Genomic DNA, 1153433 nt, shown 5'->3' on the forward strand with positions numbered 1-1153433 from the left:
ATCAGTGCTATTAGACCTCCAACAAGCTGACTTACTGGGTCCCCTGCTATCAAAAATAACACATCAGAAGAAGGAAAAAGCCCTACAGTGCCCCCTCTAGCTTTTTTTATTAAGAAAGTCTAATCTGGAGACAGCAGCAAAGGAAAAATGTTTACTGGCCACAGCTTCAGTACAGTTAAACTCTTTATCTATGGGTTCTCCATCCCCAGATTCAACCAACATCCTAACAAAAATATTTGTAAAAAAAAAAATCCAGAAAGTTCCAAAAAGGAAAACTTGAACCTGGGGATTTCTCTGGTGATCCAGTGGTTAAGACTCTACACTGTCACAGCAAGAGCAGGTTTGAGCCCTGGTCTAGGAACTAAGATTCTACATGCTGCATGACCCAGTTAGGAAAACAAACAAAAATGAATAAAAGAAAAAAAATGAACACTTGTACTTCCTACTCATTGGCAACACTATTCAGCATTTGCATTGTATTTACAACTATTTACATAATAATTATATTAAGGAGTATAAGTAATCTAGAGATAAAAGGTGGTGCTAGTGGTAAAGAACTGGCCTGCCATTTCTTTACACAGGACATATCTGTGACTCAGGTTGGATCCCTGGGTTGAGTAAATCCTCTGGAGGAGGGCATGGCAACTCACTCCAGTATTCTTGCCTGGAGAATCCCATGGACAGAGGAGCTTGGCAGGCTATAGTCCATAGGTCATGTAGTCAGACACTGCTGCTGCTAAGTCACTTCAGTCATGTCCGACTCTGTGTGACCCCATAGATGGCAGCCTACCAGGCTCCAGTGAATTAGCACACACCCACAGAGATAAAATATATGAGATGATGGGCATATGTTATAGACAAACACTGTGCTATTTTATATAAGAGACTTGAGCATCTGCAGATTATCTGCAAGGATCCTAGAATAAATCCCCTGGGAATACTGCAGGATGACTATATTGTTAAACAGGACAAAGAAAGGGAGGTCGGGCAAGGAATTCTACCTGGCACAGCATGTATCGAGTAGATCATACAAGCACCATTGTCTATTCTCCTGCTTTCAGATGTTTTCCTTTTTTTGGAACAGAATCAACTGCAGCCTCTTCTGTTTCACTGTCACATTTTGAAAAGCCAAAACTCCATGGGGAAAAAAGAGAGAGAGAGAAGTTAAAAATCCTGTCAAAACTTGGCTCAGAGGCAACACTAGCAGCCTGATTTAGTCACTCTTGCCTTGTAGCAACTTACATAGAGATGTCTCCCATTATAACAGCGTGTTAGCCTATTTAATTGAATAACTTTCCAGGAAGTTATCAGAAAGACAAAGTGACATGAATGTCTTATTTAGCTACATATTTCTGGAAATACTGACAACTTGAATTTAATTATGCACATCTCTTTCTAAAGCAGCAAGATGAATGATGGGAGATGAAGTATATGTCAGCGTTCCTTGGCCTGCTTTTATGGAACAGGGAATGTTTCAAATAATTTAATGTAAGATTAACTTTCTGTTTGCCTCATTTCCCTGTGATTAATTGTCTGATTCTTCACTGGAACAGATTATCCTATATATCTTGCCATGTGAATCAATAGAGATCCAACTAGTCAAAGTAGCAAATATTTTTGTAACTTAACTTTTTAATATTTTTTTTCAATTTCAGTTCTTTTTTTAAATTAATCAATATTCTTTTTCAGAGTAATTTTAGGTTCACAGCAAAACTGAACAGAAAGTATAGAGAACTCCCATGTAGCCTTGTTTCAACAAAACCTCACTTGCTATGAACTTCCTACCTCCTGCCAATACACATTGGTTACAATCATAAACCTACATGGATACATCATTAACTTTTCAATATTTTTGATTTGTATTATAGTTGTATATAGCTTGTTGTTTTACATTCAATTGTGCTGTTGGTCTTTCGCTGTCATGTTTGACTCTTTGAGACCCCATGGACTGCAGCACCGCAAGCTTCCCTGCCCTCCACTATCTTCTGGAGTTTGTTCAAGTTCATGTCCATTTTACATTCAGTGGATTTAGACAAATGTATAATGACATTTATCTACCATTGTAGTATCATATGGAATATTTTTTGCTCTCAAAATCCTCTGTGCTCTGTTTTTCCATTCTTTTCTTCACTCCCACCCCCTCCAACTTCTGGAGACCACTGATCCTTTTACCATCTCTGTAGTTTTTTCTATCCCAGAATTCCATATACATGGAATCAAACAGTATGTATCATTTTTAGAGTGGTTTCCTTCACTTAATATTATGTATTTAAGGTTCCTCCATGTCTTTTCATGGCTGAATAGATCATTTGTTTTTACCCCTGAATCTTATTCCATGTCTGGGTGTACATACTTTACTCATAATTTACCAATTGAAAGGCATCTTTTTTTTTTTAATTTTTATGTATTTTGGCCATGCTGGGTCTTCATTGCTGTGCAAGGGCTTTTCTCTAGTTGCAGAGAGTGAGAGCTGCTCTCTTATTGTGGTGCTCGGGCTTCTCACTATGGTGGCTTCTTTTGTTTGGGAATAAGGGCCCTAATGTGCTTGATTTTCAATTATTGTGGCACATGGTCTCAACAGTTGTGACTAACAGGCTCTAGAGTAGTTGTGGCACACAAGCTTAGTTGCTTTGTGACACATGGGATCCTCCTAGATCAGGGATCAAACCCATGTCTCCTGCATTGGCAAGCAGATTTTTTTTTACCACTGAACCACCAGGGAAGCCCTGAAGGGAATCTTTTTGATCTCAAGTTTTGATAATTATGAATAAAGCTGCCATAAACATCTGTAAGAAAAGTTTTGTGTGGACAGAAGCTTTCAACACATTTGGGTAAATACCAGGAAGTGTGATGGCTCAGTGTATGGCCAAGAGTCATTTTGTTTTGTAAGAAGCTGCTAAACTATCTTCCAAAACGCCTCTGCCGTTTTGTACTCCCACTAGCAATGAATGACTGATGCACAACCTTGCCAGCATTTGATGCTGTCAGTGTTCTGGACTGTGGCTGTTCTGAAAAAGTATGTAGTGGTATTTTCATTGTCTTTTTATTGTTGAGTCTTATCAATCAAAGTACTTTTCTATAATTAAACACTTGTTTCTGGTGTGTTCTGCAAAAGTGTAATTTTTTCCTTATTTCTCTGTTGTATAAAAAATAGAAAAATAATATGGAATAGATAATAAAGTACATAGCATACCACATTAAATAGGAAACACAAAGTATTTACTGACTTCTAAAGAGGACATATAAGTAAACATTAGGTACTATGACTATAAATAAAAAATGATACTATCAATAATCATAATACCAGCTATTGACATTTATTGAATAGCAACCTTGTGCCATGCATTATCTCAGGTACTTCTTAAGTATTAACCCACAATGCCCTAGTAATTGAAGATTTGTATCACAGCTTTTTACAGATAAAATGCTTCAGTTCAGTTCAGTCGCTCAGTCGTGTCCAACTCTCTGCGACCCCAGGAACCACAGCACGCCAGGCCTCGCTGTCCATCAGCAACTCCCGGAATTCACACAAACTCATGTCCATCGAGTCGGTGATGCCATCCAGCCTTCTCATTCTCTGGCGTCCCCGTCTCCTCCTACCCCCAACCTCCCCTAGCATCAGACTCTTCTCCAGTGAGTCAACTCTTCGCATAAGGTGGCCAAAGTATTGGTGTTTCAGCTTTAGCATCAGTCCTTCCAATGAACACCCAGGATTGTCTCCTTTAGAATGGACTGGTTGGATCTCCTTGTAGTCCAAAGGACTCTCAAGAGTCTTCTCCAGCACCACAGTTCAAAAGCATCAATTCTTCGGCGATCAGCTTTCTTCACAGTCTAACTCTCACATCCATACATGACCACGGAAAAAACCATAGCCTTGACTAGACAGACCTTGGTTGGCAAAGTAATGTCTCTGCTTTTTAATATGCTATCTAGGCTGGTCATAACTTTCCTTCCAAGGAGTAAGCATCTTTTAATTTCCTGGCTGCAATCAGCATCCACAGTGATTTTGGAGCCCCCAAAAATAAAGTCTGCCACTGTTTCCACCATTTCCCCATCTATTTCCCATGAAGTGATGGGACCAGATGCCATGATCTTCGTTTTCTGAATGTTGAGCTTCAAGCCAACTGTTTCACTCTCCTCTTTCACTTTCATCAAGAGGCCTTTGAGTTCCTCTTCACTTTCTGCCATAAGGGTGATGTCATCTGCATATCTGAGGTTATTGATATTTCTCCTGGCAATCTTGATTCCAGCTTGTGCTTCTTCCAGCCCAGCGTTCCTCATGATGTACTCTGCATAGAAGTTAAATAAGCAGGATGACAATATACAACCTTGACGTACTCCTTTTCCTATTTGGAACCAGTCTGTTGTTCCATGTCTAGTTCTGACTGTTGCTTCCTGACCTGCATACAGGTTTCTCAAGAGGCAGGTCAGGTAGTCTGGTATTTCCATCACTTTCAGAATTTTCCACAGTTTATTGTGATCGACACAGTCAAAGGCTTTGGCATAGTCAATGAAGCAGAAATAGATGTTTTTCTGGAACGCTCTTGCTTTCTCCATGATCCAGCAGATGTTGGCAATTTGATCTCTGGTGCCTCTGCCTTTTCTAAAACCTGCTTGAACATCTGGAAGTTCACGACTCACATGTTGCTGAAGCCTAGCCTGGAGAATTTTGAGCATGACTTTACTAGCATGTGAGATGAGTGCAATTGTGCAGTAGTTTGAGCATTCTTTGGCATTCCCTTTCTTTGGGATTGGAATGAAGACTGCCTCTTCCAGTCCTGTGGCCATTGCTGAGTTTTCCAAATTTGCTGGCATATTGATTGCAGCACTTTCACAGCATCATCTTTCAGGATTTGAAATAGCTCAACTGGAATTCCATCACCTCCACTAGCTTTGTTCGTCGTGATGTTCTCTAAAGCCCACTTGACTTCACATTCCAGATGTCTGGTTCCAGGTGAGTGATCACGCCATCGTGATTATCTTCATCATGAAGATCTTTTTTGTACACTTCTTCTGTGTATTCTTGCCACCTCTTCTTAATATCTTCTGCTTCTGTTAGATCTATACCATTTCTTTCCTTTATCGAGCCCATCTTTGCATGAAATGTTCCCTTGATATCTCTGATTTTCTTGAAAAGATCTCTTGTTTTTCCTATTCTGTTGTTTTCCTCTATTTCTTTGCATTGATCGCTGAGGAAGGCTTTCTTATCTCTCCTTGCTATTCTTTGGAACTCTGCATTCAGATGGTTATATCTTTCCTTTCCTCCTTTGCCTTTCACTTCCCTTCTTTTCACAGCTATTTGTAAGGCCTCCTCAGACAGGCATTTTGCTTTTTTGAATTTCTTTTCCATGGGGAGGGTCTTGGTCCCTGTCTCCTGTACAATGTTACGAACCTCCGTCCAGATTTCATCAGGCACTCTATCTATCAGATCTAGACCCTTAAATCTATTTCTTACTTCCACTGTATAATCATAAGGGATTTGATTTAGCTCATATCTGAATGGTCTAATGGTTTTCCCTACTTTCTTCAATTTAAGTCTGAATTTGGCAATAAGGAGTTCATGATCTGAGCCGCAGTCAGCTCCTGGTCTTGTTTTTGCTAACTGTATACAGCTTCTCCATCTTTGGCTGCAAAGAATATAATCAATCTGATTTCGGTGTTGACCATCTGGTGATGTCCATGTGTAGAGTCTTCTCTTGTGTTGTTGGAAGAGGGTGTTTGCTATGACCAGTGCGTTCTCTTGACAAAACTCTATTAGCCTTTGCCCTGCTTCATTTCGTGCTCCAAGGCCAAATTTGCCTGTTACTCCAGGTGTTTCTTGACTTCCTACTTTTGCATTCCAGTCCCCTATAATGAAAAGGACATCTTTTTTGGGTGTTAGTTCTAAAAGGTCTTGTAGGTCTTCATAGAATTGTTCAACTTTGGCTTCTTCAGCGTTACTCGTTGGGGCATAGACTTGGATTACTCTAATATTGAATGGTTTGCCTTGGAAACGAACAGAAATCATCCTGTCATTTTTAAGATTGCATCCAAGTACTGCATTTCAGACTCTTTTGTTGACTATGATGGCTACTCCATTTCTTCTAAGGGATTCCTGTCCACAGTAGTTGATATAATGGTCATCTGAGTTAAATTCACCCATTCTAGTCCATTTTAGTTCACTGATTCCTAGAATGTTTATGTTCACTCTTGCCATCTCCTGTTTGACCACTTCCAATTTGCCTTGATTCATGGACCTAACATTCCAGGTTCCTATGCAATATTGCTCTTTACAGCATCGGACCTTGCTTCTATCATCAGTCACATCCACAACTGTGTATTTGTTTTGCTTTGGCTCCATCCCTATATTATTTCTGGTGTTATTTCTCCACTGATCTCCAGTAGCATACTGGGCACCTACCAACCTAGGGAATTCCTCATTCACTATGCTATCATTTTGCCTTTTGATACTGTTCATGGGGTTCTCAAGGCAAGTATACTGAAGTGGTTTGCCATTCCCTTCTCCAGTGGACCACATTCTGTCAGACCTCTCCACCATGACCCCAATGCTTAGATATTGTTAAATTACTTTTCTAAGTTCACATATAAACAGTAGAACTGATATTGCAGTACAGATTTTCCTAATCTCAAAGCAATTCATATTTAGCTATGTTATACTGTCTCACTGTGTCTAATTCTATTATATAGATTAAACATGTCACACAAGTAAAGAGAAGAGCTTGTAGCAGCCACATCTGTCCCCTGCCCATGGTTGGTTCAGGAATCATTTGAAAGAGGCACAGAATGTGTTTCTTCAACTCAACTCCTAAGGTCCCTATTATCAGCAACTCCAGGCACCTCGGCTTATTACTCTCCATTTCCAAACTTCTGTATTATTATTCCTTATATTGTTGAGTATTCAGCTCAGGCCTCAAGAGCCCTGTCAAACATCTGTGGCAGAAGCAGCAATATTCCAGTGGCAGGATTCAGCTGAACATTCAACCTTATAGGTGACAGAATATACCACCCCCCAAACCCCCACCCAATATGTGCATGTCTTCAGGCCCCATGTGTATTCTGAAAGGGATAGGTCACTGGATTTTCTGAATCTAACCTCCCTCCTTTCTCTCATCCTTCTTCATTATGAAATGAATACCCATGTTACCACTTAGCAGATGAAGACACAGAACTCCTGCAACTTTTCAAGCCCCCCTATCATGCACTGTTCCTATATCACGTGCTTTCTCTTCCCCATTCTTCATAAACATTTCAACTGCTATGACAATTATTTTCTATTGTACACTTTTAATTTTCTACTTATATTAGTATATTATTAATTGGAGAAGGAAATGGCAACCCACTCCAGTGTTCTTGACTTGAGAATCCCAGGGACAGGGGAGCCTGGTGGGCTTCCATCTATGGGGTCACACAGAGTCGGACATGACTGAAGTGACTTAGCAATATATTATTATTATTATGTAATATATTAATCCCTGCAATGAAATGATTTTTGCAATGAAATGAGTCACACAAAATTTTTACTTTTCCAGAGAACATAAAAATTACGATTATATTATTTACCATCAAAATGGGACTTCAGGTGGCTCAGTGATAAAGAAACCACCTGTCAATGCAGGAGATACAAGTTGAATCTCTGGGTCAGGAAAATCCCCTGGAGAAGGAAATTGTAACCCACTTCAGTATGCTTGCCTGGAGAATCCCATGAACAGAGGAACCAAGAAGACTATAGTCCATGGGGTCGCAAAAGAGTTGGACACAATATAGTGACTAAACAACATCAACAATCATCTAAACATAGGCACCAATTATACTTGCTGACATTTTGAGGTTGAGTGAAGTATGCTGGTCAAGAATACGAATTGTAGGAAATTTAACTGTGTCTCTCCTGGGCGGCGCAGACGCGAGAGACGCCGGCCCCGGCGGCGCAGACGCGAGAGACGCCGACGCTGGCGCAACCGACCATGCAGAGGCACGGCCGTGAGGCGCTACCCCACGCCCAAGGTCAGGGTGGGCGGCCGAGAGGAGCTGTCCCATGTCCAAGAGGCAGAGGCTGCGCAGGCGCAGGAGGGCCGAGAGGAGCTACTCCACGTTCAAGGTCAGGAGGGGCGGCCATGAGGCGATACACCTCGTCCAAGGTAAGGTGCAACGGCTGCGCTTTCTTGGAGAAGCTGTGAAGAGATATCCCACGCCCAAGGTAAGAGAAACACAAATAAGACGGTAGGTATTGCGAGGGGGCATCAGAGGGCAGACACACTTAAATCATAATCACAGGAAACTAGCCGATCTGATCACATGGAACACAGCCGAATGTGGTCCACTGGAGAAGGAATGGCAAGCCACTTCAGTATACTTGCCTTGAGAACCCCATGAACAGTATCAAAGGGCAAAATGATAAGATACTGAATGAGGAATTCCCCAGGTTGGTAGGTGCCCAGTATGCTACTGGAGCTCAGTGGAGAAATAACTCTAGAAGGAATAAAGGGATGGAGCAAAAGAAAAACCAATACCCAGTTGTGGATGTAACTGATGATAGAAGCAAGGTCCAGTGCTGTAAAGAGCAATATTGCATAGGAACCTGGAATGTTAGGTCCATGAATCAAGGCAAACTGGAAGTGGTCAAACAGGAGATGGCAAGACTGAACATAGACATTCTAGGAATCAGTGAACTAAAATGGACTGGAATGGATGAATTTAACTCGGATGACCATTATATCTACTACTGTGGGCAGGAATCCCTTAGAAGAAATGGAGTAGCCATCATGGTCAACAAAAGAGTCCGAAATGCAGTACTTGGATGCAATCTTAAAAATGACAGAATGATTTCTGTTCGTTTCCAAGGCAAACCATTCAATATTACAGTAATCCAGGCCTATGCCCCAACGAGTAACGCTGAAGAAGCCGAAGTTGAACAGTTCTATGAAGACCTACAAGACCTTTTAGAACTAACACCCAAAAAAGATGTCCTTTTCATTATAGGGGACTGGAATGCAAAAGTAGGAAGTCAAGAGACACCTGGAATGACAGGCAAATTTGGCCTTGGAGCACGAAATGAAGCAGGGCAAAGGCTAATAGAGTTTTGTCAAGAGAACGCACTGGTCATAGCAAACACCATCTTCCAACAACACAAGAGAAGACTCTACACATGGACATCACCAGATGGTCAACACCGAAATCAGACTGATTATATTGTTTGCAGCCAAAGATGGAGAAGCTGTATACAGTTAGCAAAAACAAGACCAGGAGCTGACTGTGGCTCAGATCAAGAACTCCTTATTGCGAAATTCAGACTTAAATTGAAGAAAGTAGGGAAAACCACTAGACCATTCAGATATGACCTCAATCAAATCCCTTATGATTATACAGTGGAAGTGAGAAATAGATTTAAGGGACTAGATCTGATTGATAGAGTGCCTGATGAACTCTGGACGGAGGTTCGTGACATTGTACAGGAGACAGGGTCCAAGACCATCCCCATGGAAAAGAAATGCAAAAAGCAAAATGGCTGTCTGAGGAGGCCTTACAAATAGCTGTGAAAAGAAGAGAAGTGAAAAGCAAAGGAGAAAAGGAACAATATAAGCATCTGAATGCAGAGTTCCAAAGAATAGCAAGGAGAGATAAGAAAGCCTTCCTCAGCGATCAATGCAAAGAAATAGAGGAAAACAACAGAATAGGAAAAACAAGAGACCTCTCCTAGAAAATTAAAGATTCCAAGGGAACATTTCATGCAAAGATGGGCTCGATAAAGGACAGAAATGGTATGGACCTAACAGAAGCAGAAGATATTAAGAAGAGGTGGCAAGAATACACAGAAGAACTGTACAAAAAAGATCTTCATGACCAAGATAGTCACGATAACGTGATCACTGACCTAGAGCCAGACATCTTGGAATGTGAAGTCAAGTGGGCCTTAGAAAGCATCACTACGAACAAAGCTAGTGGAGGTGATGGAATTCCAGTTGAGCTATTTCAAGTCTTGAAAGATGATGCTGTGAAAGTGCTGCACTCAATATGCCAGCAGATTTGGAAAACTCAGCAGTGGCCACAGGACTGGAACTTCATTCCAATCCCAAAGAAAGGCAATGCCAAAGAATGCTCAAACTACCACACAGTTGCACTCATCTCACACGCTAATAAAGTCATGCTCAAAATTCTCCAAACCAGGTCTCAGCAATATGTGAACCGTGAACTCCCAGATGTTCAAGCAGGTTTTAGAAAAGGCAGAGGCACCAGAGATCAAATTGCCAACATCCATTGGATCATGGAGAAAGCAAGAGAGTTTCAGAAAAACATCTATTTCTGCTTCATTGACTATGCCAAAGCCTTTGACTGTGTCGATCACAATAAACTGTGGAACATTCTGAAAGAGATGGAAATACCAGACCACCTGACCTGCCTCTTGAGAAATCTGTATGCAGGTCAGAAAGCAACAGTCACAACTGTACATGGAACAACAGACTGGTTCCAAATAGGAAAAGGAGTACGTCAAGGCTGTATATTGTCACCTTGCTTATTTAACTTATATGTAGAGTACATCATGAGGAATGCTGGGCTGGAAGACATACAAGCTGAAATCAAGATTGCTGGGAGAAATATCAATAACCTCAGATATGCAGCTGACACTACCCTTATGGCAGAAAGTGAAGAGGAACTCAAAAGCCTCTTGATGAAAATGAAAGAGGAGAGTGAAAAAGTTGGCTTGAAGCTCAACATTCAGAAAACAAAGATCATGGCATCTGGTCCCATCACTTCATGGGAAATAGATGGAAAAACAGTGGAAACCGTGTCAGACTTTATTTTTTTGGGCTCCAAAATCACTGCAGATGCTGATTGCAGCCATGAAATTAAAAGACACTTACTCCTTGGAAGGAAAGTTATGACCAACCTTGATAATATATTAAAAAGCAGAGACATTACTTTGCCAACAAAGGTCCGTCTTGTCAAGGCTATGGTTTTTCCCGTGGTCATGTATGGATGTGAGAGTTGGACTGTGAAGAAAGCTGATCGCCGAAGAACTGATGCTTTTGAACTGTGGTGTTGGAGAAGAATCTTGAGAGTCCCTTGGACTGCAAGGAGATCCAACCAGTCCATTCTAAAGGAGATCAATCCTGGCTGCTCATTGGAACGACTGATGCTGAAGCTGAAACTGCAATACTTTGGCCACCTCATGCAACGAGTTGACTCACTGGAAAAGACTCTGATGCTAGGAAAGGTTGCGGGTGGGAGGAGAAGTGGACGCCAGAGAATGAGATGGCTGGATGGCATCACTGACTCGATGGACATGAGTTTGAGTGAACTCCGGGAGTTGGTGATGGACAGGGAGGCCTGGCGTGCTGTGATTCATGGGGTCGCAGAGAGTCGGACACGACTGAGCCACTGAACTGAACTGAACTGAACTCCTGGATTTGAACATCTAATTGTCAGTGCAAGACCCTCTTCCCCTACTACTTTTTTCTTTCCCTGGCTCAGTGTCCCATAACATTCAAAAAAGAAGCTGATTTATCTGTTTAGGTTGCTATGAGACTATTAGAAGCAACAAATCCCTACCTACACTCAAAAGACATATATGATGTGTAGGAAAGTACTCTCTCTTTAAACAACTGAGACTTTGAGGATTGCTTGCTATAGAAAATTACAGAATGTGTTATAGAAACTGGTACTTAGAATTAGGGTACTATCATAATTTTATTTTATTTTTTCTTTTTTTGTCCTTTGTGTCTGGCTTATTTCATTTTTTAAAAAATTTTTATTAATTTATTTATTTTAATTGGAGGCTGATTACCTTACAATATTGTATTGGTTTTGCCATACATTGACATGAATCCACCTCTGGTGTACATGTGTTCCCCATCTTGAAACCCCCTCCCATCTCCCTCCCCATATCATCCTTCTGGGTCGTCCCAGTGCACCAGCCCCGAGCCTCCTGTATCATGCATCAAAACTGGACTGGTGATTCAGTTCACATATGATAATTTTTAAAAGCCTAAAATATATGCTTGGCTGTAAAAAAAAAGCAAACTACTATTGAGAGTTGGAAACATGGCAGTCCATGGAAGGAAGAGGCATGATACTAGTTCATATTTTCACCTGTGATTTGGAAGGTAGACAGTGGCTCTAATACATGTTATGGTTTTAGGAAGAGAAGGGAAAAAGAATGTTAATAATGTTTGTCTATCGGCTTCTATTTGGTTGCATTGATATGGTTACTCTAAGGGAAAAAATATCTTCCCTTTGCAAGAAGGCATAAAAGGGAATAAAGTTCAGAAATTTAGGGACTGGAGAGTTTGGTGTGGTAACATATTAATTCTAAACAATAAAAAACAAAATTGAGACATGCTATGAGCCACCAAGGCCAATGAGAGCTCAGCATAATGGAAACTAAGAAATCTAGGTTAAACCCAAACACCAATGTTTAAAATACCTGAACGGGTTGAAAGAACCAGGTAGTCTTAACAGCAATTTTTTTTTTTTTTTTTTAGGGTAAAGATGTTGGCTCTCTTATCAAACCATTGGGCTCAGCATATCCACAATAAAACCAAATAAAAAGAAATGTCTAGTCTAAGCCCATGAATGTGGTTAATGACACATGGAGTTGTATACAAGCAAATAGGTAACAAGTAACATTTTTTAAAAATAATTTGAAGATTTTTGTCTGTCAAAGTCTTAATAATACTGAACTAAAAAATGATTCTGACTGCCCAAACCTTTTACAATCAGGAAACAACTTAAAAATGTCTTTCTAACCCCTGTCCTAGTTTCCCTGGAGGACTTATTGTGCAATGCCTACTTCAAAGCTGGCCCAGAGAAAGATAAAAAGGCAAGTGTTAAGAGACTATATAGTTCTGAGCTGTATTTGCAATGATGTTTACATAATGAACAGCTTTGGAAAATAGGAAGAATGTCTCTTTAGGCAAAAATCTGAAATGTTTACTGTCCAGAATAAGAAAGATAATGTCTCTTTCTGAGTCAGGTAGTCTTACTGCCCCTTATAAAAGACATGTGTTCCTTAAATTCACATTTTTTTGAATAATGCAACCCACAGTATTATTCAAGGATCATCTGGTCTTCTTAGTGTCACACTGTGGGAATTGGAGGAAACAGGCACAAAAAAATGTTGACTTTCTTGCTAGTGCTGTTGTTGTGAGTAATAAAATTATTTGCCTCTATTCCAGGATTCACATTTTCTATCAACATCTATTAAACTATAGCAGATATCATGTTTAACCACAAATATGGTAGAATCTCAGACCCTTCACAGTGTCTGATAGACAAGACCACAGAGGACATGTCAAGGCAACCCACAGAAACACATATTATAAACTTATGAAGAATAAATGGAGTGGGATTCATACCTTAATAGTTTATTCCTACCCACTAATCTCAGCTGAAACTCCAATACTTTGGCCACCTCATGCGACGAGTTGACTCACTGGAAAAGACTCTGATGATGGGAGGGATTGGGGGTGGGAGGAGAAGGGGATGACAGAGAATGAGATGGCTGGATGGCATCACCGACTCGATGGACATGAGTTTGAGTGAACTCCGGGAGTTGGTGATGGACAGGGAGGCCTGGCGTGCTGTGATTCACGGGGTCGCAAAGAGTCGGACACGACTGAGCAACTGAACTGAACTGAACTGAATCTCAGAATATATGTCCTTTGGAATGTCTGCTCAATGAAATTTTAGAGTTGACTCACTGGAAAAGACTCTGATGCTGGGAGGGGTTGGGGGTGGGAGGAGAAGGGGACGACCGAGAATGAGATGGCTGGATGGCATCACTGACTCTGTGGACATGAGTTTGAGTGAACTCCGGGAGTTGGTGATGGACAGGGAGGCCTGGAGTGCTGTGATTCATGGGGTCGCGGAGAGTCCGACACGATTGAGCGACTGAATTGAGCTGAACTGAACTGAACAGACTAATGAATCATACATGGTCCTTATTTTTCTCTTTCATAAATAGCAGTGTTGTGACTAGATTTTTTCTAAACCCTAATTATCAGTATATATTAGATGTATGAGTGTTCATAATTTGTGTTTTTAGTTCAATAGCATCCGTAACTGCAATTTATGTTAGAATTCATCAGGGAAAATGGTGCTTGAGTTTGTTGATATGACTAAATGTGTGGGATGGGTATACTTTATCACTTGGATAGTCAGTATGCCAAATATTCATTGACTACAACAAAGACGGTGATAGACTTATCAGGTGTCATATTCATGTCATTCAACTTCTAGGTCCAGTTTTGTCACATTATCAATTTACATTTCTTTGCAATTTCATTTTCTGTTAGTTATTACTGCTTTATTATATATTTTCCAACTAGTAAATTCTCCCACTATTTTCTCCTTCAAATATATTTTAGTAGTAGCTATCCTTTCCAAGCCTGTAAAAATGTTGGAATTTCGACTGTCAACTTAAATACATACATACATATGCACACTTGTGTGTACACACACACTAATTGTTGGAGATTTTATTGGAATTGCATTATATCTGGAGGTCAATGTGATGAGAAATGCCATCTCTCTATTACTGTTTCTTCCAGCCCAGAAACATTGTATATGCCTCCATTCATTTAGATCTTCTTTAATGAAACTCAATATTTTTATATATTTTCCATAAAATTCTTTATATCTTTGTTTAGATTTAGTTCTATGTAATGTTATTTTGATGCTCTTGGAAATCAGATATTTAAATTTTTTTTTTCAGATATTTAAATTTTTATTTTTCCTTTTATATGTCAACACATTGCATTTTAAAATATATTGATTCAAAATTATTCACAAATTTTCTTATAAAAATAATATTTATCAATGGAATCTTTAGAAATTCTTTCATACTTATAATATTATATGTGAATAATGGCTCATTTTTTTCTTCCTTCTAATCTCTTAACCTTTATTTGTTTTTCTTGCCTATTCTACCTGCTAGTGAATCAAAAATATTAAATAGAAAATGTTCACAGTTATCACTGTAAGTCACTTTATATTGATTCTTTTCTCAAAGGGAGTACTTTTAACATTTTATTAAAGGAAGAAAGTTCTTACAGATTTTTATACTGCATCCCAATTTATTGCATCCCAATCACAATAACTACATCCCTATTTGTATAAACAGGGCATAATATTACTAACTTAATTTTGTTAAAATGAATTAAATATACAGACATTTCTCAGTTGTAGCCAAATGTTCAAAACCACCTTTAGCACAGCTCTCTGATAAAGCTTTCTGTGATGACGGTAAAGTTATATTCTATATTGTATACTGTGGCTATGGAGCTCTTAAAATGTGGCAAGTGCAGCTCAGGAAACAAAATTTTAATTTTATGTCAGTTTAACTAATTTAAGTAGCTCCAGGTGAATATTGGTTTTTGTCCACTAACATCAAAACTTTAAAGGAATTTTTGTTTGCTAAATAGAGGCCATAAAGTGTGTGCTAGTCACTCAGTCATGTCCAACTCTTTACAACCTCATGGATTGTAGCCCGCCAGGCTCCTCTGTACATGGAATTCTCCAGGCAAGATTACTGGAGTGGGTTGCCATTCCCTTCTCCAGGGGATCTTCCCAACCCAGGGATAAAACCTGAGTCTCCTGCATTGCAGGCAGACTCTTTACTGTCTGAGCCACCAGGGAAGCCCCAAAGAGAAGCCTTATATAGTACCAACTTATAGCTGGTACCAAGATTTAAGAGAATGAAAATAAAAAGAAGTAAATTGTCATAAAATTTCTTCACTCTTCTCACATAAATTTTGATCACTGGAAAAGCAGGAAGGAAAGTCTATTATTATCATTAATAGTCTGAGACATTGTTCATCTCCTTAGAGTGCTAAGGAGCCCAACGTGCTTTCCTTAAAGTATTAATGATTTTTTGTGGTATAAGAGGAAGCAACGCCGCATTTATTTGCATTGTTTGGAAATCCAGGAATATTATCTTTTCACAGATAACAAATAATAATGGATTTTAAAAGGCCTTCAGATAAGAAAAATTCATTTCTGAAAGACCAATCATTTAAAATGCTATAAGCCCCTTCAAGTGCAAGGGGCCCTTGTGAACCCTGACCTTGAGGATCAGAAAAGTCATATTAGGCATTGTCTTAGTTCATGCTGCTCTACTGAAATACCAGAGACTGGTATTTCTTATGGTTCTGGAGACTAGAAATCCTAGGTCAGGGTGCCAGCATGATAGGATTCTAGGTGAGATTTCTCTGTCTGTGGTTTTGTCCTCACAAGCCCAGTTCCTGATTCAGGCATGAAGATAGATCTTATATATCTTTCTTGTTTTGTAAGAGCACTAATCCCATCATGGGGATTCAGCCCTAATGACCTTATAAACATTTATCTCCCAAAGGCCCTACCTCCAAATATCATCACATTGGTTATAAGGGCTTCAATGCAGAAATGTGGAAAGGAATATCACTTAATCTACAGCAGGCATAAGTGATACACTAAGAAAGACCTCAGGGGTGGAAAAACAAAGAAAACTGGGGGCAAAATCATATGGATTTTCCAATATCCAAAATTTCATGCAGCTTGTTAAATACTGAATTCTATTCAAAAGGAGAATATGATGAAATAATACCAAGATTAAATCCAGTGTGAGTATGAAAACTGAATCTTTACTACATTTACTCCTAAGTGTGAGTTCTAATGGGCTTCCGTGGTGGCTCAGTGATAAAGAATCCACTTGCAAATGCAGGAGACTGGGGTAGATCCCTGGGTTGGGAAGATCCCCTGAAGAAGGAAGTGGCAACCCACTCCAGCATTCTTGCCTCTGTCCATGAGAAATCCCATGGGCAGAGCCTGGCAGGCTATAGTCCATGCTGTCACAAAGGAGTAAGACACGACTTAGTTACTAAATAACAACAACAATGGATTTTAAAATGTCTTTGGATTCTCCATAACATTCAGTTCAGTTCAGTCACTCAGTCATGTCCGACTCTTTGCGACCCCATGAACTGCAGCACTACAGGCCTCCCTGTCCATCACCAACTGCTGGAGTCTACCCAAAACCATGTTCACTGAGTCGGTGATGCCATCCAACAATCTTATCCTCTGTCGTCCCCTTCTCCTCTTGCCCTTAATCTTTCCCGGCATCAGGGTCTTTTCAAATGAGTCATCTCTTCGCATGAAGTGGCCAAAGTATTGGAGTTTCAGCTTCAACATCAGTCCTTCTAATGAACACCCAGGACTGATCTCCTTTAGGATGGACTGGTTGGATCTCCTTGCAGTCGAAGGGACTCTCAAGAGTCTTCTCCAACACCACAGTTCAAAAGCATCAGTTCTTCTGTGCTCAGCTTTCTTTATAGTCCAACTCTCACATCCATACATGACTACTGGAAAAACCAATATTCACATCCCTTTAATTTCCCATTTTGGCCTTCTACTTTTAACAAATTATCCTGGTTAAAATTGTTTTTATTAAAATTTGATTTACTCTTTTGCTTTCTTTACCACTTCTATGGTGGGTATGGAGCTTTACACTAAGTATGAAATAAATTCTTTAAAGAAATTTTGTGGTTTCTTGGCATTTTTGGCAGGAACATGTGCAAATCACTCAATGTAATCACATTTTATTTGAAAGGTTTTGTGGTATAAGTAACATAATATTTTGACTTGATTGTTCAATCTCCTTTTGTTTTCCTTATCACAGACAATTGTTTATAAGACATTAAATGTTTATATGAGACAAGAAGAGATATATAGTAATGCTAAGAATATCTTGACTTCAGAAAATACATTCTGTTAAGGCAATTATTCATTTTTATAAACTAAATAAAATATATCAATGAAAATTCATAATACTGTGCATAATTTAATGTATTTTCACCAATGTTTTTATTTCTGCACTTAAAGTGGTCCAGTGTTACTGCCCAAAAGACTGAAGGATGCATACAGTACACTGTATGTCCTTGAAATATTCTGACTACATCTTGAATTCCAGATCCCTTTTACGACTTCAATGGGTGATTCTTGAAAAGCAATGCTTTTATTCCCTTCATAAGCTGGATAAAAATCATACTGAGTAGATATTGGGTTGTAACAGGGGTGGAGGGAGAGGTAGGAAAGGAGAAAGGTAGCTGTTTGACTTTTTAAAAGAAGCTTGGAAAGTGCAAACAAAATGGGCATTTGCTGACAACAAAGTAACAGACAAGCCCTCATCCAATAGTTTTGATTATATTGCCTCTGCATGGATCAGAAAAGTCCAGATGATCTAATGGAAGAGAGATAGTAATGCTGGTTTGTCCCCAGGCAGGGATATCATAATGACACAGGCAGCATCTCAAATCTCCATGTACTTTGGTGCTACTTTATTTCAAAATTACTTTTTTTTTTCATTTTTATTGAAGTATCAGTTCAGTTCAGTTCAGTTCAGTCGCTCAGTCATGTCCGACTCTCCGCGACCCCATGAATCAAAGCACGCCAGGCCTCCCTGTCCATCACCAACTCCCAGAGTTCTCTCAAACTCATGTCCACAGAGTCGGTGTATAGTTGATTTATAATATTGTCTTAACTTCTATTGTACAGCAAAGTGATTCTGATATATATACATTCTTTTTTAGATATTATTTTACATTATGGTTTATCATAGGGTACTGTGTGTAGTTCTCTGGGCTATACAGTAAGGCACTGTTGGAATACTACTTGGCTATAATAAAGAATGAAATAATGCCATTTGCAGCAACATGGATGCAGCTAGAGATTATCATACTAAATGAAGTAAGTCAGAAAGAGAAAGAAAAATACCATATAATATTACTAATATCTGGAATCTAAAGTATGACAAAATTGAATCTATCTGCAAAAAAATACATTTAATAATAAAAATAAGCTGGATAACTAAAAGAGAAAATCAAATGAACATATATCCTTAAATGGGGCTTAAAACCTTGACAACAATATCAGGAATTTCAGTTTAACAAAACAATGATTGAGAGACATCAAATCTCTTCTTAGCTCTACTTGGCACCTTTTATTTTCCTGTGGCAGAGGGGTGGTAGAAGACAGTTTCTCAGTGCTTTCGAATGAGGAAAGAATAAGGAAAACTATCTTACATAAATTGAGACTAAATAGAAAATCAACTTGATCATTATTGAAATAAAAACTATCTAAATCTTAGCTATAATTATAGTATATGCCATGAAACTGCTACCTATAGTCAGACTCTCTGTATCCATGGGACCTGCATCTGTGAATCCAACCAAACTAGGATTGAAATTTTATACTTAAAAAAAAATTCCAGAAAGTCCATAAAAGCAAAATTTAAAGTTGCTTCATGCCAGCAATTATTTATATAGCATTTGCATTGTATTAGGTATTATAAGTAATCCAGAGATGACTTAAAAAGTGTACAGATATTCAGAAGTTATTTGCAAATATAGCACCATTTTATAAAAAGGATTTGAGTATCCATGGATTTTGGCATTAGTGGGATCCTGAAACCAATCCCCTGCTGATACCAAGGGATTGTATTTATATCTGCCAGCAGGTGACCCTATTACATGTGTGGTTGTAACAGCACACATCTGACTGAAAATATTGAATGACTGATAAATTTAACTAAGACAATAGTAAAACAATAGCTGGAAATTTTTTTTTATTACTTTGTACATATATATATAAACTGTAACCCACTCCAGTATTCTTTCCTGGAGAATCCCATGGACGGAGAAGCCTGGTAGGCTACAGTCCACGGAGTCGCAAAGAGTCGGACACGACTGAGTGACGAAATGGAACGGAACGGATATTATAATCATCATCTCTGTTTAGTTTTAATGCCCTCATGATACCTTAAAAAGGTATCACTTTTATTATCCATATTTAAGATGAGAAAACTGAGGCCAAGATGTCTATAAGACCTTGGACCAGAAAAATCTCCAGATAAGTTCACAGGTAGATAGTCAGGAGTTGTTTAACTCAGCAATTAAATGATTTCTTGGCAGTTGATCAGTTTCTCTGCAATTTTCTTGGATTTTCCTCATATGGAAACAATATGGCTCCTACAGCTCTAAGAATTAGGCTGTTACTCAATTATAAAAAGGTCATGAAGTTAGCTGAGAGTATTTGAGGGAACAGACTTATCAAAGGTCTTTTTAATTGATTCAAGGAGAAAAGTTTTCCTGGAATTTAAAAAGTAAATTTCCCTTTTCATCTCATTTGGAAAACTGGATTATATAAGAGTCCTTAAACCTCACTGGCAAAGGAGAAGGAGATTACCCCAATTGATTTGGATCACTAATAATGCATCCCCTGGAAAAGCCACCTTACTTCCTGATTCCTGACCATATCTGTATTATTTAGTAAGGAAGAAAGATGGGATATTGTCGGTTGGCAGCAAATGTGTCTACCCAGTTTATCTACATAAACATTTTTAACTGAATAGATTAAATAAAGTGAACAGTATGATTAACTTGTTAGTAATGGATGTGAGAGCTGGACTGTGAAGAAAGCTGATTGCCGAAGAATTGATGCTTTTGAATTGTGGTGCTGGAGAAGATTCTTGAGAGTCCCTTGGACTGCAAGGAGATCCAACCAGTCCATTCTAAAGGAGACCCTGGGTGTTCGTTGGAAGGACTGATGCTAAAGCTGAAACTGCAATACTTTGGCCACCTCATGCGACGAGTTGACTCACTGGAAAAGACTCTGATGCTGGGAAAGGTTGGGGGCGGGAGGAGAAGGGGACGACGGAGAATGAGATGGCTGGATGGCATCACCGACTCGATGGACGTGAGTTTGAGTGAACTCTGGGAGTTGGTGATGGACAGGGAGGCCTGGCGTGCTGTGATTCATGGGGTCCCAGAGAGTCGTATACAACTGAGCGACTGAACTGAACTGAATAGAGGTATATCTTGTTTTATTGCTTTTTACTTTATTATACTGTAAAAATGTTGCATTTCTTTTAAATTTAAAAAATTAAAGACTGTGGCAACTCTGTGTCAAGCAAGTCTATTGGTACCATTTTTCTGGCAACATTTATTCAATTTATGTCTCTGTCACATTTTGGTAGTTCTCATAAGATTTCAAACCTTCCCCACAAGATTAGCACTCTTTGAAGGTTCACAGAGTGGTTAGTGTATTTTAGTAAGTATTTTTAATTAAGATATGTACATTTTTTTTAGATCTAATGCTATTTAAAACTTAACGGTTTACACTATAAAGTAAACAAACATTTTCTATGCACTAGGAAACCAAGAAAATTACATGAATCACTTTGGTGGTCTGGAACTGAACCTGCACCATGTGAGATATCCCCGTCCATCACCAACTCCTGGAGTTTACTCAAACTCATGTCCATTGAGTTGGTGATACCATCCAACCATCTCATTCTCTGTCTTCCCATACTCCTCCCTCCTTCAATCTTTCCCAGTATCAGGGTCTTTGCCAATGAGTCAGTCCTTTGCATCAGGTGGCCAAAGTATTGGAGTTTCAGCTTCAACATCAGTCCTTCCAATGAATATTCAGGGATGATTTCCTTTAGGATAGACTGGTTGGATCTCCTTGCTGTCCAAGGGACTCTCAAGAGTCTTCTCCAACACCACAGTTCAAAACCTTCGAAACTTCTGCACTCAGCTGTCTTTATAGTCCAACCCTCCCATCCATACATGACTACTGTAAAAACCATAGCCTTGACTGCTGCTGCTGCTGCTGCTAAGTCACTTCAGTCGTGTCCAACTCTCTGTGACCCCATAGATGGAAGCCCACCAGGCTCCCCTCTCCCTGGGATTCTTCAGGCAAGAACACTGGAGTGGGTTGCCATTTCCTTCTCCAATGTGTGAAAGTGAAAAGTGAAAGTGAAGTCGCTCAGTCGTGCTTAGCAACCCCATGGACTGCAGCCTACCGGGCTCCTCCATCCATGGGATTTTCTAGGCAATAATACTGGAGTGGCTTGCCATTGCCTTCTCTGATAGCCTTGACTAGATGGACCTTTGTTGGCAAAGTAGTGTCTCTGCTTTTTAATATGCTGTCCAGGTTGGTCACTTTTCTTTCAACGAGCAAGTGTCTGTTAATTTCATGGCTGCAGTCACCATTTGCAGTGATTTTGGAGCCCCCCAAAAATAAAGTCTGTCATTGATTCCACTGTTTCCCCGTCTATTTGCCATGAAGTGATGGAACCAGATGCCATGTTCTTAGTTTTCTGAATGTTGAGCCTTAAGCCAACTTTTTCACTCTCCTCTTTCACTTTCATTGAGAGGCTCTTTAGTTCTTCTTCACTTTCTGCCATAAGGGTGGTTTCATCTGCATATCTGAGGTTAGTGATATTTCTCCCGGCAATCTTGATTCCAGCTTGTGCTTCCTCCAACCCAGTGTTTCTCATGATGTACTCTGCATATAAGTTAAATGAGCAGGGTGACAATATACAGCCTTGACATACTCCTTTCCATATTTGGAACCAGTCTGTTGTTCTGTGTCCAGTTCTGACTGTTGCTTCCTGACCTGTATACAGATTTCTCAAGAGGCAAGTCAGGTGGTCTGGTATTCCCATCTCTTTCAGAATTTTCCAGTTTCTTGTGATCTGCACAGTCAAAAGCTTTGCCATAGTCAATAGAGCAGAAATAAATGTTTTTCTGGAACTCTCTTGGTTTTTTGATAATCCAACATGTGTTGGCATTTGATCTCTAGTTCCTCTGCCTTTTCTAAATCTAGCCTGAACATATGGAAGTTCGAGGTTCATGTACTGTTGAAACCTGGCTTGGAGAATTTTGAGCATGACTTTACTAGTGTGTGAGATGTGGGCAATTGTATGGTAGTTTGAGTATTCTTTGTCATTGCCTTTCTTTAGGATTGGAATGAAAATTGATCTTTTCCAGTCCTGTGGCCACTGCTGAGTTTTCCAAATTTTCTGGCATATTGAGTGCAGCACTTTCACAGCATCATCTTTTAAGATTTGAAAAAGCTCAACTGGAATTCCATCACCTCCCTTTAGCTTTGTTCATAGTAACACTTCCCAAGGCCCACTTGGCTTCACGTTCCAGAATGTCTGGCTCTAGGTGAGTGATCATACCATAGTGATTATCTGGATCACGAAAATCTTTTTTGTAAAGTAATTCTGTATATTATGCCACCTCTTCTTAATATCTTCAGCTTCTGTTAGGTCCATACTATTTCTGTCCTTTATTGAGCCATTTTTGCATGAATGTTCCCTTGCTATCTCTAATATTCTTGAAGAGATTGCTAGTCTTTCCCATTGTATTATTTTCCTCTATTTCTTTGCACTGATCACTGAGAAAGGCTTTCTTTTATCTCCTTGCTATTTTTTGGAACTCTGCATTCAAATGGGTATATCTTTCCCTTACTCCTTTGCTTTTTGCTTCTCTTCTCTTCACAGCTATTTTAAGGCCACTTCAGACAGCCATTTTGCTTTTTTGCATTTCTTTTTCTTGGGGATGGACTTGATCCCTGTCTCCTGTACAATGTCACAAACCTCCATCCATAGTTCATCAGTCACTCTGTCTATCAGATCTCATCCCTTGAATCTGTTTCTCACTTCCACTGTATAATTGTAAGGGATTTGATTTATGTCATACCTGAATGGCTAGTGGTTTTCCCTACTTTCTTCAGTTAAATTATGAATTTGTCAATAAAAAGTTCATGATGTGAGCATGATCAGCAAGACCAGTTCAGCTCCTGGTCTTGTTTTTGCTGACTGTATAGAGCTTTTCCATCTTTGGCTGCAAAGAATATAATCCTTCTGATTTTGGTATTGACCATCTGGTGATATTTATGTGTAGCGTCTTCTCTTGTGTTGTTGGACAAGGGTGTTCTCTTGAACACACTATGACCAGTGTGTTCTCTTGGCAAAACTCTATTAGCCTTTGCCCTGCTTCATTCTGTACTCCAAAGCCAAATTTACCTGTTACTCCAGGTGTTTCTTGACTCCCTACTTTTGCATTCCAGTCCCCTACAATGAAAAGGACATCTTTTTGGGGTGTTAGTTCTAGAAGGTCTTGTAGGTCTTCTTAGAACTATTCAACTTCAGCTTCTTCAGCATTACTGATCAGGGCATAGACTTGGGTTACTGTGATATTGAATGGTTTGCCTTGGAAACAAACAGAGATCATTCTGTCATTTTTAAGATTGCATCCAAATACTACATTTTGGACTCTTTTGTTGATTATGATGGCTACTCCATTTCTTCTAAGGGATTCTACCCCACAGCAGTAGATATAGTGATCATCTGAGTTAAATTCACCCATTCCAGTCCATTTTAGTTCACTGATTCCTAAAATGTTGATGTTAATTCTTGCCATCTCCTGTTTGACCACTTCCAGTTTGCCTTGATTCATGGACCTAACATTTCAGGTTCACATGCAATATTGCTCTTTACAGCATCAGACTTTGCTTCCACCATGAGTCACATCCATGCTGGGTGTTGTTTTTGCTTTGGCTCTGTCTCTTCATTCTTTTTGGAGTTATTTCTCCACTGATCTCCAGTAGCATATTGGGTTCTTACCGACCTGGGGAGTTCCTCTTTCAGTATCCTATCATTTTGCCTTTTTATACTGTTCATGGGGTTCTCAAAGCAAGAATACTGAAGTGGCTTGCCATTCCCTCTTCAGTGAACCACATTTTGTCAGAACGTTCCACCATGACCTGTCTGTCTTGGGTGGCCTTACATGGCATGGCTTATAGTTTCATTGAGTTAGACAAGGCGGTGGTCCACGTGATCAGATTGGTTAGTTTGTAGTTTTCACCATAATTCTTTAAGACAGATTGGTGGTGATTTAGTCCCTAAGTGGTGTACACTGTTTTGCAAACCTATAGACTCTAACCCACCAGGGTCCTTTGTCCATGGGATTTTTCTAGGCAAGAATATTGAAGTGGGTTGCCAATTTCCCCCATGGCCCCAGGAATGGCCCCCCTACTCAACTATTTGGGCTGGCCCCACCTACATCGTTGTGCAGGATGACCCCACCTGCTGAATCTGAGGAGGAAAGTCTTGCCCCCTAAGCTTGGCAGTCCTCTTGATCTCTGAATTCTTTTTGGAGTCATTCTTCCTTTTTCTTGAAAAATAGCAGATGTTCACAGCCAAATAGCTCTGTTGTCTTATCCTGTAGAGTCTCAGAAATCAGACATCCTTCCTCCATTCTGTTATACTTTAATCATCCATTTTAGTCCCAGCTGGCAGTGTTCCTGTTGGTATAATCGTACTGTTACCAAAAGAGTATGTGGGGTCCAGCTGCTTGAGCTCAAAAGCCAATAAACAGGCCAGGTTGGTGGGTAGGAAAGTTTCCTTTATTTCAGGTGCTGGCAACTGGGATATGGTGGGGGCAAAGGGTGGACATATGTCCAAAGGCCAACACCCCTCTGCCACTGGCAACAAGTGGGGCAAGAGATTTCACAGACAGGTGTGGGGACGGAGGGAAGGGGGAGAGGCAGCTACATGCAGAAACAGCACGTTAGCTCTGCTAGTCATCTTCAGATTGGTCATCAGTAGTGTGACCAGCGTCATTTTGATTGTTTTAGGTATGGTTAATCTCCAGTTCCAGAGTCCTTTTGCTTCCATTTTTTTGAGGCCAGTTCTCAGAATTGTGACAGCTCATGTCCCTTGCTCCTTAGAAGAAAAGCAATGACAAACCTAGACAGCATATTAAAAAACAGAGAGATTACTTTGCTGATATAGTCAAAGCTATGGTTTTTCCAGTAGTCATGTATGGATGTAAAAGTTGAATCAAAAAGAATGCTGAGGGCTGAAAAACTGATGCTGTTGAACTGTGATTTGGAGAAGACTCTTGAGAGTCCTTTTGACTGCAAGGAGACCAAACCAGTCAATCCTAAAGGAAATAAATTTTGAATATCCATTGGAAGGCCTGATGCTGAAGTGCTGAAGCTGAAGCTCCAATATTTTGGCCTCCTGATGGGAACAGCTGACTCATTAGAAAACCCCCTGATGCTGGTAAAGATTGAAGGCAAGAGGAGAAGGGGATGACAGAGACTGAGATGGTTAGATGGCATCCCTGACTCAATGCACATGAGTTTGAGCAAGTTCTGGGAGATGGCGAAGGACAGGGAAGCCTGGAATGCTGCAGTCCATGGGGTTGCAAAGAGTCAGACACAACTGAGGTACTGAAGAACATGTCATGGGTACAGTGTGGTTATTATGTAGTTAACTTCTTCACCTGGGGTTTTAGTATCTACAAGACAGTTCACAGAATATGGCTCGGAATATTATCTATAGACTTTGAGAAAGAACTGCAAGCCCTTGGCCATGCTTAATGACAACATTTTTATTACTTGGTCTTCTTTGACTCTTTATCTCTGGTTTCTTCATTTCTCATTTTTCTGATTAAACTTATTCTTTGACTAGTTTTTCACAGGCAAAAGTCAGGAAGAGGACATGTGGGGAAGGCAAGGACCATAGGGTCCTGACTCATTTCACATATCTGTTCTGGCTCTAGGTAAAATGGGTGATTAAATCTGTGGATAATCTCTTTACGGAGTGATTGTCCTGCCACATTTTAGTGTCTTCTCCAGAACATATTTTATTACTTTTTGCAAAACTGATAGGTTGAGGTTTTGCCTAATATAACATTCTGGGGGTTTTAGCTTAACAATTCCTTCAATTTACGTTCCCCCATTCACATTTTATTATCATCAATAAGGAGAAACCACCTTCAACACTTTTCTTAGAAATCTCAGCTAAATATCCAGCTTCAACACAAGCAAATTTTACTTTCCCAAGATCACTAGAATACATTTTGGCAGAGTTTTTTGCCACTGTATATATTGAGGGTCTTCTTTTCTTCCAGTTTAGAATCACATGTTTCCCATTTCCACCTGAGACTTCACTAGAAGGACCTTTAAATTTCACATTTCTACCAACCTCTGTTCATGATGATATAGGCATTCTTTAAGATGATAGAACCCTTCTTATTGACTTTCCACTTTTCTTTCTGAGATTTTACCAAAATCCACTTTTATCAGAATCATTTTATACTATTATTTCGACCAGCAGCTCCTTCAAGACAATCTAGGCTTTTTCTAGCTGGCAATTCAAAGCTTTTCCAGCCTCTAATGTTTACCCAGATCCAATGGCACTTCCACATTTTTAGGTATTTAGTATAACAACCTGCCACTTCTGAGTAAAAATTTTTATGAGCCTGCCCGGGTGTCTTCAAGTCAGGAAGAGAGCCCTCACTATAAACCAAGCCTGCTGTCACCTTAATCTTGGATTTCCAGACTTCAGAACTTGAAAAAAGAATTGTATCTTGCTTGAGCCACCCAGTCTATGATATTTTATTATGGCAGTCCAAGCAGAGTAATATACCAAGTACAGTGTAAAGTTTTAGCAACAGTACCAACACTTCCCTGCTAACTAACAGAAACCTTAAAGTTATTGCATTGTCTGTCATCACCTGATCCAAGAGCTTAAATTTGTCTGTCAATCCTTCAGCATGATAGAATTATCATTTATAATTTTGACTAAGGTTGATGATACATTTCTTAGCCTAAATTTTATAATTTAATTGTAGGAATTACTGTTTGTGAATGGTGTATATAAAATTTAGTTAATGACATTTGTGAGTAAATCTTCTAATTAGCTTCTGCTGATTTCATTGGTAAGTTTCTGAGTACACAATCAATCATCCATGGTTCATGAGAAATGGTCCATGGTTTCAGGTTCTTGTATATGTGAAACTCTCTAACAATCACCCTATAGTTACCAATATGGTTTCTGAGTAGAAAATGAATGAAGACACATATCTCCCTTATAAAATAGAATTTTACTAAGTATATGGTGGTGGTTTAGTCACTAAATTGTGTCCAACTCTTGCGACCCCATGGACTGACTATAGCCGCTCAGGTGTCTCTGTCCATGGGATTTCCCAGGCAGGAATACTGGAGTAGGTTGCCATTTCTTTCTCCAATGTATTATTTAGCATAACACCATTACACTGGTTCTCTCTTTGCTGGGGAAGGCAAATTACTTTAGTGGAATTAAATAAATCATATGCTGAAAGTCAGGGGCTCTCTAGACACAACACATAGACTACTGATGCCCCAAGATCTGTATACTTAACCCAGCTGTATACTGAGCTGCCATGGAGACTGCCATATTTCATTTCACATAAACATTTTTCTATTCTGCAGTTAGAGTTCAGGTTTTACATGACTAGACATTAATAGTGTAGCGTTATTTCAGCTAACAGAAGAGTTCATGGCAAGCTAGTGTCAATTTAATTTTCATCCAAATGGGTATAAAATTCATTGTCTGTGTTCACCATCTGTGAGGTTCTAGTGATAGAGTTGGAAATAGCTTATAATCCTTTGAAAATAATTAAAGAAAAAGAAGTGTAGCCGTTTTAAGAAAAGTGTCTTCAACAAGGTCATATTACAGGTGCTCTGCTATCAGAAATTTCTTAAAGGCAAACTGGACAAAGTAGAAAGAAATACGCAAGGATAAAATTAGAGTGAGGGAGAAGGGTTTATTAATCAGGGATGTTTGGCTAGTCTTTTGGATATTTTGCTTTGAAGATCTTCAATATAACTTGCCAGCTTTATATCACTGTATACTTGAACAAGAAGAGAAGTATCTAGAAGATTTTGGGCTAAACACAGATTCAGAAGGTTATCACAAATTCTGTTTGTACTCTCTGTTTCACACTACCATAGCTATTGCCAAGGGATGGTTTGTTTCTTTATTTGGAAGACGTGGATCCAAGGATCGATTCTTTAGCATTACACTCCTGTGTCAATTGTTAAAAGCACCTTTTAAAGTTCTGTCTATCAGGGATCAAGGACTGTAATCCCTTGATGTCTTTTCCAGAAAACCAAGTCTCCGGGTTATAGGTTTTATAAAGTTTACTTGTCAAGACTGGCTCGACAAGCAGGGTTTCCGAAAGCACAATATGGCAGGAGAACAAGAAACAAGACACAAGAATTCAGGGAAAAGAGAGGATCAGGGGACCAACACTGCTCCAAGGTGAAGGAGGCGAAACTGAATCCAAGCCAGCTTTATTATACTTCCAGCCGTGAAGGAAAGAATATGTGGGAAGTTAAGCTATAACTCATGTGGCCTTCAGGGCCAAAGAACAAAGTGATCATTAACCACTGAGTAACTAATAAACAGTACTCAATAATAAATCAGTAACTAAGACTAATATTCTTATGTATAGATTTTCCACCAGATATGTAAAACATGTGACTCTGAGACGCCAATTGAGAAACAGTCTGGGGTCGGTTTTCCAACCCCAGGATCATATCTTGTTTTCAAGACTATGAACTATTCCCTTTGGACTTGTTCCAGGAGTCTCATGCCTTATAGCATCCAATTTATCAATAATTATAAATTTCTTTTTGGCCTTTGCCGAGGTCTGCTTTTTTTTATTCTTCCTGTCTCCTACATTACTTAGGAGGGTGTTGAAGTAAAGATCTGTGATTCATGGGGTCGCGGAGAGTCGGACACGACTGAGCGACTGAACTGAACTGAACTGAACTGAAGTAAAGATGGTCATATCTGTTGATGATAAGAATGGGGATACTCTTGAGAGTCCCTTGGATTGCAAGGAGATCCAACCAGTCCATCCTAAAGGAAATCAGTCTTGAATACTATTTGGAAGGACTGATGCTGAAGCTGAAAGTCCAATACTTTGGCCACCTGATGCAAAGAACTGTCTCATTAGAAAAGACCCTGATGCTGGGAAAGATTGAAGGCTGGAGGAGAAGGAGATGACAGAGGATGAGATGGTTGGATGGCATCACCAAATCAATGGACATGAGTTTGAGCAAGCTCAGGGAGTTGGTGATAGATAGGGAAGCCTGGCATGTTGCAGTGCATGGGGTCGCAAAGAGTTGGATATGACTGAGTAACTGAACTGATAGTTTTCCTAGAATTAAATTGTTCATGGATGAATCACTGGCTGAAGACTATCTTAGCAATTTTGTCAAAATTACCCCATTAGTGTGGGTTAAGGATGGTGACAAATTTATCTTTGTTGGGTGGGTCATTTCATATAAGAACTTAGCAAAGTCCCACTTGAAATACTCTGGCATTATCAGGTAGCCATCAATGGACTGCTGGAGATTATCTTCTTCTAACTTGTATCTAGATCTTTTTTCAGAAAGTTTTTGCTTCTATATTGAGGCAAAATTTAGATTTTATAAGAAATCTGGGAACACCCCAAAAGTCAGGGTTTGGAGAATATCATGGGGCAAAATTCCTTGACCACCAGCTGATCACATAAATGAATGGGGAGATTCTCTTAGTCTCTGTCACTCTTTCTTTGAATAAACTTTAATCTTTAAAAAAGATGTTCCTACATGGGTTTTATGTATGCCTTAGCTGATACCCAGTGACTGTGAGTGGAAGACCAAATGGGAAGCAGGTACATTTGGGGCCAACTGCTCCTTGTTTCTTCTAGGCTTTGCTAGTCATTTGGGACTTTGTTCTGTTGACGCCATGGATGTTCTAAAAACCATGGTGCTAACTAAGCACAGTTTCATGATTTTTGAATTCAGAATTCTTCTTTATGAGACTAGATATGGTCTCCACACTTTATATCTTAGAGCTCTCACACTCTCCCAACTCAGAAGCATCTTCCTCTGCTAGAGTGAGATGTCTCTCACTCTTAGGCATCTGAGATCTCCTCCTGTGGATCAGCATTCCCGACTTCTCAAGTAAAAGAAACAATCTTGCAAGTCATAGTTGCTGGTTGCTTAACTCCATCTTTTGTGTCCACCTCATTATGTCCCTGAAAACTAGATGCTTCTTCTAACCTAAAACTGACTTCTGATCTTCTACCCATGGAGCCTGGTACTTAACTTAAAAATACTCTTAACTCGAGAGTTTTTTCCCCCTTTCTTACGGGCTTTGTCATCTTCCCACTATGAGAAATATGCTTTTTGAACCTCTAAGATCTTCACTTGTCAATCACAAACTTTTATTTCCCCATCAACAAACAACAGCAAAAACAATAAACAGAAAGAAAAAAAAAAAAAGCCAAAATCCTTAATCACTTTCAATCAATTAGAGTTTGACCTTCAAGAAGAAAATCTATCAAAGAGAAGGATTTAAACCTGGAGGAACATTTCCACTTAAGACAAAGTTGACAGGCTTTGGACCTTCTGAAGCATCCCAAAATCATGAGGAAAGGCTCAGCTATTTTCTGTTTATATACAAATTTTCTTGTCTTTGGCCAAGTGACCGTCTCTAATGAGGGCAATCAGTTCTGCCATCTGGGCTGTGTTTGCCTCCTTTAGTGAAGGTATCTTAAGGGTGAATTGAGACCCATTATAACAGAATCAGCCAGACAATTTCCTAAATTTCCATATGTCATATATACCTCATAATGTTATCTGTAGGTATAGAAAATTTGTTGCTAAAATATCCAATGAATACATTCTTTTTTTAAACTTACAAGTCAAATCATTCTTTACTGAAATTTAACGTGTATAATTGTTGGCAAAGATTTTTCTATATCATATTTGGTTTTGCTTATTTATTTCTTTAGTCTCCTGTTCATTGTACCTCAGGAAAAGCTACATTAAGGATCTAGGTCTTTAATTTCTTTCTTTCTTTTTTTTTTTTTTTAGCCTAGTTCGGGCTTTTGAATCAGAAGGATCTACTTGTTTTTTTAGTTGCTAGGTAGTGTCAGCCTTTTGCAACCCCATGGACTGTAGCCCGCCGGGCTCCTTTGTGCATGGGATTCTCCAGGCAAGAATATTGGAGTGTCTTGCCATTTCTTTCTCCAGGGGATCTTCCCCACCCAGGGATTGAACTCAAGTCTCCTGCATTGCAAGCAGATTCTTTACCAACTGAGCTACAAGGGAAGACTTCTGAGTAGATGAAGATCTACTTTTATAGTATTAACTGATATTGTCAGCTACAATAGAATTTTAGATCCTCAATCTGTCCAGATCCTTCAATAAATGTATGCCCCTCCTATAGGGGTTCAAAGAAATTTTAATAATGATCTATAACACAGACTAAGTCCATGACTTAAAATCTGATTTTCAGGGCAGATATCTTTTTTTTTTTTTTGCAGTCCAATTTTAAAGGAAATTTTTATTTGGGGATACAGTCAAAGGAGGATAGTTGAGGACTAGAAAATAAATCTGGCAGAAAAAAAAAAAGGATGTAGAAATTGGTGATTGGATATTGTGATATAAAGATAATATTAAGAGAAGCTAGACTTTGGCAAATTAATAAACGAGACAGTCTTTGAATTTTCATATATTTTTAAATAACTATGGCCAAAGCATCCTTTAATACAGCTATTTTGGAGTCAGAATTCTATTTGGAATATTCTTATACTCATGTTAAAAATATGCATCATTGAATTAGAAGGTGGTTTTTCTCTGTTACTTTTAAGATAAGCATTTGTGATTGTATTTGTATTGAAAATTTTCAAAGTGACCACTATAATTTTGAAGTATTTTAGATGTAATTGCTACAGTTTTCTGTTGCATTAAGTATATATATATATATATATATATATATATATGAAGCAGATGTCTAGCCTGGCAGAGATAAGACTTGGAACAGAAAGAAGCCCTTAAAGTTTACACTCTCTGTTAAAATGGCTGCTTCTGCACTTCATTATCTCTTAGCCCCATCTAGAGGCTTTGCCATCTGTGATTTGACTCCCAACTATCCGTGAGCCCCAGAAGACAGATTTAGGGAACAGGTTAGTTGTGGGATTTTGATTCCAAAATCAACTCACACAGACAGAAAGCCAGGATAAAATCAATAGAATTCATATTAGGATTTTGATGGTGACTTAAGAGCAAAGCTTATCCACCAAAGTATGTTGGCCTGCCAAACCTGAAACATGTTTACTCAGGGATGGTCTTAACCACAGATTTTTCATGACCCTCTTTCTTTCTCTGTTGATGAGTCTATAGTATTTTTCTCTCTTAGACAAACAATTGTTGATGTTGTTCAGTTGCTCAGTCATGTCGGACTCTTTGCGACTCTATGGACTACAGCATGCCAAGCTTCCTTGTCCTTCACTACCTCCCTGAGTTTGCTCAAACTGATGTCCATTGAGTCAGTGATGCCATCCAATCATCTCATCCTCTGTTGCTCCCTTTTCTTCCTGCCCTCAGTCTTTTGCAGCATCAGGGTCTTTTCCAGCAACAGGGTCTTTTCCAATGAGTCAGGTTTTTACATCAGGGGACAAAAGTTTTGACAAAACAGACTGAGATATGTGAGGTTAGATGAAGCACATAATGTCATCAAGAATGTTTTCAGCAGACAATTCTGATAAAAATAAAAAATACTCTGACAAGGGAATTTTAGTTTTCTGGGGACAGAATAAAAAATCATGGTTTGAGAAGTTTAATCAAACTGGGACTCAAATTCAGCTTAGGTCAGGATTGTCAAGCAGAAGAGACAAAATGTCCTCAGGATACAGTCCTAGAAGTCATCTGGTTAAAAAGCCCTAGCCCATGTCTTTAAGATGTATTGCTTTGTGTGTGGGTATATATATGGAGTATTACTGAGACATAAAAAGAATGATATTTCCATTTGCAGCTACATGGATGGACCTAGAGATTGTCATACTGAGTGAAGTAAGTCAGATAGAATAAGACAAATATCATGGAATCACTTATATGTGGACTCTGATATAAATGATACAAATGAATGATACAATAATATCATGATACAAATGATACAAACTGATACAAATGAATTTATAAAACAGAAAGACACTGATAGAAAATAAAGGTATGGTTATCAAAGGGTAAAGGGTGGGGGATGGATAAATCAGGATTTTGGAATTAACATAAACACACACTACTGTATATAAAACAGATAGCAAGCAGGATCTACTATATTGCACAGGGAACAATACTCAATATCTTGTAATAACCAATAATAGAAAAGAATATGCAAAAGAATATATATATTTATGTGTGTGTGTCTAAACAAAACAAAAAAGAACTGAATCATTTTGCTGTATACCAGAAACTAACATAGCTATAAATCAACTATACTTCAAAAGTGAAAAACCATATTGCTGACTTTCACGATCTCCTCCAAAATTTAAAAGTATTCAATCATGTTACAAAAGCATAGAGGTTTATTGACTTCTGATAGCATAAATAGCACCACAGCAGAAATTCTAAATTGACATCATTTTAGAAGAAGTGAGTGTACAGTTTTTTTGTACATATGGGTTAGATTTAGAATTTATTCAAGTACCATATGGAGAAGGAAATGGCAACCAACTCTGGTATTCTTGCCTGGAGAATCCCAGGGACAGAGGAGCCTGGTGGGCTTCCATCTATGGGGTCTCACAGAGTTGTACATGACTGAAGCGACTTAGCAGCAGCAAGTACCATAACATAAGGAGAGTCTTTAGGGATTGGCTGGTTTCTTAAGATGAGAGTGATTGTAAGTGAGGAGAGTTTCTGGGAGAAGACACCTCAGACACGCTGTAGTTAGTTGTGATTGCATTGCATTACACCTCTTCAGTCCTGTATTACCAGTTGAGTGTTTGCTTTGATATTCAAAATAAACATACCAAACATGTCCCATCAAGGGGTAGCCAAATTAAAAGCAGTAACAAAAACTGGGTGAAAAAAGAAGAGAGAAAGAAGAAAAGGAAACAAGAAAAGAGAAAGGACAGATAAATTAGACTAGACAGAGAAGTATGGTCCATATATACAGTGAAATATTACTTGGCCATAAAAAGGAACACATTTGCATCAGTTCTAATGACGTGGTTGAACCCAGAGCCTATTATACAGAGTGAAGTAAGTCAGAAAGAGCAAGAAAAATATCATATATTAATGCATATACGGAATCTAGAAAGATGGTACTGATGAACCTACTTCCAAGGCAACAGTGGAGGTGCAGACAGAGAGAACAGACTTGTGGACACAGAGGAGGGAGGAGGTGGTGGTACAAATTGAGAGAGCAGCATTGAAATATATACATTATCATACGTAAAATAAATAACCGGTGGGAATTTGCTGTATGACACAGGGAGCTCAAACGTGGTGCTCTGTGACAGAAGTGTGTGATGTGGTGCGGGGTGGGAGGGAGGTTCAAGAGAGAGAGGACATGTGTATACCTATGGCTGATTCATGCTAATGTATAGCAGAAACCGACACAATACTGTGAAGCAATTATTCTCCAATTAAAAATAAACAAATTTTTTAAAAAGTAAAATAAAATATATACAAGATGATTTGTCCTAGATGGCTTCTAGTAAGCTATACTGATATTTATTCCAAAAGAAGTGAGTGAGAAAAATAAATAAACCTTTATTTGTCAAGTAAAGGTAGAAACTTCTAGAATGGTAAGAACCAGATGTTATCTTAAGAAAACACTTTCATGTTGTGAGAGTAGATAATACTTGCATTGATGAATGATTTCAGTGATTAGAAACCTCTATATTTCAAATTAATAAAACTTTGATCCCAAAAGATAAAAAGTAAAGCAATAACATACTATAGAAAAACTTTTTCTGAATATATATTAAAAATATGTTAGAAAATAGTGCTTCCACTTTGATATGTTGCATAATCACAGATTTATTTCTTCTTTTCTAAATCCATTGACAAAATAGAATGACAGAAACAAATGCAGGTCATCAGTATAATAGCTAGAAAAATATTAAACTAGATGTTCAGAAATATTGAGGAATTGAATATAGAAAGTGACAGAAAAATTCAAAGGGACATTAATAACTTCTAAATATGCTTACTCTTTCTCCAACCTTCATTGCTTTGAAGTATTCTGCATGTGTTTTCATTCCTACTTTTGCCTTTCTTTCTTTCTTTTTTTAAATTTTATAACTGCCCAAGGATGTATAGGAAAGATAATTAAAGAAAGGTGGCAGAGCTAAATAAATGTTACTGAGAAAACAAATAGAAGTGTTCATGGAAAAGAAATACCTTGTAGGAAAAGGAGAGGTGGGTCAAAATATTTTGGTGAGAAGTAAAATCTCAGTTTGTTTGTTTGTTTTTCCCTTATCATTGAACAATTATCATTTTTGTTTTTCTACAGTTGTTTCATTTACTTTATACTCAGCTCTTTTGAGTCAAAGAGAAGAAGGAGTTTGAAATCTCTAGGACTGCTGAGCTAGGGGGAAAAAAAGATAAGAGATATTGCAAATATGTACCAGGTATATTGCTTAATACTTTATAAATATACTTATTAACTTGCTTATCTTTTACCAGAGCATTGCTAAATAGCTGTGTACTTTTAAACTTTTTGTAGAACTTTGGGCTTCCCTGGTGGCTCAGAGGTTAAAGCGTCTGCCTCCGATATGGGAGACACGGGTTCGATCCCTGGGACGGGAAGATCCCCTGGAGAAGGAAACGGTAACCCACTCCAGTATTCTTGCCTGGAGAATCCCATGGACGGAGAAGCCTGGTAGGCTACGGTCCACGGGGTCGCATAGAGTCGGACACGACTGAGCGACGGAACGGAACATACATGCAGTAATGTGCATAACTTATACACAAAGTGCAGCCATCATCAAAATCAAAGGATAAAATATAATCAGCACCCAGACCTCGCCTCAGTCTTATCCTTGACTTACAACAATGAATACATAAATTTAGTTAATTTCACAGGTAATAAACAAGGGATTCAAAGAGGTAATCTAAAAGTGAAAGTTGCTCAGTCGTGTCCGACTCTTTGCCACCCCATGGACTATATAGTCCATGAAATTCTCCAGGCCAGAGAATTCCCATGGAGTGGGTAACCTTTCCCTTCTCCAGGGGATCTTCCCAACCCAGGGATCAAACCCAGGTCTCCCACATTGCAGGTGGATTCTGTACCAGCTGAGCCACAACGGAAGCCCATCAGTTGTTGAACAAGATACCTACATACTGGAGAGCATGCAGTCATGGTTCATGTCCTTCTGTAATCTAGACAATCAGTACCTCGTCTCCAACTTTATTTGCCCTGAAATACTTTTTGTTTAAAAAAGAATCAGAGAAGATCTTAATAGAGTCTTCCTGAGTTTCTTTCTGCCTGGAATATATTAAGGTATTTGTATAGTTCACTCTCTTCTCATGCAAGTTTCTGATCAATTGTTTTTGGAGCTACAGATCAAAATCAAGGCAAATGAGAATAAATCATGTAAAACTGTTTATAAAATTGTGATTCTAAGCAGTTACCTAAATTCAAGAGTTTGAAACCTGAGTGCCATCTTCAGAGTCTCAAACTAATATGATCCTAAAGCTAAAATGGCAAACAAAATAGGCTTATCCTGGGTGTTCATTGGAAGGACTGATGCTAAAGCTGAAACTGCAATACTTTGGCCACCTCATGTGACGAGTTGACTCACTGGAAAAGACTCTGATGCTGGGAAGGATTGGGGGTGGGAGGAGAAGGGGACGACAGAGGATGAGATGGCTGGATGGCATCACTGACTCAATGGACATGAGTTTGAGTGAACTCTGGGAGTTGGTGATGGACAGGGAGGCCTGGCGTGCTGTGATTCATGGGGTCACAAAGAGTCGGACACGACTGAGTGACTGAACTGAACTGAATATCAGAAAGGAATAAAAAACAATAGCATCTTTGCTTATAAAAAATCTTTTAATACCCCAATGTTGTTTTTGCTTAACTTGCATTAATATAAATGTGACAAAAGTCTAAAGAAGTATAATGGAAATCTTCATAGAATAAAAGAAAATACAGACCTAAGCCAGCCTAGAAAGCTGTAATTTAGGTTAATATAATGCTTCAGAGTGCATTGTCTGTACTTTTAGAAAATAATCAGCATATTTAAAGAAAATTACAAGGGGACGCACAATATCACAGAGCTTATTGAGGACTTTATTTGAATTCAAGAACCAGCAAAAATCTTTGTCTACTTTCTTGAGACACTGAACTCTCACAACTATCCAGCTCAAATATGCCCCTTATGGAAAGTTATGACCCACAGAAGGAATATCACACCCAGCTGGGGATGGTGAAGGAGATGTTGTGTTCAAAATTACTACATTGAGAAAAGAGAGGGAAAAAAGGAGTAAATGTAAGAAAATGGGGTTACTTAACTCTTGTATTTCTCTCCTTTTGGCTCTTGTTTCTGTTTTTTGGTTCTTTATTGGGAAAGAACTGATTTAAACAGTATCATCCAATTTTACAAGAATGATCAGTGACTAAGGAGAAGTATCTCCACTACTAGAGTTAGATTAACTCTCATTTTTACCTGAAGAAACTGCTCTTCAGGGATTCCCTGGTAGCTCAGCTGGTAAAGAATCTGCCTGCAATGCTAAAGACCCCAGTTTGATTCCTGGGTTGGAAGATCCCCTGGAGAAGGGATAGACTACCCACTCCAGTTTTTTGGGCTTCCCTGATGGCTTAGATGGTAAAGAATCTGCCTGTAATGTGGGAGACCTGGGTTCAATCCCTGGGTTGGGAAGATCCCCTAGAGGAGTGCATGGCAACCCACTCCCAGTGTTCTTGCCTGGAAAATCCCCATGGACACAGGAGCCTGCTGGACTACAGTCCATACAGTCAAAAGGAATTGGACATGACTGAGCAACTAAGCAGAGTGCAGCACAGCTGCTCTTTGACCTTAAACTGAAAAAACAATGGCTCAATTCTTGTGTGTGTGTTTTATTTATAGACTTCTTTTAAGCTTTAGATTTATAGAAAAATTGATCATATAGTGCAGAGAGTTACAATATATTCCTCACATATAGTTTCCCCTGTAATTAATATTGTATATTAGTAGGGCACATTTGTAACTATTAATCGACTGATACAGATATATTATGCTGCTTCCCAGGTGGCTCAGTGTTAAAGAATCCCAATGCAGGAGACATGGATTTGATCCCTGGGCCTGGAAGACACCTTGGAGGAGGAAATGGCAACATCCAGAGTGGAAAATCCATGAACCTAATGGACTACATACAGTCCATACGTTCCCAGAGTTGGACAGGACTGACTAAGTACACAGATATGTTATCACTAAGGTCTATAGTTTATTCATGTTTTAAGTTTTTATCTAATGTCTTTTTCTATACCAGTGTGAAATTAAATTCATATTTTGTGACAAGACAAGAAAAATTTAAGCATAAAAATTTTTCTCTGATTTTTCCGCCCCTCTTTCCCCACTTAGTAATGGAGAAGGCAATGGCAGCCCACTCCAGTACTCTTGCTTGGAAAATCCCATGGGCGGAGGAGCCTGGTAGGCTGCAGTCCATGGGGTCATGAAGAGTCGGACACGACTGAGCAACTTCACTTTCACTTTCCCCACTACTTGCACTGTGTATCTACGTTATACATCGACCAAACCTCTCCCATTCACAGAAATACCTACTCAGCCATAAAGAGCAACATTCTCCTACCATCAACAAGATAATTCTTTGAAAGATAACATTCCTTCATGATCATGTAAGGAGTCATGATAACCCATTGCTTTCTACTTACACGTATGAATAATGTGTCATTTAATTAATTTCATTATTTAATTGATTTGATGACCTGCCTCTTGAGAAACCTGTATGCAGGTCAGGAAGCAACAGTTAGAACTGGACATGGAACAACAGACTGGTTCCAAATAGGAAAAGAAGTACGTCAAGGCTGTATATTGTCACCCTGCTCATTTAACTTATATGCAGAGTACATCCTGAGAAACGCTGGGCTGGAGGAAGCACAAGCTGGAATCAAGATTGCCAGGAGAAGTATCAATAACTTCAGACACGTAGATGACGCCTCCCTTATGGCAGAAAGTGAAGAAGAACTAAAGAGCCTCGTGTTGAAAGTGAAAGAGGAAAGTGAAAAGGTTGGCTTGAAGCTCAACATTCAGAAAATGAAGATCATGGCATCTGGTCCCATCACTTCATGGGAAATAGATGGGGAAACAGTGGAAACAGTGTCAGACTTTATTTTTCTGGGCTCCAAAATCACTGTGGATGGTAATTGCAGCCAGGAAATTAAAAGACACTTACTCCTTGGAAGGAAAGTTATGACCAACCTAGACAGCTTATTTTGACATTACTTTGTCAACAAAGGCCCATCTAGCCAAGGCTATGGTTTTTCCAGTAGTCATGTGTGGATCTGAGAGTTGGACTATAAAGAAAGCTGAGCCCAGAAGAACTGATGCTTTTGAACTGTCGTGTTGATGAAGACTCTTGAAAGTCCCCTGGACTGCAAGGAGATCCAACCAGTCCATCCTAAAGGAGATCAGTCCTGGGTGTTCATTGGAAGGACTGATGTTGAAGCTGAAACTCCAATACTTTGGCCACCTGATGCAAAGAGTTGACTCATTTGAAAAGACCCTGATGCTGGGAAAGATTGAGGTCAGGAGAAGGGGATGTCAGAGGATAAGATGGTTGGATGGCATCACCGACTCAATGGACATGGGTTTGGGTGAACTGCGGGAGTTGGTGACAGACACGGAGGCCTGGCATGCTGCGGTTCATGGGGTCACAAAGAGTTGGACACGACTGAGTGACTGAACTGAACTGAATGATGTTTAATTAATGTCATTATTATTAATGTCAATTAATATTATGTCTGTCTCAAAAAACTCATATAACTGTGTTTTGACCTCTAGCAGGTAGAACAGTTCTCAAAGCTTTTTGAGAGGTTATTCTGGGTTCGATTCGGCTTGAATAAAATTTTACACTCCTTTCTTAGATAGACTGATTAATTTTTCTTCAACACCATGATGACAATATATTTAGTCATCATCTTTCCTTGGGCCCCTCTGAGTGTGACAGTTTCTCAAAAAAAATTTTTTTTCATTGCCTTTACAGGATTTGAATTGTACAGTGGACTAGTTAGGGATATTAAAAATGTCCTTTTATTAGAATTTGTCTGATGTTTTTCCTTAGACAAATTGTGTTTATTTTGGGTTTGGTGAGGAAGAAAACAAAGTGTCATTCACATTGCAGCATATCAAGGGTGTTATAATGAACATGATTTATGACTATTTACTTTGACCTTGATCATCTGACTTAAATAGTGTCTGTAAAATTATATTTTCCTTCCTTTCCATACTGTACTCTTTGGGAGACAGTCATTAAGCACAGCTCACATAGAAGATGTGGAGATTTATGCTTCTCCCTTGTTAGTTAGGAGAGTTTACTTAATTTGGAACACTTCTTCATGGGAGATTTGTCCCTTCTCCCCTGTTTATTAATTTATTCAATGCTTGCCACTATACTCAACAAAAATCACCATGTCTTTTGACGTTTAACTGAAAAGCAATAAATAATTAAACACATAGCTGAACTCAAGAGGAAGAGAAAGCTCCAATTTCTAGGAATAAAAAGACAAAGGAAACATGTTGAGGAAGTTTTCTTCTATCCCCAGTTTTCTGAAGATTTTGATTATAGGATGTGGGATTTTGGCAAATGCCTATTCTACTTCAGATGAGATGATCATGGTATTTTTGTTATTGTTGTGATGTTAATGTAGTGTATTACGTTTCTTTTCTTGGGTTAAATGACCCTTGCATTCCTGGGATAAATCCCATTATAGGTCATTATGTATATGATCTTGGATTCAGTGCCCTGGTTTTTGTGTTTTTTTTTTTAGGATTTTTGCATCTATGTTAATAAAGAATGGGAAAGTCACTCAGTCCTCTCTGACTCTTTATGACCCCATGGACTAAACAGTCCATGGAATTCTCTAGGCCAGAATACTGGAGTGGGTAGCCTTTCTCTTCTCCATGGGATCTTTCCGATCCAGGAATTGAACTGCAGATGGATTCTTTACCATCTGAGCCACAAGGGAAGCCCAAGAATACTAGAGTGGGTGGCCCATCCCTTCTCCAGGGGAATCTTCCCAACCCAGGAATCAAACTGGAGTCTCCTGAATTGCAGGCGGATTATTTACCAACTGAGCTATCAGGGAAACCCTCTATTCCGTTTTCATTTTCTTTTTATGCAATGCTTTTATTTGACTTTGTTATCAAGGTCATGCTAGGCTATTAGGATGAGTTAAGAGTGTTCCCTCTTCCTGCATTTTTTTTTTTTAAGACTGAGAAGGTTTGAAGACTTTGAGAAGGATTGGTATTTCTTTCTTTTTACGTATGTGGAATATCTGGAAAAATTCATCAGTGAAATTACCTATATTGAATTTTTTTTTTTTGGTCAAGATGGTTTTGGTTACCTATTCAATATATTTACTTCTTATAGATCTATAGAGATTTTTAAATTTCTTCTTGGGTTATTTTAAGTAATTTGTCTAGAAATATTTTCATTTCACCAAGGTTACATAATTTGCTGGTGTGTAATTGCTTATAGTCGGAGAAGGCAATGGCAAGCCACTCCAGTATTCTTGCCTAGAAAATCCCATGGATGGAGGAGCCTGGTAGGCTGCAGTCCGTGGGGTCGCTAAGGGTCAGACACGACTGAACGACTTCACTTTGACTTTTCACTTTCACACATTGGAGAAGGAAATGGCAACCCACTCCAGTGTTCTTGCCTGGAGAATCCCAGGGACGGGGGAGCCTGGTGGGCTTCCGTCTAAGGGGTCACACAGAGTCAGACACGACTGAAGTGACTCAGCAGCAGCAGCAGCAGCAATTGCTTATAGTATTATCTTATAATTACTTTTATAAGTGTAAATTTAGTAAAAATATTCTCATTTTAATTTCTGAATTTAGTTGTGTCTTCTTTTTTTTTTATCACTCTAGCTGAATGTTTGTTTCTGATCTTTTCAAAGAATTAACTTTTGTTTTTTTTTGATACTTGTTATTATTTTTCTGTTCTCTTATTATGTTTTTTTGTAATATTTATTATTTCCTCTCTTTTGCTAGCTTGAGTTCAGTTTGCTCTTCTTTTTCCTAGTTCCTCAAAATATAACATTAGGTTATTGATTTGGGATCTTTCTTCTTTTTTAATATAAATTACATTTAAAGTAATTACTAATTAGAAGAAATTACTTTTGCCATTTTGTTATTTGCTTTCTGTATGCCTTATATTCTTTCTTTCTTAAGTTTTAATTTTCTTCATTGCTTTGTTTAGAGGATTTGTGTGGAAAACTATTTTGACCTCTTTCTCAATTATTTTGTGTATATTTTGATTTATCACTATGGAGATTGCATTAAGCATCCTGAATTTATACCAATTAAGTTTGAATTGATACCAATTTAATTTCAATAATTCTGCTCTTACACAGCTACTCCCACACCTTATTTATGTTGCTGTTGCCAAAAATTACATCTTTGTACATCCAAATGGAACAAAAAGGCTGAATATGAAATAACTGCTACCTGACTGATTTGACCTGGGACATCAGAGTTTTCCTGCCTTTGGACCCAGACTGAGTTTCTGCCAGGTTTTGGACTGGAACTTACATCACTGGATTTCCTTGCTATTAGGCCTTCAATTTTGTATTTCTGTTGTTTTCCTGGAAAAGGCTTTATCAAATTTACTGATCTCTTCAAAAAGCAAGATTCTGGTGACTTTAGTAATAGTTTCCCTGTTTTCTTCTTATTGATATTTTGTTCTTATTTTTATTGATTTTATTCTGATTCCATTAAGCTAAATGGCAATTTTACTCTAATTTTCTAGGGTGGAAGCTTAGGTAATTGATCTTAGACTTTTGTTCTTTTCTCTGTTTATTCAATGCTGTAATTTTCTTCACATTTTGTTATTCAGTGAGCATTGCCCAAGAAGCCAAAGAAATAAACTAGAAAGCTACTTTTCAGCCTCAGGTTTCACCTAACTGTGCTTATTTGCTGTTATCTTCCTGATAACATCATTGTGTTGCCTTCTTATGCCTCCTTTGATATTTAGGATGTCAGTGTATTGTTTGAATGTGCTGGTGACTCCTTTGCTTTTGAACAGAATCAACACCACCAAGGCCCAGGCTAGTGATTGTTCTTTGAGCTGCAACCATGGCCAAATGTGACCCCAGAAGTTTTGCTAAACTCTGTATCCAGCAGAACACACTTGGAAGGTGGAGGAGGTATCTGCGAAGAAGACTTTGGTTCTTACAGAGACTGTGCAATATTGCTGTTTTGTTTTATCCTACCAGCTGTCATATGTATGGTGACTGATATTTCAACATTATTAACACTTATATATTTCAACTTTCCAATTTATTCAAGAAATGTGTTCTATGTTAAAACCTTGATTAGGAAGTTTTTACAATCAAATAAGTAAAAAATTAAAAACCACTACTTTCTTCACTTCTCACAAATTGTGTGAAGGGGTATTTTCATTATAATTTAGCTAAAAACATTTTTTATATTTTTTATTTGACTCATGTTATTGAGAACTGTGTTTTTTAATCTCCAAATGCTTTTGTAATTTTCAACTGTTTTCCTTTTGTTTTCTAGTTTAATTTCATTGAGGTCTGTGAGAATACATTGTTTGAATTCTATTCTTTTACATGTGTTATATTCTATGACCCAGAGTGTTGTTTATCTGGATAAATGTTTTAAGGGAATTTGAGAAGAATGTGTTCTGCTGTTGTTTGATGAAGTGTCTTATAAATGCCTATTGTAGCATGTATATTATCATAAGTGACCAGTCCAGGTTCGACGCATAATTTTTCCTCTGTTCATTTCTTTGCATTTGTGCTTTTTTAATAAAAATACTTTTAACTGTAAAAAAATAAATAAATAAATAAATGCCTATTTGATCTTGCTGATCACTGGTGATATTGAGTTGAACTATGAGTTTCCTGGGCTTCCCTGGGGACTCAGAATCTGCCTGCCATGTGGGAGACCTATTTTTGATTGCTGGGTCAGGAAGATTCGCTGAAGAAGGGAATGGCAACTCACTCTAGTATTCTTGCCTGGAAAATCCCAAAGACAGAGAGGCTGATGGGCTATTGCCTGTCCATGGAGTACAAATGAGCTAGATGTGACTGAGCAGCTACACTTTCTCTTTTCATGCCTTTACTAGCTTTTATGTGCTGGATATGCCCATTTCCTTTTGCTTTTTTATTAGTTTTTTCTTCTACATTCTTTGATGCTCTGGTATTAGGCACATACACATGAAGAGTTGTTCTTCAACAACTGACCCTTTTATCATTATATACTCCCTCTCTTTATCTCTGATAATTTTCCTGCTCTCGAGCTTACTTTGTCTGAAATAAATTCAATTATTGCATCTTTCTTTTGATTTAACACAGTATATCTTTCTCCATATCTTTACTTTTAATCTAGTTGAGTTCTTTTTTTTTTAATTTATTTATTTTAATTGGAAGCTAATTCAGTTCAGTTCAGTTCAGTTCAGTCACTCAGTCGTGTCCGACTCTCCGCGACCCCATGAATCACAGCACGCCAGGCCTCCCTGTCCATCACCAACTCCTGGAGTTCACTCAAACTCATGTCCACAGAGTCGGTGATGCCATCCAGCCATCTCATTCTCTGTCGTCCCCTTCTCCTCCCACCCCCAACCTTTCCCAGCATCAGAGTCTTTTCCAGTGAGTCAACTCGTTGCAATTACTTTACATTATTGTATTGGTTTTGCCATACATTGACATGAATCTGCCCCGGGTGTACATGTGTTCCCCATCTTGAACCAGACAGCAAAAAATACACAGATGTATAGAACAGTCTTTGGACTCTGTGGGAGAGGGCGAGGGTGGGATGATTTGGGAGAATGGCATTGAAACATGTATATTATCATATGTGCAACAAATTGTCAGTCCAGCTCTGATGCATGATAACTGAGTTCTTATAATTAAAATGCTTTTTTTTTTCCTCTCTCTTGTTTTTTTTGAAATCATCTATGTGTGTGCCTCTTGAGAAACCTGTATGCAGGTCAGGAAGCAAGAGTTAGAACTGTACATGGAACAACAGACTGGTTCCAAATAGGAAAAGGTGTACGTCAAGGTTATATATTGTCACCTCGCTTATTTAACTTATATGCAGAGTACATCATGAGGAACGCTGGGCTGGAAGAAGCACAAGCTGGAATCAAGATTGCTGGGAGAAATATCAATAACCTCAGATATGCAGATGACATCACCCTTATGGCAGAAAGTGAAGAGGAACTCAAAAGCCTCTTGATGAAAGTGAAAGAGGAGAGTGAAAAGGTTGGCTTGAAGCTCAACATTCAGAAAACGAAGATCATGGAGGGGATCTGGTCCCATCACTTCATGGGAAATAGATGGAAAAACAGTGGAAACAGTGTCAGACTTTGTTTTTTTGGGCTCCAAAATCACTGCAGATGCTGATTGCAGCCATGAAATTAAAAGACGCTTGCTCCTTGGAAGGAAAGTTATGACCAACCTTGATAGTATATTAAAAAGCAGAGACATTACTTTGCCAACCAAGGTCCGTCTAGTCAAGGCAATGGTTTTTCCCGTGGTCATGTATGGATGTGAGAATTGGACTGTGAAGAAAGCTGATCGCCGAAGAATCGATGCTTTTGAACTGTGGTGTTGGAGAAGACTCTTGAGAGTCCCTTATACTGCAAGGAGATCCAACCAGTCGATTCTAAAGGAGATCAATCCTGGGTGTTCATTGGAGGGACTGATGCTAAAGCTGAAACTGCAATACTTTGGCCACCTCATGCGATGAGTTGACTCACTGGAAAAGACTCTGATGCTGGGAAAGGTTGGGGGCGGGAGGAGAAGGGGACGACGGAGAATGAGATGGCTGGATGGCATCACCGACTCTGTGGACATGAGTTTGAGTGTACTCCGGGAGTTGGTGATGGACAGGGAGGCCTGGCGTGCTGTGATTCATGGGGTCGCGGAGAGTCGGACACGACTGAGCGACTGAACTGAACTGAACTGATGTGTGTGTTTGTTACTTGCTCAGTCCATGTCTGACTCTTTGTGACCCCATGGACTGTAGCCCACCAGGCTCCTCTGTCCATGGAATTCTCCAGGACATTCCCTTCTCCAGAGGATCTTCCTGACCCAGGGATTGAATCTGGGTCTCCTGCATGGCAGGCAGAGTCTTTACCATCTGAGTCACTAGGAAAGCATGTAATCATCTATCAGTTCAGTTCAGTCACTCAGTCAAGTCCGACTCTTTGCGACCCCATGAATCACAGCATGCCAGGCCTCCCTGTCCATTGCCAACTCCTGGAGTTCACTCAAACTCATGTCCATCGAGTCGGTGATACCATCCAGCCATCTCATTCTCTGTCATCCCCGTCTCCTCCCACTCCCAATCCCTCCCAGCATCAGACTCTTTTCCAGTGAGTCAACTCGTTGCATGAGATGGCCAAAGTATTGGAGTTTCAGCTTTAGCATCAGTCCTTCCAATGAACATCCAGGATTGATCTCCCTTAGAATGGGCTGGGTCTTATTTTTCATCCTCTCTTGACAATCTCTGTCATTTAAGTTGTGTATGTTATTCATTGTAATATTTCTTGTTTTCCCCTCTTTGCCAGCTTTCTTCAGTTTTAATTGAATATTAAAATATTAATATATCCCATTTTTTATTCCCTTACCATTTTACTTACACTGTTCTTTTTTTTTTTTTATTATTTGTGATTCTGAAATTAAAAGACGCTTACTCCTTGGAAGGAAACTCATGAGCAACCTAGATAGCATATTAAAAAGCAGAGACATTACTTTGCCAACAAAGGTCCATCTAGTCAAGTCTGTGGTTTTTCCAGTGGTCATGTATGGATGTGAGAGTTGGACGGTGAAGAAAGCTGAGTGCTGAAGAATTGATGCTTTTGAACTGTGGTGTTGGAGAAGACTTTTGAGAGTCCCTTGGACTGCAAGGAGATCCAACCAGTCCATTCTAAAGGAGATCAGTCCTGGGTGTTCACTGGAAGGACTGATGTTGAAGCTGAAACTCCAATACTTTGGCCACCTCATGCAAAGAGTTGACTCATTGGAAAAGACTCTGATCCTGGGAGGGATTGGGGGCAGGAGGAGAAGGGGACGACAGAGGATGAGATGGCTGGATGGCATCACCTACTCGATGGACATGAATTTGAGTGAACTCTGGGAGTTGGTGATGGACAGGAAGGCCTGGTGTGCTACGATTCATGGGGTCACAGAGAGTCAGACTTGACTGAGTGACTGAACTGAACTGAACTGGAATTAGCACACTTGGCTGCTGGTGATGACATCAACATAATACTTTTGCTTCTGCATTTTTGGCCTAAAGACAGTAGGTGTCAACAGGATTAGCAGACAGAAAAGGGAGTTGGATGAGAAGTGGAGGAAAGGGGCAAAAAATAGAATCTGTGAAGATAAATTGAAACTCATGAAGATATACCGAAACCTGCATCAGTCTCCACCTGATGACCTCCCAATAACTAACTGTACCTTTGCCTGTTCACATCTAGGAAAAGTCAGACGATATCAAGAAATATAATTATCAGAAATGTAGTTTCTTCTCAGCAAGGTCAGATATGTACAAAACTATAATACCCAAGTCTTCCACTATATATAAGAAGCAATATGAATGATGTAAACTAACAAATAAAATATGAAATGAACAACACAACTTACAATTCTTCTAGGTGTTTATGAATGAAAAGTTTCCTTGAGTTGAGTCCATATAAGAAAGGCAAAAATAAAAATAATTTAAATTAAATATTCGTGTTTGACAGTTTTGATAAGGAAATGGGAGTAGGGTAGGGTGGAAGTGTTAGTTATATAATGGATAAGAAGCTAAAATAAACAAGGACTCATACATGATGAATAGGACAGTAGGTAGAAGGACATAAGCAGACTTGTTTAACTAGAGTTGAAAGTCCATTTATGGGAGAAATGGAAACTAAACCTAGAAAGGAGATGATGGCAGTTTGATGGCAGTGACTGGAGTGCCGCATAGAAATTTGGATAATTTTCAGTAGACAACAGTGATTTTTGAGCTATAATAAAAGCAGTATCTTAGGAAAATTACTCTAAATAGTGATTCTCATTAAGTTTTGAAAGGAGGCAAGTGTAGAAATGAAAGCACTTGCACAATTACAGACGTGAGAGTAGACTGCTCCAATGATCTCAGAGTGAATAAAAGCAGATTGAGAAAGGGCAAAGAGAATTTATTCAAAGGAGGAAAAATAGTACTTAGGTACTAAGGGCTATCAGGATGGGAGGGAAGGGGAAGTTAGAAATAAACTGGGGTATGGCTGAAGGATAGCAGCTTGGAAGAAAGAATAGAATTTCTGCTTGCTATGTCAAGTGTAAGGTGAAGTTATAAGGTCAGTTCTCCTGTTCTCCATTTCTTAGCTGCTTCCTCTAGGCTGCAGAGTAGAATAAATCTGAATCTTTACAACTGTAGACCCACTCAGCCATCGAAGGTGACCAAGTTGGTCTGGGTTCAGTTTCTTAAACTGTGCTCTACAGAAAGACATCATGAAACCATTCTGCTTAAAATCTCAATATTCTAAAAATGCCCCGATTAAAAATAATTTCCTAATAAATTATCCTTTATTTTCTTCTGAGTGATCAGTGTATCACAAAATGTACTACTTGATTTTCAAACATCCCAGTCTTTCTGGACAAGTAACATAAATCATTTCTATATTATCTACTCCAAAATATTTTGGTTGGAGTGTTTCCTTAGAGAGTTTCATGTCCACTGCCTTTAATCCTGTGACTAAGTTCAAAGAAAATTATTTTAAATGTTTTGCTTAAGTAATTTTCTTTTCTATAATTATTGTAAATGTCAGTACCGTTACATGAAAGTACACAAATGAAATGATTGTGATCTTATGAAAGAAAGAAGATAAAGGAAGAGGGAAAGAAAGACACATAAAGAATAAAAAAGAAATATAGAAAGAGGACAAATAATTTTAAGCATCTTATGACATAGGATTACTTCATTCTACTTTTAGTTTGGTTCTTATAAGAAAAATGAAGGAAATTTTCTAAGGATAGAATTTATGAAGGTGTTGAACTCAAGTACAGGCCAAGATCAGTTTTAATTGAATTTCAAGTGACCTTGTCCATCTTGAAATTGATTAGAGTTCAAGTCAACAATTTATTTGAGCAACAAGAAAAAAGCATATTCAACTAAGGCAGAAAGATTGTAAAGAATAAATATGGAATTATTAGAGAAAGCATGCAGAATGACTGGGGAAAATGTCAGATGTATCTGGAACATATGATATCAAACTTATTTTACAACTTTTAAATTTCTTATGTAGTCTGAGCTAATATTTTTCTCTAGTCTATTATGAGAAAAAAAAAGCAGTGTGTGCATAATGTACAACTTTTAAAAAGTGGAACGTAATGTTGTTTAACTTCCAGTTTTTCTTTTTCTTTTTAATACTTAGCAAGAGTAGAAACAATGATTGCCAATTGTCATGTTCTTTAGAGAAGAAGAATCCCATGCTGCATGTCATTGATTGGGAACAGTTTCTCAGTCTTTTTCTTGATTTCCATGAATTCTTCATGTTTTCAAAAATTGCAGGTCAGTAATTTCACAAATTATGCCTCCAAGTACGTCTGTCCCACAGCTTCATTCCAATTGTTCATCACAGTCTTCATTGTTTCCTGCCTTCATCCTTGCACCTTATTTCTCCAACAGAACAGAAAAGTTACCCTGTCTGTTACCTGTATGTGTCTAATGGTCCTGTTACCCATGTGTGTCTAATGGTCTGAGCAGCCCCTTTCAATATGTTCAGTCTCTAAATGCCCTCTTACTCTGCCCCGAAGTCCTCCTGGTGCTGATCCTAGCTGCCACAGCTGTCTTTTTCTGACCAACTTCCTGCTAGGGCGGTAGCCACCATTCCGCACCCTGTTCGAGCTACCTAGTTGCTTTTAATAAACTTTTAAAATAAACTTGCTTTCATTTCAGAATAAATTTAGATTTACATAAAATAAAATTTTGAAGCTGGTACAAAGGTCCCGTATACCTCACACTCAGTTTCTTTATTAACTAATAGCTTACGTTATTATGGTACCTTTGTAACATTAATGAACTAATATTGAGGTATTATTAATAAATGAAGTACAAACTTTCTTTAGCTCATATTAGTGTCCTTTTGTTCCCATTGTTGTTATTGCTGTTCTATAATTTCATTCAGGATATTATATGAAAATTAAGGAAAGAAGAAAGGAAGGTAGTAAATTTTCTTATGACTATTAACATAACAAACATGATAACTGGAAATGATGTATTTCGGTGACCTATTAAAATAATGTATATCAATTCTTATATTATGTTAAGCATGCCAGATTACTTAAAATGCAGAATGGGCTTTAATTAATTTCTCAGTTACTAATGGAAAGAAGATAGTTGTTCAGATACATAAAATACAAGGTAACACATTAACAACTGTGAAAGCGAATTCAGATAAAATGTTCTGGAAGTTAAAGGTTTGAAGTTTATTTCACCAGTAGATTTGTAACATTGTAGGCTTTTAAGCCGCATTAATAAGGTAAATTTCCATTACATTTGAAGTTAATAATGCCTCTGACCTGAAATACTTAGATGAGTGGACCAAAACAGAGAAAGGGGGTTGTCAGAATTTAATCTTGATTACCAAGAGTTTGTTCTGGTACACAGTGGTGTCAAGGAAAACTGTCTGGTGAAGAATACAGTGACTTATCAGTAAAAACAAAGCTTACCAAGGACTTAGGTCATTTGTATGAAGTATGCTGGTAAAGCGTTGGATTTTTGACAATATAATGGGGAAAATACATTAAACTTTTGGAATCTGTTCTAGAGTAATGATGGAACGGACAGGGGAACCAGAGATCAAATGGCCAAAATCCACTGGATGATAGAAAAAGCAAGAAATTTCCAGAAAAACATCTGTTTCTTCTTTATTGTCTATGCCAAAGCCTTTGACTGTGTGGATCACAAAATCTGTGGAAAATTCTTCAAGACATGGGAATACCCGACCACCTGACCTGCCTCCTGCAAAACCTGTATGCATGTCAAGAAGCAACAGTTAGAACCAGACAGACCAATAGACTGGTTCCAAATTGGGGAAGGAGTACATCAAGGCTGTATATTGACACCTTGCTTATTTAACTTATAAGTAGAGTACATCATGCTGGACTGGATGAAGCACAAGCTGCAATCAAGATTGCCGGGAGAAATATCAATAGACCTCAGATATGCAGATGACACAACCCTTATGGCAGAAAGCGAAAGGGAACTAAAGAGCCTCTTGATGAAAATGAAAGAGGAGAGTGAAAAAGATGGCTTAAAACTCCACATTCAAAAAATGAAGATCACAGCATCCGGTCCCATCACTTCATGGCAAATAGAAAGGAAAACAATGGAAACAGCCAGAAACTTTGTTTTGGGGGCTCCAAAATCACTTCAGATGGTAACTGCAACCATGAAATTAAGACCTCCTTGGAAGAAAAGCAATGGCAAACCTAGACAGCATATTAAAAAGCCAAGATATAACTTTGCCAACAAAGTTGGCATACAGTCAAAGCTATGGTTTTTGCAGTAGTCATCTATGGATGTCAGAGTTGGAGCATAAAGAAGGCTGAGCACTGAAGAATTGATGTTTTTGAACTGTGGTGCTGAAGAAGACTCTTGTGAGTCCCTTGGATAGCAAGAAGATCTAACCAGTCAATCCTAAAAGATATCAGTCCTAAATATTCATTGGAAGGACTGATGCTGAAATTGAAGCTCCAATACTTTGGCTACCTGATGCAAAGAGTTGACTCATTAGAAAAGACCTTGATGCTGGGAAAGACGGAAAGTGGGAGGAGAAGCGGACGACAGAGGGTGAGATGGTTGTATGGCATCACCTTCTCAATGGACATGAGTTTAAGCAAGCTCCGGGAGATGGTGAAGGACAGGGAAGCATGATGTGCTGCAGTGTATGGGGTCACAAAGAGTTGGATGTAAGTGACAGCAACAAATGATGGAATAGACGTGAGATTTCAAGAGTATAAAGTAGATTATGAAAAATATGTAAATTGAGAATGAAGAGTACTTTTTAAATAAGTGATAGGAAAAAAAAAAAACAAAACAGTTGCAGGTTTGAAATTTTGGCCCATCCATGAAGGTGGATTCATCAGGCAGGGAACCTCATTGCTGCTGGCCTTCCTCCATCTCTTAGTTCAGTTCTTTGTGTGTGTGCATGCTCAGTTGTGTCCAACTCTTGGCAACCCCATGTAGTAGCCCACCAGACTCCTTTGTCCCTGGAATTTTTCAGGCAAGAATATTTCTGTGGGTTGTCATTTCCTACTCCAGGGAATCTTCCCAACCCAAGGATTGAAACCATGTCTCTTGATTCTTTACCACTAGTGCCACCAGAAAGCCCCAGATTCAGTTCTTTACTTCTCCTGAACCAATGAGATGACGGGAAGTATTGCCATCAATATATTAAAAAAAAAAACACGGGGTCTTTTGGGTCCCCAAAGAAAATACTGGCAGGTCTTTCTTCTTCATAAGTTGAACAAATGATCTGAAAACAGCCCCTAAAACTCCAAATGCAAAGTAACTTCCCCAAATAGGCTTCCTCTGACAGGCTTTGTCAGGCTTCCTCTGACAAAGAAGAGGAAAATTAGAAAAGAACAAAAGGCAGGCAGTTTTCCCTTGCTTTTGAAGTGGGACAAGATGATAAAACACAATTAACAGTTTGAGCAGCAAAATAATTAAGTATCCAATAGTCTACATAAATTAACAATTGAAAAGTATAGATACATAGAGAAATAGATGGAGACAAATCTGTTCAGAGAAATTCCCAATAATTTAAATATACACTTTACCTTTAAGAAAGTGGATCAAAATCCCCACTTTTTTAGTGTAGGCTATTGTGCTTAGTAACTTAATACACAAAACACTGTATATAAGGAGAAGGGAAGAGTAACTTTACAGTAGAGAAACTGGACAAATACTGTTCCAGCCAGGTGATCAAAGTCAACATCAGCAGTGGTAAGTCACCTTGTAGTATATATCTTTGATGTATTGTGATAGGAATTTTACCTCTGTAATCTTCCTCTCAAAATCCCTACACAATTTAATCATGAGAAAAATATCAGATAAACTCAAACTGAGGAGCAATTTACAGAAAATCTAACCAGTACATCTCAAATTTGTCAAGGTCATTAAAACAAGGGAAGTTTGAGAAACTGTCACAGCCAACAAGTGCCTAAGGAGACTTGACAACTAAAAGCAATGTGATATACGGGGTGGGATTTTGAGAAAGACTATGTATTAGGTAAAAATTAAGAGAACGTAATTAAAGTATGGACTTTAGTTAACAACAATGCATAAATAAAGGTTCATTAATTATTGTCAATTTTCCCCTATAATTAGCATATTGTACAATATTCAATATGCTAATTATATGAGGGAAATGGTTGTGGGTTATATAAGTACTCTCTTTATTACCTTCACAACTTTTTGTCAATATAAAACTATTCTAAAATTAAAAGGTTGTTTAAAAATAGGTCATAACATAAAAACAGATGATGACATTGAGGAAAAGACAAGATAATGAGGTACATTCTACAGGAAACAAAGTATACAAGCAGAAACTGCATGCAATTCAAAATGTGCAGGAGGTGGAAAAGGTAGGAAAAGAGTGCAAAGGGCATAGGTGTCCCATCACTGAGGTGACTGGACACAGAAAAAGTTTCACAAAGATCATATAAGTCTCTACATAATAAGGACAAGCAGCAGAAAGGCACAGAGGAAAACAAGAGTGGAACAGAGGCAACCACCTACCTCTTCCTAATGAGCAGGAGACTTGTTCTTAATGAAGAAAAACTGCTGCTCCCAACTCAACTCACAGCTCCCGGTACTGCTGGTAAAATTAAAGCTTGATAAGAATGCTCATTAGACCAAGACACAGTAAGAGCTTCAAGACTTCACTGTATTATTTGAATTACAGCATCTAGCAGTTATTATGAAAATGCTTCCTAAATGAACGAGGGAACCCTTACATATTTATGGCAACACTTCCCTTTTCCTGTAATTATCTCCATGGTGTGTGTGTGTGTGTGCGTGTTTGTATACTAAGTCTTTTTCATCATTAGCTGTTATTCAAATATCTTCTTAGAGGACTTTTCTGATCTGTCACTCACGGCTGTCACTATTTATCCCTTTATGTATGTGCTGTGCTCAGTCATGTCTGACACTTTGCTACCCCGTGGACTGTAACCTGCCAGGCTCCTCTGTCCATGGAATTCTCCAAGCAAGAATACTGGAGTAGGGTGCCATTTCCTCCTCCAGGAGACTTCCTGACCCAGGGATGGAAGCCTCGTCTCTTGTATCTCCTGCAATAGCAGGTGGATTCTTAACCATGACACCACATTTCTCCCTTTATTCTTTTGTATTTTCTTTTTAAAACACAACATATCTTAAAATATTTGTTCATATATTTCTTTCTTTGTTGCTAGAATGCAAGTTTCTTTTATTCCAATGCAATTTAACATTTATTTTTATTTTTTTAACTTTTTAATTTTATATTGGGGCATAGCCAATCAACAATCTAGTGATAGCTTCAGGTGGACAGCAAAGGAAATCTGCTGTACATCTACATGCATTCATTCTCCACAAATTCCCTTGCCAAGATGCAAATTTCTTGAGGACAGGGATTTTGTATGTCTTATTCACTGCTAAGTTCTTAGCATCCAAAATGTTGTTGAGCACACAGAAGGCACGCAATAAAAAATGTGATGGATAAATTAGTTAATGAATCCAAGACATTTTAGTAATATTTCCAATTATTTGTCAGGATAATGTGTATAATGTTAAGTGTGATGCTGACTAGACTTTGTCACCAAATAAGAGCTGGACTAAAGCTTGAACAAAAGAAGACTGTTCCAGAATTTCTCCTTACCTTCACCTCTACAGACAAATATAGGGCCACATATGTTATTCTCCTGATTAGAAGCACTTATAATGTTACCATAATGCAAGCTTTTTTCATACAACTATATTAATTGAAAGGGTTTTTCTTTAAATATCAACTAAAATTAAGTCTTAACTAAGACTCTTCTTTTCCAATTAATTCTAATTAGGAAAAACCTCTTAGCAGTTCTGTTTATTTATTCAAGGAGTCTCTCTTCCTTTATGTCTTTTTCTACTCTTTTAATAAGGACATTTCTGTACCTATTATGGACAAACACTCTGATTGCTGGTTTTGTGATAATATAATGATAGATGCTTTTGTTTCAAAAAATTAGAATATGGACTCCCTTCACTTATATTTTATTTTAAAAACTGTAGGCATCAGTTGCTTATCACAAAATGATACTCAAAAATAATGGGAAAAGACAATAATCTGGAATAATAAAGACTGAAAAAGCACAAAACAATCACACTTCCGAAAGTTCATAAAATCAATAAGCTTAAGGATATAAAAAGTCGACAAAGGATGAGATGGTTGGATGGTATCAATGAATCTATGGACGTGAGTCTGAGCAAGCTCCAGGAGTTGCTGATGGACAGGGAAGCCTAGCATGCTGCAGTCCATGGGGTCGCAAAGAGTTTGGACATGACTGAGCGACTAAACTGAAATGAAATGAATGATATAAAAATTTACCAAGACTGAAACAGGAGATGTATTACAATCAAATTAGCCTTAAAGCACACAATTTTGGGGATTTCCCTGGTTGTCTAGTGGTTAAGACTCTGCTCTCCCAATGGAGGGGGCCTGGGTTTGATCCTTGGTCAGGGAACTAGAACCCCACATGCTGCAACTAAGAGATGTCGTGCTGCAACTAAGACCTAGCACAGCAAAATATATATATATATATATATATTAAAAAGAACACAATTTTTGATGCATAAATAAGAATTTATTTCTTATGTAAGGAACAAAATGTTCAGTCATTCTATAAGTTAGTGTGTGTGTAATATATTAATAGAATCAGGAAGTACTGGAATAAATAATTGGTGAGAGAATTAAATTAATAAGAGTTTCATAAAAATTATTGCATCTAATCAGAATCTCCAATTTTTCCTTTGACATTTTACTTTCATTTTACATTATTCACCCTCTCTTTGTGATATCATCTTGTGTGGCATATGTAACTATCATCTATTTACTGACAACTCTCAAAATGTTTATGTCCTATCCTCTCAGTCCTGGAGTTAGATATCTAACTACCTACTTAACATCTAAACATACATACATATTAATTATCCTAATTGCCTCTAACATATGTGTTGTCTCACACCTACTTTATTTCAGTAAATGGCAAGTCCTCTTTACATTTGTTGTTGAACACATAAGCAAACAAAACCCTTGGAGTTACTCTTAACTCTTCTCTTCGTGCCATCCGTTACATCCAGTATGTTAACATCCGCATAAATCTATATTCAGAACATATTCAGAATCAGCCAACTTCTCAATATGGACTCCATCCCCATGTTTCTGATCCAAGTCACCATAATTTCTCGCCTTGTTTTCCAAGGTAGCATCCTCACTGGTCTTATGTCTATTTCTTTACTTTCTTCCTGTCTATTTTCAATACAGCATCCAGAGTAAATTTGTTAAATCATGCCATGTCAGGCCACGTTGCTGCTTTGCTCAACTCTTTAGTTGCTTGCATCACTCTGAAGGCAAAAGGCAAATCCTTCAATAGACAAGAACCCACATAACTGCCTTACTAATATCTTCTTCTACTCATTTCTCCTCATCATACTCCTCCAGCCACTATATCCTCCTTGCTTCTTGACAAACATGGTCTCAGTTCAGGTCTTTGCGTGTGTTTTTCCATTGCCCAAAATGAACTTCCCCTCAGATAACTGTCTTATATCTTGTTTAGGTTTTCTATTCAACTGTCATGCTTGATTAAACTGGAATTCCTCCCACTTAAATCTCCTTTCCAACATGATTGTATGTATCACCATACTAGATATTTAACATATCTATAATATTTATTGCCTGCCTCTTCTTACCAAACTCCGTGAGGGCAAGGACTTGTGTATATTTGGTTGAATGCTGACTCCTCAGTGCCTAGGACTGTGTGTGACCCATGGTAATTATTCCAAATTTGTTGTACAAATTTAGTAAATATTATTAAAATAGGAAAATGGTTTATTATTTTTTAAAAAAGAAAGTTCAATTCAGATAAAAGCTTTCCAAAAAAAAGGAGTAAACAAAAAATTATATATATTGTAAATATCAGGGGCCACTGGTTCATGTAATTATCTCAATTTTCCACATCAGCATTCATGAAGATTATTAAAATACTAATAATTTTCACATTTGCTTAGTGTTTTACTTTGTAAAGCTGATGAACTTTCTTTTAAACATTATAATCCCTTAAGCTGTGAAGTTAAAGTAAAAAGAAATAAAGTGGTGATTCTTTTGTGAAACAAAACAAACAAACAAAAAAATTGGAGGGAAGAGGTTCTTAAGAAAAAAGGGGGAAAAAAAGTAGGCATAGTGGGACTGAAACCAGGACACACTAGTTATTAAGATGGGTGTCTTTATAAGAGGAGAGAGATTATCAGGTTTCTCTTGTTGCACGCATGTGTGCACATGCAAACACACACTCACCTCACCCCGCCCCCCACCGTGAAACACACACACTCACAAGGAAGGCCACATGAAATGCAGTAAGAAGTCAAATCACTTATCTGTTGGCCAGGAAGAGAGGCCTCAGACAAAATCAGCCTTGCCTGCAAGTCCAGAATTGTGAGAAAGTGACTTTCTTTTGTTTAACACATCTAGTCTGTGGTATCCTTTTATGACAGTCTACGCAGACTATGCATGTGTGTGCTGTCGCTTGAGTACTGTCTGACTCTATGTGACCCCATGGACTATAGCCCACCAAGCTCCTCTGTCCATGGAATTTCCCAGCAAGAATACTAGAGAGGGTAGCCATTCCCTTCTCCAGGGGATCTTCCTGGTCCAAGGATGGAACTTGGATCTCCTGCATTGCAGGTAGATTCTTTACCGTCTGAGCCAGCAGAGAAGCCCTAAAAAATAAATACCTTAAACCAATAGTTATCCTATTTCTAAATGACAAAGTACTTATTCTTCACCATTAAAATTAAGAACAAATCAGGGAAAAATCCTATCTTCAATCAACAGAGACTAGCAAAAACAATTGGTATAAGAATTAGAGAGGAAGAGTTAGAAGTACCTGTATTTGTATATGATATATATATATATATATATACATACATACATACACACACGATAATTTATTGAAGGAATCAAGGAAAGCCTATCTTGAAAACTAATTAAATTTTAATTATTAGCCTTCATGTATACAAAGAAAAAATAGTTATAAAAGAATAACCTAATTATTATAGTAACAAAAAGGACAAAAATGGAAATATTTAGGTTAAAATAAGAAGTGTAAATCCATATGATATTAACTTTGAAACACTTCTGAATAAAACATGAATCAAAATACATGCTTTGTTCTTTTTTAGGAAAGAACAACACGATAAATATATTACTAATCTTGAAGTTAATTAATAAATTCAATATAGTGCCCCAAATAGCGGGCGTTATTGCTATTACATCATTGTAATATGCAGTAATAATAAAGCACAAGGATTATATCCTGATACTCCTAAAGAGTTAAGAATTTAAGTGAAAAATGCAGGTGGATAAATGTGTCTCAATATGGCACTGTTTATTTGTGAAGCTAGAGGTTAATACCAATATATGCATGTTTTGTCAAATCATAGTTTCAAATGAATATATAAATCGTATTTTAAGTACCATATGTATTAGGAGAGAATGAGTGGAGAGAAGAGGAACTGAATCTAGTTTAAATTTCTTTTTGTAGATTTAATTTTGGGATCATGCAACTATTTTAGATTATTGTACATCAAAATAGAGTGCAATAAACAGATCTTAAATATGTAAGGGAAAATAAAACCAATAACTTTAACTTTATATTGAGTATACAGTATAATTATACTGAAAAAAAATTTTTTCTCAAAGTAGTTTCTAAATACAATTTATCTCCATAGTTCTCCTGGGGATCTTCCCGACTTGGGCATCGAACCCAGGTCCCTGCACTGCAGGCAGACAGATGCTTTACCATCTGAGCCACGAGAGAAGTCTCAAATAATATGTATAGTAATAATTTAATTGTCAGTAAGGTTGGCATATTTTCTTTGCCACTGTAAAATTGAATTATGGCTTAAAATAGATAAATAAATGTCTAGTTTCACTAGGAGATATAATGAGGGCCTCCCCTGGTGGTTCAGTGGTTAAGACTCTGTGTTCCCAATGCTGGGGGCATGGGTTCAGTCCCTGGTAGGACTGCAAGACACACTGCATGGCCAAAAATTAAAAAATAAAATAAAAACATATAAAAAAATACTTGATAAAAGAGATAAAAAGTGTTGAACTCAAGATGTATATTACTTTTAAAATGTGTTTTCTAGCTCTTTCCACTAAAACATCCCTAGAGCCTTCCACAAAGATAATGCCAAAAGGACTCAAGAACCAATTTAAATATGCTGAGATTGTATAATGCAGGCATGCACTAACTATCAGTTAGGATAATAAATGCGATTAACAGGTTTAAGGACTTCGCTGGTGGCTCAGATAGTAAGAAACCACCTGCGATATGGGAGACCTGGGTTCAGTCCCTGGGTCGGGAAGATCCCCCGGAGGAGGGCATGGCAACCCACTCCAATATTCTTGCCTGGAGAATCACCATGGACAGAGGCGCCTGGCGGGCTACAGTCCACGGGGTCGCAAAGAATCAGACACAACTGAGCGACTAAGCACAATATGCATAAGATATGTTTGAATTCATTAAGTGAAAGTGTTAGTCACTTGCTCAGTCGTGTCTGACCCTCTGCTAAATGGACTGTAGCCCACCAGGGCTCCTCTGTTCATGAGATTCTCCAGGCAGGAATACTGGAGTGGGTTGCCATTCCCTCCTCCAGGGCATGACCCAGGGATCCTACATTGCAGGTAGATTATTTACCCATAAGTTTATAAAAATTTTGAAAAAAATAAAAATCTTCCTCCGTAAATTTGCAAAATATAAGGAATCATTTAATTTGTTGAAAAAATTTAAATAAAGGGAAAAACCGTGGCATTTGTTTTGCTTTTCTTACATATACCAAATGTTTGATGGTAATAGGAAAGTTGCATTACCCCCTAAGGCAGATTTATTTTTTCCCATTTCAAAGGGGACAGTTTATTTTGGTTAACCCATCCCTGTGCCACTTTTTTTGTATTAGGAGCCTGGGCGAAAGAAAACTGATCATTTTAAAGTTTAAATATCTTCAGACCAAAAGGAGTCTTACATGGACTGATGTACAATACTCAGCAATTCTGGACCTTGATCTGGAAAGGGCTGAGGTTGCGTCTTTGTGGTGGGATTGATTGTACTCTGTACAGAGGAATCAAAGGAGCAAGTGAAACGTCTGATGTCCAGAATGGTGGGCTGTGCCAGTGACTGAAATTCTCCATTCATTCTCCTACATTTTCCAGTCTCTTTGCTGTTAGGGTGAGATGCTGAGAGCTGTCCTGAAAGATGAACTCCAAGCAGGTGTAATGGTGTCACTTCAGAAAGGTGGCAATTGTAAACAGGTATCATGTGTCTTCTTCAATCTTCTCTTCCTTTGACATAAAAGCATGGAAGTCCATGTGTCAGATGTCAGGGGAATGTAAAATTACTCTCCTGCCCATGTGTGACACCATGTGAGAAGTAAAGATTTATTTACTTAACATACTCAGACTTTCTTGGTGATCCCAGTGGCTAAGACTCTGTGCTCCCAACGCAGGGTGTCTGAGTTCACCTCCTAGTCAGGGAGCTAGATCCCACACACCACAATGAAGATCAAAGATGCTGTGTGCTGCAACTAAGACCAAACACAGCAAATGAATAAATAAATAAAAATAAATATTAAAAAGTACTTTATAAAGTCACTGCGGATGCTGATTGCAGCCATGAAATTAAAAGACGCTTACTCCTTGGAAGGAAAGTTATGACCAACCTAGATATCATATTAAAAAGCAGAGACATTACTTTGCCAACAAAGGTCCGTCTAGTCAAGGCTATGGTTTTTCCAGTGGTCATGTATGGATGTGAGAGTTGGACTGTGAAGAAAGCTGATCACTGAAGAATTGATGCTTTTGAACTGTGGTGTTGGAGAAGACTCTTGAGAGTCCCTCTGACTGCAAGGAGATCCAACCAGTCCATTCTAAAGGAGATCAGTCCTGGGTGTTCATTGGAAGGACTGATGCTAAAGCTGAAACTCCAATACTTTGGCCACCTCATGCGACGAGTTGACTCACTGGAAAAGACTCTGATGCTGGGAGGGATTGGGGGCGGGAGGGGGCGGGAGGAGACATGGACAACAGAGAATGACATGGCTGGATGGCATCACCGACTCTGTGGACATGAGTTTGAGTGAACTCCGGGAGTTGGTGATGGACAGGGAGGCCTGGCGTGCTGTGATTCATGGGGTCCCAAAGAGTCGGACAGGACTGAGCAACTGAACTGAACTGAACATACTGAAATTAACTTTTTAAATTTCATGGCACTAATTCTTACTGTGACTAATCCAATGACTTTCAGTAACTCAATTAACTGTCAAAATTGCTGTTTCCTCATGTGAAAATTGGGATAGTGATTGTATTTAATTCATGCAACTATCTTAAAGATTACATAAATATGTATACTAAGGACCTTATCCTAGGATCTGAAACAAATGAAGGAACAAGTTAATGTTACCTATTTTTATGAATACTATTACTATGATGATGATGATTATTATTATCTTTTTATTTCCCTAGCAAATTACAGGTAAGGGTATAATATAAATTACACATATTAAAGAGTTTGGGAGTGGGTGGAGACGGGGACGACAGAGAATGAGATGGCTGGATGGCATCACCGACTCGATGGACATGAGTTTGAGTGAACTCCGGGAGTTGGTGATGGACAGGGAGGCCTGGTGTGCTGTGATTCATGGGGTCGCGGAGAGTCGGACACGACTGAGCGACTGAACTGAACTGAAAGAGTATATGTGAGCAAGCATTATATTCAGTGAAATAAGATAATGAGTGAGAATTTGGGGTAAGTTGAAAATAATTGAGAAAGATAATTTAGAATTTGATAGAAAGGTGAATAAGGATTAACTAAAGAAAGTCTCCAATATCATACAGTGTCCAGATGAATTTTAAAAATGAATCTTGTATGCCAAAACTTTGAACTCTTCACTAGTACCGATCTACATGGAGACAAAGAAAAACATACAAATAATATGATCTTCTGGACTGTGCAAATGAGTGAAGCATATTGAAAGGTTAGTGACGTTCAGAGAAAAAGACTTGTTTTGGGTCCAAGGTGAACAGAGACTCAGCTGAGATCCAAAGCAAGCAGTGTGCCAGGGGCATCAGCTTGTTTTGTTTACTATTTTTATACTCCAGAAATATTTATCTTTCCATAGGATGTGAATTATTTCCTTCAGGAAGAAAAGCTAATGCAATACAAATGAAAACAGAACTAAACTATTATTTTTCTCTTTAAAAATCTATGTCCTACTGCCATGAGTGTTTTGGATTGAGAAATAATTACCAGAAACTGGAAGGGCTTTACTATAAATTTCCTTAAAATTGTGAGTGAGACAGAAACCTGCACGCAGAGCAACTGCTCTTCAGTATGGTAGTGGACACGTGAAGGTTTTTTAGCTTGAATAAAACAAGTTGATTCATTATGGAATATTTATTCAAATATGGAATATTTATTGGGGATGGGTCCAAGGGAGTACCATTTGTAATATGAGGAGCATTATAAAAGAATGAAAATCAAAACATGAACTGAATATGCTATTTTTAGTAAATGATGACTCAGCTATAAAACGTTTGAACTAAAATATCTGTGTATACATTAGATATGTTCATTAAATTAAATGGTAAAATAGAATGCTAATGGTGTATCAAACAGCACAGTATCTAACTTTGGCACAAAATGTTTGAGCTTTATTTTGGTTTGAAGTCAACGCTGAAGTTGGAATTTCCCACGTATCTGGGCAAAACAATTTTGTTCTCCCTAAAGGCTACTCAAAATTCATTTACAGCATACAATTCACACTTGCTATCCTAAAGGGATGAAGAGGTGTCAGGTAATAAGAATGACAAGCACTAAAAGTGCATAAGTCAGACAGAGAAAAGGAAATACCATGTGATATCCGTTATATGGAGAATCTAAAAAATATAACAAAGAAGAAGTAGATTCACAGATATAGAGAGCAAACTCGTGGTTACCAGTGGGGGTGAGGGCAACCGAGGGTTGGGGGTAGGAGGCACAAGCTAATGGTGTAAGATAGGCTCAAGGACATATTGTATAATGCAGCCAATATTTTGTGATAACTATAAATGGAAAGTAACTTTTAAAACTGTACAAAAAATAAAAATTTAATCTAAAAAATGTATATGAATGGGGAGACTGTGTTACCTGTGTTTCTTTAACAGGACTTTTACTTTCCCATTGGAATATGCCTTATGTAATCAATCAGTCAGGAGAATCAATGGTGTGACTAGCAACTCAGGCTATACAGAGATAATCCAGCCTTCATAAATCGTGCTAGAGCAAATAAAGTCTGAAAAATGGGACTATTAGCACAGCAATCATATTTCAAAACTGCCTTCCTCCAGGCAACAATGTGTCACTGATGAAGGACAGAAGAGAAAGGAGAAAATGTTGGTTAGGGAAGGTGTACTACCTTGGATTGCATGCAAGTACTGCATTTCGGACTCTTGTTGACCATGATGGCTACTCCATTTCTTCTAAGGGATTCCTGCCCACAGTAGTAGATATAATGGTCATCTGAGTTAAATTCACCCATTCCAGTCCATTTTAGTTCACTGATTCCTAGAATGTAGACGTTCACTCTTGCCATCTCCTGTTTGACCACTTCCAATTTGCCTTGATTCATGGACCTAACATTCCAGGTTCCTATGCAATATTGCTCTTTACATCACCGGACCTTGCTTCTATCACTGGTCACATCCACAACTGGGTATTGTTTTTGCTTTTGCTCCATCCCTTCATTCCTTCTATAGTTATTTCTCCACTGAGCTCCAGTAGCATACTGGGCACCTACCGACCTGGGGAATTCCTCATTCAGTATCCTATCATTTTGCCCTTTGTTACTGTTCATGGGGTTCTCAAGGTAAGTGGAAACCGTGTCAGACTTTGTTTTTTTGGGCTCCAAAATCACTGCAGATGCTGATTGCAGCCATGAAATTAAAAGACGCTTGCTCCTTGGAAGGAAAGTTATGACCAACCTTGATAGTATATTAAAAAGCAGAGACATTACTTTGCCAACCAAGGTCCGTCTAGTCAAGGCAATGGTGTGAGAGTTGGACTGTGAAGAAGGCTGATCGCCGAAGAATCGATGCTTTTGAACTGTGGTGTTGGAGAAGACTCTTTGAGAGTCCCTTATACTGCAAGGAGATCCAACCAGTCCATTCTAAGGGAGATCAATCCTGGATGTTCATTGGAGGGACTGATGCTAAAGCTGAAACTGCAATACTTTGGCCACCTCATGCGACGAGTTGACTCACTGGAAAAGACTCTGATGCTGGGAAAGGTTGGGGGCGGGAGGAGAAGGGGACGACCGAGAATGAGATGGCTGGATGGCATCACCGACTCTGTGGACATGAGTTTGGGTGTACTCCGGGAGTTGGTGATGGACAGGGAGGCCTGGCGTGGTGTGATTCATGGGGTCATGGAGAGTCGGACACGACTGAGCGACTGAACTGAACTGAACTGAACTACCTTGGAACTGAGGTGCTGGAGAAGACTCTTGAGAGTCCCTTTGACTGCAAGGAGATCCAACCACTCCATTCTAAAGAAGATCAACCCTGGGTGTTCATTGGAAGGACTGATTTTAAAGCTGAAACTTCAATACTTTGGCCATCTCATGTGAGGAGTTGACTCACTGGAAAAGACTCTGATGCTGGGAGGGATTAGGGGCAGGAGGAGACATGGACAACAGAGAATGAGATGGCTGGATGGCATCACCGACTCGATGAACATGAGTTTGAGTGAACTCCGGGAGTTGGTGATGGACAGGGAGGCCTGGCGTGCTGTGATTCATGGGGTCACAAAGAGTAGGATGCAACTGAGCGACTGAACTGAACTGAACTAACTTGGAAACAAAGGCTGGAGTGCAGGGTCTTGTGAGACACTTTCAAATGAAGGGTCTGTGTTTGCCCAGTCTCACTGTTCAGTGCCTTAGCTATGCCTCTGGCTGAAATGCTAGGACTAAGGATCATCATTAGTAGGGTGTTCTTACTTCTTCTAGGCAATACGCACATTGGGCACCTATTTTACATCAGTTCTCCTACCAGTCTTACTGCTTCTCAGGTGGCGCTATTGGTAAAAACCTGCCTTCAAATGCAGGAGACATAAGAGACATGGGTTCGATCCCTGCTGGGGAAGATACCCTGGAGGAGGGCATGGCAACCCACTCCAGTATTCTTGCCTGGAGAATTTCATGGACACAGGAGCCTGGAAGGCTATGGTCCATAGTGACACAAAGAATTGGACATGACTGAAGCAACTTAGCACGAATGCACCATTATTACTAGTTGCACCCTCATGAAGGATATTGCAATTTCATATATAGAACTTACCAGATTCTTGTATATCTGGGATGGAGACTTGCAACCAAACCGTGGACAATGGGACTTGAAGGAATTATCCTTCCTCATTAAAAGCAACAGTCACTCTTTGCCTAACTATCCTTGGACATTGCCATGAAAGAGTGTACTGCCCGCAGCAGTTGCAGCCAATGAAGCAGACAAGCAGTCCACTGGAGCTGGAGAAGGGAAAGGGTGGGGGAGGCTGGAATTTGATTTCCAACTTGGTCTGTTCAACTGCTCTTAGAAGCAACCAACAAGCATCTCTTGTGATGTGAGTCAACATATACAATGGCATATTAGTCATAAAAAGGAAAAAAACTGGGTCATTTGTAGAGATATGGATGAGCCTAGACTCTGTCATACAGAATGCAGTAGAAAAAGAAAAACAAATATTGGCTATTAATACGTATATATGGCACCTGGAAAAATGGTACTGATGAACCTATTTGCAGGGCAGGAATAGAGACACAGACACAGAGAGCAGACTTGTGGACACAGCAAGGGAAGGAGAGGCTGGGACAAGTCGAGAGAGTAGCATTGACAAACATACGCTGCTGCTGCTGCGTCGCTTCAGTCGTGTCCGACTCTGTGCAACCCCACAGTCGGCAGCCCACCAGGCTCCCCCATTCCTGGGATTCTCCAGGCAAGAACACTGGAGTGGGTTGCCATTTCCCTCTGCAATGCATGAAAGTGAAAACTGAAAGTGAAGTCGCGCAGTCGTGTCCGACTCTTCACGACCCCATGGACTGCAGCCCACCAGGCTCCTCCGTCCATGGGATTTTCCAGGCAAGAGTACTGGAGTGGGTTGCCATTGCCTCTCCAAAATATACAGTACCATGTGTAAAACAGATAGCTAGTTGAAAGTTGTTGCATACCACAGAGAACTCAGCTAGGTACTCTGTGATAACCTAGAAGAGTGTGATGGGGTGGGTGGGAGGCTCAAGAGAGGAAAGGATATACGTATACATATAGCTGGTTCACACTGTTGTACAATAGAAATTAATACAACGTTGTAAAACATAAATATAAATTAAAAAATTGATAAAAGATATTTCTTGTCATTTAAGTCAGTGCTTCTTAAACTGTACTGAGTGTGCAAATCACTTGGGGACCTTGTGACATTGAGATTCTGATTTAGAAAGCTGAAGCGGTGCCTGAGAGTCTGCATTTCTAACCAACAAGGGTGACGTCCAAGCTTCTTACATATTGAGTCACAAGTATTTAGGCAACTTTTAAGTTTCTATTCAGTTACTGGAAGCCACAAGTATACTAAATGGCAACACTGAATAGAGAGAGACTTGAAATTTGAATCCAGTCTAAAGATATGCATGACAAACCTTAGCAATTCACTAGTTAAAAAACGCACAGATATGATTATGGCATTTGAGGACTTTGAGGTCATCATGGTCTCTGTTCATATCCTGGTTCTGTCACTTACACACTGTGTGACCCTTGCATGCTAAGTTGCTTCAGTTGTGTCCGACTCTTTGCAACCCCATGGACTGTAGCCTGCCTGGGTCCTCTGTCCATGGGATTCTCCATGAATATTAGATTGGGTTGTCATTTTCTTCTCCAGGAGATCTTTCCGACCCAGAGATTGAACCAGCATCTCTTGTATCTCCTGCATTGACAGGCGCATTCTTTACCACTAGCGCCATCCTATTGAAACATTTAACCTCTCTGAATCTTGCTTTCTTCAGAGAACTATCTCTCTCATACAGTTGGCTTGAAGATTAGTTGAAATTATGTGATTAAAAAGTCTAGGTCTTAAACAAATGTGAGTTCTTTTTCTACGATGCTATTGACGGCATGGAATTATGTATTGTCAAGGTTCATTCATGCCTTAGATTGCTTAGTTAAATAGTGGTAAGTCTGATAGAAAAAATGTAGATTGTGGCAATCAATCCAGAGACTTTTCTTTAACCAAACTGCTCTATCAAAATCTTGTGATTCCTCTACCTAGCTATGTTAAATTTAATTGGAATTTTTTAAAAAACATAAACAAAGTTGCACTTTTATATGGCTGTATGGCTGGTTTCTTCTTTAAAATCTGTCTGCATTGGTGAAATTTTTATTTATTTATTTCCTACTGTTCTGAGTCTTTGTTGCTGTACAGGCTTTCTCTAGTTGTGGCAAGAGGGGGTTAGTATCTAGCTGCAGGCTTCTAATCACAGTCGGTACTCTTATTGCAGAGTACAGGCTCTTGGCACACAGGCTTCAATAGTTGCTGGATAAGGGCTCAGTATTTTTGGTGCATGGGGTTAGTTGCCCCACAGTATGTGGAATATTCCCAGACTAGGGATTGATTCTTTGTCCCTGCATTGCAAGGCTGATTATTAACTACTGAACCACCGGGGTAGTCCAAGAGTAAATTTTAAAATTCGCAGGCTCTCTCCCCAAGAATTGCTGGAATATTGTTAAATGAAATGAAAATAATGTTAGCAGAGCTGATCAGTATAAGCAAAATCTACTGCCTCTAATGACAGAAAGGTGGAAGATAACACGTTTTCAAGTCAGATTTCAAATTGGATGGTGGACGCCAGATATGACATCTAAATTTGCAGTGTTTGATGAAGAGATAGCATCTTCTTTTCTTCATGTTTATAAGCCTGGGTGCTTTGATTAACATAATGCTTTGAATACTTCTTGGAGTATTAGGAATGTCCTAGGTTAATGCCAGAGCAAGGGAATTTACTTACAACTTTCCAGGCATAAAGTTATGATTTTTCTGAACAAGGGTTTGAACGAATAGAGATAGCTGTTACATATTTCCAACAGAAAAATAAAAATGTTACATATCTCCAACAGAAAAATAAAACATGTTTTAATATTACATATGTACTCCTGACATTAGGGAAACCATGTAACTTCAAACATGGCAATATTGTACACTGGACTATCATTTGCCTTTCAGTATTATTGCTATCATATTTTCTCAACAATATCTCTGTTTAAATATTTAAAATCTATTCTCAGTTGAGGTGAACGTGAGTTAAAACTTTCCTCATTTCAGGAATAGTTTAGAACAGAATGGGTTTCCAAGTTGGCTTGAGATGGGTTTTATGGTCTTTACTCATTAATAATGATGCTATTAAAGTGCTGCACTCAGCAAATCTGGAAAACTCAGCAGTGACCACAGTTCTGAAAATGTCAGTATTCATTCCAATCTCAAAGAAGGGCAATGCCAAAGAATGTCCAAACTACGGCACAATTATACTCATTTCATATGTTAGCAAGATCATACTCAAAATTCTTCAAGCTAGACCTTAACAGTACATGAACAGAGAACTTCCAGATGTACAAGCTGGATTTAGAAAAGGCTGGATTTAGAGGAACCAGAGACCAAATTGTCTTTGACTGTGTGGATCACAACAAACTGGAAAATTCTGAAAGAGAGGAATCCCAGATCATCTTACCTGTCTCCTGGGAAACTTGTATGCAGATCAAGAAGCAACAGTTAGAACAAACAGGACATGGAACAGACAGTTTCAAAATTGGGAAAGGAGTATGTCAAGGCTGTATATTCGCTGTACATCATGCGAATTGCCTGGCTGAATGAAGTTCAAGCTGAAGGCAGAAAACAAAGAGGAGCTAAAGAGCCTCTTGATGAGAGTGAAAGAGGAGAGTGAGAAAGCTTGCTTAAAACTCAACATTCAAAAAATTAAGATCATGGCATCTAGTCTCATCACTTCATGGAAAATAGAAGTGGAAAAAGTGGAAAACAGTGACAGATTTTATTTTCTTGGGCTCCAAATTAACTGTGGATTGTGACTGCAGCCATAAAATTAAAAGATACTTGCTTCTTGGGAGGAAAGCTATGACAAACCTAGAAAGCATATTAAAAAGCAGAGCCATCATTTTGCTGACAAAAGTACATATAGTGAGATTTGACCCATAAAGAAGGTTGAGCATGGAAAAATTGTTGCTTTTGAACTGTGATGCTGGAGAAGACTATTGAGAGTCCTTTGGACTGCAAGAGCAAACCAGTCAATCCTAAGGAAAATCAATCGTGAATATTCATTGGAAGGATTGACACTGAAGCTGAAACTCCAACAGTGTGGCTACCTGGTATGAAGAGCTGACTCATTGGAAAAGTCTCTGATGCTGGGAAAGATTGAGGGCAGGAGAAGGGGGTGACAGAAGATGAGATGGTTGAATAGTGTCACCAACTCAATGGATATGAGTTAGAGCAAAGTCCGGGAGATGGTGAAGGACAGGGAAGCCTGACATGCTGCAGTCCTTGGGGCAGCAAAGAATGAGATAGGACTTAGAAACTGAATGAAAACAATTCATTCATTAGGAAAATTTGACAAGTTACATACTTATCTGAGACTGAATTTTCTTTATCCATTAAATAGGAATCATAATACCTATTTCAGAGCATGTTGAAAAGATTCAATTTGATAAGCAATATAAAGTCCTTACTGCATGCTTGGTATTCAGTACAATAACTTTTGGGTAGTAACAGCTTCCAACCTGAAAAGAAACCACATCTTTATTCTCATACTATTTCTTCTTCCTGTAATATTCACAGTGATATGCTCTGGTGGGAAGAAAGTTTTTCCACAGAAAGTAAAACTTAATTCAACATTGGTGCACAGGCAGTTTGTTTTGGGAAGTGATTCTAGAAAATTGGACTGAGAAGCTAGATATAGGGAAGAGAGACATCAAAGTATGTATAGATGTGGACAGCTGAGTTTCATGGGGCCTTTGAGAACCATGTAGAATGTCTAAGGGAAGGAAAAGGGGAACATATAGTCAGCTGCTTCTGCCTTCCATTAATTGGGTTTCTGTGGAGCCATTCAATTGTCATATAGGTTTGCAATATGTAAGTGATGAGACTGTTGGTTCTAGCAGATAGACAGCATTAGCAGCAGAGAAGGGAAAGTGAGAAAGAGCCCAGCTGAGGTGTCAGGGTTTATTTACTACAATGCTGGTTGCTGCAGGATGTGTAGGTGATTAAACCATGTGAGGAAGGACGGAAGTGTGTGAAATGAAAATATCTCCTGTCATACCAATATATAAGAAAGGTCGTGCTGCAGCTGCCGCTAAGACACTTCAGTCGTGTCCAACTCTGTGCGACCCCATAGATGGCAGCCCACCAGGCTCCACCATCCCTGGGATTCTCCAGGCAAGAACACTGGAGTGGGTTGCCATTTCTTTCTCCATGTGTGAAAGTGAAAAATGAAAGTGAAGTCACTCAGTCATGTCTGACTTGTAGCGACCCCATGGACTGCAGCCTACCAGGCTCCTCCATCCATGGGATTTTCTAGGCAAGAGTACTGGAGTGGCTTGCCATTGCCTTCTCCGAAGAAAGGTCATAGCCATCAGAAATTTCTGGCCTCCAAATGTGAATGAGGGCTTCCAAAAGTGAAATTCAGCAGATGCTGCCATTCCCCATGGAGACTGCTAAGGAGCTGGGGGAATGCAAGAAGCAGTCATCTGCCACTCCTAAAGGTGAACAAAGGAAAGAGGATTGGCCCCAGATAGCTGAGGTGCATTCTGAAAGGAATTCATTCCGTGAGCCCAGAGGCTTGCATCTTCCCATACATAGAGTGCAACATTCCTTAACCTGATACCTGATTTTTCTTACCTCACAATAATCTTTGCTGTTCAGACTGCCTGCTCCCTTTGTTACGAACTTGTAGATAGCCTGACTCCCCCTCCTGCCTCCTTGGAGCAGTTTTCTCAGAACTACTGAGATGCTATCTTCCAGGCTCAGAGTCCTTAACATTCTCACCAAATAAAAGAACTCTCTAAGGCTGTGACTATATTTTTAGTTGACAAGTGGATTTCATACATGAGTCTTCATAGCAGTCATGTGTCCTCAATGACTCTTGAGATCTGAAAGCAATTCAGTCTCAGATACTTCTGTTTCAAAGCCTGCCATTTGAGCTCCATGGCTTAAGTAATTTTCTTTATGGCAAAGACAAAAGTTTGTCGTCTCGTTCTAGTAGATCTACAACTGTGAGACCCTCAATGTTGATTTCTATGCTAAACATCCAATCAAGACACATTCTCCAGGTGAACTGAGATTCATGGTTTTTTTGTTTGTTTTATAAATGTATTTATTTATGACCATGCGGGGTCTTCATTGCTGCAGGGGCTTTTCTCTAGTTGTGATGTGTGGGCTTCTCATTTTGGTGGCTTCTCTTGTGAAGCACAGGCTCTAGGGTGCGTGGACTTCAGTAGTTTCAGTTCCCTAGCTTTAGAGCACAGGCTCAGTAGTTGTTGCGCATGGACTTAGCTGTTCTGTGGCATGAGGGATCTTCTGGGACCAGGGATTGAACCAGTCTCCTGCATTGGCAGACAGATTCTTTACCCTTGAGCCACCAAGGAGGCCTGAGATTTATGTTTTGAAGTGAGTCCTCTGCCCTAAATTCTGTCAAGAAACTGAAACAATCCACAAAGTCTATTTAGTCCCAAGTGTTGACTTAGAAACCTCGCCGGATACGGGGAGAGAGAGCTTAAGTGAAGGCAGTTTTTATGGTGTTTTGTAGTAAATTCTGTAAAATACTTCGGTTTAATTTGTGAGTTTTTTGGTAAGAAATTGTTTATAATATGTTGCATTTGTACTTAAGTCATTCCATCTTTCACTCAGGATGAATGCAAAAAGTGACTGTTCACAGACCTCAGTGATGTGAGCACTGTTGCTCAGGAGTGACAAGTTGCTAATATGCAGAAGGGATGGGTGATATTTCTTGCTTCTCATGATGCATGTTTCTGTATGTTAATGACTTGTTGGGTAGCTATTAAGGTATTAGAATTGATAAATGTGTACAGGGTCCTTTTGCAATAAAACTGGTTATGACTTGATCCAAGTGTTTAACAATTTGGGCTGTTAAGTCTGACCATACATCACTGTGATAGAATGTGGGCTTTTTCAAGGGTGAAGATACAAGTCTAAACCACAGTGTAAATTACAGTTTCCTTAAAAAAAAAAAAAAGTAAACCTGGCAGCTATAGAATACACTATGTGCATTTATAATAGCTATTTTATATATTGTAGTGTCAACATTTTTAAATTAAATGTTTTACACTGAAAAAAAAAAAGAAACCTCAATGGAGACAATTAAGATGAGAAATTGCTTTCTTTTTTAAAAATAGCTTCAAAATATTATATATTCATCTCTGTGGATGACTGAATACTGCTTATCTTTCTTATTATGGAACTTATAGTTTATTTTGAGTCATTTTTTTTTTTTTAACTTTAGGGGGAAAACAGCACTTCCAGCTTGCTCCTGGAAATAATACTTGGAAAGTTCTAGGAAACTATTAGAATTTATGAACACATATGAAATAGTGAGACTATGATAAAGGGCAAATGTATAAAGGACAAAATCCAGTTAGATGATTGCTTTAATAGTTGGTGCCTGTGTATTTTAGTGAGCATCTCTCTTATCCAAAATAGCCCAATTATGAAAAGCCAGATAATCACAGAAACAAAAGCTTTCCACCTTCCTACTAATCAATAGTTTCCATTGGATATCTATTTAACCTTAAAGGTGAAAGCGGGTTCCAGACTAATGTTTTTCATGCTAGAAGCTGCATTAAATTAATTGAAAAATAAACACTGGTAATAATAATAAAACAAGAGAAATGATGAACAGTAAAAGGTAAATACTTTTTAAATGTTACTCAAATAGACAATAACACCACATCTTTCAAACAGCATAATTATTTGCATCATAAAAATTCTAGTTGTTGAAATTTAAAATATTGATTAAAAAATTTCAGTTGGACTTCAAATCAGCCTAAAAAAGAAATTTCCATCTTAATAAAATAGGCAAAACTTTCCTTTTACACTTATTTTTTAAAACATTATACTTTAAAAAAAAAAAATGTGTTTCACTAGTCTTGAAAAAGACCTGAAATGGGTCTTTCAAAAGTTTTCCCCATTTTAAATGGAATCCAACACAGTAGTGAAGATGCAACTCCAAAGAATACGGGAGAAAAGAAGAATGCCCCAAAAATAACTTATGTGTTTCCAAACACCCAGATTTTGGGGTTCATGCCTTCATAAAACAAGAGGGTTACTGAGAAATTCCATGAAATAATTTTAAGTTTCTTCCTGGTATTCTGATGTCATCATAATCTAGTCTGTCCTAAGGAATTTTTAAAACCACAAAAACCCAGTCTTCTGCCTAGATTTATCTGAACTTCTGTGTTTGACTTTTGGATATCTCTTCTGGAAGATCCCTCCAGTGAAATGAGAAGATATTCTTTGACTTTTGTCAGAAAAGTTAATATTCTCATGACTTAAATTGACTTGATTACAGTCAAATTTATTTTACACTCTCAATTACTCACTACTGCAAGTCAACACAGCACAGAAATTAATGCATTTTGTGCCTTAAATAGTAAACACTGCTCTTTGTGAACTTTTTTGGCCAATGAATAAAAAGTATTTCATTTCTAAATCTCACTAGAAGGATTTAAATTAAACAGTAACAGATGTACTGGGCAGGCATGGGATACTAAATAAGAACTGGCAAATGAAATAATCCAGCTCTTTGCTTTTACAATGAAAATGAGAATTGGTTTTTCATTGAGAGAAGAAAAAGGATTAAGTGTTTTAAAAAAATGTTTTCCACCAAAAGAGCAAAATAGCACTCAGTGGTATAGTATTGTTAACAAAATTTCTTTATCAGAAACTATAATTTAATATTTAAGTACCTAATTTACATGTGACAAGGTATCATATTCAAAAAATTAAATTGCAACTAGAAAACTATTAACCACTAAAAACAATACCAAACACAACCCAAACATTTATAGGAAAGCAATAGCTAGAATTTGAATTGAAAAAAAAATTTCATCATATTTGGCTCATTAAACAAAGCATCCATTACAACCTGTAAGCATCTCTTCTAAGTCATCAATTTATCCTCTGTATCATGAATAACACATAAAGATAGATTTATTGACTGCATATGCACACGTGTGTATACATATTGTGAGACGTACACTCATGTGTTGACTTAAAGATATTGTATCTACTGATAACTGGCTGAACTTTGGAAGGTGCTGAAACCCATATTTCTACATGACCTGTGACCCATTTAAAAATGTCTTTTTATAAACAGAAGTTACATAAAATACTCTGGTTTTATTAACTGACTCTTTTCTTAAGCATCATAATAGACAATGAAGGAATTGCACTTATTTTAAAGGTACAGTAAAGTGTTAGATTGCAGCTTGGCCATCAAAGATCAGGGACTGTAGTACTGAGAAGTTGTGCATTGTATGCAAAGATGATGGTGGCCACTGAAATTAAAATGAGAGCAATTAATTACAGAACAAATGGGGGGGGTAACAGAAGAAAACATGCACTACTCCTACTTTAATGCAAAATTAATTTCTCCCCGGAAACCAACCCTTTGACTTTTCTTACACAAAGAAACAGGTTCTGCACCCTTGGCAACACAGTAGACATGGACTTCTGTATTCAAATTCTAGTTCATTGTCTCTGAGTGTGCTGTTCCAGTGTCATCTCCTTAAGCTGCCCTTGAAATTCTGGAGCATCTACAGTATTACAGTCTCTTGGTTAGGTTCCACTGAGCCTCAATATCCCCTTCAGCTCTATATAAATAGGGTCCTTTATTCATCTTCTTCTGGGTCCTGTGGTAACACTGGTACTTCTTCCTTTAAACAATCACTGAAGAATCTGAGCATTGTGCTGTAGAGATGATACTTGCTCTTCTCAGATACGTTATGGCCTTCATCTGGGTAGACCTAAGATATTGAATGGAAAAGGAGATTTAAAGTTGTCAAAGAAAGCCTTCTCTCTCAGAATTCATTACTTCAGCTCCATGGCAAGGGAACTTCGGAAAACAATATTTAAGCAAAATCTCATGGTATTCAATTCTGAGTCTTTCATGCTAAATGTTTCATTTTTATTTTAATTAGATCAAAATAAGACACTTGAGACAAAATACAATTTTATGCCTGTAAATTAGGATTTGTTGGGAATTCCTTGGTGTTCCAGTGGTTAGGATTCTGCCCTTTTGCTGCCTGGGGCTTGGAGTTTAATTCCTGGTTGGGGAATTAAGGTCCTGCAAGCCAAAATATAAATAAATAAAGTAAATAAATTAGGATTTGTTGTCCTAAAAGATAGAGCCTTCTATGTTCACAATGAACAAGATGGCATTAATATCGACTTAGCTACATTTTAGACAGTTTCGTCCTGACTATAGGCCGCTGACCTCCTTTTAGAATATTTAATGTAGAAAACTGGCAACTGTAAGTTCATTCTCTGCCCCTTTGAAATTTGTATAAATCTTCTTTCAGACTTTTGCCAGTTTTACAATCCAGGAACTATCTTTCTCAAGGACTTGGGAACCATCTCTCTCTCTTTCTCTTTTTTTTACTTTTAGTTATTTTGGAGGACAGGGGGACTGCACCATACAACATGTGGTAACTCAGTTCCCAGACCAGGAATGGAACCTGCACCCCCTGCATTGGAAGCACTGAGTCTTAACCACTGGACCACCAGGGAAGTCCGGGGAATCCATCTCTTTGAAATGTAACACTGAAGGACAGAGCATCCCCCTTTCCCAGTCTCCAAGTTGTAAAACTATCTCTTACCATAAAGGTACAAGAAAGTTTACTTTTCCTTTCCTTTCCTTACTTTTACTTACTTTACTTTTCCTTGGTCTGTTACCAAACACCAGGACCAATGAATCCCTCCATGGGGACTCTTAAAAACTCCCCAGCCCTTTGTTTCAAAAAAGTTGAGTTTAGTCTTCCTCCCTTATTGCAGTAGTCCCAAGTAAAATTTTCCTTGTTTGTTTACTTTTGCACAATGAAATTTTTACTTCGACAGTGTCCTTTCCAATATAAACAACATGAGTGATTTTTAAAAAAAAAACATAAGTGAAAATATTGTCACATTAATTCCTGGGTATAAAGTTTTTATCTAATGCCACATTTCCCTCTGAGTAAAGCCTCACAGTCTATGGTCAGTGCCATGACCCTCCAACTGTTTATTGCTACATATTCATTTTTCATCATTCTTACCATGGTGCCTATATTTTTGATATGCTGAACCACTTTTAGTTCTTCCAAATGCTTAGGAGTGAAAGTAACTTTATTTCCCTTTCATAACTACTCCATCAGATGGCAAGTTCCTTGATGTGTTCAGTATGTCTTCTTGACCCATTTAGTATAGAGACCCATGTAAATTAAGTCCTTGATAAATATTTACTAAATATGTTTGAATGCAAAAATGTAAATGATGTTTTCTCTTTTCCCTTTTTTCTTGTGATATTTACTTGAAACACTTCGCCCCCTACCTTCCATGAAAAGAGTGATGGAGACCGACAAAAAGACAAAGAGACCAGAAAGGAAATAAAATTTATCATTTTAAAAGAATTTCTTATCAGTGATATGAATAAACGTCTGAGAAACAAGCATTTTTGAAAGAGTTTATGCAATTCACACGTAAACAAGATGATCTACATTCTCACTGTAATAAGGAAGTAAAGACAATTTGGTTAAAAAAAAGAAGAAAAAAAAACAGAACAAATAAAAGGGTGGGAGATGGAATCATACAAAAACTGTGTTCTGTATCTCACGACAAGAAACTAAGGTAGAAAAACACATTCTTCTGAAAAAGTGGCTTACCTGCATAGTATAGTTCACTCCAGCTTTTATTAGGTGTTTGATTAATTCTGCTGAATGCTGGAAATGAACTTTAGCTACAAGAAATTAAATTATGATATTGAAGGAATACATTTTTCAGGATTAGAACATTTTTATAACATTTTTTCAAAGAAATTAAGTATTTTCCTTTACATCTAGTGCACATTTAAAAGACTGATACTGAGTTTTACCTGGAAAGTTCGTCCATACAATGGTAATAAAACTTTGAGCTTCACATTATAAAAAAATACATTAAAGCAGGAGTTACTACTAAGTCTCTACTTACTCTACAGAATTGTGGTTAGATTTACTTTACTGAATGTCATTTATTATTTCTAATTATTCACATATTTTATACCATGATAATAATTTTAACAGAGTGAATGCCTGTCTGGATAGTAATACAGCAAACCAGCCTCCTTCATTTCTGAGGATTACTAGGGTCAATCTCAAACACTGAGATTTATATCAAATTAGGAAGAAAAGCACATCTTGAGAAAATAGCATGCATATCTCATTACTCAGGGTTAAATATTTAATGTGGACCATATTGGTCTTTCCTTCTAACTTGCTACTTCCGAACCTCAGCTATAAAACTGAAATAAGCAGCACAGCAGCCCAAGCGTGGGCAGCAACATTGACCTGAACTAGCTATGAAGACTTGGACAAATCACTTCAATAATTTTGTGTAGCATTTTGCTCATAGGCTGCCTTGGCTGTACATTCTTAAACTGTGCATCTTCAAATTTCTGTAAATAACTTTTAAGCTAACGTTTTTCAACTGTCTTTGTAAAAGTAGGGCAGCCTTACCAATAGTTTAAACTTCTTCATTGCTCTAATGCTATGGTACTGATTGATACTGCTACAGAGCAGACAATAAAAGACTCCAAATAATCATTTTCATCTTTTAAAAGTCTCGTAATCTTTTTCAACATTCTCTTATTGTACTTAATGGGAAAATTACCATGTCATTTCTAAATAACTTTGCAAATTGCTCCATAAATGTAAGCTACCAGAAATGCTAATAAATAGGGTAATGACTGAGGTAAAATGATACTCTATATACCTCATTTGTTTATTGTAGGAAACAAATTGAAAAAGACTCCATCATTCAGCTTTATGGATAAAGCTGAAAATAAATGTGCAAATGGATTTTCCAGTTGATTTTTTTTTTCTGTTTAGTTTCTAGTGCAAAGCATGTTGATAATTGCCGTGTATCCCTTACTACGATAAAACTAAATAGAGGCATTAAAAGTCTAATTGGTTGAGTTTCCTGATTTGATGATAATTTGTAAAGATAATACTAACAATGGTAGTATTATATTACTATTGACTGACTACATATAATCTATCAGTCCCATATGGAATATGTGTATGTGTGTGTGAGTACATTTGTGTGTGTATGTGAGCAAACACATAGGTGCATTTCCTTTGAAGTGATTGGTGCTGAAGGTCTGCTGCTGCTGCTGCTGCTAAGTCACTTCAGTCGTGTCCGACTCTGTGTGACCCCATAGACGGAAGCCCACCAGGCTCCCCCTTCCCTGGGATTCTCCAGGCAAGAACACTGGAGTGTGTTGCCATTTCCGTCTCCAATGTGTGAAAGTGAAGTCGCTCAGTCGTGTCCTACCCTTAGCGACCCCACGGACTGCAGCCTACCAGGCTCCTCCATCCATGGGATTTTCTAGGCAAGAGTACTGGAGTCGCTTGCCACTGAAGGTCTGCTTACATTTTATCAGGTAGGTGAAGCATACCACAGAGCACTGACAGTTCCCTGTGCTATTCCACAGGCTCTCATCAGTTAGTAGTCTTTTGAAGCAAATCACTAAGTAGGGTGAAGGGAGGAGGATTGAGCTTTGCCTCTTTGAGGTAGGGCACCCACGAAAATGGTTTGGAAATCTACCTAAGGGGGATTTGTCTCTTCTCCCTCATTTACCTATTTATTCACATATATAATATATACATATTGTATATCTGTATTGATATGAGCTCTAATTTAACTATTTTAACTATGACCTGACATGCTTAAAAGTTAAATTTGAGGGCTAGTGTTATCTTCACTGTAAGACCTTGTTAGTAATATTCTCTGTAAAATGGGATAAAATTACCGATCAAGGCAGGGTGGACTGACAAAAAACAAGTTTAAGATTAGGAAATACTGCTTCAAGGCTTTGCTTCTCTTTGTTCACTTGCCAGGTAGCCTTGGATAAATCAGTTTCCTCCTTGAAATTGATTTTTCTCATCTGTGAGTGGAGCTATAAATACTCAGCCCCTGTTGTAAAATTTCACATAAAATAATGAGAAAAAAGATATAATTTCTTTGAACCACAAACACTTCAGGTGAATATAAAATGATATTACTTATTACTAGTAACATCAATCACATCCATATCCAATGTATAAAATAATAAAAAAGGAGATGATATAAAAGTGCTTTTTTTGGTTTTTGTTTTAACTTAAGTAAGAAATCTCATCAGAATTTCATCTCAGTGTTGGCACCTTTTGCTATGCTGCTGTTTTTCAGGTTAGAGTCCATTTAATCCTGGGTGTTCACTGGAAGGACTGATGCTAAAGCTGAAACTCCAATACTTTGGCCACCTCATGCGACGAGTTGACTCACTGGAAAAGACTCTGATGCTGGGAGGGGTTGGGGGTGGGAGGAGAAGGGGACAACAGAGAATGAGATGGCTGGATGGCATCACCGACTCTGTGGACATGAGTTTGAGTGAACTCCAGGAGTTGGTGATGGACAGGGAGGCCTGGCGTGCTGTGATTCGTGGGGTCATGGAGAGTCGGACACGACTGAGCGACTGAACTGAACTGAAAAACATGGTCCTAGTAGTGACTAACCACACATGGTGTTTTATATTTAAGCTAATTGCAATTAAATAAAATTAAAAAATTCAGTTCCTCAGTCATACTAAATATGTCAAGTGCACATGGTCAGTGGTTACTGTGTTCAGCTGCACAGACATTTCCATCATCAGAGTTTTACTGCACAGTGGCTGCCATCAAGCCCAATTGCTTCCTCCACTTAGTCTTGATGTCCTTCTGTCCTTCTGTCCACTTCCTATCAGGTATCAGATTGCTTGTGCCATTCTCTTCAGCTCTCCTCCCCAGAAGGTTATAGCACCTCCTAAGCAAATCCTTGCAGGTGCCCCTTTGTTCAAGGTCAGACTCCATCAATCAGTAGCAGCAAATGACACTATGTAGCTACTTACTGTCAGCAGTCCCATGGATTATTAATATATTTTCTTCTTTTAAGCCATGAATATTATGTAGCACACTAGATGCCTATAAATAAAAACACAAAAATTTGTATATAGAGATTAACCTATATTTTCATTCAGAATTTTTAGAATAAGAATACTATTTTTTATTCATTGTTTTTAAGTTAGTTACCTGGTATGTGCTTTCGTCTTTTGATGGCATACCAAGATATCTTTCAGAGAAAGCTGAGGCTGTGATCCAAGAAAACAGAAATTTAAGGATACACTAAAAACCATTTGACTAGCACATTTCATTATTTAGTTTCTACCTTTCACATTTAATTGTCACGCACCAGTAAAACTGATTGAATCAGAGAGGTGATAAACTGATGAAAACATCTCTGATAATACATGGTAAATGACCTCAATTGAGCATCTCTATATGAGGACTTTTGTTTCTATAAATCAATACATTATTTTAGGTCAGTCTATAGGAAGTACTCACCATACAACTTCAAGTCTATAATGGGTGCAATCACTGATCCACATTTAAAAAGTTTTTCATCTGATTTTAAGATCATGGATGCAATATAGCCACCATAGCCCTGGCCAAAAAAAAAAAAAAAAAGTTTATGTATGTGTAAGATTATTGATTATTCCTGGAGACGTTTTAAAGTTTTACCTTTTGGTCACTGTTAGTTAAATACATATCAGAATGTCTCATAATGTTCCAGGTTTGAGCAAAGAATACCCAAAACATTGTTATGTACAGATGAAAATTTTGAAAAGTTATTTAAATTTTTATATAATGTTATTTCAATAACTTTAGGTAAAATATAAAATTTATTTATCATCAAGTGTCAAATATTTGCTCTTTGATCTGATATCTGGGAATAGCTCCAAAATAATTTGCATTCAGGGTAATATGTGCACACACACTAAGTTGCTTAAGTCATGTCCAACTCTTTGTGACTATGGACTATAGCCTGCCAGGCTCCCTTGTCCATGGGATTCTTCAGGCAAGAATACATGAGTGTATTTCCATGCCCTCCTCCAGAGGATCTTTATGACCCAGGGGTTGAACCCCCATCTCTTATGTCTCCTGCATTGGCAGGTAGGTTCTTTACCACTAGTGTCACCTGGGAAGTCCAGTGATTAAATCATATATCATTTTAGACATATATCTTTAATAAAACAGCATATTCATTTAATAAAACATTCAAAATTATGATTGTTAAGAATTAAGAAAGAAGTGTTAAATATTTAATATATATCATCACAAGTACAGATTCTGTTTTCAATCCACACAACTAAACATTTGAAAGAACTCATATATGATAAAAACTTTTGCTAGTTAGATGTGCTGGATTATTTTTAAATTCAATTTTTAAATGTCCACCTTGAAATGCTTTTGAACAAATCTAATTATAAATTTAAAAAATATATAAATCAAGGTGTTTAGTTTTCTTTTGAAGACCATTTTTCTGACCAGAAAAATTCAATAGGAGATTTTAATAACTATAGTAATGATGGGTTAAGGGGATGACCTACTAAGTTGTCAGTGCATTTTAGGAATTAATTTTTGCTGTGCTCTTGGTGTTGTGTTTCATTTGGCCAGACATTGGAATATCGTGATAGGTATTATTAATAAAGATATTAATATTCAAGCCTTATTCCAGACATTCTAATGGAACTGGTTCATGATAAGCTCTACTTGTGAAAGATTTGCAGATGATTCTAGTGTGTTTTGGTGCTATAGGAAACTGTTATTTTCTCTATAACTCTTGAAATGAGAAATAAATAATGTCATTTATGCTTATCTAAAGCATCATTTAAAAATGGGTACTGGAAAGTCCAAAAATGCAATCAGACATTACTATAGTGGTTGACAGAATATATGGGAAGAGCAGCAGAATACACCATCCAAAAGTACGCCACTTGGCATATTATTTTGAGCTGTGAAATGAAAGTCACTCAGTCGTGTCCAACTCTTTGTGACCACATGGACTATACAGTCCATGGAATTCTCCAGGCCAGAATACTGGAGTGGGTAGCCACTACCTTCTCCTAAGCACTTGCAAAAACAGCAAATGCAGAGAGAGGCTTTCTCTTTCTCTGAATGCCTTTATCTGCCTAAAGGCAGATCCTCCAAAAGTAAATCAATTGTTCAAGGGCCCCTCCCTGGAAGTTTCATCAATGAGGGAAGATTGATTCTTGTCACAGGAAAAGAGACTAGATATTGACACCACACCCAGACTCACTGTGTCACAAGCCTTGCCTCCCGTCTATTCTTCTAAGGCCCCACGTGTTTCCTAACACTAACTTGAAAAGAAAGTGAAAGCATTAGTCACCAACTCTTTGCAACCCTAAGGACTGTAGCCTGCCAGGTTCCTCTGTCCAGAGGATTTCCTAGGCAAGGATACTAGAATGGGTTGCCATTTCCTTCTCCAGGGGATTCGCCCCACCCAGGGATTAAACCTGGGTCTCCAGCAATGCAGGCAGAGTCTTTACCATTTGAGCCATCAAGGAAGACGCAGAATAATTTACTCTCTTTTAACATACCTATATCCCCTCTTCCCTTTCCCTGTTGAAACTGAGCAGGTCTGAGGGGCTATGGGGCACAGAAGACTATCTGTCCCCCTTTTCTTGTTTGTAGGGAGTAGATAAGATTCCAACATCCATGGCCTTTCCCGAGTTCCAAAGGGCAGGTTCAAATAGTTGCTAATCAAGGAAGGGAGGGGATGCAGAGAAAAGGGAGGAGTAGTCAAAAACAATAGTACAGCATATTAAAAAGCTGAGATATTACTTAGCTGACAAAGGTCCGCATAGTGGAAGCTATGGTTTTTCCAATAGTCATGAATGGATGTGAGAGCTGGACAGTAAAAAAGGCTGAACATCCAAGAACTGTTGCTTTCAAACTGTGGTGCTGGAGAAGACTCTTGAGAGTCTCTTGGACAGCAAGGAGATCAAACCTGTCAATCCTAAATGAAATCAACACTGAATAGTCACTGGAAGGACTGATGATGAAACTGCAGTACTTTGGCCACCTGATGCGAAGAGCCAACTCATTGGAAAAGACCCTGATAGTGGGAAAGATTGAAGATAGAAGGAAAAGGGGACAACAGAGAATGCGATGGTTGGATGGCATCACTGATTCAATGGATATGAGCTTGAGCAAACTGTGGGAAATAGTGAAGGACAGGGAAGTCTGGCATGCTGCAGTCCATGGAGTGGCAAAAAGTCAGATATATCTTAGGGCCTGAAAAACAACAAGAAAATTCACTTCCTGGTAAAGAGAGGGAAACATAAACAGAGATTTTCTTTATAAATGTAAATGTCCAATGTTTTTAAAGCTTCTCCTGTTTATGCTGTTTCTTAATCAGCTCAAAAAAAGGTTTTGCCAAAGAGACATATTCTGGGATGGCATATTCTGCTCCTCTTCAGAAGTATGAAGAAGTGAATGAGTCATGCGAAGCATGTAAATAAACAGCAATTATAGAGCAAAAGTGTTGAGAGACTGAAAATTCTCTCCCTATAAGGAAATTTTCAAGCATATTTTCTAGTTTCCAGTTCACTATCATGAAGTTTGAGACCATGATGTTGCAGACAAGAGGTTTCAAATATTTCCCAAGCAGCAACAGTATTCTCATAGTGAAAAATGCATCTTAGCTGATAACTTTTCTGGTTCTTAATTGTATATCATATTTAAACAATATAAATTAACAGATTGTATTATGTTTTTTATCTCAGTTTCACATGATTCTGAGTCTAATTAACTCCAGGAAGTAAGAAAGGTATCTTTCACAGGAGGGGCAGATCTCAGAAAAATACCTGAAAGTTCTTTTTGAGTTCTATTTGAGAGTTTTTATAATTCAAATTCTAACCAGTCGATTTGGGATAGGGCTCAAGATTTTGCATTTTTAACAAACTCCTAGGAGATCTTTATGTTGCCGGTCCATATTTTGAATAGAAAGTTCTTATTGTGTAATAATGTAATAAGGATTCCCACCAGGCTATCTTTCTAACTTCAGCCAGAATTCCCTAGACTAGTGGAACTTTATATATGTACCAATGCCCTCAAAATCAATTGAATCGATATGTGTAGAATGGGCTGTTGAGTTCTCCATGTGATTCTAAGTGAAAATACTGTTGTAAATCACTGATGCTGCGTAAGACATTGTGTTTGACTTTGTAAAAATTATCTGGCATTTGGGATCAATGAAAGTAAATTGAAAACAATATTGAAAGTTTTTGAATAAAATTCTCTCTATTGCATTTAAAAATCTAATTCAAAATACTGCTTTAATTTGACTTATTTCAGTTAATAAATTCTATTTTTAAAAGAAAATACTGGCAGGATTAAAATAAATTTTAGTTGCTTACCTTCTCTATCATTTCATATATATTTACTGAATATAAGAACAGATCATAGTAGCTTTATCTTAGTTTATTTATGGAATCTCCATACTGTTCTCTGTATCAATTTACATTCCTACCACATTACCGTATGTAAAACAGATAGCCAGTGGGAGTCCATGTATGATGCAGGGAACCCAAGGACAGTGTTCTGTGACAACCTAGAAGGGTGGGATGGGGAGGAGGTGGGAGGAAGTTCAAGAGGGAGGGCACATATGTACACCTAATACTGATGCGATGTATGGAAAAAAGTCACCATACTGTAAAGTAATTATCCTCTAATTAAAATAATAACATATATAATAATAATAAAGAATAGATCATGAAAAAGTTCTTGGAAAAATAATATTCCACAAGATGTTAGGAATCTAAGTTCTAGTTAGATATGGAATGATGCTTTAATTTTCAAAGCAACTCGTATCTATCAGGAAGATGCCAAAAACCAGGGTTCATCATATTGACTGTAGTTAATGACAGGATGTGTTATTAATGTGATATAGACCAATAATGGTCAATAGCTGGTATAGGCTGCTATGTTTCAGTTGTGCTGTCATCTTACTGGTATTCTCAGTGATCACATTTTCCCATTCATTACAATTGTTACATCATGTGCATTTGCAAAACATCTTTAGCATTACTTGTAAAATTTTAACAAATTTATCTAGATTTTTAAAAGGTTATTCTGAGGACTTAAAGTATAGAAAATCTTATTTCTTTAAAAAATATATTTTACCCTTGGTGTAAGAAATTGAATTCAATAGACAAAAGGACTAGGAGAGGGGAAATCTGTAATACCACTTTACTGAGGACTTACATTTTCATGGGCCTCATGATTTGAAATAATAAAGTGACTTTTTTGACACAGTGTGCAAAAAGGTTTCATAGTTGCAATCAAAAAGATATAGTAACAGAGCTGAGAAAAAAGTTTTCCTACAGCTTTAGACTTGTACGATTCCCTCTGAATCACATCACTTCTAATATATACTGAATTGATTTGAAGTAAAAATACTGTAAATACTTTATGAATAATAAAATTCATTAATTTGCATGAAAACTGTTAAATTTGCTTAATGTAATCATATACACTATATTACAATTTTTATATTCCTGCCTTGATATATTTTTCTTCATCTTATACACAAGAGTTCAAACCCTAGAAGTGACTCAGTGTCCCTAACTCTTACCCCAATTGAGACTATTATTAATAAGAATATAAATAATAAATAATTACCTCCATAGGTTGCTTGAAAAACTTCCATACTCATTGCATTTTTAAACTTCTTTTACCTTCCCCAGGAAGGTCTCTTGTCTCCTCAAATTTCCCTATTTTAGACCAATCAATATCTCCTAGTGAAATAGTTCTTGTCTCATGATTGAAAATTGCTAACTCATCTTTAATCTTGAACTCCTGTCTCTCTGCTTCACTTCTCTGAACTGCAATATCATATCTGACATTTTATATGCTTTCCTAATTATTTTCATTTATTTGTTTTTCATTTATCTCTCCTCATTGCATTAACAATTTTTAAAAAGATAGACTTTATTTTTGCTTTTGGTTTGTGTTGCTCACTTCTATATGTCCAGCAACTGAAAAGTGCTAGGCACATAGTATACCCTCAGTATGTGTTTGTTGGATGAATAAATTTTAATCCCATTAATGCTGGCCTGGTAACCACAGCAATACAAGTTCTCAGTTTGATGCTTGCTGCTGCTGCTGCTGCTAAGTCACTTCAGTCGTGTCAGACTCTGTGTGACCCCACAGACGGCAGCCCACCAGGCTCCCCCATCCCTGGGATTCTCCAGGCAAGAACACTGGAGTGGGTTGCCATTGCCTTCTCCAATGTATGAAAGTGAAAAGTGAAAGTGAAGTCGCTCAGTTGTGTCTGACTCCCAGCGACCCCATGGACTGCAGCCTACCAGGCTCCTTCGTCCATGGGATTTGATGTTTATAGGGTATTAAATTTTGCAACTTATTTTTAATTTGTGTCATCAATCTTAAAAAAATGTCAGAAATATTTCTTTCAGTTTTTTTTACTTTTAACACTTAAATATAATTACTTGGCACAAAGAACAGTAATATTATTATATTGTATTTTATGAACTTGATTAGGTCACAAGGATAATTATTCAAACTGAAATGGTTCAACATCTTTAATCATGTCATTTGAATAATTATTGAGTAACAGATGGCCAGTTAATGGCTAAATATGCTAATACTATAAGCTTTCCATTTATCTAACAAACAAGTTAGAAAATAACACTGACAAAAACATACTACTCACAATAAAAATTAAAATGCACTAATAATAAACAATACATAGAAATAAACAAAGCAGGAAAGATATTGACATCCATAAAGAAAACTAAAAATTCTATTGAAAAATATAAAAAGGATTAAATAAAAGAGATGTACTATGTGATTCAGTCAAAGCAGCATTTTCTGAAAATTTTAATTATTCTCAAATTAAATACTGTTTGAATAAAATTTTAGTTAAAAGAATATAGCCAAATGTTTTGGGAGAATTTGAGAAAGTGGAGAAAATAGGAACAGTAGGTCAAAGGTACCTTGAAAGAAAAGAACAAAGAGTGGGAAATATTTTAAAATATTAAAATGAGTTATTATTATGCATACTATACCCACCAAGGCTTCCCTGTGGCTCAGATAGTAAAGAATCTGCCTAAAATGAAGGAGACATGGGTTCAATCCCTGGTTGGGAAGATCTCTTGGAGAAAGAATTGGCAACCCATTCTAGTATTCTTGCCTGGAGAATTCCAAGGACAGTGGAGACTGGGGGTTTGCAGTCCATGGCATCACAAAGAATTGGAGGCAACTGAGCAACTTCCCTGGTGGCTCAGCTGGTAAAGAATTCGCCTGCAGTGTGGGCGACCTGGGTTTGATCCCTGGATTTGGAAGATTCCCTGGAGAAGGGAATGGCCACCCTCTCCAGTATTCCGACCTGGAGAATTCCATGGACTGTATAGTCCATGGGGTCACAAAGAGTCGGACATTACTGAGTGACTTTCACTTTTCATAATTAAAAACCTATAAGATTAGCCTAAGAACAGACAGTCAGATTATAACAGAAATAAATCTAAGCATATCTGAGAACTTAATGTTTAGTTGGCATCATAATCAAGATGTTAAGAATGATTTAGTCAATCAATAGAGATAGTGAAACTATTTTAAATGAAATAAATAAATCCGCATCACACAAGTATTATGTACCTCTCTCTGCCCTACTCAAACAGATACATAAAGAGAAAAATCTAATAAATGCTTATTTTGATAGGAATGAGATATCTAAAGAAAAAAATCATTGGAAGAAATCACCAAAGAAAGGACTTCAAAGGTTTTGCCAATATATAAAAAGTTTTAGTACTTCAGTTTTATGAATGATCATAAACAACACAGTCAATCAACAAGTCAAGGGGATATTCAAAAGGATGTGAAAGATTGCTATCTTTAATACACCAAAATCTCAAAATTGCAATGAGAAAACAAATATATATATATATGTTCACATATAACTGAGATCAATATAAACTAAGCATATATATGTATATAAATAACATTGCAAAATGATTCATGAACACAGAAGTTAATTTAATGTAGGAATTTCAAATTACACAAAAACAGAATAAAAGAAATGAGATTTACCCTTCGATATGAAACTACTCAAAATATAAGCAAAATATATGAAATAGAATTAACTGAGACATTGGACACTGGGTAAGAAAGGACAATGATCACTGAAAGACAGAGAATGAGTCACTCCTGCTACAGCTTCCTGCCTGCAAGAGTATAGCTGATGGACAGGAGCATAATATATCGAAAAATGAAGCACACAGACAAATATTTTTAAAAAATATTAAAATATCAAATATTAATATTTTGGTGATCTTAGGGAAAAATTCAACTGGCCTAATTACATACCTATTTAAAAACTTTGGAAAAGTGGAACAGTAAAAATAAATAAATAAAAATTGAAGTAATGATAACTGGACATTCTCCAAATTTGATGAAAACATTAAAGCCAAAAAGCACAGTGTATTCCCCTAAAGGATAAGGGTTGGCTTATGGAAAGAGAAAGGGTTGGCTTAAGGAAAGAGAAAATCCCAGAGGAGAGAAAGAACATGAAATGAGTTCAATTCAAATGTTTTTGCAATTGAAAATAAAACATAAATACCTTGACAAGGCTTACATTCTGACATAAGAAATGAAATAACACAAATATAATGCAATACATTATGGTATAATGAATGTAAGAAATGACTGACAAAGTGTTCTTTCAATACACAGGAGGGAATGATGATTTCCAGTGGGAGAGATTTAGTGAATAATTAATGGGGAAAAGGACCTCTGAATGAGACTTAATAAGAATAAGAATTATAAAACTCATGTACAGACTTGAGGCTGTTATTAGAAACAAATTAAAAAGTATGAACAAAAGCAGTGAAGTAAAAAGGTGGAATAAATACTTATAACCAGTAAGAATTTTGGCTTAACTATATTGAAGAAAATTCATTTGGAACAATAAATAACTCTTGGAATAAGCTTCAAATTTATGTTAGGTAATAGTTAAAACTTTTTAGTTAATTTTGTTTACCTATAGAATATGTGTGCAATATTAAAATGAAGTTGGATATAAAAAGTCAAGCATTATCTTTTATGTTGGCTGAAGTTTTTCTCTAGTATCCTTGTAATAATTTAAATGAGAATGCGTTTATTTAATCAGTGCTTTCCTGGCATTTACAGGCTTATTATTTCCATTAATAGAATATAGGTAGGGATGTTGTCTAAAATTATATATTATTTGACACAAAACACATTTTTAGAAATACTAAAAACTCTATATTCCTTAATCAGGTTACAAGGGTAGAAAGAATAGTATTGCTTTCCAAATTCTGAAAGACTAACCTGAACAAGTTACATATAAAATAAAAAATATTGACCAATTTCTTAGAGTTCACTATTTCAGCTTTATGGAAAACAACAGTGAAATGTACCTGAAAACTTCTAAGCAAATGTCATTTCTTCTGACAAAGTCAATTATAATGAATGAAATCAATTATTTAGCGAGGGTGATGTAGATGTAGATATATACATATAATAGACCGTAAAAAACAGAAAGAACTTTAGACCAGAGGGAGGAAAAACCTGGAAACTCAATCAAATAGTTATACAGCTAAAGGAAATAAGTTGCTTAAAGACTGTTGATGGAAGTTAAAATTCCTGGCCCTCTAGAACATCTCACTTGAATCATAACTCTTTTCACAATTAATTCTAACTCAGCTTAGACTCTTAGAAGAGAACACTGTTTTAGCCTCATTAATGGTAAAAACATTAAGTGTGGCAATACCATTTCTAGAATTTGTGAAATTGACATCTTAATAGATTCAACTGAAAACAAAACCAAAACTAAACAATAAATAAATAAATAAAAAGTGGTAATTAAAAAAATAAAGAACTAAAACAACTAAAAGTAATTTTGAATACAACCTTGAGCTGGTGCTAATGTTATGAATTCACAAAGACCAGATATTAATGAAAACTGCAAACCTGAGAGGTAAACAAGCATAAAGCCAGTTTTGCTTGCTTGTTTTTTTGTTTGTTTTGCAAATGAAATGATTTTGGCCTTCTGCTATGATGATTCAATGCATGATGTAGACATAATGCATAGATTCCAAACTAAAGGGAGACTGTACAAAGCTCTACCCCTAAAGAAGACAAGAGATAATTATGCTGCATAAAAGGATTGGTGAAATAATTTTGTTTTTATTCTAGTCATGAACTTATACTGAATCAATGAAAAACATTAATCTTGACTAAAAATTTGAGCCATAAGTGAAGGGGTTTGGGTATCTCAATGAAGCTATGAGCCATGCCGTGTAGGGCTACCCAAGACAGACAGGTCACAGTGGAGAGTTCTGACAAAACGTGATCCATTGGAGGAGGGAATGGAAAACTACTCCAGTACACTAGCTGTGAGAACCCCATGAACTGGATAAAAAGACAAAAAGATGTGACACCAAAAGAAGAGCCCCACCCCAGATCAGAAGGTGTCCAATATGCTACAGAGGAAGAGGGAAGACGTCTTCTAATAGCTCCAGAAAAAATGAAGTGACTGGGCCAAAGCAGAAATACTTGTGGATTTTTCTGGTGATGAAAGTAAAATCTGATTCTGTCAAGAACAGTACTGCATTAGAACCTAGAAAGTTAGGTCCATGAATCAAGGTATATTGGATGTGGTCAAGCAGAAGACAGCAAGAGTAAACATCAACATCTTAGGAATCAGTGAACTAAAATAGACAAAAATGGGTTAATTTAATTCAGATGACCATTGTATCTACTAATGTGGCCAAGAATCCCATAGAAGAAATGCTGTAGCCCTCATAATCAACAAAAAGTCTGAAATGCAGTAATCGGTTGCAACCTAAAAACGACAGAATGATCTCAGTTCTTTTGCAAGACAAACTATTCAACAACACTGTAATCCATGTCTATACTCCAACTACTGATGCCAAAGAAGCTGAAGTTGATCAGTTCTATGAAGACCTAGAAGACCTCCTAGAACTAACACCAAAAAAGACATCTTTTTCATCATAGAGGATTAAAACGCAAAGATAATTAGAGTAAAATGTAATTTGGGCCTTGGAGTACAAAATGAAGCAGGGCAAACACTAATATAATTCTGCTAAGAGAATGCACCAGTCAATAGCAAACATCGTTTTTCAACAACACAAGAAATTATTTTAGACATGGACATCACTGGATGGTCAATATCAAAATCAGATTGATTACATTCTTTGTAGCCAAAGATGGAGAAGCTGGATACAGTCAGCAAATCAAGACCTGGAGCTGACTCAGATCATCAGCTCCTCATAGCAAAACTCGGGCTTAAACTAAAGAAAATGGGGAAAAAAACTAGGCCAGCCAGGTACAACTTAAATCAATTCCCCTATGCTTATATTGCTGCTGCTGCTGCTAAATTGCTTCAGTTGTGTCTGACTCTGTGCGACCCCATAGACAGCAGCCCACCAGGCTCCCCCGTCCTTGGGATTCTCCAGGCAAGAACACTGGAGTGGGTTGCCATTTCCTTCTCCAATGCATGAAAGTGAAAAGTGAAAGTAAAGTCGCTCAGTCATGTCCAACTCTTAGCGACCCCATGGACTGCAGCCTACCAGGCTCCTCCATCCATGGGATTTTCCAGGCAAGAGTAATGGAGTGGGGTGACATTGCCTTCTCTGATGCATATATAATGGAGGTAATTGATAGATTCAAGGGATGAGATCAAGGAAACAGTGTTCCTGAAGAACTATGGACATAGGTCTACAATATTGTACAGGAGGCAGCAAACAAAACATCCTGGAGAAAAAGAAATGCAAGAAGTCAAAGTGATTGTCTAAGGAGGCTTTACAAATAGCCGAGGAAAGAGAAGAAGAAAAGCAAGGGAGAAAGGGAAAGTTACTCCCAACTACATGCAGAGTTCCAGAGAAAAGCATGGAGAGACAAGAAGGCCTTCCTCAATGAACAATGCAAAGAAAAGAGGAAAACAACCAACAGAAAGCATAAGACTAGAGATCGCTTCAAGAAAATTGGAAATATCAAAGGAACTTTTCATCCAAAGATGGGCATAACAAAGGGCAGAAATGGCAAAGATCTAATAAAAGCAGATCAGATAAAGAAGAGATGGAAAGAATACACAGAATAACTATACAAAAAAGATTTTAATGACCCAGATAACCACTATGGTGTAGTCTCTCACTCAGAGCCAGACACTTCGGATTGCCAAGTTAAGTAGGCCTTAGGAAGCACTGCTGCTAATAAAGCTAATGGAGGGGATGGAATTCCAGCAAAGCTATTTAAAATCCTAAAAGATGATGCTGTTAAAGTGCTGCACTCAATATGTCATCAAATTTGGAAAATCCAGCAGCAGCAATAAGACTGGAAAAAGTCAATTTTCATTTTGGTTCCCAAGAAGGGCAGTACTAAAGAATATTCAAACCACCAAACAACTGCACTCATCTCCTATGCTAGTAAGATTTTGTTCATAATCATTCAAGCTAGGCTTCAGCATTACATGAACCAAGAACTTCCGATTTTCAAGCTGGTTTTAGAAAAGGCAGAAGAACGAGAGATCAAATTGCCAATGTTTGCTGGATCATAGACAAAACAAGGAAATTCCAGAAAAACATCTACCTCTGTTTCATTGACTACCCTAAAGCCTTTGACTGTGTGGATCATAACAAATAGTGGAAAACCCTTAAAGAGATGGAAATATGAGAACATCTTCCCTGCCTCACAAGAAACCTGTATGCAGATTCAGTTCAGTTCAGTTCAGTTGCTCAGTCATGTTCAACTCTTTGCAACTCCATCGACCACAGCACACCAGGCCTCCCTGTCCATCAACAACTCCTGAGTTTACCCAAACTCATGTCCATTGAGTCAGTGATGTCATCCAAACATCTCATCCTCTGTTGTCCCCTTCTCCTCCTGCCCTCAATCTTTCCCAGCATCAGGGTCTTTTCAAATGAGTCAGCTCTTTGCATCAGGTGGCCAAAGTATTGGAGTTTCAGCTTTAGCATCAGTCCTTCCAATGAACACCTAGGACTGACTTCCTTTAGGATGGACTGGTTGGATCTCCTAGAGTCTTCTCCAACGCCACAATTCAAAAGCATCAAATCTTCGGTGTGCAGCTTTCTTTATAATCCAACTCTCACATCCATACATGACCACTGGGAAAACCATAGCCTTGACTAGAAGGACCTTTGTTGGCAAAATAATGTCTGTGCTTTTTAATATGCTGTCTAGGTTGGTTATAACTTTCCTTCCAAGTATCAAGCATCTTTTAATTTCATGGCTTCAGTCACCATCTGCTGTGATTTTGGAGCCCCCCAAAATAAAGTCAGCCGCTGTTTCCACTGTTTCCCCATCTATTTCCCATGAAGTGATGGGACCAGATGCCGTGATCTTACTTTTCTGAATGTTGAGCTTTAAGCAAACTTTTTCAGTCTCTTCCCTCACTTTCATCAAGAGGCTCTTTAGTTCTTCTTCATCTTCTGCCATAACGATGGTGTCATCTGTATATCTGAGGTTATTGATATTTCTCCCGGAAAACTTGATTCCAGCTTGTGCTTCTTCCAGCCCAGCGTTTCTCATGATATACTCTGCATATAAGTTAAATAAGCAGGGTGACAATATACAGCCTTGATGTACTCCTTTTCCTATTTGGAACTAGTCTGTTGTTCCATGTCCAGTTCTGACTGTTGCTACCTGACATGCATACAGATTTCTCAAGAGGCAGGTCAGGTGGTCTGGTATTCCCAGCTCTTTCATAATTTTCCACAGTTTATGTGATCCACACAGTCAAAGGCTTTGGCAGAGTCAATGAAGCAGAAATAGACGTTTTTCTGGAACTTTCTTGCTTTTTCCATGATCCAGCGGATGTTGGCAATTTGATCTCTGGTTCCTCTGTCTTTTCTAAAACCAGCTTGAACATCTGGAAGTTCATGGTTCATGTATTGCTGAAGCCTGGCTTGGAGAATTTTGAGCATTACTTTACTAGTGTGTGAGATGAGTGCAATTGTGCAGTAGTTTGAGCATTTTTTGGCATTGCCTTTCTTTGGGATTGGAATGAAAACTGACCTTTTTCCAGTCCTGTTTCCACTGCTGAGTTTTCCATATCATAAAGCAGAGATACTACTTTGCTGAAAAAGGTTCATATAGTCAAATTTATGGTTTTTCCATTAGTCATGTATGGATGTGAGAGTTGGACCATAAAGAAGGCTAAACACTGAAGAATTGATGATTTTTAGCTGTGGTGCTGGAGAAGGAAGACTCTTGAGAGTCCCTTGGACTGCAAACCAATCCAGTCCAAAATCAAACCAGTCAATCCTAAAGGAAATCAGTCATGAATATTCATTGGAAGAACTGATGCTAAAACTGAAGTTCTGATAATTTGCCCACCTCAGGCGAAGATATGACTAACTGGAAAAGACCCTGATGTTGGGAAAGATTGAAGGCAGGAGGAGAGGGGATGACAGAGGATGAGATGGTTGGATGGCATCACTGACCCCTTGGACATTAGTTTGAGCAAGTTCCATAAGATGGTGAAGGACAGGGAAGCATAGCATGCAACTGTCCATGGGGTTGCAAAGAGTTAGACACGACAGAGACTGAACAACAGAACAACAAAAGAGTAAATACTAAGAGTGCCCATTTCAAGGAAAAAAATGTTTTTTTTTTCCCCCATTTAGTTTTGTATCTATATGGGATAATTGTACTTGTGTAATCACTCATGTCTGACTCTTTGCAACCCTATGGCCTGTAGTCCACCAGGCTCCTCTGTCCATGGGATTCTCCAGGCAAGAATACTGAAGTGGGTTGCCATGCCCTCCTCCAGGGGATCTTCCAGACCCAGGGATCTAACCCACACCTCTTTTTTCTCCTGCATTGGTAGGTGGGTTCTTTACAACTAATCCCACCTATACTTTAATAGAAAATTATTTTAAAAGGAAGTAAATATCATCCAAGAGCACAGCAACATAATTATAAATACTGGTCATCTTTTATTCTCTAAGTCCTGTAGTCTGTGCCAAGTCTGTGGTACTTGTTCCTTCTTTGGATAACAGGCTCCTTCAACATATTTACATGACTGCTTATTTCTTAAGTATCCACCTAAATATCACTTAAATCAGATGGACCTTACTTGATCACTCAATCTAATAACATTGTTCCTTTCATCCATCAGCTTTTCTTCTTTACTTTTCCTTAAAAGACAAAATACCAGATGAAACAATGTTTTTAATTTACTTGTTTACTTTCTCTTTCTCCTCTCTAGAAGATAATCTTCATGAAAACAGATTCCTTTATTTTTTTTGTCCTACTGTTGCTCTATTTCTAACAACAGGTTCCAATTAGAGATACACAGTTCATGGTTGCTGAATTAATAAATAACTGAATTTATATAATATTAATTACAATGTTTCATTTTAAAGGATAACAGAAATTATAGTAATACAAAGAGAGTAATTATACAAGTACACATAGAAACAGGTAATGTACGCACACATATTTCTACTGTTTACCTTTCCAAAAACGCTTAATCTTTTGGAGTCAATGTAAGGCTGTTTCAGTAAAAATCTGAAATGAGAAAAATTATAGTTATATCTTCTTGAGTTAAATGAACCATGGAAATTCATTCTTAGCTGTAAGGGAAAACAAAAACAAAACAGAAGTCAAACAAGAACTGCTTTAGTGGTTAGAACTCTGTTCATATGGAAGGATACTGTATACCAAAATCTTGCTTCTCAGAGTAGTGGAGCAGTTTGGGTGTCACCCCTGTTAGCTTGTTACAAATGCAGAATCTTGGGTCCACTATAGGTCTATTGAATTAGAATCTACATTTTAACAATATCCTAGGTAATATCTATACGCTGTGTTAAAGAACCTATTAGCTTTCTCAGTTCACCTTTTCTAGCTCATGTGGGAAACATATTTGTGAAAGCTCAAGAACTGTAATTAACTGGGAAAATAATAGACATTGTGATTATTATAAATAAATAATATTGTAGTTTAATGAAGTTCTCTCCCATTTCACAAATCCAAAGTGAATTCTAATTCTAGAGGGGGATGTATGATAATTCTTTCATTATGTCAATAAGTGTGAAAGATACTTGAAAAAACAGTTTATATCAGGGGTCCCTTTCCCCAGGCCACAGGTTGGTACTGGTCCATAACCTCTTAGGAAGTGGGTCACACAGCAGAAAGTGAGACACAGGTGAGTTAGTGGAGTTTTATCTATATTTACATTCATCTTCTCATCACTCTCATTACTGCCTGAGCTCCACTGTCTGTCAGACCAGTGATGACATTAGATTCTTTCTGTTCCATGGAAAAATTGTCTTTCATGAAACCAGTCACTGGAATCAAAAAGGTTGGGGACTACTGGTCTATATAATTAACCTAGGAAGTTGTCTAATCATTAAAACACAAACCTCTTAGCATTAATAGTATGATATATCACATACCTAGCATTCACTATAGGACAAACAATAAGAAAATGTACACCTACTTACTTCACAGCTGCTATTTGGTCCTTTACTTCCACTGAGCCTAACCTTCGATGAATCTCTTGCAAAATTTTCAGGCCCTGAAATCCACTTCCTCTGCCATCAAACCGTGCAATGATGATGTTATCCATGTCGACAAGTACTGAATCCCAGTCAATATGGAACTTATCTGTTACCAGCTGGCCTCCTGGTTCTTCATCCCTGAAAATACCGATACATTGACTCAAAACAAGAGCAATTAATAATGCAGTAGAAATCTAAGTTTTCTTACTTATTAAAAATTATGGAAAAGACCCATGTTGACTATTAAAATTTCAAATTCTTGATATTAAACTTGAAAATATAAATGTCATTTCCCTTTGTAAACTTTTGAATGGAAAACTCTTGAATGAAATGAAAATGTAAAACAGAACTTAAAACTACTCATGAGAAACTATTTTAATTCATTTTGAAAAGAGAACAAAGAAAAATGTACACAGCTTTCACAGACATTTCTAAAGGATGATCATGAAGTTGACATAAAGGCCCTACTTTATTGGATTTTTTACAGTGTTTTCAAAATGTCTTACAGAGGGTATACAAGGGGTTAGAGATCTGATAGAAAGCAGGATCAGTCATGGAGGCTTAAAAATAACAAGAGATGTGCAATTGTAAAGCATATCAGATTTAAAAAGAAACACTGCATTAATATTTCCTGAATTGTTTCTTGTGACAAGATTCTCACTGAGAAGAATTTAAGCAAAGAGTGAGAAAAAGATATTTCTCATCTCTAAAGCTGACAGCAAGAAAAGGAAGCAGAGACACATATGTTTGAAAAATTTGAAAGCTAGAGGTAAAGAAGGACACACAGATTATAAAGCATGAACATTCTCTCCAGAGGGAAAAGGTGATACAATTTCAAAATGTCACATTACAGTGGTATTTATAACTAATTCTCTTTGGAATACAGAAAGGTTAAAAAAAAAAAAAAAGCAGACTCTCATAAAAATCACACAGATTATCTAGGTCCAATGGCTTCTCCAGTGGTCCAATGGCTCAGAAGTAAAGAATCTCCTGCAATGCAGGAGGTGTGGGTTCATAGGCTACATACCAGAAAATTTCACCCTACACACTCCCTTGTAAAGACACCAAACTTGCCTTCAAGTCTATGCAAATATATTGCTTAGAAGCACTAAAATATAACAATGCACAAACTAATCCTCATTAACAAGTTTTGAGGTTATCAGGTTTGCTAAAGAAAAAACTTCTGAGTAGCAAGTGGAACTGAGTAGATGCAGAGGTTGAGTGGGACCTAAAGAGGAAACAGGGAATAGGGCAAAATGTCAGACAACTAAAATGTATTGAATGCTATTATGGAATGAACTGTGTCTCAAAACCTGTATGTTGAATCTGTAATGTGTACTATCTCAGAGTCTGACTGTATTTGGAGATAGTGCTTTTATAGTAGTGATTAATTTTCAATGAGGCTATTAGGCTGAACCCTAATCTAATCTGACCTGTGTCCTTACAGAAGGAAATTAGGACACACAGAGACCCTAGGGGCGGGCATGCACAAGGAAAAGAACATGAGAAGAGGAATCGAGAAGGCAGCCATCTGCAAGCCAAGGAGCGGTCTCAGGAGAAACAGAACCTGCTGAACCCTAGCTTTTGGATGTCTAGCCTCTAGAATTATGACAAAATAAATTTCTGCTGTTTAAGACACCCAGTCTGGTATTTTGTATGTCAGCCCTAGTAAATGAATACAAAGACCTTTGAGATCTAAGCACTCAGGGTCCTTTATCTAACTTACTATAAACTACCTAAAGTTACTTAACCTTTCTGGGGAGGCAGCTGTCTGTTGAATGACTACTTATTGCATGTGTTCTAATTCCTACACTGTAAATAACGAGCGCCATGGATGGGTTTGAATTATGACCTACTCCATTCCTTTGTAAATCACACATTTCAGAATGATTACCTGATCCAAACCTAGATCTGTTTTGTCCTTCTGCAATGTTTACAATCTTTATCTCTTTTATAAAATTTAATTTAAAAATTTTTAATCCATTTTACTTTTTGCACAGTTAGCTCTGGGTCAGATTATTAGGAATTATGACTAAACATCTCCACATTCTTTTCCCTAGAAATTCAATTGCCTAATTCAGAATGAAGTTTAAAATTGGTGTTTTTTCCCACATTTCCAGATGATACTGATATAACTTGTCTACCAGTTGAGAAATGGCATGAATCATCATGTGTAGCACACTTTCTGGTGCATGGAGAACATAGAAAATGCTTGCTGAACTAGATGCTTTCAGGGAAAGTAGACTCGTGTAAAGTTTAAAATGAAAGGACCTTGAAAAGCTTAATAGATCCTGAATTTTGAAGCTTGGAGATTTATTGAGAATATTAGAAGGCAAAATATGATTCACAGAGAACAAGATATACGGATTAACTTCAACATTTAAGCTCAATAAATACATGACAGTTTAAGTCCCAGCTTCACACTGAACATAGATAGGGAAGATACTAAAACACTAAGACTTAGTTTCCTTATCTTTAATAATGGTAAAATGCTGCTGTGCTTTCCTCAAAGAATTTGTAAGCATTAAGTGTCATAATGTACTTGAAAAATACTTTTTGAAATATAGCAAGCAGTACAAAATTACTATGTGATTTATTGAACATTTTTCAAACATGATTAACACATGACTGAAGATTTTTCAAAGCAAAAACTCAATTCCTTACTCATGCTTGCAATATCAAGAAAATACAGTTTCACTCCTCTGCTCTGTTTTCCAAATTGCCATTTTTTAACTTCAATCTTGCTTCACCTGCTTTTAAAGTTTGAACACAAAATGTTATCAGTCCATTATCAGTCAATAATTTTAACATATTGCTCTAACTGGGTGTGTTGTTCTTTCTCTTTTGGTGCAGAATATAGGTATATCTATTTCAAGATTAGTTACAAAAGGACACGGATTATGATGGTAAGCATTGTCAGTATAAGGAAAAAGTCAGAGGCTTGCAGGAGTAAAGGGAAATTTTATCACAAAATTTTGACCAGAAAATACTAATTTTTTTTTTTAATACAAAGTGCTGGAGAAGACTCTTGAGAGTCCCTTGGACTGCAAGAAGATCCAACCAGTCCATTCTAAAGGAGGTCAATCCTAGGTGTTCATTGGAAGGATTGAGGCTAAAGCTGAAACTCCAATACTTTGGCCACCTCATGCGACGAGTTGACTCACTGGAAAAGACTCTGATGCTAGGAGGGATTGGGGGTGGGAGGAGACAGGGACGACAGAGAATGAGATGGCTGGATGGCATCACCGACTCTGTGGACATGAATTTGAGTGAACTCCGGGAGTTGGTGATGGACAGGGAGGCCTGGCGTGCTGTGATTCATGGGGTGGCAGAGTCGGACGCGACTGAGCGACTGAACTGAACTGAACTGAAGGCAAGAAAATATTACTTATTTGAGGAGGCAGCAATAGTAAGATACGTGGTGGTAGGGATGACCATAGGAATGTACCATAGACCAAATCACCTATCATATAATAAATGGGTACTACAACTTGCAAGTGTGTTGGCCACAAAGAACTGGTAAATTTCATTTGCTTCCTCTTTGCTTTTTTTCTGTCTGCCACATCTTTTTTTCCTGACACTTTTGTTTTACTGTCTCAGAAATCCCTGGGGACTCATATAAAGAACAGAGCTTCAAGGCTGAGAATAGAGACACACATTTTTGTTGAAAGTTTAATGAAAAGAAAAATTCAATCTGTTTTAACTGGTAAAAAGTCCATAGCAACAATAAATATATTCACTTCCTAACACAGGAAGCAAAATCAAATTAAGATTAAAGTTTTCTTAAAAGTTAAGGTCTTCAAAGGCAGACTTTGGCATCTGTTTTAATATTAATACATTGAACAATCAATCAGTGGTGTCTGTTTAGTTGAAAAATATACAATATGAGTAAATAATAAAAAAGCTAAGCAAAACACATAAAATTCAATAGACCTTTAAAATGGCAAAACAAGCCACTTTTTCATAACATAACAAAACATCATCTATATCAAAAACTGAATTAAAGTGAAGAGATTTGTTCAGAGTACATGTTTGTCTGGTTCAAATGGTGCTATTTGAATTCATGAAAAGAGGTGAATTTATATTCAGAAGAGATAGATTTTGGTCCTGACTTTGTTACCAGTTACCCTGGTGATCTTTTTATTTGCTTTTTTTTTTTTTCATTATAGAATAGAAAGAAAGAAAGTGAAGTCACTCAGTCACGTCCAACTCTTTGCAACCCCATGGACTGTAGCCTGCTAGGTGCCTACATCCGTGGGATTTTCCAGGAAAGAATACTGAAGTGGGTTACCTTTTCCTTCTCCAGGAGATCTTTCTGACCCAGGGATCAAACCCAGGTCTCCCACACTGGAAGCAGACTCTTTACCGTCTGAGCCACCAGGGCTGTAAATAGTTAAATCATGTAGAGTACATGTGAAAAAGCCTTTTCTTTATTGCTAAACCTTTGGCTCATGGGGTCGCGGAGAGTCGGACACGACTGAGCGACCAAACTGAACTGAACTGAACTGAAACCTTTGGCTAAAATAAATAAAAGGCAAATATTTACCAGTGAGAGCACTTTCCACAAGAGATCTATTGAATGGCAGATTTTTATTTTTTTTCCTACACCACAGACTTCCAAAACTGCTACACAGACATCTGCGTATCTGTATCTATTGGGTCATGGAAGAAGGGAACACAGGGAAAATTGCTTGTAGTCTTCTTAGTTCTTTTCTCTTTCTAGGCATAGAAGAGATCCACTTGAGCTGCATAAGTGCTAGATCAGAGCGGGTTCACTGTGAGCTGGGTTGCATTTTTATTTTAGATATAGTAAATAAAGAGTGTGAAAAGAAGGATAAATAACAGAATGGAACACATGATAAGAGAAAGGAAACTGATACTGTGATGTGTCACAGAAAATTCTTAGGGAAGATGAGTTGTCAAGACTTTTGATTTTGTTCTTTGGGAGAGAAATCATTGCACAATAGAATATGAGTTTAACATAGGAGTAAACTAGAGTGAAACAATTTTGTCTTGTCTTAATCTGAAATTTATGTTCTAGAAATTTACAGTCTGATGATACAGTTGCAATGTAAGTATATCTAAAAGCTAATGAAATCTGTTCTTTTTCAAGCAATATATACATGAAAATACACCCATTGGTCAAGGGCTTCTTGGTCAGTTACTTCTATTTCTCACTTTGTCATCCATAGATTTCCTCTCATGGAAGGACTGTCTCATACACAGTTTGGCAGAATGAGTTTTTTCCTATAGTCATTACATCATATAAGAAAAAATATTACTTTTTCCCTGTCAGAGAACTGTTTCTTGTCCACTTTCCCATCTTCTTCCATTAGGAAACTAATAATATAACCTTCATATTTCTGATCCCTAGTTTGTTTACAAATAATTTTGCATTGAATTACATGTCCATGGAGTTACAACTACAGAAGCATTTGATATTCAGTTCAGTTCAGTTTAGTTCAGTCACTCAGTTGTCTCTGACTCTTTGCGACCCCATGGACTGCAGCAGGCCAGACCTCCCTATCCATCAGCAACTGCCGGAGTTTAACCGAACTCATGTTCATTGAGTCAGTGATGCCACCCAAACATCTCACCCTCAGTTGTCCCATTCTCCTCCCGCCTTCAAACTTACCCAACATCAGGGTCTTTTCAAATGAGTCAGTTCTTTGCATCAGGTGGCCAAAGTATTGGAGTTTCAGCTTCAACATCAGTCCTTCCAATGAATATTCAGGACTGATTTCCTTTAGGATGGACTGGCTGGATCTCCTCATAGTCCAAGGGACTCTCAAGAGTCTTCTCCAACACCACAGTTAAAAAGCATCAATTCTTCAGCACTCAGTTTTCCTTATAGTCCAACACTCACATCCATACATGACTACTGGAAAAACCATAGCTTTGACTAGACAGACCTTTCTTGGCAAAGTAATGTCTCTGCTTTTTTGTCTAGGTTGGTCATAACTTTTCTTCAAGGGGTAAGTGTCTTTTAAAATCATGGCTACAATCACCATCAGCAGTGATTTTGGAACCCAAGAAAATAAAGTCTGCCACAGTTCCAGTGTTTCTCTATTTGCCTTGAAGTGATGGGACCAGATGCCATGATCTTACTTTTCTGAATGTTGAGCTTTAAGCAAACTTTTTCACTCTCCTATCTTACTTTCATCAAGATGCTCTTTAGTTCTTCACTTTCTGCCATTAGGGTGGTATCATCTACATATGTGAAGTTATTGATATTTCTCCCGGCAATCTTGATTCCAGCTTTTGCTTCATCCAGCCCAGCGTTTCTCATGATGTACTCTACATACAAGTTAAATAAGCAGGGTGATGATATACAGCCTTGACATACTCCTTTCCTATTTGAAATCAGTCTGTTGTTCCATGTCCAGTTCTAACTACTGCTTCTTGACCTGCATACAGATTTCTCAAGAGGCAGGTCAGGTGGTCTGGTATTCCCATCTCTTTCAAATTCTCCAGAGTTTATTGTAATCCACACAGTCAAAGACTTCAGCATAGTCATAAAACAGAAATAGATGTTTTCCTGGAACTCTCTTGCTTTTTCGATGATCCAGCAGATGTTGGCAATTAGATCTCTGCTTCCTCTGCCTTTTCTAAATCCAGCTTGAACATCTGGAAGTTCTCAGTTCACGAACTGTTGAAGCCTGGCTTGGAGAATTTTGAGCATCACTCTACTAGTGTGTGAGATGAGTGCAATTGTGCGGTAGTTTGAGCATTCTTTGGCATTGCCTTTCTTTGGGATTGGTAGGAAAACTGACCTTTTCCAGTCCTGTGGCCACTGCTGAGTTTTCCAAATTTCCTGGCATATTGAGTGCAGCACTTTCACAGCATCACCTTTTAGGATTTGAAATAGCTCAACTGGAAATCCATCACCTCCATTAGCTTTGTTCGTAGTGATTCTTCCTAAGGCCCACTTGACTTCACTTTCCAGGATGTCTGGCTCTAGTTGAGTGATCACACCATCATGATTATCTGGGTCGTTTAGATCGTTTTTGTACAGTTCTTCTGTATATTCTTGCGACTTCTTAATATCTTCTGCTCTTCCTAGGTTCATACCATTTCTGTCCTTTATTGAGCCCATTGTTGCATGAAATATTCCCTTTGTATCTCTAATTTTCTTGCAGAGATCTCTAGTCTTTCCCATTCTATTGTGTTCCTCTATTTCTTTGTATTGATCACTGAGGAAGGCTTTCCTATCTCTCCTTGCGATTCTTGGGAACTTTGCATTCAAATGTGTATATCTTTCCTTTTCTCCTTTGCTTTTCACTTCTCTTCTTTTCACAGCTATTTGTAAGGCCTCCTCAGGGAGCCATTTTGGTTTTTTGCATTTCTTTTTCTTGGGATGGTCTTGATCCCTATCTCCTGTACAATTCCATGAACCTCCATCCATAGTGCATCAAGCACTCTATCAGATCTAGTCCCTTAAATCTCTCTCTCACTTCCACTGTATAATCGTTAGGAATTTGATTTAGGTCATACCTGAATGGTGTAGTGGTTTCCCCACTTTCTTCAATTTGAGTCTGAATTTGGCAATAAGGAGTTCATGATCTGAGCCACAGTCAGCTCCCAGTCTTGTTTTTACTAACCGTATAGAGCTTTTCCATCTTTGACTGCAAAGAATATAATCAATCTGATTTCGGTATTGACCATCTGGTGATGTCCATGTGTTGAGTCTTCTCTTGTGCTGTTGGAAGATGGTGTTTCCATGACCAATGTGTTCTCTTGGAAAAACTCTATTAGCCTTTGCCCTACTTCTTTCTCTACTCCGAGGCCAAATTTGCCTTTTACTCCAGGTGTTTGATATGGACAGTTTTATTTATACATATAACCAGACTCCATCTTACAGTTTCAAAGCCTGTGTTTCTGGTGGTGAGTATATTGCTGGGAGAAATATAAATAACTTCAGATATGTAGATGACACCACCCTCATGGCAGAAAGTGAAGACAACCTAAAAAGGCTCTTGATGAAAGTCAAAGAGGAGAGTGAAAAAGTTGGCTTAAAGCTCAACATTCAGAAAACTAACATCATGGCATCTGGTCCCATCACTTCCTAGCAAATAGATGGGGAACCAGTGGAGACAATGGTAGACTTTATTTTTTTGGGCCCCAAAATCACTGCAGATGGTGACTGCATCCATGATATTAAAAGACACTTATTCCTTGGAAGAAAAGTTATGACCAACCTAGACAGCATATTACAAAGCAGAGACATTACTTTGTCAACAAAGGTCCGTCTAGTTAAAGCTTTGGTTTTTCCAGTAGTCAAGTGTGGATATGAGAGTTGAACTATAAAGAAATCTGAACACTGACAAATTGATGCTTTTGAACTGTGGTGTTGGAGAAGACTCTTGAGAGTCCCCTGACTGCAAGGAGATCCAACCAGTCCATCCTAAAAGAAATCAGTCCTGAATATTTGTTGGAAGGACTGATGTTGAAGCTGAAACCCCAGTGCTTTGGCTACCTGATACGAGAAGCTGACTCATTTGAAAAGACCTTGATGCTGGAAAAGATTGAAGGCAGGACAAGGGGACAACAAGGATGAGATGACTGGATGGCATAACCAACTCAATGGACATGAGTTTGAGTAAACTCAGGGAGTTGGTGATGGATAGGGAGGACTGGCATCCTGCAGAAATGGGGTCACAACAATTCAGACATGTCTGAGCTTCTGAGCTGACTCACTGACTCTAGAATTTAATATTGACATTAAGACATAGTATCTATAGATTGTGAAGAACAAGGTCTAATCTGTTCAAGAATAATATAAAAAGCAACGATCACCTCTCCATTTCCATTATCAGGATTAAATGCCACTGACTTCTCTTAATTATTTCATGGGTATTACAATGTGAGTACATTTTAAAACCACTTAAATGAGGAACATGAACAAGGATGAAGAAAAGCAGTAACTTAAAATTTGACTCTCCTTACTCAGCAAAGCAGTAATAATGACTTTTTGAGACAAGTACTAGCTACTTCTCTTGTCCAAATACTTTCAGTAAATGCTCTATCTTTAATTGAAATAGGTATGTATTTGGCATGACCAAGTGCATATTCAAATAATGTTATAGAAATTTTGAAATATATGTCTTTACTCTTGGGAAGTGAAACAAGCTTACTTCTAACAATCTCATCTGCTCAAAAGTCTGTGAAGCCACATAATAAATAAAGAGATGAAAGAAGTCCAATAAAGTGAATTCTTTGATCAGAATTGCAAATTATATGAAATAACGTGGACTGAGTATTTGATCTTTCATATGGACCTTCTAGGAACTTACTCAAGATTTTTGGAACTTTTACTTTACACCAAACTATTAACATGGTACAGGTGGAAATATTACATTCCAGAGGTTATTATAAACTTTAAGTGGAAGGAACAAAAGGTCAAATGATTTTGATTTTAGAGAAGTCTCTATTGATTCTGGATAGCATTATTGATAATCTTCTAGTAATAATTATCATATAATAGTATATATAGGTAGACTATTATGTAATAGAAAGAGCAGAGCTTTCTGGTCTGAAAAGAAAATTAAAAACACCTTGAGTTCAAACCCTAATTTTGTCCTGTTCATGATCTTGAATTTATATATTATATAAATTCATAGTTTCCTTGTGTTAAACTGAGGACAATTATATTTATCTCACTTGGTTTCTATAAGGATTAAAGATGGTATTTATACATCCATAGCCCGATGTCCCTTGTACAATAAGCAATAAGTAGTAGCTATTATTAAATCCTATTACTTTAAGAAGATAATCTCAATAATCAAAAGAGAAATAGTGAAAAGATAGTACAGAAACCAATTATTTAGCTTTATGCAGAAAGATTGTAAGGGAAATGAGCTCACCTCATTTTTTCTGAGAGGGAAACTAAAACTGCAGAAAAATTTACTCAACCAAAAGTCTAATTGTAACATATTATAAACTCTCAGATCATTTATTTCTCTCTTTTTCTCTACTATGACATCAGTTATTCCTGATGACTAACTTAGGGTTGATTAATTTCTTTGTTTATTCTAATTCATGTGTTCCTTCATTCATATACTCATTCTTTCAATCAATATTTTATGAACATAAATGCTCCAAACACTGTGTTAAGGGAAGACAATACAAAAAGGGCTGTTATCATGAATGAGTTTAGAGTTTAAAAGAAGAGACAGCAAAGCAAATGTTGTAACCTAGTGTGGTTTCATGTTACAACAGAGGTGTACTTAGAGTTATATAAAAGTATTGCTTGAAATATTAATAGAACTGTTCCAGTTGGAAAAAGGAAACTAAAGGTACTGGAAGATTGTGGGAAAAGATACAGAGAAATGATTGAGAAGCTAGTATTTCCCACAATAAAACAGTTTTCAAAAATATCTAGAGCAGTGAATCTCTCTTTAGAGGGTGGATGGAGTCAGAATGAGATGGAGAATTAAGTGGAAATCAGATGATTTTTTGCATGCTGTGTTAGGAAATGTGAACTTTAAATCAACTGGAGAATAATAGTGAGAGGATTTTACCCAGGAGAGCCACATTTTCAGATATGGATCTCAGAAAATTCATACCAGCATCAGAATGGGATAAAAACTAAGAGATGATATAGCACTTAATCACAGAAAAGGAAGTATAGGTAGAAAGCAGGGTGGCAGATTAGAATTGACTTGGCCAGATATACCATCTTCCTAGTGTGGGACTTGAAGAAGAGTGAAGGCTCTTGGATGATCCCATAGGTTCAAAGCTCAAAACAAGGCATCTCTGGTATTCCCCATTTTGAATAATATCTGTATTATTTATTGAAAGGAAAATGTGTGTATGAAAAAAGTAGTGATGTTATCTTGGCTGCTGGAGATGAGCAGCTGGATTATCCAATGTATCAGTGAATTATATACTACTTTTTAACAGATTAACTATACAAAAGAGCTGACAAACAACTCAGTTCCATTAAGATGACAAAGCTGTAGGACTCTGATATGAATAACATTGATTACATGATAAAAATACTAGATAAAAATGAGTAGCACTCTCAAATTAAAATGACACAGTGGGGCGCTGTGGTAATAACCATGTTCATCTGGTTTCTGGACATTATCTATCTACTCACTCAATGCATGCTTGAGTAGTGACTGCAAAAACTAGTTGCTAGAAGGAATACACAAATAAGTAAGGTATCATTTAATATATGGAACATATAAAATAAAATCTTTAACATCTCTCTCTTAAGATGCTAAAATATTTCATGATATAATAATTTCATTCTACAAATTATTTATCTGAATATTCACTTCTAGGTTGTGGATTTTCCTTTAGAAACATTGGTGTAAAATCTAATGGGAGTCGGAAATTCCCTAAACAGTATGTTAAAAGTATCCTCATAAAATTAAGGTGAGTTGGAAAAGTAACTTCTGAATCAACATTGTTCAAGATATATGTGAAGACTTTGAACAGAAGACTGTCACAGTAGGAGGAGGCATAGATTTGAGATTGTTAGATGGGCTGATGAGCACGTTGAAAGAAAGCTTCAGGAAAATAAGACGATAAATGAACAATAATTCATTATAATTTCAAGGAAGATGAATTCAGTGAGATGGAACTAAGTCATAAGAGCATGAGAGAGTATGTTGCATTCTGGAAATTAATGTAATTTGTTGAATAGTCACTGTCTCTCTGCAACAGACCTTTATCAAGGGTGGCACGGATAAGCTGAACATGTAAAAGTAAAAAAATGGGAGGAAATAAATAAAAATAATCACAATAAACACATTGCAAGTTAACATAAATAAAACAATTTTATATATATATGTAAAATAGGAAGACATGATGATTTCTTGGTACTGAATGAAACGCCTTAGCTTGCTATACTTGTCTTCAGGAACACAGCAAACAAAGAAAAAAAAATGTTCTCTAATAAATAGTACATCTGTTTACACTGCTTCTTCCCAGGCTGCAGACCTATACATTCATATTCAAATAAACACCTTTAATATCTTTAGCTGTAATATTCAGTCTTGGACTATTAAAAGAATTACAGTTTAGTCAGTATGTTTTCATAAGGTGTCTTCTATGTGTGCTAGGCATTGTGGAGATAAGATCTTAAAAAATGATTATAGATTTCAAGATGCTTGTAACCTTTTTATCCCCTCTCAACCATTAGCACAGCTTCTTACACATAAAAGCAACATAGTAAATGTTTATTGTACTAAATTACACATACAGGATTAAAAAATAAGGATAACATAAGGTGGTTCAGACAGTAAAGAATCTGCCTGCAAGGCAGAGGCCTTGGTTTGGTCCCTGGGTTTGGAAGACCACTGGAGCAGGGAATGGCTGCTCACTCCAGTATCCTTGCCTAGAGAATTCCATGGATAGAGGAGTCCTGTGGCTACACCGCCATGGGGTTGCAGAGTCAGACATGACTGAGTGACTAACACTTTCACACACCAAGAAATAATAATTCAAAGCAATATATGCTGAAATGGATACAGTATGTATACTACAGATGGAAATAGAATAGGTATAAATATGAATACAGACTACTGGATTCTTAAGTACTCACTATAACACTACAGAGAAAGACTAGAGAAAGACATTTAGGCATCCAGAAGGACAATAGGGAAGTAGGAAATGAAAAGAGGGTCATGACCACACAGAGGCTACTGAGAAACATTTGTCAAGGCTATGCGTCTTAGATTTTCTATTACAGTAAAATATTCAGTTGCCATTGATTCACCTGTACTTTCAATATCATGAAATTACGTTTGAGTTTCAGAAAATATGGCCACAGAGAGGTCATCAGAGGATCATTTCTTCTGAGGTTCCATAATGAGGATTTAGCAGAAAGAGGATTGCAAATGGCTAGAGGCTACTTCCTTCAAGGCCAATTTTCCTTCACCTCTTCAGATTGCTGCAGCTGGTCTCCAATTATGCATTCATTATAGAATTTCTGGGATGTAAATGCATCTCTATGGACAAGGAAGTGATTCAGGGTCTGTCAGGTAATAGATGCACTGCACAGAATAGCAATAAAGTAGTGATACCAAAATCACTAAATCATTTCTTAGCCTCATTTAATTAATAGTTACTTTTTATTCTTGACTGTCAAATTTCCAACTTAAGGAAAAAAAATTATTATTATTTTCTTTTTTAGAGTGGGGAGTTTACTTATCACTGAATACAGACTTAATCTTAAGGGGAACAAATGACCTTATATTATAAACAATCTAATTTTAGATACTATTTTATATAATTTCTATATTATATAAATATATAATGTAGTCATATAAATTTATATAATTTATATATTATATTATAAACAATCTAACACTTAAAAGACGCTTTATCTGCTACTGCTGCTAAGTTGCCTCAGTTGTGTCCGACTCTGTGCAACCCAATAGACGGCAGCCCACCAGGCTCTTCTGTCCACAGGATTCTCTAGGTAAGAATACTGGAGTGGGTTGCCATTTCCTTCTCCAACACTTTATCTAATAACACTTAAAAAACACTTAAAACCATTCTGACCTATATGGATTTCCAAACTTAAATATTTTAGGAATGATCATGCAACTCAAAGCAATAGATCATTTTTTAAATATAAAATAAAAAACTCCTCGGTTGGGCTTTGTGAGTCATATTCTGTGAAACTTGTGAGAATTTACCTCTGAAAATCAAGGAGTTTGGATAAAGTAAATTAATATTTAGTACAGTCAGCATATGAAAACAAATGAAAAATAATGAATTAATACTCATTTTTATTTTCTTCATTAACAAAAATAGTAGCAAAGTAAACACTACAGGCCTAAATATATTATTTTATCAACTTTAATAATGTCTATTAAATAATTTTATGGATGCTAAATATTGTATTAAATATCTATATTGATACTTTTAAATATTAAAATGACTATTACTACTAATAATAATTATATTTAAACACTAAGTGCAAATGTCTATGCTCTTCCAGACACTATGGCAACATGTTTATGTAAATTATTCCATGTTATTGTCTTCAATTTATTTGTAAGGAAACTGAAGCTTAAAAAATTAAACAATATACTGGTAAATCTTTGAACTCAGATTAGAACCTAAGGCTACCTTAGTCCTAAACTACTATCTTTACTCTCCTGTCCCTAAAAAAGATTTGACTCTTTCTAATAAGAGAGTTGAATCTAGGGTTATTCTTCATATTCCTCTCATGAACTAAAAATCACTCAGACCAAAGCACAAATCTGATAGTAGGACAAGCTAGCTGGATTCTTTTACTCGAAGCTACAAAGAGAATTAGAACTCTTGTCTAAATTTCCCCCCAAAGTGATGCTATACTTTGGAACCAGAGGATATACCAATGGGAAGAACTGTCAATATGTCCCCCTGCATATGTTAAGTCATGCTTCAAGGAAAGATGCCTCGGGTTCTTTTCCCTGAGAAGCCATATTTCTCAGTGAATAAAAAGAACAATTTCTTTTCCCAAAAGGAGGTATAATGAGACAGAAAGTGAGGGTGAGAATTTTTTTTTCCATTTAGTTCTGTTTAGTGCCTGAGATATTTTTCCCAATAAATCACACATATACTTCAAATAAGAATTGAATATTCAGCCACAGAAAGGAATGAAATAATGCCATTTGTACACAAAAGATCTTCATGACCCAAAAAATCATGATGGTGTGATCACTCAACTAGAGCCAGACATCCTGGAATGTGAAGTCAAGTGGGCCTTAGAAAGCATCACTATGAACAAAGCTAGTGGAAGTGATGGAATTCCAGTTGAGCTATTTCAAATCCTGAAAGATGATTCTGTGAAAGTGCTGCACTCAATATGCTAGCAAATTTGGAAAACTCAGCAGTGGCCACAGGACTGGAAAAGGTTAGTTTTCATTCCAATTCCAAAGAAAGGCAATGCCAAAGAATGCTCAGGCTAGTGCATGATTGCACTCATTCACACATTAGTAAAGTCATGCTCAAAATTCTCCAAGCCAGGCTTCAGCAGCACATGAACTGTGAACTTCCAGATGTTCAAGCTGGTTTTAGAACAGGCAGAGGAACCAGAGATCAAGTTGCCAACGTCCGCTGGATCATGGAAACAGCAAGTGAGTTCCAGAAAAACATCTATTTCTGTTTTATGACTATGCCAAAGCCTTTGACTGTGTGGATCACAATAAACTGTGGAAAATTCTGAAAGAGATGGGAATACCAGACCACCTGACCTGTCTCTTGAGAAACCTGTATGCAGGTCACAAAGCAAAAGTTAGAACTGGACATGAAACAACAGACTGGTTCCAAATAGGAAAAGGAGTATGTCAAGGCTTTATATTGTCACCCTGCTTATTTAACTTATATGCAGAGTACATCATGAGAAACGCTGGGCTAGAGGAAGCACAAGCTGGAATTAAGATTGCCGGGAGAAATATCAATAACCTCAGATATGCAGACAACACCACCCTTATGGCAGAAAGTAAAGAGGAACTAAAAAGCCTCTTGATGAAAGTGAAGAAGGAGAGTGAAAACGTTGGCCTAAAGCTCAACGTTCAGAAAACTAAGATCATGGCATCTGGTCCCATCACTTCATGGGACATAGATGGGGAAACAGTGGAAACAGTGTCAGACTTTATTTTTTTGTGGGGGGCTCCATCATCACTGCAAATGGTGACTGCAGCCATGAAATTAAAAGACGCTTACTCCTTGGAAGGAAAGTTATGACCAACCTAGACAGCATATTAAAAAGCAGAGACATTACTTTGCCAACCAAGATCCATCTAGTCAAGGCTATGGTTTTTCCAGTGGTTATGTATGGATATGAGAGTTGGACTGTGAAGAAAGCTGAGTGCCAAAGAATTGATGCTTTTGAACTGTGGTGTTGGAGAAGACTCTTGAGAGTCCCTTGGACTACAAGAAGATTCAATCAGTCCATCCTAAAGGAGATCAGTCCTGGGTGTTCATTGGAAGGACTGATGTTGAAGCTGAAACTCCAATACTTTGGCCACCTCATGCGAAGAGTTGACTCATTGGAAAAGACCCTAATGCTGGGAAGGATTGGGGGCAGGAGAAGTGGATGACAGAGGATGAGATGACTGGATGGCATCACTGACTCGATGGACATGGGTTTGGGTAGACTCCAGGAGTTGGTGATGGACAGGGAGGCCTGGTATGCTGCGATTCATGGGGTCACAGAGTCAGACATGACTAAGTGATTGAACTGAACTGAACTGTAGCAGCATGAATGCAAATGGGGATTATCATACTAAATGAAGTAAATCAGAGAAAGACAAAAATGTCATATGATATCAGTTATATGTGGAATCTTAAAAAAATGATACAAATGAATTTATTTACAAAAGAGAAATAGACTCACAGAAAACAAATTTATAGTTACCAAAGAGGAAAGGGGGGAAGAAGGATAGATTTAGAGTTTAGGATTAACATATACACACTACTATATATAAGATAGATAAGCAACAAGGAACATAGGGAACTATCGTAAACATCTTCTAATAACTCCTAATGGAAAATAATCTGAAAAAGAACATATATAAAGTTTGCTGTATACATGAAATGTAAATATACTTTACTTCAATAAAAAAGGAGAATTATAAATAATGAAATGAAAGAGAAGTTACAGAAGAAGGAGCAAATAACAACTTCTTCAAGAAGACACCAAGAACTTTCAGGGCCTCTGGCCAGAAGTGACAAAGGAGAAAGTTAGGTCACGGTATTAGAGTGAGGGATAAACAACAGAGGAAGTAAAATCATTAACTATTGCATTTTCTGTATTATCTGGCTTATTAAAATGAAATGATAAATTGCTTCTTTTTATCAAAATATCTAAATTAATGCAATCTGCATAAAAATAATGAATTATAATCACAATAGTTATAAAAGTCATTTATACTAGACACTTTATATATTATTTCATTTAATCTAAAAAGCAGCCTTAAAACATAAGCTAAACTATAATTCTCATTTTATATTTGGATAAACTGAGCCTTACAAAAGGTTAAGCAACTTTTTCAAGGATACACTGTTAATGAATGACAAAACTGGAAATTGAAGTTAGATAGTTTGATTACACAGACTGAATACTTATTGTCCACATTCAGTAGTCATAACAAGTAATGCTATTTTCATTTCTACTCTTCCTACTAAGGCTCTGAAAAATTATAAACAACTTTGCTGCTGCTGCTGCTGCTAAGTCACTTCAGTCGTGTCCGACTCTGTGTGACCCCATAGACAGCAGCCCACCAGGCTCCCCCATCCCTGGGATTCTCCAGGCAAGAACACTGGAGTGGGTTGCTATTTCCTTCTCCAATGTGTGAAAGAGAAAAGTGAAAGTGAAGTCGCTCAGTCGTGTCCGACTCTTAGCGACCCCACGGACTGCAGACTACCAGGCTCCTCCATCCATGGGATTTTCTAGGCAAGAGTACTGGAGTGGCTTGCCATTGTCTTCTCCGATAAACAACTTTAAGTGCTGTCAAAACAATGTTAGCTGGGTTCTCAATAAGGAAAATAACTATTAATAATAACGCTCAGGAAAACAATTCTACATCAATATCAAGTTGGTTAACCAATAGGTATTAGAGGCCTCTGTGTCCAATACTATGTAGTCACAATGTAGTCTCATAGAAAGCATGTATGACTTCAATTCCATAGTCAATTCTAAGTTGGTAAAACCTGAGTCAGGTTTTTCTAAGGATGGGAATCGCTTCCTGCTGGTCTTAAATCCAGGAAGGAAAACTGATAAGAATGATTCAAATTTAACTGACTTTTGGCAGTGGAAATAAATGCTTCCTCAATGTTGCATAAAAAGCTGATAACAAGTATAAGGCTTAGATGTGAAAACACGGATGTACCTTTATGCTAACTAAAATAACTGGTCACAGAAGGGGGCAAATATTGCATGATTCCACTTAAGCGAAGCATCTACAATAGATTCAAAGAAGCAGACAGCAGGCTGGGGATAGAGGGGTGGGAGGAATGGGGAGTAGCTATTTAATGAGCACAGAGTTTCAATCATGCAAGAGGACTAGTTCTAGAGATCTGCTGTACAATGTTGTGCCTATAGTTAACAACACTGTATTATATACCTTATATACCTGGAGAAGGAAATGGCAACCCACTCCAGTGTTCTTGCCTGGAGAATCCCAGGGACAGTGGAGCGTGGTTGGCTGCCGTCTATGGGGTCGCACAGAGTCAGACACGACTGAAGCGACTTAGCAGCAGCAGCAGCACCATTATATACCTAACATTTTGTTCAGGGGGTAGATCTCACTTTAAGTGCTCTCACCACAATTTTTTTTTTAATGACTTTTAAAAATTTAGCATAACTTTGATATGATAAATATATCACAAAGAAAAAAAAAGTATAGACCAGTATCATTTATTAAGAAAAAAAATATTTGAATCATTTCTAATGAGGTGGATGAAACTGGAGCCTATTATACAGAGTGAAGTAAGCCAGAAAGAAAAACACCAATACAGTATACTAACACATATATATGGAATTTAGAAAGATGGTAACGATAACCTTGTATACGAGACAGCAAAAGAGACACAGATGTATAGAATAGTCTTTTGGACTCTGTGGGAGAGGGTGAGGGTGGGATGGTTTGGGAGAATGGCATTGAAACATGTATATTATCATATGTGAAATGAATTGCCAATCCAGGTTCAATGCATGATACAGGGTGCTCAGGGCTGGTGCACTGGGATGACCCTGAGGGATGGGATGGGGAGGAAGGTGGGAGCAGCGTTAAGGATGGGGAACACATGTACACCCATGGTGGATTCATGTCAATGTATGGCAAAACCAGTACAATATTGTAGAGTTAAAAAGAAAACAAAAAACAAAGGGAAGGTAGAGCTTGAGTAATTGCTAATCAGACATCCTATATAAACTAAATGTATAAGTCATTATTCCCAGGAGTAACACTGAGTTCAGTTTGGGACGCTAGAAGCAAAAACAATAATACACACTTCCGTAGTATTTAGTGGTGGTGTCCTTGAGGAACTCACACAACTGACAGCTGTCCTTCTTAACTACACACATGGGATTTCTTCTGTTGTTTTCTAATCAGAATATTGGCATGTGGGACATAAAAAAAAAACCACTAAACTCTTTAGATTCCTTTATTTCAAAAACAAATAAAATACTTACATTATTAACAGAAGAGCATACTGGTTTCGGTCCGTAAAATCTTTGGGAAAGGACAACTGTAAAGGAAGTTCTTTTAAAGAAAGAGCAAAATATTAAAGATAGAGAGTCATTTACATGTAAAACTATAAGGTTCAGAGAAAGTTGTTCTCGAATGATAAAGCATGCACAAAACTTTACCATAGTCGTCAATATGAAGCATTTTAATTTCTGACTTTACTATCTTCTTTTTCAGGATAGCTTCCTTCAGCATAGAATTGCTTTCCAAAATAAAATATTCTATAAATCAGAAAGGGTAGTGCAAATAATTAGATTAAGAATCAATGCAACACAAGTAATTATCCAGCATTACCATTTGATAGGCACAGTGCTAGGCACTAATTGTGAAAGTGTTAGTCACTCATTTGTGTGTGACTTTTTGGGAACCCATGGACTATAGCCCACCAGACTCCTCTGTCCATGGAATTCTGTAGGCAAGAATACTGGAGTGGATTGCCATTCCATTCTCATGGGGATCATCCCAAACCAGGGATTGAACCCAGGTCTCCTGCATTGGAGGCAGATTTCTTCCCTGAGCCACCAGGAAAGCCCTAGGCACCCATTAACCTCTCATAATTTATCTCTTGGATTACTGTAATAGTTTCTAACCGGGCCTCCTTATTTTAGTGAAATTGTCTCCGGTTGCCCTATACTTGGAACGTGTTTACATTTTGAAAATGTAAATCTGATCATTCTATTGTTCTGCTTAAAAATATATTGAAAATAATACAAAACTGTCTAGCATCCAATGACTTAAATTCACTGTGGCTGCATTTGAATACAAAGTTACTAAGCATGCAAAAATTAGGAAAACATCACCCTTGATGAGTATAGATTTTATTCAAGTGACAGAACCCAGAAATGCCACAGATGCGTATAATGGATAGACAATGACATTAAAGCATATTTTAATTAAATTCCGCGTGTTCAGTAAGTTAAAAAAAAAAAAACAGGATATTAGGGAGAAGTATGAAAAAAACAGTTTAAAAAGAAGTTTAAATTCTAAAACTAAAAAACTAAAAAATTTGAGGCACGTAAAAATTATAAAATCTAAGGTGAAAAAATACGGGATGGGATTAATAGCATATTAGATACTGTTGAATAAAAGATTAATTAACTATATTTGACAATATAGTGATAAACAACATAAAAAATAAAACACCCAAAAAAGAAAAAGAGACAAAGAATTGACAAAACATGAAGTGAAAGAAGCATCAGTAACTTGCTGGAATTTTGATTGATATGTTAAATATATTGACTTATTGGGGATATTTTATATAGAAAAATGGTGAACTCTTTAATCCATAAATAACTATATGTGTGTATATATATATATATTTGAGTCTTTAATTTCTTTTGGAAATGTTTACTTTCATTTTAGGAGACTAACACATGCTTATTACATGTATTACAGGATAGTGTATAGTTCTTGACAATATTTTAAATGGTTATTTTGATTTATTTTTACATTTTGCATTGTCTTATAATATATAAAATGTGGTATTTGTATATTATCCTATACTTATAAGTGAAAGTGAAGTTGCTCAGTCGTGTCTGACTCTTTGCAACCACTTGGACCACCATGCTCCTCCATCCATGGAATTTTCCAGGCAAGAATACTGGAGTGGGTTGCCATTTCCTTCTCCAAGAGATCTTCCCGACCCAGGGATTGAACCCGGGTCTCCCGCATTGTAGGCAGACGCTTTACCGTCTGAGCCGTAATAATCATGATAAATCCCTTCATTATTTCTAAAATTATTATGAGTGCATGTGGATTTCATATTTTTTATTTGATTTCTGCTTTGTTTACAAGTATATCTTCTGAAAACAAAGGTAAGTTTTTCACTATATTTCTTTTTCTTGCCTTATTTAAGTCTTCTAATACAATGTTACAATGAGGTAGTGATAGCAAGCACTCTTTACTTTTACCCAGTCTTGGGAGAAATGCATTGTCTTCAACATCAAGCATTAATATGATATCAGTTGTACTATTTTTGTAGATAACAATTGTTAAATCACTTATTTCTTCTTTTTCAGTTATTATTATTACATTATTATTATTGTTTTCATTATAGTTTTTTCTAAATCCTTTGAGTTGTTGACAGAATAATATAGTGAGTTGTATTGATTAATTATTAAGTGTTATAACAATCATGGATTTCTCAGGTAAACCCCCATAGTCATAATATATTACCCTTTTATAAATTATTAGGTTTGTGTTGCTTGTATTTAGTTAAGAAATTTTGCATCAATATTCTGAGAAAAATTTATTTTTTTGTCCTTGTTATATCTATGCTGACTTTGGAACCTGGTCAATGTTGGTTTTACATTTTCTGAGAGTTTATGTGAATTTGGTATTAGTATATTAAATATTGCTCAGAATGTACCAGTGAAGATACTGGAACTGGAATTTTCTTTTTGGGAAGAGTAGTAGTGGTGGTTTAGTTGCTCAGTCATGTCCAGCTCTTGCGACCCCACGGCCTGTAGCCTGACAGTCTTCTCTGTCCATGGGATTCTCCAGGTAAGAATACTGGAGTGGGTTGCCATTTCCTTCTCTATGAGAGGAGTACTAACTGCAAATTAAAAATTTTAGTAGATAATGGGATATTTATATATTGTACATATTCTTCTTTGAGTGGTTAGCAAATTTTCTTTTAAGAAATTTACCCATTTTATCTAAGATGTAAAATTTACTACCATTAAAACTACTTATAACATTCCATTACTATCATATGCATCAAATGTCTGTAGAAGCCGTTATTAACATCATCTATTTCATTAATGAAAATGATAGTGCACTTTTCCTTTTATGGCTCTATCTAAAATTTTATCATTTTTACTTATTCTTTCTAAGAAATCTTTTGGTTTTTATATGTTTTTGTCTACTGTCAATCCATTTTCTATATCATTTATTTTCACTCTAACTTTATAATTTCCTTCCTTCAACTTACTTTCTATTCTTTTGCTCTTCTTTTTCTAGTTTCTTAAGGCAGATTCTTAGATGATTGATTTTAAAGATTTCTCTTTTTTATAAAATAAGAATTTAGAGACATAAACCTGTTTCTTTTTTTAATTTTTTTTAAATTTATTTATTTTAATTGGAGGCTAATTATTTTACATTATTGTATTGGTTTTGCCATACATTGACATGAATCTGCCCTGGGTGTACATGTGTTCCCCATCTTGAACCCCCTCCCACCTACAACCCCATATCATCCCTCTGGTCATCCCAGTACACCAGCCCTGAGCATCCTGTATCATGGATTGAACGTGGACTGGCGATTCGTTTCACATATGATAATATACATGTTTCAATGCCATTCTCCCAAATCATCCCACCCTCGCTCTCTCCCACAGAGTCCAAAAGACTGTTCTATACATCTGTGTCTCTTTTGCTGTCTCGTAGAGTCCCTTTTACTGGAAGGAGATCCAACCAGTCCATTCTAAAGGAGATCAGTCCTGGGCGTTCATTGGAAGGACTGATGCTAAAGCTGAAACTGCAATACTTTGGCCACCTCATGCAAAGAGTTGACTCACTGGAAAAGACTCTGATGCTGGGAAAGGTTGGGGGCAGGAGGAGAAGGGGACGACGGAGAATTAGATGGCTGGATGGCATCACCGACTCTGTGGATATGGGTTTGAGTGAACTCCGGGAGTTGGTAATGGACAGGGAGGCCTGGCGTGCTGTGATTCATGGGGTTGCGGAGAGTCGGACACGAATGAGCGACTGAACTGAACTGAACTGACTGATACAGGGTTATACTAACGCATATATATGGAATTTAGAAAGATGATAAACCTGTTTCTAATCATGATGTTTTTGTTGTTGTTTCAGTCAGTTCAGTTCAGTCGCTCAGTCGTGTCTCTTTGCGACCCCAGGAATCACAGCACGCCAGGCCTCCCTGTCCATCACCAACTCCCGGAGTTCACTCAAACCCACCTTCATCGAGTCGGTGATGCCATCCAGCCATCTCATCCTCTGTTGTTGTTTAGTTGTGTCTAACTCTGTGACTTGCGTGGACTCTTGCCTGCTAGGCTCCTCTGTCCATGGTATTTCCCAGGCAAGAAAACTTGAGAGGGTGGCCATTTCCTTATCCAGGGGATTTTAAGTATCCCTAAATTTAATTAGTTGCATTTTCATTTGGCTCGAATATTTTCCAATTATTTTTCTAATAAGTAAATTCCTCCTTGATATTTGTGTTATTTAAAGATGCAAGTCTGATGACAAAAGATTTTTGGTTTCTATTCTTCTTGATTCTTTATTTTGGCTTTAGTTTTGAAGGATATTTTCAAAGTTTGTTTTTCTAGGTTGGTTTTGTTTTGCTTTCCATTGGTATTCAAAAGATTTTTCTCCATTCCTTTTTTCTGATAAGAAGTCTGCAGTCGTTCTTGGCTTTCTTACTATGTATATAATGTGTGAGTGTCTTTTTAATGTTGTATCCTGCTTGAGGTTTGCTGAGCAATTTTATATTTTTCATCAGATTTGGATTTGGATGTTATTTCATCAAATATATTTTTCCATTCTGAGTTTAAAATATTATAGATATGGATATTAGCCTGAATTAACTCTGTTACTTTGTTTCATCATTTTTCTCTGTCTCAAAGTTTCTATAGTTAATGTTTCAAACTAATATTTTCTTCTACAGTGTTTAATATGCTTGCAATATTTTTCTGTAAACTTTTAATTTCATATATTTAAACTTAAAATATATTCTATTTATTTTATCACTACATTCATTTTTTCTTAATATCATTCAGTATTTTTATAATTTCCCATTTATTGTACTCATCAGGGGATTCCATAATTTTCATCACATATGAATCTGTCTCAATTCACTAGCTTTCTTTTTCTAGCTAGTTATATTTGTTAGCTTCTTTACATAACCAGTAATGTTTTATTGGATTCTAACCATTGTGATATTTATATTGTTGAGTTCTAAACATTGTTCTGTTCTTTTATAAATTGTTAATCTTTGTTATAGCAGATGTTTAAGCTATTTGGAGGTCAGCTTAATTATTTAAAAGCTTTTCAGTCAGTTCAGTTCAGTTCAGTTGCTCAGTTGTGTCCGACTCTTTGCGACCCCATGAATCACAGCATGCCAGGCCTCCCTGTCCATTACCAACTCCCGGAGTTCACTCAAACTCATGTCCATCGAGTCGGTGATGCCATCTAGCCATCTCATTCTCTGTCGTCCCCTTCTCTTCCCGCCCTCAATCCTTCCCAGCATCAGAGTCTTCTCCAGTGAGTCAACTCGTCGCAAGAGGTGACCAAAGTATTGCAGTTTCAGCTTTAGCATCAGTCCTTCCAGTGAACACCCAGGGTTGATCTCCTTTTAAAATATTTTATTTAGTGTGAGTTTGAATGACCCTTGTTCTATGACTCTTCTGGGATATCTTCTAAATATTCCAGTGTCTGATTAGTTGGAACTTGAATATACCCCAGCACTGTGTGAGTTCTGGCTTTCCCCAAGCTCAGAGTATCTTCCTATCCACACTCAGCTAGGTATTTTCAGCAACAGATGATCCCCCACAGCTCTATGCAGATTCCTGGTGTTCTTTGTCTGTCTCTAGGGATTCTGTTCCAGTGTTATCTACCCTCCCAACATTCCAAAAGCTTCAACCCTTCAGAGTTCAATTTCTGTCTCTATTGTGTTTCTGAGGTACTCTTATACACTTATTTCATTCTTCCTCATTACACCAGATTTCAGAAAATAATTCTGGCCAGAAAGCCAGGGCAATTGCCACATTAATCTCACTTGTTTCCTTTCATTCAGGAATCAGGACCCTATCATGACCACTGTCCCATATTTGAAAAGTGTTATTTCATGTATTTTACACAGCTTTAAAAAAAAATTATTTTATTTTCCTTTCTTTTGGCTAAGAGGCCATGTTTACTCCATGTATTCTGTGGTCAAATAAGAGTATTTATTTTTGATTGTCAGTGGCTTATCATTGACACTTTATTGTTAAATACAATTTCCTTAGAATGAAACATAAGGCTTTCATGATCTGGCTCCAGTCTGCCCTGTAGCCTATATCTTTTGTTTTTATCTTAAATATTTTGTTCCAGCCACATTGAACAACTTTTATCTTGCAAGGGTAAATATTTCATGTGTCATGATTGTGCATTCACATTCTTTCTTCCAGAAATGCTTTCTACTGATTTCCCTCCTTTTTTTTTTTAAAGATGCCCACTTCTACCAGATAAATTATTATATTCTATTACAAGCATTACATTTTCTGATTCTTGCTTTGGACTGAGAATTCGTGTGAATTTCAGACAAATCAAACCACCTCTCCTGTAAATAAGTATCATTTTCTATAATACGAATTTGGGAAATTAGATGATTTCAGAGATTTCTTCTATTGACTTAATATAAGAAGTTTCTGATTATTAAATAATAGTATATTTTCAAGGAATCTATCCCAAACACTCAATTATAAAATTTAAATTGTGAACACTTCAACTTTATATACTTTCCTTAAGGATTCAGTTTTTTGTAATGTTTAAGACCTGTCATAAAAATGCACTTAATAAACCTAATCATAGATAAAAGCTTTCATTTTGGATTCAAAAGAAATCATCTGATATTTGTTAACTACATAAGCAGCAATTTTTAGAGACTGTTAAATTTTTCCTTTATACCTTTAACTAGAGATCATCTTATTGGATAAAGATTTTTATAGTGAAAAATAGTTTATTGTATTAAAATGACTAGTTTACTAAATGAGTTAGAGATATTGATATGAGTATAATATATGCATAATTTATCATGGTTTTTTTTTTATTACCAGATGTGAACGGGAAAAATTAAATTACATGAGATGAGAGGTAGTTGAAAATTTTACTTCTAAATCAAAGGATATTTATCTGCTCATGGGAAAAAATCAATCCATGGTCACAGAGAAATACAATTCTATTTAAGGAAAAAAATACAAAAGATAATAAAGTCATTTTCAAAAGCAAACAATTTTTTCATGATATATTCAGAAAATCTATTTCATACAAAGTTTTGTGAAACTTTATAAAAAGGAGACAGTATTAAGACATTATATAATTGTAGAATGAGGAAGAAAAGAGGATAAAATGAGAACAGAAAATTTGAAGAAGGAAAAGAGGGAGAGATAAGAAAGTAGAAAGGAAGTATAAGGAATGATGAGAAGAAAGATATACAATGCAGAGAAAAGAAGAAAGGAAAGAGACTAAAAGTAAATTAAAGTAAAAGAAATAAAGCATAAATGCACAATTAAGGGGAAAAATGAAAATATAAAAGAGGAAATGAATCATAGAAATATAAGACAAAGGACTTTTGAAATACTAAGTAAAATTTTGCATATTTATACATTTTCCAAATCACTGAACATTTTAATGACAGGTTTCTTTTTCATTTTAAAGGTAATATACGTTCATTGTAGAAAATTAGGAAAATACTCAAGAAAAGAGAACAAAAAAATCACCTGAAAGACTGCTACATAAATGCAAGACTTTTTACTGCTTGCAAATGTTATCTTCCAGAATTTTTATATACATTTTTAAATACTTTTTTAAATGGCATAAATATTTGAATTACACAGTTAGAAATATAACTTAAACAGTTTTGAATAATTGACTTTTAAAAACATATTTTTATTTTTAATCCTAGAGGGGAACTAGTGACAACTTGATTAGAACAATTTGATGAAATTTTAATAAAGGACCATTTATAAATATAGGAAAATGGCACAGGGATCATAAGGGAATGTACCACAACCCAGGGCTCATGACAGTGGTTTGGTGTGTAGGTCATAGAGAGAGAGCAGTTACTTGGAGATGGGTGCATGAAAGACCCACAGTGACTTTCACCCAAGAGTCATAGCAGCCTGGAGGACTCCACAGGGATAATGCTGGAGAAATACAGACTCCAAAGTCACTTTTCTGCCTCTCTTCAGTCACCTATAGGATTTGCGTTAGCTGAACCCAACTGGCAGTAAATAGCTGCAGAGCTTAAGTCATCGAAACAAAAACCTTCTTGGGTAGAGACCATAGGAGAGAAAAAGCAGTTAAGAGTGGCTCTGAAAAGGCTAATGAAAGATATTCAGAGCACAAATTAATACTCCACGAAAGTTTATTTACAAATCCCACCTTTAATTATTTGAGTTTTTTTTCACTATTATCAGTAGTACGTCTATAATTTTCTCTATTTAGAATTATATCCTCAGTATAAACAATAAAAAAGAAAAATATAAGGTAAATAGATACAAAAGATTTAACGCTTATGGCTATTTTTTTCCAAAAGATTTACTGTAATTTATATTTCTACCAGCAAGTTATAAGAGCCTCATTAGCAATGTAAATTTTTTGATATTATTAATTTGTTAGGAAAAAATATTTGGTAGTGTTTTACTTTGCATTTTTGGATAACTGGTTAGTTTAAGGTTTTTCACGTTTGTTATATATTTTCATTTTTCAATATACTTTTCATGCTTTATTCTACTTCATGTGGTCCCCAAATGAGTTATGACTAACTCATTCGTTTAGCAAGGGCTTCCCTAGTGACTCAGATGGTAAAGAATCTGCCTGCAATACAGGAGACCTAGGTTCCATTCCTGGGTTGGGAAGATCCCTTGGAGAAGGGAATGGCTACCTGCTTCAGTATTCTTGCCTGGAGAATGGATAGAGGAGCCTGGTGAGTTACAGTCCATGGGGTTGCAAAGAGTCAGACTTAACTGATCAACTAACACTTTTCACTTAGTTTAATAAAGATTAACCTGAAGATCCATTAACCCAAAGACTTAATTACAATCAAACTTAAATTTTATATCAATAAATAGTTGTCTTTCAAAAATAAAATTAAGCACCTGATCACTGTTTAAAGTCCATTTTTTTTCTTGATCTTGAGACTAACAGAATTTATTTATAAATGAGAAAATATGAAAGATTTGCCTTAGACAAAAGTGTGTCACAATTTGTAACAAAAGTTATTAGATAACAACATCAACTTTTAACAATAGAATACAATTAATTAAATTCAGGTTGGAAATTTTTAAAAAGTTATCATTTTGGCAGAATATGCAATGTAACACAAATAGTTGTTTATCAAGTAATTCCTATGTTGCAAATATAGCTCATCCTCACAGAAAACTCATTTGCTAATTTTTTTACAAGGAAATAGATTCTATGAGAATATACCCACAAAATATGTGTGACAGACTCACTTTATACGCTATTTTTTATATCTGTGAAATTCAATCTTCTTTCCATTTTATCAAATATACTGCCCTAATTATCATTATTGTTGCTCTCAGTGTTAATATTCAACAGATTTAATATGCTTTCCATAATCTCTTTTGGATTTACACTGATAAGTAGAAACTAAAAGATGTGCTAAATGATTTCCAAAATCACACGAAACTCCATTAGCTATTTAGAAGTTTTGTCTTTTTCTATGAGGCTGGATGTCTCCATATGGTGGTAATTGAAAAGTGTAAATGATCTTCCTTGTCCTCTAAAAATTGATTTGTCCTTCAACATTACATTTTTATACCATCTCTCATTTAAGTCAAAGCATTTAAGTAAGACTCCTACTTAAAACTAAGTATGTCATGAGAGAGACAAAAACAATATAATAAGCTTTACAGTGGTGATTATAAACCCTATTCTGGAGTCAGACGGTCTTATCTGATTCCCACCTGTGCTATCTATTATATTAGAGTGACTCTCTCCAAGTTTTTTAACCTCTTTGGGACTCAATTTCCTCATCTGTAAAAGCAGGTGATACAATTAACAATATCATGGGTGTTCTGAGGAGTAAATGTGTTAATAAATATAAGCCTCAATTACAATAGATTATGGGCTTCCCCATAATCAATAGCTCAGTTGGTAAAGAATCCACCTGCAACACATGAGACCCAGGTTTGATTCCTGAGTTGGGAAGATCCACTGGAGAAGGGGTAGGCTACCCATTCCAGTATTCTTGGTCTTCCCTTGTGTCAGCTGATGAAGAATCCGCCTGCAATGTGGGAGACCTAGGTTCGATACCTGGGTTGGGAAGATCCCCTAGAGAAGGGAAAGGCTATCCACTCCAGTATTCTGGCCTGGAGAATTCCATGGACTGTATAGCCCATGGGATCGCAAAGAATTTGACACAACTGAACAACTTTAACTTTCACAATAGATTATAATAGTCTATGATAAATCATTACAGCATGAGGGTATTGATTAAATAAAAATTTTAAATGAAAGAAGGAAAACAAAGATAGATGAAAATAAGGTAAAAGAAAGTCAGGAAGTAACTTGGCTATTCATTTTTAAGATCGGCTCAATCATGTTTGTGCTTATACTCTTCACTGTTAAAGTTCTTAAACACATTGACCGTATCTTACTAGCAGTGAACACCCAGTTTCTGTCATGCATCCTAATAAAGTCCTCACTCAATAGATGATGGACAATTTAATAAATATGTAAAAACATAAATGAATATGTAAAACTAGTCATGGATAACTAAAAGAAATAGGACATAAAATATATGAAACTATATTTTTCATACTTTTTTCTAAAATAGCTGTGCTGATCTGGAGAAATAATCTACAGGAGGTTCAAGAAAGAATAAACCAGAGCACTAAAATGGGCCAATAGGCTGAAACGTACCTAAATGAACTTCATCAATCACTCCTCAGTCAATTTAGACACAGGAGATACCCCATTTCGGGCATACATTGATAAGATCCAACTCCAAGTATAAGGCAGCCTGACCCATTTGCTTTACTATTTCTCTCACACACACAAGGTCATATTGATGATACCTATGCCTCTTTCCCCAGTCTGAGGGCTCCTTCAAAGAAGGTTCTATAGAGTACAAAACTCAGAGTGAATAAGATCATATCAAAGACTGATGCCAACCATGAATATTGTTCTGTTCATGTACTTACTTGCTGGGTTGTCTGTGTTATGCAGGCTGACCACTGGAACCCCTGGACCTGGATTTTAGAAATATATGTAGAAACATTTTAAAGACATCTAAATAATAGCTATTGGAAGGTTAGATGACAGAATTATTTTTTTCCACATGTAAGCATTTCATAGTTAAAACATAATGAAACAGAAATCAGATTATTAGATTTCATTCCTTTCTATGCATATTTTATTCAGAAAAGTAAAAACATATGGGGAAAGAAACTATTTACAAGATTATTGCTAAGATCCTCCCTTCTCTAAAATGCCATATACTTCAATATTTCTATGGTTTTAGTCAATCTAATGTATCCTACTGTCTTTTTCTCTAGTCTTTAATAGAACAGTCACTGATCTGTCAGTTGATTCCCAAACCTGTGACCTTTTACCCTCTCATCCAAGATTAAATTCTATTTATCACTCAGCCAAGAAAGAAAGAATGCATGCATATTAGAAATATTTCATCCACAAGACAAATTAAATTTTGGAGCTAATCTTATATTAATTTAAAAATAGATTAACTGGAATAGTTATTTCAAATACACTGGACAATTCAAGTGTAACTATAAGATGTTATCTTGAAACCTCACTTCTCTAATGAACTCTATTTGTAGGCTAATGGTTTTTCTCTGGTGTCATCAAACAAGTACATCTCTATTTTGATTATTTAAGATGTCAAGAGAAAAGAATAATGAAAAAGAGCAAGTATTGGTCTATTCCTCATGGTGTCTTAAAACAGGACTGCACGAGATACCAGCTAAAGCTGTAACACTCAATCCATCGCATTATAAGAGGATATCTCCCATTTCATCAGAGTATCCTATTAAAGGTACAATGATTCCTACTAGTATAACCTAGACATACTATACCACTAGGTAAGACTTAGCATACTATTATCATATAGAAGAAATAATCGGTACTAATAACATACTTTCTCAAAATTTAAGGAGGCTAGACCCAAAGAATTAAATTTTTGTAGATCCTAAATTTGTTAACAACAAAGCCATTATTTCAACAAGGAAAGTATTGCTTTTCCTAAAGTCTAAGTAAATTAGTTTATTATTCTAGGATGACTATGCTAATGTAAACATTTATTCACTTTTTAAAAAGATTCATATAAAATACCACTTATTGATCATGTACCTGTATACATACTGACTTACTCCAAATTTCTGTCTTTTAGATAAAGTAATGGATAAAATTTATATCACAAAAAAACCCTTATTTATTACTTTTTAACAAAAACTTGTGTAAACTAGGAATATAAAATCATAGATTGAGGGTATCATCACTACTGACAGTAATAGATACTGATCAAACAAAATTGATAAAATAAATTTTAACAGAAATCAACTATTACCTTTACAGAGTAATAAGAAATGTTGATTCATGGGACTAAAACTGGCATCAAAATATGTGCATTGTTCTTTCATAAAATTACATGAAATGCATTGACGATTCAATAAGCCTTCAGTAGAAGCACTGGGGAAAGGAGAAGAAAGTGAGAAATGCTACTATTCCAGGTACTTAAACGTGTGGTATCATTATTTAAATATTAACATAAAGAAGTTACAGTATCACTTACATTGAAGTTCCTTATAAATTATCACATCATAAAAATGCAAAGTCAATTTCCATTACTAATGTTAAGACATACACATTTTTCTTCTCAGTAAAAAAATTAAAATTATGAACACCTATATATATGTAACATGTATATATTTATATATGCTTTAAAGAAACTGACTTTCCCAGGACTCAATATAACTTATTCTTAGTTATATTTTTATAGATATTTCTTTGTAAAGTCTAAAAAGAAATTACCCACACAGACAAGCATAAATAGTCACTAGCAATAATATCCAGAGAAGGCAATGGCACCCCACTCCAGTACTCTTGCCTGGAAAATCCCATGGGCAGAGGAGCCTGGTAGGCTGCAGTCCATGGGGTCACGAAGAGTCGGACACGACTGAGTGACTTCACTTTCACTTTTCACTTTCATTCATTGGAGATGGAAATGGCAACCCACTCCAGTGTTCTTGCCTGGAGAATCCCAAGGACGGGGGAGCCTGGTGGGCTGCCGTCTATGGTGTTGCACAGAATCGGACACGACTGAAGCGACTTAGCAGCAGCACCAGCAATAATACCAGTTGAAAGAACTAATAAATTATGATTAATCATAAATTATCTGTGCTGCTAGAGAAAAACACTGCTAATGATACATTTTTTAAAACTTGGCTGGACAAAATAGTCTCAGTTTCATTTTGGAATAAAACACATAGTATACTATACTTCACAGAGTCACAACTTCACTCTTGAAACATTTTGGGTTCATTATAAACCAAAATTTTCCTTTATACCCAAAGTGATCAATATAATAAGCACTTAAACACATTAGCTAGTTTCATCCTTATGATAAATCATAGCCTTTTTTTTTCTTTTAAACTGTGGTAAAACAACATTCACCATTTTAGCCAGTTTTCAAGTATATGGTTAATTTCAGTCACAATATTGCAGAAATATTGCCACAGAGAGACTATGAATGTGTGGCAGTCACACACAGAATTTAACTTTTCTCTCTTTACTCTGTCATATAATTTTTCAGATCCAAGTTCCCTAAAAATTTATAGTGGTATTTTCTCAATATTTAGATTATGAAATTACTAAAAATAAATAAAAGCATACTTTGAGATAAATTATGACACTGAATATGGTAGCAATTCTGATTTTGTTAATCCCATAAATTAAATCAGCCAATTAATATTTTTATGGACCTGGACAAGACAATGATTGAGTTTTTTGGGTTAAACACTAAAATTATCTTATAGTCAAGTCAACTGGCACTTGATGAGCCATTTAAAGAAAAATTTATTGGTTGTATATTTTCGTTATAACCCAGTCTTCTACAGTAATGCAGGTCATAGATATATTGACTGTTGTACTGCTTTGCCTCAGTCACTAGAGAGGTGTGTGTGTGCTCATTTGCTTCAGTCGTGTACAGCTTTTTGTGACCCCATGGACATAGCCCTCCAGGCTCTCTGTCCATGGGCATTCTCCAGGCAAGAATACTGGAGTAGGTTGCCATGCCTTCCTCCGGGGGATCTTCCTGACGCAGGGATCAAATCCATGTCTCTTACATGTCCTACATTGGCAGGCAGGTTCTGAACCACTAGTGCCACCTCAGAAACCCATAAGTGTGTTACTCGTTCAGTCATGTTCAACTCTTTGTGACCCCATGGATTGTAGCCTGCTAGGCTCCTCTGTCCATGGAATTCTCCAGGTAGGAATACTGGAGGAGGTTGCCATTTGCTTCAAAGGGGATCTTCTTGACTCAGGAATTGAACCCAAATCTCCTGCATTGAAGGCAGATTCTTTACTGTCTGAGAAGCCCATAGGACAAGCACACAAATCTAAGAACTCATTGTTACTCAAATCACAGTTTAGGCTAATAAAAGGAGGGGGGGATGAGGCAGCTCCATTAGCTGAACATAGCCAAATGTAATTTTCTGACACTCATTTTTCTTTAAGAGTTTTACAAAATGAGAGAAATAAAACATCAGTCAAGTATTTCTATCTCTCTAAAGGATTGTTCTTGACTGCCAATATTAACCACAATATAAGTTTCAAGAAAGATAAGTTTTAGGTAACCAAAACTAGAAAGTGACCAATACTTTAATCAAGATGACTAAGCTAAAATTAGAATCAGTCTCTTTAAATAAATAGCTGTTCTTCCTTTGGAAGTCAAATTGAGAACATGTGTTCCAGACTCTAAGAGAAAAAAACAAAGAATGTGAAAATGACATATTGCGATATGTGATTAAAACGAGGAGAGGCTCACTTCAGATGACAGTGATTTATGCATAAATAAGAGTGTGTGGGTGAATTAGAGTGAGTAAGGGTACTTGAAACATGCATTTTTGCTCTCAAAGGAAAGTCTAGGCTACTTGGTAAGAATCACTTGTGACACTGCTTCCAACATGATGAATTTCCACTGAGAATATGCCATGGCAGTTTTGACACTTTAAAAATGGATCTGTGAAACGGAAATTAGAAAGGATATATGAAGTCTAGAATTAATAAGTTGCTTGCCAGACAAAAATGAAAGTCATTCTTAGGAAGCCCTGGTGAAAGCTTTCTGAGTGAGGAGGCATTTTTAATACTAAATAGGTATGACCTTAAACCCTTTTATGAATATAGCTTTCCATCTGGGAAAATTGGAGAGATGAAAATAGTCCCCGTCCACAGCTCTATTTTAGTAAGCAAGGGCCATACCTGGCTTAAATAATAATCTATAGATTTTACACATTCTGAGAGTGGGGAGAGAGAAACTGCCACTTGATCTACTCTACTAAATGTCCACAATGCTTTAGTTTGTTAGGAATAAATCACATGTGTACAGTATTGCATGTGTGCTTAGTCCTTCAGACGTTTCCGACTCTTTGCAACCCTGTGAACTACAGCCCACCAGGCTCCTCTGTCCATGGGATACTTCAGGCAAGAATATGGAATGGGTAGCCATTCCCTTCTCTAGGGGATCTTCCTGACCCAGGAATCGAACCTGGGTCTCCTGCATTGCAGGTGGATTGTTTACCATCTGAGACACCAGTTCAGTTCAGTTCAGCTGCTCAGTCCTGTCTGATTCTTTTTGATCCCATGGACTGCAGCATGCCAAGCTTCCTTGTCCACCATCACTCCCAGAGTTTGTTCAGACTCATGGCCATCAAGTTGGTGATGACATCTAACAATCTGATCCTCTATCATCCCCTTCTCCTCCTGAGTTCAATCTTTCCCAGCATCAGGGTCTTTTCTAATGAGTCAGTTTTTCACATCAGGTGGCCAAAGTATTGGAGCTTCAGCTTCAGAATCAATGAATATTTAGGATTGATCTCCTTTAGAACTGACCAGTTTGATCAGGGAAGGCCTCATATATTGAAAACTTTAAATGAGGCATAGCAGAACAAAAAGCTATTTGGGAAATAAGGAAATGCTAGTGATATGTGTCATTGAGACACACAAGCCTCAAAAAAAATAAAAAGATATTTTGAAAGGATTAAAAACAAGTGAGGGAAAAAATAAAGGAGGAATAAGATGGTCTCCACTTCATTTCCAAACCGTTAGGCTCACAATGGTCCAGAGATGAGCTTTTGTCATACTGTGTTGGCTCTCTCCTAGTCATACCAAAAATGCAACTTCAGATCTTTCCATTCTATGATTATGCTGTGTGGATGGTCCCTGAGGAACCAACCTGTGCAGGAAGGTCCTCTCACACTGCTTACCTGTATAGCTGCCTCCCTCTGGGAGATGACTCGGTGCTCAGAAAGTAACTGCCCATGAAAAAAACAAACAATACAAACATCAGACACCAATCAATTCTTGCAGCACTGAGTTTTTACTTGAATTTTCCAACTGCCAAAGAATAGGCAAGAGCTTTACTATTATTCAACAGCACGGCTTTGATCCATTTGGGAAACCTATCTTTTCTTAAAATGTTGTCATACTTTTTTTCCATGGTCTCTCACAATCTCTCTGAGTGTGACTGTGTGTGTGTGCACGCATGTGTCTGTGTAAGCATCTCTCTGGGTGAAGCTGAGGGAGAGTCTTAAAGGTTGTTTTTTACATGGCCAGGCTACTTGGATTAGGATGATGGTAAGCAAATATAAATCTGGCAGATAAGACTGCATTTAACAACACTGACTTCCAACTTGACTAGAGAATCAAAAACGCTCACATTTTTTGTGTAGTTTCATCATACGCCAGGATCTTTATCACTTCCCAGTTTCCTGATGTCAGATGCCGCACAGTAATTTGCTCACTTTTACTCTGCAAATAGAAAATATTGATTTCCCTTTTATTTAAATAGCATTTCTCTGGTCAACACCAATGTGCTAACTGCCTCTGTCACTTTTAATTCTTTGGTTCTCAGTTAACATTGAGTTTCTTGTTTTTAATTTCAAGAATGAATACACATTCACATAACCATAGTTACAAGCAAGACAATACCTTTATTCCTATGCTATAGGAAAATCATTCAGAAAATATCTTCACATAGGACTACATGGGTAGCATCACCTTGACATAGGAAGTCATCTTGGCATTTAGTATAGACACAGGACTTTGATAGCATTGATCTAAATGATCGACAGCTAAACAGTTTGAATAGCTTTGAATAAAACTTTTAGACCAAACTTCAAATAGATTTTAAGTGTTATATGCTTTTAACCTTTGCAGCATGTGTATTGAGAATAATATTGACAGATTTCCTATCTTCATTCAATAATTTATTTCTGAGATTAATTCATGTTGACACTTGTTCAGTTCAGTTCAGTTCAGTGGCTCAGTCATGTCCAATTCTTTGCGACCCCATGAATCGCAGCATGCCAGGTCTTCCTGTCCATCGCCAACTCCCAGAGTTTACCCAAACTCATGTCCATCGAGTTGGTGATGCCATCCAGCCATCTCATCCTCTGTCGTCCCCTTCTCCTCCAGCCCTCAATCCCTCCCAGCATCAGGGTCTTTTCCAATGAGTCAACTCTTCGCATGAGGTGGCCAAAGTATTGGAGTTTCAGCTTCAGCATCAGTCCTTCCAATGAACACCCAGGATTGATCTCCTTTAGGATGGACTGGTTGGATCTCCTTGCAGTCCAAGAGACTCTCAAGAGTCTTCTCCAACACCACAGTTCAAAAGCATTGCTTCTTCGACGCTCAGCTTTTTTCACAGTCCAACTCTCACATCCATACATGACCACTGGAAAAACCATAGCCTTGACTAGACAGACCTTGGTTGGCAAAGTAATGTCTCTGTTTTTTAGTATGCTTTCTAGGTCAGTCATAACTTTCTTTCCAAGGAGTGAGTGTCTTTTAATTTCATGGCTGCCATCACCATCTGACACTTGTAGACATAGTTTATTTTCACTGTTATATGGTATTTTATTGTATGCATGAATACAAAAAAATTTATTTTGATATTTGAGTTTTTCCAAATTTTTGCTCTTTAAAACAGGTTGTCTGTGAACTACTTTATTAATGTCTCTTTGTGCATGTGGCAGGGTTTTCTTGAGACAAATGCTGATAAGTGGGAAAACTCCTAGAGGGAGCACAGAGAAGATGGTGGAGGAGTAAGATGGGGAAATCACCAGCTTCCCCCCAAATACATAAAAAAACTCATCAAGATATGGAGCAGCTCTTACAAAACAACCTAGAGGCGACAGCAGAAGACCCCAGGCATCCAGGGGGACAGGCTAAGCTCCTTGAAATGAGGTAGGAATGAGAAGGGAGACATAAAAAGGGAAAAGACGGAGAACTTCTGGGCAGGAACTTGTGCCCCAAAGGAGGGAGGGAGCCATGAAACAGAAGTTCCCATGTACAGGGAAACACCCTCATAGGTAGGCCCAAAGGGGAGCTATGAAGTCTTGGAGAATCAGGGACTTTTGCTGCTGCTGCTGCTGCTACTAAGTCACTTCAGTTGTGTCCGACTCTGTGCGACCCCATAGGTGGCAGCCCACCAGGCTCCCCCGTCCTTGGGATTCTCCAGGCAAGAACACTGGAGTGGGTTGCCATTTCCTTCTCCAATGCATGAAAGTGAAAAGTGAAAGTGAAGTCGCTCAGTCGTGTCCGACTCTTAAGGACCCTATGGACTGCAGCCTACCAGGCTCCTTCGTCCATGGGATTTTCCAGGCAAGAGTACTAGAGTGTGGTGCCATTGACTTCTCCAAATCAGGGACTTGGAGGGCAGTAAACAGAGAAAGCTGTACTTCTCAGCTCGTTAACAGCACACGGACTGTGGCCCCAAACAGACGGCAGGCTTGGGAACCGAGACTGGTGCGGCATTGAAACCCAGCCAGCGCACAAAACCCTTGCAGCACAGAGGGCAGTCCCAGGTAGCCAGTGTGAAGGGGCGGATAAACCTAGCTAGCAAGCAGCACAGAGGGCAGGCCCAGGTACCAAGCAAACAAACACAGGCTGCGCAAAGGGCGGGACTAGTGCCCATAGAGGGAAGGCATCCAAACTTGGGCAGCGCACATAGCCCTCCCCGCACCGCTGGAAGAACAAATAACCCCCGCCACAGAGTGCCGGCAGTGAGACGAAACACCGCACGGAAACCTCGCGACGCAGAAGGTGGACCTTGGGAACTGGGAGTCAAGTGCACACAGCCCTGCGACACAGAGGGTGAGCTTAGGGGACTGAGAAGCCCACACCAGTCGCGGCCAAGCAGAACGATCCACACAAGCACCTACCTAGGAAGTTTCCGCCAGCAGTGCAGGGTGGGACAGGGGAACTGGATCACCAGCAATGATCCCAGGGACAAGTAGGGGACTGGCTGCACTGCATAATGCTAAGAGAGACACTTTGAAGCAGCTGCGAAAATAGACACGAACTCCGGGAGTTGGTGATGGACAGGGAGGCCTGGCGTGCTGTGATTCATGGGGTCGCGGAGAGTCGGACACGACTGAGCGACTGAACTGAACTGAACTGAACTGAACACTGCGAAAACTAGGACTGCCCAAAGGCATGCTTAACCCACAGACACTAAAATCTACTACTGGAAACGGTACTGCCCTTGAGAAAGACAAGATCCAGCTGCATCAACCAGAACACAGGCACAAGCTCCACCAACCAGGAAAACATCACAGGACACTAACCCAACCCCATCCACAGACTCCACAACCAAGAACTACGACCTTGAAAATCTTAAATATTTTTTTCCTTTTATATATTTTTCTTTTTCTTTTTTCTCTTATAAATCACACTATTATTATTATATAATTATTATATATTATTTATATTATTTTTTATTTTTTCATATTATATTATTATATAATAATTATTATTGTTATTATATTATTCCCCCAATATATCTCCACCTTCACACTAGCATCTAGCGGTATTGTGGAGTTTTCCTCTTTTTTATCTTATTAAAAAAAATCATTTTAAGATTATTTCTTCTTATAAATCACACTACTCCCCAACATATTTCCACTATCACATTAGCTTTTTGCAATGCTGTGGAGTTTTCTCTTTGTTTCCCTTGTTAAAAAGAAAATAATAATTTTAAGATTTTGTTTCCTTTTTTTCTTATAAATCATGTGGCTTATTCCCCCTGCATATTTCCACCTACATATTAGCCTTTTGCAGTGCTGTGGAGTTTTCTTCTTTGTGTTTTTTGTCAAAAAAAAAAAAGCAAGAAAAAATTCATTTTATTTTTTTTTTGTTTTTTCCTCCTCACTTTTTTTTTTCTTTTCTTTTTTCTTGATGAGTTTTTTGGATTTTGTTTTGGATATATTCAACTGCTTTTCATACTGTTCTTTATTAGCTGTAGCTATTCCTGAATATATATATATATATATATAAATCTTTGCCACACAGGTCTATTCATATTTGCTTTTCTTTTTTTTTTCTTTTCTCTCTGTCTTTTTTATTTTTCAGTCCTCTTCTCCATCCCTTCATTTTTTCTTTTCCCTCCCTTCTCCTATTTCTTTTTTCCTCTTTTTTTTTTATTCTCCCTTTTTCCCCTCATTCTTTCTGCTTTCACCAAGTAAGTTAAATTGTTGAGCTCTCTATGCTATATTCCCCAATTGGCCTTCTGCTCATGCTCAGATTATCAGACTGATCATTAGCTAACTCTGCTTTCAATTGGTTGATATCACTGCTGGTTTCCCTGGCTCACCAAGTCAATCTCCTGTACTTTTTTTCTTTAGAACGCAAATGGACCAAGTTAGAAAAAAAAAAAAAAAAAGATGATGATGAAAATACAGAGAAATACAACACAAATGAAAGAGCAAGGTAGAAACTCAGAAGACTAAATAAATAAAGAGGAAATAAGTAAGCTCCCTGAAAGAGAATTCAAAAGACTTGAGAATCCCAAGACTTGAAAATAGAATGGAGAAAACGCAAGAAGCATTTAACACAGTTAATACAACCACCAAGGACATACAAGAAATAAAGAATAAGCAAACAGAGATGAATAACACAATTACTGAAATTAAAAATACACTAGAAGGAACCAATAGCAGAATAACAGGCAGAGGAATGGATAAGTGAGCTGGAGGATAGAGTGGTGGAAATAACTGCTGAAGAGCAGAATAAAGGGAAATAAATGAAAATAATTGAGGATAGCCTCAGAGACCTTTGGGACAATATTAAACACACCAATATTTGAGTTATAGGGGTCCCAGAGGAAGAACAAAAAAAGAAAGGCACTGAGAAAATTTTTGAAGAAATTATAGTTGAAAACTTCCCCAACATGGGAAATAGTCAATCAAGTCCAAGAAGCACAGAGAGTCTCCTACAGGATGAACCCAAGGAGAAACACATCAAGACACAGATTAAGCACAAAAAAAGAATATTAAAAGCAGCAAGGGAAAAGCAACAAGTAACATACAAGAGAAAACCCATATGATTAACAGCAGATCTTTCAGCAGAAACTCTACAGGTCAGAAGGGAATGGCAGGATATATTTAAATTACTGAAAGAGAAAATCCTACAACCACAATTACTCTACCTGCCAAAGATCTCATTAAAAATAGACAGAGAAATCAAAAGCTTTACAGACAAGGAGAAATTAAGAGAATTCAGCACTAACAAACCAGCCTTGCAACAAATACTAAAGGTACTTACATAGCCAGTAAGACAAGAGAAAGGAAAGACTTACAAAAACAAATCCAAAATAATCAAGAAAATGCCAATAGGAACATATGTATCAATAATTACCTTAAATGTAAATGGATTAAATGCACCAACCAAAAGATACAGACTGACTGAATGGATACAAAAACAAGACCCATATACATGCTGCCTACAGGAGACCCACTTCAGACCTAGAGACACATACAGACTGAAAGTAAAAGGATGGAATAAGATATTCCATGTGAATGGAAACCAAACGAAAGCTGGAGTGGCAATCCTTATTTCAGACAAAATAGACTTTAAAATAAAGAATATCATAAGAGAAAAATAAGGACACTACATAATGATCTAGGGGTCAATCCAAGAAGAAGACATAGCAATTGTAACTATCTGTGCACCCAACATAGGAGCACCTCAATACATAAGGCAAACTAACAGACACAGGAGGAGAAATCAACAGCAACACAATAATAGTAGGGGACTTTAACACCCCACTGTCATCAATGGACAGATCATCAAAACCGAGAGTCAATACAAATAAGGAAATACAAACCTTAAATGAAATGTTAGACCAAATGGACCTAATTGATCTTCGGGACTTTCCATCCAAACACAGAAGAATACACTTTCTTCTCAAGTGCACATGGAACATTCTCGAGGATAGACCACATCTTGGACCACAAATCAAGCCTCAGTAAATTTAAGAAAATTGAAATTGTATCAAGTATCTTCTGACTATAATACTATGAGACTAGATATCAACTACAGGAAAAAAACAGCAAAAAACAGAAACTCATGGAGATTAAACAATACATTACTAAATAACAAGGACGTTACTGAAGAAATGAAAAAAGAAATCAAAAGATTCCTAGAAACAAATGACAATGAAAACACAACCCAAAACCTATGGGACTTAGCAAAGTTTTAAAAGGGAGGTTTATAGCAATACAACCATAAGTCAAGAAGAAAGAAAAGCATCGAATAGACAGCCTAACTCTACATCTAAAGCAGCTGGAAAAAGAAGAACAAAAACCACCCAAAGTCAGCAAAAGGAAGGAGATCATAAAAATCAGAGCAGAAACAAATGAAAAAGAAATGAAGGAAATAATAACAAAGATTAATAAAACTAAAAGCTGGTTCTTTGAGAAAATTAACAAAATTGACAAACCAATTGAGCTAGACTCATCAAGAAAAAAAGGGAGAAAAATCAAACCAATAAAATTAGAAATTAATAAGGAGAGGTTACAACAGACAACAGAAATACAAAGGATCATAAGAGAATATTATGAGCAACTATATGCTAATAAAATGGACAACCTAGAGGAAATGGACAGATACTTAGAAAAGATCAGCCTCCCAAGACTGAACCAGGAAGAAATAGAAATTATGAACAACCCAATTATAAACACTGAAATTGAAACAGTGATCAAAAATCTCCCCCAAAACAAGCCCAGGGCCAGACAGCTTCACAGGTGAATTCTATCAAACATTCAGAGAAGAACTAATGTCTATTTTTCTGAAACTCTTCGAAAAAATTGCAGAGGAGGGAACACTTCCAAATTCATTCTACAAGGCTACAATCACCCTGATACCAAAGCCAAGAAAAAACAACATGAAAAAAGGAAATTACAGGCCAATATTGCTGATGAACATAGATGCAAAAATCCTCAACAAAATTCTAGCAAACAGAATCCAAAAACATATTAAAAATCTCATACACTATGATCAATTTGGGTTTATTCTAGGGATGCAAGGATTCTTCAATATATGCAAAGTCAATCAATGTGATACACCATATCAACAAATTGAAAGATAAAAGCCACATGATCATCTCAATAGATGCAGAAAAAGCCTTTGATAAAATCCAGCATCCATTTATGATAAAAACACTTCAAAAAATGGGCATAGAAGAAGCCTACCTCAACATAGTAAAGGCCATATATGAAAAGCCCACAGCAAACATTATTCCCAATGGTGAAACATTAAAAACTTTCCCTCTAAGACCAGGAACAGACAAGGGTGTCCACTCTCAACACTATTATTCGACATAGTTTTGGAAGTTCTAACTACAGCAGTTAGAGAAGAAAAAGGAACCCAGATTGGAAAAGAAGTAAAACTCTCACTGCTTGCAGATAACGTGATACTATACATAGAAAATCCAAAAGATACTTTCAGAAAATTACTAGAGTTAATCAGCGAATTCAGCAAAGTCACAGGATACAATGTCAATTCTCAGAAATCACTTCCACTCCTATATACTAGCAATGAAAAATCAGAAAGAGAAATTAAGGAATCAATACCATTCACCATTGCAACAAAAATATTAAAATATCTAGGAATAAAACTACCTAAGGAAACAAAAGATCTGTATACAGAAAACTATAAGACACTGATGAAAGAAATCAAAGATGACATAAACAGATGGACAGATAGTCCATGTTTCTGGGTGGGAAGAATCAATATTGTGAAAATGACTATACCGCCAAATGCAATCTACAGATTCAATGTGATCCCTATCAAATTACCAATGGCTTTTATCACCAAACTGGAATGAAAAATTTAACAATTCATATGGAAACACAAAAGACCACTAATAGCAAAAAAGAGTCTTGAGAAAGAAGAATGGAGCTGGAGGAATCAACCTTCCTGACTTCAGACAATACACCAGAGCTACAGTCATCAAGACAGTATGGTACTGGCACAAAAACAGAAATATAGATGAATGGGACAAGATAGAGAACCCAGAGATAAATTCACACACCCATGGGTACCTGGTACCTTATTTTTTTGACAAAGGAAGCAAGAATATATGATGGGGGCAAAGACAGACTCTTCAATAAGTGGTGCAGTGCTGGGAAAATTGGACAGCTGCATGCAAAAGAATGAAATTAGATCACTTACCTAATGTCACACACAAAGATAAACTGAGACTGGATTAAAGACATAAATGAAAGACCACAAACTATTAAACTCTTAGAGGAGAACATAGGCAGAACACTCGATGACATAGATCAAAGCAAGATCTTCTATGACCCACCTCCTAGAGTAATGGAAATAAAAACAAAAATAAACAAGTGGGACCTAATTAAACTTAAAAGCTTTTGCACAACAAAGGAAACTACAAACAAGTGAAAAGACAACCCTCAGAATGGGGGGAAATAATAGCAACAGAAACAACTGATAAAGAATTAACTTCCAAAATAGACAAGCAGCTTATACAACTCAATACCAAGAAAGCAAACAACACAATCAAAAAGTGGGAAAGGGACCTGAAGAGACATGTCTCCAAAGAAGACAGACAGATGGCTAACAAGCACACGAAAAGATGCTCAACATCCCTCATTATCAGAAAAATGCAAATCAAAACTACAATGAGATACCACCTCACACCAGTCAGAATGGCCATCATCATAAAGTCTGCTGCTGCTGCTGCTGCTGCATCACTTCATCGTATCCGACTCTGTGTGACCCCACAGACAGAAGCCCACCAGGCTCCCCCCTCCCTGGGATTCTCCAGGCAAGAACACTGGAGTGGGTTGCCATTTCCTTCTTCAATGTGTGAAAGTGAAAAGTGAAAGTGAAGTCGCTCAGTCGTGTCCGACCCTTAGCGACCCCATGGACTGCAGCCTACCAGGCTCCTCCGTCCATGGGATTTTCTAGGCAAGAGTACTGGAGTGGCTTGCCATTGCCTTCTCCGATCATAAAGTCTACAAACAATAAATGTTGGAGAGGGTGTGGAGAAAAGGGAACACTCTTGCATTGCTGGTGGGAATGTAAACTGATACAGCCACTATGGAAGATGTCCTTATGTATGGAGAGTCCTTAAAAAGATAGGAATAAAACTACCATAAGACCCAGCAATCCCATTTCTAGGCATATACCCTGAGGAAATCAAAATTGAAAAAGACACATGTACCCCAGTGTTCACTGCAGCTCTATTTTCAGTAAGTAGAACATGGAAACTACCTAGATGTCCATCAACAGATGAATGGATAAAGAAGCTGTGGTACATATATACAATGGGATACCACTCAGTCATAAAAAGGAACACATCTGATTATGTTCTAATGAGGTGGACAAAACCAGAGTCCATTATACAGAGTGAAGTAAGTCAAAAAGGGAAATATAAATATCATATACTGACACATATATATGGAACCTGAAGAAATGGCACTGATGGATTTATTTTCAGGGAAGCAATGGAGAAAGAGACATAGAGAACAGACCTACGGACAAGGTGGGAGGAGAGGAGGGAGAAGGGGAGATGTATGGAGAGAGTAACATAGAAATTTCCAATGCCATGTGTAAAACAGAGAGTCAATGGGAATTTGATGTAAGACTCAGGAAACTCAAACAGGGGTTCTGCAACAGAGCCCCTCTGAAGGGTGGGGTAGGAAGGGAGATGGGAGGGAGGTCTGGGAGGGAGGGAACATGGGTATACCTATGGCTGATTCTTGTTGATGTATGACAGAAAACCACAAAATTCTGTAAAGCAATTATCCTTCAATTAAAACATCAAAAAAAAAAAAAAAACACACACACACTGATATGTAGGATTGTTTTGTCAAAAGATATATATCTTCTACCTAACTCAATGTTGTTTAGTTGCTAAGTTGTGTCAGACTCTTTTGAGACCCCACGGACTTGAGTCCACCAGGCTCTTCTGGTTGTGGGATTTCTCAGGCAGGAATACTGGAGTGGGTTGCCATTTTCTTCTCCAGGAGACCTTCCCCACCCAGGGAACAAACCTGAGTCTCCTGCTTGGCAGACGGAGTCTTTACCACAGAGTCACTTGGGAAGCCCACCAATAGTGACAGATTATTTTCAAAAGCTGTGCCAATTTAGAATGTACTAGCAATATCAGTTTCTGTTGCTCCACATTTTCTCCACTTCCTCACCAACGGTTAATTTCATGACTAGTTTTTTTGTCAAATTAATAAGTATGAAATTATATCCCATTATGTCACACCTATGTCCCACTAACATTTTATTAAGAAAATTTCCAAAGTTGCAGAAAGGTCAATGAACAGGACATGAATATCTATTTGGGTGTTACTGAAATTCACCAAACACCAACATTTCAAATATTCACCCTTCCCATTTATTTGTATGCTGAGTCATTTGAAACTAAGTTGAAAACATCAGACTATTTTGGCTCTAAATATTTCAGTATGCATTTCTTAAAAGTAGGAATATTTTCTTATATAAGCAAATGGCATATCACACCTATGAAAATAACATTGTGTGTGCTATGTGCTCAGTTGTTCAGTCATGTCTGGCTCTTTGTGGCCCAGTAGAGGGTAGCCTGTCAGGTTCTTCTGCCCATGGAATTTTCCAGCCAAAAATATTGGAGTAGGTTGCCATTTCCTACTCCAGGGATTGAACCCACATCTCTTACATCTCCTGCATTGGCAGGAAGATTCTTTACCACTAGCACTACCTGGGATGCCCCAAATAATAACATTCAGTTCGATGCTCAGTCATGTCTAACTGTTAGTGACCCCATGGACTGCAGCATGCCAGGCTTCCTTGTCTATCACCAACCCCAGGAGCATGCTCAAACTCATGTCCATTGAGTCGATGATGCCATACAACCATCTCATCCTCTGTTGTCCCCTTCTCCTCCTCCCCTCAATCTTTCCCAGCATCAGGGTCTTTTCCAATGAGTCAGTTCTTCACATCAGGTAGCCAAAGTACTGAAGCTTCAGCTTCAGCCTCAGTCCTTCCATTGAATATTCAGGACTGATTTTCTTAAGGATTGACTGGTTGGATCTGCTTGCAGTCCAAGAGACTCTCATGAGTCTTCTCCAAGACCACAGTTAAAATAATGATAACATTAATAGTCCTTCCATTGAATATTCTGGACTGATTTCCTTTAAGATTGACTGGTTGGATCTGCTTGCAGGCCAAGAGACTCACATGAGTCTTCTCCAACACCACAGTTCAAATAATAACATTAATATCATCTAAATGTATAGTCTATATTCTAATATCCACATTGCCCTAAGTAACACAAATATCTCCATATCTATATATATATATCTATCTTTCTATCATCTATCTGATAATTGCATTGTGTTGTTGCCTCTTTAGTTTCTTTTTTAAAAAAAAGGTTTTCATTGGAAGGACTGATGCTAAAGCTGAAACTCCAATACTTTGGCCACCTCATGCAACGAGTTGACTCACTGGAAAAGAGTCTGATGCTAGGAGGGATTGGGGGTGGGAGGAGACAGGGACGACAGAGAATGAGATGGCTGAATGGCATCACCAACTCGATGGACATGAGTTTGAGTGAACTCCGGGAGTTGGTGATGGACAGGGAGGCCTGGCATGCTGTGATTCATGGGGTCGCAAAGAGTCGGACACGACTGAGCAACTGAACTGAACTGAAAGTAAATGTTACCCTATCATTTTTTGATTTCTAAAACATTGAACATTTTTAAGACTCTTGGTCCAGCAGTCTTATAGAATGCACAGCATTCCGGATTATCTGTTTTTTATGATACAATTTAGACTAACAATTTTTGGCAAGGATATTACAGAGGTGATAATGGATACATCTTTTACTTCACCAAGTGCCAAGAATTGATGCTTTTGAACTGTGGTATTGAAGACTCTTGAGAGTCCTTTGGACAGCAAGGAGATCCAACCAGTCCATCGTAAAGAAAATCATCCTTGACCATTCATTGGAAGGACTGATATTGAAGTTGAAACTCCAATACTTTGGCCACAGATGCAAAGAGCTGACTCATTTGAAAAGACCCAGATGCTGGGAAAGATTGAAGGTGGGAGGAGAAAGGAATGACAGAGGATGAGATGGTTGGATGGCATCACTGACTCAATGAACATGAATCTGAGTAAACTCCAGGAGTTGGTGATGGGCAGGAAGGCCTGGCGTGCTGCAGTCCATGGGGTTGCAGAGTCGGAAACAACTGAGCGACTGAACTGAACTTATACTTCACATCAGGAAACACACCAGTACTCATTTTCTCACTTATAACAATGCTGCTTACAGGATAACTGGGAGATACATTTTTTGCAAAAATACATTTTACCTTGAAATTAAAAGTGTGATGATAATGCACTTCATATGATTAGGTTTCTTCAATGAACTATCTGCTCAGTAGTTTTGTCAATGACTCATGACCTTTCTTTGATTAAATTATCATTTCAAAGTGATTTTCTCACTGTAACATCCCTTCTGTATTTATTACATAGTATTCTTCTGAAGCAAAGAGGAACTAAAGAGCCTCTTGATGAAGGTGAAAGAAGAGAGTGAAAAAGCTGGCTTAAAACTCAACATTCAGAAAACTAAGATCATGGCATCTGGTCCCATCACTTCACGGCAAATAGATGAGGAGACAATAGAAACAATGACAGACTTTCTTTTCTTCAAAATCACTGCAGATGGTGACTGCAGCCACGGAATTTAAAGATGTTTGCTCCTTGGAATAAAAGCTATGACAAACCTAGACAGCATATTAAAAAAACAGAGACATGACTTTGCCAACAAAGTTTCATTTAATCAAAGCTATGACTTTTCCAGTAGTCATGTATGGATGTGAGTGTTGAGACATAAAGAAAGCTGAGCACCAAAGAATCGATGTTTATGAACTTAGGTGTTGGAGACGACTCTTGAGAGTCTCTTGGACAGCAAAGAGATCAAATCAGTCAAACCTAAAAGAAATCAGTCCTGACTATACATTGGAAGGACTGATGTTGAAACTGAAGCTTCAATAATTTGGCCACCTGATGCAAAGAACCGACTCATTAGAAAAGACCTTGATGCTGGGAAAAATTGAAGGCAGGAGAAGAAGACGACGACAGAGGATGAGATGGTTGGATGGCATCACCAACTCAATGGATATGAATTTGAGCAAGCTCCAGAAAATGATGAAGGACAGGGAAGCCTCCATGCTGCAGTCCATGGGATTGCCAAGAAACAGACAGGACTGAGCAACTGAACAATATTCTTCTGTTAAAAAATCTTTCCTTTCTTTTCCACGCTCACATGTGTTCATTGTCTCTCTTTCTGATACTACTATAAACATTTTACATCTGATATGTTATGTTCCGTTATTGTTGTCATTCTTTTTATTGTTACTCTTTATGATACTGAAATTAACAAAATTGGGTTATTGGGAACCCCTTCAAGCTAAACCCTCATAATCAATAATTTCTCAAGAAATATTTTTCACTGAATTATGTTTATATCGGAGAAGGCAATGGCAAGCCACTCCAGTACTCTTGCCTAGAAAATCCCATGGATGGAGGGGCCTGGTAGGCTGCAGTCCCTGGGGTCGCTAGGGGTCGGACACGACTGAGCGACTTCACTTTCACTTTTCACTTTCACACATTGGAGAAGGAAATGGCAACCCACTCCAGTGTTCTTGCCTGGAGAATCCCAGGGATGGGGGAGCCTGGTGGGCTTCCGTCTATGGGGTCGCACAGAGTGGGACACGACTGAAGTGACTTAGCAGCAGCAGCAGCAGCAGCATGTTTATATATCAAAGTCTGGGTTTAGGTACACTCATTCCTACTCTAATGTTGTTAGTTCTGGATGTTTTCAGAGGAAATAGGTAAACTGGGAGAGATTGTCCACATGTCCTGTGTGTGTGCAGGTGTGTGTGTGTTGTTAGTTATATCTCAAAACTCATATCCTCATTCTTTTTATTTTAAAATATGTTAGAAATGTATACATATACATATACATGTACACTGGCAGAAGTCTTGATCTCACTCAATTTCAACACAGAGGAAAAAAAAAAACCTCTCTTCACTAGGCTTTTATTTATCCTTCTTTTCAGGTGGAGATTTTTATAATTAAAATTAATATTTTATTGCTATAAATATAAATGCAAAGCTAATTACATATAAATATATATAAATTAGAGAGTGTGTGGGATGTGCTTTATATCATTTGTTACATATCTTCTTCTTAATTCTTACATAGCTCTCCCTTGTGTGGATTTATCATAATTCATTCAACTATCCTCCAATGATGAACATCTAAAAAGATGCTGTAGTGATTAATCCTGTGTATATGTTTGTGGTTTACCAAGTAGGGAAATATCTTCGGGATACATTCCTCCACAAGTACCATTCTTCCCATCTATCAGTAATGTATTATAAGGTGCTTGTTTTCCCATGGACACACAGTGATCTGCAGAAACGACCCCTGAAAGTACAGTCTTTCCATGGATATGTTACAGAACACATTGTTCAGTGTTTGAATTTTTGCTAATCTGACAGGTGAGAAATGTTGCTATGGTAGAAATGACGGATGCCAACCAGAACTTCCATCTGGAAGGACCCATCTCTCCAGTGGCTAGAGGTGCTGCTGGGAAAAGGCCCTCAGTTGTCAGTCTTCTCTGGGGATGGCCTGGACTGAAGAAATGGCCTCTGCCAAGATCATATCTCTTTTAAAAAGTCCTCCAAAGGACAACTTGATCAAGATTTGAATATAGAAGTCCATTCTTCTTGCCTTAACTTGGGACTTCTCTGAAAGGCTATTCCTGTCCAGAAGTCTCTGTGGGGTTGGCTGAAGCCTTCATTCAGATGGCACCACTGCTTAAATTCTTCTGCCCTATCTTGCTTTCTTCTACTTTTCAAAGATATTGATCTCTGTAAAAATTGGCCTGCAGGCTAATATTTATTTCATAAGAAGCTTCTTGTGAAACTCAACTTATGACAGGGATATTGGTGTAATTTCACTTTTCATTTCTCTTAGAAGAAAAGTTGAACATCTATGTATTTTTATGTTTATATATGCTAATGCCTAGGGGCTTCTCAGGTAGCACTAGTGGTAAAGAACCTGTCTGTCAATGCAAGAGACATAAGAGAGGCAGGTTGCATCCCTGGGTTGGGAAGATCTCCTGGAGAAGGAAATGGCAACCCACTTATTATGACCTGAAGAATCCCATGGACAGAAGAACCTGGTGGACTATGGTCCATAGGGTCACAAAGAGTTGGCCATGAGTGAAGTGACTTAGCACACATTTATGTTTACGTGTCTGTGTATATATATGCAAATATATATAATGCTATGACTTCCCTGGAGTCTCAGATGGTAAAGCATCTTTCTACAATGTGGGAGACCTGGGTTCGATCCCTCGGTTGGGAAGATTCCCTGGAGAAGGAAATGGCAACCCACTCCAGTACTCTTGCCTAGAAAATCCCATGGAAGGAGGAGGCTGGTGTCCATGCGGTCGCAAAGAGTTGGACACCACTGAGCGACTTCAATTTCACTTTCATATATAATGCTATTTGCATTATTTTTTTATCGGATTCTAATATTTGTGTTATTTATTAGATCAGATATCTTTGATTTCTGATCTTATGTGTATATTAGAAATCTTTATATCCATTTTTGTGAGATATATACTGCAAATATATTTCCCTGGTTTCTCATTTTGTGTTGACATTGATTATGGTGGTATTTTCCACTCATTTTTTCCTGTTCCTTATAAAATCAAGTTTACCAATATATTCCTATACTAATTCTAGGAGATGATGTGTAGTTTAAAGTTTTACAAAGAATTTACTGGTGTTTTCTCCTAGTACAGGTAAGGTTTAATTTTTAAAATTAGAGCTTTGTCATTTTAGAGTTATGGTGGTAGTCTGGAACTACTTCTATACCAGTTTTCCTAAAATAATTTTACAAAAAGTTCATTTTATCAGTGATTTAAAATGCCGCCTTCATTATATATTAAATTTCTATATGTACCTGAGTCTATTTCTGTATTATATCTATACTGTTATATAGCTATATCTAATCTCTCAAGTCATGTCCAAATACCACGCACTTTTAGTTATAGATTTTTTAATATCCATATTATTTAGGATTCATTCTTACTCATTGTTCTTTGTTATAGGATTCTCCTAGATATAATTACATGTCTATTTTCCCATAGGAATGCAAAACTAAGCATATATAGTTCAAGCAAATAAAAATGTATTGGAGTATCTTATTGGGATACTATTCGTTTTATAATCAATGATAATCCTATTATCTTCAGTTATTCTACAGGAAAATATAGGTATTTTCCCATTTGTTCAAGTCTACTTTATATATTTCCAGAATGTTTTAATGTCGTTCTCATATGTGTTTTGTACATATCATATACTTTCACTTTCATTTTTATTACTAAGTAGTTCATATAGGCCTCTCTCTTTTATCAGACCCTTTTAATTGGTTATATTTTGCATCTATGAAAGTTATTGATTTCTATATGTTAAATATCTATGTTGCTGTCTCACTAAATGCTTTTCCAAATTTTATATCTGGTTGTTTATTCTTGTCTCATTAACTTCCAAAATCACTTTACATAATAGTGGATAGTATGCTATCCACTCTATCTCCCATGCTCCTGATGTTGATGATGCGAATGACACTAGAATGATTTAGGGGCTGAGATATACATGTTTCATCACTTTGAGAAATTATCACATATATATATATATGTATATATTTGTGGGCTTCCCACAAATATATATATCAGTGGTAAAGGATCCGCCAGCAATGCAGGAGCCTCAGGAGATACAGGTTCAGTCCCTGAGTCAGGAAGATCCCCTGGAGGAGGGCATGTCAACCCACTCCAGTATTCTTCCCTGAAGAATCCAATAAACAGAGGAGCCTGGTGGTCTATATAGTCCATGGGGTCACAAAGAGTCAGCCACAAATGAAGTGAGCAGCACATATACATTTTAACCAGAAATTGGTATTAAATTTTTTAAAAGGCTTTTTATAGCAACTACAAAGAAAATCTATGCTACAGATGATTTAAATTGTATTGGAATTGCCTTTGAAAGCCTAACAGAATTCTTTTAATGGATTCATGTGAACATAGTGCTCATTTGTGGTGTAGCTCTTTGGTAACATTCTGTTTCTTCTATGTCATTAATCAGTTTACGTTCTGCAGTTCTCCTGGGGACAGTTCTAAGTTTATTTCTTCAGGAAATTTTTCATCTCATCTGAGTTTTCAAACGAATTTATATAGAGGTCTGCAACATACTCTCTTATGATTTATTAAAAGTCCTTAATTTCCTACTAGCCATTTCTAATTTTGCATTACTTTGCTTTCTCCCTATTTTTCTTTGACTGAATGAGTATGTGCTTTGTCTTCTGTGTGTGTTTGTGTATTTTCAAAGGGTAAAAATTATTTTTTCACTTATTAGTCCTACCTTTTTTTATTTATAAAGTACTTCACTTCCACTTCAAATTTTAGTTATTTCCATTTTTCTAATATATGTTACATTTTTCTGATAATTTTGTTTGACTTGAGGGTTCAATTCATTTCATTTTTTCATTTTTATTTATTTATTTAGAGTTCATGAAATTATTTTATTTTTCCCCAATACCTATAACTGTGCTATCAGATTGCTCTGTATCACCCCTTAAAAACAGCTTGAGAGGATTCCACGGCTTTGTGGTACCTTTCAGCCACTAAAGTTAAGTCTATTTAAAGCAGCAGTTTTCGGGGGACATTTTCATTTTTATAAGCTTGCTAACTTATGATTTTTATTCTGAGAACTTGTTTGGATATAAAGTGTGCCATTCTTTTTCTTATTATTAATTCATTTATTTGGGAATTGTGAATTGAATTTTCCAATAAATTGTTTAATTAGATTTACTTAAAATATTAGTTACTAGAAACTTGTTAAAATATATTATTGATTACTAGGCTTATTGTGTGTGTGTGTGTGTGTGTGTGTTTGGTCATTACTAACTCTTTGTGATCTCATAGACAGTAGACTTCAGGCTCTTCTGTCCATGGAATTTTTCAGGCAAGAATACTGGAAAAGGTTGCCATTTCCTACTCCAGGGGCTCTTCCTGACCCAGGGATCAAATCCACGTCTCTTGCATCTCCTGCATTGGCAGGCAGATTCTTTACTACTGTGCCACCTGGGAAGCCCACATGTAACTAGAATCCGTTCTATTTCTTTCTACTGGCTGTTTTATTTCTCTTCTTGCCATCCATTAGTATATTTTAAGGAAGATCTATTTACCCATGGGCATCTTTCAATTAATTTAATCCTGTTATTATTTTGTATTTCTCTTTCCATTTCATTTCTGAAATCAGCCACTTTTTGGTTTATAGTTTTTCTTTTCCTACTTTATGAGGTCTTTTCCAGGTTTTGAATTTCTTACTTGATAATTTTATATCCACAAATACTTATTTAATGATACATCATTCTTTCTGGAGTATTGTTTTATAGAATTTGTATGGCTCATCATTGCTTTATCCAGGAAAAGTATCTTTATGCATTGGAAAAAAATTATTGAATTTCTGTTTTCCTTATATAGTAATTTTGCAAACCTATTGCCAATCATATTTTGTCTTTTATGAGTATCTCAGATCTTCCAGAATAGATATGCTTAAGAATGGTGAGAAATGAGATGTTTCTCTTAAACTGTAAAAGAAGCAGTGTTTCAGAGGAGCACCATTACTAGTTGGGAACTAGTACACCAAGAAGTAACCTGATGCAACACCATTAGGAGTGGATAATATTTTTTTCAAATCGGTCAATCCTAAAAGAAATCAACCCGGAACATTCATTAGAAGGACTGATGCTGAATAGCTGAAGCTCCAACACTTTGGCCACCTGATGTGAAGAATCAACTCACTGGAAAAGACCTTGATGATGGGAAAGGTTAATAGCAAAATGAGAAGAGGGTGGCAGAGCGTGAGATGGTTGGATGGCATCACCAACTCAATGGATTTGAATTTGAGCAAATTCTGGGAAATAGTGCAGTTCAGGAAAGCCTGGTGTGCTGCCATCCATGGGGTTGCAGAGTTGGACAGAACTTAGTGACTGAACAACGACAATGATATACTTTTCTGTAGAGTTCTTAATTTCTATCACTAGTTTTCACCTTTCCTGTTGCCAACAATATTCTAAGAGATGCCTGTCTCTATCAAGTGTTTTTCTATTTCTTTTCCTGTTTCTTAGGTGGTAAATTTTAAAACCTGTCATCTTCAGTTTTGTGCATATTCAAGTAACTTCATTCCAATTCATTTTCTTCATCCTGATTTTTAAAAGAAATATTACTAACTTTTCCACTATAGAATATTTTAAGTTTTTGATGAATGCCTTTCTCAACTTAAAGACATTCCCTTTATTTTTAAATTTCTAAGACTTTTGAATATTTGGTACAATTCACCTTTAAAAGTTACCTGTGCCTGATTTGCTTGCATTTTAGGGGCTTGCCCACTTTTTAAATTAATTTTGTTATACATTCTAGAGAGAATTATTTTTTTTCAAAGAACCAACTGTTTATTTGGCAAAACCCTTTAATTTTGTCTTTACTTTCTATTTCATCAAATCCTACTGTTGCATTTCTCATGTCCTTCAACATATGAATATATATTATATAATTTATTATAATAAATAACACTACATATATACTTTAACCCACAATAAATGCTCAAAATTCTCCAAGCCAGGCTTCAGCAGTATGTAAACCGTGAACTCCCAGATGTTCAAGCAGGTTTTAGAAAAGGCAGAGGCACCAGAGATCAAATTGCCAACATCCGCTGGATCATGGAGAAAGCAAGAGAGTTCCAGAAAAACATCTATTTCTGCTTCATTGACTATGCCGAAGCCTTTGACTGTGTGGATCACAATAAACTGTGGAACATTCTGAAAGAGATGGGAATCCCAGACCACCTGACCTGCCTCTTGAGAAACCTGTATGCAGGTCAGGAAGCAACAGTTAGAACTGGACATGGAACAACAGACTGGTTCCAAGTAGGAAAAGGTGTACGTCAAGGTTGTATATTGTCACCTTGCTTATTTAACTTATATGCAGAGTACATCATGAGGAACGCTGGGCTGGAAGAAGCACAAGCTGGAATCAAGATTGCTGGGAGAAATATCAATAACCTCAGATATGCAGATGACACTACCCTTATGGCAGAAAGTGAAGAGGAACTCAAAAGCCTCTTGATGAAAGTGAAAGAGGAGAGTGAAAGGGTTGGCTTGAAGCTCAACATTCAGAAAACAAAGATCATGGCATCTGGTCCCATCACTTCATGGGAAATAGATGGAAAAACAGTGGAAACAGTGTCAGACTTTATTTTTTTGGGCTCCAAAATCACTGCAGATGCTGATTGCAGCCATGAAATTAAAAGACGCTTGCTCCTTGGAAGGAAAGTTATGACCAACCTTGATAGTATATTAAAAAGCAGAGACATTACTTTGCCAACAAAGGTCCGTCTAGTCAAGGCAATGGTTTTGCCCGTGGTCATGTATGGATGTGAGAGTTGGACTGTGAAGAAAGCTGATCGCCGAAGAATCGATGCTTTTGAACTGTGGTGTTGGAGAAGACTCTTGAGAGTCCCTTATACTGCAAGGAGATCCAACCAGTCCATTCTAAAGGAGATCAATCCTGGATGTTCATTGGAGGGACTGATGCTAAAGCTGAAACTGCAATACTGTGGCCACCTCATGCGACGAGTTGACTCACTGGAAAAGACTCTGATGCTGGGAAAGGTTGGGGGCGGGAGAAGAAGGGGACAACGGAGAATGAGATGGCTGGATGGCATCACCGACTCTGTGGACATGAGTTTGAGTGTACTCCGGGAGTTGGTGATGGACAGGGAGGCCTGGCGTGCTGTGATTCATGGGGTCGCAGAGAGTCGGACACGACTGAGCGACTGAACTGAACTGAACTGAACTGAAATTTAGAAAGTATACTTTATTTTCAATATTTTTAAATATAAAGTTACAATTGTTGCTACTTCTAATTCAATTGTGTTACTTTCAGGGAATGTAATCTATTAGCTGAATAACATGTTTGGTATAAATATATAAAGAATCTAAGATTTTGAGGTGGGAAAATTTTATTAAATATATACTTTTCTAGCCTACTTGAGGCAGAAATTAAATGGTCACTTCATTATGTATAGGTGCTATTAGAATCTTCTTTCAAAAAAATAAAATATACTTGTGACCTTTTGGTACACATTGGTATTTCAAATATCTCCCTAAATCAACTATTCCATATTCTTAAAAGGAGTTCTATAGACTTCTAGCTGGTCAAAGTCAACAACATGCATGTAATTTATTTTAACTTTTTCATATGCTGTCTGATAAATTATAGCACTTTACAAGCATTTGTTGAAAAACACTATAAATGTAAAGATAAAACCAAATTTATGAGATTTGAGACAGCCTAAAATTTGCTGTGGAGTTCTAAAGTCACATATTTAACTGTCAAATTTCCACAGGACAACCACCCAGTGAATGGCCTTACTTACTCATTTTGATCCTGTTTTGAGTGGGCCAAGGACAGAAAGAATACTAATAGCTCAAGGTTTTAATGCATCTTTGGTGCTCAATTTCTCGATGAACAAAATCTCAAAACATTAAAAGTAAAGAGATTTGGATCAATATTTGTTTGGAAATAGGATTTTTTCACATATTTCTAGATTGATTATACTTTGTTTTCAGAGAATTTTGGTGTGTGTTTATGTGTCTTTTAAGGAAATAAGAGTGACCACATTAAAAGTGATCATGAGTAAAAATTCAATGATACGAAAATTGTTTGAACACAATGTACAGAAAATAAAAATTACACATTCATTGATACATCTAGGATTAAACTATACTTCTAAGTGTAGAAGAAAAATCTCTCTTGTTGGTAGCCATAATAATAACCTCACAAACCTTTGTACTTTATTCAAACACCTATAATTTCTTTGCTTATTTTATGTCTACCAAGGCACTGTGGGCTTGGGGAATAAGTGGCACTTCACTCACATGTAATATCATAGATTATCTTGTACAGTTATAGCTATAAGACTCATAAGCTATTTTTCCAATAATAGTATCTAGTTATATCATAACAGAGACTGTGGAGCAGCTGTGAAGAGATAACCAACATCCAAGGTAAGAGAAACCCAAGTAAGAGAGTAGGTATTGTGAGAGGGAATCAGAGGGCAGACACACTGAAACTGTAATCACAAAAAACTAGCCAATCTGATCACAAGGACCACAGTCTTGTCTAACTCAATGAAACTAAGCCATGCCAAGTGGGGCCACCCATGGTCATGGTGGAAAGGTCTGACAGAATGTGGTCTACTGGAGAAGGGAATGGCAAACCACTTCAGTATCCTTGCCTTGAGAACTCCATGAACAGTATGAAAAGGCAAAATGATAGGATACTGAAAGAGGAACTCCCCAGGTCGGTAGGTGCCCAATATGCTACTGGAGACCAGGGGAGAAATAACTCCAGAAAGAATGAAGGGATGGAGCCAAAGCAAGAATAATACCTAGTTCTGGATGTGACTGGTGATAGAGGCAAGGTCCTATGCTGTAAAGAGCAAAATTGGATAGAAACCTGGAATGTTAGGTCCATGAATCAAGGCAAATTGTAGGTGGTCAAACAGGAGATGGCAAGAGTGAACAGCGAGATTCTAGGAATCAGTGAACTAAAATGCACTGGAATGGGTGAATTTAACACAGATGACCATTATATCCACTACTGTGGGCAGGAATCCCTTAAAAGAAATGGAGTAGCCATCATGGTCAAAAAAAGAGTCCAAAATGCAGTACTTGGATGCAATCTCAAAAACGACAGAAGGAACTCTGTTCGCTTCCAAGGCAAACGATTCAGTGTCACGGTGATCCAAGCCTATGCCCCAACCAATAACACTGAAGAAGCTGAAGTAGAACGGTTCTATGAAGACCTACAAGACTTTTAGAACTAACACCCCAAAAAGATGTACTTTTCATTATAGGAGACTGCCATGCAAAAAGAGGAAGTCAAGAAACACCTGGAGTAACAGGCAAATTTGGCCTTGGAATATGGAATGAAGCAGGGCAAAGGCTAATAGAGTTTTGCCAAGAGATCGCACTGGTCATAGCAAACACCCTCTTCCAGCAACACAAGAGAAGACTCTACACATGGACATCACCAGATGGTCAAAAGCGAAATCAAATTGATTATATTCTTTGCAGCCAAAGATGGAGAAGCTGTATACAGTTAGCAAAAACAAGACCAGGAGCTGACTGTGGCTCAGATCATGAACTCCTTACTGCCAAATTCAGACTTAAATTGAAGAAAGTAGGGAAAACCAAACCAAATCCTTTATGATTATACAGTGGAAGTGAGAAATAGATTTAAGGGAATAGATCTGATAGACAAATACCTGATGAACTATGGACAGAGGTTTGTGACATTGTACAGGAGACATGGATCAAGATCATTCCCATGGAAAACAAATGCAAGAAAGCAAAATGGCTGTCTGAGAGGCATTACAAATAGCTGTGAAAAGAAGAGAAGAGAAAAGCAAAGGAGAAAAGGAAAGATATAAGTATCTGAATGCAGAGTTCCAAAGAATAGCAAGGAGAGATAAGAAAGCCTTCCTCCGTGATCAATGCAAAGAAATAGAGGAAAACAAAAGAAGGCAAAGACTGAAGATCTCTGCAAGAAAATTAGAGATACCAAAGAAACATTTCGTGCAAAGATGGGCTCAATAAAGGACAGAAATGGTAGGGGCCTAACAGAAGCAGGAGATATTAAGAAGAGATGGCAAGAATACACAGAAGAACTGTACAAAAGAGATCTTCACAACCAAGATAATCACGATGGTGTGATCACTCACCTAGAAACCCTGGAATGTGAAGTCAAGTGGGCCTTAGAAAGCATTACTATGAACAAAGCTAGTGGAGGTGATGGAATTCCAGTTGAGTTATTTCAAATTATAAAAGATCATGCTGTGAAAGGGCTGCATTCAATATGCCAGCAAATTCGGAAAACTCAACAGTCACCACAGGACTGGAAAAGGTCAGTTTTCATTCCAATCCCAAAGAAAGGGAGTTCCAAAGAATGCTCAAACTACCACACACTTGCATTCATCTCACACACTAATAAAGTAAAGCTCAAAATTCTCAAAGGCAGGCTTCAGCAATACATGAATGGCAAATTTCCAGATGTTCAAGCTGGTTTTAGAAAAGGCAGAGGAACCAGAGATCAAATTGTCAACATCCACAGGATCATGAAAAAGCAAGAGTTCCAGAAAAACATCTATTTCTGCTTTACTGACTATGCCAAAGCCTTTGACTGTGTGGATCACAATAAACTGTGGAAAATTCTGAAAGAGATGGGAAAACCAGACACCTGACCTGCCTCTTGAGAAACCTGTATGCAGGTCAGGAAGCAACAGTTAGAAATGGACATGGAACAACAGATTGGTTCCAAATAGGAAAAGGAGTACGTCAAGGCTATATAATGTCACCCTGCTAATTTAACTTATATGCAGAGTACATCATGAGAAACACTGGGCTGAAGGAAGAACAAGCTGGAATCAAGATTGCCGGGAGAAATATCAATAACCTGAGATATGCAGATGACACCACCCTTATGGCAGAAAGTGAAGAGTAACTAAAAAGCCTCGTGATGAAAGTGTAAGAGGAGAGTGAAAAAGGTGGCTTAAAGCTCAACATTCAGAAAACTAAGATCATGGTGTCTGATCCCATCACTTCATGGCAAATAGATGGGAAAACAGTGGAAACAGTGTCAGAATTTATTTTGGGGGACCCCAAAATTACTGCAGATGTTGATTGCAGCCATGAAATTAAAAGACGCTTACTCCTTGGAAGGAAAGATATGACCAACCTAGATAGCTTATTAAAAAGCAGAGATATTACTTTGACAACAAAAGTCCGTCTAGTCAAGGCTATGGTTTATCCAGTAGTCATGTATGGATGTGAGAGTTGGACACTGAAGAAAGCTGACTGCAGAAGAATTGAAGCTTTTGAACTGTGATGCTGGAGAAGACTCTTGAGAGTCCTTTGGACTGCAAGGAGATCCGACCAGTCCATCCTAAAGGAAGTCAGTCCTGGGTGTTCATTGGAAGGACTGATGCTGAGGATGAAACTCCAATACTTTGGTCACCTCACACAAAGAGTTGACTCATTGGAAAAGACCCTGATGCTGTGAGGGATTAGGGGTGGGAGGAGAAGGGGACGACAGAGAATGAGATGGCTGGATGGCATCACCGACTCGATGGACATGAGTTTGAGTGAACTCCGGGAGTTGGTGATGGACAGGGAGGCCTGGCGTGCTGTGATTCATGGGGTCGCAAAGAGTCGGACACGACTGAGCGACTGAACTGAACTGATTTCATAACTGTGACCATATTAAGTTTGATCTGCACTCTGGGTGAGTAATCCCAGTACCAATCACAATATGGTAGATGCCCATACATTAAATTTAATGTAAATAACAAGGGACTTGGCTAGTCTTTATGAGGAGGTGTCTTTACCTTAATTTTCCAACTACCTTCAGTGGAAATATAATCACAGGAAAGGTAATTTAACAAAACAGGAAAGAATAATTATTTTACTTCACAGAAATAATTCTTTCTTTCTGGGAAACCACAATCTCAATTATATTATCTTAGTAGAATAGAAACACTGATTATGAATATGAAACCATGGTGGAATTTTGACAAGGGCAACATGGCAATATACTTCAAGTTGAACTCATTTTTCACTTTTAATTTTCAAAGAGCACCAATAAAGCTTGTAACTTCATTTATTTGTAAAAGAACTGAAAATCTAAGAAATAAAATGTTTTTATTTGGGACATCAGAAACCAGGCACCTTTCCTTGAATTGGCAGAGAGTTATCTTACTCAGACAGTTCAATACTGATATTTATATTTGCAAGCGGAAAACATATTATCAGGAAAAGTTTAATGACACATGCTTCTCACCTGATTATACACTGTTCATTCATTTCTTATAATATATTCCGTTTAATTTTTACAGCTTTTAAGTATGGGAAATACTGCAGTGCTTAAAAATAGCATGCTTTATTTTATTGTCTATTCAACATGTGAGGTGAGAGAATTGTTTTCAGACAATGTCCTAATCAGATCCATCAGTGAAATGTAATGAAAAAATTGTATTGGGTTGATTAGGTGATAGAATTGAGGATTGAGGGCATGTTATTTTCTACAGTATTTGTAATGAATAATGGTATTTAAAATTATTCAAAGTGAAATTGTCAGCTCTCATGAGCAAAACTCTGTACTGCTGAATAGAGACTGTGAATGAATTCACCAACATATAAAATTTTTTGTTTAACACAGCTTTGGAAGATAACTGGGCAATTGCTTATGCTTATAAATTTGAACCACTTAACATGAGTGGAACTCTGCTTATCCCATATTAGAGAGGAAAAAGGTAGCCATGTCCTTTACAAAAACCGTTTCTTAACTGCAACTTACATTGTAAGATAGAGGATAATATACTTCCAAATATGGGACCTCAGAAATTAGAGTCTACATAAGGAATGCCATAGGGAGAAGGGGAAAGGAAACTATGTAAAGTGGTCTATTGTAAAGAAATGTTTGCATCATTGCTTGAATCAGGAACAATACAAACTGTTTCCAATACTGCAAATTGCACACTTTACTCAGAAGGAAATTTATTTTAGCTTATATAGATTTTTTAAAGACTCAGTTTTTATTTTTATTATTATCTTTAACAGAATATATAAAAGCAGAGAAACCTCATTCATAAATTGTGTTTTCTCATATTTATATAGAAAGTATCTGGAAATACATAGGGCTTAATGATATTTTACTTTTTATATAGGACTTCCAGTTCTGTTAACTAAAATTAAAGAAATAATTTATAATAAATTTAATTTTATACATAGTGAAATCTATAGCTACAGCAAATTGTCACTAATTTAAACATTGAACAATCATGTTTAAGTAGGTGTGTGAGTGCTGTCACTTCAATCATGTCTGACTCTTTCCAACTCTATGGACTGTATACTGCCAGACTCCTCTGTCCACGGCATTCTCCAGGCAGGAATACTGGAGTGGGTTGCCATGCCCGTCTCCAGAGGAACTTCCCTACCCAGGGATTGAACACAGGTCTCCTGTGTTGCAGGCAGATCTGTTACCACTAGTGGGAAGGTACACCAAGTCAACTAAATATGAATATTCAAAAGAATTGCACTCAAAATTGTTTACCACTATGGGAAGATTTTGCTTCTAAATTAAAATATAGGGATAAAATACTATAGTTTACAAAAAATTATAATCATATTTAAAAGAATACTGGAGGAAAATAAGTCATAATTTTTTTCTACTTTATATTTTGGAATTATTTTAACAAGCGTTAGTTTTGTAAATGAGGGGGGAAAAACACTAAAATATTTGTAAGGAAAATCATCCATTTCTGCAATGAATATATACTGAAACACTAATTTGTAGCCTGGTTTCTAACCAATGTATTTTTGTTTACCAACTAATTGTGTAAGAGAAAAAATGTTTGCAAAAATTTACTACTTTCATTTGGTAAGACAGTTCAAACAGATAAATAGATTTTCAGTCAATGGGGAAGCTCTCAAATGTAGCTTAGCATCTAGTACTACAAAAGTAGTCTTCCTGACTATTGGCTGCCAAGCTCTCTGTCCCTGTCAATTCTCTCTCTCTGGGCACATCAGTTTAGGTGGCATACTCAGGCATATAAAAGGAAGGAAGAAGGTAAAAAGTCATCTCTGGTGACATGCATTACTGTTTAGACAGTAAATTATTAAACTATTTTTGGAGGGCCAATTTTACATTCTATATCAAAGCCTAAGCAAAGACATCTATGTACACATACACTTTGCCTAGGTATCTTTTGATATCTAGAAATATATATTTATAGGAATAATGTTTAACTTTGAATACTTTTTAGTATCAAAAATAGAAATAAATTTGATGATTAAAAATAATTCATTTAAATGTAGTATGATATGTTTACTGGACATAATGTTGAGTAGTTATTAAAATCACATTTTAAAATAATATTAAATATTAGGAATGCAATTAAATGATGTGAGAAAATGCTCATAAATTACTCTTTAAATGTTCAGTTCAGTTCAGTCCAGTCGCTCAGTCGTGTCCGACTCTCCGCGACCCCATGCAGTAAATATATAGTTTTGCATGTTTTTAGGGAAAAATGACACATTTTTCATGTAAAAAGGAATTCAAATTATATACAACAACTGATTTGCAATGTGCCAGTGTGGGGTGATGAGACCATATTTGATTTTATATATACCTTTATTTAGTTTATTCAGTTATTATTTTATAAATTTTTATAGTGTTTATATATGTAGATGTCAATATGGTAATCATAAGCAATTCATTAAAGAGCTTTTTTGTTAGCTATTTTAAAATTGAGGCAAAGAGATTCAAAATATTTACTAAAATTCTCTGCATGTATATATGTGTTAACTTAAGAATAAATTGTATTTACCTAGGCAATGACCTTTGATTCATTAACAAAGTAAGTTAACTTTAGCCACATTGCCAAAATATACCCAAATAACCGTGGAGCCATGTTTATTTCTCAGTGAGGCAAACCACAAGTTCTCTGAACTGCAACCAGAATATATCAAAATGTTTTCTAGTTCAATGAAATTTTGTTGTAATCTCCATATGGAAGAGGAACAAAATAAACACATCTGCTCTATGAAGTTGTTCTTCTGAATATTTCAGAAATAATGAATTAGACTGCATTTCAGACTAGTTTGATTGGGAGACAGAAGGTATTTCTTCCCACAGCTTGTAAAGAAAAGTTTGTTAGTTATATAAATACCTCCGTTTTTATATGCCAACATACTCATCCCTGACCCCCGCTCTGCCAATCCCACACTTTCAAAAAGGGTTGGATGACATCACTGACTCAATGGACATGAGTTTGAGAAAACTCTGGGAGATAGTGAAAGTCAGGGAAGCCTGGTGTGCCGCAATTCATGGGGTCACAAAGAGTCAGACATGACTGAGCAACTGAACAACAACATAGTAAGTATGAAATTGATTGTTGGCTAGTATGTTTATAACATTCTTAAGAAAGATTCCAATTTATCCACAATGCTTTATCTTGATAAATCGTCATTTACCTGTGACTAGACTGCTTATTTGATTTTGAAGGAAATTTTAATTCTCATGAATATTTTATTGGTAATTAGTTTCAAATTGACTCATGATCTTCAGTTCAGTTCAGTCGCTCAGTCGTGTCCGACTCTTTGCGATCCCGTGAATCAGCACGCCAGGCCTCCCTGTCCATCACCAACTCCCAGAGTTCACTCAAACTCACCTCCATCGAGTCGGTGATGTCATCCAGTCATCTCATTCTCTGTCATCCCCTTCTCCTCCCACCTCCAATCCCTCCCAGCATCAGAGTCTTTTCCAGTGAGTCAACTCTTCGCATCAGGTAGCCAAAGTATTGGAGTTTCAGCTTCAGCATCAGCCCTTCCAATGAACACTCAGGACTGATCTCCTTTAGAATGGACTGGTTGGATCTCCTTGCAGTCCAAGGGACTCTCAAGAGTCTTCAACACCACAGTTCAAAAGCATCAATTCTTCACCAGTCAGCCCTCTTCACAGTCCAACTCTCACAATCTTACCATATTTTAATTGTTTATTGTGAATTCCCTGATTCTTTTTATGTTAGTAAAACTATATAAACTGGTTAGCAGTCACTTGAAATGTAGAAGAAAATAACACTATCCTCTTTTTATCAAAAAGTCCATAAAAATGTAACACAGACTTTGTGATTTTGACAACACTTAAGAAATCTATTTTATCGTGGTTTTTAGAATCTGCATTTGATTTCCTTCTGTGGGTATTCCATAACTTATTAACTATTCAGTTTTTGATGGACATTCAGGTTGCTTCAGGTATTTAAAATTTTATAACACTTTGAAAACATTACTTGTACCAAATAGGTGATATATATTTTTTGAATGAGAAATTGTCTCTCGAGTTTCCTCAGGTCTTTGAAAGTAGGAGTTTGGTTCTTTCTATTTATTAAATTCTATATCCCAAGGCCTTCAACTCATAGCACACATGTGTATCTCACTAAATTTTATTGAGTGCTGAAAATGTTTTGTGGGTGGCTTGAATTAGGGCTATGGATGGGGACGCTCTGCCTAAAACACCCCTGAGTTGGATATATGACTGGATGCCACAGACATTAACCATAGATGCAGAATGCCATGTGGATGGCAATGAAGACAAACCACATGAGGAACACAGCACTTACCTGGACAAGGAACATAGCTATGTGGTGAAACTCCCCACGGCCCCCTTGCTTCACAGGAACTGTCATGAAGAATTTGCTACCATCTCTAGAAAACACGGGCTCCTCATTCTAAAAAACAGAAGCACATATAACAATCTCAAAAGGGCATCTGAAAATTGTGCTGCCAACTACTACCAATATATGCATGGGTTAGACAAATAATTGATTTAAGTTTATTTTGGCAAAAGGTTGAATTATTATTTAATATACAAAAGTATAATATTTTTAAAGTGAACGCAGTGATGCTTTAGGCACATGGGGATATGTGTGTTTTTGAAAGGTGAGATGGAAGGAAAAGTATTTTGCATATTGAATAGAAATGATTCACTATTAGACTAAAGACAGTTTTGAAACTGGTTCAGAAAACAACTTTCATATCTTCACATATGATTGTGCTTAGAGATGTATCCTTCAAAAATAAAGAAAATATGAACAGCTCTAACAGTTTGTCAAAATCTTTTTTTAATTTGGAAAATTGTATAACATACAATATTTAATACATCTTCCTGAAATCTTTTACTCAGCAAGTGAAGTTATCGAAGATACATTTCTAATGATGTATATATAAGTTTACTGTAAATACAAAAATGAAAATACTGTAAAATTGGAACCAATCACTTGAAAATTATTTAATTCAAATTTCCCATCTTCACTGCTCACTTTTTCACAAACACACAAACATAGATGCCCATTTGATGATTTTTTAATTAAACTCCAGTGGCATGTTAAATCAATACAATTATTTTTGAAAGTTAAATGATGGAGGCTATACTTATAGATTGCTTTCTCTTGCTTAAGGGGAAACATTAAGAAATTGGATTTACATAACAAAAAATTGAGTTCTTTCCTTTGGATTAGTGAGAGTGACTATGTTGTTGTTCAGTCCCTAAGTCCTGTCCAAGTCTTTGTGACCCCATGGACTGCAGTGTGCCAGGCTCCTCTGTCCTCCACAATTCCCTGCAGTTTGCTCAAATTAATGCCCATTCAGTTGGTGATGCTATCCAACCATCTCATCTTCTGCTGTCTCCTTCCTTTACCTTCATTCTTTCCCAGCATCAGGGTCTTTTCCAATGAGCTAACTCTTCATGTCATGTGACCAAAGTATTGGAGCTTCAGCGTCAGCATCAGTCCGTCCCCTGAATGAAGCAGGGTTGATTTCCTTTAGGCGTGGTTGGATTTCTGTGCTATCAAAGGGACTTTCAAGAGTCTTCTCCAGCACCATAATTCAAAAGCAATAATTTCTCGGCACTCCACCTTCTTTATTTCACATCTCTACATGACTACTGGAAATAAAACATAGCTTTGACTATACAGACCTTTGTGAGCAAAGCAACGTTTCTGCTTTTTAATACACTGTCTAGGTTTGTTATAGCTTTCCTTCCAAGGAGCTAGAGTCTTCTAATTTTATGGCTGTAGTCACTGTCTGCAGTGATTTTGGAGTCAAAGAAAATAAAATCTGACATTGCTTCCACTTTTTCGCCTTCTATTTGCCATGAAGTGATGGCACCAGATGCCATGATCTTAGTTTTTCTAATGTTGAGTTTCAAGACAGCTTTCTTACTCTCTTCTTTCACCCTTATCTAAAGAGACTCTTTAGTTCCTCTTCACTTTCCATTATTAGAATGGTATTGTCAACATATCTGAGGTTATTGATATCTCTCCTGGCAATTTTGATTCCAGCGTGTGAGTCATCCAGCCTGTAATTTCATGATGTACTCTGCATATAAGATAAATAAGCAAGGTGATAATTATTTAGCTTTGTTCTATTCCTTTCCCAATTTGGAACCAGTCAGTTGTTCCATGTCCATTTCTGAATGTTGCTTCTTGACCCACATACAGGTTTCTCAGGAGATAGGAAAGGTAAGGTGATATAGTATTTTCATCCCTTTAAGAATTTTCCATAGTTCCTTGTGATCCACCCAGTCAAAGGCTTTAGCATAGTTCAAGAAGCAGAGGTAGATATTTTTCGGAGTTCCATTGCTTTTTCCATGATCCAATGGATGCTGGCAATTTGATCTCTTGTCCCTCTGCTTCTTTAAAACACAGTTTGTACATCTGGAATTTCAGAGGTCACATACTGTTGAAATTGAACTTGAAGGATTTTGAGCATAAATTTGCTAGTGTGTGAAATGAGTGAAATTCTACTGTAGTTTGAACATTCTTTGGCATTGCTCTTCTTTGGGATTGGAATAAAAACTGACCATTTCCAGTCCTGCATTCACTGCTGAGTTTTCCAAATTGCTGACAAAATGAGTGCAGCAGTTTAACAGCACCATCTTTTTAGGATTCGAAATAGCTTAGCTAGAATTCATCCATCTCCCTTAGCTTAATTAGTAGTAATGCTTTCTAAGGCCCACTTGACTTCACACTCCAGGATGTCTGGCTCTAGGTGAGTGATCACATCATAGTGATTATCCATGGTTAACATTAAGACCTTTTTTGTATAGTTCGCTCTTGCCACCTCTTCTTAATTTCTACTGCTTCTTTTAGGTTGTTACTGTCTGTGCTTTATCATGTCCATCTTTGCAAGCAATATTCTCTTGATATCTCCAATTTTCTTGAAGAGATCTCTATTCTTTCCCATTTTGTTGTTTCCTCTATTCTTTTCATTGTTCATTTAAGAAGACATTTTTATCTCTCCTTGCTCTTCTCTGGAACTCTGCATTCAGTATACCTTGCAATTTCTCCGTTGACTTTTGCGTCTCTTCTTTCTTCAACAGTTTTTAAGCCTCCTCAGACAACCCCTTTGCCTTCTTGAATTTCTTCTTGTTTGGGATGGTTTTGGTCACTGCCTCCTATACATTGTTTTGAACCTCAGTCTATACCTCTTCAGGCACTCTGTCTACCAGATCTAATCCTTTAATCTGTTCATCACTGCCACAAGGAATTTGATTTAGATCATACCTTAATGGCCTAGTGGTTTTCCCTACTCTCTTAAATTTAAGCCTGAATTTTGTAGTAAGGTGCTCATGATCTGAGCCACAGACAGCTCCAGGTTTTGTTTTTGCTGACTATACAGAGCTTTCCCATCTTTGGCTGCAAAGAACATAATCAATCTGATTTTTATATTGACCATCTGGTGATGTCCATTTGTCAAGCTATATCTTTGGTTTTTGGAAAAGGGTTTTTACTGTGACCAGACTGTTCTCTTGACAAACTCTGTTAGACTTTGCACTGCCTATTTTGTACTCCAAGGCCAAACTTGCCTGTTATCCTGGATATTTCTTGACTTTCTACTTTTGCATTCCAATATCCCCTATGATGAAAAAGGATTTCTTCTTTTTAATGTTAGTTCTAGAAGATGTTGTAGGTCTTCATAGGACTGGTCAACTTCAGCTTGTTTTCCATCAGTGTTTGGGGAACAGACTTGGATTACTATGATGTTAAATGGTTTACCTTGGAAAGGAACCAAGATCATTCTGTCATTTTTGAGATTGCACCCAAGTACTGCATTTCAGTCTCTCTGGTTGACTATGAGGGTTACTCCAATTCTTCTAAGGGATTCTTGCCCACAGTAGTAGGTATAATGGTCATCTGAATTAAATTCACCCATTCCTGTCCAGTTTAGTTCACTGCTTCCTAAGATGCTGATGTTCAATCTTGCCCTCTCCTGCTTAATCATGTCCAATTTACCTTGATTCATGAACCTAACATTGTAGGTTCCTATGCGACTGAACTGAACTGAACTGAATGCAATATTGTTCTTAACAGTATCCAACTTGACTTTCACCACCAGACACATCTACAACTGAGTGTCATTTCTGCTTTGGCCCAGCCACTTCACTCTTTTTGGAACTAATAATGATTGCCCTCTGCTCTTCCCTAGTAGCATACTGGACACCTTCCAACCTGGGGGGCTCATGTTCTGGTGTCATATCTTTCTGCATTTCATACCGTTCATGGAGTTCTTGCGGCAAGAATATGGAAGTGATTTGTCATTTCTTCCTCCAGTGGACCATGTTTTGTCAGAACGCTTCATTATGACCCATCTGTCTTGGATGACCCTGCATGGCATGGCTCATAACTTCATTGAGTTACACAGGCCCCTTCACCAAGACAAGGCTGTGATGCATGAAGGGGAAAAGTGACTATACATATGGTATAAAGTAAGGCTTTGATATGGTTTCCTTAACAGGTCTTCAGACTGGCTCAAGCACTTTTAAATGACCTGATCCTCCACTCTCTCTCATCTCTTCTTCCTTCCTTCTGCATCCTGCATTTTTCTGCTCCAGAGTCTGCACATTTTAACTTTTTTCCCTCACTTTGTCTGGCTCTTTCTCAGCCCTTACTCTCTCTTTCACTCTCTTTTTTTGGTGGAACTTATTTTTGTTATTGGAATAATGTTGATATACACTGTTGTGTTACATATATATAGCAAACTGAATCAGTAATTCATATATCCACTTTTTTAGATTTTTTTCCCATATAGGCCATTACAGAGCACTGAGTAGATTTCCCTGTGCTATACAATAAGTTCTTCTTATTTATCTATTTTGTTTATACTCAAGTGTGCTCAGTCACTCAGTTGTGCCCAGCTCTTTGCAACCCCTTGGCTGTAGCCCACCAGGCTTCTCTGTCCATGGGATTCTCCAGGCAAGAATACTGGAGTGGGTTGCCAGTTCTTTCTCCAAGGGATCTTCCTAACCCTGTATCAAACCCATGTCTCCTGGGCCTTGTGCATTGCAGGTGTATTCTTTACCACTGAGTCACCTGGGATAGTAGTGTGCATATGTCAATCCCAATCTCCCAATTTATCCCTCCCTTCCCTTCCCCCTCAGTAACCAAAGCTGGTTTTCTACATCCATGACTATCTCTGTTTTATAAATAAGTTCATTTGTACTATTTTTTAAAAAGTTCCACATTTAAGCAATAGCATGTTATTTGTCTTTCTCTGACTTACTTCACTTAGTATGACAGTTTTTAGGTCCATCCATGCTGCTGCAAAAAGATCTTCATTGATCTTATCCTTTTCTTATCTCTGCTTTAAATCTGCCTTATCAGGCAGGTGTTTTCTGGTAATCCCATGTAAATTGTGATTGGGGAAACTAGATCATCCAACTGTATTTGAACACCCCATCACCCTTTTAGCCACTTTCTATATTTTCCATACCACTTAATACCATCCAACATATATTTTATGTATGTATACATTTGTTTGTATATGAATGGATGTGTATATGTGTGCATATAGGTAGGTAAGTACATAGGAAGTAGAAGGCGTTCCTCTAGAATGTAAGCTCCATGAGGCAAAAACCTTGTATTCTCACTGCTCTGCATTTGGCACCCAGGACAGTGACTATTGCATAAGTTGTATTTAATAATCATTTATTGAATGAATGAGTAAATTAATAGCTATTTAATAATCTCAAAAGTCTGATTCTAGCTTCATTCAGTTCATTTCAGTTCAGTTCAGTCGCTCAGTCATGTCTGACTCTTTGCGACCCCATGAATCACAGCCCGCCAGGCCTCCCTGTCCATCATTCAGTTCAGTTCAGTTCAGTTCAGTCGCTCAGTCGTGTCCGACTCTCCGCGACCCCATGAATCACAGCACGCCAGGCCTCCCTGTCTATCACCAACTCCCGGAGTACACTCAAACTCATGTCCACAGAGTCGGTGATGCCATCCAGCCATCTCATTCTCCGTCGTCCCCTTCTTCTCCCGCCCCCAACCTTTCCCAGCATCAGAGTCTTTTCCAGTGAGTCAACTCGTCGCATGAGGTGGCCAAAGTATTGCAGTTTCAGCTTTAGCATCAGTCCCTCCAATGAACACCCAGGATTGATCTCCTTTAGAATGGACTGGTTGGATCTCCTTGCAGTATAAGGGACTCTCAAGAGTCTTCTCCAATACCACAGTTCAAAAGCATCGATTCTTCGGCGATCAGCTTTCTTCACAGTCCAACTCTCACATACATACATGACCACGGGAAAAACCATAGCCTTGACTAGACGGACCTTGGTTGGCAAAGTAATGTCTCTGCTTTTTAATATACTATCATTAGTAAGATAGAAATATCTTACTAACATTTCTATCTTACAAATAGAAAATATAATAAATATTTTTATTGTTTTTTATTTATTCTATTTATTTCATTCTATTATTACTAATAGAAAATATAAAAAATTAAAAATATATTATTTTTCTTGAATACTTTATGGACACTCATGAAAATGTAAATGGTATGTAAATGAATTTGAAAGTCTGAACTAATACAACACAAGGGTGGAAAAAATGCTTTGCAAGGCAGATAATAAATACTGACAAGATATTTGATTGAGTGAATCACATTCTGAAACTGATTTGTTTTTCCGTCGCTCAGTTGTGTTTGACTCGTTGTGACCCCATGGAATGAAGCACACCAGGCTTCCCATGTTCTTCACTATCTCCTGGAACTTGCCCAAACTCATGTCTATTGAGTTAGTGATGCCATTCAACCATCTCATCCTCTGTCATCCCCTTCTCCTCCCGCCTTCAGTCTTTCCCAGCATCAGGGTCTTTTCTAGTGAGTCGGCTCTTTGCATCAGTTGGCCAAAGTACTGGAGCTTCAGCTTCAACATCAGTCCTTCCAATGAATATCCAGGACTGATTTCCTTTAGGATTGACTCGTTTGATCTCTGTGCAGTCCAGGGGACTAGCAAGGGTCTTCTCCAACACCACAGTTCAAAAACATCAATTCTTCAGCTCTCAGGATTCTTTATAGTCCAAATCTCATATCCATACATGACTACTGGAAAAAACATAGCTTTGACTAGATGGACCTTTGTTGGCAAAGTAATGTCTCTACTTTTAAGTATGCTATCTAGGTTGGTCATAACTTTCCTTCCAAGGAGTAAGCGTCTTTTAATTTCATGGCCCCGATCACCATCTGCAGTGATTTTGGAGCCCAAGAAAATAAAGTCTGACACTGTTTCCCCATCTATTTCCCATGAAGTGATGGGATCAGATGCCATGATCTTAGTTTTCTGAATGTTGAGCTTTAAGCCAACTTTTTCATTCTCCTCCTTCACTTTCATCAAGAGACTTTTTAGTTCCTCTTCACTTTCTGCCATAAGGGTGGTGTCATCTGCATATCTGAGCTTATTGATATTTCTCCCAGCAATCCTGATTCCAGCTTGTGCTTCATCCAGCCCAGCATTTCCCATGATGTACTCTGCATATAAGTTAAATAAGCAGGGTGACAATAAGCAGCCTTGATGTACTCCTCCCCAATTTGGAACCATTCCATTGTTCTATGTCTGGTTCTAACTGTTGCTTCTTGCCCTGCATACAGGTTTCTAAGGAGACAGGTAAGGTGATCTGTTATTCCCATTTCTTGAAGAATTTTCCATAGTTTGTTTTGATCTACACAAAGGCTTTAGCAGTCAATGAAGCAGAAGTAGATGATTTTCTCAAATTCTTTTGATTTTTCTATGAACCAATGAATGTTGGCAACTATGATGGAGTCAAGAATTCTGTATTTTCTATCCCTTACTTATATGTAATATCTCTTTCTGCCTTTGCAATGGGATTTCTTCTTTCTGGAGTAAGCTTTCACTCATCCTTTTTGTACTATATCTTCCTCATTTTTTACTTAAACTCAAAACAGAAACCATTTTTAAATTTCCATAGCTAGAAAGCCCCTCTTATTCAGGAAATCTCTCCCTGGAGACTCTAAGTAGTACTATGTATTCATCTCTCATGACTTTCAGTGCACTCTATTATATGGTTGACTTCCTTCACTAGGCAAGTCATAATTAAACTGTTTGTAATTTTACCTTTTTTTTTCCCCTAGGACACAGTAGGTGACTACTTATGACTGCACAGATGAATGCATGTGTACAATGGGCAAAAATATTTGTTACATATATCACTTTATCCACTACATTTACTCCAAACGATTGGCTCCTCCCTATTCAAGATTCTGCTCCTGTCCTTTACTCCAAAATTAAATCTGAGCATTGTCCTTTTTATGTTAGTCCCTCTTCCTCCAATTCTCATACCTTGGAAATAGTTCATTTTAAGGAATAGATGGGGTTATAATTATTAATACATTGCTGGTTTTAAAAACTTTCACCACTGGACAGAAACTATTTATACAGCTCTATATAGAGTCTTTCCTACAATCAAATAAAGAATGAATCCAATCTCACTGTCCAAGTTTATGACCTTAAGCAAGGCAGTGTTTATGACACACAGGCCAATGAACTGAGGATAGCACACTCTACCTCTTGACCAAACATTTTTTACACCAGTTATTCCAATAAGTCTCTTGAAAGCTAGGAGAAACATGCCCACTTCTCTCTGCTCTTCTCACCAAACAGAAAACAAGCTTGAGTATTACATTAAATTTCTAATTTTCTTGGAACGTTGCTTCACCTCATTACACATTCTCATCTTTTTAATTTCACTGAATTCTGAAATTCCCTTAGAACTTTTGGAAAAAAAATCAACTGCAACAAACTACCCCCTACATTTTCTTATTGAATACTTTATAACTGTTTTCTTTAACAATTTCTATTAAATATTCATAAATTTGGGACTTAAGATGTAGGTAACATAATCCTAAAAATTTGTGCATTGTGTTGTTTTATGTTAGACTATTATGAATGTCACTGACAATTAAAATAGGTTTACTAATGCAGGTAATATAGAATAAATCCACATCTATTGTTATTATTTTCAACTATTTTCAGTATTTAACTTAATTTTGATTTTTTTTTTTTTGCTAAATAAAGTCAGTTTTTCCCTCAATTTAATTTTGCACATTGACTATGATTAAATAGTTCACATTGTTATCTATTGAGAGAGAGATGACAATTGGATGATAGATAGACAGACAGGCAGATAGGGAAATAGATATACCTACAGCCTATTCACAGTCTTTCTTACTCTTTTTTTTTTTTTTATTCAACAGGTACATATGGAACTCTTCTTATAACCAGGCTGTATTTTAAGCATTTGTTATATAATGAACATAAAAAATGAACAACATTCTTGCCCCTGTGAAGTTTGTAAAAAAATTCATAGAACTAACTGTGTAAGTTTACATAAATATTGCACTGGACTTTAAGTTTTATTGGGGGATGTTATTTGATTAGGGTGATTTGAAGAGGTGACTTCTTAAGCAGGTGATATAGGCTGAAGTTTGACAAATAAGCAACTTTCAGGTAAGAAAGCAATTGAGAAAATTCTGTTCAGAAGGAAGAGTTCACATAAAAGTCTGCTGAATATGAGGGCTAATGGAGAAAATGAGAGAAAAGATGATATGACACAGAGCTGGAAAAGCTTTCAAATTAATCTCTTATTGACCCTTTAAGGATGTTGGCCTTTATCTGTAGAACAAAGGGGAGATAAAATTTTTCAGTTGTGAGAGAATATCAGAGTGTTTGGGGCAGTAGAATTAGATATGTGTTTTGAAAAGATCACTCAGCCAGGCTGAAATGTGGAGAACAGATTGGCAGCTACCTAAGGGATTGAGAGTTCACCAGTCAAGGAGGAAATGCAGTGCTAATAGTTTGATCCTGTATAGTGTTTGTGAATTGGAGAAAAGTAAATGACTTGAAGTGAAGTCTTTGAGAGTAAAATCAAGATAACTTGGTGATGAGTAACATATGTGGATAAGGATAAGAAAAGTTCAATAATCCTCAGTAGGTTTTTGATTTTGATAGCTGGGTGGATAAATACATCTGTGACTTCTATGATAAGAATACAGACTTATTGGAAGAGAATGGAGTTTAGTTTGAACCTGAGGAGTATACTGTTACTTTTATAGATTTAGGAGAAGATGTCAAGCATGAGTTTGTATATATATCAGAACTCAGAGAACTGAGTTGCCTGGGGCTATCCAGTCAGAGGTAGCAATTGAAACCACAGACGTATATGACACTCAGGGAGACAATATGAAATAAAAGAGCACTGTAAAGAACAAAACAAATCAAAACCTAAACAAGCCAAGCGAAACACTTCCTTTGCAAAAAGCAGTGATGAAGTTAGTAGTAAAATAGGTTTATCTACATTTGAATAATTTTGTGTTTCCTTCTGAAATATCCAGTTAGACAGTATGTTGTAGAGACATTTGTGATCATCTGGATTCTAGCTCCATTTATATCACAAGCTAGCACTGTGTAAGCTAGAAATTATCTAAGGAAATGTTCATCTGAATAGCAATTTATGTGGAGACTTGGTCAGCTTTCTGGGCAACTTGAGCAATGCTGACGGTTTATATGGGCTGCACCTTTTTCTTCAACACAAATATTTACTTTTATGAATGGTCCTGAAAATGGATCCTGGTAATAATTCAACATTATTGAATTATTGTGTTCTATTAAAAAAAAAAAGAAAAACAAAGTAATCTTTCCACAAATGATGTCATAAAACCCAAGTCATACATATTTTAACGAAAAAGACTCACTTATTCAAACATAACAAAGTCTTAAATTCATACAATTGAAATAACTTTTGAGAAAAAGTTATACATAAAACAAAAGAGTGAATAGGGTAGATATGATGACAAAATGTGACAGAAAGAGACCATCAATACCATACCTGTTTAGACAGCCATGTATCTGACGTCATCTCATATTTCTGAAACAGAACAATTAAATCCATGAAGTATCTAAAGACCAGAATGAGTATGCATTGATTTAACTTTTTTCCAACAGTGTTATCCTTCAGGCACTTTTCCCCTCCTTGCATCTAGTGAAATACTGTGAGAGACTCCATTGTCATTATTGATTTAAGCTGAATGAATAAGTAGAGAACTGAAATGAAATGATATTTTAATTACAACATCTTTTCTTTGGTGAACACCTTCAGGATTCTCAGTTGTACTTCACCAGAGATAGAAGATACTTTCCAGTTCTGTTTGATTACATCATTCAAACTGTTTTGAGACACTGTCTCTTTTCACCTCTGGCCATCATCAGGACACAAAATGATTAAGACCTTCCAAAAAACCAGGGCAAACAGCCAGGAATAAAATTTAAGGGTGGACATAGTGTCATTCGATCCAGTCTTACCACAGTTACTCTTCCCATTAGGTAAAATAATTAAACATTTGAAATGACAAAGCTTTTTGTATCTTTAGAATAATTTCAAACGTGATCAGAACAAAATTACATATCAAAAGCAAAATTAGACTAATCTCAATTTGAATATGTGTATATAAGGCAAATTTTAGTAATGCTGTTTCCATGTAGTAACTTATGTCTTATGGTTCTCTGGAAAAATGATTCTATAATAAAAGTATTCAAATGGAGAAAACTAAATCAGAATATATTAGAGATTTTCCCTCTATGCAAAATTATATCATTTCAAATTATAAATAATAATAATTATTTATTTATACTTTGTTTTTACCAATTTGCCCTTTTAAATCCATATTATTATTATATAACTACTAACCATTTCCCCTTTTCAGGGCATTTCTCGTCAAATAGATTTTTTCTTAATTTACATACATATATCAGAAAAACATATAACTGAATCATTCCTTGATTTCCTATTCATATTTTGACAGTAATCATCCTTGATATCTGTAAAACACAGATAGGACATGGGGAGAGGGGAGGAGAGGGTGCGATGTATAGAAAGAGTAACATGGAAACTTAGATTACCAAGTGTAAAATAGATAGCCAACAGGAATGTGCTGTATGGCTCAGGAAACTCAAACAGGGGCTCTGTATCAACCTAGAGGGGTGGGATTGGGAGTTTCAAAAGGGAGGGGATATATATATATATATACCTATGGCTCATTCATGTTGAGGTTTGACAGAAAACAGCAAAAGTCTGTAAAGCAATTATCCTTCAATTAAAAAAAGTGTATCAGTACTACTGCTTATTAGTGTCACTAAGTTTTGTTACAATGCACAAATCACATGCAATTATTTGTCCTACTATTTAAATTATAGTAGAAAGTAAAATCTTTCTAACTCCATAATGAAATAGAAAAAAAAATGTAAGAGTATCAATAAGGTATCAAATTCTAGAACATGATTGGGTTCCTATAGCTTTTTTATTGAAGCATTTTGTCTATATAGATTATCCCTACCTATATAGACAATTGACAGGTTTTCCCTAACTAGAATATATGCATGAACAATTTGTAAATGACTTTGTAATCAACTGACTAAGAGACGATCCAGAACACTTAAACAAAATAAATAATTAAATTCTGATCATCCTATAAGCCAGTCAGATGGAAGAAGATAATTAAAACAAATTTTCTAATAAGCACAAGCTAAATGTAAAGAAAATCAGTGAAACCCAGTAAGTAAATTGCTGATGCCCATCTATTGTACTTTGTTGCCACATCTACGTTCATCTTTCCAATCACAGATAACCTTTTTCCTCTTTAGTTCTACCTTTTACAGACCATTTAAAAATAACGTTTAAAAATACTTGTATAATTTGCATATAGTGAAATGTATAGATCCTAAGTGTATGTGATGAGTTTTGATAAATGTATTTACCTCCCATCAAGATAGGAGAATTTTACATTTCTAAACACATTCCCTCAAGTCCCTTCACAGAAGTTCCAAAAGACAACTACTCCTATAAACTCTTTTTCCATAGATAGTTTTGCCTGTTTTAGAAATTCAGATAACTGGAATCACGTATTATATATTCTTCGTGTGGGGTTTCTTTCACATCACATGTTTTTGCGATTCATTCATATTGTTTAGTATATTAGCATTCTGTTTCAAGTTGCAGATTGGAATGTCATTGTATTGACATGCTTTGCTTTGTTCATCAGAAGTTTCTAATTTTGATGACATATACTTTATTTTTTTCTTTTACAACATATGATTACTTTGTCTATTCAATATAGGGAAGTTATATTCCATCTTTTCATATAGAAGATTGATGTTAGTAGCACTTAGATTTAAGACTTCAATGTGTCTCAAATTAGTTTTAGAATATAATGTAAGAAATATCAACCATCCTTGTATTTTCCATCTGATTATTGATAGTTCCAGCATCATTTCCCCCAATTGCTTTGGCACCTATGTTGATTATTGATTGATCATATAAATATGGATCTACTTCTAGAAAGACTATTAGGTACAATTGATCTATTCGTGTGTGTGTTCTCTTCCTCCACTACAATCTCAGTTTCTGGCTTTCTGGTTATTCCTGAAACCATGTAGTAAAACTCCTCCAATATTTTCTTTCTTTTTTAACTGGAACATTAAGTCTTTCAATACAGGTATGTGGCTTAGCTTCTGTTTATGTAGGTCTTTTCCAATACCTTGCAGGAATGATTTAGTTTTCAATATTAGGATTTTGCCACTCTTTGTGAAATATATTTGTATGCATTTAATGTTTTAAAGATCTTAATAATATTTTTATTTTCCATCATAATATTCAGTCAGTTCAGTTCAGTCCTTCAGTTACGTTTGACTCTTGGTGACCGCATGGACTGCAGCACCCCAGGCTTCCCTGTCCAACACCAACTCCTGGAGCTTGTTCAAATTCATGTCTACTGAGTCAGTGATGCCATCCAACCATCTCATCCTCTGTCATCCCCTTCTCTTCCTGCCTTCAATCTTTCCCAGCAGCAGGGTCTTTTCCAATGAGTCAGTTCTTCGCATCAGGTGGCCAAAGTATTGGAGTTTCAGCTTCAGCATCAGTCCTTCCAATGAATATTCAGGACTGATTTCCTTTAGGATTGATTGGTTTGATTTCCTTGCTGTCCAAAGGACTCTCAAAAGTTTTCTCCAATACCACAATTCAAAAGCATCAATTCTTTCGCATTCAGCCTTCTTTATGGTCCATCGCTCATATCCATACATTTCTACTAGAAAAACCATAGCTTTGACTATAAAGACCTTTGTCAGCAAGTAACATCTTTGCTTTTTAACATGCTATCTATGGGTCATAGCTTTTCTTCCAAGGGGTAAGCGTCTTTTAATTTCATGGCTGCCGTCACCATCTGCAGTGATTTCAGAGCCCAAGAAAATAAAGTCTGTCACTGTTTCTATTGTTTCCCCATCTATCTGTCATCTATTTCCATTGTTTCCCCATCTATCATAATACCAGTCTTAAAGATATATTTTGTTGCTTCTTAAATCTTTCTTTGAAATAAGTGTAAACTTACAGACAAGTTAAAAGACCTGTTCATGATGTATCTTCATATCCCTTAGACATATTCCTCATGTATTTATATTTTGCTACATTTGTTTTATTATTATATCTCTCTACTGTGTCTAAACTATTTGAGTCTAGTAGAAATCTATTTTTTTCAAAATCAATTAGAAATTTAATATTTTTCTAAACAGCTTGACAGCAATTTTGAAATACTGTATCCATTTACCCCAGAATAATTCATTGAGCATTTCTTAAGAAAACAGTGGTATCCTATATTATTAATAAAATGTTTTTTACAGTAAAATAATAATAATCAGGAAACAGAACGAACAATTGAAGTTGATGCCTTAAAAATAAGCTGAGAAATTTTCTTATGAAATGTGACCTATTCTAGTATTTTTGGTAAATTTATTACATTTTGTTTATACAATAATATTATCTACAAATAAAGATAATTTTACTTCTTCCTTGTCAATCATTATGATAGATATTCCATGAAAGTTACTCTGACTAGAGTCTCTAATATTTATTTAATGTGTAGAGTTAGACTGTCTACCCTTACTTTATTGTTGATCTTAAGGTGAACACAGATTATGTTTCACCATTGAGTATGATATTTGTTGGTTATTTTGTGGGTATCCTGCATCAGAATGGAGATATTACTTTCTATTCATGTATGTTGAAAATTTTCATGAATGGATGTTGAGTTCTGTTAGTTGCTTTTTCTTCATCTAAGATAATTGCTTACTTGTTTTTCTATTTTTTTCTGCTAAAACAGTGAATTACATCGATTTTCAATATAAACTAATCTTAAATTCCAGGATAAAATCCTATTTAGTCATGATGCATTATTCTTTATATTCTCCAGAATGATATATTAATATGCTAAATATGTTTCATATACATATTCACAACAGGTATCAGTCTAAAATGTTCTTTTTAATGTCTTTGTCTAGTTTTGGTAACAGTACAATGTTCTCTTATAAAAATAAAGTTGAGAAATTCTCTTTCTTTCCAAGTTTCTAGAAAATTTAGGAAAGGTTAAAAAAAAATCCATTTTCCCCCAGTTTTAACGAGATATAATTAACATAAAACATTGTATAAGTTTAAGGTGTACAACATAATGATGTGATATATGTATATATTATGAAATGACCAATAAAAGAAGTTTTGCTAATACCTATCAACTTACATAGCTAACAGATTTTCTCCTTGTCATGAGAATTTTCAAGATTCTCTCAGCAACTTTCAAATATATTATTACTATTCTAACAGGTAAGAGGTGATATCTCATTATGGTTTGCATTTCCCTAATGAGTAGAGATACTGGGCACTTGGCTATTTGACTATATCCTTTGGAAAATTTCTATTTTACGTCATTTGCTCATTTTAATTGAATTATTACCTTTTTGCTATTGAGGTATGAGTTCCTTATATATTTCTGAATAGTAACCCAGCATTAGACATATGATTTGCTGGTATCTTCTCCCATTCTTTAGGTTGGCTTTTCATTTTGTTGACTTCTTTGCTGTACAGAGGCTTTCTAATTTGACATTTGTACATTTATTTTGTTGCTGTGCTTTAGATGTCATATCCAACAATCCAATCCTAAGATCAAAGTCAAGAAAGTTTTCCCCTTTGTTTTCTTCAAGGATTTCTGTGGATTCAGGTCTGTTACTTAAGTCTTTAGGCTTCCCAGGTGGCACAGTGGTAAAGAATCTGCCTGTCTATTCAGGAGACCCAAGAGACCCAAGTTAGATCCCTGGATTGGGAAGAGCCCCTAGAGTAGGAAATGGGAACCCACTCCAGTTTTCTTGCCTGAAAAATTCTATGGACAGATAATTCTGGCGGGCTACAGTCCATAGGGTCACAAAGAATCTGACATGGCTGAGCGCACAGACACACATTTATGTCTTTAATCTATTTTAATTCAATTTCTGTGAACGGTGTAAATAGGGTCCAATTTCATCCTTCTGCAGTGGTTATACAGTTTTCTCAGCACCATTTCTTGAAGAGATTGTCCTCCTCCCATTGCATGTTCATGGTTACTTTATCAAATAGCAGTTGAGTACACATGTGCCAGTTTATTTCTGGGTTCTCTATTCTGATCCATGGGTCTATGTGGCTTTTTATGCCACTGTCATGCTGTTTGAAACCTGGGAGCATGATGACTCCAGTTTTGATTTTCTTTCACGTGATTCCTCCACTATTCAGGACCTTTTGTGATTCCATAGAGCTTTTACAATCTCCTTTTCTATTTCTGTCAAAATGCCATTGGAATCTGATTGAGAGAGCATTTAATTTACAGGTGAACATTTTAACAATATTAATTTTTTCCAATCTATGAACACAAGATATCTTTCCATTTTTTTCTTTCTCCATTTTTTTCATCAGTGCTCTATAGTTTTGGTATAAGTATCTTTCACCTCCTAAAATAAATTCATTCCTAAATATTTTATTTTATGCATTCTATTGTAAATGGAATCATTTTCTTTTATTATTTTGATAGTTTGTTATTGTGTAGAAACAGTACTGATTTACATATGTTGATTTTGTGTCTTGCCACTTTACTGAATTTATTGATTACATCTAATGGCTTTTAATTAAGCCTTCAGTATTTTCTATGTATAAAATCAAATCTGCAAATAGAGGCAAATTTACTTTTTTCTGTCCAGTTCTGATGCCTTTTCTTTTTCTTATCTGAAAACCTTCTTGTACTGTGTTAAACAGGAGTGGTGAGAGTGGGAACCCTCATCTTCTTCCTGAGCCTAAAGGAAAAGCTTTTATTTTATCTTTTCACCACTGAGTCTAAAGTTATCTATACATTTATTATATAGACTTCATCATGTTGAGCTATGTTGCCTTTATATCCACTTTGCTGAGGATTTTTTTTTTCATGAATGGCTGTTGAATTTTGTTAAACACATTTCATCTATTGAGATGATTTTTATCTTTCATTCTATTAATGTGTATCACACTTATTAACTTGTATATTTTGAATCATCTTTGCATCTGAGGGATAAATTTCACTTAATCATGGTGTATGATCCTTTTAATATGCTCCTGAAATGAATTTGCTTGTATTTTGTTGAGAACTTTTACATTTATTTGTCATTTCTTGCAGCATATTTATCTAGCTTCAGAATCAGAGAAATGTGTGCCACATAAAGTGAGTTTGAATGTGTCCCATTCTCTTTGACATTTGGGAAGTGTTTGAAAGGATTAGTGTTTATTCTTCTTTAAGTACTTAGTAATTTTCACCAGTGAAGTCATCTGGTTCTGGGCTTTTCTTTGTTGGGAGGATTTTGATTTCTAATCAATCTCTTTAGCAGTAACTGGTCTATTCAGGTTTTTTATTTTTTCATGATTCAGTCTTCATACGTTTAATGTTCTTAGAAATTTATCCATTTTCTCTTGGCTGTCCAATCAATTGACATGCAATTTTTCATAGCTGTCTTCTATGAACTTCTGTATTTCTGCAATATCTATGTCAATTGTTATGTTCTCTTATTTATATATATGCATATATATTTTTAATTAGTCTTGTCTCTTTTTTTGGCCAATCTGGCTAAAGGTTTGCCAAAATTGTTTACATTTTCAAAGAACTAGGTCTTAGTTTTATTAATTGATTGTATTGTTTTCCAACTCTCCATTTCATTTATTTGTGCATAGTTTATTTTTCCTTCCTGCTGCTAATTTGGGGCTAAATTTATTCTTTTTCTAGTTATTTGAAATAAAAAGTTACATTGTTTTTTGGACATCTTTCTATTTCCTTGATGTGAGTTAATAGCTATATACTTTCTTCTTCAGTTCAGTTCAGTTCAGTTGCTCAGTCGTGTCCGACTCTCCACGACCCCATGAATCACAGCACACCAGGCCTCCCTGTCCATCACCTTTAAATAATTTCCATAAGTTTTGGTATATTGTGTTTCCATTACTGTTTGAGTCAAGATACTTTTCTATTTCCCCCCTTATTTTTCATTTGATTCACTGGTTGTTCAAGAGTGTGTTGTTTACTTTTCACTTATTTATGCTTTCTCCAATTTTCCTCCTGTATTGATTTCTAGCTTCATATCACTGTGATAAGAAAAATAAAAGCATGATTTTAATCTTTAATTTGCTGAGACTTGTTTTGTGACATAACAGATAATCTATCCTATAAAAAGTTCCATGTGTGCCTGAGAAGAACGTGTATTCTGATGCTGTTGCATGGGAGTGTTCTATATGTGTCTATTAACTCCACTTGGTCTATAGCATTGTCAAAATCAACTATTACCTTTATTCCCTCAACGATACATCCATTGTTGAGATAGGATGGGATTCTAGGCAGATCAGAATAACAGATGTTATCATCTTGTCCAGGAAGATGGAGCTTGCTATTGGGGTCTATTTTGGGACAAAACCACTTCTGATACTCTGAGGTTTATGTGTTGTTAGATAGGACTTGCTTGATTTTCTGTACAAGCTTCACTGTAGGATGAGCTCTACTATTGCTCCCATCAGACTTCCTAGTGAGCAGGATTGGGAAGGATAGTAGACAGGGCTATAAATTAGCTTCCTTATCCAGGGAGGGTTGGAGAATGGGCTCTAATGCCTGCAAAGCACATTGTGAGGGACTCCAAATCAGGCAAATCTAAACAATGAGTTTCCTGAGAAGACAGGGACAGTGGTTTTGCTCTGTAAGTGGGTATAGAACTGGCTGGATGTACTGTTCAAATGCCACTGTAAATGAGGAAGTAGGATGGGTTATGCAGTATCCTGGGTGCTCTGGTTAGTTTTACAGGTTGGGTGGGGCTAGCGGTTGTATTTAGCATTGAGTGAGGGTATGAATTAGCTTCTCTACCCGGGTGAGTCCACAGACCAGGACCCAAGATTGGCAAGGTTACTGTTTAAAGACTGAATCAGGCTAAATTGTGCACCAAGCTCCCTGGCAAGACAAGCATTGGCTTTGGATCTTCAGACGGTCAAACCACTGGCTGTGTTTACTGCTCACTCAGGTGCTACTGGGTTATATAGGCTTCCTAATCAGACAGTCCTGAGCTGCACTCAGTAGTAGACAGAGCTATGAACTAGCTTCTTTCTGCAGGGCTGCAGAACTTGCTCCAATGTTGACTATGCTTGCCATTTGGGATCCTGAATCGGATAAAACTGCAAACCTAATTCCCAAGCTGGATAGGATCACTGTCTTGGCTGGACAGATGGCAAAGATGCTACTTTGAATTTCTACTTGAGCACCACTGGGAAAATGAAATGTTTGAGAAGATCTGAGAGCTGATGGCTATAAATTCCACCCTACCCTGTTCCATCACAATCTCCAGTGGTCTAATCCTCCAAATTCCCCTTCCTGATTCTCCTGAGGCAAGACCCAAGTGAGCCTTCCACGAAGAAATCACAATTCTGGAGGAGCTAGATGTCCACCTTGGACTCTTTTTTCCACTGGAGAAACTGTAGGCCTAGAGAGACCTCGCAGTGTGGCATACAATACTGACCTGAGGGGAGGGGGCGGTTATATAGTCAGAGTGTAGCCACTATTATCTTTTTAATCGGTGCTTTTCAGTCTCTGTGGCCCAGGGGGTGCTCATCTCCATGTCCTAGGATTTTCATAATGTTGTCCTATATATGGATATTGCTTTTGGTCTTCTGAGAGAGCCTAAAACTGGAATGATCTATGTTGACACCTTCATGACACATGTGAACTCTTTTATTTCTTAAATCAGTACAGAAATCTATCACTGAAGCCACTGGTTTCTGGAGTTTTGTTGTGGGAAGATTTCTGATCATGGAATTCAATTTCTCTAATTGATATGGAATTGTTTCAATGTTTTTCCTCTTCATATATGTCATTTTTGGTCATTTGTACCTTTTGAATGACATTTTTTCATATCATATCCTCAAGAATTTATGGTGTACAACTCGTTTATTACATCGAAATATTTATTTGCACTATATGATATCCACTTTCTTTTTTTATTGAGGTTATAGCTGATTTACAAAATTAGTTTTCAAGTACACAACAGAGTCACAAAATCTTTATACTCCATTTAAACTTATTATAAAATATTGACTATATTCCTTTGCTGTACAATATATCCTTGTGGCTTACTTATTTTATGTATAGTAGTTTGCACCTCTCAGTTCTCTGTCTCCACTGGTAACCACTAGATTGTTCTCTATCTGTGAGCCTATTTCTGTTTTGTTATATTCATTAATTTGTTTTATGTTTTAGGATCCCCATATAAGACATAATACACAGCATTTTTCTCTCTCTGTCTTATTTATTTCCCCAAGTATAATACCCTCCTGGTCCATCCACATTATTGCAAATGGCATCATTTCTTTTTTTTATGACTGAGCAGAATTCCACTGTGTGTATATACTCTGATTAAGTAACTTAGGTTTCTTTCCTATCTTGTCTACTGTAAATAATGCTATTATGAAGAATGGAATGCATGTATATTTTCAAATTAGCATTTTGGGTTTTGATTTTACATATAGATATATATACACCCAAGAGTATATTTCTGGGTCATATCATAGTTTTGTTTTTAGTTTTCTGAGGAAACTCATACTGTTTTCCAAGTGACTACACCAATTTGCACTCTTACCAACAGTGTACAAGTGTTTGCTTTTCACCACATCCTCTTGAACATTTTTTTTTTAATAGCTATTATGATAGGTGTGAGGTGATATCTCATTGTGGTTTTGATTGGCATATCTCTGATGATTAGCAATGTTGAACATATTTTCATGTGTCTATTGGCCATCTAGAGGTTTTCTTTTGGAAATTGTCTATTGGGGCCTTCTGACCAATTTTTAATCAGGCTTTTTTTTTTAATATATTGACTTTTATGAGCTGTTTGTATATTTTGTATATTAATCCCGTGTGAGTCATAGCATTTGCAAATACTTTCTCCCATGCATCAGATAATCTTTTTATATTGTCAATGGTTTCTTTTGCTGTGCAAAAGATTTTAAGCTGAATTAGATCTCATTTTAAAAATTTTGTTTTTATCTCTTTCACCTTAGGAGACATTTTTAAAAAATATTGGTACAATTTATGTCAGAGTGTTCTACCTATGTTTTCTTCTAGGAGTTTTAGGGTTTTAGGCCTTATAAGGGAGATCGATCCTGGGTGTTCATTGGAAGGACTGATGCTAAAGCTGAAACTGCAATACTTTGGCCACCTCATGCGACGAGTTGACTCATTGGAAAAGACTCTGATGCTGGGAAAGGTTGGGGGCGGGAGGAGAAGGGGACGACCGAGAATGAGATGGCTGGATGGTATCACCGACTCTGTGGACATGACTTTGAGTGAACTCAGGGAGTTGGTGATGGATAGGGAGGCCTGGTGTGCTGTGATTCATGGAGTTGCGGAGAGTCGGACACGACCGAGCGACTGAGCTGAACTGAACTGAACTGAACTGAATCGAATCCATTTTGAGTTGATTTTTGTATACTAAGTGAGGAAATGTTCTAATCTCACTCTTTTATATGTTGCTTTCCACAGCACCACTCGTTGAAAAGATTGTCTTTTCTCAACTGTATATTCTTGCCTCTTTTGCTGTGGATTAATCGACCTTGAGTGTGTGAGTTTCTCTCCAGCCTATCTATTCTATTCCATTGATCATGTCTGGTGTGTGCCAATACCATTCTGGTTTGATTGCTGTAGCTTTGCAGTATCATCTGAAGTCAAGGAAGTTTGATGCTTCCAGCTTTGTTCTTTCTCAAGATCATTTTGGCTGTCTGGAAGCCTTCTGTCTTTTCATACAAATTTCAAAGTTATTCGTTCTAATTCTGTGAAAAATGCCCTCAATATATCCATCAGGACTCTTTCACCTTGAAACTGGCACTTTGTGGGGTGTTTCTTTTTTCATCAGTACACCTAAGTATTCATCAGGTTTTCATCTTTTAAAAATAATTTTTGCTTTTACTGATTATAGATTGTTTTGTGCTTATTTGTGATTTTATTTTTATATTTCATTCTTTCTAATTGGTTTGAACTAAATTTATACTACTTTCTCTAGCTTCATAACTTAGAGCTTTATCATTGATTGAATACCTTCTTCCTTTTCTAATATAAGCATTTAAAGATATAAACTCAATTTTAATATATATCATTTTCTTCATCCACATAATAATAGCTTTACAAGTTATGTTTTCATTGTGCTTGAATTCTAAAATTTTTTTGTGATTTGTCCTTTAATTTATGAGTTATTAGGAACATTTTAGAATTTTCGAATATTTCCAAATATTCTTTAGTTGCAGGCATGCTAGGTTGCTTCAGTCATGTCTGACTCTGTTTAATCCTGTGGACTGTACCCTTCCAGGCTCCTTTGTCCATGGGATTCTTCAGGCAAGAATAGTGGAGTGGGTTGCCATATTCTTCTCCAGTTAACACTCATTACCAATTTCTAATTTAATTCTCCTGTAGTCAGACAATATACTCTGCTTGATTTCAGCTTCTGCATTTTGAGATTGTGAATATTTCCTTTGCACTAAAAAACACTATTGATTATATAGTCATTGAATGAAATTTTCCTAAATATCAATTTAAGTTGTTAGTATTGTCTGAATCCTTTATTTATGAACTTTTTGATTACTTATTTTTTCCAATACACTGAAAATCATATTTAAGTCCCTAAGTATATTTCTTTCTATTTCTTCTTTAGCTTTGTCAGCTTTTGGTTATAAATTTTGCTTATGTATTTAGAATTCTTATTATTAGATATATAGGTAGTTAGAATTGTTATAGCTTCCTAATCAATTGACACTATCATTATTAAATTATTCTATTAATATTAAAGCTTTTATTTCTCTAATACTTTTTGAAAAGCTAAAAAATAGAGTGCATTTAATTTTACTTCCACATTTATCATATTTGGCACCTATACTTCCCTAATTTTGATGAAACCTGAGTTTTCATCTGATATCATGTATTTTAGCCTAAATAACTCTTATTTCCTGCAGATCTACTTCTGATGAATTATCTCAGTTCCTGTTTATCTAAATCTAACATCTTTTGTCTTCATTTTTGCAGGGTATTTCCATAGGATGTAGACTTTTAGTTTGATACATTTTTTCCTTCAGTCCTTTAACAATGTCTTTCCATTGCTTTCTGGTTTGCATTGTTTCTGGTGAGACAGAAGTAGTATTACTCATCATTATATTTCACAATATGTAACGTGCTTTTTCTCTCAGGATACTTAATTTTTTTTCTTAATCTTTTGTTTTAAATAATTTATGTAGTGTGCGATGACATATTTTATCTTTATTTTGAGATTTGCTAACTTCTTGGATATATGGAGTAATGGTTTTTCATCAAATTTGAGATATTTAAGTCAATGTTTCTTATATATTTTCTGCCCCAATATCTCAAAACTTGCCTTCTTTATATATAATTTAACATTTATACCAGTTTATATTGTTTTGGAGAATCCCAGGGACGGGGGAGCCTGGTGGGCTGCCATCTATGGGGTCACACAGAGTCGGACACGACTGTTAGCAGCAGCAGCATAGGTAATCAAGGCTTTGTTCATTTTTTCCTAGCCTTTCTCTCTTAGGAATTATGTTTGAATTATTTCTATTTCCCCTACTATAACAGAATCTAACTTGTCGATAAGTTCATCCAAGCAATTTTTAATTTCAGACAGTTTATTTTTCAGTCCCTGAAATTCCATTGTTCTATGTACATGGTTTTTATTTAGCTACTGAGATTTTTCATCTGCTTACTAATTACAGCCACTCTTTAACTTATTAAGTAAAAAAACAGGTAAAAGCTTTTTCTTTTTTTTTTAAGTGTGTTTGTTAATTCCAATATCTACATCCTTTGTAAGTCTGCTACTTATTTTTGGGGAGGTGGGTGAGTTATGCTTTCTATGTTTCTAGGTATATAGCATGTTTTAATTGTATGATTGATATCGTGAATGCTAAGTTTTTGAGAATTCATTTTTATTTTTTTTGAAGAATAGACTTTGTTCTGTCTGGCAGCTAGTTCACAAGCAAATGAACTCGATTCCTTCAAGGTTTAATTTGAAGGTTTATTAGAGGGAGTTTACAGCAGTTTTATTCCTAATACTTTTTCTTTCTGGGCTCTGACTTGAACTCAGGGCTTTTACTGAAAGATCTCTATTTTTGCTGTTCATTGCTCCAAAGTCTCCAAGCATTCTGCAACTTGCATATTCTCTATATGCTTCTCTTTCTGAGATAGGCCCTGTACTTACACAGCTAAGTACTGAGATAAAGACTTAAGAGATCCTTTACATAATTTGCTGAAGTTCTTTTCTATATAGCTCCCACCCTATGGTACTTATCCTGCAAATTTTAGCCACCACAATAGCCTGAAATTAATTCTCCCTGTCTTAATGGATCAGTTGTGCTTTGCTTGGATGCCATTACCTTACAATGTGGCCTCAGATGTGTCACCAGTAGGAAACTACAGGTTTATTTCACCTTTCATGTCTCAATTGTCTTATTGTCCATCATCTGACTATAGTTGTTTAATGTATTTCATAAAGTTTTATAACTGATTTCTGTAGAGATACTAGGCTGGCAACATTTACTCCATCATATCCAGAAGCATAAGTCTGAAAATTCTGTTCTTAAATAATTGAGAATTCTTTACCAAGTACCAAATATGTATTATAGCAATTTAAACTTATTCAAGTATCTCTTTTACTAAGGATCTTAAAAACTATATGAATAGAATCTATTGAATATTTTATAAAATATGATAGAATTTGAATACCATATACTTTCAAAAGACATTCAAGAATCTTTTTTTTTCTTTTACTGCTGCTGCTGCTGCTGCTAAGTCACTTCAGTTGTGTCCGACTCTGTGCAACCCCATAGACAGCAGCCCACCAGGCTCCCGTCCCTGGGATTCTCCAGGCAAGAATACTGGAGTGGGTTGCCATTTCCTTCTCCATTTCTTTTACTATTTTCAACTAATTTAAAGACAGAGACATTTTTTAGGAGACTAATCTGAACTACAGAAAAACACTGAATTTTTTGTAGTGTGTTTAAAAAAGACAGAAAAGAAACATCCCATGTTCTCAAGTTAATCACTGTCAAAATGTAGAGAGAAAGCTCATATTTGAGAGTGAAACTAAGATGGCTTGGACTATCTTTTATATTATATAAGAATTCATTGTTTTAAAGCCTAGTTTATTCTCTTTGATTTATCATCTGTATTTCTTACTTCAAAGTATGTAAGACGTATGAATTAAAGTGTACACTGCTAACAGAATGACTATTCTACTACCTTCGGAGTTAAATATTGAAGTCTTTGCACAAATGACTGTTTAATTTTCCTTTGAGAGGTAGCATAAATAATTTTATTTTAAGCATAAAGGAAAGCAAATTATACTCACTCTGCTACAAGCACCAGTAGTGGTCTCACAGACTGTGAGGATGGAGATGTTCTGAGGTCGATTTAACCATCTGACCACCGTCTTAGTGCTGCTTACCCATTTAACCATAGTGATATAGTATTCTCTAGTTTGGAAACAAAATTAGAATTTACATTTAGAGTCAGAGAACCTGCATAGCTCCAAAAATTATACTTGTTATTTTATATGCAGAATAAAGGAAACACTATAAGGATGTCATATCACATTAATCTATATATATACATATACATATACATGTGCTTCTTCAAGTATTGACATATATAAATACAAACTATGTGTATACATATACATGTAAACATGTGCACATTTACAAATATACAGAAAATCTGAGACTAATGTTAAAAGTGAATGATTTCATAGAAGGAACATTTCTAGAAAAATAAAAATAATCAAAATGCTACACCTCTATAAATAATTTGTTATTTTTTGTTGATTAGTACAGTACTAACATGTGCAAAATATGTAAAAACTTTCTCAGCTAAATTCTATTTTACTTTTTCAAAAATATTCATTGATAAATTAAGAGGTAAATCTTATTATTGATTTAATAATTATTTCTTATGTATGACTTCTATGTCATATCACTTTATCCATGGGGACTTGAGATACAGAGTCATGAATAGTTTGTTTTGGTCTTTTTGCTTGTGGGACAAGGGCCACTCTCAATCTTATTCATAATACTTCTTACAATATTGCTTTTCTAGCTTATTTATTTGAAAAAGTTTAAAGCATACAAAGAATCAAATGGAGAGTAATGAAGGGCTACCAAATTTTTGGTATATTGAGGATGTTAATTATGATGACTATGATGTCCTCAGACTGGTTGTAGACTGGGGAAAGTTATATTTTTCCCTTACAGTTTATATTTTTTCATTATAGAGTCTATGTTTGGAAATTTACATAATATGCCACAAAATCCCCCAATCCACACATAACAAATGCACTCATCCATAATTCAATTTATGATAAGAAAAATGTAACAAAATTGCCCAGTTTAAGAATATTTGGGATGCTTTAGAAATGGTTTGAAAAATGCCATCCATGTATATTGTCTTAAAATTAATCCATCAGATTTTTATATGACTTAGAAGAAAAGCACTTATGAAAGAAACACCTTCTGTCCTTAGACACATCTGGGTTAGACATTCAGCTACCTGAATCTCACATTTCTAACATTATTGAGTATTTAGTGCTATCTCTAGAAAATGTGTTAGCCCATCAAAGAGAAAATATCAGTGGAAGGACAAGCACAACTTGTTATACAGTGAATCCTACCATATCTTCTTCAACAATCTCTTCATGACATCCAGTAGCTTTCACAATCAGCTGAGTCCCACATGAAAATTGCCTAGAAACTTAGTGAAGTCATAGAATAAAGTTCCCTAAATAAATTTAACAAAGCAACTTTGAATAAAATATGCAACTGGTTTAGGATTAATCTTTGGTCAAATCAATGGAACTTGTTATTCTTTAAAAATATATATATATATATCTTGTTCATTTTCACTGTGCTTTGTTTAAACTGATTTATTTTACATGTATTATGTTTGGCAGTGTGAATACTAAAAAGGAAAAAAATATAAGCATCAGCTTTTAAGAAATACTTAGACATTTTAGCATGGAGACAAATGATAATGGATACTATAATCAATCAGGAAAAAATGCTGAATTGAGATAATATATATTTATCATTAATTGGCATAAAAGTTCAAAATTGAAGGAAAACAAATTTGATTGTTACAAACAACTGATCATAGATTGCAAAATCAAAGTGCCCATATTTATTGAAAAATAATGCCACATAGAAGAATTTTATAAATGATCAGAAATTTGTCTCAATTAACTAAAGTGAGTGGTAGTATACTTTGTGCCAAATGAGAACTAACATGAATGATTTTTAAAATAGATAACAACAGGAACAACAAATAAAATTTAAATATTCATTTTGAGGTTTTCCTTTCAAAATAGTCCTCAAGTGAAATGTTTTAAGAACATATATGCAATGTCTTTCCAGATATTGATACATTATATTTGTTACCTATGATAGGAAATCTTGACTTAAAAGAAAATTTTTATTTATAAAAACAATTAAAATTCAATTAAAAACAAAATTCAACTGAATTTTGAATAAATGATTTTTAAAAGAAAACTAACTTAGGTGTAAAATTAAGTTAAAAATTGTTATTTATAGTCATACCACTTATATTTCTCTTTGATAAAATAATATGATTATTTTGTGCATATGTGCATAATGTATCTTATGTTCATAAGCAAAATTTAGTCTTATGTTAGACATTTTAGTACATATATTCATAAGGATTAGAGTTGTCAACAAAATAAAACTTGTAAAGTTCATTGGGATAATTTCAAACCATTGAAATCTCTGTGACAGAGTGTTGGAAATAACCAAAATGAAAGATAAAGTGGAACTTGACACCTAAAACGGGAGGGAAGATCACATCCCATATTCTTTCTTTCTTTGTTTCAAGATCCTAGGTGCACATCTCCTTATGATTCATAAAGAATTCTTCAGTTTGCATATAAAAATTTAGGGTTGCTCTGAATGAGGAAGTAAGGACGTGCCCTTACCTGAAAATGCCACGCTATCTGGCCTGCCTGCTGCAAATGTGGCTGTGCTCCTGGAACGTCATCTCATGAACACATTAGATCTGGTGGCCCACAACCAGTGGCCACCAAAACTGTCCCTTCCTTCTAACTGGTTTTCCTGCTTGTTCCTAGTCTCCGTGGCTCTGGATTACCCAGGAAGTCCTCAAGGATCTCTCTGGTCCTCTTGAGCCACAGAGACAGAGACAAGCGGGTTAGAGGGTTTGCAGTCAAATCAAGAAAGACTTTCTACTAGCTGGGTGGTCTGTGTGTGAAATGGAGGTGCCAGCATCACCAGCAGACAGGTGTGTTAGCAGTCACACCTGTGTTTTCACTGGCTTCCTGTCCAATCACTCCCTTTTGTTTACAACAATCTTTGTGCACATATGCTCACATGCTTCCAGATAATCCAAGATCTCCGCCCATTAGTGTATTGTGATGACATTCATGATTAACTCACAGCTAGGTCCTCTGTAGACCTCTGTTACTAATAGTAAATATGCATTACTTATAAGAAGGGTCATTTCCCTAACAAAGGTACATTTATTAATTATATTTTTTGGAAGGCATAGACATTTATTGGAAAAATAAGAGATGCAGACTAGACATGCTTCAATTAAATAGGAAGAAAAAGCATGGCAGTTTTAAGCCCAGAGTGACAGAGGCAGTTTGACAGTATCACATGAATGAAACAGTCTGAAAACAATGGGTCACAAAGGGTGGATGACAAAAGAAAGATTTCAGGTAAACAAAATAATGTCAAAGATGGAGAGTAAGAAGAACCTAAAGATAAACCATTATCTTTATTCTTCAGCCTAGAGATGAATAATCTTCTCCAGGAGAGAAGATGATCACTTCTCCAAAACAGTGTGACAATTCGCTACCCTGTAGAAAAATCTACATGATTCATTATTATAAAAATATTTCCTCTAAAAGTTAATTACATATTTTTAAGTTCATACCTAAATTCTCCAAGATCTATGGGAATACTACACCTAATAAATATGGAAGTATTGCTACTAATGTTGGTACCAATAAACTTATTTGTATATTTATATACCTAATGGGGCTTCCCTGGTGGCTCAGATGGTAAAGAATCCACCTGCAGTGCAGAAGACCTGGGTTTAATCACTGGGTTGGGAAGATACCCTGGAGTTGGGCATGACAACCCACTCCAGTATTCTTGCCAGGAGAAAACCCATAGACAAAGGAGCCTAGCAAGCTACAGTCCATGGGGTTGCAAAGAGTTGGACAAAACTGAGCGACTAAGCACACATCCATATATCTAACAGTTACAAAAATAAAGAGTTTTTGTTAGTTTTGAATGATTTAGAAATACCATGGCAAATAATATTGGGAAGACAGATAAAGGAAAATAAGTTATAAAGGATACCTAAAGTACCACAAAGGGCTTCCCTGGTGACTCAGATGGTAAAGAATGCACCTGCAATGCGGGAGACCTGGGTTCGATCCCTGAGTTGGGAAGATCCCCTGGAGGTAACCCACTCCAGTATTCTTGCCTGGAGAATCCCCATGGACAGAGGAGCCTGGCAGGCTACAGTCCATGGGGATGCAAAGAGTTGGACATGACCTAAGAGACTCAGCACACAGCATAAAGTACCACCTAGGGTAAACTCAGTGTCCAAAAGACACTGAGGCAGTTGAAACAGCTACATAATCTACAATGCATTTGAGAAAAATATGGCAAGTTTTCAGAAAAAGCACAAATAATACTAAGATAAATCATCATGTATATATAGACATGTGTGTGCATGCTTGTGTACACACAAGCACATGCTTGTGTGCTGGTGTGCACACACATATGCTTGTGTGTGTGTGTCTGTGTGTGTTTGTGTGTGGAGAGAGAGAAAGAGAGAGAGAGACTGAAACACACACACACACACCATACATACACAAAGACAGAAAAAGGGACAGGGACAGAAACAGAACCAGAGACAGAACAACTTTTCACATGGCTTCTTTTCACATGGCTTCAGATAAATTATTGTATATTCTGGTGGACATCTCCAACTCACCCCTAAAGTTACAACCATAATAAATTCCTTAAGGTCAACATTATCTTTAAATCATTTGCATTGAATATTCTCCATTTGCCGGATCTAGTCTCGAATTTACCCCTTGCTCCAACCCCCACTGTTTCCAGAGCCTGAACACTACCACCAGGTTCCCTAGCCCAAGAGAGACCTCTGGAGGAACTCAAAGCTTTAGAGGAGAGGATTCAGAGTTTTATTCTCTGGACACTCTCCCCGCTTTAGGGTCTGGTTTGGCAATGACTGAATTGCTCTACCTATGGACCAGTTCTGCTGACCCATCCTGCTCTTTTGCTATAGGCCTTTTCAGGCTTCTTAAGTGAGGCTGCCCCTTGTTCCTTCAGTCCTGGGGCAGTAAAACCTTTCTGTTATTGCAGACTCTTTTGTTGCATTCCCATCCCTTGTGAGTTTCCTTTTAATCCTTCCCATATCTTTGCTAAAGGTCCCTTAATTAATGCATTTCAATTGCCCCTCTTGACTGTGTCATCTTTTTAATTTTCAGAACCCTGACCAATAAATTATGAAAAATGATAACTCTTAGATCTCAAATGTGTATCTAACCATGGAGGGCACAATAGTTTTCTAGCAAATTTCCATATGGCTAAAGTACTGATTATTAAGTATTACAGATACTGAAAATCCTAAAACAAAATCAAGAGAAAGTATGAGATCAATTTCCCTTTGATGTGCAGATAAATGTAGCATTCTTTGATTTGTACCATAGATATATTTCTATGTTGTTCATGCTTGTGTGTTTTTAGACCCATTAAAGTAACACCTGTGCTCAGAGAGGCTAAATATAGGTGATAGAAAATTGGACTAAAGTGTTCATCAGGAATAAATGAATAAGGAAATGTGTAAGGAAACATGAAAACTGAAGCACGGGGAATATTTGAAAACACCATTTTTAAGTAAACTTTGATCTTGAGTTTTCCAACAAAAAGAGTAAATCATACATTTTGGTGCATTTCACATGTAACAAATGGCAGCTACACAATTGTTGTGTTGTTGTTTAATCATTAAGTCATGTCCAACTCTTTGCGACCCCCTGGACTGTAGCCTGCTACGGTCCTTTGCCCATAGGATTTTCCAAGCAAGAATACTGGAGTAGGTTGCCATTTCCTACTCCAAGTTACATAATTATGAAAGAAAAACAAAACATGTTAACATGCTACATACATTGTGTAGATAAGGCATTACCTGACTCTTCCAAATGCATATCAAATTCATTGCCAAAACAACATACCTGAATTACATTTAAGAACTTTTCTTCACAGGATGCTTCCTTCATTCTTAGAGGGATCTAGTATATCATTCTATATTTCTATATATTGGATTTCCAACATTTAAAGATATGCAAAATCTTTTTGCAGTGGGTACCTAACTTGATCACATTTTACTTCAAATATTAAAGAGATATGTGCTTAACTAATACTCTAATAATGACAATTGATTCCACCTTTAGAAATTTTTGTATTTGATGACACTGCTATGTCCTATCTGGTGAATTCATCAGACAGCCTCTTAAGTAATAGCATCAAGAAAGAAAGCTGGACATTATAAAATTGACTTCCATTTTAAAGATTTTAAAAATTAATGAAAATTAGAAACTATTATTTTAAGATGAGGGCATTCAGGCCCAGAGAGAGATAAAGTGATTTATCCAAGGTCATATAATAAAGTGGTGGTAGAGATACGACTCAAATACTCCAGTCTAGTGCCTTTCTGTTAGTTCAGAGTGCTGAACAAATCAGAGAAAGTACAGATCACAAAAAATATTAATAATTTTCATAATTGCTTCATTTGTGTGTAAAACTTTCACTGCTGGTAGAGTTCAGAAGTGGAAGTTTCATCTGATTTGGTCAACTATACTGTATACTATATGTCAATTTTGTGATAAAAGTCTTTTATCACAATCTAGATGAACTGCTCTATAACTTGAAAGATGTTTTATTTCACTTTCTATCTCTCTTGCCAGCTAATCTTAAGATTCGACCTCAAGCATATTTTTTCTTTGGACTTCATCTTTTCCATCAATAATAGGAAAAGTCGATATTAGATAGTTAATGGAGGCCTTTTCAATGTAAGCATTATCTATATTTTTAACAACTCTTCAAGTAGGAAAAATGTCCACAGACTGAAGGCTGCACTATCTGTGAAAATCCCAAATATGATGAAAATTTCCCAAATATGTCAATGGAACACTAAGTGGGCTTTCACCTTCAATCAGTCACACTGTAATTATTTTTGATATTAAAAATATTATATACATATTAATATATATGATATATTTATATATATTAAAATATTATAGTTTTATAAGTTTAGTTATATCATTCAATATCGTGTAAAATATATGGTTGGGAAGATTCTCTGGAGAAGAAAATGGCAACCCACTCCAGTACTCTTGCCTGGAAAATCCCATGGTTGGAGGAGCCTGGTAGGCTACAGTCCATGGGATCACAAAGAGTTGGACATGGCTGAGTGACTTCACTCACTCATAGTGTAAAATCTCCAGGGATGTTGTAAATTTTCACCAGGTTAAAAAATTTGAAAAGTCAATTTAGAAGTTTGAGATCACTGTGGATTTCACAATCCACATGATTATTTTATTAGCTGTTCAGTTATTGGAGAGTTTACTGATATTAAAATGATGCTTTTGATCCATATGATGTATTTCTTTTGTCCCTGCCGCTGCTGCTGCTGCTAAGTCACTTCAGTCGTGTCCGACTCTGTGTGACCCCATAGATGAAAGCCCACCAGGCTCCCCCGTCCCTGGGATTCTCCAGGCAAGAACACTGGAGTGGGTTGCCATTTCCTTCTCCAATGTGTGAAAGTGAAAAGTGAAAGCTAAGTCGCTCAGTCGTGTCTGACTCTTAGCGACCCCACGGACTGCATGCAGCCTACCAGGCTGCTCCATCCATGGGATTCTAGGCAAGAGTAATGGAGTGGCTTGCCATTGCCTTCTCCGTCTTTTGTCCCTACTAAACCTTAAATAAACAGGATTCTTAGGTAGGATATTTATATCAAAATCTCATTAAATTTTTCTGCCTGGAGAACAAAGCTAGGGAATCACTGGCTAGTTAACAGGGAAAAAGTTGGAAAATCACACATATTTTAGGAAGATGGTACTCTTTTAAAGAGAGCCATTTAAAAATATGGAGCAGTTATTTTCAGGAAAAAAGTTCAATAGAAAATTATCCTTTGCCCCCATCTCTCTTTCACATGTCTCCTGCCGAAGATCTAATTCTTGCTATCAGTATACTTAGTCATTTTGTGGTACTGGAAATCACTTTAAAACTCTAAATTCTTCCTGGGAACAAGAAGAGATCCAGAATGAGTTCATTCTTACCCTAATGGAGGCAACCTCAGTTTTATTTTCAAGTGAATTTGTTGAACTGATCACATCTCTCTCCAAATGGCAACAAAATGATCATTGGAGTTAATAGATCTATTTTCTGGTAAAAGTGAAATTGAAATTACATACCTTGATTTAAAGCTATCTGGTGGCATGAGTTCCAAAGTATGAGTTGGTCCATATAGGTTTACAACATATAATTTGATTGTTGGGTTCACTTGACCTGCCTTTGAGAAAATGAAAGTTGCAATGCAAATACATTAAGCATTAGAATATATTGAGAAAGAAAGAAAATGCATTTTGATTTTTTTGCAATTTTGTGTTAGAATGGGGAAAACATTTAATTTCTCTGAAGTAGAAATGATTTTAAATTCAACAACTTGATTGCTTTCAATTGTTTTTGTAGATTGCTACTTCTCAAGCATTTCAGTCAGACAATTAAAGGTGATAGAAAATCATGATGACTTTATTCATTAGGCAGTACTATGGTGTTCTACCCCTAGAATGACACTTAGAATGGCTAGTTTTACAAAACAACTCACACTATAGGATATGAAATGCAAAGGGAAGAGAGCTTGGTTAATTTAAAAGTAAGAAGAGGAAGAAGAAAGAAAAAGAAAACATACCAAATCCTGGTGCTTAAAACTCCACAATACCTAATCTATTCTTTTAAATTATAATGAACACTAAAATGAGGTGTAAATTCCCTCAGGATGTAGGATGGAGCAGATTGCCCTCCCTATGAACCTAGCTTGAAGACTAGAAAGACAGTGGTAAGAAACTGTAATTTGAGTCTATTAAATCAAAATTTGTGAAATAGTAACTAGGTTGTACAGCAGTTAGTATGTTTCTGGCTCCTCATATGTGTTAAAGCACCACATGAATTATCTTACTGTTTGTTCCTACTACAGTTCTAAGACCTATTTAAAACCATTTCCCAGATGGTTAAGCTAAGCAAATTGTTCAAGGTGAAGCATCCAATAATTAAGGGAGCCAGTATTTAACCCCAGGATGATCTTAACTGCTTTAGTTTTGCTTCAGTTCATTCCTAGGCAATCATCATCTAAGTTTTTAAAATATACTGTGAACTTTTAGAGAGCAGACCTGGGAACTTACATTAATGTATCACAAGTATGTTGGATGAATGAATGAAAGAATGTTTGTGTGAATAAATAAATTAATAGAATCAACTACTTGTAGCTCAATGTTTTTCTAAAAAACACACCATCATCATTGTGGTCTAGCTGCTTTGTGAAGAGAAGACCACATGAGATATACAAAGAAGGACGAGAAAATTAAAAGTGAGCTGAAGTAAAAGACCTGACAAAAATCTAACGAGAATAATAGAGCTGATTTAAAGACAATGAAGAGTCACATTCAAGGAATCGGTACTAACAAAATCCAGAGTTAAATTAGGACCAGAAGCAACATCATGTGTTCCACCAGCAATCAGTAATAGCTCCTCAAAAATAGCTTGTTAACTTATTAAAAATAAGGAGAATGGAGGGGAGGGAGGAGGGATGAATAGATGAAGAAGCAGAGGATTTGTAGAGCAGAGAAAAATACTCTGTATCTTTCATTACACATCTGTTCAAATTCATAGAATACATGAACCAATGTTGAACCATAATGCAAACTCTGGACTTTGGGTGATTACAATGTGTTAATGGAGCTTCATCAGTTGTATCAAACGCACAACTCTGGTGGGGGATGTTGAGTGGCAAAAGGGTATGACACAAATATCTTCCTTCCCCTCAAGTTTGTTGTGAATCTTAAACTGCTCTGAAAAAAAAAAAAAAAGTCTTAATTTAAAAAAAGTGACTAGTACATCTGTGGAAGTGTATCACACACAAGTCAGGACTTTGATCCAAAAAAGAAGTCTGGAAAAGCTTTCATTTTAGAAATGTGGTGACCATAAACAGAGATTATGAAAATGGTTCATATGATAAAGGGCTTCCTGGAAGATAAGCTATGAACTTGCCTCACAGAGAAGCCTCTGGTGTCAAATTTTGTAAAGCTTTTAATTCTAAAACTCTCCGGTGCCTAGGTTCCTCTGTCTTGAGTAATATACCCTTCTTCCTCCCTTAGGAACTCTTTTTCACATCACTTTTGTTTTAATTAAATTGCCATGCTCTGCCCTGAAAGTATTGGTCTTTCTCTGTATTTTTTAAGTCTAATCATTTCTTTCCATTCCGTTCCGTCGTTCAGTCGTGTCTGACTCTATGCGACCCCGTGGACTGTAGCCTACCAGGCTTCTCCGTCCATGGGATTCTCCAGGCAAGAATACTGGAGTGGGTTGCCGTTTCCCTCTCCAGGGGATCTTCCCGACCCAGGGATCGAACCCGGGTCTCCCGCATTGGAGGCAGACGCTTTAACCTCTGAGCCACCAGGGGTTAGCTTGATCAAATATGCTAAAATTTAGAGTGGGGACACAGTATTTAGCAATGTCATTCAAAATGCTATTCATTAGCCAGCAGAATAAATGAGAATTTTATAAACACATATTCATGGGCCACAACTGGGCCTATATTCACACTCAGAATCAGAATCTTGAGGTGTGAATCTAAGAACCTGGGCTTTAACGAGATTCCTGGATAATTATAATTAGTATGCAAATGTTAACAAAATACTGATATATTAATATGTGCATATATCTGCATATAGATACACATTACTGCTCAGCAGTTATTAAAGGTGAACTTTCATAAAAATCATCCAGAGGTCCTGGAAAGCTTATTAAACCTATGATTGCTGAGCTCCACCTGCAGCATTTCTAATGTCTGGATTGGATGTGAGAATTTGAACTTCAAATAATTTCCCAGATGTGGCTGATACTGCTAGTAAAAGGGCTACATTTTGAGAACTGATTCAGTTTACAAATCAGAAAAGTCTGGATTCAAATTTTGAATTATTTACTGGATATGGACCTTGGATAGGACATGAAAGATTCTAAAGTATTATTTTATTTGATTATCAAAAATGAGACAATGTTTCTCTGAGAATATGTCACAGAAGTTTTGAGTCAAAATAGATTTTGTTTCTGTGGAAAACAACAATCTCATACTTTTGTTATACGGACTAACAAAAACAATGATTTACAAAGGTGCCTAAAATAGTATACATTTACTTAAATAATTAACTCATTAATTAAATATAATGGTTAGACACTGATTTTTCTAGTTTTTTTTACTGTTTATATTTTTTAATCTTTCAGTAAACTGATTAAATAAAATGACAAATTACATTAAATCTGATCAGTTTTTGTGAACTCTTATCAATGATGCATAATTTCATGACATACTTTGTTGAAAATATACATGGTTATTACCATTTATTAAGGCAGGTTTTTTTTTTTCTTTTTCTGTTCTATGAGACTATAAAGATAACTGGTATTCCAGTTAGCTGCCTTGTGGCCAAAACCAAACATTAAGCTGTTTCTAAATTTCAGCTGTTTAGAATTCTATAATCTCAATTTGATTTCCTTCCATGGAGTTTTGAAATTAAGTGCACATTGCAAATTCACTTGTATCTTTTAATATTTGAATTGCTTCAATAGTTTTCAAATTACAGGAGTTCATCTATTGGGCTTTTATAGTTAATTTGCTACAAAGACTGAAAATCCACAGAATCCTCCCTCTATGATTCTGAAACACAAGCCTCAATAATAATTAACCTTATTTTACTGGCAACCAAATTGTCATTAAACGAGATAATGTTTTAATTAAGAAGATTAACCTGAGGTTACTGAGATATAACTGTGTATCTTTTTTGTGCTGAATTGCTAATGATAGGGTATTTTATGAGTTCTGAATCATGCTGAATTAAGAAAAATACAAATATATTTGTAAGTATTTCGTTAGAAATCTGACCACATTGGGTTTTTGCTGCACTCATTTCAATCTAGTTTAATTTGAAGCACAATTTAGTGTGAATTCTATGCATTACTGAAAATTCTAAAGAACAACTTTTTGAAAGTTTATTGCATAAGTAAGAGCAAATCAAAATAACACATTTGTTAGTGGAAAAATTAACAAACATTTCTTTTTTAAACCAGAATAGAAAATAATGAGATTTTAAAAATGCAAGTAATAGACCCAAAATGATACTGAAGTTTATTCTGAGAAGAGGATGAAAACCCAAAACTAGTTTCTTCGAGTTCTGTTGCCTTAAGTATCTGCAGATATTTCTACTGACAACCACCTGAGGACTTGGAATTTTTTCTCTTTGGCCACTATATGTCTTGTCTTTATTTTTAATACTCCTCAATGGTAGTTATGAATACACTCAGGACCTTTATTATGTAACACACATCATGCATTAGATATGAGGCTTCCCAGGTTGTGCTAGTGGTCAAGAATCTGCCTGCCAATGCAGGAGATGCAAGAAGCACAGGTTGGATCCCCTGGAAATATATCATTTATTACATATATAGCATGTGTGGGCTTCTCTGGTGGCTCATTGGTAAAGAATCCACTGTAAGACAGGAGATGTGGATTTGATCCCTGGGTCGGGAAGATCCTCTGGAGGAGAACATGGCAACCCACTCCAGTATTCTTGCCTGTAGAATCCCAAGGGCAGAGGAGCCTGTTGGGCTACAGTCCGTGGGTCACATAGAGTTGGACAGAACCAAAGCGACTAAGCACACACACATAACATATTTGACACTGTCTATGAAACTTCCTCATACAGAGCTGAGTCATTTGTACTTAATGGAGCCACCAGAGCTCCACATCTATTTGTTAACTTGACAAGGAGATATTTTGATTCCAGCTACATCTTCTGAGATACAAGTTATCCTCTGGTAGTTTTACAAAGAGAGAGACAGAATCAATAAATTTGAGTTATTTCTCTGTTCTCAAAATAACTATGACTTTTATAAAAGGACATAGCATTTTAGAGCCTTATTTTGCCCATCTGTAAACCAGAGGAATTGTGAAGAAGGCCAAATAAAGAAAAAAAGTGAAAGGTCCCTATGAAAATATATAGTGTATTATTAGCATATGTGATTTACCCAATTAATACATAAACATTATTTTTATTTTATGCTTACTTACTATTAAGAAATATCAATTAAATAATAACATAAATAATAAATTGTCTAGGTTTGTCAACCCAGAATCTTCTGATTCACTGCTAACTTATTTAGATTTTCTCAGATGTTTTATTATGTCCATTGGTTTGCCACAGACCATAAAATTTTAAGGCCTAGGAGTTTCCAAGTTCAAGTACCAAGTCTATAACAGAGAAGGCAACTTGAAGATGCAGCTATGACATATGGCTTTTCTATGAATCCTAAAATCCCCACTTCTCTTGGGAAATTAATTACAGAAAGCGGTCCCTTCCCTGGATTTGGCACAATGAACATCCTGACTGACTCTCCTGCCTATGGACATGTTTTCACAACAAAGACCTATTATTCATTTTGTATTTACATTGTCAGGTGAGCTTTCATCATAAGTAAATCCAATGGGGTGAGAATATATTTCAGAAATCTTTTTAGTTTTTTTCTGGTAATAATAAAGGTGCAGGTATGTTATACTGGCATAAGCTGTCATCCATAAAACATGGGTAAATCTACAAGACATAAGGATTTTACATGAAGTACCATACAAACGTCTTGGGAGATGTAATTATTTTGTTGCTAGGTCAAACTGCCATATTTTCCTGAGGAGTGTTGAGTATATATGTTTTCAGATCTATGCCCAGAAAATGGTCTAAAAATGATATTTCAGAATGGTGGAATCAGATTCTTCTCAATCCTGCTGCCTTCCATAGCTGCCAGTCAGTCACACTGATATTACAGCCTACCGGAAGGAAGATGGGATGGGGAGAAATAAAGCACAGAATCTCCATGAGCAAACAGTCTTCTCATCCCTCTCAATACTCACTCCTTTCCTTCTTCCTGTCCCCAGGAGTCTTGTGGATGACGGGAATATCAGCAAAGTAACCTCCCCCTCCCACCGACCACGCCTTCACTGCAGGAGTAGAAAATGCACATGATGCATAATTTTTTCAGTACTCTGCATAGCAGCTAAGGTAATGCATACATTTAAAGGTATGCAGTCTATCGTACTTTGTAAACACAATGTACAACTCACTAAAGAAATGGCTTAAAAATGGCTTCTAAATTAAAACAACAGCCACCTCTTACCTTCTTAAGAGTTAAAATGTATAAACTGGAATTTAAAAGTTTTCTATAAGACATCTTTACATGACTAATGTCCAGGGCTACCTCACTTTTTTTTTTTTTTTTTGTAAACATGGGGAAAATGAGCTTTAAAGCAAGAATGACATTAATTAAAAATGACATATAAGAGACAAACCAATACACTCCAGATGTTTCTGCAGCCTGCTTTCAGAGGCCTTATACAACACTTAAAAGTAGCTTTGCTGAATAAAAATATACCAAGAGACTCAAAAGGCAAATTGATTTATCCTCTTGTTACTGAGCATGTACTCTGTGGCTGACCAAGGCTAACTTCAGGGTATCAGAAAAAGAGGGGGATTTTTCTAAACCTCCATGCTGAATATGACTTCCTTCTAGTTTCATGTGGGATGCAAAGGTTGCAGAAGGAAATGGCAACTCACTCCAGTACTCTTGCCTGGAAAATCCTGTGGACGGAGGAGCCTGGTAGGCTACAGTCCATGAAGTTGCAAAGAGTCGGACATGACTGAGTGACTTCACATCACATTAAAATATTTAAATACTTTTGAGGAAAAATACTTATAACAAATTTTCATCATGAGCACTCACTATCACCCCTTAAAAAGATATCCATTAATTGTTCTTCAGTATCAGTTTGTTTTCATAGAGGATATGGCAAGAATCGATGGGTGGAGTTGGGGCCTGTGGACTTAGCATTAGGAATAAGAGAAATTGTGCTACTCATAAAAAAAAACTAGTTTTGCTATCTGGGCAAGAGTTCCATATTCACTTCACACAATAAAACAATTTCAGCTATTCCAGCTATGCCTGGCTATGGCTCTGCCCAGCATTTTATAAAGTATGTTCCAGAGTATGCTCTGCCAAAAGAATACTGATGTTAATATTAACACTAATAAATTCTCTGCTGCTACTGCTGCTGCTAAGTTGCTTCAGTCGTGTCCAACTCTGTGCGACCCCACAGACGGCAGCCCAGGAGGCTCCGCCATCCCTGGGATTCTCCAGGCAAGAACATTGGAGTGGGTTGCCATTTCCTTCTCCAATGTGTGAAAGTGAAAAGTGAAAGTGAAGTCGCTCAGTCGTGTCCGACTAGTAGCGACCCCATGGACTGCAGCCTACCAGGCTCCTCTGTCCATGCGATTTTCTAGGCAAGAGTACTGGAGTGGCTTGCCATTGCCTTCTCCGAATAAATTCTCTAGGCTTAGTCTATTCTTTATTGGTGATTCTTTATGTTTAGTCTATTTTTTTAGTGAGATTCTTTCTGTTTAGTCTATTCCTTACTGGAGATCCTTTATGCTTAGTCTACTTTTTATAGGATATTTATAATACACATTAGCATACAGTATATTAACTGCTCTGAGAAATCATCTGAAAAAAACTAGATTTTATTAAACTGAAAATTCCCAGCTTATTTGACTATGATACTTTTTGCTCTTTTATAATACCTATTAACAACTCACAGACTCTACCTCGGAGAAACCTTTGCCCTGGCATCAGTGCTGACTTATGTTTTCTCACTCTCTTTTCAACTGTGAAAGTGAGAGATAAAGACTGAGAGCATCAAAGGGAAAGAAATGAAACAGAAGTTCCTGCAAACTTGAATCATCTTCACCTGTGCCTATGCAAGCACAGCAGATAGAATAGACTACTATCACATGCTCTTAAAATCGTAAGTTTGTCGACAAGTAAGGGGGTTTCTTTAATTCTCCAAAGACAACTTTTTTCTGAACCAAGAATACTATTGATCAACTCACTGGTGCAGAGAGAAGGGGAACAAACTAGCATTTCCACATGACTTACCTTAGGATATGGATACTGCTTTCCTTTGGGATACAAAGCTCCAGTAAACCGAGGGATAACCATGTTAGGCACCAAGGAATCATTTATCATTAGGAAGGCGAGCCTTTCTCCATCTGGTGACCACCAGTGGGCGATGTGAGAATGCAGAAGTTCCTCTAGAATAAATGAGTGTTAGTTTGAAACCAACTGTAGATGTGGGCTCATTGACCCACAAAAGTCTGTCCTTGAAATCTCCATTGAACATAAATATTTTCTAAACAGTGTGGTGGATTTGATTCAATTTCATGGAGAATTCTCTATTTCCAAGTTACCCTTTCAGTCCCAGGAAAAACAGATGCAAAGGAAGGAAAGAATAAAGCAGTGAAGTTAGGATTTCATGGATTGCCAGCAATTTGAACAGAGGTGAAAGCACAATGGAGGTAAAAAGAATAAGAGGAGAAGAGTAGTTGAAGACTGAAATATGACACTAACCATATCCGTGTCACCTTTCATATTTGCATTCAGTCACATTTCCATCCCCTCATCATCAAACTAATCGAATACCCTGAAGATTTGTTAAACTATTTTAGACTCTAAGGAAATAAAATTAAAAATATACTACATAGCTTTTGTGTGACCCCAGATCCACTATCCACTTATATCTGATTTCTAGCCCAGGAAATTAACTCATATGAACTCTATCTAAAGGGCTCCCATGCACTCTAGAGTATGGCCATTCTGGTGCTTTGGCAAGAGATTATAAGGAGATGAGTAAAATGGCAGTATGTATTTCAAGGAAATATTACAGGACAAGGAAATACTGTGCCCTGTAATGTCACCCAAGACTTGCTGTGTGTGTTAAATGATGCTACTCTCCCATCAATGCAGCCTCATCTACACAATTTTCTTATTTTGTATCTGATAACGGCTCACTTCTGTTACAATACACTAGCACTTCTGGCTGCTATTAGTCTAGGTTATAGTTATGCTATTTATCTTTTTGTAAATAAACCCCTTTCAAATTATTGACTATGCTAACTCTTTTCCTTTTAAGACCCAGAAAAGAGATCTTCAAAATTAGATTTTGAGGCTAGGTTGGAGATGTATCTGTATCTATCTCCATCTATATATTGATGTTTAATCTATATCTGTCTATCTATATGTATATCTTTTATGTGATAATAACATTTCTTGGGGGAACTGGAGCATAGATAATCCATAGTGAGGGATGGAATCACAAATAATCAATTGTCACTGGTGATAATATAGGATGAAATGCAGCTAGAGAGGAAAAGTGTTGGAAGGAAAAGTGGTTGTGACACTCAGTTGTTGCAACAAGGGCAACTGTAAAGACTTAGTTTTTATGAGACCTCAGAGGGATTACATAGAAATAAACAGAAATTGAAATCATGACCACTAAATCAGGAAAACCTGAAAGGTAGCCATGACAACTTTGGTGTTCCTCTCTTCTGTGGTGAGAGGTCCCATATCTGATTGAAGGGCAGATGTGGCTGAGGTCCAAGTGGTGTTGCTGAGCTGCATCACAAACTATTGGTTGAACTCCACTTGTTTTTTAAAGCTGAGAGCAGTATTGGGGAAGTATTTGGAGTTTACACAGTATAAGAATGCTTAGGTAGATGTGTGCAGCACACTTAATGCTTCTTGCACCAGTCTCATGAATAATCAGTTTTACAATGGAATGTTGGCTGAAGATTTTGAACCTCAAAATGTCCACAAATCTTCTTGCTGACTGAGGCAACCTCTATCCAAGGGAGCTAGACCTGCTCTGCGTAAAGGCAGAGGATAAAATGAATTCCTGTAAAGCTTCATGTATGGATGTGAGAGCTGGACTGTGAAGAAAGCTGATCGCCAAAGAATTGATGCTTTCGAACTGTGCTGTTGGAGAAGACTCTTGAGAGTCCCTTGGACTGCAAGGAGATCCAACCAGTCCATTCTAAAGGAGATCAGTCCTGGGTTCATTGGAAGGACTGATGCTAAAGCTGAAGCTCCAATACTTTGGTCACCTCATGCGAAGAGTTGACTCACTGGAAAAGACTCTGATGCTGGGAGGGATTGGGGGCAGGAGAAGGGGATGACGGAGAATGAGATGGCTGGATGGCATCACCGACTTGATGGACATGAGTTTGAATGAACTCCAGGAGTTGGTGATGGATAGGGAGGCCTGGCGTGCTGTGATTCATGGGGTCGCAAAGAGTCGGACATGACTGAGTGACTAAACTGAACTGAACTGAACTGAACTGAAAGCTTATGAGTTGGCATCCCTAGGGAAGAGTAGGATATTTCTTATCAAGAGAGAGAAAATTTATTGGGATTGTATTTATTTAAAAATTTAGAGGGGCTACACTTAATTTCTAATGTAATTCCATAGTGATAAGAGAACAGACCCTATAGGATTTCAATATCTTTAGACCATGAAATTTTTGCACCTTGTTTTATGTTCCTGGATATGTTCCACTGTCCCTTGGTTTAGTCTATGGGAACTTAAATAGATTTTGTGTACTCCTATTGTGTGAAACTTATATAAACCTTAAGTATGTTGAATTAATTCATAGTGTTTTTTCAGGTCTATTATATCCTTCTACTCTTCTGTTTTTCATTCTATTAATTTTTGAGAGTTTGATATTGAAATTCCAACTAAAAATCTTAATTTATCGACCTAAAATTAATTGTAATATATAGCAGAACTATATAACCTTGTTCTGTATATTCCAAGTCTTCTGTAAATGTGTCATCATATTTGCATAATTTTAAAAATTAAAAAAAATGTGTAGAAGTCCTGGACTCTGGATTTTGAAGAACATATTAAATCACATTCACACATGTTGACCAGTTATGCTCCCAGGTTCCCTGGTGACTCGGATGGGAAAGAATCTGCCTGCAATGCAGGAGACCCAGGTTCAATCCCTCGTTCAGGAAGGTCCCTAGAGAAGGAAATGGCAATACATTCCAGTATTTTTCCCTGGAGAATTTTATGGACAGAGGAGCCTGGCAGCTAAAATCTATGGGATCAGAAAGAGTCAGACATGACTGACCAACTTTCACTTCACTTAAACCTGTAAAGCCGCCAGTTCTGAGTAGAACCTGAACAGGAGAAGGTTGTGTAGCATATCAGGGCCATGGTACAACCTTCCCTACCATCTTCACCTTGTGACCCAGCAGATATGATGGTGATATAAGCATCCATAGCAAACTGATTTTGTGTGCAACTCCTGACAATTACCATACGACAAATGAACCACAGGCATTACAAGATTTACAGAAAGGCCATTTTCTCCTGTGCTGATAAATATTCCCCAATTCAAAGTCAGCTCTCTATTGAGCTATGGTAAAAATAATTAGCCTGACCATGGGATGCCAAGTGATGATGCAACCAAACTGCCAGCTGTGAACTGATTTTTATCTGATTCAGTGATCACAAAACTAAACATATACAGCTATATTCCACTATAAGATAGAAGGGGTTTATATGGAACTAGATCAGAGCACCAGGCTCCTTGGTCCATGGGATTGTCCAAGCATGAATACTGGAGTGGGTTGCCATTCTCTTCTCCAGGGGATCTTCCTGACCCAGAGAGACCAGAACATTTAGGTAAACTCTACATATAGGCATCCTCTACTTTATCCTCTTTCTTTTATTTCACATCTATGCCTCAGGGTGTGTTTTCTAACATAAACTGGCAAAGGAGGAATAAATGCAAGCCTGGTTTATGGGCAGGTTTGTATGATGTACTTCAACACATTGGAATTGGACAGGTTCTGCTTCCCTTGTGGCGCAGCTGGTAAAGAATTTGCCTGCAATGCAGGAGACCTGGGTTTGATCCCTGGGTTGGGAAGATCTCCTGGAGAAGGGAAAGGCTACCCAATCCAGTAGCCTAGAGAATTCCATGGACTGTATAGTCCATGGGGTTTCAAAGAGTCAGACATGACTGAGTGACTTTCACTTCACTGTACTATAATCTGATTCAGGAGTGATATTAAGACTATAACAAATATAAACTCCCCCAGTTGGAAGGCTTTTGAACAAGATATATATTTTCCATTTCTTGTGGAAGGAGACTTGGATTGAAGCATGGGGCCATCCTGGCTTCTGCACAGGAACTAGTAAGAGTCCACCTGGTCAGGGATATAGAAAAGTAAAATTACAGAATTAGTGACAGGAAGTCTAGGGAAAAGTAGGTGTATGGACTTGTCAGGAGGTGTAAAAGTATAAACATTTGAAGTTATTAGTGTCCAACTTAATGTCGATCAGAGCATATCCATAGCAGAGGAGGTTCTTAATGATCCAGTCACAGTATGGCCACCAAGTGCAGGTCAGTTTGCCACCATGACCTGCCAATAATAGTGATCATTAATAAACTCTTCACATGGCATTATTTACCAGAAGACCCAGTTGACTACCTGATGACAGGTGGGCTACGTGGAGACTCTTCCATGAAGAAGGGTCGCTTTGCTATTGTAGAGATAGACACATGGCCAAGACAGAGTTGTGCATTTGCTGCCTCTAGTCCTATCAGTCCTGCTATTCATAGATTTACAGAATAACTTATCCATTACCACAATAATTCACACTATGTCACCTCCAAACAGCAAATATTTATAGCAAAAAGTGGGGCAATGGGCTCAAATGGGATTCACTGATTTCGTCATGTCCCTCATTAGCTGTACATACCTGGCTTGACAGAAGAGTAAAACAGCCAGCTCTATTTCAACTTTGGCACTATTTGTTTGACAATATTCTTGAAGTTGGGATATTATCCTCCAGATATTAGTGTTCTACTTAATGTCCACTTGAGTACATCCACAGCAGAGGAGATTCTGTGACCCTCCTGAATTACCAGGAAGCATAGATCTAGGTTAAGGAGTAAAAGTGTAATGTTCTCTTTCACTATCACACCAGTAATCCATTGGGCACATTCTGTTTCTTATTCTCATGATAATAGGCTTGGTGGGTTTAGAAATCCTCATGCCCAAGGGAGGATTGCCTCAACAAGGAACAAATCCATAATTCTGTTCCTCTGAACTGAAAACTGAAATTTTTCTCTGACCATTTTGGGCTCAGTATGACTGGGGGCAAAAAAACTGACAGAAAAAATAGTCTCTGTGCTGGGTCCAATGATTAATCTCATGGCCAGGAAGATAATGTGCCTTTACTATAAAAAGGAGGACAAGGAAGAAACTATTTGGAATTTAGCAGATTCACAAGTATTCTCTGGTATAATTCCATCTAATTTTCCAATTCTACATTTCTATACTCCAGTTTCCATTTTAATGGAAAACTAAAATGGCTGCAACCTAATTAAGAAGAGGAAGCAAAGGAATAAGATTCGGCAGGAATAAAGTCTTAGTTTGATGCAACAGGTAAATAACCTGTCTATTCCAAATGCTGGCAGAAGATAAAGGGGAAAAGGAATGAATAGTTGAAGGTGATTTGATTACCAATTAAAGCCTTATGATAAGTTTTTTTTTTCTTAATAGGGGTATTTACCCCCAAATCTTCTATGAATAATACAAGTATTTGGCTGTAGCTATCAATTTCATACAGGAATATTACTGGAATAATCCCTGGTGGCTCAGAGGTTAAAGCGTTTGCCTCCAATGAGGGAGACCCGGGTTCGATCCCTGGGTCGGGAAGATCCCCTGGAGAAGGAAACGGTAACCCACTCCAGTATTCTTGCCTGGAGAATCCCATGGACTGAGAAGCCTGGTAGGCTACAGTTCACGGGGTCGCAAAGAGTCGGACACGACTGAGCGACGGAACAGAACGGAATATTACTCTACAATGAAACAGTACCAGATGGGACTTTGCATGCTTCTATTTTGACACCACAAACTTTTCATTGGAAAAGAATATTCCCATGGTGTCTAGTCTAAGTATGGCCAATATGAAACCAGGCAAATCAAATAAAAAGAAAAGTTAGTACATGGCATTTATTTCTTTGGTTCCCATCCATGAAGTCATGTGGGTCTGGCTCTGTTCCTCAACCAAAGCTTACTGCTTCTAGAACTGTGAAAATTACACATTTCCCTCCTTCTAGGCCCTAGTAACGGGAAGATCCCTGGAGAAGGAAATGGTAACCCACTCCAGTATTCTTGCCTGGAGAATCCCATGGGCAGAGAAGCCTGGTAGGCTACAGTCCACGGGGTCGCAAAGAGTCGGACACGACTGAGCAACTGAACGGAACGGAGGTCCTAGTAACAGCTACCACACCTCTTCAGATTTTAATGGCTGAATTATTACTAGCCACAGGTGGTATATTCCTTGTCTTTTTAAGTGACTCCTTCATAGATAAAGCTGAATACTATTTTGATAGTGACTTTTTTTTTTTCCCAGTAGTGATCCTGACACTGATTTACTCAAGTAACTTAAAATTCAGATGAGGAGACATGAGTCATCCACATAACACACTGAAGAAAATCATGCTAAATGACAATTGAGTGTTTAACCTGAAGTCTTATGAGACTTCTAGGTACAGAGAGATCACAGAGTGTTGCCCAAAATCAACACTCAGGGTTTCTAAGAAACAGGTACTGTCCTGGGTGCTGAAGTATGTATACACAAGTACTTTCCAAGAAAAGAAGGTCTCCAATTTGAGGGCACTATTCAACAGAAACTAGACACTATCTGCTCTTAATAGAGTCACTTATGTCTAAAGTTTTTCCTCACAAAAATGCCAAAATAGCAAAGTAGTACAAAGAGTTATGTGACTTCCTTCAGGTATAAAAATAAAGCTAACCAAATAGAAAGGAGATAAATGAAAAAAAATCTTTAATATGAATTTGCTTAAAAGTCCTCTTGGACAAGGTAGTTCTTTAATTGCAACTCAGAGGGACTTTTACTCATGGATTTAAACTTCCTGTAATTATATCATACTATTTACAAACAAGGCATTTTTACAAATCACATCCCATTCCATTTCATTGTCTCTATTATACTGATTTAGAAAATCTCACTGCAGAGCAGATGGAGTTTTCAATACATGTTGTTTTATATCACAAACACTTAAAAATATAGCCTAAACACAAAGCATTTACTGAAAACTAACTCATATTTGATCAGTGTTCAGATTAACATTTCTGAAAAGTAAGCTGATTTTATCCATTTGAGTTTATCAATTTACATAGGATTTCCTGAGGATGTTACTGACCTGTGGTTTGTGGGTTGACTTTTCCCCTTACTGTTTGTATCTTACTGTCAACTTTTTGAAAGCATTGTCTATGTTCAAAACCTCTTGCTTACCATTTGCACTTCCATCCACTGAAATCTTGCTTATGTCACCATCAATTGACTAATTTTCCTCTTATGAAATTCTGATAGCAAATTCAACAGCAACTTTGGAATCCTTAGCTGTTTTGACCTTGGACTTACATCATTGTTTACCCTATCTTCCTCTGGCTTCCATGGCTGCATCTCTAATTTATTTTCCTTTTATCTGTCACAGTTCAGTTTTACTGGGATTTAGTAAGAACTCAGTAACTATTTGTTGAATCAATTAATGGATAAATGTGACTCTGTGTGTCTATGAAAAGGCACAAGTGAAGTGAATATAGGCATTTCACATTGTTCTTACCAAATAACAAAAAATTAACAATCCCAGTTTGTTGACAAGGATATTGTTTATCTTGAAATTTTTTTAATCTTGTTTTTTTATTCTTGTCATTCTTAGAGTTCAATGCAAAAACTCTTTCTTCTATAAAACCCCTCTATATTCCCCAACCCATCAGAATTAACTCTACTTATGCATATATTTAATATGATGACATATAGTTCTATTAGAAGACACTTGCTTCTTGGAAGGAATGCTATGATATACCTAGACAACATATTAAAAAGCAAAGACATCAATTTGCCAACAAAGGTCTGTATAGCCAAAGCTATAGTCTTGCCAGCAGTCATGTATGTATGTGAGAGTTGGACCATGAAGAAGGCTGAGGGTCAAAGAACTGATGCTTTCGAATTGTGGTGCTGGAGAAGACTCTTGAGAGTGCCTTGCACAGCAAGGAGATCAAACCAGTCAGTCCTTAAGGAAATCAACCTTGAATATTCATTGAAAGGACTAATGCTGAAGCTGAAGCTCCAATACTTTGGTCCCCTAATACAAAGACCTGACTCATTAGAAAAGACCCTGAAGCTGGGAAAGACTGAAAGCAAAATAAGAGGGAGGGAGAGGATGAGGCAGTTGGATAGCATCACTGATTTAATAGACACAAACGTGGGCAAACTCTGGGATACAGTGAGGGACAGGGAAACCTGCTGTGCTGCAGTCCATCAGGTCACAAAGAGTTGGATGTGCCTTAGGTGACTGAACAACAATAGTTCTATTTCTATTTTACCATGCTCCAGATGGTTCATTATATAGTAGCTGTTTACAGTCTTTCACTTCACTAAGTTGGAAATATCCAAAACATAGAAGCTCATATTCCTCATGATATTGCTCTCAGATAATGCCTGACAGATATATGTGCTCAATAACCGTTGAACTGAATTTCAAAAAAGGATTACTTTAAAATATGAGATTCTAAAATATATTTGTAAATCATGTATGCATAATAGTTCCATTATTCTATATGTTCAAATAATAGAACTTAAGCCATTTTTTTGTTTCTATTTAATAGATTCAATACTTCATAGAAACTTTCAAATTTGTAAATTTGGCAACTGTGAACTCTACCTTTTTAAACAAAACATTGATCTGATATTTTATTTAGTTAAATATGTCAATTTATATGAATAAGATTTGAGGTGCTTTGTGTAAATTATATTTAAAATGTTTCATTTTTAGCACAGAGTTCTATTTTTCTTCTGAACTTCACCAACATTTTAAACACATTATATTTTATTTGCTTTTACTTTCCTTCTGTTCCGTTCCGTCGCTCAGTCGTGTCCGACTCTTTGCGATCCCATGGACTGTAGCTTAACAGGCTTCTCCGTCCATGGGATTCTCCAGGCAAGAATACTGGAGCGGGTTACCATTTCCTTCTCCAGGGCATCTTCCCGACCCAGGGATCGAACCTGGTTCTCCCGCATTGGAGGCAGACGCTTTAACCTCTGAGCCACCAGGGAAGCCCTTTACTTTCCTTAGGAATTGAATAATAATAGACATGGAAACAACTGCACTTTTAAAAGACTTTTAAAGACTCCACTTTAGTGACAATGGTTGGAAGCAACAGCCACACTCACACATTGGCCTGGCCCTAAAAAATTAATGCACTTAAAATTTGCCTTAAAACATTTTATTATCTTTAATGTGACTCTTCTAAACTGTTTTTTCCTATAATTATAGAAGGTACATTTCAATTTTAAAAAAGTAAGTGGAAATGGTACATGTTACTTCCTGGGTTTCCCACACACAGTAATTCATATTGTAGTTGATTTCTGCAAAAAGCAGAAAAAAGAAATTTCCACACTACAGTATCACACACATACTATTAAAAATCATGCATGCTCAGTTGCCGGTTGTGTCTGACTATTTGCAACTCATGGACTGTAGCCCACCAGGCTCCTCTGCCCATGGGATTCTCCAGGCAACTGGGTTGAGTGGGTTGCCATTTCCTGCTCCAGGAGATATTCTCAACCCAGGGATCAAACCAATTTCTTCTGCACTGCAGGCAGATTCTTTACCACTGAGCAACCTAGGAGGCCCCCAGTAAAGATCATATGCATTCCCAACAGAAAGTATTGTCTTTTCAGGAGTATATTGAAGGGAAAAGAGAAGGTCTGGATTCTGGTAGCTGATGGCACATTGGATAAGTAAAGTGATAGTTCAGTTCAATCGCTCAGTCGTGTCTGACTGAGTAATAGTAAGTTATATTATATTATTATTAAGGTCCATGTGGGACTCTTGAAGCATAGATTGGAGATGGCAGGCAAAATGTTGAGGGAAAACTCAATGACATCTGAATTGCCTAAATCCCTCTGCCAGACATGAATACAGATTCCCTTGGTAGGGTCCCTTCTCTTGGAAATGAAGCAAGAGTTGAAGTAAGTCCATGGACAGTAGGGGTCAGAGTCTGGTCGATGAAACAGAGCAGGGAGATCTAACACCTTATGTCCATAATGTATATCATCCTTTAGAGAACAGTGAAAAGCCTTCCACTGTAACAGATAAAGTAGCCCAGGATGAAGCACTGACTTTGAAGACACGTATTCAAGCACCAGCTCTGCCCTCATGAAGCTGAGGTCATGCCCAAGTTACCTATCCTCCTTGAGTCTTGGTTTCTTCAGTAAGTAATACACTAGGATTGTAAGGATTAACTCACACAACATATCTTAAATTTCCTGGTATACATAGAACATATGACCAAAGGTGTAACTTTAATTTCAATGGCAAAACCCATAATTTTCCCATTTCCCTGTTTTTTGGAAAGTGTCAGACCTACTGTGTAGTCTTGAAAGTTTTTGTTACCCATTGGTCCTGCCTTTACCCAACACACTGTTCAGTTTCAGCCCCAATATATAGGTTTCTATTCTCTAATTAAGAAAGTAACTCTATTTCTCAAATAATGGTCTTTGATTTATCTCCTTACAATTTCTTCAAATATGTAATTCCATAAACTACATGAAGCTTTCCCTAACAGACAGAGGCCTGAATCATCTTGATCAATGGTCAATTCAGTACATTGTACATTAAGCTTACTCCCAGTTGATTCAGAATTTCTTCTGTGTAAAGGATCCTATTTTGTCACCCAGTGAGCATACCAGCACACTGTGAAGCATCAGTGTTCCCACTAAATTATTCCTCTTCTGCTGAGTCAAGTGTTCCTTCTGAATGTCTGCTCACTGTGTCTGCTAACACTATTTATTTACTAGTGATCCAACCAGAAGTCGAAGAATCATTCCTGACTTCTTCAATTCATTTCATCCATTGAAACATTAAGATTTACCTATTTGACTACCTCATCAATTTTAGAATCGTCTTTCCTTTAACCCTAGGCCTATTGCTCATTCTCTCCTGATAGAACATAGGAAAAGACTTCTGGTTGTTCAATGGTTCTTTTTGCTATTCAATTCCAGCTTTACACTGTAGCTAAATGATCTATTTATGAGGAAGGTCTAATCTTGCCACTTCATTGCTTGAAAAGCTGCATGTTTCCCCATTTAATAGTGGAAAAATAATTTAAATTCCAGATTATTTTTAGGGTTACTGCCTCTTGGTTCTTGGTGACTTCCTTTTTCTCAAATGTTATGCCTCAATAATACCATGCATAAGATCTATTTAACCTGAACAATATGTGTGTGTATTAATATATATATATGTCTCAAACATGGAATCATGTAAATCATAACCAGTCAAAATATGAGCAAATACAAAGATGAAAGCATGAAGGCAATTTTGAGAGGAAATGAGGAGAAGAAATAGTGTAATAAGTATTGCTCCAGAATGAACAGATTTTTCTTATAGATTATATAAAAATATATCGTTTGTATACTTTTGAAACTAAATCTATTCAACTCACCTTCATATAACCAGTCAGCAATTCCATTAAAAATAATTCCTTCTTTTCCAGAAGATGTCAGTCGCAATGAACTACTCTTTATATCAGGTTGATAGTAGATATTATTTTCAAAAATGTAAATCTGGATTAGGAAACATGCAAATAAACCAAAAATATTAGGAAACCTTTTCTTTACACTTTCATATTGCAGAATATTAGCTGAATAACTATTTCATTACTTATTTGCTTTTAATTTGTTTTATTTAATGCATATTTTTTCATTGCTTTCACTTAATGGCTGTTTCTTTCCCTATCATATCAATACCCAGTTATGATTTAGAAATTACATGGTACTAGGTATTGAAGCTTCTAAATCCACATTTTCAACAACAATGTTTCATCTACTTAATAAACTTTTTCTATAGCATAAAATTGATTTAGGTTTGAGGCAATATTTTGCATACTTAAGAGAGTAATCACACAGTCATGTCCGATTCTTTGCAATCCCATGGACTGTAGCCTGCCAGGCTCCTCTGTCCATGGAATTCTCTAGGCAAGAGTACTGGAGTAGGTTTTCATTTCCTTCTCTGGGGGATCTTCCCTACTCAGGGATGGAATTTGGGTCTCCTGCATTGCAGGCAGATTCTTTACCAACTGAGCTACTAGGGAAGCTGCTATTTTGCATACTGAAAAGATTGATCCCGGAGAAGGAAATGGCAACCCACTTCCATACTCTTGTCTGAAGAATTTCATGGACAGAGGAGCCTGGCAGGCCACAGTCCATGGGATCACAAAGTGTCGGTTACGATTGAGTGACTTTCATTTTTTCAAGAGACGGATAACTGTACTAGATACAATTTTGATAACAGCAAACTTCAAGAAAAACTACAAGTTGGAGTCTTTTATCAAAAAAAATACATTGGTCATCAATAAAGTAATATTTAGAAAATCTCTCTCATTCTAACCAGTTCAACTCACAGATCCATTGATGAAAGGAAACAATGACAAGATTCCTTCAAATTGTAAAGTGGAACACACTTTCTTATGCCCCAAACTTCCCTGGTAATTCCTTCTTAAATAGGGCAGCAGTAATAATAACTTTGTGCTTGAGAATTTAGGAAAGAGTTTTAATATGAATACATTACAGATTCTTCCAAAACATTGGAAGTCTTTCAAAAATATCAACATCATCACTAACAACAACAGCAGTCCCAACAAAGGAACATCAGTAGAAATTAAACAGTATCTATCCACACTTAAATATATGTCTTTACTAGAGATAATTCAGGATAAAATTATCTATAATTTAGTTTAAAATATTTTTAATGCCAAACATTTCAAATTGTTGGTCTATGTGATGATATAACTGTCACAGAACTATGTTTCATCCACATGTTTGGGGGAGTAGAATATTGTTCAGTGAAAGGTAAATTGCTATTTAGATTGACATTCTTCTAAGAAGGTGAAAGATGACCTAGTTCCTGTGAGTTCCAGCATGCTGTAGGATCATTACATGATTGTAGATAGGGCAAACAAAAGAATATCTGAAATAATTGTCTAGAGATTTTAGATTTTAATACTTGATATGCACAAAGATTGGAGAAGGAAATGGCAACCCACTCCACTGTTCTTGCCTGGAGAATCCCAGGGACGGGGGAGCCTGGTGGGCTTCCGTCTGTGGGGTCGCACAGAGTTGGACACGACTGAAGCGACTTAGCAGCAGCATGCACAAAGATGAAGGCAATCTTAATAACCAGAATATTTTATTGATATTCTACTTTGATTCTGATGAGTAAGCATTTAACAGTAAGTGTATTTAGTTAGGGCTTCCCTGGTGGCTCAGACTAAATCCACCACTACCTGTTGTTTATATCACAGGTGAGTATGTCAAGATAAGAATAAGAATTGTCGGTGGGTGTGGAGTGGAGGGGCAGAAATAATAGATGTTTAAACATGTGTTTTATAATCAGGCAGCCTAAATTTAAAATCCAGATAACTTTGATAATTCACTTCAGCTTTCCAAATTTCAATCCTCTCTTTTATAAGATGTGGATGTCTCACACCTACTTTAGAGAGTTGATGTGAAGAAGAAACTAGATGAATGTAGAATATATAACACATGTAGCTATTACTAGAAGCAAGGCTGACTTCATCCAAGATAATTTGGTTCAACATCTTACACTTTTGCAGGCACTGCAGATTCTAAATCAAATTAAAACCTTTAGGGCTACACTTCAGCTGATGAATAAATTAACCCAAATTTTTACTGTTAGGATAATTATATTATGTTGACTATGTACTACAAATAGTTATAGCAGTAGTGGTAGTATTATTAGGAGGAGAGCAAGAAGTATTAATAAATGATATTTACTGCTTTCACTTCATTTGGAAAGATTTAAGTGATAAGAATATAAGAAATAAGCTTATTATTAAGGTATATGGGTCACACATAGGCAAAATTTGAGAACTATATCTCAGGTAACTTAAAACTGGATGGAAGTTGCTTTTCATGACTTTAAAAACATATCATAACTAGAAATAACATTAACTTCATTATAGTCATCTAAAGGTTAACCTTTACATAAACATATACTACCCCCCTTTGCCTTTCACAAATAGTATATGACATAGACACACAAAATCATTTTTAGGTAGAGGGAATCCTCTTTTTGTACCAGAATCTTCTGTCAGTACTTGTAAGTAAATAGAAATTCAGATTATCCACACCCAGACTATATAAGCACATGTGACTATTATCAAAAGTAAAGGTAATTTAACCCAAAGTAATATTGCTCCAGATTCTCAGCTTTTTGAAGGGAACAAACTCTAAGTCAAAATAATTAATAAAACCTCCATGATTTCAGCAGATGTATAAATTATCCAAAACCATTGACCAGTAATTACATTTATATTTGAAGAACAGATTGGATGATATTCAAAATCCATATGAAATTGACATCTGCTTCAATGTAAAAGAACAAGCAATATGGAATTAGAATTTTAATACCATTTGCTGGAAGCTGCAATACCAGGAGATGTCCCTAATATCTTTTATCTGTGGATAAAAATTAGTGACTGGCTTTATGAAAATGTACTTTTAGAATATTCTAAGTCTTTTAAAATTACCAAAGTTTTTTTTCCTTGAATTATATTAGTTTCAAATAATAATCACAAACTGTCATCACTATCTTAGCAATACAGGAGCTGCAAACACTCCCAGGGACTACTTGGGCCCACTGGTGAAACCAAACTGGATCTAAATGACAATTATCAAGGGCTGTGACTAGATTTAAACCACATTGAAAATATGACAAATACTAATGTTATTTATCCTAATACTATTGATTAAATTATCATAATATTTTTGGTGCCTTTGATCAATTCTTTCAATAAGCCCCCTAAATAGTTGTTCAGTCGCTCAGTCGTGTCTTGACTCTATGACCCCATGGACTGGAGCTTGCCAGGTTTCCCTGCCTTTCACCATCTCCACGAGTTTGCTCAAACTCACATCCATTGAGTCGGTGATGTCTATTTGACCAATTAACTTTTCAGTTAATAGAGCAAGCCAACTGTCCAGTTCTTCAAAATCTATGATCTTAATACACTTACAAAATAATTCAAAATTGTTAAAGTCACCAAAAAGCAACAGGAATGCAGTTGAAATCTTATGTGTGGAGTCATGACAAAATGAGAAAGAAGTATGCAATAAATGACCCATGAAATTATTCTAATCAATACATTAATTGATATTACTCATCACCAAGTGATTATACACAATATGTGTCATTGTAGTGCAGGAGTCTTTTAAGAGCTGAGTTTCAATTTTCTGCCTTCTCTTCCTCACTGCCACAACCCCAGTAATGCTTCAGTGATGGCTGCCCCAGACGCCAGGATTTCTGGGTGAAGAGGTATGGAATAAATTCCTTCCCCATCCTGGCCAAATTGTGAAGGACATATGGCAAGAAATGAACATCTAAAGTTCATTTGAAGTTAAAAGTCATTAAGACTTTGAGTTTGAGAACAACTGCAATGTAAATTACCCTACTGTGCCTGATTTAATCCAAGACAATGCCTACTACAAACTTGTAAGAGCAGACTGTTAACAAACTTTCAGTCAATTTAATCGAAAAAGAACATCAGAATAAAACAGAAATATAACTGAATGTTTTACCTATTTTAGCTGAAATGTTACTGAAAATCTATCCCACCTTCACTGATTTTAATTATTTTTATGATAATTTTAAATAAGAAAACTAGATCATTCAAAAAATTCCCATATGTTGTAATGGTTTAAGAGAATCTATAGTTATAGCCAAGTTGGGATAGGATGGGGGTTGCCTTATACTGTTGCATGCTTTCTGGGAAAAATGTTGGAATTATTAAAATATCCTAGATAACACATATATATTCCGTATAAGTAAAATAAATTACTCAAACTCTTAAAAGCGAATTTGCAATTTGTTGTTAGAAAGAACTCTAGCTAAGTATGCCTGGGTTATAAAAAAAAAATTAATGTGTAGTCCTTGTCTCCAAGGATATTACAATTTTATGTGAGAGACAGGTAGGTAAACTTCTAAAACCCAAAGGAGGAAAAACATGTATTACAGGGCTTAGCCATGGGCATCAGAAAGTCAGTGTGGGGGAAATGGTTCATACAGACTTTTAAAGATTACTGAGTTTAAATTGTGTCATTAAGGACAAAGAGTGATTCCATAGGATTGGAAAGGTGGAGAGGAAGAAACTCCAGGCTGAGGGAACAGAATGAGCTAAAGCCAAAACTGGACAACTATGGAAATGTTTAGGAGAACAGTTCTGTAAGATTCAAATATATTTCTATACACCCATGGTTGCTCTAAAAGTTAAGATGGTGCCAAATCATAGAACAACTTGAATACAACTTTTTTGGTAACTGACAGCATTAATTTGTTTTTAAACAGGTGAGTGATTAGGAGGTTACTTAGGAAAATGCTGTGCTGTGTTTAGTTGCTCAATCGTCTTGACTCTTTGAGACCCCCATGGACTGTACCCTTCCAGGCTCCTCTGTCAACGAGGATTCTCTAGGCAAGAATACTGGAGTGGGTTGCCATGCCCTCCTCCAGGGGATCTTCGCAACACAGGAATCGAACCGGGGTCTCCTGCATGGCAGGCAGATTCTTTACCAGCTGAGTTACCCTGGAAGCCCTACTTAGGAAAATAATTGTTGGCAATGAAAGAATGTAAAGGGGAAATGAGAGACTGTAAAGGGGAAATGGTAGATGATAATTCAAATATTCTGCTTAACAGGGATGATAATTGTCAAATGGATGAGAAATTGACATCATATGACAAATTGTCAACAGATAACTTCCTGCTTATGTCTAAGATGCTGGCAAATTCTAGTGCCAACATTTAGTATGTCTCACTTGGATCCTGTTATGTTTCACTTTCCAGAGTCAATTCTTGAAGCTTTTAACACTAGTTTCATACCCTTCAAATTATAGGCAATTCTTATCTTTTGCCCTGCCCTAAGAGAATGTGCAGAGAAGGCAATGGCACCCCAATCCAGTCCTCTTGCCTGGAAAATCCCATGGGCGGAGGAGCCTGGTAGGCTGCAGTCCGTGGGGTCGCTAAGGGTCTGACACGACTGAGCGACTTCACTTTTCACTTTCACACATTGGAGAAGGAAATGGCATCCCGCTCCAGTGTTCTTGCCTGGAGAATCCCAGGGACAGGGGAGCCTGGTAGGCTTCCTTCTATGGGGTCACACAGAGTCGGACACAACTGAAGCGACTTAGCAGCAGCAGCAGCAAGAGAATGTGAACATTCACCAAACCATTGGCTCCTTTTGGCTCCTGGCCTATTAACCATTCTACAAATTGATTATATTTCCTGGTCCAATAGTAGCTCCAAAACTTGTGTGGAATCTTTGCCTTTTGCTTTGTCAAGAATAGATTTAATTTTTAAACATTCAAGTTTATCAATTTCTTAAATAATTTATACTGGAATAAATTATGTGTTATTAAAGTGAGTTTAATGTAATGAAAAGGTTGGCTTGAAGCTCAACATTCAGAAAACAAAGATCATGGCATCTGGTCCCATCACTTCATGGGAAATAGATGGAAAAACAGTGGAAACAGTGTCAGACTTTGTTTTTTTGGGCTCCAAAATCACTGCAGATGCTGATTGCAGCCATGAAATTAAAAGACGCTTGCTCCTTGGAAGGAAAGTTATGACCAACCTTGATAGTATATTAAAAAGCAGAGACATTACTTTGCCAACCAAGGTCCGTCTAGTCAAGGCAATGGTTTTGCCCGTGGTCATGTATGGATGTGAGAGCTGGACTGTGAAGAAAGCTGATCGCCGAAGAATCGATGCTTTTGAACTGTGGTGTTGGAGAAGACTCTTGAGAGTCCCTTATACTGCAAGGAGATCCAACCAGTCCATTCTAAAGGAGATCAATCCTGGATGTTCATTGGAGGGACTGATGCTAAAGCTGAAACTGCAATACTTTGGCCACCTCATGCGACGAGTTGACTCACTGGAAAAGACTCTGATGCTGGGAAAGGTTGGGGGCGGGAGGAGAAGGGGACGACGGAGAATGAGATGGCTGGATGGCATCACCGACTCTGTGGACATGAGTTTGAGTGTACTCCGGGAGTTGGTGATGGACAGGGAGGCCTGGCGTGCTGTGATTCATGGGGTCGCGGAGAGTCGGACACGACTGAGCGACTGAACTGAACTGAACTGAATGTAATGCTATTTTGGAATTAAATGACACAAAAGATATTTATCAATGATACAAAGTCATTATTAGAGGCAGATGTTATCATTTTTCAATAAATAAAAAAGTTCTGTCATAAGGACACTATTAAATCACATAATTATGTACACATCACTTTTTATCAGTTAGCCACCTTGAACACATACATATCTTTGAGCTGTACCAAAGAAGTTAGATTTACAAAAGGCAGAGGTACCATAGATCAAATTGCCAACATCCCTTGAATCATCAAAAAAGCAAGAGAGTTCCAGAAAAAAAATCTACTTCTTTATTGACTATGTCAAAGTCTTTGACTGTGTGGATCACAAGAAACTGGAAAATTCTTCAAGAGATGGGAATACCAGGCCACCTGATCTGTCTCCTGAGAAATCTGTATGCAGGTCAAGAAGCAACAGTTAGAACTGGACATGGAATAACAGGCTGGTTCCAAAACGGGAAAGGAGTATGTCAAGGCTATATATTGTCACCATCCTTATTTAACTCATATGCAGCACACATCACATGAAATGCTGGGCTGCAGGAAGCACTCACTAGCTGGACTCAAGATTGCTGGGAGAAATATCAGTAACCTCATATACGCAGGTTACACCACCCTTATGGCAGAAAGTGAGGAGGAACTAAAGAGCCTCCTGATGAAAGTGAAAGAGGAGAGTGAAAAAGTTGGCTTAAAACTCAACATTCAGAAAACGAAGATCATGGCATCTGGTCCCATCACTTCATGGGAAATAGATGGGGAAACAGTGGAAACAGTAATAGACTTTATTTTGGGGGGCTGGAAAATCACTGCAGATGGTGATTGCAGCCATGAAATTAAAAGACGCTTGCTCCTTGGAAGAAAAACTATGATCAATGTAGACAGCATATTTAAAAGCAGAGACATTACTTTGCCAAGCAAGGTCCATCTAGTCAAAGCTATGGTTTTTCCAGTGGTCATGTATGGATGTGAGAGTTGGACTATAAAGAAAGCTGAGCACTGAAGAATTGATCCTTTTGAACTGTGGTGTTGAAGAAGACTCTTGGGAATCCCTTGGACTGCAAGGAGATTAAACCAGTCCATCCTAAAGGAACTCAGTTCTAAATATTCTTTGGAAGGACTGACACTGAAGCTGAAACTCCAATACTTTGGCCACCTGAAGCAAAGAACTGACTCATTGGAAGAGAATCTGATGCTGGGAAAGACTGAAGACAGGAGGAAAAGGGGATGCCAGAGGATGAGATGGATGATTGGATGGCATCACCGACTCGAAGGACATGAATTTGAGCAAGCTACAGGAGTTGGTGATGGACAGGGAAGTCTGGTTTGCTGCAGTCCATGGGATTGCAGAGTCGGACACAACTGAATGACTGAACTGTACTGAACAGAAGTTAAGAACCTTACCCAGCTGGAAGGTGGTGACTATATGCTGACCACAGGCACAATAGAACCCAGAATGCTTGGAACCAGAAAGTTGATGATTCTGATTCTTGAAAGATCACCCTGTTACCTTTACAGAACCAATCAGAAAAAAGTCCACAAGCTCCAACCCTCACCCCAAATGTTGCCTTCAAAAACTGTTCCTTGAAAGCTATCATGGAGTTCTGGTCTTTTGAGGATTAACAGCCAATTCTATTTGCTAGGCATCCTATACATAAATGCTATACTTTCATTCCGAACAATTTAGTGTCAGTAGATTGGCTTTGCTGTGTGGTGGGTCAGCAAACACATTTGGTTTGGTAACACTAGCAAAGAGCAAAATTGGGTTTCTGATATATGAATGATGTCTGTTTTTACTCTGGGCACTGTGAAAATGGCATTGTCCACAAGAATCAAGTCTGCATATTTGCTGCATGTGTGTTAAACAAAGAAAAAGAAAAAAAATATGCAGAATTTTTATTAGTAATCATTATTCATTGAAAATGCTACCATAAAAATTATCAATATTTTACTGAAAGCCACAGTGTATCATTCAACTTTATAAAAATTCTGCTTCTTTTATTTGCCAGTATGTAGTAAATTCTGATCGGAGAAGGCAATGGCAAGCCACTCCAGTACTCTTGCCTAGAAAATCCCATGGATGGAGGAGCCTGGTAGGCTGCAGTCCGTGGGGTCGCTAAGGGTCGGACAAGACTGAGTGACTTCACTTTCACTTTTCACTTTCAAAAGGTTGGAGAAGGAAATGGCAACCCACTCCAGTGTTCTTGCCTGAAGAATCCCAGGGATGGGGGAGCCTGGTGGGCTTCTGTCTAGGGGGTCACACAGAGTCGGACACGACTGAAGTGACTTCGCAGCAGCAGCAGTAAATTCTGAGTGTCCATTTATGTAATGCAAAGTAAAGCTATGAGCACAAGTTAAAGTTTGATTACCTCTGACATTTTGGCTTTGAATAAATCTGTCTGTTGCTTATAGAATACTGCTTTCATTTCTCTGCAGGAGCATCTCTGGGATAGAATAACTCACTCAAATCATTCATGTCACTTTTGCACCAGTACCTGACATTCTAGAGATAGAATCACTATCAGAGAACTCTCATCCCTTGACATTTGCAATTATTCACATTAGGAAGCCCTTTCAAAGAGTTCTTATTTCTTAAAACTTTTACAGAACATGACACATTCTCAAAGAAGTGAAATATAGCCCTTTGTCTTAGAGTCATAATTAGGTAAGTCACTCCTTAGTTCCAAAGCACTTTTATTCATGGATTTTTTTTTTTCTTTTAGGAGAAAAATGGATACCAGATAACAGTTAGCAAACTATAGCTGAAAACCAACTCCATCAATGATACGTAACAAAAGACTATCTCTTGGCTACATCAGTTCCTAAAACTCATTTAAGGTAAGAGAAGATTGTATGATAAATTGATCATTTTGGAAATTGCTTAAAAATCAATTAAAAATACTTAACAAACTGGGATCCATTGAAGACAGTCAACATTATTACAATATTTTAAAAAATTCTTAATGTGTTGATTTATATGCAACAGAATGTTAGAGAATTGTATTGTCTAGTCATTGTGGATTCATTTCTTCCTCTACTCCAGTTTCTTTTTTATTGTTCTTTCACCATTCCATCTTCTTGTCATATTACCTTTTTTATAGTCCTTCATTATATATCAAATATGTATCTGGAATTGTTTATATGCTAGACACTGTGCTAAGTTTTGAGGACAAAAAGCAAGATCTTATGATCTAAAGTTCCACTCCAATACAAGCATATTATTGTAGATGTGGCCAGTAAAGAAGAGTAAAACCAAATGTATGAGGATATTAATTTAGTAATAAAGGCTACCGCCTAATATGTCTCATGGCAGTAGAACTTGAAAGTGAAAGTGAAGTCGCTCAGTCGTGTCCGACTCTTTGCAATCCCAGGGACTGTAGCCTATCAGTCTCCTCTGTCAATGGAAAATAAAAATAAAAGCAAAAGTGTAGAAAATGGGATTTATATCAGAGAGACATGATATCAAATCCTGGTAGGTTCTTTATAAGACTGATAGAGCTGCCAGTTGCAGGATTATAATCATATTTTCCTGTGGCACTGCAAACAAATTTTCCTAAAAAAATTCTATTTTCAACAATGACTGACCCCTCATGGCTCCTGTTCATTTCCCCCTCCTGGAATTCCAGCTTTTTCATTGATTCTGAGAGCTTCTGAAAGCTATTTAATGAATTCATTTTGGGTTGAAATGAATGTGAGTTCACATCTCTTGCTTACTTCCAGGAATCCTAATTTCCAGGTAACACATGACAGTGTCACAGTTAAGCCCTCATGGGTAAGAAAGCCCTTCACTGTCGGTTATGCTGAGAGCATGCTGAATTAACCCCTCTTTCTTTCCAGTTCTCATCCATCCCAGGATTCACAAAAAGCATGCTGTATATACACTTTATTCACTGATATTAAAACAATTTGATTTTACATTTCTATTGTAACTCCTTGTATTTCAAATGGAGACTCCAAAATTTTAAAAAGAGATTTCATGACAGAGGTTTGAGGGAGAGTGGGAATAATTCTCATATGTTTATCAATGTGTCTGTGCCTAATGCTTTCCAGTTTATGGGCATGTTGATAAGAAAACAAATTGAAAAATGCAGAAGGTGGAACCAGCCTTGGCTATCTCCCATGCACATTTTACCCACAGCTCTAGACTCTTTATTCCACTTCATGCAATTTCAGGGCATCCCTGATCACAAATGAAAAATATAGGTTCTTTTTCCAATACAAGAGTATCCAAACATTTTTTACTCTATCCTTCCAAAATACTAAATATCAATAAAATAACCATTAAAATCCAACCTAGTAATGAATGTCTGTGTCCAGAATTAATTTTATTCTAGATAATGTTTCTAAAACCTTAAATTTAATTGAGCTAATGATCAATGGAGGATGAGGGTCATTTAAACTTAAGCATAACTTGGAATGCAGAACAAAAATCACCTGAAATACTTCCTTGCTGTTCCCTTCTTCTTTTTCCCCTTGTGAAAATCTACAGAAATAATAATTTCTTGTGTTTCAGTTCTCTGTCTGCTACAATGGAGTATAACTAAACCTTCTCTCTGATGTATGTATAACTGTAACATAATATACACTAATATCTTTTTTATTTTGTGGAAGAAGTAATGTAAGAGGATGTTTAGTAGAGTCATTTCTGATTCTTAGTAATGCATGTTTAGTGTTTGCAGGAGCTTATTCTCTGCTTCCCTCCCTTCAGTTCTCCTACTTGCATCCATCCAATAAAATGACAAAACACTTTGTGTCACTCCTTTGACTGTGGCTTTGTCCAATTAAAGTTTTCTTTTTATTCAGCATTTCATAAAGAATAAAAGTCAAATTATTACATTAAAATTCTAAGCAAATTGTCCTGTTTATGATTTATGCACTAATCCACCTATAAGGCAATCTCTGCCCTAGTAAATTTCATTCCCTTGCCTTCACATAGTACAATTTTGGTCTGTATTTGTGTTATTTTCTTCTTTCTTGAAAAGACACTGACACACAATACAGAAAAATCTACCTTGAAATGAACATCAAGTTCCTTGTGAAAGGAAAGGAAAGTGAACTCGCTCAGTTGTGTCTGACTCTTTGCGACCCCATGGACTGTAGCCTACCAGGCTCCTCTGTCCATGGGATTTTCCAGGCAAGAGTACTGAAGTAACACTTTTAAAAAATGCTAATGTCATATGATGTTGTACATTTCATATTTATTAAAGACACATATAATTATATATGGGGCTTCTCGAGTGCCAATGCAGGATACATAAGAGACACAGGCTTGATGCCCTGGAGGAGGGCATGGCAACCCACTCTAGTATTCTTGCTTGAAGAATCCCATGGACAGAGGAGCCTGGCAGGCCACAGTCCACAGGGTTGCACAGTCATACAAGACTGAAGCAATTTAACACACACACACATAATTATATTCATTTACTACTTGATGAAATATTTGTAAGTTTCTTAATGAAGAAAGTTTATAGATGAAAGAAGATGGAAAGCTATGTGTAGGGTGGTATACATGGAGGCAAGAGTTTTAACAGGTAACTCATTTCCTTGCAATTTCACTACACTCCTACTGTGTACCATGTCTGTGAGACAATGTTGACTGAGTCTTAGTCCCTGTTGCTGATATTCACAGTTTAAAATGAGAAAGATAAGAAAAACACTAATTAACAAAATACATGTCATTTCTATGATATATTGCTACACAAATTATTATTAGGATGTGAATGAAAGACACAAGACAGTCTGAATCTGATTGAGGAATAGTAAGTGAGAGTGTTAGTTGCTCAGTTATGCCCGACTCTGCGACCCCATGGACTGCAGCCCACCAGACTCTTCTGTCCATGAGATTTTCCAGGCAAGGATGCTGGAGTGGGTCGCCATTTCCTTCTCCAGGGGATCTTCCCAACCCAGGGATTGAACCCGGGTCTCCTGCACTGCAGGCAGATTCTTTACCTACTCAGCTACAAGGGAAGCCCGATTGAGGAATAGGGAGGTCAGAAAAGGCTTCAGATGATGCATGACATATTGGCTGAACTTACAAGTTCAGGTGGATTTTGCTAGGCAGAGAAAGGGAAAACAAAATTCAAGTAGAGGAAATGGCATGAAAAAAGGTGGGTTTAAATGATAAGATGTTGAAAACACAGTATATAGAAAAAAGGTAGAAAGGTAAGGAGGAAAATGACAAGACAATGAAATGTGTGTTAGAGGGTGAATGAAGCCAGACTATAAATAATGAATTACTGGAGAGCTGGAGAGAAGAGAAACATAAGGAGATAAGAATGCAATCTTTCTTAGCAATTTACCAGTTCGTAAATTGCTAATTTACTACCATTTACTAGTTTAAATAACCATTCTGAAAAGAAATTCCATCTAAAAACTGACTAGAATAATATTGGTTCATTTTTAGAGATACAATGACAGGTAAAGTATTTTCGGAAAATTTTAATCATGATCATAGACTCTTTCATTTGAGTCAATTTAAATAATTACCCTCTATTCTTGGAGAAGCAGGAAATGGAATGAGATCTCGATGATCTCAATGATACTATGCTATTAACTAAGTATAGTTAACTAAGGTATGCTGCTGCTAAGTCACTTCAGTCGTGTCCGACTCTGTGTGACCCCATAGACGGAAGCCCACCAGGCTCCCCCTTCCCTGGGATTCTCCAGGCAAGAACACTGGAGTGGGTTGCCATTTCCTTCTCCAATGTGTGAGAGTGAAAAGTGAAAGTGAAGTCGCTCAGTCGTGTCCGACCCTTAGCGACCCCACGGACTGCAGCCTACCAGGCTCCTCCATCCATGGGATTTTCTAGGCAAGAGTACTGGAGTGGCTTGCCATTGCCTTCTCCAACTAAGGTATAGGATATCTAAAACTGAACCTCCAAACAGCTTTCCTATATGGATCTCCTGATTCTACAGGTATTCATACAGTAGACAAACAATATGATCCCTCTTGAAAACTGACTCTTTTTCACATTAGCCTTTGGTGGGTGGTGGGTTTGTTTATAAGATTAACGCATATACTTCTTTAAAGTTAGAATAGTCAAAACAGAGACTACTAGTGATTGAAAATCATATGCCCAGACAGATCATAAGATGCTTTAACAGGAAACTCTAAATTCAGCCTCCAGAGATAACTTGATATCATAAGTCTTGAAGAGATACAGTATGATTCAGAAGCAAATGAACAATATAATTCTAGGTGGGGAGGGGAGGGTCATGTTCTCTAGTGAATATACATTCTTAGTTTTAAATGGAGGATGGAATAACACAAGGTAAAAAGACATGATGACTTGAGTAAAATAATTTTAAGCAATAAGAAGGAGAAGGATGATGAAAAAGAGGAGGGAAAAAAAAAAGATGAAGACAGGAATGAGAATTGATGAAATACACCAAGAATATATACCTCAATTCATTTAGGCTGCAAATCTATTGTCCAGAATCCTTCATCACATAGTTCAAGCAAACAGATGTCTTGGAACATCCTTTACTCTACCAAAGAAGACCATCAAGCTTTTCACAGAACTCATTACTGCAGCAATTAAATCTCCTTGCTCCAAGCTTAGTGATCCTCACACAGACTTAATCAATGAAATCTCTCCTGTCATTTATTCCTATTTGCATGAGACCACTCCAGATTTTAGCTTTGGCCACTAACAACTGATCTTCCACCATGTCATCACCCCTATAAGAGCACTCAGTACTCCTAGCCCCTTACCCTCTCAACCATCTATGCTCTTTTACTCTATATTTGAAAACTAGTATAGCGCTCCAAAACCAACCAATTTCTCTCTACTTTTCCCCTTGTCTACGGGTCCCTTCTCCTTCTTTGCTATATCTGAACCCTGGTCTCCTTTGAGGATATTACTACCCAGAAGCCCTCTCTGATGATCCCTGTTTATCATCTCATACCTCAAGATGCTCATTGCTCCTTTTTGTTCCTTTAGAACATAATTCTTCCGCCCCATAATAAAAAATCCTTTCCATAGGAGGTTCATGGATCCAGCTTTACCATTCTTTGGCTCTTTAGTGCAGAAAAGTAATATTCTAAAACACTAGTCATAAAAATAGTATTTCTGATAGGAATTGTATGAAGAAGAACAACAACAAAAAGACCATGAAGTCTATGGAGGGATTCAGTAAATTATGGTGCATGAGCAAAATCTAGTATGCCCCTGTTTTTGTGTGACTCATGAGCCAAGAATGATTTCTGTAGACCAACATGTGTAATTAATTTGATGGCAGGAAACACTTACTTGGAATCCTAATTAAGTAAAAAGTTATCCCACACACAGAAAAAATTCATTCTTCTTATTGGTTCAGTTCAGTTCAGTCGCTCAGTCGTGACTCTTTGTGACCCCATGAATCACAGCACACCAGGGATCCCTGTCCATCACCAACTCCTGGAGTCCACTCAAACTCATGTCCATTGAGTCAGTGATGCCATCTAACCATCTCACCCTCTGTTGTCCCCTTCTGCCTTCAATCTTTCCCAGCATCAGTGTCTTTTCAAATGAGTCAGCTCTTCTCATCAGGTAGCCAAAGTGTTGGGGTTTCAGCTTCAACATCAGTCCTTCCAATGAACACCCAGGACTGATCTCCTTTAGAATGGACTGGTTGGATCTCCTTGCAATCCAAGGGACTTTCAAGAGTCTTCTCCAATACCACAGTTCAAAAGCATCAATTCTTCTGCGTTCAGCTTTCTTTATAGTCCAACTCTCACATCCATACATGACCACCGGAAAAACCATAGCCTTGACTAGACAGATCTTGGTTGACAAAGTAATGTCTCTGCTTTTTAATATGCTGTCTAGTTTGCTCATAACTTTCCTTCCAAGGAGTAAGTGTCTTTTTATTTCATGGCTGCAATCACCATCTGCAGTGATTTTGGAGCCCAAAAAAGTAAAGTCAGCCAATGTTTCCACTGTTTCCCCATCTATTTGCCATGAAGCGATGGGACCAAATGCCATGAACTTTGTCTTCTTAATGTTGAGCTTTAAGCCAATTTTTTCACTCTCCTCCTTCACTTTCATCAAGAGGCTTTTTTGTTCCTCTTCACTTTCTTCCATAAGGGTGGTGTCATCTGCATATCTGAGGTTATTGGTATTTCTCCTGGCAATCTTGATTCCAGCTTGTGCTTCTTCCAGCCCAGCGTTCCTCATGATGTACTCTGCATATAAGTTAAATAAGCAGCGTGACAATATACAGCCTTGACGTACTTCTTTTCTTATTTGGAACCAGTTTGTTGTGCCATGTCCAGTTCTAACTGTTGCTTCCTGACCTGCATACAGGTTTCTCAAGAGTAGATAAGTATTATAAAACATTGTATCTAATTGTTACTTTTAAAATTACTTTAGAATTTTCTGGCAACTTCTTTTCTGTGTTGTTATATAAAAACACATAATGCTCTTGATTTTGCCTCTTGTTCTGCAAAACCAAAAATATTTATTATCTGGCCCTGTCATAGAAAAAGGTTTGCTGACCCTTCATTTGGGGTAAACAACTAAGAAATATTGAATTGAACTGTGATAACAGTTTCTTCCTTCCTCCCTTCCTTTGTCCATCCTGCCTTCTTTCCTTCTTTTTCTTCCTCCTTCCTCCATTCTTTCTTCTTTTCTTTCACTCTTTCTTTCTTTCTTCCTTTCTATTCAAGATTCTGCAAAGCTTTTTGCTAATTTCTTTGTGAAACACTGAGATCCACTGAGATCCATATAATGTCTCCTAAGTACAATTGACCATGATTAAAAAAAAAAAATCAGGCCATTTAGCAGGCAAAATATTCTAGGAAAAACTTTTTTTACATGCAGTTTAAAATGGGTCTTGTATCTTAAATAAGAATTAACTGGTATGTGATCAATATTTGTATCCTTAAAGACCTATTATTTTCAGTTTTCACACTGCAGTAACACTTCTGCAAGTTATAGGTCAAATTTTTGTCAGCAAAATTCAGTAGCAGTAACAAAACTCATCTTGAGAAATTAAACATCTAGAATTGATTGGAATGAATTGACTCATTTAGAGCAACACTTTCATATTATTGTTAAAAACAGGGTTTCAGTTCAGTTCAGTTCAGTCGCTCAGTCATGTCCGACTCTCTGCGACCCCATGAATCACAGCACAATAGGCCTCCCTGTCCATCACCAACTCCTGGAGTTCACTCAAACTCATGTCCACAGAGTCGGTGATGCCATCCAGCCATCTCATTCTCTGTCGTCCCCTTCTCCTCCCGCCCCCAACCTTTCCCAGCATCAGAGTCTTTTCCAGTGAGTCAACTCGTCGCATGAGGTGGCCAAAGTATTGCAGTTTCAGCTTCAGCATCAGTCCTTCCAATGAACACCCAGGATTGATCTCCTTTGGAATGGACTGGTTGGATCTCTTTGCAGTCCAAGGGACTCTCAAGAGTCTTCTCCAACACCACAGTGCAAAAGCATCAATTCTTCGGCGATCAGCTTTCTTCACAGTCCAACTCTCACATCCATACATGACCACGGAAAAAACCATAGCCTTGACTAGACGGACCTTTGTTGGCAAAGTAATGTCTCTGCTTTTTAATATACTCTCAATCTACCAAATATTTAACCACTATAGCTTTCTAGGCAAACTAAGTCAAGCCTTTTCTGTCCTATCAGATCCTTTGTTTTGTTTTTCTTCATCTTTTAGATTCTCTGATGCAATGATCCAAACATCCAGAGCAAATATATAAAAATTTCCCCCAAAGTATTTTCAAATAACTTCCTTCTTTTGTAAAGTCTCTTTTTATTTTGAGAATAAATGCACATTACTTTCAAATCCCTACCCCTCCAAAAAAAAAAAAAAGAAAAGAAAACCAACTATGATTTCAAATAAGTAAACCCACTATTTCCCTCATTAAAAAATGCATGTATTAAACTAGCCTTATCTGCATGTTATTGTGCTATAACTATTGCATATTTGTCCACAGTTTTCTTGATTTATTATCTTCTGCTTCTAGATTTTAAATGTCTTAGCAGTTCTTTAATTTCACTCTAATCAGATTCTCTAGTGACTAACATAGCAGATTCTAAAGACATACTACTTATTCTCTAAAAACTCTAGTGGTTTTTTTTACATAAGAAATGTTTTCTACATATTATTAACTTAATTCTTGAAGGTCTTCACCTTTGGGGGTAATATATACTATGAGAACTGAATTCATGCTAACTGAATTACTTAATACATATTTTATTAACCATATAATTAAGACTGGATCAACCACCAAAAGAATATACCCTGGTTTTAGAAATAAAATCCATAAGAACTAGAATCACAAAAACTTACAATGATTTAGAAAGAAGTTGAAACAATTATATATTGTTAATCACTTATAAGGCACCTTCAGAAAAACTGGTTTCAACTTATAAAATGTAATAGGAACAATCATGTTTTATAAAATTAACATTTTCTTATGAATGCATGATCCTACTAATTCTCTGATTGAAGAGAGTAAATACACTATCACATACCTCTACATTTTAAAATTATTTAACCGATAAGTTGATTTTTATTAGTCAACTAACAACTTGAAATGGCTAGCATAAGTTACCATTGAGGAAATTCATAAGCTCATGTAAAATACAGAAATGCTATAAATGTAGTTTTCTAACCCCTCAACCACTTTTATTGTTAACCGTTGTAAAGTCTCACATGTACATGCATTATAAGATCTCAAAGCATGTCATCATTTTTTCTTTTAACAGTAGTATGTTTTACATAGAAATTAAAAGATAATTTAGTGCTTAGTGTTTATTCATATGTGTAACATTTCCAATCTTCCACTTTTCATTCCTGAAGATCTATGCTTACCTCTGGTATCATTTTTATTCAAACTGAAGAAATTTCTTAAGCATAGATCTGGTGATCAATTTTTTAATTTTTCTTTTACCTGAAATTGCTTTCCTTTCACCTTAATTTTCCGTGGTTTCTTACAGAAAGTCTGTAGGCATTCTAATTGTTGTCCCTTTGTATGTTTTATATTGCAGTGTTTCTCTGGCACCTTCAACATTTTCACTTTTTCTTCCATTTTCAGTAGTTTGATTAATTTGTTCCCAAGATGGTCCTTTTGGGCTTCCCAGGTGGTTCAGTGGTAAAGAAGTCACTTGACAATTCAGGGGATGAGGGTTCAATCCCTGGGTCAGGAAGATGCCCTGGAGAAGGGCATGGCAACTCATGCCAGTATTTTGCCTGGAAAATCCCATGGACAGAGGAGCCTGGTGAGCCACAGTCCATGTGGTTATAGAGTTGGACATAACTTAGTTACTAAACAAAAACAACATGGTTCTTTTGGAGTTTACTTTTTTTCTTGAGGGGTGGGAGGGGTGTTACTGAACATCTTGAATATGTGAATTTATAATTTTTATTAAACTTTAGAATTTCTAGTTATCACTTCCTCAAATATTTTTCCTGCCTCATTCTCTTCTCCTTTTAAAATATCGATTAACATAAAATTTGACTTTTTGCAGTTTTATTGCTAGTTTGTGAGGCTCTATTTTTTACTTTTTTTTTAAACCTCATTAATTTTTTTCAGATTAAATGATTTGTACTGATCTGTATGTCACTGCTCTATAATTTTATTCAGCTTTAAATCTCAGTTATTTTTTTTAGGTGTTGTTTAACAATTCTAAACATGTCCATTTTAGTTTTTTAAAAATTTTTGTATATATGTGTATAAAATATTTTATATATGATAGTCAGCTAAACAAATAGAGATGGAGATACACAGGTTTTACATATTATATATATATATTTCTTTGCTGATATATTCTATTTTTTCATTTCTTTATGCATTTATTTTTGAGACACTCATGGAACACAGAAGGCAACTTTAAGGACCTTGCTTGAAAATTCTATTCCTTCTTAGTCTCTGACAGTCATGGTCACCAAGGGGCTCTTCCTCTTGCTCCTGTCTAAAAGACGGAGAGGTTTACTTTCAAAGATTCAGCTCCCTACATATCCACCTCTGCCTCAAATATCGCTACTCTTAGGATAGAACCCTAAAGAAAACATACAAAATGAAGAGTTTACACCTTGAGTGTCACTTTATTATTATTTTTTTCTCCCTTCCAAAACCTGGTCGCTTTTGTTCAGGCTCCAGCATGGTTTTCTATTTTGTTTTTAATGTTTTGTCCAGAGTTTATAGTTGAATTTGCATGAAGACTATAAAAGTTCCATCTACCATATCAGGTTTGAGAAACCACTTATTCGACTTTAAATGGCGAATGCTCTGGATATGGAGGCTGAAAGAAATTTTCTGGTATAAAATTTATCATATTCCTGGTGTAATATATATAGTTTCTTTTTCAGGAATTCATTGTTATTGGGCAAGTAGCATAATTTTTAAAGTTATAGTGGTTTACATTTGAGGAAAATTCTAGTTCTAGAATGAAAGATCTGATATACTATAGATAAACATCATTATGCTTCCAGGGACAAGATAGGATTTTTTTTTTTAAAACAAGATTTAAAACTAGTTAGAATATAGTGTAAATTTTCCAAAGGAAAGTTACTTTGGAAAATATTCAATTTGGATAACATAAAAAGAAGTCAAAAGTGAACTAGTTTATTAACTATTACTATTTACTATTAGTGAACAAGTTTATTTACTCTTAAAAGCCAAACTTGGCTATGCTCACCCCATGTTCTTGCTTAGTTCTGGGTACATAAAGTGTGATTATTAGAATAATTTTGAATGGATAGAGATTTGAGGACAAATTTTTAATATAATTACCTTCTATTCTTCCCCTTGTGGCTCAGCTGGTAAAGAATCTGCGGGCAAAGCGGGAGACCTGGGTTTGATCCCTGGGTTGGGAAGATCCTCTGGAAAACGGAAAGGCTACCCACTCCAGTATCCTGGCCTGGAAAATTCCATGGACTAGAATAGTCGATGGAGTAGCAAAGAGTCGGACACCACTGTGCGACTTGCATTTTCACTTTCACCTTCTATTCTACTTTTCATATTAGCGTACCTTAGAGACAAGACAGAAATATCCACGTTCTGAAAAAATTATACCACTTCGCTTTTAGAAAGACCTATTACATTAGTTACTGTTTTCACTAATGGAAAGAAACCCAGAGGACTTCTGTTTTATCAAAACGCAGAGAAAAGCTCAAATAGCGTTCTGCCTTTGTTTTGCAGGGAGGGCATCACAGAGGCAGTGCAGACCGCTATCAGTGAGAGTGGCGCCACCTAGCACCTCCCTCAGGAACTACACCCATATGAGACAAGCCATCAGAGCTCTGAAGTCTATGAGCAACTGTGCTTTATCTTAACTTTGTGAATCCATTAGCAAGATGTGTCCTCTGGTAATTGCTTCTTCATTTATGCCAATTCATCTCCTAAATAGGGGTTTCACAGGTACACTCTACTTTCTCATAGTACCTTAGCCGGTTAGTGACCAAAATCATTTAATATTCATCTTCAATATCAGCAACTTTTTTCTAACAAGTAGAATTGAAGATGCATGCCATGGTTACTTTTCATTTGGCTTTATATATGTAATTCTTTTATGTATTTCATTCTTTCTCAGACTTTAATTTCTCTTCTTTTGAACTGTGGTGTTGGATAAAACTCTTGAGAGTCCCTTGGATACAAGGAGATCCAACCAGTCCATTCTAAAGGAGATCAGTTCATTGGAAGGACTGATGCTAAAGCTGAAACTCCAATACTTTGGCCACCTCAAGCGATGACTGACTCACTGGAAAAGACTCTGATGCTGAGAGGGATTGGGGGCAGGAGGAGAAGGGGATGACGGAGAATGAGATGGCTGGATGGCATCACCAACTCGATGGACATGAGATTGAGTGAACTCCGGGAGTTGGTGATGGACAGGAGGCCTGGCGTGTTGTGATTCATGGGGTCACAAAGAGTCGGACACGACTGAGTGACTGAACTGAACTGAACCATTAAAACAATATAATAACATCAAATATTTTTAAAGACTAAATTACCTACTATACTGCTACTCTAAACCAGGAGTTATTTTTTTACTAACACATATCTCCTTGATACATTTGTCCCTGATTAGGTTTCATACTGTAGCACAGGTGAAATCTCATTTTATATAAACATTCCTAACATACAGTACATATATATATGTAATTTTGTTTTATTACGCATATCAATAAAAATATATTTTATTTAAAAATAAGACAAGTTCAAGAAAATACAATAAATTAAATAATATTAAAAGTCCCTCTCAAGCCCAAGTTCGCTCTCATGGTACAACTACTCTTAAGAATGTCTTGTGAATTCTAGAAATATTTAAATTTTATATATATATATTTAAGTTGTATATATATAATTTATATATATATATAATTAGTGTTGTTTTACTTACTACAATAATGAGCATATTAATTTAATTAACTTTTATTAATGGATGGCACTGAATATCTTCACATGTGGAAGGATCATACCAATTTTAATGGCTTCTTTTATTTTTAATTTATTTATTTTATTTGGAGGCTAATTACTTTACAATGACTTCTTAATATTTTATATTTCATGCAGCTTAATTTATTTTACTAGTCTCATAATGATGACTAATTTAAGTTGTTTCTATTATTTTATTCTGTTTTTTAAATTATAAATAATATTACAGTAAATTTTCTGATGTCTTTAGACATAGGTTTGATATATCCACAGGATAAATTCTATATTTAGAATGGATAGATACTATATTTCTTATTGAATATACTCATGGCCCATTAAAAATGTGTGTTTGTGTATTTGTGTGTAGTTTATGTTTATTTTTTATTTCTAATTTAATTCCTTTATGGCCCAAGAACATACTTTGCTTGAATCCCATTATTCTATACTTGTTGAGACTTGTTCTATGACCACTTTAAGTGTACTTAAAAATGCCCTGTATTCTGTAATTGTTGGGTACTGTGTCATGATTGATTGTGTTGATCAAATCTTTTATATCCTTACTGATTTTCCATATAACTATACAGATTTTCCATAAGACTATATCTTTTATAAGACAAGCATTGAAATTACCAGCCAAATTATCAATTTGTCTCTTTCTCTGAGTTTCTGAAATCTGCTGGAGTATATTTGCTTTCAATTTTTTCCTGGCTCTGGAGAATTATTACTTCATGTTCCTTAGAGACAATAGTTTAGGTTGTGGTCGATTCATAGTATCATAAAATACAGAGTTTCTTTTCACATGTTCAGTATCTTTGTTGTTCTTAGGAAGGAGAGCAAGGGGAGAGTTCCCTACCACATCATAGAAGGATACCTCGAGTTATTTCTGACACGAGGAATCTTGACATCAATGTAGACCAGTTTGCTCAGACAGTTCTCTTCATGCCATTTTATGAAAAAACAGCAAATACTAGAATACTGAACTTTTCCTAATTGGAATCTTCATACCTCAGGGTTTGTATAGGATGGTTTCATATCTTATGATAAACACTACTATAATCTTATTATTAAAATTTTTATTTAGATTGTTAAGGGAGTATGACTTGACAGCACTGTAGAATAACCCTGTATGGTTAAAAGTAAGAATAATAGACATACAAGAGCTTAGCTGCAATGAAACAGAAAGAGTCTAATATTTAGAAACCTTTACTGATCATCATCTATGTTGCTATTCTATTCAAATGGTCTGCTTAGCAGGATTTGTTCAAAGTAGTCAGTACATTGGATTATATATGGTCTAGAGTTTTAGTTTAAAAATCTGCAATCCTAGAATGTCTCTAGTTCTAACACCATAATATATTATTTAATTCCACATTAGGAGCAGCATGAGACAAGAAGTGCCACAGAAATTGTTCTTTATGTTGGGTAACAAACAAATAGGGAAAAATGATATGGCTGTTGCATTTATCTTATTATTATTAAATAACTCAAAATTGTTTAAATGTAAGTTAAGGGAAACACAGTGACTTTTTATTACAGTGAATTTTTATGGTTATTCATTCTAGTTCAAGTCTGCTGACATATTTTATATTTATAGTTTATTTTTTCAATAGATGAGATATTTGGAAATAATGTATAAATTATAAGTTTCTGTTATTAAAAGTATAAGCAAAATAATTCAAGCATGTGATTCCACACAAGTCTACTCTATTTCTTTTCAAATTGAGAACTTCCTTATAGTCCAGAAGATGCCTTTAAGTAATGGTCTAAATCTTGGTATATAACTCCAAAACTCAGCTGGTTGGTTACTGCCTCCAAGAAATTGCTCCATCACCTCAGAGAGGACTCCCCCTGCAAGGTGAGGTCCATGTTAGAATTTTCCTGTTGTAGGTGTTTCCAAAGGTGAGTATTCTCATCTTTAAGTCTATTTCCTTTGAGTTCCTAGAATAGATATTATGCCATTTACACACCTAATAAGTAACAAGTTCATAAGACCTAGTGAAAAAAGCTCTATAAAATTTTATAATTCATACTGGTTAAACCAAATGAAGCACTTTAAATCAGAATAGAGACTACCACCTCTCCCTGGAAGAGACAAGTAAAATTTAGATGTTCTGTCATTAAAATTGGCACTTTATATATACAGTATTGATTTCCATTTGATTTTTCCAAATGTTGAATAAATACAGCATACATAAATGGTATTCTCAAATGGCATACAGTGAATTGATGGTGTTCTTTTCTTGTTTTTAGTCATTAATATTATTATTATTAGATATAAGTTTGGTAGTATTTCTACTCACTCTAAATCTAAGTCAGATGGCCTCACTTATAACTGTCAATATCTAAAAATCTCCCATTTTCACATAATAACACAGGTTACAACATCTTCTCTAAGCAGTTTCTTATTTTCAATGAAAAATTCATGCTGCTAACTCCATAGCTCAATATACAGTTATACATGCTATGAGAATTATAGAATTTGAACTCCTGCTTTCAAAGAATTTGTTTACAGACCAAGGCAGTCATCAAAGTCAAGTCACCTCGTACTTACCAAGTGACTTCTAATACTGCCAGTACAAACCCTTTAAAAGCAATACAAGTATAGCTAACAGTATGTGAGTTGCTGTTTTCTCCTTACATTGAAATAAGCAACACTTAACTGGAAGAAACGAAGGCAATAGCAAGTCACTCCAGTACTCTTGCCTAGAAAATCCCATGGATGGAGAAGCCTGGTAGGCTGCAGTCCGTTGGGTCGCTAAGGGTCGGACACGACTAAGTGACTTCACTTTCACTTTTCACTTTCACACATTGGAGAAGGAAATGGCAACCCATTCCAGTGTTCTTGCCTGGAGAATCCCAGGGACAGGGGAGCCTGGTAGGCTTCCGTCTATGGGGTCACACAGAGTCGGACACGACTGAAGTGACTTAGCAGCAGCAGCAACTGGAAGAAAATAATCTGAAATATGTGCACATAAAGGATAGGAATTTCATTTTCCATTTCTTTTGGAAATCTGTGAATTTGGTAGAAAAGTCATAAAAGATTTATACTGGATAGTAGTGAAAACTACTTTTCCTTTAAATGGTATATTTTAATTACATAGTTTTCCACATATACACTTACAGTGTTATCTTATTTTACTTATGTGAGAATGTACTTCCTGTCACATTTGCCTACATGATGTATATGGGTATGGGGGAGCGTGCATTCAGTCACTCCATCCTGTCCAACTCCTTATGGCCCCATGCACTGGAGCCAGCAATTTTCCTCTGTCCATGGGATTTTCCAGGAAAGAATACTGGAGTGGGTTCCCATTTCCTCCTCCAGGGTGTCTTCCTGACCCAGGGATCGAACCTACATCTCCTGTGTCGCAGGCAGATTCTTTACTTGCTGATCCATCAGGGAACTGCTGCCAATGTGATACATTAATGTAAATACATACTTGAATACAATGCATAAGTATCAATCAAAATGCTTGAGATATTTTAAGGGTATTTTTGTTGTGATTTTGTTTTTAAACCCAATTATCCTATTTTGGTTCATCAGTTACCACTAGTCAAAATATTGATTATAGAAAAATAGGAGCTTCTTGATACTGATTTTCCTTATTCCAAAGTTAAAGTGAGACCCATTAGACCTTAGGTATATCTAGTACTAGAATGCAGTAAGAATCACTGCTTTTATTCTCATGGAAATAAAAACACAAACTAATTTTGTTCCAGATAAAATGAAAAAGTCACCTTGCTTTCATTTATTGCCACTAATGAAAATAAACGCAGTTTTTAAAAAGGTCCAACTTCATTTACATGAGAAAAGATTATCATTCCAGACACTTGAAGATGCTATGGTGTAAATTTCCTGGAAGTTTTCCTGTACCAACGTACTCACTAGGAAAAAGCACCATACCACACACAATACAGCAAAAATTAACTTGAAATAGATGTTGTTTCAGCTTCCCAGATGGCTCAGTGGGTAAAGACTCCACCTGCAATGCAGGAGGCACAGGGGATGCAGGTTTGATGCCTGGGTCGGGAAGTCCCCTGAAGAAGAGCATCACAATCCACTCCAGTATTCTTGCCTCGAGAATCCCATGGACAGAGAAGCCAGGCAGGCTATAGTCCATGGGGTCGCAAAGCTTCGGACACTGCTGAAGCAACACCACTGAAGTGACTGAGCATACACACACAGACCTGGACTCTCAGTGGCTGCTTTTCTTTGTTTATTTCTATGTCCCCTCTGCTATGCTGACAATGTACATGACACCAGCAGCAGGGAGTGAATGCACGTATGAGTATACACATTTATATCTTATATTTGCAAATGCTTATCGTATATCTCTTGAATATATCTTCAGTTCAGTTCAGTTCAGTCACTCAGTCGTGTCCGACTCTTTGAGACCCCATGAATCACAGCACGCCAGGCCTCCCTGTCCATCACCAGCTCCTGGAGTTTGATATTTAAAATGATCACTTTTATACAGGAAAAAAAAAACAGATACTAGTATATGAAGCAAAATCGTGTTGATTTATAGTGGGGGACATGAGATCTCAATGACGTGTTTGAAAAATGCTACCTTACACATCTGCTTTTAAACTAAGACGGATTAAGGTCAACCTGGAAAGTCAATAAAATAGTTCAAAATGTTTATTAATTAAAATGTAAGCAAGTTACACCAAAGAAATTGCAACTGTTTTAGAAGCAAAGAACCCTTGCTAATCACTTAAGATTTTAATACAATTTTAAGGTAAATATCTAGTAGGTAAAAATGCAGGTGATAGAAAATTAATAATTTTGTATTTGTATTTGGAAGGGCTTCCTTGGTGGCTCAGTGGTAAAGTATTTACCTTCCCAGGTCTGAAAGATCCCTTGGAAATGGAAATGGCAACCCACTCTAGGATTCTTGTCTGGGAAATCCCTTGGACATAGGAGCCTGGCAGGCTATGGTCCATGGGGTTGCAAAGAATCAGACACCACTCAGCGACTAACCAACAGCAATAGTTTGTATTTGGAGAATTACCTAAACATTATGTTTTTCAGAAATATAGATAATAAAGTGCAGAAATGTGATTTCTTTGAACACCTAAGTTGTGATAAATTAAGTAACACACTGGATATGTTTAAAGCTTTATGCCATTGAAAGAACAGGTATGGTGATTTTATTTTACTCTACATAGACTGAAAGAAATACTAGCAGTATCTAACAAGGAGTCTATCTTATGTTGTGTTCTTATCACATGAAAAAGTAGAGAGCAGTAAAAATCTTTTGGAGGTAATAGATATGTTTACCTTGTTGATAGTGGTGATGCTTTCGTGGTGTCTACTTAATTTCATCTCATCAAGTTTTATACATTAAATATGTACAGTCTTTTGTATGTATTCAATGCAAAGTATAGCCTTTAGTATGCATAAATTTTTAGTTGTATTCAGTAAAGTAGCTTAAAAAATTAGGAGTCTAAATGAGATTATTTGTAAAATGTATAGAAATACACATATAATTTATGTATAATAAGTACTTTATAAGTACTTTATAGTTTTTATTGTTCAACTGCAAGCCAAGTTTCTCAGTTTAAAACTTGATTTATTCCTCTCTTAAATATATTGTTTTTTATCAAATCAGTGCTAGATTATACTAACGGCCTCTAAACCTAGCTCAATGCCTTTAGTTACCTACACTCTGTTATAAACTTTCCTGCCGAACGTGTCTTTTCATGTATGATATCTTTTCATATTATGCCATTCTCAAAACCTTCTTTGGCATTCCATTATCCATGTAGACAACAGTCTTTCATTAGTTTCTTATTAAATAAACTTTTTGCCTTGTGCTAAATGAATTTTTATGAAGGAGGAAGAGGGGATGGAAGATGAGGGAAAGGCAGAAGAGAGAGAGGACAGACATTTAGCGTATTCTTTATTCCATCCGCCCTGGAAATAACTATAGGTCAGTGGTGGAAGATAGCAATATATAAAAATAATATAAAATATTTAAAATTTAAGGTAAAAAGGAAGAATGTTAGACTATTGAGGAGTAAGCAATTCACTTAGATGCAGACATTTGGGGAAAAAATTGTCAAAGAGGATGGAAAGTCTTTGACAAAGAGTTCTGATGAAAAGAAAACAATGGCTGGGTATAGAAAGGGAAATGTCTTAGAACACAAAGCAGCCCTGTGTCACCCTCTGGAAATTACAGAGTTTAGTTCAGGCAGAGAAAACTCTGTGCTGTGATGAAATGTCAGGAGTCAGTTGATGTGACACCTTAGTCACATCTTGTGAGTCACATCAGTGGCATTCTGTGTCACTTCAGTGACATTTCATAAGCTTGTGACAGCTGTTAAGGACTTGCATTATTAACCATACCTCTGCAGGTGTGAATTAGAGTGGCTAGCCACTGAAGAAGGGATATTAGAAAATAAGCTGCAAAATGTTTTAGGGGAAAGATGATGAAATTCTGCACTAATTATGTTAATACATGAAAGGGCAAGTGAGAATCAAATGAATAGGTATCATTTATTGTGTGCTTACTATGCTGTGATGGCTAATTTTACATGTAAATTTGGCTAAGTTTTGGTGTTTCTTTGGTCAAACACTACTCCTGTTGTGAATGTAATTAAAAGGTATGATTAGCATTTATAATCAGTTCACTTTAACTAAAAAATAATATGGTTGGTCCTTTCTAATCAGTTGAAAACCTTAACAGCAAAAACAGGCTTCCTGAAGGAGGACTTCTGCCTTATTTGTGCAGCTCAAGATTGTGATACTAAATCTTATCAGAGTTTCCAGCTGACCAGACTGCTGCCATAATTGCATGAGTCAAGTTTCCTATCTCTCTCTCTGAATACACATACACATATATATGATACATACACATATACATGATTAATACTGTTTTCTGGCAATCAACTTGTGCATATGACCTATCTCATTTAAACTGAGAATAGCTATGATTTTCTTTTATTTTAAAAACAAGCAAGCTTAAAGCTTTCAACCTTCCATAAGTCACAAAATAAAAAACAGAGAATCTGAGGTTGAACTGAGGTTTTTTTCTAATTCTTGATAGCGTGTTTTAGTCAGTGAAATGTTTTTTCCTTCCTATGCTCAAATTTCATTTGATTTTCAAAATCCTTCAATTCTTACGGTAGAATTATAGGTAGGTATAATTTAATTTTTATATATGAGTTTGTGCTTGTGTGTCAGTCACTCAATCGTGTCCGACTCTGTGACCCCCATGGACTATAGCCCACCAGGCTCCTCTGTCCAAGGGATTCTCCAGGCAAGAGTACTGGAGTAGGTTGCCATTTACTTCTCCAATATATGAATTTAGATGAATTCATATAATTATAGGAACTATATGAATTTTCAAAATGTTTTACAATGAGTGATTTTAACTTTCATATATTGAAGCTATTTTGAAAAGAAAAAGGCTATACTTTCTCAAACCAGAATTCTTTTCAAATGAATGACTAATATACATTTTCCCATTTCAGGATCCATTATTTCTTCCTATAATACATTTGCTACAACTAAAGTAATCTACTCACTGCCTGTTCTAAATAATACATGTTGTATCGTGTCAGATTCTTTCCTTGTGTAGTTGGATCCAAGTTGTTTTCCCCTGCACCTAATGCTACTAAAAAATTCTCCATCCTTTAAATTCTGATTAAGACTTTCTCTATCTATGCATTATGCCTAACCTCTTACCTTTTTTCTTTATAGCCAGGGGTTTATTTTACAGCAAATAAAATTAGAAACTGAGAATTAAAGATGAAAAATGAATTGTCCTTAGTTTATAAACACTATAAGACTCATTTAAATTAATTGCAATGGCTCATCTCTGATAAATCATATTGAATTTGCTGATGGCTTCAAATATTGACAAAGCCTGTCATTCACATGAAATGGACCATTAGTCATTTGTAGATATAACTGTTTAATTATAATACATTGAATTTATGTTTACTTGCACAAAACATAACCTCAATAAGAGTGGAATTTATCCCAAACTTTCCCAAATGACTTTGAAAAATGCCATTACACAGAACTTAACTTCATTTCTTCACAAATTTAGTGACATCAAAAGTCCTAAAGAAGTTAAAATTCAAGTGCAAAGTTTTTTTAATCTTTTACAAACAATAAAATCTAACACCTCTAAAATCCTATATGCTTGATACTTTTAAAAATTATTTGTATTAATACATTAAATATGACAGCATTATTAGTAAAGCACTGCTATTGTCAGTAGTTTACAGATAAGGAGACTAAGGCATATGGAGATTAAGTAATATTCTCAAAGATAGTAATGTATGAGGATTCAATCACCTGCAAAATGACTCCCTTGAGATGATCTAGGCTTTTTATAAACTTTTATTACTTTTATGATTGTTTCAAATATGTTAAAGAATATGAATCATTAGAGAAAATGCATGCAACTAATACTACTTCATTGAGTGTATGAAACTGTTATTTTGTCATAAACTTTGGCACAGAATTTTTCTCCTCTCAGACTTGGAGTACAAGAGTCGTTTATAGATTTTTCCTAAGGACTCTCTAGTGCCACAAACATGAGGTTATCTTGGCTTTCTGTGTTCTGACATTTTGTGTATTTGGAATCTGCCTCTGCCCTATGAACCAGCTCTCTTGTCAGTAGTAGAGGAAAGTGAGTAGGACTACAGTGACTGCCCACTTCACCACTGCCCATGAACACACCGATTCTTGCCTTCTCTGAATCAGACCTGCACTTTTATATCTAGCATATTTTGTGCATATTCTGCTGCCAGCTTTCAGGAATATCATAATGGAATGGATCTAGAGACAGTCCTACATAGTAATATAAATACACTGTTTAAAATGTCTCTAAAATAGACACATGATAAAGACAAACACACTGCTTATAATCTATGGTATTAGAATTCTCAGGAAGTTAGAACAGAAAAAAATATAGAGTCCAAGATGGCAGAACAATGCAGGTTGGGGGTGCCCAGAGGAAGTCGAGGACCTGAGTAAGAACCTCTGGTCCTGGGCATAAACAGTCTGGTGAATACTTGAACCACCACCTATTTTTCACAGGATGTAACCCACCAGTCTCCACAGGGAGGAGACAGAGATGATAAAAAGGGAAGCCAAGACGAATCAGGACCGCTTCAGGGGTTGACGTGCACTTGCATCTTGGAAGCCACTGCCCTTTGCCCCTGCCTGCTTCCCAGGTGAGCTGTAACTGAGCTGTAACTATAACTAGTCTGTTGTTATGAATATGGTCTTCTGCCTTCTGTTTCATTGTTAAAAAGATTTGGAATGACAGACCACTTGTAGCTCAAACAGGCAGGATTTTATTAAACATTACTTGGTATCTGAGGATCCTTTGATCAGACATCCATAAATGACCTCTCCCATTCAGGAGTTGTTTCATTTGGTGTCTAATAAAAAGTAGTTTGCCCCCAAGTTTTAAGGCATCTTTTATCAGGTTTGCAATGACTGCAAGGTTTTGAAGGCAGGGAGACCAGCCTTAGGTGGTTGGGTGGAGCCTCTTGGACAAGTATGCCACTGACTGGGGTTCAGGTCCCAACCTTTAAGTTAACATTCCCAAGTCTATGCCTTCCTTCTTGTGGACATATACGTGGAATGCTTTCTTTAGGTTTGGCAACCTCAGAGCAGGTGCCTGGATTAAGGCCTGTTTTAGTGTAGCATCTGCCTTCTGTTGAGGAGGTCTCCATGTCAATGGGCTTACGTGACAGCATCACAGCAGTATTTTTTTCATTTTTCAATTACTACTTTTTGTCTTTAAAATAATTTAATCAACCATTTAGAGTGGATATGACAGTGAACACACTGTTACATAGGATTTCTTTATAAAATACAACCATAAAGATGCTTAAACATCTTCAAGTCTAATGTTTGCAACTTTGCACATATATCTCTCATTGTTATTGATAAAATTTTGTTTTAAAAAATCTTAAAAACTTAATTATGTTTTAAGATAGACCTATGCTAAAGCTGAAACTCCAATACTTTGGCCACCTCATGCAACGAGTTGACTCACTGGAAAAGACTCTGATGCTAGGAGGGATTGGGGGTGGGATGAGTGGGGACGACAGAGAATGAGATGGCTGGATGGCATCACCGACTCGATGGACATGAGTTTGAGTGAACTCCGGGAGTTGGTGATGGACAGGGAGGCCTGGCATGCTGTGATTCATGGGGTCGCAAAGAGTCCGACACGACTGAGCGACTGAACTGAACTGAATGCTGCTGCTGCTGCTGCTAAGTCGCTTCAGTCATGTCTGACTCTGTGCAGCCCCATAGACGGCAGCCCACCAGGCTCCCCCGTCCCTGGGATTCTCCAGGCAATAACACTGGAGTGGGTTGCCATTTCCTTCTCCAATGCGTGAAAGTGAAAAGTGAAAGTAAAGTCGCTCAGTCGTCTCCGACTCTTAGCGACCCCATGGACTGCAGTTTACCAGGCTCCTCCAGACTTAATAGGCATATATAAAACATTGTACTTCCCACATGGAAAATGTCTGTAAAAGTTTATGTTAAGCCATTCTGTTCCTGTTCCATCGCTCAGTCGTGTCCGACTCTTTGCGACCCCGTGGACTGTAGCCTACCAGGCTTCTCCGTCCATGGGATTCTCCAGGCAAGAATACTGGAGTGGGTTACCGTTTCCTTCTCCAGGGGATCTTCCCGACCCAGGGATCGAACCCAGGTCTCCCGCATTGGAGGCAGACGCTTTAACCTCTGAGCCACCAGGGAAGCCCGTTAAGCCATTAATCAGCTGCTATTATTTTCAAAGTCAGTATTACAGAGATCTGCTTTTAAACTTTAGAAATCAATTTCAAATCCAAGTTCATAGTTTTGTAAATTTGAAAACAAACATCAAAATAACCCATCAGAAGTAAGGAAATATGATCAATTTTCTACAAATTCAAACCAAATTAGTATAAAAATATCACTATCAAACTTCAATGAATATTAAGCAAAATTTAGAGAAAATTCTAGTCTTCAGTTATTTATTACAAAAGAAAAAGGAAACACTAACATTATATTAGGAAGGATAAAACTGATTCAAAATATTTGGCTTTTTGACAAGATAAATGTGAATTTTATAAATATCAACCAAAGCTGACCATGAAAAAAGAGAGGACAGAACATGCAAATAATATAAGAAAACACACAAAAATAAATACAGAAACAAATGTAAAGATTAGAAAAACAGAGAAGTTAAATGTATTATGATAAAAATTTGAAAATTTAGGTGAAATGGAATTTTATAAATGCATAGATTACCAAAACAATAATCTTACAGTCATAATAAAATAATTAAAAAAATCTTTCCACAAAAAAAGAAACTATCACACCATAACTAGAAGCATCTGTAGGTTAGCTAGTGAAAAAAGATTTTAATAAAATAAAAAGTATAGAAATTGGAATGAAGAAGCAATAATGTCATTATTAACAAAAAAATATGACAGCCTGGAAACACTTGGTACTGGTGAGAATATGGAACAAAGAGAATTCTCACACTGTTGCTAGTAGGCACATAAACACACAAAAAATTTAGAAATCAGTTTGGCCATGTGTACTGCTTTTGACCAGTGCGTTCTCTTGGCAAAACTCTATTAGCCTTTGCTCTGCTTCATTCCGTACTCCAAGGGCAAATTTGCTGTTACTCCAGGTATTTCTTGACTTCCTACTTTTGAATTCCAGTCCCCTATCATGAAAAGGACATCTTTTTTGGGTGGTAGTTCTAAAAGGTCTTATAGGTGTTCACGAACTGTTCAACTTTGGCTTCTTCAGCCGAACCCAAGAGAAGACTCTACACATGGACATCAACAGATGGTCAAAAGCGAAATCAGATTGATTATATTCTTTGCAGCCAAAAATGGAGAAGCTCTATACAGTTAGCAAAAACAAGAACGGGAGCTGACTGTGGCTCAGATCATGAACTCCTTATTGCCAAATTCAGACTTAAATTGAAGAAAGTAGGGAAAACCTATAGACCATTCAGATATGACCTAAATCAAATCCTTTATGATTATACAGTGGAAGTAGGAAATAGATTTAAGGGACTTGACTACCTGATGAACTATGGATGAAGGTTCGAGACACTGTACAGGAGACAGGGACCAAGACCATCCCCATGGAAAAGAAATGCAAAAAAGCAAAATGGCTGCCTGGGGAGCCCTTACAAATAGCTGTGAAAAGAAGAGAAGCGAAAAGCAAAGGAGAAAAGGAAAGATATAAGCATCTGAATGCAGAGTTCCGAAGAATAACAAGAGATAAGAAATCAGTGATCAATACAAAGAAATAGAGGAAAACAACAGAATAGGAAACACTAGAGATCTCTTCAAGAAAATTAGAGATACCAAGGGAACACTTCATGCAAAGATGGGCTCGACAAAGGACAGAAATGGTGTGGACCTAACAGAAGCAGAAGATATTATGAAGAGGTGGCAAGAATACACAGAAGAACTGTACAAAAAAGATCTTCATGACCAAGATAATCACGATGGTGTGATCATTCACCTAGAGCCAGACGTCTTGGAATGTGAAGTCAAGTGGGCCTTAGAAAGCATCACTACGAACAAAGCTAGTGGAGGTGATGGAATTCCAGTTGAGCTATTTCAAATACTGATAGATGATGCTGTGAAAGTGCCGCACTCAATATGCCAGCAAATTTGGAAAACTCACCAGTGGCCACAGGACTGGAAAAGGTCAGATTCCATTCCAATTCCAAAGAAAGGCAATGCCAAAGAATGCTCAAACTACCGCACAATTGCACTCATCTCACACGCTAGTAAAGTCATGCTCAAAATTCTCCAAGCCAGGCTTCAGCAATATGTGAACCGTGAACTTCCAGATGTTCAAGCTGGTTTTAGAAAAGGCAGAGGAACCAGAGATCAAATTGCCAACATCCACTGGATCATGGAAAAAGCAAGAGAGTTCCAGAAAAATATCTATTTCTGCTTTATTGACTATGGCAAAGCCTTTGACAGTGTGGATCACAACAAATTGTGGAAAATTCTGAAAGAGATGCGAATACCAGACTACCTGACCTGCCTCTTGAGAAACCTATATGCAGGTCAGGAAGCAACAGTTAGAACTGGACCTGGAACAACAGACTGGTTCCAAATAGGAAAAGGAGTTCGTCAAGAATGTATATTGTCAACCTGCTTATTTAACTTATATGCAGAGTACATCATGAGAAATGCTGAGCTGGACGAAACACAAGCTGGAATAAGATTGCTGGGAGAAATATCAATAACCTCAGATATGCAGATGATACCACCCTTATGGCAGAAAGTGAAGAGGAACTAAAAAGCCTGTTGATGAAAGTGAAAGAGGAGAGTGAAAAAGTTGGCTTGAAGCTCAACATTCAGAAAACTAAGATCATGGCATCTGATCCCATCACTTCATGGAAAATTGATGGAAATACAGTGGAAACAGTGTCAGACTTTATTTTGGGGGGCTCCAAAATCACTGCGGATGCTGATTGCAGCCATGAAATTAAAAGACGCTTACTCCTTGGAAGGAAAGTTATGACCAACCTAGACAGCATATTAAAAAACAGACATTACTTTGCCAACAAAGGTCAGTCTAGTCAAGGCTATGGTTTTTCCAGTGGTCATGTATGGATGTGAGAGTTGGACTGTGAAGAAAGCTGAGTGTAGAAGAATTGATGCTTTTGACTGGTGGTGTTGGAGAAGACTCTTGAGAGTCCCTTGGACTGCAGGGAGATCCAACAAGTCCATCCTAAAGGAGATCACTCCTGGGTGTTCTTTGGAAGGACTGATGTTAACGCTGAAAGTCTAATACTTTGGCCACCTTATGCGAAGAGTTGACTCATTGGAAACGACTGTGATGCTGGGAGGGATTGGGGGTAGGAGGAGAAGGGGATGACAGAGAATGAGATGGCTGGATGGCATCACCGACTCGATGGACATGAGTTTGAGTGAACTCCGGGAGTTGGTGATGGACAGGGAGGTTTGGCGTGCTGTGACTAATGGGGTCACAAACAGTGGGACATGACTGAGTGACTGAACTGACTGACTGACTGACTACTTTTGATCATGTTCAAGCCATGCAAACAAGCAATACCACTTCCTGAGCAGTCTGCCCTTAAAGTCTATATCCAGGCCTGCATGAGACCTGTACAAGAATATTATGAAGCTCAAACTGCTTTTACATCAATCATTCTCTTTTTGAACTTGTGATAATTTCAAAATTGTGTCAAATTATGACGATGAAAAAAACCTCTTAAGAGAACACTGTCAAGTGTAGAGTTCTATCTTAAAGTTTTGCGCTGAACAGTTTTTTAAGAATAAATAAAACAGTATGTAACCGGAATTTTGCAGAACTTGCCTTCATATTCTTGGATCTCTTCTGGGTTTCATTATCAACTAGCAGTTTAATCACATTTACTCTATAAATTTTTACTATTTAACTAATTGACAACATAATATTGGTACTGTTTGATATATTCTTAAATTGGAGTATTAGATAAAAGATATTAAAGTAAATGGAAAACATCCGTATAATAGGGCAACTTTTATGAGACAGTAACTTCTATAAGCATTTTCCATAGGGCCCTGGCTGACAGTGTTTGGTGCATATTAATGCCTGTACTTACCAGCTGCTGCCCTTGGACACCCCAGGCGGCATACTGCAGGATAGAGTCCTCTACTTCTGGAGGATTTAACTCCCAAACTTCCCTTGAAAAAAGGTAAATATTTTTATATGAACAAATTGACACCTACACCTACAGTTCAGTTGGACAGTTGCTCATGGAAACCAGATGATAAAAGAACTTACCTAGTGTGTATATTGTAGATCACATACGAAGCAATATACGAATAATGAAAAATCTGAAACAAAAAGAAGAGTTATAGTTCGAGTAAAGGCTCTATTTTAATGAGTATATATATGTTTTTTACTAAATTCTGGAAATGCAAAATTGGTTTTAGAGAGAATTCAAACTGTGATTCTTCATTACCTATAAAATAAAGTTCAAATTTTATTCAAGTTTGAATATTGAAACATTGATACTCCAATGTTTTGGTATTTGTGTTCTGCACGGTTTTCCACTCTTATCATCCACTATTTCTCTTCACCTAGTCTATACTTCAGCTATATTAAATAAATTCTGTCTGTATATCCTGAATGTCTCTCTCTTTTTTTAATTATTTTTTTTAGGATATCCTAACTTCACTCAGATGAGAAATTTTCCTTCTTCCATTACAGCCTATCTATCTAGAGAATTTCTCTTTCTAAAAATTTACTTTTGACTCTTAGGACATTTCACACCCTGTAGCACAAATTAGATGAGATTTTAAGTGCTTGTTTCCTTTTCCCACTGGAATCGGGTCCAGGTATGTACTACCTTGGCATCCTCCATATTACCTTATACGGTATCATGTTTGCTACAACATGCAATCAATATTTGTTGAATACTGATTCTTATGGGGAAAAATCTCTTGCAAATGGAAGTGCTTGTGGAGACAAAATGGGATAATATCCCAAGCACTTCACAGAAATATCTGAAAACTATATGTTAAATAATTGATTGCAAGTATGTATCTTCAAGAGACATCTTGTATCATCTTATAAAGAGTCCTGTTTCTTTCTAAAGGGCATCCTCCAAAGGATCACAGCTTCCGTGTGGAGGTGACTTTAAGGACCACAGTGGATGATGCAAAGATATCCTTAAATTTTGCCTCTTACTAATTAAAGATGATAAAATAATGGAATACAGAGAAAATGAGGAAAATCGTAAAAGAGGTTAGGTAGAGAGACAATAAGTATGTGACATTTTAATGACATTATATTTTTTCAAGCTTGTGGATCTAGTGAAGAAACTCTTTTCCACTTAACTATATTGTTATATTATTATTTACAGGATTCATAGAGCTTATATTGATACTTTCATTTTTCAGCATGTAGTTATAAAGATTTCTCTTATCCTATAGTCGATGTACATTGCACAGATATAATATTGTCAATTAAAACTCCTTAGAAGTCAAATTATTATTTCTTCTCACTGCAATGATAACTTCAATTAAACATGATTGGCCACATATTTGGTAAATAAATACTAGTGTTCAGTCTGTGCATTGAAATTACTATCCTCCTACAATTTGTTATATTATTGTGTTTCATAATGAAGTGTTTCCTCCATTTCTTTTGGAATAACTATTAAATGAGATCACCTTTACTATAGCGTTATAGAAGTGAAAAATATTTTTCCTGGTGTCTATTTTGGTATTCATATTGTGTTCTATAAAATTTCATATTTGACTGCAAATTTTAAATCTTGAATTTACTACTATAGCTGACAAAGAGGTGAGAACTGTGACCACTTCTACATTTTGTTTTCCCATCTCAGAAAGTTCTGTTGCCAAAGTAAACTGCCAAGTCATTAAGTGGTCTTCAAATCAGACAAATGTTTCAATGATGTTATGGGTAGATACAAACTATTCATTCCATCTGTTAAATCTTAGTAACACACTCTCCTATGAATTCTGGATACATATCCCTCTTGACAAAGAGTTCCTGTTCACTACTGTTTTAGTCAAAGCAAGTCAAAATAATCACTGACACAAAACTGGATGAATATAACCATTGAATGTTGGTCTCTATCATGTTTATATGATGTAGAGCTATAGAGATTATAGGCTTTTCTCACTGTATGAATCCTAAGAACTTAGATGTCTTTCCAATGATGGGATTTAGAGAGAAAAATATATAAACTCACTTTCTGCTTTGTAGTTCTTAGCCTGATACAGCATTTGTTTCTCTCAGCTGGTATGTTGAAATGGAAGATCACAATAAAGAATTTAACCCTCACAGGTGCAAAGACTAACTAGCATTTGCCAGAGGAATGAGGATCAGAGGATGAAGAAAACAGGTGAAAGGGCTTAAAAGGTACAAACAACAAGTTATAAAATAAATAAGTCACAAGGATGTAATGTATACCACAGAGAATATAGTTTAAAATATTGTATATGCATAAACTGTATAAATATTGAATCACTATGTTGTACACCTCAAAGTGAAAGTCACTCAGTCGTGTCTGGCTCTTTACAACTGCATGGATTAGACAGCCCCTGGAATTCTCCATGGATTATACAGGACAAAATACTGGAATGGGTAGACTTTTCCCTTCGCCAGGGGATCTTCCCAACCCAGGGATCAAACCCAGGTCTCCCACATTGCAGGTGGATTCTTCATCAACTGAGCCACAAGGGAAGCTCTGTACACCTGAAGCTAATATAATATTGCAAGTGAACTATACTTTAATTAAAAACAAAGTTAACCCTACCTAACCTGCAAACACATAGAAAACATATCATAGAGACCCTCATCTATAGGTTCCCTACAAAGCCAACAGTTTGCAGTTTACAGGTAATTAGGTCCTAACCCTTTTCTCCTGGCTTAGAACTCTTTCCACTAAATCCACTATCCTTGATGTGTATGTGTATGTGTGTGTGTGTGTGTGTGTGTGTGCACGTACTCACAGAAGATCTCAAATACTTCTTGTTTTGTAATTTTCCATAACTAAATTGCATTGTATGTCCACCATAGAATATAAAGTACAAGGTAGGGTTAGAGATAGACATTTCTTTATGTTTATTTGCATAGTGTTGCAGAGATTTTGAAAGGGGGAATTTTCAAGAAGAAATGAACTTGGTTTTATTGAACATCTATATTAAGTCACATTGGAATAAATTCAATCTGTGCTAATCTGCATCTCTCTCCTTGAATGGCATTTCTATTTCTTTTTTTTTATTTATTTTAATTGGAGGCTAATTACTTTATAATATAGGAATCAGCCATGGGTGTACATACGTTCCCCATCCTGAACCCCCTTTCCACCTCCTTCCCCATCCCATCCCTCAGGGTCATCCCTGTGCACCGGCCCAGAGCACCCTGTCTCATGCATTGAACCTGGACTGGTGATCTATTTCACATATGGTAATATACATGTTTCAATGATATTCTCTCAAATCATCCCACCCTCAGCTTCTCCCAGAGTCCAAAAGTCTGTTCTTTATATCTGTGTCTCTTTTGCTGTCTCGCATACAGGATTATTGTTACCATCTTTCTAAATTCCATATATATGCATTATTATACTGTATTGGTGTTTTCCTTTCTGACTTACTTCACTCTGTTTAATAGACTCCAGTTTCATCCACCTCATTGGAACTGATTCAAATTCATTCTTTTTAATAGCTGAGTAATATTCCATTGTGTATATGTACCACGGCTTTCTTATCCGTTCATCTGCCAATGGACATCTAGGTTGCTTCCATGTCCTACCTATTGTAAACAGTGCTGCGATGAATATTGGGGTACATGTGTCTCTTTCAATTCTGGTTTCCTCAGTTTGTATGCCCAGCAGTGGGATTGCTGGGTCATATAGCAGTTCCATTTCCAGTTTTTTCTATTATTTTTTAACATTCTTCACTTCCTTCTATCATCTATATATCTTCTACATTGGCTCCGTAGGTCTTGTTTTATAATGAGAAGATAAAATTGGAGTCTGTAAGGTTAAAAACAGTCTTTTTACTGTAATTATTGGCTGCTGTAAAATGAGGGCCAAATTGCACATCTGATAAGATCCATGGGGACAAAGAAATTTCATGGTCAAAAATTACATATTCATCTCTGCAAGTGATGTTGAACTGATTGTTACAAAGTATGAATAGTTATGCAAAGGTAATAAGTGTGAGGCAAAATAGAGATATACTATGTAAAAATTTGATCAACTTTATACTCCTGGAAGCTGGACCTGACATGATATTCACTCTCCTGATAGCAAAAGGTATTGGGAGGTACAAAAAATATCATAGGATCCCACAAACCAATCCGATACCAATCATCTCTACATTGCTTTAGGAACTTATACAAGACTACTAAATGTCAATCATCATGAATGCTATAATTGATTATCATTATTTGCTGTTATGATCTATCAGTCACCATGAACATTGAATTAGCAAATACTGAATGATTTATCCTAGGAGAAATGCAGGATTAGGTTCCTATGAGCCTCTGGTTACATTTTCATCAACCAATCAATACATAACATTTTTTTAATGTGTTTCTTTTTAACTTGAAAAAGCTGCATCTGTCACTGAATATTGTTCATTCAGCATTGAGCTCACGGCCAACGATATTACAACTCATGTCTGAATGAAGCTTACCTAACTCACGTTCAGTTCAGTTCAGTCACTAGGTCATGTTCGATCTTTGCGACCCCATGGACTGCAGCATGCCAGGCCTCCCTGTCCCCAACCAACTCCCAGAGTTTACCCAAACTCATCTCCACTGAGTAGGTGATGCATCTAACCATTTCGTCCTCTGTCATCCCCTTCTCCTCCCACCTGCAATCTTTCCCAGCATCAGGCTATTTCCCAATGAGTCAACTCTTTGCATCAGGTGGCCAAAGGATTGGAGTTTCAGCTTCAACATTAGTCCTTCCAATGAATATTGAGGATTGATTTCCATTAGAATTTGGATGTCCTTGCAGTCCAGGGGACTCTCAAGAATCTTCTCCAGCACCACAGTTCAAAAGCATCAGTTCTTCGGTGCTCAACTTTATAGTCCAACTCTCATCCATACATGACTATTGGAAAAACCATAGCCTTGACTAGATGGACCTTTGTTGGCAAAGTAATGTCTCTGCTTTTTAATATGCTGTCCTGACTGGTCATAGCTTTTCTTCCAAGGAGCAAGCATCTTTTAATCCATTGGCTGCAGTCCCCATCTGCAGGGATTTTGGAGCCCCCCAAAATAAAGTCAGGGCACTGTTTCCATTGTTTCCCCATCTATTTGCCATGAAGTGATGGGACCAGATTCCATGATCTTAGTTTTCTGAATGTTGAGCTTTAAGCCAACCTTTTCACTCTCCTCTTTCACTCTCATCAAGAGGCTCTTTAGTTCTTCTTCACTTTCTCCTATAAGGGTGGTATCATCTGCATATCTGAGGTTATTGATATTTCTCCCAGCAATCTTGATTTCAGCTTGTGCTTCATCCAGCCCACCATTTCTCATGATGTACTCTGCATATAAGTTAAATAAGCAGGGTGACAATATACAGCCTTGGCGTACTCCTTTTCCTATTTGGAAAAAGTCTGTTCCATGTCCAGTTCTAACTGTTGCTTCCTGACCTGCATACAGGTTTCTCAAGAGGCAGGTCAGGTGTTCTGGTATTCCCATCTCTTTCAGAATTTTCCACAGTTTATTGTGATCCACACAGTCAAAGGCTTTGGTGTAGTCAATAAAGCAGAAATAGATATTTTTCTGGAACTCTCTTGCTTTTTCGATGATCCAGAGGATGTTGGCAATTTGATATCTGGTCCCTCTGCCTTTTCTAAAACCAGCTTGAACATCTGGAGTTCATGGTTCACATATTGCTGAAGCCTGGCTTGGAGAATTTTGAGCATGGCTTTAGTAGCGTGTGAGATGAGTATAAATTGTGCGGTAGTTTGAGTATTCTTTGGCATTGCCTTTCTTTGGAATTGGAATGAAAACTGACCTTTTCCAGTCCTGTGGCCACCCTGAGTTTTCCAAATTTGCTGGCATATTGAGTGCAGCCCTTTCACAGCATCATCTTTCAGGATTTGAAATAGCTCAACTGAAATTCCATCACCTCCACTAGCTTTGTTTGTAGTGATGCTTTCTAAGGCCGACTTGACTTCACATTCCAGGATATCTGGCTCTAGGTGAGTGATCACACCATTGTGATCATCTGGGGTCATGAAGATCTTTTTTGTACAGTCCTAACTCATGTAATTTTTCTTTAAAATGCATCATAGCCTACTGGCACCTGGTAACACTGGAGTGCACTTCAGTTCTATGATTGGGAGCTGTTTAAACAGCAAAATCATGAGAAAAAAACACAAACACATGGAAAAAATAGCCCTAAAAGACCCTCAAAAGGACACTAATTTACAGTATTAAAGCTGGAAAACCAAGGTATTGCATCATCTTCTTTGATCTCACCTGGGAAAGTGCACATCAGGCATCACAAATGTTCTGCTGTTCGGCACTTGTCTTGAATGACTGAGAATGTGCAGCAAGTATGGATCCTGAAGTTACAAACTGAATTTAGAAAATAGACATATTTGCAATTCCAGAATCCTTAAATATAGAAGACCAACTATACACATAACATAGATATAGCATGAGATATTACTGGAAGAAATAAGGAAAATTAGCAGTCATATTTAAGGCCTGCCAGAACACAAAATGGCTTCCCAGGTGGCTCAATGAGTGAAGAATCTGCCTGCAATGCAGGAGTAATGGGTTTGATCCCTGAGTTAGGAAGATGCCCTGGAGAAGGAAATGACAACCCACTTCAATATTCTGGCCTGGAAAATACTATGGACAAAGAAGCCTGGAGGGCTATAGTTCATAGGGGTGCAAAGAGTCAGATGTGACTGAAGCAACTGAGCACTCATGCATGCAGAATACAATAAATGTATAAAAGTTATCCAGGGTAGTGTTCATGCTCTACATGAAGCAAATGAAAACTAGCTACATCCATTCAGTTATCTAATGTCTAGTACACAATCTCTTTGACACAGTTTTGCACTTGGTAGCATTTTAAAAAATGATTATGGTGATAAAAGCCATTTTTAAAAAGAATGAAATACAAAAGAGTATTAGTTGATGATTTTTATTTACTCCTATAATTGTCTGTCAGTTTACAAGCATGTGTTAAATACTAAGTATATGCAGGCACATAAGTCAAGTACCAGGCCAAATGTGAAAACTATCATAAACATGACCCCTGCCCACAACTCATTCATTTGGGGTGACAAAGTTAGGAAACATATTAGCATAAGGGGATCTAGTTGCAGGTCTTTGTTAAATCAGGACTTGCAAATTATAAACCATAAGCTTTCCAAAAAGCAATTAGTAATCTGTTTCAAGATGCGATCAAAGAGAAGATAACGGCTGAGTTAGACACAGAAGGACTCATATAATTATTGACTTGAGCACTTACTATATATTGGACACTGCCAAGCACTGTACATATATTATTTATGTTTAAATCAACCTCAGGAAGTAGAAAGTGTAATTCATAATTCATATGACAGGCTCTGGAAGCATTGAAAGTTTAAGTAAGAGACAGAGCCACAATTTGCACCTACATCTGTCCGATTACAACCCGTATTATGACTTAATCTCTCTGTACACTCTCTCAGGGACCTGGGACAGGAAGCATGACTCCAGCTTTGCAAAAGATTTATTTCTGAAAGACCTTTTAAGGCACCACCCAAAGATTTATGGACAAGAGTAGGCATGAATTAATTGTGATTATCACAGTTAAGAGGGATTTCATTGAAAGATGATTTAATATATCTGATTAAAAATGTAAATCCCCTTCTCCTTTAGCTGTTTTTCAGGTTTTTTTCTTGGAATATCAGTTATTAATTAATACATCTATGGGGATTCATGTTAAAGAGAGCTACATTTATAAGAAAAAAGAACAGGGTGCTTTAGTAATTTATGCTTAAGCAGAAGCTTAAATCTCTAGGTACCAAACCTCTGCACCGCAGTTAAACTGCTGAACTGGAATAAATAGCATGCATTTTCATGGCCTTGAGAATATTTAAAATAGGACTATGGATTTGACATTAAATCAGACAGGAAAACTAAAGTGTGAGGAATTAGGTCTCTGAATAAATAATATTAATACTTGTGAAAAATGGCAGTGAGAGAAAAGACAATGTAGGCAACAAAGTGTTTTCTCTTGGAAATAAGTGGTATGATGATGCCAAGTTTGTTCTAGGATAATGGGCTAGTACCTTTTGCGATAAGCTGGCGTGCTGTGATTCATGGGGTCGCAGAGTCGGACACGAACTGAGCGACTGAACTGAACTGAACTGAACTGAAGGAGTGGCTTTGTTATTAGCAGTTTTATCTTTATTTTTCAATGAAGAACTAGATCATCAGGTAGGAAACTAGTGTAGTAAACAGGGTTCACAAAATTACAAGATGCAATTCTACAAAAGTTCTTTTAAGACACTGTATTAAAAACAACAAAAAAACAACTTTGTGAACATTGTGAACAGCAAGTACTGGTAGAAAGAGAAAATACATATGGGAAGGTATTAAAGGTACAAGTAATATTTGTCATAGTTTAGTCTCCTTTCCTTAGTCTTTAAAATTGACATGAATACTCTGTGAAAGTGAAAGTTGCCCAGTTGTCCTGCTCTTTGTGACCCCATGGACTGTAGCCTGCCAGGCTCCTCTATTCATGGAATTCTCCAGGCCATAATACTGGAGTGGATAGCCAGTTCTCTTCTCCAGGGGATGTTCCAAAGCCAGGGATTGAATCCAGGTCTTCCTCATCACTGGCAGATTCTTTACCATCTGAGCAATCAGGGAAGCCCATATACCACAGGGAACTCTACTCAATAATCTGTAATGACCTATATTGGAAAAAGACTCTAAAAAAAGAGTGGATATATGTATATGCACAACTGATTCATTTTGCTGTATAGCAGAAACTAACAACACTGTAAATAAACTATATGCCAATAAAAATTAATTTTAAATAACTATGTGTGTTGATAAGATCATTACTGACAGGTTTTACCACCTATGTCAGTGTTTCTTGGGATGAGCACACCCTAGATTTCCCTACTTTGAGATTTTCACTGATATCATTACCCTTGATCCTCAATCTGAAAGTGGATAAAAATGTTTTCTGGGATTCACAGGTGGCTCAGTGGTTAAATAATCCACCGGTGAATACAGAAGATGCACGTTTAATCCCTGTGTCCGGTAGATTCCCTGGAAGAGGAAATGGCAACCCTCTCCAGTATCCGTGCCTAGAGAATTATATGGACAGAGGAGCCTGGTGGGCTACATTCCATGGGGTCACAGAGAATTGGACATGACTGAGCATGCACATGTGAAAAAAACCAAAACAATTTCTTTTTTTTTCTGTGTTTTATCTTTTCAGAAATTTAAAGAATCCTGTATACAAGAAAAAAGAAAAACAACAAAAACTCCTCCTCCTCTGAGATAAACAACAAGTAAAACCATGATTGGAACCAAAATCTTATACATTCCACACAGACAAGCACGTTTTAAAGTGTTACCACATAAAAGAAACATGTAAGATTCTTTCATTGTATCACCTTTACCTAAGTGGCAGACAGTAAAATATTCAAGAGGGTGACACTAACATAAATGATGCTAGAGAAGATGAAGTTTAGATGCTGCTTAAATTCAGCATTAATTTTGGCAAAATTTATATAAAATAAATAAAAATAAATTTTCTAATTAAAAAAGGCAGTTTCTCACAACCTAATTTAGTCATTGTTAGCCTAAAGGCATCATGTTGTCATCATCATGTAGAATATATAGCAATATTTTGACTCTTTCTTGTTTTATTTGAGTCTAGTAGGCTTCCCATTAGAGAAGATAGGACACTGGGGTTTTCTTTAGTATTTATAGTGTCAGCGTACTATGAAAATGGACAACCTAATAAAAATACCTAGATAATTAATTTGATTACTAAGAGTGAATTAAATTTTCCTTGGTGACTCAGATAGTAAAGAATCTGCCTGCAATGCAGGAGACCAAGGTTGGATCCCTGGGTAGGGGTGATCTCCTGGAGAAGGGGGTGGCAACCCACTTGCCTGGAGAATATTGACTCCAGGCAATATTCTTGCCTGGAGAATACCATGGACAAAAAAGCCTAGAGTTATAGTTCATAGGGATGAAAAGAGTCGAATATGACTGAAGCAACTGAGCACTCATGCACGCAGAACACAATAAATGTATAAAAGTTATCCAGGGTAGAGTTCATATGAAAACTAGCTACAAAACTAGCTAATATTCCAGTATTCTTGCCTGGAGTATCCCATGGACAGCGTAGCCTGGCAGGCTATAGTCCATGGGGTTGCAAAAAATCAGACATATGAGTGACTGACCCTTTCAATTTCAAACATGATTTCATCTAAAATATTTATTTTAGATAAGAAAATGGATGGCTAATGACTCAAGTCTTTAAAGCAGACACACACACAAAAATAACCTGGGCATCATTTTTCAATTTCATATAGGTCTGTTGTGCCCAGGATATAAACCTATGGTTGCAAAGTAACAGCAACCAGCACAAAAAGAATATATTTCATTACACAACAAGATTGTTGAGTGAGAGAAAGAAACCATTTTCTGATATATTTCCTGTTAAAAACATTAACTATTCATCATAACAATAAGTCCTTGAATTACACTTATAATTTTATTCATGAGTTGTCTATAATACAAAATTTCATTTCAAAGAAGCTCCCTGGCATCAGTTGTTAAATTATTCATATCTAACAGGTAATTTCACCATAATATACTGCTGACTAAAGTACCAACCTCATTGACAGTGCCACCTTTTGTAATAAAATATTTTCATATACCAGACCTTTCTATATTAATTCATGTGAATAAACTACTTTCAAACCACCTGACATTATACTATTTCCTGTGTCCCAATATTAAACACATCTGGTTTGATAACCTGAATGGCACTTAAGGGTCAATTGCTGACACATAGTGCAAGCAGGTTTTCAAATTGTATTGTAAAATGCAAAATTAAATATCATCTGAATACCCATATGCTAGATTTCTCTCAAGCATGCCAATGAAGAAATAAATATATTGCAGCAGGACTCTGGGAAGGCCTGATGTGCTGCAGTCCATGAGGTTGCAGAGAGTCAGACACAACTTGGCAACTGAACAACAACAACAACGCAAGAGACAAAAATCTCAAGCTGTTTCCACTTACTCCTGCTGCTTGAAAAACAAGGGTTAAAATAATTGAGTCAACAATACTTGGAGGTATTTGCAGGCCCTTGTTGACTGAACCAAGTATGCAGCATAAGAAATTAGTAATTTAATTTCCAGCAACTTGATGAAAAAGTCCTTTCTTTATTTCAATGGAATAAAGTCCTAGCTTGTGTTTACTTGAACAGGTTATTTAAATCTTTTGCTTTATTCACTAGGAAAATGAGGAAAGCAAAACATATCCAATTGTTTCCTTATAAAGAATATATGACAAATTATAAGGAAACTATTTAGGTATCACATGAGACTAAAACAAAACTCACATCAAATCAGGAAAACTCAAAATTAATGCAATTGAAATTTTAAAATTTAAGAAACCTCTCACTAACAGGAAAGGAAAACAACCATAAAATTAATTGTATGTAATTCATACTAGTTACTTTATATAACACCATAACCCCATAAATAATTGATTCATTTGTTTTGAATAATTGATAAAATATAAAATAAAAAATTAAAAACATAATTTTAAAGAATACATTATGATTTATGCAAGTGTTTACATGTTAACAGCTCTTTAGATGATCAAATTTTTCACATGAACAAAATATTGAAATTATTTTCATTGGATATTTACACATATTCTTAGGATACATGACCCAAAGTAAAATTTGTAGGTCAGAAGATTTGCACATTTTATATTTTGCTTCATATTACCAAGTCATTTTCTAGAAAGATTAGAAATAATTTATAATGCTATGTGTTTTACAATCATAATAGCTTATCTTTAATACCACAATAAAATAATATTGTCCATTGTGCTGATTTACATTGTTTGAATGGCAAAAATGAAAACAAACATCATTATTAAACTTGCAGCTAGATTGTGATTAAGCCTGACTAGCTTGTCATATTGCTTTGTATTTTTCTTAAAGATTTGTATTTATTCATTTGTGACTCACCTATCATTGTCTTTTCAGAGAGATTGTTGGTCTTATCCTTGTTGATATCTAAAAGCTCTTTCTATATTACAAATTGCAAATATATTTTCATGCATGCAATAAATATTTTACCCAACTAAAGTTTGCCTTTTCTCTTTGTCTATGTGTATTTTCTAAGTGAGGTGAAGTGAAGACGCTCAATCGTGTCCGACTCTTTGCTACCTCATGGACTGTAGCCTATCAGGATCCTCTGTCTATGCGATTTTCCAGGTAAGAATACCGGAGTGGGTTGCCATTTCTTTCTCCACGGGATCTTCCCAACTTAGGGACTGAACCTGGGTCTCCCACATTGTGGGCAGACGCTTTACCATCTGAGCCACCGGGGAAGCCCTGGTTATTTTCTACAGAGAAATGTTAAATCTCTGTGTGATTATTTCTAAAAGCTATTTACTATTTCAGATACTAGTCATATGCCAAGAGACGCTTCATTACCTCAACACTATAGACTTTATACAGTTATTTTTCTAGTACTTCTAAAATCCATGATATCTTCTATCCACCTAAAATTATTTTTGGTTTAAAGGGTGAAATATAAATTCAGTTGCTTTCCTTCCCCCAGTAACCAGGCTGTTCTATAGTAAAACTGATTTGTAATTTATCATTTTACTTAATGTACATCCTAAATCCCTTCTATAACTTTGATCTTTTTTTCTGACTAGAATCACTACAATTTTAAAATACATTTTAACATCCGAGAAAGTGAATTCATTTCATCTTTTTTGTGACATACATACACTCTAAATCTTGCCTGTTTAAGTGCAGGTGTTAATCTGCTGATTAAATTCCAGTTAAACTCCTGATTAAATTCCAGTTAAACCAAGAATAGGATTAATTGTTGTCAAATGAAATGTTATTGTTTATTACTTTCAAAAAACTTGAGTATATTTCTTAAAATATACTTTTATTGGTCATGAGCATAATTTACTTGTTCCTGTTTTAATTTAATATCTTCTATCATCATACGCTTGCAGAGTATTATAATATGAAGACTGGGGGTTGGGTGTAAAAGTTTGTAGATTGTTTGGTTCAACATTTACTGTGAAAACTTGAACAAATGACATAACTTTGTCTTTTCATAGTGATAAAAACATCTTCAAGAAGAATCAATGATTTCTTAAGAATGGGATACAGGATAGAAAGCCCAGAAATAATCCCTCATGCCAATGATCAATTAGTCTATAACAAAGGAGGCAAGAATATACAATGGAGAAAAGACAGTCTCTTAATAAGTGGTGCTAGAAAAACTGGAGAGCTACATGCAAGAGAATGAAATTAGAATATTCTCTAACACCATGCACAAAAATAAAGTCAAAACGAAACAAAGACCTAAATGAAAGGCCACACACTATAAACTCTTAAAGGAACACAAAAGTAGAACACTCTTTGGCATAAATCACAGCACTATTTTTTTGGATCCTTCTCCTAAAGAAATGAGAATAAAAACCAAAATAAACAAATGGGACCTAATTAAACTGAAAGGTTTTTGCACAGCCAAAGAAACCATAAACAATGCAAAAAGACAGCCCTCATAATGGGAGAAAATATTTGTAAATATATTCACTGCAAGGCTTTAACCTCCAAAATATCTAAACAATTTATGCAGATCACTGTCAAAGAAACAAACAACTCAATCAAAAAATGGGTGGAAGATCAAAATAAATAGAAATTTCTACAAAGAAAACATACAGATGACCCCCCAAAAAAAAAACCACATGAAAAGATGCTTGATATTAGTAATTATCAGAAAAATGCAAATCAAAACTACAATGAGGTATCACCTCACACCAGTCAGAATGGCCCTCATCAAGAAGTCTACAAACAATAAATGCTGGAGAGGGTGGGGAGAAAAGGGAACCATCCCACACAGTTGGGGGGAATTTAAATTGATAAAACTATTATGAATAATGGTGTGGAGGTTCCTTAAAAACCTAAAAACAGAACATATGATCCCGCAATCCCACTCCTGGGCATCTGTGTCCATGCTAAACAGCTTCAGTTGTGTCTGTTTGTGACCCCAGGTTTGTGACCTACCAGGCTCCTCTGTCCATGGTATTCTCCAGGCAAAAATAGTGGAGTGGGTTGCCATTTCCTTCTCCAGGGGATCTTCCCTACCCAGGAATCAAACCCACATCTCTTGTCTCCTGCATTGGTGAGCAGGTTCTTTACCACTAGCATCACCTGAAAAGCCCCTCCTGGGCCTATATCCATAGAAAACCTTTGTCAAAAAAGATACAAGTAATGCAATGTTCACTGCAGCACTATTTAAAATAACCAAGACATGGAAACAACCTAAATGTTCATCAACAGAGGAATAGATAAAGAAGATGTGTATGTATCTACAATGGAATACTACTCAGCCATAAAAAAGAATGAAATGATGCCATTTGCAACAACATGAATGGATCTAGAGATTATCATACTAGATAAATGGTAATCAGTATCATTCAATGCTAATGAATGATAATCATGAAGTAAGTCAGATAAAGACAAATATCATATGATATCACATATGTGGAATCTAATGTTTAAAAATGATACAATTGAACCTTTTTACAAAATAGAAATAGACTCACAGATTTTGAAGACAAACTTTTGGCTTCAAAAGGGAAAAAATAGCAGGGAGGGATAAATAAGGATCTTGGGATTAACATATACACACTACTATATATAAAGTAGATAACCAACAAGGACCTACTGTATAACACAGGAAACTCTACTCAATGTTCTGTAATAACCTATATGATTAAAGTATCTGAAAAATAATGTATATATGTATACATATAGCTGAATCACTTTGCTGTACAGCTAAGACTAACACAATATTGTTAAGCAACTATACTCCAATATTTTTTTTTTGAATTAAGGTGATGGACAGGGAGGCCTGGCGTGCTGTGATTCATGGGGTTGCAAAGAGTCGGACAAAACTGAGCGACTGAACTGAACTGAACTGAAGAAGTTACTGAAAGAGTTAATAGAGAACTCTTTTAAGGGTAAATGTTGTAGGCTGAATAGCCCTGGAATAAAAATACAGGCAGACATCCATAAAAATAAATGTGCTTTTATATGCTGCTTATAAAATTGACTTGAATTCTAAGCTATAAGAAAACATTTATTTTTCAAAAGGAAACAGAACTTGAGACAAAATTGTGACATTAATATCTAAAGAAAGTTGTCACCCCACATAGCAAAGATAATGCTCCACTGATTTTTCAATATAAAATCCCTCTGATCCCTCTATTTGTAACATTTCTGATGGCATGAAAATCAAATATATAAAGAATTGACTTTCAATCTCAATCATTTCGTGTATATCCATCTGGAAAAGTGGCCTATGCCAATTCAATTATTACTAAAAGCAGGACTTTCTCAATTGAACCAACTGAGCCTTCAAAATGACAAGTAGATCATTCAGAAACCATCAGGTAAAGCAGGTACCAGGGTCGAAGGATCAGCAATAGACCTTTTCTCGCACTTAGAAAGCTATATATGTATGAACTATAATACTTGCAAAGGGGAGATAGTACATATGATTTATACCCAAAATCTGATGATCTTGACAAATTGTAAAAACCTAAAGTATGTGGATCTGTTTCCCTTACTTCTGTGCCCAATTTGGTTGACCCTAGAGTCCCAGTGCTGCACTTGGACTCATTAGTATCTTAATACGGTAAGGCTCCTACAATAACTCCCCTACAAGTCCCATTCTAAGAGCATGTTCTTAAGCCCAATTAGTTTGTAAGACCAAAAAAGTTAGCCTGGTACTCAACCAACACAATTGGGTATATACTCCCGAACTATAATATGTTTATAATACTCTTCACACAAAATAATACATTAAAAAAATAAAACACAACAATAAAGAAAACATTTTAAATCTTACAGTACAGGACCTTGAAAAGTTCAGTACAACAGCCAGCATACAGGGGCTAGCATTGAGTGAACAGGTAAGAAGAGTTAGTGACTGCGGGAGGAAGAGGAAATGGGAGATGGCAGAGCTGAAAGATCGTCAGCAATAGGAGATGGAAGGCAAGCTGCAATTTCACTCACACCCAATGTTTATGGCACAGGTTCCGGTTCCTTGATGGATTTAATTCTATCTACCCTCTTGAACAAATGATGCCGTGAAGTCTGGGTAGTAGCATGTTCACATCTTTGAAGGTTTGTATGTATGTAGGAGACTTAACTATAATCCAAAGTATCCTTCCCCTCCCCTTTAAAAAAAAATGTCTTTTGAGTTCAGATTTTTTTAAATTGGGGTATAGGTAGCTCAGCAGTAAAAATCCACATGCCAATGCAGGAGACTCAGGAGACATGGGTTCAGTCCCTGGATCTTGAAGATCCCCTTTAGGAGGAGGAAAGGCAACCTACTCCAGTATTCTTGCTTGAAAAATCCCAAGAACAGAATAGCCTGGTGGACTACAATCCATGGGGTTGCCGAGTTGGACACCACTGAGCGACTGAGCACATACACACACAGAGTTGCTTTCAAAGGTTAGGTGGGTTCTGCTGAACAATGAAGTGATTCAGCAACATATATCCCCTCCTTCTGGGATCTCGCTCCAACCCCCTTCCCACCAATCTAGGTCACAACAGAGCACTGAGTTCAAATCTTCTGAGTCATAAAAGCATTAGAAGAACTTTATAAAATTATGAATTCCAGGAAATCACCTAGGAGAGACCTTGCAATCTATATTTTACTGTGTGACTCCAGTCATCCTTTTTGTCAGGCAGGTTTGGGAACTGCTCTCCTACTCTATGAGAACTTCCATTTTTCAGAGGCAACGTGAGTGAACAGAAAAACCAGGGGCTGTAGAAATTTCATTATAAAACATGAGAAAAGGGCTTCAGAGTCAGTGTTCTTCCCTAATGTGAAGTCCATCATCCTGTTCAGTTTAGAGTATAATAAAGAAGTCATTCTTACAAGCAAATATATAAAGATTTAAAATCATTTCCCAATGCAGTATTATGGGCAGAATCTAGGAGTACATAGGTATCAAATATCTTTCCTGGTTCAAAGAAAGCAGCAGCTAGGCTGAGGGTAATATACTTGGCAGCAGGTATTACACACTGAGTTGTAAAGGAAAATTACCCTTTTAGGTAACATTGAAGAAGATGATGCATTTTCTTTAACTTAAGTATTATTCTAAACTGAGGCTTTGAACTTCTGAATTAGTTATAAGAACCCGCATATGAGAAAACAACCAAAGTTCTGACTGTGGAGGAAAATAGCATGTAGAATTCCAGAAAGTATCAGAAGATATTGAACAAATAAATGACAAAAAATTGGACAAAAGAAATATAATTTTCTCAATGACTTGGCTAAGGGACCTGATATGCTATTAGAATTTATGCTAAGCAGCCTACTACATTTAAATTCCAGTGAACTACATTTTGGACAGAGTGAGTTTAAGGCCCCATATGTGGAAAATAAGAATGATAATACAACCTACCTCATAGGCTTACTGTATACATTTAGTGTGATAATTGTTGTGAAGTTCTTAGTATATCTTAAGTATTCAATAAACATTATTATTACTGTTGATGTTATTGTTGCTGAATCCACTGCTGTTACTATGAGGATATCATGTTTGAAATATTTATATGATGAATTATTAGGATGTTTCTTATTAACAATCATTGCAAACTATATTTTTTAATTATATAATTTTCAGATAAGTCAATTATCTAGATATCCTTAGACACATTTTGACTCCTAACAATTGCAATCAATATTATGGTGGCTGGAAGTGATCAGGATGAAGAAGTGGGAGGAAGTGGGACTCACCTTCCACTACTAACACATCAAAATTATATCTACGTGTGGAACAATTTTCACTGAATACTAACACACTGGAAATATTCTAAATCTTGACTGAGTGGTGGTTATAATTCATTAAGAGGGGCATTTTAGATCTGGACAATCTACTATTTACAAGATATACACCAATTAAAAGCATCAGTGTCCATCAATGTCTCCCCATTGCTTACAGGAGGAAATCTAGATTTTTTTCAGAGCACTGACCTCAACAGCAGTAAGTTCATTGTCTTCTATTCAATATCCCCCAGACTATAATCTCCATGAGGTCAGGCCCATGACTGTACTTTTCCTTGCTGTAATCCCAACTCCTAGCACAGTCCCTGGCAAAGAGCGGATGCTCAATCTATACATATTTTACATAAATTAATGGATGAGTAGTGGCTTTATCTTGTTCCAGTAGTGACATTTCTGAGTTCCACCCCTCAGCCACCCCCCAGAGGTTTCTGGTAGTCTTCCAGCACTGTCCAATACTAGAGAGTAGCTTACTTCTGCCCCTTCCAGTTAAACCACAAAAGGCTCTCACATGGATCCTTCTACAGCTTCCCAAATGCTCTCCCCGCCCACCTCTCTCCCCTCCCCTTCTCCACCCAGAAGCCTTGGTAGTTTTAATAGGTAATTGTCAGATCAGTTCAGTTCAGTTGCTCAGTCGTGTCTCTTTACAACCCCATGGACTGCAACACACCAGGCCTCCCTGTCCATAACCAACTCCTGGAGATTATTCAAACTCATGTCCATTGAGTCAGTGATAGCATCCAACCATTTTATCCTCTGTCGTCCCCTTCTCCTCCTGCCCTCAATCTTTCCCAGCATCAGGGACTTTTCCAATGAGTCAGTTCTTCACATCAGATGGACAAAATATGGGAGTTTCAGCTTCAACATCACTCCTTCCAATGAAAACCCAGGACTGATTTCCTTTAGGATGGACTGGTTGGATCTCCTTGAAGTTGAAGGGACTCTTAAGAGTCTTTTCCAACACCACAGTTCAAAAGCATCAATTCTTCAGTGCTCAGCTTTCTTTATAGTCCAGCTCTCACATCCATACATGACTACTGGAAAAACCATAGCTTTGACTAGATGGACCTTTGTTGGCAAAGTAATGTCTCTGCTTCTTAATATGCTGTCTAGGTTGGTCATAGCTTTTCTTCCAAGGAACAAGCATCTTTTAATCCCATGGCTGCAGTCACCATCTGCAGTGGTTTGGGAGCCCAAAAAATAAAGTCTGTCACTATTTCCATTGTTTCCCCATCTATTTCCCATGAAGTGATGGGACCAGATGCCATGATCTTAGTTTTCTGAATGTTGAGTTTTAAGCCAACTTTTTCACTCTCCTCTTTCACTTTCATCAAGAGGCTTTTTAGTTCTTCGCTTTCTGCCATAAGGGTGGTATCATCTGCATATCTGAGATTATTGATATTTCTCCTTGCAATCTTGATTCCAGCTTGTGCTTCATTCAGCCCAGCGTTTCTCATGATGTCTTCTGCATATAAGTTAAATAAGCAGGGTGACAATATACAGCCTTGGCGTACTACTTTCCCTATTTGGAACCAGTCTGTTGTTCCACGTCCAGTTCTAACTGTTGCTTCCTGACCTGCATACAGATTTCTCAAGAGAAATTGTCAGATCATTCTCTTTTTAAAGACCTCACAGGGTAACTCTTTACACATAGAAAAAATGTCCCAGGGTTCACAAGGCCCTTCTGGACTGACCTTTGCCTGCCTCTGACTGCTGCCCTGTGACTCCCCTCCCCTTGGGCATACTCTGACCATGATGGAATTCTCTCTGTGCCTCAGTCAGGCTAAACTTGCTTCATTGCCGTTTAAATTTAAATTAACATTATGGAAAGTTATATGTTTAGTTTCTCAATTGCAGTAGTCACATTTCAAGTACTCTATAGTCACATGTGGCTTGTGGTCAGTGCACACTGAACATGTCCATCATTTCTGAAGGCTCTATTGACCATGCTGGCTTAAGCACTTAGAAATTAATTTTCCTTTTTAACTGACAATTCCCTGGAATCTTGCTTTAAATACTCCAGTGACACACTAAATGTCTCAATATCATATTGATTGTGTTCTTCCACTTAGCAATTGCTGTGAAGTAATTAGTAGTGTCTTGTGTAATGAAGGTCAGCAAAGTGCAGCAGTCACAGTGTTTCAGCCTTTAACCCTTTTGACAAAGATATACTTCCCAAAACTTGCTAGCTAAAGGAGAATAATTACTGAATTTCATCAAATCTGAGATATCATCAATTGAAAAATATAGCACTATTTTGTGTTCCAGTAAGCGATTCAGTTATGATGTTCCATTTGTTTTAGAGTCATCTTAATTTAAGGGATGATAAAATGTGAAAAAATGCACATCTTAGCTTTATCGAAATATGGTAAAATAAAGAGCCAATTCTTCCTCATTTACAGAATCAGATCTTGCAACATAGAAAAAATAAGACAATTCAATTATAGAAAACAGTACTTGATAGTATACTTGCCAACATACATTGGATCATAGAAAAAGCAAGAAGTGGCAGAAAAACATCTACTTTTGCTTTATTGACTACACCAAAGCCTTTGACTGTGCAGATCACAAAAAACTGTGAAAAATTGTTCAAGAAATGGGAATACCAGACCACCTGACCTGTCTCTTGAGAAATCTGTATGCAGGTCAGGAAGAAACTGTTAGAACTGGACATGGAACAACAGACTCGTTCCAAATTGGGAAAGGAGTATGTCAAGGCTGCATATATTGTCACACTGCTTGTTTAACTTATAGGCAGAGTACATCACGTAAAATGCCTGACTGGATGAAACACAAGCTGGAATCAAGATTGCCAGGAGAAATATAAATAACATCAGATATGCAGATGATACCACCCTTATGGCAGAAAGCGAAGAGGAACTAAAGAGCCTCTTGATGAAGGTGAAATAGGAGAGTGAAAAAGTTGGCTTAAAACTCAACATTCAGAAAACTAAGATCATGGCATCTTGTCTCATCACTTTGTGGCAAATAGATGGGGAAACAGTGTAAACAATGACAGACTTTATTTTTTGGGCTCCAAAATCACTGCAGATGGTGACTGCAGCCATGAAATTAAAAGATGCTTGCTCCTTGGAAGAAAAACTATGACCAACCTAACAGCATGTTAAAAAGCAGAGACATTACTTTCCTGACAAAGAATGAGATGGTTAGATGGCATCACCAACGTGATGGACATTAGTCAACTCCAGGAGTTGGTGATGGACACAGAAGCCTGATGTGTTGTAGTCCATGGGGTCACAAAGATTAGGAAACAACTGAGTAACTGAACTGAACTGATACTTGACAGTGTCTTAATGGATTGAGAGCTTTCTTAAAATACCTCTTTATTCATTTTGTGTATCTCGCCTTATGTCTAATGACAAATAGCCCACTATCCATTTAAATACTAAAATTTCAATATTTTTACTGTTCAGGTTTGTAAGTTTTAACAACTTCGTATAGTCATGGAACCACCACCACAATCAAGGTATAGAATAGAGCCATTACACCAGCTCCACATCACTCTGTATTCAATCTTTCTCTTTAATTCTAGCGCACTACAACTATGGATTTGTTTTCTGTCTCCATAGTTTCACAAGTTTTAGAATGTCATATAAATGGATTAATACAGTATGTAGCCCTTTAAACCGATTTTCTTTTCATTTGCATTATGCATTTGAGGTTCATGCATGTTGTGTCTGTCAGGAGTTTTTTCCTTTTTATTGCCGAATAGTATTTGACTATATTGATATACCAAAATTTATTCATTCTGTAATTGTGGGACCTTTGGCTGGGTTTAAGTTGTTGATAATTATCTGAAGAATAGTATAAACATCAAGATTCAGGTTTTTGTGTGAACATAGATTTACACTTTATGTATCTGCCATGAAGTGATAGGACCAAATGCCATGATCTTAGTTTATTTAATGTTGAGGTTTAAGCCAGCTTTTTTACTCACCTCTTTCACTTTCATTGGTACTATAATTATATTCCCATTCTAGTTAAGTGTGTAGTGGTATTGAATTTTCCTAATGACTTATTATCTTGAATTTTTTTTCATGTCCATATTAATTGATATCTGTATATTTTCCTTGAATATATATCTTGAAATATTGTTATTATTAGTAGCGGGTAAGGAGATTGTTATGTTATTGTTAATGTGTAATTATGAATTCTTTATTTCTTTTGTATACAGGTCCTTTATCATTAGTGATTTGTAAAAAACATAGAGTCTATAGCAAATGAATTATCAACTAATTGTGCACATTTCTTATGTTTATTCTTGACTTTTATATGATGACACAGAACACTCATGTTTTTAAATAACTGTCTTAGAAACTCGCGTTGGCCAAATAATTAGCCAAGAAATTGGTCTATAAATGTGGTACAAAATAATGTTGTCATTTATGGGGAATATTTTATTAATTCCAAATAAAGACTCTTATAATTAAAGCAAAGCAGAACAGAATAAAACATACATCTCCATGCAATGCAACTATAAAAATAAAATCTGAGGACAAGCAGACAGAACAAATGAAGAAAATAAAGAAAAACATAAGAACAAGGAATAGAATTAGTTCAGTTCAGTTCAGTCACTCAGTCGTGTCCGACTCTCCGCGACCCCATGAATCACAGCACACCAGGCCTCCCTGTCCATCACCAACTCCCGGAGTTCACTCAAACTCATGTCCACAGAGTCGGTGATGCCATCCAGCCATCTCAGTCTCGGTTGTCCCCTTCTCCTCCCGCCCCCAACCTTTCCCAGCATCAGAGTCTTTTCCAGTGAGTCAACCCGTCGCATGAGGTGGCCAAAGTATTGCAGTTTCAGCTTTAGCATCAGTCCTTCCAGTGAACACCCAGGATTTATCTCCCTTAGAATGGACTGGTTGGCTCTCCTTGCGGTACAAGGGACTCTCAAGAGTCTTCTCCAACACCACAGTTCAAAAACATCAATTCTTCGGCAATCAGTTTTCTTCACAGTCCAACTCTCACATCCATACATGACCACAGGAAAAACCATAGCCTTGACTAGATGGACCTTGGTTGGCAAAGTAATGTCTCTGCTTTTTAATATGCTATCTAGGTTGGTCATAACTTTCCTTCCAAGGAGTAAGCATCTTTTAATTTCATGGCTGCAATCATCATCTGCAGTGATTTTGGATGCGATAAAGGACAGAGATGGTAGGAATCTAACAGAAGCAGAAGATATTAAGAAGAGGTGGTAAGAATACACACAAGAACTGTACAAAAAAGATCTTCACGACCAAGATAGTCACGATAACGTGATCACTGACCTAGAGCCAGACATCTTGAAATGTGAAGTCAAGTGGGCCTTAGAAAGCATCACTACGAACAAAGCTAGTGGTGGTGATGGAATTCCAGTTGAGCTATTTCAAATTTTGAAAGATGATGCTGTGAAAGTGCTGTACTCAAAATGCCAGCAACTTTGGAAAACTCAGCAGTGGCCACAGGACTGGAAAAGGTCAGTCTTCATTCCAATCCCAAAGAAAGGCAATGCCAAAGAATGCTCAAACTACCACACAATTGCACTCATCTCACACGCTAGTAAAGTCATGCTCAAAATTCTCCAAGCCAGGCTTCAGCAATATGTGAATCGTGAACTCCCAGATGTTCAAGCAGGTTTTAGAAAAGGCAGAGGCACCAGAGATCAAATTGCCAACATCCGCTGGATCATGGAGAAAGCAAGAGAGTTCCAGAAAAACATCTATTTCTGCTTCATTGACTATGCCAAAGCCTTTGACTGTGTGGATCCCAATAAACTGTGGAAAATTCTGAAAGAGATGGGAGTACCAGACCACCTGACCTGCCTCTTGAGAAACCTGTATACAGGTCAGGAAGCAACAGTCAGAACTGTGCATGGGACAACCGACTGGTTCCAAATAGGAAAAGGAGTACGTCAAGGCTGTATATTGTCACCTTGCTTATTTAACTTATATGCAGAGTACATCATGAGGAATGCTGGGCTGGAAGAAGCACAAGCTGGAATCAAGATTGATGGGAGAAATATCAATAATCTCAGATATGCAGATGACACTACCCTTATGTCAGAAAGTGAAGAGGAACTCAAAAGCCTCTTGATGAAAGTGAAAGAGGAGAGTGAAAAGGTTGGCTTGAAGCTCAACATTCAGAAAACAAAGATCATGGCATCTGGTCCCATCACTTCATGGGAAATAGATGGAAAAACAGTGGAAACAGTGATGTACTCTGCATATAAGTTAAATAAGCAAGGTGACAATATACAGCCTTGACGTACTCCTTTAGGACAAAGTATAAGATGGTAGTTAGGCTATTGGACCTTAAACATATAGAAGAACTATTTTCCAAGGAAATTATGCAAACACTGAATTATTAGGCTTCAAATCATCTATTTTCATTAAAGAAATATCTGCTTTCCAGAGGCATGTACATAATAAATTTTTGAACCCCAAAATGACTCAATAATCTTTAGCATAAGCCTCTTTTTTTTATCCAAATAGTTGAATTGTTATTTTATAACGACCATAGAAACAGTCACAGAAATGTGAAAAATGAGGTAAGCACCTGCAAAACAATTAAACTTTATTGTGCCATATTCTGAGAAAATAAAAGAAAAAAAATGAATTATCATAGTTGGTTTTTAATGACCAAGAAATCTGTAAAATAATAATGAATATGAGAAACAGACATTTGGAGTGGGGAATGATTTAAGAGGTATATAATTAACTGATATAGTGTTGATTCAGAGTAAAACAAGATTAATATAGGGTATAGAAATCAGAGAGGGCCTTATGGAACTCTTTCTCCAGGATCACCCTTCAAACAGAACTATAAAATCAACTCCTCATTTCTCCTGAAACAATTTTCTCTTTCTGGGATAGCCTTCTTTTTTGATCTGATTCTTTTCTTGCAGTGTTGAAAAACTCATCATGATATTTCAGTTCTTGTTTCTGTTTTTTCACTTTGTCACTTACTGTTTTTATCTTTGATGATACATTAAAAGATTCCAATGTATACTGTCCTATTTTAATTTATCTTCCAAAATTATTTTTGACCCTTCAGTTCAGTTCAGTCACTCAGTCGTGTCCGACGCTTTGCAACCCCATGAATCACAGCACGCCAGGCCTCTCTGTCCATCACCAACTCCCTGAGTTCACTAGAGCATATTAATAAGATTTTTCCTCAAGTGTCATAGGATATTTCCATTTTTAAAAAGATTTTTATTATCTATAAAATATCTATAATGTCAGATTCCATATTCATCTTGGAACTTTTATTAGAACTGCCTGTGTATATCAGAGTAATATTTTCACCTACAATTGGCATCACACAATATAAGTACCAATTTTAAAATTCATGCTAATAATTATTTTTTTCTTTATTTAGAATGGGATTAAATTGATATAAAAATAATAAAATCCTCAACACCATAACAAGCTGAAAGAGACAGAGACCATGGAGGAAATAAAAAACATTTTACTATTAACATCTTTAATGGCACTTGATTCCTGCTTCTTAAATAACGGGTCTCACATTTTAATTTTGTCCTGGGCACCACAGTTTATGTAGCTGGTCTAACTAATATACTGCAAGTTAGGTTTTATTGGTATTATTTACTCTGGTGTATTTCTCTCATATTTTCTTCAGGCATTGATTTACCTAAGTTCCATTTCAAACCATATGAAGAGAAAATCAGCATTGGTGTCAAAACACTTGTACAATAAAGAAACCTGAAGTTCAGGAATGAACAGAGTATCTCCTGAGATGGTTTTTCATCCATCCAATTGTTTCTGTCAGGGAGTGGTGATTTAAAAAGCAAAAAGTACTCTCTCTAAATTCTCAGATCTACAAAATCAGAATGATGAAGGGTGAAAACATAAGATTTGGGATCCAGAGGCAAAAAATTAATGACAGCTATTTAGTTCACCAAACTTTAGCAATATTTTACTATATGCAATAATGCCTAAATTTAGCAATATGCCCAGATTTGTTGAGCTTCAATTTCTCATTGTGTAAAGGGAAGGATTTCAACTAGATAATCCTTAAATAGTTGCCAGTTACGAGTTGGCAATGATAAATAGAAACCAGCTAGCACAGTGAATGCCACATAGCAGGGCTTCAATAAATGAAGTTATTATAAAACTCTTAGTTCAGTTCAGTCACTCAGTCATGTCCGACTCTTTGCGACCCCATGAATCACAGCACACCAGGCCTCCCTGTGCAAAACCAACTCCCAGAGTTCACTCAAACTCATGTATATTGAGTCGGTGATGCCATCCAGCCATCTCATTCTCTGTAGTCCCCTTCTCTTCCTGCCCTCAATCCCTCCCAGCATTAGAGTCTTTTCCAATGAGTCAGCTCTTAGTATGAGGTGACCAAAGTATTGGAGTTTCAGCTTAGCATCAGTCCTTCCAATGAACACCCAGAACTGATCTCCTTTAGAATGGACTGGTTGGATCTCCTTGCAGTTCAAGGGACTCTCAAGAGTCTTCTCCAGCACCACAGTTCAAAAGCATCAATTCTTCTGCACTCAGCTTCCTTCACAGTCCAACTTTCACATCCATACATGACCACCGGAAAAACCATAGCCTTGACTAGACGGACCTTTGTTGGCAAGTAATGTCTCTGCTTTGTAATATGCTGTCTAGGTTGGTCATAACTTTCCTTACAAGGAGTAAGCGTCTTTTAATTTCATGGCTGCAATCAGCATCTTCAGTGATTTTGGAGCCCCAAAAAATAAAGTCTTATACTGTTTCCACTGTTTCCCCAATTATTTCCCATGAAGTGGTGGGACCAGATGTCATGATCTTAGCTTTCTGAACGTTGAGCTTTAGGCCAATGAGGAATTCCCCAGGTTGGTAGGTGCTCAGTATGCTACTGGATATCAGTGGAGAAATAACTTCAGAAAAAATGAAGGGATGGAGCCAAAGCTAAAACAATACCCAGTTGTGGATGTGACTGGTAATAGAAGCAAGGTCTGATGCTGTAAAGAGCAATATTACATAGGAACCTGGAATGTTAGGTCCATGAATCAAGGCAAATTGGAAGTGGTCAAACAGGAGACGGCAAGAGTGAATGTAGACATTCTAGGAATCAGTGAACTAAAATGGACTGGAATGGGTGAATTTAACTCAGATGACCATTATATCTACTACTGTGGGCAGGAATCCCTTAGAAGAAATGGAGTAGCCATCATGGTCAACAAAAGAGTCCAAAGTGCAGTACTTGGATGCAGTCTCAAAAATGACAGAATGATCTCTGCTCATTTTCCAAGGCAAACCATTCAATATCACAGTAATCCAAGCCTATGCCCCAACCAGTAATGCTGAAGAAGCCAAAGTTGAACAGTTCTATAAGGACCTATAAGACCATTTAGAACTAACACCCCAAAAAGATGTCCTTTTCATTATATGGGACTGGAATGCAAAAGGAGGAAGTCAAGAAACACCTGGAGTAACAGGCAAATTTGGCCTTGGAGTATGGAATGAAGCAGGGCAAAGGCTAATAGAGTTTTGCCAACAGAACGCACTGGTCATGGCAAACACCCTCTTCCAACAACACAAGAGAAGACTCTACATATGTACATCAGCAGATGGTCAAAAATGAAATCAGATTGATTATATTCTTTGCAGCCAAAGATGGAGAATCTCTACATAGTTAGCAAAAACAAGACCGGGAGCTGACTTTTCTTCAGATAATGAACTCATTGCCAAATTCAGACTTAAATTGTAGAGAGTAGGGAAAACCACTAGACCATTCAGATATGACCTAAATCAAATCCCTTATGCTTATACAGTGGAAGTGAGAAATAGATTTAAGGGACTAGATCTGATACATACAGTGCCTGATGAACTATGGATGGAGGTTCGTGACATTGTACAGGAGACAGGGACCAAGACTATCCCCATTGAAAAGAAATGCAAAGAAGCAAAATGGCTGTCTGGGGAGGCCTTACAAATAGCTGTGAAAAGAAGAGAAGCGAAACACAAAGGAGAAAAGGAAAGATATAAACTGTAGTACAACGTATTTGTTAAATTAACCTCCTTGCCATGGATTTATACCCTTAGATGATACAATGACTAATCCATTTGTGGCTTGTTTGTGAGTACAAAATGGCAAAACTAGAAATGATGACATACAAAACATAAATTCTTGAGATGACTCATTGCTTTTGGCACTTAGGATATGGTTGATTAATAGAAAGTCAAAACAGAAAGAAATTTGCCTGGGACTGGTACAACTGACAAATGACTGAGAACTAATGAATTCTTCCTTGCAAGAGTTACCAACTGAATTTCTTACAACAAGCAGACAAACACTTAAAATCACTGGATACTTCTCTGTATAGTAGACATATAAACAATTGCCTTATAATTATTATATTATTATTAAGGCCATCATCTAAAGCTTATGTGAATATTCTGGAAATACTGTCTCAAATTCAGTCATTTGGGGGGGAAAAATGTGGCTAAAACAAATCACCAACTTGTGGCTAAATCAACACAATTCATGTTAATTTTATTTCTTCTCATATTTGAATGTAGCTTCAGGGCCTTATCTGAATTGCAGCTTTTTAGAGATGTATATTAAAGTGGACTCCATTTGAATTTTTGAAGCTAACTGGAAATAGATTTAATCCTAAATTATGTTTTGTAAATCACTTTCAGTGTAGGAAAAAATCACTTTGCAGGAGATGGAAGGTAGAGTCAGTGAGGAAAACATTTCTGGTCTCAAGTTTTCTAGAGCTCACTGAATGAACTGGAACAATTCCTCCTATCTTGTTCTCACACTTATATGTGTTTAGTCACTTAGTCATGTCTAACTCTTTGTGACCCCATGGATTGTATCCCACCAGGCTTCTCTGTCCATTGGGATTCTCCAGACAAGAATACTGGAGTGGGTTTCCATGTCTTCCTCCAGAGGAACTTCCCAACCCAGGGATCGAACCCAGATCTCCAGCACTGCAGGCAGATTCTTTGCCAGCAGAGCCACTAGGGAAGCCCTTCTCACTTATATAGTGTAGTTAGAAAATGGGAAGTTGAGCAAGCTTTCTTTCATGTTTAATTTTCCCGGCAATTTTCCTTTACTCCATGACTCCACATGAGGGAGATTTGCAATGGGTGTCCTTTTTTTCGCAGAGCTTTTAGATTATTCCATGTTATAAATAAAAAAGTATTCAAAGACAAAAGCCATTATTTTAATTAATGGAATTTTGCCTTCTTCAGTTAACTTTTACATTCCATTCCTATAGATCTAAAAGATTTGCAGCACCCAATTTAACTGACAAGGTCATAACTTGGCAAACATCACATTTGTTTGATTCAATCAGCATCAACTGCTCCCTGATGATTGATACAAACCAGGGCTTACCATGGGTCATAATTTATGGATGATATTAACATTCTGAGGAGTGAAATACAGCAAGTCATAACTATGTTTGCTGACAAACAAAAATAAATATAAAAAAGAGAGAGAGGTGTTAAGACGCCTAAATCATCCTCAAGGAAAAGGTTGTCAACTAGACCTAAGCATGACAGGGAAAGAATCTGCGCACAGAAAGGACAAGTAAATGGGTCAAGTCTGAGGACATTACACAGTATTACCAAAAAGATATGAATGGGATGGTAGAAAGAAACCTCTGTAGAGTACCTATCAATTACATTATTTTTAAGCAGCTTAATTTATTTTTACATATCCCTGCTGCATTTACTGGAGAAGGCAATGACAACCCACTCCAGTACTCTTGTCTGGAAAATCCCATGGATGGAGGAGTCTGGTAGGCTACAGTCCATGGGGTCGTGAAAAGTCGGACACAACTGAGCAACTTCACTTTCACTTTTCAGTTTCATGCATTGGAGAAGGAAATGGCAACCTACTCCAGTGTTGTTGCCTAGAGAATCCCAGGGATGGAGGAGCCTGGTAGGCTGCCATCTATGGGGTTGCACAGAGTTGGACATGACTGTAGCGACTTAACAGCAGCAGCAGGAGCTGCATTTACAAAGTTTAAAGGACAGAGTTCTGTTGTATCTGGATCTGGTTATGTATCCATATCTATATTGACATTTTAGGGATCAGTGAACTAAAATGGACTGGAATGGGTGAATTTAACTCATGACCAGTGCATCTACTACTGTGGGCAAGAATCCCTTCAAGAAATGGAGTACCATCATGGTCAAAAAATAGTCCGAAATGCAGTACTTGTGTACAATCTTAAAAATTACAATGATGTCTATTCATTTTCCAAGAAACCATTCACTATCACAGTAATCTAAGTCTATGCCCCAACCAGTAATGCTGAAGAAGCTGATGTTGAATCATTCTAAGAAGATGTACAAGATCTTTTAGAACTAACACCAAAAAATATGTCATTTTCGTTATAGGGGACTGAAATGCAAAAGTAGGAAGTTAAGAGATACCTGGAGTAATAGGCAAATTTGGCCTTGGAGTACAGAATTAAGTAGGGCAAAGGTTAACAAGAGTTTTTCTGAGAGAACACACTGGTCATAGCAAACACCCTCTTCCAACAACACAAGGGAATATCTACACAAGGATGTCACCAGAGTACTGAAATCAGATTGATTATATTCTTTGCAGCCAAAGATGGATACGCTCTAAACAGTCAATGAAAACAAGACCAGGAGTGGACTGTGGCTCAGATCATGAACTCCTTATTGCCAAATTTGGACTTACGTTAGAGAAAGTAGGGAAAACCATGAGACCATTCAGTTATGGCCTAAATCAAAGCTCTTATGATTATACAGTGGAAGTAACAAATAGAATCAAGGAATTAGATATGATACACAGAGTGCCTGTGTATGGAGGGAGGTTCTTGACACTGTACAGGAGGCAGTGTCAAGACCATCCACAAGAAAAAGAAATGCAAAAAGGCAAAATGGTTGTCTGAGGAGACCTTAAAATAGCTGAGAAAAGAAGAGAAGTGAAAGGCAAAGGAGAAAAGGAAAAATATACCCATTTGAATGCAGAGTTCCAAAGAATAGTAAGAAGAGACAAGAAAGCATTCCTAAGTGAAAGAAATAGAAAGGAAATAGTTCAAAGAAATAGAGGGAAATAATAGAATGGGAAAGACTAAAGATCTCTTCAAGAAAATTAGAGATACCAAGGGAATATTTCATGCAAAAATGGGCACAATCAGTTCAGTTCAGTTCAGTTCAGTTGCTCAGTCGTGTCCAACTCTTTACGACCCCACGGACTTCAGTATGCTAGGTCTCCCTGTCCACCACCAAATCCAGAGTTTACTCAAACTCATGTCCATTGAGTCAGTGATGCCATCCAACCATCTCATCCCCTTCTCCTCCTGCCTTCAATCTTTCCCAGCATCAGGGTCTTTTCAAATGAGTCAGCTCTTCACATCAATTCAGCTTCAACACCAGAACTTCCAATGAACACTCAGGACTGATTTCATTTAGGATGGATTGATTTAATCTCCTTGCAGTCCAAGGGACTCTCAAGAGTCTTCTCCAACACCACAGTTCAAAAGCATCAATTCTTCCACACTCAACTTTCTTTATAGTCCAACTCTCATATCCATACATGACTACTGGAAAAATCATAGCCTTGACTAGACTGACCTTTGTTGGCAAAGTAATATCTCTGCTTTTTAAGATGCTATCTAGGTCGGTCATAATTTTTCTCCCAAAGAGTAAAGTGTCTTTTTATTTCATGGCTGCAGTCACCATCTGTAGTGATTTTGGAGCCCCCCAAAATAAAGTCTGCCACTATTTCTGCTGTTTTCCAATCTATTTGCCATGAAGTGATGGGACCAGATGCCAATATCTTTGTTTTCTGAATGTTGAGCTTTAAGCCAACTTTTTCACTCTCCTCTTTCACTTTCATCAAGAGCCTCTTTCATTCTTCACTTTCTGCCATAAGGGTGGTGTCATCTGCATATCTGAGGTTATTGATATTTCTCCCAGCAATCTTGATTCCAGCTTGTGCTTCTTCCAGCCCAGTGTTCCTCATGATGTACTCTGCATATAAATTAAATAAGCAGGGTGACAATACACAGCCTTGACGTACTCCTTTTCCTGTTTGGAACCAGTCTGTTGTTCTATGTCCAGTTTTAACTGACACTACTGATTGACTAACATGAACTGAACTGGATATGTACTTCTCCAAAAGCACAGCAATCCAGAATAGAAAAATTCCTCCCAAATAGAGTAGTCTTTGCAATTTGTCTTGAAAAACTAACAAATAATAGGCTCATGAAATGTCATGTTTATCTTTCAATAATACAATTTACATATTGTACATGATACAATTTACATATTATACATGATGTATTACCTATTAAATGAGAGAAAGGAAATAAACATATGGTGTATTATGTAAATACATATATTTACATATTCATAGATAGATAGATGTATACAAGTGAATGAAATGTCTTCATATGTAACAACATGGATGGACTTGAAGGATATCATGCTAAGTGAAATGGATCAGACATAGAGGAATGCTCTACATTGCCACTTATGTATGGAATCTAAAAAATAAAACAAAACAGTGAATATAATGAAAAAGGAGCAGATAACAGATATAGAGAACAAATTAGTGGGGAGAGGGAAAGTTGGGCAGTATTGGGATAGAGGATAAAGAGGTACAAAGTATTATGTACAAAATAAGATATAAGGATATATTGTACAACACAGAGAATATAGCCATTATCTTGTAATAACTATAAATGAAATTATACATTTTAAGAATTTCAAATCACTATACTGTACACGCATATTATAAACCTTTGAACATCAATTTTGAAAAGACAATACAATAAGTAAACGTGTAACTTTTATAAAAACTGACGTTGAAAAGCTAGTTTGATTATTTAGCATAATTAGATTTTAAAAGCATGTACATACTCCTTTTGAGACTATGTATTAATAAACAAGATGGTTGGATGGGAAGACCAAGCTTATAATTTGATATTATATGATAATTGGTAGCCAACTAAGAGGAAATAAACAGCCCCTTGAAAACATAATAGCCTTGTGTGTAATTGCTATACTCAAAAAAACATCACTTTCTTAAAACATAAAATTATGTCAGGAAGAACTCTGATATACCTCCTTAGTACATAAACCCTACAGAATCCTTGAGTATGATCAAGACCTGTAAATATAATGGGACATTTTTCACAAGAGTATGTGAGTGTGCTCTGTAGGTGGCAAAAGTGAAGGGATTTTGCAGATGTTCTAAAATCTCTATTCAGTCAGTTCAGTTCAGTTCAGTTGCTCAGTTGTGTATGACTCTTTGTGACCCCATGGACTGTAGCATGCCAGGCTTCCTTGTCCATCATCAACTCCCAGAGTTGACTCAAACTCATGTCTGTTGAGTTGGTGATGCCATCCTACCATCTCACCCTCTGTCATCCCCTTCTCCTCCTGCCTTCAATCTTTCCCAGCATCAGGGTCTTTTTCCAATGAGTCAGTTCTTTGCATCAGGTGACAAATACAGGAGTTTCCGCTTCAACAGTCCTTCCAATGAATATTCAGGACTTATTTCCTTTAGGATGGACTGGTTGGATCTCCTTGAAGTTGAAGGGACTCTTAAGAGTCTTCTCCAACACCACAGTTCAAAATCATCAATACTTTGGTGCTCAGTTTTTCTTTATAGTCCAACTTTCACATCCATATATGACTATTAGAAAAACCATAGCTTTGACTAGGTGGACCATTGTTGGCAAAGTAATGTCTCTGCTTTATACCATACTGTCTAGGTTGGCCATAACTTTTCCTCCAAGTAGCAAACGTTTTTTAATTTCATGGCTGCAGTCAACATCTGCAGTGATTTTGGAGCCCCCCAAAATAAGTCTGTCATTGTTTCCACTGTTTCCCCATCTATTTGCCATAAAATGATGGGACAAGATGCCATGATCTTAGTTTTCTGAATGATGGGTTTTAAGCCAACTTCTTCACTCTCCTGTTTCTTTCATCAAGTGACTCTTTAGTTTTTCACTTTCTGCCATAAGGGTGGTGTCATCAGCATATCTGAGGTTATTGATATTTCTCCCAGAAATCTTGATTCCAGCTTGTGCCTCATCCAGCCTGGTGTTTCTCATGGTGTACCCTGCATATAAGTCAAAAAGCAGGGTGACAATATACAGACGTGACGTACTCCTTTCTTTATGTGGAACCAGTCTGTTGTTCTATGTCCAGGTCTAATTGTTGCTTCCTGACCTGCATACAGATTTCTCAAGAAGCAGGTCAGGTGGTCTGGTATTCCCATCTCTTTAAGAATTTTCCAGAGTTGGTTGTGGTCCACACAGTCAAAGGATTTGGCACAGTCAGTAAAGCAGAAGTAAATGTTTTTCTGGAACTCTCTTGTTTTTTCAATGATCCAATGGATGTTGGCAATGCCATCTCTGTTTCCTCATTTCCTCTGTGTTTTCTAAATCCAGCTTGAGCATCTGGAAGTTCACGGTTCATGTATTGTTGAAGCTGGCTTGGAGAATTTTGAGCATTACTTTATAGCATGTGAGATAAGTACAATTGTTTGGTATTTCGACCATTCTTTGGCATTGCCTTTCCTTGGGATTGGAATGAAAATGGACCTTTTCCAGTCCTGTGGCCACTGCTGAGTTTTCCAAATTTGCTGGCATATTGAGTGCAGCACTTTCACAGCATTGTCTTTTAGGATTTGAAATAGCTCAAATAGAATTCCATCTCCTCCACTCGCTTTGTTCATAGTGATGCTTCCTAAGGCCTACTTGACTTTGCATTCCAGGATTTCTGGCTCTAGGTGAGTGATTACACCATCATGTTTATATGGGTCGTGAAGATCTTTTTTGTACAGTTCTTCTGTGTATTCTTTCTACCTCTTCTTAATATCTTCTGACTCTACTAGGTCCATACAATTTCTTCCCTTTATGGTGCCCATCTTTGCATAAACTATGCCGTTGGTATATCCAATTTTCTTGAAGAGATCTCTAGAGTTTCTCATTCTATTATTTTCCTCTATTTGTTTGCATTGATCTCTGAGGAAGGCTTTCTTATCTCTCCCTGCTAATCTTTGCAACTTTGCATTCAAATGGGTGTATCTTTCCTTTCCTCCTTTGCCTTTCACTTCTATTCACAGCTATTTTTAAGGTCTCCTCAGACAGCCATTTTGCCCTTTTGCATTTCTTTTCCTTGGGGATGGTCTTGATCCCTGCCTCCTATACAATGTTGTGTCCATAGTTCTTCAGGCACTCTATGTATCATATTTAATCCCTTGAATCGATTGGTCACTTCCACTGTATAATCATAAGGTATTTGATTTAGATCATACCTGAATGGTCTAGTGATTTTTCCTCCTTTCTTCAATTTAAGTCTGAATTTGGCAATAAGGAGTTCATGGTCTGAGCCACAGTCACCTCCCAGTCTTGTTTTTGCTGACTGTATAGAGCTTTTCCATCTTTGACTGCAAAGAATATAATCAATCTGATCTCAATATTGACCATCTGGTAATGTCCATGTGTAGAGTCTTCTCTTGTGTTGTTGGGTGAGGGTGTTTGCTATGACCAGTGTGTTCTCTTGGCAAAACTCTGTTAACCTTTGCCCTGCTTCATTTTGTACTCCAAGGCCAAATTTCCCTGTTTCTCCAGGTATCTCTTGACTTCCTGCTTTGCATTCCAGTCCCCTATAATGAAAAGGACATCTTTTTTAGGTGTTAGTTCTAGAAAGTCTTGTAGGTCTTCATAGAACCATTCAACTTCAGCTTCTTCAGCATTACTGGTCAGGGTATAGAGTTGGATTACTGTGATACTGAATGGTTTGCCTTGGAAATGAACAGAGATCATTCTGTCATTTTTGAGATTGCATCCAAGTACTGCATTTCAGACTGTTTTGTTTACTATGATGGCTACTCCATTTCTTCTAAGGGATTCTTGCCCACAGTAGTAGATATAATTGTCATCTGAGTTAACTTCATCCATTGCAGTCCATTTTAGCTCACTGATAGCTAAAATGTCGATGTTCACTCTTGCCATCTCCTGTTTGACCACTTCCAATTTGCCTTGATTCATGGACCTAACATTCTAGGTTCCTAGGCATTTTTGCTCTTTACAGAATAGGACTTTACTTCCGTCAACAGTCACTCCACAGCTGGGTGTTTTTGTTTTGGCTCTGTCTCTTCATTCTTTCTGGAGTTATTTCTCCACTGATCTCCAGTAGCATATTGGCCACTTACTGCCCTGGGGAGTTCATGTTTAAGTGTCCTATCTTTTTGCCTTTCCATACTAAAAATGGGGTTCTCAAGGCAAGAATACTGAAGTGGTTTGCCATTCTCTTCTCCAGTGGACCACATTTTGTCAGCACTCTCCACCATGACCCATCCATCTTGGTTGGCCCTACATTGCATGGCTCATAGTTTCATTGAGTCAGACAAGGCTGTGGTCCGTGTGATCAGATTAGTTAGTTTCCTGTGCTTGTGGTTTTCAGTCCATGTGCCCTCAGATGGAGTAAGAGGCTTATGAAAGTAAGAGGCTTATGGAAGCTTCCTGATGGGAGAGACTGACTGAGGGGGAAATTGGGTCTTGTTTTGATGGGCGGGGCCATGTTCAGTAAATCTTTAATCCAATTTTCTATTGATGGGTGGGGCTGTGTTCCCTCCCTGTTATTTACCTGGGGCCAAACTTTGGTGGAGGTAATGAAGATAATGGCGACATCCTTCAAAAAGTCCCATGCATGCCCTGCTACACTCAGTGCCCCCAGCCCTGCAGCAGGCCACCACTGACCGACGCCTCCACTGGAGACCCCTGGACACTTACAGGCAAGTCTGGGTCAGTCTCTTGTGGGGTCAGTGCTTGTTCCTTTCTCCTGGGTCCTAGTGCACACAAGGTTCTCTTTGTGCCTGCCAAGAGTCTGTTTCCCAGTCCTGTGTAAATTCAGGCAGCTCTATGGTGGGATTAATGGTGACCTCCTCCAAGAGGACTTAATGCCTTACCCAGGTCTGCTGCACCCAGAGCCCCAGCGGCAGTCCACTGCTGACCCGTACCTCCACAGGAGACACTCAAACACAGTCTCAGTCGGGTCTCTTAAATCTCTTAAGTCTCTTAAAATCTCTATTGCTGCTGCTAAGTCGCTTCAGTCGTGTCCGACTCTGTGCGACTCCATAGATGGCAGCCCACTAGGCTCCTCTGTCCCCGGGATTCTCCAGGCAAGAATAGTGGAGTGGGTTGCCATTTCCTTCTCCAGCAAAAAATCTCTATTAAGTTGCTTTTAAATTAATCCAAAGGGAGATTTTCCTGAGTGGCTTGACCTAGTCAAGTGAGCCCGTTAAAACTGGGACTGGAATTCAGAGACAGGAGTAGTAGGAGCAGATACTAAATTCTCCCATTGACCTTGAGGAAGCAAAATGTCATGTTGTGCAGAGAATCACGTTACAAGGAATGACCTGCAGATGCTAAAAAGCAGGCTGCTGCTGCTGCTAAGTCACTTCAGTCGTGTCCGACTCTGTGCAACCCCATAGACAGCAGCCCACCAGGCTCCCCCATCCCTGGGATTCTCCAGGCAGGAACACTGAAGTGGGTTGCCATTTCCTTCTCCAATGCATGAAAGTGAAAAGTGAAAGTGAAGTCACGATCCCATGGACTGCAACCCACCAGGCTCCTCCGTCCATGGGATTTTCCAGGCAAGAGTACTGGTGTGGGGTGCCATTGCCTTCTCCGTGTTTATTGCTAGTAGCCATTAATGTGGAAAAGACATTTCGTTATTATTATGCAAATGTAAATATAGCTATCATTTTTAAAGTCTTGTTATTATACAACTTCCAAGCATTCAGGTTGCTCCAAAACAGCTTTAAACACACAAGAACTTCTAAAAGTAATCACTAATGGGAACCCACATCATGGTGGCTGATAATTCAAGGCAGAATGGAGAAAAGAAGAGCAAATGGACCAGGCTGAAAGAAAGGAGAGAGTAATAAAGACTAAAACGAGAAAAAAGAAATAGTAAAATAAAAAATACAGATTAAATAATGCCTTAAAAAATAGAGAAAAATTATTTAATATTTTATAAATTAAAAGAAAGGTACTTTTATTTAGAGCCACATATTACAATAAGCACTGAACTTGACACATGATTGCACAACTGTGAAATGGCTGATTTTAAAGTCATGAGACATTTCTTTAATCTTTATTTTCGTCGTCGATTAATTAGCTTTACATGTAACCTTTTTGAGGAAATTTATTGCTACCATCATTCTATATCTACATTTTTCTTTTTTTTAACAAATGAAAGAGGTTTACCTTAAATTTATTTCTGATATATAATTATTTTCAAAGCTGATAGGAGCAAAAGTGTTAATTTTATAATTTAAGATAATTCTGCCATTTTTATCATGCTGCTAAGTCGCTTCAGTAGTGTCCGACTCTGTGCGACCCCGTAGACGGCAGCCGACCAGGCTCCACCGTCCCTGGGATTCTCCAGACAAGAACACTGGAGTGGGTTGCCATTTCCTTCTCCAATGCATGAAAGTGAAAAGTGAAAGTGAAGTCGCTCAGTCGTGTCCAACTAGTAGCGACCCCATGGACTGCAGCCCCTCAGGCTCCTCTGTCCATGCGATTTTCTAGGCAAGAGTACTGGAGTGGCTTGCCATTGATAAATTATATGAAAAGACATTTTATAAATTTTATATAGAATGATTATATTTCTATAATGTCAAGATGTTAGTTGTGTTTTAACACATTTTATGTATGTTCCTGAGGGATATATGCCAAGTATACTGAAATTTTCTTCAACTCATGGCATTTCAGTTAATTTATAATTTCTTCTTTATAATATTATATATTATCTGAATTTTAAATATGAGCAGTTTCTAATCATAAGTAGGCATTTTTTATGATATTGAGATGAAACCAAATGAAGACTAATTCCTAACTAGAATTTATAATTTTTCTCTTTTACACACAGTTTTGTCTTTCTCCTTTTCTATACTAAGATATAAAAGTTCTTTCATATGTTCACATCTTTATGTCCAATATTAGTAATATGCCAAAGTTGCCTCAGCCTCCACTTTTTTATCCCTTCAGAATTAAAAAAAGAAAAGAGTAAGCTCCAAATTTTAAACTTGAGACATAAGAAAAAGTAATTCAAATATGAATAGTATCTGGAAATGCATTATAATCTTACTGAAATTCCCATAGTAACTAAGACCTGTCATCAACTGTTTATCTTTCAGTCTTCTCTCCCAGTCTTCCCCTAAAAACTTTTTATCTTGAAGAAAGCACTAACTCTCTGAAAAATAGAATCAACTCAGTAGGAAGATGTTGAACAATTATATGACCAACCTCTTAATGGTTTGTAAATTCATTTATTTTGTTTTTGATTTAAGTAAAGATTAGAATTTGAAAAAACCAAGTTTATAGAAAAAGGTCATGGATCCATATGACTTGATAGGTATCTGAACCACTCACCCAGTAGAGTCATCTAGAAGGAAACAGAGGATAGAGTAGACAAGATGTGAATAAATATCATGGATGAGTAAACACAAATTGTGACTTTCACAGATTCAAAATTTACATAGTATGATTTAACTTTTGCATCATTTGTTACAAAAAGTTTTCTAAAGGACCTGCTATTCCCTGATTAACACCACAAATTTCGTTTTATTCTGATACATGTACACTATTCAGAAGTACTTTTTAGCAAGTAGCACACAAACAGTACACATTATGGGTGTAAACTCAGTCATTTCAACTTTGAGTCCCAGAATCTCAATGATAACTGTGCTTAGTTAGCCAAATGCTTATAATTTAAAATGGTACAGAAGTTATGTATGTGGGATGCTGCAAATATTACACAATGGCAATGTATATTTTAGTAAAAAGGATAAGGAGATTTAAATTTCAAGTTGAACTTGAAATTTATAAATAGCATTTATCTATCTCCAATTGAATGTATTTACAAATTGACCGTAGGGTGAAACTGAAAAAAAAAAAAAGCATTAATTGCTCTCTAAATATTTACTCATAGAGAATATTTACAAAGAAATTCTGTAAAAGACAAGGAAAACTAGAGAACAAATGCACAATTTTTTAAAATGAGAAAAGCCTAGATGTCCATCTGCAGAAGAATGGATAAGAAAGCTTTGGTACATATACACAATGGAGTATTATTCAGCCATTAAAAAGAATACATTTGAATCAGTTCTAATGAGGTGGATGAAACTGGAGCCTATTATACAGAGTGATGTAAGCCAGAAAGAAAAACACCAATACAGTATACTAACACATATATATGGAATTTAGAAAGATGCAAATGATAACCCTGTATACGAGACAGCAAAAGAGACACAGATGTATAGAACAGTCTTTGGGACTCTATGGGAGAGGGTGAGGGTGGGATGATCTGGGAGAATGGCATTGAAACACGTATGTTGTCATATGTGAAACGAATCACTAGTTCAGAGTCAATGCATGTTATAGGATGCTCGGGGCTGGCATGCGGGGATGACCCAGAGGGAGGATAAAGGGAGGAGGGAGGTGGGAGGGCGGTTCAGGAGAGGGAACTTATGTAAACCAGGGGCAAATTCATATCAATGTATGGCAAAACCAACCAATATAATATTGTAAAATAATTTGCCTCCAATAAAAAATAAATTAATTACCTAAAAAAATAAAATAAAATGAGAAAAGCCTGGCTGAATTCCATGAATAACTCCAATCAAAAGGTTACAGTTGTAGGAATTAGTTTGGGGAGATGGAGTTATCTATCCCTGATAATTACTCTAATGAGTCTATCTGCTACTTCATCTTGCCTGTGCTAGCATTTATTGCAACTCTTTTGCCCTCTGCTGTCTTGATGGTGACAGAGAGGTTGCACATTGGGACTGAAAGCTATTGATCAGTCTATAAGTGACAAAGATCATTATCTTTCCTCATAATGGGCAGCCACACAAGAAATTCATTTTGTTTTTTAATATAGGAAGAAGCATATTGAGCTCCCCTATGACAGGATTATTTTAAAACAAATGATAATTTTCATGCTTTTTTTTTGTGACTGAAACAAGAACAACTCCTACCCCCAAACAATGATTTTTTATAGATTATTCTGTTTGCTTAGGAAATTAGTGCCAATTTGGCATATTTCATGATCTCCCTTTTTTGTATCCTTTGATACTTCTCTTTCCAAAGAACTTCTGCAAATAATAATTAAGTAAGATAATTAAGCTTTGTGCTTATTTTCATCCAGTGTGTTTATCTGTTGACATCTCAGTAGAGGGGAATTTTAATAAGACTTTATCTCTCCTAACATTTAAAATAGCAAAGGCAATTTGCTTTGATTTCTTATTTTTACTATTGGGGTTGTAGGCCTTCATTTGGGTATATTTAGAATTTTTATATTTGTTTTTGTTAATAAAAGATTATAAATTACTTATGATGAACCTAACACTGTGCAAGGTAAGGGGCAACCAGATTGATGGAACTCCTTTCTCAGCTTAAGGAAATCAAATCAACTGAGCAATCTGATGTGTAAATAATCCTTATAAAAATATAATATAAAAAACAACATACTAGAGAATTTTACGAATCTTAAAATTTTATTATTAATAAAAGGATTTTTAGAAAAGTCATTTTGATATTTTGCTGTGTGGGCTTGGTATTGAGACTAAATTAAAGCTATTCTTATTAACTGGGTGACCTTGAGCAAGGCCCTCAATCTCTCTAAGCTATAATTCCCACAACAATAATCTATGAGTAACTGAACCAAGATTTGTTGTAAGAATTAAATGAAATAACACAGTTAAGTTGTTCTTTAAAAGACTTGGCCAGAAATAATCAATAAAAGAGAGCTATAATCTCCATCACCTTCTTCTTCTTCCCCGTTATATTGTCATTCCCATTATTGTTGCTACCATCATAAACTTGTTTTTCAAGAAGCAGGGCTCATAAATTTCAAAAGGGGATATGGAGTCATTTAGACAAGAGAAGGAGTATAAGTAGTTAACTGTAGATAGGATTTAGTGTATCCAGAGGGACCAGTGGAAAGAAATGAGTCTGCAAATGAAAAGTTAGGCAAATGTTAGGAGAATCTATGGTATACAAAGGAGTTTGAATTCCATTTAGACAGTGGGGATTCCCTAAAATATTTTTAAGTACGTGAATTACAGTTATGGTTTTAATAGCAAACTACTGGTACTAATGAGGATAGATTGAGATAGGGCCCAACAGAAGAAGCTATGGTTTTATATATTTTTCTGTCTAGTCATCATCACTCCAAGAATAATTTTAAAAATATTTTTTCAACTTCAATTAGACAAATTCTACTTCATGTTTTGTCCAGTTGTCTAATTCCTAAAACCAACACTTATGTAGATACCTCAGTTACTTGAGATATGTGGATATATCGTTTACCATCATTTCATTTGCTCTGCTTTTCCTAAATTATCTTCTATTTGGAGCTTCCTTTGTTCTTTCAATTATTTGCAACAATGTTCTAAATTTAGCATATCCACCTCTAAGGGAATGTTTATTGTGTGTGAAGTGTGGACCAGACTCCACCTTCGTTTATGTTTCCATTTGTAAAATGAAATTATAACCTTCACTTTAAGAATTCATTTTTAAGTGATTCCACAAACATTTGCCTCCTTTGAAATTTACTGTGATGGTCAATCGTTTGTGTCAACTTGACTAGGCCATAGGTGCTAAGATCTTTGATTAAACATTAGTCTGAATGTCTGTGAGGGTGTTTCTGGAAGAGATCAAAATTTGAATCAATAGAATGGGTAAAGCAGATTTCCTGCCTCACTGTGGGTGAACCTCATCCAATCCACTGAAGGCCTGAATAGAACAAAAAGCAGAATAAGAAAGAATTTTATATCTCTGCCTGACTATTTTCAAACTGGGACATTGCTGTTCTCCTGCCTTTTAATTCAGGCTAGGACTAGAACCATTGATTTTCCCAGTGCTCAGACCTTTGGACTCAGATTAGAACTATACCACAGTCTCTGTGGGTCTTGAGCTTGGGGACTGCAGTTGTTGGACTCCTCAGGGTCAATATAATTTCCTTACAATGAATCTCTCTGTCTCTCTCAATCTCTTCTCTGTGTCATATCTGTCTAGTTACCTGTCTTCACATGTATGAATATAAATGACATATGAATAATAGAAATAAGCAGCATCCATTTCCAGTTATTTGTTGCTCACTATGTATCAGGCCCTGTGTAATATACTTAATTTACCAAATAATTTATCATTTACTTGGTTCTCAGTTTCTTCTTCTGTAAAATAGGTGTAACAATTGCATATAAATCATAAATTATCAGTATTGTTTAAATGCATTTATTTGTATAAATCACTTAGAAAAATGACTGACATGTACTAAGTACTCAGTTTATATTAGCTATTTTTATTATTCATTATATCCTCAAAAGACTCCAATTTTATATTATAACTGAGAAAATCAGGCCTTAAAGATGAAAATTAAATTATCCAACATCACAGAACAAGCCAATTATAGGGTCCAGATTTTGAATTAATGCATTTCTGAGTATTATGGCATACTCTGAAGCCATAGATGTCATTGATATGCTCCTTAGAGGCTTTAAGAAATCATCATTACTTATTATAGCTAGTGAAATGGTGAAATCCAATTCAGTTTAACTCTGTTAGCTTGAAGAGTAGAGTATGCCATTATTTGTTTGTAGAAAGATAAAAAATATGCAAAATTTAAAAATCTGTTCAAGACTTGTGGACACAGTGGGGGAAGGAGAGGGTGGGATGAATTGAGAGAGTAGCATGAAACATATACATTATCATATGTAAAACAGATAGGCAGTGAGAATTTGCTGTATGACTCAGGGAGCTCAAACCCAGTGCTGTGTGACAATCTAGAGGGGTGGGATGGGGTAGGTGGTGGAAGGGAGGTTCATGAGGGATGGGACATCTGTATACTTATGGCTGATTCATGTGGATGTACAGCAGAAACCACCAAAATATTGTAAAGCAATTATCCTCCAATTAAAATAAATATAAGAAACAAACAAAAGAGCTGTTCAACCATGCAAGTTATTTACTCATTCTCTTTACAGCAAAATGGAGGTTAGAGGATATGATTAAAGGAATAGGTCATTTCTCTCTACTAATCCTTTGGGCTTCCCCAGTGGCACAGAGGTAAAGAATCTTTCTGCAGTGCAGGAGATGAGGCAAGATCTGTGGGTTCAATTTCTGGGTCAGGAAGATCCCCTGACCCAGGAAATGTCAATCCATTCCAGTATTTTTGCCTGGGAAATCTCATGGACAGAGGAGCCTGATGGGCTACAATCTATAGGGTCATAAGAATCAGATACAACTTAGCAACTAAACAACAACAAAAATTCCCTCCATCATGTGATCAAAGTTGATGTGGAGATATATCTCTCCACATTGACAAACATGTTGCATTACCCATGTAATATTCCCATCATATTCATCCTTTTGACCTTGCTATATGTAGTCAAACTTTTGGCCTCTAAGATAGTCATTTATAAGAAATCAATTTCTCTCTTTTAATTCTTTGACTAGGAAATGAAAATTACTTTTCTTCCTCTAACTGCTTAATAAAAATTAATTAACTTTCTACTTCGGTGAACCATTTTATAAGATAATTCAGAGCAGAAAAGGAAAAGAGGACAACAGAAGGAATGAAAGTTCCTAGTTATATTCTAAGAATGCTGATAATGTGACACCCTACCTTTCATTTTCAGGATCATTAATTTTCTTCCAATTTAACAACTAAAAAGACTAATTCAGATGTCAACTTCTATTATGCAAATAGGATTGAGTGAATCAGTACTGTTTTGTTGGCTTGCTTGTTTTGTTTTCTTGTTTATATAAACTTGTGCTGTCCCTTTATTTCTTATTTCAAAAAAAAAGTTTTTTTATCCCTATTTACTACTAAGTGATGGGGGATACAGAGATAGACAAGACTCAGAACCTAACCTCAAGTTACAAATCATCTGTAAGATAAATGAACTGTACAAAAAAGATCTTCATGACCAAGATAATCACAATAACATGATCACTGACCTAGAGCCATACATCTTGGAATGTGAAGTCAAGTGGGCTTTAGAAAGCATCACTACGAACAAAGCTAGTGGAGGTGATGGAATTCCAGTTCAGCTATTTCAAATCTTGAAAGATGATGCTGTAAAAGTGCTGCACTCAATATGCCAGCAAATTTGGAAAACTCAGTAGTGGCCACAGGACTGGAAAAGGTCAGTCTTCATTCCAATCCCAAAGAAAGGCAATGCCAAAGAATGCTCAAACTACCGCACAATTGCACTCATCTCACACACTAGTAAAGTCATGCTCAAAATTCTCCAAGCCAGGCTTCAGCAATATGTGACCCATGAACTCCCAGATGTTTAAGCAGGTTTTAGAAAAGGCAGAGGCACCAGAGATCAAATTGCCAACATCCGCTGGATCATGGAGAAAGCAAGAGAGTTCCAGAAAAACATCTATTTCTGCTTCATTGACTATGCCAAAGCCTTTGACTGTGTGGATCACAATAAACTGTGGAACATTCTGAAAGAGATGGGAATACCAGACCACCTGACCTGCCTCTTTAGGAACCTGTATGCAGGTCAGGAAGCAACAGTCAGAACTGTACATGAAACAACAGACTGGTTCCAAATAGGAAAAGGAGTGTGTCAAGGTTGTATATTGTCACCCTGCTTATTTAACTTCTATGCAGAGTACATCATGAGGAATGCTGGGCTGGAAGAAGCACAAGCTGGAATCAAGATTGCTGGGAGAAATATCAATAATCTCAGATATGCAGATGACACCACCCTTATGGTAGAAAGTGAAGAGGAACTCAAAAGCCTCTTGATGAAAGTGAAAGAGGAGAGTGAAAAGGTTGGCTTGAATCTCAACATTCAGAAAACAAAGATCATGGCATCTGGTCCCATCACTTCATGGGAAATAGATGGGGAAACAGTGTCAGACTTTGTTTTTTTGGGCTCCAAAATCACTGTGGATGCTGATTGTAGCCATGAAATTAAAAGATGCTTACTCCTTGGAAGGAAAGTTATGACCAACCTAGATAGTATATTAAAAAGCAGAGACATTACTTTGCCAACAAAGGTCTGTCTAGTCAAGGCTGTGGTTTTTCCAGTGGTCATGTATGGATGTGAGAGTTGGACTGTGAAGAAAGCTGATCGCCGAAGAATTGATGCTTTTGAACTGTGGTGCTGGAGAAGACTCTTGAGAGTCCCTTGGACTGCAAGGAGATCCAACCAGTCCATTCTAAAGGAGATCAATCCTGGGTGTTCATTGGAAGGACTGATGCTAAAGCTGAAACTCCAATACTTTGGCCACCTCATGCGACGAGTTGACTCACTGGAAAAGAGTCTGATGCTGGGAAGGATTGGGGGCGGGAGGAAAAGGGGACGACAGAGAATGAGATGGCTGGATGGCATCACCAACTCAATGGATATGAGTTTGAGTGAACTCTGGGAGTTGGTGATGGACAGGGAGGCCTGGTGTGCTGTGATTCATGAGGTCACAAAGAGTCGGACACGACTGAGCGACTGAACTGAACTGAAGATAAATGAAAACCATGAAAATCCTTTACAAAACTGGATGAATTCTCTGGGTGTTGACACAGTACACTACTAGATGGTAGAATAGGGCTCTCTATCAGGGGACTTTAGGAAGGATAAGAGGGAAGGGATTCTTGAGGTGAGCCTCAAAAATGTGCAGGAGTTCTTTCTTTCCTTTTCCTTCTTTTTCTTTTCTTGTTAAGGTGTCACTAGAATGGAAGTCCATGACCCAAAGCAGGGAGTTAGTGAGGATGACTGTACCACCTTTGCTAAGAGCAAGAATCATCATGGTGAGAGGAGAGCAGATGAGGCTGGGAGCCAAGTAGGAGCAATGGTGCAAAGGACCAGTGTACTCTTCTAAGAAGAAGAAGAAAAAATTCCTGAAAATAGTACAGAGATACTTTATGTATGTTTTTCAGCCAGACTATATGAGACAGAACAATCGCTTTGGCAGCAATATGTATAATGAATTAAAAAGAGAAATTGTGGTCATAATCTTGACAAATCAACACTTTAATTATTTAAAAAACAGTAAAAATACAATTATCCTTACAAGATGCCAAGTGCCTTGCCCCTCACCACCACACACCAGCATGTACATTTGTTGTGACCCATATTTTTCAAGATTGAGGAGATAAAAGTTGTCATGTCATAGAAAGTTACTCAGTTAAGATGCTCCCTGAAATAATTACATTAACAGGAAATACAGTACATAGATTCTAGCTGAAGTGAAGAAAAGGTACTTTCTAGTACCAAATACCTCTGAAAAAAACACCCCAGTGACTGAAATTCTATATGGTTAAAATCTTTTGGTTCAAAAATCTTAAAGTGAGGCCATCAAAGAAGTTGAGTATCATTTATAATATAGAAACTATTTGTGCCAGCAAATTAGTAGAGACCACATGAAAATATCACACACTGGTTTTAATCTCGCCTTCTGCCAACAAATCAGAAATTCACTGAATTTATACATTTGACCGGAGAAGGCAATGGCAGCCCACTCCAGTACTCTTGCCTGGAAAATCCCATGGTCGGTGGAGCCTGGTGGGCTGAAGTCCATGGGGTCGCTAAGAGTCGGACACGACTGAGCGACTTCACTTTCACTTTTCACTTTCATGCATTGGAGAAGGAAATGGCAACCCACTCCAATGTTCTTGCCTGGAGAAACCCAGGGACGGCAGAGCCTGGTGGGCTGCCGTCTATGGGATCGCACAGAGTCGGAGACGACTGAAGCGACTTAGCAGCAGCAGCATACCTTTGATATATTGTGAAAAAAAAAAATATGTTTTAGTTCTTCCATACTGGAGAAAATGTATTATTTGCCAGCTACCAGCTTTTTTGTAAGTATTAAGGCTGGAAACAAAATCTGTGACTGGTTAGAAGCCAATGTGCAGGAAGAAAAATGGAGGCATATTTATTTTCTCACTATTTTAACTAATATGAATAACTAAAGAATATATACTCTGAAAATATGAGGCACAGTTTCATTCAAATTAAATAGTATAGAGCATAAAACATAGTAAGTACATAAAGTAAGTACACAGTACTTAAAAATCCATGTGGTGAGGGAATGTAAAATTTAGTTGAATTCTCTCCTTTTTACCATTGAAAGCAGAACATTGTTAACCCCAAAGATTATTTTAAAGTAGTCTAAAAGAATCATAATCTTATTTTAAAAGGTAATCTACAAGGATGAAAAAATTAATAGGACATTGATCAATGACTCCCTGCCCATCATGTTTCTATATGTAGAACATTTTCAAGGAAGAATAAAGATTTAAAAACCAAAACATAGGAACATAGGAAATTTTAAGCTGTAGTTTCAAAAATGTATTTTGCAAAGTTAATATTACCACAAAATATAATATTCTCCATGATGAACTCCTATCTTATTTTGTTGGTTGTCACTTAATTCTGTCAAAGTCCAATCCCTTTGTTTGTTAATGAACTCAAAATAAGGAACATAAGAATAATTCCTCTTATTTATATTAAACATTTTACCAAATCACTCTGGTCATTTTAAACTTTAATTCACTAATGCTTCCAAGGGAAGATACATTATTTCCTGCCATTAATATTCTTACTCTTGCTGTTGTATCATTTCCTCTTTTCTCTCCCCATGCCACTGAATTCTCTCTAGATTTTACTCTTTTCTTCCCATCAATGCTGGAAAGATACATTTTTAGCAGAATAATCATAATAATATGAACTCTTCTGTGCTAGTCCCTCTGCCTGGTCTTAATTACTGCTTTGCTTTCCAACTGGGTTGGTGTCTCTAAGCCATTAATCTTTTAAACTTGGCTCATTTTACACTTGGTAGGTGCTAAGGAAACAAAGATAAATGGTGAGGATCCTCCATATGATTTCAATTATTATTTGTTTTCCAACTGGGTTGGAATCTCTACTCCATTAATCTGTGAACTCTCACCTCACTCTTTAATAAGTTCTTAGACAGGTTCTCCCTCTCATGGTAAAACTAATGTAAATTAATTAGGACAGTCTAGGTCTCACAAAGTTCTAATTGCTGCTGTTGTTCAGTCACTAAGTCACGTCAGACCTTTTTGTGACCCCATGGATTGCAGCCTGCCAGGCTCCTCTGTCCATGGAATTTCCCAGAAAAGAATATTGGAGTGGGTTGCCATTTCCTTCTCCAGAGAATCTCTCTGACCCAGGGGTCAAACATACGTCTCCTGGTTGGCACGTGGATTCTTTACCACTGAGCCACCTGGGAAGACCAAGATTCTAATGGATTACTTTTAAATAAAGGAATCATAAAGGCTCACCATTCTGCCTGCTCTGATGGATTCTTCTCATGATCCCTTAAGTGAGAAACCTTTTATTTCTTTTGGTAAGTAAGCTAGACTGGAGGGAGGGAGCTCCCTGGCTAAGCCTCTGCTTATACAAAGTAACAGCATAAAATAAGCTCCTCCTTCTTACCATAGGATAAAAGTGACATGAGTTTTCACTGGGTGTATTTAGTCACATCCTTACCCAAGTTATCATAGTCCTTTGTCTATTAAATTTTTATCATTTATCATTTCTAATAGCACTTATCCTATTATTGTTTAATTAGTTGTACTTATAGCAAAGATCTTACATATTTGAAGTCCCTTTCACAGTACCCAGCAAATACTAGCCATTAAATTAGTATCTAATGAAAAACCTAATGAATGTGTGTAATAATTACATAGCTTCCCAGAGAGGTTTAGAAAGCTTCCCTTGTGCCAGGATTTCATCCTCAACCACCTACTTCCATGCCTTAAACTTTAGAATTAGGAGTGTGCTTTTATTAGTCATGTGTTAAATCAGTTCCACCCATGAGACAAAGTAGTCTTCCTCCTCTGACTGCCCCACATCAAGGAAAGCAAAGGTCCCGAAGTGCCTTCAAATTATTGCCTCCTTTTATCTTTCTGTCCATTCTTCTGAAGCCCATAGGGGTTGTACATGCATAAATAAATCTCTAGTCTCCACAGTGAGGTGAATGATTTTCCTTCATCTCAATTTGATGGGCATAATTTTTTAGGCTACTATAAAAAGAATGTATCTTACTTCTTATTCATGACATACCACATCTGATTAGTTTATGCACAATGATCTCCTTCAACTGTTGTGACTGACCCAGGAGCAATCAGTGTGCACATAGTGGTAGAAAAATTCTGCATGAGGAAGAGATTTTATAGAATTCTGAAAGTGCTATATCTGAAAGGAATTTAAGTGGAAGTGTTAGTGGCTCTGTCATGTCTCTTCACAACCCCATGGAGTGGAGCCTACCAGGCTCCTTGTCCATTGAATTGTCCAGACAAGAATTCTGGGGTGGGTAGCCATTCCCTTCTGCAGGGGGTATGCGTGACCCAGGGATTGAACTTGAATCTCCTGCATTGTAGGCAGATTTTGTACCATCTGAGACACTGGGGAAGCCAGAAAGGAACTTAGTAATGGTACAATTCAACATTTATAATTTGGAGAGGAGATTATTGAAGATGAAGATTTTCAGCTTTCTCAAAATTCACTTGAAAACAATTTTTAAATGGCCAAAGTAAAATATTTTGATAGTAAGATCTATTCAGAAGACAGAAAAATATTTTAAACTGGGGTCAAACAAAACTTTTCATTATAGCCACTGACGTGATATTCTCTTAATAGTTGAGGCAGGCAGAGGAAATATTTAAATGAATATTAAATACATGGACATATAACAACCACACACAGACACATTCTCACCCTGTGTCTTATGAAGAATGTTTACCAGATCTACTAAATTTCCAAATAAATTGAAAATTATTATCTTTCTTTTAGAACTTACTATTTTCAATTTAGTTGGTAACTAATTAGTTGCAAAATACATCTGAAAGGTGGGCTTTCATAAAAGAGTTTAGTACTTCAAAGCAGTATCAGTCCTCAGGACACTTCTAGATCAAATACCCTGTATCTTGGCTTCCCATCAGACTCTGTTATAGGATACTTTTCATAGGAACACCAAGGTGAACATTTAAAGTAAGAGGAACAAAGATGTAAGCCCCCAAATTCTGAAAGTCCTGTGCCGTTTGCCTTTGAAATCTGACTTGTTCACTATCATAAAGAAATATTGAACCTAACTGTGTTGTTGGACACATTTGTGTTTAAACATACATAATTACATAAATTGCATTGAATTATGAGGACTTACACTGGTTGTCAAACTCAACCCCACATAATCACTCCTATTCAATAAATAGCCAATCAAGAATATGGTTTTCCTGTAGGTTAAACTTGGTAACCTAGAGCTGGCATAAAACTAAATATTAAAACAACTAAGATCATGACATCCGGCCCTATTCAGTTCAGTTCAGTCACTCAGTGGTGTTGGACTCTTTGCGACCCCATGAATCACAGCACGCCAGGCCTCCCTGTCCAACACCAACTCCCGGAGTTCACTCAAACTCATGTCCATCGAGTCGGTGATGCCATCCAGCCATCTCATTCTCTGTCGTCCCCTTCTCCTCCTGCCCACAATCCCTCCCAGCATCAGAGTCTTTTCCAGTGAGTCAACTCGTCGTATGATGTGGCCAAAGTATTGGAGTTTCAGCTTTAGCATCAGTCCTTCCAATGAACACCCAGGATTGATCTCCTTTAGAATGGACTGGTTGGATCTCCTTGCAGTCATTACTTCATGGCAAATAGAAGGGGGGAATGTGGAAGTAGTGACAGATTTCCTCTCCTTGGGCTCTAAAATCAGTGTGGATGGTGACTGCAGCCGTGAAATCAGAAGATGATTGCCTCTTGGCAGGAAAATAATGACAAACCTAGACAGTGTGTTCAAAATTAGAGACATTACTCTGCTGACAAAGGTCCAAATAGTCAAAACTAAGGTCTTCACAGTGGTCATGTACGGCTGTGAGAGCTGGACCATAAAAAAGGCAAAATGCCAAAGAATTGATGCCTTTGAACTGTGGTGCTAGAGAAGACTCCTGAAAGTCCTTTGGGCAGTAAGGAGATAAAATCAATCAATCTTAAGAGGAATCAACCCTGGATATTCACTGGAAGGACTGATACTGAAGCTGAAGCTCCAGTATTTTGATCATCTGATGCAAACAGCCTGCCTCATTGAAAAAGTCTCTGATGCTGTGAAAAATTGAGGGCAGAAGGAGAGTAGGGCATCAGAAGATGAGATGGCTGGATGACTTCACCAATGCAATGGACATGCACTGGGCAAACTTCAAGAGAGGGTGAGGGACTGGAAGGCCTGGCGTGCTACAATCCATGGGGTCGCAAAGAGTTGGACACAACTGGGTGACTGAACAACAACAACAAAAGAATGGAAAGTTTTGTGATTTATGGGATGGTTAACCACAGTTGGTTTACAGGGTGGAAATGGATTTAGAAATGTTAAGTATATTGCAGAGAATCAAAATCAACTGACCTGTTTGGCCAGTTAGGTGCTGATTATATCAGTGATTATGATAAGAACAGGAGAATATTGACAAAGATGAGCGCAAGAACTGTGTAAAGAAGCTTTAAGAAGACTTCCAAAATATTTTTTCACCAAATATTCCAAGCTGGAGTGTTCAGAAGATGACTTGCCTTGCCCAAAGTTGACTGTGAACATGTACAAAATAACTGACTAGATTCATCAGTGTCTGGCACATAGTAGGAACTCATATGCACCAAGTATTTATACTTTCATAAAGACTCAAGTATTTATGAAGTTAAGGCCTCCCTTAACAAATACAAAGACCTGTGGACAGGACGTGAGATATTTCATGGGGACAAAAAACAATGAAACCTTGTGATCAGCTTTCTAGAAGTATGCTGAATATAGATACGTTTGCAAGCAAAATCAATAATTACAATTCTTATGACTTATAAAGGGTCTTAGAGAATAATTCTATTGATATAATTTCATGTGTGCCCTATGGCCCCAATATTGTACAATATTCTAAGTCAGATACATTACCTTTTGTATTAAGTCACCATATCACGGGTTTATCTTTATTTCCCTTTTCAACTTTTTGTGCAGAATATGTATTTTACAATCTGCACACATGGACTCTTTGAGCTTTCCATTTTACTGTCTCTCTGCACATTTTCATGCTATTACTGTTCTTTATTAGCAATCATACTAACCATAAAATACAATGAGTTGATTCTTTAAATTCTCTAGGCATCCAAAGAAGCCAATGTCACAGTGGAGTGTCTTGAGCAATTAAGAAGAAAAATTATGCTGAGCGTAACTTTGAACTACTGTGATGAGTTCTACGTATTGCAACAGCTTATATAAGTCTAGCCTACTATGCCATCATTTGCACTGAATACTAATGTCATACTTGCTCTTTCTACCTTTTCTTCAGATAATTTTATTGCTAGGTCCAAGACTGACTTTAATTGCTAAATCAGAGGAAATGAACTAAGTTGAGTTTATTCCTTCATTTTCTCTTAATTTATATTAAATAATTTGAATGAATCATATTTTATGGGATATTATATATCATCTTTTGATTCTCAATAGTAATGTACTAATAAGCTTTCTGAAGTGACAGATAAAGCCTATATATTTAACTGAATGAATAACCAAATAAATATCTGGACAGGTTATGTAAACTTTCCTCAAAAGTATATTTTAAACCCATAACAGTAATATATCTGTATTAGTCAGTGTCCTCCATAAAAACATAACCAGCAGGATGGTGATAAAATGTGTTTATTTTGTCAACATTTTATTAATGACATATTTATTTTAAGGAATTGGCTCATATCATTGTAGAGGCCTGGCAAGTCCAAAATCTGATGAACTGGCTATTTGGGGACTCAGAGAAGAGATGCATTTGAAGTCCAAAGGCAGTTGGTGTTCAGAATTCTTTCCTGCTCAGAGGAGGTCAGTTTTTGTTCTATTAAGGCTTTAACAGATTGGATGAGGCCTACCTACATCATGGCGAACACTCTACCTTCTTAAAGTCCACTGATTAATCTCATCCAAAACAAAAAACAAAACAAAAAAATATATATCTTCACAGAAATATCCACAAATATGTGAATGTTTGACCAAGTTTCTGGGCATAGTGTCCCAGTGTCCCAGTCAAGTTAACCTGTACAACTAAACATCACAGTGTCTTATGTGTTAAATAAACATCATCGAATTGTACTTATGAGGCACTGACTCATTTCTGTTTAAATTTGTGTCTATCTTGAAAACAGAAAATATATTTTTATTAGAGTTTTAATAAATGTAACTTGCAAATAACATATTTATAATCATTTTATCTAACAACTGCAAAGCCAATGACTTAGAAACTGATGCCCTTTTCATCCTTTGCCTATGTGCTGGAGAGGATTATTTTCAAGTCATCAACTTAAATTGTGCATGAACTTTCTGCTCATTACTCCATGCCCCTAAGGGAGAAGTGGTTACACAGCCAACTAGTATGCTGTTTCACTATTTCAGACCCTGTGGCTGAAAAGCATGATGCTTTGTGAAACTATGATACATGGAATGATATAAAAAAGGGTATCCACTGGGGCCACCCACATCCCATAATTTCCCTGAATCTGACCAGTCACTGAGCTTAACACATGCAAGTCTCTCCCATTGGTTTATTGATTTATTCAGCTGGTGCACTGAACCCAGGATATGACAGACACTCTTCTAGGAACTAGGGATACAGATAAAAGGTGTTACTCTTATTGAGTTTACACTTTAGTAACAGGAAATTAATAATGAATATATAAACTGGTAAGTGCATAAATTTAGATAGTAATAAGTACTATGAATTTAAGTTCATAAATTCATAAGTTAAGTACTATTTAATTTATATGCAGAGTACATCATGGGAAATGCCAGGCTGGATAAAGCACAAGCTGGAATCAAGATTACTGGGAGAAATATCAATAACCTCAGATACGCAGATGATACCACCCTTATGGCAGAAAGTGAAGAAGAACTAAAAAGCCTCTTGATATAAGTGAAAGAGGAGCATGAAAAAGCTGGCTTAAAAGTCAACATTCAGAAAACTAAGATCATGGCATCTGGTCCCATCATTTCATGGCAAATAGATGGAGAAAAGTGGAAACAGTGACAGACATTATTTTTTTTTGGGGGGTGGCTCCAAAATCACAGCAGATGGTGACTGCAGGCATGAAATTAAAATATGCTTGCCCCTTGGAAGAAAAGCTATGACAAACCTAGACAACATATTGAAAAGCAGAGACATTACTTTGCCAACAAAGGTCCATCTTGTCAAAGCTATGGGTTTTCCAGTAGTCATGTGTGGATGTGAGAGTTGGATTACAAAGAAAGCAGAGTGTGGAAGAATTGATGCTTTTGAACTGTGGTGTTGGAGAAGACTCTTGAGAGTCCCTTGGACTGCAAGGAGATCAAATCAATCAATCCTAAAAGTAATCAGTCCTGAATATTCTTTGGAAGCACTAATATTGAAGCTGAAACTCTAATAGTTTGGCCACCTGTGAAGAACTGACTCACTTGAAAAGACCCTGATGCTGGGAAAGATTGAAGGCAGGAGGAGAAGGGGAGGACAGAGGATGAGACGGTTGGATGATATCACTGACTTGATGGACATGAGTTTGAGCAAGCTCCGGTAGTTGGTGATGGACAGGGAAGCCTGGCGCACTGAAGTCCATGGCGTCACAAGGAGTCAGAAAAAACTGAATGACTAAACTGAACTGAAGTACCATGAAGACAATAAAGGCGGACAATGGGAGTGGGAAGGTGTTTAAGGTTAATTGATTTAGGGTGGCTTAAAGGAGATCAATCCTGGATGTTCATTGGAGGGACTGATGCTAAAGCTGAAACTGCAATACTTTGGCCACCTCATGCGACAAGTTGACTCACTGGAAAAGACTCTGATGCTGGGAAAGGTTGAGGGCGGGAGGAGAAGGGGACGACGGAGAATGAGATGGCTGGATGGCATCACCGACTCTGTGGACATGAGTTTGAGTGTACTCCGGGAGTTGGTGATGGACAGGGAGGCCTGATGTGCTGTGATTCATGGGGTCGCGGAGAGTCGGACACGGCTGAGCGACTGAACTGAACTGAAGGTTTCTCTGTGAAAAGAAGAGAGCAAAAAGGAAAGGAGAAAAGGAAGGATAGAAGCATCTGAATGCAGAGTTCCAAAGAATAGCAAGGAGAGATAAGAAAGCCTTCCTCAGCGATCAATGCAAAGAAATAGAGGAAAACAACAGAATAGGAAAGGCTAGAGATCTCTTCAAGAAATTAGAAATACCAAGGGAACATTTCATGCAAAGATGGGCTTGATAAAGGACAGAAATGGTGTGGACCTAACAGAAGAGGCAAGAATACACAGAAGAACTGTACAAAAAATACCTTCACGACCAAGATAATCACGATGGTGTGATCATTCACCTAGAGCAAGATATCTTGGAATGTGAAGTCAAGTGGGGCTTGGAAAGCATCACTCTGAACAAAGCTAGTGGAGGCGATGGAATTCCAGTTGAGCTATTTAAAATCCTGAAAGATGATGCTGTGAAAGTGCTGCACTCAATATGTTAGCAACTTTGGAAAACTCAGCAGTGGCCACAGGACTGGAAAAGGTCAGTTTTCTCTTCAATTCCAAAGAAAGGCAATGCCAAAGAATGCTCAAACTACTGCACAATTGCACTTATCTTGCTGGCTGCACGTGCACACAGAAGCCATGCCGGCTGCGTGACCGACCATGCGCAGAACTGTGGCCAAGTGGAGTTCCCCCACGTCCAGGTGGAGGCGGCTGTGCAGGCGCAGGAGGGCCGAGAGGAGCTACTCCACGTTCAAGGTCAGGAGGGGCGGCCTTGAGGAGATACTCCTTGTACAAGTTAAGGAGCAGTGGCTGCGCTTTGCTGGAGCAGCCGTGAAGAGATAAACCACAACCAAGGTAAGAGAAACCCAAATAAGACAGTAAGTATTGCGAGAGGGCATCAGAGGGCAGACACACTGAAATCATAATCACAGAAAACTGGCTGATCTGATCACACAGACCACAGCCTTGTCTAACTCAATGCAACTAAGCCATGCAGTGTGGGCCCACAGAAGACGGGCGGATCATGGTGGAGAGGTCTGACAGAATGTAGCCCACTAGAGAAGGAATGACAAACCACTTCAGAATATTTGCCTTGAGAACCCCATGAACAGTATGAAAAAGCAAAATAATAGGATACTGAATGAGGAATTCCCCAGGTCGGTAGGTGCCCAGTATGCTATTGGAGATCAGTGGAGAAATAACTCCAGAAAGAATGAAGGGATGGAGCCAAAGCTAAAACAATACCCAGTTGTGGATGTGACTGGTGATAGAAGCAAGGTCTAATGCTGTATAGAGAAATATTACATAGGAACCTGGAATGTTAGGTCCATGAATCAAGGCAAATTGGAAGTGGTCAAACAGGAGATGGCAAGAGTGAACATAGACATTCTAGGAATCAGTGAACTAAAATGGACTGTGATGGGGGAATTTAACTCAGATGACCATTATATCTACTACTGTGGGCAGGAATCCCTTAGAAGAAACAGAGTAGCCATCATGGTCAAAAAAAGAGTCTGAAATGCAGTACTTGGATGCAATCTCAAAAACGACAGAATGATCTCTGTTCGCTTCCAAGGCAAACCATTCAATGTACAGTAATCCAAGCCTATGCCCCAACCAGTAATGCTGAAGAAGCCAAAGTTGAATGGTTCTATGAAGACCTTCAAGACCTTCTAGAACTAACACCTAATAAACATACCCTTTTCATTATAGGGGACTGGAATGCAAAAGTAGGAAGTCAAGAAACACCTACAGTAACAGGAAAACTTGGCCTGGGAGCATGGAATGAATCAGGGCAAAGGCTAATAGAGTTTTGCCAACAGAACGCACTGGTCATAGCAAACACCCTCTTCCAACAACACAAGAGAAGATGCTACACATAGACATCACCAGATGGTCAACACCGAAATCAGACTGATTATATTTTTTGCAGCCCAAATTGGAAAAGCTCTATACAGTTAGCAAAAATAATACTGGGAGCTGACTGTGGCTCAGATCATGAATTCTATTGCTAAATTCAGACGTAAATTGAAGAAAGTAGGGAAAACCACTAGACCATTCAGATATGACCTAAATCAAATCCCTTATGATTATACAGTGGAAGTGAAAAATAGATTTAAGGGACTAGATCTGATAGATAGAGTGCCTGATGAACTATGGACGGAGATTCGTGACATTGTACAGGAGACAGGAACCAAGACCATCCCCATGGAAAAGAAATGCAAAAAAGCAAAATGGCTGTCTGAGGAGGCCTTACAAATAGCTGTGAAAAGAAGAGAAGTGAAAAGCAAAGGAGAAAAGGAAAGATACAATGCAGAGTTCCGAAGAATAGCAAGGAGAGATAAGAAAGCCTTCCTCAGCGATCAATGCAAAGAAATAGAGGAAAACAACAGAATGGGAAAGGCTAGAGATCTCTTCAAGAAAATTAGAAATACCAAGGGAACATTTCATGCAAAGATGGGCTCGATAAAGGACAGAAATGGTATGGACCTAACAGAAGCAGAAGATATTAAGAAGAGGTGGCAAGAATACACAGAACTATACAAAAAAGATCTTCATGACCAAGATAATCACGATAGCATGATTACTCACCTAGAGCAAGATATCTTGGAATGTGAAGTCAAGTGGGCCTTAGAAAGCATCACTACGAACAAAGCTAGTGGAGGTGATGGAATTCCAGTTGAGCTATTTAAAATCCTAAAAGATGATGCTGTGAAAGGGCTGCACTCAATATGCCAGCAAATTTGGAATACTCAGCAGTGGCCACAGGACTGGAAAAGGTCAGTTTTCATTCCAATCCCAAAGAAAGCAATGCCAAAGAATGGTCAAACTACCTCACAATTGCATTCATCTCACACGTTAGTAAAGTCATGCTCAAAATTCTCCAAGCCAGGCTTCAGCAATACGTGAACTGTGAACTTCCAGATGTTCAAGCTGGTTTCAGAAAAGGCAGAGGAACCATAAATAAAATTGCCAACATCCGCTGGATCATGGAAAAAGCAAGAGAGTTCCAGAAAAACATCTATTTCTGCTTCATTGACTATGCCAAAGCCTTTGACTGTGTCGATCACAATAAACTGGGGAACATTCTGAAAGAGATGGGAATACAAGACCACCTGACCTGCCTCTTGAGAAACCTGTATGCAGGTCAGGAAGCAACAGAACTGGACATGGAACAATAGACTTTTCCAAATAGGAAAGGAGTACATCAAGGCTGGATATTGTCACCCTGCTTATTTAACTTATATGTAGAGTACATCATGAGGAATGCTAGGCTGGAAGAAGCACAAGCTGGAATCAAGATTGCCGGGAGAAATATCAATAACCTCAGATATGCAGATGACACCACAGTTATGGCAGAAAGTGAAGAGGAACTCAAAAGCCTCTTGATGAATGTGAAAGAGGAGAGTGAAAAACTTGTCTTAAAACTCAACATTCAGAAAACAAAGATCATGGCATCTGGTCCCATCACTTCATGGAAAATAGATGGGGAAACAGTGGAAACAGTGTCAGACTTTATTTTTTTGGGCTCCAAAATCACTGCAGATGTTGATTTTAGCCATGGAATTAAAAGATGCTTACTCCTTGCAAGGAAATTTATGACCAACTTAGATAGCATATTAAAAAGCAGAGACATTGCTTGCCAACAAAGATCCATTTAGTCAAGGCTGTGGTTTTTCTGATGGTCATGTAGAGATGTGAAAGTTGGACTGTGAAAAAAGCTGATCGCCGAAGAATTGATGCTTTTGAACTGTGGTGCTGGAGAAGACTCTTGAGAGTCCCTTGGACTGCAAGGTGATCCAACCAGTCCATTCTAAAGGAGATCAGTTCTGGGTGTTCATTGGAAGGACTGATGCTAAGCTGAAACTCCAATACTTTGGTCACCTCATATTAAGAGTTGACTCACTGGAAAAGACTCTGATGCTGGGAAGGATTGGGGGCGGGAGGAGAAGGGGACGACAGAGAATGAGATGGCTGGATGGCATCACAGACTCGATGCACGTGAGTTTGAGTGACCTCTGGGAGTTGGTGATGCTGGCCTGGCGTGCTGTGATTCATGGGTCACAAAGAGTCGGACACGACTGAGCGACTGAACTGAACTGAAGGTTTCTCTGAAGAGGTAATATTTGAACAAAACGAGAGGAGCATAGATTAAAGTAGGCATGAGCTGGACACATTTGAAGATAAAAAAGCAAGTTTGTGATGCTTTAACATAGAAAACTAAAGGGACACTGGTAGGAGAAGTCACCTGAAAAATCATGTGAGGATATACCACATAAGGCCTTGAAGCCATGGTGAGACTTGTACTGATACATTCTCATGCAAGGGAAGGATAGCATCTCAATTACTCTGAATAGGTAATGGACTCTTGAAGCAGGCAGGACAAAAGGAGACCATTTATAATCCTATTAGTGAGCCAATGAGCCATGATGGCTTGGGCTAGGAGAGATAGTTAAAAGCATCCAGATTTGAGATATTGGAACCAATGAAATTGTTGCTGATGGAAGAGTGCTTTCCTATGTACACACCATAAAATATACATAATTCTACATATTTTCAAAGCTATTTTACAAATTTTTGTCTTGTCAGTCTTAGCAGGAATTCAGCAAGACATGGGAAGAAAGATAGCTCTACCATCATTTGGTGAATGATAGCAATAGACCAAAAAAAAAAAAACGGTTGAGGGACTGAAACTTACATCTCCATGCCAAGACAAGCCCCTGCAAAAATATCTTTCATGGAGAAGAATTACCTAATGCCCAAGACAACTCAAAACAACTGGACCACCTCTGATTGTTAGAAAAGGTACCCAGCAATTTAGTTGTCTTGGTAATGCTTCATAAAAGAGTCTAAATTAGAATACAGGTATTGCAGGTGACATTTCAACAGTAACAGCTAGGTTCACCTCTAAGGTTACAATCTGATTCCAGAGCTTTCTCACTCACATTCACCTATTCCTTCAAAAATACAAATAATTCAGCCATAGGGAGTCCACAGTACTACTTTTAAAAAGATAGGTAAAGAGAATCAGTTTTTGTTTATTAACTGTAAAATATCATTTAAACAATATAGTTGTTTTTTTTTTTTTTCTGAGAAGAAATGAGAATGCACCCCAATGCTAAGAACACACAAAGATGACATAAGTCATATGCAGGACTTTTTCATGATGTGTTGTAAGTTTGTAGAAAGGGAGGAAGAGGTGAAACTGGAAACAGGGCAAGTGGGAAATTCTCTATTTCTTGGGAGGTCTTTTCTTAAACCGTTCCTTTGTGTATTACTTACTTGCTTGTTTGGGGAATGGATGAGGCATCTCAACCTCTAGGACTTTTTTTAGAAATCCACACAGACACAACTTAATGCAAGAACAATATTATTCATCCTTCCTGGAGGAATCTTGTTCATGCTTATTTATCAAGATGGTATGTGGTTCAGTGAGCTTGGCCTTTTTACCATATTCAACATCCCAAGGGCATACTTTGGAGCCAAAAAGATCTAAATTAGGATTTGGACTCAATCACTAATAGATATGAGACAAATAATTTATTTGCCATCTCTAGCTTCATTATTTCTTTTCTCTAAAAAATAGTGATGTCTCTTCTATTTGTTAGCTTCTTAAAAATTTAATTTATTTTTCTATGCCTCTATTTCAGTCCTTGGTCATAGTGAGGAAATACAACAGTGCCTCTAAAGGACTTGGCATATGCTTGGCAAAAAGTAGCCATTCCACAAGTGTAAGTTTCCAAACTACACTGCGCAGAAGAAACATCTAAGCATACTGCTAAAAACATAGATTCTTGAATCCAAACCCCAGAGTATTCAGATTCCTATGTCTATAAGGAAGTTCTAGAAATCTACATTTTTTATCAAGTACCACAAATTTTCTGAAATTAATTTCCTGTTAATTATATTTGAAGGGAAAAAGAAAATTGCAGAAAATTTGACGTTCATTCATCTATGCGCCCTTATCAGCTCAGAGGTAAGTCTCACTTCATTTTGGCTCCTAGCATAAATCAGTTCAGTCCAGTCACTCTGTCATGTCTGACTCTTTGCGACCTGATGGACTTCAGCACACCAGGCTTCCCTGTCCATCACCAATTCCTGGAGCTTACTCAAATTCATGTCCATCAAGTCAGTGATGCCATCCAACCATCTCATCCTCTGTCATCCCCATCTCTTCCCACCATCTCTTTCCCAGCATCAGGGTCTTTTCTAATGAGTCAGTTGTTTGCAGTAGGTGGCCAAAGTATTGGAGTTTCAGTTTCAGCATCAGTCCTTCTAATGAATATTCAGGACTGATTTCCTTTATGATTGACTGGCTAGATCTCCTTGCAGTCCAAGAGACTTCTCAAGAGTCTTCCCCAACACCACAGTTCAAAAGCATCAATTCTTCGGCACTCAGCTTTCTATATAGTCCAACTCTCACATCCATACATGACCACTGGAAAAACCATAGCCTTGACTAGACAGACCTTTGTTGGTAAAGTAATGTCTCTGCTTTTTATTATGCTGTCTAGGTTGGTCATAGCTTTTCTTCCAAGGATCAAACCCACATCTCTTGCATCTCTTGCACTGACAGGTGGATTCTTTACCATTGTGCCACCTGCACTTACTTGCATGACATAAAGCATCAGGTCAGGAGTCTGCCTGGACACTTTTCCTTCCTATCTGCTCTCCTTGCATATGACAACTGGTTTATTTCCCTGTAACTGTTATTGATCTCTTTATTCCTAGCTTGTCTACTGTTTTACACTCCCAAACACTGAGTTGTTTATTCAGGCTAATACTGGGTACTTTATTTGCAAAATACCCTTTTCCTTATGGCTCCAGTTAGAGATGATCAGAAGAGAACACTTTGATATGAAAGGTAGAAGAGAAACAGAAAACACCACTTTCACATTACCTTAGGATAGTGGTAAGGTATCACTTATCAGAGAGTAGGTAGCTATTCCCATCTACAGGGGATTTACCTGCCGCAGGGATTGAATCCGCATCTCCTACATTATAGGCAGATTTTTAAAGTCTAAACCATCAGAGAAGGCTGGTGGTAGACTTGTTCAGTTTCTTCTATTCAACTGCAAGGTCTTAGCAGTGTACCTGGACAGTGCTTTAGACAAATCTGTTAGTGCTTCTCTTTCTAATCTCCCATTTCTCCATTAAAGACTTTCACCTCATCTGATGCTGCCATATTAATGTAGAGTATAATTCTTAGAATGAATCCCTATGCCCACAGTGATTTAAGCAGCTCTGTTTTATTGATGGAAATGATATGAACACACACATTAAACCAGCTCAACTCACAGTCCAGGCCCTTCATATTTTACAGCCCAGAAAGTGAAAGTTGCTCAGGCATGTCTGACTCCTTGTGACCCCATGGACTATACAGTTCATGGAATTCTCCAGGCCAGAATACTGGAGTGGGTAGACTTTCCCTTCTCCAGGGGATCTTCCCAACCCAAGGATCGAACTCAGATCTCCTGTATTGCAGGTGGATTCTTACCAGCTGAGCCATAAGGGAAGCCCAAGAATACTGGAGTGAGTAGCCTATCTCTTCTCCATCGGATCTTCTCAGCCCAGGAATGGAACAGGGGTCTCCTGAATTGCAGGCAGATTCTTTACCAACTGAGCTATCAGGGAAGCCCTTACAGTCCAGAGGGGGACATCAAAGGGAAATGCTGTAGGACAATGGATACCTAACATATTTTTTAAAAATAGAATACCGAGTTATTTTGTCTGAACTATAGGGAAAAATACATAGAATCCTTCAGGCATTCCTATTTTACTCCTAGAAATCAATATTGATATATTCACATTACCTTTATTCCTAAAAACTATTTTATTCCTAGAAGTCAGTACTGATATAGTCACAAAACTTTTACTTGGCATTTTGGCCTGCTGCTGTTGCTATTTAGTTGCTAAGTCATGTTTGACTCTTTTTCATCTCTATGGAGTGTAGACCACCATGCTCCTCTGTCCATAGGATTTCCCAGGCAAGAATATGGGAGTGGGTTGCCAAGGACTGAACCCACATCTCCTGGTTGGCACGTAGATTCTTTACCACTGAGACACCTGGGAAACTGACATTTTGCCCTAAAACTGAAGGATTAAAAGAGGAAAAGCCAAATTCTATATTCTGGACTTCTGTTTACAGGCATTTCTATTTGCCCTTAGAGATAAAGGCCAAGGTTGATTGAAATGTACAGATGAGGGAGAAATTACCAGTGCAAATTGTGTTAACCTTCTTACTGCATCGTTGACCATCACCAAAAGGGTTCAGCCTTCCAGATTGTAATCACATATAACATTCACAGAATTAAATCACTCATTACCAACCCTTCAAGCACAGTGTTAGTACACTTAGAATTCTGAGTCAGTTTTGACTGAGCAAGAAACGTGCAATCAACTGATAGATTTCAAAGTCTCATGATACTTTTTCTTTTCAAAGAATCACAAAGCAGCACCCATTAAAATTAGGACAAAGTGCAGATGCATATGAAACTGCATATATCAGAGATCTTCACAAGGCTTATTCAGTGGAAAAATGATCTCAGAATTTCAAAGATTTTATTAACTTTCAGATTCTCTTTTATACCCTACACTTAATGTAACAGCGCATCAGAGTTCTTGATATTATTCTACATGCCACTGTCTTTACACAATTTGATGTCTTCACTCTTATATTTGAATTATACCAGCTGAATGCTATATATGCAGTCGTCACAAGACTTTTAATATTCAGGCTTAACTGGACTTCACACAAGTTTGATTTGACTGGCATCATCACCTTTGTTGTCAATTGGTGAGAGCTTTGTCTATCCCTGGCTTAGATAAGTAACCCCCTTCCCTCAAGAAAAAGGAAATTTATTCAGTCTTATGTCTATGAAACATGCTATTTTTCTGATCTCACTAGTAAATCCAGTAATGTTTCAGTCTTAGTTCTCATTAAGTAATATTTATCCACAATTTGGAGTTGCTATTTTTCTTCACCTGTTAGTTATCCTTTCCCAATATTACACTGTATTGGTTTTCTAAAATCTCCAATGTTTATAATCTCGTTGTTGCCCAAACTTTGTCTATCACTGGCGTTGCATTTTTTTCATGTTTCTCAAGGTTTTTTTTCTTTTTCTGTTTTTACACTCTGGTTTGTGCTTTATGCCTATCCTTTAAGTAGTTATCCTAATTTAACTTAACAAGGATAATTAAATTATCCAATTTCACACCATACAAAGATGAGTTTATACTACACTTCACTCATGTAGCTGTAGGCAATTTTGTCATCAGGGTTATTATTTTTTTTAATTTCTAAGATGATTTTTTTCTCTTCACAAAATTTCAAATTATTATTGTCTTATATAGTCGTCATTTGTTTAGCTTTAATGACATATTTACCAATATCATTGCTCATAATTTCTTCTTGCATCCTTGCCTTTCCATTTTCCTTCTGCCTAAATTATATATTTAGAATTTCTTTATTAAAGAGTAATTTATTTTGGCTTAACTCAGCTTGTATGCTTAAAAATATCTCTTTTCACCCATGCTCATGAAAGACATATTGGTGGGTATAGAACTGTAATCTATCTCAGCTCACTGAAGATACTGTTCCACTCTTTTGGGGTTTCTATTGGATGTTGGTAAGAGGTCTGTTTAAGTATATTACCCAGCTTCTGTAGTTTATCATACCTTCAGAATCTTTCTTTTTTTTTGGTATAGTAAAGCAGAAGCTTTATTTATATATTCTTTTTTCAGCATTCCCTTTTTAAAAAAATTTTGTTTATTTTAATTGGAGGCTAATTACTTTACATTATTGTATTGGTTTTGCCATACATTGATATGAATCTGCCCAGGTGTACATGTGTTCCCCATCTTGAACCCCCCCTCCCAAGATCCCATTTTCTTTCGAATTCTGCAGTTATATTATGTTATATAGGACATGGGAATAGAAATCTCCTTCTTTGTGTTATTTCTTGATAATAATTTATCTGTTTTTACATTTCAGTATAATGTAGGTTAATTATGATTTTTTATTTTCAGATTTTCACATGAAGGAAATTTAAACAAAAACCTAAATACTCCTTAGATTCAAAAACTATCAAGATTTTGCCATATCTGCTTCATCTGTTTCTCCACACACACCCACACATACCCACACACTTGCACAAATCTGTTTTGTCAAGCAATGTAAATTAAATTGCACATAGTATGATATTTCAACATGTCTGTCTAGAACATACAACCATAACACAATTACCATGCCTGAGGAAAATCAAACTTAACATTATCCAACACAGAACCTATATTCAAATTTCACCAGTAGTCATATAAATGTTTTATATCTATACACTAAGTTACTTCAGCTGTGTCTGACTCTGTGAACTTATGGACTATAACCTGCCAGGCTCCTCTGTCCATGGGATTCTCCAGGCAAGAATACTGGAGTGGGTTGCCAGGCCCTCCTCCAGGGGATCTTTCAACCCAGGGATCAAACTTGTATCTCTTACATCTCCTGTGTTGGCAGGCAGGTTCTTTACCACTAGCACTACCTGGGAAGCCTTATATATATAGATATACAGATATATATAGAGAGATATACATTGATATGTATACAAAATTTGATATATATACATATAATTTGATACATGATACAAAGTTAACATGTTGTATTAGACTGTTATGACATTTCAGTTTTCCATAATTTAAAATGAATGTCTTTTCCTAGTCTTTTCCTACTGAATCTTTTGAAAACTCCAGATCAGCTGTCCTGTAAAACATGTCATTCTATTGAAAAAAGAGACTCCCGTGGACAGAGGAACCTGGCGGGCTACAGTCTATCAGGGTCGCAAAGAGTAGGACAATGACTCAGCGACTAAACGACAACCCCTACTTTTATGCTTTCTTTTCTATCTCTTGCATCACTGTGGACACATGCATGCATTTTTTTCAGTTTAATATGACATTCTATATTTTTCTTACAGATACTATATAATACAAATTAGATCAATAAATCCCCTATATGGTGCCCATGCTCAGTTACTCAGCCATGTGTGAATCTTTGCAATTCTGTGGATTGTAGCCTGCCAGGCTCTTCTGTCCATGGGATTTCCCAGGCAAGAATATTGGAGTGGGTTTCCATTTCCTCCTCCAGGGACTATTCCTGACCCAGGGATCAAACCTACATATCCTGCATTGACAGGCAGAGTCTTTACCAATGAGCAACCAAGGAGGTCCGAATTCCCTATACACCATATCTGTACCCTTTCTTACCCTATTAATCTTTGAGTACAAGACTTACTTTGTTCTTTCCTGTTCAGACTTGAAACTAACCATTTCTTTAAGTTTTCTAGTTTTTAATATGCGTGTGGTAAACAGGTTTTAGAAATCATGATCTCAGCATTAGGTGCACAAAATGATATCATGATGTCCTTTAACTGAGAGGAGAGTGTATTATTAGAATGCAGAATAGTTAGATAGATTCCAGATGGATAAATAAGGAATTGTGCTTGAAGGACATATCAAGTATATGTATGTGGTGTGTGTGTGTGCATGTGATGTGGTTATAACCAAGACTTCTTAATAAAATCCTATACTACAGTGTTCTTCTACATTATCTTGTTCTATGTTTGTATCTTCTGTCTCCCAACAATATCTATATATATATGCTCACTTATGTTTTCCTGAATTACAGACACAGTATTGATTCAGAATTATCTCATCAATGTAACTACCAACAACAAACCTACAAAAAAGATCCTATTTGTACGGCGGTTTTGGACTTCACAACATATCTAGTTCTAAGCATGTGTTTTTTGACTAACATTGCAACTAATAAATATTTTAATTAGTACATTAGCAAATTAATTAAATTTTAAGTGTAAGTTAATTATGTTATTTTCTTAGTGTGGTTTTATTAACTGGCTATTCAGTAAGGCTTATTAACCACTTCAGTATTCTTGCCTTGAGAATCCCATGAACAGTATGAAAAAGCAAAATGATAGGATACTGAAAGAGGAATTCCCCAGGTCAGTAAGTGCCCAATATGCTACTGGAGACCAGTGGAGAAATAACTCCAGAAAGAATGAAGGGATGGAGTCAAGGCAAAAATCATGCCCAGTTGTGGATGAGACAGGTGATAGAAGCAAGGTCCGATGCTGTAAAGAGCAATACTGCTTAGGAACCTGGAATGTTAGGTCCATGAATCAAGGCAAATTGAAAGTGGTCAACAGGAGATGGCAAGAGTGAACACAGACATTCTAGGAATCAGTGAACTAAAATGGACTGGAATGGGTGAATTTAACTCAGATGACCATTATATCTACTACTGTGGGCAGGAATCCCTTAGAAGAAATGGAGTAGCCATCATGGTCAAAAGAGTCCGAAATGCAGTACTTGGATGCAATCTCAAAAACGACAGAATGATCTCTGTTCCAAGGCAAACCATTCAATATCACAGTAATCCAAGCCTATGCCCCAACCAGTAACACTGAAGAAGCTGAAGTTGAACAGTTCTATGAAGACTGACAAGACCTTTCAGAACTAACACCCAAAAAAAAGATGTCCTTTTCATTATAGGGGACTGGAATGCAAAAGTAGGAAGTCAAGAAACACCTGGAGTAACAAGCAAATTTGGCCTTGGAGTACAGAATGAATCAGGGCAAAGGCTAATAGAGTTTTGCCAACAGAACACGCTGGTCATAGCAAACACCCTCTTCCAACAACACAAGAGAAGACTCTATACATCACCAGATGGTCAACACCAAAATCAGACTGATTATATTCTTTGCAGCCAAAGATGAAGAAGCTCTATACTGTCAGCAAAAATAAGACCAGAAGCTGCCTGTGGCTCAGATCATGAACTCCTTATTGCCAAATTCAGACTTAAATTGAAGAAATTAGGGCAAACCACTAGACCATTCAGATATGACCTAAATCAAATCCCTTATGATTATACAGTGGAAGTGAGAAATAGATTTAAGGGACTAGATCTGATAGATAGAGTGCCTGATGAACTATGGACGGATTTCTTGACATTGTACAGGAGACAGGAATCAAGACCATCCCCAAGAAAAAGAAATGCAAACAAGAAAAATGGCTGCCTGAGGAGGCCTTACAAATAGCTGTGGAAAAAAGAGAAGTAAAAAACAAAGGAGAAAAGGAAAGATAAAAGCATCTGAATTCAGAGTTCCAAAGAATAGCAAGGAGAGATAAGAAAGCCTTCCTCAGTAATCAATGCAAAGAAATAGAGGAAAACAACAGAATGGGAAATACCAGAGATCTCTTGAAGAAAATTAGAAATACCAAGGGAACATTTCATGCAAAGATGGGCTCGATAAAGGACAGAAATGGTATGGACCTAACAGAAGCAGAAGATATTAAGAAGAGGTGGCAAGAATACACAGAAGAACTGTACAAAAGAGATCTTCACAACCAAGATAATCACGGTGGTGCGATCACTCACCTAGAGCCAGACATCCTGGAATACAAAGTCAAGTGGGCTTTAGAAAGCATCACTCTGAACAAAGCTAGTGGAGGTGATGGAATTCCAGTTGAGTTATTTCAAATCCTGAAAAATGATGCTGTGAAAGGGCTGCACTCAATATGCCAACAAATTTGGAAAACTCAGCAGTGGCCACAGGACTGGAAAAGGTCTGTTTTCATTCCAATCCCAAAGAAAGGCAATGCCAAAGAATGCTCAAACTACTGCACAATTTCACTCATCTCACATGCTAGTAAAGTCATGCTCAAAATTCTCCAAGCCAGACTTCAGCAATATGTGAACCGTGAAATTCTAGATGTTCAATTGGTTTTAGAAAAGGCAGAGGAATGAGATATCAAATTGCCAACATCCGCTGGATCATGGAGAAAGCAAGAGAGTTCCAGAAAAACATCTATTTCTGCTTCATTGAATATACCAAAGACTTTGACTGTGTGGATCCCAATAAATTGTGGAAAATTTTGAAAAAGATGGGCATACCAGACCACCTGACCTGCCTCTTGAGAAACCTGTATGCAGGTCAGGAAGCAACAGTTAAAACTGGACATGGAACAACAGACTGGTTCCATATAGGAAAAGGAGTACTTCACGGCTGTATATTGTCACCCTGATTATTTAACTTATATGCAGAGTACATCATGAGAAACCCTGGGCTGGAAGAAGCCCAAGCTGGGATCAAGATTGCCAGAGATTTATCAATAACCTTAGATATGCAGATGACACCACCCTTATGGCAGAAAGTGAAGAGGAACTCAAAAGCCTCTTGATGAAAATGAAAGAGGAGAGTGAAAAGGTTTGCTTGAAGCTCAACATTCAGAAAACAAAGATCATGGCATCTGGTCCCATCACTTCATGGGAAATAGATGGGGAAACAGTGGAAACAGTGGCTGACTTTATTTTTGGGGGCTCCAAAATCACTGAAGATGGTGATTGCAGCCATGAAATTAAAAGACACTTACTCCTTGGAAGGAAAGTTATGACCAACCTAGATAGCATATTAAAAAGCAGAGACATTACTTTTTCAACAAAGGTCCATCTAGTAAAGGCTATGGTTTTTCCCGTGGTCATGTATGGATGTGAGAGTTGGACTGTGAAGAAAGCTGATCGCCGAAGAATCGATGCTTGTGAACTGTGGTGCTGGAGAAGACTCTTGAGAGACCCTTATACTGCAAGGAGATCCAACCAGTCCATCCTAAAGGAGTTCAGTCCCCGGTGTTCATTGGAAGGACTGATATTGAAGCTGAAACTCCAATACTTTGGCCACCTCATGCGAAAAGTTGACTCATTTGAAAAGACTCTGATGCTGGGAGGGATTGGGGCAGGAGGAGAAGGGGACGACAGAGAATGAGATGGCTGGATGGCATCACCGACTCGATGGACTTGAGTTTGAGTGAACTCCGGGAGTTGGTAATGGACAGGGAGGCCTGGCGTGCTGTGATTCATGGGGTTGCAAAGAGTCGGACACAACTGAGTGACTGAACTGAACTGGAATTACTTTTTTATTCTTTTCATTTTACTTTTTAGATATACAAAATATTTTTATAGTTCAAACATCAAAGTATATAATGATAGAACTTCAGAAAAGGCACACCCTTATTACTATTTCCTCTCTTTCATTTTCATCTACTCCTTATCTGTTACTATTTTCATTAGCTTCTATTAAGTGGCCCTTTGCTTCTTTTTGCCAAAATAGCATAAACAGATATTTAGATACACAAATATCTCAAGAAAGAGAAAATCAATTATTCTTAATTACCCTTATCTGTTATATAAAAGCTATGTAATATATCATCACATAATATATTATGTATATATTGTTATGTACTATAACAATATATCTATGTTTTATATATTACAATATATATTATATATTGCATAATATATTTATATAAGTATATATTACATAATATATAATATTCTGTACTCATTCTTTACACCATGTATCCTAGAAATCACATCAGTTCATGGAAAACTACTTCATCTTTTTCCACGAAAAATACTATTTCACGGAGTGGCTATAGATAAATTATTCAACCATAACCTTAGGATGCATCTTGTCTTTTAAAGTTACAACTAACATCACTATCACAAATGGAGGATTCTCTTTAAGGTAAATTCACAGACCTGGGGTTGTGGCATCAAAGTGGTTTTATTATTTTCAGTTATATAATTTTGTATTTGATTTTCAAATCTACATGACTGCCCCTAATATCTTAATCTTTTTATTAACAGCTGACACTAACAACTACTTAATTTTCTTGAATATATTAGCCTTTATATTTATCCTTCAGAGTGGTGTGACTACATCTGAATCCAGCACTCTAAGAATCAAGTCCAAATTTGAGAATGGCGAAAATCTCTATTGCTGCAGTTACTTTATCTATTTGAGGAAATTATAATTACATTGGACTGTTTTGGGCATATATGTCTCCTTATCATATCATTAACTCATTTTGCTCTTACAGTAATTTTAAACCCATGAGTATTTTCTACACTCACCCCTTTCGTTTCATAGACTTTTTGTAAGACTATGTTTGAAGCAAATAAGGGTCTTTTTCCAATTTTTTTAATTTTCTAATATTATGTCATAAATTAGATGCATCATACCTCTGTCAATATGATATGGTCATTCTTTGGTTATCCAACATATTATCAATCCCCTCCAGCTTCAAGTCAGTGACAAAGTGATACAACTTTTACACAAACTCTGATTCAATATAGCAGATGAGTTTTGCCTCAACGCACTAATAATATTTTCACCAAATTAAAAAAAATGTTCTGACAGATGTTTCATCATTTTTATACCAATTTTTGTGTTGGCAGTTATATGTACTGCCTGCCAACTGTCTATTTGTAACTCACAATAAGCTGGGAGACGTATCCTTAGCTCTCTTGATGATACAAAAGAGGAAACTGAGGGGAAGGTAGCTAATCATATCAAGTACACAGTGCTAAATGGCAGTGTAATTGAGCTTGAGTTTCACAAGGTTCAGAATTGTTACTGGCTGCACATAGCAGAAGTTTAGGTGTTCTCATAGGTTGCTTGCTATCTGCACTTCTAATCTTGATAAACTGAACATTCTTGATGCTGCTTGCTCTTGATTTTTGGAAATTTGCTTCTGAAGGTTTTGATTAAAAAAAAAATGGCAAGGGGATTATGACAGTATTTTGGAGACTTATCCAGCCATGAATTGATCAAAGAAGGAAAATATTAGAAAGAAAATAAAAGGATGAAAAGATATTGCTACCTTTTGAGAACCAAACACTTCACTTTGAAAAATTTATCTAAGTCAATTTAACAGAAAGGTAAGAAATAATTGTTTCAAAAGTGTTAGAGCCCAAGGAAGAATAATCTATTATATTATCTTTCCTTGAACTTTCTTCTCTGTAATCTTAAAGTGCTTTAGAAAATTCAAATGAAAGACAGGTATTTAATAAAGGAAAAAAACTAAACTTCAAAGACCCTTTGAAGGAAGCATTATCATAACTAATTTACAGGCCTAATATCTACACAAGGGAAAGTTGCAAGATCTGAAAGGTAACCTCATACTAGGAAACCAAAGGTGTGAGTGTGTGATCTCATTTTGTTTCCAGAAGCTTTTATGAATCTTTTCCATCTCAACTCAATTCTTGAATAGCAAAGTTCTTTTTCTTTTTTTCCCCAGAAAATGTTCCATGGAGGTGTAACTCCTATAAAAATTCTCTGTCAAACTAAAAGGTGATCTTGGGAAACTGGGAAATACAGCTAGAAACCTGCAATGCATATTTTACATATTAAATTTTCTGAGACACTATATAGAAAAAGAAATGGTTCTTCAGACACAAAGATAATATATCAGAGATTTTTTTTTTCCTCTCACGACATTGATAAATATTTTCACACTTTGGAAAAAACTGCTCTAACAGTCCCTTCCACTAATCTTTATCCACGCTTATGTCCCATCTTCCCTCATGCCCTTGTCACCACTGTTCTTCATCACTTTCACTCTGTAAAAGGCAGTCATTACATAAACTGTGTGCTTGGTTAGAGCAGAGCTATTGGCCATCCTTCCTGCAATATCTCCAGAGTCTAATGCATCTATAGGAATAGAGTAAGACTTTAATAAATATATGAAATAAATGAATATTTGATAAGCATACTGAATGACTATGAGTGAAGAAATAAATAGAAACTTAACACTAACCACAAGTTCATAAGTGTATCCAGTCATTTCAATCTTCCTCTCCATATACAATTAGATACACTTTTTTCTCTATCATTAAGCACACTGATATATAGAAATTCATGTGTAAATGAAACATAGTTATGAATGTGATATTTTTATTTGATAAAGCAGGGGTTGGCAAACTTCTGTAAAGGTCTGGATATAAATATTTTAGACCTTGCAGATTATATATTCTCTTGCAACTACTCAACTTTGCCATTTTACTGCAAAAACAGCCATAGTAAATAAAACTGAATGAATGAGTGTGCTTGTGTTCCAAGACATTTTTATTTATCCAAACAACCAGAGTTACTCAATATCATTAGTGATCCATAAAAATGGCTTTTGGGGGATTGTTTCTATGAGATTTGATAAAATCTCTCAAGGAGATTATGAAAGTATTTCTGAGACTGATACAGCCATGAATTGCTAAAAAAAAGGAAAACATTAGAAAGAAAAAAAGGCGTAAGAAATAACTGTAACTTTTGAGAACCCTAAAATACATTTAAAATACATTTTAAAGAGAAGGAAAGTGTTGGCAACAATATGGAGAAATTGAAACCCTTGTATGTTGCTGAGGGATTATGAAATGATTGCAGCCACTTTGGAAAACAATCTGGCAGTTTCTCAGAAGTTTAAAAAGGGAGTTACCATATGCCTCAGCAATAGAATTCTAAAAAGAGGGATGGAAATGTAAATACAAAATAAGCAAATAAATTGAAAAACATTTTCATAAACAGTAGCACTGATGGTCAAAAGTGAAAACAACTCAAATTTACATGAACTGACGAATGGGTAAATAAAATGTGGTATATCCTACAATGGAATATTATTAGACAATAAAAAGAAATAAAGTATTTACACATCTTACAACACGTTCATTGGAAGGACTAACTCCATACTTTGGCCACCTCATGTGACGAGTTGACTCACTGGAAAAGACTCTGATGCTGGGAGGGATTAGGGGCAGGAGGAGACGGGGATGACAGAGAACGAGATGGCTGAATGGCACCACCGACTCGAAGGACATAAGTTTGATTGAACTCCGGGAGTTGGTGATGGACAGGGAGGCCTGGCGTGCTGTGATTCATGGGGTCGCAAAGAGTCGGACACGACTGAGCTACTGAACTGACTGACTGACAACACATATAGATGTCAGAAGCATTATATCAAGTGAAAGAAGTAGACACAAAAGTTCACATAGTATAAAAAGCCATTTATATGAAATATGTAGAATAATCAAATATATACAGACATAAAATAGATGAGCAGTTGTCTATGGATGGGGCCTAGTCAAGGGGTAAATAGTGGAACAAATGGGTAATGATTCCCAAAGTATTAAGGACTACTTTGGAGGAATGATGAAAATGTTCTAATATCAGTTTATAGTGATGGATACTCAGCTCTGAAAATAGACTCATTGCATATTATATTTTATTTTATCTTATTAATTTTTTATTGAAGGATAATTGCTTTACAGAATTTTGTTGTTTTCTGTCAAACCTCAACATGTATCAGCCATAGGTAAACATATATTCCCTCCCTTTTGAACCTCCCTCCCAAATGAGTCAAATTTATGGCATGTAAATTATACCTAAATAAAACTGTTTTTTAAAAAGTGGCAGAGTATTTCCAACCACTATACTAAGTGATTCATATGGCCTCCTATTACTAGTGAAATCATTCAATTTGCCAAAATCTGAGTTATGAATTCTGTTTCAGAATCCATGTATTTTGTGAGAATGCATACTTGCATGAACATGAAAATCAATGAAAAGCTTTTGATCTACTTTTCAGGCAATCCACAGGCATGAATTCAGGAAAGTGTGCTAAGTCACTTTAGTCGTGTGGGACTCTTTGCGATCCTATGGACAGTAGCCTGCCGGGCTCCTCTGTCTGTGGGATTCTCCAAGCAAGGATACTGAAGTGGGTTGCCACTTCCTGCTCCAGGGGATCTTCCGAACTCAAGAATCAAACCTGTGTCTCTTAAGACTCCTGCACTGGCCAGCAGGTTGTTTACCACTAGCCCCACCTGGTGGATTAGACAGTAAAGAATCAGGAAAATATCTGGATGCAAATAAGTATGTTCTCCTCACCCTTGACAATGAAGCAATCTCAGTTAGTCATTGCCTCTGATTCTCATTGTACACTTCCTTCGTTGGGTTCCTGTGATTTTCTGGATTAACCTCTAGATTCTAAGCATGATGTACTCTGACTGATCAATGATCACTGATTCAATGATGCAATCTCCAGGATTTGCCACTTTCAAAACTAACCATTCTTAAAAAATATACACTGAAACCGGGGAAGTAAAAGGTGCAGAGCTTTTTAGAATTAGAACGACTCTTATGCTGATTAAAACATCTAAACTTTGGCATGGGGCTATTGCCATCTGAACCTCAGTCAGCAAAAATGAAAAGAAATGATAAGAAAATTCTACCTAGCTCACAAAATACATGTGAAAGATTTGTGTGAACTCTAAAAAAAGTACCATATTAATATCCAATATAATGATAGCTATGACAATTTTGTAAGATGTGCTTTGGTTCATTTGTACTTTGTATCTTTTAGGTTTACTATTCTGTGAACCTTGAAGTAATATATATGAGTTTTTGTTGTTTTAGTCACTAAGTCATGTCCTGCTAAGTCACTTCAGTCGTGTCCGACTCTGTGCGACCCCATAGACAGCAGCCCACCAGGCTCCCCCGTCCCTGGGATTCTCCAGGCAAGAACACTGGAGTGGGTTGCCATTTCCTTCTCCAATGTGTGAAAGTGAAAAGTGAAAGTGAATTCGCTCAGTTGTGTCCAACTCTTAGCGACCCATGGACTGCAGCCTACCAGGCTCCTCCTTCCATGGGATTTTCCAGGCAAGAGTACTGGAGTGGGTTGCCACGATCTTCTCCAAGTCATGTCCTACTCTTTGCAATCTCATGGACTGTAGCCCACAAGACTCCTCTGTCAATGGATTTCCCAGGCAAAAATGCTGGAGTGGGTTGCCATTTCCTTCTCCTTGGGGATCTTCTTGACCCAGAGAGTGAACCCACATCTCCTGCACTGGCAGGAGGGTTCCTTACCGGAGCCACCAGAGAAGCCATGTGAGTTTACTCATATATAAATAAAATAAATATATTTAAGAGTAATTATAGACACACCTGAATGTGGCTAGGAGACTCAATTATATGGAAATATTTAGTCATACTTAGATTATAAGTACATCTAGATTGTGAGCTGCTAAAGGCAGGTTTTCTGTCATAGTAATCTTTGTAATCACATTGCTAAAATGATGCTTGGCATTTGTCTGGTGTTTCATAAACATTTCCTGAACAACCCACCCTCTTAAAAGTAAGTGTACTAAAAATCATAATCCAAGTAAGAATTCTTAAAAGAAGAGACTCAAGCCTCATAGTAGTAAGGGTCTTAATCTGGAGACCATTGACCCAAGGATAAAATAAAGGTGTTGTTAGCCCTAAACTTATATGCAAATATCTATGTTTTTGTGCTTATTTGCATTTTGTTGGGTCTGTGGGCTTCCCAGGTGGTGCCAGTGGTAAAGAACCCGCCTGCCAATATAGGAGACATAAGAGGCATTAGATTGATCCCCAGGGGTAAGGAAGATTCCCCTGGAGGAGGGCATGGCAATTCACTTCAGTATTCTTGTCTGGAGAATCCCACGGACAGAGAAACCTACCAGGCTATGGTCCCTAGGATCACAAAGAGTTGGACACAACTAAAGTGACTTAGCACGAATCAGATTCCCAAAGTGGCCTGTCTACTTACAGTATTAAGAATCATTTTACCAAACTATTATAACTTCTTTAACAACAAGATAAAAGACGCAATGTGCATGCAGTTTAGGAAATTCATCTTATCCTTTTCAGATGCCAACTACAACACAAGGATTAAAGCCAAGGAAAGTAATCACTGCACACTGACTGGATAATAATAGATCATACTACATTCTACACACCTTTATATTCAACACTAGCTGGGAATTCTTTTTCTGCAGTGGAAATGGATTTTCCTTCAGCTGACTTGATGATCAACAGGATATGTTTGCTGGAAGTTAGTCTGGACTGATTAGATAAAGGATTCAGGAAAAGAATGAATCCATTTTCCTACAGCACATTACATTTGACTATTATTACCAGCTTTTTAAAAGCCCCATGCCTCCAGTTAATGATAGAAGAAAATGTTTGGTTCCTTTATTGGGCTCCCCTTTGTGAAACATTTTTGAAAATGATCCCAGTCCCTTTAAGTCAGTATTTCTCAAAAAAAGTGTTCTGTGTTACACAAGTTCCGGGGGATGCTACAAGGTATTATAAAAACACACTTAACATTTCCTAAACTTGATTGTCCTTGAAATCCTTGAGAGTCAGTTATTTTTGTATTATACTTTGAAAAGTACTGTTTTAACTCACAGATGAGGAATGCAAAATCATGAAAGGTCATTCAAGAAAGTTAAAATTAATTTGCCCTTAATAGAGATAAGAAAGAAATGTAATGAAAGTCTCCTTAATGCCAAAAAAAAAAAAAAAAAAATTCTAACATTTAAAGAAATAACTCATTGTCAGAGGTATTCATTATCTTTGGCAATGATTATTTTTATTTAGAATAAACTTTATAAAGGAGAATATCTCAAAACAAACTATATTCTCTTTTCTTCCAAAGAAGATCAAGGCTATGCATATAAGAGGTATAAAAGAATATGAGGAAAATGTTTGTTAAAGAGCCAACTCAGGGAAAAAAATAAGAGTCAATGGATCTCTAGTGTTTACCAGGCTACTCTAAGTATATGGCTTAGAGTATTCGCACTCCATATGGTGCTAAATTCACTTAAGGAACCGCATTGAGATTAGGAATATTCCCATTATCTTTTCCATGCTGAAATTTGCATTGTAGATTTTGCATTATAGAATTCCACTGTAGAAATGTTTCTTGCATGTTTGAAATTCCTGTTTTATCATCCATGAATCTTACAACCTTCAGAAATAGACAAGTCAATGAAAAAATGTGTTTCTTAAATTAATGGGGCTCATCTTCCATTTTTTCCTATTTAAAAATTCTCCATGTCAAGGATTATCTGCTGCTGCTAAGTCGCTTCAGTCGTGTCTGACTCTGTGCGACCCCATAGATGGAAGCCCACCAGGCTCCCCCGTCCCTGGGGTTCTCCAGGCAAGAGTACTGGAGTGGGTTGCCACTGCCTTCTCCCAAGGACTATCATACCTTTTTAAAACATTCTTATGTATGCTAAGAATTAAACTTAACATATAGGCTACCTACTCTAGTATTCTTGGGCTTCCCTGGTGGCTCAGCTGGTAAAGAACCTGCCTGCAATGTTCAAGACCTGGATTCAATCCCTGGGTTTAGGAAGATCTCCTGGAGAAGGGAACAGCTATCCACTCTATGGAAACAGTAGGGGGGCTCCAAAATAACTGCAGATGGTAACTGCAGCCATGAAATTAAAAGATGCTTGCTCCTTGGAAGAAAATCTATGACCAACCTAGACAGCATATTCAAAGGCAGAGATATTACTTTGTCAGCAAAAGTCCATCTAGTCAAAGCTATGGTTTTTTCAGGAGTCATGTACGGATGTGAGAGTTGAACTATAAAGAAAGCTGAGTGCCAAAGAATTGATGCTTTTGAACTGTGGTGTTGGAGAAGACTCTTGAGAGTCCCTTGGACTGCAAGGAGATCAAATCAGTCCATCCTAAATGAAATCAGTCCTGAGTGTTCATTGGAAGGTCTGATGTTGAAGCTGAAACTCCGATACTTTGGCCACCTGATGAGAAGAGCTGACTCATTTGAAAAGATCCTGATGCTGGGAAAGATCAAATAATAACCAACTCTCAGGTATCCACTCTACCTGTTGTTGGAAATCAAAGAACAAAGCCCTATCTTCAGTGGGTTTACTGGAATAAACAGAATAGGAAATGACTGGATTCACTAAATGATAACAGGTGTTCTGATAGACACTGACACAGAACAAAGCAGGTGTCACTGACAAAGCCCATTAAGAATTCCAGGGGAATAAAAATAGAATCTGGATTATAAAATAAAGTCTAACTTTTATTTTTTTTCCCCCTTGTGCTTAGTTTTGTTTTACTTGCTCATAAGAGGTCATGTGCAGAGGCCTCACTCCCAGCACTTTAGACTGGAGTTCCTAGTATGAAATGACTTCTTGGCTCCTGGGTCATGTGGGAAAGTGCTATGCATGGCAGTGTAATTCAAGATGGCAGAAGTGGACCCCCACAGAGATGCTGTGCCTGAAGCATGCACAACACACATGCACCCACCTCACGGGAGCTCTCTCCCCTCCCCTCCGCACTGACAGAACCTTATAAGCAGACCTGCCCACAGTCTCTCAGGGAGAATACGTAGACTCTAGAAAGCAAACTCACATCTCTCCATTTTTTGATCAAAGAATAAAGCTTTCATTTGCTTCTGAACCGAATCCGGTCTCCTTCTATTGGTGTGTGCCTCATGGAGCAGAAGAACTCTTTCTGGGGACTAACTTGGGAGGGTCAGTAACACAGGCACACTGAGAAAGTCAGTTCTATGCCTGGGTGGGCAAAAAGCTCACAGTGTGATGGTTGACTGAGCCTCGAGAGGCGAGCGGGTGACTAGAATAGCAGAGGATCACACAGAGGAATCAGCAGGATAGTGGCAGGAAGGTTAGAAACTGCTGCACCTATTCAGAAAACTGTCAGTGAATCTGTAACTGAGTATTGATCTTTTATGAAAAGGATGAGAGCACTGTGAGAAGATATGAAGTTCAAGCAATGCAGTGCTAAGAATATTAGAATTTTTATTATAGATACTGGGGACAAATGAAATATTTTAAGCAGGGAACTAGTATGTCCATACCTGAATTTTAGAACTATAAATGGTATGAAAGATTGAAAGACAAGTGAACAGTGTTGCCATACAGGTATAGATTAAATACCTAGGTTTTAAAAAATAAATTAAAAAGTAAAGTCTAGATTAAATACCTCGACTTTGGAAGGCTATTTAATGTAGGTGATATCTGAGTTAAAGTCCAAAGAATGAACAGAGCTAATCAGAAAAAGTCATTACAGAGAGAAAAAAGACTATTAGAGGAATAGAAACTTGAAATTTTATGGTATAGTATAAAGTTAGCAGTAGAAAATTGTGAGTAATAAAAATGTAGGAAAAAGTACACCCTAGAACAGGGAGATTAATTCCCTGTATCTCTCACTTCTATTTAGTTGACATGTGCTACTTTTTTCTAATTGTACAGTCAAACTCACTTCTATAGTATAATCATTTCGATTCTCTCTGGAAAGAGAAAGGAAAGAAATTCAGGATAAAATTTCTCATTCCATATTAAATGATTGACTATTTTTTCAAATCATTAGGCTTGGCATTAATTTCCTTAATCCCCCTAAATAATTGTAATAACCTCAAGCATATATGCTTTGCCAACAAGAAGCAGTGGTTTCCAGATTTTGGTTTAATATTATATGTTGCGCTATCCTTTCCTTCAACAATTACCCTTTTGCTTGAGCGAATATTTTCACACATAACTATAGCAATCTGAGAACACATTTACTTTGTAATTCTGTGATCTTGTAACTAGAATTTGTATTCATCTACTCTATGGAGTCACTTGTGATGCTACTTGTAACTCATGCCATTCTAGAATTTATAATAAGTCAATGAGACACAATAAATAATGCTTATGTTTCAAAACATATATTTCTATTTTAGAAGTAACATAGCCTGAGATAAAAATAAATGTGCATGTGTAAGTATGTATGTATGTAATTGCACATGTTTTAAGTGGACTGAATTAATACAGTAATTGGCTAGCAAATTTTCAGATGTAATAAAAATATAAACAGTTTTATAACTATAACTTACTATTAAATATTTATTTACTTCTTCATTGCTTTCCTGACAGTTTTTATAAATTTCAGTACCTGCTAATTTCTTTTCAATCTTGATTTTCTTTCTTTTCACAGATGAAAAGAAAACTGAAATTTTTACTTATTTTTCCTCATTTGTTTAAAAACAGTTATTTAATTCTATTTTTAAATTTTCTGATCCTGACATGTTCTTAACTCCTCCTTTAAAATTATATTTATTCCTCGTTTTCTCCAGCTACTTTTAAAAATGGGAAGAAGGTAGAAGAGAAGTAATTTAGGAGTTTGGGATTAGCAGATATAAACTACTATATATAAAATAGATAAATAACAAGGTCCCACTGTACAACATAAGGAACTATATCTAATATCCTGTAATAAACCATAATGGAAAAGACAATGAAAAAGAATATGTATAAATATATATATCTGAATCACTGTGATATATACCAGAAATTTACCTAACATTGTAAATCAACTTTACTTAAAAAAAAAAAAGAAAGAAATACATACATACCCAATAGCTTATCACTTCTCAGAGCCAGTGATGAGTCTGGAAGCACTTGTCTATTAGAGATGGATAATACAGGCCCCAGGAGTAGGGACATATAATCTATACTAAAAGAAGAGAGCTATGTTGTTCTAAAATACCCTCATTCTCATTATCTCACCTTTTTTCTAACTAGATTCCATTTGCTTAAGAATCCATGGCAAAGAGATTACCCACTCAATGAGCTGGACAACACTGAGCTCTTGGAGTGTGTTCCGCTAGAGATGAAGCTACTCAGGTAAACAAGTATCTTGTTTGTGTTAACATCCTGGGATTACAGCAGGCATCATGTAAGCTTCACCAGTCACAATAGCAAGGTCGTTCCAACAAAACATATGCTCTTTAATGTGCATGTATTTGTTCTGGATTGCAATAATTTTCAATAGATTATCTCTTTTCTCCATCTTTTTGTGCATATATAATAATTATTTATACTTAAGAAATAAGGTAGAAAATTTTAGGGAAATGTAAGGCTACTTGACTAGTACACATAATAATTTAATGTTTTCCACTCACATATTATTTTATACTTTTATGTGTTCACTGTTACCCACGTATCAAAACAATCTCTGATATGGTCTCGCTCTAAGAGATGATCTCTGTCCTCACTGCAGGAGACCTGCACTCAGGTTGCCTCATTAAGGAAGTCACTTAACTTCTCCAAGAGAGATTTCCTTCCCCTGTAGAATTGTGGATGTCAGAGAAATTTTTAATCAACAGTCACGCCACTATCCAGGCTTACCAGTGGCTCAGTGGTAAAGATTCCACTTGCAATGCAGGAGACCCAGGAAACACTGGCTCAATCTCTGGATCAGAAAGATCCCCTGGAGGAGGAAATGGCAACCCATTCCAGTATTCGTGCCTGGAAAACTCCATGGGCAGAGGAGCCTGGAGGGCTACAGTCTATAGAGTTGGAAAGAGTCCGACTCCACTGAGCAACTAAGCATGCACACACGCTACTGTCAGAAGGCACCTGGAAGTCTGCAAGGTTGATTCGTAAAGTCTGAGTAACTAGATGCCTGAATGGCACTAGATGGGCAGGTCCAGCCATGTGCATACATGGCTCCATTCATTGAAGAACTGTCGCATCTAAAGCACACTCCACAACTGTTTTGAGAGACGTAAGGTGAGAACTGATCTCTAAAGTTTTATCCAATTCTAAAATTGAATAAGGGAAAAGTTTTCAAGGTGATGATGGTAGACCTTTCAGTTTTCTGTCCATATCCTTTGGCCCTTACCATTTCAGTGTGTACCCTGAATTCCATCTGATAATACTTTTGTTGCTCAGCTCCAAGGATCTCTTGGGCCTCCCCTTCAGTCATCCATGGAAGTGGTTGGTAGCAAGTGTCCCTAAGATCATTTTTAAGTCAAGAATTGAGTCCACCCTTATGTCTCCTGTGCGCAGGCATGGCAATATCTCTGATGTATGAATTATAATACCATTTCCCAAAGCAGAGCTCCTCAGAGGGTTTAAATTCCAGGTGCCCACAGTCTAAGATACTTGATAATGTGCCCTTTGTTGTATCTTTACTGTCCTGCTTTCTCATGGGATTTCCTAAGATCATCTCCCCAGTAATCTGCTGCTGCTGATGCTAAGTCACTTCAGTCATGTCCAACTCTGTGCGACCCCATAGATGACAGCCCACCAGGCTCCCCCATCCCTGGGATTCTCCAGGCAAGAACACTGGAGTGGGTTTTCATTTCCTTCTCCAATGCATGAAAGTGAAAAGTGAAAGTGAAGTCGCTCAGTCGTGTCCGACTCTTAGTGACCCCAAGGACTGCAGCCCCAATAGTCTCCTTCTACTCAAATCCATGCCTGAGTCTACCTTTGCAGAAATACAAATTGAGACAATTATGTATTGGCTCTAAGTATTAAAGAGGTTCAGAGAAGGGGTGTGTGTTAGCAATATTTATTCAAGCTGTCAGGAAAGGATTCGCTGAAGATGGGGGCTTATGTTAGTAGGGACAAGAACAATGGAATATTGAACCTTTATGCAGAGGGCGACTCTGAATCACAGTGCAGATTCCACACCATGGAGAGGCAGTAGCTATAATAGATAAGCAAGTTGGAAGCACTTTGGACATTCAGACACAGAACTAACCTGATGATAAAATAACACAAGAGTTTCTATACCCTGAAGGCCAAAAGATATATTCTATCAACACATATAAATCCAAAACCACAGACACATTATTCCAATGTTAGCATTCACATACTTTCTGAGCGCTTATTGAACACTGACTAAGCATTCAGATTTCTTGAAGTTCACTTATGACTAAGACTCTTACCTGGCCAACTAACAAAAGAGAGAATACCAATGCCAAGAACTTCCAACAAATGGAGATTCACTTCCTATATATATAAAAATAGCATCCAAATATGTGGCTCTACTAGCTATTTCTTCATCATCAAGTCACAGAAACAAGCCACTCAATAACCAGAGTATTTAGTAAACTCTGAGAATTTATTTCTTTTAGGTCTTGGATAAATAGGCATCCTCTCAGCAATCAAATATGAAAGTTAGGTAGCAGTCATGGTTATAATCATTATACAAAGAAACACATTCTCTGCTTTATATCCCATTTTACACAGTTGATTTATCAACTCTGTCTAGTGGTAAAATTACTCCTAATATTACCAGTCACAATACTGTTACTGTTATTAAACAGAAAGTTATGAAAGGGATAAAAAATTCATGTGTTCAGCATCTTTAATGCATCTAACAGTGTTAGGGATACCACTGTATCTATTTTATAATTTTGTATAATTTCAAATATATATATAGTTAGAATATATATTAATACATAGCCTTAGAAGAGATGGTATATTAATCTCATTTTACAAAGGAGGAAAAACTGAGGCTCAGAGACATTAAGTAACTTTCCCAGGATCACTATAACTGTGTTTTGCAGATATGAAATTACAGCCCAGGTTTTCTGCCTGCAAAGCACTTTCTTCCCAGTTGCTACATTTGGGCAGAGGATATCATCATAGAAGCTCATTGGTAGGAACTAAAGAGATACATTCTACTTCACTATACATGTGGAAGAAATGAGTAGCTGAAATTAGAGTTATGAAATTATGATGCTGCTCTAGTAGGTTTCACAGAGGTATGTAATGAGGAGTTATTTAGTCAAACTATATTTGTAAACTAATCCTGTAAATACTCCCAACTAGAAACTCATAAGAATAATCATCACAGAAAGTGAAAGCACTGGTATATTCTAATCAAATGCCCTTGGTTTCCAGAATGGCTTCCATCTTTGGTCCAGGGGAAAATATCATGACAGATATCATCAAATATTTATAATACTGGGTCTTATTGGTTATAAATGGGATTGTTTGGAATATTTTATGTTTCATAAAGATGTTAATTTTGTCACATTGAAAAGAAGTCAAGTCAAGCAAATAGTGAGAAGCTGATGAAGATATAAAAATATGAGTTTTGGACAGGCACTTTTCACTATTTTCATATAGTTCTCTGATCCAGGGCATTGGAAAGTGTCACAAATGGGCATGATTGCCTTTCCATATTGCAATATATCTCATATAACTTGGAAGGAAAGTTATAACCAAACTAGACAGCATATTAAAAAGCAGAGACATCACTTTGTCAACAAAGGTCTATCTAGTCAAGGCTATGGTTTTTCCAGGGTTTATGTATGGATGTGAGAGTTGGACTATAAAAAAAGCTGAGCACTGAAGAATTGAAGCTTTTGAACTATGGTGTTGGAGAAGACTCTTGAGAGTCCCTTGGACTGCAAGGAGATCCAACCAGTCCATCCTAAAGGAGATCAGTCCTGGGTGTTCATTGGAAAGACTGATGTTGAAGCCTAAACTCCAATACTTTGGCCACCTGATGTGAAGGGCTGACTGATTTGAAAAGACCCTGATGCTGGGAAAGATTGAGGGCAGGAGGAGAAGGGGACAAGAGAGGATGAGATGGTTGGATGACATCACCAACTGAATGGACATGGGTTTGAGTGAACTCTGGGAGTTGATGATGGACAGGGAGGCCTGGTGTGCTGTGGTTTATGGGGTCGCAAAGAGTCGGACATGACTGAGTGACTGAACTGAACTGATCTGAACCTAGAAATGTGTTCTGAATAATTACATTTTCTTAACCATATGATCCACTTCTGAACATTTACCCAAAATAACAACAATCAGGATCTCAAAGAACTATCTATACTCCCATAGTTCACAACAGCCAAGATATGGAAAAACCTAAATTTCCACTGATGGACAAATGAAAAAAAAGAAAATGTAGTATGTATGCTGACTTCAAGATTAGCACTTGTTAGTATATTAAAAAGCAGAGACATTACTTTGCCAACCAAGGTCCATCTAGTCAAGGCAATGGTTTTTCCTGTGGTCATGTATGGATGTGAGAGTTGGACTGTGAAGAAGGCTGATCGCCGAAGAATCGATGCTTTTGAACTGTGGTGTTGGAGAAGACTCTTGAGAGTCCCTTATACTGCAAGGAGATCCAGCCAGTCCATTCTAAGGGAGATCAATCCTGGATGTTCATTGGAGGGACTGATGCTAAAGCTGAAACTGCAATACTTTGGCCACCTCATGCGACGAGTTGACTCACTGGAAAAGAGTCTGATGCTGGGAAAGGTTGGGGGCGGGAGGAGAAGGGGACGACAGAGAATGAGATGGCTGGATGGCATCACCGACTCTGTGGACATGAGTTTGAGTGTACTCCGGTAGTTGGTGATGGACAGGGAGGCCTGGTGTGCTGTGATTCATGGGGTCGCGGAGAGTCAGACACGACTGAGCGACTGAACTGAACTGAACTGAAACATTTATGAGTTGATCCCTGCCCCCCCCATCCCTTATGATATGGCTTCAGCAACATGATCCCAAGTTCACCTGTAAAATTCAATCATTCTTCAATATGATGATACTCTCATAGTTATCTGTAAGTTGCTGCTGCTGCTACTGCTGCATCACTTCAGCTGTGTCTGACTCTGTGCGACCCCATAGCCAGCAGCCAACCAGGCTCCTCTGTCCCTGGGATTCTCCATGCAAGAATACTGGAGTGGGTTGCCATTTCCTTCTCCCAGATCAAATGAGAGAAATCTGGAATCATACATATTTCTCCGGAATAAATTAGAAACCCATATTGCTATAAATGAGTTTCACTTGAAGAAGGAAAAAATACAGGTCAGTTTTGTATTCAGAGCTTGGGATCAACACTAGATTCTGTCATCAACAAGGCTGGGAAAGTAGGGAAAATACAGTTTCAGAATCAGGCTTTTTGCAGAAATGTTGGCAAAGCCATAATTACTGTGGCGCTGCAGTTGGCTCCCTAACATGCTGTATTTCATTCCCTTGAAGATATTAATTTACTTTTTGAAATGTTCATTGCTTAGATTAAGATTGGGTTTTTGAAATGTGTTGCCACATAATTTATGCAGGAGAAAAATATGTTCTTCTCTGAAGTGCAGAATACTAATTTGAAAATGATCTATTTTCCATAATCATTTTACATTTGGTTCCCCTACTGAAAAGTTAGGAACTTGGTTATTTTTTTTCTCTTTCATTTCCTACATGAAGGTTTTTTATGCACTAAAATTCAAGAGTATTAGTCACACAATCCAGTTTTTATTAAAATTCTATTTTCTTTGTGATGTGAAAATGCAAGTTACATTGATTGATACAATATAGATATGTAGGGGAAAAGACATGTTTTAAGATACTAATTTGCAACCATTATCAAGTGGGCAGATTAATTTCGACATGCCCAGGAATTTCAATGTTTTATTAAAAGGTATGTTTTCTAACGTTAATTTATTCTGGGCAGTATTGTTTATTGTTTCTTTTTTCCTATTTTTTTCCTTCTCTGTCTCTCTCTCTTTAAGCTTGTTTCTACTATCCAGAGCTGAGCCATTACCTGCATGCTTTTTTTTACTTGAAACAATTTTGGTTTCATTAAAGCAAATAACTCATTCTTTAAAATAATTTTTATTTTATTCAGAAGAACCTTTCTGCTATGTCTTCCTCTGTATTTCCAAATCTATTTTTCTCTCTGTAAAACTTTATGGACTTTTCCTTTTCTTCTATATTCTGGAATTTCATATTAATATGCCTTTGAATGAATCTTTTTCCCCTCACCCATTGCTATTGGTACTCAGTCTAGAAATACATATCTTTAAAATATATATATATATATTGAAAACAGTTGTTTTTTAAATTATTTTCTTCCTGGTCTTTATGGACTGCCATCTAATTGTTTTAATTTTCTCTTTATGTTATATATGATAATATAATCAAAGATACATATTATATAATATTATATAATATATATATCACAGATATGTTAACATCTTCAACTAATGAAATTTGCCTTAAGTTTTAGAACATGGTATATATATATATATTTTTTTTTAATTTTCAAACTTGTTTTTCCTTTTCCAAATACTCCTTAATACAGCATCCTCTCATTAACAACAACAACAACAAAAAACAAATTCTCTGTGGATATTAATGGTAGTTTTATGTTCTTATACTTCCCTCAATGTCTCTGGTGCTTTCATTTTATATCTCTAGTTTCTTTCAGTTAGAAGCTTATGCCTATTATCTGATCATCACTTAATCATTCACATTTAAGAAAAAAGACACTACTGGATGGTTGAAAATTATTATCACAGACAGAGCTTCAGCATTGGTGATTCTTCCTGTAGAGTAACCAAACATTCATCTTATTTGTGATAACTATTCGGCAACATCTCTGCATCTTTTCTCTTAGAATGCTCCATTTTCAGAGAAAAGCTTTCCAAATTCTTTCAGGAGACAGTACAGTTAGTGGGCAGGTTTTTTGGATCTCAGCAGGGGAGAAGAGTGGGAGCTCTGCCATCATTCAGAATATAGATTATCTCTTTCTCCCTGTTTGATAAGCACTTGTTCCCTTACCTGACTTGGCATCTCCAAACCAGAGAAACAAATATTTCTATTTTATCATGTTTACTTAGAAGTCTAGGCTACTCCATTTTGGAATATCTCTGTTTTAGAATATTTTTTTTTAATTGAGGGATAATTGCTTTAAAGAATTTTGCTGTTTTCTGTCAAACCTCAACATTGTTTTAGAATATTTAAAATACAATATGTTGAATTTAAATTAATCTCTCCATAGTTTCTACACTTAAGAGTCTGAGCCTATTTCCTGGGTTGCAATATAAGTTATATATATACCCGGGGCCCTAAATTTCTACATTGAAGAAAATATAGAAAATGTCCTCATTCACCTCACTGAAGTGTCCTCATTTACCATATTTGGAAAATATGTTGGGCCAAGTGCTATACTAGGCATAGTTTAAACAAGTATTAGTGAATAAAACATGTGATATGGAGAGCTAACAACCTACTGAAAAGATATACATTAAACATGTAAAGAAATGAATTTTAATAATATTCAGTTCAGTTCAGTTCAGTCGCTCAGTCGTGTCTGACTCTTTGCGACCCCATGAATCACAGCACGCCAGGACTCCTTGTCCATCACCAACTCCCGGAGTTCACTCTAACTCATGTCCATCGAGTCAGTGATGCCATCCAGCCATCTCATTCTCTGTCGTCCCCTTCTCCTCCCACCCCCAATCCCTCCCAGCATCAGAGTCTTTTCCAGTGAGTCTACTCTTCGCATGAGGGGGCCAAAGTATTGGAGTTTCAGTTTTAGCATCAGTCCTTCCAATGAACACCCAGGATCGATCTCCTTTAGAATGGACTGGTTGGATCTCCTTGCAGTCAAAGGGACTCTCAAGAGTCTTCTCTAACAACATAGTTCAAAAGCATCAATTCTTCGGCAATCAGCTTTCTTCACAGTCCAACTCTCACATCCATACATGACCACGGGAAAAACCATAGCCTTGACTAGACGGACCTTTGTTGGCAAAGTAATGTCTCTGCTTTTTAATATGCTATCTAGGTTGGTCATAACTTTCCTTCCAAGGAGTAAGCGTCTTTTAATTTCATGGCTGCAATCAGCATCTGCAGTGATTTTGGAGCCCAAAAAAATAAAGTCTGACACTGTTTCTACTGTTTATTCATCTGTTTTCCAGGAAGTGATGAGACCAGAGGCCATGATCTTAGTTTCCTGAATGTTGAGCTTTAAGCCAACATTTTCACTCTCCTCTTTCACTTTCATCAAGAGGCTTTTGAGTTCCTCTTCACTTTCTGCCAGAAGGGTGGTATCATCTGCATATCTGAGGTTATTGATATTTCTCCCAGTAATCAGTTGGACTGTGAAGAAAGCTGATCGCCGAAGAATTAATGCTTTTGAACTGTGGTGTTGGAGAAGACTCTTAAGAGTCCCTTGTACCACAAGGAGATCCAACCAGTCCATTCTAAGGGAGATCAGTCCTGGGTGTTCATTGGAAGGACTGATGCTGAAGCTGAAACAGCAATACTTTGGCCACCTCATGCGACGAGTTGACTCACTGGAAAAGACTCTGATGCTGCGAAAGGTTGGGGGCGGGAGGAGAAGGGGACGACCGAGAATGAGATGGCTGGATGGTATCACCGACTCTGTGGACATGAGTTTGAGTGAACTCAGGGTCTTGGTGATGGATAGGGAGGCCTGGTGTGCTGTGATTCATGGGGTCGTGGAGAGTTGGACACGACTGAGCGACTGAACTGAACTGAACTGAACTGAACTGAATCTTGATTCCAGCTTGTGATTCTTCCAGCCCAGCATTCCTCATGATGTACTCTGCATATAAGTTAAATAAACAGGGTGACAATATACAGCCTTGGCGTACTCCTTTTCCTATTTGGAACCAGTCTGTTGTTCCATGTCCAGTTCTAACTGTTGCTTCCTGATCTGCATATAGGTTTCTCAAGAGGCAGGTCAGGTGGTCTGGTATTCCCATGTCTTTCAGAATTTTCCACAGTTTATTGTGATCCACACAGTCAAAGGCTTTGGCATAGTCAATAAAGCAGAAATAGATGTTTTTCTGGAACTCTCTTGGTTTTTCCATGATCCAGTGGATGTTGGCAATTTGATTTCTGGTTCCTCTGCCTTTTCTAAAACCAGCTTGAACATCTGGAAGTTCACAGTTCACATATTGCTGAAGCCTGGCTTGGAGAATTTTGAGCATGACTTTACTAGCGTGTGAGATGAGTGCAATTGTTCAGTAGTTTGAGCATTCTTTGGCATTGCCTTTCTTTGGGATTGGAATGAAAACTGACCTTTTCCAGTCATGTGGCCACTGCTGAGTTTTCCAAATTTCCAAATAATATTAGGTTATAGCAAATGATAAATGGTGATACATATATACAATGAAATACTACCCAGCCATAAAAAGGAATGAATGTGAGTCAGTTCTAGTGAGGTGGATGAACCTAGAAGCCTGTTATACAGAGTTAAGTAAGTCAGAAAGAGAGAAACAAATGCATATATATGGAAACTAGAAAAATGGTACTGATGAACCTATTTGCAGGCAGGAGTAGAGACGCAGACTTGTGGACACAGTGGGAGGGGGGAAGGAGAGGGTGGGAGGAATTAAGAGAGTAGAATTGAAACATACATTACTATATACTGATAGTTATAAACTGATAGTTAATTTATATTACTATAAACTATAGTTAAAGGAAAGTTGCTGTATAACACAGGGAGCTCAACCTACTGCTCTGTGACAACCTAGAGGGGTGGGATGGGATGGGTGGTGGGAGGGAGGTTTAAGAAGGAGGGAACATATGTAAACTTATGACTGATTCATGTTGTTGTATGGCAGAAACCAACATCGTACTATAAACCAATTGTTCATTTCCCAAGTCATGTTCAACTCTTTGGTACCCTATGGGCTGCAGCAAGCCAGGCTTCCCTGTCCTTCACTATCTCCCACAGTTTGCTCAAATTCATGTCCATTGAGTTGGTAAAGCAATTATTCTCCAATTAAAAATAAATTTTTAAAAATGCTAAAGGACATAAAAAAGGGGCAATGTAGTGGATGGATTGAAAGTGAAAGGGGCTCAGTTGTGTTCGACTCTTTGCAACTCCATGGACTATATAGAATTCTCCAGGCAAGAATACTGGAGTAGGTAGCCTTTTCCTTCTCCACAGGATCTTTCCAACCAGGGATCGAACCCAAGTCTTCCACATTGCAGGCAGATTTTTTTTACCAGCTGAGCCACAAGGGAAGCCCAAGAATACTGGAGTGGGTAGCCTGTCCCTTCTCCAGGGGATCTTCCCAACCCAGGAACTGAACCAGGGTCTCCTGCATTTCAGGCAGATTCTTTACCAACTGAGCTACGACAGAAGCCCATAGAAGGATTATCTGCTTTTGTTTTTACAAATGGCTTAGAAACATGCTACAGAAGTGATGGGACAATATTTTTAACAGCCACTTCATGCTATTTGCTCATGTTGTGCTAAAGATTATCAATTAAAATCCTTATGTATATTTTTTCACATAAACAGTTGTTAAAAACCATCTCTCCCTGTATATTTGTGAAATATGTTTGCTTTCATTTGTTTTTACTAAATGTGACTTTCCATATCTATTTGCATTAAATTTCCTCTTGTGAGAAAATATAATATTTTACACTATTGAAATATATTTGAGTGAATTTATGCTATTGTTTAAGTACATTAGCCATGTCTACCATATCTACAAGTATGATAAGCATACCTTTTCTGACATTAGTATTCAAGTCATTGACAAGATGGTGGAAGAACTCATGGAAAAGCCATGAGTACCCATCTGGGCTAATATAATTTCATGAATCAACTTTAGACTTTAGTTTTGCTAACTTTTCTGTGAATTTTGGGTTTTCCTTCCTAGAACTCTTTTCTTCCATACTTTTAAGGAAGTCACAGATAATCAAGAGTCATTTGACCAGTTCTAATTGAGATAGCACTTTAATGGCAGAAAGTAAAGTGGAACGAAAGAGCCACTAGATGAAATTGAAAGAGGAGAGTGGGAAAGCTGGCTTAAAACTCAACATTCAAAAAATGTAGATCATGACATCCAGTCCTATCAATTCATGGCAAACAAATGGGACAAATGTGGAAACAGTGTCAGATTTCATTTAGCGGGGCTCCAAAATCAATGCAGACAGTGATTGCAGCCACAAAATTAAAAGATGCTCGCTCCTTGAAAGAAAAACTATGACAAACCTATACAGTGTATTAAAAAGCAGAAACATCACTTTGTTGACAAAGGTCCGTATAGTCAAAGCTATGGTTTTTCCAGTTGTCATGTATGGATGTGAGAGGTGGACTATAAAGAAAACTGAGTGCCAAAGAATTGATGCTTTCAAACTGTGGTGCTGGAGAAGACTCTTGTGTCCCTTGGACAGCAAGGAGATCTAACCAGTCAATCCTAAAGGAAATTAACTCTGAATATTCATTGAAAGGACGGATGCTGAAGTGGAAGCTCCAATACTTTGGCCACCTGATGTGAAGAGCTGACTCAGTGGGAAAATCCCTTATGTTGGGAAAGATTGAGGGCAAGAGGAGAAGCGGGTGACAGAGGATGATATGGTTGGATAGTGAAGGACAGGGAAACTTGCATGCTGCAGGTCATGGGGTCGCAAAGAAGACAAGACTGAGCAACTGAACAGTAATAATTGAGTCAGAAGAAGAAGATTATAAACTTTCATTCTTTCCCTTACTTTTGCCTGATATGCTATTCATCACTTATCTCCCAAAGTGGTAAAAAACATGGGTTTTTATGAACTTAAAAAAAAAAAAGGTACACAGTTACTATCTTTATAATAGGAACAATTATGTCAACCTCTTACTGTGCAAACAGAAAACCTCCTTAAGGATCAGCCCAGGAAATCAACACTGGCATTCACATCCTTTGCTTTTAACTTTGACTTTTGTGATATCTTCACAGCAGGACTGAGTCTAATGAACAGAGATGAACCCTGGTCCCTTGCTGCTTCAGGATATTCCTTTGGAAATCGTAAGCTCATTTGAACTCAAAGTTCTCCACTATCAGATTGAGAATCCTTCAGGTGACTATTTATGAGTATCTGATCTGCTGTCAGATCCAGCAATCAAGCTCTCATGAAGAAACAATTCTCTCATGAGAGAAACAATTCAAAGAAAATTAATCAGTAACCAATGACAAGATACACAGGATGAAGTAGACAAGAAAAGATAAGAATACATTTGACTTATATTTTTAAGCAGTATTATTTGTTTTAGCTTGGTTTTGTCTTCTAGACTTACAATTTCAATTTGAATCTATTCTTTTAGCTAAAATAATGCTTGGGATATTAATAAAACTTCCTTTAAATATATTATTTTCTTTGCAGTTATAAAAAAAAAACTGTGAACATACATATTGAGAAATTTATCTCTAATGTTTGAAATTACCCTGTAAAATCTTACAAAGTATTTTTTTATTTCAGAAATTAAGATTGTTATTGGCATCTCAGGGGCTTGCCATGCTCAGTTGGCATGGAGAAGGGATAGTTTACCCACTCTAATACTCTTGGGCTTCCCTTGTGTTTCAGTTGGTAAAGAATCCACCTACAATGCAAGAGACCTGGCTTTGATCCCTGGGTTGGGAAGATCCCCTGAAGAAGGGAGCGGTTACCCACTCCAGTATTCTGGCTTAGAGAATTCCAAGGACTGTATAGTCCATGGGGTCACAAAGAGTTGGACACAACTGAGTGACTTCCACTTTCACTTACTGGCATCTCAGATTGTTACCAGTGCTTAAAAATACACCTATTAAACCATTATTTCTTCATCAATGAAAATTTAATTTTGTGAGCTAATATCAATGTTTGGGTCCATTCTCAGTTGCTGTCAAGTCCAACTTTTTGAGACTACATGGACTGTATCCCACTAGCTTTCTCTTTCCATGGATTTTTCCAGGCAAGAATACTGGAGTGGGTTGCCATTTCCTATCCCAGGAGATCTTCCCAACCCAGGGATCTAATCCATGTCTCCTGTGCCTCCTTTATTGGCAGGCAGATTCTTTACTACTGAGACACACTGGAAGCCCACTAATAACAATAAGAATATGTTAACTAAAATGCTTAACAAAATTTTTCATTAAGAATCATTTGTATTAACTTGTATGTCAATTTTAAATTTTAGCTAGACATCTCTGTATTACCAACTCTACACCATGAATTTGACAGATGCAATATCATCTAAAGATATATAAAAAATCAAAGACATTGAATTTTTCGATCATGAAATCTGGATTTGAATCTGCGTGACTTTTAATCAGACAGTTAACTTCAGAGCTTAGTTTCTGGTCTACAAAGTATGCATAGTAAACTGCCATTCAGAGTATTGTTGGGATAATGAAAGAGAAGATGGATCTATCACGTAGTAGATACTCCATAAATGTTGATTTAATCTGAGTTTAAAAGACATGCAAGGCAGACATTTCTGTTTTTAAAATAATTTATTTGGGTAAATTTTAGTTGTTTTGATCACAAGATGGGAATATTCATGGCTAGACCATAACATGATTTGAAAATAGGTAGAAACTGCTCTTCTGTTGGCTTTCTCTCCCTCTTCATTATTTCATTTCTCTCATCTGCAAGTAATTCTATAAATGAAAACTAAGGACAAGTGCCAAGTTAAGTCACTTAAATTTGAAGGAAAATACATTTCTGCTCAGCATGAACAGAATCAGAATATAAGAAAAACAGAAATAGTGTAAAATTGAGAAAATGCTTACCTAAAATTAAAAAAATAATAACCTAAGAAAGCTGGAATTTGAGGTTTTCGGTTAAAACAAAAAGTTTAACACAGTTTGGAAGGTTATTCAATTACTATGTGGTACATCAAGTCACTGGATTTTGTAGGACTTCACAGTCACTCTCAATGACTAAAATGGGTAGAAAGTCTTTTAAAAACCATGGGTTCAATAAATGGCAAGTCAAGTAATATACAACCTATTTCCTACAAGCAAAAGGATTAAGAGACAGACTCAGACACAAGGTGTGAGTCACAGATCCATTATAAATTCTCTAACATTTATAAAGATTCTTGGCAAGAAAAATGTTCAGAAAACGATATACCAAATTAGGTATTTTTCCATAATTTTCAATTACATGCATGTCAACTTCAATTTCTGTGAAGATATTTAGAAAATAAATAAAATGTGAGACTTTATTCTGGGATTATGGAACACATGACAGTGAATGCCACGTACAGTTGTTGTTGTTTATTCTACTGTTCTGTTTTGGTTTTTTTCCTGGCTATGCTGCATGGCTTGTGGGATCTTAGCTCCCTGACCAGTGATTGAACCCAGTTCCATGACAGTGAAAGTGCTGAATCCTAACTAACTACAGGACAGCCAGGGAATTCCCTGTTGTTGTTATCTACTTTCACAGATACCCTGTGTGCTTGCTTACTTTTGGCTATTTGAGAGTGGAATAGTGCTAATACTAGAGATTCCAAAATTTTACTTATGTGCTGACATTAAAGCTTGTTTCCTTCTTCTTTTCTTCTCTGCCTTTTTCTTTCCTCCTTTCTTTCTGTCATTTTTCCACTTCTGTCTCTACCTCCATCTTTGTTTTTTCTCTCAGATTACAAAATTTAAATGCAAGAAATAACTGACTCTTTGGTTTGGAAACATCACAGAAAATTATTCAGGTGTTGTTGCTGCTGCTGCTGCTGCTAAGTCGCTTCAGTCATGTCTGACCCTGTGCGACCCCATAGACGACAGCCCAATAGGCTCCTCTATCTGTGGGATTCTCCAGGCAAGAATACTGGACTGGGTTGCCATTTCCTTCTCCAGTGCATGAAAGTGAAAAGTGAAAGTGAAGTCGCTCAGTCGTGCCTGACTCTTAGGGACCCCATGGACCACAGCCCAATAGGCTCCTCCATCCATGGGATTCTCCAGGCAAGAGTACTGGAGTGGGTTGCCATTGCCTTCTACTACATACTATTTCCCATGCCTTAATGACTTTTTAAATACTGAAATATATACTATACAGTTAAATGCTATCGTGAGACAAATGTTGAAATGTCTTACATTCTAAGAGTTGGAAATTAATGAGAATTTGGGCATATTAGGAAATAGAAATTGAATTTATTAGATAGGCAATGGCATTATTGAAAATGTTTACCATCACCATTTAGAGAAATAGCCTAGGGTGATAGAAAAGTTTAAATTTAAATTTTTGACCCCTTAGCTCACAAATTGTGTCATCTTAGAAAAAGTATGATACCTACTGAGGAATAAAATATTGTCTGCCATATTAATAAGCCAACAATGATTTCAGCCACCACCTACAGTGAGCTGGTGAGCCCTGAGGGAACTCAGGAAAAAAACAAAGAATACCTGCCATCTAGTAGCTGAGGAAACTCAGGAAGTAAAAACATAGGAAACTGGCCCCAGATAGATGATTTCAGTGAGCCGAAAGTCTTGTATCTTCCCATCCATAGAAAAGTGCTAACTTCCTTAACTTTAGACATCTAATTTTATTTTATTAACAGCAATCTTTTGTTCCTACTAACTGTTCTTTGTTGCAAAACTCCTATATACCATGGCTCCTCCCTAGAATCCTCAGAGCAGTTTTCTCAGTGTTATTTGAGATAATGTCTCCTAACCTTGAAGTCCTCAGTATGTCTGCCAAAAAAAAACAGCTCTCAACTTCTAGGTTGTAAATATATTTTAGTTGACAATACAAAGTCTAACTCACAGTCTTCTCAACCTCAACATTAGAGAAATAATGTAATCTGTATTTTTCTTATCAGCATTAAATGATATAACATGTGTGGTATCTCAGACAGACTATATCCAAAAAATGTCTGTTAATTATCATTTGCCCAAGAACACACTTTCAAAATGTCTTTATTTTCCAGAATTCTAGCCATGATCTAGTCCTTTAAAGGAGGTGGATATTGGTTATTAATTTTCTCTGTCACATTATCATCTATTCATTCACATACACTGTTGTAAAATGGAAAACTTTATAGAACTCATATTTAAGCAATACATTATAAAAAATTAGCAGTGGGTCATGAAGTCATTTCGGGCTTCCCCAGGGGTTAAGCAGTAGAGAATACCCCTGCAACGCAGAAACTGCAGGAGACACGTGTTTGATCCCTGGGTCAGGGAAGATCTCCTGGTAGAGGGCATGGCAACCCTCTCCAGTATTCTTGCCTGGAGAATCTCATGGACAGAGGAGCCTGGTGGGCTGCACTCTATAGGGTTCACAAAGAGTCGGACACGACTAAAGCGATTTTTAGCATGCCTGTATGCATGAAGTCATTTATTAAATTACAACAGGCATTTAAAAATTAGAATAAAGTGCAATAAAATAGCATAATTTGTTGGATAATTAATGTTTCCCCAAACTTTTGCGATGGGAATGAGATAAAGTTGGAGATTTTAGGCTATAAATCACCTTCCGTTCCATTCCGTCGCGCAGTCGTATCCGACTCTATGCGACCCCGTGGACTGTAGCCTACCAGGCTTCTCAGTTCATGGGATTCTCGAGGCAAGAATACTGGAGTGGGTTACCGTTTCCTTCTCCAGGGGATCTTCCCGACCCAGGGATCGAACCCGGGTTTCCCGCATTGGAGGCAGACGCTTTAACCTCTGAGCCACCAGGGAAGCCCATAAATCACCTTAACAGTCTCATAAAGGCGTTTTGATAATGTGGTAAGAAAGAGGTGCTTATTTAATGTTTTCAAAAAATAAATGAACAGATGAAAAAGTAAAATGGATGATAATATTGCTATTGGCACATTGGAAGAAAGTGAGATAATAGTTAAGAGATCCTTGCAGGTTTAGGGTCATAAAATGAAAAAGCCTTGGATTTAGGTGGTGATATTCAAAGTGAAGGAAGTAGGATAAATATGACTGGCATTTCCTTGAGTGAAAGAGACAGCGTTTGTGAAACATGATAACAATTACCTTGATAGAACAGAAAAACTGTGGGTGACCAGTTCAGGCTCAGAGCATTGTTACGTTTCAGTGAGTGGGTGAGCAGTCTAAGTTGAGATATAGATCCTCTTGGGTCAGAGAAGAAATGATAGGTATGAGGATTACACTTAAGCAGCTTGATTTTAAATGAGAAGTTGGACAGGTCCTTATATAAGATATATTATTTTAAGATCGATGCCAAGAGACTGGAGTTTCTGACGGATATACAGGGAAGACTAGAAAATTGATAAATTCTGAAAATAGGGTCCAAGGCTACCCTTGGGGAAGGACAACCTTGAGAATCAGCTGTCATCACCCCATTTAACAAAAACAAGCAGGCTTATCATTCAATATCAATTTATTTCAAAGGTCATCTGTATATCCTGAAAAACTGCACTGTTTCTAAGCTGCTATTGTCAAATAAAATAGCTTGAAGGAAGGTTTATTCAAATTGTGGCTTGTCCTGATCTTGGTTGTTTCCTCTATCAACCTAAGATACATTTTCTTCTTTGCTTTATAGACTAAGTCTTTATAAATGCCTGTTCTTATTCAGCATTCATTTGCTGCTGCTGCTGCTGCTAAGTCACTTCAGTCGTGTCCGACTCTATGTGACCCCATAGACGGAAGCCCACCAGGCTCCCCCTTCCCTGGGATTCTCCAGGCAAGAACACTGGAGTGGGTTGCCATTTCCTTCTCCAATGTGTGAAAGTGAAAAGTGAAAGTAAAGTCGCTCAGTCGTGTCTGACCCTTAGCGACCCCACGGACTGCAGCCTACCAGGCTCCTCCATCCATGGGATTTTCTAGGCAAGAGTACTGGAGTGGCTTGCCAATTCATTTGCTAATGCACCTTATATCTTAAGAAGTAAATTCCTAGGTGTTTACCTTGGTTTAAGTTTGCATAGAGTCGGCACCAAGCATAGTCTGCAGAGTGCTGCTTAATAAGTATTTGCCGATATTAAAAAAGTCACTTCATAATATTTTATCTTTTAGAAAAAAATCAGCCTTATGTTTATCACACCTCTTGGACAGTGGATCAAACTCACTGATCCAAATTCTGATGGAAAAAATCACTGTTCTGAAATAGTTAAGATTTATTTTGCACACAGTGTACCTTTAAAAATATGCCAGTATTGCACATAGCAGGACTGATACTTTTTCTCCTTTTCTTCTATGCTAGGCTGACATGGTTAATAACTGTCAAGAAACCAAATATAAACAGACCTGTAGGGAGACGAAGTTCTTTCAGGCAAACTCTGTTATGCCCAAATGTTACATAAGAGCAAGAGCCCACACCCTAGCTTACCTGTCTCTTCAGATACTGGGGAGAGTAAAGAAACCTGAGAAAACAGATCTGTTCTATTTTCCTGATCATTGCCACTCTCAGGGTTGAGATTGGACTCTTATTTGTGCCTTTTCCAAGTCACAATTCACAGACAGTATGGTACCCTTGTCACCAACCGAAGTACAAGAAAATGACAGGCTATATTTTGACTAGAAAACTTCGTTGCAAAACTAGTCTTTTATTTTCCCACAGAATATATTCCATTACCGTATGGGAAATTTATATGGATTTTTAAAAACATTCTTAAGTGATAATATCTAGAATGTTGAAAGGAAGCAAAGTAGATATGACTCAAATTTCCAGGTAATTACAACACTGTAAATAAACTATATTTCAATAAAAAACAAAACAAACAAACAAACAAAAACCCAAAAACATTCCAGGTAAAACAGAAAATGTACCAACTTCCTGGGAGATAGTATATCAATGTAAATTAAGAATCTTAATAGTAATCATTTATCTTAAATTAATTATTTTAACCTTAACCTTATATAATTATATATCACAGAAATTACTTCAAGGAAATGAGAACATATACCAATTTAACCTGTGTGTCTATCCATTGCACTATTATTAAAAATAGCCAGTGATTAAGTTGTTTTTTCAGAGTACCGAATGAATCTCTGGCAGATTAAATTAGAGCAATCTACAAAGTAAGTTCTGAGTTCCCCACAGCCCCCACAGCTATTATTCCATGATCTGTGTGGACCATGGCTGCTCAGTGAAGAACTGAGCAGAAGAACTCTCACCTTGCAAACACATGCATTTTTTTTTCACACAGATCATTTGCCTGCAAGGAAGATCTTTCTTTTCTTTTGTAAAAATCCCAGTCTCATAAGGTCAGCAACTTCACATGAAAAAGTAGAAAGAAAAAATAAAGACAAAACCTACATGGCTTAAAAGGGCAAATAGAAAAGCTAAAAAAAGAAAAAGTATTTTTGAAGAAATGCTTTTAGATATTGAATGAGATAATCTCTTTCACTAGACAACATAAATACAGAGAGCCAGAAAAATAAGAGGCTGAAATTAACTGTTTAATGACATATAAATCTGATTAAAAGGTCTTTATAACATTCTGTGTTAAAAACATACATTGACTTTGGAAACATACATTCCTGTAGCACTTTTTGAAACATTCATTGTGTTTTCTTATATATAACTCTCCCATTCCATAAAAATCTCCAGTTTCTTCAGACAGATACCGTATCTAATACATCTCTGAGTCCTCAGAAAATATATAAATGAGTAAGATTATGAGGAATATCATTGCTTTGAGCCTTCTATCCTTTTGACAAACAGACTTTTACCTACAGACTGTTAACTTCCTGCATGTATTCAGCAGTTTATTCATAGAAATGTTAATTTGGGGGAAACACAAAACTAAAAGATCATTTAATACAAAATATATCTAATTTAGCAGTTGAAGAAACAGAGAACTTGGGAGGTTGAAAGATTTGCCTAAAGTTGTTGCCAAATTAAACGTGGGTTTGCTCACCAGACATGCAGCAAAGCCAGTCTACTGACACTCGATTGTGGTGAGGAAAGTGCAATCTTTATTTACAGTGCACCAAGCAAGAAGGGCTTCCCTTGTAGCTCAATCGGTAAAGAATCTGCCTGCAGTGCAGGAGACCCGGGTTCGATCCCTGAGTTGGGAAGATCCCCTGGAGAAGGAAACGGCAACTCACTCCAGTATCTTTGCCTGGAAAATCTCATGGACAGAAGAGCCTGGTAGGCTGCAGTCCATGGGGTCACAAAGAGTTGGGCACGACTGAGCGACTAACACTTACTTACACTTAAGCAAGAAGAATGGGTAGCTCATGCTCAAAAGACCCAAACTCGCAAAGATTTTAAAGACAGTGTTAAGGAGGGTCATAGGATGCCTGTTTAGCTCATGTTTCTTTTTCTGATTAGTTGGTAGTGAGCTAATAGGGTAATATTTATGGTATTTCAATCATCAACTTTCTTATTTCAACCAGTCTGGGTTTGAATGCTTGTGGTCATCATGTAGAACGTATCCTCCACTAGGTATGGGTCTTAGTTTCTGCAGAACAACTCAAATATGTACATCAGATTTTTATCTACAACCTTCAGAAGGAACTGTTACTCTTTAGTTCTAAATATTAACTGCTTCAATCTGCTCTTTGGAACTTGAAAAAGGCCTGGGAGACAAAAATCCTTTTTCTACAAATGAGAAACAGGGGATACAAAGGGGTATTTGTAACTTACAGGGGCCCCACAAGTTCCTGCTTCTTTCTTCCCACCCTCTTCCCCTTTCCTTGGATACTCCTCAATCCTGAGGACAACAGGGGTGGAACAAGAAAGAGAATACAATTTTAGATATAGAGAGTACTCCTAAATTCTGCAAGGGAATTCAGTTTTAGGGGAACCTGGTTTCAGTTATACAATTAGTGTTTTTCAACTAGTAAAGAACAAGACTTTTTATCTCTCTATATAATGCTCATTAAACCAAGTAATGATTCTTTCATTTGTCTCTATAGATTCCTGTTTTGTGAAACAGAACTGCCAAATTTGGCAGTTCAGAACTGCCAAATGGTATATATATATATATGGAGAAGGCAGTGGCACCCCACTCCAGTACCCTTGCCTGGAAAATCCCATGGATGAAGGAGTCTGGTAGGCTGCAGTCCATGGGATCACGAAGAGTCGGACAAGATTGAGCGACTTCACTTTCACTTTTCACTTTCCTGCATTGGAGAAGGAAATGGCAACCCACTCCAGTGTTCTTGCCTGGAGAATCCCAGGGACGGGGGAGCCTGGTGGGCTTCCGTCTATGGGGTCGCACAAAGTTGGACACCACTGAAGTGACTTAGCAGCAGCATATATATATATATATGTATGTATACAATGCAGACTTAACAGCATTTAATGTGAAAAAGTTTTAGAATTTAGTCATCAATTTATACTTTGGTAGCTTTGTAGTTTGTATTGTTGCTGTCACAAGAGCAAGACTGCTAAAACCAAGCCAAAACCAAAAACAAACCAACAACTAATTAAATCTCATAATAAGTTAATAACATTCTGAAATCCAGATAATGATAAAAGTGAAATATATCATATTTTACTTGAGTAAGTTCTGTGTTCAATTCTAGTCAGCATATTAAGAGTGTCTTTGGCAAACTAGAACAATTCCCATAAATATCAGCTCAAAGAATTTGAATGAATGAATGCTTTTCTTTTTTAAAAGTAGGCTACTAGAGCCAAATTGAAAAATATTCTAGTATCATAAGCCCAAAAAAATGGACATTTACAAGATAAATAAGTGAATGAACATGAAATAGAATGGCATAAAATACAATTTTATTTTTTTCTGTTCTCTAGGCATTAATTCTAAAAAGACTGATTCAGACCCAAATGACTACTAGCTTTGCCTATACAAAAAGATTAGGGAGAGACTCGGATTGGTGTCAGTGTTAAATTGACACCGCAGTTTTTCAACAGCAGTTATGCTTTTGTGTAAATTTAAATTAGATGGTATCTGCTTATATTATTAATCAAATGGAAATATTCAACTGAAGTTTTCCCTCATAATTAAATTTTTATTTTGCATAATATGTCATTTGTACTTCATCTGCAGCTGCAATCTCACTGATATAAAAGAAATGTCAACTTCAAAGTTGCCACCTCTTACAAATTATAAATTCAGCTTTGTGGATTAATGTTATAAGTAATCTACTCTTATGCTAATTAAATGTGAATGAACCTTGCTTTAGAGGCAATCAAGCAGAAATCATTTCCCCAATGATGTTTAGAAGAGATTACCTGAACACTTTAGTCCTGTGCACTTCAATACATATATTGAAATCAGCTAACACATTTAAAAGGATTGATATATATAATACAAATTTCAGAAAATCATCATTGTTACTGTTCTTTTTCAAACTGCACGTTAATGAATCTGATAAAATGCATTAAAATCTGCATCTTTCACATGAGGGAAAATTCATTTCTTCTTTCTTTTAGTTATTAAAATTTATTGAACATGAAATTTATACTTTTGAATTGGAGAAATAAGCCCCCTAACAAACCTTCTCTCATATAAATAAGAGCTTTAAATTCTGGATAAATACAAAAAGCAGCTTTAGTTGAGGGCTTTAGAAGCTGAACAAAATGGACTTTCCAAGAAATAAGTTAAAACTTTGAGAAAGTAAACAGCACATAGTTGATCCCCATTTTATTGGTGCTTTATCCTTAGGGTAGATGCAGTTTTGGAGGAGATAGCTAAAAAGATTTCTAATCAGAGGAACTAGGAGAAGCTCTGAGGTAACAAGGGCTGCCAAAAAGTAAGGGGCAAAAAGGAGCAAGTTGGAGGGGGAAAACATTAAACATTAATTTACACACAAGCTCAGCTCAAGTTTCTAGTTGATTACTGAATCACTCATGTGGGGAGTGGGGCTGGCGAACAGAATTAAAGCAAATTACAAATAAAAATTACCAAACAAGGAAAACGTGAGTCACTAAGCAATGCAGGTGTGAAGGACTACAACTCAGGCCTTAACAAGTAACCTGCCTGCTAAAATTATATCTATGTCTGTATCTATCTATATATAAAATCTTTGGGAAAATAAAACAAAATCCAGAGTCTATACATCATAACAGTCACAATGTCCAGGACACAATCCAAAATATCTAGACATATGAAGGTCAAGAATGTGACTCAATTCTAACATAAAAGATCATCAACAGATGACAAGCAGATGGCTCAAAATTTATAATTATCAGATGGGGATGGTTAAGTAGCTACTATATTTTGTATTGGAGAAGACTCTTGAGAGTCGCTTATACTGCAAGGAGATCCAACCAGTCCATTCTAAAGGAGATCAATCCTGGGTGTTCATTGGAGGGACTGATGCTGAAGCTGAAACTGCAATACTTTGGCCAACTCATGCGACGAGTTGACTCACTGGAAAAGACTCTGATGCTGGGAAAGGTTGGGGGCGTGAGGAGAAGGGGATGACGGAGAATGAGATGGCTGGATGGCATCACCGACTCTGTGGACATGAGTTTGGGTGAAATCCGGGAGTTGGTGATGGACAGGGAGGCCTGGCGTGCTTTGATTCATGGGGTCGCGGAGAGTCAGACACAACTGAGCGACTGAACTGAACTGATATTTTGTAAGGTAAATGAATATGAAATGAATGAAAATAGGAAATCTCAACAAAGATAGAGACAATACAAAAATAAATAAAAGGAAATATTAGAATTGAAATAAACATCTGAAATAAAATCACTAGATGAGCCTAAGAGTAGAAAAAAAATGACAGAGAAAATCAGTGCACTTGAAGATCTATCAACAGATTTAATTAAGTCAAAAAATAATGAGAGGAAAAAAAAAGATTTTAAAAAATAGACTAAGCCTGAAGTCAGGAACTTGGGGGTAATTTCTCTCTTTAGATACCGTCTCAAGGATATAGAAGGAGGTCGATGTAAACCCAAAGTAAATAGAAAAATAACATAGTAATGCTAAAAGAAAAATTAACAAAATAGAAAAGATGTGAACAGTATAGAAAATAAATAACGCCAAATCTTGCTCATTGAAAAAGACTTAGATTAAAATATTCAACTAATAACAGAGAAGTTATAAATCACCAGTATCAGAAATATCCTTCAGATGTTAAAAGAATAATGAAGTTACATAACAAACAACGTTTGAACTGTGAAAGCTCATTCAAAGAAAAAATAGAAAACCTGGATGGTCCTATATTAATTATATAAGTTGAACTTTTTATTGGTTAAATGCCTTAAAAGAAAAATTACAGGTTCAGATGGCTTCTTCGGTAAATTCTGCCAAACAAGAAAGAAATAAATCAATTATACATAAACTCTTGCATAAAATTAAGAATACTTCTTAACTCATCTTATGACTTTGATACTATTTAACAAAAAGAAAGACATAAAAACAAAAACAACATTAACACACACAAAGAAACTAATAGTACATGAACATATATATAAATATTCTTAACAGATTAACAAATCATTTCTGGAAAATTTTCTCAGGAATGCACTGACATTATCTAAAAATTAATCATTGTAATCCCTCAGATTCGGGCTTCCCGGCTGGCTGAGGGGTAAAGAATTCAACTGCAATGCAGAAGATGCAGGACACGCCACGGGTTCGATCCCAGGGTTGCAAAGATCCCCTGGAAGAGGGCATGACAACCCACTCCAGTATTCTTGCCTTGGAGAATCCCATGGACAGACGAGTCTGGCGGGCTGCAGTCCATGGGGTCACACAGAGTTGGAAACAACTGAAGAGAACGAGCACAAACCCTCATATTCATGAAACTAAGAGGAATGTTCATATGATCTTTTCAGAAGCTGTAAAATAAACACTTGACAAAACTGAACATTATGATGGAAATTTTCAGCAAACTATTATTAGAAGAAATCATATACAATCTAAGAAATAGCATTATAAAAGAATATCTCTGCTTTCTGGTGGCTCAGATGGTAAAGCATTTGCCTAAAGTGTGGGAGACCTGGGTTCAGTCCCTGGGTGGGTAAGATCTCCTGGAGAAAAAAATGGCAATACACTCCAATATTCTTGCCTGGAAAATCCCATGGATGGAGGACCCTGGTAGTCTATAGTCCATGGGGTCGCAAAGAGTTGGACACGACTGAGCAAATTCATTTTCACTTTCACTACTTCTAAAATTATAGTAATGAAATATTAAAAACTTTTATTCAGAGGTCAGAAACAAGGCATGGTGTCTATTCTTGAAATTTCTGTTAATTATTATATTAAAAATTCTAGCCACTGTAATGAAGCAAGGGAAAAAATTTGCAAAAAATGAAAGATGTAAATTTCTTCTTTCAGAGGACATGATTATTTATATAGAAAATCCTCAGAAATCTCCAAAACAACTTTGATTTTTAGTAAATTTAGCAAAGTCAGTGGCTACAAGGTTAATATAAAAAATCTATTTTTATATCCTAGTAACTATCTCCAGCAAGCTACTGGTTGCCTTCGTCTCAGGTGTGGGTCACAGGACAGCTCTTGGAACTGGGAGAACCAGTATTCACAAATCAGACTGTTCTGAGAACATCATGTGAAATGCTAAGATGGATGAATCACAAGATGGAATCAAGATTCCTGGGAGAAATATCAACAACCTCAGATATGAAGATGATACTAGTCTAATAACAGAAAGAAGAGAGGAACTAAAGAGCACCTTGATGAGGGTGAAAGGGCAGAATGAAAAAGCTGGCTTGAAACTCAACATTAAAAAAAAAAAAAAAAGAAACCTAAGGTCATGGCACCGATTCCCATCACTCCATGGCAAATAGAAAGGGAAATAGTGGAAGCAATGACAGATTTTATTTTCTTGGGCTTCAAAATAACTACAGATTGTGATTGCAGTCGTGAAGTAAAAAGATGCATGCTCCTTGGAATGAAAGCTAAAACTAAACAACGTTTTAAAAAGCAGAGACATCACTTTACCGAAAAAGGTGTATATAGTCAAAGTTATGGTTTTTCCAGTAGTCATGTATGGATGTGAGGGTTAGACTGTAAAGAGGGCTAGGCACCAAAGAACTGATGTTTTTGAACTGTGGTGTTGGAGAAGATCCTTGAGAGTCACTTGGTCATCAAGGAGATGAAACCAATCAATCTTAAAAGGAAATCAACCCTGTATATTCTTTGGAAGGACCGATGCTAAAGCCGAAGTTCGAGTACATTGGCCACCTGATGTGAAAAGCTGATTCACTGGAAAACACCCAGATGCTGAGTCTGAGCAAATTCTGGGAGATAGTGGAAGACAGAGGAGCCTGTCATGCTGCAGTCTATGGGGCCACAAAGAGTCAAAAATGACTTAGCCACAAAAAAGGGTTTCTAAGGGTCAGACACGACTAAGCGACTTCATTTTCACTTTTCACTTTCACACATTGGAAAAGGAAATGGAAACCTAATCCCAGGGACGGGGGAGCCTGGTGGACTTCTGTCTATGGGGTCACACAGAGTCGGACATGACTGAAGTGACTTAGCAGTAGCAGTAGCAGCAGCAGGAAAGCATTCAAAAATTGTTCAGCTACCAGAACATCAAAAATAATATATATGAATAAATTAAACAAAAGATATGCAAGAAATCCACACTGAAATCTTAATAAAATTGCTGAAAGATTAAAGAAAAACTAAAGACATATGTCATGTTTATAGGTTGGAAAATGAAATACTCAGGATGTCAGTTCCCTCAAATCAATCTATACATTTATTAAAAACAAAATAATTCTGATAGATATTTTTTAGATTTGAGAAGTGATTATAAAATTTTATGAAAATGTAACTTTTCAAGAATAGGTAAAGTGATTTTTCAAAAGCAAAATTTGAACTGTAACATTACTGGTTCTAATAATTACAGTAAGGCAATAATAATAAAGACCCTTACTCCTTGGAAGGAAAGTTATGACCAACCTAGATAGCATATTAAAAAGCAGAGATATTACTTTGCCAACAAAGGTCCATCTAGTCAAAGCTATGGTTTTTCCAGTGGTCATGTATGGATGTGAGAGTTGGACTGTGAAGAAAGCTGATCGCCGAAGAATTGATGCTTTTGAACTGTGGTGCTAGAGTCCCTTGAACTGCAAGGAGGTCCAACCAGTCCATTCTAAAGGAGATCAATCCTGAGTGTTCATTGGAAGGACTGATACTAAAGCTGAAACTCCAATGCTTTGGCCACCTCATGCGAAGAGTTGACTCACTGGAAAAGACCCTGATACTGGGAGGGATTGGGGGCGGGAGGAGAAGGGTACAACAGAGGATGAGATGGCTGGATGGCATCACTGACTTGATGGACATGAGTTTGAGTGAACTCCGGGAGTTGGTGATGGACAGGGAGGCCTGGCGTGCTGTGATTCATGGGGTCACAAAGAGTTGGACACGACTGAGCAACTGAACTGAACTGAACTGAACAGTAATAAAGACAATGTATTAAAAAATACTCCAACCTTCATGAGATAGATTAACAAATACAAATTGTATATTTTAATATATAATAAATTCATTAGCACAAACAAGTTATTAACAAATCTATCACTTTATAGTTACCACTGGTATGTGTGTATTAGAAGGAACAATTAAGACCTACTCTTTTAGAAAATTCCAAATATACAATGTAATATTATTAGCTGTAATCACCATGCTGAACATTAAATCCATAAAACTAATTCATCTTATAACTGAGTTTGTACCAATTAGCTAACATATCCCCTTCTACTCTACCCTCACCCCCTGGTAATAATCATTCAATTCTCTAGTTCTAGGAGTTCAGCTTTTTAAGACTCCACTTATGAATGTGGTACAAAGTATTTGACTTCCTGTGCCTAGCTTATTTCACTTAACATAATGTCTTCTGGGTTCACTCAAATTATTATAAATGGCAGGTGAACAATGTTCCAATGTATATATGTTTACCACACTTCCTTTATCCTTTCATCTGTTGACAGGCATTGAATATGTTTTTTCTTTATTTTGGCTATTGTGGAGAATGATACAATGAACATGGGAGTTCAGGTATCCCCTCAGGATACTGATTTTGTTTCTTTTGGATACTTACCCAAAAGTAGGATTTCTGGTTGACATGATAGTTTTATTTTAATTTATTTCACGTATTGCTATACAGTAATCTGGAGGATATATTATTAATTAGAAAAGTAACAAAAAAGCAATATGCAGAACCATATTTAGGATGTTTTCTTTGGGTAAGGAAGTGAGGACATGAACTGATGGGTGGATTTATATGCATATATTTGCTTATGCTAAAACCAAATTGAACTAGAAAAATAAATTGAAAATGAATTAAAAGGTTAACCCACTGGGGAGAGAAGGAAAAGAATGGGGAAGACAGAAATGGAAGTTAGTATTTCTTACTTGACTGTGGGCGAGCTGCTCTAAAACATGCATCTTTGTTGCTTTGAAGAAAGAGAGAGAAAAAAGTCTGTGCACCTCAGTGAAAGATCCCGCATGCTTCCACTAAGACTCGAGGCAGCAAAATGAATTTAAAATGTTTAAAAACTGCATTAGAAGGACAAAAAGAAGAAAGCTGTGAGCTCTAGATCAGGGTAGAAAACTTTCTCCGTAGGGGCCAGAGAGTAACTATTTTAGGTTCTGCAGGTAGTGTAAGTTCTTTTCTTTCCTTGTCCCCTTCTCTTTCTCCCCCTTTCTCCCGCCTCGTTCCTCTCTTCCTTCTCCTAGTCCCTCTCCTCCTCCTCCCTCTCTCCCTCCTGCTCTCCCTCTCTCCCCCCTGCTCTCCCTCCCGCTTCTCTTCTCCTTCTTCTTTCTCTCTCCCCCACTTTATTTCTAAAACTCTTTCATGGTGTTCACAATATTTTCTTTAATGAGTCATGCAAAGACAGGCTACAGCCTGATTGACCAATGGCTCACAATTTACTGGCACTTGCTTTAGATAAAAGTTGTCTAGTCAAAAGTTCTGTGAAAATAAGAGTTTTGTTTATGTTTTTTTTTTTTTTTTTCCCTGTGCTATCCTTTACAGTAGCCATAGGGGCATGTGGCTATAGGGCACTTGAAATATGATGTGAACAAAGAAGGCACTGAATTTGTACTTTATTAAAATTTATTTATTTAGCGACATATGGCTAGCAACTACTGAAATGGACAGCATCAGTTCAGTCGCTCAGTCGTGTCCGACTCTTTGTGACCCCATGAATCACAGCTCGCCAGGCCTCCCTGTCCATCACCAACTCCCGGAGTTCACCCAAACTCATGTCCACAGAGTCAGTGATGCCATCCAGCCATCTCTTCTCTGTCGTCCCCTTCTCCTCCTGCCACCAACCTTTCCCAGCATCAGAGTCTTTACCAGTGAATCAGCTCGTTGCATGAGGTGGCCAAAGTATTGAAGCTTCAGCTTTAGCATCAGTCCCTCCAGTGAACACCCAGGATTGATCTCCTTTAGAATCGACTGGTTGGATCTCCTTGCAGTCCAAGGGACTCTCAAGAGTCTTCTCCAGCACCACAGTTCAAAAGCATCAATTCTTCAGCGATCAGCCTTCTTCATAGTCCAACTCTCACATCCATACATGACCATGGGAAAAACCATAGCCTTGACTAGACGGACCTTGGTTGGCAAAGTAATGTCTCTGCTTTTCAATATACTATCCAGGTTGATCATAACCTTCCTTCCAAGGAGTAAGCGTATTTTAATTTCATGGCTGCAATCAGCATCCGCAGTGATTTTGGAGCCCCAAAAAATAAAGTCTGACACTGTTTCCACTGTTTTTCCATCTATTTCCCATGAAGTGATGGGACCAGATGCCATGATCTTTGTTTTCTGAATGTTGAGCTTCAAGCCAACCTTTTCACTCTCCTCTTTCACTTTCATCAAGAGGCTTTTGAGTTCCTCTTCACTTTCTGCCATAACGGTGGTGTCATCTGCATATCTGAGGTGACTGATATTTCTCCCGGCAATCTTGATTTCAGCTTGTGCTTCTTCCAGCCCAGCGTTCCTCATGATGTACTCTGCATAGAAGTTAAATAAGCAAGGTGACAATATACAGCCTTGACGTACTCCTTTTCCTATTTGGAACCAGTCTGTTTTTCCATGTACAGTTCTGACTGTTGCTTCCTGAGCTGCATACAGGTTTCTCAAAAGGCAGGTCAGTTGGTCTGGTATTCCTATCTCTTTCAGAATTTTCCACAATTTATTGTGATCCACACAGTCAAAGGCTTTGGCATAGTCAATGAAGCAGAAATAAATGGTTTTCTGGAACTCTCTCGCTTTCTCCATGATCCAGCTGATGTTGGCAATTTGATCTCTGGTGCCTCTGCCTTTTCTAAAACCTGCTTGAACATCTGGGAGTTCACGGTTCACACAACTAGACCATTCAGATATGACCTAAATCAAATACCTTATGATTATACAGTGGAAGTGAGAAATAGATTTAAGGAACTAGATCTGATAGATAGAGTGTCTGATGAACTCTGGATGGAGGTTCGTTACATTGTACAGGAGACAGGGACCAAGACCATCCCCATGGAAAAGAAATGCAAAAAAGCAAAATGGCTGTCTGAGGAGGCCTTACAAATAGCTGTGAAAAGAAGAGAAGCGAAAAGCAAAGGAGAAAAGGAAAGATACAAGCATCTGAATGCAGAGTTCCAAAGAATAGCAAGGAGAGATAAGAAAGCCTTCCTCAATGATCAATGCAAAGAAATAGAGGAAAACAACAGAATAGGAAAAACAAGAGATCTCTTCAAGAAAATTAGAGATTCCAAGGGAACATTTCATACAAAGATGGGCTCGATAAAGGACAGAAATGGTATGGACCTAATGGATAGCATAGGAAACCCAATTTTTTCCAAATTAATGTTTCCATCTTAATTTTACAACTACACATAGCCTGGGGTTTACACCAGTGTTATTTCTCATCTAGTTGATCACTACTGATTAAATTAGATCTCCAAATACTATGCTTGTGTGTCATCCTGGAAGGCACTATGTATGTGTATGTGATAACTGCTCAGTTGCATCTGACTCTCTGCGATCACATGGACTGTAGCCCACCAGGTTCCTCTGTCTATGGAATTCTCCAGGCAAGAATACAGGTTGTGATATCTTCTTGAAAGGATCTTCCCAACTCAGGGATCAAACCCAGGTCTCCTGCATTGCAGGCAGATTCTTTACCATCTGAGTCACCAGGGAAGCCCCTCATATTGAGTATTATATATAATACTTATTTCTTAAGATTTTCATTTTTAGTATATTTATTTTGATTGTATGGCTATCTGTGTAATAGTTGGCTCTCCCTCTATGTTACAATCTTTGAGAGAATTCTGACATCTGCTTTGTTCACTGCTCTAGCCCCAAAGTCTAGCACAGGACATGTTACAATGTAGGCATGTAAGAAGTATTTGTTGAATGACTGGGAGGTCCATGGTAAAGAGTTCCTATGGTCAAACAGTCTGGACAACACTGAATAAAACTGTTTTTTCTCAGTGACTTTTATATATTAATATGGACACTGAGAATTTTCAGAATGGGTTGTTAATCAAACCACTCCGCAAATACTAGGAAAATTTGCATTTTGTGTTTGCTTCCAAAATACTTATTAACATGTTACTGAACACTAATTATTGATAAATGGCAACTTGAGAAATGCTGTTCATGGTTTTATACCTGAGGAACAAAGGTAATTCTTACAACTCATATATGTTCTAGCTCAATTCCATACTTGAAATCAAATCTTTATTATGGTAAATAGTGTCTGTGTGTGTATGTGTGTTTAATAGACTCAAAGTTAAAAAATATTACAAAAAGAAGTCTCATATGGTTTAAAAAATGGTCAGCATGATTCAGAATTACAATCATCTGGAACTGGCAGGTGTTGTCTGCTGATTTTAAAAAATTCATTATTTAATATATTTGCCAGAATATTCACCCTACAGGCAAGATTAATTGGAAAAACATTAGGAGAATAGTAAAGACAGACTGTACTTTCCAGTTTTTGCCTAGGGAAATCTTTCTCTGCAGAAATTAAGAACCATTTTCTAATGCTTATCCCTTTCCACATTTCATCTGCCCCTTTCTTATGCTGCATAGCCTGACCAGGTCAGATGCCAGCATGCTCATTTACATGAAGTAGAAATCTACAAGATATAAGATTAAAGAAGGTCACAAAGTCTGTACCTTTTTTTTTTTTTTTTTTCATTGAAAAACGATGTCTTTACTCCTATCCCGTGAATCTGGACCAGCCCCATGACTGCTTTGAGTACTAGAATATAGTAGAAGTGATGCTAACAATTTTGCTCTCAGGCCAGAAGATACTTCCTGTCTCTTGGGACACTTCTTATAGAAGTCCTGAGCAGCCAAGTAAGAAATTCAAATACCCTGAGACCATTATATTTTAGAATTCATGTATAAATATGTGACCATGTGACATTTGGTCAATAGTTTCAGCTGGGCCCAGCCTCCCAGTCATCTACTGCAAGACACCTCCCGATCCAAGAGACCATCTCCAAGACACCAAAGAGAAGCCTTCTTCAACCTTTCATGCCTGCACATTTACAGCTGAATACCATCAAGTGATCCCAGTTGATGTCCAATGGAAGAGAACAAACTCTTTACCCAAATTCCTGACCCAGGTAACCATAATGTATAACGCAATCCTGTTGTTTTATTCTAGTAACTTTGGAGCTGATGCTACAATGATGCATAATTAGGATCAGTTCAGTTCAGTTCAGTTCAGTCGCTCAGTCGTGTCCGACTCTTTGCAACCCCATGAATCACAGCACGCCAGGCCTCCCTGTCCATCACCAACTCCCAGAGTTCACTCAAACTCATGACCATCGAGTCGGTGATGCCATCCAGCCATCTCATTCTCTGTCGTCCCCATCTCCTCCCACCCCCAATCCCTCCTAGCATCAGACTCTTTTCCAGTGAGTCAACTCGTCGCATGAGGTGGCCAAAATATTGGAGTTTCAGCTTTAGCATCAGTCCTTCCAATGATAGAGTGAAATAATTCTGAGTAAAATGATACTAAAGAGGCTAGAAAGGAACTATTTTCCTAGTATTCCTGACAACAGAGAAATTTAAGAGGGAGCACTGTGTTTAGAATGTGATCTGGAACATATGTAAAACCTAAAGAAAATATTCACTGTAATTTTTCCCCATTCTTTGCTTTTTGGACTTAATTTTCTCTTCTATTTAGAAATAATTTGAAAAGTGTTCTGAGCCTCAGTTTCTCATTCATAAAAATGGAGATTATAATATCTGATCATCTCACAGAGATGTAAGATGATAAAATACTTTAATTACAAAGCAAGGAGAATGAGAAGATGAATGTTAACTGAGTGCATAATGCATAGCAAGCATGTACCAATTTTTTCTTCTTCCCCTTTGCTGACTGGTGACAAGAGGAAAGACTCAGCATCAGGAGAGTGAGTAAAATTAACTGCAAGGTATTAGTTGAATCACTAACATTGCTGAGAATTCCGCTGAAATTTGACAATTGTTACGTATCTACCAATCTGTATTATTTATATTGAGATTCAAATATGTCAATTGTTATTAACAAAGTTTATGAAGTTAAAACTACTAGGAAATATGAAATACTCATGTTTGTCACTAATGATGATGATAATGGTGATGTTTATGAGTGTGTGTGTTTGTATGCTCAGTCACTCAGTCATGTCTGACCTTTGTGACTCAACAGACTATAGCTTGCAAGGCTCTTCTGTCCGTGGAGTTTTTGAGGCAAGAATACTGGAGCAGGTTGCCACTTCCTTCTCCAGGGGATCTTCCTGACCCAGGATCAAACTCATGTCTCTTGTGTCTCCAGCACTGGCAGGCAGATTCTTTACCACTTGTGCCATCTGGGAAGTCCTGATGATGACAGTCTATTTCCCTGGACTGAAAATATCTAGATCCATGTCTTGTCTCAAGTCCTTGTACTATGTGGTGAGCACAATGGAGACATCTACAGAAAAGATGCTTGATCTTCGAATTCCATTTCTGTTAGTCACTTAGGAAGCCAGTTTCTGGGGTCACAATAAGATTCAGGTCCACTAAATGCTTATCCTCAAAGGACAAGATGAAGTTGCACAACTTCCTAGGGTCTTTTAGCACTTCTGAGTAGCATTTACTCCATGGATTATGGTCATTTGTAGGTACCACTGAGAACCTTGTTGTTTTCATACCTACAACTTTGTATGGGTCAGTGGTTTGTTAATTCTGCTTAGCAGGGTTATTTTGTATAACAGAGTTTAGTAGTATGTGGGGCTGAGCAAGAAGCTTGGTAGTACAAAGATCAGTTCTGAAACTGGGAACCTGGCCTCCAGTTCTCAATCACATTTTTGCTATATGCTCTTGAGGAAATCACTAACTCCTTGAGCTTCAACTTCCTCATTCATAGTAAGGGGGTAATAAGCCCTGATTCACTGACCTATTATGAAGTAAAATGACATAAGGCAGGTGACAATACTAGGACAATTATATAGAGATCTGCAAAAGAAAAGCACTTTAATCACCCTACTACTGAGTACTTACTATTTTTGAGTCATATTATTTTTTCAGTTGAGCTGAGCCCAGTGATCACAGAAAGACAGATATTTATGTGTGAACCTTTTTAGATTGAGGCCATCCCATTTAATTATTTTTGCTGTTTTTTCCCTTGTTTGAGGAATATATCCAAAAACTTTTTCCTAAGACTGATATCAAAGAACTTTCCACTAAGAACACAGAAGCTCCAACAGTGAAAACTCCAAAATATTAGCCTCAATCATGAGCCTTTCATTTCTCTCAGATGATTAAATGTACAGTATATAAGAATGTGGAATCTACAATACATCTTTTCTTTGTCACTTTCCAGAAATTTGACCTTGGTCAAGTGATTTAGCTTCTTTGGGCCTCCTTTTCTTTATCTGTCCAATGGCTATTTGTCCAAAAAAATATTTCTTGAAGATTTCCACATTCAGGTGCATTTTCCAGAGCTGGAAAATAGGAGGGCACCAAGGCAAGGAGGGAGGAAAGGGAGAGAATAGCTGAATACATGAAGAAATTAATGATGTAAATTTTTAATAATGAAAGATCCAGGGTAAAAAATATATGAGGGGTAATCCTTTGCAGAATGCTTATTCTTATAATATCTCTGTAATATTGAGATTGCTTCCAAATAAAAATTGTTTTTAAAAGAAAAAAGAAATAATACCAGCAAATTCCTAAGTGATATATTGGAAGAGCTTGAGATTGCATCCAGCAGCAGTTTGGGCATCTGGAAACAACTTCTATGTTACTTCCTGATCATTCCTTAGGACCCAAAGAAACAGTGGGCTTGAAAATTTTTTTCATTTAAAATGTTTTATATCATTTCTCTGATAAAGTTTGTGTGGCTATCAGAGCTTCTGACAGAGTAGGCATTCCACAAATGCTTGTGTCTTGCTTTTCCCCAAACAGGTATACATGATTGACGGACATCATTTGCGTAATGGAATCAGTTGTTATATCTGAGTCTTTACTGTGGCGTTTCTCATAACCTGACTGCTGGAAAATATGCATCAAGATGAGGTGGCAGCATAGCATAGTAGCCAAGAGCATGGACTATTGAAAAAAAACTGCCTGGATTCAAATTCCAGCCCTTCCACTTATTAGCACTATATCCTTGGGTAAACATCTTGCCTTCCTTCCTCTCATAAAATGCAGACAAAACATTACAGTGTTTTGTGGCTTATCAGAAGCTTTGTTGTGCAGTTGCTAAGTCTTGTCTGACTATTTCCCATGGACTGCAGCACATCAGTCTTCTCTGTTCTTCATTATCTCCCGGAGTTTGCTCAGACTCATGTCCATTGAACCAGTGATGCCATTCAACTATCTTATCCTCTGTTGCCCTCTTCTACTCCTGCCCTCAGTCTTTGCCAGTAGCAGGGTCTTTTCCAATGAATGTGCACTTCACATCAGATGGTCAAAGTACTGGAGCTTGAGCTTTGGCATCGGTCCTTTCAATGAATATCCAGGCTTGATTTACTATAGGATGGACTGGTTTGATCTCCTTGCTGTCCAAGGGACTCTCAAGAGTCTTCTCCAGCACAACAGTTTGAAGGCACAAATTCTTTGGTGCTCTGCCTTCTTTTTCAGAAGCTAACATTTATAAAATGTTTATAATAGTATGTGGTATGTAATAAACACTATGTAAGTATTTGTCAGGGAAAAAAAAATTGCCTCTGAGAAGAAAGGCTTGAGACAATAGATATCTCGGGCCCCCCATATGACTGGATGAATTAGAATCTTTTGAGCCAGTGGCATTTTAACAAGTGCTCTAGATAATTCTTAGTGACATTAAAGTTTGAAAGCCGGTGCTTTGGTTATTAGGAGCCTTGATGAAGTGATTCCACAGAGGCAGCTAATATAGTAAATTAAACTTTGCTTTTTCTGTCAGTATCTTAGGTCTGAAAAATCCCCAAATCCTTGTGGAAGATTTCCCCCCAAATCAAATTAAATGAACCAATAAGATATGCTTCTGGAATGATGAGCATCTCAAATTATAGTTGAGTCGGTGGGTTTCCTTGGTTCGTTTTTTCCAGGTGCCTTCTCTTCCTTGATCAGTTTCCTCAGGATAAATGTTGCTTACTACACATATCTCTGCTTGTCTGAGGTATGGATATAAATGAGGTCCCAGGGAGTTTGGGATACACTGGAATACAGCTCTTTACCCTGTATTAGTCAGTCCAGTCTCTATGTCTAGTTGAGAAAAGCTCCAATAGGAAATGCCAATTAAGCAAGATGATTTTAGCAACTTTGTTTTTCCAGTAGGGAATTTAGAGTTGTTGCAGAAAAGTTGAGCTTCCACATTAATTTTGTCATTGCAGTAAATTTCTACAGTTAGACTGAATACCTTCATGATGCATTCAAGTTACATTGTGGTCACATTATGAGACCATAATGTGAGGGGAGATTTTCCTGTTAAGGGGGCTTCCCTGGTGGCTCAGACAGTAAAGAATCCATCTGCATTGACGGAAACCCGGGTTTGATCCCTGGGTGAGGAAGATCCCATAGAGTAGGGAATATCTATCCACTTCAGTATTCTTGCTTGAGGAATTCCATGGGCAGAGGAATGCTCCATGGGATCACAAAAAGTTGGACAGGACTGAATGACTAACGCTTTCACTTTCCTGTTATAGGTAACAAAACCCACAGAGACCTAGGCACTGGATTCAGAGCATGAATATTTGAGCAAAGAGGAGGTATAGAGCCATGCTGCCAGCTTTTGCTGCCCCTAAGAAGCAGTGACTTTGTGATTTTAAGGCCTCAAAGGGACCCAACAGAGGTGTTCACTATTTTTACAGATGAAGTTCATAACTGGTATAATAAAAAAAATATTATTTTAACCACTGAATTGGCCTTAATCATAATCATCAAATAATAATTATCACTTGAACTGTTTTACCTCCTGTCCCTTATGTTGAAGCCCTAGCCCCCGGTACTTCAGAATGTGACTGTATTTGATAACAGAATCTTTAAAGAAGTAAATGAAGTCATTAGAGTAGATCCCAAGCCAGTATGACTGTGTGTCCTTATAACAGAGGGGACATTTGTATACGTATAGGCATAGAGGGCAGACCATGTTAAGACACAGGGAGAATGTGACCATCTACAAGCCAAGGAGAGAGGCCTGAGAAGAAACCAACCCCACCAACACTTTGATCTTAGACATCTAGACTTCAGAACTGTGTGAATAAATACCTATTGTTTAAGTCCCCAGTCTGTAGTATGTGGTCATGGCAGACCTAGAGAACTAATACAATAATAACTACAACAGTACTAATATTTGATAACACTTTCAAAGTTTTGTATGATCTCATTCAAATTCACACACACACTAAAGGACACAAAAGCCTACTCTGAGATGGGCACTTTAATCTCAGTGCAATTTTACAAATAAAGAAACTAAAGCCTAGAGAAGTTTGCTGATTGGCACGAAGTTCCATTATTAATCAGTAATGAAGACACAAATTACACCCATGTCTTCTCTCTACATGGCTTTTCTGGGCCTCCTGCTTCAGAAGGATTTGGTTCTATGGGTCTCCAGGTAGGAGGAGACAGAAGATGCAGTATTTGCCTAATGACTGACCTCTTTGGGCCTGAAAATCAGTGAGCAGCTGGGACAGTTTCTGACAGTTGGAGGTCCTCACTGCCTTGGCTATCATCCTTGTTGGAACAGAGGGAACATCAGGGCTTATCCAAGAGCTGTGTTGATCCACCCCACACCCCCCCAAAAAAACCTCCTGTTCTTTAGTAGTCTCAACTTTGGCTGGAAGGGTGGTATTATTTGAGGATTTCTCCTGACTTTCAGTAACCTTTTGAGTCCCAACTTGAAAGGAATTAGAAACCAAAATGCTGGGGACTTTTCTTAAATTTCTTACAACTTATGCTCTACCTCAGTTGGGTTAGTGGAGGACACATGAGAGATTACTCTTTATTCTGTCTCATTTTCAGAAATTGTGTATTGTCAACTGCTCAAGAGAGGGAGATATGTGTTTGTGCTTGTGTGTGTACCTGGACTGGGGTTATCACTTAGATTTTGTGGGTGTTTTTCAGCAAATGTGCATTATTCTTAATTGTCCCATAAGGTAAGCAGACATTGTCCACTTTGAAATATTGATCAGTTTGTTCTCTTCTAGAAAGCCTGTCTCTCCTCTCCTTTTCTAAATGAATCCTACTTAGACATTCATGCTTGGTTTCTATTCAGTCTCCTTTTAGTATTTTCCAGAAATTTTCAACTGAATACTGTGAATTCCTACATTCAGTGCCATAAAATGTTCCACTTAATTATATAATACCAATTCACATTAAATAAAGCAATGTTTGTGAGGTTATTTACCAAAGCTGTGCTTAGCCTCTTGGAACATACTTGAGACCATGAACCTGAACCTCATTTCTTCCGACCTCTTCATTAAATCTCTGCTTAAAACTTAGCAGAATTCATTTGGCAATTTATCAAGCACTGTTTTATGCCACTAAAACAATTACTGTCTCAAAATACTGCCTTGTTCTTTCATCAGTGTGGAAATTCCCATGTATTTATATCTTTCCTGACAATTAAATTGCAATCTTCTCAAAAGCATTTTGTCCCTGCCACGGGTAAGTGTTTAATAGATCACTGTATTAGTTTTCTATATTGTTATATTACATTGTCACAAACATACGGGCTTAAAATAACAAAATTTATTATATTACAGTTTGGTAGGTCAAATGTCTAACAAACGTTTCACTAGTATCGAATCAAAGTATGACCAGGGAGGCTTTCTGGATGCTCCAGGGAAGAACCCATTTCCTTGCTTATTCACATTGTTGGCAGAATTGAGCTCTTTGCAGCTATAGAGCTATGGTCCCTGTTGCTGGCTGTCAGTGGAGGGTATTTAGCAGCTTCTAGTGGCTTCCAGGTTTCTTGCATTCTCTGGCTCATTCTTTTGGGTGACTTTTCTTCCTTCTTCTTCTGCTTTAAAGAACTTATGTGATTATACTAGATTCACCAGCATAATCCAGTATAATCTTACTGTTTTAAGATTTAGTGATTTCCAGCCTTAATTACCTTTGCCTTATAATTCAATGTATTCACAAATCCCAGGGATGAGGATGTGGACATTTTGGGGGATCATTATTCTGCCCATCACAATCATCAACCATGGGTTATTATAAGGATATGATCCTGTCCTGCTGCTACAGTCTGAAATTCTGCTTTAGGCAATTCTGAACACAAATTGAATTCAGCCACAGAACTGGCACTTTCTTAGGAAGTGGTGAGCTTCAAACTACTATATATACAAGGGAAAACTACTTTTGATCCTTCAGGAACAAGGGCTATAATTGAAAAACAGCCCACAGGGCTGTTCCACTTATCACTAACGATGGTGCCTATGAAATGTCTCTAGAGGACTCAGAATCTGCACACTTGAAATTTTTTTCAAGTTGAAGTTCTAAAACAGTACCAAACTCTCATTTCCTATGATGATGCTTCAAGATAGATTTCATCCAAAAAAATCAAAACTAAATATAATGAAGCAAGAGCAAGGTTTTATTATTATTATTATTTATGTTTACCCCAAAGTCCAAGTAGGCAGTCATTTCCCTGATGGGCCTGTTGTTTCATTACACTTTACCCTGGCTGTACAGCCCCTTCTTTTAGTATCAAAACACATCTTTCTAAATGAGCAATTTTTTTTTTTTAAACACAGGATAAGATAAAAAGTAGAAACTGAAGATTTCTTCTAGATGCATGATTAAGCAAGGTAAAGTTGATAAAACTGAGCATAGGAAGATGATTTTAAGAAAATCAGCTCCCAGGGAAACCATTAAAGAATTCTAACTATTTATAGGAACTTCCTTCTAAGCTCCTCTGAGGCCCAGCACTGGCCACAAACTGGGTGTGGCATAGCAGGTAAACAAGCTGCTGCTGTCAATCCTTCTATGGAAAAGACTGGGTTAATATGGGCAGGGAGAGGACCCAGGAGGTCATTTAAATCCGAGAGATTGCAAGGTCCAGGGAAAGTGCATTCAGAAAAGTTATATTGGTCACTGGCATATTCCAGGTGCTGTTTCAGATTTGGGTGTAGTAACAGTCGTCCTCAGCATCAATAAGCTTATAGCTTTGTGAAAAAACAGACAATTAAGTTGTTCACTCAGTGGACAATGCTACATACAGGTAGCACAGTTATGGAAGCTCCGAGGAGGGTCTAACCACTGTGTGTATTAGAAATCTTCTGGGAGACAATGATAGTTCAGTTAGGTGTTGAAGAGCAAGTGGAGATACCAAGCAAATAGAGATGGGGCAGGCATTTGAGTCGGAGACAACAGGGCAGGAGGTGTTGGAGGAGTTACAGTCTAGTGAGGACCAAGTCACAGAAAACTCCATACAGGAAGGCAAGAAACCTGTGCTAATATCACATATGGATTATCTTACCCCTTATAACTCAGCTAGTAAAGAGTCTGCCTGCAATGTGGGAGAGTTGGGTTCAATTCTTGGGTTGGAAAGATCCCCTGGAAGAGGGCATAGCTGCCCACTCCAGTATTCTTACCTGGAGAATCCCCACGGACAGAGGAGCCTGGCAGGCTACAGTCCATGGGGTTGCAAAGAGAGCTGACTGAGCGACTAAACACAGCACAGCAAATAAAATGTAGAGGATGATAAGGAAACAAAACTGAGGGGAGGGAAATAGTTACTATGCTCCCAGAGTATTTCAGGGAAGAGACATTACCCTGGTGAGACAGTAGTATTAAGGAGGAAAAGGATGAATTAATCCTGAGAATTAGGTGGCAGTAGAGGGGATAGAGTGAAGATGGGGGAATAGAGGGAGTTGGTAAGATGGAGAAGAAAGTGAAGTATGATTTTGAGGTTCGTAGATTATGTGGATGACTTCGCTGGTGACCAAATTAGCTTACAATAGCTAAACAAAATGACAATGCCCAGCATGAATTGTGTTGAGAAGGACATAGTATTCATTAAGCTTCAATGGGTCAAGGTGTAGAGACTGAGTCTAACTCAGGTAAAGGGAGGAGCTCTTACAATATATGTACAGAGATATAAGAAGATGGGTATCACACTGGAAATCCAGAAGCTCAAAAATCTCTGGACACCTGGGTTTCAGACAGGCTATATGTCAGGCGTGGCTAGCACTTCAGCAGTATTTATAGCTTTTCACTTCATTGCTCTGTTCACTGATATGATTCCATCATACTCTGACCACTGGGCTAGTTCCCGCTTGCTACTAATAGGTTCTCTCACTCTCTATCTTGAATTTTATTTCAGCATTCTGAAATTTCTGCTTCCTTGGGAATCTGGCTAATGAATTCTGCTGTACCTCCAAAGGATAATGACAACCTTTTTTCATGACTCTAATGAAGCATTTAGATACATCTTATGCCATAATCAATATATCTTCTCTGTACTGTTATTACAGATGGAATTCTATTATTACAGAATTCTGTTATTACAGATCCAATTTCTTCTTCACTACTTTTCTTCAAGTGGCATCATGAAATAGTCATTATTTATCCAAGTCAGTTACTTCCTGGAAGACCCAAAGTTACCTACATCTTTTCAAAGACAGTTCCAAACAGAATAATACGCTTTGGTCTTCATTAATAACTGAATGATTTCTTAAAGATTCTGTTAAATCAACAACTACAATACTAACATTTTAGGTCCCAAGGAATATTCTCTTCAAACTCTTATGCAATTAAAAAAAATGAATCTAAATAATGACTTCTGTAATTAGATGACCTTGATTCTGTCCCATGAACAATTTTAGAATCTTCATGCTAGTGTTATAGAGGAAAAAAAAAAAGATATGAAAGACTCCAATGCTGGGAAAGATTGAGAGCAGGAAGAGAAGGAGGTGCTAGAGAATGAGATGGTTGGATGGCATCACCAACTCAATGAACATGAGTTTGGGCAAACTCAGGGAGACAGTGAGGACAGGTAAGCCTTGTATGCTGCAGTCCATGGGGAGAATCAGACATGACTTAGTGACTGAACAACACGAATGAACATATGCATGTTCATATGTACATATACATGTAAAGCATGTGTATATGTATTTGTATATGTATATATATGTACAATATACATATGTGTATGTGTGCTTAGTCGCTCAGTCATGTCCAACTCTTTGCAACTCCATGGACTGCAGCCCCCCAGGTTCCTCTGTCCATGGGGATTCTCTAGGCAAGAATACTGGAGTGGATTGCTATGCCCTCCTCCAGGAGTTCTTCCCAAGCCAGGGATCGAACCCAGGTCTCCTCCATTGCAGTCAGATTCTTTACTGACTGAGCCACCAGGGAAACCCAAGAATACTGGAGTGGGTGGTCTATCCCTTCTCTAGGGGATCTTCCTGACCCAGGAATCAAACCAGGGTCTTCTGCATTGAAGGAGGATTCTTTACCACTTGAGATACCAGGAACCCTAATATACATGTATACATACTTATTAGGTTGGCAGGCCAAGTTTCAAAACTTTGAAGAATGTAACTTTTTCACTGATAATTCTAAAGTGAGGAAATATAGACAGGATGTATCAGAAAACTAAAAGATTGGAAAATGGAGCTAATTAAAAGGCATATAAAACATCTTGTACCTGTATTTGTCATATACAGTTGATGAAAGAAGGGTTTATAGTAAGTCTTTAGAATACTTATAAAGCAAATGAATTTACTGTTACATTTTTTAAATCTTGATAAAATTAAGCATCTCTATGGCAACCCAGGTGTTATGCTACATGCTTTTATCTGTAAATACATCAAGCTTTTTAAAGAATACAATATGTAATAGTGCAATTAAACAACTTTGATTTGTTCAGATGATAGATGGGTAGAATACTTTCTACGTAAATTGAGTGATATGATTTTCCAATATAAGAAAGGCTTTTAACAATTTAGCTTAGTAAGATGAAAATGATTTACTCTATATTTCCTTTGGGAATGCATGTTTTTCTCTATAAAAGATACATAGACACACATGTGCACACTGCAGATACACACAAAGATATTGGCGATAAATACATCAAAAATTGTTCAGGAGGTTCCTTTTTGGGTATGAATGGTTTTTAATTTCCTCTTTTTAAATCTTATCTAATCTTTACGTTCTCCAAAGGGAGAACACACTGCTTCTAAAATCAGGAAAAGCAACAAACAACTATACATAATGTTTTGAAACAAAAGAGAGCTAAACTTCCATGATTAAGGGGGAGCAGAGTGACATGGTAAAAGTGTCCATTTTAAGTCTGCTGCCCTAACATATTTCTACACTTTGCATATTTGATTAAAGATACTGCCAACATTCAAGGTGATATAAGTGACTGAACGCTTTGATAGTTTTTGCATCTCACTAACTCATACTTTAGGTCTCAGTGGGTCTAATTATTTTACATTTTAGTGAGTTAAGTAAAAAGATCTGGGCTGAGAGTAAGCACAGGGGAGTTAGCCCTGGCGTCCTGGACCCTTTAGCGGGTGTGCAGGTGCCTGGGGCCAGTGACTGACTACATCTCCACATCCTGATTCACACTGTGCCTGACACCTACCTACACCTCCACATCCTGATTCACACTGTGCCTGACACCTACCTACACCTCCACATCCTGATTCACACTGTGCCTGACACCTACCTACACCTCCACATCCTGATTCACACTGTGCCTGACACCTACCTACATCTCCACATCCTGATTCACACTGTGCCTGACACCTACCAACATCCCTCTCAACTGGTGGGAGTCAGTGAGTCAACAAACAGCAAAGAATGACACTAGGTGGTGCATGAGACATGGATACCCTGAAGGACAATATTGTCTCATATTATTACATTTCTTCCCGGTGGCTCAGCAGTAACTCTTTGCGGAGGGCTATAGTCCATGGGATTGCAAAGAATCAGACTCAATCTAGTGATTAAACACACACATTACTTTTATATTAATATTATCTGCTCTTATATAAAGTCTTTGATCATGCAGAATTACTGTATCCATTTCTGTATCCACTAGCACGCATGCTAGTAGCTTCGGTCCTGTCTGACTCTTTGGGACGCTATGGACTGTAGCCTGCTCTGTAGACTCTCTGTAGACTCCTCTGTCCATGGGACTCTCCAGGTAAGAATATTGGAGTGGGTTGCCATGCCCTCCTCCAGAGGATCTTCCTGACCCTATCGAACCCAGGTCTCCTGCACCTCCTGCATTGGGAGGCATGTTCTTCTCCAAAACTAACACCACCTGGGAAGCCTGTATCTATTTCAATAGATTGATTAATAAATACATTTAAAAGAAAAGCATTTCTAAAGTTAGGTTTTCAACAAAAGAACTTTATTTTCAGGCCCTTTTCTCCTTTTGTTGATTTCTCTGGTGACTCAGACAGTAAAGAATCTGCCTGCAATGAAGGACATCTGGGTTAGATCGTAGGGTTGGGACGATCCCTTGGAGTAGGAAATGGCAAACCACTCCAGTGTTCTTGCCTGGAGAATTCCATGGACAGAGCAGCTTGGCAGGCTACAATCCATAGGGTTGCAAGGAGTCAGATTGATGGAGCAACAAACACTTTCCTCTTAGGAAGTTAAAATAATTATGCCATAGCACTAACTCAGCAAATATATTTGGCATGCATTTGAAGATGACCAAGTAAGACGACAGATGGAGGGGTGATTTCTTTACAAGGAAATCCCCACAACACATTTTTAGGTTCTCATGAAATCTGTGAGCGTTCTATTGTGATCTGAAGTATAGATTTCACTTGAAATACAAAAACATTTAAAGCTAGACATTCTAATCAAGTATTTTGCTCCTGATGAAACACGAGGAAAATGTTTAGCACAGAAAAGAATGACTTTTTACAAGTATGTCACTGAAACTGTTGAACCAATATAGGTAAATATGGATTAAGGATTTTCCTCCTTTACTCTGTTTTGATTATATTGAATTAATGGGATTATTTCAAGGTCTCCTGATTATTTTGCATCTGCAGATAGTCTTAGAGTGTCATTTATTGTTGAGTTTCTATCAACTAACCTATGATGAGTGTCACTTTCATAAAATTAGAAAACAGCAGGAATAAATGATAAAATAGTTTTCTGGTTGTCTTGATTTTTCTGCAGACTCTTCAGAAAGCAACATGTCAATGATGGAAGATAAACATTATGTAAAATTTTCTCCACAGACCACAGACCTCAGGTTCTGTTTCACACAGACCATTAAGGTAATTTCACTTGCAATGAACCTCAGTTAAACAAAATCTGATGATAAGAAAATATATTTTTTGATTATTTTTTAATAAATTTTGAATAATTTTCTCTTCTACATGGTATAGAACCATTTAATTTTAAATTAATTTTAGTTCATATTTTTGATTGCAATTAGCTATTAATAAATAGGGTTTTGATCATGCCCACTGTCAACTGAATCTTTCAGGTTCTCCCTGATTTCTGACTCAGATGACTTTACAAGGGCCCTCCAGCCTGGGCAGGTGCTCATGCAGTCCACAGTCTATACGAAGGTGTGACTGTGAATACATATTAGCAGTGGTCTGTATTGAGTATAATGATTTTCATTAAGTAAATTCATCAGGTGTACTTTCCTACTGATCATTTCTTGTTGAAACATACAACTCCTGGATAAGATATATATATTCCTCAGTTTTGTAGACATGATTTAAGTGTATTTGAAAATAGATCATTTCAATCTCTTATTAATGAATTCTGTATTAATCCCTCTCCCTCTTGAAGGATAATATTTTGGTATATCTCATTAAGCATAAATTAATATTCAAAACCACTCAGTTCAGTCATGTCGGTCAGTCATGTCCGACTCTTGGCAACCCCATGGACTCCAGCAGGCCAGGCTTCCCTGTCCATCACCAACTCCCGGAGCTTACTCAAACTCATGTCCATTGAGTTGGTGATTCCATCCAACCATCTCATCCTCTGTCAACCCCTTCTCCTCCTGACCTTAATATTTACCAGCATCAGGGTCTTTTCCAATGAATCAGTTCTTCCCATCGAGTGGCCAAAGTATTGGGGTGTCAGCTTCAGCATCAGTCCTTCCAATGAATATTCAGGACTGACTTCCTTTAGGGTGGACTGGTTGAATCTCCTTGCAGTCCAAGGGATTCTCAAGAGTCTTATCTAATACTACAGTTCAAAAGCATAAATTCTTTGGCACTCAGGTTTCTTTACAGCCCAACTCTCACATCCATACATGACTACTGGAAAAATCATAGTTTTGACTAGACATACCTCATATTACAGAATTATATTTAATATTTGTACTATAGCATACTGTTGTGTTTTTAGTTAAAATCAGATAGCTCATTTACCTACTGTATTTCTAGGCAACTCTTCACATTTTAAAGCTTAGGATACTGGATTATATTTCTTGGAATTTTCAAAATCAATAAAAATTTTCATTCATTCCATGAAACACAGATTACTGGTTTTGAGTTCAGGCTCTGAAAGCAGGTGACCTGAGTCTAAAACCAGGTTGCAGAAATTGCTAGCTATATGAATTCAATTACTTCAACTTTCTATAACTTGACTTCTCTTTTTTTTATTTGTAAACTAAGGTTTAATGAAAGTACAAACCTCATACAGTTGCTGTACAGTGTAATTAATATAGTACAAAGAATGGGATAATTCTTGAGCACATCTAAAAAATAAAGACTTTTGTTCAGGCATAAGCAGGAGAAAGAATTAAGGAAGACTAAGTATCCATGTGCTTCCCTGATGGTTCAGAAGGTAAACAATCTGCCTGCAGCATAGAAGACCTGGGTTCTATCCCTGGGTTGGGAAGATCCCCTGCAAGAGGGCATGGTAACCCACTCCAGTATTCTTGCCTGGAGAATCCCATGGACAGAGAAGCCTGGCGGGCTACAGTCCATAGGATTGCAGAGTTGGACATGACTGAGCAACTAACACATATATACTAAGTATCAGTATTAAAATATTGATGCCAAGGAAAAAGATAAACTATTCAAAGAAGTTAACAAGGCATTATACTTCTCTAAAACTAAAAAGTAAGGCAACAATGAGCAGAAACAAAACAAACAAAAACTCATGTAGCAAAATATATATTAAATAGGAAATTTGGTATATGGTAAAGGGGACGTCTCAAATAAATGGGCAAACATAACATTTTACTAAAGCATTTAATAAATAAATTGACAATAGCTAATTTTCAACATTCAGAAAACAAAGATCATGGCATCTGGTCCCGTCACTTCATGGGAAATAGATGGAAAAACAGTGGAAACAGTGTCAGACTTTATTTTTTTGGGCTCCAAAATCACTGCAGATGCTGAATGCAGCCATGAAATTAAAAGACGCTTGCTCCTTGGAAGGAAAGTTATGACCAACCTAGATAGTATTTTAAAAAGCAGAGACATTACTTTGCCAACAAAGGTCCGACTAGTCAAGGCAATGGTTTTTCCCGTGGTCATGTATGGATGTGAGAGTTGGACTGTGAAGAAAGCTGATCGCCGAAGAATTGATGCTTTTGAACTGTGGTGTTGGAGAAGACTCTTGAGAGTCCCTTATACTGCAAGGAGATCCAACCAGTCCATTCTAAAGGAGATCAATCCTTGATGTTCATTGGAGGGACTGATGCTGAAGCTGAAACTGCAATATTTTGGCCACCTGTTGCGACGAGTTGACTCACTGGAAAAGACTCTGATGCTGGGAAAGGTTGGGGGCGGGAGGAGAAGGGAACGACGGAGAATGAGATGGCTGGATGGCATCACTGACTCTGTGGACATGAGTTTGAGTGTACTCTGGGAGTTGGTGATGGACAGGGAGTCCTGGCGTGCTGTGATTCATGGGGTCGCGGAGAGTCGGACACGACTGAGCGACTGAACTGAGCTGAACTGAATTGTCAAAAAGGATTAAATTATATCCATATCTTACAATATATACCTGGTTAAATTCAAATGATTCAAAGGCTTAAATGTAAAAATGAAACCATATTACAAGAAAACATGTAAATTTTGCTAAAATCTTTTTGTCCTTTTTGTACACAAGGGTTTTGAAACTACAGTTCAAAGTTCAGAAACAATAAAACACTGAGAACAGAAACTATATTTAAAAAATATATTAAAGGTCATAGACAAACTCAAAGACAAACTGATGAACTGAGTGCAAATATTTTAAAATTATATCACAATGACAAAATATATATATAATAGTATAAATATATGTTTAATATATGTATACATATTCAACATATTTACATATCTTATAGTTATATGATATATGAAAGATATAATATGAATATATTATATATTAATGTGAAATATTTATGTTATATATTTATAAGAATACATGATATATTCATATATATATGTATATGATAAATATATATATTATCATATACATGATATGATAAATAAATAAATATTTATGATCATATACATGATATGATAAATAAATATAAATATATATACTTTGTTACTGATTGGTATATTATATATATATATCATATGCTCTATATTATGCAATATATCACATAAATATATAAAATTTATACCATATCATATACATTTTATATATCTACATAAAATACTGGATTGGACAAAGTTGATTTGGGTTTTTCCATCACATCTTAGAGAGAAACTCGAATAAACTTTTTGGGTAACCCAAAATAGTATAAATATATATATACTTTCTTACCAAATGATTGATGTATTATATAATACCAATTGATTGGTGTATTGCACAATGTATATTATTGATTGTATTATTTAATATATAAAATATATATTCTATCTTATACATTATTCTAATTATAGAATATTATTACAGTAGTATTATATAACATATTTTATATATTTATATAATATATAATATATATACTATAAATATGTATATATATATTTGCTAATTGATTATTATATATCAATTGATCAATATAACATATAACATATCTTACATATATTCTATTATGCATTTTATCAAATAAATAAATATATAAATATATATCCTATGTATGATGTATTATATACTATAAATTTATTTATTATGTATTTTAAATATGTCATACACACTCTTACTCAATGATTGATAGGAAATATCAATCACTTGATATATAATAAATATCATATATTCCATATTACATATTAGATTTATAAATACATAAAATACAAGACTTATTATATTACATTATCCATGATAGAACTGTACAAAAAAGGTCTTCATGACCTAGATAATCATGATGATGTGCTCACTCACCTAGAGCCAGACATCCTGGAATGTGAAGTCAAGTGGGCCTTAGGAAGCATCACTACAAACAAAACTAGTGCAGGTGATGGAATTCCAGTTGAGCTATTTCAAATCCTGAAAGATGATGCTGTGAAAGGGCTGCACTCAATATGCCAGCAAATTTGGAAAACTCAGCAGTGGCCACAGGACTGGAAAACGTCGGTTTTAATTCCAATCCCAAAGAAAGGCAATGCCAAAGAATGCTCAAACTACTGCACAATTGCACTCATCTCACACGCTAGTAAAGTCATGCTTAAAATTCTCCAAACCAGGCTTCACCAATACATGAACCATGAACTTCCAGATGTTAAAGCAGGTTTTAGAAAAGGCAGAGGCACCAGAGATCAAATTGCCAACATCTGCTGTATCATGGAAAAAACAAGAGTTCCAGAAAATGAGCTATTACTGCTTTATTGACTATGCCAAAGTCTTTGACTGTGTGGATCACAATAAACTGTGGGAAATTCTGAAAGTGATGGTAATACCAGACCACCTGACCTGCCTGTTGAGAAACCTGTATGCAGGTGAGGAAGCAACAGTTAGAACTGGACATGGAACAACAGACTCGTTCCAAACAGGAAAAGGAGTACATCAAGGCTGTAGACTGTCACCTTGCTTATTTAACTTATATGCAGAGTACATCATGAGAAATGCTGGGCTGGAGGAAGAACAAGCTGGAATCAAGATCGCTGGGAGAAATATCAATAACCTCAGATGTGAAGATGACACCACCCTTATGACAGAAAGTGAAGAAGAACTAAAGAGCCTCTTGATGAAAATGAAAGAGGAGAGTGAAAAAGTTGTCTTAAAGCTCAACATTCAGAAAACTAAGACCATGGCATCCGGTCCCATCACTTCATGGCAAATAGATGGGGAAACAGTGAAAACAGTGTCAGACTTTATTTTTGGGAGCTCCAAAATCACTGCAGATGCTGATTACAGCCATGAAATTAAAAGATGCTTACTCCTTGGAAGGAAAGTATGAGCAACCTGCTGCTGCTGCTGCTAAGTCACTTCAGTCGTGTCCAACTCTGTGTGACCCCATAGACGGCAGCCCACCAGGCTCCTCCGTCCCTGGGATTCTCCAAGCAAGAACACTAGACAGCATATTAAAAAGCAGAGACATTACTTTGTCAACAAAGGTCCATCTAGTCAAGGCTTTGGAGAAGGAAATGGCAACCCACTCCAGTGTTCTTGCCTGGAGAATCCCAGGGATGGGGGAGCCTGGTGTGCTGCCATCTATGGGGTCGCACAGAGTCGGACACGACTGAAGTGACTTAGCAGTCAAGGCTATGGTTTTTCCAGTGGTCATGTATGGATGTGAAAGTTGGACTGTGAAGAACGTTGAGCGCAGAAGAATTGATGCTTTTGAACTGTGGTGTTGGATAAGACTCTTGAGAGTCCCTTGGACTGCAAGGAGATCCAACCAGTCCATCCTAAAGGAGATCAGTCTTGGGTGTTCATTGGAAAGTCTGAAGTTGAAGCTGAAACCCCAATTTTTTGGCCACCTGATGCTAAGAGCTGACTCATTGGAAAAGACACTGATGCTGGGAAAGATTGAGGGCAGGAGGAGAAGGGGATGACAGAGGATGAGATGGTTGGATGGCATCGCTGACTCAATGGACATGGGTTTGGGTGGACTCTGGGAGTTTGTGATGGACAGGGAGACCTGGTGTGCTGCGGTTCATGGGGTCGGACACAACTGAGCAACTGAACTGAACTGAATAATAAATATCATAAATACACACATACTCTTACCAACTAAATTCGTTTGGAATAATGAACTGTAAAATAAAAATTGAGCAAATGTAAAAACCATTGCCTAAACAGATCCAAATTAGGCCTTAAACAAAAGGAAAGTATTCAGTCTCAAGTGCAGGTAGAGGAATGCAAATGTAAATACACTGAAATAGTTTTTTACCAATCTTATTGGAAAAAATTAAACATATTTTTAGCATTCTCTTGGTGAAGTTCAAGGTAAATGAGCACTCTCAAACTTTGCTACTGTGAATGCAAATTGATGTTGACTTTGTAAGGGAAAATTTGGCAACATTTAATTAATAGAACTTCATAGGCATTTATCTTTGTCCAAGAAAGTCAGCATCTAGAAATTCTCCTTGAAGCAGTCTTTATAATTGCTAAAAACTGAAATCAAGCCCAATAACTATACATAAAATTGAAAACAGGCCAAATATCACTATGTGATGGAAGGTGGGTAAACTTGCATACATCCTCACTATTTAGTTAAAAAAAATAAAAATGAGATCTTAAGAAGCATGATATAGAGTGATATTCAGGATACTGCATTAAGTGATAAGCACAAAAGATACAAAAGGTACAAAAGTGACAAAAATACAAAAGTGTATCTAAGATATGCTATGCTTCATGTAAAAGGGAAGAGGTAAGGTACTGTATCTATGCATTTGTGAAAAAAAGCAGTGCTGAAGATATAAACCAGAAATTAATGTGTATATGCATAAGAAGTGAGTTAGACCTGGAAAAAGTTTGGTGGTTTAGGAAAGGATGAAAGGAACAGATGAGGTAAGAACACCTTAAGTATATATTTTTGTATAATTTTAACTTTAAGGATTATTTTAATGTTGGATATACATTAAGATACATAAAAGATACTTAAAATCTATAAGTGTAGGAAAAAGCACACTTCATATTAATAATCTAGATGTTCTGAAAGAAAAAATATAATTTAAATAATATCTGAAATTGAGATTCTGACATATATGCTTATAGGTTTTTTCATAATAATCTGTCTGAATGAAGATAGGGAAATCATCTCAATTTCTCACATCAAGCTTCACAGCTCAAATACAGAATCTCCCTCTAGAATTCCAGCTCTTCCCACTCCAATGCAATTAAGATTCAATTTTTCTATAAATAAAAAAAATAATACAAAAAACATGTTATTGAAATCTGGAGTATAAAAGAGAGACAGAGAGAGTAGTGAGTTATTTTCCTTTCCACAATGGCATTATTTAGCAATATAAAACTATTTTATGCATACTCTAAGGCTGCATACTAAATCTTGTCCAACTCTTTGTGACCCCATGTACCATCGTCTTCCAGGCTCTTCTGTCCATGGGATTTCCCAGACAAGGATACTGGAGTGGGTTTCCATTTCCTTGTCCAGGGCATCTTCCCGACCAAGGATTGAACCTGTGTATTCTACATGGGCAGGCAGATTTTTTACCACTGGGCCATCTGGAAAGCCCACTCTAAGGCTGAGGAAATAGCAAATCTTTCAATATATTGTGGATAATTGATGCCAAATTTCTCCCTATGTAAGACTATAAGAATATAGGAAAAGGGAAGGCTAAAATGAACCCTGTAATATTAACTGGAATATCAATATAATGAATATTAATAAAAACTGGAAATTGATATAGCAAAGTATCTATAATCACAGTATGCAGATGTGTTTATTTGTCATTATAGTAACAATGAACACATCTAAAGCCCACGTTTATATTCCTAAATATTGTTATTTACTATAAAGAAATAAACAAGATAAATGATTGATTCTTAAATTGGAGAAGGAAACATTTAAGATAAGCCTAGAATTCACTCTCACTTTTCCTTTCATGCATTGGAGAAGGAAATGGCAACCCACTCCAGTGTTCTTGCCTGGAGAATCCCAGGGACGGGGGAGCCTGGTGGGCTGCCGTCTGTGGGGTCGCACAGAGTAAGACACGACTGAAGTGACTTAGCAGCAGCAGCAGAATAACACACCTGACAAAAAGTAACCAAATGTTTATAGAATTATGGAAATATTTTGAATTAATACAGAAAATTAGTATAGATACAACATTATCATCAAATCTACTGATCGTATCAAATTTTACCAAGAGCCAGCCTGAAGTGGATTGTATTGCAAAAGTCTGGAAAATTGGATCACCAAAATAAATCCTAATGGATAACCCATAGGATAAAACAGATGAATCGGGATAAATGGAAAGTGTTTCCTTAGAGTAGAATTCAAATGTAGATGAAACATAGGGAAGAAAAAAAATTCACTAAAATTTTAGAAACACCACTGTAATAATTGTTTCAGGAAAGAAAGGCAATGGTTGCTTAGACATTAGGGAAATTTGATAGAGAACATGCCATTTATATAAAGCCATAGTATTCTCTTGTGGAAAATGATTGATACTTACAAATTTCAAAGTGACACTATCTTAACCCAATGATTAAAGTAACTACTGCCATTAAAATGACATATAGACAGTATGTGGTTCCTGAATTGTTGCACCATGAAGGACACAAAGTCACTTCCCTACTGTCATTGCCCAAAATACATCATCTGAACTGAATCAAAAGAAAATCTCAGACAGACCCAAATGAAGGAATATCTATAAAATAATTGACTTGTACTCCTTAAAAATGCCAAGTCCATAAAAGACACAAAGATTAAGGAAATATTCCAGATAAGAGAAAACAAAACAGACAAAAATAAAGCATGATCCTGGATGGGATCCTAGGCCAAGATTCCCTCTCCCCTGCCCCCTAAATATATATTTGTAGAACAACTAGCAAAATTTAAATATTGTCTGTAGGTTTGATAGTACTGTATCTATATAAATTTCCTGATTTGATAATCATGTTATGGCTTTCTAAAAGAATGTCTTTTTTCTAAAATGAAAAATTAATGTACTTAGGACTAAAGGGGCATTATCACTTATTCTCAAATGATTCAGAAAAAAATTGCCTCTGTTTATGTGTAAAGTGCATATGTGCATACATATATAAAGAAAGAATCTTGGTAAAGGTTTTACAGTATTACTTTAAATAATCCTGTAATGTTTTATTTTTTTAATCTGAAATTATTTCAAATTCAACAGTTTTAAAATATAAAAAAAATAAAGTATTTTCAGGGAACGCATATATCCATATAACAAGTTTCTGAGTTTGCTACCTCATGTTTTTCAAGGGGTAGGATGAAGTTTCTGCTTTATGCTTCCATTATAATGTATTTTCATTGTTTTCCTCACAGTATCATAGACAATAAGTAGGTCATTTGATATCAAAGTAAGGAAATTCAGTTATCATTCATTGAGACAGAATGGTGATACACTTAGTTTCTCAAAATCAAGCCTCACAGACGGAGTCTAAGTCTGGAATCTGCCTCTAGAACTCCAGTTCTTCTGATTCTAGCATGACTAAGACTCAATTTTTCTGTAAGTAAAAAAACAAATCAATACAAAAATGTTAATTAAACTGGAAACTACATTTGTAAAAGATAAAGAAGTCAATAATTTTACTGTGGGAAACACTGTTTCAAAATGACATTTTACCATACAGTGTGCTTCTCAAGATTTTTCTTTTGAGTAAAATAATTGAAAACACTGGATAGTGCCTGAGTTAAGTGTTCAAAGAGTCATTATGACTTAAGAGTTCATTTGACTGAATCATTACATCCTCTAAATTTCCAGGAATATTAGTGAAATAAGTCACGGTAAATTTATATCTTAGAGTACTACAAGGTCATTAGAAAACAATAAAAATGATATATGTGTATATTTATATAGAAGCCTCTCTGTGATATACAAATAATAAAAAATAATTTAGGTACAAGTTAGTTTAAGGTGTGATTGTATTCAAATGAAAGTGCATTTGCATACAGAAAATATTCTGAAAGAACATTCTTTGTATGTTAATAGTTATTAACAGCTTACATTTAAATGTGTTTTACTTTCATTTTTCTCTCCCTAAACCTAAAGTTCAATAAAATCAGAAGAAAAACATTTAAAAGCCAATTAACACACACACATAAATGTCCATATGATATTTGAGTGAAAAATTATTAGAGATTTCTTTTAAATAGACTTACTCTGTCAAAGGTTTCTCCATGAATGAAGATGTATTAATTTGAATATTAAAGACCTTGTATTTTTAAACAAAAATTCAATTTATGTTCCAAAAGAGTAGCCAAAAGAAGTTTCCAGAATGAGGTGCAGAAGATGCTAAAGTAAAAAACAAAGAGCAAATATTTGAAAGTTAAACACTATTTACATAAAAATTTGACTATAGCAGAGTAGCTTTATTTCATCATCTTAGAATTGCTGATGGACCAGTTGATTTCAGAAAAAAAAATCTCATTCCCAGTCTCCCACTGATATAAGGACTGGATACAAAATTCTTTCTCATTTATATAATTCAGATATTTTGCTACTGTCTCCTGAAATTTGCTATTTTCTGCTAAAATATCTCAAGAATTTCATTATTTTAATTCTGAATTTGATTTTATCTCAGAAATTTTTTTAACAAAGGGATTAGAGTAGGAAAAGTGAGAGAAAAAACTTGATCCAAGTGCCTACTAGATATCAAATTCTGTCTTTTCTTATTATCAGAAAGATTTGGTGTTTTTTCCAATGTTAGAAAACTAAGATGATGGCCTCCGGTCCCATCACTTCATGGGAAATAGATGGGGAAACAGTGTCAGACTTCATTTTTTGGGGCTCCAAAATCACTGCAGATGCTGATTGCAGCCAGGAATTTCCTTACTCCTTGGAAGGAAAGTTATGACCAACCTAGATAGCATATTAAAAGGCAGAGACATTACTTTGTCAACAAAGGTCCATCTAGTCAAGGCTATGGTTTGTCCAGTGGTCATGTATGGATGTGAGAGTTGGACTGTGAAGAAAGCTGATCATCAAAGAATTGATGCTTTTGAACTGTGGTGTTGGAGAAGACTCTTGAGAGTCCCTTGGACTACAAGGAGATCCAACCAGTCCATCCTAAAGGAGATCAGTCCTGGGTGTTCATTGGAGAGACTGATGCTAAAGCTGAAACTTCAATATTTTGGCCCCCTCATGCGTAGAGTTGACTCATTGGAAAAGACCCTCCTGATGCTGGGAGTGATTGGGGGCAGGAGGAGAAAGGGATGACAGAGGATGAGATGGCTGGATGGGATCACCGACTCGATGGACATGAGTTTGGGTAGACTCCGGGAGTTGGTGATGGACAGGGAGGCCTGGTGTGCTGCGATTCATGGGGTTGCAAAGAGTCGGACACAACTGAGCTACTGAACTGAACTGAACTGAAGCATTAAGTGGTAGACACAAAATTTGAGTCCCCATCTGGCCAAAATGCCAGAATATTTCTACATCATTGTTCATACTTGAAATAGAATCATATCCTTTTTTTTTTTATTATTTCAACATTTTTTCCTATTTTTGAGAGATAATTGACAGATATTGTATGTGTTTAAAGTATACAATATGATGGTTTGATACTCATATGTCAGTATTAAGGTAATTAACATATGAATTACCTCACATTGTTATTTTCCCTGGTGAGACTACTTAAGATCTGCTCTCAGCAACTCTCAAGCACACAATTCAGAAATATTAAATGTAATGGAAGTCTGTTTCCATTAACCAACATCTCACTATTTCTACTACCCCCAGCATCCTCCAATCACTGTTCTACTATCCCTTTCTAGGAGTTTGGCTTTTTAGATTCAACATGAAAGTGACGCATGCTCAGTTGCTCAAAGGTGTCTGACTCTTTGAGACACTACAGACTGTAGCCCACCGTGGGATTTTCTGTCCATGGGATTTTCCAGGCAAGAATACTGAAGCTGTTGCCATTTCTTACTCCAGGGGACCTCCCGGACCCAGAGATTGAACCCGTGTCTCCTGCATCTCCCACATTGGCAGGCGAATTCTTTATTCCTGAGACATCTAGGAAGCCCATATAAGTGATACCGCACAGTATTTGTCTTCCTCTGTCTGGTTTATTTCACTTTAATGATTTGAAGTTCCATCATGTCATCGTAAACGGCAGTATTTTCTTCTTTCTTACACTTACAGCTGAATAATATTCCAGTGAGAGAGAGATTGTGTGTGTATGTGTATAAACACACCACGTTTCCTTATTCATGCATTTATCTCTCAGGGGACACTTAGCTTGTTTTCAAATCTTGGCTATTGTGAATTATGCTGCAATAAACATAGGTGTGAAGATATCTTTTCAAGAGAGTAATTTTTTGGATATATAACGCCACCCCCCATCTAAAAGTAGAGTGTTCCTGTGAAAACTTTCCTGAGCCTAAAAGACGATAAACAAAGGAACAATTACTTTAGGACACATCTTGCTAAGAGATGCACACAATAAATCCAAATAAATCACAGTAGGAAATGACAACCCCCTCTAGTATTCTTGCCTGGAAAATTCCTTAGACAGAGAAGCCTGCCAGGCTATAGTCCATGGGGCCCCAAAGAGTTGGACACAACTGAGCGCATGCATACATACACACACACTGCCTCAGGCATACGAACTTTAGAGACACAGTTCAGAGGTAAGGGGCTTGATGCTGAGATGCTGAGTGTAGTCCCAGGGGAGGGAAACTAGCACTGCCACTCTTCACTATTCAGAGTGCGCAATGACTCTATAACAGATAGCAGCAAAAGAAATTCTGAAGGCTTTTTGTGCTTATCACTTTCTCTCATAAAAGTGAAAATCCTCTTTTAATTCCTTTAGGTTCACAAAAGCTAATATTAATGTAGGTCTTTGATAAAAGCAAAGTGGCATAAACCTTGAAAAACTGGGGGATTCTTATATGCCCAGAAGTACTGCTGGATCATAGGGTAGTACTATTTTTATTTTTTGAGAAAAAAATACATAATTTGTCATAATTTCTACCAACTTACATTCTCACCAACAGTGTAAAAGGGTTCCCTTTTTTCCATATCCTGCCAACTCTTCTCACTTGTTTTTTTATTATACCCATCCTAACAGGTGTGAAGTGGCATCTCATTGCAGTTTTGGTTATCATTCTCCTGTTGATTAATGATGTTGAGCAATTTGCCAATGGCTATTGGCCATCTGAATATCTTCTCAAGAAAAATATCCATTCAGGGCCTTTTTACCCATTGTTACATAAAAATGATAATTTGAAATTTTTCTATTGAATTGCCTGATGTTTTTGTATAACTTGGTGATTGTGCTGTGCTTAGTCGCTCGGTAGTGTCAAACTCTTTGCGACCCTGTGGACTGTAGCCCGTCAGGCTCCTCTGTCCAGGGGATTCTCCAGGCAAGAATACTGGAGTAGATACCATGCCCTCCTCTGGGGGATCTTCCCAAACCAGGGATTGAAACCAGGTCTGCCACATTGCAGGCAGATTCTTTACCATCTGAGGCACCAGGGAAGCCCAAGAGTTTGTGAATATTTTCTTCTATTCTGTAGTTTGGCTTTTCATTTTACTGACTGTTTTCTTTGCTGGGCAGAAGTTCTTTAATGTGATATAATTCTAATTTCTTATATTGTCTGGACTTTTGGTGCTTTATCTAAGAAATTATTGCCAAGACCTTTGTCAAAGTCTTTTTCACTTTGTCTCCTAGGAGTTTATGGTTTCATATATTTAATTATTTGATCATTTCTAGTTTATTTTTGTGAGTACTGTAGGACAGGGATCCAAATACATCCTTTTGCATGTAGATATTCAGGTTTTCCAATAACATTTATTGAAGAAACTATACTTTTCCTAATTTTTGGCAATTTTGTCAAAAAACTAGTTTAATACATATGCTCTCATTTACTATATATGCTGTAATACTATCTAGGCTCTATATTCTGTTTCACTGGTCTATGTGACTGCTTTTATTCCAGTACAATATTGTTTTCATTATTACAGCTTTATAATTCAGTTTGAAACCAGAAAATATGATGTCTGCAGCTTTGCTCTTCTTTCTCAAGATTGCTATGACGATTTATTTTTTTATAGTACTATATAAATTTTAGGTTTTGTTCTACTTCTGTGAAAAACGTTATTGAGATTTTGAAAGGAATTACACTGAATTTGTAGATCACTTAATATAGTATGGATATTTTCACAAAGTCCTCCTTCCAATCCAAGAGCATAAGATGTCTACATTTATTTGTGTCTTCAATTTCTTTCAACAATGTCTTATAGTTTGCAACATTCAGGTCAAATATTTCTAAGTATGTTATTATTTTTGGTGCTATTGTAAATGAAACAATTTTCTTAATTTCTCTTTCAGATGGTTCATTGTAAATGAAGAAAAAATAAAACTCATAGTACATGTTGATTTTGTATCCCATAAACTTACTGAATTTTCTTAATTTGAACAGGGTTTTGTTTTATCTTAAGTCTTTAGGGTTTTCCATATGCAATATCATGTCATCTGAAAATAGGGCTTCCCAGGTGACTGAGTGGTAAAGTATCTGCCTGTCAAGCAGGAGATGTGGGCTTGATCCCTGGATCGGGAAGATTCCCGGGAGGAGGAAATGACAACAGACTCTAGTATTGCCTGGGAAATTCCAAGGATCGAAGAACCCCAGCAGGCTTTGTATCCCTGGGGTAAGAAACAGTTGGACACCACTAACTGGCTGCACACACACACAAAAAAAAAACAACATCTGCAAATAGAGACAGTTTTAATTTTTCTAATTTGATGCCTTTTATTTAACTTTCCTTGCCTAATTGCTCTGGTTGGTACTTCTAGTACAATACTGAATAGAAATGGTGACAGTGGGCATTCTTGTCTTATTACTGATATTAGAAGAAAGGTTTTTAACTTTTCACCATTGAATAAAATAATAAATGTGGGGTTATCATACATGGGCTTTATTATGTGTGGAACATTCCTTTTATACCTAATTTGTTGAGAGTTGTTATCATGAAAAATATTAAATATTGTCAAATAATGTGCAGATGATACCACCCTTATGGCAGAAAGTGAAGAGGAATTAAATAGCCTTTTGATGAAAGTGAAAGAGGAGAGTGAAAAGGTTGGCTTGAAGCTCAACATTCAGAAAACAAAGATCATGGCATCTGGTCCCATCACTTCATGGGAAATAGATAGGGAAACAGTGGAAACAGTGTCAGACTTTATTTTTTGGGGCTCCAAAATCACTGCAGATGCTGATTGCAGCAATGAAATTAAAAGACGCTTACTCCTTGGAAGGAAAGTTATGAACAACCTAGATAGTATATTAAAAAGCAGAGACATTACTTTGCCAACCAAGGTTCATCTAGTCAAGACTATGGTTTTTTCAGTGGTCCTGTGTGGATGTGAGAGTTGGAATGTGAAGAAAGCTGATCGCTGAAGAATTGATGATTTTGAACGGTGGTGTTGGAGAAGACTCTTGAGAGTCCCTTGGACTGCAAGGAGATCCAACCAGTCCATTCTAAAGGAGATCAGTCCTGGGTGTTCATTGGAAGGACTGATGCTAAAGCTGAAACTCCAATACTTAGGCCACCTCATGGAAAGAGCTGACTCACTGGAAAAGACTCTGATGCTGGGAAGGATTGGGGGTGGGAGGAGACGGGGACGACAGAGAATGAGATGGCTGGATGGCATCACCGACTCGATGGACATGAGTTTGAGTGAACTCCGGGAGTTGGAGATGGACAGGGAGGCCTGGCAAAGAGGGATTCATGGGGTTGCAAAGAGTCGGACATGACTGAGCGACTGAACTGAACTGAAATGAATATCTCTGTACCTATTAAAATAATCATATGCTATTTATCCTTCATTCTATTAATATGGTATGTCACATCTAATGAGGGCATATGTTGAAACATCCTTGAATCACAGGGATTAATCTCAACTAATTATGGTTAATGATCCTTTTAATGTGCTTGAGAAATTGGTTTGCAATTATTTTGTTGAGGACATCATTTATGTTCATCAGGGATCAGTTCAGTTCAGTTCAGTCGCTCAGTCGTGTCCAACTCTCTGCGACCCCATGAATCACAGCACGCAAGGCCTCCCTGTCCATCACCAACTCCCGGAGTTCACTCAAACTCCCTTCCATCGAGTCGGTGATGACATCCAGCCATCTCATCCTCTGTTGTCCCCTTCTCCTCCTGCCCTCAATCACTTACAGCATCAGAGTCTTTTCCAATGAGTCAGCTCTTAGCATGAGGTGGTCAAAGTATTGGAGTTTCAGCTTTAGCATCAGTCCTTCCAATGAAAACCCAGGACTGATCTTTAGGATGGACTGGTTGGATCTCCTTGCAATCCGAGGGACTCTAAAGAGTCTTTTGCAACACCACAGTTCAAAACCATCTATTCTTCAATGATCAGCTTTCTTCACAGTCCAACTCTCACATCCATACATGACCACGGGAAAAACCATAGCCTTGACTAGACGGACCTTTGTTGGCAAATTAATATCTCTGCTTTTTAATATGCTATCTAGGTTGGTCATAACTTTCCTTCCAAGGAGTAAGTGTCTTTTAATTTCATGGCTGCAATCAGCATCTGCAGTGATGCTGGAGCCCAAAAAATAGAGTCTGACACTGTTTCCACTGATTCCCCATCTATTTGCCATGAAGTGATGGGACCAGATGACATGATCTTCATTTTCTGAATTTTGAGTTTCAAGCCAAACTTTTCACTCTCTCTTTCACTTTCATCAAGAGGCTTTTTAGTTCCTCTTCACTTTCTGCCAGAAGGGTGGCGTCATCTGCATATTGAGGTTATTGATATTTCTCCCGCAATCTTGATTCCAGCTTGTGCTTCTTTCAGCCCAGCGTTCCTCATGGTGTACTCTGCATATAAGTTAAATAAGCAGGGTGACAATATACAGCCTTGACGTACTCCTTTTCCTATTTGGAACCAGTCCATGTCCAGTTCTGACTGTTGCTTCCTGACCTGCATACAGGTTTCTCAAGAGGCAGGGCAGGTGGTCTGGTACTCCCATCTCTTTCAGAATTTTCCACAGTTTATTGTGATCCACACAGTCAAAGGCTGTGGCATAGTCATTGAAGCAGAAATAGATGTTTTTCTGGAACTCTAATGCTTTCTCCATGATCCAGCGATGTTGGTAATTTGATCTCTGGTTCCTCTGCCTTTCCTAAAACCAGCTTGAACATCTGGAAGTTCACGGTTCATGTATTGCTGAAGCCTGGCTTGGAGAATTTTGAGCATGATTTTACTAGCGTGTGAAATGAGTGCAATTGTGTGGTAGTTTGAGTATTCTTTGGGATTGCCTTTCTTTGGGATTGGAATGAAGACTGACCTTTTCAGTCCTATGGTCATTGCCGAGTTTTCCAAATTTTACTGACCTGCAATTTTATTATAGTATCCAATATCTCATAAAATGGGTTTGGAAGCGTACCTTTCCTCTTCATTTTTGGGGAAGTTTTTGAATGGACTGATATTAATTCTTATTTAAATATTTGGTAAAATTCACCAGTGAAGCTATCCATTCTAGGTTTTTATTTATTGCGAGATGTTTGATTATGGATTTATTTTCTTTCCTGTATTAGTCTGTTCATATTTTATTTTTACTTCATGATTTAGTCTTGATAAGTTGTATGTTTCTTGCAATTTATCTATTTCTTCTAGTCATCAAATTTATTGGTGTATAGGTATTCAGAAAGGGAACAAGAGAACAGGCAGAGGAACCAGAGATCAAACTGCCAACATCCGTTGGATCATAGAAAAAGCAAGAGAATTCCAGAAATTCCATCAACTTTTTTTTTTTTTTTTTAAGAGGACAAAAACAAATTTAATGTCCTATGTGTTAGAGTCCCATAAAAATACGAGACTCAAGAAAGCGACCAAAGGCGGCAGCTAAATTTGTGAAGAACTGACAAGACAAAAGGGTTTACGCATGGGGTAGTAACCTGGTGAAATAACGTGGTTTATAGAGCCTTCTTGGCCCTATATTTTCCTATCTTTGGAAAGATAAGTATGTCTTTGACCCTCTTGGTACAGGGAGGGTACCTTTCACATGGGAGACTTTTCTCCTGTTTTCAGGGGGCAGAGCAGGGTCAGAGTGTGCTTCTTGCACTGGATGTTTCTCAAGTATCTTTAATTCCAAATAATCATTATACCAAAGTGGCATATTTTGAAGAGGTGTATTCTGTTTCCTTTCACTAGCAAAGCTTTTTGTTTGGACTTTCTGTAAGTGACCCAGGAATCACTAAGGCCAAATGAATCCACAACTTACACGTTTGCTGAAACTGAGTAGTTTCTTTTTAGATTTTCCTGCTTTTGTAAAGTCTGGAAGGTTTGGCTGAAGCACAGCTTCTCTCACAGTTGTGATGGCCCCACTTTGCTGATTCCTTGTACCATGCTTAACCTCCCTTCTTCTAACCTGTTGGTTAATTTAACAACTTACTACTTCTTCATTCATCTATATTTATTTATCATATTATATGAATTTATTGCATGTATATGTTAGGAGCTATGTAAACACGAAGATATAGCTATGAATGATAGCCTGTCTCTACATTCAGCAAACTAACAATTTAGTAATGATGACAAACAAATATAATTGTTTTATTATAACACATAATTGTTATAACTCAGTCTTTTTTTTTTTTAATTTTTTATTTCTAAAAAAGAATTTTATTAAAAAAGCACAAATGCAAAGATATGAACAGAGGAAAATTTATGCGTCGAACCTGGACTGGTCACTTATCATAATATACATGCTACAATTCCATTCTCTCCAATCATTCCACCTTCAATACCGTATATAACGCATATATATGGAATTTAGAAAAATGGTAACCTGAACCCTGTATAAGAGACTGCAAAAGAGACATAGGCATTTAGAACAGTCTTTGGGACTCTGTGGGAGAGGGTGAAGGTGGAATGATTGGAGAGAATGGAATTGTACCATCAACTTTTGCTTTATTGATTATGCCAAAACCTTTGACTGTGTAGATCACAACAAACTGTGGAACATTCTTCAAGAGGTGGGAAAACCAGACCACCTACCTGCCTTCTGAAAAATCTACATGCAGGTCAAGAAGCAACAGTTAGTACTGGACATGCAACAACAGACTGGTTCCAAATTGGGAAAGAAGTATGTCAAGTCTGTACATTGTCACCCCAATTATTTAACATCTATGCAGAGTACATCATGGGAAATGCCAGGCTAGATGAAGCACAATCTGGAATCCAGAATGCTGTGAGAAATATAAATAACCACAGATACACAGATGACACCACCCTTATGACAGAAAGTGAAGAAGAAGTAAAGAGCTTGATGAATGTGAAAGAGGAGAGTGAAAAAGCTGGCTTAAAACTCAACATTCACAAAAGTAAGATCATGGCATCCGGTCCCATCACTTCATGGCAAACAGATGGGAAACAATGAAAACAGTGACAGACTTTATTTTCTTGGGCTCCAAAATCATTGCAGATGGTGACTGCAGCCATGAAATTAAAAGACGCTTGCTCCTTGGGGGAAAAGCTAAGACCAATCTAGACAGCATATTGAAAAGCAGAAACATTAAATAGATGACAAAAATCCGTAGTCATGTATAGATGCGAGAGTTGGACAACAAAGAAAGCTGAGCACCAAAGAACTGATGCTTTTGAATTGTGTGTGGTGTTGGAGAAGACTCTTGAGAGTCCCTTGGACACCAAGGTGATAAAACCAGTCCATCCTAAAGTAAATCAGTCCTGAATATTCACTGGAAGGACTGATGCTGAAGCTGAAACTCCTATAGTTTGTCCACCTGATGTGAGAACTGACTCATTGGAAAAGGCCTGATGCTGGGAAAGATTGAATGCAGGAGAAGAAGGAGATGACAGAGGATGAGATGGTTGGATGGCATCACCGACTCAATGGACATGAGTCTGAACAAGCTCTGGGAGATGGTGAAGAACAGGGAAATCTGGAGTACTGCAGTCCATGGGGTTGCAAAGAGTTGGACGCAACTGAGTGACTGAACTAGCTGTTCAGAATAGTCTCTTATGATCCACTGTATTTCTTTGATATCAGTTGTAATATCTTCTATATAATTTATAATTGCATTAATTGAGACCCCTCTCTTTTTAATCTAGCTAAGGGTTTGTCAATTCTATCTTTAAAAAATAAAATAGCTCTTAGTTTCATTGATCTTTTCTATTGTTTCTTAACCTTTATTTCATTCATTTCTGAGTTTGTTCTTTTCCTAGTCCCTTGAGGTATATGCAAAAATCCTTAACAAAATTCTAGCAATCAGAATCCAACAACACATTAAGAAGGTCATACATCATGACCAAGTGGGCTTTATCCCAGGAATGCAAGGATTCTTCAATATTCGCAAATCAATCAACGTAATACACCACATTAACAAACTGAAAAATAAAAATCATATGATTATCTCAATAGATGCAGAGAAAGCCTTTGACAAAATACAACATCCATTTATGATAAAAACTCTCCAGAAAGTGGGAATAGAAGGGACATATCTCAACATAATAAAAGCTATATATGACAAACCCACAACAAACATTATCCTCAATGGTGAAAAACTGAAAGCATTTCCCCTAAAGTCAGGAACAAGACAAGGGTGCCCACTCTCATCACTACTATTCAACATAGTTCTGGAAGTTTTGGCTACAGCAATCAGAGCAGAAAAAGACATAAAAGGAATACAAATTGGAAAAGAAGAAGTAAAACTCTCACTGTTCGCTGATGACATGATCCTCTACACAGAAAACCCTAAAGACTCTACCAGAAAACTACTAGAGCTAATCAATGAATACAGTAAAGTTGCAGGATATAAAATCAACACACAGAAATCCCTTGCATTCCTATACACTAATAATGAGAAAATAGAGAAATTAAGGAAACTATTCCATTCACTGTTGCAATGAAAAGAATTAAATACTTAGGAATATATTTACCTAAGGAAACAAAAGACTTGTACATAGAAAACTATAAAACACTAGTGAAAGTAATCAAAGAGGACACTCATAGATGGAGAAATATACCGTGTTTGTGGATTGGAAGAATAAATATTGTGAAAATGAGTATACTACCCAAAGTAATTTATACATTCAGTGCAATCCCTATCAAGCTACCAATGATATTTTTCACAGAACTAGAACAAATAATCTCACAATTTGTATGGAAATACAAAAAACCTCGAATAGCCAAAGCAATCTTGAAGAAGAAGAATGGAACTGGAGGAATTAACCTGCCAGACTTCAGGCTCTACTACAAAGCCACAGTCATCAAGACAGTATGGTACTGGCATAAAGACAGAAATATAGATCAATGGAACAAAATAGAAAGCCCAGAGATAAATGCACGCACCTATGGACACCTTATCTTCGACAAAGGAGGCAAGAATATAAAATGGACAAAAGACAGTCTCTTTAACAAGGGGTGCCAGCACTTGTAAAAGGTGGTCAGCCACTTGTAAAAGAATGAAACTAGAACACTTCCTAACACCATACACCAAAATAAACTCAAAATGGATTAGAGAGCTAAATGTAAGACCAGATACTATAAAACTCCTAGAGGAGAACATAGGCAAAACACTCTCTGACATAAATCACAGCATGATCCTCCAAGATCCACCTCCCAGAAAATTGGAAATAAAAGCAAAAATAAACAAATGGGACCTAATTAAAATCAAAAGCTTCTGCACAGCAAAGGAAACTATAAGCAAGGTGAAAAGACAGCCTTCAGAATGGGAGAATATAATAGCAAATGAAGCAACTGATAAAGGATTAATCTCCAAAATATACAAGCAGCTCCTGCAGCTCAATTCCAGAAAACTAAGTGACCCAATCAAAAAATGGGCCAAAGAACTAAACAGACATTTCTCCAAAGAAGACATAAAGATGGCTAACAAACACATGAAAAAATGCTCAACATCCCTCATAATCAGAGAAATGCAAATCTTTTTTTTCTTAATGCAGGCATTTATCTTGTAGACTTCTTTTCAGAATTGTCTGCTTGGTATGCTGTGTTTCCATTTCCATTTGTCTCAATAATTTTATTTCCTTTTTGATATCTTTTTTATCTCATTTGCTGTTCATACATACTGTTGTTTAATTTCCACATATTTGTGAATTTTTCATCTTTCCTTATATTATTGATTTCGAGTGTCATACCATTGTGGTCAGAAGAGAAACCTGGTATGTTTTCAGTCTTATTAAATTTGTTCACATTTGTTTTGTAGAGACTTCTCTGGTGGCTCAGAAGGTAAAGCGTCTGTCTACAATGCAGGAGACCCAGGTTCAAATCCTAGGTCAGGATCTCCTGGAGAAGGAAATAGTAACCCACTCCAGTATTCTTGCCTGGAAAATCCCATGGGTGGAGGAGCCTGGTAGGCTACAGGCCATGGGGTAGCAAAGAATCGGACACGACTGAGTGACTTCATTTTCTTTCTTTCTTGTTTTGTAGCCTCTAGTACATGTTATCTGTACTAGAGAACATTCCATGTGCATTTGAAAAGAATGTGTATTCCATTGTTTTTTGATTAAATGGCCTGTATATGTGTGTTAAGTACATTTGGTCTAAAGCATAGTTCAAGTCCATTATTTTCTTAATGTTTTTCTTATTGATTGTCTGAATGATCTATACATTATTGGAAGTGGGATATTACAGTCTCCTCTCATTATTGCATAGCTACTTATTTGGCCTACATATCTGTTAATAAATATTTAATATATGTAGGTCCTCCAATATTGAGTACATATCTATTTATAATTGTATATAGTCTTAATGAATTGACAATTTTATCACTATATAATATCCTTTTCTTGGTCTTTATTTACAGCTTTTGACTTAAAGTATATTTTGTATGTTGTAATTATAGCTACTCTGACTCTCTTTGCTTCCATTCACGTGAAATATCTTTTCAATCCCTTCACTTAGAGTTTTTGAATGTTCTTAAAGCCTAAATGAGTCTCTTTTCTTTTTATTTGCCTTTCCTTGTTCTCAGGTGATTGTATAGCTGCTGTTTTGGGTTTGAGAGGGATTTTGCTTTGTACCATCAGAAGACATATGATGTGTTATTTATTTTAGATATATATTAAAATAACTTAATAAACATAAGACTTTTATAAATATGTCATCTTAGAACTCTGACATAAAATAACAGTTATAAGCCCTAATGGAAAAATAAAATATATATTTCAAATAAATATATTGAAGATATCTACAATGAGTTAGGAATAGTAAAAATGCTGAGAGGCATAATAATGAAATACAAATAGTACATGCTCCAGTAACAATCATAATGTCAAAATTTATATGAGTATGATAACTGATTGACATGTTTAAGAGATGATTGTCCTATGTTTTCATGTTTTGTTCACAATGTTCATTAAAGTAAGTTAGTTCTGATATGTACTCATATATTCAAGGAAAGGTAGTTGAATATTTCATGCTTTTATATATAAATATTTGTCATAAAGAAATAGAGATAGTCAACTGACTTCATACATTAATTACTAGAAAGAATGTATTACCTTAGTTCTGATCACTCAGCTTCCTGATGACGATAAAAGTACTAATGAGTTGAAATTGATAGCTTATGAAAATTATTTGACTACTCTGATCAGAAGTCATTTTATAAAGACAATTTAGAGCTTGATAGAAAATAGAAGGCATGAAATGAGAAACTGAATTAGGTCTGTGTGAGATGGGTGTGCATTTGGGTAGGTTTTTTTATTTAAGGTGAAACGAAGCAATGATTAAAACCCATATCCGACACATGATTATGTCTCTGCAAGAGAGAGACAAAATAACTGAGATTGTTTGCAAGGAAGCAAATATTATTTTGGACTTTGAAATCTATGCTAATTAAAAAGAGAAACGGAAGGAGAGGATGGACAGTGAAAAGCAATAGAGGTGATCACCAGAGCGGGGATATTCTAACAAGGTAAAGAAAATTTTAAGATGTAGAATTCTTTGAATCATGAATGATCACAGATGAGTGATGCTAATGATAAAATATAGTGTTTGAGCCTTGAAATGATAAGTTGATTTAATACAGAGTAAAAGATTTGAAAGCAAATAAAAGTTTTAGAAGCATTTTGATGTTGAGGTCACGTAGAATATAGTAGAGATGAAGAGAAAGAGTGAGCCAGAATCTCAAGCCTTAAATAAATGGCAGTGAGTGGCAAATATACCTAGTTATAGTTAGTTCAGTTCAGTTCATTCGCTCAGTCACGTCCGACTCTTTGCGACTCCATGGACAGCAGCACGCCAGGCCTCCCTGTCCATCACCAACTCCCGAGGTTTACTCAAACTCATGCCCATTGAGTCGGTGATACCATCCAACCATCTCATCCTCTGCCTCCCCTTCTCCTCCCGCCTTCAATCTTTCGCAGCATCAGCCTACTAACTAAATATGTTAGTAGATAATGACTATGAGAAAAAGAGAGATTTGTAGAGCTGTACGCCTTGAGTTTTTTGTTTGTTTGTTTGCTTGCTTTGCTTTAAATCTGGGTTCTCAGAGAGGAAAAGAGGGGAATTATTCTAAAGTGGTAATGAGGAGCTGATACAATATCTACTCTGCTTCCTGGCTCTATAACCCATGGACAGATAGAATAAAATATTGCTTCCTGCAGAGCCTTTAAGGATTGTGATTTCAACAAACAACTGTCAGATTTTCTAAAGGAAGAAATGAATAATATATTCAGAAAAGCAATTAAAGACTGGTACAGTTTTGAGAACCAGATAAAGGTAATTCTAAAAGATACCACAGAATAGTTTTTGTTTTCTTTAGTTTTGATTTCTTTTGGCAAAAGTTGATAAGTGCAATACTGATTCAGAGCATTTAAAACCCCAAATGTAAGAAATTCTATGTATAGACATTTATTTTTTTCCAAATTATTTCCCCCAAAACTTCAAAAGATGAGAATGAGATCATTAGTATGTATTTGAATAATCTCTTTCATCAGGAAATTTGATGCTAAAATTTAAGATAACTGTTCTTTTTTTATCTCAAGTAGTTTGATGATTTTATTACTAAAAATGCCTTATTTTACATAAAAAAATTATTTATCTAATTTATCCTATAATTTAAATACTTACACTTATATATGCTATAATGACTTTTTCATAAAAATTACCTAAATTCCCACAAAAACATTTGTAAATATGACCATTGTTTTTGGTCATGCTAACTTGGCAGTGGATTATTCCATTCACCCCTGAGATTTCAGCAGGCAAATTCTATCAGCTCAGTATAAATAATGGCTAGTTTCCTTAAGGCTCCTATTATAAAAGAACAAAAGAACTCATATATTCTCTGTTGCAGAAAGAAATGCCTTTATTAATAACTTGATCTTTCTTCTGTTCTCTTCACTGGGCAGTATGGAGTGGGATAATACCTAAATGAACAGAGGTGTCCATATCATGAGACATCAAGATCACTGACTCAAAGAGGGCCTGATAATCCATTTAAAAACATTCCAGTTCATTTTAGAATGGAAGAATAAATGGTCATAATGGCCATGGTAAGACGAATTTAATAGTGATGATTTAAATATTCATTTCTTATGTGTTCTTTCTATAAATGTTCCTGCCTCTGGCTTTTCTGGTGGCTCAGTTGTAAGGAATCTGCCTACTAATGAAGGAGACACAGGCTCAATCCCTGCATCAGGAAGATCTCATGGAGAAGGAAATGGCAACCCACTTTAGTACTCTTGCCTGTGAAATCCCATGGACAGAAGAGTCTTGTGGGCTACAGTCCAACTTGCTTGATCTTTTTCTGTATAATCCTAGGTCTCAGCAGGTCACACCACCTGCATATTTGGGATGAGGTTAGGTAATATATTATTCTAAACAGAATTATCTCTGTGGCTTGGCTAGATCTCTGAGGACTCTGCTGTTAGGTACTTAGCAACAACACCACCATCTTTAAGACTATAAATACATTTGCAACAAGAAATTTGGTAGCTTGCCTTATTATTTTTTTAAAAAAGGAAGACAATGTTGACTCCTTTGCAGCAATGCATTCTTTGAACAGAGACCTCAAGCCTGAGAGAGAAAATTTAAAGTGGACAGTCATGACCAGTTCATACAGATGAAAAGACTTTTCAGATTCATGAATACATGCTCAAAGGTAGATCAAAGTCAGGATTCTAAAACAATGAAATAGTGCATCCTTTACAGACATCATCTCTAAGAGAGATCCATCAGAAACTCATAATAACATGAGAAATAATTTGATACAATGTTTTCCACAAGAAATTAAAGTGTTTTAACAAATTTGAATAGTTGTTAAGTGGCCTGCCAATCCTTGTTATATGTTAAAAAAAAATCAAGATACTGTCTGAGCACTGCAGCTATAAAGTTGGCATGGTTCTCTAGTAGGTTGTACATCATTTGGAAAATAAAAGTGCAATTCTTTTCACATAGTTATAAAAACAAAAACATCAGCCACAAACTAATAATTTTAACTTTAATGGAAAATAAAGTGAAGTCTAATGTACCATTCTATCATTTTAGCATCATTTATATTACACTAGATTAACTTAAGTACCAAGAAGGCAGTCTCATTCAAGTTTGTAAATTAGAAATAAAACTGTAAAATAAATAAGAATGACCTTATTCAGTGATTTCAAACTAAGCAGGGTATTGTCATAAAATTATAATTTTGTCACTAATTACTATTTTCAGTATATTGAAAAATTATAAGCATTAACATTAAAAGTCACTTTAAAATGTTTTGTTCACATTAAATTAGCCCCTTTTAGAGTATTTCACAATATTTTTATGAAGCAATTTGCATTTATACTGAGCTTGTTTTTCATATAATATTCATATTTCTATTGGAATACTTATTCCGTTTGAGTACATTTTTGTGAAGTTGAACAACAGGAAAATGAGTTCAGTAAAGTATTATAATAAATATTCCAAGAAACAATGTCTATATTGAATCTGCCCAATAATTGGGGAACAGTTTAAGGACAAAAATACTACTTGAAATTCCAAATAGATAATATGCTCTAATGATTTTCTCTTTATCTTCCAAGAGATTTGGGAGGTATCATTTCTCAGTCTTACCTAGGGAAATACCCTACTTGACCTGGAAAGCTTGATCAACTAAACTAGCTCAGTGTGGGCAATTCATTTGCATAACTAAGTACCCATCACTCACAAATGCAGTGATTCATTATGATTAAAGTAGATAATGGTATTTGGAGTAGCTGAGAGATAGCAGTTAAAGGAAAATGAAGTTCTTCGAATGGCTGCTAGTCTCTACTTCCCTTGTGAACTTCCATAAAAATTATTAATCTATTTATGCCTTGGTTGCATAATATCATACACAAAATACAATTTTTGAATAAATGAAAATAATACCCCAGAGTAGATTTTTAAAATATAAAACCATTTCTAATTTTAAGTAGGGTATATAATAATCAGTGTAGTTTTATATATTCTATATGACTAGGGAGGTATGTGTTTTTCAGGCTGTGGCATATAAACTTCAGAATTCCTTGGTTTTTTGTTAAAAATACACATCATTGAGGTGGCCAAGATGGCAGAGTATGAAGACTCTGTGTTCACATCCTCCCACAAGCATACCAAAATTACATTTTTACAGAGCAATTCTTTATAAGAATGACCTAAAGACTAGCAGAATTTTTTTTCCAGAACTAAAGATAAAGAAGGAACCACGCCTGGTAGGCTGCAGTCCATGGGGTCGCTATGAGTCAGACATGACTGAGGGACTTCACTTTAACTTTTCACTTTCACACATCGGAGAAGGAAATGGCAACCCACTCCAGTGTTCCTGCCTGGAGAATCCCAGGGGTGGGGGAACCTGGTGGGCTTCCGTCTATGGGGTCACACAGAGTCGGACACGACTGAAGTGATTTAGCAGCAGCAGCAGCAGCAGAAGAGTGGAGATACCAGAAAGTCAAGGACCACAGTCTTGGGTGGACAACCAACCAACAGGATGATAATGACAGTTGTAGAGATTCTTCTCAAGGAGTGAGGGGTCTGAGCTCCAAATCAGGCACCAACCTGCGGTCCTACATCAGGAATACAAACGTTTAGAACATCTAGATTTAAAGGCCAGAGGGGCTTGCATTCAAGAGAGGCAGGAAATTGTAGGAAACAGAGGTGCTAACCTTAAAGGGTTAATGAAAAACCTCACACTCTGTAAGATCTAGTGTAGAGACAGTAAATTGAAAAGATCCTGGATCATACCCATTCATTGCATTAGGAGAGTCTCTCAGAGATAGGAGGTAAATAGCATACCTCTGCCAAAATAGATTGGAGAAGGCAATGGCAAGCCACTCCAGTACTCTTGCCTAGAAAATCCAATGGATGGAGGAGCCTGGTAGGCTGCAGTCCGTGGGGTTGCTAAGGTCGGACACGACTGAGCGACTTCACTTTCACTTTTCACTTTCACACATTGGAGAAGGAAATGGCAACCCACTCCAGTGTTCTTGCCTGGAGAATCCCAGGGACGGGGGAGCCTGGTGGGCTTCCGTCTATGGGGTCACACAGAGTCGGACACAACTGAAGTGACTTAGCAGCAGCAGCAAAAATAGATGCTGTTGGCAGTCATTTTGTGGAGCTTGTTCTAACATGAGGATGCTGATGTTGGACAGGATCCTCTCATTTTGGAGTCCTCTCACTAGTCTATTAGTTCTAGGGGCTTATGTGCCCACCAATCAGTAAGAAATAGCCCCAGAAACCTCAGAGTCCCATCGCCAGCTGTCACAGGACCCATGACCAGTGGGCAAGCACTAGCCCTGGGACTCTCTGGGCTAGGAGGTCAGCTGTGCCAGTACCCAGTCCCACTCTCAAGTGGGCGAGCAGCCACTGTATGAGGCAGGACCTGGCAGCCAAGCAGATCAAGGTAAGCCCTGCTTCCCAGCTCACCTATCTTAGTTGGTCCTGCCACAACAGAAAGGACCACACAATCTACTTTGGAACTTCTCCTAGAGGATATAGTTCTGGTGTCCAGATGAGAGTGTGCTGCTGGGGCCAATAGGCTGTATCCTATACAAGACCACTTCCCCAAGATTAATAGGCCCCCAAACCTAATACAGACAAATAAATACAGAGAGGTAAGGAAAAAATGAGGCTACAGAGGAATATGTCAAAAGTTAAGGAACAAAATAAAACACCAGAAGAAGAAATAGGTGACATAAAATTAAGCAATTTACTCAATAAGAAGTTCATGATAATGATCATAAAGATACTCAACAAACTCTAGGGAAGAATGGATGGACACAGTGAGAATTTTAACAAAAAATTAGAAAACATAAAGAACCAAACAGAAGCAAATTATAATGGAAATAAAGAATACTAGAAGAAATCCACAGAAAATCAGATGATATGGAGGAATGGATCAGTGAACTGGAATACAGAGTTACAGAAATCATTCAAACTGAATAGGAAAAAAAATGAGAAAAAAGGAATTTTAAAATTAGCAGAGTTTAAGAGATCTCTGGTATAACATCAAGCATATGAACATTTGTGTTATGTGGTCCTGGAAGGCAAAGAGAAAGGGACATAAAACCTACTTGAAGAAATAATAGCTAAAAATATCCATAACTTGGGAATGGAACCTGATATACAGATCTGGGATCATAAAGAGTCCCCCATCAGCATCAACCCAAAGAGGTCTACACCAAGACATACTGTAATTTAGAATAGCAAAAATTAAAGATGAAGATAGAATCTTCAGAACAAGAGAAAAGCAACAAGTACAAGGGAACTCCTATATGTCAACCAACTTTTCAGAAGAAACTATGCAGTCCAAAATGGAGTGGCAAGATATATTTAAACTGATGAAAAACAAAACTATAGTCAAGAATACTCTACCTGACAAGGTTATCATTCACATTTGAAGGAAAGATAAATATTTTACAGATAAGTAAAAGTTAAAAGAGTAGAGAATCACTAAAAGAGCTTTAACAAGAAATGTTAAACAGACTTCTCTGAGTAAGAAGGAAAAGACCACAACTAGAAATATACAAGTTATAAAAGAAAAAACTCACAATAGCCAAGGTAAATATACAGCAAAGGTAGAATAAACCACTTATAAAGACAGCTGCTGCTGCTGCTGCTGAGTCACTTCAGTCGTGTCCGACTCTGTGTGACCCCATAGACGGAAGCCCACCAGGTTCCCCCGTCCCTGGGATTCTCCAGGCAAGAACACTGGAGTGGGTTGCCATTTCCTTCTCCAATGTGTGAAAGTGAAAAGTGAAAGTGAAGTCGCCCAGTCGTGTCCGACCCTTAGCGACCCCGTGGACTGCAGCCCACCAGGCTCCTCCATCCATGGGATTTTCCAGGCAATAGTACTGGAGTGGCTTGCCATTGCCTTCTCCGTATAAAGACAGCAGAAACGTTTAAAAACAAAAGAAGAAAAATAATCTATATCCACAATAAGTAGTTAAGGGATACATAAGATAAATAGGTGTAAAATACATCAAAAAGTTAAATATTAGTGAAGAATAAAACTGCAGGGTTCTTAGAAAATTTCTGAACTCATTTTTTGAGACCAGTTTCACCCTGCCCCAAAACAGACAAAGACACCTCAAAAAAGAAAATTGCAGGCACAGAGGTTGCAGGTAAACATAGATGCAAACAAATCCTCAACAAAATACTAGCAAACTGAATTTAACAGTACATTACATGGAATATACATCATGATCAATTAGGATTTATCTCAGGAATACAAGGATGCCTCAATATCTGCAAATCATCCGATGTGATATACAACAATTACAAATTGAAGAATAAAGTTTATATGAGGATAAATTGAAATAATTCTTTGGCAAAATTCAATATTCATTTATTATAAAACTCTGAACAATGTGGGTTCACAGAGAACCTACCTTAACATAATAAAGACCATGTATCAGTTCAGTTCAGTTCAGTCGCTCAGTCATGTCCGACTCTTTGAGACCCCATGAATCACAGCACGCAAGGCCTCCGTGTCCATCACCAACTCCCGGAGTTCACTCAAACTCATGTCCATTGAGTCGGTGATGCCCTCCAGCCATCTCATTCTCTGTCGTCCCCGTCTCCTCCCACCCCCAATCCCTCCTAGCATCAGACTCTTTTCTAGTGAGTCAACTCGTCACATGAGGTGGCCAAAGTATTGGAGTTTCAGCTTTAGCATCAGTCCTTCTAATGAACACCCAGGACTGATCTCCTCTAGAATGGACTGTTTGGATCTCCTTGCAGTCCAAGGGACTCTCAAAAGTCTTCTCCAGCACCACAGTTCAAAAGCATCAATTCTTCGGTGATCAGCTTTCTTCACACTCCAACTCTCACATCCATACATGACCACTGGAAAAACCATGGTCTTGACTAGACGGACCTTGGTTGGCAAAGTAATGTCTCTGCTTTTTAATATGCATCTAGGTTGGTCATAACTTTCCTTCCAAGGAGTAAGCGTCTTTTAATTTCATGGCTGCAATCAGCATCTGCAATGTATACTCAATACCAAAAAGCTTAAAGTCAAAAATAAGACAAGGATGCCCACTCTCACCCATTTCTATGTAACACAGAACTGGAAATCCTAGATACAGTAATCGGATAATAAAAAGAAATAAAAGGAATCCAAACTAGAAAGGAAGAAGGAAAACTGTGACTGTTTGCAGATGATGTAATACTATATAGAAAATTCCAAAGATGACACCAAACAACTACCATGGCTAATAAATGAATTCAGTAAAATCACAAAATCTGTTGTGTTTATATAGACTAACAATGAACTGCCAGAAAAATAAATTTAAAAAAAATCTCATTTATAATTCTATTACAAAAGAATAAAGTTTCTACAAATAAATATTATCAAGTAAAAGACCTCTTCTCTGAAAACTATAGTGTACTGAAAAAAGAAATTGAAGACAATGCAAACAAATGTAAAGATACATCATTCTTATGGTTTGGAAGAAGTATATATTTAGTAAAATTCCTATCAAGATACCAATAACAATTTTTCACAGAATAAGAATAAATATTCTAAAAATAGTATGAAAACACAGAAGACCCCTACTAGTCAAAACAATCTTGGGAAGAAGAACAAGGTGAAGGTATCTCATTTCCTGATTTAAAACTACTACAAAGCTACAGTAACCAAAACAACATGGTACTGGCACAAAAGCAGTCATACATATCAATGGAACAGAATAAAGCCCAGAAATAAATCCTCACTTATTGGTCCATTAATTTACAAAACGGAGTCACAAATATACAGTGGAGAAAAGATAGATTCTTTAATAGATAGTGCTGAGAAAACTGGACAGCTACATACAAAATAATCACATTGGACTACTTTTTCATCCCATATACAAAACTAAATTCAAAATAGACTAAAGAGTACACGTGAGTTATGAAACTATAAAATTTCTATAGGAAAATACGGGCAGAAGATCCTCTGACATCTGCCTTAGCAATATTTCTTTAGATATCTCTCTTAAGGCAAGGGAAACAAAACCAAAAATGAGGAAATGGGACTATATCTAATTTAAAAGTTTTTGCACAGAAAGAAAAGTTATCACAAAACTGAAAGGTAGCCTGCTGAATGAGAAAATCTTTTACAAACAGTATATTCAGTAAGAGGTTAATACATGATGCAAAATATGCAAAGAACTCATATAACTCAATGTAAAAAAAATAAGATTAAAAAATGAACTGAGGACTTTAACAGAAATTTTTCCAAGATATACAGATAGCCAACTGATACATGAAAAAATTCTCAATATAACTAATAATTTAGGAAAATGCAAATTGAAACTTATTGTATGAAATACAATAAGATATCACCTCACAGCTATCAGAATTGCTGTTATATAAAAAAAAAGGTAACTAATAACAACTGTCAGTGAAGAGGGAATCACATTTCCACTGTAGATGAAACATAAATTGGTACAGCCAATGGAGTTTCCTCAAAAAATTAAATTAAAAAGAACTACCAAAGATTTTGCAATTCTACTTCTGGATATTTATTCAAAGATAACAAAGACATTAATTGGAAAAGATATATGTACTCTTGTGTTCACTGAAGCATTGTTTAAAATAGCCAAGATATGGAAACTACTGAAGTTTTTATTGATGAATGATAAAAATATGATATATATGTATATGTACATATATATGGACTAGTAAGTCATATGAAAGAATAAAATCTTCCCATTTGCTACAACATGAGTGATGAGTGATAGTCACTCAGTCGTGTATGACTCTGCAACCCCATGGACTGTAGCCTGCCAGGCTCCTCTGTCCATGGAATTCTCAAGTCAAGAATACTGGTGGGGATTGCCATTTCCTTTCCCATGCAACAACATGTATGGATTTTATTACACTAAAATAAATAAATCAGACAGAGATAGACAAATACCACATGGTTTCACTTACATGTGGAATCTAAAACAAGACAAACGAACAAACATAACATCAATAACAGGCTCAAATACACAAAAGAGAAACTGGTGGTTGCCAATTAGGAGGGAGGTGGAGGTATGAGTGAAATGTGTGAGGGAGATTAAGAGACAGAAACTCTCAGTTACAAAGAAAATGATTCATAGGAATCAAATATACATTATGGGGAATATAGTCAACAACATTGTAAAAAAATAAAAATGGTTGTGAAAAAATACAAAATAAAGTTTGAAAAGACACATGCACACACACATATACACACACACATCCAATGCACATTCCTCACTACCTATCTATTGAATCATAATACCTGAGACTAGGACCACCATTTTTAGCCAAACCCTGAATGCAACTTGAAAATCTGACTGGTAATTCTAATAACAGTTACTCATGCAATCTATTAAATAAAGACAGACATTCTTATAATGTACGAAGCTTTCGTCTCTCACTGCCCAAAATTATCTGTGCAACTTCTAGTTCACATGCCACAGTACAAGGAAATGACTCACTAAGATCTCCCTGAAGAGACCCTGCAGAGTAGTCCCATCTGCTGCTCTGCTGGAATCACTATCAAGTTTGCACTGGTGGCTCAGACAGTAAAGAATCCGCACACAATGCGGGAGACCAAAGTTAGATCCCTGGATTGGGAAGATCCCCTGGAGAAGCGAATGGCTACCCACTCCAGTATTCTTGCCTGGAGAAGTCCATGGACAGAGGAGCCTGGTGGGCTATAGTCAATGGGGTTGCAAAGAGTTAGACATGACTGAGCAACTAACACTTTCACTTTCACATGTTCCTGAGGACTGTGCTCAGGAAGGTTTAAGTGCAAGCCTATTCCTGCAGGAGGTAGAATTCTCTGAAGGGCAGCTTTGGCTTAAGAGATTGCTAAAATAGTCCTGTCTGAAAATTTCTTATGTCCTTCATATAGTCTGAGACACTTCCTTCCCAGCACTTTTACTTTCACAAATGTCAAATTTGAGCTCTGTACCTCTGATCTTTCATGTTTTTCTTTTTCAAGCTTTCCCTTAATAAATCTCTTGCATGTCTAATTCCATCTTGGGTCTGCTTCTTGAAGGCACACACATACAATATAATATATTGATTTATATAAAAATATATAACGTATATAAAGTATATAAAGTATACAAAATGATGACTTATAAAGTACATATAATATCATTTCCTTTAAGAAACTTGTCCAAGATTCCCCAGGTACTAAGTGATGGAGATTAAAAACAAACCGCATAATATCTGACTTCTAAATCTCCAAATCCATTCTTTTGCATCCGTCTCTGCATTGTAGAATCAGTGACAAACAGGTGTAGGCCATTTTGTTTTCAGTCTGACCTTGATCCATTTTTCTTCCCCAAAGGTCTTATAATCCATGATGGATCTGTGCCCTCTAGAACACTTAGAAAAATATTCTAGGTATCACTGAGTATTTCTACAATATGTGCACAAATCTTAAATCCAGTTCAACAGATTATAGAAAATTATATCCCAAGAAAAGGAAGTTATTATGGAATTTAGAAGGATAATTGTGAGAAGTCAGGTTTAGAGCAAAAGGGAAGATTCTGAATGAGGCAACCCTACACCTGGTAATCTCTATAGAGGTGACAGGAAAAGTTCTTGATGGAAAAACCTTCAATGATGGATATTTCTATGATTGTCTTACACAGAATCAAAATTGCAGCTGGTTTGGTGATATGCTGTAAAAGATGATTCAATTTCTTTATACAGAAATCTCTTATTTTTTTCCTCTTCATGACTGACATGCTGAAAAAAATGTGAAATAACTAGAACTCTTTTGACAGCATTTCATTACATCAAGAAATTAAGTACCTACACACATAAATATACACATATCCTTAATATGGTGAAGTTTAACTCATAATATAATACAATTTATTGTATAGAATTTCTGGAGTACTTCCAAATTACAATTGTAAAGCCGTGAGTTTTCATGGTTTACTAAGCAAGGTGAAAATATAATGGTCATTGCAGTCAGAAAAAGATATTTGCTTGAATCTTGAGTTTACCAGTGTCTGTGGCCTTGGGCAAATGACACATTTTATTATACTCACCTGAAAATGGCATAAAATTGTTTCTATCACAAGCCCGTGTAAGCTGTACATTTTATAACTTCATCATGGTATATAAAGCAGTGTGGATACACATCGTAGTGTATAGAAAGAAAGCTGTTCTATCAGTTTTGACCCATTCCAGGCATTGAAAATAGCTCTAAATGTTTTTGTTACCTTGAAGGAGAAAACAATAGATTTTAGCACCTTGATTAAATTAATTTAGCCAGAATGTACTTGTAGAAATGACTGTGGGATACATTGCATTTTTATTTTTTAAAAAGACAATGTGAGAATATATAGAATGAATGCATGAAAGTGAGCACTAATTAAACCCATTTTTAAGAGCAGAAAGATTCTGATAGTACTTTTATTTGGTGCACAATTCAGATTTTGATATTGCAGTCACTGTTAACGAGGCACATTTTTAAATGCAATGACACTTCTTTTCTCACCTTCTAGCTAATTTTCTTATCTTTTCCAGAATCACGTTAGTGCTCTAAAGAGTATCAGTCAATTAATCAAAGTTGTCTCATCTTCTGTACAACTGAGTTAAGATTATACTAAAGAAACAACCTAGAAGTTTACCTTTTAACTTAATCTTTAACTTAGGTTATGCTTTTAGTACTCAAAAAAACTCTTTCTGTTTCAAAGATGTAGAAAGATTCTGAAGGTTCTCAAGTGAATTAGAAGTGACATGTACACCCTACATGTATATAATAGCTAGTGGGAACCTGCTATAAAGCAAAGAAAGTTCAGCCCATTGTTCTGTGATGACCTAGATAGGTGGGGTGGGGTGGCGTGGGAGAAAGATCCAAGACAGAAGGGAATATATGTAAACCTACAGATGATTCACTTCATCGTACAGCAGAAACTAACACAGTTACACTCCAATGAGGCAAAAAAATGAGGATAAGATGATTGAATGGTATCATTGACTCAATGGACATGAGTTTGAGCAAACTTCAGGACATAGTGAAGGAAAGGGAAGCCTGGCATGCTGCAGTTCATGAGGTTGCAGAGTTGGGCCTGAATTAGCAACTGAACAGCAACAACCAGTTAGTACGTGCTACTGATGATGTCTTGGAAATACACGCAGAAAGGAGTGTATACTCTGGCAATATATTTGAAGAAACTAGAAGCTACAGAGAAATCTTCCCCAGGTAACCCCATCCTCTCTTCACACCCCCTTCAAACAAATTCACTCATGACAAAAATGACATACACATGTCATCATATCAGGCTTCCAAACATTAGTATTTTGCTATTTCCTTAAGTGTTAATATGTAAGAAAGTAGGAAGAGATCAATAATGAGTTAGGCAGGTATGGATTTTGGATAAGAAAAAGGAACATAATCATGTGTTCCCAATCTCTAGAGAACAGAACATAAGACAGGAAGCAGCGCCTTTGAAAAGAAGACTTATTTCTGGCTCTGATTTTTAGTTTGAGTATAAATTCCCTCATTAATGTTGGTATCAAACATCAGTTAACAGAAAAAGGGCAGCAGGAATGAGATACTGATGTCCTTCACAGTCACCTTCTCTCTGTTACAGAGGCATGAAAATCTGAGAATCTGCATAGGAATTAGACTTTTTTCCCTAGCACTCATAAGGAGTTGAAGAGAGAGATAAGAGATACCTCTGTATTAGAAATGAATGTTTCTGGAAAGAACTCCAACAGAATGTTCAATCCAATAGTTAGTGGGTGATTTATACAGTAAAATAGGTAAATTTGAACAAGAGGCAGAGATTATAATACAAACCAAGGAAACATTTTTAATGATTTGAAGAAAAAGAAGAAGTCTATATTTATGTTTTTTTTCATTGAAGATATTTTATAAAAATGGTTAAATACAAATAAGGCCTCCTACAGAACAGCTTCCAGATACTAGTTACTTTGTATAAAACTCTATGTGCTTGAGTGTGTATGTTGCTATGAAGAAAGAAGATTCGGGAAGGACTCATGAGGAACCATTTGTGCATATGCAATCACTCAGCTGTGTCTGACATTTTTGAGACCCTGCGGACTGTAGCCCACCAGGCTCCTCTGTCCGTGGGATTGTCCCAGTTTCTCCCAGCAAGAATACTGGAGTGGGTTACTATTTCTTCCTCCAGGGGATTTTCCGGCCCAGGGATCAAATCTGCATCTCCTGCATTGCAGGTGGATTCTTGACCACTGAACCACTGGGGAAGTCATTAGTAACAGTTAACTCTAGGGTGTGAGATTACGTTAAAAATCTGAGATCAGTTCAATTCAGTCGCTCAGTCGTGTCCGACTCTCTGCAACCCCATGAATCACAGCACGCCAGGCCTCCCTGTCCATCACCAACTCCCAGAGTACACTCAAACTCATATCCACAGAGTCGGTGATGCCATCCAGACATCTCATTCTCCGACGTCCCCTTCTCCTCCCGCCCCCAACCTTTCCCAGCATCAGAGTCTTTTCCAGTGAGTCAACTCGTCGCATGAGGTGGCCAAAGTATTGCAGTTTCAGCTTCAAAAAAGTCCCTCCAATGAACATCCAGGATTGATCTCCTTTAGAATGGACTGTTTGGATCTCCTTGCAGTATAAGGGACTCTCAAGAGTCTTCTCCAACACCACAGTTCAAAAGCATTGATTCTTTGGCGACCAGCTTTCTTCACAGTCCAACTCTCACATCCATACATTACCACGGGAAAAACCATTGCCTTGACTAGACAGACCTTGGTTGGCAAAGTAATGTCTCTGCTTTTTAATATACTATCAAGGTTGGTCATAACTTTCCTTCCAAGGAGCAAGCATCTTTTAATTTCATGGCTGCAATCAGCATCTGCAGTGATTTTGGAGCCCAAAAAAATAAAGTCTGACACTGTTTCCACTGTTTTTCCATCTATTTCCCATGAAGTGATGGGACCAGATGCCATAGTCTTTGTTTTCTGAATGTTGAGCTTCAAGCCAACCTTTTCACTCTCCTCTTTCAATTTCAGCAAGAGGCTTTTGAGTTCCTCTTCACTTTCTGCCATAAGGGTAGTGTCATCTGCATATCTGAGGTGATTGATATTTCTCCCAGCAATCTTGATTCCAGCTTGTGCTTCTTCCAGCCCAGCGTTCCTCATGATGTACTCTGCATATAAGTTAAATAAGCAAGGTGACAATATACAACCTTGACGTACAGCTTTTCCTATTTGGAACCAGTCTGTTGTTCCATGTCCAGTTCTAACTGTTGCTTCCTGACCTGCATACAGGTTTCTCAAGAAGCAGGTCAGGTGGTCTGAGATTCCCACCTCTTTCAGAATGTTCCACAGTTCATTGTGATCGACACAGTCGAAGGCTTTGGCATAGTCAATGAAGCAGAAATAGATGTTTTTCTGAAACTCTCTTGCTTTCTCCATGATCCAGCGGATGTTGGCAATTTGATATCTGGTGCCTCTGCCTTTTCTAAAACCTGCTTGAACATCTGGGAGTTCACGGTTTACATACTGCTGAAGCCTGGCTTGGAGAATTTTGAGCATGACTTTACTAGCGTGTGAGATGAGTGCAATTGTGCGGTAGTTTGAGCGTTCTTTGGCACTGCTCTCTTTGGGATTGGAATGAAGACTGACCTCTTCCAGTCCTGTGGCCACTGCTGAGTTTTCCAAATCTGCTGGCATATTGAGTACAGCACTTTCACAGCATCATCTTTCAAGACTTGAAATAGCTCAACTGGAATTCCATCACCGCCACTAGCTTTGTTAGTAGTGATGCTTTCTAAGGCCCACTTGACTTCACATTCCAAGATGTCTGGGTCTAGGTCAGTGATCACGTTATCGTGACTATCTTGGTCGTGAAGATCTTTTTTGTACAGTTCTTCTGTGTATTCCTGCCACCTCTTCTTAATATCTTCTGCTTCTGTTAGGTCCATACCATTTCTGTCCTTTATCGAGCCCATCTTTGCATGAAATGTTCCCTTGCAATCTCTAATTTTCTTAAAGAGGTCTCTTGTTTTTCCTATTCTGTTGTTTTTCTCTATTACTTTGCATTGATCACTGAGGAAGTCTTTCTTATCTCTCCTTGCTATTCTTTGGAACTCTGCATTCAGATGCTTGTATCTTTCCTTTTCGCCTCTCTTCTTTTCACAGCTATTTGTAAGGCCTCCTCAGACATCCATTTCGCTCTTCTGCATTTCTTTTCCATGGGGATGGTCTTGGTCCCTGTCTCCTGTACAATGTCATGAACCTCCGTCCAGAGTTCATCAGGCACTCTATCAATAGATCTAGTCCCTTAAATCTATTTCTCACTTCCACTGTATAATCATAAGGGATTTGATTGAGGTCATATCTGAATGGTCTAGTGGTTTTCCCTACTTTCTTATGAACGCAGTATAGATGGAGTCTACTCTGACCAATACATGTAGTAATTGAGGGCTGAGAACATACGCATTTAATATATTTATTTCATCTTCCCATCACATAGTAGGTGCTCAAATTGCTATTGCCCAAGAACAAATATTAGTCTTTACTATACTTATAAACTTAGGGAATAACATCTCTGATGGTGTCCTTTTCAAAAATAATAAATGACTATCTTAGTGGTGAAAAATGATAATGTCAACTGAAAATGTAATGAATCTTGATTCTCTTGTTACCATTTGCTTTTGTTGTGGTGAACTCATGTGAGGGCACATTTATGATTTAACCTCTATTTTCTCATGTCTGATAAAAATTTCAGCAATTTTAACTCCCTGCTGCTGCTGCTAAGTCACTTCAGTCGTGTCCGACTCTGTGTGACCCCATAGATGGCAGCCCACCAGGCTCCCCTGTCCATGGGATTCTGCAGGCAAGAACACTGGAGTGGGTTGCCATTTCCTTTTCCAATGTGTGAAAGTGAAAAGTGAAAGAGAAGTCGCTCAGTCGTGTCCGACCCTTAGCCACCCCACGGACTGCAGCTTACCAGGCTCCTCCATCCATGGGATTTTCCAGGCAAGAGTACTGGAGTGGCTTGTCATTGCCTTCTCCGTTTAACTCTGTAAGTTGTGCCAAAGGTCATCTCAAAATTTTAGGTAGGGGGCAAAGTAAGTTGCAGAGAATAACACTAAATAACCACCAGCCTTAAACTAGGATAAAGTTTTTCAGTTAATATGTTTAGGGACCTGGAGGAAGCTGTTCTTTTGTTATGTGCCTGTGTGTGTGTGTGTCTGAAAGAGAGTGAGACAGAGAAATAAAAAGATATATCAGAACAGAGAAATGAATCTGGATCTGTTTCTTCTATTCACTCCACCTGAAACATTGAATAATTCAGTTTGCAGTATGTTATTTAGGGAGTTGTTTGAATGGCATAATAAAAATCGTCTAAGGAAAAGCACACCACAGCATAATTTTGTGAGCCTAAAGAGCATCTGAAAGGGCCTCTTCCCATTTTGGTCCCAATCATGTGCTTATGGGGTGGTCTATATGAACGAATAATAGATCATTTTGCTGGAAAGCTCATAGTACAAAGTGAAATACACCATTTGTTTTGTAAATACTAACTTCAATTTATTCAATAATATATACAATCAATGTCCTCATACAATTAGGATCCTTTCATTTATTTTTGTATGAAGCTTTTGCAAATCTATGATACTCAATGATCAAAATATTTTATGTTAATATGCCATTCTATTTATACAGTCAAAGTTAAAATGAAAAAGAAATTTTTTGAGGAAAAACTATAAGTGTATACAATTACAGATTTGAAAACAATTTATTAATGTCCATATATTTTTAATCATGAAACTGGTAATTTCAACTTACAAATATAATTTATATTGGTTTCATATTATTTAGATGAGTAAGAAGAAGAGCTATGAGGAAAGAGATAGTCTGCATTTGAATATAAAAATTCATGGTAATGTTATCCTGTGATTTCATAATTTATATCAAGTATATCAAGCCTATATGGTATCTACAGGAAATGCTTTTGAAAGTCAAATGACTATATACTTATTTATAAATTGATAAAATCTGGATAACATGAATAATTCAAAAGTGCACATGGAAATGTTCACATTAAATTTATCTGAATTGCTTTTGCAATAGTGAATTCCCTTTAAATCCATTCATTCCTTAGACAGACAAACATAACTATATGAAGGTTTTGATCTAAGTCCTCTATTCCTTTTACCATCTTTTGATTCATCACAGCTGGGTCAACCAGCTTCAAATTTCAGGCCACAAAAATAGGAATTTAAAGTATAAGTAATTTTTTCATATATTATGTAATCTCATCTTGCCTATAATCAAAGGAAAAGGAATGTTTTAAAAAGACAGAAGTCATAAAGAAAGTTTGATCTCTTCCCAGCCTTGTCTTTCTGCTTAACTTATTCTTTAACACAATCCCAGTCTGGAAAAAACAATCTTGAATTTTGTGAACTAATAATATATTTTTCAATGATTATTCAATATGCAGCACAGAATATGGAAATTAGGAGGAGACAGCTGTGTAGATATTGATCAAAATTTCTCACACAAGACTGCTATGCACCCAATCAATTTCAAAGGACTTCTAACAAAGATGCTTTTTAAAATTATTTTTTGCTTGATGCTGTGAAAGGGCTGCACTCAATATGCGAGCAAATTTGAAAAACTCAATAGTGGCCACAGGACTGGAAAAGGTCAGTCTTCATTCCAATCCCAAAGAAAGGCAATGCCAAAGAATGCTCAAACTACCGCACAATTGCACTCATCTCACATGCTAGTAAAGTCATGCTCAAAATTCTCCAAGCCAGGCTTCAGCAATATGTGAACCGTGAACTTCCAGATGTTCAAGCAGGTTTTAGAAAAGGCAGAGGCACCAGAGATCAAATTGCCAACATCCTCTGGATCATGGAGAAAGCAAGAGAGTTCCAGAAAAACATCTATTTCTGCTTCATTGACTATGCCAAAGCCTTTGACTATGTCGATCACAATGAACTGTGTAAAATTCTGAAAGAGATGGGAATCCCAGACCACCTGACTGCCTCTGAGAAACCTGTATGCAGGTCAGGAAGCAACAGTTAAAACTGGACCTGGAACAACAGACTCGTTCCAAATAGGAAAAGGAGTATGTCAAGGTTGTATATTGTCACACTGCTTATTTAACTTCTATGCAGAGTACATCATGAGGAACGCTGGGCTGGAAGAAGCACAAGCTGGGATCAAGACTGCCGGGAGAAATATCAATAACCTCATATGTGAAGATGACACCACCCTTATGGCAGAAAGTGAAGAGGAACTCAAAAGCCTCTTGCTGAAAGTGAAAGAGGAGAGTGAAAAGTTTGGCTTGAAGCTCAGCATTCAGAAAACAAAGACTATGGCATCTGGTCCCATCACTTCATGGGAAATAGATGGGGAAACAGTGGAAACAGTGTCAGACTTTAATTTTTTGGGCTCCAAAATCACTGCAGATGTTGATTGCAGCCATGAAGTTAAAAGACCATTACTCCTTGGAAGGAAAGTTATGACCAACCTAGATAGCATATTAAAAAGCAGAGACATTACTTTGCCAACAAAGGTCCGTCTAGTCAAGGCTATGGTTTTTCCTGTGGTCATGTATGGATGTGAGAGTTGGACTGTGAAGAAAGCTGATTGCCGAAGAATTGATGTTTTTGAACTGTGGTGCTGTAGAAGACTCTTGAGAGTCCCTTGGACTGCAAGGAGATCCAACCAGTCCATTCCAGAGGAAATCAATCCTGGGTGTTCATTGGAAGAACTGATGCTAAAGCTGAAACTGCAATACTTTGGCCACCTCATGTGACGAGTTGACTCACTGGAAAAGACTCTGATGCTGGGAAGGATTGGGGGTGGGAGGAGAAGGGGACGACAGAGAATGAGATGGCTGGATGGCATCACTGACTCAATGGACATGAGTTTGAGTGAACTCCGGGAGTTGGTGATGGACAGGGAGGCCTGGTGTACTGTGATTCATGGGTTGCAAAGAGTCAGAAACGACTGAGCGACTGAACTGAACTGAAAATGATACTGCCTTAGAAAATCTTCCACCTCCCTCAACATTTGTATCACTTTCCAAGGTCAACTGAAACCCAAAATAAAAGATGAAAAATCTCCAGAATGAACTCAGTGGCCTCATCTATCAGAAAATATTGATTGGTTTGATAATAATTCCGTTAGCGTGAGACAATGGTTATTTGGGAAGGAGCCTTTTTAAAGTACAAGACAAAATTCATAGTAAAGTCCTTTGAAATTGATTGGGGGCATAGAAGTCTTGTGTGACAAATTTTGATCAATGTCTACACAGCTGTCTCCTCCTTATTTCCATATGTTGTGCTAAGGAAATTCTAGAAGGCAACAATCTTGGGGAGAGCAAATCCTATGTTATCCCAAGTGAATAAATTATGATTTTTCTAAATGAATCATTAAAATTTATTTTCTCTTGAACAGAGATGTTGCCTTAAAGTTAGCTAGTTGAGATTTCATGGACATGTTTTGTTTATTTGTTAAAAAGGTGCAAACCGAATTGATATAGCCCTTCACATTTTATTACCTTCACCTCTCTGCCTAGAGTGGATATAGGATATCTGTTCTTACAGTAGCTGTTCTATTGCTATAAGAACAAGGTGACAGACAGAAGGAAAAAGTTAATCACATTTAGAGATGCCAGTCCAGTTATGTACAGTCACAGAACACATAACATTAGCTGACTGCTTTAGGACCTCTTCTTATATGAAACTAATACCGGTTTTTTTTTTTAACTGACTGTATTTGGATTTGGGTTCACTTGTTGCTGCAAGCATTTTTAGTTTATTCACTTTGCAATATGTTCATCACTTCAATGATTTGTTCTTAAACTTGAACGTGATCTTATTTCATGGTGGTGGTTTATTCGCTGTCATGTATGACTGTTGTGACCCCATGGACTAGAGCCCACCAGGCTCCTCTGTCCATGGTATTTTCCAGGCAATAATTCTAGAATGGGTTGCCATTTCCTTCTCCACAGGATTTTCCTGACCAGGGATCTAACCTGGGGCCTCTCTATTTCAGGCAGATTTTTTACTGAGTGAGCTAAGAGAGACACCCCCAATCTTATTTAATATTTAACTCCATATACTGTTTGTTTTGGTCAACTCCTTTCCAAGATTCTAATTCTGAAAAGTAATTGTTATATTCTGAAATGCCTATAAAAGCTTGACAGATAGTATAAATAAGTGAAGTATGCAAGAACTGAAGGCTAATGGAATCATGTACATGTATGGCCAAGTTCCTTTGCTGTCTACCTAAAACTATCACAGCATTGTTAATTGGATATACTCCAATATATAAAAAAAAAAAGTTAAAGAAAACAAACCTGTGGTTACCAAAGGAGATAGAGATGAGGGTTGGGGGAGGTTACAAATAAATTAGGAGGCTGAGATTAACGTATACACACTACTACATATAAAGTAGATAATCAATCTATTATATAGCACAAGGAACTATACGAAATATCTTGCAATAGATAATAAGGAAAAAAAATCTGGAAAAGAATATGTGTGTGTATAATTGAGTCACTTTGCTGTACACTTGAAATTAAGACAACATTATCCACCTGCAATGCAGGATACCTGAGTTAGGTCCCTGGGTTGGGAAGATCCCTGGAGAAGGGAAAGATTACCCACTCCAATATTCTGGCCTGGAAAATTCCATGGACTGTACGGTTCATGGAATCTCAAAGAGTTGGACACGACTAAGCGACTTTTACTTCACAATACAAGAAAACAAACAAACAAACAAATTATGAGTACCAAGGTTAACCAAAGAGAGAATAAGGTATCTAAGAAGGTCAGTCATCATTTTCCCATGGAAATCCCATCTCAATATGCCAATATTGAAAGATCTTCCAAGTTCTTAAGAGGAAAAAAAATATGGATTTGTATGTAAAATTTCCCAGTTTCAAATGCTGACAACTAATCTGTTTTTGAACTTTTTAAATCAGTATTTCAACCAACACCATGAGGGTCAACCTAACACATCTGTGAGTGAGCAAGATTATTATTTAGGAGTTAAATTATTTAAACAAGAGGACAAGGACAATGTCTCTTTTGATATATTTGATTGTGATAAAATGATGTAACGTGCAGCTTTCTTTGTTTTCCCTGGTTCAAGACAATTACATAAATAGATCTTAAATTATACCAGGCCGTAATAATTTCAACAGAAAGTCTGAACCAGCTGCAACCCCATATTTAGCTTTTTCACATTCCTTTAAAAAAAACTTTAACGTTGATTTTCATTTCAACTGAAAATTTGAGAAATAAAATAGGTCATAGGCTAAGCAGATGGCTAGTGAGAACTTCACGAAATAAAAATGGGGGTCAGTTTCTGCATGAAAAGCAGTTAGAAAATGAAGTAGATATTTCTCGATGTAAAGTGCATTAGGGACTCTGTTCATCTGTTTCAGATATGTGCTTTGCATTTTCCCTTGAGTGTGGTTTCAAGAACATTTTGTATGTATCGTGTATTTCATTACAGCTGTCAGAACAGAGAAATGTTTCTGAGGAGGAATGACAATAATGATGTTAAAGAAATTGATGTTATGAGGATGAAAAGTTCTACCTGGGCCAAAGAATAAAGTCAGCTAACTTTAGCTGTTGGATGGATATGCATATAATATATGATGACAGGTTTTGTTTATTTTTTATTCATATCTCACAATCTAACCAACTATTGATGTAATTCACAACCGTGTAAAGAGTTTCTGTAATTTTGTATGGTTATACCTACATGCCATTACTGACTATAGTGGAGTTTCACTGTTGCCAAACTAGAATCTATTCTCTTTTTTTTTTTCATTTTCTTAAAAGCATTTGGACTTTCCTAAGAAAATTTTCTCTCCCACCTTTTGTATGACTGAAATTACTTACAATTCATGAGTGGGACTGGTTCCACCTAATCTGCATGGATAGACTTGCTTTCCAAATATCAAGCAGTGTATTATACAAAGGATGTATGAAGGATGCTATACTGAACATCATCCATGTCTGGATAAAAGATGACTGTGTTGTAGGAAAGGATATTACAGTTGGGAGATTAGTATATGTAAAGTCTGCAATAAGAAGGAGTATAATATACTCAAAAATATATTTCATCAAATGCCCCTGGTGCATAGATAGTAAAGAAAATCAGTGGAGAAAGAAAAAGCCAGAGATACAGGCATAATGCAGAGTTTATGAATCACTGTAAACCTTCAAAAAGGTTAGGATTTATCCTAATGTGGTGTCATTCACTGATTTTAATGACTGACACGGTCATATCTGTGTTTTGTTTAAGAAATCATCCTTGTTTCTGGGTGGAGAATGAACAAGAAAGGAAGTGGGAGGCTGTGACAGTAGGAAGACCAACCAGGAGTCTACAATCCAGGTGAAAGATGATAGACAATCTGAGGAGTATGGTATTCTCGGGATGTAATTAATAGATGAGGTCAAAGAGACACATAGATGGTCTGACTTCCAGAAGTCAAATATGTATAAACAGGACTAGTGGATAAGTTTGTAAGATCTCAGTGATAGAAAAGGTCATCTTGAAATGAAGGGATAAGGAAAAAACACATGGGAGATTACATCTTTGAACTAAAGAGTAAAGGATAGATAAAGTATGATAAACAGTGATGGAGGTGAGAGAGCAACACCTGTGAGTACAGGTAGTAAGAAAGGAAAAGGTGAACCGTTTGAGACAGGTCAAAGTGTGACTATGCACGTTCATTCAAAGGAATGAATCATTAACACAGAGAAAGCAGTGTCAGAAAGTCAGATCTGGGTTTATTGTATTGGCGTGATGCCTGGTTGACTTCTTTGTACATTATTCAACAGAAAGCACTGGACCATTTTCAGGAAAAGGTTTTCAGGAAATCTATTTACCCAAACAAAACTATGCTTTAATATTAGTATTTATCTGGAAGTAGCAGGGAAGTGATTCCTAGAGTCCCAGCTAAGGAAACCTAAGAGTTGAACATGACTTAGCTACTAAACCACAACCATAGCAAAGGAAAGGATTAAAAGGGGCCTTCTTTGCAGTGGAAACACAGAAGCATTAGGCTGATCTGTTGACATCAAAACACAACTGGATGAGTGATGGTGATAGGAATACAAAGATAACTGAAACTTCAAGTTTGCTAGTTAGATGGGTAATAATATTGTTAACAGAAACAGAAAAACTGAGGGAATATTATATTTTGGTAAAAGAAAAGGATAATTTTATAACTATTATAAATTAGTTACAAGATACATTGTCTTGTTTCCATAGAATCAAGCAACACTAACTATAACTGAGATGGAAATAAATGTTATCTTCAAATGATTAGTGGCTAAAGTGCAGATTTGTTTATACTGTAGACACATCCACCATGGCTATGTCGTTTATTGATGAGTATTTTAAATGTGTCTAATTAGTAATTAAATTTGGTATATATGGCACTTTATGCAGCTGCTAGCTCCCCCCACTTTCTGTCATTAGATGATAAATTACTAGAGGCAAGGAATAGTGTCTTCTTTAGAGTCACTAATGTTTGAATAAAAAAGGGCTTAGAGATCTGTTGAGGAAATAGCTAAAGTTCTCCATGACATCACTGACTTTTTGACACTGAGGTTAAAGAATATTCCCTATATGTTAAGTCTTTGTCTCTCTATACTTTTGTCTCTCTGTACTTAGAACTTTTGTACTAATTTGTCTGTTTGACAAACCCCCTTATCAACTTCTCCATGTATGTATTTTCAACACAATGCCAGCAAAGAAGTTATGTTGACCCTGGTTAACTAAGGAACCATCAGAAGATTTTCTTTCATTTTTTGTTGATTATGCTATAAAAATTTTATTCTACTTCCCTAGTTTGTAAGAAGAACCTAAGAAACAGAAGAAAACTTGCTTTAATGATCCGAGAAGACTTAAATATCTATTGTGATTTTAAAACCATCAAAAGCAAAATAATCAGATTAGATGATTATAACTTTTAATACAATTCCCTCAAATTTTCTAATATACTTTCCTAAATTCCAGGTACTTTTGAGTTGCCTTACAATTTAATTCATTCTGGCAAATTGATATTTCTTGTTAGTTTTGTTCTAGCTAATCAAGATTTTATTGTGCAAAAGTTAAAATGACTTATTTATTCAAGTACTATTTTCAAGTCTAATTGGAGTATTAAGTAAAATGCATTTGAACAATGAAACATAAAAGAAATAGATTTTATTCTAATAAGTAAAATTGCTATTTCTACTCAAGACTATTAAGGGAGTGCTTTTCTTACATGTAAAGAAATATAAAATACTGCTCCTCTAACATTTTTCCCTAATAAAATCATTTATAAGCCTTTTTAGAAAAGCATATCTGATGCAGACTTATGAAACAGATTTATAAACAGCAAATGAGATAAGGCATTGTGCTTTCTTTTTAATATAAGCTACTAATATATCATAGAAGCCTTAAATATTCTCATGTACAAAGGAACTTTTTCAAAGATCTTGAAGTTCTAATAAAAATGATTTCAGTGCTATAACCCTGCAAAAACATCCTTCCAAAATGGCTTTATATGTTACAGCCAGACAGCTTTTAAAATAGTTCTCCAATTATTTAACAAAATGAAAGATGAAGAATGACCTCACTGGGGATTTTATAGTAAGTTATCATTCATGTCTTGCTTAGAGTTTTTCTGTAAGGCAATATCAGGATGGAAATGGATATGAGGTGACATTTGATATCAGGGATAAAAGGTAGAACACAGATCTAAAAATGAGTCAAGGAAAGAATATCAAATTACAAGGTTCTCAAAGGCTATGGTCATAACTTCCAAGGATTTCATAATCAATTCCCATCAGGTTCAACATATAGTAGGTCTATTAGTAAGATCTAATAATTAATGTTCATTGCATGTAGATGTGAGGAAGCTGCAACACTGCAAACAGAATAAGAGGAGCTAGGAAAGCCCTGTAGTCCTACATGACAAAATAGGTAAAATGTCTGTCTTTCCCCAAGTTTTCCTCCTATTAACTATACTATCCCACTCTGACAGCTCTTTCAAAGGATTTAGACATTCGGTTCCTCAAAAACACTCCCCAAGCCCTTTACAATCTGCAAAGAAAAGAGTCAAAGGCAAGTAATATTGGTAGTCTTTAAGAGGTTCAGTTATCAGTGTCTTCACTTTTATTCTATCCCTAAACCTATGACAAACCTAGATGACATATTAAAATCAGAGACATCACTTTGGTGACAAAGGTCCATATAGTCAACATTATGGTTTTTCTAGTAGACATGCACAGATGTGAGAGGTGGATCATAAAGAAGGCTGAATGCCAAAGAACTGATGTTTTAGAATTGTGGTACTGAAGAAGACATTTGAGAATCCCTTTGGACAGCAAGGAGATCAAACCAGTCAATCTTGAAGGAAATCAGCCCTGACTATTCATTAGAAGAAATGATGCTTAAGCTCCAATACTGTGGCCACATAATGGGAAGAGCCAACTCATTGGAAAAAGATCCCGATGCTGGGAGAGATTGAGGGGAGGAGGAGAAGGTGGCAACAGAGGATGAGATGGTTGGACTGCATCACTGACTCAACGGACATGAGTTTGAGCAAACTATGGGAGATAGTGACAGGCAGGGAAGCCTAGCATACTGCAGTTCCTGGGGTCGCAAAGAGTCACACACAACTTAGCAACAACTGCATATATATTTCATCACACCATGATTATTTAATTCATTTTAATGAGAGCAGATAACCCTGTTAGTTACCACTGCCAGCATGCAAAATAAATAAGGAGTGAGGGCTTCCCAGCTGGCGCTAGTGGCAAAGAACCCACCTGCCAATTCAGGAGACATAAGAGATGTGAGTTTGATTCCTGAGTTGGGAAGGTCCCCTGGAGGAGGAAATGGCAACCCACTCCAATATTCTTGCCTGGAAAGTCCCATGGATAGAGGAGACTAGTGGGCTAAAGTCCATAGATCACAAAGAGTTGGACATGACTGAATTGACTTAGCATGCATGCATGCAAGAATACTGAAAAGAAAAAAAATGATATGGATAACCACAAATGAATGAGAGGGAAGAAAATACATCTCTTATCCTATTGCAAGGGAACCAGGAATGTATTTTACACTTGCAAGGGAACCAGGAATGTATTTTACATTTTAGTTTATCCAGAATGAGTACAACAGCAAATATAACTGCAGAATGGTCTACCTGCATGAATGAAAATACATATCAGCATACCTATATACACAAAATATGCATACTTAATACTGGGTTAGAATAGCACTTGCTAATCAATTTTCTTATTTAAATTTTAATCAATGAAATGTTCATCTGACTGAAAATATCCAGTCAAGTAGGTCTTGACTGTTTTACCTCTGATAGAAATTGTAGTGATCAATTGGGAAAGGAGAGGATGAAATCTATCAGTGCCACTGCCTCTCAGAAATAGAAAACCCAAAGAAAATGATACCATGCCCCAAAGGAAGTCTAAGAGGGTCATTCAGAAAGTTAGGGATTGCTCAGAGCTTCTGTTTGCCCCCCTTTTCCACTCCCAAATAAAGATACTATCAATAAGGTTAAGAAGGATTAGAAAAGTCCTGAGTACCAAGCAGGAGGACATGGAAGACATGGGATCAAAATACCAACTTTCACTGCTAATCTGAGGTCAGAGAGGGGAAGAGTGTTAGGAGCCCTAACATCTGAGTAGCCAGGATAGGCCTGAGACCTTGCTTAGGCCTACGTTTCGATTTCCTGGAGACAGGGTGGAGGCTAAGTTCACAGAAACTCCTCCCTAAGAAAATCCCGCTGGCACCAAAAATAAGAAACTCCTCCCTAGAAAAGTCCTGCAGGCACGAAAAATCAGGCCAATCAGAGGAAAAAGGGAAATCCCCCAGAAAAACCCCACGCGTGCATGAACTGGCCAATGAGCTTCTGCGTGCACATGAACTGGCCAATGAGCTTCTGCCAGCTTGATCTTTTGAACAAAAATAGGTGGTTATGTAATCTGAGACTATAAAAACCGCTGTGACCTAGGTTCCGGGCTCTTGTCCGCACTCCACTGCGCTAGAGGAGGCATGAGCCCTAGCTCGAGCTAGAAATAAACCCCATTCTTGCTTTTGCATTGCTGCGAGTGTCTTATTCTACTAGTATGGGGGGACTGGACTCAGGGCATAACATTTGGGGTCTCGTCCAGGATCCCTCTGACTGGGGAGAATAACGCTCTCCCAGCAGAAGGGGTTCATCAGCCCGGAGGAGGGCTGATTACAGCACCGGTGCCAGGTCTGATCAGGGGTGAACTGATCGCCGTAGCCGGTGTAAGGCCGAGGCCCAGCATTCGCGCTGGAAGGCAGCTGGCTCTGCGGGAGAGAAGAGGTCTCTCCCGATCCGGCGTCTGGTGGGCAGTGGACGCCCTTCGGTAAGGTTACTTTAAACTGCAGGAAGCGTCAGAGGTCTCAGAGACCTAGTAGTGTGTTTTCGGCCGACGTTTGTCTGTCCTCCGTTTGTCGTATTTTCGTGTGTGCCGGCATTGTCTCTGTCTCTCTCCTGTGTCTGTTCTCTCCCGTAATCTATTCTGTGGTCACGGGTCAAGGAAGCTCTACCCCGCTCTCCCTCATGATGGACCATTTCTCTGACTTTAAATCTAGGTCGTGAGAATTGTCTCCGCAATGACAAGCCACTCCAGTACTCTTACCTAGAAAATCCCATGGATGGAGGAGCCTGGTAGGCTGCAGTCCGTGGGGTCACTATGGGTCTGACACGACTGAGCGACTTCACTTTCACATTCACCCATTGGAGAAGGAAATGGCAACCCACTCCAGTATTCTTGCCTGCAGAATCCCAGGGACGGGGAGCCTGGTGGGCTTCCATCTATGGGGTCACACAGAGTCGGACACGACTGAAGTTACTTAGCAGCAGCAGCAGCAGCAGTGAAGAGAAATAAGCTGGTGACGCTCTGCTCCTCGGAGTGGCCCACTTTTAATGTCAGGTGGCCGAGGGAGGGAACCTTCAGCCTGCCCTCCATCCGGGCTGTTAGGGGGAAGGTTCTCATGCCCAGCTGTTCCGGCCACCCGGACCAGATGCCCTATATCCTGGTCTGGCAAGATTTGGTGGAAAACCCACCAGCATGGATAAAGCCTTTTGTTTCTACCCTTTTCACCCATAATCCCACCTGGGATGACTGTCAGTAGCTGTTACAGGTGCTCTTCACCATGGAAGAATGGGAACGGATTCTATCGGAAGCTCGGAAACATATCCCGGGTGTGGACGGGAGGCCCACCATGCAGCTGAAACTAATTGATGAGGGATTTCAATTGACCTGGCCCCAGTGGGACTTTGAGGGCGCAGAAGGTAGGGAGCATCTGCGAGTGTACCACCAGACTCTTATGGCAGGTCTCCGGGCAGTTGCCCGGAGACCAACGAATTTGGCTAAGATAAAGTTGTTCAGGGATTGGTTTCGGCTATGGAGATTAAATGAAAATTATGCTGCAAATACAATCCCCAGAGCTCGGGTCAAGTAAAAAGGATGAATCGGACCCTAAAATAAACATTGGCAAAATTGGCAATAGAGACTGGTGGGGACTGGGTGACTCTCCTTCCTTATGCCCTTTTATTGTTCATGGGGCCCCTTCGACGACCCCCTTTAGAATAGGTCCAACTGTTTTTAAAAACTAGTAAATTTTATATTGCAATATATAATTCATGACTAAAAACTCGCACTGTGTCTGTCTAAATATGTCCTACTATGTCTTTGTCTCTGAGTAATATTTTTGAAGTTAATTTGTAAATGAGCTCTATTGAATTGGCTTAAAAAAAAGGTAAGCGCTTACAAATCAGTTCAGTTCAGTCGCTCAGTCGTGTCCGACTCTCCGCGACCCATGAATCACAGCACACCAGGCCTCCCTGTCCGTCACCAACTCCCGGAGTTCACTCAAACTCATGTCCACAGAGTCGGTGATGCCATCCAGCCATCTCATTCTCTGTCGTCCCCTTCTCTTTCCGCCCCCAAACTTTCCTAGCATCAGAGTCTTTTCCAGTGAGTCAACTCGTCGCATGAGGTGGCCAAAGTATTGCAGTTTCAGCTTTAGCATCAGTCCTTCCAATGAACACCCAGGATTGATCTCCTTTAGAATGGACTGGTGGGATCTCCTTGCAGTCCAAGGGACTCTCAAGAGTCTTCTCCAACACCACAGTTCAAAAGCATCAATTCTTTGGCGATCAGCTTTCTTCACAGTCCAAATCTCACATCCATACATGACCATGGGAAAAACCATAGCCTTGACTAGACGGACCTTGGTTGGCAAAGTAATGTCTCTGCTTTTTAATACACTATCAAGGTTGGTCATAACTTTCCTTCCAAGGAGCAAGTGTCTTTTAATTTCATGGCTGCCATCAGCATCTGCAGTGATTTTGGAGTTTGTTTTCTGAATGTTGAGCTTCAAGCCAACCTTTTCACTCTCCTCTTTCACTTTCATCAAGAGGCTTTTGAGTTCCTCTTCACTTTCTGCCATAAGGGTGGTGTCATCTGCATATCTGAGGTTATTGATATTTCTCCCAGCAATCTTGATTCCAGCTTGTGCTTCTTCCAGCCCAGCGTTCCTCATGATGTACTCTTCATATAAGTTAAATAAGCAAGGTGACAATATACAGCCTTGACGTACACCTTTTCCTATTTGGAACCAGTCTGTTGTTCCGTGTGCAGTTCTGACTGTTGCTTCCTGACCTGCATACAGGTTTCTCAAGAGGCAGGTCAGGTGGTCTGGAATTCCCATCTCTTGAAGAATTTTCCACAGTTTATTGTGATCCACACAGTCAAAGGCTATGACATAGTCAATGAAGCAGAAATAGATGTTTTTCTGGAACTCTCTTGCTTTCTCCATGATCCAGCAGATGTTGGCAATTTGATCTCTGGTGCCTCTGCCTTTTCTAAAACCTGCTTGAACATCTGGGAATTCACGGATCACATATTGCTGAAGCCTGGCTTGGAGAATTTTGAGCATGACTTTAGTAGCATGTGAGATGAGTGCAATTGTGTGGTAGTTTGAGCATTCTTTGGCCTTGCCTTTCTTTGGGATTGGAATGAAGACTGACCTTTTCCAGTCATGTGGCCACTGCTGAGGTTTCCAAATTTGCTGGCATATTGAGTGCAGCACTTTCAAAGCATCATCTTTCAAGATTTGAAATAACTCAACTGGAATTCCATCACCTCCACTAGTTTTGTTCGTAGTGATGTTTTCTAAGGCCCACTTGACTTCACATTCCAAGATGTCTGGCTCTAGGTCAGTGATCACATTATCGTGACTATCTTGGTCGTGAAGATCTTTTTTGTACAGTTCTTCTGTGTATTCTTGCCACCTCTTCTTAATATCTCCTGCTTCTGTTAGGTCCATACCATTTCTGTCCTTTATCAAGCCCATCTTTGCATGAAATGTTCCCTTGGAATCTCTAATTTTCTTGAAGAGATCTCTGGTATTTCCCATTCTGTTGTTTTCCTCTATTTCTTTGCATTAATTGCTGAGGAAGGCTTTCTTATCTCTCCTTGCTATTCTTTGGAACTCTGCATTCAGATGCTTCTATCTTTCCTTTTCTCCTTTGCTTTTCGCTTCCCTTCTTTTCACAGCTATTTGTAAGGCTTCCTCAGACAGCCATTTTGCTTTTTTGCATTTCTTTTCTATGGGGATGGTCTTGGTCCCTGTCTCCTGTACAATGTCACGAACTTCCATTCAGAGTTCATCAGGCACTCTATCTATCAGATCTAGTCCCTTAAATCTATTTCTCACTTTCACTGTATAATCATAGGGATTTGATTTAGGTTATATCTGAATGGTCTAGTGGTTTTCCCTACTTTCTTCAATTTAAGTCTGAATTTGGCAATAAGGAGTTCATGATCTGAGCCACAGTCAGCTCCTGGTCTTGTTTTTGCTAACTGTATAGAGCTTCTCCATCTTTGGCTGCAAAGAATATAATCAATCTGATTTCGGTGTTGACCATCTGGTGATGTCCATGTGTAGAGTCTTCTCTTGTGTTGTTGGAAGAGGGTGTTTGCTATGACCAGTGCGTTCTCTTGACAAAACTCTATTAACCTTTGCCCTGCTTTATTCCGTGCTCCAATGCCAAATTTGCCTGTTTCTCCAGGTGTTTCTTGACTTCTACTTTTGCATTCCAGTCCCCTATAATGAAAAGGACATCTTTTTTGAGTGTTAGTTCTAAAAGGTCTTGTAGGTCTTCATAGAACCGTTCAACTTCGGCTTCTTCAGCATTACTGGTTGGGGCATAGGCCTGGATTACTGTAATATTGAATGGTTTGCCTTGGAAACGAACAGAAATCATTCTGTGGTTTTTAACATTGCATCCAAGTACTGCATTTGGGACTCTTTTGTTAACCATGATGGCTACTCCATTTCTTCTAAGGGAATCCTGCCCACAGTAGTAGATATAATGGTCATCTGAGTTAAATTCACCCATTCCAGTCCATTTTAATTCACTGACTCCTAGAATGTCTATGTTCACTCTTGCCATCTCCTGTTTGACCACTTCCAATTTGCCTTGATTCATGGACCTAACATTCCAGGTTCCTATGCAATATTGCTCTTTACAGCACCGGACCTTGCTTCTATCACCGGTCACATCCACAACTGGGTACTGGTTTTGCTTTTGCTCCATCCCTTCATTCCTTCTAGAGTTATTTCTCCATTGATCTCCAGTAGCATACTGGGCACCTACCGACCTGGGGAATTCCTCATTCAGTATCCTATCATTTTGCCCTTTGATAATGTTCATGGGGTTCTCAAGGCAAGTATACTGAAGTGGTTTGCCATTCCCTTCTCCAGTGGACCACATTCGGCTGTGGTCCATGTGATTAGATAGACTAGTTTCCTGAATCAAATAATTATAAATTAAATAATAAATTCCAGGTTCAGGTAAACTGGAAAATATTCAGTAGTAAATACCTGATATTAATGTTTTCTGATCTATCTAATATAGACATGTCTTAGAGTAATTAACATTACATAGAATACTTTCATTGCACCTAGGTTCAATATAAATTAAATATCATATCTGTTACAAGTTTGTTGACAAAGAAATTACCTTCAGTTACAAACAAGAAGAAAAAAAAACTTCTAAAAATGTAAATGAGACATGAGCTTTTAGATAAACTATATTAAGATGAAAAATGTCTATCTAAAACAGTTTCTCTAGATTTTGGTAACCTGAATTTCTAAGGTTGTGCTAAATTAAGTAACAAAAGTTTATTGAATAGCTAGGTCATTTCCAAATAAAATAAGATTCTGAAACATTCACTACTGAATACTAACTTACAGAAAAACTAAAAATTTTAGACTATTAATAAATAATGTTTGATGCCATCCTGACATGTTCGCTAAATTTTTTTTAAGTTATCACTGGTATTTATGTTCACGAATCTATAGAATGCTAATATATAGGTCAATTCTTGGTTGCTTAAGGGAAGTAAGATGGGTGTGTTCAGAAAAGAAGGTATGAAGAATGAAGTTACATTTTATGAAGGAAAAAGGTAGTAGGTCTGACTCACAGTTGGCGTTCCAGGATGGGAGAACAAATGGGTACAGAAAGTGATAAAAAGGTTTTGTGGTAAGTGGACTCCAAGGAAAGAGTTTTGTGTATAAATAAACATTTTCTTGAGATGTTAACCTGCCTTTGACAATAGATTTAAGTTTATTTGCCTCTTAAATGGTCTGTTCTATATTTGCCTCTGAAATCCTATATTGTTACTATGGCTAAGTGAATAACTATTGTTTCACAGTGACCTATAATCCCATCTGACTGAGTGTTCTAAACCTTTCTGATATTTGTTGACAAAACTTCCTAAATCATTCTGATGAAGCACTTTTGGCTTCTAGCTAACTTTGGGATGTTTCAGAGGGCCCCTGAAACATCCCAAAGGGAGATATTACAATAATTGGGTTCACCTTCCATGTTAAATTACATGGGAAGTATCGTCAAGTGAATAATAAGTCTCGGGTATTGATTGCAGCCATGAAATTAAAAGACGCTTGCTCCTTGGAAGGAAAGTTATGACCAACCTTGATAGTATATTAAAAAGCAGAGACATTACTTTGCCAACCAAGGTCCGTCTAGTCAAGGCAATGGTTTTTCCCATGGTCATGTATGGATGTGAGAGTTGGACTGTGAAGAAAGCTGAGCGCCGAAGAATTGATGCTTTTGAACTGTGGTGCCTGAGAAGACTCTTGAGAGTCCCTTATACTGCAAGGAGATCCAACCAGTCCATTCTAAAGGAGATCAATCCTGGGTGTTCATTGGAGGGACTGATGCTAAAGCTGAAACTGCAATACTTTGGCCACCTCATGTGATGAGTTGACTCACTGGAAAAGACTGTGATGCTGGGAAAGGTTGGGGGCGGGAGGAGAAGGGGACGACGGAGAATGAGATGGCTGGATGGCATCACCGACTCTGTGGACATGAGTTTGAGTGTACTCCGGGAGTTGGTGATGGACAGGGAGGCCTGGCGTGCTGTGATTCATGGGGTTGCGGAGAGTCGGACATGACTGAGCGACTGAACTGAACTGAACTGAACTGATATTGTATGGTAAATGTTACTAATACAGATATCCTAGAAACAATTTATATATAAATTCTGATATATTCAGGTAGAATGTTGCCATAATTCTGATTACTATCTTAAAGTGTTGTCACAGCACTAACCAAGTTTCTTGTGAAAATGCTTCCTCTTCTAGATTTATAAAAAGGACTTTTGGATAAATACAAGTTTCTGAACTGGGTAAGAAATTAAAAGATTCTAGTGAGAAACCTGATGACTGTACAAAGGTTAACAAAAGGACTGAATGAACTGGCAAATATGCTTATAACTTTTATGGTTTCTGAAAAATTACTGGTTTGAATCTGTGTTTTCCAGATCTTAGGAAACCTTCCCCTCAAACTAATTATGACTTAACAGTAATTTGGTAAAATGGTATTTAATAAACAAATTGAAGCATTTAACATTTTTATCTGACCCCTTCAGAGACTGGAAACTCTTAGGCTTCCAGTAACTTTATCAGATAAATTAGAAAGGTTATCTCACTAACAGGTACAAAAATCTCAGTTTTGGAGACCTTAAGAAAGGGAGGAATTCACTTAAGATATGTTAGGTGAAATCTGTGATAAGCCTTTGGGATGACTTTCCTAGCCCTGAAAGGTTTTATTTTAAATTAAGTTTGAGACTCCATAAAAGTTTCAGCAAAGCAAAAAAAAAAAAAAAAAGAAAAGAAAAGTCTATGGTTATATAAATAATCAGGTCAAGTTTATTGAGAACAGATCTATTTTGTAAACAAGTCTTAATTTGGTTATATTTGGTAAAAAGGACAGTAATTTTAGGGGAAAAAAAAGATGTTTCAATGAATGTTGAATCCCAGTTTGTTAATGGAAGTCTGTATCTACTAAGACATTTCCTGAATGGATCTTTGCTGTTGTGTGATATTAATATAGAATTTGGTTGAGTTCTTGAAGAGAACCCTAGGTTTGTTTCTGAAGCTTGTCTCAGTGATCTATCTTTGGATGAAGATCAGGTGCCTCATGACCTGCAACCAGGACTAGAAAAAGACATAATTTAAGGGACTGTTTCCAACCTGGATGGAAGGACTTTTTTCAGAAGAAACTACACTACACCAGGATAAGAAGACGACGACATCAGAGGTAGACAGCTTGCCCAAGATGCTGGACCTGATTCGTATGATCATTTATAATGTTTTCTTGACTTCTTAGATGTCTGCATATAAATCAAATGCTTTTCTACCATAGGCCTGATCCTATGCTAGCTTTAGAAATTAATCCAATTGTTGGGTTTGTAGACATGTAAAAGCTCATTCTGCTTATACAAAAACTCTGTTAGATTTGTGCCATCCTAATGTCTTTAAACCATGGCAAAAGTCTGCTTCTAAATTGGAAAATTAAAAACAATAGCTGTAAATCAGAGTCAGGGCTATGGGAAATCCAAGATGGCTGCTTGGCTTTTCCCAGCTCCCTGACAAACCTCATTTTTTATTTGATGGGTTAAAGCCTTCCTGGCTACATGGTTAATGCCTCCATAATGAAAAATCATGGAATATTAAGTTTTGTAAATTGTCAAATTAAGTTTCTAGTTTTTTTAATTAAGGTCTAGTGTTTACTAAGACTCACTGCTGAGACAGTTCCTTGTTACGTGATACTGCTAAAAGATTTAATTAAGTTATTAAAAAGGACACTCTAGGTTAGTTTCTAAGGCTTATCTCAGTAACCAATCTTTAGATAAAGGTCAGATGCTCCATAATATACAACCAGGAGATTAACACCAGGCTATAGACATTTAACGAAGTCAGGTGACTTGGGGTATACCAGGCTTTATCTAATAAAAGTTCTTGACTTATAATTCTTATTTGACTAATAACTGCTAGCTATGGCTACATTATTTTCTATGTCATTGTTTCACTGAGCCTGTGATATAATGCTGATATGCAGTTCCATATGAGATCAATAATTGTAATAATGTGACTCTGGGTATGGGAAAAAGCAACAAGAGGGAATATTTTCCTGGACCAGGAGGCTAGTAAGACAGTGGTCCAGAGAATTTTGCTACTTGCAAGGCCTCATCCAATTTTAGCACACTGAGTGGCCCATCGCTTCCCTAGACCGGGGAATGAGCTTTCCCAGCACTGTGGGACACAATGGCCATAAAATGGTGTCACATGGTCGGATATGTGGCTATGAAGGGACCCTGCTGACCGGAAGTTGGTACTTGCCAGCTGCGTCTACAAAGATTACGTCATGACCATTGCAAGCTGCTGAACTTCAGTTCAGTTCAGTTCAGTCGCTCAGTCGTGTCCGACTCTCCGCGACCCCATGAATCACAGCACGCTAGGCCTCCCTGTCCATCACCAACTCCCGGAGTACACTCAAACCCACGTCCACAGAGTCAGTGATGCCATCCAGCCATCTCATTCTCGGCCGTCCCCTTCTCCTCCCGCCCCCAACCTTTCCCAGCATCAGAGTCTTTTCCAGTGAGTCAACTTGTCGCATGAGGTGGCCAAAGTATTGCAGTTTCAGCTTTAGCATCAGTCCCTCCAATGAACATCCAGGATTGATCTCCTTTAGAATAGACTGGTTGGATCTCCTTGCAGTATAAGGGACTCTCAAGAGTCTTCTCCAACACCACAGTTCAAAAGCATCGATTCTTCGGCGCTCAGCTTTCTTCACAGTCCAACTCTCACATCCATACATGACCATGGGAAAAACCATTGCCTTGACTAGACGGACCTTGGTTGGCAAAGTACTACAACACCCCCTGAAAGAAGTTCAGGGTGAAAATCAGGAATGAGGCACTCTGTGCTCTGAAAAAACTGGCATAACAGGCCTTCAGATAGTCAGATCTTTTCAGAAAAAGGTTTTATGAGTTCCAATTCTTGCATCTTCTCATACCTAGAAAAACACTGACGTCATTAATGGTGACATCTGCTTTGGCTATTAAAAAAATTTTACAATTAAAAGTCAGAATAGCTATGGTTCAGACATCCTGGGAAATAACTATTTCCCAGATATCCTGAAAAATGATAATATGGGTGTGATTTCAGATTAGACGCTGTAACCTAATGTAGAACTTAATGCTCCTGTAATGCATTTTTGCTTCTGTACTTTGCTTGCTGCTCGTAGAACCAAAGTTACTCCATTTTAGATAAGGTTGTTTTTAGGTAAAGATTCCTAAAATTGTTTTTGAGTAAGGCTATATAAAGATCCCTGGATCAAACTCTACCCACAGAGGAAGATTCCTCCGTTTGAACAACACATCTGAGTAGCCGGGATAGGCCTGAGACCTTGCTTAGGCCTACCTTTCGATTACCTGGAGATAGGGTGGAGGCTAAGTTCACAGAAACTCCTCCCTAGAAAAGTCCCGCAGGCACGAAAAATCAGGCCAATCAGAGGAGAAAGGGAAATCCTCCAGAAAAACCCCACGCGTGCATGAACTGGCCAATGAGCTTCTGCCAGCTTGATCTTTTGAACAAAAATAGGTGCTTATGTAATCTGAGACTATAAAAACCGCTGTGACCTGGGCTCCTGGCTCTTGTCCGCACTCCACTGCGCTAGAGGAGGCATGAGCCCTAGCTCAAGCTAGAAATAAACCCCATTCTTGCTTTTGCATTGCTGCGAGTGTCTTATTCTATCAGTATGGGGGGTAACGGACTCAGGGCATAACAAGAGAGCCTGCAGTTTCTTATGATCTTGCCCAGCTCATTAGGCCCAGAGGTGCCACACAGAGGTAAACTCTCTGATAACAAATTGGCAGCTTTGCGTGATATAAAAAACTCATGTGCTCTTTGGAGTCTGTAAGTAATTGAGGATTTGGAAATTCATGCTTTTATTTCACCACATCTAACTTTAGGGGACTTCTCCAGTGGCTCATTGATGAGAGGGTTAACAGCCTTGGGAAAGAGGGCAGATGTTCCCAAGTGGCAGGAGGAAATAAAATGCAAGTGGCAGACTTTTTTTGTTTTTCTTTTCTTCTAAACCTGTGTTATCATGAAGACACCTGTATCTGCCTGAACTTTATCTTGAACCTTGAGCCAACCAGTGCGTTTTTCTTATGGAAATATTTCCTTAAGCTATGTCAATGAAAGTATGTATGTGCTTGGAAATCTGCCTTTCATCAAGATTCATGTCAATTGTTTTATAGCCAGAATTGTTTTATGGCCAGAGATGATTCCTGTTGTAGAAGACTCTATCCCCTTTGAGATGATTCTATCTCAAAATGTATATTGTAGGAGAGGAGCCTGGTGAAAATCTCAGTCTGGAGGTGTTTCTTTTATCTGATTCAGTTCAGTTCAGTCACTTAGTCATGTCCGACTCTTTGCGACCCCATGAACCGCAGCACACCAGGCCACCCTGTCTATCACCAACTCCCAGAGTCCACCCAAACCTGTGTCCATTGAGTCGGTGATGCCATCCAGCCATCTTATCCTCTGTCGTCCCCTTCTCCTCCTGCCCTCAATCTTTCCCAGCATCAGGGTCTTTTCAAATGAATCAGCTCTTTACATCAGTGGCCAAAATACTGGAGTTTCAGCTTCAACATCAGTCCTTCCAATGAACACCCAGGACTGGTCTCTTTAGGATGGACTGGTTGGATCTCCTAGCAGCATGCTAACAGGTATAAAATGCCTTGCTGTAAACTAGCAAGGGGGCACTCTTTCTGTCCCCTTCTGATGTCTATGTAAGAAGCTTTCTCTATCCCTTTGATATTTTAATAAAACTCTGCTACACAAAAGCTCCGAGTGATCAAGCCTCATCTCTGGTCCCAGATTGAATTCCTCTCCTCTGGAGGCCACAAATCCCAGTGTCATTCACTGCTCATAGCTGCAAACTTTCAGTGGTAAAAAATTCACCTGCACTGCAGGAGACACAGATTCTATCCCTAGGTCACAAAGATCCCAGGAGGAGGGCATGGTATCCCACTCCAGAACTCTTGCTGGGAAAATCCCATGGACAGAGGAGCCTGGTGGGTTACAGTGCGTGGGTCTCAAAGAGTCAGACACAGCTGAAGTGAATGAGGATGCACACGCACACGCACGCACACACACACACACACAGACACACACACTAAATTCGGATACTTACAATAATTAGCAAGCAGATAAAATTCTTCTGAATCACTTCTACATTTCACTTTCCAACATTTCTACCACACCAAGCATCTCACTGCTCTGTACACATGCTGGGACCTTTTATAACTCTGGTTCTGTCTGTGCCTCAAAGCATCTTTCCACTTTATTTTCTTAATCCTAGACAACTCCGACCCAATCTTGACGGTAGAGTTTTGATGTTCTTTTCTGGAAATTTTGACCTTTCTTGGCTATTGAAGATCAATCCTCATTCACATTTAATACTTCAATTTATACAAATTTGCCCACTAGGGTATGAACTCTTCAAACAAAAAGCATGTATTATATTTAACTATTTTTATTCTTAATTCCTAGCACATTTCTTTATATTTAATTACTTGAAAATGAATGAGTAGATGTATGGGAAATCTATACTTGAAAGGGCTTAAGATACCTTTGTCTTTTAAAAACATTTTTGGAGGGAATATAAGTTTTCCCTCTCCTAACGATATGGAATATTTTGAAGAATAATGTAAAAAAATCCTTGGAATATAGAGAACCAATATCTAGATCAAACTCCACCACTACATGACCTTATGTCATTTGACTTCTCTTGGCCTCAATTTTTCAGTAATGATTCAGTGTTCTAAAGTCCCTTCTAACATAAACGTCCTATGACTTGTTGGTAAGTCTCCCAGAACACCTTTCGTAACCTGGAAATAAAGTAACTTAGTCAACAAACACTGAAGACAAATTTCAGTGGATGGTCTATTTACCAAACAGAAAATATAAGATGAAATAAAGCAAATGGAAATAGTCCCAAACTATCACTATGTCCATTTCCACCATTCAATTCACCTCTGGCAGCAGGTGAGGAACATTTTACACCTCTTTATATGTGGAGCTACAATTTTAAGGCAGCATATGCTTTAATGTCTTATGTTACATTGCCCTTAAGTGGGAACTTGTCTGAATATACTTGGCCTAATTTAGCTCTGATCCATAAAATGAACCAGACCTAAACTGAGCCAGACTGAAAAACTTCTAATCAGAGCTCTATACTTGATTGGAGAAAAGGGCTGAATAAATAGTTTTTGGATGTATGGTTAAATTCTGCACTAGAATGAATTCTGGGACAGATACCAAATAATTCCCTATCTGAAGTTTACAACTTTGACCAAGTTGTCTTGTATTTCCTAATGCTTCTTTTGAGATTACACTTTCATTCCTAATTTTTAAGGATGTGAGTGCTTAGGAATTAATATAAATTAAATGCAAAACTTTATCTCAGTGCTGAAGAACCTCAAGAAATAGCAATTGTTTATCTTCCATTATCTCAATCATAAACACCTGTGTGGCAGGTAGCCCAGGATGTTTAAATGTAAAACAAGAAATTAAAACAAGAACCACCAATACCTGTAGAAAGCTGACTATATTGACAATGTTCTAAGGATTATTTAATATCCTATAAATGAACCTCATAAAGGAATTTTTATTACTGTTTTCATGACACAATATTATAAATACTTAAAAGCACATTTTAATTTATTTCTCAGTTTTACCATTTCACACTTTTGGGGAGAAAATAAGCATGTGAAAGCTACTGTTTCTTCAGTATTTTTTTTTTTCCTTTACCTACACAGTGGGGAGTAAATGCTTTTAATTTTTTCAAATAATTCTTTCCCCTTTTATGATGTGATTATTAAATAAAAACACATTTAGTATTAATACATCACTTGCACAGCAGGCACTCAAATAAACAGAATGAAAACTTACCCCTATTGGTTCTTGGCAGTTAGGTTTCATCTCTTAATTTCTAGTTTTATAGAAGGGATAGTAATCAGATGTTGGTGCTCATTAAAGGAATGTCTAGAATTGTTTACAGCAGTAGCCACATTTCCAACCACACATGCAAGTCATAGCTTGTGTTCCTTGATGTAAGAGAAATGTATTCTTTTTTTTACAGAGTGTCTACTGCTTTTTACTCCATTTTAGGTATCATAGGAAAAATAAATGAAGGAAAAAATAGTATCTGCCCTCAGGGAGCTTATATTTGATGGTGGAAATACAGCATCATATGCTGAGAAGGTAAGTTTCTAACTGCATAGTACAGAAGGAAGGAGAGAAAGTTTTCATGGAGAAGCTGGTATTTAGCTGAAATGAATGAACTATGTGTGTGGCTGTGTTTTTACCTGAGAGTTTGTTATTTATTATCAGCGTATTTGTGAATAAATATTAGGATTACCAGCTCTTCCCAATACCAGTTCAATTCAGAATTTGTTTATTCATTTATTGAGCTGCTTTTGAAACCTGTCATAGAGACAAAGTAGACCCCTATTCTTTGAATGGGTGAAAGCTAACACTTGGCTCAGCTCACACAATTTTCCAAATGGACTGGCTTTTCTGGTGAGTCCATTGAGTGTTTGACATCTGAGATGACCACAAGGAACCACAGAATGTGTCTGGTAAGACTTCACCTTCATTTTCCCTGACTTCCATGAGATTTTGCTGTAATGAAGACCATACCCTGATAGAATGCCCTTTGAATCACAGGAGATGCCATTTCTGTTTTTCCAGTAAATCTTAAAACTTTTTTACCCTCTGAATGAGGTCTGCAGGTACCAGTGGGTCACAAATAATGAAAAGGAATAGAATATATGTTCCTTCCACTTAATGACAAAATCACTTAAACAATTTGATAAAATCAGCACAAACATTTCACAAATGGAATAAAAAATTCAGTTAATCCTTTTTAAAGGCAAAATTACAATCTAAAACAGAAAGGTATTTTGTTATTATAGAGTACTGGTTTTTACTCTCATTCTTTTCAACTTTTAAAAATAACTTCCTGGAAAATCTGTTGACTGACAGCTGTTATATAATCACTCGAGTTATATGGTCGCTGCGGTTATATTAATTGTGGAGGGTCTGAAGAGAATCCCACTCCAGTATTCTTGCCTGGAGAATCCCATGGACAGAGAAGCCTGGTAGGCTACAGTCCACGGGGTCGCAGAGAGTCGGGCACGACTGAGCGACAGAATGGAACGGAACGAAGAGAATTAAGAGATTCCCCCCGTTAGTCTTAATGTCATATTTTTGTGCTTGCTATCTCTCTCCTATTGCTCTAGCCACCATGAGTTTCCTTGCTGCTCCAAACTTTTACTCAGGACCAAGGTCTTGATATTCCGTCCATCTAAGAAGCTCTTCTTCAGATAGGCACAAGAGTCTGCTCACATCCTTAACCATGTGCTTAGACGTCATTTCCTTGGGAATGCCTGTACTAACCACTCTTGAAAACTTTACCCTTCTTATGTCATTCTTTTCTTCATACATCTTTTCTGTTTCATACATCTCTATATACTACTTGGCAATAAAAGGGAACAAACACAAAGCAATTTATACTGACCTTAAGAGAATTATACTGAAAATAAAAAACTAAAAGTCAATCTTAAAAGATTATATATTGTATGATTCAATTTATATACCATGCTGGAGATAATAAAATTATAGAGATGGAGAACAGTGGTCACCAGAGTTTAGAGGCAGGAGTGGGGAGGTGTAACCATAAAGAAGTAGCATAAGAGATTCCCTTTGTGGTGACAGATGTGTATCTTAATTATGGTAGTGTCATTGGTTATAAGTGAGAAAAATGCAACATAAATACATACAAGGACTTGCCAAAAGACGAGTGCATGCAAAATGTGGTAAATTCTCAGTAATATTATTCTATAATTTTTGATAAATACACTATTCCTGGCTTTAATAATGCATGATTGTTATGTAAGATATCACCAAGTGAGAAAGCTTGGTGATGGATACAGACACGATTCTGTGCTATGTTGTAACTTCTTGTGAACCTGTATTTACAAATAAAAGTAAAATCAACAAAAAAAATAGTCCCCTGGCACTCAGCACCATCTAACATGATATATAAATTACTAATTTATTTTCATTATTCTCTTTCTTTCAGTATGTAAGTTCCATGTGGACAAGAGATTCTCATTGTTTTTGTCCAGGGCTGTATCCATGATGCATAGAACAGTGCTGGGTACATAGTAAGCGCTCTATAAACAGGTGTTGAATAAATTTATGTTGGATGACTATAATGTCTTACTTCGCAAAAAACCATCTTAACATTGTGATTAATATCAGATTCTGATCCCAGTTATGCTATTTTCTATCTAGTAGGTCTTCATCAAATCTCTTAAATGATTTATTCAATTTTCTCATCAACAATATTAATAATGCTAAAAGTTTAAGTTAAAAGAACACATGATAATTCAGAGGCAATTGAAGTGTTATTTGAGATGAGCTTCTTGGAAGCAAGTACAAGTAATATGCCTCAATAACCCTTACAAAATTGATATCATCCAACTCAGTGATTTACTAGAAATGTGGACATAGTTTTAAGTACAAGGATGACAATTACACATTATTTAGATAGAGGGAAAGTCTGAAATAACCTAAATGTCCAACAACAGGAAAAAAGGTTTTGTGTTTTTGGTGAAAATTACAGTAATTTGGAGCAATTTTCTGAAAACCAAGACCTTGTTTTCTATTATGAATAAATAATTAATAGGTACAGCTCTAATGTGCAATTCAATTATAGTCAGTTTTAACATTTCTATTCCTTATTAACATCATGAATAGCAACAGCATCAAATATACCTCCATTCTGCACCACACCAATAAACATAAAAATACTTTTCTGTGTCAATTATAAGGGAGAGTAAATGAACATGCATATCATAATTTTGGTCTCATAGTATGATTGAATTTGCAAATAAAGGCAACAGAATGTGTTATGCATGACAGGCACCATATTAAGTAAAATACAATGGTAAACATAAATGATAAAAATCTGCTCCTCAATTCCATATACAGGGAAAAGTAATAATGACAAAGTGATACCCTATATTGAAAACTGTTAATGTTTTTGCATTGGTATTATAGCCAGAACCATTTTTCTACTCAAAAATTAAAAATGATTAAATAATTATCAATCCGCTACTATTCATAAATGCAAGTATAAAATTATAGGTGAGAAAATCAGCTCAAGATGAAAAATTAGATGTGAAGAACTCTGATTATTTCATTTATCACTTTTATGAAGATCAAATTTCACATGAATAGCACTGACTTTTCATCATCTTTGTAAAGTATCTCTTATTTTGATAGAGAGCCTTAGAAGGCTATTAAACAGAAGAGCCAGAGAGTGGGTCCTCTTCCCCTGGGAAGTGAATCTTTATCCCCCTCCTTGTGGAGTCATCTACTTGTTCAAAAACAAATGACAATGGTGCTCCGCTGCACGGAACTTGGTGTTGGGGATGTCACACCAAATAAGGTCTAGTTAAGATCTTCACGACCAAGATAATCACGATGGCGTGATCACTCACCTAGAGCCAGACATCATGGAATGTGATGTCAAGTGGGCCTTACAAAGCATCACCACGAACAAAGCTAGTGGAGGTGATGGAATTCCAGTTGAGTTATTTCAAATCCTGAAAGATGATGCTGTGAAAGGTCTGCACTCAATATGCCATCAAATTTGGAAAACTCAGCAGTGGCCACAGGACTGGAAAAGGTCCGTTTTCATTCCAATCCCAAAGAAAGGCAATGCCAAAGAATGCTCAAACTACTGCACAATTGCACTCATCTCACACACTAGTAAAGTCATGCTCAAAATTCTCCAAGCCAGGCTTTAGCAATATGTGAACCATGAACTTCCAGATGTTCAAGCAGGTTTTAGAAAAGGAAGAGGCACCAAAGATCAAATTGCCAACATCCACTGGATCATGGAGAAAGCAAGAGAGTTCCAGAAAAACATCTATTTCTGCTTCATTGACTATGCCAAAGCCTTTGACTGTGTGGATCACAAGAAACTGTGGAACATTCTGAAAGAGATGGGAATCCCAGACCACCTGACCTGCCTCTTGAGAAACCTGTACGCAGGTCAGGAATCAAGAGTTAGAACTGGACATGGAACAACAGATAGGTTCCAAATAGGAAAAGGAGTACATCAAGGTTGTATATTGTCTCCCTGCTTATTTAACTTATATGCAGACTACATCAAGAGGAACGCTGGGCTGGAAGAAGCACAAGCTGGAATCAAGATTGCCAGGAGAAATATCAATAACCTCAGATGTGAAGATGACACCACCCTTATGGAAGAAAGTGAAAAGGTCCTAAAAAGTCTCTTGATGAAAGTGAAAGAGGAGAGTGAAAAGGTTGGCTTGAAGCTCAACATTCAGAAAACAAAGATCATGGCATCTGGTCCCATCACTTCATGGGAAATAGATGGGGAAACAGTGGAAACAGTGTCAGACTTTACTTTTTGGGCTCCAAAATCACTGCGGATGCTGATTGCAGCCATGAAATTAAAAGACGCTTACTCCTTGGAAGGAAAGTTATGACCAACCTAGATAGCATATTAAAAAGCAGAGACATTACTTTGCCAACCAAGGTCCATCTAGTCAAGGCTATGGTTTTTCCAGTGGTCATGTATGGATGTGAGAGTTGGACTGTGAAGAAAGCTGATCGCCAAAGAATTGATGCTTTTGAACTGTGATGCTGGAGAAGATTCTTGAGAGTCCCTTGGACTGCAAGGAGATCCAACCAGTACATTCTAAAGGAGGTCGATCCTGGGTGTTCATTGGAAGGACTGATGCTAAAGCTGAAATTCCAATACTTTGGCCACCTCATGCGACGAGTTGACTCACTGGAAAAGAGTCTGATGCTGGGAAGGATTAGGGGCAGGAGGAGAAGGGGATGACAGGGAATGAGATGGCTGGATGGCATCACCGACTCAATGGATATGAGTTTGAGTGAACTCTGGCAGTTGGTGATGGACAGGGAGGCCTGGCGTACTGTGATTCATGGGGTCCCAAAGAGAGGGTCACGACTGAGTGACTGAACTGAACTCAACTGAGAGGCTTAAATGATCTCAAATTTACAAGAGGAGAAAACTATATAAAAATGTATACTGAACATAATTAAGTACAAATAAGTAAAATTAAGTATGATTATGCAACATTTCATTATGTTTCAGGGACACTGAATTAAATCTTGTATATAAACAAAAAAGTGCTCTTAAAAATGAAGTCTCAATTTTTTGACAGTAAGTCTTGGTCATTTTCTGGCTGAGTTCTTTTAAAAATGCATGGCCTCATTACTCTAGTTTCATTCTCTGCCCCCTCTTTATTCAAAAATGCTTAGGTCCTTTCTTTGGCTAATTATGAGGCTCCTTATACCACGCACTATCTTTGAGCTGCTTAATTTACTTACACACAATCTTTAACTGTTTTTATCTTTTTAAAATAGGCAACATAAAAGCAATTACAAGTTAATTAGTGTAAATCCCAGTTAGGAATCATAACATTATTGTCCCTTGGTATAATCATAAAACCCTATATCTGAATTTCTTTCCATGTGTACATAATTTTTTTCTTACTTGAAATTTTCTACTTTGAAGTGTAAGAATGATTTTTGTTGTTTTTTTTCTGAAAAGTTTTTCTATGTTTCCTCTTTTTCAAAATAGATATGGCTAAATAAAGCAATGTCTACTGCTTTTGGTTGACATCTATGGAAATAAAATCCCAGGACTCTATATTCTGCAAGATTTCAAACTTGACATATTAGTGGAAGAATCACACAACTCTTTCTTCCTATGTTTACAGTACGATGTATTTCAGAGAAAAAGCTGTTGTTTTTCTTGGAATAATGAAAGACTTTGAAACATAACTATTCCAACACAGTTCATCTGTCCTAGAATCCTTTCTATAGTGACTATAATGCAGAGTTATCCATCCACCATCTGAAAATTTCTAAATTAAGTAGGCTTGCTGCCTCCCATTCCTGCCTCTGTATCACTGAACAAGGAACTGTTAGAGCGGCCTTTTTTATGCTGAGCCAAATCTGCCTTCCTGATGACATTTGTTATTACCAGCCTCAGTTTTACAATAAGAAATATATCTAGCTTCTATTCTCTCTGACAGCCCTTCAACACCCAAGATGCATATTATTCTCCTTGTATTTTGCCAAGTTTTCTCTCTTCATAGCTACATGTCTAATTCCTTCATTATATCAACAGTTTCTAACTTTCTGAGAATTATGACTATCACCTGTCATACGATCTCCAGGCGGGCCCAGCATCCCAAGTTACTATCTGGCACTTAGAACACTGGAATATTTACCTCATGTGTTCTACTGCACTGCTGAACAAGAGTAATGCAATGCAAGTACTACACAAGTAAGTTTAATTTTTGTAGCTCTGTTAATAAAAAAAAGAGAAAAAGTTTACAAATCACAAATATGGTGTATTTAACTTCTATATAAAATTTTATCTTATATATGTTGAATATGACATATTATTAATGTTTTACTTTTTTTTTTTACTCAGCCTCCAAAATCTGGAATGTATACTTTATGCCTACAGCACTCCTGAACTTAGGCTAACTGCATTTCAGGTGCTCATTTAGCACATGTGGTCAGTGGCTACAGTATAGGACAGCACAGTTCTAGGCAGTTTAATTTTATTTATTCAACCCAAAAATTATATAGATGTTTTTAAAGTTCATGTGAGAGTCAAAGTCCACACTGAGTCTAAGATCAATAAAAGTACCCAACTTAGGATACCAGTTACTATCCCAAATCCTTTATTTTAAGAACAAGATTTTTAAATAAACACATGCTTAAATTCACACTAACCATTTAATAAATTTAACTGTGTTGCCTTGGGCTAGCATTCTCACATCAAGAGAATCTGTAATCGAGATTTTGTAGTCCACTAAATCAACTCTCGTTCTAAACACTTATCAGAAATTTTATCTATTTATTTAAAACTGGTTTAATCACAATGAATTGGAAGGGACAATAAGAATAACATAGGCCTGTGATATACTGACAGAGATGCTCACACATAATACTAACTAATCATAACTCTTTTAGTAGTTCAGTTCAGTTCAGTCGCTTAGTTGTGACCAACTCTTTGTGACCCTGTGAATCACAGCACGCCAGGCCTCCCTGTCCATCACCAGCTCCTGGAGTTCACTCAAACTCATGTCCATCAAGTCAGTGATGCCATCCAGCCATCTCATTCTCTGTCGTCCCCTTCTTCCCCCACCCCCAATCCCTCCCAGCATCAGAGTCTTTTCCATTTGGCAGCTTCAAAGCCACCTGACTTCAAGAGCATTCATCATGTTATCTCCATTAATGCTACACAGGTTTCATGATAAACTGTCCAAAATCTTCATGCAATTTCCTTATCTTAGAATCCGTGACACACAGTGATCCTCATCTGATTTTCATGCCCTAGTATACTCTCCCTCCACATGGAATCACAACTGACCCTGTGTGGCCAACAGAACATAGTGGTATTGTAGGTTCTTTTGGTCCAAGACCAGATCCAAAAAGGCACTGCAGACTCCACCTTGCTCCCTTTGATACCCCATTCAGCTACCACATCATGAAGATAGGAAGTAACCCTATGGAGAGGTCCACATAGAAAAATACTGAGGCTGTCAGTCAACAGCCAGTATTAACTTTCAATCACATGAGTAAGCCACCTTGGAAGCAGATCCTCTATCCCCAGTCAGCTCTGCACTTGACTGTAGCCCGAACCAACACCTACAGCAATCACATATGAGAAGGCAAGCGGGAACAAACAGTATAGCTGAGCTCTTCCAGAACACACAGAATCCATGAAGATAAAACTATTTTATATCACAAAGGTTTATAGGAAATTACAATTTAGGTTATTTGAACAAAATCTTGATGCTTAGTATGACAATACTTTGTCTACACAGTATCTTACAAGGTATTCTAATAATTGTGTTTAAATGAAAAAAAGATCTATACATGACAAAAAAGACTTAAAATAAATAAATATATTAATAATGGTTTTCTCTAAAAGAGGTAAATACAGGCATTATATTGTACATGAGACAGGGATTAAGACTATCCCAAGAAAAAGAAATTAAAAAGGGAAAATGGTTGTCTGAGAAGGTCTTACAAATAGCTATGAAAAAAGGAGAAGAAAAAGGCAGAGGAGAAAAGGAAAGATATACCCATTTCAGTGCAGAGTTCCAAAGAATAGCAAGGAGAGAAAAGAAAGTCTCCCTCAGTGATCAATGCAAAGAAATAGAAGAATAGATAGGAAAGACTAGAGATCTCATTAAGGAAATTAGAGATACCAAGGGAAATTTTCATGCAAAGATTAGCTCAATAAAGGACAGAAATGGTATGGAACTAACAGATGCAGAAGATATTAAGAAGAGTTGGCAAACAGTAGAAATTTACAGAAGAGATCCTCATGATCCAGATAACCACAATGGTGTGATCACTCACCTAGAGCCAGACATCCTGGAATACAAAGTCAAGTGGGCCTTAGGAAGCGTCACTATGAACAGAGCTAGTGGAGGTGATGGAATTCCAGACATTTCAAATCCTAAATGATGATATGAAAGTGCTGCACTCAATATGCCTGCAAATTTGGAAAACTCAGCAGTGGCCACAGGACTGGAAAAGGTCAGTTATCATTCCAATCCCAAAGAAAGGCAATGCCAAAGAATGCTCAAACTACTGCACAATTTCACTCATCTCACATGCTAGCAAAGTCATGCTCAAAATTCTCCAAGCCAGGCTTCAACAGTATGTGAACCATAAACTTCCAGATATTCAAGCTGGGTTTAGAAAAGGCAGAGGAACCAGAGATCAAATTACCAACATCCGATGGATCATGGAAAAAGCAAGAGAGTTCCAGAAAAACATCTATTTCTGCTTCATTGACTATGCCAAAGCCTTTGACTGTGTGGATCACAAAAACAGTGGAATATTCTTAAACAGATGGGAATACCAGACAACCTGACCTGCCTCCTCAGAAATCTGTGTGCAGGTCAGGAAGCAGTAGTTAGACCTGGACATGGAACAACAGATTCCAAATTGGGAAAGGAGTACGTCAAGGCTGTATATCGTCACCCTGCTTATCTAACTTATATGCAGAGTACATCATGAGAAATACTGGACTGGATGAAGCACAAGCTGGAATCAAGATTGCCAGGAGAAATATCAATAACCTCAGATATGCAAATGACACCAACCTTATGGCAGAAAGTGAAGAAGAACTAAAGAGCCTCTTGATGAAAATGAAAGACAAAAGGGGAAATTTGGCTTAAAACTCAACGTTCAGAAAACTAAGATCATAGCATCTGGTTCTATCACTGCATGGCAAATAGATGGGGAAACAGTGGAAACAGTGACAGACTTTAATTTTTGGGGCTCCAAAATCACTGCAGATGGTGACTGCAGCCATGAAGTGAAAAGACATTTCCTCCTTGGAAGAAAAGTTATGACCAACCTAGACAGCATAGTAAAAAGCAGAGACGTTACTTTGCCAACAAAGGTCTGTCTAGTCAAAGCTATTGCTTTTCCAGTAAACATGTATGGATATGAGAGTTGGACTACAAAGAAAGCTGAGCACCAAAGAATTGATGCTTTTGCACTGTGTGTGGTGTTGGAGAAGACTCTTGAGAGTCCCTTGGACAGTAAGGAGATCCAAACAATCCATCCTAACAGAAATCAGTCCTGAATATTCATTGGAAGTTCTAATGCTGACGCTGAAACTCCAGTACTCTGGCCACCTGATGCAAAGAACTGACTCATTTGAAAAGACCCCGATACTGGGAAAGATTGAAGGCGGGAAGAGAAGGGGATGACAGAGGAGGAGATGGTTGGGTGGCATCACCAACTCAATGGAGATGAGTTTGAATCAACTCTGGCATGCGGCAGTCCATGAGGTCGCAATGAGTTGGACATGACTGAGTGACTGAACTGAACTGAACAGGCATTATAATCATCTTCATGTATTTCAGTATTTTCAGATTAAAGAAGCTGCCTGCAATGCAGCAGATGTAGGTGAAGGGCTTTTGATCCCTTGATGGGAAAGATCCCCGGGATGAGGAAATGGAAACCCATTCCAGTATTCTTGCCTGGAAAATCCCATGGACAGTGGAGCCTGGCGGGCTACAGTCTAAACAGTCACAAAGAGTCAGACATGACTAAGCATACACGTACTATACATTATTTTCAAAATCAAAGTCAAATAAATGCTATGTGGTTGAATTAGTGATACACTGATAAATACATTTATAGCTACTACAAAAATGAGGTTTTATAAATGCAATCTTCCAAAAGTTAGGTTTCCTTCCTACCTCCATCCTTCCTTCCGTCTGTCACTGCCTTCCTTCCTTTCCTTCTTCTTTCCTTTATTTTTTGGTTCTTAGAATTCTTATTTTTTAACCAAGGGAAAAAATCCAAAATTGATGTTAATATTTTTTTCATGCCTTATTATCTCTCTTTAGCAAGGAGAAGGTTAATTAGAAAGGCCAGTTTAGCAACAGCAGCAACAATGGAAACAAGAAGTTACTGGAAGGCAGAGGTTCTCAGAGTCCAAATACATGGGATTCCAAGTTCCATATATTTGAATACTGTCACTTTCCTAGGCTGCAATTTCCCTGTGTTTCTTATTAATAGGATTATTTGAAATATTAGTGCTCCCCAAGTGCATGAATATTAATAGCTTAGATAATTCCATGATCAGATCATACGTTCTCATAAACTTCTTAAATATGTGTCTGTAATTGTAAAGCACTGAAGTATTAAGGCTCAGAATTTAATTAGTTAATTCTCTAGAGAAGAGTTACTTTTCAGAGAGTAGTGCATGCCAAATTCATGGTACAGTGAATTACATCCTGGTTAAAATAGATATTTATCATAAAGAAGGTCTTGTCTACAAGACTAGTAGAAACATAAACTAAAGTAAATACATATAACTCTAGAGAAATACAAGACTGCTCTTCTGCAGAGCACTGACTTTGGAGGACAGACGTCAGCAGTCTCTGTAGCACATGTGTAACTGATTTGTTCCTTCTGTTAGACATGGCTTGAGAGATTTGTTCCTTTTTTTTGTTTGGCTTTGCTTTTTAGAAAGAGCTTATTTTCATGAAGATTTATATCCTATTATATATAAAGGACAGTTCTAATTATGCCTAAATGAAAGTAAATGTAATTAAAATTTCTGACCCCAAACATCAGACATAATAAGGATGTTGGCAATTAAAGGAAATTGTTAATTTAGCTATTTATTAGTCTATTTAATATGCAAGATTAATTCAAACAGTAAGAAAACTATATTAAAGAGTTTAAAAATGTTCGTTTCCATTATTTATTGTTTTACTTAAATATATATTTATATATGTATTATACTACTGGCTTTTCAGAGACAGCTTAAAATGCAATTGTTAAATAATGAATGGACTAATACTTTCACTTGTCTTCAGTTCAGTTCAGTCGCTCAGTCGTGTCCGACTCTTTGTGACCTCATGAATCACAGCACGCCAGGCCTCCCTGTCCATCACCAACTCCTGGAGTTCACTCAAACTCATGTCCATCGAGTCGGTGATGCCATCCAGCCATCTCATTCTCTGTCATCCCCTTCTCCTCCTGCCCCCAATCCTTCCCAGCATCAGACTCTTTTCCAGTGAGTCAACTCATCACATGAGGTGGCCAAAGTATTGGAGTTTCAGCTTTAGCATCAGTCCTTCCAATGAACACCCAGGATTGATCTCCTTTAGAATGGACTGGTTGGATCTCCTTGCATAATATATAAGAAAAACCTGATTTAAATGGTTAAAAGTATTTATGATTTAGCATCACTTGGAATAAAGAAAAAAATAACTCATATGGGACATGTCATATATGAAATGATAATTTCTGGACCATAAATTTTCTGATAATCAAGATTTCATAAAATCTAGACTGAATTATATTTTGGAACACACATTTTTTTCTTCAGGAATATTTTCAAATTAATGGTATCCAAGTGCGTTGCATTTTTATTTGGTTGACTACTTTTCAGAAACAATTTCTAAGAAGGAAATATAAAAATAAAATCCATAACCAGTAAGTCTGAGGAAATATAATAAATTCTACCTGAGTATTGCAAATAATTAATATGCAATACAATTTCCATTTGTCTTCTAATTACTTAATTAGAATACAGTAGATATAATTGCAAATGAATGGATAAATAATTATGACAGATTACAGAATAAACCTATGGAGATATGTAAGAACTTTCACAAAGTGGCAGTTTGATCAAAAGACTAGGGGCTCTGGAGCTAGAAAGATGGGATTGAGTGTAAGCTCCGCAACTGGGAAAAGGGACCCTTATTTAAGTAAGTTGGTTAGCATCTCTAAGACTCTCACCTTAGTAAATTATATCCCTGACTAAGGAACAAGGATTTTGACAGGTTTAAATTGACAGACTTCTCATAAAAGAGGCACTATTCTAGTACTCAACAAAAGTTTCTTCCGTCTACTAAAATCCTCTTCTGAAATAGGTGCTTAAAAAGAGGCAGGGAATAAATAGTAAAGGGAGTGGTCAGAGACATAATCCAACACCAAAAATCTATGTTTCAGATACAAACTTTTATAGTCCAAATGTGTAAACAGTGATGTATGCAGTGGAATGCTATGTAGTTGGGAAAATAGACCAGATACTATCCTACTATAGAATAATACGAATATATTGCACAAACCTACTGGTGAGTAAAAGAAGACATACACAAAACAGTATACACTGTATGAAAATATATACATATATATATATATATAATTGAACTAAAATAATGTAGGTTGTTAACAGCTTGAACTGTGACTGGAGGTGTGTGGTGACTGGAAAGGAACACAGTAATGTTTTGCTTCTTGATCTGGGTGATAGTCACAGAGATATGCTCAGCTGTAAAACTTCACCAGACTATCCTCATCGTATGCGCATAAAATTTAAGTATGAATAACCTGGACTCACCTGGTGGCTCAGAGGTAAAAATCTGCCTGCAATGCAGGAGACCCTGGTTTGATCCCTGGGTCAGGAAGATCCCCTGGAGAAGGAAATGGCAACCCGTTCCAGTATTCTTGCCTGGAGAATTCCATGGACAAAGGAGTTTGGTGGGCTATAGTCCATGGGGTCACAAAGGGCTGGACATGACTGAGGGTCTAACAGTTTCACTTTCAATTTGAATATAAACTCACCTATTTTCCTCCAAATTCCATGCATTCCCCACTAAGCCATACCTAATTATAATATGGCAGAGTAAAAGCTGGAATCAAGATTGCCGGGAGAAATATCAATAACCTCAGATATGCAGATGACACTACCCTTATGGCAGAAAGTGAAGAGGAACTCAAAAGCCTCTTGATGAAAGTGAAAGAGGAGAGTGAAAGGGTTGGCTTGAAGCTCAACATTCAGAAAACAAAGATCATGGCATCTGGTCCCATCACTTCATGGGAAATAGATGGAAAAACAGTGGAAACAGTGTCAGACTTTGTTTTTTTGGGCTCCAAAATCACTGCAGATGCTGATTGCAGCCATGAAATTAAAAGACGCTTGCTCCTTGGAAGGAAAGTTATGACCAACCTTGATAGTATATTAAAAAGCAGAGACATTACTTTGCCAACCAAGGTCCGTCTAGTCAAGGCAATGGTTTTTCCCGTGGTCATGTATGGATGTGAGAGTTGGACTGTGAAGAAAGCTGATCGCCGAAGAATCGATGCTTTTGAACTGTGGTGTTGGAGAAGACTCTTGAGAGTCCCTTATACTGCAAGGAGATCCAACCAGTCCATTCTAGAGGAGATCAATCCTGGATGTTCATTGGAGGGACTGATGCTGAAGCTGAAACTGCAATACTTTGGCCACCTCATGCGACGAGTTGACTCACTGGAAAGGACTCTGATGCTGGGAAAGGTTGGGGGTGGGAGGAGAAGGGGACGACGGAGAATGAGATGGCTGGATGGCATCACCGACTCTGTGGACATGAGTTTGAGTGAACTCCGGGAGTTGGTGATGGACAGGGAGGCCTGGCGTGCTGTGATTCATGGGGTCGCGGAGAGTTGGACACGACTGAGCGACTGAACTGAACTGAACTGAACTGAAACATTAAGCATCAACCTTGAAGAGTAAATGATGGCAGAACAATCACCAACATCAGAAAGGAACTGAACATTAAATCCAGGATTACATTATTTAGAAATACTAAAGAGAAAATGGCAATTTATCTTTCTTAAATGATATTTTCTCTAAACCACTGCCATATACATGGTTAAGTTCTGGATACTTAGGTCTTTTCCAAAGTAGAGCTCTTGAATTTGAAGGAATCAGTTCCCCGTGAATCTTGAGCTTTATCAGAATCACCTGGAGGGCTTGTTACCCCACAGTTTCTGCTTCAGTGGTCTGGGAAAAGCCCAATAATTTACATTGCTAATAATTCTCAGGAGGTTTTGGTGCTGCTATTATGGGACTATATATTGAGAACTATTGTTCCTGGAAAGAAAATAAAAGAATTCATTACTCAAGAGTCATGCAAATTTCGGAATCTCCTTTGTTTCTGTATGTATTTTCATTAAAAAAATAATATCAACTATTGTAAAGAGAAATGGTAAGGGATGAAGATATATAGGCACAGACTTTGGCACCGAGTAGGCACAGTACAAAAAAAGCAGCTATTTTAATCTTTATTTCTTTTCCTACCTTTGTTTGAAATCTGAAAAATCTTCAATAGGTGGAAGACACCAGTTCACTTAAATTCAGTGGTCTATAAGCCTGGCTGACATGACAATTTCCTGAAGAGTTTTAAAATTCCAGTGTTTGGGCTTTATGCCAAAACAATTAAATCAGGATTTCTTCAGGATAGAACTTAACCATCAATAATGTTTAAAACTCTCCAGGTGATTCTGATGTGTAGCCAAGATTGATAATCATGGTTTTAGTTTCACAAACACTTGACAGTTTACCGTGTGCCATTCACTTCAGAAAACTCTATGGGCATTAAAATGAATGAAGCAAAATTCTTGACTTTAAGGGTCATATAGTTTAGTCAAGGGCACATACACATAATGGATGTGTTCAATGCAATGACAGAAATATTGAGATGTGAGTATATACCAGAAGCCATAAAGGCATAGAGAAGTGCAACTGACCCTTGCCCAGCACTTTAAGGAAAAGTTTACTTGAGGTTCTGGCTTATTAATTCATAAATTATGTTTCTATTCATTCTTTTTTCCCCGCCTCGAGTAACAGTGTGTCATGCATTGTGTTAGATACAATTATGATTCTCAGTCACTCAGTCGTGTCTGAACCTTTGTGACCCCATAGACTGTAGCCAGCCAGGCTCCCCTGTCCATGGGATTTCCCAGGCAAGAACACTGAAGCGGGTTGCCATTTTCTTCTCCAGGGGATCTTCCTGACCCAAGGATCAAACCCAAGTCTTCTGCATTGAAGGCAGATTCTTTACTACTGAGCCACCTGGGAAACCCCTTAGACACAATTATAATTGTGATAAATTCTACAAAGGAGAGAAAGAGTACCATGAAACCTAAGATCATGGCATCTGGTCCCATCACTTCATGGCAAAAAGATGGGGGAAACAGTGGAAACAGTGACAGACTTTTTTTGGGGGGGGGCTCCAAAATTACTGCAGATGGTAACTGCAGCCATGAAATTAAAAGACATTTGGTCCTTGGAAGAAAAGTTATGACCAACCTAGACAGCATGTTAAAAAGCAGAGCCACGTTTTGCCAACAAAGTCCATCTCATCAAAGCTATCATTTTTCCAGCAGTCATGTTGGTGAAGACTCCTGAGAGCCCCTTGAACAGCAGGGAGATCCAACCAGTCCATCCTAACAGAAATCAGTCCTGAATATTCATTGGAAGGACTGATGCTGAAGCTGAAAATCCAATACTTTGGCCACCTGATGCAAAGAACTGACTCAATTGAAAAGATCCTGATGCTGGGAAAGATTGAAGGTGGGAGGAGAAGGAGATGACAGAGGATGAGACGGTTTGATGGCATCACCTACTCAATGGACATGAGTTTGACTAAGCTCTGGGAGTTGGAGATGGACAGGGAAGCCTGGCGTGCTGCAGTCCATGGGGTTGCAAAGAGTCAGACATGACTACACAACTGAACTGAACTGATCAAGTCAGAGAAGTTCTGGAACAGCCTGTATGTTTAAGGCACACATGTTGGAGTGGGCATCTAAAGAATAAGTAAAAATTATCAATATAAAGAAAAGGGACAGGAACTTGTTGCAGGCAGAATAGTGGAAGCTCCATGATGGGAAGGAGCATGGTGATTTGAAGAACTAAAGGAAATCCAGAAGTGCTTAGAGCAAGGGGTACAGGGTGGGTAGGTTGTGGAAGATGAGGTTAAAACAGCAGGCAGGACCTTGTGCACTGTGTTATGACTTGTTTATCCCAAATGCCTTAGGAAGATTTTAAACTATGGCAATCAGTTTTGGTTTTTTTGTTTGTTTGTTTGTTTGTTTTTAGGATCAGCTTAGCTTGAGTGTAGGAAATCAATTCAAAGGAAGAAAAGGGACTTCCTTAATAGCCCATTGGTTAAGACTCCATGCTTTCACGGCACACAGAATGGGTCAGTCCTTGGTCAGGGCAACTAAGATCCTGCATACAGCATGGCATGGTCAAAAAAATAGGAGAAAAAAAAATTGAAGAGTGATTGAAGGAAAATCTGCTAAGGCTATGACATTCCTTCTAACAAGAGATGGTGTAAGCTTATTATTCACCCCTTTCTTTTAATTGAAATATATTCCATATATCATTGTGTAAGTCTAATGTGGTGCTGGAGAAGACTCTTGAGAGTCCCTTGGACTGCAAGGAGATCCAACGAGTCCATTCTAAAGGAGATCAATCCTGGGTGTTCACTGGAAGGACTGATGCTAAAACTGAAGCTCCAATATTTGGCCACCTCATGTGACGAGTTGACTCACTGGAAAACAGTCTGATGCTGGGAGGGATTGGGGGTGGGAGGAGACGGGGACGACAGAGAATGAGATGGCTGGATGGCATCACCGACTTGATGGAGATGAGTTTGAGTGAACTCCAGGAGTTGGTGATGGACAGGGAGGCCTGGCATGCTATGATTCATGGGGTCTCAAAGATTCGGACACGACTGAGCGACTGAACTGAACTGAATGAGTATATGTTAATTTATATATGGTAATATGACTGCCACTGTAGCAATAATTAGCACCTCTATCACATTACATAATTACACTTTCTTGTTCGTCCTTGGAATAATTAAGTTTTAGTCTCTTAGCAAGTTTGATAATTATCATATAATATTACTGTCTATATGTGGATTATTATCTCTAGGGTTTACTTACTACTCCTTGTAAGGTTATCTCCTAAAATAACATCTTTCCTGCTCCCCGATCTGCCATTCCCTGGTAAATATCATTGTATTCTGTTTTTACAAGGTAGCATTATTTAAATTTTACATTTAAGTGATACCATTTGTCTTTCTCTATTTGTCTTTCAGTATTTGTCTTTCTCTCCAGGCTCTTCATTCTTCTGTACCCCATCCTTCAGACAAGGACACAGATGTGAGAAACCAGGCAGGAAAACTCTTGCTGAGTTACTGTAGAGTAAACGGAATCAGTGTTCATAATGATTGCTATGAGCCAAGGAGAAAAGCATTTAGTGAGTTCTCTTTCTTTGTTCAAAGAAAGAGAACTCACTAAAAATTATTATTTCTAATAATGCAGAAAATATACCATTTATCTCAACTACTGCTGCATTCCAAAAATAGCACCAGATAAACTCAATAATCTGGATATATGAGACAAAACTTATTTTAGCTTTATTTTCCCTTTTATTATGCAAGTTTAATATCTTCTTTTTCAAAAAGAAAAAAGAAAAAAAATGTCAAAGATTATGATTCCATACCCCTTTCTCCAGAATTTCAGGAATATTACCTAAAGATTTATAAGTTTGATTTGCTCTGGACTCTGTTTACATGTAAATAGGGCCACTAACTGTGATGTCTACAGGTGTCAGATAGTTCCTGCAAGTCGTGACAAGCAGTCTGGGAAAGAAAAAAATCAAACAATCTGAAAGATTCCCTGCCGTCACTAAAGCACTCCAGCAGGGGCACTGAGGCTTAAGCTCTACCATCACCAGTAGACTTCTCCTTTGAAAAGGGGCAAAGGGAATAACTATCACCCTTACACTCTAAAGGATCATAAGATCACCCCAATGTGCCTGTGCAGAGGGCAGTCTTCTCAAAAAGTCAGTCTCTACCTCCCTATAGTAAGACTCATCTTCTTCTTTCCCCCACTTATCTACCTCTTTTTCCATAAATTGGTATAATATGTATCTTAGAGCCTCTGCTAAACTGTAAAATTCTTACAGCCAAACAGCATTCATCTTCATGTGCCTACAGATTACTACAGACAATGAGAACAGAACATTCTCAAATTTTATGGTGCAGAATAATGACCTAGGAACCATGTTACATGCCCAAACTATGAGAAACATTCATCTGGTCAGAAAAATAAAAGTGACTTCTTACTTTGTTGAAATTACCTTTTTGATACTGTGGAAGACAAATAATGGGTTGGCTCAAGTTTGTTCGAGTTTTTCCTTAAGATGTTAGGAAAAACCCAACAAATCTTGGCCAAGCCAACTAGCATTCATATCATATTTGAGTTAATTAATAGTCATGCATCTCAAGGGAAAAGATTTAGCCCAAGTTCAATAAAAATTGACATTGATACAAAAATGAATATTATTTTTGCTTCTTTGCAAAGACTAAAAGATTATTGGTTTAAATTTACATGATTTATTTACTATGCAACTCTTGATACAGATTCTTAAAAATAATGTCCAAAACCCTATATTATTAATCATAGTTACTTTGTGACTATGGATAATTATGGTCTGTTAAAATAATACGAGTTAACATGAAAAAAAGTCTAAGAAAGAATCACACTCTTCATAGCTTAGATGCCAACTTAAGTTCTGAATAAAGCATTTCAAAGTCAGTAACCTAGTATTTCAATGGATGATACACAGAAGAAGTCAGGTGGTGACTGAGAACATACTTTCAAAATTTGGCCTACACTCAATTATTGACATTTGACTCCAATTAAGGACATCAGTAGAGAAGGAGAACCAAATTAGCTCTCCCCATTAAGACCCCCTGACTCCAAAATAACAATGCTACATCCTGTACATGCAGTGAAACTCTCTCAAGAAATCCTGGAGGCAGGATTATCAACATGTGAGGTTTTTCTCTATACCAGGATAGTAAATTTGAGTAACTTTGAGAAGAATTAAAAAGCAAAGACATTACTTTGCTGACAAAAGTCCATCTAGTGAGAGCTATGGTTTTTCCAGTAGTCATGTATGGATGTGAGAGTTTGACTATAAAGAAAGCTGGGTACCAAAGAATTGATGCTTTTGAACTGTGGTGCTGGAGAAGACTCTTGAGCGTCTGTTGGACTGCAAGGAGATCAAACCAGTCTATCCTAAACAACATCATCCTGAATATTCTTTGGAAGGACTGATACTGAAGCTGAAACTCCAACAATTTGGCCACATGATGTGAAGAACTGACTCACTGGAAAAGACCCTGATGCTGGAAAAGATTGAAGGCAAGAGGAGAAGGGGACGACAGAGGATGAGATGGTTGGATGGTATCACTGATTCAATGGACATGAGTTTGAGTAAGCTCTGGGAGTTGGTGATGGACAGGGAAGCCTGGTGTGCTTCAGTCCATTGGGTCACAAAGAGTCATAAGCAACGGAGTGACTGAACTGAACTGAGAAGTATTCACATTTTCCCCTTCTTCCATATTGTTATGGGAAAACTGAAGACATGTGTGGCACTCATGACAATTTATTGTGTTGGGTGGTTTTCTCATAAACATTGAAAATGTCTCTATGGAGTTTTCCATTTGGGGAAGATTGGTTTTGATTACATTCATTCATAAGAAAGATAGGTCTTTCCATTATTAGTATCATTAGAAGGAGAGGTTTTTGATCACTTGTCACCATAAACAGTTGCAAGTGAAACAGAATGAATGTCTATACGCAAAATGTATACAAATAGAAAAAATGACTACATATTTAACATATTGGTGAACAGTTCTCTAAGCCTACAAAAAAAGTCAATATAACAAAGTGAAAAATAAATTTAATCACAAAATTCAAGATTTCTTCAAGTCAAAAAATAATTAAAGCCAAAAAATTGGTGCTATATTTAAGTAAATGGTAATAAAATTAATAACTGAATTATACACACAGATGTTTAAACAACACTGACTAGAAAAGATAAATAAATGGAGTAAATAAAATATTATTCACAATAAAACTAAAGAAAAAACCCTGAGAATAATAAATTGCTATTTAAATACATACTAAAATGTATGTGTGTATTTATAGTGTTTATATGGATATATATTGAGTATACTTACTTTTATATATGATTATGTAAATATACTCAAGAGACTACAGTCAAAAGAAACATGCCTAGGGAGATGGATTTGCTTGACTAAAATACTAGACCATAATGGATAAAATTTGGGGGTTGGAGTATACTTCATGTGTAGTGTAGGGTAAGGGAGTTAGAGAAGGCAAAGTTCGGAAAAAGAACTAGATTAGCACTTTACAGGAACAGATCACCTTTAATGAGGTGAGAAGGGGCAGCAGTCAGATTAGGGAGCTGCTGCACTAACCCAAGAAAAGAGTAAGTATATACAGGCACATATGTGGAAACCTACTGTCTTAAGGGGGCCTGTTCTTCTCCAAGTTGTTTGGAGTAGTTATCTCTTAAACGGCTGAGGCAAGGAATTCTGGAGATCGGCCAGAGGCTGGACTGGCTGGGAGCTAGGCGTAATCGATCCAAATGTCCATTTTTTTTCTTCGGGTGAGAGAGTTCTTTGTTTTGTGGACCTGGAGGGGCGTTTTAACTCCAGGCTATTCTGAGCCATGTAACTTTCCTTCTTGTAGGATGAATATGAAATATTTGGGGACTATGTTAGCCAGCCTCTAAGTTGGTCTCCCCAAGTCCTCACCATCTGGTAGTCCTCTCCAGCACTGAATTAGACCTAACTCATGTAACCAACTCCAGTGTTCTTGCCTGGAGAATCCCAGGGATGGGGGAGCCTGGTGGGCTGCCGTCTATGGGGTCGCACAGAGTCAGACACGACTGAAGCGACTTAGCAGCAGCAGCAGCAGCATGTAACCAAAAAAAAAAAAAAAAAAAGTGAAAGTAACAGATATTTCCATCTTTATATTCCACCTACTCACCCTAGGACAACCCCAGTACCACGTCTTGGGGACACTCAGGTTGCACGGAAGCGAGTTTCATGTGGAGAAACCTGAGGCCTCATGTCATCAGCAAGTACCAGTTAACCGAGCTCTACCTTGGCTGTATATCTTCCAGCCTCAGTCAAGCCATCAGATGACTGCAGCCCCAGCTAATACCTGATTGCAACATCATTAAAGCAAGAACTATCCACCTAAGCCAATCCCCAGTTCCTTATACACACGAACTGTGAAAAAAGTTGTTTTTTTTCCCAAAGTCACTAAGTTTCAGGAAATTATTTGGATAGTAAAATAAAACTAACACAGATGGTGTATATGTATGTGTGATGTGTGTGTGTATGTGTGGGTGTAAATGCATCTAATTAGTTGTTAGGCTGTATATAATCTATGAATTTAATAATTAGTCCATCGTTAAGTTCTTTGTTAGTAAAGATGGTAATATAGCAGATTATGCATTGCCTAAGGGCAGTATAAGTCACACAACCTTTTGGAAAACATTTTTTCAGTATATAACAAGACCCTTACAATATTTTCTATCTGAACCCCTATTTCAAACAATAAAAAATAATTATTTGAAATATATCAACCACTTAAATATAAGGACTAAAACTGTAAAACTCTCAGAAGAAATCCTAAGGTTAAAATTTCATCACCTTGAATTTGGTAATGTATTCTTAGATATAGTAACAAAAAGCATGTGTAATAAGAGAAAAAAATAGATAAATCATACTTCATCAGAATTTTTAAAATGTATACACCAAAGGACATTATCAAAAAAGTGAAAAGACAATATACTGAGTAGAAGAAAATATTTGTAAGCCTTATGTTTGATAATGGTCTGCTATCTAGAATGTCTGAATAGCTCTCAAACTCAACTACAATAAGAAAAAAAAATGGTAACAGACATGAATAGGCATTTCTCCAAAGAAGAAACCACAAAAGGCACACAAGCATATTAAAATACACTTAACATCATTAGTATAATTATGGAGGTTTATATCTAAACCACAATGAGATACCAATTAGGATAGCTATAATAAGAATAATGGAAAATAACAACTGGAGAGGATTCAGGCAAACTGGTACATTTACACATTGCCAGTATGACTGTAAAATGGTGCAGCAATTTTAGAAAGTTGTTGAGTGGTTTCTCAAAAAGATAAACAGAATTATATTACCCAGTGATTCTACATCTCAATAGATTTACCTCCAAAGATAAAAATATGTAATAAAAAAACTTCTTGTGCACAAATGTTTACAGCAGCACTATTTATAATGGTCAAAAGGTGGGGGAAAAAAGCCAAATAACCTTTCATGGATGAATGGATAAAGAAACATGGTACATACATATAATGAAATAGTATCCAATCTTAAAAAAGAATGAAGTATTAACATATATTATAATTCAGATAAACCTAACAAAAATAGGTGGAAGAAACAAGATGAAAGGTCATATACTCCATGATTCTATTTGTGTAAAATATCCAAAATAAGTGAATTAGTAGGCAGAAATTAGATTCATGATTATCAGAGTGTAGGGTAGGGAAGAATGAGGAATTACTGATTAATGGGAATAGGATTTTCTTTTGGAATGATTAAAATGTTTTGGAACCAAATAGAGAGTGTTTGAACAGTATTGTGAATGTACTCAACAACACTGAATTGTACATTTTAATATAGTTAATTTTGTTAACGATTGTGAATTTCAGTTCAAAGTTTCTTACATCTTTTCATTCATAGACTCCTTTTATAAAAATGGATCCCATAAAACATTAATTCAAGAAAAGTGGGATACACTCAAAAGCAGTTTCAGAACTCCTTAAAGCAATGCTTTATATATGATAATTCCAGTTTTTCTACTTTTTTGTATATAGGGAGATAAAAGGAATAAAACACACCAAAATAATTTGAGTGGATGTGTTTGGCTTGGTTGGAATTTATATGAACTTTTCCCTGTTTCTGTTAATGCGCATTATCTGTGTGTGCACACACACTGACAGACACACCGGGTAATCACAGCATTTAATTTCTTTAAAACCAATGATTCCAAATTGCCATCTCAGGGTATACCATGGTTTCTATTAAATTGTCTTTAATTTGGATTCAACAAAATTTATAGGTTTATTTATTTTTTCCTCACTAAATTGTCAGTCTCTGGGCTAGTCTGAATTGACTGCTATACCTCAAAGACTTAATGTTGCTTCCAAGAAGCCTCATGTAGTCTGCCCACCTGGAATGTTTTTCTATTCATCCTTACCTGTTTGACTCTCAGAGTTCAATCCATGCTTCCCTCTCTATCATGATTATCTTGAATGGAATCTTTTCTGTTGTTTAATAACACCATTCCTATAACACATCCTTCAAGGCTCTATGTGGATATAAGTGTTTGAGTGGTATCACCTCTAACTGATTGTACGTTTCTTAAAGGAGAAGCTTCAATCTTGTGTGTGCCTACAAGTGCACATACCAAACCCTGTAGAATGTATAGTCCAGGAGTTTGTACTTAATAGAAGAAGAATAAATAAGAATATATGAATGAAGTATAGAAGATTATGAAATTTCATTTGATCATTTTTTACTTATTAAAGTGAGCTTCCTCTCACTTCCAAAGACTATGTCAATAAAATATTTTCATTCTTCCTGAAATTAAGCAAAAATATAAAAGGGGGTTATTAAGATTGATCTATAGGTATATTTTTGGTGTTAATTATATTTTCACATAATTCTGATATATTTTGCCCCAGTATCCAAAGTCAACCTAATTTTGCATATTACATTCCAGAGTAGCTAAGTGTGACCCAGTTGATATATAGTTAAAGGAAATTTTCCTAGCTATAGATATGAAATATTTTCTGCTATGTATTTTCTATAAATTTTATAGAATACAATTTTACATTTAAATCCATAATACATTTTGAGATTTTACATAATGTGAAACTTAAGTCAGTGTATTTATGGGGTTTTTGATTGCTTGATTTGCCCATGGATGTCCAAATGCTTCAGGACCACTTGTTGAAAGTACTATCTTTCTGCCACTGAATTACTTTTGCACTTCTGTCAAATATCAGTTAGGCAGATTTGGATGTGTCTGTTTTTAGTTCTGTTTTCTATTTCATTGATCTGTGTGTTTATCCTTCTGGTTCTATATGTCTTAATTATGGTAGTTACTGAAAGCTATATAGCAGTCATTTTAATTAAAACTCTTTAGATAAATATTATTTCTAAAACTTGTTGTATTATTTTTGCTTCTGAAACATAAGCATTTTTCCTACATGGTTTTCAAAATCTCAATGAATAGAGAGAACACAGAACAAAGGTGAAGGAAAAGGGTCAAATTTTATAACAGAAAAAAATGTCTTTGATTACAATCTCCTTGACTTTTGTAGTGTAAATTAATTAGTTTAAATAAGAAACATAAACTTGTCTAAAAATATAGCACATGTATATTTCAAAAGACTAAAAGCATCAAGGAGAGGGTTCTTTGAACTGTAAAATGCCATGTGCTCAAAGGCTTTCAAATGCATTATAAAAAGCTTTGTGCTTTAAGTCTATAAATTTTTATTAACTGCCTTAAACCACACAAAACTTCCTTGAATAATTTCCAATCATTTATTTTCTAAAGAATCTAATCTGCTGAACTGCCTTCTCAACATTTACTTTGCTTTTTAACAGTGCAAATTATATCTAAGTACAAGATACTCCACAACCATGCATATTACTCTAATTGTGCTATAGAGCTGACATGGGATAATGAAATGCTAACTGCAATTAGAACATTTTATTTATTCAGAACTGATTCCTTGCCTTATCCCACTTTCAAAATTTTCTACAATTGTAGGGTTATGCTCAAACACCACCAAAGAATCCATTGACCATAAACTGAGTTACTGTTTTCACCAGTTCCCTCCAACAATATACACTGCAGCTCAGGGAACAGCTATTAGGAAATTCCTTAATCCACATATACATATGACAGTTAAGTAGATATTAAGGCTTATGTGGGAATATCAAAAGCCCCTATTTTTTGGATTTGCTGAGTTCTGTCACACTCCCCACTAAAAGAGACGGCCTTGTATCTGGCCAGTAACTTGCAGATTGCTCCAGTAATTTACTAGCTAGGCATGAAAGATAGGACAGTATCACCAAGATTCTCTTGTGCCATCTCAGTTATCAATAATCACCAGTAGCTATTGGATATGCCAAATTTTCTCTAGTTGAGTAGATGACACGAAAAACTATGAACTGTTACCTGAGTGCACCACAAATAAAACATTTTTGCAAAGAAGTTCATTCCTTTACCTGTTTGACATCATATGCCAGAAGAACATATTTTAAATCTGGTGAAACTGAATGTCTTGATGCTTTGAAGGTTACCTGAAAGTAAAATGAAACAATTATTTTAAAACATTTAATAACAGAAAGATTAATACGCATTTAGATGTGTAAATATTAAAAATATCTCCATTATCCTCATAATACTGTAAAATAAGCATTCTTATTCTTCTCATTCACACTTTAAGTCTAAACAGTCATGCACACAGATGGACATAAAAACTTGGAAGAGCCTAGATTAGACATTTCATTAAGAAACGCCCCATATGTCCCCTATATTTTAACACTATAGACTAAGTTAATATTTTCATTATAGAAACAAAAACAAAACATCATTGAATTTCTTAAAAGTAATCAAAATGCTTTTGTATTTGCATGCTGTATTAATCAAAAGGAAAATAAATAGTGGCATTCTGTGGTGTCATGATGTTCTGTCCTTGCACTTTAATCACTGGTTATATATTTATATTTTTGAAAAGACATATATTAAAGACAAAAATCTCCTTAAAGAAAACTCCCAGAAAGGAGCAGATTTAGACAAAAATGTTTTAATTATCTTGATTACTATATATATATATATATATATATATATATATGGCATATACAGCTTCCCTGGTGGCTTAGACGGTAAAGAATTCTCCTAGATGTGAGAGACCTGGGTTCAATCCCTGGATTGGGAAGATCCCTTGGAGAAGGGAATGGCTACCTACTCCAGTATTCTTGCCTGAAGAATTCCATGGACAGAGGAGCCAGGCGGGCTACAGTCCATGGGGTTACAGAGTTGGACATGACTAAATGACTTTCACTTACAAGTTCATACAAACTTAAAATGTGTTTATATGGTATATAGACAACTATGCTACAGATGTTCTATTTTGAGCCCTTCATTTTACCATTGAATAGATCTGATGTTGAAAATAATTGAAAATAAGGTGAAGGATAAATACATAGAGAGTGGGGAAATTGTTTTATTTGAAGTAGAGTTTATATGTAACTTTAAATCTAGAGAAAGCAAGGAAATTGAGTTGACGCATCAAAAACCTACAAAATACAAGCAAAAAAATAAACTATATATGGATTTTTAAGCAAACTAATTTTTAATGGTTTTTGCAGAGAAATACATGTATAAATAATTGTATACAGGGCAGTTTCCACAACACTTCTCCAAGAAAAACAAAAAAGGATGAAGTCAAGGTTTTAGTACTTATACATTTTCAAACATATTGGAAAGGATAGGAAGCTCAGACTAACAAATATTTGGCAAACTGTCCGTGGTATAATAGAAATATATATTTGGCCTTTTTCCCTGGCTCCTGACACAGAGCTTCTAAAATGCTTGGGGACTTTCCTGATGGTCCAACAGTTGATACTCCATATTTCCTCTGCAATGGGCATGGGTTCGATCTATTTGGAAAACTAAGAACCCATATACCCTGCAGCACCACCAGATAAATAAATAATTGAAATCTCTTAAAAATGATTTAAACAATAAAATCCTTGGAATTTCTTGAGTGACAGAAGGGTCTTTTGTTATTGATAACTAGCCCACTTTGACCATATATGATAAAAGTTAATGAGATGATTCCAGAAGTAGGGGTGCAGGGAGAGTGACTAGATAGCTTCTGGATGGGGGCTGGTCACCAGAAGAACAAACCACCTGATTAGACTTGGAGGTCAGGGAGGGTGGTGGTACTAGAGATGAAGTTTAATCACGTTGCCAGCAATTTAACCAACAAGTCCTAGCTAACAAAATCTCAGTGAAAGCCTCTGAATAATGAGATTTGTAGAAGTTTCCTTGATGATAAACATATCAGTGTAGCAGGAGAGGGCGCGTCTCAACTCTGAGACAGAGACTGTGCATAGGACCCTTCTTCATTTATCCTATTTACCTCTTCATCTGGCTTTTCATTTGTATTCTTTATAATAAACCAATGATGGTAATTATAGCTCTTTCTGTATCATTCTATCAAATTGGGGGCAGTCACTGTGTCTTTAACCTGTGGGTTTTTCACTAATTCTGGGTAATTACTATCAGAAAGAATTGAATTGTAAATCTGTGCTGTGCTTAGTCACTCAGTGGTGTCTGACTCTGCAACACTTTGGACTGTAGCCTGCCAGGCTCCTCTGTCCATGGGATTCTTCAGGCAAGAATACTAGAGTGGGTTGCCATTTCCTCCTCCATGGTATCTTCCTGACCCAGGGATCCAGCCCACATCTGCTTGGTCTCCTGCACTGCAGGTTGATTCTTTAGCTGTTGAACCATGGGAAAGCACCCCGTTACACACATACCCAGAGAACTGTTGACATAACAGATTTTTTTTTCACTTCTCAGCTAGATATGCAAGAGATCGGAGTGCTCTAGGAGAAAATACTTTTACATGGTAATGTTAATTTAGAAGAGGTGTTGTTTATATTCATCCATCTTATACTGTCCACTTTACAAGAAAGACAGAATAATCGTTGGCAATAACACATCTGAAGAAATTTGCTTTTCATTTTTTCAAAAAGCCATTTCAATAATAATGAAAATAACAACAAACTACAATCACAACAGCGGAGCTACTGTCACAATTAGTAGAGCTATCATGTATCATAATATAAGTGCTGAAATTTCTTTGAACTCTGTAGTTCTCAACACTCCTCCCATGAGAAAGCTGTAAGGTAGGTATCCTCATTCTAATTTTTTCACTAACTTAGTGTATATAGAAACAATGGATATTAGCCTGAATGGAATTTAGAGTCACATAGAGAACACAATGGCAAGCCACTCCAGTACTCTTGCCTAGAAAATCCCATGGACAGAGGAGCCTGGTGGGCTACAGTCCATGGGGTCGCTACTAGTCGGACAAGACTGAGCAACTTCACTTTCACTTTTCACTTTCACACGTTGGAGAAGGAAATGGCAACCCACTTCAGTGTTCTTGCCTGGAGAATCCCAGGGATGGCGGAGCCTGGTGGGCTGCCGTCCATGGGGTCGCACAGAGTCGGACACGACTGAAGTGACTTAGCAGCAGCAGCAGAGAACACAAGGTCCTCTCTCACAGGAATGAATGCAGTATTAGGAGGTGCATTGTTACACAGAAGAGGAGGTTCATTGTTATTTAAAAACCGGTTAAAAGGGCAATACCCATCATTCCAGTCCAATGGGAATGAGAAAACTCTAATAATAACAGTTCTTAAACTTTTGTCAAGGTCACAGAGAAGTATACATCGTGAAACAATGAAGGAGGAACTCCTTTCACAAGCCCTTCGCCAATAGGAGTTTCTTGTTTTCATTCCTTCTTTCTTTCCTTCCTCTCACGCTCCTTCCCTCCCTTCCTTCCTTCCTCTGTCCCTCCCTCTTTCCCCTTTTTCCTTCTTTCCTTCTTTACTCCTTCTTTCCCTCGTTCCTCCTTTCTCTCTCTTTTTCTGGAGAGCTACACTGTCTGAAGTCTGAATTAAAGAAAATCTCACCTCCCTGTCCCCATGCACTCTGATGTGATGCTGCTCACACAAATGAACTTCACACGTTCACAGGTGCACCTGAGCCTCTGGTTAACAACATTTTAGAATCTTTTACAGTTCCTACAATTATCTAGTCTGGCTCTTTATTAATTATCACTACACGGCCTCCAAGTTTATGCAGCATACAACCTGGGAAACATTCCAAATACCTTTTCAGAGGCCCAGGCTGTAGAAACTTCTCTAAATTTAGAGAGCTGTGCACAGGTGGTGCTGCAAAGAGACTTGCCGATGATACACATATAAGACAGACGTTCTTGCTGCTTAGCTAAGGGACATGGAAATCTCAGGCAAGTCCCTCTTAGCATAAGCCATTAACGTTATCATCTGTTGCATCTGGGAGATTAATTCTTCCTAGCAGACCCCAGAGACCCCTTGGTGTACATTGACCCTAATTACAGACATTAATATAGTTCCAGTTGACTCTCAACTTGATAAGGCCTCAAATTAGCATTTTGGGAAGTTTATTATTGCCAATAATGCTATTTTGTTACCTATATATTTAATCACTTCATTACTATTGCAATAAAAGGATGCAGAGATATTTTCTACATGTGCTTATTGGTATTATTCAGCAGTGATGCTTACTAATGCATTTTTGGACAAAGAGCATTAAAATGCATGAACTCTGCCATCTAGGAACATTCAATTAAAGCCATGCCAGGTGAGAGAAACAGAAAAATAGATATGCCAGTTGTTAACAACAATGAAAACAAGACATATGATCACGTTGAGAAACAAATGCATGCTTTCAGGCAGCTTGGGAAGATTCTGTATTGCCTCATTCTGTATATCACTCAACTGTACCAAAACTAACTTACTGAATGTTCAAAATAAGATGAACATCATGGTAAACACTGAAGGTGCTACCAAGTTGAAAAACAAAGTCATTAGAAATTTCCCATCTCATACTGGGCAGTATTAGACGATAACTTTGTTTTTCCATGATAGAGCAGGAGTCCAAAATCCAAATGACTTAAAAGACTGGGTGTGTGGTGATAGAAAAGGGATGTCTGAGTACACTGAGGTCAAATGGATTAGTGGGCAAGTAGCCCCTAGACTAGGTTATCTAAAGGGGCAGTAGCCCTTTGGTTTCAAATAACCATTATCATTTAAGAAATTATATACAGTAGTTCTAATATAACTTACAGTCATGATCTTAAAATTATAGCCCAGTATTTTGAAATGTATATGGCTACCAGGTTCTGCCTAGGGGCTGCTAGTTTGCTAAATTTTGGTAAAGCAATAACTGCCATAAGGATAAAGGTGAGGCGGGGGTCAGGGGGGCAATGCTGGGAGAATTACAGAAAAGAATGGTATATACTTCATATACTTGGTGGTAAAGTCAGTGAAAACTTTATGATCCAGTGTTTTCCAGTTATATGAAATTGCAGGCTATATTATGAGAAGAACCTTCAAAAATATACACAAAGCTTTAAAAGAGGTGTGGCCAGCCCCATGGATTAGTGCCAATGTTATGCATGCATTATTACCAACATGAACATGGTAGAGCTAATTACTGTTTTCATGAATGGTGAAATTTAAAGCCAAGGAAGCAATAAAGTCAGATTTGAATTTAGAATAATTCCTCTGACAATTGCATGGAAAAGAAAATGAGTTGGTTCTAATGATATCTTGAGGTCAATTAGATCTGGTAAGAGGTTCTCATTGTCATCCAGATGAGCAATATCAAGAAGTTTAGAAAGAGCCAAGGGCATAGAAAGGAGGGGACATACACAAGGGAGATGGTTGATAAAAACAAAATAATTTAATGACTATATTTGAAAACCAAGAAAAGAAACTGTACAAAACAAATATGGGCTTTCACATTTTTAATACATGGGTTAATGTTGCTACTGCAACGTCAGTTGGGGAAAAGAAAAAATGGCCATATTTTGATGAAAATTTTAGACATATCAATTTTAGATAATGCTGTGGTTATAATCCCTGTGGAAACCTAATAGGGGATGTTTAAAACTTTTGTGCAAAAGCCTGAAATTTAACTGAAATATTTGGGACTTTATGGAGTATTACATAAAAGGTTACATCCAATGCAAATTAATTCCCAAATAAAAGGAAAAAATTCTCAAACAACATGTTCTACCATGGGTGGATCAGAAACAATACAATTGAGTAATGTTTACTATTACTTTTATTCTTTGAATGTGTTTTCTTTATCATTGTATTATTGTTCAATCTGTCCCACCTGCTGTAACAGCGTCACCTCTCCCTGCTCCTTATTTGAGTTCTATTTCTCTCAAAAATCATTCTATTTCTCCCCCTTTTAAGCCTTTTCTGTCCTTTTCAGCACAAGTGATTCATCTGAGTCACATGTATATAATTATATGTGCAGTCCATCTCATCATTGATCACAGTTTCTGATTGCTCTTCTGGGTTGTTTGGAATCTCAATTTACATCTATTGCCACAGTAATACCCCTATTAAGAGGCTCCATTGTAATGATTCATTCTTGTCAGAAACATTATAACTGGAGGTAGAAATAGATAATGATGGTATTCCAAGTTGTCAGATATTGAATATCATGGCAAGAAATCATTAAACACAAACTTAAATGTCAGAAGCGCCAGAAAATATAAAAGATGCATTTGTATGACTTAAGGATGAGAAAAGACCGAGCAAGAGGAGAAGAATCAGAGATTGAATTAAAAATACAACAAAAGTTGGTAAGAAAACTTGGGTACTTTAAAATTGATAAATGTCAGATACACAAGAACTGTACAGTTTAGGTGAATATTATTCTAGATCTTGTAACATGCTGGTGATAAATAAATATATATATACGCTATGTGTTAAGTGCTTCAGTAGTGTCCAACTTTTTGTGACCCTATAGACTGTAGCCTGCCAGGCTCCTCGGTCCATGGGATTCTCCAGGCAAGAACACTGGAGTGGGTTGCCAGGCCCTCCTCCAGAGTATCTTTCCAACCCAGGGATCAAACCTGTGTCTCTTACGTCTCTCTTGCATTGCAAAGTGGGTTCTTAAACCAATAGTGCCACCTGGGAAGTCTGAATATATGCATCAGTTCAGTTCAGTTCAGTTCAGTCGCTCAGTCGTGTCCAACTCTTTGTGACCCCATGAATCACAGCACGCCGGGCCTCCATAGGCACCTCTATTTAACAACAACAAAAATACTGATCTAAAAACTTTAGCTAGAGAATCCACTAAGTCTTAAGAGTGTAAAAGAGTACATTTTCAACAAATATAGAATGATGAAAACAATCTGCTCTCTTCATCTCATCAAACCAAATGACTACACACACACATAAACACAAACACCCCTTATGTTAAATTATTTGGCTATAATGTCCCTCATTATCTAATTTTAATTTTAATTTAATTTAAATTAATTTAATTTTAAACTGATAATTTTGATAACTGACAAAAATGCTTTGAACAGTCATCTCTTATTTTAGAAAAAATAAAATATTACATTTTCAAATGTTTTGAAAAATTTTCCTTTGCAATGCAGTCCATAAGAGATTGTGAAATGAGCATAAGAAAAGATTTCAAAAAGCCAGTTGAACTTAAGTGAATAGCAGGAGAGAAATGGTTACTTATGTCATTGATAAAAAGTGAAAGAGGACTGAGAGAAGGCAGAAAAGAATACAAACCAAATTGCAGTATATTGCTGCTGCTGCTGCTGCTAAGTCACTTCAGTCGTGTCCGACTCTGTGTGACCCCATAGACAGAAGCCCACCAGGCTCCCCTGTCCCTGGGATTCTCCAGGCAAGAACACTGGAGTGGGTTGCCATTTCCTTCTCCAACCTTTTGAAAGTGAAAAGTGAAAGTGAAGTCGCTCAGTCGTGTCTGACCCTTAGTGACCCCACAGACTGCAGCCTACAAGGCTCCTCCATCCATGGGATTTTCTAGGCAAGAGTACTAGAGTCTATTATGTGATACCAAAGATGGGCTCTCTTTCTCTGCCTAACTTCAAATAAAAGGAACAAGGAAGAGGCAAAGAGATTACCTTCTATCTTGCAGATCTAAATAAAAACATGATAGTTTCTTACCACCATAACTGTGCTTATATGCAAAGATTTTAAAAATCAGGCCATTATTGTATTTTTTAATGTTGTCTTTTCTTAGATACCCAATTACTTAGAAGAGTGTTTGAACTATATTTCTTTGTGATACCTAGGAAATTCACCTTGTATAAACATAAAATATGGTCACTCTTTTTTTCTTGTAAACTTGCATTTTATAGATACTAGTTTATTAAAATACTCAATGCAGAAAATGTCATGGCACCAGTAGGTAGCTCTTCAGTTCAGTTCAGTTCAGTTCAGTCGCTCAGTCGTGTCCGACTCTCCGCGACCCCATGAATCACAGCACGCCAGGCCTCCCTGTCCATCACCAACTCCTGGAGTACACTCAAACTCATGTCCACAGAGTCGGTGATGCCATCCAGCCATCTCATTCTCCGTCGTCCCCTTCTCCTCCCGCCCCCAACCTTTCCCAGCATCAGAGTCTTTTCCAGTGAGTCAACTCGTCTCATGAGGTGGCCAAAGTATTGGAGTTTCAGCTTTAGCATCAGTCCCTCCAATGAACATCCAGGATTGATCTCCTTTAGAATGGACTGGTTGGATCTCCTTGCAGTATAAGGGACTCTCAAGAGTCTTCTCCAACACCACAGTTCAAAAGCATCGATTCTTCGGCGATCAGCTTTCTTCACAGTCCAACTCTCACATCCATACATGACCACGGGAAAAACCATTGCCTTGACTAGACGGACCTTGGTCAGCAAAGTAATGTCTCTGCTTTTTAATATACTATCAAGGTTGGTCATAACTTTCCTTCCAAGGAGCAAGCGTCTTTTAATTTCATGGCTGCAATCAGCATCTGCAGTGATTTTGGAGCCCAAAAAAACAAAGTCTGACACTGTTTCCACTGTTTTTCCATCTATTTCCCATGAAGTGATGGGACCAGATGCCATGATAAGACTATTAAATTAGTACTTACTAACTCATGTAGAATGCCTCACATATATCTTTATTGCTCAATAAACATGAACAGCCAACTAATACTCTATTGATTTGGATCATATTCCATACACTAAAACATTTAAAAAACAATATTTTATCTTTAATAGAAGGTGACAACTAATGGTCTCTAAGTTCTATTAATAACTTAAAACAGGGACAATTAGGTGACTTTGAAAAGAATGTCAGTATTCCTTCACTCAAGAATACAATAAGTTAGGAAAGTTTAAGCTGGAGAAAGTATAGAGATACTATAAATTACAAAATTATGCAAATTATTTCTCTGAAGTCAGCTGTGCTACTCTGATTCTTCTTGTCTTAATGTTTCCTAATCATTATTTCAAACATATTTCAAACATATTTTTTAAATGGGTGCTATGACATTCAGGCAAAGGATATAATATACTAATTGTAATGTATTAAAGAATACAATAGATAGAAAGAAAAGTTATAGAATCCTAATAATATATCACATTAGGATTTCTGGATAAGTTTTCCTACTCAAGGTCTAATATGATTTATTCAATATAATATTTATAAGATAGGTTGATTAGACTCCTCCCAGTAGCAAATTACTTAAGTATAATTTTTGCTAATATTCCATTGCTGCTAAGTCACTTCAGTCGTGTCTGACTCTGTGTGACCCCATAGACGGCAGCCCACCAGGCTCCCTGTCCCTGGGATTCTCCAGGCAAGAACACTGGAGTGGGTTGCCATTTCCTTCTCCAATGCATGAAAGTGAAAAGTGAAAGTGAAGTCACTCAGTCATGTCCGACTCTTCACGGCCCCATGGACTGCAGCCTACCAGTCTCCTCAGCCCATGGGATTTTCCAGGCAAGAGTGTTGGGGTGGGGTGGTAAATATTAGAGAGAAAACTCTAGTTAATAGAGTTAATATTTTAAAATATAATATAGACATTTCAAGTATTTTTGTCAGTGATATGATTTCATATCTGGCATAGGCCAGGGTATGGTTACCAAGAACTTTGCAATTTTTACGTTTTTAAAAAGAAAATATAAAGACCACTATTGCTTCATAAAAAAATTAAACTGGCTAAATCTTTAAGTATGAGGAAAAAATAGGACTAATGCTAATGGTCCTACTATTAGTCCTACAATACTAATGCTGCAAAGATTAAATTTTCTTGAGCCATGATCATAAGTTGGTATGACATCATTAGTTTAGTATTGCCGTAAGTAATTTCAAAGAAAATAAGAGAACATAGGTTAGTAATGAAAAATAAAATTATTTGTTGAGATTTAATGTACTCTGCTATATTCTTCGATAATATCAAGTTTGATATCTACTTTCTCTTATTTTCTATCTTTGATAAAATCATAATATATAAATAGTGTAACATTTATTTGCTTTTTTCATCTTAACAGACTTTCAATGCAAGGAATTAGACTAATATCTTTTCTGTCAGACCTGAGTTTGATCCCTGAGTTAGGAAGGTCCCTTGGAGAAGGGAAAGGCTACCCACCCCAGTATTCTAGCCTGGAGAATTTCATGGACTGTATAGTCCAGGATGTCGCAAAGAGTCGGACACATTGTGCGACTTTCACTTTCACTTAACTAAGTGTTGTTCATAAGAGATTTAACCTGTAAAAACACACGATGGCCAGTTAAATTTAAATATCAGATACACAACAAATATGTTGTAATCTACAGAAATAATGACAAACCAGATAACAATATGAAAATAACATAAAATAATATAATAGCCTATACAAGTCAGTGAACTACAACTAAATGTAAATATGCATGAATCTGTAATACGCATAATATCATTGACCATCTGATGCCTCTATTAAAAGTTCAAAACCAACCAAGACTAAAAAAATGTGTCATTTAGGCAAACATATATATAACCAATCTGAGTTAGACATTCAACAAAAACCCAAGGATTTAAAAATATTTTCCAGAGGGAATTAGTTGAAAAGTTGAGCTGTCATTTGTTTATTAACTTTCATTTTAATGGTCCAAAGCTGAAAGTCATTCTTTATTTTTCACTTTATTAGAAATGCCTATTAATAGAAAGTGAGAAATTTGTGGGTTGTAGGGTGTGTGAATGTTTTACTTCACACAGAATCACAAACTGTTACCCAAAGTATAAAAACAAATTACCCTCCTGTCAGCAATGTTTAAGAGGCCCTGTTTTCCACATTCTTTTCAATTCTTGGTGATGTTAAACTCTGCCAGTGGGATAAGTACAGAATACTATCTCTTTGTTGACCATCCTTTTTCTGTTTGTAAATTATGTTAAGCATTTATTTATTTATCAATGATATGTGTTTCTGTGTTTCTTTTGTGAACTGTGTTTTTATATCGTTAGCTTATTTTTTCAATTAAATAGGAAGAGTTGTTATATTAATTACACACTAATATTTTTCAACTAACTAATGATCTTCATGGATTATAATAGATACAAGATACAAACAACAAAAACCATAGAATATGACAATTCGGAGGAAGAATCTGAATATGAAGCTCATTTGAAAAACTAAAGAATAACAAGATTCAGGCTTTCAGTTTTGAACAAAGTATTTCTTGAGTATATTACCAGACATACTATTTCTCCTCCTACTCTGGAATCATAATAAGTTGATTCTCCACTTCCTTCTCTTTTTGCAGTATCCACTTAATAAGCAGATATATTATAAATGGCCCTAATCTGCCAAATCAAAGGACGATAGTAAAAGAAAAGAGTAATTTCAGATTTACTTCCATGGTGACACAGAACTTTCTGCTTACTTGGGGAAAGAAAAATGTCCTGTAATCAAATCAACTCCAATGGAATGACAATAAGGAACAATCAGAGGTTGCCTCCTGCTCAGTGTCTTGAGCCTAACTCCCAAGCTCTAAAGAAACAATTTTTCTATTATCATCCAATAGTCACAATTGGAAACACTTCTGGGTCTCCTCAACTTTGCCTAGCAGCTGTTAGAAATGCACCAAAAAAAAAAAAAGCATAGATATAAAAATGAGTTGCCATTTACTAATTTTGCATTTTAATGACCAAAAGCCATAAGTTACTTCTTATATTGTCCCCTTTATCAGAAGCGTTTATTAATAGCTTCAATATTTTTAATGAAATGTGCAGAATGCAAAGATCAATCTATTTTTTTTAACAAATTTTCAGTGTTACATTAAGCTCAAAGTGTGAAGAATGTGTTGTTTGCCTATTTCTATTTTTTAGTATTAATTTTATTTCACTTTGACAACTGAGAGAAAAATTAAGGGATATACTTCTAACACTTTATAGGGCAGATGATTGTTTTGTTAAATAAATAGTTAAAGTTAAATGAGGTCATTATAGACATTTATTCGTGAATCCTCCCACTGTTCCTCCTTCACTAACACTCGTAATTCATTCCTTCTTCCACCAGTTAATAACAGATACAGGTCCTTGGAAAAGACCCTGATGCTGAGAAAGACTGAAGGCGAGAGGAGAAGAGGACAGCAGAGGATGAGGTGGTTAGATGAGGTGGTTAGGTCCAACTCGATGGACATGAGTTTGAGTAAGTTCTAGGAGTTGGTGATGGACAGTGAAGCCTGACATGCTGCAGTCCATGGGGTTGCAAAAAATTGGACATGACTGAGCCACTGAACTGAATAAGACCTATGTAATACAAAAAAACTTTAACTGAACTTTCTAGATGGCAGTGAATGAATCATTCCAGTATGATTCAAGGTAAGTAGAAATATGTAATGATAAAATTTTGCCACATGGGTGTCACTTGTAAGTCCCAATTTTAAAAGTTTATGAAAAGGAATTCATAGACAAATGAAATGATTGTCAAAGTATATATGACAAAATAATGCTCAATCTCAATCATAATTAAATAATTGCAAATCAATATAAAATTAATTACTATTTTTCATCAGTCAAAGTTGTAAGGTCGGACCTCAGTGGCCATTTTGGCCTTTTCCCTTCCCCCTTTCCTTTTTCCCGCCTGCAGGAAAAAGCACTGCCGGACTATGACTATTGTGCTCTATTCTCTCTCATTCCCTCCCCTATTGCTGGAGTGTCCTTGATGTATCGGTTCCTGGTAAAAATCAACCCTCTCCTAACCTCCCCCTCCTAACATCCTGTCCAGAAACAGCATTCTGCCCAGAAACAGCAAGAACTATTCCGCTGCCTCATCACAACCTTGAGCAGATCGGGCAACCAACCCAGTCTTGCCCCGCGGCTAACTGACCTATGAGGGACCACCACTCCAAACCTTGCCTAAAGCTATATAAGTTGCCTCTTGCCTTTGTTAGGCGTGGACTTCCTCGACCTTCGCCATTAAAAGCCTGCTATACCATCTTCCTGGTGCCTGAGCCTTTTTTTGCCTAACATCACAGGGTCGTTTTGATCTTACAAAAGTGATAATGGTTAACAAGTTGGCAGTACTTAGTGATGCCCAGAGTAGATTAACAGGCAGTATCATATAACATTGGTGGACTTGCTTAACACAATTTGATACTATTAAATTTCAAGTGAACTTTTCTTTTTACCCAGATATGGTACTGCTATGAATTTAGCCCGCAAATATATTTCAAAAATGACTGCCAAGTATATTTACAGGAATATAATAGGAAATGAATATATGGCAGTACATTATGCAAGGGAATTCTACGAACTCATTAAATCATATCAGAGAAAAACAAAAGGCATCATACAAAAAGATCAATTTCTACTATTAAGTGGATGAAAAAGGTAGACCATCCATGCTGTGGAAATAAATACTTACACACATAAATATATACATATTTGAGATATATTGTTTATGCACAGATCATAGACACATTTCTGGAGAAATTTATGATGGGTGCACATATCAGGGATGGCATCAATGATTCAATGGACAAGAGTTTGAGCAAGCTCTGGGAGTTGGTGAGGGACAGGGAAGCCTGGCATGATGCAGTCCATGGGATCGCAAAGAGTAGAAAATGACTGACAGACTGAACTGAACTAAAAAAATACATACATTGCTACCCTCAAAAAGTAATATTGAGGGAAAATTTTATCTTTATTAAGTAGGGGAATACCAGACCACCTTACCTTCCTCCTGTGAAACCTGTAAGCAGGTCAAGAAGCAACAGTTAGAACTGGACATAGAACAAAAGACTGGTTCCAAATTGGGAAAGGAGTACATCAAGGTTGCATTGTCACCCTGCTTATTTAACTTATATGCAGAGTACATCATGTGAAATGCCAGGCTGGATGAAGCACAAGCTGGAATCAAGATTGCAAGGAGAAATATTAATAACCTCAGATATGCAGATGACACCACCCCTTACGGCAGAAAGTGAAGAGGAACTAAACAGCACCTTGATGACAGTAAAAGAGGAGAGTGAAAAAGCTGGCTTAAAACCCAACTTCAAAAAACAAAGGTCATGGCATTCGGTCCCATCACTTCATTGCAAATAGATGGGGAAACAATGCAAACAGTGAGAGACTATTTCCTTGGGCTTCAGAATCACTGCATTGGTTACTACAGTCAGAAATTAAGAGAGGCTTGCTCTTCGGAAGAAAAGCTATGACAAACCTAGACAGCGTATTAAAAAGCAGAGACATTACTTTGCCAACAAAGGTCCATCTAGTCAATGCTTTGGTTTTTCCAGTAGTCATGTATGGATGTGACAGTTGAACTACAAAGAAGGTTGAGGGCTGAAGAATTGATGCTTTTGAACTGTGGTGTTGGAGAAGGCTCTTGAGAGTCCCTTGGAATGCAAGGAGATCAAACCAGTCAGTCCTGAATATTCATTGGGAGGACTGATGCTGAAGTTGCAGCCAATACTTTGGCCATCTGATATGAAGAGCCGATTCATTAGAAAAGACCTAGATGCTGGGAACGGAGAAGGCAATGGCAAGCCACTCCAGTACTCTTGCCTAGAAAATCCCATGGATGGAGGAGCCTGGTAGGCTGCAATCCGTGGGGTCACTAAGGGTCGGACACGACTGAGCGACTTCACTTTCACTTTCTACTTTCACACATTGGAGAAGGAAATGGCAACTCACTCCAGTCTTCTTGCCTGGAGAATCCCAGGGACAGGGGAGCCTCGTGGGCTTCCATCTATGGGGTCACACAGAATCGGACACGACTGAAGTGACTTAGCAGCAGCAGCAGCAGATGCTGGGAAAGATTGAAGGCAGGTGAAGAGGGGGATGACAGAGGGTGGGAAGGTTCAATGGCATCACTGACTCAATGGACATGAAATTCAGCAAGGTCCAGGAGATGGTGAAGGACAAGGGAAGCCTGGTGTGCTGTAGTCCACATGACTGAGCAACTGAACATCAACAATAATACCAGAACTTTCTATGATAATGGAAAGGCTCCATATGAGCATTATCCAAATTGGTAGCCACTGGTTACACTTGGATATTGAACGTTTGAAATACGACTGTTGTAACTAAAAAATAGAGTTTTTAATTTTATTAGATTTTAAATAGTCATATGCAGCTAATGACTGTCTTATTGGATAAGCCAATATACTGTATATATTTTCCAACCATGTTTTCACTATGTCATCTTAAAAATGTCAATGAGGAAGACTAAAAGTAATATATTCTTAATTATACCAATTTTATAAAATATCAATTGTTAATATTTAATGAACACATAAATTATGAGACAAAGAATAAGAAGAAAGCCATATAACTGTAAAAACATTACACTAAATGAGAGATTGTAAGAATAAATGCTTTGTTCCTAACAAATAGAACTTACAATGTGAATTTGCCTTTTTTTTTTACTAAATATATAAGTGTATATATAAAGATGTAAGATTATCTATATAAACTGAATTTGTATTTACTATTACTTTTGGTAAGAATAGAATATGTAGATGGAATGTGTGTGCTTGTGTGCTCAGTTGCTTCAGTCATGCCTGTTGCTTCAGACTCTCTGGAATCCCTATGAACTGTAGCCCTCCAGGCTCCTCCATCCATGGGATTCTCCAGGCAAGAACATTGGAGGGGGTTGCCATGCCCTTCTCCAGGGGATATTCCCAACCTAGGGGTTGAACTGACATCTTTTAGTCTCCTACATTGGCAGGCAGATTCTTTACCATTGGCTCCACCTGAGAAGTCCAAATGGAACATATCTCAACATAAAAAAGGACATTTATGACAAACCCACAGCCAACATCATACTTAACAGTGAAAATTTGGAAGCTTTTCTTCTAAAATCAGGAATAAAATAAGGATGCCAACACTCACCACTTCTAATTAACATAATATTGGAGGTCCTAGCCACACCAATCAGGCAAGAAAAAGTACCCAAACTGGAATGGAAGGACTAAAACTGTCACTATTTGCAGATGGCATGAGCCTGTATATAGAAAACCATGAAATATTCACCAAAAAATATTTAGAGCTAGCAAATAAATTCAGTAAGGCTGAAGGATATGAGAATAATATACAGAAATCTGTTGCTTTTCTACACACGAATACGAACTATCGGAAACAGCAAGAAAGCAATCCCATTTAAATCACATCAAGAAGATTACAATACTGAGAAAAACCTTAACCAAGGAGCTGAAAGACCTATACTGTGAAAAGTATAAAACACTGATGAAGAAAACTGAAAATGATACAAAGAAATGGAAAAATATCCAATGTTCAAGGATCAGAAGAATTAATATTGTTAAAATTCCCATACTACCCAAAGTAATTTACAGATTTAATGGAATCCCTATCAGAATATCCATGACATTTCTCACAGAACTAAAACATATAATCCTATAATTTATATGGAACTACAAAAGACCTCAAATTGCCAAAGCAATCTTGAGAAAAAAATACAAAGCTGCAATAATCAGGTTCCCTGATTTCAGACTATACTACAAAGCTATTGTAATGAAAATAACATATGCTGGCAGAAAAGTAGACACACACACACACACACGGAATGGAATACAGAGCCCAGAAAGAAACCCACAAGCTTACGGTCAATTAATCGACAACAAAGGAGGCAAGAATATGCAATGGAGAAAAGACAGCTTTTTCAATAAGTGGTGCTGGGAAAATTGAACAGTTACGTATGAAAGAATGAAATTAGAATATTTCCTCACACCATATACAAAAATAAACTCAAGATGGATTAAAGGCTTGGATGGATCAAGACCCATAACCACCTGGAAGAAAATATAGGCAGATATATAATTTCTTTGACAGAAACTATAGCAACATTTTTTGGGCAATCTGTCTCGTCAGGAAAAAGAAACGAAAGCAAAAATAAACAAATGGGACCTAATTAAACTTAAAAGCTTTCACACAGCAAATAAAAGCACTGACAAAATTAAAAGGCAATCTACTGAATGGGTGAAAATATTTGCAAATGACATGACTGATAGGAGTTAATAGCCAAAATATATTTATGTATATTTGTCTTTACCAAGGAAGTTTTTCCTTTCATAACGTTCATGTTTCTCATTGGGACCTTTTCTTTTTCACTTAGATTAGCCTCATTAACACTTTTTGTAAAGCTGGCTTGGTGATGCTATAGTTCTAACTTCTGCTGTCTAAAACTTTTGATCTCTCCTTCAAGTTTGAATGAAACTGTTGCTGGGTAGTTTCCTTGGTTGTAGATTTTTCACTTCTATTACTTTAAATATATTCTGCCACCTTTCCAACCTGCAGAGTTTCTGCTGAAATAACTAATAGCCTAATAAGAGTTGCCATGACCGTAACTTGTTCTTTGCCTCCGCTGTTTTTAATATTCCTCTCTTTAACTTCGCCATTTTAATTTCAGTGTGTCTTAATGTGGTTCTCTTTGGGATGATCCTGTTTGAGATTCTCTGTGTTTCCTGGATGTGGGTGTCTGATTCCTTTCTTAGGTTAGGGAAGTTTTAAGCTATCATGATCTCAGACATGTCCTTTGACCCTTTCTCTATTTCTTCTTCTTCAGGACCCCTATAACATCAATGGTACTATGCTTAATATTGTACCAGAGGCCTCTTAAGCTGTCCTTATTTCTTTTTATCATTTCTTTTTCTTTTTTCTTTTCATCCTTATTGGTTTCCACTACTTCCCGCTTGTTGATCTGTTCCTCTGCATCACTTAACCTATGGCTTACTCCTTTTAGTGTATTTTTTCCAGTACTGTAATCTTCATCTCTATTTGGTTCATCTTTATATTGAATTACCCAGAAAGTTTGTTAGGGTTTTCCAATAACATCTTTCTAAAAAATCCAAATTTTCTAGCCAATCCAGGACTTTCTTACACTGTTAAAATGTCTAAGTTTTCATTCTTCATCAATTCTTCTCTCAAGTCTGTTGATTATCTTTATTGTAATTACCTTGAACTCGCTTTCTGTTAGATCGTATATCTCTACCCACTTCACTCAGTTCTTCAGGGGTTCTTATTCTTTTGTTTAGAACATATTCCTCTGTTACTTTGCCTAATTTGCTGATTCTCTTTCTAGTATGTTGGTTAGGTTTCCTGACCTTGGAAAGTTGGAAAAGTGGCCTTGGGAGTGGTCTTTTTTAGGAGGTAGACATCCTGCATCTCAGCAGCACATTCTCCTCTGGTCATTAGAGCTCTATGGTCTTGGGGTGCCCCTGTGTGGGCTATGTGGGTCCTTCTCTCATGGTGGCCTGCTTTAGGCAGTATGGTAAGTGTGCTAGCCTCTCGTATGATTGGTTGCCAGGCAGGCCCTGCCTTGTACAAAAAGGCTGACAGCCACTGTGGGGCCCAGTCACAAGGTGGCTGGCTGTGGAACTCCAGGGCTAGTGCTGGCACACTCCAGGGCAGTGCTAGGTTCTAGGTGGATGGCTTTTGGGCTTTTGTCTTTCCTGGATTTAGTGTTGGCCTGCTGGTGGGTTAGGCTGGCTACAGGTTCTAGGGTATCCCAAAGCTGGTAATGATCACTGGAGAGTGGGGCAGCTGGCAGAGGAGTACAAAGTGCTCACCCATCATGGATAAAGCTAGGTCCTAGGGCTAGTGCCATCTGCTGGCAGACTGATCTGGGTCCTAGGGTATTGGTGTTGAACTGCTGGTGAATGAGGCTGATCACAAAGCTAGAAGTGGCTGGCTGCTGCGAGGGCCCAGGGCCCAGAATGTTCTAGGGACCATTAATGCCCACTGATGGATAAAGCAGTGTCCCATGGTCTCTGGCTGCAGGGCCCTCCTGGGGGTCCTTGATCTAGTACCTGTATACTGGTGTATGAGTATTCTTCATGGGCTCTATAGTGGACAGGGTCATGTCCAGGGCTGGTATGGGCTCAAGGAGTCTTAAGGCAGCCTGCCTGCTGGTATGTGGGACTGCCTCCTTGCCCAGCTGGTTGCTTGGCCTGAGAGGTTCCAGTACTGATATCTACAGGCTGGGAGGTGGGGGCAAGCCAGGGTCTTATTTTAATAAGCTAGAGGGAAGATTCCAAAATGTCCTTTGATAGCATCAGTATCCACCTGGTAGAAGGAGCTCCTCAAAATGGCTGTTGCCAGTACCTGTATCCTCAGGGTGAGCTCCAGTTACCTCCTGCCTATCCAGGAGACTCTCAAAAGATCAGCAGATAGGTCTGACCTAGGATCCTCTCAAACTACTGCTTCTGCCCTGGGTCCCACAATGTGTAAGATTTTGTCTATGCATGTGCTTTACGAGTGAAGTCTTTATGTTCCACAGTCCTCTGGATCTCCTAAAGTAAGCCCCTCTGACTTTCATACATACGCTTTGTATAAATAAAGCCATACATTTTGGTGACTCCGCTTTTTGCTTTAGTATTGTTCTTTGGGAAGAATCTCTACATTTGTAATTATTCTCCCATTTGTGGATCACTCTCCTGGAGGAATGAGTCTGGAATATACACTGTAATTCTGCCCCTCCTATCTGTCTTGTTGAAGTTCCTTCTTTATATCCTTACTGTGGAAGATCTTTTCTAGTAGATTCTGGTCTCTCTCATCAGTGCTTGTTCAATAAATAATTGTAACTTTGATATGCCCATGAAAGAAGGTGAACTCAGGGTTTTCCTACTCTGCCATCTTTGTATGCCTTACCTGAGGCTAGACTTTTAACAAATAAGTTTTCCATGATTATACCAGTATGTGAAACCATCTGGCTGGTCAGAAGTTTCTGAAAACTTTACTTTGTTTCGAATCTCAAGAGGTGATATTTTGGTTATCTTTATCCAACAATTATTTGCTTGTAACATTTTTTTTTCATCAGGTAGCTCTTTACTCTATCATGGATAGAAAATAAGTTCCTTAATTTCTTGGTGGTAAAAAGATTTGTATCTATCCCACCCCAAATGCTCAGTGGCAGAATAAGTGAATATTGAACAAAAATACTACCATGGTATGCAAATCAACTGATGCTATCTCTATGCATGATAAGTCCAAAAATTTATCTCTTTGTTCCAGTCAAATCTATTTCATAATGACCTATAAATAAACAGTTGTGAGGCAGGAGATAGATGGGCCCCAAGCTGAGCAGCTGGAGTTTCTCTCCTGTGGACAGATACTCCAAAATAGCAGGAGGGAGGAGAGGCTAAACCCAGCCCAGATAAGAGATAAAGGATGACATATTCCTCATTCTCAAAGTCAGAGACATTCCTGACTACATAGAACATGTATAGAACAGCTGCTTAAAGGACCATAATGGAGGGGGTACCACCCCATAGTAAGTGACAGACTTTTTGCTAGTGTCCATCTTGGCGGAGAAATGCACACACATATGGGAGGACCCTCGGATCAACCAAATACAGAATCAGAACCAGGCAAAGCAAGATAACTGGCCAGAGGTAATCTGGAAGAAATGACCCATGTAAGTGATTCATCAAAAAAGAAAGAGAGTTCCAGAAAAATATTTACTTCTGCTTTATTTACCACCAAAGCCTTTGACTGTTTGGATCATAACAAACTGTGGAAAATTCTTAAAGAGATAGGAATATCAGACCACCTGACCTGCCTCCTGAGAAATCTAAGTGCAGGTCAAGAAGCAACAGTTAGAACTCGACATGGGAAAACAAACTGGTTCCAAATTGGGAAAGTAGTACATTAAGGCTGTGTATTTTCACCCTGCTTATTAATTTATAAGCAGAATACATCATGAGAAATGCCGGGCTGGATGAAGCACAAGTTGGAATCAAGATTACTGGAAGAAATATCGATGACCTCAGATATGCAGATGACACCACCCTTATGGCAGAAATTGAAGAACTAAAGAGCCTCTTGATGAAAGTGAAAGAGGAGAGCGAAAAGGTTGGCTTAAAACTCAACATTCAGAAAACTAAGATCATGACATCCAGTCCAATCACTTCATGGCAAATAGATGAGGAAACAATGGAAGTCTACCAGAGACAGACTTTATTTTGGGGGATTCCAAAATCACTGCAAATAGTAACTGCAGCCTTGAAATTAAAAGATGTGTGCTCCTTAGAAGAAAAGTTATGACCAACCTAGACAGCATATTAAAAAGCAGAGGCATTACTTTGCCAACAAATCTGTCTAGTCAAAGCAGGACTTTTGCGGTAGTCATGTATGGATGTAAGAGTTGGACTATAAAAAAAGCTGAGTACCAAAGAATTGATGCTTTTGAACTGTGGTGTTGGAGAAAACTCTTGAGAGTCCCTTGGACTGGGAGGATATCCAACCAGTCCATCCTAAAGGAAATCAGTCCTGAATATTCATTGGAAGGACTGATGCTGAAGCTGAAACCTCAATACTTTGGACACCTGATACAAAGAACTGACTCATTTGAAAAGATGCTCATGTTGGGAAAGACTGAAGGTGGGAGGAAAAGGGGACGACAGAGGATAAGATGGTTGGATGGCATTACTGACTCAATCGACATGAGTTTGAATAAGCTCTGGAAATTGATGATGGACAGGGAAGCCTGGCTTGCTGCTTCCCACGGGGTAGCAAAGAGCAGACATGACTGAGCGACTGAACTGAACTGAACTGAAGTGATTCAAACTACCACAAGGGTGTGACTCTCTCTGAGCCTTCCCCTATGTCAATCCACATATACTCTTTTCCTCGAATACACACTTTACTTGTTTCACTGCTTTCCATCTCTATGTGAAAATTCAAATCTACACAGCAATGGGCCAGAGCCTTGTCAATTGTCCCTGCTGGTGTAGTGGCTAGGATTCAGGACTCTCACTGCCACAGTCAGGCTTCAATCTCTGGCCAGGAAACCAAATCCTGCTTCAAGCTGCTGCAGGCTGAGGTTGGACCAAAACATATGCAGGTAACATTCCTTGGAATCATTAAAATATATGAATTTCCAATCTCTGCTTTAAGCTATTTTAATAGCATATTTTTAAAAGCTTACAAATATCTTACAGATATTCCATGTCTCTTCCAATATTAGTACATAAGTTCTCTCTTTAAAAAAAGAAATCTTAATAATCTTTAAGCATATGGCTTGGAATCATGCTTCCAATTCCTTTCTAACGTCAAACAAAGATTTGATAGAACTATTTATGAATTCTGGTGTTTTCTGCCAAGACCACTGGCAATATTCAAATTATTGACAACAGAAAGAATACAGCTAATACTTATGAAATATTTTCATAATTATGACACTGTGAATTAGCTTTGTTTGAAATAGTTCTGGGTTTATGAGATAACATTTCCAAACAGAAATGATTAAGAGCAGTTTGGGGGCTAAATCACTTCTTTCACATAACTCCTTTTCAAAAAGCTATATACCTTTAATTTCTTCTTTCATTACAAATCCATCTATTTTAAAAAACAAAAGAATGCCTTCAGACAATTATTTCAGGAAAATTATTTGCTTTTGTTTTACTTCGACAGTCATGGTCAATATTATTGTTAATCATAGTGTCTGCTCTATATGATTACACAGCTAATCATATTCATATTTAAAAAATATATAAGGGAACTGACAATATGGTGTTATCTTAATTTTTAAAATAAATTGACAGTCACATTTTTAAAAAATATATCTTATTAAACAAAAGGCTATTCTGCTTTCACATTTTAAGTAATACTTTTTCAATTGCTTTGGTACACTTTTATTACAAAGATTTTTATAGAGATCTAATCCAATTAATTATAATTGTAATTAAAGTATCACTAATCGCTCAATGAAAAAGAAATGAAACTGCAGTATGAATAAAATTTTTATTCTCCGATAGATTTTTTCCCAAGAGAATAGCCTAAGAGAGAAAATATATCTAGAACTTAGCCTAGTATGCACTTTAAAAGAACTGTGTTTAAAAATACTATCTTGGGGTTAAGAGGAGGAAATTATTAAGTGAGTACCTTTGAATATATCTGGAATCATGGTAATTTGTATTTTTTGTTTGCAGATCTAAGTTAGTTAATTAGTTCAGTTGCTCAGTGATGTCCGACTCTTTGTGACTCCATGAATCACAGCACGCCAGGCCTCCCTGTCCATCACCAACTCCCGGAGTTCACTCAAACTCATGTCCATCGAGTCGGTGATGCCATTCAGCCATCTCATTCTCTGTCGTCCCCTTCTCCTCTCGCCCCCAATCCCTCCCAGCGTCAGAGTCTTTTCCAGTGAGTCAACTCATCGCATGAGGTGGCCAAAGTATTGCAGTTTCAGCTTTAGCATCAGTCCTTCCAATGAACACCCAGGATTGATCTCCTTTAGAATGGACTGGTTGGATCTCCTTGCGGTTCAAGGGACTCTCAAGAGTCTTCTCCAACACCACAGTTCAAAAGCATCAATTCTTCGGCGATCAGCTTTCTTCACAGTCCAACTCTCACATCCATACATGACCACGGGAAAAACCATAGCCTTGACTAGATGGACCTTTGTTGGCAAAATAATGTCTCTGCTTTTTAATATACTATCTAGGTTGGTCATAACTTTCCTTCCAAAGAGCAAGCGTCTTTTAATTTCATGGCTGCAATCAGCATCCACATTGATTTTGGAGCCCAAAAAAATGAAGTCTGACACTGTTTTTCCATCTACTTCCCATGAAGTGATGGGACCAGATGCCATGATCTTTGTTTTCTGAATGTTGAGCTTCAAGCCAACCTTTTCACTCTCCTCTTTCACTTTCATCAAACGGCTTTTTAGTTCCTCTTCACTTTCTGCCATAAGTTAACTAGTTGTAAATATAAGCCACATTCCAATCTTTATCCTCACCCTCCTCCATTGAATCCTGACACCTGCTGCTGCTGCTGCTGCTAAGTCACTTTAGTCGTGTCCGACTCTGTGTGACCCCATAGACGGAAGCCCACCAGGCTCCCCCGTCCCTGGGATTCTCCAGGCAAGAACACGGGAGTGGGTTGCAAATTCCTTCTCCAATGTGTGAAAGTGAAAAGTGAAAGTGAAGTCACTCAGTCGTGTCTGACCCTTAGCGACCCCACGGACTGCAGCCTACCAGGCTCCTCCATCCATGGGATTTTCTAGGCAATAGTACTGGAGTGGCTTGCCATTGCCTTCTCCGCCTGACACCTGCAGGACTTATAAATTACTTAATTATCTGTGCTGTGAGAGAAATGTCTTTAGGGATCCTATGAATCTTAGAAGATCAGTAAATTCAAATATTTGTTAAATATTACTTAGTGGTAATTAACAGTCATGACTAACATAGAGAAGAGTAGAAAAAGACCTCAAAAGGATTTTTAAAAGATTAAACATACAAGCATAAAGATAAAATGTTATTAATCAGCACATGGAGAAAACCACAATGAGATGGGATTGGTATGAAGTACCAATAGCAGAAGGGAACAATAACCAAAAATGTTTGTTTTGTTTCTTTTCTGATGCACCAAAGAGACTAATAAAGCAAGGAATAAATGCTGGAGATAAAAAAGATAATTAGCAACCAACAGAAGACTTCGTTTGGAGAAGGAAATAGCAACCCATGTCATTATTATTGCCTGGGAAATCCCATGGACGGAGGAGCCTGGTGGGCTGAAGTCCATGGGGTCACTGGGAGTGAGATATGACTGAGCAACTTCACTTTCTTCACTTTCATGCATTGGAGAAGGAAATGGCAACCCACTCCAGTCTTCTTGCCTGGAGAATCCCAGGGACGGGGGAGCCTGTTGGGCTGCTGTCTATGGGGCCACACAGAGTCGGACACGACTGAAGCGACTTAGCAGCAGCAGCAGCCGGCGAAACAATGATTCAGGAGAAGAGGAATGATAGTGACAGATACAAAATTATAAAGGTAAAACACATCAACCTCAGCAAAAGGCCAGTTTTACAAAGCCTGTCTTCTACTTGATTTGTAAAATCACAATTAAAAGCAAGTCAGGAAAAATGACAAGTAAAGGGAGATAAAAAGTTATGATGATCCTGGTTATATTAACTTTTTTAAAACTTGGCCTTTTTATGTTTAAACTGACACAGAAAATACTGGAATAAATATTGATTCAAAAAGTAATATTCTTAGAAATATTTATTCATTTACTAAAAAGGATCAATGGGGAGGAAACAAAGCAGATGGTCACATGGGTATTTCCTATCAATAGATCTCCTGATTCTACATAATATGCCAGCCCTAACTTGTCACCTGAAAAGTTTTGCAAGTACTGAAGGTAAAACAAAAGACCACTATGTATACTTTGAGAGCATTCTAAATAACACTGAAATGATTAAAGTAATTAATTATTCATTACTTACAAAAGTAGTGTTTTCCAATAATAATGTGGTAGTATTTGTTTCTATATTCAGTTTAATGACATGTCCGTTCTCGCTTTTATACACCACATCTGTATCTGCAACAACAAAGATATGAACAATTGACAAACACATTGACTAGGTAATATAATGGCTATAGAGGAGATAATGTGCATAATAAACAGGCTCATTGGGACAATGACTGTTAGCCTTTAATAACCTGAGCAGATCTCTACACTTGGCTCATGTTAATCCTCTTCAGTGATCAGGAAGCCTGTCTAGCCTATGGCCTATTGTGCAAAGAAAACAGGGTTAGTGAGAGCGTCACTGAGATTCTTGGTTCAACAAATGAAAAATAATTAAAATATGGGCAACCTGCTGCCCATTCTGAGCTTAGAAAGAAGAGACAAAAGAAGTACCTCCCATTTCTGAAGCTGTTACCGATTAGTGATGTAGTTTAACTTTTAACGAGCTGCCCCTGAAACATAACTAGACACATTTCTGAGACTGTCATTGTGAACCACATTCATGCAAACTTTTTCATGTATCCAGTACTGCCACCACTCAATTTCTATTCAATCTCTTTTTCCCTTGGGTTTCTAATTGTGCCTCTGATATTTTGCCTGGGTTGTGTGATCAAAGGTCAAAATCTCTGAGACTGGTACAATGCCAACCATTGTATCCACTTTGTCAACTTTAAAGAGAATGATGTCCTCAATTTAAATAACTGCATTTAGTTTGGAGAACTGCTAATTTTATATATTTTTTATTTTAATTGTCACATTAACCAGGAAATTAAATCATTTTAAGAACTCTACACCTGAAAATATCAACTTGAGAAAAATTTCCAGAAAGAGTACTCAGAAGTTAAGTAAAGAAAGATATCTATATCCACATAAAAGATATATATGTAATATATATATATATATGTAATTAGATAAAAGGAAAGATACCCAAATAAAAGTAGTCGAGTATCTTTTTTTTTTTTTTTTTGGATAAGCATAACCTCCTTTTCAGTTTTACCCAGTTCTAACCTTCTCCATGGTATTACACTTTCCTAACCCAATGTACATTCTTGAAAAAAAAGGCAATATTAAGAGGGATTGGACCTATTATTCACAGTAAGTGAAGTTATATAAGTTACATATAACTTATATAACCCAATGGTCATCATCCACATACTGGCAGTAAATAAATACTACATGTTGGATTGTCAAGATTATGTGTAAATGCCTCACATTTTGATAGAGCAAGGTTTTCTGACTGTTCTCTAGTTATTTCATAAATAGCAACACCTAGAAGTTATGATGAGAAGCAATTAATACTAACAAAAATAAAGTTTGTTTTTCTTCAGCATTTCATTCAGAAGATCAAGAACCCAATATGACTCTCCTACTAGAGTCAGGGATGACAGAGGTCAATGATCCTTCTTGACTTCAATCAAATGGGTACAGGGACATGTTGGAAAGACACAGAAAGGGAAAGACATGGGCCACAGAAAAAGACAACGTGTTTTAAGAAAGAAGAAGAAGAGACAAAGATTTCAAGTTACTATCTGAATTGTACTTAGATGTACTGAAAGATAAACCTATGAGATCTTTAAAATAAGGTCTTCTATCACCTTCTGAATTTCTTTCATCACCTACAAAAATTTAGGTTCTTTTCATTATGAACTTTATTTGCTGACCTTTCTAGTGATGTAAAACAAATAACAGGTTTTCAACACACATAAATATTTATTTATATTTATATTCTTTCCCTCTCTTCCTTTTCCTTTCTATCTCATAGTTATGATCACAGGTTCAAAAGCAACACTGGTCACCTGTGTTACTCATTTGGTCTTGCCAGCCATCTCTGGTCTCCTGTATTACAGCTCTCAGTTAATGCTTGCTTGAATCGATAGTCCAACCTCAATGAACACCTCTGTTATTTTTCTTCATATTCTCAATTCTGAATCATTTCTTCCTATGGATTATAAATATTACCATCATAGGTTAGAATAAATAGAATTCCTTAACAAACATCCTTAAAATATTTTCACAATAAATTAAAAGAAAGAGGATTCCCCCTTCCACTGTAGATAAATGTAGGAAACCAGCACAGTGCAGAACTCTAAATAGGGATGAGGTCTGTGGATTTATGGAGAAATAAAAGTCCAGAGAGCATGAACAGTGATTCTTCTTCAATGGAAGAAACAAAGGAATACATGTCATTATTGTCTCTCATAGTGAGAAGAAACCCTCAGCAGGTGATGAATTATATTGAGATGGAGGAAGAAACATTCATTTTTATAATATTTCCCTTAGAATCAGAATAGAAGTAAATGGAGCTTGTCTGAGAAGATAAAGACTACACTTAATGTTTTTAAAAGTAAATTTCATTGGATAATTATTTAGACTTGAAAAACATCTGTAGAGATTTGTGTTTATAAATGCCTTTGAATCTGCACTCCTGCAAATTTTACTGTTGAACTTTCAGTGTTGCATTAGTGGGAGAAACCTTTCCTTTTTAAAATTCAACTGTAACTCTCTAGGTTAATATTTGATACAGATTTCTGCATGAATTATTTTAAAGGCATCTAACATCTGCCTTTATTAATTCTCTTTAATTTTTTTCTTGTCTTTAAAATCTGATCTTCTGGGTGGCATATTTATGCTACTTTACTATTTGATTTATAATTACTAGCAGAATCTCCCAGTTTTGAAACTCCTATTATTGCATTAATAATTTACTTTCTGGAAATATATTTTACAACTGTAGCCTCATATTTTCTTTAATATTAAGTAATGAAATATGATTGAATCAGATCAATGAGTAAAGTGCTTTAACACAAGAAGATCAAGGTGGGTGTACTTGAAAAATTCTTAAAACACTGTGTTAGACATGTCTATACAGTACTTTGATTAAATAATCTTTCTTCCTTTTCAGCTCATTGAAAGTTAAGAGTCAATTATCCTGAAAACACATTCAATTCAGTCATGTTTTTTATTTTAAATGAAAAGATGTGACAAGATAGAATCACTGTCTAGTTTCTTCATCCTGAGCTATATGAATGCGTTTTCAGTGTCTGTCCCATCTCCAAATTCTTATCATTCTGTCCAATTCCTTTTTCTATAATTTGTTGCAAAAGGAAAAAATAGTACTATATCCTAAATTTAAGTTCTTTCAGGTAAAGGCAAGCTTTTATTTTATACCTAGTCCACACAAAGCAGGTAGTAATGCAGTTCATATTATAGTTCAGTTCTCAAATTGCTATTGAAATTGAGAACTGAGGCCTCTGCATTCACGCAGACTGTCAGGATCTACATCCATAAGATTTTACTTTTAGAGCTTGCAAGTTTTTGCCCATGAATATACGGCTGTAAATTAGTACAAAAGTTAATTTTGTTTCAGAAACTTTCTTAAAAGTAACTCCCAAATCTGAACAAATTATCAACTGTTAATTCAGACCCTGATACTGGGAAAGATTGAAGGCAGAAAGAGAAGAGAGCAGCAGAGGAGGAGATGGTTGGATAGCATCACAGATTCAATGGACATGAACTTGGGCAAACTCTGGGAGGTAGTGAGAGATAAAGGGGCCTGGCTTGTTGTACTCCATGGGGCCACAGAGTCGGACACAACTCAGTGACTGAACAACAACCATAATTCTCGTTAGTAACTGTTTACCTAAGATTCACTTCAAGATATTTGTCTGTCTGTGTCAACCTACCTAGGCCATTACATCATGAAATGCACACCTCTTCAACCAGACCCTCACACTGGAAGAGCTGTCTTAACAATTCATTTCTAGATTTCCAGCACTATATATAACCCCCATCCCATCCCACCCTACCATTCCCTCCTTCTGGACATTCTATGACAGTCAAAATGTTTCCCTCCCTGACTAAAATAGGTAATAAATTCAGCTTTGCATAACAGGTTATTCTGGGTGTTGACAGCTAACAAAACTCATTTTCCCTGAATATCTATATAAAATCACCTTATTTTTTAATGTTATTATTGATAATTTAATTATGCACTTAATTTTAAAATGATAATTTGCTTTTAATGTTTCAAAATCAAATCTATCATCCATCATCCATCTGTGCAGAGAATTTTCAAAAAGTGGAAAAAAATCTTTACAAATTGATTGATTGAAACATTTTAATCCAAATATGATTTTTGTCCTAAAAATTTATTTTTTAACATATCTCAAAGACAAATTCTATGGCATCTGGCATCTTTTTTTTTTTAATTCACACTCAATCAAATTGAAAAAATTAGAAAAGAACAGTAAAACAAAATAATGAAATAATAATCACTGAAAATGTTCAAATAAATTCAGAAAGAATATGTTAAATATAAAATTAAGATTTAATCATTATTTAAAGATATCAATAGAAATCTAGACTATTTAATTAATCATAATTGAAACACAATAGGCCCTAAACCATCTCTCCTAAAACACTGCCAATATCTGTAGAAATTTTCCTCACTTTTTGAAGACCCCTGGCTCCATATATTCACCTGTGAACATTGAGGCCATTAGAAATGGCTTATTGTCCTTTTTGTCTACTCAAAATATCATTCCATATATATTTTTCCATCTCCCCAGACTCCTAGAAGAGATGCTCTTTCTTTTTTGAAAAGCAAAAAAAAAAAAAAAACAATAAAGCTGTTTTTTAACCAAATTGAATATGCTCCATGCTTTTAAATATCTTTGACTTCTGATATTTCTTAAATATCTACTTCTTGCCAGTTACTTGTATTTTTCATGGTGTATATATTTCTTTTCTATATTAGAAATTAATAATAAAAATCACTATCATTCAGCTCTTTGCTCTTTTCCAGGCTTTTGTCCTTTCAAAATAAGCCTCATAAACCTTTTGTACAAGGGGTTTCAGACTTATCCTGTGTGTCCACCATACATGTAATTCTCCGTATCTCTCTGAAGCACAGTTTCAGTCCTCATCCCCCTCAAACAACAAGCTGCCAACATCAACACTGACCTGGAATAACCAAATCCACTGTGTTTTTCCCCCATGCTTATCCCCACCTTACTCAACTTTGCATTGTGTGACACTTAAAATGAGCAGAAGGATTCTGAAATCTTCTTTTGCCTTTGAACCATTATCTTGGTCTGGAATCCTTTCATCAAAAACGTCCACACATTCTACTCAAACAGTTGTTGTCTAAACAAAGACACCCTGCAAAGATCAACTCTGAGCTATTTTTTTCCCAATTGCTATTCTCTGAGTGGTCATTTCTACTTGTGTGTGCTCAGTCACTAAGTCATATCCCATTCTTTGTAATCCCATAGCAGGCCAGGCTCCTCTGTCTCTGAGATTTCCCGGGCAAGAATACTGGAGTGGGTTGCCATTTCCTCCTCCAGGGGATTTTCTGGACCCAGGGATCATGTCTTCTACAGCCCCTGCATTGACAGGCAGATTGTTGACCACTGAGCTACTTGGGAAACCTCAAAACTTCCAAAATTGACTTTTTAAACTTTTGAGCCCTGACCTCTCCTGTATGTTGGCTTTATATTTCCAATTCTATGCTACATGACATACATGTCTTGCAGATACATAAAACAGAGTAGACATATATATATGTTTGTATATATGTGTGTGTATATATATATATACACTATATATATATATATATATATATATACACATTTAAGTTCATTACATCTTCTCTTTCTCTTCAACTCCTATATTAATATTGTGCCTTATGACCTCTCATTTGGAGGATTGTTTTAGTTTTTTCAGTGTTCTTTATGCCTGTAGTTTATTCCATAACATAGTATAAGATCCTAAAGAACACTTGGAATTCTCTCCTATGCTTGGAAAACAATCACTGCACTCAGGTTACTCACTGAGTGGCTTCAGCATATACTTCCCTATTTATTATCTCCTGATCTCTATTTTTTAAAAAAATAGCCCTGATCATCTATTGTTGAGAATTGTCCACAAGTCTTTTTTCACTCCCACTCTGTTTTGTTTATGATATCCAGTATCCAAAGACCAAGTCCTGTCCAGAATTTTCATCTTCCCTAAAGCATTGTTAGATTCTCAGCACTTCTAACATTTTCACTCTGTATGTCTCTTTTCTGTGCTCCTATATGAATCATTTAATATTAATCATATAAATTCTTTCAAATATTTCTACTGTCTATTTTTATTCAATTTAAATGTGTTTATTTGGGGTTTTCAGTTACTTTACGAATTCCCAAAACACTATATCTCTTGTTCCTTTCAGAAGTGAAACTATGCATTCACACATATTACACAGTGTACATTAACATGAATTTACTCTTCAAGTGTATGCATTAATATGGCTTTAATATTTCAGAACATTCTTGCCAGGAAGATGGAGTTGCAAATACGCTCATCATTTTATTTTTTCAGGAACTTTCTGAAAACCCATTTATTTGAAAAATCGACTACTCAACTAATGCTCACTAAAGTAAACATTTCTTTCTCAGAACAATACATAACTCAACCAAATGACTGTTTAATATTCAAGATCTTCTCCCAAGCCCTCACCTTCTAAAATTCACTAGTCACCAACATTTCCAACAAAAAATTTCAACCAGTCCTAATCAATACTACTTATTGAAAGACCTATAAAACCACATCCCATGAAAACCTCATAAAAAACATCTTTCCTTTGTCATTCCCTTTGGAGAATATGCTGCCCACTCTCAAGTGGGCAAGAAAGTGATCTTTACCAAATAAGCAACAAACTCATCTCTGCTTCTTCATGTTTATAATGTTATTTTGGTGGTAATTTGGGAGAACTAGTATTCATCAGTTTATAATTTCTTTAGAGTAGAATAATATGGCATCCATCCCACTGAAGGATCTTAATCATTTTTTTCCTCGACTACAAGATTCTTTTTAATATTTCTCAATATAATTTATTTTTCCATTTATCAGTTTAGTTCAGTTGCTCAGTCGTGTCCGACTCTTTGTGACCCCATGAACTGCAGCACGCCAGTCCTCCCTGTCGATCACCAACCCCCGGAGTCCACCCAAACCCATGTCCATTGAGTCAGTGATGCCATTCAACTATCTCATCCTCTGTCATCCTCTTCTCCTCCTGCCCTCAACCTTTCCAGCATCAGGGTCTTTTCCAGTGAGTCAGCTCTTTGCATCAGGTGGCCAAAATATTGGAGTTTCAGTTTCAACATCAGTCCTTCCAATGAAAACCCAGGATTGATCTGTTTAGGATTGACTGGTTCGATCTCCTTGCAGTCCAAGGGACTCTCAAGAGTCCTCTCCAACACCACAGTTCAGAAGCATCAATTCTTCGGTGTTCAACTTTCTTCACAGTCCAACTCTTACATCAATACATGACCGCTGGAAAAACCATAGCCTTGACTAGATGGACCTTTGTTGGCAAAGTAATGTCTCTGCTTTATAATATGCTGTCTAGGTTGGTCATAACTTTCCTTTCAAGGAGTAAGCGTCTTTTAATTTCATGGCTGCAGTCACCACCTGCAGTGGTTTGGAGCCCCATAAAATAAAGTCAGCCACTGTTTCCACTATTTCTCCATCTATTTGCCATGAAGTGATGGAATAAAATGCCATGATCTTAGTTTTCTGAATGTTAAGATTTAAGCCAACATCTCCACTCTCCTCTTTCACGTTCATCAAGAGACTCTTTAGTTCTTCTTCACTTTCTGCCAGTAAGGGTGGTGTCATCTGCATATCTGAGGTTATTTATATTTCTCCCAGGAATCTTGATTCCAGCTTGTGCTTCTTCCAGCCCAGCGTTTCTCACGATGTACTCTGCATATAAGTTAAATAAGCAAGGTGACAGTCTACAGACTTGATGTACTTCTTTTCCTATTTGGAACCAGTCTGTTGTTCCATGTCCAGTACTAACTGTTGCTTCCTGACCTGCATATAGGTTTCTCAAGAGGCAGGTCAGGTGGTCTGGTATTCCCATCTCTTTCAGAATATTCCTCAGTTTATTGTGACCTACACAGTCAAAGGCTTTGGCATAGCCAAAAAAGCAGAAATATATGTTTTTCTGAAACTCTCTTGCCTTTTCAATGCTCCAGCGGTTGTTGGCAATTGGATCTCTGGTTCCTCTGCCTTTTGTAAAACCAGCTTGAACATCTGGAAGTTCATGGTTTATGTATTGCTGAAGCCTGGCTTGGAGAATTTTGAGCATTACTTTACTAGCATGTGAGATGAGTGCAATTGTGTGGTAGTTTGAGGATTCTTTGGCATTGCCTTTCTTTGGGATTGGAAGGAAAACTAAACTTTTCCAGTCCTGTGACCACTGTTGAGTTTTCCAAATTTGCTGGCATATTGAGTGCAGCACTTTCACAGCATCATCTTTCAGGATTTGAAATAGCTCAACTGGAATTCCATCACCTCCACTAGCTTTGTTCGTAGTGATGCTTCGTAAGGCCAACTTGACTTCACATTCCAGGATGTCTGGCTCTAGGTGAGTGTGAGTGATCACACTATCATGATTATCTGTGTTGTGAAGATCTTTTTTGTACAGTTCTTCTGTGTATTCTTGCCACCTTTTCTTAATATCTTCTGCTTCTGTTACGTCCATACCATTTCTGTCCTTTATTGAGCATATCTTTGCAGGAAATGTTCCCTTGATATCTCTAATTTTCTTGGTGAGATCTCTAGTCTTTCCCATTCTATTGTTTTCCTCTATTTCTTTGCATTGATCTCTAAGGAAGGCTTTCTTATCTCTCCTTGCTATTCTTTCGAACTCTGCATTCAGATGCTTATATCTTTCCTTTTCTCCTTTGCTTTTCCCTTCTCTTCTTTTCACAGCTATTTGTAAGGACTCCTCAGACAGCCATTTTGCTTTTTTGAATTTCTTTTTCTTAGGGATGGTCTTGATTCCTGTTTTTTGTACAATGTCATGAACCTCCATCCATAGTGAATCAGGCACTCTGTCTATCAGATCTAGTCCCTTAAATCTATTTCTCACTTCCACTGTATAGTCATAAGGGATTTGATCTAGGTCCTACCTGAATGGTCTAGTGATTTTTCCCATTTTCTTCAATTTAAGTCTGAATTTGGCAATAAGGAGTTCATGATCTGAGCCACATTCAGCTCCCAGTCTTGTTTTTGCTGACCATATAGAGTTTCTTCATCTTTGGCTGCAAGGAATATAATCAATCAGATTGCAGTGTTGACCATCTGGTGATGTCCATGTGTATAATCGGATTTAGAAAAGCATTTAGCACTATTGACAAAGATTTCTTTCTTGACCAAAATTTAGTTAGGCTCCTACGACCCCTTTTCTTCCTAGATATTAACCTTGGAATGCCTTTAGCAAGAATCCTGCTAAGTCACTTTAGTCATTACCCTTGATTTGTCATCTTAGTAATTTTCCATCTACTGTGCCTCACACTCTGCTTCATGGCTCTAAATCCCCAAGTGTCTTTGCTCTTAAGTGTTGATTTAAGTCTCTACCCCCTGTTGCAATAGCCTCTCCTCTATTATAATAGTCTTAGGTGAATCTTCCTTGCTATTTTAACAAGTGGGAAAATCATTTTTCTTTGACATATCCTTACAAATCTCGATGTAGGTAACCTACTTTCAAAATATTCATAATGATACTTAATTTGAATTATATATTACAAATGGATATGCATACATGCTGTGTGCATATGTGTGCATGCATGCTCAGTAAACTCGGTCATAATAGACTCTTTGCATGCATTTATTAAAAATGGATGGGCTTCCCAGGTGGCGATAGTGGTAAAGAACCCACCTGCCAATGCAGGAGAGGTAAAGGAAATGGGTTCAATCCTTGGGTCAAGAAAATCCTTGGAGGAGGGCATGGCAACTTACTCCAGTATGCTTGCCTGGAGAATCCCATGGATAAAGGAGCCTGGCAGGTTTCAGTCCACAGGGTCACAAAGAGGCAGACACAACTGACATGACTTAGCATGCACACATTATAAATAGATATAAGCTAATTAATATTGATTAAGTCATTTGAAATAGCTGAACTGGAATTCCATCACCTCCACTAGCTTTGTTCGTAGTAATGCTTTCTAAGGCCCACTTGACTTCACATTGCAGGATGTCTGGTTCTAGGTGAGTGATCACACCATAGTGATTATCTGGGTTGTGAAGATATTTTTTGTACAGTTTTCTGTGTATTCTTGCCACCTCTTCTTAATATCTTCTGCTTCTGTGACGTTCACACCATTTCTATCCTTTATTGAACCCATCTTTGCATGAAATGTTCCTTTGGTGACTCTAATTTTCTTCAAGAGATCTCTAGATTTTCCATTCTATTGTTTTCCTCTATTTCTTTGCATTGTTTGCTGAGGAAGGCTTTCTTATCTATCCTTGTTATTCTTTGGAACTCTGCATTCAGATGCTTATATCTTTCCTTTTCTCCTTTGCTTTTTGGTTCCCTTCTTTTCACAGCTATTTGTAAAGCCTCCTCAGACAGTCATTTTTACTTTTCGCATTTCTTTTTCTTGGGGATGGTCTTTATCCCCGTCTCTGGTACAATGTCACAAACCTCTGTCCATAGTTCATCAGATCTATTTCTCACTTCCATTGTATAATCGTAACGGATTTGATTTAGGTCATATTTGAATGGTCTAGTGGTTTTCCCTATTTTCTTCAATTTCAGTCTGAATTTGACAATAAGGAGCTAATGATCAACATTCAGAAAACAAAGATCATGGCATCTGGTCCCATCACTTCATGGGAAATAGATGGGGAAACAGTGTCAGACTTTATTTTTGGGGCTCCATAATCACTGCGGATGCTAACTGCAGCCATGAAATTAAAAGACGCTTACTCCTTGGAAGGAAGGTTACGACCAACCTGGATAGTGTATTAAAAAGCAGAGACATTACTTTGCCAAGAAAGGTCCGTCTAGTCAAGGCTATGGTTTTTCCAGTGGTCATGTATGGATGTGAGAGTTGGACTGTGAAGAAAGCTGATCGCCAGAGAATTGATGCTTTTGAACTGTGGTGCTGGAGAAGACTCTTGAGAGTCCCTTGGCCTGCAAGGAGATCCAACCAGTCCATTCTAAAGGAGATCAATCCTGGGTGTTCATTGGAAGGACTGATGCTAAAGCTGAAATTCCAATACTTTGGCCACCTCATGAGACGAGTTGACTCACTGGAAAAGAGTCTGATGCTGGGAGGGATTGGGGGTGGGACAACAGAGAATGAGATGGCTGGATGGCATCACCGACTCGATGGACATGAGTTTGAGTGAACTCCAGGAGTTGGTGATGGACATGGAGGCCTGGTGTGCTGTGATTCATGGGGTTGCAAAGAGTCGGACATGACTGAGCAACTGAAATGAACTGAACTGAACTGAACTGCTCCAATACTTTGGCCACCTCATGCGAAGGGTTGATATTTGAAAAGAACCTGATCCTGGGAAAGATTGAGGGCAGGAGGAGAAGGGGACGACAGAGAATGAGATGGCTGGATGGCATCACTGACTCAATGGATGTGAGTTTGAGTGAACTCTGGGAGTTGGTGATGGACAGGGAGGCCTGACGTACTGCGATTCATGGGGTTGCAAAGAGTCTGTCATGACTGAGCGACTGAACTCAACTAAACTCAAGTCAACATTAATCAATATAAGCCCTATGATACTGATTTAATTAAGATGGTAAATAAAATATTCGAAATAATTATATATAAACTATATAAAGAGATACAGACAGAGATATTTTCTCTGTATGCTAGATCAGTGTTTGACAAACTCTGGCAATTGATGTGGTCTAGATTTGGGGGCACCAAATTTTTCCCACAATCATGATTACTCATTTACATAATTATTCATTGTATATTGTAACTGTATTTGCACTGCAAAAGCAGATTTTTAGTAGCTACAACACACAGTATATGACTTGCAAAACCTAAAACACAGTCTCTGATAACTTTAAAGAAAAGTCTGATGACTTCTTTGTTGTTTGTTTCATTCAAGAACAGATCTTTCACTTTACTTACCATATTTAGAAATGTTAGATTAGTCCTGATCATTGCAATGTCACTATAAGAATTACTTTTGGATCCCCTAAATAACTATACACTTGAAAGAATTTTTGTTTTCCAATCTGCCATGAGAGGTATATTTACCTTAAAATTAGATCTGAATTCCTGGTAAATAGGATAAAGACAGCTGTAAAAAATAAATGCTATTTTCCTAAAAGGTAATCAGAATAAAGGCTGTCTTAATTTAAATGTTGTCATAATTCTGAGTAATCATCATTAATTCATATGGAAATGTCAGTCCTACGAATGACACTTCCTGTGATAAAGAGCCCTTTACAAACTAGATGGAACAGTTGATGGCCACTCAACTAAATGATGTTATTTTGATCTGTAGCTAAAATGTGAATAGCAGCATTTCTTATATGATCATTTCATTTTTTAGATTATTTACAAAATATGCACCTAAGAGAAAACTTAAATACTAGTCTCCAGACTTTCAAATACCTCTTCCTACTAGAAGGTCTGTTTGCACAGCATCAGCAAATAAATACCACTTGTAAATGCTTTTTATGTGAACCGTGAACTTCCAGATGTCAAGCAGGTTTTAGAAAAGGCAGAGGAACCAGAGATCAAATTGCCAACATCTGCTGGATCATGGAGAAAGCAAGAGAGTTCCAGAAAAACATCTATTTCTGCTTCATTGACTATGCCAAAGCTTTTGACTGTGTGGATCACAATAAACTGTGGAACATTCTTCAAGAGATGGGAATCCCAGACCACCTGACCTGCCTCTTGAGAAACCTGTATGCAGGTGAGGAAGCAACAGTCAGAACTGTACATGGAACAACAGACTGGTTCCAAATAGGAAAAGGAGTACGTCAAGGCTGTATATTGTCACCTTGCTTATTTAACTTATATGCAGAGTACACCATGAGGAACGCTGGGCTGGAAGAAGCACAAGCTGGAATCAAGATTGCCAGGAGAAATATCAGTAACCTCAGATATGCAGATGACACCACCCTTATGGCAGAAAGTGAAGAGGAACTAAAAAGCCTCTTGATGAAAGTGAAAGAGGAGAGTGAAGAGGAGAGTGAAAAGGTTGGCTTGAAGCTCAACATTCAGAAAACAAAGATCATGGCATCTGGTCCCATCACTTCATGGGAAATAGATGGGGAAACAGTGGAAACAGTGTCAGACTTTATTTTTGGGGCTCCAAAATCACTGTGGATACTATTTCAATATCATTAATAACATGGTCTCAAATTGCATGGTGACATTTAATTAACTTAATAATAAATCAAATAATCTTACACCAAACTTGTAAATTAGAGATTCAAAATGAACATTAACTCTACACATCCAATTTGTGCTTTAATCTTACAACACTGACTGCCATTTAGAGTTCTGAAAGCCACAATTTATATAGATAGATAGGTTAGATCTAGATAGATATCTATTTATCAGTTCAGTTCAGTTCAGTCACTCAGTCGTGACAGACTCTTTGCGACCCCATGAATCACAGCACGCCAGGGCTCCCTGTCCATCACCAACTCCCGGAGTTCACTCAAACTCATGTCTATGGAGTCGGTGATGCCATCCAGCCATCTCATTCTCTGTTGTCCCCTTCTCCTCCCACCCCCAATCTTACCCAGCATCAGAGTCTACTTAGATATAAATATCTGTATCTATATCTCTATATCTACATGTATGTATCTATATGTATGTATTAACTACTTGGATCTTGTGTGACCAATCCATGTACTTTTGTCAATTTCCATTAACAACTGACATTGTTCCACTGACAAACATGCTTACTCTCTACGATATTTGATAAGGTTATGTCCTTCTTATCAAGATGCAGTATCTTAAAATTGGTCTTCCAGTTGAATGGACAGGTGAATCTGTTACCTTTTCCTATCTAGTGCCAGTTTATCTCATACAGATTTTCATCCTATGAAAATGTTTTCCAGTCATGTTTATTATTAAAACCCTCAAGATAACAAAAGAAAAAGACATATGTTAAAGGCAGTAACTTTTTGCTTCTTTTCTGATTATAAAGTAATATTTACTCATTACTGAAATTTTGTATAATAACATAACTGAAACTTTTAATGTGTTTCCTTACAAAACTTGCATTTGAGATCTCAACATAAGTCAAGTCTTACATCCCTTTTACTTCTCTTAAAATTATAAATTAGGCATTATACCTTACCATTAAAAATTTTCCACTGGCTATTTCAAATGGTTAATAGTTTCAGTTCAGATGGACATTATATAAAAAAAAAATTAGGGCATGATAGTTGGAAATAAAGAAAAGAAAAAGTGAAAACATTTAAAAAATATAATAAAGTAAATGTAGATATTTTAGCCCTGAACATTGTTTCACAAAATAGCACTGATGAATTTTTTGTTGTACAACTAATTAATACATCTAAACAACAGATGCTGTGACTTTTCAAATGCATAATGATGTAACTTTATCAATTTCTGCATTTTCAGTTCAATTTCTAAAGATTAAAATTAATCACTGCACTAAAGAAGTATATAACTGAACCATAAGGTAAAACTTAACTGAGTAGGAAATTAATTTAGTGGAGTCAAATGGAAGCATTGCATTGTTTTTAACAGAAACCACTTTGAACAACACTGAAGTAAGTGACTAGAACACTACTTAAAAATTCACTTGCTGACAGACAATTGGACTCTGGGAATATAGGATATTTACTAATGTAAGAAAACTGTTACTAATTCTATGGGTAGGTTTATAAAAACAGGCGATAACCTTGGGCAGTAAGTCTGGTTTTTAAGTTTGTTTGAAATAATTTCTCAAGCATATTTAGTTTTTTTTTTTAATAGTGTTAAAGATCATTAGAAAACCTCAATTGATTAACAAAAAATGATGATAAGTCCAAGTTGTATAATGGAACTGATTATATTCTGTAATAAGCCTAAAGGTGATATTTACCTAACTATAAACAGCTCTTATACAAATTTATATTCTTATAAGAAGACATCAGATAAGAACACAGAAATATGTTATTGTTACCATTTTATACATCAGGGTAGGAACTGGGAGAAAAGTAGAGGCTTATTTCAGTTTCAAGTATTGGAAGCCCCAACCCTAATTGATTTAACTCAAAAAAATAAAATTAAAAAAACAAACTGTATTGTCTGTGACTCCAAGGTTTCCATTGCTGCAGAGGCTCAAATGATATCATCCAGGCATGGGTAGTATACTACAGTTTTGTTTTGTCTTTTTCAGATGGCTTCATTCCAATAGGCTTTCCCTTCAAGATCCAAATATCAGTAAAATCTATGGCCTGTCACTTTCAAGCCCAACAGGAAAAATTAAGATTCTTCTTCTAGGATTCTCAATAAGAGATTCATTATCCCTTTGGTCCTCATTGGACCAGGGAAACATTCTTACCCTGGGTGTTAGGGGTGTGTGATGTACTAACAAGCATAGGACTAAATCTCATGTTCACTTCTGTTGAAGTTCAGGTGTATATTATTTTATTAAAGGAGAAACTGTTTTTGGATGCCAGGAAAGGGTCAAGTCTGGATAAGTGAAATAGACAACAGATCTACTATACAGTGTACATGAACTGAGGTACCCTTTATTTATGAAGGGTATTATTTACAACAAAAACAATGCCTCTCCAGACTTACCGTAAGGTGACATTTTATCATGCAGGAAAGTGTAGCACAGTTGATTATAAGTGTGTGTGTGTGTGTGTGTGTGTGTGTGTATATATAAAACAGGTACTTGGTTGCAGAAGAATGGGTCCACAAAAGGAAATATTTTTAGTAATTGTTAAAATTCTGAGAATATTTTCCAATTTATTTGGTGCCTTGCCATATTCCTAAGTCACACTTGCCTTAGAGGAAAATGATTTTGCCTGAAAGCATAAGATTGTTGTGGCCTACTGGGGAAGCTGGCCAGGAGGATTGAATGGGTTTGCCAGGATGTGTAGTCAGAGATGCATTGTACTGAGAGGGGGAGAAAACATGTTGGCAGCAGATTGATCTGAGACTGCTGAGGAGACGTATATGTATGTCCTGGAAGAATCACAAAACTCCATCAAAATTTTATGTCTCCTGTTGAGTTGTTAAGAGACTTCAGATTTGCCAAACAATGGACCAAATTACAAATTAGTCTTTCCAATAAGGCTAAAACCTAAACATACTCTTTAAAATCAATCATTTAGTGGTATAACACCACTTTGGTGGCAAGGATGCTTTTTATCACTGTAATTGTTTTCCTCAAACTACTGACCTCAACCCCCACTCTGAGCATGATTAACCAAATGTGAATGTTAAACGTCATGGGTAAGTTCAAGGTCTGCCCCTCCAACAATCTTCTTCAATTATGAAATTAATTTCAATATATAAAAATATGTGTGTATATTACATATGTATCGGTTTCCCTGATGACTCAGTGGTAAGAAATCCACCTGCAGTGCAGGAGACATGGGTTTGATCCCTGGGTCAGGAAGATCCCCTGGAGAAGGGAATGGCAACCCATTCCAGTATTCTTGCCTGGGAAATCCCATGTACAGAGGACCCTGGCAGACATGACTGAGTGACTAAACTAACCATTTTATATATATATATATATATATATATACACACACACACACACATATATACATATATATAAATACACACATATATATTCTAGGCATGCATATATGCATATATTTATGAAGTATGGTTTAGAGATTTGAGATAAAAACTGACTTTTTTTACTTCCCAAGTATTTCATTTTTGGAGTGGTTATATTCAGTTCAGTTCAGTTGCTCAGTCGTGTCCGACTCTGCGACCCCATGAAACACAGCACGCCAGGATTAGCTATCTGCAATTTACTCTTGTCATTAGAAATAAGAAAAAAAAAAGGTCCTAATTAGGTATCTGAATATCAAATACTCTGATATATGCAAAAAATTGCAATATCTTGTAGAGACTATGTGCCCAATAGTAATCCTGAGCTTGTTGATGATGTAGGTACCAAAGCCAACTATGATGAGTTAGCTAGCATTAAAAAAAATTCTCCACATGACTTATATTCCATTCTTATCAGATATTGCTTAATCATTACTAAGAACAGCTGCTGCTGCTGCTGCTGCTTCTGCTGAGTCACTTCAGTCATGTCCGACTCTGTGCGACCCCATAGACAGCAGCCCACCAGGCTCCGCCGTCCCCGGAATTCTCCAGGCAAGAACACTGGAGTGGGTTGCCATTTCCTTCTCCAAAAAGTACAGCCACTCGTCCTAAAAGGAAATATTCATATTTTCTTATTTATCACATTACTTAGAATAGAACTCAATATATAGTTGGTATTTATGTCTCTCACTGAATTAATGTCTAAATCTTTCCATTTTGTGCATTTATATAATCATCATATACATTCTATGAGGACTATGCAAGAATAAAAAAGTTACAAGGGTTAATTACTCATTGAATAATATAAGCTAAAAAAGTATATTAAGGTCTAAAGCCAATGATAAGTAGAAACAACTCAATGTGATTAATGAATGAATAGATAAAATGTGATATATTCATACAATGGAACATTGTCAATAAGGTAGCTAATGATACATGCTACAAGACGGATGAATCTTAGAATCAATCTAACTGAAAGACATTCTTCTAAAAGACCCACATATTGTATAATTCAATGTATAAGAAATGTCTGAACAGGAAAATGCATAGAAATAGAAAGTAGATTATTGGTTGCCAGGGATGAAAGGGAAAAGAGAAGAGGAAATAACCACTAATGAGTACCAAGGGCAGTGAAAATATTTTAGAAATAGGGGCAATGGTTGGATAATTCTATGAATATATTAAAAGACAATGAAATGTGTACTTTAAAGGTGTGAACTTTATGCTATATGAATTTTACCTTGATAGATTTATTAAAATAAATAAATCAGAAGAAAGGTAAAGAAGACCAAAGAATAGAAGACTGTGATGCTAAAAAATGTTTAAAAAATACATTTTTAGATTTATTTTGGCTATAGAAACAAAACTGCTGGTGAAATAAAAACGACATATATGTGCTATTTTCCTGATATTTGTTCCAACTATTCAAAATAAAGCTAAACTCATCATCTTCAAAACAAAAATGGTTTGTGCCTATGTTATGGTTGTAATTTATAATTCATCATCTTCTTTACTTTGAATCTTCTCATCCTTACTTCTATTAATGCAGGGTCTACACATAGTAGATCATGAATAAACTGAATATTTAACATTAGACATACAGATTTATGACAGTGTTTACTTGCTTTATCAGTAATTTTTACAGATTTTTTTTTTAATAAAAGTAGACCTGAGAGCAAAGTTGAAGAACTTTGAAGAACCTCATTACAAAGCCAGGAAAATCACTATGAAGTCATAATTAAGTCAAGGGTGAGCGATACCTTAGTTATGTTGTGGCATTAAGTCATCTTCCCTACTATAGTTTCCAAGATGGCCTCAGTTAAGTCTCTTGTGAAGGCACAAGGGTAACTGCTCCATTGGCTCCTTGGGGTGAGCACACCGATGACAGAATCACAACAGGAAAATGTGTATCATGCAGAGACTTCTTGAACAAATATTTCCACACTTTATCTTCTAACACTAATACAATCAATGATTCACATTTCTCATCTTATTAAAGGAACTCTGGGTTTTCTTAAATTTTCTATTCCTTGTCATCCCTCCAAAAATGATTTGTTTTTAATACCTTACATCATTCAAGCCACCTGTTTGTACAGATGGCAGTTTGCTTGTTAACTTTTATACAAGAGCTAAAGATCTAGGCCTGACAAAACTACAAGAGTTAACTGTCACTTTGTTTTGTTTCTCCAAGTTTAAAGTGACAGAATCAGAGAGAACATTTTACAAATAAAATAAGTATTATATATCACCTTTTCGGTCTCCCATGATCTTTTAGAAAACATGAGATTCCTTGCATTGGAAATTATGTTTCTGCTTCAAAAAGACGACCCTTCCTGTCCTCTTCCTAATATGACATTTTTCACATCATTAAGCAGATAAGAGCCCCATCTGCAAATCCTGCCCCAAATCACCTGCATTTCATCCTCATAACATTTGCCCTGATGCACAGCTGGAAGCACAAATACTACAAGCTAGTAGATTACTATGTTTACAGATGCAGATATAATAGAGAAAACAATCACTATTTGTGTCCTTATTATTCTGATAAAACAAAAAAATGCAGTTTTTCAATGTATGGTTAGAGTAATCAAACAACTATTTGTCAAGTGTTTACCATGTTTCTTGGAAATATGAAGGGGAGAAAATGGCAATTAAAATTCAGTCAGTAAAATAAAAATTAAAAGTTATACAGCATGTTGTTTGGTGTTTTTGTGGTTGAGTTTTAGGAGTTCTTTAAACATTCTGGATATCACTTATCAGATATATGATTTTCAAATGTTTTCTCCAATTCTGTGAACTGCCGTTTACTCTATTGATTGTGTCTTTTGATGTAAACATTTTTTTTCATGAGCTCCAAATTTTCTGTTTTTCTTTTTGTTTACCTGTGATTTTGGTGTCACACACACACACACACACATGCACGTGCACACACATAAATCATTGCCAAATGCAATGTTGTGAAGCTTTTCTGCTCTGTTTTCTTCTAAGATTTTTTAGTGTTAAGTTTTCAATTTAGGTCATGGTTCCATTTTGAGTTAATTTTTGTATATAGTGGAAGTGAAGTCGCTCAGTCGTGTCCTACTCTTAGCAACCCCATGGACTGCAGCCAACCAGGACCCCCATCCATGGGATTTTCCAGTCAAGAGTATTGGAGTGGGGTGCCATTGCCTTGCTTTTAGGTAAATGTCCAACTTCAGTATTTTTGTGTAGCGATATACAATTCACCCAGCATCATTTGTCAAAGAAAAAAAAGTCCTTTCTCCAGTGAATATTCTTAGAACTCTTGTCAAAAATCATTTGATCAATATGTTAAGGTTTATTTCTGGATTCTCTGTTTTATTCCGTTGTTATAATGCATGTCTGCCATCGTGCCAGTATCACACTGCTTTGACTACCATAGTTTTATAGTAAGCTTTGAAATCAGGAAAGCTGGGTCCTCAAAATTTGTTCTCCTTTTCCTAGACCGTTTTGGCTATGCACAGTCCCTTTGATTCCATGTGAAATTTAAAATGGGGTTTTCTATTCTGCAAAAATCCAACCAGTCCATTCTAAAGGAGATCAATCCTGGGTAGTCATTGGAAGGACTGATGCTAAAGCTGAAACTCCAATACTTTGGCCACCTCATGCGACAAGTTGACTCACTGGAAAAGACTCTGATGCCAGGAAAGGTTGGGGGCGGGAGGAGAAGGGGACGACAGAGAATGAGATGGCAGGATGGCATCACCGACTTTGTGGACATGAGTTTGAGTGAACTCCGGGAGTTGGTGATGGACAGGGAGGCCTGGCGTGCTGTGATTCATGGGGTCCCGGAGAGTCGGACATGACTGAGCGACTGAAATGAACTGAACTGAACTGAACTGATAATTGAAAAAAGTTATTCTTGAAATTTTCATAGGGATTTCATTGAATCTGTAGATCCCTTTGGGTAGTACTTAAATCTTAACAATATGAAGTTTTCTAACTGCTAAATATGGTATATCTTTCCACTTATTCATATTTTCTTTGATTTCTTTAAGGTTCCATGATATTTCTTCTTTAAAGTTTGATAGAACTGACCATTGAAACAATTAGATTCAGGGCTTCTTTTTGATAGGAGATTTTCAGTTACAGGCTTGCTCTTAGTGGGGATAGCTCTATTCAGGTTTTTTTTTTTTTCTTCATCACTTACTAATGGTATGTTTTATTTTTCTAGGAATTTGTACATTATCCAAATTGTTGATGTTCACACTATTCTCTTAAATCCTTTTTATTTCTGTAGAACCACTAGTAATGTCCCAGCTCCATTTTGATTTTAGTGATTTGAATGTTTTCTCTATTTTTCTAACAGTCCAACTATTTAAAGATTTGTCCATTTTGTTGATATTTCTGAAGAATAGATTTTTGTTTCAATGTTTTACTTTTTCTATTATTTATTTTATCTCTGTTCTTTTATTATCTCCTTCCTTCTTCTAGTTTTGTGTTTAGTTTTTTCTTCTTTTTCTAGTTTATTGGTTGTTGATTTGAAAGCTTTCTTTGTTCTTAATGTAACTGCTGACATTTATAAATTTCTCCCCAGCACTGCTTTCACTGTCCCCAATATATTTTAGAGGTATCCTCATTTTAATTTATATCTAAGTTTATTTTACTTTCCCTCATGATTTCTTCCTTGTTCCATTAATTTTTAAAGAATGTGCTGTCTCATTTCCACAGATTTTTGAATCTTAAAGTGTTTCTTCTGTTATTGATTTTTTAACTTTATCCCATTTTGATCACAGAACATATTTTGTATGGCATCTACATTTTTAAATCCATTGAGATTAGATTTGTGAACTAACATATAGCCTGTTTTGAAAAATGCCCTATCTACATTTGAATAGAACATTGTTCTCTTATTTTTGGTAGATTGTTCTGTTAGAAGTAGGCGGGTGACTGTGTTGTTCTAGTATTCTGCTTATTTATTTATCTTCTATCTGGTTTTTCAATCCGTTGTTGTGAGCGGAATGTTCAAGTTTCCAGTTATTATTGCAGAGATACCTAATTTCTTTTAATTCTATTGATTTTTCTTCATATATTTTGATTGTCTATTATTACACGTATAAATGTTTATAATTGTTGTATCTTCTTGAATTGAGCCATCTGTTAATATATAATGTCTTTTGCAAGCTTTTTTGATTTAAGTATATTTTAAATATTAGTAGAGTCACAGATGCTCTCTTTTGGTTACTGTTTGCAGGAAATATCTTCGCTCTTTTGGCTTTAAATTCTTATCTTTGTATTGAAAGTGAGTCCTAGAGATAAAATATACTGATTATATACTTTTATCCATTTTGATAATCTTGTCTTTCAGAATTTAATTCATTTACATTTAACTATAAATTTAAATTATAACATTTTTACTGAAAAGCAAAGGCTCCTGTCATTTTGTGTGTATTTGCGGCCTATGAGGCTCATTATTTTTGTTGCTCTTCATTTCCTGCATTAATCTTCTTTTGTGTTTAGTTGATATTTTATAGTGAAATATTTAAATATCTTTCTTATTTCCTTTTGTGTATATTCTATAGCTAATTCTTTGTAGTCACTGTGGGGAGTACATTTAGCATCCTTAAAGTTATAGCAGTCAATATGAATTTATACTAGCTTACTTCAATAACATACAAATTGCTGCTTCTATATAGCTTCACTTCCCTACTCCTTTTAGTTGTTGATGTCACAAAATTATATATTTACATATTATGTGTCCAGAAACAAACTATTTTAATGCATTAATATCTTAAATTATGTAGAAAATAAAATGTGGAGTTACAAACCAGTTTACAATAATATTAGCTTTTAGACTAATACATTATTTTTAAATGTATTAACCTACTATATAATGTAGAAAACCAAAAAAAAAAAAAATGAAGTTACAAACCATTGCTACAATAACTATAGATTTTATAATTTTCTATGTATTTACCTTTATTGAAATCTTTATTTCTTCTTACAGCTTTGAGTTACAGTCCAGTGTCCATTCATTTCAACATGTAAGGCTCTCTTTCAGAATTTATTGCAGAACATTTTAACACTATTGTGTTCCTTTAGCTTTTATTTACCTGGGGATGTCTTAATGTCTCTCTCACCTTTGAAGGATGGTTTTTCTGGATATTGACTTTATGGTTGAGCTTTTAAAAAAAATTGTTTTTTGCACTTTGAATATATCACCCTACTGCTTTCTGGCCTCCAATTCACCTGGTAAGAAATCTGCTGATAATATTATTGAAAAAATTTGCATTTCAATTATTTTACTCTTCAACTCCAGAATTTCATTTTGATTTCTTTGTATGTTTTCTGTCTTCTTATTGATATTTATATTTTGTTTATATATTCCCTTTTTCACATTTTCCATGTCTTCCATTAGCTGCATGAGTATGTATAAAATTGTTGTTTAAAAATCTTTGGCTACTTGATCTTCCACCAGAATTTTTTAGAAACAGTTACTACAGTCCCTTTGTCGAGACAGTTATTGTTGGTTTACTTTTCATTTACCTTTGAATAGGTCACAATTCCCAGTCCCATTTTATGCCTTTTTACCTTTCGTTGGTAATTATTCATTTAAATGTTCAGTTCAGGTCAGTTCAGTCTCTCAGTCGTGTCCGACTCTCCGTGACCCCATGAATCTCAGCTAAATGTAGTAGTGTGATAATTCTGGAAACCAGATTATCCTCCTTTCCCAAAGTTTGCTGGGGGATTTTTGTTTTGTTTTGTTTCTGATTGTTGTAGGCTAGCTGAGCTGAAGATCACTGATGTATAAGTTTATGAGTTTTTCAGATCTTTTCTGATTCTGTGCTTTCCCCTGGGAATGAAGGTGTCAATCTTCAATGTCTGGCTCCCAAAATGGACGGTGGGGGGAGAATGAAAAGAAAAGGCAAGGGTGGAAGATGCTAGCCCTTTAAATATCACTAGAAGTCACATCAGCCAAAAGAAGGGGAGCTTGCAACCCTAGAGGTAGGTATAACAAAGACCCCACATCTTTGTCTGTACCTCTATGATCAGAAGCAGCAATCAGTAATAAGAACACTGATCGCTAATAGTTGGAAGATAGGGTCCTTTTAGTTCACTCTGGCTTCTGCAAGATTCTCCTGGAATATATGCACTGCTTTCTGCCCCAGCTTGCTTGAGGTGTGAGGGATGGGTAGCTGGTACTGTACTAAGAGTTGAAACTGACTAATATTTTCTATAATTTGCTATCCAAACCTTCCCCTGGAAGTTACTAGCCTTAATGACTCCAAGGTTTCAAAATATTTATATCAGACAGATTCTGCCAGTACAATCATCATCTGGGTGGGGTGATTTTCTATTCATCCTGCATTTATGACTTAAATAGTAACACAATGTATTTTAGAAATGAATGGAAATGTTAAAAAGGAAATTAAAGTTTTATGCATTCTTGAGATAGCTCGCTTTATGTGTTACCTTGACTGGGTGAAGGGATTCTCAAATAGGTGGTAGAACAGTATTTCTTTGTATGTCTGTGAGTGTGCCTCTGGAAGAGATTAGCATTTGAGAGAGACTGAATAAAGACCACCAATGTAGGTGGGTAGTAGCTAGTCCAATGAGGGTCTAAATAGAACAAAAAAGCAAGAGAAGAGTGGATTTGCTCTTTTCGTTTGAGTTGGGGTGTCTCTTTTCCTGCCCTCAGATATTAGTCCTCTTGGTTCTTGGCACATCAGACTGAGACTGAATGATACCTACTAGTATTCCTTGTTCTCTATCTCTATCTTTCCATTTCCCTCCCTCTCTCTTCTCTCTAGATAGATAGATAATAGAAAATTGGCCTTGTTTCTCTAGAAAACACTTAAAAAGACAATATAGCTCGCACTATCTTTCTATATTAAATATTTTAAATCAGACTTGATGAATGTTTATGTCAATTATAAACCTACTGATTAAAAGGTTATTATAAATCCTTTAATACAATTTTACACTTTTGTAATGGCTATAAGATATTCTTTTATGCAATATGAAGTTGAAGGAAATGGCAACTCCAGTATTCTTGCCTGGAAAATCCCATGAAGAGAGAGGAGCCTGGTGGGCTATAGGCCATGGTGTCACAAAGAGTTAGACACGACTGAGTGACTGAGCATGCATGCATGCATAGTTGTATAAACCAAGTTAAAAATTACTTATGTGAAAAGTCACTATGTTCAAAAGTCACTGTTGAAGTACTGCTATTTCTTATGCTTCCAAAGGCTTTGTGGTTGAATTCCTAAGAAGCCAAGTCCATGTGGTCTCTGGTGCTTTTTAAAATTCCTGCTTCCATGTGTTGAACCCATTAGAGCCTTGCTTAGAGGCAAGAAGACAATTATAACTTCTTCCTCTCTTCTATTTTATAGAAAATTTTTGCTTTCATTTTTAGAGCAGCATGGTGCTAAAATTTAGATTTCTAAGGAAAGGGAAGTTTTCACTTAAACCTTGAGATAAATCTAGATACCTTATTATAATTTTATTTATTTTTTTTTTTTTTATTTCTAAAAAAGAATTTTATTAAAAAAGCACAAATGCAAAGAAATGAACAGAGGAAAATTTATGCGTCGAACCTGGACTGGTCACTTATGATAATATACATGCTACAATTCCATTCTCCCCAATCATTCCACCTTCACCCTCTCCCACAGAGTCCCAAAGACTGTTCTAAATGCCTATGTCTCTTTTGCAGTCTCTTATACAGGGTTCAGGTTACCATTTTTCTAAATTCCATATATATGCGTTAATATACAGTATTGATGTTCTTCTTTCTGGCTTACTTCACTCAGTATAATTGGCTCCAATTTCATCCACCTCATTAAAACTGATTCAAATGCATTCTTTTTGATGGCTGAGAAATACTCCATTGTGTATATGTACCAAAGCTTTCTTATCCATTCATCTGCAGATGGACATCTAGGTTGCTTCCATGTCCTGGCTATTATAAACAGTGCTGCAATGAACATTGGAGTACATGTGTCTCTTTCAATTCTGGTTTCCTCGGTGTGTATGCCCAGGAGTGCGATCGCTGGATCATATGGCAGTTCTATTTCCAGTTTTCTGAGGAATCTCCACACTGTTCTCCATAGTGGCTGTACTAGTTTGCATTCCCACCAACAGTGTAAGAGGGTTCCCTTCTCTCCACACCCTCTCCAGCACTTATTGCATGTAGACTTTTGGATAGCAGCCATTCTGACTGGTGTGAAATGGTATCTCATTGTGGTTTTGATTTGCATTTCTCTGATGATGAGGGATGTTGAGCATTTTTTCATGTGTTTATTAGCCATCTTTATGTCTTCTTTGGAGAAATGTCTGTTTAGTTCTTTGGCCCATTTTTTGATTGGGTCACTTAGTTTTCTGGAATTAAGCTGCAGGAGCTGCTTGTATAATTTGGAGATTAATCCTTTATCAGTTGCTTCATTTGCTATTATTTTCTCCCATTCTGAAGGCTGTCTTCTCACCTTGCTTAGAGTTTCCTTTGCTGTGCAGAAGCTTTTGATTTTAATTAGGTCCCATTTGTTTATTTTTGCTTTTATTTCCAATATTCTGGGAGGTGGGTCTTGGAGGATCCTGCTGTGATTTATGTCGGAGAGTGTTTTGCCTACGTTCTCCTCTAGGAGTTTTATAGTTTCTGGTCTTACATTTAGATCTTTAATCCATTTTGAGTTTATTTTGGTGTATGGTGTTAGGAAGTGTTCTAGTTTCATTCTTTTACAAGTGGCTGACCAGTTTTCCCAGCACCACTTGTTAAAGAGACTGTCTTTTCTCCATTTTATATATATATATAATTTTAAAAGAAAGAATTTAACTTTTGTGATTATGGACATTTAATATAATTAATAGTTCCTTGTATAATGATGTATCTGATGTTATAAGACAAAAGAATGCTAAATAATGACAGGATTTAGCTATTCCTGGGTTCAAGGACTTTATATCATTTCAAATTAGCCTGAATTCCAATTCTATTGCTAACAAAATTTCAACCCCAATAAACACATACCAGTCTACAGAGATCTCAAAGTTTCAGGTTATTTTTGAGCTTATAACCCATCAGTAGAATTCTCTCTCTCTTTTTGTTCCACAATAATTTTATGAGACAGTCAATGATAGGCCAGTCTCCAAGCATTGCTAGAAAATATTCATGCACACACACATACAGCTGCAGTTCCATATATAAAATATCACAAGAAAATAATCATTTTCCTTATGTCACACACAAAAAAAACTGTACCAAAAAAGAGCATTAAATAGTTAATTTAGCTTGATAAAATCTTTGGAATCTAAGTAAATATAAAGTTAGCTGTTTTCTAGAATGTTGCATAAAACTGCACTCTTTATGCTCCTACAATATTCTCCATGGCAGTCAGCCAGACAGAACCTTTGGAACACTGAAAACTCATCTTGGAGCTATTGAAGTTTATTCTTGCCCATTCTGAAAAATTGGCTGATATTGATAATTGTTATAAAAAGTCTACCCCATGAGTCTCATAGGCTGCCAAGAATGTAATTGAGCTGAAATGGAAGGCTGGTATTAAGCTTGCATCTGGTTCTGAGTCAAGGAGCCCTCACTCTTTGACTAGCATCAAGGGAAGCTGCCTTCATTTGGGGAAAACAGATGGAACGATTTCACTATAATGGAGTTCATTTTGAGAAACTGTCCCAGCTTGTCCAAACTAATGGCAAGTTGGATAGGATTTCAAATAAATAATAAACACCTGTAGGAGTTGAAGTTACTAGCCCTGGCTCAAAAAAAAAAAAAAAAAACCAACCAAAAACAAATTAGAAATGATTTATTAGGCATCTACAATGCATGCATCATGATTCCACTCATGATTTTACCAAACATGATAAAATAATATAATAATATTATAATACTATATTATCATTATATATAATAATATAATAATAATAATAATATTCTTAAAATGGAATCAAGTATATCCTGTTGTTCCCAACACAACCATTTTCCTGTATATCTTCTCAATTTTCTCTCATGATGCGTTCAAGAGTAGCAAATGTATACATTTAATCAAGGATTTTGAATCTCTTGAAATTTCAACTTGACAATGTACTTCAGCAACAAAATTCAATAGTCATTGTTTCTATTATATATCAGGCAATACCTAGTCTATGTACTAAAGATACAAAACATCCTCACTCATTTAGTTCAGAGTTCAGTGGGAGATATAGGCAAATAAAACTATTTCAGTACAAAGAGTACAGTGATTAAGAGTAAAGCCATTCAGTATCGACTAAAGGTAGCAATTCAGTTCAGTTCAGTTCAGTTCAGTCGCTCAGTCGTGTCCGACTCTCCGCGACCCCATGAATCACAGCACGCCAGGCCTCCCTGTCCATCACCAACTCCCGGAGTACACTCAAACTCATGTCCACAGAGTCGGTGATGCCATCCAGCCATCTCATTCTCCGTCGTCCCCTTCTCCTCCCGCCCCCAACCTTTCCCAGCATCAGAGTCTTTTCCAGTGAGTCAACTCGTCGCATGAGGTGGCCAAAGTATTGCAGTTTCAGCTTTAGCATCAGTCCCTCCAATGAACATCCAGGATTGATCTCCTTTAGAATGGACTGGTTGGATCTCCTTGCAGTATAAGGGACTCTCAAGAGTCTTCTCCAACACCACAGTTCAAAAGCATCGATTCTTTGGCGATCAGCCTTCTTCACAGTCCAACTCTCACAACCATAGATGACCACGGGAAAAACCATTGCCTTGACTAGACGGACCTTGGTTGGCAAAGTAATGTCTCTGCTTTTTAATATACGATCAAGGTTGGTCATAACTTTCCTTCCAAGGAGCAAGCGTCTTTTAATTTCATGGCTGCAATCAGCATCTGCAGTGATTTTGGAGCCCAAAAAAACAAAGTCTGACACTGTTTCCACTGTTTTTCCATCTATTTCCCATGAAGTGATGGGACCAGATGCCATGATCTTTGTTTTCTGAATGTTGAGCTTCAAACCAACCTTTTCACTCTCCTCTTTCACTTTCATCAAGAGGCTTTTGAGTTCCTCTTCACTTTCTGCCATAAGGGTAGTGTCATCTGCATATCTGAGGTTATTGATATTTCTCCCAGCAATCTTGACATTAGCCACATTTAATGCAAAACTCTAAGCCAAATTGAGATATACTTTAACTATAAAATCTATACTGCATTTTGAAGACAGTATAAAAATTATAAGATACGTCATTTTTAATATTGATTTTTAATACTGATTCCATGTCAAAATGTTATTTGGGATATACTGCATTAAACAAAATAAATTAATTCAATGAATTTCACCCCCTGTTAACTTTTTCAATGTGTTCTTTAGAAAATTTATGAATTAAATCACATTTGTACTCAGATTTTTGTTGCACAGCACTGGTATATATACTAGACCTTCTGTCTTCAAAATTCATTCTGTGAGACAGGCAAGTACTAGTTTTTCTGGGTTATTTTGTTTGTTTTGCTTCAGTTTCCTTATGTATAAGATGAGGCTGATAATAATTACAGTTGTTTACTCAATAAGGTTTTTGGGAGAAGTAAGTGAACCAAAAAATCTAAAAGGTAACTATTATTAAACACACAAACATTAAGTAAGCACATAAAAAGAGCACCTATCAGGTCAGAAGAAGTGAACTCCAAGATGAATTTGAAAGAGAAAAAAAAAATTATGGTTTCATCAAAGCTTCATAGAATGTCAGAAAACTGTCTGACAGTTATCCTCTATAGGAGGATAATAGAGACAATATGAATAAAATCATAAAACTTGAACTAGCCGTAGTCCATTGCAGGAACTGAAAATGGTTTTCAAGGTGTAAGACTGCAAACTTCCTGTAAGCAGTGGTGGGAAGAAACACTGAAAAGCCAGGTCATTGCACTGCCCAAAACTATTCTAAAGAACACATGGAATTAGGTTGCTGTTCAATCACTCAGTCGTGTCCACCTCTTTGGGACCCCATGGACTGCAGCTCTCCAGGCTTCCCTGTCCTTCACAATCTCCCAGAACTTGCTCAAACTCATGTCCATTGAGTGGTGATGCCATCCAACCATTTTGTCCTCTGTTGTTGCCTTCCTGCCTTCAAACTTTCCCAGCTTCAGGGTCTTTTCTAATGAGTTGGCTCTAAGCAACAGGTGGAAAAAGAACTGGAGCTTCAGCTTCAGCATCAGTCCTTCCAATGAATATTCAGGACTGATTTCCTTTAGAATTGACTGGTTGGATCTCCTTGCAGTACAAGGGACTCTCAAGAGGCTTCTCCAACACCACAGTTCAAAAGCATCAATTCTTCAGCATTCAGCCTTCTTTATGGTCCAACTGTCATGTCCATACATGACTACTGGAAAAACCATAGGTTTGACTAGCTGGACCTTTGTTGGCAAAGTAATGTCTCTTTTTTAATATGTTGTCTAGGTTTGTCATACCTCTTCTTCCAAGGAGCAACTGGCTTTTAATTTCATGTCTGTAGTCACCATCTGCACTGATTTTGGAGCCCAAGAAGATGAAGTCTGTCACTGTTTCCATTGTTTCCCCATCTATTTGTCATGAAGTGATGGGACCAGATGCCATGATCTTTGCTTCCTTAATGTTGAGTTTCAAGCCAACTTTTTCACTCTCCTCTTTCACTTTCATCAAGAGTATCTTTAGTTCATCTTTGCTTTCTGCCATAAAGGTGGTGTCATCTGCATATCTAATATTATTGATATTTTCCTCTGTAATCTTGATTCTGCTTGTGCTTCATCCAGTCTGGCATTTCACATGGTGTACTCTGCATATTGTGGCTCAGAGGTTAAAGCATCTGCCTCCAATGCGGGAGACCCGGGTTCGATCCCTGGGTTGGGAAGATCCCCTGGAGAAGGAAACGGTAACCCACTCCAGTATTCTTGCCTGGAGAATCCCATGGACAGAGAAGCCTGGTAGGCTACAGTCCACGGGGTCGCAAAGAGTCGGACACGACTGAGCGACGGAACGGAACGGAACTCTGCATATAAGTTAAATAAGCAAGGTGACAATACACAGCCTTGATATACTCCTTTTTCAATTTTGAACCAGTCCATTTTTCCATGTCCAGTTCTAACTGTTGCTTTTTGACCTGCATACAGATTTCTCAGGCGACAGGTAAGGTGGTCTGGTGTGCCCATTTCTTAAATAATTTTCCACAATTTGTTGTGAACCACTCAGTCAAAGGTTTTAACGTAGTCAATGAAGCAGAAGTAGAGGTTTTTCTGGAATTCTCTTGCTTTTTCTAAGATCTAATGGATGTTGGCAATTTGATTACTGGTTCCTCTGCCTTTTCTAACCCAGCTTGAACATCTGGGGGTTCTTGCTTCACACAGTGTTGAAGCCTTTTAAAACTTTGAGTGTTGAAAAACTTTGAGAATTACTTTGCTAGCATGTGAATGAGTACAATTTGTGGTAGTTTGAACATTCTTTGGCACTGCCCTTCTTGGGACTTGAAATTAGGAATTCCTTCTATGAAATTAACTGTATTGTTTAAGGTTAAAGCCAAAGGAAATATACAAAGAGAATAAATGAAATTGGAGTAAGTGATGTCACGTAGGAGATTACTAAGTTATTAATAAAATAATTTTTAAGGAGAAAGGCATATTTTCTTCTTCCCCACTCTAAACTCTCACAGCTTTTGATAGCTAGAGAGTTGTCCTTTTCTATTAAATGAGTCTATTAAGCCAACAAGCCTCTAAAACTTGTGTTCACTTAATATACCCATAGTAAGCCAGGTTATGAAAATAAATTATGAATTTCATAAACTGGACATGCCAACCAAAATAAATATCAATGCTCGGGTTCTATTACAATATTGGATAGCCACCCACACTCATAAGACATTTGTAATTTATAAAACAAAATCAGTCTGAGAGGTCTACCTTCCAGGTGTAAGAGAAAAGTTTGGAAGCTCTCAGGAAAAGGCTCCTCTTGTATTAGAGATATAAGAAAGGTTAAAAGGTAAACTGAAGCACATTAATTTTTTTATTTTTTCAAAGGTCTATTTAAGGTCCAATTCAAACTGGACAATGTCAAACCAAAAATGCTTAGGCACTCCCTGCTGACAGAAGTTAGGGAAAAGATTTTAATAGAGAAGACACAGAAGAAAAACAAATATATTATTTGATTGGCTATAGCTTAAGCAGGTGACTTATTTGGAAAATCCTAGCAGGCAGTTTGTGATTGGTTGTTCTTTAGTTTTGTTTTTTTCGGGTTTTGGTGCATTGATTCTGGCTTAGGTTTTGGTTTGCTTAGTAGGCATCCAAAACATTACAGCCACTTTAGTCTAAGGATTTCCTTGTTTAATTAATTAACAATAGTTGCAGTGATATGTCATAAGAACAATAAAGTAGTAAGAAAGGAGACTGTTCTGGGAAGAATTATGGTGGACTAATATATTGATATAACATTATAAAAAGTGAAATGAACAAATATGTATATGTATAGTATATTCTAAATTGGTGATTGAATAACCCATAACTATAAGCAACCAGCAATAATATCTGAAATAATTTTTAAACTTTGATCTGCATCCCTTATTTTCTCCCCAGTAAGATTCACTGGTTTGTCTTCAATGTCTTAAACAGCTAGATACAAACAGCACAGCTGTGCCAACATTCGAGGACAATACCAAAGTGTACATCCCAGTCTCAGAGTAGGTACCCGCCCTAAATATTTCTCTGTAGTGTGTTATTAACAAACTTCTCAATCTGCTCTACTCCACCTCTTTGATACACCTTATCTCAGTGTTGAATGTGCCATTGGAAGACCAGCAGCTTTGCCTTATGTAAGGCATGATCTTCCTCCCATGACAGAAGTGTTCTGAGCAGTGTCATTGACAGACCATATTTATTACTCACTCATGGTTCAACACCACAAACTTCCTTCCATGTACTTTCTTTATGCAAAATTTTATACTTTAGGCTCTTTTGGGTTTAGAAATTAATCAACACAATCAGCATTAATTTGGGCATTTTATTTATTTATTTATTTTTGGCCACATAATACAGCTTGTGGGATCTTAGTTCCCTGACCAGGGATCAAACCCAGGTCCATGGCAGTGAAAGTGCAGCGTCTCAACAACTGGATCACCAGAGAATTCCCAACATTTAATTTCGAAAAAAATAAAATGTTAACTGAGATGCACCTTCAGATCAGTGAGAACAAAAAGGAAAGAAAAATTTAGAAGTAAATAAAATGTAAAAGTAAGTAAATATTGGACTTCTCTGGTGGTTCAGATGGTAAAGAATCTGTCTGCAATGCAAGAGACCCCAGTTAAATCCCTGGGTTGAGAAGATCCCCTGGAGAAGGAAATGGCTACACACTCCAGTATTCTTGCCTGGAGAATTCCATGGACAAAGGAGCCTGGCTGGCTATAGTCCATGGGATCACAGAGCAAATATTACACTAAATCATCAATATTATTCAGAACTTAAGGTCGTAGGGATCTATATTTTTACTGACCATTTATTAATATTAAACTGCAAACATAACTATTGAGACTGGAAAGGAGAGAATGGCATACCACATTTTGAAAACAATGGGTGCTGTAAAGAAGAATGCAGAAATGGCCTCAGTGCTGAAAGAGCAGATTGGGGAAACACTCAAATAAACAGTGATGGAATGTGACAGAAGCTATTAAAATCCAAATCCACACAAACATTTACATTTTTTCTCATCTGGACACAGTTTCTTCTTCTAGTCTGAACTGCAATTACAACTAGTGGGCTTCAACCCTCTCAACCAGTGCCCAGTGAGAGAGGCACATTTACACTTTCAAACATTTGGGCCATCCACTTGTTCATATGCTATGGTTTGATGCCCAGAATATTATTCTCTGCCACGAAATCTTGGTCCAAGATGAAACTGGAAAAAGATGGTGCAGTGACAGGATGATAAATGAAGTTCACCAAGATGAGAGCTTGGGTTTTACTCAAATTCTTGGCTACAGAAACAGATTTACCAACATGTCTGCCCCCAAACAGGTTCTTCTATAAGGTTTTAAAATTAAACATCTAATAACCACATTGTATCAAAGGACAAAAGACAAGGCCTCTCTTTTTGTTTGTGAGTTCAGTTCAGTTCAGTTCAGTCGCTCAGTCGTGTCCGACTCTCCGCTGTGAGTAGACATTCAAATTCAAAATTCTCCTTTAGAAAAGAGGACTTATATAAATAAGAATTCTGTTTGCTTGCTGCAGTGATAAAAACTTTCATATTTTGAAAAGTCCCAATTAAAGTACACACTTGTTTGTTGTTGTTTAATCACTAAGTCATATCTGACTCTTTTGCGACTACTTGGGCTGCAGCCCAACAGGTTCCTCTGTCTGTGAGATGTTCCAGGCAACAACACTGGAGTAGCTTGCCATTTCCTTTTCTAGGGAATCTTCCTGACTCAGAAATCAAACCCATGTCTCCTGCACTGGCAAGCAGATTCTTACCACTGAGCCACCAGGGAAGCCCTAAAGTACAAACTAGGTTGCAACAATTCTTAGTGAGGTTTCTTTCCCTTCAATCTAGATTTGTTACACTTTAAATTTAATTAATCCCAGCGCATGTATATTCAATAAAATGTACAGACTTTAACTGATATCTAAGAGTTTAAGAATCTATCTTTTAAGTAAAATCTAAAGGAGCTAACTTTTCTTTAAAAATAATTCCATTCTGTGATTGAAGAACTTTTAAAAGGATGTTAATTCTTTGAACAAAGTGTTAGGTAGTTAGAATAGGAAACAAGAGTCCAAAATGGCGGTGGCTAAAAGACAAGGAAGGGAAAAGCCCACGAAAATAGAACAAAGGAAGGTCAAAGGAAGGTCCAAGGACCAGAGGGAGGACCTCAGGTAGAACAAACAGCACTCCTGGCTAGCCCAATTTACATAGGGAAGGCCCAGGGGGAAGGAAAAAACATATAAAAAGAGGAGCCAAAGGGCTCTCTCTCTCTCTCCGGAGCTCTGGCGCACTCCTCCACTCTCTTCTCTTTGCGTCTGTGGGTTGGCATGCCCTCACGCTTCAAGGATGAATTCTCCTGCTATCTTCTAAATAAAATAGAGCTGTAACACTGATTTGTCTAAGAGCTGTAACACAGTTTGTCCAAGACCCGAGAGCTGTGACTCGCCAAGGACTTTAATATCTGTCGCTCCAAATCTTTATTGTGACGAGACAGAACCAAGGAGCATACAAAAGATAAAATTAAAGTCAAAAAGGTTTTAGTTGTAGTAGTAGAGAGGCAGCGCTTTCTAACCAGCAGACCTTTAAAACTGACTATGCTTTAAATTCACACAGTACAAAATAGCGATCAGTAAATCTGTCTTGTGTTTTCATTACCTCAGTCATATACCAAACAGTTATCTAAAATTTAATCAACAATGTCCCTAGATTAAACTGAATTTGAAAACTTATTTTAGCCATGAAGTCAAGATAGAAGAGTATGTGGGCCCTCCCTGCCCCTAGAGACTTGTGGATGACTGCAGTGGGGACTTGAAGATGAGAAGCATAGATGGTGGTATCTTTCAAATAAGCAAAGGTTTTCACAATTCTCTGCTGGGAATAAACCACAGACTAGGAAACAGTTTGACAGCTATTAAAACCAGGGCTCTGCAGTTGGAGACAGCTTTGCAATTGGGAGAGGTCTGCTTTCCATGACTGACTATAATATGGTTCAAGTCAAAGAGAAAGAAGATCCCTAGAACTCTATCAAGAATGATGCTTTCACAAGAACCATGATGGCAGCAAGAAAGGTACCAGTAGCCATGGTTGGGTCAGCAGCAATGGGTGCCATCCTCCTGGCTTTAGTGGAAGGAGTTGATATCTTATTGACAAGATTTGCCTCTGCACAACTTTCTAATGGTGCTCTGTTAGCTGAAGGCCCATCCAAGTTGCCTTCAGCCCAGTTACTATCTTCACCTTTTGGAGACTATCAACAGTATCAATAGGACTTCTTTCCCAGGATTACTTTAATTAAATGAGGAAAGGACATCAGATCTATTTTTAAAACCACAGGTGAGAAAACCATGGCCAAATAGGCCAAGAAGAGACATTTAGCACCTATTCTCTTTAAAGGAACAGGAATCGGGGAGGTCTTAAAAGATAATACACTTATGTATTCACACTTAGATTGCATATGTGATTGAAATAAATGTTTTAAATCTTTAAAAGGAAATACAGTAAGTGCTTAGAAGATGAAGGACCAAATGGCAAACAGCAATGAACTGTTTAAGTGTTTCCTTGGGGACTTCTCTGCCTGGTTTTGTTCTGTTAGACAAACAATAAAAAAACTAACAACAACAACAAAAAACCTCCTGGAAATTGCTCTTTTTTAAAAAACAAACAAGCACAAAAAACCTTACTTGAGAATAATTTTAATTTGAAAGTAAAGTTAGCCTTTCCTTACCATCTTCTAATATTTTTTAAAGACATAAATTTATATTTCATTTTTCTTTACATAATTTTCTTGATTCTCATCTTTTTTTTTCCAAATTCTTCCAACATCCATTTAGCAAACCTGGAACATAGCATTCAAATAAGGCACTGACTCTGTTATCTCAGTTTATATTTTTAATCTCTCCTGACTGCTAAGGGTTATAATTTCTGTTTCGCAAGGCTCTGTTAGGGTACAAATTGTTCTATATAATAATCCTTACTAAGAAGCCAAAAGTCAACACTTCAAATGTCATTATTCTCATTTTGACATAAAACTTCTCATTAAAAATGTCGTGTGTCCCTCAGTTTGCCATATTAAAGTGCAGCAGTTCTGTTCACTAAATCCTAATATAATAGCAAGTTTCAGAGTCTATTCCCTGATGATTTTTAAATGAGTTACTTCATGTGGGATTTAGTTTGTGTGTTGTGTGGGCATAGTATGCACATGTGTGACTAAGCATGTATGTATTATGCTTTCTGTTCCTTGCTACCAATGCTGTCTATACTTCTGTTTTTCTTCTTTAACATCATACTAAATTTTCCCCAGGTTTTCCAAGTTTCTGAGGAAACTTGGAAACATTTTATAGGAAAGCTAGATACCTCCTCAGGATAATAACTGAAATTTAAGAAAATGAATGGAGCAGAGAGATTAACTGTAATCAATATTCCCTATGGGCCAGGTACTTTCCACATATATGTCATTATTTTAATATCACAAACTTTTTTAGGAGGATAATGCTATCACCATTTTCTTGATTAGTAAAAGTATCTGGAGTGATCCACTAACCTGCCCTTAGTAATAATGATATTTAGTGAAGAAACCAACTTCTCAATTTCTAGACAAAAATCTTTATGTTTTAGTGCTGCATCATATGTTTCAAGACTATATGTAAATTACTAATTATATAAATAGTTAAAAAGTCAGATTTTAGAAAACTAAAGTTTTAATAGATAGCCTTTTCAGTTTTTAACAAATGTAACTGAGAAACCTGTATGCAGGTCAGGAAGCAACAGTTAGAACTGGACATGGAACAATAGACTGGTTCCAAATAGGAAAAGAAATACGTCAAGGCTGTATATTGTCACCCTGCTTATTTAACTTCTATGCAGAGTATATCATGAGGAACACTGGGCTAGAAGAAGCACAAGCTGGAATCAAGATTGCTGGGAGAAAAATCAATAACCTCAGATATGCAGATGACACCATGCTTATGGCAGAAAGTGAAGAGGAACTAAAAAGACTCTTGATGAAAGTGAAAGAGGAGAGTGAAAAGGTTGGCTTGAAGCTCAACATTGAGAAAACAAACTCCAAAATCACTGCAGATGCTGATTGCAGCCATGAAATTAAAAGACGCTTACTCCTTGAAAGGAAAGTTATGACCAACCTAGATAGCATATTAAAAAGCAGAGACATTACTTTGCCAACAAAGGTCCGTCTAGTCAAGGCTATGGTTTTTCCAATGGTCATGTATGAATGTGAGAGTTGGACTGTGCAGAAAGCTGATCGCCGAAGAATTGATGCTTTTGAACTGTGGTGTTAGAGAAGACTCTTGAGAGTCCCTTGGACTTCAAGGAAATCCAACCAGTCCATTCTAAAGGAGATCAGTCCTGGGTGTTCATTGGAAAGACTGATGCTAAAGCTGAAACTCCAATACTTTGGCCACCTCATGCGAAGAGTTGACTCACTGGAAAAGACTCTGATGCTGGGAGGGATTGGGGGTGGGAGGCGAAGGGGACGACAGAGAATGAGATGGCTGGATGACATCACCGACTTGATGGACATGGGTTTGAGTGAACTCCCAGAGTTGGTGATGGACAGGGAGGCCTGGCGTACTGTGATTTATGTGGTTGCAAAGAGTCGGACACAACTGAGCGACTGAACTGAACGGAATACTATTTATATTATTCTATCATCTGAAATTTTAATTTTACTATAAATTATTAACACTATAGATAGAACTACATTAGGTTTATTATAGGACACTTTTATAAGAAAGTTTTGGCAACAATCTTCAAAAACTGAAATGTTATTATTGATACATCAATTGAGTATGTTTCTAATATCATTTGGGGACTATTCATATTCCTAGACATGTTGTTTATAAGAAGTTTCCACCAAACATATATCAGTCTCTGTTCTCAAGAATACTGCAGCTGCTGCTGCTAAGTCACTTCAGTCGTGTCCGACTCTGTGTGACCCCATAGACGGAAGCCCACCAGGCTCCCCCGTCCCTGGGATTCTCCAGACAAGAACACTGGAGTGGGTTGCCATTTCCTTCTCCAATGTGTGAAAGTGGAAAGTGAAAAGTGAAAGTGAAGTCGCTCAGTCGTGTCCGACCCTTAGCGACCCCACGGACTGCAGCCTACCAGGCTCCTCCATCCATGGGATTTTCTAGGCAATAGTACTGGAGTGGCTTGCCATTGCCTTCTCCGCTCAAGAATACTAGCTTCTATTAAATGTTATCTGGTTCTCCAAATTATGGGTTTCATGATTTTAAAAGTTCAGGAATATCACATTATAATTCCCATCTTAAACAAATCAAAATGCATTTTAAAGAAACTTAAAAGTTCCTGATAAATAAAGATCCATGTGGACTGTTATTTCCACACAGTTTGTAATGCATAGATCTATTCTTTTTTTATAAAGGAAGAAAATAATTAAATTGGGATTTGGAAATGAACACTTTGTTGATATGGATCACAAACGATGTCTTTCATACTTTTAAATTAGTCTTTACTTAAATAGTAAAGGTGAATTTTTAAAAAATAAGGTTAATCATGGTTACCAATAATGGAATTTGGCATCAAGTGTCTTCAGAAGCAAAGCAAATTAGAAAGTAAACTAATGGGGGAACCATAGTGTTTGATTCAAGGCAAACTCAAAACCTATAGATATATCAACTATAAAATAAAAATGTTCTGCTTATTATTTCTCACTTTCCATTTCAATACATTTAGCATTTCCTCAAATCCTAACACATAATTTACCATACTTGAGCAAGAATATTCAACTATTTTCATTAATCTTTACATTCTGTAATAACATTTTGCCACAGGACAATTGATTTCAATAACTTTTGTTCCCCTTGGTGTGAAAAATATACTAGAACCTTCAAAATGTGGCATTTCCACTTCCTTTATCTGTTCTCATTTTTAGTCATATTTTAATATATAGGTTTACTGCAAAGTTCATATTTCACAATAAGATAATCATACTATTTAAAGAATAATCAACATAGCTATTGGCAAAGCTAAAGAAGTTAACTGCTGAATATATGAAGGCATGTTACTGCAACCTAGAAAGAGTCAAGTGCAATTTTTACATGTATGACAGGGAAAAGGTACAGTGAATATTAAATAATACCTATTCCTTGTTTAAGATTCCTTGAACCTTTTCTCCTTCAAGATTGGGCCCAAAACATATTGTAGATTACATTGGTAGATTACATTGGTGACCTGTCCTCTTTAGAACAAGTAAAGGATAACAAGCGCACAGAATGGTTAAAGAGAAGACAACAGAGTACTTAATAAAGTGGTGCATAGGAACACATACCTCTTCCTCTTGAGATTGTGAAAACTCCTGTGCATGGATCAACACTGCACAAAGATGAAGGCCACTGTAACCACTGTACTCTCTAGGATACTCTATCCCCTTCTAGCCACACTCCTACTCATGGGGCAAGGATTCCATGGCCAAGGGTGTACCAGTTATCCATTGGTAATATACCCATCTGAAGCCCACACCTTCCCAGGACTCTAAGAAAGTTTTACCAGATCCTTGTTTCAGAGCCTAGGAGAATTCATTCCTTGGGTCTTTCCTCCTTTAGAATAGATTAAACCACCTAGGTGGACACTGCTGAGACTGACAAATAGTAGGGGACAAATAGTTGTTTGCAGAAGAGTGTGAACATTTTCCCCATGCAGGCTGGGGTATCCACATGTTTGTTTGAGGCTCCTAAAGGCAATAAGATGATAGGTTGGCCACATGCCAGATGCCAGGTTCTGGTTCTCCTGTGCCATTGAGCTTTGATTCAGAAATCTAAAGAGTCATAAAGTGAACGTTGCTCAGTCATGCCCAACTTTCCACGGTCCCTTGGAATTCTCCAGGACAGAATACTGGAGTGGGGAGCCGTTCCCATCTCCAGGGATCTTGCAAACCTAGGGACTGAACTCAGGTCTCTCACATTGCAGGTGGATTCTTTACCAGCTGAGCCACAAGAAGAGCCCAGAGTCATATAACTCTCAATTCAAATGTAACTTTCCAGATAATCAGGGCCACATATTTGTTAAGGTAACAGGTTGGACAGTATTTTATTTAACAATCCATCAGCATGACTTATGAATTAAACATTTATTGTGAAAAAGCATTTCCGTTTCTATTCTTGCTCCGGCCCCAAAGACACTATGATTGGTCCTGTTCTGATCACATCATTCTGGTTAATGAGAGGAGTCACACTGTATCATTTGACTCGTTTGAGAGCAACATGAATAGAACTGGACATGCAAAGTAGCCTGGAGATTAAATAGTGAGGACCTGATGGAGGCTGATTCAGGTCATGATTCAGGGACTCTGTAGAAGCATCATCAGTCAAGTACAGGCTAAGTAGATAAGAGAGCACCACTAGTTTCTATTCAATGCAAATGAGAGATGCTAGTCTGGGATCCACCAGTTTAGGAGCTCACCATTGAGACCAACAGAGAGAAAGCAAACCACAGGGAACAGGATAAAAGCACTGGAGTCCAGAGATGCCAGAGGGCGATACAATGTATGCATATTATTTCAGCAGCATGAGGTTAGGAAACCAATTACTTGCCTAGATATCATTTTATAGTGAGAGTCCAAAGAGGGACCTAGCTGACAGACTGAGCCTCTTTAATCAAGGGAGTCAGCATTGCCTAAAGGGAAGCTGAATCTACTGCATGATATGGTAATACAATAGAGTAGGTACAAATAGAACAAAATAAAGTTGTTGCACTAAACAGGAGATGATGACTCATCAGTTCAGTCGCTCAGTCATGTCCCACTCTTTGCAACCCCATGGACTACAGCACATCAGGCCTCCCTGTCCATCACCAACTCCCAGAGTTCACTCAAAATCATGTGCATCGAGTTGGTGATGCCATCCAGCCATCACATCCTCTTCCATCCCCTTCTCCTCCTGTCCCCAATCCCTCCCAGCATCAGGGCCTTTTCCAGTGAGTTAACTCTTCGCATGAGGTGGCCAAAGTATTGGAGTTTCAGCTTCAACAACAGTCCTTCCAATGAACACTCAGTACTGATCTCCTTTAGGATGGACTTTGATCCCCTTGCAGTCCAAGGGACTCTCAAGAGTCTTCTCCAGCACCACAGTACAAAAGCATCTATTCTTTAGTGCTCAGCTTTCTTTATAGTCCAACTGTCACATCTATACATGACTACTGGAAAAACCATAGCTTTGACTAGATGGACCTTTGTTGGCAAAGTAATGTCCCTGCTTTTTAATATGTTATCTAGGCTGGTCATAACTTTCCTTCCAAGGAGAAAGCATCTTTTAATTTCATGGTTGCAGTCACTATCTGCAGTGATTTTGGAGCCCCCAAAATAAAGTCTGACACTATTTCCACTGTTTCCCCATTTATTTTCCATGAAGTGATGGGGCCAGATACCATGATCTTAGTTTTCTGAATGTTGAGCTTTAAGCCAACATTTTCACTCTCCTCTTTCACTTTCATCAAGAGGCTTCTGAGTTCCTCTTCACTTTCTGCCATAAGCATGGTGTCACCTGCATATCTGAGGTTATTGGTATTTCTCCCAGCATTCTTGATTCCAGCTTGTGCTTCACCTAGCCCAGCGTTCCTCATGATGTACTCTGCATATAAGTTAAATAAGCAGGGTGACAATATACAGACTTGACACACTCATTTTCCTATTGGAAACCATTCTGTTGTTCCATGTCCAGTTCTAACTGTAGCTTCCTGACTTATGAGGACTCATAAGATGACCAAATTAATTAATGAAAAATTATATTTTCTCTTTATATTTAAGGAGTTTTCCTGGTGGCTTAGATGGTAAAGAATATGCCTGCAATGAGGGAGACATGGGTTGCCATATCACTGCTCATGTATAAATATTTCTTCATGGATAAATCACTCATTTATTTAAAGAGGTGGCTACCAGAAGTTTTATGATCTGTAACCTAAGTTCTTCCATTCTCAAAACCTCAAAACTGATTCTTCAAGTATCTTTTATGGGTTTCACTGATCTTAAAACCTAATATTCAAACACTTGAAGCATCATAATTATTTTAGCCTAAGCAAATCACATAAAATACAAATACATATCAGTACTTTGCCAAGGTTTGATGTTTACTATGCAACAGATGCCAGGCTATGTGTATGAATCTCAGAGATGAACAAGTTACATATGTGGTCTTGAAAGAAATTATAAGATAAGGTAGATAGAAACAGGATGCTATTGAAAGCACAAGAAAGCATTAAATTCTCCTTCAGAGGACTATTAATAATTTCCAAATGTGGTCTACACTGCAACTATTTCCACCTACCTGGAATTAATATACCCTGAAGGCCATTCAAGAATCATAAAATAGGTTAAACAACAATACAAAGGAATTAGACAACTTACTATGGCTTTGAGATTTCAAAACTGCTATAACACATTACAGCAGTCTGCATGACTTAAACAACAACATTTATTCAGTGCTGGAAGTCGGGAAATCCATGCTCAAGATGCCATCACCAATGTCATCAGAGAGAAGCCACTTCCTAGTTTGCAGATGGCTGTCTTAGTTTATCCTTACATGGCAAAAAACAGAAACATAAAGAGTAGCTCTCCTGTTTATTTTTACAAGGGCACTAATTGCATTCATGAGGCCCCACCCTTATGATGTAACACCAAAAGATCTCACTTCCTAATGCCATTGTACTGGAGGTTAGGATTTAAAAATATGAATTCTGGAGGAGCACAAATATTCAGTGCATACCAGGACCAAACTATTAAATACGATAAGGCTTTGTAATCAGTGTTGCAGAGGTGGACAGCCTCTATCATGGAGGACCTTGTGTGTCATACCAATAAATTTTGGCTATAATGAGGTAGGTAATGAGAAGTCAGGAGAAGAAGATTAAATCAGAAAAAGATAGAAATAATTTTATATGTGCTCATGATGAACTTATAGGCACAAGGCATATGGACTGATGAGATAAGACTTCAAGGAGAATACATAGAAGAAACAGTAGGCTAGGCAAACAGTGAATGAAGTCTGAATTGAGGTTAAAATTGGGGGATGACTCTAAGGGAATGATTCAAAGAAGTGGTGAGGAGGTAGAGCTGATTGAAACCGGATGCCATGTGCAGAGAGGAATCAGAAAAAGGGAATCATGAAGGAGCTCTGTATGATGGGCAGGTGATGGTATCATAGCTGTAGTCTAGAAAACAGCAGAAAGAGTTAGTGAGGAAGAGTAGTGAATCTAACTTTGAACATGCTGTCTGAGGTGTCTCTGTGGATGGTAAAAATCTCAATTTTTTAGTAGAAAAATAGTAAAATAAAACAAGGTGACAATTTCCAAATACTATTCAATTTGTGAAAGATAGAATGCTGCTCAGTCACTCAGTTGTGTCCTATACCTTGTGACTACATGGACTGCAGCACGCTGGGATTCCTTGCCCTTCGCCATCTCCGAGAGCTTACTCAAACTCATATCCATTGAGTCGGTGATACCATCCAACTATCTCATCCTCTGTTGTTCCCTTCTCCTCTTACCTTCAAATTTTCCCAGCATCAGGGTCTTTTCTAAGAAGTCAGGTGGCCAAAGTATCGGAGCTTCAGCTTCAGCATCAGTCCTTCCAATGAATATTCAGGGTAGATTAACTTTACAATTGACGTGTTTGATCTCCTTGCAGTCTAAGGGATTCTCAAAAGTTATCTCCAACACCACAGATGAAATACATCAATTCTTCAGCGATCGTCCTTCTTTATGGTCCAACTGTCATATCTGTACATGCCTACCAGAAAAACCACAGCTTTAACTAGATGGACATTTGTCGGCAAAGTAATGTCTCTTCTTTTTAATATGCTGTCAAGGTCGGTCATAGCTTTTCTTCCAAGGAGCAATTGTCTTTTAACTGTATGGTTGCAGTCACCATCTGCAGTGATTTTGGACCCCAAGAAAATAATGTCAGCCACTGTTTCCACTGTTTCCCCGTCTATTTGCCATGAAGTGATGGGACCAAATGCCATGATCTTCATTTTTTGAACATTTAGTTTTAAGTCAGATTTTTCATTCTCCTCTTTCACCTTAATCAGGAGGTTTTTAAATTCCTCCTTGCTTTCTGCCATAAGGGTGTTGTCATATTCATATCTGAGGTTATAGATATTTCTGCCTGCAATCTTGATTCCAGCTTGTGCTTCATCCAGTTTGGCATTTCTCATGATTTACTCTGCATATAAGTTAAATAAAGAGGGTGACAATATACAGCATTGATGAACTTCTTTCCCAATTTTGAACCAGTCTGTTATTCTATATCTGGTTCTAACTGTTGCTTTTTGACCTGCATACAGGTTTCACAGGAGGCAAGTTGGTAGTCTGGTATTCCCAACTCCTTGAGAATTTTCCACAGTTTGTTGTGATCCACACAGTTAAAGGTTTTAACATAGTCAATGAACCAGAAGTAAAACTGGAACTATCTTACTTTTCCTATGATCCAGTGGATGTTAGCAATTTGATCTCTGGTTCCTCTGTCTTTTCTAAATCCAGCTTAAACATCTAGGAGTTCTCAGTTCACATACTGTTAAAGACTTGCTTGGAGAATTTTGAGCATTACTTTACTAGAATGTGAAATACACGCAATTTTGTGGTAGTTTGAACAGTCTTTGACACTGCCCTTCTTTTGGATTGGCATGAAAACTGACCTTTTCAAGTCAAGTGGCCACTGCTGAGATATCCATAGTTGCTGGCATATTGAGTGCAGCACTTTAAGAGCACCATCTTTCAGGACTTGAAATAGCTCAGCTGGAATTCCACACCACCACTAGCTTTATTCATAGCAATGCTTTCTAAGGCCCACTTGACTTCATACCCCAGGATGTCTGCTTTCGGTGCGTGATCACACTACTGTCGTTATCTGCATCATTAAGATCTTTATTGTATAGTTCTTCTGTGTATTCTTGTCACCTTTTCTTAATATCTTCTGCATCTGTTAGGTCCATTTCATTTTGTCCTGTATTGTGCCCATTTTTGCATAATATGTTCCCTTGGTATCTAATTTTCTTGAGGAGATTTCCAGTCTTTCGCATTCTACTGTTTTCCTCTATTTCTTTGCATTGATCATTGAGGAAGGCTTTCTTATCTCTTTGCTATTCTTTGAAACTCTCAAATGGGTATATCTTTCCTTTTTTCCTTTTTCTTTTGCTTCTCTTCTTTGCTCGGCTATTTGTAAAGCCCCCTCGGACTACCATTTTGCCTTTTTGCATTTCTTTTCCTTGGGGATGGTCTTGATCCCTGTCTCCTGTACAATGTCATGAACCTCCATCCATAGTTCTTCAAGGACTCTACCAGATCTAACCCCTTGAATCTATTTGTCATTACACTGAATAATTATAAGGGATTTGATTTAGGTCATACCTGAATGACCTAGTGGTCTTCCCTACCTTCCTTAATTTAAGTCTGAGTTTGGCAATAAGGAATTTGTGATCTGAGCCACAGTAAGCTTCCAGTCTTGTTTTTGCTGTCTGTATAGAGGTTCTCCATCTTGATCTGCAAAGAATATAATCAATCTGATTTGGGTATTGACCATAGGTAATGTCCATGTTTAGAGTTGTCTCTTGGGTTGTTGGAAGAGGGTGTTTGCTATGACCAGTGTGTTCGCTTGGCAAAATTATGTTAGACTTTGTCCTGCTTCATTTTTGTACTGCAAGGCTAAACTTGCCTGTTACTCCAGGTGTCTCTTGACTTCCTACTTTTGCATTCCAGTCCCTTAGGATGAAAAGGACATCTTTTTTGTGTGTGTGTGTTAGTTCTAGAAAGTGTTATAGGTCTTCACAGAACCATTCAACTTCACCTTCCTCAGCATTAGTAATTGGGGCATGGACTTGAATTACTGTGATATTGAATGATTTGCCTTAAAACTGAATAGAGATCTTTCTGTCATTTTTGAGATTGTACCCTAGTACTGCATTTTGGACTCTTGTTGACTACAAAAGCTACCGCATTTCTTGTAAGGGATTCTTGCCCACAATAGTAGATATAATGGTCATGTGAATTAAATTTGTCCATTCCAGTGATTTTAGTTCACTGATTCCTAAAATGTCAGTGTTCACTCTTGCTATCCCCTGTTTGACCAATTCCAATTTAGTTTAATTCATGGACCTAACATTGCAAGTTCTTATGCAGTATTGTTCTTTACAGCACTGGACTTTACTTTTATCACCAGACACATCTATAGCTGGGTGTGGTTACCACTTTGCCTCAGCTTCTTCATTTCTTCTGGACCTATTTCTTCCACTCTTCTCCAGTAGTATGTTGGAGGTATTTTCCTCTCTTCTCCAGTAGTAGAAAGATATAATGATTTTTAAAAAAATTCTGAAGTACCATGGGGTCTGAGAGGCCAACAGGAAAGGGCATTTCTTTATCAAAGTATATTTTTGGTTTATGTAGTTGAAAGAGGGAGGGAGGTTTGCTGAAAAGGAGGGCTTCTCCTGTGGACCAGATGGTAAAGAATCTGTCTGCAGTGCAGGAGATCTGAGTTTGATTCCTGGGTTGGGAACATCACCTGAAGAAGGGAATTGCAACCCCTCCAGTATTCTTGCCTGGAGGATTCCATGGACAGAGGGGCCTGGTGAGCTATAGTCCATGGGCAAAGAGTGACTAACACTTTCACTTTCATTTCAGGGAGTGAGACTGGAAATGACTCTATGGTCAATAGAGTATCAAGACAAAAGAAACATAATCTCTTGGTGCACAAAGAAACATTGCATATTCTTTCTTGCAATACTTCTACTCAAAGCAAATAATACAAAGAATTTCTATCACATCAGTGAGAAAGAGAAAGGTAAATTACTATTTTTAAAATAGGCTTTCTTTGGAAATAATTTATATATAATGAAATTCACCCACTTTAAAAGCCTAGGTCAATGAGTTTTGACAAATATATATATATAGGTATGCACTACACTGGAAGGACTGATGCTGAAGCTGAAACTCCAATACTTTGGCCACCTGATGTGAAGGGCTGACTCATTTGAAAAGACCCTGATCCTGGGAAAGATTGAGAGCAGGAGAAGGGGATGACAGAGGATGAGATGGTTGGATGGCATCACAGACTCAATGGATTGGGTTTGGATAAACCCTGGGAATTGGTGATGGACAGGGAGGCCTGGAGTACTGCGGTTCATGGGGTTGTAAAGACTTGGACACAACTGAGCAACTGAACTGACAGACTGACTACCATCATTTCACATGCTAACAAGGTAATGCTCAAAACCTTTCAAGACACACTTCAACAATATGAACCAAGAACTTCCAGATGTACAAGCTGGTTTTAGAAAAGGCAGAGGAACCAGAGATCAAATTGCCAGTATATGTTGGTTCATAGAATAAGCAAGGAAATTCCAGAAAACAGTATCTACTTCTGCTTCACTGAGTATACTAAAGCCTTTGACTGGATCAAAACAAATTGTGGAAAATTCTTAAAGAGATGAGAATACCAGACCATATTACCTGCCTCCTGCGAAACCTATATGCAGGTCAAGAAGCAACAGTTAGAAATGAACATGGAACAACAGACTGCTTCAAAATTGGGAAAGGAGTACATCAAGGCTGTATATTGTCAACCTCCTTATTTAACTTATATGCAGAGTACATCATGCAAAATGCTGGGCTGTATGACTCACAAGCTGGAATTGAATCACTGGGATAAATATCAACAATGTCAGATATACATATGATACCACTCTAATGGCAGAAAGCAAAGCGGAACTTAAGAGCCTCCTGATGAAGATCAAAGAAGAGAGTGAAAAAACTGGCTTAAAATTCAATATTTAAACAGGTAAGTTCATGCCATCTGGTCCTTTCACTTCACGGCAAAATGATGGAGAAAATTACAAACAGTGACAGATTCTATTTTCTTGGGTTCCAAAGTTACTTCTGACAGTGACTGCAGCCATGAAATTAAAAAGATGATTGATCCTTGGAAGAAAAACTATGACAAACCTAGACAGCATATTAAAAAGCAGAGACATCACTTTGCAGTCAAAGGTACTCAAAGTCAAAGCTATATTTTTTCCAGTATACATATATGGATGTGAGAGTTAGACTATAAAGAAGACTGAGAGCTGAAGAATTTATGGTTTCAAATTGTGGTACTGGGGAAGATTCTTGAGGGTCCCATGGACTGCTAGGAGATCAAACTAGTCAATACTAAAAGAAATCAACCCTGAATATTCATTGGAAGGACTGATGCTGAAACTGAAGCTCCAATACTTTGGCTACCTGATGTGAAGAGCTGATTCATTGGAAAAGGCCCTATTGCTAGGAAGGACTGAGGACAGAAGAAGGTGGTGACAGAGAATAAGATGGTTGGATGGCACCATTGATTCAATGGACATGGATCTGAGCAAATTCTGGGAGACAGTTAAGGATAGGGAAGCCTGGTATATTGCAATCCATGGGGTCACAGAGTTTGGACACAACTTAGCAACTGAACAACAGCCAACCAGCATCACAACTGAGACAGAGAACATCTCAACTACTTCAAAAAGATCCATTTTAGTCAGTAGGGTTTAAGCTTTACTGAAAAACAAAACAAACAAATAAATAAATACTTCTAGAGGAGATCAATCCTGGGTGTTCATTGGAAGGACTGATGCTAAAGCTGAAACTCCAATACTTTAGCCACCTCATGCGACGAGTTGACTCACTGGAAAAGAGTCTGATGCTGGGAGGGATTGGGGGTGGGAGGAGAAAGGGACGACAGAGAATGAGATGGCTGGATGGCATCACCGACTCGATGGACATGAGTTTCAGTGAACTCCGGGAGTTGGTGTTGGACAGGGAGGCCTGGCGTGCTGTGATTCATGGGGTCACAGAGTCGGACACGACTGAGCGACTAAACTGACTGACTGACTGACCATGTTTCAGCATAGCTGTGGCTTTTGAGATGACAAGGCATAAGGATACGTTCTTTTTGTTCAGCTTATCCTGCTCCTGTTATAGAAGACAGAGGCCCTAATCAGTAATAATTGGTTAAGCAATTAAATTTGCATTCAGGAACATATTTCTCTTGAATTTAATCTCATATTTCCTTTGGATCTGTAGTCAGAATGTACTCTACCATTAACCGCCCCCTGTAACCCTGAAATTTAATCTGAAATGGTCATTTCCCCAACCCCTTACAGGAAAGGTTCCCACTCTTGTGTGGGACTAATCCCATGTATAAAGAACCTTTAGCTGGGCCAGGGACTATCTCCTGATCAAATTCATTTGATGGTGCTCCAATTGCTCACAGGGCCCAACTCTTTTTTTTTTTTCCTTCTAGTTCACAAAGCCTAGCAGTTGTGAAGTCAAATTGATGTTCACTGGAACCTGCAGTGACCTTCTCTGCTACTTCCCAGGATTCTGATAGGTCAGAATGAGAGAGACCCAGAATCTAACAGTAAAGGCACAGTTATATAACTACAACCTGGTCACAATGATACTAATTTTCTAGATAAATATACAGGCAACTGGCCAAAAAGAAGAGTTCATTATTGAACTTCAGAAGCCTCAATATATTTGTAAAAGGAAATGATCAAGTGAATGTTTACTAAGAATTTTCAAATTCCTGTGAAAATAAAAATACCATCTTAAATCTCAATCTAAATAAGTGTGTTTTCAAACACAAAACTAAGAAGACTGCCTCTTTAGCCATGAAATGTCACCTTGGGAAGTATTACTTGAGCTCAAACAGATAAAACTCCTGATACTTCTTTATGTCTCTTCCACTTACATGCCAGAAAAGAATAACTAATTGGGAGAGAAAGACAGGTTTTTTATTTTCATGCCATTATGAAAAATGTAACCCATTCATACAACAGAGTGTGTATTACTTATATGGTCACCAGGTAGAGTTAATGGGCCTCTGAAACCTATTATCAGTCACTAGGAAGTACCTATAAAGCTAAAATTTGAATCTCTCATCACCACTGAATAGTCACACGAATACTGCAGTTACTGATTTTAAAAAGGAAAACTACTTAATTTATGGTTATATGCTGAGAAGAGAGGAAAAAAATTAATGTGATTTTCTATCTTGAGGACAAATTCCATATTCCACTCTGCTTTATATCCACATCATCCAGGACCATGATTTGAACAAAGATGTTTAGTATGTATTTCTTTATGTAAGCCTTGCAAGTTAATAATACCTAAGGGTGGCCTTATGGTATGGATATCTTCCCAAGTTTTTTCTTTAAACTCTAGTTGTAGGATTAAAATTAATCTTGAAGAAGTTAAAAATAATCCCAACTATTCAGTTATTGGAAGTTGGTTACATTTACTTGGAAATATACCCTTAGATTTGGATTCATATTGCATGCATTTTTTTGTTCCTCAACATTTTTTTTTTTTAATTTCTTTGCAGTGTACTTTGAGGCCCACCTTTCTTCAAACTGTCTTTTTCATCCCTAGAGAGTACTTCATTACTGGAAAAGCTGGTGAACACTCCAGGAAAATTAACATGCTAATGGCAACCCAGTCCAGTATTCTTGCCTAGAAAATTCCATGGACAGAGGAGCCTGGAGAGCTACAGTCCATGGGGCCACAAAGAGTCAGACAGAACTGAGCAATGGGCATACACATACATCCTGAACTTTGATAACTGTCTACCATATATCCACCTAAGTCACCAATGGGGCCTCAGAGAGATTTACATAGATGGCCACCAATGCTGTTTGCAGTGGCAGTTGTTAATTGTGATCCTCTGTCATAACCACATGTTCCATGAAGGCTCTATCTTTATTTGTCTCTACTTTCAGAATCAAGGCAAAAATTAGGTAAAAATTCCATTGATTAGAGAAGAACCCAGCAATACATAAATTGAGCATATATTTTTAGCATGAATATTTTATATTTAACATTACTAGAGGGTTCATATTGGAGAAGGAAATGGCAACCCACTCCAGTGTTCTTGCCTGGAGAATCCCAGGGACAGGGGAGCCTGGTGGGCTTCCATCTGTGGGGTCACACAGAGTCGGACACGACTGAAGTGACTCAGCAGCTGAGGGTTCATAGTATATATATTCAATTAAAATATGCATGTTAATAGATTTATAGACTAGCTACATGTATGTAAAGTATGCATGGTACAAATACATCTTATCTCTTTTCATTTTAGAAAACTACTTTTTTTCCTTTTTATAAGTCCTGTATATCAACCCTGAATATTCATTGGAAGGACGCTGAAGCTCCAATACTGTGGCCACCTGATGTGAAGAGCCAACTCACTGGAAAAGACCCTGATGCTGGGAAAAATTGAAGGAAGGAGGAGAAAGGGACAATAGAGGACAAGATGGTTGGATGGCATCACCAACTCAATGGACATGAGTTTGAACAGGTTCTAGGAGATCGTGAAGGACAGGGAGGCCTGGCGTGCTGCAGTCCATGGAGTCACACAGAGTCAGACATGACTGAGCTACTGAACATCAATGTATCATAGTTTATTTCAACATGGCTGGTAACTCCAAAAGTCTCAAAATTCTAGAAATGGTCAAAACTGGCATGTTGTGTTTCTTTGAGGGCATCTTAGTTTCCACTCTCTAAAACAAACAAACAAAAAAACACCAAAACTGAAAAAAATCATAGTGTTGCACTCTTAAAATTTTGTTTTCCTAGGCAGTTTTAAAATTGAGATGTTGAAATTAGTAAGAGGGAAGTTAAATATTCAAAAACATTATAAATATAAGAATGTGATCTTACTGTTGGAATGAGCACAGCTGCTGTAAGGAAATCCATGATGAAGCTAAAAATTAGAAACATATGTGACTCCACAGGGAGTCAGTAGATCCTCACTGGTCATTAAACTAAAATGTATTATTTTTCCCTAGAATTCATCAGATTTAACAAATTTTCTGATTTAATTATTTAATTAGGGAAGTAAGTGGAGTGACAGTAGATGCTGATTGAGTTTTCTGATTAGATCATAATCCATCTCAAACATATAAGGTAAGAATTTCTTTAAAATAAAAATTAGATTATACTTTTGACTTGTTGAGTAAAAATTACTAAGCAATGATATATTTCTTAAAATGCTACTTGAAAATTACCATGTTTAATATTTATTATCATTATATATATTACATTATATACACAAAATATTGATCAAATTTTGACTTTATTGAACACAAAATATACCAGGTAAAATAATTTTCTGCATAAAATGTCTCCTCTCATCGTAGTTTTTGTTTTATTTTCCTTCCTTTCAAGAGTTGTGTAAGGCATATATGAAATGGTTGAGGGTTTTATTCAACTATATGAAGCTTTCTACATGTATTTTTTCAATTTGTTTTCAAAAACACAGTTAAGATGCATTGTTTCAAGCAAAAGAGCTTATGAACAATTATCTATGAATTTAATACATAAATACCAGTCTGTATAAAGCACAAGCTAAAATCAAGACTGCCCGCAGAAATATCAGTAACTTCAGATATGCGATGACACCAACCTAATAGCAGAAAGCAAACAGGAACTAAAGAGCCTCCTGATGAAGGTGAAAGAGGAGAGTGAAAAAGCTGGCTTAAAACTCAACATTCAAAAACTAAGATCATTCTTTTACATGCAGTTGACTAGATTTCCCAGCATCGCATGAAGAGACTGTCTTTTCTCCACTGTATATTTGTACCTTGTTTGTCAAAGATAAGGTGTCTACAGGTGTGTGGATTTATCTCCAGAGTTTCTATTTTGTTCCACTGATCCATATTTCCGTCTTTGTGCCAGTACCATACTGTCTTGATGACTATAGCTTTGTAGAATAGTCTGAAGCTGGGAAGGATGATTCCTCCAGTTCCATTCTTTTTTCTCAAGATAGCTTTGGCTATTTGAGGTCTTTTGTATTTCCATATGAACTGTGAAATTATTTGTTCTAGTTCTGTGAAAAATATCATTGGTAGTTTGATAGGGATTGCATTGAATTTACAGACTGTTTTGGGCAGTATAATCATTTTCACTATGCTGCTGCTGCTGCTGCTGCTAAGTCGCTTCAGTCGTGTCCGACTCTGTGCGACCCCATAGACGGCAGCCCACCAGGCTCCCCCGTCCCTGGGATTCTCCAGGCAAGAACACTGGAGTGGGTTGCCATTTCCTTCTCCAATGTGTGAAAGTGAAAAATGAAAGTGAAGTCGCTCAGTTGTGTCCGACTAGTAGCAACCCCATGGACTGTAGCCTACTAAGCTTCTCAGTCCATGGGATTTTCCAGGCAAGAGTACTGGAGTGGGTTGCCATTTCCTTCTCCAGAGGATCTTCCTGACCCAGGGATTGAACCCGGGTCTCCCACATTGTAGGCAGACGGGAGACTGTTTGGAGCAGTATAATCATTTTCACTATATTGATTCTTCCAATCCAAGGTCATGGTATATTTCTCTATTATTTGTATCATCTTTGATTTCTTTCATCAGTGTTTTATAGTTTTCTATATATAGGTCTTTTGTCGCTTTAGATAAATTTATTCCTAAGTATATGATTATTTTCATTGCAATGGTGAATATGATTTAATCTCTCTTTCAGATTTTTCATTGTTAGAATATAGGAATGCAAGGGATTTCTGTGCATTAATTATATATCCTGAACTTTACTATATTCGTTAATTAGCTCTAGTAAATTTCTGGTGGCATCTTTAGGGTTTCCTATATAGAGAATCATGTCATTTACGAACAGTGTACAAACACTTTCTAACACCATACAGAAAAATAAACTCAAAATGGATTAAAGACCTAAATGTAATCCCAGAAACTATAAAATCTTAGAGGAAAACAGGCAGAACACTCTCTGACATAAATCACAGCAAGATCCTCTATGACTGACCTCCCAGAGTAATGAAAATAAAAACTAAAACAAACAAATGCGACCTAATTCAACCTAAAGCTTTTGCACAATGAAGGAAACTATAAGCAAGGTGAAAAGACAGCCCTCAGAATGGGAGAAAATAATAGCAAATGAAAAAACTGACAAAGAATTAATCACAAAAATATACAAGCAACTCAATACCAGAAAAACAAGCAATCCAATCAAAAAGTGGGCAAAAGACCTAAACAAACATTTCTCCAAAGAAGACTGACAGATGGCTAATAAATACGTGAAAAGATGCTCAACATCACTCATTATTAGAGAAATGCCGACAAAGGTCCATATAATCAAAGCTATGGTTTTTCCAGTAGTCGTGATGGATGTGAGAGCTGGGCCATAAAGAAGGCTGAGCACTGAAGAATTGGTGCTTTTGAACTGTGATGCTGAAGAAGACTCTTGAGAGTCACTTGGACTGCAAGGTATCAAACCAGTCAGTCCTAAAGGAAATCAACCCTGAATATTCAGTGGAAGGACTGATGCTGGAGCTGAAATTGCAGTAATTTGGCCACCTGATGTGAAGAGCTGACTTTTGGAAAAGACCCTGATGCTGAAAATATTGAGGGCAGAAGGGAAAGGGGTGACAGAGGATGAGATGGTTGGATGGCCTCATCAACTCAATGGATTTGAGTCTGAGCAAACTCTGGAAGACAGTGAAAGGCAGGGAAGCCTGGTGTGCTGCAGTCCATAGAGCCGCAGAGTTGGACATGATTGAGTGACTGAACAGCAAACAGCAACACTACATAAAATGAACCAGGGGTTAAATGTTTCCTCACCTCGAAATAATATATTTTTTTGTTTCTGTCACCAGTAAAATAATCATGTTCCTAAAACTTTCTCCCAGTGAACCAATCAACATCACCTTTAGTACAGTTAAGAAGCTTAGATTACATCTAGGACGGCCCCCATGGCTTCTCCTGTTGTTAACAGTCTGAGTGTCTCCCTGTCTCTCTCTCCCTTCCTCCCCACTGCCACCCGCTTCGCATTTGTTTGGTATAATGCATATTCTTAAAATACCTATGATAAGTACAAAATTCAAAGATTCATAATAAATTTGCAGAGTTGGACAGTAACTAACAAAATTCAGTTTTAGATCATTTCCATCATCCCCTAAAAATTCTCCGGAGCCCATTTGGTACAATCTTACCAGAGAGTCTTCAGTTTGTATCTGTAAATTGGTCTCTTCTGGATATTTCAAATGAGTGGACTCATACGGTAATATTTTCAAGGTTCATTCATTTTGTAGTATACATCAGGATTTGGTTGTTTTTATTGTTGATTTGTATTCTACTACACAAATATACAACTTTTGTTTACCCATTTACCAGTTGATAAACTTTTGGATTGGTTCCAGTTTGCCCATGCAAATAATGTTCTAATGAGCATTTTCATACAGGTTTGTATGTGTGTGTATATATATGTATGTACACAATACACACACACACACACACACATATGTCTCATTTTGCCTGGGCACATACTTAGTATGTCACCTAAAAAAAATATTTAACTTTTGAAGAAACTGTTAAATTGTGTTGCATTATTTAATATTCCCACACACAGAATATGAGGGCTCCAGTAGGAAAATCACCTGTTTCTGAGTCAAAAATCCCTGTTATGTGTTTTGTCATTTAGTGGGTTTGTCATTTGTGTCAAACCAAAATCTACGAGCCTCAGCTTCTACATGAATAAGACAACCATAAGAACACTGGTCCCTATCACAGAGGATTTTATATTCTGTGAGGAACAACATTTATATACTAGAGAATTCTATGTTCATATTTTATTATCTTGCATTTTGAATATTACAGCAAATAAAATATCTAAATGTGCACAGATGAATAGTAAAGAAAGACAGACAAATAGGAGTGAATGACTTGGGAATGACTATGCCATCAGAGCTCAGCACAATTTCCTAAACACACAGAGACAGTAAATGGCTAGCAGCCACTCCCAGCTAAAAGCTACACATTAAACAGAAAGCAAATATTCAGAGCTATGAAGAAGAACAAGTGAATGTCATACTTGATCTCCTCTTGCCTGTCTCAGATATCTCAATAACAAGGTACTAGAAGAGACAAAAAAAAAAGGTAATGCTGACTATATTCTGGCCTTGGAATCTATTTGGCAGTATTCTTTTTATTGTATCTCAAGTACTGGCTTATATATTTGTATCTTATATTTCAATGTTTCTTTGTTTTGTAATGTTTTCTACAAATCAACATTTTATGCAACACAACTTAGCTGAAAGATTTATTTAATCAGATTTCAGATGATTTTTTGCACATTAAATTCCCTATTTCAGTTCAGTTCACTCGTTCAGTCATGTCCGACTCTTGCAACCCCATGAATCACAGCATGCCAGGCCTACTTGTCCATCACCAACTCCCGGAGTTCACTCAAACTCATGTCCATGGAGGCGGTGATGCCATCCAGCCATCTCATTCTCTGTCATCCCCGTCTCCTCCCACCCCCAATACTTCCTAGCAACAGACACTTTTCCAGTGAGTCAACTCTTCACATGAGGTGGCCAAAGTATTGTAGTTTAAGCTTCAGCATCAGTCCTTCCAATGAACACCCAGGATTGATCTCCTTTAGAATGGAATGGACTGGTTGGATCTCCTTGCAGTCCAAGGGACTCTCAAGAGTCTTCTCTAACACCACAGTTCAAAAGCATCAATTGTTCGGCGATCAGCTTTCTTCACAGTCCAACTCTCACATCCATACATGACCACGGGAAAAACCATAGCCTTGACTAGGCGGACCTTTGTTGGCAAAGTAATGTCTCTGCTTTTTAATATGCTATCTAGGTTGGTCATAACTTTCCTTTCAAGGAGTAAGCGTCTTTTAATTTCATGGCTGCATTCAGCATCTGCAGTGATTTGGGAGCCCAAAAAAGTAAAGTCTGACACTGTTTCCACTGTTTCCCCATCTATTTCCCATGAAGTGATGGGACCAGATGCCATGATCTTTGTTTTCTGAATGTTGAGCTTCAAGCCAACCTTTTCACTCTCCTCCTTCACTTTCATCAAGAGACTTTTTAGTTCCTCTTCACTTTCTTCCATAAGGGTGGTGTCATCTGCATATCTGAGGTTATTGATATTTCTCCCAGCAATCTTAATTCCAGCTTGTGCTTATTCCAGCCCAGCGTTCCTCATGATGTACTCTGCATAGAAGTTAAATAAGCAGGGTGACAATATACAACCTTGACGTACTCCTTTTCCTATTTGGAACCAGTCTGTTGTTCCATGTCTAGTTCTAACGGTTGCTTCCTGACCTGCATACAGGCTTCTCAAGAGGCAGGTCAGGTGGTCTGGTATTCCCATCTCTTTCAGAATGTTTATTGTGATCCACACAGTTAAAGGCTTTGGCATAGTCAATGAAGCAGAAATAGATGTTTTTCTGGAACTCTCTTGCTTTCTCCATGATCCAGCGGATGTTGACAATTTGATCTCTGGTGCCTCTGCCTTTTCTAAAACCTGCTTGAACATCTGGAAGTTCACGGTTCACATACTTCTGAAGCCTGGCTTGGAGAATTTTCAGCATGACTTTACTAGTGTGTGAGATGAGTGCAATTGTGCAGTAGTTTGAGCATTCTTTGGCATTGCCTTTCTTTGGGATTGGAATGAAGACTGACCTTTTCCAGTCCTGTGCCCACTGCTGAGTTTTCCAAATTTGCTGGCATATTGAGTGCAGCACTTTCACAGCATCATTTCTCAGGATTTGAAATAGCTCAATTGGAATTCCATCACCTCCACTAGCGGCACAGATGCGAGAGACGCCACCCCCAGCGGCGCTGAAGCGAGACGCCGGCCCCCAGCAGCGCAGACAGAAGAGATGCTAGCTAGGTGCAATCGACTACGCAAATAAGCGTGGCCAAGAGGAGCTACCCCACGTCCAAGGTAAGGTACAGTGGCTGCGCTTTGCTGGAGCAGCTGTGAAGAGATATTCCACGACCAAGGTAAGAAAAACCCCAGTAAGACAGTAGGTACTGTGAGGGGGCATTTGAGGGCAGACACACTGAAATCATAATCCCATAAAACTAGTTGATCTGATCATATGGACCACAGTCCTGTCTAACTCAATGAAAATTCCCTATTAGAAATTACCGAAGAATTTGGATTCAAGAGGCCCCAATTCATGTCTTTATTCTACTAATGAATAATTCTTGGGCTTGAGAAAAATAAATTCACACCTCTGGGTTTTTATTTTACTCTGTCTTGAAAAATGAAAGGATAATTCCAAAACTAAAGTGCCCTTTTTAAATCAATTTTACCATACATATTTCTTGACTATAAGCACCTGTGTGTTTTTAAAGCATGTGTGTGTTAAGTTGTGTTAGGACTCAGATTTTTGGGGACTCCATGGACTGCAGCGTACCAGGCTCCTCTGTTTATATGATTTCCCAGGCAAGAATACTAGAGTGGGTTGCCATTTCCTTCTCCAGGGGATCATCCTGCCCCAGGGATTGAACACACATCTCTTGCATCTCCTGCATTGGAGGCATATTCTTTACCACTTGCACCACCAGGGAAGATATAGATAATTTTCATGTAACTTCCATGACTGCTTCATGATCCACAGTTACAAATTCCTATTGCAAACACGCTGAGTTTCTGATGGAGGGTCTATGACTTACACCTTTGCAGCAGCTTGGGAAAGATTTTGGATCCACTGATTCAATGGAATCAGTGAAGCTGACTGGAGAAGGAAATTGCAACCCACTCCGGTATTCTTGCCTTGAGAATCCCAGGAATGGAGGAGCCTGGTGGGCTGCTGTCTATGGGGTGGCACAGAGTCAGACATGGCTGAAGCAACTTAGTAGCAGCAGCAGCAATAGCAGCAGCAGTGAAGCTGATTGGAGCTTAAGCTCCAACCACTTGGAGCTTAATGCCAAGTGGCTATTAAAGAGGTGATTGTGATTTTAACATTTAGGACAGAAACTGACATGTGTTCATCACAGGACCTCCCCAAATGTGATATTCAGTGTAATAAAATCAAGAACACTTTCTTGTGTTATACATTCATGTGTCAGAAGCAGGGATAAATTCAACTGGCCCTAGCCAAGAGGGAAAATGAAGATAAACCACTCTCACTCCACCTCAAATATAAGAAATGCCAGGTTCAGCATCAATGATAAGAGTGCTGCTGCTACTGCTGCTAAGACACTTGTCGTGTCCGACTCCGTGTGACCCCATAGACGGAAGCCCACCAGGCTCCCCCGTCCCTGGGATTCTCCAGGCAAGAACACTGGAGTGGGTTGCCATTTCCTTCTCCAATGTGTGAAAGTGAAAAGTGAAAGTGAAGTCGCTCAGTCGTGTCCGACCCTTAGCAACCCCACGGACTGCAGCCTACCAGGCTCCTCCATCCATGGGATTTTCTAGGCAATCGTACTGGAATGGCTTGCCATTGCCTTCTCCGGATAAGTGTGCAGTGAATGTTAAAACAAGAACACTGTTTTCCTTTTCAAATGTTAACAGAATCACCTCAACTACTAAGATCAACCAGACTTTATACTTCTCATCCTTGTTTATTCTCTCAGTATATGCTGCTCTGATAATTCTTCCTAATAAGAAGCAACATCAACAATCTTACTGCTTTATTAAAATTTCCAACAGTAAAATGAATGTTCCATTGGCCTGATCCCATGGCTCTCTCCCAGTACTTATTGCACCAACTGTTTTCCAAAATGTACTAGCTGACTCATTTAGAAATATATTTTCCTGTTAAAATTACAGTATTAAAACAAAGTCACAACAAGTTTACATGTCAAACTTAAAGCAGATAAACTAGACCCATCTCAAATAACTGATTGAAATTGCTGAAAATTTCACTATTTCATTTTTATTTTGTATACAGATCCCTTCAAAAATATTTAATGGATTCATTCATTCATTTATCCATTCAACAGTTATTTATTGAGTGCCTTCTGTTTGGCCAGCACTATTTTAGGTATGAGAGATAAATTAAAGCAAATGAATTTGCTGACCACATGGTATTTTTAATCTAGTAGCAGAGACAGAAAATATACCAATAAAAATGATACAGTAAAACCTCAGGTAGTGGTATTTTCCATGAAGAGGGTGATTTGGGAGAATTATTTGAGAAAGTGTGGTCTGAGAAGGCAACTCTGTGGATGCCTCAGTTCAGCAGAGCTTGAATGAAATGAAGTCAGCATTTTTTAATTTATCCATGTATTTTCATGAGCACTTCTGAATTAAAACAAAAATTGAGGAATTCATTCAATAAATACTCATTCTGCGCCATTTTTTCATGTAGTAATTTTTGTGAATATTGGGTTCCTTTTTAATGATGAAGATTTCTTATCTTGAATTTTTCTTGTCTGGCAATAGTAGGTGATACTTTTCTTCACACAGTACGTTTTATGAATATTGGGTCCTAGTTTCTTTATGATCAAGATTATGTCTTGAATTAGCTTTTTGAGCTGACTCATTTGAAAAGACCCTGATGCTGGGAAAGATTGAGGGCAGGAGGAAACAGTTGGATGGCATCACCGACTCGATGGACATGGGTTTGGGTGAACTCTGAGAGTTGGTGATGGACAGGGAGGCCTGGCGTGCTGCGGTTCATGGGGTCGCAAAGAGTCAAACATGACTGAGCGACTGAACTGAACTGAATGACAGCAGATAATACTTGAGGGGTAGGGTAGCTCATTATGCATCTTAGTGCAAAGGTGCATGTACTTCATGCTACATTGAAGTATAGTTGTGCAGTTTCTTTAATACACATACAATCTTGCTATTGTTTTCTTATTGTCATTGGCCTGTTTTAATCTGACATCTTGTTCTTTAATGGTATTTTATTCACAGAGGGTCAATTCTTCTTAGGTTGTTTTTTCTTTCCTTACCCTCCTGAATCTTTAAGGGGAAGCTTCACTTTTCATTCTGCTTACTTCTTCCCAAGAATGGAATTTTTCAAGTTTGCCCCTGGTTGTCCTCCTCGTCCTGTGCATTTAAAATGCAGGTCATCATCTTCTGCCTTCCCAGTAACCAGTTATTTGATTAATCACCTGGCAGACATGCTCTATCCTCTGGGAATCTGCCTGCAATGCAGGAGACACAGGAGACATGGGTTCGATCGCTGGGTCAGGGAAGATCCTCTGGAGTAGGAAATGGCAACCTGCTTCAGTATTCCAGCCTGGAAAATTCCATGGACAGAAGAGCCTGGAAGGCTATAGTCCATAGCATCACAAAAGTCAGATACGATTGAGCACAAAGATGTGTTCTCAGTGTTCCCCATGCAGGATGGATTATACTCTTCTCTCCAAAATCTAAGTGATGTTATATCTATCCACTACCAAACACATCTCACAACCTCTGCTCTCGTTGAAACACAGCAGTGGAACTGGGCCTGCCAGCCCATACCCTGCCTAGAAGAACCCAAGAGGAGATTCCAAGAGGAGGAGAAGTGAAGGTTTTTCTAGAGTGAAAGGTGAGAGGTCTGTGGGGGACAGCACCCACTAAGGAAGATGGCTTCAAACAGATGCTCCTACCACCACCACTTTGCTCTTCCAGACCAGCCAAGATGCACTCCCAAACCTGATAGCTTCAATCTTGAAACACAGTCAAGTTCAAATCCTCTTTGACTCCATCTCTGCAGGTAACACTTTGTGTTCATTTGTCTTCCCCTGCCTGGAGGTAGAAGTCTCCGTGTCCACAAAGTTCAATGCCGTGGCAGTAATCAGCCTTCTGACTCCTTGAACTCACCCTCCCTTCTTATTCTGTGAATTCTTTAGACACAAAACAACAAATGCCTTGCAGAAGAAAGACTGGGAGAAGAGAAGGAGGAGAAGAAGAGAAAGGAGGAGAGAACTGTGGACTCCCTACCAAGAAACGAAAGACCTCCATGTGTTTATTTGGCCTGGGGACAATGAGGGCAGCTTCCCTCCCCATATCCCCTACCCCAAATCTTGGCTTAGGCTTCCCCATCCTCCTTTCGTTGTGCTTCACCTTATAAGGATTTATTACAAGGCAAATTAATAATTTTAATATTTGGGATGATGTTTGGGTACACTGCCTCCCTGTTGCACATCAAACATTCCACTGCTCTGTGTCAAGGCTTCCACCCTGAACCCAGACCCCTCCTATAGTTATATATCTCTTTCCTGGTTTCTGAGAGGCACTTACATCATTATGCATAAATAAATATAAGTGGAGTGAGAGCTCCTGCTCAGTTGAGGCCAAATTGACCCTCAAAGCATGCTGTCAAATTGGTAACACTGCTTCAGAAAACTTTCAGTTCTCCTGGGTCAGTCTCTCTTTACTCTGGCTGTCTGTACCTGACTGTCTCCAGCTCTCTGTTTCCTGATGTTTTCTGGCCTCTCTGGCTGTTTCCGGCCATCCTGATTGTCTCTTTCCTGCCTTTCCCTGTTTCTGCCTGTTCTTAACTCACCATTTTATCCTGTCTCTTTTCTAACTGTCCCTGACAGTCCAGCTGTCTTCTGATTCTGGATTCACTGGGGACATGAGATTTTATTTTTGTGAGTAAGCCTAAGGGCATCAAAGGTTGTTACAAGCTGCATCCTTGAAAATTCAGGTTATGATGAGGCCTACCCCAATCAACCACACTTTCTTCAGTCCACACCTTCCCCATCTCTATTTGTGATTCCCTTTCTATAATGCATACCTGATCCCCAGGGTATTGGGGCTATCTAGTACTGGGCTACTATCCTCCCCCCATGACACTGCATTGTCATCAACAAAGAACTCTTATTAAAAAATTCCAGATGCTGTTATGTTTGATTCATACCTGTCTGAAACTTTTCAAACTATTAATACATATTATTTATGATCACCATCATCATCATCCCCATCATCTATGGTAAACAATTATTAACTATCATCCTGTTCAAGAATGTTAATAGTGGAGATAAAATATCCTTGACCCCTCTCTGATCCTTATCAGTATCAGCCAAATGTTACTGAGAATTAACTCCTATAAGCCCTATTATGGCCCTGCTAGCATAACTAACTTGTGGAAACATGCAATTGGCCTGGGTCTATTAACAATTTCAAAAAGTATGCACATGTTTAAGAACTTTTCAAAATGAATGACTGCTGGATGGGGAGAGATCTCTACTTTTTCACTGCAACTACTTTTATCTATTTGACTTCTGGCAAACTATCCTCAAATTAGGGCTTTGGAGTTTGCTTCAAAGTCATAAGAAACTAGAACATCTTCTTATCCAATAACCAGGGCTTAGGAAAAATTTTAAAATATCAATAAAATGGATGAGTATTTTTTTTAAAAAAAAAAGGACCTGAAAATAAATGAATTCCCAAGTAATCTATGATTGATAGAGAATTCTAGACAATATAAGTCAACAGTGGGAATATTTTGATTTTTTGCCAATATAAGATAAAATGAAAATTGCACCCTTCACTCTCTTTACTTTTATATGTTCAAAGTCTTAGGAAACAGCAGGTGCATCAGTCTAATTTATGTGAAAATAAACTTCATTTTAATTACATGAGATTCATCAAATTGCTAAATTTAGAAGAGAAACAGAATGAGTTACTATTTAAGGTAAAAACAGGACTAATCTATAACAGTATCCATCCACTCCTTACTTTAAAAAAGAGAAGGATAAGAAAAATACAGATGTCAAAATAGGGAAGAAGTGAAAAGAAAAAGAAAAAAGTTGAAAGCAAGTGATGAAGGAGAGACCAGCATGACCAGAACTTAGATTCTCTCTGTTTACATTTAAGATCAAGTTAATTTAGGATTCTTTGTTGAATAAATGTGGTAGAATCCCTATTTCATTTGTTTCAGAGCACTTAACCACATACTATGTGATCACAAGATAAAGGGCTGACTGAGCATGTTATTTGAACTTTATCTAACATGTGAGTGGACGGAGAGATGCGAGGAGGGGGGAACTGGCAACAGGTGATGGTGCTGTTGCTGCTGCTACTGTCATTTCAATCGTGTCCAACTCTGTGCGACCCCATGGACGGCAGCCCACCAGGCTCCCCCATCCCTGGGATTCTCCAGGCAAGAACACTGGAGTGGGTTGCCATTTCCTCCTCCAATGCATGAAAGTGAAAAGTGAAAGTGAAGTCGCTCAGTCGTGTCCGACTCTTAGCGACCCCATGGACTGCAGCCTACCAGGCTCCTCCATCCATGGGATTTTCCAAGCAAGAGTACTGGAGTGGGGTGCCATTGCCCTCTCCCAGGTGGTGCTAGTGGTAAACAAACCCCCTGCCAATGCAGGAGAGGTAAGAGATGTAGGTTCGGCCCCTGGGTTGGGTAGATCCCCTGGAAGAGGGCATGGCAACCCACTCCAGTATTCTTGACTGGAGGATTCCATGGACAGATGAGCCTGGCTGGCTAAAGTCCATAGCGTCACAGTGAGTCAGACACAACTAAAGTGACAACCTGCACACAGGTCTCGGGAGCAGCCCTAGAATATACATGTCTTACAAATTTCTTGGCGTTGCTAACACTACTTGTCTGGGAACTGCATATTGAGGAACACAGTGTGTGATAAGTCGCTTCAGTCGAGTTTGATTCAGTGGGAAGCTATGGACTGTAGCCCACCAGGCTCATGTGTCCATGGGATTATCTGGGCAAGAACACTAGAGTGGGTTGCCATGCCCTCTACCAGGGGATCTTCCCGACCAAGGGATGGAACCAAGTCTAACGTCTCTTGCATTAGCAGGCAGGTTGTTTACCACTAGCACCACCTGGGAAGTCCACTTGAGAAACACCATCTTCACTTAAACAACTTTGACATAACTAATTGTAAAATCCTACGCTTCTCCTTAGGTAAGATACAAAATAGCTATATTCACAAATGTAGTGTCCATCTTCCTTTCCAAATTCTAACCTCAATTAGAGCAAGGGCAGTGTCTGTTTAGTTCATTACTGCTTATTGCTTCATTACACACAACAGGCACTCAGATTTCCAGTGAATAAAAATGTCTTGAATTGAAGTGTTAAAAACATTGCTGTAAAGTTACAAAGTCTAAGAGTTTGAACCCCATTTCTTTACAGAACACCAACAAAATGTTTGTTAATCACTGACTTTTCACAGTAAGAGATAAATGTCTGGTAGGGGAGCCTTTACTACCACTTGTATACTTTCTGCCTTTGAAGGTTGAAAATACTGCAAAAACTATTCCAACTATTTTAGTTCAATTCAGTCACTCAGTCCCATTTGACTCTTTGTGATCCCATGGACTGCACCACGACAGGGCTCCCTGTCCATCATCAACTCCCAGAGTTTACTCAAACTCATCTCCACTGACTCAGTGATGCCATCCAGTGTACCATCTCATCCTCTGTCCTCCTATTCTCCTCCTACCTTCAATCTTTCCCAGCATCAGGTTTTTTCAAATGAGTGAGCTATTCGCATAAGGTGGCCAAAGTATTGGAGTTTCAGCTTCACCATCAGTTGTTCCAATGAATATTCAGGACTGATTTCCTTTAGGAGGGAGTGGTTAGATCTCCTCACAGTCCAAGGGACTCTCAAGAGTCTTCTCCAACACCACAGTTCAAAAGCATCAATTTTTCTGTGCTCAGCTTTCTTAATAGTCCAACTCTCACATCCATACATGACTACTGGAAATACCATAGCTTTGACTATACGGAGATTTGTTGGCAAAGTAATGTCTCTGCTTTTTAACATATTATCAAGGTTGTCATAAGATTTCTCCCAAGGAGCAAGTATCTTTTAATTTCATGGCTGCAATCACCATCTGCAATGATATTGGAGCCCCCCAAAATAAAGTCACTGTTTCCACTGTTTTCCCATCTATTTGCCATGAAGTGATGGGACCAGATGCCATGATCTTCGTTTTCAGAATGTTGAGCTTAAACTCAACTTTTTCACTCTCCTCTTTCACTTTCATCAAGAGGCTCTTAGTTCTTCTTCACTTTCTGCCATCAGGAGGGAGTCATCTGCATATCTGAGGTTATTGATATTTCTCCTGGCAATCTTTTCACCTAGCCCCATGTTTCTCATGATGTACTCTGCATATAATTTAAATAAACAGGGTAACAGTCTACAGCCTTGACATACTCCTTTTCCTATTTGGAATCCAATCTGTTGTTCCATGTTCAGTTCTGACTATTGCTTCCTGACCTGCATACAGGCTTCTCAAGAGGCAGGTCAGGTGGTCTGGTATTCCCACCGCTTTCAGAATTTCCACAGTTTATTGTGATCCACACAGTCAAAGGCTTTGGCATAGTCAATAAAGCAGAAATAGATGTTTTTCTGGAACTCTCTTGCTTTTTCCATGATCCAGCAGATGTTGCCAGTTTGATTTTTGGTTCCTCTGCCTTTTCTAAAACGAGCATGAACATCTGGAAGTTCACGGTTCACATATTGCTGAAACCTGGCTTGGAGAATTTTGAGCATGACTTCACTAGCGTGTGAGATGAGTGCAATTGTGCGGTAGGTGGAGCATTCTTTGGCATTGCCTTTCTTTGGGATTGGAATGAAAATTGACCTTTTCCAGATCTGTGGCCACTGCTGAGTTTTCCAAATTTGCTAGCATATTGACTGCAGCAATTTCACAGCATTGTCTTTTAGGATTTGAAATAGCTCAAATGGAAATCTATCACCTCCAATAGCTTTGTTCAGAGTGATGCTTCCTAAGACCCACTTGACTTTCATTCCAGGATATCTGGCTCTAGGTGAGTGATCATAACATTGTAATTATCTCGGTCATGAAGATATTTTTTGTATAGTTCTTCTCTGTATTCTTGCCACCTCTTCTTAATATCCTCTACTTCTGTAAGGTCCATACCATTTCTGTCTTTTATTGTGCTCATCTTTGCATGAAAATTTCCCTGGGTATCTCTAATTTTCTTGAAGAGATCTCTAGTCTTTCCATTGTATTATTTTCCTCTATTTCTTTGCATTGATCACTGAGGAAGACTTTCTTATCTCTCCTTGCTATTCTTTGGAACTCTGCATTCAAATGGGTATACCTTTCCTTTTCTCCTTTGCTTTTTGCTTCTCTTCTTTTCACAGCTATTTGTAAGGCCTCTCAGAGAACATTTTGCCTTTTTGCATTTCTTTTTCTTGGGGATGGTCTTGATCTCTGTTTCCTGTACAATGTCATCAACCTCCATCCATTGTTGTTCAGGTACTCTGTCAATCAGATCTAGTCCCTTGAATCTATTTTTCACTTGAGTGTATCTTTTATTTGATTTAGGTCATACCTGAATGGCCTAATGGTTTACCCTACTTTCCTCAATTTAAGTCTGAATTTGGCAATAAGGAGTCCATGGTCTGAGCCACAGTCAGCTCCTGGTCTTGTTTCTGCTGACTGTATAGAGCTTCTCCATCTTTGGCTGCAAAGAATATAATCAATCTCATTTTGGTATTGACCATCTGTTGAGGTCCATGTGTAGTCTTCTCTTGTGTTATTAGAAGAAGGTGTTTGCTATGACCATTGTGTTCTCTTGGCAAAACTCTATTAGCCTTTGTCCTGCTTCATTCTCTTCTCCAAGGCCAAATCAGCCTGTTACTACAGGTGTTTCTTGACTTCCTAATTTGCATTCCAGTCCCCTATAATGAATAGGGCATCTTTTTCGGGTATTAGTTCTAGAAGGTTGTAGGTCTTCATAGAACCGTTCAGCTTCTTCAGGATTACTGATCAGGGCATAGATTTGGATTACGGTGATATTGAATGGTTTGCCTTGGAAACAAATAGGGATCATTCTGTCATTTTTAAAATTGCATCCAAGTACTGCATTTTGGACTATTTTGTTGACTATGATGGCTACTCCACTTATTCTAAGGGATTCGTGCCCACAGTAGTAGATATAATGGTCATCTGAGTTAAATTCCATTATATTTTAGTTTGCTGATTCCTAAAATGTTGATGTTCACTCTTGCCATCTTCTGTTTGACCACTTCTAATTTTCCTTCATTGATGGACCTACATTCCAGGTTCTTATGCAATATTGCTCTTTACAGCATTGGACTTTACTTCTAACACCAGTCACATCCACAACTGGGTGCTGTTCTTGTGTTGACTCTGTCTATTCATTCTTTCGGAGATGGCAATGGTAACCCACTGCAGTACTCTTGCCGGGAAAATCCCATGGGCAGAGGAGCCTGGTAGTCTGCAGTCCATGGGGTCGCTAAGAGTCGGACACGACTGAGCAACTTCACTTTCACTTTCACTTTTCACTTTAGTGCTGGAGAAGGAAATGGCAACCCACTCCAGTATTCTTGCCTGGAGAATCCCAGGGACGAAGGAGTCTGGTGGGCTGCCATCTATGGGGTCGCACAGAGTCGGACACAACTGAAGCGACTTAGCAGCAGCAGCAGCAGCATTCATTCTTTCTGGAGTTATTTCTCCACTGATCTCCAGTGGCATATTGGGCACCTACCAGCCTGGGGAGTTCATCTTTCAGTGTCCTATCTTTTTGCCTTTTCATACTGTTCATTGGTTTCTCAAGGCAAGAATACTGAAGTGGTTTGACATTCCCTTCTCCAGTGGACCACGTTTTGTCAGAACTCTCCACCATGACCCATCCGTCTTGGGTGGCCCTACATGGCATGTCTAATAGTTTCACTGAGCTAGACAAGGCTGTGGTTCATGTGATCAAATTGTTTTAAACTCTTTTAAGCCTTGAAGAATTAAAAATGCTGAAGAATTTAAAATATTATGCAATATTATACAAATAGTATGTGAGTCACCGTTACTAATGAAAATCATGTATCTCTGTAGTGTGTGTGTATATACTCAGTCACTTAGTCATCTCCAGCTCTCTGTGACTTCCAGGCTCCTCTGTCCATGGAATTTTCCAGGCAAGAATACAGAAGTGGGTCACCTTTATTACTCCAGGGGATCTTCTCGACCCAGGGATTGAACCCACATCTCTTCCAGCTCCTGCACTGGCAGGCAAATTCTTTACCACTGAGCCACCTGGCAAGCTTTGTAACTTATACCCAAATCAAAGGAAAGATTTAATAGAACATAATGTTAAATTTTTAAAAGATTTTTTGTCAGCATGAATATAAAATTTAAAATAAAAATGGATAAATAAGTAAAACAGTTTACCATCCATATGGATAGGCCTTATTCTTGTTAAAAACTTCCTTCCTATTCAGACAGTGTTGTTTCTCGCCTTAGCTTACTAACTGTGTATCCTCAGATAAAACTAAAGCCACATAGTTTAGCTGTTCAATACAACCGTTCTATAAAGGAAGGACAAAATATTGATAATTTTTGCATCTGTTAACTGCTCAATCTTTTCACGTTGAATTTTTTCACTGACGAAATCTCTAGGAAAAATATGTCTGTGATAATAGTTTTTAATATAGTTGCAAAGGGGAACTACTCTATTTATATTAACAAACGACAGACTTCATTTATCAATTTGTTTCCTCTAGATTTGTGTTCAATTTAAAACCCGATATATCTCAGTAATCATCAAAGGCATTAAATAAAAGGCATCTTGAGTTACTGTCTTCTTTTTTATAATCTACTCACATGCTCACACATGAGTAACCAAACTAATCTTCCTAAAACATCAGTTTCATCTTCTTTTAAAAATTTTAAGCAATGCCCCACTGAACACTGCACACTGAACACTATTAAACACATCAAGAATTAGGGTAACTCATCAACACTTGTAAAATAACACCAAGAATGATTGGACGAAATGTGTGTGTGTGTGTGTGTGTGTGTGTGTGTGTGTGCATGCACACACACATACACAAGTCACAGACATAGTACAGCTATGAGATTTAAAGAAAAAAAAGAAAACCTAGAGTAGTAGGCAGCCAGTCTACTAGTCTTACTAGTAACAGCCCGGATAAGTAGGAGTAGGATCATTGGGCTAGTTATGATAAAGGAATTGGAGTTTGATGTCCATACAGGGCAGAACTGAGATTACTATATTAAACAGATGAATTCACAGGAGTACAAGACAAGTGGAGAAAAAAAATCTCTACTTACCAGAGCAAGAAACTAAGAACCTTTTCTTGATCTGGGTCTAAGAGGTATTTTAAAAAATTAAGTGTCCCATGATAAATCAAATTATTGGGTCCAGGTTCTTGAACAAATCTGGAGTCTAAATTGATACTAACTATGTGTGATTTCAGCCATGAAATTAAAAGACGCTTACTCCTTGGAAGGAAAGTTATGACCAACCTAGATAGTATATTAAAAAGCAGAGACATTATTTTGCCAACAAAGGTCCATCTAGTAAAGGCTATGGTTTTTCCAGTGGTCATGTATGGATGTGAGAGTTGGACTGTGAAGAAAGCTGATTGCCGAAGGATTGATGCTTTTGAAGTGTGGTGCTGGAGAAGATTCTTGACAGTCCCTTGGACTGCAAGGAGATCCACCCAGTCCATTCTAAAGGAGATCAATCCTGTGTGTTCATTGGAAGGACTGATGCTAAAGCTGAAACTCCTATACATTGGCCACCTCATGCGACAAGTTGACTCACTGGAAAAGACTCTGATGTTGGGAAGGATTGGGGACAGGAGGAGAAGGGGATGACAGAAAATGAAATGGCTGGATGGCATCACCGACTCGATGGACATGAGTTTGAGTGAACTCCGGGAGTTGGTGATGGACAGGGAGGCCTGGCGTGCTGTGATTCATGGGGTCGCAAAGAATCGGACACGACTGAATGACTAAACTGAACTGATGTGTGATTTCAGAAACTCAAAGCCAAGGAAAAGTCACAATTCAAGTGTTCAATAGCCACATGTGGCTAGTGGCTGATGTATTAAAAAAAAAAAAGCTGCTCTATAGTATAACACAGGTACACGACCTTGCTAACATACGTATAGGTATTCCTCAAAAAGCATAGTAATCACTGATCCTTAGTATGAACAGACAGAGGTAGAAAAGTTTCCTAAAGGAGATACTAGTTCATACGACTTTGAATTGCAAATGGACATATATTGGTCACATGCAAAATTCTTTCCCAACTTATCCCTCAGGACTTCAGGTAATAAAATCTCTCAGATCCCACATGAGGTTGCTAAATCTAAATCATACACATCACAGCACGCTGAAGAACTCAGCTGGAAGTGTGTGTTCCTGTCTCTGGATCCACACAGCATGATTATTCAACTACACTTTTGGTTGTTAACACTACATCTTCTTTATTTTCCAATTTTATTCTTGCGTCTAGCTTTATCACTCTGTTTTATTGAATTTGGGTTTATCAGTTCCCTCAAAATCTTGCTGGAGTTGAAACAAAAAACCACTGTGAAATAATAAAATATTCATAACACTAAATTAAAACGAATAAAATACAGATACAAGAGGAATAACTTTTTTAAAAAAGGAGAAAAAGTAAAACCAATACAGGAAGTTCTGTAGGGCTTGTATAGTTGAATATGCCATCAAACTTTCTGAAAACCAATACAAAAGAAAAACAATGTCAGTTTAATAATTCTTATTGTTTTAATGAAGTAACATTTTTTCTTTAGGGGAGAAAACTTCTTGTTAGTAAAATTCACTTTTCATATAATATATGGAAACACATACACATTTTTGATTTAAATTCCTCTAGGGCAAGTGGTTTATTTCATAGGAATACTACTAAGATTAAAAAATGATAATCAAAAGAATTTGTTGATTCATAAAATGAAAAATTAGGATAAGTAGCACCTAACCTTGATAGTACATTAAAAAGCAGAGACGTTACTTTGCCAACAGAGGTCCGTCTAGTCAAGGCTATGGTTTTTCCCGTGGTCATGTATGGATGTGAAAGTTGGACTGTGAAGAAAGCTGATCACCGAAGAATTGATGCTTTTGAACTGTGGTGTTGGAGAAGACTCTTGAGAGTCCCTTGGACTGCAAGGAGTTCCAACCAGTCCATTCTAAAGGAGATCAATCCTGGGTGTTCATTGGAAGGACTGATGCTAAAGCTGAAGCTCCAATACTTTGGTCACCTCATGCGAAGAGTTGACTCACTGGGAAAGACTCTGATGCTGGGAAAGGTTGGGGGTGGGAGAAGGGGACGACCAAGAATGAGATGGCTGGATGGCATCACTGACTCGATGGACATGAGTTTGAGTTGAACTCCGGGAGTTGGTGATGGATAGGGAGGCCTGGTGTGCTGTGATTCATGGGATCGCGGAGAGTCGGACACGACTGAGCGACTGAACTGAACTGAACCTTTATCTTTTGGAGCGTATGCAATTACTACGATAAAATTCAAAGTCAGAAACTCTATAATTCAATAGTGGATCAGTTCGGTTAAGTTCAGTTGCTCAGTCATGTCTGACTCTTTGCAACCCCATGAACTGCAGCTTCCCAGGCTTCCCTGTCCATCACCAACTCCACCACTTACTCAAACTCATCCATCAATGATGCCATCCAACCATCTCATCCTCTGTCATCCTTTTCTCCTCCCGCTCTCAAAATTTCCCAGCATCAGCGACTTTTCCAGTGAGTCAGTTCTTCACATCAGGTGGCCAAAATATTGCAGCTTCAATTCAGTATCAATCCTTCCAATGAATATTCAGGACTGATCTCCTTTAGGATGGCCTGGTTGGATCTCCTTGCAGTCCAAGGGACTCTCAAGAGTCTTCTCCAACACCACAGTTCAAAAGCATCAATTCTTCAGCACTCAGGTTTCCTTTATAGTCAGCATAAGGTTTTCAAAATGTATTCATATTGTTACATTATCAGAATTTCATTCCTTTTAATGGTTAAATTATTTTTTATTTCATGCGTATACCACATTTTGTTTATCCATTTATCCACTGATGGACATTTGAGTTATCCCTCTTTTTGGCTACTGTGAATAATGCTTTTATGAATATTGGTTTATATCTATCCTGAGTGCCTACTTTCTATTCTTTTGTGTAGACACCTGAAGTGGAATTTCTGGATCTTATGTTAATTTTATGCTTCTTCTTCTTTTTTTTTTTGAGGAACCATCATACTGTATACTGGAGAAGGCAATGGCACCTTCTCCACGGATGGAGGAGCCTGGTAGGCTGCAGTCCATGGGGTCGCTGAAGAGTCAGACAGGACTTAGTGCCTCCACTTTCACTTCACTTTCATGCATTGGAGAAAGAAATGGCAACCCACTCCAGGGTTCTGGCCTGGAGAATCCCAGGGATGGGAGAGCCGGGTGGGCTTCCATATATGGGGTCGCACAGAGTCGGACACGACTGAGGCGACTGGGCAGCAGCAGCAGCAGCATACTGTATACTACAGTGGCTATACCATTTTACATTCCCATTAGCAAAGCATAAAGGTTCCAATTTCTCCACATACTTGACAACATTTGCTACTTTCCATTTTTTTTATTGTCTATAATGGTCATTCTAATTAATGAGAAGTAATATTTCACTGTGGTTTGATTTGCATTTCATTAGTAGTGTTGTGTAACATCTTTTAATGTGCTTGATTCCACTATTTCTATCATAATTATTGTTTAATTTGAAATTTCATCCACAGTAAAAGCTCTCTTTTTCACTTTGAACCCCTAGTAATAAAAATGGCTTTAACAATATTTTTAATACATTCTATAAAAATATATGACTTTTATTCTTGATGTCCATGCATATCACTTGTTTGGCACTATGACATGCCTAGAATACATTTAGTAAACTAAAATACGTGTTATAAAAATTATATTGTTTGAATGAAGATTGAGATACAACAAAAACATTCTACCATTATTGTTCATTTTTTAGTGACAGTTTTTACAATACCACCAAGAGAGTCATTTATCACCTTCAAAATTCACACCAATTTCCTCCTGAGTGAATTTAAACATATTAGTCATCGTCTTAATGTTTCACACACTGTGGTGCAAGCTGTTGCTTACTGCATGATTAAGGTAAAGGAACACCAAATTATGAATATTTAAGTTGCCATCTGCTTTCCTATCCAGCATCACTTTCCATTTTTAAAAGCACCATGGAGACCTTTATCTGAGACTGTTGTAGAAAAAATAACTTAAACAATACAAAAGCTGTGCTCATCAACCTTAACACTTGGGGAATGAAACTGCTCTTTCAGATTTAATCTGATGATCTGTTAATGTATTTCACTTACACATTTAATGTGGCTGGGGAAGTACCTCCTTTAATCACTTTCACTTCATTTGGACTTCATAGACACCAGTTTTTTTAAATCTATATCATGAATTGAAGTCTTGAGGGGGGACCTGAGACAGATTCCAGATACTTGGGCCAATAAATATTGTATTACAAATAAGTAGCAGCTCCATACGGAAGTTGGCATGAGATATAGGTGGGTAAACAACTGGGTCACAGCTTCAACATGCCCTGAAAAGTGTAAAATGGGTAAAACATATTTCTTCTTTAAAGCTGAACTCTCCTTCAGTGGTTAAAGCAAAAGGTGGTTGACACTTGTAAAGGAGCTAGACAGTAAACAGAGACTTCAGTTTGCTACTCGGTCGTCACACTAGATAAAAATAATTCACAGAAAAAATTCTCAATCAGTGTTAGAGAATGTCTTCACATCATTTGAGGTCGATTCAAATACCATCATTTCCACGGAACTTATTCATCAGATGAATAGGGGGCAAGATTAAATGATATTTGACATCTCTTACAATTCTATAATATCCGTATTTTAGGAAACATAATTATCAATATGTGTAAGGCCTCCTCAGAGAGCCATTTTGCCTTTTTGCATTTCTTTTTCTTGAGGATGGTCTTGGTCCCTGTCTCCTGTACAATGTCACAAACCTCCGTCCATAGTTCATCAGGCACTCTGTCTATCAGATCTAGTCCCTTAAATGTATTTCTCATTTCCACTGTATAGTCATAAGGGATTTGATCTAGGTCCTACCTGAATGGTCTAGTAGTTTTCCCGACTTTCTTCAATTTAAGTCTGAATTTGGCAATAAGGGGTTCATGATCTGAGCCACAGTCAGTTCCCGGTCTTGTTTTTGCTGACTGTATAGAGCTTCTCCATCTTTGGCTGCAAAGAATATAATCAATCTGTTTTCAGTGTTGACCATCTGGTGATGTGCATGTGAAATGAAGAGAAGTGAAAAGCAAAGGAGAAAAGGAAAGATATACTCATCTGAATGCAGAGCTCCAAAGAATAGCAGGGAGAGATAAGAAAGTTTTCTTCAGCGATCAATGCAAAGAAATAGATAAAAACAGTAGAATAGGAAAGACTAGAGATCTCTCCAAGAAAACAAGAGATACCAAGGGAACATTTCATGCAATGATGGGCACATTAAAAGACAGAAATGGTATGGACCTAACAGAAGTAGAAGATATTAAGAAGAGGTGGCAAGAATACACAGAAGAACTATATAAAAAAAGATCTTCATGACCCAGATATCATGATGATGTGATCACTCACTTAGAGCCAGATATCCTGTAACGTGAAGTCAACTGGGCCTTGGGAAGCATCACTACTAACAAAGCTAGTGGAGGTGATGGAATTCCAGTTGAGCTGTATCAAATCCTGAAAGACGATACTGTGAAAGTGCTGCACACAATATGTCAGCAAATTTGGAAAACTCAGCAGTAGCCAAAGGACTGGAAATGGTCAATTTTCATTCTAATCCCAAAGAAAGGCAATGCCAAAGAACGCTCAAACTACTGCACAATTGCACTCATCTCACATGCTACTAAAGTTGTGCTCAAAATTCTCCAAGCCAGGCTTCAGCAATGTGTGAATTATGAACTTCCAGATGTAAAAGCTAGTTTTAGAAAAGGCTGAGGAACCAAAGATTAAAATGCCAATATCCGTTGGACCATGGAGAAAGCAAGGGAGTTCCAGAAAAACATCTATTTCTGCTTTATTGACTATGCCAAAGTCTTTGACTGTGTGGACCACAATAAACTGTGGAAAATTCTGAAAGGGATGGGAAAACCAGACCACCTGACCTGCCTCTTGAGAAACCTATATGCAGGTAACAAAGTAACAGTTAGAACTGGACATGGAACAACAGACTGGTTCTAAATAGGAAAAGGAGTACATCAAGGCTGTAAACAGTCACCCTGATTATTTAACTTATATGCAGAGAACATCAAGAGAAATGCTGGGCTGGAGGAAGCACAAGCTGGAATCAAGATTGCTGGGAGAAATGTCAATAACCTCAGATATGCAGATGAAACCACCCTTATGACAGAAAGCGAAGAAGAACTAAAAAGCCTCTTGATGAACGTGAAAGAGGAGAGTGAAAAAGTTGGCTTAAAGCTCACCATTCAGAAAACTAAGATCATGGCATCTGTTCCCATCACTTCTTGCAAATAGATGGGGAAACAGTGCAAACAATGGCTGACTTTATTTTTCTTGGCTCCAAAATCATTGCAGATGGTGACTGCAGCCATGAAATTAAAAGACGCTTACTCCTTGGCAGGAAACTTATGACCAACCTAGACAGCATATTCAAAAGCAGAGACATTACTTTGTCAACAAATGTCCTTCTAGTCAAGGCTATGGTTTTTCTAGTAGTCATGTATGGATGTGAGAGTTGGAGTATAAAGAAAACTGAACACCGAAGAATTGATGCTTTTGAACTGAGGTGTTGGAGAAGACTCTTGAGAATCCCTTGGACTTCAAGGAGATCAAACCAGTCCATCCAAAAGGACATAGGTCCTGGGTGTTCATTGGAAGGACTGATGTTGAAGCTGAAACTCCAGTACTTTGGCCACCTGATGTGAAGAGCTAACCCTTTTGAAAAGACCCTGATGCTGGGAAAGATTGACGGCGGGAGGAGAAGGGGAAGACAGAGGACAAAATGGTTGGATGGCATCACCGACTCAACAGACATGAGTTTGGGTAAACTCTGGGAGTTGGTGATGAACAGACAGACCTGGCGGCTGCAGTTCATGGGTTTGCAAAGAGTCGGACACAACTGAGCAACTGAACTGAACTGAATTATCAATAAATTATATTCTGATTTACCTTCATGTAATCATATGATTTATCACCAATGAAATGCTTGCTTCCTATAGAGAATTATTATATATCTTTACTTTATAAAATTAATATATTTTCAGTTCCCTTCAGTTCAGTTCTGTCGCTTAGTCATAGCCAACTCTTTGCGATTCCATGGACTACAGCACTCCAGGCTTCCCTGTCCATCACCAACTCCCAGAGCCTACTCAAACTCATGCCAATATCTTCAGTGAAGCCATCCAACAATCTCATCCTCTGACGTCCCCTTCTCCTCCTGCCTTCAATCTTTCCCAGCACCAGAGTCTTTTCAAATGAGATGGTTCTTTGCATCATGTGGCCCAGCATTGGAGTTTCAGCTTCATTCAGTCCTTCCAATGAATACTCAGGACTGATTTCCTTTAGGATTGACTGGTTGGAACTCTTTGCAGTCCAAGGGACTCTCGAGAGTCTTCTCCAACACCACAGTTCAAAAGCATCAATTCTTCGGTGCTCAACTTTGTTTATTTATTTATTTATTTTTTGCTGTATATCATGCATAGTTGTTACCATTAACTACTTTGATATAAATCAGGATAATAATAATCTGTTTCAGATAAATTAAAAGTTGTTTTGTTTTATGACAGCTGACTTGTCAAGAGGAAAAAATATACTTTTTCTAAGCTTGAAGAAAGCAAACCTCTAAACTGAGGATAATCTAATATTTAAGCAAGACAAATACACTAATATATTTTTTGTCTCAGTTCAATAGCTTAGATTACAAAGAACTTAATTTTTACAATAAGGTAAAGTAATTTATTTATTATTTTTACTTATGAATGTGTAAAACTCAAGAAAGTCCACATTATTCCTACAACATGTTGAAAGTTCTTCAGAATTCACACAACACTAATTTTCTTTTGGTTCTGGTTAAATTATACATACCAGTTTATCACAAATGGTAAAATCTGTAACTCTGTTCAAAGTTTTAAAAGATTACTTAAGAATGGTTTCTTGTATTTCTATGTCACCTTTATATTTCTGGTTTCTCATTTCTTAATTAGTAAATTCAGCGTGCAGGTTCTATCCCAGGCTAATTTATACATTTCCAGAAGGAACAGCCTCTTGAATCCACAGAGTGTTGAGGTGGGGAGCCCCCAACCACATCAGATTCGTTTCACATATGATAATATACATGTTTCAATGGCATTCTCCCAAATCATCCCACCCTTGCCCTCTCCCACAGAGTCCAAAAGACTGCTCCACACATCCGTGTCTCTCCTATTGTCTTGTATACAGGGTTATCGTTATCCTCTTGCTATATTCCATATATATGTGTTAATATGCTGTATTGGTGTTTTCCTTTCTGGCTTACTCCACTCTGTATAATAGGCTCCAGTTTCATCCACCTCATTAGAACTAATTCAAATGTATTCTTTTTAATTGATGAGTAGTACTCCATTGTGTAAATGTACCACAGCTTTCTTATCCATTCGTCTACAGATGGACATCTAGGTTGCTTCCGTGTCCTGGCTATAATAAACAGTGCTGCAATGAACACTGGAGTAAGTTTTGGCAACAGCAGTCAGAGCAGAAAAAGACATAAAGGGAATCCAAATTGGAAAAGAAGAAGTAAAACTCTCCCTGTTTGCAGATGACATGATCCTCTACACAGAAAACCCTAAAGACTCTACCAGAAAATTACTGGAGATAATCAATGAATATAGTAAAGTTGCATGATATAAATTCAACACACAGAAATCCCTTGCATTCCTATACACTACTAATGAGAAAATAGAAAGAGAAATTAAGGAAACATTTCCATTCACCATTGCAACGAAAAGAATAAAATACTTAGGAATATATCTACCTAAAGAAACAAAAGACCTATATATAGAAAACTATAAAACATTGGTGAAAGAAATCAGAGAGGACACTAATAGATGGAGAAGTATACCGTGTTCATGGATTGGAAGGATAAATATTGTGAAAATGAATATATTACCCAAAGTAATTTATAAGTTCAATGCAATCCCACCAAGCTACCAATGGTGTTTTTCACAGAGCTAGAACAAATAATTTCACAATTTATATGGAAATACAAAAAACCTCGAATAGCCAAAGCAATCTTGAGAAAGAAGACTGGAACTGGGGGAATAAACCTGCTGAACTTCAGGCTCTACTACAAAGCCACAGTCATCAAGACAGTATGGTACTGGCATAAAGACAGAAATATAGATCAATGGAACAAAATAGAAAGCCCAGAGATAAATCCATGTGCCTATGGACACCTTATCTTTGACAAGGGAGGCAAGAATATTCAATGGAGAAAAGACAATCTCTTTAACAAGTGGTGCTGGGAAAACTGGTCAACCACTTGTAAAAGAATGAAACTAGAACACTCCCTAACACCATACACAAGAATAAACTCAAAATGGATTAAAGATCTAAATGTAAGACCAGAAACTATAAAACTCCTAGAGAAAAACATAGGCAAAACACTCTCCGACATAAACCACAGCAGGATTCTCCATGACCCACCTCCCAGAATATTGGAAATAAAAGCAAAAATAAACAAATGGGACCTAATTAAAATTAAAAGCTTCTGCACAGCAAAGGAAACTATAAGCAAGGTGAAAAGACAGCCTTCAGAATGGGAGAAAATAATAGCAAATGAAGCAACTGATAAAGGATTAATTTCAAAAATATACAAGCAACTCCTGCAGCTCAATTCCAGAAAAATAAACGACCCAATCAAAAAATGGGCCAAAGAACTAAACAGACGTTTCTCCAAAGAAGACATACAGATGGCTAACAAACACATGAAAAGATGCTCAGCATCCCTCATAATCAGAGAAATGCAAATCAAAACCACTATGTGGTACCATTTCAAGCCAGTCAAAATGGCTGCTATCCAAAAGTCTACAAGCAATAAATGCTGGAGAGGGTGTGGAGAAAAGGGAACCCTCTTACACTGTTGGTGGGAATGCAAACTAGTACAGCTACTATGGAGAACAGTGTGGAGATTCCTTAAAAAACTGGAAACAGAACTGCCATATGACCCAGCAATTCCACTCCTGGGCATACACACTGAGGAAACCAGAATTGAAAGAAATACATGTACTCCAATGTTCATTTCAGCTTTCTTTATAGTCCAACTTCACATCCATACATAAGCACTGGGAAAACCATAGCTTTGCCCTAATGGACCTTTGTTGGCAAAGTAATGTCTCTGCTTTTTAATATGCTGTCTAGGTTGGTCATAGCTTTTCTTCCAAGGAGCAAGCTTCTTTTAATTTCATGATTGCAGTCACCATCTGCAGTGATTTTGGAGCCCCCACAAGTAAAGTCTCTCATGGTTTCTTCTGTTTCCCCATCTATTTTCCATGAAGTGATGGGACTGGATGCCATGATCTTGGTTTTCTGAATGCTGAGTTTTAAGCCAACTTTTTCACTCTCCTCTTTAACTTTCATTTTATAGATTATTAACCCTAAATTTTGTATCAACAATTAATATAATGTATTATTATTATTATGGTGCCTAAAGTGTTAATTAAACTGAATACAGATTATTTTGAAAGTGCTTCATACAATCCCAATACTTCTTCAAAACATAGTCATATACACAAATTGAATGGTTTCAGAACTAGATCAAGAAAATTTCTCATTAGATAAATTAACTTTCCTTGTTTTAAAAAGTTCCAAGTCTTAGTTCATGTGGTTTCCATTTTTTATTACTGTCTCTTTACTACCCACCCTGTCCTCTGCTGTATCCAAGACTCTAAATGGTCATCAATAAACGGTGTTTAAAAATGGTTGATACACTACATTTAATATTTGAGCACTGATGAGTGTGGCCAGGAATCCATTGATTACCTTAAAATAGGCATTTTCTAGATGAGAACAACACACTTAATTCAGTGCTTTAATCTTTGTATCACCAAAGGATTCTATTACATGCGTACGTAAGTTCTATTCAGCATCATTTTAGAACAATAAATTAAAATATTCAATTTATAATTTATTTGTCTCAAGATCAAAAACATGTAACCATATCAAATGCCTAAGCTATTACAGTAACATCTGTAGACAAAAATTTAAACTAAATACCATCAATTTTATTCACTGTTCTAAGTTTATCAGTTCAGTTCAGTTGCTCAGTCGTGTCCGACTCTTTGCGACCCCATGAATCACAGCACGCCAAGCCTCCCTGTCCAACACCAACTCCTGGAGTTCACTCAGACTCATGTCCATTGAGTCGGTGATGCCATCCAGACATCTCATTCTCTGTCGTCCCCTTCTCCTCCTGACCCCAATCCCTCCCAGCATCAGAGTCTTTTCCAGTGAGTCAACTCGTCGCATGAGGTGGCCAAAGTATTGGAGTTTCAGTTTTAGCATCAGTCCTTCCAATGAACACCCAGGATTGATCTCCTTTAGAATGGACTGGTTGGATCTTCTTGCAGTCCAAGGGACTCTCAAGATTCTTCTCCAGCACCACAGTTCAAAAGCATCAATTCTTCAGCGATCAGTTTTCTTCACAGTCCAACTCTCACATCCATACATGACCACTGGAAAAACCATAGCCTTGACAAGAAGGACATTTGTTGACAAAGTAATGTCTCTGCTTTTTAATACGCTGTCTAGGTTGGTCATAACTTTCCTTCCAAGGAGTAAGCGTCTTTTAATTTCATGGCTGCAATCAGCATCTGCAGTGATTTTGGAGCCCCCAAAAATAAAGTCTAACACTGTTTCCCCATCTATTTCCCATAAAGTGACAGGACCAGATGCCATGATCTTCATTTTCTGAATGTTGAGCTTCAAGCCAACTTTTTCACTCTTCTCTTTCACTTTCATCAAGAGGCTTTTTAGTTCCTCTTCACTGTCTGCCATAAGGGTGGTGTCATCTGCATCTAAGTTTATATGCAATAATAAAAATAGGTAGGTATATAGAATATGTTCAACATGTCACTGTAGAGTGGTCACTTATTAACTAAGATTCAGAATTTTATCACCATTCCACGCCCAATATATTCATGTTATTTTTGCATCACAATAGATTTTTTGATGATATGTCTGAAAAAATTATCTTTGTTGCCATAATCTGTTACCTAAGGTGTTTCAAAAAACAACGACAAAAAAATGATACTGTCACTCACGATAACATTTGTCCATATGCTTTAACTTAAGAAAAATTACATTTATCTGAAATTCAATACAAGTCCCAGAACCTCATTCCTTTAATATTTTACTTCATTTTTTTCTAACTCAGTAACATTCCCTTTGTTCAAGCCACTGTATTGTGGTACCATTCTCATATTTGTCCATTTTTCTAGAATGCTTTTGCCCCATAAAAACTCAAAACTTTATGATTCGCACCAACATACATAGTCTGAAAAACACATGCATTTTTCACTAGTCCAAAGGATTTTCTTTACCTTCTGGCAAGTTGGATTATTAATTTAAGGAATATTCAAGCAGTCTTTTCTGTATATAGTATGTGTGACTGAAAAAATGTTCATGAAAGCTTTGACTGATTTTGCAAAGTGATCTTAATGAGAAAAATTATGATTGTTCCATGGAATTTGAAAAATGTTTTCAAAATGTTAAAAAAAAAACCTCTCTTATAATTGGTTATACATATATGGGAAGATGAAAAGAAGTAGTAAAACTATTATTTATGTATCATGATGTAATCTAAAACATTAGGAATATTGACATTTCATTTAAAGTGCTTATAAGAAATTCTTATAAGAAAGTTATTGAATATTTTGAACTATGCTTGTCTTTTTTCTCAGTATATAAATTAATGATATTTAATAAAGTATCTTTTAAACAACATGGTGAGTTGTAATACTCCTTTTTATGTTTAGATATCGGACACGACTGAGCGACCTCACTTTCACTTTTCACTTTCACGCATTGGAGAAGGAAATGGCAACCCACTCCAGTGTTCTTGTCTGGAGAATCCCAGGGACAGGGGAGCCTGGTGGGCTGCCGTCTATGGGGTTGCACAGAGTCGGACACGACTGAAGCGACTTAGCAGCAGCAGCAACAGCAGCATGCTTCTAACATTTTCTATTTTTTTGCCTGAGATGTCATGAAATATCTCTGAGAGTTCCTTTAATGTGAAGTTTTTTAGGGCATATCACTTCCTCTGTGACATCTTCATCCACTTTTTCAAAATCACTTCCCTCATTTATGGTCATAGCTTCCCTTTCACTGTGCTTCCCTGGTAGCTCAGTTGGTAAAAAATCCAGCTGCAATGCAGGAGACCCCCGTTTAATTCCTGGGTCAGGAAGATCTGCTGGAGAAGGAATAGGCTATCAACTCCAGTATTCTTGGACTTCCCTGGTGGCTGAGACAGTAAAGAACCCACCTTTAATGTGGGAGATCTGGGTTTGATCTCTGGGTTGGGAAGATCCCCTGGAAAAGGACAGGCTACTCACTCCAGTAGTCTGGCCTGGAGATTTTCATGGACACAGGAGCCTGGCAGGTGATTGTCCATGGGGGTCACAAAGAATCAGACATGACTGAGTGACTTTCACTTTGCCCTTCACTAAGTTCCTCTGGCTTTGTATGTATTCTTGAATGGTGTCAATATTAACTTCCTTACATCAGCTATTACATTTGCATTCCATTCAAATTTCACTCCAAGCATTATCAGTTTTCATTTGTTTGATGCACTTTTATCTCTGCTGGCCAGTTTCTTATTTTGTTCACTCATTTTTGTAAAGTGTCACATGGACTTATCAACTTGAGATAAGGAAGTGACATAAAAATATGCTTTGCTGTCTATGAACTAAATAAGATATGTTAATTGACCAGACAGACAGACCTTAAGAAAGGACATAATTGGTCATGAATCATGATACAATCTCTTATTTACATAGTGATTTCTGGACTACTGAGCTACCAGTAAATGTATGTTTTGCAAATTGCACACAGCTAATATAAGGAGATCAGTCCTGGGTGTTCATCGGAAGGACTGATGTTGAAGCTGAAACTCTAATACTTTGGCCACCTCATGCGAAGAGTTGACTCATTGGAAAAGACTCTAATGCTTAGAGGGATTGGGGGCAGGAGGAGAAGGGGATGACAGAGGATGAGATGACCTGATGGCATGACCAACTCGATGGATATGAGTTTGAATGAACTCTGGGAGCTGGTGATGGACAGGGAGGCCTGGCATGCTGCGATTCATGGGGTCGCAGAGAGTCAGACATGACTGAGCAACTGAACTGAACTGAACTGACTATACTATACTAATTGAAACTTGAACCATAGTGTTGGAGGACCGATGCTATTAATATTTAGCAAAATCATGGAAAGTGAATTCATATTAGCAGAACTGCAAAAAGAAGTCTACTCTTGTGCATGTGCATTTGTGTGCATATATTTGTATGTGTGCATGCACACTAACATTTTTTGTATTTTATACCAGGAGGATTACTTAGCAAGTATAACTTTTGGAAGTAGAACTTCAGAGATGTTTCTGCCCCAGCCTCATGCCTCTAGCTGATACAAAACTCCATGATTGAGGCTGTTTCTCTCTTATTTATACCATCCAAAATCCCTTGTCATTAGGTGTCTCACCCTAGAAGCTAAAACTCTACATTTTCTTCCACTAAATTAAAGATATAAACAGTAAATTATATATATATATATATATATATATATACACAACAGAGAGAGAGGGTCTTATTTCCTTAAAATTAGCTAAATTTAAACCACCAATACAGTATACTAACGCATATATATGGAATTTAGAAAGATGCAAATGATAACCCTGTATACGAGACAGCAAAAGAGACACAGATGTATAGAACAGTATTTGGGACTCTGTGGGAGAGGGTGAGGGTGGGATGGTTTGGGAGAATGGCATTGAAACATGTTTATTATCATATGTGAAACGAATCGCCAGTTCAGGGTCGATGCATGTTACAGGATGCTCGGGGCTGATATGCGGGGATGACCCAGAGGGATGATAAGGGGAGGAGGGAGGTGGGAGGGGGGTTCGGGAGGCAGAACTCATGTGCACCCAGGGCGGATTCATGTTAATGTACGGCAAAACCAACCAATATAATATTGTAAAATAATTAGCCTCCAAAATATGAAAAGAAAAAAAAAGTAAGATAAAAAAAAGAAAAAAAAATTAGCTAAATTTAAAATGCTTTAATTATTATCTATAGTTAGATAAAATTATATAATACATGGCCCTAATACTCAAGGGGTTTCTAATAAATCTTAGAATAAATGATCAACAAACATTAAATAATTGAGCCAAAATATAATTAAACTGTATTCGATATGAGGCCAGAGGTTAACTAGAAAACAGATAGCATATATATTTCCTGATCATCAAATGTGTTTGATAAAGTTAGACTTTCTTGGAAACAAACTTAGAGCTGTCAAAATCTAATCTCCATGAATATAGTCTAAAACTTCGTAGGATTAAATGTCTTTGATGATTAGTGGGATTTGAAAATCACTTGGATAGATTGGAAGATTTGTACACAAGCCTTGACAATCAATGAGGATTGAAATAATAAAATAAGTTGCTTAAAATTTTTTTGGTAAAGAAGTGGGAAAACAAGAAAGCTTGAGAGAAGGGTCAAAGAAGTGCAGATTATTTTAAGTATGTAGAAGGAATAAACAGAAAGGATTAAGAATAGAAAAGCTTGCTGATAACAATGAGGAGGGATACTTAGATGAATGAAAGAACAAAAAAAATTGATAATAATAGAAGTAAGCTTTAGAAAGATAAAAAAGCCATACTTTTACAAAGACGGGAGTGATGATAAAAGATTATCACGGGCAGGAAGTCATCAGTGGCAAAAAGAGAAGACCAGACTAAAACAAATTTTCTATTATTGATACTCTGCATGACCCTATTCTCAATGTCCAAATCAACTTGTTATACACATTTTTCTTCTGTGAAACTATCCTTAGGTTTCTTGACTCATTTTTAAGTTTCAAAATTTGTGAGAATTCCTAAGGCTTTCACTGAGAAAATTACCTTTCCTGCTTCCACCCACATCCCTTTTCCATGGAGTCTAAGTAAATGCTGCAGTGACAATGTCCTCTAGCTGAATATAGCATACAGATGTCCATTCCCTCTCTAAGACCATGAAACAAGGGATCCTGAATTCTGTCTGTGGTACTGAAATTACAGTCATGGATTCCTCCTCAGAAAGGTCAATTTCTTTTCTTCAGAGGAGTATTTCATTCCAGTTAATTCACATGAATTTACGTCATTGGATTTTTAAGATTACAGAATAGACCACTGGGTTCATAGCATGTAATCATGACACACTTGCTGATCATTTATCTAATTGCAGGAATAGTTCAATAGTATAGCCAATACAGATCATCACTTTAACCCAAGGGTATTTGGTATGCTACAGCAATCAGACAGCTTCTGTTCATCCTCTCACAACACGGAGAATCTGTCACATTCATTCACACATAGAAACTGTATGAAATTCTTATAAACTACTAGATTTCTGGGATATAGAAATAAAATAAGGAGGATTTACAGCCCATTAAGGGAATATATACGTATACTGAAGACTCCAGTTAAACATCACCATCTAGTATATGCCATGTATGCACTAGGAATAGCAGACTGTATGATCAAGGGAGGAGTGGTCACTCTACAAGGCTGGGGATAGAAGGAAGGTGCAGGAGGATGAAAGGTTAAAAAGAGGTCTGATCAACGAAAAGGCCCTGAGGAGAGTCTTAAAATTGAATTAACACCTAGAAAGTAGCCAAAAAGAAGTAGGCTGTCTCCAGAGAGAAAGTCATGTGAACAAAAGTTTGACCCTACTTTTTCGAATAGAAGCAACTATTCTTCTTCCTCCCTGACCACTTCTTGGACATATTTCATGTTTGTTTTGTCATATCCTTCTCTTCAAGGATATCCTGGATATTCATTTCAAACAAGTGACATCTGTACATATCTGGAAAAGAGAATGAGAAACCTGTTTTACAGTGCATTGTTGATGCGTTTAGTCACTAAGTTGTGTCCTACACTTTGCGACCCCATGGATGATAACCAACCAGGCTCCTCAGATCATGGGATTTCCCAGGCAAGAATACGGGAATGTGTTGCCATTTTCTTCTCCAGGGGATCTTTTCAACTCAGGGATTGAAACTGTGTCTCCTGCTTGGCAGGTGGATTTTTTACCATTGAGCCACCTGCGAAGCACTTTACAATGTATTAGCATGTTAGCATATGAATATGAAAGTCATTGAGTTATGTCCGACTCTTTATGAACCATGGACTATAGCCTGCCAGGCTCCTCTGTCCACGGAATTCTCCAGCAAGAATACTTGAGTAGGTAGCCATTCCTTTCTCCTGGGGATCTTCCCAATTCAGGGATTGAACCCAGGTCTCCCACACTGCAGTTGGATTATTTACCATCTGAGGGACCAGGGATTTATTTCAGCACAAAACTATTAATAATAATAATGAAATAATAATACAATAATAACAGTTAACCTTAAATCAAATGCTTCTTCTTTACTGACCACTCTGCAAAGTGTGCATGCATGTGCTCATACACACACACACACACACACAGAGTCTTGTTAGACTGTCTCAGCAACCTTTTAAAAAGTATTATTTTTAGCCTAACAATACTGAAGGATCAGCTAAAGATCTGAAAGTTTAAGCACCACGCCAGCACACAGTTAATCACAGGATAGTGGCAGGAATTCAAACCTAGGTCCATGAACTGTCAGAGGCTGAGCTCTTAAGCACTCTGCCACACTGCTGTAGAAATAGACTGAGATCTGAAATCAAATTGATGTTCTTGACTCTGAATAAGACAGTGCCCCAAATATTTCAGATTATACTTGCAGAGTATGTTTCCTCAGTTTAAATGATCTTCAAAGAGTCTTTATCTGCTAAAAATATCATTTTATGCATTTTATGTGATAAAGTAGAAAGAAATACTTTGCATTTTTGAAGTTGATACCAAATTTACTCAGGCACTTGGAAAATAATTTTAACATGCAATTGTAAAAGGTACACATTTCCAAACACCATAACAGTTCGGAAACAAACACAACGAATAAAACATTAATTGTTAAAATGTGCTACATTTTTATTCATATTACTGGTAACTTTAAAAGGAAAACAATAGTTTAAATTTCCTAAATATTTCCTGGAAATATGGAATATACATTTACTCTTACCAAAGTGTGTGTGTGTGTGCACATGTGCGTGCACGTGTGTGCACGCGTGCATAAAAGTGAAACTTCTTGGTAAATAAAACATTCCTTTAGAAAACAAAAATAATTCATTTAGCATTAAACATAAAGAGAATATTTAAATTGTTTTACATATGTGTAATCCCCAATCCCAAGAAACTGTTTCAAGATTTTTTTGTACAGCTTTTCAAACTGTGCACAATCACAAAGATGATACAGGTTACCCCCAGCCCAAAACCATTGGCAGATGCCTCTCTTCTAGAGTCTAGTCAGCACTAGCAACAGCATACCTGTCTTCATTCATGGTTTTGACACCACTTACTGAAGGTCTTTGCTTCAAAACAGGCCATGGCTTTGAAGTAAAAATTACCCCCAAATATTTATCATATATAGCAGGAGTGGAACACAAGGAAGCACAGGTAAACCCTTCTTGGTAGGCGGGCTAAAGACAAGACACAGTAGAGGAAATGTTTGAACTGAGCCCGCCGACAAAGAAGAATTTATCAATGCCTCCTTGTGTTCCACTCCTGCTGTATATGACTCTATTATTGTGTCTCTCACTACATTTCACCTGAACCAGATGCTTCTCGAGGACAAGAAACCAATTTGATTCATCCAGGTATTTCCCAGGACATAATTCAATATGTGGTACTTTGCAGGTGTTTGCTCAACTTTAACAATAAAAGACATAATTTACCTGACCTTGAAGTGAACATGTATTTCAGAAGCTTTGGTGATAGTTTCTTGAAGGAATTATTCAAATTTCCAATTATAGCTGAATCATAATCTGAATGCAAAATTACCCAGGAACATTTTTATATCATAGTTTTTTTTTTAATTTGCCCAGTCAATTCATGTTTTTGTTGGTCCTGCTACTCCTATCTGATGTAAAAATTACACTACCACCAATACCCGTTTGTATGTGTGTATATGTGTGCTAAAATGGTTCAGTCATGTCCAACTCTTTGTGACCCTATGGACTGTAGCCAGCCAGGCTCCTCTGTCCATTCTCCAGGCAAGAATACTGGATTGGGTTTCCATGCCCCCTCTTGGGGATCTTCCCAACAGAGGAATCGAACCCACATCTATTGCATCTCAGATATTTCTCAAAGTGACTTAATATTAATTAACCCACCATTTCTGGGGTAAATTGAGCAGAAAACTGTGACCAGATTATTAAAGAAGAAACTGAGTCACAGTATATAGATGTTATTTATCTAAAGAAATGTAAAGTGACTGTTAGAGACAGGCTATGATTCACGTAACCAGAAACTTACAAAATCTTATAAGATAAAAAATTGAATTTGGATAGGAGCATGTTAGTCATGATAGATGAATGGTACATGAAGGACAAATCTTTATTAAAGTTAGTGAGAAGCTCACTTAGATAACTTCATCTTTGAAAACACCAGTCCTCTTGTTAAAGGGATTAAAGAAATAAATGGAGTTAATTAAAGAAATAGGAGCAAAATACCGAATGTATTCATTTTCTGAGGTCCTGTAGATATACCTAATGTGAAGGACAACCATATGTTAGCCTGATAATCTGTTTTTAAAGTGAAATCAAGAGTATATTAAAAAGTTAGTAAATGTAGACCTTAGCTAGATAAAAATCCGTGCTACACATAAAAAATAGTATCATGCTATTGGAAGTAATTATATCATAGAAATTAAAATTTTTGTTATTTTATTTATAGATATGCTTTTGCATATATTTATTTCAACATACACACAAACAGCCAAATTAATTCTACCTAAATATAGAAAATCATTAAAATTATAGAAATCAATGAAAATATCTATTGGTTTTCAGTTGGCTATAAATGTATAGAAAACCTAAAGTTTAAAACATAATATTAATTGTATTAATACATACTAACACTCTAACATAAAAATGGGTAACATATTGCTTTCAGAGACCCTGAAATATTTTTTAAAATTGTACATTAGGAAGGATACAATATATTAACTAATAACAAAAGGAAATAAGTAAGTAAGTAAGTATTAGCCACTCAGTCATGTCCGACTCTTTGCGACCCCATGGACTGCAGTCCATCAGGCTCCATTATCCATGAGATTTTCCAGCAAGGATACTGGAGTAGGTTGCTATTTGCTTTTCCAGGGGATCTTCCCAACCCAGGGATCGAACCCAGGTCTCCTGCACTGCAGGTAGATTCTTTACCAACTGAGCTACAAGGGAAACCCAAAAAGAAATACATGTACAGAATTCTTGAATCATGACTGTTAATTTCACAATAAGGTGAACTCTTAAGCACCAGAACAAACCTGGCCTCTGATCCCTAGCACTTAAGACAAAACTGAGAAATCCTTTCTTTATGGAGTCAGGAAAAGATCCTGCTTTGTCTAGTTTATATGACAAGTCACAGCTGGACTTGTTACAATATCCAGAAATATGGGGTATGCAATCAATGTGGGCCATAACTACTTGCAGGATTTTTCAACGTTGACACCATTTGTTGTGGGAGGGCTGTACTGTGCACAATAAGATGTTTAGCAGTATTTGTGGCTTCTCCAACCAGAAGACATAATATGCCATCTCTGGGTCTCTGAAATGGTCTCTAAACATTATTCAATGTCCACTGAGGGGCACAATGCTCCCTATTGATAAGTACTGACAAAAAGATACACACACATACAGACACGTTCAATTGTATATGCCTTTTAAACAAAGACCCGTCAAACGTAATTCAAATTATTTCAAACATGCAAAATTCAATTCCAGTCAGCCAATCACTTGGTCTACTCATCAAAAATTCTTTAGTCTAACAGAAAGGAACGGTCCTCCACATAGGCAAATCTAATCCTCTCATGTCACAGATGAGAAAGCTAAAACCCATACTGGAGGTGAAAGTTAAAGTCCCTCAGACAGACTGCAGCAAAACCAGCAGACCAACTCTTTCTATATTTACACATATCTTTCTTGTTGAAAATCAAGTATTTAATTTCAGGCATTATTTCCAAGAAGAAATTACCGCTCCTTTCCTCTGCTGCTGCTGCTGCTAAGTCACTTCAGTCGTGTCCGACTCTGTGCAACCCCATAGACGGCAGCCCACCAGGCTCCCCTGTCCCTGGGATTCTCCAGGCAAGAATACTGGAGTGGGTTGCCATTTCCTTCTCCAATGCATGAAAGTGAAGTCGCTCAGTCGTATCCGACTCCCAGCTACCCCATGGACTGCAGCCCTCCATCCATGGGATTTTCCAGGCAAGAGTACTGGAGTGGGGTGCCATTGCCTTCTCCCTCCTTTCCTTTAGATTTTAGCAAAGTCTGTGTAACAGCTTAAATAAAAGAGCAATGAACTGATGAGGGCTGCCATGGAGCTGAGCATTCCAGCTAACATAATTAAGTGTACTTGTCCGTAGACTTGACATTGGCTGAGGAAAGGCAACTGATAGGTAACAATGAATTTCAGAATAGAAAACTGAGTAAGAAAAAATGATCTGAAATCCCTTTTTTGGTTAAGAGTGCCTTGTCCGCTTCTCTGTTTAGAGCATGTGTAATTTATACAGCTTTGATTATTGTGCTTGCTGACATGATTTCTTCCCAGATAAAGTAGATGGGCTTCCTGTTAAGCTTTGAAAACACCTTATTTGCCTTATTCCAACATTATAGACATCCTGCAGTAATGGAGATTTAGAATGCTAGTGTTCAAAATGTAGTTCACATGAATATTTAGGCAGACACAAGTGCCCACTTGTCCTATTTTTACATTCAAATCTCGAGGAAGTAAAGAGAAAATGCTGGGGTGGAGAGCTGACACCCAGTGCACGCACATTGTGCAGGCTGGGTCACAGATAAGGGAAAGTGAGCTGGTTAGACAACCAAAGTGTTAGAGACCAGAAGTGAGTATCATTAACACAATGGTGAAATCAAGACCCATAGAGGAGTAAGGAATGTCCTGTGATTTTTCTCTATCATATTTAGAATCTCAGTCCTAAAACTGTAAAGAGCCATTTGCTCTTTGTGAGTCTTACTGACAGAACACTGGCATTAGGTAGATAGATTTTGGTAAGCACCATCTCTACATAACTTCAGAATCAAACTTCAGTTTTGCAGTCCATTAGTATTTTGTTACCTAATCTAGATCCTAACCTACTAATACAGGGAAATTTTGTTGACACTCATTCCATGATGTGTTCATAATGCATTGACTCTATTATAGGCAGTGACTCTATTATATTCCCTGATCCTGGGTCCTTTACTCCTTATTGCCTTAAACCACACCTAGATGCATGTATTTGCCTCTTTCTCTTTGACCTAATGAGATTCATAGATTTGTTCTCTAAGCTCCTAAAAGTCTATCATGCTTAGCTTGATCGCTTAGATTTCTGGTCAGAACAAACCATCTAATATTTATTACCGCACCCCTAGATTCTTCTTTTGCAAGATATTAGTTCATTAATAGTGATAGTGTGTTGGTATAAATAACAGCTTTGTATCTCTTTTGATATCATCTGATTTTCACTCTCTTAAAGAGCTAGTATCATATCTGTTTAACCAACCTAGTATAATGTGCATGGCAGTGCTTGCATACAGATTGGATTCTAATAAATGAGGAGGGAAATTTATGCCACCTTACTTCAATAAGTTTTCAGAGTAACTGCCCTCTCTAAGGAAAAGAATGAATAAAAAAAAAAGTGCTCCCATTTAAGTCCTACTTGTCAAATACTATGAATGCAAGAGTTGAGTGAGCATTAAAACACAGAGCAATTTGTTCATCTGCCATTTCAAGGATCTTGGCATTGTGCTGTCTTTATTAAACTATATATGAAAAGAATACCATTCTTGAAAAGGGATTGCCCGAGGCTTTTCAGTTAGAAAATTCAATAGAAAACAAAAACCTGGGATTATCAATTTAGCTATTTCTTCATAAGTACTGTAAAAGGAGTTCAGTTCAGTTCAGTTCAATTCAGTCGCTCAGTCGTGTCCGACTCTCCGCGACCCCATGAATCACAGCACGCCAGGCCTCCCTGTCCATCACCAACTCCCGGCGTTCACTCGAACTCATGTCCACAGAGTCGGTGATGCCATCCAGCCATCTCATTCTCCGTCGTCCCCTTCTCCTCCCGCCCCCAACCTTTACTATTTATTAATTTCTTTCCCTAGAATATATTACTTTTTCTTCGTTACTGTTGTATTATTCCGAATATCCTACTTCTGGTAAACAGCTGAATTCAACAAGTACTTGAAACCTTTGATTGGCAAAGACTAAAAATCTATGAAGAGAAATCACAATGCTACTATTTTCATTCTTCCACTGTTAAATAATCTCATTTTCCCCTGTGCTACATTGAGAAACAAAAACATCATGCTCTGTTTTAGGTATGTGTTTCATAATGTTTCACAATGATTCATGTTAGTTTCATATCACTCAATAACTAAATAAGAAAAAAATAAAATAACTGATCACAGATCTGGAAACATTTTAGAAATCTTAGAATGGTCTAGTTTAGTAACTTTTCCAGTATTTGAGCTCTGGTCTTGTAACAATTCAGCAAACATCACTTTTTGAAACAATTAATGTCACCAGTGAGCAGATACACTATTTTAGACAATCTTTTCCTAGGTCAAACCCAAATCTACTGCCCTCTAACCTCCAACTTCAGATCCTGGTTTAATAATTCATTTATTTCCCCCTTTGCATTTTCCTTCTAAGTATTTGAAAACAGATATCACACAGTTCTTGTGCCCTCCCCCTACACATCCTTCAACCCTTTGTCAGATACACTAACTTTACCTTTCCAATCATACACTTCTCTGAACCTGGCCTAGGCTGTTTACATTCATATTCAAAAAATGAAAAAAGGTTAACACAGTACTAATTGGCATGCCTTATTCACTAGAGTGGAGTGTGATAATCATGAATCATTCAAGATTCTAAATGTCTGTTAATAAATGTCTGTTCCATTATCATCCATACACTGTTAATGCCCTCAGCCTAATTGCTTGTTTGCTTTTCTTAGGAGAAGGTTATGTATTAAAACAAAATGGACCAAGCAAATATGCCAGACAACATCTGATGCTGGGAGAGTGGGGAGTCTCTTACTTAATATGTATTCTAATCGTAAAATATGCACAAGTTTTTTAAGTCCTGGAGACACTACAGATACTGCATCTGAGAAGTGTCAGTTGACTTTTATTATTATGCACATAAAACAAATCTTTCTTTTGAACTATTCTTCTATGCCAGACAGCATGGAACCACATTATTAGACATTATGCTATGCATTTTTAGATCACATTATTACTCTATCTTATGATCACATCCTATATTATAATTTATTTCCCCCAAACACTATATTTATGTTAGCTTGTTAAATTTTATGTATTCTTATAAAGCTCAAGTTATTATTTTTTTTCAAATAAAGTGAGGGGTATATAATAAATATAATTCCATTGTAAACACGATCATAGCCGCCAAGTAAGAATAGCATATTCACGTGTTTTTCTTATGTAACATATTTCAAAAGTAATATAAGGAGTCTAGAGGGAAAAAACCTTAAATATATAAAAAAAATTTCCTCCCTTATTCACTGTAATTTTATTCACAAAAATAACCACAGTTAAAGTTTAACATGTATCACCTTAATTTATTTTCTGTACATCTTTTCTTTCTTTCTTCTATACATTCATTAATCCTTTATACCTTTCTCTTTAGTTTTCCTACCTATCAGGCAGTCATATATCTTTTAAAAAATGGAACTACATCTCATCTGTTATATACATGTAGTTCATTTTATTAAAAGCAGCAAAATATTCTAAGAAATGATTTAAATTTTTAGCCGCTTTCTCATCTGTATAACTTTAGTTTTGCTTCATTGTTATAAATAATGTTGTAAGAAATATCATCTTGAAAATTCCTACGAGAGATATTGCTAGGTAAAAGCTTTCATGCTAAAATTATGTTAGAAACTATAGTATTAGGTCATCCACTCTCCACAAAAAAAGTGAAAATCATACTTTTACAAAGAGTTATCTGATAGTATTTTTAGTATACACACTCTGCTATGGATATCCATGATCTCTCTATTGGATTCTAAATCAGCTTTAAACTGCTCCACTTTCTTGAACATTTTATACCACTTCAAATCGTATGGATGAAATACTCAGGTCCCTCTCATGTTTAGCACTCAGCCTATTCAAAGTCTCCCTGGAAAAAATGTGGCCCGTAGCAAGCCACTGGTGATAAAAGTATCCCCCGCCTCGTTCACCACCATCCTTCTCTTTCCAACACTTTAGGAAAAATAAAACTAACTACAATGCAAGGTAGAGAAACTTTAGTTTTAGGCAACAGTATTTTATGAGGCAAGAATAAATAATCTTGCACAAATGATGTAGTTTCCACAGAAGTTTGAGCCAGAAGGAATGATGACTATATAAATCAGCTACCACCAATTCATTTTTGTCATTAAAATATATTTTTGAATCTCTAACATATATACATATATATTATTAGATATTATATATTCTTCTGGACTATTTTAAATTTTAATTATATTTATATTTTTGTTATTTTAAAACACATCCTACTAGAAAATAAACAACATGTAATATTGAAGAAAAGGTAACACAGTGACAAGAAAGGAATAATTTGAAGAAACAGACTTCTAGGAGACACAACAACAGACTTTTTTGAAACATACTGAGGAATAAATGACAAATATAAACGTGCATTTTTAATCTGTACGATGTGATGATTTGATATATAAATACACTGTGGAATGATTACCAAGAACATTACAATTTACACACCATCGACTCACATAGTTAACTCTTCTTCTGTGTGGCAAACGGCTTAAGATCTTCTCTCAGCAGCTTTCAAGTATATAATACCATGCTATTAGCTAGAGTCACTATGATGTGTATTGTATCCTCTGAACTTATTTTTCTTATAACTGAAAATTTATACTCTTTAATCTGTTTTTGTGTTAACGGCTCAGTCATGTCTGGCTCTTTGCAACCCCATGGACTGTATAGCCCACTAGGGTTCTCTGTCCCTGGGATTCTCCAGGCAAGAATACTGGAGTGGGTAGCCATTCCTTTCTCAGGGGATCTTCCCGACCCAGGGATTGAACCCATGTCTCCTGCATTGTGGCAGATTCTTTACCATCTGAGCGACCAGAGACGCCCCTATCCTTTGATCTGCTTCACCCATTTTACCCCTTCCCCCAGCCTCTGGCAGTCACAATATTGTCCTTTGTTCCTTTGAAATTGACTTTTTAAAAAAATAACACATATAAGTAATACCATAAAATATGTGTTTTTATCTGTCTGGCTAATTTCACTTAGCATAATGCCCTCCAGTTTCATACATGAGAGAGTTTTCTTCCTCAACGGTATTTCATTATGTGTGTGTGTGTGTGTGTGTATGCACTCTATAGGAGGTTCTAAATAGATCATGTCATCTGCAAATGGAAATAATTTTACTTCTTTTTGAGCTGGATTTCTTTTTTTCCTTTTTCTTGACTAACTGCTAGGGGCAGAACTTCCAGTACTTGGTGGAATAGAAATGGCATGAGTGGGCATCTTGTCTTGTTTCTGATTTTAAAGAAAGGCTATTAGCTTTTCAGCACTGACCATTACGTTAGCTGTGGGCTTGCCATGTATGGTCTTTATTGTGTTGAAGAACATTGCTTCTACCAAATCTATTGCGAGTTTTATCATGAAAAGATGTTTAATTTTACCAACTGCTTTTTCTGCATCTATTGAAATGATCTAGGATATTTGCCCTTTATCTGGTTAATGTGGTGTATCACAATAACTGGCTTTTATATATTGACATATCTTTGCATTCTAGGGATGAATCTCATTTGATTACACTGTTTGATCCTTTCAATGTATTCTTGAATGGTATTCTAGTATTTTGTTGAGAATTTTACACCTATGTTCATAAGGAATATTGGCTTGTAATGTTCTTGTCTTACAATGTCCTTGTCTGGTTTCGGTATCAGGATGATGAAATAGTCTCCTTTATAATTTATAATTTTATAAATTTTAATCATTTCTCTTTTTTCTTAGGCTAGTAAAGTCTTCTGATTGAGTTTTTGCATTTTTTCCCCCATTTGGGTACTCTGAATATGTCATTTTACTCTCTCCTAGACTGCTAGGTTTCTACTGTGAAATCAATAAAATAATCTTAACAGAATCCCCGTCTGTGTGATTAGCCATTTATTTTTTGTGCTTTCAAAATCCTTAGTCTTAGGTGGTTGACAGTGTGATTATAATATGCTTGGTTAAGTTCTTTTTGGATGAATCAGTTTGGCTGAGTTCTCTTTGAGGACATGTCTCTCCCTGATCTGGTAAGTTTTCAGACATGATTTCTTTAAAGACGTTTTCTGTCCCTTTCTGTCTCTCTTCCACTTAATATTCCCAAAATGTGAATATTTTCTGTCTGATAGTGTCCCATAATTCACATAGGCTTTCCTCACTGTTTTTCATCCTAATATATATTTTTTCTCTTCCAACTGGATAATATCAAGGTATCTGTCTTCAAGTTCACAGATTCTCTTCTGCCTCTTTAAGTTTATTGTTGAAACTCTTTATTGTATTTTTAATTTAATTCGTTGAATTATTCAGCTCTAGAATTTGTTTCCTTATTTTTAACATAATTTATCACTCTGTTGTTAACTTTTTTTATATATATTGTTTTTCAAAGTTCACTGAGCTATTTCCATTCTCTTAAATCTCACTAAGCTTCCCTAAAATAATCACTTTGAGCTTTTTTGCTTTTTTTTCAGGTAACTCACAGATCACCATTTCTTTGGGGTTTGTTAGTAGAAAATGATCACATCCCTTTTGTGGTGTCATGTTTCCTTGTTTTCTCACATTTCTAATGATTTTGCATGGATATCTGTATATTTGAAGGAGTCATCTCATTCAGCCTTTTCAGACCGGCTTCAGTGTGGACAGATTTTAAGGTTAAGTCTATCCTAAAGGTGGTTGGAAGGATGCCATCTGGGAAGGGTGCAATGTCTTTATTTCCCAGGAGCAGTCATGCATCTTCATCAGGTGGGGTCAACATCAGTGCAGACTGCAGCTCTAGGATGACAGAGTACCCAGTGGCTTGGGCCTAGGGTACACGGTGCAGATTGGCACAGCCTGATATGGTGAGTCAAAGTCCCCACTCTGGCCCCAGAGGGCAGTGAGAGAACAGCAGTAGCATGTCCCCTGCAGTGGCCTAGTAAAGCCATGTGTAGGGACCCAGAGGTCCTGCTGCGAAAACTGGAATATCAGCCAGGTGGATCTTCACAATAATCTGCGTCCTGGACTTGGGGAAGCAGGGGTATCAGAGCAGTAGTGGTTTCCCCAATATGGATAGGACAAAGCCACAACCTGGAACCTGGCAGGGGCATAGAGCAATGGCAGCTCTGGCCCCACATAGGCACCATGGCAACCCAACCCTAAAGAGCTCGGTATTCGGGCCCCTGATGGCAGGTTTCACTGCAGAGACAACTCCGGCCCAGGGCCTGTGGGAGTCCTCAGTAGCACACGCTGCAGTTGTCCACACTGGTTTGCTGGAGTTCTCCTGCTCTCCTTTTTCCCATTACATGGGTGAAATTCCTCCAAGAGTCTCTCTCCTGGCACCAAGATGCTCTGGCCTGGAGGATGCTGTTGTTTAGTTGCTCAGTCGTGTCCAACTCTTTTTTGGCCTCATGGACTGCAGCCCATCAGGCTCCTCTGTCCATGGAATTTTCTGAGCAAGAATAATTGAGTGGGTTGTCATTTCCTTCTCCAGGGGATCTTTCCGAGCCAGGGATTGAATCTGTGTCTCTGCATCTCCTTCATTACAGGTGGATTCTTTACCACTGAGCCACCCTCATGGAGGATGGGGTGATGGAGATAAACTGCTTCATATACATTTCTTTGCCATCATCCTCATATCTCAGATCACAGGGTGTTTGTTGCTACTCTGTTGTAGTCTAGAATTTCCCTGAGTTACTTTCATCAGTTCCAAGTTGTTTATTTTTTGTTGTTTTTGTGGGAGATGCAAGCTTTGGGACCTCCTACTCTTCCATTTTATTTGTTAAAGATCAATTCATACAAGTTAAATATAATATGCAACAATGTTATGCAAATATAACAGGCAATATATAAAGTTTCCTTGTAGATGAGTATAGTTATCAAATAACAAAGCAATCATACTTCCCATATATTGTTGGTCAATTAGTCTCAGACAGCATTTCCACAAGGCACTGCCACTTAGTTGCACAGTTGTAACATTATAACACTTATCTCAGTAAATGCTCCTTACATTAATATAAGTTATGATGACCGATGCCTAAGCTAAAATTTGTTTTAAGCAACACTGGAACATCCTTTTTCTCCCACAGTTTTCTCTGCTACTATTCTAGGTGAAACAATTATTTTCCTTTCAATTCTTTTCTTCTGGAGAAACTTTCCACAGACAGGGGGAACTATGTATACAAGCAAAACATCCACATTAAAAAAAAAAGAAAAAAAAGGAAACACTTTTTTTTACATGATATTATACAAAAGATAGCATGTGTCATTTGAATTTTTAATTAATATTTTTAAAACTCATAATTCTTATGATGCTTCCTCAAAATAATAGCTTTATATATCCATAGGAAAACATACCCTAGAGTTTCTCTTTCCAAATAGTGTTGCCATTCTAACCATATTTTACTATCGAGTGCTTTATACATGGTTAGTCTGAGTTGAAATATTCTATAAGTACAAATTACAACACATTTTTAAATGAATCTAAAATATTTCATTAATAATACTTATATTGGTAACAATGTAAATTTTTAAATTTATATTGGATTGAGTAGCACCCTTTATTAAAATTAATTTTACCTTTTTTTTTTTTAATTCAGTGTGGCTACTAGACAATTTGGGGCTTCCCTGGAAGCTCATCAGGAAAGAATCTGCCTGCCAACACAGGAGATGCAAGTTTGATCCCTGGGTCAGGAAGATCCCCTGGAGAAGGATATGGCACCCTACTCCAGTATTCTTGCCTGGGAAATTGCCATGGGCACAGGAGCCTAGCAGGCTACAATTCATGGGATCACAACAGGGTCAAACATGAATTAGCAACTAAACAACAACTAGACAATTTAAACTTCCTGTTTGAATTTGTTTCTCCTGTTATAGCTCAGCTGAATAGCAATATTCTAGGGAGAACTCAGGATATTTTCAGGACTGTGGCCACACATAGATGGGAAATGGTATTTCCAGGAATATAATCATCTCTCTCAATGCTAAATAATTAAAAAGTTTTCACATGTATAAATGAATCTGAACAAATGGTCCCAACAGTGAGAATATCATAGGGACATGAACACACTTTTACAGTTTTAATTCATTTTCCTTAACTGAACTAAACCACTATCAAAATTGAGAGGAAATTATTTATTCTATTATCAACCCAACTTTACATAGCATTAAAAAATGAAAGGAATATGAATTGTGATTATTTATAAAAAGTCTTTCAAGAAGCAGAAGATATTAAGAAGAGGTGGCAAGAATACACAGTAGAAATATACAAAAAAATCTTCATGACCCATATAAACATGATGGTGTGATCACTCACCTAGACACAGACATCCTGGAGTCCAAAGTCAAGTGGGCCTTGGGAAGCATCACTATGAACAAAGCTAATGGAAGTGATGGAATTCCAGCTGAGCTATTTCAAATCCTAAAAGATGATGCCATGAAAGTGCTGCACTCAATAGGCCTGCAAATTTGGAAAACTTAGCAGTGGCCACAGGACTGGAAAAGGTCAGCTTCCATGCCAATCCCAAAGAAAGATAATGCCAAAGAATGGTCAAACAACTGCACAATTGCACTCATCTCACATGCTAGCAAACTATGCTCAAAATTCTCCAAGTTAGGCTTCAACAGTATGTGAAACAAGAACTTCCAGATGTTCAGATTGAATTCAGAAAAGGCAGGGCAACCAGAGATCAAATTGCCAACATCCATTAGATCATAGAAAAAGCAAGAGAGTTCCAGAAAAACATCCACTTCTGCTTTATTGACTATGCCAAAGCCTTTGACTGTGTGGATCATAACAAACTGTGGAAAATTCTTAAAGAGATGGGAATATCAGACCACCTGACCTGCCTCCTGAGAAATCTGCATGCAGGTCAAGAAGCAACAGTTAGAACCAGGCATGGAACAACAGGCTGGTTCCAAAATGGGAAAGGAGTATGTCAAGGCTGTATATTGTCACCCTGCTTATTTAACTTATATGCAGAGTACATCATGTGAAATGCAGGGCTGATTGAAGAAGAAGCTGGAATCAAGATTGCCAGGAGAAAAATCAATTACTTCAGATATACAGATGACTCCATCCCTTATGGCAAAAAGCAATGAGGAACTAAAGAGCCTCTTGATGAAACTGAAAAAGGAGAGTGAAAAAGCTGGCTTAAACTTAACATTCAAAAAACAAAGATCATGGCATCTGGCTCTATCACTTCTGGCAAAAAGATGGGGAAACAATGACAAATTTTTTCTTGGACTCCAAAATCACTGCAGATGGTGACTGCAGCCATGAAATTAAAAGATGCTTACTCCTTGGAAAAAAGCTATGACAAACCTAGACAGCATATTAAAAAGGAGAGACATTCCATTGCTGACAACGTCCATCTAGTCAAAGCTATGGTCTTTCCAGCAGTCATGTATGGATGTGAGAGTTGGACTATGAAGAAAGCTGAGCGCTGAAGAATTGATGCTTTTGAACTGTGGTCTTAGAGAAGATTCTTGAGAGTTCCTTGGATTGCAAGGACATCCAACCAGTCCATTCTAAAGGAGATCAATCCTGAATATTCATTGGAAGAACTGATGCTGAAGCTGAAACTCCAATACTTTGGCCAGCTGATGCAAAAAACTGACTCATTTTAAAAGACCATGATGCTGGGAAAGATTGAAGGTGGGAAAAGAAGGATGAAATAGTTGGATAACATCACTGACTCGATGGACATGAGTTTGAACAAGCTCTGGGAGTTGGTCATGGACAGGGAAGCCTGGCATGCTACAGTCCATGGGGTCACAAATTGGACATGACTGAGTCACTGAACTTAATTGACTGGCCAAAAATATTTCAAGTCACTGTCTAATATATAGGGAAAGAATGAAAATTATGGAAAATTAAGATCCGTGGGGAGTATAAGTTTCATCATCTGCAATTTCAATCTTCCAGCAAGTTTTGCTTATCTAGAGTAACTAATTTTGCCATTTGCTTAGCAAAATAATGCACCTTCTTATCACAAAAAATATACCATTGGCATAGTCACAGAGATTTCTTAACTAAACCGTCAGGCTAAGAAAATCCCCTAAAATGAAATAATTTTCTCAAATACCCCTGTTTGAAATAAATAATATGAAAATGTATTGGTTAGGAAGAAAAAAAAAATGACTCAAACTTGAGTACCCTATGATGCCTCTACTATCAAATACTGATATAGCAATTCATAATGTTAAGGAAATTTTCTTTCTGCCTCTCAATGAATGATCCTTCAAAGGACTGGTCTCATCTCAAAATAACACAACTCATTATACAGCTTTGCATTAACAATTTTCTCCCTCAAATCCAGTTGAGTTTGCTAAAGAATCTCCCATAGAGTCTCACAACAGAGCAGTCACTTCTCATGTGTTCCAGGAGTAAAACCTAGTGAATTGAATAACCTATTTATATCACCTAATCTATACAGGGTTTTGGAGGGAGAGGGTTATAAAGTTGTTTATAGTTGGAAGGGAACTTTGAAAGAGAAAGCAGCCCTTGAACTTGACATCCTTACATTTTAATAGGTTTAATAATTGTAAATGTATATATAATTTAGTACCTTATGGAATTCCCACCTATATTATTCATTATTTGTCTGTCTAATTGAACCACATTAATAGAAATAAGCTGATGTTGCCGAATACGATTTTCAGGTTTGACATTCTAAATATATATATATATATACATATATATAACAAGGAGATCCAACCAGTCCATTGTAAAGGAGATCAATCTTGGGTGTTCATTGGAAGGACTGATGCTAAAGCTGAAACTCCAATACTTTGGCCACCTCATGTGACGAGTTGACTCACTGGAAAAGACTCTGATGCTGGGAAGGATTGGGGGTGGGAGGAGACGGGGACAACAGAGAATGAGATGGCTGGATGGCATCACCGACTCGATGGACATGAGTTTGAGTGAAATCCAGGAGTTGGTGATGGACAGGGAGGCCTGGCATGCTGTGATTCATGGGGTCGCAAAGAGTCGGACTTGACTGAGCGACTGAACTGAACTGACCTGAACTGATATGTATATGTATAAAGCTATTCATGACAATAACATGGGAGTGTTAGCTGCTCAGTCTTGTCTCACTCTCTGCAACCCCATGGACTATAGCCCACCAGGCTCTTCTGTCCATTGAATTCTCCAGGCAAGAATATTGGAGTGGGTTGCCATTTCCTTCTCCAGGGGATCTCCCTGACCCAGGAATCGAATCCAGGTCTCCCACATTGCAAGCAGATCTTTTACCATCTGAGCCATGTCTGCCTTTCAAGAACATGGTAAGAATTTAATAAATAATTGGTAAATTAAATGCAGTTGAGAGAGAGAGAGACTGAGAAAAGAAGTAACACTTTTCAGTATGGGTACTGCATCATAGAATAAAAGTGTGAATGTTGACTCCAGAAGCTGGTGTAGTTGCGGACCCATGTTTGTGCCACCAATTTCAGTTTCATATGGGCACAGAAAGAAAGATTCCAAATTGGGCCATACTAACAGTAAAATCCAAGTACTGCATTTCAGACTCTTTTGTTGACCATGATGGCTACTCCATTTCTTCTAAGGGATTCCTGCCCACAGTAGCAGATATCATGGTCATCTGAGTTAAATTCACCCATTCCAGTCCATTTTAGTTCACTGATTCCTAGAATGTCTACGTTCACTCTTGCCATCTCCTGTTTGACCACTTCCAATTTGCCTTGATTCATGGACCTAACATTCCAGGTTCCTATGCAATATTGCTCTTTACAGCACTAGACCTTGCTTCTATCACCGGTCACATCCACAACTGGGTATTGGTTTTGCTTTTGCTCCATCCCTTCATTCCTTCTAGAGTTATATCTCCATTGATCTCCAGTAGCATACTGGGCACCTACCGACCTGGGGAATTCCTCATTCAGTATCCTATCATTTTGCCTTTTGATACTGTTCATGGGGTTCTCAAGGCAAGTATACTGAAGTGGTTTGCCATTCCCTTCTCCAGTGGACCACATTTGGCTGTGGTCCATGTGATCAGATCGACTAGTTTCCTGTGATTATGATTTCAGTGTGTCTGCCCTCTGATGCCCCCTCGCAATACCTACCATCTTATTTGGGTACGGAATATCAATAACCTCAGATATGCAGATGACACTACCCTTATGGCAGAAAGTGAAGAGGAACTCAAAACGCTCTTGACAAAAGTGAAAGAGGAGAGTGAAAAGGTTAGCTTGAAGCTCAACATTCAGAAAACAAAGATCATGGCATCAGGTCCCATCACTTCATGGGAAATAGATGGGGAAACAGTGGAGACAGTGTCAGACTTTATTTTTTTGGGCTCCAAAATCACTGCAGATGCTGATTGCAGCCATGAAATTAAAAGATACTTATTCCTTGGATGGAAAGTTATGACCAACCTTGATAGTATATTAAAAAGCAGAGACATTACTTTGCCAGTAATGGTCCGTCTAGTCAAGGCTATGGTTTTTCCCGTGGTCATGTATGGATGTGAGAGTTGGACTGTGCAGAAAGCTGATCGCCGAAGAATTGATGCTTTTGAACTGTGGTGCTGGAGAAGACTCTTGAGAGTCCCTTGTACTGCAAGGAGATCCAACAAGTCCATTCTGAAGGAGATCAATCCTGGGTGTTCATTGGAAGGACTGAAGCTAAAGCTGAAACTCCAATACTTTGGCCACCTCATGTGACGAGTTGACTCACTGGAAAAGACTCTGATGCTGGAAAGGTTGGGGGCGGGAGGAGACAGGGACAACAGAGAATGAGATGGCTGGATGGCATCACCGACTCTGTGGACGTGAGTTTGAGTGAACTCCGGGAGTTGGTGATGGACAGGGAGGCCTGGCGTGCTGTGATTCATGGGGTCGCAGAGAGTCGGACACGACTGAGCGACTGAACTGAACTGAACTGAACAGTAAAATCAATTACTTCTTTTTGGCTTCTATTTGTACAGGCTGTTTTGATATCCGAGGGTCCTCTGAGTCATCTCTTAATCATTTGATATTTTCTTAGGTATCTGATACTTTCCCACTTATTCTACCCTGATCCTCTACTGGTGTCTGTCCACAAGATTCCTGCTGTCACAGAGCTTCCTGCTGATGCCTCTGGATCACCACTGTTGCCATTGATGCCTGGTAAGGAGCTAGAACCATCCATCTTTTTGTATCTCAGATGAGGTTTCTATTTCAGAGGACTTCTCCCAGTGTTGCTTTCAAGAGCTTCTAATCCCTCATCCCTGATAAGCCAAAGTTATGACTTCGCTATATTTTGGGGAGCCCACAACATGTCTAAGCTACATGATGTCTCATGCCAAAGAGGAGAGAATCCTACTGTTTTCATTAAACTGTTTGACAGAGAGCCAGGAATATAGTTTGTGATGATTATATCGTAAACTATCTATACTGAAAACAGTTTCTTCACTCTTTTACCCATAGTTTCTAGTTCTTTGATCTCTAGTACATGTTGGGTGTGTTAGAGCAATAAGTGGGGATCACAGATATTTAGCTGCCTGGATAATCCACCTCTCAACCTCACTCCATCACCTTTGATAAAAGAGCCTATCAAACTCAGTATTACTTATTGGATGGAACCACAAAGAAGTCACCTTTGGCATAGTTATCCCCCAGGACACATTTCAGTATTTCTTTTGAAACAGACTGTTAGTGGTGTATTCCCACCAATTGATCAGACGTTTCTGAATCCTATGAAAGCAGTCAGAGATTTTATCTATGAACTGTATCAATCAAAAAATTCACAAATGAAGAGTCAAATTCTTGTGCTGGTTCTATTAAATTTCTCTGAAACTCTGGATAAGATATTTAAGCCCTCTGGATTTCCATTACTTCACTGATACTAACAGTGAGTTAAAGTAAATGGCCTCCAAAGTAATTGCCTTTCTGCAAATAATACCAATTGAGGTCAAAATGTGATGAGGTTCGACATCTTCAAAACATTACATTTGGCTTCTGGTATACTTCACAAAGTGGTCCTGGGTCTACACAGTTTATTCCAGATCTTTCTGTGAAGGATGAGTAGTAAATCTCACTGGTGAGAGTATAAGGCATTTGGGGCAATAAAATTGGGATTGACATATATACACTACCATATATAAAATAGGTAGCTAGTGGGAAGCTGCTCTAAAGCACAGAGAGCTCATCTCAGGGTTCTGATGATCTAGAGTTGGGACTGGGGTAGGGTGGGAGGTTCAAGAGGGAGGGGGTGTATGTAACTTTATGACTGATTCACTTCACTGTACAGCAGAGACTAACACAACATTGTAAAGCAATTATATACCAATAAAAATTAACAGAAAATAAAATAGTGCCTTAATAATCAACTATCCATGATTCACTCCATCCCTGCTCTTTCAGTTCCACTTCAACTCTATTCTGTGGCATCTAAATAAATGGATTCTTTTTGGTTCAAATTTCTCTTTGCTGCAAGCAAAAAAATCATATTTCTCTTCCCTGCAAGCATGCTTATAAAGGGGAAGGGAAAATAGAAAATTTCCTTCAAGCCTTGAGTCTAGGTCAGTTGTGCCAATTCATTCTTAGTCCAGATATCTGCCCTGGAGGATAAAACATGTACAAGGCTATTGTTAAAGTTGATACTTTCACACCTAAATATACAGATTCTCCACATACAGGAACTCCGTGGGGAGGATTAATGATTACCAGGGCAGGATTTGGGTTTTCTATTAATTGGACCACAATAATCTGGAAAAACACCAAAACCTCACCTCTTCCTCTTATAACTCACATTGGGTATTTTTCATGAAGTATGTTAACCTGAGTAAAAAGTACTTTCATAAGACATTCTTTCAGTTCAGTTCAGTTCAGTTCAGTCGCTCAGTCGTGTCCGACTCTCCGCGACCCCATGAATCACAGCACGCCAGGCCTCCCTGTCCATCACCAACTCCCGGAGTTCACTCAAACTCATGTCCACAGAGTCGGTGATGCCATCCAGCCATCTCATTCTCCGTCGTCCCCTTCTCCTCCCGCCCCCAACCTTTCCCAGCATCAGAGTCTTTTCCAGTGAGTCAACTCGTCGCATGAGGTGGCCAAAGTATTGCAGTTTCAGCTTTAGCATCAGTCCCTCCAATGAACATCCAGGATTGATCTCCTCTAGAATGGACTGGTTGGATCTCCTTGCAGTCCAAGAGACTGTCAATAGTCTTCTCCAGCACCACAGTTCAAAAGCATCGATTCTTCGGCGGTCAGCCTTCTTCACAGTCCAACTCTCACATCCATACATGACCACGGGAAAAACCATTGCCTTGACTAGACGGACCTTGGTTGGCAAAGTAATGTCTCTGCTTTTTAATATACTATCAAGGTTGGTCATAAGACATTCTTTAGCTCTCAGTTAATACCAATATATGACATCTAGGGATATATACAACTGCAAGAGGAAAGTTCTAGAACCCCAAGAGTAGAAGACTGAACCCATTTCCACATTATTAATATACTACTTAAATAACTAGTGCCCTATTTCTCATTTTAAATATCACCAGGGGACGTTTTAATAGCCTTAGGTATTTTTAAAACCCATTTTAGTTCTTTCTTTTCTATAGAATTCAAGCTGCACATACATTTTGGGGGAAAATGGACTCTATTTAATTCATAAAGAATAGAAAAGAATGCTCTATTTTAAAGCAAATGTTTGAAATCTTACTTTAATAATTTGGAGACAGTGATAAATTGGGCAAAACATTAAATCATGAAGCTAATGGTAGACTTTATCTTTATACTATACTCCTAATTTTGGTATATCTCAAAGACCAAAATATACTTATAACCTTCAGTACCCATCTTAGACTTCATTAGTTTCTTTTTAATACAATTATTATATTTTATATTCATTCACTCAGCAAATGACTACTATGATCTCTTATTATGGTTTCCTAAAACTATCATCAACATACATTTCTGGGGCACTGCCCAACCATAGAGGGCACCATTTATAATACATTGACAGTCATTGTTGATTAGTGTATTTCACCAGTTTTCTAGACGATGACAGAAAAGTAGCATTTTGAAAGAATAGCTTTTCCTAGACGGTACAAATGTACCACTCTCCTAGACAATTCATATTTTTCTCTTCTACAAATTCCTCTTCCCTCTTCCTTATTTTTGTGCAAGTGTGCTCAGTCTCAGTCATGTCCGGTTCTTTGTGACCTATGGACTATAGCCCACCAGGCTCCTCTGGCCATGGGATTCTCCAGGCAAGAATACTGGAACAGGTTGCCATTTCCTACTCCAAGGGATCTTTGTGACCCAGGGATCTGACCTTCATCTCCTGCATTGACAGGCAGATTCTTTAACACTGAGCTACCTGGGAAGATCTCTTTACTTTCACCAGATGGCATGTCTTCACCAGAGAAAATCAGCCAACGTAATAATGCTATCTTATTCCCTGGCACCCTGTCTGCATACCTGTCTGTTCCTATGTCTGTCTTCCCTGTGACCGGGGATCAACTACCTTGTTCCACCCTCTAATCATATCTCCTTTCAAGACCTAAATTCTGTCCTTTTCATCTGAAGGACAAACTTCTATCAATTACATTTGTCTTTGTTGCACCAATCTTTCCCTCTTTCCTAGATAATTCTTACCAGTGTACAGCATGCTACAATGTGTTTTATTAAAAACAGTGAGTTAACCCTACAACTTCTTTCATCGATAGCTACAATCTCTTCTGGGTGTTCCTTACTTGAATTGCTTGAAAGAACTCTTTCCAATGTCTCTTCTCATTCTTCCTTGGTTTCACTTCAGTCAAGCTTATGCCTTTACTTCCCCATGGAAACTGCTCTTTCCAAGGTCAGTGATAATCTCTGCAGTGGTATAACCAATACTTTAATTTTCTTGCATGTGTGCTCAGTTCTGATCAACTCTTTATGACACCATGGACTATATAGCTTGCCAGGCTCCTCTATCCACAGAATTTTCCAGGCAAGAATACTGGAATAGGTTGCCATTTTCTCTTTCAGGGGATCTTTCCAATTCAAGGATCAAACCCATGTCTCTTGTGTCTGCTGTGTTGCAGATGTGTTCTTTAACAACTGTGCCACCTAGAAAGACCCCCCTGCATACCAAATCCAAACCCAATAATCAGGCAATCAACTCTACCTTCAAAATGAGTCAAACTCTCAATATTTCTCTTCACCTGGATTACCAAAGTTGCTTCCTCACATGAACCTTAATTTTATGAAATCTAGCTAGCTAGAACTCAAAGTCTATATCATAGATATAGCGGGAAACAACTGCAGCATTCCACTGAGGCAAAATGCCTACTATCTCAGCTATTATTCTGGAGGTATTGGTCAACATAATTAGATAAAAACAAACAACAAAAAAAAAAAGAGAAAAATTCTAAATAATGGTATAAAATATATTGGAAGCATGACTGAATACCTGCAAAACACAGATGATTCAATTGAAAAATTAACATAAATACAACAAACACCAAGCTCCAGATGAGAGAAAGAGCAGAGCATCATAAATTCAAAGGCATTCAGTACAATGCCAAAGAGAATACCAGATTCTGACACTTAGTAGCTGTGGTCATAGACAATCTTGACCTCTTTCTGCCTCTATTTTCTTATATACAAAATGCAATGATATAAAAAGTACATCATAGAGTTGTTACAATGATCAAAAGAATTAATATATATTGAGCACTGGGAATACTAGTTATAGAAGTCTTTGGTAAATCAAGTATATTGGTAAGATATTTATTATTAATATTTAAGTGAACTATTACAAAGATTTATATGAGGTTACTCCTTTTCCAAACTACAAATCCTTTCCCAAGCTCGTCCAAATTGACTCCATTCCCACAACATACAGGCACAAACATTAGACACGAGTTGACTCCACTACCTAAGAGCCAGAAAAGGTAACATATTCCCATTATTTGGGATTTTGAATCCACTGACTTTATCTTTTTTTCTAGTGGACCTTTGACAACCTACAATACATGGTACCAACAAATTCATATTCAAAGAGTTGAATCTATGTTGTGGAGCTCTGAAATATTTTTACCAGAGTCTACTTAAATTTACAACATCAATTCCCCATATAAATGGGTGACACAGGATTTTATCAGTTTTATATAGCAAGCATGAGTGATGGCAACAGAATTTTCTCCCTGTATAAATATTATAGAAAAAGTCTCTGAAATGATCTAAGATAAAAATACCAGTAGGATGTTACCAGGAAGAAGTTACACGAGTGAACAAACACACTCTGCCATCCCCCAACCTGATGTAATCCCTTGCTTTGAACAAACCAAAGTCTAAATTCTATAGATTTTCTCATAGATTTCAATCTTCTTGCGTAAACTTCTATTCATGAAAATGGAACATAGCCTTATAATTGTCCATTTATTGATCTAATTCACATGGAAGACTTTGGCTCTCAGTGGACATACATAAATGACTTACCATGCTTATCTCTTATAAACCCAGAACTCAGTAACATACTTGCAACATGGAAGGCATACAAATGAACTATAAATTCAGTTCAGTTCAGTTCAGTTCAGTCGCTCAGTCGTGTCCGACTCTCCGCGACCCCATGAATCACAGCACGCCAGGCCTCCCTGTCCATCACCAACCCCCGGAGTACACTCAAATTCATGTCCACGGAGTCGGTGATGCCATCCAGCCATCTCATTCTCCGTCGTCCCCTTCTCCTCCTGCCCCCAACCTTTCCCAGCATCACAGTCTTTTCCAGTGAGTCAACTCGTCGCATGAGGTGGCCAAAGTATTGCAGTTTCAGCTTTAGCATCAGTCCCTCCAATGAACATCCAGGGTTGATCTCCTTTAGAATGGACTGGTTGGATCTCCTTGCAGTATAAGGGACTCTCATGAGTCTTCTCCAACACCACAGTTCAAAAGCATCGATTCTTCGGCGGTCAGCCTTCTTCACAGTCCAACTCTCACATCCATACATGACCACGGGAAAAACCATTGCCTTGACTAGACAGACCTTGGTTGGCAAAGTAATGTCTCTGCTTTTTAATATACTATCAAGGTTGGTCATAACTTTCCTTCCAAGGAGCAAGCGTCTTTTAATTTCATGGCTGCAGCCAGCATCTGCAGTGATTTTGGAGCCCAAAAAAATAAAGTCTGACACTGTTTCCACTGTTTTTCCATCTATTTCCCATGAAGTGATGGGACCAGATGCCATGATCTTTGTTTTCTGAATGTTGAGCTTCAAGCCAACCTTTTCACTCTCCTCTTTCACTTTCATCAAGAGGTTTTTGAGTTCCTCTTCACTTTCTGCCATAAGGGTAGTGTCATCTGCATATCTGAGGTTATTGATATTTCTCCCAGCAATCTTGATTCCAGATTGTGCCTCTTCCAGCCCAGTGTTCCTCATGATGTACTCTGCATATAAGTTAAATAAGCAAGGTGACAATATACAACCTTGATGTACACCTTTTCCTATTTGGAACCAGTCTGTTGTTCCATGTCCAGTTCTAACAGTTGCTTCCTGACCTGCATACAGGTTTCTCAAGAGGCAGGTGAGGTGGTCTGGGATTCCCATCTCTTTCAGAATGTTCCACAGTTTATTGTGATCGACACAGTCAAAGGCTTTGGCATAGTCAATGAATCAGAAATAGATGTTTTTCTGGAACTCTCTTGCTTTCTCCATGATCCGAACTATAAATTATTTAATTGATTAATTGGTTAATCAATTAATGGTATTTTGAGCATGCTAGTAAAGTCATGCTCAAAATTCTCCAAGCCAGGCTTCAGCAATATGTGAACCGTGAAATTCCAGATGTTCAAGCAGGTTTTAGAAAAGGCAGAGGCACCAGAGATCAAATTGCCAACATCCGCTGGATCATGGAGAAAGCAAGAGAGTTCCAGAAAAACATCTATTTCTGCTTCATTGACTATGCCAAAGCCTTTGACTATGTGGATCACAATAAACTGTGGAAAATTCTGAAAGAGATGGGAATACTAGACCACCAGACCTGCCTCTTGAGAAACCTGTATGCAGGTCAGGAAGCAACAGTCAGAACTGGACATGGAACAACCAACTGGTTCCAAATAGGAAAAGGAGTACGTCAAGGCTGTATATTGTCATCTTGCTTATTTAACTTATATGCAGAGTACATCATGAGGAACGCTGGGCTGGAAGAAGCACAAGCTGGAATCAAGATTGCTGGGAGAAATATCAATAATCTCAGATATGCAGATGACACTACCCTTATGGCAGAAAGTGAAGAGGAACTCAAAAGCCTCTTGATGAAAGTGAAAGAGGAGAGTGAAAAGGTTGGCTTGAAGCTCAACATTCAGAAAACAAAGATCATGGCATCTGGTCCCATCACTTCATGGGAAATAGATGGAAAAACAGTGGAAACAGTGTCAGACTTTATTTTTGGGGGGCTCTAAAATCACTGCAGATGCTGACTGCAGCCATGAAATTAAAAGACGCTTGCTCCTTGGAAGGAAAGTTATGACCAACCTAGATAATATATTAAAAAGCAGAGACATTACTTTGCCAACCAAGGTCCGTCTAGTCAAGGCTATCGTTTTTCCAGTGGTCATGTATGGATGTGAGAGTTGGACTGTGAAGAAAGCTGATCGCTGAAGAATTGATGCTTTTGAACTGTGGTGTTGGAGAAGACTCTTGAGAGTCCCTTGGACTGCAAGGAGATCCAACCCGTCCATTCTAAGGGAGATCAATCCTGGGTGTTCATTGGAAGGACTGATGCTAAAGCTGAAACTGCAATACTTTGGCCACCTCATGCAATGAGTTGATGCACTGGAAAAGACTCTGATGATGGGAAAGGTTGGGGGCGGGAGGAGAACGGGAGGACCAAGAATGAGATGGCTGGATGGTATCACTGACTCTGTGGACATGAGTTTGAGTGAACTCAGGGAGTTGGTGTTGGATAGGGAGGCCTGGCGTGCTGTGATTCATGGGGTCGCGGAGAGTCGGACACGACTGAGCGACTGAACTGAACTGAGCATGTGAATGTCTTGACAAAATTTTCCAAGGTCCTTTTCTTCACTATACAGCTAAGTTAGTAGTTAAGTACTTGACATAGAAATATTAAGTGTAAGAAAATGCTTCAGAGTAGTATGGTTCAAGATCATCCAGAAGGTACCAACAATTTTCCATCCATCTCTTTTGGCTAGATATAGCCAGGATTTTAATTTTGCTTATCCACATGTATTAGCTACACAATGAAGAAGCTACCAGTTTAAAGATGGTTTGTCTTCTACTCTAAGAATTTATGGAACGAACACTGGCAAATAATGAGAATAAAGGGAGGAATACACTAATTAGTTCTATTTTCAAAATCTCAATGTGTACTCTGAACATCAGGGAGGCAGGAATCCAAACTGGCTTTTTATTGCTAAATTGAGACTTAAATTGAAGAAAGTAGGGAAAACCACTACCATTCGCATATGGCCTAAATTAAATCCCTTACGACTATACAGTGGAAGTGAGAAATAGACTTAAGGGACTAGATCTGATAGACAGAGTGCCTGATGAACTATGGATGAGGTTCTTGAAATTGCACAGGAGACAGGGATCAACACCATCCCCAAGAAAAAGAAATGCAAGACAGCAAAATGGTTGTCTGAGGAGGCCTTACAGATAGCTGTGAAAAGAAAAGTGAAAGGCAAAGGAGAAAAGGAAAGATATAAGATTTGATTGTAGAGTTCCAAAGAATAGCAAGAAGAGATAAGAAAGCCATCCTCAGCGATCAGTGCAAAGAAATAGAGCAAAACAATAGAATGGGAAAGATTAGAGATCGTTTCAAGAAAATTAGAGATCCCAAAGGAACATTTCATGCAAAGATGGGCTCAATAAAGGAAAGAAATGGTATGGACCTAACAGAAGCAGAAGATATTAAGAAAAGGTGGCAAGAATACACAGAAGAACTATACAAAGAAGATCTTCATGACACAGATAATGATGATGGTGTGATCACTCACCTGGAGCCAGACATCCTGGAATGTGAAGTCAAGTGAGCCTTAGGAAGCATCACTACGAACAAAGGTAGTGAAGGAGATGGAATCCCAGTTGAGCTATTTCAAATCCTAAAAGACGATGCTATGAAAGTGCTGAGCTCAATATGCCAGCAAATTTGGAAAACTCAGCAGTGGCCACAGGACAGGAAAAGGTCAACTTTCATTCCAATCCCAAAGAAAGACAATGCCAAATAATGCTCAAACTACTGCAAAATTACACTCATCTCACACACTAGTAAAGTAATGCTTAAAATTCTCCAAGTCAGGCTTCAACAATATGTGAACTGTGAACTTCCAGATGTTCAAGTTGGTTTTAGAAAAGACAGATGAACCAGAGATCAAATTGCTAACATCCATTTTTTGGATCATCAAAAAAGAAAGAGTTCCAGAAAAACATCTATTTCTTCTTTATTGACTACACCAAAGCCTTTGACTGTGTGGATCACCACAAACTGTGGAAAATTTTGAAAGAGATGGGAATACCAGACCACCTGAACTGCCTCTTGAGAATTCTTTATGCAGGTCAGGAAGCAACAGTTAGAACTGAACATGGAAAAACAGACTGGTTCCAAATAGTAAAAGGAGTATTTCAAGGCTGTATATTGTCACCCTGCTTATTTAACTTATATGCAGAGTACATCATGAGAAATGCTGGGCTGGATGAATCACAAGCTGGATTGCTGCAAGAAATATCAATAACATCAGATATGCAGATGACACCACTCTTATTGCAGAAAGCAAAGAAGAACTAAAGAGCCTCTTGATGAAAGTGAAAGAGGAGAGTGAAAAAGTTAGCTTAACACTCAACATTCAGAAAACTAAGATCATGACATCTGGTCCCATCACTTCATGGCAAATAGATGGAGAAACAGTGGCTGACTTTATTTTTCTGGGCTCTAACATCACAGTAGATGGTGACTGCAGCCATGAAATTAAAAGACGCTTACTCCCTGGAAGAAAAGTTATGACCAACCTAGATAGCATATTAAAAAGTTGAGACATTACTTTGCCAACAAAGGTCTGTCTAGTCAAAGCTATGTTTTTTCCAGTAGTCATGTATGAATGTGAGTGCTAGACTCCTCCATCCATGGGATTCTCCAGGCAAGAATACTGGAGTGGGTTGCCATTTCCTTCAACAGGGGATCTTTCCAACATAGGGATCGAACCCAGATCTCCTGCACTGCAAGCAGACTCTACTGCCTGAGCCACCAGGGGCTCCTACTATAAAGAAAGTTGAGTGCCAAAGAATTGATGCTTTTGAACTGTGGTGTTGGAGAAGACTCTTGAGAGTTACTTGGACTGCAAGGAGATCCAACCAGTCCATCCTAAAGGAGATCAGTCCTGAATATTCATTGGAAGGACTTATGTTTAAGCTGAAACTCCAATACTTTGGCCACCTGATGAGAAGAATTGACTCATTTGAAAAGACCCTGATGCTGGGAAAGATTGAAGGCAGGAGGAGAAGGGGACAACAGAGGATGAAATGGTTGGATGATATCACCGACTCAAGGGAGATGACTTTGAGTAAACTTCGAGAGTTGGTGACGGACAGGGAGGCCTGGCATGCTGCAGTCCATGGGGTCACAAAGACTCAGACACGACTAAGCGACTGAACTGAACTGATACTGGCTTTTGCACTCTATCAACATAATGCCCACCTCTTTACTTCACTCTGTGACTTGGCTAAGAAAAATGCCTGCACAGTAGCTACCAGAGTAGTCATTCTGTGGCAACAAATTTTGTAATATAATCTAGTTGCAAACAACAAAATATAATTTCAGTTTTAGTCTAATTAGTCTGATATTCTCAGAAGACAGAGTAAACATAAATGACCTCAAATTGACAGTTTTGTTTTCAGATATGTGTATTGATAACTTTTGAAGCTGTGCTGAGAAATAGCAACAATCCTAGAACTAGAATGCTACTATATTAAAAACTCATTGTAATGTTCAAATATTATGATATTAAAATAAACATAAATGTACATATATTTACATAAACATATCAGGTATGTAGGCCAGGTTATCTACACAATCTATTTCCCACTGATAAGGTCAGGACCCCTATCTTGACATATACATACACAAACTCCACTATGGCATGTGCATATATATCATGCAAATGGTAAATACAAAGACAAGCAGGGCCCTTGGTTTATATATTAGCACAAAATTAAGGGAAAGTCATATATTTGAGTGTGATGGTCTGTAGAACTCTTGCTAAAGAAAGGTTCAGTTATTTCTGGGCCTGTGCACTTGGCAAGATTTCATTTATACAGCTTTTGGCACTGATCCCTTAAAGGACCTTTTAATTAATATAGACCATGCTACTTTCTATTTTAATTTTAACCAGCAAACATGGTGAAAGGATGGTCAATATAAGGATGGACTTTAGAAGTCAACCGTTTAGAAACAACCGTTGAATGAATAATAATGTACAGGGGCACAGATGCCAAAATACCTAGCTTTACTAAAAGTTCCAAGACCCCATCTTAACAGCTGTTTCTGTATCTATCTTTGGCATCCATGCCTCTGTACCTTAAATTGGTCAAAGCACAGCTCGACACACAGGTGTTGAAAGAATAAAGAAAAAGAGAAAAGTGTAACTCCTATTAGGAAGGCAAGAGAAGAAATGTGAACAGAATTAAACATCTCTCTTACTAGGCAGACAGGCTAATAATAAATATAAATTAATAATAGGACCATAGATCACCAGGCACAAGTGAGAGTTCAAGAATAGGAAAGGATACCAGGAAAACCCAGATCTAAGATAATGATGAAGCTGTCAGATGACACAGGAATACTCAAAGTTGATATTGGCGACAGCACTACAGGAAATCTGTCTCCATCTTGACTCACATGGCTTATCAGTGATAATCTGGAAAATTTGGGTCAGTAGCAGTGCTTTCCTTCTCAGGGTCTTCCTGAAGACAGCATTATGTCTTGATGTTGATGTGGAGAATAGTGGCTCTGCATTTTTGTCTTTGATACTTGCCTTGCCTTAGGCAGTCAGGAGTTTAGCACTTTTTTGAAGTCTCTCTCCCTCTCTCTGGACTATGTGAGAGATTAAATATTTAGAAAGGTAAGGCTAATTTTATATTATTTTCTTTGGGCAGATCCTGGCAGAGTGCCAGGCAAAATTCCATGTATATTAATGAAGGCAATTTGATGTTAAATATATCTGTCTTAAAAATTGCTGTAACAATGTATACTATGGAAATAAAAGCTTCTCCAAAGATGAAATGTGTATGTCTCTGATAAGTGTTACAGAATGTATTCGGTATTCACTGATACCTATAAATGATTTTAATTGAACACCTACTGTATCAGGAAATATATTACATGTTGGGACAAAAGACAAACGGAACGTACCTCTGTTGAACGTACCTCTGTTACAGCACGGCAGAACAAGCACCTGGCTAGAAAGAGGAGGCTTCAGAGCTAGAATTTGCTCTATTACATGCTTTTGTATAATTGTGGAAAGTCACTTCACTTGTCTCGGACAACACTGACTCATCTCTACAATAACAGAGTTAGATTAAATTATTTTTAAAGTCTAGGCTTGAAGCAAGATTCTGAAGTCTCATGCCAGTTTTGGACATGGTGATTATATACTCTCATTAATCATCTGGTAGCACCTGAATGAACCTGGCATAAATCTAGTTTATACTAATGAAAGGAAAAAACTAATGACTCCTCCTCAGAAAAAAGCAAAACAAAACAAAAGTGTCTCTGACACCTTGACCTCTGAATCAGAAGCATATATCAAGTTTCTCTGGCTCCGGTGAGAATGTCGAAGATATCTACTGTGACAGAGAAATCTCAATGGAAAAAAAAAAAAAAATCACTGAGAAATGTAGAGTTATCTTCCTTAGACAAAGCCAAATGGATAAATGATAGCTGGAGAATTAAACTTGATGACTAACATGCTGAAACTCCCCATCCTCCACAAACTGTCCTCGAGCTGAAACACAGGGTAGAAACCTATGTCTGCATTTTATTCAGAAACTATGTTTTACACAGAAGCCTAAATATGAGATCTTAAAAACTATATTTCAGTTTGCCCAATCAGTATTTCATTCATGAAGGAACAGATGCAGTAGCTTTTGCAGAGTCATGATGATAAACAAAGGAAAATCTAGTTAAATCAAGCTAGCAATTTTTTTTCAAAAATTTAGATGCATTTATGCTATTTGTACATATTGTTCTAATCATAAAGCAACATTCTCTTATTGTAGACTATCTAAAACAGAGAAAATATAAAGAATGAAATCTAATTTACTCAAACCTCACTGTGAAGAGATAATCTATTCTAGTGTCCCACTATTGTCGGGGCTCTGCCACTATTTTCTGCTTTTTGACGATTCCTTGACTCTATTTTATGAATTTTCTGATTCATGGTCTCTGTTTACTGACTTTTTCCTGTTTCCCTTTCTCTTTGCATCTGTTTCTCCTACATTTCAGACAGCACAAGAAAAAGTAGCTGAATAGCTGCCAATTAGTATTCAGCGGAATAGAGCTGTGGAGCAAATTCTGTGGGCCAAGTTACTGTGCAATCTTCTAGCTCATCTACTGAAAACTGCCTTTTCCTCAGATACTCTTCACTGATCCACCGAGCTGTGTTTCAAATGCTAGAGCTCCATGGCACAACACTGGGTGGCCCCTGTGGAGGGAACCACTCCTCAGAAAACAGATCTGGCTATGGCATACACAGACATCCCAGAAAAGAGAAATTATATGTGGCAGAATGTTTGATGGCATTAGTACTTTACAGGCAATTACTTAATGTTTTCTTGCCTGGGAAATCCCATGGACAGGGCAGCCTGGCGAGATATAGTCCATGGGGTTTCAGAGTCAGACACTACTGAGAGACATTTAAGGTATTACTATTAAAAAGTACAATAATCATGAATACCTATTGTGCCCTGATACAACAGGGACTCTCTGAATCCCCCTAAATAATATAGTGAAGGCACACATTTTTTTTTTGACATTAAGTGGTCACGTACTCAGATTAGAAAATTTATCTCTCTCCTCTATAAAAGTTAAAGATCTCTATTTCTCCCAAACATTAAGTTTAAAATAATAGTAAGTGAGAAGAAAACCTTAATAATACATTGAGTACAAAAGGATAAATAATTTCAGGTATTTGCACTTCAATGAATAGATCAGAAGAGCTTAGTCTTGTGTCAAGGAAAACTAAATAGTCACCCAAAGTCACTACAAAGGATCATATCACTGCAAAAATCAACTGCTGTCAACCCAGGACCATTAATGCTATAATCATTCAAATGAAAATGTAAATTAAACATTCATTGTGAAGAATTCAGAAGAAATTTAAATTTCAGTGACTCTACAAGTACAGAACTGTATTTACAGGGTGTTTTGTTATTGCTGTTCTTCAAAGTCTGCCCTTTTCAGTCAAACTGTCTAAAAGATGTTCTATTCTTCATAAATCTAGAATTTACACTGCAATTAATGGGTGATTTAAAGTGATACAAATATTAGAGCATGATTCTTTTTAATTTTTTCCAATGTAATAACAAAATCTTTATAGGTAGTCATTTAATCAAGCAGACAGCAGCTGTTTCTGAAGTCAATTCAATATGAATACAAGTAGGAAAACTTTCCCTTTCCTCTGAACCCTTACCAGTCTCCGAAAAAGTCTTTCAGTTTATATGCTTTTAGCAGTCTAATTTGGATCTTAAAATGAGGTTTTATATGGAACAAAATACTGCTTTGTATTTTTTTTCCTTAAGTCAGTTTTATCTCTAAAGCATAGCATCACACATGGTTCATAGTAGATGCTTATGTAAGTGTGTGATGTGATTTAATGTCTGAAAAGTAATGCTGTTTCTGCAATTGTTTTTTTTTAAGTAAACATTTAAGGAATAATACAGAAACAAGAAAATTATAACCCACAGGAAGTAAGAAAACTTGGGATGAAAGGTATGACCTAAAATAAAATTGTTCAGTTCAGTTCAGTCGCTCAGTCGTGTCTGACTCTTTGCAACCCCATGAATCACAGCACTCCAGGCCTCCCTGTCCATCACCAACTCCCAGAGTTCACTCAAACTCATGTCCATAGAGTCGCTGATGCCATCCAGCCATCTCATTCTCTGTCGTCCCCTTCTCCTCCCGCCCCCAATACCTCCCAGCATCAGAGACTTTTCCAGTGAGTCAACTCATCACATGAGGTGGCCAAAGTATTGGAGTTTCAGCTTTAGCATCAGTCCTTCCAATGAACACCCAGGATTGATATCCTTTAGAATGGACTGGTTGGATCTCCTTGCAATCCAAGGGACTCTCAAGAGTCTTCTCCAGCACTACAGTTCAAAAGCGTCAATTCTTCGGCGCTCAGCTTTCTTCACAGTCCAACTCTCACATCCATACATGACCACTGGAAAAACCATGGCCTTGACTAGATGGACCTTGGTTGGCAAAGTAATGTCTGTGCTTTTTAATACACTAGGTTGGTCATAACTTTCCTTCCAAGGAGTAAGCATCTTTTAATTTCATGGCTGCAATCAGCATCTGCAGTGATTTTGGAGCCCCAAAAAATAAAGTCTGACACTGTTTCCACTGTTTTTCCATCTATTTCCCATGAAGTGATATATTTTTAACATTTTGATTAAATTATTAATTTGTCAAATTCCTTATATATTATGAATAAAGGTGGGCTTCCCTGGTGGCTCAGAGGGTAAAGCGTCTGCCTCCAATGCAGGAGACCCAGGTTCGTTCCCTGGGTTGGGAAGATCCCTGGAGAAGGCAATGGCACCCCACTCCAGTACTCTTGCCCGGAGAATCCCACGGACGGAGGAGCCTGGTAGGCTACAGTCCACCGGGTCGCAAAGAGTTGGACAAGACTGAGCGACTTCACTTTCACTTTACCTTGTGGTTCAGCTGGTAAAGAATCTGCCTGCAATGAGGCAGACTTGGGTTCATCCCTGGGTTAGAAAGATCCCCTGGAGAAGGAAAAGGCTACCCACTTCAGTATTCTGGCCTGGAGAATTGCATGAACCACAGACCATGGAGTCGCAAAGAGCTGGACACCATGATCGACTTTCACTTTCTATGAATAAAGGAAGTTTTAGATATATGATTGGCAAATATTATTTCCAGTAAGTTGCTTACTTTTCATAGTCTTAATGTATTTTGAAATGCAAATGCTTTTAATATTATGCTGCTCCTGCTGCTAAGTCGCTTCAGTCATGTCCGACTCTGTGCGACCCCATAGACGGCAGCCCATCAGGTTCCTCCGCCCCTGGGATTCTCCAGGCAAGAACACTAGAGTGGGTTGCCATTTCCTTCTCCAATGCATACAAGTGAAAAGTGAAAGTGAAGTCGCTCAGTGTGTCCGACCCTCAACGACCCATGGACTGCAGACTTCCAGACTGCTCCGTCCATGGAATTTTCCAGGCAAGAGTATTGGAGTGGGGTGCCATTGCCTTCTCCGTTAGTATTATGAAGTAGTTTTATTTTTATAATTTCTTGATTGGGCTTTTGGTGTAATTTCTTAAAAAAAAAAAAAAAAAAGAAAATCACTTTTCCTAGGGTCGCAGTTTCTTCTATGACACTTTCAGAAAGTTTTGAAATTCTGGCTCTTATATTTAGGTCTATAATCCACTTCAAGTTAACTTTTACGTAAAGCATGGATATAAAATTATTCTAGCACTACATGTTGAAACACCATCCTTTCCCCTATTGAATTATCTTGGCAATTTTGCCAAAATTAAGTTGACTATAAATATAATTTTCTTTCTAGACCACCTATTTAATTTTTTAATGACCTATAAGTTTATCATTATGTTAGTATCTCAGTGTATTATGTAGCTTTACAATAATTTTTAAAATCGAATGTATAAATCCTCTACATTTGTTCTCCTTTTCCAAAATTATTTAATTCTATGTCCTGTGCATTTCCATGTAAAGTGATTTCCACAACAAAAAGCCTGCTGGGATTTTGATAAAATTTACCTTTAATCTACAAGTTAACTTGAAATAATAATCATCTGAAACATATCGAATCTTCTAATTCAATAACTTGGCAGATATCTTCACCTATTTAGGTCTTCTTTAATTATCTACAACAAAGTTCTGCAATTTTTATTCTAAAGAATATACACTTCTTAAAAAATATACTCATAAATATTTTCTTTTTCTTAAGAGTATGGATAGAATTTTCTTTATTTCATATTTTAGATTATCAGATATTGTTAGTATGTAAAAAACTATTTTTTGTACATTGACTGAATTCTACTTTTCTAAATTAACTTATTATATATTACTGATTGTTTTATAGATGCTTTAGAGTTTTCACATATAATATCATGTCATTTAAAAATAAAAACCTTTCTCCTTTCTAAACATTGTGTATTTAATTTCTATTTCCTGTTTTATTGCATTGGTACAACTCCTTGACAATGTTAAGAAAAACAATGAATGTAGATACTCTTACTTTTTTTCCAATCATACAGTGAAATTATTCATCCTTTCACCTTTTATACTAGGAATAGCTTTCTCATAAATGCTCATTAATTTGAAGATATTCTCTTCTATACAGATTCTTGATAAATTTTCACCATGAATAAGTGTTAGAATAAATCAATTTTTCTGCATCAACTGAGAAAAATTTATATGAGTCTCACTTGTTTATTTGATTCTCACTTGTATTAAGACTATAATAATTGATTTTTTGAATGATGAACTAATCTTGAAATCCTGGGGTAAACCCCACTTGGTCAAGTTGTATAATCCTTCTTACATGTTGTGAAATTCAGTTTACCAGCCCATTGTTAAGAATTTTGCTATGTACTCGAAGGATAGTCTCTGTAGTTTTATTTTCTTGAAACATCTTTGTTAGGTTTTGGTGTCAGGGTGATAATCACCTCAAAGGATAAATTGAAAAGTGTTCCTTCTTTATTTTCTAAAATAGTCTGTAAAGCATTACTAGGTATTCACCTGTACATGCTTGATAGAATTAATCCATATCTACATAAATGCTTTTTTGAGGAAAGAGTACTACTTAATAACATTCTTTTTGGACTTGACTTAAATCTCTGGATTTCACCAACACCCCCGCAACCTTGGAGTTACTTTTGGTAATTTCAGTCCTTCATAAATGTATCCATTTTACTTAGGTTTTTTACAATTGTCAAATACTATTCTTATAGCGTTTTTTTGTAATTTCTGAAGAATTTATACTGCGTTCTCTTTTTTATTCCTGAAATTGGTAGTTTTTTCTTCTCTTTCTTTATTCAGTTCAGTTCAGTCGCTCAGTCATGTCCAACTCTTTGCGACCCCACGAATCACAGCACGCCAGGCCTCCCTGTCCATCACCAACTCCCGGAGTTCACCCAAACTCATGTCCATTGAGTCGGTGATGCCATCCAGTCATCTCATTCTCTGTCGTCCCCTTCTCCTCCCGCCCCCAATCCCTCCCAGCATCAGAGACTCTTCCACTGAGTCAACTTGTCGCATGAGGAGGCCGAAGTATTGGAGTTTCAGCTTTAGCATCAGTCATTCCAATGAACACCCAGGATTGATCTCTTCTAGAATGTACTGGTTGGATCTCCTTGCAGTCCAAGGGACTCTCAAGAGTCTTTTCCAGCACCACAGTTCAAAAGCATCAATTCTTCAGCGATCAGCTTTCTTCACAGTCCAACTCGCACATCCATACATGACCATAGGAAAAACCATAGCCTTGACTAGACGGACCTTGGTTGGCAAAGTAATGTCTCTGCTTTTTAATATGCTATCTAGGTTGGTCATAACTTTCCTTCCAAGGAGTAAGCGTCTTTTAATTTCATAGCTGCAATCAGCATCCGCAGTGATTTTGGAGCCCCCCCAAAATAAAATCTGACACTGTTTTCACTGTTTCCCCATCTATTTCCCATGAAGTGATGGGACCAGATGCCATGATCTTTGTTTTCTGAATGTTGAGCTTCAAGCTAACCTTTTCATTCTCCTCTTTCACTTTCATCAAGAGGCTTTTTAGTTCCTCTTCACTTTCAGCCATAAGAGTGGTGTCGTCTGCATATCTGAGGTTATTGATATAAAGGGTAAATGAATGCATAAAATTGCTGCACATAGTATGTGGATTGATTCTGAGGGAAGCAAAATTTCAAGATTATTTCACAGGCAAATAAATAATATAGCTGGAAAAGAGAATAATTTTAAGATTATTCTAACAGTTTAGGTAGGTTATAAATCATAACTAAACAATGTGCTTTATTTAATTAAAGGGCCTGCTAATAGTCTGAGTAATATTTTAGGCTACTATTATTCTGGGTCTTTGGTTTACATATGTGGATTACTGAAAAAAACATTTATCTTCCCAATACATTTTTTGTATGTGTGATTTTGTGCATGTTATTTAAAAATTACTAGATCTCAGTCTCATTATGTGCAACATGGTTAAAATAAAGCGCTTTTCTATATGTCAGTCAGAGTGAGTATTCACAAAATTATAATTTTTAGGGATGATGATACTAGTAGAAATAGCAGTAATGAGGCAAGAGGTGGTACCAGTAAACACTGATTCACAGTACAGAGTCAAAAAATATGATGCTTAAAGCAATAACACAAGTCTAAGGACAGAAATGGTATGGACCTAATAGAAGCAGATGATATTAAGAGGTGGCAAGAATACATAGAACTATATGAAAAAGATCTTCATAACCACGATGGTGTGATGACTCACCGAGAGCCAGACATCCTGTAATGTGAAGTCAAGTGGGCCTAGGAAGCATCACTATGAACAAAGCTAGTGGAGGTGATGGAATTCCAGTTGAGCTGTTTCAATCCTAAAAGATGATGCTGTGAAAGTGCTGCACTCAATATGCCAGCAAATTTGGAAAACTCAACAGTGGCCACAGGACTGGAAAAGGTCAGTTTTCATTTCAGTTTCAAAGAAGGGCAATGCCAAAGAATGTTCAAACTGTTGCACAATTGCAATTATCTCACACACTAGCAAAGCAATGCTCAAAATTCTCCAAGCCAGGCTTCAACAGTATGTGAACTATGAACTTTCAGGTGTCTAAGCTGGATTTAGAAAAGGCAGAGGAACCAGAGATCAAATAGCCAACATCCGCTGGATCACAGAAAAAGCAAGAGAATTCCAGAAAAACGGGTACTTCTTTATTGATTACGCCAGAGCCTTTGACTGTATGAATTACAACAAACTGTGGAACATTCTTCAAGAGATGGGAACACCAGACCACCTGACCTGTCTCCTGAGAAATCTGTATGCAGATCAAGAAGCAACAGTTCGAACCAGACAAGGAACAACAGACTGATTAGAAACTGGGAAAGGAGTAAGTCAAGGCTGTATATTGTCACCCTGCTTATTTAACTTATATGCAGAGTGTATCATGAGAAATCCTGGGCTGGATGAAGCACAAGCTGGAATCAAGATTGCAGGGAGAAATATCAATAACCTCAGATACACTGATGACACCACCCTTCTGACAGAAAGTGAAGAGGAACTGAAAAGTCTCTTGATGAAAGTGAAAGAGGGGAGTGAAAAAGCTGGCTTAAAACTCAACATTCAAAAAACTAAGATCATGGCATCTGGTCCCATCACTTTGTGGCAAATAGATGAGGAAACAATGGAAATAGTGTCAGATTTTGCTTTTTTGGGTGCTCCAAAATCACTGCAGATGCTGACTACAGCCTTGAAACTAAAAGACACTTGCTCCTTGGCAGAAAAGCTGTGACCAAACTAAGTAGCATATTAAAAAGCAGAGACATTACTTTGCCAACAAAGACCCATCCAGTAGTCATGTATGGATGTGAGAGTTGGACCATAAAGAAAGCTGAGAGCTGAAGAATTGATGCTTCTGAACTGTGGTGTTGGAGAAGACTCTTGAGAGCCTCTTGGGCTGCAAGGAGATCCAACCAGTCCATCCCAAAGGAAATCAGTCCTGAATATCCATTAGAAGGACTGATGCTAAAGCTGAAACTCCAATACTTTGGCCACCTGATGGGAAGAACTGACTCATTGGAAAAGTCCCTGATGCTGGGAAAGATTGAAGTCAGGATGAGAAGGTGACGACAGAGGATGAAATGGTTGGATAGCACCACTGACTCAATGCACATGAGTTTGAGCAAGTTCTGGGTATTGGTGATGGACAGGGAAGCCTGGCATGCTGCAGTCCATGGGGCTGCAAAGAGTCGAACACGACTAAGAAACTGAACTAAACTAAAACATAATTAATTGATAAAAGAATTGAAAATTCCAGTTCTTAGAGAGTTGTGTTCTCTATGTGTCTTTATTCATAACAGAATTACAATCTATTATTGAGGAGGCTTGCCACTGATTGCATATATCTCAGAATATGAAATAAGCAGGACCACCTCTTTTTAAGATGACGAAGGAATTTTTTTTTTGCATAGCCCTTTAGTTTTGAAAATATCTGGCTGAAAATTCAGAAAAGTTAAAATTTAAGATCTTCATTTGAAACTTAGTGCTCAGCATCCAATACAGAATAAGAAATCATAGAAGGTTTTCAATGCAGTGCTCCTTTAAATCTCAAAATAGAAAGGCAGCTATGCACCATGTAGAGAATATGTCTAGGACACCACAGCCTACTGAGTAGTTTTAATGAAGCAACAAAGCATTTATTACATACTCACAAACAAAGGACTGTGACTATGTGCATTCAAAAACAAACCATAACCCTATGTGAAAAACAGATTCTGTTATTTATGTTGTGTTTTATATATATATATATATATATACACACACACATATATATATAAATCTTAAATAAGAACAATAATTACAAAAACCCATAAAAGAGATTCATTTCAAGCAGTTTTGTTAAACACATATTTATTGGACGAATGAGCTCTTCCAAGGCACTCTCACTGTGTTAAGAACATGTCATGAATTTTTTAACTACTTAATAATGCATTTGCTTCAGGATTGACTTAGTTTAATAAATCATATAAGTTGCAATAAATTTTGCCACATATTCATACATAAAAAGATAATCTAGTTTTTAAGCACTGCTTCCCTTACTATTAATAAGAAGCTTAATATAACCAAGGGGGAAAAAAGAAGAAAAAGAAAAGCCACACACTTAAGGAAAATATCCAAGGAAATGCATCCAGAGGCACTTTTACACCATGCATTCTAAGGTCAAGTTCATCAATCAGTCCTGAAATGTTATACAACTGCTTGTGTGATGAGCATCTTTATGAGAGACATATCCATAAATTTCATCGCTTTATCAAATTACAAAACAGTCATGAACATTTGTTCTGTGTGATGTTATTCTATGAGATCAACTCACACGAATAACCCAGCGATGTGCTGAGGTGACAAAACTGCGACTGATCAGAAAGGTATGTGGTCAGGAACAAGGACCACTGGTTAAGAAAACAAACATGTGAGGGGAACGCAGACAGACCTAGCAAACACTAATTCTGAAAATCCTGCCTCAAAGGAGGTGGACAAGTAATCTGAATAATCAAAAAGTTCTGGCCAAAAGCACAGGGAAAAAACTCTGGGCCAGCACTGGTCAGAGACTAAAGAGGAAGCCGAACCTGAGTGACAACACATTAGCTCCCTGCCTCACCAGTGAATCACACAGTGCTACAACTTATATTTAATAAGAGTACTTATGTATAGTTTTCATGATGATGTTTAGATGCTCACTTCCAAACTCATGTTCTATAATCCATATATATTTAACACAAATATAAAAATTTGATCTGAATATCAGAAGAATTGAAATTTAACATGATTCACTTATAATTATGACTGAAATGATGGAAGAAATGCAAAATTTATTATCAATGAAATTGCTTCAATTCAAATGAAATAAAACTAAAAATAGTATTTACTTTTATCTTATAAAATTGCCTATGTTTCTAGCTTTCCTCCATAATGAGCTTACTGAAAAAAATTAAATTACTCTCCTTAACCTAGTTGAAATTATTTCAAGGTTACATAGCCCACCAAGGATGCTCAAACATGACCCACTTATATCTTTCTTTAACTTCTTGATTTTACAGATATATCAGGTTTGAAATAATCTTACTGGCATTACTAATTATGATTAAGCAAAAGTAATCAAATCACTGAGACCAGAGTGAATATCATCTAAAATTATCTAAGTATTTCGGTAAACTATTCATATAATTCTTTTCTTGAATGAACACATATTTTAAAACTAGAAACTATCAATCCACTTTAAAGAAGACAGGCTAATGCATTAATCAATAATGTTAACCTAATTTTTACTGTTCCTTCAACATGACAGAGGTACCCTTCCTCAAGTAAAGTGATGAGAGTTTTCTTATGTTGCAAATGCACTTTAGTGTCTGGGCAGTCTCCTAAGTTCATTTTTCCTTTAATGATAAAGGAGAATGATGGCTAGATTGTTCAATGAGGAAGAAAAAAAAAAACAATTAATATGACTCTGACTTCTATGGGTGATTGACTGCAACAACCAAAGCTAATGGCTATGGAAGCAGCAGACTTTTATTGCTCTTTAAATATTAGGGCATATGTTGGGATAGTAAAAGACTAACACAGCGGGAGCTGTTGACATTGTGTGCTATTTCTTTTGTTAGGTGCATGACTATACAAACATAAAGAAGGAACAATAAATAAACAATGACTTCTAAGAGCCCTTTATGCATATTGATATTTTGATTATTATTCCAAGGTGAAAGAGTTAGATTAAAGAATTACCAATTTCAGTTCAGTTCAGTTCAATCACTCAGTCGTGTCCGACTCTTTGCGACCCCATGAATCACAGCACGCCAGGCCTCCCTGTCCATCACCAACTCCCGGAGTTCACTCAAACTCGTGTCCATTGAGTCGGTGATGCCATCCAGCCATCTCATTCTCTGTCGTCCCCTTCTCCTCCCGACCCCAATCCCTCCCAGCATCAGAGTCTTTTCCAGTGAGTCAACTCATCACATGAGGTGGCCAAAGTATTGGAGTTTCAGCTTTAGCATCAGTCCTTCCAATGAACACCCAGGATTGATCTCCTTTAGAATGGACTGGTTGGATCTCCTTGCAGTCCAAGGGACTAAAGGAACTGACCTGGGTTACTGGATACTGAGTTCAGGTATCAACTTATTCCTAAACATTATTCTACCAGTGTTCTGAAAACAAACATTGATAATTCATGGAAGTCAATATGAATCTTTTACCTAGCATAGTTCAAATGTGACCATAACTTTTAAGATTATTACAAAAAAGCCATATATGCTTATATAACCTTGGTTAAAAAGAAATAATTGTCTTTCAGGCAGGCTAATCTTCTTGAAAGGACACATAAAGAAAAATGAACCATCTATCCACATCAGTAAAATCAAGCTTGGCAGTCTATGAGGCAATAGATGTGCACTGAGGTACACAATGGATTACAGTGCTTTGAGGTAACCCTCATGCCTAGAGTGCTACCCAAAGCACGCAACTGTTAGCTCATTCAAGCACTGTAGATGATAAGTGCTGAATGAAAGTGCTGGAATTCACAAAGCCAATTAAGGTAGCATTGAAAATAAACGGATTGAAGGAGCTGCATACTTCACTAATCAGAAATTCAATCAAATAGGATCATTTGAGAATATGATATGTATACAACACTCTACTGGACATTATTAAGATATAAAGTGAATATAAAATGTCATTTTCATCCTCATCAACTAAACTCTAGACAAGCAGACAATGGAAATATATGGAATAATCAGAATTCAATGTAAAAGAATGCAAAATTAAGGGGAAAAGTGAATATAAAATGTTATTTTCATCCTCATCAACTTAACTCTAGACAAGCAGAAAATGGAAATATATGGAATAATCAGAATTCAATGTAAAAGAACGCAAAATTAAGGGGAAAAGTGTCTATCAGTTACCCACAAGTTTTATCTCCAGCAAAGATTTTTACCTACAAAAGAATTTGAAAATATTGAGCTGAGTTATAAAGTCAGTATTAGGTAGGAAAGGTTGGCGGTGGGAGGAGAAGGGGACGACAGAGAATGAGATGGCTGGATGGCATCACCGACTCGATGGACATGAGTTGGAGTGAACTCCGGGAGTTGGTGATGGACAGGGAGGCCTGGCGTGCTGTGATTCACGGGGTCGCAGAGAGTCGGACACGACTGAGTGACTGAACTGAACTGAACTGAAGGAACTGGAAACTAAAGGTATAGATCTTTACTGGATAACGAATTTGATATGCAAGGACACTTTAATTATTTAAAAGTATTTTTAATTAGTAAATTTAATTAGCATACTTTAATTAGCAAAATAAAGCAATAGGGGAGGGCCTAGGTGGAAAGTCAGAGGCATTTTAAAATTGATAGTAAGGTGTCAGTGAAACTTTGGTAGTTGTTGTGGACTGAATTATGTCCCCCCATAATTCATACACTGAGGTCTGACCCCTGGTATTTCAGAATGTGATTATATTTTGGGATGCTGCTGCTGCTAAGTCACTTCAGTTATGTCTGACTCTGTGTGACCCCACAGATGGAAGCCCACCAGGCTCTCTCGTCCCTGGGATTCTCCAGGCAAGAATGTGGAGTGGGTTGCCATTTCCTTCTCCAATGCGTGAAAGTGAAGTCGCTCAGTTGTGTCTGACCCATAGCAACCCCATGGACTGCAGCCTACACAGGGTCCTCCATCCATGGGATTTTCCAAGCAAGAATACTGGAGTGGCTTGCCATTGCCTTCTCCGATATTTTGGGATAGCATCTTTAAATTGGAAGTTAAAATGATGCTGTTAGAGTAAGCTTTAACCTAGTCTGACTGATGTTTTTACAAGAAGGGGAGATATGGACACACACAATGAGACCCTAGGAGCATATGCACAAAGGCACAACCATGCAAAGAGACAGGGAGAGTACAGCCATCTGTAAGCCTATGAGAGAGTCCTCAAGGAACAAAGGCAGCTAGCACTCTGATTTAAGTCTTTCAGCCTCCAAAACTATGAGGACATAATAATCTCTCATTTAAGCCACCCAGTCTGTCGTATTTGATTATGGCAACCCTAGCAAATTAATTCAGAGGTGAAGAGTCCTATTACATGAATAGTTTTGAGAACGTGAGAGTACTTTTTTTTTTTTTTTTAAGTAGAAGACAAACAACAAGATGGAAGGAAGAAATCATTCATTTCTCTATGGTCAAAATAATCATTCTTGATTTTTAACTCTCTTGTGACACTCACTGTCAGCTTTGGATAACACAGATAACATTACTCTTAGCAGGGAATTCTGTTGTTGTTGTTTAGTTGCTGAGTTATGTCCAACTCTTTTCAACGCCATGCACGTAGCCAGGCTCCCCAGTCCATGGGATTTTCCAGGCAAGACTACTATACTGGGTTGCCATTTCCTTCTCCAGGGGATCTTCCCCACTCAGGGATTCAACCAGCATCTACTGCATTGTAGGTGGATTCTTTATGGTGGAGCCACCAGGGAAGCCCCAGCAGGAAATTCTAGATAATTATTAGAACTATAATTATAGATAATTATAACTGTTATTATTTGTGGAAGTCCCACAGCCAAGTAAGGTGAATACATTATAAAAACTATATTTGGAGGAGTGTATAGTCATTTGACCTGTGGAGAATAAAATCTCTTCCCTGGCAGTCCAGTGGTTAAGATCCCAAGAGTTTCCACTGCAGGAATCTTGGGTTACAGGTTAGATCCCTGGCCAGGGAACTAAGATCCTACATGCATGGAAAAAAAAATAAATCTGTGTGCTGTCCTAAGCAAATTAGAGTAGGGTTGAGACAGGCTGATCTTAAAGATGGTAGGTATGAAGGTGGGGCCACCCTCCACGGGGAAGTGCTGGGACCACCCTGCAGTGGATGTAGGGGTAGACACGCATGGATGGGCAGAGACTGCAGTCAGGCAGCAGCGCTGGAGAGGTAGAGGCCAGGCAAGTAGGTGGCTGCAACAAGCAGTGCTGCACTCCTGGGGTGAGCCATGCAGCTGTGGCCGCTGCCAGAAACAGGGAGGAAGAGGGCAAGAAGAGGATCATGTGGATCGCATCCTCAGGGAGGGTGGGCTGGACCTCACACCTAAGTAGATGAAAGGTGAAAGAGCTGGGCTGGGGGTACAATGAGTTACGGGAGGGTCTTTGGGATCACCCGCTGGTCTGTGGGTTCTGGAAGTGGGAAAGCAGCCTTGGGGAAGCTCGGAGGTACATACTGTTGAAGGAGGATGTGGCAGGCAGGCAGGGCCCCAGAGTGGACAGTATGATCAGGCCCCGGTTAGGGTTTGGGGAGGGGGGTCTCAGTGGGTGGAATAGGAGGCGATCCCCTATTGAAGTTGGAGATCTCCACTGGAGTTAACGTAGTTCCTCTGCTCTTGTACAGTAAAGTTATGTGGTCCTCTGCTGGCCAGATGCGTGAAAAGGAAGGAGATAGGCCTTCTGCCCCACTGACCGTTCCCCAAACCCAGGCTCTCCACATGGCCTTCCCTGCAGAGTAGTGTCCAGGAGTTACAGTGGAGCTAGCCCTGGTTATGGGCCACAAAGTTTTCCTGGATTAGTATATTAGAGAAAATGGTGTGTAACATAAGCGTAGAAATACTGCTGTTTAGTTGCCTTCAGTTTGGGGTCTCAAGTAAATGCAAACTTTATGCATTATGATACCGTGCAGCTGGCGCGGGTTCAGTTTTGCTTCAGTTAATACTGAGATAAGCTGAAACCTGCCAGAACAGTAGCACATGGACAGTGTCTCCCCGCAAAAGCAGGAAACTGACTTGGAGCAGGAGGCGTCTGACCAGCTGGTGAAACTGGAAGTGGAGACCACAAAGGCAGCTCAGACCAGCCTGGCATCATGCATGCTCAAAACATCCAGCATCAGGCATGCTCAAAAGGGGAATTTTGACCACTATTCCATCTTCCTAGGGTGGCAGTAGTGAGCTGGTTCACGGTGTTTGAAGTGATGTAACTGATCCTTGCACAGGGCACCCAGGAAGGGAAAACGGGAGAAAGGAAAGCCCAGAGCACACCTCTGGTCCAACCCATCCGATCTTCCCAACACTCATTCCATATAAGATCCCAACTTGGCTCCTGGAAGAGCAGTCAAGGATACCTGTTTCTTGTGGTTATTCCCTTGCGTTATTCCAGAAGCACCAACAAAGGTCTTATTGTATAGCTCAGAGGACTAGTCAATATTCTATGATAAACCATAATGAGAAATAAAAATATTAAAGAAAAGAATGTATATATGCATACTTAATATATGTGTGTAACTAAATCACGGCTGTACAGCAGTAATCAACACAACACTGTAAATCAACTACAAACACACACACACACACACACATAAACCCTTGTATGAAAGTCTCTTCTGGCTTCTTACCAGTTTCTTTGATTAAAGAGTTCAAGGATGCCTGGGTTGGTTAGAGGGTTAACCTTCGAACAACCCCTTTGATTAGACTCCTATTTTAGAATGGTCTTATAATTCAGGAAAAATGATTTCACCCAATATGAACTATTTTGATAGCTGTTTTAAATCTTCAACTTGCTCTCATATTAGAAAATTGTATCTTGCTAGAATAAATGCCTTCCAAATAAATTATTCAACCATTTCATTAGTTTCATGGGGAGGTAACATTTAATGGGGATTTTTTCTTTCTTTCTTTCTCTTCTATGTTACTCATGAGCTTCCCCAGTGGCTCAGACGGTAAAGAATTCACCTGCAATGTGAAAGACCTGGGTTCGATCCCTGGTTTGGGAAGATCTCCTGGAGAAGGGCATGGCAACCCACTTCAGTATTGTTACCTGGAGAATTCCATGAACAGAGGAGCCTGGTGGGTTATAGTCCATGAGATTGCAAAGAGTCTAACACGACTGATTGACTAAGCACAAGCATATTACTGATAGCAGCCTATAATAAGGTGATATTTTTATTTAAAAAATAATTGTAACATCTTCCACATTCCCAAAAGAGTAATTTAAAGAGCAGTCAGGTGGGTTTCATCAGTCCTTCCACTTACATTTCAAGAACACTGTGATTTTGAGGCAAGGACTGTATTCTTACTTAAAATGTCTGCCCCCATTTTTTGTTCTCCACCTTCAGAAGTTCTGAAATATGAAGACTCTAATCATTTTACATTCCAATTTTTAAAATGGAAATTTGATCATGTCACTTTTCACTTAAAATACTAAGGTGTCTTCACATGGCTTTAAAGATGAATTCTGAATTTCTTTATATATTTGAGGAAATTCTGAGGAAGTCAGTTTCTGTATAATGGTCCAAACTCATCCACTACCCTCTGTCAGTCCCAACTCTTAACATCTAACTAACTTATATCTACATACCATTAACTACAAACTTCTTTCAGGTCCTAAAATAAATCATATTCTCTCTTCTATGGCCCTACACATAATATATGGTGTTTCATTGGCCTGAGTGCCATAACACGCTATCTTCACTGAGTTGGCCTGGACAATTCCAATTTATGCATCTCAGCTTGGATTTTGCTGTCTTCAAAAACCAGGCCAGACAGAGCAAATCTGGGAGGTTGGTCTGACACTATATTGAGTCCTTTAACCAAGTCAGACCAAAGAAAGGCCTGCCTCCCATGAATTGAAAAAAATAACAAGTTCCAAAGCTCTATCTCTTTCTTTTACTGAAAATGTACAACGGCCCTGAAACTGAATTGACCAATAATGAATTCAATGTACTCCTTTCTCCACATGTCCCAATTTACCCTGCCATGGGAATTCTAGAAGCAACTAGAATTCTAGAGTTGTAACTGCTGTTTTCACTATACTGAATATCTCATGTAATGGTGACTATAAAAAATGAAACTCTATAAAACAATATATCTGTATGGAAATGTTAAGATTTGTTATAGTTTAAATCATGACCACTGAAATTAAATTATATTAAAATAGTCTGATATGTAACTTGCTTGCTCATCTAATAGACAGTCCTGAAAATAATGTCCTATGTGGTTAAATTCACTAGGCATAGAATTTTTTTCACCTATAACCTGAAGTAAATTTTCTCTATATGTAATATTCTGCAGTTATGAGTGCAATTATGTATTTTTTCAATGAAAGCACACAGCTTTCTATGGGAGGTATAAAAATTGAAAATGGGAAACTGGGAAAATAACAAAGCACAGCTCAACAATTTATATATCATTCAGTTCAGTTCAGTCACTCAGTCGTGTCCGACTCTTTGCGAGCCCATGAATCACAGCATGCCCGGCCTCCCTGTCCATCACCAACTCCCGGAGTTCACTCAAACTCATGTCCATCGAGTCGATGATGCCATCCAGCCATCTCATTCTCTGTCGTCCCCTTCTCCTCCTGCCCCGAATCCTTCCCAGCATCAGAGTCTTTTCCAGTGAGTCAACTCATCACATGAGGTGGCCAAAGTATTGGAGTTTCAGCTTTAGCATCAGTCCTTCCAATGAACACCCAGGATTGATCTCCTTTAGAATGGACTGGTTGGATCTCCTGGCAGTCCAAAGGACTCTCAGGAGTCTTCTCCAGCACCACAGTTCAAAAGCATCAATTTTTCAGCGATCAGCTTTCTTCACAGTCCAACTCTCACATCCATACATGACCACTGGAAAAACCATAGCCTTGACTAGACGGACCTTTGTTGGCAAAGTAATGTCTCTGCTTCTTAATACACTAACCAGGTTGGTCATAAGACTGACAATTTTTTGACCTTTCTATTAACATGATATCAAAGTGACCACCACTCCTTAAAGGAAAGTAGTCATTGACAATAAAACCCAGCACAGCTTATAAAACAAAAGGCCACTGAAGATTAGAGCCTCAGTATGACTGTGTGGATCACAATAAACTGTGGAACATTCTGAAAGAGATGGGAATCCCAGACCACCTGACCTGCCTCTTGAGAAACCTGTATGCAGGTCAGGAAGCAACAGTTAGAACTGGACATGGAACAACAGACTGGTTCCAAATAGGAAAAGGTGTACGTCAAGGTTGTATATTGTCACCTTGCTTATTTAACTTATATGCTGAGTACATCATGAGGAACGCTGGGCTGGAAGAAGCACAAGCTGGAATCAAGATTGCTGGGAGAAATATCAATAACCTCAGATATGCAGATGACACTACCCTTATGGCAAAAAGTGAAGAGGAACTCAAAAGCCTCTTGATGAAAGTGAAAGAGGAGAGTGAAAAGGTTGGCTTGAAGCTCAACATTCAGAAAACAAAGATCATGGCATCTGGTCCCATCACTTCATGGGAAATAGATGGAAAAACAGTGGAAACAGTGTCAGACTTTATTTTTTTGGGCTCCAAAATCACTGCAGATACTGATTGCAGCCATGAAATTAAAAGACGCTTGCTCCTTGGGAGGAAAGTTATGACCAACCTTGATAGTATATTAAAAAGCAGAGACATTACTTTGCCAACCAAAGTCCGTCTAGTCAAGGCAATGGTTTTTCCAGTGGTCATGTATAGATGTGAGAGTTGGACTGTAAAGAAAGCTGATCACCGAAGAATCGATGCTTTTGAACTGTGGCGTTGGAGAAGACTCTTGAGTGTCCCTTATACTGCAAGGAGATCCAACCAGTCCATTCTAAAGGAGATCAATCCTGGATGTTCATTGGAGGGACTGATGCTAAAGCTGAAACTGCAATACTTTGGCCACCTCATGCGACGAGTTGACTCACTGGACAAGACTCTGATGCTGGGAAAGGTTGGGGGCGGGAGGAGAAGGGGACGACGGAGAATGAGATGGCTGGATGGCATCACCGACTCTGTGGACATGAGTTTGAGTGAACTCCGGGAGTTGGTGATGGACAGGGAGGCCTGGCGTGCTGTGATTCATGGGGTCGCGGAGAGTCGGACACGACTGAGCGACTGAACTGAACTGAACTGAAGTTTCAGTGATGCTGCAGCTTGGCAGTAATTCTAGGCTTGACGGGAAAGACAGCAAAATAATCCAAGATGATATTAAAATGTGAGGTCTTGAATTTATTTCCCATTTGACAACATAAACTGGAAGGATTTTTTTTTTTCATGTTAACAAGTGGATAATATGGATTTTCACAGAACCATGGAAATTTGTGTCTAGAAAGACCTTCAGGACATAGTCCCAGATGAAACAGTAGTAAAGAACCTGCCTGCCAATGCAGGAGACTCAAGAGACAGGGAGTTCAGTCCTTGGAAGATCCCCTAGAAGGAATTGACAACCTGCTCCAATATTCCTGCCTGGAAAATTTCATGGACTAGGGAGTCTAGCAGACTACAATTCATGGGTTCACAAAGAGTAGGACATGAATGAGCACACACATGCACTCTTATTATACAGATGAGAAGATGGACACCCACCTGAGTGGTCCTGAGACATACAAGGAGAACTTTCTGAGATACCACAGGTCCCTGGTGTTCTAGGTCAATACTATTTCTGTTGAGACACTCAGGTTCTGATAATAGAAAATCTTATTGTCTAGCTCATTAGTTCACTAAGATCTACTTACACTGAAATGAAGAACTGAACTGGTGTACTGTAGATACCAAACCACCTTACCTGCCTCCTGCAAAACCTGTATGCAAGTCAAGAAGCAACATTTAGAACTGGACATGGAATAACGGACTGCTTCCAAGTTGGGAAAGGAGTACATCAAGTCTGTATATTGTAACCCTGTTTATTTAATTTATATGCAGAATACATCATGTGAAATGCTGGGCTGGATGAAGCACAAGCTGGAATCAAGATTGCTGGGAGAAATATCAACAACCTCATATTGCAGATGACACCACCCTTATGGCAGAAAGCAAAGGGAAACTAAAGAGCATGTTCATGAAGGTAACAGAAGGGAGTGAAAAAGCTGGCTTAAAACTCAACATTCAAAAAACTAAGACATGGCATCCGGTCCCATCACTTCATGGCAAATAGATGGGGGAAAAGGGAAATAGTGACAGACTTTATTTTCTTGGATTCCAAAATCACTGCAGATGATGAGGGCAGCCATGAAACTAAAAGACACTTCCTCCTTGGAAGAAAAGCTAATGACAAACCTAGACAGCATATTAAAAAGCAGACACATTACTTTGCGGACACAGGTATTTATAGACAAAGCTATGGTCTTTAGTAGTCATGTATGGATGTGAAAGTTGGACCATAAACAAGGCTGAGCACTGAAGAATTGATGCTTTTGAACTGTGGTGTTGGAGAAGACTCTTAAGAGTCCCTTGGACTGCAAGGAGATCAAATCAGTCAATCCTAAAGAAAATTCATCTTGAATATTCACTGCAAGGACTGATGCTTAAGCTGAAGCTCCACCTGACATGAAGAGCCATCTCATTAGAAAAGACCCTGATCCTAGGAAAGATTGAAGGCAGGAGGAGAAGGGGATCACAGGGGATGAGATGGTTGGATGGCATCACTGACTTAATGGACAAGAGTTTGAACAGGCTCCAGGAGATAGTAAAGGACAGGGAAGCCTGGCGTGCTGCAGTCCATGGGGTCACAAAGAGTCAAACACGACTGAGTGGCTAAACACCAACTGTAAATACTGTGATTTCCTCATTTATCACCCTCACAACTCACTTTGTACTTTTCTCTCATTCTCTTAGAGGAGAAAAAGAAAAAATTTTTTCTGTTTTAATTTTTGTCTCAGTTTAATAAAATGAACATTGGACTAAATTATTTACAGATATATAATTATGATAAAAAAATTATTTGGCCTCCCTGCTAGCTCAGATGGTAAAGAATCTGCCTGCAGTTCAGAAGACTCAAGAGATGAGAGTTCAATCCCTGTGTTAGGAAGATTCCCTGAAGAAGTCAATGGCACCTCACTCCAATATTCTTGCCTGGAGAACTACATGGAAAGAGAAACCTGGCAGGCTATGAACATTGGACTAATTATTTACAAATATATATTTATAATTATGATAAATATTGTGCTAAAGTCACATTGTTTTACACATATTTCACTATATATCATAGTTTAGATGTTAGTATCCCACGTGTATAGATCTGGAAACTAGTTTAGAGAGAACAGCTGATGAAGCTCCTAAACTTATTAAGATGAGGATTCAAACCTGTGTGCAGCCTGTTGTGCAATCATGAAGTTTTTATGTTTCCCTTTAGGTTCAGACCAGAAATGAATATCAACAATTATACAAAAACAGAGCTAGATCTATTCATTTACTATTAAAGTATATGGATTGGGGAAAAAAGTTAAAGGTTCAAGTCTCAAAGGTAGACCTGTCAGACACATGACCATAGCCGTTTCATATGTTATTTCAAAAATTTTTTTCTTCTGGATGTCAGTATTCACTGTCAATGTTCTCATAGTACCTGGAATACAGTGTATTTATTGAAAGTCAGAGTGAAGGTTGCTCAGTCATGTCTGACACTTTGCGACCCCATGGACTATACAGACCATGGAATTCTCCAGGCCAGAATACTCGAGTGAGTAGCCTTTCCCTTCTCCAGGGGATCTTCCCAACCCAGGGATCAAACCCAGGTCTCTCGCATTACAGGCGGATTCTTTACCAGCTGAGACACAAGGGAAGCCCAAGAATACCAGAGTGGGTAGCCTATCCCTTCTCCAGTAGATCTTCCCAACCCAGGAATCTAACCACGGTCTCCTACACTGCAGATGGATTCTTTACCAACTGAGCTGTGAGGGAAGCCTTATATTTGTTGGCATTATTAAAAATTGCTTTTTTTTTCCCAGTATAAGCAGGGAGAGTTTCTAGTAGCTCATCATTATTTCACGGTTTTATATCCATGCTTTAAAAGACTCTGGATCAGTAAAATATTCCCAAATACAGCAGGCTAATTAAAAATAATGGTGTTATATGTCACATGTTAAGTAAATGTTGACTTCTACTCTGGGTTCCTAAAGAAACTAATACACTAATGTGATTTCTAAAACTCACATACATCAGCCTTCTAAGCAGCACTCCTTCCTCTTTGTTCTTCTCTATTTTCCCTTTTAACTATACTATTTTTGTCTGATTGTCCTCATGAAATCAATACTGGGATTTCAAACAATGACAGAAAGCATAATATTTTGTGTGTGGGTTCCTTTTGAGGGAAAAGATAACTAATGTAAGATGATACTGACTATGAAGACAGAACTCTGGGATGCAGTCAATAATCCTGAGACTTAGTTCTGGACGACAGACACATGATCTAATCTCTAATTTAAACGTCTTTACTAAAATGAGGAATTTAATTCTAGTTTTTATGAGATCTGGATAATTTTGATATGCAGTTTATTGATCCCCTGGAGAAGGAAATGGCAACTCACTCCAGTATTCGTACCTGGGAAATCCCATGAACAGAGGAGCCTAGTGGGCTATATAGTCCACTAGGGGTCGCAGTGGGCTATATAGTCCATGGGGTCGCAGAAGAGTCAGACAGGACTTAGCAACTGAACAACAACAAAATACACCTTGTACAATGTGTGAAATTTTAGCACATCAATTATCCTATAAAGTCTTTGGAAGGAAAAATGGTGCTCTCATTTTGATCAACCATCAAAACTTTTTTTAAACAGGGACGGGGGAGAGGAGACCCAGTTTATTTCTCTTTCAACAATAAGCTTGAGTGTTAAAGGGAGCAACTGATATGTGGAAGGAAAGATACAATAAAGATCATTTGAGAAATGTCCAATACCCCTATTTATATCAAGTAGAGCATAAAAGCTTGAAGCTCAACATTCAGAAAACAAAGATCATGGCATCTGGTCCCATCACTTCATGGGAAGTAGATGGGGAAACAGTGGAAGCAGTGTCAGACTTTATTTTTTTGTCCTCCAAAATCACTGCAGATGCTGATTGCAGCCATGAAATTAAAAGACGCTTACTCCTTGGAAGGAAAGTTATGACCAACCTAGACAGCATATTAAAAAGCAGAGACATTACTTTGCCAACCAAGGTCCATCTAGTCAAGGCTATGGTTTTTCCAGTGGTCATGTATGGATGTGAGAGTTGGACTGTAAAGAAAGCTGATCGCCAAAGAATTGATCCTTTTAAACTGTGGTGCTGGAGAAGACTCTTGAGAGTCCCTTGGACTGCAAGGAGATCCAACCAGTCCATTCTAAAGGAGATCAGTCCTGGGTGTTCATTGGAAGGACTGATGCTAAAGCTGAAACTCCAATACTTTGGCCACCTCATGCGATGAGTTGACTCACTGGAAAAGACTCTGATGCTGGGAGGGATTGGGGGCGGGAGGAGACGGGGATGACAGAGAATGAGATGGCTGGATGGCATCACCGACTCGATGGGTATGAGTTTGAGTGAACTCCGGGAGCTGGTGATGGACAGGGAGGCCTGGTGTGCTGTGATTCATGGGGTCGCAAAGAGTCGGACACAACTGAGCGACTGAACTGAACTGAGAGCATAAAAGAGAAAGCAGTGACAAGAAGAGCAAGATCATCTGATAGTTAATCCACACTGCTGAGAAATTTAGTGAAAGCCTGTTGTGCTACGAAGATGCAGCTATAGAGCATGCAACTTATCATCAACAGAAATGTCATCTCCCCTTTGACAGAAAATACCAGTTGGTTAACATATTACTGACCAAAAATAGCCTTTGTGGGGATTGTCTCAGCTTAGCTTTATTTCCTTGGGCGATTATATTCCAGCATGGTGTTTTTGTGTACTCAACAAGAGTCTCTGGAGACATAAACACAAACTCTTAAAAGTTGCTTTTGTCCTAGTTTCAACTCAAGTTTTTTTTCCTCCTTCAACTTATATAACAAATAGTTTGCAGTATCTAAAAGGTTCCAGTCACTGAAGTAAGAACTAGAGAGGCAAAAATATGTAACAAAATGAGGAATTGAGTTTTGAGAAGAATCTTGGTGAACGTAGATGGATTTTATCCATTAATAACAAAGGAATGCTCAAGTTCTCCTATAGCCTGTGGGGGATAAGGTATAGACTAGCTTTGATTTGATAAGAACATAATTACAGGATAGATTAAAGATTGTCTTACAACAAAGCAGCTGTGATAAATAATGAAATACTAGTCAATTATATAGAAGCCTTGATAGGTAATTCTATAAATCTCATATGTTTAACAAATAAGCATTCACACAGAGGCTATAAGATAATTATATATCAAATATTACTTTTATGAATAATCTCAAAAATGTCCCAAAGTCCTCACACATTATGTTGAGCTTCCCTAGAATATGGTGAGTGCAATTTTGTTAGCAGTGTGTGTTTTAATTCATGGGTACACCTCTAACCAGAACTCTTCTCATCGTCCTATCCCCTCAACACCCTTAGGAAGATAACCACAGTTGACTTTGTATCATTAAGTTTAGTAAGGCTACTATTTAGTTCATTATGTCAGATACTTATTCATGATAAACTTGTTGAATTCCAAGCTTCAAGTTCATGTGAGGCAAAGAAAATTTAACAAAATAGAAACGATCCTTCCCAGAGTGTTAAAGGTAAATAAAAATTAAAGTTATGACACAAATGGATAATTACTAATCATAATTGTAAAAGAACCAGGACATTACATTGCTTCATGAAATTATGGTAGATTGCATGTAGCTGAAATCCAGTAGAATGTGTATGTGTGAGATATGACTGTAAGGGCATCTAACTGCAGGCAGGGGGGATGTTGCAGTTGGGTGCATTTTTTTTATCACAATGCAGTTGTGACATTTTGAAAACTGATTTCATTAAGTTGATAGATGTGATGGTATCACAGATTATAACAGGGATTAGCGTTCAATGAAAAAGGAGAAAAGATGAGGTCTGATACCAGACATATAATTTAGTCATGAAAATTGAGGAAATGATATCTGGCTTTGTTCAAGAAGTTAAAAACGTGTGCTTGATTACTTTTTTTATGACCCCAAGGGGCTTACAAACATATTTTTCCAAACTTAGCTTTCAAGGGTTAAAAAACAAATAGGCTTTAAAGTTTCTATAATGCCTTAATTACATATCATATGCTTGATATATAGCAATTTATGTTTATAAATGTCATATATAATATATATCATGTATAACATCCATAGTTATATATCTTATATATTGGCTTTTTAATTAATAGAACTGCAGGAGCCACATTCATTAAAATGGAATGAATGGTATTTATGGAATGTGAAACAAATTCCCATTAAATCATTTCCTCTCCACATATGATTTGAGCACTGAATATGAACAAGATGCTATGAAAAACGATTTAGTCTGTCCCAAAGAGATATCTAAGTTTAGAAAGGGAGAACACAGCGTAATCAGAAATTTCAATATAACATTTTAGATGTGGTGACAGTGGGTGTTTTACTCATGAGACTATTAGAAGTGTAAGGAAAGAGGTTACATACAGCTGGATGAATCATTCTGGAAGGCTGTGGTTTTCAGACTACCTCCTCTATTGTCTCCACTCCTACTCTTGCCTGAACCACTTCCACCTCCCGCTGAAGTGAAAGTCACTCAGTGGTGTCCGACTGTTTGAGACCCCATGGACTATATAGTCCATGGAATTCTCCAGGCCAGAATACTGGAGTGGGTAGCCTTTCCCTTCTCCAGGGGATCTTCCCAACCCAGGGATCGAACCCAGGTCTCCCGCATTGCAGGCAAATTCTTTACCAACTGAGCTACAAGGGAAGCCCTCCACTTCCTGCTAGTCTACCATAGTTACCCCCTGCAAACTAGTCCAAAGTCCACCATTCCCTTCTAACAGTTCTCTGCAGCCAGAATGATCTCTTCCCATAGAAAATAATTTCTTGTTGTTCTCCTACTTTAAAGTCCCCCATTATACTTAAGCATAGAGTCCAAAATGCTATTCCATGGCTCCTCTGTCCATGGAATTTTCCAGGCAAGAATACTGGAGTGGGTTGCCATTCCCTTCTCTAGGAGATCTTCCTGACCAGGGATAGAACTCAGGTCTCCTGCATTGCAAGCAGATTCTTTACCATCAGAGCCACCAGGGAAGCCCATTTGACAACACAAAAGTGCTCTAAATAACATGTTGTCTTTCTACCTGATGGTGCCTTTCTACTTCTTCAACCCTTATCTCAGAATACTTTCCTAATTTATTCAAGACAGTCTGGAAACAAATATCTTACTGCAGTCTTCAGGAAAAAAAAAAAATCATTTGTTCCCACATCAGAAAATTTACATCTTCAATCCTCTATTCTAAAAACACATTTTTTTAGAATTTGCACATGTGTGGCTGCCTTCTGTAATTTTTCAATCAGGTCAATGTCATTTCCTAAGAGTTTTCCCTGAGTGTGCATTTGTCCCCAACTTCCAGTCACATTCACCACTTTTCTTTTTTTTTTTTTCTTATGGTGCTTGTCAAGATCTTATTCATCCAATTGTTTATTGCTTGATTAGCATCCTTAATTATATAATATAAGTGCCACACAACCTTGAATATCTCATCATATTTACTACTGGCAACTGAACCAAGACTTGGCAAACACTCATGACCTTTAAAAACATAATAACCAAATTAGATGTATGATTGCTAAATTTGCCAAATAAAAACACAGAACATTTAGTTAAATTTAAAAATCAGATAAATAAAAATTACTTTTTGGTACAAATATGTCCCAAATATTGCATGAGATATACTGAAATGTGGGGATCTTCATTGAAGTATGTTTCAAACAATTAAAATATAAAGGACAAAGGACAGTTAAGATTATTAAAAAATGCAAAAAAAATGGCATGGAAATTATTGCTAATTTTGTTAGATGTGATGATGATAGTTTGGTTATGAGGACAATGTTTTTATTTTTCCAGATGCCTTACTGAGGTATTTATGGGTAAAATAGCATGATGGTTATTATTTATTTAAAATTAAGAAAAACGTTGATGAGGTTAATAAGGCACCATGTTAACATGTTGTTTGAAGCTAGTGAGTATGAAAGGAGAGGAGGAAACCTGTTGGGGACCTCTAGTCCCATTCCTCATGTCTCCCACTGCTAGAGTCAGGTGAGAAGGACAGAGAGGTTGAAAATCCTAACTCACCAGGTCTGCTTCCCATTGCAAAGAACATAGACGTAAGCAGGCAGAAGTGTGGAATGTATACAAAAACAAACAGGCCTGGGAAATGCTGAAGTTTTGTTTGACTCTTCTCTCTACTGATTTGCATGTTTGGAATATTCAATCGTAAAAGAATATAAAAGTATAAATACACATACACACATATATACGTTTCACAATTGACGCTGAAAATTTTAAACTATGTCTTTCATATTTTCATATTTTCCCATAGCTTTCATTTTTTGAGAACTTAACATGCAATCAATAAATATTTATTGATTGGCAAAATATATTAAAAATTAATTTATCCCATAACATAGAATTTCTACTTTTACTTGGAGCAGAAGAAACAAAGAAGTCTTATTATGTTCATTTAATTATTATGATCCTTCTAATTAATATTTCAGATATCCATACCTCTTTAATAAAGTTTGCCTAGTATAATTAATTTCCTAGAAGATTTAAAGTAATGAATATAAGGTATATAAATTGTCTAGCCATTAATTATCATACAGTATGACAAACATTTAAAAGATAAGACTCTTGAGAGTCCCTCGGACTGCAAGGAGATCCAACCAGTCCATTCTAAAGGAGATCAGTCCTGGGTTTTCATTGGAAGGACTGATGCTAAAGTTGAAACTCCAATACTTTGGCCATCTCATGCGACGAGGGATTGGGGGCAGGAGGAGAAGGGGACGACAGAGAATGAGATGGCTGGATGGCATCACCGATGCGATAGACATGAGTTTGAGTGAACTCCGGGAGTTGGTGATGGACAGGGAGGCCCGGCGTGCTGTGATTCATGGGGTCGCAAAAGTCAGACATGACTGAGCAACTGAACTGAACTGAATATTCAATCCTACCTGTTTGATCAATCTTAATTACTCAAGATGCAAATTAGTCTTTAGTTAAAAAATTCCCTCTTATTCCTAGTTTCAGTTCAGTTCAGTTCAGTCGCTCAGTCATGTCCGACTCTTTGCGACCCCATGAATCACAGCACGCCAGGCCTCCCTGTCCATCACCAACTCCCGGAGTTCACTCAAACTCATGTCCATCGAGTCGGTGATGCCATCCAGCCATTTCATTCTCTGTCGTCCCCATCTCCTCCCACCCCCAATCCCTCCAAGCATCAGATTCTTTTCTAGTGAGTCAACTCATCGCATGAGGTGGCCAAAGTACTCCAGTTTCAGCTTTAGCATCAGTCCTTCCAATGAACACCCAGGATTGATCTCCTCTAGAATGGACTGGTTGCATCTCCTTGCAGTCCAAGGGACTCTCAAGAGTCTTCTCCAGCACCACAGTTCAAAAGCATCAATTCTTCGGCGATCAGCTTTCTTCACAGTCCAACTCTCACATCCATACATGATCATGGGAAAAACCATAGCCTTGACTAGACGGACCTTTGTTGCCAAAGTAATGTCTCTGCTTTTTAATATACTATCAAGGTTGGTCATAACTTTCCTTCCAAGGAATAAGCGTATTTTAATTTCATGGCTGCAATCAGCATCCGCAGTGATTTTGGAGCCCAAAAAAACAAAGTCTGACACTGTTTCCACTGTTTTTCCATCTATTTCCCATGAAGTGATGGGACCAAATGCCATGATCTTTGTTTTCTGAATGTTGAGCTTCAAGCCAACCTTTTCACTCTCCTCTTTCACTTTCATCAAGAGGCTTTTGAGTTCCTCTTCACTTCCTGCCATAAAGGTAGCGTCATCTGCATATCTGAGGTTATTGATATTTCTCCCAGCAATCTTGATTCCAGCTTGTGCTTCTTCCAGCCCAGCATTCCTCATGATGTACTCTGCATATAAGTTAAATAAGCCAGGTGACAATATACAGCCTTGACGTACTCCTTTTCCTATTTGGAACCAGTCTGTTGTTCCATGTACAGTTCTGACTGTTGCTTCCTGACCTGCATACAGGTTTCTCAAGAGGAAGGTCAGGTGGTCTGGTATTCCCATCTCTTTCAGAATCTTCCACAGTTTATTGTGATTCACACAGTCAAAGGCTTTGGCATAGTCAATGAAGCAGAAATAGATGTTTTTCTGGAACTCTCTTACTTTCTCCATTATCCAGCGGATGTTGGCAATTTGATCTCTGGTGCCTCTGCCTTTTCTAAAACCTGCTTGAACATCTGAGAGTTCACGGTTCACATATTGCTGAAGCCTGGCTTGGAGAATTTTGAGCATGACTTTAGTTTACTGAGAGTATTACCATGAATAGGTGTTCAGTCAGTTCAGTTCGGTCTCTCAGTCGTGTCCAATTCTTTGCGACCCCATGGACTACAGCACACCAGCCCTCCCTGTCTATAACCAACTCCTGGAGTTCACTCAAACTCATGTCCATCGAGCTGGTGATGCCATCCAACCATCTCAACCTCTGTTGTCCTCTTCTCCTGCCCTCAATCTTTCCCAGCATCAGGGTCTTTTCAAATGAGTCAGTTCTTCACATCAGGTAGACAAAGTATTGGAGTTTCAGTTACAACATCAGTCTTTCCAGTGAATATTTAGGACTGATTTCCTTTAGGATGGACTGGTTGGACCTCCTTGCAGTCCAAGGGACCCTCAAGAGTCTTCCACACTGCAGTTCAAAAGCATCAATTATTTGGCACTCAGCTTTCTTTATAGTCCAATTCTCACATCCATACATGACTACTGGAAAAACCATAGGTTTGACTAGATGGACCTTTGTTGGCAAAGTAATGTCTCTGCTGTCCAGGAGTCTCCAGAGGAGGCATGGGTTGGTGGTGGCCTGCTGCAGGGTTGGGGGTGAGTGTAGCAGTACATGCATGGGATCTTTTGAAGGAGGTCACCATTATCTTCATTACCTCCAGGATAGTTTGGCCCCAGGTAAATAGCAGGGAGGGAACACAACAGAAAATTGGATTAAAGATTTACTAAATGGGTGTTGGATTTTCCTGCATCTATTGATATGATCATGTGGTTTTTCTGTTTTTAGTCTCTTGCTGTGATGGATTGCACCTATTGATTTTCAAGTGTTGAACCAACTTTGCATACCTGAGGATAGATACCACTTGGTCACAGTGTATAATTTTTCTACTTTGTTAGATGTGGCTTGCTAAGGATTTTTGCATCTATATTCATGAGAAATATGGATCTATATTTTTGTTTATGGTTTTGTTCTTTCTTTGTCTGGTTTTGGTATAACAGTAATGTGGGCCTCATGGAGTAAGTTAGGATATTCTCTCTGCTTTTATCCTCTGAAAAGACTGTAGAGAGTTGGTTTACAGTAATTTCTTCCTTAAATTAGGTAGAATTCACCATCTGAGCCTGGTGCTTTCTATTTTGGAAGGTTATTAGATATTAATTCAGTTTTTAAATAGAACTATTCAGATTGTCTATTTCTTCTGTGAGTTTTGACAGATTGTCTCCCTCAAGGCATCTCATCTCGGTTATCAAGTTTGTGTGCATAAAGTTGGTTATTTTATTCATTATTGTGCTTTTAATGTCTGCAGTGTCCATAATGATACCCCCCTTTTATTTCCTTTATTAGTAAATATTTTCCTCTCTCTTTTTTTTAACTACTTAGCCTGGCTAGGGTCTTATAATTTTATTGATCATTCTAATAACTTGTTTTGTGTTTGTTGATTATCTCTTTTCTGCTCTCATTTATAATTCATTGATTTCTGTTTTAATTCATAGTATTGCTTTCACTTTCTTGGGATTTAAATTGCTCTTCTTTTTCTAGTTTCCCAAGCTGAAAACTTAAATTATTGATTTCCCAATATTTTCCCTCATTCTTTTTATTTCTTCCATTACTTCTCATGGACTCCTTTAAAATAATAATTGAGTAGGTGGGGATAAATGTGGATAGACAGAGGTAAAAACTATTTCAGTTTATGCATTTTTAAAATTTACATTCAAGTCAAACTCTGCTTAACAGTGAAATATTCCTACATATATTTCATACCTCTTCTCCATTGAAAGCAAATTCAGATGGGAAAGCAAACCTAATAATAAGAATTAAATAAAGACGCAGCATTGGAAAGAAATCATTAGAAGCAGTAGGGCTTATTAGTGAAATTCAAGATTGGAAAGCCAGTCTGGAAGAGCAGAGCTAAAGAAAAAAAAAAAAGTGATAGACTACTTCCTTGATAATATTCTAAATTTTGTCTTTCTAATCTTTGAAAAGAATACTGTGAAATCACACCTTTTCCTAACAGTGAGGACAAAACTTAAAATACTTAAAGATGTTCACACCTAGAATTTACACTTCATAATGCAACCTACCCCCACTTCCATCTGATTATCACAATTTTAGAACAAAATGGTGTATCAGTAAAAAGAGAAGTGATTTAAAAGTCTCAAGTGTGCACACAAACAAGCATCTGTTTTTTTAAAATATATTTGAAATATATATATATATATGTGTGTGTGTGTATTTCAAATGTTCATTACATGTTCATGGCTCCTTCTACAGCTCCATCAATAAATTTTTAGCAAGAATGGGCTTCACTCCCTTCATCTACTCCCTCTTTCAACATTCATCCCCAGTGCTTTGTTTCTAAGCTTTTACCCTCAACAACCTAATGAATTTCTTTAGTCAAACACTACTGGTAAAATACAAAGTGTTAAATCCATCATAATTTTATGTTATCTTTCTAACTATTCTTTTTTGAAACATTATTCCCATTTCTAGTTTCTCCAGCTAGTTTTTTATGGAAAGGAGTACCCCTGGCATAATGCTCCTCCACCCTCATTCTACTGTCAAGTAGCATTCTAATCATTTCCTGTAGTTTCCATATAATCTTTCTTTTTTTCCTTTGAGGTAAGACAGCAAACACTCACTATTCTATTTGTCTAACACTGCACAATATTGCAAATAGGTTGACAGCATTAACTTTGTTTGGACTTTGAGCTCAGCAACAACATGCTGTATGTAAATAATGATCTTATATACTCTCCCTAAACATCTATGTTCTCATGTGGAATAAGATTTCCTATACTGTTGGATTGTCTTACTAAGCTAGCTCACTATTATGGAAATTATGTGTTTGACACAAATAGACACACAATATTTGCTAAAGAGTTATTAATTCTACTTTTCCTACTAGTTTTAGTTCAATTGTTCTTTCCTCCAGGAAACTTGCCCTGACCTCCTTAAGTAGTCAGTCAATCCTTCTGTGACTTCCAAGATGTTGCATCTTTAATTTGGCACTATCAAAGTCCATTACAATTATACATAGTGGACATTACAAAGTGTAATAACAATAGCTGACTGCATTCACAAATATGCTAATAATAATCTCCTTAAAAGTAAGCAGATACTGTGTCTTGATTGTGTTTATATTTCCAGTGCCCAAAACAAATGAAATAATTAGCATAACATCAAAGTAAACATCGAAGCTAGGATTTTAAAATAAGCTTAACCCTAGTGCTACACTCAGTCCTCATATACTGTACCGCCTCAGGTATAGTGCTTAAATTAGACTGACTTCAGTGATGGTTATATGTTTATTCCATATACTGGATTATAAACTCCAGGACTGGTCAACTAATCCGGTCTCTGAGCAGGGTTTATTAACAACCTTTTTCCCTGGTCTAGTTGCCAAGTCATTAGTGGGTTATCACAAATAATGGCCTCTGACTGAATAATAGTCCTATTGAAAGGAAGTGGGCCAATTAAGAGAGTTTCATTCTTGCTAAGAGTTTCATCCTGCTGAGCTCAGAGCAGAATCAACCCTGGCTTTACATTGAATGTGGGACAGTGCAAAAATTACAAAACCTTTTAATGCTTATTGAAATCAAATAAGTTCTATAAAACCTGTGGAGATTTTCTTACCTCTGAAGGGTAATGATTATCTTTCCATTCACCATCTATACTGACACCTAGAAGCTAAAGAAATAACCAAAGAATGGCAATTTTCAAAAACTATCATATTTTTAAAACCAAAAGACCTTACACGCACCCCTTTTTTTCTTTCTCTTTAAGGTCTTTCTTTTTTTTTTCAGTTGTATTCCTTCCATAATTCATGTTTATAACAGCATTTCTTCAACTTATGTCTATGGTTTAAACAAAATGATCAACAAAATGGCATGTATTAATAAAAAAGAATCTTTAGAATGCAAGGTTCCAAGGAATTTTAAACTCTTTCCTACATGAATATTAAAAAGACTTTAAAAGCTAATAAAATAACAAAGAAAATGAGCTTTAGGGGGAAAAAAAACTAGCTTAAATTATAAGAACCATAAAAAAATCAGGACGGCGTTCATACTAACACTCAAACTCGTTCAGAACCTATAGTACAGGATTTCTTACAAGCACACACTCATAATTTGAAGACATTTATGGAGTGCATCAGTGAGTTGTTTAATTGCTCTATCATTCTGTTTAGATATGTTCTCCTATATTAGGATAAAATATGTTCTCCTATAACTTCCTTCCACTGACACTATGCTTAACCAAAATCTATATCCCTTTCAAATGTTACTTCTTCAAATATTTGAATATCAAGATTTCAAATCTTCGGTATATTTCTCTTGCACTGTGAGGATGGCCGCATTATCAGTAGGTTTGGGGGTGTGCCCAAATAACGATACTCAGGAAAAAGTAACACTCATAAAGTGTTTCACATAATGTTTTTACAATATACTTTTACATAATGATATTGAAAATGGTAAAATGACTTATAGTATTGGAAATCTTGAGGGAAAGGAAAAGAGATTTAATAAGGCAAACTTGGTTTAAAAATCAATAATCTTCAGATGGTATTTCTTAAAGATTTCAGGTTCATATCGTTTAATGAAAAGTCTTGGCTGACTGTTTTTGAAAAGATGAATTTACAAATATTATCCTATGTTTATATAAGAGATCACTTCTGCCATCTGGTTTCAAGTTATGCAAATTATAGGCAAAAATTTTTGAGAGATATACATAGGTTCAATTGAGTTCATCTTGAAAATGTAAATGTAAAATTTTAAATTCACAGAGTAGTATACTACAAAAGCAAAAAAATGCAGAATAAGTTAAATTTGTTTATAATTAAACATAAATCAAATTTTGTGGAAAATATTAGTAGGAAGAAGCTGTATATACCTAAAAATTGAATTAAAATGGCAGTAAGGGATATTGTTATAGTCTTTATAGCAAACTTTCTAAACTTAATTTCCAAAACAAAACTATGAAATTTGTTTAATAAAGAAGACCTCCACAACCCTGTAGGCAGAAATATGATCATTATTTTCTTCTTATCTGAAGACAGAATTTCAAATTCATTCAAACTCGTATGATCTGTTTATCTCTTAAGTGTTAGTCATGGGACCAGCAGTGTCACCTAGCATATTTTCAGGCTTAACCCAGACCCTCTGAATCAGAAACTCTGGGGATGAGGACCAGCAATTTGTATTCTAACAATAGTTCCAGGTGATTCTGATGCACTCTGAAAGTGAAAATGTTAGTCACTCATTTGTGTTCAACTCATTGCAATCCCAAGGACTATAGTTCGCCAGGCTCTTCTATCCATGGAATTCTCCAAACAAGAATACTGGAGTGGGTACCAATCCCTTCTCCAGGGGATCTGCTCAACCTGGGGATAGAATTCAGGTCTCCTGCATTGCAGGCAGACTGTTTACTCTCCTAGCTACAAGGGAAGCCCACTCTTATACTTGGTTTATCTTATATTTCCTAAGCATATTTATTTATAGAATGTGATACAAACAGATAGAGGGAGGGCTCCAAGACACGTACTGTTATTTAAATTGATCTTCTTGTTTAAAAATACTTATTTAAACATCAGGTTGTTGTTCAGTAGCTCAGTCATGTCTGATTCAGTGACCCCAGGGTCTGCAGCATGCCAGGCTTCCTTGTCCTTCACTATCTTGGGGAGTTTGCTCGAATTCATGCCCATTGAGTTGATGATGCCATCCGATCAGCTCATCCTCCGTTACCTCATTTTCCTCCTGCCTTCAATTTTTCCCAGCATCAGGGTCTTTTTAAGTGAGTTGGCTCTTCACATCAGCTGACCAAAGTGTTGGAGCTTCAGCATCAATCCTTCACATGAATATTCAGGGCTGATTTTCTTTAGGATTGGCTGGTTTGATCTCCTTGCTGTCCAAGGGACTCTCAAGAGTCTTCTCCAGCACAACAGTTTGAAAGCATACAATCTTCAGCACTCAGCCTTCTTTATGATTCAACTCTCACATCTGTACATGACTACTGGAAAAACTGTATCTTTGACTAGATGGACATTATTCAGCAAAATGATGCCCCTGCTTTTTAGTATGCTGTATAGGTTTGTCATAGGAATTAAACGTTAACTTTCTATGGTTTATTTATTTTTTACTTGGGGCCAGAATGCCCATACTTGACACTATACAGCTTTTGCTCCATGTTTAATTTTTTTTCCCCATGCCTTTAACTATTTTCTTTTTCTCTGAAAATTGTTATACAATACAGTTTTCAAGATCAAACTTTCAATTTTTCATGCATTAACTTTATCCAAATATGATCAATCACTGTATCTTTTTTCCAGTGACATTTTCTAAAATTATCAGGGGAAAAAATGAGTGACCTGCAAATAAGTAAATATGGATTTCATGGGATGAGTATTTCCAGGTCTATAAACAAGCTTTCAATTATCCTGACATCTGAAACATATAAAATAAAGAAAAAATGACCAAAAGTCTAAGTCTATAAGGGATTTCAGTTAAATGTATCTTGCCTGTACATTTACTTTTTGTGATAGAATGCTGTTTATTTTTTCCTTTCCTAAATGAAGAACCTCAATATTAAAACCAGTTTAAGGTGAGACTATTCTGGTTAAACAGAGAATCAGAAAACTTTTCATGCCATCGCTGCTTCTGTAGTTTCATAGACAGTTTTTTGGAACCCAAACTTTTACACAGTCAAATCTAAATCTTTGATCTAAAACATTTTCTTCTCCAGATACCTTTGTATGTACTACAGATAGATTTACAAAAATTACCACTAACAGAAAGTTTTGTTTTTTTCATTTATTTGTCTTGGGTAAACAATCAGTCAGTTGAAGAATAAAAGATGGAAACAAGACAGTTCTCAAATATTAAACAGAAAAGCATTGGGCTGCATCTCTGCATGTAAAGACAGCATTGTTCCCTCAGTCAGTAATACCCTCTGACCCATTTTTGTTCATTTAGAAATTTCTATTCATTCTTGAAACCCCTGGACAAGCTGTATTTCTTTTGTAAAGTCTCCACCACAGAAAGTCAATCTTTCTTCTGCTATAAATTTTATCTTGAGTATATTTCCAACCTCACATGATACCCAAACATTTTTCTTAAATTATTTGCCTACATCTCTAACTTACCCTTGAATTAGTATATAAATCTTCATCCATCTGTATTTCCAAAACCATATATAGGTACTTAGTAAGTATGCATTTAAGTAATCAAAACTGCAGACGAAAATCAAGAAATTTATTCATGTGAAATTTTTAAAAAATTAAGGAAATTCATGAAATTATATTGAGGCAAGTGTTTTGTTGTTGTTGTTGCTGTTCACAATAATACAGCTTCAATTTTCTGCTTTATTGTGAGAATATAGATCAATTTATAAAATAATCTCAATTTTTGAAATACTTTTGAGAACATTTCCTTTGCATCAATCATGTCCTTGATTTATTTGATTATGGGCTTCCCTGGTGACTCAGACAGTAAAAAATCTGCTTGCAGGTTTGATCCCTGGGTCGGGAAGACCCCTTGGAGGAGGAAATAGTAACCTACTCCAATATTCTTTCCTGGGAAATCCCACAAACCGAGGAGCCTGACAGGCTTGTCCCGCCCAATCCATGGACAGGGAGTCCATGGGGCTGCAAAGAGCTGGACATGATAAGTGACTAACATGCTTATTCAAAGTAACTGTTATAATTAGTGAAAACAGTTCAGTTTCATCAGCAAGTGAATCAAATATATTTGACCAGCTGGCAATCACAGAAATAATGAGATATAAACTAACCTTACTGTGATATGACCATATAAAGGCAGTTTGTAAATATCATAAATTTCCACAGTAGTTTCAAATTTTACTCAAAGAAAATACTTTTAATACTTCAAGGAAAAAAGAAAAACAACTTTTCCACCAACTCATATCTGTACAAATGCATAACATAGAGACCTCCAGTAAAAACACCACATAGCATTAAATCACATAAAGCACTAAAATTGCCATACTTTAAACTTGTGATATTACAGTTTTAAAAATTAATATTTCTTCTCATCCCTCTTTATCAAATTTGATTCAAATTAGGGACTTAATTCACCATGACACTTACAGAACATATACACGCTACTATATGTAAAATAGATAACTAATAACCTACTGTATTGCACAGAGAACTCTATTCAGTACTCTGTAATGACCTATATGAGAAACTAATCTAAATGTATATGCATAACTGATTCATTTTGAAATACAGCAGAAATTAATACAACATTGTAAATCAGCTATTCACCATACCAATTAATTTTTTTAAAATAATAAGTATCATATACTAATTCAGATTTTTATCCATTTTATTTTTGTTATTATCCATTTTATTTTATTTTTTAATTTTAATTTATTTATTTTAATTGGAGGCTAATTGCTTTACATTATTGTATTGGTTTTGCCATACATTGACATGAATCTGCCCTGGGGGTACAGGTGTTCCCCAGCTCTTGAACCCCAAAATGATGGATGGATACATTATAAAGAAATAAATTACTAGAAAAGTAAAATAATACTTTTTATTATACATTTTATTTGGACAACCTGCACATTACTACAAGTGTCCGAATATATCCCTTGATCTTGAAAACACGCTGTGTGTTGTGGTTTCTATCCTGTGCTCCTTGAAGCCCCCAAGGTTTCACAAAGGCCTCCAGGGGCTGCCAGGAAAAAAGGAGAGGCATTTGGCAAACTCCAGACCTCCTGCAGGATTTAAATTTTATTCAGAGAAGTTATTCTCTTTGTCTCTTCCCTCTCGCTCCTTTCATGTGTGTTTTTGTTAGAACAAAGTCTCAGGACAAAAAGAGATGGAAAACCAAAGCTGTAAGAAGTCCAGGGAGTTCTTTAATAATTATCACAAACTCTAATTTACTGTCAGACCCCTGAAACAGTATTTTGAACTCACCAACGGCTTTCAACTAAGTGAGATCTCTAAAATTAAGAATGTTCCCAAATTTACACATGAAATGGAAGCAGAGCTAGGGCATGGGTATTCTTTTTTTTTTTTTTTAATTTCTAAATTGGTGTCAATTGGAAATCTTAAAATCCAATCCAAGACATGGGATAATTTCAAGTTTTCTATTAAAATGTCTCTCAAATATCTTGTGTTTGTATAAATATTAAAGCTATCTTTATTAGCAATTGTGTAGAATTTTAATTTCATTAAAACTTCAAAATAAAAAAATATCAAGCATGTAACTCATGTAAAGATGCAGAAGCTCATTAGTGCTTATTAATTAGTCATTGTAACTCCTTTCTGGTGAACAGAGCTGCTTTGATGCCGCATCTCATCAGACTTTCAGTGATTTATTGATCCTAAATTTCCTTTAAATTACAAGGAATGTTTTAGTGATCTGAACAACCTTAAAAGAAGTCAAAACAGAATTAATGTTATTCAGAACTTAAAAAGTAAAAACTGTCCAAAGTTTATTAATATGAAATGGTATCTTACTAGCAGTACTTTCCATGTGTTCTCCCAAAATTCTATCAAATTATGTACTGTGTGCTCAGTCATCTGAATCTTTGTGACCCCTTGGGTTGTAGCCCACTAGGCTCTTCTGTCCATGGAATTCTCCAGGCAAGAATACTGGAGTGGGTTGCCATTTCCTTCTCTAGGGGATCTTCCCAAATCTAGGGATCGGACCCATATCCCTTATGTCTCTTGCATTGGCAGGTAGATTCTTTACCAATGCTCCAGCTAGGAAACTACCAAATTATACATTTTAACAAATACAGTTGTATTTAGCAATTATGACACTACATTAAAAAATAGAACCATCAACCTTTGAGAAACTGGGAAGAATTTCCATCATCTTCTTAAGAGTTGGATTAAAAACTCCAATATTTGGATCACCAGGCTATGTTGCCATAAAATGAATACATAACACACAAACACACAGACACCCACACACACATGAGTCTTTTGCTCCCATTTGCTACCATTGTCCATCCCTTGGACCTAAAATTCAAGTGAGTGTATTAACCAGATAATTAAATCTGCTGCTGAGGTGCTATTTAAAATATCCTACATGCTTTACCATACTATCTCAATCTCTCCTCCCTACAGTGTCATTCTTACAATATCCATTAGAATGACAGCTTTTGAAAATAATTGGGAAATAGGAAGGACTAGGGAAAATATTGATGGAGCCCATATGTTTTGTAATCTCTAGTCCTATAAGTAAAGAGATGCAGACCTGAGTAGAAGCAAGAAGAACCTTCCTGAAAAGGGATTCTTGGGAATACAACATGATTTTTTTCATTAGTACTGTTTAAAGTGTCAGAAAGGGACTTCCCTGGTAGTTCCAATGGTAATGAATCCGCCTGCTTTGTGGGAAACCTGGGTTCAATCCCTGGGTTGGGAAGATCCCCTAGAGAAGGGAAAGGCTACCCACCTCAGTATTCTGGCCTGGAGAATTCCGTGAAAAGAGGAGCCTGGCAGGCTACAGTCCATATGGTCACAAAGAGTCAGATACTACCAAGAGACTTTCACTTTCAAAGTATCAGAGAGGCAAGAATTGAAGAAATAGGAAAAGAGGCAATATTCATTTTCATAAAATGTCACTAAGCTGGAGGCTACTTAGATGCTAAAAAGGATCACAGCAGATACGGTTCCACCTGTTCTGTATGTGGATAGTTGGAAGACCAAGCAGAGTCAATAGGAATAAATGCTGAGTCTAGACAGACAGTCTTTACTTCAAAGATAAGCCGGAACAGAATGTTTATGATAAAAAAATTTATAGAATATAATCTCGGGGACTGAGAGGGAGAGATAATGACTGATACTAACCTGTTTATTGACTATGCCAAAGCCTTTGACTGTGCGGATTACAATAAACTGTGGACTATTCTGAAAGAGATGGGAATACCAGACCACCTGACCTGCCTCTTGAGAAACCTGTATGCAGGTCAGGAAGCAGCAGTCAGAATTGTACATGGAACAACAGACTGGTTCCAAATAGGAAAAGGAGTACATCAAGTCTGTATATTGTCACCTTGCTTATTTAACTTGTATGCAGATTACATCATGAGGAATGCTGGGCTGGATGAAGCACAAGCTGGAATCAAGATTGCCGGGAGAAATATCAATAACCTCAGATATGCAGATGACACCACCCTTATGGCAGAAAGTGAAGAGGAACTAAAAAGTTTCTTGTTGAAAGTGAAAGAAGAGAGTGAAATAGTTGGCTTGAAGCTCAACATTCAGAAAACAAAGATCATGGCATCTGGTCCCATCACTTCATGGGAAATAGATGGGGAAACAGTGGAAACAGTATCAGGCTTCATTTTTTTGGGCTCCAAAATCATTGTGGATGATGATTGCAGCCATGAAATTAAAAGACGCTCACTCCTTGGAAGGAAAGTTATGACCAACCTAGATAGCATATTAAAAAGCAGAAACATTATTTTGCCAACCAAGGCTATGGTTTTTCCCGTGGTCATGTATGGACGTGAGAGTTGGACTGTGAAGAAAGCTGATCGCCGAAGAATTGATACTTTTGAACTGTGGTGTTGGAGAAGACTCTTGAGAATCCCTTGGACTGCAAGGAGATGCAACCAGTCCATTCTAGAGGAGATCAATCATGGGTGTTCATTGGAAGGACTGATGCTAAAGCTGAAACTGCAATACTTTGGCCACCTCATGCAACGACTTGACTCACTGGAAAAGACTCTGATGCTGGGAGGGATTGGGGGCGGGAGGAGAAGGGGACGACAGAGAATGAGATGGCTGGATGGCATCACCAACTCAATGGACATGAGTTTGAGTGAACTCCAGGAGTTGGTGATGGACAGGGAGGCCTGGCGTGCTGTGACTCATGGGGTCGCAAAGAGTTGGACATGACTGAGTGACTGAACTGAACTGAACTGAACTGAACCTGTTTATGGAAGATGAGATATTTTTCTTAAAAATAAATTAAAAACCTGTTTAGTAAATTAGAATGAAATATGACAGTGTGTTGCAAATATAACCACAGACAAACTGTAAAGAATAAAATGTAAATAGAAATAGTATATAATGATATGAAGAATAAATATAGTTAAGGCCTTCAAGAGACAGAATTTCAATAGAAGCATTGGAGGTATTCATTTAGCAGAACTGATGCTTAAATGAAAATGGAAAAAAGTCATGTGGAAGGTAAATTTGGGGAGCTCTTGGAATATGCAGATTAGTCAAGAGAGGGAAGTAATAACTGGTGTAATGATAGGTAAAAAAGACAAAGCAAAGAATCACCTTAAACATTATGGGTCTCTTTGGGGGAAGAAACCAGATAATTCTGTTGTCAAAATGTCACTTCTCGGCAAAACCCCAGGCAAACTCTGCCAATCACCGTTTGTGTTGTCTTCTTTTAAAACTGACCTTTTAGATCGCAAGAAATTAATAAATCTACAATCAGAAAATTACTATAGAGTTCAGAGAAGCCAGTAATATAGTAATACTATTTATACTAAAAATTCCCGATTTATAACAGAAATATAAATTTATAACTAATACTGATTTATAATAAAGCTTCTCTGGTGGCTCAGATAGTAAAGAATCTGCCTGCAATGTAGGAGACCTGGGTTCCATTCCTGGGTTGGGAAGATCCCCTAGAGGAGGGTATGGCAACCCATTCTAGTATTCTTGCCTGGAGAATCTCCATGGACAGAAGAGCCTAGCAAGCTACAGTCCATGGGGTAGCAAAGATTCAGACAGGACTGAGAAACTGAGCACAGCACATAACAAAAATAAGAATCACTGGGTTGGTTTTAACTATGACTCTCTGTGTCTTAATGACCTTGAGAAAACCCACAGTTATCACAGGATTCACTTAAATCTAACAGAGGGCTTGGTATGATGACTGTGGATGGTGGCAGGTAATGCACGATTTAACTAAAAGATTACTGAACACCAAAAAGGTGTCAGGCACTGAGCTGGACCCCACAGAATTAAAATGAACTCAACATTGCTCTCACTCTCAAATATTATAGTAAACTGAGGAACAATTTTCTAAAACCTCTTCCAGTTTTGCCTATCTAGATCAACTGCCATTGTAATGAAAAGTTGGAAAAATCAAAGAGAAAACAGTAACTTGATACACAGAAATCCAATATAAAAAAAAAAGAAATTTCTGAACATAAAAACTAAATAGATGCTCATGAAGATATGGTATATTTTGAGCAATTCACCTATTTTCTGCCTGATTACACGGAGCTGCAGACACTTTCAGTTCTTGGGATAAAGAATCAGCTCTAAGGAACCAAACTACCCAGTAGCCCAAAACTGCTCTCTTAAGGGGCCAAATTATTCATATTTTAGAAGTTTCCATATTTGTATTTGTCTTTTATGGTGCAACTGCAGATAATGATGATGCTGTTGTTATTTAGTCACTAAGTAGTTTTAGACACTTTTGAGACCCTATGGACTGTAGCCTGCCAGACTCCTCTGTCCATAGGGTTTCCCAGGCAAGAATACTGGAGTGGATTGCCATTCCCCTCTCCAGGGAATCTTCCTGACCCAGGTATCAAACCCGCATCTCCTGAATTGGCAAGTGGATTATTTTACCACTGAATCACCTGGGAAGCCCTAGATAATGACAGAATTCAGCAAAATATATTGCCCTGCCGGCAAGCAGGACACCTCCAACAATGTATTGAATTCTAGCATAGTTCCTCTAGTTTAAGATATTTGGTTTACTCAAATGTAATTCCAGGACAAAAATGAATATTTCAGGGATCCCAACAGAAACAAATACGTCTAGTCCTTACAACTTGTCTCACCAATGGTGGAGAAAAAAATTCATTTTTTAAAATGTGTGTAACTTGATATGGGAGTTTGCCATCAGTAATCAAAATCCACACTATGACTGGTCACAATAGTTGATCACGATAATTTAGTTCCTTTGTTAAGCTTTAAATAAACTGAATGCTTTTATTCCTTTGAATTGTTGAAAGAAGGAATACTGTCCTCTACCATATATATTGCTCCTAAAATGTGAGGAAACATTTTTAAGTCTACCCTCAAAATTATGTCTGTTTTCAAATTAAAATGAGGGTTTGTGTGTGGCACCAAATTACCAACTCATTTGTGAAAATAACTACATGCAAGACATTGTTTTTTGAATCTGAAAATATAGACAAAATTTAACATTCCTTCTCAAGGAAACTGACTTTACCAGTGAAGTTCTCAAACAGCTGAGCATAAACTAGTCCAGGAGTCTTTCTCAAAAAATAGAGAAGACTAGGAAAGCCAGGGTTGAATTTCAAGCAGAACTGATGTTTCTACTTCTGCTATAGAAAGGAAAGGTGTAAGGACATAAACTTACTGGGGAACATGCAGCAGTGTGTACCTTTTCCATGGTTTGAGCACTATTCTTTGGTATGGCAAGTTTTGGAGAGTAGAAAGTGGTAGATTGGTAAGAGCAAATGCCAGCCGTGTGTAAACAAGGCTTTTCAGCTCATTCAATGAATTAAAGGATCTTTAAACAATAAGAAATTAATTAAACAATAAGAACTTAATTGTTTAAATAAACAATTTTATTTATGTTTAATATTTATATTTACTTATGTTTAAATAAACTTAATAAATATTAAGTTGCTCAGTTGCTTGGGGAAGTTGGGGGGGTGGTGCTTCCCAGGTAGCTCAGCAGTAAAGAATCTGCCAATACAGGAGCCACAGGAAATGCAGGTCATCCATGGATCAGGAAGATCCCTTGGAGGAGGAAATGGCAACCCATTCCAATCCCATTGGACAATGGAGCCTGGCAGGCTATATTCCATGGGGTCACAAGAGTTGCACATGCCATGGCTTTTCAGCTCATTCAATGAGTAACAGGATCTATAAGTAATAAGAACTGACAAATGTGCCCTCAAATATGATAGCAAGAGTTGGGATTTCAAAGCAGATAGGGAGAGTGATAGCAGGATGTTTGGCAAATTTGGCCAAAACAAAACAAAATTAAAGTAGCACGTTTTATGTTCTTTTTCTTCTGTACTCTTATCTAGGTAGTTTTTTTCACTAAATTTTAAATAATTAAATTTTTTTTTCTCCCAACTTTATTGAGGTATGATTGGCGAATGCAAATTGTATATATTTAAGGTATACAAGTTGATGTTTATATATCAGTTCAGTCACTCTGTCATGTCAGACTCTTTGTGAGCCCATGGACTGCAGCATGCCAGGCTTCCCTGTCCATCACTAACTCCTGGAGCTTGCTCAAACTCATATCCATGAGTCAGTTTACATATGCATATACACTATGTATTAATCAACACAATCAAACTAATTAACACCCATGACCTCACAGTAAGGGCTTTCCTGGTAACTGAGCTGGTAAAAATCTGTATTGCAGGAGACTCCACTTTGATTGCTGGATTGGGAAGATCCCCTGGAGAAGGGAATGGCTACCCACTCCAGTATTCTGACCTAGAGAATCCCATGGACTGTATAGTCCATGGGGTTGCAAAGAGTCGGATACAACTTTCACTTTTCACCTCACAGTTAACATTTTCTCTTTTATTTTCTTTTGTGTCTTAGTGGATATCTAGAAAAACAATACAATAGTGTTAACTGTCATCACATTGCTGTACATTAGACCCTCAGAATGTATGCATCTTGCATAACTGAAACTTTGTACCCTTAATCTCTCCTCATCCTATAACCTAAGGAATCTCTCCCCAGGTCTGCTACTTATTAGCTATGGGAGGCTGGGATAGTTTCTAAGGTCTCTGGGTTTGGTTTCTTCAGTAGTGAAGTGGAGATCATAAAAACTATTGAGAGTGTTTTTGTGAGGATTAAATAAAGTCAAACATTACAACCAACCAATTGCCTGGCACTTACTCAACACCCAAGTAATGATTAGGTGCTGTGATTCTCACTATGGTACTTTGATAAAAGTAATGCCAAGCATATTGGTTGACTTGTCCAAGGTCATACTATCTAGTGAAATGAATATCAATTCTCTGTAAATAAGAACAGAGACAGAACTTTTTACGCGATTTAACATTTTTAGAGAACTTACATCCCATGTGATGCTCACAGTGGCTCTAGGAGGAAGTGAAAGACTGTCTTCTCAGTCTTGCGAGTAATGACTTGGCTGCTTAAAGAAGTCAAGTGACTTGCCTACCAGCTCAACTAGAGACAGATATAAAGCTCCAATTGATGGAGGCCTAAACTTTCCTTTGTCAAACATTCTGCCCTGACACATAGACAGGTTGCTTCTCCACCTCGATGGTTGGGAGGACCTCAGAGAGCAACACAGTACACAGCGACATAGTCATCTAAACTTAGCAGTCAGAAAAGATTATGCAGCACTTAGCGCTACAAAAGGTGTTACTCTCGTTTCTTATTAAGAGAGTTTATATTTTTATAATCTTTTGAATATAGTAGCATCTTTGTGGAATTAAAACCCAAGGATGGCAATGTAAAAAGTATTTTATCATGGGGTATAAAAAGAAAAATGAAAGAATTAGCAAAACTGGTAACAGCAGAAAACCTAGTGAACATTCATACTCCTAGGAAAAAGGGGGAAACATATACACATACAACTAATTAATGTGTGTAATTTTTCACTTACAAATTGAATATCATCAGGGACCAGGTAGGTGCAAGCTACCTGCTTTCAGATGCTTTTTGCAAGAACAAAGAAGTGACAGGTTAATGGTTTGAGTACACAACTCCAGTAATGAATATTCAAGCTCATTAAAACTGGCACAGGTACTGACAGCACAAAGAAGTATGGCAAGGTGTTATCAACTGAAAGTGAGATCAGCTTTTAAATTGTTTCAGAAACTCCATATGGCCAGTCAAAACAAAGAGAAAACAGTGTTATGTCATATACTGGAGGTTTCTGGTGTGGAAACAGGAAGCAGAGGAATTTCTGTGAAAGCTGACACAGTTCCTTAGGGTTTTAGGCCAAAGTACCAACTGGTTTACTAAACCAAAGAACTATTAAAACAGTGGTTTATACCATGACTTTATGTTAACATGGAGACAAAAATTATGAAGTCTCAGAACTAAAGTTACACTCAGAGATCTTTTACAATTTTCAACCAATTATATCCAAATAGGAAAAGGAGTACGTGAGGCTGTATATTGTCACCCTGCTTATTTAATTTATATGCAGAGTACATCATGAGGAACGCTGGGCTGGAAGAAGCACAAGCTAGAATCAGGATTGCCGGGAGAAATATCAATAACCTCAGATATGCAGATGACACCACCCTTATGGCAGAAAGTGAAGAGGAACTCAAAAGCCTCTTGATGAAAGTGAAATAGGAGAGTGAAAAGGTTGGCTTGAAGCTCAACATTCAGAAAACAAAGATCATGGCATCTGGTCCCATCACTTCATGGGAAATAGATGGGGAAACAGTGTCAGATTTTATTTTTGGGGGCTCCAAAATCACTGAAGATGCTGACTGCAGCCATGAAATTAAAATACGCTTATTCCTTGGAAGGAAAATTATGACCAACTTAGATAGCATATTAAAAAGCAGAGACATTACTTTGCCAACAAAGGTCCGTCTAGTCAAAGCTATGGTTTTTCCCGTGGTCATGTATGGATGTGAGAGTTGGACTGTGAAGAAAGCTGATTGCCAAAGAATTGATCCTTTTGAACTGTGGTGCTGGAGAAGACTATTGACAGTCTCTTGGACTGCAAGGAGATCCAACCAGTCCATTCTAAAGGAGCTCAATCCTGGGTGTTCATTGGAAGGACTGATGCTAAAGCTGAAACTGCAATACTTTGGCCACCTCATGCAACGAGTTGACTCACTGGTAAAGACAGTGATGATGGGAAGGATTGGGGGCAGGAGGAGAAGGGGACGACAGAGAATGAGATGGCTGGATGGCATCACCGACTCTGTGGACATGAGTTTGAGTGAACTCTGGGAGTTGGTGATGGACAGGGAGGCCTGGCGTGCTGTGATTCATTGGGTCGCAAAGAGTTGGACATGACTGAGTAACTGAACTGAACTGAACCAATTATATGAATCCTACTAAGGCATCCTTATCATATGATCACACAACTTCTCTGTAACATTAATAAGGAATGGAGAAATCACTACTTTTTACTTAAACTAGCCTCATCAATGATGGAAGACTATGTTTGTTACATGTAACATATTGCAGTTGAGCAGACATCCATCCCCATAGGCTCTCATTTTTGTTAACTGAAATCTGCATGAAAAATCCAACCCTTTACTAACAGGATTGCCTTTTGCATACAATGATGGTTCTGATAGCACCTCCAATTTCTTGTTTCTCGAGGTCTGACTTTTTTCAATCATACTGCAAGTATTCACATTCATAGTTCTGGTTTAATCTCCTTGCCTTTACTCTTAAAGATAAATGTATCAGTTTCCCTGGTGGCTCAGTGATAAAGAATCTACCTGGAGATCTAACCGGTAGGAGACGAGTTGGATCCTTGATCTTGGAAGATCTCACATGCTAAGGAGCAAATAAGTCCATGTGCTATAACTACGACCCTGTGCTCCAGAGCCAAGGAGCTGCATCTAATGACCCCACGTGCCACAATTTCTGAAGCCCATGAACTCTAGATCCCAAGGTCCACAACAAGAGAGGCCCGCATACCACAACTGGAGAGTAGTTCTTGGTTTCCACAACTAGGGAAAAGCCTGTGCAGCCATGAAGACCCAGTACAGCACAAAATAAACAAATAAATAAATATTTATTTTTTTAAAAAAAAGGTATGTTATGTCATTCAGAATTAGCAAAGTTCCAGAAACCATGGAATCAGCACGCAGATCACTCCAGATTATGATTCCATTAGCATTCCAAATCATCCCAGATCAGCATGCAATCATCCCCTCTAGCACATCTCCAACAACAACTCTTCTTTTTGCTTCATTTAGATTTATTTCTTTAATTTTTCCATTCTTTTGTATTTCACACTCATATTTGTATCCTTGGCTGAAAAATTACCATCAGTTCAGTTCAGTTCAGTCGCTCAGTCGTGTCCGACTCTTTGGGACCCCATGAATCACAGCACGCCAGGCCTCCCTGTCCATCACCAACTCCCGGAGTTCACTCATTCACAAATTGTATATAATTACTTAGAGGTTCATTACACTATTCTATTCACTTTTATGTATAATGGAAAAAGTGAAATTATAAAAATTGTATAATAAATGGCATGATCAGAATATCCCCTTCTCAGACCTTCTTCACTGCCCCTAATTCTCAATGATCATTTGAAACAAGACACAAATAATATTTTAACTCATAAATAAATACACAGGCCATTAAGCTATTATCATTATTGATGATTAAAATCTTGGCATTTTACAAGACAGTGTAAATTGCATTATCAGATTAACTGGTGTCATTTGGTAAGTCTGTTAGAAATTGATATGGAGTAGAATCAAATTTTGAAAGTGATAACAGAGAATTTTAAAATTCGTCTAACACTACTGCTAATAATAATAATAAAACTTCCACTTGCACTAGGTAATAGGAAGTTCAGAAGTATACATTGTAGTCACATTGTCAATTACTTTAAGGCCAATTGTGCAACCACATGCAAATTTGGGTAATCCCAAGTAAGAAAACTGGTGCCATCTCATTGATATCTAATTGACTGTGTTATTCAATCAAACCCACTGATCAAGAAAAACCTGAGATCCGGCACAGTGATGGTGACGAGGTTTTCCCAAGGGGAATATTCAGCTACTGAGCCAGGCTCGTGAATCCCAGTGTAATACTCTGTTTTCTATCCACATTAAATTTTAAATTCCACATTAAATTCTGTGCACATCTTATTTCAGAGTTCTTGTATAAATTGATTATAGAAGTTTTACTTTTACAACATTAATTGTATAGTTTATGCTTAATCTTACATCTAAAAACTATTTACTATATGTGTTATATCATTTTTTAATATTATATTTCTAAAACTTTAATTTGTTTATAGTTATTCTGCTCATTGTTGCCTGAAATTAATAGTAGGATATATTACCTTAAAGCTTGAATCTACCTCCTTTTAGCTGTGTGGACCTGATAAAGCCACATTTGCTTGAAACTTTAGTTTGTTGATTCATAAAATGAACAAATCTTCACTTAAATTAGAGAACTGTAAACATCATGTATGATAAGTTAAAGACGCAAGCATGGTTACTAGCTCCTATTAGATAAATCTCCAAAAAATATATTATTGACATTAAAAATAATGAAAGAATATATTATTAACTTTTTGCAGCCCTACAGGACTATATAAAAATAGTATTTAATTTTTACCAAAAAAAAAAGTAAAAGATAAATATTGAAAAGAAATAGAAGCAAAATGCTAGATATACTATTGTATGTGCCTCTTTGAGCACACATGAAACCAAACCACTGTGAACAGGATGGAACATTTCAGTGGACTAAATGCTCATGCTTGAAATGAATTACTATAGAGAGTCTTAGCCTTTTAATGTTAAACAAAATTATCTCAAGCAATTCTTCTAACTAAAGACTTTCTGAAATGTACCTGTGTGTTTAATATTTGTTTATCCAGTATAACATAGCAGAATAGTTGATTGTGTGTTACCCAAAGGTCTCAATGGCCCATCCCCTCTGACTACATGGCTAACATGATTAAGTAAAATTAGCCTTAGAAACAAATGCACAGTCCCCCCATCCCCTGCCATACACACAAGCACAAAACATGACTCAGACAAAGCAAGATGAATTAAAAGCTTAATGTGTAAATGTCACTATTTTTTACTTTTTTTGCAAGACTTTTTTTTTTATAGTTACAATTGATGATACAAAAATGATTATGCTTTCTCAAAATCACCGAAAAATTCTGATCAAATTCAAACAGTCAGATATAAGTCAAAGGAAATCTTCTCTTATTATTACTCATCTTTCTCTTAATATGTCTCTCCTTAAGCCAGATATGTGTTTTTGATAGTTTATAAACAGTATTAAAAATTAGTTTAAGGAAAACACAAAAATAGCCCACTGAAGACATTTTCTCTACAGTGATGTAGTCTGCCCAACATTGAACATGGAAAACCTGGATTCTGGCCAGACTTAAGTGCTGATTTTGAATTGAGGAGAAGTGAAGAAAAAAACAGTGTTTCAACTTACTCATGTATAACACAAAATTAATGCCCACTCTGCCTCCAAACAAAGTTTTTCAAAGAAACACAAATATCTAAGGCATGTTGAAACATCTTAGAAAAGTGGAAGAGTAAATGTAAACAAGAATGTTTCATAAAAATATTAGGTGAAATTCCTATTCTAATTCCAAGGAAAATTATATAGCTGGTAATGATCTGAGTAACTTCAAATTCTTCTGTTTTAAAATCATAATCTAATAATATGATTCTGCTAAAGTAGATCAAAGTATACCAGGTATAGTAGAATGATAGTATTAATATTCTAAATATACACTAATCTGAGCTGATTGCCTTTTTTCACCATTCATTTTAAACACACACACAGGCATAGGACATTACAGATAGTCTTACACACTATACCAATTCCTATTACCCTGTCATAATACTTCCTTGTTGTCCCAGGGACATCCTCTTTCTTCTCTTGGGCTCATCTGACCTCTACACTAAGACTGAACTTCACCTTTTCCATAAAGATGACTCCAGTTATTCTTAACTCAAATTGATCTCTTACAGTTCTTTTCTTTTTCCCCTCAATAACGACCCAGGAGTTTATCATCAAATTGTTGTCTGATTATTTCAGGCATGTTATCTTCATCTAGTTTCTGAATTCCCTGGGTACCATAATTATATTTTACTTCTTTTAAACATGTCAGTGGTTAGTGTATATCTTAGCCATAACTACTACCACATATAAGAGGAAACTGTATCAAGTAAAGGAGAGGCAAAGAAAATAAAAGAGTTCAAAAACCAAAAAGTGCTGGAGTGTGTCCTGCATCATATTAGGGTCAGAACTGTGGAAAATGGAGATGTGGTTTGGATTCTGGGGAAAAGAATGTTAACCAAACTTCATCATAGTCTGAACTGAACATTTCTGGCAACTCTCCAACTATCTCTACTTTCCACAGCTTTTTGATTACTAATTTTACTTCTTCACATTCTATATATCAGAAAAGATACTGTAAACAATGGGGAAGGCATAATTTCCCTGAGCAAAAAAACTGTGTTTATTCATTTTTACATCCTGTATCTAGAAGAATTTTTGTCTATTCTCAGTAAATATATCTTGAATGAATAAAAGGATAGATGGATAAATTGAGGGAAAAATAGATGTCAATGTCAAAGTGTCTATTAATCTAAATTTGTGTTGACAAACCCAGTTCCTGGGCCAAAAAGCCAAGACCAACCATGATTATGTGGAATGCACTGTAAGTACACAATCTGTTTTATTGCAAACCTTCTAAATGTCAACAGGTTCCACCTGGAATACACAGAACTGTACAGGGCATGTAGTTTTGGAATTCAATAATGCTTGATGAACCTAAGCATACCTGTTTCTTACCACTCATACAGACTTTTTTGATCCCTTTAAAAAATCAAAATATACATTTCTACTATAAAAAGTAGATTGTAACATGAAAGTTTAGTTCTCAAAATCTAATGTTCAGTTTATATTTTCAACTCCCTTTAAATACTCTTAAGTAATCCATGTGCTATTAAAACATAGAAAGTTTATTTTCCTCATATTTTCCCCCTGAAATGTTAACACTGTATTTTATGGGTAAATCATTTAGTATAAATATTATCACTTTAACATAAGCAGGAATCTTTAAAATATTTTCTTAAAAACTAGATTTTAATTTCAAATAAAAGTATGAATACTTGTAGCTGGTATGTAAAATTTCCACAGTTTGATTTTTATAGTAAATATTTTAATTTTATTTTTGATTTCTAATGTTTTTAATACAGATTAATTTAAATTTTCATAAAAGCATATGGGGCATATAAATCCCATAGTAATAGAGAACATTTTTGGTAATCTGCATAAAGGTAAATATGCTTTAATGACATATTATCATGAGTACTTTAATTTAGGCAGGAAGTGATCTACACTTGATAGTAAGATACTTTGACATCCTTACTTTAAAAAATACCAGGCATGATAAACTAATTAAATTATGTTTCAATAAAAATATAAATTACCCTGAAAAACTCATAGTCAAACATTCAACTATACCTTTTAAAAATATCAGCTTTGCTGATGGTTATAAAAAAAAAGAGAAAAATTAAAAATAAATTGAAAGAGTTAAAATTTTGACTCAGGGCTGGGAGTCATAATGCTGTCAGAAGTGTAACTAGCTCCCTGAACCCAAATAAATCCAACATTTTCTGCAACACAACAAAATTGAACTGAGGGACAAAAATCTTTGCATGCTAAAACAGTGCCAAACAAGCAAAGAAACAAATCTGATTATTTTGTCTGATTTCCCTAATTATGAGTTCCCTTATTACTTTAAATATTATTGGTACTATTTCAATTTGTTTTAGTTTTCATGAAGATTACAACAATGGCTTTTTACTTTATATTAAAAATCTTGAATATAATTCATCAGCATAAGCCTGCTGGAGGTATTTTAAAGAATTATCAATTACCCAGAGCATCTCTAAAAGCTGTTGTCAGGATCTCTACTATTCAGAGATTTATTAGGTTCCAGATTTTTGCTTTACATATGTGTATTCTTATTTTTTGCATTTACCTTTTACCTTTGTGTTTTATAAACTGTAGCTTGTTTTCATTGTGCTCTTACCTATAGGAACTATTATCCCAAATATAGATGAAGAAACCAAGCTTGGGAAAATAGCTGATTTTTTTTCCATCTTCTTTTATCTGGTTAATCTCCTTTAAAGGACTTTTTCCTATTTTCAATATGTCATACTTTGACACATCATTTTGAAAATAACAGGTTTGAGTATCATGTGGTAGATAAGTTCAGCTGGTTCCAACATTTAGTCCAATAAAATCACAATTATATCCAGAGCCTCACACATGATCACTCATCCCAGTTAGCCATTAAAAAAACAACAACAACAACAACACTGCAAAATCTCATATATTGTCAAAGACAACTTTGTACAGATTAAAAAATAAAAAATCTATGCACACCATAAGAAAGAGAACCAAAAAGAAACTTATACTGACTGTGAATCAAATGGGCCTAACTTCACATATCAGGAAATGTGTCTCACTGTGCAAACTGAACTATTTTGAATCCTAGTTGGATCCCAGCAATGTGCTAATTGCTGGGTTGACTTTTACATCAATGTGACACAAGTCCTAATTCTCAGGGTTTATTGTCTCTTAGACCTGAGCTGCTCTTAGAGTGACATTGCTAGACTGCACCCAGCTGGGATTTGTTGACCACTGGTCCACAATGGGGTAAGTTTAACTGAGGATAAGCATTTAGATGCTTTGGGAGCAATTTAACAGTGCTGCAAGATCCAAGGAAAAGGCACTGGCAACCCACTCCAGTACTCTTGCTTTGAAAATCCCATCGACGGAGGAGCCTGGTAGGCTTCAGTCCATGGGGTCGCGAAGAGTCGGACACAACTGAGCGACTTCACTTTCACTTTTCACTTTCATGCATTGGAGAAGGAAATGGCAACCCACTCCAGTGTTCTTGCCTGGAGAATCCCAGGGATGGCGGAGCCTGGTGGGCTGCCATCTGTGGGGTTGCACAGAGTCGGACACGACTGAAGTGACAGCAGCTTAGCAGCAGCAAGATCCAAATACGTAATAAATGAACTAATTTATTAATACCTGAGCAGAAGCTTGGCTTCTGCTTCATGAAACTTTTTCAGGGGTCTCCCGACCTCCAGCATGTGTTATGACTTAACCGTAGTCTTTTCAATATACACCAGAGGTACTTAAAATCCAAAATCTGCTTTTGATGGATAAATGATTTACAACCTACAGAATAAATTTTGAAATTAGCTAGCGGTTAAGAGTTGAAGGAGTTAAAAAATACAGTATCACTTGATTCTTTTTGTATAAAACTTTAAGGTGAATATCCCCAAATTTCTAAAATTGCTATAAGATCTCTACTTCCATTACCATCATCCTTTAGAGACTGATATCTTCTCACCAATAATGTTATTTTTTAAAAAAATAGAGCTAGCCTAGATATACATCATCCCCTGAGATTAGTGTCGTCAATCTAACCTAGATTAGTTAACAAGAAGGAAGCTAGTTCATTTTCTATATTAAAACCTCTGAATATTGTTGACATGCTAGTTCCTGTTCAAAATCTGAGAACTGGCATTTAAAGTGAATAATCACTATTTCTCTATTTGTTTAATTCTGACTTAGGAATGACAAAAATTACCAATAACAATCCTTTCTATGAGTTGCTTGTATATTATCTCTCAAACAAAGCAAATATGAAATTTCTGTTTTTGGAGCCCATTATTATTGTGGTACTTATTATATTTTTGCAATGTAATTTTTGAATGGTTGATTATAAGAAGATAAATTTGGAGACTGTATATGAAATGCCTATTTATCACTTTAATTTCTAGTAATTCACTTTTTATCGTATTTTTCAAAAATATAAATTCATGGAAAATAAAAAACAAATTATTAAATTTTAAGATAGCGGTCTTTCACAATAGTTTTAGAAGCACTGTCTTAGAGTAGGTTAAATATGTTATAATCAAGGCAGAAATTTCTATATGAGAGAATCAGTCTCTGGGGTTTACAGAAAGATGATGTCCCTTACTGCTGGCAGGAAAAGGAACAGTCACTGTCTTTGCACCTGGAAATCAGGTTTCAAGTGGGATAAAAATGTAAGCTCTCTGATTGGGGAAGGGATTCCAGGTAGAGAAAACCGTGTGGACAAAAGTACCAAGTCAATAGAGCTTTTGAGACCTATGAAAAATATCAAGTAGTTCAATATCTCTGAAACATAATGTACAGTAGAGGAGTAGGAAAGAGGCCAAGCTTGATTCTGAGAGGCCTGGAATACACCGGGAAGACTTTGAAATTTATTCAACTGGCGAAGGGGTCCCTCTGATTTTTTTTGAGAAGTGAATTTTTTTACAATTTTTAGCTGAGCTTTACAAAGTTATATTTGCCAGGAGACTGCTGGATGTCTAGAGACCCATGAAACTTCTCACTTATGAAGCAGTCTGTGATTAACATATACATGCTTCTATATATAAAACTGCCGGGAGCCAGCGAGGGAAATCCTACCCTTGGCAAAGGTCAACTGGGGAAGAGGCTTGACGGGCAAAGGCTAATCAGGACTCGAGGAACCCCCTGGACTTACCCGAGCATCTACCCCAAAGAAAACTGGAGTCTGACTGCCTTACTATCTTACGCCTTTTACCAAGTCCTCTAATACTTACGGGGGCTTCCCCCCAACCACCTTTCTCTGAAAACATGAATTCAGAGCTGTAGTTAAAAGTTCTCCTTGGCTTAATAGGAGTGTTCCAATCCAAGCCCCTCTGATAGCTTTCTAACTTGCATGACAAGTTTGTCCAGGCTCTTAACAACTATGAATGTGACTGTTTACAGCCTCCCAGCCATGCAAGGACAGAAAGCCTAATATTCTAAAATACAGGAATTTGTTGAAGAAGTTAAAATCATTAGAATAGTACTAAAAAAGATTTCATTGTTGAATCAATGCTTGCTGCAAAGTTTCCTCTATCTATTGTATCCTTGGAAATATATTAATCACATATAGAGAAAATAAGTAGTAGCCTTTGATTTAACCACATCAGATCTTAAGTTAATAAATTCCTTTCTTGTAGCTCACTACACCCTTGCCTTATAGGAATGTAACTTTGTCATGTGTCTTTGGAGAATAGCACCTGCCTTTAGGAAAATCAACTTAAAAGAATATAAGCCTTTTTCTAGCTAACTAACCTTTGTTAGGAGAGAAGGCCATAAACTGTTAGCAGGCCCCCTGGCCAGAAGATGATGTAAACCACCTAGAACTTTTGTATATCATGAGACATACAAAAATAAGCCCTGATCCTGATAAGGGTCAAGACTGCTGACCCCGCGTGATTTTGGCGTGACTCTATACCTCTCTTTCTCTATTTTTTATGTGCACAACTTAGGGTATAAAAACAGCACTGGAAAATAAAATTTTGGGCCTTGCTCACTGAAGCTTGGTCTCCCCGTGTCGTTCTTTCTCTTTTTCCATCCTTTTCTCTATTCTCCTTTTTCTGGTTGAGATCCTTGGAGCGCTGGGCCCTCTGCGTTTACTTATCTGCCTGGGCTCCTAAGACCCACTAGAGGGGGTGCCCTGGTGGTGTACCTCCAGTGATTCCAGAGGGCACCTGTGGCCTACGTAAACAGAGCAAACCCCGTGCTGGGGTTTTATTGGTTTCCTGCGTAAACCAAGGAATCATCAGCCCCTGTCTCTCTCTCTCTCTCTCTGACGCCGACGCCGACGCCATTCATCCCGAGGATACCCTGGGCCATATCGAGGCTGGTCCCCAATATAAAACAGGTAATCAACAATGACCTACTGTACAGCACAGGGAACTCTAGTCAATATTCTACAATAACCTATAAAGGAAAAGAATCTGATAAAGAATGGATATATGTATATGCATAACTCAATCACTTTGCTGCACTTAAGACAAACACAACTTTACTTGCAAATCCACTTGGAAATAAAAATTCACTTGTAAAATTAAAATTGAATTAAAAATTTAAAAAATAGTTATAAAATCACATAAATGTATACATTTATCAAATAAAATTTAGAAAAATGAGTAAGCAAAAAAGAAAAAAAATCAGGTCAAAATCCAGCTGTTTGTAAACACTCACTGGTACACAGGAGAGACAGTATGAACCATATACTATCCACTCTGTTTTAAAGAAATCTTTGTTCACTTTATATACCACGTTGTTTTTAGTCACCAAGACATATCTGATTCTTTGTGACCCCATGGTCTGTAGCATACTAAGATTCCCTGTCCCTCACCATCTCCTGGAGTTTGCCCAAGTTCATGTCCATTGCACTGCTGATGCCATCCAAACATCTCATCCTCTGTTGCCCTCTTCTCTTTCTACCATACACATCAATAAATATGCTTATAAATTTTTCTTTTAGTGACCACGTAAGTTACCATTATATGGATACACCTGGAAAATGACATGATTGCAATATTCAACAGGAAAGGATTAGTCACACTGACATCTATATCCATGAGGCTATCAAGGAGGTAATAACTGTATATGTTAAAAATTGGGAATGGCACCTCAGTGAAACAGTGAGAGAAGACAGGTTTTATACTTTGAACATATTAATTAAAGCAGGCTCCAACTCTTATCAGCTGTGTTTTGGATAAATTTTTTGCTTTATCCTCAGTTTTCTGGAGTTCACCATTATAACTTACATGTTATCTATGAAATACATCTATAAAGATACAGCACAAAGCCTAGCATAGAAGCCACTCAATATCAGATTTTTCTTTGATGATGGATTGATCCTCAAATATATGTGGGAGATGAATAACATTAAAGAAGATAGATGTCCAGGACTCAAGGTGACATAACTAGGAAGAAGACACTATAAAAATGGAGATTTCAGATATCTGAGTAGTGTAGGGGAAGGCAGATGTTCTGCTAACCAGGAACATGAGCACCCATCCAAGCCTGCATTGACATTCACATATATATTAATGTTGAAGGAGCATAATGAATGACATTACTGCACTTCAGCCTACACATGCCAGGGTCATCTATAAGCCCTCAGTCTCCTTCACTAGCAATGTATTAAACATGCATATGGTGACCCCTAACAATTAACTAAAATTTCCAAATGAGCATAGGTGAGACTCCTTCAATCCACTTATATACTTTGGAATCCTGGTGAAACATTATTAGCAAAAAGAAGTTCACGTTTTACATCTAGACATAATCTGTGACAATGAAGCCAGGGTTACACATTGTACTCATAGTGCCCATTGTATTTTCTGCCTTTGTGAGGAATACATAAATAGGCCAAGTATCTAGTGATTGCCAGAAAGGTGATCTGGACTGCATAAGAGGAGTAAATGAAGATAAATCTATTCCCCTGCTCGAAAAGCAACCCAGCACACACAATCTACTGACAGTGAATCAATTCCTTCAGTAGGATTTATGAAGACGGCATGCCTCTAAGAGCTTAGATTTTGTTTAATCCTGTTTAAAGGGTTGTTTTATGTCAAATTCTTTTATAAGTATTATTGATTTTAGGTTTTACTTAGACCACAATAATAACATTGCAGCTTTATCCAAGGATATAGTCTTAAAATCAGGTTTACCAATGATTGGTAAAGAAATTATGAAAAAATGATTAAAATGACTTACTCCAAATAATATTTTTGTGATACTTTGTAAAGCATTAGAGTAGAATGTGTGTCCTAGATATTGAAATATGCCTAATTTAGCACACAGTTCACTGCTTAAACATCCCTCCAGTCCTTTAGTACTTTGATACCTAAGTGCAGTTACACACAGGAGTAAATGACTTTTTAAATAGCCCAATCTAACCTGAGAAGGGAGATGAGACCCATGATTTTTCTCGCTTTCCAAAGTAATTGACTACACAAATTTCTAACTGTTTGATCAAAATCATGGTGAAGAAAACAGAATATTATTCAGCATTTCAAATTTAATGACTAACATTTTTTTTGGTCACCTCCTTCAATAGAAAATACTGGCTAGCAAGTAAAAAGATGATTTGCAAAATTACATTAGCACACCAGGAGAACGGTTTGTGAGAGATCTACCTATTAGAACAATACTAGAAAATTATATCCCTTCTTAAAATTTAGTAATAGTACTCATCTGAAATAAATCAAAGAGTTTTGTACATCTGAAATAATCAACACAAAGGCAACAATATGGCAAGACCAAGGTTTATGAAGAATTCAGAATCAAAATATACAAAAATAGATTAATAAAACTGCTATCATGTTTTCTCTATTTGTAATATCATCAGCATGATAATATTTATCTTGAAACGAATTTCAACTGAAACTTGAGTTTATAGAAAAATAAAACTGAAATTCAATTAAATGCTTTCATTTATTTATTCAAAGGAAAAAAAAAATCACCTTAAGTGCTTGCTGATCTCCAAAAACTGTATCTGTGATAGATAAACAAGTATGATTTGGCCCCTGCCCTAATGAATTAAATTACCTTATTCTTACAGCTTCCATAAATTAACACTTAATTTGCAGACATAAATGTACTTAATTAGGATATTACAGAAGAAAGGATGGACTGTGAGACAGTATTTATTAGATAAAGCTCTATGCTTTGAAATAATCTACTCTATGCCTTGAAAACAAAGCAAAAATATATACATATTATGTCTAAATAAAGTGAAGGGCAAAGATTAACAGCTATCAAGCCACAGTGACTGGGGCTTCACAGGTGTCCTAGTGGTAAAGAATCCACCTGCCAATGTAGGAGACACAGGACATGGGTTTAATCCCTGGGTCATGAAAATCCACTAAAGGAAGAAATGACAACTCACTCCAGGATTCTTGTCTGGGAAATCCCATGGACAGAGGAGCCTGAAAGAGCTACCACCCATGGAGTCACAAAAGAGTCAGACTTAGAGACTACACCACAAAAAGAACCACCACAGTGATTAGTATGGTTAGGCAAATTGTGAAACTCAAGGAATGGAAATGTGACTTCCTTCTTTCTTTTCTAAAAGATAATTTTTAGTTCTTTATTTATTTTTGGCCATATCATGCTGCATGTGAGATCTTAGTTCCCCAACCAGGGATAGAGCCTCTGCAAACTTCAGTGGAAACATGGAGTCATTACCACTGGACCACCAGGAAATCCCCTGACTTACTTTTCACCAACATATTTCTTATGACTGGATTACACAGTAATTCCCCCCACAAACTCCCATAAAGACAAACTGAAGTCCCTGGAGCCACTAAGTGGTGTGAGTTAATTAATTAACTTGAAATATAAATGCTTTTTAAAACTTTTTAAAAATAACAAAATAAGGAATAACTTAAAGAAACTGAGGCGGTTTCCTAGCCAAGCCAGAAAAAGGCAAAATACAAATGTTCCCATGCTCTTTCTGTCATTTCATCTTCGTTAGAGTTTCCTTAGTTTGTGGCATTTAAACTTAAAAAAGAAAAGTTACAGAGAAAAGAAAATTAGCTTGATTGTCAAATTTGAAGCACTTATATATAGGCTCCCCATACCTATACTTCTATACCAATAAGAATTACCTAGAGAAATGCTAGAGATATAACATGTGTTTGAAATCACATAATTAATGATTATGAGGGAAGAGCAGATACAGAGCAGTCAATCTAATCTTTGGGAGATGATTTTATTGAATACTTAAGAAAAGGTTTTTATTCATAAAAGCCAAGGTATACATTTCTGACTAAATGGCATATAAAATCATTGAAGAATAATGTCAATTAAAATATTAATAGAAATCTCATTATTTAATTTTCACCATACAGAACATGAAATAAATGTATAAGAACATATATACATACCATTGATCCACCGAGCTTCTGGATCATGAAGCATAAAGTCTTTCCTGAAGAGGTCTTCTAAAGACAATCTGGTTTCTGATGAATTTGTGAGTTCATCTAAAATAAAGTAAATTTTAGGTTAGACACTTATCTCATGTTACTTTTAAAAACTAATGAATTATAATATTTGTACTATTTTGCTTCAAAAACATGTTAACAAGATAACAATATAAAATGGCAATGCTAATGTTCTTTGGCCTTAGTAGTTTGTTCCATGACTTTATGTTGTGATATATAATATGAAAACAGTGAATTGTGCCTCAAAGGATACATTTTTCACTGTTTAACCATGATCCAGCCCACTATTTTCCAAAATAACTTCAACATATTCTCTCTAATGATAAATTCACAATTTTGTTGTAAATATCAAAGATGAAGAGGTAAATGTTATAAACAAATATGATAAATAAAACTTCCCAAATTGAAAGGAAATTCACCAAATAAACAGAATAAATGCCAAATTTCAACAAATAATTACCATCCAACAAATACTGTGAGTCTAGGAGTCAAATGCAAAAATTGCAAAAGTAATACAATGCCAGAATATGAATGAAAAGTACAAATTCATATTAGTCCCTGACACATAAATTAGGTGTATTTCCCTTTTATTTTCCAAAATCTAAGAAACAGAACCCGATTTAAGCACCAAAATTAAACACAGCAAGCAAGTTTTCAGATGAAAAAGTCTATAAACAAGTTAGGGATATTTTATGTTCTTTGTAAAATAATGCCATTGTTTATTTACTGTATAAAACTATCTTTGTGACCTTTCAGCTGTGACCTTAACTCTTGTTGAAAATAAAGTGTCAACAATATATGCTAACATCATTAGATACTATTTTTTAAAGGCTTACTACATATTGCAGCAAGGTTTTGTTTCTTCCAGTAGAAGAGTTGGGGCAAAGAGTCAATAACTTTAAATGCAATTTCCTTCAACATGAGTCAAGCATGTGTTTAACCCACAAAATAATTGCTCAGAAACAACTGAAAAATAGATAACAAGTGGAACTAGTGAAAGCCATGTGATCAAAGCCTAGCATAAAATTATTTGCAAAACAAAATGCTCCATTTGACAGTCTCATATGACAAAATTTAAAATTACCTTATTCATTCAACAAATAATAGGGCTCTTAATTTCCAAGGTATTAAGTGCAGGAGACATATCTATTCCATGTCCCAAGGGCTTCACACAAAGCAAGAAAGAATATGATAGATGTCAGAATGAGGATATAGAGTACTATATAAACAGAAAGGAAGGAAGGGAAATACCTTGCAAAAGCAATCAGATATAGTTGTTGAGGAAATTTATGTACCTTTTATTGCAATGTGCTTTAATTAAAGACCAAATGAGACCACTTATAGTTTGTATCTAAAATATCCTGAGAAAAATTCACTTATCTGCCTCACTGAAAAAGATCCTGATGATGGGATAGATTAAGAGCAGGTGGAGAAGGGGTCAACAGAGGATGCAATGGTTGGATAGCATCACTGACTTGATGGATATGAGTTTAAGCAAGTTCCAGAAGTTGGTGATGGACAGGGAAGCCTGATGTGCTGCAGTTCTTGGGGTCACAAAGAGTTGGACACAACTGAGTGACTGAACTGAATGATTTCAACACAGCAACTGATACATGTTTTGACTTTGTATGTTGTACTACAGTAAAAATCGGATTTTGATTAAAAATAAAAGACTTCAATGAAAAAAAAATGAACAACTATCAACTATTGCTTGTGGGAATGAAAAATGGTACTTATACTTTGGAAGACAGTTTGGTGGTTTCTTATAAAACTAAACATATAATCTAACAATTGTGTTCTATGCTATTTACCCAAATGAGTTGAAAACTTACAGTCACACAAAAATCTGCACATGGAGGTTTATGGTAGCTTTATTCATAATTGCTAAAACTTGGAAGCAACCAAGATGTCGTTCATAGGTGAACAGATAAACTGTGGTCCAGATGTTGTGATATTATGCAGTGATGAAAAGAAATGAGCTATCAACCATGAAAATCATGGAAGAATCTTAAATTATTAAGTGAAAGAGGCCAATGTGAAAAGACTGCATACTGTATGATTCCAACTACTTAACACACTGAAAAACGTAAACATTGAAGACTCTAAAAATATCACAGAAAACTAACCAAACTGATCACATGGATCACATCCCTGTCTAACTCAATGAAACTATGAGCCATAACATCTATGGCCACCCAAGACAGACAAGTCGTGGTGGAGAGTTCTGACAAAACATGGTCCACTAGAGAAGGGAATGGAAAACCACTTCAGGATACTTGCCTTGAGAATACCATAAACAGTATGAAAAGTTATAATGCCAGATACATGTAATTATACATTTGTCCAAACTCATAGAATGTACAAAAGCAAGAGTGAACCCTAAAGGAAAATATGGACTTTGGCTGATAATGATGTCAATATAAGTTCATCAATTGTAGCAAACATGTTGGGTGGGATAATAACAGTGCAGAAGGTTTTACCCAGGTGAAGGTAAAAGGGAAATTTCTATTCCTTCTGTTCAATTTTTCTGTGAACATAAAATTCCTCTTGAAAAGAAAATATATTCATTTTTATGTTAAAGTTAAATGACCTGGGCCTTTCAGGTTTCATTTCTGGATCTTTCCTTTGTGGAACTTCCCTGTAGCTCATATGGTAAAGAATCTGCTTGCAATGCAGGAGACCTGGGTTTGATCCGTGGGTCGGGAAAAATCCTCTGGAGAAGGGAATGGCAATCAACTCCAGTATTCTTGCCTGGAGGATCCCATGGACAAAGCAGCCTGGCAGGGTACAGTTCGTGGGGTCGCAAAGTCAGACATGACTAAGCAATTACTACTTTCAGGTTTCAAAATACAGAGAAAGGGAATGGCATGGACAAATGAAGGAATGAGAACATCTTAACCAAAAGGATGAGTGCTTTTTGTTTGACAAATAAAAAAACCCATGATTCTATAATTAATTTTCTGTCATAGGAGTTTTGGATTTTAATAAAATGAGCTAATTTTGTTAGGATTTCAGAAAATGTATTTATTCAATGAGATATCTCAATAAGACTGGATTTTATTATAGATAAGTTTCACAATGTAAAGTTTCCTGAGATTATATTAAAAGCACCATAATTTGTCCAATCCAATCCTTTCCATTTCTACATGATTATATTTCATCATCTCTATTTGATAGGCATTTATTTAGCTGATCCAAGGAAATTTATACAGGTAAGAGTGGGAGGTAGGATCTAACTTTCAATGGGAGGGTAGATTATTCTAACACAATATATTAAAAATGATCCTTATCAACTGAATTGAAAAATTAACTGTAATTTTGCTCCTAGGTAAATTCCACATATTTTATTTACTGCATCTTTTAGGCAGATATAAAACAAACAAACAAAAAACACCTTTAAAGCAATTACACCACACCATATAAATGTTATTTTCAAGTATTAATAGATTTTCAAATACTATTTCTCAAACATGCATTCTTTCATATGAGCTTGAAAGTCAAATTAAAACCCACCAAAATAGAAATCTTACTAAAATAGCAAAACATATACACAGTGAATTGAAAAACTCTAAACATTTTGTAATATAAAGGTTTTTCTTTCAGAACTACTTAGTTCACTCATATTTTATGTACACTAATTGTTTCATCTTCTACTTTTCATATAGATCCTTTACATTTCCTATTGTATTTACTAGTAAGTATATATGTTTTGTTTTGGGTTTCCCTGATAGCTCAGTTGGTAAAGAATCTGCCTGCAATGCAGGAGACCCCGGTTGGATTCCTGGGTCAGGAAGATCTGCTGGAGGAGGGATAGGCTACCCACTCCAGTATTTTGGGCTTCCCTTGTGGCTCAGCTGGTAAAGAATCCACCTGCATGCAGGAGACCTGGGTTCGATTCCTGGATTGGGAAGATCTCCTGGAGAAGGGAAAGGCTACCCACTTCAGTGTTCTGGCCTGGAGAATTCCATGGACTGTATGGTCTATGAGGTCGCAAAGAGTCGGACACAACTGAGCAACTTTCTCTCATATATATGTTTTGTTACTGTGAACAGAATACTTCCCATTCTTAATCTAAATAACTTTATATACACACAGAGTTAATCATTACTTTATTTACCATATCACATTTGCTTTAAAATGCCCATGGAAATGAAATCTTTTTTTTTCTACTTATTTAATTTTATCATCTGAAAATAATTCTTCCTTTTCATAAAGTTTAAATTTATATATATATATATATATGTATGTATGTATATTTACATACACATGGGTTTCCCTGGTGGCTCAGATGGTAAAAGAATCTGTCTGCAATACCAGAGACCTAGGTTCAATCCTTAGGTCGGAAAGATTCCCTGGAGGAGGGCATGGCAACCCATTCCAGTATTACTACCTGGAGAATCCCCATGGACAGAGGAGTCCATGGGGTTGCAGAGTCAGATATGTCAGTGACTAAGCACAGCACATACATATATATGGGCTTCCCTGGTGGCTCAGATGGTAAAGAATCTGTAATGCAGGAGACCTGGGTTCAATTCTTGGTTCGGGAAGAGCCTGTGGAGAGGAGAATGGCTACCCAGTCCCGTGTTCCTATCTGGAGTATCCCATGGACAGAGGAGCCTGGCAAGCTACAGTACATGCGGTCTCAAAGAGTTGGACAGAGCAACTAACACTTTCCACTTTCACATACATATACATATGTTTATATATATATACATACACTTATATGTAAAATATATACACATATCGGTATATACACAGGCCTATACAAAAGATATATAAAATTTTCAGATATTACAGATCACATGCAGCAGGAAGAAATAATACAGAAAGACAGATCCTTTATACCCTTCATCCAGTTTCTATCAATCACATATATCTGCATAATCAATAGCACAAAAAGAAAATTGATACTTTCCATCAACTTTATTCAGATTTCACCAGTTTTTCATTTATTCATTTGTGTACGTGTATGTATATGTGGCTGTATTTATTTCTATGTAGTTGTATCAAATATGATGAGCACTAGTAAAGACAAAGAACAGTTTTATCACCAGGATCTCCTGTGTTGTCCTTTTGCCACATAGCCTCTCTCTGCAACTTTGGCAACCACTAATCTACTTTTCCACAGTGAAAAGGTTGGCTTGAAGCTCAACGTTCAGAAAACAAAGATCATGGCATCTGGTCCCATCACTTCATGGGAAATAGATGGAAAAACAGTGGAAACAGTGTCAGACTTTATTTTGGGGGGCTCCAAAATCACTGCGGATGCTGATTGCAGCCATGAAATTAAAAGACGCTTACTCCTTGGAAGGAAAGTTATGACCAACTTAGATAGTATATTAAAAAGCAGAGACATTACTTTGCCAACCAAGGTCCGTCTAGTCAAGGCTATGGTTTTCCCCGTGGTCATGTATGCATGTGAGATTTGGACTGTGAAGAAAGCTGATCGCCAAAGAATTGATGTTTTTGAACTGTGGTGTTGGAGAAGACTCTTGAGAGTCCCTTATACCGCAAGGAGATCCAACCAGTCCATTCTAAAGGAGATCAATCCTGGGTGTTCATTGGAAGGACTGATGCTAAATCTGAAACTCCAATACTTTGGCCACCTCATGCGACGAGTTGACTCACTGGAAAAGACTCTGATGCTGGGAAAGGTTGGGGGCAGGAGGAGAAGGGGACGACCGAGAATGAGATGGCTGGATGGCATCACCGACTCTGTGGACATTAGTTTGAGTGAACTCCGGGAGTTGGTGATGGACAGGGAGGCCTGGCGTGCTGCGATTCATGGGGTCGCGGAGAGTCGGACACGACTGAGCGACTGAACTGAACTGACTGAATCTACTTTTCCATCTCTATAATTTGCAATTTCAAGGGTGTTGTGGAAACATGCATTATGTAATATTTTGAGATTGGCCTTTTTAACTCAGCATAATTGATTTGAAATCCACTTTAGTCATTGAGTGTATCAGTACTCCATTTCTTTTTGCTGTTTGCTGATATTCCAAGGCATGAACGTACCAGTTTGTTGAACTGTTCATCTGTTGAAGGAAATTTGGGTTACCATTTGTAGTCTGGGGCTACTATCAATAAAGTTGCTATGAACACTATTTATAAGTTTTTATGTGAACATAAATGTTCCTTTCCTTGGGATAAATGCGAAAATATGCAATTTTTGGGTCATATGGTACATATTTATTTTTGTAAGAAAAAAAAATCCAGTTTTTCTGCATTCCTACAAGGATTTTTTTTAATAAGCTATTCTAACATAAGTATAATGAATGCCATTGTGGTTTTAACTTGCATTACCCTGAGAGCTAATGAACATCTTTTAATGTGCTTATTTGTGATATTTATATCCTCTTCAGTGAAATGTCTGGTGATGTCATTTGCCCATTTTCTAATTGGATTGTTTTGTTTGTGGGATTGGTTAACTTGAATTTAGAGAGTATTTATATTCTGATACAAATCATTTGTTGATATGTCAACTCAAATTTCCTCCAACTCTCTCACTTCTTTTCCTCCTCTTAAAAGGGACTTTTGCAGAGGAAGATTTTTTGTTTTTTCAGTTTTGATAAAGTCTAGTTTATCATTTTATAAATCACACTTTTGCTGTCAAGACTTAGAATGTTTCAATTAACATTGAAGATTTTCTTTTGTCCTGAAAGAGTCATAGTTTTATATTCTACATATAACTCCCTGAATGATATTGAGATACATTTTGTCTATCATATGAGGAATAATTAGAGATTCATATTTTATTTTACATTTTTTGGCATATTGCATGACAACTAACTGTTCCAGCAGCATTGATTAAAAGGCACTTAATTCATTTTAGTGAATCATTTCATTAGCATCATTGTCAAAACAATGTTGAATAATAATGATAAAAATAACAATCCTGTTGTTTTCTTCTATTATGGCAGCATCTTTAATATTTCATTATTTAATATATTTTTTAGATTATTGGAAAGGAATCTCTATCATTCTTAAGTAATTTGTTTTTATTCCTATGACATTTAGAATTTTTATTTGAAATTATGTTATGATACACTTACAGCCTTTTATGTAAAATATTTTCCTTTAATGTGTTGATATAAAAATTGTTGAAAAGAAATTTCCTTATTCCAACCACCATTATTTCTATAACAAAATCCACCTGCTAATGGAAAATTATTATTACTTCTATACTGCTAATGTGTTAAATATTTATTTAAATATTTTAAAAATATTTTTTAAAATTTTTAATATTTTAAATATTTTCAAATATTTTTAAAATATTTATTTAAATATTTTTGAAATATTATTTTTTAAAGAATTAATCTAATGATTTTTTTTTAATTTTTACTGTACTGATCATTTAACACTTCAATATTTTATTAAGGATTTTAAATTTCATATATTTTGGCAATCTGAAATAGTTTAATAATTTTAATAGTAAGGACTTTTTAACTCCAATTGCCTCTGGAACTTATTATAAAATCAATTCATCAAAGTAATTCAAATTATTGCGATGAAATCTAAAATTTAAACAATACTCAAATATAACTTAAGGATTAATTCATTTGTCTTCATTCATTACTGAGTGAGCTCCGTACTTCATTTCTTTTCTGTTTTTTCTATTCTTGGCTCATTTCTTTAAATTTTTCCTTAGCTGTGAGGCACTATCACTGAGGTCTCTTGAATTTTTCAGTCCTAGAATAGAGACTTCTTCCTTCAACACATAATGAATAATTAAGCTTCTGTTTTGATAACCTTCGAGCCTGACTTTTATCCCCTATCTCCTTTCATCTCCACATCTTATCATAGTCTTTTGGGGTCTTCATCCTTGGTAAGCTACCATCTCTCTTCCAGATGCTCCCTCAAGTCATATTGGATATTAATAACCTCACTTGAGAAAAAACATAAGCTCTGCAAGTTAAAGATGTTGACAAAGGTCACGTGGTGAGTAAGAGGCAGGACTGAAATTGGGGCCTACATCTCTTTGACTTACTAAGCTACAATGACTCACAAAATAAGTTTTATTTCCTCATTCTCTTTGCATGAGTGCCTGCTAAGTTGCTTCAGTCTTTTCTGACTCTTTGCGACCCTACTGGACTGTAGCCTGCCAGGCTCCTCTGTCCATGGGATTCTACAATCAAGAATACTGGAGTGGGTTATCATGCTCTCCTCCAGGGGATCTTCCGTACCCAGAGATCAAACAAGCATCTCTTATGCTTCTTGCATTGGCAGGCAGGTTCTTTACCATTATCACTGCCTGGGAGGCCCCTTATTCTCTTTAATATTGTGTTAATTAAATATTTTTAAATATACAACTTTATAGAGATAACTTTGAGAATATTCTTACTTCTTTTTAGCTACAAGAACCTTTCTCCTAATTGAAATTCAACTGCTGTATGTACCTCTCCAGACTTTATTAGCACCCTATTCTGTTCCAGCCTGATCATGAAAGTGTCCATCTATTTTTACACATAGAGCAGTGTCAGAGCATTCACAAAAAACTGGGGCTTTTGTTTGTTTTCTTCAGGAAACTGTCTATAATATATCAGCTTGAAACTCCACATTTACTCTTGGCTCACTGTTGCATGATATTTAGTACAAATATTAGTAGCATCACTTATCACATCTCATCAGCTAACACGTATAACTCAATTGCAACTTGATTTCTAAGATAATTTATGGTAGAATCAACTTGAGAAACCCAACTATTTGATACATTTTATTAATGTTCTCCCTATTTTAACTCCACTGTTGCACTTAAACAGAGAAGCCTGGTTTGCATTCATTCCAAGGCTCACACTCATTGCAATCACTCACATTAGACACTGAGAAGGTAGCTTAGAAGGAAATTGGTATTAGATTGTAAATAATTTTAAGAGATGATCCCTGATGCACAACTCCTTTCTTAGAGATTCCCTGAGGAAGAAATTCTGATATCAGTATCTGTTTCCTAATATCAAATATGTATATATTACTTAAATTTAATATTCACCTCATAGACCTTGGGGTTTTCCTCATAGTTCAGTCGGTAAAAGAATCAGCCTGCAATGCAGGAGACCCCAGTTCGATTCCTGGGTCAGGAAGATCTGCTGGAGAAGGGACAGGCTACCCACTACAGCATTCTTGGGCTTCCCTTGTGGCTCAGCTGGTAAAGAATCTGCCTGCAATGCGGGAGACCTCGGTTTGAACCCTGGGTTGGGAAGATCCCCTGGAGAAGGGAAAGGCTACTGACTCCAGTATTCTGGTCTGCAGAATTCCATGGACTAGTCCATGGGATTGCAAAGTGTCAGACATGACTGAGCAACTTTCACTTTTCTTCATAGACCATTAGTAAGGTAGTTGGTAACACATCTTATTTCTAGTTATTTTGTAACTAAATACACTTCTGCAAAGTATGTGTGTATATATATATATATATATGAGTGTGCACACATGTGTAAAAGTCTTAAAATCTAATATATGTTGATAGTTGCAATTAAAATCCTAAATATTTGCTGACCAAATATTAATAGAATCCTATGATTATGATTATGATTATGAATAGGAGCACAAAGATCCAAAGAGATGCACAATATAACAATGGTCACAAGTATTTAATGAACTGGAAACAGTAATTACTTGCTAAATTGTTACAAGATATAGAACCTTAACTAAAACATTAATATTTGGCAACAGAATAGGAAACAGAATTGACATTAAATAATTCATTCCATGTTCTTTTCTCTGTACTCGTCTGTCATTTATGATCATAGGCTTCTATCGGCATTTCTGTGCTTTCCTCCAAAAATCCAATCTTGTTTTTAAATGGCCTTTTGAAATAAGTTAGCTGTATAATCATAGAAGAGAAAAGAAAGTTCTTCAGAACTAAGCTGAAGAAAAACTAATTTGTGACTTTCAGTACGTGTTTTCTCTACTGAAATTGTGTTAACTTTAACAGGTTTACTCTTGATATTCAGTTCAGTTCAGTTCAGTCGCTCAGTCATATCCGACTCTTTGCGACCCCATGAATCACAGCATGCCAGGCCTCCCTGTCCATCACCAACTCCCGGAGTTCACTCAAACTCATGTCCATCGAGTCGGTGATGCCATCCAGCCATCTCATTCTCTGTCGTCCCCGTCTCCTCCCACCCCCAATCCCTCCTAGCATCAGACTCTTTTCCAGTGAGTCAACTCGTCGCATGAGGTGGCCAAAGTATTGGAGTTTCAGCTTTAGCATCAGTCCTTCCAATGAACACCCAGGATCGATCTCAGTGGTTCAGAAATATTTCTTTTAATGTAAATCTTAAATTTGAAATAATGTCATATTAAAACAGTAATAAAAAGAAAAGTCTAATCAGGTAGTTATTCAGAATTCTTCTCTCTGCTCATGGCATTCTCTGTTTTCTCTCGATGTCCAATATACCACCACTTTTATGTCCCAGTTCTACATTTAAATCTCTATTTATTCTTAAAAGTCATTATCATATCCCATCTTTAACATCAGTACAGGCTAGTCTTCTAGTGCATTTCCATTTTTAAACATTATCAATTTTTTAAAGTTCATGGAAAGGGTAACACCCCCTCCTTACAAAACTAGTTGAAAATACTGAATGCAAATGATAGCAGTCACACCAAATTCCATATGTTTTCAAAATATTTGCTGATTGCGAATCTCCTCGTCAGACTTAAAAGTTTTGTTTTAGTATTTAACAACTAAAGCACTAATTCCCCTTTGATTTTCCATCATTTTCCTACTCTGTTCTTTCACTAGGATGATGAACTGTGACTCAGAATACTAAATATTTTCAAAATATATGTCATTTGAGATCTTGAAATATATAATATTTCAAGTTCTTTTAAATATTTTCTAATTTATCACCAAGAAAATGAACAAAGGATTACCATTTCCAGTTAAGGAGCTATATATACAGTTCAGAATGTAAAATTGAGGAATAAAAGTACATATCATTGAAACAGAAGAAAATTACAAGGTAAGTTCTGGTAAAAGCTACATATCTTTTCTTTTTTATTACTAAATGAAGAGGTATATGGAAATCATTAGGCAAGGTAATCAGCTCATTTAATGTTAGGCACTGTCTTTATTATTATTAAAATATTAAAAGGTATAGGTCAGTACAAAGCAAATTTGAATTTTGAAATTTCAAAGTCACAAAACAAAATGTTTTTCCTCCCTCTTGAGTTTTTGTCTCTTTCATAGTTTCCTTTAGCCTCAGTTCAGTTCAGTCTCTCAGTCGTGTGTGATTCATTGTGACTCCATGAATTCCAGCACGCCTGGCCTCCCTGTCCGTTACCAACTCCCAGAGTTCACACAAACTCATGTCCATCGGGTCGGTGATGCCATCCAGCCATCATATTCTCTGTTGTCCCCATCTCCTCCCGCCCCCAATCCCTCCCAGCATCAGAGTCTTTTCCAGTGAGTCAACTCATCACATGAGGTGGCCAAAGTATTGGAGTTTCAGATTTAGCATCAGTCCTTCCAATGAACACCCAGGATTGATCTCCTCTAGAATGGACTGGTTGGATCTCCTTGCAGTAAAAGGGACTCTCAAGAGTCTTCTCCAGTTCAAAAGCATCAATTATTCGGCAATCAGCTTTCTTCACAGTCCAACTCTCACATCCATACATGACCACGGGAAAAAAACATAGCCTTGACTAGACGGAACTTCGTTGGCAAAGTAATGTCTCTGCTTTTTAAATGCTATCTAGGCTGGTCATAACTTTCCTTCCAAAGAGTAAGCGTCTTTTAATTTCATGGCTGCAATCAGCATCTGCAGTGATTTTGGAGCCCCCAAAAATAAAGTGTGACGCTGTTTCCCCATCTATTTCCCATGAAATGATGGGACCTGATGCCATGATCTTTGTTTTCTGAATGTTGAGGTTCAAGCCAAACTTTCACTCTCTTCTTTCACTTTCAAGAAGAGGCTTTTTAGTTCCTCTTCACTTTCTGCCATAAGGGTGGTGTCATCTGCATATCTGAGGTTATTGATATTTCTCCTAGCAATCTTGATTCCAGCTTGTGCTTCTTCCAGACCAGCGTTCCTCATGATGTACTCTGCACATAAGTTAAATAAGCAGGGTGACAATATACAATCTTGACATACTCCTTTTCCTACTTGGAACCAGTCTGTTGTTCCATGTCCAGTTCTAACTGTTGCTTGCTGACCTGCATATAGGTTTCTCAAGAGGCAGGTCAGCTGGTCTGGTATTCCCATCTCTTTCAGAATTTTCCACAGTTTATTGTGATCCACACAGTCAAAGGCTTTGGCATAGTCAATGAAGCAGAAATAGATGTTTTTCTGGAACGCTCTTGCTTTCTCCATGATCCAGCAGATGTTGGCAATTTGATCTCTGGTTCCTCTGCCTTTTCTAAAACCTGCTTGAACATCTGGAAGTTCAAAGTTCACATATTGCTGAAGCTTGGCTTGGAGAATTTTGAGCATGACTTTACTAGTGTGTGAGATGAGTGCGATTGTGCGGTAGTTTGAACATTCTTTGGCATTGCCTTTCTTTGGGATTGGAATGCAGACTGACCTCTTCCAGTCTTGTGGCCACTGCTGAGTTTTCCAAATTTGCTGGCATATTGAGTGCAGCACTTTCACAGCATCATCTTTCAGGATTTGAAATAGCTCAACTGGAATTCCATCACCTCCAACTAGCTTTGTTTGTAGTGATGCTCTCTAAGACCCACTTGACTTCACATTCCAAGATGTCTGGCTCCAGGTGAGTGATCACACCATAGAGATTATCTTCGTCATGAAGATCTTTTTTGTACAGTTCTTCTGTGTATTCTTGCCACCTCTTCTTAATATCTTCTGCTTCTGTTAGGTCCATACCATTTCTGTCCTTTATCGAGCCCATCTTTGCATGAAATGTTCCCTTGATATCTCTAATTTTTTTGAAGAGATCTCTTGTTTTTCCTATTCTGTTGTTTTCCTCTATTTCTTTGCATTGATAGCTAAGGAAGGCTTTCTTATCTCTCCTTGCTATTCTTTGGAACTCTGCATTCAGATGCTTCTATCTTTCCTTTTCTCCTTTGCTTTTCGCTTCTCTTCTTTTCACAGCTATTTGTAAGGCCTCCTCAGACAGCCATTTTGCTTTTTTGCATTTCTTTTCCTTGGGGATGGTCTTGTTCCCTGTCTCCTGTACAATGTCATGAACCTCTGTCCATAGTTCATCAGTCACTCTATCTATCAGATCTAATCCCTTAAATCTATTTCTTACTTCCACTGCATAATCATAAGGGATTTGATTTAGGTCATATCTGAATGTTCTACTGGTTTTCCCTACTTTCTTCAATTTAAGTCTGAATTTGGCAATAAGGAGTTCATGATCTGAGCCATTAGTCAGCTCATGGTCTTGTTTTTGCTAACTGTATAGCGCTTCTCCATCTTTGGCTGCAAGAATATAATCAATCTGATTTTTGTGTTGACCATCTGGTGATCTCCATGTGTAGAGTCTTCTCTTGTGTTGTTGGAAGAGGGTGTTTGCTATGACCAGTGCATTCTTGGCAAAACTCTATTAGCCTTTGCCCTGCTTCATTTCGTGCTCCAAGGCCAAATTTTCCTGTTACTCCAGGTGTTTCTTGACTTCCTACTTTTGCATTCCAGTCCCCTATAATGAAAAGGACATCTTTTTTGGGTGTTAGTTCTAGAAGGTCTTGTAGGTCTTCGTAGAATCGTTCAACTTTGGCTTCTTCTTACTGGTTGGGACATAGGCTTGGATTACTGTGATATTGAATGGTTTGCCTTGGAAATGAACAGAAATCATTCTGTCGTTTTTAAGATTGCATCCAACTACTATGTTTCAGACTCTTTTGTTGACCATGATGGCTACTCCATTTCTTCTAAGGGATTCCTGCCCACAGTAGTAGATATAATGGTCATCTGAGTTAAATTCACCCATTCCAGTCCATTTTAGTTCACTGATTCCTAGAATGTCTACGTTCACTCTTGTCATCTCCTGTTTGACCACTTCCAATTTGCCTTGATTCATGGACCTAACATTCCAGGTTCCTATGCAATATTGCTCTTTATAGCATCGGACCTTGCTTCTATCACCAGTCACATCCACAACTGGGTATTGGTTTTGCTTTGGCTCCATCCCTTCATTCTTTCTGGAGTTATTTCTCCACTGGTCTCCAGTAGCATACTGGGCACCTACCGACCTGGGGAATTCCTCATTCAGTATCCTATCATTTTTCCTTTTGATACTGTTCATGGGGTTCTCAAGGCAAGTGTACTGAAGTGGTTTGTCATTCCCTTCTCCAGTGGACCACATTCTGTCAGACCTCTCCACCATGACCCATCCATCTTGGGTGGCCCCACACGGCATGGCTTAGTTTCACTGAGTTAGACAGGGCTGTGGTCCATTTTATCAGATCAACTAGTTTTCTGTGATTATGATTTCAGTGTGTCTGCCCTCTGATGCCCCCTCACAAAAGTACCTACCAAAAGTACAGTACTGAGTTGTACCTTTTAGGTGAAAAATTTAGTGAAATGTAAAATTCACTTAAAAGTCTCTTTTTAAAAAAAATTTATTTGAATGAGTCAGGTTTAGTTGCATCATGTGGGATCTTTGTTGAATCATGTGGGATTCTTCCTTGTGGCTCAGTAATTGCAGAGCATGGGCATAAATGCACTGCAGCAAATGGGATCTTAGTTCCCAGACCAGGGATTGAACCCATGTTCCCTACATTGTAAGGCAGATTCTTAACCACTGAACCACCAGTGAAGTCTCAGAAGTCTCTTTTTGAAAAAGAGTATTCAGTTATTTTTAATTTGGATGGTCAAAAATATGGATCACACAAATAAATTGTAAATCAGTCATGTCAATGAAGGAAACTTGAAGCAGCTTGTCACTTGGTATTCTGGACACCAATTCATCCATTTGAACAAAAGAACAAAGGGAATTAGTGCAGTGCAAGCCATCTGTTTTATAGTCACAGATAATTACCTTTGTTCCTCTTGGTACGCCAAGAGTTTCCTTTATCTCTTTCTTTTGCCTTTTCCTACTCTAATTTCGTGTTGTGGCACTAGCAAAGCTTCTTGAGTAAAGAGGTCAGTCAATCCGTTATCCTCATCAATTCTACCATCTAGAACCACTTTTAACTCAGATGAACCCCATATCTTATAAAGCCTAATTATATATCCTCTTCAAATAGAATTTACTTCCTAAATCAGATTATCTTGTAATGAATTGTCTTTTGTTCTCAAGGATCACATATTTCCAGCATGTAGCTTCCATGTAAAAAGGCCATATTTTAATTATAAAAAGTCATTTAAGAATTCAACTATGTGGAGAGTTTCTAAATTATAACTAACGCTGGGTGTATACTGAATAGAATGAAGAGCACAGCTGGCAAGGAAGGTATTAAATATTTACTTAGCTGTCACTCCCAATTCTGCCCCTTTTCACCATCCATGGGGAGACGTTCCAGGAAATTAACATTGAATACAAAATATCAAAAAATGTATTACAAGATATTTGCCTCCTATGATCCATTCATCTTCTCAAAGTCTCCCAATACACAGTTTTGAACTTATGCTCCCACTCTCTATACTCAAATAAGGACAAGAATTAATGCTGAAATAACAGTAATCAAAGTTAGGCGGTTATATTCTAATCCTAGTTAAACCCTTAGTATATGTGCCCTTGGCTAGATTACTCCATCTATTCAGGCAGAAGTTTCTTCATTTGTGAAGAGAAAGAGTTGGACTAAATTATATTATGGCTAATTGTATCCTAGAGACGCTAACAAGCTCTCTTAGGGCAGAGAAAGGACAAGAGTGGACAAGGATTACATGGTTAAAACTCAACTAGAGTATCTGTGCTGTCAACATATTTGGTTTCTTCATATAGTTTTATTGAACATACAAAATGCACAAGTGCGTGTGCACACACATGCACACACACACCTGCACTCACACATACATACAAACTGTGGCATATAAAGTAGCTTGCATCTCTAAAATGCCCGAAGTTCTGTTATATTTTGTACTAATTCTCCTTATTTTCAGCAGAAACTCTAAGTGTTCATCAAATAAGTTATGGCTTTTAGGTTCTGACGGATTTATTAAATTCCACCTCAAACTTGTCATCTCTTGAATAAATAAATCAAGAGATTTAGGGTTTACTCATAGGTTTAATTAGTCAAATTAGTCAATTATGGAAAGTGCTAATCATTCTCAAACCTCTTTCTGAGACTTTTCCCAAATTAAATCTCCTGAATTTGAGTAGGAAACCTAAATATGAAAAATTTACTTGCATAAAGGCCTTTCACATTGTGAGAAATAAAGGCAAATTACAGACTGATACATATATACACATAACACACACCTCACACATACATATACACAAATATGTTTGTACATGTACACACACACACACATACACACACATTAGAATGAAGTCTTCTTTTTAGCCTAGAGTGATATGGCACTACTTTGGGCCTTTGAGCTCTTATATAACCAAGTCTGAGTTGCTTCTTCAAGAATACCTTTTTCAGTGATATCACCATCAGCAAATTTTTGTTCCAGATCTACATGGCTCTACAGGAGAAGTTCAGTTCAGTTCAGTTCAGTCACTCAGTCGTGTCCGACTCTTTGCGACCCCATGAATCACAGCACGCCAGGCCTCCCTGTCCATCATCAACTCCCGGAGTTCACTCAAACTCATCTCCATCGAGTCGGTGATGCCATCCAGCCATCTCATTCTCTGTCGTCCCCTTCTCTTCCTGCCCCCAATCCCTCCCAGCATCAGAGCCTTTTCCAGTGAGTCAACTCATCACATGAGGTGGCCAAAGTATTAGAGTTTCTGCTTTAGCATCAGCAGTACTTAATCCATGAACAACTAGTGGACAGTAGTCCCAAAAGTCAAAACTACATTTGTAATACTAAGATACATCTTTCTTTTACATTGGGTTGACATTCTCACGCCTGGAGCAAAACCAAACTACAGGTATCTCATTGAGAGTCAACACTATGGCATCAATGACGCCATCAATGATCACTATGTCATCATCCTGTTCTTTATACAAATACTAAAAAAAATGCTTTAAAAACTTTATTCCAGTGAATAATTTCCTAAATACAGTTCTAAAAATTATTCATTGTTTTCAGTCTCAACCCTTGAGATCCTTTTAATATTTATGTGGTGAAAATGGAGTTATACTCCCTACCCTTGCCCCCTCAAAACCCTTCCACTGCATAACAACATGTCAGTTGTTCCAAAAAAATGCATGTGGACAGTTGCTTGAGTTATGAATTGAACTGTTGTTTCTTTTTTTCCATAGAACACCATTTCTAGTGGAAAGAATGAAAACAAATTATAATTATTTAGATTTAATTATCAGGCAAATATTTTCCTCAAAATAAACAAAATGAGTCTCTCACTTAAAAAACATAATTGCTTGTATTTGCCACAAACTATAAAATTCAAGCCTTCAAATAAAACTTGTCTTCTCCACCTTGAATTTGACCACTTCCCAATACTCCTTCAGTGAGAATTTTCTAGTTATACTATCAGGGTTAATCACTGTTTTTTTAACACTATGCAATAAACTCCACCAACATTTGGAAGGTCTGTATAACTCAGTGAATTAATATTTTCCAAATGACCAATATATAATGTTAGAGAATCATGTATAGGTAAAAGATCATTTAAAGTGCTAGATGGACCAATGGATTTTAAAAGCAGAGTACTGACATTTTGTTGATACAGCTTCAGGTTTCACATTGCAACTAATCATTGAGAATGTATCACTTAGTTTTTTAGAATCTACCACAAGTTTTCAAGAAGTTTCAAGGAAAAGAATCTACAATTATGTGAAAAAGCTATTAAAAAACTTCCTCAGTCTCTAACTACATATCTTCATGAGGCCAGAAGTCCTTCATATACTTCAATTAAATCAACTTATTGCAAAAGAACTGACACAAGAGTTCGTAGGAGAATCCTGCAGAATTCTATTGAGCCAGATATGAAATATTTGCAAATACATAAAATAATGACGTTCTTCTCACCAACGTTTGAAAATATAACTATTTTCATTACATATTATGTATATTTACATGTAATAGTCTTATGTTTGCCATTTTAAATAAATTAACAGATATTTCATAAAAATCCTGAGAAATTAATTTTAATTTCTAATTCAGATAATATCAGTTCAGTTCAGTTCAGTCACTCAGTCTATATAGGTGTAATTCAAATGCCAAAAAGAATTTTTGTGTTTTCAAGGATTTGTTGAGAGGTGTACTTTTTTGTGCATTTTATCAAGTTTATTTTTTCCTCATTTCAAACTGCTAAGGTTATGACTCAAAGAAGACCTAATTAGAAAATCACTGCAGATGATGACTGCAGCCATGAAATTAAAAGATACTTGCTCTTTGAAAGAAAAGCTATGAGGAACCTAGACAGCATACTAAAAAGCAGAGACATCACTTTGCCAATAAAGATCCATACAGTAAAAGCTATGGCTTTTTCACTAGTCATGTATGAATATGAGAGTTGCACCATAAAGAAGGCTGGGTGCTGAAGAATCAATACTTTTTAAGTTTGGTGTTGTAGAAGACTCTTGAGAGCCATTTGGACAGCAAGGAGATGAAACCAGTCAATCCTAAAGAAAATCAATCCTGAATATTGATTGGAAGGACTGATGCTGAAGTTCCAATATTTTGGCCACCTGATGTGAAGACCTGACTCAGAAAAGTCCCTGATGCTGGAAAAGATTGAAGGAAGGAGAAGAAGGGGACAACAGAAGACGAGATGGTTGGATGGCATCACCGACTCAATGGACATGAGTCTGAGCAAGCTCCAGGAGATTGTGAAGGACAGGAAAGCCTAGTATGCTGCAGTCCATGGGGTCACAAAGAGTCACACATGACTAAGTGACTAAACAACAACAAGATCATAGTATTATCCCAGGTCTCTACAGATACAGACCGTCTTGATTTGGTAATAACATCAGATTTAATTATTATACTACATTATATTATAATTTATTATGTTCAGCATCAAGAACTTCCCTGAACTATTTCTCTGATAGTCTCTAATTTTTAATATAAGAGTGAATAAGTGCATTATATGTCACTACTCAATATTTCAGTTCATTTGCTCAGTCATGTCCAACTCTTTGCAACCCCATGAATCACAGCACGCCAGGCCTCCCTGTCCATCATCAACTCCCGGAGTTCACTCAAATGCGTGTCCATCGAGTCAGTGATGCTATCCAGCTATCTCATTCTCTGTTGCCCCCTTCTCCTCCGGCCCCCAATGCCTCCCAGCATCAGAGTCTTTTCCAATGAGTCAACTCTTCGCATGAGGTGGCCAAAGTATTGGAGTTTCAGCTTTAGCATCAGTCCTTCCAATGAACACCCAGGACTTTTAGTGGAAACTAAATATTGTATTGATAATGTACTGATAGTGTAAACTATTATGACATAAAATAAGTAGAGGAAAAGTGCAAATAGTAAAGATATAAAACCTATGCTTGATGGTTTCAAATATAACAAGGAATTTGGGTTGATCAAAAATGACAGAGGCCAGTTACGTGTAAGTTGTATCAGTAAAATTTGTTATTAAGTGATATCAATGCACATAAAGAAGTAGGCTGCTCAAAAACACAATTTCCCCACTGCAACATCAAAAAAAAAATAAGCAAAACTGTCAGAATAAACTTTTTCAAAAGTCTAGAAAACAGTCAAATGTTTACAAAAGTCAAGGAAACACTGAATCAAGAAAAAGGCAACTTAAAAATAACAGAAAGTTTGTGGAATTTTTATCGGCCATTATCCCCATCCCCTCATGGTCTTGGTGGCAATCGTTGAGTCAGGTGCCTGCATTTGAAGTATGGTTCTGATTCTAGAAGGAGAAAAGTAGTTATTATTCTCAAAGAACTGTGTTTGCCTGCTCTAAACTGTCTTAACTAATACAGGCACTCATTTTTGTTACACCTGACTCAAAACGTTCAGGGCAGCAAAGTGAATATTCCTCAAAAATGTCTTTAAGCAAATGAACAGGCTATAGCTACATGGGGAAAAAGACACAATTAATATATAACACAGAGAACCAAAAGCTGGGAGCGAAAGTTGGAAAATTACTTTTTCTGGAAAATCAAATTCAAAATGCCTGCATATATTGGAACATTTGCAAAAGCCATATGCACGCTCAACAAAGATCTGAAAAGACCCCGAGTTCTCACCACTGGCTAAACTCTAGGTTCAGTACAAGCATGAAGTGAAGGCTAAAGTAGAAATGCATATGATCTGAAAAAGTATCCCAGCACAGGACTAATTTGAAAAGAATGAGGGTGGTTTTTTGTCCTCTCTTTTAAAAAAAACCTTTTTTTTCTCTCTTTTCCCCCTTGCCTGCCCCAACTTCTTGATTCCTAACATTCAGTGAAAGATTTGAAAAACACTAACTGTATATAAACTAAAGGAATAGAGACCTCAGAGACTATACATTACAATGAATACTGACTTCCCCAAATCGATACATCAATATCAGTAAAATAATCAGTATATTGGCATCATAAATCTCTTGATCTATGAATCTATATATCACTACATCCAACTACACCAGGATATATTCTCTTCAAATACATGGAACATTCTTTAGGATAGATCATATGTTTGGTCACCAAACAAGCTTCAACAAACTTAAAAATATTGTAATTATTCAAAATATGTTCTCTAAATGAGAGAGAGTAAAAGTAAAAATCAATAGCTTAAAGAAAACTGAAAAAATCACTTGTATGAGGATATTAAACAAGACAGTTTTAACAAGCAATATTTCGGAGAAGAAATCAAAAGGAAAACTAGGAAATACTTTGGGACAAATGAAAATGAAAATACATTTCCAAACAGTGAAGTATTACTAAAAGAGATAAACAACTCCATTAAAAAATAAAGATCTCAAATCAATAACCTAATTTCGCATGTAAAGAAGTAGATAAAGAAGAGCAAATTAACTGGAGTCTAGTAGAAGACAGCAATAAAATATGAGTGATTATAAATGAAATAAGAGAATAGAAAATCAATAGAAAGAATCAATAAAAGCAAAAGTTTGTTCTTTGAAAAGAACACAATTGATCAAACTCTACTTAGGTTGACTAATATATAAAAGAAAGAAGATGCAAGTAATAAGTCACTTATGAAACTGGGAGCATTACTAAAATATTATAGAATTTATTATTATTTTTCTTTTTTTTATTGCAGGTTAATTACTCTACAATATTATATTCGTTGGTTTTGCCATACATTGACATGAATCTTATAGAATTTAAAAGGATCATGAGAGAGTACTTTGAAAAATTGTGTGCTAACTAAATAACTTATATAAAATAAACACATTTCTAAAAACACCCAAACTACCAAACTGACTCAAGAAGTAATTAAAAAAACTGAACAGATCAATTACTAATAAAAAGACTGAATTCATAACCAAAAACAACCCAACATGAAAAATCTAGGAACAGATGGCTTTACTGTAAATTCTACCAAATATTTAGGAAAGAATTAGCTCCAATTATTCTCAAACTCTTCCAAAAGATAAAAGAGGAAGGAAAACTTAATAACTCATACTGTAAGGTTAGAAATATCCTGATCCTAAGCCAAAAAGAATACATGAAAAAAATATTAACATTCCTTAAGAAAATAGATGCAAAACCCTTCAATGAAATACTAGCAGCAGATGGCAGAATCGTTTTTTTAATTGCCAACCATACTCTTCAGCATATCAAGAGGATTATGAACTATTAACAAAGAGAATTACTTCAAAATGTAAAGTAACCTGATCAAAAAAAGGCAACTAATGTAATATTGAATTAATAGAAAAAGCACATTAATAGGAAAAAAGGAGGAAAACTGCATTATCATCTCACCTAATGATAAAAAGCATTTGAGAAAATTCATTATTTTTTCTTTTAAAAATGCTTCTAAAACAGGGAACGGAAGGAAACTTCAACAGGAAATAAGGTCTTTATAAAAAACCGACAGCTAAAGTGGTAGTCAGTGTTGAAAGCTTTCCCTCATGATCACGAACAAGAAAATGATTGCCAATGTCACCACTGCTATTCAAAATTGTACTAGAAATTCTAACCAGAATTCTAGACTGGCAGGAAGAAGAAATAAAGGACAGCTAAATTGGAAATGAAGACATAAAACTATGTCTATTCACAAATGTCACTGTCCACTGAAAACCCAAATAATATACAACAAACTGCTATAGTTAATGAGTAAATTTAGTGTTTACCAACACTCAAAATTCAGTTGTGTATCTCTATGCCAGCAATAAGAAGTCAAGTATACTTAAAATCACTTGCAAAAGAATAAAATACTTAGGAATAAATTGAATCATGGAGGTAAATACTTACATTTAAAACTATAAAACACTGATGAAAGAAATTATAGATATGAATAAATGAAAAGACAATTGTTTTCAATAATCGAAAGACTATTTCTAGGTTGGCAATATTACCCAAAGTGATCCACAGATTCAATTCAATCAACATCAGAATCCCAAATGCCTTTGTTGTTGTTGTTGTTGTTGTAGAAATGGAAAAGATTCATATGGAATTGTAAAAGGCTCCAAATAGGGGAAAAAAATAAAGGAGAAAACAAAGTTGGAGCACTCATATCTACTAATTTCAAAAGTTATTATAACACTAAGTACTCAAAACCATGATATATGATGAAACTGCAATACTTTGGCCACCTCATGCGACAAGTTGATTCACTGGAAAAGACGCTGATGCTGGGAAAGGTTGGGGGCAGGAGGAGAAGGGGACGACAGAGAATGAGATGGCTGGATGGCATCATTGACTCGATGGACATGAGTTTGAGCGAACTCCGGGAGTTGGTGATGGACAGGGAGGCCTGGCGTGCTGTGATTCATGGGGTCGCGAAGATTCGGACACGACTGAGCGACTGAACTGAACTGAAATGAAGGTTAGAAATAGACCAACTGATTAAAATTGCAAATCCTTAAATAGACCAATATAATCAACAACGGTGAATGATAATCAACAAGGATGAAAAAAAATTCAAAGGGTAAAGAAACAACAAATATATCTAGGTGAAATGTACGTCCACATGTAAAAAATAAAATTGTATCCTACCTCACACCATATACAAAAATTAACTCAAAATCAGTCAATGCTCTAATTATAGACGTGAAAACCAGAAACCTCCAAAAAAAAAAAAAAAGATAAATCTTTATGACTCTGTATTTAGCAATGGATTTTTAGATATGATACAAAAACCATGAGTAACAAAAGAAAAAGTGGACTGCATAAAAATTAAGAAACTTTGTGCATCAAAGGACACTGTCACAAAAGTAAAGATAACCTACAGAAGAAAATATTTGCAAATCATATATCTGCTGTTGCTGCTAAGTCACTTCAGTCCTTTCACTTTTCACTTTCACACATTGGAGGAGGAAATGGCAACCCACTCCAGTGTTCTTGCCTGGAGAATCCCAGGAACGGGGGAGCCTGATGGGCTGCCGTCTGTGGGGTCGCACAGAGTCGGAAATCATATATCTAGCTAGATATTAATACTAGAATATGTAACTATGACTCATCAACAAATCACACAATGTGATAAAAACACATTCAAAAGATTTGAATAGACAGTTCTTCAAAAAAGATATACAAATGGCCAATAAGTATATGAGAACATGCTCAACATCATTAATCATTCAGGAAATTCAAATTAAAACCAAATGAGATGCAATTTCAGAGCTCTTGGATGATGATCATAAAATAAATGGAAAATAACGTGTTAGTGAGTATGTGGAGAAACTAGAACATGTGTATATTGCTGTTGGAAATGTAAGATGGTTTGGTTGCTATGGAAAATAATCTGGTAGTTTCTCAAAAAGATAAATATGAATGCATTAACACATAATCTCACAATTGTATTCCTAGATGTATACTCATCAAATTATCTAAATGAAAAAAACTGAAATAAAAAATAAATCCAAGTATGCACATGGTCACAGCAGCTCTATTCCCAAGAGCCAAATGATGAAAGCATCCCAAATTTCCATCAGTGGATGGATGAATGGATAGATAAACAAAGTGTGATGCATATATGCAATGGACAGTTCAGCCATAAGAGGGAATAAAGTGCAGATATGTCACAATGTGGATGGATTTTTAAAATATTACATTAAATGAAAGAACTCAAACTAAAATGGACATATATGGTTTGATCCCATTTGCATGAACTATTCAGAATAAGTAAACTGATAGAAACTGCTAGACAAGTAATTGTCAGGATCTGGACAAGTGGAAAAGGAAGAGTAACTTCTTTTTTTTTTTAATTGTTTGATATATTTTTTAATTTATTTATTTTAATTGGAGGCTAATTAATTTAAAATATTGTATTGGTTTTGCCATACATTGACATGAATCCACTTAATGGGCACTGGGTTTTCCTTTGGGATGATAACATATTTTGGAATAGACATGGTGATTACATACATTGTCAATATACTAAATACCATTGAACTGTTCACTTGAAAGTGAATAATTTTATTGTATATGAATAACTCATATGGAAAAGTAAAATCATTGGCCTAGTTTGCTAATACTGTGTAATTACTGATCAGTGCAGTTCAGTTCAGCACTCAGTCGTGTCCAACTCCTTGCCACCCCATGGACTGCAGCACACCAGGCCTCCCTGTCCATAAAGAACTCCCAAAGTTTACTCAAGCTCATGTCCATTGAGTCAGCGATGCCATCCAATCATCTCATCCTCTATCATCCCCTTCTCCTCCTGCCTTCAATCATGCCCAGCATCAGGGTCTTTTCAAATGAGTCAGATCGCTGCATCAGGTGGCCAAAGTATTGGAGTTTCAGCGTCAACATCACTCCTTTCAATGAGTATTTAGAGCTGATTTCCTTTAGGACGGACTGAATGGATCTCCTTGCAGTCCAAGGGATTCTCAAGAGTCTTCTCCAATACCACAGTGCAAAAGCATCAATTCTTTGGTGCTCAGCTTTCTTTATAGTTCAACTCTCACATCCATACATGACTACTGGAAAAAACATAGCCTTGACTAGACGGACCTTTGTAGACAAAGTAATGTCTCTGCTTTTTAATATGCTATCTAGGTTGGTCATGACATTCCTTCCAAGGAGTAAGCATATTTTAATTTCATGGCTGCAATCACCATCCACAACGATTTTGGAGCCCAGAAAAATAAAATCAGCCACAGTTTCCACTGTTTCCCCATCTATTTCCCATGAAGTGATGGGACCGGATGCCATGATCTTAGTTTTCTGAATGTTGAGCTTTAAGCCAACTTTTTCAGTCTCCTCTTTCACTTTCATCAAGAGGCTTTTTAGTTCCTCTTCACGTTCTGCCATAAGGGTGGTGTCATCTGCATATCTGAGGTTATTGATATTTCTCCTGGCAATCTTGATGCCAGTTTGTGCTTCATCCAATCCAGCGTTTCTCATGATGTACTCTGCATATAAGTTAAATGAGCAGGGTGACAATATACAGCCTTGACATACTCCTTTTCTTATTTGGAACAAGTCTGTTGTTCCATGTCCAGTTCTAACTGTTGCTTCCTGACCTGCATCTCAAGATGCAGGTCAAGTGGTCTGGTATTCCCATCATGAATAATTTTCCACAGTTTATTGTGATCCACAATGTGTGGAACTCTCTTGCTTTGTCCATGATCCAGCAGATGTTGGCAATTTGATTTCTTGTTCCTCTGCCTTTTATAAAACCAGCTTGAACATCTGGAATTTCACAGTTCACGTATTGCTGAAGCCTGGCTTGGAGAATTTTGAGCATGACTTTATAAGCGTGTGAGATGAGTGCAATTTGTGGTACTTTGAGCGTTCTGTGGCATTGCCTTTCTTTTGGACTAGAATGAAAACTGACCTTTTCCAGTCCTGTGGCTACTGCTGAGTTCTCCATATTTGCTGACATATTGAGTGCAGTACTTTCACAGCATCATCTTTCAGGATTTGAAATAGCTCAACTGGAATTCCATCACCTCCACTAGCTTTGTTCATAGTGATGTTTCCTAAGGCACACTTGACTTCACATTCCAGGATGTCTGGCTCTACTGGAATGATCACACCATCATGATTATCTGGGTCGTGAAGATTTTTTTTTTTTTGTAGAGTTCTTCTGTGTATCTTTGCCACCTCTTCTTAATATCTTCTGCTTTTGTTAGGTCCATACCATTTCTGTCCTTTATCAAGCCCATCTTTGCATGAAATTTTCCCTTGGTGTCTCTAATTTTCTTGAAGAAAACTCTAGTCTTTCCAATTTTATTGTTTTCCTCTATTTCTTTGCATTGATCACTGTGGAAGGTTTTCTTATCTCTCCTTGCTATTCTTTGGAACTCTGCATTCAAATGGTTATATCTTTCCTTTAGGTTGGTCATAATTTTCCTTCCAAGGAGTAATCATCTGATGCTATCCCAGAAAAAGCAAAGTAGGCTAGGAGTCTAGGATCAGAGATCTACACTCCATGCAAAAGTCAAATTATTATGCTCACATATACAGCACAGTTTTCCATTTAAGTAAGGATGTTTCCCAAGTCTGAACTGACGTGAACTGAAGTCGCTCAGTCATGTCCAACTCTTTGTGACCCCACATACTGTAGCCTACCACGCTTCTCCGTCCATGGGATTTTCCAGGCAAACATACTGGATTGGGTTGCCATTTCCTTCTCCAGGAGATCTTCTTGACCCAGGGATTGAACCGGGGTTCCCACATTGTAGGCAGATGCTTTACCGTATGAGCCACAAGTCTAGTTTCACTGGTTCCACTTTTTCTAGAGAGGTTTCTTAGCTGGAACTTACATTCATTTGAGCAATCTTAGACCAGGAGTAACAGTGTGAAAAAATAAGCCATAACAAGGAACACTGAAATTTTTCCAGCGAAAAATTCATTTTCCAGAGTGAGGGCAGAGAGTATGATATTATTTAGTTTAAAACACTATTTAACTTAAAAGTTTTTGGTTTTGTTTTGTTTTAACAGATACTGTATCTTCTTATACCCAATAAATGAACTCTGGAATGAAGTGGCTTCAGTTACACTTCAAAACCAAAGGACTGGATGCTGAAGTCCCTGGTAAATAACTGCACATTAAAATATCCCCTTTCACAAATATAGGGGGAGAATTTATGTTAACGTTTTCAAGGAGGAGGGGCTACTGGATGCAACTCCTTCTCATAAGGAAACTGCTTCATAAGCACTATTTTGATCCCTCATTTTCAGAGGTCAGGCTATTATACCCCTAAAGTAAATACTTCTATCAGAAGCAAGCAAATAAAAATATGACAACAGAGTTAAAGTTATATAGTGACATGTAAATTTTTTTATACAGTGTAGTTTAGGAAAGAAAAGGTTCACTTATATTTTATCATGACTATTTGAGATTTCAGGAAAAAAGTTTGATAGCTGAAAGAGAATTTACATGTGTACTTTTTAATCAACCACTTGCTATTTCTCCCTACTTACTTTTGGTCCCACTTCCAGCTTAATTTCTTCTTTGCTTTGTACTCCCTTATAGAAATACACAGAATTAATTCACTTAATAAAAATAATAAAGGTTCAGAATAAAGCATAGTTCATTTCTCTAATTTTTTTATATGATCCTTGCCCATACAGTCCATAGATACAATATAGACTTTAACTTTTATTTCAAGATTAAGACAAGTGCTAGAGCCAAAAAGGCCTGGAATAGGGACCTGACTTCCCCACATTCTAATTGTGTAACAGCCAATTTAGTGTAACTTGCAAGACTCAGTCAAATAATGTAGAATAAATAAATAAATAGTATCTATTTCATGTTAGTGGCATGAGGATAAATAATTAATACACTAAAAGTACTTAAGAAAACACCTGGTTGGGGGGCGGTCCTAAGAGGGCAGAGAGATAGGATGGGGAGACCACTTTCCTCCCCACAGATTGATTGAAAGTTCATTTGAACACTGAGCAAATACTACAAAACAACTTCTGAACACTGGCGGAGGACACCAGGCACCAAGAATGGCAGTCCATTGTTTTCAAAAAGAGGTAGGACAAAATATAAAAGACAAAAAGAGAGATAAAAGAGTTGGAGATGGAGACCCCTCCCAGGGAGGGAGTCATAAAAGAGGAGAAGTTTCCAAACACCAGGAAACCCTCTCACTGGCAGGTCTGTAGGGAGTTTTGGAATCTCAGAGGGCAACATAACCAGGAGGAAAAAATAAATAAAACCCACAGCTTATGCGCCTGAGGGCAACTCCCAGCAGAGAAGTAGCCCAGATGTTGGCGTCGGCCACCAGCAAGCAGGGGCTGGACAGGGAGACAGGGGCTGCATTGCTCAGGGTAAGGACTGGGCCTGAATGCCCTGAGGGCAATCTGAGGGAGCTAACCTGAGATGGCAACCCAAACTGTGCAACAGCCAGAGAGAGACAGAAAATAAAAGAGAGAACTTTCCCGTGAAACACTCTAACTTAAGGCACTGATGGCCACTCACAGAACAAAGGACTGAGAAAATACCAGAGGACAGCTAGCCGGCAGCAGACTGGCCCATTCCCCACCAGAGGCAGGGAGGCAGGCGGGCGACAGCCAGAGCCAGAAGGTCAGGCGCAAACTCGGTCCCAGAGATTGCATCCTCTACCAAACTGCGCACAGGCTCCCAGTTGCAAACCAAGTCTTCCTGGGATCCTGGATGGTTGACATCCGCCAGGAGGGTCTCAGCCAGAGATCTGCTTCCCAGAGGAGATCCAGAGCATGCCTGAGACGGCGCTGCCACTGCACACCCAGGAAACCAAATGGCTGGGACGGGGGAGGTGATAAGACGCACTGCCCACCTGGGGAGTGGGCTCACCAAGTACCTGGTCAACTGAGCTGCTCGGACCTGGGAAGGGCACAAAACGCAGGTCTAACCAAGTCTGTGCCTTTGTGGAGTACCCGAGAAACTGAACCTCCGCAGCTTAGACCTGGGAAGTGCGTGCATCCCAGGGCCTGCCATAGAGAGTTCCCATGCAGAGCAACCTGGAGTCTGCAGTGTAGATCGGGAAAGCACACACGCTATAAGCAGGGGAAAACCCAGTGTGGCCCAGACACTGCAAGTACTCCCTACACACGCCAGTGATATTTCTTTGCAGTGTTCCTCCCTCCCTGCAGCACAATTGAACAAGTGAGCCTAAATAAATGACAACCTTCACACCCTCCTGTCCAGGCAGAAGTTAGATACTGAAGAGACTTGTAAACAAAGGAAGCCAAAATAAACAAAGACCAGGGAACCGCTTTGGAAGTGACAGGGACAACAGATTAAAACCTTGTAGTTAGCACTGGCTACATTGGAAGGGACCTATAACGCTTCAGAAGAAGTATAAGCTGGAACAAGGAACTATCTGAAACTGAACTGACCCCACACTGCCCTCAACAGCTCCAGAGAAATTCCTAGATATATTTTACTATAATTTTTTAGTGTTTTAAATTTTTTTTATTTTTAACTTCTTTATTATTCCTTTGCTGCTGCTACTGCTAAGTCACTTCAGTCGTGTCCGACTCTGTGTGACCCCATAGATGGCAGCCCTCCAGGCTTCCCTGTCCCTGGGATTCTCCAGGCAAGAATACTGGAGTGGGTTGCATGAAAGTGAAAAGTGAAAGTGAAGTTGCTCAGTTGTACTCCTTTTCCTATTTGGAACCAGTCTGTTGTTCCATGTCCAGTTCTAACTGTTGCTTCCTGACCTGCATATAGGTTTCTCAACAGGCAGGTCAGGTTGTCTGGTATTCCTATCTCTCAGAATTTTCCACAGTTTATTGTGATCCACACAGTCAAAGGCTTTGGCATAGTCAATGAAGCAGAAATAGATGTTTTTCTGGAACTCTCTTGCTTTTTCCATGATCCAGCGGATGTTGGCAATTTGATCTCTGGTTCCTCTGCCTTTTCTAAAACCTGCTTGAACATCTGGAAGTTCAGGGTTCACGTATTGCTAAAGCCTGGCTTGGAGAATTTTGACCAAGACTTTACTAGCGTGTGAGATGAGTGCAAATGTGAGGTAGTTTGAGCATTCTTTGGCACTGCCTTTCTTTGGGAGTAGAGTGAAAACTGACCTTTTCCAGTCCTGTGGCCACAGCTGAGGTTTCCCAATTTGAAGGCATATTGAGTGCAGCACTTTCACATCATCTTCTTTCAGGATTTGAAATAGCTCAACTGGAATTCCATCACCTCCACTAGCTTTGTTCATAGTGATGCTTTCTAAGGCGCACTTGACTTCACATTCCAGGATGTCTGGCTCTAGGTCAGTGATCACGCCATCGTGATTATCTTGGTCATGAAGATCTTTTTTGTACAGTTCTTCTGTATATTCTTACCACCTCTTCTTAATATCTTCTGCTTCTGTTAGGTCCATACCATTTCTGTCCTTTATCGAGCTCATCTTTGCATGAAATATTCCCTTGGTATCTCTAATTTTCTTGAAGAGATCTCTTGTTTTCCCTATTCTGTTTTTATCCTCTATTTCTTTGCATTGATCACTGAGGAAGGTTTTCTTATCTCTCCTTGCTATTCTTTGGAACTCTGCATTCAGATGCTTATCTTTCCTTTTCTTCTTTGCCTTTCACTTCTCTTCCTTTCACAGCTAATTTTAAGGCCTCCTCAGACAGCCATTTTGCCCTTCTGCATTTCTTTTCCATGGGGATGGTCTTGGTCCCTGTCTCCTGTACAATGTCACGAACCTCCATCCATAGTTCATCAGGCACTCTACCAGATCTGGTACCTTAAATCTATTTCTCACTTCCACTGTATAGTCATAAGGGATTTGATTTAGGTCATATCTGAATGGTCTTGTGGTTTTACCTACTTTCTTCAATTTAAATCTGTATTTGGCAATAAGAAGTTCATGATCTGAGCCACAGTCACCTCCTGGTCTTGTTATTGCTATCTGTATAGAGTTTCTCCATCTTTGGCTGCAAAGAATATAATCAATCTTATTTCAGTGTTGACCATCTGGTGATGTCCATGTGTAGAGTCTTCTCTTGTGTTGTTGGAAGAGGGTGTTTGCTATGACCAGTGCGTTCTCTTGGCAAAACTTTCTTAGCCTTTGCCTTCCTTCATTCCGTGCTCTAAGGCCAAATTTGCCTGTTACTCCAGGTGTTTCTTGACTTCCTACTTTTGCATTCCAGTCCCCTATAATGAAAAGGACATCTTTTTTGGGTGTTAGTTCTAAAAGGTCTTGTAAGCCTTCATAGAACCGTTTAACTTCGGTTTCTTCAGCGTTACTGGTTGGGGCTTGGATTACTGTAATATTGAATGGTTTGCCATGGAAACGAACAGAGATCATTCTGTCATCTATGAGATTGCATCCAAGTATTGCATTTTGGACTCTTTTGCTGACCATGATGGCTACTCCATTTCTTCTAAGGGATTTCTGCCTCCATACCTACACTGTGAATCCAAGCTCCAGCCAAGAGCCCACAAGTTCCAGAGCAAGACATAACAAGCTCATACTCCAACAATTCAGTAATATAAGTCTGAGCACAAAAATACAGGTAGCCAAAACTCACGCCAAACCCATAGACACCACAAAACCCACTGCTGGAGACTTCATTGCACTCCAGAGAGAAGAGATCCAGCTCCACCCACCAGGACACTGAAGCATGTTTCCCTAACCAGCAAACCTTGACAAGCCACTCATCCAACTCCACCTACAGGGAGGGAGGAACCTCCAGAATAAAGAGGAACCACAAACTTCCAGCATACAGAAAGGCCACCCCAAACACAGCAATCGAAACAAGATGAAAAGGCAGAGAAATATTCAGCAAGTAAAGGAACATGATAAAAGCAGACCAAACCAAACAAAAGAGGAGGATGTAGGGAGTCTACCTGAAAAAAGAATCCAGAATAATGATAGTAAAAATGATCCAAAATCTTGAAAACAACATTGAGTTACAGAAAAATAGTCTGGAGACAAGGATTGAGAAGATGCAAGAAAAGTTTAACAAGGACCTAGAAGAAATAAAAAAGAGTCAATCAATAACGAATAATGCAATAACTGAGATCAAAAGCACTCTGGATGGAACCAACAGTAGAATAACTGAGGCAGAAGATAGGATAAGTGAGATGGAAGATAAAATGGTGGAAATAAATGAAGCAGAGAGGAAAATAGAAAAAATAATTAAAAGAAATGAGGACAACCTCAGAGACCTCTGGGACAGTGTTAAATGCCCCAACATTCGAATCATAGGAGGCCCAGAAGAAGAAGACAGAAAGACCATGATAAAATACTTGAGGACATAATAGTTGAAAACTTCCCTAAAACGGGGAAGGAAATAGCCACCCAAGTCCAAGACACCCAGAGAGTGCCAAACAAGATAAACCCAAGGTGAAACACCTCAAGACACATACTAATCAAACTAATGAAGATCAAACACAAAGAAGAAATATTAAAAGTAGCAAGGTAAAAATAACAAATAACCCACAAGGGGATCCCCATAAGGATAACAATTGATCTTTCAATGGAAACTCTTCAAGCCAGAAGGGAATGGCAAGACATACTTAAAGTGATGAAAGAGAAAAACCTACAACCCAGATTACTGTACCCAGCAAGGATCTCATTCAAATATGAAGGAGAAATAATAAGCTTTACAGACAAGCCAAAGCTGAGAGAATTCAGCACCACCAAACCAGCTCTTCAACTAATGCTAAAGGATTTTCTCTAGACAGGAAACACAGAAAAGGTTTATAAACTCGAACCCAAAACAAGAAAATAAATGGCAATGGGATCATGCTTATCAATTTACCTTAAATGTAAATGGGCTGAATGCCCCAACCAAAAGACAAAGGGTGGCTGAATGGATACAAACACAAGACCCCTATATATGCTGCCTACAAGAGACCCACCTCAAGCCTAGGGACACATACATACTGAAAGAGCAGGGCTGGAAAAAGATATTTCATGCAAATGGAGACCAAAAGAAAGCAGGAGTAGCAATACTCATATCAGATAAAATAGACTTTGAAATAAAGGCCATGAAGAGAGACAAAGAAGGACACTACATAATGATCAAAGGATCAATCCAAGAAAATATAACAATTATAAACATATATGCATCCAACATAGGAGCACCACAATATGTAAGGCAAATGCTAACAAGTGTGAAACAGGAAATAAACAGTAACACATTAATAGTGGGAGACTTTAATACCCCATTCACACCTATGGATAGATCAACTAAACAAAAAATTAGCAAGTAAACACAAACTTTAAATGATACAATAGACCAGTTAGACTTAATTTATATCTATAAGACATTTCACCCTAAAACAATGAATTTCACTCTTTTCTCAAGTGTACACAGAACCTTCCCCAAGATCGATCACATCCTGGGCCATGAACCTAGCCTTGGTAAGTTCAGAAACATTGAAATCACCTCAAGCATCTTTTCTGATCACAATGCAGTAAGATTAGGTGGCAACTACAGGAAAAAAAAACTACTAAAAATAAAAACATGGAGACTAAACCACACACTCCTAAATAACCAACAAATCACAGAAGAATCAAAAAAGAAATCAAAATATGCATAGAAATGAATGAAAATGAAAACACAACAATCCCAAACATATGGGATTCAGTAAAAGCAGTACTAAGGGGAAGGTTCATAGCAATATCAGATTACCTCAAGAAAGAGGAGAGAAATCAAACAAATAACCTAACTCTACACCTAAAGCAACTAGAAAACGAAGAAATGAAGCACCCAGGTTTAGTAGAAGGAAAGAAATCATAAAAATTAGGGCAGAAATAAATGTAAAAGAAACAAAGGAGACCATAGCCAAAATCAACAAAGCTAAAAGCTAGTTTTTGAGAAGATAAGTAAAATAGATAAACCATTAGCCAGACTCATCAAGAAAAATGTGAGAAGAATCAAATCAACAAAATTCGAAATGAAAATGGAGAAATCACAGCAGACAAAACAGAAATTCAAAGGATCATAAGAGACTATTATCAGCAACTAAATGTCAATAAAATGGACAATTTGGAAGAAATGGACAAATTCTTTGGAAAGTATAACTTTCCAAAACTGAACCAGGAAGAAATAGAAAATCTTAACAGACCCATCACAAGCATGGAAATCAAAACTGTAATCAGAAATCTTCCAGCAAACAAAAACCCAGGACCAGATGGCTTCACATCTGAAATCTACCATAAGTTTAAAGAGCTAACACCTATCCTACTCAAACTCTTCCAGAAAATTGCAGAGGAAGGTAAATTTCCAAACTCATTCTATGAGGCCACCATTACCCAAATACCAAAACAAACAAGGATGCCATCAAAAAAACGAAATCTACAAGCCAATACCACTGATGAACACAGATGTAGATATCCTTAACAAAATTCTAACAAACAGAATCCAACAACATATTAAAAAGATCATAACAAGTGGGCTTTATCCCAAGGATGCAAGAATTCTTCAATATTTGCAAATCAGTTAATGTGATACACATTAACAAATTGAAAGATAAAAGCCATATGATTATCTCAATAGATGCAGAGAAACTCTTTGACAAAATTCAACATCCATTCATGGAAAAAACCCTCTAGAAAGCATGAATAGAAGGAACATGCCTCAACATAATAAAAGCCATTTATGATAAACCCACAGCAAACATTATCCTCAATGGTGAAAAATAGAAACAATATCCCCTAAAGTCAAGAACAAGACAAGGATGCCCATTCTCACCACTACTGTTCAACATAGTTTTGGAAGTTTTAGCCACAGCAATCAGAGAAGAAAAAGAAAGAAAAGAAATCCAGGTTGGAAAAGAAGAAGCAAAACTCTCACTGTTTGCAGATGACATGATCTTCTACATAGAAAACCCTGAAAAATCCACCAGAAAATTACTAGAGCTAATCAGTGAATATAGTAAAGTGGAAGGATATAAAATTAACACACAGAAATCCCTTGCATTCTCGCTAACAATGAGAAAACAAAAAGAGAAATTAAGGGAAAAATTCCATTCACCATTGCAATGAAAAGAATAAAATACTTAGGAATAAATCTACCTAAAGAAACAAAAGACCTATATGTAGAAAACTATAAAATACTGATGAAAGAAATCAAACATGACACAACTAGTTGGAGAAATATACTATGTTCATGGATCAGAAGAATCAATATAGTGAAAATGAGTATACTATCACATGCAATCTATAGATTCAATGCAATTCCTATCAAGCTACCAACAGTATTTTTTCAAAGAACTAGAACAAATAATTTCACAATTTGTAAGGAAATACAAAAAAACCTCGAATAGCCAAAGCAATCTTAAGAAAGAAGAATTGATCTGGAGGAATCAACCTGCCTGACTTCAGGCTATACTACAAAGATACAGTCATCAAGACACTATGGTACTGGCACAAAGACAGAAACATAGATCAATGTAACAAAATAGAAAGCCCAGAGATAAATCCATGCACCTATGGACACCTTATCTTTGACAAAATATAAATATATACAATGAAAAAGGCAAGAATATACAAATATGGAGAAAAGACAATCTCTTTAACAAGTGGTGTGGGAAAACTGGTCAATCACTTGTTAAAGAATGAAACTAGAACACTTTCTAACACCATAGACAAAAATAAACTCAAAATGGATTAAAGATCTAAATGTAAGACCAGAAACTATAAAACTCCTAGAGGAAAACAGGCAAAACACTCTTTGACATTAATCATAGCAGAATCCTCTATGACCCACCTCCCAGAATATTGGAAATAAAAGCAAAAATAAACAAATGGGACCTAATTAAAATTAAAAGCTTTTGCAAGACGAAGGAAACTATAAGCAACGTGAAAAGACAGCCTTCAGAATGGGAGAAAATAACAGCAAATGAAGCAACTGACAAAGAATTTATCTAAAAAATATACAAGCAGCTCCTGCAGCTCAATTCCAGAAAAATAAGTGACTCAATCAAAAAATGGGACAAAGAACTAAGCAGACATTTATCCAAAGAAGACATACAGATGGCTAACAAACACATGAAAAGATGCTCAACATCACTCATCATCAGAGAAATGCAAATCAAAATCACAATGAGGTACCATCTCACACCAGTCAGAATGGCTGCTATCAAAAAGTCTACAAACAATAAATGCTGGAGAGGATGTGGAGAAAAAGGAACCCTCTTACACTGTTGGTGGGAATGCAAACTAGTACAACCACTATGGAGAACAGTATGGAGATTCCTTAAAAAACTGGAAATAGAACCTCCATAGGACCCAGCAATCCCACTGCTGGGCATACACACCAAGGAAACCAGAACTGAAAGAGACACGTGTACCCATGTTCATTGCAGCACTGTTTACATTAGCCAGGACATGGAAGCAACCTAGATGTCCATCTGCAGACGAATGGATAAGAAAGCTGTGGCACATATACACAATGGAGTATTACTCAGCGATTAAAAAGAAAGCATTTGAATCAGTTCTAATGAGGTGGATGAAACTGGAGCCTATTATAGAGAGCGAAGTAAGCCGGAAAGAAAAACAACAATACAGTATACTAACACATATATATGGAATTTAGAAAGATGGTAACGATGACACTATATGAGAGACAGCAAAAGAGACACAGATGTAAAGAACAGACTTTTGGACTCTGTGGGAGAGGGCGAGGGTGGGATGATTTGAGAGAATAGTATTGAAGCATGTATACTATCATATGTGAAATAGATCGCCAGTCCAGGTTCAATGCATGAGACAGGGCGCTCAGGCCTGGTGCACTGGGATGACCCAGAGGGACAGAATTGGGAGGGACGTAGGAGGGAGGGTCAGGATGGGGAACACATGTACGCCCATGGCTGATTCATGTGAAGGTATGGCAAAAACCACCACAATACTGTAAAGCAATTAGTTTCCGATTTAAATTAAAAAAAAAAAATCTTAAAAAAATAGAAAATACCTGGCATGTAGCAAGCAGATAAATAAATGTTACTTATTAAAACAAACTCTCCTCTGACTCTTGTTAAAATGAACATATTAAAATGTGAACTAAATCCATTACTTACCTGATTGGACAACACAAAAATATGAAAATAAATAAGGAAATAAAATCTGATTTAAAAATAGAAATGCAATTATAAAGCAAAGACAAAAAACATTACTCTGACTTTATTAGTGCCAGAGAAAATTGTTTTCCATTTAACCTAAGAGATAAATCTATTAGAAAAGCAACCACAATCCATGTTATCTAGGGGGAAACTGTTAAAATCTGTCATTGTTTTCTCTTTGGCAGCCTGATTATGCCTGGTTAATACCATATTCAAATGTGTTCATCTGTGCTGTTCTTGGAAAAACAAGCAAAGACAATGTAGCTTATGCCTATCAATACAACATATCTCCCTTCTTAATTCAACAAAATAAAATAAGCAATTTGCATCTTGGTTGATGTTGATGTTTACAAGTGAGTAATGCAAATCTCAAAATCTGTAAAATATTATTTCCCCCTCATAAAAGCATAATGGGATACTTTAATTGTTGCTTTGACATTTTAAAACACAGGTCAGATGCTTAAATGACACCTTTTAAATTACAGCTGCCAAGAGATTGCTTGCAACATAATATAACATGACATTTTAACTAACTATAACCAGCTTCTATTATTTTCATAGGATATTATAGTAACCAGAATACATTCATTTTGAGTTTTTGCATAACAATAACAAACCAGCTGTCACTAGTCCAATAAAGTACTTAATTTTATCAACTGTTTTCTGGAAAATTATCTTTTTGATAAAGAGGGACTGATTAATCTTTTTAAAGCCTCATTTCAAAGGGTCAAATCATTTGTTTTTTAATTTAATGTCTAAGACAATAGAAAGAGCAAATTCTTTGCCACAAAGCCATATTTGCACACACATATCAAGGCAAGGAGAACTTCCCTGGTGGCTCAGACAGTAAAGAATCTGCCTGCAATGTGGGAAATCCAGGTTCATTCCAGGGTGGGGAAGATCCCTGGGAGAAGGGAATGGCAACCTAGTCCAGTATTCTTGCCTGGAGAATCTCATGGACAGAGGATCCTGGCAGGCTGCAGTCCATGGGATTGCAAAGAGTTAGATATGACTGAGCAACTAACACGCACATCAAGTCAAGAACATGGACTCAAGTCAGTCTGATATCAAGGTCAATTTAATCAGTTTATCTGCTGCATATTCTCTGTAAACTAGGTACCTAATTCATTCACATTCTGCTGACCTTGGACTTATTGCCTAAATAACTACTCCATTAAATTGGTGTGTGATGAGTAAATGACATGATTGTTCACTCTCTTTGGAAAATATACATAAGTAGGTATTTCTTCAAAGAAAGGCACTCATCCTTAAAGGCTAACTTACATTTGTTTCTTTTGCTTATTTTTCACAATAAGACTGTATACATTTCTTGGGTGGCCTCTACTTCCTTGGTTCTAAATTTTGGCTCAAATTAACTATTTGAGCCTAACTTCATGGATCAAATCCTCATCTGACATTAAAGATTTACCTATCATCAGCACCACAGTGGCAATCTCAACCTCTCTCAATTTTCTCCAAAATGGAATCTAAATTTATTGTAAAATTCTTACTATTAGAGACACCTTTTAGGGAAAATAAAGAAATTTATATGATGGAAACGGACAGTCCTTATTAAATTACTGTGTGAGATCAAGCAGAGTTCTCATATCTTATACATTAATGCTTGACTTCTTTTATACTCTGATAGACCTGTGAGGATCAACCCCAGGTGCACACCTGGAGAAGGAACTAAAGGGAGAACAAATTGCCTGAAAGTGAGAACTAGAGCCAATGATGAAGACACAATTCCAGTACCTTATATGTTTCCTTTAGTCAACCATGAGAGTAAATTAACCTGATGACCCTGCTTTGACACTGACTGATTACAGACATTAATCAAAGGGCAACAGGCCAGTGCCGCTGAAGAACTGGTGGAATATACACAGTCAATAGTGGTTATTTTAATATGACAACAAGACTGAAGAACTTGATGAATATTCTCTACCAAATACATTCTAACTTATACTATAAAACAGTGGTGAAAGAAATCAGAGAGGACACTAATAGATGGAGAAATATACCGTGTTCATGGATTGGAAGAATAAATATTGTGAAAATGAATATATTACCCAAAGTAATTTATAAGTTCAATGCAATCCCTATCAAGCTACCAATGGTGTTTTTCACAGAGCTAGAACTAATAATTTCACAATTTGTATGGAAATACAAAAAACCTCGAATTGCCAAAGCAATCTTGAGAAAGAAGAATGGAACCAGGGGAATCAACCTGCCAGACTTTAGGATCCACTACAAATCTACAGTCATCAAGACAGTATGGTACTGGCATAAAGACAGAAATACAGATCAATGGAACAAAATAGAAAGCTCAGAGATAAATCCATGCACCTATGGACACCTTATCTTTGACAAGGGAGGCAAGAATATTCAATGGAGAAAAGACAATCTCTTTAACAAGTGGAGCTGGGAAAACTGGTCAACCACTTGTAAAAGAATGAAACTAGAACACTCCCTAACACCATACACAAAAATAAACTCAAAATGGATTAAAGATCTAAATGTAAGACCAGAAACCATAAAACTCCTAGAGGAGAACATAGGCAAAAGACTCTCCGACATAAATCACAGCAGGATCCTCCATGACCCACCTCCCAGAATATTGGAAATAAAAGCAAAAATAAACAAATGGGACCTAATTAAAATTAAAAGCTTCTGCACAACAAAGGAAACTATAAGCAAGGTGAAAAGACAGCCTTCAGAATGGGAAAAAATAATAGCAAATGAAGGAACTGACAAAGGATTAATTTCAAAAATGTACAAGCAACTCCTGCAGCTCAATTCCAGAAAAATAAACAACCAATCAAAAAATGGGCCAAAGAATTAAACAGACATTTCTCCAAGGAAGACATAAGATGGATAACAAACACATGAAAAGATGCTCAACATCACTCATAATCAGAGAAATGCAAATCAAAATCACAATGAGATACCATTTCATGCCAGTCAGAATGGCTGCTATCCAAAAGTCTACAAGCAATAAATGCTGGAGAGGCTGTGGAGAAAAGGGAACCCTCTTACACTGTTGGTGGGAATGCAAACTAGTACAACCACTATGGAGAACAGTGTGGAGATTCCTTAAAAAACTGGAAATAGAACTGCCGTATGACCCAGCAATCCCACTGCTGGGCATACACACCGAGGAAACCAGAATTGAAAGAGACATATGTACTCCAATGTTCACTGAAGCACTGTTTATAATAGCCAGGACATGGAAGCAACCTAGATCTCCATCTGCAGACGAATGGATAAGAAAGCTGTGGTACATTTACACAATGGGGTACTACTCAGCAATTAAAAAGAATACATTTGAATCAGTTCTAATGAGGTGGATGAAATTGGAGCCTATTATACAGAGTGAAGTAAGCCAGAAAGAAAAACACCAATACAGTATACTAACACATATATATGGAATATAGCAAGAGGATAACGATAACCCTGTGTACGAGACAGCAAAAGAAACACAGATGTATAGAACAGTCTTTTGGACTCTGTAGGAGAGGGCGAGGGTGGGATGATTTGGGAGAATGGCATTGAAACGTATATTATCATAGGTGAAACAAATCGCCAGTCCAGGTTCAATGCATGATACAGGATGCTCGGGGTTGGTGTACTGGGATGAATAAGAGGGGTGGGAGGGGGAGGGGGGCGGGAGGGGGGTCAGGATGGGGAACATATGTAAGAAAAAAAAATAGACAAAAAAAATAAAAACTAAAACTAAAAAAAAAATATATTCTAATTTATAAAATACACTTTTCTATTTTACAAAACCGGTCAAAATAGGTAATTATATCCTGTGTGAAACATTTCCTAACCATGTTCACTGTCATTCTGCATATTAAATATAAATATGAGACTGTAGAGTAAATGTTCAGTTCAGTTCAGTTCAGTCACTCAGTTGTGTCTGACTCTCCGCGACCCCATGAATCACACCACGCCAGGCCTCCCTGTCCATCACCAACTCCCGGAGTTCACTCAAACTCATGTCCATCGAGTCGGTGATGCCATCCAGCCATCTCATTCTCTGTCATCCCCTTCTCCTCCTGCCCCCAACCTTTCCCAGCATCAGAGTCTTTTCCAGTGAGTCAACTTGTCGCATGAGGTGGCCAAAGTATTGTAGTTTCAGCTTTAGCATCAGAGCTACCTAAAACTGGTTTCCAGGACTTTAAGCATGAATGTACACCCATATATTTTAGAGTATAATTATTGATCTTATGTGCTTGATAAGTCACTTCAGTCATGTCTAACTCTTTGCGACCCTATGAACCATAGCCCACCAGGTCTCTCTGTCCATGGGATTCTCTAGAACCCATTCTAGCTCTGGAATCGGTTGCCATGCCCCTCCAGGGGATCTTCCTGACCTAGGGATCAAACCCACATCTCTTAAGTCTCCTGCATTGGAGGTAAGTTCTTTATCAATAGTACCACCTGGCAAGCTAGTGATAGAAATTATTGATCTTATTGTTACCTATTCTGAAAATAAATGTGAGTATTCTTTTTTTTAATGACTTCAGTGCAAACAAAAAGATATGTGGGCTTAATCAATATATCCAAGTAATATACCCTTTAATTAGAAAAAAAATGAAAATTTTTGGTTTCAGAAATAGTTACTTATTAAAGAAACACTTAAACAGTTAACCCACTCTTCAAAAATAATTAGGACTTCTTTTCACAAGACAGGGAAGTTGCTGACAATCTTGGAAATTAAGACACCTGTGTCGAATTACTTCTGTAATAAAATTTGCAATCAAACCAAAATTACAATGAACATGTGTTTCTCTGGTTACAGGCTCCCATGTCTTAGCACTAACCTGCAAAATGTGATGCTATTTTGAGCACAACAGTTTCTAAATCATTTCTTAGACAAGATAATTCCTTGTATGCTTTCTCCTCCATCCACCCCTCAAAACAATTAAACATATTTTCAATGTAGGAAGGGTCAGTGAGAGAGTTTACCAGATTTAGTCTGTTACTAAGCAAGCCACTATTATTACTGTCGTTGTTTTATTAGATCACAGATACTAGGACTGTAATGAACTTCAAGAAATCACTTCAAATTTTGGCAAAACAAAGATGCCCCTTTTTTCAACGAAACACTTGATATCACAGCATCACTGAGTCCAATCTGGCTCTCCTCACTACACGACAGGTCAATTAACCAAGGGATGAGGTGTTGAGGAAAGGATTAAGACTTTATTTGGAAGGCTGGCAGACTGAGAGGATGGCAGACTAGTTACTCCAAAAAAAACCCATATTATCAAGTTCTGGATACAAGATTCTATTATAGAACAGGGTCGGGGGGGGTGAATGTAAGGAAGTAAAGTCACCCATTAATCTTACAAATATCTCTTGTAATGGCTAACCTCAGAGAGGGTATGTGTTAATTTCTACCTTTCCGTGGACAACACGTGTGGACCGGATCCTGAACAAAGGCACTTTAGTTTACCATTCAGGCAAAGAGGTAGGGTTCGCTGAGGCATGATATTATGTATAAACACTATCCTTTTAGTGAACAAAAGTAATGTAAAACAAAGGTTAAAGCAAAAGAAGCAGATTCAATATGAAGTCAGATTTTGTTCTTCCCAGTAACAAAAAAAGGTAAGTGACTTGCCCAAGGTCATAGAGCCATAAAATGCAAATAGATTTCTGACCTCCACCCTTGCTGGATGGATTGTTCTAGAGTCAATCCTTTATTCTAAAAAGTCAGGTGTCCTGCTGAATAATTTCAGAATCAGAAGCTTCCCCTCGTGAGTGGATTCCTTTTCCTGGTTGAAAGTTGCCATCTATTTGACTGACTTTACCTAGTAAGCTAAGCCTTCTGGACATATTTGTGAACAAAGTGAAGATTAGAGAGGAGTGTAGCACATTATTCCCTCAGTCACAGGTTTTCACTTGCTGGTCTGTTGCAGCACTGCTGAGGTTAAAAAGAGGAAGGTTCTGTGTAATCAGAGCACTAGTCTGATCACAGATAAACACAAGCATACACGTGTGAAATCAAAAGTCCACACTAATGGTCTCAATGTACATGCTAGCCCTCAGAACCAGAGGTTAAAAAAAAACAAACAAACAAACTCAGTTGTGTTTGGTTTTTGCTTGTTTGTTTCCTGTCTAATGAGGGAGGTAACACTAGATAACTTATGGGAGTACTTCCAGGCTTAGGACCCAGGCCACAAACTATTAAACCTTCTGACCTTATATTTCACTCTGTTGTTTGGTGTGAGCCTACCACAAAGGTCATGTACAGGACACTATTTGCTTACTCACAACTCAAGCAAAATTCCTAACCATCATGATTTCATTTATCTGCTTCATCAGTTTGCATAATCCTCCAGTTCCAGTGACACTGAATTTATAGAGAGTATAGAACACAGGTTGTTTCTGTAATAATACATTTTCCACTCCAGTATACTGACTTCTATTTTTCATTTCATAACATTCCTGCCAAAAATAACAGTGTAATGCAAACATATTTGAACATGTGGTAAATAAATTTGTGTGCGCGTGTGTTAGCATAGTCATTTCTGACTCTTTGCAACCCCATGCACTGTAGCCCACCAGGCTCCTCTGTTCATGGAATTCTCCAGGCAAGAATACTGGAGTGGGCTGCCATTTCTTTCTCCAGGGAAAACAAATTTAGTACATTATTAATGTGAAAAATAATTGCCACTTCCATTTGTATAATTAGTCTCATATGAAATTAACTCTTTGAGTTGGGGATATGTAGTTGTTGTGTTCATGTGTAGTTGTGAAAGAAGGAGATTGGAAGATATAAAGATAAGATACAAAGCAGGAGACAGACCAACTACTATAGTACCTAGAAAGTTGTAAGAAATCCATTATTCATTCATTATTATTCATTCATCTATTGATGTTTGGATAAATGAATGAACAGAACACTGAGAGACTGACTCCAGATTAAACATCTGGCATTTTTCCACATGCCAAAACTTAACATTGAAATCAGAGAAGATCTATACTCCTAAAAGACTTTATTCTTCTTTTTAGCAGTCTCCCTCATGTAACACAGTGTTTTGCATTGTGTCTGGTGGTCAATAAGTACTTAACAATAAAAATAAGAAAACAAATGGCAGCAGCAGTTCTACACACTATACCAAACACCTCAATTTTATTATCTCATTTATCCCTGAGAGGTAACACTGAGACAGGCTAAGACCTGGGACCCGATACCCTTTACTGCAGTGCTTACACATGGACCAATGTCTTCTCAAGGAACAAAATACAAAGAAACTATAAGGGACCAAAAATAACTGTGTGCATGCCCAGTTTGGACAAACCATACACAACAAAATACAAAAAGATCAAAAGATCCCAACTGCCACTTCTGAAAAACCAAGAGCAAGAGGAGGGTACTGTGCATAAGCCCTGCACACAACACCACCAAAGGGGTGGTCACCCCTCTGAGCCAAGCCCTGGACCTGAGACTGTCACCCCATATAAAGAACCGGCTTGCCCCCCTTGGGGAGCAAGTGAGCAAGAAAAGGAACCTGTTGCTTGCTTTTGCTCCTCTCTGCTACAGCAGGGGCCCCAGTAAAACCTTGCCTGAATTTTTTTGTCTGGCTTCTTATCAATTTCTATCGGTTAATGAGGTCAAGAATCTTGGTTAGTAACAGCAATGTAAAGTTGCCATTATGAGTTGCATCCATAATACAGATGAATGAAGTTAAAGAAAAGGTTAAACTATTAGCCAATTTCACAAAACTAGTTCTGTAGATCCAGAATTCAAACCAAAGTATATCTTATGTAAACTCTTGCTTTAATAAATTAATACATGCATGACAAAATGAATGCAACTATCCTGTATTTTTATTACTGGGACAAGTTGGAAAGGGTTGCATAGAGCAAGTTTAACTTAGTGAGTAACCAACTCTATAGGTCTTATACCAAGCTCCCAAAGACACCAAAGTATCACTGCAGCCTCAAAGAGTCAACAACTTGGAAAAGGATACTAGACTCAGACAGAAAAAATTCAAGAGAAACACAGAGGCATTTTATGAAACTAATTTCTTCCATCTGGTTAACAGTCACCAATAGAAGCAATTAAGGCATGTCATTCAGTTTTTAATAATTATGTCAAAATTTCTATGTTTAAGTGAAACACTGCACCAAACATAAGCTCATTTTCCTTTAACAAAGATTCCTGGCAACTGGCAACAACTCAGAGCCATCACACCACTCATTACGCTGTCTTGTAGAGGCACAAATGAGGCTGTAAGAGACAATTCCTAAAGAGAATGATAGATAAGCCAGTTCTTATCAGGAATGTTTTTTCTATCTTTGTGTAAAATTCTCTTTCCCTCCTCTATCCTGATTCCCTCAAATTCTTTCTCAGGCTCTTCATATGTTAAATAACAACTACAAACTAAATTTTTGGAAATCTATACATTTGTAACAATGGATATTGCAATTTGTATAATTAGCCACAGTAATTAGTTGACTAAATGACCCAGTGAAAGAGGTCATTTTGTTAATCAAATGTTGTACATGAGGAAATAAATTCAACATTTTTAAAGGGTTTGTAAATAACAAAACTGGGACAGGAAGTGAAGTTATAAATACACAGTCTTTAACAACAGCTGTAACTGCATAATTTGGACTCGCTTTATTGTATTATAGAAATGATTTTTGGACCAGTTATAGGTATAAGAAATGACTATTTTTTATAACGCTGAGCCTTATACAGTGACCAGTCTTTGAGTAAGCTAGTTGTGTGGGTTGCAGCAGCATGACAAATCTTTTTTGTTCCTGGAAGGCAGTTTGTGAGTTTAAAATGTGAGCAGCCTTTCTCTGCCTTCTGTAATAGCACCTACCAAAGAGCAGTTAAATTCCAAGTACTGAAATAAATCCCAGTGAAGAATTAAACATACTGATAATTTACATAATAGAATTCAACCATTTAATATAAAGAACAAAATTTAAAGAGTAATGCAAGAGCAGTTTGGAGAATATCTTTAGACAGAAACTGGGAATGTAAAAACGACAGAGAAAGAAGAGAGGAAGAAATTTGAGGTATCGTACTTAGAGGCTTAGCTCATTTTCCTTTGATCTAAATCTCTCTGTCCATCAAATCCTCCCTTCCCACCATCAATACAGTTGGGCTATCTCCTATATATAGAAACTTCCAGACTCCACTCCCAAATCTCCACTTGGAATAAAAGTTAAATATGCTCCACATTTATTGAAGTGACAATCATAATAAGTCTCTAAGTAGCAATAGAGACCAAAGATCTCCTTAGCATTCCATATATATATATATATTTTTATATTGCAATGTCTCCAAAATATCTTGCATGATATTTAAACCACAAAATGACTGTGCCATTTGCAAAATGTCTGGTTATGCACTTTTTTATTCCAACCAATGCTAATGTGTCCTAAGATACCATATAAGACTACCCTCTTTAGATATTTCAATGTGAAATTATCATCCACAATACCATCATAAGAGAGTAATAAAGACAGATTACCTGGGGTTAAGAGGATGACTGACATAGTGATGAGTGAGCATACAACTAAAATCACCAGCAGGGCAATAGCAATTCCCTTCCAGTTTCTCTGTGGAGGGCTGTTACTTCCTAGTTCCTACCGAGAGAGAAAAAAAAGAAGTTTCATAATTATACATGCTCCAAGAGAAATGTATTCATAAAGGAATGATTCAGTGCATGGAAGAATCACAGTTTGAAAACTGATTAGAATCCTTTTCCTCTTTGGTAGCTCATTTAATTATTCAAAGGTGCATATATTATAAATGGCTATCTTTTGAGGGGCAATCTTACTTCTCCAAGAGACAAACCAGCAGAGCTTTATGCCTGCTGTCCAAAATGTGGATGGCATTAAAATACATTGACTATAAACACTAGAATGATTGCCAAAATACTCTGCAAAATAATATGGAAATAAAGTATGCCCATTTACATTTTTCTTGCTACAATGGACCCTACAATGAGGATTTAAATATTAATATTCCTGAAGCACTATAGACTACTTTTTTAACTGGTAAGGGGGAAAAAAGATTAGTGATGGGGAAATAATTCAAAATCCCCCCTCAAGGCAGAGAAATGCATATTTGTCAACGTAAAACGTCCTCTTTTAACAGTTCTCCCACCACTCTTAAAAATCAAGAGGATGTAGTAACTAAACAATTGCTTCCATAGCAATAGTTAACAACATCTTCTCCCTGGGCAGCATGCATGACATTGGCAAGGAGGTATGACTGATGGAGAAGGAGAAACTTGAGCATCTTTTACAATATGCATAGTAAAGCTTTTCAATTTTCAAATCTGTGTTCCATTCTGCTGACTAGAAATATATGAGCATCATTCACTAAAGTAAAGCATAGACCACCCTGATTTGAAATACATGCCAGATTTTCTTTACAATAAAGTTTATAAAACATTAAGCTTCTTGTTTGTTTCTCCCTACCCCAACCCCCAATTTCTTTTACTCCATTCCCAATAAAACCTTCTTTATTGAAACACAGTCAAATGATTTGGGGACAAATGAAACAAAACATAAAGGTTTCCAGTTCACTGTGTATACACAAATCATCCAAGAAGCCCCAGTCTTTCTTTAAAAAAAGATAAGTAAAATATGATAGTAAACATTTGATAAACTATAAATGGGTTATTGTGACTCACAGTTTAAAGCACTGAAGCTAATTTTCACATAGTGACAGTGGCATTCAATTCTGCCATAAACTCTGGACTTAAAAACTAGGCCCTAATTAAATGTTAGAAGAAACCATGCATAGAGGGTGTTTTCTTAATGTTTTCCCCTTCTCAGACCAGTAGATTTAGGCTTATCTTTCATTCTGATGAATCAAATCCAGCAGAAGTCAATTTCACTCCATTTTTTTTTCTAAAATGGTTTACTCCACACCTCTTGTTCACGTTTATTAATGCTTACTGTTCAATACTCTATCCCTCCTGCATTTTGGTTAGAATTTCCATTTATAAACTTATTCCATATAAGTTGAGACAGTAGATTATCAAATCATTAGCATTAAAGTAACAACATTAAGACAAACAATACAGTTTCCCTGGTTGCTCAGTGGTAAAGAATCTGCTTGCCAGTGGAGGACACGCACAGGTTTGATCCCTGGTCCAAGAAGGTCCCATATACCATGGAGCAACTAAACTGGTGTGGCACCACTATTGAGTCTGTGCTCTAGAACCCATGCCCCACAACAAGAGAAACCACTGCAACGAGAAGCCTGTGCATTACAACTAGAGAACAGGCCCCACTCACCACAACTAGAGAAAAACCTGTGCAGCAGCAAAGAAAGACCCAGAACAACCAAAAATAAAGAAAAAAAAAAGAAAAAGACCAGTTAAAAAAAAAAAGGTTGTCCCAGACCAGAAATACTTTTCTGGAATGCAATGTGACTAAAGGTTGATAGGTCAATTACTTTGTTAGAATCTGTGATGTGATAAACAGTTATTCTCCATATTAAGGTTCTACTTAAGACTACTCACGGCGCTTCCCAGGTGGCTTAGTGGTTAAGAACCTATCTGACAATGCAGGAGACACAGGGTTCAATCCCTGGGTTGGGAAGATCTCCTAGAGTAGAAAATGGTATCCCACTCCACTATTCTTGCCTGGACAGAGAAGCCTGGTGGGCTACATAGTCCATGAGGTTAAGGAGTCAGTCACAACCGAGCTCACACGCACAGGTCAATTAAGACTACTCAGAAGTAAGAGTGACAGATCAGAGATGCAATGCTCTATGTATTAATAGAGCCCTGTGCATGTATGCATGCTAAGTCACTTCAGCTCCTGACTCTTTGCAGCTCTATGGACTGGAGCCGGCCAGGAGATCCATGGGATCTCCAGGCAAGAATACTGGAGTGGGTTGCCATACTCTCCTCCAGGGGATCTACCCAACTCAGGGACTGAACCCACATCCCTTACTTCTCCTGCATTGGCAAGTGGGTTCTTTCCACTAGCACCACCTGGGAAGCCCCAGATAGAAGGCTAAGGTGGGCAAAAAGTTGTGAAATACTCATCTCAAGAACTAAGACAGTGAAAAAAGGGGCAGCAAACAATGAGAAGTGAGTATCTTGGCCAAGAATCACAGGCACTGCCACATATATTAACTCAAGGGGATTTGTAGTAAGAGTAAGAAAAAGAGTAACTGTAAGCAATTATAACTGACTTTTCAGTCCAATAAAGGAATCTGGAAAAGGAAATGGCAACCCACTCCAGTACTCTTGCCTGGAAAATCCCGTGGACAGAGGAGCCTGGTAGGCTACAGTCCATGGGGTTGCAAAGAGTCAGACAGGACTGAGCAACTTCACTCTCACTTTCAAAGGAATCAAGAGGTAATTACAATTTTACATCTACTGATTCTGATCTTGACTCACTAACTGAAACTGAAGGCAAATAACTAGAAAAATGACTTCACAGTGAATTTTTTGGTTTTTGAACATGATATAACTATAATGTCTACCAAACACTGTCTAACAGCAATAATAGATATCTTATGTGTTTGGGTACTGTACTGGACACTTTATAATCACAATCTCACAAAATCCTCACAATAAGTAAGTAAAAGTACTATTATTTTGACAAATTTGCACATCAAAAAATGGGATTTAGAGAGATCAATAACAATTACACTCACTGTTAATGAGTAGAATATCTCAAGGTCCAATCCATAAAAGTCTAAGTTCAGAAACCATGCTCACCCAATAATATGCTGTTCTAGAAGTATTTCTTGAATCAATCCATAAACCAATAAATCAAGGAATAATTTGAGCCTCTACATATTTAAAAAATTCACAGTTTTATAAACACTCTTCTGAATTCTGCAATGATTTCAAATAAATTCATATTTTCCCTAGTGGTATAGTAGAAAAAAATAAACCATTTTAAAAATTGTAAAACATGTTTGAGTAAAAAATATTTATCTGATGTTCACAAAGAGATATACATAAGAATGTCAGGCTCCTCTAAAAATGACCCATCACTACCTAAGGTATCTTCAAATCCCTGCTTAGGAAAGCAGACTTAATGAAATCTTACCCTCTTTTCATCCATCTTAAATTCATTACTATTATAATATTTCTCAATCGTGGTTTCATTTACATCACTTTATTCCACAAAGCCTTTTAATGTCTCTATGTTATCTAAAGAATTAAGCGCAAATGTGACAGTCTAGAATAATAATTGTCTAAAGCCAAGCACCAGTCTCCTCATCCAACTTGATCTTTTCTTGAGAAAGACTACCCTATACTGCTCAGGTTACCAAATCCAACACATACTCAGATACTTAAATATTCCTATCACCTTCCCACTCCCAGTTTTTGATCATCCAATTCCTTTCATATGTATCTAATTACAGACACTGTCAGTCATTCAATATCCTGCTCAAACATCTCTTCTCCTGGAAATTTCTTTTAATTACGTAAGCCAGATAAAATTTTCCTTCTTAAAAAAAATGCCTAAAATGCACTGTACCAAAAGGTTTGAGACCAACACTGCTACTTAATAGCGCTGATATTGCAAGTTTGATTCAACATTTTATGAAGCCTTAGATTTTTTTAAAAAGCTGAACAACTGTAATAATGATAATTATTTTTACACATAATAGATATTAAATTATTCCAACAAAAGTCTTACTTCAATGTACAATAAGTTCACGCTAAGTGAACTCTTAGAATGTTCCTCCTCTGTACACCTGCACACATCACTCTCTCTTTTTCATCAAGTCTCAATCTCAAGTCCTTCCTTTGAGAAGGGCTAGCTTGATCACACTCTATAAAATAACATTCTATATCTCCTATTCCCTCAATTAACTTTATTTTTCTTCATAGCATTACCATTTTTGGATATATAGTAGGTCAAGTTATATTAAATTATATACCTATAATATAATTTAAGCTGCCTAAATGTTCATTTTTATCTGTCTATTCAGCTCTCCAGAATAGAAGTTTCATTATGTCAATAAGCTAGATCATCATGTTTTCTACTATGTCCTTAGCATTTTGAACAGCATTTAGCACATATCAGATATGCCATAGATAATAAATGAATGAATGGCTAAATGATAACAGTTCTGATAATAAGGATGATCATGGTGGTGATGGTAGTGATGGTAATGCTTAAAGTCATGGCTACACACTCACCATATCCCTGTCAAAGTTATCTCCTTAAATTAAGGATCACATCTTAGATAAATTTATATTCCTTCAGTTCAGTCCCTCAGTCGTGTCCGACTCTTTGCGACCCAATGAATCACAGCACACCAGGCCTCCCTGTCCATCACCAACTCCCAGAGTTCACTCAAACTCATGTCCATAGAGTCGCTGATGCCATCCAGCCATCTCATTCTCTGTCGTCCCCTTCTCCTCCCGCCCCCAACCTTTCCCAGATCAGAGTCTTTTCCAGTGAGTCAACTCTTTGCGTGAGGTGGCCAAAGTATTGGAGTTTCAGATTTAGCATCAGTCCTTTCAATGAACACCCAGGATTGATCTTCTGTACAATGGACTGGTTGGATCTCCTTGCAGTACAAGGGACTCTCAGGAGTCTTCTCCAGCACCACAGTTCAAAAGCATCAATTCTTCGGCGATCAGCTTTCTTCACAGGCCAACTCTCACATCCATACATGACCACTGGAAAAACCATAGCCTTGACTAGACGGACCTTGGTTGGCAAAGTAATGTCTCTGCTCTTTAATATACTATATATTCCTTAGGTCACTTAAAAATTCTGGTCCTCTTAATAGGTGCTTAGAAAACAGTAGCTCAATTAATTAAGAGGTATAAATGGTTCCTGAAATGGTATAGAGCTGCCAAATGGAAAGGATTGTCATTTCCTTCTCCAGGGCATCTTCCCATCCCAGTGATCTTCTTTGACCCAGGGATTGAGCTTGGATCTCCCGCATTGCAGGCAGATTCTTTACTATCAGAGCCAACAGAGGAGCCCATATAGATACAGTCATTAATTAAATACATATTAACAGTAACTTTAAAAAATGGAGCTACTTGCTATAACAAATTTGATTGCAATTATTTTTAGCTTCATTTATCTGATGCCTGATCCCAAAATATAATTGCTATTCTTTAGTTTATCTTCTTCTTCTACAACCTCAATAATTTCTACTATTGATAGAAGTGGTTCTAATTGGCTCTGTGTTTCAATGACTTCCTAACAGCGAATATCTGAAAACACTAAGCCAGTTCCACAGGACAGGTATGGTGATGGATAGCAAGCTGTGCTTGCAACATGGTCATCTGAATACTTTGGAGGCACCACAGAATCAATGTTGGGATATTTAGGACATTAAATTCCCAGGAGAGATTTGAGAATACAAGAACAAATATTTAATAATCCATTATATAGAGTTCTTTTGGAACTCAGTCATCTAGTGGATAGATGAGTCAGTTAGAACATGTGTGAACAGTGCAGATGATACTCAGTGTTGTGCTGGTCTAGAGATGTTTTGGTGCTTCAGGCCAAACTAAACTGGATCTACAACCTAACTATTTATGTTGTATTTACTACCGATCAAATTTACCCTTTAGAGAACAGTTTAGTTTATTAGATAAGGATGTCCATAGGCTACCTGAATCTAGATGCATTTTTAACTTGCTCAAGTACAAAGGAAAAAACACTAGAAATCATAAGCAGAAATTATCCAAGATTTATATATGTTATGTGACATGCAGAGCTGGATGAAGCACAAACTAGAATCAAGATTGCTGGAAGAAATATCAATAACCTCAGATACACAGATGACACCACCCTTATGGCAGAAAGCGAAGAGGAACTAAAGAGCTTCTTGATGAAAGTGAAAGAGGAGACTGAAAAAGTTGGCTTAAAGCTCAACATTGGAAAACTAAGATCATTGCATCTGGTCCCATCATTTCATGGCAAACAGATGGGGAAATAATGGAAACAGTGACAGACTTTATTTTGGGGGGGCTCCAAAATCACTACAGATGGTGACCGTAGCCATGAAATTAAAAGATGCTTGCTCCTTGGAAGGAAAGTTATGACCAACCTAGAAAGCATACTGAGAAGCAGAGACATTACTTTGTCAACAAAGGTCTATCTAGTCAAACCTACGGTTTTTCCAGTGGCCATGTATGGATGTGAGAGTTGGACTATAAAGCTGAGTGCCAAAGAATTGATCCTTTTGAACTGTGGTGCTGGAGAAGACTCTTGAGAGTCCCTTGGACTGCAAGGAGATCCAACCAGGCCATCCTAAAGGAAATCAGTCCTGAATATTCATTGGAAGGACTGATGCTGAAGCTGAAGCTCCAATACATTAGTCACCTGACGCAAAGAGCTGACTCATTGGAAAAGACCCTGATGCTGGGAAAGATTGAAGGCTGGAGGAGAAGGGGACAGCAGAGGCTGAGATGGTTGGATGGCATCACCGATGCGATGGATATGAGTTTGAGTAAACGCCAGGAGCTGGTGATGGACAGGGAGGCTTGGCTTGTTGCAGTCCATGAGGTCACTAAGAGTTGGACATGACTGAGCAACTGTACTGACTGATATATAATTTCTTTGTGCAAAATAAGGGAAAAAATTTAAATGAGCAAAGCCAACTTTCTAAAAATTAAGAAAAAGGAATATAAATGTGTGTGTATGCTCAGTTGCCATGTCGCTTCTGACCCTTTACTATCCCAGGGACTATAGCCTGCCAGGTTCATCTGTCCATTGGTTTTCCAGGCAAGAATATTGGAGTGGATTGCTATTTCCTTCTCCAGGTGATTTTTCCAACCCAGGGATCAAACATGCATCTTCTGCATTAGCATGCAGATTCTTTACCATTCATCTACCTGGAAGTCCCCAAAGAATATAAATGTATACAATAAATATGTCACTGACTCAGTGGACATAACTTTGAGTAGGCTCTGGGAGTTGGTGATAAAATTAGTAATGAATATTAGCAGTAAATATATAACCATAGAAATTACTTTTCATATTTAATTTGTAATTTAATACTGATAATACCTACCACTTCTTAAAATTTCCCATTATGCTTGCAGACATTCACAAGTTTCTCATTTATAATCCTTCTCCAATTAAAAGACTCTGTTAAGTAAAGTGCATAGCTTTGGTAAATGACCACAAGTTATATATTTTTTCAATATGATATCTGTTACAGCTTTGTGTTACCAGTGTACATGAGGCAGTGTTGAGCTAGTGCTACTCACAGTGTGACCTACAGACCACAGCATCAATATCACCTGGAAATATTAGAAATACAAGGCAAGAGTCTTTATTGCTATTTGCTTTATTATTGTAAAAACATTCTCATTTGGTTTTATTTGTTCACCATTAATTTGTTTATAAAAGAAGTAGTAATTATCTCAATTGCAATTTGGCATTCATCACTCCCTGATAATTATGTTTGCTTGTGACACATTTCTACATGGATCACCATTAAACTAGAAACAAAACAAACATGACAGCTATCAGCAATATATTTTTCAATAATAGTTTCACAATATCATGATTTATAGGTCTGGCAGATCTTCTAAGATTCTGAACCTGTTTAGACTTCAAAACCACGAGTAAAACTGTAAAACATCAATTAAAAAAGCAAACAAACAAATCTGGTATCAGCAAGATGGCAGACTAGGATGCTCCAGGCCTTCATGGAAACACCAAGTAAACAACAATGGACTGATTAAAATACCATTATGGGAACTCTAAGCCAGCTAAGGATCTGTAGCAACCAAGCAAATGTCCAACCATGAAAAAGCCATATTTAAAAAGGCAGCATATGTCATGGCATGTCTGAATGCCCTAATTCCCTCACTGGCATAGTACAGCATGCTCAAGAGAAAGAGACTCAATTCCCAGTTCCTTTCTTCAGATGGAAGAAATGAGTGGGAGTTGTTTGCATCCTCCGGTCTGTCTGTGTGCTATCTGAGGGACTGGTTTCTGTCTTGCCTGACAGAAGTAGCAGCAATAGCTTAGACATCATGTTGAAGGCATGGAAGGCCACAGAGGCTTCCATGATGAATGAAAACTGCAGGAGGTTTCTAGACAAACAGAATTTGAGGACAAGAGATTATCTGCTTAGAAACAAAGTATAATACTCAGTTCAGTTCAGTTCGGTCGCTCAGTCGTGTCCGACTCTTTGCGACCCCATGAATCACAGCACGACAGGCGTCCCTGTCCATCACCAACAAAAAGCTAGGGTGAAACCCTTAGAGAAATCAAGACATTTTAAAAGAACCATGTATACTGTGAAAATGTGGGAAGTGGGAAAGGGAGAATGTAGGGTGGGGGCATGCACACACAGGTCTAGGGAAGACAAATGCAAAAATAAACCTGAAAATATGTTGAGGTTTCCTGCTGAACTGATTAGAGAACATCTTGCTCTGCAAAAATCCAGTCTCTAATGACTAGAAGAAGTGGCTATTTATTCAAATGCCCAGTTGTAAATAAAAGATCACAGGCTTACAGAAAAATAAAAAGTGAAACATGGTCCAGTCAGAGAACAAAATATATCTCTAGAAACTAATTGTAAGATAACAGGTTCTGGACTTACTAGAGAGAGACTTTAGAACAGCTACTAGAAATATGCTCTATGAGCAATAGCAATGGGTTTCTCAGCAGAAAATTTGCAGGCCAGAAACAGTGGGATAATATGCTTAAAGTACTAAATGAAGAAACTATCAACCAGAAAAATCTATGTCCAGCAAAAACATTCTTTGAAAATGAGGGTAAAATTAAGACATCTCCAGATAAATAAAAAGTGAAAGATTTCAATGCCTCTAGACTTGCCCCACAAGAAAGGCTAAATGGAGTCCGTCAAGTTGAAACAAAAGGAAAAATAACTTGAAGTCAGATCAAAACACACAGCAACCCATAAGTGAAAATAAGAAGACAAACACAAAAAATACTACTATGCAATTTGGGCTACTAATTCCACGCTTTACCATTTTGTAGAATTTGAAGACTTCCCTGGTGACTCACGCTAAACAATTCAGTTCAATTCTGTTCAGTTGCTCAGTCATGTCTGACTCTTTGTGACCCCATGAATCGCAGCATGCCAGGCCTCCCTGTTCATCACCAACTCAAGGAGTCCACCCAAACCCATGTCCATTGAGTCAGTGATGCCATTGAACCATCTCATCCTTTGTCGTTCCCTGCTCCTCCTGCATTCAATCTTTCCCAGAATCAGGATCTTTTCAACTGAGTCAGCTCTTCACATCAAGTAGCCAAAGTATTGGTGTTTCAGCTTCACCATCAGTCCTTCCAATGAACACCCAGGACTGATCTCCTTTAGGATGGACTAGTTGGATCTCCTTGCAGTCCAAGGGACTCTCAAGAGTCTTCTCCAACACACAGTTCAAAAGCATCAATTCTTTGGTGCTCAGCTTTCTTTATAGTCCAACTCTCACATCCATACATGACCACTGGAAAAACCATAGCCTTGACTAGACTGACCTTTGCTGGCAAAGTAATGTCTCTGCTTTTTAATATGCTGTCTAGGTTGGTCATAACTTTCCTTCCAAAGAGTAAGCGTCTTTTAATTTCATGGCTGCAATCACCATCCACAGTGATTTTGGAGTCCAGAAAAATAAAGTCAGCCACTGTTTCTACTGTTTCCCTATCTATTTGCCATTAAGCGATGGGACCGGATGCCATGATCTTAGTTTTCTGAATGTAGAGCTTTAAACCAACTTTTTCACTCTCCTCTTTCACTTTCATCAAGGGGCTCTTTAGTGCTTCTTCACTTTCTGCCACAAGGGTGGTGTCATCTGCATATCTCAGGTTACTGATATTTCTCCTGGGAATCTTGATTCCAGCTTGTGCTTCTTCCAGCCCAGCATTTCTCATGATGTACTCTGCATATAAGTTAAATAAGCAGGGTGACAATATACAGCCTTGAAGTACTCCTTTTCCTTTTGGAACCAGTCTGTTGTTCCATGTTCAGTTCTAACTGGTGCTTCCTGACCTGAATACAGGTTTCTCAAGAGGCAGGTCAGGTGGTCTGGGATTCCCATCTCTTTAAGAATTTTCCACAGTTTATTGTGATCCACACAGTCAAAGGATTTGGCATAGTCAATAAAGCAAAAATAGATGTTTTTCTGGAATGCTCTTGCGTTTTCGATGATCCAGAGGATGTTGGCAATTTGATCTCTGGTTTCTGCCTTTTCTAAAACCAGCTTGAACATCTGGAATTTCATGGTTCACGTATTGCTGAAGCCTAGCTTAGAGAATTTTAAGCATCACTTTACTAGCATGTGAGATGAGTGCAATTGTGCGGTAGTTTGAGCATTCTTTGGCATTGCCTCTCTTTGGGATTGGAATGCAGACTGACCTTTTCCAGTCCTGTGGCTACTGCTGAGTTTTCCAAATTTGCTGGCATATTGAGTGCAGCACTTTCACAGCATCTTTCAGGATTTGAAATAGCTCAACTGGAATTCCATTATCTCCACTAGCTTTGTTGGTAGTAACTCTTCCTAAGGCTCACTTGACTTCACATTCCAGGATGTCTGGCTCTAGGTGAGTGATCACACCATCGTGATTATCTGGGTCATGAAGATCTTTTTTGTATAGTTCTTCTGTGTATTCTTGCCACATCTTAATATCTTCTGCTTCTGTTAGGTCCATACCATTTCTGTCCTTTATCGAGCCCATCTTTGCATAAAATATTCCCCTGGTATCCCTAATATTCTTAAAGAGATCTCTAATCTTTCCCATTCTATTGTTTTCCTCTATTTCTTTGCATTGATCGCTGAGGAAGGCTTTCTTATCTCTCCTTGCTATTCTTTGGAACTCTGCATTCAGATGCTTATATCTTTCCTTTTCTCCTTTGCTTTTCGCTTTCCTTCTTTTCACAGCTATTTGTAAGGACTCCTCAGATAGCCGTTTTGCTTTTTTGCATTTCTTTTTCTTGGAGATGGTCTTGATCCCTGTCTCCTGTACAATGTCACGAACCTCCATACATAGTTCATCAGGCACTCTCTCTATCAGATCCAGTCCCTTAAATCTATTTTTCATTTCCACCGTATCGTCATAAGGGATTGATTTAGGTCATACCTGAATGGTCTAGTGGTTTTCTCCACTTTCTTCAATTTCACTCTGAATTTGGCAATAAGGAGTTCATGATCTGATCCAGAGTCACCTCCTGGTCTTGTTTTTACTGACTGTATAGAGCTTTTCCATCTTTGGCTGCAAAGAATATAATCAATCTGATTTCGGTGTCGACCATCTGGTGATATCCATTCTCTTTTCTTGTTGGAAGAGGGTGTTTGCTATGACCAGTGCATTCTCTTGGCAGAACTCTATTAGCCTTTGCCCTGCTTCATTCTGTACTTAAGGCCAAATCTGCCTGTTACTCCAGGTGTTTCTTGACTTCCTACTTTTGCATTCCATTCCCATTTAATGAAAAGGACATCTTCTTTTCAGTGTTAGTTCTAAAAGGTCTTGTAGGTCTTCATAGAACTGTTCAACTTCAGCTTCTTCAGTGTTACTGGTTGGGACATAGACTTGGATTACCGTGATATTGAATGGTTTCCCTTGGAAATGAACAGAGATCATTCTGTCATTTCTAAGACTGCATATAGGTACTGCATTTCGGACTCCTGTTGACCATGATGGCTACTTCATTTCTTCTAAGGGAATCCTGCCCACAATAGTAAATATAATGGTCATCTGAGTTAAATTCACCCATTCCAGTCCATCTTTGTTCATTGATTCCTAGAATGTCGACATTCACTCTTGCCATCTCCTGTATGACCACTTCCAATTTGCCTTGATTCATGGACCTAACATTGCAGGTTCCTATGCAATATTGCTCTTTACAGCATCAAACCTTTCTCCTATCACAGTTCCATCCACAGCTGGGTATTGTTTTTGCTTTGGCTTCATCCCTTCATTCTTTCTAGAGTTATTTCTCCACTTATCTCCAGTAGCATATTGGGCACCTACCAACCTGGGGAGTTCCTCTTTCAGTATCCTATCATTTTGCCTTTTCTTACTGTTCATGGGGTTCTCAAGGCAAGGATACTGAAGTGGTTTGCCGTTCCCTTCTCCAGTGGACCACATTCTGTCAGACCTCTCCACCATGACCCGTCTGTCTTGGGTGGCTCCACAGTGCAAGTGGCTACAACCGCACACAAACACAGCTGTGAGGAGCTACCCCACAACCGAGGTCAGGGGCAGCAGCTGACAGGAGCTATCCCAGACGCGAGGTCTATGGCAGTGGCCGGGAGGAGCTACCCCATGCCCGATGTCAGGGGAGGCGGAATGGAGGAGTTACCACACGTCCAAGGTAAGGTATAGAGGCTGCGCTTTGCTGGAGCAGCCTTGAAGAGATACCCCACATCCAAGGTAAGAGAAAACCAAGTAAGATGGTAGGCCCCGAGACAGGACATCAGAGAGCAGACAGAATGAAAACACAATCACATGGTCAACAATCCGCCTGCAATGCAGGAGACCCAGGTTCGATCCTGGGTTGGGAAGATTCCCTGGAGAAGGAAATGGCAACCCACTCCAGTATTCTTGCCTGGAGAATCTCCATGGACAGAGGAGCCTGGCAGGCTACAGTGCATGGGGTCACAAATGACTGAGCCACTAACACACACACACATAGAATTTGAAAAACAAAAGCATAAAGATTGTCTGTGTTAACTGACACACAATATAAATATGTAATTATTATCATTTACATAAAATAGGAAAGATGGAACTGTAAAAGAATCGTTTTGATATCTGTCTCTATGTGGGGAGTTATCGTTTAATGGGTATGGAGTTTCAGTTTGAGAAGACAAGGAAGTTCTAAAGGTATATGTTAATGTAGGCTGCACAATCGTATGAATGCACTTAATACCAGTTAGAGTGGTACCACTCTTATTAACGCTGAGAGTAGTACACTTAAAAATTATAGTGGTAAGTTTTATGTTATGCGTATTTTGCCACAGTTTTAGAAATGTACATGATAGCAGCAGATATATTAAGTGACTTTAGAAAGTTTTAGTGTCCAAAGAAAGAAAACCACATAACTTTGCTGTAGGGCTTCTAAGATCACTTGAAGAATGTAGGAATCACTGAATTGCTCTTAAGCAAGATTCAATATCGAAAAGAAAAAAAAATGTTCATCTTCGTAGATTAAACTAAAATTTTAAAGTAATTCCAAAAAAAGCCAAAACTCTAAAAGAACTCTTCCCTTGATCTGATATTACTGTGAATTAGTCTGGAAAAATAATCATTTGAAGATAGAATGCTTTAAAAAAAAGAAAAATCATGATGCATGCTGGATATTACATATAATATAAATCTGTACTAATAAAAAAACTGTGATATTATAAGAATAGAAATACTAATAAAAATTAAATTTCAAAAAAAAATCCATGGATACATATATTGACAAATTATTTAGATTTTGATCCCAATTTCTCATTATACCTTCTTTCTGTAAGAAGGCCAACTGGGGCTTCACGTGACACTAGATGAGATGACTTCATGGTCTTTATGGTGCCAAATCAGACAGTCAATTTTTCCATTATTTTACACAAATTCTCAGCAGCAATCTAAACCATTAACCAACACATCCTCCCAGGAAAGTCTTTCCTGTGACACCACATTCTCCTATTTTTTTATCCTACATCACGAGCTACTTCTCCATTTTCTTTACTAGTTTTTCCTTAGACTTAACTCTAAACTGTGGAACTCCCCTAGGCTTGGCTCAGGCCCACTTTTTCCCTCTATATGAACACAATTTTTAGTAATAGCATTTAATGGCATTTTATACCAAAGATTTTTAACTATTTTTATACATTAAATATTTTAAATGAATGTATGGACAAGATATTAAAAAACTGATCTCTAAGAAAACAGGTAGCTAAAGGCATCACTGTATCTTTCAAGCAGCCTAACTGTGCCCTCTATAACACCTTTCCATGTGTCATTGCTACTTCCCTCATAGCTCAGTTGGTAAAGAATCCACCTGCAATGCAGGAGACCCTGATTCAATTCCTGGGTCGGGAAGATCCACTATAGAAGGGATAGGCTACCCACTCTAGTATTCTTGGGCTTCCCTTGTGGCTCAGCTGGTATAGAATCTGCCTGCAATGCAGAAGACCTGTGTTTGATTCCTGGGTTGGGAAGATTCCCTGGAGAAGGGAAAGGCTACCCACTCCAGTATTCTAGCCTGGAGAATTCCATGGACTGTTTAGTCCATGGAGTCACAGAGTCGGACACGACTGAGTGACTTTCACTTTCACATGTATCACTTGTCACTTGAAGGACTTACTGCTTCTCAGATTTATGCCATTCACATATGCACAGTTTTACACAATCATTTTTCTACTTTCCCATGAGAATTCCATGTTAGGTAAAATACCTATTTTGATTAAAGGGTTTACATCTCTCAAAACTGAGTTTCTTATTAGGTTATTTACATTTACCTACTTAGAAAGTTCCTTAGCCCTAAGTGCAGTCCATGAACCAGCAGAGTCTAAAGTTGACCTTTAGATGCTGCTGAACATCATCTGAAAGCATGCTTGAAATAAAAAGTATTTAGCCTCATTCTGTACCTGTTGAATCTCCATGGAAGGCCCAGTCCAACAATGTCTTTTAAAAAGCTGTCCTAGTGATTCTGTTGTTTGCTAAAGTTAGATAAACATCCCTGAGGTCAGTGCTACTTGAAGAGTGGTAGTGTCACTTCTGAGATAGTATAAATGCAAATGCTTCGGCACCATCACAGACTTACTGAGTTTCTGGGTCCTGAATAATCTTTGTTTTAACAAGCTTCCAGAAGATTCTTGTGCACACTAAATGCTGAGAATCTCAACTATAAAGATTAAGTCCTAGTAATACAATTCTGAAACTATTAAAAGGATGCATCTCAACCTCAGTGAAATTTGGTGAATACATTATTGGTTAGCAGCTTTGGCATCAGTATATCTTGATTTTAAATTCCAATTCTATAATTACAAGCTCTATTACATATATGATTGACCTAATATTTTATAATTATGAATCCAACAGATAGTGCCTGAGACACAATGGTCATTTTTATTATCTTCTTTTTACCAAATCAAGTTTCAGTCTCAACTGAGTTCCACCTCATCTGCAAGTGAGACCGTTACATATTCATCTTTGCATCCCCTACAACTGGTATGGCACATAGTAAGTGTTCACAAACTATTTGGACTGACCAACTATGCTCAGCTTTATGCTTTAAGAGTAAAGAATAAGGTCTTTAATCTCCAGGGAGTCATCCCAGCCATTTGAGAACTAGAAGATGAACTAGCTGTCTCTGTAATCTAAAGAGAAAAGACACTCCAGGAGAGTAGTTGTTGGCTCATCTCAGGAAATGTGTTTGTTGTTTAAAGACCACTAAAAGAATCTCAGTGATTTACAAACTGGGATCAACAGTCCTAAAGTTCTGGGGTTCATTAGTTAGCATGAGTAGCTAACAAGGCAAACAATCATCTTTGAGTGTGATTTCAGTTGAGAAGGCTGCAAACACCATCTTTCATTAAGTTTTCCCAAAGTTCCAATATTTTAGCAAACTATCCTTTTGCCTATGAGGGTTGCAGTAAAGCCAGTCATTTCTCATGGTATCTGTGATGCCCAGCACAATTTTGGGCAGATGATGGACCTACCCACATTCACTGATGTTATGAATGTGAGAGACTAAGAAACTATCTGGGGGATGTGGGACAATGCTTCTATCTTGCAGTTACTTTTAGAATTTCAAATCTCTTTTTTTTTTATTTATTTTTTATTGGAGGCAAATTATTTTACAATATTATATTGGTTGGTTTTGCCATATATTGACATGAATTCGCCCTGGGTGTACATGAGTTCTCCCTCCTGAACCTCCCTCCTCCCTTTATGCTCCCTCTGGGTCATCCCTGCATGCCAGCCCCGAGCATCCTGTAACATGCATCGACCCTGAACTGCTGATTCGTTTCACATATGACAACATACATGTTTCAATGCCGTTCTCCCAAAGCATCCCACCCTCACCCTCTCCCACAGAGTCCCAAAGACTGTTCTATACATCTGTGTCTCTTTTGCTGTCTTGTATACAGGGTTATCATTTGCATTTTTCTAAATTCCATATATATGTGTTAGTATACTGTATTGGTGTTTTTCTTTCTGGCTTACTTCACTCTGTATAATAGGCTCCAGTTTCATCCACTTCATTAGAACTGATTCAAATGCTTTCTTTTTAATGGCTGAATAATACTCCATTGTGTATATGTACCAAAGCTTTCTTATCCATTCGTCTGCAGATGGACATCTAGGTTGCTTCCATGTCCTGGCTATTATAAACAGTGCTGCAATGAACATTGGAGTACATGTGTCTCTTTCAATTCTGGTTTCCTCGGTCAAATCTTAATTTTCAGTACTATTATATCAACAGATATAAAACTACTTTTATATAAAAGTATGATATAAAACTAACTTAACAGATTATCCATGCTTAATGTGGAGGATTTGTCACAGAGAGAGAGAAAAGAGTAAAATCTAGCAACCTGGTCTACCTACTTTACCTGTGTGACTCAAGCTTAGCTTAGCTTCACTTTCATTTTCTTAGACATCAAACAGAAATAGCAGCCTCTGTCCAAATAATGCCACTGGACACTAATGCAGCCAGTACTTCCCAAAAACCATTTCCATTTTTCTGTCTCCTAGATAAAACAGCTTTGCTTTGCTCACATATACAACAGAAGTGACATTACCAATTTGCATATGATATCTGTGAGCCTTGAAAGAAATCATGCAAGTGAAATCTATTCATAAACTGTTTAGGCTGTATTAAATTTTGTAACCACCTCTACTTTAAATTTTAAAATTGTATGTAATTGTTCATGAGTATTAACTGTCACTGAGTCAGGAAAAGCAGTTCCTTTGAAACAGACAATTTTATAAAACTTTTGTAAAGTTTTAACGAGCATATACATTTTTGAAGCTTCAGTCTATTGTAAGGACAGATGTCAGTTTATATTGGATGATGGATGGAAGGAGAAGGAAAGGAGGGAAGGGAGGGAGGATTGTGAGGAATTCAGATGAGTTATTACCTTCAATAAGTGACAATCCGGCAATCTAGTTGAGGAGATCAATAGAACATTAAACAATAGAAGAAAATAACACAAAATATTCTTAAAAAATTAATACTGTAGTGTAACAAGCTGAACATGATAGGAATCCAGAGAGGAGACCCCCCCGCCTCCAATGGTGTTAAATATTAGGTATACTAAAAACCAAATCTATTTTGACCCTTTCCTAGCTAAAGAAGACTTGGATCAGGAAGAGCTTATGGGCGAAAGACAGAAAAAGTTCACCTCAGGCTGAGGGAGAACCTATTCATTGTTAACTCTTCAGTTGAACAAGGTGTATTTCATCAGCTTCCTTTTCTAGTGGTTAGTTAAAGGTTGCCATTGTCCAAGAGTCAAATAAGATTCCAAACAAAGGTTAAGAAAATAGCACCACTGGACTGCTTGAAAAGAACAAGTGGTGCTGTAGCTACAAGCCAAGTTCAAAGCCAGCATTATTAATTTGCTCTTTGTAACACAGCTGACCTTTAGCTGCTGCTGAGCATCTGGGGACAAATCTGGCAATTCACCAGATTTCCTTATTTGAACTAACTGGACTTCTGTATTACTAGCACCAAATCACCAGCCAAAAATCTTCCCAGTAAGTCTGTCTGCACTGGGTGGGATCTGGAAATCACTGCCCTCCTCAGGAACAAGTGTCACTTCTCAGTTAGGCACACAAGGGGGAGAGTTAGTGGTGAGGAAGAATTCACTTTCAGTAGAAAAACCTGTGGGGTCCTCAGGTGTGTGTGCTCTGTCGCTCAGAGGTGTCCTACTCTTTGCGACCCCATGGACTGCAGCTTGCCAGATTCCTCTGTCCAGAGGATTTTCCAGGCAAGAATATTGAAGTGGGTTGCCATTTCCTTCTCCAAGGGATGTTTCCAGCTCAGGGATCAAACTCACATCTCTTGTGTCTCCTGCATTGGCAGATGAATTCTTTACCACTGCAGGGTTCTCAGCAGAAGAAAATAATTGAATAGTTGAAATAGAAAAGACACATTCGACACTGCTCATAACTTGATTTTTTCACACATTTATTTATTATCTATTATTTTTAACCCTGAAAAAGTGTAATGAACTTTGAAAATTAAGCATTTCATTGGTGAAATTTTCAATTCTGCCCTTTAAATGGCAAGTATGGAGGTTTAGCCACTTTTTTCCCCCCAAACTGAAACCCAGAATTTGTGTAGGAAAAAAATCTTTCTAATTCTTCCTTCACATGTAGAAATTTAATATCATTAAAAGGCAGTTACAGCTAGAACACCAGTTTTACAACTTTTTCTTGAAAAGAAAAAAAGAACAGAAATCAGGGAAATAGAGCAGAACAGGAATTAAATGTGCTTTTAATTATTTTTATTGCTTTGCCATTAAATGTTAATAAGTATCATACAGGTATTTAAAAAGGAAAGAAATAAATTATATTTTCACTATGTTAATCAACATTCTTGTGCTTCTTTTAATTGGAAATGTTAAGAATATGTGTTTATTTCAACTTCTCTAGCCCTGTGATGGTTATGACCAATTCTAACATATATATACTCTACGTACACATCATGCAATGAAGAAATAAGAAATTAACAAAGATGTGGACCTTCTAGTTAATCTGCAGTAATGTGGTATCCTGGATATTTTTCAGAAACCCCATGGACCAAGAATAATTAAATAAATTCAAGGTAAATTACACTTCATCTACATAAGTATGCATCATGCATCATTTGTGCTCTGCTTAAATGAGGACTTCTCTGGCTGAAATTTGTGTGCGGATGAGTAAGGCAATTACTTGCCTCAAAGCCAGTCAATGTTTCCATTCATGTGCTGAAGAGAGTCTTTTTTTCCCCTGGTCTGTGAATACAGTAGCCAGTATCTGCAGCCTTCAACAGAATGTCCCCTCAGTACTCTAGTTATAAACTGACCCTCCCCCAATCTTTTTCAAAAGAAGTTTGCTCTAAATGTTCATTTTGCCATAATTACTGGAGAGTTTAAATCTAAATTTGATATTTTTTAAGTTTTGCATGTCATATTTTCATTCTCCAAGAGATATAAAGGGCTTTTCCTGGTGGCTCAGGTGATAAAAAATTTCCCTGCAATGCAGAGGACCCAGGTTTGATCCCTGGGTTGGGAAGATCCCCTGGAGAAGGGAATGGCTACTCACCCCAGTATTCTTGCCTGGAGAATTCCATGGACAGGAGCCCTGTGGTCTACAGTCCATGGGGTCACAAATTCAGTCAGCTTTAAGTCTGTGTTGGTGAAGAAATGGGAAGTGACAATCCACCTACCAGGAAAAGATAACCAACTTCCTGTCTGTCCCTCCAGAAAACCATCACTGCTTTGGCCACATGACAGACATCATCAACGCACTTTCTTGTGATATTTATTAGCATAAAAAAAGCATTCTGGGAATTGAAGGATGCTTAATAGATGTCTCAAACCAATCATAAGATCTCTCCACATAAAATACGTTGATGCAAGGATTCTAAGTTACTAGTCACAAGTAATAAGCTTACCAAAAGAGACCCATGTCATTGCTCATTTTGTTAAGTTTTATAGAAGAGATTTCTGAAGATAAATTTAAGAACAATTGTTCAAAGAAGAAATGCTGTAAGTACTGTTTTGGAGGCTCTCTTCCTCAAAAATGCAACAAACTAATGGGTATATGGCAGAGAAAATAATTCTCCCAGATTTAAATTTGCAAAACCTAATCCAAAATATATGGGCTTCCCTGGTGGCTCAGTGGTAAAGAATCTGCCTGACAGTGCAGATTCAGGAGACAGTGCAGGAGACACAGGTTTGATTCCTGGGTCAGGACAATCCCCTGAAGAAGGAAATGGAGACCCACTCCAGTATTCTTGCTTGGGAAATTCCATGGACAGAAGATCCTAGTGGGCTATAGTCCATGGTATCCAAAAGAGTCAGACATGACAGCAACTAAACAACAATGACAATCCAAAATATACACAATTTACCTACAAGCATACAAACTCCAGGGATCTTATGTCTTTTTTCACTGTATCCACAGTATTAATTTAAGAGCCTGATGCACAGTAAAACTTCAAACTATATTTGGTGAATAAATAATTAAATCTCTAAAACTAGAAGCATGTTTTTTTTCCAGAGATCATCCTCCTGGTTAATATATGCTATTGTGATGTATGCCATAGTGATGGCCTATTGGTCTCTCTAGAATGACCCATCGATACCCCCAGGTTTGCATGAGGCCCTCTTCCATGTCAGTTGATGGCACCTTGGCCTACCCTGATGGCTGCTGCTGCTGCTGCTAAGTCACTTCAGTCGTGTCCGACTCTGTGTGACCCCATAGACGGAAGCCCACCAGGCTCCCCCATCCCTGGGATTCTCCAGGCAAGAACACTGGAGTGGGTTGCCATTTCCTTCTCCAATGAGTGAAAGTGAAAAGTGAAAGTGAAGTCGCTCCATCGTATCAGACCCTTAGCGACCCCACGGACTGCAGCCTACCAGGCTCCTCCATCCACAGGATTTTCTAGGCAATAGTACTGGAGTGGCTTGCCATTGCCTTCTCCGACCCTGATGGCAGCACTTATTAAATTGCATCTGATGGTCTAGTTTTATATGTCTCTTTCACTAGACTATTTTCTTTAATCAACAAATATTTATTGCATGGGGGTAGGGTAGATGATTGGCTTAGAATCCACATTACTAGTGGTTTTAAGGGTCTTCCTTTTCAGAAAAATGCATATTTTTCCCCCAACTTTACTGAAATATACTTGACACATAATATTGTATAAAATTTAGGTATACCAAGCACTAATTTGTTACACTTATGTATTGTGAGACAATTGCCACAGGAGCATTAATTAACACTTCTATAACCTCATAAAATTAACGTTTCTTTTTTGTAAGAATATTTAAGATCTACTTTCTTAGCAATTTTAAAGTCCAATATATTATTGTTGACTCTAAGTTATTCCTCTTATAACTGGAAGTTTATACTCTTTGACCACCATTGCTCCATTTCCTCCGCCCTCCCCCTGGTAACTACTCTATGAGTTTGACTTGTTTAGAGTTCATACATAAGTGATATCATATAGTATTTGCCTTTCTCCCTCTGACTTATCTCACTTAGCAAAGCCCTCAAGGTCCATCCATGTTGTCAAGAATGGCAGGATTTTCTCCTTTCTCAATGCTGATAAATATTCCATCATACGTACATAACTATACCCATCGTCTTTATCCATTCATCCACGGACAGACACTGGCTGTATCCATATCTTAGCTAATGAGATTAATGCTTCAGTGAATATCTGCTTGAGATCCTGATTTAATGTTCTTTAACATATTCCCAGAAGTGGGATTGCTGAATCCTACAATATTTCTGTTTCACACTTTTTGATGAATCCCCATACTGCTTTCCATAGTGGCTGTACTAATTTATTCCCAGCAAAAGTGCATAAGGTTCCCATTTCTGTACATCCTCATCAACACTTGCTATTTCTTGTCTTTTTTTATATCATTCTGATAGGTGTAAAATAATATCTCAATCTGATTTTCACTTCTGTTCTCCTAATGATTAGGGATGTTGAGCACGTTTTCCTGTACCTGTTGGCCATTTGTATGTTTCCATTGAAAAACTGTCTATTCAGGTCCTCTATCCACTCTTCAATCAGATTTTGGGTTTGCTTTGGTTTTGCTATAGAGTTGTATGAGTTTCTTACATACTTGGAATATTAATTTTATCTCTTTATCAGATATAAGATTTGCAAATAATTTGTCCCATGGAAAAATATGTTTTCTTTATTATAGTTTTCAATGGTAAAAAATTCCTTATCTGGTTTCTTCAATTTGTCTGTTAGGGGAAGATAAAGGATATCAAAACAAAGTGCTTCTTGAAAGCCACGGCTTGCTTCTTCATCACAAACAGAGATTTACAGATGTCCGTATTGATTCAGACTCAATGATTAAACATGAACTTTCATAAGATCACCCAGGCTGTATGAATCCAGCATAACTGTCCTTCTCCTCACTTTCTTTTTCTTTCCTTTTAAAAGATCATTTCTAAATCTCCATTCTACCTCTCTCTACTTACTAGATGCATTATTCTAATGATGTCTGTGCTATAAGTTCCACAGTTTCTGAACAGCTCAGCATGTCCCTTTATTCTTCCCTTTCCAGAAGATTTTCTGTACAACATAATGGTACCACTGTAAATTTAGGGAATAGGGAAAAATATTGCTTCTTGTAGTTGAATCATAAGAAACAGAACTGGCCCCAGTTTGTGAAGAGCAACACCGCCTATATTCTGCCTAGATTGTTATAGGTAGAGAAGTTGTTCAGCAAACAGAAGGAGGTAATATGCAGCAGTGCTCTCCTAGTTATTATTAACTGTGATCCCCAAGACACAAAAATCCCTACTGACGAAATGAACGTATAAAGGAATACAGGGCTAAGATTATCAAGTATCTTAAATTTAAAACCAATTTTTCTTGCTCTGGTTTCATGTTCACCAAGCAACTTCTAGATGATCATTTAACTTCCCGGAAAGTCTGTCAATAAGGACAGAAAGGCTTGACCAAACTGATCCAAATGCTACATGCTGCAATGTCATTTTTCTAGATCAATTTATGCCTTAGCAATGTGGTTTCTTTTCCAGTCTCTATGCTGTTGTTTAATATGAATCTGCACCCAAGAGGTAGATGCATTTAATATGATTTTAAGCATCAGTATATCTATTCCCCAAACCTGAGTAGCAGATCTTGTCTTTAGGTGAATCCAACAAAATAAAAGGAATGTTATGAGAAATGAAGATCAACCAGTTGATATTCACTAGGTGACAGTTCAACTTGGTGTTCACTTGTCTTTCAAACTTTCATAGTAGACATATATCATAGATTCAGTTATCATTCTCAGTAGGGTATTTACCAACATTCCAGCCGAATATAATATGACAATGTTCAGATGATCAGTAAAAGAAAGTGCTTCAATTTGATACCTATATGTTCAGCAGATACAGCAAACAATCTTTTGGTAAAACAATAACCAAAAAATATATTATACCTATAATCCACTAAGACTATGCTCCCCAAATTTTGCTACACATCACTTTGGAGATCCCAGCAGCATAGCAAAGATATGGTAAGATGCAGAATAAATTCAAAATCCATTCACAGAGAATCCATTCTACCTAAACATTTGATGTGTACAAGTTTTTTACCTAATGAATATGTTAAGATATGATGTTTTAAAGTAAGCATAGATTTATCATGGAGAGCAAAAGCTATATGATATGTTTTAAAGACAAATCATTTAAATCCCAAAGATATTTCAAGAAGTAATCATATTGAGTCTGTAGCCTTCTTTGTTACTATTTAGTAGGCAAGTTTGAAAAACGCTGCTCTAAAATAAGATCAAAACAGTTTACACTGTATATGATATATACAGTGTATACAGAAATGCCAGGCTGGATGAATCACAAACTGGAATCCAGATTACCAGGAGAAATATCAACAACCTTAGATATATAGATGATACTACTCTAATTGCAGAAAGTGAAGAGGAACTAAACAGCATTTGATGAGTGTGAAAAAGGAGAGTGAAAAAGTTGCCTTAAAACTCAACATTCAGAAAACTAAGATCATGGCTTCTGGTCCCATCACCTCAATGCAAATAGATGGGGAAACAATGGAAACAGTGACAGACTTTTTAGTTTCTTGGGCTCCAAAATCACTGTGGATAGTGATCGCAGCCATGAAATTATAAGACACTTGCTCCTTTGAAGGAAAGCTATGAAAAAACCTAGACAGCATATTAAAAAGCAAAGACATGCCAACAAAGGTCCATCTAGTCAAGGCTATGGTTTTTCCAGTAGCCATGTACGGAAGTGAGAGTTGGACTATAAAGAATTGATGCTTTCGAACTGTGGTGTTGGAGAAGACTCTTGAGAGTCCCTTGGACTGCAAGGAGATCCAACCAGGCCATCCTAAAGGAGATTGGTCCCGGGTGTTCATTGGAAGGACTGATGTTGAATCTGAAACTCCAATACTTTGGCCACGTGATGCAAAGAACTGACTCATTTGAAAAGACCCTGATGCTGGGAAAGATTGAAGGAAGGAGGAGAAGGGGACAACAGAAGATGAGATGGTTGGATGGCATCACTGACTCAATGGACATGAGTTTGAGTAAACTCTGGGAGTTGGTGATGGACAGGGAGTCCTGGCATGATGCAGTCAATGGGGTCGCAAAGAGTTGGACACAAGTGAGGGACTGAACTGAACTGAACTGAACTGATTGTTACCAGAATAGACTTGGATTTTCTTACCATTGTTTTAGGAACTTTTACTTTTTTACCCAATATTTTATTATTACTATTTTTAAACACATAGAATCATGGGGTTGCAAAGAGTCAGACACGACTGAGTAACTGAACTGAACTGAACTGAACTGAAACATATAGAAAATTTGGAAAAGATGAAAAGAGAATAGCTACATACCCAGCAGCTAGATTTCAGAATTATTAACTTGCTATTTATGGCATTAACTTTTTTGGTGAAATTTACACAGAGAAAAATGTACAAATCTCACATTCATCAGGTACCAGTACTTTTCATTTGCCTTGATAATTATCTCTTTTAAATTTCACTAAAATCTCCACAGAGACTACCCTTACTCCATTTTCTGATATAAACACACTGGGACTTGCTAATCCCTTGTTCTGTTTAAACACATCCCTAATAATTTCATGCTAAAGCTGAAACTCCAATACTTTGGCCACCTCATGCGACGAGTTGACTCACTGGAAAAGACTCTGATGCTGGGAAAGGTTGGGGGCAGGAGGAGAAGGGGACGACAGAGAATGAGATGGCTGGATGGCATCACCAACTCTGTGGACATGAGTTTGAGTGTACTCCGGGAGTTGGTGATGGATAGGGAGGCCTGGCGTGCTGTGATTCATGGGGTCGCGGAGAGTCAGACACGACTGAGCGACTGAACTGAACTGAACTGAATAATTTCATGAATGCTGAATTTATATTCCTATATTTTCTGCCTTTCCAGAGTAAAGAAATCCAATTATTAGAAATGTCATAATTTCTTCAAGATCACAAATACATACTTGAATGTGTATTCCTGAATATTTCAGTAAGAATTTAGCAAACTCTCATATAGAGAGATCTTGTACACACAGAAGCAGGAAATGTAAATTTGATAGACTGTCACTGCCCATCTGGTTTGTAACAAATCAGTATCATGTGACTTCAGGAAATTTTTTCAAAAGGATGTCAGCACTATAATTCCTTTGCTCTCAGAAAAGGAAAGGAATAAAAGAAAGTGAAAGTTGCTCAGTCTTGTCCTACTCTTTGCAACCCCATGGACTATATAGTCCATGGAATTCTCCAGGAAAGAATACTGGAGTGGGTAGCCTTTCCCTTCTCCAGGGGATATTCCCAACCCAGGGATCGAACCCAGGTCTCCTGTATTGCAGGCGGACTCTTTATCAGCTGAGCCATGAGGGAAGCCCACTGCTATCAGAATCACTTGATACTGGCTACGTTTTCAGTGATCTTATTCATTTTTCATGGATAGTAAAAACAACAGTAAAATGGCCATCAGAATAATGAGCACTTTATAGAGTTTAACAATAAACTTCATTCTCTCCTTCTCTATACTCCTCTCTTTGCTCACTCTCATCACCCCTAATCCATACCCTCATCTCCCTCCTCCACACACACCCCCTATTCCTTTCCTAAAATTCTATTCTAATTGCCTTTGCGAAGAATGAGTCAATACTGGTTCAGCCCTCTGCTTATATATATACTTTTTTTCACTTTAAACTTCACAGGCCACTAACACAGAAAAATAAATCATATTTAATAACTTCAAAGTGAAAATGATGTGACTCTACATGTATATCATAAAGGGAAATATAGTTAAATTTGTGTAAATCTACAAAGGATCTCAGGAAGAATTAAATCCAGTTTCCCTTAACTAGAAGCAAAAATATTAGCACAAAAATTGCATCAGCCAAAAATCTCTCGAAATATTATTAAAAGTTATTGCTTTGTAAACTTTAATGATGTTTTCACACCAGTGTTAGAACCCATAATAACTCTTTCTCAGAGAATTTTATTATAAAAATAAAGCACTAGGGCTGTTTCCTCCTGGAGTAATGAAAAAAAAGAACAAATACAAATAAATTAAGTAAAGACTATGATTTAAAACTTAACAGTTTACTTATTAGAGCTAATGTAAAAGTTTCCCTAAATAATATATGGAAATGTAAGTTCAGCATACAGCATGCATAAAAATTAACATACATATGTTAACCTGTGAAAAAGAAATAAAGGCAATAAAGAAACTACAGATAAAGAAAATGCTTCATTAACTACAATGGGTCATTACTTTATTTCCATTTATATTTTAATCACAAATTGCAACTGTGACTACAGGGCAAAGAGAAGCAGTTATAATGTAATTACATATGGAAACCACAAAGCAAATTGTTCTTGGGTTTTATTTGTAGCAATTGTAGCTTTAGGTACAAGACTCTGAGACAGTAGAAAGTAAGGCCCCCTTTTTTTTCCATTCCTAGAAAAAAGAGAGAGCCAGAAAGGAGGACTGACCAATTTGACAATGTTTTTTGCTTGCTGAGATAAATCGATCTTTAATCCACCAAGTGTGGTACTGCTTACATGTTTGAAATGAAAAGGATTTCATCTAACAATGGGATGCCTTTCCTCATTGGAGGTCTATGTAGAAAGGTCACCAGTGTACTTGCACATGTTTCAAAGAATTTTAAAAATAAGTCAACACATATGTAATTATCCCTCCTACTATACCTTCACTTTTATTCTCTATTATATGTTCTCTAATACCAGCATTTGGATATCACAATTCTAATGTTATAGGTAATGTATCTTTCAGCTTGTGAAATAGTGGATGCTAATTATCTTTCTGAAAACTGGAGAAAACTCTTGAAAGTCCTTTGGACTGCAAGGAGATCAACCTTGAATATTCATTCCAAGGACTGATTCTGAAGCTGAAGCTCCAATACTTTGGCCACATGATGCAATCAACTAACGCATTGGAAACTATCCTGATGCTGGAAAAGATTGAAGGCAAAAGGAAAAGAGGGTACAAAAGATGACACAGTTAGATAGCATCACTGACTAAATGGACATGAATCTGGGCAAACTCTGGGAGACAGTGAAGGACAGAGGAGTCTGGTTTGTTGCAGTCCGTGGGGTCGCAAAGAGTTGGACATAGTGACTGAACAATAAAGTGACATGTGAAAGAGCAGTGGTGAAGAAACTGGGTGTCACTGTGGAAAGACATGCACCCAGGACTCACTCTGCTATTCATCTAAAGTTATGGCTAAATTTCTGAAGTTCTGGTATCTCCATTCACAACTTCAGAGTGTTGCTGTGGGGTTTAAATGAGTTAATGAGTTTTAAGCCCCTAAAAGTTTTGCACTAATTGCCACAAGTTTATAAAATTATTTTATTTGAGGAAATATGGAATTAAATTTGGAAGAACTGAGTACAAATGTTTGTAGTTTAAAAGATAACAAGGCATTGGTTTGTGAATAGTAAGGCCACACTTCAGAAATGGCTCTTCATTTCTGTGTGCAATAACTAGCAGCACATACATAGAGTTTTGCAGATTGTAAAAAGTGTTTTATCTCTTAATCATTACATTGTTAGATGTGCTTATGTTTACGTTCAGTGTCATTTCTAGTTTATCTATGGAATAAAGTATGCTTAAAGAGACGGAAAAAGGCTATGAGAGGATGTTTGAAATAGATTGTTTTAGGTGGGATCACGGAGAAGGCAATGGCAAGCCACTCCAGTACTATTGCCTAGAAAATCCCATGGATGGAGGAGCCTGGTGGGCTGCGGTCCGTGGGGTCGCTAGGGGTCGGACACGACTGAGCGACTTCACTTTCACTTTTCACTTTCACACATTGGAGAAGGAATTGGCAACCCACTCCCGTGTTCTTGCCTGGAGAATCCCAGGGACGGGGGAGCCTGGTGGGCTTCCATCTATGGGGTCACACAGAGTCGGACATGACTGAAGTGACTTAGCAGCAGCAGCACAGAGCCAAGCACGTTATGGACATACATTTAAGTTAACTAACTATTATGATAATTAATTATAAGTCCACACTTCAGATGTTAAAACTCAATGAATAAGAAATATCACTGAGAACCTAAGAATTTGATATAAATGGGCTATGGCTATAGTTTGGAAGAAAAATTACATTTTAAGGGAAATAAGAATAAAGAGAAGTGATGTAAAGGATAAAATAGAAATTAATGTGACATTGATGATTGGATGGCATCACTGACTCAATGGACATGAATTTAAGTAAACTCTGTGAGTTGGTGATGGACAGGGAGGCCTGGCGTGCTGCAGTCCATGGAGTTGCAAAGAGTCAGACATGACTGAGTGACTGAACTGAACTGAATATGACATTAACATTTAAACCCATTGGTCCTCCCTCAATGGAGCCTCTTCCTTTGTGAGGTATCCTGGACAGGGAATGTTGTTGCCTGCCATTCTAGCAAACAAAAAAAGGTGCCCACCATCTTACTTCTAGGAAAGCTCTATATGGCTCAGACAGTAAAGAATCTGCCTGCAATCCAGGAGACCTAGGTTCGATCCTTGGGTTGGGAAGATCTTCTGGAGAAGGGAATGGGAACCTTCGCTGGTATACTTGACCACAAAATTCCATGGGCAGAGGAGCCTGGCGGGCTACAGTCCACCATGACTGAATGACTAAGGACCAAAGTACATCCTTCTTCTATAATGGATTAAGTCATTAGTCACTACAACTGGCCACCAAAGGTACATCCTGAGGGAATTCAGGATGGAGAAAAACAGGAAATATTCTGTACTTTGGATACTTGCCCTAGATAGCTGGGATGCATATCTAAGAAACAACTTCAACAAGCCCTGATTCTTGCATCTTTTTCATACAAAGAAAAGTACTAAAATTATTAACTTGAGGTGTCTGTTCTTTGTGAATAGCATTAATCTTTTGATGTCCAATTACATTTTTTTTTCCCAGAAAAAAAACTCTATATAACCTGGGTCATTCATTACCTCTCTGGAGTAGTTCCTCAGGGCTATCTTTGAGGACATCTCTAGGATATGATTCTCAGTATGATCTCCAAATAAAACTTAACTCTCAAATGTTAGGTTTTCTGCTGTCAACATACTTTAGAGGTACAGGTTTACAAAACATATTTTAACCTGTAGGTTTCCTTTGCCTTGAATCTATTTCAGAAGCATCTATTTCCTATAGCAACACTGTAACATGGTTTTTATTCTAACAAAAAAATACATTTACTTTCTCTTTCCCACTGAGTGAAAAGCTGGTATGTCCTATTTTATCATAACTGATTAACATATTTACAGAGCAGATAATACCATGTACCATTAATTAAAAGTGCAGGAAAAATTACTTGGTGCCTAAAGGTCTGACAGGTTAAAATATTAGGTCTATTTTTTTACTTACTAAGGCCACTCAGAAAATACAAACAAAGAATTCACAGTACTTTCAAAAGATAATAGATGGGGAAACAGTGGAAACAGTCTCAGACTTTGTTTTTTTGGGCTCCAAAATCACTGTGGATGCTGATTGCAGCCATGAAATTAAAAGACACTTACTCCTTGGAAGGAAAGTTATGACCAACCTAGATAGTATATTAAAAAACAGAGACATTACTTTGCCACCAAAGGTCCGTCTAGTCAAGGCTATGGTTTTTCCAGTGGTCATGTATGAATGTGAGAGTTGGACTGTGAAGAAAGAGATTGCCGAAGAATTGATGCTTTTGAACTGTGGTGCTGGAGAATACTCTTGAGAGTCCCTTAGACTGCAAGGAGATCCAACCAGTCCATTCTAAAGGAGATCAATCCTGGGTGTTCACTGGAAGGACTGATGCTAAAGCTGAAACTCCAAAACTTTGGCCACCTCATGCGACGAGTTGACTCACTGGAAAAGAGTCTGATGCTGGGAAGGATTGGGGGCGGGAGGAGAAGGGGACGACAGAGAATGAGATGGCTGGATGGCATCACCAACTCAATGGACATGAGTTTGAGTGAACTCCGGGAGTTGGTGATGGACAGGGAGGCCTGGCGTGCTGTGATTCATGGGGTCGCAAAGAGTTGGTCATGACCGAGCAACTGAATTGAACTGAACTGAACTGAAGGCCACTCAGAGAATACAAACAAAGAATTCACAGTGCTTTCAAAAGCTAATGCATTAAAGATAAATTGATGGGCTCTCTCTGTTCAATTGATTAAACAGAAACATGACTATATTAAACAAATGTGGGTGTTATAAAGAAAGGCTTATTGTGAAAGTAATTTTCACGTGTCACCAAAAATTAATAGGGTAGGTAGTTAACAGCCGTGATTACACAGAAACTAAGCAAAAATTTTCAGCACACTGATCTAGATTCTCCTTCTTTCTGTGAATTCTTTTCTCAAAATTGATGAAAACTTTGATATTGAGGAGAAAATGACAGTAATTTTGCTTATAATTAAAAGACAACCACAACTCAATATCATATGCATACACACTCAGGGAACCCTATTTTTAGAGATTGTCAGACTGATCAGAAATTAAGGCTGGTTATTAGATCCTTCCCTGATCCAGTAATGGCGCCTGCAGACAGAATTTAAACACTGAACTTCGATTAGTGTTTAAGTAGATTGATTAATCAGTCAAAATCTCTAATAAAATTGTACCATATACTTCAAACCTAAGATAAACAAGCACGAGTTATTAAGAGTGACTACTTGTTTGAACTTAAAACAATGTGACCAACATAAAACAGTAAATAATAAACACAGTTTAAAGAGTTAGCATGAAGGGACTACCCTGGTGGTCCAGTTGTTGAGAATTTGTCTGCCAATGCACTGGACATGGGTTCAATCCCTGGTCAGGGAACAAAGATCCTATATGCTGCCAGACAACTAAACCCTCACACTGAAACTACTGAGCCAATGTACTCTGGAGCCTGCATAATGCAATGAAGATCCCATGTGAGGCAACTAAGAAACTGATGCAGCCAAATTAATAAATAAAAACAAAAACAGCATGAGGAGAGTCAGTCAACCTAAAATTTCAGCAGGTAGTTATCACTTCCTCATTCTAGAATTTCAAAAGTGTGCATCGAAAAATGTAATGTTCTGCATCACAGATTTTGTCATGCACTAATTTCACTCTGATTATAAAGTTTATTAGTTCAGTTCAGTTTAGTCACTCAGTCTTGTCCAACTCTTTGCAACCCCATGGACTGGAGCACGCCAGGCTTCCCTATCCATCACCAACTCCTGGATCTTACTCAAACTCAAGTCCGTTAGTCGGTGATGCCATCCAAACATCTCATCCTCTGTTGCCCCTTCTCCTCCTGCCTTCAATCTTTCCCAGCATCAGGCTCTTTTCCAATGAGTCAGTTCTTCACATCAGGTAGTCAAAGTATTGGAGTTTCCGCTTCAGCGACAGTCCTTCCAATGAATATTCAGGATTGATTTCATTTAGGATGGACTGGTTGAATCTCCTTGCTGTCCAAGGGAGTCTCCAACACCACAGTTCAAAAGCACAAGTCTTTGGTGCTCAACTTTCTTTATAGTCCAACTCTCACACCCATCCATGACCACTGGAAAAACCATAGCTTTGACTAGACGGACGTTTGTTGGCAAAATAATGTCTCTGCTTTTTAATATGCTGTCTAGGTTGGTCATAACTTTTCTTCCAAGGAGCAAGTGTTTTTCAATTTCATGGCTGCAGTCACCATCTGCAGTGATTTTGGAGTCCCCCCAAAATAAACTCTGTCACTGATTCCATTGATTCCCCATCTATTTGCCATGAAGTGATGGGACTGGATGCCATGATCTTAGTTTCTGAATGCTCAGTTTTAAGCTAACTTTTTCACTCTCCTCTTTCACTTTCAACACGAGGCTCTTTAATTCTGGCATAAGGGTGGTTCAGTCAGTTCAGTTCAGTTCAGTCGCTCAGTCGTGTCTGACTCTCTGCGACCCCATGAATCACAGCACGCCAGGCCTCCCTGTCCATCACCAACTCCCGGAGTTCACTCAAACTCATGTCCACAGAGTCGGTGATGCCATTCAGCCATCTCATTCTCTGTCGTCCCCTTCTCCTCCCGCCCCCAACCTTTCCCAGCATCAGAGTCTCTTCCAGTGAGTCAACTCGTCGCATGAGGTGGCCAAAGTATTGGAGTTTCAACTTTAGCATCAGTCCTTCCAATGAACACCCAGGACTGATCTCCTTTAGAATGGACTGGTTGGATCTCCTTGCAGTGGTATCATCTACATATCTGAGCTTATTGATATTTCTCCCAGCAATCTTGATTCTAGCTTGTGCTTCATCCGGTCAAGCATTTCTCATGATGTACTCTGCATATAAGTTAAATAAGCAGGGTGACATTATACAGCCTTGACATACTCCTTTCCCGATTTGGAACCAGTCTGTTTTTCCAGTCCAGTTCTAACTGTTGCTTTCTTGAAGAATTCTCCACAGTTTGTTGTGATACACAGAAAGACTTTGGCATAGTCAATAAATCAGAAGTAGATGTTTGTCTGGAACTCTCTTGCTTTTTTGATGATACAATGGATTTTGGTGATTTGTTCTCTGGTTCCTCTGTTTTTTCTAAATCCATCTTGAACATATGGAAGTTCATGGTTCACATTCTGGTGACACCTGGCTTGGAGAATTTAGAGCCTTACTTTGTTAACGTGTGAGGTGAGTGAAATTGTGCAGTCATATGAGCATTCTTTGATATTGTCTTTCTTTGGAATTGGAATGAAAACTGACCTTTTCCAGTCCTGTGGCCATGGCTGAGTTTTCCAAATTTGCTGGCATATTGAGTGCAGCACTTTCACAGCATCATCTTTCAGGATTTGAAATAGCTCAATTAGAATTCCATCACCTCTACTAGCTTTGTTCTTAGTGATGCTTCCTAAGGCCCAATTGACTTTGCATTCCAGGATGTCTGGCTCTAGGTCAGTGATCACACCATTGTGGTTATCTGGGTCATGAAGATGTTTTTTGTACAGTTCTGTGTATTCTTGCCACCTCTTCTTAATATCTTCTGCTTCTTTTAGGTCTATACCATTTCTGCCCTTTATTGTGCCCATCTTTGCATGAAATGTTCCCTCTCCTTATCTACACTACTGTAATTGAGTGATTTGCATCAGCTCGAGGCAGTCCCCTGATATAGAAAGCTATACTATCTTTGTACTTGTGAAAGAGGCCAGGACCAGAAGTGAGATTTGACTTAAGAAGAGTGAGCTGCTACTAGGAAATAAGAGGAAAATCGTTGCCTGATTATAGGATCCAATTAAAGAAGGGCATGTGAATGGGGTTTATTGGAAGTTAGAAAATATTCAAATGTCCAAATCATATTGTAAATGCACATATAGATATAGTCCTTATCCCAGCCTGGAGAGGGGCAAAAAGCTCTTCCATATGTAAAGAATGAGTTAAGGCTCTGCTATCAAAGCAAGGAATAAGGTACAAGACAGGAATGGTATTTTATTGAAGAGACTTACCCTGCAAAAATCTCAAAATCTGCTGCTGGTTTAAAACAGAGCTTAAATTTGGATATTATTTTTTATCTCTAAACACAGGATATCCAGCTTCTGATATTTAACTAGGTTCTGGTACATTTCAAGGAAACTTAGCTGGTGAGATACTACAGTTGCTGATGAAGTTTACCTCCTAGATAGGATCCCCTGTGATGCAAACCCTCATGGCTCTTAATACAAAATGAAAGAACTAGTCTCCTGAAAGTGCCTTGCCTATAAGTTTTTTTATGGGTAAGACACTATAAGTATTAAATGTAATAAATATAGCTCTGCAGTATTTTTTGGAGTGGGATTCAGGGAAAAAGACTTCATAGTTTTTGAGTGTACTTTCAGAAACCAAAAGCAAATATCAGCCACTGGGGAGAAATTACTAATACTAGCCATTCAGATATTAGGAAGAAAAATATAAAACTGAATTCGCAAATGGCACAATTGTCTATACACACACACACACACATATACACACACACAATACATAGGGTTTCCCAGATGATGCAGTGGTATAGAATCCACCTGCCAATAAAGGAGACGCAAGAGATGCAGGTTCAATCCTTGGGTCAGAAAGATCCCCTGGAGGAGGAAATGGGAACCCACTCCAGTGTTCTTTCCTGGAAAATCCCACAGACAGAGAAGCGTGGCAGGCTGGAGTCACAAAGAGTCAGACACAACGAAGCGACTCAACACATACAGATGTATTATATGTATATGTTAAAAGTATTACCAGTTACAATAGCATCAAAAATATAAAATATTTAGGGATAGACTTAATAAAATATGTGCAAGACATTAATTGACAACTACTTTTCACTGAGATAAATTAATAGGGATCAAAATAAAGGAGATATATGAGACACAGGCCATGTTTATCAATTGCAAGACAATATTATTAAGATACCATTTCTTCCCATAATGATCTATAGATTCAATGCAATATCTATCAAATTATCAGAAGATTTTTGTGTAGATACTGCAAACTGATTCTACAATTGATATTTAAATGTAAAAGATCTAGATAGTCAAACTAATATGAAAAAGGGAGAACAGAGCTGGATAATTTGTACTACCTGATTCTACCTTGTTCTAGAACTAGAATAATCAAGACAGTATGGCACTGAGGTCAAGATAGATACATAAGTGAATGGAACTGAATGTTATAAAAAATAAACTCACACATAAATGACAAAGTGATTTTCAACAGAAGTGCCAAAGGAATTTAAGGGGAAAAAGGATTATCTTTTCAACAAATGATATTGGCATAACTGGTTATCCACATGCAAAATAATGATCCATAATCATGACTTTATATCATGTAAAAATATTCACTAGGAAGCATTATGGATGTAAAAATAATATATAAACTATAAAATTTTTAGAGGAAAACCTGAAATCCTGAGTGATGAAAATGCTTTATAAATGATATTATTATGCCAATATTATGCCAATAGTTTTACACATATGTCAGAACTAATCAAACTGCATTTAAATTGGTGGATTTTATTGTATGGAAATACATCAGTAAAGCCAACCATAACTATGTCATGCAATTCTGTTTTATGTGTATTTATCATCCTAAATTCATTTATTAAAAATACGTTACAAGTTGGCAGGGCTCATATCTCTTTTTTAACAGTACTAAGGTTATTTCAGTTATCACTTGTTCATACAAACTTTTTAGCATTGAAGTACATACATGGATTCTCTTCTTCCACATTGCCAACTCAAAGTAAAGAATACACATTTTATAAACATAATAATAACAACAATATTAAATTTTAAACAAATAACACAAAATCAGTGATAAACTTAAAGATTATTCCTGGGTTAGAATTCTAGAATTCTTGAAATGTCTTCTTACCCTATAAACATTTTGAAATTTTTGAATATTGTATTGTGAACAGATATTACTTTCATAATCATAAAGCACAGCAAAAATTTTCCACATTTAACTTCATAATATTTTAAGATATCCAGTGGTTTTGATATTGGAATAATTGTCATATATACCTTTTATTAATTTTTACTGGAATATAGTTAGTTTAACAATGTTGTGTTAGTTTCTGCTGTACAGCAAAGGGAATCAGCCGTATGTTTACATATACCTCTTTTTTGGATTTCCTTCCCATTTAGGTCACCACAGAGCATGGAGTAGAGTTCCCTGTGCTATGAGGTAGATTCTCATGAGTTATCTATTTTATATATAGTGTCAGTAGTGTATGTACATCAGAGGGTAGATGATCACATATATTTATATCCTGTGACTTATACTATGTGGACTAAGTGAAAGTGAGTCACTCAGGCGTGTTTGACTCTCTGTGACCCCATGGATTATACAGTCCATGGAATTCTCCAGGCCAGAATACTGGAGTGGGTAGCCTTTCCCTTCTCCAGGGGATCTTCCCAACCCAGGAATCGAACCCAGGTCTCCCGTATTGCAGGCAAATTCTTTACCAGCTGAGGCACAAGGGAAGCCGCAAGTGGACTAAAGTACTCACTAACTCAACTAACATTTGTTGAATACCGTTTCTTGCTAGGCACTGATAGAGGCAAATCACTAATTTCAATAACAATTAAAAAATAAAAGTTGTAAGATCATATGTACTTTTTAAAAATAAGAAGCTAGGATTTCTCCTACAGGTGTATTGTTTTTCCGGTGAACTTGTGATTTTACCAAGAGGCATAGATACACTGGTTATTCCATTTCAAACCAGCATTGATCATGTGGAAGATAATTTATTAGCAAATGAGCTCCACAGAGGAAGAAGCCTCCTTTTCTATGAAGTTTTCAAGTTTGTGGTATCTCAGATAAAATCACCCTATGGGAATTCTGTCTCATTTCTAACTAGTAGAAACAAACAAGCAAAAGAAAAAAAAAAAAATCTCTGAAACACACACCAGCAAACACAGGGGATTATCTTTACTTCTGAATTGAAAAAACACATTGTATCCAGTTCTGATACAGAATCAGAAATTGCCTCATTAAAGCATGTATTTCCAGTTCCTATTGAAACAACATGAGAACTTCACTTTATTCTAAGAGTGAAAACAGTAAAAGAAAACTTAAGTTTAAGAGGTGTAGTGAAAATCTGTTTGGAAGCAAATACATAAAAAGTTAAATAAAAAATTAAAACCTGTGTTTATGGTCTAGCTGAGAAAAAGCAAACACAAAAAAGTGTGTATAATATTGCTAATAGGGGCTGAATTCCAGTTTCATCTCCATATGGTTAACTTCTCCACTGTTTATGGATGTAGTTATTTCAATTATAGCTTTTGTGGGAGATAAGATAGAATTCTCATGGTTAAAGGAATATGAAAGAAATCAGGTGAGAACAAAAATATATTAGCCATTATATATTAGTCAGGATATTCAAGGTACTCCTTCAAAGGACCTTTCCTAGAAAAACAAGAGTAAAATAGAAATTTTTTCTCACAAATCCAAGATGCAGAATGTCTATAATATAACATACTAAGTGGAGAAAATAGTTTTTCAAACCTTGAACACTACAAGTAGCCATGTATCAATAAAATGGACAACCTAGAAGAAATGTACAAAGTTTTAGAAAGATACAGTCTCCTAAGACTTAATGAGGGAAAAAGAGACTGATTACAAGTACCATAATTGAATCTGTGATTTAGAAATTTACAACAAACAAAAGTCCAGATGGCTTCTCAGGCTGATTCTATCAAATATTGAGAGATGAATTAATACCTATCCGTCTGAAACTGTTCCCAAAAATTGAAAAGGAAAGAACATTTCTGAGCTCATTCTATGAAGCCACCATCACCCTGATGCCAAAACCAGACAAAGATACCATAAAAAATAAAATTACAGGCCAATACTACTGATGAACATAGATACAAAAGTCTTCAACAAAATACCCACAAACCGAATCCAACATATATTAAAAGTATCATATGCCATGAGCAAGTGGGATTCATACCAGGGATGCAATAAGGCTTTTGTGTTTTTCAGTATCCACCAATGTGATATACCATCGCAACAAATTGAAGAATGAAAACCATATAATCATCTCAAAAGATGTAGAAAATCTTTTGATAAAATTCAGTACCTGTTTACAATAAAAACTCTCCAGAAAGCAGACAAAGAGGGAACATATCTCAACATAGTAAAGAACAAAGGCTAATTGTCCAAGGTTAATTACAGAAATCTTGAAGAGATAATTTCCAAACATATGTGGAACGCATAATAACAAATGTGACATCGTGCTTTGTATTTAAATAGTTTCCCAATGGAAACTACTGATATTTTATGACTGTCTGTCTAATCAACATAATGTTGGTCTGCGTGAGAAATCATAAAAGATGACTAATGAAACATGAGCTGGTTTATAAAATATGTCTCAAGAAGTCACAGTTTTCCTGGGAAAAGCCTGCGTTCTTATGCCTTAGACTTAAGACTTCCAGACACACGTATATAATGAAATTGTCATTTAATAAATTAAATAAATAAATTTTCATTCTTTGTTTTTACCAATGCTTAAAAGTAAAGACATAGATTCTAAGTTTTTGTCTATATCTTAGTAAAACAGAAATAACAGCTTCATTACTGTTTATTATTTCTAAGACTAATAAAAATGTTCATTTCCACGTAGGACTGCTGATCCTAAAGACACATCTTTCATCATGTGAATTTTTTTTCCATCTCAAATATTATATAATTTCAAATTCAAGATCTTGCAACTGGATTCACTTTTCCACAACTAATTCAATCAGTATTTATTAAGCATGATTAGGGCAAGCAACCTGCTACCACTGGACATAAAATTGTAGGAAAGATACAAGGAATACTTTCAAAAAGATTTATGTCCCAATAATCTAGAAGACTGTCACACAAAAAGCTGGTCCTTAATAGGATTGTGTAAAATGTAATCAAGGTGCAGTACTGTGGCTAAGACTCCATGTTCCCAATGCAGGGGGACTGTATCCCTTTCTTGGTCAGGGAACCAGATCCCACATGCCAGGCCTAAAAATCCCACAGGCTGCACCAAAGACCAGGTACAGTGAAATAAATAAATAAATATGTTAAAAATGTACAAGTAATTTGCTTTTAATTGGGCAATTCTTGCTAACAAATGCAAATGCCAACTGAACTGTGACATTCCTGCACACATTCCTTATCATGTAGAAACCAGTAACAAGCAATTCATGGCCTGGTACTGATTCACAGACAACATTTTGAGCAGCATTATTCTAGACCAAAATCTCCTCACTTTTCCTTCTCTTTCGTAATAGACTTTCAGGCTTCTTGTTTTACATAGTGAGTAAAACATGATGAATGAAAATTTCTGAAGTTTACAAGTAATAGATTCATTGAGATTCCCTTCATGATATTTTCTAGTATCGGCTTCAGTTTCCTACATGAGAAAATCTATGTCAAACTACTATGGGTTAAATGTCCATTTCCAGACCAATTAAGTCTGTGGGTCAGTCACACAGCAAAAGAAGGGCTTCTGATCTGGTGGGGTTCACTGAAGCACAAAAGTTTTAATTGTGATGAAATTCCACTTACCTATTTATTTTAATTAGAGAATAATTACTTTACAACATTGTGATGGTTTTCGCCATACATCTGCATGAATCGGTCATTGACATACATGTGTTCCCTTCTTCCTAGAGCCCCCTCCCACTTTCCTCCCCACCCCATCCCTCTAGACTGTCACAGAGCACCAGTTTTGGGTTCCCTATATCCTATTTTTTTTTTTTTAATTTTACCACTGGTGCTTTTGAGTTCAAATCTAGGAAATCACTGTGTAACACAAGATAAGGATTTACTCTTGTGTTTTCTTCTAAGGTTTTTTTAAAGTAATTCATTAATTTTAATTGGAGGATAATTAATTTACAATATTATGGTGTTTTTTTCCATACACCAACATGAATCAACCACAGGTACACATGTGCTCCCCCCATCTGATTCCCCCTCCCACCTCCCTCCCCACCCCATCCCTCTGGGTTGTCCCAGAGCACCAACTTTGAGTGTCCTGATTCTATAGTTTCATATGGTGATGGCAGCATGACTCTGTAAAACACACTGGATTCTATATTTTAAACTAATTAACTATGTGGTGTATAGATTATCTCTAAAGCTGTTAAAAAAAGAATAGCTTCTGATGAGCCAGACTCAAAAGGCATCTATAACAATGAATTTAATAGACAAGGAAGTAGTACAATCAATAACTGTTCCAGAAATAAAGAGCTCAGGCTCTAGACAGAGCACAAAGGAACAGTTTCACATCATAAGCAGTGGGCAGCCTGTGCTCTGAATGACTTTATCATAGGAGCAATCATGATATTTAGTTGAATTCTTACAACTTTACAATATGAAGAAAGTGTTATTTCTACATTAAGAGTAGGGACCTGAGCCTCAGAAAGAAAAAGTGGCATGTCCAAAGTTATACATAAGTAGAGAAGTTTGAACCAGAATTGGAATCCGTGCCTGTCTCCCAGGCTATGGTCTTAACCACCTCATCAAACTGTACAACAATGAAACATCTGATTGTAAATATAGACCAACAACATTAATGGAGGTTGATTGGAAAGTGTGAAAGTGTTAGTCGCTCAGATGTGTCTGACTCTGCAACCCCATGAACTACCGCCCACCAAGCTCCTCTGTCCATGGAATTCTCTAGGCAAGAATACTGGACTGGGTTGCCATTCCCTTCTCCAGGGGATCTTCATGACCCAGGAATCAAACCGGTGTCTCCTGCACTTTAGGCAGATTTTTTATCAGCTGAGCCCCCAGGGAAGACTGATATCTCTGCCAACCTTAAGTTTTTATGGTGATACGAGCACAAGAATTTGTAACAACTTACAATATCAATTACATATACTTTAAGAAAGTTAAAAGTCAGTACTTCATACTTAACACATAGAATTTGGTTTACATGATATGTTGAATAACAAAAATATAAACTTATTTTAAAAGAAATACTGTTACATAAGGGCTTCCCTGGTGGCTCAGTGGTAAAGAATCCACCTGCTAGTGCAGGAGATGTGGGTTTAATCCCTGGGTCGGAAAGATCCCCTAGAGAAGGAAATGGCTACCCACTCCAGTATTCCTAACTGGGAAATCCCATAAACAGAGGAGCCTGACAAGCTATACAGTCCATGGGGTCACAAAAAAGTCAGACATGACTTAGAGACTAAACAACAACAAATAGTTACATAAGTTGTTCTCAAGAAATGCTATAGTTTCATTAACTTTCAACTCCTAAAAGAAACATAGGAGGAATCCAAAAAAGTATACATATATCACTAGAATGGCTTTTATTATAAAACTAGTTATTTTTTATAAGTATCCAAGGGAACACAGTGACTGAAGTGCCCAAATGACTTTGATATAAAACATTTTCTCCTGTAACATAATGTCATGCATAGACTGTAGGGAAAGTGCTATTCAGTAAGGAGAAAAAAAAAAACAAAAAACCTGGCAGGATTTAAGTAGCAGTCTCCTTCTCTCAGATCCCCAGAGTAACATCAAAAAGTACACTGTGCTAAAAGATAGCATAATATTCCAAACTGACTGCCCTTAAAGGCTAGAAGTTTTATAAAGTTATTCATTATACTGCACTTTATTATCTGCCTCGTTCACAGATTTGCTGGTCTCTAAGAAGCACAGAGTAGATACTCCAAGATTCCCTTATTGGTAGAGAATGAAAAACATATTCTATATTTTAGTTTACAGTGGTTGTTTACCCCAATTCTGAGACAGGAATAACATGGAAAATATTATTTCTTTAGGATTTTACTTCTTGACTTGTTTAAAAAATATCTAACTTATAAGTGAAATTATACAAAGTATAGTTTGTATTTCTCAATATTACTGCTTTTATTTTCAATCTTACGGAAATTGTTCAAGAAATTCATTTTAGAATTTGGGGTAAGTAAGAAATAAACATTGGGGTAAGTAAGAAATAAAATTGTAAACTTTAAACTTCTGTTGGCATTTACTTCTGTGCTGAAATATCTTTTGGATCACCCCAGAAACAGAGGGACATAGGTCAAAAGCAGGTCATTTTAGTTACTTTTTTTTTGGGTGGAGGTGCTATGCTGGGTCTTGCTGCATGGGCTTTTCTCTACTTGCAGCAAGTGAGGGCTACTCTCTACTTGAGCTGTGCAGGCTTCTCACTGTGGTGGCTTCTCTTGTTGCAGAACACAGGCTCTAGTGTGCAAGGGCTTCAGTAGTTGCGGCTCCCGGGCTCTAGCGCACTGGCTCACTAGTTGTGGCATACGGGCTTTAGTTCTCCATAGCAAGTGGGATCTCCCCAGACCAAGGATCAAAACTGAGTCTCCTGCATTGGCAGACAGATTCTTTACCACTGAGCCACCAAGGAAGCCCAAGTCACGAGTTTTATGAAAATGACCCTATTAGTGCAGTTCTGGGAGTAAAACAGCAGTGAATCAGAAACTTCATTAGCACTGACTTAACGAAAGAGAAACAAGAATGATAAACATGTCTCTGAAAAAAAACATGATCTTGCTAAAATGTCTGATGCTTCATAATGTCACCAATAAAGGTGATTGTATATCACTGTGTATCTTACAGAATTCTCAGAGTCATCTCTCTAGTGGGGGCTGTACCTTGGAGCACCAAAAAAAAAAAAAAAAAAAATGGCATCATTAAGTTCCTCTGAAGTAATCAATGTCTCCTTTCTCACTAATTTGCCAACTGCCATGACAGGCTCCCCTTGGACACTCAGCTCAGGATTGTTCTGTCCCGAGTATGAGCGTTTTCAGATTCTTAGATGAAGCCCATATTTATAAAAAAGAAAATCATTTGTCTGTAGAATTATGAAACATCTTTTTCTTAGACAAAAATGCAGATAAAATTAGCTCAAAATGTGTCTGTCTGCTTTTCAGAGAAGAGAGCATATTTGGGCCTGGGATTCTCCCCCAGTCATTTATAAATTATCCTCTACGTGATACAAGTTACAACATTCATTAGCAACCACAGTGAACTCTCCATTTCTTAAAAAGTGATTGTCTCAAATTTCCATTGGCCAGGTTCTATGTATTTTTGTCCCCTCTTCTCCAACTGGCAAATTGCCATTTGAGTATTTCCTCATTATCAATAACTATGTTGAAAGCCAAGAGAAAAGAAAAACTGTAATTGGTGTCCCCACATATCCACTATCAGAAAAAGATGAGCATGCAATTCATCTCTGGGTGAGATTTAAGAAAAACGTTTCTGTCCCCAAGAATATGACAGAAACCAAGGAGTTGTTCTTATGGTATGAATTTATGAAGAAACTTGTCTGTACATTTTTTACATAATATCCAGAAAAAAAGAGAAAGGCTGGTATTTGCTACTAAAGTGACATATACAGTAACTTTTTCCTTTACTAGGTCAACATGGAAAAATTCTTTAAATTGTTTGAGCCCTGACTTGGAATATATAAAATGTTAGTAACTATTTTCTTTATAAATTTTTGCAAGTGTATATTAAGTCACATGCCTTCAACAACTGCTGGATCCATAGTATTTACTGATTAATATACATCAATAGATAAATTATATAAGATATATTTGAATATTTGTGTATATGGGCATGGCAACCAACTCCAGTATTCTTGCCTGGAGCATCCCAAGGACAGACGATCCTGAAGGGCTACAGTTCATAGGGTGGAAAAGAGTTGGACACGACTGAAGCAACTTAGCACACACACACATGCACATATATATAGATAGATGAATGACTAGCTAGAGAGGGATGAAAGAGACAGGGAGAGATTATTATTTAATCAGAGAACTCAATACAGACACTGTGTGATTTATCCCAGGGAACTTTTCAAAGGCACAAAACGACTCTACTGCAGTACGGGTCAACTTGCAATTTTTGAACGTCTGTTTTGTGAAGGGCCCTGCATGAAGTGCCTTCAATTACAGGTGATTGTTAAAATTAATTTTGGAAAGCTAAGAAACAGCTTTCTATATATACACTTTTACAAAAGCTTGTTTAAATCATTGACCTCTTCCTTTGGTTCAAAACACCTTGTCAAGATGCAATGGACGGTTTCTAATACAAAAGAAAACCAAAATAGGATTCTATTCTGGGAATACAGTTTGCCTGCTTGAAGTGCCAAGCTCTTATAGAGGAAAGTTAATGCTAGAAACCAGAACATGCTTTTTCTCCACTATTATTAATATTATGCTTGTTGAAGGGACAGAAAAACAAGAGTCTACAACTGTTAATTGGCAGCCAATTACATGTTTATCAAATAATGAGGTGTATAAAAAGTAAGCAGTCACCCTCAATATTTTGCATGGTCTCTTTCTATGTGCATAAGTTAAAATTCAGATTCAATCTGAATTTCTGATTTTCCCATTTATAGAGTTAGTGATTGGTAATTTTTCTTTCTATTTTCCACAGCTCATATTGCCATAAACTTCTAATGCCCTGATGGACAGTTGTTGATGAATAATTCATTTAACTAAGGCCTCCAGTGTGTAAATTTTTTATTAGTTCTTTTGGCAGTGGATACACTCTACAGTTCTTCCCATTAGAGTTCCAGAGGTGTCAGAACGTCTCTGCAGATTAAACAAAAACGAAAAGAAGTAAAAAGAAATAAAAAATACTCTGACCATACCACTATAGCAATAATAACAAATCAAATCTCAAATTTCACTTAAGAATTAGGGATAGTGATGGTCAAAGAAGTGATGGTTTTAGTATCAGAGTTGGCTTAATTTCGGAGGTTCCAGAGTTAAAGAATTACTACATGTAGTAGCAGAGTTCATAACTGTAAAGCTTTAAAATCACCTTTAAAAATAAAACAGATTGATAGACTATTTTGAAGTATAGCTATACAATTACATATAATAAGGTTATCATCCAAGGTAAGACTGACTAAGATAATAACTTTTAACTGAGGATTCAAAGTGTATGCACAAGAAAACTGTTTCCCTGAGGTGCTTCACAGGGGGAGGCGGGAGTTATTTGTTCAACCAATCAACTGACACACCTTATTATACTACTTTTCCCAGATGCTAGCAGATGCATGATGCATCTGAGCATAGTAAAGACTGAAAAATTTCACAGGACAATGTGTTAATTCTAATTCTGAAATTTATCTGGCCTTGGAATCCTAATAAAAGAACACCATACTAGTTTTCCACTCCAAACAGTTTGAGGAAACTACCAAATTGGCCTTATGTTCCAAATTCAATCTTTACAATAAATGTTTGCTCTTCAGCTTCAGAAAAAAACGCCAATCATTTTGATTATTTTTAAAAACATTATTTCAAATCTCTAGCAATGTTCTGAAATACTTCATTTGAAATAAAAAATGCTCAGTCATATTTGACATTGCCATCCCAAGGACTATAACCCACCAGGCTCCTTTTGTCCATGGAATTCTCCAGGCAAGAATACTGGAGTGAGCAGAAGATCTCCAGGTGATCTTCCTGACTCAGGAATTGAACCCAGGTCTCCTGTATCAAAGAGGGATTCTTTACTCTCTGAATCACTAGGGAAACCCAAGGTAGTCATAAATGTCAGTTGTTTGTGAGACCTCATGAAAAGCAAATTCTCCAGACAAAATGTGAAAAATAAAAAGTACAGATAATCTTGGTTAGACAGGAAAGTATTAAAAGTAAATTCAAATAGATACTTAGAGTGAATAAATAACAAAAAAATAAAGATGGGGAAAAAATGTGCTTTTAGAAAACAAATACACTCCACTCTTGGCTATCCAATTGACATTAAATAAGGAAACGAGAATTTCTAAACAATCAAGGGAAAGGCTAAATTTCATACAAGGGAGTTGTCCCTCTGCCTCTCCATACCTAACTACCTATGTATCTATCAATATCTAACTACCTATGTATCTATCAATATCTATCATAAAATGGCACCTTATATGTATAAAAGAGAACAACTGCTTTTAATAAAAGTTTGTTCACTTTTACCAAATAAACCTAAGCAGCAAGATAAATTACAGCAAAGCAATCCCACTCTTAGATATTTCACTATCACAGTGCAAATCTGATAGGTATTTTTGTTTCCTATTACCATTTGAGTACGTCTCTGAGATAAATATTTGAATCATGAAGCATTTCACATCCATAATGATCTTGACTCTAATCTCTTTACCCTTCAGTGGCTCAAGGTAAAGGGTAGTTAAAATTAGCACAAACTTGACATAGTTATTCTTTAATAAACTCACACATTCTAGGTCAAAATGAAAGTTTTTCTGTTCATTCACCATATTTCTACAAGCCTTACAAACTGGATTATTTTTCTAGAAAAAAACTGAAGAGGCCCGTTTAGGCATTCCAATGGTCTGTCAGCCTAACAGTGCCAATTACTACACAATCTAATGTTCACTTCTTCATCTAACAACTTGTTAGCAAGCTTCTAGTGTATATTCTAAATGCTGAAGCTGATTCATTTCACAGACGGCACTTACGATAATATAAGTAGAATGATTTATAACAATACCAGCTGTCTGTGAAACAGTAACATCAATTTATTTGGGAAGATTTTTTGTTCAATTTTATTATGTTAGTGCTTTCATATTTCATCATTATCAGATTATTCCCAAAGTGTATGAATATAACCAGCTGATAGAATATGTATTCTTACACTGATTGTATCTTTTATTAAAACTCTTTTAAAAGTCTATCAAGATAACATTTTCACATATATTTGACTAAAAGTGTTCTCAACACAAATGGAAATCATGGAATTTTTTAAAAATTATGTCACCTTCATATTTTACAATTAAATACCAATTTTTAATTTTCGTTTTTTGATTTTTGTTCAGTTCAGTCATGTCCAACTCTTTGTGACCCCATGGACTGAAGCACAGCAGGCTTCCCTATCCATCACCAACTTCCAGAGCTTGCTCAAACTCATGTCCATCAAGTCAGTGATGCCATCCAACCATCTCATTCTCTGCCGTCCCTTTCTCCTCTCGCCATCAATCTTTCCCAGCATCAGGGTCTTTTCCAGTGAGTCAGTCCTTCGCATCAGGTTGCCAAAGTATCGGAGTTTCAGCTTCAACATCAGTCCTTCCAATGAATATCCCAGACTGATTTCCTTTAGGATGGACTGGTTGGATCTCCTTGCAGTCCAAGGGACTCTCAAGAGTCTTCTCCAACACCACAGTTCAAAAGCATCAGTTCTTCGGTGCTCAGCTTTCTTTATAGTCCAACTGTCACATCCATACAAGGCTACTAGAAAAATCATAGCTTTGACAATATGGACTTTTGTTGGCAAAATAACATCTCTAATGATTTTTGTCATTGTCAAATTTTAATAAAAAGAAACTACACTATTAATATTAATTCTTCTACTGAAGATATCAAATTATCATGCAGTTTTTACCTTTTTTTTCATACTTTCCTACTCAAATTGTTTCACCAATGGCTTATTTAAACCTGTTTTTGTTTATAATTCATATTTCAGCTGTCAAGTAGATTTTGAAGTTCTAGTTCACACGATTAAATATTTTCAGACGACATCACAGCTGTTCAAAGGTACCTAGTATCTCTACTGCTTACTCTTTTTGTGAGAAATTAGATCTTGTCACTACATTTCTTAAAGCAGTAAGAAAAAAAAGAAAGAAAGAAACATGAAAAAGAGAGTGCTCAATAGTTTAAAAAAAAAAATGCTACAACCAGCAGAGCAAAGACTCTAATAGTCAATTTTCAGACTGATCCCTTGTGTCACTTTAAACTCTATTCTTAGGAAAGTGCATAGTTTTCACAGTATGAAAACATAAAGAATATACCATTCAAAACTTCTGTCAAGATTTCCAAAAGCTTATCAGCTAAAAAATACCCTGCTGTATTAAAACTGTCAATTCATAGATATGGAATATGGTTAATGTCTCTCTTAATGTGTGCAAATCATTTTCCTCTATAGAGTGAAAAAAAAAATGGCTATACCTGTAACGCCAATTGGTTGATATTTTATACATAGCAAAATGCAAATTCCTTTAAGCAGCAATAAAATGATATGAAAGCATTACACTATAGGGGAAAGAGTTTGGGCATTTTCAGTATGCTGAACTGAGTTTGAGGTAAGTATTGTGGTAACAGCTTATAAGATGGGACCCCAAAATCCCCCTTCTATATTTATGTCTCACATTCCCTTGAATGTGGGCTGGACTTTGTGACTTGCTTTAAACCAATAAAATGTAGCAGAAATGATGGAATGTCGCTCCCAATTTAGATTATGAAAAGACGTGGTCTTTCATCGTCCCTCTCTCTCTCAGTATCTGTCTGTCTCTGTCTCTGTCTCTCTCTGATTGCTCAGCCTGGGGAAAACAGTGTCATATCATGAGGCAGTTCTGTGCAGTAATCTCTAGGACAAACAATCAAACCAAAAAACCAAGAACGGGCTCTTGGCCACCGCCAGCAAGAAACTGAGGCTTACAACAGTGAATTTGGAAGAAATTCTCCCCTACTCTTCGGATGAGAATGCAGCCCTTGTCAACAGCTTTACTGCAATCTCACGAGAAAACTTAAATCAGGATCTAGATTCCTAATCAAAGAAATAGTGAGATAAGCCAGAAGTTTGGGGGTAATTTGTTATGTAGCAATAGATAACTAATACATGCGTGCGTGCGTGGTCAGTAGCTTCAGTCGTGTCCGACTCTTTGCGACCCCATGGACCCGCCAGGCTCCTCTGTCCATGGAATTTTCCAGGCATGAATACTGGAGTGGGTTGCCTTTCCCTTCTCCAGGGGATCTTCCCAACCCGGGGATTGAACCCAGGTCACTTGCATTGTAGGCGGATTCTTTACCACTAAACCACCACAGTTGCTCTATATTCTTACTCCTGGTATCCTATAATAACTTAATAGGAACTCAATACATCAGTTACTTTTCTGTAAAATGATGTTAACTTTTCAAGTTACAACCTTGAGTTTAAGATACTGAGCTTTAAAACAACTCATTCTGTCTCCCAAATAACATTTAGTAAGCATCTATGTCTTGGGGGCGGGAGGAGAAGGGGACGACAGAGAATCAGATGGCTGGATGGCATCACCTACTGGATGGACATGAGTTTGAGTGAACTCCGGGAGTTGGTGATGGACAGGGAGGCCTGGCGTGCTGTGATTCATGGGATCGCAAACAGCTGGACACGACTGAGTGACTGAACTGAACTGAACTGAACTGAAGCATCTATGTCATATAAAACATGTTCAAGTAAAGCAGGTATGAAGATGAATAAATAAACTATCTTACACTTATGATTATATCTAATGAAGCCACAATAGTATGAAAACTGAAAGACTAACAGAAAATATAATTTTAAGTGTTTACAGCATAGAAATAATGTTAAATCACCTAAATATCTATTAATTGCCAACTCTACAAATTCCTATGTCAATGACGAATGATGTGTGTGAGCCCTTGACCTACAGTAGAATATTAAGAAAAGAATAAGTGGATATACGTAAATTACTGTTAAGTAAGAAAATGAAGGTGAACTACAATTTTTAAAACACAAGTCAGTGAAAATGGGTACATAAAATTAAATATGATGAAAGTTTGGGGAAACATCTTAAAGATTCTGTGGTTTGAGACTGATTTTTATGCTTAGGAATTGTATTTACCAGTAGGAAGAAAAGAAGTATGCGAGGTAGAGGAAATTATATGAGCAAATATCCTGAGCATGGAAAGTGCTGGAAAAGCAACTGTGACAAGATTAAAAGACAGATAGAGGTGGTTAAAGAGAGAGGGTAGGAGAAAAGAGCAGAGAGATACAGAAAAGTTTTCTTTGAGTACATCACAGACTGGTGAAAAACACTGTGGAAATTCAGTTACATGATAATGAAAGTACCCTGATTTTTCAAGAATTTGATCCATTATTTACCTGAGACACCACCTCATAATGTGCTTAGTGGCTCAGTCGTGTCTGACTCTTTGCGACCCCATGGACTGTAGTCTGCCCAGCTCCTCTGTCCACGGGGATTATCCAAGCAAGAATACTGGAGTGGGTTGTCATGCCCTCCTCCGGGAGATCTTTGCGACCTAAGAGTCGAATCCAGGTCTTCTGCTTTGTAGGCGGATTCTTTACCATCTGAGCCACCAGGGAAGCTTTACATATAATAGTGCTTGCTAATGTGTACCAGATTTCCTCCCTAAAGACAACTCTTGTCTATTCCAAAGTATTCCTGTTTGTGAAATTAGAAATGTCTTTAAATATTCTCTCTCAAGGCACAGAGACATGCCTTTCTGATATACGGATGGAAAGACATCTCACTGAAAATATAATTTGCTTCCAATATGATAATCTAAACTGTATAGGAATATATCCTCTAAACATCCCTTGATTTTCTCATGGTATAAATATTAGCATCTTTATAGACTATAGAGCAAAGTTTTCAAACTAACTTATATGGCATCTAAGATGTTTATAGCCTTGAAAGCCCTACAGGGGTTGATAAGTAGAAAAACTCAATAGCCCTCTGGCATTGACAGTGACCAGAAGTTTGAAGGAAGAACATGTTTCTGCCTATAATAAAACAAACATAATATAATTAGTCTTATTCCCCGCTCCCTCCCAGCAAAAATTAAAAAATCATAAGGGCTTTCTTTGTTTGTACCCTTTGCAAAATATCTTATGAGGATACAACAAGCTGTTTCACTAATATGGCCACTAATATTTCATGGTATTTAGTCTTTCTAAGTACTCTTAATAATTAACTTCTTAGAACATAAAGGCTTATCCAAATTATTATCATTCTGAAATATGAAGTTTCTTATCACAGTCCTCAAAAGAATTAAGATCATTGATAAAGATAAAACCACTCTAGAGAGTAGTGAGCAGATTCAACGCATAGTGGACACTTGAAATAACACTTTTAAGAAACCTGGGGCGAATTCATGTCAATGTATGGCAAAACCAACCAATATAATATTGTAAAATAATTTGCCTCCAATAAAAAATAAATTAATTACCAAAAAAAAAAATAAGAACACATAAAATTCTCAGGATAGAATATATGAGAGGTGAATGCATCTGATCCCCATGGACACTTTCTCAATAGTAACATTCACAAGTGTTAAAACACTATCCAATTTAGCTCCTGTCAAAATGCCAACAAGTCCCAAAAAGGTGTAAGAGATTAACCCTGTTCAGCAATTAGCAACTTCAACACCAAAGAATTTATCAGAAAATCTAAAAAAGAAACCTGTAAAAATACAACAGCAGTAAAATGTTGACACTGTATGTCACCCATCAAATTCACCTTCTTAAACACTTTTTACCAAAAACTCAAAGAAACTTCCTATTGCCCAAAGGATAAATTTTAAGATTCTTGGCCTGACATTCATATTAAGATATAATTTGGAATTAATCTTTCATTGCATGCTTATTTCACACAGATCCTCAAAATGAACCCTTACAACTAATCCATCTCATCTAATTCATGCTGCCCAAAATATGTTCTGCTGCTGACCATGCCACTGTAACAAAACACTTTTTCACCTTAATCCTTTTGAAACACCAATATGCGATCCAAGTGTCACCTCTTCATCCTTAATGAGGTCTAGTATCACTATTATAAATAAGATTAGGTTCCTTCTTTACCAAACTCTTTTGGTATTTATGATCTGTACCATTTATTTAGCAGTTAATGATACCAGAGAACATATGAATGCATTCCCTGGTTGCTCAGACAGTAAAGAATTTGCCTGCAATATGGGATAACTGGGTAGATCCCTGGGTTGGGAAGATTCCCTGAGGAAGGCATGGCAACCCACTCTAGTATACCTTGCCTGGAGAATCCCATGGACAGAGGAGCCTGGCACACTACAGTCCATAGGGTCGCAAGGAGTCAAACACAACTGATCAACTAAGCATACACATACACAGATACCAGAGAATGTATGAATGCATAAGTGTCCCCTCCTCTGTCCTTAAGTCTAACATCCAGTTGGACCTAAAAATTTTAAAGTAGCATTTTACAGTGAAATGAGACATATTAGAGGAACTAACATACATTTAGTGAGTTGCTGCAAGACATTTCCCCAGTAAAATAGAATACATCAGAATGTATCACATGCAGTAAGGATAACTATTACCTACAAAATTTTTGTTTTATATATGCATGTGGATGTATGTGTTTAGGGGGTTGTAATGACTATCTTTTTCTTAAAGGACCAATTTATTTTTTTAAATTTGAAAACCACTGTCCTAGAAGACCATGTTCCAACTAACTTACATATAGAGTATCTAATACAGAATTCTATATTAAATAAATGCTTACAATGAAAGCATTTGTCCCTTTAGGACAGTAAGATGAATTAAATTCAGAGAAAATAAAAAACACACAAGGAAAAACCAAAACTAAACAACAGAATGGGGGGCTTCCCTGGTGGCTCAGAGGATAAAGCGTCTGCCTGCAATGCAGGAGACCTGGGTTCGATACCTGGGTCAGAAAGATCCCCTGGAGAAGGAAATGGCAACCCACTCCAGTACTCTTGCCTAGACAACCCCATGGACAGAGGAGCCTGGTAGAGTACAATCCCTGGGGTCGCAAAGAGTCGGACACGACTGAGCGACTTCACTTTCAACAGAATGGAGACATTGGGAGCACCAATGAATATGTACTGAATGAGAAAAATAGGAACTGTGAAATTGCTAGTTAAATTTTATTTGCAGTGCAACCTAGAGTTGGCTCAAATTGTTATCAGACTATGTGGCACACAGACTACTATGCTTCAGTGAGGATCTTTGAATCATCTAAAAACTCAAGTATCATCTATAGCAGGCTGTAATACCAGCAAGTTGTAGGACCTAGAAATATGAAAGAAAAGCTCCGTTTTCCTCATTGTGTAAGACTGAACATCTGGGACCTTTAATATAAACCATAAATAGAAGTTTTCTAAATTCACGATTTCTCATGACCATTTCCTGGATCGTTTTATTACACAACACAGAATTTGGCATCCACTTTTCACATACACTATGAAATTAAATCTTGATATTTTAATACATACATGATCTATAAATGAACATTAAATAGCTTACAGAACTGAAATAGCACCATCTGTCTAAACAGTATAATCCTAAAATACATGACTTCATTGCTATATTTCATGCAGAATTGTTTGAATTTGTTACATGAAGTCTACAAAATATTACCAAATATTTCTAAGAATATTTCATATGGCACATAGTATTATTTGTTCACAATTCGTTCTTCCTTCTCCATCTGAAAATGGGGTGAATATACAATGTGTGTACACCTGTCCTTTTCACTGACTTGGAGCTTGAGCAAGTGACTTGTTTGAACTGTTGGCATGTGTGCTAATATAATTAATCTTTCCAGCCAAGCTTTAGATGTGCATGTAGGACTTGGTTGGTATATGCAATACTGCCTTAAACCATGCAAATATTACTCCTCAAGTAAGCATCAATCCCAGAATGTGAGATGCATGGAGTCACAAACCTAACCAGTAGTGTGAAGCATAGCCACAACAGGCAATACATAGTCATTTCAGTGAAAAATTTGTTGTTAGGCTTTGAGATTTTTGATGGCTTGTTATGGAGCATTATTTTAATAAAAAACTAATATAGTTCATAACTCAATACCATAATACATTAAAAATGTAACATAAGTTCCTAAAAATATATCATAAAACATCCATTAGCACTCTTGAACAGCCTCAATAATTTAAGTTTTTCAGCATAATTCTCTTGGTACATATACTCTTCTTTGTTTATAGTTATACTGAATCTTTAATATGGATATCATTTTAACTACGTCCCATTCTCATTATGAATTAAAATGCAACTTATTGCAATTCATAATTACTTGAATTCAGACATATAATAACCAACAAAATATGGAAATGGATATAGATTTATTGGCTGCCAGCTAATGCATTTAAAAATGGGCTTGTGTGTGTGTGTAAGTGTGTGCACACATGAGTGTGTGAACACATAGAATTTTTACACTACTGTTTTTTGAAGGAAAATTGAAGTTTTGAACATAGTCTCAAAGGGGGAAAAAACCTATATAACAAGTATATGAGAAAAGCATATGGAAATAAATGCCAAACCAATGAACTAACTCCTAGCTTATTAATGAGTATCTCTAGTCTATTCTCTATAATGAATCCTTGGAATGTACTTTTTAGAAACAAGAATAAGACTTTCACGGATTGTAGTTATTAATAGGATAAAGCTATTAATGTAACACAACCAGTAATCATTTTGAAGATACCAAGTCTGTCCCTGGGAAGATCTTCAAAAGACAGAACATCACATATCACTGTCAAATACTTAAAAATGACAACTCTTGATTAAGAGTCAGGACAATGAGAGTCTTAAGCATTCAACAGATAAAGAACCATGGTTCCCATGGGTAAACATATCCCCAAAGATCATTCTGGGCCCAGGACCAAAGGCTGGGCTACTTACTGAAATGGACACGTTAGTAAGATAAAAGAAGTGTGACTTCTGTTGTAGATAAGCTCTATACAATATTTGTAGGATGAAAAACACATCTAGGGAAATAAGATGATTTGACCTAGGATATAACTATAATTTCCAGAAGGAGGGCAATAAATGTTAATATTTTATTGACCCTTTTAAACATTACTGTGGAAGGCTCAAGCTACACACTGTGACTTAAAGGGGAATGAAATATAAGTGTAGGATTACTCTGCTGGTTCCAAAGAAATGTACCATGATTGTGGCTTATATTTGCCCCTTGTAGAAATACATGGAATTTTGGAATTAATACACAATGTATTATAATGAGTTTATCTTCTTTACAAGGGTCTGGGGGGAAAATAACGAATGAGAGCAGTGAATACAGAGATGCTAGTTTGGCAAAAAGAAAATGAATGGCATATGGCACTTCTATTAAAGTGAATTTATCCGTGCACAATTTATCTAAGAATCATCAGTGCTTTTAATATTAAGATTGATTTATCTGCCTTTTTATTAATGCAATTTTTGTTAAACATTGCATTTTTCCACATATCAATTACTGACAAAGACATATGTCTGAGACAGAAAGAAGCATAAATATTTTTTTCAAACATTATGTTAAAATGTTTCAATATACATATCATAATCAATAGTTAGATTATGTGATATTCTGAATATATAGTCAAAATGAATAAATATTGCGCTATAGCCATGACTTTTTAGGTTTTTCAGAAAATATATAATAATAAAATAGTGGTGAGTAAAGGAATGATACACAGTAATTGCTGTGCCATGAGTGAAATCTGGAGAAACAAGACTAGAAGAAAATGAGCGAGATCCGTGACAAAAGATGAGGTGCTAAACCAAATAGGTCTATAATGACACAGAATTTTAAAAATTATAGCTCAGGGTTTTTGATTAGTGGCAGCTGACACACTGAAATAATATGTGCCCTTTTCCTGATAAAATACATAGAAATGTGAGCTAGCTCATTTATTAGATATTTTAGAAATATGCTTGAGAGTCCCTTGGACTGCAAGGAGATCCAATCAGTCCATTCTAAAGGAGATCAGTGTTCATTGGAAGGAGTGATGCTAAAGCTGAAACTCCAATACGCTGCACCTCATGCGAAGAGTTCACTCACTGGAAAAGACTCTGATGCTGGGAAAGGTTCAGGGTGGGAAGAGAAGGAGATGACAGAGAATGAGATGGCTGGATGGCATCACTGACTCGATGGACATGAGTTTGAGTGAACTCTGGGAGTTGGTGATGGACAGGGAAGCCTGGCATGCTGTGATTCATGGGGTCGTAAAGAGTCGGACACGACTGAGAGACTGAACTGAACTGAATTGTGTTACAAAGAAAGAAAATTTGTAATTCTAAAATTAAAGAGAGAATTTCAAAATGAGAATAAGCACAGGAGTTAAGGAGTCTTTTTGGAGAGGACTGTAGGAAACTTTTTGTAGGTTGAGTAGAAACTGAATAAATACACTAAAAACTCAGGTATTAGTATTGCTTTTCTTATCAGAATCACTTTCAAAAGGCATTCCTAAAACTTAAGAACGAAAAGAAAACCATCAAAAATAAAATCTTAGAAAAAACATGAATGACCAGGAAGAAAATAACCCAAATAAAACTGATGCAGGCATACTATGAGGCAGAAAAGATGTACAGGTAATAAATATTCCTACGTACACAGATGGTACATAAGTAAATAACCTAAAGATGCAACTTCACAGGCAAATTCTATCAGATAAAGAGTCACCACTTTCTCTTCTGAAACTTTTCCAAAAAGTCGCAAAGGAAGGAACATTTCCAAACTCATTCTACAAGGCCACCATCACCTTGATACCAAACCAGACAAAAATATCACACACACAAAAGAAAATTACAGGCCAAAACATCAATGAACACAGATTAAACAAATAATACTAATCCTCAACAAAACACTAGCAAAGTAAACCCAAACGCAATAAAAGTTTCATACACCATGATCAGAGTGCCTGAAGAACTATGTTCCTGACTTTGTACAGGAGGCAGTGATCAAGATCATCCCCAAGAAAAAGAAATGCAAAAAGGCAAAGTGGTTGTCTGAGGAGGCCTAACAAATAGATGAGAAAAGAAGAGATGTTAAAGGCAAAGGAGAAAACTAAAGATACACCCATTTGAATGCAGAGCTCCAAAGAACAGCAAGGAGAGATAAGAAAGCCTTCCTCAGTGATCAATGCAAAGGAATAGAGGAAAACAATAGATTGGGGAAGACTAGAGATCTCTTCAAGATGATCAGACATACCTACCAAAGGAACATTTCTTGCAAAGTTGGGCACAATAAAGGAGAGAAATGGTATAGACCTAACAGAAGCAGAAGATATTAGAAGAGGTGGCAAGAATACACAGAAGAACTATACAAAAAAAATCTTCATGACCCAGATACCACGATGGTGTGATCACTCACCTAGAGCCAAACATCCTGGAATGCAAAGTCAAATGGGCCATCGGAAGTATCACAATGAACAAAGCTAGAGGAGGTGATGGAATTCCAGTTGAGCTATTTTAAACTCTAAAAGATGATGCTGTGAAAGTGTTGCACTAAATATGCCAGTAATTCAGAAACCTCAGCAGTGGCCACAGAACTGGAAAAGGTCCGTTTTCATTCCAATCCCAAAGAAAGGCAATGCCAAAGAATGCTCAAACTACCACACAATTGCACTCATCTCACACCTTAGTAAAGTAATGCTCAAAATTCTCCAAGCCAGACTTGGAGAAAAATGAACTTCCAGATGCCCAAGCTGGATTTAGAAAAGGCAGAGGAACCAGAGATCAAACTGCCAACATCCACTGAATCATCAAAAAAGTGAGAGAGTTCCAGAAAAAACACCTCTTCCGCTTTATTGACTACACCAAAGCCTTTGACTGTGGGGATCACAATAAACTGTGGAAAATTCTTAAAGAGATGGAAATACCAGACCACCTGACCTGCCTCCTGAGAAATCTGTATGCAGGTCAAGAAGTAACAGTTAGAACTGGACATGGAACACTGGTTCCAAATGCGAAAAGGAGTAGGCCAAGGCCATATATTTTCACCCTGCTTATTTAACTTATATGCAGAGTACATCATGAAAAATTCCAGGCTGGATGAAGCACAAGCTGGAATCAAGATTCCCAGGAGAAATATCAATAACCTCAGATATGCAGATGATACCACCCTTATGGCAGAAAGTGAAGAAGAACTAAAAAGCCTCTTGATGAAAGTGAAAGAGGAAAGTGAAAAAGATGGCTTAAAACTCAACATTCACAAAACTAAGATCATGGTATCTGGTCCCATCACTTCATGGCAAACAAATGGAGAAACAATGGAAAGAGTGAGGGACTTTATTTTCTTGGTCTCCAAAATCACTGCAGATGGTGACTGCAGCCATGAAATTAAAAGAGGTTCACTCCTTGGAAGAAAAGCTATGACCAACCTAGACAGCATATTAAACAGCAGAGACATTACTTTGCTGACAAAGGTCCATCTAGTCAAAGCTATGGTTTTTCCAGTAGGCATGTATGGATGTGAGAGTTGGACTATAAAGAAAGCTGAGTGCCAAAGAACTGATACTTTTGAACTATGGTGTTAGAGAACACTCTTGAGTCCCTTGGGCAGCAAGGAGATCCAACCAGTCCATCCTAAAGGAAATCAGTCCTGAATATTCATTGGAAGGACTGATGCTGAAGCTGAAATTCCAATACTTCGGCCACCTGATGCAAAGAACTGACTCATTTTTAAAAGACCCTGATGCTGGGAGAGATTGAAGGTGGGAGGAGAAGGAGACGACAGAGGATGAGATGGTTGGAAGGCATTATTGAATCAATGGACATGAGTTTGAGTAGCCTCCGGGAGTTGGTGATGGACAGGGAAGCCTGGCATGCTGCAGTCCATGGGGGTCACAAAGAGCTGGACACGACTGAGCGACTGAATTGAGTTGAACTGACACCATGGTCAAGTAGGATTTATCCCAGGGATGCAAGGATTTTTCAAAATCTATAAATCAATCAGTGTGATACACCCCATTAACAAATTGAATTTAAAAAAAAAAGATCATCTTAATAGATGCAGGAAAAGCTTATGACAGAATTCAACACTCAAATTTATGATAAAACTCTTCAGAAAGTACACACAGAGAGAAACTTACTTCATCTTAATGAAGGCCATATATGACAAAACTACAGCAAACATTATTCTCAACTGTGAAAAACTGAAAGTATCTGAACTGTGAAAAACTGAAACCTAAGATCAGGAACAAGAGAAATTGAAAGCATTTTCTCTAAGATCACGAACAGGACAAGGATGTCCATTCTAGTCACTATTATTCACCCTAGTTTTGGAAGTCCTAGTGACATCAAATAGGGAAGAAAAGAAAATAAAAAGAATCCAAATTTTAAAGAATCAGTAAAATTGACACTATTTACAGATGATATGATACTATAAATAGAAAAGGTGCTACCAGAAAACTATTAGAACTTGTCAAGGAATTTAGGAAATTTGCAGGATAAAAATTAATACATTTTGTATTCCTATGTGCTAACAATGAAATGTCTGAAAAAAAAACCAAGATAACAATTCCATTTAGCATCACATCAAAAAGAATAAAATGTCTAGTTATAAACCTCCCTAAAGCAAAAAAAGATATATACTCAGAAAACATTATGACACTGATGAAAGAAATAAGAGATAGCACAAATAGATGTTGTGACATACCATACTCTTGGAAATGAAGAATCAATATTGTGAAAGTGACTGTGCTACTCATAGCAATCTACAGACTCAATGCACTCCCTAACAAATTACCAAGGGCATTTTTCACAGAATTAGAACAAAAAGTCTTACAATTTGTATGGAAAGACAAACAACCTTAATACCAAGAATAGTCAAAATAATCTTGAGAAAGAAAAACAGAGCTGGAGGAATCAGGCTCCCTGACATCAGACTATACTACAAATCTATAGCTATCAAGACAGTATTAGACACAAAGACAGAAATACAGATCAATGGAATAGGATAGAAAGTTCAGAGATAAACCCATGCACCTCTGGACACCTAACCTATAACAAAGCAGGCAAGAATATACAATGGAGAAAAAGTCTCTTGGAATAAGTGATGCTGGGAAAACTCTTCTACATTGTTGATGGGAAAGTAAATTGGTATAGTCCCTATGAAAACCATTATGGAGTTTCCTTAAAAAACTAAACAGAGAGCTACTATATGATCCAGCAATCCCACTACAGGGCATATATCTGAAGAAAACCATAATCAGATACATGCACCCAAATATTTACTGCAGCACTATTTTCAATAGCCAGGACATGGAAGCAACCTAAATATCAACAGAGGAAAGGATAAAGATGTCATACATATATACAATGGAATATTACTCACCCATAAGAAATAATGAAATAATGTCATTTGCAGCAATATGGATGAACCTACAGACTGTTACATTAAGTCAGAGAAAGAAAAGTATCATATGATATCACTTACATGTGAAAATTTTAAAAAGGCTGCAAATGAACTTATTTACAAAAAAAAAAAAACAGAGTTACAGATGTAGAAAATAAACTTATGGTTGCCAGGGAATAAGGGATGAGTGAAAGGGATAAATTGGGAGACTGAGATTTACATATATACACAGCAATATATAAAATAGATAACTAATAAGGACCTACTATACAGCATAGAAAACTCAAGACTCTGTAATGTTCTATATGAGACAAGAATCTAAACAAGAGTGGATATGAGTCGGATACGACTGAGCGACTGAACTGAACTGATAACAGATTCACTTTGCTTTACACCTGAAATTGATACAATGCTGTAAATCATATACACTCCCCCCAAAAATATTTTTTAAACAATAATTCTGTAACAATTAAATAAGTTGGATAAGTAACTAAATAATAAAACTAAAAATAAATTAAAAGTAATAAAATTATCTTAATTTTAAAGTAATTAAAAATATCTCCACAAACAATAACAGGAAATTTTACAGATAAATTCAATAAAACATTCAATGATACAATAGGTACTTCCAGTATTAATTAATCTTTCAGAAAATTAAACAAATGAGACAAATCTCCAATTCATTTGAGGAAAATACCATAATCTTGATCCCCAAAGTTAATGACAGTATAAAATTATAAAGGCCTATTTCACACATGAACATAGATGCAAAAATATAAACAATTATTAAAATAAATGTAGCATTCAACTTAAGTAAGCAAGATTGAGTTAACACTAGAAATTCATCCAGTTTGCTAATTACTTTTTATTAATATAATCATTGAGGAATTATATAAAAGCATTTGATAAAATTATATAGCAGTTTCAGTTCAGTTGCTCAGTCGTGTCTGACTCTTTGCAACCCCAGGGACTGTAGCATGTCAGGCTTCCCTGTCCATCGCCAACTCCCAGAACTTGTCCGAATTCATGTCCATTGAGTTAGTGATGCCATCCAACCATCTCATACTCTGTCGCCCCCTTCTCCTCTTGCCTTCAATCTTTCCCAACATCAGGGTCTTTTCTAATGAGTCAGCCCTTTGCATCAGGTGATTAAAGTATTGAAGCTTCAGCTTCACCATCAGTCCTTCCAATGAATATTCAGTACTGATTTCCTTTAGGATTGACTGGTTTGATCACCTTGCAATCTGAGGGACTCTTAACAGTCTTCTCTAACACCACAGTTCAAAAGCATCAGTTCTTTGTCACTCTTTATGGTCCAACTCTCATATGCATAAATGACTACTGGAAAAACCATACCTTTGACTAGACAGACTTTATCAGCAAAGTAATGTCTCTGCTTTTTAATATGCTGTCTAAGTTGGTCATAGCTTTGCTTCCAAGGAATAAGTGTCTTTTAATTTCATGGCAACAGTCACCATATGCAGTGATTTTTGGAGACCAATAAAATAGTCTCTCACAGTTTCCACTGTTGCCCCCTCTCTTTCCCATGAAGTGATGGGACCAGATGCCAGGATCTTTGTTTTCTGAATGTTGAGTTTTAAGCCAGCTTCTCACACTTCTCTTTCACTTTCATCACGAGGCTCTTCAGCTCCTCTTCACTTTTTGCCATAAGGGGTGTATCATCTGCACATCTGAGGTTATTGATATTTCTCCCAGGAATCTTGATTCTAGCTTGTGTTTCATCCAGCCTGGCATTTCATATGATGTACTCTGAACAGAAGTTAAATAAGCAAGGTGACAATATATGGCCTTGACGTACTTCTTTCCCAATTTGGAACCAGTCCATTATTCCATTCCTGGTTCTAATTGTTTCTTCTAGACCTACATACAGATTTCTCAGGAGGCAGATAAGGTGGTCTGGTATTCCCATCTCTTTAAGAGTTTTCTACAGTTTGCTGTGATCCACACAGTCAAAGGCTTTAGCATATTCAATGAAGCAGATGTTTTTCTGGAATTCTCTTGCTTTTTCTATGATCCAATGGATGTTGGCAATTTGATCTCTGGTTCGTCTGCCTTTTCTAAATCCAGCTTGAACATCTGGAAGTTCTCTGTTCACATACTGTTGAAGCTTCGCTTGGAGAATTTTGAGCAATATTTTATTAGCGTATGAGATGAGTGATATTGTGCAGTAGTTTGAACATTCTTTGGCACTGTCTTTCTTTGGGATTGGAATGAAACACTGACCTTTTTCTGTTCTGTGGCCACTGCTGAGTTTTCCAAATTTGAGTGTTTTCTGCAGAGGCACAGGTCAGCAGTGGGCTGCCATGGTGACAGGGGCTCTGGCTGCTGTAGACCTGGGAGGCACAGAGTATGAGCCCCACCTTAGAGCCACCAAGAAGACAACCCACAAACTAGGGAACAATTATATCAAAAAAGTTCTCGCACTGTTGTGAAAGTTCTAGAGCCCACAATATATTTCCCAACCTGGGGATCTGGCAAAGGGATTGAGAACCCCCAGGGAATATGACTTTGAAAGCCTGTGGGATTTGATTACAGAACTTCCACAGGACTGGAGAAACAGAGTTTTCAAGGGCGCAAACAAAACCTTATGTGTACCAGGACCTAGAAGAAAGGAGCAGTGACCCCACAAGAGATGGAGCCAGACTTGCCCATGGGTGTCAGGCATCTCCAGCAAAGGCGTGGATTGACAGTGACCTGCTATGGATCAGGGCACTGAATACAATAGTCCTGGAACTCTAATGTGATGAGTGGTTTCTATCACATACCTAAAGCATTTAACCATAAATGTTTAAATCATTTCCTTCAAGACCAGGAAATAAATAAGAATGAGAGCTACTGACACTTCTATATAATAAGATATATGCAAAAGAAGGGACTTCCCTGGTAGCTCAGCTACAAGAATCCACCTGCAATGCAGGAGACCCTGGTTCAATTCCTGGGTCAGGAAGACTCCTAGAGGAGGGCATGACAACCGACTCCAATATTCTTGCCTTGAGAATCCTCATGGACAGAGGAACCTGGTGGGCTACAGTCCATGGGGTCGCAAAGAGTCAGACACAACTGAACAACTAAGCACAGCACAACAGATGCAAAAGAAACAAAATGTAAGGGGATTATAAAGTAAAAAATAAAACTGTCACTATCTATAAATGAAATCTTTATATTTAGACAAACGCAAAGCAGAAATTTTCAAATATATGAGTCTCTAACCAGTTCCAGGGTCTGCAGACACAAACAAAATGACTTCTACAAATATGAAACAAGTATATAACTTAATTTAAAATAAAAAATAATATCAATACATACATATGTATGCATATATACATATATTTAGAAATAAATTTGAAACAATGCACAGTATTTTTCACAAAATTATAATGCTTTATTTGTTCTTTTAAACCTAGTCTAAATAAATTGAAAGTTGTATAATTTATCACCAGTTTGATCAAGTTTCTACCAAAATCTCCGAAACTTCTTTTTTAACTTGAAAAATATCATTGTGATATTCATATGGGTGAGCAAATGACGATGAATTAGCAAATTATATTTGAGTGAAAAAAAGAAAAAGACAGAGTGGGAAACAGTGTTACAAATTATAGTGACTTTACAGATGTAGATATAAATATAGAAAAACAGAGCAAAGAACATAGGTCCCAGACCCATATATTGGAATATGATTTATTATAGGGCTAGTGTTACGAATGGGGCTTCCCTGGTAGCTCAGTGAAAAAGAATCCACCTGCCAATGCAGGAGACACAGGTTCAATCTCTGAGTCAGGAACATCCCTTGGAGAAGGAAATGGCAACCCACTCCAGTATTCTTGCCTGGGAAATCCCAGAGGAGCCTGAAGGGCTACAAGCTCATGGGGTTACAAAGTGTCAGGTACAACTGAAGTATCACCTCATAGCTGTAAGAATGAGTATCATCAAAAAATCTATGAACAATAAATGCTAGAGAGGGTGTGAAGAAAAAGGAACTCTCTTGTACTGTTGGTGGGGATGTATAGCCACTGTGGAGAAAAGTATGAAGATTCCTTTAAAAACTAACAATGAAAACTACCATATGACCCAGCAATCCCACTACCGAGCATATACCCTCAGGAAACCATAAATGAAAAAGACATGTATCCCAATATTCACTGCAGCACTATTTACAGTAGCTAGGACATGGAAGCAATCTAGATGTCTGTTGACAGATGAATGGATAAAGAAATTGTGATACATATACACATTGGAATATTACTCAGCTATAAAAAGGAATGCATTTGAGTCAGTTCTAATGAGGTGGATAAAGCTAAAGCCTATTATGCAGAGTGAAGTAAGAAAGAGAAAGACAATTATCATATATTGACACATATATATGGCCTCTAGAGAGATGGTACTAATGATCCTATTTTCAGGGCAGCAAAGGAGATACAGACATAAAGAACAGACTTCTGGTCACAGTGAGTGAGGGAGATGGTGGAAAACTTGAGAGAGTAGGATGAAACATTACCATGTGTAAAAGAGATAACCAGTGGGAATTTGCTGTATGATGCAGGGAACGCAAACCAGTGCTCTGTGACAATCTAGACGGATAGTATAGGGCAAGAGGTGACAGGGAGGTTTAAGAGGGAGGGGACATGGGTATGCCCATGCAGATTCATGTCAATGTATGACAGAAACCATAAGTATACTGTAAAGTAATTATTCTCCAATTAAGAGTAAAATTAAAAAGTAAATATAATAAAGAATGCAGCTTCACTGATTTTCTCTGAAACTCTGACCAAACAGGTCATCATTTTCCCAATATAAAGGGGAAAATATCAGTTCTTTATATCTTCCTGGCTTTGAACTCTTCCTAAATTCAAAAGAGTTCTGTGAGTTCTCCCTACTGAGCATCAGTGTGATCTATGCCCTCACTATAGTGGTTCATAAATTTAGATTTGCTCTGGGTAGTTTTCAAGGAAGGTCAAAGAGGAGAATGCTGTTATACCCCTGAGGTTATAATCCCCCCCCCTCAAAAAAAAACTGAAATCAACTGAGGATCCTGAGATCTACTTTCTCCATTTGAGAAAACATATGCATGTTATTTACACACCAAAATGAAGGTATGCTGGCTCTAGTTTCTTAATCTATATTCCAGTCCCACTTGTTTGTTTTGGTTCCTTTGTCTCACACCTGGTTTCTAACTCACTGCTCAGCATTTTCAGATCAATGTTTCAATAAGACAGTTTTATTTCAGCTTCAGCATTTAAGCACTTAAGCTCTCCTGACGATTTCCCCAAGTGTTAGTTCTGCAGGCTGCTTGCCAGGTCATCCCTAATCCTTTGTCAATTGACTATAGCTGAAATCCCAAACTGATAAGACACTTCAAGACACTGTTTGTCTGGGGTCAAGTTAACATAGCCACTACTTTGCCAACAAAGGTCCATCTAGTCAAGGCTATGGTTTTTCCAGTGGTCATGTATGGATGTGAGAGTTGGACTGTGAAGAAAGCTGAGCGCTGAAGAATTGATGCTTTTGAACTGTGGTGTTGGAGAAGACTCTTGAGAGTCCCTTAGACTGCAAGGAGATCCAACCAGTCCATTCTAAAGGAGAACAATCCTGGGTGTTCACTAGAAGGACTGATGCTAAAGCTGAAACTTCAATACTTTGGCCACATCATGCAAAAAGTTGACTCACTGGAAAAGTCTCTGATGCTGGGAGGGATTGAGGGCAGGAGGAGAAGGGGACAACAGAGGATGAGATGGCTGGATGGCATCACCGACTCGATGGACATGAGTTTGAGTGAACTCTGGGAGTTGGTGATGGACAGGGAGGCCTGGTGTGCTGTGATTCAAGGGGTCGCAAAGAGTCGGACATGACTGAGTGACTGAACTGAACTGAACTTATATAAATAGAACTTCATGGGAGAATGTTCTGGGAGGATGTCTGGGTCTTCTCTGAACAGTTAAAATAATATAACTAAATTTTGAAAAATACATTACAATACAGACATAAGTTAAATACCTATGCCTTATAATGAGTAGAATATGGGAAAGGTTAAAAAGAGAAATGAGACAAACTTTATATAACCATTGGCTGTAGTACAAGAGAATCACTTACTTTCCAAACATTTAAACATTTGTTGATGATTTTAGAACAGACACAAAATGTTGGCATTCATACAAATAAACTCCCTGCCTAGTCCTTTCCAAGATGTGCACTCAAGAAATAGGTGGCAAATGTATTTTCTTTCAACAAGAAAAAAAGTCAAAAGATAAATTGGATTATAGGAAGTGCTGGGACAGAAAAGTCATCCTATTTAAAAATCCTCAAGTCTGAATGAGAATTTACCATGATTCCAAGGCAAATCTCTTAACTCTTGATCCACTGAGTGCTACTTTTTCACCAGAGGTTTCCTTTAATTCTCCTATGGTTCCCACTAGAAATAGCCAAAGTGAAAATGACCCACCAAAATAACAGTATGACCTGCTGCCTTTTAGACTCAATAAAACTGGGCCATCTAGAGTAGTTTAAAAATTCCAATACAGCTTTTAACTGTAGATAGCAATGAAGTCTTGAAAGACACAGGTTCAGCTGATTCCATAAGAGAATTTAGAAATGTAGAAAAAGATGTGCTCTGCTTTTTTTTAAGCAACAGAGATTATAAACCCTCCTCTTAATTATATTCTGCTAAAGTGGTTGAGATTTATTGGCTATGAAATGCACTATTTCCAGCCAATGCTTCTATGCAGTGTTTTTCACTGTTCCAGTTCTGTTAACAAGGACAATTCAAGGGCAAATACTAATTATGGTTTTGACACAGTTTTACTTTTGTGTTTAGCTTTGAAAGTAATTCCAGTGTATGCCCCAATTCCCTTGTCAGTTTCCTCTACTTTTAATTTCTAATTTAATGAATAATGAACTAGAGAACTTGAGGAGAGGCTTTGATTTTAAAAGTATTTTCTTTTCCCCAAATTTTAGCTTTACTTTTCAAAAGAACATTTACAATTAAGGTAAATTACGAAAAACACACTAAGAAAATTTAAAATTCTAAATAACAGCTACACAAAATGGCTTTAAAAATCATATATCTATCCCTTTTGACTCAGTAAACACTCAGTATTACTAATTAGTATAGATATTTGAGACACAGTTCTATAAACTATGAAACATTCTTGAACAAGAGTACCTTACACTCAAGGAGCCAACAGCAGTTGTTACTGAGATTTTGAGAAGCATACTCTCTTTTTCCTGGCCGATGTCTTGGATCTATAGAGTCATCTTAGAACACATTGATTTACCTCATCCCTAACCTTCCTTAAGTTGAACATCTGACCCTTAACTGAAAAGCAACTACATTCATATGATCTCCAAGTTTCTTGACTCAGGAATGATAAAAAGTAAATAAATAAGCAATCCTTGAAAGCGAAGTGAAAGTCTCTCTGTCATGTCCAACACTTTGTGACTCTATAGACTATACAGTCCATGGAATTCTCCAGGCCAGAATACTGGAGTGGGTAGCCTTTCCCTTCTCTAGGGGATCTTCCCAACCCAAGGATCGAACCCAGGTCTCCCGCATTGCAGGCAGATTATTTTTACCAGCTGAGCCACAAGGAAAGCCCAAGAATACTTGAGTGGACTAGGTAGCCTATCACTTCTCCAGGGAATCTTCCTCACCCAGGAATTGAACTGGAGTCTTCTGCGCATTGCAGGTGGATTCTTTACCAACTGAGCTATAAGGAAGCCCAAGCAATCCTTATCTTATCAAAAAAAAAGAAAGTGAAAGTCACTCAGTTGTGTCCGACTCTTTGCAACCCCATGTACTGTATAGTCTATGGAATTCTCTAGGCCAGAATACTGGACTGGGTAGCCTTTCCCTTCTCCAGGGGATCTTCCCAACCCAGGGATCAAACCCAGGTCTCCCGCATTGCAGGCAGATTCTTTACCAGCTGAGTTACCATGGAAATACCCCCAAAAGAAAGCAAGCCCAAATAACATCAACAGAATGAGTTGAATAAATTTCCAACTTCCAAACTGCCATAAAACATATTCTGATATAGACCAAATAATTGAAAATACCGCAACATTTAATGTATATAGTTTATAAAAAATAGTGACTGACTCTAGAAGGGTTAATCTGGGGAAAAATAATGAATAAACATTGGAAATGTCAAAATTATTATTTTAAAAACTTATTTATAAAGGTATACATTTATGAGATAAAATATATTTAAATTATGAGCTACAAAAAGAGGTCATATATTTCACTGACAAATAACCATTATTGAATATACTAAAGCAAGTATAAATAAACATTTCTCATAAATACATATTTATTACATATATATTACATTACATACTGTTTTTGTGTATATGTGCATATGTACTTTTTAAATCATTGTACATTTAATGAAAATAGGCCAGGACCTAGACTTCTATTTGACAACCCCAAAATTATACTTGGAGCAGGTAAGTCTATTTACATCCATTATATCAACCATATTAATTTCATTGTTCCTTACTAATTTTATGTATATTTAACATGCCAAAAACTGAGAGAGAGATATTGAATATTTCCACAAGAATGAGGAATTTGTCAATATCCCTTGGAATTTGCACTAAAAGATATTCTGATACTATCTGTGTGTATAACTTCATATCTTTGTATCTAACAATGTATATTTGCAGGTTTATATTATTAGACTTACAATGTCTGGTAGGCATTGAACTTTTATCATTACACAGTTAACTTTTATCACTAATGATGACTTTTGCCTTTGAATCTGTTTTGTCTCATATAATATAGCCAGAAGCAATCTTTTCATTATTGCTCTTGTTAATATCTGCTTGATGTATTCTCCCGCTTTTTCTTTCTAAACATCTTTACTGAAATATATTTGACATTCAATAAACTGCATATATTTAACATGATAAAAAAAAAGAAAATGAAAAAAGAATTATTCTTAGGGCAGCAATATGTCCAGGTACAGACTATATCTCAGTATTTCCTAGAATCTCTTGTGACTAAGTGTGGTTATATGATAAAATCTTTGACCAGTGAACAGTAAGCAAAAGTTTTATGAGGATGGTTCTGAGTAGGCTCTTTAAAAGGTATAGCTGAAGCACACTTCCCTTGTAATCTTTCCTCCCTCTGCTAACTGGAGCACAGGCATGGTGATTGAAATTCCAGCAGCAAGTTGGGAGATAAGTGTTAAGTGCAGGAAATAAGATAAGCAAGGTGCAGGAAATTTCTGCTGCCTTCATGGGGTCGCGGAGAGTCGGACACGACTGAGCAACTGAACTGAACTGAACTGATACCTGCCTGGGAATGCCAACTTCTAGATTTCCTTTATAAGAGAGAGAAATAAGAATCAACTTTACTTAAACTACTGTTATTTGTTACGAAATGTGGCTGATCATAAACTTCAGTGGTGATGTACATGGGTAAAGGTAGACATTCTCTCTGTAGTATGAATTTATATTTCTTATTTAAAATGCTGAGTACATGTTTATTATTAACACTCTATATTGAACTTAATTCCATCATTAATTTAATTAAATATTATGAAGATTTAATTTGCCAAACTGAATTTTGGGGTTTAAACATTTTTTAAATTTGAATTATTCCTAAGTTCTTGTCTTTATTCTCTTGTTTTCAAATCAGTTATTTCAACTGTGAATGGTTTTGCCATCAGTGGGTTGCCATAAAAATTGAGATAAAAATGCATGCAGCTGGCAGTCAGTGAGTATTCAAATAATATAGGCTACTGACAGCATTTTCACTGTTGACCTGCTTAAATTTCTCATTTCTAATCCTTTTGCATAATATAGTAATTTCAGGTACATAAACTAGGATAAATCTTATTTCAGTGTACCATGACAATAATAAAATTAATTTGAAAGTACATTTGACCCTTGAATAACGTGGAGATTGGGGCCTTGACTCCCCAGCACAGTTGTAAATCCATGTATAACTTTACAGTTGGCCTTCTACAAGAGTGGTTCTGCATCTGCAGATTCAACCAATCTCAGATCATGGACTATATATTTGTTGAAAAAAATCCATGTATAAGTTCAAACCCATGTTGTATAGAAAGGTCAACTGTATTTTTGTTTTACTGATGTCTCTGGCACCAATAAATCAAATTTACTTTTTAAAAAGAAACAGGCCCAAATTTTAATGACAGCTGCTTCCACTTAAGAATTAAGTAATAATGCTAAGTTGCTTCAGTCATGTCTGATTCTGTGCAACCCCATAGAGGGCAGCCCAAGAGGCTCTCCCATCCCTGGGATTCTCCAGGCAAGAACACTGGAGTGGGTTGCCATTTCCTTCTCCAATGCAGGAAAGTGAAAAGTGAAAGTGAAGTCGCTCAGTCATGTCCGACTCTTCGCGACCCCATGGATTGCAGCCTACCAGGCTCCTCCACCCATGGGATTTTCCAGGCAAGAGTATTGGAGTGGGTTGCCATAATAAGAATAGAGAAAAAAAGAAAAGACAGGCTACATATTTTTCAGTTTCAACAGAAATCCTATGTGGTTCTCACTTTTTCACATTTTGCCTTCTCTGAACAGAAAATTCTTCTAGAACACTCTATAACTTTGTACTTTATTTTTATTGAGTATAATTGCTTTACAATGTTGTATTGGTCTCTGCTGTACATTGAAAAGAATCAGCTATATGCATACATGTAATCCCCTCCCTCTTGGACCTCCCTCCCAGCCCACCCCATTCCACCTCTCTAGGTCATCACAAAGCACCAAGCTGAGTTCCCTGTGCTATACAGCAGCTTCCCACTAGCTAGCTATTTCACACATGGTAGTTCATATACTTTAAAATCAATTCCATTGACAATATTATCTTAAAAATATCCTATTAAATAATTTTAAACCTCAAGCAGAGGTTTATGTAGAGCATAACTTATATCATTAAAGCAAACATGTGCACATATAGGAATTGATCAATATAACTTAGGAAAAAATTATGTAATTTTATGTAAGTTAGAAGAAAACACCTGTTTGAAATGATAGGGTTTCTACTTTAGTTTTTCACTCTTTACAGATAACAATGCCATATTGAGACATATTGCATTCATATTACTATTACCTATATTAAGATGAAAAGAAGATTGAAATCATAGGTCAGAAATTAAAATCTTTGTAAACAACTTTGTCTTTGGCAAATTCCCTAAGGCTAGAGGGTTAGAAGAGATATTTTTCATTTCAAGGAATGCAATCGGGAAAGAGAAGCATTAAACCATGTAAGAAGTAAATTAATTTGAGATGTTACAGTTTTAAAGAATTTAGGCAAACTTCAATCAAGTCCATAAAGAAAATTCTGAAGTTTTTATTCTTCGGATCAAATTTAAAATAAAATCTTGATTAAGTATAAGACCAACAACTACAGTTAGTATCAAATCCAACAGAGCCCCCACTCCCTTTACACACACACCCTTTTAGGCTATGTGAAGTGAAGTAAACACACAGAGAAAAAAGGGTGCTCTCAACAAATCATGATCAATCAGATGAGAAGGGTTTAGAACACAGTTAACAGTGAGGCATGTGTATTTCTGAGTTAAACAAGCATTAAACTAAGCAATAACCTTGACAATTATTTCAGATATAATCCTCAGGGCTTATAGGTCAACAGCCCACGAGGGGTAAAGTTTGATCAGATGAAATTATCCAAATAATTTAAATAAAAGTCATTCATTGGAATTACTTAAGATAATTGAGAGGAGTGACTTTTGCAGGGAGGAAAAATGAATTTTCTGTAACTGTTACCCATTATGTCCAAATGTTACATATTTTAATCAATCTTTTATTGAACAAATTAGTATTATAAGCAAAGTTCAGACCACAGTATCTGTTAGTCTAAGTACATTTAAAAAAATAATAATTCTGAGTCAAGTGGAAAGTTGCCTTTCTTAAGATACATTAATTCTTTCATCTATAGGGTGAAGTGGTCTGTTTGAGGGAATTCTGTTGGAGCCTGCTTCAGGGTATCATTATTTTGTGATACAGTGCAAAGTTGATAGGCATGAGTATTGGTTTTTTAGATATGGTCAGGAATGTGTATCATCTTATGCCAGTTTTCCATATAGGCTTCCTTACTGATACTGGGAGGATGGGACTGCCCAAAGACAATCTATCTAAAACTTTTCCAAAGGCTGTTCTTTTCCCATGTTCTCAATTCTAATTCTTTAGAAACAGCTTCAAACATATTACTAATATATACTTGTCCATCACTTTGTAATTATCTCAAAGGTAAGAACGATTTCTATTATATTGATGACACCTCACTACCTCACATGAGTGCTGTACGGGGTGTATATATATGTTATACACACACACACACACACACACACATGGGGTGTATATATATTATACACACACACACACACACACACACATATATATACATATTTATGTATATACACACACACATACATACATACATACATACATACATATATATATGCATGTATATGCATGCTTGCGTGCTGTCAAGTCCTGCTCTTTTCTGATCCCACGTATTATAGCCTGTCAGGCTCCTTTGTCCATGGGATTTCCCAAACAAGAATATTGCAGTAAGCTACCATTTCTTTCTCCATAGGATCTTCCTGACTCAAGGAGCGAACCTGTGTCTCATGAGTCTCCTGCACTGCAGGCAGATTTTTTACTGGTTAGCCACCAGGGAAGCCTATATACACACATACACACACATATATACATATATATACACATACATATACATATATATGTGTATATTTATATTCAATGTATACACACACATATATACATATACATATATATATACACACACACATATCTGTGTGTGTATATGTATTAAATAAACAATGATACTGAAAAACAACTGGACTTAAAATATGTAAATATTCATAGATTAATTATTTTCACATGCTATTCCATTTCCTACTAAATATTTCTCACCATCATCATTGTTCATCTCTAAATATATTTCTGAAGTATAAGTAAAATCCACAATATATTCGTAAAATTCAGAAAATGTGTCAAAGATAAATCATCACCCAATCCACAGTAAAAATTCAGATTTCCTCTATTTCCCAATAACAACCATTTCATTTTTTTTTGTTCAAGATGCAATTTTATATTGTGCTTGGAACTTAGTAATATCTCCTTTGTCTTTTTCATTTTCATTTCTGAAACAGTCTCACAACTTTTCTTTTTCTTTCTTGACCTTGACATTTTTGAAGAGCACAGGTTGGCTATTTTGTGAAATGCTCTCAATCTACATTCGTGTAATATTTTCTCATGTTTAGATTCACATTAAACATATTTGGTAGGAATGCCACGTGCGTGATGCTATATCATTCTTGGTGCAAAATGTCAAAAGGCAGACTATATCATTTATCCTAATTATGGTGATGTTAACATTAATCACTTGATTATAGTGATGTCTATCATCTGATTTATCCTCTGTAAAGTTGGCCTTATTTTCTTTGTAATTAAGTATTATGTAAGGAGATTCTTTGAGATTATGTAAATAACCATTCCTCATTAAACTTTCTCCTAACAGTCTGAGCCCTTGGTTTTTGAAAAATATCATTCCTTGTACTTACAGTATTTTGCCTTCTACCGTAAAGAAGAACTTTCCTTTTGTCTTTCTTTTCTTCCTTCCTTTCCCTTCCTTTTCGTTTTTCTCCTTTTCTTCCTCCCCTCCCTTCTTTCCTTCCGTCTTTCCCTCCCTCCTTCCTTTCTTTCTCTCAGTAAAAACTCATGCATTTCTATTTTGTCTAACATGTTGGGAAGTATTCAGCCATTAATTCCTCAAATATTTTTTTCCTTTTTTTCTCCCAGGTTTACTGGGATATTTATTATTGACATATATCATATATAAGTTAAAGGTGTACAACACTGACCTTATACTCATATAAACTATGAGATTATTATCCCAATCAGTTAATTAACACTTATGTGATATCACATAATTATTATTTCTTTTTGTGGTGCTAATATTTAAGATCTGTGTGTGTGTGTTAGTTGCTTAGTCGTGTGCAACTCTTTGCAACCCCATAGATCGCAGCCCCACTAGGCCCCTCTGTCCATGGGATTCTCCAGGCAAGAACACTGGAGTGGGTTGCCATTTCCTTCTCCAAAAGTAACTATAGAAAGAAAGAAAGTGAAGTTGCTCAGGCGTGTCTGACTCTGAGACTCTTGCTGGCTCAGAGGTTAATGCGTCTGCCTCCAATGCGGGAGACCCGGGTTTGATCCCTGGGTCAGGAAGATCCCCTGGAGAAGGAAATGGTAACCCACTCCAGTATTCTTGCCTGGAAAATCCCATAGACGGAGAAGCCTGGTTAGGCTACAGTCCACACGGTCACAAAGAGTTGGACACGACTGAGCGACGAAACGGAACGGACTATAGCCCACCAGGCTCCTTTGTCCATGGCATTCTCCAAGCAAGAATACTGGAGTGGGTTGCCAATTTAAGATCTACTCTCTTAACAAATGTTAAATATATAATAAAAAATGGTTAATTATAGTTACTACGCTATACAGATTAGATCCCTAGAACTTATTTATCTTATAACTGTAAGTTTGTGCTCTCTGTCCAATATTTCCTCATTACATCTACTCTCCAGTCCCACTATTCTGTTCTTTAGCTGTGTGAGTTCCTGTTGTTAGACTGCACATATAAGTGAAAAAACATAAAGTACTTGTCTTTCTGTTTAGATTTATTTCACCGAGATCAACACTCTCAAGGTCAATCCATGTTGTCCAAAAGCTTTTCCTTTTTATGGCAGAATAATATTCCATTGCATGTAAACACACACACGCACACACATATACTTCCACATTTCTTTATTCTTTTAATCATAAATGTACATTTTGGTTATTTCCATGTCTTGGCTATCACAAATAATACTACAATGAACATGTAGATGAAGATATCCTTCAAGACAGTGATTTCATTTTTTTTCAAACATAAACTGAAAAGTAGGATTACTGCATCGTATGGTAGTTCTATATTTAACTTTTTGAAGAACCTCCATCCTATTTTCCATAGTGGCTGTACTATTTACATTCCCACCAGCAGTGCACAATGGTTCCCTTTTCTCTACATCCTCACCAATACTTGCTATTTCTCTTTTGTTTAATAATAGCCAGGTGGGAAGTGGTATCTCATTGTAGTTTTGATTTTCATGCTCCTGATGGTTAGTGATATTGAGCATTTCTTCACATACTATTCACTATCTGTATGCTTGGTTATTTTTTTAGAGAGGGAAAATTCAAGTCCATTCAAGTCCTCTGTCCATTTTTTACAATTGCATTATCTGTTTGTTCACCATTGGTTCACTGGAATTACTTATGTAATGTTTGATACTAATCCCTCATTAAATAGATGATTTGCAAGTTCTCTCATTCCATAACCTGCCCTTTCATTTTGCTCAATGTTCTTATTTTTGTGCAGAAGATTTTCAATTTGAATACAGTACCACTTGTTTACTTTTGCTTCTGTTGCTTGGACTTGTGGTGTCATATCCAAATAATTACGGTCAAGAACATTGTCAAGAAGCTTTTTTTCCCCTTGCTTTCTTCTAACTGTTTTATGGTTTCAGGTCATACATAAGGTCTTTAATTCATCTTAAGCTAAATTTTGTAAATGGTGTGAGACAGGGTTCCAATTTAAGTCTGGAGACTGGCCTGGCAATGCAGGGGTGGGCCAGAAGGGTGTGTCCATAGGATTCAATCTGCTTTATATAAATCATGAGGGCTAGCCTTTTGTTGGGTTGGGTCAAGATGCTGGGTCTATGGGACCTAGCTTAGTGCTGAGATGGGTTGAAAACCTAGGTCTGTGGTAGTTGGCAAGGAGGGGAGCCTGAGTTCCTGAGGGTAGACTGGGAGCCTGTGTCTACAGGAGCACCCTGGGGCTATGGCAGGTAGCTGCCATTCAGATGTGCCAGAAGCCTGCGTTAGTAGGAACCCACTGATTGCTGATGCCATGGAAGCTGACTAGGGCCATAACAATTAGCCAACACCCAGGTGGGTCAGAGACCTGTCTCTGTGGGTGGGCTGCTCAGGCTTCGGGGAGAAGTGATGGGAGCAAGGCAACTCAATCTTTCCTACCCTTCTCTATGCACCTTTTGTTCTTTCTGTGCTTCACTCATGCTTTCAAATTACAGTGCTAGCGAAGACTGGTAAAAGTCCCTTGGACAGCAGGGAGATCAGAACAGTCAATCCTAAAGGAAATCAACCCTGAATGTTGATTGGAAGGACCAATGCTGAAGCTTTAATACTTTGGTCACCAGATGCAAAGAGCCAACTCATTGGAAAAGACCCTGATGCTGGAAAAGATTGATGGCAAGAGGAGAAGGGGACGACAGAGGATGATATGGTTAGATAACATCAGTGACTCAATGGACACTTGAGTATCATCCCACTTGTTTACTTTTGCTTCTGCTGCTTCGGCTTGTGGTGTCATATCCAGAAAATTACAGTCAAGAACAACGTCAAAAAGCTTTCTATCCCCTTGTTTTCTTCTAGCAGTTTCATGGTTTCAGGTCATACATAAGGTCTTTAGTTTGAGAAACTCTGGAAGATAGTGATGTAAAGGGAAGGCTGGTATGCCACAGTGCATGGGGTCACAAACAGTCAGACATGAGTTAGCAAACTGAACAGAAATGCTTCCCCCATGTGCTAAATCCCTCACTTGCAATCCTCAGCTCCAGTGAAGGTATTTTCTTGTTTGAGAGAGAACTGTAGTGCACACTAGAAATACTTACGCTGCCATTTGGTAGGCATCACTCTCCCATTTCTCTCTTTTTTTTTTCCCTATGTTTGCACTTCAATTAGCCGCCAGGGATATTTGTTAAAGAGATGTAGAGCTAAGATTTTAGGGCTGGTGTTTAAGTAAAAGCTTTCTAATCAGATAGGCTCGCTCTTCCCTAGTGACTGAATTTATAGATAGAGACGTTGGAGGCAGCTAGAAAGGTGGCAGAAGAGTGAGATATGTATGTACGTGCAAGGAACTGTGTTTAGAGAACAGAGGTGTTAGTTTTAGCAGAGACAGCCTCAATCTCAATATGCCTTAAAACCATCATTAATAAAATTGGGCCAATCACACCTACTTCTCAAAACTTTTCTTAGAGAAAGCTGTGGAGCTTTTCTTAGTGAAGCTGTCAGAAAAGGGAGAAAAGTGTTTCAAATTGTTGTGGATTCTAAGCAAGATAAAGGAGTGGATACAAGTACTTTGATTCCTGTAGTATACAAATTTGCCGTGGGTAGATGCTGCTGTTGCTATTATTTCTGTCTTCCTTACAATAACTTCAGTAGGAGAAAAAGTTATGAAACACTTTCACGGACCAGATCCTTGCCTGACTCTCTCTTATTTTTGTTCTCTTCCCCACATCTGAGATGGCAACCCCAGCTTGTGGAACATTCCCCAATAGCATATAAGACAGTTCCAATTTGGACATACTGATGTTGGCATTTCCCTGAAGTTCAATACATACTTCCCCACAGAAACCATGCTTGAAATAGTAAGTTATTGTTGTTGTTGTTTAGTCACTAAGTCATGTCTGACTCTGCCATCCCACGGACTGTAGCCCGCCAGGCTCCTCTGTCCCTGAGATTTTCCAGGCAAGAATACTGGAGTGGGTTGCTATTTCCTTCTCCAAATCAGCTATACTTCAATAAAAAATTTTAAAAAAAAGGTAAGGGTTAGACATAGATAGTATATTAAAAAGCAGAGACATTACTTTGCCAACCAAGGTCCATCTAGTCAAGGCTATGGTTTGTCCCGTGGTCGTGTATGGATGTGAGAGTTGGACTGTGAAGAAAGCTGATCGCCGAAGAATCGATGCTTTTGAACTGTGGTGTTGGAGAAGACTCTTGAGAGTCCCTTGGACTGCAAGGAGATCCAACCAGTCCATTCTAAAGGAGATCAATCCTGGGTGTTCATTGGAGGGACTGATGCTAAAGCTGAAACTCCTATACTTTGGCCACCTCATGCGAAGAGTTGACTCACTGGAAAAGACTCTGATGCTGGGAAAGATTGGGGGTGGGAGAAGAAGGGGATGGCAGAGAATGAGATGGCTGGATGGCATCACCGACTCGAAGGACATGAGTTTGAGTGAACTCCGGGAGTTGGTGATGGACAGGGAGGCCTGGCGTACTATGATTCATGGGGTCACAAAGCGTCGGACACGACTGAGCAACTGAACTGAACTGAACTGAAGGGTTAGACATAAACACACCTGAGTGTAATAGAAGAAGTATTACTTTCTACTAGGGTAATCAGGGGAAGGACAGGATGCAAGTCAAACTATTTCCTTCTTCAGAGGATCTTTCCGATCCAGGGATTGAACCCACATTTCTTGAGTCTCCTGCATTGGCAGGTGGATTCTTTACCACTGAACCGCCTGGGATGCTCCACTAAGTTATTACTATTCATTAATAGAATTCTAAAAGTCAGTTATAAGAGAAGACCTTGCTAGGTCAGCGTGGGAACACATAGGACTTTATCGTAAGTGAAGATTTTTGCTAGCTGCCAATAACTATCTATGAAAACCTATGACCAACCTAGACAGCATATTGAAAAGCAGAGACATTACTTTGCCAACAAAGGTCCATCTAGTCAAAGCTATGGTTTTTCCAGTAGTCATGTATGGATGTGAGAGCTGGACTATAAAGAAAGCTGAGCACCAAAGAATTGAGGCTTTTGAACTGTGGTGTTGGAGAAGACTCTCGAGAGTCCCTTGGACTGCAAGGAGACCCAACCAGTCCATTCTAAAGGAAATCAGTCATGAATATTCATTGGAAGGACTGATGATGAAGCTGAAGCTCCAATACTTTGGCCACCTGACATGAAGAACTGACTCACTGGAAAAGATCCTGATGCTGGGAAAGACTGAAAGCAGGAGGAGAAGGAGATGACAGAGGATGGGATGGTTGGATAGGCATCACCGACTTGATGGACATGAGTTTCCACAAGCTCCAGGAGTTGGTGATGGACAAGGAAGCCTGGCGTGCAGCAATCCATGGGGTCGCAAAGAGTAGGACACGACTGAGCTATTGAACTGAACTGAATAACTATGTATACAAACATAATTTTGAATATAAGCTATTATTAGGTTGACTTCCATAGCAACAGTAATTTCTTCTGGGAAGCTTCTTTAAGAACCAAAATAGAGTGTGTAATTAAATGTCCTGTGAGCTGAGGCTATCACTGCCATATCCCATGGCCTCATAATTTTCCATATTCATACTCTGACTCCTGCTTCCCTACATTCATCACCCACACATCTCTGGTCTATTCTCCCTTTCTTGTAGATTCTTCTGCTTATACCTTTAATATGGCCCAATGTGTCCATCAATGACTTTCTCTCCTTACACAAACTTTCAATTTTAACCTCTACAACTAAAAGACAAGATTTGTGTCTGGGTAAATCCACAGTAGAAAGGCTGTGTCATTAGTTGGTGTGCAATAGATTCACTGATTTGGGGTATGGGATCTATCACATTGTAGTCTCTCCCTACATATGTATTTTACAAAAGAAAGGGCTCTTGCCTATACATTCAGACCTTGCCAGAAAGGTAAATAAGAAAAAGATCTGGGTCATGAAATATATTTTAACATAAGTAAGTGAGAAGACAGTGAGTAAGAAGAAGAAAGAAACTTAGTACCTTTGGGGAATACTTATATAGTAAATTCAATAGCTAAAATCATCATATTTCTGTGTCTTATCAATATTTGATCAGCTACTGTACAGATTTCTTTACTGTCTGGTAACTCATTCATTATAAAAATAAATACAAGATAATTATGCATGCATGCTCAGTTGCTCAGTTGTGTCCAACTCTAGGTGACGGGCGCCTCTGTCCATGAAATTTTCTAGGCAAGAATACTAGAGTTGGTTGCCATTTCCTACTCCAGAAGATCTTCCCAACGCAGGAATCAAACCCGTGTCTCTTGTGTCTCCTGACTTGGCAGGTGGATCCTTTACCCCTGCACAATCAGTAAGGACTGTTTGTTTGATCTGTATTATGAAGCTATTCATTAACCACAGCAGCATTCCTGACCCCAGAGAGTCATTGTTCCTCCCTTGGAACCAGGTTCACCTTTTTCACTTCCACTAGCTCTTTAAGAAAGAAAAGCAAAATTCCTTTTTCTTTGATGGTTTGTCCGCAGACTTGAATTATCCTTCTTCCATAGAAGTTGCTTTAAAATATATATAACTCAAAAGTCTTGATATTTTCAGGAACTTATTTCTAAAGTTCCAAACCAGATCATGTAACAACTCGGCTTAAAATACTCTAAGAAACAACTCAAACTTCTTAACATTGTATGCAATGATTTATCCTCTAATTACGCTTTCAACCTCATTTCTCATAAACCACTTGACCTATTAGGTGATCATACTAAATGAAGTCGGTCAGAGAAAAACATATTATATGATATCACTTATATGCTGAACATAAAAAAGGTACAAAAATAATTTATTTACAAAACAGATTCCCAAATGTCAAAAACAAACTTAATGCTTTCTGAAGGGGAAAGATGGTGGTGAAGGATAAATCAGTAGTTCAAAATTGATATATACACACTACTATATTTAAAATAGATAACCAACACGGACTTACTGTATAGTACAAGGAACTTTACTCAATATTAAGCAATAACCTAAATGGGAAAAGAAATTGAAAAAAAGAGGTATATGTAAATATATAACAGAATCACTTTGCTGTATATCTGAAACTAACAAAATATTGTAAATCTATAATATAAAATTAAAATTTTAAAATTAAGCCATTTCCTGTGCTCACTGACTTCTCTCATTTTGTCTATGCAGCTTCCTCTACTTGGACTGCACCATATTTCCCCTTGTATTTCTAAGTCCTACCTAATATTAAGATCCAGGTAAAATGTCATCTTTTATAAGACATTCTCCAACTATTCATGTAGACATAATCTGCTTGAACTTCCTTAATAATTTACTTCTTACAACATTTAATATTTCTCATAGTGTATTTTATATTAAGACATTCATTAAACAGGAAAGACAAGTAATCAGACTCATCTATTTGTGACATTTTATCAACTGGCTTCTCCAAGGGATCTTCCCAACGTAGGGATGGAACCTGGGTCTCCTGCATTGCAAATGGATTCTCTATCCTCTGAGCCACAAGTGAAGCCTATTTTATATATTAAATGTTGAAAAGCTATCTATTCCCTAAAAAGAAAATAAACTTATGAACAACTAGGTTTAATCCCTAGCATACAAAGACATCAAAAATTATTGATCAATTCCCAATAAAATATTAACATATTACCAAAATTTATAAGAATTTCTACTTTCAAATTATGTCTTTTATAATATTCATGTGCAGCAAAAAATATTTATGCACCTATTTTAAAGTCTCCCACTCCAAGTGTCACCTAGACCATCATCATGATTTTCTACTGGGTCTTCTAACTAATTTGAACATATATCTAATTTTTTTTTTCATCCTCTCAGATCATGGTGCAGGAACAGAAATATGACTTGTACTCTTGTACTTAAGATTTTAATATTCATCGTATTATCTACACATTTGCTTTCACACAAAGAAAGTTGTATATGTGTTTCCTCTTTAAATATTCATGATGGTAGTACTGCTCTTTTCATTATCATTAGGACTTTGCTCCCTTCCTGTTCTACTACCCACCCTTATTCACTGTCAAAAAAGAGTAACAACTTCAACTCCACCCACTTCACCATTCGCTCTGTAATAGCTAACACAGCAGTTCACCCCAGTTCGCAGCCTAATTTGTATACACACTAATTCATTCATTCCTGCATATTCATGATGGACAAGTGGACTGACCCACAAAGGAGAAGTCTGCAAGTGGAGTCAGAGATGCCCCTAGTGAAAAATCTAATCATAAAGGAGAAGAGGGTGAAAGTACACAAGTGTAGTTCAAAACCATGAGTCACGTCTGATTGCAGGAATGATGGACCACACCTCATGGTCTGGCATTTCACACATCTGCCAGCCCTTCTCCTGTGGGACACATACCTGAGTCTTAGAGAGAGGGAATTGCATTCAAGCATAAAAGAGTATATAAAAACTAAGAGCTGTTTTACAGAAATCTGTCAGAGCCTCAAAGTACAAGGCAAATCTAATTACTGACTTCAGTGGGATTATACCGAAATTTCTCCTCATGGAAATGGCATCACCCATTCAGCAGGCATCCACACCTTTGGGGAAGGCACATTTACATCTTAGTTACCTTTGTTGCAGTCAATGGTACAGAACATTACAATCCCCTGAACTGGAATAAAGAAAACTGGTAGAGGAGACACGCTATTCACAATGATTTGCCATGTAATGTCCTTCTTGGGGAGAACCTGAACTAAACGGTGAGGCATAGCAGGAGGCTGCAAAGCCCCATTAGTTAGAATAGGATCAAGGGAAACAACCAAACAGTACTTTGGCTTGTTGTCTTTGCATGCAGACTTTACAAGGACTATGCTTCCTCCTCAAACACTACTCCCTTCTTTCCTTCATCAAATACCTTCTTAAAAGGACAAACTACATTTCCCTTAGTTTCTCCTTATTTCCATATACTCCTGCAATCTGATTCCATATCCTACTGCTCTACTAAAGAACTCAAAGTCACTTATGATAATATACATGCTACAATGCCGTTCTCCCCAATCATCCCACCTTCACCCTCTCCCACAGAGTCCCAAAGAGTGTTCTCTATGCCTATGTCTCTTTTGCAGTCTCGTATACAGGGTTCGGAGAAAGCAATGGCAAGCCACTCCAGTACTATTGCCTAGAAAATCCCATGGATGGAGGAGCCTGGTAGGCTGCAGTCCATGGGGTCGCTAAGCGTTGGACATGACTGAGAGACTTCACTTTTCACTTTCACACATTGGAGAAGGAAATGGCAACCCACTCCTGTGTTCTTGCCTGGAGAATCCCAGGGACAGGGGAGCCTGCTGGGCTTCCATCTATGGGGTCACACAGAGTCGGACACGACTGAAGTGACTTAGCAGTAGCAGTAGCATACAGGGTTCAGGTTACCATCTTTCTAAATTCCATATATATGCGTTAGTATACTGTATTGATGTTTTTCTTTCTGGCTTACTTCACTCTGTATAATTGGCTCCAATTTCATCCACCTCATTAAAACTGATTCAAATGCATTCTTTTTGATGGCTGAAAAATACTCCATTGTGTATATGTACCAAAGCTTTCTTATCCATTCATCTGCAGATGGACATCTAGGTTGCTTCCATGTCCTGGCTATTATAAACAGTGCTGCAATGAACATTGGAGTACATGTGTCTCTTTCAGTTCTGGTTTCCTCGGTGTGTATGCCCAGGAGTGCGATTGCTGGATCATATGGCAGTTCTATTTCCAGTTTTTTGAGGAATCTCCACACTGTTCTCCATAGTGACTGTACTAGTTTGCATTCCCACCAACAGTGTAAGAGGGTAGCATGTATATTATCATAAGTGACCAGTCCAGGTTCGATGCATCATACAGGATGCTTGGGGCTGGTGCACGGGGATGACATGGAGGGAGGATATGGGGAAGAGGGAGGTGGGAGGGGGGTTCAAGAAAGGGAACACATGTACACCCGGGGTGGATTCATGTCAATGTATGGCAAAACCAACCAATATATTAATGTAAGGTACTTTGCCTCCAATAAAATAAATTAGAAAAAAAAAAAGAACTCAAAGTCAGACACCATTGGCTGTTTTGCAGTAAAATCATCACCTCTTTTCAGTTCTCATCCTATTAAATTCCCATGCAGTGTTCACCTTATGGCATTAACATTTTTTTTCTTCTATAGGTCCTTTTACTTGCTCATCAACTTCATTTAGCTCATTTCAGTGTCTATGGTTTTCTTTGCTGACAAGTACTTGAAAAGATTCATTAACTCTTTCAAGGCTTAAGCCAAGAGTTACTATGACTATGTTTTTCTAATAAGAAGTACATCAATGCAAAATCAAATTTAAAAAATTATAACTATCTGAAATAGTTCATAGAGTTTTAGATCTAATATTCAGTTAATTAATACTGTGATGTCATTGTTGGTCTCCCTAAGAAATTTATAAGGAGGACATAAGAATCCATTCCTTTTGGAACAGGCTTTTAGAAGACAAAACCTATCACTTATTACTATGACAACTATTCTGTTGTCTCACAGAATGCTTACCATTCTGCAAAATAAATCTGAAAGCAATGGTAAAGACAGAAGTAGTCGTGGGATACAGACTGGAGAAAACAATATATATATATATATATAATTTATTTTTATTTTATTACCATTAATATTTATTCAGACTTGTTATAAAATTTTAAGATACTTTACTGTGCAATATGTTTCTATTCATATCTCCAGCTTATAAACAAAATGTATTCTCTCTCACCCTATCATTTTATGAAGCATTCACGATAATTACTTTCAAGAATTAAGAAATATTTTACACTATCCCAGCCAAAAAATTTACCACAGACAAAGCACTGTTTTCACTATGTAAGCTATTTATTTTGGCTTTGATTTCTAACTTCTTTATTGCAATTTTTTAATGCCAGAAACATTTTTATATTCCTTTCATCTTAGAAAAAATATTTTGTTAAGACTATGGCTTAATTATAGCAATGTAGAAGTAACTTTAAAAGGGCACTGTATCATGTATATATGTATATATACTACAGTCACATATATTAATAGAAATGCCAGGGGTTTATTTTCACTTCTGATATTAATGCACACAAAAATAAATGTCACAAAATTCCATTTAATGTCAAAAGGTTTTTTGATTTACTTATCATTATAAGTATTTAAAATCTTACTTTAAGTTGTCACTGTCTGTATAGTAGTAAATACCCAACACACAAAAAGACTTCAATCTTAAAAGATGACAGACAACACAAAATAATAATGTGGGGTTTCAAAATAATGATAAGACAGATTCTCTAAGTAGTCTACCAAACTCTAATATTCTTTTTCATTTTTATATTTATTATATTATTATGATGATATCAATAATAATATTAATAATATAATTGACATTGATTATACATATTATAAATATTATTCATTATAATAAGTTATATTTATTATGCTATTTATTAATATTATATCATTTTAAATTATTCTATTATACTATTTTTGTCTATAAAATAAAATTCATTTCAGCCAATACATTTAACTACGTTTAGTACAAATCCTCATTCAAAGAGGCATAGACATAGTTTGAAACCACTAACTAATATATTTCTTAATGATCAAAAAGCATTCTCTGGTGGCTATGAGGAGAGAAATGGTCAAATGAAAAACAGCATGAAGGGGAAAAAAGAAGTCACCATCCTGGGCCAAAGGACATTATAATACACATTTGGCTAAATCAAATGCTTGGTGGTTGCCTAGGTTATGGCCTTTTAATTTATATGAATTGTTTTCCATACCTGTCACTAACTAGGGCCTCCTCTGTAGCTCAGAGAGTAGAGAATCCACGAGCAACGTGGAAGACCCAGGTTTGATCCCTGGGTCAGGAATATCCCCTGGAGAAGGAAACGGCAACCCACTCCAGTATTCTTACCTGGGAAATCCCATGGACAATGAGGCCTGATGGGCTACAGTCCATGGGGTCACAAAGAGTTGGACACGACTGTAAAACTAAGACTTTGACCTTCATACCTGTCATTAAGTCAAAGATCATGATGAGCTTTCCACTCTACAGTTCTCTGTTATCAAAACTGCCTAGGGATCAAATCATCTCCTGCAGCTCCTGCATGCAAATTCTTTACCACTGGGGAAGCCTCTTTATAATTATACTACTTACGAAATAATGTATAATTTAAGAATGTGAGAAAATGAAACAGAAAAATAACCATATTCTTTACATATATATATAACTATATACTATATAATGTAAACATATATAAACATGTATGTATATTAAATCTAAGCATCATTTTCTTTTAGACATTAAGAGAACTTCCATTCTTATGTGTTCAGTCACTAAGATGTTGTCTCTAGGGTTAATGTGCATACCATAATTGACCTTGTACCCAAACCAGTACCAAAAGTGGGATATTTCCACGATTAAAATAAAAATAGTTGTAATTGCCAGTCATGAAGCTGGTAACAATAAATACTGGAGGCTGGCAAGATGAATTTTCATATTATGCCAAAGCAAAACACTTAGCAAAATTTTTATACTACAATAAACTGGAAGACAAAATGTAAGCCCAGTAGAATACAAAGAACATTATATATGTGTATATATATATACATATATACACACACACACATATGTATGTATGTAAGTATACATACATCAGTTCAGTTCAGTTCAGTCGCTCAGTCGTGTCCGACTCTCCGCGACCCCATGAATCACAGCACGCCAGGCCTCCCTGTCCATCACCAACTCCCGGAGTACACTCAAACTCATGTCCACAGAGTCGGTGATGCCATCCAGCCATCTCATTCTCCGTCGTCCCCTTCTCCTCCCGCCCCCAACCTTTCCCAGCATCAGAGTCTTTTCCAGTGAGTCAACTCGTCTCATGAGGTGGCCAAAGTATTGGAGTTTCAGCTTTAGCATCAGTCCCTCCAATGAACATCCAGGATTGATCTCCTTTAGAATGGACTGGTTGGATCTCCTTGCAGTATAAGGGACTCTCAAGAGTCTTCTCCAACACCACAGTTCAAAAGCATCGATTCTTTGGCGATCAGCTTTCTTCACAGTCCAACTCTCACATCCATACATGACCACGGGAAAAACCATTGCCTTGACTAGACGGACCTTGGTCGGCAAGTAATGTCTCTGCTTTTTAATATACTATCAAGGTTGGTCATAACTTTCCTTCCAAGGAGCAAGCGTCTTTTAATTTCATGGCTGCAATCAGCATCTGCAGTGATTTTGGAGCCCAAAAAAAACAAAGTCTGACACTGTTTCCACTGTTTTTCCATCTATTTCCCATGAAGTGATGGGACCAGATGCCATGATCTTTGTTTCTGAATGTTGAGCTTCAAGCCAACCTTTTCACTCTCCTCTTTCACTTTCATCAAGAGGCTTTTGAGTTCCTCTTCACTTTCTGCCATAAGGGTAGTGTCATCTGCATATCTGAGGTTATTGATATTTCTCCCAGCAATCTTGATTCCAGCTTGTGCTTCTTCCAGCCCAGCGTTCCCTCATGATGTACTCTGCATATAAGTTAAATAAGCAAGGTGACAATATACAACCTTGACGCACTCCTTTTCCTATTTGGAACCAGTCTGTTGTTCCATGACCGGTTCTAACTGTTGCTTCCTGACCTGCATACAGGTTTCTCAAGAGGCAGGTCAGGTGGTCTGGGATTCCCATCTCTTTCAGAATGTTCCACAGTTTATTGTGATCCACACAGTCAAAGGCTTTGGCATAGTCAATGAAGCAGAAATAGATGTTTTTCTGAAACTCTCTTGCTTTCTCCATGATCCAGCGGATGTTGGCAATTTGATCTCTGGTGCCTCTGCCTTTTCTAAAACCTGCTTGAACATCTGGGAGTTCACGGTTTACATACTGCTGAAGCCTGGCTTGGAGAATTTTGAGCATGACTTTACTAGCGTGTGAGATGAGTGCAATTGTGCGGTAGTTTGAGCATTCTTTGGCATTGCCTTTCTTTGGGATTGGAATGAAGACTGACCTCTTCCAGTCCTGTGGCCACTGCTGAGTTTTCCAAATCTGCTGGCATATTGAGTGCAGCACTTTCACAGCATCATCTTTCAAGACTTGAAATAGCTCAACTGGAATTCCATCACCACCACTAGCTTTGTTCGTAGTGATGCTTTCTAAGGCCCACTTGACTTCACATTCCAAGATGTCTGGCTCTAGGTCAGTGATCACATTATCGTGACTATCTTGGTCGTGAAGATCTTTTTTGTACAGTTCTTCTGTGTATTCCTGCCACCTCTTCTTAATATCTTCTGCTTCTGTTAGGTCCATACCATTCTGTCCTTTATCGAGCCCATCTTTGCATGAAAAGTTCCCTTGGAATCTCTAATTTTCTTGAAGAGGTCTCTTGTTTTTCCTATTCTGTTGTTTTCCTCTATTTCTTTGCATTGATCACTACACACAGGGTTTCCCTGTTGGCTTAGATAGCAAAGAATCCACCTGCAGTGCGGGATAACCAGGTTCAATCCTTGGGTCAGGAAGATCCCCTGGAGAAGGGAAGGCAACCCACTCCAGTATTCTTGCTTATAAAGTTCCATGGACAGAGAAGCCTGGCAAGCAACATTTCATCAGTTCAGTTCAGTTCAGTCACTCAGTCTTGTCTGACTCCTTGCAACTCCAAGGACTGCAACATGCCAGGCTCCCCTGTCCATCACCAAACACCGGAGACTACTCAAACTCATGCCCATCGAGTTGGTGATGCCATCCAACCATCTCATCCTCTGTTGTCCCCTTCTTCTCCCGCCTTCAATCTTCTCCAGCATCAGGATCTTTTCCAATGAGTTGGTTCTTTGCATCAGGGAGCCAAAGTATTGGAGTTTCAGCTTCAGCATCAGTCCTTCCAATGAATATTCAGGACTGATCTCCTTTAGGATGGACTGGTTGGAACTCTCAAGAGTCTTCTCCAACACCACAGTTCAAAAGCATCAATTCTTCAGCGATCAGCTTTCTTCACATTCCAACTCTCACATCCATACATGACCACTGGAAAAACCATAGTGTTGACTAGACGGACCTTTGTTGGTAATCTAATGTCTCTGCTTTTTAATATGCTGTCTAGGTTGGACATAGCTTTTCTTCCAAGGAGCAAGTGTCTTTTAATTTCATGGCTGCAGTCACCATCTGCATTGATTTTGGAGCCAAAAAAAAAATAGTCTGTTACTGTTTCCATTGTTTCCCCATCTGTTTGCCATGAAGTGATGGGATAGGATGCCATGCCATGATCTTAGTTTTCTGAATGTTGAGTTTTAAGGCAACTTTTTCACTCTCTTTCACTTCCATCAAAAAACTAAGCATGGCATAATATGGTATAATATGGTGTGTGTATGTGCATGCGTGTGTGTGTGCGTGTATACATCAGACAGATATTTGCTCAGTCATATCTGACTCTTTGCAACCCCACAGACTGTACCTGCCAGGTTCCTCTGTCCATGGAATTCTCCAGGGAAGAATATGGGTTGCCATTCCTTCTCCAGGGATTCTTCCCCACCCAGGGATCAAACCCACATCTCCTGAATCTCCTGCACTGCAGGTGGAGTCTTTGCTGCAGAGCCACCAGGGAAGCCCATATATATCTATGCTGCTGCTGCTGCTGCTAAGTCACTTCAGTTGTGTCCAACTCTGTGCGACTCCATAGACGGCAGTGTACCAGGCTCCCCCGTCCCTGGTATTCTCCAGGCAAGAACATTGGAGTGGGTTGCCATTTCCTTCTCCAATGCATGAAAGTCAAAAGTGAAAGTGAAGTCGCTCAGAAAAGTGAAAGTGAAGTCGCTCAGTCGTGTCCGACTCTTCGCGACCCCATGGACTACAGCCTACCAGGCTCCTCCATCATGGGATTTTCTAGGTAAGAGTACTGGAATGGCTTGCCATTGCCTTCTCTGACATATATGTCTATATATAACCACTATTTGAATTTATTTGAGAAGTAAGGAAATTATATGTGAGATGGTAAAGACATCAACAAATACCATTAAGAATTCACATAATAGATATTAATATTCATTTTTCTATCAAGTATTTCCACGTAAGCCTATTTACAACTGTATCTTGGCTTATTTTTTAAACTATTTAAAAATTATACATCCAAGTGCTACCTACTTTGAAGCAGTTACCTTCAAAGTAACTTCTGTGACAGTAACAGAAGTCAGTGAGCATACAATTTCCAAGGAATTTCTCATAAGTGTATAACAATCTTTTTGACAACCCTATGACTTAGATTTATCCACATATTCAAGATAAAATTCTTAAGCACAGTAGGATTGACTGATTTCATCAAAGTCAAATGATTAACAATGAAGACTAAACCCACATCAGTACAATTCTACTCCATAGTATAAAGAGTTTTTGCCTTACACAAAGTCACAAATAAAGCTCATGAAAAGTCCAGGAGAACTGGAAGTGATTTGATTGACAGTACAAGTCCAGCTTATATATCTCTTTCATCACGATGCCATGGTTAAAGAATTCCCAGCACAAAAAAAAAAAAGAATTCCCAGCACAAACATCACTAAGACCAGTGTAGAGGGGAAGGAGAACCAATGTACTATTACTGATTCTTTTAAATCACAATACTTAAGGATATTTTATGAATAATACCACTACTATTTTATATCAGTAATCTGTGCAAAGGTAAGATTCTGATGATAATAGAAATGATGCATATTGTGTTATTTCAGAGAAAGAGTAAAGAAAGACAATTATGAAACTTGCAGCTACCAGGGCTAATCAAAATATTGCTGCTGTTTAGTCACTAAACAGTGTCTGACTCTTTTGAAACCCCATAAATTGTAGCCCACCAGCCTCCTCTGTCCATGGGATTTCCCAGCCAAGAACACTAGATTCGGTTACTTCCTTCTCCAGGGGATCTTTTTGACCCAGGGATCAATCCCATGTCTCCTGCTTGACAGGCAGATTCTTTACCCCTGAGCTATCTGGGAAACCCAATCAAAATATTAAATTTTAGCAAAATATCTAAATATGAAGTTTGTAAAAAGTTGCCTTAGAGATATTAGAAATAGTATTTATTTTTTATATTTACCATGGCAAGTCCCTGCTATCATTCAGTTCATTGTTAGATCACAAGATTTAGATATGGAGAGACATACCTGGTATTCCCTGTAAGATTTGTCAGTTAGGAGTTGTGCTGTTGAAGAGCAAGTTACTGAAAGATGAATCACAGTTATTTTTGGTTTTATTCTGTTTTAAAAGTAGAACAAACTTTTGCAAGGTTTTTTGTAAAAATTGCATTTGAATATATACAGCTTTTGAACTGTGGTGTTGGAGAAGACTCTTGAGAGTCCCTTGGACTGCAAGGAGATCCAACCAGTCCATTCTAGAGGAGATCAATCCTGGGTGTTCACTGGAAGGACTGATGCTAAAACTGAAACTCCAATACTTTGGCCACTTCATGCAATGAGTTGACTCACTGGAAAAGACTCTGATGCTGGGAGGGGTTGGGGGCAGGAGGAGAAGGGGACGACAGAGAATGAGATGGCTGGATGGCATCACTGGCTCGATGGACATGAGTTTGAGTGAACTCCGGGAGTTGGTGATGGACAAAGGGGCCTGGCGTGCTGTGATTCATGGGGTTGCAAAGAGTCGGACATGACAGAGCGACTGAACTGAACTGAACTGATACAGGGTTTACCAACACAGAGCTTAGGTTTCCAGAAGGAAACCATAAAATGAATAGTGAAGTGAAGGTGTCAGTCATTCAGTTGGGTCCAACTCTTCGCAACCCCATGGACTGTAGCCCGCGAGGCTCCTCTGTCCATGGAGTTCTCCAGGCAAGAATAGTGGAGTGGGTTGCCATTCCCTTCTCCAGGGGATCTTCCAGACCCAGAGATCAAGCCCTGATCTCTCCCATTGCAGGCAGATTCTCTACCATCTAAGCCACCAGAGGAAGCCCCAGAAGGAAGCCAGAAAAGTTTTATTTTTATTGTGGTTGTTGTTGCTGCTCCTGTATATTAAGTGGCTGCAAGGAAAACAATGGTTTTTAAATTCCTTATCTTAAATGAAAATTGTTCATGTCAAATTCCAAAATCTAGTGTATAAATGTAACCTTTCCTTAAAAGTTTTAACTCACTGAAACACCAAGATGTTAAAATTGTTTTCATTAATAAGGAAAACCAACTTACTTAACTCCACAACAGAGTGTATCCTATGAGTCCAGCTTCACTTGCATAGCACCTAAAAGTGTCTCTTACAAATCAACCTCACTCTTATGGATCTGAGTAAAAAATTCAAAATTGTCTTTTCAGTCATCAGAACAGGTGAGTCATAGGAAGGAAGGACTCTATGATAGTACAATTTTTATGCCAATCAATGGTGTCTATTTTGATGCCATCAACGATTGATCAGTAGTGGCTGGCTAGAATGCTGTTTTGTGAATGATCCTGCTGACAAATTTGTTCCACCTGGATGAATGCTGTGATCAGTTCAAAATGTCTGCCACTGAAAAAGAAAGCACATGAGACTCCCTGGTGTATGTTTGAAGAACTTAGTAATAATACAAAAGTATTCTTTGGTAATAAGAGGACCAAAGAGAATACTTATCACCTTGATTTTCACCCTGGGCTTCCCTGGTGGCTCAGATGGTAAAGAAATGGGTTTGATCCCTGGGTCAAGAAGTACCTCTGGAGAAGGGAATGGCTACCCACTCTAGGATTCTTGCCTGGAAAATTCCATGGACAGAGGAGCCTGGCAGGCTACAGTCTATGGGATCACCAAGAGTCAGACACGTCTGAGTGACTAATACTTTCACCAACATACTAAACAAGTCAGCCACTGAATTCCCACTAGATGTCTGGAAAGACTCTACCACTAACTACCTAAGAGCAACTGTTCTTGAGAACATCTGCCTAACAGCCAAGTCCAGAGTACATTCTTGAGGACATGGTTAAAAGCTCCACCACCAAGCTACATCAATAAGAAAATTCTTGAGCATATTTTTTCATTTTACCAAAAGTTGATAGTACCTACCTCAGAGTTTCATTTTGAGGATTTAATGACAGTGTTCAGGAGAGTGTCAGGCACACACACAAAAAGTACTAGAGAGAGGGTTACAATCATCATCATAAACAACGAAACAGAACTCTGAAGTGTGTGTGCAAGAGAGTGTACATAATTTTTGTTTTGGCTGGTTGTTTCCTGTACGCTTATTCAAGAAAAAACTTTCATTTTAGTCATGAGATAAGGAACTAGGGTTGGGACTTAGAGAGCAATTGAAACATTTCAGTGAGAAATTGCCCAGGCTGCAAACTCAAGCACAAAGCCCATCCCACAAAATGCATTTCTTAGGGTAATAGCCTCAAATTTCAACTTTAGGATAATTTAGAGCACTTCAGGAAATAGCATCACATGCTCAGCTTTGAAATCACCAAGTGAGGCAGCTTCATTTTAAAATAGGATTATATTGTTTTAAATGAGTTTGTATCACAAATTGTATCCTTCTATCCACGGTTCTTATTTTCCATAAATTAGAAACCAGAGATTTATACCCCAATGCCTTAGAAGACAAATACTTTAAAAAAAAATAATTGAGGCACAGTCTTCATTATTGTTTTCACCATCTAGATCATTATTTCTACTCTCCTGCTCTCTTGGGATGTGCAAGTGTTTTTGCACCCCAGTAAACCATTCCCAGACCATATTAGTCTTACAAAGAGAAGTCTATTTTCTGAACTTCCTTGAGTGGAGGTTTTCTAGAGCAATTTGCCTTTCCCTGTAGATAGCTGAGAGGTCACACTGAGAATAAAATTAGCAAGTGGGCAATAAAAGCAAAAAAAAGTTAAAAAGAAAAACCTAAGCATTTTCATGGGAAATGAGAGAGAAGCTGAAGAAAAGCTAATAGAGTCTAAAAATCAAGTTCTTATCCCAGAGAGATCATAAATTTGCCCTTCCAGGCAACAGGGAGGTGCCAGTTTAAACTTTAGCACAAAAGCTGACTCTCATGCCAAGGTCACATTGCCTATGATGATCAACTTCTAGAATAAGCAAAGCGCTGACAGAAACGCAAAGATTACTAAAATATGTGTGTATGGGGGTGTATGTGTATTGTGTAGGGCCTGAAAATGACCTAAAATGGTTGTTACTCTGCAGGAGCAAGAAAAAAAAAAAAAAACAGAAAATATTTAACAAGTATTTCAGAATATTTTTAAACAATAAGCATGTATTATTGTCATATTCAAGGAAAACAACAAAACTGGTCTAATAAATATGAGTGTGTGTGCATGCACACAGATCTATCTTCTGGTTAAAGTGTACACAATGAGCAGTTGCCACAACAGACAGACTGCTTTTTTTCTTGTTTCCAAATGTTCCCCAGTAGTGTATGAATTACAGCAGAGAAAACTGCTGTTGAGAATTAAGATTCTAAAATTTTCAAGGCCAATTTTAGGAAAGTCTAGCTATTGATCTGAGAGTACGTGGTATTAAGGAGAGAAAGGGCAGCATGTTTATTACCCTTTACCTTCTACAGTAGTGTTTATAAATTGTGGATTTGACCCATTTGAAGGTTATCTAATCAGTTTAGTGGGCCATGAAACAAATGTCCTGAACACTGATTGGACTGAAAAGAAATTATAGGGCAGGGCCTGCATTAATAGTATAGATATGTACCGAATTTTTAAAATATATTTCGGGTGTGTGTGTTTGTGCATGTGTTGGTATGAAAAAAAGAGAGAAAGAGACAAGAAAACTAGATTATGATGCAAAATGTATTTCTTATTGTGGGCTGGAGGTAAAAATGATAAGTGGTGGTGGTTTAGACATTAAGTCATATCCAACTCTTTGTGATCCTATGAACTGTAGTCCTGCAGGCTCCTCTGTCCATGGGATTTCCCAGGCAAGAATATTGGAGTGGGTTGCCATTTCCTTCAGCAGGGGATCTTCCTGACCCAGGGATCAAGCCTGGGTCTCCTGTATTACAGAGAGTCTACTACATTGCAGGGGGATTCTTTACTGGCTGAGCCACCAGGGAAGCCTAAAAGCCTAAAAATGATAAACACTGACTCTCATAATAAAACTAGAGGACAACTGAATCTGAGAGAAAACATCTTCAACTTCGTCCTATCACTTGTGAGAACCCGCTCCCCTTTCTTTAAGATTGAAGTGACCTAAAAAGCATTTCCTCTCCTACCTCATTCATCTTCCTACTGATTTGAGGGCTAGTTTATATCTCATAGTGTGCTTCCCTGGTGGCTCAGGTGGTAAAGATTCTGCCTGCAATGTGGGAGATCTGGGTTCAATTCCTGGGTTGGGAAGATCCTTTGATGAAAGGAATAGTATGGCAACTCACTCCGATATCTAGAATGTTCTGTTTAAAGCTACCTGACACAGTTGGGGTCAGAGAGAAATTGGAGAACAGAGATGTGTGTTGTGGGGGTAGGGAGTAGCATAGCCTCTCTCCCCACATTTGATGTGACAAAGATAAGTGAGTGCTGTATAAGTCAGAGGATGTTACAGAAGTTACCTGGGGATTACATCGTGTGCACACCCACAAGTGGGCTGCAAGCCAGGAGAGGAGTTCCCATCTGTGACAGGCTCTGCTATGGTTTGCTCTCTGCAGAAACTGAGTTTCCATGGGAGCAAACCCAAAGTCTCTAAGAATCATCAAATGTATCCTCAGAGAGAACTCATTGAAACATCCCCCTCAAAGTGAAACACCAAGAGGTAAAGTAGAAAGCAGAGGATGGGGATGTGGACTTCTCCAAACCAAAAGATGCCTATGGAGGTGAGTCTGGTCTGTACTAGCGAGAAGGTGGTCACCTCGTGGCTCAGAGGTTAAAGCGTCTGCCTGCAATGCGGGATACCCAGGTTCGATCCCTGGGTCGGGAAGATCCCCTGGAGAAGGAAATGGCAACCCACTCCAGGCTACAGTCCACGGGGTTGCAAAGAGTTGGACATGACTGAACAACTTCACTTTCACTTTCAGGGGAAAGGGTGGACAATCACACATGCATCCATGAATGTGAAGTCACTTCAGTCATGTTGGACTCTGTGCAACCCTATGGACTGCAGTCTGCCAAGCTCCTCTGTCCATGGGATTCTCCAGGCAAGAATAAAGGAGTGGGTTGCTGTGCCCTCTTCTAGGGGATCTTCCCGACCCAGGGATCAAACTCCTATCTCTTACATAGCCTGCACTGGCAGGTGGGTTCTTCACCACTAGCATCACCTGGGAAGCTCCAATCACACATGGGACTCCTAAAGTGAAAGTTGCTCAGTCATTTCCAACTCTTTGTGACCCCAAAGACTGTAGTCCATGGAATTCTCCATGCCAGAATATTGGAGTGGGTAGCCTCTCCCTTCTCCAGGGGATCTATCCAACCCAGGGATCGAATCCAGGTCTCCCACATTGAAGGTAGATTCTTTACAAGCTGAGCCATAAGGGAAGCCCATGGTATTCTACTTTGGACTATATTCAAGAACCAGTTTTTTTTTAAAAAAAAAAAAAAAGCAGATAAAATTCTCTAAATAACAAAAAGTGTTTGAAATAGGCAATCAGATTGTCTTCTTTCAAAAAGCACAGTGGTATCAGTTACTGGAGAACATAATACCACTCATCTAGCCTCATTTGAACTGCGTGAAAACAAATATCACACAAACGCATGCACGCCTGCTTCCAACACAATTGCAAACCTTCAAGTTGCTTGAAAGATCATTTTTGATTCTGCATAACAGAATAAATCCTGTATCTATAAGCCCTTAAATTACAACAAGACAGTCATTCACCTATTTCACTTTGCCACTTTGAATCCATTAAAAAAAAAAAAAAGACAATCTACAATCAAGATTGGACTTCCCTGGTGGCTCAGTGGTAAAGAATCCACCTGTAATTCAGAAGACACAAGTTTGATCCCTGGGTCAAGGAAGATCCCCTGGAGAAGGAAATGGCAACCCACTCCAGTATTCTTGCATGGGAAATCCCATGGACAGAGGAGGCTTGTGGGCTATAGTCCCTGGGGTTGCAAAGAGTTGGACACAACTGAGCACACACATACATACATACATATAGTCAAGATTAGATGATTATGAACACTATCAATGACACTGCTAACCATTTATATTTAAGAGACAGCTATGGTCCCTACCCGCTACTGCAACACATTAAATTATTTAAGTTTCCTGAACCTCACATTGCTCCACATGGGAAATGGAGTAAACAAACCAACCTACATCTCAGGGTGGTGGCTGTAAGAACATCTAACGATGATAATATACATAAAGCACTTAGCAAGGCTGGCGTATATTACCTATGGAATAAATAGCAGCTGTTACTATGATTACTAGGAAATATTAATACCACAAGATTAAGAGCTCAAAATGAGTGTATTCACTCCATGTGATATACATTTTAGGGAGATTATAATGTGCAGTGATCATGAAAAGGAATAAAATTAGGTCGCTTGCCTTGTGTGATGATAATGAGAATGCACACTGACACTCATACATGTCAGAATACCTTTCATAACAGTGGCGACATGACAACTGTACACGTGTCCAGAGGAAGAAGAAAGCACAAAACATGGGAAATCACAGCACGCTTCTTGGAGCCTGTGAAATCAAATCTGCAGACTGATGAGCAGATTTAAAAGGGAGGGCCAGGTGAAACACTGTAAGCAAAATAAGTAAATGAGAAAGAGGACAACCTGGCATTTTTAAGGACTAGCTAATCTATTAGCAACCCCAGTGCCTTCTCCTCTATGCTCAGTGTTATTGAAATATATTCAAAGCTCATAAAATAAAACCTTGGTGTTTTTCACTGTCTAAAAAAACCTGATGAGGCCAAATAAAGTTCTGTCTGAAATAACTCTGAATTTAATTCAAGACTGAGAGCAGGAAATACACTTTTGTGCCAATGACATAGATTTAAAACAACAACAACAAAAATGGATGCACATTAAGAACATTTGTGCCAGGTAAAGGATGTTCCCTGGATTTGAGCAGAGAGAGCGCTTCTGCAGTAATGCAGGCAGGACTCTATAAACCAGCGATTCTAAACTCTAATGGGAACCAATGTCAACTGACAATGTCAATTGTCAAATGTAGAATTTAATGAAAATCTAAAGGCCCAGTTTGAAAAAGCTAGGCTGCTCTTTGCATTGTTAACTCTCCAGATGATTTTCATGCTTACCAAAGTTTGAGAAGTACTGGTCTGACATGAGATGACATGGAACTGATCTGGAATGAAGGCCACAGGAGTATGAGGAGGAAGAAAGGAAGGGGCCACAGGAAAATGTGTACTCTGGCACTAGATTTATTTCATGTTTCTAATTCTTGAATAAAAGAGTTGGGGTCTAGAGTTTGTCTCAAACAGAAGTATAGAAAATTATTTCTGATAGGATTCATTTCCCATTAACTATGAAATGAAAAATAGGGGAGATTCTCCTGAATTGACATGGAGCTCTCATACCTTTTGGAAATTTTCTATTCACTAACCACTCAAGAGATTAGTTTCTTCTCCAGAAAAATGAGCTGCCTCAACTAAGATGATTTAAATCCCTTCCAATTCTAAATGTAGGTATAACGTACAAAAGATTCAAGCATTAAAATAAATCATAGTGTAAAATGGGTACTTAAAAATTTTCATGGATGCACTGGTGGTTGCCAAGAGGGAGGGGAGGTGAGAGACGGATGGATTGGGAGTCTGAGATTAGCTAATGCAAACTGGAATATATAGACTGGATAAACAAGAAGGTCCTACTAGGTAGCACAGTAGACTATATTCAATTGATATCCTGGGATAAACCATAACAGAAAATGATACAAAAAATTACAAATATTGGGTTTGGCCAAAAAGTCTGTTCATTCCCCCCCCACCACCCGCATAATATGCTCTGGTAGCACTTTAACTTCATTCAAAACAATTTTGTTAGATTGTATTGTGATAGCTGTCATATCAACATGCATTTTAAAATTCTTATCAAAATTGGTGATTTTTTGTGTAGCCAATTTCATATTAAAATGGAAGTAAAAAGAAACATTTTCAGCATAATATGCTTTTTTATTTCAAGAAAGATAAAAACACAACTGAAATGTAAACAAAAATTTGTGCACTGTATGTTCTGTGATTGATGTGATTGATTAGACATTCACTGACAACAATCAATGTTATACCGTGCAGGAGAGAGCCGACATGGTCAAAATACCCAAATCAAGTGTTGAAAATCACTTGTACCAGCTTGGTTATGTTAATCACTTTGATATGTTGCTTCCACATGGCTTAAGTGAAAAAAAACCTTCTTCACAATATTTCCACATGCAACTCTCTACTGAAATGTAAAGAAAACGTTATGGAATGATGAAATTGGATACTGTACAGTAATGTGGAATGGAAGAGACTGTGGGACAAGTGAATGAAATGAACCACCACGAACCACACCAAAGGCTGGTCTTCCTCCAAAGAAGGTGATATGTGTACATAGTGGAATTGGAATGTAGTCCTCTATTATGAACTCCTTCCAGAAAATCAAATGACTAATTTCAACAAGTAGTGCTCCCAATTAGACACACTGAAAGCAGCATTCAATGGAAAGTGCCCAGAACTAGTCAATAGAAAAATGCATAATTTTATATCGTGATAACACAAGACTGCATGCTCCTTTGATGATCAGGCAAAAACCGTTACAGCTTGGCTAGGAAGTTATGATTCACCCACCATACTCACCAGAAATTGCACCTTCAGATATCTTTTTTCTTTACAAAATTTTCTTAATGGAAAAAATTTCAATTCTCTGAAAAACCGTAAAAGGCGTTTGGAACTGTTCTTTGCTCAAGAGATAGAAGCTTTGGGGAGATGGAATTATAAAGTTGCCTGAAAAATGGCAGTGGGTACCAGAATGAAATGATGAATATGATGATCAATAAAGCTCTTATATGAAAATGAAAAAGGTGTCCTTTATTTTTACTTAAAAACCAAAAGAAGTTTTATACCAACCCAATATATGTATATAACTGACTCGCTTTGCTGTATAGCAGTAATTAATGCTATGCTATGCTATGCTAAGTCACTTCAGTCGTGTCCGACTCTGTGCGACACCACAGATGGCAGCCCACCAGGCTCCCCCGTCCCTGGGATTCTCCAGGCAAGAACACTGGAGTGGGTTGCCATTTCCTTCTCCAATGTGTGAAAGTGAAGTCGCTCAATCATGTCTGACTCGCAGCGACCCCATGGATTGCAGCCCACCAGGCTCCTCAGTTCATGGGATTTTCTAGGCGAGAGTACTGGAGTGGCAGCAGTAATTAATATAACATTGTAAATCAACTATATTTCAATAATTTAAAAAAATCACAGGAAAACATGAGGAATATAACAATAACAAAAAAGATTACAAATACATGTATTGGGTTGGCCAAAATGTTCATTTGGATTTTTCTGTAATATCTTGTAGAAAAACACAAATGACTTTTTAGCCAGCCCAATGCAATAGAATAAATATACATGTTTATAAGTAGAATGCATGTTATTTTATTTTCATGTATTTAGAATGAGATAAATGTAAAAGAATATGCACATTCTTGTCTCAAGATATTAAAGTTAGAATTATTCTTCCATACTTCATAACCTCAGATTGTTAATTATCTGTAAGCAATTTTTTCCATCCATAATTCTATACTACTTATTTTCTACTACAGAATTTTAAATAACTGAGCTTTAACTCTACTTCAAATATGTGGGTTAATAATAGTAGAGAACTCCTTGGAAGAATACAGGTTATTTCAAAAAATAAAATAAAATTTTCTTTTTTTTTTTTAACATTTTGAACATTGAAGTATTTTCCCCATCCACATTTCACAGGCTCAGCTTGCTTCCTCTAAGTTAACTAAATTACCTAATTTTGGTTTCACTTTAAACCTTCCAACTTAAGAATAAATCAATAGTTCTCAATTTTTGAGAGTAAGGTTACAGACATCAGAGATTAAGAAAAATTATATTTATTTCCCAGCAAACTATAAGTAATGTTAGCACACTATAGATTTTTCTCCTTTTATTCTTTTATGTGTCTGTAGTTCAAATTTTTCACAATTAATTTGATACCAAAAAGGCATCCCAAAAAAGTATGAACATGAATCATTACCAGATCTTGAGGTTTCAATAGAATATTTTATAATATGATTCATTTTTTATTAAATGCAATATATAATTAAGTATTTGCTCAATGCTTAGTTGCTCAGTTGTGTCCAACTCTTTGTGATTCCATGGACCATAGCCCACAAGACTCCTCTGTTTCATGGGATTATCCCAGCAAGAATCCTGAATTGGGCAGTCATTTCCCACCTTAGGGCTTATTTAAGTATAAATGATTACAAATAGTATAGTAAGTTCAAAAGCTCCTGCTTTTCAAAAACTAAAATTGTGAAAGCTCATTTGAAAAATCCTAAAAGAAAATAAATGTACATAAAACGATAATTAGTCAAAGTGCTAATAGAATGCTAAGTGTTCATGGAAGAAACTCTGCCTAGAAAAATAAAAAGAAAGCATAAAATGGCTGAACACTCTACGGTATCTCTATACAACGGCATGGTATTCAGCAATAAAAGGAAATAGAGTCCTAAGGCAAACTACAGCAGAAAAGAATCTCAAATACATTAACTAAAAGAAACCAGTCCCTAAAGACTACAGATTGTATCACATTATTTCTATGAAAATCTGCAAATGCAAAACTATAGAGAAGAGAAACACATCAGTGCCTACCAAGGACTGACAGTCAAGGATGGGTGACTAAGGGCAAAAGACAGTTTGAGAGAACACTTCTATACCTTAATTGTGCTAACAGTTATATGACTGCATACAGCTGTCAAAACTATTCACTAAAAAGAGTGAATCATACTGTAGGCAAATTACATCTCAATAAATTTGACCCAAGGAAAAAAAAGAACAAAAAAGCATGAATTACAACTCAAGGTTTCATATTCCCGTGAAAAGTGAAAAGTGTCTGTTGCTCCGCTGCGTCTGACTCTTTAGACCCCCTGGACTGTCTAAAGAGACTGAACCCTACCTTCTTCTGTCCATGGAATTCTCCAGGCAAAAATACAGGAGCAGCTATTGCAAGGTTCAGTTCAGTTCAGTTCAGTCGCTCAGTCGTGTCCGACTCTTTGCAACCCCATGAATCACAGCACGCCAGGCCTCCCTGTCCATCACCAACTCCTGGAGTTCACTCAAACTCATGTCCATCGAGTCGGTGATGCCATCCAGCCATCTCATTCTCTATCATCCCCTTCTCTTCCCGCCCCCAATCCTTCCCAGCATCAGAGTCTTTTCCAGTGAGTCAACTTGTCGCAAGTTAAATGTTAACTAAATTATTTCAGGTATTCCGAAAACTGACCTCACTCTGACAAATTATTTATTGCTAAAAATAGCAATCTGCACTAAAATGAAAAATACAAAATTTTTAATTTTTAATTGGAGAATAATTGCTTTATAATGTTGTGTTTGTTCCTGTCATATAACAACTTGAATCATCCATAGGAATACATATGTCCCCTTCCTCTAGAGTCTCCCTCCCACCCTCACCCACCCCCCACCATCCTACCCCTCTAGGTCATCTCTGAGCACCAGGCTGAGTTCCCTGTATTATACAGCAACTTCCCATTAGCTATCTATTTTACACACGGCAGTGTATATATGTCAGTGCTCCTCTCTCAATCATCCCTTCCCTACTGTGTCCACAAGTCCGTTCCCTACATCGACATCGCCATTCCTGCCCTGCAAATAGGTTCATCAGTACCGTTTTTCTAGATTCCATATATATACATTAATATATGATATTTGTTTTTCTCTGACTTATTTTACTCTGTATAACAGGCTTTAGGTTCATCCACCTTAGTTCAGAAAAGTATAATCTCTATATTTCATGGAGTCTCTACAATCTTACATATTCACATAATTCAGACTATTCAGAACATTTTATTTTATGTCACCTAAAAAGAAGGAAGCATATGGGTACTTCAGAAACTCCAAACAATTTAAAATAAAATCTTGAGAAGATCTGAACCATCCAAATATCTTGATGTCAAAATAATGCAAGATGTAGTGGCTGCCTGCATCCAGATCTATAAGACTGTCCTAGGAACATGGCAATTTATATGGAGCTTCCAGCTTTCAGTATAAACTTGAAATGTGCCTCAATGTCTACAGTCAATCCTTTGGTGCCATGGTTTGTCTTTCTTTTGATTTACTGGAAATTTGTAGTTTTTCAGACAGGAACACATCCCTTATAACAAATGAAAAGCTTAACTTACTATAACTGGTTATACAAAGGGAACTCCACTAACAAGCAAAACTGAAGTCTAAATAAGTAATTTTAATTTGAAGTACTGACTTTTGCTCTGAAATCAATTTCCTCCTCACAGATATTTAATTAAATTGAGCTTTCTTTAACCACTATTGGAAATACTGAATTGATCCACTGGTTATAACTAGTCAAAATGAGCATTTTAACAAACTCTGTTATAGATAGAAGTATTCAGTAAAGTGCCATTCAAAAGTATTAAGTATTTCATAGCTAAATAAGATTACCTGACACATCATTACGTGGCATCAAAGATCTTGTTCTTGCTTGTTAAGTTTTATTTTGCTCTATGGATAACTGAGTATAGATATCAAATTTAAAAATATGGGTTTACTATGTTTCAAATGATTTTCATGGAAATAAAGAATAGAACCACATGATGACTAAATGGAAGGTTTTCTAACTCAAAATGCAAGTAGACCTTATTGACTTCTTTTTCTCACAGTGTCTTTGTGGAAATGTGTCAGATTCAACAAAACTGCTTGGCACACATTCACCATATGTACAATTCAAGAGACATATATAGCTAGAACTCTAAATAATTAAGTTTCTTAATAAAAATGCACCAAAAAGAGCATAATGAACATTTTGGGATAGAATATAATACTTAGATAGTCTAACCCACACACTATCTGAATCTGTTCAATGTATCATGACAACAAAATCTACAAGTGACACAAATGACAACAGTACTCTAACTGACAAGATGTTTTGCATATATGCTGTTTTCTTGAAGAGTATGTAAAATTGAATTTAAGCTTTGCTGACATTTTCTGATAACAACTTACAATGCTGCCAGATGATATTCTTGATAACTAGAGCTTTGAGAGAGGTGATACTGCCATCTATATCTATATAGATATATAAGATAATCAATGCACAACATCTATCTATCTAAATCAGGTACTGCACTATGTATTTCACATTTACCTCCAATTATATCTACTCTTCAAGAAACAGATGTATAAAAACAGATCCATATTCTGAAGAATGGATATAATAATTAGAATTATGTAAAATACACAGCAGAGTGCATGCTATAGTAATAGTGAAGTATTGTTATATTTCTCTGTTGATTTGTTCAGTTCAGTTCAGTTCAGTTCAGTCACTCAGTCATGTCCGACTCTCTGTGACCCCGTGTATCACAGCATGCCAGGCCTCCCTGTCCATCACCAACTCCCGGAGTTCATTCAAACTCATGTCCATCGAGGCAGTGATGCCATCCAGCCATCTCTTTCTCCGTCGTCCCCTTCTCCTCCCGCCCCCAACCCTTCCTAGCATCAGAGTCGTTTCCAGTGAGTCAACTCGTCGCATGAGGTGGCCAAAGCATTGCAGTTTCAGCTTTAGCATCAGTCCTTCCAATGAACATCCAGGACTGATCTCCTTTAGAATGGACTGGTTGGATTTTCTTGCAGTCCAAGGGACTCTCAAGAGTCTTCTATAGCACCACAGTTCAAAAGCATCAATTCTTCAGCAATCAGCTTTCTTCACAGTCCAACTCTCACATCCATACATGACCACGGGAAAAACCATAGCCTTGACTAGACAGACCTTGGTTGGCAAAGTAATGTCTCTGCTTTTTAATATACTATCTAGGTTGGTCATAACTTTCCTTCCAAGGAGTAAGCGTCTTTTAATTTCATGGCTGCAATCAGCATCTGCAGTGATTTTGGAGCCCCAAAAAATCTGAACTTGTTAGGATTCTTCAAAGGCATAGTGTGTTTTTGTTTTCAGAAATAAAAATTAAATGAACCTCAAGTTAAGGCAGGTCTAAAAATTTCTCAAGGTCATTTATGTTGGTGAAATACTGCTCCCCTATCAAAGATTGGTTATGTCTAGACTACACATAATCTTTTGCAAACAGATGACTTTGTAACATCATTATTACTGAATGCCTTTTTTCTAGAACAATGCTGAACCCAAGGTGTCTTTCATAGGATCACGTGGGAAATCTACAAAAGATAACTAACTGGAAATATACTATATTTTTTTCTTATCACTGTCACAAACAAGCTCATAAAAAGAGTCTGTGGCAGTGGTAATGCTGCAATGTTGACAACTACCAATAGATACAATGGTGTATGAAACAAAGTAGGCAATATAAAATAGTGATTAGGGATATAGACTTTGGTGTTAGAAAACCTGGCTCCGAACACTTACCCTGCAACAATGCCAAGGGAAATGGGCAATTAAATCTCTGAGTATTAGGATCTCCATCGTCACACTGAAAATTTTAGTTCTTATGGGGTTGAAGGGAAGATTAAATTGAATGATGCTTGTAAAGATCACAGTGAATACTCAGTAAATGCTAATCATTGGTGGTATTTATTACAATCTCTGCCATCACTCTATCACAGTTAGGTGGACTAACTGGTTCACACATTTCTAGTTGTTGATCACAGATGATCAATTCTGAGGAAAAAGTCCAACAATTCATATTTTTCTATGATATATTTTCTCTTTATTAATGTAAGAGACAAGACAGTGTAGCATCATTAAAGGGCATGGAAATAAAACAACACAGCTACACTTTCTTCCAAGCTCAATTTCAAGCTAATTGTGAGGCTGGTCAGTTTCTTTAACTTTCTATTTCTCAGGGCTTGACAAATGACATTTGAGGTCATTTTATTCCCCTGTTACTAAGTTTTCAGAACTTTAAAATTGAGAATATAGGATAATATTTCTATAAATACAAACTTCTCTGGGTTATATCTCAGTAATACATATGATAAACATCAATCATCTGATGGTTGATGAATAGAGAACCTTTTTATTGTTATTATTCTTTACAGAATAGCTCATTGACTTCAGGACCATGGACAGAGAAAGATCTGTACTAAGAATGGCATCTGGTTTGTGGCTTGAAACAGAAGTAAAATAAACATGGAAAAGTACTAAGAACCAGAGCTGGAAATATTAAACCAAGTAAATATGAACATATATGCAAGACCAGGATACAAAAACTGACAGCATCCCTATTACATAATAAATGGTGGGGAAATAAATACAACATAATGTTGCTCATTTTCAAGTTCACAGTATAGAAACCAAAATTACTCAACTTTTTACCAAGTACAAACAGGTAAATACAAGCCTGTTTTATGACTATGTATTATCTTAGGCTGAAGAATTAAAACCCGTTTCCAGTTTTTTAAGCTATGTTACTTTGAACTCTCTGTGCCCTTTTTTATCATCCATAAAATGGGAATAACAATAGTACCCTACATACTCTGATAAAAGAGATAATGTAAAATCCCCATGGACAGAGGAGCCTGGTGAGCTATAAACCATGGGATCACAAAGAATCAGACACAACTGCATGACTAAGCACAGCACAACATATTATCACTAATCACAGATCCTAGTGCTTTGGTGGGTAATGATCATGTATATCAGAATGTGTAATAATAATGCTTCTAAGACCAATAAATAAAAGAACTTCAATTTGAACATACAATATTGGCCTTCTTTAGTAAACAAAATAAATAAATCAACATTGTTTTTCTCTCAATTAAAACACAGTTTAATTCAGCAGTGTTTTCTGTTTAAATTATGGTCAGAAAAACAATCACCACAAAACTGATTTGTACTTCATAAACATTAGAGAGTCAAATGTTAGACATGGGAAATCAGAAGCATATTTTATTATAATTATTTCCAGTATATATTACTCTACAGAGGATCTCCTTGGCATGGAGAGTAAGTCAAAAATTTTACTCACAGCATCCTCAAAGAAAAAATTTATATGAAATATATAGTCTGGTTCAGGGCTTTCCAGGTGGTAGAGTGGTAAAGATTCCACCTGCCATGCAGACTCAAGAGACACAGGTTTGATCCCTGGGTTAGGAAGATCCCCTGGAGAAGGAAATAGAAACCTGCTCCAGTATTCTTGCCTGGAAAATTCCATGGACAGAGGAGCCTGGTGGGCTACTGTCCATAGACTTACAGAGAGTTGGACATGACTGAGCATGTGCGCGCGCACACACACACACACACGAGTCTGGTTCAAATGGACTGAAACAGAATAAGACCTTACTGTCTCCAAATAAAATATTAAAACTAGACCAGAATTTTTATCTGTTGTTTTTTTGGGGTTTTTTGGTGGGAGGAGCTTAAGAAAAACTTCTAAGAAATCAATGCATTTCTTAGTTTATTAAAAGACACCTTCTTTTTTAACATTAGACATGACCACTGCGTTCAATATAAGATAGGCCAGTACTATAGCTGGAAACCATGTAATGTAAAAGAAATAAATTTTCATGAGGTACATACTTCATTCAAATGTCATGCTCTGAGGAAGCCAGGTATAAATACGTGTAAGGGAATACAATTTTTCTAGAAAAAAGTATCCAGCACAATTTTCTTGCTACACACTGATTAAAGTCACTGGAAAGATATGTAAGGCTAGAGATCATGCTTCAAGAACAACCAAATCCTTTTTTTCTCTCCTTTCCCAAAACCTCAAAGATACTTATCTCTTGAGTTCATTTTTTTACCTATATTTGACAGCTGGGATAAGGGCTTCAAAGTAACATTTTACACCAGCAAATGTAAAAGTGGAAAGGGTATCCTTTTGAATGCAAGTCAGAAAACTGAATGGAGAAAGTATAACTCTATATAACATATTCAGTTCAGCTCAGTACATGTTTACTGACCCTTTTAATAAACTAACTCTCAGACAAAACATTTATTATTAAGACTGGAACTTTGCCTGCCCTTACAAAAAATATAATCACATGACTGAGAGAAAAAAAAATAATGAATAACAGTAAATGTTAAGTGACATATGACAAGTAAGTAAAGCAGAGCATGGAGAAGGTAGACCTAAACTAGCAGAGATTTGAGAAAGGGTGATGCTCGACTTGAGTCTTGGAGTAAGTAGGTTAGACAGGTAAATAAGGCAGAGACAATTCTAGTCATAAGTAAACATAGGCAAGGGCAAGAAGACATGTGAATCAGTAGTGTGTTTTAGCAGATGAAATAGTTTAGTATGAATAGTGCTGGCAAAGTAACCAGAGTCAAGCTCAGTGATGTTGTTTGCAAAGGAGTTTGGCTTTCATGTATAGGAAATCAGATGGGTAATGGGTAGCATTGAATGAAAGATGAAATGTGTGTCTAGTAAGTTCCTCTGGCAGCATTTTGCAGAGGAATGGCATTTTTTCTTTATTCACCCTAAATTAATGAAATACCTATTATGTTTAGGACACATATTACCTACTGAGGAAAGACCAAGTTATTTCTGTCTGCAAAGAGTCCTCAGCATAATATGGTAAATAGTCAAATGAGCAAAAAGTTAAACAAAAATGTCAAAGTCCTAAATAAATAATAATAATAACCATCAAAGAAACAGAATTAATATTAAATTAACCTTATATGATAAACACTCTGTATGTGGCTTATCATATCGTCATGGCATTTATAAGGAGGGCCAGTTATTGTTATTAAACAACTACACTTGTATCATTTTGCAGATGAAAAAGTTAAGATTTAAAGTTATTACATAATTTTTCTAAGGTCAAACAGCTGGTAATGAGAGATCTAGGATCAAAACTAAGCTGTTTGAGACTTCTTTCTAGCTCCTAATTATGAAGTATCTTGGTAAAAACCCTGAAGTAAAAATAACTCATCTGGGAGAAGATGGGAAATTACTCAGTAAACTAGGTACTGAGGATGAATAGAAACTTATTGAACAGATAAAGGAATAAATCCAAACAGATTGCACATATAAATTTGAAAGTTACCTTGCAGTTAAACTCAAAAAATTTAATGCATATTTTTATTATGTGAAATCAGATGATGTATAGTTATAAAATCAATCACTGAAATTTTATAAGTTTTGTGGTCTCTCCATAGACCTTGGAGGATTTAAATTTTTGTATATATCTATCAGCTACAATAGCATCTGGCCTATTTTAAAATGAAAGTTTTTTTTATGAACTCTGCAGATTTATAAAATCATACTACATCTTTTACAAAGTCTCTTTTCACAGTTAAAATTGCAACTTAAAGTTCATCACATTGGTCAAGGAACTTAAAAATTTCACTGTCAAAAGAAATCATGTGATCTCTTGTTAGATGGGCATAAAGTTGTACAGTGTAAGCCCTGAAAGTTGGGTTTTCTCCTTTTTTCAGTGCAAGTGCCTGACTTAAGCTTTGATTGCTGGGGCATCTTGTTTAAACAGGATCATCTCAGAAAAGCACACTGCCAGACACAGTAGATAAAGATTCAGACTACCTTCCCTCACTAAGTCTCCTTTGCTTCACAAATTTAGGTTGATTTTGATAACTGACATTTGAGCCACTTGTTTTTTCTCTTCCAGCTTTAAATTTCCACTTTTGCATTTTAAATTCACCAATGAAGAATGCTGCTGCTGCTAAGTCACTTCAGTCCTGTCTGACTGTGTGACCCCATAGACGGCAGCCCACCAGGCTCCTCCGACCCTGGGATTCTCCAGGCAAGAATACTGGAGTGGGTTGCCATTTCCTTCTCCAATGCATGCATGCATGCTAAGTCACTTCAGTCATATCCGACTGTGCGACCCCATGGACAGCAGCCCACCAGGGTCCTCCGTCCACAGGATTCTCCAGGCAAGAACACTGGAGTGGGCTACCATTTCTTTCTCCAATAAAGAGTGAGCCTGTGGAAACCCTAGGTCCCCACCATCAATTAACACCAATAAGAGCTGAACTGCAGGCACAGGCCCTCTCTCTCTTTACCCACAACCTCACTGTGTGGCCTGTGTAATTTCTATGTCCTATAAATAATAAACTTTTATTTTTCATAGCTTCCTGATGTTACTGCTGAGAGTGTCTTGCAATCATAAGAACCACAAGGGCCAGCCCAGCCACAACACTGGTTATTGGTAGGCTGAGATTAGCACAGAACAAGATGTGTCTTTATTTGGTGGAATACTATAACGAGTCATTCTTTGACATCACATTGATACTAGCATAATATATTGACAGACCTAGAGAATTACACCAACAGTTTTGTTCTAAGGCAACTCTAGATAACCAACAGTGAAAATATCCACAAAATTCTTACCACATCATAACATAAATTGTCTCATCTGGAACAAAAACACAGACTTTACAAACCAAACCTACTGGGTAATGGAATAGGTTAAATATTTTGCCCTAGCCTTTTTCAAATTATGTCATGTCTACAACACAGATAGTAGTTAACAACAGGACAGTGATCTCAGTTAGACAAGATGAGTACAGGGAAAACAAACTGTGTGCCCTCAGTCAGACTGAGTGGATTGAAAACCTGAGAGCACAGGGAAGCCAGGGGTCACAATTCTGTCAGGAAAGCAACAATGTAGTCAGGTAGGGAATGGACGGCAGTGCCAGTGATGAGCTGATACAGAAAACCAGGCAAGCCTCTGACATCTCTCCAGAGACAGGAAACAAGCTCAAATTATGGCCAGTGTAGGCCCATGGAGTGTTTTTGAATAAAGGGGAAAGTCTGGAGGAAGGACAGATTGGGATACTCATACAACTTCCAGACAAACACATTTAGTGACACATTAATTATTTCATATAGAAATTGCACATGACATGGCAATACTGATTCATATTTCCCTATCCACCCCCCTCAAAGTAGGCTGAAGTAGAAATTATTAAAAAATGAACTGTTTCTTATCATCATTTCTGTTGATACAGATGATTTTAAAATGCCATTGAAAATCCACAGGGTTTGACGATTTCATACCATCTATCAGGACCTAATGCTTAGACTTGGAAATGAGGTAATACTCTTGGGTAAACTTAACCCCCAAAAGGATGCCTGCAACTGAAGCAGAGGTGGAATAATAAAGCTTTTCATCAATGTGCTGAAAGCCAGGGTTGTCATGAAACCATCTTCATGGGATGTAGCTTTCATTCCTTAGGTTGACTTGGCACCCAGACCAAACATCCATTCATTCCACAGTGACAACTATTCTCAATTTGCATGGCACTCTACAACCCACTGGCCACACTTGCCAGAAAATTAAGTTACGGTCTCAAGTCTGCTTCCCAACTCCTGTTGGGAAGGCTTGCTTCTCAAACACAGAATTTCTCTGCAAAATGGAAGTCCAAATTCTAAATGCTATTTTTCAAAAGTTATTTTACCTTAGTATTTTTGTTTAAAAATATATTTGCTGAATTTTTCCATCTATAAATCCTGCCCTTATTTCAGTATAACAAACACTATTTTAGGGACCTGACTCAGCTCTTAAATATGCCTAAAATCTACTTATCATAGTAAGTACTAGATAATAGTAGTTTCAGTGCTATAGACTTACACTTAACCATTATAGTACTTAGGATATAGTTATATGCTAATCATCTTGGTATGTTATATATTGTAATGCATTATTATTATTCACTTGAGATTAAGTACATGGATGTCAGCAAACATAAATATTAGCCATACAACTAAAAACAATGTCAAAGAATAACCAGGAAGAGTTCACAAACAAAAACGTAGACCTTATTCTTTTCTACTAAAATCATCAAACAATAACATCAGAACAAGAATATCAGAGGAGACATTTTAAGTAACAAATTTAAAAAAAGAAAGAAAGAAAGAAAAATAATATTTTAGTTTGAAAAGAGGAAAGGTAAATGGTATATGATCAGTCAGGATGAAAACAGATAAAGTAAACACAGATCCTTTCATGGAGACCTCATATAAAACAAACCCTGAAGTCTTAAGGATGAGTATTGATTACTCTTATGATCCCTTCACACTGTGGGTCAGTGAAGCAGGGTAAAGCACAGAGAGTTTCTTATAAGCAAGAGATTGGCAAAATGGGTCTATAATATGTTTGAGTTGACAATCTCAGTCTTTTCTAAACTAATGCTTGTCAGGAACACAACTTCCTACTCCAAGGTTTCTCTTACTGATTTTGAAACAAAATATGTGAAATAAAAATGCACTGCATCCTTCTAGGTCCAGGAGGGTATATATACTCCAGCTACCTGAAATGAGTCCTCAGTGAAGACTTTCCCAACTTTCCCTTTCTCTTGGAAATTCTCACTATAACTGCTGATCAGATCTTCAACTATATTCTATAGGCCTTACTGGGCCTATAGTTCAACAGAATTATTTAAGAACTCACAGTGATGAATACTAAGTATTAGTGAGCATGGCTAATCATTGAATGTCTCAGTTTTCTACTTAGATGAATTGTTTATATGGTCTTGAAAGAGAAGTAAACTCTTGCAATTCCATATATAATAAACCTGATGTGAATAACATGCATTTCTCAAGTACTGAACTCATGAACTCATTTCAGGCATAACATGCAATAATAAACATGTCACTGTAAGAATTTATGGACAAACATGCCCAAATACGTATCTACACATTAATATGTTATGATAAAAATATATCAAAGTAAAAGGCATATAGCATATATGTGTGTGCTTCAGATAGGTAGCAACTAAAGAAAACTAGCTTTTACAATATTGTTGCATAGATTATCATTCCACCAAACACAAGAAGATTGTTTTGTGACTTCTCTGGTGGTCCATTGGCTAGGACTCCTTGCTCTCAAAGGAGGAGGTAAGGTTCAATCCCTGGTCAGGGAACCAAGATCCCACATGCAGCAACTAAAGATGGAAAATCTTAGGTGCCACAGCTAAGACTGCTGCTGCTGCTGCTGCTAAATCACTTCAGTCGTTTCGACTCTGTGTGACCCCATAGACGGCAGCCTACCAGGCTCCCCCGTCCCTGGGATTCTCCAGGCAAGAACATTGGAGTGGGTTGCCATTTCCTTCTCCAATGCATAAAAGTGAAAGTGAAGTCGTTCAGTCATGTCCGACTCTTAGCAACCCCATGGACTGCAGCCTACCAGGCTCCTCTGTCCGTGGGATTTTGCAGGCAAGAGTACTGGAGTGGTTGATTCTTTCCAATAAAGCAGGCTTCTCTGATCATCTTCATATAAAGTCTCTTCACATCTTCAAAAGATCCTGTGATGAAGGGTTATGACCTAACAGATTCAGGCAAAAAGGTTTACTCCTTGTTTTCTAAAGTACTAACATGCTTAAGGGAACAATAAGTATTTAGTTTAAAGGTAACACAGATAAAGACTAACCTCTCAACTTGGAAATTAGCTAATTTGTGGATAAAGTACAAGTACTTGACAACGGCCTGGTCAGAGCTTCATTGAGAAGTAATTGCAGGTGAAGGTCAGATCTAAGCCATGTATCCTGGGTTATTGCTCTTGTATAATGCTGAATGTACACTTAACAAATCAAATGGTTTTGACCCATTTTTGCATAAAAAGCTAAACAGCCATAGCATCAAATAGCTTTAACTAGCACTTACTTGTTAATCAAGAAAGGAATAATAAATGAGATAGGAAAACATTTCAATGACTCAAAGCATTTGCTGCCTTTTACAATCAACCTTAAAAATGATAAAATAAAAGTAAATACCTAGTAGCTCATTTCTCACTCTATTTCATGCAAGTATTGACATCATTTGTTTCTTGAAGAGATTCTAAGCACTATATGAAAAAAAATTTCAAAATATGAATGTACTAAAGTCATATTGGTTTTACTGCTTCTGATATACACAATTGATGGTTAGTATATTACTGCCATATTAAATGAAACAACATAGCATGAAAGTCCCTCAAGAGTCAATAATCTAAGGCAAAAGAGTGGAAAATAAACACAAGAGGAATTCTTTGAATTATATATATGTGTGTTTACATATATTTCATATTACATATTGAATATAATTCAATGGGCTATAAATCAGCCAATGTTATTAAATCTAAAATTTGTCTACACTGACAATGGATGATGTATGACTAATCTCATAAACAGAACTAGCAGAGCTTATAGAAACGGTAATGATACTATTGCAGAGTGCTCAGTCGTGTCCGCTCTTTGTGACCACATGGACTGTAGCCTGCCAGGCTCCTCTGCCCGTGGAATTTTCCAGGCAAGAATATTGGAGTAGGTGGCCATTTCCTACTCCAGGGGATCTTCCCAACCCAGGGATGGAACCCACATCGAATCCACGGCTCTCGCATCTCCTGCATTGCAGGCATATTCTTTACCACTAGGCCACCTGGGAAGGCCAAATGATACTATTAACCAAGGGCAATTTAGTCAGTCCTTCCTAGGGCTTGACTCTGCTAAAGGATTTTCTTACATTGTCTCAACACTGTCTTCTCACGTTGGCACTGGTATTTGTGCCATTTTACAAAGAAGCTGGAGGCCAACTTGCCTGTCACCATCATCCTTATTTAGCCAATGTCAACAGGAAGAAGCATGCAGACCTCTTGGCTGGCACATTTCAAAGCCCATCCTTTTAATCACCACATCAGGCTGTTCTCTGTTCAGGCAAATTCCAGAACACATCCATTAAAAAAATATATTTATTTACTGTTCTTATTCAAACTGTATCTTTCTGGCTGACATATCACAACCATTCAAAGTTTAGAATAAATAAGAACACCTAAAGAAAACTATTTATGGGGTCTAATTATTTGACTGTGGTTTCATTTATATAGTTCAATTGAACATGTTACTCAAATGTAAAAAACAATGTAGAGTTCTTTATTTAAAAGGGAGGTAATAAAAAAGGTTGCTTTAGGGAAAGTCAAATATTATGTCAGATTTTCCACGTCAAATGAATAAGAAAATAGCTGTGATCTTATTAGTAAAAAAAAAAAGTTTTAATATGTTGGCAAATTGAGGCTTTCTGTGACCCACTGATTGATTCCCATTTCAAAAATATGTTCTCATAGAATATTTTATAGTCTAAAATAAAAGGACAGTGAAATGCATAAAAATCACCAAAAGAAACTAAGTAGGTGTCTCGCTTTCCAAAAAGCACTCATAAATTTAGCAAAATAATACTAAAGTTAATAAACAGCTCTATTCAAATCATTACACCTTAGTCTTGAAAGTACAGCACAAAAATGGAATTAGTCATACGACAGTTCAGATGTGAATTTGTTTGCAAAATAAACCAACTGCACTAAAATATAAATGTCTTGAGTGTGTCTTATTTGTACTGCTGAGATTAATTCAATCTCCCTCTCTGAATCTTTAGCATCTATATAACTGTATTGTGGAAACGCAGTGCTTTCTGTCTACATTGCTATTGGTGTCACTAAAGCTGGGAATTACAACCTTGACACATCTGTACTTCTTCCCTTTTCCTGCCAGAGCTGCTGCTTCTTGCATCTGCTTTGGCACGAATTCATCTCCAGGAAACACAGTTCCTTCCTTGGAGTTACTGTGTTATTTATTTTTTCTTTGCTGTTCTGAGCTGTGAGACCACATTTCCCAGAGGTTTGTTTGCCTACTCGGGAAATGAACAAGAGCCAAAGCAAGATGACTAGAGCAAGGCATAAAAGAAGAAAGTTAGACTGGACAAAAAAAAAACATAGTAGACAAGTAACACAAGAAAAATACCAAAGAAACAAGAAATGCTAGAAAAATAAAACCCACAAGAATGCAGCTGAAAAAGAGAATCACAAACTCACAAGCCAAAACTTCACATTTAAACCTCACTATAAACTATTTCAAATGCATGTGTGTGCATATCTTAAATTTTGCTAAGCAAATCTGCTAAGCAAATCCAATAAAAATAATTAAGGAGCAAACGAATACAGAATACAAGCTTTGCACACAGTTTCTTTTTCTGCCAACATGCCTGTGTTCCATACAGAGTCATATTTGGCCTCTTGGACAGAATGTGGATTTTTATGAGGGCACTGACATTTTCCTTAAGATGAGAATGTTTAACTTTTATAATTTAGCTGCAGTTTAAAGTTGGGAGATGTGTTCAAAAGTGAGGATGTCTCCTCAGGATCAAGATGGGGATGTCAAAGCTCATTAAGGAAGGCCTTTGAGGTAAGCATTGCTATCATTACCACTAGAGTGAAGGCTGACCCAAGTGATCTAACATAACCCAAGTAATCTAACATGGGACCCAGTTACAATGACTCAGCTCTGAGATCAGAATTGATCTGACATCCACAAGGCCAATTTCAGAAAGGGTTTCAGAATAAATATGTTACAAACAATCACAAGGGTGAGGTACAAAAATGAAATATGAACAGTATTTTTTTTCACCTTTGTCGACGTACTCCTAAATTTACACTTCAGGCAATCTGAAACTGTGATATTGGCACTGCCCTCAAATAAGTTTCACTTCCAGGAAGTCAGATTGAACCCAGAAAAGGGTTGAATGCCCTGCTCCCTGTGCATTCGCCTTATGCTGCAAAGCCTTAAGGACAGAGCTTTACTCAAAATATACACCCAGCACTTATTATAGTCCCTGGAGCATGGGTGTTGATCAATACTTGTTTACTGAATGATGGAGACAAGTGAGGCTGGTTGAGTCAAAACTTATAAACCAGATATTGGAAGAAAATGGATGCATTGCTCAAAGTCAAATAGCAAGAGAAAGAGGAAGAGATAGCTGCCATTAAATTTCCCCCCTCTGCTCAGTTCAGTTAAGTTGAACAGTCATGTCTGACTCTTTGCAACCCCATGGACTGCAGCATGCCAGGGCTCCCTGTCCATCACATACTCCCGGAGTTTACTCAAACTCATGTCCATTGAGTCAATGATGCCATCCAAACATCTCATCATCTGTCGTCCCCTTCTTTTCCCGGCCTCAATCTTCCCCCTCTGCTACAAGATCTTATTTTAGCAATTCACAGTATTATTAAAAGAAATTACTCTTTTACTCAGTGCTATGCAGTTAAGGCCAAATGAAGGTCATAAAATAAAAAATAAAATAAAAATGGAGAGGTGATACAAAGCAAGTTTCCCTAGAGACATGGGTTCTGATTCTGGCTTTGCTACTAACCAGTTTTAAAAGTTTTAGCATATTGATTTAATTGCCTTGAGACCGAGTTTTCACATTTTAAACCAAGGGCTTAGATTAGTGAATCTTCTAGATTTAAAATTCTACCATCCTCTTAATGAAGTGTCAGACAAACACTGTATGATATCTGATATCACTTGTATGTAGAACACAAAAGTTAGTACATATGAATGTCTATGCAAACAGAAACAGACTCACAGATACAGAAAACCAACTTACAGTTACCAAAGGGGAGAGGGAGGTTAGGGGTTTGGGATTAAGAAGTACAAACTACTGGAACTTCCCTGGTCCAGTGACAAGACCCCAACACAGGGGGCCCTGGCTCAATCCTGGGTCAGGGAACTAAATCCTACATGACATAACTAAGAATTCACATGCTGCAGTTAAAGTTGTCTCATGCCGCAACAAACACCTGGTGGAGCCAAATAAATAAATAAATAAAAATACTAAAAAAAGAAATACAAACTACTGTATATAAAATAGGTAAACAACAAGACTATATTTTATAGCACAGGGAATGATAGACATTATCTTCTAATAACTTTCAATGGAATATAAAAATAGTGAATTATTAATCTATACACCTGAAACTAATATAATACGCAAATCAACTATCAGCTCAATTCAGTTCAGTCACTCAGTTGTGTCCAACTCTTTGTGAACCCATGAACTTCAGCACACCAGGCTTTTCTGTCCATCAGCAACTGTCGGAGCCTACTCAAACTCATGTCCATTGAGTCAGTGATGCCATCCAACCATCTCATCCTATGTCATCCCCTTCTCCTCCCACCTTCAGTCATTCCCAGCATCAGGGTCTTTTCTAGTGAGTCAGTTCTTTGCATCAGGTAGCCAAAGTATTGGAGTTTCAGCTTCAACATCAGTCCTTCCAATGAATACTCAGGACTGATTTCCTTTAGGATGGACTGGTTGGATCTCCTTCCAGTCCAAGGAACTCTCAAGAGTCTTCTCCAATACCACAGTTCAAAAGCATCAATTCTTTAGCATTCAGCTTTCTTTATAGTCAAACTAACACATCCATACATGAATACTGGGAAAACCATAGCTTTGAGCTTTGACTAGACCAAAATTGTTGGCAAAGTAATGTCTCTGCTTCTTAATATGCTGTCCAGGTTGGTTATAGCTTTTCTTCCAAGGAGCAAGCGCCTTTTAATTTCATGGCTGCAGTCACCATCTGCAGTGATTTTGGAGCCAAAAAATAAAAGACTCTCAGTATTTCCATTGTTTCCCCATCTATTTGCCATGAAGTGATGGGACCAGATGCCATGATCTTTGCCTTCTGAATGTTGAGCTTTAAGCCAACTTTCCCCTCTCCTCTTTCACTTTCATCAAGAGGCTCTCTAGATCTTCTTCGCTTTCTGCCATAAAGGTGGTGTCATCTGAATATCAGAGGTTATTGATATTTCTCCCAGAAATCTAGATTCCAGCTTGTGCTTCATCCAGTCCGGCATTTTGCATATAAGTTAAATAAGCAGGGTGACAATATGCAGCCTTGACATAGTCCTTTCCCGATTTGGAACCAGTCTGTTCCACATCCAGGTCTAACTGTTTCTTTTTGACCTGCATACAGATTTATCAATAGGCAGGTCAGGTGGTCTGGTATTCCCATCTCTTGAAGAATTTTCCACCATTTGGAATGCAAACTAGTACAGCTACTATGGAGAACAGTGTGGAGATTCCTTAAAAAACTGGAAATAGAACTGCCATATGACCCAGCAATCCCTTTGCTGGGCATACACACTAAGGAAACGAGAACTGAAAGAGACACGTGTACCCCAATATTCATCGCAGCACTGTTTACAATAGCCAGGACATGGAAGCAACCTAGATGTCCATCTGCAGATGAATGCATAAGAAAGCTGTGGTACATATACACAATGGAATATTACTCAGACATTAAAAAGAATGCATTTGAGTCAGTTCTAATGAGGTGGATGAAACTGGAGCCTATTATACAGAGTGAAGTAAGTCAGAAAGAAAAACACCAATACAGTATACTAACGCATATATATGGAATTTAGAAAAAAGGTAATGATAACCCTGTATGCGAGACAGCAAAAGAGACACAGATGTATAGAACAGTCTTTTGGACTCTGTGGGAGAGGTGAGGGCAGGATGATATGGGAGAATGGCATTGAAACATGTAAAATATCATAAATGAAATGAATCACCAGTCCAGGTTTGATGCATGATACAGAGTGCTTGGGGCTGGTGCACTGGGACCCAGGGGGATGGGATGGGGAGGGATGTGGGAAGAGGGTGCAGGATGGGGAACACGTTGTACACCCATGGCAGATTCAAGTCAATGGATGGCAAAACAAATACAATATTATAAAGTAAAATTAATTAATTAAAAAACTAGAAAAAAAAATTTCCACCATTTTTGTGATTCACACAGTCAAAGGCTTTGGTGCAGTCAATAAAGCAGAAGTAGATGTTTTTCTGGAACTCTCTCACTTTTTCAATAATCCAACGGATGTTGGCAATTTGATCTTTAGTTCCTCTACCTTTTCTAAATCCTGCTTGAACATCTGGAAGTTCACGGTTCACGTACTGTTGAAGCCTAGCTTGGAGAATTTTGAGCATTACTTTACTAGCGTGTGAGATGAGTGAAATTGTGCGACAGTTTGAACATTCTTTGGCATTGCCTTTCTTTGGGAGTAGAATGAAAACTGACCTTTTCCAGGCCTGTGGCCACTGCTGAGGTTTCCAAATTTGCTGATATATTGAGTGCAGCACTTTCACAGCATCATCTTTTAGGATTTGAAATAGCTCAACTAGAATTCCATCACCTCCACTAGCTTAGTTCTTAGTGATGCTTCCTAAGGCCCACTTCATTTTGCATTCCAGGATGTCTGGCTCTAGGTAAGTGATCATACCATTGTGGTTATCTGTATCATGAAGATCTTTTTTGTATAGTTTTTCTGTGTATTCTTGCCACCTCTTATTAATATCTTCTGCTTCTGTTAGGTCCATATCATTTCTGTCCTTTATTGTGCCCATCTTTGCAAGAAATGTTCCCTTGGTATCTAATTTTCTTGCAGAGATCTCTAGTCTTTCCCATTCTATTGTTTTCCTCTATTTCTTTGTATTGATCACTGAAGAAGGCTTTCTTATCTCTCCTTGCTATTCTTTGGAACTCTGCATTCAAATGGGTTTATCTTTCCTTTTTTCCTTTGCCATTAGCTTCTCTTCTTTTCTCAGCTATTTGTAAGGCCTCCTCAGACAACCTTTTTCCTTTTTGGCATTTTTCTCTGGGATCGTCTTGATCCCTGTCTCCTAAACAAAGTCAGGAACCTCTGTCCATAGTTCTTCAGGCACTCTATCAGATCTAATCCCTTGAATCTATTTGTACTTCCACTGTATAATCCTATGGGATTTGATTAGGTCATACCTGGATGTTCTAGTGGTTTTCCCTACTTTCTTCAATTTAAGTCTGAATTTGGCAATAAACAGTTCATAATCTGGGTCGTAGTTAATTTTTTAAAAATAAACATAAAACAAAATTCTATCATCCTCTAGCTCACAACTATCTATGTCAGCTAATAGACATGTATAAGAAAATCATTGGGATCCTCCATTTCCACTACCTCCTTCTTGCCAGTCATTGTTAAGTAACTAGGCAATAACATCCTTAGGGTTTCTCTGCATCCAGTTTGACTCTCTCCAATTTATTCTCCATCTGATACCAAGTCATCTTTGCCTAGAAACACAAATCTGACCTTGGTATCTCCCTGCTAAAAATATTTCTAAGGCTTTCCATTAGCTCAGGCTCAGTTCCAAGCTCTGTAACATGGCCTTCCACAATCTATCTGCTGCCTTCCAAGTTTTACTTTAAGACATTATCATTTTGAACTCTTTGCACTAGCCTCACTGGGTTTCCCTCTGTTGCACTAAAGTGATGTGCTATCACCTCTAAATTTTTCTTCTTCCTTAGAACAACTTTCCCTTTTACACTTTATCCAACTAATTTATACAATTTACTGTTCAGTTGCTGTAAAATACTTAGCAGGGTGCCTTCAGCACAAAGGCACTGTGTTGAGTATTTGTTGAGTAAATAATTTTAAAATGACTCATGTCAAGACAAAGCACATTCCTTCTTTCTCCTTTATTTCTGTACGGTAGTTGTCCTTAAAAACCCTACACATCATTACCTTGGTTTGTAAATGGTCCACAATACAGGGTACCTGTTGCATGGAAGAAAAACTGGAGCTTGAAAAGTACTAATTGCTAAGACTGTTGGAGGAAAACAAATACCCTTCTGTCACTGTACATGAGTTACTCCACAAAAAGCAAAGCAAGGCTCACTGAAGAGACAGCTGCAAAACACACAAAGATATAATGTGTTTGCCAATCTGCAAAATCATTTGAAAGTTGCTGCTTCAACAGCTGGTATCTGGAAAGTGTAAGCATCATTTGGTCTAGTTAAAATTACACAGAGCAGAAATGTTTATTATGCACACAAAAAGGAGGTTTGAATGTTGAAGTTACAGCACTTTTAAAAGTCTGGAAAAGTCAACAAAACACTTGGTGGCAGTTGAAAAACATCTCCAAGAGTCGTATTTGTTCAGTCATGGTTTCTTTCTAATTCTGTGGATCTTATGATCACATCTTTGAAGACTGTTAAAGAGATAGCACCACTGTTTCATATAGTTCTTTGAGACCACCCTTCATCTGGGCTTCCTTGGCGGCTCAGCAGTAAAGAATCCACCTGCCAATGCAGGAGATGTGGGTTCGATTCCAGGGTCAGAAAGACCCCCTGGAGGAGGAAATGGCAACGCACCAGTATCCTTGCCTGGAGAATCCCATGAACAGAGGAGTGTGGCAGGCTATAATCCATGGGGTTGCAAAGAGTTGGACACAATTTAGTAACTAAACAGCAACAACAATCCTGCATCCAGACTGAGCAGATAGGATGCACATGCTTAATCTTAGCATTATTATTTAATATTGGTTAGCATTTACAGAACCCATGCAAGCCAATGGGTTCTATTACCCTAGAAAACTATAAGGATACCCGCTTAGTACCAGGCAATCACCAGAAGTGTAAACCTAGTTGAATAACAAAGTGGTTGTCTACAACCCATACCCTGCAAAAGTTGTTTCCCTAGTCCCACTAGTATGCCTGAATTTTCCACATCATTTATCCCTTTAATGAAATATTTTTCAAATGTGTTCTATGGAAATGTTAATAGATTGACTTTGGAAGAGGAAAAAGAAACCAACATGATTCCAGGGTCAAATGTGGGAAGAAATGTTTTAAACAAAATTCAGTATTTTCTCTACTGTAGTACTTCTCAGAGCACTGAGTAAGAAGGATTTGGTAGGAAGTGTCTTCCACATGGAACGATAAATGTGGACCACATCCACCTCTTTGTACAAGAAACTCTTGTTCAGGGAATGCTAATGAACACATGTGGAGGACATATCAAAAAATGCTAACTTAAGGTCTTAAAGATTCTCCTAAAAATGAAGTCAGTTTCTCAAGGTATCTACTACATTACTCACACTAACATAGTTCCTTCACTAACACATGTGGAAAGCAGCCTAGTCCCCTGTGACAAAGAAACATTTCTACAACTTTATGTTCCCATAAGAAAATGTATGGGGTTTCCCTCTTGGCTCAGACAGTAAAGAATCAGACAGTGCAGGAGACTGGGGTTTGATCCCTGGGTCAGGAAGACACTCTGGAGAAGGGAATGGTGACCCACTCCAGTATTCTTGCCTGGAGAATCCCATGGACAGAGGAGCCTGGCAGACTACAGTCCATGGCGTCACTAAGAGTCAGACACATCTGAGCAACTAACACTTTCAAGAAAATGTGTACACTAGTTTCTTCCACAAATAAGAAGCTGCTTCTTCCCTTTTTGAATTCCTGTCACTGAAGTGAGTCACTGTGCCCCAGAGGAGGAGTTGTTACTATCTGATAGGGAAGGCAGGCAAAAGACAATGAGCCGCTTCCTCTTTCTTCCATGACCTGTTTGCCCTGTGAGCATGGATGCAGCCAAAAGTTTTACCCAGAGGGTCCACTTCCATGAGCCTCAGGACCCTCATCTGAAATACGTAGGTGGTAACATCTGCTTTGTGGGTTGTTGGCAGATTAGAATTTATGTGACTAAACTGCTTATATTGCCTAAAGGCGCAATAGATTTTTCTCCATTACTATCATAGAATTTGCTGCAATTACACACTAGATCTACACAGTCCTCACCATACCTATTGCTCCTGTCAGCTCCAAGGGGCTAGAGGCTTTGTTTTTATTCCACAAATGCTGAGGCCAACGTCTGATTCGTGGCCAGTTCTTCATGTGTGTGAAGAGAAGACTTCCCTGGAGCGAGTTAAATCACCCTCTTCGCTACTTGTGTTTTTACACCTTGCCTAACGAGAAGCGGTCATTTAGTGTTTTAAGAGGCCACCAGTGTATACATAGCTTTATGGCAGAGACAGGGAGAAAAGGCATAATGGAATTTTAACTGCAGAAGACAATTTCACTAATTAGCTTTCCTTTTCTTTACAAAAACGCTAAAATCAGTTCAAATCAGGATGACAAAAGACAACTCATCGTAGGCAAGGGAAATCTTCTCCACTGAGAGTCACCCACCCCTGTAGGATTCCATCATCTAAACATTCATTTGAATAATTGACTTTCTCTATGATATTTATTCCTAACCTGGGGAACTGCTTCACAACTGAGTATGAACTGTTTTAGTATGAAAATTAGGTACACTTCTATAGGCAGGGAAAGAGTTTACGTAAGGCAGAGAGAAGGGAAAATTTAATCAGAAATGAACATAATAAAATATATTGTATGATATAAAGAATACTATGCTTAGACAGGGAGATTGAGGTAAGTCACAAAAGATGTTCAAAAAGAGAAAGCAGAGGCCAAAAAAGATAAAAGTACCAACTTCAAGGTGTTGTATGTGTGTGTGTTTATTTTTTAAGAGCAGAAAAATGACTACACTAGTTGAATGAGGCTGAAAGTAAACTAATTTAATAATTTGGCAGGCTACCACCCTTAGCTCTGATCAGTTCAGCTCTGCCCAGTGTGATGCAACTCAGCATCTTTCTCTCCAATCTGTTTATCCTGAAATTAAGAATGGAGAAAAATTGTACAAAAGATAAAAGACAAGCATATATGTACATGACCCTCCACCTCCTCACCTTAATAGCTCTTTCACACTCAACAGAGTCGACTCATCAGGAGAGATTTGAGAAATGTCAAAGATCTTTTGAATAACACACACTGGCAACAACTTGGGGAAAAAAAGAAGGATAAATACAAATTAAAAAAAAACTTAAAGAATAGACTGCAAGCCAACCCTATTTCTTATACTGAAGACTAATCTATTCTTTATATTCTCTGCTGCTGCTAAGTCACTTCAGTCGTGTCCGACTCTGTGTGGGAGATCAATCCTGGGTGTTCATTGGAAGGACTGATGCTAAAGCTGAAACTCTAATACTTTGGCCACCTCATGCAATGAGCTGACTCACTGGAAAAGACTCTGATGCTGGGAAGGATTGGGGGTGGGAGGAGATGGGGACGACCGAGAATGAGATGGCTGGATGGCATCACCGACTCGATGGACATGAGTTTGAGTGAACTCCGGGAGTTGGTGATGGACAGGGAGGCCTGGCGTGCTGTGATTCACAGGGTCGAAAAGAGTCGGACACGACTGAGCGACTGATCTGAACTGAATCTATTCTTTCAGGAAATCTGAACTTGGACAACGCAGTTGAGTTACTGCCACTGTTTGGTTGTCTTACTGCCCTTTCTATGCCCACATCCATGCCTCCCTTGCCCATTTCACCCTTGACTGATTATCATGTGTACCTATTTTCTTAATTTGAGTTGACTACATTCTGAGATTTTCCTTATGACTTTATCTCTGTGCCAAAATAAGCATTAACACCAAAAATTCTTTCTCAAATGCTGTGAAAGAAAATTGTGTGCATGGTGGATTACCTGTGAGGCAGTAGACAAGAGAAGACTGTCTACTCTGTGCCCTTGGTGACAATAATATTTCTCAATATCCAGTATTAGAGCCAGTAGCCATGAATGGGTATTTTAATTTAATTTAGCTAAGTTTCTATTAAAACTTCAGTTTTTCAGTCATATTAGACACATTTCAAAGTCTATAGCTACATCTATATATTGGACATAATATGACATTTCATCATCACAGAAAGCATTGTTAGATAGTAATAATGTTAAAAGAAAAAGTTTTGCTCTGAGAAATATGAAAGCAAGTAAAATTATAAAGGATCCAATTTAGACTTAAAATAATGTAATACTCGCAAAGAAATACAAGTGTCAGATATATAGACTTTCCAGTAAATAAGTAGAGGAAAATAGGTCCACTGGAAGTATTTAAACCAAAGCTAAGCAATTAAAAAAAAAAAATTAGGAAACTGAATTAGATGAGCTTAAAATTCCAAGGGCTAAATAGTCAGGAAATTGAGACAAGTTCAATTCCACCAAACCACAATTTTCCCATCCCTAATTAGCAGGTATTTTTCATTTAGTGATAAACCAGAGAAGGTTGTACTTTAAGTTGCTAGGTCACAGAAAATTGCTTGACTTTCAAATCAGCAGTGTTTATTTCTTGAATTTGTAATTAATTAAATAATGGAAATGAATTATGTATCTGTGGCTGAGTTTTGATCAAATGTAAAATAATCTTGGTGATTAGCATTTTGAGAAAGCACAAGCACTAATTTAACATAAAACTTAGAAAACTTCAGAATACAGGAGCCACATCCCAGAACATAAGATACATTTTAAAGAAAGACATTAATATGAGGAATTGACTGATATTCAGTCTATAATTCCCCAATATTTTCCTCCTTCAAATAAGTGTTCTTAACCTCAAGATTTCCTAATGGGGTAGCAATTCTAAATATGCAGAAATATTGCTCCTGAAGACAAAACAGGCATCGCTTTTCTCTTGTTGCCCAATGTTTAGGACGTGGGGCTGAAACTAGGTCCAGAGCAAAAGGGATAGCGATTAAAAAAATAAATAAGTTTGGACCTACAGCCCATCGTACAGAGTAAAGGAAGTCAGAAAGGGGAAGACAAATATCATATATTAACTCATATATATGGAATCTAGAAAAATGATACAGATGAACCTATTTGCTGGGCAGGAAGAGATGCAGACATAAAGAATGGAATTGTGGACCCAAGTTGGGGAAAAAAAGAGTGGGACGGATTGAGAGAGCAGTGCTGACATATAAACACTGCTGCTGCTAAGTCACTTCAGTCGTGTCCGACTCTGTGTGACCCCATAGACGGAAGCCCACCAGGCTCCGCCATCCCTGGGATTCTCCAGGCAAGAACACTGGAGTGGGTTGCCATTTCCTTCTCCAATGTGTGAAAATGAAAAGTGAAAGTAAAGTCGCTCAGTCATGTCCGACCCCTAGCGACCCCACGGACTGCAGCCTACCAGGCTCCTCGATCCATGGGATTTTCTAGGCAAGAGTACTGGAGTGGCTTGCCATTGCCTTCTCCTACTATACATAAAATATATAACTAATGGGAAGCTGCTATATAGCAAGCTCCCTGCTCTGTGATGACCTAGAGAGGTGGGATTGCGGGAGGGGGAAGAGCGGCGGAGAGAATCCAAGAGGGAGGGGATATATACATACTTAGAGCTGATGCACTTTGCTGTACAGCAGAAACGATCACAACATTGTAAAGCAATTATACTCCAACAACAAATTTTTTTAAATAAAGATACATACAAAGTAAACTAAAATTAAAAAAAACATTTCCATACACCTCAAGGACAACATGGGCTCCTTTCAAAAAGAAAAAAAAAAAAAAAAACAAACAACCTACTCATGAGGAAATCATTCTTGATTACCTTTCTTAGACTCATCTCCTCTGCTGTTTACACACAGATACAACTAGTAGATTCTAGTGTAAGACTGCATTAGCTTAAAAGTGATATTTAAAACCTGAACTGTCTCCAGAGTGGCTACCAACATAGCTCCATATCCTAAAAACTGTGAGATGTGTTTGGTTAAAGATTGATTGTGCTCTGTTAGTCGTGTCCGACTCTTCGCTCCCTCAGTCGTATCCGACCCTACCCCATGGACTGTAGCCCACCATGCTCCTCTGTCCATGGGATTTTATAGGCAAGAATACTGGAGTGGGATGCCATTTCCTATTCCAGAGGATCTTCCCAACCCAGGGATCAAACCTGCATCTTCTGAGTCTCCTGCATTGCAGGTGGATTCTTTACTTTATGGTTTCAAAGTAAGTGGGCTGTTTTAATCTTTTAGATTTTATGGTGACAGAGTTCCCATTTACTTTCTTAAAGGGGCTCATAGGATAACCTAAACTAGGACAAAGTACTGAGAATTGAGAAACAAAGAAATATCTCTCGTTCCCAAATATTATTTTCTTGCTTCTCTCTTTTTCTTAATGAGGGATAAGCACATTTGCTTCCGTTCTATTTGCATTATTTCTTTAGGACAAGGCTTTATAGTCTGTGTGCATGCATGCTCAGTTGCTAAGTCGTATCTGATTTTTTGTTACCCCATGGGCTGTAGCCCGCTAATCTCCTCTGTTCATGAGATTTTCCAGGCAAGAATATCAGAGTGGGTTGCCATTTCCTACTTAAGGGGATCTTTCCCACACAGGGATCAAAACCACATCTCTTGGGTCTCCTGACTTAGCAGGCAGATTCCCTACCACTAAGCTACCTGGAAAACCCCTGTAGTCCTTAGGAAAATGCAAATATATTCAGCAAGTCAGTCAATAATATCTTAAATTGTTATAAAAGGCATGTTCCCATTAGGTGGAATGATTCAAGTAGATAGTATAAAGAATAATCAAGTCATGATATCAATATATGAGAACAGTATTAGGAAGGATCTAGAGCCTGAAGTATAATTAGCATGATAGTCCTAGGTGGATTGTTCTATACCAGAATGGAAAAAAGGCGTTGACAAGAGGCACGGGGAGAGAATTAGGTTAGCAGAGTAAACAGATACTCCATAACCTTCACAAGTGCTATATCTGCTTGGGGAAATAATACTCATAAAGTCTTATTCTTCTGCATAATAAATTAGTTATTTGCACTAAAGAAACCAACAATAATGATGCAATTTTTTCTGAATGAATCTTCTTTTGTTGCTATTTAATCAACCTTCATTTTTAATCTGCATATAGAAAAGATTAAATGCTGGGTGCTTAATGACTTTGGGGAAAAAAAAAAAAAACATTGTCTGAATGTTTAATATCACCCCAGGGCTTCTTGTACACCTATGTGAAAAACCGAGAATTACAGTAGAGATTGGCAGTGGTAATGGTTATTTGAAACCCTGCTTCTATAAAACAAATGGCCTCTTTCAGTGCTTTCATTCTTCAAATATAACACTTCTCTGAATGGAAAAGAGGCCCAACCAAACCATCTGTCAGAGAAGACAAGAGTTCGGCTGCAAAAGGCAGTTTGTTTTGCAGCACTCTTAAATTTTCTTACTTCAAACTAGATGAACTGTAGGGGAACAGAAAGTATTCTGCTTCTCAGATGCAATAACTGATGCACAGAAAAGAAAGGGGACCGAGAGCTGGTGTCATTTACGTATAATCTAAGTTTGGAATACCACCATTCCACACTAGGGACATTTTATATGTTCCCTGTTGATTAAAGGTCAGCTACATTGGAGGTCAAACACCTGCTTTCTTTTAAAACACTGGGTGTTATGATAGTGTTTGATCCCAAAAGTGTCAAGTAGAGAGCTTTGCATACTATTTGACATATATTCAAACTCATATCTACAGTCTATATACTATGCCTCAAGAAAGCCAGATATATTAAGCTATCTCATGAAGACAATGAATGAAAAGGGAATCGTGACACAAGGACTACCTTCTTAAAATCATTATTTAGTCTAAATACAAATTTAAAACTACACAGTGATATGAACAAATATAAAGAATAAAAAGAGGGTATGAACACAAAAAGGTGAAAAAAAAAAAAACCACGAGAACCAAGATATGTCAAAACCAAAATGAAGCACAGATTTCCTCTCAAATACTTTTGGGAAAAGTATTATATTAAAATAAAGATAGAGTTACATGGCTCTGTGTGAACAAAAATGTTCTCTCAAAAATGTACTTACTACTTTCAAACCTAAGACCTAAAAGTTCAAATGACTAATAAAGATGATTCCCTTAATATAACAAGACAAAAACAGAAACGTCAAATGGAAACAATAGTTATTTAGATTAGTTTTTGATTCCGTGTGTTTCAGTTCAGTTCAGTCAGTTCAGTCGCTCAGTCGTGTCTGACTCTTTGCGACCCCATGAAGCACAGCACGCCAGGCCTCCCTGTCCATCACCAACTCCCGGAGTTCACTCAAACTCATGTCCATCGAGTTGGTGATGCCATCCAGCCATCTCATTCTCTGTCGTCCCCGTCTCCTTCCGCCCCCAATCCCTCCCAGCATGTGGTGCTGGAGAAGACTCTTGAGAGTCCCTTGGACTGCAAGGAGATCCAACCAGTCCATTCTAGAGGAGATCAACCCTGGGTGTTCATTGGAAGGACTGATGCTGAAACTGAAACTCCAATACTTTGGCCACCTCATGCGACAAGTTGACTCACTGGAAAAGACTCCTTGTGTTTAGAAGCCAATAAATTCCCCCCTAGAAAATAAAAGAATTCACCCAACTCATATTCTTTAGACTGCTGCTGCTGCTGCTAAGTCACTTTCGTCATGTCCGACTCTGTGCGACCCCATAGATGGCAGCCCACCAGGTTCCCCCGTCCCTGGGATTCTCCAGGCAAGAACACTGGAGTGGGTTGCCATTTCCTTCTCCAACGCATGAAAGTGAAAAGTGAAATGGCTCTCATAAAATCCACACACAAATACCCAATGAATCCCAAGTAGAAAAAAATATGTACATACACATGCAAATTACCAACTAACTAAATAAAAGCATAAATAAATAAACAAATAAAATAGAAAAGAGGTTAAAGAGTCCTGTACTCCCCCACAGCTAGACTTCAGGAAACAGAGTAGTGGTTAACAGTAGTCTTTGGCACACTGGTTAAAGCATGGAAACAGAGTAGTGGTTAATAGTAGTCTTTGGCACACTGGTTAAAGCATAGACTCTGAGGCAGATCCCTGTTTGGTATCTGAAATCTATTCCTTACCAGCTGTCTAACCCTGGACAAGTTACTTTAAGTTTCTGTGGTTGATTTCCATCATATTTAAAGCAGGCATCATATTGCTCTGCATTGCCGATCAAAATGTTTGTTAAAAATTTAACACTTTTATTAGGTAATTTAATAAAATCTATATAAAATTTAGCAAAATTTAAAAATATATATATTGAAAGTTTAAGAAAATCTAATACCTAGAAATGAACCCACATTTGTATGGGCAATTAACCTACAACAAAGGAAACAAGAATATACAAGAGGGAAAAGACAGCCTCTTCAATAAATGGTGTTGGGAAAACTGGATAGCTATAACCAAAAAATAAGTCAAACTGGACTACTTTCTCATACCATGCACAAAAATAAACTCAAAATGGATTAAAGACTTAAATATAAGACCTCAAACCATAAAACTTCTAGAAGAAAACATAGGAAAGTACAATTTTTGACATCAGTATTAGTGATATTTTTTGGATATGTCTCCTCAGATAAGGGAAATAAAAGCAAAAATGAACAAATGGGACTACATCAAACTAAAAAATTTTTGCATAGTGAAGGAAATGACCAAAAAATGAAAATGTGACCTACCAAATGTGAAAAGTAAATGATATATATGACAAGGGTTAATAGCCAAAATATACAAAGAACTCATACAACATCAAAAAAGAAAAAGAAACTGATTTAAAAATAGGCAGACAAAAAAAAAAAAAAAGGACAATCTGAATAGACATTTTCCCAAAGAAGACACAGATGGTCAAGAGGCACATGAAAAGGTGCTCAGTACCACTAATCATCAAGCAAATGCAAATCAAAACCACAATAAGATATCACCTTATTGTTAGAATGGTTATTATTCAAAAGACAAGTGTCAGCTAGGATGTGGAGAAAAGAAAACCCTCATGCACTATTGATGGAAATGTTAAATGGTGCAGTCATTATGGAAAACAGTAGGGAGATTTCACAAAAAATTAAAAATAGAACTACCATATAATCCAGTGATTCCACTTTTGGGTATTTACCCAAAGATATGAAACCACTCATTCAAAAAGAATATATGCACTCATGTTTGTGTTCGTGTGTGCGAAGTTGCTTCATTTGTTTCTGACTCTTTGCTGACACTATGGATTGTAGCCTGCCCGACTCCTTGTCCCTGGGATTCTCCAGACAAGCATGCTGGAGTGCCATGCCCTCCTCCAGGGGATCTTCCCAACCCAGGGATTGAACCCATGGCTCTTATGTTTCCTGCATTGGCAGATTTCTTTATGACTAGCACCACGTGGGAAGACCTTTACTCACATGTTCATTGAAGTATCGTTTACAATAGCCAAGACATGGAAGCATTCTAAGTGCCTGTTAACAGATGAACAGACAAAGATGTGGTGTACATATATATATTTATATACACACACACAATTGAATATTATTTAGTCATATATTAATGTAGTCTTCCATTATGGGAAAACATAGATGACTTAGAGAGTATTATATTAAATGAAATAAGTCAAAGAAAAACACATTCTGTATGATCTCACTTACATGTGGAATGTAAATAACGAAACAATGAGCAAAAATCACCATTTTTATTTGCGTCTCATGACTGTAAGATCAACTCCATGAAAAAATAAAATAAAAATATAAAAGAAAACAAATGAACAAGCATAATGACACAGAAACACAATCATAGATACAGGAAAGAAACAACAGGTTCCCGGACGGGAGGGGGTGAAGGAATGAGAAAAAAGGGTGAGGGGGAATAAGGGGCACAAACTTCCAGTTGAAAAACAAGTGAGTCACGACTATAAAATGTACAATGTGGGGAATATACTCAATGATTTTGCAACATCTTTGGTGGCAGATGGTAACTAGACATCATGGGGATTATTTTGAAATATATAGCAATATCAAATCACTATGCCGTATAAAAGAAACTAATATACTGTTGCAGGTCAATTACACTTCAAATACAAGCAAACTCCAAGAAAAAGATATCAGATTTTTGGTTCCCAGAGCCAGAAAGTAGGGGAAGAAATAATTGAATAAAGGCAGTCAAAAGATACAAACTTAGTGTCATGAGATAAATAAGTACTACAACATGTAATTGATCTGCAATATGTCGTATATTAAAATTGTTAAAAGAGTAAATCCTAAGAGTTCTTATCACTGGGGAAAGTTTTTTTCTATTTCTTCAATCTTGTATCTATACAAGATGATGAATGTTCAATAAACTTATTGAGTGGGACATCCCTGGTGGTCCAGTGGTTAAGACTCCACCCTTCCAATGTAGAGGGTGTGGGTTCGATCCCTGGTCAGGGAACTAAGATTCCACATGCCACAGAGCACAGACGAAAAATGAATAAATAGAAATAAAAAATTAACTTATTTTGGCAATCATTTCATAATGTATATAGGTTAAATCATTATGCTGTACACCTTAAACTTATACAGTACTGTATGCCAATAATATCTCAATAAAATTGGGGGAAATTAATAAAAATTATGCCCAAGATTTAATATTTTTAAAAAATATTAGCTAGGGTTATTGTCACTACTATAATATTATTATCTATGTCATGGTAATTAGCCTCTGGCAAGTTTCTAGATGGACTGTAAATGTTGTCTGGAGATGCAACTAGAAAGAAATCTAGAAATTTGATTCCATTTAATGTTTCAAGTATGATAATGGCTTCTGATTAGAGAAAAAGTTAAAAACTGTTTCATCCTTTTCCACTATAAGATCTATTTCTTGAGAAGTGATAATAATGGTAAGCTTGCATTTAGATGAAGATTCTAGTCATTTATTTAATGCGTATTTATTAGGCCCTCCACACCAGACTGAATTAGGTGCTGGAGATTCACTAGCAAAAGCGAGTAAAAAATGCCTTATTCTCTCTGAATTTATGTTTTATGTGTGAGGAAGAAATATAGACAACAAAGAGAGTAACTAAAAATAATATAGCATATTAGAAAGTGGCAAGTGTTGTGAAGAAAAAGAGTGCTTAGAAGAAAACCGGTGCAACTTTTAAAAAATCCTTTTAGGAAAAGATTCGTTAAGAACTAATTTGATCAAGGTCTTTGAGAAATTGAGGGAGTCTTCCCTGCAGGTATTTTGGAGAAGCTAATTCTAGACTAATGGAACAGCATAGACAAAGGCATGACTGAGGGACAGTGAAAATTTCAGGGTGCACATATGGAATCAGATAGTTACACTAAGGGATAAAACCTCCAACTGGGAGAGTATACAATTACACACACACACACACACATATTTCATTTGGTACCCTCACAATCCACAGCAGTACCACCAAGCTGATTGCTATGAGTAAGAGGAAGTTTGAGGAGCTGAGTTCAGACAAGCATCAAGGTGCTCAAAGACATACGTGAAAGTGAAAGTCGCTCAGTCCTATCTGACTCTTTGAAATCCCATGGACTATAATCCATGGAATTCTCCAGGCCAGAATACTGGAGTCAATAGCCTTTCCCTTCTCCAGGGGATCTTCCCAACCCAGGTATCAAACCAGGTCTCCCGCATTGCAGGCGGATTCTTTACCAGCTGAGCCACAAGGGAAGTCCAAGAATTCTGGAGTAGGTAGCCTATTCGTTCTCCAGTGGATCTTCCCAACCCAGGAATAGAACCAGGGTCTCCTGTACTGCAGGCAGATTCTTTACAAACTGAGCTATCAGGGAACATAGGTGCTTGTAAATCATGAAAAGAACTTTGGCTTTTACTCTTAGCAAGATGAGGAAAACTTGCAAGATTTTAACCTAAGGATCATTCATTTAAGTCTTAGCCTAATCATTAAGGATGGACAAATCTATTTTTATTAATCTTGATGCAGTTATAATAGATTAATCATTTCCAAGAAAATAAGGTTGATGTGATCACTAAGTTTTAATGAGAAATTATACTGAATGACAAATACAGAAAGAGTTCTAAAGGAAATATACCATATTAATTAGCAAACCTCAACAAATATTTCAAAGTGAAAATCACCGTGTATTAATATACAACCTAGTACGTATCATGGGGAATTAACAGCATTTATCATGACTACAGGTATAGCACAAATTAATAAAATTACACTTGGAAGACTACTACAAAAGTTAGTAATACGATTCTAAAGAGTATAGACACATGCAGTTTACCCAAGTGAATTCTGAATCACACCAACTACAAATGCCACAGTATATTCATTTTCTTAAGCATAATTCAAGATCCCAATGTCCTGCTGCTTCATGAAAACAGGATGTGAAATAAGCGAACTCTTAAATTTTATGGCCAGGATTTACCAACATCCCAGATTTTGGCTATGAATCAAGTCTTCTATTAGGGTTTATAGTGCGCCTTAAATGCAGTACAGAAAATGAGATATTAACCTCCGAAGAATATAGCCAATAAGATCTCTTACCCTACAATCTGGATTCTGAACTAAATTACTGTGACCAAAATGCTGAAGTTGACCAGCTTGCACTGGTGGTATCTTGACAATTGCTGAAGGTAAGTTTATGAGTCCATATTTGCCAGCTCCATTTATTCCAGTCTCCTCTGTTCCCCAGTACTCTGTGATTAAATATTTGCCCACGTCATACTTATTTACCAGTATCATCCATCATCTCACCATGACCGGACTAAGCCTATCCATCCATATCTTAAGATGTGACTTAATTTCCAATATTACAATAAAGCCACCCCCAATAGGAAGCTCTTCTCTTTTCAGCTCCATGTATTTCATCATAGTTTGTGGTTATATTAAACCTAATGTTTTGACTTTATTGTGCTTTGTCCTCCAATTGTTCTCTGATAAGCTCCTTCAGGACAGTTGCTCTACACACACCGTACTCACACCTTATGCTCTAGCAAAGTGAGAGGTGCAAACAGAGAGCTCAGTAACGATTCATGAATGCCTTAAGAGTCCCCAAGAAGATATGGTCAGAGGTCTTGACCATGATTTTGCTTATAGAATAATAAAAGTTAAAGTTGATCCTTTAGAAAAGTTATCTTTCCTGGGGATAGCTACCCATTGAAAGCGTAGCTTACATATATGTATGCTTCCCAGGTGGCATTAGTGGTAAAGAACTGCTAGCTAACACAAAAGACATAAGAGAAGCAGGTTCAATCCCTGGGTTGGGAAGATCCCCTGAGGGAGGGCATGACAACCCACTCCAGTATTCTTGACTGGAGAATTCCATGGACAGAGGAGCCTGACAGGCTTAGTCCATAGGACTGCAAAAAGTCAGACACGATTGAAGCTACTTAGCACACACACATACACATATTCATATATATAGATTTTAATGTAGCATCAGTTTTAGCTATCATGGATTAACACAACTCTAACAAAATTATATTTTGAAACAGAAAACTGAAATCTCAATTTACTATAAATATAATCTGATAGTAATAATTTTAAAAATATTCTTTCACAAAATAGAGAAGAATAACCAATCTAGTAGGCCACTGTCAACATAATAAGCCCCAGTAGGAGAAGCAAAGATTCAAGATTCAAGCAAGGCAGATGTTAATATATTCTGTTAAACATTTGTCATCTGAGGGAAGAATATGCTCCAGTGATCAAATATATTTAAGTTGAACTCTAATTCTTCTGCCCCAGCTGAAATTTTTCTTTTCCACATTTCAAATAAATTAGAAAACCACAGGGGGAAAGCTCTGGGAAAATATTGCTGTGCTTTATGGATTGTCCACAATTAATAAATAAAATGAACTCCGGTCTCTGAAAAAATTGCACTTATATGGCACATATTTTTTTCCTCAACGCTGAAAACACCTCAGATTGACATGAAATACTGCTTCTTATATTTCTTCTAAGACGTGTTCTTCCTCTACACTTCTGTCCCATTAAATATTTGGTTGTCATGTCAAATCCACTTTTTCACCAAACTGGAAGTAATAAGTAATATACTGTGTGTTGGTACACCAATCAATGTGGAAGAGAAGTGAGAGAAAATTAGAGTGCCCACTGAAGAGCTACTTGTTTGTTTAGGATGAAATGCCACAAAATACCCGACAAGGGCCATTAAGGAAGGATTACTATGGGACAAAACTAAGGGAGAGGCAGCTGTTAAGAATTCTGACAAAGCAATAAAAGCTTCTACCACTTCTAAATGAATAAGCTGAGGTCCCACAAGTTTTAATCGTTATCCAACTCTCAGTATCAAAATATATCATAATAATTTATAGGTATGTGTAGCCAAAGCAATATTTATTATGACAGAACAATGGCATAAAGACATTAACACAAGCAGACATGAGAATGTGAATGTGTGCAGACTCCTTGGGGGAAGAAGTAAATATCTGGGTAGATTTTAAAGCACAAGCTCAAAGTAATATCTAGAAATAAACAAGAAAAAGAAGTCTCTTCTTCCAGAGTTGCAAACCCAACAGTATATTCATTTCTACAGGTATGCGTGTGTTTGGAGGGGGGGGGTCTTTTTCATCATGCATGCATGCTTAGTTGCTCAGTTGTGTCTGACTCTGCGACCCTTTGGACTATAACCCACCAGGCATCTAAATCCATGGGATTCTCCAGGCAAGAATACTAGCGTGGGTTGCCATGCCCTCCTCCAGGTGATCTTCCTGACCCAGGAACAAATCCATGTCTCCTGTATCTCCTGCACTGCAGGCGGATTCTTCACCCACTGAGCCATTGGGAAAGCCCCTTTTTCATCATATTAGAACATAAAAAACATTTAATCCTAACATCTTTAAGAGTACACAACAATGATAAAATAGGAGAGGGACAATGATCATATGATCTTAAAGATAAATCTTCCTTGAAAGCCACCAGGAGTCAGAATTAGTATCCCCAACAAAGTCTCATGGGTGAGAAATAGGCTTTTGAATTACAGAGCACCCCTCATCTTCTGATCACGTGTTGTTTCTTCAAATAAGTCCACCCAGTCAGTGATGATGATTAACATGTGTTGAATGCCCAAAATATACCCCCAAATCTGTATCAGACAGTGTCCCAATATAGATTTATCAGACAGGCAAAACGCAACCCTAGGAGCCTGACAATGCAATTCTTTTCCTATGCACAGTACAGCAAAGGCTCCTTCAGAAAGACCTTTTTTTTTTTAAAATAATTCTGTTTAGTTATGTATTTTTGGCCACGCTGGCTCTTCACCGCTGTTAGGCCCTTCTCCAGCTGCAGTGAGATTGGGCCACTCTTTCTTGCTGTGCATGGGCCCTAGAACACAGACTCAACAGCAGTGGCACACGGGCTCAGCCGTTTCACAGCATATGGAATGCTTTCCGACCAGTGATCAAACCCACATCCCTTGCGCCAGAACCACTAGGGAAGCACCTCCTTTTTTTTTGTCTCCCTGAGGGAACCTGGAAGACTGAATCTGCACAAGAATATACAACACTGAGAACATTCTATTGTATTGAACATCTTGTATTAGTGTATTCAACTTCCCACATCAATGCCCATTCTGTCCCCTACCATCTAGATTATAGCAAGTGTTCACAGCCTATTGTAAACAAGCAAGCAACAATGGCTTGAAATTGATATATACACACAACTATACATAGATAGTTAACGAGATATATAGATAGTAAATATATGGTTACCTATATATATAGAGAGAGAGTTAATATAGATAACTATATATAGATAGTTAATATAGATAAGAACCTACTGAATAGCACAGGGCATGCTATTCAATACTCACTCTGTAATGACCAATATGGGAAGAAAATCTAAAAAAATTAATACTGGATGCATATGTATGTATAACTGATTAATTTTAGTACACATCAGAAACTAAAAAAAAATCATAAATCAACTATATACCAATAAAAATGTAATATTTATTCATATACAAAAAAATGCCTAGGGAAAAAAAGAAAGAAAGAAAATCACTTTAGGCTCTTACATTAGCAGCAAGGAAGAACCTAGAATGTCCTGGTGAGAAAGTCAGACCTCCTGAAGGTCAGCTTAGCTAATATGTTACATTTGATAAGTTTACGAACTTCTCTGAACTTCTCAGTTTCCATATCCATACACCAGGGATCATGATATCTTGCTCATATTACACACACTGAGTCTCAGAAAAATAATAACAATACTCGAAAAATATGATAACTATAAACAATTATTTTCCTGACAATTTTTTTAATCTAAGGATATTCTACAAGGCTTATAATATTCAGATTACTGATTTTTAAAGTCACTTGGAATAGCTTCTTTCTGGATGCATATTTAGATATGTTAGTATGTTTTATTTTTAATATTTAAAGATGCCTTTGTTAATTTAGTTTGTCATAATTTAAACTATGTATTTACAGAGATTCAAAAACACTTCTACAAGATAATGTACATTCAAAGAAAAATATACTTATCTTCCTGTCACTGTCACATCATTGCCCTCTTCCTGTAATAAGGAAAAATATTTATAGGGTTATGTCTATCTTTCTAGGTTTATATTTGTAAGTATAAACAGATAAGTGTGTGTATGTGTATACAATTATATTTTGTACCATTTATCTAAGAACATGCATATTGATCCTCTTGGGAAAATGGTAGTATATAATACACACTTCTCTCTACATTGTGAGTATGTATATGTTTTTCTCTAATGCATGTGTATATTTAACATATATAATGATGGTAATAGTGAATAGAAATATATCAATCATTTTTAAAACTGCAAAGTACTGCATTGGTATAGATGTAACACAATACTATTAAAGGAAATTTGGGTTGCTTCCCGTCTTTGGCTATTATAGACTTACAGTGGATTGCCTTGTGTGTACGTTTTGTTTTTCTATATTTTGCCAATATATTTTGAACCTGATTTCTAAAAGTGTGATTGCTGAGTCAAAGGGCAAAAGTACATCTAGTTGTACCAAATAGTGCCAAATTTGTCTCCATGTAAAATTGTACCATTTAGCATTTCTACCAGCAAGTCTGAGAACCTCAACAACGGTATATATTACCAAACTTCTGTATTGCTGCCAATCAGAATGGTGAAAATTGGTATTGCAGTGTAATTTCAATTTGAGTTTCTTTCTTAGGAGAAAATATGAGCCTCTTTATGCACAGTTAGAAAGTATTTGCATTTCTGTTTTCTACCCATTTTCTATCACTGACCTTTCTCAGATTTCCTGTTTTATGACCTCGTCCATGAATTTTCTGAATGGACATGAATTTTCTGAAGTACTGCCTGTTATCTTACTGCAATTCTGTAGGCTTACAATTACTCAAGTCATGGTTCTTTTTAGTTAAATTCAATGAAATTTGAACAGTCATAATAGATATTAGCCCAAGCTGTTCTTTACACACAAAGATCCAGTTACCTGACATACACCCAAGACACCACTTCCTTAATAATCCCCTTTTCTCCCATTGTTTCAGTCTCAGTCTCAACTGGTTCTTTCCCTGCAGCCTATAAACATTGTTCAGTTCCTGCTGTCCTAAAAAATAAGAAGAGAACTCAAACAAGTAATACAAAATAAAACTTAAGAAACAAGAAAACCTGCTGAATTCCATGACTCTTCTACTCTTATTAGTCTTACTTCTTCCCTGCTCAGCAAAAGTCTTGAAGTTTTACTTCCCACATGCTCTTCCTCATGGCTCTAACTGCTGCTCTTGACCAACATACAGGTGTCTCAGGAGACAGGTAAGATGGTTTGGTATTCCCATCTCTCTAAGAGCTTTCCACAGTTTGTCATGATCCACACAGTCAAAGGCTTTGGCATGGTTGATGAAAGAGACGAGAAGGCCTTCTCCAATGAACACGGTTTACTAACAGAAGAAAACAACAAGAGGGGAAAGACTAGAGAGCTCTTCAGGAAAATTGGAAGCATCAAGGGAGCATTCTGCCCAAAGATGGGCACAATAAAGGATAAAAATGGTAGAGACCTGGTAGTTACTGAAGAGTTCAAGGAGAGATGGAAAGAAAACATGAAAGAACTGTATGAAAAAGATCTTAAGGAACCGGATTACTAGGATGGTGTGATTAGTCACCCAGAGCCAGACATTCTGGAGTGTGAAGTCAAATGGGACTTAAAAGCACTACTGTTAATAAAGCTAGTGGATGTGATGAAATTCCAGCAGAATTATTCAAATCCCTAAAGGATGATGACATCAAGGTTTTGCATTCATTATGTCAGCAAATGTGGGAGACACAACAATGGCCACAGGACTAGTAGTGTTAGTCATTCAGTTGTATCCAACTCTGCGACCCCACGAATTGAAGCCTGCCAGGCTCCTCTGTCCATGGGATTCTCCAGGCAAGAATACTGGAGTGGATTGCCATTCCCTTCTCCAGAGATCTTCCCAACCCAGGGGTCGAACCCAGGTCTCCTCTATTGCAGGCAGATCCTTTACCATCTGAGGTACAGGGAAGATCCACCCTTCCCTGGTGGACTAGAAAAGGTCAGTCCTCATTCCAATTCCCAAGAAGGGTAGTACCAAAGAATGTGCTAACCATTGGACAGTTGCTAGTAAGGTCATGCTTAAAATCTTGCATGCTAGGCCTCAGCATTATGTGAACCAAGAACCTCCAAATTTCCAAGCTGGATCTAGAAAAGGAAGATGAACTAGAGGTCAAATTGCCAACATTTGCTGGATTATAGAGAAAACAAGGGAATTTCAGAAAAATATAATATATATATACAATACATTATATATCACATATAGTGATGACTTCTAAATTTGTATCTACATTCCTATCTTTTTTAAGACTTAGTCCCAGCTCAACAATGTCCAAAAGTATCTCAAACTTCATATATCAAAAACTAACTTCTCAGTTGGACTTGTTTCTCCTTATGTATTCTAAGAGTCTTCCCACCACATCCCTGAGCCAACAAACTGAAAAGCCTGGGAGGCATTCTGAGCTCATGCTATTCCCTCAAAGTAGTTCCATACTTAAATATACATCCCTGAAGATGTATCATCATCCTACTTGACTCCCAAGGCCTGATAAACTGAAACTATATTTTCAACCTGTTTACTCTGTTCTTTCCTTATAATGACAATTTTAGCCCAAGTGCTTTATCTCATCTGCACTTATTGGTAGACTGTTCACTGGAGAGTATTACTACTCTAAGTCCATCCTACATATAAATTGAAACACATAAATCTACCAAATGAAACATATAAAATTGGCTTTGAGTGTCACCAGCTTGAAGTCCTCCAACAGTCTCTTCATTTGCTAGGGAATAGCCCAAGCTGCTATGAATATCCTATTTGTTGTTGTTGCTTAGTCACTAAGTCGTATCCAACTCTTCGCAACTCCATACACCATAGCCCACAGGCTTCTCTGTTTATGGGATTACCCAGGCAAGAATATTGCAGTGGGCTACCATTCCTTCTCCAGGGAATCTTCCTGATCGAACCCACTTCTCCAACAATAGCAAGTGGATTCTTTACCACTGAGCCACCAGGGAAGCCCAAATGAATACACTATAGAGACAATTCCTAGGACAAGCCTCTTCCATCTCCCAACTTCATCACACACCACTTCCTTGAAATTTATGGACAGTCATACACAATCGCTTGTAATTTCTCCATAAGTAACAATGATTGAAAGTGAAAGTGAAGTAGCTCAGTCATGCCTGACTCTTTGCAACCCCCATGGACTGTAGCCTACCAGGCTCCTCCGTCCATGGGATTCTCCAGGCAAGGATACTGGAGTGGGGACCTATACAATTCATGCATCACACTGCCTTCTTGAAGTGATTACCACCCCTCTTACTTATCCTATCTCTGCTCATGTTTCAAGTCTCAGGTCAAAGGTCATCTTTTCTGGGAAGTCGTCTTTGACTCCCTCCCACTACCACACTGAAGGATAAGCTGAGCAAAACTCTTACGAGATGACTGTAGCTTTCACTGCACATTCTGCTACCTTCACCAAACCACTGTGTGCTTGTCTGTTTCTGCCTTTATTTCACTTTAGGCTCTGAGAACTCTATCGTCTTCTTCAAAAATATGAATTCAGTGATGAGTACAGTTCCTGGTGGATAAGGTTCATCTGTGTGTATCTGTTACCCCAAGCATATAAAGAGCACTCTATTTTCTCTACATAGAAACATATCCATGTGAAACCAAGTTTACAAGCAAAAAGAATGAAGACCAGGAATGAAGAAGAGAATAAAAACAATGGAATTACTGATCAGTAAGAGAGAGAGACTAGAGGAAGAAATAAAAGAAACTTTCTCCCCACTTGCCAAAGAGTGATAAGGAATTAAGTTAATATAATAGACTTTTGGGAAATTCAACGAATTAAAGAATTCTGTGAAATTCATAACCAATATAATAATATGGGGTTCATTTATTGTGAGATAAAGGTGGTGGGGAGTTGCTCCATTATACTGTAATCAGCTTTATTCTTGAAAATAATTTTAATATTTTTCACCAGAGAAGAGTCAATTCCTGGAAAACTCTAATTCCTGGAGAATTCCTATAATGAACATATGTGCATTACAATCTATACTAATAGGTTTATAATTACCTCAATTACCTCTAACTATGGTGACCTGCATATGTAATATTGTCCGGATTATATCCTCTTATTAAAATAGCTTCCTGGAGTTTCTGCTACACTGAATTAGAGTCACATCCATCTATGCTCAATTAGATAACATCAAATAGCTATACTTATGTTATTTTCTTCTTGGATTGTTAATCATAACTCTAAAATATTCCATGCATTCTTAATGTAATTTTCTTCAGAAATTAAAAAAACTTGAAGCTTAGTATAAATTGACATAAATTTAAAATATTTCTCGCTAAAGGAACTTGACTTTTACATACTTTTTTTTTATTTTTGAAACTCTCCATTTTTTAGGACTCTAGCAATAATTATTCTGCATAATGAATTTTGTAAAATGGTGAGTTAATATTTCATGAGTTCTTTTTTAGTTCAGATTCTTGTAATACTTTAAAACTTTTGTCCTTGCGTTCATTTCTCTGGTGAAATGTTCTACATTTATGTTAATGAGTGCTGAAAAATTTAAATTCTTGGCTTTAACTTCTCACTCATTAATACAATGCAGTTCAGCCTCCAAAGCTTTTCAAGTAGGTCAGAAGTTCCTGCAATTTGTTGTATACTTATAGTCTAAAAGTTGAAAAACAAAGAAACAACAACAAATGTATCTATAAAAGCAGGCCACAGGAACAAGCCAGTTAAGCTGCTGTGAGTTCTAAGCATGAGATACTTTCAAACAATGTTACAGTGTTTATAGGAGTTCAGAATTCAAAAGTTATAAACAAGCTGGGATACACCTTATTTTATAATCCTGATCCAATTCTAAAACTAAAAATATCAAGTAATATTATTTTCCTCCTTTATTTCAATATTTTACTAACATACAACAACAGACTACTATATAAAATTTAATTTTTCTCAAGCAATGGTGGAAATTAGCAATAAAGCATTTTTTAAGGTTTTCAAAATTCTCTTTGACTTCATATTGTGCACTATTAAATACTGTTATTCATTTTCCTTAACTCTGTTTTGCAGAAAATATATTACTTGGGATAATAGCTTCCACTAGATTATTCTCTTTCATTGTAACTACTTCAGGCAACTTGCTGTCTGTCACCTGTTGCAATTCAGAGATTCTGACCATATGTGAGGGTGCAACTGTTTACGTTAGGATATCCACCTCTTGTACAAATGCTGGAAAGTATACTGAGTGAAGAGATAAATAGCTGACTTTCTTATCTAATATTTATTAATAACCAGGTACTTCAAAACCCACTATTGGCCTGAGCCATTAATTACAGCTGGGTTGGCTTTGTCTAGAGTAGCTCTCCCACATACGACTTCTGTAAATTGTGATAAATGGGAGCATCCATGGAGGCCAACCTCCAAAGAGAATGTTACTCTTGTCAAGTTCCTGCCGCCATTATCTTATAAAGTTCAAGAAATAGAAGAAGTCTGACTTTACACACATCATCCACAGATGTTCACATTTTTCTCTCCTTTCTCCTTTTTGTAATATCTTCTTGTACTCTAGCTAATGCAACCCAGCCTAGTCAGTTCAGCTGCATGGTTAATTCTTTTCAGGAAGCACAAGAATTCCTCCTGATATACCAAGTTATGGCAAAATAATAATGATGATGATGATAGTAATAATAACTATAATAATAATAATAGCCAAAGACTACATCATTCTGATGATTGGACATGAGTTTAAAGTACTGCTTCCTTTTTGACTCTTTTTTTTAAGGGTTTTTTTTGTTTGTTTGTTTCTTTTTTTTGATGTGGACCATTTATTTTTTAAGTCTTTGTTAAATCTGTTACAATATTCTTCTGTTTCATGTTTCAGTTTCTTGGCCACCAGATATTTGTGGTCTTAGTTCCCCAATCAGAGATGGAACCTGCACCCCTTATACTGGAAGGTGAAGTCTTAACCACTAGACCACCAGGGATGTCCCCTTTTTCATCCTTGACATTCCTCAGGAATAGCTGTCCTGCCCTTGGGGCCACTATTCTTATTGTTACGTTTTATAGACTCTTTCTGGAGAAGGCAATGGCAACCCACTCCAGTACTCTTGACTGGAAAATCCCATGGACAGAGGAGCCTGGTAGGCTGCAGTCGATGGGGTCGCTAAGAGTCAGACATGACTGAAGTGACTTAGCAGCAGCAGCAGCATAGACTCTTTTAATTGCTTATTCAGAAAGTCATCGAGTTGCCTATTCCCTTCCCCTATCTGGACTTCAAATCCCAATATACTGATTGGATTTGAAGTTCAAACTAATGCAATTAACTAACCTGTCAGTTTAGCTTGTGCTCTTGGCCACCTGGTCACACTGAAAGTTTCCAACACAACCCCCTCCAAGCCCCGTATCCTCTGGATTCTGTTTCTCCCAGACTTTGTTCTTCCAAGTTTATTTAACACTCTTTAAATCTAGCTTTTGGAGTTCTTGTCCTTCTGCTGTACATCATCTCACTCTGAACTTTTCCTGTGAGATTATATAACAAAAGGCTAAACGTTCATCACATCTGTCAAAACAAGTTCACCCAGGCTTCACCTGCTCTAGTACCCTTCAAGGGATCCACAAATTGGGAGCTATGATAAATAATCAGCTTAATAGAGATTCAGTTCAGTTCAGTCGCTCAGTCACGTCCGACTCCCTGCGACCCCATGAATCACAGCACGCCAGGCCTCCCTGTCCATCACCAACTCCTGGAGTTCAGTCAAACTCTTCTTCTAAATGCCAAACTTCTCTTCAAATCATTTCTGCCACAAATGCAAATCTCACAACAATTTTTTTGAAACTTTATCATTGATGATTCAAAATTAACAAATCCCAGTCTCTGCCCTTAAGAGATGTGCCTATTTGAAGCGAGACCAGTAAACAGGTAAACACAAAACAGGATGGAGTAAAAGATTCTGAAAGATTGTAGCTGGAGAGCACTTAGCTGAAACCAACAAGATAGGAATGCTTAAAATGCCACACATGGCTTTATTCCCGAGAACCGCAAGTCAGAGTCAACATAAAAGAGTAGTGAAACAAAGTAAAAAGAGTTTTTGAGGTGAAACTTTGAAGAGCAAATCTCTACAGATATTCAGGGATACTTAGTAATTTCCTATTTGTGCTCTATTTTCATCTCCATCATTACCATGGGAACCTCACTGCAATCATCATCAGTAGCATCACTGTGTCTACATAAAGTTCCACTAGAAGACTGACTTTGTAAGTTTAGGAATAGTATAATGCTTGACATATAATAGATACTTAATAAATGTTTGTTCAATTAAAAAAGAATAGGACTCTTTTCAAAGAGTTTGGAGTACAAACGGAAGTATCCATCTCTAAGAAATAAAAGAATCCTTATGTGGCATTTTGGGGTACCAAAACATTTTATTATAGCAATGGATAATATTATTCTATGTTCTTTTCTGCTCTGAGTAAGAGTTGCTTAAAATGTGGTCAGAGCTACTTTTGCACAACTTAGGTTATTGTGCCAAGAGAAATCTCGAAGCAACTTATTACTTTTCCTTCACTGGGTGTGTGCGTGTGTGTGTGTGTGTGCACACACGTGCAAATTTTCACATTTTCCTTCACTAGGTGTGGGTGGGCACACACAGTTTTTCACACTCCAAAAAGGACTCTTGGCAGCCTGTGATCCCTGTGGTATAAGCCACACTGCTCTTCTCAGGTGGTAAGTTTACTACTTAAGACCATCTTGGTTTCTACATTCCCATCTCCCCTAAAAGTGAGGGAAGATATAAATATGAAGCAGTATTCCAAGTAGAACAGATAGTACGGAGGAGTGGAGAGCACAGAAAAACAACTTTTCATCACTCAGATTACATAAGGGTCTTCTGAGACAGCCTTCCCATCTTCTCCCTTAGTTAAATAACTCTTGCTTGATCCATGGGTAAATAAAGGAGAAAGGTGCCATATCCAGGAACATACACCATGGAGAGGGGTATCTACGCTAGCACTGAAGTCCATTTTTAAGCAATACCACTGAGAACAGGATAAGTTTCACATACTATTAAGGTCTAAAGAGTGACGAATAATTTTTAAAAATATTTTACGAAAAATGATATTCCTGAGAACCCCAAAGATTTTGTTCCTGGATCATTTTCCCCCATCTGAAAAAGTTCACTTCATGTGAAATCTTTGGAATTCCATAGATCCCAGCTTAGCTGCTTCTTCCAGCATGAAATGTGACCAGATAAAATATTTCACAGTGGCAGAATTCATTAAAGTAATTATATCTCAAAATTAAAGTATCCTTGTAGCCATAACAACCAACTTCTATGTACAATGTCATCCCATCCTTTAAAATATACACCTTCTCAGAAGTCTAGATATATATTTTACTTTTTGGCACCAAATTATTCTAGATAGTCATAATTTCTCTGAAGTTAAAAGTTTATTTAGAACATATGATATTTTCAATGAAATAGTACATTAAATTTATTTCCAAATAAATATATTTCTTGACTATACCTCGATAAATGTGATTGCTTTACATACAATTCTATGTTTAAGTGAAAATAATAAATTCTTGTCTTTTTAAGCATCACTGAATTTGAAGGATTGTTTTCTATAACTACAACTTGCCTCCACATTCTAAAGAGGCTCATATGGATAGACTATGGCCAAATATAGCTTGATGCCATATCACTTTTTAAAAAAAATTTATTGACACTGAAGCTTCTCTTCAAATTCCTAGTCTGATCCCCAACCCTTAAATATTAAGTGGTATTATGATTTTTTTAAAAAATTGAACTACAATCAATTTACATTAGATTCAAGTGTACAAAATGATTTGATATTTTCATACATTACAAAATGATCACCATGATAAACCTGATTATCATCGGTGACCATACAAATGGAGAAGGAAATGGCCACCCACTTCAGTATTTTGGCCTGGAGAATCCCATGGACAGAGAAGCCTGGAGGGCTACTGTCCATGGTGTCGCAAGAGTCGGACATGAGTTAGCAACTAAACCATCACCACCACCATACAAAAATAATGCAAACAACTGAGTCAAAAGATGGGCAGAAGACCCAAATAGACATTTCTCCAAAGAAGACATACAAATGGACAAGGGACACATGAAAAAATGTTCAACAATGCCAATTATTAAAGAAACGCAAATCAAAACTACAATGAGATGTCACATCACACCAGTCAAATTAGCCATCATAAAAAAATCCACAAACAATAAATTCTGCAGAGGGTGTGGAGAGAAGGGAACCCTCCTACACTGTTGGTAGGAATGTAAATTGGTGCAGTCATTATGGAGAACAGTATGGAGGTGCCTTAAAAAACTAAAAACAGAGCCATCACATGATCCTGCAATCCCATTCCTGGGCGTATATCCAGAGAAAAACACAGTCTGAAAGAATTCATGCACCCCAATGTTCACTGTAGCACTGTTTACAATAGCCAAGATATGGAAGCAACCTGTATGTCCATCAACAGAGAAATGGATAATGGAGATGTGGCACATATATGCAATGCAATATTACTCAGCCACTAAAAAGACTGCAATAATGTCATTTGCAGCTATATGGAAGAACCTAGAGATTATCATACTCGATAAAGTAAATCAGAGAAAGGAATATCATATGATACTGCTTATAAAGGGAATCTAAAAAGAAATGATACAAGTAAACTTACTTACAAAACAGAAACAGACTCATAGATTTAGAGAAGGAAATTATGATGACCAGGGGAGAAAAGTGAGGGGAAGGTATAGTTAGGGAGTTTGGATGGACAGTTACACGTTGCTACATTAAAACAGATAACCAACAAGGACCTACTGTGTAGCACAGGAAACTCTGTTCAACATAATGTAACAACCTAAACAGGAAAAGAACTTGAAAAAGAATAGATAAATGTATATGCATAACTGAATCCCTTTGCTGAACACCTGAAACTATTGCAACACAATTAATCAACTATACTCCAACATAAAATACAAAGTCAAAAAATAGTCACAACTGAAAAACAGTATGTCTCTGACTACTTTCCCCACACTTTACATTTCATAACAATGACTCATTCATTTTGCTACTGAAAGGTTGTACCTCCTTATTTCCCTCATCTGTTCCCTTCCCCAACCAGTTTGTTCTCTGTATTTCATGGGATCGCTTTCACTCTTACAATATTTTTCATCATTTCAGTTCAGTTCAGTCGATCAGTCGTGTCTGACTCTCTGCGACCCCATGAATCACAGCATGCCAGGCCTCCCTGTCCATCACCAACTCCCGGAGTTCACTCAAACTCATGTCCATCGGGTCGCTGATGCCATCCAGCCATCTCATTCTCTGTCGTCCCCTTCTCCTCCTGCCCCCAATCCCTCCCAGCATCAGAGTCTTTTCCAGTGAGTCAACTCTTCGCATGAGGTGGCCAAAGTATTGGAGTTTCAGCTTTAGCATCAGTCCTTCCAATGAACACCAGGACTGATCTCCTTTAGAATGGACTGGTTGGAACACCTTTAAATTCTTCACCTGCTCATGTAGTGTTTATGCTCAGATATAGTTCTGTTTTTACCAACATTATTTGAGTCTGTGGTAGTTTTGAGATGCTTGCAAATTATTTACACATCTCTAATAAAGTATTTTTCCCTCTTTTTTATTTGGGTTGACCCCATGTCTTGCTTAACCAATAGAAAGTGGCAGAAGAGAAGTTCTATAACTTCCAAGGTTGATTACTAAGAGATCTGCAATTTCTGCCTTCACTTCCAAAAATGTTCCCTTTTGGAAGACAACTAACTGGCAAAAAGGACAAGCTATCTGTGTGGTGAAAGATAAAGGCCATGTGAACAAGTCCCAAGATACCAGCCACATGAGTGACACCTCCTTGGTCCTTTCACCTAGCCTAGCTCCTAGTAGAGTTAGTGACACTGCAGGGAACTGGAGAGCTGTCATCCATTCCTGCTAGGATAAACAAACAACAAAATTATGAGAAATAAAGTAGTTGTTATTTTAAGCTACTAAGTGATTGAGCAATGGGTTATGGAAAAAAAAATCTGCCTAAGACAACTTCAGAATAATTCCAGGTTTTCAAGGCAAGAATACTGAAGCAGTTTGCCATTCCCTTCTCCAGTGGACCACGTATTGTCAGAACTCTTCACCATGACCCATCCATTTTGGGTGGCCCTGCAAGGTATGACTCATAGCTGCACTAAGTTACACAAGGCTATGATCCATGGGATCATTTTCGTTGACTTTCTGGGAATATGCTTTTCATCCTGGAAGCCATAAGACTGTACTTCTTGCTTCTTCTGTTTGCCTTCTGATGAATGAAGACAAGAGAGTTGTGCAAGCTTCCTGATGGGAGGGACTGACAGTGCAGAAAACTGAGTCTTGCCCTGGAGGGTAGGGTTATGCTCAGTCAGTTTAGTTTAGTCGCTCAGTCGTGTCCGACTCTTTCCAACCCCATGGTCTGCAGCATGCCAGGTTTCCCTGTCCATCACCAACTGTTGGAGCCTACTCAAACTCATCTCCATTGAATCAGTGATACATTCCAACCATCTCATCCTCTGTCATTCCCTTCTCCTCCTGTCTTCAATCTTTCCCAGTATCACAGTCTTATCTAGTGAGTCAGTTCTTCGCATCAGGTGGCCAAAGTGTTGTTCCATGTCCAGTTCTAACTGTTGCTTCTTGACGTGCATACAGATTTCTCAGGAGGCAGGTCAGGTAGCCTGGTATTCCCATCTCTTTAAGAATTTTCCACAGTTTGCTGTGATCCACACAGTCAAAGGCTTTGGCATAGTCAATACAGCAGAGGTAGATGTTTTTCTGGAACTCTCTTGCTTTTTCAATGATCCAGTGGATGTTGGCAATTTGAACTCTGGTTCTTCTGCCTTTTCTAAATCCACTCTGAACATCTAGAAGTTCACAGTTCACGTACTGTTGAAGCCTGGCTTGGAGAATTTTGAGCATTACTTTACTAGCGTGTGAGATGAATGAAATTGTGTGGTAGTTTGAACATTCTTTGGCATTGCCTTTCTTTGGGATTGGAATGAAAACTGACCTTTTCCAGTACTGTGGTTACTGCTGAGGTTTCCAAATTTGCTGGCATATTGAATGCAGCACTACCACAGCATCATCTTTTAGCATTTGAAATAGCTCAACTGGAATTCCATCACCTCTACTAGCTTTGTTCTTTGTGATGCTTCCTAAGGTCCACTTGACCTCACATTCCAGGATAACTTGCTCTAGGTGAGTGATCACACCATCGAGGTTATCTGGGTCATGAGGATCTTTTTTGTATAGTTCTGTGTATTCTCAGTATATGCTCAGTAAAGCTTTAAACCTATTCTCTGCTGATGGGTTGGGCTGTGTTCCCACCCTGTTAGTTGTCTGGCCTGAGGCAGCTACCAGGTTAGCATCATAATTTACCAGACTTTCTTTTGTGACCTAAAGAAATTACAGTTGCTCATTCCAAGTATTTTCCAATAAAATGCTTATCCAAAAATTATTTTTCGGGGTCCAAGATAAAAACAACAGATGTGTCTCAAAGGTCTTGATGTAAAGCAGTTTCATGTTAGAAAATGGCATTAAAATGTTCTGTATTCACAAATCAATACAAAGATGAGATGTTTCCATTATATTATCTGTACCTGCACACACATACACTCAAAACTATAGTGACATTCTCTACATAGAACTACACTGTGTGCTGTGTGTCTTTGGTCGCTCAGTTGTATCTGACTCTTGAGACCCCACGGACTGTAGGTTGCCAGGCTCCTCTGTCCATGGGATTCTCCAGGCAAGAATACTGGAGTGGGTTGCCATAAAGTGATAGACTTTTATTTACTTCTGTATTACTTCCTGTCTCTTTAGTTTAAAAAGAATGAAAAGAAAGAAGAAGAAAAAAAAACAGAAAGAAGAAGGTAGGTTACTTTAAGGAAGAATGTCTGGGGTTACCCTCAGTGCTTCCAAAGTAAACACTTAATTCCCATGTGGCTCAGTGGTAAAGAATATACTATCAATGCAGGAGACACAGGAGATGAGGGTCAAGAAGACCTCCTGGAGGAGGAAACGACAACCCACTCCAGTATTCTTGTCTGGAAAATTCCATGGACAGAGGAACCAGGTGGGCTAGAATCCATGGTGTTGCAGAGAGTCAGACACAACTGAGCATGCACACATGCACTGAAAGAATAGGCAGAAACAGCCCCCCATTCAGAATAGTGTTTTTTGGACCATAATCCTGGATGTTTAGATGCATATATACACATGAATTTCTATTGACAGGATGATAAAGTTAGATTTTGCCAGGTGTAAAACTTAAAATTCATCCATGAGATATGTCCTGAGACTCTATTGGTTGTTAAGGAAACAGAGGATTTGGTGTGTCACCCAGCACACTAACATCCTGGGATCAAGAGAATTCTGATACACTGCTCTGTATCACAGTATTTATATTATCTGATCTAAGATTGGGCTTTCCTTGTGGCTCACCTCTTAAAGAATACACCTGCAATTCAGGAGACCTGGGTTCAATCCCTGGGTTGGGAAGATCCCCTGGAGAAGAGAAAGGCTATCACCCTAATATCAAAACCAGACAAAGATGCCACAAAAAAAGAAAACTACCAGCCAATACCACTGTTGAACATAGATGCAAAAATCCTTAACAAAATTCTATCAAACAGAATCAAACAACATATTAAAAAGATCATACATCATGACCAGGTGGGCTTTATCCCAGGGATGCAAGGATTCTTCAACATCCGCAAATCAATCAATGTGATACATTATATTAACAAATTGAAAGATAAAAACCGTATGGTTATCTCAATAGATGCAGAGAAAACCTTTGACAAAATTCAACATCCATTCATGAAAAAAAAACCTCCAGAAAGCAGGTATAGAAGGCACATACCTCAACATAATAAAAGCCATATATGATAAACCCACAGCAAACATTATCCTCAATGGTGAAAAATTGAAAGCGTATCCCTTAAAATCAGGAACAAGACAAGGATGCCCACTCTCACCACTACTATTCAACATGGTTTTGGAAGTTTTGGCCATAGCAATCAGAGAAGAAAAAGAAATAAAATAAATCCAGATTGGAAAAGAAGTAAAACTCTCACTGTTTGCAGATGAAATAATCCTCTACATAGAAAACCCTAAAGACTCCCCAAGAAAATTACTAGAGCTAATCAATGAATATAGTAAAGTTGCAGGATATAAAATTAACACACAGAAATCCCTTGCATTCTTATACACTAACAATGAGAAAACAGAAAGAAAATTAAGGAAACAGTTCCATTCACCATTGCAATGAAAAGAATATAATACTTAGGAATAAATCTACCTAAAGAAACAAAAGACCTATATATAGGAAAATATAAAACACTGATGAAAGAAATCAAAGAGGACACAAATAGATGGGGAAATAGATGTTCATGGATTGGAAGAATCAATATAGTGAAAATAAGTATACAACCCAAAGCAATCTATAGATTCAATGCAATCCCTATCAAGCTGCCAACAGTATTTTTCAGAGAACTAGAACAAATAATTTCACAATTTGTATGGAAATACAAAAAACCTCGAATAGCCAAAGCAATCTCAAGAAAGAAGAATGAAATTGGAAGAATCAACCTGCCTGACTTCAGACTACACTACAAAGCCACAGTCATCTAGACAGTATGGTACTGGCATAAAGACAGAAATATAGATCAATGGAACAAAATAGAAAGCCCAGAGATAAATCCATGCACCTAAGGACACCTTATCTTTGACAAAGGAGGCAAGAATATACAATGGAGAAAAGACAATCTCTTTAACAAGTGGTGCTGGGAAAACTGGTCAACCACTTGTAAGAGAATGAAACTAGAACACTCCCTAACACCATACACAAAAATAAACTCAAAATGGATTAAAGATCTAAATGTAAGACCAGAAACCATAAAACTCCTAGAGGAGAACATAGGCAAAAGACTCTCTGACATAAATCACAGCAGGATCCTCTATGAGTAATGGACATAAAAGCCAAAATAAACAAATGGGACCTAATTAAACTTAAAAACTTTTGCACAACGAAAGAAACTATAAGCAAGGTGAAAAGACAGCCTTCAGAATGGGAGAAAATAATAGCAAATGAAGCAACTGACAAAGAATTAATCTCAAAAATATACAAGCAGCTCCTGCAGCTCAATTCCAGAAAAATAAGTGACTCAATCAAAAAATGGGCCAAAGAACTAAACAGACATTTTCCAAAGAAGACATATAGATGCCTAACAAACACATGAAAAGATGCTCAATATCACTCATTATCAGAGAAATGCAAATCAAAACCACAATGAGGTACCATCTCACACCAGTCAGAATGGCTGCTATCAAAAAGTCTACAAGCAATAAATGCTGGAGAAGTTGTGGAGAAAAGGGAACCCTCTTACACTGTTGGTGGGAATGCAAACTAGTACAGCCACTATGGAGAACAGTGTGGAGATTCCTTAAAAAACTGGAAATAGAACTGCCATATAATCCAGCAATCCCACTGTTGGGCATACACACTAAGGAAACCAGAACTGAAAGAGACACGTGTACCCCAATGTTCATCACAGCACTGTTTACAATAGCCAGGACATGGAAGCAACCTAGATGTCCATCTGCAGACGAATGAGTAAGAAAGCTGGGGTACATATGCACAATGTAATATTACTCAGACATTAAAAAGAATGCATTTGAGTCAGTTCTAATGAGATGGATGAAACTGGAGCCTATTATACAGAGTGAAGTAAGTCAGAAAGAAAAACACCAATACAGTATACTAACGCATATATATGGAATTTAGAAAGATGGTATTGATGACCCTGTATACGAGAGAGCAAAAGAGATACAGATGTAAAGAACAGTCTTTTGGACTCTGTGGGAGAAGGCGAGGGTGGGATGATTTGAGAGAATAGCACCAAAGTATGTGTATTATCATATGTGAAACAAATCACCAGTCCAGGTTCAATGCATGAGACAGGGTGCTCAGGGCTGGTGCACTAGGATGACCGTGAGGGATGGGATGGGAAGGGAGGTGGAGGGGGGTTCAGGATGGGGAACACATGTACACCCATGGCTGATTGATGTCAATATATGGCAAAAACCACTACAATATTGTAATTAGCCTCCAAGTAAAATAATTTTTTTAATTAAAAAATGTTATGAAAGGGAACGGCTACACACTCCAGTATTCTGACCTAAGATTTCCAGGTTAATCTGGAAAAGCAACAGACTAACTTAAGAGATGCTGAATTAAAATTCACAAGAGGGTTAACTCCTCATGACAAAATCAACTGATACTGCTACCCAGTCTTTGTGTATGAAAATGTAGTAGTTAACACATTAAGATTTATTTTAAGTCATATTCATTCACTTAGTATGAAATCAGGAATTCTTCTGGAATGGCTTCATATATGTTTTCTAGGTTATTTAGAGATCAAGAAAAATGAATTATAAAACCTCTATTTCCATCAATGTACCTCTTAAACTGTACCCACTTTCTCCTAATATCCCAAGCAGGACATCAAGTATTACTGCCTGTTTCAGATTCTAATAACTGCTTCCCATTTAGTAGCCTGACTTCCCAGAACCATTAGAAATGAAATGTTTTTACCTAATGTTTAAAGATTACCTGCCACCAAGTATGCTCTACCATAATTCAGGAAGTGCATTGTAAAAAATTGATTTTTCTTTAAAATTTTTCGAGAAAAGGAGTTATTTGATTTTAAATAGCTCTGTAATCTTTATGGAATCTGAAAAGAAATTTTTAAAACTTTTCTTTCCCTATTGTTAAGAATAGTTTAACTAAAACATTCCCCTGTGAAAGTGACTAGAGCCTTGGAGACTTGGTCATCCTTAATGGATCAATAAAACATTTCATCACTGCTATTTTTCTTCCTGGTGCTTTTGTTAATAATTTTCAATACCACTTGGTGGAACAGAGGCGAATGTTTTGACTGAATAGATTTTGTGGATTTGAAATGGTTCTCACCTTCTTCACTATATAAGGTTGTTGGGACATAAGAATTTATAATTTATTTTAGTAATTTTTCCTTGAAAATTAAAAAAAAAATTCTGCAAAGGACAAGGTCTTCCATCTCTCCTTCAACTATGGTTATTCTTCTTCATTAGGAGAATAAGTTAACAGTGGCTGACAACAACATATAGCATTTTTAGGCTAAGTAAATAATTTTAGCATTTTAATGAAAATGAAGTATAGTATACTCTTAAAGAGATGCTTCCCATTTTACAAATTAGGTTAACCCCTCAAGATACACGAAAATGCAAACATGACATATATTCATCATCACATACTGAAAGTCTCCAAACTACGTAATAAAATTACAGGAAATGATATTTCACAGTGCTGGGTCCTGTCCACAAGTGGACTTTATGCTTCAAAACACCATTCATTAATCTAGTGATATAAAATCTTTCTTATTGTTACAGAAAACTCATCGTACTTTTAAAACACTATATTAAAATTTCTAAAGATTGTCTTATTTCCTTAATCTGAGTAACTCATTGAGTATAAATCTGTCTTTAATAGATAACAGTAGATGTCCCTTTCCTTTTTATCTATCCACTGGCAAATGCTCAAAAATTTCCTGCAAAGTTTTAGAATATGCAACAGTTGGCACTTATTCCTAACTCTAATGCTTGAGATGGGAAGGATGCTATTCTCTTTTTAATTCATTAGAATAATCTAATTAACATATATAGACCAAGGTTATAAAGAAAAAAATATATACATACGTGCAGTGAAGTGAATGTCAACAAACTGAATACTTTAATTCCAGTTTTTAAAATGAGGAGCTGAGGTTCAGAGAGGTTAAGATTCCCGAGGTATTACAGCTAGTAAGTAGAAAAAACATTTTTTTGGTCACATACAATCAGACACATCCTAATAACCATCAATTGCTTTCCTTTATTAAATTGAGGTTAAATGATTTATTAAATATTTAAATAATATTAGGCTTCTCTGGTGGTTCAGACAGTAAAGCATCTGCCTGCAATACAGGATACTCAGGTTCAATTCCTGGGTCGGGAAGATCTCCTGGAGGAGGGCATGGTAACCCACTCCAGTATTCTTGCCTGGAGAATTTCATGGACAGAGGAGCCTGGCAGGCTACAGTCCATGGGGCTGCGAAAGAGTCAGACATGACTGAGAGATAACACTCTCACAAGTGATCTAAATGATAGTATATGACTTACTATGTGTGGCTGATCAGAAAAGCATATTGGCTATTTGCCTTTAGAGTTTATGCTACTGTGTGCTCCACTAGACAATATCTCAGGTGTTTGGTGGGAGTGTATTATATTTCAGGCAATGTCCCAAGAGCACAGTTCTTCTACATGCATACAAGTACACAAGCACACACATGCACCAAAACTGGCTATCAGTTTAGTGGACACAAAGAGCTCTAATTCATCATGAATAAAAGAGTAAATACGTTAAAGAAGTCAACTGTTAACCTATTTTAATAATATCCAGATATTTATCAAAGCAATTAAAATATCACACATTTTAAATCAACATATGCTAACATTTATATAAAAAGGGAGGTAGCAAAAGAATTTGAGTAGCTTTTACATACAACAAATGTCTCCAGAACAAGGAAAAGAAAAAAATGTCAGCATTAATAGTGATGATCTATTTAGAAAATAATAGAATGAGAAAGTGAGTAGCTGGGGAATAACTGCAAGAGGGAGATTTCTCACTCTAAGTATACCGATTTTGATGTTTGAACTACCTGATTATGTCATTCAGAAGTTAATGAAGATTGTTGCATTTAAAATCAGGAAATATAAAAAGATTCAGTTAATATTGGTCATTGAACTAAACAAAATTACACAAGAATGCTGCAAAATAAGGCTTAGATCTGACACTTAGGTTGCTGAATAACTAGGGTGAAAGCATTCACCTTTTCATTCATTAAAATAGTGAAGCCCATGTGTCACTCAAGGATATTGTGAGACACAGGAAAGGCAATCTTAAGTTCTTCTACATAATGAAGTTTACAGACACACCCTATATCCTTTAGTTCTCATCATTTTTCACTAATAAAAAAGTAGACATAAGATACCATGTAAAAGACACTAAAATTAGCTATGTCTAATTTTAAAGCTGGCTTCATATATCACACAAACTGAAGTACACATTTGGACATGGGAGAAACATTTTTCTTTCTTAAAATATTTGAGGAAACATAAAATTACTCATGGTTAATGATTTCAAAGTAAACTTCATTTGTCACGGAACATACAGAAGACGGGAACCATGCTCTTATCATATTGCCTCACACACAATAGGCATGCGTTCAACATTTAAGAAACTGTGTAGTAGAGGACTCAAGAGCAAGGGCTCCAGAGGCAGACAGTGAGGATTCAAATTTCTGTTCTGCCACTCTGGTTCTTGGAAATCTCCTAATCCTCCAAACTGGAGCTTCTCATTTGCAAAACTAGAATAAAAGTAGTATCTATGGCATAGAATTATGGTATGTGGCCCTAGTCTAACTACTTTACCACTCGATCTCACAATTTCCCCATTTTTAACATAAGAATGACGGTACAAACTTGCAGAGTTCTAAAGGGGATTATTACTGTTAACTACCAGTAAAACTACTAGTACTACTATTTTCAAATATGATGTACTGATCAACCACACACAGCAAATTATGGCCTCATTTTGATAAAGGAAACACCTGATACTTATTATAATATAAATGATTGTATGTGACCAAATGATAGCTTCCCTAATTACTAGCTGTACTACCTTGGAAATCTCTTCACTCTCCAAACCATAGCTTCTCATATGCAAAACTGGAATAAAAGTAATACCTATCACATAGAGTTATGGTGAGGATAAAATGACATATAGGCACTTGACCACTGCATGGCATTTATGAATAGTACTCAAACTTTAGCCTCTGTCAGTCATAACAAAAATGCCAATAATTTTAGTACTAAAACTATTTTCCTTTTATAATTCTAAATTTACTTTGTAACTTTCTTATATCATGAACTTCTTATTGCCAAATTCAGACTTAAAGAAAGTAGGGAAAACCCCTAGGCCATTCAGGTATGACCTAAATCAAATTCCTTACAATTATAAAGGAGAAGTGACAAATAGATTCAAGGGATTAGATATGATAGACATAGTGCCCGAAGAACTATGGACGGAGATTCATAACACTGTATAGGAGGCTGTGATCAAGACCATCCCCAAGAAAAAGAAATTCAAAAAGGCAAAATGGTTGTAGGAGGGGGCCTTACAAATAGCTGAGAAAAGAAGAGAAGCAAAGGTCAAAGGAGAAAAAGGAAGATATACCCATTTGGATGCAGAGTTCCAAAGAATAACAAGGAAAGATAAGAAAGACTTCCTAAGTGAACAATACAAAGAAACAGAGGAAAACAATAGAATGGGAAAGACTAGAGATCTCTTGGAGAAGGAAATAGTAACCAAAATTAGAGACACCAAGGGAACATTTCGATGGGCACAATAAAGGACAGAAATGGTATAGACCTAATAGAAGCAGAAGATATTAAGAAGAGGTGGCAAGAATACACAGAAGAACTATACAAAAGAGATCTTAATGACCCAGATAACCACGATAGTGTGATCACTCACCTAGAGCTAAACATCTGGAGTGAGAAGTCAAGTGGGCCTTAGGAAACATCACTACAGACAAAGCTAGTGGAGGTGATGAAATTTCAACTGAGCTATTTCAAATTCTAAAAGATGATGCTGTGAAAGTGCTGCGCTCAATATGCCAGCAAATTTGGAAAACTTAGCAGTGCCCACAGGACTGGAAAAGGTCAGTCTTCATTCCAATCCCAAAAATAGACAATGCCAAAGAATGTTCAAACTACCACACAATTGCACTCATTTCACACACTAGCAAAGTAATGTTCAAAAGTCTCCAAGCTAGGTTTCAATGGTATGTGAACTGAGAACTTCCAGATGTTCAAGATGGATTTAGAAAAGGCAGAGGAAACAGAAATCAAATTGCCAACATATATTGGATCATCAAAAAAGCAAGAGAGTTTCAGAAAGCATCTACTTCTGCTTCATTGACTACGCTATAGTCTTTGACGCTGTGGATCACAACAGACTGTGGAAAATTCTTAAAGAGATGGGAGTATCAGTCCACCTTACCTGCCTCTTGAGAAACCTGCATGCAGGTCAGGAAGCAACAGTTAGAACCAGACATGGAACAATGGACTGGTTCCAAACTGGGAAAGGAGTATATTAAGGATGTATAGTGTCACCTTGCTTATTTAACTTCTATGCAGAGTACATCATGAAAAATGCCAGGCTGGATGAAGTACAGATTCAGGCTAGAATCAAGACTGCTGAGAGAAATATCAATAACCTGAGATATGCAGATGATATCAAACTTCTTTGTACATAATACACAAATACTCATCTAAATTTAAATCTTTTTTTTTTTTTTTAACTCAGATAAGAAAACTGAGGGTTGGTTAAGGGAAGTGTCTGGCCCCATGTGCAGGAGATCATTCTCTCCTGAGATTCTCAATCCCCTATCTATGTTTATTTTCTCCCACCCCTACCGCTTCACTTTCATAAAGGCCTCATTTCCTCTTGGCCCAAATATCAGTTCTCAAGAAAGAGCATACCAAGCTACCGTGGAATTTCAAATAAATACAGTTAGACATATATCATGACCACTGTCTCAGTTCAGTTCAGTTCATCTCAGTTCAGTCGCTCAGTCGTGTCCGACTCTCCGCGACCCCATGAATCACAGGACGCCAGGCCTTCCTGTCCATCACCAACTCCCGGAGTTCACTCAAACTCATGTCCACAGAGTCGGCGATGCCATCCAGCCATCTCATTCTCTGTCATCCCCTTCTCCTCCCGCCCCCAACCTTTCCCAGCATCAGAGTCTTTTCCAGTGAGTCAACTCGTCGCATGAGGTGGCCAAAGTATTGCAGTTTCAGCTTTAGCATCAGTCCCTCCAATGAACATCCAGGACTGATCTCCTTTAGAATGGACTGGTTGGATCTCCTTGCAGTATAAGGGACTCTCAAGAGTCTTTTCCAACACCACAGTTCAAAAGCATCGATTCTTCGGCGATCAGCTTTCTTCACAGTCCAACTCTCACATCCATACATGACCACGGGAAAAACCATTGTTATGACCAACCTTATAGTATATTAAAAAGCAGAGACATTACTTTGCCAACCAAGGTCCGTCTAGTCAAGACCACTGTCTACTCAGTCTTAAAAGATCAAAGGGAATCATGGTGGAATTCAGTCAGATATCTGCAGACAGATGAGATGAGCTACCCCTGGACTGGCAGTCAGGAAAGTGAGTGACAAGAGAAGGAAAGCTTAGGATACATCTTAAATCAGGCCGTGTGAGTGGTTATGTTATCCCTCACCTCCCAAAGGCAGCTCTGAAAGCAGCCATTTTCTGAGAACCACTACCATTATGCAACTCGTTTTTTGTTTGTTTGTTTGTTATTTAGCCACTCAGTCGTGTCCGACTCTCATGATCCCATGGACTGTCGCCCACCAGGTTCCTCTGTCCATGGGATTTCCCAGGCAAGAATACTTTAGTGGGTTGCCATTTTCTTCTTCCAGGGGATCTTCCCAACCCAGGGATTGAACCCACGTCTCTTGGATCTTGATCTGAACTTTATTTTGCTAAATCTTCAAGAATGGCTTTTCACCTCCCTGGGTGCAATTATTCTACTAAATACTTCATCTTCTCCACAGAGAGCTATTTGAAATTATCAAACTGTTCTCTCCCATCCTTCAAAAACACCTGGACCAATTTGTTGGGACAAACCTGACAAACAGCGCTGGCTGACTGGGTGCATTCCAGAACTTTGCTGTTGATGAATCAGGTCTGACATTCAAGCTCCAAAGGGCTTGTAAAAAGCTATGATAAAATTGCTTAAGAAGTTGACTGAAACATCTACTGTGGACCTGGACTGCATCATTTTTGTGAGGTTGGGGATGTTAAGATTTTAGGGAACTTGGAAATGTGTCCATCTTTATAGTGTTAGACTGAGATATTTCTAATCAACCCACATAAGGATTATACAACTCTAGGAGAATGTATCTTAGACTTAAAATTTACTCTCGGCATAGATCCAAAGTAATTATTAGATGTTACTTGTAGAAGATAGGTAAGTGGCAAAAAAATTCTGTCTGCTATAAAAGATAACCACTAAGGTTATAATTTAAATGCCCTATTGGATATTAACCAGTTTTTGGATCTAAGTTTGCAGATTTTGTATGCCATTTATTTCCTGAGTCTCTTCCTCATATGCTTTTCAAACTAGCTTTCCCATCTTGATGGTTTCTTTATTAATAAGTTAAATCCTTGACATATGTTCCCTATACACTCATGAGAAGCCAGGATTTCTTACTTGATAGGGATCAGCGCTGCTTTACAGATGGTATATAATCTACACTCTATCTTCCCATTCTCTGTCACTTCATCTGAGAAATAAAAAATAACAGAAAATCGAGGTTTTACCCAACCATCACACTCATGTCCACCTGCTCCTTGATGCTCCCAGATAGGATCAATATATAATAGATTTAATCTTATTAAACTTATTGCCTAGAAAAAAATTAAATTAAAAGAAAAAAACCTAAACCAGCTGGAACCTTCCCCTGTTAATTCTCACCCACTTTTATTTCATCTGACAACAACACAGACAACCAGATATGGCTTCTATGATCCCATGATTGAGTGAGTCTCCTACCAACTCCAAAACCGCAAGAGAGAACCTCTGATTACTAAACTACTCTGGTTTCTAAATTCATCAGTGGTTACGACCTTGAACAAGTTAGCCTATATCATTCTCAGTTATCTTGTCAGTAAATCAGGTAACACAATCACCATTGTTAGTTCTAAGAACATTTTAAAAGAACCCTATCTGTAATAGGGGAAAAGGTGAAAGAAAAACAAATTATATTGTTTAAAACTCCCAGTCAGAAATAGGGACACACAGCACTTGCTACTAATAACTACCATCTACAGATTTTAGCTGGCAATCTAGTAGTTCCCATGCTCAGGTCATGCAATATGAAACTGCAGCATTTCTATAAGAATGGATATTTTCTCCTCAAAAATTGGCTTTAAATGTAACTTAGCAGATATTAATGATAGTTCCATGCTATCATATTTACTTAATTTTTATCATATATATAACCTCTTGGTACTTTGTGACCTGTCTGAAACACCTTTTCTAGTTAAATAGAGACTCATTCTGGAGTTTATGTAATAATCATGGGCTTGTTATACTGCATAGCTCCAAACCAACAATTTTATAGCATGATGCTTTTGTCCTGGATTTCCCCTTAACTAAAACTGTCTTGTGTGACCAATAAGCAATACGAAGCTGACATTTCTGAGCCCAAACAGCTAATCCTAGATTGTATTTACCTATTTTCAAATATTTGCACCATCTGTGATTCTATATTAGTTTTTTAGATTTGCCATTACAGCTCTCAGCTCTGAATAGGAATGAAACAGCATTCCAAATGTAGAATGTATCATAAGCATGAGTAGGATTTTTAACCATGGAATGGAGGGAAAAAAATCAGGAGAGGCAAATCCGTACTCAGTTCACCTTCAGAATGCAAACATTGTTGATTTTTCTGCATTTATAAAGAATCTAAAAATAAATGGATATTTTACTAACCAACACCTAATCCATCTTTGCTTTGGAGCCAAGTTGAACCCATATAATCTCCATGTCAAAAAAAAAAATCTCAATATTAAATGTGCTCTGAAGTTTAGTCAAAGTAACAGAGGAAAAAGATGAAGCCAGAGCCTCCAATCCACTGGAAGCCTGATTCCCCATCCCTCTGCCTTTGTCTGGTAGTTGTTGTTCAACACTCAGTCATGCCCAGCTCTTTGTGACACCAAAAACTGCAGCACACCAGGCTTCCCTGCCCTTCTCTATCGCCCGGAGTTTGCTCTCACTCATGTCCATTGAGTCAATGATGCCATCCAACCATCTCATCCTCTGTCATCCCCTTCTCCTCTTGCCCTCAATCTTTTCCAGCATCAGGATCTTTTCCAAAGAGTTGGCTCTTCACATCAGGTGGCCAAAATATTGGAGCTTCAGCTTCAGTCCTTCCAATGAATATTCAGAGCTGATTTCCTTTAGGATGGACTGATTTGATCTCCTTGCTGTCCAAGGGACGCTCAAGAGTCTTCTCCAGGACCCAATATATATTAACAACAATACAAGCACAGCCATTTTCATCATCCCCTGATTAATAAACCTATCTCATTGCTAATCTTCAGAACAATTCAGCAAGGCAAGCATCATACCATTTTCAGATGAAATATTAAATTCAGAAAGAGACTGGGTAACTTGCTCAAACTAGTAAGTAGAGTTTAAACTGAGGTTGTGGCTTCCCGGGTGGTTCTGTGGTAAAGAACCCACCTGCTAATGCAGGAAACACTGGAGATGTGGGTTCTATCCCTGGGTTGGGAAGATGCCCTGGAGGAGGAAATGACAACCTGCTGTAGTTTTCCTGCCTGGAGAATCCCAAGGGACAGAGGAGCCTGGTGGGCTATAGTCTATGGGGTCACAAAGATGAGTATGCATGACATCATCAAATGAATAGAAAGTCATTGTTCTTTCCACTAACAAGAATTTTGTGTAACTCAAAACTACTTCTTATATATTTAGCATGTAAAAGTACCTCTGATCTAGTACGGAAATTTGGGACACTGACAAAATTAGTACATCCTCTAGAAATGGTTCTGTTTTCCAAGAAGTCTAGCAAATCAGAAGCCTGTTGTTTTTACTAACTTTCAAAGAAAGCTCTAAAATTCACCTTGATGCTTTCTAGAGTACCTACATGCATCCCTCCATTCACAAGAAGGGACTCATCCAATCAATTGGCTATTCATCACTGAATTGCAATTTCAAGTGCTGAGTGTAAAGATCAATGGGTCCTCTTTTATGCTGAGGAGAAGAGGAGAGGTCTAAGAATGCCCATGTCTTCATGTATTGGTGAGAGTTGTTATCATTTCCTTGGAACAGTGCACCTCACAGCTTATTTTCATGATGGCTTTATGGCACTGGGGTGCTCTCTTGCCACAGCTAGTTGGAGAAGATGCTTATGTGGTTCCATGGTTTTGTGGCCAGGTGCCAAGGATCTAAACACCACTGTCCTAGAATCAGCACATCACAATGGAGAAACCAAGAAATATCAAGAGTTTTGCCTACAGATTCAAAGCCTTTAAGAACATTAATTTATAAAATAAATTTTACTCTGATATCAAATGCTAAGGAAGGTGTCTGTGCCACCAAAAATTCACCAAAGACTCTACATCAATAGCTGACTCTGGTGGCATGATACATGAAAAATGGGCATAAGTGAAAGACCCCAAATCAAGTATTGCTTCCGATTCTAACCAACGGTGTGATCTGAGACAGGACACTCACCTCTACATTGACTGTCTCCTGATTTGAAAACAAAGACAAGAAGAATTTCTCAAAATGTTATCATTGATGACTTTATGACTATTTGACAGAAGAATCTGGAAAAGCAAGGTCATTATGGACATTGAAGTTGTCTAGACTCAAAGAATCAGTCTTGGAAAGAAACTGGATCTCAGAAATATAGAAAGGCAGAAAAAACTGGATTTGGATTTAGAGATGGCACATATGCAAAGGGAAACATAGGAATCAGAGGGAGCATGCTGTAACATAACAAGCTCTGATTCTGTGTGCAAACAGACATTTGTAAGGAGTGACAGATGCAAAAGAAACCACCCATAATGCCACTCTGGCACTAATGTTGGGTAAACCCCATTTGCAATAATTATGAGGGTGAGTCTCTTTATTTCAGCTCCAGGTTCAATTCACACCTATCTATCACTGCCAACATGACTTGTCAAGAAATGCAAACCACTTAATTCATAGGACCAGGGAAAAGGAACAATTTTATGAAGATGCTGAATATACCTTCAAAATAATGCTTTCTTTGTATCTTAAAAACACTCTTTATAGTATTCTAAGAAGAAACAAACAATGAAATGCACAGTCTTTTCCCTTAAAATCTCTAAAAGCTAATGGAGTAGATAGAAAATCTATTCATAAATTCATAAATCCCAGGAAATGTAAATTACATGCCAACCTAGCCAAACAAATGACCTATTTCTACATTTGAGACATTCTTCATGAATTTCAGATTTTTCTTCGTGAAAAGATAGTTTTGACCTCTATTCCAAAGGTATCTTGATTCCTAATCCTGTATTCTGTGTCTAAGTGAGAAGAATCATTATGCAAGTTCATAAAACACCGATTTGAAGGGTTGTTTTGCTAAAAAAAAAAAAAGTTCTAGCATTTGTTTCAAAATATGTGAAATGAAAAAAAATCCATGTCTTGCATTCATTAACGCATATTAAAACCTTTCCTGGAGGTGAGATGTGATTAATGGAATCATGAGTATCAAAATTTTCACTTACTCTATTACTCTTGCAAAAAGTAAAACCCCATATCAATAACAGAAAAGGCCTGTTTCTACCTTATATAAGCCTTATTAATGCAACTTTGAGTGGTCTCTCTGGCCCATTATTTGAAAATAAATTGCAGGAGAGCTTGCCATTCAGGTTTTCAATAATATACCTCAGATTTGTCATATTTAGGTTTTCAGAGCAGAGACTTTCATACAGAAGAAAAAAATTGAATCTGTATTTAGATCTTAAAAGGGGGTTGGGGATAAAGATAATAAAAATGGCTTGTTTCCTCACTTTTCTTCATTTGCTATCTTATAACCTGTTACATAGGTTTTTGCACTGACCTGAGAAAAATCGATAAGTATGATAAATTACAATAATATTCAAGTCAGGTAACATACAACTTGGCTGGAGAATATATAGATGACTTGATTTGGCTCTCCCAGATCTTAAGTCAGTTTTGATTATGCACCTTTCTTAAATTTCAACTCAACATATCATCAGTTCCCACATGCAAAGAATTTCTAAGCAAATTCAGTCATTTCTGGAAACCAAACTTCTGGAAAGAGAATATTAAACCATGATCACTTCAAAGATATCCTAAACAGTTTAGCAGCTGAAAACAGTACAAATTAGTCAGGTTGTTATAAATTTTTACGAAATGCCTTATAATAAACTAACTGTAATTACTTAGCATATTAAGATCATTAGTGTGAGTGTGTGTATGACCCTATGGAATAGAGCCCACCAAGCTCTTCTGTCCATGGGATTCTCCAGGCAAGAATACTGGAATGGGTTGCCGTTTCCTCTTCCAGGGGATCTTCCCTACCCAAGAATCAAACCCGCACTTCCTACACTACAGGTGGATTCTTCACCCATGAGCCACCTGGGAAGCCCATGGTAATGTATACAAACAAACACACACACACACACACACATATATGTTTAGTATTTTCATTAATGTAAATGCAAAATCACCCTTGCAAAAAAACACAATAATCTTCTCAGATAATTTAGACACATAGTAGCAATAAGAATAAAAATACGGGGTTGACAAGGAAACTTCTTTCAGGCTTTTCCATAAGCTGTTACCGGAACACCTGAACAAACTTTCTGGCCAACCCAATACTCATTAAATTTTACCCTGGGACAGAAGTTAAACAAGCCTCTTCATATGGATTGTCTCTAATCCTTGCCACTTTCTCCCCATCCCCTTCCTTTAAAGATGAAGAACAGGTTTCAGAGGGGTTAAATCATTTGCCCTACATTGCACAGCAAATGGCAAAAGAAAGATTCAGTCTGAAATCTGTTGGACTCTATTTTCAACCCTACATCATGCCACCTTCTTCTCCAAAATATAATTAATCTGAGAATCATTTGGCAATTCCAAAATATATTGCAGGAGATGCTGTTCTGGCTAGTGGGGAAAAAGCATATTATCTGAAAATTGGTTTAAAAATTATTAATGCTTTAACAATCCTGAAATAAACCATGGGATGAACAAACTTGAAAAGAAAATGAAAATCATTTTCTATTATGTAGAAGACATTACCAAGAGTGCTGCTAACATCAATTACAGTTTGAAATAAAATGTTTTTTCTATCAGCTTTGGATACAAGCCAGTTTTCTGCATTTGGCCTGGTGGTTGGGTGTTATATTTACCATCACATAAGAGTATGTCTGAAACTTTGGAGATTTAGGGCAGTTTAAGGAAAATGAATGAATAATAGAGGAAGACTCTCTTAAATGTCCCATTTTCCCCACTGAGCCTACTCCCCAGCTTCCTCTCTTATCCTGGAAACAACAAGCCTTCTTTTAGTGAATACATAATAAATGATAAGAATGTCTACCAGGTAGGGGGGTGGTAGGTACTCATTTTAAAAGCCCTGGAAAACATGTGTTGTCTAGATGGAGAAAAGTAAACGGAGATTGGCTATTGTCAAAAAGCTTGTGGACCAGGTCAAGTACAGATTTTAACACAAGACTGAGCTGGGAATAATCAGTACTGAATTATATGACTTCTCAAGGAGAGGCAGCATACGTTTTTCATTGAAGTATTTCTAACTTTACATGAAGATGTGTTTATGAAGAAGTTTATGTTTCCTCCACTATTTATTTTTGCTCTTTTGGAGCTTTTAGAGGTCTTCAAGTGGGGAGAGCTCCACCCTTTCCTGGTTGACATATATCTTAGTACATAGCCCCATTAAAATGTTTCAGTAAGATATTAACTTGATTAGAACCCACAGAGTCACTCAGCAAGTATGAAAATACATGGAGGTAATTTTAATAGTCAGACATCAAAAATGTTGTGTATATTTAAATATTGCATAGGAATAGCTGTAAAAAAAAAACGTGTGTGTAAAAATATTTCCAATTATCTGAGTTCAATACTGGGTTACTTACTCTCACTCCCAATGATAGTAGGCACACCTACCCTGGGCTCCTCAGGGGACTCCACTTGCCATGCACATTCTCCTGTTCCAAAACTGAAATCTCATCTCCTGAGATATTTCTGTAAGCAACATCCCTCTTTTCTCTTTCTCCATGCTTATTACCAGTATAAGTGCATTGAAAACAATATGCATGTTCAGCAGCTAATTCCTCTGTTAGTGAGACTTAACCAATGTTTACTTTCAGCATGGCCTCTTATAGAGTAGGACAGTAAAGAAGTGAGGCTTTTTTTTTTAATTTTTTGTTTAATTTTATTTGAAGGATAACTGCCTTACAGTATTGCCTTGGTTTCTACGAAAAGCAACATGAATCAGCCATAGGTTTACCCATGTCCCCTCCCACTTGAACATACCTTCTACCTCCCTCCCCATCCCACTCCTCTAGGTTATTACTGAGTCCTGGTTTGAGTTTCCTGAGTCATACAGCAAATTCCCATTGGCTATCTATTATACATATGGTAATGTATGTTTCCATGTAACTCTGTACATCCCACCTTCTCCTTCCACCCCACCCAAGCCATGTCCATAAGTCTGTTCTCAATGTCTGTGTCTCCACTGCTGCCTTGCAAATAGGTTCATCAGTACCCTCTTTCTAGATTCCATATATATGCATTAATATACAACAATTGTTTTTCTCTTTCTGATTTACTTCACTCTGTATAATAGGCTCCAGTTTCATCCACCTCATTAAGACTGACTCAAATGTGTTCCTTTTTATGGCTGAGTAATATTCCATTGTATACATGTACCATAGCTTTAACCATTCATCTGTTGATAGACATCTAGGTTGCTTCCATGTCCTAGGTATTGTTAACAGAGCTGCAATGAACATTTGGGTACATGTGTCTTTTTCAAGTTTGGTAAAGAAGTGCGTTTTCATTGAGTGGAAATAAGGATGTTACAGAATATTGTAAAGTGCATTTCTGCCAACTCAATGCCTAACTCAATAATATTCATTACATCATTAAAATATTTTTATGCATGTGAAAACTCATATGTAATCATATACATATGTGTACTAATTAATGCAATATTTTGGAAAATGCTAAGATGATATATCAGCTGTACGTGACTCAATGATCCTCTAAGTTTCTTTCTCCTTAGGTTCCTGTTAGGTTTCTGTTCCCAAACTATACATTTAATGAAAGCACTTTGTATGAGATAAGCATTATTCAAAAGCTTTTACTTATTATTTCATTCGGTCCTTACAACAATCAGATAGAGGATCTGTAGCCAATTCCATTCACTGATGAAATACAGAAAATGACTTATCTTGCTCCCCACAACACAGTAATGACTATCAGAGCTGAGATATGAATTTGAATCTGAGCTTTCCAGTGCATAACATACAGACAGTGATAAATAAATACTCCGGTTGATAGCACAAAATCTCACAGTCCTAACTGCAGCATTCTAGCTTTGTGGAAGTGCTAATGGTAAAGAACCTGCCCACAATGCAGGAGATACAAGATGTAGGTTCAATCCCTGGGCTGGGAAGATCCCCTCGAGGAGGGCATGGCAACCCACTCCAGTATTCTTGCCTGGAGAATCCCATGGACAGAGGAGCCTGGAGGGCTATAGCCCATAGGGTTGCAAAGAGTCAGACACAGCTGAAGGAACTTAGCATGCCATGCATGCTACATGATAACCTATAAATAAATTTAAAATATGCCTATAAGTACTAAAAGTCTAAAACACAACATAATCATAAATGGTTCAAGAAACCAAAGTTTGGAAATAATTTTAATTTTACTTAGACTGGGAGAAATTGGTTCCAGTGTTTTGTTTCCAATATAACGCTCTTCATAAGATAATGCAGCATTAATATTTAATAATAAAATTTTCTTTAACTTGTTTTTATATACTTTAATCTTTCTTAAATGTGCAATTTTCTTAGTCTTTGAAATAAACAGAGAGATCAGAAGCTTATAAGCAAGGAACGTTTTGTGGTGTGTTCTAAACTCAGCAGATAAAATGTCATACATATTTGCAGTAAGACATATATATATAATATATGCAATAAGAAATTAAGGGATGATAGGAAATATATATAATATCTCCTAAGTTATGGATGGCATAACTGATTGAATGGACATGAACTTGGCAAACTCCGGGAGATGGTGAGAGACAGAGAGGGCTGGCATGCTGCAGTCCATGGGATGGCAAAGAGTCAGATATAACTTGGTGACTGAACAAGAAGTTATAAAAACTTCTACACAGCACCTGTATCAAATGTCTTTTATAACCAAATGATATAGAATTCTTCCACCAATAAGATACTATGTATTTTATATTGAATGTTGAGAAGTAATACATTTTCTATTAAAGTTTCTCAACATGATTTCTAAAAGCTTTCTTTGAAGTTCTGTGTTAAAAACAATGTAAACTAAATTATGACATGTTTGTGTATTATGGAAACATGGAAGAATAATTTTTTTATGAATTCATTAAGTATTCATTTGAAATTTTTAATCAGGTTTGCTAGACCAAAGTTGAAGTAAAAATACTGGATCCTAATTTCTTTGTGAAAACTTTAGGTTAATATCACCTAAAAGTCCAAAGTACCCTAATATTTTACAAAAGACATTTTATGTATTATCTATTCAACACCAATTTTGTTCATGAACTATTTCATTAATAATAGGCTGCTATGTAAGAGAGTAAGAGAGTGGATTTCTACTAGAGTGAGTTTTACTGTTGTTGATTTTTTATGCATAACTAATACTGCCAACGAGTTGACTCACTGGAAAAGACTCTAATGCTGGGAAGGATTGGGGGCGGGAGGAGAAGGGGACGGGAGGAGAAGGGGATGACAGAGAATGAGATGGCTGGATGGCATCACCGACTCGATGGACATGAGTTTGAGTGAACTCCGGGAGTTGGTGATGGACAGGGAGGCCTGGCGTGCTGTGATTCATGGGGTCGCAAAGAGTCGGACACAACTGAGCACTGAACTGAACTGAACTGAACTGAATGCTGCCTCTGCAGACAAACAGTTGTTTATAAAACTACACTTTTTAGTCATACTTCAGAAAGTAAGGTTATCGTTTTTTTTCTTTTTTAATTTTTTTGTTTGTTTGCTTTTTTGTTTCTGGGTTTGGTTTTTTGGAGCTGAGAGAACTGTCAAACATTTTAGGAAATATTTTTACCCATTGGACTCAGCAGAAGGGTGCCACCTGGTGGCAACGTGAACAAATTCTGCTGCTACTGCTGCTGCTAAGTCGCTTCAGTCGTGTCCGACTCTGTGCAACCCCATAGACGGCAGCCCACCAGGGTCCCCCGTCCCCGGGATTCTCCAGGCAAGAACACTGGAGTGGGCTGCCAGTCTAATTATAAAAAGGTACTTGTTTAAGAAGCCTTGAAAGTCTTATACCCTACCAAGGGCAAATGACAGAAATATTTATTTTAAGTTCCTATATATTTATCAGAATATATCTGGTTTTATATTACTTTAAGAGATACTAACCTAATTTTTCAAGATTTATTATTTATATTTACAGTTGAAGAGTTAAACAAAATCTTTACCCATTTTATATTCAGGGTAAATTTGTACATATGCATACATAATATTTGCAATTATTCTGCATTATGCCAGTAGAAGGGTGTTGAACTGTAATTGTGTAAAGGTTAGAAGATGGAGCTTTAGACTTAAAAGAGCTTATTTTTTTAACTGCCATAGAATAGGACTATGTCTTATCTCTGCCACTTATGAAGACAAGGTTGATCAAGTTGTTCAGTTACTTGAGAGAATTCTCTGTTTTCTCATCCCTACACTGGGAATAATAACAAGACCTAACTTAAAAAGTGTCAGCTTTGAAGATCAAGTAGGAAAATGCATTCAGTGAGTGTTACCTTATCAACCCAGAGGACAGTACTCAGCACATGGCAAGCACACAGGAAGTGATTTCCAAATCTAATAATAAGTTACAACTAGCCACTCAAGATTATGTATTCCCTGATGTAAAATGGATATTGATTACGTTAAGTGGGAATGACTGTTTCTACCCATAGCTAAGCATTTATTTTTAGACATTTTGTAAATGTGGAGTGTTATAAAAACAACAGAAGTAACTGTTGTAAACATTTATTTAATCAATGAAGCTTTAAAGGCAAGATTACTGAGATGATGAAAATATCTCCAATGATTCAGAACAGTAATAAAAATATGCAGTCCCTGTTACTCTGGTTGCAGCTGCTCTCAGAGGAGGGGCTGGCTACCTCTGGTCATGGCACCCTATGCTAGAAGACAGTACTAGATAAGGTGAAACAGGGATGTTGAACTCTCTAAAAGGCCACAACAATCAAATTATGTGTTTCATAACCATCTCACCGAGAAGAAAGACTCTGGTCTTCCATGATGCTGTTTGTGGAAATGGGTGTTTGATGGCCTCTGGACAAGGCATCTTTGAGGTTTCATAATAATCACTTCCACAAAAAGTGAACGACCTTTCTGGCAATATTCAAAAGCTTAAATCACTCAAAATCAACACCTAGCAAGTGACTTACTGGAACACACCCCCTATTTAACCATTAAGTAGGATTTCATAAAGCTACATTTTTAGATAAATTTGTGAATCTTTTTTTTTTCCAGAAATATCGCAGAAACTTGAACAATCGATCTTGTCTATATGGAGGTATTATATCTAGTACCACATGAGAGTTACCTAACAACTGCAGAATAAAATCACAATGACTAATACTATTAATAGAAAACCTAGAATCTTAAAAGAAATAGTTTAAGGCATCTCAGCAATTGTCCACATCATCTGCTCATCATTTTGTATGTCAAGCTTTAGACAAAGAATAGACTACACATAGGTATTTTCTGGGATTGCCTGGAAAACTCCCAGTGGGATGCTGCCATGTATATTTCAGTCTTCCTTTCCTTTCCCTTGAGAAATCAATCTCTTTCATTTTAACTCAAATGTAATATGCATACAATTGACATTGTAAAATCATGTCAGTGCTCAGAAAGTCACTTAAAAAAACTCAATTAAAACAAGAGTTCTACAAATGGCCACTCCCTGACTATCCGAAGTGGCATAAGCAAAAACGCACAGTAACCACGGATTCAAGCTTTAGGCTCTGTCTTCATGTGAATTTTAAGTACCAGATTAGTTCCGACAAAAGGCTTCGCTGTGGATTTACAGCTTGTCCACTATTTACATAAACATTTTCAGCTTCTGTATCCTCTGCTTCTTCCTCCCCACCTCCACCATCACTGAACTGTTTGCAGAGCCTCAAGTAACCAGCGGGTGTCACAGGTTAGTGAGTAAAGATTTCATGTGGAGACTCTCACCTGACTAATCATTCTTATTGGTAGTATCATTCCAAGTTCAGTAGAGAGGCTCAGTGGCTTGTTAATGAAATTTAAGAGCTGTCAGCCTGAAAGAGGATGTTAAATCCATGCTCCTGTCCTGAAATTATTTTTATAATCAGCTAACCAGTTGCTACCTTGTGATGTGTGCTGGAGGGAGCAGGGAAAAGAGATACAAGGAGAAAGGACAAGTTATATACATGTTTTAATATTTTCATACTTTTCTCAGGGTAAGGAGCAAAAAGAATGGTTTAAGAAAACAACTGCTTTATAAAAACTGCCAACATCCATCTCAGTAAAGGGAGGGGGCTTTAAGTCTTTGAGTAATCCTCACCACCTATGTGAAACATATGTGAGCAAAATGAGAAGGGGAGGGAAGGGCGAAAGAGAGGCCACTAGCCAGGAGCGACAGCCAGGACTAGAATATTAATAACTGCAGCCCTGGAGTCGCCCCCTCTGCCTCCCGCCACTCTGAGCGGACAGCTCCCCTTCACTAACTCCTCCATGCTTAGAATATGGGAAGAGCTGAGCCCTACTGTAGCCTCGCTGTTTGCACCCCCTTCATCCACTTCTAGCAATGAGCTCGAAGTGTCTCCGCCAGAAATGCTTTGAGAGGCCTTCAATAGTGCACTCGGGGTAAAAGAGACCACGTCTGGACCCGGCGCCTCCATCCTCCAGCTCCGTGGTTATCCGCAGACCTAAGTGTAACCCTCTTGGTTCAGACTGTCTAAATGAGTAAACGTGATAGCATCACCTGCCGGCTCACACAGCCTCCCTCCTCTTGGCCAGGGCACCTCGGCGCTCCCGACCCTCCAACTTTGGGAAAAGGCGACACCGAACTCACGAGTCACCCCAACCCAGGGACAGAGACGAGATGGAGATTCACCGTATGGTTATGCTACAGATTCCTAAAGACCGAAACAAAACGGGGTGGCCAGAGAGGAAAGGCAGAAAACGGACTAAAATTACCCTCAGCCTGCAAAGCGCACCTCCTCATTTCTGCAGAAACAACACATCCGGACTCAACAAATCACTAAAGCCAGTATCTTCCCAGTTCCACCGAATCATGCCTTTTGCTCCAAGCTCGTTTCCAAGCAGACGACAGATGCGTGGTACACCCTCTTCCCCCATTTTTGCGTGCCACCCCCACACCCCCGTCCCGGTCTCCTCAAAGGAAAACAGAAAGGAAAGGAAGAACTCTGATGGCCTAAAGGTCATTTGCCTACTCGGGTAAGCTTTGGTCTCAGCTACGTGAAAACAGGATTCGAACCCAGCAAGTGGAAGCCTCCAGGAGAGCAGCAATTCCTCCAATGTGCCTCAGTAGGAGCCAAGAGGTCCCCATTTCTTGGCCCCGGACACCTCTCCCTCCGTCGTGGGCCCGCCAGCGGGGTTGCCCAGGCCACCCCAGCCTTTACCTCTCTGCCCCCTTCCCCGCGGCTCTCCACCTTGCGCATCCTCTCGCCCGGCCCCGGAGCGCACTCGGAGGCTCTAACTTCCTGCAGAGTCCATGGATGAGCTGAGGAGAACCTGGAACTGGGGCGGGGGTGGGTGGGGAGAAGGAGGCGTGGGAGCGGAGCCCTGGAGGAGGGGCGGGGGCAGCGCGGGTTGGAGTCTCCCTTCCTGGGAGGGCCTGGCCGCAGCTGCCAACTCTCACCTGGTCCGCCGGCTGCGCCTGGCTCGCCCTGGCCCCCGGGGTGGGCTGTGGCTCCTGCTTCATGGCTGTCATCGCCCGCGGCCCGTGTTGGCGCTCACTTCCTCGCGGGCACTTCAGACTCGGGCACCGTCACTTGGCAGGGATTGCATGTCACAGGCTCCCGATTCTCTCCGAATTGGCGGAAGGCAAAGCGGCAGCGACGGGGTAGGGGGAGGGGAGCGATGGGGAGGGGAAGAGGAGCGGCACCAGGCACGCTCCCCCTCGCAGGATCCCCCCTTCGGCCACCGCAGACCCTCTAACTCCCCACTCCCCGCGCCCCCCACCACCCCCCACACCACCCCAAGGCGTAGACAGCCTTGGAGAGCGGACACCACCAAGTGACAAGTTAGCGGAGCGGCGAGCGGCTGGAGAGCGGCACCTGACAGCGCTGGAGCGTCGTCTCGCAGTCCCGGAGGAGCCCGGCTCGCCTTCTACCGCAGTCTGCGCCCCCCGCCAGCCCCCGGGGGCTCCCCGCGCCGAGCTTAGCGCGCCAGGTGGAGCAGCCGGGAGCCGCGGGCCGGCATCTCCGGAGCAACTGCAAAGCGGCCGAGAGCACTGCGCCTGGCGCGAGCTCCCCACGAGAGCGGCAGAGGCTGCCCGGCTCCGCGGGTCCCCGCACCCCCTCCCGCCCCCCGCGGGCTCCTGCTAAAACCCGGAGAAGCGGAGTGCGCGCCTGCGAAGCCCTCGGTGGCTCCTGCGCTGTCACTGGGCATGCTCCAGCGCTCCGAGAAGCCAGCGGGCAGAGGGGCACTGGCGGTCGAGAGCCCCATCCCGGGCACCAACTCCTATCGGGACCCGAGAGGTTGTCGTAGACTGATTACGACCGGTCTTCTGATTTGAGTCAATAGACAGGGATCCTTTAGCCTCCAGCCTGGATTCCCCGGCTAGTTGGTTAATAATGCCAGTGGAATTCCTAAAGGTTGAATAAAATAATGATATTCTGGTACTCATACTTTTTTTTCTCTCTCTCTTTCTCTGGACACGAAGAAAAATCCTCCAATTTTAAGTCCCTTTACACCGTTCCCTTCCTCAACACAACTCTCTCCCTTTCAAAGTTTACGTTTTAGTGAGTACTGGGAGTCTGGAGCACGGATACAAAACAATGAGTCAATGTAGCTTTTTGGAGCCGAATCCCTGTGGGTATAATAAAACAAAGTCCGCCAGTTTCATCCAAAAGCGCTAGCACGCGGATTTCCCGGGATGGTAGAAAGGACCCGCCCATAGCAGATGGGCAACAAGCACTCGTTGTTGGAGATTTCTTGCCAGAGCCTGGAAGGGAGGAGTCCACTAGCCGGTATTACTGGATTCAGAACACAAGTTGTGAGGTTTTGGAAGAAGGGACCTAGAAAACGCGTGGGGAGGAGGAGAGGAGTCGCCCTGAGTCCTGTTTTATTAGCTAAAGACCAACTCCATCCTTTGCTGAGTTACTTAGTCCAAGGACAAGCCACCTCCTAGCAAACTCAAGAGATGACCCTGGGTTTGATCCCTGGTTGGGGGGGGAAATCCTTTGGAGTAGAAAATGGCGACCTGCTCCAGAATTCTTGCTTGGAAAATTCCACAGACAGAGCAGCCCGGCCGGCTACAGTCCACGGTGTCGCAAATAGTCAACACTTGAGCGCGCACGCACACATACATACACACAGCTGAGGGAATGTTGTAGGATAAAAAAACGTTGTTATCCTGCCTTGTTAGTTCCTAAGGTATGCACTGTCACACTTGTCCTAAGCATTAATTGTAAAAATAGTGCCTTTAAGATATGCTTTCTCTTTTTTTTTAAGACAGCCAGGTTCACCAGATTTGAGTAGATTAGAGAATAAAATGACTTTCTCTACAGAAAAAGGTAGTATTTGAATGGAGAGAAAACTTGCTTTTAAAAAACAGGTAATGAAGCACATATTATGAGTGACCTATTATAATGTGTTGGACAATTTTAATAGGAATAATTTTGCTAGTTGTAAAAGTATAAAACAAAAATTTTGAATGAAACAGTAGTAAAATAGCTATTGGGCAATTTAGCCATTAAATCTGACAATACAGATTTTCCCTTACATACAATGTTTTGGGAGAAAGGGAACTCTATTATTCAAAAAGTGTTTTTGTCTTTATATTTTGCTCTTCTGTTCATTAGTTCAATGTTTCATCCTTTGCCTTTGTTTCTATATTGAACAACTGACCTGCAGGAATTTAGTTATATACAAAGATTTCTGACACATAGGACAAGGGAGTTATCCTCATTCTATTTAAGATTACTTATTTGATTGAATTAAGCTGTTCAATTTGCATCCATTATCAGTATTCACTATAAAATCCACTTGGGTCACAATTCAAGACAGAAGTTGTATGTTTCGTGCATAATGTGCATTTGTGTGCATATATCATTTTTAAAAGGAAAGCTTCTTTGATTTGAGTCTTTGTCTTTTTGGTGGGTCCTTATTTTGTCTAATCTAAGAGGATTATTTTACAGATGTTGGGATATAAGTTAAGGGCATTAATTAAAACTTAATCACAGATAAACTGGGCTTCCCTGGTGGCTCAGACGGTAGAGAATTTGCCTGCAATGCAGGAGACCTGGGTTCGATCCCCTAGGTTGGGAAGATCCCCTGAAAGAGGGCATGGCAACCCACTCCAATATTCTTGCCTAGAGAGCCCCCAGTGACAGAGGAGCCTGGGAGGGTACACTCAAGGGAGTCACAAAGACATGACAAAGCACAGCACAGGTAAACTAATGTCTCCAACTTAAATAACTCTATTTTTTGAAATGTGATGTCCTTGAATTACAACATAGGATTTTCTACTTTATTCCTTATTGAAGAAAAAATTCCACTGGTCAAGAAAAAAAAAAGGCATTCTGAGAGAATGTCTGAAGCTGAGTGTTGTATTGTTTCTGATTACATTATCATATAAAGACAGAAAACACTAATTTACAATCAAACATCTACAGAGTTTTAAAACTACTCAACTAGATATAAGGCTAGTTCAGTGTAGACAAGAGGACCTGTACCAGACTAGGTGTGATCATATTGTAGTTCTTGACCTAGTCTCATGCCCTAGTTCATGCATGGAGGTATGGGCAAAGTAATTCTTAAAGAGGTGGGAATACCAGACCACCTGACCTGCCTCCTGAGCAATCTGTATGCAGGTCAAGAAAGCAACAGTTAGAACTGGACATGGAACAACAGACTGGTTCCAAATTGGGAAAGAAGTACATCAAGACTGTATATTGTCACCCTGCTTATTTAACTTTTATACAGAGTACATCATGTGAAATGACAGGCTGGATGAAGCACAAGCTGGAATCAAGATTGCTGGGAGAAATTTCAATAACCTGAGATATGCAGATGACACCACTCTTATGGCAGAAAGCGAAGAATAATAAAAGAGCCTCTTGAAGAAAGTGAAACAGGAGAGTGAAAAAGTTGGCTTAAAACTCAAATTCAGAAAATGAAGATCATGGCATCCGGTCCCATCACTTCATAGCAAATAGATGGGGAAACAATGGAAACAGTGACAGGCTTTATTTTTTGGCTTTCAAAATCACTGCAGATGGTGACTGCAGCCATTATATTAAAAGACGCTTGCTCCTTGGAAGAAAAGCTATGACCAACCTAGACAGCATATTAAAAAGCAGAGACATTACTTTATCAACAAAGGTCCATTTAGTCAAGGCTATGGTTTTTCCAGTAGTCATGTGTGGATGTGAGAGTTGAACTATAAAGAAAGGTGAGCACCAAAGAATTGATGCTTTTGAACTGTGGTGTTGGAGAAGACTCTTGAGAGTCCTTTTTTCAGCAAGAAGATCCAAACAGTCCATCCTAAAGGAAATCAGTCTTGAATGTTCATTGGAAGGACTGATGCTGAAGCTGAAATTCCAATACTTCAGCTACCTGATGAGAAGAACCGACTCATTGGAAAAGACCCTGATGCTGGGAAAGATTGAAGGCAGGAGGAGAAGGGGACTACAGTGGATGAGATGATTGGATGGCATCACCGACATGATGGACACGAGTTTGAGTGAGCTCTGGGAGTTGGTGATGGACAGGGAAGCCTGGCGTGCTGCAGTCCATGGGGTTGCAAAGAGTCAGACATGACTGAGTGACTGAACTGAAAGTCACTTATGGATCTGCTTCCTTACCTGATGTAATTCAAATCTTTAGAGTACATGACCACTAAGATCCCATCTTTCTCTATAAATTTCTACGATGATATATTAATTTTATGGGAGAAACACGTATCATTGAAATGTTAAAATATTTACAATACATACTTTTAAATCTTACTGAGACAAGCACTTAAAAAATAACACAAAAAATCAATAGGTAAGTAAATTACTTCACAAAAGACCCTTAATATCCACCAAACTTCCCCTGGCTCTCTAGTTACACGTGTGTACACCTACAATTCTTGTCTTGATACTATTTTTAGAATTTAGAAAATTAAAATTAATTTCTTTATAGTGTATCATTTCTAGAAAACAAAGATTTATTAAAGGAGAGTTTTGTAGAGGTTTATACAGTATTTCTCAGTACTTTTTTCATATATTATCTTTAACGAGCTAACTCATGGACAAGCATTCATTTTATAACAGTCAGGCAATGATAAAGGACGTTTTCCTACAGTTTTTGTGGAATAGAATCAGAGTCTTAAAACTGCAAAAACCTGAAGAGATTGTCCACCAAAATCCCTTCTATTTGGGGTTATAAATATCCAAATCTTGCAACATGTGGCCATATTATTCAGGAAAATTTCTAGGATTCAGACTCCTCTACTTCCGTTGGAAAAATTTTACTGACTCAAATCCTAGTTTCAGGTTCCCAAGTAAACATAACTCACTAAGTTGCTTCCTCAATATTTTGATTTAAATTTTCCAAGTCACCCAAAAATTTTCTCACATATGACATTGTGAACATTTGCAATGTCTTTCTTTCCTTGATATTTCATTCTTTAAAAGTATGATATCAACTCGTACATTTCATTTTACCTAGAATTATTAACATGACTAACCGCATAGGCCATGAGATTTAAATAATTAAATTCATTGTTATCATTAAAATTTTTAAGCATTAGTGGCAAAAATGGTTTTTTCCAGAATATTTAGATCATGTGTGCTATATTCAGTCTTCTATATCAAAGTGTAGACCCAGGGTTATAAAATCCCACATTTCCTCCGACAGCAAACAGTAACGAATAAAGCCTGGGTAAACCCTGAAAAGTTAGAGGAAGACAAAGTCCCTTGAGGATTTGTGAAGCCCAGATAGCCTTTACAGACAAACTCTTCAGTTTCAGATCAATTACTTAAGGCAAATAGAACTCTGTAAGGGCTGGTTGCCTGGAATCTCTCCCTTCTTTTCGCTTCTCTCTCTTTCCAGAAGTAAATCTGCAGTGTCATGTTAAGGCCACTTTGATGGGGATTTCTCTAGCATTAGCCAGTTCTCTATTGAGTGTCTGTAATGAGCACAGCATCAGGAAGACAGAGTTCATGAGCTGTGCCTTTGAGACCTGGCCTGAAATGTGCCCAATTAGCTTTTCGCAGATCAAGAAATAGCTTTGGTTCACATCTTCTACTATCATTTGCTTTCGATTTATAAATCACCTCTATTCACCTCAATTGGCTTCTTGAATTCCCCGAAGTGCATATCATGTCACTGGACAGAAGACCAGGATGCTGAGCAATCCTCAGAAATAAGATATATATTATTAACAGAAGTTCTAACCAGTAAACTATCACACAGATGTTTTAATAAAAAAGAAAGAAAAAGAGGTAGTGTCACTACATATTTGAGTGATACCTGTGTACAGAGCTCATCCCGTTCTGAGATGCTGTGGGCATTAATTTAACTAAACTTGTGAGTCTCTGTCTATGATAGGAAGACTTCCCTGTTATAAAAATTCATAGCCCAATTATGATCTCTGGTGGAAGCAGACAGAGTTGCAATATCCTGAGAGTCATTCTTGTTGCTCACTGGAGTCAGGAAGATATTAACAAACTTCTCATTCGCACTGAGACCAGGACTGTACAGCCCTCTTGGCTGTTACATTAACGTACCTCAAATCTTTTTCCCCAACGGTCCTTCTATGACATACATGAGTATTCAGACAGGAAAGCAGTGAACATGATTTTCCCATTTAATATTTTCTCTCCAATGTATAGCTGAATCACAACACCAAAACATCTAGAATGTGGGGGGAATTACCTGTTATTTTTACCTACTAGATTCTTTACACTTCCCTGATGGTTCAGACCATAGAGAATCTGTCTGCAGGAGACCCAGGTTTGATCCCTGGGTCAGGAAGATCCCCTTGAGACGGTAATGGCTACTCACTTCAGTATCCTTGCTTTACAAGGGGCTTGTGTTTATTTGATTTTTAAGAGTAATTCTGTAAAAATAGCTTCCCTTCCTTTTTGTGATAATTATTTCCGCATCTTCCTATTTCTTCAGAAATGAAATCATGTTTCCTGAATCAGATGTTGTCCACAAATGACAGAAGGGTTGTCAGATGTGGAAAAGTACTTAGAAACTTTGGCATACTATTTGTTCTTTTCAGGTAATGCGTCTATGATAAATACATTTCTATGGCCACCTCATGCGACGAGTTGACTCACTGGAAAAGACTCTGATGCTGGGAAAGGTTGGGGGCGGGAGGAGAAGGGGACGACGGAGAATGAGATGGCTGGATGGCATCACCGACTCTGTGGACATGAGTTTGAGTGTACTCCGGGAGTTGGTGATGGACAGGGAGGCCTGGCGTGCTGTGATTCATGGGGTCGCGGAGAGTCGGACACGACTGAGCGACTGAACTGAACTGAACTGATGTACCTGATATCTCTGATATTTCTGACTTCTAAACAGGATTAGATTTTCTAATGATTCAAAATAACCTCTGTATCTTTGTCCTTGGAAAGTACATTGTTACTTCTACACTCAGACTTCATGGTGGTTACCTGACTCCTTTCCTGTTATAATTCCCGGAACAGCAAAAAGAACATTTTTCATTCAGAGAAATCTTTTATAAATTGAAAGATAAAACTTGAGATCTTGACTAATGTCAGAGAGAATTCCTTCTTTCTTTTCTTTCTTTTTTTTTCGACAATTTCACCATGCTCAATGTATTTTTAAGGATTTAGTGCTAGATTCACACTCCCTCATGAATTTTCCTCTTGAAAACTAAAGATAGTCTAGTCTAAGATTCAGATGAGAAGGCTCCAGACCATCCACTAGCATTAAAGGGCCCCTGGCATTCTTCTCTACCAATTGAATTTCTACCACTGGCAACTTTCCTTCTACCATTTCCAAAGAAAATTGAGGCCAAGTCTTTGGATTCCCAGCCAGTCCTTTCATCCCAGACTTCTATGTTTAGATTTTGCAAATATAGTTCAGGGCATCTTGGGATGTGACCTCTATTGAAATGAGGCACATGACGTACATCTCTTATTACTGAACACTGTTTATCTCTGTTTAACATATTAACCTAGATGAGTTGTTTGCTATTGACGTAGATTACTTCTTATATCCTTGTATTCATCTACCTATCCATCATCTGTATCTATTTGGGAAGATAACTGAGTCACTTGATGTCTGTCCTATGATTCTAAATATTTACTAACTTCATGTATCTTTATTCAAATCAAAAAAAGAGAAAGATGAAGAAGAGATTAAGGAGAAGTGAGAAGAGAAAAAGAAAGGGGGAAAACCAAAAGAGGCATTCTAATGCTATTAGGGATATCCAGGTATATTAAGTCTTTTATAAGTTAGGTATTAAGTATAGCACCTGCCATTGGTTCTATAGTATGTATTCATATAATTTTAGAAAGCATACTCCAAATTTTAATTTCCTTATTATTCTCTAGTTGATTTACATTTGATATTTTTCAATTACTACCAATTATCTATATTTTCTTGTAATGTTTATCATTTTTGCACTTAACAATTGACTACATGCATCAGTGGAGGAGGTGGAGAAAATCAGTAACAAATATCACAGTTTATACAAACCAATGACTAAAGAAATACCAATTAATTAACCATTTTTTTGAGTCAGTAGTATTCATATGAGCATTTAATCCTATTGATAGGACATCAAAATAGCCTCATAGGATGGATGGCAGTCTCTTTTGTGGTTCCCTACCCCTCCTTGTGGAGAAGTGAGCCACTCACTTATCCATCTTCTCAACTGTAATTGATTGATTAGGGCTAAGCTCCTCTCACATCCTTTCCTAACTCAAGTTCAAAGAGACACTCTTCATTGACATGTCTTCTAGTGTATACCTCACTACACAATTTATGCCTTTATTCTATATTAGCTTGCTCAGCATTCTAATTGCTACAAAAGACATTTTACCTTTTCTACTAAACTGTAATTTGTATGGGGGGCAGAAGAGTTTACTGGACACAGAGGTACAGTTTGTGTGTTTTGCAGGGTTGTGGGTGAGGGTCTATATCATTCTCCTTGCTTAAGTAAAAGAGGTCATGGATGAAATGTACTTTGAAAAGAAATAATTCTTCTCCTTAAGATTTCAATAATGAGCTCTCTCACAATCTCCTATGAACTTATTTTTTATTTAATTTATTGAGCAGCATCACCCAAAGAAAATATCTTTTTTCCATCTTCCTATTATCTCAGAATATTTTACAGTTTTCTATTTAGCATGTAGGAATTATGTAATCTTGATAATCCTCTGATCTGCTGAGGCTGGATATGGGTAAAGGCTTGCCAGATATTGCTGAGTTTCAAAACATTAAGTGAAAGCCAAATAAACTTGGAATTTTCCACTGCTCATGAGCAGATAGTATGTGCTGTAAAATACTGAGCCTCTGGTACTGAGAACTCATAGGAAAAAATGAATTTGGAGATAAGAGTTATATTGGCAATGCAGCTCCTATGGATGTCTTATTTCCCACCTTGTATATAAATCTTATACTAAATTTGAGGGAGGAGGAGCCATACTAGGTAAACTTATGAGGAAATATTGAATTGTATACAAAGGTTTGTCATCTTCATATAGTTTAAATTTCTATAGCCTGTCCATATAATGCCAAAACTACCACAAGGTCAACAGAATCTTCTAGAATTATGCCCAAACTCAGAGCATTTTTCTTTTTCCTTTCAAACCTCTGCACACATTTTAAACAAGTTTATTTGTCTGATTTACTAGTCTTTGGGTAAGATATTCAGAAAGAGTGTAACAGGAATTACTGTGGGTGAGATACAGAAATAATAGCAAGAAGGGAAAATATGTAATCTTGTAAATAGAAAATAAAAAGACTGGACCTTCAGTTAAAATGATAGAAAAACTTAGTACCATTTAGTTTTGGGAGGAGGGAAAAAAGGTCAAACACCCCACTGCAACTCAGTATGATCATAGAGTATAACCATATCATAGCATAGTAAAGTTGATGTTCAAAATGAGAATTCAAAAAAAAAAGGAAGATCATCTTGGCATACTTTTTTTAAAAAGATAGGGTTATTTTGGGAAGATGGACTGCAGTGATGTCAGCATGGGTTTAGGCTAGATGAGAACTAGACATCAAAACCAGAAGCACAACATTTACAACAAATCCATTCAATAAAATACCTCCACTAATCTGTAAATACCAAAAGCCACGCAGCCTGAGTGCCTGTGGTATCTAGAGAAAGCAGAGGAAAGCAGTAGGGCAAATGACATACCTACAATCCCAAATATTCAAGGATAAAACCAAAAAATAGTCAGTGGATGGTATTCATGAGAAAGCACAGTAGATCAATTTAAAAATAACTAAGAGAGGTTTTGTGCATTTCAATAGTGAGTGAAAGGGATTCTGCGGGGAGTTAATTTCCAGTTGATTTCTCCCATTTCTGCAGGTCTTAGGTCTTACTAACAAGAAATGGTCTTTGATTCTTGAGTATCTTTTAAAGTATATTTGTATAGCAATTATCCTGGAAAGAGGGAGCACGGCCTTCCTCTGGAACAAGGTAAAGAGCCTCCTTCTCACTGAAAAAGGTTTGGCTTTCTTAAGCTCAGGGTTCCTCATCTGTAACCCACTGTATAAACCAACATTCATCTGGGTCCAGTCACTTACTTCCATGGGACTTGGGGACAAGGAGAGCTTACACAAATAGAATATGATGATGTTTATGCACCTGAAATGTGGGAAACCTGGGTTCGATCCCTGGGTTGGGAAGATCCCCTGGAGAAGGAAATGGCTACCTATTCCAGTATCCATGAGAATTCCATGGACTGCATAGTCCATGGGGGTTGCAAAGAGTTGGACAGGACTAAGCAACTTTCACTTTCATGCTCTTTGCTATAAGTAGTAAAATTATTTGTCTCTGACTCAAGAGTCTCATATTTCTTGAAAATATTCATAAAACTGGTAGGTTAATTTGTTAACTTATAAGCCTTGTAAAATCTCAAACACTTCACAGCTTTATAGTTCTTAACTTCATAGCTGTTAAGGCAATGTCAAAGTCTAAGGTAGCTAAATCAGCCTAGATCCTTTGAACTTTTGAAATTGACCTTCCAAGGCTTCTTTCCAACACAGGACCCCTCACTGAGGAAAAATTACTAGAAGTGGAATCAAAATTGAGCAGAATAAAAATAATAGAGATGAAGGAAAGAGAAAATATGGACAAAAGGTGAACAGGTCTGGGAAATCTAAGAGCACAAGCTATTATGTTTTTTTAAGCACTACAGGAAAACAAAAAAGATTTATTTGAAGTTAGAAAACCTGTCCGAACTTCTAACAATCTAAAAGTTCACTTAAACATTTCCCTTTAAAATAAACTTCCTTCAAGTAAGAAGGAGAATAATATCCCAATAGACCAAGGATTGGTAAACTATAGTTTGCAGCTCACTTCCTATTTTATAAATAAAGTTACTGGAATATAAAACTTTTATATACTTGATCATTTACATATACTTAAGATTGTTTTCAAGGTGCAATGACAGTGTTAAGTATTATGACAGAGAATAAATGATCTGCAAAGAGTAAAATATTTACTTTCTAAGGAAAATCAAAGTGGGAAGGGAAAAATGATAAAAAACCAAAAGAAGTGAAGAAAGAAATAAACATGTTCAAAAGAAAGCTATAAATACTGCAGACACAAAGCAAGATCAAACATACAGATTATGGGAGTTCCTTAGTGGGAAAACAAATCAAGGTGGGAGGGAGAAGAAACATTAAAACCAATGATTTAAGAAAATATCATGACATTGAAAAATAATTAAACTACTTTTTCAAAAAATCACATAATGTGCCTAAGATTATTAACACAGCACAATCAACACCATGTAAAATTAAGAGATTTTAAAGGAAGAAAGTTGGAAGGGCATGTAGGCAAAAAAATACTTACAATTAACTAATATTATCATTTGATTTTTCCACAACAATACTTTATCTTAAGGGGAAAATAAATCTACACATTTAAGATATTTAAGAAAATAACATGTGAACCAGGGATATGTATATATTTATAAATATTTATATTTCTTGAACTGAACTGTAATTTGAGACTGGTTCTCTTACTCTCCTTTCATCTCCCTGCCTTTCACAGAAGTCAAGCCTGCATCACCCTCTGAGGGCTCCCCTGTCTGTTCAAAAGGCTTTGTTTCCTCATAATGATTTCCTCCCATAACTCTCTTGCATAGCTAATCATACCTGCTTCTCAGAGGACCTGGACTAATACTGTCTAGAGATGACCTACCTAGTTGTAATCAGTTGTCAGATAAAATGTAGGCTGTCCATTTAAATTTGATTTCAGATAAACAACAAATACTTTTTAGTACAAGTTGCCCTGTGTAGATTTTGGGACAATGTATTTGTTGTTTATTTGAAATTGAAGTGTAACATAGTGTCCTTTATTTTTATTTGCTAAATCTAGCAACCCTAGTAGCAACAGTTATCCCCTACAGCCAGATTGTCATCATAAAAGAAACCAGGGCTTTTAATAGAAATAGATGCACTGTATCTGGAATAAGTAATGTACCAGGTAAACCTGAAACATTTTGACATAAACTAGCATGAAAACGGAGAAGGAAATGGCAACCCACTCCAGTGTTCTTGCCTGGAGAATCCCAGGGACAGGGGAACCTGGTTGGCTGCCGTCTATGGGATCGCACAGAGTCGGACATGACTGAAGCGACTTAGCAGCAGCAGCATGAAAACATTCAAAGACTATTAGGATAATATTAAGGGGAATTAAAAGGGAGCATTAAAATGCCTCTCCGAGCCAAAGAAAATGTTGAACTTTGGTAAGGATAGAAATTACAGTGGATGGGAATCCACCAGATACATTTAAATCGTAATTGGTCCCCTTCTGAAATTGATAGGAAACCAATTTGTTCTCATGAAAACTAGATGAAAGAGAAGAATCAAACATTAATTCTGCCTTTTTTTGGAACTGTACCACTGGGTAACCAAATTGTAGATGAGAGGGAGCACCTCCTTACCCATAAAACTATTTGAGTTAATGTACAAAGACATTGAATAGAGCTAGAGTGTTACCATTTTGGAATCTCTAATTTTTATTAGATATTTATGAATGGATTGACGTGTTAAGCATCAGTCTTTGATGTGTTAAGCCTTTAGTCATTGTTGTTGTGTCTCCTGACAAAAGAATGCAGCGCCACCAATAGTCTTGCCAAAAATAGCAAAGTTGTGTCTGAGAAGGGTCCTGTTCCCCAAAATACAGAAAAGAAAGCCTGAAAAGCTGTATCATGAATATGCAATTAGCAACTCTACTCTAGAGCAAACTCGAGAAAAAAGATGCATTTTAAAGAAGAGAAAAGGATGCAATTGGTGGTGGGAGGAGAAAGGGATGACAATTTAAATGGAGTTAAAAAAAAAATCAGCTTGAAAACTGATGACCAGGTTACAGTGCCTTAGGATGCACATTTAAGGGATAAATTGTAAAGAAACATAAGGAAAGGATTACTGTAAAAGTCGGAACAGTGCTTACTTTTGGAGGGAGAGGTTTCTAGATATCGCAATGGCAAGCCACTCCAGTACTCTTGCCTAGAAAATCCCATGGATGGAGAAGCCTGGTGGGCTGCAGTCCGTGGGGTCGCTAAGGGTCGGACACGACTGAACGACTTCACTTTCACTTTTCACTTTCACACATTGGAGAAGGAAATGGCAACCCACTCCAGTGTTCTTGCCTGGAGAATCCCAGGGACGGGGGACCCTGGTGGGCTTCTGTCTATGGGGTCACACAGAGTCAGACACGACTGAAGTGACGCAGCAGCAGCAGCAGCAGCAGCAATGTTTTATTCATTGATGTAGGTGGTAGTTAAAATAATGTGTGCATGCTACGTCATTTCAGTTGCGTTCTACCCTTTGCGACCCTATAGATTGTAGCCCAAAAGGTTCCTTTGTCCACGGGATTCTCCAGGCAAGAATACTGACGTGGGTAGCCATTCCTTTCTCCAGGGGATCTTCCCAAACCAGGGATCAAACCCAGGCTTCTTACATCTCTTGCACTGGCAGATGGTTCTTTACCACTAGTGCCACCTGGGAAGCCCGGATAAAATAATAGTATTTTAGTATTTGTTTTATAGCAATTTTCTGTGATTTCATGTGTTTGTATTTTGTTTTAAAAGAGCAGTTTAAAAAATGCCTGATAGAGTTCTTGGCTCTTAGTAAACAATAAAAGGTGTCTAATAAAAATATTTAAAATAAAAGATAGGTACTGCATTTTAGAATAATCCCTTCCAAATTGTTTTGAGTGATGGTAAAGCTCTATGCTCAGTGTCATGCTCTCACTTCAATGTACATACAGCAACAAAATTGCTCCTGACTTTCCAAAATGGTTTATGGCCTTGAAAATGGAAAGCTAACTTTGTTTATGCTTTTAGAACTCCTCAAGGTAGCAAATACTGAGATCAACAAGGAGATAGACAAAAGCAGTTGTAAGGAGAAAGGAGCTTTATCTTTTGCTGGGCATCCTGTTTGGGATCTTCCTTGCAAGGCCATTAACTCAAGGCCGTTGACTCATTTGCATATTGTTAAATGCTATGTCAACTGAGCTTCTGTCTAGCACCATGCAGAAAATGGGAGACTGAGTCTATTGCTCAATTCCAAGTTTCATGGTAAAACAATGAGGCCCAGTCTGATCCCACTCTTTCTTATTGATTGCAGAAGTACACAGGCTGTGTGACAGAGAACAGTTAATGCTCTTCTTGGCAAGATTTGTGGCTTCAGGTAGCTATGCCTCTTCTCTTCTGTCTTCAGGGGCATGCTTCTCTAAAGGGTACTTTTGTCCTGTCTGCAATTTTCTAGCTATACATGGCTGTGCAGTTGCTACTCAAGGTGAGCTTCAGTTAGTGTTAGAAAGATGCCTTCTTCTCACTTGGATCTGAGCTTCTTATGTAGCACCTACGCTGACTCTCTCTCTGCTTACATTACAAATCTTGGTGCAGTGGGCTCTGTCTGAGGGTCCAGCTGAGGTTCTTCCATCTGTGGAGAAGTGCTAAAGTCTCTGAATTTGTACATCCCTGAAAGCACACTCCCTTCAAATGCACATTTTTCTCCACTTAAAGACAACTGCAAACTCATTTAGGTTTCTTGAAGAAACCATCCGTGCCCACTCCTGTGAGAAGTGAGTTCTTCTGTTTTCCATTCCTAGAGTACTTAATTTCTACATTGTGCATTTGTCACATACCATTTACTTCCTGATACCATTAGCTACCACACTGGCATTCTAGCATCTTTCCACTCTACTACTCTATCAAGTCCCTTCCCATTTTTGAATTTTTCCTGTGAATAATAATAATAGTTAAGATAATAACTCACATTTATTGACTGCTTAATGTGATTCAGGCACTGTCTAATGGTTTTAATGCAACAACTCTACAGTGTAGATATATTTCTACCTCCATTTAGAATGATGGAAGCCAAGTCTTTCAATATCCAATGTTCCAAATCTATTTAGAAGCATAATGAGAATTTGAATACAAGTAATCCTATTGAGAATATCCTTAATAATGTCTTGGGTCAAAAGTCACAAGAATACGTATCTATTTAATTTAATTCATAAGTTTTTATAGACTTCCTGTTTTGTTGATTTTTGCCTGGCCTGAGTTGATGTTTAAAATATACTATAAACTTTACTCACACACACACACACACACATATATATATACATGCATTGTTGTTATTGTTTAGTTGCTAAGTCAAATCTGACTCCTTCTGCGACCCCGTGGACTATAGTCCACCAGGCTTCTCTGTCCATGGGATTTCCCAGGCAGGAATACTGGAGTGGTTTGCCATTTCCTTCTCCAGGGGATCATCCCAACCCAGGGATTGAGCCTGCATCTCCTGCATTTACATGTGAATTCTTTACTACTACTGAGTCACCACAGAAGTTGTATATATGTGCATATTTATAGGTATTTTAAATATATACATATATACTTAATAAAAAAGGGTATACAAAAAAAAAGGCTATACAGACATATAGTTAGACAAATCTATCATAACACTAGGAGTATTTTGTATGATTTTGTCCAATTTATCTAGCACAGAGGGATACCTAAGAGTTATTCAATGGACTTTTTTTTTCTCTTATTAGAATTACAGCGATGCTTTTGTATTATAAACTATCAACTTTATTGTATTCTTCATTCAGATATATTATTTTAGAATCCCTATCTAGGTGAGAGCTCCTATATTTTATAATCTGCACTCAAATACATATACTAATAATAAGACTCTTTGGTAGATATTTTCTGATACAAGCTTGGATATTGTGGGGAATACTGTTTATGTATTCTCTAATGAGAAGACACAGTGAACCACTTATTGACTTACACTGAAAATATTCTCTCACTGTTTCCAGTATAGTTTATTTTATATAAATAATTATATTTTATAAATATGATTCAAAGAGAAATACATGAATCAAGTACAACAAGATATCACAACTTCTACTTAGATTTTAAATAATCCTTATATGATAGTGTAGTGTGTAAGTGATTGTCAGTCTTGGATACAAATCAGAATCCCCCTCTCCAGATACTCATTGTGAAGATTCTGATGTAACAGAGTAATGTCTATGGGCTCAGTCGCTCAGTTGTGTCTGACTCTGTGACCCCACAGACTGTAGCCTTCCAGGCTCTTCTGTCCATGAATTTTCCAGGCAGGAAGACAGGAGTGGGTTGCCATTTTTTTCTCCATGGTAGTATTAGGAGAATGTTTGGGAGTCTGAGTTTTTATCAACATCCTAGTTGATTTTGAAGTGAGATTCTAGGATCACACTTCAAGAGAGGAAGAAAAAGATACTAGTAGTTAAGAGATGAGATTTAGAGTCAGAGAAACCATTTACTAAAATGTACTTAACTTCTCTAAACTTCAGTTTGTTTGTTTTTACTGCGAAAATGCCTAAAAATAATAGGATCTGATTCATGATGTTGTTAGAAAGTATGTGAAAAGTGCTTGGTCTAGTATATAGGAAGTGATAATTAAGTGTTAGTAAGTAGTGGTAGTGGTGGTATTAGCAGCTGTTAAAATGTAGGTGTTCTTTACATCATGTGATATTAAGGAATTACAAATTAAAACAGTGAGATAGCACTACATACATATTAGAAAAGTGAATATCAAAAACACTGACACCACCAAATGCTGGTGAGAATGTGGAGCAATAGGAACTCTCGTTCATTGCTGGCAGGAACACAAAATGGCACAACCTCTCTGGGTGACAGCTTGACAATTTCTTAACAAAACTAAACATACTCTTACAATGTGATCCATCAATCACATGTCTTGCTATTTACCCAAATGAGTTGAACACTTTTGTTTACACAAAAGCCTGCACCAAATATTTAGAGAAGCTTTATTCATAATTGCCCAAACTTGCAAACAGCCAACATGCCGTTCATTAGGCAAATGGATATAAACTGTGGTGTATCTATACAATGGAATATTATTCAGTGATAAAAAGAAATGACCTATCAAGCTGTGAAAACATATTGAGGAAACTTAAATGCACATTGCTAAGTGAAATAGGCTAATCTGAAAAGTCTATATACCATATAATTCTAATTATGTGACAGTCTGGGAAAGGCAAAAACTATCAGTGACTGTTAGGAGTTCAGGGTAGGACAGACAGAGGAACAAATAGGTGGGCAACAGGGATTTTTAAGACAATGAAACTATTCTGTATCATATTGCAACTGTGGGTATATGTCATTATACTTTTATCAAAATCCATCGTATATACAACACAAAGAAAGCACCCTAGTGCCAACTATGGCAGTTAGTTGATAATAATATATGAATATTGGCCTATCAGTTGTAACAAATATACTACATTATGTAAAATATTAATAATGAGGAAACAGTGTATATGGGACAGGTGAGGGATATATGGGAAATCTCTGTACTTTTCACTCAGTTTTTCTGTAATCTTTAAACTTCTTTTAAAAATAAAATCAATAATTACAAAGCAAAATAAAACAGACAAAAATGTAGGTGTTATTTGAGTGCTTAAGTATGAAAATATGACATTGAAGAAATAACACTAGTTTTGAATGAACACAATGCTCTAGGTGAAAAATACACAACTAGATTTTGAAGAATTAGTAGGAAATAAAGAAAGGAAGCTATCTCATTCTCATTAATACATTTTATATTGAATACTAATTGAAATAATATGTTGGATTCAATACAATCTACTATTAAAATTCACATCTTCCTTTTTACTTTTCAAGTGTGACTACTAAATTTTTAAAAATTATATATATGGCTCGCATTATATTTCTCTTGGTCAATGCTGATCTATGAAATCAGCAAAATTTCTAGTATACAAGTGAAAGTGAAAGTCTGACTCTTTGAGACCCCATAGACTGTAGCCCAACAGGTTCCTCTGTCCATGGAATTCTCCAGGCAAGAATACTGGAGTGGGTTGCTGTTCTCCAGGGCGTCTTCCAAACCCAGGGATTGAACCCGGGTCTCCTGCATTGCACGTGGAGTCTTTACCATCTAAGTCACCACAGAAGTCCTGGTTCACAATAGTCCTTCCAAATATTAGCACAACTCTTTGGTAGTAGTAGTCAATGTCTTGAGTTTCTTGTAGTGGACTTTCACTACTTTTCTTTTCTTATATACAGTCAAATTTTCTTTATTATAATTATTATCCTCTGAAAGTTCTAATCCATGCCAGTATAATCATGTTGGCATCAAGGTGACCGAGCTCAGTCACTCTAAAACTTGACTCCCTGTTATAACTGAATTTTCCCAATCATCACCTCTGACTGAAGTCACTTTCAGAGTTTCCATTGGTAATGTGCCATTATAATCTTGAGTCAGAGTCAGTCTTACTTAGTCCCTCTGATGTGTGCCCTCTTCCTCCTATTCCTGAATGTCTTGAACAGATAGCCATTTTTCTGATTTCCTTTGAGATACTCAACTTTGAAGAGCAGTGCTTTTTGGCTTACACCCTGAATTAGTTTTCTATGTTGCTGACAAATTACTATAGACTTATCTATTACCTCACAAGTTTCTATGTATTAGGGATCATGGCATGATTTAGCTGGGTCTTCAGCTTAGGATCCAACTGTGCAAAAATTAAGATTTTTTTCTGGACTGTGTTCTCATCTAGAACAGGGACTGGAGAACAATCTACTTCTGAGTTCAATCACTTTGCAGTCGAGTTTATTTCCTTGTAGCTATATGAAGCTGAATCTCCAATACTTTGGCTACCTGACACAAAGAACTGACTCACTGGAAAAAAACCATGATGGTGGGAAAGACTGAAGGCAAAAGGAGAAGGGGGGCAGAAGATAAGATGTTTGGATAGCATCACAGACTAAATGGACATGAATTTGAGGAGATAGTGGAGGACAAGGAAGCCAGGCATGCTGCAGTCCATGGGGTCACAGAATCTTTGCAACTGAACAACACTAACAACAACAAAAATACTAACTGATTCTTGTTTGAAGACTGCTCTCAATTCCTAGAAGCCATTCACATATACTTTCTGCCATGTGACCCTCTACATAGGCAGTTTACAGCACTGCCGTTTGCTTCTTCACGGTCAGGAGGAGAACATCTCACTCTGGTTTGTCCACCAGGCATCTCACATCATGGAACATAAATGGAGCGAGATCCCATCATCTCTGCCATATTCCATCTGTTAGAAACAAGACATGGATTCTGCCTACACTCAAGGGGAAGGTACTATACTACTTAAGGGCTTTTTTACTAGAAGTCATTCCTGTGTGTCTCTCTCACATAACTCTTCTTAGTGTCTGGGGTTCTTCCTTTCCCACTAGCTCTTCTCTTTTTTCTCTCAGGTCCACGTGAAACGGTTATTCTGTCTCTTCATGTCATTTAATCTGATGGACTGGATCTCAGGTGCCTACTTGTAGGTCTTTCCAATTTGCCCACTGTTTGTTGGAAATCTCTTCTTTCCTTTTTCCTCTCCCTCTTTCTTCTTTCCTTCTCCCATGCACTTTTCCTAACTTTATTTTAAATTACTTCTTAAATGCGCTTCCATTGGACCACTCTTCCCCAAAATAATAACTATAACCCCTGGAAAAAGAGTTATGAAAAATATAGCTAAAGGAAGGAGACTAGGGGGAAGAAAAGAAAATGACACATTTTGAAAGGGAGTCAACCCTTGGAAGAAGAGAGCAGCACTGAGTGAGTTTTTCATTTCAGAGCATCTGATCTAAAACAGCGTTTAAAGATGCTGGTTTATTTTCTTGCTGAGCCATGAACTATAGACATTTAGAGAATACTCCAAATAGGTGACCTAAGAATTGAAAAACTTAACTGAATTTTGGGTTTCTACCAAAAAAAACAGAATTTGCAGTTTGAGTCCAATCAACTTATCTGCTTCATAAACAAACAAGATTTCAGAATTCTTTGGAGGAACAAAACAGAATCCAGGGTCTTCATTATATAATGTCCAGAATTCTAGAATATAATAAATAAATTACTTAGCATATGAAGAAACAAATAAAAAAGTGATATCTTGAGGATAAAAGAAAATGGTAAATAACTATGTCAATAATTGCAGTAGATGTAAATGGACTAAACCTTTTGCTTAAAAGGCTGATATAGGCAAAATGGATTTTTAAAATACTTTTAGGGAAATTAAATAAATAGTCTCGTTTAGACCTCAGAGACACAGCAGAGCAGACCTCTGACCTTGATTCTAACCTGCCTGGACACTGACCTGACTATGACTGATTGTGAATGACTGCCTGCTTTAAGAGCAAGACTTGCTTGCACCGTAGCTAAGATAGTCCTGAGACTGTTGAACCCCTGGAGGGTAGCCCCAGGCTTAACAACATTCCAAGTTTTACAAGACAAAACTAACAACATTAACATGAAACTAGAGCTGCTATTTGCTCACAGATTGATGGTGATATTAGTTTGCTTCCTGGGATTGTAAATGGGAACCCCAAACTGCAGTCTTTGAAGTCTACCCATGAACTGACTCCCTGCCTGGAATCCTTTCCCAGTTGGGACTCCAGATGTGCTGTGTCACATGACTTCCCAGCACTGTTAAGAGTCTGGATATTGGTCAAAACCCAGTTTGGTGATGTGTTCTCTGCTGTCTCTATTTCTCTTCTCTTTTAATGCTAGTATAAGTAAACTAGATAATTCTCTAATAAATGTTTGTATTATTCACTTGTATATAACAAGTGGCTTATTTTGTAAACAAATCCTGTGAACCTGAGTTGCAAGTGAAAACCTTCAGAAAACAAATACCTATTTTATGTTTATTAAAGATATACTTTAAAGATACAAACAGGTTGAAAGTTAACAGTTAGCATAAGAAGACTGGACTGCCAGAATTAATATCAGATAAAACAGAGTTCACTTCCTGTTGAACTCAGTGATCAATACAAAGAAGTAGAGGAAAACAATAGAACGGGGAAGATGAGATCTCTTCAAGAAAATTAGAGATTCCAAGGGCACATTTCAGCAAAGATAGGCACAATAAAGGATAGAAATGGTGTGCACCTAACAGAAGAAAGTATTAAGAAGAGGTGGCAAGAATACACAGAAGAACTAAACTAAAAAGATCTTAATGACCCAGATAACCACGATGGTGTGATCACTCACCTAGAGCCAGATATCCTGGAATGTGAAGTCAAGTGGGCCTTAGGAAACATCACTAAGGACAAAGTTAGTGGAGGTGATGGAATTTCAGTTGAGCTATTTCAAATCCTGAAAGATGATGCTGTGAAAGTGCTGCATTCAATAAGCCAGCAAATTTGGAAACCTCAGCAGTGGCCACAGGACTGGAAAAGATCAGTTTTCATTCCAATCCCAAAGGAAGGCAATGCCAAAGAATATTCAAACTACTACACAATTACACTCATCTCACACGCTAGCAAAGCAATGCTTAAAATTCTCCAAGCCAGACTTCAACAGTACGTGAACCATGAACTTCCATATATTCAAGCAGGATTTAGAAAAGGCAGAGGAACCAGAGATCAAATTGCCAACATTCAATGGATCATCAAAAAAGCAAGAGATTTCCAGAAAAACATCTACTTCTGCTTTATTGACTATGCCAAAGCCTTTGACTGTGTGAATCAAAACAAACTGTGGAAAATTCTGAAAGAGATGGGAATACCAGAACACCTGACCTGTCTTGAGAAAACTGTATGCAGGTCAAGAAGCAACAGTTAGAAGTGGACATGGAACAACAGACTGGTTCCACATTGGGAAAGGAGTTCGTCAAGGCTGTATATTGTCACCCTGCTTATTTAACTTATATGCAGAGTATATCTGTGAACTGCCAGGCTGGATGAAGCACAAGGTGGAATCAAAATTGTTTGGAGAAATATCAATAACTTCAGATATGCAGATGACACCACCCTTATGGCAGAAAGAACTAAAGAGCCTCTTGATGAAAGTGAAAGAGGGAGAGTGAAAAAGTTGTCTTAAAACTCAACATTCAGAAAATGAAGATCATGATATCCAGTCCCATCACTTCATGGCAAATAGATGGGGAAACAATGGAAACAGTGGAAGACTTCATTTTTTTGGCCTTCAAAATCACTGCAGATGGTGACTGCAGCCATGAAATTAAAAGATGCTTGCTCCTTGGAAGAAAAGCTATGACCAACATAGACAGCATATTAAAATGCAGAGACATTACTTTGCTAGCAAAGGTCCATCTAGTCAAAGGTTATGGTTTTTCAGTAGTCATGTATGGATGTGAGAGTTGGACTATAAAGAAAGCTGAGTGCTGAAGAATAATGCTTTCAAGCTGTGGTGTTGGAGAAGACTCTTGAGAGTCCCTTGGATTGCAAGGAGATCCAACCAGTCCTTCCTAAAGGAAATCAGTCATGAATATTCATAGGAAGGACTGATGCCGAAGCTGAAACTCCAATACTTTGGCCACCTGATGTGAAGATCTGACTAATTGGAAAAGACCCTGAAGCTGATAAAGATTGAAGGCAGGAGGAGAAGGGTACGACAGAGGATGAGATGGTTGGATGGCATCCCCGACTATATGGACATGAGTTTGAGTAATCTCTGGGAGTTGGTAATGGACAGGGAAACCTGGTGTGCTGCAGTCCATGGGGTCACAAAGAATTCAACATGACTGAACTGAAAATAGAATTTAATACAATATATACTATTAGAAATGTGGAGGGATATTTTATATTGACAGAGTTTTAATTTACCAAAGGCATAGCTATTATAAACTTCTATATGGTTATATTTGTTAGGGCTTCTGTAACAAAATTATGCTACTTGGGTAGTTTAAACCATAGGGGGGAATAATTTCTCACACTTCTGAAGGCTAGAAGCCCAAGATCAAGGTGACAGCAGGTTTGATTTCTTTTGAGGGCTTGTTTCTTGGCCTGCAAACAGCAGCCTTCTCTATCTTCTTATGGTCTACCTTCTGCCTATGCCTGTTTATATATCCTCTTCTATGAGGATACTAGTAATATTGGACTAGAGGCCACCCATCTGACCTAATTTTACTTCAATGATCTCTTTAAAGGTCCTGTATCCAAATACAGTCACGTTCGGAGATACTGGGGGCTTAGACTTTAAACTATGAATTTTGAGGGAACACAATTCACCCTCTAATAATGTCTCATGTTTCAAAATATCTGAAGCATAATCTGAAAGAATTTAAGGAAGAAATAAAATTCGAGTTGAAGATTTTACCAATCCTCTCTTAGCAACTTATTGAACTAGACCAAAAAAAAAAAAAAAACCAAATATTAAAGATGTAGATGATTTGCAAAATAGCATCTTTTTCATTGATGCCATTGACTTAATTAATATTTGTGGAATATGCTCTCAACAACTGCATGTTTCTCTTTCCTCTTCTTCTCTTCATAGAGTCAAAGTTTGCTTTAAAAAAAAAATCACATATAAATTGGCCAAACTTTTAATACACAGCCCAGATAGGAGAGCTGACCCAGGCTGAAAATTCAAGTTTTTCAAAGTCAAGGTTGTGGACTCTTCACCATTCTACACAACAAGAGCTAGGTAACTCCTTGTTCTGAATCCTAACTTTTATATGGTAAGGGAATAGTCCATCCATATGAGAATGGTCAAATAATAACATACAATGTATAGTAAAGAAAAATCATAGACAGAGGGAATGTGGTTGCCCCAACAACTAGAAGTATGGGTCAGAGTGGGGTATTCTTCTCTCAGAGTGGGGTTTACTGCTTCCAGGGTAATAATGCTCATTTCCTTCACATTGGTAATTTTAAGAAAATGTTTGAGTTTCCAGGTCCTAGAATTGTGGTGGTTGGGTTTGGCCAGCATTTTAATGAGGTCCTCATCTCCTTACAATAACTGAGTGAACCAATCAAACAGTTTTATGTTAAAAACTTGTACTCTTTTAAATGTTAGTAAATACACCAAGTGATTCTACCCCAGGTTGTACACAGCCCTCTGCTGTCATGTAACAGAGAGGGTCTCAGCCCAAAATGTTTCTGTGTTTTCTTCCACTACGTTGCTTGATAAATTGTGAAATGGATCTGGAACCAGGCTACGGAGAAGCAAAGAGCATCTGCCCGAGACTTGTAAAGATCTGCTGAAGGAATTTCTGGATTGTCGGAGGAAGCATTTGACAGTGTCTCTGTCCTCTGCCCTTTACTTGTTCTGTGATAAAAGAACAGAATAAAATGTGCTTGGGACCTTTGAGTATCTGGGAAGATTGTTCAAAATTGTGCTTATTCTGCAATGCCACACACTTTTACACCCTCAGATCAAATGAGTGATGTGAAGTTCAGAAGACTAAACCCTATTGAGGTATGACCATCCCCAGCAGGATCAAGTCTATTGGACTCTGCAATGCATTTGGCATATTTAGGATTCCAGTGCATTTTAAACCTATTGCACTTTCCTTGCCTTTAGAATTTGTAACCTTGTGGAAATTATTCTGTAACTTGGATAGTGCTCTGTTCACTGATCAAATCCATTCATTCTCTGCCTTTACTTCACCTGGTATTTTATTACTCTTTCAGGTCTGTTGAGCAAGTCTGTCTATACAGGCATCTTATAATGCCTTAAATAGCAACTTAGGCTGGGAAATGTCATTGCTGCTGTTGGTTTAATAATCTTAATAAACCACCTCTTCCAGTTGCCTTATTCTTTAGTTTCAGAATTAATGTCTCAGCCTCTAGTTTCTGAAAGGGGTTAAGTTTATCTGCCCAGCTATGTGCTAGCAAAAGAAAGTGAAAAAGTAAAAGTGTTAGTCGCTCAGTTCAGTTCAGTTCAGTTCAGTCTCTCTGTCATGTCCGACTCTTTGTTACCCCATGGACTGCAGCACACCAGGTTCCTCTGTCCATGGAATTTTCCAGACAAGAATACCAGAGTGGGTTGCTATTCCCTTTCCAGCAAGGTGAAATGAAAGTTGCTCAGCTGTATCTGATTCTTTGTGACCCCATGGACTGTAGTCTGCCAGGGTCTTCTGCCCATGGAATTCTCCAGGCCAGAATACTGAAGTGGGTAGCTGTTCCCTACTCCAGGGGATCTTCCCAGCAAAAGACTGTCCTAATAAGTATGCAGCCCTCTGCCTGTTGTTCCTCTACTGAAGTAGACCAGGGACTCTCAAGGAACTCATGTAGCTAGGGACCTGAGGGGTTGCAGCTTTGATTCTTCCTGCTTGTGGCAGTCAGTAAACCCATGGAGCATTCATTCCTCTTTCCCTGAGTGTTGAAAAAGTAGTACAGCCTACTTCGAAAGGTCTGATACCTAAGCAGATCCATAATGGTGGTAGAGATTCTGAACTTTGCTTTTTCATTCATATGTTTCAGCAATACCCTTCTCTTTGAAACAGTTGACCTTCTGGCCTGGGATTTCCAACCTTGTTCTGCCTTTACTGAAACCAGCAGTGTTGGCTTCCACCTGGTCTCCCTCCTGGTGGCTCATCTGCTAGGTGCAGGTTACCTATCAACACACACTGCTCTGTTCCCAGCCTCTGATTTTGTATTTAGAACCTTGGGCTCTAGCTAGCAGAGACTTTTACTGAATTCCAGAATCTAGATTTCTACCACCTTTGCTTGAGTCCCTTTGTGACCCTGCTTGATTAACTGATCATTGCAGAAAGCAGTAAATGATTTCTGCAAAGCCTAGGATTATAGGCAGTTGATGAATATTAAATAGGCAAGAGGAGCACAGCCTTTAAAGCAGAAACAGTGCACCATTATCTGACTTTCTTAATAGCACAGGAAATCCTTGAGAACAAGAGCTATGTGTTATTTAGCTCCTTACCCATCATAAGTGCTAAATAAAAGTTGGATGAATAAAGGAATACAAGAACACACCCGCATCCAGCACACTCAATCTTCATGACATTTACAGTCCTTAAGTGTTTCCAGAATCTAACATATCACTGTATAGAGGTGTGTGTGTGTGTTCTCAGTCACTCAGCCCTGTCTGATTCTTTCTGACCACATGGGCTGTAGCCCACCAGGATCCTCTGTCCAAGCAAGAATACTGGAGTAGGTTGCCATTCCCTCTTCCAGGGGATCTTCCTAACCCAGGGACTGAACCCACATTTCCTGAATCTCCTGCATTGGCAGGTGGATTCTTTACCACTGAGGACATCACTGCATAGACAGTATGCCCTTAAACAAGTTATTAAACCTCTACCTTATAACAAACACTTGGAAACATCTTAAAACTTCTTCAGGTAGAAATGATTGTATATTGTCACCCTGTTTATTTAACTCATATGCAGAATACATCATGCCAAATGTCAGGCTGGATGAACCACAAGCTGAAATCAAGATTGCCAGGAGAAATATCTATAACCTCAGATACACAGATGACACCACCCTTATGGAAGAAGGTGGAGAAGAACTAAAGAGCCTCTTGATGAAAGTGAAAGAGGAGAGAGAAAAAGCTGGCTTAAAATTCAGCATTCAGAAAATGAGGATCATGGCATCCGGTTCCATCAGTTCAGTTCAGTTCAGTTCAGTCGCTCAGTCGTGTCCGACTCTTCGCAACCCCATGAATCACAGGGCAAATAGATGGGGAAACAGTGAGAGAATTTATTTTTTTGGCCTTCAAAATCACTGCTGATGGTGACTGCAGCCATGAAATTAAAAGATGCTTGCTCCTTGGAAGAAAAGCTATGACCAACATAGATAGCATATTAAAAAACAGAGACATTACTTTGCCAACAAAGGTCCATCTAGTCAAAGTTATGTTTTTACCAGTAGTCATGTATGGATGTGAGAGTTGGACTACAAAGAAAGCTGAGCGCCAAAGAATTGATGCTTTTAAACTCTGGTGTTGGAGAAGACTTGAGAGTCCCTTGGACTGCAAGGAGATCCAACCAGTCCATCCTAAAGGAAATCAGTTCTGAACATTCATTTGAAGGACTGATGCTGGAGTTGAAACTCCAATACTTTGGCCACCTGATGTGAAGAACTGATTCGTTGGAAAAGACCCTGATGCTGGGCTGGCTGGTAAAACTTGAAGGCAGGAAGAGAAGGGGAGGATAGAGGATGAGATGGTTGGATGGCATCACCGACTTGATGGACGTGAGTTTGAGTAAGCTCCAGGAGTTGGTGATGGATTGGGAAGCCTGGCATGCTGCAGTCCATGGAGTCACAAAGAGCTGGACATGACTGAGTGACTAAACTGAACTGAAGGCAAAATCTTACCTCTATCCCTGTTACCTAGGTGCAATACCTTAACCTTTTCTCCTCATCCCTAAAAATTGAGTTTCCATCTCAACAGTGTGCTGGAAGGATCAATTAAGATAATATGACCTAGAGGAGAGGGATGGGGGGAATGTTAGGGAGGTTCAAGAGAGGGTATATATGTATACATATATAGAAACTAAAGCAATATTGCAAAGCGATTATACTCCAATTAAGTTTTTAATTAAAAAAAGATAATATTCGTAAAGCAGCAAATACAGTGTTTGGGACATAACATGCCTTCTGGAATTTTCCTTTGCCTCCTTCATAAATGTCAAGTTTACAGATGTGAGTTTGAGAATGCTCCTAAAAGAAACTAGAAAAAATATTTTCTTTTGATTTATGTTAGTGATTTCCATGTTGAGAACGATCTATGGAATCAATTAAGGAACTTTTCCAAGCCACTCAGTTTCCAGTCCCCACTCCCACCCCCAAAAACCAATGTGCAGAGTGCAATATATTGCCAAGGATTTTGATAGTCTTAATAACTTAATGGAATATCCATGCCTTCTTGTCCTATTCAACAGTATTCCTTCTTGACTAAACATTAGAATCCCTTGGGGAAATTCATAATCCCTGGTGGATCCTTAGGGCTATCTGGTAATATTACAATATTCCTCTATTCCATTCATTATCTACTTTCAAAGATAAATACTTCAACTTCTCCTTTGTGCTTGAATGTCCAGTAGACACCTCAAAATGGTCATGCCCAAAACTCCTGATTTATCTCCCTCTCATAATATAAACCATTGCAGTAAATGGCACGTCCATCCTTCTGATTCCTTGTATTAGAAAACCTGGAGCCATCAATTACTCCTCTCTTCTCTTCTCTCTCCTCTCACACACCATATCCACTACAGCAGCAAATCCTGCTGAGTGATCCTGGGTTCAGTCACATCTTAGTACCTCCACTGCTAGAAACTTGGTTCAAGCTATTAAAATCTTTTATCTGGATGATTGTTAAAGCTTGATAATATCCCTCCTACAACCTTGCTTCCCTCCAATTTTTTCAGAGCAGACTCTTCTGATCAAATTTGCTCAATGACCTTAGTGAAACAAAAGCCAGATTTCCCAGTGGCTCAAAGGCTCTTATTGAACTGGCCCCTTTGCTGTCACTACCTCCGATCTACCTTCTCCCATCATTCTTCCACAGCTCCTACCCCTGCAACTTCACTGACCACTTCTCTGGTCCTTAAACAGGACCTGAGATTCTCTGCTGTTTCCTTCACAGGGAACACACTTCTAAAACCCATGATGTTCACTTTCCACTTCCTTCAAGTCTCTGTCAAGTGCTGCCGTCCTAGGAAGATCTTTCCTGACTAACTTCCCTAAAATAGCTTCCCTTAAGGCCTTTGTCCCTTTTGTTCATGTCCACGCCCTTGGTACCCAGCATAGGGTCTGCTTCTTACATGGCATTTGATAAATACATATTAGGCTTCCCTGGTAACTCAGTGAAGAATCTGCCTGCAATGCAGAAGACCCAGGTTTGATCTCTGGGTTGGAAAGAGCCCCTCAAGAAAGGAATAGCTACTCAACGCAGTATTCTTGCCTGGAGAATTCCATGGACCAAGGAGCTTGGTGGGCTACAATCCATGGCATCTCAGAGTCAGACATGACTAAGGACCAACACAATAAATACATAGTTTGATGTACAAATGCTCTGAGCTCTCCAGTAGGATCCAGTGTCCTTGAGCTTAGATTTTCTGGCCTAGAACCATTTGTATGGGACAAAGAGGTTCACATTAGAGCCAGTTCACTGGCCAAGTTCACTGTCTTGATGGTCAGAGACTGATTAATGCATCATTACCACAAAATCATCATTCTATTTTATAACAAAATACTCTCAAGATCTTGTTTATTGTTTTCTCAGATTTGTCTTTCAATTAAATACTACTCATTTAGGCCCCAGATGTATCTTTCCATTCTTTCTTTTCCCCTCTAGGCTGCTTTAAAACTCAATTCCTTCTTTTGCTTGACAAAGCTTAATTTATTAAATCTTTGATACTTGGCCCAAAATGTCCATTTTATGACTTATCTTTCTAGATGATTATGGCTAGATTTACAATCAGATGCTTACTATATATTTCACTCACTGACTTTTAGTACAGTATTTGCCTGGCTTTTTAAAATGTGAGGCTTTTAAGGTGTGTGAGAAAGAGAGAGAAATTGAGACTGTCTTCCTAGAGTCCTTTGATGATTTACCCTAAATCACTTAAAAATTGAAAACACAATCTTTGAACTTCCCTATTATTTTTGTCTCTGACACCATCTTATAACACAAATTTTATAACAGGAATATTTTTTTTCACTTATGTGATTAAAATTCTGACCACCAAGTCTCCTGAGTCCCTTTTCAAATATCATGTAATATACCCTAAGTTAAATAAGATAGTTTTTTTTTTTGCATATATTTTCAAGTTCTCTGTTATAATTGCTGGACTATTTTAATTGCTGCTCTGATATCTTTGTAAACGCTCCCTTGTAAAATGAAATTTTCTAGAAAGAATATAACTCCCAATCATATTTGAAGGAGAAATTAAAGACTTATTTAGATAATAAATCTATGTGCATCACACATGGGTAGCAGTTTGTTTTCCTTCACCATCAATATGAAATTCAAAAAATAAAAATAAAAAAAAATGTGAAATTCATTTTTTTCTACTACCTGAAAGTTATGGATAATTTTAAAGACATTTTGCCCAGATCTAAGTAATAAGAATTTACTGTAGGTTGTGAATCAAGGAAATACACACAAATTAAACATAATGCAGCAAAGTCATGAAGCTTAAATCATAATAAACAGATATTGATCCAGGATTCTGATAGCATCTCTAAATGTAACTCTAGACGTAAAAGGTAATAATATATAATGCTTACTACTGCTTTATAAAGACTTTCAATTAAACAAATTAAACCACCTTGGTATTTTTACTATGGTATTGCTTGTGCTCTCATTAATAAAATATATATTTTTATTTTATTTTTCCAAGGAAATATATAGTTACCCATCTCACTCATAAGAGTTATTTTCCTTATGAATAATTATATCTATATTCATCTTATTTTTAAAACAGTATTGAATAAAAACATTGGGTTATTATAAATGCAAACTATAAATGTGTTCTAGAAGAAAAATAATATTCATATTAAATGGATGTGCAACTTTTTCAACACAAATGCAAACCAGCCTTAATTTTATTTTCAAAATGTCACTCTTTAACCAATATAATGCACAATCAATTTTAAGTACCAAGCAGAATGCTTTATAATGCTGCTCTAGGGAAGACACGCAGTTTTTCATTTCATCATCAACAGAGTTAAGTTATATCATCAAATAATCTAGAAACATCTGATTAACCAGATGCCATTTCCTACCCGCTGTCCCAGATTAAAATGCAGTGATGTGTTCAATAGGGTACTAAAAAATTTTTGATAAGCCTTTTTTTTCCCCTCCAGATAGCCACCCTAGCTCCCCACGTAGAGGGGAAATGAAGCAAGGCAACCATTTATGTATATAACTTTTGGAAAAGCAAATTAGAATAAAAGCCCTGTTTTTGTCCAGGTTTGTAAGGTTCATCTGAGCACAGTGTGATGCACACCAGTGCCTCTGCCAGTCCCTACATTATATCCTCTACATTTTTGTTCTTAAACTTTGAACATCATGGACTGTAGACTGTCAGGCTTCTCTGTACATGGCAAAATACTGGAGTGGGTAGCCATTCCTTTCTTCAAGGAATCTTCCCCACCCAGCGATCAAACCCAAGGCTCCTGCATTGCAGGCAAATTCTTTATCATCTGAGCCACCAGGGAATCCCAACCTCTATACTGGTTACCCTCATTTTTCAGTGTAGGTCTAGCCTAGCCACATGTGATATTATGGAAAGTGTTGGGAGCCCAAGTCCCATAGTTAAGCAGAACTTTGAATTGGTTCTTTATATAATACTCTAGCAGCACAGTCGTGCCTGGAAGGTAGTTGGTATAGTCTCTAAATCACAGTCTTCTCTATACCTTGCTTTTATCTACCTAGATTTTATCTATTTAGAATTCTAGTCCCTTGACTGGCCGTCTTATTTGGAGTCCCATCAATATCTTTTCCACTGGGGAAATTTTCCACTTCATCTAGTGCCCCTTTGCTTTTACTGTGAATGAACTTCTCCTAAAACTACAATACCCGTTGGTGTCTTCTGAACTAGAGACTAACTTCCCCCCCTTGCCTGGCCCACCTGCTGTTTGATATTCCTTGCGTGATGATGGACCCAGGTCCCTTCCACAGCTGGCCTGGCCCAACACGCTGGACAAAGTGCTATGGAGCCTCATTTCCTGCCCTGTGCTGAGAGCCTCTGCAGCCTGGGCCGTCAGCCAGTCGCAGTACCGCCTCATCTTGCACTTTCCCGTGAGCCTCTCTGCTAACAGGCTTGCCTGCTTCACGGCTCCACCCATTGCTGTGTGGAAACCCCGGTTCCCTGCCAGATGGCTCAGTCAATAGATGTGCTGGAGCAAATCAAATCACTGGCCAGGGTTGGGATGTTTTTGTTGTACCTCTTAAAGGTCTATTTATTTATTGTATTAGTTGTAATTCTATCACTCCCTATCAGAAAATGAAAACCGAAATAGATGCCTCTCACATACAAAAGTGATGCCAGATATGCTCTTTGAGTTATTGAGCTAATTTTCCGTTAGCACAAAGTATTTCTTCTTCCCACCCACCCCATGGCTTGCATGCATGCTAACTGCTCTGGCTCTGTCTTTAAAGAAAATGAAGTCTTTTGGGCCATGAAAGGGAGAAGCCAACCCCTGCACCTAATGCTAAAAACACTGAGTTAACTGAATCTCAGACCAAATGTATCCTCCATCATTGGTAAAGGAAATCTCTTTAAGTGAAAAGTCAATTTTGGATGGCCAGATTTCTAGAATTATTACATGGTTCTCTACTTATACTGGGGATTTTAAATATGATGACTTCAGTCCACATTCAGACATACATTTCTGTGCTATGCTCCCAAAGATTATTATTGTAGCTGTTGTCTCCTAAAATAGGTGTCCCTCATTTTTTGACTCTGTAAATCTCTGTGTCTGCTTTGTGGTTTTCTCATCTATCCCTCTGCATGTTTTGTCTTTGCCGATTGCTAGCAGCATTTCCTCTTTTAAGCTGTTTAGACCTGAGACACGAGATAGCCATGTATGGTAGAATAAGTCATAACATAAAAATATATTGGTTCTGACTCAGTGCCTGAGGACATCTCTTGAGAATATATACATGAGCTTTTAGGAGGAATAATTTGTGAAATATTATGGCCTTACTTTCTTGCTCATAGCTGCAACTCTATCCAGTTGATGTGTCTCTGCAAATACTATGAGAATACATAAAAGCTGGAAAAACATTGCCATTTGTTCTAAATATCTTCATTGAATATCTACATTATCACAGAAATAGTAAGACAGAACTCACACAGATGCACTTTTCCTGTCATAAACTCCGACACAATTTCTCTCCGAGATAATCTAACACACATAGGTATGCTTAGAGGGATCTGGGTATGTATAGAATTCACCTCAGAGTTTTTGCTGCATTGTGATTTGTGTTCACATTATATTTTTTATTTTCGGGATAAACTGAGAAAGCTGGTTTTTTGTACCCTAAAGTTTCTCATCCATGAAAGACTCCTCAAAGACACAAGATACCTCTTTTTTTTTTCTTTCAGTTCTTTCTATCCCATAAAAATAAATAATTAAAACAATCTTCCATGCCTAAGTGCTCAGCTTCTCCCTTCTTAAAAAAATTCTCCTGGTGGAAGATTCTGAATGACAGTAGGAGGTCAAATTAGCAAGCCTGACTGCCCAAGGTAAAGAGAAAAGCTTTGCAACTTTCCTGTACATTCATTTATGGCATAAAAATCAACACCCGTGAGAAAACTTGTTTTTTATTTTTGAAGTGGAAGTCAAGAAACGTTTTTGCAGAATGGTCTGGGATTATGCCTAAAACATGAAAGATTGAACATCCAGCCTCAAAGACTCACAGGAAGTTATCTTCTGTGCTAGGTTGGTGGTTCGGTATCACTACTCACATAAACTAGAACTAAAAGGACCCTCATTTAGCACATTCAGGTCAGCCTCCTTACGAGATGAGAGAAAAGTTCATTGACTGGGGATCGGAAATGATTTCTCCAAACTTTAAAATGTCCAGTTTTAAAATCATAAACAGGTTTAAGGGGTAAGCTATTTGATGTAGCTGGAGAAGGAAATGGCAACTCACTCCAGTATTCTTGCCTGGAGAATCCCATGGACAGAGGAGTCTGGCAGGCTACTGTCCTTGGGGTCATAAGAGTCAGACACGACTTAGTGACTAAACCACCACCACCACCATTTGATATAGCAGCACTCTTAAGATGCTAGTGACTTGCTTTCTTTGGGGCCATTAAAAATGGAATATAAGACCTGAGTTTTGTTTTGTTTTTTAATAAAATAGATGAGCTATGTACTATAGTTAAAGAAAGCCATAGTCAATACATTTTCCACACCTGGCCAGTATATGGGCGGTAAGTGGGAATTCTTGCAGGATGCACATATTTGGAAGGAAGGGAGAAATTAAGGAAGGGGGAAAGGAAGCAGTAAAAGCTGTGTAGAAGGAAGAATAAAAACCACAAAGTTCTATTTGCTCTTATTACCAGTCTATTCTCCTCTCCACAATCTCCAGACTGCTTCATCAGGGGCACTGTAGGGAAAAGACACATAATACAGTGAGAGGCAGCCTAAACACCTCCTCTCAGGGGAGCTGTAAAGGAATTGTGTAGGGGAACCACTGACTGGATCCACCTTCCCTGGCCAGTCCTGATAGTAACTACTTGCATGAATTATCTTAAACAGGAGGTCCTGGTAAGGAATGTGGAAGCAACAAGCTACCACCAACCAGAAGAATTTGGGCAAGGTCAAAGGAGAGAGGAAACTCCAGTCCTCCTGCCAACCTCCCAGAGTCCATCTCACTGGAATCCATCTTGGCTGAGTGATAATTGCACCATCACACCTTGAGTCGGAGTGATTGGCCAGAGCAACTGAAAACTAAGCCCATCACCATAAAACCTGAGGTTGCCAGTCGTGTGGCAGAGCAGTACTTCTGGGTTCCCTTACCTACTGCCTTCCCCCTGGCGCCCCTTCCCAATAAAGTCTCTTGCTCTGTCAGCATGTGTGTCCCTTCAGACAATTCATTTCTGAGTGTTAGACAAGAGCCCGCTCTCAGGACCTGGGAGGAGTCCCCCTTCCTGCAACAGCTTGAGGAATAGGACCATTTGCCACACAGCATGTTGGGCTTCCTGACATGACTTCACCTTTCTGTCTCCAGCATCTAGCATACTGATTGTCTAGTCAGTCTGGGACCTTCCTGCCTGTGTGATAAGTAGAAGACTTCATCACTGTTCTCTTCCTCAACATTCTCACCCAACCATGGCTACTGCTCTTATCCTGGGTTTGAAATGAAAGTGTAATTTCACAAAGAAGTGCTAACTGCTCTTGTCCGTGTTTATTCAGAGTAGAAGCTTGGAACTTTCCTTCTCCCTGCCCAAGCTACTGGATGGCTTCACAAGGCTCCTCTCTCATAATTCTCCTTTAATTTGATGTAAAGTCTTGTCCTACAATGCCCTCATCCTGCCTTATTATGAGTTTAAATTTTTCCATTACTAAAATAACAAAATGTAATGTAATGCAATGAAACCACTGTTCACATTGCAGTGTGTTTCCTTCCATTCTTTTTTTTCCCAAAAATGCACTTATCTTTGACCCTACAGATATTGTAAATATTTTATTATCCATTACTCTTTTACTCTGATCCTTTTGGATGAAGGCTCTATTTGCATCACTATGTCTTCCTTGCATTTTGAATTATTGGGATTAGTGTACCATAAGAGGAATAGACAAAGACTGAAATCAGACAGGTAGGTTTAAACTCTAAGTAAGGTATGTGATGGAGAGGGCAGTGGCACCCCACTCCAGTGCTCTTGCCTGGAAAATCCCATGGACAGAGGAGCCAGGTAGGCTGCAGTCCATGGGGTCATGAAGTCGGATACGACTGAGCGACTTCACTTTCACTTTTCACTTTCATACATTGGAGAAGGAAATGGCAACCCACTCCAGTGTTCTTGCCTGGAGAATCCCAGGGATGTCGGAGCCTGGTGGGCTGCCGTCTATGGGGTCGCACAGAGTCGGACACGACTGAAGTGACTTAGCAGCAGCAGCAGCAAGGTATGTGAGTTGGGCAACTAACTCTTCCTGAATTAGTTTCTCCATCTAAATGCAATAATAGTAATGCATGTTTCATATGATTATTTTGAACATCAGTATTAGGAAGGATGCGTACTATCCAGCCAGCTGCCAAATACAGAGCAGACAAAATACATGTCATCGCCTTTCTTCATGTCTAGAGGATAAGGCTTATATTCTTACACATACTTAGGGTAAGTGTATATACTTAATATATAGGTGTAGCATATATATTAAATGATGTATTAAGAGATATTTTATTGTACACTCAAGCGTAAGACAGTAAATCAGCTATTTGATAAGGATTTCTATGAATTTGTACTTAAATCCACATATCAAATATTCGATATGGTTCATAAAGAATTTTTTTCATAATCCTATTCCCATTTGTCTAGCCATTTAACTGAATTTAAAATCAATACCCTCAAAATCGTATCCCCAAATAATAAAATTCTCATGTTTACTCAATGTGTGTGTTTTTGGAGGAGAATAATTTTCTTTAAAAGGTTCACCATAACCAGTTGTTTATTAGCATGAAGAAAAACAGTTTCTGGAGTTTGATGAGTGTTCTTTAACAGAGCACAAAAGATTATCCATCAATTCAGCAAGCATTTATTGGTTGTCAAGTTTGGCAGAACACAATCCTAGGCATTGTGGACAAATACAAAATAGCAGGCAGACATTTTAGCAGACAGATTTGATTAAATGACAGAGAGATAAGTAGTTCAGTTCACTGATTCCCAAATGGCCTTAACCTATTTTAAGGATTGTAGGTGCTTATAATAAAAGCAACTCAAGCCTTGAAATTAGTAAGCAAATCTTCATATGCCCCGCTTTACCACTTAAGAGTAGCATTTCTGTAAGCAAGTCACCAATCATCTCAGTAGTATCCCTCATCAGCAAAATGAGCTTTAGATAATAGATACCCACATGCCTAATAAAGGTCTTGGCATTAAGTAAGTTGCTGCTATTTTCACTCATTTTTCCTCATTTGTTTCCTATTGATAACAGTTACTTAGAATTTTTGTGAAGATGAAATGAGAAAATCTAAATGCCTTGGAATCCAGTAAGAACTCAATGTTTATTCAGTTCCCTGATCTTTAAGTCCCTAAAGAGAAATATCCCTTGTCAATCTGCATTTTTAAGGATTATCCATTAACACCACTTTTCACATGTGAACTTAACGTTTATATGTTGGCATTGAGGGAAGCAAAATAAAGAATGAATGGTTTGTTAATTTCTGTATTTGAATACACAGGAAGTAACATACTTTGCCAACAAAGGTCCGTCTAGTCAAGGCTATGGTTTTTCCCTTGGTCATGTATGGATGTGAGAGCTGGACTGTGAAGAAGGCTGATTGCCGAAGAATTGATGCTTCTGAACTGTGGTGCTGGAGAAGACTCTTGAGAGTCCCTTGGACTGCAAGGAAATTCAACCAGTCCATTCTAAGGGAGATCAATCCTGGGTGTTCATTGGAAGGACTGATGCTAAAGCTGAAACTCCAATACTTTGGCCACCACATGCGACGAGTTGACTCACTGGAAAAGACTCTGATGCTGGGAAAGGTTGGGGGCAGGAGGAGAAGGGGACGACGGAGAATGAGATGGCTGGATGGCATCACCGACTCTGTGGACATGAGTTTGAGTGAACTCCGGGAGTTGGTGATGGACAGGGAGGCCTGGCGTGCTGTGATTCATGGGGTCGTGGAGAGTCAGACACGACTGAGCGACTGAACTGAACTGAACTGAACTGAACATACTTGCACATTTGTTTCTGTGGAAATGATACTGGGACTCTTTAATAAGACTTCTAGTAATTCTGACTCTGATGCTGTTTTGAACATGTCCCAAATATGCCCACACGGAGGGTTTAATAGGTGTGGATTCAAACTATCTGATTATCTAATGGTATGAATAGATGGAAAGTTTCTATTATAGTTCAAGTAGTTAAGACATTTCAGGTTTGGCTACTTAATCTTCTATTGGTCATGTAGTTAAAAGTTACAGTTAGAAATTTTCCTGTTTATTAAATGGCATCCAATTGAGGAATATTTTTGATCCATGGAAGCCCTGCCAACCAAATGAATACAATTACAATGAGTTTCAGTTTTGTTCTATTTGTTTCAACTCCATGGTCATTTGTTTGGGTTCAGCATTTATCCTATGTTTGTGACTTTCTAATTGCAGACTCACATATTAATGCATTTAGAGGACCTACTATACAACAGATCATGGGAACATAGATTTAAATAAGATAGTTACCCATTTTGGGAATCTTCCAGGCCCTCTGCCTGGAATTGCTATCACTCTTATTATTAATTTGGAGATTCTCTAGTCATCCTCATTTAGGTCAGGCTTTCTCACATATCTAATGCAGAACAAGGCATATGGTGAAAATGAAAGGCATTTCCTCCACATAGCAAGGCTCTGAGGGAAGGTGTGTACCAAGTCCTGGTCTTATAAACATGGCAGCTGACTTCTGCACCAATCAAGTACTTGAATGTCAATGCCAGTCCCACGCAGTGGCCCCCATTCCATACAATGTCTCACAGTAATTGCAAGTATTTGCCAAAGACTTTCTTCCCTGTACCCTCTCTTGTCTTCCACCATCTTGGATTGTGCATTTCATAGAATTTAGCTTTGCTGATATCATGAAAGATATTTTCAGTAATTATCATCTCCAGCTTTGGTTCATAAATTGGTGATTTTTGAGGTTTTCCTCTGTTCACATTTTGGAATCTTTCACAAACCCCTGGAATAATTCCTTTTTTTCCTGATCCTAGCCCATGAATTCAAACCAAAAGATTTGAATTTCCAGTCTCCCTTTCAGAAGAGGTAGTTTTGGGAAAAGAAAAAGGAAATTGAGAGTGAAGAATCAGGAAATGAGAGAAAGTCATTCCTGAGCTGTGTTTTTAGGTGAGTCAAGGATATAAATGAGGAAAATCATGCACATCTATGAAACATGCCTAAATTGGATGGGCAATTAGTAGGGCTTATTTAAGAACAACTCACTAAAGGCTAAGAAAGGAAGTCTTAAAAACAATTTGCAATCATATTCTTGACTCAGAGTCAATTTAAACCATTTCCTTATTTTAATTTATACATAGTTATTAGAAATGTTGCCTAAGAAACCACATCTTACTTGGGTTGTTTACCTACCTTCCTGTCCCTTTCAGGTTGTTGTGACCTCAGGAGATCTTACTTCCTTTTTGTGACCATGCAAGGACAAACCCAGGCTTCTCTGGTGGCTCAGATGGTAAAGAATCCACCTGCAATGGGGAAGACCTGGGTTCAGTCCCTGGCTTGGGACGATCCCCTGAAGGAGGGGATGGCAACCCACTCTAGTATTCCTGCCTGGAGAATCTCCATGGACAGAGGAGCCTGACAGGCTATAGTCCAAAGGGTTATAAAGAGTTGGACATTACTGGGCAACTAAGCACAAGGAGAAACCAATTGAGTTGACTCCAGTTTGAGGAAAGAAGGTTTTTCATTTTAGAGGAAGTAAGAAAGATTAAAAGACGCTTACTCCTTGGAAGGAAAGTTATGACCAACCTTGATAGTATATTAAAAAGCAGAGACATTACTTTGCCAACCAAGGTCCGTCTAGTCAAGGCTATGGTTTTTCCCCTCATGTATGGATGTGAGAGTTGGACTGTGAAGAAAGCTGATCGCTGAAGAACTGATGCTTTTGAACTGTGGTGTTGGAGAAGACTCTTGAGAGTCCCTTGTACTGCAAGGAGATCCAACCAGTCCATTCTAAAGGAGATCGATCCTGGGTGTTCATTGGAGGGACTGATGCTAAAGCTGAAACTGCAATACTTTGGCCACCTCATGCGACGAGTTGACTCACTGGAAAAGACTCTGATGCTGGGAAAGGTTGGGGGCGGGAGGAGAAGGGGATGACTGAGAATGAGATGGCTGGATGGCATCACCGACTCTGTGGACATGAGTTTGAGTGAACTCCGGGAGTTGGTGATGCGTGCGGTGATTCATGGGGTCGCGGAGAGTCGGACACGACTGAGCGACTGAAATGAACTGAACTGAACTGAACTGAAGAAAGATTAATTAGAAGGAGCTCAGCAGATGAGGAGCAAGAAAATCTATTAGGAGACAATTACAACAGTGTAAGGAAGAAATACGGAGAAGGCAATGGCAACCCACTCCAGTACTCTTGCCTGGAGAATCCCAGGGACGGCAGAGCCTGGTGGGCTGCCGTCTATGGGGTCGCACAGAGTTGGACACGACTGAAGCAACTTAGCAGCAGCAGCAAGGAAGAAATAATGAAGAAATGTTGGAATGAGTCAGTAACAATGTGATAAGAGAGATAGGATAGATTTGAGAGCGATTCAGTTCAGTTCAGTTCAGTCGCTCAATCGTGTCCGACTCTTTGCGACCCCATGAATCACAGCACGCCAGGCCTCCCTGTCCATCATCAACTCCCGGAGTTCACTCAAACTCATGTCCATCGAGCTGGTGATGCCATCCAGCCATCTCATTCTCTGTCGTCCCCGTCTCCTCCCGCCCCCAATCCCTCCCAGCATCACAGTCTTTTCCAGTGAATCAACTCTTCGCATGAGGTGGCCAAAGTATTGGAGTTTCAGCTTTAGCATCAGTCCTTCCAATGAACACCCAGTCCTCTAAAATGGACTGGTTGGATCTCCTTGCAGTCCAAGGGACTATGGTTTTTCCCGTGGTCATGTATGGATGTGAAAGTTGTACTGTGAAGAAAGTGATCGCAGAAGAATTGATGCTTTTGAGAGTGTTTAAGGGGATCGCGAAGAGTCGGACACGACTGAACGACTGAACTGAACTGAACTGAACTGAAGACAGTGGAACTGACAGAACTAAGAGGTGTTCGGACATGGAGGGTAAAGGAAAGGAGGAGTTGAGAAGGGCATTTCAATTCTACCAACCCAGCTAAGGAATAGAGAAGGCAAAAAGGGAGGAGAAAATTACTTTAATTGGGGCCATACGGACAAGGAGAGTTATCTAACAGGCAAAGAAAGGCAGGGAGCCCAGGAGAAGGCACGGCCAGAGATACAAAGAGTCAGTAGCACTGAATTTGGTAGTTCAAACCTTGAGGGTAGGTAATGTCACCTACAGAAATTATGTAGAGAGATAAATCAGCATAACTGAAGAGAGATGGCTGTAGACAGTATATTTATTAAGAAAGTAGATGTAGGAAAATGAGAACGAGAGATCTGAGTCTTTGCAGAATCAGGAAAGGACTATGCCACAGAAGTTGAGGGAAAAGAAAGTTTTGAGCAGTAGGACATCAACTGAAGTTTGGGAAAAGTTCCATACCTTCAGAAATTTTATGTAATTGTGACTTGAAGGAGTTTAAGGAGAGTTATGGAGCAGAAGAGCAGACAATGGGCTGCAGAATGCCTAAAAAATGGAGCGGTCTCCTCTTCAGAGAATCTTAAAGAAGGAAATTCTATATGAGTCAATTAATTATGAGGAAGGCTGCTGCTGCTACTGCTGCTGCTAAGTCACTTCAGTCGTGTCCGACCCTGTGTGACCCTATAGACAGAAGCCCACCAGGCCAACCCCCGTCCCTGGGATTCTCCAGGCAAGAACACTGGAGTGGGTTGCTATTTCCTTCTCCAGGTAGGTTCATGAGGAAGGCAGGTTCAATGAAATGTTTATCTTTGGAGTAAGAATGGAGGATGTACAGACAGGAGATTTTTGATAAGATAGAAGATGGATTGTGAAGCTGGTTTAGAGATTCCTAAGCCAGTTTACTTGCTAAAAAAAAAAAAGAAGAAGAGAGAGAAAGAAAAATTGGTGAAATCTCCTGCAATAACAGAAACAGTGAGAAAGAAAGGAGTCTGTAAGCTAAGTACCTGAGACTACAGAAGACACTTAGAATATAGCTTCTCAAATGTTCAGGAGCAGCCATAAGAATTACCAAGAGATTTTGTTTATATGAATATTCTGATTCACTATGCCTGGATTGGACCTAAAATTCTGTATTCTGAACAAGTTGTCAGGTGATAATGCTACAGGTTCTCTGACTGTTTGAGAAATAAGGACATAGAGAAGCAAAGACTGAGGAGAATGGGTTTTTGGGTGTTATCAGAATATATGCAAAATATGGACACAGTTTGACAAAAGACAGGAAACGGGATGGTTAAACACGGCAAAGAGGAACAATAGGAATGCATTTTATGAATAGTTCATGTATTCATGAAGAATGTACTAAACGCTCAATATTCATATACCTCTCCTTTGAACATGGAACAAGGCACGTTAAGTCCAGTCTTGGGAAGTTTAAGGATATTATGAGATGTACAAGAAAGCATAAACAAGAAGGATGTTAATTAATTCATAGACACGTAAGTACTTCAGAAATAAACATGCTCAGAAATAAATGGTCAAAATCTGTTAGAGATGGTAGGTAGACAGCTCAAATATTTCTTTGAATTAATTTCTTTGGATCGAGACTTCATGAAGGATTTTCACTGTGCCATTCATTTTGAAACTGAAAAAAAAATCGAGTACATTATCATCCACCTTCCCTACACTCATTTTAAAAGACATGTCAGGTGTCAAGTTCCCATCAATTTGCCAACAAGAGAGGGAAAAATGAAAAAATGAGGCTGCACCTTGAATGGAAGTGACCCTATCTCTTTATCCTTTATCCTCTTTGCAGTGGAGAGTCACATGAAGCATGGGTTTGAAAGTATTTGATCCAGACAGAATAGTCACAAAGAATAAGTGTCACGAAGAGAAAAAGTGAGATGTTCAGAGACTGACTAATGCTCTTTTAGGCATGGCCCCACTCCTGACCCCATTCTGTTACTCCAGTGTCTCAGCTAATAGCCAATGCATCTTTAGGGCTATTCTCATCTCCCTGTGGTTTTTGTGTACCTACCATATGCTGATAACTGTCCAAGAACTCTGAGGCACAAAAATATTGTTAAGAGCTCAAATTCAAGTTCAGTGTCTTTAGAGATTTTTCTAGCTGATTTGGAAAATAGCACCACCCAAACAGTCATCTGCAGAATAGTATTCTGTGAAATTCTACAAAAAATATAGACCATAAAAAGGAGTTTGATACTGATAAGAATTTGTAAAATACCATATCTTAAAACTTCTTGTCTTCAATATAAATAGGAGAGCATGCATATTTTAATGGTTCTCTTATTTTAAATTTAACGGTTCTTAGCAATGGCAAGCCACTCCAATACTCTTGCCTAGAAAATCCCATGGATGGAGGAGCCTGGTAGGCTGCAGTCCGTGGGGTTGCTAAGGGTCGGACACGACTGAGCGACTTCACTTTCACTTTTCACTTTCCACTTTTACACATTGGAGAAGGAAATGGCAACCCACTCCAGTGTTCTTGTCTGGAGAATCCCAGGGACAGGGGAGCCTGGTGGGCTTCCGTCTATGGGGTCACACAGAGTCGGACACGACTGAAGTGACTTAGCAGCAGCAGCAGCAATGGCAAGCCACTCCAGTACTCTTGCCTAGAAAATCCCATGGATGGAGGAGCCTGGTAGGCTGCAGTCCATGGGGTCGCTAAGGGTCGGACACGACTGGGCGACTTCACTTTCACTTTTCACTTTCACACATTGGAGAAGGAAATGCCAACCCACTCCAGTGTTTTTGCCTGGAGAATCCCAGGGACGGGGGAGCCTGGTGGGCTTCCGTCTATGGGGTCACACAGAGTCGGACACGACTGAAGTGACTTAGCAGCAGCAGCAGCAGCAGCAGCACTGCAGTTAATGAATCTGGTTAACTTCATTTAAGAAACCAAAGTTTCTAAAGATTTGGTTTTGTTTTTAAAGCACTGGATTTTTATATCATAAAAATTGTTAATACCTCAAGGACTCAGTATTCCTCAGAGGACAAACAAGGGAATATTATTGTAAAATTAAGCTGTCTGCTATAATTTGTTTAGTACAATTGTAATTAGGGAGATCAGAAATTTAGGGAGGCATTAATGAGGATTTTGAGCTGGCATTGAATGATGTGAGTATTTTGAGTATTGACAAAATAAGATATTCTGGGTTGGGATGCAAGTTGAGAGGGTTAACAGAATAAATAAAAATGGAGAGGAGGAAAACAGTTCATGGTTCAGGTGTGTTTAAACGACAATGAAAAAATCAATATGCCTGGAGACGAAGTTTTTGATTGAGTGAAAATCAATTTGGCAAGGTTGATTATAAAGATCCTTGCATTTTGGGTTAGGTTCTATGAAGATTGAAATATGCGTTAATTGCATCCAGAGGGGAACAAAAAAGGAATGGGTGTTTAGCATTCTGACCAAACCATTTCTTTAATTAAAGAAAAAAAAAGAAAAAATTACTGTTGTTTGTTTTTTTTTTTTTTTTAAATAACACAAGTATACAGTGAAAAACTCATAATATAAAAAAGGGAAGCAGAGTAAAGTCAAAATCACTCACAGCCCCAGAAATAGTGCAGTTGACATTGGGAGTATCCTTTGTCAATTTTTCCTAAGTGTACACATGTTCACACACTCATTTTACAAAAGTCAGCTCATACTATGTCATAGTGGCTGTAAATGCAACTCCTAAGAGGCAAGTAAGTTAATATAAATGTGTGCAAGAGGAGAGACTGGCAAGGTGTTGAAGATGCAGTTTTTCATGCAGACACTGCTACAAATTAAATATATGGAATGCTTGTTGCTTCCATGAAGAAATATACTGGCTCCATATACTGCTCTCCATTTATTTGAAACATGCTAGCATCTAGGTCCATTTTTAACTTTACCACACTTGATGGAAAAAGATATAAGAAAAAATATCTTTTAACTAACATCAGGAAAACAATAGAACCCTCCTCCCTCTGAGGATAGAAAGATCACTGTGTGCTGAGCTGTGCTTAGTTGCTCAGTCATCTCCGACTCTTTGTGACCTCATGGACTGTAGCCCGCCAGGTTTCTCTGTCCATGGGGATTCTCCAGGCAAGAATACTGGAGTGGGTTGCCATGCCCTCCTCCAGGGGATCTTCCCAATCCAGGAATTGAACCCAGGTCTGCCACATTGCAGGCAGATTCTTTACTGACTGAGCCACAAGGGAAACCCAAGAATATGGGAATGGGTAGCCTATCCCTTCTCCAGAGGAACTTTCTGACTCAGGGATTGAACCAGGGTCTCCTGCATTGCAGACAGATTCCTTACCAGCTGAGCTACTGGACAGTGGTTATTGCTTTGGGACAGAGATGGGGCCCAGAGTTGGAAGATCTTCATGGTTTTCAAAAGGAAACAGAAATCCAGTACTTATGTAATATTTTCCAATTTTTTTTTAAAGTAGGAACTAATTAATTATTTTAACAAGAGAATCAGAATTCTATTTAGGGAAACAAAACACACTCAGGACTCTACAGTTGGTGTCTTTTGCTGATAGACTTCCATCAAACAAAACAAAGCTACAGCAACAAAGCTTCCTGGTTCTTTGCAGTGACAAAGTGCTACTATCGTGTATTGTCTCTGGCAGAAGAAACTTGAAGACCCAGGGTAATGGGCATTTAGACTTTTGTATCTTTAGATATGACCTGGCACAATATTTACAATTGTATTAGCATATGATGAATCTTTCATTGTAAAAAGACTCATTTGGAAAGTGTATCATTTCATAAATATGCTAACTGAATGTATATTTTGTTTATTTGAATAGGTATTTACTCACTGGAGGAAGATCTATTCCCAAGTGCCACTTAGGTTATTTTCAAGAACTCCCTACTGAATATGGATGCAGCTGTGTGTCTCTGCAGAAGTGAGAACAAAGCCAGCCGTGTGGAACCTCGGAATCACAGTGAGTAATTAGCACAATGCCTGTAATCAGGGAAAGGTTAGGTTGAGAAAAGAGGAATATAAATGTCCGTGACACAGGAAAGGAACGAGAGAGAGTATCTGAAGAACAAGAACTAAAACAACACTGAAATTTAAGTGTAAAAAACAACTCATAAATATATACTGTATCTCCTCCACTTCACATATAAATGTTTCTTTTACCTGAAAATGCCTATTCAGGTGATACCTTTCTTACATCTATTTATATCATTAGTATTGCTTTTAAATAAATATACTTCAACTACTCCAGGTCAACAAAAAGAGACAATTCATATTCAGTCAAGATTGCCTGAGCACAGAAAACACAAAATAACTTGAAATGTATGAAGTGCTATACTATATAATTTTAGTCAATAGCAGTGATGCTGTGGACTAAAATAAAATTATATAAAACAGAAATGCTCAGCAAATGAAGCTCTTTCAACAAAACTTTGTATCTGGTCATTGTAAGTAGATGTAATTTCAGTCGTGAAATAAGTACCCTTTATTGATCCTAATTATATGACTTTTTGCAAGTCTAATTGAAATATTTTAGAAAGTCAAATTATGGATCCATTGCCCTTCAGTGACTCACTATTTAAGGAAACAGAGAAATAAAACATATTTTTAAATCTTGTAACTGACTTCCAATTTTTCTGATTTTCAAGTTTGTATTTTATATGTTTGGGTTCCTTTATATTGAAAATATATTCCTTTTTCCACATTGGCAAGAATAAGAACAGTCAGATTTTAAGGCATCTGTCAAGATTCAAGTTTTTGTCCTGATATATCATGCCTTTTTCTGTTTATTAATAGAAGTAATTTAAGAAATCTTTAACAATATATATAACAGTTTATATTTTATGCTCAAGAATGATTTTAAACAGAACATTATGATGAGTTAGGGGGGATATTTTTTCATGGTTTCAAGATTTTTTTTATTACAGTATTTTACTGATCTCACTAGTTTTACCATTTAAATTTTGGACTCAACAATGCATAGCGTTATAAATTGGCCAACTAATCTCTACTAATGTCTGGACATTAATATTTAGGAATTTTTCCACAGTGACAGTAGATAGGGAAGCAGTTGAACTTTTGACAGGAGAAAAGTGGAGAGAGCCTTTCATATTGCTGCATTGAATTGATGGGTTTATCTATAAAATGGGAGATTAGGATGAATTATCTAAGGCATCTCTGGCTCTCCTTCTGGTAAGCAGATCCAAGATGAAACCTTGAGAGAGTCAAAGAACAGAATTAGAGTAACTCTACAGTTATTCTTTTAACCCTTTGATTGACTGATCAATTAAGAATTTATTAAAGAATTTGCTAAACAGCTAAACAGACACTGTTTTAGATTAGTGATAGTTTGTGTCTACATTGGTTAATAGACATTGTTTGTTTCACTGCAAGCTTAATCAAATTTACATATAAAAAAGAAAAAAACATAAAACTACACAAGTAGCTAGTTCTAATTCTAGACATTATGAAATTGCATATAGAGGGGGATTTGATCTAGTTTTGAGTACTCATACAATAATGTCACTTAATAAATATCTCCAAAGTGAAAATGAAAGTCAATCAGTTGTGTTCGACTCTTTGCAACCCCATGGACTATATAGTCCATGGAATTCTCCAGGCCAGAATACTGGTGTGGATAGCTGTTCCCTTCTCCAGGGGATCTTCCCAATCCAGGGATCAAACCCAGGTCTTCCCCATTGCAGGTGGATTCTTTACCAGCTGAGCCACCAGGGAAACCCAAATCTCCAAGGGAATCTCCAAGGAAGTGTTATTTAAGTTTGATTCTGAAAGAACATCAGAATTTAAGGGAAAATGAGAGAAGATCCAGCCCAAGGAAGGAAAAAAAGCTGCGCATGTGAAGGTTTAGATCAAAATGAGTCCTGAATGTCTCAGAAATGTAATTAAACCAGTGCTGTTAAAGATGAAATAATGAAGACAGGAATGACAAAGATGTGACTGGACGTGTGTATAGGGCCGAGTCAAGGAAACTCATTTGAAGCCATATTAAGAATTTTGGACTTCATTCTGAAAATAATATGAAGTCATCGAATGGTTTTAAACTGGAAAACGGGATGATCAGCTATCACTTTATATATCACTAAGTCTGCTAAGTGTAATACTAAGAACCTCCTATACACCGGATCTCTTCAGGGATGTTACATGTATTCAGATGTTAATATTCATAACAACTCAGTGAGGTGGAAAACATTTCCACTTTATAAAAAGCTTTAACAACTTGCCCAGTGTCACAAAGCTGATCAGTGAGCAGTCTGACTTGAAAGTTTGCAGTCTTAACCTCTGTATTTTATTTGATCATAGGGATGGACATTAGTTTGAAGGAGTAAACTGTCTAGGTGAGAGATATTGTTGGTTCAGACTATTGTGATAGTAGCATATTGGAGAGAAGTAGAAAAAAATCAAGGACTATTTAGGAGACAGAATCAACAGTTGGTAGTTGAATGGATGTGGTAGGTGGGGGACAGAAAAGGATAGAGGGTAGCATTCTGGTTTGGGGCTTGAGTAAAGGGGTGCCCATTTATCAGAACAGCAACCTATCCCAGAGAAGCGACAAGTCTAGTGAAGAAAGTTTTTGCTAAGGTGGAAGTTATCATCACGCAAAATCATCTCTGAAAGGCTACCCTAAAGGATTCCTGCACTTGGGAATCAAGTTTACTGAATATTCCAGTGTTTTGTCTCTCCATGTTTTCCCACTTTGCCCCCCATATGGTTACTCTGAAGGCATTTGAGGCAATAAGTACATGAATGAGAGGGTCAAATAAAAGAGGGCATCTGAATTCTTTTTCCATCTGTTAATCTCCCTTGCCTAATTGCACATACATATTTATTTATTTGAGGGTCTTTATATGTTTTTTTAATGTTATTGGAGTGTATTTATTTTACAGTGTTATGCTAGTTTCTGCTGTACTTCAAAGTTAATCAGTTACATGTATACATATATTCCCTCTTTTATAGATTTCTTCCCCATTTAGGTCACCATGGAGCACTGAGTAGAGTTTGCTGTGTTATACAGTAAGTTCTCATTAGTTATCTATTTTATACATAGTAGTGTATATATATTGGAGAAGGAAATGGCAACCCACTCCAGTATTCTTGCCTAGAGAATCCCAGGGATGGGGGAGGCTGGTGGGCTGCCGTCTATGGGGTCGCACAGAGTTGGATGTGACTGAAGCGACTTAGCAGCAGCAGCAGCAGTATATATATATATATATATATATATATATATATATGTCAATCTCAATCTCCCAATTCATCCCACCTTCCCTTCCCCGCCTTGGTATCCATAGGTTTGTTCTCTATATCTGTGTCTCTATTTCTGCTTTGCAAAGCAGTTTATCTGTAACATTTTTCTAGACTCCATAAATAAACACTATTGTGTGATATTTGTTTTTCTCTTTTGGAGCTTCCCTGGTGGGTCAGATAGTAAAGAATCTGCCTGCAATGTAGGAAATCCAGGTTCCATCCCTGGATTGGAAAGATCTCCTGGAGAAGGGAATGGAAACCCTCTCTAGTATTCTTGTGTGGGAAATCCCATGGACAGAGAAGTTTGGCAGGCTACAGTACACAGGATCACAGAGAGTTGGACACAACTGACTAACACTTTCACACTTTCTCTTCCTGACATACTTCACTCTGAATCATAGACTCTAGGTCTACCCACATCTCTGCGAATGGCACAATTTCATTCCTTTTCATGGGATATGTCCACAAATGTCCTCAACATGATCGGGTCAGTCTTCCGCATTATCTATGTTGATCTTACAGATTTTCAGGGATCGACAGATAAGTCAGTGCTCCAAAGGTAAAATGTAGACACATTTTGAAATATAGACACTGGCAGTTAGTTTTAGGCAATTCATGTTAAAATACTGAGTTTAATGGCCTAGAAGCACATAAAGGGAGAAGCTGGTGGGAAAAACTGCTTTTTTTGACTTCCCACCTCCATGGTAGTAGGCAGTGAATTTGCAAATTCTGTAATTCTCTTTTCCTTTTTCAATGATAAAAGTTCACATGATTTGACTTGCTGTACCTTTTAAATGAACTAGACCAAACAATTTGCCCTCTGTCACAACTAAACATCAATCAATGACCAAATACTGACTGAGTGCCCCCTTTGGCAAAGTCAATACAATGGAAAGCATGAGGAGCTAAAAGAAAGTGAACAAGTTTCTCTCACAGCACTCTTTGCCCAGCTGGTGAAACAGTAGATGAACATATCTTTAAAAGGATGAATGATCTGGCCAAACAGCTCCCTCTCTCCTCCCCTGGTGGCCCCTCTCTGTACCTGTCTTATCCCATCTCCACACTTGCCCTTTTCTCTGTATATATTTTTTATTAAGACCTACAGGAAACCACGGATTTGGGTGCTGGAGAATCTAGTAAAAGCAGAAAAATCTGGTAAAAATTGTGAAGCAAATGAAGATCTTGCACATTAAACATTTTAATGGAGAGGGTGGCACAGAAGACCTGAAGGCTGCAAGGATAACAGCAATGCAATATATTACCCCCAAACTATGGTTTCAATTTCTCACCTTCCCAGATGTGTTCTATCACACTTTGCATTCTGGAATTGCCTGTATTAGGAACTTCTAATAAGAATAGTATTCTGTTGTGGGGGGAGGAAAGTGGTTAGGTATCACCTAACCTCTAAAGATAACTGAAAAAACAAAACAAAACCAGAAAACCAAGCAAAAAAGCAAATAATCCCTAACTGACAAAAATGTAGTAAAGCAATCATACAAGTGATTTAGTCCCTCAGTTGTGTGACTGTGACACAGTCACAGCATGACCCCTTTGTGACCCCATGGACTATAGCCCACCAAGCTCCTCTGTCCATGGATTTCTCTAGGCAAAAATACTGGAGTGGGTTGCCATTCCCTTCTCCAGGGGATCTTCCTGACCCACAAAACAAACTCACATCTCCTGCATTGGCAGGCATGTTCTTAACCTTCTTAGCCACCAGGTAAGCCCCATCAACCATTTAAGGCATCTATGTAGAAAGTGATTGATAGTTTACTGTCCCAAAAGTTGGCATTTGAAAAATAATGACATGTCCTTTTTGAACCACCTGTATATGCATGCGCTCGGTTGTGTCTGACTCTTTGTGACCCCATGGACTATAACACACCAGGCTCCTCTGTCCATGAGTTTCCAGGCAAGAATATTGGCATGGGTTGCCATTTCCTCCTCTTGGGGATCTTTTTGACCCAGGGATCAAATTCACATCTCTTGCACCTCCTGCACTGGCAGGCAGATTCTTTACCACTGTGCCACCTGACAAGCCCACTGAATCACCTACTAGGTACCAGGTGTTATGCTAGACCACTGAACTCTACTAATACCTCCTAACAGCTTGTTTTTCTGTCCGTGATTCTGTTCTTCAAATAAAAATAAATATTAATACATGTGATAAAAATGTTCTGTCTCAGGGAAAAAGAAACAAAAAAATGATTACAAGGAGGGATAAATAATAAGCCACAGTCAGAAAAGGTTAATTATACTGCATATATGCTCTCTTAGTTCCAAGATAAAACATTTTGTGTGTTAGAAATTTGCCAAGAATTTATGGAAGACAAAGGTTTTGAGTTAAATCTTATGATATATCTTTGCTAGAAGGAGAGAAAAAATGAAATAAAAGAAAAATAGGACATGATATTCCAGTTATGAGCAGCTGAAGAAGAAAGTGTGGGGTGTAGTAAAAATATTAACAAGATAACAAGTTAGGAAACAGTAACAAATGTATAAATGTGTAAAGCAGTAACCTTTGTTGAACCGTCATTTTCACACTTTTAAAATAGGTGAATTGGATGAATTAAGCTACTCTTGACATTTAACATTAAGTGAACATCATAGTATAAAGAAAATGCTATTTTTCACTCCCCCAGCATTATATGAAACTTAAAAAAAAAAAAAAGGTAGAGGGGTTTGGCAATATGCAAATTATAATTTAAATATGACAGACTAGGATCCAAATCTTGGCAGATTCATTTGTTATCTAGGAAACTTGGGCAAGACACTTAACCTTGTTGAACTTTGATTTCCTTCACAATAGATAGATATACATAGGTTGATACAAAGACAGCTGATAGATGTTACAGGTGGAAATGTAGAGACAGTATATATAAACAATTAGCCTTCCCAATAGTGAAAATAATATGCACTGGCACTGTATATAGTATCTGACTATGTAGGAGGCACTGAACATATTTTGGCTACATCCCTTTTTCTCTATGGATGAAATACCCATGGTTGCAGTCATGAAATCTGAGTTTAAATCTCTGCTGTGCAATAGACTCTCTAAGTGTCTGAAAAAGTGTTTTGAACTTGATCATTGTTCACATCCATTTCAGTACCACTCAAATATTTTGGAGGAAAACAGAGAGTCAAAATGCATATGGGGCACTACTGATTGTATGCAACAATTGAAGGTACTCAACAGCTAGAGAATGCAATAGCTAATCCTGCATGTGAAGTCACTTCAGTCATGTCTGAATCTTTGCGACTCTGAGCTATGGACCATAGCTCACCAGGCTCCTTTGTCCATGGGATTCTCCAGGCAAGAATACTGGAGTGGGTTGCCATGCCCTCTTCCAGCAGATCTTCCCAACCCAGGGACTGAACCTGCATCTCCTGTGTCTCCTGCATTGGCAGGCATGTTCTTTACTACTAGTACCACCTGGGAAGCCCATAGCTAACCTTAGTTTCACATAATATTTAAATTTTAACTAGGAAAATATACTCATCCCATCATTCACCCATGATGCTTTTGATAAGTTGTAATTTCTTTTCAATGTGCTTTGAGATTCTTAGATACTATTTAGATTGTATAATATTTTCACTCTGCCGTGCTAATTAACATTATAATGAATAATTATTAGCAGCTTCACAATTGTCTTTAGTATCCTGTTTTAATTTTATTATTTTTATAGATTCTTAGACATAAAACACATCACCAGTTTTCATGCCAAAAATATTTCATCTAACTAAGAAATGCCATGCAGTGCATTTCAGGGAAAAATGCCACTTATAAACATGGTATTCTAATACGTATTGAAGTTTCATGTACTAAAGATTGGAGTAGCTATCGGTAGACAATGAATAATGGATAGAAATGATTAATGACTCTGTGAGATAAGGGATAATTAGATTTGGCATGTGCACCCACCATTTAAGCAAATTGATATGTGGAATGCATACTTGAAAGAGATACAGACAAATGACACTAAGCTTCGATGATTCAAATGGGTCTCCTGGGAACAGATGATCCAAATTCTTTTCTAATATTTTCCCCAACAACTCAACACCACCAGAAAGGTAACCATGGATCTTATTTCTCTGCTAGCAATGGTTGCCTCAGCAACAGAGTGACAGACTCTGAAGCCCAAGCAAGTCACTTCACACCTTTCTGTCTTCGGTCATTTACCCTTTTCCCAGAGCTCTGTCATTTACTCAAACAATGTGATACAGTTTCACTATCTCTGAACACAGTCCCTCTGGGGAGCAACAAAAGCTCCTGGAAAAATTATGAAGAAAGGACAATTTTCCATACCATGTCCTTCAAATCTACCTCCACGCAGATCCCCAGCTCACACACACCATCATATACATAGGCAAGTGTACCCTTTGCAGGCAATGAAATGCTTTGGATCCTCTTCACTCTTAACAAAGCATTTATATCCCACTTCCTTTATTTGAGTTTTCTACTTAAATCAAGGAATTAATAATCTAGGCCAGTGCATTAATACTACACTCCTAAGTACAGAAGTAGAAACACACTGGTACATCATAATCAGAAGTGATTTCCTAAATCTCAGGAATTCCCCAGGTGAAATTCAAAATTGACTCCATACACAGTGAGCAAGAAGAGACCAAAGAAAGAGGCAGACCACTCCAGGTTGGTCGGTGGCAACTTTTATAAGCAAGGGAATTTACATGAGTCTTGGTTTTGTGTGCACACGCTTTATCGCTCAGTCGTGCCCAACTCTTTGAGACCCACTGACTGTAGCCCACCAAGCCCTCTGTCCATTGGATTTTTCAAGCAAGCATACTGCAGTATGTTGCCATTTCTTCCCCCAGGGAGTCTTCTTGACAGAGAGATTGAACCTGCATCTCCTGTGTCTCCTGAATTGCAGGTGGAGTCTTGACCCACTGAGCCACTGTCTTGGGTGACCTCAAGACAAACAGATCACCACATCTGCTTACTACAGTTTTAAGAGTTTATGTAGAGGCTTTAATGAGGTTGTCACGTACACAGACATGGTTTCATTAACATATGACTCCCTCAGGGCTGGCATCTTTGAGGTAGCTCCTAGAGAAGAAGAATGTATTTTCTAAAGACAGGAGAGGAGGAAAGGCTCTTCCCATTGCCCAAGTCCAGCTCCAACGGTCAACCAACAGTCATGTCCTCTCAGTGACCTCCTCCAGCAAGGAGAGAGGCATGTCAAAAGTAATGTTACTAATTCTAGTTGTAGTTGCTAATGTTAGATAAAATGCAAAGATTATGTAAAGGAAATTTTATTATTTATATTAGATTTTCATCACTATTCTCAGTATAAAAATATTCACTTGTATTGAAATGTTCTTTTATTTTTACCTAGTTGGAGTGAAATCAATGGAATTACCATTAAAAAGCAGTCTCCTGAGCAGGTTGGGGAGCAAAGCTCAGGAGGTCTGTTGGCCCAAGAGGGTCTACATGTGAATATAATCCTCTGAGAAAAAAAAATCAGTGGTGGATGCTGATTGATAGATAGGTTTTATTCTTCATAAATCAGATTAGGAAATGGCAACCCACCACAGATTCTTGCCTGAAGAATCCCATGGACAGAGAAGCCTGGTGGGCTATAGTGCAAAGGGTCACAAAGCATTGGACATGACTGAGTGACTAAACACTTCATAAATATTTATAATTTTAAATGGATTCATGTAGACGTAGGAGAATGTATGAATGGGGACTGTTAGGATTTAGGGTGAAGTTTTCATTAAATCAAATGCTTGCCCTTTATACATTTTTGTCTATGATTTCAATAGGACAATATACAACAAGAATAATAACAGCTATAGAGAACCAAAACACAATTTTAAGGGCTGCATGAAAGCCTGATCTCTTAATAAGCAGCTCTGCTAGCATCTAGTTTGGAGTAACCTATGTGGGACTTCCACGTGACTTCCCTGGTGGCTCAGACAGTAAAGCGTCTGCCTACAATGCAGGAGATCCAGGTTTGATCTCTGGGTTGGAAAGATCCCCTGGAGAAGGAGATGCAACCCATTCCAATATTCTTGCCTGGAAAAATCCCATGGACGGAGGAGCCTGGTAGTCTACAGTCCATGGGTTTGCAAAGAGTTGGACACGACTGAAAGACTTCACTTTCTTTCTTTCCAATACTTTTGCCACCTGATGCAAAGAGACAACTCATTAGAAAAGACCCTGATGCTGGGAAAGATTGAAGGCAAGAGGAGAAGTGGAAGGCAGAGCACTAGATGGTTGGATGCATCACCAACTCAATGGACATGAGTTTGAGTAAATTTCAGGAGTTGGTGATGGACAGGGAGGCCTGGTGTGCTGCAGTACATGGGGTCTCAAAGAGTGGGACATGACTGAGCAACTGAACAACAACAACACATGTGGGACCTTATATGTTTCCCAAAAGCCTTTACCTCAAGAACTTCTCACCCTCAGACTGTGACATCGATAAGGGAAGTAGAGAAAAGATGAGCATCAGATGGCCAGGTCTGAAAACTGAGGCACTAGTGGCTCTTTCAACTATACAAAAGCACCGAGGAAATAGAGAAGAGATAGAACAAATATAGAGGCAGAAAAGGTAGATGTGTATGATCTAGTGCATACTCTGGCACTAGTGGTTAAGAACCCGCCTGCCAGTGTAGGTAGATTTAACAGACACAGGTTCGATTGCTGGGTAGGGAAGATCTCCTGGAGAAGGAAATGGCAACCCACTCCAGTATTCTTGACTGGAGGATCCCTGGCAGGCTATAGTTCATGGGGTCACCAGAGTCGGACATGATTTAGCAACTAAACCACCACAACATTAGTGAGAATGACTTAATTACATTTGGCTGCTGACTAAGCAGATTATATGTGTTTTCCTGGGACCAAGGTGTGGGATTGGAGCTAAGGAGTAAAAACTAGGATGCTAATGGAAAGAAAAGAGCAGAAAATATGACCAAAAATATCTTATGAAAATATTGAAAGTAATGAGAATTTGAGGCTAATAGTTTTTTGTCTATGGGCAAAAAACATTCAGGTCACTTACATTTTATATAAAAAAGGACACATATACATAGTGTGTATATATATATATATATATATATATAACTTATATATAATAATACATTACATATTTGTAATATATATCATATAAACAACACAAAATACATAAAAGATAAAATATAGCATATATAATATATATCAACATATACAATATATGTAACCACATAAACACATGCAAGCTATTATATATATTTAGTATAAATACATACAATTATATATTAAACATACATACATTCATATATATATATATATATATAAAATTTAGCCCACAGTGATACACACACACCATGCATGCATAACTTAGTCGCTTAGGCAGACAGATATAAATGTATTTTCAGAGTAAACCTATGAAAACAAACTTTACTAGTCAAATTAGGTTTGTTTTTATTCATGAAACAATGAACCATGAATTGCCAAATATGTGAACAAAATATTAAAGCAAACACCAGGGTAAAAAATCATAGAGCCAACTTGGCAGAAATAGAAATGATATACAGAAGGAAAGAACATCTACAAAATAGATTTAGCATATTCACAGTAAAACAAGGATTTATTTCATTTATAAAAGAGATTGGTGTCCAAAGAAAAGGAACATTACTAGACAAATAAAGTACCTAGATATTTTTAAAGTCAGCATATGGAATGAAAAGCAAAATAAATAAAGCTCAGATTCTAGCTGATGATCTGAAAGATAAAAATTGAATAAATATCCCAGAAGACAAAAAAGCAAAAGGCAAAGAGAAATATAACCAGAGGACAGATTCCTTCTAGGGTAGATCCAGGATTCTAGGTCTTATTGAATAAGTGTTGCAGATGAAAAGAACTGGGATGATACACGGAAAGAAACAATGAAATACATAAATAAAAATATTTTCTTTAGCCAAAGAAAAGGATACCGCCTAGTATCATAGACAGAATTAGAATTAGACTGATTAGAATTGAAGAGGGTCCACAGCCTGAGATTTCAGAACTTCAAGGATGAAGAGAAATTCCTCAGTCTTCCATAGAGAGAAAAAGGATACAGCTACAGCTTATAGCAAGTATCTGGTTGGCAGACTTACTTTTCCAAACTGTGTGCTAAGAAGATGATAAAAAAGACAACCTGAGGAAAATAATATCTACTCAGACGAATTACCAAGAAAGCATAAAGAAAAAGACAAATGCAAATTTTCAAATGTTCAAGGATCTCATATGAGAAATAACTCCTTGGAGACAGTTTTGGATTCTCCTCTGTGCTGTCCACATTCCTCCCTGCCTCATTGTCACCCCTTTCAGGTCTGGAGCCTGAGTTCCCGCAGCTGCTGGAATTACTGGTGGTTGACAGTGGGCAGCTGATTCCCTCCCCACCCACCACCCAAACTTTGCTGTTGATGTGAACAACTGACCATACCCAACATCATGCCCCTTCCTTGCTGTAACCCACACCAATGCCTTCTCCTTTGACCCAATTTGGGACAATTCTAAAGGGGCATCTTAGCTCTAGAGTTTCTCCTGGGATAAGATGAAGACTTTGTCATGTTTCACAGCCCAGCCTTTCCTTTTGCCCAATCCTGTTTCTTTTTTGTAACCTACCCCACTTCTCATTCCACAGCAGGTCAATCCTTAGGAGCAAGGGTCAGTCAATTTCCTAAACACAAATCTCTGCCTAAGAGTCTGCTGCCTGAGGAGCCAACCTGCAACAGAAACTACAGAGAAAATATTTTTTTAAAAAGCATTTAAGAAGGAAAATGACAAGATGATTACAAATTACGGGTCACTGAAAATGTAAGTAAAAATTGTAAGCTCAAAAAAAACCTAAGGAAACCTCACTAAACCTCACTTGAGATATTCTTATCACTTCATGGGAAATAGATGGAAAAACAGTGGAAACAGTGTCAGACTTTATTTTTTTGGGCTCCAAAATCACTGCGGATGCTGATTGCAGCCATGAAATTAAAAGACGCTTACTCCTTGGAAGGAAAGTTATGACCAACCTTGATAGTATATTACAAAGCAGAGACATTACTTTGCCAACAAAGGTCCATCTAGTCAAGGCTATGGTTTTTCCCGTGGTCATGTATGGATGTGAGAGTTGGACTGTGAAGAAAGCTGATCGCCGAAGAATTGATGCTTTTCAACTGTGGTGTTGGAGAAGACTCTTGAGAGTCCCTTGTACCGCAAGGAGATCCAACCAGTCCATTCTAAGGGAGATCGATCCTGGGTGTTCATTGGAGGGACTGATGCTAAAGCTGAAACTGCAGTACTTTGGCCACCTCATGCGACGAGTTGACTCACTGGAAAAGATTCTGATGCTGGGAAAGGTTGGGGGCGGGAGAAGGGGACGACCGAGAATGAGATGGCTGGATGGCATCACCGACTCTGTGGACATGAATTTGAGTGAGCTCTGGGAGTTGGTGATGGACAGGGAGGCCTGGCGTTCTGTGATTCATGGGGTCGCGGAGAGTCGGACACAACTGAGCAACTGAACTGAACTGAACTGATATAGGGTCACAAGAGTCAGACACGCTTTAGTGACTGAACAACAATTATAGGATTACATCTTCTCTATGGTTTTATTTCATTATTTGGGTTACATAGTTACATAATTTAAAAGCTGCAAATATTTTTTTATCACACTTAGATTTTTGGAATCAACCCAAAGTAAAACTGGAACATAACTAATTACATATAAATGTGACGTTTATAAACTTTAAAACTTTAAAATAATAGCATAAACAGTAAACATTAGCACAGGAAGGAAGAGACATATATAGTTAGGTAAGTCACTATATGATTAATCTTTTGAAGATTGTAATCACATAATTCTGTCTAAAATTAATAAATAATGAAAAATCAAAATATCTATTCTAATCACTGAAGATGGTGACTCCATCCATGATATTAAAAGAAATTTTCTCCTTGGAAGAAAAGCCATGGCAAACCTAGATAGTATATTCAAAAACAGAGATATCACTTCGCCCACAAAAGTCTGTAGTCAAAGCTATTATTTTTTCCAGTAGTCATGTACAGATGTGAGAGTTGGACCATAAAGAAGGCTGAGTGCCCAAGAACTGATGCTCTCAAAACTATGATGTGGGAGAAGACTCTTGAGAGTCCCTTGGACAGCAAGGAAATCAAACCAGTCAATCCAAAAGGATATTAACCCTGAATATTAATTGGAAGGACTAATGCTGAAGCTGAAGCTCCAATACTTTGGCCACTTGATGCGAAGAGCCCACTCATTGGAAAATATCCTGATGCTGGGAACAATTGAGGGCAGGAGGAGAAGGCGGGTGACAGAGGATGAGATAGTTGGATAGCATCATTGACCCAATGGACATGAGTTTGAGCAAACTCTGGGAGATAATAAAGGATAGGAAAGCCTGGCCTGTTGCACTCCATGGGTTGCAAAGAGTCAGATATGACTGAGCGACTGAACAACAACAATACGAAGGAAACTACCCAAAGTCAAACTCAAAAATTATGAAAAGAAGTATCCGGAGTGGAAACAGATCTGAGTATATGAGGAATTTTATACTCTTAATTTGAGATTTATCCATACATAGCTTTACATTTTTTTGTAGATAGTTATTTAATTTAAAATAAAATTAAAAAATTAAAGAGCACCCTTGTGATCACAAGACTGGTAAATAAATTATAGTGAAATAAATTTTAATGGCCACTTAAATCCCTCAATTTAGATAATGCTCATAACTTCTGAAAGTGCTTTCACATCTTGTTGAAGCAAAAATCATTTATTGATCACTTCTTCTGGGCAAGCTGATTGCTTTCCCTATTAACTTATTTATTTTCATCACCGAGACAGGTAAGGGAAAATGTCTTTTTATCCTTTTGACAGTTAAGGAAACTGAAACATAGAGGGAATAAGTTTATTGCTTTGCCTATGTTCAGAAAGTTAATCCTGGTGGTACTCTAGTTCTGTTCTCTGTTACTTCAACCCCAGATTCTTGAGTTGGCATCTCTGTCCAACCACTGGGACATAGGTGATAACCAAAAGTTAGTTTGGAGAAGCCAATGTGAGAAATGGATAAAAGTATATGGAAGGAAAGTTGGGAAATAAGTAATTAATATTTTCTATCTGACTTTTATTTCCCAGGTCTTCCCAACAATCCCTATGAAATAAACAGCATTGTTCTCAGGTAACATATAAGGAAACTGGGGCTCAGACTAGGTAATTGACTTCTAAGAGTCTACACAGCCAGATAATGGCAGAGAATCACACAGTTACCAAATTTGGGTTTTTTGTTTGTTTGTTTCCTTAAGCAGAATTTCTGAGCCTCAACAGTATTGAAAGTTTGGGATGTACTGTAGCATATTTAACAGCATCCCTGGCTTCTGTTAGTAGGAAGTAGGAAGTCAAGTGATACCTGGAGTAATAGGCAAGTTTGGCCTTGGAGTACAAAATGAAGCAGGGCAAAGGCTAACAGAGTTTTGCCAAGAGAATGCACTGGTCATAGCAAACAACACAAGAGATGACTCTACACATAGATATCACCAGGTGGCCAATACCCAAATTCAGTTTTGATTTGATTTAGGTCATACCTGATTGGTCTAGTGGTTTTCCCTACTTTCTTCAATTTAAGTCTGAATTTTGCAATAAGGAGTTCATGATCTGAGCCACAGTCAGCTCCTGGTCTTGTTTTTGCTGACTGTATAGAGCTTCTCCATCTTTGGCTGCAAAGAATATAATCAATCTAATTTCAGTATCATGCCAAAGAATGCTCAAGCTACAAAACAATTACACTCATCTCACACGCTAGCAAACTAATGCTCAAAATTCTCCAAGCAAGACTTCAACAGTCTGTGAACGATGAACTTCCAGATGTTCAAACTGGATTTAGAAAAGGCAGAGGAACCAGAGATCAAATTGCCAACATCCTTTGGATCATAGAAAAAGCAAGAGAATTTCAGAAAAACATCTACTCCTGCTTTATTGACTATGCTAAAGCCTTTGACTGTGTGGATTACAGCAAACCGGAAAACTCTTCAAGAAATGGGCATGCCAGCCCACTGACCTGCCTCCTGAGAAATCTGTATTCAGGTCAAGAAGCAAGAGTTAGAACTGGACATGGAACAACAGACTGGTTCGAAATTGGGAAAGGACTATGTCAAGGCTGTATATTGTCACCCTGCTTATTTAACTTATATGCAGAGTATATCATGTGAAATGGACTGGATGAAGCACAAATCGGAATCAAGATTGCCAGGAGAAATATCAACAACCCCAGATATGCAGATTACAGTGAAGAGGAACTGAAGAACTTCCTGATGAAAGTGAAAGAGGAGAGTGAAAATGTTGGCTTAAAACTCAACATTCAGAAAACAAAGATCATGGCATCTGGACCCATCACTTCATGGGAAATAGATGGGGAAACAGTGAAAACAGTGTCAGACTTTATTTTTTTGGGCTCCAAAATCACTACAGATGGTGATTTCAGCCATGAAATTAAAAGACGCTTGTTCCTTGGAAGAAAAGCTATGATAAATCTAGACAACGTATTTAAAAGCAGAGACATTACTTTGCTGGCAGAGGTCCATACAGTCAAAGCTATGGTTCTTCCAGTAGTCATGTACGGATGTGAGAATTGGACTATAAAGAAAGCTGAGCACCAAAGAATTGATGCTTTTGAACTGTGGTGTTGGAGAAGACTCTTGAGAGTGCCTTAGATTTCAAGGGAATCAAACCAGTCAATCCTAGCGGAAATCAACCCTGAATATTCACTGGAAGGACTTACACTGAAGCTGAAGCTCCAATACTTTGGCCACCTGATGGGAAGAACTGACTCATTAGAAAAGACCCTGATGCTGGGAAAGATTGAGGATGGGAGGAGAAGGGTACAACAGAGGATGAGATGGTTGAATGGCATCATCGACCCGATGTTCATGAGTTTGAGCAAACTCCAGTAATTGGTGATGGACAGGGATGCCTGGTGTGCTGCAGTCTATGGGGTGGCAAAGTGTTGGACATGACTGAGTGACTGAACAACAATTGGCTTCTACCCACTGAATGCCAGTAGCATCCATACTTCCATTTGGACAATCAAAAATATTTCCAGGTGTCTTCAGGGGAAGGGGATGAAGGGATAAATGTCAGCTGATAACCACTGCCCTGCAGGCATGGATTATCTTCCTAAACTATATGACAGAACATTCCTCCAAGAACATTCATTTCTTTTTTTTATTGGAATATAATTGGTTTACAGTGACATACAGATGGCCAAGAGGCACATAAAAAGATGCTCAACATTAATTATTAGAGAAATGTAAATCATAAACTATAATCAGAATATGTCAAATGGCCATCATGAAAAAACCTGCAAATAATAAATACAGGAGAGGGTGTGGAGAGAAGGGAACACTTTTGCACTGTTGGTGGGATTGTAAATTGATAACAGCCACTTTGGAGAACAGAATGAAGGCTTCTTAAAAAAAATCAAAACTAAAAATAGATTTACCATATAATCCATTAATCCCACTCCTGGGCATATATCTGGAGGAAACCAAAATTTGAAATGATGCATGTATCCCAATGTTCATTTCAGCACTATTCACAATAGGCAGGACATAGAAGCAACCTAAATGCCCACTGACAGATGAATGGATAAAGATGTGGTACATATATACAACCGAATATTTCTCAGTCATTAAGAGGAATTAAAGTAGATTCTAGTTTCTCGAGATTGGATTAATTTAAACTTTATCTTTCTACTTCAGTATGAAATTTTGAATGCCAATGCTGAGCTGTATCTGAGTCCTGTGATTCTGGAAAGTAGCAATGGTTAAGCAATCTTTCCATTCCTTTGTTTTGAGGAAGAGGATTGTTACAATGAATCAACCCTCCCCATATGACTCAGTTAAGAATATGGATGTTCTTTACTTCTGACAAGATCAGAGACAGATCCTCTACATTCTCATTCTTTGTCTTGTAGATAAATCAGATTAACTGTTGAGTCCCCACTGATGAATCCAAACAAAATACTTGTAACCAAACTCTGGTTAAGTTCCTCTGTTTCTCCCAGGCTTCTGCATTTTGATCTTGCACATTCACTTCCTCAAACCCTGTTTTTTGTTAGCTTTGTTTAATCCTCCTTACGAAGAGAAGAATATTGCCCACTAGCTGTTGAGAAGCTGGTAGATCTCATGGTAATGTTCTTCCTATTGCATTCACCTCCTTCTTCCTACTGTAAAAGTCCATTCCCCTAGTTCCTTAGCAATGTTTTCAAATAAAGTTTCTCTTCATCTAGATCCAGATTTGTTTTAAATTAACATAATAGCATAAGCAAAATGAACAACAAAAAAATGAATGCCAATGTTGTGCTGTCTCTGCTATTTAGAACAGAATCAAAATGCTGCACTTAACCTAAAATATAATTTTTATTATATTTTGTTTATAGAAACAAAACTAGTTATGTATGTATTCCAATGTATATGTGGAATATACAATGTAAATATATAACTTTTATTCAATGATTTCAAAAGTTGCTAATATTCACAGCCTTCTAAGTGGGTTTGTTTGGGCCCTTGGGCCAGAGGCAGGAAAAAAAAGGCTGCTCAATTACTGACATTTATGCATTTGTCATCATGGGACAATTGACATGCTAGATAAGTATTAAAACAGCTAAGGCATCATTTCCTGGAGTGAATGACTCTAAATGAGAAGCAAGTGTGATGAGATTCATTGCCTGAGGTATAGAACTTTGCTTAGGACTACCTCCCAAAGATCTGGATATCAGAGAAAGCAACTTGTCTCCAAGAACAGTCTCAGCGACTGAGAAATGGCTTACCATTAACACGGTGAGTTCAAGGAAGCAGAGGTGGAACAGATAGCCAGAACATGATTTTCCGTGGAGAGCTTACCTTTTGTAGCCATGTCAGGATGTTTTTTTCCATCCTGAAACCATCTTAATTTTTCCATAAGTTAACCAGGAGCAGAGCCTGTGTGGGGTTAGAGGTGAATTGTGGAGAAATAGGGGAGGAAAAATAGTTCCAGCAGCAGGTAAATTCTTGTTACAATAATTTTATAGCAGTTTTTCATTTGCCTGTTCTGCGGCTTAATACCTTCAACATTTTAAAATTCTCAAGCTAAATTTTGAACATGGCTTCAATTCTTTTTTTAAAAAAATTTCCTAGGACTAATATTTTAGGTTATAATTCTGTTGCTATTTTAAAACACCTTAGAGACATAACTTCATGTTTTCTTCCCCTGTATAGTTGCTGCTGCTGCTGCTAAGTCACTTCAGTTGTGTCCAACTCTGTGTGACCCCATAGACGGAAGCCCACCAGGCTCCCAAGTCCCTGGGATTCTCCAGGCAAGAACACTGGAGTGGGTTGCCATTTCCTTCTCCAGTGTGTGAAAGTGAAAAGTGAAAGTGAAGTCACTCAGTCATGCCCAACTCCTAGCGACCCCATGGACTGCAGCCCACCAGGCTCCTCCATCCATGGGATTTTCCAGGCAAGAGTACTGGAGTGGCTTGCCATTACCTTCTCCGCCTATATAGTTAGAGATGCCCAAATGGATAAAGAGGTGCCATGCTTGATAAGGAAGAGAAATTGCCTCAGCTCCCCAATGGTGGTGGTGGTGGTTTAGTTGCTGTCATGTCCGATTCTTGCAATCCCTTGGACTGTAGCTTGCTAGGCTCCTCTGTCCATGGGATTTCCTAGGCAAGAATACTGAGGTGGATTGCCACTTCCTTTTCAGGGGATCTTCCTGACCCAGGGATAAACCTAAGTCTCCTGCATTGCAGGCAGATTTTTTTTACTACATGAGCCACCAAGAAACTTCCCTGTTACAACCTATCAAACAATTTCCTAAACTTTTCATTCCTATCCCAACTTTTCCACTGACGAGTGGTCACACAGATATTATCATAGGAATTTTGATAGTTATAATATCAAGAGTATTCATAGTCCCCAAAGCAAATAAATTTTAAAAGTTGACAGTTATGAAATAATAAGAAATGATAGGAGTCATGACTGACTAGTGTTGAAAAAATATTAAAATTCAATTAAAAATGCTGCATACTTCTATTTGTTATAGCAAGTTTGTTATTTTGACAAATGATCTATACATAGTGTTAAAACTGACTGTTGAGAGTCCTCAGAGATGTGTTTTTTATGATGTGTATATTGTTCAATAATCTGAATTAGATAACTACACTGAGGAGAAGGCAATGGCAAGCCACTCCAGTACTCTTGCCTAGACAATCCCATGGATGGAGGAGCCTGGTGGGCTGCAGTCCATGGGGTCGCTAGGAGTCGGACACGACTGAGCGACTTCACTTTCACTTTTCACTTTCACACATTGGAGAAGGAAATGGCAACCCACTTTAGTGTTCTTGCCTGGAGAATCCCAGGGACAGGGGAGCCTGGTGGGCTTCTGTCTATGGGGTCACACAGAGTTGGACACGACTGAAGTGACTTAGCAGCAGCAGCAGCAGCAACTACACTGAATTGAAACTTGACATTCAAAAAATGAATTTCTGACTTTTTTCCCATGCTGTACTATATAGTCCAGATTTCAGCAAGGAAACAATTGCCTGATATTTGTAGATATTGGCTCTTTTTGAGGGGACATAGGTTCCTATGTTCATCACAGTCTACCAGATTATACCTCCCTGTTCCATCCATGTTTATAACCCTCCAAGACTCTGTTGATATCTAAGTTTGAAAAACTCTAGTCTATAAGTACTATGACCCATTGATCCTACTCCAGGTTCAGAAATCTGCAATTTCCTTCTGCATATTTTATCTGCATTAGCTAAGATACACACGTATTGGGAGTGGTTAGATTATTTTTTCCAGGAATAATATTCACATAGGGCCTATGTATCACCTTGAGAAACAACTTGGTGAAAGAGAAAACTAGCAGCATGAAAAACAATTGGTAAATCAATGTTATCGTGCATGATCAGATTAACAATGCTAATCATGAGAAGATTAAACTCATATATGAAGTTATCTCAGAATAACTTCTTATGTTATTATGTTATATATGTTATTATGTTTATAAAATGATCTTATGGTATAAAGTGATCAAGCTATGTATAATTTTCAATAAAATAAATATTGTTCAATTTTTTCCTTGGTAAACAGAAATTAAAATATATTAATGTATTCTTTTAAAAACAGAGTGCTTATTTTAAATGTTGCATGTTTAGGTTTTCTTAAGAAGACTGACTAGAAGTGTCCTATAAATCTTTTGAAGGCAATGGTTTTTCCCGTGGTTATGTATGGATGTGAGAGTTGGACTGTGAAGAAGGCTGATCGCCGAAGAATCAATGTTTTTGAGCTGTGGTGTTGGAGAAGACTCTTAAGAGTCCCTTATACTGTCCCTGGTGGCTCAGAGGTTAAAGCATCTGCCTCCAATGCGGGAGACCCGGGTTCGATCCCTGGGTCGGGAAGATCCCCTGGAGAAGGAAACGGTAACCCACTCCAGTATTCTTGCCTGGAGAATCCCATGGACGGAGAAGCCTGGTAGGCTACAGTCCATGGGGTCGCAAAGAGTCGGACACGACTGAGCGACAGAACAGAACAGAACAGAACAGATACTGCAAGGAGATCCAACCAGTCCATTCTAAAGGAGATTAATCCTGGGTGTTCATTGGAGGGACTGATGCTAAAGCTGAAACTGCAATACTTTGGCCACCTCATGCGACGAGTTGACTCACTGGAAAAGACTCTGACGCTGGGAAGGGTTGGGGGCGGGAGGAGAAGGGGACGACAGAGAATGAGATGGCTGGATGGCATCACTGACTCTGTGGACATGAGTTTGAGTGTACTCCGGGAGTTGGTGATGGACAGGGAGGCCTGGTGTGCTGTGATTCATGGGGTCGCAGAGAGTCGGACACGACTGAGCGACTGAACTGAACTGAACTGAACTGAACTGAAGACTGTAATGACACAAGTCACAAGTTTTGTAAAATTGCCTCAGGCATTATATTTTTTTAGAAATTAGCATTTTAGAGTACATTTTGAGTTTATGATCAAATAGTAATGCGTAAGAGCATTTGACTAACACCAACAAAGATGCTGCACTATATATATATATATATATATAAAATGTTTGTTTTGGTTTTATATATGTGTGTATATATAAAATGCTTGTCCGTCTATCATCTCTCTCTCTCTATCTGTCTATCCCTCTGTCTAGCTAATCTGAGTAATTGTTAAATCAGTATCTTTCTAATATTATGGGCCTTGTTTTAAACTTATAGACAAAGTTTCTAGCTATTTGACATATAGTCAACCATATAAAATATGTTTGATAGAGCACTTAGAAATCAAATCAAAGTAAAGAAAATCTGTAACCAGTCCAAAACTCTTTTTATTGCTCTTTATTTATTATACTTCCCATCAGACTCCTTGTTCCCCCTTTATCTTACTAAAGTTTATTTTTAAATTTAGAATTTTAATATTTTAGAGAAATTTAACTTTGCAAACAATTAGACTAGGCAATGGATCGTCTAGTAGTTAGTTTATATGGAAAGGAATTTCTGTTCTCTTCAAGCTATAACAATCAATGAAGTAATATAAAAATTATCAAGATGAAAGATATTTACATGTTTATTACTTCAAAAAAATTCTCTGTCTGGAATTATGATAATCTTTGTTAAATAGGGATTGTAAAAGTTCAGGAGTTTGTTAAGAGAGAATGCATTTTTCCAATGCAGTTCTATTTTAAGACATTTTTTCATCCATTTCTAATTTGTGCATACAGTTCTCTCTTGGGATGGGAGTCCTTGCATTGGATGCCAAGAAACCCATCTTGTAAGAAATCAGTCACTGTAAGACACTTGCACAGAATAGAAAAACATTCCCTTACTACCTTACTACAAGATGCTGTCTGTGGAAATTATCAGTGATTCCAAGCATTCACACAATCACTGTTCGAAGTGACATTATCAGAGACACGGCATTGACAGGAAGAATCGCATAGCAGTAAAGGAGATAAAGTAATTTGCAGAAGTACAGTAGGCCATCACAATGATGCCAAAATAGCTTCAGGTGATTGAAATTATATATGTATGCTCATGTCTTTAGAATATACAAAAGGAATTAAAAAAACTGGATTATGTCAGTAATCAATCTGATCTGTGCTTTAAAGATATAAGTCACACTAAACAATAAAACTTAATTATTGATTTTTTAAATCACAAAGGTTTTAACCTTTATGTTACCATCTGTTTATAATAGCTCTTCTGAGAATTTTAATTTCTTTATTTGGAGTCTTTGCTGAGTATTTTTCAATATAATCACTGAAAATTTGTGAAGTTAGAAAAAACAAACAAAAGAATGAATGACTCACCAGATGTCTGTCCTCAATTTCAGCACATACATTGTTAGAAAAAAAAATTCATTTTTCTAGGATTGATATTAACTTAATAGAGCCTAATTAATGATCTGTAACTATTCTGGTGTGTCGACTTGTGTGGATTTTTACAATCACAAAGTAGCTCTCTAAGAGAAAAATTACAAGAAAGCACAATCAGTAGAGAGGTATATATAGGGCTGAGGACAAATGGTAAAGTATAAAATTAATTCTGAGTCATTTTTGGCAAATTAGATTCTTTCCTCATGGCTATGGAAATTTAGATAATCACTTTATAAAATAGACTTTTTTTCTAACAAAAGATAAAATTAAATACAGTTTTTGCTTAATCAAATATTCTTGATGTTACGTAAAAATATTGGAAAGCATTGGTCTCTCACTGAGTTATTGGCAAAGAAATTTTCTAAAAGACTACCTCTTAATCACATTGATGAGACTTCACCTAGTGTGAAGACCCAAGAAGATCATATATATTGTTTCAAAGGATACTACAGATGGCTACTGTATGTATGTGTGCATATATACACAGCTGCAAGATCTCATACTATGGTCATGTAAAACATTTGCAAGACATTTATTTAGGTCTAGAAACAGTCATGGCTGGGAAACAGCAAAACAAAGTACTTATTTCAGTTTAGTTGCTCAGCCATGTCCAGCTCTTTGTGACCCCATGGAAAGCCAGCGTGCCAGGCTTCCCTGTCCATCACCAACTCCCGCAGCTTGCTCAAACTCATGTCCATCAAGTCGATGATGCCATCCAACCATCTCCTCCTGCCTTCAATCTTTCCCAGCATCAGGGTCTTTTCCAATGAGTCAGTTCTTCGCAGCAGGTGGCTGAAGTTTTGAAGCTTCAGCTTAAGCATCAGTCCTTCCAATGAATATTCAGGACTGATTTCCTTTAGGATTGACTGGTTTCATCTCCTTGCAGTCCAAGGGACTCTCAAGAGTCTTCTCCAACACCACAGTTCAAAAGCATCAATTCTTTGGTGCTCAATTTTCTTTATAGTTCACCTCTCACATCCATACATGACTACTGGAAAAACAATAGCTTTGACTAGATGGATCTTTGTCGGCAAAGTAATGTCTCTACTTTTTAATATGTTGTCTAGGTTGATCATAGCTTTTCATTCAAGGAGCAAGGGTCTTTTAATTTCATGGCTGCAGTCACCATCTGCATGGTTTTGGAGCCCAAGAAATTAAAATCTGTCTCTGTTTCCATTGTTTCCCCATCTATTTGCCGTGAAGTGATGGGACTGGATTCCATAATCTTAGTTTTTTGAATGTTGAGTACTTATTTACTCATAGTGAATTCACTTATTTCTGATAGTGAGATTTTGGTATCAGAAAATAAGACCCTGTTTTATATAAAGGGCTTCCCTGTTGGCTCAGATGGTAAATAACTGACCTGCAATGTGGGAGATCTGTATTCGATCCCTGGGTTGGGAAGATCCCCTAGAGGAGGGCATGGCTGCTGCTGCTGCTGCTAAGTCACTTAAGTCGTGTCCGACTCTGTGTGACCCCACAGACGGAAGCCCACCAGGCTCCCCCGTCCCTGGGATTCTCCAGGCAAGAACACTGGAGTGGGTTGCCATTTCCTTCTCCAATGTGTGAAAGTGAAAAAGTGAAGTCGCTCAGTCGTGTCCGACCCTTAGCGACCCCATGGACTGCAGCCTACCAGGCGCCTCCATCCATGGGATTTTCTAGGCAAGAATACTGGAGTGGCTTGCCATTGCCTTCTCCGGAGGGCGTGGCAACCCACTCCACTATTGTTTCCTGGAGAAACCCCATGGACAGTGGAGCCTGGCAGGCTACAGTCCATGAGGTGACAAATAGTCAGACATGACTGAGTGACCAAGCACAACACAGAACTAAATATGCTGCAGTGGCTTAGTGGTTGGGCAGCAAGCAAGGAAGTCACTGATATTGGAAGCAGTTTGGATGGAGACCCATGTTATGCAGTTGTAAACCATCAGGTAAAATTGTTGTCCATAGTGATTTAAGAAGTAGACAGAGTAGTAGGGCTCCTGAGCCTGTAGCTCTCAATAAAATGGTTTGAAAGATAAGAGTAATTCTGTATATTGAGATAGTAATATAATAAAATGTTTCTCTGGGAAACAATTGCTAAAATAAATCAAAATACATTAAAGAGTCCAAATTTGAGAGTGCCAAATGGTTATCAAAGCTTTTGTTTAGGCCACTAACAGTAACTGCTAAGAGGGAAAAAATTAAGTTAGAATGATAAAGAACAATTCATATGCAGCCCTGAAGCAAAGATCCCATTTAGGCTGTGGCCATCTCACTCAAAAGTCTCGTGACAGAAAGTCCCCAAATCACCACAATTAACTGAGATATAATGTATGAAGGCAAACAATTAGAGAAATCAATCGGGTTTAAGAAACATGTGGGGGTGGTGAGGAGTAAGAGGGAGGGGATATATGTACACTTATCGTTGATAGAAGAAAGAAAGTGAAGTTGATGTCGTGTCTGACTCTTTGTGACTCCGTGGGCTATAGTCTACCAGGCTCCTCTGTCCATGGGATTCTCCAGGCAAGAATACTGGAGTGGGTTGCCATTTCCTTCTCCAGGGGATCTTCCTAACCCAGGGATGAAACCCAGGTCTCCCACATTGTGAGCAGACTCTTTTCACTCTGAGCCACCAGGGAATACATGTTGTTATACAGCAGAAACCAACACAACCTTGTGAAGCAGTTATCCTCCAATTAAAAAAGAAAGAAAGAAAGAAGAAAAAAGAAACATGTCTATAAAAAACTTTACATGTGATTACAACATGACAGGGATAAAATAGGTAATATGCCTACTAAGTTTCTAAAATAATTGTATTGCCAAAACTTCCATAAACTTAGTCATATACTTGGCAGATGCTGGGTCCAGGGTAGGCAGCATGGCAAAAGCAGAAGAGCCAAGGCTGAGGCTTGCATTATGATGTTTGTGTAGATGGTGGTGGGTTGGGGGGGAGGGGGGGATGGGAGGGGTTGCTGTCGTGGCTCAGCTGTAAAGAACCTGCCTGCAATGCAGGCTGCTAAGTCACTTCAGTCGTGTCCTACTCTGTGTGACCCCATAGATGGAAGCCCACCAGGCTCCCCTGTCCCTGGGACTCTCCAGGCAAGAACACTGGAGTGGGTTGCCATTTCCTTCTCCAATGTGTGAAAGTGAAAAGTGAAAGTGAAGTCGCTCAGTCGTGTCCGACCCCTAGCGACCCCATGGACTGCAGCCCACCAGGCTCCTCCATCCATGGGATTTTCCAGGCAAGAGTACTGGAGTCGCTTGCCATAATGCAGGAGCTGTCTGTAATTCAGGCAGATACCCTAGAGATCCCCTGGAGAAAGAAATGGCAACCCACTCCAGCATTCTTGCCTGAAGAATCCCATGGACAGAAGAGATTGGTGGGCTACAGTCCATGGGGTTGCAAGAGTTGAACATGACTTAGAGACGAAACCACCATCACCATTAAACAACCACTGCTAGCTTTGAGAGGAGGTGCCACTCGCGGTGCCTGTCCATAGAATATCTCATTTAGAGATTTCAGGCCATGTTTGAGGGATTAATGTATTACATGTTCATGGTATAGTTTGTTAACTAGCCAATAAGGGTCAATTATCTAAAGAAATTCTTCATTAGTGAGATTTTGGTGATCTAAGAGTACTTAAATGAGAATCAATATTTCTAATCTCTTTCAAAGCATTCTAGCAAAGATCTTCACATTCAAATTCAATACAGATATTGATCTGAAGTACCTATATTTTCACAATTTGATTCTTAACTAAGATCAGAGACACTATCTTTAACATGAAGTTAGAAAAACATTTATTTAAGTGGAAAAGATTTTTTGAAAGTCTTTACTCGCTGCACTGTAGATTGTTACTAGTATCACCTTATATTATATTAAAAATTTGTTACAGTATCTTGGGTCTTAAGAATGTGGCTGATTGACTATCAGCCACGCAGTTATATAACTGTCCCGGTTGAATCTCTAGCAGTCTGGCTATCTCCTTATTATCAAAATTGTTATTTTCACAAGAGTGTAATGTCTGGATTAGGCAGGCTCAGCTTGAGCAAAACCTTCTATTACTATTTAAGAGATAGCACCAAGGGAATGAGTTTAAACTTGAGGAATAGGTTTAAAATGGACATTCATTGATTTATTTTTCCAAAACACAAGTTTCAGAGTAATATAAACTAGATATCTATCATATCTGATATGAGCCATTGACAGACAAAGAATGAATTTGCCAGCAATATTTCTTAGAGAAAATATTATTAGATACACGTGCATACATATATTTATAAATATACATATATAGAAATACAAAAAATGTATTTTAGTGTACATAACAATATATATTATATATATAGATAAAATATGAAATTGCTTATATTTTATGCATATAAATACTTTACATTTTGTAAGTATTTTCTATAAATATTGTATAATATTTATAAATCCATAAATTGAATAAAAATAATTGAAATTAAAAGATGCTTACTCTTTGGAAGGGAAGTGATTTCCAACCTAGACAGCATATTAAAAAGCAGAGACACTACTTTGCCAACAAAGGTCCATCTAGTCAAGGCTATGGTTTTTCTAGTAGTCATGCATGGATGTGAGAGTTGGACTACAAAGAAAACTGAGAGCCGAAGAATTGATGCTTTTGAATTGTGGTGTTGGAGAAGACTCTTGAGAGTCCCTTGGACTGCAAGGAGATACAACCAGTCCATCCTAAAGGAGATCAGTCCTGGGTGTTCATTGGAAGGACTGTTGTTGAAGCTGAAACTCCAACACTTTGGCCACCTCATGTGAAGAGCTGACTCATCTGAAAAGACCATGCTGCTGGGAAAGATTGAGGGCAGGAGGAAAAGGGGATGACAGAGGATGAGATGGTTGGATGGCATCACCATCTCAAAGGACATGAGTTTGGGTGAACTCCGGGAGTTGGTGATGGACAGGGAGGCCTGGCATGCTGCCGTTCATGGGGTGGCAAAGAGTCGGACACGACTGAGCGACTGAACTGAATTGAACTGACAGCAGTATACATGTAATAAGTATATATGCAATGAACTTATTAACCTATTTACTTTGACTAGTGGTCTTCATTCTGTTTGATCCAAACGGTCTATAATCTGCCTATTGTCTTCGTCCTCTCCATTCTGCACTTAAGTGATCTACTCTGTTTTATTCACAAAGCATGAAAGACTTCATATATTCATGCACCTCTTGAGAGCATATAAGCACACATATTCCATGTGCACATACACATACATACCTATCAGAGCTGGGAAAACTATGAGTACTTGTGTGATAGTCACCTCTTTTTGTAAATAAAGTTTTTGTTAGAACACAGTTATGCTCATATGTTTACATGTTTATGGCTGCTTTTGTTTTACAAGAGCAGAATTGAGTTGTTGTGTAAGGAACTGTAAGACTCACAAGCCTAAAAATATTACTGTTTTTTTTTGTTTTTTTTCAGAAAACTTTGCTGACCCTTGATTAGTACACATTATTTTACTTATCTTCTGCTGTGTAACTAACCATCCTGAAACTTCATGGAAAAAATAGTCATTTACTAGCTCCAAATCAGAGAAGGAAATGGCAAGCCACTCCAGTACTCTTGCCTGGAAAATCCCATGGATGGAGGAGCCTGGTAGGCTGCAATCCGTGGGGTCACTAAGGGTCGGGCAAGACTGAGCGACTTCACTTTCACTTTTCACTTTCACACATTGAAGAAGGAAATGGCAACCCACTCCAGTGTTCTTGCCTGGAGAATTCCAGGGACAGGGGAGCCTGATGGGCTTCCGTCTATGGGTTCACACAGAGTCTGACACGACTGAAGTGACTTAGCAGCAGCAGCAGCAGCTCCAAATCCCTAGAGTTGGCAATTTGGGCTCAGTCCATTTGATTAGCTGTTCTGCAGGTCTTCCCTCATCTCTAATTCTAGCAGTCAGTTCATTGCTCCTAAGGGGATAGATGGTCCAAGGAAGCCTCACTCCCTTTGTTAGTTCTGACTGCTTGCTCACCGTTGGCTAGAACCTCTCCCACTTGGTTTCTCATCCATAAGAAGGCTAGTATCATCTTTTCTTTTCTTAAGGTGCTGTCAAGGCAGTGTTCTAAGAAAGCAAAAGCAGAAGCTGGAAGGTAGCAGAGTCCTAAATTTGGAATATCATAGTCATCAAATTATAATGATCAAAATAAATTATGAGACAATCAAGTTTTAGGGACTTGACTGCATTTCTTTGGGGAAGATTAGGAAATCACTGGAATTAGGAAAATTAGTTTAAAGCAGTATTAAATAAAAATTGGAGGAATTTATGACCACGCATTTTTTTTTTGCAATGTATTACTTTTATATATACTGTTGATTACATTGGTAGCAAATTACCTGGCAATTTCAGGAAGTGAAATGTTCCAGATAAAAAGGCTTACCAGCACTTCAAGTACAAACCTATGAAAACTTATACAAATATTTATGGTAGAAAGTTTTCATTACTTTCTGGAATTTTATCCTGTCTTCCTATATAGAATATGTTGATAATAACTAAACTTATATTGATTAATAGCTTTGTCATTCTCTACCGTTATTTATGCAGGCCTCTAATAGATCAGTCACCTTGGGGTTATTGATGAATATAGTTGTATGGAAAAGTTGCTTCTAAACCAAGTAATCAAATAGATCTTTCTAAACTCTATGTTTGCTTGGTAATATCCTCAGATTTTTTGTTTCTCTTTCTAATTTTTTGAAAAATTACATTTAAACTAATATTAGGAATGGGTTTAAAGGAAAAATATACAGTTTCTTTAGAAAAGTATTCAGTTTAAATGCAGTTTGATTTGATTAAGTCACAAGAGTTGCCCCAGGTCCACAGTCAGCTGTGAAACTGATGTCTCTCTAAATGTGGAAGACATTTTGAAAACCAAAACCTCCTAAGTGCTGTGGTCTGAATCCATGTTCCCTCAAAATTCATATGTTGAATGCCCAATGTGATAGTATTAGGAGACAGGAGTGAGGTGATTAGATGATTGGGGTGGATTCTTTATAAGTAAGACCCCAGGGATTCCTTCATTCCTCTCACCATGTGCGTTTGTGCTCAGTTGTGTCCAGTTCTTTGCGACCTCATGGACGGTAGCCCACCAGGTTCCTCTGTCCATGGAATTTCCCAGGCAAGAATACTGGAGTGGGCTGCCATGCCTTCCTCTAGTGTATCTTCCCGATTTAGGGACTGAACCTGCGTGTCTTGTGTTTCCTACTTTGGCAGGAGAATTCTTTAACACTGCACCACCTAGGAAGCATTCCCATCATGTAAGGACAGAGCAAAATGTTGGCAGAATACATCTCAAAAGGGGGCCCATGTCAGAAGCTGACTGTGCTGGCACCCACATCTTGGACTTACAGCTTGCAAAACTGTGAGACACAAATTTCTGTTGCTTATAAACTACCCAGTTTGTGGTATTTTGTTATAGCAGCTCCAACAGACTAAGACAGTAAGTATTAATGATGAGCTGGTAATTGTAGTCATTCTCTCTCTTTCTTTCTCTTTCTCTCTAGACACACAACACACACACACAATGTATTTTGTGTAACAAAAAACTTATGTATCAGACAACCATGAATCTTTATATACTCATTTTGTGAAGACTTTTGGCAAAAGAAATGCAAAACCAAAATTTCTCTTTAGTCTTCATGTGTTTATTTGATCGCTATGGTCTAAATTTTTACTTTTATTTGCTGCCAATATATTAAGATTAGTAGATTTCACATAAAAATCCAATATCTGGCTTATATAAAGTTAGAAGATCTGGCAATAATGGTACATCTTTCCCACTTGAAAATCATCCAAAAAGCTGGAGACTGACCAAGTAACATGCTCTAGTCTACTGCTTTTCACACAACTCATGTCCATTCATTCTCGCTGCCCATCCTGTTCATTTTCCATTTGAATTTGGAAGCTCTGTTTATATTAACATTTCCTGGGATCTCACTGGACTGTATTTACTCTTATTAATGCCCTAGAATTGTACCTGCTGTGGGGCTCCTCTGACTCTTCCTGCACACAGTTAAGGTCAATTTTTAAAACACCAGCCTTTCTGCTCATCTTGATTTCATTTTCTTTCCTTTTTCTTTATTGAAGTATAGTTGATTTATAATGTTGTGTTAGTTTCTGATGTACAGCAAAGTGATTCACTTACACTTGCATATAAATCTGCTCATCCCAGACTCCTAATTTATCTCTGTTTCTGTGGCTTATTATGGTCTATTTCTTTGCACCTGTCCATTGTATTTCATCATGCAGCTGAAAAAATATTTTCTATGTCCACTTAGAAAAGCAAAGACTCTTCTTTTTGTTTTTCATATTTGTTATTTTGATCCATATTTTAATTTAGGCTGAGTTTCGTTTCCCTTGTACATCGGGTACAGTGATATATGATGTTAAGTTTTTCTCCAGCTGGAAGCTTAGTCTTGCCTTTAACAACATTAAGCGAAATCTGACATTTCCCTTTTCTTGAAAAGATTGCCCATGCCTTCATGTAAAGGCGTATCTACTTCCTGATCACATCTGTTTTCTCATTTTACTGACCTCCTGACCAGGAATTATATCCACTAATGTGACTTCTCTATAACAGTTTCCCTATGGCTCACTCTCTTTTTCTACCCACTATTCATCACATTTAAATTCTCATTCTATCGTAGGAAAACATGGAAATATGGCATAATATTAAAAATATTTTAAAGTATCTAATGTCTCCTAAATATAACTAAAATTCCCTCCTCTTTCCACCCCACTATTACCATAATATTTTGTAAAAATTGTGTTTTAGGGTTGCACACATTTCTCTGAGAACCCTTATTTCTCAAGGGTTAGGAGGAGTTTAAGTCAATGTAGGATTGCGGTTGGAACACTACAGATTGAAAGTGAGTATGATGAAGTTTTTGAATCACAATTAGTATGACAGATATACTTAATATTTAGATTAACTAGCTTTAGAAAAATCAAATGCACTAGAAAAAACATGACCCATAAATGATTTATAGATCATCTCAGCAGTTTCCAAACTTTCCTGGTTCATAGCACACTTAGTAATATTTTCATGATGCTACTAGGACAAATGAAATATCTAACATTCTTTTACTATGTGCAAGTGTGCCTGCATGCTAAGTCGCTCAATGGTATCTTGACTCTTTACGACCCTATGGACTGTAGCTCACCAGGCTCCTCTATCCCCTGGAGTCTCCAGGCAAGAATACTGGAGTGGGTTGCCATGCCCTCTTCCAGGGGATCTTCCCAACCTAGAAATTGAGCTGGCGTTTCTTATGTCTCCTACACTGGTAGGAGGCATTCTGACACACAGTTTGGGAACTATGGTCTAGGTGTTAAAATAGTTCATATGTGTACATCTTTGTACCTTGGGTGATTCAGTGAGTAATTCTGCATGTTAGATATTTAGAAAATTCATGCCTTCCTGGCATTTTAAAAGTAGATCATTAACATTCATTAGGTAAAATCTCTTCACCTGACGCATGAGGACGAAGACTCAGAAAGGTTAAGAGCTTTGCCCTTCTTCATAATTTTTCAGATTTTCTTTAAATTTTACTATGATGCTGCTCAAAGGTGCTACATGTACACCTTTTACCTCCAAATTTACAGTCTGGAAAATGACTCATGGCTCCTTTAAAAAGGCAACACTAATGGACCACAGTCAAAACTTGTTTAAAGTAAAGAAATTAATTGGTTAAATTTAATTTCCATCACACATGTGTGTTTGATTGCATGATTTACCCTGTTAGAGGTGTAGAATTCCTTCTGGTGAAGGAGAGCACAGTTTCATAAATAGATAGCGCTTGTGTCTAATATTTCCAATGCAGATGTTCTTATGTCAAAAGGCGGATCTCAAAGACAACAGCCTGACATGCCCCTAGAGTGAACAGCTACTCTAACAGCTCCAACTAACCCAGCCTAACATAGTTCCCAAAGTCCATTTGCTTATGAACATCGTCCTACTGCCACGAAGAATATTTTCCCTTTCTCTAAACACATCCTTTTTCTAAGGTGCACTTTAAACCCCATTCATTTTTTTTTCTCCTGATGATGTCATCCTCAGTAGAATATCCATACTTATTTAAGCCCTATTACCCACATCATGCTAACATATATGGCAAAATGAAGACACAATTAAACCAGTCACTACAACTGTTGACTCTAAATTCACAAGAGATCGATTGCAATCTATCACTACACTACCATTGTGTATATAAATCTTTATTATGAAGGACCAAATCTACTGAAATATTTAGGTGAAATTTGTGAATAAAATCTTCAGATTTATTGTACAAGGTCTCCTTCTAGGATCAGCACACCAGAACTCATGAACCAAATATGCCCCATGCCTGTTTTTGTATTGTCTATGAGTTAGGAATGTTTTTTTTATATTTCTATGTTTATATTATAGTCCATACAATATTTAGGACTTCCCTGGTGGCTCAGACAGTAAAGTGTCTGCCTACAATGCCGGAGACCCCAGTTCAATCTCTGGGTCAGGAAGATCCCCTGGAGAAGGAAATGGCAACCACTCCAGTACTCTTGCCTGGAGAATTCCATGGATGGAGGAGTCTGGTGGGCTACAGTCCACAGGGGTTGCAAAGAATTGGACATGACTGAGTGACTTCACTTTCACTCTCACATACAATATTTATATTTTAAATGTATTGATAGACATTTTAAAATAAGTATATAAATACTACATAATATCCTCGATTTTTCTTTTTGATACCCTAAACTTAAAATATTTATTACCTCATCTTTTCCAAAAAGTGCTTGCAAAACTCTGGTATACTTATTTGTTTGCCCATTTTAATGCTATCTTTGTCACTGTCAGCTAAGTAAAACTACTTAAGCTGAATTAATTGCTTATGTAATTCAACTACATTTAAATTTAGATAATCAAACTATGCTAACTTCAATAAATTTTCAAAGAGCCTCTATTTCAAAATAGGTGCTATGCTAAGTCCACAGAATGTAAATATTAGTAAGACAAGAAGTATAGAGTTTAGTATGATCACTTCATTTTACTCGTAGAATATCACCTTTATATTTCATTTATGCATTACCATTGAAATAGGAAAAGGAGTACGTCAAGGCTGTATATTGTCACCCTGCTTATTTAACTTATATGCAGAGTACATCATGAAAAATGCTAGACTGGAAGAGGCACAAGCTGGAATCAAGATTGTTGGGAGAAATATCAATAACCTCAGATATGCAGATGACAACACTCTTATGGTGGAAAGTGAAGAAGAACTAAAGAGCCTCTTGATGAAAGTTAAAGAGGAGAGTGAAAAAGTTGGCTTAAAGCTCAACATTCAGAAAACGAAGATCATGGCATCCAGTCCTGTCACTTCATGGCAAATAGATGGGGAAACAGTGGAAACAGTGGCTGACTTTATTTTGGGGGGCTCCAAAATCACTGCAGATGGTAATTGCAGCCATGAAATTAAAAGACGCTAACTCCTTGGAAGGAAAATTACGACAGACCTTGACAGCATATTAAAAAGCAGAAACATTACTTTGTCAAGAAAGGTCTGTCTAGTCAAGGCTATGGTGTTTCCAGTAGTCATGTATGGATGTGAGAGTCGGACTATAAAGGAAGCTGAGTGCCAAAGAATTGATGCTTTTGAACTGTGGTGCTGGAGAAGACTCTTGAGAGTCCCTTGGACTGCAAGGAGATCCAACCGGTCCATCCTAAAGGAGATCAGTCCTGAGTGTTCATTGGAAAGACTGATGTTGAAGGTGAAACTCAAATACTTTGGCCACCTGATGCGAAGAACTGACTCATTTGAAAAGACCCTGATGCTGGGAAAGATTGAGGGCAGGAGAAGGGGACGTCAGAGGATGAGATGGTTGGATGGCATCACCTACTCAATGGACACGAGTTTGGGTAAACTCCGGAAGTTGTTGATGGACAGGGAGGCCTGGCGTGCTGCAGTTCATGGGGTCACAAAGAGTTGGACATGACCGAGCAACTGAACTGAGCTGAACTGATTGAAGTAGTACATTTTATGTATTACAGTTGTAAGTTAGAGCATTGGGGATTGACTTTTGCTTCTTGTGATCAATGAGAGATTTTGCTGAAAGTAAGAAAGTAATTTTTTATCTCCGGAAATATATACCCCTGTCTAGATATTTGACTTCTTTTATCACTTTCAGTCAATTAGCACTAGAAATGCAATAACATCCAGAGAGCTTTTGTTGCAGTAAAGCATAACAATAAAGGTCAGCTGCTGCCATGTTTTTAACTCTGAATAGATAAGGCTATTAAATGACATGTTCTCTATTTTAATTTGCATGGACTCAATGGAATGGGTTTGGGTGGAGTCCAGGAGTTGGTGATGGACAGGGAGGCCTGGCGTGCTGCAGTTAATGGGGTCGCAAAGAGTCGGAGACGACTGAGTGGCTGAACTGAACTGATATATAAAGTAACAGTGAACCTACTGTATAAACAGCAACTACTATATGAATATTTTTCTCTTTACACTTAACAAAAACATAAACTCCATCATTCGCAATTCACTACTCCATACCTCAAAGTTACTGTGTGCATGTGTATGCGTGCTTGTGTGTGTGTGTGCTCAGTTGTGTCTGACTCTTTGCAACCCATGAGCTGTAGCCCACCAAGCTCCTCTTTCCATGGGATTTTCCAGGCAAGAACACTGGAATGGGCTGCCATTTATTTCTACGGGGGATCTTCCCAACCCAAGGACTGAACCCACATCTCTTGTGTTTCCTACACTGGCAGGCATGTTCTTCACCACTAGAGCCTCCTGGGAAACTCTAAAGTTATTCATTCTTGATACCCTTGCAAAACAGTAGATGAGTTTTAAAAGCCTTCCCCTAAGTTTTAAAGTAATCACACCATGACATATGGCAATTTTATCCATAAACTACCCATCCAATTTCATAATTTTTAACTGCATATTTCAGGGACCAAAAAATATTTTCTCCACTGTTAGAAAATTTTAAAGGAAAAAATGATTTATTTAAAATGGTTCACAAATACGTCTGCACAGAGACAAGATGCAATAATTACTGTCTTATAAATGAAAACAAATTCATCTAGTGGAACAATGAAAATATTAGGTGACATTTTATGCATTTTCCCAAATTTTAGTTTTTTAAAATTATCTTTAGTGAAGAATTCTTTTATCTTTTACATACAGAAAGACCTCTAGATACAAACAAACTCTGTTCTTAGAGAACATTTGTAAGTCCAATTTTTTCATAAGTTCAACAAAGTTAGTCTAGGTACTCAGGTAACACAACTGGCTATATAGGACAGTACTATAATAAGTTTCTAGGAGAAGGCAATGGCACCCCACTCCAGTACTCTTGCCTGGAAAATCCCATGAAAGGAGGGACCTGGTAGGCTGCAGTCCATGGGGTCGCTAAGAGTCAGACATGACCGAGCAACTTCACTTTCACTTTTCACTTTTATGCATTGGAGAAGGAAATGGCAACCCACTCCAGTGATCTTGCCTGGAGAATCCCAGGGATGGGGGAGCCTGGTGGGCTGCTGTCTGTCGGGTCGCACAGAATTGGACACGACTGAAGTGACTTAGCAGCAGTAGCAGTATATGTTTATAAAACTTTTCACACAAATAAAGAACAAATAAGCATCAAAAATAAAGAAAACATTTTAAATCTTATGGTACAGTACCTGAAAAGTACAATATACAGTACAACAGCTGGCCTCCAAGGGCTGGCATAAAGTGAACAGGCAAGAAGAGTTACTGACTGGAGGAGGGGGAGGAGATGGGAGATGGGAGAGCTGAAGGATCATCAGCAATAGGTGATGGAGGGCAGGCTGAAATTTCACTCATGCCTGACGCTGACCGTACAGGTTCTGGTTCCTGGCTGGATTATATTTCCTTTCTGATCCAGTGATGACTGGGTCATAGCAATTTTTTTCTCCTCATAGATGACACGGCAGCACTGGATTCCATTCTGAATGACTGCTGCGACTTTCGTGTACCATTCTACACTTGAGTCATGGCCTCACAAACTAACAGTGACTTCTCAAATAAAGAAAATCCCCTTACCTTTTTCTGAATCATGAATCTCTTTAGTTCTTCAGTTACTTCTTCTTTCTCTCTCTTCACTCTTCTCTGGACTTCCTGTTCCCTCAGGTCTTCATTAGTAAGCTCCTCATGTTGCACAGCAAGGAGTTCAGTGAAGCCCAGTCCTTGCAGATCTAGCTCTAGCTTCTCATTGAGCATCACTAAGTTGCTGAAGACTGCACATTTGCATCTTTGAAATATTGTAACTTGAAGGTGTGTATGTAGGGAACTTGCTGTATGTAAGTAATATTCCAGCACTTATGGGCCAAAAGAATCATTGCTTCAGCCTTTTCACCCAGAAATGCTATTTACCTTATATGCCAGTGGCTACCATTCACTGACTCAAAAAATATTTGTTAAGTACACACTATTTCCTAGACATTATGTAACATCAAATTATTGTTATTTCTCCAAATTCAGCTTCCCTCCAAAGTAAAATAAATAAAATTTTTATAACAATTTAATGTCTGGATTAAACATAGAGAATTTCTTTTTAAATTTAATTTTACCTGTCTTTTGTAATTGATGGGTAATAATACAAAGGATAGTGTAGTCCTTCACTGTGGTATAATCTTTACAACTCATTGTTGATATTTACAATATTGCTTTGTGATACAGATAATTATGTGTATGTAACTCAGTTAAGCTGACTCAATGGGTGTGTGTGTGTGTGTGTGTGTGTGTGTGTGTTAGTTGCCCAGTTGTGTGTGACTCCTTGCAACCCCATGGATGATAGTTTGCCAGGCTCCTCTGTCCATGGGATTTTCCTAGCAAGAATACTGGAGTGGGTTGTCATTCCCTTCTCTAGGGGATCTTCTCAACCCAGGGATCAAACCTGGGTCTCCTGCATTGCAGGTAGACTCAATGTGAGCATCCATATTTCCAGTGTGTTTAAGCAATTTTAGAGCAACTCTATTTCTCTGTGTAGTTAGTCACTCTAGCAACTATTACAAATCTTCTACCCCACCTCAAGGTGGATCTTTACTTATCTTGGTTTCTTTTGTTGAGTTCCAGCTACACTTTTCCTAGCTATGTAATTTTTTCTGGATTTCTCTTCTAGCATTTTATCTTAATCGGTAGTGAAAAAGCCCTAAGGCAAGGCAGAATCAGGTAACTTCAGCTACAGGAAAGACAGCATCAACAATTTCTACAATTGTATTTGAAGATCACAGTCTCAGCTTTCTTTCTTTGTTTTTCTTTCTTTTTTTTTTTGCTGTCTGCTGTATTCCTGCCAAACAGTCAATTAGACAACCAATCAACTGTTTTTTATTAGCAACAATAAAATGCAGTTACATAGCACTCTATGATTTATAAAACACTTCCACATCTATTATTGTATGTGATTCCCTCTTAAAAACTCAACAAAAGGTAAAACATGTAGTTTATCATTACTACCATTCTTCTTGATGAAAATAATAAGGTCCAGGGGCCCCAGTTGCATTTTCTAATATTACACAGCTAATAAATGCTAGGACTTCAGTCTTTAGTCTTCTTATAATAGCTGCTACATTATTTTTTCATTTGATGATACCTCCACTTTTCACACTATTTATTGAAACCAACTATTGAAAACAAAAATAAAACAGTTTTATACCAGATAGGGAGAGAAATACAAAGTACAATTCTGAGATCTAAGGTGATGCTTGTATTTCTAACAAGAATTGATTCACTAAAAATAAGTATAGCCACAGAAAACAAACATGGTTACCAAAGCAGAAGGGTACCAGCAGGGAAAAATTAGGAGTCTAGGATTCACATATGCGTACTACCATACACAAAAAAGATAATCAAAAAGGACCTACTGTATAGAACAGGGAACGCTACTCAATAAGTTGTAATAACTCATAAGGGCAAGTAATATGAAAAATTATATATATAGAGAGAGATCACTTTGCTATACACCTGAAACTATTAACTATCATTAATAGCAGAACATTGTAAATCAACTATGGTGGTAGTGGTTTGGTCACTAAGTCGTATCCAATTCTTTGTGACCACCCCATGGACTGTAGCCCACCAGGCTCCTCTGTCCATGGGCTTTCCCAGGCAAGAATACTGGAGTGGGTTGCTATTTCCGTCTTCAAATCAACTATACTTTAATTAAAACAAATGTTAGACACAAACACACCTGAGTGTAATAGAAGAAAAGATATTACTTTCTAGTAGGACAATCAGGGGAAGGACAGGATGCAAGTCAAGCTACAAACTGGCTCTTTAAGACTGGATGGGATGTTTTATGTGAAAAAAAGCAGCAAGACCATTCTGGAAATGAGCAATAAAATGAACAAATTAATGAGGTGATAATGTGTGAATCACATGATAATGGACACAAATTGTTTGGAAAGTGAGTTACTTGGTATGATTTTGGAAAGTGTTCAAGAATATAGACAAGACTGGAGTTAAACAGAGAGCTTCCCCCACCTAGCAGTGTGATGAAATAGAACAAATTATTTAAGCTTTCTGAAGTTCAGTTTCTTTATTTACAGAAAAAAATGTGGGTGCAGCAGACACACCCTGGGCTGCTTAAGTGATTTCAGTGTATAGGAGACCCTAGCAGAGTGCATATGTCTTCAACATACTACACACTCAGTATCCACAGCAGCAATGTCCCAAGATGCTGGAGTCAGGATGGCCGTGTAGCCGCCTTGTCTAGAAAGTATTAGAGCAGTGATTATTTTCAGCTTACACTTCTAATGTGTCCCTCAGTTGTTGTTGTTTAGTTGCTCAGTCATGTCCGACTCTTTGTGACCCCATGGACTTGTAGCCCACCAGACTTCTCTGTCTGTGGGATTTCCCAAGTAAAAATACTGGAGTGGGTTTCCATTTCTTTCTCCAGGGGATTTTCCCCACCCAGGGACTGAACCCGTGTCTCCATTTCAGGGGGATTCTTTACCACTGAGTCACCAGGTTAGTGCCCAGAAAGCATCAAAACAATGATTATTTGCAGTTTACACTTTTAACACAATGTTTCCTTCAGTACTAAACAACAAACAAGCTGTAATACCAGACAATACAGTGCAGAGGCAGGTGGGCTATGTGTGTATCCTCAAAGAGGCAAGGAACAACTGAGCTGAGGTCAAATGGCAGTAAAATAAAGCCTTTCCCAGAGCAAAGGATAATGGCAGAAAGATTTTTTTTTCCCCTTGTTAACTTTGATTCTCTGGTGCATTGTAAATAAAGACAATTTCAAAGTAAATTGGTAGGACTTCCAATGAAGGATAGCAGAGTTAAGCAATCTTTATTCTATCTCATCCATTAAGCCTCACTGAATTTCATTTTTGTATTTATATTTATATATGGGGGAAGTATGCATGCTCAGTTGTGTCTGATTGTTTGTGATCCCATGGACTGCAGTGCACCAGGCTCCTCTGTCCATGGAATTCTCCAGACAAGAACACTGGAGTGGGTTGCCATTTTCTCCCCCAGGGGATCTTTCCCACTCAAGGACTGAACCCTCACATCTTGCATCTCCTGTACTGTTAGGTAGATTCTTTACCACTGGCACTACCTGGGAAGCCTTATATATGGGGGGAAGGGGACACATTCATTTCAGTGCAGCAAAGAAAGACCATAACTGCATATCTAAAAAAAAATTCCCTATCATGTACTAAAATTTGGACAAAATTGGGGAAGTGCTTAAAGCCAATATTTATCACCTTAGACTTTGGATAACTACAGACTTCTCTGAAAAAGAATAACGCAGTCTTGAAAAGGTATGTCTGTACTACCCCATGGAGATTGTTGACAAGGTGTAGAAGGGTGCATGGTGTGAAGGAGGAAGGGAGAGTGACCCTGTGCAGACCCCAATCTACAGGGCAAACAGGAGAAAGGAAAATTGGATCCTACCAGTGTGCCATCTTACTGTCTCCAATCCTGTTTCTTAGCACAGGGAGATGGTTGGACATAGACAACCAGAAGGAAAGGGAAGCAGTGACCATCTGATCATATCACATGACTTCATTGCTAGAAAGAGAGGGATGCTCCTAAGTTTGAAGACATATCAGGTTTTATGAGAAGGTATTTGAAACAACAAATGGGCACTGAATTGTTCCAAGGTAAGCCCTGCCACCCCTGACTTTAATCCCCATTCTATTCATCGTCATTAGCTGCTCCAGGGACAGTTTACTACCATGCCACCACCCCCATTGAAATAGAAATAATAAAGAAAAGAAACCAGTAAAAGACCCACAGACTGTGTATTTTAAATATGCATAGAGCTGTATTTAGATTATCATTTAACGAATACAAGCAAAGGTTGCCTTTGGGATAGTGAGATTCTTCTTTGCGCTCATGTCTCATATACATATTTTAAAGGTGTAAACGTTTGGCCAATGGGTAAGCAAGTGAAAGATAATAAAAACATCATTGCCAAGATGAGAAAACTAAGGGGAAATAACTAAGGAGTACAAAGTGAGGATTGGCAGAGGTGAGACAATGGAAACAGAGAAATGACCTATTGACCCATTGACTGAGTAGCCCCTGTAATGTACCTGGTACTAAGTTAATTATTGGAGACAAGATAGAGGTAAAGAGTCACAGGGAATAAAAAAAAAAAACAAAAAACCTCGCAGAGTAGTTTAGGAGACAAGAAGCTGGGAAAGAAATGATTTGAATAGAGTGAGTTTTTGGTTTCGTTTTTAAAAATAAATGGAAGAGCAGCATACAGTAGAGTGGCTTTGTTTCTGAAGATTTAAGGCATTGTTCTGGTGGTAAGAAGGGCTCCAAGTGGTAAAGAACCCATCTGCCAATGCAGGAGACTCAAGAAACCTGCGTTTGATCTGTGGGTCTGGAAGACCCCTTGTAGTAGGAAGTGGTAACCTGCTCCAGTATTGTTGCCTGGGAAATCCCATGGACAGAGGAGCCTGGGCTACATAGTCCATGGGGTCACAAAGAGTTGGACATGACTGAGCACAAATGCATGCGGGAGGTAATAAATATTCAACATAAAGGGAAATAGGGTATTTATCTGACTCTACCCATGTGCTGGCTCTTGCTTCTGCCCTTGTTTTCCTCAAAAGTGGAAAGCAAAGAATTAGGCACAGATAACCGAAGACATATCATGAGGAACGCTGGGCTGGAAGAAGCACAAGCTGGAATCAAAATTGCTGGGAGAAATATCAATAACCTCAGATATGCAGATGACACTACCCTTATGGCAGAAAGTGAAGAGGAACTCAAAAGCCTCTTGAAGAAAGTGAAAGAGGAGAGTGAAAAGGTTGGCTTGAAGCTCAACATTCAGAAAACAAAGATCATGGCATCTGGTCCCATCACTTCATGGGAAATAGATGGAAAAACAGTGGAAACAGTGTCAGACTTTATTTTTTTGTGCTCCAAAATCACTGCAGATGCTGATTGCAGCCATGAAATTAAAAGACTCTTGCTCCTTGGAAGGCAAGTTATGACCAACCTAGATAGTATATTAAAAAGCAGAGACATTACTTTGCCAACCAAGGTCTGTCTAGTCAAGGTAATGGTTTTTCCCGTGGTCATGTATGGATGTGAGAGTTGGACTGTGAAGAAAGCTGATCGCCGAAGAATCGATGCTTTTGAACTGTGGTGTTGGAGAAGGCTCTTGAGAGTCCCTTGTACTGCAAGGAGATCCAACCAGTCCATTCTAAAGGAGATCAATCCTGGATGTTCATTGGAGGGACTGATGCTAAAGCTGAAACTGCAATACTTTGGCCACCTCATGCGACGAGTTGACTCACTGGAAAAGACTCTGATGCTGGGAAAGGTTGGGGGCGGGAGGAGAAGGGGATGACGGAGAATGAGATGGCTGGATGGCATCACCGACTCTGTGGACATGAGTTTGAGTGAACTCTGGGAGTTGGTGATGGACAGGGAGGCCTGGCGTGCTGTGATTCATGGGGTCGCGGAGAGTCGGACACGACTGAGCGACTGAACTGAACTGAACCGAAGACACAAGCATCAGCAGAGGGAAGGTGAAGGAAGTCATAGGGAAAAACTGACTTGTGGCTATTATTATTATTATATGGAAAGAAAGGCTTTTTCCAGAGTATGATGGAGAAGATGGTCAGAAAGGGACTTCAGTGACAAGAATCTGAAATACAAACTGTGAAAACAGCAGAGAGGACTAACAGGGACATGTGTGACTACTGTCCAACTAATATTGGCATTCACAAAATTTCAGCTGCAAATACACAGGTTGTTTTACCTTTGTCTAATGATGATGAATAATGTGCAAAGCAAAGGGGAAATGATTATTCAGTTCAGTTCAGTTCAGTCGCTCAGTCGTGTCCGACTCTTTGCGACCCCATGAATCGCAGCACGCCAGGCTTCCCTCCATCACCAACTCCCAGAGTTCACTCAAACTCATGTCCATCGAGTCGGTGATGCCATCCAGCCATCTCATCCTCTGTCGTCCCCTTCTCCTCCTGCCCCCAGTCCTTCCCAGCATCAGAGTCTTTTCCAATGAGTCAGCTCTTCACATGAGGTGGCCAAAGTATTGCAGTTTCAGCTTTAGCATCAGTCCTTCCAATGAACACCCAGGATTGATCTCCTTTAGAATGGACTGGTTGGATCTCTTTGCAGTCCAAGGGACTCTCAAGAGTTTTCTCCAACACCACAGTTCAAAAGCCTCAACTCTTTGGTGATCAGCTTTCTTCACAGTCCAACTCTCACATCAGCCTTGACTAGATGGACCTTTGTTGGCAAAGTAATGTCTCTGCTTTTTAATATGCTATCTAGGTTGGTCATAACTTTCCTTCCAAGGAGTAAGCATCTTTTAATTTCATGGCTGTGATCACCGTCTGAAGTGATTTTGGAGCCCAAAAAGATAAAGTCTGACACTGTTTCCCCATCTACTTCCCATGAGATTAGGTTGAATTATTTTGGCCACACGGAGAAGAATGCAAAGAAAGCAATGGTAGAAAAATAATGGCCATTTCTTCATGGTTGTGGTGATTGGTTTTGAGGTGCAGTTGTGTTCAGAGAAAAAGAAGGAGGAAGAGAATGAACTGAGAAACTGAGAAAAGAAGAGGAAAAAATAATCAAAAGGAGGCAATCAAAGTCTGTAAACTTTGAGGAGGTTGTAAGAGGGTGACACAGAATTTAAGATGTAATAGATAAAGCAGGTTTGGATGACGACAGTTTTCCAGGATGTTACTCTGGGGGTGAGTAACCAAAATGGGAAGGCAGTAAAAAAAAAAAGTGAGAGTCTACTGTGTCTGAAGGTTCAGATCATGCCAGAACCAAGTTTTTTTCCTTAGTTAAGTTTGGCTAAAGTGTCACTCAATATTTCACTAATTGCTTAGCAGAAAAGGAATGTGGAATTAATATAAGCCTGATAATATGTGTGTGCTCAGTTGCTTCAGTTGCATCTGACTCTTTGTGACCCTGTAGACTGTAGCCCACCAGGCTCCTGTGTCCTTGGGATTTTCCAACTGGAGGTGTTGCCATACCCTCCTCCAGGGCATCTTGCTGACCCAGGGATCAAACTCTCATCTCCTGCATTTCAGGTGGATTCTTTACCACTGAGCACTGGGGAAGTCCAAGTGGGCTTATGATATGTATTTTATATTTTATTTATATTTTTGTTGCAATAAAACAGTTATATATTTAAAATAACTATAAACAACTGTATATATAAAACAGCTATATAAAAGCAACTATAAACAACAACTATATATACAGAGCTAGTTATTTTTTATTCTTTCTGTGGAAGTTGTGTAAGTAGCACCATTTTTTCTTTTTTCAAACAATTCTCAAATAATATTTCAGTAATTATGATAAATCCAGATCGAAGAACCCTTTAGGTTTTGCCCTAGAAGAATGGTTCTCAAAGTGTGCTCCTCAACTTATAGCATCAGAATCACCTGGGAATTTGTAAGAGACGAGTCTTCTCAAGCCCTACCCTAGACTTATGGAACAGAACCTCTGAAGGTGGGGCCAGCAATCTTTAGTTAACGAGACTACTATGCAATTCTGATACATGCTTGAATTTAAGGACCACTGTGATTTCCAATTGATTGAGGGGTATTTTTTGATGCCCATAAAACCATTAAAATATTTCTACCAATCTTTGATATTTATCTCTTCCTTCAACTGTTCCTTGTAGTTACACACAGCCATCATAACACTGCTCTTTTAATACCTAGTATATTCAGCTAGGTGTGACAGATTGTTTCTCTTAACCATTATGGATGAAAACTTTTTACCATAAAATAAATTAAATGGCAGCACTACAAGAGAGTACAGCAAAATAAAAAAGAATGCACTCAACTTGGAACACACAGTACTTATTGGCTGAGAACATTTGTCCTGTGGCTGGAATTAGAACAGGCTACACACCCTGCAGGGCTTCTTCTCTAGTTGAAAGCATAGCTTGGAAGATAGCCTGTGCGGGAGAAGGGTGTAAATGTGTGTAATGTGAACAATACATATATTTATCTGAGATAAGGTCAGATATTTTACCTGTTTATAAAACATTTTATAAAGTGTAAATAAAGCATTATAATGAGCCAGGGCTAGGAAAGCGAATTCAATTTTTTTGGACAAACACATTTTTATGAAGGGGTGAGTTGGGTAGGTGGGGAACTTCAAGATTTCCTAACCTATGTCTTGAAGACAAATATTCAGATGACCAAATATTCAGATTTTGTCTATTTCTGATTTTTCAATTTTAAATTTGGCTTTCGTGAAGTATTATTTTTTAGAAAGTTTCATTTAAATTTTTTTTTTTTTTACTAAAATGATACTGCTGCTGCTGTTGCTAAGTCACTTCAGTTGTGTCCGACTCTGTGTGACCCCACAGACGGAAGCCAATCAGGCTCCCCTGTCCCTGGGATTCTCCAGACAAGAACACTGGAGTGGGTTGCCATTTTCTTCTCCAAAGTGTGAAAGTGAAAAGTGAAAGTGAAGTCGCTCAGTCGTGTCCGACCCTTAGTGACCCCCCGGACTGCAGCCTACCAGGCTCCTCCATCCATGGGATTTTCTAGGCAAGAGTACTGGAGTGGCTTGCCATTGCCTTCTCCTACAAACTCATTTATTCAGCTTAGAGTAATTTATTATGATTTGGAAAAAACTAAGCTAAAATCCTGGGTGTTCATTGGAAGGACTGATGCTAAAGCTGAAACTCCAATTCTGTGGTCACCTCATGCGAAGAGTTGACTCACTGGAAAAGAGTCTGATGCTGGGAGGGATTGGGGGCGGGAGGAGAAGGGGACGACAGAGAATGAGATGGCTGGATGGCATCACCGACTCGATGGACATGAGTTTGAGTGAACTCCGGGAGTTGGTGATGGACAGGGAGGCCTGGCGTGCTGTGATTCATGGGGTCCAAAGAGTCGGACACGACTGAGCGACTGAACTGAACTGAACTGAAGCTAAAACGATCACTTTTATTCTTTCTAAAAGAAAGTTTCTAAACCTACCAGTATTTATAGGAAAATGTTTAACCTGTTCCAACAAATGACAGGCTTTCAGGCATCATAACAGAATGAATGAACACCCACGCCCACCCACACACCCCCCACATGCACACACATGGAAAACTGTATTAGAGAAGAAATCAGAGTATTCCATGTAGAACATGCATACCCCGAGACGCCAAGTACAAATTAGTGTTATGATTGTATAAAAAACTAGTCTTTATTTTGTTAACCTCTTTGGTTAAATATAATCTACCTTTATTAGAATAAAACTATTTAAAATACTAAATATTTAATCAGAATATTTTCTGATTCCAACTGTTCTCCATTGTTAATCCATTCTTATTCTTGAAGATACAAGATTCATAGAACACTATTCCTCTAGGCAAAAATTAGCAGAGGCTTTTTGTCCTTTTTTTTAAATTTGGTGCTTTCTCCAGCTTTTTCTATTCCTTTTACTAGTGCCATTATTTTCTCAAAACATTTCCCCTGGGCACATAGTGTCCACATGTTTACTAACCTATCTTTCTCTGCTTAATGCTAGGAAACTAACCTTTACTCTTCTGTCTGGAAGGAATCTGTGTACAATATTCAAATCATAAGTTCTATTGTAGTCATTCAACCAGACTTAAACTTAACATTGAATATGCATATATGCAAATAGTGTATATGTATGTTTACATATATAAGTATGTGTTTAATTTATACAAACACACACACATGTATATGTAGAAAAAGAGCATAAAAGAAGAGGAGAGGAGAGGAGACTAGGGGAGGGAGAGTCGGGTAAGGGATTACTTGAGTAGATGAAGCAAATATTTCAAAAGAGCACACAGAACAAATCAAGTAAGATATTTTTCTAATTCCTGAGCAAACTATTGACTCAAATTCAGTCTATTATAATGAAGTAATAAATCACAGGATGATATAGATTGAACATTCAGGATGTTATTCATTTCAGGTGGTCTCAGCCCCATTGCAAACTTCTCTATAAGAGATAAGCCAATAATAGCATTTTCTCTATTACCACATTCTGTGCTATGTGTTCTCCCAGAATAATGGTTGCACCCAACTGAACATCAATGTGGAGCAAAAACAGAACTCTTTGTGAATAAGTCAACTTGTAACTTTGTAAGTAGGAAGAATAAAAATAAACTCTTAGAAGTGCTAATCCATTTTTCTGAGGCTTTGTTTTCTAGCTGAGTTCATTTAAGTGCGCCCGAAACTATGAGCCCTCTGGGGTAATATCAGTCCTATGCAACTCGAGGCAATCATTATTAGAACTGAAGCAGCTCTTGGGTTCAGGATATGGACCACAAACTGGCAGAGAGCCTGAGCTCTCCAAGGAAGGACGCCAGTGTCACTCCATCGTTTCCTTAGCTGTTGGGAGAGATTTCAGCTCTTCAGCAGTTTCTCTTCCTGACCAGCTTTTCCCAAGATAAATCTGAGCTAGCACCATATGTTTCAAGAACAAAAAACAGCTTCTGAATTATTACAGCATAGTGTACTCTTGCCCAGGAAATTCAAGCTGCTAAGGCACTGTAATCGTAGTACCAGGCAGAATTTGAGAGAGCAGTGAACTTGATTTCACAAACTTGTCAAACAATACTTGTCTTCAGAGGGTAGGACTCCTTGAGAATTTCTCGGAGGGAAGACAAAATGTTGCTTAGAGCCCTTCGTTATTTTGGAATCATAATTCTTAGCTGAATGACCCATTCTCAGATGTTTTGAGTCAACAAGTTTTGTTGGAGTTTAGAGAGGTCATTGTTTTACGTGTCCTTCATTTTAAAACCACTGAGTAGCTACAATTATTAGGAGATGTGCTAAATATTAGAAATATAAAGACATTTAAAATGTAATACTTGACTTTAGACTTCTAAGGAGATGAATGAATACATTATAAAAAATCTTCAAAACTGCATGCAGTTATATTTAGAAGGATTCATATAGGGTTTGACATAATCATAAAGGAAGAGAATATAGAATGTTTTCATGAAAGAATACCTGAAAGAAAATTTAGTTGACTATTAAAAGAGATGTAGTAATATAAGAAGCAAATAGTAGGAAAATGGATGGACATTCTCTGTTGAGAATACAGCATCAATAGAGACACAGAGGAAAAGAAAATAGTATTTAAGAGAATAGCAACAAGTTTTTAGATTTTTCTTTGCTTATTTTTACATAATATTTTTAACAGAAATGAAAAAAAAATCTAAAAGATTTAGACAGGGGACAGCTAATAAAGAATCTTTCATTGACTCCATTCATTCAAGCACTCAGCATAGTAGAAGGAAAACAGTCACACATTCTTTGACATTCTTCTCATCAACAGGTAGAATGCCTTCCTCTTGAATCAGGGTTGGCTTTAACACTTGGCCAATAAAATATGATGAAAGTGACCTTCTAGGACTTTGCAGATTTTGTCCTAAAACTTGTTTTATGAGCTGGTTTTCTCAGAATCCTCACTCTTAAAATCAAGCTGCCACATTATGAGGAAGCCCAAGCAGCCTGATACAGAGACTCAAATAGAGAGAAATACAAGCTCCTCGCCTACTGCTGAGATCCCAGACGACACAGTCAGCACTATATTGCCAATCGTGTGAATGACCCATTTTAGAAGTAGAGCATCTAGCCTCAGTTGAGCTGCCTTGGCTACTGCTGTATGGAGTAGAGATGAGCCCTCACCTCTGAGCTCTGCCCAAACGATAATTTGTTTCTGAAGTAAATTATTATTGTGGCTATAGGCCATTGCACTTAAGGGTTATTTGCTATGCAGCAATAGATGCAAGTCCGAAACCTGGGTCAGGAAGATCCTCTAGAGAAGGAAATCACAACCCAATACAGTATTCTTGCCTGGGAAATCCCATGGACAGAGGAGACTGGCAGGCTACAGTCCATTGTGTTGCAAGAGTCGGACAAGACTTAGTGACTAAACAACAACAAAACACAATTAACTAAAACAATCATTAAGTCTTTACTGAATGAATACCCTTACTGAATATCTTTACTGAATATTCTTACAATTTAGTGTTATGGCATATAGATGGTAATCCTGACAACGATTCTCTCCTTGATCAAACTCTAGCCTGCCTCCTCTGAGCCCTCTTAGTGACTAGATCTCAGACTAGGTCTATAAAAACTATAGAGTCTCAATAAAAATGCTTTTGTCTACTCTCCTCCTCCTCCATTAAACATAGAACTCAATACCTCATCCCTTGAACGACTCTAGCCTCCTGTAAAGTGCCTGCTGGAGTAAATTCAAGGCCCCAGACAACATGTGAAATTAGTCCCTGAAAATCTCTTTCTTAGAGCATTTGCTGAAAAGGACTTTCAGATTCAACTCTTTCCTCTGTCCCTTTGAGCTATACATTTATCTGCTACAATTCAGCAGTATCTTTCTCAAGAACTTTAAAGTCATTCCTTTAAAATGTGATGTTACCTCAGTCTCCCAGTCTCCATGGGAGGATAAAATTCTAGCTTCCATATTTGCCATCTAACAGACACAGCTGGCCCAACTGGCATTTACACTGACCAATTTTTTTTAAGTTTTCACTTCCCTAATTCTACTGAGCCTCTAATTCCACTTCCTCCTTTTCCTTTAAAATGCCCAGTTACTTCTGTAAAATAAAAATTGAGTTTAACTCTTGTAACACCATCTATTGCAGTAATATTTCACCAATCAAAATCTGTTTTTACCACTTTGGTGAGTATCCAGTTTTATCTTTGACAATCGTAGGTGAGTAGATTTCAGCCTTAAAGCTATCTCTTATCCAATAGTAATGGCCATCTGTGTGAAGTTGGATTCTAGGCATAACATGAAAATAATGCAGAAATCACGTAGTGATGACTGTCAGAGGCAGAGAAAATAATTGTTGTAGCATATGTGCTTATGACTTTTCAAATCTCTTACAGTAAATGCTAAGCCTCTAAAAGTTATTTTTTATTTGTTTGTTTGTTTTTAATAACTTATTTTGGCAGATGAGTTTAAGATGGCTATAAGAGAGATGAACAAAGTTAGGAAGATTTATCAAGATGCTATTATCATTTCAAGAGAGAGAAAAGGAGGGCTTGAACCGGGGAAATGAGATAGGAGTAGAGGACACAGGTATAATGAGGACAGAGTCTAGCAGAGTTCAGTATTATGCTGAGATTTCTCAAGCAACTTGCTGGATGCCGGGTAGTGACACTGTCTGAAATGAGGGAGAGCCAGTCAGTCATCAGACAGAAGAGACCATGATTATACAATTTGGGTTATGTTAAATCTTAGGGCCTGGGGACATAAAACTCACAGTCAGCTGTCAGATTACATATTCAAGTTTGTAATGCAGGAAGAGGGTTGTTTTTTTTTTTAATGAAGATATAGTTTATCATAACCATACAGATGGTCATTGAAAGAAAAAACTGAAAAGAACCAACAAGGGAATTCGTGGGTGGAGAAGTAGGAAGAAGACTGAAACCTGGTAAATGTTAACACTTATAGAAAAAAACAAAAACAAAAACCAAAAATAATAAAATTCATCAAAGAAATGAAGAAAGGACGTATAGAAGTTCTAGTAGAAGCAAGAAGTTATGGTGTCACAGAAATCAAGAGAGTACACATTTTAAAATAGTAATCAAGATTCTTGATTTAAAATGGTCTTGTTAGATAAGAACAGAAAAATTCTCATTGATTTGACTATTGAGAGGTTATTAGTGATTTTAAAAGAATACTTTTAATTAAGTAATATATCAGTTATAAAGCTATGTGAGTTTGCTTTTCTTATAAACAAAATCTCTTCTAGATTTAGTAGCTCAAGAAAATAACCTGATATTTAACTCATAAATCCCTAGGCTGGCAAGGTGACTAGGTTTGGTTGAATTTTTTTAGTCTGGGGCAGATCTGACTGATCTCAGGTGAGCTTGCTCATGGATCAGTGGTCAACTGGGAGTTCCCCCAGCTAGAGTAAGTGGGGCATCTTTCTACATGGTCTCAAATCCTCCCAGAGTCTGTCACTGACTTGCTCACGTGAAGCTCACAGGGTTCCAGAATAAGAGTGGATGTACTCAAAGATTATTAAAGCTGTGTTCAGAACACAGACAACATCCTTTCTGTAGCATTGTACCTACAAGAGTAAGATGGAAAACAGCTCAGATTCAAAGGGTAGAAAAACAGACTCCACACCTTGACAGAAGAAGCTGCAGTGAATTGCCCTTTTCTCAGTCTACCACTGGCACCAGCAAAACATTCTTGGAATTCTGGTTATCTGCCAGAGCCACAGGCCTTTATGGACAAAAAATGACCTCAAGTTGTTATTTTAACATGAGCCTTTTATAATGTCAGAGCAAAAAAGAACACAAAGTCCTCTATAGTCCTTTAAATCCATGGAGTATTTAAAAAAAAAAAGAGAGACACTTCCCCTGCTTCACCGAGGCAACAGAGTAAGTGGTCTCCTTAGCAGAAAATTAAGGTCTCATTTAACCCAATATCCTCACCTTCAAAATGTAATTTAAAACACTTCTTGTTCCTTGTAATTGGAGGGTCAGGCTATTGGCATGTACCCTCCTGCTGAAAACTAAAAAAGCTGTATAAAATATCACAAAAGAGCATCACACAGACAACACGACAGTAAGCAATTACCAGACCAAAGTGAAGGAATAATGAAAACCCAGAGATTTATGCCAGCACAGAAACCGACTTTGCCCTGAGGGTATCTAACTTCTTGGCAGTTGCCTTCTGAGAATGGGACTAAAATCAAAGGCTAGAATTCAACTAAACTGAGAAGTTGAATAGGACTCTTTCTTCTTGGTAAGCCAAGACCCTAAAGAATTTACTCTTAGGCCAAGAGTTGAAGGTGAAGGAGAAATGGCAGATTCTGGGAAGAATTATAGTCATGTACTGAATTATCTGGATCAAGTCTTGACCTGATGCACTGACAGGATTTGTCTTTGAAAAGTTGTTTGTCAAATTAGCCCTAAAATAGTTTTTCACATAGAACAATTATCCCACCAAAAATGATCACTAGATGCATATACATGCTAGACTCTATGAAGATAAGTAGAAAAGGTAGAAAAAGAAACCAGAAGCACAGTAAAATGAAGACATAAGATGTTAAGATAATTAGACACCAACTATAAAACAGTCATGGGGTTTCTCTGGTGGCTCAGCATAAGAAACTGCCTGCAAAGAAGGAGACCACCTGAAATGCAGGAGACATGGGTTCAATTCCTGGGTCAGGATGATCCCCTCGAGATGGAAATGGCAGCTCACTCTACTATTTTTGCCTGGAAAAAGCTCACAGGCAGTCCACATTCCATGAGGTTGCAAAGAGTTGGATACAACTAAGCAACTAAACCGCCACCACCACCATAAAACACTTATGCTGCTGACCTTGTTTAAATAAAAAAACAATCAATTTAAAGATATCCATAGAGGGCTTGGTACTGTAAAGAGTGACAAAGCAGGTTTGAAAAGAAATAAAACTTCTAGAAAAAATTATATATTAGAAATTAAATTATCTGTGAGGAGACTTAAAAACATACAAGGAGAGCTGAAGACAGATTTGGTCTATAAGAAGATAGGTTGAAAAGAATTATCTAGAGTTCCATCCAAAAAGACCAAAGGAAACATAACCGTGGATGAACACAACAAGGTCTGCATATGTCATTAGAGTTCTAGAGAGAGATAAAGAGGTGGTAGAACAGCAAATATAACTGAAGAAGTGGTGGTTGACTTTTTCTTTCTTATTTTTTTATTCTGAAAGACAGTAATCTGCAGATTCAAGAATCCCACAGATCCCACACAGGATAATTAAAGAGAAACTTGCAACTAACTGCATTACATTGAAACTTCAGAAGGAAAAAAAAAGGCTAAGAGAAAAATCTTAAGAGAAGCCAGAGGCAAACAAAACAGAAAGATTATCTTCAAAGGAGCAATAGTTAGACTGACAGTTGACTTCTTAACAGCAACCAAGTATGATAGAAGAATACTCTCTTTAATGTGTAAAACATTTCATGACTGTTGGTGAAAAAAGATGTTTTCAATCAAAAAAGGCTAAGAACAGTCAGCAAGACAGACTTTCACAGAAAAAAATCTAAAAGTTGGACTTCAGACAGAAGGAAAATGATTCCAGGCATGTCTGAGGTACAAGAATAAAGAGCAAAGAAGATAGAACTCTGTGAAAAAAATACATGTTGGGGACTGAGTGATCTCTGAAATCAGGGATTGGCATTTTTTTCCTACACAGGGTCCAGAGTGTAAATATTGTAGGCTTTCAACACTCTGTGCTCTCTTTTGTGAGTATCCTGGTGTCATGGTGCAAAATTAACCATAGATAATGTATAAAAGAATGAGAACATGACTGAGTTTCAATCAAACTCTGTTTATAGAAACAGAGGGTGGGCTGGATATAGAAAGTTGGCTATAGTTTGTTGATCCCTAAGTTAATGCTCAAAATTCTCCAAGCCAGGCTTCAGCAATATGTGAATTGTGAACTTCTAGATGTTCAAGCCGGTTTTAAGAAAAGGCAGAGGCACCAGAGATCAAATTGCCAACATTCGCTGGATCATGGAGAAAGCAAGAGAGTTCCAGAAAAACATCTATTTCTGCTTCATTGACTATGCCAAAGCCTTTGACTGTGTGGATCACAACAAACTGTGGAACATTCTGAAAGAGATGGGAATACCAGACCACCTGACCTGCCTCTTGAGAAACCTGTATGCAGGTCAGGAAGCAACAGTTAGAACTGGACATGGAACAACAGACTGGTTCCAAATAGGAAAAGAAGTACGTCAAGGTTGTATATTATCACCCTGCTTATTTAACTTATATGCAGAGTACATCATGAGGAACGCTGGGCTGGAAGAAGCACAAGCTGGAATGAAGATTGCCGGGAGAAATATCAATAACCTCAAATATGCAGATGATGCCACCTTTATGGCAGAAAGTGAAGAGGAACTCAAAAGCCTCTTGATGAAAGTGAAAGAGGAGAGTGAAAAGGTTGGCTTGAAGCTCAACATTCAGAAAACAAAGATCAGGGCATCTGGTCCCATCACTTCATGGGAAATAGATGGGGAAACAGTGGAAACAGTGTCAGACTTTATTTTTTTGGGCTCCAAAATCACTGCGGATGCTGATTGCAACCATGAAATTAAAAGATGCTTACTCCTTGGAAGGAAAGTTATGACCAACCTAGATAGTATATTAAAAAGCAGAGACATTACTTTGCCAACAAAGGTCCGTCTAGTCAAGGCTATGGTTTTTCCAGTGGTCATGTATGGATGTGAGAGTTGGCCTGTGAAGAAAGCTGATCGTCGAAGAATTGATGCTTTTGAACTGTGGTGCTGGAGAAGACTCTTGAGAGTCCCCTGGACTGCAAGGAGATCCAACCAGTCCATTCTAAAGGAGATCAATCCTGGGTGTTCATTGGAAGGACTGATGCTAAAGCTGAAACTCCAAAGCTGGAAAAGACTCTGATGCTGGGAGGGATTGGGGCGGGAGGAGAAGGGGACGACAGAGAATGAGATGGCTGGATGGCATCACCGGCTCAATGGACATGAGTTTGAGTGAACTCCGGGAGTTGGTGATGGACAGGGAGGCCTGGCGTGCTGTGATTCATGGGGTCGCAAAGAGTCGGACATGACTGAGCTACTGAACTGAACTGAAGGTAAATAAGGGGATGACAGAGGATGAGATGGTTGAATGGCATCACCAACTCAATGGACATAAGTTGGAGCAAACTTTGGGAGATAGTGAAGGTCAGGGGAGCCTGGTGTGCAGAAGTCTGGTGTGCATGTCTGCAAAGAGTCAGACATGACTGAGCTATTGAACAACAAAGTTAAGTAAACTTGCAGCTCTGTCCCTGAGTTCTTTGAGTTTACCTCCAAGCTGAGGAGGAAGCAAAGGACTAAGTAAATTTGCATCCTTTCCTTACTGTTGTAGTTTAATATGAGTCAAACTATAATAAGGCCAGTACTTGGTATTTTGTGGGGGCTCTGACTCCTCCCTCTACAGCCACAGGTAAAGCCCTGGGAGATTATTACACAGTTTCTTTCTGTGTCCACTTAACTTTTCTAATTGTGGGAAGTATTCATCAACAATGAGCAACTAAGGTGAGCTATATGAAGTGCAAATCTGACAATGCCATTTCCCTTTTAAGTTTTTTTAAGGACTTCTTTGTCTGATTGTTGTTTAGTTGTTCAGTCGTGTCCCACTCTTTCAAGACCCCATGGACTGCAGCCGGCCAGGCTCCTCTGTCCATAGGATATCCCAGTTAAGAATGCTGGAGTGAGTTGCCATTTCCTTCTCCAGGGAATCTTCCCTACCTGGGGATCAAATCAGCATCTCATGTACTGGCAGGTGGATTCTTTAGCACAGAATGCTCTCTGTCTGGTTATCAAGCTCCAGTTCCTCAAAATGACACAAGGGCCCTTGTTGATTCAGTGTTTGATTTTTCTCGTTAGCCACTTCTCTCCCACTCTGTCTAAGCTTGTCTCATCACTTCAATTAAGGACCATGGTCTCCTGAGAATGATGTTCTGGCTACTTCTGTGTGATCACCCAGGCTGTTTTTACTGCCCTCTTCATCCCCACTTTGCGTAGCTGGCAAATGATAGTCTTTTCGCAACCCAGATAATGCTTCCTCCACAAAATGATGGTGCCCCAAATTCAACACACACACACCTTGGGGCTCCCATAGTGTTTTGCTAATATGCTGCAGCAGGCAGGACGCACAGGGCATTCTTGCTTGTCACATGAAGCTGTTATGTCCTGGAGGATCTCTTATTTCTGTGTCCTAGCATGTTGTAGGCACTCAATTGAATTAGTGCATGAAGCAAAAACGATAATAGGAACAAAACAAAAATCCCACCCAAACTGAACCACCTTCAGTTTATCATAGATTAAATCTAAGTTAAAATCACCCATTAATCAAGCAACCCATAAATATCTCTTGAGTATGATTATCATGAGGTTAAATTAATCAAAATATTATTAGTAAATACTAATAAATTAAATAATAATAAATATTAATAGTAAATACGGGAGTTGGTGATGGACAGGGAGGCCTGGCATGCTGTGATTCATGGGGTCTCAAAGAGTCGGACACGACTGAGCTACTGAACTGAACTGAATTACTATTGTTACTCTGAGCATTTTACTCTGACTTTATTATTTTATCTATAATATTTAGATACATCTTTTTTGAAGGTTTTTTGATGTGGAGTATTTTTAAAGTTTTTATTGAATTTGTTACAGTGTTGTTTCTGGTTTTTTTTATGTTTTGTTTTTTTTGGCTACGGGTCATGTGGATATGAGCCCCCCAACCAGGTATCAAACCTTTACCCCCTCCATTGGAAGACAGAGTCTTACCACTGGATCACCAGGGAAGTTCCTAAACACATCTTTAATTTGGATGAATACGTGGAAATAATGGGAGTGGGTATAAAGGCAAAAGGAACTTTTTCATTCAACTCTATAATTTGGAACAATTTAAGTATTCATATCTGTTGATCAGTTACATGCATATATTACAAATTCACGGTTATTTAGGTTACTAATTCTTTTAGTTAATTATTTTAACTTTCAAATTTGAAACATGGAGAAGAACCCCTGGAGAAGCGAATGGCTACCCACTCCAGTATTCCTGCCTGAAGAATTCCATGGACTGAGGAGCCTGGGGTCACAAAGAGTCAGACACGACTATACGGCTATGAACAGTTTCCTTTCACTTTCAATGTTAAATGTTAGCATTTATAGAACTTATATGTTTTTAGATTTTTGTTATACTACTTACATAACTTTTAGCAGGCCTTGCATGGTACAACAGCAATTTGTTTATGCCTGCCAACATTTTAGTGCCTTTCATTGGTTCATTGATTTAAAACACATAATGGAACTACCGGTACGATGCTATTTTCCCTTAATTATTTAAAAAACAAATGACTTTAAAATAGTTCTACAATATTAGCCCTATTCTTTTTTTAATAACAAATTTCCAACCATAACATGTTTGTGGGTTAGAGCATAATTTTCTTTTATTGCTTATTTCAGTAAAGTACAACATTTTCATGTAATATGGAGTTAATTTAATATTGACTAGTGTGAAATGAAATCATTTGGTGTTCATTTGAATGTCACATATATTTTCTTAAATGTTTCATTACAATTTAACAATATTTAATAGCCATTAAAAATAAACTGCTACCTACATGTTTGCCTTGGTTCCATTAGCATGCTATGCTTATGGCTTTGAATTTAAATTGTGAGTATGATTGTCTCAGGCTTTATTGAGGTAGGTAGATGATCATATGGGAGTTTTCTTAAGGGTACCTAAGTGAGTTAAAATAAGCTGAAGTCTAATATTATTTTTGTTCCGCTTCTCCATTTGAGAAGCTTAGTTTGAGGCTTATAGAGTAATATTTTGAGAGACTTAAAAACTAGATGAAAAACTACTCTCTAGGGTAAACATTTTCTAGGACATTAACCCACTGTTGTTACTGGTTAATTAGTTTCCCAGATTTGTTAGCAGGGAGTAAAGTCCTGAAATAATAGAGAAGTAGGTGAGACGTAGAATAAATAAGTGGGGCAAGAAAATCTTGATCATTTGGGTTGTTCTTCATGGTCAGTGTGTTTGGGCAGGTCACCAAACTGTAGGACCCTAGTATGACAAAGTGAAAGAGTTAGTTGCTCAGCTGTGTCCAACTCTTTGCAACCCCATAGACTGTAACCCTCCAGGCTGCTCTGTCCATGAAATTCTTTAGGCAAGGATACTGGAATGGGTAGCCACTCCTTTCTCCAGGGGATCTTCCTGACTCAGGGATCGAACCCAGATCTCCTGCATGGCTGGCAGATTTTTTGCAGTCTGAGCCACCATGGAAGCACAACTTAAGTTAAAAAGGTGAAAGGTAATGTAACTTTATTAAGGCCTCAAAATATGAAAAATCCTTTAGAAAGATCAACTAAGGAGCTTGGAAAAATTGTTATTATATACTTTTAAATTCAAAATCATAATAAATTTATTTTGAATAGGGAATATAGGGAGCTAAAGAAGGATTTGGTAACTTGACCAATTTCCTAGTTTACCAGTGGGGTAAGATACCGTGTATGTGACTGAAGCAGGAACATAATTTTGAGTATCTTACTCTAAACAACAACAACTTGAAGTTCATGGTTAATCTGGTGTGGTCTCATCAATGACTGGGTTATCCTCTACTTTTCATTATTAAATCAGAATTACATTTATTCTCATTGTCACTATTCAGCTAATATACGGTGAATATAATAGATGGAAGATTTTACTCCTGTTGCTTTGATTAGGCATAGTTATATATTAGATTACAGCAGCTAATAACTTCACAAAGTATTTGTCTAACTGTATCCTAACTGTTTAAGAATTGTTCATCTGAAAAGAATCAAAGAGCTGGTAGTGTTTATGGAAAGGATACCCATGACAATGGTGGCAGTACCAAAATTTTTCATGGACTTAATCACAGAAGTCTGAGATAAAATTGAGCCAACACACAAAAAATAAAATACTAGATGTTAGAAAAAATGAAGAAATGAGGCCTCCCACTGTTACCAGGAGTGTATATTTTCACAACCCCTTCAGATGGCAATTTAGCAATATGACATAAAGTTAACAATGCTATAACCTATAACAAACAATAAATATCTTACATGTAAAACTCTCACATATAAACACAAGAAGGCATGTACCAGAACAATAATGCTCAGTGACTCATTTTTTTTATAATACTAGAATTATAAACAACCTCACATTCATCTAAAGGAACATGGAAGAATACATTAGAATATATTCATAAATAGAATATTACTACAAGGGAGCTAAAAGTTTTCCTTGACCATCTTACAGTTCCTAGCTGGGTCTAAAAATTAAACTGATAAAGACAGACTAATAAGAGAAAAGCTGACATATTTATTTAATATAGTTTTCATGTGACATAGGAACCTACATAAGGAAACAAAGCCTCAAAGAAATGATGAGTATGGCATACTTGATGAAGAGTTGACAGTCATAGAGAAATATGATAGGTCAAAGAACATGAGGCAGGTGGAGTAAAATTGGGGGAAACTCAGTAAAGCCTTAAAGTTTGTTCAGATTCTGCTCAAAACCTTGTCTTTGGAGAAAAAGATGCTCCTTTTCTCCAGGTATTGGAAGGTTTCAGGGGAAGGAGGGGAGGTCAGAGTGACCTTCCTGACTCTGCTATTTTCTCAAACTCCCTCAGCTTAAAATATTCAATATGCCAAAGTGTCATATTTTGGAGTAGTGTGTACCACCCCCAGTTGATATTAATTAGAGCTACTGCTACTAACATAGATAAAACTCAAAAATGAAATATTAAGAGCCAGGTGTACACTGGGAGTTCGCTTTGGTGCTCTGTGATGACCTAGATGGGTGGAGTGGAGTGGGAAAGGGGGGAGGTCTTAGAGGGAGGGGATACACATATGCATACAGTTGATTCACTTCATTGTACAGCAGAAACTAACATGGTACTGTAAAACAATTATACTTCAGTAAAAAAAAAGAGCAAGTGTATAATTTTACACGCAGTATCAGTTCAGTTCAGTTCAGTCGCTCAGTCATGTCCGACTTGTTGCGACCCCATGAATCATAGCACGCCAGGCCTCCCTGTCCATCACCAACTCCCGGAGTTCACTCAAACTCATGTCCATAGAGTTGGTGATGCCATCCAGCCATCTCATTCTCTGTCCTCCCCGTCTTCTCCCGCCCCCAATCCCTCCCAGCATCAGAGTCTTTTCCAGTGAGTCAACTCATCACATGAGGTGGCCAAAGTATTGGAGTTTCATAATACTATTCAAAAAGGTAACAACAACTGCAAACCACGTATGTAAGTTTTTGAATACCTAACTATCTAATGAGAATGTAGAGTATAATATGTATCAAAATTGTTATGGTTTTAACATATTCAGTGTCGGTTTCTACAGATTTAGTACATTCTCTGATTTCCTCTCTGTACAGAAACTGGTAAGTGTACAGGAGACCTTCAGTCATTACCAACAACAAAAAAAAACCTTTCTTTTAAGAGCACTGACCTTTGAATAGTGATATTGAAGGAGAAAGGGAATGAAATGATACAGGCGAAGAGGACAAAAAGGAACTCCAACTCTATTTGTAATGTTCAGCTTCTTAAAAAATCAGAAACAATTATTTCCTAATTCAATCTTTAATGACCCCTAATATTGACTATAATGCTTTTTTTATATCACTTTATGCGTACTTGAATGCCTGAAATAGTCTACAATAAAATTAAAATTCCGATAACAACAGAAACAACAACAAAAAAACACAATTTTCATAAAGGAAGATGAGGATTTAGGGAAGTGAAGACATTTCTCTGTTCCCACTGTGTTCAGTTCACAGTACATCCTGTGCACTGGGTGGGCTAGGGGAACCTGGGTCTTTTGATTTTGAATACAAAACATGATTTACAAAAGCAGAGCTCTTAATTGCTTCCTGCACTCTGTCAGGAACCCAAGTTATCAAAGCATACCTGACCCTGGAAGGTGAGATTGCAGTTAAGAATCGGTGGACTAAATTTTACTTGTTAGAGTTTTAAATTGATTCATTGTTTTCAAATAGTAAGAATTCAACCATTCCACCTAAGGTGGATAGAAATAGAATGTTGACTAAAAAGTAGGTGTTTCTCTACATTATGGAAGGGAGGGAGTTACCTAACACAGGAAAAATCCTTCATTGTAGCTTTCTCACTCCTTTCTCTGTAGTAAGATAGGCAGAACTAGTAAGCTTCAAATGTCTTTATAGTCACTAAGATTGTTAGAGACTCAAGAGAGATTTAGAATTCCTAATTAAATTTTAGGTCACAGACTATAGTTGATGACCATGAAAATAATTTTCTTAAGGAGACTGTTTGGCAAAACTTCAATGGATAACTATTTCTTCAGGGACTTAAAAAGAAAGTGTTTGGTGTGTATGCCCAGGAGTGCGATTGCTAGATCATATGCAGTTCTATTTCCAGTTTTTTAAGGAATCTCCACACTGTTTTCCATAGTGGCTCTACTAGTTTGCATTCCCACCAACAGCGTAAGAGGGTTCCCTTTTCTCTACACCCTCTCCAGCATTTATTGCATGTAGACTTTTGGATAGCAGCCATTCTGACTGGTGTGAAATGGTATCTCATTGTGGTTTTGCACTCCTGGGCATACACACCGAGGAAACCAGAATTGAAAGAAACACATGGACTCCAATGTTCATTGCAGCACTGTTTATAATAGCGAGGACATGGAAGCAACCTAGATGTCCATCTACAGACGAATGGATAAGAAAGCTTTGGTACATATACACAATGGAGTATTATTCAGCCATTAAAAAGAATACATTTGAATCAGTTCTAATGAGGTGGATGAAACTGGAGCCTATTATACAGAGTGAAGTAAGCCAGAAAGAAAAACATTGATACAGTATACTAACGCATATATATGGAATTTAGAAAGAGGGTAACCTTAACCCTGTATGTGAGACAGCAAAAGAGACACAGGTGTATAGAACAGTCTTTGGGACTCTGTGGGAGAGGGCGAGGGTGGGATGATTTGGGAGAGTGGCATTGAAACATGTATATTATCATATGTGAAATAAATCACCAGTCCAGGTTCGACGCATTGATACAGGATGCTCGGGGCTGGTGCACGGGGATGACCCAGAGGGAGGATATGGGGAGGAGGGAGATGGGAGGGGGGTTCAAAAAGGGGAACACATGTACACTGGGGGCAGATTCATGTCAATGTATGGCAAAACCAACCAATATAATATTGTATAGTAAGTCGCCTCCAATTAAAAAATAATAATAATAATAAAAAAGAAAGCCTTTGTGGGGGTCACAACAAATTGTGGACAATTCTTAAAGAGATGGGAATACCAGACCACCTTACTGGCTCCTGAGAAACTTGTATGCAGGTCAGGAAGTAACACATAGAACTGGACATAGAACAACTGACTGGTTCAAAAATGGGAAAGGAGTAAGACAAGGCTATATACTGTCAGCCTGTTTATTTAACTTTTATGCAGATACATCATGCAAAATGCTGGGCTGGATGAATCACAAGCTTGATCAAAATTGCCGAGAGAAATATCAACAAATTCAGATATGCAGATGATACCACCCTAATGTTAGAAAGCAAAGAAAAACTAAAAAGCCTCTTGATGAGGGTGAAGGAGGAGAGTGAAAAAGCTAGCTTAAAATTCAGCATTCAAAAAATTAAGATCAAGACATCCGGTCCCATCACTTCACGGCAAATAGAAGGGGAAAAAGTAGAAGCAATGACAAATTTTATTTTCTTGGGCTCCAAAATCATTGTAGACAGTGACTGCAGCCATGAAATTAAAAGACACTTGCTCCTTGGAAGAAAAACTATGACAAATCTAGACAATACATTAAAAAGCAGGGACAATCCTTTGCTGACAAGGGTCCATATAGTCAAAGCTATGGTTTTTCCAGTAGTCATGTATGAAGGTGAGGGTTGAACCATCAAGAAGGTTGAGCAACAAAGAATTGATGCTTTTGAACTGTGGTGTTGGAGAAGATTCTTGAGAGTCCCTTGAACAGAAAGAATATCAAACCATTCACTCCTAAAGGAAATTAATCCTGAATATTCATTGGAAGTACTGATGCTAAAGCTGAAGCTCCAATACTTTGGCCACCTGATGTGAAGAGCCGACTCATTGGAAAAGACCCTGATGTTGGGAAAGATTGAAAGCAAAAGAAGTGGGCAGCAGAGGATGAGATGGTTAAATAGCGTCACTGACTCAATGGACAAGAATTTGAGCAAACTACAGGAGATAGTGAAAGATAGGGAAGCCCAGTATGCTGCAGTCCATAGGGTCGCAAAGAGTCAGACACTACTGAGCACACATGCACGCTATTGTACACAAAGCACTAGCATGGCTGGCAGTCAGTGTTACCACAGCAAGCCCTTAACACCAACATGTGCACTCTTTTCACTGGGTGCTTTATCTCAATAGCATCGCCCACACTCATCACCTCATTTGCTGCCTTACCATCTAAAATTGATGACCCATAGGTGTCTATCTGCTTCCCACATCTCTCCCTTATGGGTCTGAGACATCTCCCAACTGTTAACCTGGCATCTCATCTTGGATACTTCAAACAAATTTCAAACACAAAGTGTTCAGAATATGATCTTTCATCCCAAATGAGAAATTTGTTTAGTATACCCAATTTTATCAAATAGTAGCATCATTTATGTGACTGCTTAAGTCTGGTATATAGTTGTCACTCATAAACTTCTCTTTCAAATCCTACTGATTTTAATTCTAAAATAGTACATAAATAGGGACTCCTCTGGTGGCTAAGAATTTGGCTTCCAATGCAGGGGATGCAGATTGGACCTCTGGTCGGGAATTCCACATTCTGCGAAACAAATGAGCCTATGTGCCACACCTAGAGAAAACTTGTGCATCCCAACGGAGACTCAGCGCAGCTAAAATTAAAAAAACAAAAATAATTTAAAAAAGTAGTTTATAGGTAAATGCTCCTTGTATGTAGGTCCTGTTGGTCCTCTCTTCGAAACAGTTCATACAAATCATCTGTTCTCTGTCTCCGTCACCCGTGCTGGTCCAGGGTCTGGCATCTCTCACCTGGACAACCTCCACTACCTGCCAAGTCCACAGTTGCTTCCTTCCTATCTGCATCTGGCCTGTTTTACTTGCTCCAGTTATTTCTGTCATTACTTGATTAAATCTATTTTCCACAAAAGGTATGTGTGTGCTAAGTCATTTCAGTCGTGTCCAACTCTCTGCGACCCCATGTAGCCCACCAGGCTCCTCTGTCCATGGGATTCTCCAGGCAAAAATACTAGAGTGGGTTGCTATTCCCTTCTCCAGGGTGTCTTCCTGACCTAATGATCGAACCTATATCTCTTAGGTCTCCTGCATTGATAGGCGGGTTCTTCACCACTAGCACCACCTGGAAAACCCACTAAAAGGTAAACCAGGGAATTAGGAAACTAACTTGTCTCAGATCCAATCTCCAGGACTCTGTAATTGCATTATATTGTCATCCTGCCGTATGTGCCCTAAATTCCGAGAAACAATTTCACATGTATGCATATGAATTTACTTTCAGCATCAGCAGCATTGTTTTTGTAATAACCTTATAGTTCTCATAACCAACTATTTTAAGTTAAACAGTATATATTAAGAGAAAAATATCTGCTTTGTGTGTGTGTTATTAAAAAAATAATTTCTCTTCCTTAAAACTTAACCTCGTTTCAGTCTTTACAGATTTGTTGCCAAGGCAATATATAGACAGACTTGATTTTGATCACCTTCACTTGATTTTGCCTATTTTATCCTAAAGTAGCACCAGAGAATATGAAAGGTTACAATTCAGTAGTAAAGGAAAAGGGAATTACATGCTGAATATTTCCAATGTGACAAGTTTTATACATATTATTTCATTTAATTCAAACAGCTTCTCATATCTGCATTCCCATGCTCACAGAAGCATTATTCACAGTACCCAAGGTATGGAAACAATCTAAGTGTCCATCACAGATGAATGGATAAACATGTGGTACACATATGTGATAGAATATTGTTGCACCATAAAAGAAGATACTTCTGCCAATTGCAAAAAGTTGGGTGAAACTTAATGAGGTCATAATTTCCAAGCACATATCTGACAATTCTGTGTGGAATTCAAAAAAAGAAAAAATGTTGGGTGAAACTTGAGGGTATTATGCTATGTGAAATAAGTCAGAAAGAGAATGACAAGTAATGAATAGTATCACTTATATGTGGAATCTTTTTGTTAAAAAAAAAACACCAAACTCATAGAAACAGAGATTAGAAAATCATTGCCAGGGGCAGGAGGTAGATGAAAAAAGGAGGGGTATACATTTTAGTTATAAGATCAGTAAGATCTTAGGATCTAAGATATAACATGGTCACTAGAGCTAATAACGTTGTTGTTCAGATGCCAAGTTGTGTGCAACTCTTTGCAGTCCCTTGAACTGCAGTATGCTAGGCCTCCCTGTCCCTCACCATCTTGTGGAGTTTGACCAAGTTCATGTCCATTGAATCAGTGATGCCTTCCAGCCATCTTATCCTCTGTCACCCTCTTTTCCTCCTGCCATCAATCTTTCCCAGCATCAGGGTCTTTTCCAACAAGTCAACTCTTCATATCAGGTAGCCAAAGTATTGGAGCTTCAGCTTCAGCATCGTCCTTTCAATGAATATTCATGTTTGATTAGTGACCCATGAAGTGGTGATAGCATTGTATTGTACTGCATAATTCAAATTTACTTAAAGAGTTCTCACCAAAAAATAAAAAGGTAAATATGTGAAGAAAAAAATAAAACAGCTTCTGGGCTGTTGGTGGGGAAACTGACATTAACAGAGATTTACTCATTTTCAAAGCATCTCAGCAGGTCAACAAATGGCTGGGCCAACACCCATGGAAATCCCTGATTCCAGTATTCTTGTTCTTCTTTCTACACTGTGTTCTTTCAATGCAGGGATGACTCAGGTCAACTCATTACCAGGATCATCCCTGACAGAATTGTAAATCGAACAAGATTGATTTCATATACAAAGTTCAGAAGGAACTTTCCTCCAGCATCCTATTTTATTGTTATGTTGGTAGGAGAGAAATTATTTTTTAAACCACAGGCAGGCCCTAATATAGTGATTTCCACCTTGGCTATGTATGAGATTGACTAGGGAGAATCTTGCAAATCAGAATTTCTCAGGGTGGAATTCTGGTTTCAGTATTTTTACATTCTCCAGAGGATTCCAATGTGCAGCTAACGTTAGGATGCACAGCTCACATACTTTTTTTTAGAAATGTATCACAACTTTTAAAATTCAGTGTACAAATGAACATGATGTTTTATACAGAAAATAATTATCCTTAATGTGGGAAGCAGAATCAGGAACATCATGCTTTCTGTTACTATCTGAAAGAAAATATATACTTTGACTTTCTATTTCGTATATAACATGTCCACTCATTATTAATAAGTCCCTGCATCTCCCTTGAAACTAAGGTGGTGGTTGTTTAGTCGGTAAGTTATGCCTGACTCTTTTGAGACCCCATGGACTGTAGCCCTTTTGGCTCCTCTGTCCATGGGATTTTCCAGGCAAGAATATTGGAATGGGTTGCCATACCCTCCTCCAGGGATCTTCCCAGCCCAGGGACTGAACATGCATCTCCTGCAGTAGCAGGCAGATTCTCTACCACTGAGTCACCTGGTAAACCTCATTAATAGGTCCTTGTATCTCCCTTGAAACTAAGGTAAGCAGGGCATTTTTAGACATTTAAAAATTTTTTCCTAGAGAGTATGCCTTTTTGCTGTCCTTGGATTATTTACATAGTCTTTCAGAGAAATGTGTGTGTGTGTGTACATTTAAGTAAAATGTTAATTCAATAATAGCACCAGAATACAATTTTCTGAAAAGAGGAGTTTCATAACAGGCTCACAAAGCAGGCAAAAGAGCGGCAGGGTAACAATGCTGAATGTACTGCACACTGTGTTTCAAGGGCACAGGTGAATTTAAAGCTACTACTCTCACATCTACTCACCGCCAAAATCACTCAAGGCAATAGAGTAAAGAATGGCTTCTATGAATAAAATATAAGCTGAGATTGTTTCTTTTAAGAAAAAAGACATATCTATGCTAAATCGTAAAACCTGTTTCTAGAGCTGCTCCCTGCAGCAGAGTTACTTGTCTGCTTGGCTTAGGCTGATTGTCACCCTCTTCCAGCGGGGCTCTTGTTCAGATAACCATCCGGTGATATATGTGCTTTTTAGGAAAGGAGCTAGGAAAGAACGCATAAATGTGCATTCATTCCATTTCCAATCTGTGACTCACTTCTGTCCTTTCTGCAACCGATTGCTGAACCCTCCAGGGATTCTTTTAATGTTGTATTCCTTCGATCGTCTCTGTCTCTTTCAAATTCACTCTCATTATCTCAACTTTGGGCTCAACTTCTCTCCTGTGCACAACTAGACAGTTTCTCCTTGCTGCTCCTATTTTTTTTAGCTCTTCGCTCTCTGGCTTTTCCTCAGCATCACTGCCAATGACATTGAACAATCTGAACATGTAATCTTCTCTTCATTTGAGAAAAATCTAATGGAAAAAAAAATTTTTTGAGTCCCCAGATTCTGGGCCAGGAAAATTCCTCCCTCTAGGCTTCTAAATGTTTTAAACCAAGGTGATCAAGCTTTATGACTGTGGCTTTCTTCTCCGGCCTGATCTACACCTTCACCTGCTGTTCCCCACTTAGCTTTTTCTGAGGTATCACTATTTCCTCACTTCCAGGGAAGTGGAGCAGATTGGAGAAATGGAAAAATCAAGGAGTAAATAGCAAAGAGGATGAGCAAAAACAGCTAGAATAAGTGAAAAGCTGGCAGAAGAAAGGTTACTAAAAAAAGACAGAAAAGAGAATTTTCTATTGCTGACTCCTTGACGAACGAGGGTAGTTATGAGTTCTAGGATAAGTGTTTGGCAAACAGACAATTGCACAAACATTGATTCATTAAGTTCTGTTTATGAAGAGAAAATATTCATTTAATTGCAAAGTTAGGAAAGTAAACTTTCAGCCTTTCTAAAGATTATTTTTCAAAATACTTAGTAAAGTATTGGCATCGATTTGGCAGATTTGCCTTGGACTATCTGGAAAATTTCATGCTGAAGCCAAACAATGCATTTTTATTAGGTGAAGGCTAAATGCACTGATAAACGAATTGCAGAAAATTCTAAGTTATTTAAGGCACTTTTTATTTAAAATTCAGAGAGTTAAAGAGAAGCAGCCAGTAAGTGTCAGCAACTGTGATTTTAAAACACATTTAATTAACAAATTAATATTTCTACACTTATTTTATACTTATTGTTCCTAGAATAAGTGAACCCATATACTGTAATCATGTTGTTATCTTTTTATAAGCATACACTCTTACCTGTTTGGTAGCTAATAATACAATAATCAGGTTGTTAGCATGCCAACAAATGTGTGATTGATCAGAGTTAACACTATTTTACACTCATTATTAAAATTATGCTTTTTTACTGTAATCTATCATATCTAAATTAGCTGAATTATATGATTTGAGATGGTAGTGAATAATCTATTGCCCTCTGGAAAAAGTGTTCTGTATTATAATTCTCTGCAGTATATTTGTTCTGAATATTGATCAAAGATAGGACTAATTCTTTTTAGCTTTTTCTGTGTGCTATTTAAGGACCAGAATATGTTAAGAAGTGATGACTAGTGTGGCATAGCTGGCAAGCATATTCCCAAATGCAAAGATACATACAATGCCACATTTGCATGACCTATGATCCCTTATCACCACATAATGTATATCTTATTATACTTTTATGAACCTGTGGGGTTTCATTGTATTTGTTCATTTTAGAGCTTACACATATTAATAGATTATGATGATACATATCTATTTACCAGGGTATTAAGTTCAATCCTGTCTTATTTAAATTTGAACACTATATAAGCACACACAGTTGGTTTACTAACTATCACCACATTGAACACATAGGTAAGTATGATTATATTATGGTAAAAAATACAAATATATTTGTTTTACTATACATAGTATACATTTTAACTGTACATAGTTTACATTTTCTCTATATATATGTATATTCCCCTATATTTATATGTATATAAATATATATTTCTTAAAATAATCATTATATTGCTCTGATTGTTATGCTCATTTGCCAAATGAGAAATTAAAAAAAAATAAAAACTTTCAAAGAGATAATTTGCCTAAATTAAACTGGGTGTGATGACACAAGAATTAGAATCTGGAACTGTGTCATCAAACTTTATCAGTTTCATTTACCACCTTATTGCTGTGCTAAACTGGGTAAAGACTGAATTCATTCATCTTCAACAAAAGCAAGGAAACACTGATCCTTTAGTCTTTGTGATCTCATCAAAGATATTAAGAGTAAAACACTAATTTTTGTAAGGAAATGGTTGAACAGTTTGGAAACTACTCATTATGACTTTCACATATCCCTAAGATTCCCTTGGACTGCAAGGAGATCCATCCAGTCCATTCTAAAGATCAGTCCTGGGTGTTCATTGGAAGAACTGATGCTAAAGCTGAAACTGCAATACTTTGGCCACCTCATGAGAAGAGTTGACTCACTGGAAAAGACTCTGATGCTGGGAGATATTGGGGGCGGGAGGAGACGGGACGACAGAGAATGAGATGGCTGGATGGCATCACTGTCTCGATGGACATGAGTTTGAGTGAAATCCAGGAGTTGGTGATGGACAGGGAGGCCTGGCGTGCTGTGATTCATGGGGTCGCAAATAGTTGGACACAACTGAGTGACTAAACTGAACTGAACTGAAAGATTCCTGGACCTGGTTGGAATCTTTTTTTATATATTTTTTGGCCATGATGCATGACTTGCAGGATCTTAGTTTCCTCTGTGTGTGTGTGGGTGTGTTGGTCACTCAGTCTTGTCCGACTATTTGCAACCCCGTGAACTGTAGCGCCAGGCTCCTCTGTCCATGAAATTCTCCAGCCAAGAATACTGGAGTGGGTTGCCATTCTCTTCCTCAGGGGATCTTCCCAACACAGGGATTGAACCCAGGTCTCCTGAATTGCAGGCAGATTCTTTACCATCTTGGTAACCAGGGATTGAACCCTAGGCCCTCAGGAGTGGGAGCTCAGAGTCCTAACCTCTGGACCACCAGGAAATTCCCTGACAGTTTCTTACTTTACTTAGATTTGGAAGTCTGATGTTTAACAAAATAACAACACTACTACTGTTACTCCTCAATTTGATAACATTGTTGAGAAAGGCAACAATAAGAATCATACTGGGTTGTTATTTTGTCCTTTTAATAATCTTCAAACTCTTAGTGGCTAACACAGTGCTGAGCAGCAGGTTCCCAATAATTATCTGTTGCAGTTATAGATTTTAGGAACAGGTGGCCATTTGGAATCCATTTTTAGTGCCATATGTTATTGTAACATTTTGTCCTTATCATTTGCTTTAAGTTGAAGGTAACCTCTAACTTTCAAAATTTGAGAGACATTATAATTTTAGAACAATTGTGGAATGTAATGGCTCCCAAGATCCCATAAGATCCTTAAAGCATGCTCTATTTCTGTATTTACATTGTGCAAATAATCATATTAGTTCCTTTCTTATTTGTATTTCTCTCATATTTTGAATATCCTTGAATTATCCTTAGTAAAGAAATAATGTAGAGATATAAATGTGTACATATGAAGGACATAAAGTATGCACACAGGAAGCCTTGAGTGTGACAAAAATTACAACTGGTATTCAATCCTAACTGTATAATCTGCAAGATGATTGACAGAGTTAGCCATTTATATTTATAAATTAATACATATTCACTTGTGATGTGGTTTCTAGATTAGTTTTAACTTATAAAACTAGTTTAATACAGTTTTAACTTACAATGCTAGATGTTTTAAATGTTCATCCTAATCAATAACATGCAATTTATCAAGTTACATAATTTAAAATGATGGTAAATCCAAACACTGTGCTATTTATTAATGTATCACTTAAGTATTACTTTGATTCAGGAACTGAGCAGAATGGAGGATGGCAGGCAGTATCTGGGAAAATGCTAAGGTTAACATAGTTTAAAATTTAAAAAGTGAAAGTGAAAGTCACTCAGTCATGTCTGACTCTTTGCAACCCCATATGGACTGTATAGTCAGTCCATGGGATTCTCCTGGCCAGAATACTGGAGTGGGTAGACTTTCCCTTCTCCAGGGGATCTTCCCAACCCAGGGATCAAACCCAGGTCTCCCACATTGCAGGTGGATTCTTTAACAGCTGAAAGTTAAAAAGATTATCCACTAAATCATGATGGCCTAGTGGCTCAGATGGTAAAGAATTTGCCTGCAATGTGGAAGACCTGGGTTTGATCCTCGGTTGGGAAGATCCCCTGGAGAAGGGAATGGCTATCCACTCCAGTATTCTTGCCTGGAGAATCCCATGGACAGAGGAGCCTGGCAGGCTACAGTCCATGGGGTCACAAGAGTCGAACACGACTTAGTGACTTAACTACTACTACTAGCCTCTCCAGTATGCTTGCCTGGAGAATTCCATGGACAGAGGCTACAGTTCATGGGGTCTCAAAGAGTTGAAAACAACAGAGCAACTAACACACCTTCATCCACTAAATACACTCGGATATACTAACCTAACTGTCCAGCTTGCTTTTTTAAAAAATATGTTTTAATGAAAACTAAGAGTAACAAAATAAAAACACATAGTTAATTAGAAAATGTACTGGAGATTGAACCAGAATATACTGAGTACACAGTTCTACTCTACTATTCAAAATTCTATATAATGAGAAAAATTCTGAAGGCAAAAGCAGAATGGAGGAGAGAAAGAGGTAGGAGATAGGGAGAGGGTACCACTGGGAAAAGAGACTACAAAGACAAATACACACACATGTGAGCATGTGTGTGCACATCTTCAAATGAGCACCAAAAACTGAAGAATGCTGTTAGCAAACCAGATATTTTGAGGAATCCCAGGAATTTAGAAAGGAGATTAGAAAGAACTATGAAGACAATAAAACAAACATAAGAAACAGAGCCCCAGACTTCTGTATCAATCCTGTGCTAATATGGTAGCACTCTAGGGGACCCCCATGATCAGAGTCAATGGATGCTAAGCACAGGAGAGGTCACCTAGCCATTCATCACCATAATTATTAGAGCAGACGGTCCACTCCTGTCTCAACTCTTCTCAGTTATGCAAGGCAGTTGCCATTTAAAACAGTCTACTTTAAGGTTTTAATTTCCAATTGAAATAAAATAAATTGAAAACTCAATTGATGGGTTGAATTAAGAAGTGGATATAGTTATAAAAGAAAACTGTGAACTCAAAAATAGATTTTTTTCCCCATTACAGAAAACAAACACGTAATGGTAAATTGAAGAAAGTAGGGAAAACCACTAGACCATTCAGATATGACCTAAATCAAATCCCTTATGATTAGACAGTGGAAGTGAGAAATAGATTTAAGCGACTAGATCTGATAGATAAGAGTGCCGGATGAACTCTGGATGGAGGTTCGTGACATTGTACAGGAGGCAGGGACCAAGACCATCCCCACGGAAAAGAAATGCAAAAAAGCAAAATGGCTATCTGAGGAGGCCTTGCAAATAGCTGTGAAAAGAAGGGAAGCAAAAAGCAAAGGAGAAAAGGAAAGATATAAGCATCTGAATGCAGAGTTCCAAAGAATAGCAAGGAGAGATATGAAAGCCTTCCTCAGCGATCAATGCAAAGAAATAGAGGAAAACAACAGAAAAGGAAAAACAAGAGATCTTTTCAAGAAAATTAGAGATTCCAAGGGAACATTTCATGCAAATATGGGCTCAATAAAGGACAGAAATGATATGGACCTAACAGAAGCAGAAGATATTAAGAAGAGGTGGCAAGAATACACAGAAGAACTGTACAAAAAAGATCTTCATGACCAAGATGATCACGATGACATGATCACTGACCTAGAGCCAGACATCTTGGAATGTGAAGTCAAGTGGGCCTTAGAAAGCATCACTACGAACAAAGCTAGCGGAGGTGATGGAATTCCAGTTGAACTATTTCAAATCCTGAAAGATGATGCTGTGAAAGTGCTGCACTCAATATGCCAGCAAATTTGGAAAACTCAGCAGTGGCCACAGGACTGGAAAAGATCAGTCTTCATTCCAATGCCAAAGAATGCTCAAACTACCGCACTCACCTCACACGCTAGTAAAGTCATGCTCAAAATTCTCCAAGCCAGGCTTCAGCAATATGTGAACCGTGAACTCCCAGATTTTCAAGCAGATTTTAGAAAAGGCAGAGGCACCAGAGATCAAATTGCCAGAATCCGCTGGATCATGGAGAAAGCAAGAGAGTTCCAGGAAAACATCTATTTCTGCTTCATTGACTATGCCAAAGACTTTGACTGTGTGGATCCCAATAAACTGTGGAAAATTCTGAAAGAGATGGGCATACCAGACCACCTGACCTGCCTCTTGAGAAACCTGTATTCAGGTTAGGAAGCAACAGTCAGAACTGTACATGGAACAACAGACTGCTTCCAAATAGGAAAAGGAGTACATCAAGATTGTATATTTTAACCCTGCTTATTTTACTTATATGCAGAGTACATCATAAAGAACGCTGGGCTGCAAGAAGCACAAGCTGGAATCAAGATTGCCGGGAGAAATATCAATCACCTCAGATATGCAGATGACACCACCCTTATGGCAGAGAGTGAAGAGGAACTCAAAAGTCTCTTGATGAAAGTGAAAGAGGAGAGTGAAAATGTTGGCTTGAAGCTCAACATTCAGAAAACAAAGATCATGGCATCTGGTCCCATCACTTCATGGGAAATAGATGGGGAGACATTGGAAACAGTGTCAGACTTTATTTTTTTTGGCTCCAAAATCACTGTCGATGCTGATTGCAGCCATGAAATTAAAAGACGCTTACTACTTGGAAGGAAAGTTATGACCAACCTTGATAGTATATTAAAAAGCAGAGACATTACTTTGCCAACAAAGGTCCGTCTAGTCAAGGCTATGGTTTTTCCAGTGGTCATGTATGGATGTGAGAGTTGGACTGTGAAGAAAGCTGATCGCTGAAGAATTGATGCTTTTGAACTGTGGTGCTGGAGAAGACTCTTGAGAGTCCCTTGGACCACAAGGAGATCCAACCAGTCCATTCTAAAGGAGATCAATCCTGGGTGTTCTTTGGAAGGACTGATGCTAAAGCTGAAACTCCAATACTTTGGCCATCTGATGCAAAGAGTTGACTCATTGGAAAATATCTTGATGCTGGGAGGGATTGAGGGCGGGAGGAGAAGGTGATGACAGAGAATGAGATGGCTGGATGGCATCACCGACTCCATGGACGTGAGTTTGAATGAACTCCGGGAGTTGGTGATGGACAGGGAGGCCTGGCATGCTGTGATTCATGGGGTTGCAAAGAGTCGGACACGATTGAGCGACTGAACTGAACTGAACCGAACTGATAACGAGAAAGGAGGAAAAATATGAAAGTTTTACTGATTTAAAAGAATTAAAAAGAAGTATTTAAAATTTGTTTGGAAATAATTCTTACTAATGAAAATATGATTATAGACAAATATTTTCTGAATTGAGAAACTAAGATTAGACTGAATACACAGTATTTTTTCAATCACGATGTCATCATGATCGATACAGTGAAATTTTAATTAACACTCAATATTGCTGGCAAAGAGGAGCAATGACATTATGAATGGCCTTAAAAGGGTACAGTGTAAATATATTAGTAGAAATCAGATAACTGCTTGGAAGAATCACAAGGATGTTAAGATATTTGATTTTTTGCAACATTGACATTAAAGTCAAATGTCTATTCAGTATATTCATGATTTAATAAAGCTTTCAATGTCCTCTCTGAATCAAAGATTAATTTTTCAATGGAATGATATATACACATGTTACTAATATTAAAATTATGAATTCTCAAATGCTAGTCAGTAACAAGCAGAAGGCAATGGCAAGCTACTCCAGTAGTATTGCCTAGAAAATCCCATGGATGGAGGAGCCTGGTAGGCTGCAGTCCGTGGGGTCGCTAAGGGTCAGACACGACTGAGCGACTTCACTTTCACTTTTCAGTTTCACACATTGGAGAAGGAAATGGCAACCCACTCCAGTGTTCTTGCCTGGAGAATCCCAGGGACGTGGGAACCTGGTGGGCTTCCGTCTATGGGGTCACACAGAGTCGGACACGACTGAAGTGACTTAGCAGCAGCAGCAGTCAATAACAAATGATTAAAAAATAATGTAGACGGATATCTCTTCAGCTTTGTTTTCTAAGCATTAACCAGATTAAATGAAGATATGGTTCATGTTTAATACATACCAGATGGTGTTTTGCTGATGAAGCTTGTAAAACAAAAACTAAATTTAAATACTAAATAGAGCCACACATTTGAATCTGTAATAATATTTTAAAAAGGCAATTCTGATTTATTTAAAAAAAATACATGAGATAGGAACAATGTATAAACAAAATTAATAAAAATTCATAAATAGTAAATTTATGCAAAGATTAAAAGAATGGGGAAAATAATAATCCTTTTCTATTAATATAGTGTCATTGTATGTTTAAATTAATTATAGCTGTATATATCCTTCTATGTTTTTGACAACTGAATATTTTGGTCTTCAGTTTACAAAATTATTTGATAGATATCTCCTATATACTATATGCTTCCAAACTAAACTAAGTTGCAAACTAAATGGATCCTAGAGTTGAAGATTACAAACTGTATCACCCACTATGATTTAGGATGATTTCACAGAAACAACCTAATTATATGTAATATACATAAGCATCCTCTAGAGAGAGATTCCTAATTTATTTCCCCACCCTAGCCTATAATCACATTATGTAACTTATTAAAAATGCCCATGGGGTGTGAAGAGTAGGAATCTAGTTAAGCTTTAAAGTTTCTGAGAATTCAAGTGGCATGATTTGGAGTAGTTATCTTTATTTCACTAGATAAGAATTTATATACATTGTAACCAAAGCTGCTTTCTGTCACTGGTTTAAAACAATATCACTTGTGAAAATGATGGTTTCACAGATGGAGACAATTTTAAATTTCCTACACTGTGACTGATTTCTAGAACCTTAAGTTGTTGTTTTGGCTTTTTTATAAATTTTACCAAAAATGTCTATTGCTTCTACATGAAAACAACTGGCCAATTCAAACCAATAGTTTACATTTATTTAACACTGAGAAACACACACACACACATGCAATCTTTCAACGCTAAATGTCTCTCTTGAGTATACACAGACTTGAGAAAATCATTCATCCAATTAGTAAAACAGACAAAATGAAACAAAACAGAAATTCCCCATGAACCAACAGAATTGATAAACCAAAATTATTATCTGTACCCATTTTTCACCTGGCCAAAATATATCTTTGAACACCATAGAACTAATGAAGAGGAAATGTTTTGATATATTAAACATACATAATTTAAAAACTTTAAATAAAATCTGATGCTTTAGATGTTTCCTCTATAATTTTTAAATTAAAAAGATAATTTGATAGTAAAAATATACTATTTAAATTTGTATTTTCTTTAGTGTTTTTCCTTCATTCTAATTGAGTTGCTAGTGAATACTGATGTGACCATGGAGCATGCAGCAAGGAGAGAGAAGTGAAAATCAAGAACCAGATTAACATACCAAGTCAATCCCTGAATAATCAAGAATTCACTGTATTATCTTTTGAAGTCAGATACAAAAGTATTAGAAACTTAAAGCTATGAACTTTGGTGTGCTTTCCATGGAAGAAGACATTTTAAATGGATAACTACATAATTTGTTAATATCTATTTGTCTTCATATTGTGTTAAGCACTCTTACAAATAACAGTTTAGCAAAACCATGATGCTCAAAATCCTTCAAGTTAGGCTTCAAGAGTATGTGAACTGAGAACTTCCAGATGTACAAGCTGGATTTATAAAAGGCAGAGGAACCAGAGATCAAATTGCCAATATCTGTTGGATCATAGAAAAAGCAAGGGAATTTCAGGAAAATATTTACTTTTGATTCATTAACTATGCTAAAGCTTTTGTGTGGATCACAACAAAACATGGAAAATTCTTAAACATATGGGAATATCAGAATACCTCACCTACCTCCTGAGAAACCTGCAAGCCACAGTTAGAACCAGACATGGAACAACTGACTAGCTCAAAATTGAGAAAGGAGTATGACAAGGCTGTATATAGTCACACTGCCTATTTAACTTCTATACAAAGTACATCATGTGAAATACTGGGCTGAATGAATCACAAACTGGATTCAAGTTTGCCAAGAGAAATATTAACAACCTCAGATATGTAGATGATACCACTCTGACAGTGAAAATTGAATAAGAACTAAAGAAATTCTTGATGAGGGTGAAAGAAGAGAGTGAAAAAGCTGGCATTCAAAAAATTAAGATTATGACATATGGTCCCATCACTTCAAATAGGTGGGTAAAAAGTGGAAACAGTGGCAAATTTTATATTCTTGGGTTCCAAAATCACTGCGGATGGTGACTGCAGCCACAAAATTAAAAGATGCTTGCTCCTTGGAAGAAAAGTTATGCTTTGTCAACAAGAGTCCGTATAGTCAAAGGTGTGATTTTTCCAGTAGTTATGTATGGATGTGAGAGTTGGACCATAAAGAAGGTTGAGAGCCTAAGAATTGATGCTTTCAAACTGTGGTGCTAGAGCAGACTCTTGAGAGTCCCTTGGATAGCAAGGAGATCAAACCAGTCAATACTAAAGGAAATCAACTGACTATTCCTTTGGAAAGACTGATGTCTGAACCTGAAGCTCCAATACTTTGACCACCTGATGCAAAGAACTGACTCATTGGAAAAGATGCTGAATCTGGGAAAGATTGAGAGCAGGAGGAGAAGCAGGTGGACAGAGAATGAAATGGCTGGATGGCATACACTGACTCAATGGACATGAGTTTGAGTAAACTCTGGGAGATAGTGAAGGACAAGGAAGCTTGGTGTTCTGCAGTCCATGGGGTCACAAAGAGATAGACATGACTTAGCAACTGAAAAACAAAACCGTGTAGTCTCTCAAATTTTGTGATCTTGGAAAGTCAGTTCAGTTCAGTCACTCAGTCGTGTCTGACTCTTTGTGACGCCATGAACTGCAGCATGCCAGGCCTCCCTGTCCTTCACCAACTGCCGGAGTCTACCCAAACCCATGTGCATTGAGTTGGTGGTGTCATCCAACCATCTCGTCCTCTGTTGTCCCCTTCTCCTCTTGCCCTCAATCTTTCCCAGCATCACGGTCTTTTCCAATGAGTCAGCTCTTCACATCAGGTGGCCAAAGTATTGGAGTTTCAGCTTCACCATCAGTCCTTCCAATGAACACCCAGGACTGATCTCCTCTAGGATAGACTGGTTGGATCTCCTTGCAGTCCAAGGGACTCTCAAGTCTTCTCCGACACGATAGTTCAAAAGCATCAATTCTTCGGCAGTCAGCTTTCTTCACAGTCCAACTCTCACATCCATACATGACCACTGGAAAAACCATAGCCTTGACTAGACATCCAACTTTTGTTGACAGAGTAACATCTCTGCTTTTTAATATCCTGTCTAGGTTGGTCATAGCTATCTTTCCAAGGAGTAAGCATACTTTAATTTCATGGCCGCAATCACCATCTGCAGTGATTTTAGAGCCCCCCAAAATAAAGTCAGTCACTGTTTCCACTCTTTCCCCATCTATTTGCCATGAAGTGATGGGACTGGATGCCATGATCTTCATTTTCTGAATGTTGAGCTTTAAGCCGACTTTTTCACTCTCCTTTTTCACTTTCATCATGACGTTCTTTAGTTCTTTATTTTCTGCCATAAGGGTGGTGTCATCTGCATATCTGAGGTTATTGATATTTCTCCCAGCAATCTTGATTCCAGCTTGTGTTTCTTCCAGCCCAGCGTTTCTCATGATGTACTCTCCATATAAGTTAAATAAGCAGGGTGACAATATACAGCCTTGCCATACTCCTTTTCCTATTTGGAACCAGTCTGTTGTTCCATGTCCAGTTCTAACTGTTGATTCCTGACCTGTGTACAGGTTTCTTGGAAAGTAAGTTTATTTAAATCCAGTCAACTGATTTTTCAACTAAATTTGATCTCTACAAGATTCAAATGATTATACCTCCTTTTCTAATATTTTTATTGGCTAAACCAATCATGCAACATAACATGATGTTTTAAGGAGGAAAAAAAAATTCAACACAATATTTTGTTTCTCTATTAGGCCATTCTCATCAGAGACTCAAAATGTAGTTGGTACTCAGAATGCCTTAAACAAAATATTTTAATTACTTTGGCTAGCAAGGCTTAAATATATTCCAGTGCAATGAGCCAGGAAAATTTGTTTTGTCTCCTCAGTGAAATAATTTTGCATATGTCATTACTGAAATAAACTACTGGAATTATGAAATTGTTTAACATGAAAAATGTCACAAATTCCAAAGGTTTCACATGAAGCATTGCTGCTGCTGCTGCTAAGTCACTTCAGTCGTTTCCGACTCTGTGTGACCCCATAGACGGAAGCCCACCAGGCTCCCCTGTCCCTGGGATTCTCCAGGCAAGAACACTGGAGTGGGTTGCCATTTCCTTCTCCAATGTGTGAAAGTGAAAAGTGAAAGTGAAGTCTCTCAGTCATGTCCGATCCTTAGCGACCCCACGGACTGCAGCCCACCAGGCTCCTCCATCCATGGGATTTTCTAGGCAAGAGTACTGGAGTGGCTGGCCATTGCCTTCTCCACATGAAGCATTAGACTCTAGTAAACTAGACAGAGTCCTTGATTTTTAGGTTCAAAATCAAAGTGATCTTCATATACATGCTATGATGTGAGAAGAGGAATAATACTATTGGTAGGAAAGTATTAATGGGGAAAATGTTGTAAAATAGACTATGGCATGATTTGGAATTGAAATATCATGAGAGTAGGAGGCCATCTAATTCTATTTTTACCCCCTGCTCTTTGAGCAACATTATTTCTATGCCTTACTTTTCTTATCTGTCAAAAGAGGGTCAAAAAAGAAAGGTTTCAATTCCACATCCCATGTATCAATAGTCAAGAGTAAACTGTGTTCAGAATATTACAGTAGCAACAACCCTAGGTGTGTATGATAATTTATTCTAGGACAGCTAAAATATTAGCATTTTACTTGTATTAGTTCAGTTCAGTTCAGTCGCTCAGTCATGTCCGACTCTTTGCGACCCCATGAATCACAGCATGCCAGGCTTCCCTGTCCATCACCAACTCCCAGAGTTCACTCAAACTCACCTCCATCGAGTCGGTGATGCCATCCAGCCATCTCATTCTATGTCGTCCCCTTCTCCTCCTGCCCCCAATCCCTCCCAACATCAGAGTCTTTTCCAGTGAGTCAACTCTTCACATGAGGTGGCCAAAGTATTAGAGCTTCAGCTTCAGCATCAGTCCTTCCAATGAACACCCAGGACTGATCTCCATAGCTTAAAACAGCAGTCATCCTAAATTAGCTTTATTTTATCCATTTCACAGGTTGGGAATGGTGAATCACTTTGCAGGTAGATGACCAATCCTGAATTCAAAATTGCCTTTTCTTGATTTAAATACTCTTTCAGCTAGTTTGTTTCTTTCAGTTGGAACATTTAATCCATTTACATTAAAGGTAAGTATTGATATGTATGTTCCTATTACCATTTCCTTAATTGTTTTGGGCTTGCTTTGTGGGTCTCTTTCTTAGGATTGACACATGCACTACCGTGTGTAATATAGATAACTAGTTGGAACCTGCTATAAAGTACAGGAAGCTTAGCTTGGTGCTCTGCTATGACCTAGTAGGGTGGGATGGGAGGCAGGGGTTATATATATATATATACACACACACATAACTGATTCACTTCATTATACAACAGAAATTAATATAACATTGTAAAGCAATTATGCTCCAATAAAATAAAAATTTATGGAAAAGATTTTAAAAAATAAAGCTAATGCCACACTAAAATAAATAAATGCTCTTTTAGCTAACTCATATGTTCTTGATTGATAGAGAAGTAATGTGACAGCAAGAAAAACACAGCTTAATTATGAAAACAGGAGGTGGGAGATTCATAACAGAAACTCTACTGATGGAAAACCAGCAAGCAAGAGAATGGCTTGTTGACAGAGGCCAGCAGGCTCATGGCATCCTCATTGTTTAACATAGGGCACAACCTATTTATATAACATGTATTTTCTTAAAACACACCATTACTCAAAGTCATAACAGATCCTCATGCAAAAATGATGAAGGGTAAGGTCAGCAAGAGATTTCCAGGTAGGTGGACACCATAGATTTATAACTCTCATTAAAACTCTTGAGGCAGCAAGGGTGTGACCTAGAAAAATATACTGTTTGGAAGAAATAGAGTGATGGAGTTCCACTGTGATGGAAAAAGAGGGGAAGTAAGGAAACAGCACAGAAAACAAAAAACACCACTGTTCCTATGAAAAATGTATAAAGAGTATGACTTAATAATGCATAAAGCAGGGATCCCTAAATTCATATCCTGTCTTGGGTCATAAATATCAATGAACTAGAGATAGTCTTTGTTTTATCCTATCGCATAAGCGACATCTCATGGTGAGGAAGAATGATGAAAAACCTTTCACTCCTGGGTGAATGCCAGGCCAAACTCAAAGCAAAAAACCAACGATTATTTGTTATACATGGTACAAGTGCCAGATACTGGAAATCACATCAGTGGGAGCAGAAGCAGTATTCCTTGAAATTTACTTAATGGAAAGGATTGCATCAGTTAGTAATTTTATTCCATTTGCCAGGTGATCACAGAATACTAAAAACAAAGAATGACTATCTGCTATAGCTATGACCAGGGGCATTGGAAAAGTAATCTCCTTTCACCTTGGCTTATACTGGAAACTGTGACTAAATTTATGCAATTTAAAACAAGAAATTAGTCAATTATAAGTTAGTCCATTTTTAAATCAAGTTTAAATTAAAACCTTTAAAAGTATTTATTTTTCTGAAAGAAGATCTATGTGCGTGTGGTTTGAATGAACCTAATGAATAAATAAGATTCTAGCATCATCTATATTGATATTTGCATGATCTTTGAATGGTATTAGATGGTTTTGTCAGATAAAGTTTTATAACTAGAAATTAGTGTTGTTACTAAGGCATTGATTGAAAATTGCCCTGTAGACATTTGCTGATGGATATATACATTTGTACCTCAATAGAGTCCCACACCATTAATTATTGTGTCCAAAAATATGTCGCTTCTAAGATCCCAAAGTACCAAACAACCTAGGCATTATTTCCCAAAATGATGGCTTATAAAGTAATCATGCTCATGAAAGTAAACACAAAATAGTTTTTAAAGATCCTGACCTACGAGAATAACAACTCAATTCACAAACTCATGGGGGAAAAAAGTGCACACATAATTTACCAGGTCAAAAGTCTGCTGGGAAGATCTTGCCCTCTGGTATAAGAAATCATGTTATGCTCACCTTTTTCCCAGGGCCAGAATGCTTACAGCTCTCTCAGCAACACTGCTATTCCTTTTATGTGTTTCCCAGAAGATGAAAAGTGCAATAACAAAACACTTAGATTCATTATTATCTAAAAGATTACAGCATTCATTACCATTCTTTAAAAATTAATTTATCTGAAGTGAAATCTAATGATTTATCTGTTTTAAAACTATTCAATAGATTTGTATCTTCTTTAGGATAAATCTGAAATTCTTGGCATGGCATATAATTATCTTCAGTAAATATCTCTTTCCTATTCTGTCCATCATTTCTCACTTCTCTCCTACCTCAAAACTCATATTTCAGCAAAACTGAGGAATTTTTAGTTGACTAAACACAGTGTGTTGTCTAATGTTTTGTGCTGTTGTACATACTGTTCCATGAGGTTTACCTAGTGACTCATTGGTAAAGAATCTGTCTGCGATGCAAGAGACCAAGGTTTAATCTCTGAGTTTGAAAAGATCCTCGGAGAAGGAAATGACATTCCACTCCAGTGTTCTTACCTGGTGAATCCCATGGATAGAGGAGCTAGGCAGGCTACATGGGGTCTCAAGAGTTGGACATGACTTAGCAACTAAACCACCACCACAAGTGTCCGTCCTTGCTTGGGAAATCACATGGACAGAGTAGCCTGACAGGCTACAGTCCATGGGGTCACAAAAGAATCAGATATGACTGAGGAAATGACCAACATACTGTTCCATATGTCCAAAATATGTGGGCAAGAATCCCTTGGAAGAAAAGGATAAGCCATCATAGTCAACAAAAGAGTCCGACATGCAGTACTTGGATGCAATCTCAAAAATGACAGAATGATCTCCGTTTGTTTCCAAGGCAAACCGCTTGATATCACAGTAATCTAAGTCAATGTCATGACTGGTAATGCTGAAGAAGCTGAAGATGAATAGTTCTGTGAAGACCTACAAGACCTTCTAGAACTAACACCCAAAAAATATGTCCTTTTCATTATAGGGTTCAGTTCAGTTCAGTTCATTCAGTCACTCAGTCGTGTCCGACTCTCTGCGACCCCACGAATCACAGCACGCCAGGCCTCCCTGTCCATCACCAACTCCCAGAGTTCACTCAAACTCATGTCCACAGAGTCAGTGATGCCATCCAGCCATCTCATTCTCTGTCATCCCCGTCTCCTCCGGCCCCCAACCCCTCCCAGTATCAGAGTCTTTTCCAGTGAGTCAACTCGTCGCATGAGGTTCAAAAGCATCAATTCTTCTGCGATCAGCTTTCTTCACAGTCCAACTCTCACATCCATACATGACCACGGGAAAAACCATAGCCTTGACTAGATGGACCTTTGTTGGCAAAGTGATGTCTCTGCTTTTTAATATACTATCAAGGTTGGTCATAACTTTCCTTCCAAGGAGTAAGCGTCTTTTAATTTCATGGCTGCAATCAGCATCTGCAGTGATTTTGGAGCCCAAAAAAACAAAGTCTGACACTGTTTCCACTGTTTTTCCATCTATTTCCCATGAAGTGATGGGACCAGATGCCATCATCTTTGTTTTCTGAATGTTGAGCTTCAAGCCAACCTTTTCACTCTCCTCTTTCACTTTCATCAAGAGGCTTTTGAGTTCCTCTTCACTTTCTGCCATAAGGGTAGTGTCATTATAGGGTACTGGAATGCAAAAGTAGGAAGTCAAGAAACACCTGGAGTAACAGGCAAATTTGGCCTTTAAGTACTTTTGAACTGTAGTGTTGGAGAAGACTCTTGAGAGTCCCTTGTACTGCAAGGAGATCCAACCAGTCCATTCTAAAGGAGATCAATCCTGGGTGTTCATTGGAAGGACTGATGCTAAAGCTGAAACTGCAATACTTTGGCCACGTCATGTGACGAGTTGACTCACTGGAAAAGACTCTGATGCTGGGAAAGGTTGGGGGCGGGAGGAGAAGGGGACGACAGAGAATGAGATGGCTGGATGGCATCACCGACTCTGTGGACATGAGTTTGAGTGTACTCCGGGAGTTGGTGATGGACAGGGAGGCCTGGCGTGCTGTGATTCATGGGGTCGCAGGGAGTTGGACACGACTGAGTGACTGAACTGAACTGAACTGAAGCAGGAAAAAGGCTAATAGAGTTTTGCCAAGAGAACACACTGGTCATACAAACACCCTCTTCCAACAACACAAGAGAAGACTCTACACATGGACATCACCAGATGGTCAATACTGAAATCAGATTGATTGTATTCTTTGCAGACAAAGATGGAGAAGTTTTATACAGTCAGCAAAAAATAAGACTGGGAGCTGACTGTGGCTCAGATCATGAATTTCTTATTGCCAAATTCAGACTTAAATTGAAGAAAGTGGGGAAAACCACTAGACCATTCAGTTTTGATCTAAATCAAATCCCATACAATTATACAGTGGAAGTGTCAAATAGATTCAAGGGATTAGATCTGTTAGAGTGCCTTAAGAACTATAGACGGAGGTTTGTGACATTGTACAGGAGGCAGGGATGAAGACCATCTCCAAGAAAAAGAATATCGAGAAGGCAAAATGGTTGCCTGAGGAGGCCTTACAAATAGCTGTGAATAGAAGAGAAGTGAAAGGCAAAGGAGAAAATGAAAGATACACCCATTTGAATGCAGAGTTCCAAAGAATAGCAAGGAGAGTTAAGAAAGCCTTCCTCAGCCTTCCCTTTCTTTCAATGCAAAGAAATAGAGGAAAACAATAGAATGGGAAAGACTAGAGATCTCTTCAAGAAAATTAGAGATACCTAGGGAACACTTCATGAAAAGATGGGTGCCATAAAGGACAGAAATGGTATGGACCTAACAGAAGCAGAAGATACTTAGAAGAGGTGGCAAGAATACACAGAAGACTATACAAAAAAGATCTTCATGACCCAGATAATCACGATGGTGTGATCACTCACCTAGAGCCAGCCATCCTGGAATGTGAAGTCAAGTGGGCCTTAGGAAGCATCACTATGCACAAAGCTAGTGGAGGTGATGGAATTCCAGTTGAACTATTTCAAATCCTGAAAGACGATGCTGTGAAAGTGCTGCACTTTGGAAATTTGGAAAACTCAGCCGTGGACACAGGACTAGAAAATGGTCTGTTTTCATTCCAATATCAAAGAAAGGCAATGCCAAAGAATACTCAAACTACAGTGCAATTGCACTCATCTCACACACTAGCAAAGTAATGCTCAAAATTCTCCAAGCTAGAATTCAACAGTATGTGAACCATGAACTTCCAGATGTTCAAGCTGGATTTAGAAAAGGCAGAGGAACCACAGATCAAGTTGCCAACATCTGTTGGATCATCGATAAAGCAATAGAGTTCCAGAAAAACATCTACTTCTACTTTATTGACTATGCCAAAGCCTTTGTGTGGATCACAACAAATTTTGGAAAATTCTGAAAGGATGAGAATACCAGACCACCTGACTTGCCTCTTGAGAAATGTGTATGCAGGTCAGGAGGCAACAATTAGAACTGGACATGAAACAACAGACTGGTTCCAAATAGGGAAAGGACTACGTCAAGGCTGTATATCGTCATCCTGCTTATTTAATTTATATGCAGAGTACATCATGATAAATGTTGTGCTGGATGATGCACAAGCTGGAATCAAGATTGCCAGGAGAAATATCAATAACCTCAGATATTCAGATGACACCACCCTTATGGCAGAAAGTGAAGAGGAACTAAAGAGCCTCTTGAGGAAATTGAAAGAGGAGAGTGAAAACGTTGCCTTAAAACTCAACATTCAGAAAATGAAAATCATGGCATCTGGTCCCATCATTTCATGGAAAATAAATGTCGAAACAGTGGAAGCAGTGACAGACTTTATTTTCTGGGGCTCCAAAATCACTGAGATGGTGATTGCAGCCATGAAATTAAAAGACACTTACTCCTTGGAAGGAAAGTTATGACCAACCTAGACAGCATATTTAAAAGCAGAGACATTACTTTGCCAACAAAGGTCTTTCTAGTCAAAGCTATGGTTTTTCCAATAGTTATGTAACGAATGTGAGAGTTGGTCTCTAAAGAAAGCTGAGCCCTAAAAAATTGATACTTTTGAACTGTGGTGTTGGAGAAGACTCTGGAAAGACCCTTGGACTGCAAGGATATCCAACCAGTCCATCCTAAAGGAACTCAGTCCTTTGAAGGACTGATGCTGAAGCTGAAATTCCAATACTTTGGCCACTTGATGTGAAAGACTGACTGATTGGAAAAGACCCTGATGTTGGGAAAGATTGAAGGTGGGAAGAAAAGGGGATGACAGAGGATAAAATGGTTGGATGGCATCACTGACTTAATGGATATGAGTCTGAGTAAGCTCTGGGAGTTGTTGATGTACAGGGTGGCCTGGCGTGCTGCAGTCCATGGAGTCGCAAAGTGTTGAACATGACTAATCGACTTAACTGAACTGAACTGATGTCCAGAAATCTGTTCCTCCATCTTTGTTTGTACAAGGGAACCATCTCCTGGCCTTCTCTGATTCCTACAGGTAGACTCAATAAATTGTTTATTTTTGTTTTGTATTTGAAGTTCTTTTAATTCCAGATTGAGAAACTCTCAAGAGTTTCAAGGTCTGAAAGTTCTTTTTGATTACCACTGTTAATATTGCTTATTTTAGTACATTTTTTTCTCTTTTTCCCCCCATGAATTCTTACTTCCTCTGAAACTTCCACCTAAGCTCCAGTGTGCCTCAAATATAGCACACTTGTTTTTTTTTTAATTTTTTGTCTAACTAATCCCTTTCATGATCTAATTCCTAGCATCTTACTCAGTAATATAGCATAGCAGTCAAAAAGGGAGGGCCCTGAGGAAAGAGATGGATTCAAGTTCCCAATAAAATTTATTATACCTGGGTGACTTCAAGCAAGTTACTCTACATTTCTGTTTCCTGATTTGTAAGACATGAGAGATCACGGTTCCTCCATTATAGGATTGTGACAATTAAATGTGATAACACATGTGACAATTAAAAAGAATCACTGTTACATAGTGAAATTCGATAAATATTTGTTCTTCTTAAAATTTAGATGTTATTTAATCCCTGGCTCATAGGAAAAGTTTAATAAACATTTGCTGACTAACGTGAGTGAAAAGATGATTGAAGACAGGTTGCACTAACCCTGACATTTGTGGTTTCTCTTACTTTTGTAATACATACCTTCAATCTATTCAATCTATTCGTTGTCCATGTACCCCAGCATCGGGCTGATAACTAGTATTCAGAGAGTAACTGATCAGCCAAAGTGGTACATCACTATTGTTTATATTTTCAGGGTCAATTGGAACATAACAAACAAACAAAGAAACCCAATCAAAGTGTAGTAAATAGATTCACCTGAGAAATGTTTAAGAAAGAATAATGGTTAATAGTCAACTTCGTTTCAGAGGACATTTTTATTGGTCTTTCCTACATCACTCTTTTGGTCATATAATGTACCTACATCACAAGATTGGCTTCAGAAATCATATAGACCACATCAATCCTTCTCAGACTTTAAAGTGGAAAAAGACTTTGACGATGAGTTAAGATGCAGACTCAGAAGGTATGGGAATGGGAAATACTAAAAATGGGAAATGCTGAAATACAATAGTTCAGTGTGCAAATTTTAAAGAACAACACAGATGTAAAGAACAAATGTATGGATACCAACCAGGATACGGAGTGTGGAATGAATTGGGAGATTGGGATTGACATATATATATATATATACACACACACACATATAAATATATATGCACACATATAAATATATATGCACACAATTAAATATATATATATTTTATATTATGTATAAAATAGATGACTAATGAGGACATACTATATAGCACAGGGAACTCTGTTTGGTGCTCTGTGGTGACCTAAATGTGAAGGAAATAAAAAAAGAGGTGATATATACACACATAAGGCTGATTCACTTTGTTATAGAGCAGAAACTATACAGCAGTGTAAAGTAACTATACTACAGTTCAGTTCAGTCGCTCAGTCGTGTCCGACTCTTTGCGACCCCATGAATCATAGCACGCCAGGCCTCCCTGTCCATCACCAACTCCTGCCATCCAGCCATCTTATTCTCTGTCGTCCCCTTCTCCTCCTGCCCCCAATCCCTCCTAGCACCAGAGTCTTTTCCAGTGAGTCAACTCTTCACATGAGGTGGCTAAAATACTGGAGTTTCAGCTTTAGAATCAGTCCTTCCAATGAACACCCAGGATTGATCTCCTTTAGGATGGACTGGTTGGATCTCCTTGCAGTCCAAGGGATTCTAAAGAGTCTTCTCCAGCACCTCAGTTCAAAAGCATCAATTCTTCGGTTATCAGCTTTTTTCACAGTCCAACTCTCACATCCATACATGACCACTGGAAAAATCATAGCCTTGACTAGACGGACCTTGGTTGGCAAAGTAATGTCTCTGCTTTTCAATATGCTATCTAGGTTGGTCATAACTTTCCTTTCAAGGAGTTCAGTTCAGTTCAGTTCAGTTGCTCAGTCGTGTCCGACTCTCCGCAACCCCATGAATCCAGCACGCCAGGCCTCCCTGTCCATCACCAACTCCCGGAGTTCACTCAAACTCACGTCCACAGAGTCGGTGATGCCATCCAGCCATCTCATTCTCTGTCGTCCCCTTCTCCTCCTGCCCCCAACCTTTCCCAGCATCAGAGTCTTTTCCAGTGAGTCAACTCGTCACATGAGGTGGCCAAAGTATTGCAGTTTCAAGGAGTAAGTGTCTTTTAATTTCATGGCTGCAATCAGCATCCACAGTGATTTTGGAGCCCCCCAAAATAAAGTCTTACACTGTTTCCACTGTTTCCGCATCTATTCCCATGAAGTATGGGACCAGATGCCATGATCTTACTTTTGTGAATGCTGAGCTTTAAGCCAACTTTTTCACTCTCCTCTTTCACTTTCCTCAAGAGGCTCTTTAGTTCCTCTTCACTTTCTGCCATAAGGGTGGTATCATCTGCATATCTGAGGTTATTGATATTTCTCCTGGCAACCCCACGTCCAAGTAGTGGTGGCTGTGTGGGCACAGGAGGGCCGAGAGGAGCTACTCCACGTTCAAGGTCAGGAGGGGCAGCTGTGAGGAGATACACCTCACCTGGAGAATGCCAGGGTTGGGGGAGCCTGGTGGGCTGCCGTCTCTGGGGTCGCACAGAGTTGGAGACGACTGAAGTGACTTAGCAGCAGTAGCAGCAGCAACTATACTACAATAAAAGAAAATTTTAAAAAGACAAAAGAATCAACGAGGATATATGTTAAAAATATAGACTTTGGAAACCCATACACAGAAATATTTGGGGTGACATAAGGTATACTGCATAGGAACCTGGAATGTTAGGTCCATGAATCAAGGCAAATTGGAAGTGGTCAAACAGGAGATGGCAAGAATGAGCGTAGACATTCTAGGAATCTGTGAACTAAAATGGACTGGATTGGGTGAATTTAATTCAGATGACCATTATATCTACTACTGTGGGCAGGAATCTCTTAGAAGAAATGGAGTAGCCATCATGGTCAACAAAAGAGTCCGAAATGCAGTACTTGGATGCAATCTCAAAAACGACAGAATGATCTCTGTTTCCAAGGCAAACCATTCAATATTACAGTAATCCAAGCCTATGCCCCAACCAGTAATGCTGAAGAAGCTGAAATTGAACGGTTCTATGAAGACCTACAAGAACTTTTAGAAATAACACCAAAAAAGATGTCCTTTTCATTATAGGGGACTGGAATGCAAAAGTAGGAAGTCAAGAAACACCTGGAGTAACAGGCAAATTGGCCTTGGAGCACGGAATGAAGCAGGGCAAAGGCTAATAGAGTTTTGCCAAGAGAACGCACTGGTCATAGCAAACACCCTCTTTCAACAACACAAGAGAAGACTCTACACATGGACATCACCAGATGGTCAACACCGAAATCAGATTGATTATATTCTTTGCAGCCAAAGATGGAGCAGCTATATAGAGTTAGCAAAATCAAGACCAGGAGCTGACTGTGGCTCAGATCATGAACTCCTTATTGCCAAATTCAGACTTAAATAGAAGAAAGTAGGGAAAACCATTAGGCCATTCAGATATGACCTAAATCAAATCCCTTATGATCATACAGTGGAAGTGAGAAACAGATTTAAGGGACTAGATCTGATAGATAGAGTGCCTGATGAACTATGGACGGAGGTTCGTGATATTGTACAGGAGACAGGGTCCAAGACCATCCCCATTGAAAAGAAATGCAAAAAAGCAAAATGGCTGTCTGAGGAGGCCTTGCAAATAGCTGTGAAAGAAGAGAAGTGAGAAGCAAAGGAGAAAAGGAAAGATTGGGGGCGGGAGGAGACGGGGACGACAGAGAATGAGATTGCTGGATGGCATCACCGACTCCACGGACATGAGTTTGAGTGAACTCTGGGAGTTGGTGATGGCCAGCGAGGCCTGTTGTGCTGTGATTCATGGGGTCGCAAAGAGTCGGACACGACTGAACTGAACTGAACTGAAGGTATGTTCAGAGTTAAGAAATATCCTAGACACTTCTCATGTAGATGGTCTAAGGCCTACACTTTAAAAATCACAAAAGAGGAAACACAAACGTCTTAAGGGCAGTCTTATTTGCCACTAATTTTTATTGCTTAGCATACCCCCTGGAACTTAGTGGCTATTTAATGTATATTAATTTTATAAATCAAAGAATAAAAGTGAATAAATAAGCCAGTAATTCACCTGATCTGAGAATATGGATAAAAAGCCCGAAAAAGTCTCTTGCATGTGTATGTAATATATATGTTGCAAAGATTTTCTATGATAAATTTTGATGATGATGAATGATCATATCTTTGGTTAATCATCTTCTAGTTTTTCATTACAGATAGATAAAAATTGTATTCAAAATGTAAAAACAAAATAATAAGGTATAACTCTTAAGAAAATTTGTAATTAACTATTTATGACAAAAACTCTCAATAAACTGGGTGTAGAAGGAATGTACCTCAACACAATATAAGTCATATATTGCAAAGCCAGAACTAACATAATACTAAATAGTGAAAACTGAAAGCTACCTCTCTAAGATCAGGGATCAGACAAGGATATCCACTTTTATCACTCTTAATCAACAAGTTCTGGCCAAACATCTAGGTAAGGAAAAAAAAAAGTCATCCAAATTGGAAAAGAAGTAAAATTGTCACCATTTGCAGGGACAAGATTTTACTTGTATTAAACCTTAAAGACTTTACACAAAATAAATCTAATAATAAATGAGTATAGAAAGTTGTATAATGCAAAAAAATCAATTTCAAAATCTGTTGTTTCTATCCACCAACAGTGAACTGGTAAAAAGAGAAATTAAGAAGACAATTCTATTTAAAATATCAACAAAATGAATCTGTAATGCAATTTAACCAAAAAGGCAAAAGACCTGTACATTGAAAATAATGGCATTGTTGAAACAAATTGAATAAAAGAAATGGAAAGACATTGTGTGCTCATGGATTGGAAGAATTATTATTGTCAAAATGACTACATTACCTAAAGCAATCTATAGATTATATGTAATCCTTATCAAAATCCCCAGAAGTTTTTAAAATATAAAATAGAACAAAAAAGTCCTAAAATTTGTATGGAACATAAGAAGACCCAAAATACCAAAGTAATCCTAAGAAAGAAGAACACAGTTGGAAGTATCACATACCCTGATTTCAAATTATACTACAAAGATACAGTAATCAAAATAGCATGGTACTGGCAGAAATATAGACATGTAGATCAATGGAACAGAATTGAGAGCCAAGAAGTAAACCCACACATATATGGATAATTAATTTATAACAAAGGAGTGAAGAACATACAATAGTTAAAAGATAGATGGAATTAGGAAAACTGAACAGCCACATGCAGAGGAATAAAACTAGACCACTATCTTATACCATACACACAAATTAACACAAAATGGATTAAAAACTTGAATGTGAGACATAAAACTATAAAACTTTGAGAAGAAAACATAGACAGTATGCCCTTTGACATGGGCCTTAGTAATATTTTCTGGAGATATCTTCTCATGCAGAGACACAACAGCAAAAATAACCAATTAGGACTATATAAAACTAAGAAGCTTTTGAACAGCAAAGGAAACCATCAGCAGAATGAAATGACAACCTACCAAATGGTCAATATATTTGCACTCACATATCTGATAAGGGGTTAATATTCAAAGTATGTAAAGAGCTCATACAACAACAACAAAAAACCCAAATAACTCAGATTTTAAAAGAAGACATTTTCCGACAGATGGCCAACAGGCACTAGAAAATGTTTAACAACACTAAGTGTCAGGGAAATGCAAATCAAAACCCACAATAAGATACTACTTCACACCTATTAAAATAACTATTATCAAAAAGGCAAAAAATAACAAATGTGGAATAGGATATGGAAATAAAAGAACCCTCATATACTTTTGGTGGGAATATAAACTGGTACATCCCCTGTGGGAAGCAGTATAGAGATTCATCAAATATTAAGAATAGAATTCCCATGTGATCCAACTTTCATTTCTAGGTATTTAGCTGAAAAATACTAAAATGCTAATTCAGAAAGATACATGCACCCCTCTATTTATTGCACTATTATTTACAACTGACAAAATATGAAAACAACATAAGTACCTATTGATGGATGGACATATATCATATTTATGGAATATTAGCACAGTTATTTGTTGCTAAGGGAAATAGCTTCTTATTCTGAATCACACCAATCACAAATACTATATTTCAGAGATTTTTAGTCTGTCTATGTGATGGTTCAATACACACACTTAGAGAATCATATAAACTTTTTAATATCTACACAGAAATGTATAATATTAAAATCTCAGGATTTTACTTCATCCGTCTGCAAAATGCCAAATGCAATGATATACCCTGGGAATGATTTCTCAGCTTTGCATGATCTCTGCCTTGCTGTATGGATACTCTTGGTATTTTAATAAGAATAAAGGCAATTTTCAGAGCTAATATGATTTGAAAAGGCTGCTACCCTTTGCTAAGAAAAATCGATTTCAAGATATTTCCCTTCTATTGTTAGTTGATATTGCCTATTTATTTAATTTTTTAACCACATTATTCTCACTCTCATGCAGACTACATCAAAGAGTTATTTGTTCTATCTGACTCTTTATAATAAAATTATCTAAGATAGACTCAAACTTTGCATTCCAGCATTACAGTAAGCATTTTCAAGAGAATTATTCAACAATGACACATGTCACTGAGGATGTATATTATGATTGTAATGGGTAGTGTTTTTCAAATTGAATTTTACAGCTAACTTATGTAGTCCATAGAAGAACAAAGCATATTATGGCTATATTTCAGGTGCAAAGCCTGATAAAAAGAAAGAGAAAAGATCTTCCCTCAAGTAAGATAGCAAGGTTAAAAATGCTAAACTGCCAAAAGCTGCATTGTTCACATTATAAGAAACCATTCTTAAAGTGAGAGAGCTTTTGTAAAGATTTGCAGTTTCATGAAATCATTGGAAAAAAGGATCAACAACAAATTCTTACTTTTCTATTTGTTTCTTTTATTAGCACTCTAGTCATTAATATGTAATCTGCATGCAGAAGAACAACTTCTGTTTAGAGAAAGCAATAAATAAATGATCTAGAAAGTCTCCTAGTCTAATTCCTTAGACATCAACAGAGGTGAGAAAAATATTAATTAATTAGATGGCAAATGCATTCTGATTGGACACAATTACGCCACCCAAACTCTATTCATGTGCTCTGAAAAGCCAGTCGAAATCTTGTAAGAATTAGATATTAACAAAGATAGAGCATTTTTGTGATGTCACATATATACTGTTCAGAGTTTGCTATTTCTATTTTTCCCTTTCTCCAAATAAACATTAAATTGCAGAAGAAATCATTATCCCTAAGTGACTTTTCAAGTGGACCTTGGGAAGCATCACTACACACAAAGCTAGTGGAGATGATGGAATTCCAGTTGAGCTAGTTCAAATCCTAAAAGATAATGCTGTTAAAGAGCTGCACTCAATATGCCAGCAAATTTGGAAAACACAACATTGGCACAGGACTGGAAAAGGTCAGTTTTCATTTCAATCCCAAAAAAAGGAATGCCAAAGAATGCTCAAACTATAGTACAATTGTGCTTATCTCACACACTTGCAAAGTAATGTTCAAAATTCTCCAAGTGAGGCTTCAACTGTATGTGAACCAAGAACTTTCAGATGTTCAAGCTGGATTTATAAAGGGCAGAGGAAGCAGAGATCGAATCACCAACATCCATTGGCTCATAGAAAAAGCTAGAGAATTCCAAAAAATCATCTACTTCTGAGTTATTTGGTATGCCAAAGCCTTTGATTGTGTGGATCACAACAAACAGTGGAAAGTTCTTAAAAAGATGGGAATACCAGACCATCTTATCTGCCTCCTGAGACATCTGTATCAAGGTCAAGAAGCAACAGAGAACTGGACATGAAAAAACAGACTGGTTTCCAAATTGGGGAAGAAGTACGTCAAGGCTGTATATTGTCACCTGCTTATTTAACTTATATGCAGAATACATCACGTGAAATGGCTGAGCGGATGAAGAGCAAGTTGGAATCAAGATACTGAGAGAAATATCAATAACCTCAGATATGCAGATGATACCACAGTTATGGCAGAAAGCGAAGAAGATCTAAAGAGCATCTTAATGAAAGTGAAAGAAGAGAGGGAAAAAGTTGGCTTAAAACAGCATTCAAAAAATGAAGATCATGGCATCTGGTCCCATCACTTCATGGAAAATAGATGGGGAAACAATGGAAACAGTGAGAGCCTTTATTTTCTTGGGCTCCAAAATCACTGCTGATGGTGAATGCAACCATAAAGTTAAAAGACCTTGCTCCTTGGAAAAAAAGCTGTGACAAACCATAGACAGTATATTAAAAAGCAAAGACATTACTTTACCAACAAAGGTCTGTATTGTCAAAGATATGGGTTTTCCAGTAGTCATGTATGGATGTGAGAGCTGGACCATAAAGAAAGCTGAGTGCTGAAGAACTGATGCTTTTGAACTGTGGTGTTGGAGAAGATTCTTGAGAGTCCCTTGAACTGCAAGGAGATCCAACCAGTCAATCCTAAAGGAAATCAGTCCTGAATATTCACTGAAAGGACTGATGCTGAAGCTGATGTGAAGAACTGACTCATTGGAAAAGGCCCTGATTCTGGGAAAGATTGAAGACAGAAGGAGAAGGGGATGACAGAGGATGAGATGGTTGAATGTCATCACCAACTCGATGGATATGAGTTTGAGCAAGCACCAGGAGTTGGTGATGGACAGGGAAGCCTGACGTGCTGCAGTACGTGGGGTCACAGAGTTAGACACGACTGAGCAACTGCACTGAACTGAAGTGATTTTTCTAAGTCAATTATCTTTGTACATACTTTTCTGGAAAAAAAGAAATTTTGAACTTTTGACCATATAAGTAGTGTGGTCCATGTTATTTATACTGTTCTCAAATAAGGAATTTCTAGTGGAAAATAAAAATTAAACAGCAGTTTCTTTATACCTAAGCAGTCTACAGTTAGGAACTATATGTCAAAATTTTTTTATTAATAATGGCATTCCAAAAATAGTGAGGCTATATTCTGAAAAATTATCCTAATTAAATATTAGGGAATAAATCTTGTATTATATATTGACTCTCATTTTGGAAAATTATATTCTTAACTAAACCCTGCACAAGAAACTAAAATGTTTGACTAATGTAAATATGAATTGCAAAGAATCCAGATATCCACCTCAGGATATGTTTGAGTTACAGGGACCAGATTTACATCATTTCTGAAACAATTAAGAACAGAAACCAAAAACAGACAAAAGCACAAAAGGAAATCAGGCAATCTTTATGAAATAACATTTTTTAGGACATTGAATACTAGGCAATCAAGAATAGTGATTTGGAAAAATGTAAATTAAGTCTTAAGATTGCCTGAGCTTACCTTTGAGAGAGACTACAAGACATGTCACAAAGAAGACAAATTGGGCAGAACCCTGAGGTCTCCTTGAATTGATAAAGGTTGTTGTTGAGATTCATGGAAAGCCAAGGATGCAAGAGTTTGAGAAACAAAGTATTGAAAAGATGAGGGTTGTATAAACAGAACACTCCAGAGATCTTCAGGGGAAGTTTTCAGCTGAAGAAACTGAGTTAAGGGAAACAAAATGAAACAAAAAATCCTCATAATGTAGAGGGCATTGACGGGAGTACTCAGGGATTTTGTTTCTATAATGGGGCAAACTTAGATCTAGAATAAACTGTTCTGGTCTGTTAAATACCACTTAAAACCAAGTGTCAAAATGATTAAATGATTTCCAAGTAAGATTAACTGCATCTCAGGACAAAACTTCATCACATTTACATGAATGAAAAATATCCAGCACCCCAAACAGACAAAATTCACAATTTCTGACGTCTAACAAAAAGTGTAAGACATTCAAAGAGCAGGAAAATAATAATGACTCATAAAGAGGAAACAATTAGTTTAAACATTCCCAGCAATGATACTATGATAAAATAGCATGAAAGGGTATTAAAACAATATTTGAGATGAAAAACATTGGATAGGATTAGAAACAGATTAACACTATAGAGAAATAGATCTGTGAATACAAAGACAAATAAATTGAAACTATCCAAAATGAAATACAGAGAGGAAAATATTAGGAAAAAGAATTAGCAGAGTATCAGTGAGCTGTGACAAAAAGTAACCACATATACATAAATTTAAATCTCTGATGGAGAGAAGGGTGGATACAGAAAAAGTGTTTAAAGAAATAAATGGCCAAAACTTTTCCAAATTTGATGAAACCTGTAAACTCATAAATCCAATAGAAGATTCAAAGTACTTCAAAAAGAAAAAAATATGAATAAAACTATACGAAGGTATGTTGTAACTAAATTGTTTAAAACCATAGATAAGTATAAAATCTTAAAAGCAATCAAACAATACAATAGTGTGGAACAAAACTAAGAATAATAGCCAAACACTCAGCAGAAACAATGAAAGTCAGAGGGCAGCTGGGTAATACCTTTAAAACATTGACAGAAGAGAAAAAGAGTTCTAGCTAAAGTGAAAGATATTTTAAAAATTTAAGGTGAAATAAAAAGAATTTTGAACAAATATCAAAGCTGCATTTAATAATCTATAGATTTACACTAGAAGGTATACTAGAGGAAGCCCTCAGGCAGAAGAAAAATGATTCCAGTGGAAAAATTGGATCTGCACAAAGAATGAAAAAACATCAAAAAAAAAAAAAAACTATGCAAGCAAATATAAAGTCTTTTTCTTATTATTTAATTTTCTGTAAAAGGCAGTTAACTATTCAAATTGAATCAGCAAAAACACATTGAAAAGTTATAAATTTCAAGACTTTCAATAGTTGACAGAACAGAGAGGAAAAAATAGTAAGAATATAAAAGATGTCAATAACATTATCAATCAAAATGCCTTAATTTAAAATTGTAGAATACTGTTCAAAAGCAGAATGCACATTCTCTTCAAGTCTACACAAAACATTTACCAAGATAGACCACATTCTGAACCACTGAACAAATCTCAGTAAATCTAATTTAACAATATAACAATATATGTTCTCTGACCTTGATGGAATTAAATTAGAAATGAGTAACAATATTTGCAGAAAAATTCATAAATATTTGAAACTAGATATATATGTCTAAATAATCTGTTAATCAAACAAGGAATCAAAAGGGAAACTTGAAAATATTTTGAACTGATTGAAAGTGAAAAAAATAACATATCCATGAATTAAGGCCCATATTTGCCTCCAGAGACACTGCCTTAATGATGTACCTTGTAAAGACCATTTCTATATGTTCCTCTCTGTTTAATCCTTTTCTCTCCGTTGGTTTTTCAGGTGTGGCCTCTCTTGTCTGGCTACTATCCTTTATAATAGTAGAAGGCATGTGGAATACTGAGAGGCTGGACAAATAAAAGGAGTTAGGCATGTCCAGTTTACCTAAATAAATACACTTATTAATGGTTTTTTCATCAACTAAATGATGGATTTGGGACCTTCTGTTGAAAAAGTCTTTCAATGCAATTTATAGAAATCATATGCATCTCATTTTTAATTCTTAACATGGCATTGGAGCCCTTTAGACTTATTTTAATTAGACAGACATTTATATTGGTGACCATGTTCTACAAATAGCACTATATTATCGATTTGACCTTTTAATTTCTTATTCACATTAGATACTAAAGAATGGTAATGTTTCGTGACTGACACCTGGGCATGGTCACATCTGTTTTTATTCTCAGCAATGAAAAATGCATCATTTATCTTTAAAATTATACCCGCATTTTCTAAAAATTTTCTCTGATTTATGTAATTAACTTATTTAATGAGGCACAAAGAAGGTCTCATGCATTGTGCTTACTCACAAACAATGCACGGCTGGATAAATAGCTATCGCACATCAGTCTGCTTGACTTCCTATTATTATCTACCAGCAGGAATAAATTAAAACTTGATTCTGTTGTTACATTCATGTGTACACATTTTCACAGTGTGTCACCACATCGATTACAAGCTTGGTGCTTAGGTTTCAGAATTACCTTTACTTGGTTGGACATGGAAAATTTTAAATAGGATTTATGCAAGTCATGAAGTTATATGCTTGTAGAATCAGCCACGAGTGACAAAATCAGCAAGGAAAACACAAAAATAGACATTTTAACAAATCAAGTATAGGGTAAACTGAAGATAGATTAAGTGGCAAGTTTTGGAAGATCTATAAATCAGTATCTGAGTAAACATCATAGTGCATCCTAAATGTATATGTTCAGTTCAGTTCAGTCACTCAGTCGTGTCCGACTCTCCGCGACCCCATGGATTACAGCACGCCAGGCCTCCCTGTCCATCACCAACTCCCGGAGTACACTCAAACTCATGTCCACAGAGTCGGTGATGCCATCCAGCCATCTCATTCTCCGTCGTCCCCTTCTCCTCCCACCCCCCCCAACCTTTCCCAGCATCAGAGTCTTTTCCAGTATGTTACTTTCTTTAAAATAGAATTATTTTTTAAAATAAAGTTCTATTTTATTTTTTAAATAAAATTCTATTTTCTTTAAAATACAATTTTTCTTGTTTTTAATATACATTTTTTCTCTTCTTTAAAATAAAATTTTTCTTTTCTTTAAAATTAAAAAGCCAAAACTAACCTTGCTAAATATCATACTATCAAGCGTTTAGCACAGATCCATACACATATTAAGGACAAAGCAAATATTTGTTGAATTCATGAAGAGATGAATAAGATATATTAATAATATAATACTGTTATAATAATGAAACAGGTCTGGTTTTGACAAGGTCTAGCAATGGCAAGCCACTCCAGTACTCTTGCCTAGAAAATCCCACGGATGGGGAAGCCTGGTAGGCTGCAGTCCATGGGGTCACTCAGTCGGACACGACTGAACGACCTCACTTCCACTTTTCACTTTCACGCATTGGAGAAGGAAATGGCAACCCACTCCAGTGTTCTTGCCCGGAGAATCCCAGGGACGGGGGAGCCTGGTGGGCTGCCGTCTATGGGGTCGCACAGAGTCGGACACAACTGAAGCGACTTAGCAGCAGCAGCAGCAGCATAATTGCTATAAAATCTTGTTCTACATTTATTCACTAATTCCTACATAATGAGAAAGTATTGATAAATATCTACATGAATATAAAATATTTATTTTTTAAAAATAATTTGTGCCTATTTTGAGAATTATGTATGCTTTGAATTTTTTGTGAGTTATTCATGTTACATAGATTATGTAATTGTTCTAAAACTGTCCATATTCTACTAAATATTTAACTTTCAAATTAAAGCTTTCACAAAATTCACTGCATAATGGCACTTTAAAACTTCTTCAGAATAAGTCAAAATCTAACGTTACTTATTTAAATGCTGATAGCATTGAAAATGAAGAAAGTCAGATCTTGAATATAAATAGAAATAACATTTTTATTGATAATACAAAGAATGTTAACTTAGCTCTAAAGAAAATGTGAAAGTTAGAGTATGACAACTTAATGGATCTCAAAGTTTGATAGATTCCACTTATTGTCTTGCTCCTTCAAAGTCAAATATATCACAAAACTAAGATCTGAAATGTGTATTAATTTTCTCAACTCTGAAACCAAGTATAGTGGACTATGCGTACTCACTATAGTGACTATGCATCAATTATTTTCTTTTTATTTAATGGCAATGTTTTGAGTGGTTTTGAGATAACTCATAAGCCTAACAAAGCCAGAAAAATTGGGGATATTTTTAGATGTGAGAGTTTTAGTTTTTTAAATGCTTTTCAGGAACTTTTAACATACAGGAGGGAATTTTACTAATTTTTGCCTCAACGTTAAAATTGTTTTAATATCTACTGAAGATACTATTTTATAGTGCTACTGTGCATTTAAGAACTGTTATAGTAGAATATTTTATAATCATGGTAGCAACAAACAGAAGTGAAGAACTACTCATAGAACAAGTGATAAACACAGATCAAATCATCTGTGATTTGAGCAGATGAGCAGGGTGGGTTATAAGAATCTGAGGCTATTTACTGTAATGACAAAAGGAACCAATATAAAAGATACAAACTTATTCTTAACTATATGTACTAAAAAATCTCCTGAAAGAATTATATATGTTTATTTTTCTTTCCTACATTTCAGAATACAGTTCTTTCAGAAGTCGCCCCCTCCCCCCACTCAAACTCTCCTCACTGGCCCCAGAGTTGTTAATTCTCAGAAAAGAAAAAAATGTTGATGATACAAATTCTCAGCTCAGGATTTATGTCTCTTAATTTGTGTGTGGGTGCCTATTTCTTTCTCTCTATGTCCCAAGTTGTCCTAGATGTACAACAAGCACTAAATTAAAGCCTGACAAATTTGATTTTTAAATTCTGTTCCCTTATTTTTCCCAGGTGGATCAGTAGTAAAGAATCTTGCCTGCCAATGCAGGAGACTCAGGAGACATGAGGTTCCAGCCCTAGGTCAGGAAGATCATCTGGAGGAGGAAATGGCAACCCATTCTAGTATTCCCGCCTGGAGAATCCCATGGACAGAAAAGCCTGGTTGGCTGCAGTCTATGAGGTCACAGAGTTGGACAATACTGAGAACGCCCTTATTTTTCTACAAATCATTTTAGGCAATTTATTTTTCAGAAAGTACATAAATATGTAAAAATAGAAACCAAATTATAAATGGGACTCAACATTAGGTTCTTGAATAGAGGAGATGGAGAAGTTACAAGAGGAAACACAAGTGTGAAGACTGTAACATACACTAGATTCAATGTGTTTCAGCTGGAAATTTGATTCTGAGCTTAGGGATGATCAAGGAGAAAAAGGAGCCTAATTAGCTCCAAAAATACTTCTTGTTTAAAATAATAACAGGAAAAATACATGCAAACATAAGTACATATGTAGCATTTCCTCAGGGAATTGGATTGAATTAATAAAAAGAGTAATAAAAATGCTATATTTTTGGGTTTATTATTTTTCCAGCACAGAAACAATTCAAAGCCAAGAGAACAACTCTGTCAACCACTCTTGGAAGTGCTTGTGAGTACAGAGGTCGAGGATTAAAGAAAATAAAACCTATAACTCCTCACCATTTCATTTTCAAAATTATTGAAGCATAATATGTGTACATAATAAATACACCCATTTTAAAGGTACAATTTTATAAGTTTTGCCAAATATATAAAGTCATGTAACTTCTAGCACAATCAAGATAAAGAACATTTATGTCACCCTCAAGATTTTTCTCATTCTGCATTTCAGTCACTATTTCCACCTATAGCAAGTTTTAACATTTTAAAGTTGTTTTAAACTTTCTTAGATTTTTTTAATCAAAAAGTTATATACTCTTTTGAAATTGGAAAATATAACATAATGGAATTTTTAAGTTACTATTTCCTCTAATGTTCTGGTTGTAGGCTTACCCACTGAAATAATCCAAAGTAGAAGTTTGATATGGTAAATAATTTCCAGACCTATCTCTGGAAATTATTTATTTAAACACTCACCATATATACACAATTTGTATTTCTTTAAATGTGATTTTACTATTTATGTTGCTCTGCAATTTGCTGTCTTTCTTTTACTTTTCCATTTCCCTCACTTGCATACTATAGGCAACTCTCCAGGTTAATGCTCATGTATTCTCTTATTTTAAAAAATAGAAGTACCTACTTTAATTTATCAGCTTTTCATTATTGACAAAATATGTCTGATTTTGGATTTTTGCCTTTGAACAACACTGCAGCAAATGAATTTACGTAAAATGATTTATTTTTGCTTGTATTGCCATAAAATAGTTTTTCAGTTGGGATTTCAAGGGAAAATACTCTAAACATTTTATAATGATAACTGATACTGCCAGGTTATAGCAACTAATATTTTACCCAAAACTAAAAAAATCTTAAACTTTAAGCATTAAAAATTTAATAATTTCCCTTACTGCCAAATATGTAATTTAAATGAAAACAAAACTAACAATAGAGATATGTAAGAAAATCCAACAGAATTCTGACTTCTCATGATGATAACTTTTTACATATTTTAAAATGTTAAGTATCAAAATCTTCAAAGAAAATTTTGGAAGGCCTGCCTTCTTTTAAAAAATATTACAATACTGTTCCCACCAGAAATAAATACCTGGCTGGGAGATAATTTTTTAACAGACTAGATGATATCAACCTTCAGAAAATTTGACAATCTGAAGGACAGAAACATTATCTCATATTTGTTGTTAATTTACATTTTTCTGGCTGGTAGTTTTAAGAATCATTTCATGGATTAATTGTGTATTTACATTTACTCATTTGTGAATTTATAGCTTAAAAATAAATTTCAGGAGCTATGTGCATATTATATGAAACTAATACTTAAATAAAACTTCTTAGCTGTTATCTCATATAATACTGTCATAATTCTGTGAGTTAGATATTAATGTTATTTGGCAAATGAGAATACCTAACTCAGAATATTTACCAGGCATAGGTTAGGCTCTGAGGCAACAGAGAGGAACAAGAATCATTATTAGCATTTAAGGATCTAACAATCTTAGATCATATCATATTTTCTAGAAAATGTTTCCTCTCCTAACTTTGACTATAAAATTTGCTGATTTTACAGTAGTTGGGTTTTCTCATCAATGGAAATAGTGCTGAATCTTGGAGAGGAGAGAAGAAGCATTTGTTACTAGACTCTTTTATCCCCTCTTGTGTGTGTGTTAATTGCTCAGTCGTGTCCAACTCTTTGCGACCCGATGGACTGGAGACCACCAGGCTCCTCTGTCCATAAATTCTTCAGGCAAGAATATTGGAGTGGGTGAAAGTGAAAGTCAGTCAGTGCCTGACTCTTTGAGACCCCATGGACAATACAGTCCATGGAATTCTCCAGGCCAGAATACTGGAGTGGGTGGCCTTTCCCTTCTCCAGAGGATCTTCCCAACCCAGAGATCGAACCCAGGTCTCCCACATTTCAGGCAGATTCTTTGCTGGAGGTTAAGAACAGCTAGTGGGTGTCTCACAAAATTGCAAAGCAGGAAGGATAAACTTAATCTTTGCCACTTTTTCTTCATTCCTGTATGTGGGAACACCAGTTCAGTTCAGTTGTCACTCGGTTGTGTCCGACTCTTTGCGACCTGATGAACCGCAGCACGCCAGGCCTCCCTGTCCACCAGCAACTCCCGGAGTCCACCCAAATCCATGTCCATTGAGTCAGTGATGCCATCCAGCCACCTCATCCTATGCCATCCCCTTCTCCTCCTGCCCTCAATCTTTCCCAGAATCGGGGTCTTTACAAATGAGTCAGCTCTTTGCATCAGGTGGCCAAAGTATTGGACTTTCAGCTTCAACAACAATCTTTCCAATGAATACCCAGGAATGAAATTCCTTTAGGATGGACCGGTTGGATCTCCTTGCAGTCCAAGGGACTCTCAAGAGTCTTCTCCAACACCACACTTCAAAAGCATCAATTCTTCTGCACTCAACTTTCTTCACAGTCCAACTCTCACATCCATACATGACCACTGGAAAAACCATACCCTTGACCTTTGTTGGCAAAGTAATGTCTTCGCTTTTTAAAATGCTATCTAGGATGGTCATAACTTTCCTTCCAAGGAGTAAGCGTCTTTTAATTTAGGGCTGAGATTACCATCTGCAGTGATTTTGGAGCACAGAAAAATAAAGTCAGACACTGTTTCCCCATCTATTTGCCATTAAGTGATGGGACCAGATGCCATGATCTTTGTTTTCTGAATGTTGAGCTTTAAGCCAACTTTCTCACTCTCCTCTTTCACTTTCATCAAGAGGCTTTTGAGTTCCTCTTCACTTTCTGCTATAAGGGTGGTGTCATCTGCATATCTGAGGTTATTGATATTTCTCCCAGCAATCTTGATTCCAGCTTGTACTCCCTCCAGCCCACAGTTTCTCATGATGTACTCTGCATATAAGTTAAATAAGCAGGGTGACAATGTGCAGCCTTGACGTACTTCTTTTCCTATATTGAACCAGTCCATTGTTCCATGTCCAGTTCTAACTGTTGCTTCCTGACATTCATACAGGTTTCTCAAGAGGCGGGTCAGGTTGTCTGGTTTTCCCATCTCTTTCAGAATTTTCCACGGTCTATTGTGTTCCACACAGTCAAAGGCTCTGGAATATCCAATAAAGCAGAAATAGATGTTTTTTTGGAACTCTCTTGGTTTCTTGATGATCCAGTGGATGCTGGCAATTTAATCTCTGGTTCCTCTGTCTTTTCTAAAACCAGCTTGAACATCTGGAAGTTCGTGGTTCACATATTGCTGAAGGCTGGCTTGGAGAATTTTGAGCATGACTTTACTAGCATGTGAGATGAGTGCAATTGTGCGGTTGTTTGAGCATTCTTTGGCATTGCCTTTCTTTGAGATTGGAATGAAAACTGACCTTTTCCAGTCCTGTGGACACTGCTGAGGTTTCCAAATTTGCTGACATATTGATTGTAGCACTTTCAGAGCATCATACTTTAGGATTTGAAATAGCTCAACTGGAATTCCATCACCTCCACTAGCTTTGTGCATGGTGATGCTTTTTAAGGCCTACTTCATTTCCATTCCAGGATGTCTGGCTCTAGGTGAGTGTGAGTGATCACACCATTGTGACTATCTGGGTCATGAAGATTTTTTCGTACAGTTCTTCTGTGTATTCTTGCCACCTCTTCTTAATATCTTCTGCTTCTGTTAGGTCCATACCATTTCTGTCCTTTATTGAGTCCATTTTTACATGAAATATTCCCTTGGTACCTCTAATTTTCTTGAAGAGATCTCTAGTCTTTCCCATTCTATTGTTTTCCTCGATTTCTTTGCATTGACCACTGAGGAAGTCTTTCTTATCTCTCCTTGCTATTCTTTGGAACTGTGCATTCAAATTGGTATATCTTTCCTTTTCTCCTTTGCTTTTCACTTCTCTTATTTTCAAAGGTATTTGTAAAGCCTCCTCAGACAGCCATTTTGCTTTTTTGCATTTCTTTTTCTTGGGGATGGTCTTGATTCCTGTCTCCTGTACAATGTCAAGAAATCCATCCATAGTTCAGCAGGCAACTCTGTCTATCAGATCTAGTCCTTAAATCTATTTCTCACTTCCACTGTATAATCATAAAGGATTTGATTTAAATCATACCTGAATGGTCTAGTGGTTTTCCCCACTTTATTCAATTTTAGTCTGAATTTGGCAATAAGGAGTTCACGATCTGAGCCACAGTCAGCTTCCTGTCTTGTTTTTGCTGACTGTATAGAGCTTCTCCATTTTTGGCTACAAAGAATATAACCAATCTGATTTCAATGTCGACTATCTGGTGATGTCCATGTGTAGAGTCTTCTCTTGTGTTGTTGGAAGAGGGTGTTTGCCATGACGAGTGTGTTCTCTTGGCAGAACTCTATCATCCTTTGTCCTCCTTCATTCCGTGCTCCAAGGCCAAATTCGCCTGTTACTCCAGGTGTTTCTTGACTTCCTATTTTTGCATTCCAGCCCCCTATAATGAAAAGGACATCTTTTTTTGGCTGTTCGTTCTAGAAGGTCTTGTAGGTCTTCATAGAACCATTCAACTTCAGCTTCTTCAGCATTACTGGTCGGGGTATAGACTTGGATTACTGTGATATTGAATGGTTTGCCTTGGAAATGAACAGAGATCATTCTGTCATTTTTGAGATTGCATCCAAGTACTGCATTTCAGACTCTTGTTGATTATGATGGCTACTCCATTTCTTCTAAGGGATTCCTGCCCATAGTAGATATAATGGTCATCAGAGTTAAATTCACCCATTCCAGTCCATCTTAGTTCACTGATTCTTAGAATGTCGATGTTCACTCTTGCCATCCTGCTTAAGTGAAGACGTCGCTCAGTTGTGTCCGACTCTGTGACCCCATGGACTGTAGCCTAGCAGGCTTCTCCGTCCATGGGATTCTCCAGGCAAGAATACTGGAGTGGGTTACCATTTCCTTCTCCAGGGGATTTTCCTAACCCCACATGGGAGGTAGACGCTTTAACCTCTGAGCCACCAGGGAAGCCATCCTGCTTAACCACTTCTAATTTGCCTTGATTCATGGACCTAACATTTCAGGTTCCCATCCAATATTGCTCTTACAGCATCGAACCTTGCTTTTATCACCAGTCCCATCCACAATTGGGTGTTGTTTTTGCTTTGTCTCCATCCTTTCACTGCACTGATCTCCACTAGCATATTGGGCACCTACTGACCTAGGCAGTTCATCTTTCAGTGTACATACTGGAACACCAGTATGTAATCTTAAAGAAGAAACATTCCCTTTTAATGTCAATCTTTCTTAATGTTTGTTTATGCAAAGAAGGATATCTGTAGCTTGGTTATGCTCACTTTTTGTTTAGACAGTGCAAAGGAACAAAGGGATTATGAAAAACAACAACAACAACAAAAGATTTGTCCCTGGAAGGAGTTGATAGGAGAGAGGGCCGAGTAAATACATACAGCATCCTTTAAGGTAGAGAAAAGCTACGCAGAGGGTGTTAGAGGAGCACCAAAACTGAATTCCAAAACTACACTTGGAACTCAGGTGTTAGGGGAGCTTCCTGGAGGATGTGGCTCTTGGCTAAGCTCTTGAGATAATCATATGAGACATATTCTGGCACCTTTGGTCCCATTTCTGTGTAGAAACACATGCAAAGCAGACAGTGCCACTCACTGCATACCACCAGCCACACTCATTCCCATCCTTTATTCTGATCCTTTTTGAAGATGGTTCATTTTAGAACAAGTTACCTAACAAATGTTTTAAGGTCAACCTTATCTTGCCCGTGAACTGTAACAATGGAAAGATAAGATTAAACTCTTAAATTTTTTTCAGACACACTTAATGATCAATCAATCACTTCACTCAATTCAGTTGCTCAGTCATGTCCGACTCTTTGCGACCCTATGAACTGCATCATGCCAGGCCTCCCTGTCCATCACCAATTCCCAGAGTCCACCTAAACCCATGTCCATTGAGTCTGTGATGCCATTCAACCATCTCATCCTCTGTCGTCCCCTTCTCCTCCTGTCTGCAATCTTTCCCAGCATCAGGGTCTTTTCAAATGAGTCAGCTCTTCATATCAGGTGGCCAATGTATTGGAGTTTCAGCTTCAGTATCAGTCCTTCCAATGAACACCCAAGATTGATCATTTTTAGGATGGACTGGTTGGATCCCCTTGCAGTCCAAGGGACTCTCAAGAGTCTTCTCCAACACCACAATTCAAAAGCATCAATTCTTTGGTGCTCAGCTTTCTTTATAGTCCAACTCTCACATCCATACATGACCACTGGAAAAACCATAGCCTTGACTAGATGGACCTTTGTTGACAAATAGCAAAAAAAAAAAAAAAAATCTGAGAAAAACAAGACTATTAATTCAAAAGGATATATATATATATACTACAGTGTTAATAGTAGCATAACAGTCCATTCTAAGGGAGATCGATCCTGGGTGTTCATTGGAAGGACTGATGCTAAAGCTGAAACTTCAATACTTTGGCCACCTCATGCGATGAGTTGACTCATTGGAAAAGACTCTGATGCTGGGAAAGGTTGGGGGAGGGAGGAGAAGGGGACGACCAAGAATGAGATGGCTGGATGGCATCACCGACTCTGTGGACATGAGTTTGAGTGAACTCCGGGAGTTGGTGATGGACAGGGAGGCCTGGTGTGCTGTGATTCATGGGGTCGCGGAGAGTCAGACACGACTGAGCGACTGAACTGAACTGAACTGATCTGAAGATATGGAAGCAACCTTTAAACGTCCACTGACAGATGAATGAATCAAGAAGATAAAGTACTTATATACAATGGAACACTATTCAGCCATAAAAAAATGAAATGAAATTTCATCATCTGCAGAAACGTGGACGGACTTGCAGGGCATTATGTTAAATGAAATATTTCAGACAGAAAAAGATAAGTACTGTATGAATCACTTATATGTGGAATGTATTTTTTAAATATTTTATTTAGAGGAGAATTACTTTACAATATTGTGATAGCTGTTGCCATACATCAACATGAATCATCATTGGGTATACATAGTCCCCTCCTTCTTGAACCCCCTCCTCTCTCCCCTTCCCACCCCTCTAGGTTGTCACAGAGCACTGGCTTTGGGTTCTCTGTGTCATGTATTGAACTCCCACTGGCTATCTATTTCATGTATGGTAATGTACACGTTTCAGTGCTATTCTCTCGTGTCATCCCACCTTCTCCTTCCTCCACTGTGTCCAAATTGTCTGTGTCTCCTATGCTGCCTTGCAAGTAGGATCATCAGTACTTTCTAGATTCCATATATATGTGTTAATGTACGATAATTGTCTTTCTCACTTACTTCACTCTGTTTGATGCATGATACAGGATGCTCGGGGCTGGTGTACTGGGATGAACCAGAAGGATGGGATGGGGAGGGAAGTGGGAGGAGGGTTCAAGATGGGGAACACATGTACACCCGGGGCAGATTCATGTCAATGTATGTCAAAACCAATACAATAATGTAAAGTAATTAGCCTCCAATTAAAATAAAAATTAAAAAAATAAAAGTAAAACAAACTAGGGACTTCCCTGGTGGTCCAATGGTTAAGAATCCCCCTTGCAACCCAGGGGATGCAGGTTGGATCCCTGATTGGGTAACTTAGATCTTGCTTGCTGCAGAGCGCTTGAGCCCATGTGACACAACAACTGAGCCCACATATTCTGGAACCCAAGTGCCACAACTAGAGAGTTCATGTGCTGCCATGAGGATCCTACATGACTCAACTAAGGGTCAACACAGCCTAAATAAATAAATAGAAATACAACAAACTAATGACTATAACAAGATAGCAGACTCATGGATGTAAATAACAAACTAGTGGTTACCAGTGGGGAGGGGAGGCAATTTTGGGGTGGAGTAGAGGGAGGTGCAAACTATTGGATGTCAGATAGGCTCAAGGATATATTGTAGAACACTAGGAATAGAGTAAATATTTTGTAATAACTGTAAATGGAAAATAACCTTTAAAATTGCATACAAATAAGAAAATTTAAAAGTTGCAAAAAAAATCTGACTTTTTAGCATAGTATTTCTTTCTAAAAGGAACCATATCATTGGGCGAGGGAACATGGCGGATTTGGCCGCTGTGTTGAGTACTAAAACCAAAACAAGATGTCAGAAAAGGATGAGATGGAGATATGAGTCTATAAAGCAGAGGAATTGATAAGAACAAAGGCCTCAGCTTATTTAGTATGTAACTTACATAGGTGAGCAAGGGAAGAGTAAATTTTCTGGGCAGCTGCAGACTGAAGCATGAGGAAAATGGTGGCTGGGACCAGTTTTCCGAGGGTGTTGCAGGAACTTGGTTTTATTCAAAAGAAAAAAAGAAACACCACTTGGAATTTAATCAGGTTTGTGAGTAATGAGCTTTGACTAAAGGCATTTCATTCCAGTTGTAAAATCAGGAATGGATTGCCAAGGAATTCAATTCAGAAGAACTGAGAGAGACTCCTGGAAGTAATTTGGGAGAGAGATGAGTGCTTCGAGAAGAAGCAGTGCCTGTATTGTTGAAGCCTGACTCTCTCTCCTAACAGAACATCCATTCTCTCAAGGTTGCTCTCCCCACTTATTCATTCACACACAAATTCATTCATTTATTTTTCCAATAAATATTTATTTCACTCCTTTAAAGCATTTTTTTTATTTGAGTATAGTTGCTTTATAATGTGTCATTTTCTGCTATATAGCAAAGTGAACCAGCAATACATACACATATACCCCCTTTTTTTGATTCTCATAATGAGAACCGACATTGTGTAGAGAAAACTATATGCAATGCTCTGTGGTGACCTAAATGGGAAGGGGACCCCAAAAAGGGGGTGTCTGTGTCATATGTCAATCCTAATTTTCCAAATTGTTTCACCTCCTCTTGCCACCTTGTTATCCATATGTCCATTCTCTATATCTGTATATATCTGTATATATCTCTATATCTGTCGCTGTTTCTTCTTTGGAAATAAGTTCATCTGTATTGTTTTTCTAGATTCCACGTATAAGTGATATTAAGTGATACTTGTTTTTCTCTTCCTGACTTACTTCACTCTGTATGACAGCCTCTAGGTCCACTCATATCTCTGCAAATGGTAGTTTTATTCCTTTTTATGGCTGAGTAACATTCCACTGTATATGTGTACCACATCTTTGCCCATTCCTCTGTGGATGGACATTTAGGTTGCTTCCATGTAAGTCATGCTAGTTTTATAAACACTGAGGGCATAGCTGTGAGCACAATGATCTCTGCTCTCTTGGAGACTGTAGCATCCTTACAGCACAACTGACTTTCTCACACTTTCCAAAATGCATGCTTCAGTACTTAGTTATTCCAGAACCTAAAGGAAAACATGACTTTGGGTGACACTTCAAGCCCTGGACAAAGGGTGAGATGTGTCAGATAAAAAACTAAATGAAACAAAACACTTCACCCTCTTGAAATTATATTGTGTAGGTAACTAACTGCTTTCCTACTCACAATGTTACATGTACTGTCACAGTTTCAACTTATTAAAAATATATTTTCTGCAAAGCACTATCTTGAATGCTTTACATGCATTATCTCATTTAATCCTTATAAAAAATGTAATAAATTCAGAACTGAGGTAGCCAGAATAATGACTCCTCGAATGGTATCTGCATCCTGATCCCCAGATTAGTTACTATATTACATAACAAAAGTTCAAAGTATTGAGATGATGGGATGATCCTGGGTTATCCAGGTGGACCCAAAGTAATCATATGAACCCTTAAAAGCAGAGAACTTTTCTCAGTTGTGGTCCAAGAGACATATGAGACAATAGAAGAAAGGTCTGAGAAATGGTAGCTTGAGCAGTATTTCTGTTGCTGGTTCTGAGACATAGTGGACTATGTGTTAGGACCAAAGAGAGATCTCCAGGAGCCTTCCAAAGTGACATACCAAGGAAATGGAGATATCAGTTCTACAATTGCATGGAAGGATTCCCACCAAGAACTGCAAGTGGATAGGAAGTAGATTCTCCCCTAGAGCCTCTATAAAGGGAAGGATTCTTGCCATCACATGGATTTTAGCTTGTTGAGACATGTACTGGACTTCTGACCTTTGACAACATTTGCATTGCTTGGGTCACTTAATTTGCAGGAACTGTTCTACAGCAGTAATAGGAAACTAACACAAGGATAATAATGACTTTCTTAATAGATGAGGAAACCGAGGCTCAGTGATTTACACTACTGTGTTCATATGAAGCATAAAGAGACTGAGCTAGGATTTAAACCTAGTGAACTCTGGTTTCAGTGAACTCTGGTTTCTTCTTACTGAAAGAAAATTGTTCTTTGTACAGAAGAGGAAATTGAAGCCTGTTTTAAGTGGTTTACTCATGGTCATTGAACAATTTGGCAGAGCTGGGACCAGAATTCAAGTTTACTGTAAAGCAAAGAAGTTGTTCTGTAAGAAGAGATAAAAAAGATGAGAGATGCGTGCTAAATTGCTTCAGTTGTGTGTGACTCTTTGTGACTCTGTGAATTGTAACCTGCCAGGCTCCTCTGTCCATGGTATTCTTCAGGCAAGAATACTGGAGTAGGTTGCCATGCCCTCCTCCAGGCGATCTTCACAAACCAGAGACTGAACCTGTGTCTCTTCTGTCTCCTGTATTGGCAGGCAGGTTCTTTACCAGGAGATATATATGTGTTGAATGGGTTTGGTTGGGGAGCTGGTGAGATGTGGAGATTGTATGGAATTCAGCCTTGCTCTGAGTGTCTATGCTTCATTCAGCATAAGTATCAATAAAAAGTGTTTTACCACCTAATTATAAAATGAGTGCCTGTCTTATTTAGAATTGTTGGAGGATATAACTAAATATAAAATAACAAAAATACAAAAAATTCCTATGAGCTATAATCGATTGAATTTTTTGTTTGAACCTCTTAATCACTCTTCATCCTGTCTCCTTAATTCTGTGCCCTAGATAGTTACCCTTCCAGATGTATTGCTAGGACCTCTGGTCCACTGGTTTCTGACTGGTTTCAGCCAATGGACAGAATGGGAAGAAGATAGGAGGGTAGGAAGGAAAATGGGATCAGCAGGGACCTGTAATCTCTAGGTCTGAGGTAATAACTACCTACTGTTCATTGCCCGAGTGTATTACTGTACTCTGCACTACTAATTAGCTTTCATATATATATATATATTTTTTTTTTTTGTAAACTTGTGACTAACAGCATGATGCTCAGTGCAGGAAGAGATTCCATTTAACCCAGAGACTAACATGTTTTTGATGAGTTTGAAGCAATGTACCAAAAAGGGAATAATCAGGAAATAGAGTTGGTAGTATTCAGAGAAAGAAGCCATCAAAAGTACAAATTGAGTTATTTTGAAAGTCTTTTGTCTTTTGGACTTCCCTGGTGGCTCAGATGGTAAAGCATCTGTTTACAATACGGTAGACCTAGGTTCAATCCCTGGCTCGGGAAAATTCCCAGTACTCTTGCCTAGAACATCCCATGGACGGAGGAGCCTGGGGTCCATGGGGTCGCAAAGAGTCGGACACGACTGATCGACTTCACTTTCACTTTATGTCTTTTAATATATTCATTTTAAAAATTCTTATAATATAAATATTATGACAGAATTTAAATGCAAGAAAGATATTTATTAGAAAATAACCCCCAAATACCATGAATGTCTCCAATGGGAACAATATATAGTATATTCTAGTGTATGCCCTGGCAATTAGCCCACTCTCCATATAAAATGTTGTAGGGGTACTGTTTTGAAAAAGAACTGGAAACTGTGTCTTTTGCTGAAAATTAGTTCAGGATTCTCCTGCAATCTACCATTACAGATTTTGGCAAACAATGTTCTCAATGTTCTATCTAATTCGATACTGATAACAGAAGGGGAAGGCCATTTTTTAATAGAGCCTTGGTGTTAGACTAGAGAACAATTCTTATTTTGGTCAAGGCAACTGACTACCCAGCCTTAGTTTTCTCATCTGTAAAATATTTATAAGTTTTATATGCATTAAGTACTGCCTTGTAAAGTTCTTGTAAAGCTCAAAAAACAAAACAAAAAAAGAACAAAACACAATACTACCTCAAAGCTATGTATTTTAAAGATAAGACACCTATGAAAGACAATAGATTTTGGTTTGCTTTATGAACCTGCCTACTGATTTATATGAGCACCAGAGGCTGTAATCTGTAGATTGGTGATCATGTTGCTTTTGTATGAAAGAATTTCTGCTTAGTTGGGGCAGTCTTTGCCTACTTGACTCTCAAATATATTCCATAAAATAATGTTAGGAATGAAGATACCAGACTGTGTCCTATTTCTGGTTTCCAAATTAAGTCATATTCAGCCATATAAATAATAAATAGTCATTCTCAAAGGAAGGACTTGATAAAACCATGTAATGTGGCTCCTTTTCTGAGCCAGGACTTGACCAAACTAATGAATTTTTTTGGCTCATTGTATATAGATGACTCAGTTTCAGCTCAATGGTATCAAATATTATAAATTAAAAAGCTGCTTCACTCTTCTTATAAAGTTTTGTTGGTTTGGATAAGCATTATAGTTCTTTCTGGTAAACTCTCATAAATGAGTTGTTCTGAACCCATTCAAAACTTAGAATTTTCTGTGTCAGTGATTATTGCTCCTATTAGAGAAAAGAAGCAAGGTTTGACATGACAAGGAATCCTGTCATTTAAAATAATTCAGCAGGGTGATACCTAATTCCAGATTCTTTTATCTTCAAGATTGAAAGTAGACAAAGATCACTCTCCCTTTTCTCTTCATCTCTCCTCTCTCATGTTAGTAGAAGCCTCTTCTTCCTTTCCACCATACCCATTTCCAGAATTTATGATTTAATTAACCAAGACTGTTTTCATATTGACTTGCTTTGTGTGTCGTGTACCAGTTCTTGGTTCTTCGTAAAATACCTATAAATGTGGGTATTGTTATAATCATAATGTTAGAATTTTTGCAAGGGGATATTTCTCAAAGTGTTTCCGATACATGACCTTTATCCAAGAGAGCTGACATCTTTTGGCAGTATTTAAATTTCTTATAAACTATTTAACATTGACTAGGGGAAATAACTGGAGAAGGCAATGGCAAGCCACTCCAGTACTCTTGCCTAGAAAATCCCATGGATGGAGGAGACTGGTAGGCTGCAGCCAGTGGGATCGCTAAGGGTCGGACACGACTGAGCGACTTCACTTTCACACATTGGAGAAGGAAATGGCAACCCACTCCAGTGTTCTTGCCTGGAGAATCCCAGGGACGGGGGAGCCTAGTGGGCTTCCCTCTATGGGGTCACACAGAGTCGGACACGACTGAAGTGACTTAGCAGCAGCAGCAGCAGGGGAAATAACGGAGAAGGCAATGGCAACCCACTCCAGTACTCTTGCCTGGAACATCCCATGGACGGAGGAGCCTGGCACGCTGCAGTACATGGGGTCGCGAAGAGTCGGGACAAGACTGAGCGACTTCACTTTCATTTTTCACTTTCACGCATTGGAAAGGAAATGGCAACCCACTCCAGTGTTCTTGCCTGGAGAATCCCAGGGACGGCGGAGCCTGGTGGGCTGCCTGCCGTCTATGGGGTCGCACAGAGTCGGACACGACTGAAGCCACTTAGCAGCAGCAGCAGGGGAAATAACAGGCAACCCACTCCAGTGTTCTTGCCTGGAGAATCCCAGGGACGGGGGAGCCTGGTGGGGTTCCGTCTATGGGGTCACACAGAGTCGGACACGACTGAAGTGACTTAGCAGCAGCAGCAGGGGAAATACACGTATCTATTTACATTGAAGTAACAAAAACTATTGTTCCATCTATTTCTTTTCCTAACATAAACTAGTATTGTATACTATACCCATTGATCCTCTTAGGAATTTTGTTGTGAACTAAAATGTATTACTACAAATAAAATTATTATTAAGGCAGTATATACTTCTAGAAAACCTCAATTTTTCTGCCCAAATGATAACCTGAATATTTAAACCTGTAGATTCAAATCATAGAGTTATAGATTTAAGGTGCCAGTATTGCCTAAAATATAAAGCACGCCAAAAAGAAAACATCTGATGTCTTCTAAATTAAACTAAAATTGTCTTCAGCCTGTATTTCATATAGTTTCTAGTTTCGGGTGACTGAAGTCAGAAAAGAAGAAAAAATGTAAAAAAGCGGGGGCATGTCTGAGTTGATGTCTGCATATATTTTGTCTCTCAATCATCTTTTAAATGAATATACTCCCTACCCTCTTGAGCAATTTATAATGTCATTATTATATCTATACCCTGCATTCTACAGCAAAGAAAGTAGAATGTGATTTACAGGTAGGAAGATCAAAGAATATTTCAGAAGTGAGGGGATATCATTTAACTGAAGAGTGACAGATGATTACACCTTGCCTCAAGTCACCTGTGATATTAAAAATAAATTAAACCCTTAGAAGAAAAGTAAAGCCATTCAGTTTCCACACCCGTCTGTAAGCTTGATGTTTATTACCTTTGCACTAGCAGCTTAGAGAAATATCTTTACATAGATTGATTCTTTCAAAGCTTGAAAGGGAAGTCCTTTGTGTGGAGGGTCAGAGCAATCTTTTCAAAGAGCTTAAATACTAGAATTCCTAATTTTTCTGCATTCATATTTTGAGGGTATGGTCTTTATTATTTATATGAAAGTGAGTGATTTACCTATTTGGTTAAAGCTGCCAGAATTATAAATTTACTAGTAATTTTTTAATTCTAACTATGAAAAATTATCTAGTTCATGAAACAGGAGAGACAATTTATGCATGCAGTTTACATCGAAAATGGACAAAGCCTAATATGTTCACTAGACGTAAGATGAAAAAGGAACACAGATGTTTCCAAAATTTGTTTCCCCATCTTGCCCTAACCACAATCATTTTTAGAGAAATTCAGAACATTACATGAAGACCACTCAGGAAAAATATGTACTCTCTTTGACAAATTTAAGACTGGCTATAGTGGTAGGTGAATTAGTCATCTGCATAAGTTTTTAAAATTTACTTATTAGAAATAAGTAAAGATATATATACATCACTTCTTTGAGAAAAGGAAAATGATAGCTTTTATAAAATTCAACATAAACAGGACATATTAGGTCAGCTACTACTCTGCATATGAAGGAAATAAAATTAATCAAAGCATGGTGTTCTCACTCCCTAGTATTTCAGAGCGGAGTCTAAGTAATCATATTGGTTATGTTTGCCACAATAATGTGTATAAGGAGCATATCTGCTGATCTGCTGGATATCAGTTGGTGCGAAATGGCCATGGCTGAGATAACTGGAACAACCCCAGTCTGCTCCATGTGTTCTTCATCCTCCAACACACTAGCCTGGGCAGGCTCTCATGGCAATAGTAAGCTTCGGTGTGCAAGTGCATTTCAGGCATCCACTTGCATTATATTTGTTAACATTATATTGGCCAGATGGATTGTCTGGTAAAGCTCAAAATCTGTTGAGCAGATACTACAAAGTGAGATTGCAAAAGGGAACAGAGGCATAATACATTTCAACCTAGCACTTTTTCAATCTAACGCAAAAACTGTATTCAGAAATAAATGTACTGTGGTAAGTAGAGTATCAGAATTAATAAGGTAGACAAATATACGTAATTCAGCTTGTATAACCACCATGTCACTAGAAGAGTCTTTCTGGAGCAGGTAATTACAGAAGATCAGAGATTTAAAGACAAATGGTCATTTTTCAGGCCTCCAAGGAAGATAAGGGCATTTCAGACATTCAGAATATGTGGAAACCGGAAAGAGCATAATGTGTAAATGGAACTATAGGAATAGCATATGATAGTTTATTAAGTATAGACATGGTGGCAAGGATAGCATAAGTGCTGAAGAGGGACAGTTGAGGATCTCAGACAGGAAATTGGGAGCCAGACTCTGAGGAATGCACCTGCAAAATGTCCATTTGCATGATGGGTAATTCTCTTTAGAGTAGGTTTATGATAGAGTAGAGAGGGAGGGACAGAGGACTGAGATACCCAGAGGGCATTAGTGGCATGAAAGGGGAGGGATGGATGTAAAAAAGCAACCATGAAAGTGCTTAATATAAATTCTTCTGCTTCATAGTATTTTTGAGATTTAGTGCTGATCATGGTCATTTTAAATTAAAAATATATATAAAGGATTTTTTCCTAGGTAATTTTCTTCTGTAATTGAGATTACTATGCTAATTTACAGAATAATTACATGTACCACCCACCTTCTACCCAGAGTTTTAATGCACTTTTTCAAGCACATTTCAAATGTCCTTTTATGCTAACCACTAGATTATGCAGAAGTGGAACAAGAGCATGAATTAACAACAAAAATCAAAAACTTTAGAATTGGATTTTCTAGCTTGGCTTAATGAAAGTAAAATCACTGTCCTAAAATAAACGCTAAGTTAGTCCCACTAAAAGTAAACTTAAGAGAGAGACAAAGGAATAAAGGTATGGATCAGGAACATGGAGTAATACCTAAGAGGACAGACATGAGTGATAAGGCTCATCAAGGAGGAAATGGTGAGACTGATGATTCCATTGTTATGGAAATGTTTGGAGAGTCAATTTGGACTTCACTGTGTTTCGCAACCAATTCTTAAAATCCACTCACGTGTATAAACCCACATGCACACATATGTGCACACACAACATGTGCACCCAGATGGTCATACAGCCTTCAAGTAGATTAAAGAGAGATAACATGAATTATTTGCAAATTTGCATAGGATTTGCAAATTGTTCTATGCAAATTATAAGCATAGGATAAAGTTTAGTTTTGTTTTGTTTCCCTGGTGGCTCAGATGGTAAAGAATTCACCTGCAATGCCAGACACCTGGGTTTGATTCTTGGGTTGGGAAGATCCCCTGGAGAAGGAAAGGGCAACCTACGCCAGTGTTGTTGCCTGGAGAATCCCCCATGTATAGAGGAGCCTGGTGGGCTACAGTCCATGGGATCATAAAGAGTCGAATATGACTAAGCGACATGACTTTCACTTTCAAAAATAAACGGATATATGTTAAAAGATTAATCACATTATACAAATACACAATAAGAAACCATCCATATCTACACTGAATTTATAGCCTAAATCTAACAGTACCATTTTCAGTTTACTGATTTTATTTACACTTGATTTTTTAAAGGTTTAAAAAAATTTGTGTACATGTCATCACAGAAACTTCAAGGGTAGTTCATTGATTTATTCAGTCATCCATACAATTTTTTTTTAAAGTATTAAGCAAATACTCGTAACAAATACCATGGATACATTGCAGAGTAAGTCACAGCCCTGCTTCTAGGATCTCACTGTGGAGTAGAGAACTGACATACTAAATGGTAGACTGCAATTTGACAAATAGAATATTAGGAGAAGATTCCAGAAACTGTAGGAAAACAGTGAAGAGGAATTATTTCTTCAGTTGTCCTTGGTGTTGATTTCTGAGGTTTCACTGTGTGTAATAGAGTGACAACTGATCTAAGAAGTAAAGTACAAACAAGGGACAGAAAAACATTCCAATAAGGGAGAAAAAGATACTCCAAGAGAGAAATAGGTTGGGCACAAATACTTTCATATTAAAGAGCGTGATATATCTGGAGAACTGCTAACAGCTGAATGTGCTTGGAATACTGACCAGGAGGAAAATAAACACAGGAAAGGGAAAGGAGTCAGATGCCCCTTTCACTTTGTGGGATTGTCAATACCTGAGTTTATGCAGTAAATAAAGTATTCATGTGTGGATGCTGCGGACTATCCACAAATAGTTCATAGGCTAAGGCTCTGCAGTTATTGATGGTACCACATTCTTCTGATGCCCTCAATTTTAAAATTCTTTTTAGTACTTTTGTTTTTTAAATTGTATCCCCCACAAAATTGGGCGTTCCTGGTAGCTCAGTGGTAAAGAATCCACCTGCCAATGCAGGAGATACAGAGGCCAGTTCAATCCTTGGTTCAGGAAAATATCCTGGAGGAGGAAATGGCAACCCACTCTAGTATTCTAGCCTGTAAAATCCATGGACACAGGAGCATGGAAGACTGCAGTCCATGGGGTTGCAAAGAGTTGGACACGACTGAGCACGCATGCACCCGCGCACACAAACACACACATACTCCATGAAATCAGTTCAGTCCTGAAAGTGAAAGTGGTAGTCTCTCAGTCATGTTGACTCTTTGTCACTCCATAGACTTTAGCCTGCCAGGTTCCTCTGTCCATGGAATTCTCCAGGCAAGAATACTGGAGTGGGCTGCCATTCTCTTCTCCAGGGGATCTTCCAGACCCATGGACTGAACCTGCATTTCCTGAATTGCAGGCAGATTCCTTACTGTCTGAGCCACCAGGGAACACTTCCTATAAGTGTCTCTGGGATCTGCTGTTTAGGCCAGAATCTGAAACCTGCTATTTATTTTGGATGCTTCTCAGTTACCTGGGTGCAGAAATCATACTCGTTTGTGGGGCCTGGAGGGCAGTCTTAAATATATTCTTTGGTTGCAAGCAACAGAGACACCTTCTGTTTAACATAAACTCAAAGGACTGATTGGAAGTAATAAATGAGAGTAAGTTTTAAAGACCAGCCTGGTGCAAGACAGGATCTAGGTTGGGTCCAGAAACCACTGCAGCAGGAGTTTGTAGATGTTCTCTGTAGGAGGCTGACATTAATGTATCTCAGTTTCAACAAGTTTCCATTGGGGAGCTCTCACAGGAACTCAGGGGTGGCTATCTTGTGAACCAGGCAGATGCCTAAACTTCTATTGACTATAAACAAGAAAAGCCAGATGAAACTGTAAGCAGATGTTCAGAAGAATGTATATTCGCTCTGGACCCTCACAGTGCCCCTAGGAAGACCTTAAAAAGTCCCTTATCTGGGACACTTTATTGCCTCAACCACAATTTGATATTTACCTCAGCTTTTGCAATAGCCGTATGAAGCCTGACTCAGTTTTCTGACCATTGATTGGTTGGGTATAACCAACCCAGGTTATACCTGGCCTGGTTTTCACTCCACACAGGTGCTGGTGGTCTGTTCCTGGATACCTCTACAGTCCATTCCTTGTTTCTGCTCTGGCTAGGTCCCTACCCATCTAGGACTTGTCTGAAGATGAGCTTATTCAGATATTGTCTTTTGGTGTTTTTAATAATTATTACCAAGCCTCCATATAATTTCTCCCATCTGCTATCTTTTTTCTGTATTCTTCTCAGGCTTATCACTAAAAAGCTCTCGAAATGATTTCTGTTCACCAGTTAGTACATCCTCTTTATTTTCCTAGTCCCATAACATTTATTTAAGTTCATCAAGTCTGGAGTGCTTCAGCCATACTAAAGTTTCTCTCTTTTTCCCTTAATACTTGCTAATAATTCAATCTATCCCCTGAGGTTTGTACCCATGGGGTCAAACAAAGCTAATACAGTATTAGCACTAAGATAGAGGTCCACTGAGTAAGGTGGTAGAAATTTCTAGTCATCACCCATATCTGATTCTCAATTTCTGTGGCTATTCAGGAAATTATTCTTCCTTGTTCTTTTTTACCTTTTACTAAGTGAAAACCTGTAAATAATTTTGGCTCATGGCTTTTCAAGGGAAGTAACTTCTGTCATTTGTAAGCTAATGACTTAAATAATTGCTGTGAGTACCTAGAACTCTCCACTCCTTTCTTGATGATCATAGAGTTTGGACTACTGAACCACAGCTGAGAACACACCACCCTGGACAACTGGCCAAGTCTATAGAAGAGAGAGAAGTAACACTTTCTAGCTTTATGACATTCATATTTGGGGGTTGATATTTTTCTGCAGCACAACCAAGTCTACATTTACTGAAAAAGTATCAAATATTCTGAAAAGTATGTAAATAGTCTAAATATTTTTAAATATAAACAATTTGTATAACCAAGATTTGGTCTTAACTGATATGTACTTATTAGAGACATAGTGAAAGTTTACCCTTTAGGGACTCCCCTGGTCATCTAGTGGCTAAGACTCCACACTTGCCCTGGGTTTGATCCCTGGTTAGGGAACTAGATCCCACATGCTGCAACTAAGACCCAGCATGCCAGATAAATATTTTTAAAAAGTTTATCCTCTAACAAATGTATTTTTCAATGTACATAACTTTCAGTGTCTAGTGCGTGAAGTGCCGTTACTTGTTTGTTGTTTATAAATGTTAAGTGCTAATAAAAGCCTACTAAACCTGTTTTGAGAATAACTAAAAGTTTGAGTCCCCACAGAGCAAGAAAAACAGCAGTGGAGTATCAGCAGAAGTAGTATAAGGAAAAGCAAAACTTAATGCATTATTGAAGGCTGCTCTGAGGTCAAATAATATGAGGAAGAATTTGAAACTCTCTCCAGGAAAAAAAAAAGATGTTAACTTCAAAGTGGTGTCTGAACTATGACCAGAGAGATTCTCAAATTGAAAGTAGTCAAAACTCTCTCATAGAAAAATGCCAAGAGGAAAAAGTAAAGAGAATATTGCTTTAAATACTTGAATGGGGAGGGATTATTGGGTAACTGTTCGGCATAAAAATATTGTATTTAGAATAATAAAGAAATCAGAGCAAATTCAAGCCCCAAATTTCAACTGTCAATAAATGTAACAAATACAAAAATAGGAAATTGGAGAATCAGAAACAAATTTAATGTTAGGAAGGCAGTGAAATAGATAGAGGGTGGAAACAGATGTTAGTTAGGTAGATAGATAAATATATAGATAGTCACATGTATTCAAGTCATTTTTTTCTTACATATCAATTTTAATTTTAATAGAATATCAGCATAGAAGATTTAGTTTCTCCTCATTTCCAGTTTCTTTATATGATTGTGTTGGAAACTGCATTGTTGACATATCCAAACTATGATTATATGTCCATGTATGTGTTAGTTCTACACGAAAGAAGCTGTTTCTTTTTGTAAGACTTAAATCTATTTCAATCGTGCAACAAAAGAAAACTAATTAGCTTTGGTACAAGGAGTATTAATAATTAATGCAGGATTGTTTAACTATTCACCTCGATAGCAGCTAATTCAGAGAAAGGAAGAAAGAATACCATTTACAAGAAAACAAATACCAGAGAAGCACATTACTAGTGATGATGAGAATGATGAAGTGAAAAGGGACAAGGAGGAAGAGAAGGAAGAAGGTGGTGAGAGAGAGGAGGAGGAAGAAGGAAAATAAGTAGCAGAAGATATATGGCAAGTTCAGGAAGTTGAACCTTCCACTCTACAACTTGACCTGTTATTATTAGTACTAGGAATGAACAAACAGGTAAATTTGCTCTTCTTTGTGAAGGCAACCAAAAACTCCAATAGTGCTAAGTGTTTATAGGGAAACCATGAGGACTTTTAAAAGAATTTTAAAATAAAGCCTTTAGGAGCAGCATGTGAGAAAGGACTGCTTGGATGCAGAGTTCTGCTTTATTTTGAACGCTGTGCCAGTGGGAAACACTGCCCTAGATTGTAATGGACTATGAATGCAATAATGAATCACCTGCAAACTGACCTCCCTAGCTCAGTTTCTCTAATAGATTTTCTATACCTCTGCTAGAATGACCTCATGAGGATCTGATCTACTTGCTCATCTGCTCAAATTTCTTTGATGATGTTATCGGTTGTTTTAACACAAGATACTAATTCCTTTACAATGTTGCTATGATAATCTTTTCAAACACATTCACTGTCACTTCCTCAGACTTAAGGAAATCAATGACTTAATAGATTCAGTTCTTAGCTCCCACATTCTCCTTCTCTTTCCTGGAGCATACTATATTTCTTCTGACTGTGGATCTCCAATCCATCCACCCAGGTCCAAGCCATATATGATCTCTTTTATAAAATTTTCCTCAGTGGAGAGTTTATTTACAAGGAATAAATAAAGTGTGATACTTTTGCACAGATCCATACCAATAATGTTCCATAAACTAAAAATGTGATTAACTCAAAACTCAATAATGTTTTTAAAAAAGGAGAAAAATACAAAACATCATTCAATTCTCCCAGTCAGAATAATCTTTCCCTCTAACTCAAAAGTCCTTGCCTTCTATCATCACAGTTTGGTTTGTAATGTAATTTAGTTTATGTTTGTTTTTACCACTGTATAATAATCTTTCTAGGGAAAACACTATTTGGCTTATTGGTTGACTATTTTATTTCCATTTTATCTTTTATGTAGCAGGTGGTTAATAAATATCTTTGGATTTGAATTGACTAATTCACTGTCAATTCAGGCTAAAGTTTGCTTGCCATTGAGAATGAAAATGTCTGAAAATGTCACAGAGATTTTAGCTGTATCTACGTATTTACTCAGTTCAAACAAAAGGTGAGAAATATTCTGGTAGATAGAAGTTCTGATTATAAACCATACAATTAATTTAATCATTAAGAAGTCAATGTGACCTTTTCATAAGAAGTTTCATAAGAATGATGAAGAAAAAAGATTAAAGCTGATAGATGATCAAGTGTACTAATATATAATATTGGTGGTATGTTATTGATAAGGAAAATAAAAAAGAGTTATATTATGGGGTGAGAGGCAAAGAAAAGAGTTTTTTTAAACTAACAAGCAAAGTTTTGAGTATGAATGCATGCCTAGAAGAAATAAGCATCTATGAAGAAAAAAAAATTATAGTTTGCAATATAAGGTCCTGAAGTATCTGCAACTCAGGTACTAGAAGAGGAGACAGTTTCAACGTTTTGACAATTTCACTTACATTTATACACTCAGTTTATTTACTCATCTTGGTAAAGGAACAGAGATACTAATATTATTCATAAAAGGGCCATTTGATACCACAGATGCATGCCTCCTTACCTTTAGAACTGGATAAGAAACAGGGTTATGAATACCTGCAACTATTAAAAAAAAACTGCTCTGTAACTGTTCAGTTTATAAAATTTGGTTAGTTAGTAATATTTGGGGGACCACTTCAGACATTCAATTATGGGAGGTGGCTGTGAAAATAATTAAGACTCAGCCTCTGCAATCAAGAGACACAGCCTTGGAAACTACTATATACAGAATAGATGAACAACAAGGTCCTCCTGTGCAGCACAGGGAACTATATTCAATATCCTGTGATAAATAGTAATGGAAATTAATGTGAAAAAGAATGTACATACATATATATCAGTTTAGTTCAGTCACTCAGTCGTGTCCAACTCTGTGACCCCATGGACTGCAGCCTGACAGGCTTCCCTGTCCATGACCATCTCATCCTCTGTCATTCCCTTCTTCTCTGGCTTCAGTCTTTCCCAGCATCAGGGTCTTTTCCAGTGAGTCAATTCTTCACATCAGGTGGCCAAAGTATGGAGTTTCAGCCTCAGCATCAGTCCTTCCAAGGAATGTTCAGGACTGATTTCCTTTAGGATTGACTGGTTTGATCTCGCAGTCCAAGGGACTCTTAAGAGTCTTCTCTAATACCACAGTTCAAAAGCATCAATTCTTCAGTGCTCATATTCAGTTATACACATACATATTCAGTTTTGGTGTACATCAGAAATTAGCACAACATTGTAAATCATCTATACTTTAATAAAATAAATGAAGAAAAAAAAAGTATTCTTGGATTAGTAGTATGAGATACAACCCAATGAGGTCCAAGATATTTGTGGATCTTTCTACATGAGTAGAAAGATCTTTGTTTTTTTTTTTTAAGTCATACATGTGTAACTGAATATGTATATGTGTAACTGAATCACTTTGCTGAACAGCAGAAATTAATACAAAGTTATGTCAGCTATACTTCAATAAGATAAGTGAAAAGAAAAATAGTTTTGGACTAATAGTGTGAGATCCAATAAGACTCAAGATATTTCTTGATCTTTATACATGAGTAAGAATAACGGCAATTCCTACTAATCTCAGCATAAGAAAGTGCTTCAGTTCAGTTCAGTCGCTCAGTCGTGTCCGACTCTCCGCGACCCCTTGAATCACAGCACGTCAGGCCTCCCTGTCCATCACCAACTCCCGGAGTTCACTCAAACTCATGTCCACAGAGTCGGTGATGCCATCCAGCCATCTCATTCTCTGTCGTCCCCTTCTCCTCCCACCCCCAACCTTTCCCAGCATTAGAGTCTTTTCCAGTGAGTCAACTCGTCGCATGAGGTGGCCAAAGTATTGCAGTTTCAGCTTTAGCATCAGTGCTTACTAACTCTAATTTCCATTCCAAAGTAAGGGCTACTTCAAAGTACAACCTTTCACAACTTATGTACTTTCAAAAGGATAGCATTCCAAAGAAAGGAATAAATTATATACCAAAAAAAGTAAAACAAAAGAAAATGGAAAGAAGAAAGGAGAGGAAATGAGAGAATAGAGAAAAGAGAAATAAGGAAGTGAAGTTATACAAAGTTACAGTTTAGGAAACCTTTTCCATTAATAGAGAGGTTATATCAAGTGTAAGGCTCCAGAAAAAGTATTTAAAACAGGTGATAAAACTTGGGTTCAGAAGAAGGTTGGGAAGTGAAAGGTATGATGAGTATAGAAAGGAGTGTCTCTGACATGGAGTGAAAAATATTAAAGATGTGGAGTAGAGAAAAATATTCTGGTAGATAACCTTTCTAGCAGGTTTACTGAAGTATAATTTGCATACCACAAAATTCACCCAAAGAAATGTACACTTCAATGAGTTTTTGACATGCAATTTTTTTCTAAAAACCCTTGATGGCAGCTAGAAAATCTATTCTACAGCAACACATTTGTAAAAGACTTGCAGATATTCTTAAAAGCCCAGAGTCTCATTACCTCTTACTACTTATGTTATTTATTTGTATTATTTACCTTTCTGCTATTAAATAAGTGGCAGTTTCATTATTTTTACAGATTGGTATTTATTAAATAACTTGCTCTCTAGATCTGATTGGTTGTGGCAGTTAAAATCACACTCATGCTCTGGGAGTAATTTGCAAAGATTCTTACACTCATACATAATTATATCCAGAAAGGGTTTATGAGATGGAACCTCAGGGAAGGGGGTGAAAATGACATTGTTGAGAATTCTGGAAAGAACAAGAATGCAATGACCTCCTTCTTAAAAGCTTGCTAAACAGTAATTAAGTTTTGTGGTTATTACCATAAACTCAAGGCCCAAACCAACTGAAAAGAAAACCTACACTTACAAATAATAACCATTTTGATGGCAATTTATTACATATTTTGATGCCTTTAAGGATTCCTGGAATGGGTTTACTGAACTTTAAAATAAAAGAAAATAAAGAGTAAATGTGACATTTATTAAATTGTCCTATTTTGCAATTCAATCATTTTAACTTCCAAAAAGACAGGAAGACAAAATCAACAATGGCTTGTTGACCAATACTATCTAGGCTCAATCATCTGTATGGCACTGGGTAAATTACATAGCCTCTCTGGGCCTCAGTTTCTTCAACTCTAAATAACTTTTAATCAAAATTATTTCAAATGCTTCTGCAGGTTTATCATCTCAAACTGTGATACATGAATTGCATGCAAGCATTTCAATTACAAAGTCTACTTAGCTATGTAATTTGACAGCCCCATCACAGAGTATATCTTTAGTTAATCTGACACTTGAGATCAAAGCATTCTATTTAAAACTTTCAACTCCTGAACACTCAGGAGTGTGGGTATTTATCTTTCCAACTAATTTTATAAATCTATTTTCCTATTTTAATTATTGCTATGCTATGATTAAATTTGAAGACTATTAAATACAGTGCATTTTCATGAAAGGATAAAACTATATATTAATACATATGCTGTTTTATTTTATATTTGTACACATATATATATGTATTATTTAAATATATACACATATATGTGTGTGTGTGTGTGTATACACATTGCTACCCCATGGACTGTAGCCTGCCAGGCTCCTCTGTCCATGGAGATTCTCCAGGCTGGAATATTAGAGTGGATTGTCATGCCCTCCTCCAGGGGATCTTCACAACCCAGGGATCAAACCCAGGACTCCTACATTGCAGGCAGATTCTTTACCATATGAGCCACCAGGGAAGCACAAGGATACAGGAGTGGGTAGCTTATCCCTTTCCAGGGGAACTTCCCAACGCAGGAACTGAACCAGGGTCTCCTGCATTGCAGGTAGATTCTTTACCAGCTGAGCTACCTGGGAAACCCATATATAAGGTTATATATACATAAAGCAATCATTCTTTTACTACGTTCTTTTCATTTACTACATTTGAGGGGGCTAGTTTCAATGTGATTTCCTCCAGCCTGTCTTTCTATTCTAACAAACCTACAAAGAACATGTTCATCATCCCTTGTCTCAGTCCTGGGCTCTTTCCCTTGACCTGATTCACCATCAATTTCATTCATTCAGTTGAAATTGATCACATGCCTACTGTATTCCAGGCTTTTTATGCAGCACAGTCTAAAGGAGGAAGAATAAGCCCCCTTCTCTGGTAAGGTATACAGTCTAATGGAACAGACAACATGTATATAATTAAATAAGTAAGCAAGATAATTTAGACCGTTTACAATTACTAATGGAGAAAATAAACAGGGTGGTGCAATATGTAATTTAAGGGCCATCTTTTAAACAGCTGTACAACTAAGTTTTCTCTGAGAAGGTGATATTGAATGGAGATTCACATGGCACCCAGCCAGGCATTCAAAGGGCTTAGGAAGAACATTTCAGATAGAAAGGGGAAAATGTGCCAAACCCTGAGACAAGAAAGTATAGGGTCTGATAGGAGTACAGTATAACTGGAAATAACTAAGGGTGGGGTGAGGAGAGGATGAAAGAAAACATGATATGGGATTAGAGAAAGACAAAATTATTCAGTCACTGAGCTTTGGAAAGGAATTTAGATTTTATTCTAAGTCTTACGCAAAAGCACTCATTTTTTTTTTCTTTTTTCACTAAAATAGGATATAAGCAGGAGCATGATAGGGTCTCATTTCTAATTTAAAATCCTCCAGAGTGTGTCATGGGGCAGGGTTTGGGGGAGGGCCACAGTGGAAGCTTGGAAATTCACACACAGCAGGTGCCTTGGCAGTGGTCTAGGTAAGAGAAGATGGCACCACTGCTAACTAGGACGCTAGAGGAAGGGAAATTGAGAAAAGTGATTTCATTCTAACTTTATTTTCATGGTGAACCTCAGGGCTTTCTAAATGGTCCTGATGGTAGAGTAGGGAAATGAAGGAAAGAAGAAACTAAGATAATGCTAGATTTCTGACAAGAACCATGGTGCCTGCTGGGTTTTTGTTTTGTTTTTTCCCTTTTTCACCCTTTTATTTTCTGTTTGGGGCTTCCCTGATGGCTCAGCAGTAAAGAATCCACCTGCAATGCAGGGACACAGAAGACAAGGGTTCACTTCCTGGGTTGGGAGGATCCTCTGAAGGAGGAAATGGTAACCCACTCCAATATTCTTGCCAAGAAAATTTCATGGATAGAGGAGCCTGGCGGGCTAAGGTGCATAGCGTCACAAAAAGTTGGACACAAGTAAAACGACTGAGCACTTTCATTCATTGAGAAAAATATTAGCAGAAAAATACATTCATTGGATGATACTAAAGCTTTTAAAAATGGATTTGGTATTACTGATCATTAGGATGTCTTTCTTTACAATTAACACATATTTTTATCTATGAACTTTTGGGTTTTTTACTAGTAATTTTCCTAACTTCATTGTTAACATGCCTGTGGGATTGACATGATAAATGGACTTGCAACTATGACAATTTCTTTTTTTTTTTTCTCTTTTTGCTCAAATGTGCTACAAACTGCACTTGCTTTAGGTAATATTCTTCCTCATTCAATCTGACTTTTTGAACTCAAAGGCAGCTATCCAAATGTGCACCAGGCTTACCCAACGCCACAACTCAGTTTGTATTTAAATGAAATACACATATTCTAGCAAAAGGATGAGAAAAATGAGGCTAAGCACCAGTGATTTTTGATGAGAAACCTTATCCTTTTGTGCATTAATTGTCTGGCAGGAGTTTAGAAGCAACCAACTACATCTTTTTTATAGTCAAACATTGAGTAGCAGCACAATAGAACCAAATCAGATTTATTGGTGTGGACTATTAAAGTATGAAATACGTAGAGATACCAAAACTTCCATGGACTGGCAAATGGGTTTATGGTAGAAAATTAAAGTTTACGAAATCTTGTGTCTGTGTCAGAAGCTTTATATGTTGCTTCCTTCCAAGTACCTATTTCTGTTACCAAAAGCTCACTGCTTTAGAAAGGTTGTGTAGCTTAATGGTTAAGTCAGAGTATGGTTTGTTGACCTATACTATCTGGGCTCAAATACTACGTTTATTCCTTGTTATCTCTATGGCATTGGGTAAATTACCTCCCCTCTAGGCCTCAGTTTCTTTAACTCTAATATGGGCATAATAATAGAATCAAAATCCTAGATTATGATGAGAATTAAAAGATTTAATACAAATGAAACAATTTTAAAAGTGCATGACTGACCTGAACTCAATACAAGAGTTATCTGTTTTTAACATTATTTTGCTTTTTCTTCACTTTTTTAGTTATTTAATCTACTGAGCAGTCCACTACCCGATCGTAAAATTCTTTGACAGCACTCCATTTTATAAAGCTGATGAAAGCCTTTAACCATATGTAAAGGCTAAAATGACCATAGGGGAATACAATTTATATTATAATGACTTAATGGAACCAATTAGATTATATTAGCATAAAAACTTTTAAATAGAAAATTGTATTCACCAGTAAAAATGTCTTATGTTTCAATGAGGATGTGCATATGTCAACTGCTTATTATAAGTCAAGATTCAAGAAATATTCACCAGTTAGTATTGTTTTATGATTTTTAATTCAATATCCATTAATAAATTAATTCAGAAACAAGAAGAGCTTTGTAAAATGACATTTAATTATAAAATAGTCTTAAATATAAAGCATCTAGGGAGTACGTCAAACTTTTCAAAAACTGTAACTAATTAAATCTTTCTAGGGAGAAATTGGATCATCTAACAACTCTGATTCCTGGAAAGGACATTTCTGCAACAGTGAAGAACATTGGCATTCTCTTCATTTCCAATTTTGCATTCACTTAAGACAAACACAAAATTAACAATCAAATTCATAATGCACCATTAGCTCTGAACATATTAATGAACACCATTAATATTGTTTCAAAGAAAATGGGTTTTGATATCAAACCTAAAATCACTAGACAATAGTTAATATATAGAAATCATATCTTAGTAGGATAATAATGCTTAAGTAATACAAATGGTCATTCAGATTTGAAAGTGTAATTTGAAAAATTCTATTTGAAGCAAAGAAATAATTTTGATCATCTTTAATATTTTGCTATTTTCCTAAAGCTTCATTAATTTTAAAAAAGGGCTTATACTTATAATTAATCACTGTTTTACTTCAACCATTGCTACTGCTTCAACAATAAAATGTGTGAGATTAGTTCCAGAGAAAAGTAATAAAGGATTTTATCACAATTTATTGGTTCTGGGCCAATGAAATTTTTATAGATAATTATAAATTTATATTAAGGAAGAAAAGTTGAAGGCTATCTAAAATAAATTGTTGTAACTGATCAAAATAAGCAATAGAAAATGTTAGTGGTCTACACTGGCATTAATTAAAATTTATTTTAGTTACAATGCTTAAAGAAACAATAATAAATTATTTTAATACATTACCATCCCCTGCAAAAAAAAAAAAAGTGCTTCATATTATTGAAAATTTTTAAAATATGACAACTAAAATCAGTTTGACTGCCGATGTTATTCAGTTACAACAACAACAAAAAAATGGCATTACATGTTTAGATAAAAATTGCATGTATTTAATTGTTCTTGAAATAAAGGACAATGAGAATAATGCTCTACACTATGGGCTTCCCTGGTGGCTCAGACAGTAGAGACCCTGCTTGCAGTGCTGGAGACCCAGATTCGATCCCCGGGGCAGGAAGATCCCCTGGAAAATGAAATGCAACCCATTCCAGTCTTCTTGCCTGGAGAATCTCATGGACAGGGGACCCTGGTGGGTTACAGTCCATAGGGTCTCACAGAATTGGAGTGACTAACACTTTCACTTCACTTTTATGAATATAAAATGTTATTGGCATTAAGTTAAATTAAAAATTGCAAATATAAAAGAACTTTACTGTTAAAAAATAAATCTATAAATAGAAATCAGTGAATAAATAGAAAATGATAAATAAGCCTCTCACTTAGCTACCCTGTCCCAATTTCCAGAGGTTATTGAGAAGGAGCAGAATATATGACCCCAAAGTATCCCACTTTGGCATGTGAGTTATTTTGAGATGAAGGCAATCAAGGCCGAATAGACTCAAGAAGAAGTTGATTATTAACTTCTCTCTTAACTACCTAAAATAATTTATACAGAGGGCCTATAGCAGCAGAGAGCTATTTCCAGAGAGAACTTTCTACATTTGGAATAGTTATCTGCAGGGCATGGCAAACATTTGTTTACCAAACATATAATATTCTTCCCCGTGAATTGTCTTTCTCCTTCACCTTAGCTCAGGATGGCATGTATGTCTCAACTGCTTGACTGTCTGTGAACTTCATACCTTTAGGATTCCAGTACACATAAAATTAATTTTTTTTCTCTTGTTAGTCACTTTTATGTCAATTTGTTTATTAGCCCAACCAAAGAACAGAGAGGGAAAAAGGAAAGTTTCCTCCCCAATATTATCACAGTTGACAATTTGAAGTGAAGAATTTTAGAGCTTACACTTATAAAAATAAATGAGTTTATATGTATATCTCTGTGTGTATGTATGTATATGTATATATAATACATCTTTTCTGTTAAAAAAAAGAATAATAACTAGATCTGTTGTCTTTCAACTTGGTTTTCTCAGTAAAAGATAAATTTTCACAGAAATTTTCTTATTTTTAATGGCTGCAAGTAATGTATTCTATTGATTTTACATAATGTATTTTACCAAAGAATGACGATGATGTTGTTTCTAGTATTTTACAGTGTTTCAGGGGCCATTTGCACAGAAATGTTTGTATCAGTGAAGGTTTTTATAAAACTGAATCTTAGAAGTAGAATTAATCATTTAATGAATTTGAGCATTTAAATTTTTGAGAAATATAGACAATTTGTTCTCTGAAATGGTTGGGACAGTGACTTAGCAGCATCATTGTCAACAATGTAGAGACTTCCTTCCCTCACATCTACCCTTAATACACTGTTGACATTTCCATGTTGCTGGACCACGTAATTCAGTATGGTTTATTTCACACAATTCAGGACATTTTGTCACATTCATACACAGAGAAATACATATCCCTGTATTTCCTAGATAAATAAAATTGATAGCATTTTATTCCACTGAAATAATCTTATCAGGTATTTTTATTGGTCCAACTGATTATCATTTTTCAAAAATTAGCTGGAGTTTGGAACCATTTTTCATTCATGTTTAGAAGAGATTCATTTCAGCTCTAATATTTAAGGTGAGAAATTCTTCTGTCTGACTTTATTAAAATGTTAAAATGCACATGGGGAAAAAGAATCAAGATGATGAGAGCAGTTACTCTGAATGTTTCATTTAGGAATTTTTATTTTTAATTATGTGACAGATTCCATCAGTTCTCTCTGCCAGTTTTAATGTTTCTCAACACCTGGATTCCCTGGTGGCTCAGAGGATAAATAATCTGCCTGCAAGGCAGGATACCTGGGTTCAATTCCTGGGTTGAGAAGATAGCCTGGAGGAGGAAATGGCAACCCACTCCAGTACTCTTGCCTGAAGAATGCCATGGACAGAAGATTCTGGCAGGCTGCAGTCCATGGGATTACAAACAGTCACACATGACTGAGTGATTAAGACACACATAGCACCTGCATTATTATTCTATTCCTATCATGTTTGTTATTATTATATCTGAGTTTATTGTTTAGTAGGCTTTCCTTATTTTACCGATGGATTTGTACTCCATTATCTTAAATTTCTATCACTAGTTGAGTGAGGGTGCTTGATATTTAGCAGTGATTACTTAGCATACTTAATAATCAGTTCAGTTCAGTCACTCAGTCATGTCCAATTCTTTGTGACCCCATGGACTGCAGCACGCCAGGCTTCCCTGTCCATCACCAACTCCCAGAGCTTGTTCAGGCTCATGTTGATTGAGTCAATGATGCCATCCGCCAACTCTTCCTCTGTCATCCCCTTCTCCTCCTGCCTTCCATCTTTCCCAGCATCATCGTCTTTTCTAATGAGTCCGTTCTTCACATCAGGTGGCTAAAGGATTGGAGTTTCAGCTTCAGCATCAGTCCTTCCAGTGAATCTTCAGGACTGATTTCCTTTAGGATGGACTGGTTGGATCTCCTTGCAGTCCAAGGGACTCTCAAGAGTCTTCTCCAGCACCACGGTTCAAAATCATCAATATTTCAGCACTCAGCTTTCTTTATAGTCCAACTCTCACATCCATACATGATTACTGGAAAAGCCATAGCTTTGATTAGATGGACATTTGTTGGCAGAGTAATGTCTCTGCTTTTTAATATGCTTCCTAGTTTGATCATAGCTTTTCTTCCAAGGAGCAAGTTTCTTTTAATTTCATGGCTGCAGCCACCATCTGCAGTGATTTTGGAGGCCCCCCCCCAAAAAAAAATAAAGTCTGTCACTGTTTCCATTGCTTCCCCATCTATTTGCCATGAAGTGATGGGACCAGATGCCATGATCTTAGTTTTCTGAATGTTGAGCTTTACGCCAACTTTTTCACTCTCCTCTTTCACTTTCTTCAAGAGGCTCTTTATTTCTTCTTCAGGTTGTCTTTGCCTCATTGTATTTTCTTGCTTCCATTGTCAAAAATAAGGTATCCATAGGTGCATGGGTTTATTTCTGGGCTTTCTATCTTGTTCCATTGGTCTATACTTCTGTTTTTGTGCCAGCACCATACTGTCTTGATGACTGTAGCTTTGCAGTATAATCTGAAATCAGGAAGGTTGATTCTTCCAGCTCCGTTCTTCTTTCTCAAGACTGCTTTAGCTATTTGGGGTCTTTTGTGTTTCCATATGAATTGCAAAATTTTTTGTTCTAATTCTGTGAAAAATGCAGTTGGTAATTTGATAGGAATCTCACTGAATCTATAGATTGAATTTGGTAGTATAGTCATTTTCACAATATTGATTCTTCCTACCCAGGAACATGGAATATCTCTCCATCTATTTATGTTGTCTTTGATTTCTTTCATTAGTGTTATAATTTTCTGTATACAGTTCTTTGGTCTCCTTAGGTAAGTTTATTCCTAGATATTTAATTCTTTTTGTTGTAATGTGAATGGAATTGATTCTTTAATTTCTCTTTCTGATTTTTCATTGTTAGTATAGAAAGTGATTTCTGTGTGTTGATTTTGTATTCTGCAACTTTGCTAAATTCACTGATTAGCTAAATTTACTAAATTCACTGATACTATCTTTAGGGTTTTCCATGTACAGTATCATGTCATCTGCAAACAATGAGAGCTTTTCTTCTTTGTTATTTCTTTTTCTTCTCTGATTGCTGTAGCTAGGACTTCCAGAACTATGTTGAATAATAGTGGCAAAAATGGACACCCTTGTTTTGTTCCTGATCTTAGAGGGAAAGCATCTTAGGGAATGCTTTCAGTTTTTCACCATTGAGAATGTTTGCTGTAGTCTTACCATATATGAACTTTACTATGTTGAGGTAGGTTCCTTCTATGCCCGTTTTTTGAAGAGTTTTAATCATAGTTGCGTCCCGAATTTTGTCAAAGGCATTTTTTGCATCTATTGAGATGATCATATGGTTTTTATCTTTCAGTTTGTTAATACAGTGTATCACAAGGATTGATATGTGTATACTGAAGAATCTTTGCATCCCTGGAATAAACCCAACTAGATCATTGTGTATGAGCATTTTTGATGTGTTCCTGAACTCTGCTTGTTAAAATTTTGTTGAAAAATTTTGCATCTATGTTCATCAGTGATATTAGCCTATAGTTTTCTTTTTTGTGTTGACTTTGTTTGGTTTTGGTATCAGGGTGATGATGGCCTTGTAGAATGAGTTTGGAAGTGTTCCTTCCTCTGCAATTTTTTGTAAATGTTTTAGAAGGATAGGCATTGGCTCTTCTCTAAATGTTTGATAGAATTCTCCTGTGAAGCCCCCTGGCCTTGGGCTTTTGTTTTTTGGGAGATTTTGATTACAGCTTCAATTTTTGTGTTTGTAATTTGGTTGTTCATAATTTCTATTTCTTCCTGGTTCAGTCTTGGAAGATTGAACTTTTCTAAGAATCTGTCCATTTCTTCCAGGTTATTTATTTTATTGCCATATAGTTGTTCATAATAGTCTGTTATAATCCTTTGTATTTCTGCATTGTCTATTGTAACCTCTCCTTTTTAATTTCTAATTTTGTTGATTTGATTCTTCTCTCTTTTATTCTTGAAGAGTTTGTCTAAAGGTTTGTCAATTTTTATCTTCTCAACAAACCAGTTTTTAGTTTTATTAATCTTTAATATTGTTTCTTTCATTTTTAAAATTTATTTCCTCTCAGATCTTTATGATTTCTTTCCTTTTACTAATTTTGGGCTTTTTTTGTTCTTCTTTTTCTGGTTGTTTTAGGTGTAAAGTTAGGTTGTCTATTCAATGTTTTTTCCAGATTCTTCAGGTAGGATTGTACTGCTATAATCTTCCCCTTAGAACTGCTTTTGCTGCATCCCATAGGTTTTGAGTTGTCATGTTTTCATTATCATTTGTTTCTATAATTTTTTTTTGATTTCCCTTTCGATTTCTTTAGTAACCTGTTGGCTATTTAGAAATGTGTTTAATCTCCATGTTGTTGTGTTACAGTTTTTTTTCTTCTTGTAATTGATATCTAGTCTCATAGTGTTGTGGTTGGAGAAGATGCTTGATATGATTTCAATTTTCTTAAATTTACTGAGGTTTGATTTGTGACCAGATGTGGTCTATTCTGGAGAATGTTTCATGTACACTTGAAAAGAAGGTGTGTTCTTCTGCATTTGGATGGAATATTTTGAAGATATCAATGAGAACCATCTCATCTAATGTATCATTTAAAAATTGTGTTTCCTTATTAATTTTCTGTTTTGATGATCTGTCCATTGGTGTGTGTGTGGGGAGTGTTAATGTCTCCTACTATTATTGCGTTACTGTCAATTTTTCTTTTTAAGTCTGTTAGAGCTTGTCTTATGTACTGAGGTGTTCCTATGTTGGGTGCATAGATATTTACAACTGTTATGTCTTCCTGTTGGATTGATCCCTTTATCATTATGTAGTGTCCTTCCTTATCTCTTGTAATCTTTATTTTAAGGTCTATTTTGTTAGATATGAGGATTGCTACTCCAGCTTTCTTTTGCTTCACATAAGAATGGAATATATTTTTCCATTCTTTCACTTTCAGTCTATATGTGTCTTGAGGTCTGAAGTAGGTTTCATGTAGACAGCATATATATGGGTCTTGTTTTTGTATCCATTCAGCCAGTCTGTGTCTTTTGCTTGGAGCATTACATTTAAAGTAATTATTGATCTATATGTTCCTATTGCTATTTTCTTAATTGTTTCTTAATTGGGGTTGATTTTGTAGATCTTTTTTCTTCTCTTGTATTTCTTGACTATATAAGTCCATTTATCATTTGTTATAAAGCTGATTTGGTGGTACTGAATTCTCTTAACTTTTGCTTCTCTGAAAAGCTTTTTATTTCTCCATCAATTTTGAATGAGATCCTTGCTGGCTACAGTAATCTTGGTTGTAGAGTTTTCCCTTTCAGTACTTTAAATATATCCTGCCATTACCTTCTGGCCTTCAGAATTTCTGCTGAAAGATCAGCTGTTAAAGTGTATGGGGATTCCCTTGTATGTTACTTGTTGCCTCTCCTTGGGTTTATTCTGTATGGGACTCTTTGTGCCTCTTGTACCTGATTGACTATTTCCTTTTTCACATTCGGGAAATTTTGAACTACAGTCTCTTTGAAAAATTTCTCATAACCTTTCTTTTTCTCTTCTTCTTCTGGGACAACTATAAATCAAATGTTTATACATTTGATATTGTCCCAGAGGTCTCTGAGACTATCTTCAGTTCTTTACATGCTTTTTACTTTATTCTGCTCTTCAGAAGTTATTTCCCCCATTTTATCTTACAGCTCACTGATTCATTCTTCTGCTTCAGATATTCTGCTATTGATTCCTCCTAGAGTATTTTTAATTTCATTAATTGTGTTGTTTGTCTCTGTATGTTTATTCTTTAATTCTTCTAGATCTTTGTTAATTGATTCTTGCATTTTCTCCATTTGTTTTCAAGGTTTTTGACTGTCTTTACTATCATTATTCTTCATTATTCTGAATTCTTTTTCAGGTAGTTTGCCTATTTACTCTTCATTTATTTGGACTTCTGTATTTCTAGTTCGTCCCTTCATTTGTGTATTATTTCTCTGCCTTTTCATTATTATTATTATTATTTTAACTTACTGTAGGCTTCAAAGAAAGTTGAATTCTTTCCTTGAAAGAAGGTTGAATTCTTTCTTCCTCTTGGTTTCTGCCCTCCTAATGTTGGCCCAGTGGCTTGTCTAAGCTTCTTATAAGATGGGATTTGTGCTGAGTTTTTGGGTTTTGGGGGAACAAGCACATTACCTAATCTGTTTGCCTTCAACATGGAGACATTCATATGTAGTTACGGTTGATAAGATTTGTCTAGTTTTTTTTTTTTTGTATTGTGAATATGAGAGAGTAATGTTTGTATTGTATAGTTTCTGTGTTGAAGTCTATGTAGTGAAACCAGGTCTGATACAGAGTGGCAGGGTGACTTTTCTAAATGTGAAGGAAGTGTGCCTTAGTGCTTTACCAAGTTCATTTCAAGAGTTCCAAAATAAAACAGCCTACAGTTAAGAGCAGAAATCAGTGAAATTAGGAACAAAAGAAAGATTGGCCAAACAGAAAGATGTTTTGAAGGTAAGTAAGCTAAACAGAGGTGGCTCAGAAGGAAAAGCATCTGCCTACAATGCAGGAGACTTGGGTTCAATCCCTGGGTCGGGAAGATCCCCTGGAGAAGGAAATGGCAATCCACTCCAGCTTTCTTGCCTAGAAAATCCCCTGGATGGAGGAGCCTAGTAGGCTACAGTCCATGGGGTTGCAAAGAGTCAGACACGACTGAGCGACTTCACTTCACTTTTAAGTTTTTGTTCGTTTTTCCTCTGGTGGGAAAGGCTGAGTGCAGTGGTAATCCTGTCTGCTGATGATTGGGTTTGTACTTTTGTTTTGTTTGTTCTTTAGATAAGGAGTCCTGCACAGGGTGGTTGGGTGATGCTAAGTCTTGTATTCAAGTGGTTTCCTTTGTATGAGTTCTCACTAATTGACACTCCATAAGGTAGTTCAAGAAACACCTGGAGTAACAGGCAAATTTGGCCTTGGAGCATGGAATGAAGCAGGGCAAAGGCTAATAGAGTTTTGCCAAAAGAACGCACTGGTCATAGCAAACACCATCTTCCAACAACACAAGAGAAGACTCTATACATGGACATCACCAGATGGTCAACACCAAAATCAGATTGATTATATTCTTTGCAGCCAAAGATGGAGAAACTCTATACAGTTACCAAAAACAAGACCGGGAGTTGACTGTGGCTCAGATCATGAACTCCTTATTGCCAAATTCAGACTTAAATTGAAGAAAGTAGGAAAAACCACTAGACAATTCAGATATGACCTAAATAAAATCCCTTATGATTATACAGTGGAATTGAGAAATAGATTTAAGGGACTAGATCTGATAGATAGAGTGCCTGATGAACTCTGGACGGAGGTTCGTGACATTGTACAGGAGACAGGGAACAAGACCCTCCCCATGGAAAAGAAATGCAAAAAAGCAAAATGGCTGTCTGAGGAGGCCTTGAAAATAGCTGTGAAAAGAAGAGAAGCGAGAAGCAAAGGAGAAAAGGAAAGATACAAGCATCTGAATACAGAGTTCCAAAGAATAGCAAGGAGAGATAAGAAAGCCTTCTTCAGCGATCAAGGCGAAGAAATAGAGGAAAGCAACAGAATAGGAAAGACAAGAGATGTCTTCAAGAAAATTAGAAATACAAAGGGAAAATTTCATGCAAAGATGGGCTAGATAAAGGACAGAAATTGTATGGACCTAACAGAAGCAGAAGATATTAAGAAAAGATGGCAAGAATACACAGAAGAACTATACAAAAAAGATCTTCATGACCAAATAATCATGATGGTGTGATCACTGACCTAGAGCCGGACATCTTGGAATGTGAAGACAAGTGGGCCTTAGAAAGCATCACTATGAACAAAGCTAGTGGAGGTGATGGAATTCCAGTGGAGCTATTTCAAATCTTGAAAGATGATGCTGTGAAAGTGCTGCACTCAATATGCCAGCAAATTTGGAAAACTTAGCAGTGGCCACAGGGACTGGAAAAGGTCAGTCTTCATTCCAATCCCAAAGAAAGGCAATGCCAAAGAATGCTCCAACTACCGCACAATTGCACTCATCTCACACGCTAGTAAGTCATGCTCAAAATTCTCCAAGCCAGGCTTCAGCAATATGTGAACCGTGAACTTCCAGATGTTCAAGCAGGTTTTAGAAAAGGCAGAGGCACCAGAGATCAAATTGCCAACATCCGCTGGATCATGGCGAAAGCAAGAGAGTTCCAGAAAAACATCTATTTCTGCTTCATTGACTATGCGAAAGCCTTTGGCTGTGTGGATCAAAATAAACTGTGGAAAACTCTGAAAGAGATGGGAATACCAGACCACCTGACCTGCCTCTTGAGAAGCCTGTATGCAGGTCAGGAAGCAACAGTTAGAACTGGACATGGAACAACAGACTGGTTCCAAATAGGAAAAGGAGTACGTCAAGGCTGTATATTGTCACTTTGCTTATTTAACTTATATGCAGAGTACATCATGAGGAATGTTGGGATGGAAGAAGCACAAGCTGTAATCACGATTGCCAGGAGAAATATCAATAACCTCAGATATGCAGATGACACCACCCTTATGGCAGAAGGTGAAGAGGAACTCAAAAGCCTCTTGATGAACGTGAAAGAGGAGAGTGAAAAGGTTGGCTTGAAGCTCAACATTCAGAAAACAAAGATCATGGCATCCAGTCCCATCACTTCATGGGAAATAGATGGGGAAACAGTGGAAATAGTGTTAGACTTTATTTTTCTGGGCTCCAAAATCACTGCAGATGCTGATTTCAGCCATGAAATTAAAAGATGCTTACTCCTTGGAAGGAAAGTTATGACCAACCTAGATAGCACATTAAAAAGCAGAGACATTACTTTGCCAACCAAAGTCCGTCTAGTCAAGGTTATGGTTTTTCCAGTGGTCATATATGGATGTGAGAGTTGGACTGTGAAGAAATCTGATCACCGAAGAATTGATGCTTTTGAACTGTGGTGCTGGAGAAAACTCTTGAGAGTCCCTTATACTGCAAGGAGAGCCAACCAGTCCGTTCTGAAGGAGATCAATCCTGGGTGTTCATTGGAAGGACTGATGCTAAAGCTGAAACTCCAATATTTTGGACACCTCATGCGACGCGTTGACTCACTGGAAAAGACTCTGATGCTGGGAGGGATTGGGGGAGGGAGGAGACGGGGACAACAGAGAATGATATGGATGGATGGCATCACGGTCTCGATGGACATGAGTTTGAGTGAACTCCAGGAGTTGGTGATGGACAGGGAGGCCTGGTGTGCTGTGATTCATGCGGTAGCAGAGTTGGACATGACTGAACAAATGAACTGAACTGAAAGATTAAGTACAATGGGAAAAGAAGAGGAGGAAAATTAAACAAAGGAATCAGTTCAGTTCAGTAGATTAGTCGTGTATGACTCTTTGCGACCCCATGAATCTCAGCATGCCAGGCCTCCCTGTCCATCACCAACTCTCGGGGTTTATTCAAACTCATGTTCATTGAGTCAGTGATGCCATCCAACTATCTCATCCTCTGTGGTCCCCTTCTCCTCCTGCACCCAATCCCTCCCAGCATCAGGATCTTTTCCAGTGAGTCAACTCGTCGCATGAGGTGGCCAAAGAATTGGAGTTTCAGCTTCAGCATCAGTCCTTCCAATGAACATCCAGGACTGATCTCCTTTAGGATGGACTGTTTGGATCTCCTTGCAGTCCAAGGGACTCTCAAGAGTCTTCTCCAACACCACAGTTCAAAAGCGTGAATTCTTTGGTGCTCAGCTTTATTCAAAGTCCAACTCTCACATCCATACATGACCACTGGAAAAACCATAGCCTTTACTAGACGGACATTTTTTGGCAAGTAATGCGCCTGCTTTTTAATAGGCTGTCTAGGTTGGTCATATCTTTCCTTCCAAGGAGTAAGTGGCTTTTAATGTCATAGCTGAAATCACCATCTGTAGTGATTTTGGAACCCAAAAATATAAAGTCTGACACTGTTTCCACTGTTTCTCCATCTATTTCCCATGAAAGGATGGGACCAGATCCCATGATCTTTGTTTTCTGAATGTTGAGCTTCAAGCCAACCTTTTCACTCTCCTCTTTCACGTTCATCAAGAGGCTTTTGAGTTCCTCTTCACCTTCTGCCATAAGGGTGGTGTCATCTGCATATCTGAGGTTATTGATATTTCTCCTGGCAATCTTGATTCCAGCTTGTGCTTCTTCCAGCCCTGCATTTCTCATGATGTACTCTCCATATAAGTTAAATAAACAGGGTGACAATAGACAGCCTTGATATACTCTTTTTCCTATTTGGAACCATTCTATTGTTCCATGTCCAGTTCTAACTTTGCTTCCTGACCTGCATACAGGTTTCTAAAGAGGCAGGTCAGGTGGTCTGGTATACCCATGTCTTTCAGAATTTACCAGTTTATTGTGATCCACACAGTCAAAGGCTTTGGCATAGTCAATAAAGCAGAAATAGATGTTTTTCTGGAACTCTCTTGCTTTCTCCATGATCCAGTGGATGTTGGCAATTTGATCTCTGGTGCCTCTGCCTTTTTTAAAACCAGCTTGAACATCTAGAAGTTCATGGTTTTCGTATTGCTGCAGCCTGCCTTGGAGAATTTTGAACAGTACTTTACTAGTAGGGCAATTGTGCGATAGTTTGAGCATTCTTTGGCATTGTCTTTCTGTGGAATTGGAATGAAAACTGACTATTTCCAGTTTTGTGGCCACTGCTGAGGTTTCCAAATTTGCTGGCATATTGGGTGCAGCACTTTCACAGCATCATCTTTCAGGATTTTAAATAGCTTAACTGGAATTCCATCACCTCCACTAGCTTTGTTCATAGTGATGCTTTCTAAGGCCCACTTGACTTCACATTCCAAGATGTCCGGCTCTAGGTGAGTGATCACACCATCATGATTATCTGGGTTGTGAAGATCTTTTTTGTACAGTTCTTCTGTGTATTCTTGGCACCTCTTTATATCTTCTGCTTCTGTTAGGGCCATACCATTTCTGTCCTTTATCGAAATGGACTGGAATGGGTGAATTTAACTCAGATGACCATTATGTCTACTACGGTGGGCAGGAATCCCTTAGAAGAAATAGAGTAGCCATCATGGTCAACAAAAGTGTCCGAAATGCAGTACTTGGATGCAATCTCAAAAACGATAGAATGATCTCTGTTTGTTTCCAAGGCAAACCATTCAATATCACGGTAATCCAAGCCTGTGTCCCAACTAGTAACGCTGAAGAATCTGAATTTGAATGGTTCTGTGAAGATCTACAAGACCTTCTACAACTAACACCCAAAAAAGATGTCCTTTTCATTATAAGGGACTGAAATGCAAAAGTAGGAAGTCAAGAAACCCCTGGAGTAACAAGCGAATTTGTCCTTGGAGTACAGAATGAAGCAGCAGCAGCTGCTGCTGCTGCTGGGTCGCTTAGTTGTGTCCGACTCTGTGTGACCCATAGACGGCAGCCCACCAGGCTCCCCCGTCCCTGCGATTCTCCAGGCAAGAACACTGGAGTGGGTTGCCATTTCCTACTCCAATTCATGAAAGTGAAAAGTAAAGTAAAGTTTCTCAGTTGTGTCCTATTCTTAGCGACCCCATGGACTGCAGCCTTCCAGGCTCCTCTGCCCATGAGATTTTCCAGGCAAGAGTACTGGAGTGGGTTGCCATTGCCTTCTCCGGAATGAAGCAGGGTGAAGGCTAACAGAGTTTGGCCAAGAGAACGCACTGGTCATAGCAAACACCCTCTTCCAACAACACAAGAGAAGACTCTACACATGGATATCACCAGATGGTCACCACTGAAATCAGATTGATTATATTCTTTGCAGCCAAAGATGGAGAAACTCTATACTGTCAGCATAAACAAGACTGGGGGCTGACTGTGGCTCAGATCATGAACTCCTTATTGCCAAATTCAGACTTAAATTGAAGTGGGGAAAACCACTAGACCATTCAGGTATGACCTATATCAAATTCCTTATGATTATACAGTGGAAGTGAGAAATAGATTTAAGGGACTAGATCTGATAGACAGAGTGCCTGATGAACTATGGATGGAGGTTCATAACATTGTACAGGAGACACGGATCAAGACCATCCCCATGGAAAAGAAATGCGAAAAAGCAAAATGGCTGTCTGAGGAGGACTTGCAAATAGCTGTGAAAAGAAGAGAAGCGAGAAGCAAAGGAGAAATGAAACGATATATCCACTTGAATGCAGAGTTCCAGAGAATAGCAAGGAGAGATAAGAAAGCCTTCCTCAGCGATCAATGCAAAGAAATAGAGGAAAGCAACAGAATGAGAAAGACTAGAGATCTCTTCAAGAAAGTTATAGAAACAAAGGGAATATTTCATGCAAAGATGGAATAAAGGTACAAAAGGAATAAAGGTACAAAAAATAATAATAGATTTAAAAAGGAAAAATTAAAATTAAAAAAGAAAAAAAGAAGGAAAACTCCACAGAACTTCAAAAGCCCAACATAGAGGCAGAGGTCTATAACAACAACAACAAAAATATGACTGGGGGGGGGAAGGGTTAAAACCTTAATTGGATTTCATAGTGCCAATAAAATCAACAACTACAGCAGAGGGAAAAAAAAAAGAAAAAAATCCAATAGAATCTACAGATCAAGTCAAAACATAAGAATAACAAATGTTTTTCTTGAGTTACTGCTGTTAGAGTCATTTCCCTCGCTGGAAGTCACAGTCCAGCTTACCTCCTTAGGGGAGTCACAGTCCACATTACCTCTTTAGGATGCCCTCCGACACTGTGCTGATCTTTGGATCATCTGTAGGGGCAGCTCAGATTCTTATCTGGTCCTACTCAAGTGTCCATGGCTATCAGAACTAGTGTGTTTTCTTTTGTGGAAGAACTCAATGACTTTTTATATATTCCATAGAAACAGAGTCTGCCTAGTTGATCATATGGATTTAATCTGCAGCTTGTACAGCTGGTGGAAAGGTTTTGGGTCTTCTTCCTTAGCTACACTGACCATGGGTTTTAATTGTGGTTTTATTTCCACCTCTACATCTGGGTTGTCCACTGGGATTTGCTCCTGAGGCTTTCCTGGAGGTCTTGGGTTTGCCCCTGTGAGGGCCAGGTGTGGAGGTGGTGCAGTTGCTTGTGTAACAGTGGTTCTGGCAGCACCAGTTACTCAAAAGAGTTGGTGACTAGAGCAGCAGGAAATATAGTGCTCTAGAAGGGTATGGAAACCAGTATTGGCCAATATGCTACAATATTCTTGCCTGGAGAGTCCCCCCTCCCTGACAGAGTAGCCTGACAGGCCACAGTCCATAGGGTCACAAAGAGTCGGACACGACCACATGGACAGACCCAACAGTTTTTTGCCTGTGGCAGCTCTGCCCCAGTGAGAGTTGAGTGTGAAAGTGGTGCAGCTGCTTGGCTTGCCAGGACCCTGGTGGTGTCAAGTGTGCAGGGACACGGACTGCCTACACTGCAGGAGTTGTGGCCCTATCAGAGTCTTCTTTTGAGGCTCTTGTAGATGGCAATCAGAAGACCTATTTGGCCAGTCTTTCTCTGTAGCTCCGCCCATTCAGGCACTTAGAGGACTCCCTTGCCTTGGGTCCTTCTCTGTGGTTCGGTGTTTCAGGTACACAGAGGGCCCCCCTGGCTGGAGTCCTACTCTGTAGATCCTCCTGTCAGGCACTTAAAGGGGCACCCTTTAAGAGTGGGGTCCTACTCTGTAGTTCAGTGTGTCAGGTGTTTGATGGGCAAACCTCTCTAATGTTCAGCTGCCGATGCTGTCTGTGTGGGTAGAGAGAAGCTATGGTGATGGCTCCACCCCCTACGCATGACTCGGCAGTATTGCCTTGCTTCCATGGCTGCCTGGCTGTCCTCTATACAATCTTCTCCCTCACATCCTTTCAATCTGTCTCTCTGGGATGGCTCCACAATCTCTAAACTTCAGCTCCCAGTTGCTGCTCCTTACAGGGGACCAGCATTCCTGTCTGGGGTATGTATGGCTCCAGCAAGGACAGTCTGATTGTCATTCCATTTAGGCTGCCACAGATCAGCTGTTTCACTCTCAGCCTTAAATGTTTCTCCTCTGACTCAGATAATTACCCCAAGGTGGGGACCGGACCCCTGCTTCAGTTCTCCCACCTGCCGAGGGCAGGTTCAGTCCTACTAACACTCCTATCTTTCCCCCTACTTTCTTCATCCTACTGAGTTTTACGTGTTTCTATATATTCTTTTCCACTGGTCAGGTACTCCTTTCTTCTCTCAGCTGGTCTGCATGCACTTCTGTGTCTAAAGGAGCATTGCTGATGGATCCGTGGAGAGATGTAATCCATGTCCACCTACTCCTCCGCCATCTTGTTCTCTCTCTCATTACTTCATTTTTTGTTATGATCAGTACTGCTTTAGGGACCAGAGAATTTTGGGTCAAGGTGTAGAAAGGATTCAACATTGCAAAATCTCTCTCTCAGATTTGCTAAAAGGGCAGTCAGTTTAGTCCCTCAGTCATGTCCAACTGTTTGTGACCCCATGGACTGCAGAACTCCAGGCTTCTCTGTCCATCACCAATTCCCAGAGTTTACTCAAACTCATGTCCATCTAGTAGGTGATGCCACCCAACCATCTCATCCTCTGTTGTTCCCTTCTCCTCCCACGTTCAACCCTTCCCAGCATCAGGGTCTTTTCAAATGAGTCAGTTCTTCACATCAAGTAGCCAAAATATTGGAGTTTCAACTTTAGCATCAATCCTGCAGGACTGATTTCCTTTAGGATTTACTGGTTTCATCTCTGTGCAATTCAAGGGATTCTCAAGAGCATTCTCCAATACCACAGTTCAAAAGCATCAATTCTTCAGCATTCAGCTTTCTTTATAGTCCAACTCTCACATCCATACATGACTACTGGAAAAATCATAGTTTTGACTAGATGGACCTTTGTTGGCAAAGTAATGTCTCTGCTTTTTAATAGGCTGTCTAGGTTGGTCATAGCTTTTCTTCCAAGGAGTAAGTGTCTTTTAATTGCATGGCTGCTGTCTCCATCTGCAGTGATTTTGGAGCCCCCCCAATAAAGTCTGTCACTGTTTCCATTGTTTCCCCATCTATTTGCCATGAAGTAATGGGACCAGATGCCATGATCTTCATTTTATGGGTATTGAGTTTTAAGCCAACTTTTTCACTCTCCTCTTTCACTTTCATCAAGAGGCTCTTTAGTTTTTCTTTGCTTTCTGCCATAAGGATGGTGTCATCTGCATATCTGAGGTTATTGATTTCTCCTGACAATCTTGATTCCAGCTTGGGCTTCATCCAGCCCGGCATTTCTCATGATATACTCTTCATATAAGTTAAATAACAGGGTGATGATATACAGTCATGTTATGTGTATAAAGAATCATGGGAACCCCACTCCTAAAGATGCTTAGTCAGTGTGCCTAAGAGAAGGTCCAAGAATTTGCATGTCTATTAAGTTTCCAAGTGATGCTTATGCTCTTGGTCTATGAGCCCTGCTGGTCTAGGGCTCTGTGGGATCCTCAGGGTTTGAACTTCAGGAAATCCCTTGATTACTACTGGATTAGAGGCAAGGAAAATGCTCAGAAATAGTAATGATAACCTTGAATAACACAGTGGCAACAAGAAGCTGAAGATGATTTAGCAGATGGAATAACTATGACTAGTGGGTCATAGGTCCAATTAGGAGCTTTGAAAACAAACATCCTATTTCACAGGCGTGAAACAAGCATCCTATTTCATTTTCAGCTTTTCATTATCCTTCATTTTCTCCCCTCACTCCTTTCAGTTCTCATTTTTTAAAAAATCTTGCTTAAATGATTATCATGTAGTCATAACCATACCTTTGCATATACTCTCACTATCTTGCCCCCAACCCCACATTTCATTGTACTTTATCTTTTACTTTACAAATGTTACTTTATTAATCCTCATACTATATTACAGCATAAATATATTGAATGACTGAAAATGCTAAATCAAATATATGAGCTATAATGTTCAAAGTGTATTTCCTAATTAATACCAAGGACTACATGCATGCATAATTACATGTAAATTAGGTACTTTGAATTTTTATAGCTGATTTGCAATATTGTTTTAGCTTCAGATGTAAATCAAAGTGATTCAGTTACATATATACTATCTATGTATGTATGTATGTATACATATATATGTATGTACTTAGTCTCTCAGTCATGTCTGACTCTTTGTGACCCCATGGATTATAGCCCACCAGGCTCCTCTGTCCATGGGATTTCCCAGGTACAAATACTAGAGTAAGTTGCCATTACCTTCAACATATATGTATGCATTAGGTTATTTTCCATCATAGGTTATTACAAATTATTGAATATATCATTGTATTATTTTGATATTAAAAAAAGTCTTGAATAAACCCAGTCCCCTGACCATATGTTTTCTACATTTCAGAAAAACACAAAGCAGTGATGTTTATGATGAGGGTACTTTAACTTTATCAGTACTAACTTCCACTGGGTCCCCAGTGCAGTCTGGCTGTCACACTGTTCTTCTGGCCCATTCTCTCTCTCACAATTTTCTCTGTTCCATGGAGCATGGAACTCAGCAAAAAGCCATCTATGAACTAAGAAGCAGATCTTCACCAGGCACAGAATCTGTCAGCACCTTGATCTTGGACTTCTCAGCCTCCAGAATTAGGAGAAATAGATCTCTTGCTATTTGTAAGCTACCCAGTCTGCAATATTTTGTTATAGCAGCCCGAACAGACTAAGACAAAGAGCTATCTGCAGAGTTTACCTCTGAAAACTTCTGCCCTGGTCCAGCTACGCTGTCTCTATTTTACAACTTACACATCTCTAGGGCCCTGCAGGGTCCTCGGGGTTTGAACTTCAGGAAACCCCTTGTGAGCAGACTGCCTGAGTGAAGTCACCTCTTCATTGCTTTTTTGAAAGCCTCAGGTCAGTCCTGTAGACATTTAAGCTTAGCTCAACTCCTGCCGAGGCAGCCACGGTGAGAGATGGAGGGTTTTGGCTGCATCAGGAGCTTTAATAACAGAGTATTTACATTGGCACAGAGCGTCAGCCTGGTTATGGAGACAAGGGAATCTATAATGTGGTGTTTTAGTGCCCCATATAAATTTTACATCTCTGCTCGCGTGTGTGTCATAAATGTTTTTTCCCCCTCTTCTTGTATATTCAGTCTAATGATTGGATCTGGGGGTTTTGCATTTTTTCCTTAGGCATTTTTCTCACAACAAACTATCTTTCTTCTTTTTTCTTCAAAAGACATGATAAATCTGAATTTTTTCAAAGGCTTCTAGGCTGTTATTTTTTAAATTATTTACTAAAATTATTTGGATATTATTAATACTTTGAAAAATTCTCATTTGATGTTTTAACTAAGAAAAAACTCATTTTTTAAACTGAGATATTTTAGAAGTCACAGGAATATTTTAACTCCAACTTATACACTGTTTGGAAACAAGATAGTATTCTACTATTAAAAAGTTAACCAAGCAATAAATTATGTCAGTTGCTTTTTAATAGGGAATGAATAAATAAAATCAGTGTTTCTACTTGTCAGAATCAGACACTGTTTTAATGTGCTTAACGCACAGCATTTCCTTTAGTCTTCACAACTATGCATTATTAACAGATTTTACAGATTATGGCAATAAGCACAGTGTTTATATGACTCTAGGCAAATTCTACATTTAGTGGCAGGGCTGTGATGGAGCCTAATTTTTCTGTTTTTGGTCCTACAAGCCCAGACTCCATATATGTGTGGCTAGGCTGAATTACGTTTTCCAGAATTCCTTCTTATATATTTTCAGTTAGAAGGGGTCACCTGAGAGATGCTGGTGGGAGACTGGGGAGCAGGAGTGAAGGAGCAGCCCCACTGCAGGTCATGCACGGTGTCGCTGACCTCAGTGGCTCACCTCATTGGCGGGAGGCAGCAACTGGATCTGAAACTGCTAGCGACCTGGTTCTTGGACTTTTTAATCAACATAAATTGATAAGAGACCAGACTAGAAATTCAGACGAGGCTTTATTGGGATTGGTGCTGAAGCAGGAGGGAGTGAAATCAACAGGTTCCTTTGCTCACTCTCTGAGGGGCAGTGGCAAGCTGGTTCCTTATATGGGTTAGGGCTGGGGCTGGTCTGGGCTTCCCAGGTGGCACAGTGGAAAAGTATCCTCCTGCCAATGCAGGAGAGATGGGTTCAATCCCTCGGTCGGGAAGATCCCCTGGAGAAGGAAATTGCAAATCACTCCAGTATTCTCACCTCGGAAATCCCATGGACAGAAGAGCCTGGCAGCCTACAGTCCATGGGTTTGCAAAGAGTCAGACAGGACTTAGCTACCAAACAGCAAAAAACAAAGCGGCTGGCCCAGGCTCAGACCAGAGGGATGGGTTAGGTGGTCTGCCCACCCGCTTAGTGGTGCTGTTTGCAGGGATCATGCACAGTATACCGCTTTTGCACCCAGCTCCTCAGAAGTGGCAGTTGGGTTTTTGGTCTTTTTGCATATTTGTTGTTAATAATTTGCCCCAATTGCCTACACATATGCTTATTTTTAGTCCCTTACAGTTTCCTAGCATTCTCTTGCTTGCCAGATGCAAACACTGCAGCTAAGAGTCCCAGGTCCCAGACTGTCTCACAACTTCCCCACTTTCTCTTGAATCTTTCTTTAATTTTCTGGACTCCAGAAAAGGTGTGAGCTTAGGTTGTCATAAAGGACTCCAGCTTCTGCAGGTGTGCGTATATATACATCATATGAAGTTTCCAAATATAGATTCCATATATATTTCATATGTATTTCATATATACCCTCTATATATACATATATGTAATATATATGTATGGATATATTGTGTATATATTAGATAAAGCTCAAAACTCTTCATGGTTCTGCTTCTCTGATTGAACACTGAGTGGTCCAACTACATTATAAACAGTTTATAAACTGTTTATATTATAAATATAAAATATTTTATAAAATTTTATAAAATACAAAATATTATAATATAAATTATTTTTTATTATAAACCTGATTCTACTGAAATAATAAATGCCATATGAAATTATATTCATGTCCTAAAGTTGAATTATTCCTTAATGAGACAACTGCTTTGAACCAGAGTTATTTTCTTTAGTTCTTTCTTTCAGAAAGAATGAATTAATGGATTAATTTATGAAAATGACTTTTGACGTAAATGTTTTGTTAATATATGAGATGCTACTACTTTGTTACTTTTACACCATCATAGGCAAAACAATTCCTTTCTGTTTGGACAAATCATGTAAATAATTGTCACTCATTTTTTTACAACTCCAATGTCGAGTCAAGAGTCAAAGTAAGTCTTGAGGAGCCTTTCCCTCTTCTGCTCAGCATCTAACCTTACATGCTCCTGGACCCTTATCCTTAAGGGAACTGTGTAATGAAACATTGTTTCACCTCTGCAGTGGCAGAAATATGAGTTTGTCTCTCTTTTTGTGTATGCACCATGAATGCCTGTGAGTTACCTGAGTGTTCTTGAACAATCTTGTACACTAACCCTTTACATATACTTACAGCAGAATCTTTAGACCACAAAGAAATCTAACCCGAAACAAATCTAGTCTTAACTGGCACGATAATCTTGGCCATTCTTCCTTAATTTGAAAAGACAAATGTGCTTTCCCAAAATATGCCTATATTTAAAAAATACATATGTTCTCTATTCAGGACTCAAAACAATATCCTGCTAATGAGCAAAAATGGCTGTAATCTGTGAAGCCACATGCAAAGTTGTGCTTGTTCTGCCAACCTGAAACAGTTAGATGTAAGCCAAAGAGAGCAAATGAAAACATACATATCTCCAGGCTATCTGACACTCATCATGTAGAAATGTAAAGCTTGGTATTTGTCTTATTAGATAAAATAATCCATACTGAAAAAAAATTAATGTTTTCTATCAAGCAAGTTGAAAATAACGTAAGCATATTTCTCCATTGAGTCTTTGCATAATTGGTCTTGATCCACACTGAGATTTATTATCTCTACTTTCAAAGTACATGAGTAACCTGATTTGTTTCTCACCACTTGCATTTTTATCATCCCAGTCGAAGGCACCATTTTATCTTCACCTGAATTACTGTAGTAGCCTCCTTGTTTCTCCATCTGCATTCCACAAAGCAGTTGGAGAATCCCTTTTAGAATCAAGTCACATTGAATCGCTCCTGTGTTCGAAGTGCTTCATCAGTGTCTGTTTATGTCACTTGAAGGCAAGGCCAAATGTTGGATCATGATTTACCTGTTTGTCTTGAGTCTCTTGCTAGAAAAGAGGAAGGCAGGGATCTTTGTTTTTATTGTTGTTGCAGTTTTACCCTCAGAACCTCAATCAGTGTTTGAGACACAATAGGTGCTTAATAGGACTTCCCAGGTGGCACTTGTGGTTAAGATAATAACTATGCAAGGACCCAATGAATGAACTTTGAAGTTAAAGTGAAGTAAGACTGACATCAAGAATAACAAATTATGTATTTCTGAAGATAATAGTTCAACCAGTATCCATATATTCAGTGAAGCATCCAGAAGACATCTGTCTTTAGTTGCTTTCCCCAATGTAAATACAGTCATGCTATATTATGGAGACTGTATCTCTTTCCTGGCATGTAAATCTAAGCATTTTTATTAGAGAAGGATCTCACTTAAAAATAGCCCTTCTTTGATATAAAACTTTCTCTTTTACAAGTGAAAAAGTGATCTCACTAATAGTTAATAGAGCATGCTTTTTGAATTGCATTCCTTTTGCCAGATACTGAAAATTGTATCATTTCCTGTCAAGTTTGTCTGGAGACTGATGGCATGATTTCACGTTTGTTTAAAGTGACAGTGTCCTCATGGCTGTGGTAAAAGGTTGGCCTCTATATAAAATAATCACACTTAAAATGAACCTAAAATCTGGATCTCCGTATTACCAGATGCCAAGTAACAATTTCAGGAAAACTATACTATCCTCATGTGTAAATATATGCAAAGATAATCCACAAATTTTGTTTAAAAAAATACCGTGCTTAAGAATGTTTTTAAATGCTAGGGTTGTTACATAGAAATATATCTTGTGACATTTTAATTCTATTATACAAATTTGTAACTGGATTGCTCAAAGAAACTTAATAAGACTCAAAGTAATTATTTTCATCCATCTCGCTGAAGATATATAAATCTTACATTAAAGATTTTGCAAGTTATGGAAATATATTGTCTCTAAAAATACATTCAGCATCAGAAGGATTCAGATGGGGCTTTGGAATAATAATTTTGAGAAACCCAACTGATTTAAATTAGCGCTCAACAATATTGCCCAGGAAATCATGCTATAGGTCTTTCACTCCATGTTTATGTCTCTTCCATAAGTAGATTATGCTAATAGGTGCCAAGAGATTCATATCTCCAGCAGGCTGAGATTGGCTATGGTTACTTTAAATTCTCTTTCTCTCAAAGGGCAAACATCATAACCGAAAGCATTTTCATTATGATTCGCTTAACAAGACAATGTGTGGCAGGTAAACTGCCTATCAATAATATTTAGTGAGAATTCATTCTGGATAAGCTTTGTAATGTGGTTTTGGAGAAGAAAGGCAAATAAAAGAAGTCATGATCTTTCTTTATAGACACTTGAACGAAAATTAGCATTCCCCTTCTCCTTTTTATAGTGACACATGAGGTATAGAGTAATTCCCCATGTAGTCAGTTCTCACTAACTATAAATTATTCTTGAATATATACTAGATCCTAAATCCTTACCTCCACATTTGCTGAAGAAACTGTAAACTGTACATGTAAAGCACATGAACAGACCAATAAATAAACATGAAAATAAACAAAGAAATCTACCTTGAGAATATTTGACCTCTTTCCAGCATTTTCTCTGGCTCCCTCTTTTATTTATTGATAAAATTATGATAACAAGAGTATTGATATTATACATACATGTGAGAATGAAATGAGATAAAGTACAAAGATCATAACATAAAATCAGCACTCAAAAATTATTAAATACAAAATATTATTACTTTAATAATAAAGTAATATTAAAGTATTATTGAGGTATTATTATTATGTGTGTGCTCAATCACTCAGTTGTGTCTGGCTCTTTATGACCCCAGTGGATTGTAGACTATCAGTCTCCTCTGTCCATGGAATTTTCCAGGCAAGAATACTGGAACAGTTTCCCATTTCCTATTCCAGAGGATTTTCCTGACCCAGGGATTGAACCTGTGTCTCTTGTGTCTCCTGCATTGTCAGATGCATTCTTTACCACTGTGCCACCTGTAAAGACCTTATTTTTATTATACTTTATTATTAAAGTAGCAGGAATAGCATTAGTAGCAGCAGCAGCCCCATTAAAAATAGGAGGCTTAGTAGTCAATTCATGAGCTAGAATTGAGTATCTTTTATATGTCAGACAGTGTACTAGGTCCTGGAAAAATGAAAATAAACCACATATTCCATACCCTTGATTATTTCTTAGGTTTTAGCAAAACACAAACATACTACAAAATACAAAGATAGAAATAGAATGTGATAAGTATTCTATTTGATAAGGTGTTATAAGAGTATATAGAAGGTCATTGCTTGGCAGATGTCACATATTTTCTGGCATTTTTATACCGTCGACTTAGTTAGTTCAGTCACTCAGTCGTGTCTGACCTTTGTGACCCCATGAAACGCAGCACGCCAAGCCTCCCTGTCCATCACCAACTCCCGGAGTTCACCCAAACTCATGTCCATAGAGTCGGTGATGCCATCCAGCCATCTCATCTTCTGTCATCCCCTTCTCCTCCTGTCCCCAATCCCTCCCAGCATCAGGGTCTTTTCAAATGAGTCAGGTCTTTGCATCAGGTGGCCAAAGTATTGGAGTTTCAGCCTCACATCAGTCCTTCCAATGAACACCCAGGATTGATCTCCTTTAGGAGGGACTGGTTGGATCTCCTTGGAGTCCAAGGGACTCTCAAGAGTCTTCTCCAACACCACAGTTCAAAAACATCAATTCTTCAGTGATCAGCTTTCTTCACAGTCCAACTCTCACATCCATACATGACCACGGAAAAAACCATAGCCTTTGACGAGACGGATCTTTGTTGGCAAAGTAATATCTCTGCTTTTTAATATACTATCTAGGTTGGTCATAACTTTCCTTCCAAGGAGTAAGCATCTTTTTATTTCATGGCTGTATTCACCACCTGCAGTGATTTTGGAGCCCAAAAAAATAAAGTCTGACACTGTTTCCAATGTTTCCCCATCTATTTCCCATGAAGTGATGGGACCAGATGCCATGATCTTCGTTTTATGAATGTTGAGCTTCAAGCCAACCTTTTCACTCTCCTTTTTCACTTTCATCAAGAGGCTTTTGAGTTCCTCTTCACTTTCTGCCATAAGGGTGGTATCATCTGCATATCTGAGGTTATTGATATTTCTCCCGGCAATCTTGATTCCAGCTTGTGCTTCTTCCAGCCCAGCATTTCTCATGATGTACTCTGCATAGAAGTTAAATAAGCAAGGTGACAAATTACAGCCATGAAGTACTCCTTTTCCTATATAGAACCAGTCTGTTGTTCCATGTCCAGTTCTAACTGTTGCTTCCTGACCTGCATACAGGTTTCTCAAGAGGCAGGTCAGGTGGTCTGGTATTCCCATCTCTTTCAGAATTTTCCAGTTTATTGTTATCCTCACAGTCAAAGGCTTTGGCATAGTCAATGAAGCAGAAATAGATGTATTTCTAGAACTCTCTTACTTTTTTGATGATCCAGTGGATGTTGGCAATTTGATCTCTGGTGCCTCTGCCTTTTCTACAACCAGCCTGAACATCTGGAAGTTCACGGTTCACGTATTGCTGAAGCCTGGCTTGGGGAATTTTGATCATGACTCTACTAGCGTGTGAAATGAGTGCAATTGTGCGGTAGTTTAAGCATTCTTTGGCATTGCCTTTCTGTGGAATTGGAATGAAAACTGACCTTTTCCAGTCCTGTGGCCACTGCTGAGTTTTCCAAATTTGCTGTCATATTGAGTGCAGCACTTACACAGCATCATCTTTCAGGATTTGAAATAGCTCAACTGGAATTCCGTCACTTCCACTAGCTTTGTTCGTAGTGATGCTTTCTAAGGCCCTCTTGACTTCAGATTCCAGGATGTCTGGCTCTAGGGCAGTGATCACACCGTCATGATTATCTGTGTCACGAAGATCTTTTTTGTATAGTTCTTCTGTGTATTCTTGCCACCTTTTCTTAATATCTTTTACTTCCACTATCTACTTAAATATACACAAAACTATAATTAGAATTTATTCTTGTCACTTTTGATAGGATAGCAACCATTGCTACACAGTGAACTTATCTGAGTTGTATGACCAGTACATTGATCAGCTACCACATATAGAATCTTTCTCAAAGTCACCAGGACTTCAACATACATACATGTGACAGAAGATTACAATTCACATTGGTTATACAACCAACATTCCATTACAATGAATGTCCAGTGAGTCGATATCATACATTATTTTTGTAAGATGGGATTTCACTGGTGCAGAAACTCTAGGGATATAACCCAGCACCACTGTTAAGAATGTTGTTTTAACTGCAACTGGTTTTTCATTTAAATGGTCTTGAGGCTAGATAATGTGATTCCACCCGTATAAGCTACAATAAAAATGCAAAATAATATTTTAGGTTTCTCATAGTTCCGCTATATATTTTGAATAAATCCATGATAAAACTGTTTAAATTTTCTTAAATGAGTAAAATTAACAACTGCAAAAAATATTAACTTTGTTAAGAAAATTCTAATTTCTTAGTTTCCATCAGTTACACCCACAGATAACTTGTCATATCCCATCTAACAAGAGTATGTGGACAAAATGCACTCTGCACAGCCAGAGACACTGGAGGTACACTAAGTGCATACCCCTCTATCATCCATTGCAAATATTTCTTTGGAAATAGGCCTTGTTAATGAGAACCATAGTAACAACATCTTTGTTTTCAATTTCCTTCTATTTTAGAATGAAAATTCATAAGCAATAATTACCTTGCCTTTTAGAAGGCACTAAAATATCGGCTGGCAGTTTGATAGGAGGTGGACTTTTGTACATCTTCAAGTAGTAGTATTAGCAATTGATGATGAACATTTCTTAGCAGGAGAGGCCTGATTATTATTATTATTGCTAATTAGAAATGGGGTATGCATGTTATACAAAATGATGACCATGGTTTAAATTGGCTGCAGAACCCTCACTGATGGTCTTGCCACTCGACAATAAAAAGATAAATCATCTGATTTTAAAATGAGCAAAAGATCCGAATAGACATTTCTTTAAGGAAGATGAAAATATGGCCAATAGCAGAAGACAATTATTTGATGTCATTACTTATTAGGGGGCCTTCCCTGATGGCTCAAATGGTAAAGAATCTGCCTGTAATGCAGGAGACCCAGGTTTGATGCCTGGGTCAGTAAGATCCCTTGGAGAAAGGAATGGCTTACCCACTCCAGCATTCTTGCCTGGAGAATTCCATGGACAGAGAAGCCTGGAGGGCTACAGTACTTGGGGTTGCAAAGAGTAAGACACGTGAACAACTAACACGGTAATTAAAGAAATTCATATCAAAGCCATAAGGACACACCACCACACAACTCTCAGAATTGTTATACTACTACTACTAACAAAAAGAAATAGAAGAGTATGTGTTGATATGAGATGTGGAGAAAATGAAATCCTTATATACGGTCAGTGGCAATGTTTATAATGTAGCAGCCAGTCTGTAAAACATTTAACAATTCCTCAAATGCTAAATGCAAAGTTCCCATAAGACTAAGCAATTCTTAGTTATATAACCAAGATAAATGAAATCATATGTAAAAATAAAAGTTACACATAAATTTTATAGCAGCGTTATTTATAACAAAAATATAGGAAACAACCTCAAATATCCATCAATTGGTAAGTGGAAAAATAAACTGGTCAGTTCAGTTCAGTCACTTATTGTGTCCAATTCTTTGTGACCCCATGGACTGCAGCACGCCAGGCTTCCCTGTCTGTTACCAACTCCCAGGGCCTACTCAAATTCATGTCCATCAAGTCAGTGATACTATCCAACCATCTCATCCTCTGTCATCCCTTCCCCTCCCACCTTCAATCTTTCCCAGCATCAGGGTCTTTTCAAATGAGTCAGCTCTTCACATTAGGTGGCCAAAGTATTATAGTTTCAGATTCAGCATCAGTCCTTCCAAAGAATGTTCAGGATTGATTTCCTTTAGGATGAACTGGTTGGATCTCCTTGCAGTCCAAGGTGCTCTCAAGAGTCTTCTCCAATACCAAAGTTCAGTTCAGTCACTCAGTCATGTCCGACTCTTTGCGACCCCATGAATCGCAGCACACCAGAACTCCCTGTCCGTCACCAACTCCCGGAGTCCCCCTAAACCCATGTTCATTGAGTTGGTGATGCCATCCAACCATCTCATCCTCTGTCGTCCCCTTTTCCTCCTACCCTCAATCTTTCCCAGCATCAGGGTCTTTACAAATGAGACAGCTCTTCGCATCAGGTGGCCAAAGTATTGGAGTTTCAGCTTCAACATCAATCCTTCCAAATAACACCCAGGACTGATCTCTTTTAGGATGGACGGGTTGGATCTCCTAGAAGTAAAAGGGACTCTCAAGAGTCTTCTCTAACACCACAATTCAAAAGCATCAATTCTTCGGAGCTCAGAGGTTAAAGCGTCTGCCTCCAATGCAGGAGACCCGGGTTTGATCCCTGGGTCGGGAAGATCCCCTGGAGAAGGAAATGGTAACCCACTCCAGTATTCTTGCCTGGAGAATCCCATGGACGGAGAAACCTAGTAGGCTACAGTCCACGGGGTCGCAAAGAGTCGGACACGACTGAGCGATGGAATGGAATGGAATGTAGTTGAAATTGGAACTCAATTCTCAACTCTTTTGACTATTGCATTAACATCACATTGTCTTTAACATGTTTATGTTTTATCATGAAAACAATTTTGAAATGGGGCGTTTATGCATGTTTGTATAAATTACTGGACTTACTGGACATAAAATAGATTTGTTTTATGTATGGATGTTTCTTGTAAAGGTATTTCTATTATTTCTATATTCATGTGTGGGCTAATATAATAATTCAGTTTTTTATATATGCACTTATATTTAAAAATATACACATGGAAATGTTACCACATACAATGTGTATTTATTGTTTACTTAGATTATTTTTTGTTGTTATTAAATTTTATAATCCACCCAAAATAACTTCTATGGAGATGATAGTATATTCAGTTCAGTTCAGTCGCTCAGTTGTGTCTGACTCTTTGCGACCCCATGAACCGCAGCACGCCAGGACTCCCTGTCCATCACCAACTGCTGGAATCTACCCAAACCCAGGTCCATTGAGTCGGGGATGCCATCCAACCATCTCATCCTCTGTCATCCCCTTCTGTTCCTGCCCTCAATTTTTCCCAGCATCAGGGTCTTTTCAAATGAGTCAGCTCTTCGCATGAGGTGGCCAAAGTATTGGAGTTTCAGCTTCAACATCAGTCCTTCCAATGAATACCCAGGACTGATCTCCTTTAGGATGGACTGGTTGGATCTCCTGGTAGTCCAAGGGATTCTCATGAGTCTCTTCAACACCACAGTTCAAAAGCATCAATTCTTCGGAGCTCAGCTTTCTTTATAGTCCAACTATCACATCCATACATGATCACTGGAAAAACCAAAGCCTTCACTAGATGGACCTTTGTTGGCAAATTAATGTCTCTGCTTTTTAATATGCTGTCTAGGTTGGTCATAACTTTCCTTCCAAGGAGTAAGCGTCTTTTAACTACATGGCTGCAATCACCATCTGCAGTGATTTTGGAGCTCCCCAAAATAAAGTCAGCCACTGTTTCCACTGTTTCCCCATCTATTTGCCATGAAGTGATGGGACCAGATGCCATGATCTTAGTTTTCTGAATGTTGAGCTTTAAGCCAACTTTTTCACTCTCTTCTTTCACTTTCATCAAGAGGCTCTTTAGTTCTTCTTCACTTTCTGCCATAGGGGTGGTATATCTGAGGTTATTGATATTTCTCCTGGCAATCTTGATTCCAGCTTGTGCTTCTTCCAGCCCAGCGTTTCTCATGATGTACTCTGCATACAACTTAAATAAGCAGGGTGACAATACACAGCCTTGATGTACTCCTTTTCCTATTTGGAACCAGTCTGTTGTTCCATGTTCAGTTCCAACTGTTGCTTCCTGACCTGCATACAGGTTTTTCAAGAGGCAGGTCAGGTGGTCTGTTATTACCATCTCCTTCAGAATTTTCCACAGTTTATTGTATATATTATATTAGTATACATATTAGTATATATATAATATATAGTATATATATCAGTATTATATATATATGTATATAGATAGTATATTAGTTTGGCTAACAAATGTTTATATCTCTAATCATAGTAAATGACTTATATAAGTTAATATTTAAGGAATACAGTTTTAAATTATTGCTAAGAATTCACCAGTAATGCGGAAGACCCGGGTTCGATCTCTGGGTTGGGAAGATCTCCTGAAGGAGGGAATGGCAACCCACTCCAGTATTCTTGCCTGGAGAATCCCCATGGACAGAGGAGCCTGCCGGGCTATAATCCATTGGGTGGCAAAGAGTCAAACGACTGAGCGATTAAGTACTGGCAAGTGTTAATTTATTTACAAAGTATATTGAGATTTTAAATGTCTGTAAGTGTAATGAGGGGAAAGAGAAGATAATATTCTCTTATGTGAGAGATACTGCTATACTTCCTACTCTTAACTGGAAAACAGGACTGCAAAGGAGACAAGTACATGAAAAAGTCTAGATATAAGCCAAATGAGTTAAGAGCTCCAACAAATGTAAAGGAAAGTAACAAAATCAAGAGTGATATTAAATCAGAAAGGAAAGATCAAAGAAGAGTTGATCAAAGGAGAAAATATTTGAGCTGTAACAGTATAAGAAAATAAAATTTTTATTTTATTATTTAAAATATTCTGTTCTATCATTATTAAAAAGCTTCATTTTCACTCTAGCTTTGGGGTATTTTACAATATTTATATTTACTTCTAATAATCTAGAATAATTACTCATATAAACACCCTGGGAAATAAATGCCAAGTTTGGCTGATTACAATCACTTTTATAGCATATATAATTAAAAGTCAACAAAGTATAGTTTATTTACAGGGGTTGCTGTTTCATCACTCAGTTATCCTGTTCACATTCCTTGTACACTTTCTGTGCAACAACCAAATACAGTAAACATGAAAGTAGTATAAAGTAAATTATGAAAATAAAAAGTTAGCCCAAATATGATTGGAGGGTTAGCTTACTTGAGCTAAATCTTGCAAAATAAACAATTGCCCCTTCCTGTAAGTGTTGAATGCTAATTCTTACCTTGATTTATGGTGTTGGAAAATTACAAAAGCATGCTTTTTAATATATATGCTCAGTAACGCTGAATAGCTCACTAATGCACTGTATTCCCTAATGAACCAACCAATTTGATAACTTTGCCAATGCCAGCTTTCAAACAAAGCAGCCCTTCATTGACATTCCAGTGCAATAAGTAATAACAATTAGATTTCATTCTAGCATTGTATCTCGTCATTGTCATCCCAACAAGAGATGCTCTCCTTATAATCCATAGAATTGACATAAATGTAAATGTTAGTCCAACCCACCAAATAAGCAGTCTATGGACTTTCATTACCAGATATGAGCTCACATCTGTCTCATTGTCATATATTGTTTTTCCATGTCATTTGTTTTCCAGTCTTTGAAAAGACTCCAACATTTTTTTGAAATCCTATCACAAAATAGGGTTGTGATTTGGCAAATTTTTTCAGGATCTGGGAAAATATACCTTTCTTTTGTTAATATTGCCTCTTTAGAAACTAAATAAATAAATGGGATGCTTTATGCACATTGCATGAATGTAAAATTCAGAGGTTTTCTAAATAGTACAGATGAATCTAAAAATTATTCAAAGAACTGTATTCAAAACATCACTTCTATGCTCACATAAAACAGTTATCATGGCAATTTGACATTAATAACAAAAGGCTTCTAAAGACTTTGAGGGAAATAATATCACTGAACTACATTGTTTCACGGAGACAAGAAAGACAGAGTTGAATTTCTGATACATTAGGTTAGCTATAGACAGCTAAGAAAGGTTATTTTAAATTCAAGCGGTTATCAAAACGATTGAATTGCATATGGATATATAAACATAGTGTTCAATGACTTTTTCAGGATTTTTTAAAATATTACATTAACTTTCTTAATGACCCAGATAACTACAATGGTGTGATCACTCACCTAGAGTCAGACATCCTTCAGTGTGAAGTCAAGTGGGCCTTAGGAAGCATTACTATGAACAAAGCTACTGGAGGTGATGGAATTCCAGCTGAGCTATTTAAATCCTAAAAGATAATGTCTTAAAGTGCTGCACTCAATATGGCAGCAAATTTGGAAAACTCAGCAGTGGGCACAGGATTGGAAAAGGTCAGTTTTCATTACAATCTGAAAGAAAGACAATGACAGAAAATATTCAAACTACCGCAAAACTGTGCTCATTTCACACGCTGGCAAGGTAATGCTCAAAATCCTTCAAGTTGGGCTTCAACAGTACATGAATCAAGAACTTCCAGATATACAAGGGGTTTAGAAAAGGCAGAGAAACCAGAGATCAAATTGCCAACAGCTGTTGGATCATAGAAAGAGCAAGGGAATTCCAGAAAAACACCTATGTTTTCTTCATCGACTACATTAAAGCTTTTGATAGTGTGTATCACAACAAACTGTAGAAAATTCTAAAAGAGATGGGAATACCAGATCACCTTCACTGCCTCCTGAGAAACCTGTTTACAGGTCAAGAAACAACAGTTAGAACTGGATATGGAACAATGGACTGGTTTAAAATTGGGAAAATGTCAAGGCTGTATATTGTCACCTTGCTTATGTAACTTAAATGCAGTTATATCATGCAACATTACAGGCTGGATGAAGCTTAAGCTGGAATTGAGATTGCAGGGAGAAATATCAATAACCTCAAATATGCAGATGACACCACCCTACTGGCAGAAATTGAACTAAAGAACCTCTTGATGAAGGTGAAACAGGAGAGTGAAAAAGTTAGTTTAAAGCTCAACATTCCATAAACAAAGATCATGGCATCCGGTCCCATCACTTCATGGCAAATAGAGGAGGAAACAATGGAAGCAGTGACAGACTTAATTTTCTTGGGCTTCCAAATCACTGTGTGTGGTGACTACAGCCATGAAATTAAGAGACACTTGCTCCTTGGAAGAAAAGCTATGACAAACCTTGAATATTCATTGGAGGAACTGATGCTGAAGCTGAAGCGCCAATACTTTAGCCATCTGATGTGAAGAGTGGACTCATTGAAAAAGACCCTGATGCTGGAAAAGATTGAAGGTAGGAGAAGGGGACAACAGAGGATGAGACGGTTGGATGGCATCACTGATTCAATGGACATGAGTTTGAGCAAACTTTGGGAGTTTGTGAAGGACAGGTAAGCTGCAGTCCATGGGATTGCAAAGAGTCAGACACAACTGAGCAACTGAACAACAACACAGTTAACCTTCAGTTTTCTGAAAAGACACTGAACCAATATACATTGCTGGCTCACTATCCTGAAGTCTACTAGAAAGGAAGAAGACACATAAAGGGAATATTATGAATCACGGACAATATCATTGGGCTCCCCAGGTGGCACCAGTGGTAAAGAGCCCACCTGCCAATGCAGGAGACATAGAGACACAGGTTCTATCCCTAGGTCAAGAAGATCCCCTGGAGGAGAGTATGGCAACATACTCCAGTATTCTTGGCTGGAGAATCCCAGGGACAGAGAAGGCTGGCAGGCTACAATCCACAGGGTGGCAGAGAGCTGGACACAAATGAAGTAACTTAGTACACACACACAGACACTAACACTAAAACTGTTTAAAGCCCTTTGGGGAGATTAAAGAGAGCTGAGTATCAACATGGCAGAAATTACCAGTGGTCTAGAGACCACTGGTAATTGTGACTGGGGAAGAACATTATTTCCTCCCTATCCCCAGCTCACCATTGTATTTAATGAATCAATGTCTCTATCATTAAGATTGAAAAAGAGAAAGCAAAACAGAAATAAAAATAGTAGGACTAGCCCAAATCAAACCTGAGAATATGGGGTAAGACATTAAGATGCAAACATATAGGTCCCTATAACTTGGGCCTTTGTGACTCAAAACTTCTGAGGGTTGTGTCAATAACTTATGTTTTAACAAGGCTACCAGATATGTCTGATAAATACTCCAGTTTGAGAAAGTCTTGGAAACAGTGTCAGACTTTATTTTTTTGGGCTCCAAAATCACTGCAGATGCTGATTGCAGCCATGAAATTAAAAGACGCTTACTCCTTGGAAGGAAAGTTATGACCAACCTAGATAGCATATTAAAAAGCAGAGATATTACTTTGCCAACAAAGGTCTGTCTAGTCAACGCTATGGTTTTTCCCGTGGTCATGTATAGATGTGAGAGTTGGACTGTGAAGAAAGCTGATCACTGAAGAATTGATGCTTTTGAACTGTGGTGCTGGAGAAGACTCTTGAGAGTCCCTTGGACTGCAAGGAGATCCAGCCAGTCCATTCTAAAGGAGATCAATCCTGGGTGTTCATTGGAAGGACTGATGCTAAAGCTGAAACTCCAATACTTTGGCCACCTCATGCGATGAGTTAACTCACTGGAAAAGAGTCTGATGCTGGGAGGGATTGGGGGTGGGAGGAGAAGGGGAAGACAGAGAATGAGAATGCTGGATGGCATCACCGACTCGATGGACATGAGTTTGAGTGAAGTCCGGGAGTTGGTGATGGACAGGGAGGCCTGGCGTGCTGTGATTCATGGGGTCGCAGATAGTCGGACACGACTGAGCGACTGAACTGACTGAACTGAGAGCCTACCTGGGGTGGGAAGTGATTAACAGCGATAGGCATGCCTCTGGCAAAACTTTCTCTTTCTAGAGTAAGAAAAACAGTACTTGATAGTGCAATTAAAAAAAAAAAAATCCTGAGGGAAAAGACTGCCTATAATGGGTAGAGGGGGGAAAATGTAAGTAATTCAACTCACATTTTGCTATGTCAAGTTCTCTGTCTTGAAGTGTTTCAACTTTCTTCCTAAAGTCACCAGAACCAATTTAAATATCCTCATAGAAGGAGCAATGCTAGAAGTATATTAGAAATATAAAACAATTTTAAAGAAGAAACAAAAAGTAGCATTAAATATGAAAATAAATAATAAAATTACTAAAATAAAGTGTAAGTAGCCAGATGGACTCAACTAAAGAACAAACTAGTGAGCTGAACAATGATGTCCAAGGACTCTTCCAGAAGGCAGGGATAAAGAAATAAAAATAATGAGAGAAAAGGTAAGGTAAGAGATATGAAAGATATGAATAGAAATGTTAATATTTATTTAATAAGATCTCATGAGAGAAAAACTAAAAAGAATAATATTTGAAGAAATAATGACTAATTTAAAAAAATGTAGGATTAAGACATCATTTTAAAGAGGTTCATAATATATGTTAAAAAAAAGATAAAATAATACAAAATGGGGTCACTTTAGCTAAGCCTCACATCACCAAACCAAAAGTTAATTTTAGTTTTGACCTCTCATAGAAATGGAATCTTAAGCCAGTCAATCAGGAATCACTAGTGAGGTAATCTGCCTGACAGACCCCTGCCATCCTCTAAAGGAAAGTGACCTTGCCACAACAAGTCTGCTTTTTGCTATTATAACTTCCTTGCCCTGCTCCCCTCTGCATTTAAAATATTTTATCTTGTACAACTCCTCAGCTCTCCTTTCTATCTGCTGGATAGAATGCTGCCCATGAATCACTGAATAAAGCAAATAAGATCTTTAAAATATACTCAGCTGAATTTTGCTTTTCTAATAATAATGAACCAAAAAGATAAGAGGTTGGAGGGGAAAATATTTGGAAACATACAAAATTAAACTTAAAAATATCCAAAGCCAAAAGAAAATTCTAAAAACTTCCTGAGAAAGAAAGATTACAGCTACAAAGAAGAACATGTCAGGAACAAGAAGGGGCTTTGAACAAAAGTATATGTCTATCAGAATTATTATTTTTAAAGAATAAGAAAGTTTTCTCAGTAACACAGGCTCACCTTCATTTCATTAAAATCCTCTTTGAAAGAATTTTTAAAGAAATAACAGCAGTGAAAAGCAAAGAAACATGGAGAATATGAAAAAATTAAATAACTTATGAAATTTTAATGTTAATCAAAGCAATGATGAAAAGATGATACCCAATAAGACTTGTTTAGGGATAAGAATGGCAGGCACAGAAGAATAAATGGTGAAATATGCAAAAATCTTGTTTTCATTTGGAAGAAAAATGATGAAAGATAGACAGGTAGACAGATATTTTCATCTATCTGTAAATAAAGATATACAGATGAGATAAATAATATTTACAAACAGATTAGGAAAAATAAACAAATGTGTGTGGGGGTCTGTAAAAGCTGAGAAAAAAAGTAGGATAATGAAAACAAAATATGTAAATTGAAACTGAGGAAAATTTGTTTTAATTAACAAAATATAAAGAAAATAAAAATGAAATAATAACAGAACATAAAATATAATACTTGAAATAAATGCACATAAATATGAATATGCATAATTCATATTCATAATGTACAATTCACATAAACATAAATAAACTCACATAAATATGAATATGCAATTATAACTGAAATCCAAACTCACAAATATAGAAATTGGCTCTCAGAAAATTTTATAAAAGATCCACTGAAATAATATCACCAAGAGATACATTGATTGGAGAAAAAATTTACATCAGTTCATTATTATGGTAGATAATTTTAAGTTATCAACTTTTTATGAAGGAAAACAAAAACTAAGAATTAGTTCTCTGAAAAGATAAAATTCATATACATTTACCTAATCAAAGAAAAAAGAGAAAAGACCCAAATCAAAATTATAAATGTAAAAAGAGACATTACACAGAAACACTTTACACAGGATACCATAGAAATTCAAAGGGGTGTAAGATTATATGAACAACCATATGCCATCAAACTGGACAACCTAGAAGAAATGGAAAACTTCTTAGAAACATCCAACTCACCAAGACTGAATCAGGAAGAAATAGAAAAGCTGAACAGGCCAATCACTAGTAAGGAGATTGAATCAATAAGTCTCCCAATGAAGTAAAGCCTATGGGCAGATGGCTTCACTGGTGAATTTTACCAAACATTTAAAGAAAAATTAACACCAATCCTTCTCAAACTATGCAAAATATAAAAGAAAAGAGTACTCCCAAACTCATTTTATGATGGCAGCATTATCCTAATATCAAAACAAGAAAAAAAAGCTACTAGAAAATAAATCTCGGAGAAGGCAATGGCAAGCCACTCCAGTACTCTTGCCTAGAAAATCCCATGGACGGAGGAGTCTGGTAGGCTGCAGTCTGTGGGGTCGCTCAGGGTCGGACACGACTGAGCGACTTCACTTTCTCTTTTCACTTTCACGCATTGGAGAAGGAAATGGCAACCCACTCCAGTGTTCTTGCCTGGAGAATCCCAGGGACGGCGGAGCCTGGTCGGCTGCTGTCTATGGGGTCGCACAGAGTCGGACACGACTGAAGTGACTTAGCAGCAGCAGCAGCAGCAGCAGCAGAAAATAAATCTATAGCCCAATATCTCTGATGAATATAGACACAAAAAATCTCAATAAAATACTTGCAAACCAAATTTTATAGCATGTAAATAAAGATTTTATACCATGATCAATAGGAATTCACCCCTGAAATGCAAGAATGGTTCAACATACAGAAATCAATCAATGTGATGTATTAGAAAAGAGTCATATGATCATCTCAAATGATGCAGGAAAAAACAATTAACAAAATCCAATATACATTTATGATAAAAAACTTAATAAATTAGGGATATAAAGAACATATCTCAACATAATAAAGCCCATATGTGACAAGCCCACAGTTAACATCATACTCAATGGTGAAAGTTAGAAAGCTTTTCCTCTATGACTAGCAATAAGACAAGGGTGCCCACTTTCACCACTCATATTCAACATAGCATCAGAAATTCTAGCTAGAGCAATCTCAAGAAAATAAAACAATAGATGTAAGAACTGGAAAGAAAGAAAAAATTGTCTCTATTTGAAGATAACATGATTTTTATATACAGAAACCCTAGAGATTCAATAAAAAAAATCATTAGATCTAATCAATTAATTCAGTATTTGCAGGATACAAAATTAATACATAAACATGGTAGCTTTTCTATACACGAATATTACTTTTTCTGAAAAGGAAATAAACTGATTTCATTTACAAAAGCTTCAAAAACAATAAAATTCTCAGAACAAATTTAAATAAGGAGGCAAAATATCTTTTTGAAAACTACAATTCATTGATGAACAAAATCAAAGACATAAATAAATAGAAAGATCTCTAATGTTCATGGATTGGAAGAACTAATATTGTTAAAATGTCAACACTATAAAAAGATAACCCTGGTAGCTCAGAGGTTAAAACGTCTGCTTCCAATGCGGGAGACCCAGGTTCGATCCCTGGGTCGGAAAGATCCCCTGGAGAAGGAAATGGTAACCCACTCCTGTATTCTTGCCTGGAGAATCCCTTGGATGGAGAAGCCTCGTAGGCTACAGTCCATGGGGTCGCAAAGAGTCGGACACGACTGAGTGACTGAAAGGAATGGATAGCTTCCATGCAAACCTTACCAAGACTCCAATGGCATTTTTTTTAGAGAAGTGTGAGAAACTTTTGCAATTTATATAGAAACAATGTTTCTGAATAGTCAAAGAAATCATGAGAAAAAAAAAGAACAATACAAGAAGCATCACGCTTCCTGATTTCAAGCTATACTATAAATCTATAGTCATTAAAGCAGTTTGGTACTGGCATTTAAAAGCAAGAATAAAACTGACCAATGGAATGGAATTGACAGCACAAAAATAATCCAAGGCATATATGTTCAACTAATATTAATATTCTACAAGGGACCCAAGAATATTCAAGGGGTAAAAGTTAGTCTTTTCTATAAATGGTGCTGGGATATTTGAATATTTATATATAAAAGATTGAAACTAGCCCCATTACTCACACCACTTTACATCAAATCAAATTACATCAAAATCAATTAAAAACTTAAATGTAAGACCTAAAATCATGAAACTTCTATAAGAAAACATAAGAATAAACCTCTTTAATATAGGTCTTGGTAATGATATTTTAGATGTGACACCTTAAAGTATAACAACACAGTAAAAAAACAACAGTAGGACTACAACAAAGTAAGACATTTCCGTGCAAAACAAGCGATTCAACAAAGTGAAAATAATCTATGAAATGGGGACAAAATTAGCATTTATCTGCTAAGGGGTTAATGTCCAAAATATATGAAATCTCATTCAACTCAAATACAACAACAACAAAATAACACAATTGAAAAATGGGCAAAGGACCTGCATAGACATTTCTCCAAAGAAAATATACAAAAGGTCAATGGGAACATAACAAAGATGCTCAACATTGTCATTAGGGAAATCTAAATTAAACCACATGCCTGTTAAGATGGCTGTCATCAAAAAGACAGGAGATATAAAAGGAAACTCCTACGCACTGTAGACAGGATTGTAAATAGTTATAGCTACAATGGAAAACAAAAAAGAGAATAAACAATTAAGAGACGATTAAGAAGAAGATGGTGATTGCAGCCATGAAATTAAAAGACTCTTACTCCTTGGAAGGAAAGTTATGACCAACCTAGATAGTATAATAAAAAGCAGAGATATTACTTTGCTAACCAAGGTCTGTCTAGTTAAGGCTATCGTTTTTCCTGTGGTCATGTATGGATGTGAGAGTTGGACTGTGAAGAAAGCTATCACCGAAGAATTGATGCTTTTGAACTGTGGTGCTGGAGAAGACTCTTGAGAGTCCCTTGGCCTGCAAGGAGATCCAACCCATCCATTCTAAAGGAGATCAGTCCTGGGTGTTCATTGGAAGGACTGATGCTAAAGCTGAAACTCCAATACTTTGGCCACCTCATGTGAAGAGTTGACTCACTGGAAAAGATCCTGATGCTGGGAGGGATTGGGGGCAGGAGGAGAAGGGGACGACAGAGGTGACATGGTTGGATGGCATCACCAACTCGATGTAAATGAGTTTGGGTGAACTCCAGGAGTTGGTGATGGACAGGGAGGCCTGCGTGCTGTGATTCATGGGGTCGCAAAGAGTCGGACACGACTGAGTGATTGAATTGAACTGAAGTGAACAACTGAAGAGAGTAAATCTTGAGTTTTCATCATAAGAATTTTTTCCTTATTTCTTTTAAAATTTCTTTTCTTTTTATTGTATCTATATGAGATGAATGTCAGCTGAAACTACTACGGTAATGATTTCACAATTTATGTAAATCAAATCATAATACTCTATGTTTAAAATTTTTACAATGATATATGTCAATTATTTCTTAATAATTTTATTTAGTTATTTTTATAAAACTAAATAGCTATATTTCTCAATTATAACTATTTTATAGCTATAATCATAAATTATAATTAACTATATATAATATATACAATATAATTATAATTTAGTTTATAATATAGTCTATATATAATTATATTAAAATATATAATTATGATTAATTATAAATATTTATCAATAAGTTGGAAAAAATAAACTAAAAAGGAAGAATAATAATGAAAATATATTCATATCACTATGTAGACTTGAAAAATAAAGAGCAGCAACTTGTTAAGTAAAAGTAGAATTATTTTTAAAGTTCATTTGAATATTTTGACACTCTCAAAAAGGGATTAAACAGATAAAAACCACATTACACAATATTTGAATATTTAGATGAAATGTATTGGCACAAGAAATAAAGAACCTGAATATTATTAGATTTGTCTAAGAAATCTTATTCACATTTAAATGTCTTCTCAGTATGAAAATTACATATTCATAAGGCTTTATTGGAGAATTATTCTAAGCATCTAAGGAAGAAGTAATACCAATTCTACATAAACCTGACAAGCAAAAGGAAGAGGAAGGTACATTTTAAAACATAGTTGATAAGGCCAGAGAAAGTCTAAAACAAATCCCTGATAAGACTCTTAAAAAAATGAAAAAAATTATCCTTTGTATCTTGCTAATATAGATATAAATGAAATAAAGGGAAACACCTAAACAAATATTAGCAAATTAAGTCTATCAGTATATGAAAAGTTTAATAAAACATGGATTTATTCCAGGAATTTAAAGTTGGTTTAACACTCAAAAATCAATCAATTCATTCTATTAAGAGTATGGAGACAACTATACAAATGGGGGAAATTCTTGAATTCATCTGAGTAAATTAATAGACCCTTGATTTGAAAACTGGATAAAAATATTACAAAAAAAATAAATTTAACAAAATATTTAGTAGTTTTTAAGTTTCCTAGAGCATCAACATTTATTGTGCAGTGTTGAAGCCTAAACAAGATGGTGTGTGTAAAGTGCCTGGTGAAAAACTGACTGCTCCTACAGTGGTAGTCAGTATATATGAAATTTTTCCAGTAGAAAGAACGGCATCTACTGGTGCTGACTTAAAGCTCAAGCAAGCTTCAGGTAATGAGATAAATGATTCCTGGTACCAAGTATTATGTCATATATTTCCTGCGGTTGGGTAAAAAATTAAATGACTTAGTGGGGAAAGGAATGCTTAAAGTGTAGGTAAAAAGTAGTGTGTAAATAATAATTGATTAAAAACTGAGATATAAATGTTTAACAAACAATTTCATGGAGCAAATTCAATGATATCTTATTAAATGCTTATGAAAAGGAATACTATCATTCTCCTTTAAACTTAGACAAGTTGTCCAAAGCAGGTAAAATTTGAAGTGGAATTAGAATTCATATACACTATCACATACATATCATGATGCTGGTGTGAAAATGAATCACATTATTAATATTAATAGTATAGAGTTGAGAAAGGTAATTATAAATTACATTGCCAATAATACCAAAGAAAATACTATTTCCTAAATTTATAAGTTCAGGGGAAGCAAGTGTCATCCTGTTTCCAAGAATGTTTTTACTGTACAAACACATAATATTCTGTTCAAAAAAGTATTACACAGAAATTGAAATTAATAAAAATTATTTTATCCTGATGCATATTATAGAACTATATCATGATAATACATAAATAAACAAGCTATAGCATACTAACACTATGGAATATTGTGTAGTTATACCTTATGTTGAAAGCAATATTATAATAGCATGGGAAATATTTGTGATATAAAGTTTTATGTTACTAAGTGAGAAAATTTTCTACATATTATAGTCTCAATAATTTTTTTAAATGATGAAAAGAAATATAGAAACATCTTAGAGATGATTTTTTTTGGAGTGATGACTGATTTTTAAAATATTTTTCAGATTGTCTATATTTTCTATAAATTCATGATTTAAATTGTATTCAGAAAAAAAAATTTAATGAAAAGAGAAAGAAAATAATCACTTCAATTTAACTCAATTATCTTCCTCAGTTTTAGAAAACATGACTTACTTGATGTTTCAAAATCAATGCCCATAAGGCTTTGTTCTTTAGCATATATAATTTATAATACATAGACCAGGATATAATATGCTCAAATAATTTATAATAAGAGAGATTACAAGAAGAATAGATGTTGAAGCTGCACGAGCTTCATAATTAATCAATTAATTTATAAATGTTTGTGAAAAATAATGCCAGAATGGGGCATAAAAGAGAGAGTTGACCATAGCAGCAGAGCCTAAGGTGACTGTAGAGGTGTATCAATTAGCAAAACAACAGTTTTTAAATATAATTAATTAGTTTAATTAAAATATTTTTCACATTTCTCTATGTTTCAGTTCTCCAAACTTCCTTCCCATATGAAACTGGCCAACTGAACTGGTCAAAATATTTAACAATGGTGTAGCAATATAATAAACTTTGATCTGATAAAATGTCCAGAAATAAGCTGACCTAAAATACGTTTCTCTATCCTGACTCCATTTTGTTCCCAAAGCCTTTCTGTATGTCTTAAATTCTGTCATGTCTCACACTCCTCAAGTCCCCTCATAGAAGTCATCATAGGAGTGACAGAATGAACACATAATTATATTAATAATTATAATTAATGGCAGCCTAATAATTAATGGCAGCTAAGGATGTGCTCTTTCAATATTTCAATATTGCTCTTTCAATTATTATTGGTATAGATGGAAAGCAAATGAAGCCTTTTTTCAATTGTTGTGCTGTGCTTAGTTGGTTAGTCATGTCCAACTCCTTGTGATCCCATGGACTGTAGCCCACCAGGCTCCACTGTCCATGGGATTCTCCAGGCAAGAATACTGGAGTGGGTTGCCATTTCCTCCTCCAGGGGTTGTCAGTTGCTAAGAGTGCGATTTCATAATATTGGTTTAATCTCAAAAATGTAGCATGTGCTACAAGACAATACAGCAATCTTAGGACCACTGACCCATGGTCTCCGTATAATACAAAGGTCAAGAATTATCTGGAGAAACATGAAATAGTGTAGACATTTTAAATAATATAATTTTTATGTTTATGAATCGTGTATCTCCTGCACTGTAGTATCTAGAAAACAATCTATTTCCTAACTTGCAATAACCAATGAATAACTAATTTCTTGGGAACATTTGGTTCACTTATGGAATAAAAAGCGATAGCTCACAGAAAGGGAACTTCACGTAACTGTTTGACTAGATTTTAGAACTGAGTGATATCTAATTGCGGCAAAAGAAAACAGGAACTAAGAGTCATTAAAGAAAATTTGAACCTTTCAGCTAATACCCTGAGAGTGGACAGTTCACAACAGAATTGTTGCTAAGACATGTGCCGCCCATAGAGATTTGAGTATTCTTTGATACCACACACACCACAGGCATCATTCCATGCTTTAAAGCAAAGCAGCTGCAAATTTGCTTAAGAAAAAGGAACACATTCTTTGGACTCTCATTTAGCACCTTCACAATTAAATCTTTTACAAGTGGTCAATAAAACAAGTTCCAAGAAACAATATTTAGTAATGTGATTTAGCATTGAGAATGTGTGGCCTTGCCTGGGCATTACAGCTAGATTGTTGAGTCGACAATAGTCCCATTGTAAAATACAAGCAATGGTAACATGTATAAGAATGTAAGAGTTTAGAGAACATAATTGGTGACTTAGGAGATATATTTAAGGAAAAATTACAGCCTTTAATCATGTTAAGAGGCCAGAAACTAGAAGGCACAGGCAGAATAAAATGTGTGTGGCACAGAAGTAAACACAAGTCATAGTAATGTACAATACTGTTAACATAATGGCTTTGCTGTCTTGGCAGTTCAGTTTATCATTTAATGCTATATTATCAAGGCCTGACATTTTAATTTCTTTTCTACCTAATTGATATTCCTTTAACACAAGGTAAAGACAAAGTTTCATACCTTGATCTGGGGTGTGCTATGCTGCTTATTGGCTGAACCAATGCAAACATGTAAGAATCTTACTAACATCTCACTTTTTAAAGAATAGTCCCTGGTGGAAATTGTGATATTTAGATGCAAACTGACTGCCGCAACACTGACTTCTCTCACAAAAATTTTCATTTTGCATCAGTCTATAGTAGTCTACAGCTGTCAAATCTTGTATATTTCTCTCTCTCTCTCTGATCCCTAAAGCAGATGTATTCTGTTTGCTCTTATAATGAAACATGTATCTAGCTTCTAACTGATTACTGTATCAACCGGAACATTGCAAGATAGTCAGACTATCCAAAGAGCTGTGTGCCAAAGAGCAGTTTAAGCTTTTTGGTGGAAGAGAACAATTTCTAAGAATTTCACAGTGTAAGAGTTGCAGGCTTGATCCTAAGAGGACAGTAGTAGGTGCATTAACCTTTTGATTATTCACGCTACTAGAAGAAAGGCATTTCAGAAATAATTGTTTATACTTATATTATGAATGTTTATCCAAATGCCAGGGATTAAAATAAGCTTAGGTAAATTGTCAGAACACATAAGCGAGGTGAATAATTAAATGCTAGGAGACCACTGGTGAGTCTTTTACTGTGGATGCCAATGAGAATATTTGAGTATATATTACATGATTCACCATAGACCCACGTGCTTCGATTTGTGAAACAATCCATTCCAGAAAAACTTTGCTGTGAATTACACACTATATATAAAATAAAATATAGATTTATATTTGAAATTGATTTTAAATTCATATTTTAATAAGATTTATTTGGCATTATGGCCTGAAGGTTTGTGCTTCCCCCTACATTCCTGCATGGAGTCCAGAAGCTCCAGTGTGGTTGTATTTGGAGGCAGGGCCTCCAAGGAAACAACGAGAAATAAGATCATTATTTGGGGTCTTGATATTATAGAATTAGTTCCTTGCAAGAAAAGATACCAGAGAGCTTCCTCACTGTCTCTCCATGCACACCCACAGGAAATACCATGTGAGACACAGCTGGAAGATGGATTTTTATAACCAGGAAGAGAATTCTCACCAGAATCTAACCATTTTGGCAGCCTGATCTTGGACTGCCAGTCTCCAGAAACTGACAAAACAAATTACTATTATTTTAAGCTGTCCAGTCTGTGATATTTTGTTGTGGCAACCAGAGGCCACTAATTTATCTGTTTGTTGTTCATTCACTAAATCATTTCTGACACTTTGTGACCCCATGGACTGCAACATGTCAGGCTTTCCTGTACTTCACTGTCTCCTGGAGTTTGCTCAGATTCACATCCATTGAGTCAGCTGCCCTCTTCTCCTTTTGCTCCCTCCTCTTCTCAATCTTTCCCAGCTTCAGGGTCTTTTCCAATGATTCAGCTCTTCTCATCAGGTGGCCAAAATATTGGAGTTTTGGCTTCAGCATAAGTCCTTCCAAAGAATATTCAGTGTTGATTTCCTTTAGGATTGACTGGTTTGTTTCCCTTGCTGTCCAAGGGATTCTCAAGAGTCTTCTCCAACACTTTCTGTCCATGGGTTTTTACAGATGAGAACACTGGAGTGGGTTTCCATTCTCTTCTCCAGGGGATCTTCCCAAGCCAGGGAATGAACTCATGTCTCTTGTGTCTTTTGCAATGGCAGGTGGATTCTTTATTACTGGCACCACCTGGGAAGCCTGCAGTATGTCTAGTAGGAGTTGTAAAAAATTACTAAATAGAAACTTTAAAGAGAATTGGAATACCAGAAGGGGGAGCTCTCACACCCCATGCCCACAGCGGAGTCCAACAGGAAGAAGAAAGACTCCTCTTCTTTCCTGATAACTCAGCCAATGAAAAGTCATTCAGTTCAGTTCAGTTCAGTTGCTCAGTCGTGTCTGACTCTTTGCAACCCCACGGACTGCAGCAAGCCAGGCCTGCCTGTCCATCACCAACTCCCGGAGTTTACTCAGACTCATGTCCATTGAGTCAGTGATGCCATCCAACCATCTCATCCTCTGTTGTCCCCTTCTCCTCCTGCCTTCAATCTTTCCCAGCAATAGGACTCTTGTTTACTCAAGCCCTCCCAAATTTCTTTTCCATTACCATGTAGAGACCTGCACCTGACTCACTATAGTTTCAGACTATTAATAACAAACATCTGTTGATGCTGAAAGTAGTTTTACTTTTTTTTTTTTCTGAAGAAATAACTAGCAATCTATTTGTTTTAGGTCAATAGTTCTGTAGATATATTTGGTAAAGTTAACTGTTACCTCTTAAATACAAAGGTGAAAAATGGATGAAATCACAGAATTTATCCTAAGATAACTAAACACAAGCTCCAAGGTGTTTATATAAGTAGGAGAATTAAAAGGAGAATCTGAATTAGGTTAAATATTGTTGGACATGAGTTGAAATTTATTGCAGATTTTATCTATATTGGTTCACTTTTGCTTTTTCTTTTTTTTTAAAATTGGAGTATAATTTCTTTACAATGTTGTGCTAATTTCTGCTGTACAATGAAGTGAATCAGCTGTGCCTACAAATGTATCCCCTCCCTCTTGGATCTACCTCCCACCTCCCTCCTAACAACCTCCTCCCCTGCTGCATCTAGGTCATCACAGAGCACCAAGCTGAGCTCCCTGTGCTATATAGCAGGCTCCAACTAGCTCTCCACTTTACACTTGGTAGTGTATATATGTCAATTCTAACCTCCACATTGTCTCTCCCGCCTCCATGTCCACCTATGTCAGCATCTCTATTCCTGTCCTAGGAATAGGTTCATCTACACAATTTTTCTAGATTCCATACACATGTATTTATTTTCTTTGTAAGTAGCATCTTAAGTTTAGCATAAATTACTTAAATTTATTATAAAAGAGAAATAGTCAGAGTTTGTGCTTAACGGTACTCACATGCATTATGAAATTGAAATCATTTAAACAGTGTGAAATGCGTGTCAGAATAGACTGACAGAACAATTGCATAAAGTAGAAAATGGAGGGAAAACACAAGTGTGGAAACATTCAGTGCATGATAAAAGTAGTACACACATTAATATAACAAAAATTATTTTTATATTGGTAGTTAGGGAAATGGATAATTATTTTTAGAAATGAACAAGAAGGTTTCATGTTAATTTATTGCAACATATACTGCAAGATTTAAGAGATCCACATACACGTACTCACATCTATTTATGAATACACACAGACATGCATGGAAAAATCATATTCTATATGTGAAGCCACAAGAGAATTAAAAAAATAAATGAATAATAACTATTTGAATGTGGAGTGGGAATACAAGTATGATGTCAAAGTCAAGTATCTCAAAAGAAATGATTGATAGCTTTGACTAAATAATGTGTTTTACTTTAAATCATAAAAAAATGTGGAAGCATAAGAGGGAAAAATATGAGAGTAAAAAAGAAGGAAAATAAACGGAATATTTATCTTTATGAAGATCTCATAGAAATTTTCTAGTTAAAATACCACACCAAAAAATTGGAGCAAAGTATAAATAGGCATTTTTCAAAAGGAATGACTAGGCTAAAAGACTTTCAAAGTCATTATTCCTGAACCATGCAAATTATAACAACTATGTACAGATGTTAAATATATTTATAAATCATTATATTAATTAAAACAATGGACACAGATAATTTCTTGTACTTTGATAGGTTGCTATTATATTTCTGAAGAGAAATTCAAAATCCTATGATCACCCTTTAACTCAGAAAACATTTCCAGTTACTTGGGGAAAAATTCACATGTTTAATCATGTTATAGAAGAAGAGACTACATATACTATATAGAAAAGGTAAGCTCTTTCAATACTGGAAAATTATCAGTGGTGTGTGCAAAGTTTTATGTATAAAATATTTGTGGTGGCATAATTTATATTTTATATAAATTATGGTAGCATAGTTTATATTATACTTTGCTGACAAAGGTCCATCTAGTCAAGGCTATGGTTTTCCTAGTGGTCACATATGGATGTGAGAGTTGGACTATAAAGAAAACTGAGTGCCGAAGATTTGATGCTTATGACTGTGGTGTTGGCAAAGACTCTTGAGAGTCCCTTGGACTGAAAGGAGATCCAACCAGTCCATCCTAAAGGAAATCAGTCCTGAATATTCATTGGAAGGACTGATGCTGAAGCTGAAACTCCAATACTTTGGCCACCTGATGCAAAGAACTGACTCATTGGAAAATACCCTGATGTTGGGACAGATTGAAAGCAGGAGGCGAAGGGGACGACAGAAGATGAGATGGTTGGATGGCATCACTGACTCAATGGATATAAGTTTGAGCAAGCTCTAGGGGTTGGTGATGGACAGGGAAGCCTGGCGTGCTGAAGTCCATGGGGTCACAAATAGCCAGACCTGACTGAGCAACTGAACTAAACTGAACTGAATTTATATTGAGAACACATATGAAAACAAAAGATTTCAGCTTAATAATTTCTTACACCCATTAGTGGGCGTGAGTGAATGCTCAGTTGCTCAGCTGAGTCTGACATTCCTTAAAATTTCATTTTAGAAAAATATAAGAATATGCGAATATATATACTTTATATTAGTAGAAAAAGGTATATTAAAATAGTATGTAAATATAAAAAGTAATTTTGTTACTAATATCCAACAGAGCAAGATTTTCTATCTGAGAGGAAATTGGGTAGGACAAATGTTGTCCTATTGTGTGACTTTACTTTTCTATACTTTTAAGTATTTCTTAATTTTTCAAAAATCATTAGTTATTACTTATATTACCAGGATTGAGTTGTAAATCATATTATTTTGAGTCCTCTCCCCACATTCCCTATGGAGGAAACATACATGATCAGATTTTATGCCAATCTCCCTGTTTTCACTGATTGTGGTTCTCAGCCTCGACTGTCCATTAAAAACACTCATAGAGTTTTTAGAAAAGAGTTGTGCCAGGAGAACTTCACCCTCATAGATTCTGAAATATTGGTGTTTTAAAATAAACTCCCTAGATGCTTCTAATATCTAGCCCAGAGTTTCCCACATTTGCTACTTCATGAGATTCACTGTTTAAAATACAGATGCCAGGACATATTATTTGGAAATTTTTAAGATAGTTGGTTTAGAGTTTGGAGTTGAAAACACACATACACAACTTAGATAATTATTTATTAAACAACTTAGACGATTATTTCTGATCAACAAAGTATTTGCAAATGACTAAATTTGCCTATTTCTTCAGTCAGGGACCAAAATCCAATTATAGTTCTTGTGACGAATTACTCAATTTTAAATGTCTAATGTGGAAAGACAATTCTATGAAAAAGTAGTGAGTCTTGCAACCCACTCCAGGATTCCTGCCTGGAAAATTCCATGAAAAGAGGAGACTGGCAAGCTATAGTCCATAGGTTCGTGAGGAGTCAGACACCACTGAAGCAACTTAACAAGAATGCATGCATGGCTGTTTTCTATTGTGTAGTCCTCACCTTTTGATAGCTTTTGTTGTTGCTGTTGTTGTTTCATTGCTTTCACATTTCTATACATTCCATTCCAGCAAGTTTAGTCAGTTCTCCATAATATTTGCATGTTCAGTTCAGTTCAGTTCATTTCAGTCACTCAGTCGTGTCCAACTCTCCGCGACCCCATGAATCACAGCACGCCAGGCCTCCCTGTCCATCACCAACTCCCGGAGTTCACTCAAACTCATGTCCATCACGGTGATGCCATCCAGCCATCTCATTCTCTGTCGTCCCCTTCTCCTCCCGCCCTTTTAGCAGGGAATGTTAAGCCCTGTTAGACTTTCTTATACCTGCCCAGTTATTCTGAATTCTGTGTTCAGCTCATAATACAGTTTAGATTCTCAATACTCTCCTGCAAACACTGACTTGGACTGTTGTACTCTTCATTTCCCATCAATGGAGCTCTTGGCAACATGTATCTGCTAAAGTGTTGTCCAGGGTGGGTAAGAATGGTTTGTGTGTCATACTGTGATTTTGTGATTTATAATAAGATGTATATATTTGGTCTTTACTCCCTTTCTGGAACATAGCTTCTAAAAGCCCTGGGAATTTCTAAAGTGTAGAGAAGGATCAAGTTGTCTTTTGCTATATTAATGAGGTGACTTTTGGAAAGCCTTGGGTCACCTAAGAATGGGGGCTGGTTGTTAGTGGAGCTAACCCCATGGTTAAAAGGTTGGAACTTTTAGTCCCATCCTTGACCTCCTGGGAAGGAAGACAGGCTGGAAATTGAGTTCATCACTAATGACCAATGATTCAAATTGAGAAAGTAGCGTTGACTGTCTACTCTCACTGATTCTCAGGTTTTCAGATTTAACAAATAAAATGACAAAGTGCTCTTATGAATTTCAGACAAACAACAGATAGATTTTAGTGTAACTATGCCCCCATGCAATGTTGGGGACATACTTACATTGAAATAATTACTTGTTATTTATTTGAAATTCAAATTGAACTGGGTTTCTGGTATTTTATTTAATATCCCTAATTGGTGCAGATGTTACTTTCCCTGGCAGATAATTTCATATGGAATTGTGCCCTGGAGGAGACAGGTGAACCTTTAATCACTAAGGTCAGGACTGAAAGCTAAAATGGTCTAGAAGCAAGTCTGGTGGGTGCTTAAGGTGGTACCAAGTCGTGGAATGATTTTCATCTTCAGCATCAGGAAGATGAATTTCTCAGTAGCATCCCAGGCTACTGCCAGGGAGTCCATGCAGGAAACACATGGTTTATCTTTTTCTTCTGAGGAGGAATGTACCTGTCACATTTTCCAATTGTTCTTTTGTAGTCAGACAGGGTAGCAGACTGTTAACATTTCCCTGATGCATGTTTCTAACTCCAAATCCAAAGTCAGGCCAGGTAAATGAGCTCAACCTGGAGGAGACCTCTCGCTCCAGGGAAGGGTTTTCCTAGACTGTTGTGGCTTCTGATAAATGTCAGTAGTCTTTCCAGTGGTGTGATTTTAAGGATTCTAGTTTAGATCCTCTCACCCCTAAATATCCTCCCTCCTAACAGGTGATATTATAATTATTAATTCATTCTTTAATTTTAAGAAGAGGTTGCAATAATAAAAATTTTTAGAAGTGCAGGTTATCAGACCAAGTATCAGAGGACATGCTCCTATCAATAATACCAGGTAAAAGAGTTTCCTCAGGTCCTCTCTCCTTGGTAGGAGAGTTCTTAGGCTGCATAAAGGCACTTGGGAGGAAAGTGAGAAAGGAAGGGTCAAACTCAAGCATCATATCTGAGAAATTATTCCTGAGCTTCCTGCCTTCAGAGGCTGAGTTGGCTATCTCTCCAATCTGTGTAACTCTGTTTACTACCTAATGACCATGTTGCAATTGTCTAGATAATTGTCAGTCTTCCCACCAAGCTGTGTACTTGTGAGGGTATAAACTTGTTAATCTCTGTCCTCAGGACATCAACTGTGTGCTTAGTCTGTGTTAGACATTCAGGACATTGTTTTAGGCTGTCTGCCTGAGTAGTTACCCAACACAGACTTTTTTGATTTTTACAGTAGGGCTTTAGATTACCTGTGGATGATTTCAGTGACACCTTTGAGGACAGCCTTCTCTCTTGAGAGAGCTTTAGTACTTGTGGCAGGGGCTAAAATCTATTTACCTACCTAGCCACCCTCCCACATACACACACACGAACCCACACCCACCCACACACATTTGAGGAGTTCGTAGCCTCTCATTTCTCAAGTGGACCAGAGATGTCATCCACAGTTTTCTTTGCAAGCTTGTCTTTAAGAGTTGGTTTGAACCCTTGAGTGTTGGATGTTATTGAAAGGGTTTTTCTCCAAGCTATTCTGCATCTTTTTGGTCCACTTAGGTAATCAAACCCCATACAGGAACTGCAAGATGAGCAATTCCCACGCAGCTGCTGAGAAGAAAGCAGATCTGACCTTTAAATCTGAACACATGCAGAAAAAAGCATCTTGATAAACAGAGCCTGATTGAAGAACGAAATTTCCTTTCCTTCTGAAGAAGTGAATTAACTCTTTGTTCTCCTCTGCCTGTTGTAGCTTGAAAGTCAAGGTGTGATTGTGAAGATCAACATCAGGTGTAGCTTGTTAAAAACAAAGGCTTTCAAGTCCCTACCTGCTAAATCAGAACCTGGAAATTTAACAAGTTACCCTGTATACATTGAAGTCTGAGAAGCACAAGTTTTCAGAACCAAATTGCTACCAAAACAAACTTAGTTCCACTTGCTTGCAAGCAGTAAGGCTAATCTACTGATACCAGGCTATAGTGAAGGAAAGTGCAGCAGTAACTGTAGGATACTGTAGAAGAGGCCTGGGATAGCTAGTGCTCAAAACCTAAATCCCCCCATGGGTTCCAACAAAGCATTTTTAAAGACCAGGTAAGGGGGGTTGGGTCACAAGATAGGAGATCAATTCTGCACAGTTTTCTGACTGGCTGATGAGAAAGTAACGGGGCAGTGTCACAGTGGTCAACATCATCTATCCTTAGGTGCCACTGAGTCTCGGGGCTATGTGTTCATGGTAATTAAGTAGATTCTTTCATTTGGTGGGGCTTTTAGCATCTGTAAAATCAGTAAGGAAGTGTGCTTTAAACACTATTATTTAGGTACTTCGTAGAGGAACTAAAGCAGAGGATATGATGAAGGGGTCTGTTCTGGGAAGGCACCATAGGGTCTGCTCAGTTACAAAATGATTACAATTAATTTCACTTCTGCTTCTTTATTTTGTTGTTGTCTTGTGTTTGGTTTTCCTGCATTTGGTCAATTGAACATCCCATTCCAAGGACAGAAAATAAGGGAGAATGCCACCGCCCAAAGTAGCTGGTGTCTCCTTCATCAGACTAACCTGACTTCTTTTCTCAAAGATTATACTCTCTAATGTTCCTGGGTTTTATTGTAAATATTCTTTACTTAGTGGTTTTATTGTGAATATTATTTTCTTAGTTTTTATCTTCTAATTCGGACATGACTGAAGTGACTTAGCAGCAGCAGCAGCAGCAAGTTGCTTCTTCTCTCTTCTGCACTTACTCTTTCTTTCTTTTCTTTCAACAAAAATCCTTTTGCAAAGTTTTTCTCAGTTGAAAATGGGAAAGGGAATTCTGGATAGCCCAGCTCTATCAGTGACTTGGCCTTGTTTTAGAGCAAACACATGGCAGTTCCAGCTAAAGGTCCAGGAACATCTACAGGATTCACATTGTAAATGAAGAGAGCCACACAGAGCAAATGAATTAGGATGGCAGTGATTTATATTGATTTTCAACAAGGCTAATCAAATATCAAATGATGTTCTTGGATATGACACCAAAAGCATAAGTGATGATAGGAAAATAGATAATTTGGGCTGTGAATATGTGTTCAGTCACTTCAGTTGTGTCCAACTCTTGGAGACCCTATGGACTGTAGCCCACCAGGCTCCTCTGTCCATGGGATTCTCCAGGCAAGAATACTGGAATGGGTTGCCATGCCCTTCTCCAGGGATCTTCCTGACCTAAATATCAAAACTGCATCTCTTATGTCTGCTACATTGGCAGGTGGGTTCTTTACCACTAGCCCAACCTGGGAAGCCCAATTTGGACTGTATCCATATTTTAAAAAACTATGCTACAAACTAAACCACTAAGAAAGTAAAAACACTCCAAAGAATGGAAGAATATGTTTACAAATCATACAACTGATCAGTGACTTGTAACCAGTGACTATTATACCTGAATAAAAAGTCATATAATCAAAATTGTAAAAAGTAGTAAAGGATTTGACTAGGCATTTATTTCTCCAAAGAAGGTAACAATAGGGACAATAAGTACAGGAAAGGATACTCAGCATCACCAATTATTAGGGAAACAAAAATCAAAGCCACAAATCCACGAGGATTGTCATAATAAAAAAGGAAGATGATAACAAGTTTTGGTGAGGATATGGAAAAAATGGTACCCTCATACATTGCTAGTGGGATTGCAAAATAGTACAGCAATTTTGTAAAACAGCTCGCAGTCTGTTTGGGTGTTAAGCACAGAGTTACCATATGACCAAATGATTCTGACCATTAATATATGCTAAGACAAATAAAAACATATAGCTATATTAAATTTGTACATAAATGCTCATAGAAGCTTATTCATAATAGCCAAAAATGTAGAAGCAATCCAAATGCCCATCAGTGGAGGGATAGATAAACAGAATGCCGTATGTCTGTTCAATAAGATATTACTCAGCAACGTTTAAAAAATGAAGTGAATTTTAAAAAATGAATCTTGAAAATATTATGCTGAATGAAGTGAGCCTATCACAAAAGATGAAATATTGTATGATTCCATTCATATAAAAAGTCCAAAATAGGTAAAGGTATAGAAATATATTAGTGTTTATGTAGGGTGAGAGAAGTGACTGTTACTGGGCGTGGAGGTTCTTGTTAGGGTGCTGAGATATTATAAAATCATTTGTAATAATCACACAAGTCCATGAATACATTCAAAACCACTGAATTTTACACTGAAAATTAAAAAGGCTAACTTATTCCATGTAAGTTATATCCCAATAAAGCTTTTATTAAAACATCACATCAGTCAGTTCAGTTCAGTCGCTCAGTCATGTCCGACTCTCCGCGACCCCATGAATCACAGCACGCCAGGCCTCCTTGTCCATCACCAACTCCCGGAGTTCACTCAAACTCATGTCCATCAAGTCGGTGATGCCATCCAGCATTCTCATTCTCTGTCATCCCCATCTCCTCCTGCCCTCAATCGTTCCCAGCATCAGAGTCTTTTCCAGTGAGTTAACTTGTTGCATGAGGTGGCCAAAGTATTGGAGTTTCAGCTTTAGCATCAGTCCTTCCAAAGAACACCCAGGATTGATCTCCTTTAGAATGGACTGGTTGGATCTCCTTGCAGTCCAAGGGACTCTCAAGAGTCTTCTCCAACACCACAGTTCAAAAGCATCAGTTCTTTGGTGCTCAGCTTTCTTCACAGTCCAACTCTCACATCCATACAGGACCACTGGAAAAACCATAGCTTTGACTAGACGGACCTTGGTTGGCAAAGTAATGTCTCTGCTTTTTAATATGCTATCTAGGTTGGTCATAACTTTCCTTCCAAGGAGTAAGCGTCTTTTAATTTCATGGCTGCAATCAGCATCCGCAGTGATTTTGGAGCCCCCCAAAATAAAGTCTGACACTGCTTCCACTGTTTCCCCATCTATTTCCCATGAAGTGATGGGACCAGATGCCATGATCTTCGTTTTCTGAATGTTGAGCTTCAAGCCAACCTTTTCACTCTCCTCTTCCACTTTCATCAAGAGGCTTTTGAGTTCCTCTTCACTTTCTGCCATAAGGGTGGTGTCATCTGCATATCTGAGGTTATTGATATTTCTCCCAGCAATCTTGATTCCAGCTTGTGCTTCTTCCAGCCCAAATAGTAAATCAAATAACATGTAGCATACACACAGTTCAGCTATTACATCTAACACTTTGGAAAATGGATAACAGCATTATCAAAAATTTCAAAAATTCTTGGAATGCTGTCCAGCTGAAACTATGACAACATTGTTAATTGTCTATACTCCAACATAAAAAAAAAAATTAAAAAAAAACCAAAATAAAACAAAAACCCTATCTTCTCCTATTAAATAAGTATATTATAAGGTAAAAGAAAATTCCTGGAGTATGTGGATCAGATTAAATAAGGAAAAGACCACTGCACCAAACATACCTGTGCTTTGGTTCATTTATCCATTCATTCACATGTACATATAATGCATTCATTGAATGTGTACAAAGTGTGGAACACTGTAGGGTACAGTGTGATAAAGATACGTGATCCCTAAACTTCAGAGGCAAAGTCAAATTAATAGAAAATCATTCAGCAGCACCTCATAAAGAAAATGATACAGAATAAAGCAAAGGTAGTCAACTCACTTTACTCATATGATCCCTAAAATAATTTTGTTAAACTATGAAATCCCTACACATTTTCAAGTTACATATATATATTTTCAACTTAATTTAAATTAATATATCATTAATAGCAGCTGGAAACTATTATAAAATAAAATCATATGGATAACTGTTTTTACACTGTGATAAAATATGTTTCATCTATGTTTTGAATTAAACACATAATCTGAAATATATTATGTAGAAGTTTTGTGTGTGTTTTGTCACTCAGTCATGTCTGACTCTTTGCAACCCCATGGACTGTAACCCAGCAGGCTCCTCTGTCCATGGAATTTCCCAGACAAGAATACTGGAGTGGGTTGCCATTCCCTTCTCCAGAGGACCACACTGCAGGCAGATTCTGTACCATCTGAGCCACCAGGAAAACCCTATGAAGAAGTTTTACTTGTGTTTCACACTATGTACTTTGAAAAATATGATAGTCCTTCAAAGCATTCCAACTACATTTCAAAGAATCTGCTTCACTAACTTCAGCTTTAGCTCTATGATTTACTTGCATCCCCAAATAGGCCAAAATATTTCTCTAATAGCAAGCTTCATCCCTCCTTCTAGGAAATATTCAAGATGGGAAAAGACAGGAAACCTGATGAATTTATGTTGCCTAAATTAAATATTAAAATATACTTTCCTTGACCAGGATTTCAATTTCACTTTTGTTTTATACCCTGGTGAGTTTTACAACCCAGGGATGCTTTTACAAAATCACAGTCATGTTTACTATATGGGTGAAAAGTTTTATTTGCCTCTTTATTGTTTACTTGCTTTCCTATTTTTGATAATTGGGAGAAAAATATTTTGAATGCTGGTTTATTTTCAAGCTGGTAAATTCTAACAAAAATCAGATCTAAAAATTGAGGTTATGGACATGAAGTTCTTTAAAACTATTGGTTCAGACACACTAAAGAAAGGTCTTACTGTGTCATCATGGGTTTTTGTTCCTTAATGAATACACAGACCACAATGTAAAAATCACTGTTCTATAGTAGACAGGAGGGCTTCTGTGTCATGTGCTTCACATGCCCTGAGATGTGAGGAAATAAAATGGAGTGAGGGAAAAAAATATAAATATGTTAGTTTGCAGTTCTTGTAACCATGTGAGATAGCATACACAAAGATGGGAGAAGGCATAGCCAAAGTAAAATGCTAGCCGCTTAGTACTTGTTTTTTTTTTTTTTTATATATATATTGAGGTATAGTTGCTTTACAATATTGTATTAGTTTCTGCTGTACAACAAACTGGATCAGCTATATATACACACAGATCCCCTCCCTCGTGAGCCTCCCTTCCACCCCCACCTCCACCCCACCCCTCTAGGTCACCACAGAGCATCGAGCTGAGCTCCCTGTGCTACACAGTAGCTTCCCACTAGCTGTCTATTTTACACATGATTGTGTATGTAAGTCAGTGCTCCTCTCTCAATTTGTCTCACCCTCACCTCCCTTCCCTGTGTCCAAACGTCTGTTCTCTATTCCTGCATTTCTGTTTCTGCCCTGCACACAGGTTTATCAGTACCATTTTTCTAGATTCCACATGTATGCCTTAATAATTGATATTTGTTTTTCTCTTTCTGACTTACTTCACTGTGTATGATAGTCTCTGGGTCCACCCATGTCTCTGCAAATGGCCCAATTTTGTTCCTTTGGATACCTGAGTTATAGTCCATTGTCCCTCTTAGTACTGGTAAGGACAATGTGTCAGAGGTGAGTGTGAGCAGAAGAATTACAAACTGTTACTTCAGAACCTCTGCTCTAATTATTAATACCAGCTCACTATTGACTCTTGCTGGCATCCCTCACTGAGATCTGAAATTTGGTAAGCAGCAATATGCTCCACTCAAAGCAGGCTGTGCTCAAGGTGCTGGGGTAGACTGTTGCTAACTCAGATGTTACGGATCCTCTCCAATACCTCTATAAGCAAGCCTTTCTGCCATTGAGAGAGATGGAGTCAATCCAATCCGTTGAATCTGGGCTGTTCTAGGACTGTTTCAAACAATCAAACATTGTGAAATGAATACAATGTAACTTCTGTGATTAGATCGAAAGAAACATAGTCATCTCCCCCATGGTCTTTTGAACAACGTACTCTGAGAAAAGCTAGCTGCCATGAAGTCCCTATCCTGATATTTCCAAGCTGTTAGGAAGCCCATCATAAAGATACGAAAAGACTATGTGGAGAGATGCCTAACAAGCACCATCTCTTTTAGCCTTCTAAGATTCTGGTCACCAATCCCAATGTGTGGGGGTTTTCCCTTGTGCATTCAAGCCATTCTCTGACACTAGTTGGGTGTCTTATGATTCAACTCAATTCTGACACTGTCTGGAGGTAGCATCACTTTTCTGACAAAGGTTCATATAGTCAAAGCTGTGGTTTTTCCAGTGGTCAGGTACAGATGTGGGAGTTGGATCATAAAGAATCCTGAGCACCAAAGAATTGAGGCTTTTGAATTGTGGTGCTGGAGAAGACTCTTGAGAGTCCCTTGGTCTCCAAGGAGGTCAAACCAGTCAATCCTAAAGAAAATCAACCCTGAATATTCATTGGAAGAATTGATGCTGAAGCTCCAATAGTTTGGCCACCTGATTTCACAACTCATTGGAAAAGACCCTGAGGGTGAGAAAGATGGAAGGCAAAAGGAGAAGGGGACAACAAAAGATGAGATGGTTGGATGGCATCACCGACTCAATAGACTGGAATTTGAGAAAACTCTGGGAGATAGTGAAGGACAGGGAAGCCTGGCCTGCTGCAGTCCATGGGGTTGCAGAGTTGAATGACTTAGCAAATGAACAACAACCTACAAGACTACCCTCCTCTCAACTTCAGATGCCAAATGCAAGCTCAGATCCTCACCTATGCTTCTGACTGATGGGCTACAGATTGGAACTTCTAACAATCACCTCTGCATTAATTTGTTACAATAATCACAACTCAGAGAAACATTTTACTTCTTACGCTACTGGTTTATTATTATGAAAGAATATAACTCAGAAAATGTCATGTAAAATAGATGCATCAGGTAAAGTACGGGGGAACGGCAAGGACTTCCATACTATCTGAGCACAGCACTCTGCCCTAATCTTCATGTGTTCACCAACCTGGAAGCTATCCAAATCTAGTACTTTTGGGTTCTTATGGAGGCTTCATACGCATGCCTGGTGTGCTGCAGTTCATGGGGTCACAAATAGCTGGACACAACTGAGTGACTGAACAACATACATATGCATGTTTAATTAAATCAGTGGTCATTGTTGACCGATTCAGCCTCCAGACCTTCTTCCCTCCCCAGAGGTGGGGGTGGGGTAGGATGAGGTGGGAGCTAGGACTGACAATGTCAACCCTCAAATCATGTGATTTGTTTTTCAGGCAACCAGCCCCCATCCTTAGGTGGTTTCCTAAAATCTCATCATTAACATAACAAAAGATACCTTGATTGTACTTCTCAGAGGATTCTAAGAGTTTTAGGAGCTCTTTGTCAAAAACAACAGAATAGGAAAAACAAGAGACCTCTTCAAGAAAATTAGAGATTCCAAGGGAACATTTCATGCAAAGATGGGCTCGATAAAGGACAGAAACGGTATGGACTTAACAGAAGCAGAAGATATTAAGAAGAGGTGGCAGGAATACACAGAAGAACTGTACAAAAAAGATCTTCACGACCAAGATAGTCACGATAACGTGGTCACTGACCTAGAGCCAGACATCTTGGAATGTGAAGTCAAGTGGGCCTTAGAAAGCATCACTACGAACAAAGCTAGTGGAGGTGATGGAATTCCAGTTGAGCTATTTCAAGTCTTGAAAGATGATGCTGTGAAAGTGCTGCACTCAATATGCCAGCAGATTTGGAAAACTCAGCAGTGGCCACAGGACTGGAAGAGGTCAGTCTTCATTCCAATCCCAAAGAAAGGCGATGCCAAAGAATGCTCAAACTACCACACAATTGCACTCATCTCACATGCTAGTAAAGTCATGCTCAAAATTCTCCAAGCCAGGCTTCAGCAGTATGTAAACCGTGAACTCCCAGATGTTCAAGCAGGTTTTAGAAAAGGCAGAGGCACCAGAGATCAAATTGCCAACATCCACTGGATCATGGAGAAAGCAAGAGAGTTTCAGAAAAACATCTATTTCTGCTTCATTGACTATGCCAAAGCCTTTGACTGTGTGGATCACAATAAACTGTGGAACATTCTGAAAGAGATGGGAATCCCAGACCACCTGACCTGCCTCTTGAGAAACCTGTATGCAGGTCAGGAAGCAACAGTCAGAACAGTACATGGAACAACAGACTGGTTCCAAATAGGAAAAGGAGTACGTCAAGGCTGTATATTGTCACCCTGCTTATTTAACTTATATGCAGAGTACATCATGAGGAACGCTGGGCTGGAAGAAGCACAAGCTGGAATCAAGATTGCTGGGAGAAATATCAATAACCTCAGATATGCAGCTGACACTACCCTTATGGCAGAAAGTGAAGAGGAACTCAAAAGCCTCTTGATGAAAGTGAAAGAGGAGAGTGAAAAGGTTGGCTTGAAGCTCAACATTCAGAAAACAAAGATCATGGCATCTGGTCCCATCACTTCATGGGAAATAGATGGGGAAACAGTGGAAACAGTGTCAGACTTTATTTATTTGGGCTCCAAAATCACTGCGGATGCTGATTGCAGCCATGAAATTAAAAGACGCTTGCTCCTTGGAAGGAAAGTTATGACCAACCTTGATAGTATATTAAAAAGCAGAGACATTACTTTGCCAACCAAGGTCCGTCTAGTCAAGGCAATGGTTTTTCCTGTGGTAATGTATGGATGTGAGAGTTGGACTGTGAAGAAAGCTGATCGCCAAAGAATCGATGCTTTTGAACTGTGGTGTTGGAGAAGACTCTTCAGAGTCCCTTATACTGCAAGGAGATCCAACCAGTCCATTCTAAAGGAGATCAATCCTGGATGTTCATTGGAGGGACTGATGCTAAAGCTGAAACTCCAACACTTTGGCCACCTCATGCGACGAGTTGACTCACTGGAAAAGACTCTGATGCTGGGAAAGGTTGGGGGCGGGAGGAGAAGGGGACGACGGAGAATGAGTTGGCTGGATGGCATCACCGACTCTGTGGACATGAGTTTGAGTGAACTCCGGGAGTTAGTTTTGGACAGGGAGGCCTGGCATGCTGTGATTCATGGGGTCGCGGAGAGTCAGACACGACTGAGCGACTGAACTGAACTGAACTTGTCAAAAACAGGGACAAAGACTAAATATATATTTATTTTTTCTTTATCTCACAATATCACACCATCCCAGCTCACAGAAAATGTGATTTAAGATGTCATCAGGTGATTCCAGCCCAAAAAAGATCTGACTGCAACTACACAAGGAATCAAATACAAACCACCACACTATGCCAGTCAACCAGCAGAAGTCTAGTAGTAGTTATCTAAAAACAGTGAATTTTAGGTTGGTTTGATTTTAAGCAGTAGTTAATGAGAGCTGATAATTTTTGCAAGATGTGGTTGTAGTAAATCTTTTTAAGAAGAAAGTCAAATGGGTTGGTTCTCACCTTACAGGAAGATTATAAATATAGTTGTAACTGGAATTACCAACCTGCATTCAGTAATGAGAAATCCATAAAATTAATTAGAATAATAGAATTACAGAACTATAGAAGATAGCCAGTTTTCTAATCTAGCAGCTTCAAAGGCAAAACACTAGTCTGTGGGTTAATCTGGAATTCTGCTTATTCTTTCAGATCTCTCTGGTCACATGAAGCTGCTGAAGTCATCACTAAACTGTTTCATGAAGCATAACCTGCGTGTGAATACCTGAGGGCTTCTGTTAGATTAGAGAATGTCTGTGCGATTTCAAATTTTCTTAGAACTACAACATACTGTTATTTTTTCCTAGCCATAGATGCGCATGTCCAACTATGTAATTTGACAACTACTTTGTATGCCTTCTAGGTATCTCACACTTAAACTGGCCCAAATAGAATTTTATTACTTAGCCTACAACCTAGCCTTGTTCACTGGTCCTCTTCTCAATAAATAAGTGCTACTTATCATTCTGTTACTTTAATAAAACTTGGAGTCATCCTTGACTCCTCCCTTTCCTTCTCCAACCCTCATTTAATCATCAGAAATGCTGGTTTTAAGATACATTTCCAGTCCATCTTTTTTCTTGATCTCCATGAACCTAGTGCTAAGTTTTTAAATATCTAAACTTATTAATATTATCCTGAATGAAAACACGAGGTTTCCTGGAACACAGTCAGATTGGTTGTTATTTATCACACACATTCATAGAAATAACTGCACTGTATTTTCTTTGTTCAAATTCTTGTAGAGCTGGTTGTCTGCAGGATTTTCCAGTATGTGAAAATCCTGAATGTGTGAATCTGGATATAAGAGTGAGAACTGTCTTGATCCCTGTCGTGTGAGTTAGAAATAAACATTTTGCTTCCTTTATAAACAAATTCAACATGGAAAAGATCCTTGGTTCTTATTCCTTGGAATGTAAATATATCCCCAAAATGGAAGACAAACTTACCCAACTTTATAACAATGGGTTATCTCCATGGTCCCAGGCCTTTATCCACCCCTCCCCTTACAAAGTAAATCATACTTCCTAAGAGGTAAATCTTTCTGGATGGTATATTATTATCTAATCACTCATAATTTAACTTCTAAAACTTGCCTCCCCAACCCCCCAAGGTCAGTTCCCAAGTTTTTATAAAACTTGATCATAAAGTCCCAACATGCAGGAACACAAAATATTCTTCCTATAGCCCCATACATATTTGAAGTTATCACCATCCCTTACTAAGGCTTCTTCCATAGCCTCCTAAGTCATCTCCCTGCTTGCGTGTTGTCTTCTCCCATCCAATCTCCAAAGAGCAGCAAGTTTGATTTATATGAACATTAATCTCACTGTCATTCACTGTTTGAAATACTTCAGAGGCTGCCCATTGTATTAAGAGTGAGTCCAACCTACTTCCCACAGCCCAGAGAGTCCAGTGTGTTCTAACCTTCTTGTAGTTCTTGACCACTAGGCTTATTAGCCAGTGCCACTGGCATTGACAGCCCTTCTGCTGGGATTGATTCTTCTGGCAGGGCTGACTTCTCTTCATTTTGACCTCAGGATAATGGTATTGCCCTAAAGAGGACATTCCAGAACATCCTACCCAAAGTTGCTGCTACCATTCTCCTATAATCTGTATCAAATACCCAGTTTATAAACTTCACGATGATGGTTCAGTTGTTCTTTGTGTTATTTGCTTACTGTTTATTTTCCCACTATGATCCAGGAGGAGAGAGATATTTTTTGACTTATTTAGTGTTTGATTCTTAGTGTTCAGCATCATACCTGGCGTAAAGTGTGTATTTCATAAATTTCTACTGAATTATAGAATAGATGGATGAATGAATTCACTGGGGTCATCCACAGAAAATCATTCAAAAACAGACTGCATGTCTTCTTGGAGGTTATTACTTGTCACCTTGATGCAGAGGAGACATCCAAGACAATTTTTAAAAAGATAAATTCAAGTGAAATAGAGAACATACAAATATCAGAAAATTTAACTCAAAGGTGAGAATTTTCTATAAATGGAGGTCAAAGGTAAGTCTATGATTTCAAACATTTACTTGACATACGTGTGCTTAGACTTATACTAGTCACTTGAAAGAACAGAGAACATATTAAAGATCTTCTTTGATTTAAAAGAGCTTAATATCTACTGAATGAGGTATTTATCCAAAAATGCAAAGTGCTTATCTACAGTTTGCATAGTAGCCACATTTGAATGTTATGGAACAACATAAAAGAGCTATCCACTTCTTAAAGATCATGAAGGAGGGAAGTTAGAAGAAACGATTTTTCTAGATTACCTTAGCAAACAAAACAATGTTGAATAAACTTACTAATATTTAAGTCCTGTATAATATTAGATTTTTTTAAACCTGAACCATTATATCTTAAAGGATAAATATTTAAAGTCTGTTTGTAGAGATTTCTTAGGCACAAACTTTTTTAGAATTTCCAAATCAAAGGGTCATCTATCATTCTTTATCTATCTACTATGTATATATGTATGTATCTATTATCTATCATCTATGTATCTATTTCTTATCATTCTGTAATCTATGCATCTATTCTCTATCTTTCATCTATTTATCATTTATTTCTTTTCTTTTGTGTCCCATTATACCACACAGCACAATTTTAGACACAAAATAAGTGACTTATGACAACAAATAGACCAGTAAAAAAAAGAAGAAAATAATGTATAGAAATATTGAGTTGGAAATGAGAAATAGTGCTTTAACTTTGTATATGCCCCTGAAAGACTGTGTCACCTTGAAGAAATGGCTTCATCATTCACATTTAGCAGATGTAAAATGAGAAGGCTAAACCACATGATTTGTGAGGTTTCTTCCAGATTTAAAATTCTGCAAATAGGTAAGAGCATGCTCCAAAGCAAGGGATTTGATGAATACTTCCAACTTTTAAAGAAATTACCAATTTTCAAGGAAAGAAAATATGGCTCTTTGAAGACTTAGTAATTGACAAAATGATAAAAAATGCAGAGATTCAAAGCAGATGTTCTCTGCTAAGAATAACAATAAAATATTAATTCCAGAATAAAGGGCAGTTTACTTAGAGGCTTTTAGTAAATCTAAAGAGTTGCTGTTAAGCAAAACAGAGTCTTGTACCATCTCAAATAGGCAACAAATAAAAATATATTTAAACTACCTCTGCCAAGGAAAATAACATGGCTCACGCCCACTGTAAATGCTGAAATTTCAATAGACGTACAAAAGGTTTCAGGAATACCAAGCAAAATAAATTGTTTCCATTTTCATAGAAACAAATCATAGTTAACATGTCTTACTTACCCTAAAGTCGGTGGTCAGTACTTAGGTTATGTCTATATAGCAAACTTAGTTGATAAGTCATGTCTGACTCTTTGCAGTCTTATGGACTGTAGCCTGCCAGGCTCCTCTGTCCCTGGGATTTTCCAGGCAAGAATCCTGGAGTGCATTGCCATTTCCTCCTCCAGGGGATCTTCCTGACTCAGGGATTGAACCTGCATCTCTTACTTCTCCTTCTTTGGCAGGCGGATTCTTTACCACCTGCACCACAGGATACTCAAGATCAAAGCTAGCTCTCTGTTCATGATGTCTGAGAATGCTTGAGGATTTTTCAGACTTTCCTTCCAGCTCAAGAATTATTTAAATTTTTTCTAGAATTTTAGATAATCTGTATCACTAGGGGTCTCTCAGATAGACAACATTCCACCAGAAATGTGGTAGATATTATTACTTCTCCACACATTAATGATTAGGAAATTTAGGGCCAGAGAAAGAAATCAAATTTTCTGAGTTCTCTTGGTGCCTGAAACCAGATTTTCACACAGGTCTGCTTTCCTACAATATATTTCACTAAAAAAAAAGCTTTATACTAAGAAATTTTTAAAATTTAAAAGGTAAGATTGACAATTTAGGTGGGATGGACCTGTTCCTAGAAATGTAACTGGACATAGTAAAGAGTAGCAAACTATTGAAGACAACTAAATACATTAATCAAAAAAGCTTTTTTCAAGAGAACTTCAGGCCAAAATAGCAGTACTAGAGAATTCTTTCAAAAATAAAAAAAGGGATAATACTGAAGTCACAAACATCATCCAAGAAACTGTAAAAAGAAAAAAAAAAGACTTGATGGTAACATAAATTTAATACTAAACTATGACAAGAATTATTTAACCAAATTCAGTTACAAATGTGGATACAAAATCCTGAGCAAAATATCCCTACTTGACTAATTTCAACAAGTAGGATTTACCCCAGGGATGCAGCCAAAGTCAACTAATGTAATGACATATTAATAAATTAAAGGACTAAAATCATATGACTGTGTCAGCAGATAGAAGAAAATAATCTGACAAAACTCAAAACCTTTCCCTAACAAATATAATCAATAAACTATAAATAGAAGTGAACTTAAAGTCATCTGAGGTTGCCTTAAAAAAAAAATCCTAGGTAATATATTATACTTAAATTGTGCAGTGACTGCTTTTTCAATATCAAGAACAAGACGAAGATGTCCATTATTCACTACTGTTTTCCAAAACTGTATTGGAAAATCTAATGAGAATAATATGGCAAGAAAACAAAATAAGAGGCAATGAAATAGGAAAGGAAGGAGTAAACGCTGTACTGCCAATGCCATAATCTTATAAATAGAAAATCCTACTAAATTCACTAAAACCTATTAGAACTATTAATAATAAACAAATTTAATGAGGTTGGAGGACACAAGATCAATATTTAAAACAATCTTATATGTATAGATTTATATCTTTCTTTTTCTATATAAGCCTAAGGAAAGATATAAGCCTGAGGAGAGATAAGAAAGCCTTCCTCAGCGATCAATGCAAAGAAATAGAGGAAAACAACAAAATAGGAAAAACAAGAGACCTTTTCAAGAAAACTAGAGATATCAAGGAACATTTCATGCAAAGATGGGTTCAATAAAGGACAGAAATGTTATGGACCTAACAGAAGCAGAAGATATTAAGAAGAGGTGGCAGGAATACACAGAAGAACTGTACAAAAAAGATCTTCATGACAAAGATAATCATGATGGCATGATCACTCATCTGGAGCCAGACATCTTGGAATGTGAAGTCAAGTGGGCCTTAGAGAGCATCACTATGAACAAAGCTGGTGGAGGTGATGGAATTCCAATTGAGCTATTTCAAATCCTGAAAGATGATGCTGTGTAAGTGCTGTACTCAATATGACAGCAAATTTGGGAAACCCAGCAGTGGCCACAGGACTGGAAAAGGTCAGTCTTCATTCCAGTCCCAAAGAAAGGCAATGCCAAAGAATGCTCAAACTACCGCACAACTGCACTCATCTCACACGCTAGGAAAGCCATGCTCAAAATTCTCCAAGCCAGGCTTCAGCAGTAGGTGAACCGTGAACTTCCAGATGTTCAAGCAGGTTTTAGAAAATGCAGAGGCACCAGAGATCAAATTGACAACATCCACTGGATCATGGAGAAAGCAAGAGAGTTCCAGAAAAACATCTATTTCTGCTTCATTGACTATGCCACAGCCTTTGACTGTGTGGATCCCAATAAACTGTGGAAAATTCTGAAAGAGATGGGAATCCCAGACCACCTGACCTGCCTCTTGAGAAACCTGTATGCAGGTCAGGAAGCAACAGTTAGAACTGGACATGGAAAAACAGACTGGTTCTATATAGGAAAAAGAGTACTTCACGGCTGTAATTTGTCACCTTGCTTATTTAACTTATATGCAGAGTACATCATGAGGAATGCTGGGCTGGAAGAAGCATAAGCTGGAATCAAGACTGCCGGGAGAAATATCAATAACCTCAGATATGCAGATGACACCACCCTTATGGCAGAAAGTGAAGAGGAACTCAAAAGCCTCTTGATGAAAGTGAAAGAGGAGAGTGAAAAGGTTGGCTTGAAGCTCAACATTCAGAAAACAAAGATCATGGCATCTGGTCCCATCACTTCATGGGAAATAGATGGAAAAACAGTGGAAACAGTGTCAGACTTTATTTTTTGGGGCTCCAAAATCACTGCAGATGCTGATTGCAGCCATGAAATTAAAAGACGCTTACTCCTTGGAAGGAAAGTTATGACCAACCTAGACAGCCTATTCGGAGAAGGCAATGGCAAGCCACTCCAGTACTCTTGCCTAGAAAATCCCATGGACGGAGGAGCCTGGTAGGCTGCAGTCCATGGGGTCGCTACGAGTCAGACATGACTGAGCGACTTCACTTTCACTTTTCACTTTCACACATTGGAGAAGGAAATGGCAACCCACTCCAGTGTTCTTGCCTGGAGAATCCCAGGGACGGGGGAGCCTGGTGGGCTGCCGTCTATGGGGTCACACAGAGTCGGACACGACTGAAGTGACTTAGCAGCAGCAGCAGCAGCAGACAGCCTATTAAAAAGCAGAGACATTACTTTGCCAACCAAGGTCCGCCTAGTCAAGGCTATGGTTTTTCCAGTGGTCATGTATGGATGTGAGAGTTGGACTGTGAAGAAAGCTGATCTCCGAAGAATTGATGCTTTTGAACTGTGGAGCTGGAGAAGACTCTTGAGAGTCCCTTGGACTGCAAGGAGATCCAACCAGTCCATTCTAAAGGAGATCAATCATGGGTGTTCATTGGAAGGACTGTTGCTAAAGCTGAAACGCCAATACTTTGGCCACCTCATGTGATGAGTTGACTCACTGGAAAAGAGTCTGATGCTAGGAGGGATTGGGGGTGGGAGGAGACGGGGACGACAGAAAATGAGAATGCTGGATGGCATCACCAACTCGATGGACATGAGTTTGAGTGAACTCCAGGAGTTGGTGATGGACAGGGAGGCCTGGCGTGCTATGATTCATAGAGTCGCAAAGAGGTAGACACGATTGAGCGACTGAACTGAACTGAACTGAACTGATACCTATATTCTAAGATAAGCAATACAAGATGAGAATAAATATTTTAAAAACAGCATCAAAAAAGTAAAATAAAAGAGTTAGGAATGAACCAAAATAAACCAAAATTAAGATGTGTATACTTCTACCAAAGAAGTATCTGCGTAGTCATTTCTCCAACAAAGGCATACAATATCTCAATATATGCTCAAAATCATTAATCATTAGAAAAGCGTGTTATCAAGACCATGGCAGCATACAATTTCACAATTTCCAGGATGCTTAACGTACAAAAGACAGAGAATAGCAAGTGTTGATGATAGTGTAGAAAAATTTGCACACTGGAGGGAAGGCAAACTGGTCCAGCTTCTTTGGAAAGTGGCTTGGCCGTTTTTCAAAATCACAGAGCTTTTATAAAGTGAAGTGTATAGCTCTTTGCAACCCCATAAACTGTAGCCTACCAAGGTCCTCCATCCATGGGATTTTCCAGGCAATAGTACGAGAGTGAGTTGCCATTTCCTTCTCCAGGAGAGCTCTTATAGGACCCCCAAAATATGTTCTTTTGTTATGTACCCAAGAAAAATGAAAACCTGTATCTTTATAAATAACTTGTACACAAATATTCAAAGTAATAAAAATCAAACTAGCCAGAATGGAATCAATCCAGACACCTACCATGGGTAAATGTATAAATGAATTTGGTCTATCCATAAAGTTGAATGTTATTCAGCAATAAATGAAAGGAATGAAGTAGTGACATTTGCTACAAAAAGGGTAAGCATTGAAAAATTATGCTAAGTGAAAAGCTAATCATAAAAAATATAACATTATATGATCTTATTTAAAAGAAATGTCCAGAGTAGACAAATCTGTAGTTATAGAATTTAGATAAATAGTTCCTTAGGGTGGGAAGGGAAATGCCTTCTAATGGTAATGGATATCTTTGGGGAATTCTAAAATTGTTCTAAAATTAGATTATTTTGATGGTTTCTAACTTTATGAATCGGCTATGGTTTTTCCCGTGGTCATGTATGGATGCGAGAGTTGGACTGTGAAGAAAGCTGATCGCCGAAGAATTGATGCTTTTGAACTGTGGTGTTGGAGAAGACTCTTGAGAGTCCCTTGGACTGCAAGGAGATCCAACCAGTCCATTCTAAAGGAGATCAATCCTGGGTGTTCATTGGAAGGACTGATGCTAAAGCTGAAACTCCAATACTTTGGCCACCTCATGCGATGAGTTAACTCACTGGAAAAGAGTCTGATGCTAGGAAAGGTTGGGGGCGGGAGGAGAAGGGGACGACAGAGAATGAGATGGCTGGATGGCATCGCCGACTCTGTGGACATGAGTTTGAGTGAACTCCGGGAGTTGGTGATGGACAGGGAGGCCTGGTGTGCTGTGATTCATGGGGTCGCAGAATCAGACATGACTGAGCGACTGAACTGAACTGAACTGAACTGAACTCTATGAATCTATTATAAAACATAAAATTTTACATGTTAAATGTGTGAATTAAAGAGTAGGTGAATTATATATCAATAAAGCTGTTTAAAAATGTAAAACAACTTTATACATGTTTTTGCAAAAAGAAACATGCTTTATGAAATGTTAAAGTCTTATATTTAAAGAAAATCTAGCATTACTTTTTTTTCAAAATTTAAATTTTTTAAAATATAATGAAAGTAAATGAAACCAGTTGCTATTAAAAGATGACAAAATTATTTGGGTATGAAATATAAGACAACCTCAGATAAATTATATGATTAAGAGAGTTGGGCAAGGTTGCTGAATACAAAGTCAATAAAATATTCCAGCTCCATATTCCAGTAATAAGAAATAAGATTTCACTGTTTGTTCTCAGCTACTTAGTCATGTCTGACTCTTTGCAACCCCATGCACTGTAGTCCACCAGGAGCCTCTGCCCATGGCATCCTCCAGGCAAGAATATTGGAGTGGGTTGCCATTCCCTTCTCCAGGGGATCTTTCTCATCCAGGGATTGAACCTGCATCTCTTGTGCCTCCTGAATTGGCAGGTAGATTCTTTACCACTGTGCCACATATCATATATAACAAGATAAAGATTTCATATATCTGGGAATAGGGACCTCTGACTCTGTTGAGTGACCTCATCTCCAAGACTCTAGGAAAAGGTCATCTGGCCTGTTAAAACTGAGGGGATAGCCCTGATGACATCTGATCACCTCTGAGGTCACTTCCCCTTGTCTTCAAGAATACACACTTCATATCAAATAGCTATATCAGCTAGTCCTGTCAAATCGAAGGAGTTTAAATTTTCCCTCATGTCCTCTCATCTCCATCACCTTCAACTGAAAGGGCTGTATTTAAACTCATACAATCTAATGCATTCTTCACTGAATGATAGTCTAGCAATGCCTGCTATGTAGGAGACCTGGGTTTGATCCCTGGGTCAGGAAGTTCTCCTTGGAAAGGAAATGGCGTTCCACTCTGGTGGGGTGGATTCTTGCTAGAAAATCCCATGGTCAGAGGAGCCTGGAACACTACAGTCCCTGGGATCACAAAGAGTTGGATACAACTGAGCAAACAACCACCTAGCCATACCTTTAATGTTGTCTTCAGAACAGGCTTCCTCGTTTTTTGCAATATAGATAGGCTGAGAATTTTTCAAATCTTCAAGTTCTGATTCCCTTCTGCTTTACAATTTCTTTTTCAAATAATCTCTCCTAGCATTTTACTATAAGCAGTGAAGAAAAGCAAAGTGCTCCTTCAATACTCTGTTTAGAAATCTCCTCAGCTAAAAAGCCATTTTCAATGCTTTTAAGTTCTACCTGCCACAAGACACTAGAACTCAAACAATTTATTCAAGTTCTTTGCCACTTTATAACAGAGTGCCTCTCTTCCAATCTCTAGTAATGTGTTCCTCATTTCCATTTGAGATTCCATCAGAACAAATTTTAACATCCATGTTTCTAGTATGCACCTCAAAACTCCTCCAGCTGCCACCCATTATCCAGTTCCAAAGCCACTTCCATATATTTAGATGTTTGTTACAGCAGCATCCCAATTCTGCTACCAAAATCTGTTAGTCAGCTTGTAAGTGAAAGTGTTAGTTGTTCAGTCAGGTCTAACTCTTTGCAACGCCATGGACTGTAGCCCACTGGGCTACTCTGTCTATGCAATTCTCCAATACTGGATTGGGTAGCCACTCCCTTCTCCAAAGGATCTTCTTGACCTTCTTGATTGAACCTAGGTCTCTTGCACTGCAGGCAGATTCTTTACCATCTGAACCACCAGGGAAGCCCTTACTCAGCTCTGCAGTACATGTAGGTGGAGACAAATTGCTTTCTCCTTCTCAAAAGGTCATTATCCCTTTGAACTAGGGTCCACTCTTATGATCTAATTTAATCTTAATAATCACCTAAAGACTCTATTTTCAAATATGGTCACATTGAAGCTTAGGGCTTCAACATAAGGATTTTGAGGAGACACAATTCAGTACATAACACATGTCATTGATTAGATGGCTTAATATGAAGATCACAATTCTCCACAAATTCATGTAGAGATGTATGCAGTCTGATTTAAAACAGAAGCATGCTTTTTTTTTCTGGAAATGGAGTGCAATTTAACAAAGCTGATTTTGAAGTTTACAGGAAAATGAAAGGACAATAATAGCAAAGACTCTTTTAAAAAGAAGAACATAGGAGTTTCTCAACTTCATATCAAGATTTATTTTAAAGCAATGGTGATTAAGCAAATGCAGTATCGGTACAAAGACTGAAAAGAGACAACTGAACAGTTATAGAGTCCAGAAGCACATCATTTCATTGTAGACACACTTGATTTATGACAAAGGTGGCATTGTAGAGCAGTGGCAATAGGACAATACTTCTCAATTAATGGTTTAGGAACAATTGGCTATCCATCTGCAAAAATTAAATTTGACAACTACATCTCATCATATAATTAATCAACTTTAAGAGTAATATAGGCCTAAATTTAAAAGGCATTTTGCTACAAAATTTCTAGATTACATAGGAGAATAACTTTTCTACTTTCATGTCTGAAAAAGACATCTTCAACAGATCTCAAAAAGCAAGAGCCATAAAAAAAAGGTTGATAAATTATATAGTAAAATGAGGGACTTTCGGGAGTTCCCTGGTGGTCTAGTGGTTAGGGTTTGTTGCTTTCACTGCTATGGCCTGGGCTCAATCCCTGGTCAAGGACTAAGATCCCATAAGCCATGTGGTAGAGACCAAAAAAATAAATAAAAAGAGAATTTGTTGATCAAATGAAACATGGAAGAATGAAAAGATAATGACACAGAATGAGAAATAATTGTTTTCAACATATAAATGATCAAAAGATGACATCCAGAATAGATTCAGCACTGGTACAAATATATGAAGAGAAAGATCAGCCACCTAATTGAAAAAAAGCAAAAGCTTGAATAGATCCTTCACAAATGTGAAACTCCAAATTGTTGATACACATGTGAAAATCTGATCAATTTCATTAATAATCAGTCAAGTGATAATGAAAACCACAGTAAGATGATACAACACACTCACTGGACTGCCAAATTAAAAAGACTGATAACACCATGTGTTGGCTAGGAAGGGGAGCCATCGGAGTTCTCATAATCTGTTGGCATGCACATGGCCACAAGTAAATATGTACAAAATGTTAATGGCAACAGAAATGTAATAGCTAAAAATTGAAACAACCCAAAATGTACATCCATACATGACTCCTGGAAAGACCATAGCCTTGACTATACGAACTTTTGTTGGTAAAGTGATGTCTTTGCTTTTTTAACACACTGTGTAGGTTTGTCATAGCTTTCCTGTTTGGAAAAAACCCTGATGCTGGGGAAGATTGAAGGCAGAAGGAGAAAAGGGTGACAGAGGATGAGACAGTTGGATGGCATCACTGATTCAATGGACATGAACTTGGGCAAACTCGAGATGGTGAGGGACATGGAAGCCTGGTATGCTGCAGCCCTTGGGATTGTGAAAAGCCAGACATGACTTAGTGACTGAACAAGAGCAACAACAACAAATATCCATCAAGAGGAAAACAATATAAAAATTGTGACTTCTCCAACAATAAAAATGCCTGAAGTATATCCATATTGATTAACATGAATTAATCTCATAAATATATTCTTGAGTTAAAGAAAAATCAGAAAAACTTAATAGTGATGATTCCATAATATAAGCTTCAAAAATACATAAAAATTAAACTATGGTGTTTAAGGATGCTTTATTTGGTGGTAAAAGTATACTGAAAATGAGGAGTTCATTACCATGAAAGTTAAGAGATTGATTTCATCTAGGGGAGAGGGAAGAATTTTCATTGTAGAGGGGCACATCACTCTGAGATGCCATTGTATTTTTTGTTCTATGTAGTAGTTTCAAAATAGCTTATTTAACAGCAAACTGTTAAGCTTTACATCAATCTTTAATGCATTTTTTCTGGTTGTATATTTTATTTCTCAATAAAAAGTTTAAAATAGAAAATAAACTAAACTTGCTTTTAACTACCATCTAGCTGACTCTAGAAAATAGATGACAACTAGCTGCAAAATGTATGCATGCATAACAAGTATAATCATATGTAGAATTTCTATATTGATTAAACTACTAGGCATAGCCTTCTTTGGGTAGCTATTTGTTTATGATGGTTTTGAAAAGAAAATTTATTCCTGAAAGAAAAAAGAATATTCATCTAAACTGTTAATACACATTTTTCGTGTGTCACACCTCTCTTGATTTAATAAATTAGATGAGATTCCTGACTACCAAAACTACATTAAGATTCTAGTCTGCACGCAGAGAATTGACTTAGAAAAGACTTAGAGAATTAATGACTTGCAGTTGTTGTGCATATTAAATACAGGCTACTCTATTAGAGATGTGATAGGACAAATTAGTGCAGAGACATCAGGAAGAAAACATTGTCTTTTCTTCAAAATGTTAATGCCATGTATACGAAGAAAGCAATTTGAGAGCTGCATTTATATGAAATCAACACATAAAATTGAAAAGAAAAGCTTCCACCAACTTAATAGATGTATTATAAAAAATGTGATTTAACCAATTGTTCTATGTAGTATAGATACCTCAGTGCTGTGTAAATATTGACTAAGTTATTGTTAAATCTAGATTTAGCTATCACTTACAGGGTCCCTACTTTTTCAAGCTCTATAATTACATGCTAACTCATAACTTTTATGATGGGAGTTTTACAGCAACTAAAAGAAAGATTAAAGAGTTTAAATAAACTGCTCAAAGTTACACAGCTAATAAATATAGTTTGGACTCAAGTGTTCTAACTCCTGTTTGAATAATTTTTTCTTACTGTGTTATTTTCAGTAGGCAAACTCTTTTGGGAAACAACCTCAACCTCTAAGTGGCTTAAAACAATAAACGTTCCTGTTTTATAATACAATCCATCCTTTTGGATGCCAGGTTGAGGAATGGCAGCTATATACTCCATTACATTATGGGATCTTGACTTCCTTTAGTTTTCCAAAGTCAGTAAAATCTTCAGCTCAATCATGTGGCATCTGTCTGCTTTAAGAAGAATGAAAAAGCACAGAAATTTTGTGAGGGAGTTTGACATTTTACATTTAGAAATAGCATACAAATCACTTGTTCCTATTCCATTGGCTGGAAGTCAGTCACATGGCTTCACCCAACTATAGTAGAGTTGAAAAAAAACATTCTGTGTCCCCATGGAGAAGAGGGAGGGACTTGATGAGTTCCTATTTATTACCATAGTGCCTTCATTACCATAAATGGCCAGTCACATTTGCAAAAGTCTCCACTGATTGTGAATTTTGCATATGTTTAATACTTTAGCACTCATACTTCATTATTTTACTTTCAAACAATTTGCTAAATATTCACAGCCCTCGTTTTCAGGTCTTTTAGTAGTAATGAGAGTAGACAATACTTATGTGACTTGTACTGCATATTAAATACTTCTTCCATCCTTTACAATTAAATAGTTTTAACTTCTCAACAACTATATATATAGTAGGAACCATTAATGTCTCTTTTTGTAGATTAGGAAACAGTTACAAAGTTTAAGTAGCTTGCCCAGTTGTCATATTTCTAATAAGTGCAGCAAGAAACAACTGGATTTTTTCTTTTACTTAATTGGCATCATGCTATTTCTTTTCTATATTTAATCTCTCTTGGTGATAAACTATGTACTTTCTGATCTTTTACATATTGTTACTTAATCATTTATTGTCTTTTTACATCTTTCTATGAAGTTCTAACTCAGGCTTTTAAAAAATAATTTGAAATGTAAAAACATTTTATTAGTAAGTTTGTTCTAGCATTTGGTGGTAGGTTTTAGACTTGTTTCATTTCTTATTAAGTAAATTTTGATAAACATATAAAGTCAATTACTAAAAAAAAAAATCTGTTAAATAACAGTTCAGAAAAATTATATGTGCTGGGGCTTCCCTGGCAGTCAGGTGATTAAGAATTTACCTTACAATGCAGGGGATGCAGATTCAATCCCTGGTCAGGGAGCTAAGATCCCACATGCATTGTGACAAAAAACCAAAACACAACACAAGCAATACTATAAAAAAATTCAATACACTTTAAAAATGGTCCACATCAAAATAAAATTTTTTTAACAAGAAAAATTACATGTACTGAGTGTAACCGTAAAGCAACTACTGTAGTTACTATCCTGTTGCTTTAAAATGGGGTATTGTCATAAATACATGCTGTGCTGTGCTAAGTCACTTCCGTTGTGTATGACTCTTTGTGACCCTGTGGATTGTAGCCCACCAAATTCCTCTGTCCATGGGATTTCCCAGGCAAGAATACTGGAGTGGGTTGCCATGCCCTTCTCCAGGGGATCTTCCTGACCCAGGGATCAAACCCATATCTCTTACATTTGCAGGCAGGTTCTTTTCCACCAGCACCACTTGGGAAGCCCTTGTCATAAACATACTTTTGACAAAAAATGGAATATGTAATCTTTTTCAGTGGATACTGATCAATAAAGTAGATTTAAAGTTAGCCAATTCCAAAGTTATCAGCAGAGTGGTCTTTTGCATGGAGGGAGTAGGCCAATATTTGATGGCCTCTGGATTTTTCAAGGCTGAATTTACATCCTGGATTGGGGGCGGGAGGAGACGGGGACGACAGAGAATGAGATGGCTGGATGGCATCACCGACTTGATGGACATGAGTTTGAGTGAACTCTGGGAGTTGGTGATGGACAGGGAGGCCTGGCGTGCTGTGATTCATGGGGTCGCAACGAGTCGGACACGACTGAGCGACTGAACTGAAGTGAACCCTTCTTTAAACTCTATTTTTGTTGTTTTCTTTAGAGTGACTGAAGGATTAAACAACACTGTTTCTGGGGATGCAGATGTAAAATATTCTCAGAGTATTAAAAATTGTGTACAGCATTTATAATCTGGCAGGTATGGGTTGGAATCTCCACTTTACACTGAGTAAAGTACTCTGACTTTTTCCTTTTTTCTCCTGCACAATGGAAATATTCATGAAGAGGTCCTCTAAGAATAACAAAAAACGGGGGAGGCATGTAACAGCACTTATTACCTAAAATTCAGTTATTATTAAGTAAGATGCACCAGCTAGACAGTCTTCTCTCGTGGAATTTTGTTTAAAATATGTGGAATGACTGAAAAGTACAGAGATGTATTGAGAATAGCAGAGAGAGATGAGGAAAACAGAAGATATTTGTGGAGGAATGTAATGAGATAGTGTAGATTCTTATGCAGGGAGCCAAACGAGTAGGTGGTCAGAGCCAGAGTTGAGCCTGGTGTGCTTGTACAGAGCAGGAGCAAATGGATAGTTGGTTCAGTTGCTCAGTCGTGTCTGACTCTTGTGACCCCATGGACTGTAGCCTTCCAGGCTTCTCTGTCCATGGGATTTCCCAGGCAAGAATACTGGAGTGGGGCAGGAGCAAAGGGCAGTACTAAAAATAGCTCCATTTTTGTTTCACAATTTTAGCTTCAGCATTGGCTTTATTATTATATGAGCATAATATGAGAATACTTTTATCATTAATATGTTAATTTTTGAAATGAAGTTTAAGTTTTTAAAAGAGTTACTAATTTGCTTATAAACTTGGAGTGGGTTTTCTACTCAGTGAGGATCCAACTTCTTATTCTGGAAACCACAATTCTCCATTTTTGTTTCAACCATCCTCTTCTACCTTGATATTTCTGTTATTCTGAGTTTACCATTCTGTAGCCAAAATGAGATTTACTGTTGCTCCTGCTATTTTTCTTTCCCATGGACGTGACCTTGTTGCTCTTTCCTCATCCTGGGATAACATCTCTCTGCCCCCATACACCTCCGAATGTTGAAAAGCTGCCTGATTTTCAAGACAAGTCTCAATGCCACATTCCTGACACCTTCTCCATGGATGGAGAAGCCCAGTGGGTCCATGGGGTCACAAAGAGTCAGACACGACTGAGCTACTTCCCTAACTACCTTGGTTGGAATGAGCTTTGTTTCCTTTCAACCTCTGTAACATTTGATAGACGCGACGCGCGCAGACGCGACACGAGAGACGCCGGCCCCGCGCAACGAACGACGCAAAGCGGTGCGGCAGTGAGGAGCTACCCCACGCCTGAGGCCAGGGCCGGCGGCCGAGAGGAGCTACCCCACGTCCAACAGGCGGTGGCTGCGCGGGCGCAGGAGGGCCGAGAGGAGCTACTCCACGTTCAAGGTCAGGAGGGGCGGCCTTGAGGAGATACCCCTCACCCAAGGTAAGGTACAGCGGCTGCACTTTGCTGGAGCGGCTGTGAAGAGATTTTCCACGACCAAGGTAAGAGAAACCCAAATAAGACGGTAGGTATTGCTAGGGGGCATCAGAGGGCAGACAAACTGAAATCATAATCACAGGAAACTAGCCGATCTGATCACATGGACCACAGCCAAATGTGGTCCACTGGAGAAGGGAATGGCAAACCACTTCAGTATACTTGCCTTGAGAACCCCATGAACAGTAACAAAGGGCAAAATGATAGGATACTGAATGAGGAATTCCCCAGGTCAGTAGGTGCCCAGTATGCTACTGGAGCTCAGTGGAGAAATAACTATAGAAGGAATAAAGGGATGGAGCAAAAGCAAAACCAATACCCAGTTGTGGATGTGACCAGTGATAGAAGCAAGGTCCGGTGCTGTAAAGAGCAATATTGCATAGGAACCTGGAATGTTAGGTCCATGAATCAAGGCAAATTGGAAGTGGTCAAACAGGAGATGGCAAGAGTGAACATAGACATTCTAGGAATCAGTGAACTAAAATGGACTGGAATGGGTGAATTTAACTCAGATGACCATTATATCTACTACTGTGGGCAGGAATCCCTTAGAAGAAATGGAGTAGCCATCATGGTCAACAAAAGAGTCCGAAATGCAGTACTTGGATGCAATCTTAAAAATGACAGGATGATTTCTGTTCGTTTCCAAGGCAAACCATTCAATATTACAGTAATCCAGGCCTATGCCCCAACCAGTAATGCTGAAGAAGCCGAAGTTAATCGGTTCTATGAAGACCTACAAGACCTTTTAGAACTAACACCCAAAAAAGATGTCCTTTTCATTATAGGGGACTGGAATGCAAAAGTAGGAAGTCAAGAAACACCTGGAGTAACTGGCAATTTTGGCCTTGGAGCACGGAATGAAGCAGGGCAAAGGCTAATAGAGTTTTGCAAAGAGAATGCACTGGTCATAGCAAACACCCTCTTCCAACAACACAAGAGAAGACTCTACACATGGACATCACCAGACGGTCAACACTGAAATCAGATTGATTATATTTGCAACCAAAGATGGAGAAGCTGTATACAGTTAGCAAAAACAAGACCAGGAGCTGACTGTGGCTCAGATCATGAACTTCTTATTGCGGAGTTCAGACTTAAATTGAAGAAAGTAGGGAAAACCACTAGACCATTCAGATATGACCTCAGTCAAATCCCTTATGATTATACAGTGGAAGTGAGAAATAGATTTAAGGGACTAGATCTGATTGATAGAGTACCTGATGAACTCTGGACGGAGATTCATGACATTGTACAGGAGACAGGGACCAAGACCATCCCCATGGAAAAGAAATGCAAAAGAGCGAAATGGCTGTCTGAGGAGGCCTTACAAATAGCTGTGAAAAGAAGAGAGGCGAAAAGCAAAGGAGAAAAGGAAAGATATAAGCATCTGAATGCAGAGTTCCAAAGAATAGCAAGGAGAGATAAGAAAGCCTTCCTCAGTGATCAATGCAAAGAAATAGAGGAAAACAACAGAATAGGAAAAACAAGAGACCTCTTCAAGAAAATTAGAGATTCCAAGGGAACATTTCATGCAAAGATGGGCTCGATAAAGGACAGAAATGGTATGGACCTAACAGAAGCAGAAGATATTAAGAAGAGGTGGCAGGAATACACAGAAGAACTGTACAAAAAAGATCTTCACGACCAAGATAGTCACGATAACGTGATCACTGACCTAGAGCCAGACATCTTGGAATGTGAAGTCAAGTGGGCCTTAGAAAGCATCACTACGAACAAAGCTAGTGGAGGTGATGGAATTCCAGTTGAGCTATTTCAAGTCTTGAAAGATGATGCTGTGAAAGTGCTGCACTCAATATGCCAGCAGATTTGGAAAACTCAGCAGTGGCCACAGGACTGGAAGAGGTCAGTCTTCATTCCAATCCCAAAGAAAGGCAATGCCAAAGAATGCTCAAACTACCGCACAATTGCACTCATCTCACACACTAGTAAAGTCATGCTCAAAATTCTCCAAGCCAGGCTTCAGCAATATGTAAACCGTGAACTCCCAGATGTTCAAGCAGGTTTTAGAAAAGGCAGAGGCACCAGAGATCAAATTGCCAACATCCGCTGGATCATGGAGAAAGCAAGAGAGTTTCAGAAAAACATCTATTTCTGCTTCATTGACTATGCCAAAGCCTTTGACTGTGTGGATCACAATAAACTGTGGAACATTCTGAA

General features: G+C 37.5%; 1 protein-coding gene, 1 non-coding gene and 1 pseudogene across 2 annotated transcripts; 2 read left to right on the forward strand and 1 right to left on the reverse strand.

Moving 5' to 3' along the window:
* Window positions 1–75082: 75082 nt before the first annotated feature.
* On the reverse strand, window positions 75083–897294 carry DPP10 (dipeptidyl peptidase like 10). The gene is made up of 26 exons (XM_055397567.2): window positions 896972–897294; window positions 721620–721734; window positions 674993–675088; window positions 496051–496145; window positions 470957–471031; window positions 253341–253393; window positions 253159–253240; window positions 216449–216569; window positions 204995–205149; window positions 197161–197258; window positions 188980–189103; window positions 174068–174106; window positions 163508–163615; window positions 133548–133639; window positions 133096–133143; window positions 129180–129301; window positions 127798–127845; window positions 117031–117129; window positions 116854–116923; window positions 97656–97850; window positions 96666–96720; window positions 81667–81766; window positions 81355–81413; window positions 81174–81246; window positions 77938–78011; window positions 75083–76047 (listed from the first exon to the last, which is right to left on the reverse strand). The coding sequence occupies exons 1-26, from the start codon at window positions 897041–897043 to the stop codon at window positions 75913–75915; spliced, it is 2403 nt and encodes an 800-aa protein (XP_055253542.1). The 5' UTR covers window positions 897044–897294; the 3' UTR covers window positions 75083–75912.
* LOC148778547 (mitochondrial import inner membrane translocase subunit Tim17-A pseudogene) lies at window positions 496293–531555 on the forward strand (annotated as a pseudogene).
* Window positions 897295–1006973: 109679 nt separating the features above from the next.
* Window positions 1006974–1007076, forward strand: LOC129538774 (small nucleolar RNA SNORD121A). Its single transcript, XR_008682314.1, has one exon. It is a non-coding gene; the product is annotated as a small nucleolar RNA SNORD121A (small nucleolar RNA).
* Window positions 1007077–1153433: the final 146357 nt, after the last annotated feature.

Source organism: Moschus berezovskii, chromosome 2 (genome assembly GCF_049115385.1).
Source record: "Moschus berezovskii isolate FMDL1 chromosome 2, NW_MosBer_1.0, whole genome shotgun sequence".
Lineage (NCBI taxonomy): Eukaryota > Metazoa > Chordata > Mammalia > Artiodactyla > Moschidae > Moschus > Moschus berezovskii.

Bases quoted from the DNA above. Each gene is read 5' to 3' on its own strand.
- DPP10 (XM_055397567.2), bottom strand. From the start codon at position 897,043: ATGACAGCCATGAAGCAGGAGCCACAGCCCACCCCGGGGGCCAGGGCG. The intron at 253,394-470,956 runs GTAAAGGAATGA...TTTTTGTTTCAG, and splicing joins TGGCATATGATGTCAAACAG to ATTTTTCATTATTCGTATAT. The intron at 205,150-216,448 runs GTGAGTTGAATA...CATTTATTCTAG, and splicing joins TGCTGACTGGTTATATGAAG to AGGAACTTCTGCATTCTCAC.